General features: G+C 40.9%; 2 protein-coding genes and 3 non-coding genes across 7 annotated transcripts; 4 read left to right on the forward strand and 1 right to left on the reverse strand.

The window, feature by feature from the left end:
* Nucleotides 1–54,556: 54,556 nt before the first annotated feature.
* ACP3 (acid phosphatase 3) lies at nucleotides 54,557–103,771 on the reverse strand. 2 transcript variants are annotated; one of them, XM_046003558.1, is made up of 11 exons: nucleotides 103,573–103,770; nucleotides 96,445–96,540; nucleotides 92,705–92,791; nucleotides 91,900–92,052; nucleotides 86,535–86,633; nucleotides 82,317–82,409; nucleotides 80,219–80,351; nucleotides 75,440–75,522; nucleotides 73,166–73,269; nucleotides 69,397–69,566; nucleotides 54,557–59,351 (listed from the first exon to the last, which is right to left on the reverse strand). In XM_046003558.1, exons 1-11 carry the CDS (start codon nucleotides 103,687–103,689, stop codon nucleotides 59,233–59,235), a joined length of 1,254 nt encoding a protein of 417 aa, XP_045859514.1. In that variant the 5' UTR covers nucleotides 103,690–103,770; the 3' UTR covers nucleotides 54,557–59,232. The 2 variants fall into 2 exon arrangements, with proteins under 2 accessions (XP_045859514.1, XP_045859515.1); XM_046003559.1 differs by lacking the exon at nucleotides 86,535–86,633 and having other exon boundaries at nucleotides 103,573–103,771.
* A 63,343-nt stretch (nucleotides 103,772–167,114) lies between these two features.
* Nucleotides 167,115–167,186, forward strand: TRNAC-GCA. The gene has a single exon. It is a non-coding gene; the product is annotated as a tRNA-Cys (tRNA).
* A 2,548-nt stretch (nucleotides 167,187–169,734) lies between these two features.
* TRNAC-GCA lies at nucleotides 169,735–169,806 on the forward strand. The gene has a single exon. It is a non-coding gene; the product is annotated as a tRNA-Cys (tRNA).
* Nucleotides 169,807–343,230: 173,424 nt separating this feature from the next.
* CPNE4 (copine 4) lies at nucleotides 343,231–848,794 on the forward strand. Of its 2 annotated transcripts, none has more exons than XM_046001314.1 (16): nucleotides 343,231–343,410; nucleotides 481,168–481,348; nucleotides 668,014–668,193; nucleotides 705,116–705,187; nucleotides 711,895–711,969; nucleotides 721,183–721,266; nucleotides 724,323–724,412; nucleotides 803,751–803,849; nucleotides 809,774–809,860; nucleotides 813,597–813,656; nucleotides 823,714–823,847; nucleotides 832,125–832,179; nucleotides 835,565–835,616; nucleotides 836,669–836,802; nucleotides 841,929–842,165; nucleotides 848,564–848,794. In XM_046001314.1, exons 1-16 carry the CDS (start codon nucleotides 343,355–343,357, stop codon nucleotides 848,696–848,698), a joined length of 1,731 nt encoding a protein of 576 aa, XP_045857270.1. In that variant the 5' UTR covers nucleotides 343,231–343,354; the 3' UTR covers nucleotides 848,699–848,794. The 2 variants fall into 2 exon arrangements, with proteins under 2 accessions (XP_045857270.1, XP_045857271.1); XM_046001315.1 differs by lacking the exon at nucleotides 343,231–343,410 and adding an exon at nucleotides 346,207–346,642.
* LOC123941001 lies at nucleotides 644,456–644,595 on the forward strand. Its single transcript, XR_006818132.1, has one exon. It is a non-coding gene; the product is annotated as a U4 spliceosomal RNA (small nuclear RNA).
* Nucleotides 848,795–865,477: the final 16,683 nt, after the last annotated feature.

An 865,477-nucleotide genomic window follows, 5' to 3' on the forward strand; every position in this document is an offset into this window, starting at 1 on the left:
ATTGTGCAGAGCAATGCTGAAACTGATCTCTCAAGAGTCCCTTTCAGGGGTTGGCTTGTTTTTAAAGATGGTGGCTACAGGATGAAAAGTGTAGACCGTGGTTTTTACAGGCTTTGCTTCTTGACTCTGTTGACCCTTTGCCCTACCTTGGGGCAGAAAACAACTGCATTTAGCCTGATAGTAGTCTGTCCTGTACTGACTGCCCCAGTAAGATAAGGTGCATCTAAGGAGTGGTGCCAGGAATAGCTGGGTGTGGACAGCACCTTAAACGGAGTAGAAGTGGAGAGGAAGAAAAAAGAAACAGGAGGGCTGAGTTAAGAGGTCTACTTGTCTTATCCCGTGGAAAGAGAAACTTATGCGGCATTTTGTAGGTTCCAGAGCCTTCCGATAATTCCAGAAGTCTCTATGGAGTTTATTATTTTAATTTTATAGAGGAAGCAAACCCAGAGTGTCCAAGAGACTTGCCTAAGTTGACCTGACTCCTAAAGGTTAACAGAGATTTAGTCACAGGACTTGTAACATCAGGGTCAGTGAAGTAGTAAAACCTCCGCACTGCCTCTCTGTTCACTATCTGGGACAGATAAAATGGGTTCTCAGAGTTGGGAGGAGACTTAGGCATTATGAAATGCCCCCATCCTGGGTAGTGGAAAATTGCCTGCCTCCCAAAGTCATTTATCTTCATTTCTAGAAACTATGTTCTTTGGATTCAACCAGCTTGACCTCACTTTCATGAACATTTTGGTTGTTTTGTTTTTCCTCTGTGCGTGTGTCTCTCTCTCTTCTGCTTATCACTCTGACTACCCCAGCCACAGCTCCCTATCTTCCGAAGCCATATCCCTCATGCTTTCAGCTGTTGCTTACAGAATGTGGTTTCAAGTCTTTTTCACAATTGCCTTGGTTGATCTTAATTTGATTTGTACAAATTTGGCGGTGTCATTCTTAAGACACTAGAACTAAATGCAGGAGTCAGGAAGGGTAGGAGGACTTGTTCCTTCTTTGCTTATTCTTCCCCACCCCCAGCACACATACTCACTCTTTTTTAAAAAGAGTGGCAAATACTAGGCAGGGCCCTCAGACTTTTCTCTTTCTGGATTTGTCTTTTTACTCAAAATTTAAATTTGCATTAGCTTTCCTGACACTTTCATAGTGCACACAAATCAAATTTAGTTAGGAAAGGAGAACACAGAAGATGCCCTTCTAAATTGTGTGATGTGTACTGACAGTCTTTCACAGCGTTTTAGATATCAATAGCTTTCATCAGTGGTGTAAGTTAGTTTACAAGTCAGGAGAGGTTTCAGATTTTAGGGAACCCACAATATGGTCAACCACCTGTTTCTCAAACTCCCTATCACTGTTAAATTGCTCTTTCTAATTAAATCAATGTCCAGATCCAAAATAAATCCCTACGAACTCTATGTAATTCAGCAAGATTGGAACACTTTCCTGTGTGGTAGCCACTAACCCCATGTAGCACCTGAATACTTGAAATAAAGCTAAAATATGCACCAGATTTAATATGAAGAATTGTAAAATATTAAAATTAAAAATAGTAAAATATTGCATTAATAACTTATATATTGACATATATATATTGACATACTGAAATAATATTTTGGATATGTATTTGGTTAAATAAAATACAGTATAAAAGGGGCGCCTGTGTGGCACAGTTGGTTAAGCATCCCACTGTTGGGTTTGTCTCGGGTCATGATCTCAGTGTTGTGAGATGGAGTCTGGCATTGGGCTCTGAGTTCCGTGAGGAATCTGCTGGAGTTTCGCTTTTTCTCTCTCTTTCTGCCCCTCCTGCTCTTTCTATCTCCCACTCTCAAATAAGTAAATCTTAAAAAAAAAAAAATACATTATTAAATTTAACTTCACCTGTTTCTTTTTTTTAATGTAGCTACTAGAAAATGTAAGATGTTATAGGTGGCTCCTATTATATTGCTTTTGGACGGTGCTGGTTTAGACAGTCTTGTACAAACACAGAGTTAGAAAATACTTTTCAGTTGAGTTGGCAAGCTTAAGACTCCCAAAGAATCATCTCCTACTGGACTTAATTTTAATTTTTTTTTTAAAGATTTTATTTATTTATTTGACACAGAGAGAGATCACAAGTAGGCAGAGAGGCAGGCAGAGAGAGAGGAGGAAGCAGGCTCCCCGCGGAGCAGAGAGCCCGAGGCGGGGCTCGATCCCAGGACCCTGAGACCTCGACCCGAGTCAAAGGCAGCGGCTTAATCCACTGAGCCACCCAGGCGGCCCCCTTAATTTTAATTTTTTATGTGGTTGTTTTTTGTCAGTTTTTCTCAAGGTTTATCTCACCACATAGAGTTTTCTGTGTTCCTCTATACTATTCTAAGAATTATATAGAGTTGAAATCTTTGCCAACATGTGACGGATGATGATGACACAAGGATTCCTTGATGCATATACATATGTTTGTGCACATACATAGTTCCCACAACTGAAAAAAAAATGTTAGCCTGGTTTCCCCTACTCACTTAATCCTACCCCAAGATCTCTAATTTTATTATGAATGATGTGGGAAACAAAGCGGAAGGAAATGTAGATAAAATTAAATGTCCCTATAAATGTTCTTCCAGGAAGCTGTCAACCATCTTAATGTTAATGTTTTGCTAGTGGGAAAAACGACCTTGGTTTTGCAAGGCCTCTGGTATCCTGTGAGTCTTCTTTAGCACATAAAAAACCCTTTTGAAACATCTTTACTTCCCTGAGCCCCAAAGTATATAATCGGTTGCTCCTCCCAATCCCAGGGCAGTACCTCTTTCTGCCCATGGGTCCTGTCCCCTTGCTTTTATAAAACCACCTTTTCGCACCAAAGAAGTCTCAATTCTTTCTTGGCCATCAGCTCTGGACCTCACCAGCATCCCACTCTTGGCTTTGTCTCAGGTCATGATTTCAGTGCTGTGAGATGGAGCCTAAAACTACACTAATTAATATGAATGAAAATGTCTTTTTAAAAAGTGTAATTAAGTTATATAAAGGATTTTGCACTTATATTAACAAAAAGATGCTTTCATTTAATTACAGAAAATTGTCTAGTTCTGACCATATTTTCAAGGTTGGATCAAGAGGGAAAATGAAATACCTGGTTAGTCATTTTACACTTTGAAACCATTACTGAAATATTAATTGATTAAGGAAAAGGCCTTTCTGTGTTCTTTTGTTAAACTTAACCCCAGGGGCACCAGGGTGGCTCCGTTGTTAAGCATTTTGCCTTTGGCTCAGGTCATGATCCTGGGGTCCTGGAATCCAGCCAGCATTGGGCTCCCTACTCAGCAGGAAGCCTGCTTCTCCCTCTCCCACTCCCCCTCCTGTGTTCCCTCTCTCGCTGTGTCTCTCTCTGTCAAATAAATAAATAAAAATCTTAAAAATAAATAAATACATAAATAAACTTAATACAAAAGACTTTTTTCTCTTCTTCTTTTCAATACACACATTGCTGAAGATTTCCCAATTCAAATGTCCTCACTAGTTAATGCAAACACTTCCAGTATTACCAGAATTGAGAAAAATCTAGAGGCTTCTATATGTTTTTCCATAAATTTTGAAGTGAACAAGATTTTCAATCTGCTATGAAATTATTATAGTCAGACATTTTTAGTCATCAGCTCTTTAAGGAAATATAAGGTGGTAAAAGATCACGGTCAAGTCCCTGATACTCTTTGAGCCTCAGCTCCCTCATCTGCAAACTAGGGTTCTGATATCTTGAGAGATCGTTGTCAGAGTCAAAATTACTTATGTGGAGCACCTGCTTACTAATTGCTCGGTACCTGCTGATTTCCTCACTATAGTTAATCTCGGGGTCTCCAGCTGGTTTATATAATCCTTGTGTTTGACCAAGACAAGGTAAAAACACATTTAAACTGCCTATTATTCACAAAACAGAGGAAGTTCAAGTTCTGGACAATTGTGTCTGAATCTCTTATCATGAAAAATCATAAAATAGTTTATGCTAAAAAGGTGTCCTTATTTTTTTATTTCTTACAAGAGAACAGAGTCGCCAGGCTAAAGTCATACATGAATGTTAACGATATGAAAAGAGCTAGATGCATGCAGTGTTTGTGCAATAGAATATTTGAGTAATGAGCCAAATTTTGATCATGAAGTTTTTAGAATGCCAATGGCCCATTCGCACAGAAATCAAGGTGAGAAAACATCCTCTAAAGTTAATCAGGTGCAATAGAACCTTCTCCTTCCCATTGATTTCATCAAAATTCATCTCAACTACAAGGAAAAGACGTCTATCTGTTGATACTGGATAATGACTTGTTCATATTATGTTCATCTACGAACATAAAACTTAATTACACAATTAAATTCTTGCTGACTTTGTGCATATGAGGATGATATGACTGCCATTTCTGTGTGAAACCCAATTTTGCCAAGAAAAATATGACCTTTTTTTTCCTTCTGAGCAGCAGTAAATGAGGTGGCAGCCACTTACTTAGCATAAAGGAAAATAAAACTAATAAAGGAAGTAATATTTCAAGCTCAGCTACTGGTTCTCAAATCCGTACTGCAGATTTGGCAAAAAAAAAAAAAAAAGAAAGAAAAAAGAAAAATAGTAAATTGTAAAACAAAATAAAAGGTAATGTCTAATAAAAAAATTTTGAAAAATTTAATAATATAAAAGTAACTCACATATTCTAGTCATTGCAGCTACCCAGTTTCAAAAAATGTCACAGTTAAATTCAATCTATTACAGATCTGCCTGTCAGACAAAGCTTTGACAATAAAAAGCAGCGTACTGTACTAGAAAGGAACAATGCTTTAGTTACAAGTAAGGCCCCACTTTTCCCCCATTTATAATTATCTTTGGACACTGCATTTACTTACTTGGGAGATATATTTTTTCTCTTATCTTTTCTTCATTTTGGAAATGTTCAAATCCCAATTCTATCATCTATTATCTACTTAATTTAACCTCAATTTCCTTATCAATGAAAGGAAGGCAAAATATATTATCAACTCCAGTTGTTTTGAGGATTAAGAGTCAAGACACACTAATAATAATAGACCAATATTATTTAATATTATAAATGTACATAATAGAAGAATAAAAATCATAAACTTAAACATGGGATAAGGGAGGAGAGGGAGACAGTCTAAATGTGTCATGTCCTTATCTTTCATAATACGGACTAAGTTAATACTAAGTTTTAGTCTTAATTTTTTTTAAAGATTTTATTTATTTATTTGAGAGAGGGAGGGAGAGCGCATGCACAAGCAGGGGGAGGGGCAGAGGGAAAGGGAGAAGCAGGCTCTGTGGGGCTGGATCCCAGGACCCTGGGATCATGACCTGAGCCAAAGGCAGACCATCAACTGACTGAGCCACCCAGGCGCCCCAATACTGTCTGAATTTTAAAAACCAAGAAAGAAGTGTAGAAAAAAACTAACATTTATGGACCACTTAGCACCATTCATGCTCGGAAAGTGTTAACTTCCTCTCTTCCTTATATACCTTTTGTTCTCTTTCTCTGTAATTCTAGAAGCAAATAATACAACATTTGGGACAGTGCTGGATTACACAGTCAGCAGTTTAAGAAAGTGCTTAGGACACCAGCAAAGCAAGGACTTCCAAGATAAACTTAAAAAGGATTTGCTAGTTAATGTTTTATAAAAAGCACCAAAATAATAATCATGGGAAAAATCACAATTTTGTTGAATTCCCTTCACCTATTTCATGGGTATAGAATTGAGGACTTTTAATGATCTAAACCCAGCTCTGAGATGGAGAGGTATTTATTTATGTATTTATTTGCTTATTTATTTATTTATTTTAAAAATCTGTGAATACATATTCACAGAATAGGATGCTTTATATTACTATGTTGAGAATGGAAGTTGGAGACGGGCATGAGAGATCAAAGAAGAGTTTTTTTTTTAATATTTTATTTATTTATAGACAGAGATCACAAGTAGGCAGTGAGGCAGGCAGAGAGAGGGGGAAACGGGCTCCCTGCTGAGCAGAGAGCGCGATGTGGGACTCGATCCCAGGACCCTGAGATCATGACCTGAGCCGAAGGCAGCGGCTTAACCCACTGAGCCACCCAGGCGCCCCTCAAAGAAGAGTTTTAAGGGAGGAGCATTACTGTGCCCTGAGAGTTGACCCTGTGTCCTGATCTGTTATAAAATGTTGTTACCTGTTTTATATAGATGAGAAACTCACCAATGTTCAGGGGCTTATGGGACTAGCCCAAAGCTCCCCCTTAAGGAAGTGCCAGAGTTAGAATTTAAATCCACATCCACCTGGTGCCAAAGCCCAGGATTTTCCAGGAGTAATCTGATGACCGTTTTTTTTTTCTTTAAGATTTTATTTATTTATTTGACAGACAGAGATCACAAGTAGGCAGAGAGGCAGGCAGAGAGAGAGAGAGAGGGAAGCAGATTCCCCGCTGAACAGAGAGTCCCATGCGGGGCTCGATCCCAGGACCCTGAGATCATGGCCTGAGCCGAAGGCAGAGGCTTTAACCCACTGAGCCATCCAGGCGCCCCCTGTTTTTATTTATAGATGAAATGGCACACTTTGAGCAACAGACAGTTTAGATCATCCGGTCCCTCCTCAGTACTCTTTAGGAACTTGAAGATTTTCCGCCATGACAAGAACACAAACTGTGTTTTGATTATTAGTACCAACAGTAGGTGGAGAAAAAGATGCCTAACAGAGACACAGATGGTTTTTAGGAGAATGACCAAATGAGAATTTCCACCAGAGAGGAAAAATGTATATAGTAATAGCTAGTTAGAAGTTTAGGGGTTAAGTTTTTCACGAGGGTCATTAACATTTCTAAACCAAGGAATTTCCAACAGACAGTCTTATCTGTAGGCCCAGTTGTATCATTTATGGTCTGATAACAGAATCTTTCAAAAATCATATGAATAGCTTAGATTAAGGAACTCTTGAAAAGTTCACCAAATCATGGGACGCCTAGGTGGGTACTGATCTCAGGCTTCTGGGATGAGTTCTGTGTTGGGCTCCTTACATGGTGGGGAGCTTGCTTCCCTCTCTGCCTGCTGTTTACCCTGCTTGTGAGCTCTCTCTCTCTGACAAATAAATAAGTAAAATCTTTAAAAAATAATAATAAATAAAAGTTCACCATATCACTAAGCATAACGTCTTTCTTACTCTGTTTTTCTATATAGCCTTAGAAGACAGATTTTTCTCGAATGTGGATTTCTTTAACCTATGTGTCTGTCTGTATGTATTGATTACTTGAGAAGCTATGTAAGTATTAGAAAACTATGTTTGCCATAGATACCTCTACATTTACATATGTTAAAGAATTTAAGATTATTTACAAATATGAAGATAAAATTGTTTTATGTCTAAATTTAAATCTTTGTCAACAACTAAATTGGTTCCAAAACATGAATAAGACCAGGTTTTGCAAAACCATCCCCAATGAATAATACAGTGAGAAATTCAAGTAGATGGTGGCTCCACGGTGCCCCAAGTCTGAAACCAGCAAAATGTGCTAAATCATGATTTAGCACCTTCCTCTTCCAAAAGGTGCTTAATTTGTTATTAGGGATTTCTATACTATCTCAAAAGGCTAAGGAAAAGATACTCCAGGTAGCCCACAATTTTAGTTAAGTGTGGACCTGTTTTCTTTTTTTTTTTTTTTTTAAGATTTTATTTATTTATTTGACAGAGAGATCACAAGTAGGCAGAGAGGCAGGCAGAGAGAGTGAGAGGGAAGCAGGCTCCCTGCCGAGCAGAGAGCCCGATGCGGGACTCGATCCCAGGACCCTGAGATCATGACCTGAGCCGAAGGCAGCGGCTTAAACCACTGAGCCACCCAGGCGCCCCATGTGTGGACCTGTTTTCAAAGTGATGTCATATCATACGCCAACCTATCTCTTGTCTAGCATTGAATATCATTATTGAATAGTTACTCTGTGTGCTACAAGCTACAAGCATCAATGCATCATCTGATTTAATTTTTTTTTTAGATTTCATTTATTTATTTGACAGAGAGAGAGACACAATAAGAGAGGGAATACAAGCAGGGGGAGGTGGGAGAGGGAGAAGCAGCCTTCCCACAGAGCAGGGAGCCTGATGCGGGGCTCAATCCCAAGACTCTGCGATCAGGACCTGAGCCAAAGGCAGGCGCCCAGCGACTGAGCCACCCAGGCGTCCCTGATTTAATTTTCATTGCAGGGATGCCTGGGTGGTTCAGTCAGTTAAGCATCTGCCTTTGGCTCAGGTCATGATCCCAGGGTCCTTGGATTGAGTCCTGCATCATCGGGCTCCTTGCTCAGTGGGGAGTCTGCTTCTCCCTCTGCCAGCTGCTCCCCCTACTTGTGTGCACTCTCTTAAATAAATAAATAAATAAAATCTTAAAAAAAATAAAATAACTTTCATTGCAATCTTGTTAAGGAAGATGCTATTATTATCCCCATTTTATAGGAGGAACCCGAGACATTAGAGAATTAGTTAGCTTTCCCACCGTCTTATCACCAAAAGCTGAGAGAGCCTTTCCAGACAGGTTGCTGGGATTTCAAAATCCATGCTCTAAACTGATTAGCTTCATTTAACACATGAGTTCTACTAGCCATGATTCCCTCTTTCCTTGATCATCAAGGTGTCACTTCTGTTTATCATGCTACTAAAAATGTATGTTAGAGATTTCTAAACGAAGGAAAACTTTTCCACACTTTGTTTATGGTGTGTTTCCTCAAAATAACATGAAAGAACTACTTTCGTGTCTTGTTCTTTTCAACATCAATTTTATAATACTGTGTTATCTTTTTTTTTTTTTTTAGATTTTATTTATTTCTTTGACAGAGAGAGAGAGAGCATGAGCGGTGAGAAGGTCAGAGGGAGAAGCAGACTCCCCACGGAGCTGGAAGCCCAATGTGGGACTCGATCCTGGACTCCATGATCATGACCTGAGCCAAAGGCAGTAGCTTAAACAACTGAGCCACCCAGGCACCCCTTGCGTTATCTTTTTATTAAAATTTGACCTATAGGTAAATTAGCTCCTCAAAAAATATTGTGCCCATAATTTTAAATCACAGAAAATGGGGCACCTGGGTGGCTTAGTGGGTTAAAGCCTTTGCCTTCGGATCAGGTCATGATCCCAGAGTCCTGGGATCGAGCCCTGCATCGGGCTCTCTGCTGGGCAGGGAGCCTGCTTCTCCCTCTCTCTCTCTGCGTGCTGCTCTGCCTGCTTGTGATCTCTGTCTGTGAAATAAATAAATAAAATCTTTAAAAAAAATAGATAAATCACAGAAAATATAACTTACCCTCATCAGCAACTGATCCCTCAGTTCCAGCCCATTTAGGTTAAATTGGGAGTAACAGAAATGGGGCATTTGTTGAGCATTTGCCCTTGGCTCAAGGTCATAATCCCACATTTCTGGGATTGAGCCCAAAGGAGAGTTCTCTCCTCAGCAGAGAGCCTGCTTCTCCCTCTTCTCCCTCTGCAGCTCCCCCTGCTTGTGCTCTCTCTGTCAAATAAGTAAAATCTTTAAAAAAGAAAAAAAAAAAGGAGTAGCAGAGGTGGAAAGCAAATAGTCTCTTTCTAGTGACATCCAATAAATGGCAAGGGGGAAGCGAAACTGCAAAATAATCCAAAATCAACTGAAATTAAACTGCATAGGGTGAAAGCTGATGGATTAAGGAGGACATTTTCATGTTTTTCTTTAAAAAAAAAATAAATAAAATGGCTATATCTTAGGATTTGAGTTAATTTGTTACATTATCAGTTGACTTGCAGCCAGAGTCCACGTCTGTATAGTATCAGATATATTAAGAAATGAGGTCCCGGAGACTGTTGGTTCTTTACTTTGTTTCCCTTAGTTGTACTCCTTAACTCATTCACCTGTTCTTCCAGCAAAAGGTGTCTTGGGAAAAGGAGGAGGACTAGTTTAACACCGGGAACCATCTCCCAATATTTTAAGAAGTGAGACGAATTCAGAAATGAAGAGTACATTTTTACTCCTTGCATTTAAATCCCCGTTATGTTTATAAACAGCATAATTTGGTAACACTACTAACCATCTAATCATTGCCAAGTCGCTTTTGGTGTTTTGAAGCACCATGACATGGAAATCGATTTTTGGTTTCAAGAAACCAGTCTTAGAACTTTTTAGAGGGTGTTACTTTCAGAATAATTGTTAGAATCTTAGTTCATAGGACAAAAATCATAAAAGATTTCTTGCATTAACTTTACACTTTCTCAATAAATGTTGAATTTCTTGAAAAAAAGTGCAGAATTATTTAAAAAAAAAGAAAGAAAGAAAAAGAAGGAGGCAGATGAATGTATTATCACAGCCCTTAATGGTGGTGACAGCCCCACAAAGGATGAGCAAGAAAAGCTGGTTTTCTCTTCAAACATGTTTAACTGACCTCTCTTTTTTTCCTCTCTCTTTCTCTAGCTGTATTTCTTTTTTCCTTTTTACTTCACTTTTTAATCACTCCCTCAACTTCACTCAAGGGAACTTTAACATAAAAAATCACAGAAAAGCCTTTGGCCAATTAACCCATCAATGGAGCTGAAGAGGCCTCCTACATAGTCCATTACTCAGGCAACATTCACTATCAAATCACCCTGATTAACCTTGTTTGTAAGATGCTGCAGTGACTTAGGTGGTATTTGATTATACAATTTCAGATTATTAGAGTGTTTCTCGTTGAAAGAGGCGATGAATCAATCACTCCTTGCTGCTGTCCCTCCATGACTGTGGTCGTGAACATCTTTCCTGCAGCAGGGGTCCTGGATGATGGCAAATCCAGACGGGAGGGAGTGGCAGCTTGAGCATCCGAAAATTGAGCATCCGAAAAGAAGGCCCGACTTCCTCTGGCTCAGAACGCCAACACTGTTACTACAAATCATCTTCGTGAACACACAGCCCTGGGGGCTCACTCAACTCTCCGGCAATTTGGACTGCAAGAGCCGGATCTGGACTGGAGTTCTGACAGCGGAGGGACCAGAGTGAACCGCAGCCCTCCTAGACCCTCACAAGCCTCTGCATGGAGGCTGCTTATCTCATTTTATTTTTTATTTATTTTTAAAAAGATTGTGTTTATTTATTTGACAGAGAGAAATAAAAAGTAGGCAGAGAGGCAGGCAGAGAGAGAGGAGGAAGCAGGCTCCCTGCTTAGCAGAGAGCCCAATGCAGGGCTTGATCCCAGGACCATGAGATCATGTCCCAAGCCAAAGGCAGAGGCTTAACCCACTGAAGCACGCAGGCGCCCTTGCTTATCTCATTTTACCTAGAATCTTGATTCTGCTGGTCAAGATAGTGTCACCACAGTTTTAAGAACCCATAAAACAAAATTCCCAAAGAAGTTTTGTGTTTTTTTTTTTGTTTTTAAAGATTTTATTTATTTATTTGACAGAGAGAGAGATCACAAGTAGGCAGAGAGGCAGGCAGAGAGAGAGGAGGAAACAGGCTCCCTGCAGAGCAGAGAGCCCGATGCGATGCGGGGCTCGATCCCAGAACCCTGAGATCATGACCTGAGCCGAAGGCAGCGGCTTAATCCACTGAGCCACCCAGGCGCCCCCCCCCAAAGAAGTTTTGAAGGTCACAACGGGATTCGTCAAGAACAGTTCAGTGTACTCCGCTGAATGAGAAGGATGGAGATTTCACAAAACATTAATTTTTACCACGCTACATGAAATAACTGCAAAACATCTGTAGTAGGAAGCTAATAAATAATTCCGGTTACGCCTCTCTGAGGAACTGGTTTGATACCAGTCCAAAGAGCCTTCAAAGCACTAGTCTCTGTCCCACTCTGCTTTCTGTTTTCCCTCTTTCCTCTTTGTGACCCAGTGCATGACATGAACAGAAACTGTCTAGGATCATGAAAGCAAGCTGTTGCAGAAGCTGGGCTGTTGATTCAGCATTTGGCAGAAGAATAGAAGGCTGTTCGGTGAAAGCCTTGATTTCATTTTTGTTAGGCCAGCAAACAACAGCAGCACACTGGCTTTGCTGATAAAAAGAACAAAGAAAACAAACCAGTACCTTTTGCTGACACTTCTCTTTCTAAAGCAAAAAAGGGAGGTGTTTTCTCCCCTTTCCATCCTTTTCTGGCTTTGGGAAGTCCACGGCAGCCAGACCCAGACTCCGCTCCATTCTCTGATGTCAAAGACTTAAAAACGAAATCCATAAAAATAAATAAGTAAAATCAATGATTGTTTTTTCTCCCAGTTCTTCACTTCTGACCCTGTTCTGCTCCAGACTCTCTTCACTTCCCACTCTATTCCGTGTTTTCGGCTCAACACCATTATTCTCTTCATAAGCCAGACTCCTTAGAAAGGAAAGATGTTTACCGCTTTGTAAACTTCCTGCTGCCATGAGCAGTGTTTTGGCTTCTAGTTCAGAGCTGACGTCGCTGAGAAAAGGCTTTCCACCATCCAGGCACGACGCCCTCTCACTAGATGGCCAACCATTTTCTGGCTGCTGTTTGGCTGAAGTGTCAAAGCTGTGCATTCACGAGCCCAGTTTTCTAGAAGGGAGGGAATTTGAGCCCAGAAACAAAGGGCAGGAGTCTCCCTCTGCTTTTGTACCAGCTCTGGTTAAACCTCCAATATCCTGGGCAAAAGGTTTACTCTGGACAATAAAGAGGTCGTCAACTTGGTCTCTTTGGGGAAAATGTTTTGATAATCTCCCATAAAAGACACAGTACCAGCATTAATGTATTTCATAATTTTCAGAATTACGGCTGTTCTGAGCCAGCTCTGTCCTTACTAGAGGTGGAAGGCTAGGAAGCCGCTTGGCTCACTTAGATTGTTTTTTCTTACTGCTTGCCAATAGGAGCTGTCAGCAGTTTCCTTTGTCATCTCCTTCTCTTTCTTCAGTTGCTCCTTATTGTCTGTTGTCCCAGTGCACTCGCGTGGAGATTTCTGCCACAATTTTCTTCAGTTGGAGGTTTTTTTAGACTTATTTAAAAAGAGCAATAGCTTTCCTAAAATACATGAGATCCAGAGAACAAAGGGACTTTTCTTATAGAAATGACCAGCTAGGTAAATGGTAATGTCACCTGTACTGAGATTATAAAAACCTTGTTCTAGCTTAAGTGTTTGAGAATTAATAGAATATGTCATTCTTCTTAAAGATGTTAACCCATCTCACCCATGTTCACCTCTCGGTGCCCATTAAAGCTGTCTGGGGTGGGGTGAGGTAGGCATTTCGAGTGCTATGCTCAGAGCAACCCAGGAATTCATCTTGGCAGGGGTCGTGCTGAAATCAGACGAGAACTTTGATGATAAAAATGATCCTGGCTGTCCCTCCTTGATGAATGAAGACCACAGTCGTAGTTCCCACTTCACTTTAAGAGGGAGAGAGTTAGGCAAGTTACTCCAGTCTCTCTGCCTCCATTTCGTCACCTTAAAACGAGTAAAAAGAACACACACCTCATAGAGTTACAGTGAAGAATTCTATGCCCGTCTAAAGTGCATGGAAAAGTACCTGTAACATAGCAAGAGCACAGTCAATACTGCTGCCACTACTATTAGGACTACAGTTGCAGTGATGATTTGTTTCATCAGATTAAAAATCTGATAGCATTTTGGGGCACCTGGGTGGCTCAGTTGGTTAAACATCGGCCTTTACCTCGGGTCATGATCCAAGGGTCCTGGGATCGAGTCCCACGTCTGGGAGCCTGCTTCTCCCTCTGCCTGCTGCTCCCCCTGCTTGTTCTCTCTCTCTCTCTTTCTCTCTCTGTCAAATAAATGGGTAGAATATTAAAAAAACAAATTTGATAGCATTTCAATTTTTCTGTGTTTTTTTAATCCCAGTTATTCTAGGACATGACAAGTGTGAGTCATAGGGGGCACCTGGGTGGCTCAGTCAGTTAAGCAGCTGCCTTCAGCTCAGGTCATGATCCTAGGGCCCTGGGATGGAGTCCTACATCAGGCTCCCCACTCGGTGGGGAGTCTGTTTCTCCCTCTGCCCCTCCCTCCCTCCTACTCATGCTTGCTCGCTCTCTCACAAGAATGAATAGATAAAATCGTTAAAAAAAACCAAAAAACAAAGAATGAGAACTAGAGAGCATCAAGACCATTCCATGATCCTGAGTATCTTACACCCATAAATAAACAGATGTATACATGTATAATGGATAAACATGTGTATATACATATGTATACATGTGTGTATATACAGTTAATTTTGACACAATGGTAGCAAACCACACCCACAGTTCAATATCTTATATTTTTGATTAATGACATATCTTCAAAATTGGTTTCATTTCTCTCATTCTTTGTGAAGGTTGGAAATTATTCCATTGTACAAATGAACCATAATTCAACTTCTCCCTATTGATGAACCTTTCGGTTGTTTCTAATCTTTTGCTTTTACGAACAAGGATGGAATGAATATCACCGGACATAGGTCATTTCAAAAAAAGTGCAAGGAGGAGTGCCTGGGTGGCTCAGTCGTTAAGCATCTGCCTACAGCTCAGGTCATGATCCCAGGGTTCTGGAATCGAGCCCTGCATCAGGCTCCCTGCTCAGCAGGAAGCCTGTTTCTCCCTCTCCCACTCCCCTTGCTTGTGTTCCCTCTCTTGCTGTGTCTCTCTCTGTCAACTAAATAAATAAAATCTTTAAAAAAGTGTACAAGAAAAAAATGTGCAAGAATATCTTTTGACTTTTTTTATTATTCAGTTTGGTACAATTCTTTCTCATTCTGCAATAAATTGTAGCCTTCCTGTGGCTTAGAATACTTCTACAGTTATTTTATTTTTGTAATATGCATACCTAACATTTTAAAACATATAATATGTTATTATATATTACAAATGCCAAGCATGTTGCAAAAATAAAGTACATGAGCCAGGGGTAACGTCTGCAAAGATTTCCTGAAAACAACCACTCCCAATTCTGATATTGATTCTTTTATGTTTCAATCCTCTGATCTAAGTGTCCTATCCCTTTAATGACTACAGCCTCCAGTCATGTTTTATCCTAGATCTTCTTGGAGTTGGACTCATCTATCCCCTGATCATCTCTCATATTCTATATTTTATTGTTTTTATCTCCAGAAATGAAGATGGTGAGCTATTGTCTTTTTTCTTTTTTTTTTTTTAGCTATCTCCAAAAGCAAGGAAGTTCTTCTAAACATTTTCAAGACAAAGGAATTTCCAACAGCAGTAAAGCAATCTTGTGGAATTCAATATAAATAATCAATGTTGAAAATACAAATCTAAACTCCCGTAGGAAAAAAGATTATATTCAACTGCATTATAAAAGAGCATGATACAGGTTGAGAAGTATCAATAAGTTCAAGAACATTAAGTTCATGATGGGTATTGCTAAGACTCAGTTTTATACCTAACCATAGAACAGTCCCAAATAATAATAACAGCAGCTGATGTTTATTGAATACTTCCTCTTTTCAGACACTGTGCTAATGACACTATACATCCATTATCTTATTTAATCCTTCAAAACCTTATGAGAGAAATGGAATTATTAGTTCTTACTTTAGAGATAAGAAAAATTATCCTAAATCATATACAAACATAGAGCTAGTATTCAGTTCTTACACTTTTAACCATTTCACTTTATAAAGAAAATACTTAAAAAAAAGATTTTATTTATTTACTTTACAGGGAGACAGATCACAAATATGCAGAGAGGCAGGCAGAGAAAGAGAGAGGAGGAAGCAGTTTTCCCACTGAGCTGAGCCTGATGCTGCACTTGATCCCAGGACCCTGAGATCATCACCTGAGCCGAAGGCAGAGGCTTAACCCACTGAGCCACCCAGGCGCCCCAGAAAACACTTTTTTAAAAAAGTTTCATTTTCAACTCCAATTGACTACTTGATTTTTTTTTTTTACACTTCCTTATTTCTTTTATTTTGAATGCAGCTGTTTCTGAACTCAACAAACAGGGCTGGTAAAGAATAATAATAAGTTGAAACACACATTGTTTAAACCAATTTCTAATTACTGTGATTCTACTGAGATTGAGGAAACCCTATGTTACTGAATAAACTTACATTGCCATGCTTCCATTTTGCTTATTTTTGAAGTATCATCTATCAATTTCTTCCAAGATAGGCTTATATGCTTAATTGGTTTACCAAAAACAATTTATCTGAACAATATGGAATACAGTAACAGGAAAAATCAACAACTGACATTGAAATTCGGCAGTAAATCATCTGCAAAAGGCAGCTGATCCATACACAGCAGTAGCCAAGTTCATTGAGGAGATCAGGTGTGGCTATCCTTCGCTTCCCCATTTAGGAAAGAAATCAGCTCTGCCGTTTTATTTCATTCCAAGTCTATTATATCAACATGAAGAATTTGGCTGAGTGTGGGCAGAGGAAGGAGGAGGGACTAAAGTCAGTTGAGTCCTAGGAGCACAATTTTCCTCTGATATGGTCTTTTCAATTTTCTCAAACAGTGCAAACACCCCTCAGTTTCTCAGGCTTAACTCTGCTGTCTTGAGAATACAATGAGAAATGAGGAAATGAACACTCAAAAGCAACTCTTTTATTTGACTTTTGAAATTGCAAACTAATTTTTTGTTCATTGTAACCAGTCTAACAACAGAGAAAAGAGCAAAACAAAATCAATACAGAGATCTATCACCCGCCTCTCTCCAAATCCAGCTACTTGAGGTTATTTACGTTCTGCTGGAGTTTATCCTTTCAAGCCTTTCTCTGTACTTTTACCAACACCTACATACATCTGGGCCAATACAGTTTTATTTTTTACAAAAGTGGGATGATACTCTATACGTGCCCACAAATCTTGCTTTTTCTCCAGCATATCAGGGACATTCCTCCATCTCAATGCATGTAACTCTAACTCTGTAATTTTGAGAGTTCCACGTTATTCTAAATTTCCTTATTGATGGATATTTAGTTTTTTCCCAGGTTCTTGCCATTTCAGACAATGCTATCATATGCTTTCTTGTTTCTTATATTTGAAACAAAATTACACATATGAAATTTTAAAGAAATTGGTCTAAATCGCTTACTAAAAATTGGTCCTCCTGCAAGCATATAGGTCAGCAGCACAGTCAGGTGATGAACAAATGTAGTTCTGTTGTTTACAGCATTATACAAGGTATGTTTTTAGGAAGTTAACACTTTGCACTGCCCTATTTGATTGAATTTTTCCAATCCATTCAGATGCAGTGAGTGCTTCTACTTTGTTATACAAAAATTCATTTCCATTTAAGCATATTTGAATTATCTGCTGCTTTTCAGGATTCTTACCATTGTTTAAGGGTATAAGCTGAAACAAAGGTAAAAGGTAACATTCATTTGATATTATCACAAGTTCTTATATATGGGATTTGTTTTCTCCTGCATTTAAATTTGCCATTAGCGTCAACTGGGTACTTTATGCTTCGGGGACCAGTATTGGACAGTAATTACTTAGCTGAGTCTTAGCCTTGTCGGATCTAATCTTAACAATTCCAGTACTGTCAGTCTTCGTTAGTTTTTATTTTCCAACCCACAAAGTGTTTTTTCCCCTGCTAGCTTTTTAACAGCTTTATTAATGTACAATTTACATATAATAAAATTTACCCATTTTTAAGTGCACAGTTCAACGTATTTGAGTAAACTCTTATAGTTATGCAACCATCACCACAATCCAGTTTTGGAACATTTCAATCACTCCAGAAAGCTTTTTCATTTTCGTTTACAGTAATTCTCTGCTCCCACTTTTAGCCTCAAGCCAACTCTGATTTGCCTTCTGTCTCTGTGGACTTGCCTTTTCTAGAACATCATATAAAAAGAATCATACAATATACAGTCTTTTGTGTCTGGCTTTGTTAGCATGTCTACAAAGTTTATCCATGCTGTTGCATGTGTCAGCAATTAATTCCTTCTTATTTCCTGGAAGTGTTCCATCACAGGGATGTACCACAATGTGTTCTTTTACTAGCTGACGGACATTTGGATTGTTTCCAGTTTTTGGTGAATACAAATAATGCTGCTGTGAACATTCTTGTACAAATCTTTAGTTGGACATGTTCTCATTTTTCTTGGATAGATACCTCGGTGTGGAATTGCTCAGTTGTATGGCAAAGTGACAAAAATTATGTCTAAAGTCAATGCTATTGTTTGCGTATAATTTTTATGTATTATTCACATATAATAGATATGATTTATATGTATTAGCCACAAATTGTTATATGTTATCTCTGTCCCTTCTTTGTTATTCTGGGCTGTTTTAAGGTGTGGAACCCAGGCTTAGAGATAATACTCTAACAAGGGAAGTGATCTATGATTCTGCTTGCCTTCATGTCCTTAACAAAGCATATTTCTTCATGTACATTTAATTCACTTCTCACAATAGCACTTCCATTTAATATCCTATCACATTTCTCCACTAAAGTAGCCATTATATCCTGCTTTTACACATTACTGAACTCATCACAAGAGTATGAACTTTAACATTGCTTCTCCAAAATTGTCTGAAAACAAGTCAGGACTTCCATTATGCAATCCTTGTTAAGAATAGTAGGAGTTGTTACTTTCTTGTGTTCCCCCATGCATCACTGATAGGCGCTTTGCAGGCATCAACTCAGTAAATCTTCAAAAAATTCTATGAAATAGATGATGTTATCATTCACATTTTAAAGATAAAGAAACTGAGATTAGAGACTTTGACCAAGTCAAGACAGGTTGAAAGTAATTTTTGTAACTACTCCAAGAACAGTATAAAAGCTTTCAAGAACATGGTTCTGAGCTAGTGGGTCAGAAGAATTCTTGCTTTTTACTTGTTGCTATGAAATGAAATGGAAATTTGACCAAGAGTTTAATCACTATAGGTAGCTAAATTAGGTAATATAAGACTACATGCTCAAAGTAATAAAATAACCGAGGTATTAGACATGCCTTAATAAGAAACTGCATGTCTTGGTTAAATGTTCTTTCAGTTTTTGATCAGATTTTAATGGCTTATAATTTGAGCACTGAGAATAGGAGAAATTCTTTGTGGCTGAAAGCATAACTAGATAAAATCAGCATAATTCTTGCCCTCTTAACAAGGAGGACATTTATAAAGTCTTATTAAGGCAACTTGGGCTTTTGCTGATAGGAGTTAGATCAGTATATTCTAGGAACACGCCTCTTTGCTCAGATGTATCCTCAAGGATGAAATTTGTAAAGATCTGAGGCCAGCCTGGGGCAGCCTCCAGTCAGCTCAACCTGATTTCTAGTGTGTCTTTTTCAAGCACTGTTTGCTGAGATCCTCTAATAAGGGTATACCAATTTTTTATTTAAAAAAAAGATAGGAATGGAAAAGTGACTAGAAGCAAATACATTAAAATCAGTTAACATTTGGTAGTGGTACACAAGAAATGTTTTTTAACTTCTGTGCTTTTTCTACAGTTTCAAAATTTTCGATCTTGAGCAAAATAAAACTGTAAGAAATATTTTATCAAAATAGTATCCTTTCCTAGCAGCTGCATAGCTCAGGAAAAATTGAAGGGGACAGGTAATGAGGGAGAAAGCAACAGAAAGTTGCAATGGTGATCAACCAACAGCATCATTTCATTTGGGGCTAAGTGCTAGAATCTGGGATTGACTTTGTTATCACCACAAAGAAGACAATACTTCATAGGATCAGCTAGTAGGGAGCGGGAATGCTACATTATAGTTTAGTTTACTCAAATTCACTAGGCTTTCACAATTTGCATGAGAATTTGAAGCAGTGTCCCTCAAGGTCAGGGACCTCTTTAGCCAGAGTGGGAATGTCCACAGGTACAACTTGTCTCCCTCTTAAATGAACTGAGAACTTAACAAGAGGCAAATTCTAGGATCTTACCCTGGTTCTACAGAATTAGGGTCTCTGTGGATGGCGCCAGCAATCTGTTACAGCGAGCCTTCCTGGTGGTTCTGCTGGACACTCAACTTTTAGAATTCCTAGACTACAACCTGGTTGTAGCTTAGAGCTTGAAGTTTAGAGCCAGACCACATGGATGGGAATTCCATTTCTATCATTTACTACCTCTTTAAGAAAGGTAAATTTAGGCCAGATATTAAATCTCTCCATGTCTCAGTTTCCTCTTTTGAGAAATGGAGATGGTAAGAATATTTTTTCAAGTTTGTTGAGACTATAAACCAGTTAATATTTGTGAGGCACTTAGAACAGTGTATGGCACATGATAAGCAGTTGGAAAGTGTTGCCTGCTATTATTTTTCTAAAATTGTAGCAATATCCTACTTAATGTTGCTGGAATCTATAAATTCCAGTAAAGGAGCAAACAAATACCTCACATCAAACAAATACCATATTCATTTATGCATTGATTCATCAAATATTGACATTTACTAAGTTTAAGGCATGAATTTATGTTCTGCATATTTTTAGGCACTAATTCATAATCTTAAGAGACACGTTTAAGAGTGCATTATTCTCGGGGCGCCTGGGTGGCTCGGTGGGTTGGGGCCTCTGCCTTCAGCTCGGGTCATGGTCCCGGGGTCCTGGGATCGGGCCCCGCATCGGGCTCTCTGCTTGGCGGGAAGCCTGCTTCCTCCTCTCTCTCTGCCTGCCTCTCTGCCTAGTTGTGGTTTCTCTCTGTCAAAGAAATAAAAATTAAAAAAAAAAAAAAAAAAAAGAGTGCATTATTCTCCAGCAGACCACAAAGTGGTCCCTGGAAAATGATGGGATGGTAAAAATGATAAAACAGAGCAAAATGAAACCCCTACATTAAAGAAAAGAGTATCTGTTTAACAAAAAATAGAATGGAAAATCCATTAGTGAGGTTTCCTAACCTTGTCTCAACTTTCTTCCTAACTGTAAAACTATTATTTAGGTGACAAGGAGGACTGATTAGTGTATATTCTACTTTAGTTTTTAATTTTTTTTAAGATTTATTTATTTATTTATTTAAGAGATAGTGAGCACAAGTAGAGGGAAGAGGCAGAGGGAAAGGGAGAAGCAGGCTCCCCACTGAGCAGGGAGCCCGACATGGGGCTCAACATGGGGCTCGACATGGGGCCCGATCCCTTGACCCTGGGATCATGACCTAAGCTGAAGGCAGATGCCTAACAACTGAGCCACCCAGGTGCCCCTCTGCTTTAGTTTCAATAAACACACTTTGTTGTAAAAGAGGATGTATAACCCAATAAAAGATATAATTCCACCAGTTGATTTTGCTGTTTCTATTTTATTTCCACTTAACCACTTTGCCTGGAAATCTCCACGAACAGGTAGAAACCTCACCTTCATGGATCAAAAGCCATCTTAAGTATGGAGTTGCAGGTTTTTTGTTTGTTTGCCATTTTTACCTATCCCACATTGACCCAGTGGCCTAACTAATGAAATTCATCCCAACTGTGGCTCTTTTTTTTTTTTTTTTGAGATTTTATTTATTTATTGGAGAGAGAGAGAGAGAGACAGAGAGCGTGAGAGAGAGAACACAAGCCGGCATAGGAAGAAGGGGAAGCAGGCTCCCCACTGAGCAGGAAGCCAGACGTGAGACTCAATCCCAGAATTCCAGGATCATGACCTAAGCCGAAGGCAGATCCTTAATCAACTTGGCTGCTGGCTCTTTTTTTTTTTTTTTTTTTAAAGATTTATTTATCTGAGAGAGAGAGAGAGTGAGAGTGAGCCAGGGGGAAGGTCAGAGGTAGAGGAAGAGAGCACCCCAAGCAGACACCTCACTGAGTGTGGAGCCTGCTCTGGGGCTCGATTTCATGACCCTGAGATCATGACCTGAGCCAAAATCAAGATTTGGACACTTAACCAACTGAGCCATCCAGGTGTTCCTTAACTATGCCTCTTAAGATTACCTGGTAATACCTAAAATTGTGCTATGTAATGTCTAAAGCCCAGTATATTTTTGATAAATATTTGCTGACTGAATGCACAACTGAATGATGTGAAACTTGCTTGAAATGGGGTATTTGCTCCCCTATTGGGATTATGTATATCTTTTCCAACATTTTACTTTTGATCCATGTGTATCGGATTTGAACTGAGCTTCGTACAGATGGCATGGAGTTGGGTCATGTCATTTCATCTATCCTGACACTTCCTGTATTTAAATAAGTATCCTTAGATCATTTACACTTATGTCATTATTGATACTGTTAAAAGAGAAACTGAAACATATGAAAAATTTTAAGAGCTTATTTGAGCAAAAACTGATTTGAGTTAGGGGCAACATCCAATCTAGCAGATAGAAAGGAGCTCTAAAGAGCTGTATAAAATTGAAGACTACGATAGTTAGAAGAGAGTTGGAACGAGAAAATTACACTAGGTGAAAAAGTAAGTTGGTTATTGCAAGGCTACTTTTCCTTAGGGAACAGGTCTACCAGGAAGATTACCTAACTAGTAGTGATTGGCTGGTTTAAGATTTCATTTCTGGGAGAGCTGAAAGTGTAATTAAGTTAAGTCTAAGCTTGATGACATGGGACTTAGTATAAGGGATTTCATTTTGGGCTTGTTGTCTTGTTTTTGACAGGATTTTTGGATTTAGATTGATGGTACTCCAAATTCTGGTGTCCCGTCACCCCCCAACATGCCCATTGTTATTTCCTGTCCAGAGTCTTCCAACAGAGTTATTCCGTGCATTCTGTCCAGCTTCTGTGGCTATATTCAGTAGGAGACGATGTACAAAGCAGATGGCTGATATCACAAAATAATTGTATCTATTAGTTTTTTTCAACAAATACTGTGGGTCAGATCCTGTTCTGAGTGTTTGGGACGTAGCAGTCAACAGGAAAATGGCCCTTACCTCTAGTGGGTATGGGGGTAGGGAAGGAAGAAAGACATTAGACACATTGACAAATAAATGAATCAAATAGTTTCAGTTATTGCTAAGTGTTAGGAAGAAATGAAAATAGGGTAATGGGTAACAGAGTGACTGGGGTGGGGAGGGGTGGCAGAGTGGCTACTTTACCCAGGAGGTCTGGAAAGGCTCACTAGGAAGCATTTGAGTTGCTCTCTGACTGTTGACATGGAGGGAAACCTGGGAAGATGTAGGGGCAGAAGTTTCTAGAGGAAGAGAAATGAAATCGCCAAAGTCTGGTGGTCTACCCTTTTTCTACGTCGTCTTTATTTCTGACCACAGAACATAAATCTAGATGAAGAAAAGTTTTTTTTTCCCTCAAAGTAGCTGGAGACCTTAATCAAACCTCAAACTATGCATAGGCAATAAAACACCCCAGAATTTGATTGCTATAACCCACTCCCTTAATAATATATTTTTCTGCAGATTAATTAAAGCCCACGTTCTGGTCCAATATTAAGGGAATAGAGATACAGTGTTTAGAATGGAGGAGGCATGAGATTGTGGATTAAAAAAAATCCAGATTTGCTGTCTCACTCATTCATAAGAAACACTGAAACATAATTTCTATTTTCAATCATGTTTTTAAGCTATGAAAGCAAGCATGCAAATACCATTTTTGGACAGTAGGTGGCAGACTATGCCCACAAACTAGTGGTTGAGCCTTCTGCAACCTCAAATATTTGGGGAAAGAACCGGCCCCAGCTTCTTGAATCACAAAGATTAGACCATTCAAAAGGTATATATGAAGGATATCTACAAGTGCTGGAATAATAGGAACTTTCTGTGTGCTGGCACCACTGAAAGTACCTCCTCACAGTAAATAGACATCTCAGATGCTCTGGGCCCAGAGAAAGAATATTTTAGTGACAGAAACATCTCAGTCTCAGTCCTATAGGATCTAAGCTATCATGCATGGAGCTAACAGACACTGACACTTGTCTTAAATTAGGAATTTTGAAAGAAGGTGGGTGGAGTGGGGGTCGTTGAGGTCTTTAGCAATCTCTAGTTGAAAAATAATGTGTAGTGTACTTAAGCAATATGTGAGGGAAAAGGCAGTGAAACCTTCAAAAATGACCCTTCTCTCCATGGTATGATTTTGAGACATCAGCCATCTGCCAACCTAGAGATTCTGGTTGGTTTGACCTTAGAAAAGTCTACCACATTGTGGGTCCTCACCCCAAGCCTCTGTGTCCTAAGGGGAACTTCTGAGTCAGCTGGGTATATTTCTAGCAGCCCTCCCTAGGAATCCCGAGAATCTTGTTTTATTTTTTAACTGCTGAAGGAAAGTGTTTATGTAAGTATGTTGGATTCATGGCAAATTTGAGATCTTGGGATCAGATAGGAACTTGGACATGACAGTCAGAAACTTGGAATCTAATCCCTAGATTAAGGGAAGCTCCAAAAATAATTATTCCCAGAGTTCCAGTTATAAATAAGCTGGAGTAAGCACAGTTTATATCTTGTCTTTTACTGACTATAACTACAAAACCTGGACAGAATGCATGGAACAATACTTGAAGACTCTGGAAAGCAAATAGCAGATTAGGGGAGAACACCAGAATTTGGAGTACTATCAGTCAAAATCCAAACATATAAATAATAAGGTTAATGTAAATGATCTGAACATTCCAGTTTAGTAACAACAGTTCTTGGAATGGATTAAGAAACATGACCCAACTCAGTGCCATCTATAAGAAACTTAGTTTATTTTTAGTTTGTTTGTTTGTTTTGAGAGAGAGAGAGAATGAGAGCGAGCATGAGAGGGGAGAGGTCAGCGGGAGAAGCAGACTCCCTGCCCAGCAGGGAGCCGGATGCAGGACTTGATCCTGGGACTCCAAGATCACGACCTGAGCTGAAGGCAGTTGCTTAACCAACTGAGCTACCCAGGTGCCCCAAGAAACTTAGTTTAAATGTCATGATACACATAGATAAAAGTAAAAGGGTGGAAGAAAATTTTCCATGCAGACACTACTCAAGAGAGCTGAGGTGGCTGTATTGATGTCAGACCTGACTTCAGAGAAAAGAAAATTACTGGTGATAGAAAGGGTTAGCTAACTGAGAAACCATAACAATCCTAAATGTGTATTTAACAACAGAATTTCAAAATACATGAAGCAAAAACTAACAGAATTGGAAAGAGAGGGACAAATCCATAATCAGAGTTGGAGACATCAACACTCCTTTCTCAGTAATAGAGCTAATAGAATACCAAGGATATAGAGTTATTGAACAAAGCCAGCAACCAACAGATATTTGAAAAAATTCCACCTAACAACGGAAGAAAATATTTTCTCCAGTGTACATGGAACATTCACCAAGACAGACTGTATTCTAAATCTTTAAACAAACCTTAACAAATTTTTAAAAATTCAAAATATACAAAGTGTATCCTCAAGCCATAATGAAATCAAACTACAAATCAATAAGAGAAATATAACAGATAAATCCCTAAGCACTTGAAACTAATCAATACACTTCCAAATAATCCATGGCTGAAAAAGGAAGTTCTAGAGTAAATTATTAAATATTTTGAATGAAATGAAAATTAATGTAATATCAAAATTTGTGGGATGCAGCTAAGGGAGTGCTTAGAGGAAAATTTATAGCATTAAAATGCTTATATTAGAAAAGAAAAAAATAATCAAATCAATTACTTACATTTACCTTAAGAAACTAGAAAAAAGCAAAGCAAACTAAACCCAAATCAAGGATAACAAAGGAAAATGAGATGAGACTATAAATTAACAAAATTTAAGATAGAAAATAGAGAAAATCAGTTAAACTAAAGGCGGGTTTCTGAGTGCAATAAAACTGAACAACTTCAAACAAAACTGAAAAAGAAAAACAGAGAAGATGCAAGTTACCAATATCAGAATAAAAATGTAGAGATCAGTACAGACTCTGTAAACACTAAAATGTTAACAAGAGAATATTATGAATAACTCTGTGCACACAAATTCAATAACTTAGATGAAATGGACCATTTTCAGCTTAACCAAGAAAAATCTATAACATGAGTTGTCATATAACTATTAAAGAAATTAAATTTGTAGTTAAAAGCCTTCCAAAAAGAAATTGCCCAGCCCTGATGGTTCCAGAGATGAATTCTTGGAACATCTAAAGGAGAAATGCAACAATTCTACACAATAACCTCCATGAAATAGAAAAAGATGGAACATATCCCAGGTCATTTTATGAGGCTAGTATTACTCTGATACCAGAAGTAGAAAAAGAAAGATCCTCCTGAACAAAAACTTATAGCAAACTAGGATTAGAAAGGAATTTCTTCAACCTGCTAAAGAGCATCTACATATATATACATGAGATATATATATTATTTATATATATATAAATATAAAAAATATATTAAAATAATACATATTATATATAATATATATTATTATATAAAATATATAAATATATAAAAATATATATTTGAGATTATATATATCTCTTACATATATATTTGAGAGATATATATATCTTTACAGCTAATATCATACTTAATGGTTAAATGCTTTCTTCTAAAGTAGGGAATAAGTTAAGAATGTTCACTTTTACCATTCTTATTCAGCATTGTATTCAAAATTTTAACCCAGAGCAATGAGGCAAGAAAAACAAAAAACAAAAAAACCCTAACATACAAATTGAAAGAAAAAAACAAAAAGTTCCTATTCTCAGATAACATGATTCTATAAGTAGAAAATCTCAAGCTATCCCAGAAGAGCTCCCGGAACTAACAACTTTAGCAGGGTTGTAACACACAGTCAATGCTCAAAAATCAGTTATACATGAACAATGTAGAACTAGAAAGCAAATATTGAAAAATATAATTTACAATAGGTCAAAGAATTCACTACTTTGGTCTAGATCTAGTAAAATATGTACAGAATCTGTATGCTAAAAACTACAAAATGCTGATAAATCAAAGAAGACATGTTAATTAAAAAATGTACCAGGGCGCCTGGGTGGCTCAGTGGGTTAAGCTGCTGCCTTCGGCTCGGGTCGTGATCTCAGGGTCCTGGGACTGAGTCCCGCATCGGGCTCTCTGCTCAGCTGCGAGCCTGCTTCCCTCTCTCTCTCTGCCTGCCTCTCTGTCTACTTGTGATCTCTCTCTGTCAAATAAATAAATAAAATCTTAAAAAAAAAAAAAAAGTACCATATTCTTGAATTGGAAGACTCAGCAAAGCAAAGGTATCATTTTCTCCCCAAATTAACAATAGACTTAATACAATACCAATCCAAGACAAGCGGAGTTTTGGTAGATATAGACAAGCTGGTACTAACATTTATATGAAAAAACAAAGGAAGTAGAAGAGGTCGAACAAATTTTTTAAAGGAAGAATAAATTTGGAGCAATCTGTAGAAAGAACATTTTGTACTTCAGTAGAAAACTATGCATTGTCTATAAGTGTACTTTGCTACTCTATCAGATTCTGATTCTACAGGAGCTGTTTTGTAACTGTAAGACAGATAGACATTGTTTCATTTGGTAGAGATTCAAATGTACTCCCTCACACTCTGGAATAACCAGTTTCTTCTCCACGTGCAATTCATTTCAATATTCCTTTACTCCAAACAAATGTGTGTCTTTTGGCCTTTCCTTTGAATGATTTATAACATCGGCTCGGTTCCCTCAGCGGCAAGTAGAGTAAAATAGTTAACATGTGTTCATTTAATCTGTTTGAGTCATGCTTTTACCTTTTTCAGAAAATTGTTTTAACAAACCACACTATTTGATTTCCAAAATCACTAGGAAGCTACAGTTATCAAGACATTGTGGTGTTTTTGAAGGGATAGGCACAGAGATCAGTGGCACAGGATAGAGAGTCTAGAAATAGACACACAATATAATTTATAATTTTGACAAAGATGCAAAAGCCATTTAGAGTATTAAAAAAAAGTCTGGGAGTATCTGGCTGGCTCAGTGGGTAGAATACCCAACCCTTTTTTTTTTTTAAGATCTTATTTATTTATTTGACAAGTAGGCAGAGAGGCAGGCAGAGAGAGGGGGAAGCAGGCTCCGTGGTGAGCAGAGAGCCCAATGCGGGCCTCAATCCCAGGACCCTTAGATCATGACCTGAGCTGAAGGCAGAGGCTTAACCCACTGAATCACCCAGGCACACAAACACCCAGCTCTTGATCTTGGAGTCATGAGCTCAAGCCCCACATTGGGCAAAGATATTACTTAAAACAAACAAACAACCAAATAAATAAAAACAGTCTTTCAACAAATGGTGTTGGAACAATTGCACATCCATGGGTAAAAAAAAGAGAGAGAAGCACTTCAACCAGAACCTTATGCAATACACGAAAATCATTTCAAAATAGACCAGAGACCTAAATATAAAATAGAAACCTGTACAATTCTTAGAAAAAAGCATAGAAGACTTAAGATTTGGTGAAGAATTCTTACTCATGGCACCAAAAGTATTCTCCTTAAAGAAAATAATAAAATTGATAAAATTGAGCTTTGTCACAATAAAAAAAATTTTTTTGCTCTGCAGAAGACACTGTAAGGAGAATGAAAATATAAGCTGCAGACTGGGAGGGAAGGAAATATTTGCAAACCACATATTGATAAAGAACTTTAATCTAGATCAGATAAAGATGTCTCAAGAGTCAACAATGAGTAAAAAAACACTCAATTAAAAATCCAACAAACCAATGAGTGGATGTTCCACCATAGAGATCAAATGGATGACAAACAGGCACATGAAAAAAAATGTTCAATATCGTTAGCTATTGGGGCAACTCCAGTAATCAGTGAGATAGCATTACATTTCTGAGTGGCTGAAATAGGAATTACTAACACACCAGGTGCCACTGGTGAGAATGCAAAATGGTAGAGCCACTCTGGAAAACGGATAGTTTCTTAGAAACTTACTGTTGTGACCCCCAAATTCCACTCCTGGTAACTGCTTTCAGAAATGAAAACATAGCCACACAAAAATCTGACCACAGGGGCGCCTGGGTGGCTCAGTGGGTTAAGCCTCTGCCTTCAGTTCAGGTCATGATCTCAGGGTCCTGGGATCAAGTCCTGCATCGGGCTTTCTGCTCAGCGGGGAGCCTGCTTCCCTCTCTCTTTCTGCCTGCCTCTCTGCCTACTTGTGATCTCTCTCTGTCAAATAAATAAATTAAAAACAAAACAAAAAAAAAAACAAAATCTGACCACAAATGTTTTATTTTATTTATTTTTATTTTTTAGATTTTATTTATTTGACAGAGAGAGACACAGTGAGAGAGGGAACACAAGCAGGGGGAGCAGGGAGCCAGCCACAGGGCTCGATCCCAGGACCCCAGGATCATGACCCTAGTCGAAGGCAGACGCTTAACGACTAAGCCACCCAGGCACCCCAAAAGTGTTTATCATAGCTGTATTTGTAATTCCCTACATTTGGAAACAAGACAAATTTCCTTCAGTAGGTGAATAGATAAATTAAGTGTAGTAAATCCGTACTAAGGAGTACTATTCAGCAGTAAAAAGTAATGGACTCCCAATACATGAAACAACTTGGATGAATCTTAAAAGCATGCTGAGTGCAAGAGGTTACTCTCAAATGGTTACATGCTGGGTGAGCTCACTGATATGACTGTCTCCAAAAGGCTAAACTACAAAGAAGAAAACCAGATTAGAAAGCCACGGGGAATGGGGCATCTGGGTGGCTTAGTTGCTAAGCATTTGCTTTCAGCTTGGGTCATGACCCAGGGTTCTGGGATGGGTCAGGGCTCCCTGCTCTACAGAGAACCTGCTTCTCCCTCTCCAGCTCCCCCTGCTATGCTGCCTCTCTCACTCTGTCTCTCTCTGTCAAATAAATAAATAACATCTTTAAAAAGAAAAAAAAATTCACAGGGATTATGGGTAGGTGGAGTGACCATTAAGAGATCACTCAAGGAATATTTGGGAGTGAAGAAACTGTTTTGTACCCTGAATATGGAGGTGGATACACGGATCTATCTATACATGTATTAAAATACATACAACTGTACACCAAAAGAAAAATGACAATTTTACGGAAAATAAAATTTAAAAAGAAAAAATAACAAAATTTTCTTAATGTCCTTTTCTTTTAAAAAGTGCTTGAAGGGAGCGCCTGGGTGGCTAAGTCAGTTAAGCATTTGCCATTGGTTCAGGTCATGATCCTGGAGTCCTGGGATGTAGACCTGAGCCCTGGGTCAAGTTCCCTGCTCAGCAGGGAGTCTGCTTCCCCCTCTTCCTCTACCCAACCACCAGCTTTCGTCCCCTGCCCCCCCCCCCACCGCTTGTGCTCTCTCTCTCTCTCTATCTCGCTCAAATATATAAATAAGATCTTTAAAGAGCCCTTGAAGAAAAGAAGGAGGTTGGAGCCAAATTCTAACCCCTCAATCAGAATCATCAACTTTTGCTCCGTTCTTGATCTTGTTCCACCAAAAACACAGCTATTGAGTGAGCCTAAGAAAAAAGTCTTCTATGGATACATGGTTGAAAATAGATTTGTGCTTTAAAAAATAAATGATTGTTGCTGAACTATCAACTGCTATTTATCTGTATCATATACAACTAGGACCATGAACTAGTTCTATCACACAAAAATATAATTGCAATTTGTCAAAAATTTAACTAACAAATTAATAATAAACAGTTTCATTAATGGACATATATGAGTATATAGACCTTTATTCCACCAATCTGTTTATCTATGTAACTACAAATTGTAACTACATTTCACTGAAATTCATTAGAATTCAAAAGGCTTGCTCTTTTTAAGTTTCCATTAGTGCATTCTTTTTTAAAGATTTTATTTATGTATTTGACAGACAGAGATCACAAGCAGGCAGAGAGGCAGGCAGAGAGAGAGGAAGCAAGCTCCCAGCTGACCAGCGAGCCTGATGAGGGACTCGATCCCAGGACCCTGAGATCATGACCTGAGCTGAGCCTAAGGCAGAGGCTTAACCCACTGAGCCACCCAGGTACCCCTCCATTAGTGTATTTTATATCAAGATGATAAACTGGCCAAAAAAACAATTCTGAGCTCTATTTTCCTTTTTTATAGTAGTGTACTATATTTCCCTAAAATTATTCAAGGACTCATTTTACTTTACTCATTGGAGTTGTTACGGTATTTTCTGTTGCCCATGTGAAACTGAAAGAAGATTTCTGTCTGCCCACAGGCATTTAGAGAGTTTTTAAAGAACGCAGCTTCCCCCCGCCACCCCCCAACTCCTCGCCTCCCCTGCCCCCGCCCCCAAGAAAGAACTAATTCAGTGTTGGGAATAAGGAACCAGTTCCAGAATCGTGGCATGACGTAGAATGTCCCTTAGTCTGCTTTCTAGTATTCCATCTCCTAAATGAAAATGTGAAATGTGATTAATTACATGTATTTCCTCTTTGCTCCCAGGAATACATAATAAGGCTAATTATGCTGATTATAATGCTGGCTACCACTGCACCAGGTTATTTACATATGTTATGTCATTGGATTATCACAACAGCTTTATGAAATAGATATTATTATTATTATCATTATTTTAAGATTTTATTTATTTATTTGGCACAGAGAGAGCAGAAGCAGAGGGAGTGGCAGGCAGAGGGAGGGGGAGAAGCAGGCTCCCTGAAGAGCAGGGGAAGCCTAATGTGGGACTCCACCCCAGGATGCTGGGGCCATGACCCATGACCTAACCAATTGAGCCACCCAGGTACCCTGAAATAGATATTATAAGTAGATCTGTTAATTACTGGAAACTTGCAATTCTTCAGTTCATTTACAGCTCTGACATCATGACACCATGACCTTGCAGAGTCCAGGGTCCTCACTCCTGCTCTTCTCCCGCAAGTACTCCTTCAGGATGCCTGCTAACAGCTGCTCCCCTACGTCATCTGTTGGCCGTTCTGACGATGTCCAGTCTTGGGTCTCAGTAGTGTTACAGATGTTAGGAGTTATAGACGGTCCATCTAAAATATTAATCTTGAGCACCTGGGTGGCTCAGTGGGTTAAGCCTCTGCCTTGAGCTCAGGTCATGATCTCACGGTCCTGGGATCGAGTCCTGCATCAGGCTCTCTGCTCAGCAGGGAGCCTGCTTCCCCTCCCACCCCTGCTCTCTCTCTCTCTGCCTGCCTCTCTGCCTACTTGTGATCTGTCTGTCGAATAAATAAATAAAATCTTTAAAAAAAATAAAAATAAAAAAATAAAATACTAATCTTGCCCAAATTCAACTCCAATGACTACTTTCTCTCCAGTTCAGTTACCCACTAACTGGGTCACATTTTGCATGTGGAAGTTTGAGCCATCTCAGAAATGAGTCTAGAATCCCAGTTACTGACCAAAATTTCTATCCTTCTAGCTCTTTCATGTCTGCACTCCATTTAGCCTCATAAAAACCTCAGATCCCCTCGGTCTCTCCAACTTCCCTTTGGTGTTGGCTCCACCTTCTTCCCACTTCTCTTTCCTTGTCCAGCTTGAAATTCACAACTAACCCTGGACTTTCTTAATCCAGCCCCTCTTTTTTAAGGCTTGAAATGTTTTTTGGGCTGATTGTTTCTTCCCTTGACCTAGCAACCTCCAGTCTTGTCCAGTTCCCTCCCCTTTTCCTCTTTACATTTTTCACTTTTATTTCCTTATGCCCCATTAGTTCACCATCCCACTGATTTGTGGGATTTCCTGCTAAATCACCAGAAGTGCTCTCAGAAGGGTTGTTAACTGTGGAATCTAATGTAAACAAAATTTCATAAATCCCTGGATAGTTTGCTGCATTTCAAACTGCATATCATTCAGTAAGTTTTCCCTTTGAAAGTGATTTGCATTTTCTTTTTCATGTATTGTCGTTTGTCAGGTTTTTTTTTAATTGGATTGTTGGCCTTCCTCTTATTAATTTCTAAGAACTCCTTACCTGCACAGGAAAGAAAAAAGCCTGCTATCATTCATGTTGCCATTTTCTTCCCAGGTTTATTTGTTGTTTGTTAGCTTTGCTTATGCTATTTTGTTCCATGCTCTAATTTTTATTTTTATTATTTCTTTCTTTCTTTTTTTTTTTTAAAGATTTTATTTATTTATTTGACAGAGAGAGATCACAAGTAGACAGAGAGGCAGGCAGAGAGAGAGGGAAGCAAGCTCGCAGCTGAGCAGAGAGCCCGATGCGGGACTCGATCCCAGGACCCTGAGATCATGACCTGAGCCGAAGGCAGCGGCTTAACCCACTGAGCCACCCAGGCGCCCTATTTATTTATTTCTAAAGATTTTTATTTATTTATTTATTTTGAGAAAAAGAGAGAGAGAGAGATCGCATGAGGTGGGAAAGGGGCAGCGGGAGAAGCAATCTCCCTGCTGAGGAGAGATCCTGACATGGGGTTCCATCCCAGGACCCTGAGATCATGACCTGAGCCGAAGGCAGAGGCTTTAACCCACTGAGCCACCCAGGTGCCCCTGTAGTTTTATTTATTAATCTCATAGATTACCACCTCTATGTGAAAGCCTTTAAGAAAAACTTTTCCTATTCCCCAAATTATATGTATATATTGTATTTGTATAATCTTACATGTTCTCTTGGTACACTATATATGATTTCATTTAAAAATATAAATATGGGGGTGCCTGGGTGGCTCAGTCGGGTTAAGAATTTATATTCTTTTCCCTCTCTTTGGGCTGTCTATTCATGAACCTGTACAAAACTGATTCAATTCCTATGGAGTTAAAAAAAATCACATTGCCATCTACATACCTATTTTTGTGCCATTCTGCACTTGGTACATACACTATAGTTTTTAGAAATAATATACATAAATCTCCTATTTTCTTGATCTATCATAAAGTGTCTCTTGTACCTTTTAGACTTTTCATGGAGTAAGAAGCAACGGATGATAGAAAGTTAGGTACTTCCTTGTGCCTCAGTGCCCTCATCATGGAAATTGGATGAATTAATTCATATTATCTCCCAGGATGAGCATATGGTAACTACTCAGCATTAGCTATTATTAATAGCATGAGTAAGTTAGGACTCCTATTCCTCCCTCTGCCTCCTTTTCTACTTTTCTATCTGTCATCTCCTCCAAATTTGAGAACTTTCATCCTCTTTTCTGTAATCATAATTAATCCTTGCATGCTTTGTCTGTTGGTTGAATCTAAAATTGGTAATACCAACACACAGTATTTCCATTATTGTGATTGTGTTAATATTGTTCATTATTCTATGACTACAAATTGTCTCTATTTTATTTTACTTTTTTTGTCATATGTCTTTATCAAGTTACTAAGAGATCATCTATCTTCCTAAACATATTCCATCCATGGTAAGAGATGCAATATAATTATTGAAGATATATTTCCTAGAAACTTCTGCCTTCTTATTCCAATCTGGACCAGAGAGTGCTCTGGGCTGGATGCCAGCCTGTCACCCTGACTTCCTTTTTCCCTTGTCTTGGGTTGAAGTCAGTGTTCTTAGATCTCAAATTTTTACCTTTCTTGGATTTTATTCTTGTTATGGCTGAGAATATCTTCGGGTAATTTTCTTAGAAGGGTGCATAAGAAATAAAACTTCAGAATTTTTACATGTCTGAAAGTGACTTTATTTTTCCTTCTCGCTTGATTGACATGTATACTAGGTATAGAATCTTAAGTTCACAATTATTTCTCAGAGAGTCCCAAGGGATTCTAAGATGAAATCATATTCTTGTTCCCTTGTATGCCATGTTTTTCCCTCTCTGGAATCTTAGGATACTCTTTAGATACTAGGAGTTAAGAAAATTTTTTAAAGATATTATTTATTTATTTGAGAGAGAGAGAGCACAAGCAGAAAGAGGGGCAGAGGAAGAGGGAGAAGCAGACTCCCCGCTGAGCAGCAAGCCTGATGGGGAACTTGATCCCAGGACTCTGGAATTGCGACTTGAGCTGAAAGCTGACGCTTAGTCAACTGAACCACCCAGGCACCCCAGTTAAGAAGTTTCTTGAAGATCTGAACTGCTTAGGTTGATTTCATTTTGTTTTAATTCCTCCCGTGATCATGATTACGTGAGAATATACAACTGTCAAAAATCATTAAAAAAATGGTATCTCGAATAAAATTGTAGCACCAGGAGGAAGAATTCCTATACTTAAAGCCCGTGCTACAGCATTCACCATTAGATTTTATCATTATGTAGGGCTTCTCTAATTATTTTATATTTACATGTTTAATGCTTTGATCTTCCTCCAAGGTAGGAGTTCTTAAACTTTCTTTTGAGCCATGAGACCCTCTGGCTTTCTGGTGCAGTCTGTAGACCTCTTTCTAGAGTAATGCTTTTAAATGTTTAAAATAAAATATATAAGATTATAAGAGAGACCGTCTAAATTGAAATATAGCTATCAAAATGCTAAAAACCAAAATTGTAATAGAGTAATACATTGCTTTTTTTTTTTTTTTTTAGAGAGAGAGGAGGGGCAGAGGGAGAGGAAGAATATTAAGCAGGTTCCACACCCAGTGCTGAGCCCAACACAGGGCTTGATCTCACAACCTGTTATCATGACCTGAGGGGAAATCAGGAGTTGGACCCTTAACGGACTGAGTCACCCAGGTGGCCCTATATTGCTTCTTTATTAACACTTCACGTAAGATCTAGTGGAGGATTTTATTGCCATTATAATTTCAAAATAGTGATGAGTGTAAATGATATTTTGAGGCACTTATAACAACAAAATGTGCTGTAAAAATATATGCAATTTTTACTGGTAACAAAGTCACAGGTGTCTAAGTACTGTAATTTGTGCTTGTATTCAAAGTGGACCAAAAATGCTAAAGCGTTGAGACTAAGGAAACTAAAAGCAGAATTCTACCTTTCTAAGTTCAAAGACCTCCTGAATTTTATGCAGAGACTCTTGTTTATGAATCCCTGCCTTAGAGTAGAAGCTCTTTGAGGTGTGGCAGACGGCGTGTTCCTGAGAAGATGGCAACAGTGTTCTGCATCTGCTTGTTCTTCAGTATAGGAACTTGGCATTCCCCCAGCAAGAGGCAGACTCTTTCTCCACTGCCTCGAACCTGCCAGTGACAGCTTTGACCAACCGAATATGTTAGAAGGGGTGCTAGACCAGTCTGAGCATGGGCCTTAACTGACCTGTCAGCTTCTACTTTATTCCGCATAGAAGCAAGACACCATGTTAGAAGCCCAATGAACCTGGACCATCATACTGTTAAAAAACCGAACTAAGCCCTCTGAAGGAGACTTGGAGGATGAAATGCCATACGGAGAGAAAAGGCAACCAAGGAACACTGAAGTACTAGACATTTGGGTGAAGAGGGGGAGGAGTTAAGATGGCGGAGAAGTAGCAGCCTGAGACTACATCAGGTAGCAGGAGATCAGCTCGATAGCTTATCTAAACATTGCAAACACCTACAAATCCAACGGGAGAGCGAAGAGAAGAAGAACAGCAACTCTAGAAACAGAAAATCAACCACTTTCTGAAAGGTAGGACTGGCGGAGAAGTGAATCTAAAACGACGGGAAGATAGACCGCGGGGGGAGGGGCCGGCTCCCGGCAAGCGGCGGAGGAACGGAGCACAAAATCAGGACTTTTAAAAGTCTGTTCCACTGAGGGACATTGCTCCAGGGGCTAAACCGGGGTGAAGCCCACGCGGGGCCAACGTGGCCCCAGGCCCCGCAGGGTCACAGAAGGATCGGGGTGTCGGAGTGTCGCAGAGCTCGCAGGTATTAGAATGGAGAAGCCGGCTGCAGAGACAGAGCCGAGGACTGAACTCTCAGCTCGGGGTTACCTTGAACTGGTCGCGGGCTGGGTGAGCTCGGAGCGCGGCTAGAGGCTGGGGATACGGGAGTGATTGGGTGCTGTCCTCTGGGGGCGCACTGAGGAGTGGGGCCCCGGGCTCTCGGCTCCTCCGGGCCGGAGACTAGGAGGCCGCATTTTCATTCCCGTCCTCCGGAACTCTACGGAAAGCGTTCAGGGAACAGAAGCTCCCAAAAGCGAACCCGAGCCGATTACTTAGTCCGGCCGCCGGTAAGGGCGGTGCAATCCCGCCTCGGGCAAAGACACTTGAGAGTCACTACAACAGGCCCCTCCCCCAGAAGATCAACAAAATATCCAGCCAGGAGGAAGTTCATCTATCAAGGAAAGTAGGTTCAATTCCTAAGACAGCAGAGCAATTCCAGAGGAGGAGAAAGCAAAGCACGGAACTCATGGCTTTCTCCCCATGATTCTTTAGTCTTGCGGCTACTTCAATTTTTTTTTTTTCAAATTTTTTTTTCTTTTTTCAATTTTTTTTTCTTTTTTCTTTTTTCTTCTTCTGCTAAATTTTTTAAAACTTTTACCCTTTTCTTTTTTAACGTTTTTTGACTAGTTTATCTAAATATATATATTTTTTCTTTCTTTTTTATAATTTTTTCTTTATTTGTTTTATTTTTTAAATTTTTTTCTTTTTTTTTCTGAACCTCTTTTTATCCCCTTTCTCCCCCCCACAATTTGGGGTCTCTTCTCATTTGGTTACAGCACACTTTTCTGGGGTCTTTGCCACCCTTTTAGTATTTTATTTGCTCCTTCATATCCTCTTATCTGGACAAAATGACAAGGCGGAAAAAATCACCACAAACAAAAGAACAAGAGGCAGTACCGAAGGCTAGGGACCTAATCAACACAGACATTGGTAATATGTCAGATCAAGAGTTCAGAATGACGATTCTGAACATTCTAGCCGGGCTCGAAAAAGGCATGGAAGATATTAGAGAAACCCTCTCTGGAGATATTAAAGCCCTTTCTGGAGAAATTAAAGAACTAAAATCTAACCAAGTTGAAATCAAAAAAGCTATTAATGAGGTGCAATCAAAAATGGAGGCTCTCACTGCTAGGATAAATGAGGCAGAAGAAAGAATTAGTGATATCGAAGACCAAATGACAGAGAATAAAGAAGCCGAGCAAAAGAGGGACAAACAGCTACTGGACCATGAGGGGAGAATTCGAGAGATAAGTGACACCATAAGACGAAACAACATTAGAATAATTGGGATTCCAGAAGAAGAAGAAACAGAGAGGGGAGCAGAAGGTCTATTGGAGAGAATCATTGGAGAGAATTTCCCTAATATGGCAAAGGGAACAAGCATTAAAATCCAGGAGATGCAGAGAACCCCCCTCAAAGTCAACAAGAATAGGTCCACACCCCGTCACCTAATAGTAAAATTTACAAGTCTTAGTGACAAAGAGAAAATCCTGAAAGCAGCCCGAGAAAAGAAGTCTGTAACATACAATGGTAAAAATATTAGATTGGCGGCAGACTTATCCACAGAGACCTGGCAGGCCAGAAAGAGCTGGCATGATATATTCAGAGCACTAAACGAGAAAAACATGCAGCCAAGAATACTCTATCCAGCTAGGTTATCTTTGAAAATAGAAGGAGAGATCAAAAGCTTCCAGGACAAACAAAAACTGAAAGAATTTGCAAACACCAAACCAGCTCTACAGGAAATATTGAAAGGGGTCCTCTAAGCAAAGAGAGAGCCTAAAAGTAGTAGATCAGAAAGGTACAGAGACAATATACAGTAACAGTCACCTTACAGGCTAATAATGGCACTAAATTCATATCTCTCAATAGTTACCCTGAATGTTAATGGGCTAAATGCCCCAATCAAAAGACACAGGGTATCAGAATGGATAAAAAAACAAAACCCATCAGTATGTTGCCTACAAGAAACTCATTTTAGACGCGAAGACACCTCCAGATTTAAAGTGAGGGGGTGGAAAACAATTTACCATGCTAATGGGCATCAGAAGAAAGCTGGGGTGGCAATCTTTATATCAGATCAATTAGATTTTAAGCCAAAGACTATAATAAGAGATGAGGAAGGACACTATATCCTACTCAAAGGGTCTGTCCAACAAGAAGATCTAACAATTTTCAATATCTATGCCCCTAACGTGGGAGCAGCCAACTATATCAACCAATTAATAACAAAATCAAAGAAACACATCAATAATAATACAATAATAGTAGGGGACTTTAACACTCCCCTCACTGAAATGGACAGATCATCCAAGCAAAAGATCAACAAGGAAATAAAGGCCTTAAATGACACACTGGACCAGATGGACATCACAGATATATTCAGAACATTTCATCCCAAAGCAACAGAATACACATTCTTCTCTAGTGCACATGGAACCTTTTCCAGAATAGATCACATCCTGGGTCACAAATCAGGTCTCAACCGGTATCAAAAGATTAGGATTATTCCCTGCATATTTTCAGACCACAATGCTCTGAAGCTAGAACTCAATCACAAGAGGAAAGCTGGAAAGAACCCAAATACATGGAGACTAAACAGCATCCTTCTAAAGAATGAATGGGTTAACCAGGAAATTAAAGAAGAATTGAAAAAATTCATGGAAACAAATGATAATGAAAACACAACAGTTCAAAATCTGTGGGACACAGCAAAGGCAGTCCTGAGAGGAAAATATATAGCAGTAAAAGCCTTTCTCAAGAAACAAGAAAGGTCCCAAGTACACAACCTAACCCTACACGTAAAGGAGCTGGAGAAAGAACAAGAAAGAAACCCTAAACCCAGCAGGAGAAGAGAAATCATAAAGATCAGAGCAGAAATCAATGAAATAGAAACCAAAAAAACAATAGAAAAAATCAATGAAACTAGGAGCTGGTTCTTTGAAAGAATCAATAAGATTGATAAACCCCTGGCCAGACTCATCAAAAAGAAAAGAGAAAGGACCCAAATCAATAAAATCATGAATGAAAGAGGAGAGATCACAACTAACACCAAAGAAATACAGACAATTATAAGAACATACTATGAGCAACTCTACGCCAACAAATTGGACAATCTGGAAGAAATGGATGCATTCCTAGAGACATATAAACTTCCACAACTGAACCAGGAAGAAATAGAAAACCTGAACAGGCCCATAACCAGTAAGGAGATTGAAACTGTCATCAAAAATCTCCAAACAAACAAAAGCCCAGGGCCAGACGGCTTCCCAGGGGAATTCTACCAAACATTTAAAGAAGAACTCATTCCTATTCTCCTGAAACTGTTCCAAAAAATAGAAATGGAAGGAAAACTTCCAAACTCATTTTATGAGGCCAGCATCACCTTGATCCCCAAACCAGACAAGGATCCCACCAAAAAAGAGAACTACAGACCAATATCCTTGATGAACACAGACGCAAAAATTCTCGCCAAAATACTAGCCAATAGGATTCAACAGTACATTAAAAGGATTATTCACCACGATCAAGTGGGATTTATTCCAGGGCTGCAGGGTTGGTTCAACATCCGCAAATCAATCAATGTGATAGAACACATTAATAAAAGAAAGAACAAGAACCATATGATACTCTCAATAGATGCTGAAAAAGCATTTGACAAAGTACAGCATCCCTTCCTGATTAAAACTCTTCAAAGTGTGGGGATAGAGGGCACATACCTCAATATTATCAAAGCCATCTATGAAAAACCCACCGCAAATATCATTCTCAATGGAGAAAAACTGAAAGCTTTTCCGTTAAGGTCAGGAACACGGCAGGGATGTCCATTATCACCACTGCTATTCAACATAGTACTAGAAGTCCTAGCCTCAGCAATCAGACAACAAAAAGAAATTAAAGGCATCCAAATTGGTAAAGAAGAAGTCAAACTATCACTCTTCGCAGATGATATGATACTATATGTGGAAAACCCAAAAGACTCCACTCCAAAACTGCTACAGTTTTGGAATTCAGTAAAGTGTCAGGATATAAAATCAATGCACAGAAATCAGTTGCATTTCTGTACACCAACAACAAGACTGAAGAAAGAGAAATTAAGGAGTCAATCCCATTTACAATTGTACCTAAAACTATAAGATACCTAGGAATAAACCTAACCAAAGAGACTAAGAATCTATACACAGAAAATTATAAAGTACTCATGAAAGAAATTGAGGAAGACACAAAAAAATGGAAAAATGTTCCATGCTCCTGGATTGGAAGAATAAATATTGTGAAAATGTCTATGCTACCTAAAGCAATCTACACATTTAATGCAATCCCTATCAAAATACCATCCATTTTTTTCAAAGAAATGGAACAAATAATCCTAAAATTTATATGGAACCAGAAAAGACCTCGAATAGCCAAAGGAATATTGAAGAACAAAGCCAAAGTTGGTGGCATCACAATTCCGGACTTCAAGCTCTATTACAAAGCCGTCATCATCAAGACAGCATGGTACTGGCACAAAAACAGACACATAGATCAGTGGAACAGAATAGAGAGCCCAGAAATCGACCCTCAACTCTATGGTCAACTAATCTTCGACAAAGCAGGAAAGAATGTCCAATGGAAAAAAGACAGCCTCTTCAATAAATGGTGCTGGGAAAATTGGACAGCCACATGCAGAAAAATGAAATTGGACCACTTCCTTACACCACACACGAAAATAGACTCCAAATGGATGAAGGACCTCAATGTGAGAAAGGAATCCATCCAAATCCTTGAGGAGAATGCAGGCAGCAACCTCTTCGACCTCAGCCGTAGCAACATCTTCCTAGGAACAATGGCAAAGGCAAGGGAAGCAAGGGCAAAAATGAACTATCGGGATTTCATCAAGATCAAAAGCTTTTGCACAGCAAAGGAAACCGTTAACAAAACCAAAAGACAACTGACAGAATGGGAGAAGATATTTGCAAACGACATATCAGATAAAGGGCTAGTATCCAAAATCTCTAAGGAACTTAGCAAACTCAACACCCAAAGAACAAACAATCCAATCAAGAAATGGGCAGAGGACATGAACAGACATTTCTGCAAAGAAGACATCCAGATGGCCAACAGACACATGAAAAAGTGCTCCATGTCACTCGGCATCAGGGAAATACAAATCAAAACCACAATGAGATATCACCTCACACCAGTCAGAATGGCTAAAATTAACAAGTCAGGAAATGACAGATGCTGGAGAGGATGTGGAGAAAGGGGAACCCTCCTCCACTGTTGGTGGGAATGCAAGCTGGTGCAACCACTCTGGAAAACAGCATGGAGGTTCCTCAAAATGTTGAAAATAGAACTACCCTATGACCCAGCAATTGCACTACTGGGTATTTACCCTAAAGATACAAACATAGTGATCCGAAGGGGCACGTGTACCCGAATGTTTATAGCAGCAATGTCTACAATAGCCAGACTATGGAAAGAACCTAGATGTCCATCAACAGATGAATGGATCAAGAAGATGTGGTATATATACACAATGGAATACTATGCAGCCATCAAAAGAAATGAAATCTTGCCATTTGCGACGACGTGGATGGAACTAGAGCGTATCATGCTTAGTGAAATAAGTCAATCGGAGAAAGACAACTATCATATGATCTCCCTGATATGAGGACATGGAGAAGCAACATGGGGGGGTAGGGGGATAGGAGAAGAATAAATGAAACAAGATGGGATTGGGAGGGAGACAAACCATAAATGACTCTTAATCTCACAAAACAAACTGGGGGTTGCTGGGGGGAGGTGGGATTGGGAGAGGGGGAGCGGGCTATGGACATTGGGGAGGGGAGGCGAACCATAAGAGACTATGGACTCTGAAAAACAACCTGAGGGTTTTGAAGGGTCAGGGGTGGGAGGTTGGGGCAACCTGAGGGTTTTGAAGGGTCAAGGGTGGGAGGTTGGGGGAACAGGTGGTGGGTAATGGGGAGGGCACGTTTTGCATGGAGCACTGGGTGTTGTGCAAAAAGAATGAATACTGTTACGCTGAAAAAAATAAATAAAATGGACACTTGGGTGAAGAGGCCATATTGGAAGTGGATTCTTCAGTCTCAGCCATTCTATGTGATGCCATGTGGGTTAGAGGTGAGTTGCTCCCCTGAACTGTTCCAGAATCCCTGACCTATAAAATTGTGGGCAAAATAAAATGCCTGTTTCAAGCCACTGAAATTTGGGGCAGTTCATTAGAGAGTAACAGACAGAACAGAGGACCATGACCATGTTCCACATGTCTTTCGTATCCTTCACATTAATTAGCAAATTAACAGGCAGAAAAAGGGAACTCTGGAATTCTTTACATATTGAGGTTTGCATAGCATTTTGTTGACATTGAAGAACTACAGGGAGTAAGAGCATAGAATCAAAATATATTATCCAATAAATGCCCTATGGTTATTTTTTTACAAGATTGGGTGGTTCTTAGGTGGTTCAGTCAGTTGAACGTCTTCCTTTGGCTCAGGTCATGATCTTGGGTTCCTGGGATAGAGTCTCGTGTCAGGCTTGGTGCTCAGCTGGGGAGTCTATTTCTCCCTCTCCCTCTGTCCCTCGCCTCAGCTCATGCTCTCTCTTGCTGTGAATAAACAAATAAAATCTTTAAAAAATATATTTATTTATTTACTTTAGAAAGAGGGAGAGAGCATGTGAGCACATGAGTGGGGGGAGGTGCAGAGAGAATCTTCAAGCAGTCTCCTCTCAGAGAGGAGCCCACCACGGGGCTTGATCTCTGGACCCATGACATCATGACCTCCGTGGAAACCACGAGTAGGATGCTTAACCGACTGAGCCACCCAAGCACCCCTGGCCTATGATTCTTAAGGTACACAGCCTGGATTCTAAGATCTCAGCTTGGCTCTAGGATCCTTCCCAAATGCTGGCTCCTGGTTTGGCGCCCAAAGATTTTCAGAGGTTACACTCTCTCCAGGGCAGAGTATGAGAGGATTAGAGAGATGATAATGGAAATGCAAGTTAAAATGGTGTTGTTGCGCTGGAAGCAATCTCTGTACATAGGGACACTTGGAGTGGACGTGAACATAGGAACTCTCCAGACTCAGAGGAGCACTCACGTCATGGCTGTGAGTAGAGGCTCTGAGGTCAACCTGTTGTGACTGAAATCTGGCGTCACCATAGGGCCTGCTATGTGATTTGGGCATGTGACTTAATCTGTCTATGCCTCAATTTACACATCTGTAAACTAGGAATAAAATAGTATCCCCCATCCCCTCATAGAAGTATAATGAGATTTAGATGAGTTAATACATTTGAAACATTGTTTGGCACACATAGTCCCATTGAGGACCAGTTTTTTTTTTCCAGAACAGCTTTTTTTCCCCCTAAAGATTTATTTATTATTTGAGGAAGGGGAGGGGCAGAGAGAGAGAGACAGAGACAGAGAGAATGAATCTCAAGCAGACTCCATGCTGAGCACAGAGCCAGACAGGAGCTCAATCCCAGGACCCTTAGATCAGGCTCTGAGCCGAAATCAAGAGTTGTGGCTTGACCGACTGAGCCACCCAGGTGCCCCCAAATGGATTGCTCTTGAAATACTTTCAGTGACTCCTGAATTATTGAAGTGGTTCCTAAAATATATATGTGCCACATGTGATTTCAGATAGTGTACGTATCAACTTTTTATGATAGTAGTTGATATTTAACTTAACATATATTAGAATATGTATAACTAGCATTTCTGGGTTCACATGTGAGATAGTATATTTTAAAAGAGGTGAGTTATAAGATACATTAGGCCATAAATGCTATAGTTATGGCCCAAATGGTGAAGATGAAGCTAAAATGCTTGAAATTGGCATGTAGGGGTTGCAAATCCAGCAAAGGAGAGAGGAATACAAAACTGGAGTCATTTAGGGGCACCTGGATGGCTCACTGGGTTAGGCTTCTGACTCTTGATTTTGGCTCAGGTCATGATCTAAGGATCATGAGATCGAGCCCCGTGTCAGTCTCTGAGCTGGACATGTGGAGTATATCCTCAAGATCTTCCTCCTTCTCCCTCTGTCTCTTCCCACCCTCCCTTTCTAAAAAAAAAAAAAAAAAAAAAAGAAAGAAAAGAAAAAAAGAGGAAGAAAGAGTCACTTATTCATAGTCACTTGACCAGCATCCAATGCCAGCAATTCTTTGCGTTATTTTATTTTATGTTTGACTGACCTAAAATGGGCAACACTACTTAGAATCCACATGTCTTCCAACAGGACAATGTATCTTTCATAGGGCAAGCAGCAATATTTTCATTTCAGCATGTTTCCCTGAAAAGGATCATTAATTATGGTCTACAAAACACTGGTCTACAAAGTTATTGTGTTAATTTGGTAAAAGCAAATTCAGATTAGGTTGTGACTAACTTTATTGTTTTGTGCTCTGGTTCATGTGCTCTGGATTCTGGAAACTTGTCCTTACTGATTGATTAATTAATTAATAAGGAGTCAAGGTTTAGCCCTCTTTGAGGGACTCATAATGGACTTGCAATACTAATCAGCTGTTCAGATGTGATGATAATGGTTTGGCAGTGATCTTGCTGCACCAAAATGAGGGGATGATCTGACAACTCAGAGTTCTCAGCACTAATTTTTTGTTAAGTGGAGCTAAGGGAGAGCTGAATTATTAACTCATATCTGGTATTTCATCAACATATTAGATTGCTAACTTGAATATCTTAGCCCCAAAATGTCGTTCATGAAATGTGGGACTATCAGATCTTATCTTCATATCCTATTGCTTCTACATAAAAACCACTTTCAGGTCATGTCTATGTAATTGTGGCAGGTCAGAGTTAATCGGGAGAATAATATATTTTGTGAGTATAGAATAGCTTCCTAAATCTTTCAGGGATTTTGAAATGGCCAGATTAAGAATATTATTATCCTAAATAAAGTTAAAAAAATTAAAAAACAAAACTCAATTTCATTAAGAGACATCAAGCTTGAAATTACCAAAATAAAAGGACATTCTACTTGAATGGGACTCACATATCATTTTAGCAATCATTTTCTTAAGGCATTAACATCACACAAGTGAGACATTTTGGATAGAAAAAACACAACAAAATAAAATAAGAATGTGATGTGATTTTCTGAGAATCTTACCTGAGTACTTTTCCCCAAAGGAAGGTAGTATGGTTTTGCAGTTTAAAAGGATGCTGTCTAGGGCGCCTGGGTGGCTCAGGGGGTTAAAGCCTCTGCCTTCAGCTCAGGTCATGATCCCAGGGTCCTGGGATCGAGCCCCGCATCGGGCTCTCTGCTCGGCGGGGAGCCTGCTTCCTCCCTTCTCTCTCTCTGCCTGTCTCTCTGCCTACTTGTGATCTGTCAAATAAATGAAATCTTAAAAAAAAAAATAAAATAAAAGGATGCTGTCTAGAGGAGGACATCTTGGGCTCAGATCACATCTTTGTCACATTCCAGCTCTGAGACTGTAGGCAGATCACTTAGCCTCAGTCTCTCCATCTATAAAATGGACATGATATTACTATTTGTACCTACCTCACAGGACTAGCACATAGTAAGTGCCATATAAATGTTTGTTAAATGAAAGTACAAAATTTCTTTGTTGACCACAGGAAAGTTTCATCAATTGCTTTAGTGAAACTAGAGTGTTCCAGGTTCACACAATCCCATTCATACAGGTACTTTTCCACATTTTAACAAAGAGTAACTTCTTAGGAATTGCATATATATATATGTGTGTGTGTGTGTGTGTAAAATGTTTAAATTATGAAAATAACAGCTTCTTAATGTCTTATGTTTGGAAACGTCATTACATTAAAAGCATTGTAAATGCTTTTCTCATCTCCATTTGTCCCTGTCAGTCTTTCGGAAAACCAAGAGAAGTAATTTTGTACATGATGAATGATCTGAACTGAATGTCACCCTTAAGAAGCCAGGAAGGTGATCTATGTAGCAAGGAAAAAGAAGATGAACAAAGTGACTGTTTTAATAACTTGGTAGCCTACTCTATTCAGGATTTCCAAGCTGTGAGAAAGGACCATTCATGATTTTCTGCGGACTTATTAGAGAGAGAATGCAAACACCGCCTGGAAAAGCCGCTTCATTGTCTGACCATGGGGATCACTAGACCCTGCTTGGAATCACCTAATTACTGAAGGACTCCCATTCACCAGCAGTCTGTTCAATTTTGGAGACATTGTCATGTCTGCTTCATTGAAGTCATTGAAACCTGGGCACAGAGGAGGTAATTTACATCTATAATTATAAGAAGGAAGTTAACTTGTAGCAAGAGATCAAAGAAAGAGAGATATCTACCACCTATATTCAATATTAGTCTACTTGAAATTATTTTATCATTAACAAGATAACATCTTTAGAAACCACTCATTTGCTTGTTTTTGGTTCATTTGTTTGCAGTATCTACCTTTCCATCGAATTGGTAATAACTTAAGCTGGCCTCACTGTGGAATCTTTCTTCCTGTTTTAATGACTTTTATTTTCTAAGCATTCTATTACAGTTGACCTTGTACTAAAATCTAGTTGCTTTGATTTTTCTGGAGAACATTAAGAATACTCTCTCAGAAATAAATCCCCAGCCAAAGTAATTTTTTTTTAAAGATTTTTTAAAAAATTTATTTATTTGACAGAGAGAGATAACAAGTAGATAGAGAGGCAGGCAGAGAGAGAGAGAGAGAGGGAAGCAGGCTCCCTGCTGAGCAGAGAGCCCGATGCGGGACTTGATCCCAGGACCCCGAGATCATGACCTGAGCTGAAGGCAGTGGCTTAACCCACTGAGCCACCCAGGCGCCCCAAAATAATATTTTTAATAAGATCTCAAGTTTTCTTATTCTTCCACCAAATGAAACTTTTCATCATTTTAATAATAGTCATTTCAAGATGTGGTATAAGAAGATTGGGGGAAAAAACCCTTGCTTTCAAGATTATACAGAGAGCTAATGAAAAATGACATCTCATGGTTACTTCTTTTAACTTTATAAAACTCAAAATCAGAATGTTTTTATCTGGGAATGATAAAGTCTTATCTTTTCATTCAGTATTTTATTTAACAAACCTTTATATGGTGTTTACTATGTTCCAGGCACTCTTCCTGGCACTTTATAAATATTATCCTGTTTATTCCTATAACAATCCTCTGAGGTAGGTACTATAATTATTCCCATTTACAGATGAGGAAACTGAGGCATGGGAATGTTAAATAACTTTCCCAGGATGATATGGTTAGCAAGTGGCAGGCACAGATTTGGACCCACGAAATTTGGCTCCACTACCTTATTCTCTCTTGTTCCCCATGTTTGAAAATTGTGTTGAATAAAATTCTCCTTGAGTCACTTTACTGAAAATAGTAACTGTTTTCATTGTTAATTTTTTATTATTATTATTTTTAGATTTTATTTATTTATTTGACAGATAGAGATCACAAGTAGGCAGAGAGGCAGGCAGAGAGAGAGAGAGGAGGAAGCAGGCTCCCTGTGGAGCAGAGAGAGAGAATCTTAACCACACCCTGTGTGGAACCTGATGCCAGGCTCAATGTCAGAACCCGCCTGAGATCTGACCTCAGCCAAAATCAAGAGTTGGCTGCCCAACCAACTGAGCCACCAAGGGAGCCCCAAGAATAGTAACTTCTAACACATAAGCACTTGACAAAAATTTGGTTTAAGACTTAGCTCGTCTTGTATAAAATTTTAAAATATTTTCATTATAGGTAGATCAGACATCTATGTGAAAAGACACTGCCAAAAAAGGGGGGGAAAGGGGAAAAAATACACTTCTAAAGATTGAAAGAGAGACATACATGTTTTATTTCTCCCACCTATCTTACTCATTTCAAGTATGATTTACTTTGTACAACACATGTAAGGGGGATGGAAGGTAGACAGGAAAAGGTGGTACTAACATGTAGTTTTAGAAGATATAGCAACAAAGAGTTATGTATTAAAGTTTGGCTTTAGGGGCACCTGGCTAACTCAGGTAAGCATCTGCCTTTGACTCAGGTCAGGAGGTCAGGGTCCTGGAATCCAGCCTCCTGTCAGGCGCCCTACTTAGCAGGGAGTCTGCTTACTCCTCACCCCTCATCCCTCCCCTCCTCCTCCCTTCCGCCCTCCTGCTTGTGCTCTCTCTGAAATAAACAAATAAAATCTTTTAAAAAAATAAAAAATAAATAAATAAATTTTCTTTGGTATGTTACTTACTTATCTTCGGTAAGGTTACTACTATTTGTCCCAGGTTTTTTCAGAGAAATTATTGTTTCACACATTCTGTTGCATTGTAAGTTTATTTTTCCCTTGTTTGGGCCTGGAAAATATGATCACTGTAAGCATATTTCTATTCATTTGCTAACAAAATTTGTTATTTTGGGGACCACAAATTGTGAATGGCCGACCTTTTGAGGAGCCATCACTCTGTTCTCAAAAACCACAATTTTCATAGGCCTTACTTCTTTAATTTCCTCTTTTCTTCAGGTGAGACTTACTAAAACTACATTTCAAAATGTGTGCTTGTTTCCAACTTCTATGATTCTTTTTTTGAAAATACATTTTCAATGTCTACTTAATTAAGGCAGTTTGAGATCTCTGAATTCTTTACAGACTCTTGTCTAAGATGACAAACCTGAAGTAGCAGGTGAGTGTTGACTCAGCCTGATGGCTTCTGCCTAGTTTAGAGCAGGGTTTCCCGAAATAGGTCGGGAACTGCCTATGGCAGGATCAGGTGTGGTGCCTTCTAACAAGGCAGATTTCTAGGTTTACTAAATCGGAATTTGGGGGATTGAGGACTGGGAATCTGTATCTTTAACAAGCATCATTGCAGAATCTGTTTTTAAAAAAGATTTTTTATTTATTCATTTGAGAGAGAGAGAGAGCGCACGCCGGCTCGAGCATGAACAGGTAGGAGGCGCAGAAGGAGAAGGAGGAGCAGACTTCCTACTGAGCAGGGACGCCCAACGTGGGGCTCATTCTGGGACCCTGAGATCATGACCTTGAGAGGGAGAGGCGGGGCTAGGTAGGGAGAGATAGATAGGGGGCTTTGTGATCAGGCTTGCAGAAATCCCCAAAATGTGGAGGTGTGGGGAAACCAGAGATAAGGGCACAAATAGGACCACCCTGCGCTAAGTGTGTGGGGTGGGTGTCTTTATGATAATTACTTGTCACCAACAAAGAATAACCAATGCTAAAAAGGAAGTAAGCCATTGAAGGTTATCAATAGAGATGTTAAAAGGATTTAAGCTCCCTGGTTAGCTTTCTATAAAAGCCCAAGCCTAAAGGTTTTCATTGACAACCCTGTTAACAACCTTTCTCACTCTTGAGAGCTGTTTGTGTATCTTCACTTAAGAAAAAGAAGGGCCATCTGTACCGCCGTGTTCATAGCAGCAATGGCCACAGTCACCAAACTGTGGAAAGAACCAAGATGCCCTCAATGGATGAATGGATAAAGATATGGTCCATATATACAATGGAGTATTATGCCTCCATCAGAAAGGATGAATACCCAACTTTTGTATCAACATGGATGGGACTGGAAGAGATTATACTGAGTGAAATAAGTCAATCATATGGTTTCACTTACTTGTGGAGCATAAGGAATAACATGGAGGACACTGCGAGAAGGAAAGGAGAAGTGAGTTGGGGGAAATCGGAGGGGGAGATAAACCATGAGGGACTGTGGACTCTGAGAAACAAACTGAGGGTTTTGGAGGGGAGGGGGGCGGGGGGATGAGTGAGCCTGGTGGTGGGTATTAAGGAGGGGACGTATTGCATGGAGCACTGGGTGTGGTGCATAAACAATGAATTTTGGAACACTGAAAACAAAAATAAAATAAAGTTCGAAAGAAAGAAACTGCTATAGTTTACTCACTCTGTTGTCCACAGGGTTCATTCTTTGACTCCCTGAGACAAAAGCTTAGCTCTCCAGCTTCAGCCTAAGACAAAGGCAGCCATTTAATCACCTGAGCCACCCAGGTGCCTCACATCCTCGTGGATTCTTAGGCACAAACCACTGGTTTTGTTGTTTCAGCAATGTCTCTGTAATTAATTAATTTCAGGTGGGGCTTCATGAAACTCCTCCAGCTTGAAACTGATCCAAAGGTGAGGCGGCACTACTGGTTGGGTAAATCAACTATTTATAGAGAATGTAGTTTGCACAAACCAACGTATATTCTTGAACAAGGGGCCGAAAGGAATCTTAAGAATACAGGTGTATCTCACTTTTTTGTGCTTCGTAGGTACTATGTTTTTTAAAAATTGAAAGTCTGCGGCAACCCTGCATTAAACAAACCCACAGGCGCCATCTTTCTCACATCGTTTGCTTACTTCGTGTGTCTGCCACATTTTGGTAGTTCTCGCAGTATTTTGAACTTTATTATATTTGTTATGGTGATTCGAGATCGTGGTTATGACTTGCTGAAAGCTCAGATGATGGTTAGCATTTTCAGCAATCAAGCATTCTTTAAGGTATGTACTTTTTTTTTTTTTTCTAAACGACCTAATGCTGATGTGGTTTTGGAATATAGGTGAGGTTCGGTGGGGTGAGGTCCGGAGCTGACAACCAAGAAAGAATTCTTGAGACATCTTTGGTGCAAAAATGGTGGTTTATTAAAGCACAGGGACAGGGGCGCCTGGGTGGCTCAGCGGGTTAAGCGACTGCCTTCGGCTCAGGTCATGATCCCAGGATCCTGGAATCGAGTTCCACATCCTTGCCCAGTGGGGAGCCTGCTTCTCCCTCTCCCTCTACGTGCTCTCTCTCTGTCAAGATGCGCTCTCTTTCTGTCAAATAAATAAAAATTCTTAAAAAAAAATAAAGCACAGGGACAGGACTAGTGGGCAGAAAGAGCAGCTGCACAGGGGGTGGGGTGGATGGAGGGGGCTTCAGGAGCAGCGATTGTGTACTTGGGAATTGGAGAAGTAATGAAAAGAGAGGTTTCAAAAGAATTTTCATATCCTAAAGAGGACCTAAGAGATAATGGAGGCCTTTCCATTGTCAAGTTAAGATTATTTACCTCCCTAGCAAGGCGTTCACATTAAGATAGTTGGGAGATTCCTAGAAAAATGTCACATGTGTGCCAAGCAGGGGTGGGGTCTGGGGGGAGGTTGCAGGGCGTCAGTTTCTGCTTTGCCCTCAGCTAGCCTTCTGTTCCCTCATCAGTGCTATTGCACATTTAATAGGCTACAGTATAGTGTAAATATACCCCCTCCCTTTTTTTAGAGAGAGAGAGAGGGAGAGAGACAGAACGAGCGCGTGAGCAGGGAGGGGCAGAGGGAGAGAGAGTATTTTAAGTAGGCTCCATGCCCAGTGATCTCAGCCGCACAAGGGGCTCGATCTCACAACCCAGAGATCATGACCTAAGCTGAAATCAATAGTCAGATGCTCAACCAATCGAGCCACCCAGGGGGCCCGAATATCACTTTTATATACACTGGGAAACCAAAAATTTCAGTTGACTCATTTTAATGCAATATTTGCTTGATTATAGTAGCCGGGACTGAACCCCAGTATTTCTGAGGTATGCCTACATATGAGTATGTGCTGGTTAAGACTTGGAATCAGGCAGATGCCTTGGATCCCCAACAGCCCTCTCCCATGAGACTTGGCTTCTCCAGACACTTGCTCTCTTCCAGGTCTGGCCCTTGGTACTGCACACACGTCATCAGCCTGTCTTGGAAACCCTGAGCCCTCCGGGTCTGTGGACTCCAGCCAGTTCGGAATCGTCTGCATGGCCTCTAGGGTGGAGGGAGCACACCATCCAAAATTCTTTTCTGAGGAGGCAATTTAGATGGCCCTGTCCATCCCCGTCGGGACTGGCTGTCTGATGGGGTCTGTACCAATAACTGAGGCTCCTGGGTGTCTCTTAGTGAAGGAAACCCAGGCTGCCCTCCAGGCCCTATTCCGGCAAGGCTGGCCCGATTCCTCCAACTTTAACTTCAGGGAGAATCTGTGCACGTGTGTAGGTTGAGATTAGAATTAGGAAGATGCCAGATACCTGAAACAGCAGTCTCTTTGACCCAGCCTCCCCGTCCCTGCCCTGTTCCGGTTCCCCCGCCACCCTGAACTGCGTGATGTGTGCAGGAGCAAACCACACCTTGTGGGCCAGCCTCAGCCTGCGGGGGCACTCCAGGAGTGGGAGCTCCAGAATGAGCCTACAGGGAGGAGGGTGGGTCACTCCCCCAAAGCTTTCTGAGTCTGCAGCTTTCAGCAGGCAACAATCAGCCCCAGTTTGGACTAGCTGCTTGATGGGGTATTGGTTTCTCCAGCGAGCATCTCTTACACTGGAGAACATCCTGTGCGCCCCGACCCCAGGCAAGGCAGTCCGGATTCTACAGGGACAATAGACGCATTTGTTTCAGCTATGGCTTGGGTTAGGCAGATGCACGTACTCCCAAGAACCCCTTCCTGTGACCCTGCCTCTCCCTGTAGCTGCCCGGTGCTAAGTCCCTGGCTCCACGGGAACCTATCTGGTCAGCTGCCTCCAGGCCTGCAGAGTTTCAGTCTGTCCTGAACCACCTGTATTACCCGCTGTGGGTAGAGAGAACCCACCTCCCAAAACTCCTTTTGAGGCAGCAGCTTTAAGCTCGTGACATCAGTCCCCATTTGGAGTGGTTGCCTATGGAGCCCTGGGTTCACCAGTCATCAGGGCTCCCAGGTTTCTCATATTGGATAACACCCTGGCAGCCAAGCAGGCCCCTTCTTGCCAAGACAGTCCAGACGTCTATAGCTACCTTCGGGGAGAATATGTACGTGTTGTGCAAAATTAACTGGAAGGACAAGGAGGCCATGTGGTTTCAAACCAGACTCGGTACCGAAGGGCAAAATTTGGTGGTGGCACTACAAAGGAAGGGCCAAGTCCTTGAGGGACTATGAAGGAAAAATAGTATAAGCTAGTAAAAACAGAAAAACTCAGTTAAAGGAATTTATGTTATCTGTGAGCCTTATGAAGGCAAAGTCTATAAATAATTCAGTACAGTATTCCTTACATCAAATAATGGCACAATGGTATTTAACCTTTCCTTGAGCTAAGATTTTCTTTGGAAAGTATGAGAGAGGGATGCCTGGGTGGCCCAGTCAGTTAAGCATCTGCCTTTGGCTCAGATCATCCAGGATGGAGTCTGACCTCAGGCTTCTTGCTCAGCAGGGAGGGAGCTTGCTTCTCCCCCTGTCTGCTGGCCCCCCTGCTTGTGTTCTCTCTGACAAATAAATAAAATCTTAAAAAAAAAAAAAAGAAAAATATGAGAGAAACTATGGGCCCTACTTCATTCTAAGAGCAGGCACTTAGCAAATGTTGGTGAGATTAAATTAAATTGTGTACATAGTATTATATCTTTTTCCCTTTTCCTTCACTGAATAGCATAACTTTCTTAACTTTGATGGATGCAATTACAGACCCCTTTGCTAGAAAAACAAACTCAGGGTTTCCTGTTTAGGGAAAAAAAGACCCATTGCACTTAACTTCCCTTCCTCCCAATGTTTACCTGCAGTAATATAAAAGGTGTTAAAAATAAGAATGAAATCATAACAGTGCTACAGAGAGGAACAGTGGCAGAGCACATATTTGGAGAAATTCTTCCAAGATAAGCAGATAAGATTGAACTGATGAAGAAGTCAAAATGGGGAAATTGTAGTCAGACCCACAAGAGATGAACATGGTTCTTTCGGAAGGAGCCAAAGAGAAGGTTGGAGCTTCTCTTATCACATAGTAAGTAATATACCAAGCTAACAAGAATTTTAATGAAGTTATTCAAGAAGATATTGTTGGGAAAACAGATATACATGACTAAAAGGGAAATCAAGACCAGCTATCCCTACAAATCCACAGAATTCTTCATTTGTGGATTATGAATCATGAACATTTGAGAAAAATCCAGAGCATGAAAGAGAAAGATCAAGATTAATAAATTCAAACAACTGAGCCCAGAGAAACAGAAGTAATTTAGGGAGCAGAGGAGAACTTGAAAAAAAATTCCAAGTAGAATTCTTTTTTTTTTTTTAAGATTTTATTTATTTATTTGAAAGAGAGAGAGAACGTGTGCATGAGTGGGGGCGGGGTGCAGGGTGGACAGAGGGAGAGGGAGAAGCAGGCTTCCTGCTAAGCAGGGAACTGGACTTGGGGCTCAGTCTCTCAGGAGATCATGACCTGAGCCAAAGGCAGATGCCCAACCAACTAAACCCCCCAAGCACCCCTCAAGTAGAATTCTTACAGATTCAAGAACAGATTGCATTCATAAAATAAGAAGCGGCCATCATGAAAAAGGAACAATCAATGAATAGGAAAGTATTCTTAGAAATAAAAAAAGAAGAACGGATTTGCTGAAGACTAAATTAGTGTTCTGGAAAATAAAATCTCCTAGAATGTAGAGAAATAAAATAAAAGCCGGAAAATATGTGAGAAAAGTTGAAGCATGGAGGATAAATCCAGGAAATTCAAGTTTAAGGGTATAATTTTCTTGAGTCAAAGACAAGTGTAAGCCAGATATAATTAAACAGGAAACAGATACCCATGCCTACATACATTCCAGAGAAATTTCAGGACTCCATGGATAAAAAGAATATCTTAAAAATTTTTAGAAAAAGAAAAGAAAAGAAACAACACCAGATTACTTTCATTGGGTAAGAACGATATCAATCAGACTTCTCATCAGCAGTCCTGTATGTTAGAAGACAACAGAATACTGCATTCACATTCTGGGGCAAATGATTTTCAACTTGAAAATGTATACATTGCTGACTGATAGGTAAGTGGAAGGGCAAATACACACATATTTGGACATGTCAGAATCAGAAAGCTTAGTGCTCAAGTATCCTTTAAAAAATGACTTCAAGAAAATGAAAAAAATAGTATAAGAACGAGGACATCATGCATTATAAGAGCAATGAAAGATGTGAAATTTCAGAAAAATCTAAGTGTAAGTATAGCTCATAAAATTCATGCCAGTCACTAGAAGAACTAAAACCAAATATTGTTGACAAGTTTGCCTCTGATGAGTGGAAGTGCGTAGAAAGAACTTTTACCTTGTATTTTATACCCTTCTGTATTATCTGAGTTTATTTTTGTTTTAAACACAGTTACCTGTAACAAAAAAATTAATAAAAAATTTAAAAGGCACCCCTCCCCCAGTCTAGCAGTACTTACAGTCCAAGTATGTTGTCGGATTCCTTCTTTAGAAATTTTACAAGAAGAGGAACTAGTTCATTTAGCATAGGATGGTTTTGAAAAAAGTCTAAGGTACTGCTGTTAAGGCAGGTTTGCAAGTAAAACATTTCAGAAAAATCCTTGATCATTTCAGCACACATAAAAAACAGGAAGATGTAGACATATATGAAAGACAACTATCACTTCTTCACAATCACCTGAAAGTGAATCTTGCAAATTAAAACAAAACAGCCCAAAACATTCTTTCTCCTTCAAAAAGTTCATCATCTTGTCTAAAGTGTAATTATCCAATTACACCAGCCACATATGGCTGTTGAAACTTGACATGTACTTAGTTCAAATTGAGATATGCTTTAAGGGTAAAATACACATTAGACTTCAAATACTTATTCTAAAAAAAACCCCTGAAAAATATCTCATTAATAATTTTAAAAACATTAATGACATGTTGAAGTGATTTTTTATGGAGCACTGGGTTAAATAAATTTTATTAGAATAAACTTTATGTTGATTTTTACCCTTTTATAATGTAGCTATTAGAAAATTTTAAATCCCATATGGGGGTCCTTATTTGTGGCTTGTATTATGTTTCTATGAGACAGCCCTGGTCTAAAGCACCAAAATGTAGCACACGTTCATTACTACTCAATGGGGTTTGTATAAAGAGAGTTCTGAAGGAGAAAACTCATTTTGGCTCTCACTTGCCAAGAAACTCCCCTGGCAATGAATAAAGGATCAATGCTAGCAATATTAGAACAAGATGGCTCAAGAACAGGAAGCTGGGAGAATAGGGAACACGACTGAATTCAGGGAGAAATAATGTTAGTCCTGTTATAAAAAAGTCTGTTGGTTGAATGACTTCCAATAAAATGTCTGCCTCTAAGGGTTGTACTCTTCTAATATCATAAATTATTCTTTTTATATAATCATATTCTCTTAATACTTTCTTTACACAATGCCATTCTAGCTGGGAATTCTCTGTGTACACCTTACTTAGAATTATATATATATATATAAAATATACATAATATATGTATTGATATTTTCTAGGACATTTCCCTACAGCGATGTGGTAATGACTACATTATTCTAATCCTGTTCCAAGACCTCTATACCGATTCAAATTTCAAATTTCCCATTCAAAGTGGGCAACACATTTCAGAGCAGAAGTTATCTCAATCCTAGCAGTTATCTTTCGAACAGTATTTATCCTCATGTCAACTGAGCTTCTCTGACCCATCTGAAAACGTCACTTTTATCGATAGAGGGAATTTGAATATTTTTCTGTTGAAGACGGATGATTAGCTTATTTCCTGAGGAATGGCACAGTGGATTCATGTTGTCAGCTTTGTCGCTATAGATCATTTGTCATTTGTGATTTTTCACTCTGCCGTGAACTATGAAAAACAATGACAGTGTTTATCAACAGAGCAGCTCTGTGGAAGGTAAAAGAAATAACCAAGCCAGGCGTGAAAGCTTTCTTTACAATAATCAAGAGAAATGAGGGATATTAAAAAAAAAATCCAGAAACAATAGAAAGTAGGGGCCCTTTTAGCCATCGACAGTATTAAAAGATGATATTAGGGAAAGGTTGTAAAAACTTTTACTTTCAGATTTTATCAACCCTATATAAGGCTGTTGTTGCGGCCAAACACCTTGGCAGTCAGATTAGGGACGGACAATTTAGCATTCAAGCCAGCGATTAGCAAATATGTCCTCTATCAACGTTTGCTAAATAAGTGAGAAAATCCATGACTTACGGTTCTATTTTCTACTTCTATTTTCAAATCTCATTACGTATTAGCATAAGATGTTATGGTCTCATTACTAAATGGCTGGCTACTTTACAGAAATGGTAATTTGTCCTTTGTTCTTGCTGCTATAGATATTTTTTCCCTTCCCAGGTTGAGGATGAAGCCAGATCTTGCATTTCTTTGCCTACATGCCTTTTGTGTTGCAGGAGGAAGCAGCAGTTGCCAGGCAAGAGAACACAACTCCCTCCTTCTCAGGCTTTTTTTTTCCCCCAATAGTCTTGGCTCAGTAGGAATTACAGGAGTAATTACAGGAATTACAGGAGTTTACAGGAGAAAGCTGTGGAATCCAAGGGGAGAGGAAGATTCCTAAACTAAGAGATGGGTCAGGGTTCTAGAAGAGTTTCTGGTTTATAGGTATCACCCCAGGAAGGGGACTGGACAATGCCAGGATGGTGAAGTCCAAGTGTATGGCCTTGGAGGCCACGCACAGATGTCCTCCACCTACCTTCAGGAGACTATGTGGGAATGGACAGTGTGTTTACTGGAGACCAGTGTAGATAGCAGCCTAGAGGACTCTTATCCAACTCTTCCCACCAATTGCATTCTGGGACCTTTAGTAATACCTGGGAAGGTAAAGAATCCTACCAATGAATGAGACTGAATTTCCCACCAACTGGATGGTTAAAGTGTCGGCGCGGGCTAAGATTGTTTAGAATCCATTTCAGGCTAAATGCAATGGTATCAGTCATGAAAGTGCTTGCTTGGACAATGACGAGTCCCCAGTGTGGAATGAAAAACAAATTGTTCACAGAACATGAGAACCAGATGTTACTTCTATGTTCATTCATCTAGTCCGGACTCCTCATTTTTTAGATTATGAAACCAAGGTTTAAGACTTAGAAGAACTTGTTCCGAGTTGTTGGCCCAAAGCCAGTACGGAGATCAGCCAGGGTGTCATCAACCTTTAGCTCACTTTTCTTTCTACCATGCCACTTGAGAAATTCAGATCTATTTGTGATGATTAAATACATTAGTATTTCATCATGGCCATGAAGAGTTCTCATCAAAGTAAATCTCTTACTTTAAGATGAAACAAAGAAATTGGAACCATAAAAGTATTGAGGTCTGATGATGGTAGAGGTAAAAAAAAACAAAAACAAAAAACAAACCATGGCTGCCTGGATTTTCTAGCTTTTTTCACATTATAGAAGTTGTGGGGGAAATGACCTGAGCTACCATTACGGTAGTTGATATTGCAGGTTCTGAAAATGAAATACCTCTCCAGAAGGCAGTTTCAAGACAGCTACATGTAGGTGTGCGTGTTAGCACACACACACACACACACACACACAGAGAAATCTGTTAGCTACTAAACACTGGGCAGGAGTTTCTTTTCAGGGGTGTGTACATATTTGTATTAAATCTACTTCACAGCTAAAGAAATGATTCACTTATACCTTTGAATTGGGTCTTCCTTCTTAAGAATCATCCTACATGATACTACTTCTAGTTTAATTGTCCTCATTATCCAGTCTTCTTTAATATACGTCTTTGTCACACATGCAACCTTTCGCTCTTTGCAGGCAAAAGGCTGACTGGAGTTCGATTTTTTCTTTCTTTCTAGACGTCCATGCCAGAGAGGACTACCGTCCTTTGCAGAAGGACCTCCTAGCTGAATAAGAAGCCCATGCTGCTATGAGGAGGGCAACCATCAGGAGACCTAACCAAGTAACCTGCGGTTCATTCTCTAGTCCTTGGGTCTCTAGGAGTTTGGACCCTGGTGTAGACAGGCTCAAAGGGAAGGGTGTGGGCAGGGTGATGGCCACATGGTGAAAGCCTATCCTTCGAATGAGGCATCACTGAGAGATCATGCATCCCAGGAGATTGGTCTGGTGTGCCCGTCCTTATCCAGCCATCTGCTCAGATGTTCCGATAGGGGTCTCTGTGCCAGCAGGGCCCATGGCGGAGGAGGGTAAACAGCAGCACCACCAGGACACCAGACACCAGGCAAAAGGCAACAGCAAGGACGACCCTTAGAACTGTGGAAAAATTGGAAAAGCAATAATGTAAAATTAATGGACTGGGAAAAATATAAAGATTATAAAATTAATAGATGAGGAAAATAGGAAGATCATACATCAGTGCCTTAATGGTCAACCTCAGTGGCATTTCTGAGGCAACCTTGAAATCAGCATAGTGTGTTGATAAGAACACTAGACTAGAAGTCAGGAGATGATGTAGGGTCCGGTTCTGGTATGACCTTTGACCTCTGGGCCTAAGCTCCTCTATAAAGGGGGGGTAATTGAAGTATTTTGTTCTTTCTTTCTTTTTTGTTGTTGTTGTTGTTGTTGTTGTTGTTGTTTTTTTAAAGATTTATTTATATAGGGGTGCCTGGGTGGCTCAGTCAGTTAAGCGTCTACCTTTGGCTCAGGTCATGATCCCAGCGTCCCAGGATCGAGTCCTGCATCGGGCTCCCTGCTCACCAGGGAGTCCGCTTCTCCCTCTCCCTCTGCCCCTCCATTTATGCTCTCTCTTTCTCTCAGATAAATGAATGAAATCTTTAAAAACAATACATTAAGTCAATAAAAGATTTCTTTATTTATTTGATAGAGGGAGAAAGATAAAGAGACCACAAGAGGGGTAGGGTGGGATGGGGGATGGAGGGGCAAGCAGATTACCTGCTGAGCAGGGAGCCTGATGCGGGATGGGATCCTGGGACCCTGAGATCATGACCTGAGCAAAGTCAGACGCTTAACTGACTGACCCACCCAGCTGCCTTCCCTCTCCTTTTTTTTTTTTTTTTTTTCTGACTGAAGTATTTCTAAGGTCCTTTCCCAGCATTAACTTTACCCATTTTTATATAGTTAAAATGATCAATTGCTAATGGTTTCAGGGTCAAAGGAAATACTATCATTAATTGGGTCTAAAAGAAATGGATAACATTTTTTAGTTTCTGAATATGATTTTCAGTAAGTATCTTTCAGAGAGGAAACCTTGAGCACATGTTAACAATGACAAGCATTTTTAGGATAACTGTGTACTACTGCTAATCTGTACTTTTATTTATACATATCCCTCTGGTAGCTGACTAGTTGTGGGAAGATATATGGGGTCATTTTTTATGAGATGTTATTCATTATTTCATCTGGAAAGTTACCCTCTACACACACACACACACACACACACACACACACACACACACACTAGTTCATGATACTGTATAAGTCATAAATATCAATTTGTACCATCTCTAAAGGTATGTTGGATCCTCACTGTAAAAATAAAGGATTGCTTGTTGGCTTAGGCAGTGGGAGAGCAAACATCTTTCTGACTGTGGAAGCCCAAGTGCTCCATTGAACACAGCTGAAAATCACTTATTTAACCTAACCTTATCATTGCAGAGATGAAGGGAAAAAAAGGAGAGGGATTAGACAATTTGGCTAAGGATAGCAGATAACTGTATCTGGGTTGGAAATGTGGGCTTATCAATCTCATGGTTTTAAAAACTATTCACTAATGACTCCCGTATTTAAATCTGCCCCAAACTCCAGGCTCATACATTCAACTGTGTATTTGACATATTGCCTTGGACAGCTAATAGGCATTTCCATCTCAACAAGTCCAAAACTAAACTCTCAATTCGCTGTGCCCTCCCCTGCCTCAAACTCTGTTCTTCCTGTAACGTTTCCCATTTCAGTTGCTGGAAACTTCCTTCTAGTGCCCCAACCCCAAAGTCTTGAAAACTTCCTCACTTTCTCTCACATTTTGTAATCAATCTTTCAGGAAATCCTGTTGGTTCTACCAAAAACTATATCCAGAAACCAACGATTTCTCCTTTCTCGGCCACCACCCTGTTTTGAACCACAATCAACTTTTGCCAGAATCACTACAACATCCTCCTGACTTGTTCCCTATTTTCTATCCTTTCTCCCCTATAGTCTATTTCCAACACAACAGCTGAATGACTTCAAGTCAAATCATGACACTCTTCTGCTTAAAACAAAGTCTGCAATGAATGTTAATCTCACTCAGAATAAAAGCCAAAGTAATGACCACAGTTTATAAGGCTCTGTAACACTTGGCTTGATTAACCTCTTGGAGTTCCTCTCCTCCCACTCTCCTTTCACTTACTCTCTTTTGGCCACACAGGCCTTCCTGTTGTTCTTAGACATCCCAGAAACACCCTCATTTATTGCCTTTGCTACAGTTGCTACCCTCACCTAGATGCTCTTCTCACGAATCTCTGCATGAGCTGGCCTTTGAAGTAAATAAGACTTTGCCATGAGACAGAATGAGTTGCACACGAGTGTGTTTGGGAAATAATGAGCAGTAGCTGGAGTATAGCTTCTGGTGGAGTACAGGTTCAGAGAGGTAGGTTGGGGCCTAGGTCTTAGAAGGTCTGGTTTGTCTTGGGCACATGGAAATCATTAGCAAGTATGACACATGGAAGTGACAGGGCTCAATTTGTGCTTAAAACAAGAAAACCTCTGCAAAGAAAGATAGGATGGTGGAAACATTCTAGGCCTGATAACTGCAGAAATGCCTTTGACAAGATACTGAGGGCTCAGCACTGGAAGTGTGGTCCTGACAGTGAGGACGAGGGAATTCTAGCAGACCCGGAAGTGGCTCTGATGTGGACTAAATGTACTGGTAAAGGAGAAGTGGAATTCCGGCCACCCATGGGTTCTCGTTTGGGTAAAAGAGATGATCAGGCTATGAACTGAAACTGGAAGCACATTAAAAAGGATCAGTTTGGGGGCACCTGGGTGGCTCAGTGGGTTAAGGCCTCTGCCTTCGGCTCAGGTCATGATCTCAGGGTCCTGGGATCGAGCCCCACATCGGGCTCTCTGCTCAGTGAGGAGCCCGTTTCTCCCTCTCTCTCTGCCTGCCTCTCTGCCTACTTGTGACCTCTCTCTCTGTTAAATAAATAAATAAATAAAATATTTTTAAAAAAAGGATCAGTTTGGAGTGGAGAACTTAATAATTTTCATTTCAGATGTAGAATTGCGATGGCTTGTTATCCTTATAGAAACGATCCTTAGGCAGCTGGAGAAAACAGGTCTAGAATGCTACACGGAGACGTGGAAATCAGGATTGTAGGTGTAGAAGGGAGGCCTGGGTGATACGGGCTCATGGTGAGGGTAGAGTGAGGGCACCAAGAACAACACATAGGATGTGAACATGTAGGGGCTGGAAGAAAGGATGAGCCTGAGAACACAGAAAAGACTCAGGAGACAGTCTCTCTCTTTCTCGCCCTAATTTTTTAAATTATACACTCCCTCGTACTGTGAAGGATTTTGTGAGTTTGACAGAGTCATGTTCTAGAATCTGAGAAAAAGAGGGCATGATCAGTTGTATCTCATGCGAAGAGACAGTGCTGGAAATGACTGAAAGCCCTCTTACCGCACGGGGACACGTGAAACCTGAAAGCCGCTGAAGGCAGTGTGAATCAGCATTACTTTGCTGAAAACTGTTTTGGCAGTAAGTATTAAAAGCCCCTACCTCCAAGTCCCATCTGCTTGTCTTCTTTCCCCTTTGAGTAAGTGTGCCCTCATCCCCATCCTTGGATTACTGCAACAGCCTCCCAGCCCTGCTCCCTTCCTTCAGTCCCACTGGTCTCCAATCCGCTCTCCCCAAGAAGGGCAGAGGTCTTTCTAAAACAAGAAGCCAGTCCCATCATATGTCCTCTGCCTCACCTTTTTTTTTTTTTTTTTTTTTTAAGATTTTATTTACCTGAGAGAGAGTGAATGAGAGGGAGCGGGAGCAGGGGAAAGAGAAGAGGGAGGGGTTAGGAGAAGGAGAATCAGGCTCCCTGCTGAGCAGGGATTTCCCAGGACCTGACCTGAGCTGAAGGCAGACACTTAACCAGCTGACCCACCCAGGTGCCCCTATCTGCTTAAAACCTTTTCATGGCCAGAGCCACTCAGCTTGACCTGAGACACTTAATGCCCACCTCCTCAACATCTTTGTGATCTAACCAGACATAGTCCTTCTAATTCCTAAAATGCCGCATGCTGCGTTTAGCCTTTGGGCTTCTACACATTTTCTTTCTTTTTTTCTTTTTGTAACTTTTTCCTCTTTCCTCACCTCTATTCCCTCAGTTAATTATTTCTCTCCTTTAGGCTTTATTTAAACATCACCCCCTTTGAAAAGCCTTCTCTGACTGCTTAGACTTAAGCTAATTGCCTTTCCCATCTGTCCTTTATTATAGTGTTTACCATCCTTAACCATCAGGGCTTGTTTAATTCTTTATCTCCCTGTCCTCCTGGCCTGCCTCTCCAAGCCCCTACCAAGGGGTCTAGGTCACATGGGGGCAATTTTCTTATCTTGCTGCTATTTCCTCAGCAAAGTTAATGCTTCCTCCACAGGTACTGATTAGGTACATAATTCGTACTAAAAAAGCGCTACTGTTTATTGAATATTCACATACTTTGATCCACTAATTTAATTTTTGGGAATCTGTCAAGAAGAGTCAAGAAGCCAGTGCGGGATAGAAAGGGAAGATGATACAGTAGAAATATGGTGTTGGAGAGTGTGAGGCTTGAATCCTGACCCTACCACTTGAGGCATGTTATTTTCTGAGGCTCAGTTTTCTTCTCTGTAAGGTGGGGATGTGTGATATTGGCAGGAAAAGGAAGACAGGTTGCTGGATTAGGCACCAATGACTTTCAAAAGGGATGTTTCCAAAGAGAGATGGAAGGAAGAACATCATTTTTTTGAATAGTTCAGGAGTGAGAGAGATGAGGAAATAACAGAATGTAAATGATTAATTATTCAAGAAAATTGAGATTGAAGAGACTGAGAGCATGCGCTTGAAGCTACTCTTTGATGAGAGATTTGGGAATGTTCCTAGTACAAAGAAGCCAAAACAGAGGAAGAAATGAAGCTAGGTAAGACTCGTCAAGGTCCTAGGAGATGAGCGGTGGGATCCTACACATGAGAAAAGGAGTTGGGTTCTCAGGGAGGAACATGTTTTCCTGAGGGGCAGTAGTAAAGGCAGGTTAAGGCTACTAAGATATTTTGAGGTAGTGACAGGAGAACCTAAAAGACTTTTCAATGGACCATCTTGCTCTTCTTAGGACATCTCATAAGGATTAAAGAAGCCAAGATGGAATTCAAAGTTTGGGGAAAATAACAAGGCTTTCCTGTAGAATACAGGGGAAGAGTCCAGTAAGGGTGAATGTGTTTGTCAAGAAGTGTTGAAAGATCCAGCTGGGGTGGAATAGAAATTTCAACGTTCATAATTTGCAGTGGTAACAATAGGTTTCTGTTCCACTCAGCCGATCAGAATGTAGAAACTGTGGTTGGCTTAATCTAGGGTTGGATGTTGCTGTGGTGGGCAGCGTGTATGGGATGGGCCACTATAGTGATGTCAGACTTGCCTAGATGGAGGACAGGTGTGGGAGTGAGGAGTGAGTTGGTGTGTATACCAAAGCAACTTCCCAATGTCATTAATGAAGGATGACACATGTCCTGGGAAACTGATGATAGTGGCAACAAGAATAGGATATGGGTGCTGTCATTGGCCTTCTCTCTGAGGGAGGGGTGGTGCTGGAAGGGGTATCATTGAACAGGGGCTCTAAATAGCAATGGGGGAACAAGAGAATGCCAAGGTGACTGTGAGGAAAACAGACCAAATATCACAGACATATTGGCATATACATATGTATTTGTAGTTAGTGACTGGGCCTTTATAGTGTAGTCACATTTGAGGTTCATTCATAGCTTCTCTCCCCTATTTATTGAATGATTGGGTTCTAGGTTTCTGATATCTGGGCCCAGTCACGAAGAAGTCAGGCTAAGTATGAAGGGCTGAATATGTATTTATTTATATATTTAGATTTTATTTATTCATTTGACAGAGAGAGAGAGACAACGAGAGAGGGAACATAAGCAGGGGAAGTGGGAGAGGGAGAAGCAGGCTTCCCGCTGAGCAGGGAGCCCCATTCGGGGCTGGATTCCAGGACCCTGGGATCATGACCCCAGCTGAATTCAGGTAAACACTTAACAACTGAGCCACCCAGGTGCCCCTGTTGATTTATGTTTAAAGGTTTATTTATTTATTTTGAGAGAGAGAGAGAGGCGGGCAGAGGCAGAAGGAGAGAGAGAATCTTAAGCAGACACCCAGCTGAGTGGGGAGTGCAACTCAGGGTTCCATCTCACAATCCTGAGATCACGACCAGAGCCGAAATCAAGCATGGGATGCTTAACCGACTGAGCCACCCAGACACCCCAGGGCTGAACATTTATTCACTTAGTAAATTTTGACAGAAGGTACCAGGTTCTAGGCATTGTCTGAAGATTCAAGGAGTATAAAGGTCTGGTTCTTGCCTTGGATATTTACTGTGAAGTCTCAGGTTTATAAAGACTATAAGGGGGAAACTAGAACTTCCCATCACTAATTCTCCTTCCCATGAAATATGTGGTATTGGAGACTGAGAAAGGGTTTAGGAGATTGCTAGCAAAGAAAGTCTGACAGTGTCAGTAAAATTCTGCAATTAAGAAAGTATTTTCTAAAAAAGAATTTTATCATTTTCAAGTAACATAGTGTGGAACTTAGACTTATGAATTTCCCAGCAAAGACTCTGCTCAACTTAGTTGATATGAGAATGAAACTGATTGTTCATTCACAAGTAAATAACACTGCTTATAGGTATGGGAAGGATTTCATGGGTGGTGGGGTTGTCAGGCATTCTGCATGTACTTTATTTAATGGTTTGTCCTTCTCTCCTTTCTTTTTTTTAAAAGATTTATTTATTTGGCGACAGAGATCACAAGTAGGCAGAGAGGCAGGCAGAGAGAGAGGAGGAAGCAGGCTCCCCGCTGAGCAGAGGCTGGATCCCAGGACCCTGGGATCATGACCTGAGCCGAAGGCAGAGGCTTTAACACACGGAGCCACCCAGGCGCCCCTGTCCTGCTTTCTGTATTGGCTTTCTCAGGATACTCTAAATATTCTGTAGTCGTCTTTATTTCCCCTCCAATATATTATAAAAATCCAGTAGTTAAAACTATAATTCAAATGTATCTGGGCACCCTGTACTTTTATTTGCTAAATTTTGGGGCCCTACTAAGAAATCACTCAATACCTATAACCTCTTATACTTTGGCCTGCTTAATGGTGTCTCTGTCAAGGTAAATAGGACTTTCCATTCCAGGAATTTCCCCACGCTGATCACAGTCTGTCTTTCTGAAATTTTTACCTGCTGCCCCAAGCATCACTCTTTGAGACCACATGGAACAAATCTAAATGTTTTTCCTTAAAGGAGTTCAGATTTTGAATTCATCTTGTTGGAGACCACCTTATGTTAGAGACTCTTAACAAGCTCTCTCTGAGCTAAAGCCAGGGGCGTGCTAGTAAACTGCATCAAAACCACAAAAACAAAACTCTAATTTGTGGCATATGCCGATTTCTGTGGTGAAAATGCTCCTGCCAGGCCACCACGACCAATCTCACACCTGCCAAAGTCAAGTCTTTGAGTTCAGAGTCGGGAAGATGTGCGTGTGGTGCTCTTGAGGTTGGTAGGTATTGGCTCCAGCACAACAATCCCTACGTTTTCTCTTTATTAACATATTTTGTAATCAGTTTCACTGTATTTGAATATTACATTGTTGAGCCTGGTGTGCAAGAGAGAGCATGAGGGTGGAGGGGCAGAGGGAGAAGCAGACTCCATGCTGAGCAGGGAACCTGATGTGGGGCTCGATCCCAGGACCCTGGGATCATGACCCTTGAGGAAAAGAGTTTTACAAACACTCTACAGGTAGGTTTGGTAAGAAGAGGGGACAGATCAGCTATGGAGAATAAAGGAGAGGTTGGGATCAAAAGTTAACTCCCAGGTTACTGGGTATTGATGCAAATCAAGATAGAGACAGTAGCTTCAGGCAGGAAAGATAAGTAATTTATACATTCCTGGAGCAAATATTTATTGAGTGCTAATCCATGTGAGACACAGGTATTTCTGAGGACAGATATAAGAGAGAACACAACAGATAAAGATCCTTGCTCTTGTGGAGATGATATTTTATCTTATTAGAACTGGCCCCTTGATTACCTGTGGGATTACATGTGAGAATCTCCTTGGACCCAGAATCTTCTGCTGAATAACTCTCCTACCCTTTCCACGTTCGAGCCACTAAGACATTTGATAAATGGCTTTCTAGTACCTTGGATCGCACCATTCGAAATCTCCATCCAAACTGATTTCAGATGGTGCAGCTGTTACCTCCTACAGGTTGCCTTGGCTGCCATTCCTGGCTGCTTCCGTCCCTCTGAATCCAGTTAACTCCCGTCCCCTAGCAGCCCTTGTAGTCATAAGATACAACCATTGTGTAATATGTATCTTTTTGCTTCCCCGCTACATTATACATTTTCCCAGGGTGTTTTCTTGCAAGTTCCACCTTAACAGATGAAGCAGGGCCATCCATCAGCTTAGCCTTTTTCTGAAGCAGTAAAGTCCGAACTTAGTACATTTTCAATGTAAAATATTCATCCAAGTGAGTCAAAATCGTTTTTACTTTCCATTAATATTTTCCTTCCAGTTACATTAAGATAAAATCCCCAAACAAAAATAGAGCCCCTCAAATCAGTCCTTCTTGGATTTCATTCTAATTTAACACATACACGCTTTTCACAATTCATCATAACAGTAATGTTCTGAACTTCCTACTAGCGACTTTATTCACTATTTTACATTTGGCTTACTGCTGGAGGGAAGTTACACGCACGGGGAGGGAAGGGTAACCAGATGGTACTGCTGGGGACAAATATTTACTTGGGAAAAAATAATACAAATAAATATATGAACCAATGTCTCATGTCAGTCATCGCATAACCCACTAGGTGAGGGAATGGCTTCGCTCTGGACTCTGGCATCCAGCAGATACCATCTCTAGAAACTGTTTCATCTTTATCTGTCACGGTCACGTGCACGGTGTTCTCTAGATGTGTTGCATCTGCCACCCGGGAAATCTACACGAGTCTACAGAGTGTCACTGGCACAGGAGTTCTTCTTGTACAGTGAGTCATTTCCGCAGGACCTGTGAGCTTGCTTAGGTTTTCTGAAGATCCCGGGATCAAAGCCTTACACATCCCTCTTGTTCTCAGGACAGCTATCACCCAGCCATACTTTCAACATTCCGGTAAGTTTTGATCTTGGAGGCACTTAGAACATTCTTACATTTGTAATTTTATTCCAGTTTGATACGTGTTATTGTACGCTCTCTCTTAAATCAACTCCAGAGTCAGCATCTCTTACCATCTTCAAGGGAAACCACCCACGCAGGGCTCTCATCTCTGGTGTGTTGTGTGCCTAAATAATATTACTTATTTGCTAGGATGTCTGTGCTCCGAGAGCTGCCATATATATTATATACAACAAAGTTTTCTGGCAAGTTTGCTTTTGGTTTCTTCAAAAGTAACGTGGATTTTCCAGGGCTAAAGGATACAAAGAGGTATTTACTTTTCAGCTTTTCTACCCCATATGTTTTAACATAAATAGAAAAAGATAGGACCAGTTTCCCAGCGTAGATGATTTCTGTAGATGGCTCCACTGTATCCATTTCTCTGCCTTTCCTTGCGAGAAGGCCGGAACCAATAGGTAAGCTGGTCCTTTGCCCATCTGCCTAGGATCAACTTTTTCCTTTCCTTGCTCTCACTCTAGATTATGGATTTTGTTTGAAATCTGTTTCACCTCAGACACTTAAAGAACAACCTCATTTAATCCCACTCAAGTGATAGTTGGGAGTTCTTAAAAAAAGACCCCAAAACTGTGTGGCCAATCATATAGCTCATGGCTATATGAACTTTGATCTAAGTTTAATCTCTGATTCTATTTTGACATGATACCCTTTTCTATTAACACTGGAAAAACCAAGTCAAGGTTTAGGCAAGTGGGGGCAGGGAGAGAGGTAGGAGTTGACTGAAGTTGGGGGCCCCTGAAACAGATAATTATCACCCCAAACCCATTTCCCTCAAATCTGGGGGTGATGGCCGAGTCATATTCTCAAAGCCACGTCTGCCTGGAGAAAGGGTATTCTGCCTTTTCTGCAGAGCTCTGCAGACACACTAACTCATAACATCCCCAGTACCTTGGTCATTGCTTGTGGTCATACACTCCGTGGACCAGTCTTGGGGGATCACAGGAGCAACCAGCTTAGCAAACTCTGTCAGAGGACAGCTGGGAGTGCAGCCTGGCAGCGTGAGGGGATATGGCTCGTGCTGTGTCTCATTCCGGTAGTACATCTCTACAAAGTACCCCCTGGTGGAGGAAGGTAGAAGACAGAGCTGTTAGTTCTGTGTTGTTGAATTGCCACTGGATTATTTTCCACCTGGCCCATAATATGTCAGCTGTAGTTAAGAAGTTAAGAAGTAAAAAAAAAAAAAAAAAAAAAGTAAAAAAAAAAAAAAGGGGGCTTCTGGGTGGCTCAGTCGGTTAAACATCTGCCTTCGGCTTGGGTCATGATCCCAGGGTTCTGGGATCAAGTTCCGCATTGGGCTCCCCACTGGAGGAGTCTGCTTCTCCCTCTGCCCCTCCCCACCATGTGTTCTCTCTCTCAAATAAATAAGATCTAAAAAAAAAGAAAAAAAAAGTTAAGAAGACACAGGTTAAGAGGGAAAGAATTTACAGGAATGAGTGGGTATTAGCTAACTTAAGTGTGAGCATGGGTAGATTGGTGCAGGTGGGCCAGATCCAGAGGGTGGAAATCGGAGGGCTGGTTTGTTAGATAACCAGGGGCAAAAGAGCTGAGGACCAGGAGGCTTAATTGGAGAGGGAGCTGAGAGGAGATGGTTGGGGGAATTGGGGTGATCTGAAGAGACTTTGAGTAAGAAGTGGGGAGCAGGTGGGATATTGGGTTTTCTTTCTCTCCCCTTCATGATTCTCATTTACTTCATTTTTCTCTCTTCTTCTCTCAGGATTTCTTTTAGGTTTTCCTCTGAACAAAGGTATCTCTGCTCTCCTTATTCAGGCAATAAAAATGGAACTGAGCAATATTTAACATATGTGCTTAATTAAATATACATCCAGACTTTGTAAAAATCACACCTCAGAAAGAGGGTGTAGGTGTATACTCCCTCATATTCGATACTTTATTTGAAAAAACAAGGTGTATGCGAGCCTCATAAAACTAGTTTGAGAGCCTGTGGAGTCATTTGCCAAAGAGGCAGGAAAGAAGCTCAGGTAGGATTTAGTGATCATCCTTGGGGTAGTAACCTTACAACTGCAACTGTTGGGTGTTTTTATAAATAAGCCTTTTAAAATATCACTTTCAGGGGTGCCTGGGTGGTACAGTTGTTTTTAAGCACCTGACTCTTGGTTTCGGCTCAGGTCATGATCTCATGGTCAGGGGATTGAGGCCCGAGTTGGGCTCTTTGCTAGATGTGAAGTCTGCTTGAGATTCTCTCTCTCTCCCTCTGCCCTTCCTGCTTGTGCTCTGTCTCTAAAATGAATAAATAAATCATTTTTAAAATTTCACTTTTAAAAGCCCCATAACCAGTAGTAACCACAAATATATGTATATATATATGTGTGTGTGTGTGTGTGTGTATATATTAGGATTTATGATTTATCTACTTATTTGTCAGAGAGAGAGAGAGAGGGAGGGAGGGAGCATGAACAGGGGGAGCACAGGCAGAGGGAGAAGCAGGCTCCCCACTGCCAAGTAAGGAGCCTGATGTGGGACTCATTCCCAGGACCCTGGGATCATGACCCGAGCCAAAGGCAGCCGTTTAACAGACTGAGCCACCCAGGCATCCCTAGAGATATGTTTTTAAAAACTTCCCAATATTATGTGAATGACTACTTATACCCTGGAATGATTTTCCCAGTGACAGCATCTTTTATCTCAAGATGATATGGCAAAGATGACAAATAGTTGATCAAAATTCATGATTCTCTTTCCACATACTAGAGTTATGGCTGAAAAGGGACTACGTTTCCCAGACTCCCTTGCATGTAGGTGAAACCAAGCGACTAGACGCACTCCTTGGAGATATTGTGAATTTGGTTTCAGACCACCACAATAAAGCAAATATCATAATATAGTGAATCAAATCAATTATCTGGTTCCCAGTGCATACAAAAATTATGTTTATACTATACTGTAGTATATTAATTGTGCAATAGCATTACACCTAAAAAATGTGTACAAGTTAATTAAGAATACTTTATTGCTAAAAACAATGCCAACCATCATCTGAGCTTGCAGCAAGTTGTAATCTTTTTGCTGGTAGAGGGTCTTTCCTCAATGTTGATGGCCGCTGACTGTGGGGTGGTGCTTGCCGAAGGCTTGGGTGACTGTGGCAATTTCTTAAAACAGGCAACAGTGAAGTCTGCCACATTGACTGACCCTTCCTTTCACCAATCATCTCTCTGCAGCATGTGATGCTGTTTGTGAGCATTTTACCCACAGCAGAATTTCTTTCAAAATTACAGTCAGTGCCCTCAAACCCTGCTGCTGCTTCATCAACTGAGTTTATGTGATATTCTTAATCCTTTGCCATTTCAACAATGTTCCCAGCATCTTCACCAGGCGTAGTTTCCATCTCAAGAAACCACCTTCTTTGCTCATCTGTAAGAAGCACCTCCTCACCCGTTAGTTTGGTCGTGAGATTGCAGCAGTCCAGTCCTATCTTCAGGCTCTGCTCCTAATTCTAGTTCTCTCGCTCTTTCTACCACATCTGCACTGAAGTCTTAAATCCCTCTAAGTCATCCGTGAGGGCATTGGAATCAACTTCCTCCAAATTTCTGTTAATGGTGGTATTTTGACATCTTCTCCTGAATCACGAATGTTCTTAATGGCATTTAAAATGGTGAACCCTTTCAATTCACTTTGCCCAAATCCATCAAAGATCCGTAGCGCAATGGATAGCGCATTGGACTTCCAAATCCATCAAAGAGGAATCACTCGTGTACCTATGGGAGTTACAGCCTTACTATAGGTCCTAAAATGATAGAACCCTGGGTCCCCAAATCACAGTATGACTGAGTCACCTCCTAATGGACCAGGTCATCTCTCTCTCTCTCTCTTTCCTTTTTTAGGGGGAGAAGGGGAGGAGGAAGGGAAAAGAGAATCTTAAGCAGTCTCCGTGCCCAGTGCTGCGTTTGAGGTGTGGCTCGATCTCATGACTCTAACATCATGACCCTGAGATCACGACCTCAGCAAAATCAAGACCAAAATCAAGAGTTAACACTTAACCAACTGAGCCACCCAGGTGCTGCGACCAACTGCAGACATCACTGTTGGAGTATTAGAGGAATGGGAAAGAAATATCCATTGGGATAAGCCTCTGAGAATCTGAGGTTCATTTGTACAGCAGCCAAAATTACCCTTATTAGTTAATATATCTGTTTTTTAAAAAAGATTTTATTTATTTGAGAGAGAGAGAAAGACAGTGATAGAGAGAGTAAGAGAGCACAAGCGGGGAGGAGAGGGAGAAGCAGTTTCCTGCTGAGGAAGAGCCATTTGTGGGGTCAATTCCAGGACCCTGGGATCATGGCCTGAGCCTAAGACAGACGCTTGATGGACTGAACCACCAGGCGCTCCTGTTAATGCATCTGTAAAACAGTTTTAGGGACTCAAAATTAGCTCTCCTGATGAAGACACAAGTTAAGATGCATACAAAGAGTTTGGATAAAATTGTTTTCATGAAATTTGAAAGTGGAAAAACAGCAATATTTTTAACTTAGGGAATTATTTTGCATAGCATATTTTTTTTTAGGTACTTATATTTTTTATGTATTTAATTGAAAATTAAATATTTAAAAAATATTTAATACAATAATAATATATAATAATAATAACAAAAACCCTGGCGTCCAGTGGCATTAAGTGTGAAAAACACCTCTTAGATACTTACCCCTTCTCAAGATACAATTCCATTATGTGGCATGAAGCATAGGGAGGAAGGATTCCATTGTAAACCTCTAGTGCCATCTGTAGGCCACTCACGGTAGTGTCATGCTGTGGGGATTTGAAACAAATCATTTTTCCATCTTTACCTTTGGTTCAGATGTACATTCCGTCGGTGGTACTAAGCACTTGTAGAGAATCATGATGGTTTCTGAATCACTTAAATTTGCCATACCCGCATGGTAGAGAGGGGAAGGGCTGGTTTTGGTGGAGCATCTGTTGTGCCAGGCAGTACATTATTCCCATTAAAAAGATGAACAAACAGGGGGCACCTGGGTGGCTCAGTTGTTAAGCGTCTGCCTTTGGCTCAGGTCATGATCCCAGGGTCCTGGGATCAGAGCCCCACATCAGGCTCCCTGCTCAGCGGGGGGCCTGCTTCTCTCTCCACCACTCCCCCTGCTTGTGTTCCCTCTCTATCTCTTTCTCTGTAAAATAAATAAATGAAATCTTTAAAAAAAAAGAACAAACAGGCCCAGATAAATTAAGTAACTTGCTTAATGTCATATAACCCCAAAATGGAAGAAAGTAAATTTGAGTCTGGTGTTCAGGTTTTGTACCATGATTTCCCCCAGTGGAACATCTCTGTTCTGCCTTGTTTCATTAAATTTTAAAACATTTTGGAACATATTAATGCTAGATTATATTTCTTCTACAGATTAGAATAATCTGATCTTAAAGTTGGGGAAGAGGGACGCCTGGGTGGCTCAGTTGTTTAAGCGTCTGCCTTTGGCTCAGGTCATGATCCCAGGGTCCTGGGATTGGATCCCATGTCAGGCTCCCTGCTCAGTGGGGAGTCTGCTTCTCCCTTGGCCTCTCCCCCTGCTTGTGCTCTCTCTCTCCAATAAATGAATAAAAAAAGTCTTAAAAAAAGTAAAGCTGGGGAAGAATATATAAGGTTATAAATGTTAGAGAGGTCAAAATGTAAGGAAATAGAGAGCATAGCTCAAAAGTAATTGTTAATTGTTTATCCCAGAGTGGCTGGAGGGCACAGGGGGCTGGTTTTCAGTCTCAGTTTTGCCACTAATTAACTTGATAATCTTTGAAAGTCCTCAGGATCTGTATCTACAAAATGGACATAACATCTGGGTGCCTAAACCATATGGCAGTGTACACATAGTAAAGAGGGCTTAGAACTGATTTCCTGGACAAAGAACTAGTTATGGGATTATAACTTGCCAGAAGTCACACCAGTTAGAACAGGAAACCAGATGAGAAACTAAAGAAACTGGCAGAATGGACTGATTTCAGGAAGCCCCTCTCCAGGAAGGACTACATTCTGTTCCATCTATGAGCTTTTGTCTTACACCACTCAGAAACTTTCATGATAAACAGACTTCCCTGTATCTGGAATCACTTCTTCCATCTTCCTGCAGAATGAAAACGTGGCTTTCTCCAGCCAAATCACATCTGAGAAATCCTCTGTCATAAAGAAGTGGGTGGGAAGCCGAGCTCCCATACTGTGTGTCCTGATTCCCTGCTCATTGCAGACTCCACGGACAGCCATTCCAGTGCTCAATGCACCCCTTGAATCCCGCCCTCCCCCCAACTCCCTGAACAGTGCTTCTTTCCCTGGCTCCTGCTCCTAAGACTGAAGTCTTCTTTCTGCATCCAGTGTAGCTCTAACGTCAGGTTGCAGCTCTCTTCCCCCCCTTCTCTCTTCTAGTCCCTTTGCCTCTTGCAGTTTCTATTTGGACGCCCCTGTCTAAATTGCTACATCCCCCCAGCCCAAGAGCACCTCCATTAATGGCTCCACCCTCCTTCCAGTCCTGGAGGCTTGAAACATAGCCTCCACCTGTGGTTTTTCCCTCCACATCCTTACTCCCCACCCACATCGCATTCATCACCCCATCCCGTTCCTGCTCTGCTTTTAGTTTGGAACAGAAGTGATGCTTCCCTTCTCCATGCCACCAAAGCACTTGCTTGCACTGCATTTCTATACTGCTTTGTAGGGTGCTTATGCCTTCCTGTCAGTCCTAGATTGTAAACTCCTCAAGGGCCAGAATTATGTATCAAATTTTAAAATTAAAGTTAAAAAAATTTAAAAATGCACACTACGCAGGTGGTCATATAGACACATATTTAGGAGAGCTGAAGAATCGATATCTAAAATGTCTACCAGCTACTGGGCAAGAGGGAGGTGACGATGAAGAAAATGAGGCTCCCTCCTTAAAGAGATCACCGCCTGAACGGATGGCTGTTGAACGGAGGTGAAAACACTTACCGCGGAATACATGACAAGTTTTCTGTGGTTCGACGGCTGAGCTGCACTCTTCATGTGTTTGAGGATCTCACGGACCAGGACACCTTCAAAAAGACAGACCAACAAAGGGGCTGAACCAAACATGGGCATAAACATTTTGTTAATTCCTACTTCGCGATTCTCCCTGCCATGAGTCTCAGGACTTAAGAGAGGAAAAGAAAGAACTCTGGTTGAGCACCTACTGGGCGCTTTATGTTATTTTACTGAATTCTGACTTCTGTTCCCCATTTATAGTGAGAAAGCTGAAGCCCAGCCACATACAGTGACTCCTATACAGGCTGGGCAAGGAGAGTTGGATTGGCACATGAGGACCTTATTATCCCCAGATTTTGTCAAAACTTGAGAAAGGAAGTTGAGATACTCGGAAGGAATTGCAAAGGGCATTTTTCAGACAGTTGCTAGCTGGAGCTTTTCTCTAGGGCATCCCTGAAATGACAGCCGAGCATTTACTTTGTAGACAGTCTACTTTGTCTTCATCCCTCTTGCACAACTCTGTGCACCTGGCATCCCTCTTTGACTACTCTGAGGTAGTCAAACCTGTGGGAGGCCATGGGAGAAGCTCTCTGGGTGTCTGTACAGGTCATGGAATATTTTCTGTGGACCATTTCTCCAGGTGACTCCGGGGATCACTATTAGAGGGCAGCCAGCATCTTCCATCTGAGGGATCCCTAGAAGAGAGCTCTCGCCCTCATATTTGTTGTTCCTCACCAGGAACACCACTCTGAGTCTCCATCCTCTTGGCAGACACTGAAGGCTGAAGGGTATCTTGGGATGCTAGGTCCTGGCTTGAGGACATGGTGCCCCAGAGACTTCCACAACCGTCACCGGAAGACTCCTTATATCTCTGGTGTTTTTTAAAGATTTATTAATTTATTTGAGAGAGAGAGAGGGAGAGAAAGAGAGAGAGCACAGGAAGGAGGGGCAGAGGAAGAGAGAGAGATAGAGAGTCTGAAACAGACTCCCCCCTGAACGTGGAGCTGGATGTGGGGCTCAATCCCATGACCCGGAGGTCACGAGCCAAAACCAAGAGCTGTACTCAACCAACTGTGCCACCCCTCCCCCAGGGGTGAAACCTGGTGGGTGGTTTCTTTACTACATGTGTACTCTCCTGGCTCCGGAATGACGAGTTCGTTTCTGTAGAGATCAGGGCATTGATGTTAACAGACTGTCATTCCAGACTCTGTGGTCCACTCAGCCAATACACTGAGCAGCTACCACAGGTCAGATGCTATGCTAGGTGAACCAGACACCTGCCCTCAAATAGCTCATAAAATAGTACAAAGAAACTGTTTATTCACCTGTCTACCAAGAGGCACCATAAAGGGCTAATTAGGAAGGGAGGCAGTCTGCTCTCTTTGTAGCTTCTGGACACCCCCGACTGGGAATGGAAGAAGCTGGAAGCCACATCTCCAACAAGTCTATATCACTCTGCTTCAGAGAAGGTGGCTTTCTCAGCATCCTTTAGGGACAATACTGTCACCTATCAGCAACCTGACTTCAGCAGGTCCTCTGCAGCAGCCTTCGGTGTCAATGATGGGATATGATACCAGCTCTTGGTTCTGGGGTGATTGTCCATCTCGCCCCAGAAGAACCTAGGGGTAACCACCACAGTTTCCCCCCGGCTCTGGCATGTCAGTGATTGTGTTCATGGGAGGGGACACTGAGGTTCAGAGACATTCAGCAACTTGTTCAAGATTCCACACCATGGGGGCGCCTGGGTGGCTCAATGAGTTAATGCCTCTGCCTTCGGCTCAGGTCATGATCCCAGGGTCCTGGGTTCGAGCCCCGCATCAGGCTCTCTGCTCCGCAGGGAGCCTGCTTCCCTTCCTCTCTCTCTGTCTGCCTCTCTGCCTATCTGTGATCTCTGTCTGTCAAATAAATAAATAAAATCTTTAGAAAAAAAAAAAAACTCCACACCATGTGCACAGAAGGGCTGAACTTCTCTGAACCCGGCATCTCTTAATCCTTAGGCTACCCTGTAGCAACAGGCTAACTTCTGAGTTCCCTGTTGCCTCATCTGGTGACTGCTACACTCGACAAAGTATCACTGAATGGAAGACACAAACTTCCCTTCCCACACTCTTGAGCTACAGCAGGGGCTGGCACACTTTCTGTAAAGGACCACACAGTCAATGTTTTAGGTTCTGGGACCCTACGGTTGGCCATAACTGTTCCCTTTCGGGGGAAGTCCCAAAACAGCCATAGCACTGCCTAATGAGTATGGCTGAGTTTCAGTCACATTTTACTTATAAAAAATAGGCAGAGGCTGGATTTGGCTTGCAGGCTCTAGCTTACACCAACCTGCAGCATAGAGCGAGGAGATGTTTGTCTTAAGACAGATATGACCAGCCATATATCCAAAATTCCTAAACGAATCTTATGAATTTTTGTGGTGTGTGTGTGTGTGTGTGTGTGTGTGTGTGTGTGTGTGTGTGTAGAAGGAGGTGGGTGGAGGAGTACAGAGTACTAAATTGTGGCATCCCTAAAACCAACTGATGGGACAAAAGTTTCGGCAAAGACCGGAAGATGCCAGTCAAAGTCCTGATGTTCCTGTGTGACTCTGTGTCACCCAGACAATACATGTTTTCTCTGTAGGATTGTGTTTAGTCGCCTCATCATCCAACAAGCATGCAGCTGACAAATCTCCCTTGCCTAGCCAGATCCAAACAATAGGCTGACCTCGGGTTTTGGCAGGAATCACTCAGGAAACGATTTCCTGGCCAGTCAATAGCCTGGACTTCTCCAGAGAACAGGACAGGTGCATTCACACCAATTCCAGCCTTTGAAGTCCGAAACCAAAAGAAGACCTGAGGGAAGGACTCTTAACAGACAGGATCTAGTTTAATGCACTCATCAGAGGGGAAACCCGGATTGAGCCGGGAAGTGACCTCCCTGAAATGCCATGTCTAGTAGTCAAAGGAAAACAAGAAGAAACGTGAACACACTGTGAGGAAAACCCCCAGTTTTTCTCCCTATACAGATGCCTGCATCTATTATTTGACTATTCTCGGTTTCTGTCTGGCTTCCCCTGCCCATGTCTCCAGCATTTCTTGCATCAAGAGAAGTGCTTCTGAACTTTCATGTTTTGTGAGGTGATTAGGGATTTCAGGAGAAGGCAGATTCTGATCCAACCGGTCTGGGGTGGGGCCTGAGATTCTGCATTTCCAACCAGAGGCTTGCTGATGCTGTTGATGCTGCTGCTCCCTGGCCTGCATGTTGAGTAGTGAGGGGCTGAACACCTCAGCCCATTGTGACTAGTTGGGGGAACTCAATCAAGAGCCCTGTCTCCACCATTGATGTGACTTGGTATTGGGTCCCACCCCTGGTACTGGGGGTTCAGGGGTAAGACTCAGTGTATATGTAGCCAGTGGGGCCTAATGTCCACCCTTCGCCTCCTTCCTTGTTTGCACATCAGACGGGGCTGCTGCCTGGGCCAGGTCCCTACACACAGCCCTGACTGAACGTCTGCCCAGTCAGTCCAACAGCCAGGATGCCTTGACTCTAAGTCTTCTCCTGGGGCCCTGCTGAACTGGACGTGGTCCCACAGTGAATAGGGTCTGGTGATGGTTGGAGTCTTGATGGGATTGCTCTGTTTTTCCCAAACTGTCTAGAGTCTATGACTTGGAACACCTCCTGTGGCTTAGAATTTCTTCACTGTTAACCTGACATAATGGACCTCCTCTTGCTCTCCCTCCTCACTTTTAAAGATTTTATTTTTATTTATTTATTTGACAGAGAGAGATCATAAGTAGACAGAGATGCCAGGAAAGAGAGAGAGAGGAGGAAGCAGGCTCCCCGCTGAGCAGAGAGCCTGACACGGGGCTCGATCCCAGAACCCTGGGATCATGGGATCATGACCCAAGCCGAAGGCAGAGGCTTTAACCCACTGAGCCACCCAGGCACCCCTCCCTCCTCACTTTTAAAGTCTACATTAACACCTACGTCTGACGCCCCCTTTGGTATCTTGGCCTGCCGCCCAACTGACCTCAGAGGCATTAGCATCTCTTGCTGTCCTGGTTCTACCTTCTTTCTTCCACCCAGCTATCCTTATAAAGGCTTGGCAACCTTCTGCCTGGGTCTACTTTCATTCTGATAGGATGTCCTATGCTAGGAAAGGCCAAATACAGCTGAAAGGAGGGATCGCTGAGAAGTAAATGCCTTTCAACAGCAATGGAAAAATTTAAGCTGTGTCATTAATTTGTCAATTGCAATATTATGTATTAATCTACATAACATAATTAGTCTGGAAAATAGGTTTTATTAATTTTAGCAATGGCTACCACCAAGGACCTCAGGAAAACAGGCCCCTTTTTATCATACTTCCCACTTGAAAAATTCATCCTATGGGCCACCAGATGCAATTGCTTTTCATGGGCTTAGACACAAAATCCTTCATTGTTTGATTTGGAAAGCATGAAAGTATCATTTAGCTTGAGGGCAAAGCTTTCATTTCCGATGGGAAAACCAAGGCTCAGAGTGGGGAATATTAATGACTATAAAAACACATAGTGTTTATTGACGGAGTATTAAGTACCAGGTACTGTTTGTCCCAAACTTTTTGAATATACTACCTGTGAGGAGGTATCATTATTATCCCCATTTTGCAGAACAGAAACTGTTGCAGGAGTGATAACATGACTAGTCCAAGGTCACGTAGCGGATTACTGGTGGGACAGCACTCAGACCTCAATCACTCAACCACAAATCTAGTACAGTCCTTTCACTTTTTTGTACACTTACCCCCCTGCAGTCTAGATTTCTCTTTCTGCTTGTGAATTCCATAGATGGACAGGATAGATAATTCTGATAATTCTTTCAACTTAATCATGGTGTCCTCCGTGGCCCACGAGGGTAGGGTGAAATTGTGAATACTCTGTAGCAAAGAAAAAGGGAAGAAAATATGTATTTTTATTTGTTGACTCTTTTGTCCTCTTTGCCCCGTAAGAACTGCTGGGTCTAGCCTTTCTTATCCAGCCATTTCTCTCGAGGAAAACTTTACTTTGTCATAAGTGGTGGTATTGGTTTTCAGAAGGGAAATTCACAGAGACTGATTTGCTCCCTCCTATGAATTCCATAGCTTTTGGTTGAGCTCTGGGTCCAAAGGAGGATTCCTATTTTGCAGAGTAAGGGTAAGGTAGGGCAAGAATATACCTCATTCCTTTATGAAAGGTTTAGAAATCTATGAACCTGGGGCGCCTGGGTGGCTCAGTGGATTAAGCCGCTGCCTTCGGCTCAGGTCATGATCTCAGGGTCCTGGGATCGAGCCCCGCATCGGGCTCTCTGCTCTGCAGGGAGCCTGCTTCCTCCTCTCTCTCTGCCTGCCTCTCTGCCTACTTGTGATCTCTCTCTCTGTCAAATAAATAAATAAAATCTTAAAAAAAAAAAAGAAATCTATGAACCTCTGGGGCAGGTAACACAGACAGGGTTAGATGATATTTCTGTCAAACCTGAGAGGACAGCTGGGAGAGGCGATATATTTCTGGAGCCTTCAGTACCAGACACCCTACTCCCATCAGCTTTCAATTTACTGACTCCTGGAAACGTGAACCATACACACAGTAGGCTTTTGGTGAATATGTATTAAATGGATGAATAAGCTGGATAGCAGAGCTGGTGTAGACTTCCTGCCAATATTTATTACTTGCTATGAAAAGTTCATTAAGAATCCCCCAGATTCAAAGATAGGATTGAGAGAGAGTACTTGAAAGAGATCAAAGTGGAGTGTCTAGTGAGGAAAGTGGAAGAGAAGTGAAGAGGAAATCAAGCCCCATGGCCACAACCCATAGTAAGGAAGAAAAAAAAAATCAAGACTTAAGCCAAAATGTGGGCTCTTGTGTCCACTGAAGAGTCTCTCTCTCTCTCTCTCTCTCTCTTTTTTTTTTAAAGATTTGTTTATTTGGGGTGGGGAGGGAAAGAAGACGAGAGAGAATCCCAAGCAGGCTCTACACCCAGGATAGAGCAGGACATGGGGATCCGTCTCATGACCCTGAGATCATGACCTGAGGCTAAACCAAACATCAGATGCTTAACTGACTAGCCACCCAGGCACCCCTGAAGAGTCTTTTATAAGGCTAATAAACCTTCCTTGAAACAGATGCTAATGATATAGTGAATCTATCAGGAAGGTCAAGGGAAGTTCAATAAACTCTGTTATGGAGGGGGGAAACTGTGTCATTTGTTACTGACATGGAACCATGAATGTAGTTGCTGGTTCCCAGGCCCTCACAATGATCTCAAGATCACAGGGGGTTATCAGTCCTAGAGGTGGTCAGAATTTTGCCCCAAGATTCAGTAAACCCGGTGGGAAAAACAGGATTATGGAGTACTCCTTTTGGCCAGTAGATGGTGCATAGTGAGTGAAAAATACCAAGTAGCCTTGAAAACCCCAATGGTAATGGATGTAGTATTTCATATGCACGTACAGCAAGGAAGAGATTCCCAACAAACCAATTTCAATAGCCTGGCTTAAAGTTGTCTTGCTTATTTTTATATCCAGAAATCAGGTACTTTTTTTTTCTCTCTATATAATAATATGGCTTTTTTCATTAAAATCCGTGACAGGAGCTCAGCATTCCTGAGGGACTGAAAAATAAGTACACGGCAAGACAAAAGAAAAGCGATTTTGCCTGCAATTTTCTGAAGGGTGAAAACATAAATAATGGAGAGAAGAAGTTAGAGTTTTCAATTTAATATAAAGAAGTCTTGAATTATGTTTCAATGTCCAAGGAAGCATAAAATATCTGCCAAAGAGTGTAAGAAAGTGTATTTATCTGTTTCAAAATAGGCATAAGTAAAAAAATCAGACTGCAAGTTAATCTTTGATATTTTTTTCTTTTACCTCACAAAATAAAGGGTCGTAGACTTTAGTCCACATTCCAAAAAGGTCCTGGGTATGGCATCCTGTAAATGTTGGCAGGGTTTCTATAAAATCCTGAAACACACATGGACAGAGAAAACATTTCTGCATTAGAGTCAGTCAGTCTCAGCATTACTGCTATTTGGCTGGATAATTTTGTTGTGGAGGGTGCCCTGGCTTTGTAGGGTGTTTGGCTGTCTGCCTGGCCTCTCGCCAACCAGATGGTTACCATCATCCTAATCCCTCAGTTGGGACAACCGGAAGTGTCTCCAAACATTGCCAGGGTTCCCTGTGGGGCAAATCTGCCCCCACTGAAAACACTGTTCTTCACATAAACGTGCACCAGGAACATCGGCTGTGGTAATATGAACCCAAACAATTTCATGAACACTAATTGAGCATTTCATGATTACATTAAAAGTATGGGTGCTTGCTGGCTTACTGCCACGTGTTCCTGGGTTGTCCCGGAATCAGGCCAAGTGTACTACCTCAAAATTTTGGGAGAAGTAGGTGAAGTGGAACTCACATAAAAATGACAAGTCAAGGTGAGAAGGGAAAGCATTTCTTAGGCCAGAGCAACTCAGGAATATACCACAGAAACTGGACCTGCTATCTGGCTATAAATTTGAAATTTGGGTGGGATGTAAACATTTCTCTAGCTTCTGTATTATTCTTGGATTGTCACGGTCACAAGACCCACTACTCATCTATCTGCCTGATGAATTTGGCAGCAATTTCTGGGAATCCTTGTGGGAGGTATTATTTGATGGATAAATTTGCTAAGAAAATATAATTTGCCAATATTAACCCAAACAGATATCCATAATATAAATATATTAAAGATCTCCCCCACCCCATCCCCAAGCCAAGCCAAATGAAACAAAAACTCCAGGGCCAGATGACTTTATAAAGAAATTCTACCAAGACTTTCAAGAGCAAATTATTCTAGTGCTATTTTAACTGTTATAGAGTGTAGAGAAAGGAAAAAAAACTTCCAAAACATTTTTTTAAAAGATTTAATTTATTTATTTGACAGACAGAGATCACAAGTAGGCAGAGAGTCAGGCAGAGAGAGAGGGGGAAGCAGGCTCCCTGCTGAGCAGAGAGCCCGATGCGGGGCTCGATCCCAGGACCCTGAGATCATGACCTGAGCCGAAGGTAGTGGCTTAATCCACTGAGCCACCCAGGCACCCCCCAAAACATTTTTAAGAACAAAGTGCAGCATTGACACTGACAAAAAGACTGGCCAGGAAAGAAAACTGTAGTCCAATGGTACTTTGAATATGAATGCAAAAGCTCTGAGTAAAATATTAACAAATAATTCAATATCTGAAGAAAGGGGCTTGAGCCTAGACATATAAAGATGGCTCATTAGAGCAAATCTAAGAATATAATTCATCTTAGTAATTGAGCCAAGGAGAAAAATAACTTGATAACACACACACACATATGATTTATTTATTTGAGAGAGAGGGAAACTGTTCACGGGCATGGTGGGGGAGTGGCACGGAGGGGGCAGAGGGAGAGGGAGAGAGGAGGAGACTCCCTGCTGAGCATGGAGCCCTTTGTGGGGTTTGATCCCAGGACCTTAGATCATGACCTGAGCTGAAGTCAAGAGTCAGACACTTAACCAACTAAGCTGCCCAGGCACTCCTTGATTATATTTAAATAATGCTAAAAAGATTTTTCAAAAAATTAAATACAAGTATTGGTAAAAGCAATCAATAAAATAGGAAGGATGGTTAGTTCCTTAATTTGGTACAAACATCTCTATCTACTTGGTCCTAAAGCCAGAATGATTAATAGAAAAGCACTTCTAAAATACAAAATAAGATGAGAATGCCCACAGTCAACGCTCTTATGTCCTACTGTACTCTAAGTACTGGCCAGTGCAAAGACACAAAAGAAATCAGAGGTAGAGGGCACCTGGATGGCTCCATTGGTTAAGCATCTGCCTTCGGCTCAGGTCATGATCTCAGGGTCCTGGGATGGAGCCCCTCATCGGGCTCTCTGCTCAGTGGGGAGCCTGCTTCCCTTCCTCTCTCTTTGCCTGCCTCTCTGCCTACTTGTGATCTCTCTCTGTCAAATAAATAAATAAAATCTTTAAAAAAAAAAGAAGAAATCAGAGGTAAAAATATTTGAAAAGTAGAGGTAAGTCAAGGTTATTTGTAGATATTATAATCTTAGAACAAACTTAAAGATAAATGTAAAGACCTATGTGAAGAAAACCTTAAAAAATTCTTGAAGAACAAATAGGAAAATGTACCATGTTCTTAGAAAGGAACACTCAATGTTATAGAATTGCAAACTCTCCAAGTTAATTTATAAATTCAATATGATCCCAATAAAAACACCAGAAAGTAAAAAAAAAAAATGTTTTTGGAACTGAAACAAGCTGATTCTAAAATTCACAAAGAAAATAAAAACAGAGCCATGAAACTCATAAAAGTTGAGAATGAGGAGTATAAGTCTTTTAGATATTAAAGCAGATATAAAGTCTTACTAACTACATTGTAGTTTTGGCTAGTAAAATGAAAGAATAATTGAATAAAAATTCCAGCAACAGACCACATAAATGGGGGAATTTTAATATATTTAAAGGGAAGAGATGGACTATTCAGTAAATAGTGATAGGGCGATTAGTTAATATGGGTAGACTTAATCAGGATACAAATTTTGTACCTAACCCCAGTATAAATGGATCCATGCAAAAATGAAGATATAGTGGAATTAGAAGAAAACATTACAGACTTCCTTTGAAACCTGGGAATGGGGAAAGCTTCTCTAAATATGACTATAAATATACAAACCATATATCAATACATCAGCACACTTAAGACTACGACATGGCGAAAACACTATAACCAATATCAACAGGCAGACAATAGAAACCATGCCATTTATGTCACAGGAAAAAAAAATCAAAATACATGGAGAAAGCTCCTAAAATATATAGAAAACAGAAAATCAAGAATCCAGAAGCTAAATGGCCAAGGAATATGAAGACAACTGAAAATTCAAAAGGCATTTAACTAGATAAATATATCCTAAACTCACTCATCCTAAGAGAAAAAGACTACAGCACAATGCTTTATTAATGGTGATGGTACTGGGCTTCTTTGCCTTGTTGCCGATTTTAGAGGGGAGGCTTCTAGTGGTACCATTTTTTACCTACAGATTGGCAAATATCCCCGAAGTTGTCTATACACTGTTGGCAAGGCGATAGAGGAACAGGCAATCCTATGCTTTGTTGATTGGGGCAGATATTAGTATAACTTCTTTGGAGGGCAATTTGATAATATTTCAAATTTCCCCAGAATTTCTACTTCTGGGATATCATTCCATAGATACTCTTGTGGAATTATTTAGACGCACAAGATACTCATATAGACTGTAAACGATTAGAAACGATTCACTTGTCCATCAGTATCAACTGGTTAAAAAAATATGGTACATCCACAAATTCAACTGCAGTTATAAAAAATGAGGAAACTCTTTATGTACAGAGAGAGTAATATTTCTAAGGTATATTGTTAAATGAACATCTCTGTGTCCATCTCTGTGAATACAGTATACTCCTTTTGTGTAGCAAAGGGGAAACTGCCAGAATATATTCATATTTATTTGTATATGCATAAAGAGACTGCAAGACTATATAAGAAAATGGTGCCACCAGTTACCTGTGGGGTCATTAAGAGACTTTCCACTGTATTCCTTTTTATATTTTTAAAACTTGTGAACCATGTAAATGTATTAGAGATTTAAAATTTTATTTTTAAATACACAAAGCATTATATCTACCTTTTGCGTAGTCTTAAAAAGGGGTATTTTGCAAAGTAGAAACATAAAATAAAAAAGACTATCCTTTGTATGTGAAATCAATGTCCCAGCCCCTCAGCCTCATTAAGGCAGATCATTTTAGACTTGCGTTTATTCTGACCCAGCCATGTACTTTCATCTAGTTCCTTCTGGCATACGGGGATAGGATCAGAAAGGGACGGGCTTCTTTACTGGCTTGTGGCCCCACGCAGGGAAGGGAACCAGACAGTGATGACTGACACTCATTACATGTTTTAACCCACTGCTATAACTGGCCACTGGCAGACACATTCCTCCCACACTTGTTAGAACCTGGGGCTCCATCCTTTCTCTTGGCCCTCCTCACCTTCCTGTACCCCACCAAATGACACGTTTTCTAACCTTATAAGGATGCAACCTCTCCTGGAATTCTGTCGATTTGAGAGTCTCCTCCTTAAGTTCTTTAAAACGAGGGCAGTCCCGGAAAGGCAGGTATAGCAACTGAGGACAAAAGAAAGATCATGAATTCTTTATTAGTCAGAAGAACTTTGCTAAAGAAACTGCAGCCATATTTTAAGATTTAGGTACAAAGTGACCTGAATAAAAGATTCAAATGTGTTTTGAGCTGAATGGAAATTCTAAAATTGAGGAGAAAGAGATAAATGAACTGAGGTCTTAAATAGTAGGATATGCACCCAGAACCAAAAAGCTTTTTTTTTCTTTCTTTCATGAACTTGCCTAAATAGGACTGCATTGTTGGTAAATACTCACTTTCTGGTTTTCCATGTTGATGTAACTCTTATCTCACTTCCTGCTGGACCTAGCATTTCTAGCACAAGATACACACGTGTGTGCAAAGGCATCCTACAACATCTCCCCTTCCCCCCGCCCACAAGTACAAAGACATTATAAGAGGCTCTGGAAAGAATCTTAAGAGACTGATTAACCCTTCAATAACTTAAGTTCCGATCAAAATAAAGGCATATGATAAATATATAGAAAAATGTATTTTAAAACCCATTATGAGGACAAAGCGATGAGCTTAAGTTTGACAATCTTCTCTAGTCTTGACTATAATCTATAGGTTGGTGGCCCTCAGCTTATTTTGTTGCTCTGACTTTTCATTGGTGGCTGGCCCTGTATTTCCAGCCCTCAGTGGACACCACTACTCAGATGTTACTCTTTTTCCTCAAGTTTAACACGTACAAATCTAAAGTCAACTTCATTTTTAACCATTTCACGTTTGTAGTCTTCTTTGGCTGATGGTAAAATTTATCATCCTGATTCATAGACTAATCAGTTTTGCTTGTTTACTTTCAAAATACATCCAAAATAGACTCCACTTCATCAAATTCATTGCTCCCTCCCAGTCCAAACCACCATAACCTGTGTTTGACTGATGCCGGAGCCTTGAACTTGGTCAGTAGGCATCCATCCACTCTTTCCATTTTAACTGTAAAATTCTCCATACCCACAGCTACCCTAATCCTTTTCATTTTATTTTTATAAACACCAATCTTTCTAAAGCATTAATTAGATCTTGCCATTCTGTAGTTTATAACCTTCACTGGCTTTCATCTTACTTGGAATAAAATCCAAAGTAAGTTAACTCTAGAGATCACTGCGCTGCTTTCCTGCTACTGTCGTCTTATTTTTCTCCAGCAACACTTGGGCCTCGTTGCGGTCCCTGAACCCACAGGCTTAGGGGACTGTTCCCTGCCTGAGACCTTGCCCCCCAGACACTCCCACCAGGCTCTTCTAACTCAGCCCCAGCCATGATCACATTACCTTGCTTTACTTCCTTTGGGGAACTCATTGCCATTTCAGATTATTACTACTTTTTACTTTATCATCTATTTCTTATAAAATATCAACTCAAGGACAGCCAGGATCTTGTCTGTCCTGTCCATTGCTGTGTTGTCAATGCCTAAAACAGAGCCTGGCCTATTTGTAGCTGCTCAGAAAACTTTTTAAAAATAAGCTTCTTCCTGGGGCATGTGGGTGGATCAGTCAGCTAAGCATTTGACTTCAGCTCAGGTCGTGATCTTCGGGTCCTGGGATCTTGGAGTCCTGTATCTGACTCCCTGCTCAGCAGGGTGTCTGATTCTCCTCTCCCTCTGCCCCTCCCCCACGCTCCTGTGCTCACGCTCTCTCTCTTAAATAAATAAAACCTAAATAAATAAATAAAAATAAGTTGTTTCCTGATTCAGTGACATTTGCCTTACTTTGCTTTCCTTCCTCTCAGTATTTACCATCTAATTTCAGACCTTCATTTCCTCATTCCTCAATGGCTTCCATATTTATTCTGTGAGGCTCCAGTATCCTTTCCTTCCAAACTGTGGTCAGACAGATGCCTTGGAGCACCGCTCATCATGTGTACACAGTACTGAAGGATGAATGTGCATGGGTTCTTTTTATGCCCGCTGCTTTGCAACTCAATCTCCTTGCATGACCTTCCCATTTTCCCACAGAAGGAACGGTACTGTGGGGGAAAAGGCACAGGACTCTTCATTTAAAGGTCTAGGTTTTAGGGCGCCTGGGTGGCTCAGTGGGTTAAGCCGCTGCCTTCGGCCCAGGTCATGATCTCAGGGTCTTGGGATCGAGTCCCACATCGGGCTCTCTGCTCAGCAGGGAGCCTGCTTCCTCCTCTCTCTCTGCCTGCCTCTCTGTCTACTTGTGATCTCTGTCTGTCAAATAAATAAATAAAATCTTTAAAAAAAAAAAAGGTCTAGGTTTTAGTGAATTACTCAACCTTCCTAGACTTTCATTTTCTCATCCCGAATATTGAAAGAGGCTGAAAATAAGTGGGATTAAACACCTAACTATCTGACCAGCATTTTGCAATTCACAAAAGCTCTTCCATTTCTTAACTGGGTTTTCACAAATCGTCCTGAAGTATTCAGATTCTCCTGTCTGTGCCCAACAGAGTCAGACATTTTCATTCCTTCTAAATAAGAACTCTGGACACAGAAGGGCAAGCCCTCTGTATAGTCACCCACTGCCATGCTTTGGGGGTTTTCTTCTTCTCCTTTCCTTCCCCGCCGAGGTCTGGTTCAAGCTCTCACTCTCTCAGTGAAGACCCGAAGGGTTGTCCCGTGGAAGCGCCACGGGGGCATCGTTCTGTGAGTTCCTCTAGCAGGTGCCGCTGGTCCTTGCTTCATCGCCCACCACTTTGTACCGTGGTCTACGCGTGTCAACCATGCAAATCTGTTTTCATCGAACGGATGATAAATGAGGGGAGAAACCTGGCCTCATATTTCTCTACAGCACTTAGCACAGCTCTGGGAATAACTGTGTGTTGACTGATGGATGTTTGTCTGGTGTCTTGGTTGATGTCAGAACAGTGTTTATCTGAGTGAGGACGTAGCTGGAAGCCATGAGCGGATAATCTTGCTTCTCTCTTCCTCACTCTCCTTTTTCTCTTTTCCTTTTTTTTTTTTCAAGATTTTCTTTATTTATTTGACAGAGAGAGAGAAAAAAGCACACAAGCAGGACACGGAGAAGCAGCTCCCGCTGAGCAGGGAGCCCGACACAGGACGTGATCCCAGAACCCTGAGATCATGGCCTGACCCAAAAGCAGACACTTAACCGACTGAGCCACCCAGACACCCCTCTTTTTCCTCTTCTAATAGCTCCTATAATCTCTTTACTACAGAATTTAATTACTATCTTTCAGGATTAAGTGTTAAACATCTGCCTTGGTCTACGCTGGCTAAATTTGGTGCTGCTGTCCAGTGTCTATGTGGAAAAGGCAAAAGTGATTTTTCTTTTTCCTTTTGGAAGAAAATATTCACAAACTCCTAAAAATACAGATCCTCATAATACTTCTCTCTTGATTCGGTGAAGGAAAGAGGTACAAATGAATAATCCCGCTTTTCAGGAAACATCAGAAAAAGTGGTTGGAGCAGATTTACCCAGAGTGAGGTTGATGGGGTCAGGCTGTTTTCTACAAAGTATTTGGGAAAGATTCTTATGTCATCAGATACAACAGTCAAGTCAAATGTCTAGGAGTACTGGCAAGGCAAAGAGAAGGGAAGCCTACCCCGGGGGCTCCTGGGTAACAGTCCCAGTGCAGAAGTCATGCTAAGCCTCAGCTACCAAGAGAGGACACGGTCATGCTGACAGTGGCTGCAGGGGAATCAGGACAGATTCCTTGTCCCAAGCTATATCCTTCATATAGTCTTTTTTTTTTCTTCAATTTTTACTTTTGATTTTTTTAAAAGATTTTATTTATTTATTTGACAGAGAGAGAGAGAGAGAGAGAGAGAGAGAGAGATCACAAGTAGAGGCAGGCAGAGAGAGGGGGAAGCAGGCTCCCTGCTGAGCAGAGAGCCTGATGTGGGGTTCGATCCCAGGACCCTGAGATCATGACCTGAGCTGAAGGCAGAAGCTTAATCCACTGAGCTACCCAGGCGCCCCCAATTTTTACTTTTTAGAAGCGGGAGAGACAGAGGGAGAAGGAGAGAGAGAAACTAAAGCAGGCTCCATGCCCAGCACAGAGCCCAAAGCAGGACTCAATCTCACAACCCTGAGATCATGACCCAAGCCAAAAATCAAGTCAGACGTCCAACTGATGGAGCCACCCAGGTGCCCCTCCTACACATAGTCTTAAATTCCACACCTGGGAGATTAGAGTTATTTAATGCTATTTAAAACAAAAGCAATTCCTCTGAAAATGTTAATGCAAAAATGTTGGTGCATCCCACCCAGCGCAAATAAATTTGAGAGTTTCTCTCAGATAACCTCATTCAGGCAGCTTGGTTTATGGTACTGGTTCTCACACTTGGCTGTCCACTAGAATCATCTAGGGAGAATATTTTAAAAGTACTGATACCTGCGTCCTACCCTCAGGGATCCCGATTTGTTATAGAGAGTGCCCCAGGTGTCAGGATTTAAACACTTTTTTTCAGGTACTGGAATGAGATAAGCCTAGTTCTCATCCCAGTGGTGATGATTACCAAGCTTTGTGGCCCTGGGCCTATTTTGTTTTTCTCTCTGAGCACACATTTCCCTGGCTATAAAAGGAGAACAGTAATAGTGTCCATTCAAGGTCGTTATGAAAGGTAACTATGATGACATGTATCAAAGTGCTGGTCACTGACCATGCCCTCAAATTTTCTTTCCCCCTGCCTCAGAATGGGGGTTTTCATGTGGAGAGGAGTATTTTGTAGGTAGAGAGGTCTTAGAAGATTCTGGAGGCAAGAGAACCCTATGTGGCACACCAAAAACCTGGGAACTGAAGGTAGAACAAGGGGAACTATGTGTGTGTGTGTATGTGTGTGTACATGTGAAGAAGGAGAGGGGCAAACTGCCATTTAAAAAAAAAGGATTTATTTATTTTAGAGAGAGTGAGCACGTGGTGGGGAGGAGCAGAGGGACGGGGAGAGAGAAACTCAAGCACAATTGGCGCTGAGTGTGGAACACAGAGCCCAATGTGGGGCTTGATGGTACGACCGGGAGATCATGACCAGAGCTGAAACCAAGAGTCGGCCACTTAACTGACTGCACCACCCAGGCGCCCCCATATTGCCATTTGTTGAAGGGGTGGCAAAACAATGATGATAAAGGTCCAAACTGAAATTCTGTTGTTCTGTTCCTACTCGCTCTTGCCTGGGGCTTCCTATATCCTACTATGTCCTGTGCACCTTTACAGGAAAGGATTCAGATTGCACAGACTGAGCAGAGCCCAGACCTCCCAACCCACAAGCACGAGGCAACCTGCCTTCCTCCTCCTAGGCCAAACAGGTGGTTTTTCCAGAATACTCACTCGATCTTCAGAAAGAGAGAGTGTGTGCACCGGGATGGGCTGCCAGGGTAGGCTGGGGTTCCAGATGCTGACACCCTCTGGAGGAAACAGGCCTGCAAGTGTTGTCATAGCGCTCATCAAAGTCCGATCGATGTCCGTACTTTGAATATAAACCTAGGGTGGGAAAATCAAAGGACACTCCAACTGATCAGAACTGTGCGTTTTTCCCTGTGGAGCAAGGAGTACATTGAGAGAGGCCAGGACCCTCACACGAAAACATTAGCAAGCATTGTGGGAGCATCATGATCATAATGTCTACTATGAGAGAGACAGTTATTAGGAGAATACCGCGTGCTATGTCAATAGCTGAATTGACAAAGAGACTGATTAAGTGGTAGCTACCTGCCAAGCCAAAGTATTTGCCATAGGTGTCCATAAAATTTTGAACTTAAGTCATATTCATACATTTTTTTAGGAACAAAGTATTTGTATAAAAAGTAGTACATTTGGGGCACCCCGGTGGCTCAGTCAGTTAAATGACTGTCTTCAGCTCAGATCATGATCCTAGAGTCCTTGGATTGAGCCCTACATCAGGCTCCCTGCTTGGTGGGGCGTCTGCTTCTCCCTCTCCCTTGGCCCCTTCCCCCACTCATGCTCTCATTCTCTCATGAATAAACACAATCTTTAAAAAAAGAGGAGTGCATTTGTAAATAAGATCTCTGACTTGTGTAAGTTCTTCGGAAACAGGAAAAGCACTTTTGCGAATGCAACATTATGTTAAATTCTTTCATGGTAATAGGTTCTCACGCTTGGGTCCCCAACTTGCCTGTTCAGGTTTGTAGGACTCATTCAAAAATTTTCTATATCTTTTCCTTATGTACTGTCCAAGTTCATAATGCTGCTCCATGCCCAGCTATGGGAACAAATAAAAGCAAAAATCAGTAGAAGTAAATTCTGTGCATTTCATGTACGAGTCTCATCTTTCCTTATTCAATGTGTAGAGCAAACCATGGTGTAATTTAGTAATTCAATATATTTACATATTTTTAAATGAAATGAAATATAGACATATTTACATATTTTTATATAAGTGAAATATAAAATGAAATATAGACATATTTACATATTTTTAAATGAAAACAGGAAAAGAGAGTTGTGCTTTCAGCCATGATTCCTTGAGAAAACTCACGCACCTTCATTAGCACTACACATAGAGCCTTGCACAGTTAATAGCTGGTGACTGATCTAAGTAAATGGTTCATCTCTGGTGTGGTAGAACATCGCTGGCTCATCTTTGTTGATAGAACGTTCAAGAGAGCTGGTTAACCAGTTGGTTAACCAGTGGAGCTTTTGTGGAAGAAATTCAACCACCTGATAAGAAGCTGGACTTGATGAATTTGAAGATCACTTTCAACCTCTGGGTGTAATGATTTATTATCGCACAGTTCATGTATGCCTGGTTCATGAAAAACTAGAGTCTGTTACTCAAAGTGTGGTCTAGGGATCAGCAGGATTAGCATCACTTGGGAGTATGTGAGAAACCAGATTCCTAGGCCCCATCTTGATCTACTGAGGGGGTAGAGCTCAGGAACCCCTTTTTAACAAGCTTCCTAAGATTCTGATGGCCAGTAATCATTGAGAAATGCTGCTTTAGTTCAGTGATCGTCAAGCATTACTGCGCATCGGCAGCAAAATTATCTAGTGATGTTTGTTGAAATGCAGACGCCTGAGCATTGTCCTCAGAGATTTCCTGCTTATTAGATCCCGGGGTGGCCCTGGAATCTGCATTTTAACAAGCACCCCAAGTGATTCAGATCCATGCAGTAGAGTGCCATGCTTTGAGAAACACTGCCTTCAAGTCTGTCTTTAATTCCGAGTTTTATTAGAGCTTCAGGAGTTAGAAAGCCTGTGGTCCTTATAGCCTCTGCTTGGTCCCACTCGTGTCTTTGCTTGTGGTCCTGGCTGCCATGATCATCACCGACCCCTAGGATGGGGAAGGAGATGGGAAAAGAGTAATGCGTGCTTTGAGTTTTGCTAGTTTCCTGGATGACACGGGTAGGTAAAGAAGCAGGTACTTTGGGCCTAGTTTGTTGTACTAACTGAAAGCTGCATTTTGACCAGAGTCTTCTTCTATAGAGCAGTGGTTTTCAAATGTCAGTGTGCACAGATTCACCTGGAGGAGTCACTGAAACAAGGTTCCAAGAACTGACGCCCTGAGTTTCTGGTTCAGTGGGGAGGGCCAGACAATCTACATTTCTGACATGTTTCCAAGTAATGGTGATGTTGCTCGTCCAGGGACCACACTTTGAGAACCACTGACCTGGAAGGCCATCACCTTGTCATTATGTAGATTGCAAGTACCTGGCCAAGGGCAGGAATTTGGCTCTAGAACTTTGTGACTTCAAGAGTGGCCATGTACCAGCATCACTGGCTTCACCTTGGAGTATGTTAAGACTCTTAAGTCCATGTCAGACCTGCTGAATTAGAATCTGCATTTTCCTCCACGTTTTATTGAGATAGAATTGACATATATCACTGTATAAGTTTAAGAGATACAGCATACAGTTTGGTTTACATATATTGGGAAATGATCACTGTTATAAATTTAGTTAGCATCTGTCATTTCATAGAGATACAATAAAAAGAGAAAGCAAAAAAAAATTGTTTTTCCTTGTGATGAGAACTCTTGGGATTTACCCTCTTAACAACTTTCACATGTGTTAATAGAGCTGTTTTATCCATAGTTGTTACACTGTACATGAAATCCCTACTACTTATTTACCTTGTAACTGGAAGTTTGTACCTTTTGACCATCTTTTCCCCAGTTTTCTTCCCCCACAATCCCCTGCCTCTGGTAACCACAAATCTGATTCCTTTTTCAATGAGTTTGGTTCTTAAATTGTTTTTAGATTCCACATATAAATGAGATCATATGGTATTTGTCTTTGTCTGGCTTTTATTATCTAGCATAATGTCCTCAAGGTTTATCCATGTTGTCATAGACAGCAGGATTTTATCATTTTTATGGCTAAATAATGTTCCATTGTAATATCCATCTATCTATCTACACCACAACTTCTTTATTCATCCATTTGTTGATGGGCATTTAGGTTGTTTCTATATCCTGGCTATTGTAAATAATGATGCAATGAACATAGGGGTACAGATATCTTTTTGAATTTGTGTTTTCATTTCCTTTGACTATTAGAACCTGCATTTTAACGAGACCCCCAAATGATACATTCGTACTAGGAAGCTTGAGAAACACTGCTCTAGGAAATGTGATGGTTAGTCAAGAGACTCCCAGAAGGAGAATCCAGATCCCACAGTCTGAAAGAATCTTCTAGTCTTACTAGAAAAGCTGAACAAGGGAACAGGAATCTCCCCACAGCCACAGGTATTAAGAAGTAGCTTTGAATTTTTATTACTGTCCCCTCGTTTAAGGAGCTGAAAGCTGGGTAGGAGTGAGGTATGGTGGGAGGAGCTCTGACTGGGGTGCCCAAAGTTGCTGACCTTAAACAGCCTCTGTGGGATTTCTCCTCTGTGAAACATTGTGGTTGAATTAGGAAAGTGGTTCTCAGACTTGGCTGCAAATTAGAGCCAACTGATCAGCTGAGGGATTCTAAAAATCCCAATGTCCAGGCTATACCCTAGATGAATTAAATAAGAACCTCTGTCTGGGAAGCAGACAGACATCGGCATTTTTTAAAGCTCTCCAAATAATTTCAGTGTTTAGCCAAGACTGAGACCCATTGGTTTCAATGCTTAGTTAAATGTTTAGGGATATTCTACTCTAAACAGTCTATGACATTTTCTTAATGTATTTAGACAGTGCTTTGATCAGGGCAGAAGCAACACATGGGGCCTCCAGCTCCGAACAGAAGAACCACCCGCTGTTGCAAGAGAAGGGGGTGGTGCTCTGGAGCAGGGACTACAGTGCCTTTGTCCCCCACCCAACCCCCCTTCACCTTCTCCTTTAGTATTCTTTAGGAAGTAGAGCTCCCTGTGTTTAAGACCACGTATAAGAAGGCTCAATCCCAGTATATCCAGCTGATAAAAAAATCAAATTTGGCATCAGCACTTCCAAAGGAATCCTGTCTTCCCAAACCTGCTGATTCAGTTTATCAATTACAAGTTTATTTTTTGCTTCCTTGGAGGGAGGCTGAGCAACTCAGGGGCTGGCTTCCAAGGATCTCTTGGCTCTCCTCAGCATCTTTAAGCTCATGTGTTCATCTGTTGCCATGCACAGCTCTTACGCTTTAATAAAGCCAAACAGGGCAAAAAAAAAAAAAAAAAAATCAAAACGGGCAATTTTATACAATTTTCCTACAGTTCCTAGTCACTAGGGGTGACTTGGTCATGATCAGAAATTACCGAAGTTAACCATTACTGCCTTGCCTTTCATGATCAAAACACATTTTGGACTTTTTAGTTCCTAGGTCATTATGCAAAATATTCTCCCAGATCTGAGTAACCTAAGTGGTTATATGGTTTCAACGTATTACAAACTCTACACAGTTTCCCTTAAGACTCATCAGCAAACTTTTCGCTGAAAATCCAACCAACCTGAGTGAGTTGGCCAAATCCTTGGGGCCATGAGGATTCCTTAATGGGGTCATTAGGGAAGGTTTCAATGGGACTTCGGTCTCCATGCCTAAATACCTGAAAAGAGATCAAGACAGTAATGTTACAAATTTCACTTAGGTGTTTTAGCTCAGCTCATCCTCATAGATTTTCTTCTAAACCACTGGTTCTCAACATTGGAATGTGGCCAGGGCATCAGGATTTTGCACTTGATCTTAGTTAAAAGGCCGAGCAGTGATTCAGAGCATCAGGATTTTGAAGACCTCCTCATGTAAGGGGCGCCTGGATGGCTCCGTCGGTTAAGTGTCTGCCTTCAACTCAGGTCATGATCTCAGGGTTGTTGGATCAAGTCCTGCATCCAGTTCCCTGCTCAGTGGGGAGTCTGCTTCTCCCTGTCCTCCCTGCTTGTTCTCTCTCCCTCTCAAATAAAGAAGTAAATAAATCTTAAAAAAAAAAAAAAAGACCTCCCAGGTAAATCTCAGGTTAAGAACCACTGTTTGCATCTCACTAACACTTTCCTGTGTTTCAGGTAATGTAAGTCAGGAGACAGTCAGTCATTAGAAGGCAGACAAGCCATACACGGAGACTGGTTTGTATATTGGGGCAAGGAGGAACACAAAGTTTAGCAAGATCACTTTTTTAAAATTTATTTTTTAAAAGATTTTATTTATTTATTTGACAGAGAGAGAGATCACAAGTAGGCAGAGAGGCAGGCGGGGGGGCGGGGACCAGGCTCCCCGCTGAGCGGAGAGCCCGATGCGGGGCTCGATCCCAGGACCCTGAGACCATGACCTGAGCCCAAAGGCAGAGGCTTAACCCACTGAGACACCCAGGCGCTCTGCAAGATCACTTTATTGCAGACAGGCTCTGATGAGAAGTATTCTTCCTTAATTATGGTGTAAAAAATTTTACATATGATAAAAGCAGTCGCTTTTAAATGTCACATACAATTTGTGACCATCTTGAGCCAATGATTTATTAGTTTTTAGGAGATTAGAGATAAAGGACTTACGGAAAGGGAGATTAGAAAAGCTAATTCTTAATACTTTAGGATTTGTATGCATGTCATACTATTTTGATTGCATATTTTCCTCTTTGGAGCGAGTAGTCAGGACTTTCGAAATGTTGGTATTTTCTGACTCTAATATGCTTTCTGAATAAAATACCAAACTAAATACAAAGCTGTTTTATCAGCAAAAGATAAGACATGAAAAATATTCCAGAAGTCCAAGATGAAATCTATATGAAAAATACTCCAGAAGTCCAAGATGAAGTCTATACTGATGCCAGCAAACATTTTAATACAGAGGAAGGCCACAGAATACCTTTGCATTATCTGAGATTTCCTGCTTGTCATTTACACTACCTGGCTAAGATGCTCCAGGAGACACAGAGTGAGGAAGAGTTGTCAATTTTAGCCATCTTTCAGATAGGATTCCACGAAAGGGAGGGAGGCTTGTAGGACCTGGGTTGTGTCTCTGGTGTCTAAAGAAAACTTACCTTTTGGTCCCCTAAACTGGTGAGAAATAAAAATTGCAGTAGAACAGGCCATAGCAAACAGAGACCACGGTGTAGTGGATCGATCGATCGCTCTTTCTTTCTTTAATTTTTTAGAAAAGATTTTATAGAGAGAGATACAGTGATAGAGGGAGAGACAGTGAGAGACAGTGAGAGAAGGAACACAAGCAGGGGGAGCAGGAGAGGGAGAAGTAAGTTCCCCGCTGAGCAGGGAGCCCGATGCGGGGATTGATTCTAGGACCCTGGGATCATGACCTGAGTCGAAGGCAGATGCTTAATGACTGAGCCACCCAGGGGCCCCTCATTAGTTCTCTTTTCATAATCTAAACATATTTGGACTTTTTAGATCCCAGATAATTGTGCAAAATACTTTCTTAGATCTGAATAACTAAAATTGCTACATGGTTTCAGTTGATTATAAATCCTACAACGTTTAGTTTCCAGGGCATCTCAGCCTCAGCACTGTTGACATTTTGGGCTGGATAATTCCTTGTGAGGGGCTATCCTAGTCCCTGTAGGATGTTTAGTGGCGTGTCTGGCCTTTGCACAGTAGAGGGCAGTAGCAGTCCCTAACTGTGACAATCAAAAAGTTCTCCAGACATTGCCAAATGTGCTGTAGGGGGCAAAATCATCTCTGGTTGGGAATGCGTAAGTTGGCCAAAGGGAAGTCAGATGAGAGACACTGTAGTAAAATAATTTACAATGCTTCTTACCAGCCTTTAACCACAATAACTGAAGGTTTTTGTTTTGTTTTTTAAGATTTTATTTATTTGAGAGAGAGAGTGCAAGCACAAGCAGGGTGAAGGGCAGAGGGAGAAGGGGACTCGATTCCAGAACCCCAGGGTCATGAACTGAGCTGAAGGCAGACACTTAACCGACTGAGCCATCCGGGCGTCTCTCAAGGTTTTTTGAATGCTTGGTATGTCCTAGAAACTGTGCTAAGTGCTTCTCATAATTTAGTCCATTCATCAGTTCTACAAAGCATTTATGATTATTATCTTCACTTCACAAACGAGGAAATCAGTCCTAGTTAAGTGACCTCCCCAAGGTCACGCAGCATGTAAATGACACAGTAGAGATCCAAGCACAGACGGTGTGGCTCCAATGCCAGCACTCTTAACCCGTGTTAAGAGGCTCATTTCTCTGCTAAAACACACCTTCGGCATCCCTCCAGTGGGCTATCCGGGATCTGGGGCTTCTTTATGAACTTTTCCTCTAAGATCAGAAGCTCTCTGTGTTGCAGGGGAGGGGGCGGTGTTGCACTACAGGAAAACTCTGATGTAAGCAACAATCCCAAATACTACTTAAAAAACAGAACTGAGATTATGCATCTAAATGACAGTGTAGCCTGGGGAGAAAAATAAGCACGGTGCCCTTAGAGGAGGGGTATTTAAACAGCAGAGCCCTGGAACATAATCACAGGCTTGAACAGGCTTTCTTACTCTGTCCTTACAGGTCAGGAATAATTGTACTTCCCTCTACTGCAGTAAGTTTTAAGGGTTTTTGAGATAGTGGCTCAAACACGCTGTGAGCTCTTCAAAAGGGGTGTCCCCCAGAGACAATTAACAAACCATCCCGCTCCGCGCCCCCAGATGCTGGAAATCAGTATGTGTGCGTGTACCGGTGTGCATGTGTCGGTGTGCCTATCCGTGAGCGCCCTCAAGTGCACACAGGCCGTTCTTGAGCTCCTGGAGTTTCAGCTGGAGCCTTTAGACTGTGCCTCGGTGCTTTTAAGTCTGCAGTAAGGCAACTTCCTAACAGCTGCTCTGCCAAATTTGTAACTGCTGTTCTCAGTCCAGCAATCATACTGTATGAAAGCCTTCAGAAACCGAAACATACAAGTCGGCCCCAGGACTATTTCGCAGCCCCAGTGGTAACTGCAACAGGAAGACATCCAGGATAACTGTAACCCTCCAGGGTTTTGTACAGTCTTTCCCCTGCCCTCTCTTTCAACTCTCACAACTCCTGCGAGGCCAGGCTGGCCCTATAGCTGTCCTGACCCAAAAAGGAAACTGAGGTTCAAAGAGACGGAACGAGCCATCCAGATCTCTTGGTTTTCATGAATGCCACCCCCTGTTTTCTCCCCCACATCACGTTCACTTCATCCTTTTAGATCACAGGTGACTTTAAAAAAAAAAAACAGAACCATGGTCTGGTTCCCCCACAAACGATCCTTCTCTATCCAGTGTCCTGAGTGGGTTTGCCATATTACATCATCCTACCTGATCTGGCCCTGCCCACCTTGATGCTACTGTCTCACACTTTTGCTAAACATGGTTAGCCACAGAGCCCCTGCTGCATCAGGGTGGCGAAGTTCCACCGGCCCGGAATGTCCTCCTCCTACTTCTAATCCTGGCGGTCACCGAATCCAGGTTCCTTCTGAAAAAGGCAACCAAGAGAGGTCTCTCTTGACCTCCCATACTCACCACACGTATTACTCTTTCTGTAAAAAGTTAAAAATAATGATTCTCTAAGGGTTTTCTATGGTACACTCTGGGAAAAGAAGGAGGTGGATTCTGTGGTCAAATTTTAGGAAATATAGTTTCCTACTAGATCTTTTCCTTTAAAGCCACAGCACAATTAAAATATTATTATTATTATTATTTTTAAAGATTTTCTTTATTTATTTGAGAGAGAGCAAGAGAGGGAGAGAAAGAGCATGAGCAGAGGGACAGAGGGGGAGGAAGAAGCAGACTTCCCACTGAGCAGGAAGCCAGATACCAGGACCCTGGGATCATGACCTGAGCCAAAGGCAGATGCTTAACCGACTGAGCCACTCAGGTGCCCAGAGACGTTAGACTATTAAAGACTGAGGAGTCCTGCCCTTTAGAGACCTGAAATACAATGTAACCCTTGTTTTGTTCTGATTTGACTACTGAAACCCATTTTTTCTTCCAAGCAACTCCTGTTAACAACTCATCATACTAGCATTCCATGGGACACACGTTGATAAACCTGTTTTAAAAGATTGTATGATAACTGTTCATGAGACAGAACAAGAACCAAGGACAGTTTCCTGCTCTTTCTGCCAAGGACAGCTTCTCAGAAGTGGGAAAGATTTATTTTTCCTGGATGGAGGAGAAACAGCGAGGAAACTACCTACTGATTATGAGCTGTCTGTGTACCTAACCCTCACGGGGAGCTCTCAGTTCCATGTGCTGGCTCCATTCCAGCCCCAATGGGCTATGTGCAGGGATCAGGGGCAGCCGTCATACAGCCTGGATTCACATCCTAACCACGGCTACCACGTAACTATGGACAAGCTGCTTAGCCTCTTTGTGTCTCAATGTCTTTATCTATAAAATAGAGATAGTAAGGTTTTTGTAAAACTTTAAAGAACAGTTGCCAAATGGAGCAAACCAAACTGCAGAATGCCCAAATACTGCACGAAACATACTTTATGCTATAAAATTATTTGCTGTTTATCTGAAATTCAAATTTAACTGTGTATCGTGCTTTCCTAGGAACCCTACTTCATGGGGTTGTTGGAAGGATAATGGGACATTTTCCATATCGCACTCTCAGAACAGTGCCCAGCGTATAATAAACATCGAGTGATGGCTGGTTATTGTTACAAATGTTACCACTTTAATTAGAGGCACCTTTCTTTTATTCCGGCTCTAATAATTTTCTAAGGATTTGCCAGGGTATATAATTTATCCAAATATGGTCAAATATGCTCCATAATCAATAAAAAGAAAGTAGTATCTCATCGCTGAAGTCCTTAGATATTGTTTTGTAAGGACCAAGAAGTTGTATTAAGTTGTCTTCTTCTACCATTAATGGAAGAAAGCCCTGCTAGGAAAAATCATTAACATTAGCCTTGTGTGATAAATGTTAATCTTTATAGCTCCACGAGAGCTTTCTTTGTAAGGTTTTCTTGTCTTTTCCTTTTTTTTTTTTTTTAAGATTTTATTTATTCATTTGTCAGAGAGAGAGAGCACAAGCAAGGAAGCAGCAGGCAAAGGGAGAAACAGACTCCACATTGAGCAGGGGGTCTGGAGTGGGACTCCATCCCCAGGACCCTGAGATCATGACCCGAGGCGAAAGCAGTTGCTTAACTGAGCCACCCGGGTGTCCCTGCCAGGTTTTTTTTTAGGGTAGAATTAAGTTGTAGTCCCTGAACGCCTGTTAACTGAGAGTGAAGGGGGGAGAAAGGCAGTCCTCGACCTTTGGTAGTCAAGGGGAGTGAGCCTGTGTTGGAGGAAAACAGACACAGAATCGACCACATGCGGTTAACTCCAAGTTCACTATGATACCTCACAGACGATTACCTCTTAGCCAACTTGCCACAGGCCTAGTGTTGAGACTGCAATTTCTGCGGTGTCCCCCACACTTGCTTAATGCACGTGTTGGCAAGAAACCCATGAATATAAGTAAAAGTCCCAGTTGCGTGGATTTCTTTACAGATGGTACAGGATATGACACACGGTTCTTTTTTCAGTACAGAAGTCTGACAGCTGGTAAATCACTTGTAAACAAATTGATGGTATGTTTCTCTGATTCTCTCTCATTTGTTGACTCATGACCTAGTAAAGATTTATTGCACTAATAATCATAATTTGCATAATCATATGGTTATGAAATTTGTTCCCATAGAAGGGAAAGAAAGGAGATCTGAAAACACTCGGCTGAGAAAACAGGAATTTTGTGTTTGATTTTTTTTTAGGTAAAAGATGACCTCCCTGAAAATTAGAGAAATAAATTTTGAGTATTCTCACAGGAAGAAAATTTACTTATTTACCAGCGTATTTTCCGTCTATCAAATAAAAAAGGCGAGGAAGAGAAAGAGATTGAGAGAGCAGGTGTGAAAGACAAAGAGAGGGGCAGAGGCGGAGGGAGACAGTGAGTGCAACAGGTGAAGAAAGTAGAGATACAGAGAAAACCACAGAGGGGGAAACCCAGGGACACACAGGGATTAACCCCAGGACTCCCAAGAAAGTGATAAATCCCCTTCACTTCGCAACCCCCCTTCCTACCTACTTTTAAGAAAACGTCCACAGTATATTTTCTTTCCTTCACGTCACACATCAGCCACCCCTCTTGCCCCACAAGTTGTCACACATGGGGGGGGGGGAGAAAAACATTATTTTAATGATCAATCAAATCTACATATCAGGAAGTCCTCCTCGAAATTTCTCGAATTTAGTTTCACTTTTATGCTTCAAAGACGGTTGGCAAATAGAGTTTCCAGTTTCCTGATAGAGAAAAGGGGAAGGGGCTACTTCATGCAGAAGATGGCTGTTCTTTGGTTTGCAAACAAATAATCGGGTTAGCTCCTGGGGCTAACGTGGCCAGCTGGGGCTTCCCGCACAGCGTCTGTGGCTGTCAGGAGGAACCACGCACTCAGGGCAGCTGTGAAATACGTGAATAAATAAATAACAGCGGCAAAGGCACAAATAGCCCAAGCAAACACTTTTTGTCAGGACACGTTAAGAATTCGTTAGGCGGAGCTTGCGAAACTTGATGATGCACTTTCTGAGTTAGGAGCCCGGGAGACCACAGTAGGGGGTAAAGCGAAACCTGACACCTGGGTATCAGCCCCCGCTGGTAACAGTTTTAAGGGAAAAACAAGGAGAAAAGTCTACTCACCAAAGTCACAAACTTCAGCTCCTTGGCGACCGCACCTCGGTCTAGCCAGGAGAGCAGAAGCCAGAAGCTAAGGCCAAGGCTTGCTGCCCTGGCCACGGGGAGCAGGGCAGCCCTCATGCTGGGGAGTGCTTTCTCGGGCTGGAGTTTCGAGGTGCTGTTTCCAGAGCGAAAGCCATTAGAGGGCACGCTATTTAACAAAGAGATTGGAAGGGAAGGAGTCCCTGGGCGGAGCCAGACGCAGAAATAGTAAGATCGCCAGGTAGTTTGGTCGGGTAATTTGGGGGCTGGGTGTGAGAGATCCCAGTCTTCTGGATTTAAGGTAGAATGCTGAGACCCGGAGAGGGGAAAGCCGTTGCTCAAGGTCACGGAGCATGTTAGGACACTTCTTCCCCCTAAAGTTTACCATTCCCTTTTCTTTAGATTGGGTGTGATACAGTGTTTCCCTTAGGAAAGGGATCTGCCCCGGCTTTGGAAACCTGAGGCCCCTGATTCCTAACTGGGAATTTGGAAATTCAGAAATATAGGCACAGAAATATGGAAGGGACTGGGAGTACTGGCGTATTTTAGGTCTATTCCCCAGGCCGAACTTGGCTCCCTTTTGTAAAACTCTTATGTAGCCTAGAGAGGTGTTTTTATTATTTTATTATTTAAAAAAAAATTTTTTTTGAGAGGTGTTTTTGAATTGAAGAAAAGTAAGAGAAATTTTAGTTTGAAAACTTTTAGTGACACCTTCAGATACTTGGGGTTCATCTGTGGTGTCTCAAAATTAGGATTAAAAACCTGACACAATTGAAAAACGATGACAACAACAACAAACTGACCTATAACTCTATGTTGTCAGTCACCGTCTGACACCTGAGCCCTGCATTCTGCTTTCTGGGTGAGTCACAGCCTCGCCTCTCCAGCCCTGATCTCATCAGGGACGCCACAAAAGAGGATAATCCAGACTGAGGGAATTTAGCTTTCTATTCCCCCCCACCCCCAACACATCAGCCCCATTGTAGGCTGAACCTACCCCGTCAGCAGAGGGAGAACAATGGTGCATCTCACAAGCTGGTCTCTGGTACATTGTACCTGTGGAAAGAGGGTTCTGTGGTGAGGTGCCCTAGAGTGTGGTGTGTGGGGAAGTGGGTGTTCTTTTGGTATGGAAGAGAGTGTGTGAAGAATGAAGGAATGTGTGGTAGGGTTAGCCATTTCAGGGGACTTGGGACCCTGTGTTTGCTATCACATTCTTCACCTGCCAGTCCCCATTGTCCTTCAGTGGGTGACATTTTGAGGAGATGCCTTTAGGGATAAGGGGATGGAGGTTGAGATCTGGTCCAGGGCAGATTTGAAATTGCCACACTGATGGTCCCTGCTGCATGCACCAGGCAACCTGACCAAGGAAGCTCCAGCACCCGTTTACCTTTCACTTGGCTTTGACCCACATGCCTTAAATTGTACCAGATACCTCATTCTGTTCCATGTTTTTTCAAGGATCAGATTGGCTCCCTGTTGTCCTATCTTCTTCCTTATCTACCTCTGGCTTAATGCCTGGCTATAGGCTTAGTGCTTCCTGGTAATGTCTCTGGTTCTCTAACCCACCTATGCCGTGTTGTGTTGGGTTGGATAAAACCCTCTTCTGATCCAGATCCTACTTTCTCTGGATCACCTCCTCTGGGATCCTTGTAGCCCTCCAAGTAGCAACAATAGTAGCAGCAGCTGCGGCAAACAATTCTGATTACATTGAATACATCTCTACCTAAACTGGTTCAGGTTGGAATAAGTGGATAGTTTATATTTCTATTCTCTACCCTAGTCATCACCCTAAGTTCTACTTTGATTATTAAATTATAAGGGGAGGGGAAGATCATAGATACAGATCCGAATACCATGAATTTGAGTCTGAAAGAAACCCAACTCAGATTAAATTCACTTAAGAATCTTCTTTGGTCTCTTGAACCTTGAGTTCATAAGGCCTTTGTGAAGGCTTAAAGAGTCATCTGGAATAAATACGCAGATATGGTAGCTTTAAAGGTGAGACTTCAGGGTGCCTGGGTGGCTCAGTCAGTTAAGCGTCTGCCTTCAGCTCAGGTCATGATCCCAGGGTCCTGGGATCGAGTCCCCCTTGCTCAGTGGAGAGTCCCCTTCTCCCTCTTCTTCTCCCCCTGCTTGTGCTCTTTCTCAAAAATAAATAAATAAAATCTTTAAAAAGAAAAAAAGGTGAGACGTAAAAAAATATTGGGTGTCTTTATTGATATCCCAAGAAAGGGTGCCAGTAATTTTCATGTCAATGATTAGCAGAACTTACTGTCTGAATCACTTTTGTTTCTTCATATAGCTCTATGTAAATAACACAACACAATGTTAGGAAGTCCCGTAAGTGGAGCAGGTTGGGTTCATTGGAAAGCCAACTCCCAGATGGAGATTTGCATGCAGGAAATTTATTTACGAATGTTCTCAGGAGCAACAACAGAAGGGGTAAGAAAAATAAAGCAGGCTTGGGCAGAGGGAGAAGACCTCAGCTGACCCTGCTAGGAGTGCAGAAGCTGGGATAGCCTTTGAAGTTGTCCTGAACTGGGGAGAGGGAGCTGGGCATTTTTTTTTTTTTTTTTACTCCTGCCTCAGCCAGTCATTGGATGCAGGCTGCTCCCAGCAGGGAGTGTGGCCATGGGTAAGGTGGCTTTCTTCCGCCACAACAGTTCTGAAAGGAATTGACAGCTGAATAATGTCAAAGAATAAAATCCCAAGAGCTGGAGGGAATTAATCCTTCAGCTCACTAAGGGAGACTTGTGTGGTACAACACAGAATCCATGACCATGAACAATTATTCATAGGAAAAGAATTCATGATCCTGGGTAGATCAAACGCTGTGAAAGCACTAAGCGTGCCTCTGATAGCAAGAGTCTGGCTTGGAGTTAAGATCCATCAATAGATACATTGGTCGCTCACCAAGGAGGAAGGCTGTGTTTAAACTCCTGACTTGTTACACCTTCCCAATTGTATTATTTGACTCTCAGTGACTTGAAGACTAGGGGGCACTAAATAGTAACGATTAATCAACAGTCACTGTCAGGGAAACTGTTGCACCAGAACTTGGTTACAGTGTTCGCTGCTCTGAGACAAATGGAAGAGGGGCTTAGAATAAAAGTTGTTCTCTCCTTTACTGATCATTTTGGGTGTTTAGTGTCTGTAAGTCTGTTTGCCCTTGGTATGTCTATTTTATTTTGAATAGTTAGGTAAACATCCAATGTTAATGTGGTGTGGTGGTGGGGAGTGATGTAAGATCAGTGACTGTCCTGCCAAACTCGATGGGAGCCTGAGGCAAATGGAAAATCAATAGGGTTCCTGGGTGGCTCAGTTATTGCGCATCTGCCTTTTGCTAGAGTCATGATCCCAGGGTCCAGGGACCGAGCCCCATATCAGGTTCCCTGCTCAGGGGGGAGTGTGCTTCTCCTTCTCCCACTCCCCCTGCTTGTGTTCCCTCTCTTGCTGTATCTATGTCTGTCAGGTAAATATACAATATTTTTTAAAAAATCTATAATTCTGACCCTGTTTTTACTTTAAACTTTGACATCTTTTTTTATTTTTATTATTTTTTAAAGATTTTACTTATTTATTTGTCAGAGAGAAAGAGAGAATGAGCACATGCAGGGGGAGTGGCTGGCAGAGAGAGAAGCAGACTCCCCACTGAGCAAGGAGCCTGACGCAGGGCTTGATCCCAGGACCCTGAGATCATGACCTGAGCCAAAGGCAGACACTTAACCAACTGAGCCACCTGGGCATCCCTTGACATCTTTTTAGATGATAGATTGTTTTACATTAATTTTTTTTTTCAAAATACTGTGCTAAAATATATTGATCACAGCTTTGTAGTAAAGCTTGAAATCAGGGATTGTGATGCCCCCAGTTTTGTTTTTCTTTTTCAACATTTCCTTAGCAATTCAGGGTCTCCTTCTGGTTCCATACAAATTTTAAGATTGTTTGTTCCAGCACTTTGAAAAATGCCAGTGGAATTTTGATCAGGATGGCATTGAAAGTATAGATGGCTCTAGGCAGTATAGACATTTTAACAATGTTTATTCTTCTGATCCATGAGCATGGAACTCTCTTCCATCTTTTTGTGTCTTCTTCAGTTTCTTTCATGAGTGTTATGTAGTTCCCGGAGTACAGATCCTTTACCTCTTTGGTTAGGTTTATTCCCAGGTATCTTATGGTTCTTGGTGCTATAGTAAATGGAATTAATTCTCTAATTTCCCTTTCTATATTTTTATTGTTAGTGTAGAAGAAAGCAACAGATTTCTGTACATTGATTTTGTATCCTGCCATGTTACTGAATTGCTGTATGAGTTTTAGTAGTTTGGGGGTGGAGTCTTTTGGGTTTTCTGTATAAAGTATCATGTCATCTGTGAAGAGAGTGAATTTGATTTCTTCTTTGCCAATTTGAATACCTTTTATTTCTTTTTTGTTATCTGATTGCTGTTGCTCATTATTAGGAAGTTTCTGGCATCCCTGTATGTTACAAGCCCAAGGTTGATGCCTCGCTCTCCTCACCCTAGTTCCCAGACATGACTCTATGAATTGGAACATGGGAGCGAACAACTTCTTTTTTCTTTTGAGATGAAGTAATCCGACTTCCTCCTGTTCCATCTCCAAGGAATTGAAGTCTTGGTCAGGATAAGGACATCAGGAACAGAAGACTTTTATCTGTTAGACTGAACAAAGGTGACCTTCAGCTGCTCCTCAGACTGTATTTACTTCATAGGCCTGGCCTCTGTCCTCCTCCTTTGCCCCTGTGGTAACACTGCTTTCCTCACAGTCAAAACTAACTCACCTGAGAGACAGTGACTCGTAACTGAGAAGGAGCTGTGAAGAACAGGGATGGGGTCTGACATGGTCACCCTGGAAAGAGGCTCAGTCATTCAGGCGCTGACAGGAGAGACTGCTGTGTCTTCGCCCACCTTGTGAGTCATTCCAAGGCTCTGGTCACTGGGATAACAGTCCTACCACTGGTTCAACTCCCATACAGCCATCCAGACAGACCATTGTATTGGTTCTACTCTATTTAATATGGAAGGGAAAGAACTCACCACTTATAAAAATGTGATCCTGTCTCATTTTGTGTAACGTGTGTTGAAGAAACATGCACATTTTGATGGTGCTTTTGTTCAGGGTGACGTGATTGTGAGTGGTTTTACTTTCTTCCTTCTGCTCTTCTCTACTTTCCAAATTTCTCACAATGAACAGATATTTTTATTAAAGTCAGAATATGAATTTTAAGATGTCTAATATGAACTTGATGCTCTTTCTCACTTGATTACCAGGTACCTTCAGCATTATGGAAGGTGGGTCTGGAAGGTCACTGACTGTATGACATAGTTCATCCGACTATTCCTATTATAGGGCCAATTCCTAAGCTGGCAAAGAGAGAAAAACATCTTCCTCCTGTCCTAATTTCTCTTCTGTCCCCCTCCTTTATCTTTTGATGTATCTGTATTAAACAGATCTGACAATTTCCTGTAGCATCATGAAAATCCCAGGACAATGCAATACCTATTTAGAAAGTCCTCAGTTTGTCCTTAAGAAGTCCTTGAATCACATCATGTCAGTGACCCATTCAAAATCCTCCACTGGCTTCCCACCACACTTGGAATAAAATCCCAAATCCCTCCATGACATGCAAGAAGCCTGCTACCTCTTCAGCATACCTCTTCTCACTCTTCCCTTGCTCACGCCCATGAAAGTTTCCACTCCATACACCTTGCATTTTACAGTGCGCTCTCTCTGGGGCACTCTCCCCTCAGCTGAGCCGATGGTCTCACTTTGCCAGTTAATCAGCAGCTTCCTGGCAGCCTCTGTCACGCTACCCTGCTTTATTTCTGCTATGTCCCTGTTCATACCCGACACTATGCTACATATGTATTTATTTGTTCATTTATTGTCTGTCTCCTCCATTAGAATGTACTCCACGAGAGTAGAAGTGTTTACTGCTGGGTCCTCATTGGATAGAACAAGACCTGGAACATAGTAGAGGTTTATTTATATTTATTTATTTAAAGATTTTATTTCTTTACTTCTTTGACAAAGAGGGATGCAATGAGAGAGGGAACATAAGCAGGGGGAGCGGGAGAGGGAGAAACGGGCTTCCCGCCGAACAGGGAGCCTGATGCAGGGGTCAATCCCAGGACCCCGGAGTCATGACTTGAGCCGATGGCAGATGCTTAACGACTGAACCACCCAGGTGCCCCACATAGTAGGGGTTTAGTGAATATTTGTTGAATGAATGAATGAATCCTTACTATAGGATCAGTTCCGTTATCTAAAAACAAAAACAAAACAAAAAAACCCCTCCCAACATGTCTCAAAACTTTCTTATAATTTCTGTATACTGGTTTTCTGTTTATTCCATTATCAGAAGGATTTGTCTTTGGATAAATAAAGTCCTGTCAGTCAATCTTTATCTCTCGATACTGAGACTTTCAAAGCTTTGTGATTTTCTAAGTCCTCTTCTCTAGTATTTGATTGCTGACTTGAGGTTCTCTGCTAATTTCTGTCAAATGGGATGTATTTAGGGGAAAAAGTCAAATGAAGGAGACATATTTTTGAATTCCATATTTGATGTGAAAAATTAATATAACTTCTTGATTTTATGTGATAATGTTTGTGTTTTATTTTAATAAAAATAATATTTAAAATTATTTATCACATCAAAAAGTTAAAAATTGAACTAACCTATGATCCAGGATTGTGCTACTGGGTATTTATGCAGAAAATACAAACACACTAACTCAAAGGGATATAGGCACCCCTATGTCTACTACAGCATACTTACAATAGCCAAACTATGGAAGCAACCCAAGCGTCCATCAGTAGATGAATGGATAAAGGTGTGGTATACATACACAATGGAATATTATTCAGCCATAAAAAGAATGGAATCTTGCCATTTACAATGACATGGATGGAGCTAGAGAGTACAATGTTAAGTGACATAAATCAGTCAGAGAAGGACAAACACCATATGATCTCACTCATTTAAGAAACAAAACAAATGAGTAAGGGGGAAAGAGAGAGAGAGCGAGAGAGAGAGAGACAAATCAAGAAACAGACTCTTAACTATAGAGAACAAACTGATGGCTACCAGAGGGGAGGCAGGTAGGAGGATGGGTAACGAAAAGAAAAAAATAAATAAAATTATCACGGGGCACACACTCCATGATGATATTACCCCTCCAGTCCTATCATACACACACACATAGCCACACACACCCACACACATGAATCCATGTCCCAGGATAAATATACCTCCATCTGGAAGTATGGCATTAATAATCTTTAAAGGGGTATTAAAGCAAGAAAACGTGAGGACCCTTTGTAATGCTTGATGGGAAGCTTTGTGGCAGGCAGTAAAATGGCGCCTGTTATATCATAGTGAGGTTGAGAGTAGGCTTCTTAAAACATTCTAATATATCCACTTTACTCCATTTCATACTTCTTCACTTCTCAAAAATTTATTAGGCTACGTTGGTCCAAATAAAATTGAGTGCGCTAGAGTTCATACTCTTTACTTGACACTGGTCCTTGGAAATAATATTGAAGACAGAAATATTACTCATAACATGAGAAAAAGTCAATATAATTATAATATAACTTTGGATAGCATGTAGATATAGGAAACAAAAATATTTTCATAGTCCCAATTTTGGATGACAAGGTAAATTCTTAAAGGAAATTACTGCCATAATGTATAAACATTAGCAGATTGGACCAGATTATAAGGCTACATGGTTGTTTCAGGCAGAAGAGTCTTATAGTTCAAAGGAAAGCCACAAGAGTCTTCATTCATGCATCCCTTCTCTTTGTTGTCAAAAAGCCTAAGAGAAGAATAGAGTCCTTGTAGCTGAAGGATTTTAAAGTTAGTGCTGCTGCTAGCATTATGGAAAAGTAGTGTAGAGTCAAAAAGTACATCCTAACATATCAGTTGCTCAAAAATACAAATAGCCAGTATGAAAAAAGTACCTTAGCTTAGAGAAGTTCTATCAAAACATACATTTTACTGATGTGTTTAATACCATGTATGGCTTTACAAAATTCCATCTATTAATCCACAAAATAGTGATTCACATCAAATGGTTGCCAATTCCACATCTTCTCAAAGATGCCACTGGGACACAGTGCTATGCTCCATCCGAAATTATCATCCCTTCTGCCAAATCCACACTACTCAATCCAGGACAGAGTATTTTTTTTTCTGAATCGGTCTGTTCAGGTGAAGATGTACCATAAGGCAGTAGTCCTCAAAATATGGGCTGGGAACTCTGAGACGCTTAGGATGCCCCTGCGATGCTTCCAGAAGATTTTTGAGATCTATTCTGAGGATTCATGGCGTCAAAACTATTTTTATAACAACGCTAAAGTATTATTTTCTTTTTCATTGTCTGTCTCTCATGGGTACTCATTGGAATTTTCCAAAGTCTACGTGACATGTAATGACATCATTGTTCTGAAAGCAAGTTGAATGCATGCTTGTGTATTCTTGTGTTTTAAAATGTCCTCAGTTTTAATTTTGAATAGAGTTAATATTAATAGATACAAACACACAAACAAAAGCTCTTAAGCACCTTCAATTATTTTTAAGAGCATAAAGGGGTCCCGAGGCCAAATGTTTGAGAATTGTTGGTACTGGCAGGCTAATGATCAAAGAATCTGTTGAGTATCTGTCATGAGCAGATAAGGGAACACCAAGTTTGGGCAGACACAACCCAACCCTAAGAGAGCATACTATCTTGTGGAGGAGGACAAACAATTGTAATGTGATGAAGCCAGTGAAACATGCACAGAATGTCATGGTTGCTAAGAAGAGGAACATTGACTTAAGCAATTATTTACCTAGTATTTAGGTCAGTAGAAAAGGTATGAAGGAATCAGAGAACAGGATGCATTCTGGGGAACTGCAAGTAGTTGGACTGGGATATCTTGAGGGTATAAACATCTTTTTAAAACTTATCTTATGTAGAGGCGCCTGGGTAGCTCAGTGGGTTAAAGCCTCTGCCTTCAGCTTAGGTCATGATCCCAGGATCCTGGGATCGAGCCCCGCATCCCTGGGATCGAGCCCCCTATAGGACTCTCTGCTCAGCAGGGAGCCTGCTTCCCTTCCTCTCTCTCTGCCTGCCTCTCTGCCTACTTGTGATCTCTGTCTGTCAAATAAATTAATAAAATATTAAAGAAAAAACTTACCTTATGTCTTATTATCGTATGATCTCCCTGATATGAGGAATTTGAGAGGCAGGGTAGGAGGTCTGGGGGTAGGGAAGGAACAATGAAACAAGATGGGATCCAGAGGGAGACAAACAATAAGAGACTCTTAATCTCACACACAAAAAATGAGGGTTGCCGGGGGGAGGGGGGATATGGAGAGGATGGTGGGGTGATGGACACTGGGGAGGGTATGTACTATGGTGAGTGATGTGAAGTGTGTTAGCCTGACGATTCACAGACCTGTACCCCTGGGGCTAATAGTACATTAAATGTTAATAAAAATAATTAATTAAAAATTTAAAAAACTTACCTATGTCTTTAGTTACTTTAGTTTATTTGGTGATTATTGCTGGATTATATTTGAAGTGATCCATTGAATGGTATGTTGTAAATGTTTAACAACTGGATCTGGGAAAAAAAATCTTATTTGTAGCATTTGCCAATTTCCACGGCGTAAATATTCCCACCACAACCGATTTCAAGCTACCAACATGCTGCCATTGAATATGCAGCTGGAGAGAGCTAAGTACACCAGCGCAGAGTATTTCCATCATAGTACACTTACCATGAATATAAATAACTTCAAGAGAATGGATAATAATACAGCGTAGTAAAATAATTTGGAAGTGATGAATTTTGAATATTTATGAACTTTGTTTTTAATATAACCTACTTAATTTTAATTTTATGTAGCTTTAATTTTTACTTAAGGCTGGGCTTAGCAACCAGCTTACAAAATTCCTGGAAAGTCAACACTTGGCTCTCACCAGCCACTGGAGGGTGGTTCCAGCACACCCCAGGGTCCGCCATTGCATTAGTGTTATGTTGTTCAGTATATGGCGTCACCACGGTTTCCTCATTTTGGAGGGGGAGGAATATGGGACAGGCTGACTGAGAGACAGGTGGGAGACTATAAAACTGCAGTTATGGGTGTAGTTATGGGGAAGTGTGGGTGGGCCAGGAAAATTGTGCAAGAGCTCAAACAGAAGGGTAAAGAATGGTAATTATAAAGTCAAGGTCAGAGAGTGAACACTAGATGTTGGAAATAGAAGTGCCCCTTAGACAAGAAAGAGAGGAAGAGAGGGTATTAACATTTATGGAGTGCCTACTGTATGCTGTGAACTCTGCCAGTCACATCGCACCTCTTATCTCATCGAAACCCCCCAATATACTTGGAAGGCAGATGGCCAAAGACTACAGTGTAAGAATGTGGATGGAGGTCTAATTCAAAATCCCTACGCTTTTCATTTCATAAGGAAAGGACAGAAAATTTACAAGGTGGTGGAGTAGGGATGACTGGAAGCAGAAAGTAAGCAGACAGATCCTGAGGCCAGGGAGGCATCCGTGTGAAAGGAAGACCTCAAGGGGCTGGACCTGGAAAGGTTAGGGCCGCTGGACCAGGCAGCTTCCTAGGGGAATGTCTGTGGTCTCCAAAAGACAGAACAGTTTTGCGACAAAAGAAACTTCTCTTCTTTTGCAAGAAAAGCCAAGAGCTCTTTGCACGTAGCGCCAGCAGCACGAGAATCAGTGTAATAGTTAATGTGTTATGGGCAAAATGCGGAAACCCAGAGTTAAAAACATCTGAACCATGGCAATCCACACACAGCCCCAACAAGGGAGGAGGAGGGAAAGATCCCAAGGAGATGGTGCTGAGCTCTGCTTTATTTCCACCCTTGCTGCTGCTGTTGATGGCTTTCTACACCTCCTGTCTCTGTCCTTCCTTCAACAGAGGCTCTCAGCTGCCTGCCAAACGCAAGCAGCTTCTTGCCCTGCAACTGCTAAGGCATGGATCTGCCAGGAGTCTCCCCTCGGTCCATCCTGCCTGTGGCCCATGCTTTCTTCCATATATTGGCCCTCAGAGAGCATAAAGGGTGCTAGCCTTGCTTGCACTTGCTAATGTGTTGGTTAGGTCCTCCAGAAAGCAGAGGCCAAGACAGAGTTAGAAGCACAAGCTCTTTGTTAGGGATAATGCCTATTAGAGGGGAAAGGGAGAAGAGCAGGCAGGGAAGGACTTCAGACTGTGAGGCAGGTCCAGTACTTGGGACAAGGAGTGATGGATGGAAGGAGTAGGTAGAAAGAGCCTCAAACTGTGGCTCAGCCTGCAAACACTCAGACTGCAAAATGGGGACTCCGGTGCAATAGAGGAATCATGAACTGGGCCAAAATTCAGTACCCCACCACTCTCAGGCATTGTCTGGGAGTTGCCTGAGAAGGGTGTGGCTTCAGTTCAAAAGCTACAGTGGATCCCAAAAGTAGTGCAACTAGAGGCGCCTTGGAATTTCTGGTAAGTTTGTTCTTGAAAGCAGATCTGAGCATTGCACCATTATGTAAGCTCAGAAAATTTATTACTGCTACTTTTCCAGATAATGAAGGGCTGTTCTCATCGGCTTCATGCTGATGAGAGGGAGAGTGGGGCCTCAGTCAAGGTACCTGACTCCTAACTGTCCCCCCACCTTGAATGGTTGATGTTGGAACTTCCTTTGGGAGGGCGTTCAGAGCTCTCTCTGAAGCCTGCAACCCATCTTCATACTCAAAATTCGTTTGGTGGTTGGTGACAGATTTGTTCATCTCAGGCAAGGAAGAGAATTTTTGCTTCATGTAACTGAACAAAGGGAAGGGTAAAGATCAATGGGGACTTGGAACAAAAATGTCACTGAGGCGGGCGCCTGGGTGACTCAGTCGATTGTGCATCTGACTCTTGGTTTCGGCTCAGGTCATGATTTCAGGGTCGTGAGATCAAGTCCTGTGTTGGGTTTCATGCTCAGTACAGAGTCTGCTTGAGGTTCTCTCTCCCTCTGCCTCCACTCCCTCCCATGTTCTCTTGCTTTCTCTCAAATAAATAAATAAATATTTTTTAAAAAAATGTCACTAGGGTTTATCTAACTCATTCTTCTTTTCTCCTCTCTTCATGTGGCTTCAGTTTCTCAGACCATACATCCTCCCAACTGAAACTAGAACCAAGACTGCTCATTGCTTCATCCAAGAAGAAAGAACTCTTCTCCAACTCCAGTTCAAACCTCCTGGGGGAAACTCTGGCCGGCTTGGTTTTGGTTACATGCCCATCATTCCACATTCAATCAAACAAATATTTATTGAGTATCTACATGTGTCAGGCACTGTTCTAGGTCCTTGGAAAGCTGGAGTGAGCAAAAACAAAACAAAACAAAACAAAAACAGTGAACAGGTCAATTCCCGCTTCAATGAAACTTTTATTTTAGCAGGAGAGACAGATAAGCAAATAAAGGAAGGCATGGACAGGGTGATTTCAGATAGTAGTAATTACTGTAAGTACAATAAAATGAGGTGATATGACAGTGAGAAATCCTGTGGGTGCAGGAGGGGGTGACTTAAGATGGGTGGCCGGGGAGGGTTTCCCTGAGGTCACACCTGAGGTGAGGTGAATGAAGTGAGGCTGTGAGCTCCAGTTATCTCTGGAGCAGAGTGGATGGGGCAAAGCAAATGACAGGTGGAGACCCATGTGCCCTGAGACAGGAATGAGGTTGCTGTATCAGAGGGAAGAAAAGAAGGCCAGTGTGGCTGGAGATTAGTGAACATGGAGAAGAGCTGGAGGGGACTAGGTCAGAGAGGTGAGAGATTCCCAGTCACACAGGATCTTGTTTGCTGTGGTGAAGAGTTTGGAGTCATTCTGAATGCAATGACAAAGCAAATGAGGAATCTAATCAAGGGAGTGATATGTGTTACAAATCACCATGGCTGCTCGTCAAGAATGGATTATAGAGGAGCGAAAGGGGGGCAAAGAGAAGAGCCCAGAGGCTATGGCACTGGCCCAGGAGATAGATGGCTCAGATCGCTGTAGACATAAGGGAGGTGGAAAGAAGTGCATGGTTGGAAAAATACGTATCTGGAAGGAAGGGCTGACCAGTCTTGGATATGAGACGTGAGGTGTGGGGAATTCAAGGGGCACTCCTAGGCCTTGGGTTTGAGAGATTGGATGAATGGTTCTGTTGTTCCTGGGGTCACATATCAGGAAGCTTTGGGACATGAGTTGCTGAAGAGCCATCTCAATTTTCATATAACAAGTAATAGAGAGGTAGAATATGCCAGGGTTGGTTAATTTAGGGGCTCAAGGATATCTTCAAGAGCCCAGGTCTATTTCACCTTTTTTTTTTCTCTCTTTTAGATTAGCTCTATTCATGGTCTCAAGGTGGCTGCCACCATTGTAGGCATAGCAGCTATCCTATAATAGCTATGGTACTCTAGCGTGAAGGTGGAAACAGCCAGGTACAGAAAAAATATGGGTGGTTCATTCATTATGGTTCACTTAAGCAGTAAAGAAAACCTCATGTTTTATTGACGAAAATCACATCAACACCACCCCCCCCTAAAGCAATCACTGGTAGTGGGTAGGATCGCTGTGATTGACGTAGACCAACCATGAGTTATTCCATGGACCTGGGAAGGGGCCTTGTCCCATGAAGCACCTGGCTCTCTGGTACCTGAACAAGACCTGCATTCCTTTAGCAAGAAAAAATGTGGATGGATGCTGTGGGCAAGCAAGGAAAGTATCAGATCTGTTTCGTGGATGGAGGGAGAGCAGGAAGTCAAGCTTAGAGAATTTTTTTTTAAAATTTCTTATTTTATTTTATTGAGAGAGAGACAGGGAGGGAGAGAGCATGAGTGGAGTGGTGGTTGGGGGAGTGGTGGGGAGTGGCAGAGAGAGAGAATCCCAAGTGTGGAGCCTGACGTGACACTTGAACTCATAATCCTGAGATCATGACCTGAACTGAAATCAAGAGTTGGACACTTAACTGAGCCACCCAGGTGCCCCGAGAGAGAAGTAGTTTTATCTTACCTATTTAATACAAACTTAGTGAGCTCTTATGGCCCTGGTTCTCACATTGAACCTCACACTGAAATTGCTGGAGAATTAAAAAATACCTATGTCTGGGGTCACCTCCAGAAATTCTAATTTAATTGGTATGGGGTGTAGTAGTTTGGGCATTCGGAATTTTAAAAGTTACCCCAAGAGATTCTAATGTGCTAGAAAACTTGAGAACCACTGATTTACTATACTGAGGATTCCTCTTTTTAAAAAATTTTTTTTAAAGATTTCATTTATTTATTTGACAGACAGAGGTCACAAGTAGACAGAGAGGCAGGCGGAGAGAGAAGGGGGAAAGCAGGCTCCCTGCTGAGCAGAGAGCCCGATGCAAGGTTCGATCCCAGGACCCTGGGATCATGACCTGAGCCAAAGGCAGAGGCTTAACCCACTGAGCCACCCAAGCGCCCCCCTGAGGATTCTTCCTAAAAGGCTTTGTAGAAGATAATCTGTTTAATTCTCTTAACAGTCCAATGAGATAGGTGCTATTGTTAAACACCATTTTATAGATGAGGGAGTTAAGGCATAGAGAGATTAAGTTACTTGATTAATGCCCCACAACTAATAAGTGACAAGCCAAGATTCAAACCCTGGATGTCTGGCTGCAGACACACTCTTAGCCATGTGGAATAAATAAGCAACAATCCTACTTAGAAGTGCTTGAAATGTCTCTTAAAAATCCAAGTAGAGGGGCGCCTGGGTGGCTCAGTGGGTTAAGCCTCTGCTTTTGGCCCATCCCTGCATTGGGCTCTCTGCTGGGCAGGGAGCCTGCTTCCCCCACCCCCCGCCACCTACCTTTCTACCTACTTGTGATCTCTCTTTCTCTGTCAAATAAATAAAATCTTAAAAAAAAAAAATCCAAGTAGCGATGTTGAATTCTTGTTGAATATGTGATTCTGGAGTCTGGCAGAGAAACCGGGGTCTTGACATGAACCTGGTTATCCTGGACAAAAAGATGGGGTATAAAGCCACAGGTGTATATGAAATTACCTACAGAGAATGTGTCAAAAGAAAAAGGGAAAAGTGAATTATCTATAAAGCAAGTTGATTTGTAGCTGCTTAGGCTGGATGGGGGAACCAGAATTAGCCATAAATGAGCAAGAGAAATCTTATTGGGGGAATAAAAATGTTCTAAAACTGGATAGTGGTGATGGTTTCCCAAATCTCTAAATTTACTAGAAATCATTGACTGATACACTTAAAATGGATGAATTTTATGGTATCCAATTATACCTCACTGATGTTGCTAAGAAAAGAAGAACAGAGCCCTGCGGCACAGCAACACTTAGAATGCAAACAGAGGAGCAGCCTGGAAAGGTCTGAGGAGGACTTGGAAGGGAATAGAGAGGTGTAATGACAGACGCTGGGCAGAGAGAGAATTTCACAGAGGTAGTGTTTGAGTGTTTCGAAAGCACCAAGTGTTTGCAGAAGAAAGATGAGGACAGAAGCAGCGACCACTGGATTTGGCAAGATGTGGTCACGTTGACTTTGATGATGAAGAGTGTCCGTGGAGTGGGGGAGATGGAAGTACAGTCAGAGGCCTTAACCCACTGAGCCACCCAGGCTTTTTCTTTTTCTTCTTTTTTTTTTTTTAAAGATTTTATTTATTTATTTGACAGAGAGAAAGAGAGAGATCACAAGTAGGCAGAGAGGTAGGCAGAGAGAGGGGGAGAGACAGACTCCCTACCGAGCAGAGAGCCCGATGTGGGGCTCGATCCCAGGACCCTGGGATCATGACCTGAGCCAAAGGCAGAGGCTTTAACCCACTGAGCCACCCAGGCACCCCTACGTGCCCCGACTTTTTATTTAACACACACACATACAGAGATATGAACACACATTCCCCATCCCTACCTCAAATTTGTAGACTTAAAAATATTTTTCTATTCCTACTTTATAAAGAGTCTCCAAAAATTGAGAAGCATATTGAACAGGTAGTGGATACTTAACAAATTCCTCTTTATCAAATATGGAAAGAATTATCTATATTTGCTCCTTTGATCTCTTAATATGTTGAATTTTAATTTTAAATTCTTGCAGTCAATCCCTTTTGGTCATGGTGCACTTTTCTTTTAACACACAACAGCGTTCCATTTCTGTGATTTTATTTTGGATTTTTAAATAGTAGTCATAAAATATTGGTCTGCGGCTGTTTTCACTAGCTGTTTCACTAGTGTTTTCAGGTTTTGGTCTCAAAAAAAAAAATACTGGCTTTGTAAATACTGTTTGGATATCCCCCTTTTCTCTTATGCTTTGGAACTATTTTAATAGCATTGGAAATCTTTGCTCCTTTTAAGTTTGACAGAAGGTGATCGAAGTTCCCTGTGAAATTGTCTGGATTTAGTGGATTTTAAAGGGTGGTTATTTGTCAATCTTCTGTTGGTGGTATTTGGTTTCCTTTTTCCCCCATCTCTTTTGCTGTCTGTGTTATTTATATTAATACATTACTGGTATTTATATAAATTTGATAACATATTAAAATAATCTATTTCATCCAGTTTTCTTACCATATTTTAAAATCCCCCTTATATTTGCATCTATTTGTACACTTCCTGTTTAAAAATTGTATTGGCCAGTGAGGTATTTCACTGTTATTGTTTCAAGATTCAATTCTTGGGTTATTTATTAGCTCTGCCTCTCTTTTTTCTTTTCCTTTTAATTCATTGGTTTCTGCTTTTGTCTTTCTTTCATGTTGTTTCATTTGACCAAAGTGGGAGTTTCAAAATTTTTTTGATGACAGAGCACTTTGTTCATTTTTATTACTTTTTAGAAGTAAGCTAAAGTCTCCTACTGTAACTGTGTTTCTGCTCACTTCTCTGCATTTTTTCAAAGTGTTGCCTTATGGATTTATACGCTATGATATTTGCTGTATAACAATTTATGAAAATTAGATCTTTTTTGTGGACTGTACAATTATTTTGATATAAGGGCCAACTTTATGTATTTTTTTTCTCTAAAAGTGGCAAACTTCTCCCAATTATTACATGGCTGGGCCTTTCCTTCATATTACAATATATATTCTAAACTTCCTCCCATTTGGAGGCTATCAGCAAAACAACCTACATATCATAATAAATAGCCACATGAATTTGTAATTTTTATGTTTGGATCCATAGCTTCAATTATACTGTTAGGATGCCAGATATCTCTAGATCCTTTCTTTGCCTAAAGCAAAATGTAGAATGTGGGGAATATATTCCCTATAAAACTGAACAACCAATCAAACATACGGAACTTGTTATTTGGGCAACAGAAGGATCCAGGGACCTGAAGGCAGCTAGGCCCTAGAGTTATTCTGAAAGAATCCCCTGGGGATTCTTGGGGAAAAAATGCAGAATCCTGGATTCTGCTCCCGGAGGTCCTGAATCTCCAAATTTGGAAGGTGGGTGCGGGTAGAAATTGGAATTTCAAATAAGTTCTCCAAGGAATGTTGCTGAGTGTGGTATGTCAATCTCCCTTTAAAAAAACACTGGCTTAGGGGCGCCTGGGTGGCTCAACGGGTTAAGCCTCTGCCTTCAGCTCAGGTCATAATCTCAGGATCCTGGGATGGAGTCCTGCCTCAGGCTCTCTGCTCAGCAGGGGGCCTGCTCCCCGCCCCTCCCCCGCCTGCCTCTCTGTCTACTTGTGATCTCTGCAATTAAATAAATAAATAAAATCTTAAAAAAAAATTAAAAAAAACACTGGCTTAGGGAAGGACCCTGACCAAAAAATAAACACAGAAATCCTGAAGAAGCATGAAAATCCTTTGCTCTAAGCTGTGTGCCCACTTTGAAGAGCAGGGCTCCTGAGGGAGCGTGAGACAGAGATCACAAGTAGGCAGAGAGGCAGGCAGAGAGAGGAGGAAGCAGGTTCCCTGCTAAGCAGAGATCCCGATGTGGGGCTTGAGCCCAGGACCCTGAGATCATGACCTGAGCCAAAGGCAGAGGCTGAACCCACTGAGCCACCCAGGCGCTCCCCTAAATTTCTTTTTGATGAATTTTTTGTTAATATTGTTTACCTCTTTAAACAGTGTTCATTTTTGTCTTACTCTCTTTAAATATTAAATCTTTATTTTATTTATTCCAAATATTTTCCTAGTTTGCTATTTGGTTAAATTTTGTTGATTTTTTGACATGCTAAAGCATTAAATTCCTACATAATTTATTATATCTATTTTTTTCTTTCAGCTTTTTAAACCTTGGAAAATGATTAGCCAATTTTCTCCCAGAGCTCCAACAAAGCTCATTGGAAGGAGGCTAACCTCAGACAAGTAAATGAAAATACTTTTTAAAGGGCAATGCAAAGCATTTTCTGGAAGTTTTCTATTGTTAGACCCTGTGCCAAGGGCTTTCCACCATCCCCATGACACCCTTCAAAGTGTTGGTTTGCAATGTGGGGAATTTCCCTGGGGTGAAATCTGAAAGTGGTCCCCGCAGACAGAGGGCAGGGAGAGACTGAGGGGAGACAGGCGACTCCAGACAAAGTAGGTGGCAGGTTTAACAGGCGAGGAAACTTAACAGCGAGGTTTGCCTTGGGCACCACGAGATAAGTAGATTTCCTCACGGGACACCAGAATCTTCAAAGTTCATACAGAGGCCTTAACGGGTTCAGTCACGGTAAGTCCAGATGGTCACAACAACACCCTCTCTCAAGGCTTCATCCTTGGACATGGCCCCCACTGTGAGGATGGTGGGAAGAACTCTGCATGTTCCAAGGACAGAGGAGGGGGTAAGGAGCCTCTGCGGCTGGGGGCCAGCTCCCAGGTCATCCAGCGGTCACTCCCCTTCAGTGACATCAGACAGAAAGGTAGCTGTGATTGCCTATGCCCAGATGAAGAAAGAGTTTGGAGGTAAACAGATTTTCTCAGAATGCCGTCTATTAAGGTCCAGAGTGAAATCTAGGATTTCCTGAATACAAAACTAGTATTTTTAATCATTCTTTGTTTCTGCTAAAAGGTTATGTATGAGCCAGATGTTTAAAGTTTAAATGACACATTTTAGAAGTATTATCTAGATATTTAAATGAGCAAAAATCAATTTTGTTTTCTATTGTGCATTTATTTAACAAATATTTACTGGAATCTGAATATTGAGCCCCGTGGTTGGTAGATGCTGGTGTTGCTGAGATAAGTGTTCACTTTTAGGAAGTATTTAAGAGCAAGGCAAGTGAAATCAGGTAAACTAAAAATTACCTAACATCTCGCGGGCTCACTCAAAAAAGAGGAATTGGTTGTGTGTATGTGTGTGAGACATTCTCCCTTTATTCTCTGAAAACCCAGGTGACACTTGAGGAAACCTGCCCTAGAACTTGGAGTTGCCTTCTTTTAGGGTATGTGCCGCCAAAGTGAGCGCGGAGTTACATTCTTCTTTGCATGGTCCCAGCCACTTGCCTCTTATCTTCGTGTAACTGTTGTTTTCTCTTCATACCTTCTGCTCTCAATATGAACTCACCTTTCTGAGAAATAAATCTGCTGTGTGTCTTTGGACAGGAACAAAACACGTTTGGAGTAGAGGATGTTTTCCGTGTTCCCAGATGGATCTTTTTTTTTTTTTTTTTTTTAAGATTTTGTTTATTTATTTGGGAGAGAGGGAGAGAGAGCTCGGGCACATGAGCAAGGAGACGGGCAGAGAGAGAGGGACAAGCAAACTCCCCACTGAACAGGGGCCCGCGAACCAGGCGAGGGTGGGGTTTGGGGGATGGGGCAGAGCTCTATTCCAGGATGCCCGGATCATGATCTGAGCCAAATGCAGGTGCCCAACGAACCGAGCCACCCAGGGGCTCCCCCACAGATGGATCTTTATAAGGTCAATCTATGCAGGCTCCAATGGTCTAGTTGAAAGAGAATGCTGCCTCTTCTAGAACAACTTTGCTCCCTGTCCCTCTACTTGAGTTACATACTTCCTGCTGAGGCTCCTGGGAGAAACTGGCAACTTACTTCCTAACAGTTATAGTGTTTCACTTTTTTTTTTTTGCAACATTATACAGTCTTCTGAGTGTCTTCTAATCACCCCAGACTTAGAAGTGGCCTTAAAGGCCCATTAATCTAATTACTTATCTGCTCCAACTCTGCAGACAGGGATGTGGTATAGGGATTCAGGGCACAGGGGTAGGTTGACTGCTAATCCCACCACATGCAATCTGTGTGTCTCTGGGCAAGTTCCTTGAGCTCATGAAATCTCAGTTTCCTCACCTATAAAATGGGATGATAATAATAGTGCTTAACTCATAGAATTCCTGGGGGTCCGACTCAATAAATAATATAAACAACATGTATTATTATCCTAGACGTCTGATCTCTTGACAACTGGTCTCTTAACATTCAGTTAAAAATTTACTGAGCACTTGCTATGTGCCCAGGCCAGTATTAAGAGCTGGTAAAACAACAGTGAATAACAATATAACGCAACAGAGAAAGACCCTTTTCTCCCTAGAGCTTACATGAGAGTGGAAGAAACAGATCGTACTCAAATAAATAGAAATCTATGATATAATTTCAGATAGTAATAAGTTCTGTGAAAAAGAACTTGAGCAGGATAAAGGGAAAGAAACAGAGAATGCTATTAGGTAAAGACATTGGGGAGATACCTTTGAATAGGTGACCCTTGAGCAGAGACCTGAATAAAGTAGGAGAGTGAAACATGGTCTTCTGAGAAAGAGTGTAGCTCATAAGCCGTCATGGAAGGGAGACGATCCAGAGAAGAGAGGAAAGATTTGATTTTTTCCATTTTATGTTTCCTGTTGGACTTCATTTCCTTGAGTGCAACTATGGAATTAGACTTATGGACCCATGGGCCTCCTGGGAGCTTGTTTGGCACGGATTATGCTTGTGGATGAGCTGATTGGATCGAGTGACCCTAGAAGAAGAGCGGAAATTGGATCTCTGCTCGCCTGTGTTAAGAGTAGCTGTCATTCACTCCAGCAAGTTCAGAGCTTGGAGCCCAGAACTGGAATCTGTATAATAAACCAGCCGAGCTGTGTGGTAATGACAAAGATCTCCATTTTACTTGGCAGACTAGTTGCCAAAGCTGGGCCACATCTTAGAGGTGATAAAAATGTACCGTGTAGAAGAGACCCCCACAATAGGTAATGACATAGTTTAGGAAGAAATTTTTCCTTTTTTTTTTTTTTTAAACCATAAGTCTTTCTGATTTTAAAAGCTAAAGGAAATGTTAAGTGCCTTTCAAGGCGCTTTATATATGTGTCTCATTTAATCCTCCTAATAATCCTAATAGGTAGGATTTATATCCTCATTTTTCAAATGAGGAAAGAAGGCTCAGAGAGGTTAAGTAATTTGCTCAAGATCACACAGCTAGTAAGCGGTAGAACCAGCATTTAACCCAAGTCACTGTGATTTCAAAGCCTGTGGATTTCCACTTTCACAGTATTGCTTCCCTTAGGCAGGGACTTTCCCTCAGATTAACCAGTAGGACGTTTTCTTCTGAACATTAAATAACTTCTCCCAAAGGAGCTTCCTCAAATTTTCCTATTGAAAAATGGATTGTGAATTAGGAATGTTTGATAGGTAGCTGGTTTATGAATTGATTTTGAGGGAAATTCATGACACTGAAGAGAGGTGCCAATCCAGTAATAATTCTCACACAACAGAGAGGTCCTCTTTTGAAAGATAGAGACTTACCCTGTTCGGCAAATCTCTCTCATGCTGCTTTTCCATCTCTCCATCCCACTTGCAACCCCACATTTGAATGAGGAGCCACAGAGAAGATCCTATTATGATGTTATTCCTTAGGAGGAAATACCATAGTTTAGCTTCCAGGTTGGCAGAATCTGGATTTAAGTATGCAGATTAAATACAGATAGTTTTCAGTCCTCTCCCACGATTGCTCATTGAATTCTTAAAATCCCATCAATGAAAGAGGTCCCTTCCTTATAGTGGGTTAAACTGTTACCCTAGATTTCTTCACCTCCTAAATCCTTGCATATTAAATAGTTGACAAATCCTGTCATATATTATGTCTTAAATCTAGAGTCTCACTCTAATGTAGGTAATGTGATTCTAGGGTTTGGACTCCAGCTAGCCATTTATTAGCAGGTTAGTGAATTTCTCTGTGTTTCCATTTTATCTTTTTAAATGATACTGTATTTCCTATGTCTTTTTTTTAAAAAAAATATTTTATTTATTTATTTGACAGAGATAGAGAGAGAGTGTGTGTGAGCATGAGCCAGGGGAGTGGCAGAGGGAGAACCAGACTTCCTGCTGGGCAGGGATCCCGACTTGGGGATTCGATCCCAGGATACTTGGGATCACGACCTGAGCCAAAAACAGGTGCTCAACCGGCTGAGCCACCAGATGCCCCAGTTTCCTATGTCTTCTGTGACAAATTACAGAAGCTTTTCCTTTGATAACTTAAAATGACACAAATTGATTTACAGTTATCACAGTTATAGAGGTCAGAAGTCTGAAATAGGTCTCACCTACTGCTAAAACCCAAGTGCTGGTGGTGGTGTGCTCCTTCTGGAGGTTCCAAAGGCTGCATTTGTCTTGCTTTTCCATTCCTCGGGGCTGTCTGCATTTCTTGGTTCGTGGCCCTGTCGCCAAAGACAGAAGCCATTTATGGGCCAATAACTCACCCAGCAAGCAGGTGAATTCCCCAGACAGAGCTACCGTCAGATCTCTGTTATGACAACGCACCTTGACTCCGTGCCGAGGGAAACACTGAGAAGACAGCTTTGCATGTGAGAAAACAGTGTCGGTGCTGCTGGGAAGAAACCGCATGAGACGCCAAAAAAGTGGGTCAGCATCTCTCAAACAATGAGAGAAGAAAAGAAGTCTGGAGTAACAGAGCCCCAGTGGCTAAGGACATTTACCGTATTGGTTGTGATAAGAAATTGGAAGTCAACACCAGACCTTTCTCGCTCTTGCTACTGGAGCTCTGTAGTAAACTGTATGTGCTTCTCATTCCATAGTTGGGCTAAGTCATTCCTTTTTTTTTTTTTTTGTAAGATTTTATCTATTTGAGAGAGAAAGCACGCCCGTGCGTGAGAGAGAGCTCATGAGCTTGAGCGGGGGAGGAGGGGAGGAGCAGAGGGAGAGGGAGAAGAAGCCCAACCAGCAGAGCGGGCTCAGTCATTCTTTTTTTTTTTTAATTTTAAAAAAATTTTTTTAATTTATTTTTAAAAATTTTTAATAAACATATAATTTATTTTTATCCACAGGGGTACAGGTCTGTGAATCACCAGGTTTACACACTTCACAGCACTCACCATAGCACATACCCTCCCCAATGTCCATAACCCCACCCCCCCCCCGACCCCCCCTCCCCCCAGCAACCCTCAGTTTGTTTTGTGAGATTAAGGTCACTTATGGTTTGTCTCCCTCCCAATCCCATCTTGTTTCATTTATTCTTCTCCTATCCCCCTAACCCCCCATGTTGCTTCTCCATGTCCTCATATCAGGGAGATCATATGATAGTTGTCTTTCTCCGATTGACTTATTTCACTAAGCATGATACGCTCTAGTTCCATCCACGTCGTCGCAAATGGCAAGATTTCATTTCTTTTGATGGCTGCATGTATTCCATTGTGTATATATACCACATCTTCTTTATCCATTCATCTGTTGATGGACATCTAGGTTCTTTCCATAGTCTGGCTATTGTAGACATTGCTGCTATAAACATTCGGGTGCACGTGCCCCTTTGGATCACTACGTTTGTATCTTTAGGGTAAATACCCAGTAGTACAATTGCTGGGTCGTAGGGCAGTTCTATTTTCAACTTTTTGAGGAACCTCCATGCTGTTTTCCAGAATGGTTGCACCAGCTTGCATTCCCACCAACAGTGTAGGAGGGTTCCCCTTTCTCTGCATCCTCGCCAGCATCTGTCATTTCCTGACCTGTTGATTTTAGCCATTCTGACTGGTGTGAGATGATATCTCATTGTGGTTTTGATTTGTATTTCCCTGATGCCGAGTGATGTGGAGCACTTTTTCATGTGCCTGTTGGCCATCTGGATGTCTCCTTTGCAGAAATGTCTGTTCATGTCCTCTGCCCATTTCTTGATTGGATTGTTTGTTCTTTGGGTGTTGAGTTTGCTAAGTTCTTTATAGATTTTGGATACTTGGCTCAGTCATTCTTAACAAATTGTTTGCTGTTGTCTTCAAGTCCTGAATTGAACAGTACCCACAGGTGTTATAAGTAGCTATTTAGTTGACTTGGGTGGACCCAGGTGCAGGTGCTCGAAGCTGGAAGACCAGAAAAACACTCCCTCACCCCCCACTGGTTTAATAATGCCCCTTCCTCTCCAAGGGTATACTTCAGCGACATCCGCACATGCTGTTCTTCACTGAGAAGCAGTGTCCTGCCTTCAGCTCTTGTCCACGTTTTCACCTCCTTTAAGAGCTGTGCCACTGCTACTTTCTCAAAGTCTCTTCTGATTCCCCCAAAGAGTTGGATTGCCACTCCCTGCTCTGTCCCACAGCCTTTGCTATGACAACACAGTCACTTATTTACCTGCTCTTCCCTCCAGATCAACGGGGGGACCTACTCTAGGTACAGATGGCTCCTGATTCTCCTTTCATCTCCTCTAGACACTCGGGAGTCATCTCCATGTGATAGGCACCTGGCAAATGTCTGCAAACATGAGTCTCATCTCTAGGGAGGCTGACAGGCTTCATCAGCTCTTGGAACACATCAGCTCTTGGAACACCTGATTTGCTGTGGACAAACACCTGGCCTTAGCTGTTTAGCTGTATGAACAGACTGTGATTTTCTCTGGCCAGTGGCTGCTGTCTTTGTGTAGGACAGAATACTCTGCTGAGCAGTCAGCTTGATTAGAGGGAAGAAAACATTTTTATTTGGTGAATAGGTCATAGTTATGCCTTCCCAGTGACCTGGCTGCCAATTGCTTTGTATTAACGAATGGTATTTTTTTTTTAAAGATTTTATTTATTTGACAGATAGAGATCACAAGTAGGGAGCGAGGCAGGCAGAGAGAGAGAGAGAGGAGGAAGCAGGCTCCCTGCCAAGCAGAGAGCCAGATGCGGGGTTCGATCCCAGGACCCTGGGATCATGACCTGAGCGAAAGGCAGAGGCTTTAACCCACTGAGCCACCCAGGCGCCCCTAACGAATGGTATTTTAACACAGTGGTTCTTAATACTTATTACCATTATTATGAATAAGAAATATTTGAATTTTCGATAGCACATAAAGACGCAACTAAAAGTAAACATAAAACTCTGCTGTTAGAAAGGGTTTCAGTGGGGCGCCTGGGTGGCTCAGTGGGTTAAAGCCGCTGCCTTCGGCTCAGGTCATGATCCCAGGGTCCTGGGATCAAGCCCCGCATCGGGCTCTCTGCTCCGCAGGGAGCCTGCTTCCTCCTCTCTCTCTGCCTGCCTCTCTGCCTAGTTGTGATTTCTCTCTGTCAAATAAATAAAATATTAAAAAAAAAAGAAAGGGTTTCAGTTTAGTCATTTGGAAGACCTGCTAATTGCCAACTGTACATTAAACTGAGGATTGAACTAAGGGTATGCATTTCCTCCCTCCCTCCCTTCCTTCCTCTTCCTCAAATATTTATTGAGCTCTTATATTTGGACAGGCCTTGTTTTAGGCATAGGAGATACCCAGTGAAGGAGCCATAGCCCCTATTCTCTAGCTGCTTTCATTCTAGGGCTTTTCATTTGCAAAAAGAGAAAGAAGATATTTGTAAAACTTGGAACTTGTAATTAATAATAGTGAATTGAGAGTAAGAGTTGGTAGCTGGTGATTAGTTTCTTGCCAGTTGAAATAGAAAGCACTTAGAAGGGTAAAAGTTCCCATCAGATAGTAAAATTCATTAATTGTCACAAATCCAGATTGTATTAATTTGAACTTAGTACACTGATTTCGCATGAAATGAATATAAGATGTGGCCCCCGACCTCGGGCACTTCATCACTAGAGTGATACCTTTTACAGGAACCTTAAGTTCTTGCCACCATGATGAAAAACTAGCATTATTATATGTATAAGTAAGCCAGAGGAAACAATGTTCTAAGAGTTTGACTCGCTTAGATTAGACCGTTACTTCCCAAAGAGTGATCCCCAGACCAGCTGCATTATTGTCACTTGGGAACTTTCTAAAAAGGCAAATTCATAGGGGCCACTGAGTGGGGCAGCTCTCTGTGCGTTAGCAGACTCTGTGTGATTTCGATGCGTGCTCGGGTGTGACTGAGAACCACCGCTCCAGTCCAGATCCTTAAGCTTCCCAGTGTGTGGACCATGGACCCGTAGCATCAACATCCCTCAGGAGCTTGTTAGAAACGTACAGTGTTGGGTCCCACTTCAGACGTCACTATGTGCACTTTCACAGGACTCTCAGTGATTTGTACGCACCTCACATCTGGGAAGCGTTGCTCAAGACCAGGTTGGACACTGAAGGGCGTTGAGCCAGGGCCAGGCTAGGTCTCCTCCCATGTCAGTCATCTTTTCCCTGAAACACACCCATAGGCTGCTCCACTCCACTTCCCTCCGCACTGGTGTGAGGCTATTACGAACTGGCGTTTTGCAAGCTTGGATGGCCCCAAGGTTTCTTGCAGAGAAAACAAAGATGGAGGGTGGTGCTCTTGAAAGATCATGGGTTTGCCAGTAACCAATAGATTGCTATTAAAATTATTTGTCAGGGGATTTCCTCTTTCTTGAGATACAATTACATTTTTTTTTTGGTCTGAGGCAAGGGTGATACAATATCCAACATAAGTGAGTGAAACTGACTAACAAAATAATGAGTAATGGGAAAAACTGGGTGTTTCTTAGCCTGTCATTACGTTGACATTGGGAAGGGCCAATAGAGCCATTCTGATTAATAATTTCATGTAATTCTATAATAGATCCGTAATTAGCTCCTGTTTCCATACCACCCCTGGCTACCCAGCTCTTTCTGTGGAATCTCCCTAGAGTTCCCCATGACCCAGCGCCCAACAACACTCAGAGTATCCTTTCCTGCCATATCAGGAGCCTCCAGGGCCTTAAATAATGTGGTTTGCATCTTTTCTGCTTTGTTGGTGCTCCTGCCCTACCACCTGTTAGATAGAGCTGGTCCTTGCTAAGTGTCGAGTCCACATTTGGGAATGCGCTGTCTCGCTAAAATCCATTTGTAAACCCAAGCTGATACAGTGCTTTTGTGGTCATTAGTGGACATGCGCCGAGTAGTGAAATAGGAGACTTGCTCTTCAGCTACGTTCCCAGCTGATGTGGAACAAAATGGTGTTCCAAAATGATGTTCCTGTTACAACTGTCCTTTTCAAGGTTTCATCAGTGGCACATTTTTTTCCGCATTTCTGTGCTTTTTGGTGGTGACTCCGCTGTTTAAAATGGCTCCCCCAGCGTCGTGTGGAAGTAGCTGCTTGGTGTCTGTGAGCACAGAAGACTGTGAGGGGCTTCCAGAGAAAGCATGTGTTAGATGCGCTTCGTTCAGGCGTGAGTTCTAGTGCTGTTGGCCGTTGCGTTTAATGTTAGTGAATCAACAGTATCTATTAGGTACGGTGTCTTTAAACAGAAACACACATAATACAAGGTTACATATTCACCACGTCATGAAGATCTTGCAATCAAAGTCTTTTGGGAACCTGCCCTTGTATTTTCCCCAGAAGCCGTGGTTAGGTATATTCACTGACCCAGCGTGTGTGGTGAATGTATACAAGACGAGCGCTATGAATAATAATCGACCATATGTGAAACATCACTCCAGGGGTATGGTTTATGAATGTTTTAATCTAATTCTTTACTCTTCATAGCTTTGCTGAAAATGTAAATTGTGCCATCACCCCCCCTTCCCGTTGGGCTGCCGATTTCAAAGTACTCGCTGGGTGGGAACGGGGGATGGAATAGTTACCTGTTGCAAAGATATTTTCTGAAAAGACAGCGTGTGAGGAGTTCAGAACAAGTCTCCTCAAAATGTGCCACCTTGGCGCGTAGACAATTTTGAGCTGAAGGCAATGGAAACCCTTTCCGTTCAGGAGAGTTTTGCTCCTCCTCTAACTACCTAGAAGAATCTAAATTGGTTAGCTTCCCAGAATAAGAGTGAATATCAGAGATACATTTTATCTGAGTGACCCATCTGCATGGCAGCGCAAACATCTAATTACCAGCTCTTTTTTATTGCCCAGTGAATCGGCGTCCTCCCCTTTGAAGCCCGGGCCCCTATGCCATTCCTCGGCTCAGGATGGCATATAAGCCTTAGTTTACCTTTCTGCCTTTGAACTGCTCACGCATGTGCAGTTCTCAAATGTACAAAATTAAATTTAATGCTCTCCTGTGAATCTGTCTCATGTCAGTTTAATTCTTCCACCAGCCAGAAGAACCTTTGAAAGGTAGAGGAGCATTTATCCCCAACCCCCAAAATGTGCCTGTCTTCATCTTTGTATTCCCAAGGCAGCATTTAGTCAATGTTTCCTGTATATGGTTAACTGAATGTGAGTCTTAAAGGGCAAACGCCATGAGCTGTTGAAGGAAGTATGAGGAGGAATAGGGGGTCTAGTTAGACTTTTGACTAATGGTCCTTGCAAAATTCACGATGCCTTTAGCTACAGAGTGTATGTGAGAGGTCAGAGGCAAATAGTAGACAAGAGAACACCGTTCTTGCTCATAAGAGCACAAAGCCATAAGCAAGACAGACTTGAAAAACAAATAATTCCCATTCAGCAATCACAGCTATGTTCTAGCTATTGTAGGAGCCACTGTGGAAAATTGGAGGAGGAAATGCCTGATTTTTCCAGGTTTCTGAGAGGAGAGACATTTGAGCCGAAGCAGGGAGAGGAGTTCTTTAGGGGAACAAGAGGGGGAGACTAACTGGGCTGGGACTGGGGAGAATTCTATGCAAAAGGAGTAGAATTAACAGAGGCATGAGTGTGTCAGGAGTGTGTGTGTGTGGATGGGGTGTGTGTGTGGAGGGGTTGACAGATGGGGAAGAGACCAAATGTTGGGGATGAGTGAGAGGAGTGGTGAGTAAGCCCCATGATTAGGGAGTTGGACTTTAACAGTGCAGGCCATAGGAGAGCGGTACAGGATTTGAGTTTAGGAAAGATTGCTTTGGCAGCAGTGGGCAAGATGGATGGGAACAGGGTGATTAATACCCAGCTCAAACTGCTTCTCCAGAGAAATTGCTGCTCCTCCCGCCCCCCAGCCCTGCGGCCTCCACAGGGATCCCTACCCTTGGTTTATTTCCCTAAATTTAACCTTTTCAGATGTGAATAGGCACACAAGTCAGTATATCTGAGTGTGGTCCAAGTTTCTGCCATTCTAAAGAGCTCCCCAGTAGTGCTGGCCACCTTAAAAACAGCTAGTTATTTTACTCAGCAAAAGGAGTTTATTCAGGAATAACAGAGCAACTACAATTTGTGACAGGCAAACTATGGCGAACCATAGGCAAGTCCAAAGACACAAAGGGAAGGTCAGCTTTCATTTTATTTTTTAAGGATCTTATTTATTTATTTTTTGTGAGAGAGCGCGCCCGCGAGAGCATAGGTAGGAAGGAGGGGCAGAGTGAGAAGCAAACTTCCCATTGAGCAGGGAACCCAATGTGGGACTCCATCCCCCCAGGACCCTGGGGTCATGACCTGAGCTGAAGGCAGATGCTTAACCCTCTGAGCCACCCGGGAACCCAGGAAGGTCTGCTTTTAGTAGATAATAGGAGGAAATTGGGGAGTGTGGTTTTGAGCAAAATTTCATCGAAGAACAAGAGTTTGAGGTTGCGGAAGGTGGGGGCAATCAGTGGTTAGTGCGTTGTCTCCAGGCAGGAAGAGATTTTCTTCACCCCCCTTCCTGGCCCTACCCCCTCCTCCCTCCCTCCCTCCCTTCTTTCCTTCCTTCCTCCCTTCCCTCCTTCCTTCCTTCCAGAATGATCTTCCTTCTTCATGCTGCTTATGTAGGCTGCAGTGAGTGGTACCTGCACGGCTCCCTCTTCAGGGCTTCCTGACTCCATTAAATTTTTTTTTTTTTTAAATTTGAGTATAGTTGACACACAATGTTACATTAGTTTCAGGTGTACAGCATAGCGATTCAACTGTATACTTTATGCTGTGCTCACCACAGGTCTCGCTGCCACCTGTTACAATATTACACAACGCTGTTACAATATTATTGACTACATTCCCTGTGCTGTGCCTTTATTCCTGTGACTTGTTCATTCCATAACTGGAACCTTGGATCCCCGTCTCCCCTTCACCCATTTTGCCCATTCCTCGACTCCTCTGGCAACCATCTATTTGTTCTGTTTTGATAACTAACTCCATTTTAAAGGAGATTTCCTTACTCATGTCACAATGTCAAAGCTATTGGTTCATAGACACACTTTGAGGAGAAAGGCTTCAACTAGCATACACACCGGAATAACTTGGGTGTTTTTTGTTTTTTTGTTTTTTTTAACTGGTGTCTAGTGCCACTCATAAAACTCATTTAATAATTCCAGGTTGTGGTCTGGACAGTGAGAATTTAAAAAGTGTTCCAGGTGAAAGATCAGGTTTTTCTGTTTGTTTTGTTTAAAAATTTTCACTGGAAGATTCTGGGATCTGGAAGCCCACACAGCCATACAGGGTGGGAAGTGAGTGGGAATTCAGTATCCTGGGAGGGAAGGAGTCATTGCTTCATCCTGGATTTGTGTTGGCCGGAGGCAGGAGTGGGCTGATGTGGAGTGGGGGCTTCCCTGCTCATTGTGCTTCAGAGCGTGTGGTCCCTGGGAGTCGGAGGATATCCTAGGGAATCTCTAATAATTGCCGATAGTGGGGGTTTATCAGTCAGCTGAGTCATTATGGAAGAACAAGGAGGGTTTAAAAAAAAAAAAAAAGAACAAGGAAGGAATTGTTCTCCTAGCTTCTTGGGTCTTCCCCTTAACTCTTCTTTCCTTGACTTTGTGGGGAAGGAAAAATTCTTCCTCTACCCTTCAAGCTCTTCCAGCTGGACTAAGAATTAAATTCTTGAGATGGATTAACAGGAGAAAAAAACCCCAAAGCTTTATTATGTGCGCGTGGAGGCCTAAACATGAAATTGAGACCTAAAGAAATGACCAAGGCAGGCAGATTTTATACTTTTTAGACATAGAGACAGTATATTTGTGAGGAATTGACAGGTTAAAGAAAACAGATGTTTGGAAACTTTAATTAGTTAAGAAGTCTAAATGGACTTTGGGCTGAGGCATAGTAGATTAGGAAAAAAAATAACAAGATTTGTTTCTATACATTTCTTGGCTTCAAATTTCCTCTCTGCTAGTGAGGATGTCTTCTTACTTAGTGCCAGGAGAGTACTTTCATATGAGAGATTTATTTCCTGCTTTCAGGGGGACAGAGGAGGGTCTGAGCATTCTCACACCAGCTGTTTCTTATGTAACATATTTAAAATATTCAATATGCAAAAGTGGTACATTTTGGGGTGGCCTGCCATTGGCTCCTACACCTTCAAGACTTGTCGTGATATGATATTGGCTTCAAATTTCCTCCATGAGAGTGGTGCCAGCTACCTTCTCCCACGCTCTATTTATACTGCAACAAGCCTGGTTATTTCATACACACTATTTCTTTCCCATGCCTTAAGATGCTAGCTAGAACCACCAGTACACTGTTGCATAGAAGTGGTAAAGAGTCTGATTGTCTTTGAGTTGTTTTCATTTTATAAAAAATGATTTTATGTATATTTTTATTTTTTTAATTTTTAAAAAGGATTTTATTTATTTATTTATTTATTTATTTATTTATCAGAAAGAGAGAGAAAGAGCACACAAGTAGGGGGAGCAGCAGGCAGAGGGAGAAGCAGGCTCCCTGCTGAACGAGGAGCCCAATGCAGGACTTGATCCCAGGACCCTGGGGTCATGACCTGAGCCAAAGGCAGTGGCTTAACTGACTGAGCCACCCAGGTGTCCTTCTAAAAAATGATTTTAATGTGTTAGTATGTTTGCTTTTATTTCTAGAGGGGAGGGGGCTGGTCTTTATTAAGCTAAAGAAATTTCCTCTGTTCTTGATGTTAGGAAAGAATTTTTTTAAATTATGAATATTATTGATGTTCACCAAGGTTCTTTTTTACCTGTTGAGATGATGATGTATTTTCTCATTAAATTTCTGAAGATGGAGAATCACCTTAAATTTAAAGGGTTTTCTAATCCTTGCATTTCCGGGTAAAATAAATTTTCTTTACACTATCTTTTTTTTTTTTTTTAACATTATCTTTTTTAAGTTGAAGTAGAGTTGACATACAATGTTGGTGTTAGTTTCAGATCTACAACATAGCGGTTCAACAGATCTATGTGTTACTCAGTGCTCACCAGGACAAGTGTAGTCATTTTTCTTTTATACATTATTGGATTTGCTTTGCAAGTAGTCGCTTACTGTTTTTGGTTATTTGTATTAATGAATGAGATTGTCCTGCTATGTTTCTTATTCACACTTTATCAGTCTGAACATCAAGGTTATGCTAAATTAATGAAATGATTCTCTATTTACCTTTTCCCTAAAAGAGTTTGTATAAGACTGGAATTATTCATTTCATAAATAGTTGACAGAGCTTGAAGGTTAAATTATTGGAGATTGAGGTTTTCATTTTTGATAGAATTTTAATTAATAACTTGATTCTATACTGGTTATAGTGTTCACTGGTTTCTATAGTGTATCTACTCTTAATGTGGCTAACAACAAGGTATCAACAGTTAACAACTGGCTCACAAAATTCCTTAACAATTGGTCCTGGATTCCAATGTGAGATGGCTCTAGGACACATTTTTGAGAGGGAAAGAGAGAGCGCACACGTGCAAGTGTGCATGCACGAGCTGAGGGCCGAGGGGCCGAGGAAGCGGGGGAGGATCTTAAGCAGGCTCCATACTATGACTTTTCATTCTTAGTATTATCTTGGGGGCCTTTTTTACCTTGACCAATCATGCTCATGTTTTATTTTTGTTTTTGTTCTTCCTCTCTACTGTATGTTTTATACTGTATTAATTTCTATTTACTGTATTTTTTCTTCCATTTACTTTCTTTGGCTTTAGTCTATTAGTTTGTTGTTGCTGTTGTTGTTTAACTTCTTAAGTTAGATGCTCTGTCAGTCAGGGTCCCGACAGATCCACGAAATAGATGCAGACTCAAGAAAGGATGAACTGAAGGTAGTTTAATGAGGAGAGTGTTTATACGGATGTGAACGGATTAAAGAAAGCAACAAGAAGTAAAGCACCCGGACTTCACAACAACAGGAAGCCATTATTACGCCTTAGTCTGAGGCTGTGAGGGAAGGTGCAGTGGTTTCAGAAGCACCCACATCACACACACACTCCATGAGACAAGTGGCTTTGGCAGAGGAACTGCCCCCAAAGAGCTATGACCTTCGACAGAACAATGTTGCCTCTGCCAACTCCATGGATCGATGAGGAGGGAGTAGGGAATAAAACCCTGTTTCTCTTCCTACCCGCTGATGTCTGCCACTGTCACCCATTAGGTAAACCCAATTAGACGCCAGCTGGAAGGTACCAAGGATAATAAGGCCCTTGGAAGTGAGACTCTTGGGGGTGTAGAATAAAAGAAGGACAACTGATAGGCGTCAGAAAGTAATTAGCAGAGAGACTTATTTGTTTAGTCCCTCCCTGCCCTGGCTAATCTGTGTATTTAAGGCTATGTATTTCCCTCTAAGTACTATTTTAGCTGCATCTCATAAATTGTAAAGTGAGGTATATTCATTATTGCTCATTTCTAAGTATTTTATAGATTCTGGCAAGATTCTTCTTTAATTTGTGAATGATTTGGGTGTATATATTTATTTCCAAACAGATGGGTTTTTGTGGTTTTTGTTTTGGTATTAAGTTGCAATGTAATTGCATTGATCTGAGACTAGGATGTTTGACACTAATTCTTTTTTTTTTTTATACTTTATTTATTTACTTATTTGACAGAGAGAGATCACAAGTAGGCAGAGAGGCAGGCAGAGAGAGAGAGAGGAGGAAGCAGGCTCCCCGCTGAACAGAGAGCCTGATGTGGGGCTCGATCCCAGGACCCTGGGATCATGACCTGAGCTGAAGGCAGAGGCTTAACCCACTGAGCCACCCAGGTGCCCCGACACTAATTCTTGGAAGTGTTTTGGTGCTTGTTTTCTGGCCTAGTGCATATTGTTCTCTGTGTGCTTGGAAAGCTTGTGTATTTCGAGCGTCTGTTAGTAGTAGTCTATATCTGTCTATTTGTCCCTATTAAAGCAAGTGTCTTTATTGTTTATTCAGATCTTTTAGGTCCTTGGTGTTGTTTGTCTTCTTAATTTATCAATGACTGAGAGCAGTGTATTAAAATCTGTCATTTTGATGGGGGATTCTTTCCATTTCTCTTTTACTTTCAATTTTTGTTAATATAATTGAAAAACATTTTATTAGAAAGACAGACTTTGGAGTCATTTCTTCCTGGAGAATTCAACTCTTTACAAAATGTGCTTTTTTCATATGCTATCATTATTATTTTTGTGTGTAAAAAGTGATTTGCACATGTTTCCCCCTCCAGTGGGCACATTCTTCTCACATCCTTCTTGTCCTTATGGTTTCTCGCTAATCCTTTAAGTCACAGCTCGTCTCAGGGAAGCTTTCTTGACACCTCAGAATAAGTCAGGCTCCTGTCTATGTGGATGATTTAGCATCTTTGTTGTCTCTTTTTGGTGATTTTCATAGTTTGTAATTTTTCATTTCAAAGTAATTATTTGATTTCATATCTGAGTCCCTCCAGAGGCTGTAAGATCTATAATGGCAGGGAAAAGGTTTGCAGTTGTTCACCATTGTGTCTCCGGAACCTAAAACAGTCTTGGAAATTAATAAGTTCTCAGTAAGTATTTGATGAATAAATAAATAAATGACAAGAAAACTGCTCATAAAGGCAGTGTATTAGTTTATTAGATCTGCTCTAAGAAAGTACCACAAATGGGGTGGCTAAACAACAGAAACTTACTGTCTCACTGTTCTGGAGGTTAGAAGTCCAAAATCAAGGTATGGGCTGTGAGGGAGGGATCTGTTTCAGGCCTCTTTTCTTGGCTTATGGATGGCCCTTTCCTCCTTTTGTCTCTTCCCATTATCTTTCCTATGCCGATATCTATGTCCCAATTTCCTTTTGTTATAGGGACCTCAGTCATATTGGATTAGGTCCTGTCCTAACAATCTCATTTTAACTTGATTTCCTCTGTAAAGACCCGATTTCCAAATAAGGTCACATTCTGAGGGACTGGATATTAAGATTCAGCATGTGAATTTTGGAGGGACTCAATTCAACCCATAATTAACACATGCTTATAAATTACTTCCTTTCCTGGCCACTGGAGGTTGAAGCTGAGAGGGAGGGCAAATTCCTGATGTGTGTGCAAATGTGGGGGGGGGGGGTATGTTTTCAAGGAACAGAAGCAGGGAAGTTACCCAACCAGCCAGTGGTAGATCCAGAACATAAACATTTTAACTTATAAGAGGTTTGCATTTTTCTATACTTGGATGTTTACTTTTGCTCTTGTGGGATTATGTAACACTTTGAACACACATGATTTAAAAAAATGATATATTAGTCTAGGGAGTTTCTCTCAATTTCTTAATCAGTGGATTAAAGATTTTTAGGGCAGAACATGTTTAGGAAATACTTCAGACCCCCATCACCTTCTTGGAGTGTTATAAAGGCACAGTGACATAGTAAAGTTTCTGAGAAATCTAGCAGTAATATGACGTGATTAATTTTATTGAATTCAGTATTTCTTGAACTTATTTTTACCAAGGAACACTCTCATTTTTATATAATAATTTACCAGTATACTGTGTCATTTGATCAGATGGGTTTGGGAAATGCTAGTCTGGGGTTGCCTCTGTGGGTGGGAGAGAGCTGCCACCGAGGTGTCTTCCTTTTTGTCTTTTTTCTCCTTTTAATGGAGCAATTACCTCTGTCTCTCTTCCTGTTTCTGCTTCATCAGTGCTTAGGTCTGTCCCATCTAGGTTTTCTATAAATGGCAAAGGCTCTGGCCGAGCTTAATAGTTTTGGTTGCTGTTAAAAAAGGGAGTAGACAGTTGTATTTCTTGGTGACATTTTGTTTACAAAGAGCTTTATAGGAGATTTGTAAAGAAAACTTCCTTCATTCCATTGCTCTTAGAAGCCCTACAAGCCAAACATAAGCTCTTTTCTGGGTCTCTAAGTGCCCCAGCGATGATGTGAGCAGTAGTCATGCATCTGTGACAAGCTTTTCTTGGTGAAGATCCCAGTTTTAAGAGCATCTACAGTGTAAAGTATCATCCTGTGGTGGGAGGTTGAATTTAAACAACCGATGAGAGAATGAGATCAGGTCTGTGTTAATTCCCTCACAGCTAACTGCACAGGTTTTGTGTGAGAACCAAGAGCAGGCTTTTTCTAAAGCATCTGCTCTTTCCCACGTCCTCCCACTTAAGAGTGAAGAGGAAATTTGCTTGGGAAAACCCCCAGTCCTGCAGCTCCAGCCTCTCTGGAAATGGATCGGTTAACATTTAGGTGAGTGAGATTAGGCAGCAAGTGAATCACTGCATTTTTCACGTCCTTATTCATCACCGTCTGTGACAGACCAGCAACCCCTGGACAGGACTGCCCAAGATCATGTATGGGATAATAAGAAGGCTGTGGGAGGACCGTGAGTTCCCCGACCTTCAGCCTTGGGTGTTCAGGGGAAGGATGCTGGCAGGGCCAGGATCCAAGGAGCCAGCTGAGATTTAGGGAGGCTCTGGGATGAATTTGATCCAGGAACCAGAGCTGTGAACAACTTGAATGAGCAGTCCTGAAGGGTTCTCTTGGGAAGCATTCGCTACAGTCCTTTTGGCCTTTATGTAATTCTAGGGCCCTTCAGCTTAGAAATGAAGTAGTAAGAGTAGTAACAATGGCTCTAGATTGCTTGCTTACGGGTGTCAAGCACTCTTGTTCAGTGCTTTCTACACTCAGTCCTTTGATCTGTAGAATCACCCTATGATGGGGGTTCTTTTTTTTTTTTAAGATTTTATTTATTTGACAGAGAGAGATCACAAGTAGGCAGAGAGGCAGGCAGAGAGAGAGGAGGAAGCAGGCTCCCCGCGGAGCAGAGAGCCCGATGCGGGGCTTGATCCCAGGACCCTGAGATCATGACCTGAGCCGAAGGCAGCGGCTTAATCCACTGAGCCGCCCAGGCGCCCCTATGATGGGGGTTCTATAACTGCCTTGATTTCGTAGATGTTGAAGCAGAGGACCAGGAAGGCAAAGCCACCTGCCCAAGGTCAAACACAGCTGAATCTCAGACCCAGATCTGACACCTGAGCTCCTGCTCTCAACAGCTAACTTCACACCGTGTAGGTGACACTTTGTGAATGGAAATGCAGGTTCCTATGGATCTCCCTCCATCTCTGCTACGATTGTGTGAGGGGGGTGAGGAGGTACAAGTACTCCCCTGTTGCAGAAGAGGAAACTGAGGCACAGAGAGGTTGCGTGACAAGTTCCATAGTGATGAGGTTGGGATCCACATAGTCTCCAAGTCTGGTTTCTTCCTGCTGCCATGCTGTTTTCCGGTTCTGCTTCTTCCTTAAGCCTGAAGCTATATGGTCAGGGCTTGAGTTGGAACCCAAGTAATTACAGAGAGTACACCATAAAACTCTTAGGAAGGAAAGGTATTGCTATTTTTTAAATTACATGTAATATTTTTTTTTTTTTTAGATTTTATTTATTTGTCAGAGAGAGGAGCAAGAGTGAGCACAAGCAGACAGAGTGGCAGGCAGAGGCAGAGGGAGAAGCAGGCTCCCTGCCGAGCAAGGAGCCCGATGTGGGACTCGATCCCAGGACGCTGGGATCATGACCTGAGCCGAAGGCAGCTGCTTAACCAACTGAGCCACCCAGGCATCCCTGTAATATTTTTTTTTTGAGAGAGAGAGAGAGAGAGAGATGGCTTGAACAAACGGGGTGGGCAGGAGCAGAAGGAGAGGGAGAGAGAATCTTCCACAGGCTTCATACCCAGTGCGGTGCCTGAGACAGGGGTTGATTCCGTGACCCTGAAGTCATGACCTGAGCTGAAATCAGGAGGTGGCTGCTTCACACACTGAGCTACTCAGGCTCCCCTATTATTTGTTGTTTTTAAACAACAAATAAAATTTATAGATTTTTTGGGAAAGATTTCATTTATTTATTTGAGCAAGAGCGAGAGTGAGGGAGAGCACAGAGGGAGAGGGAGAAGCAGCCTCCCTGCTGAGCAGACAGCCTGACACGGGGCTCAATCCCAGGGCCCTGAGATCTTGAGCTGAGCTGAAGGCAGCAGTTTAACAGAGTAAGCCACCCAGGCGCCCCTAAAATTTATAGTTTTCGTTTGAAATACAACTGTTTCACTGACCTTCTTAATGCTTCTCTTTAAATAACAAACAAACTTGATGTAATAAAACTGGAACAAAAGTCTATGCAAAATCCATCCTTTTTAACTTTATGGTCACTTGAGGGGCCAGAGAGTGAATATAAGTGTAGAGGTGAGAGGAACAAGCAGGGAGGGCGCATGCAGGGAGGAAGAGAAAGCAAAGAGCCTTAGTTGTGAAATGGAGCAGTAGTCAGAACGGCCTCATTTGAGAAATTTCTTTGTGGATTAAACTTTAGCGGCTTAAAAAAAAAGAGAAACAAAAATAAAATCCCAGACAGATTACAAACTGGTAAAACTGCTCATCATACCTTTACCTCTTATTGATACATAGGAAAATACAGGTGAAATGATATGATGTCTGAGATTTCAAAATGGTCTAGTAGGTAGGGAAGTGGATGGAGTAGGTCATCAAGGTTGTCCACTCGATAATTGTTGACATTGGGTGACAGGACATGGCGGTTTATTCCAATATCGTCTCTATATATGTTTGAAAATGTTCATAGTAAAAAGTTTATTTTTTTAAAGAAACTATTTCATTATAGCCAACTGGTGCCATCTATGGGTCATTCATGGAAACTGTCCTTAAAGGGAGGAAAACCTGAAGGCCAAGGGCATGTTGCAGAATAGCCAGGAAGTCGAACACCTGGCTATTCAGTTACTGGGAGGGACTAAACAGTGGACAGCTGCTGGGCCCCCTACTGCTTTAGGAGTCAAAGACTTGGGAATAATATGAATACTGACTTCCTATGTCTTTGCTTGTCGAATTCATAGGCCCAGAGGTTAGCATGAGACTGGATCAGTTGCTAGAAGTCACTGAATGCTAATTAATATAGGTGTGATTCCCTGGACGACAAAACAATGTTTGCAGAAGTGGAATGGGTCATGTTGCAAAATTCGTGGGGTCTGGGTCCCAAGGTGTGGATGATTCAGCCATACCAGCTAGAATCGTTCAAATGTTATGATTTCTTCATCTGTAGAAACAAATGGACTACATGCACTTTTTCTTTTCTTTTCCTCTTTTTCTGGAGAGATCTTAGCAAATCAACAAATAGTTTGGAGGGTCAAGTATATTCTATTATAAATAACTTTTTAAAAAATATTTTATTTATTTATTTGAAAGAGATCACAAGTAGCGGTGGGGGGGGGGGTGGGAAGCAGGCTCCCTGCTGAGCAGAGAGCCCGATTCGGGGCTCCATCCCAGGACTCTGGGATCATGACCTGAGCTGAAGGCAGAGGCTTAACCCACTGAGCCACCCAGGTGCCCCTATTATAAATAACTTTTGACACTGGAAAATAATTTTTCTGAAATGGTCTCTGCACTAATGTTTCTTTTTTTCTTTTCTTTCTTTCTTTTTTTACATTTTAAAAATTTATTTAATTTTTAATTTTTTAAAAATTTCTTTTCAGTGTGCCAGAATTCATTGTTTATGCACCACACCCAGTGCACAAACTTTTCTTAATCTTTCCTGGGTTATTTGGAATCTGTAACAGTAGCTGAGTGGCTCAGGGGTTGCACTTTCATCGTATCCTGCCCTCCTATTGAGTTGACACTTTTCTACCCAAATATAGCCAATTCTAGGTGAAGCACCATTTTCAGGAAGAAAGGGATGGGGAGACATGCATTTCGGTGTCTATGTCCCTCTGTCTCTCTTCCTTTTCTAGTTTAATTTTCACAAACACTGTCTCACGTATTTATTGTATTTATCTTAGTTTGCTAGGACTGCCAGAATAAATACTTGGCTTAAACAACAGACATTTATTTCCTTAGAGTTCTGGAGGCTCGAAGCCCAAGGTCAAGGTGTCTGTGGGGTTCATTTCTTCAGAGGCCTCTCTCCTTGGCTTGCATACGGCCGCCCCTTGCCGTGTCCTCACAGCTATTTCTCCATGCGTGCGTATCTTCCTCTTAATAGGGACAACAGTTTTATTGGATTAGGGCCCATTCCAGTGACCTCATTTGACCCTAATTATCTCTTTAAAGACTGTATCTCCGTGTACCCAAAACTAATATAACACTGTCTATTAATTATACTTCAATTAAAAAAAAAGGGAAAAGAATCTATCTTCAAACACAATCACAGAGTTAGGATTTCAGCACATGAATGGTGTGTGTGAGGGAGGGGACACAATAAGCCCCTACTAGTGTTATTAATATTCCTTTTTTTTTGCTAGTGATGAAGCCAAGACTTGGAGAATCTCCAATGCCCCCAAGAGCTCATAACTCAGAAGCAGCACAGTCTGTATCTGAAACTCGATTATTTGCACACTCCTCTTTGTCCCACACTGCATGCTGGTTTCTCTTCATGCTCGCAAACACTTCTCCCACCTCTGACCTCCTTGGTAAGCTGGATATCTTTCTCTCAGCTTACCTGATCTTGTTGTCTCTGAGAATGAAGACTGTCGTTGTTTGTTGTTCTATTTGGGTATTTAATGAAGATTTTTTTATGTATAATTTTTAAGTTCAGTTGCATTTATTTCAGTAATAAAAGGTTTTCAGGTTTCTAACCGCTCATCTCCCCAGGTAGTTCGACATGGGATCACACAAATAGTAAAAGTGGGGAATAGTGAGTTCTTGTCCTGATTTCCCTAGTCTGTGGTCCCATGGCCTTTTCTCAACTGGCTCCTGAGGAGCCCTGAGCCTTCTTGTTTTCTCCTGCACATTAGTTGTTAAACAATCTTCATCTCCCTTCATCTGCTCCTCTTATCACTCCATCTTCCTCTGACCTGTTTCTCCAGAAAGATATCTGGAGTCAGTCCCTTAATAAAGTTTGAAGGCCCGCTTTGAGCGACCAGCAGTGGTGAATCAGCTGGTGATTCAAAAGTCTGCTAACTTCCAAGTGGTAATTTACTTCTTAGGGGATTCCCAAATGGGTAGTTTTTATCCCTTGGCTATCTTCTTGGTATAGGAATTTTTTTCAGACCTCTCAATATTAATATTGAAACTTTCTGTTCAAGATGGCTGACCAAGAATGCCTCTTTCCCTGTCCTCCATTTCCAGACCCCAGTAGAATGAATGGAGAAATTTAAAAAATGGAGCATAAAAATACCTTATATTTCTACTTTCACACATACTTGTTTCATTTTTACAACAAATCTGGCAGGTAGGTAGTAAGACCAGCATTTTTCATACGGCAGCTAAGTCACAGGGACGTCTGGGTGGCTCAGTCAGTTAAGCCTCTGCCTTTAGCTCAGGATGTGATCCCAGGTCCTGGGATTGAGCTCCGCATCGGGCGCTCTGCTCAGCGGGGAACCTGCTTCTCTCTCTGCCTGTTTCTCTCCCTGCTTGTGTGTGTATCTCTCTCTCTCACATAAATAAATAAAATGTTAAGAAAAAAAAAAAAAAAGGAAGGTAAGTGACAGAGAATTCAACTAGCTTGCCCGAGGCAAAGCAACATATCAGCTGGGGACCTGGCACCTCAAGGGGAGTCCAGAATTGCCTCATTCAGAGCTCTGCTCTGTCTAGGTTATTTGGTTTAGCAAGTCTAACCATCTGATCAGGCAGCATTGACTTCTCATTACTTAAGAATTGCTTATATGGAGAAAGGACTTGACATCTAATTTAAACTCCAAAGGTCTGTTTTTATTTGCATTAGGTCTCAATTTACAACGTAGGATGCATCTGGCTTCACCATCCATCCCTCCGGAGGATCAGCATTTTCTCTAGCGCTTCAGTGAAGCTGAGGCTCACGAAGCCACCTATTTTAGGCAGCTCTGTATTCCATTTAGTTTTATAATAGTATCTATGTTTTCACTTGGGGCCTGAAACAATAATCCAATTTGATATATAATTAAAAAAAAAAACCCTTTCCTCATATTGGTGTTTAGTTGAAAGAAATGCCAAACGTCCAGTTTCTAATAGATAAGCAAAAACAGGTGAAGCAGGTGTCCATGGAGACTTTGCCTTTGTATGAGAACCATGGTTTCAGATCATTCTAAATAAAAAGGAAAGATTCAAGAGCAGTTATGTAAAGAAGAAATGCACCCAACCCATGCATTACTGATGTCATTAAACCAGTGTTTAATGACCAAAAGCTGTTCAGGAGAAAAATGAGCACGAATCCCCATACTGGCCTCGGAAAACCACTTAGAACTCAACATAGCAGATAAAAGAGTGAATTTTACAAATCAAACTAAACCAAGCCAAACAAACAAAGAACCAGTACCTAACTCTAAGAATTTAAGAGCTGCAAGATGTACTCAGTAACTGAAGGCTTTGAATATATGCTAACATTTAAAAATAAAGATTTTTTCTTCTTTGCTGTATACTTTTTGTGGAAATCTTATTTGCTTAAATTCTTTATATATCTGGAGAAATAAAACTGTAATTTTACTATATGAACATAATCACTGCTATTTTTTTTTAAAAGACCATATTCATTTATTTGAGACAGAGTGTGGATAGGGAGAGAGAGAATCTCAAGCAGACTTTGCGCTGAGCACAGAGCCCAGTAGGGCTGGATCTCACGACCCTGAGATTATGACACAAGCCTAAACCAAGGGTCCACGCTCAACTGACCGATCCACCCATGCACCCCTAATTACTGCTACATTTTAATTGCATCCTCTACCATTCTCTTTATTTCTTCATCTCTGAATGTGTATAGGCATACACATACTTACACACAGGTACTGTGTGTACACGCACACACACTCACCACTATACCACTACGTAGCTAGTGGCAATCATACAACTATATACACATACAACCAGTGAATAATCTGGATTATATTACTTATGGTGTTTTATAAATTTTTTTTTCCTTTAACATCTAATGAGCTTATTTCCATGGCAACAAATGGATGTATACATTAAAAAATGTTTTATTCCCAAGGCCAGTTCACAAGTAGCCTGGCCATTACCTCAAGGTTCACTCATGTTGGCAGGAGCTCTTTCTTTCTCATGGGTGAATAATATTCTGTTGCGTATGTATACCACATCTTCATCCACTCTTCTGGCTATTGTGAATAATGCTACAATGAACACAAGAATGCAGATATCTCTGTAAGACAGCGATTCTGTTGCCTTAGGATTATCTAAAAGTGGGATCCTATGATAATTCTATTTTTCATTTTTTGAGGAATCTCAAATTTGGTTTGAGAAAAACTCAAATTTGTTTTCCATAGTGGCTGCACCAATGTACGCCCACAGTGTATAGTGGTTTTGTTTTCTCCACATTGTCACAGACACTTGTTCTCTCTTGTCTTTTTGATTGTTGCTCTTCGAACAGGTGTGAGGAGATACTGCATAGTGGTCTCCATTTGCATTTCCATGATGACGAATGATGCTGAACATCTTTTCAGGTACTATTGCTCATCTGTATGTTTTCTTTCAGAAATTGTTTATTCATTTCCTCTGTTCATTTAAAAATCAGACTACATATGTTTTATTATTGAGTTGCATGAGTTTTAAAAATATATCTTGGATATTAACCCCTTATATGATATAGAGTTTGCAAATATTTTCTTTCATTGCACAGGTTGTCTTTTCATTTTGTTGATCGTTTCTTCTGCTGTGCAGAAGATTTTTAGCTTGTTGTACTCCTGCTTGTTGATTTTTGCTTTGTTGCTTGTTCTTTCCATGTCTTACCCCAAAAATCATTGCCACGACCAGTGTCAAGGAACTTCTCCCCTGTACAACTTGTATTTTATATTAATTAATTAGTTCATTAATATATTTATTTTACAACTTGTATTTTAAACTTAATGTGATACCTTGCTTGCCACTGTTTTTTAAAGATTTTATTTATTTGAGAGAGGGGGAGAGAGAGAGAGCACAAGCAGGGGAGGGGCAGGCAGAAAGAGAAGCAGACTCCCCGCTGAGCAGGGGGCCTGGTGTGGGGCTGCCTCCCAGGACCCTGGGATCGTGACCAGCGCCGAAGGCAGGCGCTTAACCGACTGAGCCACCCAGGCACCCCCTTCCTTGCCAATTTTGACTCATTTTCAGCACAATCACTTGCAAAACTTTTGTTATCTATCATGTGTCAAAAATATTCACTGGAATGTGATGTGAGGACAAGAAGAAACGTGACAACAGAAGATAATACTGTAACGGGGACAGGGGTGGGGACAGTTCCCTCTGGGTGCTGGCCATGAGTGGAGGCATTGTCTGTAAATCATTTAAAAATAGTAATAAAACTAAAAGTTGGCCCGACTTTTATTCTCGCCATGCCCCAGCAACTCTAAACAATGTCAGTGATAAAATACTTCTCTGTGCTTCAGCTGACCACTCTCACCCACTCCCTACTTGGAACACCACTGCTCAGCAAACACCAGATTGCCAGGCCTTTTCCATAGCGAAGGAAGCAGTTAGCAGCATTTGTGCCTTCTGGATGACAGATTAAAATAGCAGATAGCAGACCTGCGCTGTCCATTAAGGTAGCCATAGCCACATGTGACTATTTACATTTAAATCAATGAAAAATAATATTAAGTATTAATTTCCTCAGTCTGACTCACCAGCCACATTTCAAGAGTTCATCAGCAGCTCCACGTAGCTGGCGGCTAATTTTTGAACAGCATAGACCTAAAGTATTTACATCATTAGAAGAAGTTCTGTTAGGCGTGCCTGGGTGGCTCAGTTGGTTAAGCATGTGCCTTTGGTTCAGGTCATGATCCCAGGGTCCTGGGATCTAGCCCTGCATTGGGCTCCCTGCTCAACGGGGAGCCTGTTTCTCCCTCTTCCACTCCCCCTGCTTGTGCTGTCCCTCTCTGTCAAATAAACAAATAAAGTCTTAAAAAAAAAAAAACGAAAAAGTTCTGTTAGACAGTGTTGCTCTAGACTCTACTAACTCTAACCTTATGAAAATATCTATTAATTGCACACTATTTCTATATAACATTATTATATATAATGCTCTTTATTATATTTAGTACTGCTTATTATACATATTATTTTTATGCTATTATTAAATTATTAATAAACAGTATTACATGTATTATATGTATTAGTATCTCTGAAATAAACAGTGGCATAGCAAATCACCATTTTACAGAACAGCATTAAATGAGATACGGCTCTACCCATAAAAGTTTAAGAAAAGCTCTGTTCCATATAGATATTACTAAATGCCAACTGTGTGCCGGAACTCTATTAAGTACTGTAGATAGCAAAGTAATTAATGAGATTCCTGCCTAGGAGATCATTGTCTAGTACAGGAAACATGTGGACAAACAAATATGATATTGCCGCATGATATGTGTAATAACTGAATTGTGCTTCAAGTCTGGAGTCAGTGCAAAGGAAGGTTTAATCAACTATCTCTACCTTGAAGGTGGGAGGAAGTTGCTATTTGAAGTAAGTGAGGGAAAGGGCAATATGTTAATTTAATTGGAGAAATGAAGATCTAAGATGATTTATTCACAAGGATCAATTCAGCCCATGCTGTTGTAAAAAGGGATAAACAAAATGGTTACTGGTCTTCAGGAAAGATGGTGAGCTGTGTCCCTAAGTACTTCAGATACTACTGTTGCTAAATTGGAAGATGAGTTTGGTTGGTGGGATTAGGGATGGGAATGGAGTTAATGTCACAGAATCTGTGTATTTTGGGGAAAACCAATGTTTAGAAAAGATGTAAGTTTGATAAGAAGAGCATGGTAACATGATTATTGATTCAAGGCATGAAAGAGTGAAGTGATGCTGAATGAATTGGGGATAATGGCATGCTAATGTAGGAAAGTGGGGAAGGAGCATATTATAAAGGGCAAAGCGTCTTAGGAAAAAGCAAAGCGGCCATCTTTGATCCAGTGTTGAATTCTATCTAGAATAAAGCTAGAGCTTTTTGCCATAATTATGGCAGCCTAATTACACAGCAGAGGAACCTGCATCCCAGAAGGGGTGTAGTTTTGTCAAACTCCTAACTGCTTTCTAAGTACATTGGTGCTTATGAAACACTTGGGGGATAAATATAAACTCTTCTTTGGTGGATCTCAAAATGTAGTGAGCATGAGAGTCTCCCAAGGAGATCGTTAGGAATAAAGATCCCCTCCCCACCTTGCCCCAGTGGGTTTGCAAGGAGGCCAAGAATTTTTATTTTCTTATCCTATTTTTTAAAAAAGATTTTATTTATTTATTTGACAGAGAGCAAGCAAGCACAAGCAGGGGCCAGGGGCAGAAGGAGAGTGAGAAGCAGGCTCCTCGCTGAGGAGTGAGCCCGACATGGGGCTCGATCCCAGGACCCTGGGATCATGACCTGAGCCAAAGGCAGATGCTTAATCGACTGAGCCATCCATGGGACCTCAAGAATTTTTATTTTTAATAAATATCCCACTTATTTCTGATGAAGATGGTCCTACTGACTGCAGTTTAAGAAATATTAGTTTATCAGACCAATCAAATGTTCAGGCTACTGGAAGATTTCCTGATTATATCCCTTTCAAAAGGGGAAAGAGAATATGCAAAGTGATTATTAGTTTTGATTTCCAACATCCCAGAAATTAGTTATTACATGTGGAAATGGGCTGACCTCACTAAGAAAACTAAGAGGGAAATAATCGGTTGCACTCTAAGATTTATTTAATTTACAGCATACATTTATTAGCAATAATGTGTTTAGTTCTATAATTGGGCTCATCTAGCCAACAGTTCTAGGCAAAATGCTAAACAGAGACTGAGTGGAAATCAAAGTCTTTGTTGAAGCCAGTACTGCCTCTCCATCAGTTCTCAAAGACGCTTTCAAAGTTCTTTCCAAGTTCCCCTGAGGAGTGTTTCCTACTTGAGGTAAGGAGGCAGCTCAATGTCCTGCTAGTTCACCATTATTGATTTTCCCTAAACTTCCTTTCTGGCCAAAATGAAGGACTCTGCATCAGGGGATCTTCACAGCAGAGCAGCTCCTCTAGATGAGAGAAGGGTACAGGTGACTAGTGTGGTTTAATGTTCTGTATCCCTGGGGATGAAAGAAAGCCGAGAGGGTACCTGGGCTCTTGGAATGGAACAGGGACAAAGGTGAGGAGAATGTGATGAGGTGTTCTGAACCTCTGTGGCTTCTTTATGTTTGACCTTGTACATCCCTTATAACTCTATTTACTTTGGTTATTAAGTCCTTAAATGAATAGCGTTTATTCCTTATTGAGTGGATGACAAGTTCAAGTAGAACCTGAGTAGACAGGAAGTCTTGGAGAGGGTTCTAAAGGGATAACATTCCAGAAGAGGAATCGAGAACAGGTTGGCTTCCCAGCAGCCGGCTGGAAGAAGGTGGATGGGCTGTTGGAGATAAAGGTATAACCTCAGGAGAGATTAGGAAATGGAAGTGCCTTCTGTAAGTGCTAAAAATCTCATTAAGTCCCATCCTATTTGCCTGGGACTGATGTGTGTGAGGCTCTTTTCTCCGGACAGGAAGTTAACTACATAGTCAGCCCAGGAAACTACACTCATGCTGCTAAGTGGGTCTCCTTACCGCCATGCTCAAGAAAAGAGTATGGAAGGTTTCCTGTATCCAGAGTGATCTTTGTAGGTGATGATAGACTTGAGGATTTGGGTGACGATAGATTAGGGAAGGTAACCCTCCTGTGACCCAGGCTAGAGCTGACTGGAGGCTAAGGACAGACTAGGACAGCCTGGCACCACAGTGCTGATTGAAAGGGAGTACAGTGGAGAATGAAAGGGGGAAGGGCAGAAACGACCAGGCAGTGGGAAGACTCTGGCTTGGGATATCTCTTCTCAAAAGATCACCTTTGAGACACTTTCTTCTCCCAATTCCAGAGCTCCAAATAAACCATCTGACTTGTGATATGAAAGGCCACGTCACACAACTCATGACCCATAGCAACAGCTGAGACCACCAGCCCTGTAGGACCACCCCATTCTAGGGGTTTCCTGTTTGAGGAGACTGTAACTGTAGAACAGAACAAAAAGTCTCAAATGTTGCTATTTATACCCCCACAGAAACTCTCTCATAATCTAAGGCATTGGTTCTCAAAGTGGGGGCCATGGACCAGCAGTATTAGCAACATCTGGGAAATGGTTAGAAATGTAAATTCTCAAGCCATCACCTCTGATCTTTGACTCAGACACTCAGGATCTCATCTCTGTGCCTTAAAGTCCTCAACATTTAGCCAGTCTGAAAAACCCATCTCCCCCCCACCCCACTCCTTTGATTTAATTGGGTTACCGTTTTAGAATTTGGGGGGGAATTTTAAGAATTTGGGGGGGCATGCTTCACTCCTCTCCCTTGGAGCACACAAAGGAATAACCAATGAATGGAAAAAACTCAATGCTTTTCTTTCTTAACCAAGTGCCAGAGCTCTTAATATGTGAAATAAATATAGAAGACAATTTTATTAGCAAAGAAAGTCCATAGCAAATTGGAAAGCTGTGGATATGACATTAAGATCAAGGTCTTGCAAGATGTATATTCTTATGAGATGTACAGATATCTTTATAAAATTCATGGAAAGGGAAGAAGAAAACAGGGTGGAGAGGTGTAGGCTCTGGAGAGTCCACACCATCTGCTGCTCAGCCTGTGTACATTTTGGCAGGTGCCTTCATTTCTCACCCTTAATGATGGTGGTTTTCACCCTGAACACAGTGGTTCTTCCTCCGGCAGCTCTGTCTCTGACTTCCTGGTGCACCAGCATCTTCTGCTTTGGCCCACTCACGTGCCCTACTTTCTCCCTCTCCCTCCATTTCCACTTCTTTCTTTTGGTAGGATTGCCAGTATGCTCCTGTCTATTTCTAGACCAAGGTAGAATACCCCTTGGCCCTTCCTGCCCCTGCTGGCTATCTGAGGACATATGTCCCCTTCATTACCTTCATAGTGGTCCTCATGGGACAAAGCCGTGTTCACGTACCACCTAGGTACTTTTCTGGAGCTGAAGACTCAATTCTACGAATGCCTTTCAGGTAGGGTTGCTAGATGACAAACAAAACAAAACAAAGCACCCAGGAAGTCCAGTTAAATTTGAATTTCAGATAAACAATGAATAGTTATTTTAGTATAGTATTCCCATGCAATACTTGCCAAATATGTATACTAAAATATTTATTTGTTGTTATCTGAAATTCAAAGGTATCTTGAGTTTTATCTTGTAAGCTTACTTGCAGGGAATAGGGATTCCCACTTCAGTTGCCTAATCCAGGAGAGTTACGTTCTTTAAGAAAAGAATATATTTAGTTGTAAAAATAAGGAAGCTACTTGTACACAGCTGTGCAGGCTAATAAAATAGCCACTGCTACATATTGCCATTGAGGACCTGAAATGGGGATAGTTTGAACGGTGTATACCCAATTTTGAAGGCTAAGTATGAAAAAGGAATATAACATTTTTGTATTTTATATTCTCAACAATTTTTTACATTTTGATTACTTTTAAAATGATAATAATTCAACATATGAGTTTAAAATATATTTTGAAAGTTAATTTCCCCTGTGTATTTTTACTTTTAAATGTGACTACTAAAAAATTAAAAAATTATATATGTACCAATTTTTACATTTCCAGCAATGGTGCACGAGGGTCTGCTTTTCCCCATTTCCTCACTGACACTTGGAGGGAATGTAAAATGGTATACCACTGTAGAAAGTGGTATGGATTTTCCTCAAAAAATTAAAGATGGAAATACCATATGATCCAGCATTTTCACTACGGGGTATTTACCCAAGGGAAATGGAAACTCTAAATTAAAAAGATATGTGCACATCTATGTTTATTAAAGCATTGTTTACAATAGCCAAGACATGGAAGCAACACATGTGTCCATCCATAAATGAATGGATAGAGAAGATGTGGAATATATAGACAGTGGAATATTACTCAGCCATAAAAAGAATAAAATCTTGTCATTTACAACAACATGGATGCAGCTAGAGGGTATTATCCTAGGTGAAATAAGTCAGAGAAAGACAAATATGATTTCATTATATGTGAAATCTAAAAAATAAAATATATGAGCAAACAAGAAAAGCAGAAACAGACTAATAAATATAAAGAACAGAATGGTTGCCAGAGAGGAAGGGGTTGGGGAGATGGACGAAATGGGTGAAGGGGATTAAGAGGTACAAACTTTCAGTTCCCAAACAAGTAAGTACAATATAGAATGGAGTCAATAACATTGTAACAATGTTGTATGGTGATAGATGGTAACTGCTTCCACTGTGGCCAGAACTAAGTAAACTATGGAATTGTTGAGTCACTGTGTTGTGCGCCTGAAGCTAACAAAACATTATGTGTCAACTATACTTCAATAATAACAAATTATATATGTAGCTCCCACTTGAGGTCTCCATTCCATGTCCAGTGGACTTTGCTGGCTTGGAGCGGAAGCCAAGTCAGGGAGACCTAATGGCCATGAGGCCGTGAGGCAGATGCCAGCTTGCCAGGGAATTAGCGTCTCCTCATTACAAGCATATGGTGGCTGAGTTGGTTGGGGTGTTCCCAGTCCTTGAATGTAGTATGTCTTCACGAAGTTTTCATTGTTTTTATTTTCCAGTCTGATGACAGCTTGGTGATTTTTGAATGATTGCAGAAAAATAGAGTCAGGGCTGATGTTTGCTATTCTGTGCATTTGGCAGTTGAGTTATGACATTGAAATGTGACGGGAGACAGGAGGGGGTACGGAAGGAGGGGGCGAGCTGGGAAAGATCCCCGCTTCTGGAAGCTGCGCCAAGTTGTTCTTTTTCACTTCTTTTTCTTTCTTTGGTTTTGTGATTGCAAACTGGTGGCGGCAGGACAGCTCTGACTATATTTGTTCGAAGCAGATGTCCGTGTTAATTTGGGAGTTTAGAGACCGAAAACCAGAGAGAGTGGCACTATGAAATATGAAAGAGGCAAATGAAAATTTTGTCAGCCAGATCTCTACGAGTCTCCTGACTTCTGAAAACTGTTTACAGAACTGGTTTCTGAAACTGGGACGTCTTTTTATAACTGAAACATTTTAGGATTTCAAAGTTTACATCTAGGACTTCAGTTCTCCTTGATCGGCCACTCCCTTTCCCCTAGCATACATAACCCCTCCCCCCACCCCCCACCCCCCCACCCCCATTTACGAACCTTCTTCTGAAGTTCCTGGAAAGTAGAGAAACATTAGTGAAAGCAAAGCAAACTTGAGACCTTATGGGAGCCAGGGGCTGCTTCTATGGCAAAAAGCCCTGATCTCTACCCAGTTCGATTCACAATCTGTATGCCAACCATGTCGAACTGAAGAATCCGTTCTTGGCTGCAGCATCTGCCATCTGTCAATTTCCATTTTTGGTTCCTCATCTTCACCACCCACCGCCGGGTTGCTGCATTGCCCTCCACAGATGCCTTGTCACCCGGTTTTAGGCTATGACATCCAAGATCTCAGGCCAGTGGGGAGGAGTTGCTGCCACATCCCTTAACAGTGGGTAGGCTAGTGAATCTGGTGGCTCGTTCACTGAATCCCGCGGCCCCTTCGCCTGAGGCAGGCCTTCCTGTTGGCATTACTGTCATTATTTGGGGGACTACTGCAGTCCATATGTAACCCATGGCTTTTCAGTAAGAGGAAAGCGGATGACATTGGCTGGCGGAATGAGGCAGGGAACAGAGACACTGGGGCTGTGTGCCAGATGCCATTTTGGGAGAAGGAGAACGTCTCACTTCCTTGAAGCCTCCAGATCTCAGACCCAGAGGAAACTGGAACGGGGTGTGTAGGAGGATGGGTAGGTGCTGAGCAGGAGAGCTGCCTGTGTGGGAAAGTAATGTGGGCTGCACACTCTCCCTCACTGGGCGTCTGGACTTGCCTAGACAGGGGTCTGAGGGTTGGTACCTAGTCTGGAGCTCTGCCAAGCGAAGCTGGAGCTTTGCCAGAAACTTATCAATCACTGGTCATTGGTCCTCATCCTAGATCAATGGGAAACTGGAGATATAAGGCAACGTTCTAGATGGATGTGCCAGGACAGATAAGAACAAACAGAACATTCAGGCATGTTGGGCTTTGCTCGCCAGGCCAAAATTCGACTATTAGACTTTGATTTCATTTTCCTTATATATTGCCTAGTCATAATCATGTTACTCACCATTATGTCTGTACTGTCTTGGGTTTCATCCATAAGGCAGTGACCCCGCAAATCAGAGTAGGGGAGGGAAGGACGGGGTCTGGATCTGGGCCTCACAGATGGTGACATTGGCCGGGGAAAGTCAGTGGGGTAGATAAGAAACAGGACCTAAGGGCTTTGCAGTCTCTGATCCTGATTGAGGCATAGAGTAGTAGAATGCCCCATCAGCCATAGCAAGAACAGGGAATACAGGCAGGTAGCTCCACACATGTACTGGTACGTGATAAACCATTCTGAAGTTAATGTGCAAAACAACAGCTATTTGTTTATTTATTTAAAGATTTTATTTATTTATTTGACAGAGAGAGATCACAAGTAGGCAGAGAGGCAGGCAGAGAGAGAGAGAGAGAGGGAAGCAGGCTCCCTGCTGAGCAGAGAGCCCGACTTGGGACTCGATCCCAGGACCCTGAGATCATGACCTGAGCCAAAGGCAGCAGCTTAAACCACCGAGCCACCCAGGTGCCCAGAAACAGCTATTTATTACACTTATGAGTCGGGAATTGAGAAGGGGCACGATGAAGATGGTTTGTCTCTGCTTTGCATCATCTGGGGCCTCAGTTGGGAAGACTTGACGTCTCGGGATGTCTTGCCAGCTAGGACTGGAGTTATCTAAAGAATCTGTTCACTCACATGTCTTGTTGCTGGACTGAAGCTGGGGCTGTTGGGCTGAACACCTGCACGTGATCTTTCCAGGTGGCAGCTTGTGCTTCCTTCCAGCATGGTAGCTGGGATCCAAGAGCTAGAATCCCAAGAAAAATAGGTGGAAACTGCATTTCTCTTTCTGACCTAGTCTCAGAAGTCCTACAACATTGCTTCTGCCATCCTTTGTGGGTTGTGGAAGTCCGAGTGCCTGGCCAGAATCAAGTGGAGGGGACTGCTTTTCAAGGGGAGAAGTGATGAAGAATTTTAGGGTCATGTTTTAAAATATGTTTTAAAACACAAAAAATCTACGGAGCACAACTGTTTACATCCTTCCCACGTGCAAAATATATTCACTTCTCCCAAGGCCCTACAAAGTCTCATCCCTTTATGAAATCAAGCTCAGACTCAAGGTACAGGTGCAAATGAGAACCCTTAGGTGTGACCCCTCAAATCCTCCTTCTTGGGAACCATCTTTTTTCACTCTGAAAACCTGAAGAGATTGATCATGCATCCCACTATGATGGGACAGGCACAGGATAACCACAATAGACAGTCCCATTCAAAAAAGAGGGGAAACAGGAGGCACACAACAGCCCCTGGTCCACAGCAATTCTAGAATCTAGCAAGGCACATGTGACTAATTCTCTGTTAGGGGCTCAGGGCTACTGTCATGGTTTTCTATCTATCTTGACTCTGCCTTCTGGGCTCTTAGTTTTGCCTTCTGGGTTACCTTTGCTTGGCGACAAGAAATGGACTCATAGGTAAGGCCAGGAGAGAAGGGAAGGGAGACAGCCACGTACCTGGGCCACCCATCCATAGTGGGCAGAGCTCTGGCCGCTGGGTTTGGTTCTGAGGCAGGCACCTGACCATCAGTGGGCAGAGACTGGTGATAAAGTGAGATATATACCTCTCTATCCTTGGGGTGGGAAGGACTAGAAATTCTGTTAGTGTCTGATGTCCCTCACACAAAGTGGGGTCCTGGGTATAGGTACGCATTAGCTCAGGAAGCTTGGAGGACCCAGGTAGAGGAGGCAGTTTTCCTGAAAAACAAAGACTAAAGCTCTTTCAGTCCATGTGAAGTTGGTCAAGTCAGAAAAAAACTTTAGGCGTGTTTTTTTTCCCAGGCTGAATTCACTTCCCAGAAGTTAATCAAGGCCCTTTGAGAACTGTATTCTTCCCAGCAATCTTAAATAATGCATTAACTTGCTGTTCCCTGGGGACATAATAAAGGAGTTTTAACCTATAGTAGTTTTCCTTCAGAGCTACTGGAATATTTTAATTATTTCCTTACAGTTTATATTTCACACACTTCCAAATAGGACTGAGGCAGTATACATTTGAAAAACAAAACTATCAAAAGAAAATTAAAAACCATGTGAATAAATATGCTAAAAACCATGTGAATAAATATGCTGAAAACTAGAATTAATTTAATTACAGTGACTGAATATTAAATTAACTCTGAATTTCATTCTGAAATATGCTTTTATATAGCTGTGTCTATGGCTTGACATATCTTTGAAAATGTACAAAAGTCTAAATATTTGCTTCTAGGAATATTTACTTCTAGCTCCTTTAAAGTTGACACTTCCCTTAGTGTATACGGAGTGTTATTTAAAAGATATATTTTGAATGGAATGTTTGAAGTTGGAGGGGTCTTGAGAGATCAATTCTAGCTCTTTCTCTCTGCAGATAAAGGTTGGAGGATCCAAAGAGATTCAGAGGCTTGCCCAAAGGTCTGATTGAACGGAGCTGGAGTTGACAGCTAGCCAGTGTTCTTCTCCATAACATAAAGGGGAGATTCTTAGATTGAAGTTTTTAGTTACTGCTAGATAAAGCTTAATGAGAAAGGAAAAAATAAACCCTATATATTCGGAGCAGGAAATTATGATTTGATATATACACAGGGCTGATTTCAGATAGAAAGTGACCCCAAACAGGCATGAACAGATAACGGTAAGGGAGAATGCCATTATAAAGAACGATTTGGTCAGACCAAAGAATTTCAGCTTCCATGTGGCGTTTGCTGAGCTATTTTCTCCAGTAATTAGGATTGACTCAGAACCATATATGTGATATAAAGGATTTATCATAGAGGTGAGACCTTACGCAGTTGTGGGAGCTAACTAACCAACACATAAGTCTGGTATCCTGGGTCTGGTGCTGGGCCTGAGGCCAGCAGTCTGAGAGTGAAGACAGACATGAAGTGGGAAAGAGAAAGGACAAACTGGAACCCCTATCAGTCTCTCCATGTCTCCAAACTTCCATCTTCAGTGATGTGGGTGAGCTGCTGGCACGTTTCACCCCAAAGCTGTGCCTAAATGTGGCCCAGGATTCAGAGAAGCTGAGGAGGAGGTCCAGCAGGAAGTGGACAGAACCGTGGGCCTGGACTGCCCAAAACCAATAAAGTGGACCCAGAAACCAGTGCGTACGAGTGAACCACAACAGCACCTGTCCTAGCTCCCTCTATCTCAATGTGAACACTTCCCTCCACCTTTGTATCTCCTGCACACTCTCTTGTGGGGGCAACCCTAGCCCAGAACCATGAAGAGAAAGGAATTCTGGGAGTTGTAGTTGCCGCTTAGCTCAGTTGATTTCATTCAAGCCACCACATGTATGAATTAAATTATTCTCTTTACCCTCCCAATAACCATATATTCAGTGTGCCATCCCAATAATTGGCAGCTTGGCCATTTTTATTTTATTTAATTAAATTTTTTTATTGAGACACCGTTGACACACAATGTTACATTAGTTTTAGGTGTATAACACAGTGACTCTACAACTCGCTATGTTATGCTGTACTCACCACAAGTGGGGCTGCCATGTGTCCCCATGCGATGCTATTACGCTATCACTGACTGTATTCCCTATGCAGTGGCTTTCATCCCCATGACTTCTTCATTCCGGTAACTGGAAGCCTGTGTCTCCTTTCCCCTTCACCCATCTGTCCATTCTCTTACCCTGTTCTCTTCGGCAACTGATAGTTTGGTTTTTTCTTTTATTAATGAGTCCGTTCCTGCTTTTTTTGTTAGTTTTTTTTTTGTTGTTGTTGTTTTTAGATGCCATATAAAAGTGAATCATATAATATTTATCTTTTTCTGACTTATTTCACTTAACATAATACTCTCTAGGTTCACCCATGTTGTCACAAATGGCAAGATCTAATTCTTTTTATGGCTAAGTACTATTTCATTACATATATATAGAGATATAGATATCCATCTCTATATCTATCTATTTCTGCATCTATATCTATCTATATCTGTATATATATCTCACATCTTCTTTATCCATTCATCTGTCGGTGGTCACTTAGGTTGCTTCCATACCTTGGCTATTATAAATAATGCTGCAATAAACATAGGGATGCATCTATCTTTTCGCATTAGTGTTTTTGTTTTCTTTGTGTGAATACCCAGTAGTGGAATTATTATTATTATTATTATTATTTAAGGATTTATTTATTTATTTGACAGAGAGAGGGAGAGAACATGGGAGAGGGGGTGGAATGGCAGAGGCAACAAATCTTCAAGCCGGCTCCCTGTTGAGCATAGAGCCTGATGTGGGGCTGGATCCCACCACCCATGAGATCATGACCTGAGCCAAAACGAAGAGTTGAATACTTAACTGGCTGAGCCACCCAGGCACCCCCATTAGTGGAGTTATTGATAGTATGGCATGTCTATTTTTAATTTTTTGAGTAACTTCCATATTGTTTTTCATAGTGGCTGTACCAGATTGCATTCCCACCAACTGTTCACGAGGGTTCCTTTTTCTCCACATTCTCAGTAAGACTTGTTATTTCTTGTCTTTTTGATTCTAGCCAGTCTGACAGGTGTGAGGTGATATATCATTGTAATTTTGATTTGCATTTCCCTGATGATGAGTGATCTTCAGCATCTTTTTGTGTGTCTGTTGGCCATCTGGATGTCTTCTTTGGAGAAATGTCTATTCAGGTTCTCCACCCGTTTTTAAATCAGAGTATTTCTTTGTTTGTTTTTTGGTGTTGACGTGCAGAAGTTCTTTATATATTTGAGATATTAACCACTTATTGGATGTATCATTTACAAATATCTTCTCTCAGTCAGTAGATTGTCTTTTTTTTTTATGTTTTCCTTCACTGTCCAAAAACTATTTTGGTGTAGTCCCAATAGTTTACTTTCACTTGCCTGTGGAGAAATATGTAGAAAAATATTGCAAAGCCTGATGTCAAAAGATTACTGTCAGGCTAGCTATTTTTGGATGACTTTTAAGAAAACGTAGAGAGGGCAATATATGTCAGCAAGACAATATTTCATGAAGCAAATTAGCAAAGGCATTCATAGAAGGACACAGGACTATGGTTGTCATACAGTAACTTGTAGAGAACAAACTTTCAAATAAATAAGGCATATTTGTATGTGAAATTTTAACTTCTGCACTGAAACACTAGTCTGAGTAGCTTGAATGGACCTCGTAAAAGGGCCATTGTTTCATTTAGAAAATAAATTGAACCCTGGGAGTTTGAATCCAGATTGCTTTGAGAGGGAGAAAGAAAGAAGGGAAGAGAGAAGGGGAGAAGGAGACAGTGATTTTGAGAGTGAGTTTTAAAGTAAAAAAGAGCCTTTGCTGTGACCTCAGGCCTATAGCAGAACAGGTGGTTTTTCCTTGAAAGCTCCGGAGATGTCAACTGCAAAGCAGTTACTAAAAATATCATTTGGCCGATTCTCCCCATGACAATCCATGTGGGTGTCCTTTGACTGGGACATCCCCCCACCCCACAATTTTAGTGAAACTAACACGCACCAGCCCCCAACTTTCTTTCACGTGGCTGAAGGCTCAACACAAACTTGAATGACTTCCCTACATGGGGTATGGACAGAGTAGAAAACCTGAGCACAGGTCAGATTTGCAGGTTTGACTGTGGGGCTAAATCCCGAGGCTGCTTTTCCAAGAACAGAAAAATAGGCTGTAATATTAGCTTCATTTTGGTTTTTTGTTAATTGAATAATGAAAAGGGGCTAAAATAAATAATGCAGTGACCATCTGGGGAATGAAGAATGCAGGTGGTGGCAGGCTCGGCTGGGAGCAGACAGAGGCACTGGTTTGCTGTTGAGTTAGAGGAAGAATTTGTCTTGGTCCGTGAATCAGGCAAAATCTATTGACTAAGCTGGAGGTTGTGGAGTAGCTTCCCATCAAGAGATATAAGTGCTTACGTTGCCTGCCATTTCTGTAATAGGCGTGTGTTGGTTTTTTTTTGTTTTTTGTTTTTTTTTGATGTGGCTTGTTTCATTACTCAAGTTCTTTGTAATATTGGGGCATAGTTTTTTTTTTTTTAACACATAACATTAAATTTACCATTCTAATCATTCTTAAGGGTATAGTTCATTAGTGCTAAGTATGGGCAATAGATCTCTAAAACTTCCTTATGTTGCAAAACTGAAATTCTATACCCAGTAAGCATTAATTCCTTTCTTTCCTCAGCCATTGACAACATTTTTTCCCTTTCTTTTCCTAAACCACTATATTGGAGGTACGACTGACATGAAAAAAGGTATCATGTACAATGTATACAACTTGATGAGTTTGGAAATAAGTACAACCTCATGAAACTATCGCCACATTCAGGGCTATACACATTCCTCACCTTACCTCCAAGTTTCCTCTTACCCCCTTTATTTCTAAATTTCTATCTGTCTGTCTATCTATCTTAATAGATTTTTTTTCTTCTGTGGTAAGGGCACTTATTATAAGACCTACTGTCTTAGCAAATTTTTAAGTATACAATGCAATATTGTCAACTCTTGGCCCTATGTTGTACTGTAGAGCTCCAGAACTTACTCATATGGGTTAACTGAAACTCACTGGTATTTCCCTATTTCCACCTCCACTCAGATCCTGGTAACCACTATTCTATGTACTCTCTAGTTCTATGAGTTTGGCTGTTGTACATTCCTTGTAAAAGTAGGATCATTCATTGTTTGTCATCTGTGTCTGCCTTATCTCACTTAGCATAAACTCCTCCAGGCCGATCCATCTTGTCACAAATGGTAGGATTTCCTTCTTTTTCAAGGCTGAATAACATTCCACTGTATATTTATACCACATTTTCTTTATCCATTCAACTGTTGATGAACAGTTGGGTTGCTTACACCTCTTGGCTACTGTGAATAATGCAGCAGGGACCATGGGTGTGCAAATATCTCTTTGATATTCTTGTTTGAATCCTTTTGGAATATGTATGAACAGGAGTATTGCTGGATCATATAGTAGTTCTATTTTTAAATTTTTTGAGGAACCACCATACTGCTTTCCATAGAGGCTGCACCATTTTACATTCCCACCAACACTGCATGAGAGTTCCATTTCTCTTCAACCTCATTAAACTTGTTATTCTCTGTTCTTTTCATAGTGGCCATCCTAAGGGGTAGAAAGTGATAGCTCACTGTGGTTTTGGTTTGCATTTCTCTTATGATTAGTGACGTTGAGCATCTTTTGCTAGAACATGGGTATTTATAAGAAAAAAAAAATCTTTTGTGGAATGAAATGAGGAAAATTAGGATAGTAAGGCTGATGGTAAATCTTGTGCCCGCAGTAACATATTCCCTTTCTTTTTAATCACTTTTTTCCTGCCATTTTTGGACCATCCTCATACTTTTGACTAGAAGCTAAATTTTGAATTTGTGAGTCATACATTGTTGGGATTGGAAAAAATTAAAGAGATCTTCTAATGTGACATCCCCATTTTTGAGTCAAGAAACCTGAGGATGAAAAAGTGAAAAAGAATTCAACTAAGAAGGAACATAAGGAGGGAAATCCTTAATATAAGGGGAAAGAGCCCTCTGATTACTGAAACTTAAATTCTAATTCTTTCCTGTTATGAAATAATCCTATGGGATCTGGAAATATCAGGAAGGCTCAGTTTCTCAAACTCTGTGGTTGAGCATATTTTGAATAATTGCCACAGTTTTCCCGGGGTTTCTGCCAGACGTCTTGTGCTATCATCTCCTCCTCTCCCGGAGCTTTCATGTAAATCTTTGAGTGATGGGCTTTGGAGCTCAAGTTAGATTGTTTGGCTTGTATACCTTTTAATTAAAACACATATTAACTTTTAGTATGTTTTGACAATGAGAACCAGTTCACATGTTTGACATGAGGATAAAGGGAAGAAAAGTTAGGACTATAACAGTAGGTTGGTTCAATCATCTTTCCTGATCCCCTAGCTTGTAGGTAGGGCAGGTGGTGGTGGTCTGTGCCTCTTGAGGTATATGAAAGCTCAACAAATATGGCCAGTATCCTCAAGGCCAGTGCAGGCCCAACTATTCTTCCCAGAGTCTGCTGTGTATATTAGGGTTCTCCTGAGAAACAGAACCAACAGCTATATAAATAGATTTATTACAGAGGCTGAGAAGTCCCAAGATCCTTGGTCACCAAGCAGAAGACCCGGAAGAGCTGATGAGTAGTTCCAGTCTGTGTCCAACGACCTGAGACAAAATGGTGTGAGTACCAGGTGGAAAGACAGCAGGCTCAAGACCCAGGAGCTGATATTTCTATTTGATTCTGAAGGCAGGACTAGACTAATGTCCTAGCTCAAGGAAGTCAGGCAGAAGGAGGTCCCTATTACCTTTTCTTCTATTCAGCCCTTCAGTGGATTGGATGAGGCCAATCCAAAAAGGGAGAATCCATCTGCTTTATTCAATCTCCGATTCAAAATGTTAATCTTGTACAGACACACCAAGAACAATGTTTGGCCAAATGTCTAGGCACTCTAAACCCATCACACTGTGGCTACCTCTGAGGGCTTCCAAGATGACTTTGGGGACACATGGATATATTTACCAGCCATGCAACTTTGGGTAAGGTATTTAACTTCACTGTGCCTCAATTTCCTCATTGTAAAGGTGGTACCAGTTCTCCTCTCACTGGGTTGTTTTGAGGATTAAGTGAATTAATATTTGTAAGGTGCTTAGAACCATGCATGGCAAATTATAAGTGCAATATGTGTTTAATACAATTTTAACACATTTCAATAGCTTTGTATTTATTTTGATGTGTAGTAGAAGGAAGTACAATTGGCACGGTTTCAAGGATATTTTTGCATAGGATGAGGTGAAATTAAAAAAAATGGTAGGTTGATTTCAAGATAAATAGTAGGTAAATACTGGTATGGTAGACCTTGTGATAGGGGAAAGTGAACGATTCAGTTTGGGAAATACTGTAGATGAGAAAAAAATAAGATAATATGTAGGGTAACCAATGAAAGCCGTTTTCCTGGGGGAGTTCATGAAATGAGACCCTCAGTGCTGAAACCAGGATAATCCACAGGAAAACAGGATGTTTAGTCTGCTTACATGTAATGTGGAATTGGATAACATTCTGGACATGAGAGACCATTTGAAGCCCCATTTTCCTTTCCAACTAATGAACTCTTTTTTTTTAAGAATTTATTTATTTATTTGATAGAGAAAAATCACAAGTAGGTCAAGAGGCAGGCAGAGAGAGGGGAAGCAGACTCCCCATTGAGCAGAGAGCCCGATGCGGGGCTCGATCCCAGGACCCTGGGACCATGACCCGAGCCGAAGGTGGAGACCCTAACCCACTGAGCCACCCAGGCACCCCTCAACTATTATCTCTTGAGCTGGGCTAGAAGCGGCAATTGGCTTACAAGTAGATGCTCATAAAATTTCGACAGAGCCACTGGCATTTGGATCATAGGAAGACAGTGAAGTTGGTTGGTACATATGAGAGACAGTTTTGTTTGACAGCTTCAATAAAGGAATCAATAAGACAGAAGCAGCTCAACCGGTAGCACAAGTGAGCAGTTTTTTTCTTCTCTTCTTTATCTAAATCATGTGATTACCCCTAGCTGCTTTCTCACAGAATCCTGTGCTTTCCTCACAGGAGCAGGACCCTTTCCTGACGACTCGATCTGGAATCTGTGAGCCCCTACTTGCAATTCTGATACTCTAAATAAAGGCCTTTGTTCTTTTTCAGTTTCCGCTCTTTTTTTCAGTTGATAGTAAATTTGATAATTATCTAACAAGCAGTCACACATTATATCTGGCTTGGGGTTCTCCAAGGAGCTGGTAGTAGGTGGAACCTTGGTTCTGATCTTGCTTTGGTGTGTCTGTGACTTTGTTTATTTATTTGAAGATTCATCCAATTATTTAAGAAAGAGAGAGAGAGAGCCAGGGTAGGACAGAGGGGAAGAGAGAGAGTATCTCCAGCAGACTCCTTGCTGAGCTCAGAGGCCAATGCAGGGCTTGATTCTAGGACTCTAAGATCATCATGACCTGAGCTGAAATCAAGAGTCGGACACTTAACCAAATGAACCACTCAGATATGTCTGTGACTTTAAACAAACAAGGGTCTTTAGTTTTCCTCCGTCTGTGTCTTGATCTGCAAAAGAAGTGGTTGGGATACATGATCTCCAAACCCTTTTCAGTGCTGGTTCTTAGATATGAAGCACACATCACATCCACTGCTGCTAAAATCTCAACGCCACTGATGTCCTAGGTGAGAAAAGAACAATGAGCAAACCGTGCATTGTGATTCTTTTCTGGGCTCTCAAATCCAACCTGGGGCAGAGGAGAAAAACAACAGAATGGAGTTTCTCCCCTTTCCTGAACTCCCAACCAACCACAACCCTTACACAAAATAGTCAGCCCAAACTTAAGATCCTTTGAAAAGACCTGAAAAAAGTATGTGGTCTGAGAAATCAGCAGAGGAGAGACTTCTCAGTAGGTTTAAACACGCAAGACTTCCATAAGATGACTTGAACAGTTTATTAGGATGAGAGATGTCTTCATATAAAGCCACAAAATATACGTGACTTTAATTGAGGTTATGTTTGGAAGTCGAAAAGGAAACTTTGGTTGTAGGTAGGACCAGGATAAATAATTTACTTAGTTGATTAAAGGCTCTTGTTTGGAGCCGTTTTTTCTCTTCATCAAATGACCTTTGGAGTTGACAATATTCCAAGTTCCAGGCAAGTTATGTTGCATAAAAATGTAACTCACTGACCATCTGTTTTTGTAAGATTAAGATCATCTTACAGTCATGGCTTGGAAAAGCTAAATCACACCCATTATATTATTTATGCATATTTTTTTCCAGAATCAATTTAATGTAACAAACATCTATTGAGAGCCCGTTATGAGCTTAGTTCTGTGAAATCATGAAGAGGAATGAGAATCTCAGTTGCTAGGAGCCCCGGCTCTAAAGGAAGTATGACAAGAATCCAGTCATCGGCATTATATTGATGTTGCCATTTGTGGAAACCCTGATGATTTTTACCTGGCACTGAGATTTGCTTTATGTGAGATAGGGTGGGCAGACAGCCTCTGGGTATTGGGAAGTCTAAGATGAGTTTCTGGGCTCTAAGAGCTTCATTCTCGGGACTCCTGTCTTTTTTCATAATAAACTTCTTCTAACGCTTGTAATGCCCAGACGCCTCCCAGACAGCATTCTCTCTAATTATAGCTCCCCTGAGTCATTCATTGGAGGTTTCAGAACCAGCGAGTTGAGAGAGAGATAGACTATAAAAACAAGCTTATATCACTGGGGGTATAGCTCAGGGGTAGAGCATTTGACTGCAGATCAAGAGGTCCCTGGTTCAAATCCAGGTGCCCCCTGTACACTTAAGTTTTTGCTTTAGGAGAATATGAATTGACTTTGGCTCTATTATTTTCTGTAACTCATGGCAGAATGATAACTAATGTCCTTTGTGTATATGCCAGGCACCAGTCTGAATTCTTTACATCAGTTCTGTCCTCCATTTCTCTCCAAAATTTTACAAGATACATACCATACCATCAGTATCTTCATTTTACATGAGGAGACAGAGGGACTTGGAGACTCTTGGTAATTGGCTAATGGTCGAAAATATACAAAGAGAAGATCTAGGATTTGGACTCAGAACACACATTCTTAGTGACTTCATGATGTTACTCGCACCATTCCAGTGTTAAAAGTTTTGTGACAAAATTCCACTTGGCAATTCTCCCAAGGCACCAGGACTGTCCATCCAGTTTTAGAAACTTCGGGCTGCAGGGTCAACCCAGCGATTTAGCGACTGTGCCCACACTGTGGCAGCGCCCTAGGAAAGGAAGTCTTCATTCACAAAACACTGCTGGGGTGAGTGTGAATGGACCCGAAGTTTAGGGAGCTTCACTCTTTCCCTGCTCTAAAGCTCCGGGAACCTCTATTACCTTTCTACCCCCCAATGTTTCCTTCAGCCCCGCACTCCCGCTGCGGGTGCCTTTACTCAGAACCCAGGTGCGGGCCAGAGGTCAGACCATTGTCTGAGTCCAACCCCCGCCGGCAGCCCAAGCCATGCTGCATCTCTAGAAGAGCCTGAATGGCACAGAGCACCGACTGTGAGCCAGGACTGTGCAAAGTCGCAACCCAAAGGTGACTAAGGCACAGCCCCTGGCCTCAGTGCACTCTCCACCAGGAAGGAGGCCCACAAATACACAATCAGAGGGACAGGACGCGCAGGGAGCTGTGCCAACGTGGGGCACGCAGACGAGGCAGCCATGCCTTCCATCCAGAGGAGGGGAGGTTAAGGGAGGCTTCCTAGAGTTGCTAATGGCAAATCCCAGTTTCAGAGCTGAATGATATTTCACAGGACGGAAAGGGAGCAGAGGAAGGGCCGTGTGGAGGGGCGGCTGAGTTGCAGGCAGACTAGGCTGCCGGGCCAAGGCAGGTGGAGGCAGCTGGAGCTCACAGCAAGATACGGGAGCGTCAGCAGATGAAGCTGAAGAGGCAGATAGGGTCCACGTGCCAAGTGACTCGGAGTTTCTAGGGATGGCATTTAAAGGGCCGTGACCTAGATAGACTCCATTTTAAACAGGCTGCTGTGGGAGTCGCAGGGGGGCGGCTGTGAACTGCGGAGGCTGGAGGGCCATTTAGGGGGTGATGGTATTGCCAGTGTAGGGGTGGGGATGGACCTAAGTGACGTCAGCGCTAAAATCAGCAATACCCAGAGATTAGCTGGAGTTGGAGAAGAGAAGGTGAGAGAAGCCCCCGGCTGTCAGTGTTTTGACCAAATGACTGAGTACACGGCGGTGTCAGTAACCGAGATGGGGAGGAGGTTGATGGTATGGTTAGGGAGGCAGGCCTGGCGCTGAGCCCCGCGCCTGCACCAGAATCCCGGGCTCGGTACCTCCTGTTGCGTGGCGGCTCTGTGCTTCAGTTTCCCTACCTGCAAAATCCATATGTGCATATTAATACCTGTTGTATGGCATTTCTGTAACGATCCCCTGGGAAGTTATGGGTAGAACCTTTAGTACTGTGTCTGGCAGGTGTCGGGTAAATTTGAGCTGTTATTATGACAACAAAGCAAAATTAGGAAGAGGTGCAGGTTTGGGCTGGAAGGTGGCACGTTTGTTTTGGGGCACACCGGATATGAAATCTGAGGTTCTTGTAGGGCCTCAGAGGGGAGTAGCTGGGAAGGGGTATCTGGGTTCTCTGGGGACTGGTGAGCTGAGGCTCCGGCTCTGTTCCCTCCCTGCCTTCATGGAGGCGACAGGCCTCGTCTGGGAGGATTTGTTGCGATGGCAGAGATTCCCTTGACCTTTCGTCTCAGTCTCAAAGATACACAAGTTTAAAAATCCTCAGACTGGAATTGAAGGGAATGGGCATTAGAGGTATTAAAGATGGATTTTGGACTTGGGAATACCTCGTTGTTGTTGTTGTTTGACTGTAAACTGTGACAGATCACCCTGAGTTGCCCGTTGAAAATGTGATAAAAACATACACAATATCCAATACGGGCACATACACACATCTGCCTACAATTTCAGAGTTATACGGGAACCTCTGAAGTTTCTGGACACCCAGTTAATGTTCCCTCCCTGTCCAATACTCGTTAGTGACTCACGATATTTAAAACGTTCATTGATGTGGGGGTGGGGGAAAAACACTAATTAATAGATGCCCAGAGATTTCTGGGAAGTTGGTTGTGTATTTTAAAACCCAGAAAATTATACTGAGAATTACACTGAGCTTTAGGTGCTGGGAAGAGAACGAGCATACATGTTCTGGGAGCTGGTGTGTGGCTGGAAGGGAATTGAGGAAGAATTTAAACCCAAGAAGAATCTCAGCTGTAAAAGGTATTTATGAAGTATGATGTAACTCATAAAAGGGAAATAAGTGTTTATGTGAAGCTCATTGCCATCAGGGGGTATAGCTCAGTGGTAGAGCATTTGACTGCAGATCAAGAGGTCCCTGGTTCAAATCCAGGTGCCCCCTCTGTGACCTTTTGCTCTTCTTGGCAGCCTCTTTAAACTAGGTCTAGGGTGAGGCAAGCACACACACATCCAGACCCACGCAACATCACACAGACTCACCAACACACACACACACACACACACACACATGGACTTTCTCACGGATACCTTGGTTTTTCCTTTCTGTATATTCAGTCTTATTAACCAGACCCTTTCTATCTTCCTTTCTCCAAACTTTTAACCATTTAATAGTTTGGATTTACAGAAGAGCAGTAAAGCTAGTATACAGAGGTCCCGTATACCCTTCTCTCAGCTTCTCCTAATGTTATCACCTTGCATAACCACAGCACATTCATCAAAACTATGAAATAAACATTGGTGCCACACTATTTTTTTTTAAAGATTTTATTTATTTATTTGACAGCGAGAGATCACAAGTAGACAGAGAGGCAGGCAGAGAGAGAGAGAGAGGGAAGCAGGCTCGCTGCGGAGCAGAGGGCCCGATGCGGGACTCGATCCCAGGACCCTGAGATCATGACCTGAGCCGAAGGCAGCAGTTTAACCCACTGAGCCACCCAGGCACCCTGGTGCAACACTATTAACCAAACATTAGATGACATTCAGATGTCACCAATTCTTCCACTAATACCTTTTTAGATATTAGTTTAGATACTGCATTTAGATATCCAATATCTACATTTAGATTCAATTTAGATATTGAATCCTATTCCAGGATTCAATCCAAGATACCATATTACCTTGAGTTATAATGGCTCCTTAGTTTCCTTCAATCTCTGACACAATACTCAGTCTTTTCTTACGTTGTTTTTTGTTTGTTGTTCATTTGTTTTTAAAATCTTAACATTTTTGAAAAATCCTGGCCGGATATTTTGCAGAATGGCCCTCGCTTCGGCTTTGTCTGGTGTTTTCTCATGATTAGACCGAGGTGATAGATTATGGGGAAAAATATCAAAAAGTCATGTGCCCTTGTTGTCCTGTCTTATCAGGGGTAGAAGTAAAGCACTGCAAAAATTTAGGAGTCTGCTACATTGTAAAATTTTAAAAGTACAATGTCGGAGGTTTGTCAGGTACGCGTTCTAAAGTGAGGTGCCCCACGGAATGACGCACGTCACTTGGTGGGTGTCTCCGTACTTTGGCGTCAGTGTATTTGGATGTGCTTCTCTGGTAGGTCCACTGGATAACAACGACCCATACGACTGTCAGGTTTTCTTTGTGGATCCTGGAACAAGAAAAGGTCTGCACTCAGTCCGGGCCGTGGGGAAAGCGTCTCCTCCACGTGGCTGTTAGGACTTAGTATCCCGAGCGTAAGTGGTAGCGTCAGCTTGGTTAGTTCTCCTCTCCTTTGTTTCAATAGCGCGATGAATTCACCTGCACGCTGTAATCGCTCACACGGCTACGTATTAGTCAGGCGGACCTTGGCAACACTGTGGCGATAACCCTGAAACCTCAAGAGCCTAACACAGCCGAGATGTATAGCTTATCCCTGCAAGACCTGAAGCGGGTCCGGTGGTCCTTCACCCTCTTGTAGCTAGGTCATCGAGCGAAACGTGGCCTCCGTGGTCATCGCTCCAGGGGTAGCGAGAGTCGGAGCCACGTCTCAGCTCTCAGCTCATTGGACAGAACTAGTCACACGGCCCCCACTTCCTTGCCAGGGAGGCTGGAAATGGTCAGAAAGTGTTGGATACTTACTGAGCACTGATTTTTCACTGCCATAACGGATCCTGCCTACTCCGGTGGGCGCGCCTAGCTGGTAACAATTCTTTTTGATTTGTCTTGTTATCACCAGTGACTGGTGGGTACCTTGCCCATTGTCAGGGCTCAGAAAGTATTTGGTCAATAATACCTATTGGCTAATGAAGCAAGATATATAAACAAGGTATATTCTTAAATTATTTGAAAACTGATTTTTATCATAAAGCAAGAATTATAACTCTCACACTGAAAAAAAAAAACAAAAAACCACGACTTATAGCTGCTTCCTAAACAGTCTCTTAAAAGATTCAAACTTTTGTTGAAGAAGACAACTTGGGCTGTGCCTATCAAGTAAAACATAGAATACTGATTTTTTTTTTTTTTTGCTGCTTTGTTTTTCTTTAAAAAAATAAAGTTACTACTCTGTCTCCCTTTCTAAAATTATCCACATGACCCTTACCCATTATAAAGTCAAAATACCTTTCTTATACAAAACTTGCAGCATATATTAAAGAATGTAGGATGGAATAAAATTTGGTTGGATCTTTACCACCATCTTTTGGTAACTATTGTCTGTTAATGTGATGGTGTTTGTACACATGAATGCATGTTTTATGCACATACACATAAACATAACAAAAATGTATCAGGCATATTTCGGGCAACATCTCAGATCCTTTTGTCCTTCCCTGTTTCTGAGGTCCTTGGCCAGCTTTTCTTCCCTGACTGCCACCGCATTAGCTGAAGATGTATGGACTCTACCCACATCCCTCAGGTCCACTCTGCAGTCCCTCTCCTGCCTCTGCTGGGTGCCTCTCACCTCCTACCTCTTGCTTTTGAGTTATGAAGGGTAAAGAGACCCACTTGATGTCCCCACATGCAGAATCTGGGGGTGTTCAGGAGTTAATGCGTCATGGGGAAAACCTATTACCAACAAGATACAGAAGCTAAGGGCTAAGTCTCCTCCTCCCTTCCTCGGGACAGACTGTCCTACAAGGCAGTAGTTCGTACACCCTCTGAAGAGATAGCTTTACGAGATGGAGCAATCACGTGCACTTGTTAATGAGTGACAGCGAGCTTGGAAATGTCTCCTTGCACTGACTTAGCCTTTCTCTGCCTCACTCCCCTTTACCTCACTCTTCCCTGGGGTCACACTTGGTGAAAATCTAGTAACACTTATGCTTTTGCCTTGAGCTGTAGGCTCTGGGGTACCTAGGAGCTGCAGACAGTCAGGATACTCTGGCCAATTCTCCCTCGGACTTTACCACCATGCAATAGAAATGAATTGCATCCAAACACTCATTAAACAAGGTATCATCCCTGCCTGGTTCCAATTGCCAGGATCTGCATCTCTTCCCTCAACTTTTTTTCATTTTCGTTTTTTTCCCTCCTGTTTTGGCAGCCAGAACCTCTTCTACAACTATCTGTGGAAAGCTGGATGTGCAAGAGAATTCATGGCCCCTGGGAGCAGCCTTCAAATAACAACTGACAGAGGTTGCTGTTTAAATAACTCCGATTCCTTACCCCCAGTCCCATGGACTAACTGAGCCAAGATGCCATCCAACTTGGCTCCAGAGTTCCCAATGGCATTGCGGGGGGGGGGGGGGGCTGCCCATGGTGTTAACTTGCATGACAGAGTGTCCTTTGTTGGCTGCTTCCCTTTTCCTGTCTCACTTCCCCTCTCCTCCTTCAGTGTATCCTGTGGTCACCTCCAGAAGACGCTCCTTGAATTTGGGTTCTGGACTCAGAGTCTGCTGCTGTGGGAACCCAAGCCAAGACATCAGCCTAAGACACAATTTAAAAGATTGTTGTAAACTGATCTTTTTCATTTAATAATATATCCCATACCTGATGTTCAATATTCTAAAATTTATCTAAAATAGAAGGGTTTAAATGCTGCCTGATATTTATCATATGGGTTGTAGAAAGAATGTGTTGGACATTTCAGTTTCCAACTTTCCTATCCAGTTATAAGGAACCCAGCACCAAACAGAGCTGAATAGGCTTTGTCTCTGGGGGTCAGAATTGCAAATAAATAAGCTACAGATCAGTCATTTGTGCACATGATGGGAAAGAAATAGCCAACACAGAGATTTCCCCTGACTTCTATTTGATGTTTTTTGAAGGTTACCCTATAGCAGGGGTTCTTAGAGAAATATCAAAAGCATCTCGATTATGTTCTGCTTTAAAAGGAAATGAATTGCATCCAAGATTTCATTAAATAAGGTATTATGTCATCTCATTTCTCTTTGAAAAATAATGACTGTGAAAAGCTCATTATGTGGTACTTTGCTGCCTGATGGATTTTGTTTTACTGTGGGGGCAAAATGAGCCTCCTGCTTCCTAAGGGACAGACCCCTCTCACTGTTAGACAGTTAGGATGATGGCTAGAGTTTTATTCCAACCTCCTGAATGATTCGGGGCCAGTTAACCGAACTCTGTCAGTTCTGGGTTCTCATTTGTACATTGGAGGTAATAAGAGTGCTCCCCTTACTGAGTTTGATGTCAGAATTGTATGCTGTCAATGGATCTGTAGTGGCTGTGAGCAAATGATAGCAGTTACTTCACAGTCATTGCATTTTATTTTATTTTATTTTTTTATTTTTTTTTGCGGTGAAAGGAGTGGCATAGAACAGAGGGTGGGGCTTAAGAAATTATCCAGGGGACATAGCGGTGGGACAGGCAGATACCTAGGTTCAGGGAACATGAACGCCTGACTGCTCAAAGGCCTCTCCTCTACATGTTCTTCCTGCTGTGCCAGAGTTGGACTCAAAGCCCTTCTGCCTGGCACGGCCCTTTTCAAAGGACACCAGGAGTGTCTGGAATGCCTAAGGAGCTAGGTAGAAATGCAGATTGTCAGGTTCCTCTTTGGACATTAGAATCAGGATCTCTGGAGGTGGGGCCCGGTAATTTACATTTTAAAAAATTTTTTATTTTTTAAAAAATACTTTCTTTGTCAGAGAGAGCACAAGCTGGGGGAGCAGCAGGCAGAGGGAGAAGCAGGCTCCCCACTGAGCAAGGAGACCGATGTGGGCTCGAACCCGGGACCCCCTGGGATCATGACCTGACCATGACCAAAGGCAGACACCTAGCCAACTGAGCTACCCAGGCACCCTGGTAAATTTATGTTTTAGAAAGCTTCTCTTGCACGTCCAGGTTTGAAAATCCCCAGTGTACTTTGAGCCTCTAACCTGTCTTGTCCAGGTTAGACCTGGCCATGGTCTCCTCCTCTCATGGCCAGCTGAGGGGGTGCTGCCTGATTCAGCTTCCTCCTCTTCAAGCCTTCACCCTGAAATGTTACTGCTTGCTCTGTGTCAATTATACACGCCTTTCCAGCTCTGATTTTCATCTCTCATCTTTTGGATTATACTAAGACCTTAGCTCTGCTATCGGGTATGATTTCCACCCCTCCCTTTGTCCCTGTGTCACGCAGCTCCAGACCACTTACCCTGGTGCAGTTTAGCCCCTGGACCTCAGTCTCCCTGGGGTGTGATGAGGGAGCTGATATTTCTACCACGTTTTGGTCCCTATAGGAGAACTGACCCTTTACTAGTCCAACTTTCAGGCTCAGTGCTGCCCCAGGCTCCAAGAGACAGTCAGGCATGCTTTTTAAGATCGAGTCCCTGAAGTCATAAACCATCATTTGTCACATTTTGTTAGAAACAAATCACTAAGAGTAGTTCATATTCAAGGGGAGGGGAATTAGGCTTTACTTTCTGAAGGGAGTTGAAGCATGTTTTATAACCACAGAGTCAGTCTTCGGGGAAAGCTTCTTTCCATATACCTCCCAATTCTTTTTTTCTTCTTCTTCCTCCCCTCCTCCTCCTTCTCCTCCTCCTTCTTCTTCTTTTTCTTTTTTTTTTTTTAGAGAGAAAGCATGCAAACACAGGGGAGGGAGAAAGAAGAGCAGAGAAAGAGAAAAATGGAAAGAGAGAGAGAATCTTAAGCAGACTCCATGCCCAGCCTGGATCCCAACTCAGGCGTCAGTCTCACAACCCTGAAATCACGACCTGAGCCAAAATCAAGAGAAGGATGCTGAACCAACTGAATTACCCAGGTGCCCCCATACCAACTAGTTCTTAAGATGAGCTGCTCTGCTGGCTTATTCTGGCAGATTCTAGATGCTCACCTTTATCTTTGGCCAGGGGTCCTAAACCAGCCACTGGACAGAGAACCCTTTCTATTTCCAGTACTCAATCCAGGTTGATATCGATGTCCAAGGGATCTAATCTCTTTATAATGATGAGGTTCAGTTGTTTATTGAGCACTTACTCTGTGAGTTGGTAACTGGTACATTGGTTATGCCCTAATTGCCTGTGTCTTACTTGGTAAGTCACATGTCCTAACACAACCAACCAAAGCCTTTGTCATTAAGAGATTAAGCTGAGTCCGTAAGTTCCAACTTTGTGTGTGTTAACCAGAACTGCCATATGAATATATACAGTTAGAACAGAATGTGAAGCTATTCAGCTGAGTGGGTGAGAAGTGGCTGAAATCTGGCCCACACTCCACTAGCTGAGTTAATTTGGATTCTATGTGCCTAGAGGAAAGGGAGACATTTCCCAGGGTGCACAGGTGTGCCATTCGTTGGCTCAGCATGAAGCCCTCAGGGCTAACTTTCACATCCATGTTGTGAGCTGGCAGTGGCCCTGGTTGGATGTCTTCTTGTTGAGCACAACAGAAACCAACTCAAACTGGTTTTAGCAAAGCAGGAATTTAAATGAAAAAAAAAAAAAAATCTAGCTTTCATAGTTGGCTTCAAACATGGCTGGATCCAAGTACCCAAGACATGTAACCAGGAATCTGTTTCTCTCCTTTTCTTGGATCTGCCTTTCTTCATGTTAACGTTATTCTCAGAAAGATTCTCTAAGTGGTGGCAAGTTGACCTGATTTACTTCCTCTCTTAGGCACCCCAGGACAAGAGGAAGTTTTCTAGTGTTTCCAGTCCTGTGGTTAAGTCTCATGGGCCCCTTTGGAACCATCCATGTGGCAATGGCATGAAATTCTCTGATTTGACTGTCTCTAGGGGAGTTGGATCTACTCCCATTCAAACCACACTAAGGTTGAGAGTGGATGGTTGTCTATTTTTTTTTAAATGATGATTTTTCCAGAAAGAAAAAGTAGAACTAGATCTCAGATGGATTAAAAACAATACACAGCTACTACATCTATTCACTGGGTTCATAGTTGCCTGTGGGTTTTCTCTCATTCCATTCTGTTTTCCATCTAGCTCTTGCTCAGGGCTCCCTGTGGGATATACTGCAGCCTAGGTTTGAAGAATACTCATGGTCTGTTTTGGATGTGTCAGTCCTCGAGGTCACTGACTTTTCCTTTCTGTTCTCATGCTCTCTCACTTCCGAGTCTTTTTCTGAGGAGCAGGAGGTGATATCCATAAGCACAGACTTCTGAAGGGATCCCAAAGAGCCTTCTTCTCCTTCATAGGAGGCAGGTGGACCCACCTAAGAAAGGTCTAGGAGAGGATGGTCTAAGAAATGCTAGTTGGGGGGCACCTGGGTGGCTCAGTGGGTTAAAGCCTCTGCCATGATCTCAGGGTCCTGGGATCGAGTCCCACATCCCACTGGGCTCTCTGCTCAACAGGGAACCTGCTTCCTCCCCTCTCTCTCTGCCTGCCTCTCTGCCTACTTGTGATCTCTCTCTCTGTCAAATAAATAAATAAAAAAATCTTAAAAAAAAATGCTAGTTGGTTGTGCTACCTGTCAGAATCCAGAGATTTGATCACAAGGCAGGAAACAGTCACTTGAGGAAGTTATCCTGTTGGGTCCATGGTCAAAGGAGCGAGACTGACACAAAGTGAAGGTCAAGCAAAACTTTATTTTGCGCCAAGCATGGAGAATCAAACTGACCGGCCAGGGCCGTCTCTTGCAAAGAGGCGACCTCTCTCTTCTTTACAGACTAGCTTTTAAGGGCAAAGGCCATGTGGTTGGGCCTGGCCACGCACAGGTGACCAATGAGATTGTAACACAGAGAAGGCTGCACAGTCCTGCTAGGTCACACACAGGTGGCCAGTTGAAATACAATCTACCCTAGTAGATATTTGAACTAGCCTATCACCTTGGTGACCCACCCTGCATTTGGCCATTATCTCCACCTGACCTGACCCACCCTTGTATTTGGGTTTTGTTACCTGGGACTGGTTTCCCCCCAACTTGCTTTTAAGAAAGTCTGGGGGGCGAGGGGGGAGCAGGGTCAGTTTAAGTTTTACTGCATAAACAACAAAATGGCTGTTCAACCCGCGGTGGAGCCGCTCTGGCTAAATAGGCCCTTACAATCCTATTTGGGGCCATGTGCTTCGGGGTGGCCCATTCTTGGCTGGGGTTTTAGGCCGGTCTGTCAGTTGCATTTCTTGGTCTATAGAAATTGGTTAGGAAATGGAGTCACAACCCAAGGACAGCCAATGCTTCTCAAAGGGAACGTTTCTGGTTCTTTTAGGAAAGGGCTCCTTTTTGGTTTGTTTACTTCTTGCAGGCCTTGAATGTGGAAGTATGCAAAAGCTTGAGATTTTTTGCCTGCTAGAAACCTTAAGGAATTATCAGCTCTGAAGAGCTGCTAGTATAGACAAAATGAAAGCTAAGAAATGGAGAGAAAAAGGCCAAGACCTGATAAGGTAGTTTTAGACCCTGGAGAAGTCATGCCTGACTTGCTAGACCACTCCTAGGCATTTTGGGCTTGAGATCCAGAAAATTCACTATCTGTCTTGTTTTCTATGACCTACAAACAGAAGATTCCTCAGGAATGCCTCCTGACACCATCCTGCTCCAGTGATTACAGAGGTCCACTAGGGCCTGCATGTTCCTCTTCAGACCCAAAGCCTGGCTTCTCACATCCCCAAGCTTATCTCCAGAATCCCAGTTAGCTTCTCCTCACCCTTCTGAGCCTGTTTCTCTCTTTGTAAATGTAATGCCACCCACCACCTATAGAGGTTGAGGATTAATTAGAACACTTGTGAAATTGTTTGTTTTTACAAAATGTCAGCAAAAGAGATCTATGTATTATCTCTTACTCTTGATTTTCCTGTCCTTAAAAAAAAAAACAAAACTTCTGCAAAATAAAATTTGTCTTTTCTTTTAAAATATGACCAATTATCTAGATTCATTTCTTCTTTCTTTTGTTTATTTATTTGACAGAGCATGAGACAGCTAGAGAGGGAACACAAGGAGGAGGAGGTGAGGGAGAAACAGACTCCCCAACGAGCAGGGAGCCTGATGTAGGGCTCGATCCCAGTACCGTGGGGTGATGACCTGAGCCAAAGGCAGACACTTAATGACTGAGCCACCCCGATGCTCCCTTGATTCTCTTCTTAAAGTGTAAACAGCTCGAGGAAAAATATTCCTCTCTGTGGTAGGGGCTGGGGTTAGGGGCCAAACTGGCTCTCTCTTTTCTGTTCTCTCACTTTTCTCCCTGGATTTTCCTAAATTCTTGACTTCGGAGTTTCCAGTCCTGGAAAGGAATGCAATTATTCAGACAATGCCAACACCATTGAGATGTTGACTTCGTTTTGAATCTGGATTTATCCGCAATTGGTATCATTTGGAGAAAATGTTCCCTTGATTTGTGGGAGTAAAGCAGCTTTACTATGGAGGAAATTAACCATCGGATAAGAACACCAGGAAAGAAAAGAATGCATGAAAGTGTATTGGAAAGGAAGGGAGAATAGAGAGAAGAAGAGCAATAAAGAGAGGAAGGCGATGTGAATTGAGATAGAAAACGTACTTGAATCAAACTTAGATGATAGTGTCAAATTTGGTTAGATAATAGAATACTGGTAGGGTTGTCAGAGGTAACAAATAGAAATACGAGACACCAAGTTGGATTTTACATAAATAATAATTTTTTAGTATAAATATGTCCCATTTAAAGACAGTCAGGCCATCTTTAAATGTAAGAATATGGGGATTTTTCTTTTCTAAGGTCAATGGGTTTCCTTGCTAACGTTCCAGAACCTATGCGTGAGACTGACTTCAGCTCCTGTCTTGAGCTCAAAACCATGGAGCAGTTATCCTGTAAGTTCCTGAAACTTCTAGCCTCTTCCCTGTTTCAGCAGATGCCTTTAGCGGGCTGAAGTGTTCCCATACTCTTTCTATCTGAGCACTGTGAATGTATTCTCTCTCTCTCTCTCTTTTTTTTTAAAGAATTTATTCATTTATTTGACAGAGAGAGATCACAAGTAGGCAGAGAGAGAGAGAGGAAGGGAAGCAGGCTCCCTGCTGAGCAGAGAGCCCGACGTGGGACTCTATCCCAGGACCCTGGGATCTTGACCTGAGCTGAAGGCAGAGACTTAACCCACTGAGCCACCCAGGCGCCCCTGTATTCTCTTTGTTAAAAAATATTTTTTATTGTGGGAAATTTTTAAATACACACAAAAGAGCAGAGAATTTCAGTGAACTTCCATTATTCTATTTGAAGAGCTGTCAGCATTTTGCTGACCTTGACCTGCCTCCCACCATCCCCTTTTCTTTTGTAGTAGTATTTTAAAGAAATTCCTAAACTTCATATCACCCTCTGATACAATATTTCTTTTTAAATTTTATGTTCCCTCTCCTGTCCTCAAGTATATATCTGATCTGTTTAATATTGCCAAGATTCCACTTTTCAGCTACGTTTCCTTTCATATAAAATAGTTGATATAAAATAACGTCTCTCTTCCTTCATGAGATGATCTTGCTTCGCTTTCCTCCTCAGAGTATCACTATAGTTCAAGACTTTGCCTCATGCTTGTGGCCTGTTCAGGCCTCAGGGACATGGTCTCCATTGTGCTGAGGGCTCATGGACCACGGTGGGTGGGAGAAGGGGTGGGAATTATCATTTTTTTACTTCCTCTCAAACTTCCTTCCTGTGACAAGTACTCATCTTTTCTCTCTTTATTCCTAGCTTTATGCATCATGCAAGTCTATACTTTTTAGAGTAACTGTGGGATCCTCTGATTAAACCTTTAAATATTCCCAGGAGTAGGTTTGAAAACACTGCGAGCAGCATGACGGACAGAGGACTGGGGCTCTCACACTTTGGGGCACCCAGGACCCCCTGAGTGCTTGTTAAAACACAGACCCGGAGCCCAGCCCGAGAGGTTCTGTTCCCATAGGACTGGAGTGGGGTCTGGTGGTCTGGGGAGCAAAACCTGAACAATTTTCTGCTTATGCAACCCCAAGAAGAAACCTTGTTCTGGGACTGTGGGCAGGTTACTTAACCTCTCAGATTTAGTCTCCTCATCTGTGATCAACAGATGGTCATTCCTTCTCCCTTTCCAGTGATGACATGCTGCTTTTAAGAGTGTCAATGGAGAAGAAGAGGCAAAACTGAAAAGGAACAAAGACTTTTATTTGGGGCCTCAGAACTGTAATTTGGGGCAGGCAGATTCCAGAGTAACCAGAAATGTGTCCTGCTCATGTGAGGAAATCAAGGGGTTTCTATGAAAAGAGGGAAGGGGTAATTCCACAATTTAGATAAAGAGGAGAAGAGGAAAAACAAAACCAAAAACAACCCCTGCTAATCTGGTGCTGACCGGTTGAGAAGCTTCTGATTACTATCCTATTGATTATTTTATTGGTGCTATCAAACAAAACTGTCCCTGTTATGCACTAGTTACATTTCCTGCCCACGTATGATCCAAATGAGCCAGTCACTCTGTGACTTGTGTTTACAAGCAACTGCTTGTAAACCACTTGCCACTTTTGGCCCAGTTCAAGAGTTTTGGTTAGAAAGGAGAACAGAGCTTCCAGTGGAGGCTCTCATGTCCAGAAATGTTAGCCATTTCCACAAAAGCAGCAGCTCACCCTTCCTGGGTAATGTTTTGTCAATGACGAATATAGTGTGGAATTTTGGGTCAACAAAAGTGCTGTTGAACTCAGGGGCTTGTACTCTGGCTCTGGAAGAGAGGGAAGGATGAGGATAGAGCTAGAGGTCATTCATTCACTCAGTGTGTATTGAGCACCTACTATGTGCCAGGCACTGTTCCAGCTGCTGGAGGTACAGTTAGACGGGATCGTCATCTTTAGGGAGTTTGCATTCTAGTAGGATAAGAAAGAAGGGAACATTCCTGGTGGGGCCCTGAGGAACTAGGAAAAACACAGTGAGGAGCCGGCTAAATAATAACTTGTGTTATCCCCTCACAGTTCTGGAGGCTGGAAGTCCAAAGTCAGCTTCGCTGGGCTAAGGGCATGGCGCTGGCGGGACTGCGCTCTCTCTGGAGGCTTTTGGGGAGAATCTGTCTCTTACCTATTTTGGCTTCTAGAGCTGCATTCCTGGGTTCATGCTGTCTTCCCCCATCTTCAAATCTCTCTTCCATCCTCTCACCTCACTTTCGATTGCCCCAGCAGTGCAAGACAGTATGGGGCAGTGAAGAATGTAGAGGCAGGGTGGAAGGTGACCCAGAAAGGATGGGAACAATGTCTGGGAACTGTGCTGACAGTGGCCGCCTGGGCTCCACAAAGCCATGTGGTCACGCAGCAGTGATAAGCAATGTGGACTGGAAGGTCTCCACCGACCAGTGCTTTACCGTTCTTACCCTTTCAAGGAGGTGCTGTTACACGTGACAAAACTAAGACTCATCAGCTTGCCAGGTTCACTTGGTGAAGTGGTAACTCCAGGAGGCCACGGAAGGCAACCTGTCCCCAGAGCAGAGCCCCACAGAAAGCCTTCCTACTCAGTCTGTAGACTAGCGCACTGGAATCCCTCACGAACTCAATCTCTCAATCTGGGCAAAAATGCAGACTCTCAGGCTTTGCCCTCAACTTGCTGAGTCAGATTCTGCATTTTCGCAGGAGCCCCCGTGATTCTAATGCAGGAATCTCTTAGAGAATTCCTGCCCCCAATCCTTCCATGGGAAATGCCCTGAAAGGATTTTTCCAGCAGCCGAGGAAGCTACCTTGCTCTTTGGTGTTTGCTTTAATAATATTAGGAAGCCCAGTTATCCTAGGATGTCTTCATCTGAGTAAGTAAATAACAACAATTAAAACAACAACAACAACCCTCTTGAGTTCATGTCTCCAGGCCTAAGGAAGTACATCACAATGCCCTCTAAATAGCACTTGCTTGTCTCCTGGGCGAGAAATGTTTGCTGACTCGGTTATTCATCATCTCTGTGTGCTGCAGGGTCCAGGGTGATAAATTATGGAAGAGAGTTATTAAATTACAACAGTCTCTCTTACATCAGATGCTGGTGTTAGGCATATTTTGGGCACTGCAATCATCACACAGCAAGTAGAGAATCGTGATTATTGTGCTTATAAAAGATGCCTATTCACAGAAGTTTGCTTGTACCCTAGGTCCTTGTTAGGCTGGTATTCTATTTCTAAGCCTTAGAGTGCGTGGTTTTGGCTGAATCAAGTAATAGAATAAATAGAAATAGAATGGGGCTAGTAGACCAATGCTTCTCATGGGTCATTTGCATTAGAATTGCTTGGTGCTGGTTAGATGTATAGATCTCTGGGCCCCACCTGGAAAATGAAGAGTGAAGGGCAAGGTCCAGAAATTTTAATTTTTAACTGGGTTACCTGCAGATTCTTACACCAATGAATCTTTGAGAATTACCGTTGTATACATCAGATTTAACTCTGTTATCAGAGTGGATGATGGAACGGAAAAAGAGAGCAGTTATAATGACTTGCCTAAAATTTCAGTGCCCCACACAGAGTAACATTTCCAACTTTCTTTGACATTACATATATAAAGAAAAGTCTCATATAGATCGTTGGCTTTTTCGGAGAGCCTTTTGGATCTATCAGCATCTAATAAAGGCAGTGCTAGCTGATTGTGTGGCTACGTGTGAGATAGGCAAGTAAATGCAAAAGAAACAGTAGTGCAATGCAAAAATTCTCTCATGTGATAGATACTAAGTGACCATTTGTCGTCAGGCACGCCAAATCCAGAAGATTTTACTGGAATTTAAAGAGTGAAGGCAACCGGCGGTGTTCCCGGAAGGAGCTGACATAATGCCACAAATTGCCAGGAGGGGGCAGCAGAGAGCTGCCGAATGGCCCATAGCCGCTCGCTGAACCAAGGTTATCAATTAGGAGGATGTTAGAACAGCGGCCAAAAGCTGGCTATCCCAGGAGTGTCTGCTCCAGACACGTCTAACCTGGACGGTCTGAAGCTTAGCCCTAAAAGAAGAGATCTGGGTTTAAAGCAGAGGCTTTTCTTAGTGAAAAAAGGCAATGCCCAGACTAGTGAGTGGAAGAGAAGAGCCCGAGTCAGAAAGGCAAACTGAGTCAGGAGCAAGGGTAGGTGGTGGGTGTACCACAGTGGGGTGGTGGACGCGTCAGGAAGCTACGGGGCTGTCAGGGAGCTCCAGCTTCTTCTGAGGCACTTACCCCGATTTATAGCCTTTTAGGGGCACTTTCCTGATGAGATCAGGTGACAGTGGGGTTCCTGATGGAGGACATTTCATAACTAGATTTTAAGAAACCTGGAACTTGGGGCACCTGGGTGGCTCAGTGGGTTAAGCCTCTGCCTTCCGCTCAGGTCATGATCCCAGGGTCCTGGGATCGAACCCCACATCAGGTTCTCTGCTCAGCAGGGAGCCTGCTTCCTCCTCTCTCCCTGCCTGCTGCTCTGCCTACTTGTGATCTCTGTCTGTCAAATAAATAAATAAAATCTTAAAAAAAAAAAAAAAAAGAAACCTGGAACTTAATCCTTTGTTTGACAAGCACTTTCATAGTGCCATCTTCAAATTCTTTTTTGGCAAATTCCCTAGTATTAAAAAACAAAAACAAAAACAAAAAAACAAAAAACCTTGAGGAAAACAAGGCAGTGCATGATTAAATACTGCAATTAAGGTACAATCAATACTTGCTCAAGAAGCTTCAGCGAAGGGGGAGATCAATGAAGGTTTGAGTGGCCAAGGAAGGTTTTTTTTAAGGAAGTGAAATATGATCTAGCCTTAGCCAGTGAGTATGATTTAGAAAGGCAAAGGAGGACACTCAATGAGTCAAGGAAGGAAGATTTCCATCTGTTTGCAGGCCTGTGAGGAGACCGTCTGCATGTATCAAGGGGGCTCAGAGTGTTTGTGGGCTGGGGCATAAAGACACTTGCTCGACCTTTGTTTGATGGTCTCTGACCCATTTTGAAGGAAGAGGGCCCAGCTTCTTACGCGATAGGAGTGCATCATTCACTCAGAGGAAATACACATCGATGCCAAGTGCCCCTGATGTAGAGAGCTCGCAGCGAGCGAATCTGCGAGCGGGGAGAGGCTGTCTGATTCCTTCCACTTAGGGCACCATAATCTTGACTCTTGCCAGTAGGCAGCATCTGCTCAGTGTATGTCTGGATCTATAAAAGATGATACCCGAATATTATGAAGACAATAAAAAGTTTTATTGAAATTCCTGAAATCAGGTTAACCAGGTTAACTATGCACTTATACAGAGATCCATCTCACGAGACACCCGTCTTCACCCACGAATGGGCTGGGGATCGGTCCTTGCCCAGAGAGTAATTACGATGTATCTGGGCAGACTTTGTATATGCCATCTCTCCTGGGCTGTTAGCTTCGTGCTTTTTTATTACTCATTACTCATAGGTCTTTTTGTCTTTGCGTATACACTAGTTAAAAACACTATCTCCTCTTTAAGGAGGAGATTTAGGGAGAAGATAACACTATCTTCTGTTTAATCTTTATAGACTGTCTCATGTTCCCCCATACATTCTGGATAGTGTTAGCCTGTATTTGGTTCTTGACACAGCAGCTCTTGTTTCTCTGATGTAGTGTCTCTGAATGTTCTTTATTTGCGTATTTATTTATTCATGTATTCATTCATTAATTTGTGCATTTATTTTTGAGTCTGAGTAACTTGAAAGAAAAAACACTTCCCATCAGTAACAGTGGCTCCTGGTGGCAGTGATTCTCATGGGAACAGAAAAGGGGCTGAGGGTGAAGTAGGACATATCCCCCATCGCCAGGGGAAACATCACAGAGATCCCAAGAAATCCCCCTAAGCCCTGCAGTGCTTTTAGCTAAGAGGCATTGCTCTCTCTTCAGGATCCAGGGCTCTGTGTGTGTGTGCATGCGCACGCAGGAATCAGTGTTCTCTGTCTGCTGTTGGTTTGCAAAGGTGTTCCTTTTGGTGAATCCCTTTAGTAGGGATTCACCAAAAGTGAATTCACAATTACTTCCAGTTTGGGATCCAAGAGAGGGCATGTTCCTCATGGGAAGTAGCAAAAGCCCTTCTTGGAGAACACTTCTGCGTTTCTTCCTGGCGGGTCAGTTGGGAGGGAGCTCCTGGATAGTGCTATTCAATCATTTAATGCCCACTATTGGGATATGCATTTTTTCAAGAAAGCATTTCCCTTGAGGACATTCCTCAGGGTATCAGGGCACCCACGAACAATTATTTGAGGAAGAGAAAAGAGCTAAGGTTAGGGTCAGTGGTTCGAGGCTCCATGTAGGAAGGATAAGGTAGATGAGAGGAAATTAATCATTGGAGGTATTTCCTATGTCTAAATGGCTGAGAGTTGTAGGAAGTAATTGACAAAGCTGAAATCACAGTTGTGTGCTGCGTTAGTCAGTCCAGGCCATATTCCACTAGACGAGGGCTGCTTATGTCTGCAGACGAGACTATGTTTTACATCAGAGAACGGGTAGTTTATTTCCTCATTAACTATCTGATCCACACTGCTGGATCCCAATATTTAGTCCAATGGAATAATCTTAGTCCAACTCAGGAATTTAAATGATCTAAGTTTATGCTTATTTTCTTGCATAAACACTCTCTTCGTGTCCACACCCATTGTGCCTCTTTAAAGTGATGGAGGGTCCATTAGGTATTGGGGTGTATATGACCTTGGCTGGTGGGGGTGGGTGGGGATGGAATTCTTGGACTGCACCGTTTTCTGGAACTGCTTCCATCTCTGTGGCAGAGGCGCTGAGCTGGGCTGCTCCCCGGCTTGGAGAACTCCAAGGTCAGCTAGCTCCTCCAGAGGGGTGTGCAGCTGATATCCCCTGCTGAACCCCAGTGATTTGGCCTCTCTCATCAAGCTGGGTTTCCCGGTTACCTTAGCCCTGCCCTGGTTCTTACTGTGCTGTGGGTACTCCTGAAGCTTGGCGGGGACTCCCTGTTGTGATTGCTTTGTGAAACTCCCCAGGATGACTTTCAGGGGTTTTGGGGCTTTGGGTACCAACTACGGGACCAGAAGGCAGCTTTGGGGAGTTAACCGAGACCTTTCCTCAGGGATGCTCACACCAGTGTATTTTCATTCCAGTGTCGGAAACCACGAGCCGGACAGAAGTTTCTTTTCCTTTTTGTAAATTCCCTCAACCCCTTCCTAATGTGTCTCTGTTCTCTCCAGACTCAAGTCCAAATAAGGGCGATTGAGGCACATCGTACCTTCCTCTGCTTCCTTCCTTCCTCCCGCCGTCCCTCAGGTTGGAAAGGGAAAACTTTGGGCTTCCCACTTGCTCTCCATCTTATCTTCTTTCTACCCTAGGGCAGCAGGCGTCCTCGTGAGTCATCACATGTCCTTGGAGTGACCTTCCTCCAGTGCAGCCCCACCCTACATGTGGCCCATGGACCGGTAGCATCAGCATCGTCTGGGAGCTTATTAAAAATGCAGAATCTCAGGTCCTGTGTGGACCCCGTGGACCAGAAACTGTATTTTTAACCGATCCCTTGGTGACTTATGTGCACATTCAGGTTCGAGAAGCACAGTTGTAGAAGAAACTGTATGATTTGCTCACTTAGGCTTAGCCCTGAGCAAGTTAATGGGAATTAAATAGGCTTAGGAAATTCTTTTTCTCTTGAAAAACCTTACTCTTATAAACCATTAAGTTGCAGAATATCAACGGTTTTTCTTTTTGCACTCTTGCTTTAATAAATCATTAACCTTCTAAGGGGAAATAGATGTTTCTGAGAAACTGTGGGATGTTCCGTATGAGAAAATACAGGAAAAAAAGCTCCCTTTCCCCCTTAGGCCCTAATGCAACTCACACACACAGAGAAGTTCACCCCAATAAGAAAGACAGCTGATATGATGGGCTACAACTCCATGGTTAAGGGGTCATTGCATTAGGAGGAATAGTTTTGGATATGAAGAGGGGAAAGGCAACATTTTTGAGACTGCTCTGTTTATTATCTTTACGCACATAGCTGTTAGTCTATCTATAGTAAATACTCATTCTCTGGGAAATGGCTACAAAAGACAGCATGAAATGAAGAAAATGCATACTGTCTGAGGTAAGGGAGCTACCCACCTGTGAGGAATTAAGAACGGAACTAGGAAGGGTGGCAGTAAGGTAATCCAGCTAATTACCACAGCTGCTGGTTCACTGGGCGTATGTTTCCTTCCTAAGTTTTCCTTGTGCATCCTTTTCTCCTATGAGGGCTGACTGGAGCTGCACCCTCATGGCAGGAGCCTCCTACATTGAGCAAGCCTTGGGTGGGGGTGCGGGAGCTCTGAACCACTCTGCTAGAGGTCAGTCTTCAGGAGAAACGTGCTGTGCTCCTCCTGGATAGGCATGTACTTCCTTGCCTGCTCTTGCCACTGGAGTGATAAAACCCAAAGCTAAGGCAAGGACACCAAAGAGGCTGTTTACTTCTACCCTTTGGGACAAGGGTTGGAAAAAAACTCTGTTTGTCAAGAGCCACACAGTAAATATTTTAGACTTTGTAGACCACGCAATCTCTATCGCAACCACTCATCTCTGTGGTTGTAGTCTGAAGGCAGCCACAGAGAGTCTATCAATGAAGGAGCGTGGTTACTTACAAAGCTAGCTTGCTTACGAAGATAGGTGGCAGGATGAATTTGGCCTGTGGCCATGGTCTGCTGATCTCTGCTTTGAGAAATGATTTCTTATTTATTTATTTATTTTAAAAATTAACCTATAATGTATTATTTGTTTCAGGGGTGCAGGTCTGTGATTCATCAGTCTTACACAATTCACAGCACTCACCGTAGCACAGACCCTCTGCAACGTCCATCCTCCAGCCACCCCATCCCTTCCACCCCCCCCCCTCCAGCAACCCTCAGTTTGTTTCCCGAGATTAAAGAGTTTCTTATGGTTTGTCTCCTTCTCTGGTTTCATCTTGTTTCATTTTCCCCTCCCTTCCTCTATGATCCTCTTTTTTGTTTCTCAAATTCCTCATATCAGTGAGATCATATGATACTTGTTTTTCTCTGATTGACTTATTTTGCTTAGCATAATCCCCTCTAGTTCCATCCACGTCATTGCAAATGGCAAGATTTTGGGTTTTTTTGATGGCTGCATAATTTTCCTGTGTGTGTGTGTGTGTGTGTGTGTGTGTGTGTGTGTGTGTACACCACATCTTCTTTATCCATTCATCTGTCCATGGACATCTAGGCTCTTTCCATAGTTTGGCTATTGTGGACATTGCTGCTATAGACATTGGGGTCTACATGCCCCTTCGGATCACTACATTTGTATCTTTGGGGTAAATGCCCAGTAGTGCAATTGCAGGGTCTCAGGGTAGCTCTATTTTCAACTTTCTAAGGAATCTCCATACTTTTTTCAAGAGTGGCTGCACCAGTGTGCATTCCCACCAACAGTGTAGGAGCATTCCCCTACGAGAAATGATTTCTTTTCTTCTTATTTTTTTTTAAAGATTTTATTTATTTGTTTGACAGAGAGAGAGAGAGAGATCATAAGTAGTCAGAGCAGCAGACAGAGAGAGGGGGAAACAGGCTCCCTGCTGAGCAGAGAGCCTGATGCGGGGCTCGATCCCAGGACCCTGAGATCATGACCCGAGCTGTAGGCAGAGGCTTAATCCACTGAGCCACCCTGACGCCCCAAGAAGTGATTTCTTAACAGTGAACGCATCACTGTGCTTTAAGTCAACCAAAGCGCGTTGTCCAGAAAACACATTTTCCTGAGGTTTCTCCCTGCACATCTTGCTCATGAACCTGTGGCATGAAGTGTTAGGTTGGAGAGTCCTGGGTCTATGTTATCTTTCCTCTTTCTTTTTCCACAGACAGGACGATCACATAATTTATAATGTTCTTGTGAGGTGAGCTGTATCCATTATCATTTTGCCTCTCTTTCGCAGGTGCTTGACATTTACTTTTGAATCTTCCATAAAAGACATATGGGGGGAAAATCTAATAGCAAAATAAATTGCAGGAAATGAAACACTACAGTTTGGTTAATTGTAAAAAGGTAGGTTAACTTTGCAATTACCATCATGAGACATGAGACCCTGGTGTATCGCTTGGGCAGTAGACGGGCAGGCAGCCTATTTAGTGTAGGTGAGGAGGCATAACTCTGAATTCAATTTCGCAGTAATGAGACCCATACCATCTGCACAATAGCCTTCCTGCCTTTCTGCACATTTGAGACTTTAATGACATTACCTCAAAACATGGCCCAGATTTCTTCCCTTTTATGAATCTCCTAAGTTTCATGCCACCTCTATTTCTCATAGGATAACGGCAGGTCGTGCATTTAAGCAAGCTGAAGTGAGTGATACAAGAAGTCATTCCCGCTGTTCGTGATCCACTTAATTATCAGCTTTGCTAGATCACCCGTCAGTAACCCCAAAACTTTTCTAAAGAGACACAGTCACAATCAAGGGGACAGATTTGATGGTGCCAGCATGTGGCTGCATTTTTCTGCCTTTGGATACCAGTGGATTCATTTTCTGGCTTGCCAAGGTCTTAGGCACCTCTGTGCCTTCATTACCCAGTGAGCAGTTTCTCTAGACATGGTGGGAGTACAAAGAAGGCAAGCAGAGAATTCCGTCAGCTAATTTATAAATCTCTATCTTAAATTCTATCCTATTGGTTCTCCTGAACTCTGTGAAATCTAATTAGACAATTCTGTCTGATTTTCTCCCCAAACCTTGTGTGTGTTTTGTATCTTCTCATTTGATGCCTAATGAGGGGGACTGAGTTCATGCTTATTGGATGGTCTTCCTGAGATCTGTGGAACTGTTTCCAGAGTGAAAAAAAAAAAAAAAATCACAGGCAATAGTTCCAATGAGCACAATGTGTGTAACTTCCTTCTAATAGAACCCAAAGAAGTAGCCTGGGTGACATTTGCTTTGGATTTGTTCTTGCTTTCAGTACCTAGGCAGGGAGGCTTTCTGATACAACAAAACAACCCTCCCCACCCCTGCCCTGAAAAATCAAGGTGTAGTTTGTCCAGTGTGTTTGAGGCTTTGGAAGGAACCCAAACACCAACACAAAGTCGACTGTATAATTGCTTTTTCTACCGCATTTATTTGATTGCATTTATTTTATTGTATATTTACTACCTTGTGTGACCTAATGGGCCTATTAGAACGGATATGTTTTAAAACGAACTACGTGAATATCACATATCGTGTCTGATGAAGGTCAGATTTTGTTTGCCTTTGTTTTGGCAACCAGTGTCTGTCCCTCTCACTTTTCCGACCAACAATTTGCAGGACCCACTTTCCCCCTTTTGTTGTTTAAAATTCTACTTTCCAATACCAGACTCACCAAACTCCATGTCACCTAAGCCGGTCAAATCATCGCCTATCTTCTGGCCACCACCATGAGTGTTAATTGGGTCATAGGTTCATTGTTAAGCCAGTAAAATATCTTCAGACGATCCCTGAGACATACAGGATGGAAACAAGTGCTCTTCCTGCTGGATTTGAATAAAACACACTGTAGCTCTTTGGGTAGCTTTAACCGTGTTGCTGTCATGTGAGTGCAAGGCATGGGTTCAACCTCTACAGGGCAGAACCAAGAAATAAAGAGGAAGTAAGTCTTTGGGTCTCTAATCAGTTCACATCTGATTTCCCCATGGATTTTCCAGTGAGACAAGTTAATACAGTCTTTTCTTGCTTCAGCTCCTTTGGGTTGTATTTTGTTATTTATAAGCAAATGAGGGGTAAATATTCAGATCCAGATGACCACTGCTCATGCTGGACAGAACCTGAGGGATGATCCTCTCCAGCAGCTTTAGAGTGAAAAAATCAGGGAGGTGGACGCTTGGTGCCGGTTACATCGCCTGCTAGTGGCGGAAGTATGTGTAGCATCTGGGTCTCTTTCCTGCCATTAGATTAAGAACTCTATCTACCCTTTGGAGATGGGACGCACTCCAGAAAGTTGCTTAATCTTTTCTATTTATTCTCATTCAAATATGCCAGCTCTGATGTCCATTCTTATTTCTGTCTTCTAAAATAAAATCACAACTGGCTTGCCAACTAAAAAAAAAAACCAAACAAACCAAAAAACAAAAATAAGAGTTCCTGTAACAGGCCTTTGACGTGTCAGTCTGAGTTGAAACGGTGACATCCCCTTTGGCTATGTGATGGGCCTGCTCTGGCCTTTGTCACCTCAAAAGTGGGTGTCGCCTACCCTCTGGCATCAGGTAACTTGACTTCGCGCCCACTCACGAGACCAAGTTCCTAGACTTGGGAACTGAACCCCCATCTTATCTTTTCTCTCCTGGCGTCAGTCTCTGCTCAGGTGCCTGCTCTACTTCGGCTAGTGTCTCTGACCCTCCCCAGAGCGGCTGCTGTAATCTTACCTCCACTCACACTGCCCTGCCCCACCTCAGTGAACCCTCTCGCTAGGATTCTACATACGGTTTGATCTCTGGTTCTCCTTATAAACCTGTATTGCCAGTCCTTTCTGCCTCCTCAAAGGATATGTGTGGTGTTTTCTTGCTCAGATGGCCCTTGGGACTCCACCAACTACGCTCCTCGGAAACCTGGAATGTTTCTTTGTCTTTTTCACAAATAGAGCAATTACCCTCTTTGCTACTCCCAGAAGACTTTAGCTAATACTGAGGGTCTAATTGAATTTACAGACTTAAGAAAAAGTAAATATGAGCCAATATTTAAAAAACCCGTGGATATTATGTCACAAGTATCTAGTTTTGGACTACTATTTAAAAAAATGAGATGATCTGGGGTGCCTGGGTGGCTCAGTGGGTTAAGCCTCTGCCTTCGGCTCAGGTCATGATCTCAGGGTCCTGGGATGGAGCCCCGCATCGGGCTCTCTGCTCAGCTGGGAGCCTGCTTCCCCCCTCTCTCTGCCTGCCTCTCTGCCTACTTGTGACTTCTGTCTGTCAAATAAATAAATAAAATCTTAAAAAAAAATAAAAAATGAGATGATCTGGCAACAGTGGTTCCCTATTTTCACATTTTACAACTGTTGGATGTGAGTTTCATGTCTTCTTGGAGAGAATGTGCCACAGTCCCCAGCATTCCCTATTGACTGCCGTGTGTGAAATAGCCCCCACAGCATCATGGGGCCGGCCAGCCAGGAGTGAGGTAGGCCCATGAGTGTGGGCCAGGGTTAAAGGAGAGTAGGATGGAGGGAGAGGGACAGTGCTTGTTTCCGGCTGGGTTCTCTCTGCATTGGAAATTGGGATGCGGGAAGTTTGCTGGGCTTTGCTCTCAGGATCAGGCCCTGGGGTGAGAGGGAGTGAAGGAAACAAGACTGGGAAGAGAGTGAAGTTGAACAACAAAAGGCCTCTGTCAGTCAGTCCTACAGGGTGTTTTGCAGCTGGGATGGCCTTTCAGAGTTGCCCTGGGTTGGGCCAAGTAGAGTGGGCCTATATATTTTCCACCCCAATCTCTCGATGTGGACTGCTCCCGAGAAGACAGTGCACCCTAGGTTGGGAGGAGGTTCTCTTTGACTGAGAGCAGAGGGTCTCAGCTTAGAGCTTTCAGCTTCCACAGCCCCCAGCACCCAGAAGTGTGAGTACTTTAGTCCTAGAGAGGCAATGCAGGGGCTCTCAACAGGAGCTACTACAGTGAGGTTTGGTAAACTGGGGCCCAAGACCCCAATGCAGCCTGCCACATGTTTGAATAAATAAGATTCATTGGAACATGGTCATGGTCATTCACTTCTACCCCGTCTGTGGCTGCTTTCCTTCCACAATGGTGGAGCTGACTGCTTGTGTCTAGAGTATTTGCTATCTGGCCCTCAAAGAAAAAGTTTGCTGTAGACACCTGAGGAAGGGGTAGAGCAATCCAAAGTGTCCGCTCCAAGTGTCTTGTGACCCTTTCCAAATACTTGGGTAGCAGGAAGCAGGTAGAAGGAAGAGGGGAAGGTGAGCGTAAGGAGGCACATTCTGGCTCAGGCAGGAGGCCTCATTAAAGAATTTGCCTCGAACCATTTAGGTACAAGAAAGTAACTTCTGCAGGTCTCAACAAGCTGCTCTGTAGCCTGACTCAGTGTTTTCTCCTTCTTTTATAGGATTGGGTCAAAGAAGGAGGTCCATGATTGTTTTTACAAAGGTGATGTATTCATGAGAGGCTCGTGTTTTTAAATTCGTTTGCTATAGCAAGAGAGGGTGGCCAACTCCGTCTTGTGTTTCAACAGGGTCTGGGATTTAAAAGGGTCTGGCATCTTCAGGAGCTCTTAGGCCCACGTAGAGGGAAAGGGAGCGCTCCAAAAGAGCCATTGCTCAAAGTCTGCATGGTTGGAGACAAACACATTGGAATGTCCGTTGGCCAAGATGTACGTTTAGAACAAATGAGACTGCCCAAGCTTTAAGAAGAGCTTGTTCATTTCCATGTTCAGTGTTCAGTGTGGTGCTTCTCTATCATTCACTTAAAATAGGTAGTTTCTATAACAACGGTCCTAACTTAAATAGATGCATGCTCATCTCTTTGTTATGGAGGAAAACAATGTTTCAAAGACTCTGTTCTGCTTTGCTAATCACTTTCAAGGCTGAAAAAGACGTTCTGACTCATAACTTCATAGGGGACTGAGCCTGTCTCACTACATTGTCTCTGTGAGCGCTGTATTACTATTTTGGGGGCAGAACCCAGGTGCCTGTGGAGGCCAGAAACCTATTTGTCTCTGTGCAGTGAGGTGAGATGCATTTGAAGTCTTGAGTCTGGGCTGAGACAGTTAAAAATGCGAGACACTCAGAGTGTGGATGACACCCACGAGCCCTTCAGCTGGACAGGTGGGAGGCTCCCTGGGATGAAAGGACGCTTTTGAAGGGTGAAGACAGGGTTTCATAAGTCGTGACAAAAGACCATTTATGGCAGGATCACTTGGAGAGCTTGATCTTAAAAAAAGACTCCTGAACCCTAACTTGATCTTTCCAAATCAGATTCTATGAGCATGGAACCCCAGAATCTGGACTTTCTAAAAACAAGTTCTTCAGGTGATTCTGATGCACACGAGTTCGAGGAACATCTTGGCTCACCTTTTCCTCCCTTGCTGTCTGTCTACCACAGCCAGGGGAAATGTATTTATATGATTAGCAAGAACACATTTGTTGGGGGGATAAAATTCCAGTGAGGGACTTGGGTTTGGCATTTAGGGGTGTGGTGGTGATGCCATTAGGGTTTATGATTTTATGTGTACAAACTGCAGATTCGTCATTCATTCTTGCTAAATTCAGTCAACAAACATTTAAATATTGATTGACCACCTGCTATGTTGCAGGCATTGTGCTAGGCTTGGTGAGTACCAGGAAGTATAAAAAGGATGCCTACCCTCAAGGAATGCACAGCCTGGCAATTGCGGCCATTTCGCAGATGACAGACCATGGTTCAGATGTCAGGCAGCTTGCAGGGGTGGGCTGCCACCAAGTGGCAGAACCGGGACTCCATTTTGAACTCCTGAATCTCCTAGTCCAGGGATCTTTTGAGCCCACCTTCTATCTTTTTAAATGGAATGATGCCCTTTCTTTAAGAAAGCAGACTTGGCTCGGGACATGAAGAATGACACTCAGCATATTTTTACCATCTTTATTCTAATGCCCCAGCCGTCTCTTTGGAGTCAGAAATCCTGCTATCATTTGGAAATGATTCTGACTATGCAAGTCTCTCACTGTAATCATATTCAAGCCGCGAGATTTTCTGGAGTGAAAGGATTCTTTAAGAGTTTTTTTGAAACTCTTCTAAGGAAGCTTCCCTATAAGGAGGTCGTGGAGAACAAGATTAAGTACCACAGAGATACTGAATAAAAGGAAAATGGAGACACAGTCATTGACCGTGGGACCTCGGAGGCCATTTGTGACCCCCAGGGTGAGCAGTCCTGTCCGGTGGTCTGGACAGAAGCCAGAAGGCAGGAGAGTGAAGAGGAGTTGAGGGAGGAGCTGAAGTCAATTAGATGATCAAGATAAATGGCATCAGATAAATAGTGGCAACTGAGGCAGGGGGCAAAACAGGGAAGAAACAGGGAAATTGAGCATAGGGAGCAGTGGATTAGAATGGAGTTGGGGCTCTTTCCAGAGGTGCAGACCAACACCAGAGGCCAGTGTTTAAACTCACTCAGGTGGGCAGGCCACATCTTGTTACAGCGGCTGGGACTACAGAGCCGGCTCTGATGTGTGTTTGGCCAAAACAAGTGATGAGGTCAGCTGAGACTCAGAGGATTAGGAAATGGATGTTTGATGGGAAAACTGAAGAATCACACTGCAAACGGGAATAATTGGGGCCACTTTTGCAAATAGTCTACCCAATCTTCCTTCTGCTTCCATGAGCAGGTGAGGCCCACTATATTGGCATGTAAGTCATACTTGATTGTCTGCACAGAAAATCAACTCCTGTTTACCAGGGGTGAGGTCTGCCCAGGTACCCCCTGAATGAATCGATGGCACCATAGTTATTACATCTCCACTGCCTTGTCTTAGACCCAGAGAACAGGCTTCTTGGTCCTGATTACCTCCAACATGCTCCGTAGTCCTTTGACCTTGAAATGCTTTTAGTAATGGCTTGCCACCCAAGGGACCCAGTTCTGGGAGGAATGTATAATGGTAGCAGAAATGAACAATACAAAGAGGCAGTTGAGTCACGTGACTTCCGGGAACATCCAACACAAAAATGTCATTTCGACACCCTCCCTGGTCTTCTCAGGGATAACCAATAGCACCATGAACTTGATGTCATTAAGTAGTAAACTCCCTAGGTGATTATGTTGGCTAACCTAAGTGTGTAAAGACTGTTGCCTTCCTCCTTCACCATCACTGTGCTACAAGGAGCTGCCTTTCCGACTGCTTTGTAGCTGAACAAAGCTGGTGCTGGTCCCAAAGCACTCAGTGAACCCCTTCCCAGGGATGGCCCTTGAATATCAAATATGCTGCTCCCTCTCCACAGGGCATGCAACCACCATTAACATTCCTCTCATGCCTTTTGTGAGAATTACAAACTAATTACAGAATGCATAATTAAGTGCTTCATCTTTGAAATGTGGAAAAAAAACCCCCACAACAACCAAGCATTCCTCCCTTTGAGCTTGATTTTACTATTGGTGATTAGCAACATGATTCGCTCTGAAATGGGAAGGGTGTGCTTTGAAGCATACGTCTCATTTTCTAGGCCTAATAAAAGGTTGGAAGCTCAGGACAGGTTTGATGTATCTTCCCCCACCCCCCAACCACTGTAGAAGTAGAGTTCATTGGAAACTTCTTGCATCTCACCTTTTGTGAATTATTGTTTAGTTCTCATGGGGCTCATGGAGTGCATCCTCTCCTCGTTGGCTCAGGTCAAGGTAGTGGCTCTCTGAGGCCTAAGACAGCAGCTACTGACGTGCACTTAGCACACTACAGTCAGCTTCTTGATACCCATATCTCATTTAGTGCTTACAATAAGCCTGTCAGGAAGCCATTTGTATCTCAGTTTCACAGATGAGGGTCATGAAAGCCAAGGAGTTGATGGGATTCAGGGTCGTATGACTGCGGAAAAGATGACTGGGGTCTGTGGCCAGGCTCGGTATGATTCTAAAATTCCATGTGCTTCCTCCTACAGCATTATGGAAAGGATGGGGTTCAGCGGGATAAGTTGTTTGGGCAATATTTTGAGGTTCCCAACTTAATCTTTCTCTTGTGTTTGATACAACCCAGCGTTGCTCTTTGTGAAGTTTGGTAGGAGTTGAGTTATGATAGCACAAAGTAAACAGGCAAACACATCCATTCAAGGAAGCAGATGTAATTCTGTCTGTATGTTGAGATTTGATTACGGGGTCAGACCTTGCTGTAAGATAATTTCCCCTATCTTAGAGATGGCTTAGAGAGTATGGAGGAAGCCTCCATAGATAGGAACATGCTTCAAAGTACTTAGACACATGTATCACATAAAATTCTTATGCTATTTCTCTCACCACACTTTTTTTTTTTTTTTAAGATTTTATTTATTTATTTGACAGACAGAGATCACAAGTAGGCAGAGAGGCAGGCAGAGAGAGAGGAAGAAGCAGGCTCCCTGCTGAGCAGGCTCTATCCCAGGACCCTGGGATCATGACCTGAGCCGAAGTCAGAGGCTTTAACCCACTGAGCCACCCAGGCACCCCTCACCACACTTTAAAAAAAGAAAGATTTCATTTTTAAGTAATCTTTATCCTCAACATGGATCTCAAATATACAACCCCGAGATCAAGAGTTGCATGCTCTACTGACTGAGCCAGCCAGCACCCCCACACTCACAACACTTCTGACACAAGAAGTGTGGCTTCTTTCCACACCCACCAACTCCTGGACACCAGCTGGGTGTCCAGGAATTCAGTTCAATTCTGATGCTGACTACCTGGACTTAGTGTCAGATCCCACAAGTTAGTATCTAATATCAGATCCTCTCACCAGTTCAGAAGCTAATCACAAGTCCAGGTTATTCCCTGTAGCACAACTCAGGGAAACACTTACGGAAATGGTCCAGTTTCAATTAAAAAAAAAAAAAATTCCACCTTTCCAAAGTACAGAGCCATTTTGATACATTTTGGGTTTTATTTTAAAACTAAAAATCTAGGGGCACCTGGGTGGTTCCATCCTTAAGCATCTGCCTTCAGCTCAGGTCGTGTTCTCAGTGTCCTGGGATGGAGTCCCATGTCAGACTCCCTGCTCAGCGGGGAGCCTGCTTCCCTCTCTCCAGCTCCCATGTGTTTGTGCTCCCTCTCTCGCTATCTCTTTCTTCATAAATAAATAAAATCTTTTTAAAAAACCCTAAAAATCTATTTTATGTTCTTCTAATTTCAGTGAAGATATTAATTTTAATACTTTGTTTAGTGAAGTTTAAGATTTGCAACAAAATTGAGAGGGAGGTACAGAGATTTCTTAAATACCCCCACCCCCACACATGTCTAGCCTCCCCCATTATCAACATCCCTCACCAGAGTGGTATATTTTATACCAAGGATGAACCTACATTGACACATCATAATCACTCAGAGTCTGTAGGTTACCTTAGAGGTACTCTTGGTGTTGTATATTGTATGGGTTTGGATGATAATGATATACATCTATCATTATAATATCATATAGAGTATTTTCACTGCCCTAAAAGTCCTCTGAGCTCCAGCTGTTCATCTGGATTTTGGCCATTCTAATAGTATAGAGGTATTTAGTTGTTCCTTGAATTTGCATTTCCCTAGATGACATTTGAAAGGGAGCATCTTGGGCGCCTGGGTGGCTCAGTGGGTTAAGCCGCTGCCTTTGGCTCAGGTCATGATCTCAGGGTCCTGGGATTGAGTCCCACATCAGGCTCTCTGCTTGGCGGGGAGCCTGCTTCCCTCTCTCTCTCAATCTGCCTGCCTCTCTGCCTACTTGTGATCTCTCTCTCTCGCTGTCAAATAAATAAATAAAATCTTTAAAAAAAAAAAAAAAAGAAAGGGAGCATCTTTCATATGATTATTTTCCATCTGTATATCTTCTTTGGTGAGGTGTCAACATCTTTGGTCCATTTTTAAGTCAGGTTGTTTGTTTTCTTATTGCTGATTTTTAAGAATTCTTTGTATATTTTAGATCAGTCCCCTAGCAGATGTGTTCTTTGCAGATATTTTCTCTCAATCTGTGGTTTATCTTCCAATTCTATTGATATTGTCTTTCACAGGGCAGAAGTTTTTTATTTTAATGAAGTCCAGCTTATCAATTATTTCTTTCATGGACTGTGTCTTTGGTGTGATATCTAAAAGGATATCACCATGCCCAAGGTCATCTAAGTTTTGCCTATGTTATCTTCTGGAAGTTTTATAGTTTTGCATTTTACATTTAGGTATAAGATCCAGTTTGAGTTAATTTTTATGGAGGGTATAAGATTTGGGTCTAAATTCATTTTTCTTAAAAAAAGAATTTATTTATTTATTTGATAGAGAGAGATCACAAGTTAGGCAGAGAGGCAGGCAGAGAGAGAGAGGAGGAAGCAGGCTCCCTGATGGGCAGAGAGCCTGATGCAGGACTCGATTCCAGGACCCTGAGATCATGACCTGAACCAAAGGCAGAGGCTCACTGAGCCACTCTGGTGCCCTCTAGATTCGTTTTTTGTATGTGGATGTCCAGTTGTTTCAGCACCATTTGTTAAAGGGACTGTCTTTGCTCTATTGTATTCTTTTTGCTCCTTTGTGAAAGATCAGTTGACTATACTTATGGGAGTCTATTTCTGGGCTCTCTCTTTTGTTCCATTGATCTATTTGTGTGTTCTTTTGCCAGTACTGCCCTCTCTTAATTACTACAGACTTACAGTAAGTTTGGAAGTTGGGTAGTGTCAGTTCTCCAATTCTGTTCTTTAATATTGTTTTTCTATTTGAGGTCTTTTGTCTCCTTATAGACTTTAGAATCATTTTGTCTGTGTCCATAAAATCACTTGCTGGGATTTTGATCAGAACTGCATTGAATCTATAGATCAAGGTGGGAAGAATTGACGTCTTGACCATATTGAGTCTTTCTGTCCATGAACGTAAAGTGTCTTCATTTATTTAGTTTTTCTTTAATTTTGTTTATCCATTTTGTAGTTTTTCTCAAATAGAGCTTGCACATGTCTTGTTAGATTTATGTCTAATTTTTGAGATGCCGATGTAAATAATTTTTTTTTAATTTCAAATTCCAATTGTTCATTGTTGACTTTTGCAAAGTATTTTTTAAATTAATTTTGTGTAAAGTATGTTTTTGATTGCAATAGAATTGTTAGAAATTAATAGAAAGAAAGCAGTTTGGGAAACTCACCAACATGTGGAAATTGAACAATGTTCCTAAGTAATCAATGGGTCAAAGAGGAAATCATAGGGGACACTAAAAAGTACTTTGAGGTGAATGAAAATGAAGACATACCAAAATTATGGGATGCAGCTAAAGTAGTGCTTGGAGGTAAATTTATAGCTATAAAATGCCCACTAGAAAAGAATAAAGACCTAAAATCAATAACTTAATCTTTTGCTTTAAGGCACTAGAAAAGAAAAAGAACAAACTAAACTTAAGCAGAAGAAAGGGAATAATAAGGATGAGGATCGAAATTAAAGAAGTGGGGAAATGAGAAACAATAAAGAAAATCAACAAAACTTAAAGTTTTGTTTTTTTTTTAAAGATCAACAAAATTGACAACCTTTTCACTAGATTGACCAAGAACAAAAAGGGAAGAGTCAAATTATTAGTCTCAGCAATGAAGAAGGGACAATATTATTGTCTTAGTCAGCTGGGGCTGCTCTAACAAAATACCATACACTGGGGAACTTATCAAAAAACAAAGCTTAGAGGCTGGGAAGTCTGATCTCAGAGTGCTAGCATGGTTGGGTTCCAGTGAGCTCTTTCTTCCAACTGGTGGATGGCTGACTTATTGCAGTCTCACATGGCAGAAAGAGTGGGTTCTAGCTAGCTCTCTGGCCTCTTCTTCTAAGTGCACCAATCCATTCATGAGGGCTTTATCCCCAACATCTAATTACCAAAGCTCCTACCTCCAAATAGTATAACCTTGGGGATTAGATTTCAACATATGAATTTGGTGGGGACTCAAACATTCAGTCTTTAACAGTAACCTTACAGAAATTTTAAACAATGTCAAAGGAATATTATGAACAGCTATATGCCAATAAATTAGATAGCTTAGATAAAATGACCAAATTTCTAGAAAGACTCAAACTACCAAAACGAAATTGAGAAGTAGAATGTCTGAATAGGCCTATAATAAGTAAAGAGATTGAATTAATAGTTTAAAAAAAACACAAAGAAAATGTCAGGTCCACATGGCTTTATTGGTGAATTCTACAAAATATTTACATAAGAATTAATACCAGTTTTTCACAAACTCTTCCAAAAAATAGAAGAGGAGGGAACATGATTAATATAACTTACTTCTTTGGATCCCAACGCTACAATTTCAGTCCATGGTTTATAACTCATCCCTTGCATGAGTTGAGCTTACTGCTTACCTCTTCAGTTTGGCCTTGGAATCCCTATGTGTGATCCTTAAGTGTGAACTGGCCCTTTGGAAAATCTTGATAACATGAAGCCCAAGATCCTGGGTCTATTCCTGTCTCTTGGCTTGGGCCTCAGAGGACCAGACCCTGTACAGCTGAGATGTTGTCTCTGTTACTTCCCTTGGCTAAGAAGTGGTTTAGCCACCGATGAGACATGGAGGCTAGACACTCCTCATCATGCATCTGGCTGTATTCAAGCCAACCAACAGACATATAGACTCCCTCAGAGCACATGCCAACTGATTCTGGATCAGCTTCCAGCCAGGATCTCTCTGGTAGCACCAGTTCAAGAGAGGGTGTGTGCAAGCACCCGGCTAGTTCAGTTTTTTTCCAGGAAAATGAACCATCTTTAAGAGGCTTTTGACTGCAATAAGCAGGACAACTCGATGGCTATGTTCTGGCTTTATGGTCTATATCAGAAGCTTCTTCAAATAAATTGATTCATAGGAAGGGCTTATACCAGTGTCTGGGATATAAAAAACCCTCAGCAAATGTTAACCATTTACTGTTCACCACTTTCATGGTGTCTGACTCTTAATGGAGTCTCAATAGATGATAATTTATCACTCCTGCCAATTCATGCTATCCTGTGTATCCCACAGAGTTTATATGAAATCAAGAGAGAAATAATCCTGCGGGCTCTGGGTAATCTGCAAGGCACAAAACAAAGGCAGTAGAAGAATTTCCTGGTAATAGCAGCATCCATGATTTTCAAAGAAGCATGAGAAAAAAAATAGTAGACATGTATAAAAGTTTTTTTTTTTTTAAAGATTGTATTTATTTAGTTGACAGAGCACAGTAGGCAGAGAGATAGAGGGGGAAGCAGTCTCCCCGCCTAGCAGAGAGCCTGATGCGGGGCCCGATCCCAGGACCCTGGGATCATGACCTGAGCCAAAGGCAGAGGCTTTACCCACTGAGCCACCTAGGTGCCCCTAAAATTTTTGACTAATTGATCCCTACAGAAGGTTATGACATGCTTAGCAGGGTTAAACAATAAAATTCCTTTAGCAAACCTATCATTAGATCTGCTATAGAATTACTAATTTTTAAAGACATAAGAAAAACTTAACATGTTTTCCTTTATGCCTAAATCTAATCTTTTGACTTAAAACTAAACATAGATTTATTATATTTGATAGAATTCTAGGATGTACATTTTGAGACAACTCACACTAATTATTCCTTACATTTTCTTTCTCATTATCTTGTTAGAATTGAAGGAGAAGACTATTTTTGAACTTGAAAGCTTCTATGTAAAAAGAGTGAGGTTCCCATTGTTTCTAATGTACCCTAATTACTCCAGAAAGAGTCAGCCAGGGGCTAAGAATATTTTATAAAAATAACCCCAAATCAGTTTGTTCTCTCTTATCTCTGCCCCCTCCTGACTGGTGGGTCCTTGGTTTCCTCTTCAGGGTTCTGGAAGTTCCTGGAGCAGGTCTCACATGAGCTGTTCCCCAGTCTGCTTTTCATCCTTTTCTCTCATGCACTGATCTGCTCTGGTGACTTCCTCCTAGACCTGCCCTGCCTTTCCCGATGGCGCTGTTGCTGCCTCAGTAGTGTCAGTCCTTGTCCGAAAGTCACTGACACTAACCCAGTGTGTACCATCACCACAGAACCTGCTGCTACTAATGCCCCCTTAATGGTCCAAGGAGATCATATCAAACCACCTATAATTACCCACTTGCTTATTGCAGCCCTATTTCCCCATGATTCCGACTTGAGTCTACAGAGGTTAGGGAACACTCTGAGGGGAAATGACATGTCCTTCTCCCAGATATCTCCACCCCTCAGAGCCTGGGTCCCTGCCCTTGATCCTGATGCCTCCTCATCCTGGCCTCCCTTTCCTGGGACCTAGAAGCCTTAGACTTGACCCAGCAGCCCACAGCCCCAGGCCAGTGCAACTGGGGACCATTCCCAGACTCCTGTTATTATTAATGAAGTCCAATTGGCAATTATTTTTTAAAATCAAGCAGATCTATTCTTTTTGAAAAAGGAAGTACCTTACAAAGGAGGTGATGTAATTCCTATTTCCAGAAGATCCTTACGACTCCCTCATAGAAAGCCTCTCAAAGTGTCCCCCTGGGTTGATTTTATACCAGATGTATCCCAGCATGGGTTCTGGAGTCACACCTGGGTTTGAATCCTATCTCTGCCATTTAATTAGCTGTGTGACCTGGGCAAGGTGCTTGAGTTCTGTGAAATTTGATTTGTTCTTCTGTGTAATGGAGATAAAAGATAACTTTTTTATGAGCTGGTAGTGAGCACTGGTATATGTAAAGTGTTTAAGAGAGAATATGACCCATATTGGACATTATAGTGTCAATACCAAGCTTCAGTGATAATGGCCCTTGGGGTCTTCAAATAACTTTGAAAGAAGACAAAGACCCTTCTGGCCTACAGTAACAAGGGAGAGTTTTTATTATTTTTGTGAGGTCAAAGGAAAGACAGAAATTGACATATCTCAGGCCTGCCTCAAAGTGTAAAATTTTGCCTTGAAATGAATATTGATTACAAGGCATCTCTTTTCCTAGTGCAAAGGATGGGAGGGGGGTATCACTAGTTGAGGTGGGTCACATTACTAACTCTTGCACCTTCTCTCTTGGAGGCACTCTTAGGGTGGCCAGATGAAGCAAAGAAAAATACAGGACACCGAGTTAAATTTACATTTCCGAGAAACAACCAATACTTTGTTAATGTAAGTATTCCCGCATGTTGCGTGGGCATCTTACATTTTGTCAGGCCATCCTAACCCTTCTGCCTCTCCTTTGGAGATCCTGGCACCATGTGGCTTTCTGCGTTGGATATTTTACCAAACATCTTGGTGGTTGTCTGTCCACGTTGGTTGGTGGTTGACACATCCATGTCAGAAAATCAACAATAATCCTGTATTACAGAGTTCTAACATCATGACAAGGAAAAGCAAAATCTCCTAGAACTCAACTCTGGGGTATGGGTTCCCATGAGGCTGCTCCATTTGGCTCGTGAGGAGATGCTGGCTGGAGGACTTCTGCCTGGCTCAGGTCTTGAGCATCACCATCGTCCTTAGTGCTGAAAGGCACTACGAAAGGCAGCTCAGAATAGACCAGGCTTTGTGGCTGAAGGCAGCCCAAGGAAACACTTGATAAATAGTGGTACTTATTAATATTTGTCCCCATTTCACCTGGATCTGCCGATCACTTGGAACCATCTGTTCCAGGTCCACTGGGTGAGAAGACTTGATGGAAATGCCCATTAATCACAGCTGGGGCTTCTGGGAAGTAGGACTGATGGCAATTAGTGGATGATATTTATTTGGGAAGCTGCATTACTTTGTGATAATTATAGAACAGTGAGTAAACCATCCCCTCCCCCCTCTTCATTAATAATCAGAGCTGTAGAGACATGTAGAATTTGATGTAGATACCAAATCTCACTAATCTCTCCAGGAGGTGATTTTTCCTGGGCAGCTGGAGCCTGTTTTGGAGACTGGGCCACCTCAGAGGTGACTGTCAATCCTCATCTTTCCAGTAGGAACATGACAGTCTGGATCTTCCTTAGAGCCCTTAAGTGGCCATCTGCCTTCTTTTCCTTAGTAAGAGTCTCTCCTGACTTAGTAGGGAAGCTAGAATTAGAAATAAAAACTCATTGACTGAAGCTTGCAAAAATCAATAATAAAACTTTAAATTTGTAGGGGTCCTTGAAAGACTTCTTTGCACATTTTATCCTTTTGTGGATTCACAGTGATCACTGAAACCTCCATTTCACAGAAGAACAAAAGTGTTGGGACTTTCTTGAGGTAGTTAAACTTCTAGGATTAGAATTCCGGTCCTGACCATTAGGCCACATTCTGTTTGATGGCTCTGATCTTTTGTGGTCACCTTCCTAGGAGAGGGAAGTTCATTTCACTAGCACTTGCAGAACAATTTCATGGTACCAGAAGAAGATGTCATTCCTATTTGGCCCAAAATTTCAATGAACTCATCATGGAAATTATCAAATATTATCTACCCCTCTTCAATCAGTCATTGAATAACCAGTATACCCTTCAAGGCAGGACTGCTTTCTTCTGTCAGTCTATATAGTTATTTCTAAACATTTTGCTTTCTCTGCCATGTACTTCAGTAAACATGTGTAGACTGAATGTATAGGGAATAATTACATGGGGCCTTGTAATCGACGGAGGTGTATAACCATTAGAGGGTTGGAAGGGACTGTAGAAGTCCTGTGTGTAGACCAAGTAGTCTGCCAGTGATGGAATGCCATCTTTATTTGTCCCGACCTGTGGCATCCTGCCTCTGGAGGAAAGTGTTTAGTGATTGGAAACACGTGCCTCAGAAGGGCATCTGCCCCTGGCTGGGCCGTCCTCTGCTCCACCAATCCTCACTGCATACTTGGGCACCTGTGCACATGTGTGCCCACATGCCCACACATGTGTGCACGTGTGCATACACATATCCCAGAGCTGTCTCCTTGAGGTGAGGAATAACCCCAGGTTCTACGTCTCTCCCTCTTCCCTCTTGGCTCTGCTCTTGGCCTCCTTCTGGGATCTTCCTCTTTGTCTAGCTTCCATTGGTTTGGTGATGTAGTTGCATGGTCTCTTGGGATTTTGTATTCGTTCTCTCCCAAAGCACTACTGCCCACTTAGTGGCTCCCTCGGTTTCACATATCCCAACTCCCAGATAAGAGAAGGGCATAGCCTTTTTTTTTTTTTTTAAAGATTTTATTTATTTATTTGACAGACAGAGATCACAAGTAGGCAGAGAAGCTGGCAGAGATAGAGAGCAGAGGAAGCAGGCTCCCTGCTGAGCAGAGAGCTTGGGATCCCAGGACTCTGGGATCATGACCTGAGCTGAAGGCAGAGGTTTTAACCCACTGAGCCCCCCAGGAGCCCCTGAAAAGGGCATAGCCTTACCCTCAGACCAGGCCTTGTAGGTAAAGACCATCGGTTTGAGGTGTTACTCAGAGCTCATCCTTCCCTGACAGGGGACCTGGGTTGAGAGTAGTGCACCCTCATTGTCAGATGGCATCCATCTGTGGGAAAGCTTCCCTCTTGTGCAACTGAATCTGTCTCCTGGAAACTTTCACCATTTAGTCCATCTTCCTTTACCTCCTCCTCCTTCTCTTTATCATTTAATAGAAATAGCTAAGATTTATAGAAAAATTCCAGGAGCCATTGGCTCTGTTAAGCCTTTCACACCGCTTATCTTATCTATCTATCTATTAAAGAAATTTTATTTATTTATTTGACAGAGAAAGAAACAGCAAGAGAGGGAACACAAGCAGGGAAGTGGGAGAGGGAAAAGCAGGCTTCCCGCCAAGCAGGGAGCTTGATGTGGGGCTCAATCCCAGGACCCTGGAATCATGACCTGAACCGAAGGCAGATGCTTAACAACTGAGCCTCCAAGATGCCCTACCGCTCATCTTATTTAACTCTCACAACTACCCTGTGAGGCAGGTAGTACTAACTCCATTGTAAGATGAAACAGCTAAGGCTTAGAGAAGTTATCTGCCAAAGGTCATCCAGAAAGAATGGCAGAGCTGGGCTCAGACTCAAATTCAATCTGATTCCAAAGCCTAAGCTACTGGCCATGTTGCTATACTGTTTTGCAATCAGTTAATTGTATATTCTACAGTCTGTTCCTGCTTTCAGGAGTTTGAAGACAGCATGCCCCTCTTCCCTGGCCCAAATACCAATCGTAATTCTTTTTTTCTTTTTTCCAGATGGTCACTTTTATTTCCTTCCACTTCTTCTCTGGTTCTGGCTATTGATCAGTCCTGTTCCTCCCCTGTCAGCTTGGTATTGGTTGTGCTACCGTTACAGAATTGGAGGAAGTGTTGATAAATGAGAAAATAACACCATACAGCTCTTTAAAAAAAAAAAAAAAAGAATTTTTACATATATTGTATCTTATTTGAGTTTCACAACAGGCTTGAGAGATAGTCTTTATATTTTCATGTATTGTGATAATAGATAAGAAATTAAGTGATTTATCCAAGGTTATACATGTGATAAATGAAAGAATTGGAACTTTAAAACTAGACCTTCCTATGCAGACTTCATCTTTTCCCCACTTAGGTGCACCCATACATGATGTTGTAGTCTTCATGGATATTGACGTATTAGCCCCCTGGGGCCTTGGTTGCATGAGTTCCTGCACCAGAGCTCCCTGGAAGGTCTATGAGACAACTTTGAAAGCCAGGTTCCTTCTTTCAGAAATGTTACAAAGGTATTGCCATCTCTTCATAGAGATACAAGGTTTTTTTTAAATTGAACTAAAATTAACATATAATATGAGTTTCAGGTACAACATATTGATTTGACAATTCTATACTTTACTCAATTCTCACCACAATGAATATCATTACCATTTGTTCTATACAATGTTATTATAATATTATTGACTATATTCCCTATGTTGTACTTTTCATCTCTGTGATAAAAATGCTTTTATAACTGGCTGTCTGTACCTCTTAATCTCCTTTATCTATTTTTCTTATACCCGTCTCACCTCCCTCTAGAAACCACCAGTTTGTTCTCTGTGTTTAAGAGTCATTATTCACTATAGCCAAGATGTGGAATCAACCCAAGTGTCCATCAATTGATGAGTGGATAAAGAAGATGTGTATAAATACAGTGGAATATTACTCAGCCATAAAAAATGAGATCTTGCCATTTGAAACAACATGGGTGGACCTAGAGCGTATTATGCTAAGTGAAATAAGTCAGAGAAAGACAAATACCACATGATTTTGTTTACATGTGACATCTCAGAAACAAAACAAATTAACAAATAAGACAAAAAAGACTCTTAAAAAAAAAGATTCATTGAGACAGAGAAAGAGAGAGAGTGGGCATGAGCCGGGGAAGGAGGAGAGGGAGAGGGACAAGCCGACTCCACAATGCAGAGCTCAATTTCATGGCCCTGAGATCATGACCAGAGCTGAAATCAAGAGTCAGATGCCTGATAAACTGAGCCACTTACGCACCCCAAGACAAAACAGACTCTTACATAAAGATGTAAGTTTTTGAAAGAATGTTTGCGTCTTTTCAGAAAGGCTTAATTTTGGTGGAAAAAAAAAAGACAAGAGACCAAAAGAAACCATCACTAACATCTTGGTGGACCAAAACTCGCAGCATGTGGGCTCCTGGTCAAGCACTTTCTTAAGTACCCGGTGTGCAGCAAGCCTTCAGTAACTAGTCATGGGAACAACTGAGCTTCCACAGCTTTACAAGGATGAGAGAGAGCAGACTAACCTACTTTCCCCATGTAAGGAGCAATCAGAGCCCCCTAAGCCGAGGTCACTTTTCAATATTTAGGAATATTGAGTGTTTGGTGATATCACTGAGGCTAGAGCTCAAATGTAGTTATCTGAGCCGGCCCTGGCTTTGGTCACCACCTTATATCCCCGGGGAGAATGCCTTAGAAAGGTCCTTTCGGGGGGGCTGGTAAACAGGTGCCATGGTGACCAGGTTCCAAGGTAACTCGACACAACCAGGCTGGTGGCAGTGTGGGCGGCTGTAGTCAGCGAGCTTCACCACTGCTTCCAGGAACACGGCTGCCTTACTGTTCCCTGGGGAAAGGAGCTGACGGGTTTCCGATGGAAATGAAGCAGTTCCAGTAAAGGTTCCTATAAACTCACCACTGAATGACTTTGTAGGCCTATCTTCTAAGCACTGGGAGCACTGTTTGGTTAAGTCTGTCTTTTTTTTTTTTCTTTCTTTTCAGCGTAACAGTAGTCATTGTTTTTGCACCACATCCAGTGCTCCGAGGTGGGGGGAACCAGGTGGTGGGTAATAGGGAGGGCACGTATTGCATGAAGTCCTCTGTCTTTAACATCTCTCTGCCGCTGTAGTCACAGTGCAGTTAAACTAAGGAGCCTTGCTTTGGCTATCAGGTGAGTTTTCACACCTCGGCCTCCACCACGTTGCTGGGAAACAGTAGCACCATCCCCCTGCCTCCCCCAATGTCAACGTAAATGCAGATTGTCCTATTCCAACTGCTTAACGATAATATGTATATGATGACAAGAATAATAATGCTTTGCAGCCTTAATAATTACCATGTTGCATCCACACACCAAGCCTGGGAAATACTTAAACTTCCCATTTTCCAGATGAAGACGAGCATGGAGTCTCAGAAAATGTAAATGTCTTCTTTATTTTATTTTATTTTATTTTTTTGAAAATGTAAATGTCTTCTTTAAAATCACGTAGCTGGTAGTGAAGAGGCTGGGACTCCAAACTGGGTGTCTTTAACCTCCAAGCTCTTTGTGCTTTTGCTGCCCCGCGATATCTCAACACAAGCCCCTGCGCGTTTTTCCAGCCTTTTCTCCTGCTAGTCTCCCCGAGCCATCCCCATCTGCCCCATGACATTCCTGTTGAACCGTCTGCTGTTCTCCAAACACCATTCTGCTTCTCAGTTTGCTACTTTTTGTTTCATTCAGGAATCTCCTTTAGTTCTTTGCCTCCCTGGACCCAGGTGGAGCATTACCTCCTCTGTGAGATTTTCTTAGAGCCTCTCTTCTTTATTAGAAAAGACCTTCCGGTCTTGTGAAAAGTAGTTATCTATTTTCCTGTCTGACACTCTCTACTATGGTGTGAACAGATTAAAGGCAGGGCCTGGTGCTCTTTGCTTCCGTTTTTCCAGGATCTACGTCAATGTCCAGAAGTAGGCAGAAACCTAATAAATGCCTTTTGAAGTGAAAGGCCCACATATACTTCTAATGGTTAAACATAATTCAATTTCATTTGATTTATGAATGTGTCATTCCTTTCTGAGGACTGACACATCCTTGCAGAGAATGAGCTGTCTGGCCTCTCCATGTGGTGAGGCATTCCGTGTGAGGGATCGAACAGCATTCCAATAGATCACGAAGTCACATTTTAATTGTCAGAATGAGAGTCTTCCTCTTCCATGGCCAAGATTCTTGGTATTTATTATTACTTCCCACTCTTTAGTCTTTGCTTGATAGCTCCTATTAGCATGTTTTTCTGTAAAATTTGTCTTAACAATTACTGTGTACAGGGTCCCATTTACAGCCCTTATTACTTGGAGAAATTTGAAAAATGACTTGTTTTTGGCTCAAGAATGCTGGACACAGTGCAGTTTTCTCATCTCTTTATAACAACGCTAAAGACAATTTATTTTCTCAGGAAAAACAATTTCTCTGTCATTGTGAATCCCACACTTTGTCCTTCTCATTGGAGATAATTGTCGGAGACAACACTACTTTTCCTAAATAACAATAGGAGAATTACGGGCAAGTTGCCACTGGGTTACTGCGCTTTGTTTTGGCTGGAGTTTTCTGATTTCTCTTCCTTCATCTATAGTTAGAAACTTTTCCTTTGTTTTCAGTGAAGGGAGTATCTTTTAGACAACGACTGCTAAGAATTAGACTTAAATCATGAAGCGAGCATCAGCGTCGGTATTTGTGGTAGACAGCACGAGGTCTTCCTCTTCGTCCTTGCCAAGAGAACCCCAAATGAATTCCCAGCAATCATATATCCAGCCTCAACAGAACACTTAACGATGAGTTTAACTGTATCATGGCTTTCTGGCTCTCCTTTTCTGGCTAATTCCTTTCTCTGCCTCTCTGGAAGCTAAGGGTAGAATTTTGAGCGTCAGTGAGCCCAAGGGTAGGTTCTCTAACTTGGCTACTCCTATTCCCTTTGCTTCTTGCGTTAGAGCATTGAGATGACAAGGCTAAGGTAAAAGGAAAGACAGCAATTGCTAGATACTTGAGGACATATTTGAGCTGATAAACCAGCTATAGACTCTTGGCTTGTTAAATAAACCAGAATGTCCTTAAAGTTTGAGCCGCTGTCCGTTAGATTTGTTATCACTGTAGTCCTTTGTTGACAGGGATGGATCTAGTACAGGGAGGTCCGTCTACCACTCTAGCAGTCAGGACTCTACCCAGTGCCCAGACCCGTGTATGCCCAGATTATGAGCTACCCCTCAGAAATAATATTGGTTTTTTTCCTCTGGTAATGCATGAGCTACCCATTTCTTCATAAGTTCAGCTTGCATTAATTTGCATTTAATCTGTGTTCTTTTCTCTGCCGTCTAAGTTCTTCTCAGCATTTGTCTTAATATTTCCAGGCAACAGCAGGTAGTAGGTGAACCAACTCCTATCGTGGCAATTATAATGAATACTTTGCTTTACTGTTTTGATTGTATGACTGTCTCTTCGGTCTAGACCAGAGCTATCCAGCAGAAATATAATGAGAGCTTCAGACATAATTTCAAATCTTCTAAAAGGAAAAAGTACATGCCTATTATAACATTAACAATAATATCTTATGCCATGCAGTGGTTAGAGTGAAATGTTATTCTCCCAAAACAATAAAGTGTGTTTAATGGAAAAAAAAATTTTGGCATTGCTTTAGTTGGAAAATTTAAATGAATTAAAATTAATTTATCGAACTGGCCACATTTCAAGTGCTCAGTTGCCTTATGGGACTATTCTCTTGGATAGCTCAGGCCAATGTTCTAAAGCCCTTGCGGGAAGGAACTGTGTTCTCTGCAGGTCTCCCCTTGGTTATTGCTTCTTCCTGGAACCCTTCCCACGTCCCCCAGTCCTGGCTTAAAGACCCTTTTATGGGCACCTATAGTCCGCTGGGCTGACTCGTCCAGTGGTACGTGAACACCCCATATTGCAGTTACTTGTTTACTTGTCCATAGGCTCCTTGCAGGTGAGGACTGCTTCTAGTTCACTGTCATATGTCCTGTGCTTAGTAAAGGGCCAGGCGTATTGTAGCATTTGTTAAATCGGTACTGCTTTCTTTCATGAATTGTAAGACTTACCAAAACTGTTGTTTTGGGAGCGTTTATCGGAACAAGAGTTCCTTGAGGGTAGGAATCATGACTCATCCGTCTCTGTACCCTCTTCACTTAACATAATGTTCAGGCACTTCATAAAGGTTTGTTGAATGACTATGGACCCCCACCACAACCCCAGGCTTTGCAGCCATTATGCCCTTAGAGCTGAGGATGGCTGGTGTTATAGGCAGCCTCAGCTTGTCTCTCATTCTTTGAAACTTAGTGTCACCTTCTGAAGGCTTTTGTTGGATTCTCTGAGCTGGAGCCTGCCCTCATCCCTCAGTCTGGCTGGTGCTGGGCCTGTCTTGGGCTTCTCAGGCTCCCTCTGCCTTTCTCAATAACTGGCTGGATGACTATAGGCAATGGCCCCACTGGCTTTCTGAGCCCTGCCTCCCTCTGGAATGCTTCATCTTGGATAATGCTTTACTTTGATTTTTACATGGTTGTGGTCTCCTGGTGTAGACTGTTTCCAATCTACGACCGTGCTTGCATAGTCTTAGGATTTCCTCTTCTGCCTACCAGACTAGATTTCCTCTTGAGTCGACCTCAGTTTAGTTGTTTGGGTTGTACAATGACAGGGAACACCTTTAGGGGGCAGCATCCACTTGCAATCACCCTAGATATGAAGAGTTATTTTGACAACATTCCAACAGATGGCAATTAATTGTTTTGAGCAAGGGGTGCCTTTTCCTGTTTTGTACAAGCCCCCCAAATCCACTAGTATCTGAGCTGCCAGCGGTGTGGGCCTGCAAATCTAGCAGGAGAGTCTAGTTGTAGTTTCTTGCTCCTCTCCTCTTACCCTTAACCTTCTGGTTAGTCTTACTGGGCCAGGTATAGAGAAGCCATGCTAAATAAGAAAACCTCATGCTTAGGGGGATGAGACACATTTCCCTATAACTATGTCCTGTTGCCAGCATCAGGGGGTACAGTCACATGGATGACTGCTAAGCCTTGCCTCATTCCTTGATCTCTGCTCTCATTCCCTTGTTTTCTGTAATTGGTCTGTAGATAACACCCATACTATATCAGGAGTCTGCTTAAGGTTCTTGGATGGGACTCCAGTTTCTTTATGGGCACCAATGGAACGAGGCCCTGGAGATTGGAGCCACGGTCTTGGAGCCTTGGAGGAATATTCTATGCAGGATTTTTTTTTTTTTTAATTTAAAGAGAAAGCCATTTCAGACCATTGAGATGAAAGGACAAAGAAACAAAAAGGAACTATTTAGTGGTTCCAAGAGAAGGAAAGTGCTAAAATGCTTGTGATACTAATTTTCCTTTTAGTCCCAATTGTCTGGACTGGTGGAATCATATTTAACTGTGAGTGATTTATACAGCTGTGAGCATCTCCATGTGTGAAGTCAATCGGGAGGAAGGCAACCTTCTGATTATGGACTTTATCATGCCACATTTCGGAGCCACATGTGGGAAGGAGAATCTTTAACCATAGCCCTACAGGGCTAAACTCCATCACCTCAGGCCAGTAGGTCCTGAGAAAGAGCATGCAACAACAAGCAATATTCCCTCCGTTCTGTCTTGTTTCAGAGCCGACCCCCCCAGAGTCTCCTTGTCCTCAATTTTCCTGAAAATATATTCCTGCTTAGGACAGCAGAACCAGTCATTCTCTTGTTTGGTTCTTCTAAGGTTGGACTATGCCTTGGAATATTCCAGATTATTTCTTGGTGGTCTGTAAGCCAACTTGATAGCGAGGGTAAGAGGTCCCCACCCACCACCTACCGAAGTGCTCACTGACCTGGCACAGTGAAGATTTGCTCCACTTTCTTTCCAGAAACAGTGTAACAGATATGCCTGAAATTAAGAGGAAAATTTTTCATTCTGAGACATCACTGGGGATACCTAATGGAACTGGATTGGGAGAAAACGGAGTTGTAGCTTTGATCCTGCATTTTCAAGTAATTATGTAGCTTTGGGAAACATCCTTTTTGGATACTGCTCTTCTTACATTAAAAATGCAAGATTTGAAAGAAGGGAACTTTCTAGAACTCTCTGATCTTGGGTGCCATATAACTTGGCAGGCGTTTGCAATGCAAACACTGAAACCCCAAAGCAAGAATACCAAATGTCTGGCACTTTGCTGCCACACTGCCCATAAGCAATTCCACTAGTCTTTCTTATTGAGCCCGAGTGTGGTTTCAGAGTCCTTCTCAACACAATGTCCCAGGGGGCCCTTACCAATTATGAAGCTGGGAGGTTCAAGATGGAATCATCTTGCTGTCCCAATCCGAGAGTTCAAGGTTCTACATCTCTCATGGCACTGAGTTTCCATTTTCCTAGCAGCTCCTAAAGCTAGTTAGTTGTTCATCATGACAGGCATCTTAACAGACTCACTAGGATAAACTCCCATTCCCAACCTGTGGCCTACATGGAAGAAAGTGTGTCTAAACGTGAAAACAAATGAAATGAAATAAGCAGCAGCAGTAAAGACAGAGGCTGTATCAATATTAAGGAATGACATTTGATTTATGCTATCTTAAGTAGGAGAGATAGAGAATTAAAAAAAAAGATTCCAAATCTAGTTTGGCAAAGCATCCTCACATGTCAGAATAGGGGGAAAAGTCCCTTTGGCTAATCCCTTTCGTTAATACTGTGTTAGCAATTCTGTGTTACTGATTTGAAAACTGAAGGCTTTTTCTTTCCTTGGTGTAAACTCATGGACAGTATAGCCCATAGTCTATGTTCCCCAGAGACGAGAACCATGTGTTCAAGCTTTTACATTCTATAGACTCTTATGTTAATCCCTTGAGTCTTATTTAGATCCAGTATTATATAGTTGCACCAGAATTTACTTTATGCTATTAGTTTCCACTAGTGGTTCTCAGACTTTATGGGTAATAGGACATCCTAGGGAGCCTACCAAAAAAATGCAATTTCTTAGGCTCTGTCTCCAGAGAGTCTGACTTAATATATGTGAGGTAGTACTCAGAAATATGATTTGTTATCAAGTCCCGGAGAGTCCTTAGATCACAATCTGTAAAATAGTTATCAATGTATAGGGAAGTAGTTCTTTCCTGAGCTTAAAACTGGACATCGATGGCTTCCATTTTTCCCATAAGTGAACCTCATGGTGCCATAATTTAATTCTGTGGTGTTCAGTTTTTATCATATCTTAAAGAATAAATTGAAGAAGCTACATAGAGAATAGCAGTGATTTTTGAGTCTGAAAATCCCCTAATGACAAAATAGTCATATATCCATGTGATAATACTGGACTTCTGGCATCTACTGCTGGGAAACATACACAATCATGAGAAAATACTATTTGTTAATTAACACCTTAAAGACATTTATAGTTCATCAATAGCATCTATGCAAAATTGAAAGTATTGGTGTACACATGTGTGAAAATACTGTTTATTTAATCTATGCACAGTGGACTGGGAAACCCTGGGAAGGAATTCCATCAGCCCAGCCATGTAGTTCCCATCCTGCCCTAAGGGTAGAAATTGGAATCACTGGGAATAGGGAAGGGTTTGGGAGGACTTGAGTTTGAATTCCACAAAAGACACATAGCTGAGTTAAGACAAGGCACGGAATGAGAGTGGGCTCCTGCAAAGTTACCAGCGTCTGACATTATTTGTCCTCAATAAAAAGATTCTCGGCACTCAAGGAATCGTACAGAACAAACAACAGCCCCATCCCCTTCCATTTGGAGAGGAACACAAGGAGCATCACCCATAATTAGTATGTTTTTGTTCTTAATGTTCCCAAGTCAAGTCTACAGATGGAGCCAAGGTTATTACATCCACTTGGAACATTCTTTTTTGCCCCTCGTCAGGAGCTGGCAGGAGGTTGTGTTTCTCTCTTCTTTGGCAACTATTCTAAAATTTGACACTGCAAACCCTCAGGCTCGAGCTTTAATTTGAATATCTATGGTATAAAATTACCAGTGTTCACATCCCCTAGCATTTTCCTGACAAATTAATTGCCAATACAATTTTCAGCAGCGGGTGCGTGTGCAGGGTGGTGGGCTTGTGCGTTCAGCTTACGGGAGGTAATTACGGGTGCCCTTGGCCAGGAAAGAGCAGAGATGATATTAAGGGAGCCAATGTTTTGGGTAAGCAACACCTGCTCCCTTGCCTGCTTCACAGGCCCATGGATCTGGGAAACACATGTAATTCGGAGGATTTAGGGTGTCACACCTTTAATACACGGAATTGAATCTCTAAAACACGGTGTGAGGGGCGCCTGGGTGGTTCAGCGGGTTAAAGCCTCTGCCTTCAGCTCAGGTCATGATCCCAGGGTCTCGGGATTGAGCCCCACATCAGTCTCTCTGCTTGGCTGGGAGCCTGCTTCCTCCTCTCTCTCTCTCTCTCTGCCTGCCTCTCTGCCTACTTGTGATCTCTCTCTGTCGAATAAATAAATCTTTAAAAAATAATAATAAAAAATAAAACACGGTGTGAGTGTGACTGCCACAGGGCCTCTCTGAGGTCACACCAGGTATCACCATTACCTGGATCTTGGGTCTTTGTTCCATTTTTTTTTTCAACATTTCCGGCCTTCAGAACAGCAGGATCAAGAAGACAAACAGCAAAAGGCCTAAAGCAGAGGGCAAAGAGGTTACAAAGAGGGTCTTTGTTTCGGCTGGGGCTTGAATTTTCTTACATATCTGGAAGTCCCTGGTCTCCTCTGCAGGAAGTGGGAAAACATTGTGCTGGGTTGAAGCAACTGACCTTTTCAGAAATAGCCTCTGCTCCTTCAAAGTCTTCAAAGTCTGAAAAACCATTTCCCTGAAATATACATCTTCAGACAAGAAGACTAAGTCCAGGTTTCCGCCTGTCTCTCTCCACCCTTATAATTCTTTAGTGTCAGGGGTGTAAAGTTTTGCAGGCCAGGGAAACACAACACCAGGCGAGGTAGGTGCAAGACAAGATTTATTACAGGCATCTCGGGGGAAATTTCAGGGCTCAGGAGAAGAGGAGCCAGGAAAGTCACACCGGGAGGAGGTCAGCACTCTCTGGCGAGGTTCAGCGACTTGGGTAGGGGAAGTTGAAGTCAGGCTGGGAGGGAGTTAGGGTTAGGGCGAGGGTGGGGTGTCTTTTATCGGGCCAAGGCAGGGCATGGGTTCACATCCATACATGGTAAGGTTATTTGGTGATGGGAGGGTATGGGGGGGTTCCTGATACTCCTGTTTCCTGCATAGGTATCGGGTTACCTATGGAGACATGACCTGGGCTTACATCCTTTTCGCTGGAGAGTCAAGGGTTAAGGAAAGGCTGGGGCTGGAAGATGGCGGGCCCCTGGGGGGGTCATTTCTATTGTTCCGCCTGCATTCCCAGAGCGCAGACCCAACTAGAGGCATTTGCTACTGGCCTTGTTTTCATTTTTATTATGTTTCACTGTCACAGCAACAATGACAAAAACAAGCAAACAAATAAAATCCAGCAAACATCCCAAGCTGGGGTGAGGAAGGGGCAGAGGTGGTCAAGACCAAAAGAGATAGCAACCCTTAAACATCCTCCTGAAATATGTTCAAGTGTTTGAAACATTAGCGCTTTATAGATTTCTTTGCATCTCCAAGATAGTTTTGGAAATAAAAGGTTATAACCTTGTGTGACAACAAATAGACAACAACAACAACCAAGTGACAAAAAAACCCCAGAGAAGTGGGTACATTGATTCCATTACGCCTTGTTCTCCGTTTTTCTCTCTGATGCCAGTTGCTTTTAAAAATATTGAAGATCCAAGGAGGATGAGATAATATTTCTGGCATTCTAGTTCCTAGAATAATGGAATCAGAGTGGAAAGAGTGAGGCTGCTTGTCGGCCAAGGTTAGTGGACAAGGGTTTCCCCTATGTTCTTGATGAATTTGGATCTCATCACCCAACCAACGTGACTACTGGACTTCTGCCATGTTTGCTGGGAGACCAGTCCACTCTCTCAGAACTTTTTTTTTTTTAAGATTTTATTTATTTATTTGACAGAGAGAGATCACAAGTAGATAGGCAGGCAGAGAGAGAGAGAGAGAGAGGGAAGCAGACTCCCTGCTGAGCAGAGAGCCCGATGCAGGACTTGATCCCGGACCCCAAGATCATGACCTGAGCCGAAGGCAGCAGCTTAACCCACTGAGCCACCCAGGCACCCCTCTCTCAGAACTCTTAACCAGGATAATCGTAGTTTGGTAATCCCAGAGTTGGGCAGGACCATCTATTCTAATCTTGCATTTTCAGTTTCAAGGCCCACAGATGGTCTGGGGACTTATCAAAGATGGTCAGGCAAGTTAGCCATTGAGCTAGGGCTGGAACTTCACGGGATTGTCTTTAAAGCAGCAATAAACAAACGTTAAGGGGCCATAACCAGTTACTTTACATGAAAATGGCCTTGAATTCTTGATTTGAAAATTAGCTTCACTCTAAAAGATTTATAGATGATGATGCTTTTGATACAAATACCATGAGGCTGACAGTGAGGCGGAGCTGGGGAAGGAGGAGAGAGAGAATGGATGTTTATTGAGCACCTTCTATGCAAGGCACTTACAATTCACAATTGCATGTAATTTTCATGTGTCTCTAATGAAGGCGATATTATTTCTATTTTGTAAGTGAGAAGAGCAAGGCTCTAGAGGTAGAGCATTTTGCCCAAGATCTTTCAGCTGTCCCTATAAGATCTGAACCCACTAATACATGCTCCAAAGTCTGTCTATAATCTAACTTTGTGTCAGCCTATTTTTGTTACTCTTTCCTAGCACCAGGCAAATCACAAAGAAGGGTCAAGATAATCAGCCTTATCATTTAACACAAACATTTACAGTGCATCTGCTGAGTACTGGGCTTTGTGCTGGGGAGGGGGGAAATAACAAAGAGGTATGAAATCTTTGTGTAACTGAGAAAGGCTCTAGAGATATGTGGTTTCCACTGGAATTGCAGGAAATCCAAACATTGTCCCATGGCTTACAAGGTCCTGTATTCTCGCTAGTCACAGTTGGCTTCAAGGAACCGTAGTTATCAGCCTCATCTGGTAGTTTATGAGAAACAGGACCCAGCCTAGACCATTGAATCAGACTCTGCATTTTAAGAACATCCCCAGGCAATTTGTATTCACATTCCAGTTTGAGAAGCTAGCCTACAACCTCTTTGTTATTGCCGAGCCACAGTAGAATTCCTTTTGCCTATAAACACGATTACCTGGCTCCTACCTCAGGACCTTTGCACTTGATGTTACCTTCCTCTGACTGCTCTGTCCCCCAATTTCTTTCATGGCTCTGTTGTGTCATTCAGATTTTGGCTGAAGCAATATTCCCTCAGAGAGTCCAAGAGTGATGACTCCTAGAGTACTGCATTATATTTTCTCATAGTATTTATTATTCTCTGAAATTAAATATTACTTGTTTCCATGGTTGTTATCTGTTTCCTCTCACTAGAATGTTAAACTCCATGGATGCAGGAATGCTTTGCCTGTCGGGTTCACTGTTTTATTTCCAGCACCTGGAACACTGCCTGGGTCCAGCTTGATGTTTAATAAGTGTTTTATGAATTAATAAATGAATGAACCACAGAAAGTATTTCATGGCTTTTGCAATTTCAACATGTTGATATTAAAAGCTAAGGTTATTTGCAAACATTTATCTAACCAAACTACCAATCTATATGACCACAACATTTTTTGTGTTTGCTATTTTGAGATGAAGTTCTTTGGAGCTTCAGTTCATGGATCAAGGAGAGGAAAGCTGTGTAGGGGGAAAAAAAAAGAGTTCTTCTTAAACTTTTGTCAATTTATTATAAATCGATTTCAGTAAGGTGGCATTTGGGGAATTTTGACTTATCTGCATAGGTGAGTTTTCCTCTTAATACTCTTTCAGCAATTCCCTTGAGAAATTCAGATGTTTACTCTTGGCACATACAAAAATGTGATTGGAAATCTCTTTCTATTTATAGGCACCTACAAGGAAGTGGTTTATTTCTTGGTTAAGAACACCACCTTAGAGAGACTCTGTGCATGCTTTACGAGCTGACTCTGCAAAAATACACTGCAGATATTCCTGGAATGAACAGAAAGGCAACTGCTCTGAATTCTGATGAGACAGCCTGGGAAGAGCTTGCTCATCTATGATCTATCAGAGCCCCATAAAAAACACAATGAGAAAGAAAAATTGTTTGATACTTAATATATGCCAGGTGACTTAGAAAACAAGATCCCATTTTAATTCTTGTAATAGCCCTATGAGGCAATAATATCCATTTTACAGAGTGAGACATGATGATGAAGACATTAAGATTTAATATCATCCTGGGGCGCCTGGGTGGCTCAGCGGGTTAAAGCCTCTGCCTTCAGCTCAGGTCATGATCCCAGGGTCCTGGAATCGAGCCCCGCATCAGGCTCTCTGCTTAGCGCAGAACCTGCTTCCTCCTCTCTCTCTCTCTGCCTGCCTCTCTGCCTACTTGTGATCTCTATCTGTCAAATAAATAAATCTTTAAAAAAAAAAAAAAAAGATTTAATATCATCCTGCTGGTAAGTGGCAGGGCTGGAATTCAAATCCATGTTCTTGCCTCCATAGTATTGTCTGTTCTTAGTGAAACTTCATTCTCTATCTGTTCATGGTAGGATGAGTCTACTTCTGCAGGGACCAATGACATTATAAAGGAGTTATGAGGAAAACAGTGTCCCACAGGGACAGAGGATGTAGTAGCTCTGAGGCGGGGAAATCCAAAGATGAAGATTTTGTGTACCTCACAGAGCTGTTTGGCATTTTTAGTTAGTGGATCCAACCAGAATATAATTTGTTAAGAATTCGAGAGCTCAGTCCTTGTAATTTCACATACACGTGTGTATTTATTTTATTAACCAGACTGTGACCATCATTGTCAAGTGGAGGATCTAATTCAGACTAAATATTCATGACTTGTTTTGTCCACAGAGGAGAAAAGAATTTCGAAGACAATCTGATATTCAGATGACTGAATCTTTCTTTCTAGTTACCTGAAGGCACGGCGAGGAGAGGTTGCTTGGACAGTACCCCTTCCCCATTAGATTCGACTCCTAAACCCTAGACCTCTTAAAGAGATGTTCTGGAAACTTGATTTCCCAAGGGCTCATTTTAAATCTTTTCCCCTGGAAATGAAATACCCTGATTCTATCCCTGTACTTATGCAAAGGACCAAGGCAAGATTTTTCAGGTGAACCCAACAGATTTTGCCTGGGTTCCCAGGAGTTTCCTTTTCTGTGCCAAGAGGCCATTGTGCGAAATGAGTCCTGAATTTCATTGCTAAGTGCTTTGAAATTTCCTGACAGAGTTTGGGTAATTCCCAGTAGATGGCGCTCATCAGCAACTTTCTGAAAAAGCCATGCCTTGAGCTGACTACAAAAGTACTGCAAAAAGATTTTGAGATTATAGCCTTTTGGAAGACGGGAGTTTTGTAAAAGATACATTTTTCTCATTTCCTGATTCACTGTCCATTCTTTCAGAAATAAGAATTTGAAGGAAGGAAGGTTGCTTTCCCTTAGTTTATAAAGTTACTTTCTTTAGTTTTTGGAAGTTTGGTAACTTTAGTACCCAGCTCGGAGGGAAAAAAAAGAACTGGCAGAGAATGATTCTTCTCCATCTAGCCCCCATTTTGTTTTTTTTCCTCACTTAGAAGATCCGAATATATCCCTCCCCCCTCTCTGAACACATTATCCCCCAGAGGTTTTTATTTGGATGTCAGTTGCTTGGAACTCAAACTTACCTTCTTCTTGAAACAGGTGTTTTTAGAAATGGTGGTAAGGCCCCCATTGATGCCTTCTCGGCTCCTGCTGTGCTTGAAGTTCAGAGTCTCCACACTATTTCAATAAAGTGTAGGCATTGCGTACACCATTGTTTCTATGGAAAATGAATTCTGAACTCTTCTTCTCTCCGTGGAGCTGCAGGGGCTGACACAGTTTTCCTGGCACCTGGAACTTGCCAATTTATTATCCTGTGTAATAGATGGAGAGCTCATGAGCCTTTATGCTCTGTTATCCTTAAGTGGGCAGTTACAGTCGGGGCACAGACCTGAGCTTCCTCCCTGTGCAGGGCTTTGGGAGTCCACTGTTCTCAAAGCAGAAAATGCTTTCCCTCAAAATCACGTCTCCAATTGTGTTTATACCTTCTTTCAATAGTTGAGTAATCCCATCTTTGGCAGAGGGAGCCCCACAATAAATTACAGAATTTTAATCACAATGTTTACACATTATAAAGGATAACTGGGAAAAATTGAAGTACAAAAGGACTGAAAACGCAATTCAGGGGATAGCAGAATTAGAGGAAAACTTTGATGGTAGGTAATTCACCAAATCTTCTTTTAGAACCTGTGGGTCATTTTATCACCAGCTGATGAGACACACCATTCATTCTCTATTCAGGCCCTGTTTAGTCTAAGCAGTGACGAGGTCCTTAGGTTGGGTCTCGGGTGTCTCCTAAGACCTTAGGGTACAGCTGATAAGTCTGATCTTAGTACAAAGTATAGTCTTAGCTCTTTGCTAAGTCTCAACAGGGTAGAAATATTAAATTTAAGTGTTATGCACATAAGAGACAATAAGGCTTTTTAAATAATAAGCTATTGCCAGATATGTACAAGAGTCATTTTGCTGAGTATTTATTTTCCCCTTTCCCTTCTCTTATTTTCAGCGTTTCCTCCCAGAGAGTGCTCTGTTTAGATCTCTCATTTATTTATACATTTGATAAATATTTACCAGGCTTCTCCTACATGCCAAGTCCTCATCTAGATAACAGGTCAACAAACTATTGTTCATGGGTGGAATCCAGCCCACCACTTTTTAAAAATTAATTAAAAAAATTTTTTATAATCATATAATGTATTTTTATCCCCAGGGGTACAGGTCTGTACCTGGAATTAGGTTGGCAGGGCAAAGTTTCAGAGAAAGGTTGGTTATTTTGGGGTGGACACAGCAAGAGGAAGAATGACAGAGATGAAGTCAAACAGGTGGTCAGGGGCTGGGTCAATGGGGCTTTACACTGTTTCCTCCCAACACTGGGAAGCCTTTGGATGGTTTGCAACAAGGTAGTGACATGAACTGATACATACTTTGAAAGATCATTCTGGGTGTCAGTAAATGGACTGGAGTGGGGCAAGGGTGAAAGAAGGAGACTGATCAGAAGTCTAAGTGACAGAGGATGGAACCAGTTGTGGTGATGAGGAGTGGACAGATCCAGGACACCTTCTGGAGTTGTGGCCGATGGAAGAGGCTGATGGACTGAATGTGGGATGTGAGGGGAAAAGATTATTGAGGGTGAGTTTAGGTTTTGGATGTAGTAACCACGTGATGTATTTATCTATGTGGATTGGACTGAGGGTGGAACAGATTTGGGTAAAGATGTGGATAAAGAATTTTGTTTGGGGAAAATTAAGTTTGAGTTGCCTGTTGGATATCCAAATAGAGATGCCAGAAAAGCTTTTAGACATGTAATTTTTTTTTTAAGATTTTATTTATTTATTTGACAGAGATCACAAGTAGGCAGAGAGGCAGGCAGAGAGAGACAAGAGGAAGCAGGCTCCCTGCCAAGTAGAGAGCCCAATGCAGGACTCGATCCCAGGACCCTGAGAGCACGACCTGAGCCGAAGGCAGAGGCCCAACCCACTGAGCCATCCGGGTGCCCCTAGACATGTACTTTTGATGTGAATCAAAATTGGAGTAATAGCAGAATTGGAAATATGAACTTTAGTGTCCATGGCATGTAGGCGGTTTTCATAGCCATGGGGGTGGAAGAGATCACCTATTGATAGAAAAAAAGAGAGTGTACTGAATAGGGAGATATATATATATATATAAAATCTATAGAATCTATAGATCTTTTATAAGATCTTCTCACATAATGGGAGAAGTATGAATTAGATCCAGATTCTAGCCATGCAACGTTGGTCCGTTTACATCTTTGGTCTTCTGTTTCCTGATGTTGGAAATCTTAAAAATCTATGATTTTTTAGCCTCTGATTTAACCAGGGATTGGTTACTAAGTCGTATTTCTTATCTAATCATGAGTCACTTCTACATGGATGAACAAAGCTCCTTAATCTTTATGTGTTCTCACTTGAAATCATTTCCCAGATTTGTGGATAAAGGAGCAGAAGTGTTGGAAATCCAGTGTTTGGAAACTCTCATTTGATCTGCATGCAGCTAGCATCATGGAACATATGTAGAGGTTCCTAGCTTCCTAGCGACCTTCCCACCTTGTGTTGATAATGTTGAACCAGTGGTGATGCTTTGGATAGTCATCTGAGCTGACGTTGTGGAGAGCAGCCACATCTCCATGCAGGAAAAGGGCTATCTGTAGCCTTGAGTTCAGAGCAGACTTTGGGGCTCCAGGGCTCTGATCTTGGTTGGAATATGGCTAGGAGTCTCAGAATTCAGAAGTTCGCCAGTCATTCCTTTCAGTATTTTCAAAGAAGCACAGACACTGTCATCCTAAAGCCAGTGTACCTTTGCCCCCACCTGAATCATCCCAGACTGGAGAATTGGAGATCGCTGGCCTCACTTACTATCCCCAACCCAAGACAGCCTAGAGGGTTGATCTCAGGCCATCTGAGACTTTGTGGCCAAAGACTCTGCATTTATACAGTGATTTAAGCAAGCTACGTATTTTCTTTGAGCTTAATTTTTCCCTATTTGTGAAATGCATGTAGTATCAGTTTTATTGGGTAGTATACAGATTCATGGAGATCGTTTTTTGTGAGAATGTCTAGCAGAGTCTGTATCACTGTCTTCTCCTGTGCGTTACACTCCTGGGCTGTCCTAGTATGTATACTCTGCCCCAGGACTGCATGCAATGATGGTAAGGCAGGAGAACTATGGCCAGCCTTAGGAAGGAGGACTGGAGAATGAACGGGGATGTTAGAGCCAGTGAGAAAAACAATATCACCCATCATGCTGGGGTGCTGCTTCCTGCATTCCCCTCAATCTCCTCTGTTTTATAAATTTTCTCCAGGTATAGTGTACTAGTTCGGGAGCCAATTGTATGATCAGAGGGTTTAAACTTTTAGTCCTGTCTTCCTCCTTCAATCCTGACCTCCAGAAAGAGAGAGGAGCTATAGGTGGAGTTCAGTCATCAATAGCCAGTGATTTAATCAATTACAACTATGTAATGAAGCCTCCCCAGAAATCCCAAAGAATGAGATTCAGAGAACTTCCAAGTCATGGAATCCAACACCCACCCACGTGTTGCTATACCAGGTCCCAAACTCCGTGGGGAGAGCAGCTCCTTTATTTGGGACCTCGTGTGCGCTGTATCTCTTCATCTGGTTATTGATTCATACCCTTTAATATCTTCTGTCATAAACTGGTAATCTAATGAGTAAACTAATTTCTGAGTTCTGTGGGCCACTCCAGCAAGTTAATTGAACCCAAGCAGGGGGTCGTGGGAATCTCACTTGGTCAGAACCACAGGGCAGTCTGGACTTGGGATTGGCATTGGAAGTGGGGGCAGTCTTGTGGGACTGAGTCCCTAGCCTATAGTGTCTGATGCTATCTCTGGGTAGATAGTGTCAAAATGGACTTGAATTTTAAGACAGCCAGCTGGTGTCGGAGAATTGCGTGGTGTGATATAAAAAACCCCCACCTATCAGAAATGGTGTCAATATCACATCATTAAAACCCACCTTACCTCTTCCAACCCGGCACAGACACTAAATGTATTGAATTTAAACAAATGCCACTTATTGTGCATTTCTTTTATATTAAGAAGGAGGTATAGTGTGAAGAAATACCTGATCAGGGCAGCTTGGTGGCTCAGTCAGTTAAGTATCTGCCTTTGACTCAGGGCATGATCCCAGGGTCTTGGGATCCAGCCCCATGTTGGGCTCCCTGCTTAGTGGCAAGTTGGCTTCTCCCTCTCCGTCTGTGATCTTTCTCACTGTCACTCTCTCTCAAATAAATACATAAAATATGGGGAAAAAAAAAGAAGTATTGGATCAGTAAATTCCGAGGGGAGAGACCATGCTTCCAGCTTGGCATATATCCGAGGTTGGGGTATCTGTAGAACTTCTCTATCTACACAACAGAACAGTTTACTCAAGGCCAGCGCATTGGAGTTACTCAAACTTCTATTTATTTTTCGAATTTACCAGACTATAAAGTGCTTATGATTCATCTTGAAATCTTGTTAAAATGAAGGTTCTGATTCAGTTATGGATGGTGTGAGGTCTGAGAGTCTTCATTTCTAACAACTTCCCAGTGATCTCGATGTTGCCGCATGAGGGACTCTATTTGAGTAGCAAGGTTCTAGATTTCTCCAAGGTTGAAAATGCTATGATGTTATGGCAGGGGACATAGAAGGCATATCTCTGTCACCACCCGTTTATTTATTCATTCAATAAATACTGAGGGCTCAGCATGGATCGAGACCTGGGATTGTAGAGGTGAATGTGGCCGAATCCCCCTTAGACAGACATGGAAGCAAACATTTTTCAAAACCACTCTGGCCCAGATTCCTAAAACAGTGATTTCTTTCATTTCCTTAAAATCCTTATCTATTCTCTGCCTCAGTTCCTTTTATTCTCACATACTGAGGCCCTATTAGAAGATAGGATGGAGGGCAGGAAGCTGATCGGCACATGTCTAATGAAGAGAACTCGGTTCAGAACAAGGCAGAGTTCATTTTGAGACCCAGCCCGTTTGTAGCTGTTAGGGCCAATTTAATGTCAAAGCCTGTTTAACTACTAGGGCCTGCTTAGCCAGAGCGACTCCATGTTGCCTGGGTAGCCATATTGTCGTTTACATCCATGGACTTCATTCCGGGACTAAACGCCCCAGTAGTTCCTGGTATGGTTCCAAGTATCGATTCCGGGAGTAAATGCCTTAACAATAGAAGTCATAGTACCTTGGGTCTGCGGTTATGCCCTATAAAACCAGCCTGTGAGATCGGGAGGGGGTTGCTCTCTTCGGAGGTGGCCCTGGCTGGTCAGTCTGACTTCTAATGCTTGGCATAGAATAAAGCTTCACATAACTTTCACTTTGTCTCAGTCTCGTTCCCCTGGCCGATCAGTCTGACTTCTAATGCTTGGCATAGAATAAGACTTTGCATAACTTTCACTTTGTCTCAGTCTCGTTCCTTTGATAACGGACCCCAACAGTAGCCACACCTTGGTGGAGATTTTTGAGGCCTCAATTTTCCTATTGTAAAAAAGAAGAGAATTAGAAATAGGTTGCTTACCACATGAGATTTTTATATGAGATAATGGATATAAAATGTGTTTGAAACTAAAGGGATGTATTAATGCAAAGAGATGGCCAGATGATCACGTGTACATGCAATAGAGTGTTATCTATAATGGTGAAAAATACTTGAAATAAATCTAAGTGTCTCAAAGATGCGACTGCCATAATGTTGGGACCATATGACTAGTTCCAGCAAATGACCTGGTAGCTGCAATGACAGGCTGTCAGTTCTAGGCTGTGACAACTTAAAGCCAATAAGCACCTTCCCACCCTTCCCCTCCCCTGATGCAGAGACCCCAAAGGCCACACACACCAGCTTGTCTGACTACATGGTGGAAGAACCCAGATCTCTAAGTCGCCATTTGCTCCATAGAGGAGGGCCACCTGTCCCACATCACACTTTTTGTGAGGATAGAATGAATTTTTATTGTGTTAAGCTGTTGCAGGCTTGGAGTTATTACCAAGGAATAGTCTTTCCAATTCTAAGAATACAGTTAACTCCTTCAGACTTTCTGTGCATTTAGATACATAGACAATTATAAATATATATATAAATATATAGTCTTGTGTAGTCTTCCATAAATGACCTGCTACTGTATATATTGTACTGTAGTTTATTATTTTCACTCAATATATCAGAGACATGTTTTATGTTGGTTCATGGAAATCTATCTTATTCTTTCTGCAGATGTAAAGGATTCATGTTAGGCATGCAGCCATTCTTTACTGCTCGATATTCCATTTCGTACTCTTTCATTTTCTCTTTCAAACAATATTAAAGTAAACATATTTATACATGCTCCTTGCTATACAGGTGGGTGATTTTTTTAGAAGAGATACTGAACAATGGAATTGCTAAGTTATAGGGCATATGAATATCAATGTTAATAGACACTGCCAAATTGCCATCCAAATTAATGTTTTATATATATTATATATATATATATACACACATATGTTTTGCATTCAGTATACATTGAATTTATACTCCAACCAGCAGTATATGAGACTGCCCCCTTTTTATTACCTTCATTACCTTCATATTACTTAAAGAGACTATTACTATTACATATTACTTTTAGAGACTATTTATTATTATCAGAACAACATTTGTGTCTTTGGGTTTAAACAAAGTTGAAGAAATATTTGCATAACTTCCAATAAGCAAGTGTTGCTAAGAGTGTTTGATTCTTGATTATGAAGTGGAATGTGCTCTGTGCTCATCAAGTTGGAGAAACATGAAGTTCTGCTAGGAATTCTCTGAGCTTGAAGGTCAGTCATCCTACCAGTGACTATATAAGTCAAGGTGTGAACAAGCTGTAATTTCTTCCCATTCTAACACTTCCTAAATATACCAGTAGAAAATCAGATGAAGAATCAAGTTCAGGCTCATTTCTAGCTATCCATCATGTATGTGGGAGCTTCAAGGGTAGATATCTTGGGAAATATTAAAAATAAATGTCTTAGACGTGTACAAGGTCTGCATCATTCAAAGTGATAGTTCATCAATTAATCTCCTGCTCTGGAGATGGGTAGGAGGTGAGGCAGGTGAAGGAATTGTGGTGGAAGGGGAGGGCAGGAGCTTGGAGGCAAGTTCATTGATACCACAAGTATAACAGATGGATCAGGACAGTTTTTCTCGTATGTGGCCTTGATTTCATTACACATCGCAGTGTGGCCCCTGGAATGGTAGGAAGAGATAAGAACCAAAGCCAGGGAAACCAGAGTTTGGGATAAAGGGGGCAGAAGAAGATATTGGTCATTTCTACCTACTCACGGCTCTGAGAAAGGACTTTTTTTTTCCTTCTACCTATCCTAGATAAGAGGTCTATGGAAAATATTCATGACCTTGTATGATCATAAATTTGTTGGAAGAAGGCCATTAAGCATTAAATTTAGGCCTTCCTAAAATGTTGAATGTGAAGTTAGAAATTCAAAAGCTTATGGGGGAGTAACACCTTTGAAAGGAAAAAGAAAGGAGCAGAATTGGGCAGGGAGTCTGGACTGTGATGCTGAACCAGCAAAGCCTCTGCTAGTCCAGTGGGGGATTTGGAGGTGGGAGGCTGATGGTCCACTAGAGGAGTCCTGCATTGGGTGGAAATGGGTAATTCCTGGACCACATGTTTTGCTTAATTATTAGCTGGAGGCTGCCACCAGGATAGCATATAGGCTTGCTCCCCAGTCTCTGGGGGTGTCTTCCGGTCTCAGCTGTGGGCTGGGTGATGGCAGCTGGGTTTGCTCAGATATTTGAGTGTCACCTGTTGTAGGCTGGTCTAGGCTGACCTCATCTGAGACAGTTGAGCTCTGCTCTGTGTGGACCCCTATGCTCCAGCAGGCTGGCCCAGGCTTGTTCATGTGGTGGTGACAGGGTTCTAAGAGAATGAGCAGACCGGTGCAAGCCTTTTGAGATCTAGGCTTGGGTCTGGAGAACCATGCAAACAAGTCAGATCCAGCGTGTGAGAAAATAAAACCCACCCCTTGATGGAAGGCCCTGCAAAGTCACATTGTAATAGATGCAGATATAGGGAAACAAGAAGAACTGTGGCTATTTTTGCAAAAAACCTCACCACAGGTTTAAAACAAATAGAAATACCTCAAAATTTTTTTTCAAAATATGGTCTTTTATTATAAAATTTGAAATTTTCTATACTATATCTGCTTCCTCCCTATATTTATAACTGCTCTGTCTCCTGTCCCCTCCCTCCCTTCACATGCCGTGCACCTCTACCAGTTGGTAACAGGTAAGTAGTCAGAAACAGATAAGTAACGCAAAATAACCATCCACCGGCCGAAGAAGGCTTTGAATGTGGAGAGGATTCGGAGAAGACAGATTCTCTGACTTGACAAAAAAAAAGAGACATAGGGGCTAAATTTACTGTGTGTCTAAGGAGGACCATCGGACAAATAAATAAAAGGAAGGAAGGAGATCTCTAAGGGGGTGGGACTGGATGGCCCTCAAGATACAATCAGGATGGTGAATGTTGAACTTCGAATTTATAGTCTTTTTGATTCACTCTGCCATTTCCCCTTTCCACAGAAATTCCCCTCCCATCCGAGAAGGGGGCAGCCAGAGGCATAGGGTCGAAAAGGCACTCTAATGATAAAACAGAGTAGGTTGGGGACAGCAGCATGGAGTTAGGGAGAGCAGGGCAGACGGGTTGTATTTATCGAGTTTCCCCGAGACACTAAGCTTTGCGGCTCCATCTTTTGCCGTGTCTCACGTCTCCCCCAACCTGTGCGCCAGGCAGTACCAGCCCCACTGTGCGGCTGGAGAAATGGAGGCTCAGCAATATTAAGAAATGTGCCCAAGTCTCACAGTTAGCCGCAGCTTTGCTGTTGTGTGTTTATCCTTGAGGGTCAGCAACTGGCAGGTGAGGAACAGAGTGGGATCAGCAGCGGTCTTGAGGGCAGCCGATGGAGCAGGTGCTCCAAGATCTTTGATGATGGTTGTGAGCTTCTTGAAGACCCGCTGTGCGTGTTTCACATTTGTATCCCCCTGCTTAGCACAGTGTCTGACACACGGCGAACATTCACATGTTATAGTCATGTATTTTTCCCATAAGTAATGACTTGAGGGCTCTGTTAACATGTAATTAGCATGTAATCAATGACTGAAGTGATGCGGAGTGAGGTATGGCAGGGGCCATGGGAAAATACAAATGGTGGCCAAAGCCAGAAGTTCCATGGCTACTAGCATGGGGGGAAGGCATGGGGTGAGGAGGAAAGCTAATGGAGACCAGGTTTCCTCATTTAGTGACATTGGATACTGATGTTCTCTGAGTTGCTAGAAGCAAATACCGAAGCTTTTCTCATGGACTGAGAGAGGGGAAACACCTGGTGTCTTCTAGCTTTGGCATGACTTGAGGGAGTAGTCAGTAATAATGAAATAGAATGGAATGAAGTGCAGGGAATTGAGACAATCTTCAGGCAGCTTCTGTGGGTCACAAAGGCATCCTGCCTTATCACAAAATGACAGACACTGGGCACTAAGCAGTTACTGTAACAGGTGATGAAACAAGCCCACAGTGACAGGTGTTTGGGTTTAATGCAAAAGTCTTTTTTTTTTTTTTAAACTAAGCACCTAGTAGTAGTGCAATTGAAGGCTGTCTTAAAATGACGGTTAGTATAAAAATATGGTTAGGATAAAAATTTATCTCTAAGATCCCAAAGTTTTGCAAGTGGTTGATTTACCAGTGCAGGTCCATTTATTGTTTGTAACAAACCAGCCCCAAACTCAGTGACATAAAGTGACTATCTTATTGTACTCACAGATTCTTATCATACTCACAGATACCGTACTCATAGTGGCATAATATACCTTATCATACGCACAGGATTCCAGGCAGGGTCCAGCAAGATGGCTTCTTGGTATCTGGGGCCTCACATTCAAACTCAGGGAGTTTCTCCATAGCTTGGGGGACTGGAATCATCTGGAGGCTTCTTTACTCACACATCGGTTGATTTGGCTGTTGGCTGGGACCTCAGCTGGGCTCTCAGCTTGAACACCTGCATATGGCCTCTCCGTGTGGTCTAGTTTGGGTTTCCTCCCGCTATGGTGGCTGGATTCCAAGAGCAAATATCCCAGGAGAACATGGCATTTTAATGTTTTAGCCTCAGAAACTGTGTAGCATCATTCCTATCCTTTTGGTTGAGGAACCCACAAAGATCTGTCGGGTTTCAAGTGGAGGGGACATAGAGCTCCCCAATCACTGGAGGAACAGGCAAAGTACAGTGTAAGAAGAATACGTGGGATAGGGATGATGTTGCTGCCATCTTAAAAATGCAATCTGTGGGGGCACCTGGGTGGCTCAGTGGGTTAAAGCCTCTGCCTTCAGCTTGGGTCATGATCCCAGGGTCCTGGGATCGAGCCCCGCATCGGGCTTTCTGCTCAGCAGGGAGCCTGCTTCCTCCTTTCTCTCTGCCTGCCTCTCTGCCTACTTGTGATCTCTTTCTCTCTGTCAAATAAATGAATAAAATATTTTGAAAAAAAATGCAATCTGTCACAAATGCTGCTGCCTGTTTATGATTTAATGGTGGAGTCATTGTAACTGACATCCTTCCTGGCACAAGACTTTCTGCACTCCCATCCTGGACATAAGGAGAGTCTCTGGCAGAGCTCATCCAAAGAGCACCCTGGGCTAGAAATCAAGTGGCTAGAACTCCAGATCCAGCTCTGGAACAACTAGCTTGTCCTCAGACCCTCATCTATAAAGTCTGAGAGGTCTAAGAAGCTAAGAACTTAGTTCTTAAGTTATTAGGGAAAGAGATTTTCTTTGTGGGCATTAAGTTCTATTTCCAAACATCCTCAGAGGTGGCCTCTATACCAATCACTTCATGCCTCCTTCTTTTTTTTAAATTTTGTTTTTAAATTTTTATTTATATCTTATTTTTTTATAGACATATAATGTATTTTTATACCCAGGGGTACAGGTCTGTGAATCACCAGGTTTACACACTTCACAGAACTCACCATAGCAATACCCTCCCCAATGTCCATAACCCCCTCCCCCTCTCCCAACCCCCCCTCCCCCTAGCAACCCCCCGTTTGTTTTGTGAGATTAAGAGTCACTTATGGTTTGTCTCCCTCATAATCCCATCTTGTTTCATTTATTCTTCTCCTATCCCCCTGACCACCCATGTTGCATCTCCACGTCCTCATATCAGGGAGATCATATGATAGTTGTCTTTCTCTGATTGACTTATTTCACTAAGCATGATACCCTCTAGTTCCATCCACGTTGTCGCAAATGGCAAGATTTCATTCCTTTTGATGGCTGCATAGTATTCCATTGTGTATATATACCACATCTTCTTTATCCATTCATCTGTTGATGGACATCTAAGTTCTTTCCATAGTTTGGCTATCGTAGACATTGCTGCTATAAACATTCAGGTGCACGTGCCCCTTCGGATCACTACGTTTGTATCTTTAGGGTAAATACCCAGTAGTGCAATTGCTGGGTCATAGGGTAGTTCTATTTTCAACATTTTGAGGAACCTCCATGCTGTTTTCCAGAATGGTTGCACCAGCTTGCATTCCCACCAACAGTGTAGGAGGGTTCCCCTTTCTCTGCATCCTCTCCAGCATCTGTCATTTCCTGACTTGTTAATTTTAGCCATACTGACTGGTGTGAGATGATATCTCATTGTGGTTTTGATTTGTATTTCCCTGATGCTGAGTGATGTGGAGCACTTTTTCATGTGCCTGTTGGCCATCTGGATGTCTTCTTTGCAGAAATGTCTGTTCATGTCCTCTGCCCGTTTCTTGATTGGATTGTTTGTTCTTCAGGTGTTGAGTTTGCTAAGTTCCTTATAGATTTTGGACACTAGCCCTTTATCTGATATGTCATTTGCAAATATCTTCTCCCATTCTGTCAGTTGTCTTTTGGCTTTGTTAACTGTTTCCTTTGCTGTGCAAAAGCTTTTGATCTTGATGAAATCCCAATAGTTCATTTTTGCCCTTGCTTCCCTTGCCTTTGGCGATGTTCCTAGGAAGATGTTGCTGCAGCTAAGGTCGAAGAAGTTGCTGCCTGTGTTCTTCTCAAGGATTTTGATGGATTCCTTTCTCACATTGAGGTCCTTCATCCATTTTGAGTCTATTCTCGTGTGTGGTGTAAGGAAGTGGTCCAATTTCATTTTTCTGCATGTGGCTGTCCAATTTTCCCAGCACCATTTATTGAAGAGGTTGTCTTTTTTCCATTGGACATTCTTTCCTGCTTTGTTGAAGATTAGTTGACCATAGAGTTGTGGGGCTATTTCTGGGCTCTCTATTCTGTTCCATTGATCTATGTGTCTGTTTTTGTTTCAGTACCATGCTGTCTTGGTGATGACAACTTTGTAATAGAGCTCGAAGTCCGGAATTGTGATGCCACCCACTTTGGCTTTCTTTTTCAATGTTCCTTTGGCTATTCGAGGTCTTTTCTGGTTCCATATAAATTTGAGGATTATTTGTTCCATTTCTTTGAAATAAATGGATGGGATTTTGATAGGGATTGCATTAAATGTGTAGATTGCTTTAGGTAGCATGGACATTTTCACAATATTTATTCTTCCAATCCAGGAGCATGGAACATTTTTCCATTTCTTTGTGTCTTCCTCAATTTCTTTCATGAGTACTTTATAGTTTTCTGCATATAGATTCTTAGCCTCTTTGGTTAGGTTTATTCCTAGGTATCTTATAGTTTTGGGTACAATTGTAAATGGGATTGACTCCTTAATTTCTCTTTCTTCTGTCTTGTTGTTGGTGTACAGAAATGCAACTGATTTCTGTGCATTGATTTTATATCCTGGCACTTTACTGAATTCCTGTACAAGTTCTAGCAGTTTTGGAGTGGAGTCTTTTGGGTTTTCCACATATAGTATCATATCATCTGCGAAGAGTGATAGTTTGACTTCTTCTTTACCAATTTGGATGCCTTTAATTTCTTCTTGTTGTCTGCTTGCTGAGGCTAGGACTTCTAGTACTATGTTGAATAGCAGTGGTGATAATGGACATCCCTGCCGTGTTCCTGACCTTAACAGAAAAGATTTCAGTTTTTCTCCATTGAGAATGATATTTGCGGTGGGTTTTTCATAGATGGCTTTGATAATATTGAGGAATGTGTCCTCTATCCCTACACTTTGAAGAGTTTTGATCAGGAAGGGATGCTGTACTTTGTCAAATGCTTTTTCAGCATCTATTGAGAGTATCAAATGGTTCTTGTTCTTTCTTTTATTAATGTGTTCTATCACATTGATTGATTTGTGGATGTTGAACCAACCTTGCAGCCCTGGAATGAATCCCACTTGGTCGTGGTGAATAATCCTTTTAATGTACTGTTGAATCCTATTAGCTAGTATTTTGGTGAGAATTTTTGCATCTGTGTTCATCAAGGATATTGGTCTGTAGTTCTCTTTTGTGGTGGGATCCTTGTCTGGTTTTGGGATCAAGGTGATGCTGGCCTCATAAAATGAGTTTGGAAGTTTTCCTTCCGTTTCTATTTTTTGGAACAGTTTCAGGAGAATAGGAATTAGTTCTTCTTTAAATGTTTGGTAGAATTCCCCTGGGAAGCCATCTGGCCCTGGGCTTTTGTTTGTTTGGAGATTTTTGATGACTGTTTCAATCTCCTTGCTGGTTATGGGCCTCTTCAGGTTTTTGATTTCTTCCTGGTTCAGTTGTGGTAGTTTATATGTCTCTAGGAATGCATCCATTTCTTCCAGATTGTCAAACTTGTTGGCGTAGAGTTGCTCATAGTATGTTCTTATAATTGTCTGTATTTCTTTGGTGTTAGTTGTGATCTCTCCTCTTTCATTCATGATTTTATTTATTTGGGTCCTTTCTCTTTTCTTTTTGATAAGTCTGGCCAGGGGTTTATCAATCTTATTGATTCTTTCAAAGAACCAGCTCCTAGTTTCGTTGATTTGTTCTATTGTTTTTTTGGTTTCTATTTCATTGATTTCTGCTCTGATCTTTATGATTTCTCTTCTTCTGCTGGGCTTAGGGTTTCTTTCTTGTTCTTTCTCCAGCTCCTTTACGTGTAGGGTTAGGTTGTGTACTTGAGACCTTTCTTGTTTCTTGAGAAAGGCTTGTACCGCTATATATTTTCCTCTCAGGACTGCCTTTGCTGCGTCCCACAGAGTTTGAACCATTGTGTTTTCATTATCATTTGTTTCTATGAGTTTTTTCAATTCTTCTTCAATTTCCTGGTTTACCCATTCATTCTTTAGAAGGATGCTGTTTAGTCTCCATGTATTTGGGTTCTTTCCAAATTTCCTCTTGTGATTGAGTTCTAACTTCAGAGCATTGTGGTCTGAAAATATGCAGGGAATGATCCTAATCTTTTGATACCAGTTGAGACCTGATTTATGACCCAGGATGTGATCTATTCTGGAGAATGTTCCATGTGCACTAGAAGAAGAAGAATGTGTATTCTGTTGCTTTGGGATGAAATGTTCTGAATATATCTGTGATGTCCATTTGTTCCAGTGTGTCATTTAAGGCCTTTATTTCCTTGTTGATCTTTTGTTTGGATAATCTGTCCATTTCAGTGAGGGGAGTGTTAAAGTCCCCTACTATTATTGTATTATTATTGATGTGTTTCTTTGATTTTGTTATTAATTGGTTTATATAGTTGGCTGCTCCCATGTTAGGGGCATAGATATTTAAAATTGTTAGATCTTCTTGTTGGACAGACCCGTTGAGTAGGATACAGTGTCCTTCCTCATCTCTTATTATAGTCTTTGGCTTAAAATCTAATTGATCTGATATAAGGATTGCCACCCCAGCTTTCTTCTGATGTCCATTAGCATGGTAAATTGTTTTCCACCCCCTCACTTTAAATCTGGAGGTGTCTTCATGTCTAAAATGAGCTTCTTGTAGGCAACATATAGATGGGTTTTGTTTTTTTATCCATTCTGATACCCTGTGTTTTTTGATTGGGGCATTTAGCCCATTAACATTCAGGGTAACTTTTGAGAGATATGAATTTAGTGCCATTGTATTGCCTGTAAGGTGACTGTTACTGTATATTGTCTCTGTACCTTTCTGATCTACTACTTTTAGGCTCTCTCTTTGCTTAGAGGACCCCTTTCAATATTTCTTGTAGAGCTGGTTTGGTGTTTGCAATTTTTTTCAGTTTTTGTTTGTCCTGGAAGCTTTTTATCTCTCCTTCTATTTTCAATGATAGCCTAGCTGGATATAGTATTCTTGGCTGTATGTTTTTCTCATTTAGTTCTCTGAATATATCATGCCAGCTCTTTCTGGCCTGCCAGGTCTCTGTGGATAAGTCTGCTGCCAATCTAATATTTTTACCATTGTATGTTATAGACTTCTTTTCCTGGGCTGCTTTCAAGATTTTCTCTTTGTCACTAAGACTTGTAAATTTTACTATTAGGTGACGGGGTGTGGACCTATTCTTGTTGACTTTGAGGGGGGTTCTCTGCACCTCCTGGATTTTGATGCTTGTTCCCTTTGCCATATTAGGGAAATTCTCTCCAATAATTCTCTCCAATAGACCTTCTGCTCCCCTCTCTCTTTCTTCTTCTTCTGGAATCCCAATTATTCTAATGTTGTTTCATCTTATGGTGTCACTTATCTCTCGAATTCTCCCCTCGTGGTCCAGTAGCTGTTTGTCCCTCTTTTGCTCAGCCTCTTTATTCTCTGTCATTTGGTCTTCTATATCACTAATTCTTTCTTCTGCCTCATTTATCCTAACAGTGAGAGCCTCCATTTTTGATTACACCTCATTAATAGCTTTTTTGATTTCAACTTGGTTAGATTTTAGTTCTTTATTTTCTCCAGAAAGGGCTTTTATATCTCCAGAGAGGGTTTCTCTAATATCTTCCATGCCTTTTTCGAGCCAGGCTAGAACCTTCAAAATCGTCATTCTGAACTCTAGATCTGACATATTAGCAATGTGTGTATTGATTAGGTCCCTAGCCTTCGGTACTGCCTCTTGTTCTTTTTTTTTTTGGTGGTGAATTTTTCTGCCTTGTCATTTTGTCCAGAGAAGAGTATATGAAGGAGCAAGTAAAATACTAAAAGGGTGGCAAAGACCCCAGAAAAATGTGCTTTAACCAAATCAGAAGAAACCCCTAATCGTGGTGGGGAGAAAGAGGATAAAAAGAGGTTCAGAAAAAAAAAAAGAAAAAAATTTAAAAAAGAAAAGAAATAATGAAAAAATATAAAAAAGAAAGAAAAAATATATATTAGATGAACTAGTTAAAAAACGTTAAAAAAGAAAAGGGTAAAAGTTTAAAAAAATTTAGCATTAGAAGAAAAAAGAAAAAAAGACAAAAATTAAAAAAAATTAAATTAACCGCAAGAGTAAAGAATCATGGGGAGAAAGCCATGAGTTCCGTGCTTTGCTTTCTCCTCCTCTGGAATTCCGCTGCTGTCCTAGGTATTGAACCTCCTTTACTTGGTAGATGAAGTTCATCCTGGCTGGATTTTTTGTTGATCTTCTGGGGGAGGGGCCTATTGTAGTGATTCTCAAGTGTCTTTTCCCGAGGCGGAATTGCACCGCCCTTACGGGGGGCCGGACTAAGTAATCCGCTCGGGTTCGCTTTCAGGAGCTTTTGTTTCCTGAACGCTTTCCGTAAACTTCCGGAGGACGGGAATGAAAATGGCGGCCTCCCAGTCTCCGGCCCGGAGGAGCCGAGAGCCCGGGGCCCCACTCCTCAGTGCGCCCCCAGAGAACAGTGCCCAATCACTCCCGTATCCCCAGCCTCTAGCCGCGCTCCGAGCTCACCCAGCCCGCGACCGGTTCAAGGTAACCCCGAGCTGAGAGTTCAGTCCTCGGCTCTGTCTCTGTAGCCGGCTTCCCTGTTCTAATACCTGCGAGCTCTGCGACACTCCGACACCCCCGATCCTTCTGTGACCCTGCAGGACCTGGGGCCACGCTGACCCTGCGTGGGCTTCAACCCAGTTTAGCCTCTGGAGCGATGTCCCTCAGTGGAACAGACTTTTAAAAGTCCTGATTTTGTGCTCCGTTCCTCCGCCGCTTGCCGGGAGCCGGCCCCTCCCCCCGCGGTCTATCTTCCCGTCGTTTTAGATTCACGTCTCCGCCAGTCCTACCTTTCAGAAAGTGGTTGATTTTCTGTTTCTAGAGTTGCTGTTCTTCTTCTCTTCGCTCTCCCGTTGGATTTGTAGGTGTTTGCAATGTTTAGATAAGCTATCGAGCTGATCTCCTGCTACCTGATGTCGTCTCAGCTGCTACTTCTCCGCCATCTTGACTCCTCCCCTCATGCCTCCTTCTAAAAGAACCTCCTTTGTGCTGGCCCCAGAGAGAGCAGTTCCATGAATTAGATGACCCACAACCCCACTTGGTCCCAGGACGGCTATTCATACTAGGGAAACACCTGACCTAAGCTGCTAATACTAGAGTTCCTCTCTTTGGACTCTGGAATGCCAAATGGGAGACTAACTAGGTGTGCCGGGTGTTGGAGTAGGAGGCCATGTTGAGCATTTGAGCTCTTTCCCACCATGTGCCACTGAAGCACAGAGTAAGGCTTTTGAGGAGACAGAGCCAGAGGTGGGGGGAGGAGGGACATTGATGAGTGAGAGCACAAGAATGAGGGAATGGGGGTGAGTAACAACTGTTCATGATTTATGGTACCTGATTTCAGCCTCTTTCAGCCTCTTGCTAGCTGTGCTTCATCCATTTCTGTTCTAAGAAAGCCCTACCGTTTCTAGAAAATTTCCCATTTGCTTGAGAAGTACAAACAGTATTCTTTCTTCTCAATAAACCACGCCTGACCGAGATGCATATTCCAACTTCAGAGTAATGAACTTGACATGATAGCTACCGCGCCTGACCAAGATGCATATTCCAGCTTCAGAGTAATGAACTTGACATGATAGCTCAGATGATACACATCCATCTCAGAATACTCCTCCTCCTGGCTCTCAGCAGTCACAGACTAGTACTCATACTGTAACATCCTGATGCATCTCACCCTGCAGTGTTTTTCTTTTGTTTTGTTTTTATTCTGCAAGGACATAGAAATGTGGTGAATATTAGTCCTTGAGGAGACCTTGGAGGCAGTCTAGACAGCAGCCCCTCTTATTACAGAGAAGGGAACTGAGAGCAGAGAGGGGAAATGACTTGCCCAAGATTGTTGATTAGTTAACAGTGGAGGTGGGATGAAGAATCAGGTCTGATTGTCATTTCAGCCCTGCTTGACTTTAAATCAGCTGGAGCCATCTGGGAGAAAGACAGCAGCTGATTGAGCAATCACATATATATTCTGTCTTGCTTTTCTCTCCCCCTCTGTTTGCTCTCATGGGCATCAGATGCTATAGGGAAATCTTTAGTGCTGTCAGTGACAGACATTTGGTTATTGTCCCAATCTGGGGGGCAGTAGGTGTAGAGGAAAATAAATGAGGGTCACTTTGGGGGTCAAATTAAATTTGTGTAAGCCCAGCATGCTCCTGCAAACTCTAGCAACAACACTTAGGTTATAACGTGCATAAGCATGGGGAGCATGCTTGTTGACCTTCTCAGGGGAGGACGGGAATTGATATGATGTCACCTCAAGGCCACCTCTAGTTCCATGACTCTAATTATGTTGTACCAGAAAGACAGAGGTATTTCAACTTTTTATTCTGGACTATTTTAAACACATACAAAAGGGGACAGAAGAGAGAAAGGGATCCCAAGACAACATATATATTTTTAAAGCTTTATTGAGATATAATTAATGTACAATAACTTGCATATAGTTAGAGGATACAATTTGCAAAGTTTTCACATGCACGTACACAACATCAATTGTGAATCTATCAACATAAGCACGATAATGAATATATTTTTTACACCTTCCCAGGTTCCTCCTGCTTCTTTGTAATCTCTGCCTGTGGCAACTCTCCATGATCTCCCCTCCACCTCTCTGGCCCCTGTCTGCAGGCAACTACCATCTGCACTCTGTCACTATCAATTAGCTTGCATTTTCCAGAGGTTTATATAAATGGAGTCATTATGTACTCCTTTTAATGTCTGATTTCTTCCACTCAGCTTCATTATTTTGAGAGTCATCTGTGTAGTTGTATGTATCAATGATTCATCCCTCTTTTTATTGATGAGTAGTATCCCATTGTATAAATATAACAAAATTTGTTTATCGAGTCGCCTGCTGGCAAATACTAGCCTTGGTTCCGCTTTGGGCTATTACAAATAAAGCTGTTATGAACAGTTATGTACATGCCTTTGTAGGGATTTATACTTTTCTTCTTCTTGGATAAGTCTGGAGTGGAATGACTGGATCATATGTTAGTTGTATGTTTAGCTTGTTAAGAAACTGCCCAAGTCTCCCAAGGTAGCTGTATCATTTGACATTCCCACCGGTAGGTTATGAGTGTTCTGTTTCCTCCATATCCTTGCCAGCATTTGATATGTTCAGTTTTTAAAGTTTTAGCCATTCTACTAGAGGAGTAGTGATATCTAGTTGAGGTTTTATTTTCAAAGTATAATTACATTGAGCATCTTTGCGTGTACTTGACAACCCTACGTCTTCCTTGATGAATTGTATATTCAGATCTTGTCACTTTTTAAAAGTTGGGTTTTTTCCCCCTTGCTCTTTGTTTTTTATAGTTTAAAAAAATATATTTGAATTCAAGTTCTTTATCAGATATGTACTTTGAAAATATTTCTCCCAGTCTGTGGCTTATCTTTTCATTCTTTTAACAGTGGCTTTTGAAGAGTGAACATTTTGAATTTTAGTAAAATCTAATTTATCCAGTATTTCTTTCATGGATCATTCTTCAGTGAGTTGCCTTTAGGTTTTTTGAAATGATTCTGGGAGAGTCAAGGAGGTGATGGCCTCTGACCTGGACTGTGAAGGATAAGTGGTTTTGGAAAAGGCAGCCTCGTGCTAGCAGTCTTCTAGCTCCCACCCACCTGCAGAAGAAAGAGCTCACATATCTGTGCTGGGCTTATCACCCTGGTGGGAAGATTTGTCCTGTTTCAAGCACAATGAGTATTCTTCTCTCTGCTCGAAGTGTGTGCTTCCCATGGCACTTGGCCAACCCGTTGGTTATGTCTATCCTCTGAAAAGAGAGGTAGGTGTCCTTCCCCTGGAGCACAGGAGGGGTACACATAGGCAAATTGCCCTGCATGGGCTGCTGGGAGAAACCCACTGGCCGTGGGGACCGATGCCCGCTATTGAGTCTGATCTTGTTCCATCTCTTCTTTATGTATGTACAGCACTGTTCTGTCCAGGGCTTGACTGTGTTGTATTTTCTTTGACAATCTGGATATCAATGGAGTCCTCCCCGGAGACTGGTCACCGGTGCCCGGCCATTCTGCTCCCTTGGGGCTGACAACTGGCACAGCATCCTCTGCTTGGCATCTAGGACTATGACATCTGGGTGAAAGGAAAGTCAATGGTCAGGAGGTTAGACCATGTAGGGCTCCCAGGGCCCTAGAGCAGCACAGAGGTCTGTATGTGAGACCCTTAAAATCAAATCTGGTACTGAAGATCTTTCTACAGCGCATCTTTTCTTAATCACACTCTGTCTAAAACCTTCCACTGTCTTCCCATTTCCTGCAGAGTGCCTACCAGCACCTTCGTGATCTGACCTGTCTTGTATTGTTCAGAATCCTCTTTTGCCAAATCCCCCAGTCCTACTGTTCCAACTCAAGATCCAGCTAAACCAAATGCTTTCTAATTTTCTGTGGGAGGCACGTTCTCTCTGGACTGTAAGACTTAGTACATCCTGTTTCCTCTGCCTGGAACCCCCTCCTCCATTTCCCCTCAATTCCCCTTTCCCAACTATTTCTGATAGCCTCTTAGGACTCAGCTTTTGAGCTTTCCTCAAACCCAACTCTATGTGTCTGCAAAACAAGTTGCTAATTGGTGGGGGGGGGTGCGGTGAGAAGATGGAGGGATATGGGAGGTGGAGGGGGAGGGTTTACAGAATTTTCAGAGCCTTGTGGAAAATAAAAACGTGGGCCTTTTGTTCAAAAAGTAGGAGAAAAACTGCCATTAAAGGTACTATAATATAAAGGTTTTTCTTTTCTTCCATAGTCTCTCTCTTGTCTATTTGTTTGCTATTTGTTATTTATGTGCTATTTAATGTCATTCTAAGTAAAGAAAATTCAAATTTTAAATTATTAATTGTCACGAATTTTGTCATTCGGTTCTGTATTGTGTAAGGCCAGTTTTATATAAGAACATCTACTTCATATATAGTGTCACCAAAATCACAGAATTCACAATTCAGAGATTGTACATGCCAGACGTAGTTTGTTCTTACCAGACAGGAGAAATATGCACAAAACTCAACACTTTGAGCTTTACTTCCTGATAAGCATACATTCTAGCAACACTCCTACCTTCAGCTTAGTGGTGAATAAGGAAGGACTGAAAGCCAAAAGATCTGCAGGTTGCTGGATATTTTCCTTCCTTCTCTATCATCATTTTTAGCACAAGTGGTTGGCTAATACAGGGAGGAAACATGAACCAAAAAAATACGTAACTGTTTCATGGCCATACATGTTTGTTAGAACGCCATTGTCTTCTTTCTGTGTTTGATGCAAATTTTGTTTAGAATGTACATAAGTGTGGACTTATGTACATTCATACATGTGACATACATGTACATTCATACAGCTGACAACTCCAGCTGGCCCCCTTCCTCTACTCACTCAGTTGTACCACTAACCATCTTGTCTCACTTTGTACTCCAAGTCTCGCTGAACTCCCATGCACTGTCAGTCTGCTGGAATTTGTATGTCACAGAGCATCACAAATACTGTCCAGGAGTGGGGTGGCAAGAAACAGCGAACATGCATATTACATGGAGCTTCTTCCATCCACAAGTGCTCCATTGTTCCCTAGGACTTCACTTACAAAATACAAGGTTGAAGCAAAATTACCAAGACTTTAAGATGGTGACAGTAGAGCGTCCAACCTAGTCCTACTGAGTTTGGGGCCCTATGTGACTGCAGGGTTGCATGCCCAGGAAGCCAGCCCTCGTGCTAACATTAGGTTATTAGTCACTATATCATGAATGTCTGAGATTGTAGTTGAGTTCTGGGAAGTTGTATTAAGGTTCTCCAGAGAAACAGAACCAGTGTCTGTCTGTCTGTCTGTCTATCTATGTATCTATCTATCATCTGCTGGGGACCCAAGGAAAAGTTGGTGTTGTAATGTGAGTTGAAAGGCAGTCTGGAGGCAGAATTCCTTCCTTTGTCTTAAAGCCTTCAACTGATTGGATGAGGCCCTCCTGCATTATGGAGATAATCTGCTTACTCAAAGGGTACTGATTTAAATGGCAAAGACATCCAAAAAATACCTTGATGGCAACATCTAGGCTGGTGTTTGACCAAACACTGGGTACCGTAGCCTAGCCAAATTGATACATACAATTAATCACCACAGAAGTAGACTCTGAGAAGGAATCAGTGTGCAGGAGTTTTATTAAGGAGCTCTCTGGGATCAATACTTGTGGAAAGGAAGGGAAGGAAGCAAGACCTGTCAGAGGAAGAAGGTAAGCAGCAATGCAGTGTCAATGTCAGCCAGCCCTGTGGAGTGTTCCCAAGAGGAACGACCCTTCACAAGTGCCCTGGTTTGGAGTCTGCCTTTGTATACTAAGTTTATTGGTTATTGGATATGACTTTCTCAGGAAATGAGCATGACCTTGGGCAAGGTGATTCTCCTCATTCAGGCATTCCTTCTAAGGGACTAAGGCTATTTCCTGCAGTAAGGGGAATAAGCCTTTTGACACGAAAGGGGGATCGCAGTGCCACATCATAGCATATACTACTCTCTTTTTTTTTAAAGATTTTATTTGACAGACAAAGATCACAAGTAGGCAGAGAGGCAGGCAGAGAGAGAGAGAGAGAGAGAGAGAGAGGAGGAAGCAGGCTCCCCGCTGAGCAGAGAGCCCGACGTGGGGCTCGATCCCAGGACTCTGGGATCGTGACCTGAGCCGAAGGCAGAGGCTTTTAACCCACTGAGCCACCCAGGCGCCCCGACATTCTTTTTTTTGGGGGGGGTGGGAGGTGGGGGAACAGGTGGTGGGTAATAGGGAGTGCACGTTTTGCTTGGAGCACTGGATGTTGTGCAAAAACAATGAATACTGTTACGCTGAAAAAATAAAAGGCATATACTACTCTTAACTTCCCTTTCTTATCACCCTTCCCAACCCCATACTTCATACCTCATCCCACAGACTAGATAGTGTTTGAGGATCAGGATTTCATTATATTTCTTTTGTGTTTCCAACACGCAGTTCATTGTCTGACACGTAACAGGCACTCAACAAACCTTTATTAAATGAGTCAACAAAGACCTTGAGCAAAAATTAATATCCTCTAAGTAGAAGTAGATTCTGATAAAGAATAGTGTGACTGTGAATGCTTATACTGGTTTTCACAGTTCCCTCAGCTTTTCCACATTTGCCTCATTTAAACTTCACAACAACTTGGTGAGGTAGGAAATGACTGTTCTCATTTGTGGAAGAAGAAGCCAAGGCTCAGGGAAACAAAATAGTGTGCCTAGAATCACAGAGTTAATGAGTGACTTTTGCAAGATTTCCTTTGCTGCAACTTCGAACAATTGTATCATGCAGACTAGATGTGTCCCATCCTTCTTATCTCCAGGGACTGGGTCCTCATAGTCATGCTCTAAGGATAAGAGAGTAACCAAATACCCTACCTCCCATTAGATGCCCAAAGGATGCTTCTGACCAGTGTTTCTAGTAGCAGCATGAGTTAAGGAAGACCCACTCACACTTTCTGAACTCCATTGTAACTGCCAGATTCAGTGGTGGTTTAGGTGGTTCCAGAGTACATCAAAGCTACTTCAGTGACCTCCCCAGGGATAGGACTAGTCCTTTGTCCCCATTATGTAATCGTGCTCTAACTACCCCAGGGAACAGATAACACATGGTCGGGCTTGAGGCTATTAAGAGGAGAGGGATTTGTGGAAGCACTTCTTAAACAGTTTCTCCTTTCCCTTCCATGGGGGTTGACCTTTAAAAATTCCTGCAGATCATCAGATGAAAGTAAAAATAGACCTTCTTGGCATTGAATTATTTTACTTCCCTTGGCAAAGAGGTCATAGATGCCCCTTTTTGGATGGGTTCTTCTTTTTGGTTAACTAGCCAAATCTGTCGAGGAAAGAACATTCTACTCTTTGGAAGAGGAAAAATGCAAATGTTTAGGTAAAGGACATCTTTTTTTTAAAGCTGCATTTTTAGGTGACTTCCATTTGATCTTCTAGAACCCGTGAAGTATAGATCTGTGGGTTGGAATGATAGCAATAGAACTAAACTCTATTTTTTGAAAGCAAATAAGAGGTACCAAATATGTCTTCTGGTGCTTGGGTGTCCTAATAACAAGGAAATTAAAAACAAAAGTCAAGAGCCCATGACTCAGTGCTCTTCAAGCTATCTGTGATGTAATGGGAAAACGGTAGACTCTGATGCAAGTGGACTTCAGTCCCTCTTGTGTTTACCAGCTCTGTGACTCTAAACCTCAGCTCCTCAGCTGTAAAAGAAAAATAAAAATATGTGCCTTACTGGACTGTTGCTCAGGGCAGATAAAATGCAACTGGCAGTTCTCTGCAAACAGTAAAGTGATTTTTACTAAAGCACTTTACTAGTCCTAGTCTAAATAAGGGTGAAAACAGACTTGCAGAGGCCTATGCTGATTGGAGTTATTGGCTATCAGGTTTAATAGTCCCAGCATGTTTAATCTCATCACGAGCAACATGACAGACTACTAGATTCTTATACTAATCGTTTTGATTCCAGGAAGCCTTTTGATATTATTTGAGTCTAAATAATTTGAGTGATAAAGTTGTGTTTTTCAAATGGTAAGTCATTACCTGTTAGTAGAGCCAAAATTAATTTACTCATTTTAAATTTACAGTTTCATGAATTTTGACAAATGTAGACACCCATGTAACCACTGTTGTAATCATAATATAGAATATTTCCATTACCCCCCCAAATTCCCTTGCACCTATTTTTAGTAAGTGCTCCCCTCTGTTTTATATATATATGTCATCTGTCATTTTTATATATATTTGTCATTATATTTTGTTATTATATTTATTTGTCCCCTCCATATATGTGGATATATGTATGTCATTAAGTGTGTGTATATATATGGATATATATGCACACACATACATATATATACACACACTAGTATGTATATATATATGTGTCATTGTATATAATCGTCCCCTTCATATATATATATATATATAAATATACAAGTATACATATACATGTATATTAAGAACAAATTTCTCTTATACAGGATTTTATACAAGTGGAACTATACAAAAAGCACTCTTTGCATCTAGCTTCTTTTGCTCAGTGTAATCTGTGAGATTCATTGATACTATGTGTCTCAGCTGTTCCTTTTTGTTGGAGTGGTATTCCTTTGTTGGGATACATCACAATTTGTTTATCCATTCATTTGTTGGGGACTGGCGATGGTTGTTTCCGTTTTGGGGGAATAATGACTAGAGTTGCTATGAATATTCATGTGCAAGGCTTTGAGAAAATGTGTTTTTATTTCTCCTGAGTGTATGCTATGAATTGCCTGATCTTATGGTAAGTGTATATTTAACTTAATAAAAACAAGCAAAACTGTTTTCCAAAGTATCTATACCGCCTTACATCTTCATTAGCAACATGATGATGAGTCCCAATTTTTCCACCTTCTATGCAACATTTAGCACTCTCAGTCTTAAATTTTAACCATGTTAGTGTGTGGTAGCAGTATCTTGTCGTGGATTTTTTTTGCATCTCACTGATAAGTATCTTTATTTATTCTGATGAGAATCTTTTTATGAGTCTCTTTTCAGGTGTTTATCGGCCATTTGTATGTCTTCTGTTGGGAAATGTCTATTCAAAATTTTGCCCATTTTTCGAATTAGGTTATTTGTATAGATAGTTTTTAAAAATGAAACAAAATAAAACAGAATAGGAAATATCAAAGTACATTATGTGTAGTCTGTTTTGTTCCATTAAACTTTTAATTCCGTATTAATACACATAACCACATTTGTGTGCGTATACACAGATATACACACATTATCCATATATACTGTGTTGCAATGTTAAGTACGTCTCTGATCCCTTAATACCAGATTCCTTATTAAATGATAAAAATATCCTCTTCTATATCTTTGACTCATTGAAAGCTGATTTTTCTGTTACTTGTAGTTGAAAGCATGTCTGTTCTGACCTAGGATTTTATAGTTCTTCCCTGGAAAAACCTCTCTATGTTTCATTTCTCATATTATGCACAGATTTGGAGTTGCGTATCTGAAAAACATACAGTAGCTTGTTCATTTTGCTTGCTTGATTGCTAAGTGCATGATTGCTGAAAAGTGGAAGTCATCTCTAGTTATTGACATTTGGTTTTGTAACCTGAGATGGAAAGGTATGGTAAGAAAAGAGTGGATGTGCATGACATGAAAGATCTTTTGGGTAGAAATACAGGCAGTTTTATGTGCTTTTTCAAATTATATTTTATACTCTTTAATTGATTTGTAATTAATTGATTTTCACTTTAGCAGTAGTGGCAGTAGTTTTCCAGAAGATTTTGGAGTTTATTAGCTATATCATTTTGGGTTTCAGAACTTTTTATTGTTCAGGGACTTTGTCCTTTGATGGTTACAGGGTTAAAGTATTTGCAAAAGAAATTCTCCACATGCTATTTGGAAAAGGAGTGAGGACTTTCCTGCTCATTTTCAGTATATTCTTCATATGCGAAGTTTAAGGCTAAAACTATCCTTTTCATGGTTCTGAGTTGTCTGTGAGTTTGCTGTTCCCTAGATGTTCCACCAGCTGCTTAATAAGGCTGGAGATGTTTTACTTTTCTACACTAAGTGGTCAAGAGATTGTGTACCTTCCATCCAGAGAGGCTATTTCCTCACATGTTGCTTGTATTTGTCAGGATAGTGTAAATTTCAGCAACAAACTTCCAGCTTTCAGGGCTTTACTCAATAGAAGTTTACTTTTGTCGTAGATAACAATCCAGTGGGCTACTCCTGATCAGGAGGTGGATGAATGGAAGTTGGCTCTGGGAGTCAGTCTATGCAGTCAGTGAAGGACCCAGACTAATAGAAGAGCTGCCATCTTCCATACGTTCTGTTCATAGTTACCTTTGACACTAACATGTAGCCAGAGGAGAGTCAAGAACAAGGAAGATCATGCCTGGTACTATCTCATAAGTTGGGCTTGGAAGCTGTACACAGCACTTCTGCTCACCTTCCATTGGCCAGAACTCAGTTGTATGGGCTTACCTAATATAGGTGAGGCTGGTGGCTAACGTCTGAATGTTTGCTCTGTTGAAATATCCTAATCCCCAAAGTAATATATTAGGAGGTAGAGCCTTTTGGAGGTGATCAGTTAGGGTCCTCATGAATGGAATTAGCACCCTTATGAAAGAGTCCCCAGGGAGCTACCTTGTCCCTTACACCATGTGAGGAAACAGCAACAAAGCACAGATTTTGAACCAGATGCAGGGCTCTCACCAGACACCAAATCCCCTGGCACCTTGACCTTGGACTTTCCAGTTTTTAGAACTGTAAGAAATAAATTTCTAAGGTTTATAAGTCATCTAGTTTACGGTATTTTTTTTATTTTGTTATGGTGGCCTGAATGGACCCTGGAACACTTAGTTTGGCTGTGTGCTCAGGGAAAAGAGGATAATTTATTTATTTATTTATTTATTTATTTATTTATTTAATATTTTATTTTATTTTCCCAGTGTTCCAAGATTCATTGTTTATGCACCACAACCAGTGCTCCATGCAATATATACCCACCTTAATACCCACCACCAGGCTCACCAAACCCCCTCCACCTTTCCCCCCCAAACCCTCGGTTTGTTTCTCAGAGTCCATAGTCTCTCATGCTTCATCTCCCCTGCCAATTTCCCCCAATTCACTTTTCCTCTCCTTCTCCCAATGTCCTCCATGTTATTCCTTATGCTCCACAAGTAAGTGAAACCGTATGATAATTGACTCTCTCTGCTTGACTTATTTCACTCAGCGTAATCTCCTCCAGTCCCATCCATGTTGATGCAAAAGTTGGGTACTAAAAAAGGAGAATTTAGATTTGGATGCATAACTTGCAGCCTTGGTCCCACTTCCCCTTTAGTTTCACCTTCCATGACTCCTCACTGTAGAGATGGTGAAACAGACGCCAAGTGAAGATGAGAAAGGCTATTTTCCCATGGGGACTGGGTAGAGACACAGCAAGGTATCCTAATGGTCCTATTTTACAGACCTTTTACTGGCCTTTCTTCTTCCATCTCACCTCCCACTGAAGCCCAGCCACACTGGACTTCTGACTCCTCCGGAGCTACAAGCGCAGGCCTTCACATCAACACACAGAACCCCATCTGAATACCTGTCCTCCTCTATCACTAAGTTAGATCCTGCTCACCTGTCAGTTTCAGGGTTCTCTCCTCACACAAACTCTCTTCACTCATAACCTGAATGTGGTCCCATTTTTCAGCTGTCTCAGGGAATCCTCTTCTTTTTTCCCTTTACAACAGTGGTTTTGAATGTAGAGTGGGGAGGGGGGAGTTTCCACCTTCCCCCTAGAGCACATTTGGCAACAGGTAGTGACATTTTTGGTTGTCACAACTTGCAGAGAGGGTTTGCTACTGGCATGTAGTGGGCAGAGGCCAGGGCTGCTACCAGACATCCTACAGTACACAGGAGGGCTCCCCAGACAAAGAATGCTACTTTTCTAAGTGTCGGTTTTGCCAAGGTTGGGAAACTGCTCTACCATCTATTACAATGTGGAAATATAATTCATTTTATGTGTTTGTTTCATGTCTATCTCCCTTACTAGATTGAAAGAGATGGTAACTGGTTTATCACTGCACCCACAGATTATAACACATAGCATGTCATGTAGAATGTACTCATCATTTTCTGTTCAGTGAATAAAATAATTCCAAATGTAATCCACTCACACATACCAATTTAGAAATATTTTTTATGTCTACTAAGTGTCAGGCATTGGAAAACCAAGATGAATAAATTTAAGACCCATACTCTCTCTCTATAGCCATATTTATTGTGTCTACTATGGCTCAGGTATTGAACTATATTTCTTGTGCAATTCTCTCATTTAGGCTTCACAAAAACCCCATGAGGTGAGTGGAATATTATTATTATCATTTTCCTACAAATAACATTCAGAGAGGTTAATTGATTAGCCCATCATCACACAGCAAGGAAGTGGAGGAGCCAGGATGTTTAGGTCTTTCCAAACTACATCACAGTGTTCATTGCTTTTGAATTTGCTTGCAGCCAAGACTTGGCATTTTTGCTTTATTGGTAGCTGTTATTGGGAATAAAATGCAAAAATCTCTGACAGGTAAGAGGGATAGAATTTATTGGAACCATTTTAAGAATAAGGAAAAAGAATCTTGGTAAAGACAATTGACTTGCCTAAGAACACATCCAGTAAGTGGCAGCATAAAGAGAGGAAATAAGATGTTTGCATTTGCTGGCCAAGGATCACTAGCAGCATACCTGTAGTTGAACAAGTTGGGCTCATTGGTATTTGTTTTTGACAAGGGAGGACAAATACCATGGGGAACCATGGGGCATTTCTGTAGGAGAAGCTTGTTATAGGATTGAGCTTGGAGATTTGGGTGCAGGACTTTATTCTGGATTGAGCACTATAAGGAAATAGGACAATTCTACAGTTGGGTATCTTAGTAACTTTTACTTGGGAGGTCTGAGAAATGGAGCTGAGATAAAGCTGTAATTGATTAAAAAAAAAAGCAGCAGCAGCTACCCATTTTAGCCACTAAGGAAGATATTGTTGTGGTTTGCACACTATTCTTCAGAGATCTTCTTGTCTTTGACAAGAGAGATTTTTTTTTTTTTTTAAGTAGGCTCCATGTGCAGTGTGGAGCCCAGCATGGGGCTTGAACTCACAACCCTGAGATCAAGACCTGAGCTGAGATCAAGAGTTGGATGCCTAACCAACTGAGCCCTCCAGGCTCTCCAAGAGTGATCTTATCTGATGTTAATGTTCTGTGAAATTGTTAGCTAGAGAATACTAAGGTCTACCTGAGTGCCAGTCAGCTAACATGTGAAACTGTCGGGGGCTGCTTTTTTCTTTTTGAAGGATCCTGGCACGACTAATCCAGTGTTCTTCTCACTCCACTCCACCACGCACCTATATGCATGCAGTTTTCTCAGTACTCTGTCAAGTTTTACAGGTTTCAGAGAAGGGGCTGTATGAATCAGGGTGGTGATGGTATGTTATGAGCCTGCCTCCGGTCTCACTCTCGGGCCACCAACACCACATGTCCCCTATTTGCTCTCAATACTCAGTACTCAGGCTGAGTCTACCCTATCAGAGCCTACTCCCCTAGAAGATTGGGAACTGACATGCCTTGGGTATAAATGATGGGTGGCTCTCCCAGAGACCCTTTGCAAGAACAAGATAACAAATCTCATCTTTCCTAGAGGACTGTGGAATTTTTATCAGTTTATTTTTTGAAGTCTTTTTTAAAGAAAGATTTTATTTATGTATTTGAGAGAGAGAGAGCGTGTGTGTGTGAGAGAGAGAGCACAAGCAGGGGGACGTGCAGAGGGAGAGGGAGAAGCCAGCTGTCCACTGAGCAGGGAGCCTGTTGCATGCGGGGGGCTCGATCCCAGGACCCTGGGACCGTGACCTGAGCTGAAGGCAGACACTTAACCAAAGGAGCCATCCAGGTGTTCCTATTTTTTGAAGTATTTTATTTTCATTAGAAAAGTTACATATGTTCACTAAATGACAAACAGCGTGGCAGAATTTTTTTTTTTTTTTAGAAAAGTCACCCATAGGGATGGCTGGGTGGCTCAGTTGGTTAAGTATCAGGTCATGATCACAGGGTTCTGGGATTGAGTCCCCCATGTCGGCCTCCCTGCCTAGCAGGGAGCCCTTTTCCCTCTCCCTCTGCAGCTCTCCCTGCTTGTGCTCTCTCTCTCTGTCCAATAAATAAATAAAATCTTAAAAAAAAAGTTGCTGATACTCACTCCATCTGAAGAAAAACACTATCAATATTTTGAACATCTCTACTGGAATTTTCTCCATGTGTAATCTTGTGTGGGGTGTGTGTGTACGTGCACGTGTGTGCATTGTTTTGATCAGACCCGTTATATAATTTTTGTCCTGTTCTTTTTATTAACATATGAGTATTAGCATATGAGTTGCAAACATCAGTTTTAATATTTAAAATGCCATGCTAAATTTATTGCATACTTTTATTTTGGGGCATTTATGTCCATTCTACTTTTTTAATCTATTAAGTAACCCTGTGATAAACATCCTGGTGCAGAAGCCTTGTTGCATATCTGTTTTTTCCAGACTAAATTCCTCTACCAGTGTTGATCAATTGAAGGATGTAAACATTTTGAAAGTCTATTAACATGTATTATTAAGTTTGGATAGTTATATTTTGAGAATAAAAGCGTCGGGCTAAAGAAATGAAAATCTTCTAGTGGAATTCCAGATATTGGCCAGCTGGTTGGTGAAAGGGAAGAAATGATATGAAACATCTCTTCTTCTGAAAGTTCTGCTTTCCCTTCCACGTCCCAGGTTTTTCCAAAGTCTCTGGAAGGAACTTAGCGGACCCAGAGGGCAAGGGTGGGTGGGTGGACCTAGAAGTTAAGAGAGGGAAAAACCAAAGATTCATCTTTCATGCAGCGACCTTGCCTTAATTTAATCCCCTCAAAAAGATTGCTTTGAGCCACTTGCATGGCTGAAAGCTGCGGTCTTGCCCCGGAGGCTGTTGAGAGAGTGGCTGGTCCCTGTTAGCATTTGCCCAAGATGAGTCATGGGAGAAGAGAAGCACTTATTGGCATGGCAGGTTTAAGCCACAGTTGGCTTCAGGATCAAGGCTCCCCCTTCTCAGCTGCTTCTCATTCAAGACATCTTAATTCCTCCTTGTTCTCTGGGTGAGGCATTAACTACACAGCCCTATGGAGCTGGTGAACTCTGGTTGCCACCAAGGGGAGAAGCACGCTAGCTGCTTCTTTCTTTTCTGGGTGGCAATTCTCTCTCTTTCCTGACCTCTGCTATTAATAAATGACTCTTAATCTCACAAAACAAACTGGGGGTTGCGGGGGGGAGGTGGGGTTGGGAGAGGGGGAGGGGCTTATGGACATTGGGGAGGGTATGTGCTATCGTGAGTGCTGTGAAGTGTGTAAACCTGGCGATTCACAGACCTGTACCCCTGGGGATAAAAATACATTATATGTTTATAAAAAAAAAAATTGGAAGGGGAGGTGAACCATAAGAGACTATGGAATCTGAAAAACAACCTGAGGGTTTTGAAGGGTCAGGGGTGGGAGGTTGGGGGAACAGGTGGTGGGTAATAGGGAGGGCACGTTTAGCATGGAGCACTGGGTGTTGTGCAAAAACAATGAATACTGTTATGCTGAAAAAATAAAAAAAAATTTAAAAAAAGTGAAAAAAAAACCAAAAAAAACAAAAAAAAAACACTCCTAAAAAAAAATCCTGAAGCACTTTTTTTGTTTTTGTTTTTTTATTTTTATTTTTTTAATATTTTTTTTAAATTTCTTTATTTTCAGCGTAACAGTGTTCATTGTTTTTGCACTACACCCAATGCTCCATGCAGTACGTGCCCTCCCTATTACCCACCACCTGGTTCCTCAACCTCCCACCCCCCCCCCCGCCCCTTCAAAACCCTCTGGTTGTTTTTCAGAGTCTATAGTCTCTCATGGTTCATCTCCCCTTCCAGTTTCCCTCAACTCCCTCTCCTTTCTATCTCCCCATTTCCACCGTGTTCTTTGTTATGCTCCACAAATAAGTGAGACCATATGATACTTGACTCTCTCTGCCTGACTTATTTTGCTCAGCATAATCTCTTCCAGTCCATCCATGTTGCTACAAAAGTTGGGTATTCGTCCTTTCTGATGGAGGCATAATATTCCATTCTGTATATGGACCACATCTTCCTTATCCATTCATCCATTGAAGGGCATCTTGGTTCTTTCCACAGTTTGGCGACCGTGGCCATTGCTGCAATAAACATTGGGGTACAGACGGCTCTTCTTTTCACTACATCTGTATCTTTGGGGTAAATACCCAACAGTGCAATTGCAGGGTCATAGGGAAGCTCTATTTTTAATTTCTTGAGGAATCTCCACACTGTTCTCCAAAGTGGCTGCACCAACTTGCATTCCCACCAACAGTGTAAGAGGGTTCCCCTTTCTCCACATCCTCTCCAACACATGTTGTTTCCTGTCTTGCTAATTTTGGCCATTCTAACTGGTGTCAGGTGGTATCTCAATGTAGTTTTAATTTGAATCTCCCTGATGGCTAGTGATGATGAACATTCTTTCATGTGTCTGATAGCCATTTGTATGTCTTCATTGGAGAAGTGTCTGTTCATATCTTCTGCCCATTTTTTGATATGATTATCTGTTTTGTGTGTGTTGAGTTTGAGGAGTTCTTTATAGATACTGGATATCAACCTTTTGTCTGTACTGTCATTTGCAAATATCTTCTCCCATTCCGTGGGTTGCCTCTTTGTTTTGTTGACTGTTTCCTTTGCTGTGCAGAAGCTTTTGATCTTGATGAAGTCCCAAAAGTTCATTTTCGCTTTTGTTTCTTGGCCTTTGGAGACATATCTTGAAAGAAGTTGCTGTGGCTGATATTGAAGAGGTTACTGCCTATGTTCTCCTCTAGGATTCTGATGGATTCCTGTCTCACGTTGAGGTCTTTTATCCATTTCGAGTTTATCTTTGTGTACGGTGTAAGAGAATGGTCGAGTTTCATTCTTCTACATATCGCTGTCCAGTTTTCCTAGCACCATTTATTGAAGAGACTGTCTTTTTTCCACTGTATATTTTTTCTTGTTTTGTTGAAGATTATTTGACCATAGAGTTGAGGGTCCATATCTGGGCTCTCCACTCTGTTCCACTGGTCAATGTGTCTGTTTTTATGCCAGTACCACGCTGTCTTGGTGATCACAGCTTTGTAGTAAAGCTTGAAATGGGGTAACGTGATGCCGCCAGTTTTGTTTTTGTTTTTCAACATTTCCTCAGCAATTCGGGGTCTCTTCTGATTCCATACAAATTTTAGGATTATTTGCTCCAGCTCTTTGAGAAATACCGGTGGAATTTTGATCGGAATGGCGTTAAAAGTATAGATTGCTCTAGGCAGTATAAACATTTTAACAATGTTTATTCTTCCAATCCAAGAGCATGGAACGGTCTTCCATCTTTTTGTGTCTTCTTCAATTTCTTTCATGAGTGTTCTGTAGTTCCTCGAGTACAGATCCTTTACCTCTTTGGTTAGGTTTATTCCCAGGTATCTTATGGTTCTTGGTGCTATAGTAAATGGAATCGATTCTCTAATTTGCCTTTCTGTATTTTCATTGTTAGTATATAAGAAAGCCACTGATTTCTGTACATTGACTTTGTATCCTGCCACGTTACTGAATTGCTGTATGAGTTCTAGTAGTTTGGGGGTAGAGTCTTTGGGGTTTTCCATATAAAGAATCATGTCATCTGCGAAGAGAGAGAGTTTGACTTCTTCCTTGCCAATTTGGATACCTTTTATTTCTCTTTGTTGTCTGATTGTCATTGCTAGGACTTCTAATACTATGTTGAACAAGAGTGGTGAGAGTGGGCATCCTTGTCGTGTTCCTGATCTCAATGGGAAGGCTGCAAGCTTTTCCCCATTGAGGATGATATTTGCTGTGGGTCTTTCATAGATAGATTTTATGAAGTTCGGGAATGTTCCCTCTATCCCTATACTTTGAAGCATTTTAATCAGGAACGGATGCTGGATTTTGTCAAATGCTTTTTCTGCATCAATTGAGATGACCATGTGTTTCTTCTCTCTTCTCTTATTGATTTGTTCTATCACATTGATTGATTTGCGAATGTTGAACCAACCTTGTAACCCAGGGATGAATCCCACCTGGTCATGATGGATCATCTTTTTAATGTGCTGCTGGATCCTGTTTGCTAGGATCTTGTTGAGAATCTTTGCATCCATATTCATCAGTGATATTGGTCTGAAATTCTCCTTTTTGGTAGGGTCTTTGCCTGGTTTGGGGATCAGGGTAATGCTGGCTTCATAAAAAGAGTCTGGAAGTTTTCCTTCTGCTTCAATTTTTCGGAACAGCTTCAGGATAATTGGTGTTATTTCTTCTTTGAAAGTTTCGTAGAATTCCCCAGGGACTATCCACTAAGATGATCTAACAATTATAAATATCTACGCCCCCAATATGGGAGCACCCAATTACATAAGAAAACTATTAATCAAGATAAAGAGTCATATTGATATGAATGCATGGATAGTAGGAGATCTTAATACGCCTCTCTCAGAAATAGACAGATCATCGAAGCAGAAAATTAATAAAGAAATAAGAGCATTGAATGAAACATTGGACCAAATGGACCTCATAGACATATACAGAACATTCACCCTAAAACAACAGAATACTCATTCTTCTCAAGTGCACATGGAACCTTCTCCAGAATAGACCACATACTGGGTCACAAAGCAGGACTCAACCGATACCAAAAGACTGACATTATTCCCTACATATTCTCAGATCACAATGCTTTGAAACTGGAACTCAATCACAAGGAAAAGTTCAGAAGGAACTCAAACACCTGGAAGCTAAAGACCACCTTGCTTAAGAATACTTGGATCAACCAGGAGATCAAAGATGAACTTAAAAAAAAAAAAAAAAGATGAACTTAAACAATTCATGGAAACCAATGAGAATGAAGACACTTCGGCCCAAAACCTATGGGATACAGCAAAGGTGGTTCTAAGGGGGAAATACATAGCCATCCAAGCCTCCCTCGAAAAAATTGAAAAATCCAGAATACACCAGCTGTCTCTACACTTTAAAGAACTGGAGAATCAACAACAAATCAAACCAACTCCACACGCAAGAAGGGAAATAATCAAGATTAGAGCAGAGATCAATGAGGTAGAAACCAGAGATACAGTAGAACGTATCAGTGAAACTAGAAGCTGTTTTTTTGAAAAAAATCAATAAGATCGATAAACCATTGGCCACACTAATCCAAAAAAAAAAAAGAGAGAAAGCCCAAATTAATAAAATTATGAATGAAAAGGGAGAGATCACAACTAACACTAAGGAAATAGAAACAATCATCGGAAATTATTACCAACAGTTACATGCCAATAAGCTAAGCAACCTAGATGAAATGGATACATTCCTGGAAAACTATAAACTCCCAAAATTGAACCAGGAAGAAATTGACAACCTGAATAGACCGATATCTAGTAATGAGATTGAAGCAGTGATTAAAAACCTCCCAAAAAACAAGAGCCCAGGTCCTGAAGCACTTTTGAAAGCCTGCTGTTGCTCGGAACAAGCTTTTGAACCTTAAATGAGAGGTGCAAAGCAACGTGGTATCCGTTTCAGAAGGCCACAGGCAGGGAGGGAAGCAGGGAGGACCTGGCACTTCTTGGGGAGCCAGGAGCCACCGGGAGCCACAGGGTAGGCAGGTTATCAAGCAGAGAGCTGGAGGGATGCATTCTGCCAAGACAGTTGGGAGCTAAGAATACTAATAGCTGCTTAAACAGCATACAGATCCCTTGGTACAAGGGGCGCTATTGTTGTGATGTGCAAATTGTTTATCATGTGTTATGCTTCAAGAAAGAGAAGGAAGGAAGAAAACTAACTTTTGTCAAGCTTCTATTAATTATTGGGACCCCACTTGACACTGATCTTACACTTTCTCATTTATCCCCCAACATGCCCTTTGAGTTAGATGTATAAATAATATTAAAGCCCATTTTATTGGGGCACCTGGGTGGCTCGGTTAAGTGTCCAACACTTGATTTCGGCTCAGGTCATGATCTCAGATTTGTGAGATAGAGTCCTCTGTCAGGGTCTGTGCTGAGCATGGAGCCTGCTTGGGATTCTCTCCTTCTACCTCTGCACGTCTACCCTACGAGTGCGCGTGCTCTCTCTCTTTATCTCTCTCTCTTGCTCTCTCAAAAAACAAAAACCAAAAAAACACCAATGCCCATCAACTGAGAGGTGGCTGCTTGCTGAGGTCATAGAGCTGGATGGGGTGGGAACCAGGATGCGGAGGGAAGGCTGATGCCCTGTAAAAGAAATAATTTACAGAGAAATGCGTGAAAAATGCATTCAGAGAAACATTTAAAAAGTTCAATATTTAAGTGTGTTTTATTGAGTTATACTTTACATACCTTAAAAACCCACCCACTGTAATGGTAAATGCAATGGTTTTACTAAATTTATAGAATGGTGCAATTAGCACCACAGTCCAGTTGTTAAGTATTTCTATCCAATTTTACTTCTTCCCATGCAATAAAGTTCTGTCTGAAAATATGGGTAAAGAAAATACTGTAGTATCCATTGGTTACCCAGTCTATCTCTTTTAGATTCTAGAGGAGGGACGAGGATGTTGATTCAGGGTACAGGGATCCATTACGGCTTCTTAGAGCAAACCATAGAGGGTGAGATTTCCAGAAATGTGATCCTAAAAATCAGTAATGGCCCATATGACATTCCTTTATGGGCTATGAAATGAACTACATCGAGTCCTCCTGGTATTAGTCAGTATACATAAAACATTAGCACATTCAAGTTCTTGGTCCATTGTTATAATGTTTCACTTCTATTCCATGTTGATCTTAAACTCATAGGTTGTTGAAATATTTGGCTACAGAAAATTGAGATGATGGCTCAGTGTATATTGTTCTTTCTTTGCCTATATCTGGTTTCGGTTCTGCCAGCACGTCCTTCAGGCAGCTGTCTCTGACCTTCTTTCTACCCTTCCCAAGTGTGGCTTATATTCCCTCATAAAATCCTATAATTACTGCTACCATATTTTTTCTCTCTCTCTGTGGTACTGTTCTTCCAGCTCAATATTTTCCCCACTAGGTTCTAAGCTACCGAAGGTACAGGAATTTTTTCCCTCCTTTTCAGTACTAAAGAATTCATGCGGATTCCATTTCTACTCCAGTTCACTTAGAGGATAAATATGACAAGAGATAAAATGCTATATCTTATTTAAAATTTTTAAATAGGGAGCTAGAGAAGATTGATTATAGAGTGTTAGCAATCATTATAGTCTAATGGATAAAAATCTGTCAGAAAAGAATATAAAATATCTGTTTTTTTTCTTTTTAAAGATTTCATTTATTCATGACAGACTGAGAGAGAGAGGCAGAGGCAAAGGGAGAAGCAGGCTCCCCAAGGAGCAGGGAGCCCGATGCAGGTCTTGATATCAGGACCCCGGGATCATGACTTGAGCTGAAGGCAGGCTTAACCATCTGAGCCACCCAGGTGCCCATTATCTGAGTTTTTGATATAGTTAAATGGGACAAAGATGAGGTGGTGTGTTGCTGGGGTTTGGGGATAATTGTTCAGAAAAAAGTTTTCCAGTTATAAAAATGTACTTTTAAACCTCACATATATAGTATAGGATTTCCCAGACTTCTATATCAATTAGTTATTTATCTTCCCCAGTTTTGAAATTTTGAAATTTTCCTAGAAATGTTTAAAATGTGTTAATAACTTTAGGCATTGGCCCCAAACTTTCCTTTGATCCAATTTTGTGTAATTCCAGTTCTCACTTTAAGAAAATATTTAAAAATATATAATATTTTGTCTGAAGAATAACTTTAAGTGATATTTGTTCTATTCATAGCAATTTGATTTTCTTTTGGCTGCCCTAGGACTGTATGTATTAACTAAGTGAATGTCTGGAGCTTTATTTTAAATATGAACTTGGATGCTGGTAATTATTTAACTTTGATGTTCTTGTTATAGTATACTTCTTAATCCCCTTATACCTTTTATATTTTATTTGATGTGCTCTTCAGCTGATTGGTATTTAAACAGCTATTTGCACACCCCCACAAAGTTCCTTGCATTGTTGTTTTGTCTTATGCTCTAGAAAATATAGGTCACTTTTTGCTCCCTAGAAGCAATGTAACTGCTTCTGATTTCTTTATTTGTTTGCTTATTTTCTTGTTTATTGGAGCAAGGGAGAGCCTGCAGTCTGGATCGTAATTACGTTAATTAGCCCCAATTATCTTTCCAAGGAACTGTGTCTCTTCTTGACTTGGTATTTCCTGGAATTCCTTAACCTGTTCTGGGGATAACTGGGAGGCCACAACAGAGCCATTGCTAACCAGATTTCAACTCTGATGGCAAAGACAGAACACTGGCCAGTGAGAAATGCTGTGTTTTCCTCCACAGGACGTGCCACTGTTTCCGTTTTTCCTGTCTATGACAAAGCAATTTATGTTATACTGAATTGGGGTGCAAGTTCAGATGTAACTGTAATAATTATTTGTATTAGTGATCTTTTCTCTTGGAAGCTGGGGAGGGGAGCATTTTCTCCCTGGATACCTTGTGGATCTTGGAGCTCTTCCTCACAGTCACAGAGGAGAAATTGGGACTGAATGACACAACTCTCAGTGCTTCCCGCCATCCTCGGGGTTTCATCCATTGATAATGATGAAATCCTGACTCAGAGAGACTGACCATCACTACTAATCTCAGTGGCTTTCTATCACCCCTTTCGTCATGCCTTTTCTCCTCACTTCATGCAATTCATTCTTTATTTATTTGGACCTCAGGTGTATAGAGTTAATATTGGCATTCTCAGTCCATGGCACACTATTGACACAGTTCCCTCTCGTTTTATTTTCATTTTCTCTTTTATGCCTTAGCCCCACTCCCACTCTTTATCCATGACTAGATATCTCCCTAGGTACCCTCTGTACCACATCCTTGGCTATGTGTGGATTTTAGAAAATATAGTGTGTGTGTATATTTTTTAAGTTGGCATACAGGGTTTTGTGCTATAGCTTTTATTCTGATTTTTTTTTTCATTCAGCACTTTTTGGGATTCAGTCATGTTTTGTCATGTTGAACATGTAGGTCATTCCTTCTAATCCAGCAGAGTATTCCACACTCTGGGTCTACATTTTAGGTCTCTGTATTTCTAATCTCAGAGTTCCTCCCAATTCCTGTTTCCATGGTCAGAATTCTGATGAACATCTTTGATTATTTTTGAACATCTTTAGGGAATCACGTCTCCTAAAGGAGGGGGGTGTTGGGATTTCAAGAACTCACACATTTATCTTCATTATCTACAACTAGATTTATTTCCAAAATGGCCGAATAGGCTCAGAATTCCAGTAGCACCACATGAAGCTTCACTTTTCTGTAGGTTCTTGCCAATACTTGGTATCATCCGATTTTCTTACTGATATGATGAGCAAAAAGTGGCATTTTCTTTTTACTTGCATTAAATCCCTAATTATTAGTAATGGTAGCTTTTTGGGTGTTTCCTTTTGTGATTTATCTATTCATATATATATATTATGCTTAGCATTTGTTTTTATTGGTGTTTTTATCTTCTCTATCAAACTTTTGTATTTTGTGGGGGAAAATGTATAATTGATAAGTAATGATGAATCTATTTTAAATTTATTATATTTAAATATAATTTAATATAATGTAAATAAATATATTTATATATATTAATAAAATAAAATAAATAAAATAAAAATATATATTTACATACATAAATATATATTAAATATAATTTAATATAATTTAAATAAATACATTTTAAATTTATTATGTTTAAATGTATAATTGGTAAGTAATGATGAATCTATTTTAGTGTGCCTGTATCTCTTTCATCTGTCTTTCTCTTTCATCTATCTCTTTTCACCTATCTTTTCATCTGCTGACCATGACTTCCCATCAGCCCTTCTTTTTTTTTTTTTTAAAGATTTCATTTATTTATTTGACAGACAGAGATTACAAGTAGGCAGAGAGGCAGTCAGAGAGAGAGGAAGGGAAGCAGACTCCTTGCTGAGTGAAGAGCCTGATGTGGGGCTCGATCCCAGAACCCTGACATCATGACCTGAGCCGAAGGCAGAGGCTTTAACCCACTGAGCGACCCAGGCATCGCTCCCATCAGCCTTTCTAATCATTGAGTTGATATAATGCCAGCTAAAATGGTCTGGCATGTCTGTTGGTTTATATGGCCAGATCCTAGTAAGCATAGTGTTCCCATTAGTCTTCTTAAATGTCTGAGGATAGAACAACATTGATGACACACCTCAGAACTCCTAGGAATCTACCTCATAGGAATCCATCTGGTTGAACAAAATCTTCCTAAAACCTACAGTATTTTTTTCCTGGTCATGGGGATCTTTAGGGCTGACCATCTGGCCAATCAATGAAGTGGTACTACTATATAAGGGAAGGGCCTTATAAATAGCTATATAAGTAAGTGACCCCATCAGAATTAGATGTATGTACCCTTCTTTGTTTTTCTTTTTACAAGCATTTATTTAAAAATATTTATTAAGAAGAATCAGTTGTGAATTCTCATGTAAATTCCAAGTATCATCCCAATTCCCACCTTTGGAAGTAGCATTTCTTCCAATGATGCCACACTTGCTCAAAGTACTTCATATTTTGTAGTTACAAAAAATACGAGTGATTCTCACCTAGGCCACCACAGTTTGGAGCTAGGAATTCTGAATGATGTTTCAAGGGAGCCGAGTTAAGGTGCAGCTTTACCATGTGGGGGTGCCATTGTGAAGATCATTAATCTCTGAATCTCAGTTCTCTCAGGTAATAATGATTCTTCACTCACAGAATTGTCAAGGAAGGTAAACAAGACAACGTAAGACAAAGTCATAGCCCAGGGACAGACACATAATTAATTCTTTCAAATATTACTTTCGTTGGAATCTAAATTTGTTTAAAAATCATAATGAGCTCCATAGAGAGGCCCTTGTCTAGGCTCTAGAATGTAGAGAGGCAGAACGCACTTGAGTATCACGAAGGTTTGTTCTTAATGTTTACCTGTGTCTTAGTGAGACTCCGCAGTTGCCTCCTTCTTCTGTGACGGAGGCAAGTTTATCCTGTTTCCACCCTAAGTAACCTGGCAGTGCCATCTCTCTGTGGGGCTAACAACAGTACTAACTTAGGGTGATTATAGAGTGACCTGAGAGTTTCCAGAAAGCTCTCTGTTTCCGCCTGAAGTTAAGTCCACCCGGTATAACATTCCCTGATGGTGGCACCTATGGCTAATGGAAAATGAAGGAGCCAGCAAGGATTCTAGGGACAGATTTGGACCCTGCCTTTACCATCCTGATAAAGCAGTCATTTTTGAAAACTACCTGTCATTGATAGTTCTCTTATATCTAAGTGCTTCTGTGGTCACATTCATCTTTTGGGTTCCAAGAACCCAATGGAATAGATCCAGTTTCAAATTTGCCTTCTCATTTTTGTAGCCACATGACCTTGAGCAAGTCATTTCATCCCTTAGAGCCTACAAAGATACCTTTGCTGGGCTGTTATAAGGATTAAATGAGATGACACATGAAAATCTTGAGCCCTTTGCCAGGCATATTGTAGGTTTTTAGGAAATTTTATTTCCTTTCTGATTCACTCATCCATAAGAAAAATTAGATCGCTCTACGTGTGCTGGTGTCTGATTCCAAATTGGGAATCTTCTCAGATTCCTATCAGGTACTCTAAAGTGCATTCTTATTGTGACAGATGCTAGACTCTGGATTTACGAAGCTCACTCTGTGACAGGGTTGTGTATGCAAATGAAGCCTTCCCACGAGAGCTGCTGAATATCAGGAAGACAGCATTTCTCCTAGAGACTACTGATGCATTCTCTTTTGCCACCGTTGCTCAAGCTTTCAGGAGCACCTTTGAAAATTTTTAAATGAAAATTCTTCAAGGGCATGCCATGGCAGGACTCCCTCTTTCTCACTGCTGCTTGAGAGAAATGACTGGAGGAACGGACCAGTGAGAGGTCAAGGGACTCATTCACAGCCTCTAAGATGTTGACCTAAGCTAGGGTTCTAAGGCTGTGGGATCAGAGCACACAGTTTTGGGGGGAGGAGAATAAATCAGCAATCGGGGGAGAGGACAGGGTTAACCCTCTCATTAGGGATGGTGTCGGTACTCTGTCGGTGGTGAGGTGTTATTACTCTGTGGGTAGTGAGGGGCCTCTTCTGCTCAATTTGCCTGCAGTCCATTTGCCAGGCCAGACATCCAGAGCAAGAGCACAGCTCAGCAGTGAAGAAGAGGAAGACAGGGCCTGTTTCAGGGAATATGGTACATAAGATGTTGCTGCACAGCAGAAGTCTTTACTCACTCAGGACTGCAGAAGGGAGACATTTGTACAGAGACTGCAAAACCAGAGACTAGGACACTCAGGGACTCTGTAGTCTACTTACAAATTTCCTTTGCATCTCTTACCGGACATCTAGCCTCTCGTTTCTAGCTTTGACCTAGGCATTGCCCTTGGCTACTCTTAAACTATGAATGAGGTATGAATATCAGAAGCTTAAAATAATAATATTATTATTACTATTAATAAAAAAATCTAATACGGGCTATATTGTGTATGAGTAGGTCTTAATGGTTTAAAGGAATCAGGCAGAACTGTACAACTTGCTTAAATCATGTATTCGCTAGTGTGGTGGTTAGCTATTGCCATGTAACAACTACAACATCTCAGTTATTTACAATAAGCATTTACTTAGCGCATATGTCTGCTGGTTCATTGGGAGTCTCTGCTTCAAGCTGAGGGTCTGGATGGCTCAGATATGCTCCATGAGTTTCACTCTGAGGTTCAGGATAATGGGACAGAAATTGCCTGGAGAAAATTCTTCTGAAGGCAATGGCAGAGGCACAAAAGAGTAAATAGAAATACATGAGGCCATTAAAGGCCTAGGTTTGGAACTGGCACTCCTGCCCACTTATAATTGGCTAAAGAAAGTCACATGATTAAGCCCAAAGGCAAGGGTTAGGGAACTGCACCCCATCAGTAGAGGCAGGAAGAAATTTCTTTTTCCAAGGGCTCCCGTGTGGTTCTTAGATACAGGGAAGGGTGAAGGACTAGAGCCAGTAATCCCAGACAGGAATTAATAGGGAGACCTGAACTTAGGAAAATTCTATTTTATTAAGTATAACTCCTACTTATTTACTTTTCAAGTCACTTTGTGGTTTGTGATACTGGATTAATGGCTAATGTGGTTCCCTCAAATGTACACATGCCAAGCACGGGGGGATATGAAATATCTTTACATGTGTTTGCATCTGTTCCAGTTAACATTAGTGAAGGTAAGCCAAGAACTGAAACTAAGGTGTGAAGTTCACAGAGTTTGTCTTAAAATGTTTTGCTGAAGAGTAACATATATTCCAAGAAGTGCACAGATCGTGAGGATATAGCTTAAGGAGCTTTTACAAATGGAACCCAACGGTGTAATCAGTACGTAGATCAACTGACAAATATAACCAGTGACCTTGGAGTCCACTTTATGCCCTCTTTCAGTCATTATCCCTCAAGAGTAGCCACTGTCTCGGTTTGTAATGCTATTGATGAAACTTAGAACTTTATATAAATGGATTGAATTATAGACCAGATTCTGTCTTTTGAGTCTCCAGCCTCTCTTGATATGTCTCTTCACATGGCTTTCCAAGTTTGTTTTTGTTTGTTTATAAAAATACTGAATTATAATTGACATACGATATTATGTTAGTTTCAGGTATACACGGCGATTCAAAGTTTTTAATATATCATGAAATGATTGCCTTGTTAGGTCTAGTTACCCTCTGTCACAAGAGCCTCTACTTTCACCTCTTCCTGGTTAAGGGAATTTATAGTTCACTGGCATTTTGATTGATAGTAACACCGGTGTGTTGGCATTTAAAATTATTTTGTCTCTGAACACCAGTGGGAGATATGTCCCCTGGTATAGATTTTGTGGGCAGGTGGGTGCCATTGTTCAGATTTTCTACATTTTGACTGATTTTCCTACCTAGTTATTCTATTGTTTCTGAGAGAGATATCTTAAAATCTCCAAGTAGAATGGTGGATTTCTCTCTTTCTCTTTAGTTCTGTCAATTTTTGTCTCATATACTTTGAATTTTTATTATTAGGTGTATATACACTTACAATTGTTTTATCTTCCTGACGTACTGATCCCCTTATTACTTGTATTAAAGAGTCTCTCTTTGTCTCTAACCCATTAGAACCGAGCTTATCATCCGCAGACCTCAAAGAGAGCAGAGTAGGGGGAGAAGTGGGGCTGGGGCTTGAGGAGGAGACAGAGAATGAACAGCAGGTCCCTAGAATGCTCCAGGATGGAGAGCATAGATATTACCACTTAGGAGCCCAGCTTCTGGAGCCAAAGTGTCCAGGTTCAGACCGTGCCTCTGCTGCTTGGCATCTGTGTTACCAGTTACTGACCAGTGCCTCCATGCCTCTTCTACAAAATGAACTTGGAAATAGTATCTGTCTCGTGTGGCTGTTTTGGGAGGATTAAATGACTACATGTAAGTCACTCAGAAGGTGCTGGGCACATCAGAACATGGAGGAGATGCTCTTATTTCTATAGTCCAGTGGTCTGGAAATCTTACCTTTTTAAGCTCTGTAGTGTTTGGGACATGTTACTTTGGTGTTTCAGTAACTTTGAAGCAAATATACAGGATAGGACTTGCCAGGATGCTGGTGTGTGAGTGGAGGAGAGACAACATCAGCCCACAGGTCAGCGACTGGCAGGGCCATGGGGGTCCAGCCAGAAGCCAGAGGCACTCTTCTTTGCTGGGAGAGGGTTCAGGGATGCAGATCGTACTTTTCTGAGAGCACATGTCGGGGGCACAAATCATGACACTACCCTAACAATTCTACAGGCTGCTAAGTCTGGATGTTAGAAAACCAACAAATTGAGGAGAAAGACAGAAAAAGTGGCTTATTTGTTCACAAATATTTACCATCATTCATATGTACTAGTTATCATTTAAGTATAATTATCAAGAAGCATAACATGAACATGATTAGCATTCCATGGGATATTTTATGAGGACTAGAAACCCAGATCGTTTTTTGCATGATTTTCAAAATTTGTTGTCCACATAGGATGACAATCAGTAGAAACTTCAGTAAAAAGTAAAACAGATGTGGGGCGCCTGGGTGGCTCAGTGGGTTAAAGCCTCTGCCTTTGGCTCAGGTCATGATCTCAGGGTCCTGGGATTGAGCCCCGCATCGGGCTCTCTGCTCAGCGGAGAGCTGCTTCCTCCTCTCTCTCTGCCTGCCTCTCTGCCTACTTGTGATCTCTGTCAAATAAATAAAATCTTAAAAAACAAAAGTAAAACAGATGTGGGTACCGATTTCTACCTCCATTGCTAAGTGAGTGGGTAACTTAGGGTTCTCAGTAAATAAGTGTGACATTTCTCTCTACACGTATTGCGGAAGCACTTTAAGATCCTTGGAGGTGAACTCCTTCTTCTTTTTACCAATGAATAAGCTTGGAGTTCCAAAGAATGATTATTGACAGAAGGAGGAGGGAGAGGACACTGGGTGCAGCACAGAGCTCAGTAAATATTCATAGGGTAATAGATTGAGCAGCCCGGCAAGAGTCATGTTCACGATTTGCTGCCTTTAAAATGCCATTAGCCTCTTCTACTTATGTCAGAATGATGATGCATCGGTAAACATCAGTCCCTCTGTGTCATCTCTCCGGAATCTCCTTATCATTTTTACTTGTCTTCACTGTCTTCCCAGTAAAGGGCTCCCATGAACTGATATGGCTCGTATGTCCCAATATCCCTTAGATAGCTTCTTTTGTCAATTAGGAATATGTTGAGTTGAAAATAAAAGAAAGGCCAACTGAGAGAAGTTTCAACAAGGGGTTTACTTTTCTCACTCAGTGAAAAGCAGAGAGGCAGGCTGTTGCTGCTGCCCAGAGATGTCCCTGGGCACTCAAGCTGTTTTCCTATTCTCCATCCTTACTGGGTCAGGCTGTAGCTTCATATTTGTCAACTCATGGTCAGAGGTGGTTCAGCAGCTAGATTTCTAGACCTCATGATGGCAAGAAGAAAGGTAAATGGGGGAGGAAGTTCTTTTTAGCCAGGCTTAACTCTTATCCAGGGACTTTTCAAATTGCCTTAGGGTCTTTCGGCCATATTTCATTGGTCAGACATATGCTACCAGACCACCGTGGTGTATATAGGAGGTTGAGAAGTCCCATATTTTTAAATGACTATACTGCTACCCTGAACAAATCTGGTTAGTAAGGAAGAAGTATGTGTGTGAGTGGGGTGCAAGGGGGAGGGGTGCGGGTTTGGGAGGGGGAGGAATGGCCCTGGGGTAGACAGTTAACAGGGTCCATGACAGGAATTCATTTGTCGTGTAGTTTCAGTAACAGGTGCTCCATTCTCGCCCTTGACATATCTGGGAGACTGCCTTGCTTTATGCTCAAACAGACATGACGAAGGCAGAGTTTATAAGCCAGTGAGGAGTTTTACCAAAGAGTCCTGGAGGTAAGCTCGACTCTCTGCTTCTCTTTCATCTGTCTTGAAGAGTAAGAGACTCCCTAAGAACAAGATGTTCGTCTCTTTTGCAGGAAGGTTCTGAGGCAGTAATTGGAGTACATGTTGCACCTTGCAGGTGAAAATCACCCCTCCTGCTGTTGCTGTGGGAAACAATACAGAGGATTAGCGGACTGTTTGCTGGGACTCCCTCTCTGCCCTAAGAATATCATTCCTGAGTCCTTTCCCGTTATGTCCTAAGAGCATACCACGCCTCTTGCTGATCTGGTATACCAGAGTAGAGCCACTGAAATGGTGACATCATAATATCATCCCCTTGCATTTGAAGAGCCTCTGCATTCTATAGCCTTTTCTGCGTACATCACTTTAGTTGGAGTTTCACAATTACTCGGTCTGGGGCAGCAGTAGGACAGATTTCATTATTTTCTTTGTAGATAAGCAAGCTTAATGAAAGGCAAAGACTTGGATGAAGCCATCTAACCAATATTTGCCCAACTTCTGACCCTAATCCATTTCATGAAGAAACCCACTTAAAACACCAGCTCCTGCTTCATTTAAAAAGCCACAAATGCTGGCTGGCATTTTTGGTGATTAGATGCCCACTTCCTGCTTTATTGTCTTTTATCCCTGGATCCTGATTTTTGGCTTTGCATATATTCTTAATTTGACCATATTTGGGATCGTTTTCATCTCTCTCTCTTGTACCTAGGTTCCAACATAGTTGTCAGTTTGATGTGCCTGGTTGGACTTCTTGCTCTAAGCGAGCCCTGCCCACCCATGGCACCTCACCCCAGGGCACTCTGGGCCACTTATCATGGGGAACAAGTCATTCTGTCTCCTTTGTGCCACCTCGCCTCTTCATCCTTGTGCCATCTTACAAACCACAATGCAATCCTGTTTGGAATGAACCATAACCAGAATGCTACATCCCTCCGAACTTTTAATTATCTGGAACAAAGACAAACTTACCAGGCTGGCATCACCTCTTACATTCAGCTCATTACTGGTCCCCTACAGCATTTCTCCCAGTCCCATGCCAGGAAGTCAGATTTGTGATCTTGCTTTTTCTCTGCAGTCCCACCAATAGCTTTCTCCCGGTTAAGATCCACCTAGAGGTTCCTAAGGTTTACATGCTTTGTGTTCCCTGTTCTCCATCCCTTCTCCGTCCCATCTGGAACACTTGTATAGCCACTTGAGTTCTCTTCTCCCACCTTGCACTGCCAGGGCCCTGACTGATGAATGTTTTAGTTAATATTTTCAGGCTACCTATTTTCTATCCCTGTCCTCTGTGCTCTTGTCACTGGCAACAACGTTCCCAGTCCCTTGTCTCTAATTGTTAGTATCTCTATTTTGCCTCTTCCAAAAAAACTGTATTGTGATGAGGTAGGAAACCTTGGAAGGGAACAATTCCGGATGACAGCAGGCCCTCATTGTATCTGCATTCTTGATTCCGTCTCTGCCTGCCAGCTGTCGCCAGGATTTCCCTGTGGACCGCAGCTTCCTTAACAGGGGCCCCTATGCCCTATTTCTGGAAGCGGTTACTACTGGCATCTCTAAGTTATTCTCTGACTGATAACAATGAATTAAGAACAGGTGGCCAGCTTCCTTGGCCCAGAGCCAGGAAGAGGAAGGTTAAATGAAAAATTGGGATCCTTTTTCTGAATTTCAAAGTAAAAACCATCTCAGGTGGCACGTTGTGCCTTGGAAGAGAAAAATGCTGTATCTAATGGTTAATGTGAAGTAGGGCAAAAGAATTGGAGGCCCGCAATAGAAGATGCACAAACTAGATTTGGGTAGCCTCTGTGTGATTGGGAACCAATTAGTGTACCTTTCTGAGTCTTGCAATTGGGCTAGTTCTCAGTCTCTCTCCAGCTTTAAAATCCGACAAAGGGAGCAATGAAAGGTTTCCGTCTTTCTTTAGGGCATCAGCTGTGCCTGAGTATTATTCTTTAAGTCTTATTCTCAAAATGTATTTGTAAGTAAGGATCATTTTCCCAGGCTGATCCCGGGTTCTAAGCTACAGGCTATCCAGTGTGTGCACTCTTTTTATGAAGAGTCTGCCTGTTTAACCCCTTTCTTTTTTAAGCACTAGGCCCTTGTTCTCCCTTTTTTGTGAATTGGTCTGGTTCTCGAATTTGACTGTGCAATAGAATCACCTGGGAGCCTATTAAAACAATAGATTCCTGGGCTCTACCCCCGACGTTTTGTTTGTTTCTTTGCTTTTCTTTTTTTAAGATTTTATCTATTTGACGGAGATCACAAGTAGGCAGAGAGGTGATTGGGGGGGCGATGGCAGGGCAGGTGGGAAGCAGGCTCCCACCTGAGCAGAGACCCCAATGCGGCTCGATCCCTGGGATCATCCCTGGGATCACGACCTGAGCCGAAGGCAGAGGCTTTAACCCACTGAGCCACCCAGGTGCCCCTGTTTCTTTTGTTTTTTTCAGATCTGGAGTGAGGCCTGAGAATTTGCATTTGTAATGAACTGGTCATGCTGACGCTGAAAGTGCAGGGCGCGCACTTCCAGAATTTGGAAGTGAAATGAGCAGACGTTTGACACACAGGCATGAGCTCAAATTCTAACTCTTGTCCTTTACTGTTTATGTGACTTTGGGCAAGATATTTCCTCAGTATAAAGCTTTGGTTTCCTCACCCACAGCCAGGACAAAAATACTGTGTGTTCTGTGGTTGCTGTGAGATTTAACTTTTGCTGTCTACTAGTTTCTGGTATGTTGTCAAAATTCATTTCCTCTTCCTTGTTCTTTTCCACCTCCATTTGAAATCTTTCGGGAAAATAATCAAATCATGGATTATCTTATAGAAAGTGACCATAATCTCACAAGCAGAATTGAGGGAAAGTGACTCCTGTTCTAAGAGCCTCCTGGAAGGACATAATTTTAGTGAGTTTAATAAAAACTTTTTGGAACACTCAAGGAAGTATTTCGTAGGAATCTTCCCATTGAAAACTCTCAAATATTTTTCGGTGAAACTGCATTTGGCTGATACAACCAGAATCCCAAGACAATCAGACCAGGACTAAAATAAAGCATAAAATCTTGAGAAAATTGGTAATTGTCATTCTTTTCCATTTCTTCTTAACTTAAACATGTAGGGATTATGTGTCTGAGTGGGTGACTGAGAATATTTGGTTCCTATTATTGGAAAAATGACCTGTTCTCCCGGCCCGGTCATGTAACAAGTCATGGGGATGAGACAGCAAGGACTTCTGGATTAGACAAATACAGAAATCACTAGGAAAGTTGGGAACTATTACAGATATTATTATTAAGGGGAAGTGTTCAAAGATTCCTGCAATTCAGAGTCACAAACTCAAATATCTGAAGTTGTTCAGATATGTTGTGATTTATTTCATTGGACTTTAAATTACATTTAAATTAATTTCACTTTAAATTACTTTAAATTACATTTCACTCAGATTCACTTTTATTTACCTTTTTATATTGAACCCATATGGAAAGAAACCAGTCTATGGGAGTTGTGACAACAGCGACTCCATCTTTGGGACACTATCTTGTTTATGCCCATGCAGTAGCCTCCCTTGGGGTGACGTGTTCCAGACCTCACGGAGGTTAGTGTATGCCCTGACCAGAACGTGGGAAGGCTTGTTCTGACACACAGAAGGCTCCTCTTCAGCTAACTGGTAGAGCTGACTGGTGCACAAATGGCACCACTTTAGACAACTGCCCTTTGACCTCACCACAATGCCCCTCACTGTATGAAAGCTGTGGGTTAAGACCGGACTTTGAAGAGAATAAGGATATTAGTGGCCAATAGTTGTGTACCGCCTGGATCATTGTCTCCCTGATTTTCCCTTGTCAGTAAGTTACCCTGAAAAAGACTGTAAGTGGGGCCTGGGGTGGCTTGGGTTGTTTTTCGGTCTCAAGGTGCCTTCTGAGTGTGGAGGATACCTTACTGTCTTCCACCTTCTAACACATTCCAACAAGGAAATAAGCTCCCTCTTATTGTTTTCAAACATATGCCGCCCCCTTTTTTAATCTTTCAACTTACTTTAGAGATGTGGAGAAAAAGCCATCTCACTTTTAACTCTTTAATAAAAATGGCGGCACAAGTGTGGCGATGAAAGGAAATAGTTGCTCAGTCTCAGGATAAAGGGGATAGAAAGAAGGATAAGGACTGTGAACAAATAAAAACTCATGTCCTGTTTGCAAGGGCAGCGGCTACATGCCCAGAGCAGATTTCCATCATGGGAGAATGTAGCTCTTTGTGGCTGTATTTTAATGTTTTTGAAGAGAAGTGGGAAATGAAGGTTTTTTAATGTGAAAATAATTTTTCATGTTAAATTAATTAAATACCATGCAAGGTATCACTACGTATGTGAGACAGAATGTGCTGGCTGGTTCTGCCACAGGCTGCTATGTTTCTCCCTCAGCTTCAATGCTTCCTGAAAGTTCTCTGAAAAGGCAAGCTGGTTAAAATCACTGTGGTTCAGAAGGTTGAGAAGCAAGGCTAGACTCTGATGATGAGGATTTCAGATTTGGCTTTAATGATTAGATCGCCTACAGTTACTCCTCAGGCTGGGAGGTGATATTAAAAAGTCTCCAGGGGCGCCTGGGTGGCTCAGTGGGTTAAGCCGCTGCCTTCGGCTCAGGTCATGATCTCAGGGTCCTGGGATCGAGTCCCGCATCGGGCTCTCTGCTCAGCAGGGAGCCTGCTTCCCTCTCTCTCTCTCTCTCTGCCTGCCTCTCTGCCTTGTTGTGATTTCTCTCTGTCAAATAAATAAATAAAATCTTTAAAAAAAAAAAAAAAGTCTCCAATAAAAGGAAAACTATCTGGTTGAATAAATTGATGTTACCTTTTCATATTTTGAACTTGTGTCACTTTGCAATCTTTTGTGACAGGTGTTGACATGGCATTCCTTTCCTTTTAAAAATATTTTAAATAAAAATATTGACATATTACACAGAATATCTTTCCCTTGATTGGTGTCGTCTTCAGTTTCTAACATTGATGTGTTATAATTTTCAGTGTGCAGACTTTTCACTTCTTTGGTTAAATTTATTCCTTGGTATTTAATTCTTTTAGATGCAATTGTAAATGGAATTATATTCTCAATTTGTTTTTCTGATAGTTCATGTTTAGTGTATAAAAACACAACTGACTTTGTATATTGATTTCTGAAGCCTGCAACTTTACTGTATTTGTTTATTCTAACATTTTTTTTGGTTCTGTATTTTCTACATATAAATTCTGTATATTTTCTATATCATGTTATGTCATCTGCAAATAGAGACAGTATTACTTCCTTTTTGATTCGGAAGATTGTGTGTTTTTCTTGTCTAATTGCTGTGGCTAGGAATTCCAGTACTGTGTTGAATCATTGTGGTGAGAGTAGGCATCTTTCATTCCTGATCTTGGAGGGAAAGTTTCAGGTTTTCACCACTGAATATGATGTTAGCTGTGGGCTTGTCATGCATAGCCTCTATTATGCTGCTGTACGTTCCCTGTATTCCCAGTTTGTTGAGAGTTTTTATCATGAAAGAACATCAAATTTTATCAAGGACTTTTTGTCATTTATTGAGATAAATGTATGATTTTTATCCTTCGTTTTGTTGATGTTGTGTATCACATTGATTTACAGTTGTTGAACCATCCTTACATCACTGGATGTGATCCCACTTGATCATAAAGTATGATCTATTTAACGTACTATTGAATTTGGTTTGCTAACATTTTGCTAAGGATTTTTACATCTATGTTCACGAAGAATATTGGCCTGTAATTTTCTTTTCCTGTAGTGTCCTCGTCTGGTTTTGATATTGAGGTAATCTGGTATTAAGGTTTTCCTCCTCTTCTATTTTTGGAAGAGTTTGTGAAGGATTGGTATTAATTCTTTAAATGTTTGGTAGAATTCGCCAATAAAGCCGTTGAGTCCTGAACTTTTCTTTGTTGGGAGGTTTTTGGTTACTGATTCAATCTACTTACTACTCATTGGTTTGCTCAGTTTTTCTATTTTTTTTTTTTTTCATGATTCAGTCTTGGTAGGTAATATGTTTCCAGGAATTTATCCATTTCTTCTAGTTTTCTGAATTGTTGGTATTAGAGATCTCTCTCTTATGATCCTTTGCATTTTTATCAGTTGTGATGTCTTTTATTTCTAATTTTATTGGCGTCTTTTCTCTTTCGTCTTGGTTAATCTAGCTAAATGTCTATTTTATCATTTTAAAAAGCTCTAATTTTGGGAACGCTTGGGTGGCACAGTCAGTCAAGCATCTGACCCTTGGTTTCGGATTAGGTCATGATCTCACGGGTGGTGGGATGGAGCCCCTAGTGGAGCTTTGCACTTCACAGGAAGTCTGCTTGAAGATCCTCTCCCTCTCTCCCTTCCCACACTGGTGCACTTCCTATTGTCTTTTTAGTCTCTTTCATTTGTTTCACTCGATCTTTGTTATTTCCTTCCTTCTGCTACCTCTGAGTTTGATTCTTTCTTGTTTTTCTACTTCCTTGAGGTATAAAGTTAGGTTGTTTGTGATCTTTCTTTTTTTCTTAATGTAGGTGTTTATTGCTATTAACTTGTCTCTTAGAACTGTTTTTATTGTATCTCATAAGTTTTGGTATGTTGGGTTTCCATTTAATTTTGTCTCAAGATAATTTTTCATTTCTCTTCTGATTTCTTCTCTGACCCATTAGTTGTTCAGCAGAATGTTGTTTAGTCATCACTTATTTGTGAATTTTTCCAGTTTTCTTCTTGTAATTTGTTTCTAGTTTCATACCACTGTGGTCACAAAAGATGCTTGATATGATTTTAATCTTCTGAAATTTATTAAAGCTTACTTTTCAGCCTATTGTATGATCCATCCTGGAGAATGTTGTGTGTGTGCTTGAGAAGAATGTGTATTCTGCTGTTGTTGGATGGAATATTCTGTAAGTGTCTGTTAGGTTCATTTGGTATAAAGTGTAGTTTAAGTCTGGTGTTTCTTTATGGCTTTTCTCTCTGGATGGTTGGCCAACTTATCTTTGACAAAGGTGCAATATAAATTCAGTGGAGAAAGGATAGTTGCTTGAACAAATGGTGCTGAATGCATTTGGAATTCATCCATGTTGTTGTGTATTTCAACAGTTATTCTTTTTTATTACTGACAATTATTTCCTTGAGTGGATATGTCACATTTTATTTATCCATTTATCAGTTGAAGCAGATTTGGATTATTTTGGTGATTATAAATGTTGTATAAATAATCATGTGTAGGTTTTTATGTGAACATAAAATTTCATTTCCCTTAGGTTAATACCTAGGAGTGGGATTGTTGGGTCATATGTTAAGTGTATGCTTAACTTTGTAAGACATTGATAAATAGTTTTCTTTTTTTTTTTAAAAGATTTTATTTATTTATTTGACAGACAGAGATCCCAAATAGGCAGAGAGAGAGGCAGAGAGAGAGGAAGGGAAGCAGGCTCTCTGCCGAGCAGAGAGCCCAATGTGGGGCTCGATTCCAGGACCCTGGGATCATGACCCGAGCCGAAGTCAGAGGCTTTAACCCACTGAGCCACCCAGGCGCCCCGATAAATAGTTTTCTAAAATAGTTGTAACCTACTGAGCTTCCATAAGCAATGTATGTGTCTTCCCATTGCTCTGTATTGTCATTTGCAGTTGATATTGTCATTATTTTTCATTTGTCCATTTTATGGTGTGTGAAGCAGTATGTCATTGTAGTTTTAATTTTCTACTTTCTAAAGGTCAATAATTTTGAATACTGATGTATATGTCTTATTTATATATGTATTTTTTGGCAAAGTATGTCATTTTGGGGGGGTGGTTTGTTTTCTTTTTGAATTTTGAGGGTAGTTTTTATATGTTTGGAATACAAGTCCTATATCAGAGACATGTAAGTTGCAAATATTTTTTTGCAACTTGTGGCTTATCTTTTCATCCTTTAATGGTGTCTTTCAAAAAGTTGAATAGCATTATCTACACAAGCTGAATTATGGGAACAGCCCAAATGCCCATGGACTGTCAAATGGATAAAGATGTGTTATATATAATGGAATATGACTCAGTCATAAAAAGAATGAAATCTTACCATTTGCAACAACATGGATAGAGCTAGAGAATATTAAGCTAAATGAAGTAAGTCAGTCAGAGAAGACAAATACCATATGATTTCATTCATATGTGGAATTTAAGAAATAAAACCATTGAACAAAGGGGAAAAAAAAGAGAGAAGAAGAGGCAAGCCAAGAAACAGACTCTTGACTATAGAGAACAAACTGATGGTTACCAGAGGGCAGGGGGTGGAGGGAAAGGTGAAAAACGTGATGGGTCTTAAGGAGTACACTTGTCATGATGATCACCATGTACTGTATGTAAGTATTGAATCACTTAATTGTACACCTGAAACTAATATTACACTGTTAACTAACTGGAATTTAAATAAAACTTTAAAAAAAGGTAGAGCAGAAGTTATAAATTTTGATGAAAAGCAATTTATCATTTTTTGTTCTTAGCAACTCTGCCTTTGGTATTGTATTTAAGACACCTTTGTCTAACTTGATGTCACAAAAACTTTTCTTTTAAAATTTTCTTCTTGAAGTTTTAAGGTTAAGTTTTACCTTTAGGTGTATTATCCATTTTTAAAAAGATTTTATTTATTTATTTGACACACAGAGAGAGACCACAAGTAGGCAGAGAGGCAGGCAGAAAGAGAGAGAGAGAAGCAGGACCCCACCGAGCAGAGAGCCTGATTTGGGGCTCGATCCCAGGACCCTGAGATCACAACCTGAGCTGAAGCCAGAGGCTTAACCCACTGAGCCACCCAGGTGCCCCGTGTTTTATCCATTTTTATTTATATTTGTATTTTGTGTAAGCTATGGGTCAATATTTTTTTAGATGAATGTCCAGTTGTTCTAACATCATTTATTGTTCATTTCACTGATCTCTTCAGATTTGTGTGTGTATACACACACACACACACACACACACACACACACACACACACACACACACATTCTAAACCTCTTTACATCACGACCTGAGCCAAAGGCAAGAGTCAGATATTTAACTGACTGAGCCACCCAGGCACCCCTCTCTTCAGCTATATTAAACCAGTTTATCTTTAACACCTCAGCTGGGGTTTTATTTTGTTATATTTTTTATTTCCAAAACCTTAATTTGTTGATTTTTTAAAATTCCAGCAGTTCTGCTTGATGTAAAGGTCTTTTTTGGTTTATCTTTATTTCTTCAAACATTTCATTTATGTTTTTATATTTTGTATCTGACGGTATCGTATTTTGCTATGGTGATTTGTTTCCCTGTGTATTGGTAGTTTTGGGCTGTGAGATCATATCTAATTGACCACCTTCTGCGAGATTGTTGACAGCCTCAATTGGAGTTGCTGTCACCAGATAGGACTTGTGTATGTGTTTCTACTGAGAGTGAGTGGGGGTACTGATCTGGAGCGCTTTTATTTCTTTTGAGAATATAAGCCTAATACAGAGGACTTAACGTAGGTTCCCACCTTGCCCTAAGTTTAGTCCTCCTTTTCTAATGCTGGTTTTGACATTTTCCCTCAAGGAAATATGGGTTTTTGATCTTCCTCATTGCTCTTCTTTCTGGTTATATCTTACTCACTCTTCCTCCCCCTCTTTCCACCTAACATGACGTATTTGGTGCTATGCCTTACTTTCTTGTGAGCTCAGCAATACTTTGTAAAGACTGATTTTTGTTATTTATTCAGGATCTACTTATATTTTAATGAATGTGCTTTTCAGAATATGTCTTAGCCATACTATGGATTCTTTTTTCTTTTCTTCTTAAATCTTTCTTCCAGTGCCTGGAAATGTTCTTGTAAGTCTTCACCTGAATATTTTTGGTATAGTTAAGACAAATAATTCACTATTTCAGGCTCATAATCAAATTAGGTTCGAGAGCAGTCTTTCTTCCTGTTTTTCATAGCCATCTTGTATTGACAGAGTGGGTGTAGACACACCATCAGCCATTCATCTTCAGAGAGTCTGTGAGAGGAAACATCCAGAAAACAAGCCAATTGCAGAATATCATTTGTTCTCTATGCACCCTTGGGGTAGAGAACATTAACTTCTTTTTACTCAGTCATCTTAGGAAAAAAGAAGACATACTATTAAGCAACCAACTTCATCAGCACATGCTGTCCCCTAGCTAGAAACAATAATGGCTTCTATGGTCATAGCTTCTATGAGAGGTGAATGTGGGTATTGGCTGGAAAGCCTGGGTTCTTCCTTTACTCTGGGAAAAATGGGTGGAGTGTTTCATATGTCTCCTGAACTTTAATCTCCTCCCTCTTTAACTATAATAGGTCTGCCTCATCTTTAATAAGCCACTGAGGGCCATCAAGAACTGGATTTAGATGTGGATTCAGTGCAAAATTGTGAGGAAGTTGCAGTCAGGGGATGTAGCTATATTACCTTTGCAGAGATCACTTTTCTAAGTAAGCATGACTTTTCCCCTAATTTGTGTGCTCTTTTCCAAATCTGTTTTGTTTAACACAAAGTTGGTCTTTCCCTCCCTTTTCGTTATAAGTCTATAACCAAGTTTTTATTCATGAGAAAAGAAATAAGGTGACTGATTACATGCTCATTACAAGTCATATTCTTATTTTTCCTGAAACTAACAGTGTAAACAGACAGAAAGGTCCTCTGTGTGTGTGCGTGTGTGTGTGTGTGTGTGTGTGTGTGTATGTGTTTTAAAGATTTTATTTATTTATTTGTCAGAGGGAGAGAGAAAGAGAGAGTATACAAGCAGGGGGAGTGGCAGGCAGAGGGAAAGCAGGCTCCTTGATGAGCAAGGAGCCCAACTTAGGACTTGCTCCTAGGACTTTGGGATCATGACCTGAGGCAAAGGCAGGTGCTTAGCTGACTGAGTCACCCAGGTGTCCCAGGTCCTGTGTTTTTAACAAACACAATAATTTTAAAAATTTATCCCAAGGGTACACTGTGCCAGATTAAAATTTTCAGATAAATGCAGATTGCCTTTATTTGCTAAATGTAGCAGCCCTAGTCAGAAACCATGTTAGGGACTTTACAAAGTTTTCCTTGACTAGTTATCACAGTTTTATGAAGTAGGACCAACAATGGCCAGACCAGAGTTTAAATCCAGCTGTGTCTTGGTCCTGAGTCTAAACCTCTGCCCTGTTTACTCAAACCACTGACTCTAGAAGTCCAAATAATAAAGGCCAATGAGAATACACAGTGAGATTGATACACACTTGTGATGAACTGATCTTTTCTTTTAAGAAAAAGGCAACTTGTCTTATCTAGGAATTGAGCCTCTCTCAGAAGTCAGAGGGGACCTTGAGGGTAAAATTGTCAAAAGGCTCAAATATCCAGAATAAGAGGTAAGAGTGAGAAAAATCTTATTTTCCTGAACTTTTTTTGTTGTTGTTCTCTGTGGTTTGAGATGTAGTATGTCCTAAAACATGATTTTCATTAGTGTCATAGTGTGAGCTAAAAATCTAAACAAAAAGCTATTATCCTCCACTCCCACTGCAAGCAAACCCTTCACTACCTCTTTATGTAATGATCTTTGATTTCCCTTTCAACAAACATTCTCTGACTTAATAAAGTGAATGACTTTATCCTTTTTAAGTTACACTAAAAAAGAAATGTCTCACGTTGAGGTCTTTTATCCATTTCGACTTTATCTTTGTGTACGGTGTAAGATAATGGTCGAGTTTCATTCTTCCACATATCGCTGTCCAGTTTTCCCAGCACCATTTATTGAAGAGACTGTCTTTTTTCCACTGTATATTTTTTCTTGTTTTGTCGAAGATTATTTGACCATAGAGTTGAGGGTCCCTATCTGGGCTCTCCACTCTGTTCCACTGGTCTATGTGTCTGTTTTTATGCCAGTACCACGCTGTCTTGGTGATCACAGCTTTGTAGTAAATCTTGAAATGGGGGTAACGTGATGCTGCCAGTTTTGTTTTTGTTTTTCAACATTTCCTCAGCAATTCGGGGTCTCTTCTGATTCCATACAAATTTTAGGATTATTTGCCCCAGCTCTTTGAAAAATACTGGTGGAATTTTGATCAGAATGGCATTAAAAGTATAGATTGCTCTAGGCAGTATAGACATTTTAACAATGTTTATTCTTCCAATCCAAGAGCATGGAATGGTCTTCCATCTTTTTGTGTCTTCTTCAATTTCTTTCATGAGTGTTCTGTAGTTCCTCGAGTACAGATCCTTTACCTCTTTGGTTAGGTTTATTCCCAGGTATCTTATGGTTCTTGGTGCTATAGTAAATGGAATCGATTCTCTAATTTGCCTTTCTGTATTTTCATTGTTAGTATATAAGAAAGCCACTGATTTCTGTACATTGACTTTGTATCCTGCAACGTTACTGAATTGCTGTATGAGTTCTAGTAGTTTGGGGGTGGAGTCTTTGGGGTTTTCCATATAAAGAATCATGTCATCTGCGAAGAGAGAGAGTTTGATTTCTTCCTTGCCAATTTGGATACATTTTATTTCTCTTTGTTGTCTGATTGCCGTTGCTAGGACTTCTAATACTATGTTGAACAAGAGTGGTGAGAGTGGGCATCCTTGTCGTGTTCCTGATCTCAATGGGAAGGCTGCAAGCCTTTTCCCATTGAGGATGATATTTGCTGTGGGTCTTTCATAGATAGATTTTATGAAGTTCAGGAATGTTTCCTCTATCCCGATACTTTGAAGCGATTTAATCAGGAATGGATGCTGGATTTTGTCAAATGCTTTTTCTGCATCAATTGAGAGGACCATGTGGTTCTTCTCTCTTCTCTTATTGATTTGTTCTATCACATTGATTGATTTGCGACCTCAACGTGAGACAGGAATCCATCAGAATCCTAGAGGAGAACATAGGCAGTAACCTCTTCGATATCAGCCACAGCAACTTCTTTCAAGATATGTCTCCAAAGGCCAAGGAAACAAAAGCGAAAATGAACTTTTGGGACTTCATCAAGATCAAAAGCTTCTGCACAGCAAAGGAAACAGTCAACAAAACAAAAAGGCAACCCACGGAATGGGAGAAGATATTTGCAAATGACAGTACAGACAAAAGGCTGATATCCAGGATCTATAAAGAACTCCTCAAACTCATCACACGCAAAACAGACAATCATATCAAAAAATGGGCAGAAGATATGAACAGACACTTCTCCAATGAGGACATACAAATGGCTATCAGACCCATGAAAAAATGCTCATCATCACTAGCCATCAGGGAGATTCAAATTAAAACCTCATTGAGATATCACCTTACACCAGTTAGAATGGCCAAAATTAGCAAGACAGGAAACAACGTGTGTTGGAGAGGTTGTGGAGAAAGGGGAACCCTCTTACACTGTTGGTGGGAATGCAAGTTGGTGCAGTCACTTTGGAGCACAGTGTGGAGATGCCTCAAGAAATTAAAAATAGAGCTTTCCTATGACCCTGCAATTGCACTGCTGGGTATTTACCCCAAAGATACAGATGTAGTGAAAAGAAGAGCCATCTGTACCCCAATGTTTATTGCAGCAATGGCCACGGTCGCCAAACTATGGAAAGAACCAAGATGCCCTTCAGTGGATGAATGGATAAGGAAGATGTGATCCATATACACGATGGAGTATTATGCCTCCATCAGAAAGGATGAATACCCAACTTTTGTAGCAACATGGACGGGACTGGAAGAGATTATGCTGAGCGAAATAAGTCAAGCAGAGAGAGTCAAGTATTATATGGCTTCACTTATTTGTGGAGCATAACAAAGAACATGGAGGACATGGGGAGATGGAGAGGAGAAGGGAGTTGTGGGAAATTGGAAGGGGAGATGAACCATGAAAGACTATGGACTCTGAAAAACAACCTGAGGGTTTTGAAGGGGTGGGGGGTGGGAGGTTGGGGAACCAGGTTGTGAGTAATAGAGAGGGCACGTATTGCATGGAGCACTGGGTATTGTGCAAAAACAATGAGTACTGTTACGCTGAAAATAAATAAAGAAAGAAAAGAAAAGAAAACATGGGCATAAAAATGGAATATTTCATATGCATGGCAAAGCTTTGAAAATATCTCCATGCAAAGTTTCTAATAAATACCAATTTTCATTTAAAAAAAAAGAAATGTCTATTTTTCTTTAACTTTAAAAAACATAAAATATTTATTCAAAATGAAATTATGGATACAGTCATATGATCATTGAAAGACTTCAAAACAAGCCATAGTTCATGCTTGTGAACCAATCTGTGAGCACTAGACATTTCCCAGTGGGAAAATCCAGCCCTTAGGTCTGAAGTGGCCTCAGTGGCCTTTCTCTTGGCCCAGTATAGTGATAACAGTGGCCATAAAGATGAAGTGAGGTCATATCATTGTGCTAGTGAGGAAGAAATAAATATAGCTTAGAGCAGTGTTTCCAGGTTTTGGCTACTCATACATCACGTACAAGATTTTTGCAATATCAATTTTTCTCTGTTATTTACTTACCATCTTTTTTTAAAGTCAACTTGTTTTTTTTATTTAAAAAATAAATTTAGTCTTATCCTAAGCAATAACATCCATGAAATTGAGTTTGCTAAATGATCATATATTTGTATCTAATAAATATTAAATCACAAATATAACTTAAAATTTGAAATATTTCTTTGTGAGCTACTCAAAGTCACCCAATATACCCATTTGCCTGTGCTCATATGTTTACAATGCTTTGGAAAATAGTGAGCAAAGATCAGTAAACTTCGGCTGGTTACCTTTTGGTGAAAATGAAGGTTTTCTTTCTTTTTTTTTAAAAAAAGATTTTATTTATTTATTTGACAGACAGAGATTACAAGTAGACAGAGAGGCAGGCAGCAAGAGGAAGGGAAGCAGGCTTCCTGTTGAGCAGAGAGCCCGATGCAGGGCTCAATCCCAGGACCCTGAGATCATGACCCGAGCCGAAGGCAGAGGCTTTAACCCACTGAGCCACCCAGGTGCCCCCCAAATGAAGTTTTATTAGAACACAGGTCCATTCGGTTTTGTACTGTCTGTGGCTGCTCTCATGCTACAATGGCAGAGTTGAGTAGTTGCTACAGAGACCTTATGTGTTGCAAAACTGAAAATATTTATTATAGCCCTTTGTAGAAAAGTTTGCCAACCCCTAGCTTGGAGGAACACTTCCTAACTGGATTTTGTATATTTCTACGGATTGCCCTCTGGTTTCCATTCATGATCTAACTCCTCTTCTCCTTAGAAGTATCTTTCATGAGAAGAGACTGATCCACCTTCTGTGAAGACCAGACTAGAGAAAATTCACTTCTGCGTAGGCTGAACCCAGTGTCTAATGAAGGTCTATTGATAGATCTCCACCAAATGTCAATTTACTGCAGGAACTAGCTGTCTCATTATCCCCCAGCCAGCTGGACTGAACATTCCTGCACTTTTCTTCTCTCCAGTCTTCAAAATGGCAGTGACATAAGATGAGATTTAAAGCTTGAAAACTGACTTTGAATAAAAATTCAACATTGATGTGGTTGTTACCTTTAGCTCTGGTATCTATATTCCTGGCAAGTGTGGACAGCTTCTGTTTGAAGTAAAGTCGAAAATTGTTAAACAGGAAAGTAATTTTCATCAGGTAAAGTAGGGAGAACAACTGTGAAGTTGTGTCTCCTTATATTATACTGTTTGCCATTTTTTAAAAAAAGAATTTGTGTATCTATTTGAGAGCAAGAGCACGAGTGGGGTTGGGGAGGTTGGGGCAGAGGGAGAAGCAGACTCTCCACTGAGCAGGGAGTGCAACAACACAGGGCTCAATCCAAGGACCCCACGATCATGACCTGAGCTAAAGAGAGACGCTCAACTGACAGCCACCCAGGTGCCCCTACACTGCTTGGCATTTTTTTTTCTTTAGTTGTTTCTTGTGGAAGGGACTGAAAATCCTTATAGAAAAGCAAATGAGAATTGCTAATTTTGAAAAGCAAAGAGAAATGGTCATGTGTATATGTATTAACTATTGTTTGTTCTGAAAGTGTTTTTTATTGTTCTTATAGTTCACTGGATAATAGCATTAAAGTATATAATATGAATCCAATTAATGAGATAAGAAGTCACCATTAACTGTTTTTGGTATAGGCCTATTTTTTCAAGGGGTTTGTGGACTAACCAAATTATGAACAAAGGAGATATTATAGAGAAGACATGGTTTATTTTATTTTTATTCAAGTATAATTAACACACAGTGTTATGTTAGTTTCAGGTGTATAATATAATGATTCAGCAATTCTATACATTTCTCAGTGCTTGTCAAGATAAGTATATTCTTAAGAGAAGACAGTGATTTATTTGGGTCAGAGTGTGTGGGTATTTGGGTATATTTAGGCTGAGGAAGGATTGGATAAGTTTCCATAGAGGACATTTTATTTGGGTCTGGAAGGATGAGTAGGAGTTTTCTAGGTGGAGAAGTAGGTGGAAGATATTTCAGGCAGAAGGACCAGTTTACCTCTTAGAGGAGTCAGTGGTCAGATGTTTTAAGAAGATGCATTAACTGTATCTTGGTTGTCCATGGGAAGTTTGACCCTTGACAAGCTTTTAGGAACTTGGTCTTTTCTGGGTGTGCTTAGTGGTTCTTTTGTGGATGAGCTACTTGGTCTTGGGAAAAATATATATTTCCTTGTCTTTGGGTGAAAAATATACATTCCCTAGTTCTTGATGCTTTGGCCTGGTTCACCAAACCACATGATTTCTGTGATGTGGTTCATGTTGAAGCAGTGATGGTTCAGGTTTGAGAAGGGAGGTGAGACCCAAGCCACAGCCTAACCCTTCCTGAAAGATTTCCTTTCCTGGGTGAATGTGTGTGATTCTAAGAAGCCTCCCTGTTGCAGCTGTAGCTCACACCATGATACAGTATCTTGCTGAGTTTGCCGTGGTCTGGATCCTGATGCTAGTTCTTGATTGTAGTGGGGATGGAATCAGCCAACAGATGTTGATCTTGTCCTTCTGCATCTCTGAGTGTCTCACAGGGCCGGGACCCCATGTTTTCTGTAGCTCAGCCTTTACCCTTCTCTTGGGAATTAGCATTTGTCCTGTGGGGGAAAAGCAGGTGTGGCAGCTTCTATTCCAGGAATTCCTTGCCCAAGAGCAGAGAGATACACAGGGCCATTTGCTGCTATAGGCATGGAGCAGTTTGTGAGCACCCTACTGAGAGCAGGGGCTTTATTCACAGTGGTTCTGACAGGATGCTTCAAATGGGTGGGTAAAATGGAATACGGTCAAAGGCAGAACTATAGCTTTCACAATCTAACTAGGGCACATCAAGTAATAATTGCTAGTGATATAAATCTGGCAGGGACATGTGTTAGGATCTCATGAGAAATGTGGTAGTGTAGCCTGTATATCAGGGGGTGATGTGGAATAGACACTCCAGCTTCTCTGAGATCAGTATTATCTGGAGGATGGCTGAAGTGACTCAGTCAGGAAAGCCTCATGGCAGGCAGGGAATAAGAAGGAAGGAGGCTCCACCATAGTCTACCAGCCCTCCCACTTGTTCTGAGATTCTGCATCACAATAAGGTCCAATGTGCCTTACCTCTTTTGTGAATCCCCTTAGGCTCACATAATTCACAGGATCATTGCATGTAGAAGTGAAATTTATCTTAGAGCACACCTGCTTCAACTCTTATTTTAAGATGGAAACTGATACCCAGAGAGGGCAATGAAATATAGTTGTCCAAGAATGGATAAAATGTTATGCCCTCTCCTTCCTTTCCTCCTCCCTTCCCTTCCCCTGCTTCCCTCCTTTCCTTTCGTCCCTCCCTCCTTTCCTTCTGCAAATATTTATTAAGAACCTATCATGTGGGGCGCCTGGGTGGCTCAGTGGGTTAAAGCCTCTGCTTTCGGCTTAGGTCATGATCTCAGGGTCCTGGGATCGAGCCCCGCGTAGGGTTCTCTGCTCAGCAGGGAGCCTGCTTTCCCCCCTCTCGCTCTGCCTGCCTCTCTGCCTACTTGTGATCTCTGTCTGTCAAATAAATAAATAAAATTAAAAAAAAAAAAAAAGAACCTACCATGTTCCAGGTAGTCTTCTAAGGGTCTAGAATTGGGACATATCAATGGACCAAACAGTGAAAGATCCCTGTCTTCATGGATCCTACATACAATTGAAGAGATAAACATTAAACAGCATGCATCATAAATAAGTCATATAATTTGATAAGTACTATGGAAATCCAAGGTAGGATTCCTGGCAGTGGGAGAAGGGAATGCAATTGTAAACAGTGGTCAGGGCAGAATTTGTTGAGAAGGTAACTTGTGAGCAAAGGTTGAAGGCAGTGAGAATCTGCTATGTGGATCTCTGGGGGGATATTCTCAAGTATTCTTTAGAATATTCTCTACCTAGAATATTCCAGGTGGAGAAAACAGCCAGTGCAAGGGCCCTGAAATTAGGAGTGTCTCTGGTGTGCTTAAGGAATAGCAGAGTCCAGAGAGTGGAATAAATGAAGAGTATAAAGTAGATGAGATCAGAAAAGTGGCAGGTATATAATTATCTGTAAATGATTGTGATGGACATTGGTTTTTATTCTGAATAGGATGTAAAATCACTGGAGATTTTTTAAGTAGAGAGATAATAGGATTTGATTTATATTTACAAAGGATGGTTTGTTTGCTGTTTTGAGTATGGGCTATAAGAAGGCAAGGGGAGAAGAAGGGAACACAGTCAGGGCTTTTTTGCTCAGACAGAGAAGTGAAGAGATATTCTGGGTATATTTTTCAGGGAGAACCAGCAGCAATTGTGTTGGATTGAATTGTGGTGTGAGAGAAAGAAAAGTTATGGATGACTCCAGAGCTTTTGATTTAAATGATGGGAAAGATAGACATGCCATTAATTGAGATGATTAAGTCTTGGAGTAGGTTTTGAGAGAGGGAGTCAGGAGTTTAGTTTTGGATATGTTGAATTTGATATGCCTAGTACATTTCCAAGTGAAGGTGTTAGATGGGTCGCTAGATGTTGAAGTCTGTGATTTTGGAGAAAGCTCTGGACTGAAGATGTAAACTTGGAAGTATCCATTGCATAAATGGTATTAAATCTATGAAACTAGATGGATTTGTCAGGGTAGTGTATATAAATAGAGAAGAGATAATCTTGGGGCATCTCAACATCAAGAGAATTGTAGACTGTGTGAAGAACACTTTCAAAGGGTTTTGCTACACGGAAAGAATTGAGGTGTAGCTAAAGGAAAAATGGGAACTTCTAGAGAGGGTCTTTCTAAGATGGGAGAAATAAGATATTTGTAAATTGATGGAGACATTTTGATAAAGAGTGACAATTTGATGATGTAGGAGAAAGAAGGGATAATTACTGGAACAATATCCTATAGTTGTCTGGAGGGGATTGGTGCCAATATACAAGTGTGAAGAGCAGGGATTTTTTTTTTTTTTTTTTTTTTTTTTTTTTTTTTTAGATAGGCATGTGGTTAATTGATGCATTAGCATGTGAAAAGATGGAAATGAGGCTTTGGAGACAGTAGATAGGAAGGGTGGCAGAGGGTACCCCTTTCTCCACATCTTCTCCAACACATATTGTTTCCTGTCTTGCTAATTTTGGCCATTCTAACTGGTGTAAGGTGGTATTTCAATGTGGTTTTAATTTGAATCTCCCTGATGGCTAGTGATGATGAACATTTTTTCATGTGTCTGATAGCTATTTGTATGTCTTCACTGGAGAAGTGTCTGTTCATATCTTCTGCCCATTTTTTGATATGATTACACTGTTGGTGGGAATGCAAGTTGGTGCAGCCACTTTGGAAAACAGTGTGGAAATTCCTTAAGAAATTAAAAATAGAGCTTTCCTGACTCTGCAATTGCACTACTGGTTATTTACCCCAAAGATATAGATGTAGTGAAAAGAAGAGCCATCTGTACCCCAATGTTTATTGCAGCAATGGCCACGGTCGCCAGACTGTGGAAAGAACCAAGATGCCCTTCAGTGGATGAATGGATAAGGAAGATGTGGTCCATATACATTAAGGAGTATTATGCCTCCATCAGAAAGGATGAATACCCAACTTTTGTAGCAACATGGATGGGACTGGAAGAGATTATGCTGAGTGAAATAAGTCAAGCAGAGAGAGTCAATTATCATATGGTTTCACTTATTTGTGGAGCATAACAAATAACATGGAGGACATGGGAAATGGAGAGGAGAAGGGAGTTCAGGGAAATTGGAAGGGGAGATGAACCATGAGAGACTATGGACTCTGAAAAACAACCTCAGCTGTGCTCGCTTCGGCAGCACATATACTAAAATTGAAAAACAACCTCAGGGTTTTGAAGGGGCGGGGGGTGGGTGGGTGGGAGGTTGGGGGAGCCAGGTGGTGGGTATTAAGGAGGGCACGTATTGCATGGAGCTCTGGGTGTGGTGCAAAAACAATGAATTCTGTTACGCTGAAAAGAAATTAAAAAAAAGAAAGAAAAAAAAAAGGAAGGGTGGCAGAGTTTGCCAAATTTCTACTCTATTGTTTCAAATTACTCAATTAAGAAGAAATAATTGGCTGGAGTAAAAATGCGGGAGGAGCCTTGGAGTTTGAGGAGAGAAAGTGTGAGAAAGCTCTTTCAGTAAGAAAATTTTTTAATTTTTAATTTTAAGTTTTTAAAAAATTTATTATTTTTTTTTAGTGTTCCAAGATTCATTATTAATACACCACACCCAGTGCTCCATGCAATATGTGCCTTCCTTAATACCCATCACCAGGCTCACCCAACCACCTCCCCTCCTCCCCTCCAAAACCCTCAGTTTGTTTCTCAGAGTACACAGTCTCTCATGGTTTGTCTCCCCCTCCAATTTCCCCAACTCACTTCTCCTCTCCATCTCCCCATGTCTTCGTGTTATTCCTTATGCTCCACAAGAAAGGGAAACCATGTGATAATTCTCTCTCTCTGCTTGATTTATTTCACTCAGCATAGTCTCCTCCAGTCCTGCCCATGTTGATACAATAGTTGGGTATTCATCCTTTCTGATGGAGGCATAATACTCCATTGTATATATGGACCAGAACTTCTTCATCCATTTGTCCATTGAAGGGCATCTTGGCTCTTTCCACAGTTTGGCGACCATAGCCATTGCTGCTATGAACACTGGGGTACAGATGGCCCTTCTTTTCACTACATCTGTATCTTTGGGATAAATACCCAGTAGTGCAATTGCAGGGTCATAGGGAAGCTCTATTTTTAATTTCTTAAGGAATTTCCACACTGTTTTCCAAAGTGGCTGCACCAACTTGCCTTCCTACCAACAGTGTAACAGGGTTCCCTTTCTCCACATCCTCTCCAACACACGTTGTTTCCTGTCTTGCTAATTTTGGTCATTATAACTGGTGTAAGGTGGTATCTCAATGTGGTTTTGATTTGAATCTCCCTGATAGCTAGTGATGATGAACATTTTTAAAAATATTTTATTTATTTGTTTGACAGACAGAGATCACAAGTAGGCAGAGAAGCAGGCAGAGAGAGAGGAGGAAGCAGGCTCCCCGCTGAGCAGATAGCCTGATGTGGAGCTCGATCCCAGGACCCTGGGATCATGACCTGAGGTGAAGGCAGAGGCTTTAACCCACTGAGCCACCCAGGTGCGCCGATGAACATTTTTTTATGTGTCTATTCGCCATTTATATGTCTTCTTTGGAGAAGTGTCTGTTCATATCTTCTGCCCATTTTTTGATGTGATTATCTGTTTTGTGTGTGTTGAGTTTGAGGAGGAGTTCTTTTTAGATCTTAGATATCAGCCCTTTGTCTACAGAGTCATTTGTGAATATCCTCTCCCATTCCGTGGGTTGCCTCTTTGTTTTGTTGACTGTTTCCTTTGCTGTGCAGAAGCTTTTGATCTTGATCAAGTCCCCAGAGTTCATTTTCACTTTTGTTTCCTTTGCCTTTAGAGGCATGTCTTGAAAGAAGTTGCTGTGGCTGATGTCAAAGAGCTTACTGCCTATGTTCTCCTCTAGGATTTTGATAGATTTCTCCCTCATGCTGAGGTCTTTTATCCGTTTTGAGTTTATCTTTGTATGGTATAGAAGAATGTTTGAGTTTCATTTTCTATACATAGCTGTACAATTTTCCCAGCACCATTTATTGAAGAGACTGTCTTTTTTCCACTGTGTATTTTTTCCTGCTTGTCGAAGATTAGCTGACCATAGAGTTGCAGGTCTATATCTGGGCTCTCTACTCTGTTTCTCCTGGTCTATGTGTCTGTTTTTGTGCCAGTACTATGCTGTCTTGATGATCAGAGCTTTGTAGTAAAGCTTGAAATCAGGCAACGTGATGCCTCCAGTTTTGTTTTTCTTTTCCAACATTTCCTTAGCAATTTGGGGTCTTTTCTGGTTCCATACAAATTTTAGGATTGTTTGTTCCAGCTCTTTGAAAAATGCCAGTGGAATTTTGATCGGGATGTCATTGAAAGTATAGATTGCTCTAGGCAGTATGGATATTTTAACAATGTTTATTCTTCCAATCCATGAGCATGGAATGCTTTTCCATCCTTTTGTGTCTTCTTCAATTTCTTTCATGAGTGTTCTGTAGTGACAGAATAAATGTATTCCTGGAAACCTATAAACTTCCAAAACTGAATCAGAAAGAAACTGACAACCTGAATAGACCAATATCTAGTAACAAGATTGAAGCAGTGATCAAAAACCTCCAAAAAAAACCAAGAACCCAGGACCTGATGAATTCCCTGGAGAATTCTACCAAACATTCAAAGAAGAAATAATATGTATTCTGAAGCTGTTCCAAAAAATAGAAACAGAAGGAAAACTTCCAGACTCTTTCTATGAAGCCAGCATTATCTTGATCCCCAAACCAGTCAAAGACCCCACCAAAAAGGAGAATTTCAGACCAATATCCTTGATGAATATGGATGCCAAGATTCTCAACAAGATCCTAGCTAATAGGATCCAACAGTATATTTAAAAGATTATCCACCATGACCAGGTGGGATTTATCCATGGGATGCAAGGTGGTTCAACATTCATGAATCAATCAATGTGATAGAACAAATCAATAAGAGAAAACATAAGAACCACATGGTCCTCTCAACTGATGCAGAAAAAGCATTTGACAAGATACAGCATCTGTTCCTGATTAAAACACTTCAAAGTATAGGGAAAGAGGGAACATTCCTCAACTTCATATAATCTACCTATGAAAAACCCACAGTGGGTATCATTCTCAATGGGGAAAAGCTGACAGCCTTTCCTCTGCGATCAGGAACATGACAAGGATGTCCACTCTTGCCACTGTTGTTCAACATAGTACTAGAAGTCCTAGCAACAGCAATCAGACAACAAAAAGAAATAAAAGGTATTCAAATTGGCCATGAAGAAATCAAACTCTCTTCACAGATGACATGATACTTTATATGGAAAACCCAGAAGGCTCCACTCCCAAACAACTAGAACTCAGATAGCAATTCATTAATATGGCAGGATACAAAATCAATGTACAGAAATCAGTTGCTTTTTTATACACTAATAATGAAAATATAGAAAGAGAAATTAGAGAATCAATTCCATTTACTATAGCACCAAGAACCATAAGATACCTGGGAATAAACCTAACCAAAGAGGTAAAGGATCTGTACTTGAGGAACTTCAGTAAGGAAATTTAACAGACTAGCAAAGTTCTCTGTTCTGTCCTTCTTTCCTTTCTATCTTACATGAGTCCAACTTTATCTTACATTATCCACAACACACCAAGCACTGGGTATCTGCAAGTGGAGAGACAAACATTTTTCTTTGGGGAGTCATCCTTGTTCCATATTGGTATCATGAGTTAATTAGCCAGGCATCAAGCCCATCCCACAGTCTTCAGAGCTGTTCCTGACAGGCAATTATGGATGGCTAGAAGCAGAAATTTAGAATGCTGGCTGAGAGCTTCTGTAGGAGAGGACAAGTCCAAAATCCAGCAGTGAAACTGACTTTGCCTCACTCCCACACTTAGGCTCTCAAATTTCATTATTTCAGGAGGCTGCTCTCATAAGTCAGTTGACCAGAAATTGGATTGGGTTGTTTCTTAGAACTAGATTAAAAACATTTTTATTTTAAATAATGTAGTGTTTTCAGAATATATCCAAGCTAAGGCAGTTAATCATTTGAATCAGCTAAAAAATATTGGTCAACATTTCTTTTTTAAGGACCAACAGGACTCAATATCTGATAGAAGTTTGGAGCATTCAATATGGATTAGACTTTTTCTTTATTCATAGGGACCTAAGACAGAGCACTATAGAATTTACAGATTGGTTTAATTACAAGTGGGAAACCCCCATAGGAAATGTAATGGTAGGTATTCCGTTCTAATTAGCTTTTCTCATTTCTCAAAATTCTGAGGGTTATTTAAAAAGAAATATGAGCTTTGGTGGGTTTTAGTCTCCCAGTACATCACTTTGACTCTTGTTTTTATTATTTTGGCCTCTCCCTTGTCTCTTCCCTTAGTATGTAAACTTATTTCCAGTGATTGAGGGACCTAAGCTTGATCAAGATACTTAAGGCAGACTGAAGCTAGATACTTAGTTCTAATTAGAAATACATTTTAGAGGTTCTACTAGAAAGTGGTTATATTTCTAGGGAGAATCATTTTTTAATGAGTTATGGTCATATCTGTAATAGAGATGATGCCATAGTATCATCATTCCATTTGCCAGCAAATCATGAAATGCTTTATAGTTGTATTTACTGTTCAGTCTGTACTGTGTTTAAGTATGGATTCCTCCACATGAATAACAGCTCTTCCAACTCTATTTGATGTGAGTCCTCTCTTGCTTTGAAGATGGTTCCTTGTGGAACCCCTGGGACAGTCCCCTTGAAGGGGGAAGTACTATGGGTGTATCAGAAGGGTGGATGTGGAATAAATAACATATCCCCTATTCCCCCTTCCCCTTGCTGATGACACTATACTCAACCTACACCACTCAAGATTGTGTGGATGCCATACTTTACTGAAGAGCTAAGAGAAAATATGTTAAATTATAGGTTAAATTTGACTTTTTGCAATTCTCAGTTCCCCACAACCCAGATGATTTTTCCTAAAAATACTTCATTATAAATCCTCATCTCAGAATCTTCTTGTTGGAAGACCTTAGGAAAAGCCTACCTAAGACACACACCATCTCATCTTAAGATAGATTTGCAGTTTGTCAAAAGAAGCCTTTAAGGGAATTTCACACCGCATCCTAGAAATAGTGGTCATATTTTCTTCAAATGCCAAGAGAACTTATACATATAGATGTTAACAAAAATACACTCGGCAAAATGATTGAGATATTAGTTTTATTTTGGTCTTTCCCATTTCCACTTCAAGAAAGTAACCAGGATCTTTGTAATTCCTTGTAAGGTGGGGTTCTATAGAGCACTGAAGTTTTTGGAGACCTATATGATGACCCATATTCCTATCTCTGTGAAAGCCCAAACTTCTTTAAGTTATAATGTTCAATGTCTCAGGAGAAAGGAGAAAGAAGAGAGAGAATTTCCTTGAGGGCCCTGAAGAAAGAGATTGTCTCAACTGGGAAAGGGAACAGGACCACAAAATGTAGGACCCAAGGAGTATTCTTGGGGAAGAACTTGAAGGGAGATTATTTCATGGTGGGCATAGGGGCTGGCTTCCTGACAAGCCAGGTCCTACCATATGGAGAGTGGGGTTTTCCACTAGTTGGATGGAAAGTCACAAACCTGAAGTTAAAAAGTAGGCAAAAAAGGATCGGCTGTAACAGGGAGAGGCAAGCACCTGAAAGCAGACAAGAAGGATTAGAAATAAGAGGGTGCTGTGACAAAGAACCTCTTTGTTGTTGTTGTTGTTGTTGTTTTAAGATTTTATTTATTTATTTGAGAGAGAATGAGAGAGCGAGAACATGAAAGAGGGGAGGGTCAGAGGGAGAAGCAAACTCCCTGATGAGCAGGAAGCCCAGTGTAGGCTTTATCCCAGTACTCCAGGATCATGACCTGAGCTGAAGGCAGATGTTTAATTGAGCCACCCACGCTCCCCCAGAGAACCTCTTGGAATGGTCTAATTCTCCTATGTTGGATTCATAGTAGTTCAGTGAATGTTCAGTATATAAATGACTGGTGTCACCCAACCCTCAGGAATGGTTGTTTCAGGTTCATTAAGATGGGGGACTAGGAAAACTAAAAAACACATGACCTTATAGGAAGCCTTATAAAGCTGCTGGTGACAGGGCACCTGGGTGGCTCAGTGGGTTAAGCCGCTGCCTTCGGCTCAGGTCATGATCTCAGGGTCCTGGGATCGAGTCCCGCATCGGGCTCTCTGCTCGGCAGAGAGAGGCCTGCTTCCCTCTCTCTCTCTCTCTCTCTGCCTGCCTCTCTATCTACTTGTGATCTCTCTCTATCAAATAAATAAATAAAATCTTAAAAAAAAAAAAGCTGCTGGTGACAGTGGTGAAACTGACCCTAACTCCAATTAGCAGAAATGGCATAGATAACAACAGTGTCCTCAACAAGGTCAGAGTCCGTGGAGAAGGAGACAAAAGCAGCAGCTGCTGCTATGTAAAGTCACGGTGCAGGGGGTTGGAGATGATACTGTTGGCAGCAGTAGTAATAATAATGATGGTTATTATTATCATTATTTTTTAAAAGATTTTATTTATTTACCTGACAGAGATTGCAAGAAGGCAGAGAGGCAGGCAGAGAGAGAGAGGAGGAAGCAGGCTCCCTGCAGAGCAGAGAGCCTGATGTGGGGCTCAATCCCAGGACCCTGGGACCATGACCAGAGCTGAAGTCAGAGACTTTAACCCACTGAGCCACCCAGGCGCCCCAATTATGGTCACTATTATTACAACAGTAATAATTTTAGCATTAGCCAAAGTTACTAAAAAATAAGCTATGAGCCACAGGCTTTAGAAAAATGAGCTCTGTGATCTTGAGAATCATTGAGCAAGGTAGGAATTATTATCCTTAGTTTTTTAGACACTGAAACTGTGATTAAGAAAGATTAAGTAATTTTACCAAGATCATGCATCTATTAAGAGCAGAACTGGGATTCTGACTAAAATAGGTCTGACCTAAAAGCCCGTGCTCCTTCTGTTGCATCCTGTGTCCTCTGTACGAAACTTTTAGTGTTCACTGAAGCATCTCAGATCCCACTTTGGGAAAATAAAGAATTTGGAGGTTTGGGGTGCCAGGGATTCTCAGGATTGAGGTAATTGAAATTGTTACCAAGTTCTTCTGATTGATGTGACCTAGAAGGCAAGAGTTATATTAAAATATAGAAAGTGAGTGAAGATTTCACTGGAAAGAAGACTTTTCTTCCTGAGCATTTTAATTTCCTTACACTTTGGTTTTCTAGATCTTTTAAGACACTCCTCTTAACGTCTTTTTCGATTGGAACAAGATGAGTTGTCTGCCATTTCATTGCAGGCATATCTTTTTTTTTTTTCCATTTTATTTATTTTTTCAGCGTAACAGTATTCATTCTTTTTGCACAACACCCAGTGCTCCATGCAAAACGTGCCCTCCCCATTACCCACCACCTGTTCCCCCAACCTCCCACCCAGGACCCTTCAAAACCCTCAGGTTGCCCCAACCTCCCACCCCTGACCCTTCAAAACCCTCAGGTTGTTTTTCAGAGTCCATAGTCTCTTATGGTTCGCCTCCCCTCCCCAATGTCCATAGCCCGCTCCCCCTCTCCCAATCCCACCTCCCCCCAGCAACCCCCAGTTTGTTTTGTGAGATTAAGAGTCATTTATGGTTTATCTCCCTCCCAATCCCATCTTGTTTCATTTATTCTTCTCCTATCCCCCTACCCCCCCCATGTTGCTTCTCCATGTCCTCCTATCAGGGAGATCATATGATAGTTGTCTTTCTCCGATTGACTTATTTCACTAAGCATGATACGCTCTAGTTCCATCCACGTCGTCGCAAATGGCAAGATTTCATTTCTTTTGATGGCTGCATAGTATTCCATTGTGTATATATACCACATCTTCTTTATCCATTCATCTGTTGATGGACATCTAGGTTCTTTCCATAGTCTGGCTATTGTAGACATTGCTGCTATAAACATTCGGGTACACGTGCCCCTTCGGATCACTATGTTTGTATCTTTAGGGTAAATACCCAGTAGTGCAATTGCTGGGTCATAGGGTAGTTCTATTTTCAACATTTTGAGGAACCTCCATGCTGTTTTCCAGAGTGGTTGCACCAGCTTGCATTCCCACCAACAGTGGAGGAGGGTTCCCCTTTCTCCACATCCTCTCCAGCATCTGTCATTTCCTGACTTGTTAATTTTAGCCATCCTGACTGGTGTGAGGTGATATCTCATTGTGGTTTTGATTTGTATTTCCCTGATGCCGAGTGACGTGGAGCACTTTTTCATGTGTCTGTTGGCCATCTGGATGTCTTCTTTGCAGAAATGTCTGTTCATGTCCTCTGCCCATTTCTTGATTGGATTGTTTGTTCTTTGGGTGTTGAGTTTGCTAAGTTCCTTATAGATTTTGGATACTAGCCCTTTACCTGATATGTCGTTTGCAAATATCTTCTCCCATTCTGTCAGTTGTCTTTTGGTTTTGTTAACTGTTTCCTTTGCTGTGCAAAAGCTTTTGATCTTGATGAAATCCCAATAGTTCATTTTTGCCCTTGCTTCCCTTGCCTTTGCCGTTGTTCCTAGGAAGATGTTGCTACGGCTGAGGTCGAAGAGGTTGCTGCCTGCATTCTCCTCAAGGATTTGGATGGATTCCTTTCTCACATTGAGGTCCTTCATCCATTTGGAGTCTATTTTCGTGTGTGGTGTAAGGAAGTGGTCCAATTTCATTTTTCTGCATGTGGCTGTCCAATTTTCCCAGCACCATTTATTGAAGAGGCTGTCTTTTTTCCATTGGACATTCTTTCCTGCTTTGTCGAAGATTAGTTGACCATAGAGTTGAGGGTTGATTTCTGGGCTCTCTATTCTGTTCCACTGATCTATGTGTCTGTTTTTGTGCCAGTACCATGCTGTCTTGATGATGACAGCTTTGTAATAGAGCTTGAAGTCCGGAATTGTGATGCCACCAACTTTGGCTTTGTTCTTCAATATTCCTTTGGCTATTCGAGGTCTTTTCTGGTTCCATATAAATTTGAGGATTATTTGTTCCATTTCTTTGAAAAAAATGGATGGTATTTTGATAGGGATTGCATTAAATGTGTAGATTGCTTTAGGTAGCATAGACATTTTCACAATATTTATTCTTCCAATCCAGGAGCATGGAACATTTTTCCATTTTTTTGTGTCTTCCTCAATTTCTTTCATGAGTACTTTATAATTTTCTGTGTATAGATTCTTAGTCTCTCTGGTTAGGTTTATTCCTAGGTATCTTAGAGTTTTGGGTACAATTGTAAATGGGATTGACTCCTTAATTTCTCTTTCTTCAGTCTTGTTGTTGGTGTACAGAAATGCAACTGATTTCTGTGCATTGATTTTATATCCTGACACTTTACTGAATTCCTGGACAAGTTCTAGCAGTTTTGGAGTGGAGTCTTTTGGGTTTTCCACATATAGTATCATATCATCTGCGAAGAGTGATAGTTTGACTTCTTCTTTACCAATTTGGATGCCTTTAATTTCTTTTTGTTGTCTGATTGCTGAGGCTAGGACTTCTAATACTATGTTGAATAGCAGTGGTGATAATGGACATCCCTGCCGTGTTCCTGACCTTAACGGAAAAGCTTTCAGTTTTTCTCCATTGAGAATGATATTTGCGGTGGGTTTTTCATAGATGGCTTTGATAATATTGAGGTATGTGCCCTCTATCCCTACACTTTGAAGAGTTTTGATCAGGAAGGGATGCTGTACTTTGTCAAATGCTTTTTCAGCATCTATTGAGAGTATCATATGGTTCTTGTTCTTTCTTTTATTAATGTGTTCTATCACATTGATTGATTTGCGGATGTTGAACCAACCCTGCAGCCCTGGAATAAATCCCACTTGATCGTGGTGAATAATCCTTTTAATGTACTGTTGAATCCTATTGGCTAGTATTTTGGTGAGAATTTTTGCGTCTGTGTTCATCAAGGATATTGGTCTGTAGTTCTCTTTTTTGGTGGGATCCTTGTCTGGTTTCGGGATCAAGGTGATGCTGGCCTCATAAAATGAGTTTGGAAGTTTTCCTTCCATTTCTATTTTTTGGAACAGTTTCAGGAGAATAGGAATTAGTTCTTCTTTAAATGTTTGGTAGAATTCCCCTGGGAAGCCGTCTGGCCCTGGGCTTTTGTTTGTTTGGAGATTTTTGATGACTGTTTCAATCTCCTTACTGGTTATGGGCCTGTTCAGGTTTTCTATTTCTTCCTGGTTCAGTTGTGGTAGTTTATATGTCTCTAGGAATGCATTCATTTCTTCCAGATTGTCAAATTTGTTGGCGTAGAGTTGCTTATAGTATGTTGTTATAATTGTCTGTATTTCTTTGGTGTTAGTTGTGATCTCTCCTCTTTCATTCATGATTTTATTGATTTGGGTCCTTTCTCTTTTCTTTTTGATGAGTCTGGCCAGGGGTTTATCAATCTTATTGATTCTTTCAAAGAACCAGCTCTGAGTTTCATTGATTTTTTCTATTGTTTTTTTTGGTTTCTATTTCATTGATTTCTGCTCTGATCTTTATGATTTCCCTTCTCCTGCTGGGTTTAGGGTTTCTTTCTTGTTCTTTCTCCAGCTCCTTTACGCGTAGTGTTAGGTTGTGTACTTGAGACCTTTCTTGTTTCTTGAGAAAGGCTTGTACCGCTATATATTTTCCTCTCAGGACTGCCTTTGCTGTGTCCCACAGATTTTGAACTGTTGTGTTTTCATTATCATTTGTTTCCATGAATTTTTTCAATTCTTCTTTAATTTCCTGGTTAACCCATTCATTCTTTAGAAGGATGCTGTTTAGTCTCCATGTATTTGGGTTCTTTCCAGCTTTCCTCTTGTGATTGAGTTCTAGCTTCAGAGAATTGTGGTCTGAAAATATGCAGGGAATGATCCTAATCTTTTGATACCGGTTGAGACCTGATTTGTGACCCAGGATGTGATCTATTCTGGAGAAGGTTCCATGTGCACTAGAGAAGAATGTGTATTCTGTTGCTTTGGGATGAAATGTTCTGAATATATCTGTGATGTCCATCTGGTCCAGTGTGTCATTTAAGGCCTTTATTTCCTTGTTGATCTTTTGTTTGGATGATCTGTCCATTTCAGTGAGGGGAGTGTTAAAGTCCCCTACTATTATTGTATTATTATTGATGTGTTTCTTTGATTTTGTTATTAATTGGTTGATATAGTTGGCTGCTCCCACATTAGGGGCATAGATATTTAAAATTGTTAGATCTTCTTGTTGGACAGACCCTTTGAGTAGGATATAGTGTCCTTCCTCATCTCTTATTATAGTCTTTGGCTTAAAATCTAATTGATCTGATATAAGGATTGCCACCCCAGCTTTCTTCTGATGCCCATTAGCATGGTAAATTGTTTTCCACCCCCTCACTTTAAATCTGGAGGTGTCTTCACGTCTAAAATGAGTTTCTTGTAGGCAACATACTGATGGGTTTTGTTTTTTTATCCATTCTGATACCCTGTGTCTTTTGATTGGGGCATTTAGCCCATTAACATTCAGGGTAACTTTTGAGAGATATGAATTTAGTGCCATTGTATTGCCTGTAAGGTGACTGTTACTGTATATTGTCTCTGTACCTTTCTGATCTACTACTTTTAGGCTCTCTCTTTGCTTAGAGGACCCCTTTCAATATTTCCTGTAGAGCTGGTTTGGTATTTGCAAATTCTTTCAGTTTTTGTTTGTCCTGGAAGCTTTTGATCTCTCCTTCTATTTTCAATGATAGCCTAGCTGGATAGAGTATTCTTGGCTGCATGTTTTTCTCGTTTAGTGCTCTGAATATATCATGCCAGCTCTTTCTGGCCCATTGCAGGCATATCTTAAACCACCTTGTTAATTATTTGTAAATGGTTATTCAGGAACACTATGCTAAATCTGGGTTTACGGACATACCAACCTATTTCCTGGACATTTTGCTTCAAGCACTGCTTATGGAATCAACCCCATCAAAAGTAACTCTTTTTTTTAAAACTTTTTAAAAAAGATTTTATTCATTTATTTGAGAGAGAGAGAGTGAGTGAGAGTGAGCATGACAGGGGAGGAGGTCAGAGGGAGAAGAAGAATTTCCGTGGAGCTAGGAGCCTGATATAGGACTTGATCCCAGGACTCCGGGATCATGACCTGAGCCAAAGGCAGTCACTTAAATGATTGAGCCACCAGGTGGCTTTAAGTAACTCTTTTTAAATAGTTTTTTTTTTTTTTAAGATTTATTTATTTGACAGAGGAAGAGACAACTAGAGATAGAACAGGGGGAGAAGGAGAGGGAGAAGCAGGCTTCCTGCTGAGGAGGGAGCCCCATGCGGGGCTCAATCCCAGGACCCTGGGATCATGACCTGAGCTGAAGGCAGACACTTAATAACTGAGCCACCCAGGTGCCCTTTAAATCCGTTTTTAAAGCATTCATTCTCATTGAATGTTTGCATGAAAGGAGTTAAAGAGTCAAACTGTGGTAGAAGATTTGATAGGAAAGACAGTAGCCCTTGCTGCAGTATTTTTTTCTTCCCTCCTAATGGACTACCATTTTCTTCTCTTTTAGTGGATTTTTAAAAAAGATTTATTTATTTGAGACAGTGCATATGCATGGGGGGAGGGGCAGAGGGAGAGAATCTTCAAGCAGACTCCTCACTGAGCAAGGAGCCCGACATGGAGTTCGATTTCACAACCCATGAGATCATGACCTGGGCTAAAACCAAGAGTCAGGTGCTTAACTGACTGAGCCACCAGGCACCCTGGTCTTTTAGTGGATTCTTTCGGTATTTAGCACCATATTTTTTTTTTTAAAGATTTATTTATTTGACAGAGAGAAATCACAAGAGAGGCAGGCAGAGAGAGAGGAAGGGAAGCAGGCTCTCCACTGAGCAGAGAGCCCGATGTGGGACTTGATCCCAGAATCCTGAGATCATGACCTGAGCTGAAGGCAGCAGCTTAACCCACTGAGCCACCCAGGCGCCCTAGCACCATATTTTTAAGTAAGCTTCTTCTGTTAGGCATTATCTATTGACTTCCTAACTTAAGAGGATGTAATTCCCTTTCAAACCCCATTCTCCTACCACCATACTTCCCACTCTCCTATCCTACTATAGTTAAACCATAATCTGCTAGATTAATACTCAGGGTTTACACTGACAATGCACAGAATTTACAGCAGAGTCATGTACAATACAGGAATAACTATTTTGCACTGCTTTTTATTTTTCACAGTGAAATTGTCCTTTGTTTGCTTATGTAGTTTTCCACATTCCTTTCCCTAAAGTAAGCCCCAAATCTTTACCAGCTGTCCAGTTCACCGCTCCATATATTCAGATACATCTGGCATTATATTGATTTCAACTTCTTGACAAATCCGTCCTGAACCTGCCTTACTTGCTCCAATGTGGACTGATTATTTTTCTCTCCTGAATGCCAGCTGCTATTCTGGGATTACCCTTCCCAGATTGGGGATTCTGGTGTTACTTCCCCTGTTTCCTGAACCCAAATCTTTTCCATCTTGATTTACACTTCTTTTTTTTTTTTTTTTGAAGATGGTTTTTTCTTTATTCTGTTATAATGTACAAAGTTGCATTACTGGATTTTTTTCTAATTGACAGATAACATCATATAAGTTTAATATTTGATACATGGCCCTACTAAAAAATGATACACCAGAACGGAATAGGTCTTTACTAGGTTCATTAGTAAGAGGACAAATGCACTTGTAAAAATATTATTAGGAGGGCCAGGGTGGCTCAGTGGATTAAGCAGCTGACTCTTGATTTTGGCTCAGGTCATGATCTCAGGGTGGTGAGATTGAGACCCACGTCATCAGGTTCTGTACTCAGTCTGTTTTGGGATTCTTTCCCTCTCCTTCTGCCCCTCCCCCCACTCCCATAAGTGCCCTCTCTCTCTCTCTCTCTCCAAAATAAATAAATAAATCTTTTTAAAACGTATTTTTATATTACCCGTAGGAATGGTGGAAACATCATCATAATACACTTCTCTTTTTGATGGCATTCACATTCACCAATAAATGCCTGAGAAAGGCAGACTACTTAGCTTTAGAGGTACATGTTTAGTTAGTGCAGCTATACAGTAAAACAAGGAAGTTTAGATAATGGTTACCTTGGCGGGCAAGGAGTGGGTAGAGATTAAGAGGGGGTCCAAAAATGACAATGTTCTTTTTTGTTTTTTTGATATTCCCTATTTTGTAAGTTATTGAGTTACACATTTTTGTGTACTGGGTATGGATAATTATTTGACTCTAAAAGTTATAAAAATAAAAGGGCTTAAGCCACTGCTAGATATGTAGTACACCCTCAGTAAATATTAGTTATTATTGTTAAAATAGTGACTATCAACCAGTGGCAATTTGGCAATGTCTAGAGACATTTTGGCTGTTTCAGTTGGGAAAAGGGAGCAGTGCTACTGGCATCCATTGGTTTGGGGCGAGGAATCCTGCTTAAAAACATGGTACAGTGTATGGGATCATTCCCTACAACAAAGAATCATCCAGACCCAAATATCAATAAATAGTTCTGAGGTTAAGAAACTCTGTTGTAAATCCTCTCATATGGTATGTAATACCCAGAAGGCTTCAATGAGTGATCATCCCCACCCCCCACCACAAACTATATTCTTTATTTAGGTCTGTTATGGCTTTCTTAATCATTGCTTCAATATGATAAAAATGCATGGGTTTCTGATTCCTTCAAGATCAAATATTAAACTATGAATAGATAAAAATAATAAGGGCCAGGATTTTCTCTTGAGTCACTTGGCTAGGGTATTGTTCTGTTTGCTAGCAATGAACTCTATTCTCTAGAGCATCAGCAGTTATAGTAGGCACTTGCTATATCTGTCTCTTCTGATTGACAGGGGTCCTTTCTTGTCTTCTTGAATTTCCCATAAATTCAATCTGTGTCACAGCAGGTCTGGGCCCACAGCAGTGGCTGTGTCCCATCAGCTGTCATTTGCATCATCTTTGCTGAAGCTCTGAAGACTTGGCCAATGGATACGACTCAAAGGCCATTGGCACACTGAGCATCTCTTCCTCTGGACCTATCTAAATGTCTACTGGAACACAGGGGCTGTTTTTTTTTTTTTTTCTCCCCCAGCCACAGCGATTAGCTTACTTCTCACTTAGAGAAGATTACAGATAGTCCAAAATTAGTGTGTCAGTTTTCCCTGATTGAGGAAACAACCTCAAAAAGAAAGAAATTAAATTGATACTTATCTGTGGTATATCGATTTGATGGAACAAGTGGGAGGCAACGACTGAAAAGGCATTGTTTATAAAGCTTTGTGTGAATTCATAATATAATAGGTAGAATAGTACATTTGAACCCTGATAAATTGAATAATATTCTTTTATTTCATCCTTTCTCTAAACTACTTTGCCTTGGGGGGAAAAAAACTTTGGAATTCCAGAAGCTGTTGTAGGTGTAATTTAACAACTTGCCATGGATTTGGGACTCAGATATCACACTTTGTGATTATATTTTTTCTTCGTCTGCTTCAGGCAAAAACTTTCTCCTGGAGACTCTCCATTAATCAGCAGTCATCCTGTCAGAAGCTATCCCTGGATACAAGTTTTAATATCCATTAACTAGGGGTTCTGGTTATTTTGGTTTGGCTCTGTTGTGCCAGGGTAGATGACGTTTTTCTCTCTGTAGTATTACCACCACTCAAGACATTCTTTTCCCATGATGCAATTAAAATAGAATAGGTTTTGTCCTAATTGGATCCCAGCTCTACCACTTTTTGACTGTGTGGTAAACTTAACCTCTCTGTGCCTACATTTCCTTACCCATAAAAGGAACTGGTACCTATCATGATCTGAACACCTATGAAAATGGGGAGTGAGGCATCATGGGGTTTTGGAAGAGCAGTTTCACCCAGAGAGTGGTATGGGAGACATAGGAAATTACTAACATCACTAAATATCTGGGAACTAGGAAAATCCAAAGACTTAAAATTAAATAGTCTGACTCTAGAAGGAAGAAAAGGGAAATCAAAACAACATTTTGAGTTTCTGTATGCCCAACATATGCTAGATATGTTTACACATTTCACCTTGTTTATGTTCTTTAAACGGTTCTACAAGGTAAGTATTAGTTGCTACTAAGTATTAGTAGATCCATAGGCTTGCCACATGGCCTTGGCTCCAAAGATGAGCTGGACACAACCAATCCTTGCTCTTGGGAATCAGGAAATAGAGGGTTTTTGGTGGAGGGGGAGCTAGAAGGAATACAGTTCATAAGAGAATTGGGGAGAGTGTATCTCATCTCCACAGTTGCCTGAAGTGTTAATAAGTCTGTAGCTCCAAGTCAAGTGTATCCCACCCAAACTCCATCCCTGTGTACACTTGTTCAAAGATGAAATCATGTGGGCGGTTCTTCTGAGGTCCCAGTTAGCATCATAATTTTACACACACACACACACACACAACACACACACACACACCAGCACACCTCTCCTGAGTGCTGACTGAGAATCAGACACTGCATATAGATAAGGGGTCATGGGCCTCATGGCTGTAAGGGAAATTGAGCTTTCCCTTAGGCTTTTCATCTGCATATTTGCTCACTTCTCCATAGCTGATTCCTAATGTCAGGGCTTTGCCTGGCCAGTGAGAATAATTGATGGTGAGCTTCATAATACCGTGGAGTATATAAAGAAGAGAGTTATTACTATCTGATCAGCTCTTCCTCCCCTATTGTTTATTGTCTACTTTGTTTTTGCCCTTTATACCAGGGATTTGGCTAAATATTTAAGCAAAATAAACCAATTGTGTGTGTGGCTGTGGAGTTTCTCCCCACTTCTGTCCTTAACTATCTGCCTTTTCCTGATTTTCTTTAATTTCTGACCTTCATCCTCTGATCACTTGTTTCCATAATCATGAACTTGACCTCGCCTTTGATCAATGTAAACCTTGCTTTTCACCTTCCAAATTTTCTGTAATACCCCCTGCTGTTTATCGTGATGCCTGAAGGCCCCTTGGCAATAGCTGGGCCATTTGTAATCCCTTGCAAGAACAAGGAGGGCATTTAGGTGTCCTCCCAAAGTACATTTTTCAACACCTGCCCTAGTGGAATTTAGCCGCTAAATAGAATAGTCAGTATGTGAGTCCATGTCTGAAAAGGACTGGTATAGAAGGCAGAGGACAGACTTGAAATAAGTCAGGATCCTGAGGTTCTTGATGGCTAGTGAATTCCTACCTGTCGCTGGAGACCTCAGTGGGATACAGGAGAGAAATCTGGCAGATGAGAGGTTTATCCTGGTGCCCTAAATAATTTAGTGTATGGTAAGAATCCAGTATCACTGATAAATTGACTGATTGCTTGGTTTAGTCATTCAGTCTCTTGTTTATCAAACATTACATACCTGCCTGAACGGGGTCTACCAACAAGTCTTTTCTGCTTCCATGAACTTCTTCAGCCATTGTATTTCTAAAAATAAGCATTGTAAACTGACCAGATGTGAGGCCAAAGCTATGAACAGGAAGGCCCCATTTTTCAAACTGTGCTGGTGACTGAGAAATTACCAGAACAATTAGATTTGCCCTTTTTACTCCAACAGCCAGCTGCATGGTGGAATGTGAAATCTTGTGAAAGAAGTCAGACTCCTTTAGAGTCCACATGGAAGGATGTCCCTGCCGAAAACACAAAGTCACAGGGCAGGTCTTGCTCCTTGCTCCTTGGCTTTGCCAGTACCTGAGACATTCTCTGTATTCAGAACATACAGAAAAGTGTAACAAAGAGTTTTAAATTATCTGTGATCTAAACTTCCAGACACAATCTTGTGTACAAAGAAGATTATAGTATTTTAACTATTTGTATTTGGCTTTTCCCACATCATTAAATATTTTTAGAATAGAATTTTAATGGCTACATACATTTCATTACTTGGGTGTGTCTTTATTTAGCCATTTTTATTTTTCTTCATTATAAATAGTGCTTTTATGAACATCCTTTGTCTACATCTCTGATTATTCTTTTAGATGGATTCTTAGAAGTACCGATTTAGGGATTTTTAACTTATAAAGGCTCTTGATCCATACTACTAAGAGTATTTTTATTCCCAAGACTAAAAGTTCCAAAATGCACCCAATCAGCAATGTATGCAAGTGATGGAAAAAGTACCCTCTCTCCAATATTGTGTGTTACTTTAAAATTCTTCTACTATTGAATTAGCTGTTGAGTTATCTCTTGAAGTCTAAAAAATAATCCATTGTTGTATCTGAATGTTTACTCCTCTTCTCTGACTCTTTCCCTGAGGAGGATGAAGAGAGCGAATCAGTGTCCAGAAAGCCTTCGTTACTTCTGCCTCCTCCGATGTGCCTTCGTCTTGCTGCCAAGACACATTACAAATGATTCATCTTCTTTTTCACCCTCACACCCTCAGAACACTTGTCTTGGTGATATGATGATTTCTCTCTTCTCCTTCTGACTGATAAAGAAGTCAGAGTGTACTTGGGGTATGATATTTTGACCCTGACTTAAAAGTAACTTCAAGGACAGAGTCCTACTCTCTCCTACTTTGTCATACCCCCAGATATCTTCATTTTTTTTCACCCCGAGTTGCCACAGAATTATTGTCAAATTGTAACTAAATATAATTTAAAAATATAAATATTTTGATATAAATATAAATACATAAAATATATGAAATTATATTATATATCTAAATAGATATAAAAATTGTAGATCAGTATAAATATAAAATTAGTTTGAAAAACCTTTTTAGGAGAAGGGAGTACCATAAAATCAAACCAATAAAATAGAGTTTCTCAGCTTCCTGAGGATTGACAAATATTACCTTAATGGCAAAGGACCTTCTTCTATGCTAGGTGTCTTTATACAGTTGAGAACAGTGCGGTAATGTTGACTGGGATGACACCAGTGCTAGGATTACCTGCTTACTGGGATGAACTCACAGTGAGGGAACAGAACTAACTGTGAGAGCTGGAAATAAAGTGCAGCCTAAGTGTGTAACATAGTATCTAGATAATATGGTAACAAACACGAATAGAAGAAGTGGGTGATAAAGAAGTGGGTTTCATTCCAAAGTTCATTCTAATATTGGAATTCCATTCCAATATCCATCCCAATATTATGTCTCATAATAATGGGTGATATAAGAAGTGGGTTTCAACAAGAAATAATGGAGATGCCTCAATAGGTCGGTGCAACATGATGTAAGAATAAATGGCTGCATGATCCTGCCAAAGTGGTCAGCACTTCAGTGAATGCTTTCATAAGATTGTATGTGTCCAGACGGTATGAATATAAGACCTGGGCTCTAGTTCCTGCCCATCTGGAAAGGGTAAGATGGTTGAGGCCCCTTCAGAGCCTGGGATCTAGACAGGCAAGAGGGCAGAAAAACAATTAACCAGATTAGGGCATGAGGTTGTCACTTGATTTAAAAAAGAGAAGTTCTATAACCTAAACAGAGTTTAAGGCCAGAGCTACCTTACAATCTAGGGTGACAAAACTGGGTCAAAGAATGTTAAGCAAGAGCTTTAAATACCCTCCTGGTTCAGACCTGGCTTGGTCCTAGCACAGGTTGGCAACTGAAGGGTCAGAAAGATGTTGAGGTAGAGTGAAGCAGCTGTGTTTGTTGGGAGCCAGGTGGGCCTGACACTAGATCAGGAGCATGGCATGGCTAATGTACTTCATGCTTTTGTTTCTGTTTGGTATCAGCATGGTATCCTGTCTTTTGAATGCAGAGATTGATTATGAAGACAATTTTTCATCCATCCCTCTTATTTTTCCTTTGCTCATTTATCTGCCAGAAGCTAATCATCAATGTCCTGTTGAAGAGGATGGAGAGAGAGACCTGAGAAGGAAGTGCATCCAACTCCCTTTCCAATGTGCTATCAGGAGGTAGAGAAGGACTGCAGGGAGAGCCCATCCATCTGTCTCCATGAGTGTATTCCTTGAAAGCGATTCATGGTGCCGGTGCTATCCTCCGTCACAGCACTCTTAGCCCTTACCAAAAACATGGCAGAGTTAGGAAAGTTTTGTGCAAGTTTGGGGGGGGGGGAAATTGCTCTGAAGTTAAGAGGTGGAGAGGAAAATAACAGTCTCTATGCTCTGAGGTTAAGAGTATGGAGCATGGAGACTGTTAATTTTCTCTGCATCTTGGTCAAACCATCGTCTGCCCTTCAAAGCACCTGTCATGTTGTGCAATGGGCAGATCAGGGACTTGGAGGCTAAACACACCTAGAATTGAGTCCCAGTCCCACTTATTAATTGAACCCAAATCCTTGGGTTCCTTATTTCTAAACCAATATCTTTATTGCCCGACTTCTAGGATTGTGTAGCGTATCAGCTGGAATAATGCAAGTGGACATGCTCAGTATAGTGAAAAGTACATAAAAGCAAATAAAAAGTATGGCTACTGACTAAAAATAACGATTAAAATAATGAATCATCTGTCCTCTAGCTGATTATCTACTTCCAATTCTAACAGTGGCTAGAATCTGGAGACAAACAGAGCAATGTTTTAAACATACCAAATCATTGGAACTAAGTCAGGACCAACATGCAACATCATTCACACTATCTCATGTGTAGTCATATGCTAGGAAGGGAAGGGTTAGTAGGAAAGGCCCACAATTCAATCTCTCTCTCTTTTTTAAATGAATATTTAAAGTTTTATTTTGTTCCTTTATTTGAGATACTTTGTTGTTCTTGTATCTTTCTTTTTTTTTAATTTAATTTCATTTTTTCAGTGTTCCAAAATTCATTGTTTATGCACCACACCCAGTGCTCCATGCAATACGTGCCCTCCATAATACCCACCACCAGGCTCACCCAACCCCCCACCCCACCCCTCCAAAACCCTCAGTTTCTTTCTCAGAGTCCACAGTCTCTCATGGTTTGTCTCCCTCTCCGATTTCCCAACTCATTTCTCCTCTCCTTCTCCCAAAGTCTTCATGTTATTCCTTATGCTCCACAAGCAAGTGAAACCATATGATAATTGACTCTCTCTGCTTGAGTGAAATAAGCCAATCTCTCTCTTTATTGGAGCTCTACTCCTGGAAAAGAAAGAAGGCAAGAGACTTGGTCAGATCTCCTAGTAAACAAGCTAACGGCAGACTCCTTGAAAAATAAGCTTAGTCTTGGTCTATAGAATGTTGTTAGGATTCTAGAAGTCTTATCCTAAACAAACCCAAATCTATGGATTTTTAGGTCATGGCCCCTTGGAAAATGGCAGGTAAGGTAGGTTACTAACTGAACACAGGATGACCTATCGTGTAAGTGATATCAATTGCACACATTGCTTAGAGAGTTTTAGGTTAATGTGAGCCTGGAGTGTGACCTCGTGTGGTAAGAAGGGACTTGGGGATTCAGTGTCAGAAGTCTCTAAGCCTCTCCTTGCTTTGTCTGTGCCTTGTGATTATCTGTACTTTGAAATTATTAGAAAATCTTGATAACTGTGTAATACCTCTGATTTCATGTTAGTCTGATTTGACAATCTGACCTTTTGTGTTATCACCTATACCTTTAAAAAAATTTTCTTTTAAAGAGGAATTACTGGCTCATTATTCTCTCCAGAGAGTGTAGTATATGTTCTCCTGGGTACTAATATAACTGTAGCCTGTTCATGACTCAACAACACAGCAGGAACTCTTGTGTCTTTATCATCCAATCATAGTGATTCCTTCTTTCCTCAGCCCTTTCTCCACATATGACTTCTCCTCAATGTCTTTCCCTGCCCAGTACCATTATCTACGAAGTCCTGATAACTGGATGTTCAGTTTACTATTATCTCATTAGGTCTCATTAGCATTGGGATTTGTAGGGTCTCCCAGAGTCTTTGAAGCAGCCCTTCTCTTGAGACTGCTACCTAATCTGCCATCTTATAGGATCCTGGCAGACCTGGTTCCTATTTGGGTCTACTGAGCGTATGACCCTTTTACAGATTCTCCTTCCTCATAATGGTTACCACATTTCCTGGGCCCTCTGGTTGATTACATGGATTGAGAAGAATTATACAACTATAGTTCACAGATAGCTATAAACCTAAAACATAGTACACATCCACAATCTGTCTCCTTATCATCACTAATCATATGCAAATGTCAGAGTCAAGTTTAATGCATTGGCCGAAGAGTTGTCTTGGAGCTTCTCATCCACAAATAGTTAACTTCCTCCTGTACTCTGGTTGAGGAGAGATGGCCTTCCCAAAATCTTTGACAAATGAGCCTGTTCTCATGTACTGTTCTGCCTCTATGGATTTGTTCTATTATAGGTGTCCTTGGTATTTAAGAATCATTTTAAGAGGGTAAAAAATGTTACATAGGAAGAACATCATCTGATTCTAATTTTTTAAGTGGGTATTGAAAGCTTTGGAGGATGAGGAATCCTATCTAGAATGACCGTGTGCCATTTCGTTATTCACGTTGTGCCTCTTGGGAGGATAGGAATAGGCAGTGTGGTTCGATGGAAAAGGACATGAAACTTAAGTTGAACATCATGACATGGAGAGACCCTCTCTTTCCCACTTAGTAACCGTGGCCTTGGACCCAGCCTTTCTCCTGAGCTTCATTTGCCTTATGTATAAAATTGAAATAAATGTATACACTGAAGGGCGGTCGAGAAGGTCAAATGCAATGGTGGGTGTGAAGGCATTTCGTAAGCTATAAAATACTACAAATATATGTTCTGATTGATATTTTAAATAAAAAGGGCTTGATTGTTTCCTGGGATATTCTGAGTTTTCCTCATTACCCCGCTCCCACCTCTGATCAACAGTTCCATAAACATTTAACGTGGGAGGTTAGACTCTATCAGGCTCTTGGCAGACCATCTGCTAAATGAATCCTGAGATCTGTTAGAACAGAAATTTAAGGGACCAGAGCACACATACACACGCATGCATGCAAATAGATACACACAAGCACACATATAGATATCCCTTCCCCCCAAATCTCAGAGCTATGATTTTTTAAAATCCTGTGTTGAACAAATTATGATGTTTTTTTCCCCCACAGCTTTTTATAATGCCACCTGGGAAGGCAGCATTGGTACCTTATGTGCTGGTGCCCACATACTGATTTGGGAGTTCATAGTGATTGTGAAGTCAGAAGGGGGGAGGGGAGGAGAAACAGGACAGCTCCATGGAAAGCATCATCTTGGGACCAGAAATCAAGGTTAGGAGTCAAAATGTAAAGGTTGTGTTGTCATTTGGCTGGGGGACTGGTCCCTTAGCTTTGTTCTCACCTCTGTGACTTTATGCTGTTATCATGCGGATGATTGAGAAGAGAGTGAGGTCCCACCCACTGAGCCCTTGGAATGTTCCATTTAGTTCAATAGAGGCAGGAGCCAGAGCAGCAGAATAGACTCAGCATGCCCTCTGGTGATTGAGGAAATTGGAATCCGGTTACTCTGAGCTGCAAGGTCATTACTGGGATATACAATGGTTATGCTGAACCCATGTGTTTTAAACCTGGTGTCTGCATCTAAGAATAGCTGCACAATTCTCTGACTTTTCATCAGGCAAATCTTGGGTCTTTGTCCACAATAAGACTTAGAAAAACTAGCTGTTGAATCACGGCTGTTTTACAATGGAATTAGACAGATGTTGGTTTCAAATCCTACCAACTAGTTCTGAGGTCATGGATAAGATGGTTGATCTCTGAAGTCAGTTTATTTATAAAATGTGGATAATAATAGCCCTTTGTGCTCTTGAAGAGCAAATAGAGAAAACATGTCCTAGGGCCCAGCGAGGGGTAGGTACTCACAAATGGTCATTCTTCTTGCATCCCCTTTCCCACTTCAGCCTCCCTCTGCTGGTTTTCCTTGGACGACTCACTCCATCTACAATCGTTGTTTAGATTTAGATTGTTTTAAAACTCACTGGGTTATTTGTCCAATTGTTTTCAATTTAATGGAGATAATAATAAGACCTAATAGTACTTACCTCACGGGTTCATTGTAGAGGATATGTTACAAATAGACAGCACAGAGCTTGACAAATAGTAGGCAGATATAGGTTAGCTAAATTTATTATCCCTCTATTGAGTGAGGAAGAAAGGAAAAGAGTCCTTAAGCTCTAAATCTGCCCCATCCTTGGTGTCATCTCCACAATTTAGTAATCCTGAGTTTGAATCAAGAGGTCCTCAAAATATACAAGAGGCCAAAAAATACACACACCTCAAAATGTTGTCCTTGTTCTGGGTGACCTGACACTACAGAAACATTTCAAGTCAACTAGAATCTTGTCTTTGTTCTATTTTTCCTACATACTTTCATTGTTTGGCTCGTTGCAGTGGCATTCATTGAGACCATTCCCAAAGGACAGACTGTGAAATGTTCCTGAAAGTTCTGTGTAAGGGTTTCTCTGTTTTCTGGGCTTGGGCCGTGGGGGTGGGGTGGCAGGATCTGAAAATCCTCCATTTTACAAAGAGGGAAACACTTCCTAATTTTATCCTTTTCTGGTTCTAGCTTCAGATCACAGTGCAAAGGCAAATATACCTCCCCCAGCACACCTACGGCAATCTAAGGACAGCACCCAGTTGCAAATTACAGCTTCTTGGTGCCAATTCCTCCTACTCTGCTGTCTTTAGTTACTAATATTATTGGGACTCAGTTATTTTTTTTTGTAATTTTAAGAAAATAATATGTAACAGCACTGATAAAGGTGAAAAAAAGTCCCTACCCAGAAATGCATATTTGTATCATCAGAAACATGTAACTACGCTCAGGCTTATCTAGAACTGGTTCATTGGACTACAGAAATTTTTCAATGCTTCTCTTTCTGGGCACTCCCTAAATATTAAACTTAATGTGCAGAGAGTGGAAGGATGCTGTATTACCTGTGGAACAAATTCCTCTACCCTTCCTTCCTCCCTTTCTGTTTTCCTCCCTCCCTCCCTCCCTTCTTTCCTTCCTTCCTTTCTCTCATGGTCAGAAGAAAAATTATCATTTTAAACAGCAGAAAATTGAATGTAGCCACTTTTTCAGGCTGGGAAGTGTTTTATTTTACATCAAAGGAGGTGAGGCATTAGTGATCTACTGTAGACTCCTTTGTCTTTGCAGGGCTGCTGTGGTGACTTGGGTTTTATGTGCTATAAAAAGGCACCTGGTTAGGGTAGGGAGTTGTGCATCATGCTTTTTATTTTACTTCTTTTGTGTCTTTTACAGCTCCTACTTCAGTGTTCTTTGTGTGATGTGCCTTCAGAATATTCTTACTGACTGACCAAACCTTTAAACTCAGGTATATCTGGAACCGGTCCATTGGACTATAGAATTTTTTCAGTGCTTCTCTTTCTGGACAGTCCCTAGATCTTAATGTGTAGAGAATGGAAGAATACCATATTAATCATGAAGCGAATTCCTGTATTTCTATTTTTTTGCATGGCAGGAAGAAAAATTACCATTTTAAATTGCAGAAAAATTAGATGTAGCCACTTTCGTCCTCTTTGAGGTAACATTTTTCAATCTCTTCAACTTCTAAAAAAAGAGACCATGAAATATTATACAACATTGGCAAGTTCCTGTGCTTCTCTTAAAGGAAATAAAACCATTATTTCATGGGAGGCTCAGAAAATGAAAGTTTTCACTAAGAACGCTTATCATATCTACTGTTTACACGACTTATCATAGACTTACTTTACAGTGACATATATTGCTACTTGATCTTACCAGCTGGAGTGTGAGGATTGGTGAACAGGAGCGGTGCTTTGTATTCTAAGGCCGGGATGACAGGGATTTCATCTTGGTACTGTTGGTCATGGTTGCCAGGAGTAATGTGTCTAAAATAAGTGGTGGGGCTGTATTTGAGTTGGCTCAGGAATGGACTGTCACAATCTACTAGTGAAGCCTGCTATGGGTATGGAAGAGAGGGTAGGCCGTGTATCATTTGGTCCTGCTTTACGTCCTTTTTAGAGCAGTGAAAAGAATAGGCACTCAATAAAACTTGGTTTTATTTCATAAATTAAAATGCAATGCATAACTGCCATCAGAGCTCTGGAATTACCAGACTACCCATTTTCTCTCCGTGGAGGACAAGGAGATCCACACCCACGACCACATAGCTTATTGTTCAAACTGGGACACTCTTGCTATTGATGGGAGGTGTATTGATAATTATGCTGGAGCTGTGGATATATACTAGAACTGTCATGGTTAAGTGGGTCACCCTCTATGCCTCTCTAAAGTGGCCCTTTGGGTAAATGAATATTTCCTCCAAATCAAGGGTTAGCAAACTGTGGCTCACAGACCAAGTATAGCCAGCTATCTGTTCTTATAAAGTTTTGTTATAACATAGCCATGCCTATTTATTTATGTTTTGTGTCTCTGGCTGCCTTTGTCACAATAGACTCGAACAGTTGTGACCTAGACTGTGAGGCATGCAAAGCCGAAATATTTGCTCTCCGGTTCTTTACAGAAGCGCTGACCCTGCTAGTTAATAGAATTCTTGTTGAAATAGTCTCTGGCCTCCTGGGGAATAAAACTAGCATGTTTGGACCTACTATGTGCTGAACTTCATGCTAGACACCTTGCATATATGACCTCACTTAATCTCAAATGACCTTGCAACATAAGCATAATCTCCAGTTTATCTAAAATTTTCTAGGCTACCAATGACAGAAGAAATGATGCTTCCAGACTTGCGGTTCTCAGAGTCTTTTCCTCTCAGTGCTCTGTGGAATGCTCTGACAACAACCTATGAGAATTCATAACTTTTCTCTGTCTCTCACATCCCACATCCAATCTGGCAGCAAGTCCTATGGGCTTTATCTTCAAACTATTTCCAGAATTTGACCACTTCTTACCGTCACCACCACTGTCCTGCACCCCGTCCCATCTGAGTTATCATCCAGCACGTTGTATCATCATATCCCACCTGGATTAAGTCAGGCTTCCCTGAGTCTACTCTTGACACTATAGCCTGTTTTCATTGGAGTGTAGTGATCCTTTTAAAAGCCAAGTCAGATCATGTTACTCCTGTGTTCTCCTGCAGTTTCTTCCCATCTGAAAGCCAAAATCTTGACAATGGCCTGCAAGGCTCTTCACTATCCACTATGGTAGCTGTATGTGTCTATTTAAATTTAAGTGTTTTAAGTTAAACACAAAGAAGAATTCATACTAGTCCCATTAAAGTGCTCAGTAGCCCCAATGTGGCTAGTGCCTACCGTACTGGACAGCATAGATATAGAACATTTTTATCATCATGGAAATTTTTATTGAAGGCGCCGGTATCTGCTCTCTCCTTATCTCTCCCACCTTGTTTCTTACTACTTTCTCCCTTGCTTACTCCATTTCAGCCACATCAGTCTCCTAATTGTTCTTAAACCTCTGTGCCTCAGGACTTTCGAACATGTTTTATCCTCTGCCTGGAACATTCTATCCCTAGATAACGACATGGCTTCATTTTTTAGAAACCTTAGGCCTTGCTCAAATGACACCATCTCTGATAACCTGTTTAATCTGGGGCCCCCTGATATTTTCCCCGTGCATCCCCCCTGCTTTGTTTCCCTCTATCATTCACTGTCACCGGACAGTGCATACACAATGTGTATATACACTTCCTCATTTCTAATCACAAGACCTCCATGAGTCTAGTTTTAGTTTTTGCTTCTGTTTTTTCTACTACATGATTTTTCCCAGCACCACAGTAATAACTGACCTAGGCATCACCCCATTTGAGGAATGAATGAGTGAATGAATGAATAGGAAGATCGACATGCATTTGTTTGATCCCTTAGAAGCCTACCTAATTTCATCTGAACTGTGCCACATTATGTATATATTTTTTAACCCACTGATCAATTGCTTTGTTTTGTAATTGGCAGTGGTTTTATCTCTGAGTTCTGTCTCCCCTCCCAGGGGCTAACTCTCCAGGAGTCTAGAGACTGTCTAATTCTTCTGCCTCCTCTGCCAATGCAGAGTGACCTCAGTTCAATACATATTGACTCACTACGTCCACTAAACCAAGAACCCTATTTCTCTTCTAATACAAAGTAGTAAAAGGATATTAAAGAATTGCCAATATTCCTTCCTCATTGGTACTTCTTTTTTTTTTTTAAGATTTTATTTATTCATCTGAGAGAGAATGAGAGAGAGCACGAGAGGGGGGAGGGTCAGAAAGAGAAGCAGACTCCCTACTGAGCAGGAGCCCAACGAGGGACTTGATCCCCAGACTCCAGGATCATGACCTGAGCCGAAGGTAGTCACTTAAGCAACTGAGCCACCCAGGCACCCTCTCATTGGTACTTATAAAAGTTGTTTTCGCTATTGTCTTGAGAAAGTGATATGAACTAGTGAGATTATGCAAATGATGGAGTGTTTTTATTATTTTAATTAATCTAATTTCTATATGGACAGAAAAGAAAAAATCCAATGAAAGACAATTTACATGACAACATGTAATCGCAACATGCTGGTAAAAGAACATTTGTCCAAAGCTTTGTCTTCATGTCCTTATGACTGAAAAAGCTTGAAATTGCGTCAAACAGCACCATATCTCAGCTATTGGAACAGTGTAATGTGGTGAGGAGCTTTTAATGCTGGTGTCATGGCACACATGTTCTACAGAATGAAGTCTGTCCAAGGTTACAGTAGCTCAGAAGGGCTAAAAAAGAAGTCCGTGTAAGTAAATTCAGAGTACTGAAAAGGCATTGGCCTTGATTCAAATCCTGAGTTGGACATTTTGGGGCTGTGTGAATCTCTGCATTTCTCTAGCCCTTGGGAGAGACCCAGAATAGCACAGTGTGGCAAAATGAATTCAGATTTTCTTAGGAGGCAGACCAGTATTGAAATCTCTGACCCATGATTAACTGGTTCTGTGGCCAAGGTAAGTTGTCTGATTCCTCTGACCTGTGGAGATCAGAGATGAAGTATCCAACACAGAGTGGACGCTCAATCAAAATGGTGGCTTTATTTGTGAGTTGTCCCAATTCTGCTACTCACCAAATGGAAACTTTAGGCAGGTCACTTCAAGTATGGATTTTGTTTTCTCATCTATTAAATAAAGGATTGGACTACATTAATGCATCTTTTAGGTCCCTCTTAGGTCTAACATTTGATGATTCAGCTGTATTGATACTCTGTAAAGCTGTGTCTTCCACTTAACTCACATGAATTTTATTCATCTTCCTCTGAGTGTTAATGTTGTTATCCATGAAAATAAGACTCTGTAAAGGAACTCTCTCCCTTTGTCCCTCCACCCCAATCTGTTTCTCCATTGAGCTCCATTGAGCTCATTTCCAGCCTGACAGTGAATGCCTCATTCTTGCTTCTCACTCCCCATGTCGTAATATCCTTCAGGTAAGCTCACATCCTTCAGGACCTACAACAGCCTGTCATGCTTGGCAACTTTCTACTCTACCGGAGCTGGGAGATCAAACAGAAATATGGACTTTAACATTCAAATTTGGGTTCTTCAAGGCTTGCCTCAGGATTAACACCTCTGAGAAGTCTTCTTTAGCTCATCTCTTAGGTCAGGTTCAATGGCATATCTCTGTGCTTTCAATAGTGACACATACATGTTTTGATCATGGTACTTATCACACTATATTGAAATTATCCATTTCCCCATCTGTGCCCCTTAAATTTTCAGCTTTTTGAGTGAGGATCAAAATCTTAATCAAATATGAATCTACTGTACTTAGCAATACATATGATAGAGATATCATAAGCATAAATACAAGAGATGCTTAATTAATGTTGAATCAATAAATTCCTATTACCCGAGATCAAGTTGCAAAACCTTTCACCTCACTTCTTTCTCCCCCAAAGTCCTTCCTTTAACGTAAAAGAGACTAAAGACACAGAGGGATAATAGCGTTATTCTCAAAAACTGTTCTTCATTCTGCTACTATATTATAATCTTTCATTTCCAGAGGAATTTTCAATACTGCAGTACCTCTTCATACATGGTCATGCTTCAACTTCCCCACTGTCCTGTGAGAGCACAGCTTGAGTGTTCTTGTTTGCTTTTAACAGATATGGAAGATGAAGCCCAAAGAGTTTTGGTTATACTCAGCTGTACCTGGATATCTAAGGTTATAGAACTAGTTACTGATGGAAATCAGTATCAGCATCCAGGTCTTTCAATTCCAAACCAAGTGTGTATCTTGCTGCTGTGACTTAAAACACTTTGGTAGCATATGAAAACATTCTTTATACTTCCTTTGGTTCAGCAAGTTTGGCAGACTTGGTAGAAAATGAACTGGGAGGAAAAAAGGCTAGGGAAATGGTAACATTCTCAAGATGTCAAAGAAGAGAGTTGGTGTTGGGGTGGGGGGGGAGCTATAACATACATTTATGCAGGCCTCCATCTGTAGTCTGTCTGGGGATAGCAGACCAGACTTGACCAGAGTACTGATAAACAGATCAGTTAGGAAAAGGCATAGTGAAACTTCTAGAATCAAACCAAAATAGGGTGAGTGAGGCTGAGATGTTAGAGATATGTGAAGAACAAAGTCAACTCTTCATTCGCAGAGTAGAATGGGGAACAGATCGAGATAAGTTCAGAGGATTGGCTGCCTTATAAAGTTCAGAAAGTCTAATGCCAGGAGAAAAGTGGATATCAGAAACACTGTGTCAGCCTTCAGCAAAATGTCCTACAGAAACTGCCTGCTCCCTCGGAGATCACTGTCTGGTCCTCCTCCTTGCTGGGAGCCAATACCAGGTGAGAGAAGTTTGAGATCTTTCAGGTGAGGATTGCTAGCAGTTGGCTGGATGATGAATGCAGCGAAGGAGAAGAGCTGCAGCTCCTGGTGGAGAATGGCCTCCAATACCCTGGTTTTCAAGGATAAAGAGACACATAGAATCAAAGACTCAAAAATCATATTTGTAATGATCCACAAAAAATAAGAGTTAAAGAGTAATGGATATTGATGATAGGGTCACACTCAACCCCCATTCACACATCAGGGGTCAAAATGGAAACCAAGATCATATCATAGTCATAGTGATTTGATACTTTTACACATTATGAAATGATCCCCATGATAAATCTAGTTGCCATGTGTCACTGTACAAAGTTATTACAATATCAATTATATTCCCTGTGTCATATACGGGAAAATCTTAATATGAACTTATGTACCAAACCCCCAAGAAACTGGAAGAGGCAATTCTAGGATCACTAAAGAAAGGCATGGTTTCATGCAGTGGACAGGAAGAGTGAGATTTGTAACAAAAGGTAGTAGAGCTAAAGTGAGCGATTTGAATTGCTGACCTCATTGGAGACTACCATGATCTTCAGAACAAATGTGTTGCAGTCACTCTGAGAAACTGAAATCTAGATTGAAAAAGTTATATTTCTGATCTTGTAGTTTATTGGTATTAATGATTTTGCTGTTTTGTAAAAATGTCTCAGGAGCTCATTCTAAGAGATTTAAAGGATCTAAAAAAGTACCAAAAAGGTCTCCAAATCTCACCATCTGGGAATAAACTATCATTAAGTGAATATTATTCTAAACATTTCTCTCCCTTCCCTTTACCATACACAATAGAAAACTAGGAGGAAATGATGGAAATGATTAAATTAAGAGATCATACTATATATGTCATTTTAAATAAAAATCATTAAATGATCTTAAATTTTAACCAAAACAATGATTTTCCAAGAGAATATATTTCCTAAAAGCTCCTTGTCCTTGGACCAGCAGTATCAACAATCACCTGAGAACTTGTTAGAAATGCAAGCTCGGGGCACCTGGGTGGCTCAGTGGGTTAAACCTCTGCCTTCCGCTCAGGTCATGGTCTCAGTGTCCTGGGATCGAGCCCCACACTGGGCTCTCTGCTCAGCAGGGAGCCTGTTTCCCCCCTCTCTTTCTGCCTGCCACTCTGCCTACTTATGATCTCTCTGTGTCAAATAAATAAATAAAATCTTAAAAAAAAAAAAGAAAAGAAATGCAAGTTCACCAGGCATCTGGGTGGCTCAGTCAGTTAAGTGTCCAACTCTTGTTTCAGTTGGGGTCGTGGTCTCAGAGTCCTGGGATTGAGCCCCATGATGGGCTGACTCTATGTTCAGCACAGAGCCTGCTTGTCCCTTTCTGTCTTTCCTTCCTGAGCTCGCTCTCTTTCTCTCTCTCTCTTTCAAATATATAAATTTTAAAATCTTAAAAAAAAAAAAAAGAAATGCAAGTTCTCAGGCATCAGCCCACACCTACTGAACCAGAAATTCTGCACCGGGGCCCAGCAATCTATGTTGCTAACAAGTCCTCCAGGATATTGTGTGCACACTAAAATTTGAGACCTGTTTTCTCTCTATAAGAAAATACGTGGTAGAAACATTGACAGGTAGGAGTCAATCTGGTTTTTAACTGCGTTCCATATTTATACGATATCGATTCTTTTTCTACTATGAGAAAGGAAAAAGCACATTTACATTTTTTTGCTATTTTTCTTTCCCTCACTTTCTGATTTCCTTTAGCTGTATTTTATTTTTAGGGCATCCAGATTTAAAACATTTACTTCTATTTTGTATCATAATTCCCATTAACCCTGATTTTATTTAAAAAGGAATTAGTCCTTTTAACTACAGCTCTTTTATTCTTGAATTCTGTATTTTGATTTAATGGTTTATTGGCTTGATTTAATCACTGGGGAGATATGTGTGTGTGTGTGTGTGTGTGTGTGTGTGTGTGTGTTTGTGTGTGTGTGTGAAGGCATTTCAAGTATTATTCCTTACCTCTTTCATGGTGAAAGCAGTGTTTTTTGTTCCTCTGTACTTGAAAGACATCTTAATTTTGTAAGATAGTCTAGGGTCAGAGTTTCTTGAACTCACAACTTTGTAGGTATTTGTCACTAACTCAGTCATTAAACTCTGCTGAGGACATTCTGAAGCCAGACTATTTTTTGTCCTTATGACTTACATTTTTTGTCTACTAAATACCTGAAGAATTTTCTATCAGCCTCAGAGTCCAGTAACTTTATTATGATTTCAATAATTTTTTTAGAATTTTTAACTTTTACTGGAACCTTCTGTATCCTTTCAGTTTGTAGTTTTTCTTTACTTCAAGGAACAGCTCTTGCATAACTTTTATTTTTTTATTGAACTATACATAAAGTTTTTGTTGAAGTATACAGTGTTATATTAGTTTTAGGGGTACAATACAGTGATTCAACAATTCTATACCTTACTCAGCAGTCATCATGATAAGTGTACTCTTAATCTCTTTCACTTATTTTACCCATCCCCCCACTTTCCTCCCCTCTGGTAATCGTCAGTTTGTTCTCTATTTAAAGGTCTGTTTTTTTTTTTTTTAATCTCTCTTATTCCTTTGTTTTATTTCTTAAATTCCACATCATACAGTATTTATCTTTCTCTGATTGACTTATTTCACTTAGCATTATACCCTTTAGGTCCCTGTTGTTGCAAGTGGCAAGATTTTACTCTTTTTTATGGCTGAGTAATATACCATTGTGTATACATACTACATCTTTATCCATTCATCATTGGACATCTGGGTTTGCTTCTATATCTCGGTTATAGATGTAATAATGCTGTAATAAGCATAGGGGTACATATATTTTTTCGAATTACTGTTTTTGTGTTCTTTGGGTAAATATCCAGTAGTAGAATTACTGGATCATATGGTATTTCTATTTTTCTGTTTTGAGGAAAGTTCATACTGTTTTCCACTGTGGTTGCAACAGTTGTATTCCCACCAACAGCCCATGAAGGTCCCCTTTTTCCCCACATCCTTGCCTACACCTTATTTCTTGTCTTTTTAATTTTAGCCATTTGACAGGTGTGAGGTGATATCTCACTGTGGTTTTATTTGCATTCTCCTGATGATGAGTGATGTTGAGCATTCTGTTGGAAATCTGTAGGTCTTTGGAGAAATGTCTGTTCATGTCCTCTGCCCATTTTTTTAATCAGATTGCTCATTTCCAAAGCTCATGCTTTGGGTGTTGAGTTATGTAAGTTCTTGATATATTTTGGATATTAACCCTTTATTGGACATATCCTTTGCAAATCTCTTCTCCCATTCAGTAAGTTGCCTTTTTGTTTTGTCGATGGCTTCCTTTGCTGTGCAAAAAGCTCTTTATTTGGTGTAGTCCCAATAGTTTAATTCTGCTTTTGTTTCCCTTGCCCAAGAAACATTTAGAAAAGATATTTCTACCGCTGATATCAAATGACTGCCTATGTTTTCTTCTGGGAGTTTTATGGTTTACAGGTCTAACATTTAGGTCCTTTTTTTTTCTTTTTAAAGATTTATTTACTTATTTAGAGAGAGAGCACACGAGTGGGGGGAGGGGCAGATGAAGAGGGAGATAGAGAATCCAGAAGCAGACTCTCCACTGAGCGTGAAGCCTGACAAGGGACTGGATCCTAGGACCCCAAGGTTAATCTGAGCTGAAACCAAGAGTCAGACTCTCAACTGCCTGAGCCACCCAGGTGTCCCATTAGGGCTCACATTTAGGTCCTTAATCCACGTTGAGTTGATTTTTGTGCAGGTACAAATAAGTGGTCCAGTTTCACCTGCATGTGGCTGCCCAGCAGTTTTTCTTTAACTCTTAATACACTTTCTGTTTCATTTATTGGATTTTTGATTTCTGGAACAGTAATATGTCTTATGTTGGGCCATTTTTTTTTCTTTCTACTTTCTGCATTTATTATATTTTCTCTTACTGTTTTAGGCTCTTTGTTTTTTCCCTTCTACCTGTACTGTAAGTCTTCCTTATCTATTGCTAATTGTTTTCAGCTATGTCTGTTATATTCCTTGTTCCATGATAGGTCTGTCTTGGTCTTTGGCATGTTTCCTTATCCTTGGAATCTCAGTTTTTCATGTCATTCTGTTGTTTTATTGTCTTTGGTTTGTGGTCTTATTTGCTACAAAATCTCATAGAAAGATTATAGTATGAAATGCTGTCAGAGAATTTTCTTCCATGTTAGGTTTTCAAACAGGTTTTGTCATATTCTATCTGCCCTCCTCCCTCATTTAACTGTGATATGTTCTCTTGATGCCACACCATTTCTTTTCATCTTATCATTACTTGATATGGACAACTCTACCCAGAGTTGTTTTTTTTTATTTAAGATTTTATTTATGTATTTGACAGAGAGAGAGATCACAAGTAGGCAGAGAGACAGACTGGGGGTGGGGTGGGGGCAGAAGCAGGCTCCCTGCTGAGCAGAGAGCCCGATGGGGACTCGATCCTAGGACGCTGGGAGCATGACCTGAGCTGAAGGCAGAGGGTTAACCCACTGAGCCACCCAGGCGCCTTCTACCCTGAGTTTTATTTGTTCTAATAATATGGACAGATTCCTCCATTCCTATGAGTAACTTCTTTGTCCCCCTTCGATCTACTTTGTCATGTGAATATTTTGAGTTGTTTTTAAAAATTTTTAATTTCAGTTAATTAACATATAACATTATATTAGTTTCAGGTGTATGATATAGTGATTCAACCATTCCATCCCTCACCTGATGTTCATCACATAAATTCTCCTTTTAATTCCTGTCACTTTTTTAATCCAAACACTGAACCCGTTTCCCTCTGGAAACCATCATTTCTCCATAATTAAGAGTTTGTTTCTTGGTTTATCTTTTTCCCTTTGTTCCTTTTTTTGTTTGTTTCTTAAATGCCACATGTGAGTGAAGTCATATGGTATTTGTCTTCTCTGACAGACTTATTTCATTAAGCATGATACTCTCTAGCTTCATATCCACGTCATTGCAAATGGCAAGAGTTCACTCTGTTTCATGGTTGAGTAATATTAACATATATATATATATATGTGATAAAATGGATTAAAAAGATATGAGAGATATATATATGTATATATATCGCACACCTTTTTTAATCCATTCATCTCTTGATGGACATTTGGGCTCCTTCCCTATCTGGCTGTTGTAAATAAAGCCGCTATAAACATAGGTGCATGTATCCCTTTGAGTTAGTGTTTTTGTGTTGTTTGGGTAAGTACCAATAGTACCATTGCTGAATCATAGCGTTGATCTATTTTTAACTTTTGGAGTAAGCTCCATACTCATTTCCACAGTGGCTGCACCAGTTTGAATTCCCGCCAACAGTACATGAGTGTTCTTTTTTCTCCACATCTTCATCAACACTTGTTTCTTCTGTTCTTCAATTTCTTCCATCAATGTTTTATAGCTGTCAGAATACAGGTCTTTTATCTCTTTGGTTAGCTTTATTCCTAGGTATCTTATTATTTTTGGTATAATTGTAAATAGGATTGTTATCTTAATTTCTTTTGTTGGTTCATTATTGGTGTATAGAAATGCAACAGATTTTTGTACATTGATTTTTTTTATCCTACAAATTCATTTATCAATTTAGCAGTTTTTTGGTGGAGGCTTTAGGGTTTGCTATATATAATATTCATGTCATCTGCAAATAACGGAAGTTTTATTTCTTCCTTACCATTTGGATGTCTTTTATTTCTTTTCATTGTGTAATGATTGTGGCTAGGACTTCCAGTACTATGTTAATAAAAGTGGTGAGAGTGGTCATCCTTGTCTTGTTCTTTTCCTTAAGGGAAAAACGTTCAGTTTTTTCTCATTGAGGATGAGTTCAGTTGTGGGTCTTTCATATTTGGCCTTTATTATGTTGAGATATATTCCCTCTAAACCTACTTTTTTTTTCTCTTTTCTTATACTTTTAATATATCTATTTTTTTAATTAATTTATTTTTTCAGCATAACAGTATTCATTGTTTTTGCACAACACCCAGTGCTCCATGCAAAACGTGCCCTCCCTATTACCCACCACCTGTTCCCCCAAACCTACTTTTTTGAAGGTTTTTATTATGAATGGATGTTGTACTTTGTCAAATGCTTTTTCTACATCTATTGAAATGATCATATATTTCCTAACTTTCCTCTTATTGAGGTGATGAATCCTATTGACTGATATGCAAATATTGAACCACTCTTGCAGCCCAATCAAGCCTACTTGATTGTGGGGAATGATTTTTTTTTTGAATATTTTATTTATTTATTTGACAGACAGAGAGAGAGCGAGAGAGAGAGAAATCACAGGTAGGCAGAGAAGCCGGCAGAGAGAGGGGGAAAGAAGGCTCCCTGCTGAGCAGAGACCCTGATGTGGAGCTCCATCCTAGGACCCTGATCATGACCTGAGCTGAAGGCAGAGCCACCCAGGCACCCCAGTGAGTGATTTTTTAAATGTGTTATTGAATTCAGTTTGCTAGGATTTTGTTGAGGATATTTGCATCTATGTTCATCAGAGATATGGGCCTATCGTTTTTCTTTTTTTTTTTTTTTTGTGGTATTTTCATCTGATTTTGGTATCAGGGTAATGCTGGCCTCATTGGATGCATTTGGAAGTTTTCTTTCCTTTTCTATTTCTTTGGAATAGTTTGAGAAGAGTAGGTATTAACTCTTCTTTAAATGTTTGATAGAATTTTCCAGTGAAGCTGTCTGGTCCTGGACATCTGTCTGCTGGAAATTTTTTGATTATGGATTCAATTTCTTTGCCAGAAATTGGTCTGTTCATATTTTCTCTTTCTTCCTCCTTTAGTTTTGGTAGTTAATATGTATCTAGGTATTTATCCATTTCTTCTAGGTTGGCATATGGTTTTTCATAATATTCTTATAATTGTATTTCAATGGTGTCAGTTATTATTTCTCCTCTCTCATTTGTAATTTTATTTATTTTATTTACTTGGGTCCTTTCTCTCTCTCTCTCTCTCTCTTTTTTTTTCTTGACAAGTCTGGCTAGAGGTTTATCAATTTTACTGATTTATTTATTTATTTATTTTAGAGAGCCAGCTCCTGGTTCCATTGATCTGTTCTATTGTTTTCTTCAGTTTCCATTTATTTCTGCTCTAATCTTTATTATTTCTTTCCTTCTGCTGGTTTTAGGTTTGTTCTTTTTAGGTGTAATGTTAGGTGTTTATTTGAGATCTTTTTTATTTCTCAAGTATTCCTATCAATTTCCCTCTTAGAACTGCTTTTGCTTCATCCTGAAGGTCTTGGACTATTGTGGTTTTCATTTTCATTTGTTTCCATGTATTTTAACTTTATTCTTTTATTTCCTGGTTGATCTAGTCATCGTTTAATAGCATTCTATTTAACCTCCATGTATTTGTGGTCTTTCCAGTTTTTTTTTTTTGTTTTTCTTGTGGTTGACTTCTAGTTTCATAGAATTATGGTCAGAGAAGATGCATGATATGACTGATCTTCTTCAATTTGTTGAGGCTTGTTTGGTGCACTAATATGTGATCTATTCTAGAAAATGTTCTGTGGACACTTTTCTGTAAAGAGCATGTATTTTGTGTTTTAGAATGAAATGTTCTGAATATATCTGTTAAAACCAACTGTTCCAGTGTGTCATATAAAGCCACTGTTTCCTTGTTTATTTTCTGTTTAGATAGTCTGTACATTGAAGGTGTTAAAGCCCCTACTATTACTGTGTTTCTATTGGTTAGTTCCTTTATGTTTATTATTAACTATTTTATGTATTTGTGTGCTCTTGTATTGGATGTATCAGTATTTACAATTGTTTTACCTTCTTGTTGGATTGTCCCCTTTATTATTATAAAGTATCCTTAAGCTCATGTTACAGTATTTGCTTTGAAGTCTATTTTGTCTGATATAAGTATTGCTATTCCAGCTTCTTTTGACATCTATTTGCATGATAGATGTTTCTCCATCTCCTCACTTTCAATCTGCAAGTGTCATTAGGTCTAAAATGAGTCTCTTATAGGCAGCATGTAGCTGGGTCTTTTTTTTTTTTAATCCATCTGTCACCCTATGTATTTTGATTGGTATTTTGAGTTCTACTTATTTAACAAAATAGCTTGGACCACTGGGAGAAATTTTCGCTTGGATTATGTGTGATCTTTGAAGAACCTGGGACTTTTTCTTCTGAAACTTTGTCAAATGTCCCCTATCAGGACTCATTGCACCTGGTTAGGACTATTTTCTATTCTTGTGGAAGGGAGAGAGGATGAGGATAGCATCTTTCTTTGGATCTCTCTTCTAAGTCATTGTGGACTGTACTTATATCAGAGAGGTCGTCCTGGTTATTTTTTATTCTGTTCCCATTCACCTGTCATTTCCCAAGATCTGTTTCTATTCCTGCCAATAGAAAACAAAAACAAAAATGAAAACCAGCACCTAGAGATTTGACTCCTTATTCAAAGCTCCAAGTGGAGACCAGAGTCTTCATCTGGTCTTCATACACCCCACCCCGATATGCACACCCTAAAAGCATAGTTTTTTGTCTTATTCTTCTAAGTCCCTATTGTTGGAGACAAATCTAGGTAGTCCTAACATTTTGCCTTCCTTCTTTCTCTCAGCAGAACAATGCTCAGATGGAGTGCTAGGAATTACTTTTATCACTTGGAGTTCCTGTAGTGATAGGCACAGGGGTTGGAAGAGTTTTTATTACCTTTCCCAAACTCCTCACTGTTTGTGGGCCGTTTGTGATTATTCTCAAGTTTGTTGATTAGTTTTCTTTGCCCAGCACTGATCCTGCTAAATAAGCTGCCCCAGAATCTTTTTTTACTTCCCTGACTCGGCTGCCATTTTTATAGTTCATATCTTCATGTTGGTTGTGGTAGTTCTTTTCACTTTTCTTGTTATTGTTCTGTATTTCAGGGGAAGGAGAGTCTATGACCTGTTGTCTTTACCTGCCAGAGCATTTATCTTCTCATGAGTTACTAAGTGGTTGTTGTTGTTTTTACTAAATGTAGAGAATTTAGAGGTGTGCCTGGCTGGGTATTTGCAGCACTGGTGATAGTTTACTGATACGTTGATAAATTTGAGTTTGGAAAAAGTAAGGGGAGTTAACACTAGTGTTCTTGATGCAGGCCTCTGTGGGGTTGCCCAGAGACTTAGAAATGCTCTTCCTGAAAGTTCCACCAGGAAAAGCTTTCTCTGCTTTTGGAAAATATCCACGTGAAAATAGACATGGTTTGAAATCAAATGATGAAGTGGACAATGAATGAGTTTTGGGTCAAAGAGGCCTCAGTTAAATTCAGTGTCTACCACCCACACATGTGTGATGTCGGTCACATTCTTTAACCACCTAAAGTTTTAGATTACTCACCTTAAATGGGAACAATATCCCTTGTTGTGTAGCTTTATGGGGAGAAGTCAATGACAGGGCATATTCAGAGGATTGGGTCTATCACCTGACACTATTTAGGTGTTGGGAAGTGGTACTTCCTGCCTCTCCTCATTTCTCTCTTCCCTTCTCCTATGCTCCTTTCTGATCTGTAGACATGGCCATCTGATCTAAGCTAGCTGGGTACAGACCTTTTTGCTTAGTGAGGAAATGAGTGTAGGAAACTGGCATACGCTTACTTTTCTCACCTTATATCATCTTCTCCTGTGAGGTGAGATCAGGTGGTAGGGATGGTAAAGAATTTGCTTTCTGATCTATCCCTAGAAAACGGGTTATGCTTTCCTTTAAAATTCCTTTAAAATTTAAATTTCCTTTAAAATTTGTGTAAAACCCAGGTAGTCTTTAAAAATGATTTATATACTGAACTAATTTTTCCCCAAGGAGGGCTCTTGACAAGGCCCCAGCAAGAATTAATGCATATTGATAAAATATAGGTACAAAAGACTGAGGTATTTGATTTTTAGATGATTTACGGTAGGCATAACCTCCTCTGCTTGCCCCCAGTTGTCAGTGAGGAAAGGGAATCTCAGCAGAGAACTGAACAGATATAGGCCGTGGCAAGGAAAGCGAGGGTATGACTTGATTAGAACATAACACTTGTCTGCCCTGTGGAGAAGTGGAGCTGGTGGGATCTGGCCCTGATTGCCTCTACTTAGTGAGAGTGATAGACGGAAAGGTTCAAAAAGGGAGATGGAGAGGAGAAGGGAGTTGAGGGAAATTGGAGGGGGAGTTGAACTATGAGAAACTATGGACTCTGAAAAACAAGCTGAGGGTTTTGAAGGGGCGGGGGATGGGAAGTTGGGCCAGCCTGGTGGTGGGTATTGTGGAGGGCACGTATTGCATGGAGCACTGGGTGTGGTGCATAAAAAATGAATTCTAGTACATGGAAAAGTAATTAAAAAAATAAAAAATTTAAATTTAAAAAAAGGGAATGATGAACTTAAAAAAATTCTCTTTGAGTTATATAATGCATAATTTGAATTTCCTCCAAAGTTAACCCTGAGACAAGAATTTTGGTGCAAGAAGGTTTATTTGGGAAGCTAAGCCAGGAAGCGGAATTGAGTGGACAGGGTACTGGGCATGGAAGGTCGGAAAGCCAATAAAGATCATTCATGACTGGTTACCACTGCAGGCAAGTAGGGCTCTGTTTCAATGAAGCCTTCCTGAGAGACTTTACAGAATAAGCCTTAGAGTCATCCCATGAAAGGATGAGAAAGTTAGGATGTTTGTCTACCAGTTTCCTTCCCTCTTTGACTGAAGGTCACTGTTGGGGGCATTGACTTGCTTGTTTTCTGGCCTTTACCTTGCCAGTGCCCAAAGAATACCCCCGGACTCAAATGCTGGCAGCCCTCCGTTTTGTATGACAGTTGTCTGCAGGTGACCTCAGATTTGGGTGGAGGAGGCTTGGCAAGGGATGGGGAAGCAGAATACCAAGAACATCTGCTACATGAAGTAAAACCCATGGTATATTGATGCCACACATTTGAACTATTCAGGTATGTTGGATCCATGCTAAATGAACCCAGGTCACATGAGTTTTTATCTTATCTCTGGAATTATCTAGTTCTTCCATCCGCACTGTCACCATCTGGGTTTAGAGCACCATCATCTTTCCACCAATCAATGCTACCATCTTAAATGGTCTCTCTGCTTCCTGTCTTGCCCACCTTCAATCAATGCTCCATCCAGCTGCTAGAAGGAGCTTTCTAGATGGAAATAAAATCATGCCAGTCCCCTTTTAAAAATTTTTCAACTACTCCTTAAATTCTACTGTTTTAATGGTATTGTAATACGATCCATGATCTGCCTCCTTTCAGGCCCTTGCCCCCTCATAATTCTTGGGGAACTGTATGTCACAGAATCAGCCAGTCTTGTTTTCCCATCTCTAACCCCATCTCCACCCTCCCCCTGCCTTTCTCTTCTACCTCTCTCCTAACTTTTGCTTCTGGACTTCTAGGCACACAATCCTTTCTCTGCCTTTTCCCCTTCCCGCACCCTCATCTTCTTGGACAACTAACTCATACAGACTCTTTATTCTGAGCCTAAGAAGCCTTTCCATTCCCTGGAGCTGGTTAACTCTCCCACTTTTGTGTTGCCACACCACCTGCACATTTTCTGTCAAACCTCACCATGCTTTATTAGGCTTCTCTGTTGCATGACAATTAAGCCATGGAAATATCAATCTAGTTTTTCCTTGTATCTCCAGTGACTAGCAGAATACCTGGCACATAGCAGGCACTCAGTAAATACATTTGAATGAATGAATAAATAATTGGTCAACACTTGCTTTATATTCCCTGAAGGAAGTGTTCAGGAAGAAGAAATGAATTACAAATAAATTGACTTGCTACTTGGGTCAACTCTAATAAGAAGCTGTGGAATATAGTATCTGTGTCATTCTGGTCCTTGCTTTGCTATGGATGGGAAAATATCAAATAAAGAGGGCTCTTGAAGTCCAATTGATTTGCTATCTTAAAAAAAAAGATATTATGATGTATAGAATTATTTTCTATAAACTTGATGGCCCGAACCACCCCCTTAAATGACCTGACATCATTCTTTATCCTATTTGTACTGCTTTTACTTGTAAACCTGGTTAATATTGGTAGACAGGGGCTAAATAGTAAAATCTCTGACATGCTAGAATCAGAAAGAATGTGTTGTGGTTCATAAAGAAAGAATCCTCTTTCTGCTCAAGGCAGAGATGTATTTTTAGTTTGGGCTTAATCTGAAAGCTACTCTTTCTGTCCGCAAAGAGGAGAATGTCAGATGCTTTTCCACCGAAGCAGAGGAGGTGAAATACAGAAGCTTTCAATGAGAGAAATACAGAGATGGAAAATAAGGCCAAAGAAGGGGAAGCCATGCCTGAGACAAGGAGCAACCAGCAGTGAGAGTTGAAACTACTCTTAGAAATAGTTGATGAAGGCTCTGCATTTAAAATCGTAACTTTGATTATTCATCAAGAGGCTGGAAAGTTTCTACCAGTTGTGTTAAGGCAGCCCTGCTAGGAAGACTGTTTCACCACAGAATGATATTGAGAAGAGGCTCACCAGAGCCTGTATAGTCTGTGAAGGTTGCATATCCAAAGCAGACCTCATACAGAGCCTAGAGCCTATAAATTATTATGAATTCCTCCATGGAAAATTGTGTGGTGACAAATGCAAGGTCATTATTACCTACAGCCAGCACCCGTGACTCTTTTCTTAATGGTACCCCAATTTTCATTTAATTGACCACTATTTCCCCAAACAAACCACTTATTTGGAGAATGGGAAGCTTAAGTCATCAGTATGTTACATTCTCCTGGCCCCAGCATTGGCTCTTGGCTGGTCATATGGTCTAAGTGATCAAAAGAGAGCAAACCTTCTAATATTTGCATGGGATTTCTGGACAAAAGCATTTTCTCTCATCCTCTGTAACTGTGAATGTGTGATCTGAGAAGTTAAAACTATCTCGTGATTTGAGATCAAGAGGAATAAGACAGAGCCAGAGTCAGGGATAAAACCACCTGATTATTATATTGCCTCTCAAGTCTTCCAAATACACAAGCCCATCAATTTCTGATCGTTTAAGCTAGTTCATGCTCATTTTTCATTTACTTACCACCAAAAATATTCCAACATGGCTGTCTTATATATTGGGTAGTAAAAATTGTGAAAATTCTTTTGAGAGTAAAGCATATGTAAGGAAGAAAACCAACATATGATTCATTCATTCAATAAATATTTATTGAGAGTCTATTATGTACCAAGCTCCGTTCTAGCCTCTGGTATACAATGGCCAATGAGATAGATGGGAATACAGATAATTAAACTAGCAAATACAACGTGGAGTGCTAACAGTAAGTACGGGCTACTTGTGGGCACATAATGAGACTATGTTATCTTGTTTAGGAGATGCAGGGCAGGCTTCTCAGCAAGAGGGAAATTTCTTGTAAGAATATAAAAATTAGCATGTGTATGTGTGCATGCATACACATGCTCCTTGAGGGAATTCCCAGCACAGGAAACAAATAGCATGTAGAAAAACTCAGAAATAGGAGTCGAAGGACCTGAACAAAATTCAGTCTTGTTAAAGCACAGATAGGGAGAGCTGGAGAGGGTTGTAGTGTGAGACCAAGCAAGAAAGGTAGAAAGGAGTGGATAAAGAAATGCCCATGTTAAAGAGATGAGACAATCCTGGGAGCCATAAGAAGGTATCGAAGAGTATCAAGCAGAGGAACGACATGGTCTAATTCCGCATCTTGTTGACCCAAGAAAGACAACATGGAAGTAATAAACTACTGGGGTGACAAATTCAAGACCAGTGGAGGGAATTATAGAAAATGCAGCAGTTAGGGAAATGGGGCTATTAGGGGTAAAATAGTATTGTACAGATTTGACAGAGGAAGTTGGAGAGTGAGCCCAGGAGTGAAAGGGAACAGGTTTGGATAGAGACACACAAAGCAGGGATGGAAGTGCCGGGAAGAGCCACACAGGGTGGGAGAAACAGAGTGCTGAGGGGTTATCCCTGGAGTCACCTTGCTTTTGGAGAGAAACGGGTCAGTTTGTCAAATGCAAGCCAGTTGTCACTGTGATGCAATTACAGATTCACACCATGATGAATGCGTTTGATTTAGACTGTTGCTCAAGTTAAAAAATAGTTTTCTTCACCTAGGTCATTCTCTCCATTGAATAGATAATTCTTTGCAAATGTCTATCTATCTACACGCATTGCACATGTTCTAGAACACAGCTGAGAAAGCCAGTTTAGTTTTATCACATTTAAATAGTATGACATTGGCTTGTGTCGGTTTTTCTTCTTGTTTCCATTCTCTGGGAAGGGGATGTAGTAGAAAGAGTGGAGACCTTAGATTTATTCAGTCCTTGGACTGAATTTTGACTATCCTCACTTACTGACTGTGCAGCATTGGGAAAATTACTTAATCTCTTCGTGTCTCTATTTTCTTATATCTTAAACGACTATTCTTGTATCAATGCTATTGATACATCACAAACCACCTCCAAAACTCAGTGGCTTAAAATAACAAGCATTTATGAGCTCACCATTGTCCCCTGGGGTCAGCAGTTTTGCATGTCGCTCATTTATGTGTTTATGCCAATTGAGGGTTGGGCGGGAGCTGCTCTGCTGATCTTGCCTGGGCTGTCCCACATGCCTGGGCTTCAGCTGTAATGGCTCAACACTGACCCATCTCTCACTCGTCCTCCAACAAGACAGCCTGTGCTTGTTCTCATGGAGGCTGGGTGGAATGTGCCATACCTCTTAACATTCTAGGCTCAGATCTGGCTCCACGTCCCTTCTGCTGCTTTCTCTGGGCCTAAGCAAGTTATAAGGCTAGCCTTGTGATTCAAGAGGGTGGAGAAACAGACTCCCTTGCTTGATGGGAAAAGCTGCAGAGGCACGTCGCAAGGGGTGGGGATCGAGGGAGGGAATGAACAGTGATCGTTTTTGGACTCTGCCACATGGTTACTCTGCACAGGTGGGAGAAATCGAGGAGAACATACTGTAAGGGCTAGTATGTTGTCTGGTGTCCATATGCTCAGCACCTGGTAATGTCTCCCTTCCTACAAAGACAGCAGCAAGATTGGACACGAAGCAGATCCCCCACAGCATGCTGCTACAGGGGGAGGTGGTAGAAACAGAGCAGATAAACTTTTTAATCTAAGCCTCAGCATTATCTGCGCCTTTCCCAACCGGCAAGTGTTTTTAAAAAAGATTTTCAAAAGAGCAAAATTATAGGCCTTGCTTTTAGAAAAAGTAGGCAGTGTGGTCTCTCTCTTGCTCTTCTTTCTTTTTTCCCCAAGAATACCCTCAGAATGATAGGACTTCACCTTCTCTTCTCTAGAGGAACAATGCGTTATTTTGGTTTGCCTTTGATCACCGGTGATGCACTTTAAAGGCAGCGCTACTGGAAAAACGCAGAGAGTGGAGTTGCAATCAGAAAAATGACTATGTAAAAAATGGCATGTTCTGACTTTCTGTCTTTGTTTCCCAGAAGGTTTTTGGAGTTTTGTGTCTGTTTTTTTTTTTTTTTTTTGGTCACTTCTTCATTGCTTTACCAGTTGAGAACCAGCAGCCAGGCTAGGGAAAGGTGGGCTGGGTCGTAGGCTGTTTCTCATCAGGCGTTAACTGGGGAGCACCTTCCTGTGGAATTTGTGGAGAAGACATTTGACCTAAAGATGACAAGCAGATAAAGTAAGGTTTTTACTTACAAAATAGGCCAGAATGATGGATTAAGTTAAATTATCATTCTGGTAACATCACAAAATGTATCAAAACCCTGAAAATTATAGAGAGTTTTCACCTCAACTAGTCTAACTTTATCCTAAGAAAACAAGTGAGAAAGTTTCGTGTGGTGTGTGTGTTTAAAATAAGTCTTTAATTTGGGATAATTTTAGATTTACAGAAAAGTTGTGAAGATAGTACAGAGAATTTCCATATCTTCTCACCCATTTTCTCCTAGTGTTAACATATTATATTACCATGGAACATTTGTCACAAGCCAGCACTGGTATATTACTATTAAGTCAACTCTAGACTTCATTTAGATTTCACCAGTTTTCCCATTAATACTCTCTCTGTGCTAGGATCCTATCTAGGGTACCATATTCCATTTATTATCATGTTTAATATCCTCTGGCCTATGATAGTTTCTCGGTCTTTCTTTCTTTTTTTTTTTTTTAAGATGTTGACAGTTTTGAGGAAGACTGGTGGAGTATTTTATAGAATGTCCCTCAATTTGGAGCACCTGGCTGGTTAAGTCACTTAAGTGTCTGACTCTTGATTTATCCTTAGGTCATGATCTCGGGGTCCTGAGATCAAGCCCTGTATCGGGCCCCAAGCTCACCAGGGGGTCTGCTTGAGATTCTCTCTCTCCCTCTGCCCCTCCCCACAACTCATTTTCTCGCTCTCTTTCTCTCAAAAAATTTTTTAAAAAGTCCCTCAATTTGTATTTGATACTTTTCTTATGATTAGACTGAGATTACGGATTTCGGGGAAGAATACCACAGAGGTGCACTTCTTGGTATTCTTGCCATATTACATCAGGGTACATGATATAAATACTCATTGAAGCATTATATACAATAGTGGGAAATTGGAAATAAATGCCCCAAGAGGATTAGTTTAGCATATTTTGTTACACCCATGTATGGGGATCACTCATAGCCATTATAAATCATGATGTATGTTAATATTTTAATTTTTTAATTTTATGATTTTATTTATTTATTTGATAGGGAGAGTGCACAAGCAGGAGGAGCTGCAGAGGAAGAGGGAGAAGTGGACTCCCTGCTGAGCAGGGAGCCTGATGCGGGGCTGGATCCCAGGACCCTGGGATCACGACCTGAGCCAAAGGCAGACATTTAACCAGCTGAACCACCAGGCACTCCATTATTTTTAGATACTACCTACATGAAAAGCAAAGCAGGATATATAGTAAGATTGAATTTCATAATTAAAAATATCTTTATGTATACATGGTTTGGAAACTCTGCACATGGCCCCACAAGAGGCCTATAAGGAAGACACTTCCATTGTAGAATCTGGCCCTGAGGGCCTTACGGATGGGCCCACTCCTGTTATAGCAGTGTACCTTCCTCCCATAGGAGCCGGTGTACACTGCCATACAGGGTCCACACTGTGACTCCAGAAGCAGGTGGCCTTTCTGAGGCAACTGTGCACATCGGAAAGTTACATCCCAGGAGAAGGAGTACATGTTTTTCAAAGGTATGATATACACAATGGCATTAGTGATGTCTCCTAGAATTATTGGAAGGAATAAACAAGGTAACACAGAGAGACAACATGTTTGAAAATATTTGACCCATGCTGGCCAACCCTGAAGAATTATAGAGAAAACAGAGGCAACAGGAGGAGTATGTCTTAAGAGGAATCGGATTCTGCTGAGGCTAATCCCCTTCTTCCTTTAAATCTGCTTTGTGGACATTTGGATTCATTCTTCCAGAGATAACCCTCTGGTGATTGCCTGAGTTTACTGCCCAGAGGTCCTTTTTAATCATTGACGTTAATGGGAGCAGATCTTGTCTTTAGTCTATGGGATGGAAGTAAACTCCCATTCAGGGGGTTTCTGTGGATTATCTCTGTGGTGTTCATTTTCTGTTCTGTGCTTTGCCCTGGATTATATGATCCTAAAGAATGAGGGTAGTCAATGTGTTTGTCAACTCCAGGACCTAGGATGGTGTTTGGTACAAACTAGATGCTCAAAATGTGTTAAGTTAATAAAAATAACAAGATAAGTCCTCTGTCCTGTTGAAGCCTCCTCACATCCCTTTCATCCTTCCTTTCTCTTTCTCCTTTTAAGGATTTTGGTGTGGTGTAACTGCCTCTCTTGACCAAACTCTTAAAACTGACCATTAAGAATATAAATAATTTTCCATCTCCCGGCCTTTGCACTTGCTTTACCCCCCTTCCTCCTGGTCTACATGCTGCTCATGTCTTACTTTTTAGTGTTCAGATCAAATGTTCTCTCTGTAGGGGGTCCTTTTTTGGCAACACTATTTAATATTTTCCAGTTACTCCTGTCTCATCACTCTTTCTATCTTTCACAAGGCTTATTATAATCTATAGTTGTTCTTCCTTTTCTACTTTTCTCTCTCACTCTCCTCTCTCCCTGACTCTCAATCTCATTTTCTCTTTTTCATTTCCTGTCTTCCCAACTTGATTGACAACTCCGTGAGGGCAGAGACCTTTCCAGTCCAGTCCATCATTGTATCCCTAACTCTACAATAGTGCTCAATAAATATCCAATGAATGAATTCAATGAAAAGACACCTTGCTCTAGGATGTCCCCAGCTCTAGTATTTTCCCTCTCTAATCTGCCTCAATTTAACACTAATATCTGGTCACCACTTCCTGTTTAACATTCTTCAGTGTCTTCTGGCTGATTTCTAAATTTATTGATTTCATAGAACATACCCTAAAACACATTTCTTGGTTTGTCCTTGGCTCATAAATACTTATATTTTACCAGGTAAAGACATTTAAAAAAATGACAAGCCAGGGCACCGGGGTGGCTCAGTGTCTGACCCTTGATCTCAGCTCAGGCCTTGATCTCAGGCTTGGGAGTTCAGGCCCTGTGTTGAGCTCCATGCTGGTTGTGGACCCTACTTGAGGAAAAAAAATGGTTAAGACCTCACAAACAATTGATGATAAAACTATAGTGACTGAGATTTAAATGAAAAAAGAAATGAAGAGACCATCTCAAAAATTTAGCTGTTCAAAAACCTTATTTTTCTCATTCCACTGTGGATTAAGAAAAATGTTGGAAACTCAAGATTCGGGAATAAATGACTCATGGAATAAAATCAAATCTCTGTAAGTAAGTCTTACACGGCCCTTTGTATAGGCCCAGCTTGCTTATTTGCTTCAGTCCTTGCTCCTTTGTCCCTATTTTTGCCCCAGATGTAGCAGATTACTCAGTTATCTCAGGTTCCTTGACCAGGCCATGCCCGCTCTTGACTTGGAACATTTGTGTTGTTTCCTTAGCTTTTTGCTCTATACCTGCCTAGTCAATTTCTATAGCTTATGAACATAAATACTATTAGTCTTGTCTGTGGTGGAAAAAGATGAAAACCATGAGAAAAGTGATACAGAGAATGGAATGAGAGCCTTGACATAAGCATGTATGGACCAGAATCTGATGACAATCACCAGGAGAATTTCATTACACAGTTGTGGCCAGAGTCAAGTAGCCTGGATTTGAAACTCCTCTCTCTAACTAACTAGCTATGCAGATTTTGACAAGGGACTCAGTCTCAGCATTAACAAACAAGACAAAACAAAAAAGATGTGATATTCACCTTGTTAGATTGCCATGAGACTTAAATGTGATAGTGTTAAATCATTAAGCCAAGTTGCTGACACATAGAACAGGTTCACATATTATTTTCTTTTTCTCTAATCACTTATCAACCTCTTCTTCAGGAAAATGAAGAGCAATGGCTGTTCTTCAGCCAAACTATAAAATATGGGATAATTATTTTGGGTACCATTAATGTCCCATTTTCTCCCTTTTGGCTCATTTGGCATATTGAAATGAATGATTAATAATTATCTCATTGTGGGTACATACATTTTTTTTGTTTCTTTCAGCCAAGATCTTGTCCTGTACTCTGTCCAAAGTAAAGGAAACTGGAAAGAAAATTGTTTATCCAGTCACTAATAGAAAATTGTTCAGGTGAGTTTCTGAGGGCATATCAGTTATAAATAATACTTGGCTGTTACAAAAAGCTGAAAACAGTGGCTCATACCAATTGGCAGTTTTATTTTTCTCCTAAGAAAATTGGTGATAATGTGGTTGACTTCATGTCCCCAAAGACCCAGGGTCCTTTTATCTTTCTGCTTAGGCTGCCTTGGCCAGTATTGCTGCTTCATAGTCACATGATGGCTGACCTACTGTCACCTTCAGGCAGAAAGAAGGGTGGGATAAGCAGGTAAGAAAATAAAGGTACATGTCGACTGAGTCAGTATGTTCTTCCCTTTTAAGACTGTCATAGAAACTGTCCTATAACTTCCACTGCCATCTCCATAGCTAGACTGGTGTTGCTTAGCAAAAATTTCCGTGATGATGGAAATGTTCTGTATCTGATCTGAGATGGTTAGCCATTTGTGACTATTAACATTTAAAATGTGGCTGGTATGATAGTAAAGAGAGCCATCAACAAACCAAAAAGGGAACCTACAAAGGGTGCCTCAGTGGCTCAATTGGTTAAGCATCTGACTCTTGATTTCCACTCAGTTCTGATCTCAGAGTTGTGAGATCCAGCCCTACACTGGGCTCTGTGCTGGGCATGGTGCCTGCTTAAGCTTCTCTCTCTACCTCTCGTTTGCACACACTCTTTCTCTGGGGAAAAAAAAAATTTTTTTTAAATATTTTATTTATTTATTTGACAAAGAGATCACAAGTAGACAGAGAGGCAGGCAGAGAGAGAGGGGGAAGCAGGCTTCCTGCTGAGCAGAGAGCCCGATGCGGGACTCGATCCCAGGACTCTGAGGTCATGACCTGAGCCGAAGGCAGCAGCCTAACCCACTGAGCCACCCAGGCGCCCGGGAAAATGTTTTTTGAAAAAGAAAAAAGGCAACGTACCGAATGGGAGAAGATATTTGCAAATGAGATATCCAAAATATGTAAGTAACTTATATAACTCAATACAAAAAAAAAAAAAAAAAAAAACCTACAAAAAACCAATCTGATTAAAAAGTGGGGAAAGGACACAAAGAGACATTTTTCCGAAGACATACAGATGGCCAATAGACACATGAAAAGATGCTCAACATAACTAATCATCAGGGAAATGTAAATCAAAACCACGGTAAGGTTTTACCTTACACATGCCAGAATGGCTAAAATGAAAAAGACAAGAAATAATGAGTGTTGGCAAGAATGTGGAGAAAAAGAGACCCTCATGCACTAGTGGGAGGAATGTAAATTGGGGCAGCTACTGTGGAAAACAGTATGAAGTATCTTTGAAAGATAAAAAATAGAAATATCATATGGTCCAATGATTCTACTACTGGGTATTTACCTAAACAAAACAAAAGCATTAATTTGAAAAGATATATGTACCCCTATGTTCACTACAGCATTGTTTATAATAGCCAAGATATGGAAGCAGCGTACATGTCCATCAATAAAGGACGGATAAGGAGGATGTCACACACAGAGAGATATTACACAGCCATAAAAAAGGATGAGATCTGGTGACGGATGGACCTAGAGGGTATTATGCTAAATGAAAGAAGTGAAACAGAAAAGTATCATAGGATTTCACTCATATGAATCTAAAAAACAAAACAAGTAAACAATAAAGCAGAATCAGATGTATAAATACACAGAAGAAATTGATGGTTGTCAGAGGAAAGGGGGGGATAAGGGGTGAAGAGGAGATGGAGATACAGGTTTCTAATTATTCAGTGAATACATCATGGCAATAAAAGGCACAGCATAGGGAATATAATCAGTGATATTATGTTAACATATAGCGACAGGTGGTCGGTACACTTGTGATGGGCATAGCATAATGTGTAGAGATGTTGAATCGCTATGCTGTACACCTGAAACTAATGTAACATTGTGTGTCAACTCGACTTAAATGAAAAAAAAAAAAAAAAAAAAAAGACAAAGAAAGAAATTGACCCTGCTGGACCTTAGTTGGAGACAGCCATCCTACAAAACTGAGAAAATAAATTTGTTTTTCAAGCCAAAAGTAAAAAATTTTAAACATGTGACTAGGATGACTGAGGAAATGAATTTTTAGTTTTATTTAAGTGAATTTTAATAAATTTAAGTTAGTTACATGTGTCTGGTGGCTACCATATTAGTGCAGGGCTGGACCTTTGTCACATGGCGATCTTATCTGCAAGAAAGGCTGAGTAATGACGGTTTGGGGATGAGCACATTTCCCCCTGCCTGTGACATTGTGCTTTTCTTCATAGGGAAAAACAAACAAACAAAAATGATTACAGTCTAGGCAGATAGCAGTCTCTGCAACAGAGTGATAGATACATACTAACACTCATTAAACCAGAAGAATGGAGTCTTTTTTTCTTTTTAATATTTTATTTATTTGACAGAGAGAAATCACAACTAGGCAGAGAGGCAGGCAGAGAGAGAGGAGGAAGCAGGCTCCCCGTGGAGCAGAGAGCCCTATGCAGGGCTCGATCCCAGGACCCTGGGATCATGACCTGAGCTGAAGGCAGAGGCTTTAACCCACTGAGCCACCCAGGCACCCCAGAAGAATGGAGTCTTAATGGGTTTATCACAAATACGAGGAGTGCTGTGGCTAGGCAGACATTATGTAACTAAAAAGCAGAATCCCAGAGCTAGAGTTTGGACAAATGCCTTCTTTTCATCATGAGGAGACTAAGGCTTAGAGGGGTGACTGAGAGTCTTAATTAAGAGACAAATGGGATAACCTTCTCTGAAATAAGAGCTGATTTAGCATCCTTTCAAACATCACCCGTGGTATCATGCAAACTCTCAGAAAATGCTCTCTGCCTCTTTTATTTTTTTTAATGTACTGAAGAAAAGCTAGAGGGATTTTGATGCCATCTATTGGTAGACAAAAGTATAAGGCACCCCTTCATAGCATAGCTTGTTACTGATGGGTGAGACCCCAGAGGTCAAACAGGGTGCCGTCTAGAAGCAGCACAGGGGAAGGTCTGATCCCTGTGTCAGCTTGGAACCAGTGCATCACTTCTCTTCTGACTCTTAGCATCCCGGAAGGGCTTTCTTAGAGCTTTCCCTTCTGCTTTCCAGTAATACAACCTTTCTCAGGCATTTACAGAAACACAGAGGAAGACCTATCAGTCAGTTCTCAAAATCACATGAAAAAGAAAAAAGAACACATTTTTTTTGAGCTATAAATAACCCTGGGGGGAAATGCAAGGTTTTTATTTGAATCAAAGCCTCAAAAATAAATCCTGTTATTTACAGCCATCCCTTTGACTCGTTGAGTATGTAACCATCCTACAGCTTGAAAGGAAAAAAGAAAACAGAAATTCAGTTTCAAAACAAAATGCTCACCCTGACTCACTCAAGGAAGGATCCAGGGTTTTTAATGCAGGGCATTGACTCTGCCTGTTTTTCCCCTTCATCATCTGCTTCCCTTAAAAAATGGTATCAACTGCATTGGTAAGAATTCACATTTCTTCCCTTTTGTTCCCTGGCTCCATTCCAGCATTTCCCTTGTCACACTGATGGGTGGGGTGTATTTCATATTGGCATAGGACAGTGAGCGGATGTCTCCCCTTATGTTAACCAACAAAGACCCGGCGAGGGGGATCTACTCAGAACTGGAGCCTCCTTCGCAGCTTGGGAACACCAGTGGCACCGTGACTCTGTGGCTTGGATTTAGACAATTTTGATGATGGCTGTAGAACCCAGCAGCTCAGAATCCACGAAAAGGAGAATTGGAAGGAGGTGAGTGATACAGATAACGGGATGTCGATGTCACGATGTTGAAGGGACTCTGGCTGGTGAGCAACTTGCTGTGGGGGCAGTAACTGCAACCATAGTTCATTAGCAGGTTATAGATCTTCTTTTACAGAGATAAGCTATTGATTTCATATGAGAGGTGGGGGTAAATTCTCCTTTATGTGCCCTGAGAAGAGCCTCTTTGAATTTACCTTCAGTGTCATGCCTTGAAAAAAAAAAAAAAAAATCAAGTTTCTGGAAAAAAAGCTGCATGTGTGTTCTGCACACTGACTTGCAGGCAACTGTTTCTAATTAGGGAGCTGAAGCCGGCTGGCAGGGGAAACCATATTTGTCATAAGTTGTGGCATTGCATTTAGTTTGTGTGTCTGTGCTTTTAACATGGGGGCCAGAGATGATTGTACTGGATTCTTCCCTATGGGTTCTGACTGTATTCTTCGTTCTTTTCCATGGTTCATGTGTTCAGTCAATCTGCCTTGTTCCTTCAGAGCCTGCTTCCATTAATACTTCCACTAATAATTATATTAATTGTATTAAGCATTAATTGTAATACTTCCATTGATTACTTCCATTAATACTCCATTAATACTTCCTTCCATTAAAACTTCCATTAATACTCTCCTTAACTAGTTATTAACTAGTTGTGTTCCCCAGTCTGGACTTTCTGACCACCCAAACCCCAGGTTTGTAGAAATCATGAAACCTACCTGGGCAGATTATTGAGAAAATTAGATGGGATGGTCAAAAGAGTGCCTAACAGATTGCCTGGAAATAGTACATGCTCAGCATGCCTCGAAAATAAGGGGTTTGTGTTAAATGATCTCTAAGGTAGTTTTAAAAATCTAATTTAACTAACGTTTATTGACTGCTAAGGACAGATGTTGAACTCGGCATTGGGGTCACAATCACAAACAAGACAACAAAACAGACCTTTGCTTCACAAGACTTAAATTTAAGGGAACAAAATCAACAGGCAAATCACTTTCTTTTATTCCCCTTCATCTTTGCAAATTCAATCCAGCTCAAACTTCAAGTTCATTACCGAGGCTGCTACTTTTTTTTTTTTTTAAGATTTTATTTATTTACTTGACGGAGAGAGATCACAAGTAGGCAGAGAGAAAGGCAGAGAGAGGGGGGGAGCAGGCTCCCTGCTGAGCAGAGAGCCTGATGTCGGGGCTGGATCCCAGGACCCTGAGATCATGAACTGAGCGAAGGCAGAGGCCTAATCCACGGAGCCACCCAGGTGCCCCACCAAGCCTACTTCTTAATTAAACCTGCAATACTTTCTGACTTAATATTTTCATATTTAGTAAACATAGGCTGATTTTATGTGCTCAGCATCAATCCCCCTATTCCCCATAGGAAGATCTTGAAACTATATTGGAGAGCTATCCCTATGTTTCACTCTGAGTTAATGTGGATCAGGTGGTGGTCCACTCTGGCTCCAGGAGCGGGACAGAGCACACGGAATGCTCCCAGACACAGGAGAAGGCCTGGTGCTTCAGGGCGATCCCATATCCTGGGGTGCATTGATTGGCTTATGTTTAGCCACATGATCCAAGCTTTTTAAATGAAAGTGAATCAAAGGAGCTTCGGTGTATAGGCAAGCTCCCTAAGATCCTAGGGTCAATGTTTAGTGTTATCTACTTCAGAAGGTCTTGAGCGCTGAGCTGAGGGAAGAAATATAGTATTGGTTTTTTCATTCTGAAGACTCTTCTCTCACATCTCAAACATCTTCCTAATTGCCTTGATAGAACCATTAGTGGGGCACCTGCTCCTTATTGCATTATTTCTCCATCTCTGCCCTTTGAAATTGAGAATTCTGGTTGGTGAAAAATTCTTGGCTAATAACCTCTTCACATGAAGAGCAGCCTTGTTAAGAGGATGGGGAGGAAGAGCCGCCTCTCTCCCTGCATTCCTGTCCATATTATATGGTATCATCCTCCATGTCAACCCGATGTCGAGACAGCCTTTTTTCTAACCCTTAAGGATTTTGAAGCCCAATATGTGATTCTGACGATACCTGAGAGGTATGGTGTGGCGATATGCTGACAGGTAGTTGTCTAGTTTATCTGCTGTTGCAGAAACAACAAGACACAATGCGCAGGAAGTCTTTCTACTGCTCCTTTATCTGAATTTGACTTTGAATAAGTTTTGGAACAGGAAAGCCATACTTTCTTCCTAAAGTGCTTCATGGCATGTGGCAGTGCTTACCCCTGACATAAGACAGCATGCTTCTGTATATTTTAAAAACATAGTACTCTAAGTTAATTTCTTTATCTTATACTGATTTGTGAGATGGATGTATTCAGGAACACGTGTGATGAAGAAAAGCCCCCTCCGTTCAATTATTTATGCATTTATGTACTAAAAAAATAAATATTCGGCTCCTACCATATGCCAGGCACTTTTGTGCGACCCCGAAGATACGGAAGTGGGCAATATCATATCTGCATGTTTGGTGGCAGTTGAACATCCATTCAAGAAGTTTCCTTGCATGTGTGCAAGAAGACGCACGGCTCCCACGCCCACCCAGATATGACCGCGTTATTCTGAAGCGGAGATGAGGTCTAAGCATTTGGAGAACTCAGTTACGGTCCCCAGGAGCCCGGCGCTCGCGACGGAGCCCGGCGGGCAGCACGCCCCCGCATCCAGTGCCCGCGCTGGGCGGGGCCGCGGGCTCGCGTTCCCGGGGCAGGGCTCGCCTCCGCCGGAACCCCCCAGGGGGCGCTCGCGCCGAGGTTTCCCAACTAGTATCTCGCCGGTTGCCGGGCGCATGGGTTTCGTCAGAAGGTGGAAACCTCTCTGCGAAGCTGCCATCTCCCCACCACCCTCGCGTCCCCGTCTCTTCCTCCCTTCCTTCCTCCCGTCTCCTCTCCCTTCCCTCCGGCTTCCTCCCCGTACCTTCCACTTACTCTCTGAGTTTACTGAGAGCTCAGCCTCCACCTCCAACATTTTCACCCTTTCCCCAGCCCCCACCTCCAAGGATGGAGTCCGGGTTTCCGGAGAGACCAAACTCCCCTCTCTGCATCTTTCCCGTCCGCTGTTGCTAAAGTGGCCTGAGAGGACGAGGGGGAAGGGCGTCCGACCCCCCCTCACACCACCACCAACTACACCACCAACCACCTCCACTCCAGAGCCGGATTCTGCATCCTAGGGGTAGGACAGACCTCGTCCCAGGCTCGATTCTCTTGCTACTCTTCGAGGTTGGTACCTCCAGGTAAGTAGATGCCAACTCTGCATTCCCGTGTTCTTGGGGCGTTGCGATGGCAAAGTCCTTCGGGGCTGCTGCGTAGCAAGACCAACTTTTGAGGTGCGCTGGGTTTCGCTCGGATTTGCTTGTTTATCATTGCTGCTGCTGTTTTAAGAAGCAGCTGCGAGCCCCGTCTTTAATCCGAGGGAACTTTGATCCCATGCATCTCGTCTTCTGCTGTCCGCTCAACTCGCCCCGGTGGGGTGGGGCGCGCAAGGTGGGGAGCGAGCCCGCGGAGGGGACAGCAGCACACCTGCCGGGAATCCGGTCCCGCAAGCGGTGGCGGGGGGAGCGGGCATTGCTGTTTCAGAAATCGGGGAGGGGGAGGGGAGGAGAGTCCTGGCTGAAGTTGCAGCCTCCCCCTCTGACAGTGAGAACGCTTTGGGAAATTGTAGCGGTGGTCAGTCCTTGATCTAGCTGCTGTTGGATTTAGCCTCTCAGCTTCCTTCCTCCACCCGCCTTACAATAGGTCCCAATAGTATGTAATTGTGGCCGGGCCTCTCGGGCTTAAAACTAATCAGTAGGCTTGCAAGTCCTTTGATTCAACCAAGTCCCTCAGCGCTCCTTCTTCTGTTAAAGTAGCCATGAGGGAAAGGGGGCCAGGGGTCGGACTGGAGGGATTACCAAACAGCTAGCCATGTCCAACTAAAGAGATCAGAACCCCTTGTGGGATAAGAGAAGCCGGTGGATTGTTAGGGCAGAATCCAGGGAGACAATTTGGAGGTGATCCATGCCAAGTCTCAGTGTTGATGACTATCCAGTGGGGAGCGGGATGAAATACTCTTAGGAAGATGCACTCTTTTCCCTTGAAAGAAGTGGGTGGGCTTTAAGGCTCCAGTTCCCATCCTGCCCTCCAGATCCCACTGCACCCCCCAGGTGTCCTTGCAAGACTGGCTTCCAGTCCCAGAACTTGGGAGTCTCCAAGAAGTATCACAGACTGCAGCGGTGATCCCAGGGGCTCAAGCTTAGGAAATGCGGGCTGTGGGGGTTCCCGAGGTGGAGGGAAGAAAGATGGCCAGAGAAGTGGTGGTGGATGAGTTAGGGAGGGGTGAGTGTCCTGGGAAACTTTGTAAGAGAAATACCGGGAAAGAACAACCCTTCCCCGCCCCTCTCCCCCATCATACATATTGACCCACTGATGCTATAGGATTTCAGTGTCTTTTGGGAGGAGATGCCTCATTCCTCTGCACCTGTGTTCAAAACTATGCAAAACCAACCCTCATTCCCTTGTTTCCTCTTGTTGCTTTGCCAGGGATTTTTAAAGCACTGCTCTGATTGTTCTTGGCTCACGTGGTTTTCATTTTCCTAAACAGCATTTTTGAGCTGTCCAAGGTATTTAAAGTGTCCTTAAACAGACTAAAGCCTAGTAGTCTTAGTGAAAAATCATCTTAACTTCAAATGAAATAGTTTTCTCCTTGTTCCTTCCTTCGATTGCCCTCCTAACAACCCCTATTCTCAAAGATGCTTGTGGGGTGGGGTTTTTTGTTTTGTTTTGTTTTTTTTTTTTTTTTTTTGGCTGTACATCAAAAAAACCTCTCTCCCCAGGAAACCCGACTTTCCTAGAGCATAGATGTTTTGAATCCATGACAATGTATTGTAGTTAGTATACACTGGTTAACCTGCATTAGCACACCCCCCCCCCACACACCCCCCCAGCAAGAGCCAGAGACAAACAAGTATTTTACTTATTTGATGCCCTTCAAGTTTAGGAAGGTCCCACTTCTTTTTATTACTCAGCAGATAAGACAGAGCTCAGGATGGCTATTGCTGTGATTAAATAACTTCTGATGTTTTCATTTCCCTTACTAAGCTGCCATTTCTAGGTTAAATTCATTTTATTGGCTTGTCTATTTTTAAAGAGAGACTGACAGAGTTGCTCTTGCAGATCAGGGGTCTGAGCTCAGAGTAGGTCAAAGGTATTCACATGCAGGGAAGTGGATCAAAACAGAAGGGCTGGCAAATGCAGGTAGGACGCCTGTGTTAAGTGCCTACTAATGAAGACCAGAATCCCTCATTTATCTCTGATGGGAAGATTCTGACAGATTTACAAGATCAAACTCAAATCACATCAAAACTAGGTGATGTTCCCTGGGCATTACATAAAAGGAAGTCCATAGCAGGAGTGGATGTTGAATCCTGGGCAGTTTTGAATGGTTAGGTGAGGAGAGCTTGCCTATAATGGAACCCAAGGTCTACTCATGTGTTACCATGTGAAAACTCTCTTGGCCGTCAAACTTTACCTTTCCTGTGAGTGGTCAGCCTCATTATTATCCTTCCAGACACTCTTCTAGTATAATTTATTGGAAGCGGGCACAGATGGGGTCCATCGAGTTTCCCAGCATGAGACAACCACTTCACTAGAGTTTCTAAGTATTTCTTTCAAAACAATAGCTCTGAGGTTTGTGCATTGTTTTTAAATTGTACTTAAAAGACTTCCTGTTTATCTCTAGGTCTCTGGTAGCAACATGGCATTTGGCTTGAATCATTGTTTTTTTTTTTTTTTTAGGGTAATCCTGCTTTTAGAGGTTTTAATTAAAAAGTCTCTTGTATTAAAGTGTTTCTTGATCTGAATGTGGATTTCTGATTAAAACATACCTCATTCCAGTTAGTAGGGAAAAGGTGTTAACCTGTTTCCAAAGAAGTTTTATGTAGTATTCCAAAAAAAAAAAAAAAAGGAAGATTTGATTCTTCCTATCACCAGATGATTTGAGTCCACCATGACTAAAAACCTTAAGATTTTAGTGTCTATAAAAAATAACCACAGAGAAAAAAGTGGGTCAGTAGTGGAATCTTTGTTCTAATCTGTGTTTGAATCTTTTGGAACCCAACTGAATGTTTTCCCATGGTTTGCAGCAAGCCTTTTTATGTACCTTGAAACATAATACTCTGGATCATTATGACCACCTTAATCCATATAAAGGATTTTTCCATTTGGAGGCAAATGTGTTGGAGGTGAACAGTTGATGTTATGTGTCATTAATGCTCACACTTTCAGGGGGATTTGAATCCAGAACAAAGAGTAAGAAGGGCACTTTGATGGCATCAGCCTGACAGACTGGGAAAAAGGCTCTACACTAGGAAAGTCACTTCATGAATCTTTTATTTTTTAGCCAGAGATATGGCCAGAAGATCTGTATTTCATTCATTTTGAAGAAGAAAAAGGCTAAATTTGTTCTCTATGTTTGATCTTTCCATTTTCGTTTTGTTAATATTTTAAAACAAAACAAAAACCCCTTTGGATCCATATGGTCACTCAAAGTCATATTGCCTTGGCAACAGTAGCCAGTAGCCCAGAATCACAAAATACCCAAACAGGACATTTAAAATGCATTTAAAATAAAAAATGTCACATGGTTCAAGACCATTCTATGGTCTTGAATCAGAACCGACCTTCCAGCCTACAATAATAGAATTCCATTTCACTCTCCCTTTCTCCGGATTGAATGTAGGTGATAAAGAACAGTTTATAGGACTTTAATTTCTTTTTTAGGATGTCCTAAAAGTTCTATAATGGTTTTTCTTTTGAGGGAAGCATGTTATGTAAATGAGTGGTGGTGTTACAAATCCATTCTTTGAATAAAGGTGTTTATGTGGAAGTTGGTGAAAGTCCAAAATCAAGCTCAATAATTGGATCAGGCATGATGTGCTGTCTTTCGTGTGATATTGGAAGTAGATGATAGATAGTAAGGCCTTGATTAGCACTAACTTCACTGAGTGGATGCCTGCTAACACGTGTGACCGCATAATAAAGTCATCGTAGTGCCTGCATATACTTCTCATCTTTTCTGCACAAGGAATCTCATTTATGTGGGAGCTTTCTGTTTCATCTATGAATTACTAAATATATATGATACAGTATATGTTTTCCCTAAGTTGGCAAAGCCCGGAAAGTCCTTTCTTGGGCTCTTGTATTCTTTGGAAAGCCTCTTGACAACCACTAGCTTTTAGGTCAGTAAATATTGGAAGCTTGAAAGGCAGTTTTGAAAAGTGGAAGAGAGTGGTAAGGATGCCTTGTTTGGAAAGGTTTATTCCAGTTCTCTGGTTTTAGTACACTCCTGGGTCGCGGGGAGCCAACTTAGAGTTGGCCTGTGGTGGGCTCATTTCTAAACTGTGAGCAACAACTTTATCGCTTTGTATCTGTGACTCTCCAAACTGGAAGAGAGCTTGGGGATCATCTCTTGACTCTAGCTATTTAATTTGACAGATGTGGAAGCTAAACTTCAGAGAGGTGACTTGGTCAAGATCAGGGGACTCACTCCACAACCCCCCGATGACTCCTTTCTCTGTATAGAGACTCAGGTTCCCTGGAGATAATTACTGTGGTGGTGCCAGTCTCTAGTGCCACGGACACTGATAATTTTTACTGAGTTGAGAATAGTGGGTTGAGTGGCTCCTGCCTCTAATGGAGTATTTTGTCGAGCAGGCTTGGGACTTACAACTTTGTTCTCTCTTGGAGCCAATGCAATATTTACCCAGTAGATGTGATTAAATTTGTAGAAAATCATTGTCTGCAGCCATCTCAGTTAATGTGCATATTTTGTGAAGAATTGTTCATGCACAGTCTTAGTTTTCTATTTTAAATGTCATAATTGAATCAATAAAATAAACAAAGAGAGTTTATGAGTGGGTACACTTCCAGGAACTCACAGGGGAATCTTTTATTCTGTTTTCAATTAAAGGTCCATTCAAAAAGAACAAACTCTAAAACGTTGTTTTTCCATCTTTGGCTCAAAATGTAATATTTCTTTTTTTTTTTTTTTTTTTTTTTTTTTTTTAAAGATTTTTTATTTATTTACTTGACAGAGAGAAATCACAAGAGAGGCAGGCAGAGAGAGAGGAAGGGAAGCAGGCCCTCCGCTGAGCAGGGAGCCCGATGTGGGACTCGATCCCAGGACCCTGAGATCATGACCTGAGCCGAAGGCAGCGGCCTAATCCACTGAGCCACCCAGGCGCCCCAAAATGTAATATTTCTAACTTTGTATTTCTTATTACTTAAAAAACGAGAAACATTTCTCCTTGGAAACATCAGGGGAAAAATACAGTATTTCAGGTTAAGCCTAGAAACCGTCTCAGGTTTAAGGTGTCTTGACTAAAAGACCTTTCTTATCGAAGAGATTTCAAACCTCTGCAGGACAATTCTTCGCGCTTTGAGGGAGAGGAGGAACAAAAATAAGTGAGCAGGGGCCCAAGGGGAAGGACCCGCCCCTGGTAGCTGTTGAGGCAAGGGGGAAGGGCTGGAGCAAGTTGGTTTTAGAGTAGACGGTCGCTAGAGGGCGCGCGAGCACCGGCAGAGCCCACCTCCTGGGACCATGAACCCGACTTCTAGGCTCAGCGATGGGGTTTAACTGAACCCCAAAGCTGTGCTCAGGTATGAAGTATTGGTTTTACCAGCGCCTCTTACTCTCCAGTCCAAATTGCCTCAGAGAGAAGACAAAAGATGTTGCCTTCGGAATCCGGTGGGGCGCTTGGGTTGCCCAGGAACTGGACAGCCTGCCTGCTCTTAGGGTTCAGCCTGATGCGCTGTCCTGAGTTTGGCCACCCTCTGTTTCCTCACACTGGGGCCTCTTACCAGTGGAAGAAGTCTGGATTCAGAAATACCTGGTTTGAATTTGGGGCTTACAGTTTTCATGCTGCAGACAGAATAAATTCCTTCACCGGCATGGGTGTTAGCATCCGGAAAATGGGGCGGGTAGTAGTTGTGAATGTGGAATGTTTAACAGGGTCCAGTAGCTTAGTGGGCAGGCAAAGGTTAGCTGCCGTGTCCCTTCTCTTAACAGTTCCCTCAAAACTTCATCCTTTTCTTTTCTTTTTTTTTTTTTTTTAAAGATTTTATTTATTTATTTGACAGAGAGAGAGACCACAAGTAGGCAGAGAGGCAGGCAGAGAGAGAGGAGGAAGCAGGCTCCCTACGGAGCAGAGAGCCCCAGGATGCGGGGCTCGATCTGAGATCATGACCTGAGCCTCAGGCAGCGGCTTAATCCACTGAGCCACCCAGGCGCCCCAAAACTTCATCCTTTTCTTAACACATGAGCTTCTTTCTCTCTTATCCATGCCCCCACTCCCTCAGCAGAAGGATCTCATTTATCCATCTGTTGAATAATAATTGATCACAAAAGCATAACAAAGAACACGGTGGACATTGGGAGATGGAGAGGAGAGGGAGTTGAGGGAAACTGGAAGGGGAGATGAACCATGAGAGACTATGGACTCTGAAAAACAACCAGAGGGTTTTGAAGGGGCGGGGGTGGGGGGGAGGTTGAGGAACCAGGTGGTGGGTAATAGGGAGGGCACGTACTGCATGGAGCACTGGGTGTGATGCCAAAACAATGAACACTGTTATGCTGTAAATAAATAAACAAATAAAAAAATAATTGATCACAAAACCTGTACTAGGCACTGGGGATAAACATGACGTTCGTATCGTTGGAAGCGGCAGGCTTGCGGGGAGACAGGTGCATGAGAACAGATACTGAAACTCATGGAGGTTAAGTGCGAGGAGCGAGATGAGCAAGTTTTGTAGGTTGAGAGATCTGGGAATCCTTTGCTTTGTCTCAGAGAACCTGGGAAATGGTCCCTCAAGCCCATTATACTCAGGTGTTTTTGCTTCTCCCTGGATTATCAAGGAACCTGGTCTGGGGAGGGTGATTCTGAGGGAGAGGAAGGAGGAGGGGAGGTGCGGGGTGGGTGGGCGGGGGGAAATCTCACTCAGTGTGCACTTAGGTTTGCGTGTCTGTTTGGCTGTGCTGATGGAGGCCCTTAAATCCAGTCAGCTCCTACCACCACCCTGTGGATTTTAGCTTCATCTCTATCATAAGATAAGTGCCCATATAACTGACTTAATAATCCATTTAAACAGGAAAGTGATTTTTAGAGGAAACATGAAAGAAGTATAACAACACAACAAGGAACGCATCACTGAGGGGTGGGTCTGGAATAATCTAAATAAGGATTCTGTTTTTTAAAATACTGAAAGGTGTATTCAATAGAAATATCAATAAAAATGAAAAATAATAAGGGTCGTAGTAGAATGGTTAAATGAAATGTTTTATCATCATCTTTCAAGTGACAGAAAAGCTTTTAACTTACTTGGAGACCCTGGGGGCATAGGGGGCCTGCTCTGATGTCTTTGTTACGTTTTGTACTGTTGTTTCAACAAGTCAATTAGAGGCAGAAATTCCAGTGACCAAATGGAGAAGTCAAGGAGTTTTGTCTGTGAGAACTTGTGGTTGTGACACCACAGCCAAGGGGCTGGGCACGTTGGGGGAAAGTCCTGATAAGAGGAAAAGGGTAGAAATAGTTGGTTTGGTCTGGGAGGGGCCAGTGAGTAACATTCATCACAGCTCATGGCCCGACTGAATTTTATAGAGACAGGAAAGTAAAAACCTCTTATGAAATCAGAGAATGTGAGAGCTGGACAATCCTATCAAATTAGGTACACCTCTTTCCCATTTTTCAGATAAGAAAACTGAGTCTCAGCAGGGTGAACTCATTCACGCAAGCTGTTTGGTGGTTGAGTTAGGGCAAGACAGAGGATTCTGTACCCTTTGTCTGGGCCCCGCGTGCTGCATGAATCTTTCCTCCCCATTTCACGGGAGCACGATTGTCCCTGCCTCATTCACTGCTGGACCCCAAATATCCAGGCATCCAGCCGTTGCTCAGAAAGCTTTGGTTGACTGCGTGGCAATGTGGCTTCCTTCCTCACTCTTATTTAGGAGTGTGCCAGGAAATCACTAGGTTGCAATGCAATTTGGTAATTTGCATTTAAATTTGCAGACAAACATTTGCATTTAAATTTGCAGACAAACATTTGCTGAGCTTTGTTAGGAAGTGGCTTCAGCTTTGAAGGTAGACAGAACTTGTTCGAATGCTGGCTTTGCCATTCAATAGCTGTTTGGCTTTGGGAAAATTACCAAGTCTCTCTGAGCCTTATTACTTTGTTTGTAAAAACGGGGATAAAGCAGAGGACCTGCGTCATAGGTGTGCACTAAGTGTTACTTATGTCTTAGCCTCCCACTCCTCCTCTCCATTCTTCCCAGAAAAGATGTAAAGGAGGATACAGTACCTTTTCAAGAGTGAGTTTAATTTATTTGAGATAATGCACATTTATCTCGCATAAAAAAATAAATTATTCCGCTGTATAAACATAAACACGCACATAATCACTACAAATACATATTCTGTGGGTTAGATATCATTAGTCCTACATTATAAATAATTGGGTCAATGCCAAAGCACTAGCAACAGGGGAGGACTCAAATCTAGGGTGCCCCCACCCCTCCAGAGCTGGGGTGTTTTGTTCAAATCCCTGTTCCGTATCTTTGTTTCTTCTCCATCCTTCTACAGCTGCTTCTCTCATGAAGGCTCAGATCCCCTTTTCCAAGTTATCTCATGGCCTGGCTAGGCCCTAGCTCCTGCCCTGTAATGTCACCATGCATGGCTGTGCCCACTCCCCTGGCTTTGCACAAGCTTTTCTGGAAAACAGCCGTATAGTGCACTTCTTGTGATAACTCCAGAGTGCCTAGAATCTTCTGGAACGTACGTAACTCTCTGTCACCCTGGGTGCGTGTCCACTCCCTTAGCATGTATCCCGCGTGAAGCCAGATTTGTGAGTGGCCACAGTGGACATTGAACTGGCTCAAAATCAACTCTACACCCTCTCTCATTTATTAAAAATACTCTCACTGTATTTTGATTATTCTACATTGTATAATCTAAATTAATGTTTGAAGTGATACAGATCTCTTACTGTAGACATTGTGTATGTAATACAGTATATGTTGTACTTGATGAACAATTTATGGGATTTTTGGGGGGGATTATTTTGAGTCTGTGTGAATTTTACTTCATTCCTTGAATCATAGCCTCTACCCAAAATGTGCTCCATTATATTCACAAGGCTGTACTCTGTGCTATATATAGGTACGTAGAACTTTTAGTGAAAAGCATAAATTTTTAGTCAGGCATTTGTGGGTTTGAATCCCAGCTCTGCTACATCTCTCAAAGTCCAATTTCCACACATGTAAAATGAGTAATGGTAGTGCCTGTACCCTAGGTTAGCGGGGAGCCTCGAAGGATACGGTGTATATCCGTAGTGCCCCAAGTGCCCATCGGATTGCAGGCACATGGAAATTATTCAAATTGTCACTGGTACTGGCTGGTGACGCCCCTCAAAATTTAGAGCTTACGAGTGATTACCCAAATGGTAGTGGCTTGCTCTACTGTAAGGGAGTTGTGAAGACTAGGAGTGTGTTTCCAAAGGTCTGATAGAAATCAGCAATAATGGGGCGCTTGGGTGGCTCAGTCATTAAGCATCTGCCTTCTGCTCAGGTCATGTTCCCTGGGTCCTGGGATCAAGCCCCACATCAGGCTCCCTGCTTGGCCAGAAGCCTGCTTCTCCCTCTCCCACTCTGTCTGCTTGTGTTCCCTCTCTCACTGTCTCTCTCTCTCTCTGTCAAATAAATAAATAAAATCTTAAAAAAAAAAAAAAAGAAATCAGCAATAAAGTGTGTGCCTCCCACAACCACCGACAACCATTTACCTTTCTCCCCTCCCCCGTCTCTGTTCCTACCCACAGATTTTTGTGCCTAGCCACAAAGATGACTCAAGGGTTATGCTGGGGTTTCGCTAAGATAAAACTTCCTCTGTCCCTGCTGGTTCCAGCTTTATTTCAGATGCAACGTACGGTTAGCGCTGGCCCCCAGATACTCAGCCAGAATGCAAAATCAATCACACTGCCCTGCAAGGCCTAGCAACAGACATTTATTACAGTTGACTCTATGTATCTTCTACCTTTGCTCAAGGAAAGATTCCAGGCAGCCAACAGCAGACATAGTAGGTACTCTCTGCTATCAAAGTCTAAAATGCTACTCGCATAAAATACTCTTTTCAGAGAGACCCAATGCATGTCTCAAAGCTGTGGTTCTCATACTTCAGGACAGAGTCAGACTCTACTGGAAAACTTGTCACAACACAAATGGACATCTTCTAGCCCTTTGCCAGGTTCGGATTCGGTCGGTCAGGCGCTGGAGCCAAGTCATGTGCTGACAGTTTCCCCGGTGAGGCTGATGCTGCTGGTTTGGGGACCACCCTTTGAGAACCAAGTCTTCAATATTCACTTCCTGCAGACAAGCTGTGCATTTGCTCTCCTGTGTGATGCAACTGAGAACAGCATTAGTGGTAAAGAAAGGGCTCTGATATTTACTGAGCCACTGTGACATTGGCTAGATGCCAGGCACCTCACCGGTCACCTTGTGCATATATCTTATTTAATCCTCAGAACTATCCAGTCTATCAGTTCATAATTATTTGTTGAGACCCTATCATGTATCATACCATGTGCTGTGCTAGGCTCAGGGGATCTGGCATGAACAACACAGACATAGTCCTGACCTTCTGGATATCATCTTTCAGCAAGGAAACCTGCTGGAGCAGAAAATTATAAGGGTAATTAGTCTGATCCATAGAAAATGGAAGCCCAGAGAAGCTGAGTAACTCGGCTGAGGTTACACAGCTAGCGGGAGACAGAGGAGACAAAACAAATCTGAAAACCATCTTACTCCAAAATGCGTACTCCTTCCACTAAATCAGGAATTCTTAGACTTTTTGGTCTTAAGGCCCCTTTCCACTCTCAAAAATTATTAAAGACCCCCAAAGAGCTTTTGTTTGTTTAGGTTAAATCTGTCCACATTTACAGTATTAGAAGTTAAAATGGGTCACCTTTTGGGAATTGTACTAACCCACGATGCAAATAGTACCATTTTTCTTAGATTCTCAACCCTAATTTGTTTCGATGACCTTTGTAGCCAGCAAAGATGAGACATGTCTCATTTCCTCCTAAATGTTTTATGTGTGTGCGCATGTACGTGTGTGCATGTGTGTTTTAGCCTTAGACTATATTTCTAGTGATAGCAGCTTCCTAAAGAAAAGGCTGACCTGCTTTGGAATTGCTTTCTTACATTTTTACGTGTGTAAGTATGTATGTGTATGCACATTTACGATAAAGAAAACTGTCTCTCCCAGACCAAACTGAGATGTGGCGACTTTATTATTCATCGGAGGATCTCTATCCCAGCTGAGGGCATTTATGAAGACACAGTTCATGCATGTTTATGACGTGTGTTGCCTTCAGGGTTCCCCAGGGCACGTGCCTGCAAAAGGGAAGCCCAGGGAAGCAGCTGGGGGCTCAATCCTGCTGCCTCGTTACGGTGGGAGGAAGAGATGAACGATCAGACTCCAGAGCTGTGGCTTTGTGTCCTGTTGGCAGCCGAGTTGTGTTTAATTGTGGACTAATGACCGAAATACTGCCCTTTTCCATCATTTTTATTCATTATCTAACGGGAATGAGAAGTCCTAGTAGATACTTTCCTTTGGTGTGTAATGGTCCGTGGTTGTTCAGACTCTGATGCTCTGGCTGGCTCTTAATGCTTTATGGCATCGTTAAATTTTACTGAGTAAAATCAACCAAATCAGGGCTGACATAACTCAATGTAGTTCTCAACCGATGATCAATGAATGAGTTCAAATCTCTTTTTATTTTTGTAGAAACCAATGAACCAAGGGAGATGCGGCAACAGGGTTAGGACGGTGACTGGGTTGTAGAAGAGGCTTGGATGAGAAGCTGGAAAGAGGGTAAATCTTCCAGCCCTTTGATTCTTTGGTCTTTTTGACAATAAACACCTGGATCACTGGTTCAGACACACTTTAAAAATGTTTACCCAGATGTTTGGTGTCACGGAGGCCCATCCCGCATCCAAAACAAATAGAGAAATATGATGCAAGGAGCTCACTTGTCATTTCGTTCAGAGCTGAAATTTGACACGAAGCACTTCTGTGAGTTGACCAGAGGTGGCGTGGATTCCTTGATGGGCCTACATTCTGCTAGGCGGTTATAACTTTGTAAAGGAGTTCCCTTTCTGTAAAGCGGCAGGCAGTTGGAGGAGAGCCTGGGGCATAATTGGGCGTACCTGCCAGTCCCATCTTCTTTTGACTCACGTCAAACAGGAGTCTGTGTGATATGATCCGGGAGGGTCATCTGGGAACCCTTTCAGCCAAGTTTTTGATGCTATTTTTAAGTTGTGAGCTTTTTGCCCCAAATTCTCAAATTCAGACTCAATGGCTCAGGTGAGCAACACTCTCTCAAGTGATGAACCCTGTTGGTTTTGCAGCTGGCTGGGGCCACTTTTGAGATCCGCTTTCTCTAAAGCAGACACAAACAGGGAAGGATGCTGACCCCCCTGCTCCTCAACCCACCCCCACCCCATGCCCAGGGAATGGGCTCAGGGAAGATCAGACCTTATTGACCCTTCGAGTGCCCCAAGTCTGTCCCGTCAACCAAGCTAAGCAGCCCAGCTTAGACTTGCCTCCAGCAAGAATGGATGGGAGTTATTGCCTATAGGGACAGGATGATGGGAATCTGCCTAATATCCTAGGAACATCATCTTTCCTGAACTGGGGAGAAGAGATGATACCCAATTAGGGAGGCTCAGCGTTTGGTTATGTAGATGAAAACTTCCATCCCTCTTTGGTTGGATGGGCAGGAGCAGTTCCATTTATCACTCCTATTCCTTCCCTGTGCTTTATGGGTAGTTGTAATAGCTGGCTACAGGTTCATTCTCTAAACTCCTGTCCTGTGATTTTTCCTTTATATATACTTCTTCGCTTCTATGAATCTAAGAGAGGTTTGCGATTAAATATGATCTGATTAGGGCAAACTTAAGATCTGCAGCCCCAAAAGGTCATTGTCAAATGAGATTCACTGAAGGCAGGTGTCAGCAAAGTATAGCCTGTGGGCCAAATCTAGAAGGCAGACTTTTTTTTTTTTTTTTGTAAATAAAGTTTTATTGGAACACAGTCACGCCTGTTATTGCTGATAGTTACTTGCATACTGCAGTGTCAGCACTGGGTAGTTGTGATACACCCTGTGGCCCACACAGTCTGCTGTCTTGCCCTTTGTAGAAAAGTTCGCCAGTTCCTGTGCTTGGGATATATTTCTATTTGACCGTCTCTAGATGGGAAACTTGCATAAACTTAAAAACATCCAAGGGAGGAGTATTCTGAAATTTGGGCCATAGGCCAAATATCTAAATGATAGAATTTTATTGCTGTGCATTGCAAAGATCTTGTACACGGTAGGTGTTTGCTGGATGAATGATTGTGAGTTGCTAGATGAATGGTTTATGGTCTGGATTCCATTTCCCCATTTATAAAACCAAAGTATCTGATTTGATCTCTAGAGGTCCTTCTTGCAGGAGTATTTTACGTATGAGAGAGAGAGGAGGCAAGAAACCCTCGGCGCCTTGCACCCCAGTCTGCCAAAGTGACGGCCACAGCCTCTTGAATCACCATCGGTCATACTCACTTAGCATCAGCTGGAATTATTACGCAGGGTCAAAAGGCATGACGGTCCCCTGTCACAGTGTTATTGGGTGTCCTATGTGGAGAGAGACATGGGGATTTAACAGTTGAGAGCATCAAAATCATGCCAAATGCTTTTTCTGAGTTGGATTATGGAGATGGGTTTAAAGAACACGTTTCTTGTTCACGCTCAGCAGCTCTTGGTATAATCTTGGGCACATACCAGATATGCCTGATGTTCCTCTGCTCAGGCACCAAACTCAAGGGGAAATCTCATACAGGTGGTTGGAAAGCTATTGATTGCCTACTTGGTTGGGGGGGCTGGAGGAGGGACGGGTGATGGTAATCTCCTGGCTCTTACCGGTCCTCCGCCCCTTGGGGGAGGGGAATAAGAGTTGCATCACCTGGGAGAAAGGGGTCATGCTCTGTGGTGTGATCTGGGTAGCCAACTCCGGCTTCAAAGTGTAATTGTGTCCCTCTCAGGCACCAGAGTTCCCACTGTCCCCTTTCCTGAGGAAATAGCCAGGGTTTCCATGTGCTATGGAAAATCCACAGATCTGGCCGAGGAGTTATTTATTAATTCATTCATTTGGAAGGGTGACATGCTGCCTTTGCTGAGAGGCAGGCAGAGCCTCAGCCTCCGTATCCACATCCCAGGCTGCACCCGAGTTTCCTTTCAGGCACCCCAGCATCCAGAGCCCTGGGCGCAGACGGAGCAGCCCTGCCTGCCTTCCCTCATGGTAGTAAGTGCCTTACTCACCGGCAGGTCGGACAGCTGAGAGCAAGCAGCATCCTGAGCAGCCCTTGAGGAGGGGAAAGCCGGCTCCCAAGCTCTTGGCTTTGACCTGCAGGACCCAGACCGCTGCCTGTTCAGAAAGAGGAGGGAAGGGCCGGAAAGGGCTGGCACCCCGCTTCTGACTCTGGTATGCCGAAGCTCCGTGGGTGAGGGTGTGTTGCATGGAAAGACTGCCCGGGCCTTCTGGCTGAGGAACGGAATTTGTTCCTTCTTAGGATGTTAGTTTCCGAGAGCTCCTAATTCTTAGAACTTCTGAGAGCCACGAGTCTCAGGACTGGATGCAGAGTGACTGTTTTTTGGTCTGCTGAAGTATGGCTAATGTCGCAGTTCAGGAATGGCAAGGTTGGGTCAGGCGAGAGCATTGAGGCACATTTTCCTGAGCCCCGAATTTCATACTGGTTGACTCATTCTGTTTTTAAAGTAAGGACACGGGAGCGCCTGGGTGTCTCAGTTGGTTAAGCGTCTGCCTTCATGTCCTGGAGTCCTGGGATGGAGCCCAGAATCGGGCTCCCTGCTCTGTGGGGAGCCTGCTTCTCCATCTGACCCTCCCCCGTCTCATGCTCTCTCTCTCTCTCAAAAATATAAATACCATCTTTAAAAAAATTAAGTGGGCAGTCATATGCATATGATTGTAAACATTCCTTATTCCTTTATATGTGTGTGTGTCTTCATAGGTCCCAGTTACTGTATATTTGCCTTCATTCATCAGATTTATTTTTCAGATGTATGGTTACAGACTGATGCAATGCTGTCTTTTACTTTGAAACAAATTCACTTAAATCTTTCGTCTAAAACAAGAGCTATCTGAGTATTTCTGCTATCCCTACCTAGGACTTCGATTTCATGCGCTATCAAGGCAAAGTCTTAGAGTTCAAAGTTCCTTTGGGTTAGAGATGGCACTGTTCCAGCAGCTTGGAAACGAAGATGCTAATATTCAGCTTCACAAAATTGGACATAATTTAAAACTTGAACATACTTTCCCGCTTGCCTTATTTGTAAATGTTGATCCTGGCACAGAGAACCTCAGAGCTTTTCCTATTTTCTTGTTCCACATCTCCTTAGGAACGTGCAAAAGGAAAGGTAATAAAGGACAATCTTTTCAAGATGAAACATGATTCATAAAGGTGACAGCCGTGCCATATGTGAGCAGTGATTAACAGCTGCAGAGTCTGCTCACGGCTTTTTAAAAATAAAGCGATAAAGCAGATTTTCCCATTATTTCGTGCTTCGGTGCTTGCTCAAGTGCGTCGCCCTGGTTTTTCTCGGCTTCGTTTTATTGTGTAGCAATCGAATCACCCTTCACGTCCCTGCAGTGCTGTGTTATTTCACATACATCCCTGGTTATTCTTCCAGTGATATTTTAAGTTTCAAGATGATGCGGTATATTACAACTGTAACCTCTTTTAAAACCACTTGTTTTATTTCTGTAGAATGCGTTTGGGTGGACAGAAGGGAAAGCGTTTCAAGGCTTGCTCATTTGGAATTGGTTTACTTTAATTTGGAGTTGTGATGGCAGTGGGCATGGGCGTAATGAAGAGTCATGAGTTTAAATGGCCTTCCCCTGCCATTGCCGGCAGATGCGGGCTGCAGGGCTGGTGCGTACGGACAGGCACAGAGGACTGTTCACTTCTGAGATGTGGGGTAGAAGGGGAAGAAGGCTTTTATGTTAAAGTTCACTTGTCATTTTAGTGAAATAAGTTAATTTTAGGAAATGCATTTTCATGAAATTCAGTTGTTTTGGGAACACTAACAGGGCATGCTTTTCCTGATTGATGAGCCCCCAGCAACTTGCCTTACATAGGGTGGTAGTTTTAATCTTTGTGGGTCACTGTTCCCTTGGAGAACCTACTGAAAGCCATGGACATTCTCACCTGAAGAGCAAACACATCTTTTTGTACCAAGTCTGCTTCTAATTTCAGGGGTTTATGGAGGTAGACCACCTTCTTTTCCCATCAAGCACCCCTTCATTGTCTCCTCAGTGGATGTGTTTCCGATGGCAAATTTCTTTTTAAAAAAGTATGTATATGAACACTTATGACGATGTGGCATTTCTGTTAGAGGGAAAGGGGAACAGTAGAGCTGGAGACTTCTTGGGAAGCCCGGAGCTGCCTGGGATCTTTTTTGGGGGTTACCACAAAGAGCTGTGCCTTTGTCAAGAGTGAGACTCCAGCCTTCCTGTGTTGTCCAGGGCACAGTCCAGACTGAGTGTCTGGGTCTTCAGGGGTGGATGGAGGAGGCGCAAAGGCAGCGCCTCGGGGGGTTGGCAGTGAGGGAGGCATGGCTGGATGCCAATGAGAGGCATTCCCCTGCCTCTACCCCGTGGAGCCTCCGAGCTCTGATTCCCTGATGGGCTGCCCAGGGAGCCAGTGGACTGAGTGAATCATGTGACACCTTGGCACAGATAAGAGGAGAAGACCTCCTCCTGCAACTCCTGGTGGTGCCTCAGCCTTCTGCCCGGACGTCCTCCGGAGCTCTAAGTCCTGGGTCATGAAATGCAGCCTTCCTGGGGCTGACTTCCCCAGATCAATGGCACTGTACCTGTAGGAGATGGCGGGTGCTGGCCAGTGAAGCAACTCGGTGTTGGAGGCCAGTGAAGCAAATCAGAGGTTGGAGTTTTATGCAGGAGCACCGGCAAGCCTGGGACTAGGTGCTGGGTGCCCTGTAAGGCACTAAGAGATATTTTGGAACAAGAAAGAGAATAGTATAAAAATGGAAGATCCAGAAGTAAAAGGGTAAGACTTGGCCTCTGCCCCTTCCTTTTGTTTTATTCTACCTTCCTTCCTCCCACCCTTTCTTCTGTTTTTCCATTTTTCTTTCCATTGTTCCTTTCTTCCGTTCTGCTCTTTTCCATTTTTCCCTCTCTCTTTCCCCTCTTTCTTCCCATTTTTCATCCTTTTCTTCCATCCATCTTCCTTTCCGTACATCCTTCCTTTAAATCAATACATGTATCCAGGTGTCTCTCGGGTGCTCTTGGTTCTTAGCTTGCATGGAATTCTGATTCTCTCCCTAGTACAACAGGTCCACCGTCATGCTACTGTGGGGCATTTTTGGTCCATGTTACCTTTCCCCTACTCTTTCCTTCCTTTTTCGTCTTCCTTAATCACCAGCATATATTGAACACCTACCATGTGCAGTTTACTGCCTTAGAGAAGAAAGCTAAAATAATTATGGACTTCCCTTTCAAAAGAGTTAAGATCAAACTTAGGAATCAAGGCTTGTATGTGAGAAGCCAGATTGTAGTGTAACAGTTATACGATGTCACAAAACGAGAATGTGAGATGATGCAAGACAGCGTGAGCATCGTTGCTAGATGGATAGAATGAGAGACATTTTGAGTTCAGGGAATGGAACAGTTTTTGGGGGGAAGCTGGGTTTGGGAAAGTCTTACAGAGAAGTAATGTAAACTGGGATTCCATATAGGATTTTAATATTTGGAGACGAGAAAATTTCAGTTCAGGAAGGGGAATTGATGTGAGTAAAGCCCAGCAGCACCCCCAAACCCCACTACACTTGCCTTCATTTTCCAAAGAAAAGTTCCAGGGGAATCTGTTTTCCTCTCTTACGACTCCTTTAGCTTCTCCTCTACAGTTTCCTTTTTCTTTTTCTTCGTCCCAGGTGCCACTTCTCTTCAGCTGGCAGTGGGCTCATGGGAGTCATTCAGTTTATCTCAGACCCAACCTTGATTAGTAGCTTGGTCAGTTTTTGTTGCATGTGAAGAGCCACTTGGAATGCAAGTCGGAATTGAGGAGAGGGCATTTGAAACGTATTTCCCAGTCATGGTTGAAATTCCAGCCTTCAGTTTTTGGCAGCTGTTGGGTGAGCCAAAATGCCAATCTTAGGGAGAATGTCTGATGTGTTGGGAATCTCAGAGAGCCAGGAAGTCAAAGATCTCATGGAATTCCTGGTGTGGCTGATCCAATATGGTAGAATCCAACCCAGGATTCAGTGCTTGGCGTGTTGTTAGATTTTTGTTTGCTTTTTATTACAGCAGCTCAGGGTCGAAAGGAGCTTAGAGATCATCTTGACTTTTACACAGTTCAATCTTTTAAGTCTGGAAACTCTCCTGTTTTTCTTGCTCCTTGATATGTACATTTAACCTGTTTTTGGGTGTTTCCATAGTAAATGTATGTCTTAGGAGTTGAAACCAATTCATACTACTTATTTCCTATATCTGCAATCCATGAAGGAGTATTTTATTTTCGGGTGCTTGATGAGCCCTGATCCTAGCCTGATGTCTGGGTCTTTCCTGGCAGTGACTTGAATGAAATCTGACTGATACACTATGATGACAGTCTAGCCGTGGAAGTTCAAGATTCTGAATTTGTTCATGCTGAGGCTGGCATTTCTCTGTGATTGTTCCACGCGATGCATTTAACAGCTAACCCTCAGCAGCAGCATTCCTTAGGAGATACAGTGTGGTTCGAATCCCCTCACCTTGTGGCCTTTTGATTTTTGCCCTTGAGTAAAGGAAATAATCCCCTTGTCAAATATTTTCTGGCTGCTCAAAAAAGATATTTTCTCATTGGCACATTACAACTGATTATTAAAAATTTCACATTCAAGTGTCGTGTGTGTGTGTGTGTGTGTGTGTGTGTGTGTGTGTGTGTCTGGGAGTTAGAACAAAGAATTCCTTTTCCTTCCAAGGACTGTGTGGTAATGCTTAGGGTCTATTTGATTTTTTTTCCTCCTTCCTTCATCAGATGAAATCTGGTTAGAAGGGTTATCTTGTAGCAGAAAGAAAGAGGCAAGATGGTCCTGGTGGTAAATGGAAGCCTTACCTAAGCTATCCTAGACTGGTATTGTCAAAAAGCAATTTTTATATTTTTTCAAAAAGATTTTATTTATTTACTTGAGAGAGAGGGACAGAGAGAGAGAACCAGCAGGAGGAGAGGACGAAGCAGACTCCCACTGAGCAGGGGGCCCACTGGCTCCATCCCAGGACTCCAGGACCATGACCTGAGTCAAAGGCAGACACTTAACCAACTGAGCTACCCCAGTGCCCAATTTTAAAGTGTCTTACTCAATTCCATGTTATATGTGGGGGGAAATGTATGTATAGAGGAATGTAGTGATTTGGGCCAAAGTGATTTGAACAAGATCTTTAGCAGATTAAAGAAAAATCAGGATCTGAATAAAGATTCTCTGACCTAGGAAATTATTTGATACACAGAATTTTTGTACCCTATTACCAAAATATGTTAGATAAAGAAAGCAATGATAAAGAAATTAAATATTTGCTCAGCAGAACAAATAGTTTTATTTCACATTTCATTAGGAGTGATTAACAGAATTTTGAAGAAAGAGTTTGAAAATGGAGGATGAACTGTTTTTCAAGAATATAGAGGTTTTTCACAAAAATAGATAAGGTCTGTTTGAAAAATATTCTCAGTTAAAAAAGCAATCATTATTGCACACTGTCTCATAACATGATATAATGACTTTGGAGGTATAGAATACTGAGCTAATTAAAAGCTATTCAATTGCTCAAAACTATTAAATAACTGTTTTGTGAAAGACAGAAGCCAAGAACACATTAAAAACCAGCAGAAGTGTGACCCTCCCTATAAACCGTGGGGTGTAATCAAAACTGTAATCAGACTACATTTCCTACTCCCAAATGCCAATGTTAGACAAGAAAAACGGATTAAAATAGCTTCTGAATCAAAAACATTTTAAGGAAAGAAAAGAAAAGCCAAAATAATCTGGGTATCGAGGAAGGAGAACCCAAATGGTCTAATGAACAAGACCTTCCTTTCTGGCCCCTGCTAGTTAGTGCCTCTGCCTCCTCTTTCTCCTCAGTTGACCCTAGTCTTCACCCCAGTTACTGGGAAATTCAGAGGGCTTGACCCCTGTATTCCCCAGAAGCAGGATCTTGGAGAGATGGGGAAATGGCAGTGGGAGTTTGCCCAGGGGCCACTTTCTCTACCCTGTCCCCTTAGAGAAGGTTCTGAGAGTGCCTAGAGAGAGCATCATTTCCAGCTGTTGGCTTATTTCCACGGCATTCCAGTCTGATGCTATTGAAAAAAGGGCTTTCTTTACAGAGCTGCAGACCTGTCTCCTTATAGCTCTTTCAATGTCATCCACCACTCTTAGGATACGACTTCCCTTTGGGAGGGGACAAGACAGTGCCGTATTGCCCACCTCAGGAGAGAGTGGCTTGGAATGAGTCTACTGGCAATTGTGCACAGTTTGGCTTAGCTTCAATTTGGACCTTGTTTTTTGTTTCTCATCTCGAGTCACTGTCATTGGCCCCGAACATTTATCGATCACCTATATCGGTTGCATTATTAGAAGCAGTATTACATAGAAGTTAAGAGCACTGGCTGTGGAGCTGGGAGAGCAGGGTTCAAATCTGAGCTCCCTCACTTGCAGCTGCACGATCTCGGGCAAATTACTCAATCTCTTTGTGTCCTGGTTCCGTTATTTGTCAGTTTGGAATAATAAAAAAAGTGGGCCCTGAGTCATAGGTTGTTGCGAGGTTATTAAAAGAGAAGGGCCTTAAAGCACTCTAAATAAGGCCTGACATTGTATAATTGTTCCTCAGATGTTAACAACTACTATTTTAACCTGTGGGGACACTGGGCAAGGGTGTAAGAATACAGAGAAGTGCAAAACACAGTACCTGTCCTGGAGGGATTGTGGTATAATCTGGAAAACAATATTTTTTACTCATGAAGAAGGAACTGGGGTTGTGTTCTGCTCTCTAGTAAAGGATGAGTTGTTATGCCTGGGGATGTACACTACACTTCCCCCTCCCGGTCTGGCAAGCATGGAGCAGAGGCTCCCTGTTTCCTAAGAAGAGGTAAAGCCTCTAGTCATGTTAACGGCTTCCAGATCTTAGGCCTCTAAGAAATCCTGTTTAGGTTGTTGATACAGCCATATAATGGGCTAAAGAAATACAATATACATGGATTCTTAAATATGCTCCTGTTATCGAGGCCTTCTTTTTGGTATCTTGGGAAAATGCAGTGGAGAGACCAGTATGGTTTTCAGAGTCTTATACTGATTTGTTAACCTCATGATGCCCAGACAGATGCCATGGGAACTAGCATTTGGGGCCTATCTTAGATCGAAACATCCGTGCTGCATATAAGTTCCTTCTCTTACTGCATGATACCAGCCTTCTCTTTTTAATCTTCTTCCCAACTCTTTAATAATCAAGGGTAGAATCAGAAAAAGGATTTCCCACCCTTGCCATGTTGAGTTCTCATTTCTGTTTGTCCAGGAGCATCCCATCTTGGTGGCTTTCCAAACTTGTCAATGAGCAGGGACTAAGGTTCTGCCCATGTCATGCTCAGTAGGGGACAGCAGACAGTGACCAGTGGTCCAATCTAGCTAACCTCCAATTTTTAGAAATAAAGCTTTATTGGAACACAGCCACAATCATGAATTTGCATATTGTCTATGGCTGCCTTTGTGCTACAATGGCAGAGTTGAGTAGTTGTGACAGAGACCATATGGCCTACAGAACCTAAGAAATGTGCTATCTGGCCCTTTCTACCAAAAGTCTGCTGACCCTTGACCTATAGATTAGATAGAGGAAGAGGGGGATGTTTTTGTCCCAAGGCAATAGAAGGGGGTTGACATCATCAACTGGTTCCCATTCAGGAAAACTGATGTTGTTTAAGTTGTAGTATATAATAACCCATCTAACTCCAATTGAAGGTGCCCCTAATAATATGCCATGTTTTTCTCATCACAAAAATAACATGAAATACTCAGATGGTGGGAAAGTTAATGGGCTTCTCTGAAGTGATTTCCCGTTTTCATAGCTATGCTATGCTGGTCGTTACAATTTCAAAACAAAACCATCTTTTGAGAATTGACCTTGCATATTTAAGTCTTGACTCTGAACTGGGTAGTTGAGTTCCCCTTCCCCAGCTACTGAGCCCCTTTACTCCTTTAGAATGTGTTGAGTTTCTCTGGGCCACCAGCTATGTATAAAGTATCCTCAAGGAGCCCACATCATGGCTAGTTGTCAGCCTTTCCCCCTTTCTGTCATTAAAGGGGCCACAAGGTAGCTGGGTTGTGAAATCCACTTTCTGACCAATAAATCTTGTTTTGCAAGGACAGCAGAGAGTTCAGGAGCCACTCATTTTCCATATATAACTGACTCTACTAAGAAGTTGTTCATCTGATCTCAGCTCTGTGACAATTCATTTTTGTGATTTTGGGCAAACTCCTTCCCAGAGCTTTTGCAGAGGATTGTTCAGTGCACAGTGAGACCTGTCTTGACCTAAGATCTGGGCCACTTGAACTTGTCAGGCTGTGTATTCACCTTGGCTCAGGACTGCCCTCATCCAGATGGGTGCCATTTCTAATTTGCACAAAGGGACCTGATGGGCTATTGGCAGTTCTGGTCCCTTCTTTCTGAGCTTCGGTTTTTTTTGTTTTTGTTTTTGTTTTTTTTTTTAGGTTTTATTTATTTATTTGACAGAGAGATCACAAGTAGGCACAGAGGCAGGCAGAGAGAGAGGGGGAAGCAGGCTCCCTCCTGAGCAGAGATCCCAATGCGGGGCGCGATCCCAGGACCCTGAGACCATGACCTGGGCTGAAGGCAGAGGCTTAACCCACTGAGCCACCCAGGTACCCTCTGAGCTTCAGTTTTAACAGCAAGGGGAAACTCTGCTAGATGGTTTCTAAGGTATCTCTGATCTCTTTGATTTGAAGCCTTTGGAGGCAGCCTGTGTGGCTGGCTAAGCACTTCTCTTCATGCTCTGTGGTGCTCCCCTGCCTGGGGTGCCTTTGAAGCCAGCAGGGAAAACCACGCGCCAGGAAATGGGGCTTGAAGAGAGGAAAGCTCCAGGGTTGCTCTGAGGACAGGGCTCTGAAGACTGGAAGTCACAGCATTGAGACAAATGTTGGCTATGAGAGGTCATAGGGGTGTCGGACCAAAGGCAGGTGTGGCTAAGTCTGGCCTGATTCTGCTCAGTACTGGAACACCACAGAAAGACCAGAGTTCCTCTGGCTCCATGAAGAAGGAAAATTCGTGCCTGAGTATCAGGTACTGATAGTCTTCACTTTGTGACCAGATCATCACTGTGGTTAGGCTTGGCCTGTGGCAAAAGAGATCTGGACATAAGAACAACCTGGGCTGAGCAGTGGGACAGTAATAGTCCAGGATGGCCAACAAGGTGGCCTGTGGGGGGTTAGTACACAGTGGTGGGACTCACTGGAGCCAAAGAACCCTCTAAGGAAAGAGGCAGCAGGTCTGAGCATCCTTGAGATCTTTCTAACTCAAATCCCAATTTTCTCAAATTACCAAGATGCCTGGTAAATTTCTCTTCAAACCCCATTTTGTTCTATTTTGCCTTCACTTTGTTGAGCCTTAATAATGATCACTCAGGAATTTGTAGCTGGGTGTTGACGTGGCGCTAAATACAGTCTTATCATCATCTCATGTAATTTAAACTTTGTCCAGTTAGGGGTAGCCAGTTCTGCCTGTGTTGGCAGAAGAGGAAACTGAAGCTCACCGAAGTTAGATATCCTGTCCAAGCTTGTAGAGCTAGAAAGTTCTGCGCCTAAAATTTAAGTCTAGATCTTACGCTCAGATGATATTGCTTTTAAATACTATGCCCTGATGCTTCCCTACACGACCCTGGATGCAACTAATTTAAGTATTAGTGCAGTGAGGTTGCAGGGGACAAGGGAGCTTTCTTACCTGTTAGTGTTAATTACCCCAGTGTTTCTCAACCTCAGCGCTATTGACATTTGTGGCCAGAGAATCCTGTTGTTGGGGACTGTCCTGTGCACTGTGGGATGTTGAGCCTTATCCCAGGTCCCTACCCACTAGGTGCCAGTAGCACTCTCATTTCTGCCCAACTGTGACAACCCAAAAAATCTCCACACTTTGCTCAGTATCCCTGGGGAGAGAAAATTGACCCTGGTCAAGTGAGAATCACTGACATAAAGTAATGTTAATTTGTCATTTAAAAAAAAAAAACAAAAACCCTACATATATAATTTCTTTATTGTCTTCCTTAATTTTTTTTTCTTTTGCTCCAAAATTCTGCCCTTCTCTCTGCCTGATGGACATTCTGAACTGTGTCCCTACTAACCTTTACCTTGTTGGCATCTTCCCAAACTCCCTAGACATCCTCTCTTTGAGCCCAGATTCTCCTGGGGAAGTATTAAGAGCCAACCAGCTATGAAAACAATGTGCTCCTCCTTGTGCTAAGTGCCTCTGCTCAGGCAGTAAAATGCTTCAGTGCCATGAACATATGGCATCAACATGGCCTCTGAAAACCACGCTGGGTGTCTAACAAGCATGGAGGGAAGGGGACAGGCTGTGTTGAGCTCTGGAAGCTTATAGAACAGACTCCTCCCCTACAGCCAGGAGCAGCTGAGCGGGGGTTCCTTGGGGATCTTGACTCCACACAGGCCAAGGCTTTATGGAGAAGAGGGTTGGTGTCTTGAAGGCATTGCATTTTGTTCCTTTAATAAAACACCCTGCAGACCTTGACATCTGCCACAGAGAAAGACCTAGAGCAGCCGTGTGGCCCAGTGCCAGCCCTTACATTTGGCTCCAAGCAGGCATTCTGTTGAGCTCTGCCTTCTTTTAGGTAAGAGGACATGGGCAGCTCAGCAGTGACCCACTGTTTTCTGAGTGCAGAGCCTCCAGAGAGTTTCAGGTCAATAATCATCCTAGGGTATTGCTCACAGAGTAGGCATCTGAATGTTCAGCCTCCCAGTTTAATAATCCCAGGATGCAGAAGGTTAGGGAGGTCAATGACATAGTTCGCCAGAAAAGTGGACTGCTTGTGAATTTTCATAGTCATGTGTAGAGTGAGATGTCTCTCTCCTCGGTCATGTCATCATGGGGATTGATAATAGGCTTCTTAAATGGGCGATATTTTTTTTTTTTAAAGATTTTATGTATCTATTTGACAGATAGAGATCACAAGTAGCAGAGAGGCAGGCAGAGAGAGTGAGAGGGAAGCAGGCTCCCCGCGGAGCAGAGAGCCCGATGCGGGACTCGATCCCAGGACCCCGAGATCATGACCTGAGCCAAAGGCAGCAGCTTAAACCACTGAGCCACCCAGGCACCCCATTAAATGGGCAATATTTTAAGAACCTATATGTTTTGGAGCTAAATAAAGTTACTACAAAAATCTCTAGAAATTCACTTCAGTGAACTTTTCCTCATGAAAGGGTTTACGGGCGTATCCTGAACTGTAGCCACAGCGTGAGATGTACACATGCTTGGACCTTCATGTCCCTGTGCACACTTGTGCTGATTTCTCCATACGGAGAGATCAGATGAGCCTGTTTTAAATTCCAGTTCCATCATTTCCTGCACATAAGGCATGGATGAGTTACTTAACATCTCTGAGCCTGTTTCCTTGCCCTTAAAAAAGGAATGTGTGTATATTATTGGTAAATTTCTCTTAAAACCTCATTTTATTCTGTTTTGCCCTCATTTTTTTGAGCTTTAATAATCATCACTTATTAATCATCACTCAGGAATTTGTAGCTGTGTGTTGACATGGCGCTAAATACATTCTTATCATCATCTCATGTAATTTAAACTTTGTTCAGTTAGGGGTAGCCAGTATGTATGTCTATATATACAGAAATATGTATGTATGTATGTACGTAAGTATGTACGTATGTATATTATGGCATGGTTGTGAAGGTTGGTTATAATGTATTTGAAGTTGCAAAGCATAGAAGGCACTTGAAAAATAGTGTTAGTATTATTATCACAATATCAATTTATGAACCATTAAGAAGAACAGATACCAAGTCTGGGACAGAGCTGATTTTCTTGGACTACTCTTCAATTATTAGGCTGTTATACCTGATACTCCATGTGACACTTGGAACTCAATGTAGGTGGTTTCTATTCCAAAATAAATTTCTTGTAATCCTTATTTGATAAGTCATCTTTCAGGGCTCCTATTTCTACTTAACATTTCCAAGGTCTCAAGCTTTTCATTAATTCCATAAATATTTATTAAATACTTATTATGTATCAGAGAGTGATCTAGAGGTTAGGGGTTCATAATGAAAGCAGAGACAATGACCCTTTTTTGCTGGTAGTTTTCAAGCCAAGTCGGCTTCAGCCATGCTATTAGGAAAGACATATGTCATTCATAATCAGAAGTATCCATTGTGAACAGACTTTGTGCCATGCTCTGTGCTGGGTCTTGGGAAAGCAGGATGTAGCGATGAACAGAAATACTAGGATATGGCAATATGGTGGGTATGTTGAGTGATTGACAATTACTCGGTTGATTGTGAGACAGAAAATATAAAATCATGACAAGTGTCATGGCAATCCAAGAATTTATTTAGAATAAATTTATTGGAGAATAATTCATTAAGGCTTATTAAGGGAGGTTGAGAGAATAAATAGTGCCTAGAGCATAGTTTGTGAATGTTTGAATGAATGGGACTGTTGAATGAAGGAAAAGGGCTGCCATATGTGGTTGTATAGGTTTTACACTGCACAACTTTAAGACATGCCATTCAAAATGTGGAGATAGTGTTCAACTTGCCTGGTCATGTACAGTGGTTCTGCCAAGGACTTCACATATACATTCTCTTTTAATCTTACTGACACTCCATTCTATAAGTTGTGTTTCCCCATTTTGCAGGCATAGCATTTGGGACTCAGGGAGATTGTTACTTGCTCAGGTTCACAAATTGAGTCAGTGGCATGGTAGGGTGGAGGGAGGGATTCACAGCTGGAATTCAGACTCCTCTGACTCTAGAGTTCCTGCTTGGGAAATAGGAGAAAATACTTTCTTGAAATTAAACTTGATGGCTTGGGTCTGATCTTGTCTTTGAACCGAATATTTAGGTCTTTAGGGTCAAAATGGAGAAGTGAAGATACTGAAATTATTACTTTTCCAGGTCCTGGGCTTCAAATTGCAAACTCTGTAAGACCCTCACTGTTTTCTTCTACCTGATCACATCATGCTCTTGGCACTTTTTCCTCCTCTTTGTGAGAGAAGCTTGGATCAGACATCTGAGAAAAACCCACCTGGTAGAGATGGTGGACATACCATTTGTATTATTGACAAAAAGTTAAAAAGAACAGATCTAGATCAGCTGATGTGAGAAGCTGTTGAAGTAGGAGCTGTTGAAGCATAGGTTCAGCTTCTCTGGCAGGAAGATTTACCCAGTTCTTACGTCCTGTTTCTTCTATAACTCACTTTTAATATCTCCATCCCTGAGTTAGCAGTAAACCGGTCACGTTGGTGTCTTCTCAAGACTTGCTGATTATGATATAACAAGTCCTTCCCCGTGCTGTCCCCCTGAAGTCCTAGCACTCCATGCCTCTCTGTGATAACAGAAATCCGTAGGAGGTGGGGTTGACTGCTCCTGATTGCTTGTTGCTGGTAAAGACAGTTTATTTCTCAATCAACTTTTTAATACAATAGCTCAACTCATAGAACTACAAAGGTAAGAAAAATTTGTATTTGGTTAAAGAAATGTGGGTAACAATGAATACAATTTTAAAGTTTCAGGAAATGGAAGGTTGTGATTTATAGGAATTTGGAAAGGGAATTGTAGTATATACAGCTTTGCAGTAGGATACTTAGGGACAATCTCCTTACTGTTGTAAAGAGACTTTACATCTTTTGTTCTGGTTATCTTTCTTGAAGAAGGCAAGGAGTGAGGAAGAAATTTGTATTTCTGACTTATGCACTTGATTTCCATAATACCTTTCAAGAGTCCTGAAATGATGATATTATTATCTCAGTTTTATTGATGATAGAACTGAAGTCTTCAAAAGTCACATGACCCAGGATATGGGTTCTAGTTTTTCATATCTGGACTGTCTGCTGCATATTCCATGCTTTTTCTGTAGTATTGTATGTATTGTATATTTTAACACTCAGGAGGGAGGAAGGGACTACTTTCCTTGAATAGAAGGAGAAACAATTCTATGTTAATAATAATATTCCAGATAACTAAAAAGTGAATAAAAAACAACAGTAGTAGGTATTTACTGAGTTACTACTCTGTGCTAGGCATTGTGCTAGATGTTTTATTCTCATAGCACTTCAGTGAGGAAGGTACTGTTTTTAATCTCTGTTTGACAGTTGGTGAACCTGAGGCTCAGCAAGGTAAGTGACCTCCCCAAAGTCACACAGCTGTTAGAAGCACCCTATCTTTGTACTCTTATGGTTTTCTTCTCTGTTAGAATTTACATTTATAGAAGGCAGGGACTATCCCTGATTAACTTCTTTATTCCTAGAAGCCCCTGCTAAGCAGTTTTTCTCATAGTAGGTCCCCACTAGACTAGACTAGACTAGACTAGACATAGTAGATGCCTACTAGACATAGGAGGTCAATGTCAACTGACCCTGAGATCTGCTCTCCCAGATCCATGCTTTTGGTCCCTTCACACACTCTGACCAACCTTGTTTTATCAGGTGGACAGATGGGGAAGAAGAGTGCCTTAACAGATTGTTGCCTGCCGTATCTTCTGTAAAGCCTATAGCTATCATGCGTATGTGATAGGACATATGATCAGAATAGAACATTCTTTTTTTTTTTTTCCTTTCTTTTGGTGACTATATTAGTATAAGATAGATTAAACTAACTTAACAAATAACCCCGATGGCTTAGTACTACTGAGAAGCTCTCTAGAGCAGTTGTTCCCCATTAGCAGTGATCCAAGGCATTGCCCTTAATCTCTGGCTCTGCCATTTCAATACAAGGCCTCCTTTATAGTCACCACAGCAGGGCAGCTGGTGTTGGCACTGTCTTGCAGTGGTCACTGAAGAAATACACATTGCTTCTGGTCACATTCTGTTTGCTGAAATTGGTCATATGCTCTCAATTTGCTAAGAAGGTAGAGCAGAGGAATTCTCTCTTGAGCTCAGAAGGAGAGGAAACGTAGATATGTGAGCCCCAGAAGACTCTACCTTAGTGGTATTGGTTCTTTATTTTTTTTCTACTACTGACTCATGGAAACGATTAAAGGTAACAGCTATAATACCAAGATATTTCTTCAGAGTAGTTTCATGGACTTGCACTTCCATCAAGCATGTGATGTTAATTTTAACTCCATTTGCTTAACCACAATGACTCAAGTCCTGATTCGGCTATTTGAAGTTTCTATATGTTGGCTATACCAGTAGGTGCAATTTTTAAAAAAGGATATTTCTTCTAAACCATCAAGAATATGCTGTTTTGAGAAATTGTTTTATTTTCTTGATTGCAACTCAAGGGAGATTTTTTTCTTTGTCAGTGTAAAAATATTTTCTGTCAGATTGTTAAATCCTTCATAAAATGTCACTAAGGGAACTTAATAGAATATAATATGTATGCATTAATAGAAACTATTAAACTATGTGCATTATGATCCCAAATTTCTCTGTTTTTGTCTCTCTGACAATTGCTGTTTCTGTCTCTCTCTGCACACACACCTCCCCTCATACTGAAAATCAATACATCAAAATAGTAACAGCTATAATCTCTGAATTAATGGTTATTTTGTTTCCTATACTTTTCTGAATTTTACCAAAAGTTTTATACTGAAATTCAATTTCTAACAATTAACATTAGTTGTTTTGTTTAGATACGTAATATGCAAAAAACATACATTTTAGATACAGATATAGAATGATTATTTAAAAGTATGTATGTATTTTTGCAATCCTGTCTCACAGAATGGAATTAAAATGTGCTCATTATAGATCATTTCCTTGCTCTGTTTCGTTTCTGAAGGCATTTAGAACTTATAGATGGTGTTGAGAGAAGTGCACAGAGAGCAGGAAGGAAGAGAGATGCCATTCAGAGATGATGGGACCATCCTTCCCATCACAAAATCCAATTTAATTAGGGTCAGCCTGTCCCCACATCACTGTCCCCTTTTGCTCTTCCAGGTTAGTTAATTTGGTATCTTCTGATGAATGTCATCTTGCAATGAAAATGCTGGGCTGGCAGGTTTCAGCAGCTCAGTTTCTGTGGCCCTTCACTGTCAGCAGCCTTGCCTTTTAAATCAGGACCTGTATGACTCTCTTCCATCAAGTAACTTCTTATTTTCCTAGATCCCAATAAACTTGGATGGAGAAGAGAGATATTAGTTGAATTTTGATTTAATCACTTGCCTCTCAGGCTATGTGCTAAAAAGATACCATTAGGATGCTTCGAACAATGCCAGGATACCATCCCCACTGACACATCACCCCATATAGAACCCTCAAGGTGACCCTAAGGACGGTCACCCAGAAGCAGGATGTGAGGATGGCTTCCTTTGGAAGTGGGAGAGAGATGGCCTGCAGCTTTTGAGGTCATTGTATGCCTGTTGTCCTAGTCAAGAGAGGAGGAGAATCTGAGCTCCACTTGCCTATTCCCCAGGAACAAATTAGGAGGGCAAGGTGTCAGGGTCTGCAAAGTGGGAGCTGACAGGCAGGTGTTTGTGAAGAAGCTCATCAGACTATAGCTCAAAACCTCCTGACTAGAGAGAATTACCCAAAATAGATGGAGAAGTTGCCATCTTGATAGATGGCCCCACTGTTCCCTGACATACCTCTGCAGAGTCCCTCATGAGCAGCCATGATGTCATCCGTGTGGCCCACAGCCCTTCAGTGTAGCATGTACATTCATGGTATGCAGCTGCCAGTGATGAGTAAATGAGCAGAGTGTGTCTGTGACCATGAGTTCCATTCAGGACCCACAGCTTAGTCATTGAACTCAGTGCGTCCTGAGTCCCAGCAACTAATGCACGTTCTGCATCAGTAGATCTGGAGTGGGCCTGAGCATCTGCATTCTAACTAGTTTCTAGGAGGTGCTGAGACTGCTGATTGCAGAACCAGACTGAGTAATGAGGGTTTAATGAGTGGACCACTTTTGTCTTCATGGGGATCATTAGCCTATCAGATGGACATTGCTTGGTGCATTCCTCTAATTAAATTTTCGTTTATTATAAACAGTGATTTAAAAAAAATATTTATTTGAAACAGAGAGCATGAGTGGGGGGGCAGAGGGAGAGGGAGAGAGAATTTCCACCAGACTCATGCTGAGTGCAGAGGCTGCTGTGGGCTCCATCTCAGGAGCCTGAGATCATGACCAGAGCTGAGAGCAAGAGTCACTTAAGGGACTGAGGCATGAAGGTACCCCCAAGATAATTGTTTTAATGTGGCCTCTGAGATACGAATGACTCTTAAAGGGATTGATTCATGGTTGGATTTTTTTCTTTTTTTAAGTTGCTAAATGGGCATCATTGGCTAATTTTGTCTTTGCAGGCCTGACAGAGGCACGCTTCCTCACCTCAAATCTGCATCCCTCCTTTCCTAAACTGTAAGCTTCTGGAAAACAAGGGCCAGTGCCTCATGCAGACAGATGCTTCATAAAGACTTTCTTGTCATATTTCACATTTTTCGAATGTAATCTAACTTGGCCAAAAATAAAAATAATTTTAAAGGCTTAGGTATTTGGGTTAACAGTGGCAAGAAAAATTAGATTTCTCTGGAACGCCATTGCCTTGTATTCCTGTTTAAATCAATTCCTGTTCAACTCCTTACACAGACTCCCATAAAAGTGACAAGTCAGCTACACGTTAATGAGAACTTTGATCTGTGTCACTCGCCTTTTCTTCCTGGTCCCTCTGAGGCTTTCTGCCAAGGCATGGGTTTAATTTAATATCCATCTCTGCAGCAGTTGGTCTTGGGCCTTCTGAGATTCTGTTCTGAATGCCATGGTGTGCTATTGAGATGACTGATGGGGCAAATAAGAGAAGTCAACAAAGCGGCCATGGGAAGATGTTGCCACAGTGGATGTGGGTGTCAGAGGTGATGACAAGATGGGCAGCCTAACAGATTTTTATTAGCTGGTGCTGCTGTGACTGCAGTGATACCATCTCTCAGAAAGGAGCCCAGGACTCCCTGGGAACAGCATAACCTGGTTAAGGAAAATAGAAGTGTTTGGAAAGGATCACAAATGGGAAAAAAATCTTATTCAGCAGCTGCTGATCTAGGGAAGTTAGAAAAATGAGCTTAGTTGCATATGGGTTACCAGAATTAACATCCAGTGATTTCTTGCCCTGGGCAAGCCATAAATAACCTTCTATAATTTGGAGAGACTCAGCGGTGTGGCCTATAGGTGTGGGTTTTAGCCTGGATTCATCTCTTGAGTCTCTGGATATTCCTTTCATTTGTGGAATGCGTGGAAGGAGAAAGGCTTAAGGCCCGTGTTCCATCTCTTCATACAGCCATGGAGCTGTTTTTAAGAACTGTTGCTTGGAGTCGCATACTCAGTATGCACGGATTTTTTTTTTCTTCTTTCTTTTTAAATGCTGAGAACTGCAGGACTCCAGCCATTTCCTCTGGACCAGGTCAGGAGGCTTTGAGTTTCGGTTTGTAACAGTTGCTGCATCATGTTTGTGATGTACTTACAGTTTTCATTTGCAGACAGATTGCCTTTATCGCTTCATCTGTGGTGTATTGATTAAAGCAACCACATTCCTGACATTATCTACTCATCACACTTGGATAAGATTTTCCCTCTGTCACTTTAGGAAAGCATTTTATTTTGGTTCTTGGACAGTAAGATTAATCATAAACCTCATCTATTCAAATCAAGTCATCTTTTGGTCAACCTAGTTGACCTTCTTGTTCTCTAGCCAGCCGAGTAAATCACTTAGTAATCAGGGTTTAGTTGAATTTGCTTTGCTTTCTTGCTCAGGTTTTAATAGGCACTTAGACTTTTCTCTCTTGGTAACGCTTATGGTGCAAAGTGAAGATTAGAGAGACTATACTTGTACGTTAAAGCAACTTTGTTCTGACATGGTCATGACTAATGTCACTGAGGTTTTGTTTTGAGTTTTGAGCTATGTTAACATTTCCATGCCTTAGTTTTCTCATCTGTAAAATGTGAATGATAATAGGACACAGCTCACAGGACTGACAGCTGTGGGATTACATGAGATAATGTCTTCTCCATTTTTTAAAAGAAGATTTTATTTATTTTTGGGGGCACCTGGCTGGCATAGTTGGTTAAGTGTCTGTCTTCTGCTCAGGTCATGATCCCAGGGTCCTGGGATCGAGCCACATGTCGGGCTCTCTGCTCATTGTGGAGCCTGCTTCTCCCTCTCCCCGCCCCTCTCGTGTTCTCTCTTGCTTATTCTCTCTCTCTCAAATACACAAATACAATCTTAAAAAAAGAAAAAAAGTTTTTTGTTTTGTTTTTGTTTGTTTTTTGTTTTTTGTTTTTGTTTTTGTTTTTTTTTTTTTAGAGAGACAGATAATGGGAAGAAGGGGAGGGAGAGGAAAAAGCAGGTTCCATGCTGAGTGCAGACCCCCACATGGGGCTGGATTTCATGACCCTGAGATCATGACCCGAGCCAAGCCAAGAGTGGTACCTTAATCAACTGAGCCACAGAGGCACCCTTCCATTTTTTTGATGTTTAACATATTTGTAATGCTCCTGCCTGGACATTGGCACTTCTGATTTGTTCTGGCTGCCTGAAATGTCTTCCTCTGAAACCCTTATCATTGGCTCTCTATTCCTTTATGTTTTTACTCAAGAATTCTCTTCTTAATGAGATTTCCCTTATCTAAAATGTTTACCTTCACCTTAACATTTTTTTTTTTTAGTTTCAGCTGTAGAATTTAGTGATTCATCAGTTGCATGTAACACCCAGTGCTCATTACATCACGTGCCCTCCTAATGTCTATCACCCAGTTACCCTATCCCCCTTCTCACCTCCCCTCCAAAAACCCTCAGTTTGTTTCATATGGTTAAGAGTCTCTTATGATTTGCCTCCTTCTCTGTTTTCATCTTATTTGATTTTTCCTTCCTTTCCCCTATGTTTATCTGTTTTGTTTCTTAAATTCCACATATGAGTGAAATCATATGGTATTTGTCTTTGTCTAACTGACTTATTTTGCTCAGCATAATATGCTCTAGTTCTATCCAGATTGTTGCAAATGGTAAGATTCCATTTTCCATTCTTTTTGACAGCTGAGTAATATTCCATTATATATTCCATCATACATATATGTTCCATCATGTATATATATATTTCATAATATATACCATATGTATACACACACACATATATATGTTCCATCATGTATATATATATTTCATAATATATACCATATGTATACACACACACATATATGTACACTTATATATGTATGTATATATACCACATCCTCTTTATCCAGTCATCTGTCCAAGAACATCTGGGCTCTTTCCACAATTTGGCTCTTGTGGACATTGCTGTTCTAAATGTTGGGGGACGTGTACCCCTTTGGATCACTATGTTTGTATCCTTTGGATAAATACCTAGCAGTGCAATTGCAGGGTCGTATCACCTTAACATTTTATATCGTCCTTCCCTGTTCCATTCCTTGTCTTGGCTCTTATCACTGTCTACTAATGTGGATATTTTATTTATCTTGTTTATTGACTGCCACTCTGCCCCTAGACCAATTAGAGTGTAAGGTCCACTAAGTAAAACAACAACCACAACAAAACAAAAATGGTGCCCTGTTTTTCCCCTAGCACTTGGGGATAAGATAAGTATTAAATTAATATAATGTTCTTAGCATAGGTCAACACATAAAGTTGTTAAAAACATCACATTGTGACTGGAAGACTTCACACTGCCTTTTATCCACTTATTATTTAAATTCTGCAGATGAATCCAGGTTATCTGTCTTTGTGGGCCCACTCCAGTTTCCTCTTTGCCAATTGCTTTTTTCTTTAAATCCCGTTTTCATGGTAGCATTATTGCTTTATCTCTCCCAGATTGTTCTCTGAAGATTTCATACAAGTTGGCCCAATCTTCCCAATACTTTTGCAAGCTTCTTGCTAGCAGAAGTAAATACCACCTATTTCTTCCCTAGTTCTTTCAGCACAGTGCCAGGGCATAGGGTTCAGTATTCACTGAACATTGTTGCTCTATCAGTCTGCATTGAGGAAATGCTCTATGACTACAGGATTTATCATTTATGAACTAGAAACCATGAAACCCATTGAATGGAAGAAAAGAAGTATTATTTTTGACCAAAAACATAATAGTGAAATACTTTTCCTTGTGCGGATGAGTCAGTTAATACTTGTTGCCATCACATTAGGGTGCTCTGGTTGTACTGACCTTCTTTTCTTTCCCCAACTTTTATTATGGAAAAAATGGAAATATCAGAAAATTTGAAAGTATTTTACAGTAAACACCCATGTACCTATGAGTTCGGTTCTACTGTTAACAATTTTAGTTGAATAGATAACATATCTATCCCTTTGTTTACTCTTCTATTAATCCATCTTATATTTTGGTGCATTTCAGAGAAAATTGCAGACATCAGTACATTTTCTTCCTATTTTATCAACTAGAATCCAATGTTGCAACCACCATTCTCAGATTTTCTATCATAGATTTCCTTTTCCTCTCTGGAGCTTCATATAAATAGAGATATGCCATATGTACTGTCTTTTACATGAGACTCATTCACTAAACACAATGTTCCTGAGATTTATCCATGTCCTTACAAGCTCATTCTTTTTAGTTGCTGAGTAATATTCTTCTTCATGGCTATACACATTTTGTCCTTGTACCAGTTGCTGCATGTTAACAATAAGGCTGCTGTTCATGTACATTTGTGTACAAAGCTATTTTTTTTCACCCTAGATGAGTATCTAGAATTGAGATTTCTGGATTACAGAGTACATTGTTTTTCTTATTTGTCCTCAAATACACTGAGGTTTTTCCTGCTGTAAAGCCTCTACACTAGTTCTTTCCTTTGTCTGGAATGCTCTTCTCTGTGTATAAAATGCCTTTGTCCCTTATCATCATGTAACTGCCTCTTTGGTATCACTCAGATCATAGCCTTCCCTGACCACCCCTCCTATATAACCATAGTCTATCTTTAGAGCATCACGCTATTTTAATAATCTGCATAGCATTTCTTATAATCTGGTAAATTTCTTTTCATCCATTATAACATAAACTAGGGATAGGGCCTATCTGTTCTACTATTCTTATTCCGTAATCTAAATTAGTTGACAATTGTGGTCAACATTGGTATGATATATCATAGGCACTCAGTAAACATTTGATGAAGAAATGAATACAGGAAAGAATAATTAAATTTCTAATGGCTACAACTCCATCCATCTTACTCACTGTGTTATCCTCAGTACCCAACACATAGCAAGTGCACACTGTGTATATGATGAATGAATAGATGGGAACCATTTCTTAGTGGATCAGAAACTCTTAAGAAAATGCCACTCCAGAAGATTTCTTCTTTCCTGCCATTGTCAAATGAAGGCAGTTAATTCAATTTCTTAACATATTCAAAACCTGAATAAAAATGGGTCACAGCTAGAGATATGAGGCATCTGCCCTATGTGCCTTGATATGTAGGGAGAAATTGTTGGTAATTGTTGGGAAAACACACTGGTAAGCTGTCATATGACCACATTGGGTCTTTAATCTAATGTTTAGTAGTGCTAAAATATATTTCTCCCAATATAGTTCTTGGTAGTCATCCTAATTAAGGGGGTAAGGGTGAAGAAAGGAGCACTTACCTTACAGGGTAATTACTGCACACAGTGGGGTTAGCAATTGGACATGGTTTTCTTGTCTTGCTCATGGATTATTATCTAGGACGCCTGTAGCCACAGCAACAGGGGATCTTTGAAGTTCAAAGACAGGAAAAATCAGCAGTTTTATGCTCTTGGAGTTCCTGGAGTGGCAGAGAAGGACAAGAGAGAAAGAATGCCTGATGATATCTACCTTCAAGTCTTCCCTTTCTCAATCTAGCTGACCTTGTACTATGTAGGAGCAGAGAACTGAACTGGATCTCCTCATCATATTAATTGAGAAGAGAATCCCTGAATTGTATACTCCATGGAAGAAATGGACAACCAATGAGGACATTGGAATAGAACCTTCCAATAGAATAGAAAAGAATAGAATAGAAGCTAGAAAGCTTCTCTTTGCATTGGCCCCGGGTATGTAAGTGTCCTGGACATTATAAACAGAGATATGAAAAGAAGCAAGTTATAACTGAATTCGTACATATCCTCCAAACCATTGCTACCCCCATCAGTCCTAGTCTGATGCTACAGTGCCCAGTGGAGAATCCACTTATTTGGAGACCTAATTCAAGCAGCCATCTTCCATTGTGCCTTTCACTATTAAATAACTCAACACTTGGTGCTCCTCTCTCATTAGGAACTGCTTAGTGCATAATTTGAATCCAACCATGTCTGGTAAATTCCTTGGTTTGAGGAAAAGATAAATTGATAGTATTAAGACAATCTAGAGTAGCTTGATGAGGGATGAAGGGAAACTTATCTGGATTTCTCTTTCTGCAATAGACATACCACGGAAAAACCAGGCACCTGTGGAGGATTTTTGTGTGTTTGTTTGCTCGCTTTTAATCAGGCTATTGCAATTCAAATGAGGTGCCCGCTAATTTGTACCGTCATACTTTGTGAAGCAGAGTTTATCCTGTAATGTGAATAATCACCCCACTTTGTCTTTTAGAAACTTAGACTTTTATCTGTTCAATTGTATTTTATTTTATTTTTTAAGATTTATTTATTTGAGAGAGAGAGAGTGTGTGTGTGCGCGCACACACAAGCAGGAGAGGTAGGGAAAGAGGGAGAGAGAATTTCAAGCAGACTCCACGCTTAGCACGGAGCCCAAGGGGGGCCTTGCTCTCATGATCTGATCCTAAACCAAGAGTTGGATGCTTAACTGACTATGCCACTCAGGTGCTCCTATTTGAGTGTATTTTAAAGATTTTTGAGTTTAAGGGCCATGTTAAGATAGGGGATTATGGAAGATGGCAGCCTGAATGTGTATCCTTCATATCATTTCCTCTCAACTCCCATTTACTTCTACTGAGCCAAGTGGCATTTGGGATCAGCAAGCTGGCAGACATTAGAGGTATAATTGAGGCTACTTTCCGTGGAACTTCTGGATAAGAGAGTAAAGTCAGGACATTAGTGCCCTTTCAGCCACATAAGGTGTAGGAAATCTGAATGCAGAGAGGCCAAGGGCAAAAAACACACACACAAAAAAAACAACCAAAAAAAAAAACCCAGCCAAAATAGGCAAAAAATGTCTATGTTGATGTAAGAGAGATGAAAGTACCTTCTTAAACAAGGAGTTCAAGTGTGGTTTTTGATTAGCCTAATGGATCTTCCCGGACCCCGAGTGACTTCCAGGAAGTTAAGGGGACATGATGAAATCCTTCAAATTCTTGACTCCAGGAAACCACTAACTCTTATGATTCAGAAGGTCTGGGTGTAGAGAAGTTTCCCCTAGGAGAATGAATAAAAGATGAGCAGTTACTGACCAGTGCTTCACTGGCCCACAGTGACTGCCACTTATTCCACTGTTTGCTGGAGGGTAGGAGGAATAGGGAAGATTATCAGTTGTAACTGATCAAAAGAAATTATTGTGTAGCCCTAGGGAAGAGGGCCCAGTGGAGTATCTAGACTGATATTGCCTAGGGAAATTGAGCTATTAGGGATGCAAGATGACCAGTGATAAAGAGTATTTAGGAAGATTTGTTTATAGCATAAAAAAGAGTTATTGGAATTTTAAAGTTATTTTTTATGTTGATAATGTGATAGTTCAACCGTAAGAGAAAATAATTGCTATTAAGAGCTAAAGAGTGGCTTCGAAGTTGAATGGGAAGAAATATTTCAAAGCACAAAGCAAGGGTACAAAAATATTAAAATAATGAGGAATACTAAAAGACCCAGAGGATGGTCTGAGGACTTTAACATAGGCATTCCAGGAGGTCTACAAAAGAGCAGATGGAAGAAAGGCAGTTATCTAAAAAAATAATAAAGGAAAATTTCCTTAGTTTGAAGAAAAACTTGAGTCTATAAATTGAAGGTCCTTAACTGAGTTCTGAGCAGTCTTAATTAAAAAAATAAATAAAAAGGACATTCATTTAGCTTATGCTTTTAGAGCTCCTGGCTTTTCCCCAAATACAGATGAAACTATCTAAAGCTTCCAATTATGCAGAAGTTAATGGCGAGAGAAAAAGGGAATCGGATTGGCATCAGACTTCTCATTTACAACTCTAGAAGCAAGGGCATGGTAGAAATTACATCTGTGGAGAGTTTGGATTTTTATGTCTAATGTTGAACTTTCTGAAAAGAGATTATTTTTAGTTTGACTCTGTGACTTAGAAATGCTAATTGCTGTAGCAAGACAGAACTCAGAAGACTAGTAGGCACTACCACTGATAATCCCCTGCATTACAGGAAAAGTCCTTTAATTCCATTTTTTCCCAAATCTCACTCTTTCTTCTTAGGAAAACCCTTTTCTAGTATCTCAGAAAATAGTTCTTGAAAACAGAAATATTCGAGAGCACAAGACTTAAGATGAATCTTCTGTATTACCCGATTCTACCTCTTTCTTGGTAAAGACCAGGAAACTAAGGAATATTAAGTAAGTCAATCAAAATTTCACAGGTAATGAGTGGAAAAACCAAGATAAGAATCTAGATCTTATTTCCAGTCTAACAATTACTTCAGTCATGTTGAAGGGAGGAAATCCTTTATTTTTGTGACTTTCTTCATAAACTTCCAATAGTTGTCTTTGTTAAGTGGTCTTGAGTGGGTTTCTATTGCTTATAACTGAAGGATCCTGGATAATTAAAAGACTAACCAGTCTCTTAGTTTCAAGAATGGTATATTCTCGTGTAATTACTAAATTGATATTTGTAGGCGTGATCTTTTCCTCTGCTTCAATATCTCAAGTTTCCTAAGAAATATTTCTCTTTGTATGTGTACTCACTTTTCAAACTCGACAGGCAGCAAATCAAATTCACTTTATTATTTCCACACTGGCTATTTTCCTGATGTCCCTATTTCTGCTACTGATGTCACCATTGCTCCGGAAACGCAAATTGCTTTTCATGAAACAGCACTCTCATTATGCCACTTTCCTCCTCAAAAACCTTCTTTTCCTGCTGCTTGCAAGATCTTGTTTGCTAACACTGTGACCTCACATTTGGGTGCCTGTCAAATCTAACCACTTTATTGTCATTAACCTAATTTTTAAAATATTAATACCTGTCAGTGTACTGGACATTCCATCTAAAATGGCTTCCCTCTACCTATAAAAATGTTCTCCATATTGTATATAATAAAAGAAGCTCCAGCTCTGTGCTTGAAATCAAAGACATTGGGCTGTGTGTTGGTTCCACTAACATTAGCTATGGGTCCTTGAAGTGCTGGTCTTCTCATCTATAAAATATGTATCTTTTCTCTCTTCTAGGTAAGCCCTTTCATTATATTCATAAAAATAAAGAAAAATAAGACAGAGAATTTTAGAGACTTTATCGAGGTCATGTTGCTTCCAGACTAAGGAAAATTAAATGGATTTTAGATGCTGCATCTTCAAGTAGACCATTTCTCAGGAGCCCCTTTGCCTGTTGCTGCTTGTAGTATATTCAGCTCTGAGGACCCGTCTGTGCAGCAGGAAGGAGGAGGACTGTTTGGGCAGAATCTGATCTGTCAAATTTGTTTCCATGTTTAGGATAACAGTAGCTGTTGCAATGTCTGAAAATTTCATTCCCGAGTGGTTTGCCCTTTCCACTGTTGGTTAAAAACAGGCTTTTCATATCCTGGGAAAAATTTTTTCAGGCAAGTGAATCAGACAGTTGAGGGGATGTTAGAAATCCAAAGACCTTATATGAAAATAGGTTACTTACATCCAACCACGGTGGAGGGAGGGAATCTTCAGGCATTTGCAGTTATAATATTAATGTCAGCACTTATGACAACCCCTTCACCCTAGACCTATCCCTGTGTTATTATTTCCGTGTAAGAGTATTTGTTGTGACCTAGCCATTCTCATCATCAGCAGGTCGGGTCCTGTAATTTTTTGAGCAGATGCTTTGGACATTTTGGAATGTTTCAAAAATGCTGGTACAAACTTTCCAGACCTCCTGAAATTTGGGTTGCTTTATTTCTGGACAAGAAGATACTTTCCAAAGTGATGCAGCCATGCCTTAATTATCCTCTCCTAACTTAAAAAAACAACAAAAAAAAACCAAAAAAAAAAAAAAAAAAAAAAAACCCCCAACAGATCATGACTTGTAGAGCTATGACAGTGAATTCTCAGGAAGCTTGGGATTCCACGGTAACTCCAAACCATGGAGTTCTGCTGTCATACAGAACCATCAGTCCAATCTGATCAGATCACATCTGGTCACTGCAGGTTGACAATAGCAGAGTTGAGAGGCAATGACAAAGTACCAGACTGTAGTAAAAACCCTCACTGCTGGTGTGAGAATTTTCTTATGTGCCCATCTCTGGGCTCTCTCTCCTTCCTTCCTGTATGATTTTTTCCATTTCACTCTGACATTATTGAGTTTCTCCTTCTAGGGCTCAACTTTCTCTGTCTTCACCATGTGCACGGATTCCTTCCCCTCCTACTTGTTGACTTTTTCATCTCCAGCCTTTCTGCCTTCCTGCCTGAGTTCACTTTATTTTTAATGGAATTTCTCCTTTGGTTCTCTTCTCTCTCCTCCTACTCTCTGTGTCCTTCCACAATCGCCCAGCTATAAATAACCCAAAGCATCCAACCTTTTGCTCTCATGGAGAAATGAATAATTAAAACTCCAAAGGAAGACACGTGGATTAAGTCAGGCACTTAATTTCTTCCAAACACAGAGAGCATTTCATGGTATCCTCTGCAAATGGATGAGTCACAGCCAATTACTTCAAGAAGGGAAAAAGCTGAGGTTTAGCTTGATCAACAGCATATTACAAAAAATGGAGCATGCTGATACACATCAGGTATTGGACAGGAACGCCACTTCTCCCAAATTCAGCAGCAGATTACAGAGTCCTTGCTGTAACACATATGTTGCTGACAGTTTACTGACCAGTGGTTTCTACATAATGTTTCGCTATAATGTTTCTTTTACATCATCAAATACCACGAATTCTGAGTTGCTACTTGCTGAATGTGCCACAATAGCAATTCACTGGTTAGAAATAGTATTTTTTTCTTTTTTAAGATTTTATTTCTTTATTTGACAGAGTGAGAGAGACAGGGAAAGAGGGAACACAAGCAGGGGGAGTGGGAGAGGGAGAAGCGGGCTTTCCACTGAGCAGGGAGCCCAACGCGGGGCTCAATCTGAGGACCCCAGGATCATGACCTGGGCCGAAGGCAGACGCTTAACTGACTGAGCCACCCAGGTGCCCCTAGAAATAATCTGTTTGGTGAGGCAAAATTGGGCTTCTCTTAGGGACCATGTTGAGGTGATGGGTATATGGAACTATTTAATAATAAGGCATCAGAAAGCAGTCATCATGCGTTGTGTAGATAATGTTTCAGGAATGGTTAGGCCATGAGGGAGGTTGGGAAGATTCCCATGACACAGGGCTCTTGGGCCATTTCTGAGTTCTTCTCAGGCTCTCCAAAGACTGGCCAGTTTCATTCCAGAGCAGTCCTGTTTTTATGATATCTTCTCTCACCGTGAGACATCCTGCATATGTCAAGGACAGGAAAGTGTAGGTATCAAGATCCAAGAGGCCAGAACCTGTTCTGCTCTGTGAAAGTCCATTCTGAAGGAAAGCAAAGAAGCGTATTCAACTCCAGGACCTTTATATGGGAGGCAAAAGTCCTCTACAGAATCCTGAGGAGAATGTAGCACTCAGAGACCCATGAGAAAAGGTCTGGACCTGAAATAGCCAAGTGTTGCAGCTCCCTTAAAAGAGTGTGCATGTGTGAATTCTGCTTTGAGAACAGATAAAATAAAAGCCACATCAGAATAAATTATTCTGTGAGGTAGGAATGAAGAATGGCATCTTAAAAGTTGAACAGTAAGGAGGGCAGTGCCCCTATGTTTTTATTTAAAACTTATTTGGCATCATGCTTTTGGTTAAAATCCTTCTTCTCTTTTAACATTGATTAACTGCTTTTCTCTACAAATATCAGTTTTGTTATAGAAAAAAAACATTTTTTTTTTCCCCAATGGAGTGTCTGCCCTGAAGTATATATGCTACTCCTCTAGAAGTTTAGGTCCTTAGAGAGCAGTAGGTGTTAAAAAGCTAACTAGCGGGGCGCCTGGGTGGCTCAGTGGATTAAGCCGCTGCCTTCGGCTCAGGTCATGATCTCGGGGTCCTGGGATCGAGCCCCGCGTCGGGCTCTCTGCTCCGCAGGGAGCCTGCTTCCTCCTCTCTCTCTGTCTGCCTCTCTGCCTACTTGTAATCTCTCTCTCTGTCAAATAAATAAATAAAATCTTAAAAAAAAAAATAAATAAAAAGCTAACTAGCTGCTTTAACTCCTTCAGGCCTCAGAGATAGTTTTAGGGGCCCAGCATAGAAGGCTCTCCCAAAGATTCAAATTAAAACCATATTGAGATATCACCTTACACCAGTTAGAATGGCCAAAGTTAGCAAGACAGGAAACGTGTGTTGGAGAGTATGTGGAGAAAGGGGAACCCTCTTACTCTGTTGGTGGGAATGCAAGTTGGTGCAGCCACTTTGGAGAACAGTGTGGAGATTCCTCAAGAAATTAAAAATAGAGCTTCCCTATGACCCTGCAATTGCACTACTGGGTATTTACCCCAAAGATACAGATGTAGTGAAAAGAAGGGCCATCTGTATCCCAATGTTTATTGCAGCAATGGCCACGGTTGCCAGACTGTGGAAAGAACCAAGATGCCCTTCAGTGGATGAATGGATAAGGAAGATGTGGTCCATATACACAATGGAATATTATGCCTCCATCAGAAAGGATGAATATCCAACTTTTGTATCAACATGGACGGGACTGGAAGAGATTATGCTGAGTGAAATAAGTCAAGCCGAGAGAGACAAGTATCATATGGTCTCACTTATTTGTGGAGCATAACAAAGAACATGGAGGACATGGGGAGATGGAGAGGAGAGGGAGTTGAGGGAAACTGGAAGGGGCGATGAACCATGAGAGACTATGGACTCTGAAAAACAACCTGAGGGTTTTGAAGGGGCGGGGGTGGGAGGTTGAGGAACCAGGTGGTGGGTAATAGGGAGGTCACATATTGCATGGAGCACTGAGTGTGGTGCAAAAACAATGAGTACTGTTACGCTGAAAAGAAACAAAACAAAACAAAACAAAACAAACAAACAAAAAAAACCCCCAACAACAACAAAAAGAAGGCTCTCCCAAAGAAACAAACCTTCGAAAGAATTTAATTAATTTCCTTTACCGGAACTTTGCTGCCTAAATAAGGGAAGAGTCTCTGGAGAAGAGTGATTTGTTTGGGGGAAGGGCTGGAGGTGAAAATCACACCAACTCCTCAGACTGGAACGTGCATACAAACGGAGTTGCCTGGAAATCTTGTTCAAAATGCAGATTCTGGTTCAGCAGTTCTGGAGTGGCTGCCAGATGGTGCAGCTGCTCCTGCTGGGGCAGGAGCCACACTTTTGAGACGCAACAAGCTGGCATTTCAAACTGTAATTCCATCACACTTGAAGCTTGGAGTTCTCGTCAACTTTTTCTTATATAAGATAATATATTTTACGAAATGTAACCACAAAACTCACCTTACTGGTATTTTGATTGGTACCCAGTTGAATCTACACAATGATATACGATCTTCCAATCCACCAAAGGGACATAAACATTGCCATTTATTTATGTCTTGGAGTTTGCTCTTTAATATTTGATAATTTTCAGCATATAGGTCTCAGTCCTATCTTGCTAGATTTAGACCTTCATCTAAATTTAGATCTCATCTAGATTTAGATTTCATGTTTTTGGTGCCACTGTGAAGAGTACTTTTAAAAATGTTAATTTTCCTTTCTATGGCCAGTATATTGGTATGCTGTTGATTTTTGAATATTGTCTTTGTATCCTGCAACTTTGCTAAACCTGTTTTAGTTCTAATAGCTTTTTTGTAGACTCCTGGAATTTTCTAGGTACATAATCGTGTCTGAGGATAGAGATAGTATGATTTTTCTTTTCTAACGTGCACGCTCCTTTTTTTTCTTATATTTTTGCACTAACGAGGGTCTTTAGGGTGATTTTGAATAGGAGTGTTTTAGTGGTTCTTTCAAAGCTAGGAATATTATTTCAAGTAACAAGTGTGGTGTCTTAAGCTGAGAACACATTGCCTATTAACATACTTTCAGGCATTTTTGTCATAGTTACTTTGCTGCAAAGAGAAAATCTCTGTGGGTTAGAAACCTCTCTTGAGCTCATCCTCTACCCAAGGGTTTTGTTTCTACTTCTGCTTCACTCTAGGATGTTGGAGTTGACCTAGACAGTCCCACTTTGCATAGACATGACTAGTGACTCCCTGAACTTGAACTTACCACTCAAGTCAATCCCAGAATGCTTGTGATTTCCAGAACTTGAGTTTACTACTGTCTAAGTTATGCTATCTCTTGCCATTCCTATGTACAAAGCAGGAGTGTTTTCTGCTCAGGCAGCCCACACGTGAATAGCCATCACTAACAGTATTTCTTCATGACCATGTTTGCTTTTTCAAAAGGATACTGAGCATGACATAAAAATCCTAAGTTATTTGTGCCCTTCAAGACAGGTCCCAGACCTGGATAGCAGTTACCAGTAAAGGAAGGCTTCACACAGCAAAGGAAACAGCAGAAGTGTTCTTCCTTTTGTATGTTAGCACCATCCATGATTCTTTCATGTCAGTGTGGTGGAAGAGAACAGAACATCTTTGTCTGGGTCTGCCTCCTTATTACAGATCCTTAAACCTCGCTAGGTCCTTTGTCAAGGGACCTCTCCCAGCTCTGCCATGTGAAGAACTTTTCCTCCATAACCTTTTCAATTTCCATTATCCTCCTTTTCTGTCATTTTCTGTGGAGATCCTGGACAAATAAACCACACTGGAACAGAAAGAGAAAAGGATACCTATGAGTATTTTAATTCATTTTGAAGTATACATTTACAAATCAGGTATCTATTTTACTGTAAAACATCAAATAAATTAAGGAAGCCCACATCTTCCCATATTTCATTCTGTATTTGTATCATGCTATTCTAGAGTCAAGTAACATTTCTGTTATATTTTATTGACTATGTCCTTGGAAAGCTTTGTACATTTGCTTTGTGTTTGCTGGGGAATGTTGAAGAGATAAAGAACTTAAAACAACATTTACTCCACATGCAAGACACTCATTCCACCGTTGTTCGACAATGGCCATTTGGATTTAGTCACTAAAAAATTAGTTAAAACTCAAAGCTCAGCTCAGTCTTCAAATTAAGACATTTTCAGGGGGAAAAAAACTACTATATACACAATCAGAATTTAGATAGTGAAATTATGCTTTCACAAACCATACCCTCCCCTTACTGGCTATGGCTTTTTTTTGTTTTTTTTTTTAAGAAATTTGAATATAGATAAATTTTTCTCCCTTGGAGGTGTGATCATATAGGTCTACAGAGACTTAAATGATAAACAGAAAATGTCTCTTTGATGTATGAAGTTGTCAGTGAGACCTTGAGCATCACAATTCAACAGGAGAAAATATGACCTTCGACTAAAAGTTAATAATACTTTGATATTTGCTTGTTTTCATCATCCCACAACCCTTCTACTCCATAACCTTCGATGGCTTCCCATTTCAGCCTCTTTAGCACTGGATTCTGTGCCCCCCGTGCTCATTTCCAATCTCACCTACTCCAAAGCCTGAACTTCACACCAGACTGCTGTTTTCTAAAATCCAAATGCAATTTTTCTTCTTGATGTTTTGGACACAATATAGGGCTTTTTTCCTCCCCCCAAAATATCTTGGTTCGAAAGCTGAGTTGTCTTGGGCTGGGCAGGCTTTTTCGGTCTATTGAAATTTTATTTATTTCCCAGGCAGCACCACCTTAAATTTCATTGTCTTTATAATGCCTTTCCTGTCTTCCCAGTAAGAGAAAATATATTGTTCCTTTATCTTTCACAAAAATTGCATCTCTCTCTTCTTGGCACAATTTCATTCTATTTGGATTTTCTTTTGCTCTGTTTCCCTGGTAGATTACAGTTCCAGGAGGGTAGAACTCTTGGTTTATGGATCCCTAAACTCGTGTTCTTTTTTGACCATTGTTAGTGCTCAAGATGTATTTTTTTTCAAAGATTTTATTTTTTCATTTATTTGAGAGAGAGGAAGGGAGAGAGAGAATCGGAAGTAGACTCTGTGCTGAGCATGGAGCCTGACACAGGCTTAATCCCATGACTGCAAGATCATAACCTGAGCTGAAACCAAGAATTGGACACTTAAGGGACTGAGTCATGTGGGATCCCCTCAAGATGTATTTTTTAAAAATAAGTGCATTTGTAGCAAAAGCCTCTGGTGACCCACCCACAGTGATGGTCAAAAACTTAATATTTTTATGTTCCAGAGCAGCATTTTATGCCTGAAACAAGCCTGAGTGCTTTTTGGGGCATTTAGTTAACCTACAGAAACCACAGTCAACTCCAAACCCCCATGTGTTGGTGTTGAATCGGATCTCGATAGCCACCAAAAGGTTTCATTTCCTCTAGATGTACAGTAATGCAACCAAGTGTGCAGCTTGTCTCCTCGAAGTCGTGTTTATCATCTACCACCCTTGGGGAGACATCTGCAGTCATTCAGGCAGGCAGGCTCTGCATGTACTTTTAGACTGTGGACTCTGAGAAACAAACTGAGGGCTTTGGAGGGGAAGGGCATTGGGGGATGGGTAAGCCTGGTGGTGGGTATTATGGAGGGCACGGAGTGCATGGAACACTGAGTGTGGTACTTAAATGATGAATTCTAGAACACTGAAAAGAAATAAAATAAATAAAATGTATGTCATATGCTTAAATAAATATAATTTGTATTTGTCAAGTACACCTCAGTGAGGCTGGAGAAAAGCCCCACTGTTTCACATGCCAAAAATACATTACCCTGGGAGTAAATTCAGCACACTGCAAGTCAGCAGAACACACAATTATAAGCAATTTCCTAAGTGTGTGTCTCGATATGCAGTAGTCTTTGAGCAGTAACGGGGAGAAGGAAGGGAAGCCTGAAGAGAAAGATGATTTGAATGCAATTTTTGAGTTTTGGGACTTTATATTCACAATGAAACCTGAGTGGTCCTGGCATTAGAATGATGCATGGCTGCGTGATTCTACTGCACCTAGGAAAAGGGCTCTGCTGACCTATTTTGGAAAGGAGATCGCGTTCTTGGCAAACTTTTTTTAATTTGTGAATTTATTTCTAGGAAAAATTTATATTTGGTAAATTATGTTAACTGGGAAATAATAAACTTGCATGAAACTGGAATATTTTTGGTAAGCCTGGAAAAGATGGAAACAATAAGGATGGTGTTTCCCAATTTTGTGAATGACACCCCCCATTTTTATAGTTGTGTGAATGAGAAGACTCAGAGTATATCTTTGATACCCCCCCCCATAGTCAAGTTATCATCAAGACCTGTCCATGTTCCCCCAAAAGTCTCTGGAAATCATGTCCTACTCTGTGTAGCTATCACCCTTGTCCAAGCTAATAGCATCTCTCCTTCTGTCTGCTGGACTAGATTTCTTTCTGGCCCCCCTCTCATTGGTCCTACACACTGCAGTTAGAGTGATTGTTTTAAAAATGCAAATCTGATTATGCCACCCGACCCCTGCTTAAAACCCTTCAAAGGCTTCCCACTGCTCTTAAATAAAGACCAGAATCCTTAACGAGACCCTCATACCCCATTTTCTCTGGCCTCTGCCTGGATCAGCAAACCCTGCTTACCACTTGCCATATCTTCTCACCTTTCAGCACACTGGCCTCCTTTCAGCAACCCAATTTCACCCAGCTTTTATAGCACTTTTCTCAATTGGGGTGAGTAAATATTTGTGTACTTTCTGATCTGTCATCTATAAACTCTGGAGGATGGGATACAGGCACCTTGCTTGATGGGTTCACATCTATGTCACTTGCTTCTGGCACACAGCAGAGATTCACTGAGATACTTTGAATCAGTGAATGAATTTGTTACACTAATTGTTTGACCTCAGCAGATGGACTTCCTCAGGGTACGCGCCTGAGGCTTGTTCATGGGCTTCATGTTCTGCACCAACTGGGCCTAGCCCTGTGCCTGGCACATTGTAGCACCAGGAAACATTTATAGCAAGTTGACTTCTAAGTAACCCCTGACTCTAGTCTAGAGCCTTGAGACTCAAAGTGTGGTCAGACCAATGGCATCAGCATTGCTTGGGAACTTGTTAGAAATCTAGAATCTCAGGACCCACCCAGACCTGCTAAATCAGATTCTGCGTTCCTCCCCTCCCCTTAGTACCACTATTTTATTGTTGACATATACCATATATACAATAAAATGTATAAAATGTAGTCAACTTAAGGCTACAGTTTAATGCATTACCCGAGTTCCACTTTTCAGACCAAATGTAAAACATTTCCAGCACCCAAAATGTTTCCTTCTTTCTCTTTCCAGTTAATACTTTCTCAGAGTCTTACTTCTGTCACTATTAATTAGCTTGTTGGCTTTTCCTGCTCCTGAACTTATAAAGCGCAACGATTTTTTATTTACTGTTTTCAGAACTTGCATTTTCACAAGATACCCAGGTGAGTGTTATGCACATTCAAGTTTGAGGAGTGTTGTCCTGGAGCAGTCATGCTCACCCCTGCCTGTCATTCATAACTGCTGATGGCTGGTGCTGCTCCCAGGGGGTCTAGCATAATTGGCCTTGGGGGAGGCCTATGCAGTAGGATTTTTACACAGACCTCAGGGAATTCTGATAGGCAGTCACTGTTGAACACCACTATTCTGTATCTTCTAAGTCCTATATTACACATCTCCTCCTGTCTCTCTGATCTATGCTGGGAAAGAGCAGTGTCTACCTCTCAGAATGAGGCAGAGCTTGCCTGCTTGCCTAGAGCAGATTTTTTCTGCTTTCTCAGTTTACTGCTTTTCTCTTCTCCCAGCTTCCCTAGAACTTAAAGAAGACATATTTAAGCCTTTGGTTTCTGTTATCATCATCCCACGGGAGCAGTGGGTATGCTGGAGCTGGCTCACACTGCTTGTGAAGGCAGATTTTGTGCTTCTCTTTCCAATTATGCTTTCAACGACAACACATTGGTAGCTTGAAATTGGCCATGGTGGGAGTATTTACACCACAGAAATCAGTAAACACTACCAATCGGGCTCTGTTTCTTCGCCCATCTCCTGGAGACCTGGTTTGCTACCACACACTTCCCTATTGCTAAATACTACTAAGGAGGTGGGCTTAATCTAGCCAAAGTAGTTGTAAAGGGATTGTTCCAGTTGTCTGCTCATGCTTTCACTTTTGGCCAAACTTGACTTATCATTTGGCAATTAATATGTTTATGTTAAGTAATGTTGGCAATGTGTCCACATCTTTGAACGTATAAAAAGATGGGCATGAGTATTATGTTTTTGCCATCCAGCTTAGTTGTAAGTCCTTGGAATCATGCTTCTAGGAGTCACTATGGTCTGGTCTTACTTAGGTTATTATACACATTGTTCTGTTCAGTATATGGACAACATATCAGAAATCATTGATAGCACTCATGACTGCATCTCCCCTTAAGATTTGTTCTATTGAATCTGTTGTTCTCTTGGAATTAATGGCTGTATGACTTATTTGATCTCTATTGATCATCGAGTGCCACTGATTATAAAGTGATTCAAGGTATTTTGCAGACTCCTGGCATGTCAACCTGTGGGGCTACAATGACAAAGGACTATTGATTCTTGGTTAAGAACAAAACTTTGGAATCAGATAGATCTGTATTTGAATCATGGCTCTTCTCCTAGCTGGCTGACCCTAGGCAATTGGTATAAGTTTCATGTTTCTCATCTATAAGAAGAACATAAAATAATACTCTGTTGGGTTGTTGTGAGGATTGATTAAGATAAAGGAGACAGTGCACTAAGCTTCAAACCCAATACAGTGAAACTCATTCTTCCTTGTTCTCAAATCCAAGGAATGATCATGACAGATCATGACAGATTTGGAAGATGATCTCAGGAAATACTGGTGAGGCTTGGGGAAGTGAAGCAGGAGGAGATGAAAGAGAATAAAGGGTACATTATTGAGCACGGTGAGCAATTGGAATTTAATCCTACTGGGGAACTCTGATGATAGAGGAAGTTGATGCATGACTCCATTAACTCCCCATCAGTCATTGATTCTGAATTCCTGCCATGTGTATGAGCAGAGCAGGATCCAGGGACCAGAGAAAGCCCTTAAAGCAGAGAGATGTAGATAGTGGCAGTTGGAAGTTGGACTGACATACAGAGAAATAGTTCAGGGTCAAAAGGGCGGGACTCACATGTGCTGACTTCTATGGTAGCTCCATAAACACTCATTAGTAGTTGCTATATATGCGAGATTTTCTCATACCAGAAATTTGCTTACTGATCAGTTACTGTGAGAGAGGCAGGATGGTATGGTCAAAGGAGCATTAGTTCATCCCTTAAGGCTTGTTGCATCTCCAATTTTCACAAATATCTCATGGCATATTTCTTTGTGTTTACACAAACGTTACTGCTGTTGGATTAAAATCACACACACACACATGCACACACACCCTTATGCAGTTTTACTTTTCATCCTATGGTGATGAGGAATGGTACAGTTGCAGCCTTATATGCTACTATGATAAAACATACATTTGCCTAGAGACAATGTGGCTCAGTGGAAGGACCACAGAATGAGGAGTTAGGAGAACTTTCTGGAAGCATGGCTCAGTCACTTACCATCTGAGTGGGCTTCGAAAGGAGCAAAATCTCCCCAAGTCTCCATGAAAGGGAAAAAATTACCTGTCTTCTCAATTTGTTTTGGTGAGGAGCCCATGGAATAGTTCTTTAAAAAGGGGTTGTCTCAGATGCAAAGGTCTATGTAGAAGTAGCCAAGTTTTTCAGCAGCCACCTTCTTAAAGGAGAAAATGATGAGACAGTTACTTCCTAGTATCTTTAACTGCCTCATCATTTTTGTTTTGCAAATCAGTAATTTTCCAAATTCAGTATTTTCTAAATAAGATAATTTTTGGCCGAAGGCACAGTGATTCTCACAAGGCACATGAGACACATGGGTGTATATCAGCTGTGGCTCTAAGGATTCCGAGCAGCTCTTGTCTTCAGTAGACTGTGTGGCTACACCTGCCTTGCTGAGTGTCTCCTGGAAGACAGTGTTGATGTTAGTGTCTCTGAGATTCTGGAACTTTTCCTGGTCTCCTCAGACATGAAAGGAAAAGAATCCATGCCAAGTGCCTGAATAACTTCATTCCTCCTGTTTTTATATCCAGGGAATGACCATGTCAGATGTGGTGGTTGAGAAGGTGTCTCTGCCCTCGCCAATGCCTCCCACTTTCTAAATCCAGTTCCACTTGGATATATGGTATTGGTTTTGAATTACTGAACAAGTTATAACTAGGTAAATATTTAGGTTAAAGACTTTGGAAGTCTAAGAATTTACTGCATTATTTTAATTTTAAAGAGCTCTTTTTCTATAAATTAGGTTATCCAATATAAGTCTTTTCTTGCTGCTCCACACAGAAGCAGGAATTTATAATATGTACATATTTTAAAGATGCAATGTGGCATTCTAGCAATTAAACAATCTCAGTATGATGTAAATGTAAATTAGTCCTGTCAGCTTCTGTGTTTTAAATTGCAGTGCAAAATTATATACATTTTGAAGATGAACCTAGTGTTAGAGAAAAATAACTCTAGATATTTTTTTTCTTTAAAAAAAGAAATTTAGCCAAATATGGAATTAACAAGAGTTGACTAGGGTTAATTCCTAAGACCCTGATCTCAAGTATCTGAAAATTTAGGTATTTATAGATTAGTGTTTTTAAATCAGAAAATCTAAAACTGACCAAAAGTATTATTCAATATTAGTGTGGTTAGTATTTTCTAATTTCAAGTTTTGGAAAAAAATTTTGGTGAAGTGATTTGGAAAATAAAAATGATGAGACAAAGTTACTAGCAAATAATTATCTCATCTTTTTCTCCTTTAAGAAGCTTTTTTTTTTTTAAAAGATTTTTATTTATTTATTTGACAGACAGAGATCACAAGTAGGCAGAGAGGCAGGCAGAGAGAGAGAGAAGGAAGCAGGCTCCCCGCTTGAGCAGAGAGCCCGAAGCGGGGCTCGATCCCAGGACCCTGAGACCATGACCTGAGCCGAAGGCAGAGGCTTTAACCCACTGAGCCACCCAGGCGCCCCTCCTTTAAGAAGCTTTTGTTTGCTCAAATCAGTACTATCTATCATTTCAACATAAGTATAAATTTCAGGGCATCCATGAAGATAATGTGCATAAAATATTTTTAGATAGTTTCATTATAAGCCAAATCAAGGTTTACTGAATATTACATATATATGCATACATATATATGAAAATAAATCTTGGTCTCCTTTTTCTACCAGTGTGAATTTTTTAGTATGTAAACAAACAGAAATCTCTTACAAGCATGTACCAATAATATACTATCAGCGATCCTGGCAGTAGAACACACAAATAAACTGGAAGTTACGATCTTCCTTGAACCATAAACTCTAATCATGGTAAAAAGGTTGTTTACAATAAATCAACATATAATAATTATATCTGAAAAATCAGTTACTCCTTTTATATGACTTCAGTTTCTCAATCTAGCACTTCATTTTTGCAAGTTGAAGGACCTGCATATGTTTGCGTCGCGTGCATATGTGTGCCATAAATAACAGCAGATTGATTGGACTCTTAGGAATTTTGGTATTTTCTTTAACTTACCTCCATGAAAATTTACTGATGTTTTTGCAGCTGTTTTTGCTAAATTACATTATATACTTAAGACTTTTCACTCATGGGACGCCTGAGTGGCTCAGTTGGTTAAGCGGCTGCCTTCGGCTCAGGTCATGATCCCAGCGTCCTGGGATCGAGTCCCACATCCGGCTCCTTGATTGGCGGGGAGCCTGTTTTGCCCTCTGACTCTGCCTGCTACTCTGTCTGCCTGTGCTCACTCTCTCTCTCTCTCTGACTAATAAAGAAATAAAATCTTAAAAAAAAAAAAAATAGAGCTTCCCTATGACCCTGCAATTGCACTGCTGGGTATTTACCCTAAAGATACAGATGTAGTGAAAAGAAGAGCCATCTGTACCCCAATGTTTATAGCAGCAATGGCCACGGTTGCCAAACTGTGGAAAGAACCAAGATGCCCTTCAACGGACGAATGGATAAGGAAGATGTGGTCCACATATACGATGGAGTATTATGCCTCCATCAGAAAGGATGAATACCCAACTTTTGTAGCAACATGGACAGGACTGGAAGAGATTATGCTGAGTGAAATAAGTCAAGCAGAGAGAGTCAAGTATCATATGGTTTCACTTATTTGTGGAGCATAACAAAGAACATGGAGGACATGGGGAGATGGAAAGGAGAAGGGAGTTGAGGGAAATTGTAAGGGGGAGATGAACCATGAGAGACTATGGACTCTGAAAAACCACCTGAGGGTTTTGAAGGGGCAGGGGGTGGGAAGTTGGGGAACCAGATGCAGGGTAATAGAGAGGGCACGTATTGCATGGAGCACTGGGTGTGGTGCAAAAACAATGAGTACTGTTACGCTGAAAATAAATAAATAAATTTAATTTAAAAATTTTAAAAAAAGACTTTTCACTCATTTCAAATGGTTCATCTGTTAAGAGATCTGAATGGATAAAATCTTAGTGGCAAGGGAATTTATCTCATAAATTACATTGGTAAGTGAAGCTAAGGATTATAGATGTAACAAGTTTCTAGAGGTTTCAGTGATCATACAATGGACATTTTAAAGAACCGTTTTGGAGGAGATGCCTAAAACTAATAGCATAGCAGTAGTGTGTGTGTATGTGAGAGAGAGAGAGAGAGAGGGAGGGAGAGAGAGAGAGATTGGGGGAGGCAGTTTCTTCCTCAGGTGATTTATTGCCCAATATGACTTGATTGGATTTCTTCCATAGGATGCCACTGCAGTTGCAGGTCCTGGTTGAAGTGTGAGTTTTTCTTATCCTCTGCTACTTTTCACAGCCATGAAAGAAGGTGTTGTGATGGCTAATTATTACTGTATCTTGTTTATTACTGTAACAACAAAATGCTGTGTTGCTTGAACTGATCATCGCCCATGTAGTAAAAATTTTTTTCTCAGTGATTTGGTTTACATATTAAACAACTGAAATGCAACTTGGGGGGAAGCTCACACGTTTTACCTGTCTCTGCTGCTGTCAGTTTCTTGTGTGTGACAGGAGACTGGTCTTTGTCCCCCTCTTGCTGTGTCTCCTTCACTTTACCGCTTTAACTCCAGGATACCTGAACGTTGATGCTGCACAGAATTAGTTATACTTCATTTGCACCTTTACGAAGTTTGTTGGGGAAAAGAGTAAAGTAGGTTCAGTTAAAGTGAGTTTATCAAGAATGGTACTGTTTTTCCTTTATCACTTGCTCATTTTTTAGTGTTGGATGTTTATTCCTTTCGGACATTCAGCATCTAGTTGCCAAATCCTTCACCAGCCATTACACAACCAGATCATTTGCTTTAGCTCTAACTCAGAAGTAATTTCCTGGATCATTTGTCTGATTCCTATCCCCCACCCCCACCACCCTCCAGCTTCCTTCAATTATTTTTCCTCTTGGGTATTGTGCAGCTTGATGATAGAGGTAATTTTATTACCCTTCCTCTCCTTCCTTTTTCTTTCTTTCTTTCTCTTCCAAGATTTTATTTATTTATTTGAGAGAGGGAGAGTGCACACATGAGCAGGGGGAGGAATAGGAGGAGAGGGAGAAGCAGATTCTCCACTGAGTGGAGAGCCTGACATGGGGCTCCCTCCCAGGACCTTGAGATCATGACTTGAGCCTATGGCAGAAGCTTAACCAAGGGAGCCAGCCAGGTGCCCCTAGATATAATTTTCTGACATTCATTTTAAGAGACTACTTCAGGGGAAGACTTTTTTCTCTTTCCTCCTTCTCTTCTTCTCCTACCCTACTTTTCCTCTGGCCCTTTCTTTAGAAAACAAAAAAGAAAAACAAAATTTAAAAAACCCAACCAATAAACTTCTTTCTCTTACAGCATCTCAGACCCAGATTGCCACACACTGGCTGATCTTGTAAAGGAAAAATAGCTTAGGCAAACTTTATTAAAGTTTTCTGTTCTCATTATTGAGTTTTCACTTATTTGCTTTTTTTTTTTTTAATGAGCCAAACTTTTTTGATTAAGAGTGTAAACAATGGTCATAGTATAAAAAGATTTTAAACCTTATAAAAGATAATCTCCCTTCCATCCCAGGCTTCTGACCCAGTCGTCTTCCCCAGATGCTCTTGCTGAAATGATAGATAATGCTGATTTGAACAAACAAAACCTTCTTAAAGGAGAAAATGATGAGACAGTTACTTCCTAGTATCTTTAACTGCCTCATCATTTTTGTTTTGCAAATCAGTAATTTTCCAAATTCAGTAATTTTCTAAATAAGATAATTTTTGGCCGAAGGCACAGTGATTCTCACAAGGCACATGAGACACATGGGTGTATATCAGCTGTGGCTCTAAGGATTCCGAGCAGCTCTTGTCTTCAGTAGACTGTGTGGCTACACCTGCCTTGCTGAGTGTCTCCTGGAAGACAGTGTTGATATCAGCGTCTCTGAGATTCTGGAACTTTTCCTGGTCTCCTCAGACGTGAAAGGAAAAGAATCCATGCCAAGTGCCTGAATAACTTCATTCCTCCTGTTTCTTACATCCAGGCAATAACTGTGTGGTCCAGAAGGTGTCTCTGCCCTCACCAATGCCTCCCACTTTCTAAATCCAGTTCCACTTGGATATATGGTATTGGCTTTGAATTACTGAACAAATTATAACTGGGTAAATGTCTGGTGGAAGACTTTGGAATTCCAAGAATTTACCACATATTTTGAATTTTAAGGAGCTTTTCCATTATAAATTAGAGTATTTCTATATTCCAAGGATTTAATGTTATCTAGGAGAGAAGACAGGGGAGAGAGAAAGGATTGAGAGAGCATTCTCACCAGTGACAGCTTATTAGGGTTTCTTTCTACAAAGAGTATATCTTTAGAAGTCTTTATATTAATATTCTCAAATCTATTTCATTCTTTGTCATAGCTGCATAGTGCGGAAAAGTTATAATCTGTTTTACCTGCGTTTTTTCAGTGGCCATTTCCATTATCCCATTCATTCATTCATTCACTCACTCACTCATTCATTTATTCATTCATTTTAGCTGTTACAAGCTATGCTGTAATAATTATATTTATTTGTACATCATTTCTTCATAACTTGATGTATGTATTTGTTGAGTAAATTCCATGCATACTAGACAAAAATGCCTATGCATTCAAGTATATGTTTATAGCTACTTTATACACAAACAGAAACACTTAGAACCTGGAGTTTGCATCCTGATTTCCTCACTTTATGCAGTACCGTGGCATGTCAGCAGGTACAGAGGCACCTCATTCTTTTCAGGCTCACCCTGCATTCCCCCTCCATAGATGTAGATGTCAGGGTGTTTATTTCTGCAGTGTAGGCAATCAGACCATGCAGAAGAAGCATGAGCAGATTTCCCTGGACAGGAGATGAACAAGGCTGAAGAGGCTGGAGCCAGCGGTACCCAGGCTTGTCATAACGCAGAAGCCTAGGCTGAGAGCGATGGGAGAGATGACAAGGAAATCGAATCCAGCCCCTCATTCTCAAAGTGAAGGGACTGGGCATCTAGGGAAAGTCAGTGTCGTGCCTGAGTCACCTACTCTGGTGAGGAGCAGAGCCTCCTATCTTGTCACTCAGGGCTTTCTAGTATAAGGAAACCTGGACTTTTGTCCCTGTACTTCCTGCAGGCCGAGTCTTCTGCTGTTCCTTATTTCTCCTCATGACCTTGACTGGGATCTCTTGACTTAATTTAGAGTTGAAAGGGGCATTTAGACGCCATATCATTCCACCTCCAGGACCTAGTTAAAATTTGACATTTGCCAACTTCTCTGAGCCCCAATCTCAAGTTGACGGTGATTCCAAAACTACTGCTAGAAATTAATGATATAACTTGGGAAAAAAATGGATGGTTTTCTTCACTTTTGAACAGGCTGAGGTGACAGGGGAAACCATGGCCGGAAAGGCCCAGTGCTGTTCATACGGCATGGAGGAGGGGAAGAGCAAGCAAACGAGACTCTTCCTGCCAGCAGCAACCTTACTGAGTCAGATGACATGTACCTTGGCCCTTTTCTCATTAGACGCAGGGGAGAGAAGATGCTGCTTGGTGTTCCTTCTCGGCTGAGTCTGCTTCCAGGTGAACAGGTCATCTGTCAGAATCATGAGCTGAGAGTGCTATGGTGAGGATAAGTTGGGAAGTCAGTATATGTGTGTATGTAGGTGTTAGATACGTATGAGTGTGCATATTATGTGTGTATATAATGCACACTTACTGTATGTGTATATACACACATACATGGACATATATATTTATAAGTGTGGGCAAAGGCACATATATATACACACACAATAGATTTTACAATGTATAGCTGCAAAGGGAAGTGGAAGGGAAGTCTCTCTTAAACCTCTTCCAGGGAGAAAAAGAATAAACAACTATATTAAGAAAATCTGAGAACAGGAAGTTCTGACAAAAGCAAGGGTGTTTTTCTTCCTAAAGTGAAAGATCGCCTGCAGGACAGATTCTTTCCAAATACCCGCTTTCTACCACAAACAGGATTTTAATGACAGCCCGTCTCCTATCTGTTTACATGAGGTCATCTCCACTGACTCTTGTTGCTATGGTGATTTAAAGCAACTGGTTTGGCCGTGTAGTTTGGGATAACATATTTCGAATCGTTGGATAAAGAACGCAGAGAATGCACATTTTGTGGGCTGGTACCTTGCTAATCTGTGCTGAATTTTTAGGGTAAAAAAATCAATGCTATGCTTGGTAAACTAATTTTTTTTGACAAGATAAGTGCTTTGACACCTCTACTCTTCCCAAGTAATTGTTAAATAAATATACAGATTAAACTGACTTAGAGGTAAATATTCACACTCATTTCTCCACCATTGTAACTATTCAAAACATTCTTTCCAGATTTCTTTGGAATAGATTCCCACGTGGGGAGAAGTTGTTCAATATAGTGGGTTGAAAGCATTGACTCTGGAATCAAATCGCCTGGGTTTGAGCCCCAGGTCTGCTGCTTACTAGGTGGGAGACCTTGAGAAAATTACTTAAATTTTCTGAACTTCAGTTTTCTTGTCTGCCAGTGGGATGATATATTCTTTATCATTCAGGCTTGTACTCAAGAATAAATTAGTATATATGAAGCCCTGAGAATGCATGCCTGTTCCATACTAGGGGCTACATGAATGTGAACTCTCTTCCTCCTCCACCCCTTCTTCCTCACTACTTTTATCTGTTATTATTTCACTGAATTCTTGGTAGGGAAAACTGACATATTTTTTCCCCCATTCTACACTATGCTCTAGGGAGATGAACACAATAAAGTCCATAGAACAGAGGCTGGGTAGAACTTAAAATTACAGAAATTTTTCAAGATCACCTGAAAATCTCTTTGAGCACATTTGAAAATTTCCAACCTCTCTCATAAACTCAGGTTTTGGCAGCTCTTAAGGTAGCTCTGATACCACTAATGAGTTGTATCAAATGACTTTTCCCCAAGTAACCAGATGCACTTGGAGTTTGTGCTAAACCACACTCTGCTATTACAGCCAGCTGGAGTTTTGGAGCCAGGAGATGAGTTAGGGAGTGTCCATACATGATAGGGAAAAAGTTGGGACATGACCTAGATTGCAGACTTTGTTATACTTTAATTCTCTTCTTATATGTTAGACCTTTGTTTCTAGGCTTTCCTTGAAACCTGCAATCTTAGAATGGTAGATCTGGGGTAAGTCCATTAGGAACATCCAGTCCAACCCTGCCATTTATGGGAGAAAGAAGCAGAAGACTAGAAACGTGAGTGGCTTGTCCACGGTAACCTGGATGGTGGGAGGACAGGAATAGGATGAAAACCAAGGTTCAGTCAGAGCTAACTTTCAGAAGTAAAGACACTCACAGTTTGAGTTCTCTGGAGCATTTGACCTCCTCCCCATTGTCATATTCTTCCAGGTCCTAGTCTGGGATATAGGAGTGATATTTTGACACTAGAGGATTCTTTGCAGGGGTGAGGGACAGCGTTTGTCCCATGAGAGCAGCAGCTGCCTGTAGGATATAGTGTTCCTCCTGTGGTGTTCCAACAGGAAAGACCAGCACTTTGTATCCCCAGTAATGTCATCTATATATTTAAAAAGGAACCAGAAGTCACTGGGGATTGGCCTTTGTTCTGGTTCTGTGTACTTACTTTACCTTAGACAAGGAAACTCTGATTTTAAATCCTATGATATGGTTTGGAGTTGGCCAACTTAACTTGGGGAATTCACCCATCAGAGAGTCAGAGAGCTATAAACTTTTTTTTGGGGGGGGGAATCATACTGGAATATGTACGTAATGGTGGCAGTGAGACCTTTGTGTGTCAAGGGAGTACTGACATGTAACCCTCAGTCTTTTCATTGACTTCAAAGACGCTGAGAGAATAGTGTTTGTTTTCTTCTGAGGTGATAGGCATTTCTTTTTGGTTTGTGTTTTCCTTTTATTCTTTCTAGGATAGGATGATAGAAAGCCTCATTAATCCCAATTCTGACTTTTGGTTGTCCTGTGCATTTTCTTCTCTTAAGTATATGTGCTTTGGCAGTCTCTCATTCATTCCTTCATCTATCCATTCATTCTACAAACATTCATTAAACATCTACCAAGTGCCATGCACAGAGCTAAATGAATGGGCACTAAGGCAACCGAGAACCCACCCTGGACCATGAAAAGTCAACAGGTTAGTGGGAGAGAGGTAAGTAAATGGTTCCATTGTGTGCTCAGTAGCAGATAATGCTTCACAAATGTTTGGAAAATTCAAGTGAATCAAGTAGTCAAATTGAAATTTGGAGATTATTTGGTAAGGTATTTCAGGTCTGTAGTCTGAAAGACTATTTTATGTCTTCTAGTCCAAGTGAGGAAATATTTCAAATTTTCTGGCCTGTTGATGATCAACTTTTTGTAGATATTTTTGTTGTTGTTGCTTTTTGACATCAGGTCAGCTTATGAAATGAATTCAATAGTAATATCCTCATTGGTTTCAGATTAAGCAATATTTTGATATGAACACACACAAAATTCTAAGAATATACTTTTTACTCAACACTGCTCTCAGAGGTGCCTCAAATAGATTTAATTTTTAAATGTTTTAATGAAACCTGAATGCATTTTATTTTTTTTTCTCCTAAAGCTGCTATCCTAGACCTAAAGGGAGAGGAGTGGGAAGCGTTATTGAGAATAGAGAAAAGAATTATCTCTAGCAGGCAGTGCCTGATAGGAACTATGACCTCAGCCAAGCTAGAGGAACATGATCAACCAAAATATTCCAGAAGGGAGGAAGCTGGGTAATAATGCCTTTGCTCACTCTCCTTTTGCCCTACACTCTCCTGCCAGCACCTCCCATTAACTGCATCCAATGAGAAAGTAGAGGGTTAGGGAGTCACTGATTTGGCCAATGCAGGTCACACTTCTAGGGAATATAGCAAGGGAATAATGGTGGAGAGTGCATCTGGTGGAGGGGCAAGAAAATATCCAGAAGAGTAGAGTTTTTGCAAATGAATCCAAGTAAACCTTCTAGGGCCAAAAGGAAGACATTTAAATTTGAAAGGGAATTACTTTTTGCTCATTAAAGTTTATTATAGTCACTGGGGTTTTGGGATCCAGAGATTTCTTAGGGAATCAGAGAAGCAGTTAAGAGGTTCTTTTTCGCGGTATAAGAAAGATGTTTACAGATGTTTTGTTAGCCATCCCACTGAGATGGAATCTAGTCCTTCCCTATGAGCTGCATATAGACTAATTGGTCTTTTTTGGCCAATATATTTCAGCAGAAGTTTTTTCTGGGATTTCAGTGGCTAGATACTAAGAAGCCTTGCAGATTCTGCCTTGAAACACTTTCTGTACACCCTAATTTGCCATTTAAGAAATCCATTTAACTCGAGTCTACCATCTTGGAGCAGGCACCCCTTTTAACCTACCCAGATGAGCCCCTACCTTGTAGTTATCCCACCAAGGTTCCAGGTATTCAAGCAAAGCCATCTTGGACTCTGTAGACCCACTTCATCACCAGATAAATAAACACCACAGAGTGGCCTCATCTGTACCACATGGAACAGAAGAATCACCCAGCAGAACCCTTCCCAAATTCCTGACCTACAAAATCTGTGAGATACAATAAAATAGTTGTTGTTCTAACCCCCTAAGTTTTGGGGCAAAGATAATCAGGAAACCTCTCAAATTGATGATTTTAATTAATTCTATTTCACATTAGTATTGAGAGATAACAGTCATCCTCTATTAACTCCTATACACACATATGCTAGCTCATACAGCTTTATAGTTCTGTGATAAGAGATCTAGCAAGGTCATTGATTCTAATGTGAAGTTGTTGAATTCTGGATAGATTTTCGTTTCTGAAATGGAGAAAGCAGTAAAGAGTAGCACCACTAGATATCCTAGAAAGTGCAGTATGGGAAAGGTGATCACTCTTAACACCTTGAGTTGTCTTTAAATAAAAGTTTAATTTTAAGAAACCATAGTAAATTATAAGGTTCTTGCCCATAGGCCCCATCGAGGAAACAAACTTACACATTTTATTTATGTCCGAGAGAACTTTTTCATTAGACTGATTAAAAAAAATTCTTTATTTATTTGAAAGAGAGAGAATGTGCATGAGTGGTGGGGAGGGGCAGAAGACAATGGAGAGAATCTCAAGCAGATTTGGTGCTGAGTCCAGAGCCTGACAAAGGGCCTGATTTCACAACCCTGAGATCATTACCCACAATCTTTTTAAAAAAATTAATTAATTTTTTTGTGTAAATTCAAGTGATTAACATATAATGTATTATTTGTTTCAGATGTAGTGTTCAGTGATTCCTCAGTCTTATATAATACCAGAGCTCATTACATCACATGCCTTCCTTAATACCTATCACCCAGTTATCCCATCTCCCCAATTCACACTTCCCTTCAGCAACCCTCAGTTTGTTTCCTATGATTAAGAGTCTCTTATGGTTTGTCTCCCTCTCTGATTTCATCTTGTTTTATTTTTCCCTCTCTTCCCCTATGATCCTCTCTTTTGTTTCTTAGATTCCACATATGAGTAAAACCATATGATAATTGCCTTTCTCTGATTGACTTATTTCGGTTAGCGTAATATCTTCTAGTTCCATCCATGTCAATGCAAATGGCAAGATTTCGTTTTGTTGTTGTTGACTTAGTCCATTGTATATATATACACCATATCTTCTTTATCCATTCATCTGTTGATGGACATCTAGACTCTTTCCATACTTTGGCTATTGTGGACATTGCTGCTATAAACATTGCAGTGCAGGTGCCTTTTCAGATCACTACATTTGTATCTTTGGGGGTAGATATCCAATAGTGCAATTGCTGGGTTGTAGGGTTGCTCTGTTTTCAACTTTATGAGGAAACTTCATACTGTTTTTTTCACAGTGGCTGGGCCAGCTTGCATTCCCACCAACAGTGTAAGAGGTTTCCCCTTTCTCACCAACATCTCTTGTTTCCTGGCATGTTAATTTTAGCCATTCTGACCAGTGTGAGGTGGTATCTCATTATAGTTTTGATTTGTATTTCCATGATGCTGAGTGATGTTGAGGATATTTTCATGTGTCTGTTGGCCATTTATATGTGTTCTTTGGAGAAATGTCTGTTCATGTTTCTGCCCATTTCTTGATTGGATTATTTGTTCTTTGGGTATTGAGTTTGATAAGTTCTTTATAGATTTTGGATGCTAGCTCTTTATCTGACATGACATTTGCAAATATCTTCTCCCATTCTGTCAGTTGCCTTTTCGTTTTGTTAACTGTTTCCTTTGCTGTGCAAAATCTTTTGATCTTGATGAAGTCCCAATAGTTCTTTTTTGTCTTTGTTTACCTTGCCTTTGGCGATGTATTTAGCAAGAAGCTGCGGATGCTGAGTTGGAAGAGATTGCTGCCTGTGTTCTCACTGGGGATTTTGATGGATTCCTGTCTCACTTTCTTGTCTCCCATGTGGCATCTATTTTTGTGTATGGTGTAAGAATATGGTCCAGTTTCATCCTTCTGCATGTGGATGTCCAATTTTCCCAAAACCATCTGTTGAAGAGACTGTATTTTTTTTCTGTTGGATATTCTTTCCTGCTTTGTTGAAGATTATTTGATCATGGGGTTGAGGGTCCATTTCTGGATTCTCTATTCTGTTCCATTGATTTATGTGTCTGTTTTTGTGCCACACTGTCTTGATGATTACAGCTTTGTAATGAGCCTGAAGTCTAGAATTGTGGTGCCACCAGCTTTGGTTTTCTGTTTTAACATTCCTCTGGCTATTCAGGGTCTTTTCTGGTTCCATACAAATTTTAGGATTATCCCAGTTCTGTGAAAAAAGTTGATGGTGTTTTGATAGGGAATGCATTGAATGTATAGATTGCTCTGGGTAGCATAGACATTTTAACAATATTTGTTCTTTCAGTCTATGAGCATGGAATGTTTTTTAATTTCTTTGTGTCTTCCTCAATTTCTCTCATGAGTGTTCTATAGTTTTCTGAGTACAGATCGTTTGCCTTTGATTAGGTTTATTCCTAGGTATCTTATGGTTTTTAGTGTAGATGGGATTGGTTCCTTAATTTCTCTTTCTTCTGTCTCATTGTTGGTGTATGGATATGAAACTGATTTCTGTGTGTTGATTTTATTTTTTAAAAGATTTTATTGATTTATTTATTTTTGAGAGAGAGAGAAAGAGAGACAGAGGGAGAGGGAGCACACCCATGAGTGGGAGGTAGAAGCAGAGAGAGAAGCCAACTTGTCACTGAGCAGGGAGCCAGATGTGGGACTCAATCCCAGGACCCTGGGATCATGACCTGAGCTGAAGGCAGACCCTTAACCAGCTGAGCTACCCAGGTGCCCCATGCATTGATTTTATAACCTGCCACTTTGCTAAATTCCTGTATGAGTTCTAGAAATTTGGGGATGGAATCCTTTGGGTTTTCCACATAGAGTATCATGTCATCTGTGAAGAGTGAGAGTTTGACTTCTTCTTTGCTGATTAGGATGCCTTTTATTTCTTTTTGTTGTCTGATTGCTGAGGCTAGGACTTCTAGTACTATGTTGAATAATAGTGGTGATAGTGGACATCCATGCCATGTTCCTGACCTAAGGGAAAAAGCTCTTATTTTTACCCCACTGGGAATGATATTCACTGTGGGCTTTTTATATATGGCTTTTATGATACTGAGGTATGTTCCCTCTATCCCTACACTGTGAAGAGTTTTAAACAAGAAAGAATGCTATACATTGTCAAATGCTTTTTTTGCATCTGTTGAGAGGATTATGTGGTTCTTGTCCTTTGTTTTATTTATGTAGTGTATAACATTGATTGATTTGTGATGTTGAACCACCCTGGCAGCCCAGGAATCAATTCCACTTGGTCATGGTGAATAATCCTTTTAATATATTGTTGGCTCCTATTGGTGAGAATTTTTGCATCCATGTTCATCAGGGATATTGGTCTGTAATTCTCCTTTTTGATAGGATCTTTTTCTGGTTTTGGGATCAAGGTAATGCTGACCTCATAAAAAGAATTTGGAAGTTTTCTTTCCATTTCTATTTTTTGAAATGGCTTCAGAAGAACAGGTATTGGTTCTTCTTTAACTGATTGGTAGAATTCCCTGGGAAGTCATCCATCACTGGACTCTTGCTTGTTGGGAGATTTTTGATTATTGCTTCAATTTCCTTGCTGATTATGGGTTCAGGTTTTCTATTTTTTCCTGTTTTAGTTTTGGTTTTTGGTATTTGGTATTTTGGTATTTTTAGTATTTTAAACATTTCTAAGAATGCATCCATTTCCTTCAGATTGCATAATTTGTTGGCATATAGTTACTCATAATATGTTCTTATAACTTTTTGTGTTTCTTCAGTGTTGGTTGTGATCTCTCCTCTTTCACTTATGATTTTATTTCTTTGGGTCCTTTCTCTTTTCTTTTTGATATGTCTGGCCAGGGGTTATCAATTTTATTAATTCTTTCAAAGAACCAGCTCCTAGTTTTGTTGATCCGTGTTACTGTTCTTTCGGTTTCTATTTCATTGATTTCTGCTCTAATATTTATTATTTCCTTCCTGCTGGGTTTAGGTTTCTTTTCCTGTTCTTCAGCTCCTTTAGGTGTAAGTTTAGGTTGTATATTTGAGACCTTTCTTATTTCTTGGGAAAGGCTTGTATTACTATATACTTCTCTTTTTTAAGACCACCTTTGCTACATCCCAAAGGTTTTGGACAATTGTGTTTTCATTTTCATTTGTTTCCATGAATTTTTTCAATTCTTCATTAATTTCCAGGTTGACCCGTTCACTGTGTAGTAGGATGCTCTTTAGCCTCCATATATTTGACTTCTTTCCAAATTTCATCTTGTGTTTGAATTCAAGTTTCAAAGCATTGTTGTCTGAAACTATGCAGGGAATGATCCCAATCTGCTGGTACTGGTTGAGACCTGATTTGTGACCCCGTACATGATCTATTCTGAAGAATGTTCCATGTGCACTCAAGAAGAATGTGTATTCTGTTGCTTTAGGATGGAATGCTCTGAATATATCTGCGACATCCTATCTAGTCCAGTGTGTCATTCAAAGCCCTTGTTTCCTTGTTGATCTTCTGCTTAGATGATCTGTCCATTACAATGTGTGGGATTTTAAAATCTTCTACCATTATTGTATTATTATGAGTTTTTCTTTAATTTGGTTATTAATTGGTTTATATAATTGGCTGCTCCCATGTTATTAGATCTTCTTGTTGGATAGACCCTTTAATTATGCTAGAGTGTCCTTTCTTATCTTTTATTGCAGTCTTTTGCTTAAAATATAATTTGTCTGATATAAGACTTAACACCCCAGCTTTCTTTTGATGTCTGTTAGCATGATAAGTGGTTTTCCACCCCCTCACTTTCAATCCAAATGTGTCTTCCGGTATAAAATGAGTCTCTCACAGCCAGTATATCAATGGGTCTTGCTTTTTTATCCAATCTGATACCGTGTATCTTTTGTTGGGGCATTTAGCCCATTTACATTCAGAGTAACTATTGAAAGATATGTATTTAATGCCATTGTATTACTTGTAAAGTGACTGTTACTGTATATTGTCTCTTTTTTCTGGTCTATGTTACTTTTGGGCTCTCTCTTCACTTAAAGGATCCCCTTTAATATTTTTTGTAAGGCTGGTCCAAATTCTTTTAGTTTCTGTTTGTCCTGGAAGCTTTTTATCTCTCCTTCTATTTTGAATGACATCCTTGCTGGCTAAAGTATTCTTGACTGCTTATTTTTCTCACTTAGCATTCTGAATATATCATACCAGTCTTTCTGGCCTGCCAGGTCTCTGTGGATAGATCTGCTGGCAATCTTATGCTTCCACCCTTGTAGGATATGGACCTCTGTCCCAAGCTGTTTTCAGGATTTTCTCTTTGTCTCTGAGATTTGCAACTTTCACTATTGTATGTTGAGGTGTTGACCTATTTTTATTAATTTTGAGGGGGTAGTTTCTGCCTCCTGAATTTTAATGTTTGTTTCCTTCCCCAGATTAGGGATGTTCACCACAGTTTCCTCCAATATACCTTTTGCCCCCCCCCCCTTTTCTTCTTATGGGATTCCAATTATTCTAATATTGTTTTGCTTTTTGATACCGTTTATCTCTTGAATTCTCCCTTCATGATCCAGTAGTTGCTCATCTCTTTCTCGGAATTAATTTTTCCTCAAAATTGCACATTTTGTCTTCTGTATCACTACTTCTCTCTTCTGTCTCATTTATCCTAAAGTTAGAGCCTCCATTTTTTACTGAATCTTATTAATAGCTTTTTTGATTTCTACTTGATTAGATTTTAGTTCATTTATTTCTCCAGAAAGGGATTCTTTAGTGTCTTCTGTGCTTTTTTCAAGCCCAACTACTATCTTTGTAATTGTTATTCCTAACTCTGGTTCTGACGTCTTACTTATATCCATACTGATTAGGTCCCTGGCAGTCAGTACTGCCTCTTCTTCTCTTTTTTAAGGTGAGTTTTTCTGTCCTGTTTTTCTTGCAGAAAGTGGTCGCTTTTCTATTTATAGAGTGGTAGCTACTCTTTTCTTACAACTCCGGTTGAGTTCACAGGTGTTCAGATTAATTTAATAGCTATCTAGCTGAATTCCTGGGGTCAGACAAAACTAATGGTCTCCTACTCCTCTGCCATTTTGGACTCCTTCTAGACTAGTTTCTAAGAACAAAATGCAAAGGGAAATGTGCAGCTAATGAAAATCAGGAAAAAGAACTAGTATTTATGAAGCACAATATTGGTCAGAATATACTGGATCATGCCACTGTAACATGGCCCAACTCTCAGTGACTTTATACAAGAGAATTTTATTTCTTGCTCATATTATAGGTCCAAGTGAGGTTGGTGTGTGCTTGTATTCATGCTATGAACAACAACAAAAAAATGTGCTCAGATGCCCCAGAGCAAAATATAGACCATCCTTCTGAATGATAGCCACAGAAAAAAAGACTATGTTTTAGAGCTATATGTCAAATATTCTTTCCTTCTCTCTATTCACTTACTCAGCAGCATTTAATGATCACTTAATATTGGAAAGTGCTACCTAGGAACTTAAACATTTATAACTGAATATTTTATCTAAGCCGTGGAGTCTTAGAAAAAGAGATATCCTTGAAAAAAATTGTTTATGGACACTTAAAGGGCCCACTCATAAATGAATGCTTGCTGCATGTCTTGAAGCTTGAACAATGTATTTTATAAAAGAATAAGGATTCCTTTTATATACAAATAAAGTCTTAGAACTTGTTCCGGTATAAAGGTATGTTGTTACTCAGGGACACACGATAATTAAGGTACCATCTCAACTTGGGCTTTTACCATCTTCAGAGCATTGGAAAGGGAACTGGCAGCTCACACAGTGATCTTTTTTTTTTTTTTTTTTAAGATTTTATTTATTTATTTGACAGAGAGAGATCACAAGTAGGCAGAGAGGTGGGCAGGGGAGGGGGGAAAGCAGGCTCCTCACTGAGCAGAGACCCCGATGTAGGGTTCGATCCCAGGACTCTGAGATCATGACCTGAGCCGAAGGCAGAGGCTTAACCCACTGGGCCCCTCACACACTGATTCTTAAAACTTTGTTCAGAGTGCAACAGGTAACTTCCATTCCCATTTCACTGGCCAAAGGAAGCCTTGTGACTCCACTCTACTTGAAGGGAGCAGGGAGGTGTGCCTGGAAAAAAAGGAAGAATCAGAAACTCTTAGTGATCAGCAACATTTATGTCCATCAGTATCTGTTATGAAGCAGATACTTTACTAGGCATGTCTCACTGAATTCTAACAAAATTTTATTTTATAAGTAGAAAACAGACCTGTGGAAGTCAAACAACTTGCCCATGATTCTGGGAGAGAAGAGCCTGGAACCCAGGTCCTTAGATTTGTTTCCAAAGGTCATGTTTTGTTTTTGTTGTTGTTTTTTTGACACGATGCTTTTCATGCATATTCATATTATTTAAGAACTAGAAAGGACAAAGGGAAGTGGGGAAAATTTAATAGTTGTATTTGTATTTTGGAGCCACTTTCATCATAATGAGGCACTGTGCTCCCTTTTAGAGTTATGTTTTCAAGTCACAGAGTCCTGTGTTCAGAGCACAGTTCTTGGTCTGCAAGGAAAAAGACAAAAATCAGGGCAGAACCTCCAGTATCCTTGCAGAGTTCGTTATACTACAGGAAAAAGAGACATCCTTTAAAAAAAGGCTGTGGACACTTAAAAAGGGCCCAGTTATAAATTAATACATGCTGCATGTCTTGAAGCTTGAACAGGACATTTTATAAGAGAATAAGTGTTCCTTTTACATACAAATAGCAAAGTCTTAGAACTTGTTCAGGTATGAATGTATGTTGTTCTAAGCAGAGTTTAGAAAATGGTTCTTAAATTTTTTGAATCAGGGACTTTTTTGAGTATCTGCTGAAAGCTATTCTCTCTCCTAGGAAAATATATTTACACATTTGCAAATTCTTTTAGTTTTAGGGGCTCCCCAGATGCGTTCCTCACCAGAAACTCATCCATTTGCTTAAGACTCCCGTCCATTTGCTTTGACATATGACTATAATACGTAGTCTTTCTTTTTGTGGCTATCACTCAAAAGGATGGTCTGTATTTTGCTTTGGGGCATCTGAGCACATTTTTTTGTTGTTGTTCATAGCACGAGAATTGGGGCCAGAGGAACTAGGAGAAGATCAAACACTGAATGAAAATAAAGCAGTGCACTGATTATAACTGTCAGAGTTGGCCCTCAGAGTGGTTGCTGAAACATGTAACAAATTCAAAGGGAAAGAGAACGATGTCTCATCATTCACCCTTGACTGAGCACCTGTTAAGCACCAAGCCCTTATTGGGTGGATACTAGGGAAAAAGAAATTGAAGGGAAAATTCTGATCTTGGGAAGACCTTCGTCTAATGGATCGAACAGAAGGAAACAACCACCCATAATGCACTTTGAGAATAGTCATTATGGAAGCATGAGCAACTTGCTGTGGGAGCTAAGAAAAAAGGCAGGGCCTTGAACACTGACCAGAAGTAAAGGGTGTTTCTGGATTCAATTCTAACATGTGTTTGTGTGGGGTTGGGGGAAAGGACAGGCTTCTTCTCCACAGCAATGAGTCATTCTCAGGGAGGATGTCTGAGAATTCAACTCAACTCTGACACTACCTACCAGGAGACAGCATCAGATTGCACAGGTTGGGGCTCAGTCCCAGAAGACTGCCTCCTCTCCCACCTCAGACACCAGTGGAAAGTCCGGGTTATTATCTGTATTTCTGATGAAATAAATCATGGGTCCTCTGTGACCTTCTCCTTCCTTGAGTTTGATTAATTTGCTAAAGTGGCTCACAGAACTCAAAGAAACATTTTACTTAAGAGATCACCAGTTTATTATAAAATGATATAACTCAGGAACAGCTAAATGAAGGAGATGTATAAGGCAAGGTATGGTGAATGGGACAGAAATTACATGCCCTACCCAGGCATGTCACTCTTCCCCTGATCTCTGTGTTCACCAGCTTGGAAGCTCTCCTAACCCTGTCCCTTTGGACTTTATGGAGGCTTCATTACATAGGCATAATCAATTAAATTGCTGACTGTTGGTGATCAACTCCATCTCCAGCCCCTGTCCCCTCCCCCAGGTCAGGGGGTAGGAATGAAAGTTTCAACCCTCTAATCACATGGTTGTCTCCACTGGCAACCAGTCCCCATCCTCAGGTGGTTTCAGAAAGTCACTTCATTAGCATAAAAAAAGATACACTTATCACTCTCAAGGCTAGGAAAATTCCAAATGTTTTGAGAAGTGTGAGCCAGGAAGTGGAGGAATATATATGAATATGTGTATATTCATATTCATAAGTCACAAGGAATTTGCCACATCAGAAGGGGAGTCTGATCAAAGGAGACAGCAAAGGCATGGACACTTGTATATGCATGGAATTCTGAGATGTTCAAGAAATCCAGTGCTTTTGGGGGGGTGGTTAGGAAGATGATAATGACCTTTCATACAGAATGGATTATAGTGATAAGAAATGAGGTGCCTGGCTGGCATCTGACTGTTGATCTTGGGGTTGTGAGTTCAAGCCTCATTGGGTGTAGAGATTAAATTAACAAACTTAAAAAAAAAAAAAAAGACAGGAAGCCAGGAGACCTGTTGGGTGGTAATCAAAGTGAGGATATCCCCAGGGGCCAAGGATATTTTTCAATGAATACTCCTTACAAAGTCTAGAATGTAGGAGGTGAATTTGCTGGGTGAATGAATGAATGATGAATGAATGACACAATCTAGATTTGGCCAGTTGGAATGGAGATAAGTTAATGAATGAGAAACATTTTGGAAGTGGAATGGGCAGGACTTGGTGAAGTATATACAGTGGCAGATCTGGGTCTCCACAGGCAAAAGGGAGAGAGCGAGAGTGAAATGGAAGTTGCTTTGTGATATCTAGTTTGTATGATTCTTGGTGGTGTTGTTCCCATGGCCTCTACTCTTTGACCTCATGGTTTTTCTTTAAGGACATAGTTTAAGGACTGTAATAAGGGACCATAAGCCCCCTTTGATTCACATATTCTGCCTTCAGTCTTCTAGGTCTCAGTCTTGAGATCAGAAATAGGCAACAAATAGGAAAGAGGAGACTACTTTCAGAGAAACATGGTCTGTTTGCTTTTAATGGGTTAGTATACCAAATGCATATTTTAATGGCTGTTTTCTTTCTGCTGTGTCTTTGAAAAGGCTATACTTTAGCATACTCACTGTGTAAGTAGCCTGATTCCATTTCCTTTGGCCTTGGGATATGCATATTTGCTGAGCACTGCTTTGGGTGGGTTCTTGTGTCAGGCTGTACCACACAGGTTTGTTCCTCAGAGCAATGCTGAGAGTTAACTAGAATTCCCATTGTTTAACCAGTGATAAAGCTGAGGCTCATAGTGATTAAGTTACTGGCCTTGGGTCACAGAACAGTACACTGAAACTCAATCTTTTAGAATGCAAGGAAGTTTAAATTCTAACACAACACTCTGACATGATTGCTTAAGAAAAAAAAGAAATCAGTCTATGAGGCATAGTTATTTTTTTCTTTTCTTTTTTTTTTTTAAGATTTTATTTATTTATTTGACGGAAAGAGGCACAGCAAGAGAGGGAACATAAGCACGGAGAGTGGGAGAGGGAGAAGCAGGCTTTCTGCTGAGCAGGGAGCTCCATGTGGGGCTCGATCCCAGAACCCTGGGATCATGACCTGAGCCGAAGACAGAGTTTAACAACTGAGCCACCCAGGCACCCTGAGTCATAGTTATTCCTAAAAGGTTTTTGTGTTGTTATTCTCTCTCTACAAAAGCGTGGAAGAAAGTAACTTGGACAAAGATTTAGGTGATCAAGATTTTAGTCCTAGTTCTGCTGTTAACTAGCTACCTCTGTGGCCTTAGAGCAGTACCTTGAACAGTTCTGAACCCATTTCCCGTGGCATCTTCCTGAGGCTGTCTTATCCATCCCTAAAGTTTTGACTAAATATAAGCTATGTTGCTTGTTCTGATATACATTATGGTAATGAGACTAAACAGTTTGAAATCACCTCTAGGTTGGAAGGCAAATCAAATATCACATGAAAATAAACACTGTCAGAAGATATTATCAGCATTTTCAAAGCCATAAGGGTTTCTCAAGAAATATGATTATATCTTAGGCTATTCAGCATGAACGGCTCTCTCTCTCTTTGTGTCTCTCTCATATGCCTCACACAGTGAATCGTCAGGCTCACAGTTGTTTTCTTTTCAAGGCTGTTTTTGAGTCATCTAAATGACCCGAATCTTTAGAAGACATACTATGACATATTGCTTGAATTTGGTATTGGACTTTAGTATTCAGAAGATATGTTTCTTAAAATAATGGGGTTAGTCATTCAAAAGAAAGAAGGTTCTGTTAGGCATTCAAATTCATAGGTCACTGTCATTGTAATTCAGGACACTATGTGAGGGTGTAATTTAGGTGGCTGTGCAGGTGAGTGGGTGGAAGTGTGTGGTAAAGGGGAGCAAATGAGATCACCTTAAGTTGCACCTGGGAATAGAAAACATTCTTCACGAGCTTCCATTATTTTTCAGAGGGACACCATCATGCCTCAGTGTTAAAGGCAGTTACAAAAGTAAGCTAGACTGAGTGGGGAGATTTTTTTTTTTTTTTTTTTTACTTGCGTGTTTCAATTTCACCTTTCTATAGTCTGATGGTGTGTTCCTCAGTTATGCAGTGGTCTTGGGATGAGTGTCCAGGAGGCTAGTATCTCTGCCTTGGTGCCATCTCTGAGTATGCTTGGCTTAGGCGTATCAGTCTCAGAGATTGATAATTTGTTCTGAAAGAACAGTGTTTGAGTTTGTGATTTTTGTCTCATGGGTTTTGATTAGAAACAGCCTGTCTTTTCTCTCCTGCCCTTTCAGTCCCCAGGCTGCTTAGATCTTGCAATATTTCGTTGGTTTTTTCCCCTATTATTCAATGTTTTTCTGTGTCTTCACTGCCCAGTAATGGCCAGTTCCTCTGTACCTCTGTGCTCATTACTCCCAGTCTCTCCAATCTTCTTTTCTATTTTATTGGTCTTTTGGTTTTGGTTAGAGGACTCTTGCCTGATTCACAGCCTGTGGCTAGTTTGCAGCCAGGAAACTGGCCTGCAGGTGTCGTTTATGGAGACTTTGCTGCTCTAAGCACTTTGCTTGCGTTTATCTCATTTGATTCATTGTAAAACTCTCCAGGATTGGAGAATGCGGAAGTACTTACTACTAATACCAATTTAAAGATGGGAGAACTGAAGCTTAGAAAAGTACATAGATTGTGGAAAATCACACAGCTAGTTGTAGGAGAATGGGAATTTCACTCCAAATCTCATATTGCAAAGAGTCTGGGACAGATGAGGATTAGAGGATTAGAGAAGGGGACCTAGAAATTTGCATTTCTGGCGAGTTCCCATGTGATGCTGCTGCTGTTGGTCCAAGGACTGTGCTGAGAACCACTGGTGTAGTGGTTGGAAATGGCTTTCTAGAGTCAGTCAGCCAGTATTCAAATACTGGCCCCATTACTAAGGGCAAGAATTGGGGAAAATCACTTGGTCTCAGTTACTTATTGTTCATCTCTACCTGCCTCATAGACTTGCAGTGAGGATTACCTGAAGTAAAGCATTTCAAAATCTTCGTAGATTATCTGGAATCCAGAAGTCATTCTATAAGGTTACCTGTTGTTCTCATTCTTACTAAATCATACTGCCAGGACTCTGCTAGTGAGTCTCGTGCTCTGAGACATCATATGTTTTGTCTTTGAATCCCATTATTTGTTTATCACATCCGTGTTGTTTTCTATCAAATTCCAAAGCATTCTTTGTCTCCATCTCCAACAAGTATTGCCTTTAGCTCACATATTTCCCCCTCCAACCAAAACTGTGGTATTTAAAAGCTTCCACATCCCCGTGGATAGGATGAAGTTTGCAGCCGCTCTGGCTTTGCGGTTTCTCCAGCTAACTTCATTTCCGGCTCTTCTCCGCTTCCTCTATCTCCTGGCACCAAGACGCACTAGAATTACTTAATTTTGGATCTCTCCTTCTAGAACAATCTCCTTGAAGACAGGGACTGTGCGCAGCAAATCTTTGCACAAATATCTCGTGAGTGAGTAAGTGAGGGAGCTGGGAGGCCTGAGATTGGAAAGAATTTTGTCACCTGGGGCAGATTCCTTCCCTGATACAGGTTTTGTTTCCTCAATGAAAGCCTTGAATTTGAATTAAAAGTTTTTTGGAATACACATCTTTTCTGCTACGTGGCAGACCCTTCAGGTCAGCTGATTTCTTTTTCAGCCTTTTGATAACAATGCTGATAACCAAAAGCTCTGTGGGTGTCATTCTTCAGCTTGTTTGAGAATAAGGGTCTCCTTCAATGTTTCTAGGTGCTGAATGGAACACGGGGCGGGGGGGGGGGGGGGGGGGGGGGGTAGTGTACTCTATGGAAACTTGTCTTTTTCAGAATCTCCATGACTCACTTCAAGAAGCTGTTATATTTGTGCAGGATCATGCTGACAGGCATGGAGACATTATTTTTCCTTGGTACGGATTGCATTTTTTTTTAGTTTTGAGGATGCCCTAGATGTACTCTGACAAGGGTAAGGCTCTAGTGGGTACGTGCTCTGATAGCTGTTATAAATGTCAGCAATTTCTCACTGAGTTCCATTGTGGGGTGATGTTGCATCCCAACTCAGTCTAAGTAGGACATGGCATGGAGCTAGGAAGAGAATGCCTCACATGCAGGATGATCGAGCACCCCATCCTGCGTCAGTGTGACTAGGAAGCAAGAGTGACTTTTAAAAATATTTTATAACATGTTTTCTTCCTGATGACAAAAGTGTAACCATGGTCATGATAAAATATATAAAATTTTATGAAAATATATAAATATACATAATATATAAAATATAATAAAATAAAATAATAAAATATTTTAATGAAGACTATACACAACAAGGTTAAACTTTGGGATATAGCCTACTAATCTTTTATTCTCTTTCTCTCTCTCTCTCCCTTTCTCTCTCACAGTTTGCAAACAAAATTAAATGATAAAACATACAGCTTTTTCCTCACTTGCCTGTTCAAAGTGTTTTTTCATAATCTCTAACTGCTCTTCAAGAATCTAACTTAATAGCTATATGGTATTCAGTTGGGTGGATTTAAAGCATTCTAGATTTTTTTGACATTTGTATTGTTTCCAAAATTATTGGTAATAATAAATGCTATATTGAACTCCCACCCCTAATTTTTATGTACGTTTTTGATAATTTCAGCAAAAGAACTACATAAAAGTGGAATTTTACTGGATCATAGGGCATAAGCGTGCTTTGCTGTTCCAGAAATTTCAAATTACATTTTTTATGCAAACCATTTTAATACTTAAGATTCTATTGACTGATAGAGACATAGAAATCCTCAGTGAGCCAATATCCACTAAAAAAGTAGTCTTGGTGATGAAAAATATGCCCCATCAATCCTATATCTCTCAACTCTAAGAACTACATCAAGCCAGTAAAAATTGAACACAGGTTTCATGAAGCCTCTACAAACTGGTAATCTCCACTTTATGCATAATTCAGAGAATACAAAAAGAAAAAAAAAAGAGTACCAAACCTGTTTTATAGGTAAATATTACTTTGAGACTAAAATTAGATACAGACAGTAAAAGAATAGACTAATCTCAATTAGGATCATAAATGAGTAATTCCTAATAAAATACTAACATATAAAATCCAGTATTTTTAAAGTACATCATAACCAAGAATAATTTATTTTGGGAGTAAAGGATGGATCTGTATCAATTTTTATATCAATATTTCACTATATTCATATCTGAAGGAAATTAAGAGAAAGAAATGTTAACATTGCTCAATATATGCAGTACGTTTTTGTCTGAGTACCCTAGGCTAGATCTGCTGGAAAGCAGAGCCTAGTGTACAGATTACAAGGTTGACACTTTAGGAGGTACAAGTTTCACCAGCGACAGTGAGGAAGGTAGGTAATGTTAGGCAAGGAAAGAGGTGAAGCCATCGTTTTTCTATACTGGCCACAGTTTCCAAACACCTAGCAAAGACATCAAGGCATATTTCCTAAGCTCATGGGAGCTTTTCCAACAGGTTTGCAAGAGGGAAGTGCACCATGGAGCAGTCAGAGAGGAGCAAAAGGAGGGGACATTTATCAGTCTGGTTTCCCCCTGACTATTGTTTCCCGTTGGTCAAGTTTCTTCCTACAGAGACCTAACACTCCCATATACTGGGCAACAGAGCAGCTGCTAAAGAAGCCAGATCCTAAACCCCGTTTTGTGGCATTTCATCCAAATCCCGAGGCAGAAAGGAGAGTCAACAGGTTGGAGTGCCAGCCAAGAGAGAAAAGAAGGAGGCAGCTGAGGAAAACATAAAAGGCATATAAAAGAACTTATGTCCAATACAATTAAGGAAAAGCATTGGATGTGATGTAACATTTATGATTAAAAAAATACAACAAAAAAGCCCTTTACCTATAAAGTAAAAGGAAATTATGTAACATAGTCTAGTGTAACATAGTCAACTATTCTATCTAAAAGCTATGGCAATTTTCATATTGATAAAAGTTTAGGATAATTCCATTAAATCATACGAGACAGGATGCCCACTTTCACTCTTAACTATTTCACCTTGTACTGGAAGTCCTAGCCCTTACCCCTTGAAAAAAAATAATCCTCTGCCCCCCCCAAAATCCTCCACAAAACCCCAGAAATTAACCACATGATTACAAGGGAGAGTAGGATACACAATTTCTAGTGGGTGGCCATGTGCTCTTCTAAAACTTGTATGTGTGTTGGGAAGTAGGTTCTTTACCAAAATGAAAATATGGTGGTGAATGGATGCTGGGCTATAGTTAGTAATTTCTGCCATACATGTATGCAAAAACCTCAATGAAATCTATAGAAAATAATTAAAGCCAATGGGAGGTAGTGTTTCCAGAGAAAACAGCACTAAAAATTTCAGTAGGGTGGTAATGTAAATTGGTGCAGCCACTATGGAAAACAGCATGAGGGTTCCTCAAAAAATGAAATAATAGAACTACCATATGACTCAGCAATTTCACTACTGGGTATATATCCAAAGAAAATGAAATCACTATGTTGAAGAGGTATCTGGTTCCCTATGTTCATTGCAGCATTATTTATAATAGCCAAGATATTTGGAGACAACCAAAGTGTCTATCAACAAATGAAAGGATGAAGAAAATGATATATATGTGTGTGTGTATATATATATATATATATATTACTATATATTTATATTTTAATTAGGTATAATGTCCTCAAGGTCCATCCATTCTGTCACAAATACAGATTTCCTTCTTTTTTTATTATGGCTGAATCATATTCTATTATTACATGTATATTGAATCTTAACAAACCAAACTCCTAGAAACAGAAAACAGATTAGTGGTTGCCAGAGGCAGGATGTGGGGGTGGGGAAAATGAGTGAAGGTGGTCAAAAGGTACAGACTTCCAGTTGTAAGATAAGTAAGTTCTGGGCATATAACATAGCATGATGACTCTAGTTAACAATATTGCATGGTATATTTGGACGGTGCTAAGAGAATGGATCTTAAAAGTTCTCATCACAAGAAAAAGAATTTGTAACTGTGTGTAGTAATTTTAACTAAACTTATTGTGGTTATCATTTTACAATATTTATATCTATGTATCAAAGTATTATGTTGCACACCTTAAATTAAAACAATGTTTATGTCAATTATATCTCAATAGCACTGGGGATAAATTTCCATAGTAAGCCCTATACCTACAGTAATCAATTAGAAAATGTTATGGGTAAAGATATAAATTATAATAACATAAAAACTTCATAATGCCTAAAAATAAATAAAATCTCCAAAGGTTCAATGTTCATATAGAGAAAATCACAAACCATCTCTGAAATACATAAAAGATGATAGAATTGATCTTTTAATAATGTTAATTTTCTTCAAATTAACCTATAAAGTTGATACAGTTCTAGTTTCTCAACATATATTCCATAAAAGTGGGGAAATTTATCATAAAACTTATAGTTGAGATAGATGTCTAAGGATAGCCAAGACAAACCAGTCAACAGATAGAAAGTGGGCAAAGAGCGGGGCGCCTGGGTGGCTCAGTGGGTTACGCCTCTGTCTTCGGCTCAGGTAATGATCCCAGGCTCCTGGGATCGAGCCCCTCATTGGGCTCTCTGCTGAGCAGGAAGCCTGCTTCCTTTCCTCTCTCTCTGCCTACTTGTGATCTCTGTCAAATAAATAAATAAAATCTTAAAAAAAAAAAAATTGGGCAAAGAGCATTAACAGGAAATTCATAAAGGACCAAACATATAAAAGATATTCTCAATCTTACTAATAATCTGATAAATCCAAATTATTTTTTATTGTTTTATTTTAATTTTGGTATAATTAACATATAGTGTTATATTAGTTTCAGGTGTACAATATAGAGATCAATAATTCTATACATTATTCAGTTTTCATCAAAATAAGTGTACTCTTAATCCCCATCACCTATTTAACCCATCTCCCCACCCTCCGTCCCCTCTGGTAACCATCTGTTTGTTCTCTATAGTTGAGAGTCTATTTTTTTGATTTGTCTATTTTTTCCTTTGTTTTTGTTTATTTGTTTGTTTCTTAAAATCCACATATGGGTGAAATCATCTGGTATTTATCTTTTTCTGACTGACTTATTTCACTTAGTGTTATACTCTTTAGGTCCATCCATGTTGTTGCAAATGGCAAGACTTCATTCTTTTTATGGCCGAGGAATATTCCATTGCATATATATGCCTCTTCTTCATCCGTTCATCTATCCCTGGACACTTGGGCTGCTTCCATAATGTGGCTATTTGAATTAATGATGCAATAAACATAGGGGTACATACATCTTTTTGAATTAGTGTTTTTCTATTTTTTGGGTAAATACCCAGTAGTACAATTACTAGATCATATGGTAATTCTATTTTTAATATTCTGAGGAACCTCCATACTGTTTTCCATAGTAACTGCACTAGTTCGCATTCCTACCAACAGTGCCTGAGGGTTCTTTCTTTGCCACGTCCTCTCCAGTTCTGGTTGTTGCTTATGATTTTTATTTTAGCCATTCTGACAGGTGTGAAGTGATATCTCATTGTAGTTTTGTGATCAATCCAAATTAAAAAAATTAAAACACAAGATGTCATTTTATGTGCCTTGCATTGACAGAAGTTAAAAATAGTAAAAATGTCAAGGATTAAAAACGATGTGGGGACGCTTGGATGGAATTAAATACGATAAAAATGAAATAAGTAGACATGTTTTGTGCAACAATGTGCCAACACCTAATAAATGTAAAGATGGCTGTGCTTTAATATCTAGGAATACTACTTCTAGCCAGTCCTCATTACTCATAGATTCCATATTTGCAAATTTGTCTATTTGCTAAAATTTATTTGTAACCCTCAAATCAGTATTCATGTGTTTTCATAGTCATTTTCAAACCTATTTTTTGCAAAGAGCAAAAAAATCAGTATTCATGTGTTTTCATAGTCATTTTCAAACCTATTTTTTGCAAAGAGCAAAAAAATTTGAGTCACAATGGGCACAGACTCAGCAAAGGTTGAACAAGCTGATGCCTTCTTGTTTTAGTTCTCGTACTGCAAACAGGTGTCCATTTCTTGGTCTATTTAGTGCCATGTCTTGTGCATTTTTGTGCTTTTCGTTGGTGATTTCACTGCTTAAAATGTCCCCCAAGTATAGTGCTGAAGTGCTGTCTGGTGTTCCTAAATTCAAGAAAGATGTGATGTGCTTTACAAAGAAAAGCATGCATTAGATAAACTTCATTCAGGTATGAGTTATAATAAGCGCTACTGGCTGTGAGTTAATGGTTAATTAATCAGCAATGTATATTAAATAGGGTGTTTTAAAACTGAACCTAACATTAAACAAGGTTATTTATTGATAAGTTAACAAAAATGTTGTGACCAGAGGCTTCCACGGACCTAACTCTGTATTTTCTCTAGGAGTAATTGTTCATTATCTGCTAATTCAGTGTTTGCAATGACTTTATAGAACACAGCTACTGTAAGTTATAAGAATCAACTGTGTGTATCATAGAGAAACTCTCACACATGCACAAGAAGACATATATGAATATTATTTGCTTATGATGGTGAAAATGGAGATACAATCCTAATGTTTCATGAGAGGAATGGATGAATATATTTTATTCATACAATGTAATACTCATGGTACTAGCATTTAATGGAAAGACATGGAATAAAAAAAACTATGTAAAGTATATAATTTGTTAAAAGGTAGCAAATACTGTGGAGGAAAATTAGGAAGAAACGGGAGATAGTAAGTCTTGGTGTGTGGAGGGTGTGAAATTTTAAATAGGGTGGCTAGGGAATGCCTTTCTGCAAATGTGCAAATAATAATAATTTGATCTTCTCTTTCTACTCATAAGGTAGAACTTCTAGTATGTATTAAATAGTAACCATAATAGCAGATGTTCTTATTTTATTCAAATAGTAGATGATGAATAAAGGTTTACAAAATGAATTCCTCCGATGTTTCATCTTTAAAGATGATTTTGGCTATTGTCTAGTAATTCTACATTTTGTGTATGTCTTATTGAGTCTTTTTATTGGAAGATTAGAAGGAATATTTTAGATATCCTGGCTTTCCTTTATTCTTATACAGAATTTTAACATTTTAATTTAAAGCATTGTACCTGGCATGAATTAATGCTCAATAATTTTTTAATTTGAGAAGTTGAAGGGAATACTATTTTTACTTTGATTTGTAATTTTCAAATAAGCAGATATTTGGCAACTAGGGATTTTTTTGTTGTTGTTCTGTTGCCCTAGGCTCTGCATATGGTAGGAATGGGCTTAGCTAGTGTTTGTTCAGCAACTGTTATGTTCTAGGGACAGAATGTAGTCATTTACATGAAATCATAATAGAACCCTGCAAGGTTGTTATCATCTTTACTTTACAGAAAAGAAAACCATTTCAAAGAGGTTATTCAAATCTCTCAATGTCACACAACCTGAATCAGAGCAGAGCTGGCATTCCAACCCAGTTGGCCTGACACCAAAACCTATGTTCTTTTCTTCACATAATGATATTGGTTCCCATAGTCACAATCAGTGTGTTGGGAACCACCTATTTATTTTTGTTTACTTTTGTTTATGTTGTATTTTATAATCAGCATCTATATGCCAAACATATCAGCAGATAGGGGAAACCACTTACTGTTTCCAATTTAATAAAAATAGTTAGTGAGCTCCTACATCAGTTTTGTTCTTTTTTCTTTTTTTAATGACCCAACATTTATAGAGTTTGTTTCTTATTCTTATAAATTGCAAAATGGATGATCCTGATTGTAAGATGTTTTTTCTCCAAGCACTGATTCAAAGATTCAGTCCCCTTCCATCTTGTTGTTCTGCTATCTGCAATATGTGTTGTCCAAGGTTCCTAGGATCTATTTCCATTCCAGTTATCCAGAAGGACAAAGGAACATGTTGGATCTCAAGAGGGAGGTTTTCATGAGCTAGGTATGAAAATAGTACACATTCCTCTCATATTCCAATGATTAGAATCCAGTTGCATGGTCTCAACCAAGTACAAGCATTGTAGGCTGGAAATGCAGTCAACTCTGATTTCAAAGAAACTAGTGAAAAAAGATCATCCTTGCCAATTTCTGATTCTGATCAGCTTCACAGAGATTTCATGATGGCTAGAGAGGATAAGTTTCCTTCAGAAGTTGCAACCTGGATTATTTCTAATAGAATAGGTGTAGTTCATTTACAGTTTCAGAAACTGCATTAATTCATTGCCAAGTTTCTGATGTACCATGTTTCCAGCATTTGCCTTTAAAGGTTTGGCCTTTTTCTAGCACGCTTGGGGCATAGCTTGTCTCCAACCCTTGTGATAATATATAGTCCCTCTTCTGTATGGTCTCTTCTCTGCCTTTAGTTGTGGAGTTTGTTCTGCCAGACTTCAGTTCAATTTCTGGGGTATTTAGGATGATTTGATAGTTACCTGGTATTCATGGGATGAGGAAAGCCTAGGGTTCTCCTACTCCATCACCATCTTACCCACCTACATCAGTTGTTTTCAGTGCTTTACCGAAGATGTGAGATACTCAGTATGATAAAAGACATCTATGAAAAACACACAAATAACATTACATTCATTGATGAAAGATCAAAAAGTTTTCCTCTTACAATCAAAAACAAGGCAAGCATGCTTACTTTTATCACTGATATTCAACCTACTTTTGCCAGTGATATTCAACATTGTACTAGAAGTTCTAGCTAGAGCAATTAAATGAGAAAAAGAAAAGTAAAAGGCATTGAAGTTGTAAAGGAAGAAATAAAATTATTTCTATTCACAGATGACATGATCTATGTATAGACAATACCAAGGAACCCACACACACAAAAAAATAGGGCTAATAGAAAAACTCAGCAATGTTGTAGCATACAAGATCAACACATGAAAATTTGTTGTGTTTTTTTATGCTAATAAGCAATCTGAGAAGGAAATTAAGAAAACAATTCCATTTACAGTAGCACCCCAAAAAGTAAAATGCCTAGGAATAAATTTAACCAAAAGCATGAGACTTTTCATGAAAAACTATTAAAATTGCTGAAAGAAATTAAAGGAATGGAAATAAATGGAAAAGCATCCTGTGTTTATGGACTGGGAGACTTAATATTGTTAAGATGTTAGTCCTGTCTGCAGTAACCTACATATTCAACTGCAACTGTATCATTGGTCATTTTTCTTTTTTTGGAAAGAAACAGAAAAGCTGATTCTCAAATTCACATGGAACTGCAAAGTCCTCTGAATAGTCAAAACGATCTTTAAAAAGATAAACAACTTCTTGATCTCAAAATTTACTATAAAGCTGCAGTAATCAAAACAGTGTGGTACTGGCACAAGGATGAATATAGATCAGTGGAACAGAACTGAGAGTCCAGATATAAACCCATATATTTATGGACAATTGATTTTTGACAAAGGTGCCAAGATTTTTCAAAGGGGAAACAAATGGTACTAAGACAAGTGGGTATTTATATGCAAAAGAATGAAGTTGGACCGTTACCTCATACCATACACAAAAATTTACTCAAAATGGATCAAAGACCTAATTATAAGAGCTAAAACCATAAAACTCTTACGAGAAAATGTAAAGATAAGTCTTCATGACTTTGGCAATGAATTTGTAGATATGACACCAAAAATCTGATCAACTTAAAAAATTAGACTTTATCAAAATTAAAAACTTTTGTTTATCGTAGGACATTAACAAAATAGTGGAAAAAACCTGCAGAATAGGAGAAAATATTTGCCAAATATATTTCTGATAAAGGTAAGAAATATATAAAGAACTCTTACAACTCAACGACAAAGATAAACCACCAAATTTTAACATTTACAATGGACTTGAATAGACATTTCTCCAAAGATTAACTATTGGAACATTAGTTCTTTTTTTTTTTTTTTAAAGATTTTATTTATTTATTTGACAGAGAGAGATCACAAGTAGGCAGAGAGGCAGGCAGAGAGAGAGGAGGAAGCAGGCTCCCTGTGGAGCAGAGAGCCCGATGCGGGGCTCGATCCCAGGACCCTGAGATCATGACCTGAGCCGAAGGCAGCGGCTTAATCCACTGAGCCACCCAGGCGCCCCCATTTCTCCAAAGATTATATGCAAATGGCCAAGAAGTGCATGTAAGTATGCTCAACCTTATTAGTCATTAAGGAAATGTAAATCAAAGCTACAATGAAGTACCACTTCATACCTACTAAGATGGCTACAATTTTTAAAAAATGAATAATAACAAATTTCAGTGAGGATATAGAAAAATTACTTTTTTTGTTGTTTCAAGTATTTATTTAAATTTTAGTTAGTTAACACACATTGTGCTATTGGTTTCGGGAGTAGAATTTAGTGATCTATCACTTCCATACAACACCCAGTGCTCATCACAACAAATGCCCTCCTTAATACCCATCACTTGTTTAACCCATTGCCTTGCCCACCTCCCCTCCAGCAGCCGTCAGTTTGTTCTTTATATGTAAGAGTCTGTTGATGGTTGCCTTTCTCTCCCCCACCCCATGTTCATCTGTTTTGTTTCTTAAATTCCACACGTGAATGAAATCAAATGGTATTTCTCTGACTGACTTATTTTTCTTAGCAAAATATATTCTAGCTCCATCCACATCATTGCATCCACATTGTTTGCATCATTGCAAATGCAAAAAGATTTAATTTTTTGTGGCTGAGTAATATTCCTGTGTGTGTGTGTGTGTGTGTGTGTGTGTATTACATCTTCTTTATGCATTCATCAGTCAGTGGACATCTGGGCTCTTTCTATAATTTGGCTGTTGTTAATACTGCTCTAAACATCGGGGTGCATGTATCTCTTTGAATCAGTGTTTTTGTATCCTTTGGGTAAATACCTGGTAGTACAATTGCTGGATTATAGGTAGTTCTATTTTTAACTTTTTAGGAACCTCCATACTGTTTTCCAAAGTGGCTACACTGAAGATATGGAGAAATTGGAGACCTTATGCATTGTTGGTAGGAATGTAAAATGGTTCATCCAGTATAGGAAAACAATTTGGCAATTCCTAAAAAAGTCAAACATTGTATTACTGTAAAGATCATGCATTTCTGTTCTTAAGTAATACCCCCCAAATTGAAATAGTCACTCAAAGAAGTACATGTACACACTTGTTCACAACTGTACTATTTACAGTAGTCATATGGCAGAAACAGCCCTAATGTCTCTCGACAGATGAATGGATAACCAGTTTTGGAATGGAATATCATTCAGTCATAAGAAGGAATGAAATCTTGATACATGCTACAATATAGATAAATCTCCAAGACATGATGCTAAGTGCAAGAAGCCAGACAGAAAATGACAAATATTGTATGATTCCATTAATATGAAATATTTAGAATTTAGAAGTCCATAGAGGTAAAGTTCAGGTTAGTGATTGTCGGGGACAGGAGGAGTGAGGAAAAGGTTAAATGTTTCATGGATAATGGATTTTACTTATAAGGGATAGAAATGTTTGGAAACTAGATAGAGGTGAATAGTGTGAAGATACTAAATGATACTGACTTATTTTCTTTAGAATGGTTAATTTTATGTAATGGGAATTTCACTCCCAATAAATTACTTAAAATTTTATGACCAACCACCAGAATTTCTAGCAGTTCTGAGATGGGTACTGACTATGTCCATTTTGAAAAGATAGCCCAAGAGGTTCAGATCTGTACCAAGGGCTGTGAACTGTTGGCCTCCATGCCAGCAGTGTCCTGGGAACTCTCACAACCATTATTTCAGTATCCCATTCCTGTCCTTGTTTAACCTTCTCAGGACCTGACTCAGTGGGCCATATTCACTATGTGTATGTCAGTTTTCGTCCTTCAAAAAGCAAATGTCCAAATGGAATTAGACATGCAAAAGCTTCATTTTAGGTAACTAACTGAAAAGAATAAAGGAAGAAGAGAACAGAGTAAGTGGGAGGAGCTTCCAGGTTACCATGTAAGTCTGATACCTGCAAAAGGAGAGCAAGAAGGCAGTAGGATTGGGTAGGAAGAACTTCAGACTACACTGTAGTCTCCACCAGGTAGTGAAGGTCCCAGAACAAAGATTACCCATCAGAGGGATCTGCTTTGGGCTTTAATGACTCAACTTTTATACCTGAATCATCCTCTGTCATGGGCTGGGGAGAGCCCTGGGTTCGGTGCCCGGGCCAGTGTAGCCTCCAGGATAGATGCTGCTGTGGATTCAAAGGTATGGCAGCTGGAAGATATTCAGCAACCCCCCTTTTGCAGCAGGTTCTCCTGAAGGATGAGCTGAGTAGTACACCTCTTTGGTCATCACTGTGATACTGGACACGTCCCTTACTCTCTCTCAACCTCATTTGCAAAATAGCATTAATGTCATCTTCATCACCAGGTTTTAGGAGAACTCCATAAGTAGTATAAGTACCTAGAATCATAGCTGGAATGAATATATAAGTGGTTAACCATTATGCATAGGAGCAAACTTGGCTCAGAGAGAGAAAACTACCTGCCTGAGGGCCACATAGCTAGTAAGTAACAGATGTAAGATTAAAACCCAGCCCGACCTCACATCCTATATACATTCCATTCAAGCACATATTTATCTAAGATTTTATTCCTTATATCTGGAACTGGGTACTCTCTGTATTCTATAAAGCTGTCTGTGGAGAAATAACTGCCAGGCCTGGCATTGCACATATGTAGGTTTGACTTCACTTCCTCGTGTCTTACTGTCCATTGGAACATCACAGAGCAGTGCCAAGCATCTTCTCTTGTCATTAGATGCACGTTGGCATTTGGAGCTTTTGGAAGGCTAACAGTTCCAGCCCTTAAATAGTCATCACTGATACACACTATCTTAGGAGGAAAGAACATAAGATGTAAATTGGTTTCTTTTAAATCTTACCACGCCCATCACACAGCCCTACCATGTTGACCCTGCCACACTGGAACTGGCTCCCTTTCTCCATGTCATCCTCAGAGAGGCAGAGGGATCACAGCTGCTCCTCCTCTGAGGAGTCATGGAGGTAGCCAGCTGAGGGTGAGTCGAGCTCTGCTCATTTCCCCTGCAGCTATTACGTTGTTCAAAGTAAGTATTGGCGGGGCACCTGGGTGGCTCAGTCAGTTAAGCCTCTGCCTTCAGCTTGGGTCATGATTCCAGCATCCTGGGAGCAAGCCCGGCATCCAGCTCTCTGCTCAGCAGGGAGCCTCTTTCTCCCGCTCCCTCTGCCTGCTGCTCTGCCTGCTTGTGCTCTCTCTCTCTCTGCCAAATAAATAAATAAAATGCTAAAAAAGATAAGTATTGACAATCCTGATAGCCAGGAACAACCTGTGGTTTCTCTGCCCTTTGTCTTTACTTCGTGTGCTCTTCTGGGTGTTACTCAAGAACACATGGCAGCCCATCTGTCCCTCCCTGGAACTGACTATATCATGAAGTCATTTGTCAGATTCCACTGCTGAAGAGATGGCGCCAAACGGACTCCATTGGGCTTTCCCTGCACAGATTATTCCCTGACCATGAGAGAGAAATAGTTTTGGCTTCGTTATGCTCAGGAGATAAACACCGGGTGCCTGGTTAACCTTGTAACATAGTGCTAGTCCGGGGATTCAGTTTTGTAAACATTTTTTAAATTTTTATTTATTTATTTGAGAGAGAGAGAGTGGGGGTGTGGGGGTCAGAGGGATTGAGAGAGAGAGAGAGAGAGTGAGCCTTAAGCAGACGTGATGTTGAATGTGGAACCCTTCGTGGGGCTTGATTTCACGATCCTGAGATGAGCCAAAACCAAGTCAGAGGCTTAACTGATTGTGCCACCCAGGAAACCCAGTTTTGAAACATTTCTGATGCTGACCATGTCTAAGTGCTAGAAAGTTTGAGTTGAAAAAGATAGCCCCTGTCTTCAAAGAGGGAGGCATAGGAGCAGACAAATTCCAATCCCCTGTAATAAATGTGGTGGTAGAATGAAGTTAGAAACGTGGCAGAGCAACAGTGCGGCAGAGGGAGAATAATGATTTGTTGGGGGAGGCTTGTGATGGGGGTGCCTGAGTGGGTCAGAAAAGGCTGCCGGGAGGAGCTGCTGCCCAAAACGGACCTCAGGTGGCTGACCGAGGTGACATCACAGGCAAAAGGAAAGGCTTGTGCAAGAGTATGGTGTGTTTGAGGGGATTCAAAGTGGTATTGCTAGAGTGCTAAGCACAAGGCGGGGTGTAGTAAAAGAAGCAGCAGGAACCAGAGCAAGAACTGATGTGGTAGTTTACACTAACTGACTTAGACTTATTGGAGTCAGTGACAGGACACCAGTGAGTCTAGTATGTCGGGGAGATGTGTGGTCACATTAGAAAGAGCCTGTGCTTAGAGGGGAGGATGGGTGTGTGGGCAGAGACTGGAGGGTGGGAGACAGAATCGGTAGCTGGTACAGGAGTCCATGTGAGAAAAGATGAAGATCAGAATTAATGCCAGTGAGAGTGGCAGTGGGGAGAAGGGGCAAACATGAGTGAGTTTTTGAGTAAGAAATAATAACAGTAATGGCGATAGTAAGTTGTTGCTGTAGTAACATTTTTTGAGTCCTTGTATCTCCACTGGGCCCCATGACAGGTAAGGTCTCTTTATATATATATTTTTTAATATTTTATTTATTTGACAGAGAGAAATCACAACTAGGCAGAGAGGCAGGCAGAGAGAGAGGAGGAAGCAGGCTCCCCGCGGAGCAGAGAGCCCAATGTGGGGCTCGATCCCAGGACCCTGGATCATGAGCTGAGCCGAATGCAGAGGCTTTAACCCATTGAGCCACCCAGGCACCCCAAGGTCTCTTTATATTTACACTAATGCTATGAGCTATTCAAGGGCTACAAATTCTTACCCTGATTCTAAAATTTCTAAAGTGTCCCAAACAAAAATTTTTTCCAAACTCATTGGCAGTAAAACTTGGCTAGACTTTTGAACTCACTTGGAAAAGTCTGACATGAAATAGTAAGTGGTGACATATAGGTTTTACTTGTTATCTAGTATAGATGGCCTCATGTTCTGCCACAGGAATATAAATGTGTTTGATTACAGAGTGCTGCCCCAGACCCTTTTGGGGATGTTACCAAATATAGAGTTGATGATGTAATGCCCTCTGTGGGTGCTGCAAATTACACTTGATACCCACTTTATTACCTTTGTAAATTCCAAAGATTCCTGATTTCCATAACACATCTGACTCCAAGGATTTCAGATAAGGGATTGTGGACCAATAGTCACCACTTACAGTGTGGACATGGAGGCACAGAGAGGTGAAGTAACTTCAAAAGTACACAACTAGGTAATGACAGAGTTGGGATGGAGACCCAGCCTTTTTGGACTCCAGAGTCTGCACTCTGAACTCTGTTTCTATCTTCTTAGGTGGGCAGAAAGAAATCTTTTTTTTTTTTAATTTTTTATTTTTTTAAATTACTTTTCAGTGTACTAGAATTCATTGTTTATGCACCACACCCAGTGCTCCATGCAATACGTGCCCTCCACAATACCCACCACCAGGCTGGCCCAACTTCCCACCCCCCGCCCCTTCAAAACCCTCGGATTATTTTTCAGAGTCCACAGTCTCTCATGGTTCATCTTCCCCTCCAATTTCCCTCAACTCCCTTCTCCTCTCCATCTCCCCATGTCCTCTGTGATTTTTCTTATGCTCCACAAATAAGTGAAACCATATGATAATTGACTCTCTCTGCTTGACTTATTTCACTCAGCATAATCTCTTCCAGTCCCGTCCATGTTGCTACAAAAGTTGGGTATTCATCCTTTCTGATGGAGGCATAATACTCCATAGTGTATATGGACCTTCTTGGTTCCATTCGTCCGTGTGAAGGGCATCTTGGTTCTTTCCACGGTTTGGTGACCATGGCCATTGATGCTATGAACATTGGGGTACAGATGGCCCTTCTTTTCACTGCATCTGTATCTTTGGGGTAAATACCCAGCAGTGCAATTGCAGGGTCATAGGGAAGCTCTATTTTTAATTTCCTAAGGAATCTCCACACTGTTTTTCAAAGTGGCTGCACCAACTTGCATTCCCACCAACGGTGTAAGAGGGTTCCCCTTTCTCTACATCCTCTCCAACACACGTTGTTTCCTGTCTTGTTAATTTTGGCCATTCTAACTGGTGCAAGGTGGTATTTCAATGTGGTTTTGATTTGAATCTTCCTGATGGCTAGTGATGATGAACATTTTTTCATGTGTCTGATAGCCATTTGTATGTCTTCATTGGAGAAGTGTCTGTTTATGTCTTCTGCCCATTTTTTGACATGATTATCTGTTTTGTGTGTGTTGAGTTTGAGAAGTTCTTTAGAGATCCTGGATACCAGCCTTTTGTCTGTACTATCATTTGCAAATATCTTCTCCCATTCCGTGGGTTGCCTTTTTGTTTTGTTGACTGTTTCCTTTGCTGTGCAGAAGCTTTTGATCTTGATGAAGTCCCAAAAGTTCATTTTCGCTTTTGATCTTATAGAACATTTTATGGATGAGGCAACTGATGTGTTTCTTTTAAACTACCTTCTGTGAAGGGGGCCTGAGTGGTCCAGTCAGTTACCAGAAACGACTCTTGGTTTCAGCTCAGGTCATGATCTCAGGGTCCTGAGATCGAGCCCTTTGTTGGGCTCCCCACTCAGTGGGGAGTCTGCTTTGTCTCCCTGTCTCTGCCCTTCCCCCTGCTAGTACTTTCTCTTCCTCTAAAATGAATGGATAAATCTTTAAAAAAATGAAAAATAAGCTAGCTTCTGTGCATGATAATACCTTGCTTTCCAGGCATGGGAAGAGTGGAAGTGTTTCTTTACCAAAGCTACTCAAATTAAATCCTTTGGCCAGGGGAAAAAAAAAACAAAAAACCCTTAGGATGATGGAGGAAGTTTCTAGGGATAAAGGTTAGTTGTTAGTTTGGGAAGATTTCTCAGGTAAAGATAAAAGGTGCCTAAGGTTGTGGAGCTCCAGATGAAAGGTCTTGGGATAAGAGTCTGATCCTCACTTTTTAATGCACCAAATAAAATGATAGTACGCACATGTACACATGCATATACGTGCACACACTCACAGGATAAACACACCCAAATTGGAAGAACCCTGCCAAAATGTTAACAGTGGTAAACTTTGGGTGGCAAGATTATATTTGAGTTTGGTTTTGATTATTAAAGCTCTCCAGATTTTTCACAATTGTCACATTTTAGTTATATAATTAGAAAATATGCTTTTAATGTATTTTTGTTACAAATGATGTATATTGGGAGCAAGAAAGCAGGAAGTGCTTTGTAAATAAGTACTACTTTCAGTAACTACTTCATGTGTTCAATTGACAGATTACTTTCTTATCCCACTTGCTAATGGCCCATGAATATTGGAAAACTTAAAAGTAGAATTTTTATTAGCTACTTGTAATTATTTCATGTTTTCTAAGTGTTTTTCAATGTTTTAAAGCTATACTGGTCCATTTTATTGCAATAACAAATTTAAAAGGAATCAAAAGATTTCTAGGTTATAATGAATTGTTTGGTAAAAATAAAGCAATACTTGGAGTGCCTGGATGGCTCAGCTGGTTAAGCAGCTGACTCTTGGTTTCCACTCAGGTCATGATCTCAGGGGTCTTGAGATCTAGCCACAAGTCAGGCTCCGAGCTCAGCGGGGAGCTTAAAGTGCCTTTTCCTCTGTCTCTCTCCATTACCTGTGTATGTATGTGCACGTGCTCTCTCTCTCAAATAAATAAATCTTAAAAAACAATACTTAATGTAATGAACTTCTAATAACATTCAAGAACTTAGGCAGTGTTTTAAAGCTTACTAAAACCTAAATATTTATATTAGGTTATAATATAAATATTTAGGTTTTAGTAAGAGAGCAAAAGATTTCTTGTGTCAAATAAGATATTATTATGACACTTATACATGTTAAGAGTAAACAGTAATACACCTGTAAACCACAGGAGGCAATTTTTTTATTGAGCACCTGATTTGTGCCAAGATTATCAGGGAACTCTAATGAAGTGGCAGGCCTAATCTTGGATTTTAAAGTATGTATCTTCTAACCAGAAGTTTTAACCTTATTTAACCTTTCATCAAATCATCTTTATTGTATTTTCCATTAAGGGAACAGTAAATAGCATCAGATATACTGTATGATTTTTCCAAATATACCCCCTCTTTGGTTTTCTCATATGTAATTATAGCTATTTTATAGAGATATGACTAGTGGCATGCTGGTAAATATTTAACAAACAGTCTTCAAAAAAGGAGGAAGAAAAGGGGAAGAAGAGATCTGATTTGTGGTGTTTCCTAATTTCTGTGTTGTGAATATTCCCACTGTTGCTGATTTCAAGCTACTGTGGTATCATCAAAGTATCATTATACAGTATTTCCTCCCTTACTACATATGTAGTAGATGTAAATAACCTTAAGAGTATACATAATAATAAAATATAGAAATATATAAAAAATTGGGAAGGAATGAGTTTTGACTATTACCTTTGTTGTAAATATAATTTAAAGTTGATACAATTTAATTTTTAATGATGGCTGTGTTTAACAACCAGCTTGCAAAACTCCTGAAAATTTAACAGTTGGCTCTTGGAGCCAGTGCAAGCCAGCTCGAGCATATCACTCACTCACTAGGTGTTAGGAAGCTTAAAAGGAAATCATTAATTTTAAAACTGCCTAATTGTGCCATGAAACATCTTAGGTCCTCCATAAATCTTAATTTTCCCCTCTTACTTTATGTTTTATTAAGCCCCATCCTCCTCTTTGGAGACTCTGACAACATCTCTAGTTTTAATACCATTTTTAAAGACAAATTAGATTGATGCATTATTCAGAATATTTAGGAAAATTTAGCACAATTCACTTTCAGTCCTCTGAGAGGTTAGATAGGAGGGAGAAAGGCATTGACGTCCTTACATCTCCCTGTAAACGTTTGTTCCTATTCACAAAACCTGCGTGTCTGGAATTCGCTGCCCCCTGTTCCCTGGATCAATAGTTACTCGTTTTCCTTTATCCCAGAACCAATCAAAAAGAGTGATCTTATTGAGAATTAAACCTGTGGCTTTATTCAGCTTTGAATGAGAGTTCTGGGAGATGTTTCCCTCCATATGTTGGAAAAATATGCTCTTCATTAATTTTAATGTCATTTTTTATTTTATTTATCTTTAACCATAAACCACATGATTAGAAGTCTGTGTGTATTAGAGCCTATATATTTTTCTTTATATATAGGTTATGCTTTTCAAAATATAATAGATAAAACATGCTCAATATAAGAAAACATGAATACTGAAAATATAAAGATGAAAAAATTACTCACAATTCTGCAACTCAGAGCCATTGTTATTTCTTAGTGAATTTCTTATTTTTTCCTGTTTGTGTGAATTATCTAATTGGGATCATACTACATATGAAACTTAGTATTCAGCATGGATCCTAAGCGCCATGATGAATCTAGAATATTCACACATTATGGATGAGCATTGTTGGAAACAAAGTTTCATCAAGAGCATAAACTTACCTGTTTTCCTTTCCTCTGCAAACTATCATAATGCCTTAATTTCATGATTGAGTTATAAGGAATTAAACTTTCTATTTCCAAACAATGTTATTACTTATATAAAGCTTCAGGGATGAGGTTTGAACATATACATACAAGTGTACACACACACACACACACACACAAGTTTTGCACACAGGCAAATATGGGTACAAACTCCACCTATATTATTGCCTGGCTGTGTAACTTTGGGCAAGTTACTTCGACTCTTTGTGGCCTCAAGTTTCATCACATGTATAATGAGAATGGTGTTAATACCTGCCTGGAAGGGCTGTTAACCAGATTAGATGATGATAGAATGCATGTAAATTCACCCTTACAAATATATATATTATAAATTTATATGGATAGTATGTATATATAAATAAATACATATAAGCTCATCCTTTATTGGGTGAATATTATATATTATTATGTATTGGATATAAAGTATTTAGGGTATGATTAAGTGCTCTATGAAAGATTGCTACTGGAAGAGATTATGCTGAGTGAAATAAGTCAAGCAGAGAGAGTCAAGTATCATATGGTTTCACTTATTTGTGGAGCATAACAAAGAACATGGAGGACATGGGGAGATGGAGAGGAGAAGGGAGTTGTGGGAAATTGGAAGGGGAGATGAACCATGAGAGACTATGGACTCTGAAAAACAACCTGAGGGTTTTGAAGGGGCAGGGGCGGGGGTGGGAGGTTGGGGAACCAGGTGGAGGGTAATAGAGAGGGCATGTATTGCATGGAGCACTGGGTGTGGTGCAAAAACAATGAATACTGTTACGCTGAAAATAAATAAATTTTAAAAAAAATTGCTGCTGTTACTTTCATTACTGACTGGCCCAGTCCTGCCAGCATGAAACCAGGATAAGAATGAGACACTTTATTGGATATGTGGTTTGCAAATATTTTCTCCCATTCCATATGTTGCTTTTTCACTTTGTTGATGTTTTCCTTACTTTGATGTAGTCCCACTTTTTAATTTTTTTTTCATTTTTTGCCTCTGCTATTAATGTCATTTCCAAAAGAATCATTGCTAAGACCAGTATTAAGGAGCTTACCCTACATGTTTTCTAGAAGTGTATGGTTTTAGGTCTTAGGTTCAAGTGTTTAATCCATATTGAGTTGACTTTTGTGTATGGTATAAGGTAATCATCCAATTTTACTCTTTTACATGTGAATGTCCAGTTCTCTTCATTTATTGAAGAGACTATCCTTTCCTAATTGTGTATTCTTGGCACCTTAGTTGAAAATTAATCAACCCTTTATTCATGGGTTTATATATGGCCTCTTTATTCCATTCCATTGGTTTGTGTGTCTATCTTTAGGCCAATACCATACTTTTTGATTACAGTAGTTTTGTTATATCATTTGAAAGCAGGAAGGATGATGCTTCTAGTTTTGCTCTTCTTTCTCAAGATTGATTTGGTTATTTGCAGTCTTTTCTGGTACCACACTAATTTTAGTAATTTTTTTTCCCATTTTTGTGAAAAATGTCATTAGAATTTTTATATGGCTCTCATTGGATCTGTTGAGTACATTGAGTAGTATGAGCATTTTCACAAAATTATTTTTTCCATCCCATGAACACTGAATACTTTTCCTTTTATTTGTGTCTTCAGTTTCTTTCATCAGTGTCTTACAGTTTTCAGTATACAGGATTTTCACTTTCTTGGTTAAATTTTTTCCCAGGTATTTTCTTTTTTGATGCTATTGTAGATGGTTTTCTTAATTTCTTTTTTGACAGCTCATTCTTAGTATATAGAAACAACTGATTTTGTGTATTGATTTTATATCATGCAACTTTACTGAATTTATTAGTTCTAAAATTTTTTTGCTAGAGTCTTTAGGATTTTCTGTATATAAGAGTATGTCACCTGCAAACAAAAATAATTTTACATGTTCCTGTCTGATTTTTTAATTTTTATTTTTCCTTTTTGACTAATTGCTCTGGCTAGGCATTCCAGTACTATCTGGAAGAGAGGTGGTGAGAGTGGGCATCCCTGTCTTGTTTCTCTGATCTTAGAGGAAAAGCTTTCAGCTTTTAATTGTTTATAATGCTAACTGTGGGTTTCTCATACACAGCCTATATTATGTTGAAGTTCATCCCTTCTACATCAAAGGTGTTGAGAATTTTTATCATGAAGGGATGTTTACTTTTGTCAAGTGCTCTTTCTGCATCTATTGACATGATCATTTGATTTCTGTCCTTAATTTTGTTAATGTAGTATGTCACATTTTTTGATTTGTAGATGCCAAACCATCCTTGCATCCCAGGAATAAATCTTACTTGATCATGGTGTATGACCCTTTTAATGCATTGTTTATCACAGTTTGTGGATATTTTGTTGAGGATTTTTACATCAATATTTATCAGGGATATTAGCCTGTGATTTTTTTTTTTCTTGTAGTGTTCTTGTCTGATTTTGGTGTTAGTGTAATGCTGTCCTTATAAAATGAATTTGGAAGTGCTTCCTCTTTAGTTTTTTGGGAGAGTTGGGGAAGAGTTTGTTTTTAAGTCTTCCTTAAATGTTTGGTAAAATTTAACAGTGAAGATTTTCTATTTTCTATTTTTCTATTTTCTTTTTTTCCAGGATTCAGTCTTGATAAGTTATAGGTTTCCAGGAATTTACGCATTTCTTCTAGGTTATCTAATTTGTTGGCTTATAATTGTAATAGTTTCTTATGATCCTTTGTATGTCTGTGTTATCAGTTATAATGTCTTCTCTTTCATTTCTGGAGTCTTCTCTCACTTGATTCATTTTCACTGTGTTCTTTACTTCCTTCTTCTTAGTAACTTTAGGCTTGTTTAGTTTTCCCCTCCTCAGTGTAGGCATTCATCACTGTAAACTTCTGTCTTAGAACTGCTTTTGTTGCATCCCATAAGTTTTGGTATATTTTGTTTCCATTTTCATTGTCTGAAGATTTTATTTGATTTCCCTTTTGGTTTCTCTTTTTGATCCATTACTTGTTCAGGATCATGTTGCTTAATTTCCACATGTTTGTGAATTTTCAAGTTTTCCTCTTGTAGTTGATTTCTAGTTTCATACCGCTGTGATAAAAAAAAAAATGCTTAATATTATTTCAATCTTCTTACTTTTGTTAAAGCTTGCCTTGTGACCTAACATATGATCTATCCTTGAGACTGTTTCAATGCATAAGAATATATTTTTCTGCTGATGGATGGAATGTTCTATAAATGTCTGTTAAATCCATCTGGTCTAGCATGTAGTTTTAAGTCCATTTTTTAAATCAGTTTTCTGTCTGGATGATTTATCCATTGTGAAAGTAGGATATTGAAGTCCACCACTATTATAGTGTTGCTATCTTTCTGTCTTCAGATCTGCTAATATTAGCTTTATATATTTAATTGCTCTGGTATTGGATGTGTACATATGTAGAATTATTAAATCCTCTTAGTGAATTGACCCCTTTGTCATATACTGACCTTCTTTGTCTCTTATTACAGTTTTTGGCTTAAAATCTACTTTGTCTAATAGAAGTATAGCTGCCCCAACTTTCTCTTGGTTTCTACTCATATTGGAATATGTTTTTCCATCCCTTTACTTATAGACTACATGTGTTGTTAAAGCTGAAGCAAGTCACTTGTAGGCAGCATATGGGGTTTGTTTTTTGTTTTGTTTTTTGTTTGTTTGCTTGTTTTTTAATCCATTCAACCATTCTGTGTCTTTTGATTGGGCAATTTAGTCCACTTACATTTTAAGTAAGTAATTATTGATAGGTATGGATCTACTCTTGCCATTTTGTTGATTGTTTTCTGTTTTGTAGTTCCTTTTTTTTTCTCCCTTTGATGATTGATGATTTTCTATGTTGGTATGATTTGATTTCTTTCTTTTTTATATTTTATCTACTATAGGTTTCTGTTTTTAGTCACCTTGAAGCTTACAGAAGCTTACAGTCTATTATAAGCTGATGACAACTTAACTTCAAATACATACAAGAGCTCTACATTTTTACAATCCCTCCCTTTTATGTTTTTGATATTGGAGTTTATATCTTTTTCTATTCTGTAGCCACTGACAAATTATTATAGTTGTAATTATTTTTTAATACTTTTGTCTTTTAACCTTAATACTAGTTATAAGTGATTTACCCACCACCGTTGCCATATTAGAGTATTATGAAATAAACTATACATTTACCTTTACTAGTGAGTTTTATACTTTCATGTATTTTCCTGTTACTAGTTAGTGTCCTTTCATTTCAGCTTTAAGAACTCCCTTCAGGTTTCTTCTAAGGCTGGTGAACTACTGGTGAACTTCCTCAGCTTTTGTCTTGGAAACTTTTTAACTCTCTTTCAATTCTGAAAGAAAGTTTTTCTGAGTAGTGTATTCTAGGTTGATAGTTTTGTTGTGTTTTTTTCCTTCCAGCACTTTGACCATATCATCCCACTCCTTTTTGTCTTGTAAGATTTCTGCTGAAAAATCTCCCAGTTGTATTATAAGGGCTCCCTTATACATAACAAGTTGTTTTTCTCTTACTGCTTTTAAGACTCTTTGTCTTTAACTTTTGATAACCTGATTATGATACGTCTCGGTGTAGTCTTTTTGGATTCCATTTTATTTGGTATTATTTTCTTTACACTTTTTGGATATATATGTCTTTCTAGGTTAAGGAAGTTTTCAGCCATTATTTATTTGAATAAACCTTCTGCCCCTTTCTGTCTCTCATCTCCTTCTGGGAAAAGAATATAATGCATATATTTATATACTCTTCCCTTTGATGATGTCCCATAAGTCCATAAAGTATCTTCATTATTTTTCTTTCCCTTTCTGCCCCTCTGATTGGATGATTTCTACTGCTCTGTCTTTGAGTTCACTGATTCTTTCTTCTCCTGGATCATGTCTGATGTTGAATCCTCCTGTATTGAATTTTCAGTTCAGTTATTGTACTCTTCAGCATTATGATTTCTGTTTGATACTTTTAAATATTTTTTCTCCGTTTGCTGAAATTTTCACCTTTGTTCGTCTGCTGCTCTCCTGAACTTGGTGAGACTCTTTGTGACTTTATTTTGAACTTTTTATTGAATAAATCCCTTACCTCCATTTCATTAATGTTGATTTTTGGATATTTATCTTCTTTTATTTGGAACTTATTCCCTTGTTTCTTCATTTTCTTTGACTCTCTGAGTTGGTTTCTATTCATTAGATAAAACAGCCATCTCTCACAATCTTGACAAAGTGGCCTCTATAGGACATGAACCAAATCAATCAGCCCAGCCTGAGCTCCTGGCTGCCTTACAAACCTTTATAATGGTCTAAGTTGCTGTGTTTGTCTTAGTGGTTCCCAGTAGATGATGGTGTGCCAAGACGATCAGTGTCACAGAGGTATGGGGAATGATCATATGCCTGTTCAGGTTCTGAGAAGACTGCTACTTGCCTGACCCTTCAGCTTTGTGGTACACACTAATTGGAAGCCTGACCTTAAGATGGCAGCTGGGGAAGCCAAGATCTTAGATATGCTTGTTAGAATGGCCATTATCAAAAAACAAGAAATAACAAGTGTTGGTAGGGGTGTGAAAAGGGGAACCTTCGTGTACTGTTGGTGGGAATGTAAATTGGTACAGCCACTATGGAAACAGCATGGATGTTCCTCAAAAAATTAAAAATAAAACTGCCATATCATCCAGCAATTATACTTCTGGGTATTTATCCAAAGAAAATAAAAACACTAACTTGAAAAGATATATGCAACCCTTGTTCGTTGAAACATTATGTATAATAGCTGAGATATGGAAATAATATTGTGTCCATTGATAAATAAAGAAATTGCAATATATACATGCAATAGAATTTTATTGAGCCATACAAAAAAATGAAGTCTTATTGTTTGCAACAAAATGGGTGGACCTCAAGGGCATTATGCTAAGGGAGATAAGTCAGAGAAAATTGAACAGTGTGTGATATCTCTTATATATGTAATCTAAAAATAAATAAAAATCAAGCTCATAGTATACAGTTTGGTGGTTGCTAGAGGCAGGGGAGTGGGGGATGGGAGAAATGGATGAACTATTTTTTTTTTTTTAGTTTAAATAAATTGAATTTTAAAAAACAAAAATAAAATGTGATAATTTGGAATCTATCTCTATATTGACTATTTTTATATAAATTTCCTGGTGCATATAGTATCCATTCAATAAATATATTCAAAGCTTTTATTACAGGTAAATTTTCTTGATTATAATTTAATTAGTTGTTCCAACCTGTTTTGTTGTATAGTTTTTGTTTAGTTTTTGTTTTGGGGAACTCTGATAATTCATAGGTTGGACCTTTGCTTTTCTCATATTTTTCTTTTTGTTTTTTAAGAGAGAGTATGCAAGTGAGTGGGGGTAGAGGGAGAGGCAGAAGGAGAGGGAGAAAGAGAATCCCCAGTGGGCTCCAGGTCCAGTATGGAGTCTGATGATACAGGGCTTAATCTCAGGACTCTGAGATCATGACCTGAGCCAAAATAAAGGGTCGTATGCTTAAGTGACTGAGGCACCCAGGTCCCTGCTTTTCTCATATGTTTCATTATCTAATCCCTAATCATTTATGTGCCTGTTTTTGGTTTATTGTTTTCTTACTCCTAGTCTACATGTCCCTTATTGTACTATCTTTGATGTTTACTCTTCTAATATTATTTGAAGTTTCATGTTTTTATCTGATTTTTTTTCTTTTCATTTGTTTCCTAGGTTCTGCTAATTCATTTCTTCTTCTGTTATTTTTCTCTTTTCTGAGTTCTTATATTACTGTTCTATTGTGTTCCTTAATAGATGGAATTGTTTCATTAAATTTTAAAAATTTGTGGTAAAATTTTTTTATCACAGTTTTCATGTGTGCATGAAATTTTCTAATATCTGGTTTTTGTCTACATGTAAGTTTTTTCCTCCTCTTTTGCACATTTTTCTTATATTTTCTTTGTATCATGTCTTTGCCAATTTACTTTTTATTGCTCTTGAGTGAGCAAGTTGAATTTCCCTCAAATAGAGACTAGGGTCTAATAGTAGTAGTAAGTTTCTCTCTGAGTTGGTAAGGGTCTAGGATAAACTTAAAAGCATCTTAGCCCAAAGAGTCTCTTCTTGTTTTGCTGCTACACAGATGAGATTCACCCTACTGTTTCTTGTGTAATCCGCTCTCATCTTCTCTGCACCAGACTTAGTATAGCAGGGCTTCTGCTACCAGTCATGCTTACCCAACCCATGCCTATCATGGCAAAACAGAGATACACTTTTTGGACTGCAGGTAAAACCCTTACCTTTAAATGAGTGTTATTGATCCTTTCTGGAATCTGTCAGTGTTGAGTTCTCTTATCTGTTTATTCATATATTCCCCTCCAAGGCAGCTTCTGCTTATGCTCAGATGCTTTTGGCAGCCCTTTTATGTGTTTTGAGGCTCTGTGGATTAAATCTGTTTCTTGTTCTCACTAAAAATGGCATTTGAAAGTTTTCTTTATATTCTCTTTATTACTTGTATATGATTTTTACTTGGAAAAGAGTAAAAGTTCTGACTTATGCAGCCCTTATCATATCAGAAGTTCTGAATGCAATTTGTGCAAAAACAAAAGAACTGCACACACATAGAAAACAAAAACAAAATAAAACAAATCAAAACAAAATAGGAGGCTCACATTCATGGACTGATCACTCACTGTCCCAGCCTTAAAATTACTCCTGAGTTTTCTTAATGCATAAAGGGAAATTCATAGTCCTCCATTGATCCATGCATATTCCTCACAAACCTCAAAAACTGTTTCCTCCCTCCAAAAACTCATTCCAGTTGGTGTTTCCGGGAATTCTCCAAACGATGCACTTCTCTAAATCTTTTTACTTCCATTGAAACATTTCATCCTTCATTTTACCTAAGTTGATATTTGGTTGAACCCCTAAGCTGCCACTTTCCCTGTAGCCTTCTCAAGCAGAGTATATTTTTCAAAGCCACACTATCAAGCCATGCTGTCTTCTTTCCTTAATCCTGGTCATACTTTTCAACCATTGGAGACCTGGCTCAGTCTTCTTCAGCTCCATAACTTCTGCTATTGTCCAAGAAAACTTGACATCCTTCAACTTCCTTGCACTACTCTCCATCATTGCAACTGAACTCAGCCCAACTGCACCAACCATATGCTCACATCCAAAGAGCTATCTGGTGGCCTCTGGGAAAAATTGTACATTGAGGAGGGATGGTATTAATGTCAGTTCATGAGAATCCACCCTGATCTGGGTCCTTAACATTGCCAAAATATCTTACTTATATTAACTTACTGACCTTTTTCTTCATCACTAAACTTATTTCATATCTCCTTCATTCTCCTAAAATCTCTAAATTTCTTCCTCCCCAGACATTGTTAAATGATGTTCTTTCTATTCACAGAGGACATAGAAGCCATCAAGCGAGAACTTTCCTTCTTCCTACCATCAGGTCCACAGACTACCTGCATTTCCTTCCTTTCTGCTCAAGGGAAAAAGCATCCCTCTTCTAATCAGCAGCCAGTGCTTCTGCAGATTCTCCAGGCATCAACCCTTCTTTAACCTTTGTTCCCTAACTGGGTTTTCCTTAGCAGCCTGCATCCATGACATTGGTGTACTTTATCTTTAAAATACTTTCCCTTGGGCGCCTGGGTGGCTCAGTGGTTTGGGCCTCTGCCTTCAGCTCAGGTCATGATCTCAGGGTCCTCGGGCTCTCTGCTTGGTGGGGAGCCTGCTTCCCACTCTCCCCCTGCCCCCCCACCTGCTTCTCTGCCTACTTGTGATCTTTGTCTGTCAAGTAAATAAATAAAACCTTTAAAAAAAATACTTTCCCTTAATATTATATCTCTCCATGACGTTTTACAACAGACTTCCCAAAATACCTTGGTATACATCCTGCTTCTTCCTTTTCCTTACTTCCCATCCACTTTTTGATTTATCCCAATCTAGATTTGCAGCTGTTACTCTGCCTAAATGGATCTTGTTAAAGTCAACAATGGTTTTCCTAAATCTAAATGGCCACTTTTAGTCCTTATCTTCAGTGGCTTCACAGAAGCATTTAACCTAATTTATCACTGGGTATTAAGGAGTGTACTTCTTGTGATGAGCACTAGGTGATGTATGGAATTATTGAATCACCATATTGTACACCTGAAACTAATGTAATACTGTATGTTAACTAACTGGAATTAAAATAAAAGCTTAAAAAACCAAAAAAATTTATAAATAAATAAAGATGTTGCCTCAATAAGAAAAAAACAACATAGTTCTATCAAAACATAACTCTTGATTTCCATCTCTGGTTTCCATATTTCTTCCTTTCCCAGTGTCTCCCTTTTCAGAAAATAATGTGTACCTCCAAATATGTTGTTGGTCATACCATGAATATAGGCAGGTGTCTTTTCATCGTCTTCTTAATCTTCTATTCATATATTCCAGTTTGCCTAGGACATGTCAGTTTTTCTCCCAAGATAATTCTAAAACCTGCCCATCCTCCCCTCCTCTGCCACTGCTTCAGGTCAAGCTTCTGGCATTTTCTGACTTCACAGCTGTAATGATCATCTAGCTGTTCCCCTTACTTCCACTTTTGCTCTTCCCCAATCCATTCTTCACACTGCTTCAGAGTGATCCTTTATGAAATTACATAGGTCATGTCACTTATGACTACATTTCAAATTCCAAATCTTCACTGTGGTCTATAAGGTGTATTCTGACCCTTGATTGCCTCTCAGTGTCATTTTCCTCCTGTTTTCAGTGCCTCAGTCACATTGAATAACTTCAGATACAAAGCTTGGAGGTTTTGAATATACTGGACTGTTCCATTATCAACTCTTTCCTTAGCTGATTCTTACTCATCCATACCACTTTTGCAAAGGAACTATCACACCCATGGGTATGATATGCAACTTTGAGGTAATTAGGGACAGAGTTTACTCTCTGACCCTGCAACTCTGACTCCCTGACTCTTTTTCCTTTGCAAAAAAGTGCTGTTGGTCAAGATAAGTTGACTCTTCTACAGGAGGCAACTTCAGTTCCTCCCTGATGTTTAAATTTCTCCTTTACTGAAATGATTTTCATTTCCTTTCCTGAGACAGTTTTCCACTACTCATATGCTGAGGATTTTGTTCAGTGATGTGTGGGTTTCAGGAGCATATCGCAAAAGATCCTATCAGTCTGTTTGGTAGAGCAAGTTTCATTGGCTGTACTTTCTGCCATAACTGAAACTGCTGTGAAATTTATGAGGAATGAGTAAGTGTAAGTTGCCTTTACGAAAATATCAGGTAGTGATATTTCCTGTATGAAGTATTGGCTTATGCGTTGATTGGAAATATTTCTAATCAACACCCTTAGTTTCCTGTGTGTGAGCTCATTCTTTCTCACCTCGCATCTGTTCATCTGCCTTACCTCACCTCGTGAGAAAGGCAGAGGCACAAGAGAGGAAGCAGGAAGTTTGAAAACCTGTTTCTGAAAATTTTATGATTATAGGAGACAGGTTTGAAACTAAGTTCTTTGATAACTAAAGGAAAGAGGTGAACTGAAGGGTGGCAGCTCTGTTCCTTAAGTTCTGATAAGTCAGGACCAAAAGAGATCTACATATAATGGGTAACTTTTAATTTAGTCTGTCTCAATGGAAAGCAATAAAGGAGTTAATATTCGTTGAGTACTTATTACCTGCCAGGCATTGAACTGTGTTCAATAGGGCTGCAATATTACTTGATACTAGGGGCCCCATTCACATTGCACTCTGAAAGTTGTGTGATGAGATATCCTCAGGTCTATTATCACAATTACTACAGCTGCCTGGTAAGTAATCACATCAATAAATAAATCCTTTGGCTTCTATTTTTTTTTTTTTAAAGGGATTCCCAGCAGGAGATCAGAAGAAAGAATGAGACCAGGGTATGCGTACCTTGGTTCCTTCCCACAAGGTCTCTCTGGACTGGCTGTGTCCCATATTTGAGTGTGCATTTGTTTCCTGTAGAGATCCTGGCTAATACAGGCTAGATTTCAAGATAAGTCTAACTAGAAAGTTAAGGTCCTTTCCAATGACTCTTGTTAACACCCATTGAAAAGTACCAATACTTTGACATGACTATCTATTAAGAGTCACTTGCAAGAACATCCAAGGTGGTACAAAATCTCCATAGCATGTTTACAATAGCACTTATAGCCAAAAGAACCTGCCCTGCACGAACATCTTATTGCTGGTACTCAAGTGATTGTTGATTAAGAGACAATAGAATAGTACTTCCTATGAAAAAAGTCTTTTTGTTCCCAGGAGCTTGTCAGGCAGCCAATGCCATTAATACAGATTCATTCAGTAGCACTAAGGTTTAATATCTCTAGAAGTTCAGTTTAAGATTAAAACAAACAAAAAAAAATCCTATCAGTAGTACACATTTTTGACAGGCTGGCTAATTATTTTAAGAACTTTCCAACAGGATACCTAGGCAGAAGAGAATGGGACACAAAAAGGGTCAGTTTTGATAAAGGGGGGAGAATGGGTAGAACAGCATTTGGAGCTTTGCCAAGTTGGCAGGTGTGTATGGGTGGTTTTTTACTGTGAGGAAATTCTGGGAGGCTAAGGCACTACATAACAGGAGATGTGAGGACACCAAGAAGCGATAGAAATGAGACATGGGACGAGGCTAAAATACCTACCTACCTTACAGGTTTTTCTCTTGCAGGTCTTGGATGATGTCATTGTAGATCTCTGGCAAAGCATCTTTCTGACTTAGAGTTTAGTCCTTCCACCTCATCATAAAGAGTCACTCTGATTTCCTATTTATTTTCCGCCTGAAGAGAAATTCAAAACAGATTATCATGAGTCCACAAACCGGAGGGGATTTCCAGAAAGAGATCATAGGAACGGGAGATTGGCAAGCTTTTGGAGGAGGCACACCCATTCTTTAGTTGTTTACCCCTAAATTCGGCCCAGGGTTGTGGTAGGAGCTACCAAGAAACTACTCGAGGTTTTGTAAGACCCTATCTTCCACAGCCTTGGTTTCAATAGGAATGCCTTAGATGGAATAGAAGGAGAGAGGTGTTGTGCAGTGGAGTGGAAAGGGCCATGAAAGGAAGGCCAATGGTTAGGAACGAGCTCTGATATCAGACTCTGATACTTAGTAATCAAGTGACTTTGGCTAAATTGCATTACCTGATTGAGCTTCATTTGCTTCATCTATAATTAAAATGATGATGATGGCGGTGATGACACGTTCCTCAAGGGGTGCTGCGCGAGTTAAATTAATTCACGTCAAGTCCGGCCACACACTAAGGACTCACTCTTTGTTAGTCTTCATGGTCATTGTTGCTGGTATGCAGAAAGAGAAAGGAGCATTGTTTTTTTCTCTATTCATTTATGTATTCTTTTTTTTTTTTCAGCGTAATAGTGTTCATTGTTTTTGCACCACACCCAGTGCTCCATGCAGTACGTGCCCTCCCTATTGCCCACCACCTGTTCCCCAACCTCCCCCCCACCCCCGCCCCTTCAAAACCCTCTGGTTGTTTTTCAGAGTCCATAGTCTCTCATGGTTCATCTCCCCTTCCAGTTTCCCTCAACTCCCTTCTCCTCTCCATCTCCCCATGTCCTCCGTGTTCTTTGTTATGCTCCACAAATAAGTGAAACCCTATGATACTTGACTCTCTCTGCTTGACTTATTTCACTCAGTATAATCTCTTCCAGTCCCGTCCATGTTGCTACAAAAGTTGGGTATTCGTCCTTTCTGATGGAGGCATAATACTCCATTGTGTATATGGACCACATCTTCCTTATCCATTCGTCCGTTGAAGGGCATCTTGGTTCTTTCCACAGTTTGGCGACCGTAGCCATTGCTGCAATAAACATTGGGGTACAGATGGCCCTTCTTTTCACTACATCTGTATCTTTAGGGTAAATACCCAGCAGTGCAATTGCAGGGTCATAGGGAAGCTCTATTCTTAATTTCTTGAGGAATCTCCACACTGTTCTCCAAAGTGGCTGCACCAACTTGTGTTCCCACCAACAGTGTAAGAGGGTTCCCCTTTTGCCACATCCTCTCCAACACACGTTGTTTCCTGTCTTGTTAATTTTGGCCATTCTAACTGGTGTCAGGTGGTATCTCAATGTGGTTTTAATTTGAATCTCCCTGATGGCTAGTGATAATGAACATTTTCTCATGTGTCTGATAGCCATTTGTATGTAAGAAGGAGCATTATTAACAGTTGGTGAGAGGTTACCAGAAAAACCTTACCCACTCAAATTTCGCTGGAACTGATCCAGATTGTGTAACTCAGAAGCGTATTTTTGGGTCCCCTTTGTCATTCATTCACCCATGCAACAAGTGTGTATATATATATATATATATATATATATTAAAGATTTTATTTATTTATTTGACAGAGATCACAAGTAGGCAGAGAGGTAGGCAAAGAGAGAGAGAGAGAGAGAGGAGGAAGCAGGTTCCCCGCTGAGCAGGGAGTCTGTTGTGAGGCTCGATCAGGACCCTGAGATCATGACCTGAGCCGAAGGTTGAGGCTTTAACCCACTGAGCCACCCAGGTGCCCTGCAACAAGTATATTTTGAGTATCTACAACATGCAAACTGCTGAAAGAGGTGTTGGATCTTTGATAGAGCACAGTCATAGTCTCTGGCTGAGTTTACCTGAGAGTGGAGGAGACAGGTTGGCGAACAAATAGTTACAGTACAAGAGGGCATGTGCTATATCAAGGACAGAGACAACATGTTCATTGTCTATGGAGAAGGAAGAGAGGAGAGGGGAGATGGGAAATTTAAGTTGGTTTGGAATTCTATCAGTGTTGGCTTCCTGCGGGTGATGACCAATGATCAGGCATTGAACAACAGACTCAAGATCAGTTACGTTACCGATGGAGGTCGGTGCTCTAAGACCTCATGAGGTCAGAGACTTTCTCTCTTTTACTTAATTCTCAGTCAACACCTGTGGACTGACCCAACGATGATGTAAAGGAACACAGAGATCTAGATGGTATGAAAAGTCCTTCAGATCTTAGTCTGTACTAGGATTGCTGTCCCTGGTGTTTGTACTAAGGGGATATCTATGTTTCTTATCAGGCACAAATGAATGAAGAGTGAGTAAATGCAACCATCAACTCATTGGTATCTTCCAGAACACAGAAAATCTTTTTATAGTGTGTGAGGACACGTTGGGTTTTGGTGATTGGTAAAGAAATGAGAGGGTGGTAAGATGTATGACATATAAGTCTGGCTGAACTTAAAAATCTTAACCATCCCGGAGGCAAGGGGAGTCTTCTCTCTCCTCAAGGCTTGTTTAATGGACACTAGAAATCAGAATGACTTTCTTTGCAGCCATCACTTGGAAGGCTCTCTAGCTCTGCTTTCCCTCAGCTAATGTTAGGATTGGCTTTCTCCACTGGACTGCAGCCAGAGCCTCATTACTCACTGTCCATACCCGAAGCCAGGCTTCGATGCTGGAGCAGCCAGCTGCTGCTCATTCTCTTCATTTTCCACATCCTGACATGGATGTCAGGGAAACAAAAGCTTCTCAAATGACAGCTTCCTCTGGCTCTTCCATCTGTTTCAGTCTGGCCTGGAGTGAGTGTGGACAGCCAAGTAATCACTCCAGGATGTTTGCCTTAACAAGCATGGCCAAATGCAGGCACGGACAGGACACAGCTTTTGGGTCCTCATGGTGATCACGCCTCAGGCACACCTGCTCCGACACAGCTTCAGGTCTTGAGGTGGGCTTTGGAATGCTTGCTGTGGATAATCACAGCTAAGATGCCGTTGCCCTTTAAGACCCTGTCTGTAACAGATGGGCAACTCGGATTGTTGAATGGCAAAGGAAACAGGGCTGTGGAGGTCACTGGCTTGAAAGGCTTGTTCCTTTGAATAGGTTTGGACTGCTTTCATGATGAAATGCCCTTAGGTTTCATATTTAAAGCATGAATCACTGAACTTTTGTGTTAAGTACAATCCATATTTTATCTGCAAGCAATTTTTTTTTTACAAAAACAGACTAGGTTTTAAATTATCTATATTTTAATTCATTCATATGGTATGTATAATTAATACATGCTTATTGTAGACTTTTGAACATCAGTATTATACTATGGGAACTCATGTCTACAGAGTTTGCTTAATGCTTTGAAACATAAACCTTATTGTGCTTTTGTTACAAAAGTAATATGTGCATATGTTATTATATACAATTTAGAAAATTCCAAAATGCACAACACCGAAGATTAAAATTACCTGTAATTCCATGACTCTGAAAGAAATTAATATTAACATAGTGGCGTATTTTCTTCCAGGCTTTTATCCTATGCATATGTCTAATACGTGTTTGAGTGGTTGTTACATATTTTTACATAAAGCTAAATGGTGTCAAGAATGCAAATAGAAAAGAAAAGGAAATTACTTTTCCTGCCTGTTTGCAAGGTTGTTCTTGAATGAGGGCTCTCTCAAATATAACCTACATACCTCCCTCTACCTCCTGCTACAAAGACAAAGTCAGGAAAACATGTTGGGGGGTAGGGAGTGAGTGCAGGTGGAAAAAAATGAAACTCTGGTTAATGTCCAGATCAGAGGGTCTGTCCTGCTGAATGTTTTTGGAGGATTGCTTTGCATAGAGGAACACAAAGATGATTTGATTGATTGATTCATTCATTCATTCATCCATTCAACAAACATTGATTGAGCCCTCATTTTGAATTAGGCATTATACTTGACAATGGGATAAAAATACAAATACGACACACCCCTGACCTCAGAGTGCACCCAGTCTGGGGTGGGAATGAGATGAATAATTCACAATGACAATGAGCTGTCTTGAGTTCTGATTGAGCCCCATGAATGCATGGTAAATAACAAGTCATTTGCTGTGGTTGGAGAGAAAGGCATTTGTGGTGATATGGTGTGGAGCTTACTCTTAATCCTGAAAGTGATGGAGTCCACTGAAGGATTATAGAAAGGGAAGTTAAATGATCACTTTTGTATTTTGTATTCCAACACAATTGGAAGCAAAACAAATAAAACAACTAAAAACAAACAAGCAAATAAGCAAGATGCTCTGAGCTTTGGTTTCCCCATCTCTAAAATAATAATAATAACTGCCTGTAAAGTTGTTGGGAGGTTTAAATGAGAAAAAAAAAAAGATTTAAATGAGGCAGAAAGTAAATTGCAAGGCAAAAATCGCTGAAACCTAGTAAAAGTTCAGAAATAACCCTATCTCTTGTTAGTTGCAAGGCTCGCCCTGTCCTACAGTTCAGCCTCCTCTCGATGCTGTGCTCTCCTTTCCGCCACATCTAATCACATGGATCACTCAGTGCTGTACCCTTGCTCCCCACCACCTCAACCTCAGACCTCCCCTCCTTTGCCCAACCTGCTCCGTTTTCCTGGTGTGCTTTTCCTCTTTCTCATGTGATTTCAGACTCAGCCTTCAAGTCCTGACTTAAGTAATGATCCTTCTCTAGAGTAGTAAAGGAATTTTAGACAACAGGAAAGAAATGGACAATTTCTCATTCAAAATCGGGAGGCTGAGTTTAAAGTAATGGGATTAACAGTCTCTGGTATTTTGTCTAGTGATATGTATAGATACAAACTTTAAAATAGGTTATTCTTGCTTAAAATAGCTACACCTACAGTCAGAGTGTGCTTCTCCAAGGGAAGGTCCCTGGGACAGGTTCCTTCTCTGGTTTCTCCTCTTCAGACCCTTCCTCAAAAACCCTCTCCTGTTTTACTCATGGTTTTGTTTTCTATTATCTTCCAACAAACCACACTTGTTTCTTCTCATTATAATTCTTTTTTTAAATGATTTTTCATATCTTTTAAAATATGTTTGTTATAAGTATCATTATTACTCATTTAAAATCTTGGTACACCTATTCTAGTAGTTCTGCTTCAAATCAACAAATGTTTATTAGCCAATTTTCTTTGCAGTGCTTGTCACATGCTAACTTGTGGGAGAGGCAGACAAAACACAGTAGTTTTTCTCCATCCTGCCCTTTCTCTTGGACTTTCTCGCAATTTTTAAAATTAATGGCTCTAATCCATACCTGCCTCTTATTTCTATAGATTCTCCATGGCTGATTCTAGATTCTAGTGGAGACAACCTACAGTTCAGGCTAGTTAACCATCTTCTTATCTACCTTTTAAAAAATTGCATGTAAAAAAAATGAATTTAAATACAGTAAGTTATAAATGTGTGTGTGTGTGTGTATTTTTAAAAATCCAATTAGATAGATCATAGAATTTTTTCTACTAATCATTAACTGCTATGATATCTAATTATTTTCTCTCTTTCATTAAGTAGCTTACTTGCTGTTGAAACTCATCAGAACTGAGCAAATCTCCTTAGCACTGGGATGCCACTTAGAGATAAAATTTCCCACAATCTGAAGACTATTACTTCTACTAGTCCCGTCTTTATTCCATCTGCAGATATAAAAGGATCAATCCTATTTCTGACTTCCTTACTTTCCTGAGCAGGCAGATAGAAAACATGTCAAAAGTCCCTAGATTCCCTGAAATTATGAATAAAATGCAGGATAACATGGTGATTAATCACCCAAAGTCAGATTGCCTAAGCTTGTCTTTTCGCTCAAGTGCTCATTAGTTGTATGACCCTGGGGAAATTGCCCAACTAGTTCAACACTTTACATTCTGTACATTAAGAATGTCTTGGTACATCTTTCGGATGATTGATATAAAAGCCCCACTTACATATATATGTACTTTAGAATAGCATTGGGCACATTACAAGAATTTCTTTTCTTTCTCTTCCCATTTTTTTTCTCCCCCATCTTCAATTCCTAAAGATGTATTTTCCCATTCAAGTAGAAGGGTAAAGAAATCTTTTTTTTTTTTTAATTATTCTCAGGCAGAACCTTCTTTGTGTACAATGGTAAATTATTTTTTATGTCATGTGCCAATTGATGGGGATTTACAGATGGAAAGATGGGAGGTCTGTGTCCTCATGGAGTTTATAGTTTTGTGCAGAAAGCAGGCAAATTAATCACTGACTTTGATCAAATGAGCTAATTGCTGGTGCAGTGATGAACCCAAGGTATTATGGGAGTGGTGAGGAGGGACAACCAACTTAGCCTAGTGCTCTCTCTGGTTGATTTCCTGGAGTTGGTGATTTTTCAGCTGAAATTGTGATGTGTGTGTTGGGAGAGTGGGGGGACATTCCAAGTAAAAGGAATTTGCCAAGTTACGAGGGGGAGGATTAGAAGTTGGGGTGGAGGGTGGAGATGAGTCGCTATTCAAGAGGGAGTACAAATGAGGATTTAACAGATGAAAGGGAAATAGGACATGTCATGTGGCTATTTTTATTAATTGTGCTCTGATGAAATGGGTTCAGGACCTTTGTTTTTTCAGTGTCCTTGGCCAGTCCCCAGGGAACATGTAATATGTGGAGGACATTGCAAATCAATCCTATTACCAGGTGGACCATTGACCCAAATCCCTGTCTAGTCTCCTACTCTGTTGAATTGAGCTGGATCATGTGAGAGTCAGAGGGTCCCTTTGGTTATTATTTAGCTTGAGAGAAGAATAGAAGCAGCTATCTGGCCCCTTGGTGCTTTTGTCTTCTGCCTCTGGGTCTTACTCTTGGTGTACAGAATCAGAAAGAAAATCTTGGAGAAAAATGAGAGTCATTTTCCTTAGCGCCTGAGGCTTAGCTGGCACAAGCCACTTATCTACTTAAGACATCTTTTTAGTAGACCCCTCTCTGGTCTTATTGGGCTATCCGCATTTCCCTCAGTTTCTCACAAGCCAGATGACCCCGATTTCACTTTGGTGATCAAAAGACAAAAGTATCAGATTGCTTTAAGGAATGGTACTGTATAATTTTATGAAGCTAATGTCTGGAGTACACCTGGGCTTTTGGGACACACACACACACACACACACACACACACATATATATATATATATATATATGTCTATTAGAGTATCTTTAAAGAATGACACTTTGGGAGCAAAATCCCACATGTCCAATGAATCAGTCTAAATTATAATTGAACCTATTTGTTCTGAAGTTTTTAAATAAATTTAAGATGTCAATATAATGGAATATTAGTTATTAAAACTGAAGTTTATAAAAACTTATGACAGTGGGATATACTCTTTAATATATCTTTAGGTTAAAAATCAGTATAAAAAATTACCAGAGGGAAGGGCATGGCGGGGATAGGCTAATAGTTGATGGGGATTAAGGAGGACACTTCTTGTGATGAGCACAGGGTGGTATATGGAATTACTGAATCACTATATTTAAAAAAAAGCAGTACAAAAAACTAGTACAGATTCTAATTCTGTTTAAAATTTATAAACATAGGGGCACCTGGGTGGCTCCGTGGGTTAAAGCCTCTGCCTTCGGCTCAGGTCATGATCTCAGGGTCCTGGGATTGAGCCCCGCATCAGGCTCTCTGCTCAGTGGGGAGCCTCCTTCCTCCTCCCTCTTTCTCTGCCTACTTGTGATCTCTGTCTGTCAAATAAATAAATAAAATCTTTAAAAAAAATTTTATAAACATAAAAAGGTGGTAGTAAAATATGCCAAAATAATAGTAGTTTTTAAAGTCTGGGTGGTGAAATTATAAATGTTTTTTGTTTCCTTAATAATTCCCATTTGTAAACCATGAAAATGCATTTCGTTAATTTCTGAAAAATGTTTTATAAAAGAAAACTGTAAATTGTATTTTAAGAAATGTTTGACAATTTATGTAAGGCACACGAGATAAAACCCATGGACAAAAAATTAATTCTTCCTGGAGAAGTCATAAATAAGGGACAGTGTCCCTGAAATGCTAGAATGGCAGGTACTTAGTGGCTAGTTATAAAGAAAACCATGAGTGATCAAAGAGGAATTTGAGGGATGGATTAATGAAAAGTAAAAATTGAATTTCAAGAGACTCTTCTACCTCAAAGTCGTTCTAGGAATAGCCACTGGTAGAATGTTCAGTTGTCAATATAGATTGTCATTATAGATGACTTACTCCAGAAGACCCTTAACTGAATTTAGGAGATGGGTTTGGCAATCAGAGTCAGTAAATCATGTCTGCATTCTTAACAGAGTGATGCTTTTCTCTGATAGTGCACACATTCTCATATACTTTTTCCTTCAGTCTCTTTTATTTCTACCCCACTCTACACGTACATTTTGTTTGAGTCAAGAAAAGAAATCGATATGGATATTTCATTGATCAGAATAGATTAGGTTTATGTTACAGTAAGAAGCCCAAATTTCAATGCCTAACACACCAAAGGTTTATTTTTCACTTATATAAAGTCCTTTTTAGGTCCAGGTATTTCTCTATGGCTACGGTCTTACAGTGTTGACTCAGTAACTCCAGATGTTTTGATATTGTCATACTAGTATCTCACTAAAAGGCTTTGTGATCAATATGGCAGGGAGAAGGACAGCTAAAGGACATGGACTGACTCTTGTATACTTCTTCCTAAAGCACAGTACTACTCAAAACTAGTCACGTGGCTCTGCCTAATGGCCAGAGTTCTAAAGGAACACATGGAATGTTGGATGAGAAGATTTTTATACCACCCCCCCAACACACACACACACACACACACACACACACACACACCCTTTTTACCTTTGTTTTTTTTTTTTAGTCCTACTCTTAGCATGAAAGAGGGCTATGAAATAGCAAATAGCAAGGTTACTTCTGCAAGCTTTTAATTAAACTAAACTTAGACTTTCAAATAAGAATGAAGTTAGCTAATTTTAACCCTCCCCCAAAGCTAATTATTTTACAGAACATGCCAAGAAATTTCACATGTCTGATGAACAGTGTAAATTACAATTGAACTGGTTTGTTCCAAGTTTTTGACCCACACTAAAATGTATGAATGACTTAACATGAAGCTTTTAGTTTAGAGTCTTGATTTATAATAATGATTGGTTTTCAAATCATTGCTCTCTCCAAAGATCTGACGCTGAGTATGGAGAGCATTTGGGTATTTGCTATATTCTGAACCATAGGACAAGAGAAATGGAACTGGAAACAACACTTTTTGGAGTTTACTGTGTTGGCTATTATGTTTAGTTCTTTTATGTCTATGATCTGCTCTAATCTTCGTGATAGCCCTGGGAGGTAGCTATATTTATCTCCTTTCTTAGAACAAGAATGCTAGGGTCAGAAAAGTTTTGTCACAACTAGGAAATATCAGAGCCAAGACACAGATTCAAGTCCTTGGGTTCCTAACACTCCCCCTTCTGTCATGCACCACACAGGTGATATTCTGATCCATCTGAGCACCTCGTGACCTCCAGACACAGCATGCTACTTTTGTGTTTTTGCCATTTTTTGATGACTGGACTTATAAATTGGCATTTCCCTTCTTCTTTTCTAAGCCTCTCTGAATTCAGACCAGGCTTTAGGTTTAGCTTTAGACTTGTCTCTTCCATTTTATAGGTGAGGTATTGATGGTTCAGTGCCCCTTGGCATAAAGAAAGCTATTTGATAAATAGTGCTTTTCATCTTTCTTTGGTGCACTTTGGGGAAAAAAGTCTCTATCTTTTCTGGGTTTTATCATCACTCCTCTTTGTCCTTGCTAATTACTTTAGCAATTCATCATATGGTACTTGCAGAAATATTTTTCACATTAACATTTGTACCATAACAATCATTAAGCACTAATCAATGCTCTATATCTACATTGTTACTCCCTGAATCCTCATGACAATGCTAAGGTAGATTCTCCTATTAATTCCATTTTGCAGATGAGGAAACCAAAATACATCTTGTCTACAGTTACAGAGTTAGTAAATTATAGATCCAGGATTCAAGCCAGGCTGTCTGACTAAAAAGTGTACATATTTAAATATGCTGTAGTGCCTTCCATGAAAAAATATTTCATCTAATTAGTCACACTGACAGTTCTTCAAAGGCAGTGACCACATCTTAGGAATTCAGCGCCCCTCATAGAATGTAATAGAGTCTTAAACACAGTAATTATTTGTCAGATTGAATTTTAGGGATCTTAGGGGTGAGAGGAGAGTATCTCTGATTATGAGCATCTCTTCCCAGTGGTCTAAGATCAGAAGAATTTGCCTTGCATGCTTCCTAGGCTTTTTGCCGCAGTGAAATAGACAGACACAAAGACTAGAGCCTGAGGGATCGGGAGGTTAAGGAATGTGTTCAATTGTTCTAGTCCAGTTGGTGGTGGAAGTAGAAATGAATTGGGTAGGAATAAATTGAATTCTACCCAGAAGTAACATAATTTCTTCTTAGAGAATTGGATTTCTGAGACGCAGAGCAAAAGTGCCAGTATTGAAATTATTGCCCTTTGGGGCTGCCCCATGAGTGTCAGCTGGGTGGGCACAGTGATGTCACTACCCCAGGCATGAGCAAGAAACCTTTGCTGTGACTGTTGGGTTACTCACAGCTATCCAATCTGACTGAACTTAAGCATTTCAGACCCTCCATGCTCTTCTTTTGTTTTAGTCCTGTACTGTGTAAATTTGTGTTTCAGGCAGTGTTAGTGGGAAGCTTAATGCAGGGAGAAAGAGAGAAGGAGAATGGAAGTGAAAGGATGCTTTGGAGTCTCACATTGATGTAATATTTGGTTCTAAGCTGACAGAGTAGATCATACTTGTTACACTTCTAAGACACCTGGCGTTTTAGGGTCTAACTGGCTACCGCAATCTCTATTTCTGATTCTAGTGATCTCTTTATCAGCTGGTAGAGCCACACATTTTAAGTACCCAGGAGCATCAGCCTGTCTTCATCCAGGGTCGGAGGCTTCACTCCCAGTTGATTCTGCTTTCAACTTTTGTTGGACAGTCCTTGGTCCCTACCCACCACAACCACAACAGCTTAGAGTTGTAAGGTGTGTGTGATAATTGATGTGAGGGGACCATGGGAACACAAATTAAGGAGTGACTAATGGGTGTGGTGGTAGTCATGAAAACTTTATCAGGGGATTAAAATGGGGCCAAGAAGGAGGCCTAAGTGAGGGGGACTTTTTGGTGTGATAAAAATGATATAATTCCATGGGCATTTCAGTAGGGTGACAAAAAGACTTGAATGAGTGATAAAGAATAGTGAGACTAGAGTAGTTTAAAGTGACTGTAGAAACCTCCGTACTGTTTCCCACAGTGGCTGTACTAGCGTGCATTCCCATCAACAGTGTAAGATGGTTCCTCTTTCTCCACATCCTTGCCAACATTTATTGTTCCCTGTCTTGTTAATTTTAGCCTTACTAACTGGTGTGACGTGATATCTCATTGTGGTTTTGATTTGTATTTCCCCGATGCCAAGTGACATGGAACATTTTTTCATGTGTCTGTTAGCCATTTGTATGTCTTCTTTGGAGAAGTGTCTGGAATATAAGGAATACTGCAAGGACAATAGGGGAAGGGAGGGAAAACTGAATGGGAAGAAATCAGAGAGGGAAATAAACCATGACAGATTCTTGATTCCTGGAAACAAACTGAGGGTTGTGGAAAGGGAGGTGGGTGGGGGAATGGGGGTAACTGGGTGATGGGCATTAAGGAGGGCATGTGATGTGATGAACAGTGGGTGTTATATGCAATTAATGAATCACTGAACATTACATCGAAAACTAATGATGCATTATATATTGTCTAATTGAATTTAAATTTAAAAAAAAATAAAGTGCCTGGAGAGTAAATAATATGCCTGATTGGCAAAGGTAGGAAAAGTCAGTTAGTTATTCTAAGATGAGAAATGTGGACTTTGGCCTGCAGAATTTATGTACCACAGAAGGATGTTGGGGGCGCCTGGGTGGCTCAGTGGGTTAAAGTCTCTGCCTTCGGCTCAGGTCATGATCCCAGGGTCCTGGGATCGAGCCCCGCATCGGGTCTCTGATCAGCAGGGAGCCTGCTTCCTCCTCTCTCTCTCTCTCTCTGCCTGCCTCTCTGCCTACTTGAAATCTCTGTCTGTCAAATAAATAAATAAAATCTTTAAAAACAAAAAAAAAAAAAAAAAGAAGAAGGATGTTGGGCAGGGGAGTGACCAAATTTGGGCTGAACAATTTGGCAAACAGCCCTGAAAACCTAGTAGTTGCTGATTGCAATGAGGAATAAATTATAATGAATCTAGATTAGGGGAGAGGAGAGAAATGATTCTTTTTGTCTCACTTAAGGTTTGTTTCCTTAGATTCTATTTTATTTCATAATACTCATGAGATTCTATTTTGTTTCATGTTATATCCCCACTTTTTAAAAATTGGAGTTTATCTATTTTTCTTTATTATCTATACATTCACTCATTCCCTTATTTATCTATACATTTACTTGGTATAGTTTGCTTTATAAGTACCACCTAGTTAGATTTTAGAGATAATCTAAGACTCTCAGTCCTTTAGTAAGGGACATTTAACTTCTTTATGACTACTAATATATTAAATATGTTAATCTTATGTATACCATCTATTATCTTTTAAGTAAAATTTTATCCAAGTGCAATAAGCATAAAGAGAGTTCACATCATCAATATACAGCTCCATGAATTTCTACAAAGCATACTCCCAAATCAAGATATAGAATATTTCTGCACCCTAGAAGCTTCTTTTGTATCCCTCTCATCATTGACTCCCACAAAAGGTAACCATTGTTCTGATTTCAATCATTACAATGAATTTGGGCCTGTTTTTGAACTTGATATAATTGGGACCAGACAGCATGTACTCTTTTGTATCTGGCACATTTTTTTTTCAACATTGTTTCTAGGAGATTCATCCATGCTGGTATGTATCAAAAGAGGTCCTTTATTTTTGTTACTATGTGGTGTTGGGGAGCAAGAATTTCCTGTCCCCTTCAAGGGTCCTTCTGGCTGGATTGAGAATCAAATTGACATGAGACAGATTAACAGGAGAAAGTCCAGTTTAACTTTGTACATAGAGGGAATCCGTACAGACAGGGAAATTCCAAAGACAGGCAAATGAGGTATATATATGTCATCCTGAACTAAGGAGGGAAGGGTTAGGGGTGTGGGACTTCAGAGGGATAGACAGCAATTCTCAGGGTACTAAGAGGAGCACATGTTTGCCTTGCCATACAGATGGGTCATTCAGATTAAAGTTGTCTCTGCGAACAAACTTTGTTCTGGAAGAGACCCCTAATTTAGATTCTTCCATATGGTTAAGGAGCAAAAGTTTCTCTTGCATCTGCAGAGTGTCAGTTGCCTTCAACTCAGAACAGGACAGCCTCTTTTGCCCTTTTGGGGCATTCTGCCCTTGGCCTCTACAGTGACATTCTGTCATGTGTTTGGTTAGTTATTCCCACCCTTTTCTTAGGTTACATTTTATTTGCTATTTACTTATTCAGGGTTGGTTGGGGAAAAAAAAATCTTCCCATCCTGGCATTTACTAGTAGGCAGGCTAAGTGGAGTGTTGTTAGTCCTCCTTACTATCCACTCAGTGCCAACTTCTACCTGTCATTTGAAGGTCACCTGGATATCTAGTACTGGCCTAAGTCGGTGAACTCAGTTGGTATTTATCTGGAATAGCTTGACCAGACTGTGGCCATTCTCCTGCGTAGTGTGGTACATGAAAGACAGTGCCTCCCACACTGCACTGATTCCTTTCTTTTCTCAGCCCCCAATTATAGTACTTTCTATAGGAAACAAAATATCACTAAATGCAATATGCCTCTATTTATTGCCCTTTAACCTCATTTTTCCAAAGTTTGTTTTTGTTTTTCTTTTTTGCTAATCATTTATCTTTGAATGTATTTCGTGAAAAATTTTCTGTGACTAAATAAGTTTAGAATATTATACACCATACCTATATCCCTTTTGGAGATTCACAGGGCACATTCACATACTAATGACTGAAACTTCCTGCTGTAATGAAACTTGCTTTATGTTATAAAATCTTCCATTTGCTTCTTTTGTGAATATTTTTTTTCTTTTTACTACCTCATAAAGTTAGAACAATAGTTCCATAACATAGTGCTCTGTAGAAAAGAGCCAGAGGAAATTTCACCTGGATGTTTTTTCCTTTCTAGTACTATTGTGTTCTTCTGAGTTTCCCCATGGCTATTTTAATGGAAATGTGGCAGGAGGCATAACAGGCAAAATAATCCATTATAAATCTCTGCTTATCTATTTCCCCATTTACCTGTGAGATTCTTGAATGTAGTGAGCCCGTCTTTTCATCTTTGTATCTCCCAGTACCCAGCACAGTTTCTAGCACATACTTGAAGTGTTCAATAAATATTTTATGAATGAATGAATGAGATATAACACTCTGGGATTGCCAGCATTGAGGGACAGAAATAGAACTAGAATCTAAACCAAGATCTTAAGGTGTACAGGGGGCAGAACAACAATTACAGAAGAAAAATGCTGAACTTTGGAGCTGGGATTTGAAAAACCTGATTGAATCCTCCTTCCATTTTTTGGTAATGTGATCTAGCAATTTACTTAGATTTTCTGAATCTCAGTTTTTTCAACTGTAAAAATAATATCAAGTTCCCTTTTATAACCATTGAAACCATAATTGAATACCCTGAAATGTGATAGTGTAACTAGAAGCATTGAGCACAGTGCTGGACACATAAGTATTCAAGAGCAATTGCTATAACTGGTATCACTGTGGCTGTTATTATTTTATGTGTGGCACTTGTTTCTCTGCTCTGTCTCTGCCCACACTGGAGCCTGCAGATTTTCCTGTGCTAAATTCTTCTCACATTTGGTGAGAATTGGAAATCCACAGAACTCTCAGCTGCCACACACATGGCATCTGTCAAGTTTCTTCCTCATCTAATAATGTCTCCCCAAAAGCCTTGCCCAGGTACATAGACTTGATCAATTTGACTGTCCCCTCCTGCTGCCAGAGGTCCCCTAAAATTTCTCTGCTTGCAGGGAGATTTTTCTCCTTCTCAAATAATTCCAATGAATATACATTTTTCACATTGTTATACAAAAGCTATCCCACCTTGACATCTGGTCCTCTGGAAGTTTGAGAAATAGAGAGAAAGAGAGAATATGTGCGTGTGTTTCCATGTGTGAATGTTGACATGCAGATACCACTCCTTCCATATTTCTGTGGTTTTCCTCTTCCCCTAGGTAACACCCATGTGTCCTTGAGGGCTGGTCATATGACCTATCTCTGAGACAGATATGATACTATTTTTCAAAATGTCCTCCCTTTCAAGCAGTTCTTCTCCACTCCCAAAAGACATAACCAGTTCACATGCTACTTCTATCTGAATTCTAGTCTCTCCTTTTTTATCCATAGCTACTCTAGCAAGGTCATTTGCCACAAAGCTTATGTTCTGCCATTTTGAAATGTTTACTAGAAACATTATTACACATCAGACTTAAAGGTAATGCCACATTAGAAAGAATTTCTTTTTTATTATTATTATTATGCTCAGTTAACACGATTAATGATGGTTAGCCATCATTGGTTTCTGATATAGTGTTCAGTGATTCATTAGTTGCATATAACACTCATTAGTGCTCATCACAACATGTGCCCTCCTTAGTACCTATCACCCAGCTACCCTATCCCCCCCCCCCCCCCCCGCTCCCCTTTGAAACCCTCAGTTTGTTTCTTGGAGTCCATAGTCTCTTGTGGTTCATCTCCCTCTCTGATTTCTCCCCCTTCAGTTTTCCCTCCCTTCCCATATGGTTCTCTGTGCTATTCCCTATGTTCCACCTATGAATGAAACCATATGATAATTATTTTTCTCTACTTGACTTATTTCACTTAGCATAATCCCCTCCAGTTCTATCCATGTCATTGCAAATGGTAGGTATTCATCCTTTCTGATGGCTGAGTAATATTCCATTTCATATATGTACTACATCTTCTTTATCCGTTTGTCTGTTAAAGAGCATCTCAGCTCCTTCCACAGCTTGGCTATTATGGACATTGCTGCTATGAACCTTGGGGTGTATGTTCCCCTTCTTTTCATTACATCTGTATCATGGGGGAAATACTTAGTAGGGCAGTTGCTGGGTTGTCAGGTAGCCCTATTTTTAACATCTTGAGGAAACTCCATGCTGTATTCCAGAGTGGCTGTACTAGCTTGCATTCCCACCAACAGTGTAAGAGGGTTCCCCTTTTTCCACATCCTAGCCAACATTTGTTGTTTCCTGTTCTGTTAATTTTTGCCATTTTCAGTGGTATAAGTTGGTATCTCATTATGGTTTTTATTTATATTCCCCTGATGGCTAGTGATGTTGAGCATTTTTTCATGTGTCTGTTAGACATTTGTATTTCTTTTTTGGAGAAGTGTCTGTTCATGCCTTCTGCCCACTTTTTGACTGGATTATTTGTTTTTTTGAGTGTTGAGTTTGATAAGTTCTTCATAGATCTTGGGTACCAGCCCTTTATCTGTAATGTTATTTGCAAATATCTTCTCCCATTCTGTGGGTTATCTCTTAGTTTTGTTGACTATTTCCTTTGCTGTGCAGAAGCTTTTTATCTTGATGATGTCCCAAAAGTTCCTTTTTGCTTTTGTTTCCTTGCCTTTGGAGATATATCTTGAAAGAAGTTGTTGTGGCTGATATCGAACAGGTTACTGCCTATGTTCTTCTCAAGGATTTTGATGGATTCCTGTCTCACATTGAGGTCTGTCATCCATTTTGAGTTTATCTTTGTGTATGGTATAAGAAAATGGTCCAGTTTTATTCTTCTGTATGTAGCTGTCTAGTTTTCCCAGCACCACTTATTGAAAAGACTTTTTTTTCCATTGGATATTTTTTACCGATTTGTCAAAGAGTAGTTGGCCATAAAATTGAGAGTCCATTTCTGGAGTCTCTATTCTGTTTCATTGATCTATGTGTCTCTTTTTGTGCCAGTACCATGCTGTCCTGGTAATCACAGCTTTGTAGTATAGCTTGAAGTCAGACAACATGATGCCCCCAGCTTTGTTTTTCTTTTTCAACATTCCCTTGGTGATTCGGGGTCTTTACTGGTTCCATACAAATTTTAGGATTGTTTCTTCCAACTCCTTAAAAAATGCCAATGGTATTTTAATAAGGATGGCATGGAAAATGTAGATTGCTCTGAGCAGTGTAGACATTTTAACAATGTTTATTCTTCTAATTTATGAGCATGAGATGTTTTTCCGTCTTTTTGTGTCTTCCTCAATTTCTTTCATAAGTGACCATCTGTGAAAAGCCCACAGTGAATATCATTATCAATGGGGAAAAGCTGAGAGCTTTTCTATTAAAGTGAGAAACACGACAGGGATGCCCACTCTCACCACTATTGTTCAAAATAGGACTAGAAGTCCTACCATCAGCAGTCAGACGACAAAAAGAAATAAAATGCATTCAAATCGGCAAAGAAGTCAAACTCTCCCTCTTTGCAGATGACATGATACTTTATGTGGAAAAGCCGAAAGACTCTACTCCAAATTACCAGAACTCATACAGCAATTCAGCAATGTGGCAGGATACAAAAGCAATGCACAGGAATCAGTTGCTTTTCTATACACTAACAATGTAACTGTGGAAAGAGAAATTAAGGAATTGATTCCATTTACAATAGTAGCAAAAACCCTAAGATACCTAGGGATAAATTTAACCAAAGAGGTAAAGGATCTATACTCTAGAAACTACAGAACTCTCATGAAAGAAATTGACGAAGACACAAAAAGATAGGAAAAAGTTCTAAAGAGATTCTCACCCCCAGTATTTTCCTTAAGGTCTGTCCTAGTACCAGCAGAAGAGCCACCAGGCTGCCACTTTCCCCTGCCATGCATGTGGGCAGCAGCCATCGTTAATCGTGCACTCTTTCCATGCAGTACCACAGGCAGTCCCTGCCAGTCAGCTGGGCTGGCACAGTGGAGAAAGCCTCTGAGCTAAGCTGGACCTGTTAAGTCCTCTCAACACTTCTGCATCCAGTCTCCACCAAATAGTGGGCAGCTAGATTGCTCTTGTAAGAGTCCTGATTTAATGAATCACTTTGAGGTGAGGTCCCAGACACTGCATTTATACTGGGAAGTGTTTTTGAGTAGCCCCATTTAGTTTTAGTCTTTAGGAGAAACAAACAAAAAGAAAAGAAAGGAAAGCTACTAACCGTAATCTAATATCATGTGTCTAGTTCATGTCAGTTATGACAACCACTAGCCACAGGAGGCTTTTAAAATTTAAATTAAGATGAAATAAAATTAAAAACTCACTTCCTGAGTTGCACTAACCACAGTTGAAGTACTCAGTAGTTATGTCATAATGGACAGCATAGATATACAACATTTCTATAATCACATATATTTCTGCTGAGCAGGGCTGAACTACAGGTTGTATTCTGTATCCTAACAGGTATTTCTTATTACACTTGGTCATCTACTCAACCCCTTCTTCTTTCCCAAAACACATCATGCCGTCCTTTACCAATGAAGCAAAAACAGGTAAATGCTAGGATATCATTGAAAGCAGAAGCAGGTCTTAAATGAGAAGGTGTAGGAGCAGATAAGGGATCATAAGTGACCAGTTATCATGCTTTCTCTAGGAAAATTGGCTTCTGGCTTCATACGCTGTCTTAGTTTTTCCTGTTGAATATAAAAATGATCTTGCCTCTTCTTCCTTTTAAATTTAGCTCCGTGTATGAAACCAGAAGCCCAAAATCCATTTTGTGAGTCCCCAACTTCCTGTTAACATAACATTAATGGAAGACTCCAACCTATGATTATATTAAAAAATGAAAATAACCAAACAAAATAAGACTGGGATTTGATGTTTCTACTGGGTAAATTTAGTTGCCTGAGAAGCAGGAGGAAATTATTTCAGTGCCAAAATATAAAGAACATCACTGAATTTGTTCTTTCTCCTTTAGGGGCTAGAGTTGGTACGATAGGAAAAGGAGGACTGTAACATGGAAGAGAGATAGTCATTCATACGATTTCTTGTGATATTTTGTTCAAGTTTTATGTTTAAAAATTTCTATCAGCCTTTATAATTATACAGGTAAATTTTATACATCCAGTTCTTCTCCTAAAAGTGGGTGACATTTGAGTGCTATAAAATTAATATGAATGTGATGCAATGGACATAATTGCTTTCTAGAAAAATCTCATCTTTATGACTCACTGTTAGAGACAAAAATGTGAGCCTGTAAGTTCCTAGAGCATCAATATATCTGATTCCTTATGCACATTTTCCCAGGAAAGCTGTTTTTCAGGAAATAGCATCTCTGCTGATTTTTTCTTTTAGTCCCTCTGTTATCTCAAATTAGAAAGCTCAGGAAATGACTGAAGTAATAATTTACTGCACTTTAGTGATTTGGCATAGTATATTCTAGAAAAACATTTATGTGTACATACTATCAATTTTGAATCTTATTCATTAGAACCATGTCCCTTTGTGGTTCTCATGATTTTAGTTCTGGGTTTGCTGGGTACATCTGTAACCCAGCAAATGCTCCGTGTTTGAAAACGTCAGAGAACAGACACTGGGTTCCCAGACACAGTTCCTCAGCTTGTAGGATTAGGCTACTGTCACAGAATTGCAAAAATGACTTGGACCTTCTGAGAGTAAGGGAAAGAGGAAAAGTGATTTTCTTTAAAGACTGCTAAAGTGCCAGCTCATTAATGCACGGGCTGCACCTTAGAGATTTGTTAAGATTGGAACAGGGTTGAAGTTTGCCTTTGCATCATCTAGAAGAAAGTAATTGTTAAACAAATTAAGAATGTAAATCATTTTATAAGAAATGTTCAAATAGGGGCGCCTGGGTGGCTCAGTGGGTTAAAGCTTCTGCCTCGGCTCAGGTCATGATCTCAGGGTTCTGGGATCGAGCCCCGCACCGGGCTCTCTGCTCTGCGGACAGCCTGCTTCCCCCCCTCTCTCTGTGCCTGCCTCTCTGCCTACTTGTGATCTCTGTCTGTCAAATAAGTAAATAAAATCTTTAAAAAAAAAAAAGAAATGTTCAAATATGCAGGTTTGGGAATCCATTAGACTCAGGCTTAATCCCTGGCTCTGTCACTTACCAGCTATGACTTTGGGGCAGGTTGCTTAACCACCATAAACCTCATTTTTATGTCCATGGCATGGGGCTGATAATTCCTATCTCAAGAGATTGTCTCAAGGATGAAATGAAATATTGTATGTGTAGTTGGTTATTAGTGTAGTTAGCATTAGTGGCTAGGAAAGCAAGTTACTTTTAAAAGAGATTTATAAAGAACGGTATGCTTGATGAGGGTACAAAGTATAAATATCTACAACTTTTCTCCCTTTCCCGCCCTCTGGGGAAGATTCAGTGTGTGTACTGCCAAAGGAGGAGCTGACACGGTAAGTAATGATTAAAGTTGTGAGAGGAGAGAAACCTAGAGGGCAGATTAATTTACAAAATAAAAGACTAGCTGTGAAAGAAGAAAATAATAAAGGATCTAAAAGCCTTGGAGACAGAGAGAAGGGTGCTGTGGGCTTTGTGGGATAGACAAAAAGGAGAGAGGGGCAGCTGCAGTCTGATATTCAGGGGAACCAGGGCTCAATAGATTTGGGGAAGTGTCCTATGCTTTCTTGAGAGTCTTAAGTAGCTGTCCCACAGGGAGGGAAGTGTAGCAGAGTGGGTAAGGGTCCAAATTCTGGAGCTGGGGCTCTGGCTTCAAATCCTTGTCCTCCCCACTCCGTGTCTGGATAGCCATGTGCAACTGTTTCACGTCTCAAGGCTGTGGTCCCTCTCCCGGGAATGGGGCATCCTGACAGCACCTACCATGGGATTCTCCTGGGGGATCAGGTGAAGGATTCTTCTAAAGGTTGGATGACAAGGGGCGCCTGGGTGGCTCAGTGGGTTAAAGCCTCTGCCTTCAGCTCAGGTCATGATTCCAGGGTCCTGGGATCGAGCCCCACATAGGGCTCTCTGCTCAGTGGGGAGCCTGCTTCCTCCTCTCTCTCCCTCTCTCTGTCTGCCTCTCTGCCTACTTGTGATCTCTGTCTGTCAAATAAATAAAATCTTTAAAAAAAAAAAAAAAGATTGGATGACAAACTGTTGAGTGCTTGGCAGAGATAGAAGAGCTGGATAAATGTTACCTGAGCTTACTGGTATGATTTCTAAAAAGGACAATAACATTTTGCATTTGTTGAATGCTCACTATAGATCAGGATTCTTCTGAGGAGTTTATGTAGATTAGTTCACTTAATTCTGAAGGCAACTCTACAAGATAGGGACTTTAATTATCCCATTTTAGACATGAGGACACTGAGGCATAGAGGATTCAAGTAACTTGCCCATAGTCCCACAAGTGGGTAGTACTTGGGTTAGTCTCAAATACTCTAATGCTTCATCCATGCTCTTGCCCTCTATGCCTTTCTGCATCTCTTACATGACTACCTGATCTTAAGTTAACCTGTGGAACAGTTTTTCTTCTTTTATAAATGCTTAGTTTATATGCAACAACCTACCCACCCAAAGTGTGTTCAAAGTCCAGTACATCAGGGACACCCAAGGAACAGCATCTGAGGCCCCACCCCAGACCCTTGAAACAGGAGCTACGGTGAAAAGCACTGCTCTAGAATATGAACCTTTTGGAAGATGGACTGTCTTTTTTATGTCTCCATCCTTTACAGCATTCAGCACAATGCTTGCCACTCAAGAGTAGACTTACTCTTTTTTTTTTTTTTAAGATTTTATTTTTAAGTAACCTCTACACCCAAAGTGGACCTTGAACTTAAAACCCCGAGATCAAGAGTCGCACATTCTACAGGCTGAGCCAGCCAAGCTCCCTGAGTATTATTCTCCACTCAAAGTAAATCAGAATGTTGAATAGGAAATAAATTGATGAGTCCTCATGGAATAACAGCTGGTTTATCTTCAGCGGAGTGAATGAATGCTTGGTACCTCCAGCTTCCAGAACAGTGCAAGGCACATGGCAGATACTCCATACATAGTTCTAGAATTGAGATGGAAATGTTGTGTGCAGTGTGATAGAGACCTCCAGCACACCAGCTTTCCCTGGATGTGCTGTGACATTTAAAAAGGCCAAATAATGCCAAAGCAAGCAGAACAGTGATTATGCACTTATTCTTAACACAGTTTTAAGACAAGCTCCGCTCAATTGGTTCCCCTGTGAACTCACGCTGATTCTCTTCTCTCTTGAGCTCTCTATTGTCTTGGCATTGTTTGCAGCTCATTCAGAACCTAATTAAGTTTCAGGATCAGTTTGTCCTGTTAGAGAGTGTGGATATGTTAAGTGGTGTTTTTTTGTTTTTTTTTTTTTTAATATGTGACTTAAATTACCTGAGTGAAAGGACAATTATAATTTGCTTCTAAAATTGGCCAAAAGTCAGCTTTCATCAAAATAATTCTCAGCAGACATTAGTCTCTGTAAAAACAGGTATTGTATGAAAGGCAACAAAGAGGATTTAAATAGGCCTCGGAAAATGTATTGATAATCTGGTCATATTAATCCTGTTCTCTAACAGAGTGTGAAATTAGTTGTTTACTTCACTTATCTGTGGCTAGAGGTAGGTGATCATCACTCACTGACAGAGCCATGTTTTGTGATCACCTTTCAGTGGTGAGCTTCAGCTGGGCCAAAGCCAAACAGTTTGACTTCACTGGCCTATGTACTACCTCCAAAGTCAAGGTCAGGACTGCTGTTCTTTGTGGGCAGCCAGAAGAACTCATGAACTCCAGTATATCTGGTCAGGGCTTTCATTTGTGCATGCACATGAAGGTAAGCCAGGACCTAGGAACAATTGTGAAAAATTAGGAGATTTATCTTCACTATTTCCACATTTCTTTCCTATACTCTATCCCCCACCCCCATCCAAACTGAAGGTTTATGTTGGTTTCATCACCAGTTTACAAATACTATCAAGATGAACACTATTGTGGATGCAACGAAATATATGGGTAGGGTCTGACCTAGAGGAAGGAGTTCATATATATATAACCAGAGATTAACTACTGCAGTGAAATAGACCCTGTTGACACCCTGACCTAGATCCCTCTATCAACTTAGTGGATCCATCCCCCACTGGTGTTGAGTGTTGATTTTTAATGGCTCGTAGCTATCCCTTTTCTGGATAATGACTGCCCTCAGCCAGTGGGGGAAGGGAACAAAACTAAGACCTTATGCTTTCTCTACCCTAGCATGACTGACATGGGTTTGTAAGAGCCCCGAACTCATTCCTTAAGGTGGACAAACCCATGGTAAAATCCATGCTGGAGAGCCCCCACATGGAACCAGGCATAAACTGGACCTCTGTTGAGACTACCTTCTTATTTCCTTCACTTTCTTTCTATCCTCTGCTCAGTTAATCAAATGCAACTGAATCCCTGCTTCAGGCTCTGCCTCTATAATGCCCAACTTAAGACAGCTAGGAAACTAATACAATCTATAAACATTATGGAGCCAAAGGAGGAAACAGTATCACCAAAGCACAGTGATAGTTAGAACCTTGGAGACAGAGTTGCCTAACAGGACCAGGGGCAGGTAGGCACTTGCCACTGCTAAGGAGCAGGGTAGGAGTTAGGAAGAAATATACTCTTTTCTCTCTACTCCCTTCCCTGGGTCAGCATCACTTCAACACAACAGGTATCTTAGTCTGTCTGAGCTGCTATAACAAAGCACCATAGACTTAGTGGCTGAAAAACAACAGAACTTTATTTCTCACAGTTCTGGAATCTGGAAGTTCAATATCAGGATGGCCTTCAAGATCAGCATGGTCAGATGAGGGCCCGCATCTGGGTCGCAGACTTCTCATTGTATCCTCACATGATGGAAATGCCTAGGGAGCTCTATGGAATCTTTTTTATAAGAGAACGAATCTCATTCCTAAGGGTTCCACCCTCAGGACTAACACTGTCAACTTTGGGGGTTAGGATTTCAATGTATGAATTTGGGGTGGGACACAAATGTTCAGACCATAACAACAGGAAAGTAGCCAACAATGAGCTGGCAGTCAGTAGAGGTCAGCCCCTTAGCTCCCTAAACAGGAGAAGAATAGAGAAGAATCAATGGGGAAGGGATAATGACCAGCATAGCAGCATTTACACAATCACAGACTTTTTTCTCTCCTTCAGTCCAACCATCATATTGTTACCAGATTGATCTTTATCAAGTGCTTATTTCACCAAATCCATTTTCCCAGTTTTAAATCCTCCAAGGGTTTTCCATTGCCTAAAGGAATAATCCATACAATTCCTGGCCATCTGTCCCATTGGTTAAAAAAAAAAAATCTCTGGGGGCACCTGGGTGGCTCAGTGGTTTAAGCTGCTGCCTTCGGCTCAGGTCATGATCTCAGGGTCCTGGGATCAAGTCCCACATCGGGCTCTCTGCTCAGCAGGGAGCCTGCTTCACTCTCACTCTCTCTGCCTGCCTCTCTGCCTACTTATGATCTGTCTCTGTCAAAAAAAAAAAAAAAAAACACCTCTGAACATGTGTCCCAGTTCATTTGTTTATTGCAGGTATGGGCTACAAAGACGGAATGCATTTAAGGGGTCTAGTAGAACTTTGATCTTAAAGTAATAGTGGGAATTTTAACATAGTTCTAGTAGGCAGTGGGAAAAATGAATTTTTTAATATTGAGAGCCATCAGATTACAATCATAATAACTCCACTTTGGGAACTCCTGCCATATACCTGGCATTATGCTAATCACTTTACATATATTATTTCATCTACTTTTCATAGCAACTCTTCGGAATAGGTATAACTATGAGAGAAGTGAAGTACCCTGCTCATGATCACATGCTTAGTGAATGGAGAAGCCAGAATTTGAACTGGGAGCTTCTCCTTAATGAAATCTTTCTTCCATTATGCCTCATAATTAAGACTAGACATTAGAGAAATATATCATTCTGTAGAAAACCTTGTGTTCTATAGAAAGAGTCAGTGGGTCAAGAAAGTGGATAGGTGAAAGGAGCCAATCTGAAAAGACTATATACTGCATGATTCCTATATGACATTCTGGGAAAAGCCAAAACTATGGAGACAGCAAAAAGATCACTGGTTGCCAGGGGGTATAGGGAAGGAGGGATGAATAGGCAGAGCAAAGAGGATTTTTAGGGCAATGAAACTACTCTGTATGATACTGTAATGGTAGATACATCCCATTATATATTTGTCTAAACCCATAGAATATATACCAAGAGTGAAATCTAATGTAAACTCTGGAATTTGGATGAACAGTGTAGGTTCATCAGTTATAACAGATACACTCTGGTGGGGTACTTTGATGATGGGGAGGATATGCAGGTGTGGGGAAAGGGGTATGGGAAATCTCTGTATCTTCCTCTCAATTTTCTGTGAATACAAAATTGTTCTAAAAATAGATTCTTTAAGAAAAAAAGGAAAAAGAAAGGAGATGGGTTCAGGCATGAGTCTATAAGGATGGGGCAGTTAGAAAAAATAATGCCTCTAGAGATAGGAGAGACCACTCAGAACTGCACAAGAGAAATGTGGATTCCAACGAGCCAGTTAATGTGTTGGGAAAAGCAGAATTCAGGAAGGCATTGATTGAAGAATAAGCTATCTTTATCAAAAAGTTGACGAAGTGCTCACATTTCCAACACTGCCTGAACACAGAGCTTTGTTCCACTAGTCTATTTCTTCTTTCTGTTCACTGTTCTTATAAATTGCATTTCATACATACTCTGCCTTCTATGTTGCTCTAATAATTGGTCTGCTCACAACCTGTAAAAATAGAGGGACGGTCATTTGTTAAGCTGTGCATTTATAATTTGCATATTTTCTATATGTGAATAAAATTTACTCTAAAATATAAGGAAATATGATTCTGTATGGAAGTTGAAATAAATCAGGGATATTGTATCTCTTGTTCCTTGGTAGGGTCAAACACTTCTCTGGCTAAAGGTATTACATATGATGAAAATAGCTTTGGGCTAGGGGCTTGAAAACTGGCATTCTGGCCCCAGCTCTGCAATGAGAATAATTATGTAGTATGGGTAAGTTATCTGTTCTTTCTGAGCTTGAATTTTCTCATATGTTGAAAAGAATGTCCTCGAATCCCTGTTAATGTTCTGTGTGGTTGAACATAGAACAAGTCTCATCCTCAAACTGACTCCATAACAGATACTAAAATAGAACCGCAACTCTACCCTGACTGCAAATCCCTGTTACCTGATATTTAAGAGAAGAGCTTGGATAACATTTTCTAAAGAGGGACAGATGGTAAATATTTTAGAACTTTATAGGCCATGCAGTCTCTGTTGCAACTATTCAATTCTACAGTTGCAGTGAGAGCAACCATACACAATACATAAATGAATGAATTTGCCTGTGTTCCAATAAAACTTTATTTACCCAAATAGGTGGTGAACCAGATATGGCACAGAGGACATAGCTTATCCGTTGTCTTCAAGGACATAACTTTGTGGCAGTCAGTGCAATTTCCCTTCAGTATATATAGGGAAAAACTTGTGTTCACAATAATTAAATAGGATGTTGGAGAGTTGGAATGGGAAAGAAAGAGAGAGGGAGGAAGGAAAGAAAGTAGTGGGAGGAAGAGAGGAGAAGAGAGAGAAAATAAGAGAAGGAAGGAAGGAAGGAAAGTGGAAGAAAAATGCAGAGCAAGAGTGGAGAGCTTTGTGAAAGACCATTGGGAGAGAAGGTTGGGTGCCATCTGCCATGAGTGAGGGGCATTGTCAGATTTGAAAAGGCTTGGCTTTGGCATGGAGCTAGCAGCTAAGTTTGGAGACACCAGTTGGGGAGTGGGTGTGTAATGCTGAGGAACAGCTGTCACCTTGTGAAAGAAGTGTACTTGAACCTAGTATGGTGCTGAGTACCAAGGGGAAACCTACTGAATGTGGAGAAGGGAAGGAAGAGAGGGATTACCCCCACTTTATAGATGAAGAAATTCCACTCTAGGGCCCTGATGCTGTGTGAGGTTGAGGAAGCCATTGCCATTTTTCTTTTTTTTTTTTTTTTAAAGATTTTATTCATTTATTTGACAGACAGAGATCACAAGTAGGCAGAGACGCAGGCAGAGAGAGAGAGACGGGGAGTCAGGCTCCCTGCTGAGCAGAGAGCCCGATGCGGGACTCGATCCCAGAACCCTGGGATCATGACCTGAGCCGAAGGCAGAGGCTTTAACCAACTGAGCCACCCAGGCGCCCGCCATTGCCATTTTTCTAAGAAATCTACAGGGAAACAGAATTCCATGAGGAGGATATTGAATTTCACGCCTGAGAGAATCTTCCAGTGTCCTCACAGGTCCAGTCCTCCTAAAAGAGTGTTGGTGGCCTTGCGGGGGACGCCCATAACCCAGGCCTGCATGATTCAAAGTGTTATCACGTGGAGATGGGAAGGGGGCCTGCAATGCTTATTTTGACTGCTGTTTCCGTGAGTTCAGAATCAGAAGCTGTGTCTTTTCTCTCACAGAGTCTCCCCCATTCTTTCCCCCTTTTGATTCTGAATTCTGATGTGGCAGGTAAGAGGGAGGAAAGCTGAGGATGGACTTCCACATTTGGGGCAGAAAATCTGATTCTGGCGGCTTTCCTGGAGCTCGCTGGCTGTTGGCATCTTGAGATGGTGGGCCAGGGATAAGAAAGGGAAGCTGGGAGGCACCTGGTGGCTCAGTGGGTTAAAGCCTCTGCCTTCGGATCAGGTCATGATCCCAGGGTCCTGGGATCGAGCCCTGCATGGGGCTCTCTGCTCAGCAGGGAGCCTGCTTTCTCCTCTCTCTCTGCCTGCCTCTCGGCCTACTTGTGATTGCTGTCTGTCAAATAAATAAATAAAATCTTTAAAAAAAAAAAAAAGAAAGGGAAGCTGGGATGATGTCTTCAGGTAGGACTACATTCTTCTCTCTGCCATAGCATAAAAGGAAGAGGAGAACTGGATTTTTAGGGAGTCTTAGAAACTTGGAATGTGATTATATTGACTAGCCAACAAATCTGTAAGATTTCACACAAGTCATGCACTTAATATAGAGCTGGATTACAGTTTGCACTAATTGATTAATTTTATTTCACAAACTAAAAATTTTACTATGCAAATATATGCAAATTATATAGAAAAATTGCCTTCTTAGCCAAGCACACCAGCACCTGTTGGGGTTTCTCGTTGTTTTTATTTGTTTGTGTGTTTCACTGGAACTGTGCCACTGGGGTAGAAAGTGAAATAATAAGTAATTCAGGATTTGAAATTGTTTTTTGAACAATATCCTGAAAGGTGATCAGAAGGCTTTTTCCTTTGACAAATACCATGGTGATTGGTGTGCCTTTTTTCCTCTTTCTTGCCTGAAACAGAATGAAGAAGATGAGCAACATTTACGAGTCTGCTGCCAATACGCTGGGAATCTTTAACAGCCCCTGCCTGACCAAAGTTGAGCTGCGTGTGGCGTGCAAAGGCATTTCTGACAGAGATGCTCTTTCCAAACCAGACCCCTGTGTCATCCTCAAGATGCAGTCCCACGGGCAGTGGTTTGAGGTAGGCTTGTCCAAGGAAATGGACAGAAGCATGGCTGGGGGGATCGATTCAGAAATATTTTTGTATTTCCTGTCTTCAGATGGTTTGTTTTGATGAGACGGAAAATTCTTGAAATGAATACGATCACATTTCTGCTTCTATCATGATGTTTGGATGCGGTGGTTTTAATGCCCTGGGTATTTTGACATTTACGCTTACTCGGTGTGCTCACTGTGGACATAGTAAGCCTGGGAAGGGCAGAGAGGATTGCCTTGTAGAGGCCACATCGTACAACATCTGTCTTTGGGAATGAAAACTTAATATTGACCACATTCTCCTGGGGGCTCACCAAGGGTCTGGCACCGTTTTAAGTACTGTATGTAAAATAACTAAGTTGGTCCTCACGACAATTCTCTGAGGAACAGAGACAGATGAGGAAACACTGAAAGGTGAAGGATTTGCCCAAGATCATTCAGCTTGTGAATGGAAAACCTAACATTTACACACAGGCTGTTGGGTTCCAGAGCTTGAGCTCTGAATTGCTATTTTATCCTTATTGTGAGTGCCCGTGTGTGTGCTCTTGGTGGTTTGTGTGGAGATATTGCAGGTTGAATTCTGCTTGGCTTTTGCACATGGATTTAAAAGTCAAAACGGATCAGATGAGGACTAGGTTTTTTATGTTTTGTTTTTGTCTTTATTTTCGGTTTTTGTTTGCTTTTGGGTATCTCATCTGAGTAAGCAAAGCTCTGTTCTCAGGTGAGTGGGATTGGGAGGACCAGGGGGCGCAGCAGATGGAGAAGTATTATCACCTCAAAGGGCATGAGGTACTGGAATTTGGAGAAGGAATTTGAAGCCATGCTGAGCAGAGCAGTAGTAGAAAGCCACCTGCTCTGTGTCCCTTACAGCAAACTCCTCAAGTCTTCAATACTTCGCCCACCTGTTTGCAAATGGAAGATGCTGTTCTAGGGGGTCAACTCTTCCATAGCATAGAAGAAAGGAGGCTCCAGAGGCCCGAGAGGCAGTGTGTTTGGTGGGTGAGCAGATGAAATTCAGGTCAAGGCAACTTGCGTCATCATAAGTCTTTAACTTCAGACTTTTTAGGGCTTATATTATAAACATTAAACAGCATTCACAGGTATCTTAATGTGTAATATATTTTTTTCCTTCCAGATAGTCTCACTGACTTTGTTGGTGTGTTTTATTGTTTTTTATTTTTTATTTATCAGAGTGAAATGGCAGCTTGCATTAGAAGAAAATCACTCCTTGAAAATAAGAGGAAAGAAATTAGAAAGAATTCATCTCCTAATGCCCCCTTTACTTAAGTCAACTATTATTTGTATATAGGTCTTTTCCTTCTGGTGTTCATATTCTTACCTGATTCTTCTCATGCATATAAAATTTTATTCCCTCATTTTATGACCTAGTAGTATATTTTTGTATATTGCTATGCTATTCATAATTATAATTTTTAAAGTTGCATAGTATCCCACCGTATGAATTTATTTATAATTTTCCTGCTTTTTCACTTTGAAGTTGCTTCCAAAAATACCCTATTTTAAACTGCAGTGGACATCTTTGTGCATAAGACTTTTCCCTACTATTTGAATGAGTTCCCAGGAGACTTTGTCGAAGTAGAGGAACAGGTACAAAGGATAGGAAACTTTGGAGGCTTTTGGTACATATTGTCATGTTGTTTTTCTAGAGTGCTCTATTAAGTGTTACTTAAAGTATGGTTTGCGTATAACTACCAGCTCATAAACTCTTTGTTACCGGTGCACAGATAAGAAACTGGTGCCCCGATGTAAACTGATTCACTGCTTCCTTCATTTAAAAAGTCTTACTCTTTAAAAAAGTTAAACTTCCAACATATGAAGTGATAGGCTGATTTATAATCTGGCACTTTGAGAAACACTTCTGTAATATACTTTATACTCTTTTAACAATATATATTCAGGATACAGTTAGAAAAACACAGCCCATGCCAGGTAGCTAATGAAGGATTTAGTTCAGGGAATTAGTAATGAAGGAGTTGGAAATGCTGAGAGACTAAATAGTGACAGTGTGGGAACCCAGGCATCCATGACAGGAGTCTGTAACTTTGCTTAGGGTGTGGTAGTAGAGAGCTGAGGCGAGCTTGTATAGGCTTGTGAAAGCTGACTCTTTTAAGTATTCGGGAACTTTGCAGCAGGGCTCACCTCCCACCCAAAGCCAACTGTTACATATGTATCAACAGACCACTGGGTGAGAGGGGCCAAAGAGGGAGATGGTAGTACCAGAACCAAACAGCCATCTAGCATAAACTGGATCCATGGAAGGGGACGCCTATCTGGTAGGAGTGAAAGATGGAGGAGATGTAGATGGTGCTGGAAATGCTGCCTGAAAGGGAGATGAGGATACCCCAGCATCTGCCTACCTCTTGCTCTCGTGTATCCCATTTGTGTCTTCCACTGATCGAACCGTGATGGAAGTCCATTGACAAGCTTTGCAAGGAAAGGGTATAAAATGCTCTTGAGAACAAAGAAGTAAATGACCAGCGCAGAAACTTTTGACAACTCACAGTAGCTTGAATAATCATTCTCCCTCTCAGCAAGTGAAGCACATTTATTTACTGTTAACACCTTCTTTTCAATACAAATTCATCAAGTGGTCTTATGCTAGGAGTTAGAAACACACCCGTGTCACAAGTTAAAAACGTCCGACAGTCTATTTAAAGCATGTGGCTACTACTACGTATGTTCAGTGAAGGCTGGCAAACATGGACAGTGCCCTGGTATGACATTTATTGATGCGTGCATTTTCCTGTGTCTACCCCTTACAATATGTCTGGATTTACAGAGAGATTTCTATCTACACTGTTACAGAATTGAGAGAAAGCCTTGCAGAAGAAAATTCATGTTGGCTCTGCCCATGTCTTCTTGATGGGGAAATCTGATAATTGCCTAAGTGAAGAAAAAAGAGAGAGCAAGACTAAACTATTTGGATAATGAAGAGATTGTTGGGGGGGTGGGTGCTGTGTTGAGGTGAGAGGGAAAAGCAGGGTGAGCTTATCTTTCAGAGGGAGTTTTAAAAGTTTGGCAAAGAGACTCTAGATCAGCACTGTCCGATAGAACTCCCTGGAATAATGGAAATGTTCTTCATCTGTGCTGTCCAGGGAGCTAGTCACTAGCCCCTGAAAGGTAGCTAGTGTAACTGAGGAACAAAAATTTTTAAAATATTTAATTTCGGTTAATTGAAATGTAAATAGCCAGCCGGGTTCCAGAGTCTCTGGTGTGCTAGAGAATTTGGCTGGGTTGGAGAGAAGAAGAAAGGTAATCTGTAAGAATGTTACAGTAGGCTCTTAATTTTACAACTTAAATGGTTTTGGGGGAGATGTAACTACAGATTGACATTTCCTTTTTATTACTTGTGATTGCTGGCCTGTGCTTTTGTAACGGACTTGCAGCGAGGAAAGGGTCCTATTTTGCTCTGGTTTACAGCTCAGGTTATTACTGGTTTGTTAGAACTGCCTTTAAATGGCCTTCTCATATGGAGGGGAACTGTTGGCTTTTTAATTGACTGTAGCCTGTTAGCCCTGGAAGAGAACACTGGCCTCTAAAGTGAGCATGAAACTGTAAACCTGATTTTTAGACTCAAAAAGACCTATAAGTCTAACCTTCTGTGTTCCTAATAGTATTAAGCCCCAGTGAGGATAAATCTGTTTTCGACATATTGGAAATCAATTGGTCAGTAATGCATAAGAGACTGTTGCTCTTCTCGGACCAGCAGAGTTTGAGATGAGTATCTGATGAGTGAGAAGACGGAGAGGATCCTTTTGTCTCCTCCCAAAATATGGAGATGGGATGGTGTTCTTGTTGGGTGAAACTTTCAGTATTTCTTTAGTGGTCATGATGTTCACTGTCAGAAAGGAAGGAGAAGGATACTTGTAGGTTGGAAATGCTTTCGAAACTGAGAGTTTCAGACTTACCATTTAATTCCCCTAATTTGGAATCATACCCCTTTAAAAAAATCCTCCCCGCACCATCTCCTGACCACATGATGGCAATAGTATGTGGTACAGCATAGTGTAATGACATATAGACCACATTTCCTTTTCCGATGAAGAGTGGAAATAATCTCCTCCTACCTTCTGGTGAATACTGATGTGTTCATGAACTTTTGGACCTAAACATCATAGCCAAGTGGGAAAAATGAACACTTCTCAGGAATTCAAAAGACAAGGTCCCTTGTGAACTAAAGACTTTTATTCAGTTTCCTGGAGCATATGCTGTATCCCCTGGGCGAATTGGGTGTCCTCCATGAGGCAGAGCTAAGCCCACAATGCCATGGCCCTTGGCAGAAATCCTATAAGTGGCATGTACTTGTCTTCATTGGAAAAAGCTGACTTATTCCCACGCTGTTAAGACGTTGCTCCAATCACCTTTAATTCCATTTTTACATTTAGGGGGTTTTTTGGTTTGTTTGTTTCAATTCTCCATAATGGAAATCTTATTATCTTAAAAGCCTTGTTAAGGAAACTCACTACATTTAATTGTAATACACAGTTCTTGAGTTCCTCCATAGGAAGCTCCAAATAATTCTGAGAGCTAATTACTATTGGATCAATTCCATATGAAAACATGTTATATGAATCATGTGCTTTGGTAGAGTGTTGGTAATAATAGCAATTGGTAGTAGTAATTAGTGTGGTTATTTCTGAGAGTTATCAGTGGACTCTGATGCAGTGTTATTATTACTTATATATAATAAGTATATAATATATTATATTATATATATGTAAATAATATAATATATAATATATATAATTATATATAATATAGTATAAGTATATAATATATATTATACTTATTATATATAATAAGTATTATATATTATACTTATATATAATAATATATCCATATGTTTGTATTCACAAAGGCCATCTACCTATATTATTTCATTTGCTTCTTATAATAGTTTCATGAAAAGGTGTTACAGACATTGAAATTAATTCCAACACGTACTGGTGTCATGAAAGAACATGGTTTGTACCCTCAAAGACCTCAGAGTCTTGTGGAAGAACTCAGTCTGTCTTACAGGTTCAGATGGTCATATGACCTTGAGAAAGAGGGCTCAAAACAAATGAACTCTTTCTTTCCCTGGACGTGTGGTGGGTAGATGGTTTATGGCATCTCAGCCTATCTATAACCAATCTTGTGGGTGGACCCACACTTGTGGTTCTTCTGTTGACTGTAAGATGTCTTTCAGCAATAACCATCAGGGAACTTTGAAAAAATAAAGGTTTATTATTTACAGGACCCGGAAATTAGCTAGCACACCTGGGGCTACACAGTGAGGTCTTGGGTAGAATGAAAGAGAGGGAGTGTGCACACAGGCCTGGGGTTCTATTTTTATTGGGGTGGAGAGTAGGGACCTAGAGTTTGGCAGGCTCACTCTTTACTGATGAATTTAAAATGTAAGAATGGGAATTTAAAGTGCAGGAAGGATAAAACAAGGGGACCAAATGGTCAGTTTTCAAAATCAATCCAGATTTCTGAAACAGAAGAACATCAGTATAGGAAGGTAGCCTGGCTCTTTATGAAATCCTGTGGTTGGCTATGTGTTTATTTGGGATAGTCCTCTTTGAAGTGGATGCCTCTTTGAAAGCCTCATCAAGGGGCACCTGAGTGGCTCAGCTGGTTAAGTATCTGCCTTCCACTCAGGTCACGATTCCAGGGTCCCTGGATGAAGCCCATGTCTGGCTCCCTGCTCAGTGGGAAGCCTGCTTCTCTCTCTCCCTCTGCCTGCAGCTCCCCTGCTTTTGCTTTCTCTCCCTCTCTCTCTGTGTGTCAAATAAATAAAATCTTAAAAAACAAAGTTTTTTGGAAGCCCCGACAACGGAAGCTTAAATCGGGCACCTGTTTTACCAAAAAACAAAAACAAAGCAAAGCAAACCAACCATCGGAATTTATTTTACAGCAGATCATCTCAAGGGTGCATAGGCTACCTTTACGTGGAGTGGGGATAAAAATAAATTGCTCTTTCATCTCTCCTTATTTTCTGTCCTTTCTCCCCACTCCCAGCCCACCCAGATGTCAGGTATGGTTGTCATATGAGTTGAGGTCCCTGCTAACAACATACAAGGGGGAACTATGAGTCCGTGGTGATGAGCTTGCCCACTCCCAGATGAATGGGATGTGAACTTTTTCAGAAGTTCACTTTTGGCTGGGGGGCTCACAGAAGAGTTCTGTGGAGTAAGTCTCTTTCATGCTTGGGACAGTAGTGAGGCATCACTCTTTTGTGTAGGAACCAAGAAAGTGAAGCCCAAAATGGTAGTTTTACCTGTAACCTGTAACAGAGATAATCAGTTTTCCATTGCTCCAGAATGCTAGAATTTTATGAAAATGGGTCAAATACGAACATTTGGGTGATGACAAAATAAAGTAGCCATCTATATATGTTGATACCAGCTAGGAAATCTGCCATTTGACATATATTCTTTCTAATCCTCACAATCACCCTGGAAGGGAGACTTTAATAACCAGGTAAGGAAACTGAGGCTGAGCAGAATTAATGAATCACCCCAGGTCATACAGCTAGTAAATTGTAAAGCTGGAATCTGGTTGAATCAATCTATATTTTCTTCATCTTACCAGAGGTTACAAACTTGAACCTGAAGTCCTCTGTCTAGTCCCATACATATTTTGTTTGTCCTTTATGGTGTTCAAGCAATTTGGTACCATTTGACAAAACCTAAAGCTCAGGATATTTTTTCATAAAACTCCAGATTTCTGGTTTCTGTGAGTAATCAGAAAACCTGGCAACATGGAATCTTTACACTTTGTATAGCCACGAGCTGGACGTGGGTAGTCCCTACCCCTATCCAGACTAAGAGTTTGTCCTCGTGCTTCTTGCTGGCTGGCCTGACCCACTCACTTGCCCTACTAGCGTGGCCCGTGGGGGTATTTGAGTTTAGGCTACACTCCTGTCCTTCCCTGGGCTTGTCTCTGAAACATAGTTAATTAACCTCTCAACTATGGACACAGACAAGAGCTGAGAAATGAAAAATTAAGTCAATTAAAGCATTCCTTCTGGATATTACAAACAACCTCCTTTCTCGAAAGATTTTCTGTTCACACTTTGCTGACTTGCAGCGTTTCAGTGGCTAACACCTAGCTTGACAGATGATAAAAAACAACAGTTTTCTTCAGTTGTTCACAACGTTTTCCCTGTGGTTTCGCATCAAACTCCCATTTGGGAAAACTTTGATGCTGCTTTCTACCTCCCCCTTAACACGTCCTTAATAAGAATAATTTCTTTCCTTTAAAAAGGTGATATTAGGAACCTTACTTGAAGCACTGTATAGAAAACAAAATGAAACAGTAGAATCAAAAATTATTTCCCCCCTGCTGCCCGAGGTCCCATCCCTTTGACCAGAGACTGCTGTTGCCTGATGTGTGCTCTGTAAGTGATGCCCTTGAGTAAAGCCAAAGAAGGAAACTGCATTTCATAAGATGCTAAGTGGCTTTCTTATCAGTGACATCTCAAAATTGTCAATGTCGTGATGTCTGAGAGTGGAATCGCATAAGATGGGAAATTGGGGCTGCCAATGAGGAAAGAACAATTTGAACTGAAATCTTATGTTGACTATTCATTCCTTTAAGTGCTTGGAGATGATTTGTCAGCTGGAAGGATAATGACTGGCCTCCCTCCCGAAGAGAGGAAATTGCCATGACATGGGCTTCATTGCCTCCTTAGTTTGAGGAACTGTCACCTGAATGGTGACATTCAGATGGAGCATTGGTCACTGTGGTTTTTATAAGGTATCTTGAGCGTCATGATGAGTATTTGGAAGATGAAATTGCAGTTCAAGGAAAGAGCTTCAGGAGGCATTTCTGATTTAGAGCCCTCTGCCTCTAGCTTAAACCACCTTCAGCATCTCCAAGGAGATGTTTTCAACGTGGTGTCTGGGTTCCTATTTTAATGATTAACTAGACTCACTTGCTGATAATCATCTCCTTAAGAAAATCATATTTCCTTTGTAATTTCAATCCATTTACTCTTTTTTCTTAATTGTAATGGTGGTTTATTAATGATGATACCTTAAAATATGTTGAGAGTATTTATATGCTGTATCAGGTAATCTCCTAAGTACTTTATGTGTGTCATGGTATATAATTACCAAAACAACCTTACAGTTTGGGCTCCATGTATAGTTTATAGAGAGGCACAGAAGAATTAAGTAATTTGCTCACAGGTCACCCAAGTGGTAAGTGGAAGAGTCATAGCAAATCGAACCCGGACTGTCTGACTCCAGTAATTATGCCACCACTGTCCTTCACTGCCCTTCTCCGAGAATGAGTACCATTCTCCAAGTGTCTACCATGTGCCCTGTCTTTACATGCATATTCATATAATCCTCATGACAGTGTTAGAAGATGGAGGCTGTGCTTACCCATTTTACAGGTAAGGAAACTGACATGTAGGAAAGTACATGTCCAAGTTCACAAGAAGAGGATGAAGTGGTGATAGGATTTGAACCCAGGTCTTTGTGTCTCCAGTTGCCCATGCCATGACTCTGTGCCTCTCTTATCCTGGCCTCTGCGGCGGTGGAGTAACCCCATATAATGTGACTGATCACTTAAAATGAACATGTTTGGGGCACCTTGTGGCTTAGTCGGTTGAGTGGCTCTTGATTTCAGCTCTGGTCATGGTCTCAGGGTCCAGAAATTGAACCCTGCCTCAGGCTCCTTGCTCAGTGTGGAGTCTGCTTGAGATTCTTCCTCTCCTTCTTCCTAGGCCCCTCCCCCCACTCATGTGCACTCTAAATGAATGAATGAATGAATAAATAAAATCTTTTAAAAATAAGATGAACATGTTTTCCTCTTCTCAAAGAATCCAATAATTCATTTAAAACCGTTTGCTTTTTTTTTTTTAATAAATTAAGTTTGTTTTGGTAAATACTTGAAACATCCTCCTCATCCCCCAAGTTATATGGTTTTAGCCTGACTTCCTAAAGGTTCCCAGTGGTGCATGGCATAGGGGTCCTGAGCTCAGGCTCTTGAGCCAGACTATCTGGATTGAAGTCCTAACCCAGCCATCGTTAGCTATGCCAAGGGCAAATACTCAAACCTTTTTGTGCCTCAGTTTCCTCACCTATAAAATGGGTATCCTAATGGTACCTACCTACCATTATAGGGATTACATGATTCGGTGCTTATAGAATGCTTATAGTAGCACCTGATGCAATAGAGTTAGTGCTCAATAAGTGCAATGATTATGGACCATTAGTCATTTTTCAAGAATTAGTTTCTAAATAAAGATGTGCTATTTGGTCCTCAAGTTTTCTGAGGACTGATGCAATTAAAAACATGGGACTAGAGGCAGAGCAGTAGAGACATATCTGGAGGTCACTGGAGAAGTAAATTCTGGGACACAAAAGCTGTGACCATTTTCTTGATTGTTTTTAATCCCTAGTATCTACCACAATTCCTGACACAATAGACGCTTGTCATTCAGTAAATAGAGGGATTTCATTTCCATGCTCCTTTTCCCCATGTTCACCTCCAAAGACCCTTGGATTTTTGAGGAGCATCGAGTTCTTATTCAGGAGAATAAGAACTCAGCTTGTTAGAACTCACCTATGCTATTAGGCTTATTCTTTTTACATGGACGAGGGATTATTGGTGCCTGAGGAAAGAAGTTTGATTTAAAAGGATTTTCTTTATGTGTTTGTATGTCCACTGTACAGGCAGCGTTGTGACAGTGTTGAATGGAGTCTTGATGATGCCTAAAGGATATTTCCTGCCACTCAGGGATGAGGACAATGGAGTAGTTTGTTTCCAGGTTCTGCTAATCTGTTTCCTTCCTCACATCTTTTTGGTTGTGACCTCCTTTCTGTTCCTCTTCTTTTCTCCTCTCCCCTTTTCTTCCTCAGAGGGGAGTGAAGTGGAGAGGGCCAAGGAGAACTGTATTTGTGATTAGTGCTGGAGAAGGGGGTCTCCCTTTGTCTTCTCTCCTCCACTCCAGGCTCCATCTGGATTTATCCTCCTCCTGAACAATATGGGAAACAGTAAATTATGTGAAAACACAGCTTCCTTCCACCTAGTTTTCTCCTCTGTGTGCTTCAAAAAACTACCTGAGTATAGATGAGGTAGCAAGTTTTTCTTGTTGGCTTCCAGGGATTAATTTTTTTTTAAGGTTTTTATTTATGTATCTGACAGAGAGAGTGAGAGACAGTGAGAGAGGGAACACAAGCAGGGGAAGCCAGAGAGGGAGAAGCAGGCTTCCTACTGAGCAGAGAGTCCAATGTGGGTCTCAATCTCAGGACACTGGGATCATGACCTGAGCCGAAGGCAGATGCTTCACGACTGAACTATCCAGGCATCCTAATTTTTTTTTTTTTTTTTTAAGCCATAGAAATTCCTGGAAGGAGATTGAAGTTCTTCAGTGCCTTTATTTGAGCCTTAGGACACAAATAATTCTGAACTTCCCCCTTCTGAGTCACTGCACCATTTGCTTTGAAGACTTATAAGTAATGTTCAGGAGGGTTGGGGCTCACTATTTTGGAGGTACTGCAAACATTTGTTTGAAATATAAATATAAATATAACTTTTTGCTTCTCAACTCTGATGAGGCAACTTGCATATAAAATGCAACCAGAGGCATCCATTTTGGATGTGTAGTTGGATGAGTTTTGACAAATATATACACCCTTGGGAAACCACCATCCCAATCAAGATGTAGAACATTTCCTAGAATATGTGTTAATATTTAAAATATATAACAGGGGGCACCTGGGTGGCTCAGTCAGTTAAGCCTCTGCCTTTGGCTCAGGTCATGATTCCAGGGTCCTGAAACTGAGCCCCACTTCAGGCTCCCCGCTCAGCGGGAAGTCTGCTTCTCCCTCTGACCCTCCTCCCTCTCATGTTCTCTCTCACTCACTCTCTCTCTCAAATAAATAAATAAAATCTTAAAATAAAACAAAATCTATGCGGGAAACCACATAGTTAAATTTCAACACATCAGCAACCACTAACTCTCAGATTGTGTTCCAACTGACTGACACGATAGTAAGTGACAGAGATTTCCACTTAGAAAATATATTTATATAAATAAAAATATCACTTTCAACTTTTAAGTATATTGGGGTTCTGTGTAAGATTTTTGAAAGAGGAAAATATGGTTCTATAACTAAAAAGCATTTAAAAAGTCAGAGAAAGAGTACTATAAGAAGAAAAACAGTCCCGGAGCTGGTTTAGCTCAGAATCAAACTAAATTATTAATGCTGTGACTCACCAGGCTTCCCATCAACCTGAAATTCCTGTGGTTGACAACTTAGGGAGCTGCCATAGCAGCCAGGCTTGATCCAAAGTCAGTTTGGAAACAGGATTGTGAGGTCCCGCACAGGTTAACTGTGTGACCTTAGAAAGTCACCTAACATCTCCGAGCCTCTCCTACTGCCCTGTGTCTGTCTAAATGGCTGTTGTCGGGATTACACAATTGGCTGCCAGGACAGTGAAGTGGCTGACTCTATCCACTCTGAAATCAGACCACTTGGGTTATCCACGTAACCTTATGCAAATGCCTCTGTTCCCCTGGGCTGTGTTTTCGACATCTGTGACACAGAGACAGCAACAACAAAACCCCGTTCTGTGGGTTTATTATAAGGAGGAAATGAGATGATGCATAAGAATTGCTTAACATAGTACCTGGGTCATAGTGAATGCTTAATAAATATTAAATGCCGTAATGTTTAAAGGAGATAATGTATGCAAAACTAATGTGGTTAGCACATCACTCAGTGCTCAGTCTATGGAAGATATTATCAGGTAATGCCTCCTTCAAGGTGTGTTTAATGCCAGGGGTAAGGTTTTCGCCGGCCCTCCAGCCCAACAAGAATTCTTGGTCCCCTGTGTCTGTATTAAATAAGAGAACTTTCTGTGAAAAAGTTGAGGAGGTCTTTAAGTTTCTGCCAAATCTCTGGCTAGCCACTTTGATCGATTGGTTTTCGCTCCCCTGGTCAGGAATTATCTGAGCCTCCTTATCCCCTGCATTCCCTGCATTTCGAAGAAGATGGATAGACTCATTCCACTTGTCCACGCTCTCTAATCTCTGGACAGGAATCAGAGAGGCCATGCTGATAACCTTACCTTTCCATCTTTACTTCTGTGCCAACACTAGTCCCCGCTTTTTAGCTGTCTCAGGGAAGAAGTGACAAGAAAAATGTTCCCTTCTGGAAACTCCAGATGTTCTCAGGGTCAGTTTATAGGCTAATTAAATATTTTATCTTGATTCAAGCTCTGAAATGTTCAACTCTCTATCTTGGCTAGTCTGTTTTCAAACACTTTATATTTCAAGAGCTTCCTCTCATCTGAGAATTTAGTCTTAGATATTTTCTTCTTGGATGTGAAGACTAGTTCTTCTTGTTGAAAGATTACAGTTTTGGAACTGTGTGTTGAAGCAAGAAATTCTGATGGCTTTTTAACCTTCCTTTGGTCAATTCTACCATTTTCAAAACAGCTTCTGAGAAATGGATTTATGGCAGAGGAACCTATTTTAAGCCTGTCCCTATTGGAGATTTACTTCAGCCATTTTGTTCCAATGACTATTCTTGCATAACAATTAGCCCCAAATTTAATATCTTAAAACAACGATTTCCTTAGATCTTGTATGCTGTGCGTTGAAACCCCAGACCGGGCACAGTGAGGATGGCTTATCCCTGTTCCACAAAGTTCAGGATCTCAGCAGGGAAGCCCGGAAGACTGGCAGTGATTTAAGTCTGGGGTTTCAGATCATCTGAAGGCAACTTCACTATCATGAAAGGCTAGAACTTCTGATTAGAGCATCTACATGTGGCCTTCCATGAATAGGCAGTCTCAGGCCAAGGACAGAAACCCATCCTTTTCATAGGAAGTATGTAGAATGTGTGCCACACAGTTAAAAAAAAAAATCTATATCTGGATATGTTGATTAACTAAGAAGCCCCATCTCATTATTACATGGTCCTATGATTAACCTAATTGGTGTAGATAGGAGGAATATAGGCATATTTATAATCTTAATTCCCGTTTAGGGTACTGTCTTAGAAGTTTGAAAGATGCAAATACAGAACTCGTAAAAGGAAGAACTTTTTACTCTGAGTGTTAAACTTAGGAAATGCATGACCTCAACAAGTACAACAGAGAGAACGTATAAGTTGAAATCTCTCTCTTGATTTTGAACACCAATTTAAAGAAGAATGTATATATGCTATCACCACTAGACATAATAGAAGAAGAACGCACAAATAAGAGTCACTGATATCTACACAGTCCTTCCACGTTTTCTTTCACTGATTCCTCACAATAGTCTATTAAATTCAGGGCTAGTATTTTTATTGCCAATTTCAGATGAGTGAACTGGAAGTCAGGGATGTTGTATCAATGTTTCCAAGATTATATGGTCAGTACGTGTGGAAACTGCCCTTTAAAATCCTCTGACTTCAAATTTCAAATCCTTTGGTTGTACCATGAGCCTTCTCCCGCTGGTGCCCATTATTCCAAGTCCTGCCCCCTTAGAAGCCAGGGCACCCACCCATGGCTGCGGGAGCCACCAAAGCCCAAACACAATCACCTTCATCTTCTTACTACCCCATCCCTCTCTTGCCTACTCACTACCTACTACCTTGACATTTGCCCAACCACATTTTCCAAATACGGATACATATTTCCACAATAATTTTTTAAAGATTTCATTCATTTATTTGAGAGAGAGAGAAAGCACAAGCAGAGGGAGAGGGAGAATCAGGCTCCCTGCCGAGTAAAGAGCTCGACAAAGGGCTTGATCCCAGGACCCCGAGATCACTACCTGAGCTGAAGGCAGACACCCAACTGACCGAGCCACCCAGGTGCCCCACATTTCCACAATAATTTACTGGCAAGAAAGAAGCTCATCCTATGGGCGTATAATCTATGATGGGTAGTAGAAATTACTGGGGAGAAAAATGAAGTAGGGATGAGAGTAGGGAATGATGGGGGCACTAGTTTAAAAATCATGGTTAGAGAGGGCTTACTTGAGGAAGCAGTACTGCACAGAAGCTTGAACAGGGAAGGGAGTGAGCCGTCTGGATATAGGGAAAGATTGTTCTAACAGAAACATGAGCAGAGGCCATGAACACAGACATTTCTTGGCCTATTTAAGGAATGCCAGGGAGGCAAGAAGGAGAGAGCAGAGGGATTATGAAGATAGGAGAGAAGAAATGATGTGGGAGAGGCAGCCAGGGACCAGAATATGTAGGGCCTGATAAGCCATGGTAGGGATTCTGGATTTTTATTCCAAATGTGGTGAAGGGGGGAGAATTGGAAGGCTTGGAGTGGGGAAATGATTTGCATTTTAAGAGATAACATGGTTTGCTGTGCCAGACAGTGTACAGAGACGAGAACAGATGCTGGAGACGACTCAGGAGCTACTGTGTTTGTCCAAGTGAGAGAGATAATAATTTGGATCAGGTGGTAACCATGGAGAAGATGAGAAGTCATTGGAAATGAGATGTGTTTAAAAAGTAGACTCTCTAAATTTGCTGATGGATTGGATATAGGGTATGAGAAAAAGAGAAATCAAGAATTACTCAAAAGGTCTGAGCAACTGGGTCAGTTATGATGGACAACATTGGGGGATGAGCAGATCGTGTCAATAACTCTGCAATGAACATGTTTCTAACGGTGAGAGACAGTGTAGTATACTGGTACTGGTACATTGTGACCCTGGTTACAGACTGCCTGGATTTTAATCCCAGCTCCATTTACCAGTTATAACATCTTCTACAAATCAGTTTCCTCCATTTTCCCATCTGTATAATGGGAACAGTAAAAAGACCCACTTTGTGAGGTTGTTTGGAGATTTAACACGCAGTAGTGCCTAGCACTTAGAATTACCTGTCAGCCTTCAGTGTTATTATTAATTTAATTCCATGAACACTGATGATTGTTTTCTTAGGGGAAGTGACGGGTCAAAGAATATACACGTATTTGAAGCTTGCCCGACTGCTTATCTGGAATAATCATACCAGTGTGTCCCCACCAGCAAACTGAGAGAGGCAAAGGAGACAATTCTTTAAAAAAAATTTTTTTTAAATATTTAAAATTTAATATAAAGACTCCCCAGACCTTTGTCATCCTCTCTTGCCCCAGTCACAGAATGAGTATTCCTTTGGTTTGGCATCATTTGAGCTCACTTAAGTGATTCTAATCACATTTCTGTCCTCCTTCCAAAATTATCTTTATATTAATATGCATTACAGTTATTACTATAATATAACATGACTGATATGACAATAAAACACTAATATAATTAAAACAACTAATTACTAACCTGCTTTTATTACTGTACAGTGTGTATGTGTGGGTTTGCAAGAGAGTGAGAAAGTGCATGAGAGAGATGTGGATTGCATATGCGTGTGTATTGGAACTGCAGAATGAATCCAAACATCTCCAGGTTGTCACCTTTAATTCTGAATGAGCACCACATTTGATTCTGTGCTTTATTTAAAGAGAGGAAGAGAAATTGATTTAATAGCCTGTCACATTATACAACACAAGAACTTGGGAAGAGAAAATGCTCTGGTATTCTAAGTGGGAAGAAAAATATTGTGACAGTTCCGTGGAGAAATCTCTGTGCAGAGAGAACTAGTAGGAATTATGGTGATAAGCTGAGGATCTTAGGAAAAATGCATGGCTTCCATGGAATAAATTTGACCACTGTATCACAGAGCTCTGTGTTCTAGAAGACCGTTTCTCTTTCTTATACAAGGAGAGCAAGAAAAGAGAAACTCCAGTTGTTCATTCTCTGTGGAATAAAATAATTTATTCCATCATAGTTTCTTCTGGCAATTTCTAAAATAATCTATTTAACTGAGGTGGGATTAATAACAACAATTATGATAATAATATGATAGAATTGTAAAATTTAATCATGAGTGTTAAACATCTTAGTGTTAAACTCAGGCATCCTGGAGAAGTCGGTTTGTACTTTAGTGAACAAATACTGTTAGGGAAAAATAACCTCCAGCCCCTAGTAAGACATCTGTAACTGAACGAGTTGGTTTGTTATTGCTTATTGCCACAAGGGAGAACATTCTCCTTGGGGAGCTGTGAGGCATCTTAGTAAGACAGTTTAAGAAAGGACTTCTAGAATTCGGGTTACTGCTAGGTGTTTTCAAGAGAATTTAAGGAAGGACAGCTTCCTGGTTTGGGTGGTTTCTGGGAGCCAGAGCACTCTTATAACCGAGTACATGAACAGATCTTCTCTGGAAGGAAGTATAGACCAAAGCTAAAGCTATAATCGGTAAAGACGCAGCAGCCAGTCATTTTAACTGGGATGGGGGATGTTGGCTCATTTTTGTGGCTTGGACAATCTTTACATTTTTGTCTGGTTCAAGTATGACTATGAAGCCGTTTAGTTGTTGTCTTGCTCCGTTATGGGTACGTAGTGGCCATGTGTTATAATGGTGTTCTGTGAGATATCTTTTTATCAACGGAACACTAAAACCTAGCTATGCGTGCCAGGCCAGCTCCTGGTGACACAGAGCCTAGCTGATGGCAGTTAAGTCAGCCCAGCAAGCCAGTTCCCAGATGTCAGGGGCTGCTTTCCTCTTCCTCAGAGCAAAACCTCAAAGTTAGGCTATTCTATTTCAGAAACATCTTAACAAGGGACCGACTTGTTCACTAAGCAAAATATCAATCATAACAAATCTTGAATCCAAACAAATCACCTTTTTATTTCTCAACTCTCCTTATTATCCAAAGGATGGTAATTATATTTAGTGCACCTGGATTCTTGAAGTTATTTTTTTCTTCTTCAATTTAACCCTGAGTCTCCCTTCTACTCTTTCTCTATCTCCCTGATCTGTTGGAGGGAAGAGTACCAAGAATGTGTAAAGAAATTCAAGATTCTGTTCATCTCTCCTATTGCAAGCTCTTTAAGAAATACTCTCAGTCTAGGGGCGCCTGGGTGGCTCAGTGGATTAAGCCTCTGCCTTTGGCTCAGGTCATGATCCCGGGGTCCTGGGATGGAGCCCTGCATCGGGTTTTCTGCTCGGCAGGGAGCCTGTCCTCCCCCACCCCCCCAATGCCCCTGACTGCCTCTCTGCTTACGTGTGATCTCTGTCTGTCAAAAAAGAAAAAGAACGAAAGAAATACTCTCAGTCTATCACATAGGGTATGAGTTTTCACAAGAGAGCTGGACGGGCGAGGTTTTTTTGGGGGGTTGGTTGTTGTTTTTTTTTTTAAGATGAGGTAGATGGCTTAATTTCGGTCCCATTTATTAAGGCAGCTCCTCAGTTGTGTTTGGGGGGAATTATTTCCCAAAATTTCCATTTTGTAAGTACTGCCTGGTCCTGGAATTTATTCAATAAATGGTTATTGAATCCCTACTGCATACCGTGCACCCTCCTTGCCACTGAACAAGAGAATGGGCGGTTATGGTCTCTGTCTTCAAAACCTCATATTCCTTAAGGGAAAGAAAAATGTGTGAGCCAAAATATTCTTTATAAGCTTGGAGGGGTTGGAGGAAAGTATATCCAACTCTAGACTGGGAAGATGCTACTTAAGCTAGCTCTCAGAGGCTGGTTCTGCCAGGTAGACAAGATAGGGAATAACATCGTTCAAAAGGGAAAATTATGCTATATGCAAAGGATGGACTTTAACAGGAGGCAAGAACCCCTCCTAATCTCCAAACTCAGTAATTTTGATGATAAATAGCTCTTGGTAGGACTTCATAAAAGGACCATCATCTTTTTGACTAGAGTTCTGCCTAAGCCATACCCCCAGAAGAGAATAGTATCTCTTGTATTTTTAAAGACCCTTTGAGAACAGGAGTCCACAGTCGTCCTAGGAGGTAGATGGGTTTTGAGTCACAGAGCCTATCAGCACAGATGGTGTTCAGTGGTTCTCAGTGGGGAGAGGAAGGGATGCTCCAGGAAGGATCAGGAGCAAGTTTTGAGGGTTTAATCCTTTGAACAGAGAGTAATTCTGATGCAGCCTCGAGCTTGAATTAGATTGCTTCTGTGCCAACCTTTTCCTGAGAACATACCACAGGAGACTAGATATGGTAATGTCACATGAAACAACAGACTTCTTTCATATCACAGGATCTTGGGGAGCGGTGAGGAAGTTTAAGAAAAATTCATTAATGGGAAAAGGTCTATGTTAGTCATAAGGTGTCTGCCTTAGTTGCACACACCCTTACTCATACACAACTCCTAGAGTGTTCCACACTCACTTCATTCACTTCGTGTAATCATATTTTTGTCTCTTGGATCATCTCACACACTGTGGTCTGCCCTCACTGACAAACTCTAGGCTGTCTGTTTTTATAAACAACACACACCTTTATACACTTTTAGATTCACTTCATAGTTAATTCTGCTTAGTGGACTTACCAAATGATACTGATTACAGGAATTAGTTAAATAGTAGGAGATAGTCTCAATCATACTTTTGATATAATCTTCCAGAATAAACAAATGAATTTCCTAGGTATTCTTTATTCAGGAACTTAAAGTGGGGCAAGATGAGATCTATAAGGGCAAGACTTTTAAAAAAATTATTATTTAAGTATGGCTGATACACAATGTTTTATTGGTTTCAGGTGAACAACATAGTGATTTGACAATTCTATATAGTACTTGGTGCTCACCACCCAAAGTGTAGTTACCATCTGTTACCATACAAGGTCATCGCCATGTTATTGACTATATTCCCTAGACTGTACTTTTCATCCCTGTGACCTATTTGTTTTATAACTGAAATTTTGTAGCTCTTAATCCCCTTTATCTATTTCATTTATCTTCCCAACCCCTTCCTCTTTGGTAACCATGAGTTTGTTCTCTGTATTTGTGAGTCAGTTTCTGTTTTGTTTGTTTTGTGTTTTCGATTCCACATGTAACTAAAATTATATGATATTTGTCTTTTTCTGTTTGAGCTGTTTCACTTAGCCGAATACCTTGTAGGTCCATCCATGTTGCTGTAAATGGTATGAGCTCATTCTTTTTTATGGCTGTACAGTATACATGTGGATCTCTGTATCATTGGACACTCTATCATTGAACACTTAAGTTGCTTCTGTATTTTGGCTATTACAAATAATGTTGCATTAAACATAGTAGTGCATATATCTTTTTGAATTACTGTTTTTTGTTTTCTTTGGGCAAATACTCAGTACTGGAATTATTAGATTATATGGTATTTCTAATTCTTTTGAGGAATCTCGACACTGTTTTTCACAGTGGTTGCACCAATTTACATTCCCGCCAATGGTGCATGAAGCCTCCCTTTTCTTCACTTCCTCACCAACACTTGCTATTACTTGTCTTTTTGATCCAGCTGTTTTGACAGGTATAAAGTGATATATCACTGTGGTTCTGATTTGTATTTCCCTGATGATTAGTGATGTTAAACATCTTTTCATGTATCTGTTGGAAATCAATGTCTATTTTTGAAAATGTCTATTCAGGTCCTCTACTCATTTTTAATCAGATACTTATTTTTTTGGTGTTGAGTTGTTTAAGTTCTTTATGTATTTTGGATATATATATTGGAAAAAAATATATGATACTTGGATATTAAACCTTTATTAGATGAAAATCATTAAAAAATGATTTATTAGGGGCACCTGGGTGGCTCAGTGGGCTAAAGCCTCTACCTTCGGCTCAGGTCATGATCCTGGAGTCCTGGGATTGAGTCCTACATCGGGCTCTCTGCTTGGTAGGGAGCCTGCTTCCTTCTCTCTCTCTCTCTCTCCCCCTGCCTCTCTGCCTACTTGTGATCACTGTCTGTCAAGTAAATAAATAAAGTCTAAATAAAAAAAAAAAGATTTATTAGATAAATCATTTCAAATATCTTCTCCCATTCAGTGAGTTGCCTTTTTGCTTTGTTGATAATTTCCATTGTTGTGAAAAAATTTTTTATTTTTGTATAGTCCCAATAGTTTAGTTTTGCTTTAGTTTTCCTTGCCTGAGGAGACATATCTATAAATATGTTGCTAAGGCATAGGGGCAATACTTTTATCTATCTTACTCATCATTGAGTCTCTAGTACCCAGGACAGTATCTGGTACTTGGTAGGTGCTAAACAAATACTTGAAGGTTTAGATGAATGAGGTTTTCTCCTGCTTATAGAGATTGTTGGTGTTTTATCAGTGCTGAATTTGATGATTTGGAAGTTCTTCTGTAGAGATGAGCGCATGCTATTTCATTGTAGCACACTTGCTCTTAATGGAATATCTTATTTCTTGATGGCAAATGGGGGTCAAGGATATGTCTTCTTGTTATCTGAAAAATCTAATTGGAGTGAAATTCTGTTCAAATCTGTCTTTGGAAGAATGTCCTCTGATAATCATTTTAGGTAAACTTTTTACTTTTTAAATCATAAGGTTACAGCCCAAGAAATTTTCAGAAAATGAGCCTATCTATAACCCCAGCACGCAGACTGAGAAACAGAACATCAGTTTTACCTTGGTGCACATTTTGTGCCTCCTTCTGTTCACTACTTCTTAACATGTGCCAAAAGTAACCACCATACTGACTTCTAACAGCATAGGTTGGTTTTGCCTTTTTAACTTTCATAGAAATAAAATATGCATTATATATTCTTTAGAGGTAGGCTTCTTTCACTGACCATTGTATTTGTGAGATTCCTGGGATCGCACAGGGTCTAGTTCATTCATTTTCATTGCTGTATACTATTCCATTGTACGGATATACCACCATTGATTTATCTTCTCACCTGCTGAAAAACATTCGTGTTATTTCCAGTTTAGGCCCACAATGAATAATGTTGCCAAGAACATTCTTATACATTATTTTTGGTACGCATATGTTTATGTTGCTTTCTATAAATACCTGAGAGTACAATTGCTGGATCATAGGGTGAGCATATATTTAGCTTTAGTAGGTGCTTCCAAAAGCTTTCCAAAATGGTTGTACTAAAGTACACTCCCATCAGTAGAGTATGAGAGTTCTGATTATGCCACATCTTCTTCAATATTTGATATTGTCTATATTTTTCACCTTAGCCATGTGGTAGATATATAGTGGTATCCCCACTGGCATTTTAATCTGCATATCCCTGATGAATAAAAATAGGAACACTTGCATATATTTGTTGGGCATTTGGATATCCTATTTTGTGAAATACCTCTGCTGATAAACATTTTAATTAGTTATCTCTATTCTGCATATATGTTCCCAAACCCAACAGTTGCTTTCTTTTCAGCCTTTTCCTAATTCACTCCTGCTATAGTTATTACAGTAATCACCAGGGTAATTCTTAGCTATTACAGTCATTTTTGCCATTACTCTTTTTGTTATTGTTGAAGTTTACACTCTTAATTACCTTTATTACTGATTGATATTTATATCATTAATCTTTCAATTCAAAATGTTATTTTTTAAAATTTAATTTAATTTTATTATTTTAAATTTATTTATTTGACAGGCAGAGATCACAAGTAGGCAGAGAGGCAGGCAGAGAGAGAGGAGGAAGCTCTCTCAGCAGAGAGCCAGACATGGGGCTTGATATCAGGACCCTGAGATCATAATCTGAGCCAAAGGCAGCGCTTTAACCCACTGAGTCACCCAGGCACCCCTCAAAATGTTATTCTTGACTCACAAGTGTTATAATCATTATCCATATTATATCAGAGGCTTTATATATAAACCATAGTAAATCTCTGTACCAGCTAAGAATGCTTTCACTTGTGACAGAATGAGACTAGAGAGTCTTAAACAAATAGGGGTTAATATCCTCATATAATAAGAAGTTACTGGTGTGGGGTCATCTGCTGACCATGTGGAGCTCAGATTCTTTTTGCATTTTCTTTGTGCCATTCTTAGCAAGTTTATTGGCTTCCCCCCCTGTAGTTGTTGCCTCCTGGACACAAGATGGTTGTTGAATTGCTAAATATAATATATATGTTCTAGACAGAAAAAAATGAGGTTGAGCAGGAAGCTTGTGCTATCCATGCCTGAAACCCTTCTTTAATGGACAATTTTTGTTCCCAGAATTTTTTTTTAAGATTTTATTTATTTATTTGACAAACAGATCACAAGTAGACAGAGAGTCAGACAGAGAGAGGGGGAAGCAGGCTCCCCACTGAGCAGAGAGCCCGATGCAATACTTGATCCCAGGACCCTGAGATCAGGACCTGAGCCGAAGGCAGAGGCTTTAACGCCACCCAGGCGCCCCCCTAGAATCTTTTTTTTTTTTTTTAAGATTTTACTTATTTATTTGAGAGAGAGAGAGAGCACAAGAGCATGAGCAGGGGGAAGGGCAGAGGGAGAAGCAGGCTCCCCACTAAGCAGGGAGTTCTGTGTGGCTCAGTCCCTGGACCCTGGGATCATGACCTGAGCCCAAGGTAGCTGCTTAACTGACTGAGCCATCCATGTGCCCTGTGTCCCTAGAACCGTGGTGTGCTTCATTTCAATGGTTATTTAATGATGATTGTGTCAGTGGTTACTACTAGCGGTAAGGGACCCTAGGAAATAAGTGGTTGGTTTTGTAGTTCTTAAAGCAGAAGAAGGCAAGGAAGGAGAGTGTTGTATCAGTTCTAGGTAGTTTCACAGTAAGCATCTTTGTTGCAAGCAATTTTGTGGCAAGCATTTCAGCCACATAACTAATTGGCTATAAGGCAATTTTGCCATAAAAGTTAAAAAAATGGTAGGTTGACAATTTGATTTGACAGCTTGTTGGGTTTACCAGCTGGTTGAGAATTTGGTTTCATTTCTCCATTGAGACAGTACTCCCATTTTTAAAAAGATATTGATTTTATTGGTTGGTTGATTGAAAATAAGCAGAGGGAAGGGGCAGAGGGAGAGGAAGAAGCAGACTCCCTGCTGAGCAGGGAGCCCAGTTGCAGGGCTCAATTCTAGGATCCTGGGATCATGATTTGAGCTGACAACAGACGCTTAACCAACCACCCAGGCATCTCAGTACTCCAGTCTTTATGTTAAATAAATCTTAGCCCTCATAATGGTCTAGAGAGTGGTACAGAGTTTTGAACCCACATTTGAACCCACATTTCCCATAGATCTTTGGATGACGATATGCCAAAAACAAGCAATGGTATAGAAGGCTTTCACAATGCAATACAAAGCTCAGTTACAAATATGAATTCTGGTATTTGAAAACTGACACTTTTTTTAATGGAGAAAAATATTTTAGCAAAAAAGAAGTGTAATGCCAAATGAGGAGATGAGTCAACAGCAAAAAAAAGAAAGAAAGAGAAAGAAAGTATAATTCTCTGACCAACAGACTTTGAAGACAAGTGCTTAGGTATAACCCACAAAATAGAATCATTTATTTGTGCAGTATTTCTATGAATCTATACACATTTTAAATCTATTCAAATATTTTGTATTTTGCAATAAAGTCTAACTTTGTTACTCATTTTTCTTTTTTTATTATCTTTTTAAATAAATATCTCTTATTTTTGTGTGTTTTTATCTTATGGCAAAATTGACTTATGGCCAATTAGTTATGCAACAAAAGTACTTGCAGCGAAGATGCTTATGGCAAAGCATAAATACCATGAACTACCAGACATGAAAGGTCTGGTGTTAAGGAAACAAACATACAAGGTCCGCTGTAGACTGTAAAGAAAAGAAGCCATAGGTAGCACAATACCATCTCCTCTTTAGCATTGAAGAAAGTAGCACTGGGATGGCTTTTTGAAATAGAGAAAATGTCCTTTGTTGATGCTAGTGCACCTTAAACCCGGTGCTTGGAGTATGATTTAGGGAGCACTGGCCATCTTGTCCCTAGCTGTTGCTTCTGATTAGTGATACTGCAAACATGCTTCATTAGGCTCGGCCACCTTTTGTCAGTTGCCACACAGATTAACCTTTACTGAAATTGATGATCACACACACACTCAATGAGAAGGGGGGAAAGAATGTCTCATAGCAGTAAACAGCTCTCAGAATCAATGAAGGGCAGGATTTCTGTTTGGTTATGGTTGGAGTTATGTATAAATAGATAAATACTATTTGCTTTTGCTTTTTTTGATAAATATGGGACCTTGTTTGCCTCCGGTAAAGTAGCTCATTTCTTTTTTTAACTGCACTAGTTAGAGTGCAATAGAGTGACAATACCAACTAACAAGAAACCCAAACAACCTGTTTAAGTTTTCCAAAATTCCAGGAAAACTTAATGGCAAAAGGCAAAATGGTTTCTTTTTAAACATTTTATCCAGGGCTCTTGGGTGGCTCAGTCCATTAAGCATCTGCCTTGGGCTCAGGTCATGATCCCAGGGTCCTGGGATTGAGCCCCACGGCAGGCTCCCTGCTCAGTGGGGAGCCTGCTTCCCCCCTCATCCCCCCCAGACTCTCTCTCTCTCTCATGCTGTCTCAAATAAATAAATAAATAAAACGTTAAAAAAACACATTTTTTCCAGATTTACCGAAGAATGATTATCAACTTACAAATTGTATACATTTATAATGTTCAGCATGTTGTTGTTGTTGTTTTAAGATTTTATTTATTTATTTGACAGAGATCACAAGTAGGCAGAGAGGCAGGCAGAGAGAGAGGAGGAAGCAGGCTCCCCGCTGAGCAGAGAGCCCGATGCGGGTCTCGATCTCAGGACCCCTGGATCACTACCCAAGCCGAAGGCAGAGGCTTTAACCCACCGAGCAACCCAGGCCCCCCAGCATGGTTTTTTAAGATATACAGTGTTGGGGGCACCTGGGTGGCTTGGTGGGTTGAAGCCTCTGCCTTCGACTCTGGTTATGGTCCCGGAATCCTGGGATCGAGCCCCGCATCGGGGTCTCTGCTGGTGGGGAGCCTGCTTCTCCCTCTCTCTCTCTGCCTGCCTCTCTGTCTACTTGTGATCTCTGTCTGTCAAATAAATAAAATCTTAAAAATAAAAAGGATATACAGTGTGATGATTTAATACATACACACATTGTGATGCACTGTCACCTCACATAGTTACCTTTTTTTCCTGGTAAGAGCACCTAAGATCTATTCTCATTGGAAGTTTCAACTGTACAATACAGTATTATTAAGTATAGTCACTATGTTATGCATCAGATTCCCAGAAACTACACATCTTATTACTGAAATTGTCTACCCTTTGACCAACATCTCTGCATTCCCCCCACTCTCCACTGTTCTACTCTCCAGTTTATGATTTCAACTCTTTCAGTTTCCATACATAAGTGAGGTCATACAGTATTTTTGTGTGTCTGGCTTATTTCATTTAGCTAGTGTCCTCTGGGTTCATACATGTTGTCACAGATGGCATGATTTCCTCCTCTTCTTATGACTGGTATTCTTTCTTTCTTCCTTCCTTCCTTAGATTTTATTTATTTATTTGAGAGAGAGAGAGCAAGAGACAGTACTAGCAGGGCGAGGGGCTGAGGGAGAAGCAGACTTCCCACTGAGCAGGGAGCCTGATGTGGGGCTCAATCCTGGGACTCCAGGACTAGGACCTGGGCCGAAGGCAGATGTTTAACCACCCAGGTGCCCCTCTTGTGGATGTTTGGTGTGCCAGTCTCAGCCTATTGATAACCAGTGTTGTGGCTGGGTCAGCGCTTACAGATCTTACTGTGACTGCAAGGTGTCCTTTAGCAGTAACCATCAGGAAAATCTGAAGGAAAAAAAAAAGTTTATTACTCACAGATTCTGAGAAGCAAATGACATACCTGGGGCCACACAGGGAGGTCATGGGGAGAGGGAGAGGAGGCACAAGGGCCTAGGTTCTGCTTTTATTGGAGGTCAAGGGTAGGATCCAAGGGCTTCATGGGCTCACTCTATATTGGTGAATTTAAAACATAAGAGTTGGAACTTAAAGTGCAAGAAGAGAAAGAAAACAAGTAGCCCAAACAGTTACTGAAATCAACCGAGTTCTCTAAAAGCAAGGCTCCTCAATGTTAGGAGGGTGGCCTGATTCTTTCACTAGTCACATGGCTGGCAATATATTTGTTCAAGATAGCCATCCTTAAGTGGGTGTCTCTTCAAGCACACCTGAAGTCAGGCATTTGCATAACAAATTATGTATGTATGTATGTGTGTATTTGTGTATTCTTATATATATTTATATGAATATACATATGATCACATTTTATGTATCCATTCATCCTCTGACATACAGTTGGGTTGTTTTCATATCTTGGTTGTTGTGAATAACGCTGCAGTGAACACAGGAATACAGAAATTTCTTCAAGATAATGATTTCATTTCCTTTGGATGTATACCTAAATGTGGGACTGCTGGATTATGTCAGTAGCTTTATTTTTAATATTTTGAGGAACCTCCGTACTGTTTTCTGTAGTGGTTGTGCTTACACTCCCACCAATAGTGTAGGTAGGATTCCCTTTTCCCTACACTTTGCCAATGCTCATTATCTTGTCTTTTTGATGATAACCATCCTAACAGGTGTGAAGTGATATCTCACTGTAGTTTTGATTTGCATTACCCTGATGATTAGTGACATTGAACATTTTTTCATGTACTTGTTGGCCAGTTGCATGTTTTCTTTGGAAAAATGTCTATTCAGATTCTTTACTCATTTTTAAATTGGATTATTTGTTTTTTTTACTATTTAGTTGTATTAATTTTTTTCTATTTTTTAGATATTAATCTATTGTCTGATAAATGGTTTGCAAGTATTTTCCCTCATTCCGTAGGTTGTCTTTTCCTGTCATTGATTGTTTCCTTTGCTGTGCAGAAGTTTTTAGTTTAATGTAGTCCCACTTATTCATTTTTGCTTTTATTGCTTATGTTTTTGGTGTCATATCCAAAAAATGATTGCCAAGACCAATGTCAAGGAAATTTTCCCTTATGTTTTCTTTAGGAGTTTTATGGTTTCAGGTCTTATATTTAAGTCTTGAATCCATTTCAGATTAATTTTTGTGTATGGCATAAGATTAGGGTCTAGTTTCCTCCTCTTTTCTTTTCTTTTCTTTTCATCTCTCTCTCACTCTTTTAGCTTATGAATATGTAGTTTTCCCAACATCATTCATTGAGAAGACTATCCTTTCCCTTTGTATATTCTTGGAACACATCGAAGATTAGTACTGCTTGTGGTTGTGTCTATTTCTAGGTTCTCTATTCTATTTCATTTATCTATGTGTCTGTTTTTAATGCCAGTACCATACCATTTTGATTATAACAGGTTTGTGATATAATTTGGTATCGGAAAATGTAATGCCTCCACCTTTGTTCTTCTTTCTCACAATATAGCTTTCTCACAATAGCTTTGGTTATTCAGGGACTTTTGTGATTCCACACAAATTTTAGGATTATCTTTTCTGTTTTTGTGAAAAATGTCATTTGAGTTTTGATAGGGATTACATTGCATCTATAGATTGCTTTGGGTAGTATTTAAACAACATTAATTCCTCCAATCCATGAACACAGAATATTTTCCCATTTATTTGTGTCTTCTTCAGTGTTTTTCATGAATGTCTTATAGTCTTCATTGTATAGATCTCTTAAGTCCTTGGTTAAATTTATTCCCAAGTTGTTGTTGTTGTGTTGATGTTATTTTAAATGGGATTTTTTTTCTTAATTTCCTTCTTGGGCAGTCTGTTGTTAGTTATAGAAGCACAAAATTGAAGTCATATCAAGTGTATTTTCCAATCACAGTGGTATGAAACTAGAAATCAGGAGCAGAGGAAAACTGGAAAATTCACTAATACGTGAGAAGTGAACAGCGTGCTCTGAACAACCAGTGGGTCAAAGAAGAAACTTAAAAAAAGGGATCAGTGAGGTGTCTTGGTGGCTCAGTTGGTTGAGTGTCTGTCCTCAGTGCAGGTCCTAGGATAGATAGAGCCCTGCATCAGGCTCCCTGCTCACTGGAAAGTCTGATTGTCCCTCCCTCTGCCATTTCCCCAACTCATGCTCTCTCTCTCCCTCTCTCTAATTAATTAATTAATTAATTGATTAATTAATTAATTAATCTTTTTAAAAAGGAGGTCAAAAAGTATCCTGAGACAAATGAAAAAGGAAACGCATACCAAAACTTTTAATGCTTGCATTTTATTTTAATTTTTTTTTAATTTTATTAATTTATTTGACAGACAGAGATCACCCAAGGACCCTGGGATCATGACCTGAGCCAAAGGCAGAGGCTTAAACCACTGAGCCACCCAGGTGCCCCAATGCTTGCATTTTAAAAGAAGGAAAAATCTTAGATAAACAACCTAACCTTAATGCTCAAGAAACTATAAAAAGAACAAACCAAGCCCAAAGTTATCAGAGAGGAGGAAATAAAGAACAGAGCAGAAGTAAGTGAAATAGAGACTAGAATGACAATAGAAAAGATCAACAAAACTAAGGATTGGTTTTTTGAAAAAATAATAAAATTTACAAACTTTTAGGTAGACTACCCAAGGGGAAAAAAGAGAGAGAACTCAAACAAAATGGTTTCTTAAATAGCTTATATTTTTCGGGACCCATGGAGACACTTTGTTGTATTTAGCCTGTGTGTGTGTGTGTGTGTGTGTGTGTGTGTGTGTGTGTGTGAGAGAGAGAGAGAGAGAGAGAGAAAGAGATATCCAGGATTTATTTAGTGCCTTCCATAAAGCCATGTGTTACGAAGTCAATCAATGACTTTCAGAGGTTAACAGTGTAAAGATGGAATCCGAAATCATCTTCATACTTGTTGAATAAGCCTGAACAAGTTACCCAGCATCTTAGCCTTTATTTAGTTCCCTTGTTTGTATGATAGGAATAATGCCCATCTCATAGGTTTGCTATGACAATCAAATAATATGATGTTAGCACATCTCCTTAGTCAAGGTCAGCAAAGGCCTTAAATCTCAGTCTAAAGATCTTATATCCTGTAGAAAGTCTGGGTCTGGGACACTGGATGGCTCAATGGGTTGAGCATCTGCTTTCGGCTCTGGTCATGGTCCCATGGTCCTGGGCTCAAGTCTTGCATTAGGCTCTTTGCTCATCAGGGAGCATGTTTCTCCCTCTGGCTGCTGCTCCCCCTGCTTGTGTGCTTGCTCTCTCTCTGACGAATAAGTAAATAAAACCTAAAAAAAAAAAAAAGAGAGAACATTTGAGTCTGACAATGGAGGTAAGAAATACCCATCAATATTGATGTCTGAGAAATATCCATCAATAACTCACATGTAATTTTCTTTTGCCTTGTTTAGCTTTAAGCCAAAATCTTTCCAACCTCTCTCATTGTTTTTTTTTTTTTAAAGATTTTATTTATTTATTTGACAGAGAGAGAGATCACAACTAGGCAGAGAGGCAGGCAGAGAGAGAGAGAGAGGGAAGCAGGCTCCCTGCTGAGCAGAGAGCCCGATGCGGGACTCGATCCCAGGACCCTGAGATCATGACCTGAGCCGAAGGCAGCGGCTTAACCCACTGAGCCACCCAGGCGCCCCACCAACCTCTCCCATTGTTACAAGGAACTCCAGATGTTAAATTTTAAATTCATTTCTTTACTATATAGTTGAAATTGATAGTTTTCAATAAAACAACTTTATAAATGAAATGAGCATATTAAATATAACAAGAAAAATGAAGTAGCATCATTTTGTTTTAGATTGAATGTATGTAATGCCTTCATATACATAAATTCACTTCATATTTACAATGACTTAGCCAAATCAATGGTGTTACCTTTATTTGTAACTGAGGAAAGCAAGGTCAGAAAGCCAACAAAAGGGGTCTTCTTACCTTCAACTCTGCAGCAACCTGCGAGCACTTCAGGAGTTTAAGAAAGTAAAAAACAGCGGTAATTTCTCAAGATAATCCATTATAATGCACCATAGCATCTTAAGGGCTGGGCCTGTTTTATCCTCAGTGTTTGGCGCAGTGCCTAGAGTGCTGTAGGTACTCAACGAACATTTAACAAATGAGCAACCGGATGAATAAACAGCTTTAAAACTAAAGTAGTTTTATACTGAGATTAAGTGGTCAGATGGTTCCTTCTATACTGGGCAGTCACTTTACTATGGATGTCAAAGCCTAGGTAGACAGAAGTGATTGGGGGAAACATCTAGTAATCTCTCACTCTTCCCAAGCCTATGGGCCAGCTGTGTCCTCAGGAGTGGCCTGTGACTGGGAAAAAGGGGCAGGTAGTACAGAAGGAAGCCAATGAGTCAGAGAAAATACAGAGGTCACTTCTGCTTTTCAGCTCTCTCCAGGGTGCAGTGTACACCTTGCCCATAGCTCTCATTGGACTGAACTGACATGATTCATTTCTGGTTAGCCACACTTTTAGAGTATGGGCTTCTCAGGGATAGAGACTGGGCATTTGCCATTGCTGAATTCTTAGCGTTTAGCATGGCAGTGGGTGTTTCGTAGCCCACCCTTCCCCAAGTTTAACTAAGGTATGATTAACAAATTGAAGTTGATATACTTTTTATACATAGGTTTTACAACATGATGTGTTGAAATTCAGTGTTAAGTAGATATTTGTGAACATGAATGGGGCACACTGATGTACTAAACAATGTTTCCCATGCAAAAGAATTGTATCTTCTGTAAGTGAAGTTCCATGCATACCAGATGCCTCAGAGTGGTCTCGGGGTCGACTCACAGAGCCAGGGAGGTAGAGCTTGATCTAAAAGATCAGGCTATTACAAAGGGAGGAGGAAGCATTAACAGGAGTCCTAAAGGCAGGTTTCTCTGCCTGAATCTCAGAAGCTGGCTTTGCCAGAGTAATAATTTTCATCCCCCACTGTGTCAGTCGGGGTCTAGTCAAAAGAAGGAAACTACAAGTTATTTTAAGAGATATAATTTAATATAAGGAATTGTTTACTAGGAATTAAAGCTGTGGAAAGGCAAGTAGGAGACATGAAACTGTCAAAATGACAGCAACTGCAGAAAGTAAGTTTTGCCCTTGGAGCTGGAAGAACAAGGGCAAAAAGTTGACTAAAGTTCAGACCTTGGAGGAGGAGTCTGTGCCATGTGTCTGAATGGGACAACAAGGCTGGTTCTTTGAGTGTTGGAAAAACTGCAAAGTGGATTCAGCAGCTTCCAAGAGAATGGAGTGACATTGCCAGGCTGAGAAGAACCTTGCTTGGGAAAGTTTGCTGATGCTCATGGAGACAAGAAGCAAAACTGGAACACGGAGGGGCAGGTCTTTTCTTTCTTCTCCAGGCTTGTAGTTAGCTCTGCGGACCCCTCTTGGTACAGCCTAGCAGGGATCCAGCTGCCAAAGCAGAAAGCAGTTTTCAGAGTTCCCAGCCCTAGCTTCACAAAGTCACATAGAAATATAGGTTGGAAACTGAGAAACAAGAATTTAAAATAATTGGTATACCCACCTACCTTCCCAAAGCTGTCATTCACAGAGCATGAGCTGTCTTCAGTTATTCCACAAGACACCCAAGCTCCTACATTTACTATTGCTCATACTTAAATAGTTAGATTTCATCCTCGGTACCAGCCGACCTGGGAAGGTGAGAGTAGATTTTCCATTCTTGTCTGAGTTCTCACCCTGTGATCTTTAATATTGAGAAGTGGTTAAGCTCCAAGCTGTTTCAGGCTGTGGAAGTTTGAATTTTGCCTAAAGTTTGAATCTTACCTCTTCTAGTACTGTTTGGGCAAGAGTCATTGCCTCTTTATGCCTCAGTTCTTTCCGTTTCTTCAGTAAGAGAACCCCCTTCATTGGGCTAGGGCTGGTGTGTATATTAAATAAATTTATACCCATAAAACCCTTAGAGCAGCTGCTTGTATTCGTAGGGGCTCGATGAATATCACTTCTTATTACTTATGTTGACCTTGGGTCATACGGGGCAGAAGTGTCAGAGATGGATAGAGCAAAATGAGATGGGTCCTCTGAAAATTCATCTGGCCAACAAATATTTATTTATTGCCCTGTGCTAGGTCTTGGAGACATACAAGTGAAAAGATGTGGTTTCAGCCATCTGAGAGTTCCTGATCTTGTGTTAGATAAAGTAAATGAATTACACTATGAATTACTTTGTGTGATAAAAGCTATGATTTCATTAAAATGGGTACTGTAGGGCCATGTAAGATGGTATCTCTATTAATTTCCTACTGCTGTGCAAAACTTTACCTTAAACCTTAAAGCAACAAAAATCATCATGTCTCACATTTTCTGTGAGTCGATGATTAAGACAGGGCGCATCTGGGTTAGTTTGTCTCTGCACAATGTCTGCAGTCTTTGCTGGAAAATTTGAAGGCTAAGGGCTAAAATCATCCACGGACTCATTCACTCACATGTATGATGTTCTGGCTGGAGGTCAGAACATCTGCCTATGGCCTCTTCATATGGTCTGAGCTTCCTCACAACATAGTGGCTGGCTTCTCAAGGCAGTTATCTCAAGAAAGAGCCAGACAGAAGCCATAACACCTTTCACGACCTAGTGTCAGAAATCATGCACTTCTATCACAATGTATCGTTTGAGCCAGTTAAAAGATCTACCCAGGTCAAGGTATGGGAACAAAGATCTCACCTCTTGATGGACAAATGTCAATGGCATGATACAAAAAGAGGATGTGGTATAGGATATATGTTGGTGCAGCCGTCTTTGGAAAATGTAATCTGCCACAGGATCTAACTCAGCCTGAAGTTAGGGTAGGAGGTGATACAAAAAAAATAAAATAAAATTTATAAAGGTGATGGTGTTCCTGCTGAATTCTGAAGAAACTTCTTCAGGCTGACACCAACGAATACAATCCTATTTTTAAGATCTCTAGGAAGACTCTTCAACCTTCATTGGTATGTATTATTTCAATCCCCTTAACTCTTATCAGGAAAAATCCCAACTGTTTCTTATTTTCTAACTATGATTACTTCCTGGAGCAAAGGGAACACGTCCTCGTGTTCTCTTCTTACTCCTTGAAGTTGTGCAGATGTTGACCTCTGTCACCTGAGAAACATACTTAATGTCGCTGATTCTTTCACCTACACCCTCTACTTTATCCAGGGAACGGTTTCTATCTTTGCAATTCTTTCATTCCTTTATGTTTCCCTTGCCTCCTCTCTAGACCCTTAGAACATTCTTCCTGAGGTCGCTTAATGATTGATCTCCTAAACTACTATCTTTTCCCATCCCCACTTTACCTAAGATATCACTAGGCCCTCTTCACCGAGGATGTTCAACAAATGCCTGGATTTTCCTAGAAGGAGGTTACAGAATTACCTTTCCACCTTCTCTTCTTCAGGCTGAATGATCTCACTTCCCTGGAGGGTGGCTCCCTGTGCTTCCTCCAACGCGGTTGCGTGTGATGTCCTGAGTCAAATGATTTCTAAATAGAAAACTTCTGCTAGCACCATCGTTAATTAGCATCCTTTCTCAGAACATCTAAAAGAAGCTAGTTGGGAGAACAATGTGCTCCCAACAAAGCTAATGAAGTTTGGAAGTTGGTTTCTTCAACAATAATAAGTAAATGCAGGCCTGGCTGAGTAACTGTTCAGGCAGTTTACTGAACTTCTCTCTCTTCCTTTTGCCTTTCCATTGCTGTCCCTTGATCTCTCAGCCACTGCCTCCTAATCCTCTCCCCTCAGAATGATAACTGTCTTTTAATGACCGCACTGTGTCCTGTTCATGCCTGACTATTAGCTGCTGAAGCGCTCACGTCACCAGTTTATTCGAGGACTGCCTCTGTTGGCAAATCTGGCTGCTCCTTGAGGGTAAGGACTGTGTCTTATTTTCTCTCTTTAAGCTCCATATTATAATGTGAAAGAATAATTCAACCTAGTAAATTTGAAGATGTAATCAGCTTTATTAAACAATTCATGAATTGGTCAGCATCCCATCTAGCAAGTAGAGGGGAGCTCCAAGGAGTCCTGTAAAATGGAAGATTTTTGTGGGAAGGATGGTTGGACAAGAAGTTATTAGCAAAAGAAAAAGAATTGTTTCAGGCAAGGTCACTCTCCCTTAGGGGAAGGGTCAGGCATGGTATCAGTCAGATTATTTGGTATCACTCAGAAAATTCCAGATTGCTCGTCTTAAGATTTCATTTCTGGAGAGGCTGAAACTACAATTAAGTCACGTTTTGCTGCAAGTGACTCTACCTTGGGCCTGTGGTTTTCTTTTTAACAATAGCAAAGTATGTAGCGCCTAGTTGGTGCTCAGTGAATATTTGATAACTGACTGAGTGAACAAATTATTAATAAGTAGTGTTATTTTGACTATTTTGGCTAAGGTAGTCAAGTGGGACCCAGGATGTATCCTGTCATGATCCCACTGAGATGTTCCTGGGCAATTGCCCATGCTGTTCATTCTGCGATAGACATTCTTCCAGGACATCTTCTACTCGTCATAGAGAAGTCCTGGCTTAGCTGTCATTTCCTTGAGAAACCTTCCCTAACTCCCACCAAACTTTGCTCTCCCTTCTTTACCAAATTAAGGACTCCTATATATGCTTCTTTATACTTCTCACGTCACAGGAATACCATATTTTACTGTTTGCTTCCTCTCTATATTCACCTTTGAATTGTACGCCTCACAAGAGAGAAAGGTCCATGTATATCTTCCTTTCATTATATTCCCAAATGCCAAACAGAATGCCTGGTATACTGTAGATTCCCAATAAATATGAATACAAGTATGTAAGAAGGATTAATAAAAACAGAATTTTTCCTATGGGTCTTAGAATAGTTTTCTCTTTCCCTGTCTTCCCCCAAGGTAGAACTATAACCATCTATATAGTGATGATTGTGCTGTGAAAAAATAAAATATAACAGATACCATGCATTGTGTAAAAATCCGGCAACACCTTTTATTGATGCTTTTGACCAAAAATATTCTGTTACTATAAAATATGCAGAAGTGAAAGATACATGGCCCACAGATTTTCCTTTTGTTGAAAAACTGGGCTGACTAATGGGCTTTGGCTGCCTCTGCTGTACTCTGGGAAGGGGCTGTCCCAGCTGTTTGGAGCATCATACGTGCCATCCATCTACTTCTTAGAGGAGTACGCGTTTACTGTGAGAAATGCTGAGCAGTTCTACATAAAAACAACAAAAGAAATTAATAGTTCTAATATAATCTGTTCCGGAATAATATATCCTAATTCTTTATACTTTAGCAGCTCTGGGCAGTGAGAACAGAACAGTCCTGTGAGGGAGACAATGTGGAATTTGGATCTCACTGAGCCCAGGGAGAAGCAAGAAGGACCTTCCCACCTCTTGGCTTTCTGGAATTGATAAGACTAATCCCAGTGATTTAGGATTGGGCGTAGGGTGTAGAGAGGCTAGGTGGGGAGGAAAGGTAAGGACCTCTTTGTGTCTTTCCTGAAAAATTCCGTTTGAAGCCTTGGCTTAGTTCTCCAAAGCTTTTGAAATGCACCTCACAGCAACTTAGCAAGTTTTGGGTTTTTGTTTTTGTTTTTATTTTTAATTTACCTGATATTTCTGATACCCTGTTTTCATTTTCTCCTAGTCTTTGCTCAGGTCCTTTGAGAAGAGTAAGAGTCCTTTGTAAAGGTGGTGTCTAACATCCCTGCTTGATTTTACAGAGGTGCTTGTCACCTTTAGCTTGTCACAGGGATGTTTTTCCATGTGGAGGGCAACATGAACTGCCTCAGAGATGTTCTGGACTCCAGTGAAGTCTCTTAGGGGGTTTGTCTTACACCAGCTATGGGTTGCTTTTGTCTCTTTAGAGAGTAGCAAGGAGTGCATTGGACTCTGTGTCAGAATTGTCCTGTATCCAAATGTTAGCCCTATGAAAGTCTTCAGCAAGTTGTTAAATCTGTAAAATAAAGCTAATAACTCCTATATGTGTAATAGCCAGGACTTATGTGGGCAGCAAGTGAGGCAAATAAAAATATTAGTTATTTAAACGAAACAGAAGCTTATTTTTCTCATACATTAAAGATGTCCAGAGCCTGCTAAGGCAGAAATTTATGGTTTCATTAGGAATCAAGGCGCTCTTTCCTGTTGTGTTGCCATCCTCCGTATGGAGTTGCTACCCCATGGTCCAAGATGTTGCTTGAGCTCTGCCTGTCAGTTTGCACTTGAGCCCACAGGAAGGCGGATGGTTGAAAGACGTGCATAGCCACCTTTTTGTTCAGGACACATGGTGGAAATGTCAGTAGTTTTGGTCAGAACTTAAGAGAGGTGTTATGTCTTTCTATAGGGCAGGAGGCGTGGGGGGCATGGGTGGAGGCTGGAAAGGCAGCCTTTATTTTAGATAGTCATGGACCACAATAAAAATTAGGGGCCTATTCCTCTGCAGACAAGAAGAATGGTATTGTGGAACCATTTTAAGTCTTTGCTGCCACCTTCCCTCCCCTGGAACGATACAAAGGTGTTTCAAAAACTCTTCAATCTATATCCTTGACAGATTTTATTTTTAAAATAATGGTAGTACTATTCTTATGAGTGGGAATTCAGAAGATAAAGACAAAGGAATTAGAGTTGTCCTTTTCTGAAAGGGCAATTGTTAGGTCATTTGGGGGAGACTTACCATTGAGCTCTGTTTTATGAAGGATTATTATAAGGAAAACATTTATCATTCATTATTCATCTACACAGAGGATGAAGGAAACTGAAAGATGATCCATCCCCTTCATTTTGCAGATGAAGGGTATTTTTCCAAGGTCCTAAAGCTAGTCAGCAGCGGAGCCAGAATTAAAACCCAAGGTCCCTGGTAGAATATTCAGTATCTTGTCCTTTGCACAACCTTACCTCTGCAAAATGAAAATCAGCTGTAAAATGAAGGGTGATGGGGCGCCTGGGTAGCTCAGTGGGTTAAATGTCCGCCTTTGGCTCAAGGTCATGATCTCAGGGTCCTGGGACTGAGTCCTGTGTTGGGCTTCCCACTCAGCAAGGACTCTGCTTGTCCTTCTGCCCCTACATACTCCCCGCTTGTGTTCTTTCTCCAATAAATAAATAAAATCTTTTTAAAAATGAAATAAAAAAACAAAAAAGAGGGGTGATTAAACTGTGAAAGGAAGTTGTACAGAAGTTGCTGGAATTTTCTGAAAATGGAAGAAAGCGGGTATTAACACAGAGGGCTGGGATGAGTAGACCTTTTATGGTGACCTTAGCCCCAGGCTTTCCCTAAGACTAGAGTTAGAATTCCCAGTGGTTCATTCAAGTTGTTTGTGTCCTTTTGTTTCTCGTCAGGAGTTGATATTGGCTGCCCCGTGGCTATACTGTGGTTCCATTCTTATCTTATTCTTGAAATCTGGTTAGCATTTTGTTTGTTCTCCCAGCTCTGCGTACTGAATTCAAGGATTCTTAGTTTATCAGCTCCTGGTGCTTTTTGCCCTGGGAGCTTTTCTTACCCACTCCTGTAACTCCTACTAACAGCTGTGCCCCCCGGGAGGTGGGGAGTCTGTTCCTACTGAGTGTCACAACCCCCTTTCCATCTCTTCCCTCGCCTCAGAGAAACCTATTTCTGTCTTCAAAATGTGACCTTTAGCTTCTTGTATGAACATTGGCAACAAGCTCTTAACACAGTCCCAGCAGCACCAGCTGCCTTTCTGACTTCTCACTTGAATTGCTAAGGAGGATTGCTGACTAGCTGCTGAGATCCTTGTGCTCTGTGTCCTCTGCTTGCAGTTTTGTTGTAAAGCTCGGTGGTGTCTTATTCCTGTTTTGCCCATTTCTTTGTTACTCTCCTTTTCACCCTCTTTAATTTCAGGAGACTTCGATTCTCTGTCCCAGCAATCTGTTTTTGCCATGTCAGGCACTATATGCCTCCCTCTCTCTCCTTAATCTCCTCTGGCAAGCTTAATTAATTCATATATTTTGCTCTGCTAAGTGGGAAACCGTCACTTTACAAAAACAGCAGTTACCTTATGAATCTACCATGTCTCTATGCTATCCGGTCTTTACAACATGTCACTTGTTTCTCCTCTTTTTTTTTTTTTTTAAGATTTTATTTATTTGACAGACAGAAATCACAAGTAGGCGGGGGGGGGGGGGGGGGGGGGGGGGGGGATGGAGAGCAGGCTCCCCGCTGAGCAGAGAGCCCAGGACCCTGGGATCACGACCTGAGCTGAAGGCGAAGGCTTTAACCCACTGAGCCACCCAGGCACCCCATTGTTTCTCCTTTGAACATAGGTTTTGTTTGTTTGTTTTTTTAAAGATTTTATTTATTTATTTGACAGAGATCTCAAGTAGGCAGAGAGGCAGGCAGAGAGAGAGTGAGAGGAAGGGAAGCAGGCTCCCTACTGAGCAGAGAGCCCGATGTGGGGCTCGATCCCAGCACCCTGGGATCATGACCTGAGCCGAAGGCAGAGGCTTTAACCCACTGCGCCACCCAGGCGCCCCTGAACATAGGTTTTTAAACCTGGATTCATATGGCAGAAATCCCTACTCACCTAATATCCATTCTTCCCTTTCACCAACAGAACACTGCTTTGGGGGTAGTGAGAGGGACAGTTGCTCCCATCTGTCAAAATTACAATTTCCATGTTACACATTTTTTACCACAATAAGAGATGAATCTTAGATTAGTTCATACTTCTGTTGCTCTGAAATTGTCATTTTTATGTGTCTGTGTTTTGTTTCCTTACCAAGACTCTAAACTCCGGATGGAAGTATGCATAAATTTCTAATAGCAGTATAAATTAGTAGTATAGATTTCTAATCTTAGTATAATGTCTTATACATAATGACCACTGTGCTATAACCCATATAGTATTAAAAACTCCTGAAGATTAGTAAATGTAACTATGATGAAAAATTATGATTTCTAGTCTCCCTTTTATCCAGGGTTGGCTATGTGATAGTGCTCCCACCATTGAGATATAAGATAGAAGTCTGAGCTGAGGATTTTTGGAAACGTTTCTTTCCTCATACATACCAGCTCTTTCTTCTTTGTTCGTTCTCATTTCTGCTCCCTGGAAAGTGGACCCAATACATAAAGCTGCCACAGCCGTGCCCTTGACCATGAGATCAAGGACCAGAGGAATGAGGAAACCTCAGTCCTAGAACTCTGAGCCCCTGAACTAACATTGGTAATCTTCAACCTGCAGAATTCTTGTATGGAGAAAAGTAAAGCCTCTAGTGGGTGTGTATAACCGCTCTGAGCAACTCTGCTACTTTTAGCTAAATGGAGTTCCTAAGTGATTCATTTGTAACTAAATGGGTTGAGTCTGTCTGATGCACACTGCAAAGTGCCACTAGGTCCAGACAGGGAAGAACTCGTTGCCTTGGTCATTGACCATGCTGTCAGCAGGTGATCCTCAGCAGCTGGCCCCTTTGGGATTTATCTTAGTCTCAAAGAACCTCTTCCCTCAAGGTTATTCCCCTTTCTGGAGTAGCCCGCATTCAATAAATCATCAGTTGGATGTATAAAGACCTGGCCATGTTGATCCAACTTGGGACAATTGCGGAGGGCCATTTAGAGCTGCTGTGGGAGTGGCTGTGGGGGTCATTGAACTACATAGCAGCTTGACCTGTCCCTCTGTCCACCCCTGATTTCCTCCCATCCCTCCCACAGGTACTAGTCCCAAGAGCACTCTCTAAATGCATACCTCTGCACTAGACTCTGTCTATTGCTCAGAGAACCCAACCCGTGATACCTGCTATGTTGTTTTCCAATCCACAGATGTGTATTGATATGCTAGCCAGTACCAGGCTCTATGCCATGCCTTGATTGGTGGTTGGTGTGTGTGTGTGTGGGGGGAGGTGAGAGCACAAAGGTTGAATAGCACAAAGATGAATAAAACACAGTCCTTATTCAGAAGTAGCCTTAGTCTTAAGAGAGGTTAAACTAATACTTTTCATTGATGTGGTGAGTCTCTAATTTTAGTGGTGATTATGTGGGAATATATGGGACAGATTGAAAAATTGCCTGAGAGAGCCAGAGAAGGTCTCACAGAGAATGTAAGCTTTTAGAGGAGTCTCGAATGTGGAGGTGTTTACCATATAGAGTAGGAAGTGAAGGGCATTAAAAGAAGGAAGAGTTTTTGTTGAAAAATGTAAGAGCTTGAAAGGGCAGGGCTTGTTGGAAAAAGACAAATGATTTTCTGGAAGGAAGGGAGATAGGTGAATTGAAACCACGTTGTGGAAAACATATAAACCTTTGGGAAACCACTGGTATTTTTTTTTTTTTTTTAATCAGAGTGAAGGTTATACGAAAATTTGAGAGTTGATGAAACACTGATTAGTGGCCATGTAACAGGAGGTTAAGTAGGGAGAAATCAGAGAGAAGCAAACCAGGAAGGGGCCTGGTCAGGTATGTAGACAACCTATGATGTCAGACTGAACTAGAGCAGGCATTGTGGGTATGAGAGGGTGGAATGGATGTAGGAAATTTTGGCGGGAAAGCTAACAGGGCTCAGAGTCTAGATGGATGGGAGTGGTAAGGAAGAGGAAGGAATCAAAGACGACTGAGAATTTTGGCTAATGAGATATGGTCATGGTGCTCTCAAGAGCCAGAATAAGAATGATGAGAGATTTGGGGCATCAGAGACATTTAGAGCAGAACTTGAAATAAATTTCTAACACACAGAACTGCCTCTGGGCTGCAGATGTAGGTTTCTAATACACTGAGGTGTTTGTGTTCCTTGAAACTATCCATTTGAGGGATATTGTTCAAAGAGAGGATGTAGAATGTAAGAAAAAAGTGGCAAAGGACTGGCCCCCAGGGAAACAGCTGTCATGTCTTGTGGGACTTAAATAAATACTGTTGAATCCTGAGCAGAGTGACAATGACGAAATATTTGTGTCCCTACTCCCTTCATTAACATGCATTGTAACTCTCCCTTTGGGGATTCTAGAAAACTCCAGGCTAGTGTTTAGGCTTTACCCCTTTGTGTATTCACTGGCCAAAGCTTGCCGATCTTCTGTGCCCTTGAACTCTATCTTACTAAAAAGGAAAGTTAGGTTCTTCTCAGTTCTAACATTTGACTCCCTTTTAACAAGGTAAGGTGGCCCAAACTCAGAGACATAAGAAGGTGACTGGCTTTCACAGAAAGCCACCATAAATCCTGAACCCTTGAATCAGGAGAGTTTTCTGCAATAGAAGCACTTATTCTATAAATTATTTGAAAGCAAGAGCTCTTTTATTTGTCTTTGAGAGATTTGGTGAGGAGTAAACACTTAATAACTTTGTGTTAGGGGCGCCTGGGTGGCTCAGTGGATTAAGCCGCTGCCTTCGGCTCAGGTCATGATCTCAGGGTCCTGGGATCGAGCCCCACGTCGGGCTCTCTGCTCTGCAGGGATCCTGCTTCCCCCCCTCTCTCTCTCTCTGCCTGCCTCTCTGCCTACTTGTGATCTCTCTCTCTGTCAAATAAATAAATAAAATCTTTAAAAAAAAAATAACTTTGTGTTAAACTGAATCAAATGGCTCTGAACCAGGCCTATAAGAATCTCTTTAATAAGCGGTGCTTTACAATCATTACTTGACTCCAAATGTGGGGTCTTCTGTGAAGATGGGCAAAAATATCTTGATTCAGAAACACTAAATTGAGGTAAATATCTGTATAGTTCTGATTGTAGTCAAGAGTGAAACCCAAACTCACTTTTATATGAGATGGTATAATCTAGTGCATTCAGACTGCTTTTACAGAACACTGTAGGCTAGGTGGCTTGTAAATAACAGAAACCTCCTTCTCACAGTCATGAGGCTGGGAAGTCTAAGATTAAGGTACCAGTGGATTTGGTGTCTGGTGAAGACCTGCTTTGTGGTGCATAGACAGCTGTCTTATTGCTATGTTCTCAAATGACAGAAGGGGCAAGGGGTTTTTAATGTCTCCTTTATAGAGGCACTAATCCCATTCACAAGGCCTCCACGCTCATGACCTAAAAACCTCCAAAAGGCCACATCTCCTAGCACCGTCACACTGGGGATTATATTTCAGCATAAGAATTTGAGGGGGACACAAATATTCATTCCAGGTGAATAGAAATGCTTCAAGTCACTGGTGACAGAGGCAGCAAAACATACCAAATATGGGATTTGTATATTGAAACTAACAGCTTAATAGAGTTTCATGCACTGATGTCCAGAAATTCTACAGGGTTTTATCCCCTTAGGTATTAAGGCAAACTCACAAAACAGGTGTTATTCATTCAAAAACACTCAACCATCATTTGTGAGCCTCTTGGGTGGGCTAATCACTGTCATTTATTTGTTATTGTTACTGCTTTGCATTGTTCGGCACACAGAAGATATGAGTTATCTTTCCAGCATCTTCTGTGTCATAAGCAATATAACTCCTATTTACAAATGAAGAAATCAAGACTCTGAGTTTGATTACTTAGTTGCATAACCTAGATCTCAGATTCAAACTTAGGTCAAAAGTTCTTTACTCTTTAAAACATGTCCACACTGTTTCCATTAAACCCTTCATTAAAAATATGTGCAGGCCCTCAAACTTCAATAAAGGGAAGTAAACACAATTTTCAGCAGCCTTAATTCTCTTAATGTATCATCCATCCCTAGGACAGGAAATGCTGGGGAATATGCTGACTTCGTTTCAACTGTTTCCCTTTTCAGATTCTGCCATTTCTTTGTTTTATAGCTGTAATTAAAGTGAGCTAATTAGTTTTTGACTCTTCATATCTTGGTCCTTTTCTTGTTGGGTTCTGGAATCCTCAGTTAATATCTAAACTGTTTCTAAAAAATTATCACTGTTACTTAGTAACCCTTTTACTTTTGTAAGTCTGTAGCCTTAGAAACTACGAAGTCTGGGGGATTGGTTCTTTATTGTGACCCTCTTTATTTCCCAAACATAACTTCTGAGGCATTTGATATCATGCTTTGTTACGTGATATGTAAACATAGCTGTATAGATACAGAAGGGCTGACTTTAAAGACCCAAGTGCCTTCACTTGTCTAAATGATGACTTTGTGTATGTCATAATTCTGTGTACATGAATGATGGAATCCGGGAGAAGGTAATCTGCTTGAGGCAAAGGGAAGGAACAAGGAAATAAGGGCTGAGTGAGGAAGGGTAGACTAGGGGATAATGGGTCATTCTGTGGGTGGATTCACATTGATGTTTTCTGTTTTAATTAGTTTCTGGACTAAGTTTTACTGGATTGAAGTCATTACAGTTCTTTAGGCAGTGTTAGTGCTTCTCTGTGCATCTTTCCCCATCAGCATCTCACACACATTTTGCTTTTTTTTTTTTTTTAAAGATTTTATTTATTTGATAGATAGAGATCACAAGTAGGCAGAGAGGCAGGCAGAGAGGAGGAGGAAGCAGGCTCCCTGCTGAGCAGAGAGCCTGATGCGGGGCTCGATCCCAGGACCCTGGGACCATGACCTGAGCCGAAAGCAGAGGCTTTAACCCACTGAGCCACCCAGGCGCCCCACACATTTTGCTTTTTGATGTAAGGTTCTTGAGAACATAAGAGGTTTGGACATCAGCAGATCCATAGACTACAGTCTAAACTGTATAGGGTTCAGTGGTTGGCAACACTAGCTGCTTTTTGGAATCACATGAACAGTATTGGTTCTCAAATTTGACTATACACTCAAATCACCTTTAAAAAGTACTGATGCCTGACTTTTACCCCAGAGATTCCACTATTATTGGCCTGGATGTTTGAATATTTAACCCCTCCCCCAGGAGTTTCTAATGTGTAGCTTAAGAACCACTCTGATAAAGGTTGAAAATCACTGAGATAGATGCTAAATTTGGGGGAAGATAGTATAGAAGAAGTTCAAAATCAAAGACTGGCTTGAGTTACAAAAGTAGCCAAAAGGAGGTCAACTGCCAGTGGTTTCCAATTTGGGGTATTAGGTAGAGAAGAACATCTTGAGGACCAGTGAGATGCCAGCAGGTGAGGGGGAACCGAAATCAGGAGCCACACTCGGGTTTGTGACCAGTTTTCTTGGAGTATTTCATGGATAGCTTGATATATAAATTATCGTCTAAATCACACATTTTTGAAAATGAAAAGGAGTGCTGTTAATAATTACACTGAAACAATAGGCATTAACCAAGATTATCTTGGACAGGCTGGGATGTATGGTTACATTAGTATGAGTCTCATTCATCATTTCTGATGCTAGGATCATTTGGCTAGTATAAACATATCCTTTATAAGTAGAAAGTGGTTAATGTTTTTGATCTCTGGTAGTATCACAGCCACAGCTTTACCAGCCCCTTTAAACAGTGGTTCTCAACCTTCGCTGCACATTAGCGTCACCTAGAATAATACCTGATCCCCACCCTCAAAAAATTCTTTTATTAGAGTTTTCTAAGTGATTCTAACTTGCTGCCGCAGTTGCCACTGGGTTTGCTCAAGCTCAAGATGTTTGCATCCCCTTTGGAGGGCTGACTGATGACAAGCAGCAGTATTATAAAGGTGGGTTGTAGTGGTTTGTGTAATTGATCTTGTTGTTTTATGGCCACAATTCCTAGATGTGCTTTGTTCATTTGCTGTTAGAATTATGTAAACATTATGTGATGGTTGGGGACTTACTGTCTTTAAGTTGCTATAGGTTTGTGAACACTTTGGCAGTATTATTTTCAAATGCTTCACTGATATGATGGTATGCAAAGGAGAAAATGTCTAAAACCCCTTTCATAAAACTTAGAAGTCCCTAATACTACCGTAAGATGCCCAGGTGTGAAAGGTTCTCCACCCAGCACAAGAAAAGTATCTCCCTTTGTGTTTTCAGTAAATATTAACCACCGCCTTTTTGTCAAATAGCCAAACTTAAAAGTCCAAGGCTCAGTGTGGATAATCAGGGCGGATAATCAGTGCTTCTCTGTTCTCTTATCTCTTACCCTGGGGCTGTTTGTTTTTTGGGACTAAGCTCATTAGAGTCCAACAAAGAAGGGAACCTCATAAAGGAGGAGAAATAGACTCAAATGCTATTTTCATTAATGGGTGTGATGATAGGATTGAATGGGAGGAGAATATGAAGCGGGGGTTGAAGTGGTGGTTTTACGTGTCTGTGTGATACAGACATCTTTTTCACTCTTTATGTTTTGAGAGAACAAATCATGATCAAATCGTTAATTCTCTTGGCTTTCAGAATTTAAGAAAAGTTTGACCATATAATTGCATTAATTAATTCACACACATGACAAATTGATATTTTAAAATTAATAAAAATCCCTGAAGAAATGTGTATAGCTGTTCTAAAAAGTTGAGTTGTCAAGAAAAGAGACTTATTTGCATAATTTGGAGAACTTACTCCCCTCCCAACACCTGTGTGGTAGTATTTATATGGGCTACATCTGGTGTGAGTTTCTGTGCTCTTTCTTTTTTTTAACCACCCTGCACCTGCTTGAAATTGCTGTGTTGTTAGGAGAAATTAGGGTTGCATTGGATTCCTCAGTGGATTCTACAACATAATTAGTCCAGGAGTGTAACTGAGAAGCAGAGAGGTTGAGAGAAGGAAAGGCAGTGAGCAAGGGCTATAACAGGGTTTCCCTTTGCCATGCCACACAAGATTTCTTGCATTGACTCTTCCCCAGGAAGTAGGGACCCAAAAGAACATACCACGCTGAAAGCAACCAGCACTGATTCCGTACTATTGAGGGATGTCCTATCTAAGGCATTAGAGAATTTCTAGTCACCCACATCTCTTTTCTGTAAGATGAAGAAAGTAAGGCCCAGGGTGCCAGAAATGTTCCCACAGCAAGCTAATTCAATTTTTTAAAGTTGCTCCTTCATTGTTCTTTTCACTGTATCCCACTGTCCAGCTGGATATTTACCAACTTCAGGGCTCCACCGAACAAGGAACAAGGAAGTGTTCTTGTCAGTGAGTGAGTGAGCTGCTATTAGAAGACCACTCTTGTGGCACCTGGGTGGCACAGTGTGTTAAAGCCTCTGCCTTCAGCTGGGGTCATGATCCCAGGGTCCTGGTATGGAGCCCCACATCAGGCTCTCTGCTCAGCGGAGAGCCTGCTTCCTCCTCTCTCTCTGCCTGCCTCTCTGCCTACTTGTGATCTCTGTCAAATAAATAAATAAAACCTTTAAAAAGAAAAAAAAGAGGACCCCTCTTCACTTTTAACTAATTTGTGTTTCAGAGTTCTACGTAAGATTTTCAGAGTAGAGAAAGAAATCGCAATCAGTTTTGCTACCAAAAATATAAAGTACCCATTGGCCCAAAGGGTAAGTTGCTGAACACAGCTTTGAAACCCTAGATTCTGGCCTTCCACTAGAACAAAGTATCTCTCAGATCTTGTTTAAAGAGTAGGCAAAAGAATACATGAATGAAATTAGGATCTTTGTTTCTCTCCTTGTGTAATCCTTTCAGGCATAGATTTGACAATAGACTTCCAGATAGAATATCCACCTGATCTAAATCAGGGGAAGCTACCATGTCTTGTAAACAGAAATATGGACAAAACCCCTTCCCTCTTATTCCTCTGAGTGAAGAAATCATGTACCATCATGCGGAAGAGCATGGGCTCTGGAAACTGAGTTCAGACCCAAACTTTGCTGTATATTTACTGAGTGAAATTAAGTTTTCTGTGCTTTGTTCTGCTCATCCTTAAAATGAGCACAATAACAACCAACTTATGGGAAGATGAAATGTTTTAAGATATACGAAACTTTAGAACAGCACCTGGCAGATACAAGCATTCGATAAATATTAACAGTTGTTATCCGCCACAAAAGATAATGCCTAGAAAGTCCTTTTATGGTCATCTTCTCCAGAGTTCCATCATTTCTCAGTAGATTTTTCTTTCCACCTCCTATGTTTCTCATTCACGTGTGTGGGTTCCCCCACTCCTTCCAATATCTTAGTGTAGAAACTGCATGTGAAGTTCCCTTGTTGCTGTTGCCTGGAGTCATCATATGCTGTTCCACCACAGAACGTTTGAGCTAGAAGAATTCTAGAGAATATTTAGAATCTATAATGTCTGTGACTTCCTGGCTCATTCATACTGGTATTTTGGAATACTTTGTCTTTTTTTTTTTTTTTTAAGATTTTATTTATTTACTTGACAGACAGAGATCACAAGTAGGCAGAGAGGCAGGCAGAGAGAGAGAGGGAAGCAGGCCCCTGCTGAGCAGAGAGCCCGATGCGGGACTCGATCCCAGGACCCTGAGATCATGACCTGAGCCGAAGGCAGCGGCTTAACCCACTGAGCCACCCAGGCGCCCCGGAATACTTTGTCTTTTAAAAACATCTTAACCTGGATGGAATGAGCACATGATCATTATGAAAAAGAATTATATAGAGATGATGTAAATGTTTCTGTCTTTCTGAAATGCTGCATGTACTGGGTGCCCCCAGAGATGTTTGCTGAATTGAGTAGACTTTATAAGATTTTTTTTTTTTAATTTACTTATTTATTTATTTATTTGACAGAGAGAGATCACAAGTAGGCAGAGAGGCAGGCAGAGAGAGAGGAGGAAGCAGGCTCCCTGCAGAGCAGAGAGCCCGATGCGGGGCTCGATCCCAGGACCCTGAGATCATGACCTGAGCCAAAGGCAGCGGCTTAATCCACTGAGCCACCCAGGCGCCCCTTGAGTAGACTTTATAGATAGAACCACATGGTTGGTCGTTTTCCTTTTATCTGCACCAGATTATGTTATCAAAAGTTCCTGGCCTGTGTTGGAGGAAAGCATAATATCTTGGCAAATTGGGACTAGTCTAAACAAATCTCCTGTTGGCTTGAATCTCAAATATATTTCTAGTTTCAGTCAGAGGAGGACTCAGAGAAAAGCAGATCTATGAGACCAAGTGCAGGAAGAAACTTTTAACAAATTTCATTTTATATGAACTCAATATCTGTTTATTAGAAAAGATCAGGCTTGACTGTAAGGATAATGATGACAAATATTGCTAAATATATGATGATAGATCTAACTAAGTGGAGTTTGGAAGTGGAGGCCTTATCAAAAGAGGCCCAAACACATTCTTCAAGATTAAGTGGTTGCAATATTCTCCCTCCCTCCCTCCTTCTCTCTCTCTCTCACACACACACCCTCACAAGGCACAACTGGGAAAATAAATGCCTATTCAAAACAGAAATTCAGGAACTCATGCTTTACCTAATTGTGCAACTAACCGGTATTAGCTGGACAATGAAAACGACGATTTCGAAAGCAACTCAAGTCTTGAAAAAGAAAGAAGAGCTGCAGAAGGGAACTCATCCTTTTCAAACACCTCTAGCACCTTCTTGAAACAAAGGCAGAGTCAACTTTACAATCAGAGTGCTGTGAAAGATGGTGCAGTTACTGGCAAGTCAAGGGCCAAAAATATATGCTGGTGCCTGGATAGGCAGTCTTAGGTATTTGTCCTTTCTATATCACCTCATGGGATCCAACCTCAGTGGGCACAAGCCTAGTACTGCTGTGGTGATAAAGAACTAGTTCCAGGACCAAGCGTCCTAGCTGTCCCATAAGCCAATCTTTGTCCAACCAGGAAATGGTGAGACCTTGTTAATTGATAGAGCAGTGTGTATCTTGGGGACCAGAGAAGAAAAATCCAACAACTGTGAAGTGGATCAATTGAGATCAGGACTACTGAGACCCTCTTAAATATTGGAAACTAAAACCCAGAAAGAGGCTAGTGAGACACGCACTGACATGAAACCAAAGCTAGCTAGTTTCTCCTAATCCTACCTTTTCATTGGATTGCTTTTCAAAACGAGCTATAGGAATGCCTGTGGGATAGGCTCGGCCCAAGGAGAAAAATTTGATAGACAAGCATTTGGATGTGTTTGTTACACTTTGGTCATACAGAATTTAAATTTTTGCTTTGAGTGGGATTGCATTCTTCAAATAAAGCTCTTCCAGCTTTCTAGGGTCTTCCAAAGAAGCAGAAAAAGAAAGAGGTAGAGCAAGATAGGGAGGAGCGGAAAGACAGTGAGAGAAAAGAAAAATAGTCTCTGCTTAATAATGTTGAATACTTCTTATTTGGTATTGGAATGGAAAATGTTTATGTTTTACTGTGGATGGGAATGCAAAGATTAATTCTTCACTTGAAATGGAATGTAAAAATCTTCACTGGGACTTTGGGAGCTATTTTTTACCCCTTTTAAAAAAATTGAAGTAAATTTGCATATTAAGCACACAGATCTATTCAGTTTGATATCAATGCATATTATTTTGATAATCAAATTCACTTATTTAACAACTCCCCAAGACAGTATGTAGCAGTTTCATGACCCCAGAAAAATCCTCTCATATTCTTCTCCTTCCAATCTCTGGCCTTGCAAGAAGAAAACCACCGTTCAGCTATGTTTTTCCATACGTTCATCTTAAACATTCTTGAACTTCATATAAATGTGTTCTTTGTGTCTGGCTTCTCCCTTTCAACATCATGTTTTGGAGATTCCCCTCTATTGTTTATGTATCAGTAGTTTATCCCTTATTTGGATAGGCCAAAATATTTTTATTCATTCCCCTCTTTGTGGACATTAGGACTATTTTCATTTTTCAGTGATTATGAATAAAGCTGCTGTGAAGGGCCTTACATGATGCTATAGTGGACTGATGGATCAGTCCATTTAGTGGACTATGATTCTTTTCATAGGCATATTGGCCACCATTATCTTCCTTGTGAAGTGTCTTTAACATCTTTGCTCATATCTTTTTAAGTTGGATTGTTTCTATTCTTATAATTGATTTGTACAAGCTTTTTGTGTACTCTGAATGTTCATATTACAAATATTATCCTCTAATGGCCTGAATTTTTATTTCCTAGTAATATATTTATTTAGAAGAAAAAAAAGTTTAAAAAAATTTTTTTAAAGATTTTATTTATTTATTTGACAGACAGAGATCACAAGTAGGCAGAGAAGCAGGCAGAGAGAGAGAGAGGAGGAAGCAGGCTCCTTGCTTAAAAAAAAAGTTGCTTTAAACTTTGATTAAATTCAATATATATGTATTTTTCTTTTATGTCTATTGCATTTTGTGTCTTTTCTAAGAAATACTTTTTCCAAAGTCACAGAAATACTTCCCTGTTTTCTTCTAGAAGCTTTATAAAGGTCACATCTTATATTTCAGCCTATGATTGATGTCAAATGAATTTTTGTTAATACAGTGAGGTAGGATCTGAAAGTATTTTTTTACACAGATACCTGTTTTTTCAGTGCCACTTGTTAAAAATTTTGTTTTAACTTTCTTTCATTCTATATTAGATTGCTTTGGTGCCTTTGTTGAAACAAGCAATTAAAAATGTTTGTATAGGTCTATTTGTAGACTGTATTCTCTTCCATTTATCTACTAGTTTATCCTTACAGCAGTATCATATTTGCTTGTGTCTGTACTTTCACAGTATATCTTGAATTCAGACGTGATTCCTCAAACATTCTTATTTTTCAAGATCATTTTGGTTATTCCAGTTCACGTGCATCTGACAAAAGTTCATGATCAATTTGGCAATTTTAAAAAATTCTGCTAGTACTTTGGGATTGTTTTGAATCTATCGATTTGGGGAAAATTAACAAGTTACAATGTTTCTTAAATTTTTTTAAAAATTTCAATGATTTTGTATGGTTTTTGCTGTTTATACATGTTTTGCTACATTTATTTCTAAGTATTTTATTTTTATGTTGTTTTTAATATATCTTACCTTCTAATTTATTATTAGTATATGGAAATATAATTGATTTTTATATATTGAAATTGTATCCTATGACTTTGCAATTCATTTATTAATTTTATCAATTTTTTATATTCCACAGGACTGTCTCACCTTATACAATAACGTTGTCCATGAGTAATGATAATTCTCCTTTCCACTCTTTTTCCTCCCTCTTGCACTGTCTAGGACTTCTAGTACACTATTAAATAGAGGTAGTAAGAATGGAAATCTTTGCGTCATTCCTGATACTGGGTAAAAGTGTTCAGTGCTTCACCATCAAATATGTTAGCTCTGGGCCTGTCATAGATGTCCTTTATCATACTCAGGAAGCTCCCTTCTGTTTCCAGTATCCTGAGAGGTTTTAACATGAATAGGTTTTTTAATTTTGTCAAACACTTTTTCTGCACCTCACGCAATGATGATCTGTTCTTCTTCCTTTATTATGTTAAATTATGTTATAAATTATATTGATTCACTTTCAAATGTTAAACCAACCTTGTATTATTTCTGAGATGAACACCATTTGGTCATGACATATTATCCTTCTTACATATTGTTGCTATTTATGCATGGCTTATATATAGCTAATGTTTCAGGGGTCACGCAGTCACATACTCTCTCACTGGATTTAATTCTTGAGAAGGAAATTTATTTCTAATCTCTGAAAATACCCAACACTGTATTATACTCATGGTGTCCAATAAATACATAGAAAGTATTTTATTTTAAGAACAGAAGAATTCATGAATAAACAAACATATGTGCTTTGGTTCTCCTGTGTCTCTTTCAAGAGTAGGCTTTGCTTGATAAGAAGCTTGGGCTTAAGATCTTCTCTGCATTGGTTAGAGTGTTTTATATAGCTGTTGGCCATTACAGCTGTCCATGGTGTGGATAGGTATCCCGATGGCTCCATTCTCTCTCAGGAATGGAGGCTCCTCCATGAGACTCTAGTTATCAGGAAAATGTTCTGGATGGGAAGCTAGTCTGGGCTCTGCTGCTACCAGAAGATCTTGAGCAACCCACTTTTGCCTGTGTCTCCATTTCCTCATCTATAAAGTAAGAAGGGTCTGTGGTCTTTAAGAACTCTTCTAGGTTTAAAATTCTGTGTGTCTAGGGTGCAGCCCAGTGAGGGGAGGCCAGGAATAGAAACCAGGTCTTCTGAGGCCAAGCAGGCCAAAAAATTTAAAAGTACCTTAAAATTCAAGAAAAAAAACAAAAAAACAAAAACGGAAGTGATGAATTGTGCAGAGTATATTAATCAACCAAATTGATACTCCAAATATTAAGGAGATACCAATCCAAACACTCCAAATTTTATACACAATGGAATATAGCATTTGTACCCTGAAAGAGATGTTTATAGCAACAGACCAAGGACAGAGTACTTACTCTTGGCTCTCAATGCCTGGGTTAGTACTATATCAGTTTGCTATTGCTGCAATGATGGTGTGGAACAAATAACCATAAGAACTCAGTGGCACCAGAAATACGACTTTATCTGGTTCAGGTGTCTGTGCGTTGGCTGAGGTCCACATGGTTTAGGCTGGGCTCCTTCATGTGCTTTTTGGTTGGGACAGTTCTTTTCCTTGAATTTCTAAGCCTCTTCCTCCGACCAGAGGGCTATCCAGGACACATTCTATCATGGTAATGGTGAAAGGCCCAAAAAGCATGAAGCATCACACAAGGCATCTTAAGACCTGAGCTCAGAGCTAACACATTGTCCCTTCTGCTTCATTCTATTGTTAAAGAAAGTGACATGGACAAACCCAGAGTCAAAGTGTGAAAAAATATACTCTGAAACTTAGGGTGAAGAAAAACTACTGGCAAAGGGCATGGAATCAGGTAGGGTAAAAAAACTGGGACCAATGATGCAATCTACCATTAGGATTTTAGTGAGAATTCCTCTGAGGATGTATGTCTGTCTGCTCCTCCAACCTCAACTGGGTGGCTAAAACAGAAAGAGGAGATGGATGGTGTCTCTGTTTTTGTTTTTTTGGGTTTTGGTTTTTGGTTTTTCTCTTTTTTGGAATTACCGCTGTCATTTCACTAGTGAGGCTGTGGTGGAAAATGCCTTCTTCAATCCTCCCTCCCCTGTGGGCACATGGAGTGAAGAGTATTTAAAATGAGCAGGCTGCTTTAGAATTTTCAGAACACCTGTGTCTTATTTTAGAAGCAATTGACGCTCTTGGCCTGGTTTGGGCTCGGGCAATTTGGAGTGATTAAAGAATTCTACATCTCTCAAGTGCTTCTGTGTTCAGATGAGCCAAAATAGGGGTTGGGTGCAAATCTTCGTCAGTACTTTTTTTTTTCTTTGAGACATTTTCAATTACTAATCACCCAATAAAATAGTTAAGATATGAAGTTCCCAGTGTCCCAGTTTGAATTCACAACAGAACAAATTTAGAAGCCTCCCTGGCAATCCAGCTCATTGGGTGGGTATTTTTTCCCCTTTCCTTTCTTATTTTTAACAACAAGAAGTCTTTGCCTCTGTATTTGTCGTTTTTGCTTATACGGTGCAGGTTTGAAGAAAGTCCGGAAGTCAGCTTAAAACAGCTGTCTTAAATGAGCCATATCGTGAGATGAGGATGAGATGAAGTAGGGAGAAAAGAAGAGTAGGGAATGGATGTCAGAAAACAAGACCGGCCACTGGTAATACCTGCCTTCGGGTAGGGATACACAGGTAACTGAGAGCTGCTGATCTTGAGGCAAAGAAAACAAAGACACTTGACTTTTTAAGTGAAGCTGCCTTCCAAGGAGGTAGATCATCTGAAATACACGTTCCATTTTTTTTTTAAGATTTTATTTATTCATTTGACAGACAGAAATCACAAGTAGGCAGAGAGGCAGGCAGAGAGAAAGGAGGAAGCAGGCTCCCCGCAGGGCAGAGAGCCCGATGCGGGGCTCGATCCCAGAACCCTGGGATCATGACCTGAGCCGAAGGCAGAGGCTTTAACCCATTGAGCCACCCAGGTGCCCCTACACGTTCCATTTATTAAGCAGAACAATGGGTTTGGAAAAGACAGAAGGTGAGTTTGGAAATGTAGCTTGGCCTGGAAGAGCAGAAATGATCTGCATAAAGGAAAAAGATGGAATTCCCAAGAGCCCTCTCAAAGTATTGTCCTTGGACCAGTAGCATGTGCAACACCTGAGAGCTTGGGCCCAACCTACACCTGTTAGATTAGAATCCACATTGTAGCAAGATCCCCAGATGATTCACACGTACACTGGAACTGGAGAAGAACTTCCTCAGAATAGTCAGGATGGAAAAGAGGAGTAAAGATGGGGAGAAAGGGAGATTAGGAAGGAGATGGTTTGGGCTAAGGAGTGGGAAGCTGCCTGTGAAAAATCACCAGTAGTGGGCAGGTCAGTGGACTTTTAAGAACAAAATTGCCTAACGCTCCACTTTGGAAGTTTGCTTTCCGGAAGTATAAACCCTCATCTGTATCCCCCCTACCCTTTAATAAATTTGTTCTGTATATCACAAAGGCTTCTGGTGGTGTCTGCTTTCTCCTTCTGCATGTGTGTGTAAATCCCAGGACTATCTGAGTTTCACATCTGAGTCTAGGAGGGAAATAATGGAGATAGCAGGTACAGTAAGGCAACATGATTTAGGACCTGAACTGACTTGTTGGAACTGGAAATTGGGATAAGAGACAACCAAAGAGATGCTGTTAATGATGAGTATGTTTTAGAATATGTTAATATATTTTCCCTGTTAGCATTTGCTTGTGACCCCCGTGTTCAACTAGAGGAAACCTTTGCCTCAAGGAGTGCTGGGATTATTAAAACAAACCGAGAGGGTTCGTGTGCAACTACTTATTGTCTTGAAGATTAAAAGGACTTCTTTAAATTCCATAAGTTCCCCTTTATATATCAGGACTCAAGCATATTTGGCTCCAATCATAGAATGTTATTCTAAATTCTGGTATAGAGAAAATTCGGGCTATGAATATAGGGAAGGAACACTCTGGCAAGAAGTGGACATGGAAGACTTCAGCAGAGTGAGGAAAGAGATAGTTGAGGTGGTGGGTCTGAGGTGAGGACTCTGCCCCATTCAGAAATCAGCTTCTCTGTTCCATGGGCTTTAGCTTGAAGGAACTGAGAAGAAACCCTAGATAGGTTGAGGAAGAAGCCAAAAGCAGAGAGGACTTCCTGTTTGAAACTCTGGGGAGGGACATGGCAGAGCTGCCTCATGGCAACATGTGGTGACCACAGTAGGATTGAATGGCATTGTAGACTGTGGAATGAAGAACTTGATATTATTTTCCCACCAACACCCACCCACTGTTCCCACAGTCTGTGGATAACACATTTTACCTCAGTGTTCAGTGAAAATATGTAGATATCTGAAAGCGCATTCTTTGGCAATCTGGCCAAAATGACCCTGTGACCACGGGCTTCAAGGAGGACTGGCCAATCCGCTTTTCAGTTGGAGTCAGAGTCAGAGCTCAGAAGATCAACTGAGCCTGCAAAAGCTGATGGCAGAGCCAGCAAGGAGAATCCAGGCCTCAACCACAGGTGACTCCAGCTGTGGGGCAGTGTTGCACTGAGAACAGAGGCCCACTGCATAAGTCCTGGGTGAGGTGAGCTTAGCCTTGAGTTCATCAGGGTCCACAAGGAAGGATGAGAGAGGACCAGACAGACATCTCTTCTCCCTGCTCGCAGACTTCCTTTAGAAAGATGGAGAGGTGGAGAGATGTCGCACAGAAGAATGAGGCACAAACAAGTCAGCTGTTAAGAGAGAAGGAGCAAGGGATGACAGGTGGAAGGACTGTCACCCTGAAAAACAACTCAGGCCCGTATTTATTAGATACAAGATAGCAACAGAGAAGAAAGGGTTATACAATAGCCATAGGTCTAGTAGGTAAACAAGAAGGAATATGAGTCATATGTTGGTCACAAGTCTTGGAGTAAGGGGTGTCTGGTCCTGTAGCCGGGACTTGTAGTTGAGCAAGTGCACTTAAAGGGATTACCTTAACAGGAGGCTTTCTCTGAGGTAGGGGAGACAAGGAAAAAAGGGAAGCAGGCAGTGTCCTGCCCTGAGCGAGCCCGGCATCCCCAGCTGCTCGGCTTTAAGGACGTGCATCCTCTCCGCCAGAGCCCTGCTTCTAGTACATGTTTTTTTCAAGGTCAGCTTTTACCAGTACAACTCCTCATTACTTAAAGTTATATTTTGAGCAGTATATTATTCTGAGGGACAGTTACAGAGAGATCTTTTAAGAAAAGAGAAAAATACTCTTGATGGGGGGAATTTGACAAATTGACAGAGTATTTACCCAAAGGGGTGGAAATTACTGGAAAGAATATTTTAATGTGAGGAATGTCACTTTTAATTGGCACATGCATGTTTTCTTCAAAAATTGAGAAAAAGATAAGATGATTTAATAGGAAATAAAAGAAACTACATTTTTGTAATTTGATTTATGGAGTTTAATCTCCTTGGCCATTCACCCCAACACACATGCACATACATATTCCTGAGAATTTAAAAAATATAGAGGAGTCTTTAGAGTTCCATAGTGTATGAAGTTGGCGCCCTTAAACTCGATGGGCATGGAGACCCCAGCTGATATCTGGGTGACAGCAAGTTTCAAGAACTTGACCATCCTTAATGTGCATTACATTGATATTTAATATATATTCAAAATAACTTTTACAGAAAAGCCTGTGATTTTGGTGGTGGATTTCAGGGCTTACTCGCAAGTAACTTAACCAGTGACATGGCTAGTAAGCAGTAGCACTGGGATTCTAATATAGACTTAACTCCAAAGTTGATCTGCTTTCACTTTCTTTTTTGATAGTGTCCGCAAAATTTATATTTTCGTTTTAAGAGTCTGTGTAATGGCATGCATTTCCCTTCTCCATTCCTCCTCCTTGCAGACCCTCCATTTCTATTTGCTTTGCTTTGCTTGCTCCTCTAATAATGGCTTAGTGACTACTTCTCTCCGGGCTGATGGAGAAATCAGCATGTCTGTTCTTTGTGGCCATCTGTGCTCTGTAGGTTGACTCCTATGGGATCACTGGGCTTTCTTGCTGGTCCTCAGCCATTGCAGGGGAGCAGCACAGGGGTTCCAGTGTTCATGTACAGCATCCCCAGAGACCCAAAATGTGACCTAGCTCCTTTGATTATTACAGGAACTTTGGCCTCCTGTTTACATTCCTGGGAAATGACAGTGGGGACAGTGCCCCTTCCTGTTAGCAGATACCAACTTTGAAAACATGTGACATTTAGTACAGGTGTGTTCTCTCTAACTGCTGAAAGTTCCCAGTCCCCTCTGGACTGTTGCTGCTCTTTATTATGGCATGGCCTGATGGTCCTGCTATTACATGAAAGCTGTAGAACATTCCCTCTTACTGTGTTGCTTATTCCCAGAACATACTTTTCCTGGTCCCACTTCTATTGTGGGAAACTCTCACGGGATTAAAATCTGAGAAGTCAATGACTGAGTAAAATATTATGTACAGTTATTAGGAAACCTCCTAGAGGGAGGAGACCTGGAAGAACTGGAGAATGCTGCTTACTCAGTCTATAAAATCAAAAATGTTAAAGAGGAATCAAAAAATCTAGAGACTGTGTGTGTGTGTGTGCGTCTGTCTCTCATAACCTGTTTATTTCAGGAAGCAGGTCTTCAAAGCAGTTCTGTACTACTGCTTTGCAGGGTCATACTGCTATCTGCACTCTAATTCTTCATGAGTTACCCTCATTTACTGTTTACTTTACTCTCAAATTAGCAATGGATATCACAACTAATGCCAAACGTATGGGTGATTTGCTTTGCAAGAGCACATTGAGAAGAGATGTCACTGGCGCTGCCTATAAATCCAGAGGGTTCATAAGATATAAATAAGATATAATAAGATTGTCCACAGTACAATGGTAAGATGTACAGGGGATAAGAATTGCTACTTATTCTACTCTAAGTCAGCCATAGACCCAAGATGCACAATCATTTTTCTATTCTTTGAACCTGTCATTTCACTTTGGGGGATACTTCCTAAAGAAATACTGAAAAATGCAGACAGAAATTGTACCCATTATATAGTATGAAGTTTATTAATTCCTTTAATTCTTTAAATAACTTACCTGTAAGACTGTAACAATTTAACATGCTTTAGGGGGCAATAACTTTGAGAACTTTTCCAGTTTCTTTAATGGTTATTAGACAATTCCAATTGTCTGCTTTTTCTTGTGTCACTTTCGTTACTTCCTGTGTTTTCACCCATAGTCCATTTCATCAGACTTCATATTGCTTTGTGGTTTCTTAAATCTCCTCCACATTTGTGTTGATAGATTTTCCCCAGCATTTTATCATGAAATTTTTCAAACATACAGAAATGTTGAAAGGTTTTATATACTCACCACCAAAATGCTACCATTAACATTTTACTATATTTGCTTCATCACATTTCTATCCATCAATTCATCTTAAAAAAAAATGGACTCCAAAGTAGATTGCAGACATAATAAGATTTTTTTTCATTTTATTTCTTTTCAGTGTTCCAAAATTCATTGTTTATATACCACACCCAGTGCTCCATGCAATAATGATAAGATTTTTTAATGATCAAAATTATTATTTCTTTAGCAGCGTAATTCTCTTGTATTATCAGTTGATGCGTCTGAGGGTCATGTCAGGAAAGGGACATATCAAGTTGGGCAACTTGAGGACCCTTCACAAAGATGGAAATGGTCCTGTGCCCAGGGACAGTGAGGCACCAACATCACTTGGGCAAATGTGGGGCAAGGAAAGAGAGTACTCACTAGCACCAGAGGCAGAGATGCGTGGAGAGGGCTGTTTGACAGGAGAAACGCAGGAGGGAGCTGAGGGAATAAACACCAGCCTTCTTCCATCCCTCTCCTTCCACTCTCCTGCTCTACTCCACTCAGCCAAGCCCAGCCAGAAGCCATGGGGCAAGGTCAGCCTTTGGAGCAGAGGGCAGGATGGTTAAAAAGTAGAGTGGACCAGCGGAGGAGAATGGAAGCACTCGATTTCGAGTTTTCTAGTTGGAAGCATTTGGACTACCTATGTAGCATAAAGTTTAGGTAGAATGCAACATGTTCAGCAATAACCTAGATTTTGAAACCCTTAGAGTAGCTTGAGTGGACATATGCATGGTAGTGCCCAGGAAATGTCAATGAAATTAATATCAGAGTTGTGAAAAGTTTAATTTAAGGTGATAGAAACCTGAATTGGCACAATGGCAGAGAGGCTTCTACATGCTAGAGGTAACTGAAGGAAGAGGGAGCAAGAAAACTGTATGGTGGATTGACTATGCAGTAGGTTTTTATTTCCAGTGGCTCTCCTCCCCATTAGGTAAAATAAATGGCAAGAACAAATGGCTGTGTCAAGTACACAAAAGTATGCTCCCAGCTGTGCAAATCTGGGTTATTGCTGACTCGCCTGGGCTGCAGGGCGGTGGGTCAGGCCAAGGGCAAAGAGATAAAAAAGAGGTCTAAGTTAAAAAAAGAGGTCTACACTACAAAGCAGAGTAGGTGCTTCCCAGTGGGTTCAGCCACCACACCTATTTCTACCTTTGGGAAATCTCCATCTTATGAGTTTGGATACAGAAACCTCCTCTGCCCATAAAGTCTCAGGCTCTGTAACTTGGCAACGCTGTTGCTGGCTCTTGACTCCAAAGCTAGTGAAACGAGACACAATGGACAGGAGTTCTTTCTTTTTGGTGGCTGTTGCCATAGGGGCAGTAGTTTCTTCACCAGAAACAATGGAAAAGGGAGGCATTAGTCTTGTTTCCTGCTGCGTAGCCTCAAGGCTGGTTTTCAAGCCTTCCTACAGACTCCTATGAAGGACCTCAAATCCTAAAAATGTAGTTCTCTCTCTCTCTCTCACTCTCTTTCTCTTTCTTTTCCTCCTTCTCCCTCCTCCCTCTTTCTTCTCTCCTCCCTCCCTCCTCCTTCATTCTCTTTCGTCCCTTGCAATTAAGAACTCTGACAAATACTATCATACCCCAGTGGATTCATGGGCACAGACTATGGACAGATAGTTCCTAAAACAGACTCTTAAATGGCTAACAATCACATTAAAATATTCTATTAATAATCAAATAAGTGTGGGGACGCCTGGGTGGCTCAGTTGGTTAAGCGGCTGCCTTCGGCTCAGGTCATGATCCCAGCGTCCTGGGATGGAGTCCCACATTGGGCTCTGTGCTCCGCAGGGAGCCTGCTTCTCTCTCTGTCTCTGCCTGCCACTCTGTCTGCCTGTGCTCGCTCTTGCTCTCTCTCTCTCTCTGACAAATTAAAAAAAAAAAAATCTTAAAAAAAAATAATCAAATAAGTGTGGATTAAAATAAGGTACAATTTTTCAATCATCATAATTACTTAGCTTTTTAAAAATGATAATATCCAGGATTATTGAAGGTGTGGGGGAGGGATGCTCTAAACCATTATGATTGCTGGGTAGAAATAGAGTCTAATGAATATGTAAACTTCATGTACAAAGAAAGGTACTCCTCACAATGTTGTTATAATAGTGAAAATATGAAAACAGCCTACATGTACAACAATAGGAAAATGATTACATAAATTGTGTTCTTACAATTCACTAGTGTTCAGCCATTAAAAATGAGATTTTCAAACAATATTTAATGATACAGGTCATGAAAGCTATATAAAAAGGATATTTAAATGGAGGGGTAACTTTCCATTCTATTAGAATTATGAAAAATATGGTGTCATATACACAAAATTCTCAGAAAAAAACGCGTCACTAAAATGTATATACTGGGGCGCCTGGGTGGCTCAGTGGGTTAGGCCGCTGCCTTCAGCTCGGGTCATGATCTTGGGGTCCTGGGATCGAGTCCCGCGTCGGGCTCTCTGCTCAGCGGGGAGCCTGCTTCCCTCTCTCTCTCTCTCTGGCTGCCTCTCTATCTACTTGTGGATCTCTCTCTGTCAAATAAATAAATAAAAAAAAATCTTTAAAAAAAATAAAAAAAAATAAAATGTATATACTGTTTATCAGTGTGTAATGAGCCAATGGGATACTTTAATTTTCTCCTTTGTTGTGGTTGTTACCAAGTAGTCTTTAATAATCAAATCATTTTTTTAAATCCATGTCATCATTTTCTCTCCTTTATCTGACAGTAGTCTATCTGCTGCAGTTAATATCTGTTTTCTTTCTTCATGTGAATTTTTTAGCACTGTATTGAAACAGTGGGATTTTTTAAACAATTGGGTTTCTAAAGTAGATGGTAATCTCCATGTTCCTGAGTTCTTAATGTTCATTGTGCCCATCTGGACAAACCCCAGTGTGTGGGATTTGAGGGAAACCCTATTATTTTGACATTTTAACACCTGATTAGCAGTGGCCTTGAATTCAACCTCTACTGATTCATGATTTTCCTTCCAGTTTTGCCTCAAGTCAGAAAAGAACCAGATGTATTCTCTGAATAGAGAGGATCAGCAATGCATTCAATTATACTTAATCATATATGCCCAGGAGTGCAGGGAAATAAATCATTAAGAACATTAGTTTCTGGGAATAGGAATACTAGTTATGACTAGTATTACTATTATTATTACTGGCAAAGAGGCAGAGAGGTGAAGGGCATGTATAAAAAACTTTTATCAGAAAAAACTGACAGTGAGGAAAAACAGTGGTGATGAGCAAAAGGAGGCACAGGTGGCGGGCTGGATCCAGGACATAGGCATGGGGGAAAATGAGAGGAAAGCTGTAAGATACCAGCATCTGGAAGAGGAATGGCGGGAACACAGCCTGTGAGAGCCAGTGATGAGATATTATGCCTGAGAGAGACCATGAGACCCAGTTAGTTAGAGTCTGAGTGGGAGTGTAGCAGACCCTATGTTCCAAAGATGGCCCCGGTAACTGACCATCCCTCATGCCCTTTCTATAATAGGACTTTGACCGTAGGACTTTGATCCCTCCTTCCCATGCTGTGACTTGTGACCATAGTGAATGTGATGTTCTATGACTTCTGAGGCTAGATCATAGACGGAAATAGAGCTTCTGCCTGGTTTGGGCTGGAGGGAACATTTGCTTTTGAAACTCAGCTATCATGCTGTGAGGAACTCATGGAATCCATAGAGCAGGTTACACCACTAAGTTTGGGATGTTTGGTACACAGCATGGAAATTGGAGTAGAGAAGTTGTGGACATAAATCATCAAAATCTGGGAATTTGGTGCAGAGACAGGTGGATCCCAAAGGCTAGAATCAAGTTGTTTGCACAAGAAGGGTAAAAACAAAGCAAATCAACTGATGTAAAAGTGGCATTTAGCTAGTAGTCATTTCATGCTGCAGTGTCACCAAAAGCACAGGAGAAGAAAATCAACAACTCCTCCAAACATTGAGAAAGACTCCATCTAGAAGGGTTTTCACACACTTTAAATCTCATGAAGCTGAATTGAGAATCTCAGAAGGCAGCCTGCCATCTGAAGCCATTCATCCGTGTGAAAGAAGTAAGGAAATACTTTCTCACTTCCCTACTGGGGTCTGAACCAGGCAGAAAACTGAAGATGTTTTTACTGTGTGGATATGAGTTCATGAAGCAGTCCGCTTATTCCATCTTTGCCACGCCTTCTATAAATGTTCCTAGTAAATTCTCAGCTGATTCACTACTTTTATCTACCTCCTGCCTAAGGCCAAGCCCTTAGTACCTCTCTTACTACCTCTATCCTGACACAGTTTTTCCCTGTCAACAATGAGAGTAAGAGGAAGCAGGCTGTGTGCAGGTACCTGGGGTAATGCAGAGGAGTTTTAAAGAAAGAGTTCTGACAATAAATACAGTAAGTGAAGGGTAAAAGAAGGATGCATGTAGCAGGACGTGATGGGGAGATAGTGATTTCTGCAATTTATTCCGTCAAGAAGACATCATTGGCTCATTCCAGAGCATCCGTACTAAACTAATGTCTCTTAGATCCTGAAAATTGTACTAGATATTCTAGGGGCTTCTCCCTCTCTCTCTTCTGCTCCCCCAGCTTGTACTTTCTCTCTCTCTCTTTCTCTGTCAAATAAATAAATAAACAAACAAATAAATAAATAAAGTCTTTTTAAAAAATCATTGAGAAAGACTCAGTCCTCAATTAGGTGCAGCTAAAGTTTTGATGCAAAGCAAAAATACAAAGCCTGTAAACATCCAGGTGTTTTTAAAATACCCTAGAGGAAACCAAAACCAAACTCATGTCCAATTTCTGCCATATTAAATGCCAGAGGAAACTGAATTATATACATAGTCTTTGAGTAAGAAGGGTATGGACCGATAGATAGTTTCATGCCTAGTCAAGTTGCAGTTTCATCAACTGTTTGTTCATTCATTCAATCTATATGCTTATTAAGTGCCTATTATGTTAAAGGAAGTACATGAAAGTAGAAGAAAAATATCCTCAGATATATTTTAAGTGCCTTGGAGCCATGTTCCATCTCTGTATTTCTTGACATTGTAATGGGTTCTTAAAAGTATGGCATTTTTCTCCTGATGAAGTTAGGTAGACTAATAGAATTATGTTACAGTTAACTTTAGTCTTCAGATTTGACTACAATTAAATGGGTGGGCAGTGTAAACTTTAGAAAGCAGAACTACGTGGTAAAGAGCAAAAGACGTTGATGTCAGAGAACTGGGTTTAAGTCCTGGATCAGCTACTTGGATGTGACTTCGGTAAGATAATTTTTCCCTTTTAAGGTTCAGTTTCCTCATTGTGAAATGGAGTTAACCCTATGTCATAGGGTTGCGGTGAAGATTAAATGGGGCAATATGTTTAAATGGTTTAGCATGGTACCAGGCATAGAATAAATATTCAGTGTCAGGTAATGGTGATGGTAGTGGTTGTGATGATGCTATAGTCGTATATAGCAGGTGTCATATTTTAAATCGATTTGCTAAAACTTCTCAGCAAGTCTTAAATCCAGTGAAAATACACAAGGGAAATCAAGATATTGAGTCTATTTTTCTTTTTTTCTGTTAGACATTTCCCCAGATCATCTTTTCATCTCACCTGAAGTTGAAATATCTTAAAGAACTAGTAAGAAATGTGATTATTACTAAATAGTGAAAGTATAAACTAGAAGTAGCAGATGGGATAGAACTCATAGGTCATAGTAATTGCACTTTTCTAAGTATTGACTTGTATAGTGTACAGAATGTACTTCAGTGTCATGTGGGAGCCATTCTGAAGCACTTTGAAAAAGAGGAAAGTTGAGGCTGGGAAAGATGTAACATACATAATGTTACATTGTATATGTAATATACAATAAATATGTAATATTTATATGTGTTTTATAGGATAAATAAAAATTATATATAGGTTATTATATATGTATATATACATACACATATTGGGACTGCACTTGAAAAATAAAAAATGAGAAAGTGATTATATTTTCCTTGATTTATACTCTCCATACTCCCAAGGTTGAAATCAGACAATGGGCATGAATTGGGTATCTCCACTATCCCAGCCTCATGAGGGACTCTTGTATGGAAAGAGCCATGAGGTATGGACACCACAGCCTAGTTCCCTAATGCTTAGGCTACTGAGCTAACAACCTGGACCCAAATACCTATTCTTTTCTTTCATGGATCTCTGGCCTTTTGTCCATTATCCTCTCTGAACAACCATCCACTTATCTGTGGAAAGGGGATGATAATAGTATCTAAAACAATGACTTGTGAATATTTTATAAGATATCTATTAAAAGCCTTTGCTTGGCATATAGTTAACAGTAATAGTAATAACATGTTAACAGTTTTTTATTTTGTTTTGTTTTGTTTTTTTGCTACAATATCAATTTCAAGGAGCCACAGTTTGGTAGATAGAATGGGTTTGAAATAAGTTAGGAGAACATGGCATATATATGGAACATACAGAGATCCTTAGGATCATTTATAGGAAAAAGTTGCTTTTGTCTTTCTGGAGGACTTAAAGAAAATGTCACAGAGACCTTGGAGAATGAGCAGACATTTGTATATGCTGTAATTAGAACACAGACTGGGGCCGTCACAGGGGATAGGGTTGGGGGTGTGCGTGCAGAGGTGGTAACCAAAGATAAGAAAAAGGAGGGAAAAATGTTCTGTTAATTTTTCCCCTTCATCTTTGTGTTGCTTCCATACTGCTGTCATTTTCCATGTCTTAATACTGCTGTGTTTAAGAAATATTCATTGGGGAGCGCCTGCGTGGCTCAGAGGGTTAAGCCTCTGCCTTCTGCTCAGGTCATGATCGCAGGATCCTGGGATCGAGCCCCGCATCGGGCTCTCTGCTCAGGGGGGAGCCTGCTTCCTCCTCTCTCTCTGCCTGCCTCTCTGCCTACTTGTGATCTCTGTCAAATAAATAACTAAAATCTTTAAAAAAAAAAATTCATTGGTGTGGTTTGGGGGCCATACTCAGAACAAGTCAGGGAAAAAGAATCCATGCTATTTAAATGGCATTATGGCAATAAGTCCCCCTTGTCTCCTTTAACAATACAAGGTTAGGGCAGTCAGGGGAGGGGATCACTTTGGTGACTCAGGGATAAAGGGACGAAGTTCCTTACCACGTTAGACTCACCCTATTTGCTGTATGTACAGCCTATCATTTCATCTTCACAGGGATCTTCGAGGAAGGTCTTGTTATCCCCATTTTGCACAGGAGAAAAACGAGGCTCAGAATGATCAAAAACTGAAAGTAGTGTAAAACTTGAAACTACGGTTCAGAAATAATGTGCTGTTTGTCTAAGTAGCCTACTGAATAGCGGGGGAGGAAATGACTTTTTTTTTTTTTTTTTTAAACGTGGACATTGTCAACACACATTACATCATCTTTAAAAAATTTTATTTAAAATGTGTAGAATTGATTAATAAATACTTATATTTTCAATGTAAATACTCTTTTCTGTGTACTATATCGCTTTGCCCTCTCTATCTGAGCAATGTAGCCTGTGCTGTGTAAATAAGAGACGGCAACTCCTATAATATGTGTGGGGAGAAATAGATGTGATAAAACAGAAGCATGCATAATTCAAAAAGCAAGCCCTGTCCCACTCAGTCTCTGCATAAATAATTTGCAGATTTTCTGGATTTCTGTCAGCAACTGCCAACCCCCCTAATCTCAGAATCATATTGGGCGTCATATATGGAGATGGGGGTGGTAGAGATAAGATTTGTTCTTCTCTGAATCTAATTATTGTCATTTCAGTTTTTAAAATGTTTTATGATTAATATTATTGGGTTTTACTTATTTTTACTGGCTGGCAAATTGAGATGCAGCGACGGTTAAAGGCAGACCAAGGTAGTGTTGCATATTGGAAGAAGAGGTGAGATTGGGACTACAAGCAACCATGTGTGAGGGGGGCACCTCGGTGTTTCAGTTCGGTAAGTGTCTGACTCTTTAAAAAAAAAAAAGTGTCTGACTTGGTTCAGCTTAGGTCTTGATTACAGGGTTGTGAGTCCAAGCCCTGCATTTAAAATAAATAATAAAGAAAAGCAACCATATGGGACTCAGCTCACGGGGGTGTGCTTTTCTCGTACATGCCTTATTTCCCCAATGCGGAATATTGTGCACCATCTCTTGTTCTTCCCATCATGAAGCATTTTTCTGATGTGTGTCTAGTGGAATCATGTGTTTCATGTCACTTTTAAAGATATGTAGATGGCTTAAATTTCTCAATGACAACTCAAATGTGAAAAGATAAGGCTGGTTTTCTACGCAGAATAGGTTAACACAATCATTTTGTAGTAAATAGTCAATTGAAGGTTAAAACTGAGTCAATTCAAAATTCATACTTCCTATCCAGGGAATTGTTTTCTCTCAAGGAGCCCTCTCTTTCCAATATGGTGCCTGAGTTCAGATGGACACTGCATAGATAGCTACCTAGCATGAGAGGAAAGGTGTCTGGCTTTTGTGCAGTCATCTGGATCCTTCCTGGCCACCTCTGAAGTAAATGTCTATATCCATTTTAATCCATGGTACTGAGTGCCCTGGGAAATGGATCCGTTTTGGCATTAGTGGAGCTCCAGCACTTGATGTTCATGGTCCCTGTTGACTTTCTGTCTATGTCCTCATCACCTGAATTGCAGGGTTTTTTGTGTTTTGTGTTGTTGTTGTTGTTTCCAGGTGATTGGCCCCTTTGAGCTATTTCTATTCCCTGCAGAAAGTTCTGCAAACCATATATAGGTACTGGGAAACTGAAACATATTTTTACACCCCCCCCACCTCATTCAAAATGCTAGTCTATTTTTATTCTATTGTGGTAGCTTAAGCTGGTCAGGGACACACTAAGAAGACCCCAAGCCCATCTAGGTTTTCATTCTACTTACGCTTAAAGAAAAATGGCATGAAGCAGACTTCACATTGTGTTTCAGCATGCTTCTCTCCCTCTTTCTCAGTATCTCTCTCTCTCTCGCTCTCTCTCTATATATAGATAGATAGATATAGATATATAGATATAAATTCTGCTATGTAGAGAATATATATATTCTAAATTCTATATAGAATTCTAATCAAAGGACCTTCAAAGCAGCAAGACAAATATTTGTGTTAGTATTTCAGTTGCCAACCTTAGATGGTATGGCTCGGCTCTTGAACACCTTCAGACACCACCCTGAGTCCTTTGCAGCCCTTTAAGAAGGGGTAATAAATTCTAATATATATTTTAGGTATATATAGATCTACATGTAGATAGGTGTAGATCTATATATAGATCTCTATAGTTCTTTCTATATATATCTCCAGGCTTCTTTAACCCAGGCAGAATATTTGTTTCCTCCCAGCATGGCAGGAAACCACCTTCACTTTTATGTCATAATGTCTCTTACTCCATGGTGTATAGCTGGCTCTGGGGCTGAGGTGCCTTTCAAAGAAGCTGCTACTGAAGACTGTCTGTTGCTGGGACTCCCAACTGCTAGGGTAACAACTTCCTTAAAGGAACATCTGGGTGGTGCATCTCCATGTCTGTTACAATGATGCATGACTTCTAAACTTTCTTAGTGATAGACTGTTGCCTTTCTTCCTATACATATCTAAATATCCTATGTTCCTTTCCTATGTAGTAATTTCTTTGCCTGGTGGTAATGAAAGCAGGGACAGTTTATACTTCTTTGGCAAGGTGCAGCCACCTCCTCATGGGAATCTGAACCAAAAATTGATTTCCTATACTCTTGTCAGCTCTGCTATTTCCCTGTGAGCCCACTGAACTCCCCTTCTCATTGTGGTAGTTTGTTGGATACTTTCTTGCCGTTCCAAGCTCAGTGTGCTACAGGTGCTACACTTTTCTCGGGAACTAGAAGGACAACATTTCCCCTCCTTACCAGGTAGTGATGGGTTGGGGAGGAACTATGTTCGGAAGCATGATGCAGGTGCAGGAAGGAGGGAAACAGCAGAAAAGGTCGAAAGGAAGCTACCTTATATCTTGAGAGGTAGAAGTTTCCCCCAAGGGAATGACACAATCAGCGGCCCCATATCCAGATAAATGGTCACACCAGAGGCCCTCCTGAGAGAGAATGAATGCCCATTTGTATCATTACTACTAGAAAAACAGCTCCAAGTGCATTTCCTACCAAGCCCAGGTCATTAACCAGCCAGAATTTGTGTTCTAGAAGCCCACTTGAAGGATGTGAGGGCATGGAAATAGCATAATGCAAAAAGTTAGATAATAAACACATGTGGGACTTCTTAAAGGGCTGTGGAGGACTCAGGGTGGTGTCTGAAGCTGTTCAAGGGCCGAGCCACACCATCTAAGGTTGGCAATTGAAATACTAACACAAATATTTGTCTTGCTGCTTTGAAGGTCCTTTGATTAGAATTTTGGAGTTAACCGGCTAGATATACCCCACACTCAGCTGAGCAGAAATTTAAATCAAACTGTAGAATTAAAATCCTGTTGATAAATATTTTGGCTGACTGTTTCCTACTGAGGCCGGCATTTAGCCAACATATTTGTTAACTGAGCCGCGATTTGTTCTTTTGGATTCCAGTTCAGTGGTTTTATGTCACTCTTTGGCTGCTGACAGGGCTCACTGCAGAGGAAATTGAAATAAAAACTAATAATGATCCAAACGACTAATGGAATAAAATTGGAAGCCAATTGAGAAAATTATAGAGGAGAAAATCAGCTGAACTGGGAGTGGAAGAGATAAGGCTGATTATGCTAACTCCTTCATGAAAATGTTTCTGCTCACCCTGGCAGATGTGGCTTCTCCTCCACTAACCCTTCATGGCACTAACCAGATTCTCCCTCATGCTAGACGTATTAATACGTGTAGACCGTTGTTTCCTTCTGACTAGACATGCAGGTCTTGTAGATTAGGGTCCATCTTTTCTATCTTATATTGCCTTGCATAGCGCTTCATTCATGCTTGCTAATTGAACTGTAAAATAACAGAGCTGGGAATCCTGAAGCGATGTTATGTAACTCCTCTTTTAACAGGTAAGGGAACTGAGAAGGAGGTTTTGACAGTTTGCCTAGAATTACCTGGTTAGTGGCAGTACAGTGACTAGCCACCAGGTCCTTTTAGTTTCAAGGCATAGCATTTTTCTGATTATGATATTATTACATGTTTACATATGTTACACATGAAGATGCTCCCAAATATGACAACAATATAAAGCATAAAATAAAAGCAACCTATAAACCAACTACTCAGAATAATCACTATCAACATTATACTAATGTAGGTATGTTTAAATATATAAATGTCTAAAAGAGACATTTAATATATTGACATATAAGTTAAAATATGTAGGAGAATATATAACTTATATGTAAATGTAAATAAATATGTTTGTCAAATTTTAGTAATGAAATATATATTAAAGTGGATAAACTAAATAAAATATGAATATACTCATATACATGTATGTGTATAATTTTGTGCACTGATTTTTAAAAAATTTTTATTTATTTTTTATTTTTTATAAACATATAATGTATTTTTATTCCCAGGGGTACAGGTCGGTGAATCGCCAGGTTTACACATTTCACAGCACTCACCATAGCACATACCCTCCCCAATGTCCATAACCCTCTCCCCCTCTCCCAACCCCCCCTCCCCCCAGCAACCTTCAGTTTGTTTTGTGAGATTAAGAGTCACTTATGCTTTGTCTCCCTCCCAATCCCATCTTGTTTCATTTATTCTTCTCCTATCCCCCTAACCCCCCATGTTGCATCTCCCCATCCTCATATCAGGGAGATCATATGATAGCTGTCTTTCTCCGATTGACTTATTTCACTAAGGATGATACTCTCTAGTTCCATCCACGTCGTCGCAAACAGCAAGATTTCATTTCTTTTGATGGCTGCATAGTATTCCATTGTATATATATACCACACCTTATTTATCCATTAATCTGTTGATGAACATCTAGGTTCTTTCCATAGTTTGGTGATTGTAGACACTGCTGCTATAAACATTCGGGTGCACATGCCCCTTCGGATCACTATGTTTGTATCTTTAGGGTAAATACCCAGTAGTGCAATTGCTGGGTCATAGGATAATTCTATTTTCAATATTTTGAGGAACCTCCATGCTGTTTTCCAGAGTGATTGCATCAGCTTGCAGTCCCACCAACAGTGTAGGAGGGTTCCCTTTCTCCGCATCCTTGCCAGCCTCTGTCATTTCCCGACTTGTTAATTTTAGCCATTCTGACTGGTGTGAGGTGGTATCTCATTGTGGTTTGGATTTGTATTTCCCTGATGCTGAGTGATGTGGAGCACTTTTTCATGTGTCTGTTGGTCATCTGGATGTCTTCTTTGCAGAAATGTCTGTTCATGTCCTCTGCCCGTTTCTTGATTGGATTATTTGTTCTTCAGATGTTGAGTTTGCTAAGTTCCTTATAGATTTTGGACACTAGCCCTTTATCTGATATGTCGTTTGCAAATATCTTCTCACATTCTGTCAGTTGTCTTTTGGTTTAGTTAACTGTTTCCTTTGCTGTGTAAAAGCTTTTGATCTTGATGAAATCCCAATAGTTCACTTTTCCCCTTGCCTCCCTGGCCTTTGGCGATGTTCCTAGGAAGATGTTGCTGTGGCTGAGGTCGAAGAGGTTGCTGCCTATGTTCTCCTCAAGGATTTTGATGGATTCCTTTCTCACATTGAGGTCCTTCATCCATTTTGAGTCTATTTTCATGTGTGGTGAAAGGAAGTGGTCCAATTTCATTTTTCTACATGTGGCTGTCCAATTTTCCCAGCACCATTTATTGAAGAGGCTGTCTTTTTTCCATTGGACATTCTTTCCTGCTTTGTTGAAGATTAGTTGACCATAGAGTTATGGGGCTATTTCTGGGCTCTTTATTCTGTTCCACTGATCTATGTGTCTGTTTTTGTGCCAGTACCATGCTGTCTTGATGATGACAGCTTTGTAATAGAGCTTGAAGTCTGGAATTGTGATGCCACCAACTTTGGCTTTCTTTTTCAATATTCCTTTGGCTATTCGAGGTCTTTTCTGGTTCCATATAAATTTGAGGATTATTTGTTCCATTTCTTTGAAAAAAATGGATGGGATTTTGATAGGGATTGCATTAAATGTGTAGATTGCTTTAGGTAGCATAGACATTTTCACAATATTTATTCTTCCAATCCAGGAGCATGGAACATTTTTCCATTTCTTTGTGTCTTCCTCAATTTCTTTCATGAGTACTTTATAGTTTTCTGCATATAGATTCTTAGCCTCTTTGGTTAGGTTTATTCCTAGGTATCTTATAATTTTAGGTGTAATTGTAAATGGGATTGACTCCTTAATTTCTCTTTCTAATGTCTTGTTGTGGTGTAGAGAAATGCAACTGATTTCTGTGCATTGATTTTATATCCTGACACTTTACTGAATTCCTGTACAAGTTCTAGCAGTTTTGGAGTGGAGTCTTTTGGGTTTTCCACATATAGTATCATATCATCTGCAAAGAGTGATGGTTTGACTTCTTCTTTGCCGATTTGGATGCTTTTAATTTCCTTTTGTTGTCTGATTGCTGAGGCTAGGACTTCTAGTACTATGTTGAATAGCAGTGGTGATAATGGACATCCCTGCCCTGTTCCTAACCTTAAGGGAAAAGCTTTCAGTTTTTCTCCATTGAGAATGATATTTGCGGTGGGTTTTTCATAGATGGCTTTGATAATATTGAGGTATGTGCCCTCTATCCATACACTTTGAAGAGTTTTGATCAGGAAGGGATGCTCTACTTTGTCAAATGCGTTTTCAGCATCTATTGATATTATCATAGGGTTCTTGTTCTTCCTTTTATTAATGTGTTCTATCACATTGATTGATTTGCAGATGTTGAACCAACCTTGCAGCCCTGGAATAAATCCCACTTGGTCGTGGTGAATAATCCTTTTAATGTACTGTTGAATCCTATTGGCTAGTATTTTGGTGAGAATTTTTGCATCTGTGTTCATCAAGGATATTGGTCTGTAGTTCTCTTTTTTGGTGGGATCCTTGTCTGGTTTTGGGATCAAGGTGATGCTGGCCTCATAAAATGAGTTTGGAAGTTTTCCTTCTCTTTTTATTTTTTGGAACAGTTTCCGGAGAATAGGAATTAGTTCCTCTTACATGTTTGGTGGAATTCCCCTGGGAAGCTGTCTGGGCCTGGGCTTTTGTTTCTTTGGAGATTTTTGATGACTGTTTCAATCTCCTTACTGATTATGTACCTGTTCAGGTTTTCGATTTCTTGGTTCAGTTGTGGTAGTTTATATGTCTCTAGGAATGCATCCATTTCTTCCAGATTGTCAAATTTGTTGGCGCAGCATTGCTCATATTATGTTCTTATAATTGTCTGTATTTCTTTGGTGTTAGTTGTGATCTCTCCTCCTTCATTCATGATTTTATTTATTTGGGTCCTTTCTCTTTTCTTTTTGATAAGTCTGGCCAGGGGTTTATTAATCTTATTAATTCTTTCAAAGAAACAGCTCCTAGTTTCATTGATTTGTTCTATTGTTTTTTTGGTTTCTATTTCATTGATTTCTGCTCTGATCTTTATGATTTCTCTTCTCCTGCTGGGTTTAGGGTTTCTTTCTTGTTCTTTCTCCAGCTCCTTTAGGTGTAGGGTTAGGTTGTGTACTTGAGACCTTTCTTGTTTCTTGAGAAAGGCTTGTACCACTATATATTTTCCTCTCAGGACTGCCTTTGCTGTGTCCCACAGATTTTGAACTGTTGTGTTTTTATTATCATTTGTTTCTATGAATTTTTTCAATTCTTCTTCAATTTCTTGGTTGACCCATTCATTCTTTAAAGGATGCTGTTTAGTCTCCATGTATTTGGGTTCTTTCCAAATTTCCTCTTGTGATTGAGTTCTAGCTTCAGAGCATTGTGGTCTTAAAATATGCAGGGAAAGATCCCAATCTTTTGATACGGGTTGAGACCTGATTTATGACCCAGGATGTGATCTATTCTGGAGAAGGTTCCATGTGCACTAGAGAAGAATGTGTATTCTGTTGCTTTGGGATGAAATGTTTTGACTATATCTGTGATGTCCATCTGGTTCAGTGTGTCATTTAAGGCCTTTATTTCCTTGTTGATATGTTGCTTGGATGATCAGTCCATTTCAGTGAGGGGAGTGTTAAAGTTCCCTACTATTATTGTATTATTATTGATGTGTTTCTTTGATTTTGTTATTAATTGGTTTATATAGTTGGCTGCTCCCACGTTAGGGGCATAGATATTTAAAATTGTTAGATCTTCTTGTTGGACAGACCCTTTGAGTAGGATATAGTGTCCTTCCTCATCTCTTATTACAGTCTTTGGCTTAAAATCTAATTGATCTGATATAAGGATTGCCACCCCAGCTTTCTTCTGATGTCCATTAGCATGGTAAATTGTTTTCCACCCCCTCACTTTAAATCTGGAGGTGCCTTCGCATCCAAAATGAGTTTCTTGTAGGCAACATATAGATGGGTTTTGTTTTTTTTATCCATTCTGATACCCTGTGTCTTTTGATTGGGACATTTAGCCCATTAACATTCAGGGTAACTATTGAGAAATATGAATTTAGTGCCATTGTATTGCCTGTAAGGTAACTGTTACTGTATATTGTCTCTGATCCTTCCGATCTACTACGTTTAGGCTCTCTCTTTGCTTAGAGGACCCCTTTCAATATTTCCTGTAGAGCTGGTTTGGTATTTGCAAATTCTTTCAGTTTTCGTTTGTCCTGGAAGATTTTTATCTCTCCTTCTATTTTCAGTGATAGCCTAGCTGGATAGAGTATTCTTGGCTGCATGTTTTTCTCGTTTAGTGCTCTGTATATATCATGGAGCTCTTTCTGGCCTGCTAGGTCTCTGTAGATAAGTCTTCTGCCAGTCTAATATTTTTACCATTGTGTGTTACAGATTTCTTTTCTCGGGCTGCTTTCAGGATTTTCTCTTTGTCACTAAGACTTGTAAATTTTGCCATTAGGTGACAAGGTGTGGACCTATTCTTGTTGATTTTGAGGGGGGTTCTCTGCACCTCCTGGATTTTGATGCTTGTTCCCTTTGCCATATTAGGGAAATTCTCTCCAATAATTCTCTCCAATAGATCTTCTGCTCCCCTCTCTTTCTTCTTCTTCTGGAATCCCAATTATTCTAATGTTGTTTCATCTTATGGTGTCACTTATCTCTCGAATTCTACCCTCATGGTCCAGTAGCTGTTTGTCCGTCTTTTGCTCAGCTTCTCTGATCTCTGTCATTTGGTCTTCTATATCACTAATTCTTTCTTCTGCCTCATTTATCCTAGCAGTGAGAGCCTCCATTTTTGATTGCACCTCATTAATAGCTTTTTTGATTTCAACTTGGTTAGATTTTAGTTCTTTTATTTCTCCTGAAAGGGCTTTTATATCTCCAGAGAGGGTTTCTCTAATATCTTCCATGCCTTTTTTGAGCCCAGCTAGAACCTTCAGAATCATCATTCTGAAATCTAGATCTGACATATTACCAATGTCTGCATTGATTAGGTCCCTAGCCTTTGGTACTGCCTCTTGTTCTTTTTTCTGTGGTGAATTTTTCTGCCTTATCATTTTGTCCAGATAAGAATATATGAAGGAGCAAGTAAAATACTAAAAGGGTGGCAAAGTCCCCAGAAAAATGCACTTTCAGAAAATGGTTGATTTTCTGTTTCTAGAATTGCTGTTCTTCTTCTCTTCGATCTCCTATTGGATTTGTAGGTGTTTGCAATGTTTAGATAAGCTCTCTAGCTGATCTACTGCTGCCTGGTGTAGTCTCAGCTTGCTACTTCTCCACCATCTTCTCTTCTCCCCTTGTGCACTGATTTTTATTTTTATTTTTTAAGATTTTATTTATTTATTTGACAGAGAGAGATCGTAAGTAAGCAGAGAGGCAGGCAGAGAGAGTGAGAGGGAAGCAGGCTCCCTGCCAAGCAGAGAGCCCGATGTGGGACTCAATCCCAGGACCCTGAGATCATGACCCGAGCCGAAGGCAGCAGCTTAAACCACTGAGCCACCCAGGCACCCCTTGTGCACTGATTTTTAAACTCATATTATATTATAAGCATCTTCCTGTGGTATTATATTATCTTTATATATATGATCTTTAATGACTTCCTTAGAAATTCCATTGTGGAAAAAAAAAATTTTGATTTACAGATATTTTCTCCCAATTTGTAACTTGTCTCTTCTTTTAACAGTGCCTTCAGCAGTACAAAAGTGTTTCATCTGATAAAGTCTAATTTATCAATTCTATTATAGATCACCCTTTTGATCTTATATTTAAGAACTCTTTGCTTAGCCACCAGTCATTAAGGGAAAATTTTTATTTCCTTTTTTCCGAAGTGTATTTATTTTGTTTTCCCTATCACACAAACTAGAATATCCTTATGTTGAAAAGGATGACAAAAGTACACGTACTTGCCTTATTCTTGATCTAAGGGGGCAAGCAGTCTGTCACATTGCAATGATATGAGCTATACATCATTCTGTAGATGGTTTTTATCTTGTTGAGGGAGTTTCTTTCCATTTTTATTAGGCTAAATGTTTTAAGTAGGAATGGGAGTTAAATTTTATAAGATTTTTTTTCTGCCTTACTCAATATGACCATATAGATTTTCTCTTTTAGACTATAAATATGGCAGATTGCATTAATTCATTTTTGAGCATTGAACCAACATAGTATCCTGGAATAAACCCCCCTTGGTCATGGTGCATTATTCTTTTATGTATTTACTATGTTTTTGTTAAGATTTTGCATCTGTGATCCTGAATGCTATGGTTCAAATGCCAATTTCATTTTAAAGCCTTTATTTTTTTTTTAAGTGTTTAAATTCCAGTTGGTTAACATACAGTGTAATATTGGTTTCAGGTGTATAATATAGTGATTTGACTCTGCAACACCCTGAGCTCAACAAAGGAGCACTCCTTAATCCCCTTCACCTATTTCTCCCATGCCCCACCCACCTCCATTCTGGAAGTGCGATTCTGGTCCGCCCCAATTGGGTGCACCACCTGGAGGACAACCTGAAACCTGGGTGATGTTTGATACCGTAATTCAGTTCTCAGAGCACTTTCCATGTTCATTCTGGTTGGTTTCATGCGTGGGCCACTTCAGAATAACCTGGGAGTTGAAACACAGAGATAAATGATTCCTTTCTAGCTTCCTGTTCTCAGCATCCTCTCCCCAGTCTCAGATTGGAGTGAGGAAGGAAGAAGAGAGACATTGCCTCTGCTTACATTTGCTTAGTGAAGGCTGTGGATAGCCCTGTAGAGCTCCACTCTGCTGTAGCTGCAGCTGTCACACCAGGGGGTGCGGTGAGTCATCACCTCTCACTGGTGTTTGCTCAGTGTAAGGAGTGAGTTGATTGGGCTGACTCCATACCAAGACTCCAGTGGATGAACTCACCGGGCTGAGGCAAAGAAAGGGACACTCTCCGTATGTTACAGCTATGCATCTGAGAAGGCAACTGCTTCTTTTGTTTGGTTAGTAGGGCTGGTAGGGTAACAGGGATCCACCCCATAGGGCTTCTCTCGTTTCCGTCCTCCTAACAAAGGAAGTGGACTTTTCTTGGGACATTATTTTTTTACTATACCCTTTGGTATTCTGTGTTGCAGGCAGCTCAGCACCTGGACCAGACATATATGAGAAAAAAATAAACTCCAAAGAACTCACGGTGAAGTCTTCCTTTAGTAGCCCAACCATCTTCCTGTTGCCACCTTTCAGCATCTTCTGGTAGTTGCTCTGTGTGGGTCCAGGGTTTATTTGTAATTAGTCCCAGCAGAAGGGTAGGCCCTGCTTATCCCACCTTCACCAGAACCATAGCCAGCATTTTGTTTTCATTACTAGTGAGATATAATTTATTTTCTATATTCATTATTCTCATTTCCTCATTGAATTTACTTGTTTATGTTCTCTGGCTAATTTCAAAGGAGATTTAAATATTTCTCTTATTATTTAATAGGAACACTTTATATGTATTACATGTTTATAATACTTTTATTTGCTATCACATAATTTCTCCTTTTGTTTTTTATCATTATTTTTACAAATCTATAATTATATTTTTTTCTATTGAGATTTCTTCTTTTTATAACCTATGGTCAGGTAAACAATCAGTTATATTTTCTAGGGTTTCATTTATTTGTTTTTCACATTTAAATCATAGTCCATCTTGAATTTATTTTTATTCTGTGGTAAGAAGAGATTTGACTTGTTTTTTTTTTCTTCCAAGTAGTTAATTGTCTCAGCATTTTTATTTAGTGATCCTTTCCTCTTCTACTCACAGATATAATTATTGAATTAATAAATCCCTTTCCCTTCAAAGAAAATTTTCTTTGCTACCCACACCTTCAATCCTAATGAATCCTCTTTTGGAATCTAAATAAGAAAATAAAATCTAACTTCTCTTATAAAAGCTGACACAGAAAGACTCTCTTTGTCTTCGTTTTCTACCCCTCCCTCATCAATCCACATCTAAAGGAATAAATAAGTAAATGAGCCCAACAAAGAAATAAGAAACATAATTTAAAGGAGATAATGAAATCTAGCTGTCCCATGATACCAATAAATGGAGAAAATGCAAGAAGATAAAGGTTATTATAAAATCTAAAGAGGGAATTTAAACCACAAGCTTTCACTGTAGTTTACATTTTTCTCACTAGCTTTTGTCTTTCAAAAAATACAAAACAGGGATGCCTGGATGGCTCAGTTTGTTAAGTGGCTCCCTTCGGCTCAGGTCATGATCCCAGCGTCCTGGAATCAAGTCCCACATCCGGCTCCTTGCTGAGCAGGGAGCCTGCTTCTCCCTCTGCCTCTGCCTCTGCCTGCCACTCTGTCTGCCTGTGCTCACTCTCTCTGACAAATAAATAAATAAAATCTTAAAAAATACAAAACATAGGATAATTTATTATCATCTTATGTCTCCAAAATGTTGAATTAAAGTTAGTGTTTCATGGAGAAATAAAATAATCTTATCTTTCTTCATTTGCAGATATTTCTTGTTTTCCTGCTTAAATCCTTTGAATTTTTCAAATAATTCTAATTCGCTATTTTAATAGCTATATAAATTTAAAGGTATACATCAGCCCCCAATTACCCCTACTTTTGGAAAGATGGGGCAAATATACACCAAATGCTAATTTTCTCTTGCTGGAATGTATGGGACATTCACCATGGAAAAAGGAATCTGGGTGAAATGTGGGGTAAAAGAGAGAATTGGAAATGTTGGATGTTCTTGATGAGTCAGTGGTGACCTTTGCAAATTTCCCCAATTTTGATGAATTATTCTTTAGCTAGTCAGCCCAACTGAATTTCTTATCTTGATACACTGGGTCAGCCCTCCTTTGGTACAGATGGCATTTTTAGCTGAAAGATCATCCTTGTTCCCAATGTGACCTCAATTGACCTATCATTTACTGCCAGTCTCCATTCAAAACTGGCTGGGCTTGCTGTATAAGAATATCTGTAACATGTGCTCCCTCCCCCAAACTTTAATGACAAATTGGTATAAATGTCAACTATAGAATATAAGCCATAAATCCATTAAAGAGAACTTTGAACCCTTGGCCATGTGGACTCATGGGTGCCCTGAACAGGGAGGATTTGAAATTAAAGGCCAGGAATCTTGTTTGACCCAGAAGGGAACTAATGTTTTAAAGCATCTGGTTGGAGGTTTCACATATTCTATCATGTAACTGTCACATCAGTCGCATGCAAAACAGGCACTAGATGTCCCATTTCACAGATGAGGGAAAATGAAATTTAGAGAGTTTATGTGTCTAGCTCAAAGGCTGTGGAGTTAGTAGACGATGGGGCCAGCATTTGAATCTGAAAGTTTCACTCCAGAGTCCATGCTAACCACCATACGGCACAAGGGACACATGAATATTATAGGGGAATCTGGGCACTTTCTTGAGTAATACTGAATCACACATTGAAATGCATCTTAAAATTCTCTTTCTACTGATAATGTCAAAAAGAAACTTGTTTTGGTATTATATATTTTCATATCTTTTTTAACATTCTATATTCTCCATTTTCAAGAAAGATTTAAAAAAAAAACAAAAACAGCAACAACAAACTCAAAGCATTGGCCCAGCAATAGCATCTAACTGAAATTTAACAACTTTTAAATTTTCATTATATGTATGTTTGTCTCTTCTGTTTATGGCAAGTGGTTCTAATCTCCCATTTGTGATAGTGATAATAAAGCTTCAGGTTTTTAGATATACTAAATTTTATAATATGTCTATTTAAAGAAAGAATAATATTCTAGACACAAGTAATAGTAATATATAAAAGATGAATATGTGGGAAGTACTCATTTTGTTTTAAATATGATGGTATAAATTCTTAGAACGTTGTCAATGCTTGAAAAACATGATGTATAATCCCTTCCTCTAGGGCTCACAACATTAAGCCCATGGGGCATGGACCACTGAATTTGAGAAATATCAGTGCCAGAACATGGTAACATTTTTCTTGCACGGTAAAAAAAAAAAAATATTGTTCTCACTTTTGAGGGATTTCTAACAATGTTATATACTAGAGGAACTGCTAGAAAAACTCGATTTTTCTTCCTTTAAAAGCCGCCCTAGAAGGCTCCATAGCTCAGGGGTTAGAGCCCTGGTCTTGTAAAAGCCGCCCTCTACTTCCAGGTAAGATAACTTTTACCTAGAGTTCTATATACGATTTAAAATTTGACATGCAACAGTGCTTCTAACAGTATCTTTCAATATATTTTCTAAATTTTCCATGCCGAAGTTAACCTCAAGGGAGACCTTCATTTTCAGAAGCATCTAATGCAAGGTTATTCATTTGTTCCTCAAATGTTTATTGAGTACCTCATACATGCTAAGCATTGCACGCTTGGGGTATCATCTTTGGATAAAATAGATGAGAATTTGTGGAGCTGGCCTTTGGGAAGAGGCAAGGGAGCTGGCTAGGGAAGAGAGACAACCGATAACATCTATAACAAGTACAGAGAGAATGTGATACGCTCTGTGATGGAAGGAGGACTGGGAGGGCAGGCTGGTGCTAGGATTTGATGAAGGTGGTCTGAGCAGACTTTATCGGAAAGATGACATTTGAGGAAAGACTTGAAAGTGGTATACAGGAGTATCGCCGGGATGTTCAAGGACTATCAGGGAGTCCTGAGTTGTAAGAGGTAAGTAAAAGAAGAAGGAAATTCCATCACGCTTTCACGGTACAGGAGTGTCCCTGGGATGTTCACGGAATATCAGGGAGTCCTGAGTTGTAAGTGCTAAGTAAAAGAAGAGGGAAATTCCATCACGTTTTCATGGTACAGGAGTATCCCTGGGATGTTCACGGAATATCAGGGAGTCCTGAGTTGCCGGAGTAGGGGGTGTAAAGAAGTGACATGGTAGGAGGCAAAGTGTTTGGTGAGAAATAGAGTACCAGTGATCTCTCTTATCTTTCAGAAGAATCATGCTGTCAGCTAGGTTGAGAACAAGCTGTAAAGGAACAAGGATGAAAGCAGGGACACCCGAAGGAAGGGTGTTGGGGTAATACAGGTGAAAGATGATGGTAACTTGCACTAGTGCAGAGGTGGAGAAAATTCACAATATTCTGGATATATTTTGAAGGTAGATGGATTTCTTAATGAATTGGATGTAGAGTGTAAAAGAACTTGTCAACAAGAGGGCTGCATAGAATGAAATACCTGGAAAGAAATCACTGTAGCAAAGATGTAAATCCAGAGGATATGGTCCTTAGGTAGTCATATTTAAATGGAATACTTTGAGCTCTAAACACATACTTGATCCAAGAGAAAAGACCTAAAAGATACTTGGTTTTTTTTGCCTGTATAGTGAAGTAAATCTAAATGACGACCAATACTTCTTGTGAGAATCTTCTATAGTGTTGAATTTTGGAGTATGTGTGTTTGCATGTACGTAGGATCTGCTAATTTCAACCTCTAAAAGCAATCTGGGGCTTCATTGAAATGCATCATCACATTCTGCTGCTTAACAGTCCCAATGGCAGTGATGTGTATGAAGTTATTTCAACAACAGATGACAGAGAAATCCAACCAATTTCTCCCCATCCTCTCGTGAAGAGGTATAACTTATGATTTATTCTAGCTTAGTATCTTCAACATTTGTCAAACAGTGCCCTATTGGGCTCTTTACTCCTTAATTTGTTGTTTTCATAGTATAGTTACAGTATCATTTTATAGGATTGTGTAGTTAATGTTCTGGGCATCCTTTTTCTTTTCTTTCTTTTTTTTTTTTTTTTTTTAAAGTTGTTGCCATATCAACTCCATGTGGGATTTGAATGTTAATTCCTGGTTCATAACTTTTTACCTTATATTGATGAGGTTGGGTTGTGGATAAGAGGGAGTAACTAAACTGTACCAATGAAATGTAAGTTTGGGTGACTCAGCAGAAGCACACATTTCACTTCCCCCCAAAATAGCTAACCTCTGGCCAGGTGCCAGGCAGTGAGGTCATAATGAAGAGATACTGACAAGATACTTCAAGGTACAGTATTCCAAGTGAATGGTGATAAGGCCTGGTCTAGAGCAATGACATTATAGTAGATAAGAGAGGAGATGGAATTCAAAAGTGTATTATACATGTGCATAAAAACAAAGCATATTTGTTTAAGTCCTCAAGAAATAAACCATTTCTGAGAAACATATCACCTATCAAACTTTTCAGCAAAAAAGCATTCAAATATGATCCAGATGACCAAGAGGTTAATCAGAACAAAAGTTCAAGAAAAAAAATGTGTGAACTCAACAGTTTTTCTCCTTTATATTCATCCATGAAAAAAATATATATCCATACTAGGACTTACACAAGAATGTTCCTATCAGATTTATAACAGCCCAAACTGCAAACAATCTAAATATCCTTCAATGTAAGAATAAATAAGCAAATTTTGGTATATTCCTACAGTGGAACACCACTTAGCAATAAGAACAAACTATGAATGTATACAATAATCATAATCTTCATTTTACTGAAGGAAGCCAAATATAAAAAAGCACATACTGTATGATTCTATTTGTATAAACTAAAAATAAGCAAATCTAAGTTGGGGCAATAGAAATCAGTACAGGGAGACGCTTGCTTGGATTATGGAAATGTTCTGTATCTTGCTTATGGTATTGGTTATATTAGTATATACATTTGCCAAAACTCAGTGAACTGTACTCTTAAAATCTGTGCATTTTATACCTCAATAAAATTATACCTCAATAAAAAAATCATACCTCAATAATAAAAAAGGGTTGGAGGGGATAATATTTGAGGATCAAAGCAATCAGAAAATTACTGCAAGCAGATTTAGAATCTGAGCAATACAGATTGCCCTAGCCTTATCAAGATGCTATCCCCATATAGATGATTTACTATATTGGGCCATTTTTAATCATTGCTTCTACTTCGTTCTACTTCATTCTCCCTCATTGATCGAGCTCATTAGTTTCTAATTCATCTTGGCTGAAAGCATAGTGCACATCAAGAAATATTTTCTTGCAATCTACTGTGTCCCTGGTCTCAGAAAACCATCAAAGCTACCATCCGGCTCCTGGGAGATTTGTTGTAGGATGGCTGTATGCTAAGCCATGCTCCAGCAGGGTCAGCATCATGTTTAATCAGCTTCCCAGTTGCTTCTATTATAAATCCAACTTGAAGAACCACCTCTTTTCAACATTTCAGTTCCAACTCAACGTTCTTCCTTATGAGATCATGAAATAAGTCTAAAGACTAAAATTAAATACCCTAAAACATAATAGTCACTGCGGCAAAAATATGGGAATTCACTAGATTTGATTCACTCCTCTATTTTGCCTTTTTTGGTGGGGGGGATTATGGCTACTGTGTTTAAATCATAAAATGTTTTATGTCTTGCTTTGCTACTGGCTATATCCTATTTGTCCATTGCTGCTATTTTCCAAAAATACAAATGAAATAAGGCTAGAATCTGCTATTGTAGATGAGCCCATGAGGCTGTCATAACAGCCACTGAGTGTTTTTCCCACTTGGTTTAATGTCTCTTGTTTTATATATATAAAGCACATTAATCCACACATATAATATACACATTAAAGTCATACGTGTAGTAAAGCAGGTTTCCACTTCTGACAAAACCAGAAAGCTTTGGAATAAATAGATCATTTTTACAATGCAAAGTCTGGTTTCTTCTTAGAATACATTTTAGGTAATTCGATGTCTGTGGTTGGGCACAGAAGGTGTTAGGAACTGGGCTGATCTGGCTTGATGGTGTTTTTCTAAAGTGGTCATCACGAGACATGTTCTTCTTCTCTCAAATATGCGTCTCTGACACTAAAGTTTTAGCTGTATCTTTTTCGAATCCCATAGGAGAATCCTCAACATAACTCAAATTCTTTATTTTCTTTAAAAAAATGAAGTATAGGGGCGCCTGGGTGGCTCAGTGCGTTAAAGCCTCTGCCTTGGGGCGCCTGGGTGGCTCAGTGGGTTAAGCCGCTGCCTTCGGCTCGGATCATGATCTCGGGGTCCTGGGATGGAGTCCCACGTCGGGCTCTCTGCTCAGCGGGGAGCCTGCTTCCCTCTCTCTCTCTCTGCCTGCCTCTCTATCTGCTTGTGGTCTCTGTCAAGTAAATAAATAAAATCTTTAAAAAACAAAACAACAACAACAAAAAAAAAACCCTCTGCCTTCAGCTCAGCTCATGATCCCAGCATCCTGGGATCGAGCCCCTCATCGGGCTCTCTGCTTAGCAGCGAGCCTGCTTCCTCCTCTCTCTCTGCCTGCCTCTCTGCCTTCTTGTGATCTCTATATGTCAAATAAATAAAAAAAAAACAAAGTCTTTAAAAAAAATGAAGTATAGTTAGCACACCATGTTAAATTAGATTTAGGTGTACAACCGAGGGATTGAACAAGTCTATACATTGTGCTATGCTTACCGCAAGTGTAGTCACCATCTGTCACCACACATCGCCATGACAGTATCACTGACTATATTCCCTGTGCTGTGCCTTTCCCCCCGTGACTTATTCATTCCATGACTTGAGATACCTCCCACTGCCCTTCACTCATTTTTCCTAGCCTGCCACTACCTCCCCTCTGACAATCTTCGGTTTGTTCTCTGTATTTATGGGTCTGTTTATGCTTCTTGTTTGTTTGTTTTGTTTTTTATATTCCACATATAAGTGAAATCTTATGGTATTTGTCTTTTTCTGACCTATTTCACTTAGCATATACCCTCTAGGTCCATCCACCTGTCACAAATGATAAGTCCTCCTCCTCTTATATGGCTGAGTGATAGGCCACGATGTATGGCTATACCCCATCTTCTTTATCCATTCGTGTATCAATGAATACTTAGGCTGCTTCCATATTCTATATCTTGGCAATTATGAATAATCAAATTCTTTCCTTTCAAAGTGAAATATAGCAAATATTATAGCTTCAAATTGCATGGAACAATCTTTAAAGAATAGCAAAACCCAAGAACAGTAAGAAAGAAAAAAAACTTGGGCTGTTTGTGGAGACATAGAGCTTATCAGATTTTGGCGTCTAAGAAAGAGACCCCCAGAAGTCCTAATGTGATGGAATACACAGTACCTCTGTGTGTGTTTACATTTACAGGGTGGGGTTGGATGTGAAGATCTCAACGGATAGCTCTGTTCAAAAAAAACAATGTTTAGGATAAGGTTTAGGGAAGGGTGTTAGCTTAAAGAACAGGTGATATGAATTTCTTCCATTTGCTTCATCTTTCTCAATTCTGAGTGAGTTAGTGGTACAAGGGACTCATTCCACAGGGCAGCAAGGGAGACCAAAGAACACACTGAACCTAAAAGCTACTTGCAAATTTTTCCTAAGAAAGTATTGTGTTCTCCCAGATTCATCTTGTAGTTTTCCCTTGATTCTGAACTTAATGATGTAAGAGACTAGATGAAAGGTAGCCTACTTGAAGTTCTAAAATGGGGATGCAACTTGGTACAAGAAGTAACTGAATGCAGAAGAACTGGGGTTAGTCCTGCCTCATCTGGCAAATACATCTTTGTCCCGTGAGCCCTAGTGTATAAAAGCACAAGTGAGGCTTCCCCAAATTTCCTTTCAACCCTCTCTGACTTTCTGCGACTCTGGCTTGAACCTTTCTCAGTTTTGAAATGATCCATAAACGTTTTTTGCTAATCTACCCACCTGTGCTCATCTTTGTATCCTTTATTTTATTTTTATTTATTTATGTATTTTAATTATTTTTTACTATGTTCAGTTAGTCAGTATATAGTACATCATTAGTTTTTGAGGTAGTAGTCTATGATTCATTAGTTGTATATAACACCCACAGTGCTCATTACCACACGTGCCCTCCTTAATATCCATCACCTGTTTGTATCCTTTAATCATTTGTATTACTCTTAACTGAAAGATCCCAGATTCTCTAGAGCTCCCTTAGGCCCTGAAGAACCAAACAAACACACTTTTTGACTATCTGCTGTAAGGTAAACATTCTGTTAGACACATATGTGTGCACATACATACACACACATGCACACAGTTTTATTTCATCATAATCTACAACCCCGTGAAATAGGTATTATTTCCCTAGTTTTCAGGCGGAGGAAATGGAGCAACTTAACCCAGGATATGGCTTGTATGAATCAGAATTAGACCCCAGGGCCCATGTTCACCTCTCTATCTTACGTCAACTCTCCAAAATATTCATTTCACTTATTTATTCATGCAAATCCAGAACTTGTACTAAGAACCTATTATGTGCTTGTCTCTATCCTGGGGATTTGGGTTGTTCTTAGTGTCTACAGGAATATTAGCTCAGGCATTTTATTTTCTTCAGCAGTGGAAATACTTAAACATAGATTCCACTAGAGCTTTTGAGGCATTCTCTGCTCTTATAAACTTCTCTGGGCCCTTTGCATTTTTTTAAAATTATTTTTAGTGTCACACAATGCCCATCAAAGACCCAGGGCAGAAGGACTGGGCTCTAGGTCACGCTTTGGTTATCAACTGCCATGCTAAGGACAGATGGCCTGTGCCTTTGGGTCTACTATTGTAGACTGGGAAATATCTATTGAAGTGACTGAGCGTTCGTTGTGTTTTATAGCTTTTATGAAGCCCAAGGACCTTGGCTGAGCCTATCTCTGATGACCTGAATCACAGTCATGAGCCTGGGAAAGAATTTTTTTTTTTTTTTTAAGATTTTATTTATTTATTTGACAGACAGAAATCACAAGTAGGCAGAGAGGCAGGCAGAGAGAGAGGAAGGGAGGCAGGTTCCCTGCAGAGCAGAGAGCCCGATGCGGGGCTCGATCCCAGGACCCTGAGATCATGACCTGAGCCGAAGGCAGCGGCTCAATCCACTGAGCCACCCAGGCGCCCCCTGGGAAAGAATTTCATGTCCACTTTCAACATAAGCCTTCACAGAACAGATGCATCCTAACCTGCCTTGAACTTTGCGCTGCTACTCAAATTACTGTATTCAAGGCAAATCAGGACATGGCCAAGAAACGGCTGACACTGGTAGGAAAAGAACGAAATCATTACATATTTGTTTGTTCTCACATTCTTCTTGCAACTAAGCTCTACCTTAGAAATTACTACTCACAGAAATTACCACTTTATTTGTTGATCAGACTTCAAAACAGTGAAAATGGTTTTGCCAAATTTTAGCTGCCATTTCTGAGGATCATTTTTAAGAATAAGCTGTAAGGGGGCCTCTGGGTGGCTCAGTGGGTTAAAGCCTCTGCCTTCGGCTCCGGTCATGATCACAGAGTCCTAGGATCGAGCCCCGAGTTAGGCTCTCTGCTCAGCAGGAAGCCTGCTTCCTCCCCTCTCTCTCTGCCTATCTCTCTGCCTGCTTGTGTTCTCTGTCAAATAAATAAATAAAACCTTAAAAAAAAAAAAAAGAACATGCTTCACTCACATAGTCCCTATTTCTCATTCTGCATAACATTTAGAATAATTTGTTACCAAGACACCAAAATCTACGAAGGAGTTTCAGCATAGCTCACTCACAGTTCCTGGAAGCTCCTGGGTCCCTCACCAGGTCCTGCTTCAGCGAAGCCAGTTGAGTTGGTTCATTTATACTCCATTGACTGTAGGAGTTCAACTGTCACATTCCATGAGAATAGGACTAGAGGCTCCACTTGAGTGGTCCCACCAAGATTTTGAAATTCTGTGCTGGTATGAAAAATTTGCAGGAATATCAGACCTCTCTTACTGCCTGTTCCCTAATTTGCTCTCTACTCCAGAACCTTAACCAAAGATGCTCTTCAAATCCAAGGTACCCTAGAAAAAAGAGGAAGGATACTCTGTCCTTCTCTAGTTTCTCTCTCTTCTCTAATCCCCCATACAAGAAGGAAGTGGACACACCAAATAACTGGGAAAAGTTTTTCTTCTGAAGATGTTCCTATGCTTAATCTGCTTCCACTTGTACAACATAGTTTTCTTTCCTGTAAGAGAAAATTACATGGGCTTACCTACTTAAATATGGATAAAACTGAGGCCCAGACACATTAAAAGACCTGATTAGACCCCTGACTGGAATTAACCTCAGCAATTTTACCCTCCTTCCCACCATACCCAACTAAAGGATAAAACTAGGCCCCACGTCACATCACATGTGCAAAGGTTACTGGCAGCCACTAAAGATTCGGCTTCCATCCCTTGTCCACTTACTCAAGAGTCCTCATGCTGCCTTTTGAGCTAGGTAGGTCCCCCCCCTACTTTTTTTTTAAGAGAGTAGGGGGAGTGCATGTGTGAGTAGGGGGAGGGGCAGAGGGAGGCAAAGAATCTTAAGCAGACTCCACACTGAGGGTGGAGCCCCACATGGGGCTCCATCTCAAGACCCTGAGATCACCTGAGCAAAAATCAAGAGTCGGACGCTTAACTGACTGAGGCACTGAGGTGCCCCGATTCTTTTTTTTTTTTTTTTAAACTTTGAGTTCTGCATTTCTTTCTAAACCATATTTTGTCAAACTCCTATGTTTGACAAAATAAAGAAAGATGTCAGAGATATCAGATATCAAGGAGTAAGATAACAGAGAGTAAGTATGGTCTGAATAACTGATTCTATTCCATAGAACCACAGAGTCATGGTGTTAAATGGGACCTTTCAAATCTCTCATATGATAAAGTAGAAAAGACCAGAGAATTTAAATTATTTACCCAGTTAGTTAGCTGTAGAAGTCAGGTTTTCTGTCTTCTAGACTCATGTTTAGTCTGAGAGCTTAGCAAATTAAAGATTCTTAGTCACTGTTGGATTCTGTCCTCTGGCCTCTGAATAAGGAAACAGGATCTTATCCATTCATTCGTTCAGTAAGAATTGGTTGTATATCTTTTCTGTGCTAATAAAAGAGCTCCAAAGAATCATGAAGTAACTCCTGTATCCAGACCTTACAATCTAGTTACAAGTTCCAACATGCACTTCAATGCCTCTATTTCTTTTTTTTTTTTTTTTCATTTAAATAAATAAAGAAAAGAAATATCTGGCTTGCTACATGTGATACCAGACTGGAAACAGAATATAGTTTTGATGTTGGTCTTATTGAAACCCCGCAACATGTGCTTATCCTTAAATATTTTGCAATGTGGCTGATGAAAGCATCTTGGCCTTCCTGCCTAACTTTTAGAGAGGGTGTGATTGCAACACGATTTTACAACTCCAGTCATTTTTGCATTCATTAGAAAGTGCCTCAATGATGCGCCAAAGCTCATTCTCCATCATGTGCTTTCAGGAAGGTATTTAATTGCCATGTGCTCAGTGAAAATGAAAGTCTTGACCCTGTCTGTATTCAGAACATATGTCCCATTTTAATCGCAGGAACTCACAGTGTATTGATGTGACAGTCTCCAAGAGGCTGATTTCTGAATTGTGGTGCTGTCAAACTTGTCGTTTGTTTGCTATGCTATAGTGGAAGGCTCAAGAGTGACGGAGTTCGGGTCAAATACAACTCTGCCAATTATAGGCTGTGGGATCTGGGATGAAATGCTAACATCTCAAAATACCCATTCAGTGAAAATAACACAGCATCCTGCAGGTTTGCAATGGGGATGGAATGATATGCGGAGTATCCAGCATGATGTTTGGCACATAGTAGGTTTTTATTTTATTTTTTTTTAAGATTTTATTTATTTATTTGACAGAGATCACAAGTAGGCAGAGAGGCAGGCAGAGAGAAAGAGGGGGAAACAGGCTCCCTGCTGAGCAGAGAACCCAATGTGGGGCTCAATCCCAGGACCCTGGGATCATGACCTGAGCCGAAGGCAGAGGCTTAACCCACTGAGCCACCCAGGCGCCCCAGTAGGTTTTTAATAAATGTTAGTTTCCTTCTATTTTCCTGCATAAAGAAACTTGTGATGTGTAAGTAGCCATGTATTACTGCCTCCTTGCTGAGATATGGGGAAATTATGTTGGAGATCCAATACTGGATGAAAATAACAAGTTGAAGCATATGAAACAGCAGTACTTCCCAAATGATCTTTTAGGTAGCTGGATTTTTCTGGAACTGCAGAAGTGCAGCAGTGACCTTGACGTGTGTTACATCTATGTGAACAAGGTACCTGCTGATTCTAAAATTGTGTCTAGGCATGTAGTTGGTTCTCTGTGCAGTGAGAAGAGCCAGTCAACTCCCCAAGGCAGACAAAGACATTGTCCTTGATGGCTGAACAGCAAACTCAAGGTCAGATTCTCTCCACCCTGTTAAATTAGTGAATTCTGAATTATGTAGGAAATTGGGAATAGGATAGATATTTAAGGAGAAGAAGAATAAATTGATTATTTTCTAACCGTTGTTAATTTATCACTTTGGAAAATAATCCATTTGAGCTATGGGTAGACTTAGTCATTGGTCTGTGCTGATCTAAATAAAGATCAGGGCAACCAGCATAAGGAACACATAAAAATCCCACTTTGGGGGATGCCTGGGTGGCTCGATTGGTTAATCATCTGCCTTTGGCTCAGGTCATGATCCCAGGATCCCAAGATGGAGCCAGCATTTGGCTCTTTGCTCAACAGGGAGCCTACTTCTCCCTCTGCCACTTCCCCTGCATGTGCTCTCTCTCTCTCTATGTCAAATAAATAAATAAAAACTTTTTAAAAAATCCATTTTTGGGGTTTCTTGACACATAACCCGAAATTCCAAATCCTATAAAAGAACTCTGATAGGATTCCTATAGAGATATGAGAAAATACTTGTGTTTTAACCTGATTGGGGGTTAAAAATCTAAGTAGTTTACTTTAGAACCTGAAAAAAAAAAAAGACTATTTTGCATAACTGACTGATGTATCAGCTCTATTAACTTCTACTTTGTTTTGTAAATCTAGTTTCTCTGAATTTTTAGGGTTTGAAAATTAATCGGCTTTTCGTGCCCTGGTTATTAGGAGTATATGTAAAATAGCAATTTCCCCAGATTATGGGACTATTTACCAATTCCTTCTTACTTTCTGAAAATGTAATTTAACATTACATTTCTTTTAGTAATGAGGGAATAGCTAGTCCCTTGAAGAAATACTCAGGGTTGATTATCAAGTTTTGCTATTTTCCAAAGGAATCTATCAGCCATAAATGGGAGGTATAAGAACCCCTGGAGCAACCTAGGGATCTGAGAAGCAGGATCCTGAAAGGAATTGAACAGCATAAGAATACCAAGAAAAAGTTGATTTAGTTCGTGGACGTAAGACTGAGTGAGCAAGCTGCAGTGGTGAGGGGGAATTTGCACTGTAGCGCACAGCCACATCCCCCCTTCCAAATACACCTGTTTTCTCTTGTGAAGTGCAATCTCCCCCAGTCTGTGTAGCCTTGGTGGGAGAAATATTCCATGTGCCTTCATTGATAGTGGAAGCCGAAGTGATCATGCCCTCTCTGTCCTCTACCCGGTATAGCCCTGGGGCATCCAACAAATGATTTCTCTCCAGACTTCCATCTTGAGTAAGTGACAAAGGGTGAAAGGAGTATTTGAGAGTCATTCATCACATGGTTACCCTAGCAGAATGGACAGCATCTATCCAGTCTTCTTACAATGAGACAGCTTGCTTCTGGGTTGCTAGCCCCAGAAAGCTGACAGTTTCCAAGCTTGGTCCTCCAGCCTTCCAATGATTCCCTAAAATCCTAGTATTCTCCAACAAATGTTCTTTTTTTATGCATTGGCCAAAGCTAGCTTCTATTGCTTGTACCCTAGAAGCCGTAACTGATCTAGTCCTTTATCCTAAGCTCATCTCAAAGTGCATTATAAACCCTCAACTAATAGGTGGGATTATGCGTGGAGAGCTCTCAAACTGAAAGGGGCTTTAGAGGTCCTCAAATCTAACCACCTCTTCTTTTGCAGTTCTTAGGGGGAATGTGGGGTGAGACATAGGTTGATTATGCTTGAAATGTGGGAACATTGTAGCATAAAGGTTAAGTGAGTTGGCAAGATACATGAGTCACCTATCTCAGCAAATGGGAAGAAAGGGAGCATAGCTCCCTTGACACTTTGTTCAATCGCTGACGAACTGAGTTAACACTGAGCAGGCACAGCAATGGTGTGGCAAGGAGCACCTTTACAGACCCGTTCAATATAGTGTCCTTTCATTCCCAACTGCCTGTTGGAGCTGTTTCTTCTCAACTCTCTTCGCTTGTTTCTTCAGCTGTAAAATGGAGATGAACATTACCTCACAGAATTATTGTGAGGTGTAAATGAGTACGGGTTTCAGAGCCCCAGAGCTCAGGATATAAGAAAGTACTAAAAAGTTCTTTTTAAGAATGAAATTTTTAGAATGTTAATCAGAGCGGGGTTCTTCTGGACACCAGCATCTCTATCAGTAAGAGGTGTTTGTGAGGATTACACCTGCAAAGGAAATCACACCTACATTAGTTGTGTAATGTGTATTCGGATATAGAGATGTGACACCCAGATCCCACTTGGTAGGATTTGTTGCCTAGCTGCTGTTAATGCTGGCAGACCTTTCAGGGACTGACTTAGCTGCAGAGAAACCACCTTACCCAGGGTCACAGCCTTCCCTGCACAGCCTGTCAGTTGACTGACTGATGGAGGTAAGATGAATGTCCTGGCCATATCAGCCCACGTCAGTCAACTCTGTAAGGTCATGTTAGCTCCAGAGCTTCCTGTAGAGGTCAGCGGAGTCTGTTATTGGGCCGTCATCTGTCCTTCTCTTGCTTTCTTCCCTTCCCTTCCACAGATGTTGATGCCAGGGACATTTTCCAATAAAATATGCTGAGCACTAAATTCAGAATCTGCTTCCAGGGAAACCCAATCGACAACACCCTGTGTTGGGCATTTTACACTGAATTCTTTGAGGGACCTTATGAAATACCTATTATTTTTCCCATCGTAACAGTTGAAGGAATTAAAGCTCAGCGAAGTAAGCAGCTTGTCTAAGGAAACACATTGCATAACGAGCTAAGATTCAAATCTAGCTCAGTTTGATTACAAAGACTGTGTTTCAAGAAATTATTAATGTATCTCTTCTTGGCCTGAAAGAACGATTTTCTCTCCCAGAGTGAGCAGCTGGGCTCACGCTTTGGACAGGGTCAGAATCATTCTGTCCACATAACGGTTTTGGTTGGTTGGGAAGAGATTCCCTTCCTTTTGCCTTTATTCATTAGCATCCTACTTTACTCCCTGAGTTCATGGCCATTGTTTTCGCCTAAAAATAGCAAGTGTCAGCTTTTACACATTTTCAAAAATTTCAATGTAATCCTTTAAAAATAGGCTCCAAAATTTTGTTTTCCCTCTATCGGCAACCACGGTTGCTATGGAGTTCAAGTAATAGATTGTGATGTTTAACACTGAATTAATTACTACTTCTCACTCCCAGGGAACATCTAATTATACATATTCATGCTGAGAAGGATTTGGTTTTCTTAAGGAAAGTGTGTGTGCTTGTGTGTGTGTGTGTGTGTGTGTGTGTCCTTTTACTCTACAAGATACATGGGATGGAGGAAGAGTCTTGGTTTGTGATCTTCTGCAAGACTTCTCTTTCTTCCTTAATTACAGTTTCTCCTCCTAGGTCTGGCCCATATTAATAATCATGTTTTTCTCTTACACACCCAAATGGCTTTTTCTACGTGGTCATGGTGGCCTTTTCCTTTTATTTTAAACATAGTGATGAGGAAAACACGATTTCCCCTTATTTCCGCTCTCAGTCTTGTTCTCATGGCCACTTGTATCATAAGGCAGTGAAATATTATTTGAAATAGGATGTGTCTTTTGGAACCAAATACATACCTGAGTCTGAATCCTTTTAATTGACTTAGAGCAAGTCACCTGAGGAATGAACCTCAACTCCTTCAGCAAGAAAATGGGGATGTACCACCTGGATTCAATTAGATTTAAAACAAACTTGGCACTGTGCTTCTCAAACTTTCATGTGCACGATGGAGATCTTGTTAAAATGCAGATTAGGTATTTGGCCCAAGGTTCAGCATATCTAATAGGCTCCAAATTGATGAAGCCACATTTTGAGCAGTACGAACTTAGATAAGGCCATATTCATAGTGTGAGGTCTGAACCCTTCATTCGTTATCCCATCCTTCGTGGACGAAAGAGCACACAATTCCTACCCATTAGCCAGATGGGTAAGCAGATCATTCAGAGTCAACAAGATGACCACTAGCAATCTGTGCTGCTTGTTGTTGCTTTACCCCTGAGAAGCATCTATTTTTCTCTGATGGAATCTATTGCAAGTCTTGCCATTAATGGGAGTTACCCAGGCATGTGCTGAAGAAAGAACATAAATGTTGTGGCATTTTTATGTATTCAACTAATAAAACAGTTCTGTATTTTACTGACAAGAAACCAATATATTTTTTACACTGGCAGTAAGACATTGAGGAATTTACTCTTTTTGATGGACTTATTAGATGACTTTTTTTTTTTAATTGAATTTGAGGTGTTCATTTGAAAATGGAATTGTGGCTCAAAAGCTTAGGGGACCCAAATGGTTGAAATTGTGCAAAACAACACGGTGCCTTTTGAGATTAGAATGCAGCCCCTTGCTGAAAAGATCCTGGGATTCTTACAAAACAGTATTTGGCAACCTTTCAGATGTGGGTAGGCGGTGTTTCTTTTATTTATACTCTTCATTTAGGGGAGGTGGTAAAATGCTGCTTCTCTAAGAAGGTTGGGAAAGGACTTTTCTGCATTCCTTTATCAGTGGCTCAAGAGAGTACTTATTTCTTTAACTTCCGCGGCGAGCATCAGCAACACAATTTCATGTCTCCTGGGCCTCCTGGCTTCTTTCCTGGAACTTCTGTGTTCTTCTGGCTTGCTTTCTTCTCTCTCTTTTTTTAAAAGAAAGATTTTATTTATTTATTTGAGAGAGAGAGAGAAAGCACACATTCACAATTGGGGGGAGGGGCAGAAGGAGAGGGAGAAACAGACTCTTCTCTGAGCAAGGAGCCCAGATGAACACAGAGTTCCATCCCAGGACCTTGGGATCATGTCCTGAGCTGAAGGCAAACTCTTAACCCACTGAACCACCCAGGCACCCTGGCCTGCCTTCTTTAATCATTCATCCCTTCAGCAAGCCTTTGCTGTTCCATCCTTTTAGATCTTGGACCACAGCTAATACATACCTGCCACTTTTTCCTGGCTAATGACCTTGCTGGCCCCAGGCTCTCCTTCCATGCTCCCTTATGAATGGTTAAATAATAATAGTCAAAGCTCTCCTTCCATGCTCCCTTATGAATGGTTAAATAATAATAGTCAAAGTCCAGTGGCTATATAGGTTGGTTCCTCCAGAAGCTCTTTGACCTTCTGTCCTACTATTTGCTTCTCAATTACCACATTCCAACCACATTGGTCTCTTGGTGCTTCTTGAATATATCAGATACTTCCTTACATTAGGACTTAACATCCATTCCCTTTGTCTGGAACTCTTTGCCCTCTGTGAGCAGCTTGGCTAACTCCCTTCCCTCCAAGTCTTACCCTCTCAAGGGAGGCTTGCCAGACTACTTCTTTAATATTGCAAATTGTGAATCAAGGCCACTCCCACTCCCACATCCGGACCCCTCCCCCAACTTCCCCTTTTCTTGTTTCCATGGGGCTAATAACCTTCTCTTCCTATGCAGTGAACACAGTTGCAATAAGAATCACTCCTTACCTCCTCACTCCCTCTCAACATTACCATTTGGACTGAAAATTCCCTTTCCCCACATTAGGCAAAACGAAGTCTTCAGAAACAGCAAAAATAGTTTGTTTCCTGAAGGAAAGTCAAGACTGTTATTTATCTTGATTTTGCTGGTGGCTACACAGATATACACATTTGTCAAATTCATCAAAATATACACTTTAAATGGGTACAGTTTACTAAATACGGATTATACCTCAGTAAAGTTGACTTTATTTTATTTATTTATTTATTTATTTATTTTGAAGATTTTTTTTTTATTTATTTTGAGAGAGAGAAAGAGACAGAGTGAGAGAGAGCATGAGAGGGGAGGTCAGAGGGAGAAGCAGACTCCTCATAGAGCTGGGAGCCCGATGTGGGACTTGATCCCAGGACTCTGAGACCATGACCTGAGCCGAAGGCAGTTGCTTAACCAACTGAGCCACCCAGGCACCCAATAAAGTTGATTTTAGAAAAGAGGATATAATTGCCCATCTCGGGACATGGATTAGGTATGAGGTGGGCTGTATTATAGGGTAGAAGTAGAAGTTGACATTTAGGAGGGTAAATTTCTTCTTCCTAAGTAGTATGGATGAAGAAATCATTACAAATTGATATTGTGCAAATCACTGCAGCTTTGAATGATTAGAGGAAATTCCTTAGTGTTAACACATCTGCATTGTCCTTGCTGGTTCTTTTCTTATTTGCAGAGTTACTCTTAAAAAACCAAAGATTAGAGGTGCCTGGGTGTCTCAGTGGGTTAAGTGTCTGCCTTAGGCTCAGGTCACCATCCCAGGATCCCAGGATCTAGCCCTGCATTGGGCTCCCTGCTCCGCAGGGGTCTGCGTCTCCCTCTCCCTCTGCCAGCTGCTCCCCTGCTTGTGATCTCTCTCTGTCCTAAAGAAATAAAGATAAAGAAATAAAAATCCTTAAAAAAAAAAAGAAATAAAATAAAGAAATAAAAATCCTAAAAAAAAAAAAAGGAAAGAAACCCAAAGATTAGAAATTTTCAGGTCAGTTGAGTTTTGTGTTGTTCTGAAGTGAGTTGATCCCTGTTTCACTCCTTTGAGGAGGTATGGATTAGAATCTCTTAACTCTGAAGACATGCAGTTTTCATCTAGAAAACAAAAATAGAAACAAACAAATAACCCTCCCCATCCTTTCTGTTTGAAAACAAGCTAGAAAAAAGTAAATAATTGCTCTCTTCTCATACGAATACCAGACATGACCGGTAAGAGAAACCAGTTAAGCTCCTCCATGTGCATACCCAGGCACCTAAAGGTGTCCACTCCCACACTCCCCAATTCCATTTTTAAATTTTTTGAAATAAAAGAGGCAAACGTCTGATGTGAGGATGCAAAGGAGTGAAGGGAAGACATAAATCTAAATTTCACTACCACCACCTCTGAACCGTGACAGCGTGGAAAGTTTGAGGAGACCTATTAGTACCTCAGTATCAGTGTTAGTCCTGGACATATTAAAACCTACGGTTCCAGACTTGGAAAAAATATTAAAATCTTTGTAGATATACCTTAAATAGCTATATTATAGCGGATGTTAGGAATTTTTCCCAAATGTAATCCATGTATTATTTATAGCTAGGTTCTGGAATGTTCCTATGCTGGAATAGAGGGAGGGCTCGTTGTGAAGTGTTCCATGGTTTAGTTAAACTTCCGTTCTCACTGCATCAAAAACTAAGATGTACTGCATGGTGACTAACATGACACAATAATAATAAAAAAATGACAGAAAAAAAAAGAAAAATAAATAAACTTCAATTCTCAGAAGTGTTATCAGGAAGATGTATCTGCTTCTACCCTGTTCCCTGAGTCTGGAATCTGTCTAGCAATCAGAAATCTCTAGCATGAATATAGGAGGTCAGGTTTGCCCCATATGCTCTTCATTTCTATCCCTGGACATCTGCATTTCTTATCCGTTGACTTTTCTTTTTCCTATCTTCTCAAATAAAAAATATGCCATAATGCTTCTCTTTCACTTTATACTGTCAGCAGTTTGTCTAATTTTGTGATATCAGAGCCTATTTCCTCCGATCTATCTCTACAATATCTAGTGCTACTTTTCTGTTTTTCATGCTAAATAATTCTCCCTTCTGATCCTCTACATCTTATGAATATTTTTAGATTGCTACTGTGTCCACCTCTACCACCCACTGTTGCTCCCTACTGGGTTGGCTCAGCCAAACTATACATATTTAATTCTTCTAATCTTCCTTATCCACCAGACTCACCAGTCTCTTAAAATTGTGTTGCTCTTCTTTAGACCTTCTCCTGATTGTTGGTGCCCTGTATCCCTGCAGACTGTCACTTTGAGATGGTATTTGAAGGCTGCTAGCATCACATCTCAGTGCCTCGTGCCTGTGTTAAAAATAATGCAGATAGAAGGATTCTTGTGGTTGTCATTGGCAATGTTTGTCAAGCATTTCCAGTCCTCTGCCATCTGAACACACAGTGGGCTTGCACTTCCTGAGCTCTTATCGTTGGTAGAGGCTTGTGACTAATTCTGGCAAGTGAAATAGGAGGAATGAGTCACTTCCAGACCAGTGAAAGACCTTCCAGAGTGTTGTTTTCTGTCTAGAACAGTGACTGCTAGTGTTCAAGATACTGGCTGCTCTGTTAGCCTTATTTCTTGAGTTACTACAATGAGCTGAAACCCTTCTGCCAAGCTATGATGTCTACATAAAAAGAACAAAAAAATATAGTTTTGTTGCTTTAAGCCTCTGAGATTGGAGAGCTTTTTGTTACTGTGGAATAATCCAGCTTATCCTGACCAATACAACTCTAACAGAAACCATTCAAGGCTCCCATGTCTAAGGTGTCTATGTTATACCCAGCAGCCTGTTTTAGTTGTTGAGTATGTGAACACAGCAAACCTCTCTTGGATACATTACCATATCAATGATGCCTACATCCAGACTTTTGTCATTTATCAGCTGTACAGAAATCAGGTCCAGAGAGATGACACATTTGGAACCTTTTGCCAAAGACCCAAGATACAGAAAAATTAAGTATCCTCCACATCTCTGGCAGAAAAATTTCAAAGTTGTGTCAGGTGTAATTAAGCATATCATGTTTTGGATTCAGATACTGTGACAGTGACAGGAATAAATATGTGTTCTGGGACTTTCCCTCCTAGAACCCACTGTTTCATAGCATGCAAATCACTCCCTCTTCAGTTGGTTGCTGTTTGGTATTTCTATTTAAGAATGAAAATCAGTGAACCCCCCCCCCCGCCCCACCCCGAAATAGGCTAACTTGTTTCTTTCATAGGTAAATAAAATGGATATTTAGGTAATCTACTAATCTGCTTTTTTTTTTTAAAGATTTTATTTATTTGATATATAGAGATAGATCACAAGTAGATAGAGAGGCAGGCAGAGAGAGAGGGGGAAGCAGGCTCCCCGCCAAGCAGAGAGCCCGATGCGGGGCTCGATCCCAAGACCCTGAGATCATGACCTGAGCTGAAGGCAGAGGCTTAACCCACTGAGCCACCCAGGCGCCCCCCTACTAATCTGCTTTTATAAGATTCTGATGAGTTTGATATCACTTTGGTTCACCACACTTTTTTTTTTTTTAAGATTTTATTTATTTGACAGACAGAAATCACAACTAGGCAGAGAGGCAGGCACAGAGAGAGGGGGAGGCAGGCTCCCTGCCAAGTAGAGAGCCCGATGTGGAGCTCGATCCCAGGACCCTGGGATCATGACCTGAGCCGAAGGCAGAGGCTTTAACCCACTGAGCCACCCAGGCGCCCCACCACACTTTTAATTTATATATATGTGTGTGTGTTTACCGACATTCGTTATACACACTCTTACTACAACAGCATGAATGGATTTCCAATATTCCCATGCTTCTGCTATTCTGTTAAAACAACTCTCATTTCTATCTTATTTTTAATGTTCATCAGTATTTTGCAGACTGGAACTTAAAATACACGTGGAATTTTTGTTCTTTGTATTTTACCTGCCATTATTTCATGAATTCCTTTCTCTATTTCTACATAGTCTTCACAGATTTTCTCTCATTTTCATCTGAGTAACTTTCATTAGATTGAAATTCCACTGGGTTAAAAGATGGGAAACTGCCATTTATAGGTCAAAAATAGCCAAATAGACTATGAATCAATATAGCAATTTTTTTTAAGCTATTCTTCAGTAGTTCAATATGCTGATTGTTTCCAGGTTTGAACCTCAAAATAAACCTTCTTTATGTATCTTTATGCGTTTATTTAGAAATCTGTTTTCTTAGCATATATTCCCAGCTGTGGGATAACTGCCTAAAATGTTTATTCTTCCCTTTATTCCTCTCTGGTGAACTCCTGTGTATACTTTAAGATCCAGCTGAGACGGTCCCCTCTTTGGGAAGACATCCAGTATACTCCTAGGGTCCCCCTGCAACACTGTTCATATTTTGAAGCACTAACTATTCCATACATCTTGAAATTTTTGGTCTACCATTCTGTTTTCACTGGCCTCTGAGCTGCTGTAGGGTAGAGGCTGTATTTTATTTTCCTCTACATCACCAGTATTGTCAACAGTGCTTGGGACCCAGTAAGTGCTCAACATGTTTGTGGAATGGAATAAGTAAAACGTTGAGCACACTCTCAGGAACATAACATTCCTATGTGTTTGGTATTTATTGCCAGGGCTGTTGGTCACAAGACAAGGTTCAGAGAAGCTCAGATTCTTTTGTTTTTGTTTAAATGAATGGGAATTGTGTTTGGACTAATTGACAGAACAGCAGGCTCCTATATCTTTGTTTTTATCCCTGAGCCTAGTTGCTACCTTGACTGGACCTTCACCTTGCTTTGCCTCATACTCTCCTAAATATTTGTCTTTGCTTTTTTCCCTTTCCTGAGCATTCTTTTTGCACCTTTCCTCCCTTTACCAAGCTAAATCTCTTTGTTTCATTCTCCTTTTAATGTCTCCAGCTTTATTGATTCTTTGAATAAAATTGTGCTTTCCAGACTTTGAGGGTTGTTTTTCTTTTTCCCAATTTGGCCAGTGTAATTTCCATCTTCTTTTTTTCCTCTTGGGTAACCACAAACACTGGAACCAAATTATGGTTCTGTGTGATTTAGACCATCAGGACCTAGGAACAAAATTGTCTAATTTGTTAACCTAACCTTGTTAGGTCTTCATAGACCTAAAGACACAGACAGGGAGCACACTGGAATTCCTAGCAAGGACTGCTGACTTCTGAGCACCCCCTTATGGACAGCTGGCTTTCCTATACTTGAATCCCAAGCAATACCCTTCAACACTGCCTTTCTGAAAAGCCACGTTCCTAATTTTGCTGATTGTTAGCTGTGTGACCTTGGGAAGCATGCTTTATTTACCCCTGTCAGACTCCGTTTCCTGATCAAGATAATTATAGCTACCAAATAAAGAAGAGGGAGTTAAATGAGATGATGCATTTAATATTTAAACCCCTTAACATGGTGCCTGGCATGACATGCGCTATTTATAAGTATTGACATCCTCTTTATTTTGGAGTGAGCTCATCTTGGTTCACTATACTGATTGTTAACTTGAGAAGATCTATGGAACACCCTCTGAGCCACTCAGCAGAATGAGAACTTTTATGTAAGGGCTAACTGAATAACATTCTCAGAGAAAGAATTACAGGCAAGGTCGGAACAGAAGGAGAACATGGAAGGCTTTGAAAGATAAGCTTTAAAATACATAGTAGAAACCAGTTTGTACCAGATGACTGTGTCACTTGGCTGTGAAGCCATTCACTGAACTGTCTTTCTGTCATTTCTCTATCCATGTCCTAGTGTTCCAAACCAACATATTTAGGTTATTTCTAGGTATTAACCTCTTTATACATTGATGTGTCTTACATCCCTATCTTCTTTTCTTCATCCTCCTCTTCTTCCTCTTCTATTTCTTCTCCTGTTCTTTTCTTCTCCTCTTCCTCCTGCTTCCTCTCCCACTCTTCCTCCTCCTCATTTGATTTAAAAAAATTTGTGTATGTGTGTGTGTCTCACAAGATTTTTGGCCAATGCAGGAATGTAACCTATTAGACTAACCTAAGATAATAATTTTTGACCCTTAAGAAACACTGTCTGCCTTTTAATAGTCTACTTGCAATTATTTATTTCCTTTTGTGCTATATTTGCAAAGTTCTACAATAATCTATCAGACAATCATGACCTGCTTACACTCTTACAAGTGAATATGATAGCTTGTGATCTGTTTGTCCACATTATATTTCCTTTTAGCACATGTTCTATTGCTTTCTCATTAGCCCTGATATATTTTTTTGCCAATCTTATCTGATTTTTATTCCAGTTGGGTTTGACCCCTCATATTCTGCTCTTTCACTATGTCGTAAGTATCCACTGAAGCTTTGTGGATGAGGGGAGAGTGTATATTCATTTTCTATTGCTGTTGTAACAAATTACCACAAATATAATAGCTTGAAACAACACATTTATTATCTTATATTATGTATAAGTACAACATGAATCTCAATAACTAAAATCAAGGTTTTAACAAAGCTGTAATATCTAAGAGAGAATCCATTTCTTTTCTTTTTTTAGGTTCTAGAGGCCACTTACATTCCTTGGCTTGGGGCCCCCTTCCTCCATCTTCAAACCATAATGATAAGTTGAGTCCTTTTCATATCAAATTATTCTGATCTACTCTTTGGCCTCCCACTTCTACTTTTAAGGACCCTCGTGATTACATTGGGCCCTCCAGAAAAATGTAGAATAATCTGCCTTTTTAAGGTCAGCAGGTTAGCAACCCAAATTCCATCTGCAACCTTAGTTCCCTTTTATGATATTTGTAGGTTCACACATTCACAAACACACATATAGACAGAATTCATACACACATACACACACACACACACAAACACATGCATGTATGCACCCTGTATTATTGGGAAAAGCACAGGCTACTATTACCAAAGATGTAAGTTCTGTTCATTTAGTAGCTATAGAAATCTATACTTTTGGGAGAATTGCCTTCATTCTGGAAAAAATTACTTTTATTACAGTGCCTAGTTCCCCTTTTACAAAATCCCTTACAACATATTCTTCTGAAAACACTGGACAAAGAAGTTTATTCTCTTCAATATCAGACTAGAAACTGGAAAACTGTCATGTTTCCTTTTTGTTCTGGATGTTAGGAATCTCAAAACTAAATTTATTAAATAGATTTTCTCACAGAAGTTATCTTTATTACTATATGGAATAATTCTATTTAAAATATTTTAAAGATTATACAAATGGGCTCATTTTTTTAAAAAAAGTTCAAATTAAGCTTATTACCACATTTTAGTGACCATTCTTCAATTAAGATTTTTTTCTCTCTTTGTGTTTCAGTTTTAGTAGTTTGTGTTGACCTGTCTGTATTCATGTTCACTGTGTCAAGTCTACTAATGGCCTTATCAAAGTCATTCCTCATCTCTGTGACTAGTTTTTATTTATAACATTTCTGCTTGACTCCTTTTTATAGTTTCCTTCTCTCTACTGAAATTCCCTACTTTATCATGCATATTGTCCATCTTTTCCACTTTAGTTTTTATATATCAGTTAATCATTGTTATCTTAGGTTTTCTGTTCTGATAGCTCTAACATTGGATCATCTCTCAGTCTAGTTATGTTGATTAGTTTTTCTCTTGATAGTAGATTAGTCTCTTTTTCTCTTTTTTCTTTCTTTTTTTGTTTTTACTTTTTTTGTGGTTTCATGATTTCTGATTGAATGGTGGATATCATGTATGGAACAATAAACTCTGAGGTAAGGAGTATTTATGCCAGAGAATGAACACTCCTCATATATTGCTATGCTGTTAGTCTGGAAAGTTGAATCAAACTAGCCAGGAGTTGAACTCATTTTCAGTGTTGTTATTGCTATGGTTACTTTTAGTTCACCACTGGCTTAAAATTCCTGTAGCATTACCTCATGCTTAGTTTGGGGGTTGGTTTGCCAGAGGGTTTTTCTCAATGTCTGTTCTACTCCCACCTTTAGGCTTTTGCTTTCTGTCTATAATTTATAGAAGGTCTCTTCATGCTCTTGCCTCTCCCAGTAGAAGATTGCTTTTTGTATATGACTCAGTGTTTGCTAGTCTCTTTGTGGGAGAGGGTGTTCTCATTGTCCTGCTCCAATCTCAGTCTTAGGGAGACCCTAGATTCCTGATTCTTAGGTTTGAGATTTTCTCAGTAATCATACCTCTTCCTCAGTGGTAAGAAACTGCTAATGGTCCTGTCTCAGGATACTTTCCAGTTGCTTTTCCAAAGATAGAGGATTTTTTTTTTTTCCTTCTTCTAAAGGTTTTTACCTGTGCCCTGGAGAAGACAGGGTTTGCTACCCTTCCCCAAACATTTAACTCTTTTATTCCTTAAAGTGAGAAGTGTCTGTTGGGGACCCTTGCTTTTCTCACAGTGGTGAGTCTTTCCCTCCAGACTTGCACCACTGAAGGAAGCTTCCTCCAGTATCCTGCCCGCCTCTAGTTGTTCTCATGGGCAATCAGTGAGGTCATGGAGAAAAAGCTGTAAAAGGATATGAACTCTCCCTGTGTCTGTGGCTTGTGGAGTTCTATATACTCACTTTAGACCAAGTCTCCACTTAGCTTTGACAATTCATTAAAAATTTTAGCTAAATTTACTTTATTGGAGTATATATGACATATAATGTTATATTAAGCAGGTTTCATGCCCAGCACAGAGCCTGACGTGGGGCTCGATCTCATAACCTTGAGATCATGAACTGAACCAAAATTAAGAGTCAGGGGCTTAACTGACTGTGATACCCAGGCACCCCACAATATAGTCACCATGTTATTAATTATAGTCACCATGCTGTACATTACATGATTTATTTTATAACTGGAATTTTCCACCTTTTGACCCTTTTCACCCATTTTGCCCGTCACCTACCCCCATCTCTGGAAACCACCTGTTTTCTCTATTTTAAAGCTTATTGTTTTTTTTTTTATTTGATTTTTTCTGTTTTGTTTCTAGATTTCACACGTAAGTGAGATCATACAGTATTTGTCTCTCTGTGTGACTTACATCACATAATGTAATGCCCTCAAGGTCTATTCATGGTGTGACAAATGGCAAGATTTCACTCTTTTTTACAGCTGAAGAGCATTCCATCACACACACACACACACACACACACATGCCCCATCTTCTTTGTTCATTCATCCATTGATGGACTCAGATTATTTCCATATCTTGACTATTACAAATAATGCCACATTGAACATGGGGGTGCATATATATATTTGAATTGATGCTTTTATTTTCTTTGGAAAAATATCCAGAAGTTGAATTGCTAGATCATATTTTAGTTCTATTATCTAATTTTTTGAGGAAACTTCATACTGTTTTCCATAGTGATTGTACCAATTTACATTCCCACCAGCAGTGCACAAGGGTTCCCTTTTATCCACATACTTATCAATACTTGTTATTTTTTGGTTTTTGCTAATAGCCATTCTAAGAGGTGTGAAGTGAAATCTCATTGTGGTTTTGATTTGAATTTTCCTGATGATTAGTAATGTTGAACACCTTTTCATGTACCTGTTAGCCATCTGTATGTCTTCTTTGGAAAAAATGTCTATTCAGATCCTCTGAGCATTTTTTAAAATCAGATTGATTTATTTATTTACTTTTTTGCTACAGAGTTTTATGAGTTCTTTATATATTTTGGATATAAACCTCTTATCAGATATATGATTTGCAGATATCTTCTGCCATTTAGTTGGTTACTTTTTCATTTTCTTGATGATTCCCTTTGCTGTTCAGAAGCTTTTTAGTTTGATGGAGTCTCACTTGTTTATTCTTGCTTTTGTTGCCTTTAGTTTTGGAATCAGATCCCAAAAATTACTGTTAAGACCAGTGTCAGGCAGCTTACTGCCTATGTTTTCTCCAGGAATTTTATGGTTTCAGGTCTTACATTTAAGTCTTTATTTAATGTTGAGTTAATTTTTATGTATAGTGTAAGATAATAGTCTAATTTTCGCCTTTTGCCTGTGGCTGCCCAGTTTTCCCAGCACCATTTATCGAAGAGACTATCCTTTCTGCATTGTATATTCTTGGCTCCTTTATTGTAAATTAATTGGTTACATATGTGCGGGCTTATTTCTGGACTCCCAGTTCTGTTCCATTGCTCCATGTGTGTTCTTCTGCCAATACCTTGCTAGCTGAATCTCCTTATGCACTTTTATGGTAGACGCTCATACTCCGTCACAGGCATGCTAGTGGCCAGCGCCCATTTCACTTCACGGGCACTCATCTTTCCTTAGATTTGGGGCTGATTTGTTACCTCATGACCTCAGTTCTCTGCTAGGTTTAAGAAAAGTTATGAACGTTTAGATTATCTGGTTTTTTCTGACTGTTATAATGGAAGTAATGTTCTTTTCAGTTTTCATCATCCTAGGCAGAAATCTTTATTTCAAGTAGATTTAAGGAAGGCACATTTCTCCTTCCATCCTCCTCTATGTTTTATTCACTCGTTCATTCTTTCATTCATTCGTTCAATTAATACTGATTACATGTCTTCTACCAGGTACCAGGGACTGTTTTGATTTTTACATATGTAAAAATAAACAGGACAGGCAGGGTTTTCTACTCATTCTTTTGCTGCTAAAATGCATCATAAATTTTAAGACATATTTGTAAAACAATATATGTATAAATGGGAATGTATAGAAACAAATTATTTCATATTTTGCAGATTAAGATATTAATTGCCATACCCACTTCAGAGGAAATAAGGCAAGACTGAAAATGTATGTTTTAAAAATTGCATCTTCTATGACCCAGAGATTTCTCTTTTTTTCATCCCAAAATGATACATGAAAATGTTCACAAGGAGACTGTTACAAGGACATTCATTGTCACATTGTTTCAGAAGAAAATTAGGGAAGAAAATAAATATCTATAAATGGGAAAATATATTCTACTTTGTCCATACTATGAAATGATATGCAACGGATACAGCAGGGTAGATCTAAATGCAGTGACCTAAGTATTCTAAGACAAAAATTTTTTTTTAAGGTGTGAAATGGTATATGTAACCTGATGTCTTTTAAGAAATAACTTGTAGGGCGCCTGGGTGGCTCAGTGGTTAAGCTGGTACCTTCAGCTCAGGTCATGATCTCAGGGTCCTGGAATCGAGTCCCGCATGGGGCTCTCTGCTCAGCAGGGAGCCTGCTTCCTCCTCTCTCTCTGCCTGCCTCCCTTCCTCTCTCTCTGCCTGCCTCCCTTCCTCTCTCTCTGCCTGCCTCCCTTCCTCTCTCTCTGCCTGCCTCTCTGCCTACTTGTGATCTCTCTCTGTCAAATAAAAAATCTTAAAAAAAAAAAAAGAAAAGAAATAACTTGTAAAAACACCAAACTGTAATTTTTATTTCTATAGGTACATATGTGTACATGTCTCTTCATTAGAAAAGATTTGGAAAAAATACAAAGCTGAGAAATATGATTTGATTGTAATTGTAAAGATAGTTTCATTGGAATTTCAAAAGATCCAAGGCTCTGAAGAATGGTAGGGATTACTAATATAATCCAAAATCAGAACAGGTCACTTCAGAACACAACAGTGAGATGGAATCAATAAGATGAAATTGATTAGCAATGAAGATGAAGGCTCACCCTTATGTTCCAAGAGTCAAATATACAAGGATATAGGAATTAGGAGACCTGACTCAATTGAAATTTAACCTAGGGGTTTGTCAGCTGTGAGATCAGTAAAAATCAAGAACATGATATGAATGGAAAAGAAATTACGCACAAATATATGTGTACAGGGAGAGAGAGAGAGAAAGTGTTCTCTCTTAATCACTCAATGTCAAATGTCTACAAAATTTTGTTAGTAAGATAGATATCAAGAAATAAGTGATAAATAGAAGAACATACTAAACAGAGAAATTTAGGTAGTTTGTGATCTGAAAACAATGTTAAATGATGAATAGTTGAAATAACTACTTAGAGACATAACAGACAGATTTGAATAATGCTGGGGGAGGAGAAATATTTCCTCATAAACCCATTATTCAGATATTCACTAAGAAACTGTATAACCATGCATGTTCTTGAGTTGAGCAAGTAGATAATTACACGAGCTAACTTGGAGGTCTCTTGCAGCTCTGACATTATATGAGACTATTAAAAGTCAAAAGCAGGGGCGCCTGGGTGGCTCAATGGGTTAAGCCTCACCTTCCGCTCAGGTCATGATCCCAGGGTCCTGGGATTGAGCTCCGCATCAGGCTCTCTGCTCAGCAGGAGCCTGCTTCCCTCTCTCTCTGCCTGCCTCTCTGCCTACTTGTGATCTCTCTCTGTCAAATAAATAAATAAAATCTTAAAAAAAAAAAAAAGCCAAAAGCAAAAGTAAGCTTGAGCTTGTATTTCTAACCTTTTTAATATTCAAGTGAGCAAAGGTGCCACTTAGCCCTAATACATGAGGACAACTTAAGTTCTAGCAGGGAATGTTATAGCTAAAGAGAACTGACTGACTGAGAAAAATGTAAAATGGGCTCTGAGGTCTTTTTTTTAAAGATTTTATTTATTATCTGAGAGACAGAGATCACAAGTAGGCAGAGAGGCAGGCAGAGAGAGGGGGGGAGGCGAGGCTTGACCCAAGGACCCTGGGATCATGACCTGAGCCAAAGGCAGGGGCTTTAACCCACTGAGCTACTCAGGCGCCCTGGCTCTGAGGTCTTCGAATGGTTTCATGGAGCCTTATATCTTCTAGTACCATGTAACAACTTACCCTGAAACTTAGTGGCTTAAAACAATAAAATGGTTTTTTGTTTCATGCTATTTCTCTGGGTCAGGAATTTGAGAGGTGATGCTGGGTGGTTCTGGCTCAAGGTCTCTCATGAGATTATAGTCATATTGGCCAGGGTTGCAGTCATCTGAAAGCTTGACTGAAGTCGGAGGGTTTGCTTCTTAGATGGCCCACTTATGTGGATAGGGAGTTGCTGTTGGCTGTTGATGGGAGTCCTCAGTTCCTCATCCTGTGGCCCTTCCTGTAGGAATATGTGAGTGCCGTCAGCACATGACATCTGGTTTCCTCTAGAGTAAGTGGTCTGAGAGAGCAAGGCACAATCTGCACCATCTTTTATGACCTAGGCTCTGAAGGCACAACTCATCATTTCCACAACACCTTGTCCATTGAACAGGCTGACTATTCAGTGTGTGAGGGAACTACACAGGAAAGAGGTTACCAGAAACTGTTTGGAAATTATTTTGGAGACTGACCATCACAGGGTTATTTTCCAACCCATCGTAGTTTAGTCCCATTACTAAATAAAGCAATGGACAGACTACATTAGATGATGAGAATGACTTCTATAGCTTTTTATGATATGTTCGGTAAATAAAAATTGGCTTTTTCCATTATTTTCCTTTCAAATTAAGTATATTTAAATTGACTAGCCACAATTGCCTACAATATACAGCAGATAAGAGAGGAAGAGTAACGCATCTGGAGTTATAAGGCTGCTGCTTTACAGCAGGTTTTGCTTATGTTGTCCTATTTTGGCTATTCAAGAATCCTGTACATAAGTATAATTTGTTCCATATTGAGAACAAATGAAAACCTTATAATTTCACACCCAATCCATGGTGTTCTCAAGATTTGAATCCCAGACAATCTGTCTCAGTACGTTCTTTCCACAAAGCTATGATGAAAGGTATTTTCTCCTTGTTTCCTTAATTTTCTATCCACTGATGTGGAATTGATTTTATTGAACTTAAGAAAATAAAGACTGCCAAAATATCCTTTCTCTGAAAACAATGCACTGGTGATGAATTTCATGAATAAGAAATACAACTTGCTCTGTTTTCTATAATACAATTTAAAATTAACAACTCTGTTCCCACAAAAAAAAAAAAAAAAAAAGGAAACTTTAACAGCTGTCTTTTTTGTGGCTCTCCAGACCCTCCTCATTCCCTGTCTAGACGGTATCAGAGTTAGGCAAGGACCACAAAGATGATCCCTGACATACCTTTGATCCCAAAGGGTCAAAGATGATCCTTTGCCTTATGGCTTTGAAGGCTTCTGACTTCATGAGGCTTCAGTGTCTGGTTTGAAAATTTTTGTTCAAGGTGTCATCTGCCCCCTGCCTATGCCCGCCATGTCTATTTCTCCCTACAGATTTGCTGTGACCCCTTTTCTCCAGGGCTTCAACACACTGGCCACTCAGAACATTGGTTCTAGGTCTCTAAATTTCCCCACACCTCTGTGAATTTGTTGGCAATGCATGGAATGGCAGGAATGCATCCTCTTTCTCTAGAGTTATGCATATTTCTTCCTACACATATTTCTTTCTTCTTCCTAACTTGGGAAAACTCTATAGTTGTGAATAAGAAGAGCCTCTTAACCTCCTGGTTCAATTTAAGAATTTTTGTGAAAACTTCAAACTTTCTCCTTCCTTCTCCATCTTCCTGAATGGATGTTAGGTTTTTGGAAGCATGTCTTGTTTCTTTTTTTTTAATTTATTTATTTGACAGAGAGAGAGGTCACAAGTAGGCAGAGAGGCAGGCAGAGAGGCAGGCAGAGAGAGAGGGGGAAGCAGGCTCCCCGCCAAGCAGAGAGCCCAATGCGGGGCTTGATCCCAGGACCCTGAGATCATGACCTGAGCTGAAGGCAGAGGCTTACCCCACTGAGCCACCCAGGCGCCCCGCATGTCTTGTTTCTTGCAAGCCATCCACTGTACTACACCCTCCTTCAGAGGCAAGGGACATGGAGTTGACCACCTATAGGAAACGAGAGCAAGAAAATAAGGGAATGGGTTTGTTGTAGCTTATGGCTTCTAAAAGTTTCTCAGAGATTTTTGTGAATTTTCACCTTTTCCCTGCACCTAGGACTTAACATCAGCTGACGATCAGCTTGGCTGTGGGTTTTTGCTCCTGGCAGAGGCTGAAAACTGCAGAATTACTATGTTCTGATTAATATCTTAAGGTGAAGTGTATATTTTAAATTAAATAGCATTTAGCTGAATATGGAAAGATGGCATCCAGCCAACAGTAACATTCTCATTAACATCAAAGATGTTTTTTAGGAAGACTCAGGGAAAATTTCAAGTTCTGATTATATCCAAGACCTGGCTGAATATGGCCATAGAGTATTTAATGTCTCAGTCATTAGCTAATGTGATTCTAGCTGTATGTTACTAAAAGTAAAGCGACCCTGGAATTCCTCATTTCTCACTCGTTATACACCCATTTGGAGAGTTTTATTTTCCAGTGGAGACTCTGCTAGTATCTTCCACCCCACAGGTTCTTCTTTCAATGGGACCTTTCTATACCCACGAGTATGAGAGCGAGTTTCCCCTTTTCTTGTGCTTAGGCATTCCTTTTGACTGAACAGAGTAGAATAGACAGATAGACAGTGCAGTCTATTTTACAATGTAAGTGACACTGTGTGACTTTGGAGACACTGAAAGAGGTACAACCTCTGCCTAGCTTTCTCTTGGAATGCTTTTTTTTTTTTTTTTTTTTTCTGGTACACAGTCATCATGCTTTGAAGAATTCCAGGCCATGTGAAGAGAACAGTTGTAGGTGTTTGAGCTGACAGGCAGCATTCATCTCAGAGAAGTGGGTAAGGAAGTCTTCAAGATAACTTGAACTCCACTAACTGTCTGGCTGCAACTTCATGAGAGACCTGGAATGAGAATCATGTAGTTGAGCCTACTCCATGCCCACAACTGTGGGAGATAATAAGTGGTGGTTGGGCTGTTTTTTTTATATGTTTAAATTTAGGGTGGTTTTTAAAGACAGACAGAAAACTGGAACGGAACAGGGACGAAAACAGCCCGGAACTGGAGGTGTCAAAGTTGTTGGAATCACCTGCTTGTGGTTTCACTGTAGCTCCAGATGCTAATTTTTTTTCATCCACCTCTTTATCTTGCCATAAATACTTGGAAAGCATGAGAACTTCCTGTCACATACAGCTCTGCAAAATTATTCTTCAGACTAGCTATCCAGAATAATGTATCTCCTCAGGACACCGAGTAAAGTAAGAAATGGCCTTCCCAGGAGAACGCACCTCTCTCAGTTTTACAGGTACGGTGTGATTGAGTCATGGGCTGACTAGATGGGAATGAGGATAGAAAACTCACAGGATGAGCAACTAGAATTTTCCTGGCCAGACTCCAGGCAGATGAATCCAGGCAGTGGTCAGATTTAGATTTAGATTAGCGTTCATTTTAGAATCTAGTCAGTTCCTGACTATTTCCCTTTAATAACAAAGCCGCCGATCTGTAGTGGCTTAAAAAACGACCATGGGGGCGCCTGGGTGGCTCAGTGGGTTAAAGCCTCTGCCTTTGGCTCAGGTCATGATCCCAGGGTCCTGGGATCGAGCCCCACATTGGGCGCTCTGCTTGGCGGGGAGCCTGCTTCCTCCTCTCTCTCTCTCTCTGCCTGCCTCTCTGCCTACTTGTGATCTCTGTCAAATAAATAAAATCTTTAAAAAAATAAAATAAGAAAAATTAAAAACGACCATGTATTTAATTCACTGTTATGTAGGCAGCGATTTATGCTGTGCTTAGTTGAGCAGCTCCTCTGGTCTCAGGTGAACTTCTCAGGTGTCTGTGCTCCACTTCAGTGAGGCCTGGGTAATGACAGCGGCAATGGGGATGACTGGGGATGACTCCGCAGGTTAGCCTGGGATTAGTCACATGGCGGTGGCACCCTTCCAAGAGAAAGGACAAGCATATGAGCATCTGATAACCTTGGCTTAGACCTGGCACACCTGCCGCTTCTACCACATTCCATTAGCTAAAGCAGGGCGAGCCCGAATGTAAGGAACTGGGAAATACACCATACCTTTCCATGTGGTGAGTTGAAAAGTCACATTATAAAGGATGCTGGCACAGGGAAGATTTAAAAAAAAAATCCAGTCTAGCAATAACGTGTCTTGGTTGACCAGTAGTACAAACCTTTCTGCTAATTCTGTGCATCTGGATCTGGAGGGTAATCTAGCTGGATGTAGGCATTTATTCACAAGGCAGAAGTGATATTTGGAAGACATGCCTCCATTTAAGCATATATTCTGTAGATATTTACAGTTTGTATTTTTGTAATACTTGCCCACTCCCTGATACTAGCATTTCCTCTCCAGTACCCTAATTTGCTTTGCTTAAATCATGTGGATTCTTTTTGGGGCTGACAACCGAGTTCCACAGAGATATAAATGCTGCTACTGATAAAACCCAATGTGAATGGACTGGAGAGGCAAAAGGGATATCAACTCTTACAATTTCTACCTGGTAGTAGAATCACAGAATCTCAGACTTCCAGTGCTAGCAGGGAATTTCAGCCAACCACATCAGCTCTGATGGGATAGATTAATTCACAGTGGTGTGTGTGTGTGAGAGAGAGACAGAGACAGATTTATTTCTAGGTACCGTGAGGCGTATGAAATAAAACAAGGTGAGAAAACAGAATATTCGTTGTGCCAGGAACCATATCTAACAAACTAGATATTCAGAAATGCAGTCGACCTTAATAAGAACCGTAATTTCTTACTTGGTAAGAGGCTAGTTCTTATTTATGGTTGTCCATTCTTTTTAGAGCTATCATTTTTACTACTGCATGATGTTCCAGCAATTAGAAGCACATAATTTATTTAACTGTTTCCCCATTGTTAAATATTTATATTGTGTCTTGTTTCTCATCATTACAAACAGTGCTGCAGTAAACATTTCTGAGCAGAATATGTTCTCCCCAACTTGTCAATAAGCTTCAGGAGGCAGACAGCTGTCCATCTTATATGTCTCTGGTGCTAAGAACAGTGCCTAGCACAGAGCAGGTGACTAACATTGTTTTTCGGTATCTCTTCCCACGTTTTAAATTCTTTGCTAGGAAGATTCCCAGATGCCTATGCCTTTGAAAGTGTTCTTACCCAAATAGTTCCTTTAAGGCAAAAAACTAGTCACTTAACACAGTTTTCTTCCCTGTGAAAAACTTGACAGAGGCAATTATCAGCTAGACTCTTTACCTTTGTTCTCTGGCAAGATATAAGGAACTGAACTGTAATGGGACTGACTGCACAGAGAAGGGGGAGAGAATGGGCTCATCTCATCACCTGCTATGTGCCAGGAACTGTGCTAGGCATGATGCTTGCATGATCTCATGTCACCTTTACAACACCCAAGATGTGGCAGAAATCATGCCCATAGCCAAGTGCTGGGAGATATACCAGATCCCAAGGGTACCGGCTGGCTAATGGTAGAGCCAGGATTTGAATTCAGGCTTGTCTAATTTCAAAACACTTCTGGTTTTTTAGGGGAGTTTGTTTTGCTTTTGTTTTGTTTTGTTTTGTTTTGTTACCTCTCACTGCCTGCTTGGAAACCAAATTGGATATAACACTTAGAAAATACTCTGATACGCCAACCCCCAAACTTTAATTCCAGTCTTTTGTTCATCAAAGTTTTCAACCTGAGACCAAGATGTTAAAATCCCAGGCTCCAAGTACCCATTTAGAGACAATTATCCTTGTGGGTTGCTGACTTCTTCTATGATGATTTTTGCTTTGTGTTATCATAACCTGGTCTCTCTTTGCAGAGAAGGAAAAGCAGCATCTTCTTCTATATCTACAAAGCTGAGTATTCTGTTTTCACTGTTTGATTCAGTTCTGAGTTTCCAAATATATTAACAGGTTTGGGGGGATTCCAGGGTTTCCCTCTATGAATCCTTTGTGGTTGGGGATGCTGCTAAGGGGATTTGACATCACTGACATCATTTACAGCCACAGACTTGCTGTGAGATCAGTGCAGGGTGACTTAGGTCTTTCCATTTAATAGTGCCTGTCTGTACTGTCCTGGCCCCATCCCAGCTATATTCAAGACAAAGCCCCCATCTGCTGACTACCTCACTCCTCCTCAGTTTTGGAACCCAGAGGGAGCAGCTGGGTAATTTGTCAGTATTTTTTGCTGTGCAAACGGGAAGAGTTTGTAATAGTCTACTGTTCCACACACACCTGAGACCAGAGGTCTGAGGCATTTGAATGATATTCCTTAATATTCTTGGTGTTTTCTGCTTTGGGGACCTGATGTCTGTGTTACCGATTGAAAGGGAAGCCTTGTGCTCTGCTTTGGCCAGGTGGCTCAGTCCTGATTCTTCCCAAAGTCCTTCTGGGACATTTTCTAGGTTATTCTTTTCCTCTCTCACCCTGGACGCATAGCTTGATTTGGTATGGAAATGACCCTCCTTTTATCTTTTTTCCTTGAACTTCCCCCACCCTGTTTCCTCAGCGTGGAAGATAGGCTCATGAGTTTATTGCCATCTCATCTAGGGATCCTAGCAATGCTATGCTCTCTCTCTCTACGTTTCTTTTGGCTTCTGGCTTAGTTTCCTTTGAATCCTAGCATGGCTTAGACTTAAGGCACTAGTCAATTTACCCAGACTAAATTCTGACACAGAGCATTTACTAAATGCCTATCAACACTCACAAGTCTGAGAAAAAGCGGTAAACCATACTACATTTTATATTCCAGAATTTTTTACACTGTGATACCATTTTGGAAAGAGTTTACCCAGGGTTGAATCTTGTCTTTGGTAAGAAGTAATGGCCCATAGCTTTCAAGACTCCCCAGTTTCTCTTTTGCTGACATGTAACTTTGGCAGAGACCTGAGCAGAGGGAACACCTGGGTTTAATTCTACTTCTGTTTAGGGTCACAAGGCAACTTTGTGCCTTCATCTCATAGATTCAACTCTTCTGCATTGGTATACGTGGTGTGGAGTGATTAGACAGGAAGCTCTTGTGAAATGCAGTCAAGTGCAAAAATAAACCTGACCCCATTTCATTCATGAAAGCAGCATGAGATTTTTAGAAAATTTCAGGCACTGCCTGAATAGTGACTGATTGGCCTGCTGTAGGCATTGCTAACAGAAGCAGGTCATTTCTCCCAGGCCCCTTGAATCAATGATGGAGGCTGCCTGCAAATGCCATTCGAAGAAATGTATGTTCATGACCCCATTACAGGGCTCTGGATACTTACTCTAGTTGGGGTAAGCCCCTGCTGGTATTTTGAACTCTGTCCTTTTTCTTATCTCTATTTTCTTCTTTACAACCAACACAGAATCTCTTGGAAATCTTTCTAGATAATGCCTTTCTGTGACGATATGATGCGTTCACTCTAAATGGTCCTGAATCCCAAGTTCTTTTTTCTTCTCACCCTTTTTGAGATCTTCGTTTCTCACGGTGCATCTGCCTTTGTCCTTGGCCTTCTCCCATTGTTACCAGTGTGGTTTCCCCAAAATAGATCAAACTGTGTTGCTTATCCCAAGCATAGATCCAATCATCTCTGCCATGTGTTTGAAAACTTTCATCATGAAGTTAAGGCCACAGCCTTAGGCTGACATTCAGAGCCTCCCCAGTTGTGACCCAGTGCTTCTTTCTCAGATTATCTTCAGCCAGGCCTCCCCAGCCTGCACATGGGCAGCATTAGTGGGCTGGACACAGCAGGAGGGCCTCACACAGTGTTAATAGCCCCACAAAACTCACTGCATTAAACAGAATTGGAAGAGGCCCTACTCTTCTCACCCATCAACTATTTTGGCAAGTAATGTCTCAGATCTGCTCTCTCTCTGACATTTTAAGTGTCTATAAAATTGAAATATTAGTACATTTAGGGGCAAAATCCTGAATATTATTTCCTTTTTTTGCCAACAGCAGATTGATAAAATGTGACCAAATGAGCAAGGTCGTCAGATTTGTGCAAAACCATTTTTTCTGCCATCTTTCCCAAGGCTACAACCCCAATGCAACACCCGTTCTACCATTTATCCACCCTTCCAGTCATCAGTAAGTATGTTTTGAGCAACCACTATATGCTAGGCACTATCAGGAAGCTGAGAATATATAGGTTCTTAAGATAAATGGGCCCTATCTTCAAGCAGCTTGCCACGTGTTGGTGGTGGAGACCTGCACCCAGAGCTGTGTCATTTTGTGTTAGGAGAGCTGCAGTGTATCAACCATAATGGTTACGTGGGGAGTACAGACTTTCCTGGGGTGGTCAGGAAAGGTTCCAGGGAGGAAACATGAAATTCTCACACACCAGCAATAAACGGTCCTCGTGAAGACTGAGATCTGATGGTTAGGGCTCTCAGAGAATAAAGCCTGCTCCATTCCCAGACCTTGCTTTTGTTCTTCTTCAGTAGGAAGGAGGCAATAACTCTGGATGCTCGTGCCAACCACTTCTTTACTAACCCTGAGATAACCTGCAGGCCACTGAGTTATCCTTCCAGGTATGTTTGACCAGTGATTGATTGCACTAGGTAAAGGGAGTCCAGGGTGCCGTTGAAAACCAAGATTGCAGGTAGCCCTAATGGTAGTGATGGAGGGGATAGTGATAGATTGTGATTCATGGGGGCTGAGGGAAGGGAGAAAGGGAGACGATTATGGAAGAATAATCTTCCACAATTCAATTTATTTCATAACTGAATTTGGAGACTGGGGTAACAGCAAAATATTAGAAAACAAAAAAAAAAAAAACAAACAAAATAAGCAGGTAAAAAATAATGATCTCTTTTCAGCATATATAATAATTCTATGAATCCCTCTTTTCTATAGGGTAGATTCAGTGAGTTGGGACTAAATAAACCCTCACAGGCTCACATGGGAGAATTCTGAGCTTAACCCGACTCCTTGGGTCCTGTCTCTTGGATGACATTATTATGATGGTTCCATTTAGTATTGCAGCTCTGCTCCTTACCTTGGTCTTAAAGACACTGCACAGAGTTTAACCTTTAATGAGTTTATTTTTATCTCAGGAGCAAGTCCTGGCCCAGCTGCCTGTGTCCTTTCTAACTCAATTATATCTAGTCTCTCATGGGATAACTTACACAGTTAAAAACATATCCACAGCAGTATTCATGACATTGTTTTTCTTTCTGAGCCAGTTTTCAAAATTCCACAAAGTGAATGAATACATCTTAAGCTCTTTGGAAATGTCTTGTCAGTAGAGTTTGGAGAAAAGTGTTTTTCTTTTTTCTTTTTTTTTTTTAAGATTTTATTTATTTATTTGACAGAGAGAGAGATCACAAGTAGGCAGAGAGGCAGGCGGAGAGAGAGGCAGAGAGAGAGGAGGAAGCAGGCCCTCTGCGGAGCAGAGAGCCCGATGCGGGGCTCGATCCCAGGACCCTGAGATCATGACCCAAGCCGAAGGCAGCAGCTTAATCCACTGAGCCACCCAGGTGCCCCCGATAAAAGTGTTTTTAACTGACTACGGGGAACACAAGTTCAATTTAAATTCCAAAGTGTAATGGAGTCAAACCTTCCACAATTTTATTTAATTGATTTTCTTCTTGGGTTTGAGTTAAAAGAATGAAGAAGGAATAAGAAAAACTTCCAAGCAATCAGTTTTCTTTGTGCAATTCAAGCTATGATGCCAGTAACATTCATGCCATATTAACACCACCTAATTAATGCCATGTAAACATCACCTAATGCCCATTTAAATGTCCCGATTTGGCTAATTATGTCATCAGGCTGAAAAGAGAGTAAGAGATAACTACTTTCTTTCTTACAAACTCTTGCTTAGTTGAAAGAAACGTGGAAGGTTGCAAAACTGTTTCCTTGAACTCCCAACTACTCCTAAAACTGTCACATCACACACAATTTAAGAGTCACCTGGTCTAGGGGGACCTGGGTGGCATAGTTGGTTAAGTGTCCACCTCTTGGTTTCAGCTTAGATCGTGATCTTACAGTTTTAGGATTGAGCTCTGCTCACAGCTTGGAGTCTGCTTGAGATTCTTTCTCTCTCTCTTTCTGCCCCTCCCCCTTGTGGGCTCACTTGCTGTCTCTCTCTCTAAAATAAATAAATAAATCTAAAAAAAAAAAAAAAAGAAGAAGAATCACCTGTTCCAGGAAGTATCTTTTTTTTTTTTTAAGATTTTATTTATTCACTTGAAAGAGAGAGGGATCACAAGCAGAAGGAGAGGCAGAGGCAGAGGGAGAAGCAGACTCCCTGCCCAGCAGGAAGCCCTCATGTAGCGCTCCATCTCAGGACCCTGAGATCATGACCAGAGCCAAAGACCGAACCCAACTAAGCCACCCAGGTGCCCCAGAAAGTGTTTTTTTATTACCCCTTACTAGGCCAGGTTAGATGATGTTCCTAGGTGCCAGTTTTCATATCACTCTATGCATGGCTTCAACATCAGACTACATTTTTTGTGTGTTTCTAAGTATCTGTTTATGGGTCTCTTTTATACAGTAGTTCCCTCCCCCCAACCCCATCCCACCCACAGTTTCACATCTTGTGGTTTTAGTTACCTGCAGTCCATAGCAGTCTGGAATCAGAGTTCCTCCTTCTGACGCGGTTGGAGGGTCAGTAGTAGCCTCCCCTCCATCCCAGGGCCCACCTCATTCACCTCATGTCATCTCACCATGTGGCCATTTTATCACGTCACATCAACAAAAGAAGAAGGGTGAATACTGTACAAGAAGATATTTTGAGAGAGAGAGAGTGAGACTATATTCACATAACTTTTATTATAGTACATTATTATAATTGTTCTCTTTTGTTATTAGTTGTTGTTAATCTCTTGCCGTGCCTCGCATATGAGTTGAGATTTATCTTAGGTACATATGCAAAGGAAAAAACATAGTACATATAGGGTTCAGTACTATCTGCGGTTTCAGACATCCACTGGAGTTCTTGGAACACATTCCCCCATGGATAAGGGGGGCTGCTGTATTATAATATCCCTGAGGGTGGAAACCATGCCCTATTTATCTTCCCATTGTCTTGCATGGGTTATGGAACAGAATAGGTCAATGGTGGTCATTGAATGAATTATTGTCTGTATTTCCACAGATCATCTTGGTTGGACAAAGTGTATGACTGAGGCCTTTTGAGGAATGCTCTTCTGATTATGGCAGAATTTCAGTGGTAGAGCATCTAAGGCCACATGTTCATTTACTGGGCAATTTCATTCACCCGGTGCATTTAGTAGGCCTTAACACAGCTCCTTTGGTGAATTTTGATGTAAAAGACATTAATGTGTTATGTCTGAGCAGGACTATCTTAAAACATCTACTTCAGTTTTAGTGAATAGTGACCAATCACCTTGCCATTCCTAAATGGAGTATAATGCTTAACGCATTTTCTATAGCCATTGACTCTAAAGTATTAGCAAGGTTTATAACTAGAGCTCCCTCATTTCTATGTCCCTAGTTCAGGCAGAATAGGACAAAACATATAATAGGTATCCTGAGTGTTGAAACATGCTAGAAAGTTCATTTCATAAGCTTGTAACACAGTCCAGTTTAAAGTTTCTAATGGAATATCTTGTCACCTTTGTCTGCATTCTGGTAGGGGTCTCTGTGGAAGGATAAACCAGTCGTCTTGATTAGTCAGTGGCTTGAAGCCAGTCGCCGTCATGGTTTATTCATACAGAGCTGCCTAGTAAATTGGATATATTCTGTACTGTCTTATCCAGAACCAGCCCCCTTGCCAGTTTGGGGATCCTGGCTCAGGAAATGTTAAATCCAAGAAAACAGACAGAAGCCCAAGATCATTACAGATTATGAGGGTATGGTGTGTCCTGCTTTCAGCTCATCTCTCTTTTACAAATTGAGAATGTCAAGAAAGATGGTCCTGATGTGGTCAGCATTTCAATCCAGAGTTCCGACTTCCTTAGCTTAAGAATACCAAAGCCACTGTGACCTACAGTATGGAGGAAAGCTTAAGTAAATACATGTCTAGAGGCTGGAGGTGGCTAATACCATCTGGAGTGAATTGGAGCAGTTCCGCCCTTTTCCAAAGAAGGACTTTAGTCTTCTGTTTGGAGGCAGAGTTGTTACCTTTACAAAGAAAGTTAGACTTGCCCAACATCATTAGATGAAAAGAATATACATATATTATTCTAACAACAAAGCAATGGCAGTGAGAGGAAGGCTCCTGCAGTTTGCTTCTGTGAGCTACAGTGGCATTGATGCTCTTTGAGTGGGAGGTTTCTGTTCATTTGCAAATGCGATGACATTTTCAGCTTTTTGTACCAGGAAGGGAATCGCCTTGGGAAGCTTGTGGTTGAATGCATTCTCCCTTGAGAGCAGCAAATGAGGTTAAATCCATTTACTGATGGAGAGTCTAGGGGGAAGCAGGAGCCAGGGAGAGGAAGGGGCACATGGGTGCGTCGAAATGAACTGACTTAGAGAAAATGTATTTGTTTGCATCCTTCCTCCAACCTTCACCGTTTCCTCCAAAGACTGCAGTATAAGTCTTGGAAAACCTTAGCAGAAAGCTATGGGGTGGTTGTGTGCTCTTGACCTGAGGAGGCAGGTCCAGAATAAATGAACATGCCTGTAATTAAGCTCCTGGAGACAGGACATCTGACTCATCCAAGGTAAGGATTCAATTCAACATCAAGTTTGATAAAAAGGAAGGATGGTAGTGACCAAACTAACCCCCTGAAGTAGCTAATGAGGCTGAAGATAATTCCAAAATGGCTTAATGTGCCAGAAGTTGTCTCAAAGGATGGTTTTGATTCAAGTAACCTGGGGCCAGCTGTGATGAAAAAGTGAAGAAAGTTCTCTGTTTATGAAAAGCTCTGCTGCTATCTTGAGCCAAAGATATTAGATCCCTCTATCGAAGTTGCTGGATTGGTGCTGAGTCCACCCTGTCAATTTCCAAGGAAGGAAAAATGAACCCTGAGAAATTAAATGATTCCCATGGAATTGGAGGCTATCATTAATGTAGTTCTCTGTGCTGTAATGATTATGCCTCTTGCTCTGGAATCTTGCAGCCAACTGTTGCTCTGTAAGCCTTGGTTACAAACCAGGAACCACCCAAAGTAACAGTGAGAATACTGATCATGACAAAGGTAGTGATCCGAAGGGGCACGTGCACCCGAATGTTTATAGCAGCAATGTCTGCAATAGCCAAACTATGGAAAGAACCTAGATGTCCATCAACAGATGAATGGATAAAGAAGATGTGGTATATATACACAATGGAATACTATGCAGCCATCAAAAGAAATGAAATCTTGCCATTTGCGACGATGTGGATGGAACTAGAGGGTATCATGCTTAGTGAAATAAGTCAATTAGAGAAAGACAACTATTAAATGATCTCCCTGATATGAGGAAGGGAAGATGCAACATGGGGGATTTGGGGGGTAGGAGAAGAATAAATGAAACAAGATGGGATTGGGAGGGAGACAAACCATAAATGACTCTTAATCTCACAAAACAAACTGGGGGTTGCTGGGGGGAGGGGGGATTGGGAGAGGGGGAGTGGGGTTATGGACATTGGGGAGGGTATGTGCTATGGTGAGTGCTGTGAAGTGTGTAAACCTGGCGATTCACGGACCTGTACCCCTGGGGCTAATAATACATTATATGTTAATTAAAAAAATACCGATCATGGAAAGAGCTCCAGTTATTTTGTTAATTCGCTAGAAGCTTTTTGACTCATGGAAATAGCTTCTACTCGGATAGGGTGCTTAACCTCTGAATAATGGAGCTGTCATCTGCAAAATAAGACAATAAGTATACAACAAACAAAAATAATAGCGTTGCCGGGGCTATGGTCCACCATATGTGGCACCTCTGCAGAAAAGAGGAAAAATGCCCCCTCTGGTGGTTGAATTTGAGAAATACACCCTTTCCTCTGGACTGGCTGGCCCTTGCCAGGGACCCACTGGGTGAGGGGCTGGGTTTTGTCCCTCACACACCCCCTTAGCCAAGCACGCTTCTTAGGATGGCTGCACACTGCAGGCAGAGTAACAGAAGGGCAGCCACTGACCAAAATCTCATAGAAAGAGGACACATTATCTGTGAGTAACTGGAGAAATCATGGTGGGAACTTCTAATGGGAGGCATCTGATCTCAAGCACACAGACAAGGTTTGCAAGTCTGCTGCCCAACTCTATGAGACTCTCTCCTCATTGAAGAAGTGATATTTGCACAGGGAAGTGAATGACGAAGGGAGCCAGCCACTTTGACCATTTGGGTGTAAAGCATTCCAGAAAGAGGAAATGGTTAGTGCAAATGCCCTGGGGGCAGGCACAAATTTGGTGTGTTCAAAAGAAGAAATGGATTGATGTGTTTGGGATTTTGGTGAGTGAGAGCAGTAGTGATTTGAGAAATGGACGTAACAGTGGAGAGAAGTCATATCATGTTGGGCAGCGGTGGTCAACTCTTACCATGTATCAAAAATGCAGGTGCCCTAGATTCAGGTAATCTGGGACGGTGTGCTCGTATTTGATTTTTGTTGTAGCTGTTGCCTCTCTTGTTGTTATTTTAGGTTTTCCAGGGAGTTTTAATCGCAGGTGAAAATGTACTGATATAAAGCCTTATAGACTCTCAAAGAAGTTTGGATTTTATTTTAAGAATAATAGAAAACCAGGGATACCTCGGTGGCTTGGTCAGTTAAGTGGCCAGCTTTGGCTCAGGTCATGATCCCAGGGTCTTGGGATCGAGCCCTGCATTGTGCTCTTTGCTCAGTAAGGAGTCTGCTTCTCCCTCTGCCTGCTGCTTCCCCTGCTTGTGTTCTCTCTCACTCTGATAATAAATTAAATAAAAAAATAAATAAATAAATAACCTCTTAAAAAAAAAAAAAAAGGAAGAAGAAGAATAGAAAACCATAAAGGGCTTTAAGAAGCAAAGTGCATGAAATGATTTCTGTGCTTAAAATGTCATTCTTATTCCTGTGTAGAGAATTGATTGAAAGGGCAAAAAAGGGCAAGGATAAGGGAAACTATCAGGAGAACTTGACAAATCTTCATGGAAGCTTACTGTAGTGGAGAGAGAGAGAAGTGGAGAGATAAGGGAAACGTGAAGGTGGAGTCCGTCACATTTTCTAAAATGTTTATTTGCTGATGGATTAGGATTTGGGGGAATGGGAAATGATGAATGACCAATGGATTTTTCTCTAGAACAACCTGGTGTATTGTGGTGCTACTTATAGAAGCAGAGGGCCCTGAGGAAAAGCAAGTTTTTTGGAGGGTAATGGAGTAGAATTAAAAAAAAAAATGGCATGTTATCTTGGGGCTACATATTGGATTTCCAAGTTTAGATGTCTAGTTGGTAGTTGGATATATACAATAGGAATTTAGAAGAGAGATAAAGGCTTTGCACAGAAAATTGTCAGTTTATATAGTGTATTGATGGTATTTCAAGCCATATATTGAGATTTTCTTGAGACTGAATGTGGACAAATTATTGGGATATCTAAGGTATATGGGAGTTTTTTGGGTGAATTAAAGGAAATAATGTCTCTATGCAAACACCTTCACACTGGAATCAAAATACCTTTTCCCTGAAGAAGAAAAAGTATTGGAAGTGGAAGAAAAGGGAAGTAAAGAGTTTGTTATATATACAACAAGGTATATTATGTAAATTTATGTATATGTTATATACATTTCTATACAATTAATATATAACAAATGGTTGATTGATTTTTCTCTTGAGAAAGAAATTCGATAGAAACAGGTGTGAGATGGTATGAGGGTGGGGGCAAGAATAAATTTTTCAGTGGTAGTAATGTAGATTCTTTCATACTATGGTAGCCAAAGGCAAATCTATTCTGATCCTGCTCCTCACCCCAGGTTGGTTCTCTCTGCCAGGAAAGAAGTAGATATTTTTAGATTCTGGTTTCCTTTAATTCTGTTACAACAGAAAACTGCCAGCTTTGTGACTGAATAATTACAATCCAATTGGTAAATAACTTTATGATGTCTTTTTTTTTTAAGATTTTTTTTTTATTTTTTATTTTTTATTTTTTTAATTTTTTTTATTTATGACAGAGAGAGATCACAAGTAGGCAGAGAGGCAGGCAGAGAGAGTGAGAGGGAAGCAGGCTCCCTGCCAAGCAGAGAGCCCGATGCGGGACTCGATCCCAGGACCCTGAGATTATGACCCGAGCCGAAGGCAACAGCTTAAACCACTGAGCCACCCAGGCGCCCAACTTTATGATGTCTTAATACCAGACTTAATGGTGAAAATGTCGTGTTGATAGAGAATGGCTGAAGTCATAGCGGACACAGCCATGGCTGCAGATGGCTGAGGAGAGATGAAGTCAGCCACCAAGATGGCCCTAGGGCACCAAATTGGTACTTTCCCAGCGAAGTTGGATGGATTTCTCCATCCCAGAAACATACCAGTCATTTGCTTCTTTCCCTGATTTTATATGGTCAGTTGATTCATTGACTTCGGGCAGCACTCTTCAAACCTGGAAAGACACAGCCCTAGGAAGGCAGGAAGGTTTTCTGAAGAGTACACAGGGCTTAATTTACAGTTCAATTATCACCTGCACTATTTCCTAAAATTGAGCTGCATAGGAACTCCCTCTTCTCCTATTTTATCTAAGGAAAGAAACTTGGTGCCACTGTGATGTTTATGACACATTGCTCTGTGTTTTGCAAAACCTTCTAAGTGCTAGACAAAAGGCCATTTGAAATACTAATGTAGGTGTTGAGAGAATGGATGACAGCCCTGGGGCACCTGGGTGGCTCCATCAGTTAAGCATCTGAGTTCTGCTCAGACCCTAAGCATCTTAGGGTCCTAGGATCGAGCCCTGAGTCCTGCCAGGGTACAGCCCTGCACTTGATGGGGAGTCTGCTGGTCCCTCTGCCCCTCTCTCCACTTGTGCTCTCTCTGTCTCTCTTTTAAGTAAATACAATCTTTAAAAAAAAGAAGAAGAAAAAGAAGAAAAAAGTGGGTGGCCATCCTGACTCAGCCATCAAGAAATCTTTCTGTAAGTCAAGTCTTCCAGCTCTTTGCTTTCTACATAGCTGAAGGCAGACCCAATTGGCTTGTCAGTGCTGGATCATTAACAATAATTTTTGATGATAAATGACCATGTGATATTGTCATAAAACTTGGAAGAGGTACCAAAAAGTGAGTGGCACTACTATTAGAAAACTTCCATTCATGTCTATTTATTTATGAGTAGAAGTTTCTCAGTTCTAAGCATTTATAAAAATGAAAAATAGGAAAGCAGTTGAGGCTGAATCCCATTTATTCTAGTGATTGCTTATATTCATCCCTGAATACATGAAGTAATTATAGGAGGAGTGGCCATTCATCTCATTAAGAGAGCTATTTTGAATTATAATTTTAACTTTAGTCATTTTTTTATCAGAATTAGACAACATCTTATTACTTTGATCAATTTTTTACTCATAATTATAATGATAACTCAATCCAGATTGAGTCCTTTACACGTAGGGTTACAGAAAACTTTTGGTCAAGATTTACACTTCCGGACTTACTTTTGTCCCAAAGAGGTAGGAGAGACTGATTAATAAAGTATTTTAAAGCATAAAATTCTATTTCATTAGGGTAAGATTTTATGAGGAAAATACAATGGAAATACAATTTGAAGGGAGAAAGAAAGTTTGAAAAACTCTCTTGGACCACTGAGCATTGCAATTGCTGTTGCAATGCTCAGTGGTCCAAGTCAGGATCATTTCAAAAGTGACCACTGGGGGGATTATATATGTAAAATATACATAACCTGAAATTTATCATTTTAACCGCTTTCAAGTATGCCGTTCTTTGGCACTAAGTACATTTAAGTTGTGCACATCATTACCATGGCAATATCTATTAAAAAAAAAACTACTTAGTTCCTAAAATATTTATCATTAGTGAGTTGCAACTGGTGGATCTTTGCCAAAAGAAAACCAGATACATGGAAATTGTACCTTATTTTCTGCATAACTTTGATGGAGAATTTTGTTTACTCTATGCTGCCATTTTAAGTCCCATGTGAGAAATACCTCCTAGCATCCAGGCATTGGCAAGAATTTGATTTAGAAAATGTTAGCAGTGGTTGGGCTCTTTGTTTTATGTATCTGCATTAAAAAACCCGTGACAATCCTGTATTCCTTATGTAGCAAAATATTAAACAACAGAAGTTTGGATGCCTTTTACTAAGGGAGGTGTTTAGCTCTAAATGATTAAGGGTGGCCCTCTTTGAAGCCCGGGAAGACACAGCCTAGAAGGAGGTCTATGAGGACATTTTTCTATCTAGAATTTCCACTGTTATGTTTACATGAAGGTATATAACTAACCTGTCTGAGAAGTTCATTTGCTCGTTTACGCATCCATCATTCATTCATCAAACATTGAGGACACCTACTGCATCATGCTAGCACTAGGTTACAAGTAAAAGGTAAATAACCACTTTTTTAAAGATGTCTGTTCATTTGAGAGAGAGACAGAGAGAGCACAAGTGGGGGGAGAGGGTGAGGGAGAAGGAGAAGCAGACTCCCCACTGAGCTTGGGGCCCACCATGCGGCTCGATCCCAGAACCCTGGGATCATGACCTGAGCTGAAGGCAGATGCTTAACCGACTGAGCCATCCAGGCGCCCTAAATAACCACTTTCAGGGAAAAAGAAAACCTCAGGGTTGAGTGTGGGAAAGAGAATTACTCTAAGTGTTACCAGTGGGATAAGTGCTGGTGCTAAGTACTTAACTGAGCCAAGAGGCAGAGTCACAGAAAGACTTTCTGTCGTGGCCGGCACGACAACACGACCAGGAACGTGAGGGTAAAAGGATGGTGAAAAGAAGTTAGAGACAAAGAGATGGGGGCAGTAGGAGCACTGAGGAGGATGTCCAACAGTGCCGAATTTATTCAGGGCAGCGAGGCATTATATAGCTAACAGAAATAATTACAAAGAAGAATCCATCATTAGCTAATTAGGAAAGAATTTGTTACATATGCATAAAACCCTCCAGGCTTCCCCATTAACTACTTCTCAAGGTCTAAATGCAGATCTTCCAAGGCCAGTGGTCTTTGTCCTCAGAAAATAATTACAAAGAAGTAACAACAAACCTGAGAGTGTTTTTTGAGCTGTGCTGGAACAGCAAGGACCAGTTAAGACTTTATGACCCCACCCAAATTGCCCTCATCTAACTAGTAAAGGTGTGGGAAGTCACGTAGGCGAGCGCACAAGGCATAGCACAGACCCTTTCTCAGTGCAACTCAAATTTTCTGTCCTAAGCCTTTTGTTAGGCCATTTGGACTTTAAAGGAGACACAAGTCAGGGCCTGGTTTGGTCCTCGTCTCAAGCCTTATCGTGGCCTCCACAACTTTCAGATGGAGTGATGCCCCAGCTGAGTCTCAGAAGACAAGCAGGAGTCAGCCAGGTGAAGAAAAGAAGGGCAGGATTTCTAGCCAGAGGGCATGACTGGCCTTCCCAAATAGCCCTCAGTAGGCTTGGCCCATTCTTGATCTGTACTGGAGAGATTTGAACTTCTAAATTAGACTCCTAAGAAGGGTGCCAATTAGAGCCAGGCACGGAGTGACCGGCAAACCCAATCAGCTCTGTTGGGGTGGGGGGTATCCAGATAGGCCCCATTTAGCCTGCAGAACAAAGAAGCGCCCCTGGGGAGGGTGGGTTTTGGCTAAGCAGCTTAGTTAGTTTTCCAATGTCCCTGTGGTCTTAAAACTCTGTGACAGCAAGACTGGCTATTTTACTCCTTTGTGAGGCAGGAGTTAGCATGGCCTTTCATGAAAGGTCAAACCAACCCATGGAGGAGAAGTATATAACTCCCATATCTGGCTGGCAGGAACAGAAGAAAGGACCTTGAAATGTCAAAAGTATGTCATATATGGAGTGCGAGTTGGTATTTCCCTGCCAGCCGGCCAGAAATGGGAGTGGGTACGTGAAACTGGGAGAATGAGCATGATTCTCCCTTATTCCCTCTCCTATTTCTTGTCACCCAGTCTCCCCTTAAGGACTTGACGAAGGGAGGTTGGTAGAGGGATCATGGAATAGAGGAGGGAAACGTCCATGGACTGAGTGTGGACTGTGTGCTTTAAGCTTCAGCTCAGCGCCCTCTCCTCCGTTGAGCTCATGGACTCCATCATGAGGGGCCCCTTCTCTGTGCACCTCCAGGACCCTGTACAGAACTCCAAGTTGGTTTATTCTATTCTGTTAGGGTTTTGTTTTTTTTCCTTCCAGCGCATACCTCTTTCTCAAAGTCATGACTCTCTCAAAATCAGAGGAATTGTATTTTAATATTCTAGATCCCTAACAAGGACTTGGTACACAGTAGGCCCTAAATTCTTCATTAACTGAATTGCATATCTGCAGTGGTGTTTTATGTTAGGTACCCCCTTGCATAATCGTAACAAACACTGGCATAGTGTCTACTCAGGACTGTCCTAAGTGCTCATGAACCCTATGCTTCCCCTAGAACTCTGCAGCATGGGTACTGTCATTATCTCCCATTACATAGGGTGCCGCCGCATCCCATCGGAGTTAAAGAACTTGGCCTTGGTCTCACAGCCAGTTGATAGTGGGGCTGGGATCTTAACTGGGGCAGCAGGACCCTGGAGTCTGCTTTGAACTGTTGTACCATACTGTTCTCGCCACAACACCATTAACCTTATAACCTTGTTTTGCAAAGAAGTAAAGAAAGGCGGAAGTAAGTCTCCAAGCATACAAGGGGACTGCCCAAGACACACAGTGAGTCACTGGCTGGCCTAGGATTCAGACTCAGAAATGTGCAACTCAAAATTCACACTTCACAGCAATTTGCACACTCTCAGAACTGCAGCAATCATCTCAAGTATTTGACTGAGGAAGCTGAAAAGATTAAAGTATCCTTCGTGAATGCAGGGAGAGTAGCAGAAGGTGGGTGGCTGGTAGAAGGGCAGGAGCAGATGGCCTTTCTCTGTTATTTGCCCCTTATTTAAAATTCTGTCAGAGGATCCAGCTGGCTCCGTCCATAGAGCATACGACTCTTGATCTCGGGGTCCTGATTCCAGTCCCACATTAGGTGTAGAGGTTATTTAAGGAAATAATCAGTGAGTAAGTAAGTAAGAAATAAATAAATAAATAAGTGTGTGTGTGTGTGTGTGTGTGTGTGTGTGTGTGTGTTTGGTTGATTCTCTGAATATAAAATTCATATGTGCACAGTGTAAAAAGGTTAAAAACCAAAAAAGAATAAATAAGGAAATGCCATAATTATCATTATTATACCCTTCTGGCATCATCATTACAAATTTCTATTCATCTAGTGTGTGTGTGTGTGTGTATGTATGTATGTATAAATATATTTATAAGTGAATTGAGACTCAACATTGCCGTGTGTGACTTTTTTCAACTTAGCATTATAACCTAAGCATTTCCCAGGTTCATTAAATATTCTTCCATGATGTGATTTTTTAATAGCTTCACAGTAAGTGGATAAACTATAATTTATTTAATCCTAACTTTTCTGTTGTTGAGTCTTTATCAGTATTTATTATCTCAGATAATTTCTTTGCAGAAAACTCTTTAAAGTAGAATAGTTGGATCATAGACATTTTATGCAAATGGTGAAAATGTCCTCAAGAAAAATGATATAGATTTATTCTGCCACCAAATCTATAGGTAAATCTCATCTTCCCAATCTTTGTTTATGGTATTATCTTTTCCAAAGTTGTCAGGTAGGTAGACAAAAAAACAGTCTTATCTGTTTTAAAAGTGTAGTCTTCTGGTACTTAAAGTGGCAAGACCTTTTCAATATATTTCTTGGTCATTTGGATTTCTTCTTTTTTGGAGCTGTAGTTTCATATCATTTGTTCTTTTCCCATTGGGGTATTTTTTATTACCTTAGTCAACATCTCTGATCTCTTTATTTATGAAAAAGATGACTTAATAACTTACAAATATTTTCCAGATTGTTCATTTATCTTTAAATGTTTTTCTTTTTTTTCCTACATAAGGAAGTTTAAAAATTATATAAGTAAACTATGAATTTATTTTGTGGTTTCCTTCCTTGCTTCCAAGGTTCAAATATCTAAAATCAGAGTCATATTAATCTATGTTTTCTTAGACTTATGATTTCAATTTTTTATTGACATATACTGTATTATTTGCCTCAGGGGTACAGGTCTGTGAATCATCAGTCTTACACACTTCACAGCACTCACCGTAGCACATACCCTCCCCGATGTCCATCACCCAGCCACACTATCCCTCTCATCTCACTGCCTAGCCACCCTCAGTTTGTTTCCTGAGATGAAGAGTCTCTTATGGTTTGTCTCCCTCCCTGGTCCCAACTTGTTTCATTTTTTCCCTTTCTTCCCCCCATGACCCCCTGTCCTGCCTCTCAAATTCCTCATGTTAGGGACATGTGCACCTGCATGGATGATTTCAATTTTTATGGTAGAGACTTTAAGGGAGGTGTGGGTGGCTCAGCCGGTTAAGTGTCTGCCTTTGGCTCAGGTCATGATGCCAGGATCCTGGGATCAAGCCCCACATGGGGCTCCCTGCTCAGTGGGGAGTCTACTTCTCCCTCTGCCTCTCCCCGCATCTTGTGCTCTCTGGCTTTCTCTCTCTTTCATGCTCACTCTGTCTCAAATAAATAAATATATTTTTAAAAAGATTTAATACACTTGCCATTCATTTAGGTCCATGAGAAGATGTAGGTGCTAATTAGTCTATTTTTCACAAACAATTGTTCAAGAGTGATATATTGAACAATCCTTTCCCCTGTGGTTCTTGGTATAATTTTCTTCTAGTTTTTTTTTTTTAATAAACACCTGCTCTACCTTCTATAAAGGGTATGTGGTAAGGACTGTGATATGTCTTCAGATACATAATTCCCAGCTTCTGTCTTTCAGGAACTTTTTTTTTCCCTCTTAGTTTTTATTTAAATTCCAGTTAGTTAGCATACAGTGTAATATGATTTTCAGGTGTACGATACAGTGATTTAACACTTCCATACAACACCTGGCACTCATCACATCAAATGTGCTTCTTAATCCCCATCATCTATTTCACCCATCCATCCCTCCCATCTGTCCCCTGGTAACCATCAGTTTGTTCTCTATAGTTAAGAGTGTTTCTTGGTTTGCCTCTCTCTCCCTCTTCTCTCTCTTTTTTCCTTCTGTTTGTTTGTTTTATTTCTTAAATTCTTCATAGAAGTGAAATCATATGGTATTTTTCTCTGACTGACTTGTTTTACTTAGCATTATACTCTCTAGTTCTATCCATGTTGTTACAAATGGCAAGATTTCATCCTTTTTGTGGCCGAGTAATATTCCATTGTATTATGTACCACATCTTCTTTATCCATTCATCAGTGGATGGACAGTTGGGCTGTTTCCATAATTTGACTATTGGAGATAATGCTGCTATGAACATTTCCCTCCAGGCACTTATAACCAAGTATAAGAAAGTCAACGTACTCAAAGAACTCTCACACAAGGTGGAAGGAAGAAAGAAGAAGTCATTTTGGTGACCGCCTCAAGGTCCATTAGAATGTTAATGAAATCTCATGTCTAGTTTTAATCTCCCCTGTGGAATATGCAGAGATCCCACTTCAAGGAAGGCTGATGCCTAGCCGTGGAGAGGACTGTTGACAGAGAACCCCCAGCGAGTAGACCCTTTGAGGTCTTGCTGGGTTGCAGAAGAACACTTCATCCAAGGACATACCCTTTCAGGGGCATCTGGTAACTAAGCAAGGCCAGGGCTTAAAAACCTAGTTATTTGGGCCAAATGCAGTGTAATTCTTTGTTTTTTGTTATGTTTTGTTTTGTTTTGATTTTTAAATCTTTTTAATTTTTATTTTTTTATTAACATATAAAGTACTATTTGTTTCAAGTGTACAGGTCTGTGATTCATCAGTCTTACACAATTCACAGCACTCCCCATAGCACATACCCTCCCCAATGTCCATCACCCAGCCACCCCATTCTTCCCACCCCTCTCCTTTCCAGCAACCCTCAGTTTGTTTCCTGAGATTAAGAATCTCTTATGGTTTGTCTCCCTCCCCAGTCCCATCTTTTTTCATTTTACCCTCCCTTCCCCCCACGAAGCCCCACCCTGCCTCTCAAATTCCTCATATCAGAGAGATCACATAATTGTCTTTCTCTGATTAACTTATTTCACTTAGCATAATACCCTCTAGTTCCATCTACATGCTTGCAGATGGCAAGATTTGGGGGGTTTTTGATGGCTGCATAGTATTCCATTGTGCATATATACCACATCTTCTTTATCCATTCATCTGTCCATGGACATCTGGGCTCTTTCCATAGTTTGGCTATTGTGGACACTGCTGCCTATGAACATTGGGGTACAGGTGCATCTTCAGATCACTACATTTGTATCTTTGGGGTAAATACCCAGTAGTGCAATTGCTGGGTCATAGGGTAGCGCTATTTTTAACTTTTGAGGAACCTCCATACTGTTTTCCAGAGTGGCTGCACCAGCTTGCATTCCCATCAACAGTGTAGGAGGACTCCCCTCTCTCCACATCCTCACCAACACCTGTCGTTTCCTGGCTTGTTAATTTTAGCCATTCTGACTGGTGTGAGGTGGTATCTCACTGTGGTTTTGACTTGTTTCCCTGATGCCAAGTGATGTTGAGCCCCTTTTCACATGTCTGTTAGCCATTTGGATGTCTTCTTTGCAGAAATATCTGTTCATGTCTTAGCTCTTGATTAGATTATTTGTCCTTTGGGTGTTGAGATTGATAAGTTCTTTATAGATTTCGGATAGGAGCTCTTTATCTGATATGTCATTGACAAATATCTTCTCCCATTCTGTCAGTTGTCTTTTGGTTTTGTTGACTGTTTCCTTTGCTGTGCAAAAGCTTTTGATCTTGATGAAATCCCAGTAGCTCATTTTTGCTCTTGCTTCCCTTGCCTCTGGCGATGTTTCTAGGAAGAAGTTGCTGCCTGTGTTCTCTTCAAGGATGTTGATAGGTTCCTATCTCATATTGAGGTCTTTCATCCATTTTGAGTCTATTTGTGTGTGTGGTGTAAGGAAATGGTCCGGTTTCATTTTTCTGCATGTGGTTGTCCAATTTTTAATGCAGGGTAATTCTGATAGCAGTATGTACCCATGAGTTTGCCAAGACTTTATCAGGCCTGCTTTGCAGTTTATCATTTCCCTCTGCTTCTTCCCCTTACAGGTGCTAATCCCCATAAACAGCTTGTCCCTGCAAAACCACTTCAACATCTGCCTCTGGAGAAGCTAACACGAGACACCCTCCTTCTCTTTCTCCCATGTATTAGACTAAACTGAGGGGTCAAATCCCATCCTTTGACGGTGTCTACAGAAACTTAATTCTGGTGACTTAGGAGAAATCATACAAATGACTTCGGCACAGTAGGAAGTGAGTCTGAACATGATGAGTGTATCAGTTAGCAAGTAATATGAATTTTTAAATGTGTGAAGATACAAAGAGAGAGACAGAAGTTCAAGTTGGTAATAACTGATGTGTTCACAGAAGGTGTACAGGGAACCGCCTGGCAGTCAGAGTATGTGCTGGTGTTAACTTCTTAGGATAAGAAGAAAGAAGCATAGCATCATCCCTTCTTGTCCAGAGAGGGATTTCCTTTTCCCTGCACAGTACAAAAATGATTTCTAAATGGGTGCTGTATAATAACATTTGCAGGGTATACTATGTGCTAGGCACCGTGTTAAGCACTTTCTAAGGATATTCCTACTTAATCTGTACTATGAATTCCATCCCTGTTTTCCTCAGAAAGTTTAGGTAACTTGCCCAAAATTGTACATATGGTAAGTGGTAAACTCAGGATATGTGCCTCAGCAGGGTAAACACTGCTTCATTCTGGGTGTGTCGGCAAGTAACCAACGGCGTGACCTTGGAAATTTCCTTTAACCTCAGCTACTTCTCTAAAACTGGCACACTGGTTTGGTGCCCACCTCATAGAGTTGTTTGGAAGACTAAATTGGACAGTGCAGTATAAAGCCTCCACATTTCACCTGCCACAGAGGAAGCGGTTCACGTGTCAGTTGTTATTATCCGTGTTGTCATTTTCTAGGTTTCTAACATGAATTTCCACAGTGTCTGAAGTATGCTGCATTATGTATGAGAATCCTCTAGTCACCCTGGCCAACGAATCTGACATAAAAAGAACTTGGTGCTTCCCCAGACACAAAGAAAGGCTAGGTGAAACCTACAATAGTGTTCAATAAATACAGAGCTGGACTTGAAAGTAAGACAAGGCAATCGCAGCTGCCAGAAATGGAGAAGGGGGACAAAGCTGGAGTATTTGGCAGAAGCTGTTGGGCCGTTCATAAGGCTGCAGGGTCTGACTGTCAGACCCAAATCGTAGAGAGCTGGTGTTAAACTCCCATACAGGACAAGAGAAGAGGCCTTCGGGCCTCACAGCTAGGCTCCCACATAGCCATGGAAGTTACTCCAATTAGAGAATTAAAAAAGACACATGAAGAAGCATCAAGGGACCTGGTCATTTACCTAAAGGCACAAACAGAAATGGTCACCTGGAAGTAGTTAACATAATCCTGATTTATACTATCTGAATATATAAAAACCCAAGTTGAGAAATGAATGCACAGACCGGGTAGTCTAGAACTTGTGGTTCTTTTAGGGTCTTGGCAGAGTCAAACATAAAACCTATCCCTTAGGGATGACTAAACCTAGAGCGCCCAGAGTCTCAAGGAACGTGACTGCTGCTGAAAGTTAGTTCACAATAAAAATTACATAATGCATAGAGAAGTAAGCCCTCATGGGAGAGAGTTTGCAGATATAACAAACTGCTATTTTTTTAATCTAAAGGATCAGAGATCATAGCACAGTCTGAAAGAAACTTTAAAAGAAGCATTTTAAAAATATGCAGGGAGCTAAAAGGAGGAAAGTAATAAAGTAAACATAAGAATATAAACAAAAGCTTTGGAGATTGGCGGAAGTCAAGGGAAGAAGAACTGTAATGAATAAGGTGATCAGGGAGGCCTCCTGGGGAAGGTGAAAACAAGCTTAGAAAAAAAGGAAGTGAGGGAGTTAGTCAAGCAGGTATCAGAGAGAAGAGAGTTCTGGGTGTTGAGAACAGAGAAAGTCCTTTGAGACAGGACTGTGGCTGGCATGTTTGAGGACAGTAAAAAGGCCAGTTTAGTTGGAAGGAAATAAGGGGAGGATTAAGTTATCTAATCTCCCCGAGCCTCTGTTTACTTAGCTGTAAAATGGGGAATACCTACTTCGCAGAGCTGGGAAGATTAAATAATTCATCAAAAAGACATATTTATGGGATTATCCATTATGTTTGCTGTGGAGTCCTCACAGGAAGCTTCTGAGGTAGGCCTTGTTATGTCCATTTTACACAGGAGAACACTGAAGCCTCAAGAAGTCAAATACCTTGACCACAAAGACAGTGAGAGGTACCGCTGGGGTTTAAACATAGGCCCTTTTGTCTCTGAAGCCCAAGCTCTTTCCATCGTCTTCGTGTGGAATGGCCAAGGACAGTGATGGGCGTACAGTAGGTGATTAGCAGCAATAGTTTCATTTTTTTTCCTACCCTGAACCACGTACATCAGCAGTTGATTCTTAGTTTGAGATCCCCCCCAAACCAGAGCCTCAGACAAAGATTTGAATGTAGGTATTTTATTCGGGAGGTAATGCCAGAAAGCAGAAAAGCAGGAATGGGAGAGTGAGACTCCTTAGGGAGGAAGAGGAGGACAGCAGAGACTCTCCGTACTGTCGGCTCGGCAACCGGGGCCCAGACCACCTGCAGATGTCTGGGGAATTGTGTGCAGATCACCTCAGCATGGGCCCTACACAGACGGGGTTGGTAGGACATTCACCCATCACTTCCTGACTCTCATTGGTAGGGGTTTCCTCTGGGGCGGTAACTCACCATACCTCCAGGCTGCCTTCCCCAAGGGCTGCCAAGGCTCCAGAAAAATCCAGAGCCATTACCTTTTCATTCTAGAGGAAACTTCAGCAGTGCACGAAGTACTGAGAGATCTATATTTCCATTTATCACTCCCGAGCAAGGGGGCTTAGAGTATCTGGCTCTCCAGCTGCCACCCCTTTCATAGTATATTACATAGTGTATTATATTCTCTTTTGGAACTGTTTGCATCCAGTTGCTTTATTCTCAAAACCATGAATATCCTTTTTGGAATAAAATTAATCCTTCAAAATAACTAGGAACAGGGGCACCTTGTGGCTCAATGAGTTAAGCGTCCAACTTAGGTCATGGTCTTGGGATTGTGAGCTGGAGCCCTCCTTTGGGCTCCACACTAAGCAGAGAATCTGCTTGGGATTCTCTCTCTCCCTCTCTCTCTGCCCCTCCCCTCCCCTCTGAAAAGAAAAAAAAAAAAATAGGAACAATGAAATTGTGTGTGTGTGTGTCATTTTAACTAAATGAGGTAAACCAGATTGAATTTATTCAAATGTGTTCCAAGTGCACCGAATATTGGGAAGGTATAGACTAACATTAAATGTTTCTATGTAATTAGAAAGTATTTGGAAGATAGGATGTGTCAGTGTACACTGAATCTGTTTGAATAAAGAGGAGATGGTCATAGTGTATTATAATCTTTTCATTAAGATATGATGTAATTTTATTATGAACTTTAGAAACTGTCATCTTCAGAATTGATCAAATCGAGAGCCCCCCCATACACACTACAAAGTATGACTTCCTTTGTTTGAAGTACGCATCTCCTTCAGATTCTGAAGATGCTTAAGAGCATACTGAAAGGAAGAAATGAAGTGGCAGAAAGAGTGGTGCTTTAAAGTCATTTAACCATTTCAAAGTATTTCCATGTCAGTTATCTCATATCCTCCCTCACTCATTTACCAGACAACTACTGGCATCGTCTCTGTGCCAGGATCCCTGGCAGGCTCTCGGAGGTGGAGGTTTCAAACACTTGTCTCTGCCTCGAGAAACTCTGGCAACAGGGTTATGACATTGGTGGTAAGGCCCTTCCGTGTGCTCTGAACAAAGAAAAGCGAGACTTAAAATTAAGTCATTTCTATAAGGGAACGAGTCCTCAGTGTTTGAAAGAGCTAAAATTTTGACCATGTCTTCTGGCTTGTTTTAAAAATAGCGCTTTTAATGAGGGTTTCACTGGGCGTGTGGACCTAGAATGTTTTTGAACCAGACATGACCCCGACGAGAAATTTTAGAAGGAACATGCAAGAATTTTCACTTACGTGTTCTCATCTCTGTGAGTGATTTTCTTTTACTTCGACCTGAGTTCAGACTCTTCTGCATATCTTACTGAGTTGCAAACACTTAAAATTTAATTTTTTGGCCTTTTATTTAGAACACTGTGTACTTTGCTCTGCCATGAAGATTCTGAATGGCCTTTGCATGTCTATGATTCATTGGTTTCATCATTCTAGATATTCAAATGACTGGGGTAAATTTTGAAACTTTAACTCTGCTAAACCCAAGATGGTATTCAGATTTATGACATCGTCTTCCTTATGGAAGGCAGGACAGAAATGTCTCTTCCAAAAGGTTTTATGCTCTTTTAGCATATTTGTTCCTGAAAGTTATCCTTTTCTAGCCATTTCCAGGCAATTTATGTAAAAACTGGGGAAAATGTTCTTTTCATTTCATTTTATCCATACCTGGGTTTACCAGGACGCAGGGATAAACTGACTCAGAAGGAATTCTGTTCCTTCTTTCTCTTTAACTTAGACAAACGTCCCGCCAGGCTCACTCATACAGCTTTCCGAGGACCCCGAGAAAACTGGTTTTCACCATGGCCAAGGTTCATGTCCTTTTTTCCCTTTCCAACCCTCCTCTGGCCTCTCATCAAGCCACTTGACCTCAGACTGTGCCTTGGAGCCCTGGTTCCACACTTCTCCCCTGGGACCTTAAAACAGGTTTAGCTCCTTTCATTTGCCCATCAGTGTTCCTCCCTGGGCACCTGTTTTATATGACCTTCAACTTAATAGGCTGCTGTCCCATTCCACCCATAAAACCCATATAAAATCCAGGTTTTATATGACCTTCAACTAAATAGGCTGCTGTCCCATTCCACCCAGTTCTGAGTGGAAAGTTAAGACAAGTAGGGGAAAACGTAGCTTGCTATCCATAGTGTCTACATATCCTAGGAATTTCCCCAGCTTCCTGTGGTACAGTGCTCTGCAAAAGAAACAGATTCTCTGATCTATCATGCATTAGAATTGGAACAAGAAGGTTGTCTATAGAGGGAGCAGATTACATCTACCATTTTTATGTATTCTACACTATGTCAGGAACTGTACTTTACATGTACTTCCTGTCTAATAGGTATTATAGTCTCCATTTTCTGAATGGGGAAACTTAGGTTTAAGGAAGTTATAGGACTTGCCCAATGCCACGTCATTTTAAGTGCCAGGATTTGAACCTTCCTCCAAATTCATGCTCTGCCTAGAATAGGCTGTGTGTCACAAAACCTGAACTCGAAATGCACTTCTCTGAGGGTCCCACCCTGGGGAGTGGGGCGGTGGTTATGCCTGAAGTACATCATGCAAGAGGCTGGCCTTAAGGAGGGCTGGCGGAAGCAGCGCGACAAGCCTAAAGGCAGAAGGTAGGAGTGGGTGGTATGAGGAGCTCTGGTGGATAAGCGTGCCTCGTCAGAGACCTATCATCGGTTTGCAGGGAAGAGTCCTGATGTTGGAGGTCAGCCAGATTCTAATCCAGGGGACAGGGCAAGATGAAGGCAGGCTCCTTATGCAAGGTGGAGAAAGTCACTGGAGAGCAACACTCGGTTCTGTTGTGGGACTCCGTTTGGACAACTGCATCAGAATCATACAGAATCGGTGTGAATCCCCTTTCTGAAGACAAACCTATGAAATTCCCTAAACACACCATTGTTAAATAACAGCTTCAGTAAAGGGGTGTATTTCACATCCAGGCCTGCTTAGGAATTCCCCACATAGTTTCTTGCCCAAAGACTCATGCCAGGTGCTTTTCATTCCACATCCTCATCATCCGTCTATGTGCCTAGGGACCAGTCTTGGTCTTGGGGGGTTCAGGATTCTCCTGGAAATGTGGAAAGGATGTTGCCTGTAAAGAGTGAGACCAATGGAATTCCACAAAATCCTGGGGTCCATATTGAGTCTCAGTAGCTGCTATTGAGATAAGACATCATTCTCGGGGAGGGTAGCCTCCGTAGCTCTTGAGGAACAGTGATCCCTAGAATGGCATTGAGTCTGCTCCTAGGTCCCTCTCAACCTATATCTCTAATGTGATCTATCGCCCAGTGGGACAACCCTTATCTGCCCTCTGGGAGGTCTTCTTGCTCTTTAGCTCATTCTCCCCAATTCTACTATTTATATTAAGGTTTGTTTTGTTATTTGAACTTGCTAGGCTCTTGAAATTGAAAAAAATTTCCCCCACATGCTATTGTTGCTGGTCCAGAGTTTACTTAAAAACTTAAAGCTGAAGACATTTCATATTTCTCCTTTGTTTCTATAGCTATAGATCTACCTGAGGGCAGGGTATGTTGAAAGCTCTTCCTGCTTTGTGATTCCTGGAAGAAGTCTGGAAGTCCTTGTAGGGTAGTGACACATACATTATTCTAGTATCACCTCCCCACACAGCCTTGCAAGAGAAAAAAGGACTTCCACGTTAAAGATGCATCTTTACTATAAAATGAACCCCTGCTTCGAGAAGATTGATGTGTGTGTTTTAGAATATATGTTGGATGAGACAGAGCCTATAGGTAGGGTATAGTGCAATGGTTGTGCTCTGAGGATGGGAGGAACATGGCACGTCCAGTTAGAAAATATCAAGGTACAGCTGCCTCTAGTACCTCCCTGCCCCACTAGGGGACAGGAGTAGCAGTAAACAATATAAAACTCAATGAAGTACGCTGTCACTCTTTAATTCGATCTATACGCTTGCTTCATTGTACTTCTTACTGTTTGACAGGTCTCCCTAAATATGTGTGTGGCAGGTGGAGGATGAGGACGGGAGTTGCTTTTTCCCTGAAGAAAGGTCTTTAATCTGTTGTCAGCTCCTGATGCGCAATAGGCCATTGTCCAACAAGGTGTGATAGAGATAGTGTATTAGGTGAAGTGGCCCCATTTTCAGTGGTTTGTGTAAAATACGTTGGCTTTCAGAGATGCTGATTGCTTCCAGACTAAGTGCTTTTGTGCAGCGCTTTTCCAAAATTGACATCTGCTTTATCTCCAGGGGTATCTCTCTCACTTGGCTTCAGTGCATCAATTTGAAGCTCACTGGAATGGTTTTGTCTGAAAGAAAGTTCTCATCATCACATTCTCTCCTTATCCCTTGTGGGTGGCAATAAGATGCCAAGGTGACAAAGGTTCAGCCAAGAAGCCCTCAGCCTCCTTCCTCTCTGGTTGCAGTCTCTGGCTTCTTGAAGCCTCCAGTCAGGGCTCTGGAAAGTCCTGAGGCAGTAGAAAGAACACAGACTCCTGCAGTTGGAAACCTGGTCTGCCACGTGCCAACAGTGAAACTCAGAAATGCTCCTTCAAATGTTTGGGTCTTGGCTTCCTGACCTCCGAGAAGGGAGACGATTTTATTGAAGCTGAGGTAGGATCACCTCCACTGACACCAGGTCCATGACAAATACATGAAGAGGCTGATGTGTGATCACCCAACTAAGATGCGTGGTTGTTTGGGGGAAGTCTGTTGGAAAGCTAGTGAGAAGTTGTGATGCAGTGAGGCAGTGACAGGTCAAAAAGATACCCCAGATTAAGAGAGAGGGGACAGAAGAGGCAAGCATCAAAAAAGGATGCCCTACTGTGGAGGAAAAAATCAGGGCCTGAGCCTGCACGTGTGGGTAACCATTTGTCTGCCCCCTCCCAGTTACCTGCCTCTGGATCACATTTGTGCACGAAAGCCTAGGGAGCACTGCAGCCTCGTTAGGCTGGTGCGTGTACTGGGTATTTGTTTCCATGATGTGCTTTGCTCATAAAGGGCTCTCCTGTCACCCTATTCGGATCTTCTCCCAGACACAGAGAAGCCATGACATTTGCACTGTTTCCTTGACCTTTTTGTTCTGAAACCCAAGACTGGGGATTGAGACAAATAAAGAAGAAAAGGGAAATAAGGAACCCTGAAATCTCTTTCTTATCCAGCTGGAAAATTTCCAGATTTTTCTCCTTAACTCACTCTCTGGCTCTGTGCAAGTTCCCAGAAGGAACTCTGATCCACAGAAAATAGAACCCAAAGATTCAGAGCTCTCAGGCTGTTCCCCTTTCTCATTTTTTACTTGTATCCTGTACCACAAACCTAGAGAACTCAGGTTAGATCTTCCCAAAGAGGTGTGCATTCAGTGGCATGTAAACTTGCCGAAGAAGTAGTTAGAACACTTCCTCTCTGATCCCCACTTCCTCCTCTCCATTCTTTTTCTCTAGCATCTTTTAGACACTATGATATGTGAACTAAAATTCTACCCCACCAAAGATGGTTAACTTTTCTGCAGTAAAAGAAAATGATCACAGAAATCTCTCTTGAGAAGAATCAAAGGTTTTTGTTTTTTTTAAAGATTTTATTTATTTATTTAAGAGAGAGAGATATCACAAGTAGGCAGAGAGGTAGGCAGAGAGAGAGGAGGAGGCAGGCTCCCTGCTGAGCAGAGAGCCCAATGCGAGGCTCCATCCCAGGATCCTGGGATCATGACCTGAGCCGAAGGCAGAGGCTTTAACCCACTGAGCCACTCAGGTGCCCCAGAATCAAAGGTTCTGAAGAACTTCTGCTCTGAACTGTACAAATTTTACTGCCCCCACCCCCCAGTGTCTCCCCCGCCCTTTTCTCCTCAGTAGGGCACATGGCCACTCCTCATCAGAATCTTCTCTAGAAGTGAAAAATGAAAAAGACAAAAGACAAAAGAAAAAAGAAAAAAAGAAGAAAAAAAAAGCTAAGTAGAAAACAAATTGACTTAGCTTTTTAATCGCCCAAGGGAAAAGAGATCTAGATAAGAAAGAAGAAATTAGACCAGTTCAGTTAAAGGATGGTTTCTGAATTGCCTTTGGATTTCATCTTTCCTTCCTTTCTGCTTCATCCCTTATCAGCCAAAATAACTGAAGCAAGCTTTAGGCCAACATTTTAAGAAAGCAAGCCTCTTAAGAAGCAAGAGACAACTGCTAGTTTAAGTGTTGGCTTGAAGGAAAAAACCCGTCTTCAAAGAGGCTGTATAGTGTGGTGCTATGGTTTTTTATTATAATCAGGAGAAACTTTTTAAGACCAATATCTACCTCTGAGCCTCTGTGTGTTAGAAAGTGAGGTAGGGTGTGTGGGGTATGTGGTGGGGGGCACCATGGGGTCTCTCTAGCTTAGCTTCCCCTCATTAGTGGTAGCAGCCAAAGAGGAGGATTCCCAGAGGCTGCCAGATCACATCACCTTGGTAATATTGTGGGCTTTGTGGTCAGTCAGGCCTGGGATTAAATCTCATTTCAATCATCCTACCAACTAGAACATTTTGACCAAAAGTAATAGAACACTCAACTATTTATTAATTATTATTATTAATGCTCCTCCAAAGCCAGGCTCTTTTATCCCTCTGCGCCTCCATCCAAAGTATGTTGGCTTTCACATTCAGGCTGGTTCTGCATTCTGGTAACATGGGGGCCGCAACTCAGGGCAGATCCCCCCCATTTCTGTGTCCATAGAAAGAAAAGGAGCTCTTTCTCTTCCCATGAGGACTCTGACTACTGGGTGAAACTGGAGTTCTATTAGCCAGCATGAAAGGATGAGTGATTACTGGGCAGGCAGTTGAGTGTCTGATGATCCTGAACCTGTTCCCTTAACTGACAAATAGGGAAAACAAAACATATTTGACAAGATCGTTGTGAAGATCAACAAAAGGTGAAATCAGCACGAAGCTCAGAAAAGATATTTAGGTGTTAATCTTGCTTGTAAAGTTCTGAATTGGCTGGAAGATTAAAGACTTGTGTCTTCGTAACATGAAATTTGGTTGTCTCCTTCTGGTAACATACAGGATATGCCGCCATCCAAACGCTAATGAAGCCACTCACCCATCTCTTCAAAGTAACAGATTCAAGTATGACTTCCCAAGAAACCAATGTATTAAGTCCAGTTCAGTTATAACCGTAGTGAATTGCTTGTTCAACAAAAAACCTGAAAGTTGGCCCACTTATTCTGAGGGACACAATTCACCCTGTGAAGAAGTAATTTTCATCTGACATGTGCATAATGCTGCTAACAAACCACATATTCTGATTTTAAGTGAACACGGTCTGTTCATCTTCCCGATGTTACGCATTAAGAGACTTATCTTGAGAGGCATTGTGTTTTTCAGTTTCCTAAATTTATAGGACCACTATAAAAAGCAATAGAATTGCTTTTTAGTCCTCTTTAGTTAAAAATTTGATAAATTTCATTGAAAGAACTAAAAGTCCCATTCAATAAGGATTGTCCTTAAAAAGGCCACTTGGGTGGTTCAGTCAGTTAAGCATCTGACTCTTGATTTTGGTTCAGGTTATGATCTCAGGGTTGTGAGATCGAGCCCTGTGTCAGCCTCCATGCATGGAGCCTGTTTAAGATTCTCTCTCTCTGCCTCTCCCCGTGCCCCTCCCCCTGCAAAAAAAGACCCAGAATTTTCCTGAAAAATTAAAAATGCAAAACCACACTAACATTGTGTTACATATTCTACCAATATTTCTCATGTCACTGAAAAAAAAGTTCAAGAAATATTCAGGATAAACTATTATGTGTAGGGTACTTGCCCTACTGGATGCCATCTTTTTTAAAGCAAGGATTTTATTACCTTCTCCATTCCACACCCTCCCCCATGATATCTCAGTGAAAGCATTTAGAAGTATTGAAATTTCTGAAGACATATTTGGGTGTAAAATATCCACAGTAGCTTAACTAGTTAATACTTAGAGAAAGCTTTCACCTTCTCTGCAACTATAGAAAGCTGAAACACTTGACACAGATTTTGCACATTGAGATCTAGAAGTGTTCACCCATACAACTCTTTGGGAAGTAGTTTGGCCATATGTTTATAAGCCTGTAATTATGTTTCAGGACATCATTTTCGATGAAATAACCCCCAAATATGAGAAATTTTGGGCACATATCTATTCATTGCCCTGCAATTTTAAAGGCAGACATTTGGAGGACCTTGAAATGTCTAACAATAGAAAATGGTTAGGTACATTTTGATTTAGCCACTTAATAGAATATTATATAGCTATTTAAAATATGTGTCAGGAGTTCTCATAACAAGTAGAAATGTTAACACTAGAACATGAATTAGAAAAACAGGATGCCAGATTTTATAATTATTAAAAGTCAAGGACCAAACATGATTCTTTGGTAGGGAATTTTACAAGATAGATGACATGAAATATGTCAAAATGCTACAGGGACTGTGTGTGCAGGATTGGATTGTTTTTTCCTTTACCTTTCAGTCTTTTCCCAACCTTCATCAATCATCATGTATTATTTTATAATTTTAAGAACATTAATTTATATACTTATTAAAAGAACAAGTGTGTCCTTGCTGAAGCTTGCTGGAGACTCCTCCCTAGGATTCTATACATTTCTCTCTACAGATTAAAATCCTGGGGCACCTGGGTGGCTCAGTGGGTTAAAGCCTCTGCCTTCAGCTCAGGTCATGATCCCAGCGTCCTGGGATCGAGTCCCACATCGGGCTCTCTGTTCAGCGGGGAGCCTGCTTCCTCCTCTCTCTCTCTATCTCTCTCTCTGCCTGCCTCTCTGCCTACTTGTGATGTCTCTCTCTGCCAAATAAGTAAATAAAAAAAAAAAAAATCCTGGCTTAACAAACCATACAGCCAGTCATCCTCCATCATACTGCCTCATTTAGCAGACTGTGAGGTACCAAATTGAGGGGCAAGTGATTTTGCCTACACTGGATTTTATGACATTCTGCAGTGCCTAATAAGTACTAGATTACCCAATAAGTACTAGATACCTAATAAGTACTAGATACTGGATACTAAATACCCAATAAGGTGTTTAACTAATTTTATCCTTTTGTAATTTACCCATAAGTTAGTTCAGTCCAAAAAATTCAGTATATTCTAAAAAGGTTTCAACAAATATTTCCATAATTGATCATTTTTTAGTTCTTAAGGAATCCTATGATAGGGGACATATCCTAAAGCTGTTGAAATGTATTTCTCAGAGATCAACCCATGCACCTCATTGCCAGACACACCACTAACTTTTATTAATGGTGTTTATAGGCAGCACATCAGGCCACGGGCAGCTCAGCCTTCAGTAGGCAATGCTCATCGGGCAGCTCAAAGTTCAGGCTTTCCCCGTGCACATCTATGATATAGGCCTACAGATCATTAGTTCTCAAAAGGACAAAATGGAAGGAATGTGCTAATATTAAATCATACTAGTAAGATCTGGGGTAGAGAAACATCCCTTCCCACTGCACTCATTCCTTTTAATTGACAGGGTCTTACCAAGCCATCTGTGTTTCACGAATCCATGTGAAAGGACCAGGTAACTGTACATCGATAATGTCAATTTCAGGGAAAAATTATGGCTTCTTACGTTTATGACTCTCTGATGAGTCTACAAGGGAAGGAGATACATCCAGTGATTCTGATGCAGTTGAGAAACTCTAAGTGGAATTTCTGTGTCCACAAGTACCACGGCGATGCTACCTCTTAGCTCACATACTCTGCAGACGCTGCCCAGTGGCGCGGCTACAACCACATTTACTCTGGCAAAACTCTTGAGATCTCACTCTGGTTAGTACTAGTTAAAATTTATAAAATTTATCCCATCCATTTATCCACATATGTGGAATGAATTCACATAAGTTTATATGCGGCGTTTTAAAGATTTGTTGTTTCCTAAATACTTACTGAGCATCTCTTATGTGGTGCACTCTGGGCTCGACCACGAGGATGTGGCATTGAAGAAGTTGCATATGCTTCTGATTTTCAAGGATCTCAAAACTTGGTGGAGGCAAAACCTTAACAAATCAGCATATAGAAATAAGGAATTATAATTGAGATAAAGACTATGATGGTTCCAGCCATTGCTTTCAGCCATTACTTTCATAAATAAATTTTTGGGGTGCCTGGATGGCTTCAGTTGGTTAAGTGTCTGCCTTCAGCTCAGGTCATGATCCCTGGGTCCTGGGTTTGAGCCTCACATCGGGCTCCTTGCTCCACAGAGAGCCTGTCTCTCCCATTTCCACTTCCCCTGCCTGTGTTCCCTCTCTCACTGTGACTCTCTCTGTCAAATAAATAAATAAATATTTAAAAATTAGAAAGCAAATAAAAAAAATAAATTTTCATGTGTTCTGGTTAGGTCAATAAAATGGAACATCTAACTTCTGAAAAGATACATGATCTCCCAGGCAGACAACTGAAGTAATTGCCTTGTGAATGGTGTGAAGTCTTCAGCAGTTCAGAAGTTCAGACTCAGGGTTCCAGCTCATAATATTTAACTTAGATAGCTAGGTCAGGAAGGTTTTCCAAGATGGGAACTGTTGATGGCAAAGACACAACTTGTGCTGGTCCTAAGGTGGCAGAAATCTCAGGAATCAGCTTTAGAAATTACTCTTCTTGGCTTATATACCAGCAGGTGGTCAAAAGCACTGGGCAGAGGACCCCCACCCTCTTTAAGCTATACCTTCATTCCTGTCACTAGATAACTACTCCATACTTTTCCTGGGACTCCTCCAGGTGTCACCTCTCAAGAATGGCATACATGCAAGATAGCTCAATGCTGTCTGCCTTCCGGGATAGCCATTTGACCAACAGCAAAGTCCCCCCTCTTGGCCACACCAAATAGTGAGCATCCGTAATGCTCCCGTTCTCCCCTTCAACTCTCTTCTTTTACTGTGCAAGTAGGCACCAAGGAAATATTAGTAAGCCCACTGCAGAAGCAAGTGTGCCTAACTAGCAATCATATCTGTCTCTCCTTGCCAGCCCCACCAGTCTCAAGGAGAGCTCTCCTGCAGTGACTCTGCTCCACTGAATTTACAGAATGAAGCTTTATCCATTTCAGAGGGGAGAGGAAAGTCACAACCTTCCCTATCAGCCAGTCAGAGCAACTCCAGAGCTTTGCAAAATTCCCCTCCTTCTTTGCCTATTCTAAGTTTCTGTCAGAGGCAGTGATGGTTAGGGATTTGGGTATCTGGCCGCAGTTTACTCTTCTCTTTAAAATATGGGGTACTTAGTATATGTATTCTCAGCTCGAGGTAATTCCAAGGCAACAGGAAAGGCCCCTTTCACATTTGTAATACACTAACACAATCATAGAACACAAAAATTACTTGTAAATCTACATGGTGGCTGGTCAGTACACAAAACATTTTATACTGTGAAAATAAACAAAACATTATATACATATAGAAACTGAGTAAGTCAAAGTCGGTCAAAGCTTAAGGTTCCTGCTTTGTTGTTGGAGTGAATGCATCCCGAACTATGCAAATTCATCTTAAGTGTTTTGTGGCTCTGACCAGGAGTAGTTTAGCTCTGAGAATAAATTGAAGGTTTATCTCTGGCCCTATTTGGAAAAAAAAAAAAAAGTAGCTAAGAGGAAATATGCAAAGCTCAAAGCTCATCTCATAATGTAATTCTAATTATTTGACTTCTACAGAGTGCTGTTTAAAAGATAAGACACACAAATAATTATTCACAGTCCAACTCAAAAGAGAGGATGGAAAGAATCTGCTCCCCTCACCACCCATTAGAAGTAGCCAAATGGATTGCCCCTGCTGCCAGGTAAATTCTCAGATCAGCAAGACAGGTCATCCAGGAAGGTGGGACGGGAGGAACTGAACAGGTAAGAATATGGAAAGAGCCTTCTTGGACAGTCTTGTGTCCCCTGTGTTTCTTTCCCACTATCACGTGACCACTTGCCGACAGCAGGGTTTTATCCTCTGCTCCCTGACAAGACAGGTTATCATGACGGTGGTTTGATAACCATTCCTTTCTGAGCATAAGTCACATCAGGGCTCCTCAAAAACTCATCATAAGAAAAAGCTTGACTTTTTCCTTTTCAGTGCAGACCAATCAGCTATCTTGTCTACGAAAGTTTAACTATTAGATTGAATGCACATATGTTCATCACAAGCATATACCCTCATTTAGAGATGGCCGTGTCTCATGGTTTGTCAGATGAAGGGAAACTGGCAGTTGAGTTTTCTTCGTATCTTTCCATAACTCTGAGAGAGAGACCCACAAATGGTGTTTCTCTGTTTTCACTTCTGTAGCAAATTGATTTTAGAAGTCCCCAAACCCAATACCTGAGCTTGCCTTCTGATGATAAATATTCAAGAAGGGACTCACTAGGGAATCCATAAGCACTGGAAAATTCCATGGGCAACAGGATGTGGGTATTTCTCACAGCACTAATGGATGAACTCAAGCCTGGACAAGCTCAAGGTTTATAGATAACTTGATCAAAAGCAACACCCACATTGCTAATGTATACCTTAAAAATATAACTTATCATAACAATTTACTCTGCCCAGTCATTAGGGCTATGCAATATTCAGGATGTCTTTTTCTTGCCTATGTAAGATACAAAGAACTTAGAATTTCCCTTGGGTAAGCAAATTGCCTTGAAAAGGATGGAGGTAGCCTTTCTTTCTAACCAGACTAGTTTGGGGCTTGCGTTTCTTTCCAGAGGACTCATTCAGTATTCATGCACAATCTGGTTGCACGGTGGGAAAGTATGGCATTAATTCATGGTGCAGCAGATAAAAAACAAGGCAAAATCATCCTCGACAGCCAAAGGAAATCAATTCTGTTTTTCCCAGGACTTTCTTCAGCTGATCAGAGGGAGCCATTCCCCATCCTGCTTATGATGAAGCTGTTCGGCAAACATCCCTCTGGACCATTCTGATTAAAGCCGTTTTTGCCGACAGTGTTGGCCGGGTCTCAGCCAGTTCAAGGTCTTTTAAGTGCTACAATTTCTTAAAATTGAGAGATTCTATTTGATACCAAAACAGCACTGGCTGGAAAGAAAAGATCATCATGAAGGGCATTTACACAAAGGAGGATTTCTGATTCAATTTCTGTCCCCATGGATGGACTCATTCTGGGCTCAGGATATTACATTTATGATAGGATTTTTTTTCAAGTCTCTCCCGTATCCAGTCTAGCCTGTCTAGTGGTCCATTTTTATTTCCACCTCTCCTTGTAAACTGAGAAATTGGAATTCCTGGACTCTGACAGAATCCCTCTTTTCTGGCATCCTTAGTGACCTGGACAAGCCAGCAGAAATCAGAATTAGGTCCTAGAATAACTGGGTACAAATGGTCCTCAAAACCAGCTCCTGTTTTTCTGCAGAATTGATGGGAGCAAGAAAGCAGGAAACTTCCAGTACTTGCAAAATGCCCTCAGCCTGATTACAACCATAAGCCTTAGCCTCCTTTTCTACCATGCTTATAGATTCCAGATATGCTGGGCATACCTACAGTAAGTTACTTTTCTTCCCCTATTTTCCCCTTCACAGACCTGAGAGAAGAAACAAAACAAGGGAGCAGAAAAATCCTAAAACCCAAACAACTCACAAACTGGAGACTTGGATTTCCAAATAAAATAAGGTGTAAGCTCTATTTGAAAACGGTACTTGACTTTCTGGAAACAGACGCTCAAAATGTGTTTCTCCTAAAAAAAACTTATGAAATCTGAGTGTGGGTGTTGGGGGAGAGGGGATTTGGTGAATTGAAAAGAAATTCTTCTAGCTTACAGTTATTCACTCGGGAAGCAAGGAAAAATTGTGACTGATTTTTTCCCTTTCAATTCTGACACATTATGAACAATGTTCTTCTCTCCTTGTCTAAAGGTGAAAGGGCTCATGGGTGTCACCCCAAAACCCCTTTCAGTGCCACCGCCATGCTGAAAGGAGCCAACTGAGCTGTTAGTATGAAAAAAAAAAAAAATCACTCACTGCATTCAGACAGGTGTAGCCCTTCATTATAGAGTCCTGCTTATTTTATAACCAGTCTGAACTGGTTTTCTCCAGCTTTCCTTAAAGGGCCAGCTCTAAATATATGTCTCAGTATGGTTTATCATTGCTGGATAGAGAGTAAACCAAGCTGAGAACTGATGGAGGTCTTTTATTAAATATCTAAATATATGTGAACACCATACACACACACACACACACACACACTAAGCACTTTCCACAAAGTGCTTTTACTACCACGTAATCAGTTATTATACATAAGCTACTTTTGTTGAAGACAAAGCAGAGAAGGAAGAAAGGAAGGAGGAGAGAGAGACAGGAAGAAAGAGGAAGGAAGGAAGGGAGAGGGAGGAAAGAAGGAAGGAAGGAAAGAAAGAAAGAAGAGAAGAGAAGAAAAAAAGAAAAAAGAGAAAGGAAACAAAATGAGGAAGATAGGGAGAGAGGAAGGAAGTCAGGCAGACAGGCAGGAGGGAGGAGGAGGGAAAGAAAACCTTTTTCTCTTCCTTGCACACATACATAGACTCTAAAGTTTTGTTATGATGTATTGTGTGTATAACATTAAAAGATATCCAAATGAAAGGAAAGATCACTTACAGCATTGCTTCAACAACAGATCAAACTGTTCTCACTTTGCTGTATTCTCTTCCTGTCCCCATCCTGATTTTGTCATCAATTTATTTGCATTTAGTATTGATTCTAGAGTAGTATTGCTTATGAGGAGCGTCATTATTTATTAACCACTTTTCAGAACAAAAAAGTTAAAGAACATTAAATGCATCCTGAGCACAAAAAATCAGCAAAACTGAAAACTGCATCTTAGAATCAAGGAAACCCTTGAGTTACCATCTCATTATAGATATGATTTTGAATATTGGCTTTTTGTATTATCATAAGCATTTTTTAGGGCATATCTCGTCTTCAGAATTCTAATTTTTATAGCATCCTATTAGATTATCAAGGGACATTCTGCTGACCATTGTGCTTTGGCACACATATAATCCTCTTCCCAGGGGTGTGCTTGAGCTGACTGGTACCAGTTTGTGTGAGTCCTTTGTGCACATCTCCTCCGTACTCTGGGTGCAAATTTGTAGCTTAAAATTGTCCCCGGGGGAGTCTTTACTCCCATGGAAATTGGCAAACCTCACAAATTTACCAATACCCTATTACTTATTTCTACCATTTTCATCAGTCTACCTATTACCCTAACGAGTCTCTTTGACCCAGCACCCCTCCCCCAATTTTTCCCCTTCTGGTAGGCGGAAGAATCCCACGAATGGAACAACAATGATGAACTGATAATAAGTGAAGGCTAACACTTCTTGAGGGGCTTCCCCGAAGTCACATAGCTAGTGAGTAGCAGGGCCAGGCTCTGAATAGAGACTGTCTGGTGCCAGAGGTCATCCCCTGAACCTCCGTACAGTCAGCAGCATCCCCGAGCTCCAGCGTGGAGCCCCGACACGTGGAGTCTCTGAAACTCTAGCCTACCAAGCCCCTCCCTTCCCTGTCACAAGCCCAGGAGGAGTCACATATCCTCCCTGGCCACCTAAAGCCGGGCCGCCCCAAAGCTGCTGGTGCCAGGTGGGCTGAGGGCGCCTCTTCCCCTCCCGGCACCATTCGGTTCCAACCGTCAGTGAGTTGCTGCAGCTTCAGTACTCCTTCCTCACAGTTCACCTTGTCTTCCGGCCTTCCTAGGGATGGGGCTAGCCTTCACAGGGTCTCAGCAATGTCACTTCCGTCACCTCCTCGGTCCCTCTCTCTTTCAATGTCTTCTCTTCCTGAGCCTGAGAACAGTCAGTCACCTGTGGCCTCTGCAAAAGACCTCCAGAAAGCCTCTTGGTCAAGAAAGCAAATTGTATTTGCCTTACTGCAGTCAGACAGAATGGCACCCAGAGTCTTCTTGGTGGTGTCTCCGAGGATATTTAAAAGACTTTAGGGTCCGGACTGGATAAGTTAAGGCAGGTCTTTCAAGGCAGGAAAGTGGTTAGGGTTGGGCCAACTGGGTGAGCTTATGATTGGTGGACACAGTCAGCTGAGGCACCTCAAGCAACTCTTAATAAGCAAGACATTAGTCTTCATAAATAAGCGATTATGTTGGGTCATGGTCTCATCTTCCCGGTGTCAGTATTCTCTAAAGTGATTAACGAAATCACTTTTGTTTCTTCCCAGTAATGTGTAGCACAGAGAGGGGAAAAGGGCTTGCTCCCAGTATTGTTTATACAGGAGAGAAAAAGTGGGATATTTTCAGTTCTCAGAGGGAAGAGGCCCTTTCTGCAGGAATGCTTATGAGTTGCCAACGACGAGGCCTGGGGCCATTTCTCACAGGGCCTGGGGCGGAAGCCAGAAACCAGTCCTTGAAGACCATACTGATGCCTGCACAGAGCCCTGTGCACAGGCCTGCCCTCCCATAGCCACTGGTGTTTCTGGATTTAGGTCTCTTTTATACTTTTTCTTCATGCGCGTCCTGGCTTCTGTGACACCCAGGATGCTGACAGGAGGCCTTTGCTAAACACCCTCAGAGTTCTTCAGTGTTTCTGGTCATCGTCTTCCCTTACCAGCCTGAGAAGAAGCTGTACAAATAGGAATGCTGGTAGCTGGCCCAGCTTCTCAGGGTTCTACCCGTGGATGCCCAAATTAAGGATTTCACTTACATGTTTCCTCCTAAACGCAGGAGGCAGTTTTCTTCTTTTGAGTCATGAGCAGAGGATGATTTCTAAAAGTAGAAACACAGAGTAACAGAAAATGAATGCTTTCATGGCTCTTGACCTGATTTGTAGTGCCGGCTCCCTTCTGTAGAGGGTCGTAACCATTTTCACTGCCTGCGGCAATGCACGAGTGTGCCGTGTCACAGAGAGGCTAACATTAGGTTTTATGATTCAAAACCTATACACCCTAATTATAATGTTATCTCTCATACTTACACTTACATTTCTGTGATTTCGGAGGAGGCTTAACATTGCAACATTCATCGCATCTTTGTAATAATGATCGGAATGGACAAATAAACCAAAACAAAATTTTGGAAGCACTAGAGATGCCCCCCACCCCCAGATAACCATTGTTCGTATCGTTGGCTCTATCTTGAAAGATCTTTAGATTTCTTTCTGCCTATGAATACATTCTTCCCTTTTTTCTCTAAAAATGGGGTCACATTGTTTGACCTAGTTTTTAACCTGCTTTTTGTCACACACCCGCATATTTTGAAAAATTTTCCCCTGAAATAGTATCTATCTCTAATACCGTTGTGCTGACAGAACATCAGTCCATTGTTCTAAGGCAGCATAAATAGTGTAAGTCATGGGGATGAAAGGGGCAGCACAGAGGTTATAGTGGATGATACTGTAATAAAGTTTCATGGCGACAGATAGTAGCGACACCTGTGGTGAGTCCAGCATGACGGAGAGAGATGTTGAATCACTGTATTATACACCAAAAACTAAGGCAGCATTGTGTGTCAACTGTACTATAATCAGAACAAAACAAAAAATGTGGACTATAGTGCCCAACGACTTGGTGCAAATGCCAGGTAAGCCAGTTAGTAGCCATGTGACTTGGGGCACGTTATTTATCCCTACGATTTAGTTTACTGACTTGTAAAATAGTGATCATAATACCACTGCCTCCTAGGGTGGTTTTGGAGACAAAATAAATTAAAACTTGTAATACCATGTGAAGTATTTGCTGGAAATAATACTAGGTGTGCCATAATTACTTAAACCCATATTATTAGGCATGTCAGTTACTTCGTTTTTACTTCTGTTACAAAAGCTGTTGTGATGAACATTTCTTGAGATACATTCCTAAGTATTAAATTGTTTGGTTGAAGAACACATACATATTTAAGGCTTTTGGTGCATGCTGCTAAATTTTCCTATAAGCATTATAGGAGGCATCTTCCTTGATGTTAGCAACCGATTTCCTATAGATTCTTTGCCTTCCTGAGACAGGTGAAGCCTGGGAAGTAGACATGATCTGACTGGAGAGCCAGAGGCACAATTTCCTGTGGCCTCTTTGTTCTGCCCATCATAATCTCCTCATTAGTGGGCTCAGGACTTTGTCTACTCCAGAGAACATTAGCCACTTAGGCACTATTTTAAAGTGAAAAATAATAACTGGTAATATTGCATTTTGGGTTATCATTAACTTGAGCTAAATTACAATGAGACATCACCAGAAATAAATGGAAGGTTTGGAGGAATAACAACCTAATTTATTATAACTCCACATGAATGCAATGAGCATTGGACAGGCTTATCATGACTGGTACTTCAAAAGACTATGCTTGAGATCAGCGGCATCCAAGGAAGGCCGTGTGAACGTGGCAGCTGTGGGCCATGTTATCTCAGTTATTAAGTCAGTTGCTAAACCACATTTATCATGATACTTTATTATGTGTCCAATTTAAAGAGGAAAATTTCATTGTGCAAGAGAGTCCAATACTGGCTGCTTTATCATAATTAAGGACACATGCAACAACATGGATTTCTTGGAGAAACATACATTACTGTATCTGGAGGAGATGCTATGGTCATGTCCTGGCTAGAAAAAAGTTTTATTTCCTAAAAGAAACCATTTTGTGGTATATATTCTTTCCTGCCTTACCTCCCTTCCCCACAGGAGTCTCAGTGGGGTTGATCTAGTCACTTCTGTGTGTGTATGTGTATGTGCCTTTTTCCCTGCCTTGGCAGGTTACAAGTTTAATTGTAATATCGAAAAGACTTGTCACTTGGTCAAGGAAAAAAATAAGGCATATCTAAAGTAAAGGTGGGGGGCGTCTGGGTGGCTCAGTGGGTTAAAGCCTCTGCCTTTGGCTCAGGTCATGATCTCAGGGTCCTGGGATCGAGCCCCGCATCAGGCTCTCTGCTCAACAAGGAGCCTGCTTCCCCCTCTCTCTCTGCCTGCCTCTCTGCCTACTTGTGACCTCTCTCTCTGTCAAATAAATAAATAAAATCTTAAAATAAATAAAGTAAAGGGGGAGAAGTTGATATTTTTGTTATTACCTGAGCTTTCCCGCTGAAAGGAATGAAATCATACCTATCAAAGCTTTCATTTTAAGGAATGGTTATCTACTTCTTTTTTTTTTTTTTTTAAAGATTTTATTTATTTATTTGACAGGCAGAGATCACAAGTAAGCAGAGAAGCAGACAGAGAGAGAGGAGGAAGCAGGCTCCCTGCCGAGCAGAAAGCCTGATGCAGGGCTCGATCCCAGGACCCTGGGATCATGACCTGAGCCGAAGGCAGAGGCTTAACCCACTGAGCCACCCAGGCGCCCCTGGTTATCTACTTCTTGTTTAATATTGTTCAGATGTCAGCTTCCAGCCTTTCCGTTCCCTGCTTCAGGTCATGTGCCCAACTACTAATGTGCTAATTCCTGAGAAAGAAAGAGTTAGAATATGCATGTCGTCATACTAACTCTCTTAAGTTGCTCTGGAAAGAAAGTTTGAGGACAGAGGTTGAATCTCTTGGCCCAAATGAGGTGATGGGCTAACCTCTCTCCCTGATACTCTTCCTCCCCGAAACCACACAGATGGGAAGGTGAGTGTTTATAATGTGGCAGCGCAACAATAAATTCATCTGTCATTTACAGTTTATTATTCACTCTAATGTATTATTCAAGAAACAAAGACCTAGATAAAGAGAAGGGAAGACAAGGCACTGAAACTGACCATACATTAAGCATCAATTATAGACTAGATATGCTAATATATGATAAATGACTTAACCTCACATCACAACCGGGAGATAATGTATATCCTGGCTTGGCAGACAGAAATTGCATCATTGAGGTCAACAAAGACCATTGGTATTTAAGTCTTCAGCAGTCACCAAGTGCATTACAGAACTTATCAGGGTCTTTAATTTGTTAATTAGCATTGTGGTTCTTCAAGAAGAGGACATCATATACAGAATTGCCCAGCTTATTTGGCACAAGTCCCCACTCCCTCTTCCACATACAAACAACCACACTTTTTTTTTTTTAACAGAGTATCTTATCAATTAATGTTTCATAAAATACATTTAGAAAATACCCTTCATTGTACTGGTAAGATATTGGAGACACGGAGAGGCTAATGACTTTTTCAAGCTCATACAGAGAATTGGTGTTCAGCGCTAGGCCATCTTTTTTCAGTTCATCCCACTCAGAACAGATCTTCACCTTCAGCAGTCATAACATTTGTTTAACATGAAGCCTCCTAGGCGGTTAACAAAAAAAGAGAGAAAGAAAGAAAAAGTTGAACTCTAGCTGATAAATATTTTCTCCTCTAGTTTTTTTCTTTTTTCCTATATATTATTCAATATTAATTCTCAACTAGAAGTAATAAAAGCAAGTAGTTCCTTATTTGTCCTAAACAAGCAAACGAACAAACAAAAACCCCCAAAAATCAAAACACAAGATACTGAACCTTTGTTGAGAAATGAGATTTCCTGGAGAGGTTTATCAATCTGTGGTTTCAGCAGGCATGGTGCAGTGATTAAAAGCATCACCTTTGGTTGGGACAGGCAGCCCTAACACATATCTGGCTATGTCCCTTAACTGCTGGGTTCTTTAAATTTAATGAGGGCAGTGTCTAATTGGTTTTGTTCAACAGTATATAGGCACTGTTGGCTTACAGATCCTTAAAGAATAATAGTTAAGCATTATCATTCCAGTGACCCACAAAGTCGCTCATGATCTGCTTCCCCCTTTACCTCTCCAGCCTCCTCTAAATTCTACTCTCCCCTCACTCAACCTGCTCCATCTACACTGACTTCCTACCCATTTGTTGAGGCTTCCAGGCCCATTTAGGGCCTTTGAAAGTGGCATTCTCTCTGCCTAGAATCCTCTTCCTTAAAACAGCTCACTCCCTAACACTCTTTGTATCTTTACTCAAAAGTCGCCATCTTTTTGCTCTCTATTCGTATGTAATAACCTGTTTCCAAAATTCATAGCTTAAATAACAACAGTTGGTTATTGCCGTATCTTATGATTCTGTGGGTCAGGACATCAGCCGTGGTACAGAGAGGAGAGCTTGTTTCCGCACCCCAGTGTCTGGGGCTTCCGCTGGATGACTTGAGTAGATGGAGATGGAAACAGGCAGGGGAGTTTTTCCCCTCCCTTCACATGCTTCTCCCAGTACATGGCTCTGGCTCCCTCTCAGCACGGCACCCTCAAAGTAGTAAAAATCCTTTCATGACATTTCTCAGCTCCAGGAGGCTGAAGTGAAAGCTGACAGCCCTTTTGAAGCTAGGCCAGCAACTAGGCGTAGCACAGCCTCAGCCAAACACTGTGGGTTGGGGTTAGGGTTAGAGGACACCAAATAGCCCAGTTCTAGGGGAAAGGTATAAAAATTGACCCCCCTTTTTAATAGGAAAAGTGGCAAAGAACTTGAGCCCTCATTAACCTGTTGCATGATTCAATAAGGTCTTCCCAATCAATCCTATTTAAAATTCCAACCCCCCCCCCCCCAGTTTCTATCCTTAATCTTGCCTTATTTTTCTGCTTTGTTCACTGCTGTATCTTCAGCAACTAGAATAGTGGGTGACAGATTGTAGGCGCTCAATAGATAGTTACTGAAAGGAAGGACAGAGGGAAGGAAGAAAGGAAGAACTGGGTTAAGTGAGGGTAAGTGAAACCCTCAGTTTTCTCATCTGCAAAATGAGAATAATACTACATTCATTCTAAGCTTCTTGTGGGAATTGAATGAGATCAGTTATATAAAATATTTAATAGAGAATCTGGCAAATACTTAGTAACTATTAATTTGAGTGACCACTAGGTTCACTCAAATGGGTTTCAGAAAGATCATAAAATAGATTCAGACACTGTCCTCCTGGGTACCCTGTAACATTCTGGCATATGGATGAGCTGGACAACTTCAAACAAACGAAGGCTTCACTCTCCAGGATAATTGAGTTGAACCACAAAGGGAGAGTGAAGATTTGATGCAAGGGGCAGGAGTCATTTATTTTAAAAATGAGTTTCCTTTTGAAGTGAACATCAAAGTTGCTAGAAAGATCCTTAATAAAAATGAGCATCATGAGGGGTCACTATTTATATTTCACCAAGCAGGGAAACCTCATTTGAGTGCTATCATTTGCTCCTTAATTGATTGACTATAAATAGTAATCCAGTCATTTATTTCCTCTCAAAAGGCCTCCTAATTTGTTCATTTGAGCATTAAAGCAATGCTAATGCAGATTTTCATCTCCTCTCAGCTGGAGAATCGTGGATTTTTTTTTTTTTTTTTTTTGGTAAGAAACATCCAGATATCCTACCTACTTCCATTTCTATATCTCTCTTTGTTTCTTCCTCTTTACAGAGCTGTCGAGAGTTAACCCAAGACATCATTGTGGGTAGTAAAAGTCCTGGGGTCCTAAAAGGGGCAAATGGAAGGAGAAACAGCAAGAGCACAGAACTGCAAAGTTCCCAAGCGCAGGTGTCCGCTGCCTCAGGTATCTGGTTGAGCTTGACCCAAACCATTCCATGGCCTGTGGTTCTAGGGCAACCCCCTGCCCACTGCCAATTGAGAAAAGTGCTCAGAAGCTTCCTTTCTTGTGGAGTGCTACCTCTGGGACCCCCAGTCTTTTTCCTATACCATTCCGTTATTCCAGACAATATGCCCAGGCTGTTCATGAACTTTTACTTAGAAATTCCATTTTTCTCAAGTGTTTTATGACTTAGGTAACCTGATTAGAAATGAGGGTGGTCTTGAAGTGGAATCACTCCATATGTCAAGAGACCTTTGCTCATTTCCTCTGCCAGACACTCTTTTCCCTGTCTTCCTCTCCCTGCTTCCTCCCTCTTTGGAGAAAAAAAGCAAGTCTCAGGCTTGAGAGTTCTGTCCTCATTCAGGCCCTGAAAGCTCAGATTCTACCCCCAAATGGACTTACCTAGGCATTTTCTCATTGAGGAAGATGTGTCTCTTCCTTTAGGGAGTTCTTGAGCAGGAAGAAAAGTAAGTCATCTCCCTGAATCTCCTTCTCTTGCTTTGAACAAGCTCATACCCCCCATCTGATTTACCAGCCCTTCGGGCCAATCATCACCTGAAATCACCATCTCATGAGAACGGACAGAACTGTAATCTCATTATAGGAAAAAAGGCTATTATCCTCAACTTCCAAACTGCCCTTTTGAAAATAAAAATTGTCATATATTTAAACTTTCCTCGGAATAAAATGTCTGGTTGTTCATGGAGTATAAATGAGAATTTCCAAATCTTGGCTGGCAAATCATCCTCAAGAGCAAAATTATTTATCCCGGGGCGCCTGGGTGGCTCAGTGGGTTAAGCCGCTGCCTTCGGCTCAGGTCATGATCTCAGGGTCCTGGGATCAAGTCCCACATCGGGCTCTCTGCTCAGCGGAGAGCCTGCTTCCCTTCCTCTCTCTCTGCCTGCCTCTTTTGTGATTTCTCTCTGTCAAATAAATAAATAAAATCTTTAAAAAAAAATTATTTATCCCATCCCATGAAATGTACACGTGGGCGTGCACCCTTCACCTTGAAGGAGACTGAGGTGATCTGGAGGGCAAAAGTGGGGAATGGTCCAGGCTTTCTGCTACATGTGGGGCTAAGATTTAGATCACCCAAACTGAAGCTTTAGACACATGCCATGGGAACCTGGGTTTCATTAGTGAATGGGGAACTGTCAAAAGTTTTGTTTTTACAAACAGTTTAAGAAAAGCATCAGATTCAGATAGCAAATCTGCAACTTAATAGCTAAGCATCCTTAGGCCAATTATAAATCTTCCCTGAACTTCTTTTCCCTCATCAGCCAAATAGGAAGAAGGATGCCCACTTCGCAGGGATGTTGTGAGAATTAAGTTATATATAAACGTATAAGAAGGTCTCAAAAAATGTCAGTCTCATAATTTCCTCCTAAAATCAGGTAAAATACTAGAGTCATAACTTAGACAGCCTTCACTGTCATGCATTTCATTTCTGTAAGATTGTTCTGGAATTAATAGCTGTGGTGGCAGTTCCAGTATTGATGGAATTACTTCAAGCCACACTGCTTTCACTCTGACCAAGATGACTCAGCATTGCTGTAAGATGCTTGTTTGTGCTTCATAGCAGGTCGCAAGGACCAGGCCATTCTCTTTGTAACAGAGGAAGTACTATTTCAGAAGTGGCAAAACTTTCTAAGGTTGATTCTGTAAAATGGACACCCAATAAAGCCATAATATTGACAGCCTTCTGCCCTGCACAGCACTTAAGGTACATTAGAGTACCGTCTTTGGAATTGCTAGTGAGGTGCCTTTTAGATTGATTTACATCTGTAGGAGGAGTGGTGCCGAAGTTTCCTCATTTCTCATGAATGTTAATCTCTTCCTTAGATACTGTCCCTGCAGATATGCTTTAAAGAATCTATAAATTTTCCTTAAGCCCTTATGCAATTTTCTATTTATATCCTAGCAACGATGAAGCAGTTGACCTAGCGTGATAAATAAAACAGTATTGGTACTTGATTGTAGTTCCATATTTTTCATTGTAGTTCCATTCCTCACTTTTATTTGTAATCTGACCCAACATCTTTTTTGCTTGGTCCAATAGTTCCATGTCCATTTGCTCATTTAAATGGCAGGGAGAAGGCCATTTGGTACTACCATTAAGTATTAGGACCCCCATTTTATAAACTCAAAGTTGAGCTTCAGGGAAAAAGAAATCAGTAACTATTGCTTGGCCATAATAAATAAGAGAATGGAAGAAGGTTTCAAGGACTCAAATTTCTTGACTTTTAGTGATAACTCTTTTAAGTCAGCTAGGCTGTTGGTGAAGATTCTGATGAGAACCTACCTTGGCAGAGGAACATGAGATCTTAACCTACCCTATCTATAAATGGAAGCTTTAACCTGGCTCCAAAACCAATTTGTTGCCTGCCAAGCTCAGTGGCTTTTTAGCATCCATCTGACTTGTTCCTTGCTGCCCAGTGGCCTGTGCTGACTATGACTCCTGACTTGTTCCTTCCTTCCTGCTTGGCTCCTTCCATTTTCTGCCATTCCCATTGTCTAAGTAGGACTGGCTGGCCTCCACTGATATCCCAATCTGCTTCATTCCTTCTTTGAGTTAGGCTTCAGCTCCCAGTCTGGGCCTCCAATTTAGCCTCTCACTATTGAATCGCTAAATCCCCAAGAATTGTCACTGATGGTCTTGTCCCAAATGGGACTTCTTAAGGGTCTGCTAGCTCTACTACAGTGACCCTCTTCTGCCATCCTCTGGGCTAAACTGAAGCTGACCAGCCACCTTCCTCCATTTATCCTTCCCATTCCAACTGAGAGCATGGATGGATAGTAATGGTATTTACCTTTCTAGGTGAAGGCACTTTGGAACAACAGTGGTAGCAACAAAGTAGGTGAAACTCTGCCCTATAGTGGTATGCCTAGATCCTGGCTGTGAATAGTGAGAACTACATCCAGGTAGGCTCCTGTGTAAGTATGGTGGACGTTGAAGCTTAGGAATTATTGAGGTGAAAATGGAAGCCTGAGCTAAGAACAAACATTAAGAAAAACGTACCCTTTTCTCAGAATGTGATAAGGGAGGACTAAGCAAGTGAAATATGTAACTGTTGGTTTTATGAGGTCATTTTTGCTTTAGTGCTAATGAATACTTGGAGGCCTAATTACCAAGACAATATTAACACCTCTTGTGTTTGACAAAAGAGATGCCAAAGTGTTTTAAAAAAAACAAAGGTTTTTGGCATTTTTAAAAAATCCACTGTCTGTAATAGGCACCCGTAAAATCCCTGTGTAACACTCACGTTGCTCTTGGTGGTACGATAATTATTGCATCAAGCAGACTTAGATGAGTTTATTGGCATTTTCTTGAGAGGGAATGGAAATTTTATGCAAGCACACCATCAGGAATTTTTCTTGGACATGCCAGGGAAGTTTTGAATTTTGAAATTCAGCTGGAGAGTCTCTCTGGAAAATATTTTACTATGCTAGCAATCCTGACAGTCTCCAGAATAAGAATGCCTAATGTGGGGGCGCCTGGGTGGCTCAGTGGGTTAAGCCGCTGCCTTCGGCTCGGGTCATGATCTCGGGGTCCTGGGATCGAGTCCCACGTCGGGCTCTCTGCTCGGCAGGGAGCCTGCTTCCCTTCCTCTCTCTCTGCCTGCCTCTCTATCTACTTGTGATCTCTCTCTGTCAAATAAATAAATAAAATCTTTAAAAAAAAAAAAAAGAATGCCTAATGGGATGGGACAAATGATCCCAATATGATTTATTTAATAATGATATAATAAAGTAGACATGTGGCCTTTGTGCTTAACAAATCTCATTATAAAACACACAAAGGAAGTAATCAACACTAAAAACTTGCAAATTCTGAATAGATCTGATGCCCAGCTTCTGAATATTAAGAAACTTGTCAAACTTACTGTGTCTCCTAGCAAGGCAGCTCTCAGATTTATGGCTCCTGAAAACCCAGTATAACAGTAATCGATTTGTAATTGCTTTGTATTCTTTCATCCCTGCGGGTTGTAGTGGAGGCAGTGGGTGGAGTATTGGTTAACTCCTTGGGGCAAATAGGAATAAAGTCAGTGGTAGCACTTTGGGGATTATTATAATTATTATCATTATTATTAATTATTTTACAAATTTACAAAAGGAGGAAAGAGCTTATTGCGATGGTCATCTGTCTCAGGTCCATGTAGCTATTTTCATAGTCGTTGCAACCATTGCCTCCTGCCTCAGCAGTTTGACCTTAGTGTGTGTTGTCCTGTAGCAAATGATGCACTCACAGCAACTTTAGTTGCTCAGTAATTTACAGTGGAGCTAGGCTAAAAGAAATAACTTTCTATTCGTTTATTAAGTGGTTAGGTCTAAACAACTGAATGAGTCCTTTGAAAAACAAATAAAACAAATTAAAAAAAAAAAAACGAATCTTGGAGGCGCCTGGGTGGCTCAGTGGGTTAAGCCTCTGCCTTGGGCTCGGGTCATGATCCCAGGGTCCTGGGATTGAGTCCCGCATGGGGCTCTCTGCTCAGCGGGGAGCCTGCTTCCTCCTCTCTCTCTGCCTGCCTCTCTGCCTACTTGTGATCTCTGTCTGTCAAATTAAAAGAAAAAAAAGAGAATCTTTTAATTTTTACTCTTTAATCATTATGTTCCAATATAATCATATATTCCATTGATGATGGAATGTGTATGCCTGTTGGGCACTGCATAACTTCTCAAACCTCGAAATCATATGTGGATCTCACCACTCTCATTTCCTATTCCACATTTGAGCAACTGCCAAAAATCTAGTTTCATAAGGATATCATGACATTGAAAGAAATGTAGTAGTGTGATCTAACGTTGAAATGCAAACTACTTCGAGTTAATAGGTTGCAGGATAGGCAATAGAGATCAAATATCCCTGTATTTCTCTTGAACATATCCATGTCACCTATGAATTCACTGTGCTGACCCGGAGTCCCTTGGTGTTCAGTTTAGAGCAAGGATCTGTAGTTTCAGGTCACAGAGGCACCAAACTATTCTTGCATTCAAAGTTACATATTTTTCATCAACATGGTCCTTACATGTAAATCAACTAATTCAACTCACTCTCATACAAAGAATCAGAATCTTTTCCAACATAGGAAGAAAAATTAGTTGTTTTAGACTTACTGAAAGATATTATATCTATATTTTGCAGGTGATATTCTCAAGTAGAATAGGTATTATCACTCCTGAATTTTAGCCAGCTAATGAGAATTCAATGATATCTTATTGTTATTCCAATTTACATCTTCTTGAATGGTACTGAATTTGGACATTCTAAAATATGTTGGCCATTTAGATTATCATTCTCAGCTTTGCGCAGTGGCAGTATCGTAGCCAATGAGGTTTATCCGAGGCGCGATTATTGCTAATAGATTATCATTCTGTAAATTGTCTGTTACAATTTTGGTGGGAAACTAAAATTTAAAATACAATACCACTTACAATTGTTCAGGAGAAAAAAAAAAAAGACCCTGAAATACTTAGGTGTAAATCTAGCAAAATGCTATAGGACTTGAATGCTAAAAACTATACAATGTAAATAAAAGAAATCAAAGATCTAAATAAATGAAGGTACATGCCATGTTCATGGATTAGAAGATTCAACATAATAAAGGTATTAATTCCCCCAAAACTAATAAATAACCTTAACGCAATTTCTGTCAAAACACCAGCAAGATTTTTTTGTAGATATAAAACAAGATTATTCTAATGGCAAAAGAACTAGAATAAAAAAAATTTTCTTTTGGAAAAAAAAAAAAGAGAGAGAGAGAGAAGACCAAAATGGGAGGAATAAATCTACTCAATTTCAAAATTATTCTATAGCTACAGAAATTAAGACTGCATGGCATTGACAGTAGGTAGACTGTCCCATGGAACAGAACAGAGAACCTAGAAATGTATTTATAGAAATATGCCCACTTGACTATCAAAGTTAAAAACTTTGATGTACAAAAGACTATTTTAAGAGAATGAGAGGACAAGTTGCAGACTGTCAGAAAATATTTGCAAACCACATATCTAACAAAGCACTAATTCTTGAATATATTTAAAAATCTCAAAATCCTACAGTAAAAAACACAAAATCCAATTAGAAAATAATTAAAAGACTTAAAGAGACATTTCACTGAAGATGATATATAGATGGCAAATAAGCCTATGAAAAAAATGTTCGGCATCGTTGGCTATTAGGAAATTGCAAATTAAGACCACAGTGAGATATCACTACATACCTATCGTAATGGTTAAGATAAAAAATAAAGACAGCAAATGCTGTGGGGGTTTGGAAAAGCTGGATCACTCATACACTGCTAAGGGGAATGTGAGATGCCCCATTCTGGAAAACAATTTCTAATTTCTTTAGAAATCAACATGCAACTAGCAACCCAACCCAGCAATCACCCTCCTGGGCATTTGCTCAGAGAAATTAAGATTTACGTTCACAAAAATGTCTGTTCACAGATGCTTATAGCAGCTTTATCTGTAATTGCTGAAAACAAGAAACAACCTAGGTGTTCCTGCATGAGTGGAATAGTTGAACTGTGTGCATCCCTACCATGGAATTCTACTTAACCAGAGGGAGCAAACTGCTGATACACACAACAACTTGGATGGATCTCCTCCAGAGGATTGCACTGAGGGAAAGAAGTCAATCCCCAAAGTTTACATACCATTTGAGTTCATTTAAATAACATTCCTGAATTGATGCAGTATTGGAAATGGAAAACAGATTAGGTGGGGGGAGCAGTGAGGGAAGCAGATGTGGCTTTAAAAGGGCAATGTGAGGGATCCCTGTGGTGATAGAAAATGTTCTGTCAGGGCACTTGGTGGCTCAGTCAGTTAAGTGTCCAACTCTTGATCTCAGCTCAGATCATGAGTTCAAGCCCTGCATTGGGCTCCATCCTGGGCATAGAACCTACTTAATTTTTTTTTTTTAGGGGTGCCTGGGTGGCTCAGTCAGTTAAGTATCTGCCTTCAGCTCAGGTTGTGATCCCAGGGATCCCGGGCTACCTGCTCAGCAGAGAGTCTTCTGCATCTCTCCCTCCCTCTGCCCCTCTACCTCCCCGCTACATGTGTCCTCTCTCTCTCTCTCTCTCTCTCAAATAAGTAAATAAAATCTCTAAAAAAGGTTTTTTGTTTTTTTTTTTTAATGTCTTAGGACTCCTGAGTGGCTCAGTCAATTAAGCATCTGACTCTTGGTAATGCCTCAGGTCATGATCTCAGGGTTGTGAGACTGAGCCCCACTTGGTGATCCATGCTCATTGTGGAGTTTGATAATCTCTCTCTCTCTCCCTCTTCCCTTCCTCTCTCTCTCTCTCAAATAAATAAATCTTTAAAAAATGTTCTGTATATTGACTGTATCAATGTCAATATCCTGGTTATATTGTACTAGAGTTTTGTAAGATGTTACCATTGGGTGGGACTGAGTAAAGGGTACAGAGGAACTCTTTGTGTTATATCTTACAATTTCATGTGAAACTACAGTTAGTTCCAAATTTAGAAAAAAGTTTAATTTAAAAATAAATTTAGTTCCAGGGCACCTGGGTAGCTAAGTCAATGAGCATCTAACTCTTGATTTCAGCACAGGTTATGATCTCAGAGTCATGGGCTCCACGATCATTGAGGAATCTGCTTCTCTCTCTCTCTCTCTCTCTCTCCCCCTCTGCCCCTACCCCCACACTTTATCTCTCTCTTTTTCTAAAATAAATAGGTCTTTTAAAAAATAAAATAAATAAAAATAAATTTAGTTGCGAGATTTAAAAACAAAAAATCTTTTCTCTCTGTTGGGGCACCTGGTGGCTTTGTCAGTTGGGCATCAGACTCTTGATTTCGGCTCAGGTCATGATCTCAGGTTTGTGGATCGAGCTCTGGGTTGGGCTTTACACCCAGCTAGGAGTCTACTTGAGATTCTCTTTTTCCCTCTCCCTCTATACTTACCCCACCTTTCTTTTTAAAAAAATCTTTTATCACTGTTGTAAGTGGACTATTTCCTCTAGTTCATTTCTGCATACTACTGTTAAGTAGAGAGAAGTCAATAGCTTTTCAAATTTCTATATTCTTATATTTTATCTTTAGGCACATTACCAAATTCTCATATTAATACTGGTAGATTTTATTAGTGTGTCTTGATTCTTTGTAGATATACAATAATGGAATTAGCAAAAAAGAGGTCATTTCAACTATAATTTTCAATGTATCTACCAGTTAATTTTCTTTTTTTTCTAAACAATTTCAAACAATATTAAATAATAGCAATAATAATAATGAGAATTCTGATCTAATTACTGATTTTAATTGAAGTGATTATTTTATTATTTTATTTATTCTATTTAGATTTGGTTTGCTTCTATTTTTTTAAGCAGTTTCCAGCCATTTCTATTTTACTTAGTATTGTTTTTCTGTATCTATAGATATGATCATGTGGTTTCTTTCCTTTAATGTATTGATCTAATTAATTATTTTGGTAAGTGTCCTGATAATTCCATTTGTATCACTGGAGTAAACTCTATTTGGTCTTACTGTATTTTTGTATACACTGCTGAATTCTTTTGCCAATTTTATTTAGAATTTTCATATCTATATTCCTAAATGAGGTTGGGTATGCTTCTCTATTTTTCTACTACTCTTTATGAGATTTTGGTATGAATTTATGCTTGTTCCATAAAATTATTTAGGGAGCTGTCTAGCTTTTTCTATGGCCTGTAATAGTTGAAGGAACATGATAATTATCTATTCTATAAAGGTTAGATAAATCTCAGCTGTGAACCCTATGGTCCTAGTGCCCTTTTCATTGATGGTTCTAGAATCACCTTCACCAGCTTCCAGCTTGTCTACAGTTGTTGGTCTGTTCAATTTCTCCACTTCTTAAAGAGGTTTGAGTAATTTATATTTTGCCAAAGCAATCATTTCCCTTTGGGAAATAATTTGCATGTAATATTCTTTTAATCTTTTCTACATCTGTGATTGTTCTTTTTCTTTTATCTATAGTCCGACTGCTAGGTGTTAGTCTATTTTATTTTACACTGTTTTTCAAAGAACTACCTCTCAAATTTACTTATCCTTTCTAACATTTGTATTCCTTGTCTTCTGTTTTGTTGAAATAAGATTTTTTTAAAAGATTTTTTATCTACTTATTTTAAAGAGAAAGAGCAGGCACACAAGTGGTTGAGTGGGGGGAGGGGCAGAGGGAGAGGGAAAGACTCTCAAGCCGACTCCATACTGAGAGTGGAGTCTGTTGCAGGGCTCGATCTCACAACCCTGAGATCATGACCTGAGCCAAAACCAAGGAAGAGCCCCACGTGCTTAACCAACAAAGCCATCCAGGCACCCCAAGATAAGCTTTTATCTGCATTTGTTCCTCCTCCTAATTTCCTATGATTTATTATATTGCTCTTCTAGTTTCTTAAGATCAATACCAAGTTTCTATATTTTTACTTTTATTCTTTACTAATAAAAAACATTTAAGGCTATACTTTTTCCAAAGAGTCCCATAGGTTTTGATAAGCATTTGGTTAGTTGCTTTCTAGGTTGTTTGAAATTTCTTTTTACTCCCCCTTCAACACAAAGATTATCGATGAATTTTGTTTTTAAATTTCAAAGCAAATAAGTAAAGAAGAGTTTTGGCACTTTTTAATTCTTATTTCTATAAAGCCAATTTACATAATTGTTCCATAGACATAAAGAAAAAGTCTCCTATTTCATGAGGATAAGATAGGTATGTATGTGTACATGTGTGAACATACGTGTGTGTACATACATGTGTACGTGTGTGTAATTCACGTATGTGTCATATACATGTGTGCCGTGTGTCTGTGTATTCACTTATTTTTTTGTACAAGCCAATTCCTCTGGAATTTTTATTTGTTTATTTGTTTATTGTTTTATTTATTTATTGTTTATTATTTATTGCTTATTGTTTATTTATATATTGTATTGTTTATTTATTAAATCCGTCCATTTCGAGACAGGGGTATTGAAATCTCCTATAGTAATTGTATTTTTATAACATTCTCTTGCCTAAGTTTTGTTCCACATATGTACAGATGATCTTTATGTATGCATGAATTCAGGTTTACATACCCTTTTCAAAAACTGTGCAACTTATAAATTCATGGCACCTTTATTTACTCTGGTAAGTACTTTAACCTTAAATTCCATCTTGTTTATTAGAACTATCACCAATCCTGCCTTTGTTAAATTTGTATTTTACTGAATTCATCCCCTTATGTTTAATCTTTATTATTTTCTCTAACTATGCTTCTTATAAACTGCATTAAGCAGTTTTTTAAGCCAATAAAGACAGTCTTTGTATTTTAATGGGAGAATTCAGTCCTTCTACATTTATGCACTGCCTGTTCTATTCATTTTGTTTCTTCCATCATATTTTATGTTTATTATTTATTTTACATTGTTATTTTCTTTTGTTCATTTTCCTTACTTTTGCTCAAATGATAAAATTGCTATTCCTGTCTCCTCATTAGTTTGGAATTTTTTCCTGTTAATTTTCCTTGGAAAAATCAGGGCTGGTTATCAGGAGCTCTGTACTGGCATGTCAAATTTGAGATACCTGTGGAATGTTAACTGGAGGGACAGAGCGGGCAGCTCTGCTTATACCCCCTTGTCCAGTTATATTTTCACGCTTGACTATTGCATGTGGGGCATTGGAACAGGGGGAATGGGTGGGGAGTTTGGAGACTGTTTTTAGAGTTCAAGGAGTTTCAATTTTGCCTCCTATTTGACTGTAGTTCTGAGACTCTTTCTCCAGTCTGGCCTGAAAGGGTGAACCTTGAATATGTGCGCCATCTCCCAGACCATCAAGGATGAGTATGATTTTGCTTTTAAAACCTGGCTTCCTAGGAGTCATCTCCGAGTAGAGTAGCTTACTCATCTGCTGTTGGTCTGAATCTCTACTTAATCCCCTTGAGCTTATAAGGCCTCCTTCTTTGGCTGATGGATCTCTGGGTGGTTTAGGAGATGTTTTGGTGTCTGCCCCATGTTCTGCTCTGATTGTTCCTGAATGGGGGCAACTTAGAACACACCTCAGCCTTCCTAACCCACACCCCCCCTCCCCACCAAGGACTCTTCTTGGCTTTCCCTTTCCCTAGTTCTCTCTGTTAAGTTTCTGGCTGGTCTGCCAGGTAGCTTTTTGCTACTAGGATCATGGGCCTTCTAGCCCTCTCTTCATTGCTCATCACCAAAATCTCTGTGATTTTCAACATCAAGGTGTTTAGGAGAACTTCTCCAGGCTTTGTTCAAAGTAAAACCAGCCCTCTTTGACAGAGCACTCCTCTTGAAGGTTTTCTTCTCTCCCTGGCCAGAAGCTCTGTGTCACTGCACCAAGGGTGGGGTGGGGACAGTGCAGATTAATTTGTGTGTCCGATGTTCAGGGTGAACATCTGGACTTGGGGTGTTACTTCCAAAGTAAACCTCTACTTTGGTCTACTCAAAGTAAACCAACCATAAGATTGGAGCCAGTGTAGAGATAAAATAAAAGCAGTCCAAGAATTAAGCCTTGGATCATCCCAACCTGGAGAGCTGAGCTAAGGCATTTCGCTGTGAGTAGAAGAGCTCTGCCTGAGGCTAGGGCCAGGAAACACTTGGCTCCATCAGCCACAGGCCAGTCCCATCAGAAGCCAGACGAGACAGATTGAGTTTCAGTACCTCATATGCCTCATCCCGTACCCATATTACTTGCTTATAAACATGCTTTTTTCATCCATCAAGTTTAGCATATGCTGTTGTTTCAAGGATCCAACTGACTCTATGCATAGGAAATGAACAGAATCCATCCCCTTCTGTTTGCCACCTTGAAGCTGAATCAAAACAGGCTGCTCTGACATTCATATTTGGTGTAGGAAGTGGAAACTGGGGTGTGGGGTAAAAAACAAACCAATATGGACGTTGGGGAGGGGATGTGCTATGGTGAGTGCTGTGAAGTGTGTAAACCTGGCGATTCACAGACCTGTACCCCTGGGGCTAATGATACATTATATGTTTATTTAAAAAATTAAAAAATTATTGAAAAAATCAATAAAACCTGGAACAGCTTCAGCACTGCCAGGAACTGAACGTGTGAACTTGGACGTTATTTAACTTCCTCAGGCTTAGTGTCCTGGCCTCTAAGGCATTTAATTATATCTACCTTGCAATGCTAGTGTGTTCTGAAACTTAAGAAATATAATGTGATTACAGTTGTATGAAGTAGATGCTCAAAAAATGTCAGCTTCTTTCCTCTGCTAATCATAGAGTCCAGGGAAAAGCTATTAAATCCACAGAGGCCCATGGGTGGCTCAGTCAGTTAAGCATTCGGTCTTCCGCCCAGGTCATGATCCCAGAGTCCTGGGATGGACCCCCACCCACATCAGGCTCCCTGCTCAGTGGGGAATCTGCTTCTTCCTCTCCCTCTGCCCCTCCCCCTGCTCGTGCTCTCTTGCTTGCTCTCTCTCTCAAATAAATAAATAAAATCTTTTTAAATAAGTAATTAAGTCCAGAGAATAATCCCTAAATTTCCATTTTAGTTCTTTCTTTTCTATCAAATAAGGCCACTGGGGTCAGTCAGGAGGCAGAGGGGATGAGGGGAAGCATGGGCTAGAGGCTTTACTGTGCTTTTCATGGAGAAGAATGGGCAAGGCAGGGTAATGAGGGTTAGGATTCTCTAGTTTGAATAATTTCAGTGAGCTCCAGAGAATAGGGGCTAATCCTAATTGTCTGAGACCTGTCCCTGGGCTGATCAGGATAGGGGAATCATGGCTCAGAGCGTAAGAGCTGGACAAAAGAGGTTGCTGGGGGTATGAGCATTGGATTGGCTCATCCAGGTTTCTTTACTATCTCTAAGAATTAGCCAGCCCTGACAGGGACAGTCCCTCCACAGTCAACAAGGCCCCAAGATGTCAAAGCATAAAAAATATAGAAAATAAAAAGTCACGATTAATACATTCATTCTGTTTTGTTTATGTTTGTATACATATACTAGACCAAGAAAATAGACCTCACATTGGGTCAAGTAAAACCAGGGAACTGGAAATGAACCATGGACAATCCATAATGACTAAACTTATTCTCTAGGTAATTAAAAACCATCCATTCTCTGGTTATCAAAGTCAGTTTTTGTTTTTGTTTTTTTAAGATTTTATTTATTTATTTGACAGAGAGAGAGATCACAATTAGGAGGAGAGGCAGGTAGGGGGGAGCAGGCTCCCTGCTGAGCAGAGATCCCAGAACCCTGAGATCATGACCTGAGCCAAAGGCAGAGGCTTAACCCACTGAGCCACCCAGGCGCCCCCGTCAAAGCCAGTTTTTAAAAAATCCGTATTTGGATTCAGGCACAGAATTGGAAACCCAGAGTTAGAAGAAACCTTAAGAATTAGTCCATTCCTCACCCCTCCCTGCATCTCTTATTTAAATCTCTTCTTCTTCATTCCTGCTAAACTGTACCTTATTCCTTCTTCAGGTTTTTCTGATTGTAAGAAGGTCTTCTCTGTATGGACCAAAGCTGCTTCATTTAGTCCTCAGCCTATTAATTCCTGAAAGTCTGATGTCTTGCTGTACAAATACAAAAAACATTTAGCCCAGCTCCCGAAACAGCTGCCAGATCAGATAAAATGTGCATAATGGGCTTTCGGAACTGATGAGAGCCACTCGTATTTGCCACACGTATTGTACATCTAAAGATGTTGCTTAGGAGAATTTGTTTTCCGTCTTGCTTTCTCTGAGCAGGAATGGCTCCATTGCAGGGCACTACAGCGTTGCCGATAGCCCCCTCTATGCAGAATATCCTTCCTGTGCACTCAAGTCTTCCCACAGGATAAATGGAACCTTGAGTAGGACATTATATTATAAATTCGACTCCATGCTTTGGGCTGAATGGAAATGTATCTAGTTTAAGGCTGAATCCCTAGGACCTAGCTTAGTGCTGGAAAAAATGACATGCACTCATTAAATCTTCACTGGGTGAATAAAAGAATGCATGGAAATGAGTACAAATTGCTAATCAAAAGCATTTGTGCAGAATTCGCTTTAGTTGAATAAATAAGACATAAGAAATGTTTGAAGTGAAAATACAGTCCTCCAGGGGGCGAAGGTTAGGCACTGAAATCAGTGATGTTGCTACAAGAAAGCAATATTTTGGATTTCATTTCCTGAGCCCTCTCACCTGTTGAGCAGGAAGCTAACAGAGGGCTTCTGTGTAGCTTCAAGGAGAGACTGAGCATCAGGAACTTAGCACAGAGCCCATGGTAAGCTGTCAGCACACTCCCGATATTATTGATTTGCTCCTTCTTTATGATCATGAGAGTACCCATCCCGTGCTTGTAAAATGTAGGCCTGCAATAAATATTGATTGTTGGTGATCATTTTAACGATGCCGATGGTGATGATAGTGTGATGGGAAAGTTCATCACTTACAGACTTGGCTCCATTCACTGATAGCGCTTGTACCTAGTGAAACACCCCAAAATGTAAGCTCTTCCGTATGACAGAATTACTGACAAATGTGTGAGTGATGTTGTAGCACCGGGGAAGATGCCTCTAAAAGAGACACACGATCTGAAAAAGAAGTATTGTGTGCTGTATGTACATGTGTGTGTAAAGACAGGGGAAGTGGAAGTTAAGGAATGGAAGGAGAAAAAAGAAAGAGAAGGATTTTTACCTCTTCTAATAGACATTATCTTGTGACAGCCTTAGAATACTTGTCATCAAGAATCAGTCTATCTGAGTGGTTGGCAGTGAATTGAAAATCCGTTAAGATTAATTTTCTGATTACCCATCCATTTCATTTATCAAAACCTCTCTCTGATGTTTGCAAGGAAAGAAACAGGAATACGAAGGGGGGAATATACATTTGGAGAGCTTTGTGGAATGTGATGTAGCTTGAATCTTCTGGGATGAGGGGGAAGCCGTCATTGTCTATAATTGTCTAGAACACTCTAGTATTCAGCCTACCAAAGGGTAGACTCAGGGTCCAGATGATCAGGATTAAACAAAGAGAATGTTCTTCCAAAATTTGGGCTGTCCATCCTACTATGCTTTCTCTCAACCCTGTGTGAGCAGCTTCAACTTTTAGATAACAAATATAGTAAAATGTTGGAAATTCCTTGGCTTTAAGAAGAAATCTTTTAGAAAGTAGTAAAGCAAAACATGATATATAGAGATAGCTAAAAATAGATATATGGGTAGAGATATCTGTAGACTGATCTATATCTATCTATCAGAGAGAGAGAGAGACAGAGAGAGAAATGGGGCGAACGGAGTGGGTACTGACTGTTGGGTTGCAGTGAAAGAGGGTCCAGGTATGTAACTACTGACCTTCAGCTGGGCAACACCCCAAATTTGTCACCCAGCAGGGCCCATGACATAGGGCTAAAGAAAGCTGTTTGGTCTAAATTGATGGTGGAAAGAGGGTCAGGGGCCTATGGCACATATTGGAATCTATCCCAGGTTGACAAGAAACTCATCTCTCTCTACTACTGTAAACTTTAATGCAAATTTTTCATAAAACTTTAATGCAAATTCCTTAAAAATGTTTTGTTGGATACTAATGTATGTATTTCTGACAAGAAAAGGAGGGTTTTAAAAGTTTGGAAAAGACTAGAAAAGTTAGCACATTTCTTTGCTGCAGAACTCAAGAGCCTGTAATATAATTCTGCATGATGACTTTCTAAGAAAAGGGTATAGCAGACAGGGCTTTCAAAACTCACTTGATTTCAGGATGCTTTATTTCCAGGAACTGCTTCTGACGTATTATAGCACATGCTTCAGGAAAGCCGCTTGAAGTATTTCCATTCAAGAGACATTCAGTGATATCTGATCATGTGCCATTCTCTTAGCTGACCACTCATGTCTGGCTTGTTTCAAGGACCTCTTTGATGCTGGTGTAGGGAGGGACTAGCCCATTTTTTGGTGTGGCCTAGTTCGATAGGGTTGCCCCCCGCTCAGAGGATTTGTTTTTTTTAGAATTTTGTCTTAGATGCTGTGGGAGATTAGTTCTTATTGATAAAACCACCCCCCCAAAAAAGGCTGGGAGCGCCTGGGGGGCTCAGTCGTTTAAGCGTATGACTTGTGATCTTGGCTCATGTCATGATCTCAGGGTTGTGAGATGGAGCCCCATGCTGGGCTCTCCCTGAGCATGGAACCTGCTTTAGATTTTCTCTCTCCCTCTGCCTCTGCCCCTCCCCTACCCCACCCACATCCCTGTACGTGCACACGCTCTCTCTCTCTCTTTGACCAAAAAACACAACCTCCCCCACCCAAACACACAAAAATGCCTCCAAAAACAAACAAATAAACAAAGACTGAATGTATATGAGTTCTTTTTGTGTGTGTTAAACTTTGTTGCTAAAACCCTGGATCCTAGAAGTTGTATGGCTGCGTAGGAAGTCGTGGAATAAGTTTGATGTGCGAGATGGAGCACTGCACTAGGAGTCAGAGACTCTAGCTAGATCTACATCTCATTTGCTGGTTTGTAGCTTCATGAATTTAAGAACGTCATTTTAACATCTATGTGCCTCCGCTTCCTCTGCTAAATGTGGTATCCCTGGAGTGGAGGAGGAATGACGTGCATGTGACACGTTAGCCACCCCTACCTCCTCCTGCACCCAGGGCAGATACTGCTAAGTGATCAATCTTCTCACTAAATACAGAGGTAGCCTCGGGTACCTTTGCAATACCACATTCCCACCAATCACTCTGACCTGAGAGCAAGATGAAAGCAGCTGCCGTTTTCGTACTTGATTAACTAAGGATCAGGGATCTGAGATTTTTGCTATCAGCGACATATCCTTCATGAGAAAAGCAAAGTGTCAAGGAGAGGCAAGCACCCCTGGATTAATGAGGGAGTGCTGGGCGCGGAAGGCTGAAGTGCTCTTCCCAACCCAGTGGCAACTGGAGAAGAGTCACTGGGATCATTTGACTGATTCACAACCTGGACGTTTGGGAATTGACTTACGAGCAGAATGGATCTTGGTAATTCTAAAGGAGTTGGGCAGGGGAGGAAATTGGAACCCACGGGGCTGGTCCCAAGCTAGGGATCATCTCCTCTTCTTCACTGCACGTGGACACCTATTATGGGGAGGGTAGAGGCAGGCCTCGGTCTGTCCACCTGCACAGAGTGTGGGCTGGTGAGCATGTTGGACTTGGGATATGTGAGCAGCACCCTGCAGATGCGTTTCAGTTCCCTATTTCAAACATCAATTAATAAGAAAACTAAGGCTCTCCAGTCTTGGACAACCTTTCCAGAGGACTCCACAGCTGAGACAGAGAGATGAGATGGTGGGAACATCCTGTGAATAACCAACATCTGAGTGAAGTGCAAATTGCTTTACACTTGTGTGGGATTAGCCTCCAAGCTCCTGTATGAGGAGGATCTGACAGTAGCTGCAACTCGGGGTGACCTGCAATCCAACACCTTCCCACTCCCGATCCTGGCAGCCTCTGCCTGCTTTTAGCAGGCCGGCGTGAATTTTGTGAGACAGTTTCTGATTGCTTGATATTTACGTGCCAGCTTACAGCTGGAGTGGGAGGTAGAAGGCAATTGATTTAGGACTGAAAAACACCATTTATGTTATAGAATCTTCTTATGTCCTCGTGGCTTAGAGCATCCAAATGTCTTCTGAGCCATTCTAAAGGGGTTCTGGCTACGTGGAGGAAATTTGAAGAGCAAGATACAAAAGGGGAGAGAGAGAGAAAGTTGGAAGACTGGGAGAGGTGCCCTGGACACTCAACAGTCACACTGAAAAGACTTTACGGTCTGTCACCTGGCTGAGGGTGTTAAAGCTTGTTTTCCTCTCAAAGAGCTTTTGGAGTATTGAGTTTGGGAAGGGCACTTCTTTATTTGACAGACAGAGATCACAAGTAGGCAGAGAGGCAGGCGCAGAGAGAGAGGAGGAAGCAGGATCCCCGCTGAGCAGAGAGCAGATGCGGGGCTCGATCCCAGGACCCTGGGAACATGACCTGAGCTGAAGGCAGAGGCTTTAACCCACCAAGCCACCCAGGCACCGGGAAGGGCACTTCTTAAAACCACTGTGGTCAGGGACGCCTGGGTGGCTCGGTTGGTTAAGCGGCTGCCTTTGGCTCAGGTCATAATCCCAGCATCCTGGGATAGAGTCCCACATCAGGCTCCTTTCTTGGCAGGGAGCCTGCTTTGCCCTCCGCCTCTGCCTGTAACTATGTCTGCCTGTGCTCGCTCGCTCTCTCTCTCATAAATAAATTTTTAAAAAATCTAAAAGGAAAACAAAAAACACTGTGGTCAGAAGGTACCTAAGTAGGGAACTCTTGTTCCCTTCAAGAGGGATCCCAAGAAAGAAGGTTTGGGGAAATCCCAAGTGGCTCCATAACTTAATCGCTGGTGACTTTGGACAAGTTAACCTCTTTGACCCTAAGTTTCTTCATATGTAAAATAGTGGTGGTGGTAATCTGTGACTGTTGGGGTGACTGAGTGGAATAGTATATGTGAAGTGGTTAGGACAATGCCTGGTACATACTAAGTACTCAGTAAATATTTCTTATGACCAATTATTTGAACACTGTTGGGGAATAGGATATTGTGGCTAAGAGGAAGTGACCGCATGAATCCTATATGGATTACCACTTTTCAAAGTCCTAAAATATCATAGAATTCACTCATCATGAACCACCAGCCTGGACATTGTTTCATCTCCCCTTAGGATACAGAAGGCTCTTCCATGTTTTTGCAGTATCTTGGCCCATTTTTAGGAGCATATCTGAATCAGAGTTGCAGACAAAAAAAGAGATGTTAATAAAGGGACCAACTTATAGTTGCATGGACAAAGTTGGAGGGATTAGCAAGGGATGATGAGATACTCTGGGACTTGCAGTAGTAAAAATTACCTGAGTTACTGGGCAAGCAGAGGTAACAGTATTATCAGAATCCAGGGAGAGCTAGAGCCGTGCAGGGAGGGATTCTAGGAGATCTGTAGGGGGAGCGACATAGTCACTGCCAAAATTGCAACATGGAGTAAGAAAAATACACCAACCTCTCATTCCTCCCACCTTATGATCTCCTACTGGTGCCTCCCATTGGCTAAAGGAGGCAAGCCAGAAGAAAAACCCAAACGAAGCAATGCAGCCAGGCCAGTTTCTTGGGACACAGAGCAGAGCAGAAAGATCTGGAGTTGCAAAAGGAGAATAAGCACCACATTCACCAACTCTTGTTTCACTAATTGGGGAGCACACCATTAATGGAGTGCTCATTTGGATAAGACATCCAAATAAACCAACCCATAATGTGGTTAATTCACCAAGTCTTTTTTTTTTTTTTTAATGATTTTATTTATTTATTTGACAGAGAGAGATCACAAGCAGGCAGAGAGGCAGGCAGAGAGAGGAGGAAGCAGGCTCCCTGCTGAGCAGAGAGCCCGACTAGGGGCTCCATCCCAGGACCCTGAGATCATGACCTGAGCCGAAGGCAGAGGCTTAACCCACTGAGCCCCCCAGGCGCCCCGGTTATTTCACTAAGTCTTGATGTCCTATAGAAAAATGAGAAAGAGTCAAAATGGCAATTTCCAAAAAAGTGGACATGGACCAGTACACAAAGTCTGATCCAGGGACTGGGGTGTGACATACAGAGTAAATCCCACAATGTTTTTTTTTTCGTGTCTCTGTGTACCTTGGAGCTGAGCCATAACAGTTGGTAATATAATATTACTAGTTTTCAAACTTTACTGTGTACATTGGTTAAGATTTTTCAACTACTGGGTAGTACCATGGAATGGGTAGCTTGTGAACAATATAAATTTATTCTCATAGTTCTGGAGGCTAGGAAGTCTAAGATCAAGGCGCTGGCAAATTTGCTGCTTGTTGAGATCCCTCTTTCTGATTCATAGACTGCCAGCTTCTCACTGTGTCCTCACATGGGGGAAGGGGCAAGGGAGCTTTCCAGGACCTCTTTCATAAGGGCATTAATCCTCTTCATGAGGGCTTCATTCTCATTGAATTAAAAATTCACTTCCTTGGGTCCACTATATATTTCAAGTGCCCAATAGCAACATCTGGCTAGTAGCTACCAGACTGGGCAGTGCAGATATAAACCACTCCCATCACAAGGGAAAGTTCTGTTACAGAGCACTACAGTGACAAAACCCCCAAGCTAAGTGGCTGGGGCTCAAGGCAATGAGATGTGGAATAGAAATCAGAAAACTAAGTCACACAAACTGGGTCCTCGCATTGGGGAAAAGGAACAGGTGTGGAGGACAAAGAAGTGTTCAGCACAGGGAAACATATTCGAGACCCCTGCCAGTGTGCTCATTGAGTCACAATTGGCTCAGGCTCCGTCTGGATGGAGCCGGCAGCCCAGAGGGACCAGGGAGGGCAACACGGGAAGAGGAAGACCCAGAACGCATCACTGTGACACTTGAGACCTCTCCGAAGGTGCTTATAAGGTCATGCTCCTCTTATTTATTTCTGAGCCATACTCCTGGGCAGTCCACTCTGAATGACACAAGCCTGGAGCCATGTCACATGGTATAAGGAGGTAGTTTCATCTCCAGGGCACCATAAATAGAACCTAGCTGACACAAGAGCTCGTTACTTGAGAGCCAGGTTAAGTGTATAGCAGGAAGATGGAGGAGGCTTCAATCAGTAGTGAGAGAGACATTTGTAATCTTGAACTACTTACTTGGTTTCATCTAGAGCATTTGGAGGTTTTACTGTGGTGGATAAAGAGTGCCTTTTTGGAGACTAATCTGTGAGAGAAGCTAGACTGGATGTTTCTTGAGAGAAGTAGAATGGTGTCTTAGTTTATAAGAAGTGGTGTAGCAAAGTCCCACAAACGGGATTAAACCACAGAAATTTATTCTCTAACACTCTGGGAGGCTAGAAGTCCAAGATCAAAGTGTTGCCATAGTTAGTTCCCCTGAAGGCACTAGGGAGACATGTCTGTCTCCTGGCTACTGGTAATTTGCTGGTAACTGTTGGTGTTCCACAGATTGTAAGCACATCACTCTCATCTCTTTCTTCATATTCAAATGGCATCTCCATGCATGTGTACCTGTGTCCAGATTTCTTCTTTTATTAACAACCAGTCATATCAGATCAGGGTTGACCCTACTCTAGTATGACCTCGTCCTTACTTAACAAATTACTTCTGTAACGACTCTATTCCAAATCAAGTTACATCCTGAGATACTGGGGATTAGGACTTCAACATATGAATTTTGAGGGGTATTATCCAATCAATAACAAATTAGGTGGTAGAAAGAACATATATTTTGGAGTCAGACAGGCTGGGTTTGAGCCTTGCTTCTGCCACTGCTTTTCTGATGTAGTTTGATTTTATTATCTGCAAAATGAGGATGATATATTTAATAGAATCATTTGTAAAGTGATAAATCACTGGCAAAATGAAGCACTTTCATGTATCATCCGTTGAGAAAAAGCACTTCCAATTAAATAATGCCATATCATCAATTATAACATGCATTCCAAGTTTAAATACATTACATTGTGAAATCAAAGTACATTTTATAACAAGTCAGGAAATGACAGGTGTAGGCGAGGATGCGGAGAAAGGGGAACCCTCCTACATTGTTGACGGGAACGCAAGCTGGTGCGGCCATTCTGCAAAACAGTATGGAGGTTCCTCAAAAAGTTGAAAATAGAGCTACCCTATGATCCAGCGACTGCACTACTGGTATTTACTCCAAAGATACAGATGTAGTGATCTGAAGGGGCACATGCACCCCAATGTTTATAGCAGCAATGCCCACAAAAGCCAAACTACTATGGAATGAGCCTAGATGTCCATCAACAGATGAATGGATAAAGAAGATGTGATATATATATACACACACATATATATGTGTTTGTGTGTATATATACACACACACACACACATACATGAATATTATGCAGCCATCAAAAACACAAAAATCTTGCCATTTGCAACAATGTGAATAGAACTAGAAGGTATTATGCTAAGTGAAATACGTCAATCAGAGAAAAAGTTATCATATGATCTCACTGATATGAGGGGTTTGAGAAACAAGACAGAGGATCATAGGTCAAGGGAGGGAAGAATGAAACAAGGTGAAACCAGAGAGATAGACAAACCTTAAGAAGCTCTTAATCTCAGGAAACAAACTGAGGGTTGCTGGAAGGGATGGGGTGACTGAGTGATGGGCATGGGGGAGGGTATAGGCTAGGGTGAGCACTGTGAATTGTGTAAGACTGATGATTCACAGACCTGTACCCCGAAACAAATAATACATTATATGTTAATTAAAAAAATCAGTCAAGGTAGGGTCTCCTGAGTGGCTCAGTCAGCTAAACATCTGACTTGTGATGTCGGCTGAGGTCATGATCTTAGGGTCATGAGGTAGAGCCCTGCATCAGACTCAGTGCTGGGTAGAACTGGGTGTGGCGCCTCCTTCAGATTCTCTCTCTCCCTCTGCCCCTCTCCATCCCCTTTCTTTCTCTTTCAGTAAAATAAAATAAAATAAAATAAATCAATGGAGGTAAAGACTGAAGATGATATACAAAGTGCCTCCTATGGAAAGGTAAGAAGGTGTACAATTAGGTGCATCATCTCTTATTCGCACCCCTCCCTTTGCCTGAGCTGAAAAGTTGTCATTACCATTGGTCACCACCCAACTTGCCATCCCTTTCAAGAAGGAATGAGATAATTTACTGGGCAGGGTCAAAAGAATTCCCTAAGGCGATGGCTTTTATGAAGTGTGCTACTTCCACAAAATTTTTATGATTGCTTCAAATAGGAGGTATCTTCCATAGTTTCTCTGTAGGACCCCACTCTGTATCCCTATTTTGGCTAATAAGTACATTCATGTGGATGGTTCTGAGAACCAGATAGAAAAGTTTCTCTATTTGTTTAGTTAGGGTGGGGGGAATCCTTGCACCTCTCTTGGACCCGTGATGTCTTTCTTCTCCAGTAGCTATTATCTTTGGGATAAGGACCTGTACTTCTCCAGCAACTGTAGACCCCTCAGTGACTGGCATCTGTTTGGCCTCCTGCCTTGACCTTTCCCCATTAATAACATCACATTGTTTAACCTTCACATCCCTCACCTCTTTTCCAGCCCTAGGCAGCCCAAGGGGGCAGACAGACATTCTGTGCATAGTCTTGAACTTTTTTTTTTTTAAGATTTATTTATTTATTTGAGAGAGAGAGAGAGAGAGTGGGAGGAGGGGCAACGGGAGAGAGAGAATCTTAAGCAGGCTCCATGCCCAGGACCCCTTGAACTGTTTCTTGATGACATACTGACTTTGTTCTCTGCACAATCCAGTCTCTGTGGTCGTTGTTCAGGGCCCTTTCCTATCTCTAATATGCCCAGTGGACAAACCAGATCTGCAAAGGCACAACCACAACATCACGCACTGACTCCCCCCACTTCTACAATTTACATTTGTCATCTGGCTTATGCATTACTCTGAGCAACAGAGTTTAGGTAGAAAATCTTCAAATTTGCATGAATATATAGCATAAATATAGCTATTCATATAGCCATATGAATATATAGCATAAACATAGCATATAAATGAATATATATAGTTTGATACACAAACGTAGGTGCTTGACTACCTAGGTTCAAATCCTACCTCTTTCTTGCAAGCTGTGTGAAATTAGGAAAGTTATAGGGTCTTTCTACCTCCTGGTAAGAGGAGCTAATAATAGTACTCACTTTGTAATGTTGTCAAAAAGATGAAAAGAGAATGCCTGTCAAATTATTTGAATGAATGCATCATCAAAGGAGATATACAGATGGCAAATAAGTATATAAAAAGATGTTTGATATCATTAGTTATTAAGAAAATGCAAATTAACATCACAATGAGATACCACTACCCACCTATTTGAATATTGAAAGTTAAACATAACACGTATTTCAATCCTAAGTATTTACCCAAAAGAAGAAATATGTGTCCGTTCAAATGCTTGTACATGAATAGTTATGGCTGTTTTGTATATAATAGCCAAACTGGAAACAATGCAGTGGAAGCCATCCATGGAATATTACTGAGCAATGAAAAAGATGAACCACTGATGCACATAACAATGAATAAATATCAGAATAATTCTACTGAATGAAAGAATAAAGACAAAAAGACTATATACTGTATACTATAAGCCCATAGAGAATACAAACTGATCTATTATGACAGAAAGTGGATCAGTGGTTTCTTGGAAATGGGGTGGGGAGGGAGGGGTGAGAGGAAGGAGTTACAGAGGGGCATGAAGAAATTTGGAGGGGCAATGGCTATGTTCACTATCTTGATTGTGTTTGTGGTTTCACACGTATGTACATATGTCAACTTATTGAATTGCATAATTTAAATAGATGTGATATATTATATGTCGATTATGCCTGGATAATGCATTTTTAAGTAAGTGCCTAAGACAGAGTAGGCTTTTTATATGTACTGACTATTATACTATACTATAATACTTTAGTATTATACTCAAAAATGTTTTAGATGAAATTTTTAAAGGGGCATCTCATCAAAAGTAGTACTCGGTAATGGATTATATCACTATCATACTATGCCTAGCTGCATTTTCCATTTCTTTCAAGGAATTCTTACGAATAAACTTGAATTAAAGAAAATAGTCCAGGCTGTGAGGTCACAAGGCGTTGAGTTCAAGTGCTTGTTCTATCATCCTGGGCCTTGTGCTGATATTTGTCCTTGATTTCTCTCATATGCAGAATACTACAAAGTCACATCACATAATTGCTATAAGAATCAAATAAAAAACTGGACCTAAGCATGTTCTGCAAATTATAAAGCAACATGAATATGTCAGCTGTTACAACTAGGGAGGAAAGGAGATAACGGACTTTTTGAAGACCGAGTAACAGAAGACCACCAAGGTTAAAATAAACTTTGACCAACACACCTCACAGAAGTCAAGAGATAGACCCTCCATCTCCAAAATTCCCTTATGCTGATATTCCCACATCAGAATTGACTGGGACACTCTTAAAAAAGCAGGCTTCTGAGTCCTACCTTATACTTGCTTAGTCAGAATCACTGGTGATAAAAAAGAGGAATGACTTCTTGTTGTTGTTGTTGTTGTTTTAAAAAAAAAAAAAAAAAAGCTCCCTGATGAATTCTGATGTAGCTGGGAGCACTGTCAGTGGATGGTCTTTCAGAAACAATCACCTTGATTTTTCACGCCTCTCAGTGAGAAACATGAGCTATCCTAGGCTCTATTGCTCCGATTAAACCTGGCTTCAGTCTCCAGAAGAGATAATGCATCTCCTGTAATGGCTAGGAATGCAGAAAGTTTTGAAACATTTTCTAAATAGGCATTTAGTATTGCAAGCACTTCCTCTATGAACATTCTTCTTTTTCTGAGCTCCTTTATGCTCTTAGGATTCTTACTGACTCTGAGATTATTTTTGGAAATTATCTATCTTGGTAATGCAGATGTGTATTTCTTAATTTCTTTCCAACCAGTCTTTTCCCTCAAAAACCAAGTCATTTCATGTTGCATGTTGGCAGCTTGCCTTGGATAGACTGTCTAGGGTGTGTGTCTTGATGCCAGCATGAACTTCTATCTATGTGGGATTGTCATCAGAAAATCAAGAAGTGAGAAGAAAAGCAGCAGAATCAATGCACATAAGCCCCTTGTGCCATCTGGGGTAGTTAAAGCAGAGGAAAAAAGACTGGGATTGGATGGAATTTCCACCTCCTATCTCTTATCTCAACCTGCCTAGGACTCTATTGTTCCACCCATAAGGAGAGAAGATTGCTTTTCTGTGTCTTGAGGATGTCAAATTCACCTATAAGTTCTTGGGACTTATTTCAAAATCCTCTATCAAAAGGATATTCATGTGAATGTAATTTTCTTATATGGCTCATTAGTCTGTGAATTTGGACCAGATGTTGCAAAAATGCTTCTAGGGGTCAGACAGGGAAATTCCAACCTTGGAATTCCAAGAAAAGCTTGAAGAGTGAATGCCCCATCTGAATGGGGCAGTCCCCAGTTGTTGTCATTTTTTAGTGTGGCTCCACATTGCCAGATATTCTGATTTTTTTCCAAAGGTGGGAGAGACAATAGAAATAGTCCCTTTTGGGGCACCTGGGTGGCTCAGTGGGTTAAAGCCTCTGCCTTCAGCTCAGGTCATAATCCATGGTCCTGGGATGGAGCCCCATGGCAGGCTCTCTGCTCAGCCGGGAGCCTGCTTCCCCTCCCCTCTCTCTCTGCCTGCCTCTCTGCCTACTTGTGATCTCTGTCAAATAAATAAATAAAATCTTTAAAAAAAAAAAAGAGAGAAATAGTCCCTTTTAAAATTTTTTAAAATATTTTTAAATATTTAAAATATTTTTTAAATAGTCCTATAAAAGGGGCTTTTTTTTTTTAATTGTTGCCTTTTATGTTGGGAAATTAAGGGGGAAAGTATTTTCAATTGGGGCCAATAAAACATCTCCAGGTGAGCTTGAACTTGCAGACTGCCGGTTTGTGATTTCTGACTTATGCTATTATTCAAAACCGTGATCTTTTAACGACTGAAACAAAATTATGTCAATATAGTAAATCCTTACACCTATACAATCAGCCAATGACACATTCAGTCCTATCCCACTGAATGAATATTATATAAAAATGTAAATTTAGGCAAACCATAAAAGACTTTAGAAAAAAAAAGATTTATTTATTTATTTTGAGAGAGAGTGAGAGAGTGAGCATGGGGAAGGCGGGGAAGAGGGAGAGGGAGAGAGGGAGAGACTCTCAAGCAGACTCCCTGCTGAACACAGAACCTTTTGTGGGGTTCGATCTCATGACCCTGAGATCATGCCCTGAGCTAGAACTAAGAGTCAGACACTTAGCTGACTGAACCCCAGACCATAAGAGGCTCTTAACTACAGAGAACAAACTGAGGGTTGCTGGAGGGGAGCCAGGTGGAGGGCATGAATGATTCTAAATGAATGAATGTCTTTGGTAAATGGTAAATGAATGATGGTCATTAAGGAGAGCATATATTGGGATGAGGGCTGGGTGTTTTATGTAAGTAATAAATCATTAAATTCTACTCCTGAAACAAATACTACACTATATGTTAACTAACTTGAATTTCAATTTACAAAATGGAAAACTCAGTTCAAATAGAATCTAATCCTTCAGAAGCCAGCAGAGTCAAATAACCATTGGTCTGAACAATAGCTTATTGTAAAATGCTGGTCAATAGTAGTTTGGGACTTGGTTTTCTGTCTGTTGTACAGGGACATGAACAGAATCATATTCTCCTTCTCCTCACAACCTGTATTGGCCTTCCCCTCGGGAATAGCAGGTGATGTTCCCTAACAGGACAACTCACTCTCACACAGGGCCCAGAGGGATGGGCCCAGGGACAAAACACTGAGTGCAAGAATGTAGGGGATACTGCAGCAAGAATTCTTTCTTTGCTGAATAACCTGTACGCACATGACATGGTTGAAGACAGTCTTCCCTTCAGTTTTTCAAGAGCTGTTTCTCTCTACTCTAATGAAAATACAGGAAATGGTTTTCCCAGTTTGTGCTAATGAACAACACTCAGGAAGTATCCAAGAGACCATGTTTCTATCTGAAAGCCAAAAGTACATGTAGGCTCCAGTTGATTCATTAAACACGAGTAATGGATATCTCCAGTTCAGAGATACCATAAGATCATGGTTTAGCTGTAATTTGGAATAGCTGTCACTAAGATCTTGGGTTAGTTTCCCAGGGTATCAGTGGTGTTGTAAATGGTGTTTTGACATGTGAAAGACAAAGAAGAAAAGAACTTTAGTGGTAAGGGTACCAGCAAAAATCGATGGCATACCCAAAGAGTTTCATCTAAAGGTTCAAACTCTTTACAGAGGGACACTTTCTGGGGGCAGGGCAGGGAGAAGGAAGCCAACAAAGGATGGTGAGGCTCATTAGGGATAGGAACAGCAGTGCTCTGAAGAATCAAGAGAGGGAGGGGGCATTGTGTTAGGAGAACCCACGAAGGCTCCCTCTGTGGAATGGAGTGTACTAGCAGACTCGATGTGTGCAGAGGCATGGCGCAGCTGCCATCAGCTCTCTGCCCTCCCACTGTCTGATCTCCTCCGAAGTCCTCCCTTTGGCTGAGTCAAACCAGAACCTAGAGGCGAGGACATCCAGGAAATTCCATCCATAGAAGTCAGCCTCCAAAGGCAAGAGTAGGGTGGAGAGTGGCAGATACGGATCTGAGAGAGAGGGGCTAATGGAGAGTTACTATCAGAGAAAGCAAAGGGAGTCATAACTCATGGACTATTAGAGCAGGAAAGGGCTTTTCATCTTCGAGTCCTCGAATCCTCATTTTGTTGATGAGGAAACGGGGGTTCAGGGAATTGAAATGACTGAGCAATCATTATAAACTCAATAAAAGGCATAGTTGAGACCAAAGGCAGTCATCTTCATTCCTACTCTCTTGGCATTTCCACTTCATTATGCTAGGAATTAGGAGTTACAAAACTCATGTTAGAGTAGGATTGGCTAAAATGGGGTGCCTATGTGGTCTTTTGCCATTCCTGTGCCCATCAGACATCACTAGTCTATTGCAGACTTTTTCTCTCCTGAGCCCAGATGTGCTGTCAGACTCTTTTTCATGCTAGGGCTCCAGGCAGTCACTAATCATTAATCCACCTTGTTGCCCTGTTCCCTAACAATCCAACATGCTCTAAGTCTTTAAATACAAAGCTTCAGATTATTCTGTCTAATAAGATTTCCTTCCTTGAAATATGGCTCATTCTCTGAGGGTGTTTCCTTGTGGATTTTCAAACTGCTTACTCTGGTGGCTCAATGGAGGGCATTTATGGTTTGGAAGAAGGGGAAGCACCGTAACATTATTTCACCTAAAGGGTAGTAATAAAAAGCCCTAATCCATGGTGGTGTTTTCTCTTCTTCTCTCCTTGCAGGTTGACAGAACAGAGGTGATTCGCACCTGCATAAACCCGGTGTATTCAAAACTGTTCACTGTGGACTTTTACTTTGAAGAGGTGCAGCGTCTGCGCTTTGAAGTGCATGACATCAGCAGCAACCACAATGGGCTGAAGGAGGCCGACTTCCTGGGAGGCATGGAGTGCACACTCGGCCAGGTGGGTCCACAGAGGTCCCTCCCCACCCCTTGCCTCCTGGAGGCCTCTCTTCCCTTTTTCCTCTCTCCTCACATTCTTTGTCCTCTGGTTTTATTTTTCCTTTACATGTAGCATTTTATGAGTTCCCATACACTGTCCTATCATTATAATTTACAGTGTGTTTCGATAGGGATGATGTGGCAAATATGGGAAGACCTACTTACTTTGCAAAATTAACCATTTTCTCTCCTGAAATCCTTCATTCTGTCAGTTACTGCACAATTATTTATTAAGCACTTACTCTGCTCTGATTGTGTGTGCTGTAGTCTTATTCTGTTACATTATAAACTTCCATCTCCCAGCTCGACTATGAGAAACCCCATACAGAGACTGTTGCTCAGTCACATGTGTCCCAAGTTTCTGGTACCAGAAATAGCCCAAGAGAGGAGCTAAACAGATATTTGGTGAATGAATAAATGCTTTTATTTAATCCTCACAATGATGTGAAATAAACATCATGATTATATTGATTTATCAGTGAGAAAACTGAATTCAGGGTGGTTAAGCCTCAAGCCCCACAACAATAAGAGGCAGAACTAGAACTCAAACTAATTTGGCTTCATTCCACACCCCGTAATTCTGCTTCATGACACCTTTTTCTTTCTTTCTTTTTTTTTAAATTTATTTATTTATTTACAGCATAACAGTGTTCATTGTTTTTGCACCACACCCAGTGCTCCATGAAGTACGTGCCCTCCCTATTACCCACCACCTGGTTCCTCAACCTCCCACCCCCGCCCCTTCAAAACCCTCTGGTTGTTTTTCAGAGTCCGTAGTCTCTCATGGTTCATCTCCCCTTCCAATTTCCCACAACTCCCTCTCCTCTCCATCTCCCCATGTCCTCCATGTTCTTTGTTATGCCCCACAAATAAGTGAGACCATATGATACTTGACTCTCTCTGCTTGACTTATTTCACTCAGCATAATCTCTTCCAGTCCTGTCCATGTTGCTACAAAAGTTGGGTATTCATCCTTTCTGATGGAGGCATAATACTCCATCGTGTATATGGACCACATCTTCCTTACCATTTGTCCGCTGAAGGGCATCTTGGTTCTTTCCACAGTTTGGCGACCGTGGCCATTGCTGCTATAAACTTTGGGGTACAGATGACACCTTTCCTTTTTCTTTTCCTTACTGCTATATCCAGAACTTTAGTAGGTACTGGGGAGAGATCTAAGTGAAGAAATAGTCCCTATACCCCAAAAAGTGGACGCTAATTGGAGAAGGCACACTATATGTACTTAAATAGAGCAATTTATGATGCAATTTAAGCCATAATGAGACAAAATATCCTGGACTATATTCACGGGTGTGGGCCTTTGGGAAGGGAGAGCTTTCTGCTAAGTAGAATCAAAGAAGGCATTGTGGATTTCAACTATGGAAAAAAACAATATATGGCCCACAGATTTAAGAAGGAGGAGGAAGAACTTTTAAGTAAGAAATCAATATAAACAAGGCATAGAGGTCAGCATAACCATGTCAGGGGTAAGGGGCAGAGGAGAGCAGGTTCATTGAATCAAGGTCAGATGCTGATTTGCTGCAAAACCAGTGAAGCTTGAACTTCAGAACCCCTCACTTGAGTATACTATTTCCAAGGCTCTGTGTGACATTTTTATTTGTAGTCTTGCACTTTTTCTCAGAGGATTCCAAATTATATAAACCTCAAGCCCCATAAAACCTGCATCAGTCACATGCGGAGGCAACAATCTGGTTTAGGGATTAGTTAAGAAAGAGGCTGCCTGGCAAAGAGATGACAAGCATGCATGTCTGTTTTTACTGTGCCTCATGCCACTTAGCACTGACTTATCCCATGTGAGCACTGAGTGACAAAACAGACAATGCCCTCAGATACTTTTTGTTTTTAGCAGATATAGTGATTACTTTCATTAGGTTGTTCTTTGTTCTTTTAATGAAAGCCAAAAGCTCAATGTAGAAGGACTGTGAGGAGAGGCAAAGAAGGAATCTCCATCAATATCATCTCTCTCGTGACTGTTGAAAATAGTTGAAGGCAGATAGTGCCAGGGTCTTGCCAAGCACAATGCCTAATAAGTAGTAGGCATTCAACAAATGAATGAATGAATGGTGGATTTGGGGTAGAAATCTGTAATATATAAATAAAACAAGGTGATTAGAGTGTCATCTCTTATAAATGAGCCACTCCAAGATTCTCTTTGAGATTGTGGATATCCCCTCATATATAAAAGTTATATTCTGCCCTAAGAAACAAATGTAGATTCAGGTAGAAGTCATGTGAATCAAAGATCTTTTTCATGGAAAAGATTTGATGGAAAGATTTGATCATTTTGTCCATGGGAATGACTCTCAAATTTGCATCTTTAATCTCTCACAACCCTCATCTTTCCAGCAGCCAGTAAGTCCTTGACCCTCTACTTTGTGCCAGACATTGTGTTGGAGGCTAGCGGTGCAGTGTTGAGCCAAAAACATCATCCCTACCCTCAAGCTGTGCACAGTCTAGTTGTGGATAAAGATGGGAAGTAAATTATTAAATCACACAAAAAGCTAATGATAACCATTGTAATTATTGTTAAGGAATAGGAGAGCAAAGATTGAGGGAATAGTGTCAGGAGGAGAGGCGAACAAAGAAGAATTCTGAAGAGAAGTGACATTAACACCAAGACTGGAAGGCAGAATGAGTGCATCAGGTGAGAAGAAAGAGGAAACATTTTCCACGCTGATGAGAAAATTAGATACAAAGACTCTGAATTCAGGAAGAAGTTTGGCATATGGTACAAAGTACCTTCATTTGGGTTTCCCAAGAAACTGACTCTGAGACAGGAAGTCAAAGGAGGTGAAGGAGAAGCCATAGCAGAATGAGAAGGTAAGACAGGAAAAGGAAGGCAGCCTGTAAGAATGTTGTCAAGCCAGCAACCACTGTGGCCAACTGGAGTTTAATTCTGCTGGGGAAATTCTGGAAGCCAGCACAGAGCAAAGAGCACAGTTATCTTACCCCAGAGATGAGGGAACTTGGGTATTTATGTACTTAGGGAATATAGTTCATCAGTCATTGAGGGCTGTTCCCAGGGTGGGAATATCAGAACCCCAGTATTTCTGACTTATTGCATGGGCAGCAGTGCAGGCGCCCAGGAGACCAAATTGCTTACAAGCAAAGGAATACAGGTGCTAATGGTCAGAAGTCAGTGGTTTGCAATAAAGTCAGAGGCCCCTGGAAATGAGCAGGGCATTTACGGCATGTGGGACACAGATGCAATCAGCTGCCTACCTGATAGCCAATCACTCCACTTTTTCAGCCATTAGGCCCTGATCATTTTCAGATCGTTTTCCATCATCTGGCTGTGTAGAAAATAGCCCTGTCTCCAGCTCAAGGGTGAATCCTGAGTAATCTCAGCCAGTCATATGGATCCTGTTCCCTTTTGCCAGAGATTGGTTTTGGAGTGGGCTTTGGCCAGTTCTAATCAATAAGTCATGAAGATTTTTCTCAGAAAGCTGTTCTAGCTTAAAAGACAGACAGACAGACAGACAGACAGAGAGAGAGAGAGAGAGAGAGGCATACAAAGGAAAAGTTGTCTGGTTGTGATTTCTGGAACCACACTTTATAGCAAGGGTGAGGATGAGAGCAAGCCTAAGGTGAAGTCGGAGCCCGAAGATTTGCAGGAGGTGGAGACGCTGGCTGACACACTGTCCCTGGGTCCCTCCCTATCTGTGGACTCCTTATCGTGAGAAAATAAAGTGTCCTATTGTTAAAGTTGATTGGGTTCCAGTTTTCCGTTCCTTGAGCTAAAAGCACCATGATTTTTTTTTTTTTTTTGAAGATTTTATTTATCAGAGAAAGAGAGAGCATGAGCAGGGGGGAAAGGCAGATGGAGAGGGAGAAGCAGACTTCCCACTGAGCAGGCCAATGTGGGGCTCCATCCCAGGACCCTGGGATCATGACCTGAACCAAAGGCAGACGCTTAATCGACTGAGCCACCCAGGTGCCCAAAAGTACCCTGACTGATACAGAGTATACCAATAAAAGCATATCGATGAAAAATTGACAGACTGTCTGGAGGGGGGTAAACAAAGGGAAGCTGGGGGAGTGCATTGGCTTGATTTTTTTTAAGTCCTCAAGAGGAGGAATATGTGGAAGTGAGCACTGAGGTAAGATTACAAATTGTACTTTCTAAATATATCTTGATACCTTTTTTTTTTTAATATTTTATTTATTTGACAGAGAGAGAGGTCACAAGTAGGCAGAGAGGCAGGCAGAGAGAGAGGGAGAAACAGGCTCCCCACTGAGCAGAGAGCCCGATGCGGGGCTCGATCCCAGGACCCTGAGATCATGACCTGAGCCAAAGGCAGAGGCTTAAACCACTGAGCCACCCAGGCGCCCCTATCTTGATACTTTTGAAGGAACTTCCAAACTGAGCATTTCATTTGATTCGCTTGACAATGCAGAGAAGACCGGGGTCATCATCTGCATTTTATAGCTGAGAGAACTGAGGGTTGGAAAGATTTAGTGTCCTGACAGAGCCAAGACCAGAAGGCAAGAGCTTTTGGTCCCTAATCCAAAGTTCTTTCTTCTGCCATGATTTAAAGGATTATGGGGAGAGGCCACATGTTCTGAGATCTCTTTTAACACCTGGCTTAGATGAAGCAAGTGAGCAGCAATTCAGAATTGTGGAGTGTAGTCCTAAGCCAAGTTTCCAAAGCCACACTGCTTTCTCTCCCACTCCAGGTGACACACTGGCCTGTCTGGGTATCTTGTATATTCATGAGCAACCACCCTTTTATATTATCAGCCATGTGATGGGTATGAGTGGCCTTTCCATACTTTTGGGGTGGGCACTAATTGGCTGAAATCCATCAGCCGGTTTTTGTAGCCATAGTGATTAGTTTAGTGATGGCATATAACAATCAGAGATAGTGAAATGTAAACACATATTTGCTAGAACCTTTTGAGAAAGATAGGTGAGGCTGTGAGGTCTGGAAATGATACCCTTCAAGGGGAGAACATGGTACTGCTGGGAGAGGAAAAGGAAGGGTGATAATATCACAAAATGTGGGTGAAAACAAAAGAGGCCGGCACCTCAAAGGGAAGAACAGGGAACTAGAGAGAAATCAGGTCGTATTACTTGCACGCTAGATGCCCGTAATATGAAGCCATTCATTCCTAGGAATTTTGGCCAATAGCTTCCCTTTATTATTTAAATCATTATGGGCGAATTCTTTTTGCCACTTGCAACATGCAGTTCCAACTAATCAAGTCATATTCCATAGAACCCCTTCTCTAGGCCTAGTGACCTCCCCAGACTCCAAGATCCTATAACTCATCTCTACTTCACTCATTTAGTAACTGCCTTGAGAAGTTCCTTTTTCACAGTTCATTAAAATAATTTCTCTCTTAATTAAGATTTACTTTTATATATATCATCTGACCCTGGCTAGATTACAAGTTTCTTTTTTTTTTTTTTAAGACTTTATTTATTTATTTGACAGAGAGAGATCACAAGTAGACAGAGAGGCAGGCAGAGAGAGAGAGAGAGGGAAGCAGGCTCTCTGCCGAGCAGAGAGCCCGATGCGGGACTTGATCCCAGGACCCCGAGATCATGACCTGAGCCGAAGGCAGCGGCTTAACCCACTGAGCCACCCAGGCGCCCCTAGATTACAAGTTTCTTAAGGCAGAGGCCATAATCGGTACTTTTTCATGTCTAATGCAACACCATGCTTTTATATCACACGTGCTCAAGCCACATTTATTGATGAGTTCATTTTGCAAATTTTAGATCAATAAAAATTTAGATCAGTATTTTAGATCATTTTAACATGGTAAGTTCTATTCAATCACATATTTGTGTTTCAACAAGCATTCAGAAAGTACCCCAGTTATACCAAATAACCTGGTAGGTGCTAGAGACACACAAATGAAAAAGATATTTTGGCCCCAGAAGAGCTTATCATTCTGGCCCCAGAAGAGCTTATCATTAGCTGGGAGACAGACTGGTAAATAAATAATTAAAATGCTTGTTAACTTTCCGCTATAACAGAGATGTGTTCCAGGGGCTACAGAGGAAAGGCTTACCTCCACCTAGAGGGAATCAGGGAAGTCTCATAAGAAAGATGACTCTGGGGGCACCTGGGTGGCTCAGTCAGTTAAGTATCTGCCTTCAGCTCAGGTTATGATCCCAGGGTCCTGGGATCGAGCTCCACATTGGCCTGCTCAGTGGGCAGTCTGCTTCTCTGTCTCCCTCTCCCTCTGTGTCCCCCCCCCTCTCTCTAGCTCTCAATCTCTCTCAAATAAATACATAGGAAGGAAGAAAAATGAAGGAAGGAAGGAAAAAAAAGAAGGAAGGAAGGGGAGTAAAGGAAAGGAAAGGAAGGAGGGAGAGAGGGAAGGAGAAAAGGAAGGAAGGCAGGCAAGAAGGAGGGAGAGAAAGAAGACGACTCTGGACCTGAGTCTCAAAGGATGAGGAGGAATTCACCAACAGAGGAACAAAATAAGAACTCTCTGGGCAAAATGACCAGGACACCCAAAGGCATGGCAGCCTAAAAATAACAAAGAACTCTAAGTGACTCAACATGGCTAGATGGTCAAGTAGGGGTAGAAAATGTATAGGGGAGGCTGGACAGGAGAAGAGAAGCCTAACTAGGAAGATTTAAGTGCTTTCTCTAAAGTTGGAAGAGCTTGGATCCCTGGAGATCCTGAAGGGTTTTGACTAGGGAGAGAACAAGATTGGGTGTGTATATTAGAAACACCACTTTAGTGTTCCTGTGAAGTCTGGGTGGGAGAGAGTGGATATGGAGACAGGGAAGCCAATTAGGAAGCTCATGCCGTAACAGGAAAGAGATGAGAAGGCAATGGTGGTGGAAGTTGAGGAGGCCAGGGGAAGAGTTTGGCCAAGAGCAGCATCAACAAGCCTTGGAGAATGGGTAAAGGGAGGAGGAGCTTGCAGATAGCTGGCTGCGGTCCCTGGAGGAGTGATTTGCCTATCTTTCAGGAGAATCAGATTGAGGAGTGGAGTGGGGAATAGAATGTGCTGGCATGTTTAGCCCATGATGTTTATGGAGAATCCAGAGGAGGTTGCCATTTGGCACCTGACCACATGGATCTGGAACAGGTACAGATTTGAGAGCGGACTCCTTATAGGACCCATAGCCTAAAAGTGGGTGAAATTCCCTCAAAGAAACTCTTTTGTTTTTATTTCTAGAAGGAAATCCATTAAACATTCCATATATGAACAAATCATGAAGGATTTTTTTTATTATTGTGTTTTGTTAGCCAACATACAGTACATCATTAGTGCAGACGACCATAGGGGAAGGAAGGAAAACTGAATGGGAAGAAATCAGAGAGGGAGACAAACCATTAGACACTCTGGACTCCGGGAACCAAACTGAAGGTTCCAGAAGGGAGGGGGGTGGGGGGACGGGGTAAACAGGTGATGGGTATTAAGGAGGGGATGTGTTGTGATGAGCCCTAGGTGTTATATGCAACTAATGAATCATAAAGGATTTTTTAAAAAACTGTTGAGTATGCTATGATATCTCTCCACATTCTTTCCGATAAAAGTGTGAACTCGACATTACATTTTGGTGTGAATGGGAGCTTTCCCTTTTTTCTAAATTGTTCTCTCTAGTATGATCCAGCAAAAAACAAAAAAACCTACCACAAAACGACCAAAAAAAAAAAAAAAAAATCAGTGCTTTCCTTCTTCATCCCTTCAGTGGTTCAAGATTTCTTTTCCCTTGTCCTGCTTGGCTTGGCAGGGCATGGCTGGCTCCAGGAGCTGTTGAGCAGCTGGAGGAATGGCACATTCAGGGTCTGAAGCACTGTTTGATAATGCTTAAGTGCACCTGCTGTGGGGCCTCCTGGTCTACTGTTAAATCCCAGCTCAGCTGCTCTCAAGTTGTATGTCTGAAGGCAAATTCTTTTTTTTTTTTTTTCTTGCAGCCACTTAAGCCTCAGCCTCTTCATATGCAAAGTAGAGATAATAATAGAGCTGGCCTCAAGAAATATTGCGAGGATCAAGTGAGAAAACACATATAATGTGCTTACCAGTGTCCCCAGTGCGGAAAAAACATTCAGGATATGGAAGCTGTGATTCAGGATGTGAGAATCTAGGAAATGGTGGGGAAGAATCAACATCTCTAGGGGCCAGCTTTGTTTCAGGAGTGAAGGTAGAAGCAAAAAGGGTGAAAACATTGAAACAGAACACCCATGTTCTGGGCAATTAGTAAAACTGAACTTAGGACTTTGCCTCAAGTTCATTGAAAAATTTAGTCAAAGGGGTCAGTGCATGTATGTGTGTTTGTGTATAATATTTAGTTTATTCAGACTCTCCTTAAACTCAGATGTCTGAAATAATAGGGAGTAGGTGTTCCACTTCCTGTCTTAGCACAACTAAGGCCCAAAAGAAGAGATAGTGACATCCCAAAACCCATGCTGGAAGTCACACATTCAGAGCTCAAGGTCTCCTCAAGGTCGTCTGCAGGTATTTGCCCTGTCCATGTGAGTTGGCCATGTTTTCACTCTGTTTCAGTCCCATGAAACAGCAGGACGCGTGGCTTTTAGGTTAGGGAACTAGCAGCCCTCAGCATGCTAGAAACTGGCATTGGCCATGACGTTGAGGATAAGCACAGCCAGTGACTTAGCACTGAGCAATAATGCCAAATGAAGGATGATGTCCTCCAAGAGCACTCCAGGCAGAACTGTGTGTTCTCAGCAGATGGATGAGGGGGGCGAATCACGGAGATGCAGGGTGTCCAGAAGGCTGTGTACTCCTTCTGGGTGAGCCTGGAGACCGTCCTTGGATTTCTGTTGGCAGAGAGGAGACCAGGAGCTAAGCCCCTTTCCTGCTGCACCCAACCGAGGGCATGCCAAGGAGAGCTGTGAGGATCCTTCACTATCTAGAATAGCAAGCAGACCTTCTTTAATGTGGTGGCTTTGCTTTCTTTCACTGCTTACTAACTAGTCAAGTCATCCTTGAAGCCTTCCACTTCTTTGTGCACCAAATGCAGTGGGGACACTGCGTCAGAAATAATGATAACAGTAAATGTAACCAAAACCAGTTAACTTTCTCTAGGTACTTGTATTTACCAGTCCCTGGGCTAGGCATTTGCTATATTGCACTTAATTTAATCAGCTGGACATCCCTGGGAAGTAAGCACTACCATTATCCTCCTTCACATTTGAGGAAACGTGCTGTAAAAAGCTGGGAAACTTATTTAAGACCACACAGCTAGTAAATGGTGGAATTGGACCTCAAATGCAGATCTGTTTGGCTCCAAAGCCCCTTAGCTTGTCACTAACTGGTATAAATTGGAATGTAGTATCTATTAGTGCAAAGCCAAGTCAGAGTTGACACTGCTAAGATTTTGTTTTATTTGGGTTATTTTTGTTTGTCTTATATGAAATTGATTAAGAATCCTCTTGCAAAAAAGAAAAACCACCTTGGTCATTTTTCCTCTAGGTTTGTGTACTGAATTTACCTAAATACAGCATGGTTTCTTAAATAGTATCACTGTCTCAACCTCCCAAAACCAGAACCTTATAAAGTCAGCACCCAGAGGGTGCCTCCTGCTGGTCTTTTCACCCTCAACTGTGTTGAGCACTCCATTAACCAAATTCAGCTGTTGCCCCTAGGTCTCATCACTGCTTTCCTTGTGGGCATTTCCTCTTCTCCAGGGCTCATAATACAGTTATAACTGTCCTCCTCTCTTCATTGCCACGTGGCTGTTCTTCATTGTAGTTCTTTCCCCAAAGTTCGGAGGTCATCTGTTAAAACCAAGAACATCCTGCTTTCTGTCATCAAGAGAGGGGCAGGGAAATCTGAGGTCCCTTCAAGGAGTCCTAGGCTATCTGGGGGGCTCTCAACCTGTTTCATGAGAGAGGAACCATGCACTGCCTTCCCACAGAGCAACAATTCTCAAACGTGAACTGTAATCAGAATCTCTGGAGGCTTATTAAAACTCAGTATGCTGGACCCTGCAGAGTTTCTGATTTAGTGGAGTTAGCAAAAGACCTAATCATTTGCATTTCTAAGGTCCCAGGTGAGGAGGATCCTGCTGGTCAGGGGCCACAGTTTGAGAACCACTTCCCCAGAATCTCAGGGGAGGAATGCTATTAAGTCTTGGGCACTGAATCACTAATATTAATTATGAAAGAACTAACATTCGGGGCAGTTGTCTGGAGAAATTAAAGACAAAGAAAACAACTAAAGAACAGGAAAAAAAAAGTTGCTTCATAAAATTTACAATCCCACAAAGGACCATGTATAGGAATTGGAATTTACATTCTTTTTTGTTTGTTTGTTTGTTTTGTTTTGTTTTCCATTTTATTTATTTTTTCAGCGTAACAGTATTCATTGTTTTTGCACAACACCCAGTGCTCCATGCAAAACGTGCCCTTCCCATTACCCACCACCTGTTCCCCCAACCTCCCACCCCTGACCCTTCAAAACCCTCAGGTTGTTTTTCAGAGTCCATAGTCTCTTATGGTTCGCCTCCCCTTCCAAATTTTTTTTTTTTTAATAAACATATAATGTATTTTTATCCCCAGGGGTACAGGTCTGTGAATCGCCAGGTTTACACACTTCACAGCACTCACCATAGCACATACCCTCCCCAATGTCCATAGCCCCCTCCCCCTCTCCCAATCCCACCTCCCCCCAGCAACCCCCGGTTTGTTTTGTGAGATTAAGAGTCATTTATGGTTTGTCTCCCTCCCAATCCCATCTTGTTTCATTTATTCTTCTCCTATCCCCCTAACCCCCCATGTTGCTTCTCCATGTCCTCATATCAGGGAGATCATATGATAGTTGTCTTTCTCCGATTGACTTATTTCACTAAGCATGATACCCTCTAGTTCCATCCACGTCGTCGCAAATGGCAAGATTTCATTTCTTTTGATGGCTGCATAGTATTCCATTGTGTATATATACCACCTCTTCTTTATCCATTCATCCATTCATCTGTTGATGGACATCTAGGTTCTTTCCATAGTTTGGCTATTGTAGACATTGCTGCTATAAACATTCGGGTACACGTGCCCCTTCGGATCACTATGTTTGTATCTTTAGGGTAAATACCCAGTAGTGCAATTCCTGGGTCATAGGGTAGTTCTATTTTCAACATTTTGAGGAACCTCCATACTGTTTTCCAGAGTGGTTGCACCAGCTTGCATTCCCACCAACAGTGGAGGAGGGTTCCCCTTTCTCCACATCCTCGCCAGCATCTGTCATTTCCTGACTTGTTAATTTTAGCCATTCTGACTGGTGTGAGGTGATATCTCATTGTGGTTTTGATTTGTATTTCCCTGATGCCGAGTGACGTGGAGCACTTTTTCATGTGTCTGTTGGCCATCTGGATGTCTTCTTTGCAGAAATGTCTGTTCATGTCCTCTGCCCATTTCTTGATTGGATTGTTTGTTCTTTGGGTGTTGAGTTTGCTAAGTTCCTTATAGATTTTGGATACTAGCCCTTTACCTGATATGTCATTTGCAAATATCTTCTCCCATTCTGTCAGTTGTCTTTTGGTTTTGTTAACTGTTTCCTTTGCTGTGCAAAAGCTTTTGATCTTGATGAAATCCCAATAGTTCATTTTTGCCCTTGCTTCCCTTGCCTTTGCCATTGTTCCTAGGAAGATGTTGCTACAGCTGAGGTCGAAGAGGTTGCTGCCTGCATTCTCCTCAAGGATTTTGATGGATTCCTTTCTCACATTGAGGTCCTTCATCCATTTTGAGTCTATTTTCATGTGTGGTGTAAGGAAGTGGTCCAATTTCATTTTTCTGCATGTGGCTGTCCAATTTTCCCAGCACCATTTATTGAAGAGGCTGTCTTTTTTCCATTGGACATTCTTTCCTGCTTTGTCGAAGATTAGTTGACCATAGAGTTGAGGGTCGATTTCTGGGCTCTCTATTCTGTTCCACTGATCTATGTGTCTGTTTTTGTGCCAGTACCATGCTGTCTTGATGATGACAGCTTTGTAATAGAGCTTGAAGTCCGGAATTGTGATGCCACCCACTTTGGCTTTCTTTTTCAATATTCCTTTGGCTATTCGAGGTCTTTTCTGGTTCCATATAAATTTTAGGATTATTTGTTCCATTTCTTTGAAAAAAATGGATGGGATTTTGATAGGGATTGCATTAAATGTGTAGATTGCTTTAGGTAGCATAGACATTTTCACAATATTTATTCTTCCAATCCAGGAGCATGGAACATTTTTCCATTTCTTTGTGTCTTCCTCAATTTCTTTCATGAGTACTTTATAATTTTCTGTGTATAGATTCTTAGCCTCTTTGGTTAGGTTTATTCCTAGGTATCTTATAGTTTTGGGTACAATTGTAAATGGGATTGACTCCTTAATTTCTCTTTCTTCTTTCTTGTTGTTGGTGTACAGAAATGCAACTGATTTCTGTGCATTGATTTTATATCCTGACATTTTACTGAATTCCTGTACAAGTTCTAGCAGTTTTGGAGTGGAGTCTTTTGGGTTTTCCACATATAGTATCATATCATCTGCGAAGAGTGATAGTTTGACTTCTTCTTTGCCAATTTGGATGCCTTTAATTTCTTCTTGTTGTCTGCTTGCTGAGGCTAGGACTTCTAGTACTATGTTGAATAGCAGTGGTGATAATGGACATCTCTGCCGTGTTCCTGACCTTAGCGGAAAAGCTTTCAGTTTTTCTCCATTGAGAATGATATTTGCGGTGGGTTTTTCATAGATGGCTTTGATAATATTGAGGTATGTGCCCTCTATCCCTACACTTTGAAGAGTTTTGATCAGGAAGGGATGCTGTACTTTGTCAAATGCGTTTTCAGCATCTATTGAGAGTATCATATGGTTCTTGTTCTTTCTTTTATTAATGTGTTCTATCACATTGATTGATTTGTATGTTGAACCAACCCTGCAGCCCTGGAATAAATCCCACTTGGTCGTGGTGAATAATCCTTTTAATGTACTGCTGAATCCTATTGGCTAGTATTTTGGCGAGAATTTTTGCGTCTGTGTTCATCAAGGATATTGGTCGGTAGTTCTCTTTTTTGGTGGGATCCTTGTCTGGTTTGGGGATCAAGGTGATGCTGGCCTCATAAAATGAGTTTGGAAGTTTTCCTTCCATTTCTATTTTCTGGAACAGTTTCAGGAGAATAGGAATTAGTTCTTCTTTAAATGTTTGGTAGAATTCCCCTGGGAAGCCGTCTGGCCCTGGGCTTTTGTTTCTTTGGAGATTTTTGATGACTGTTTCAATCTCCTTACTGGTTTTGGGCCTCTTCAGGTTTTCTATTTCTTCCTGGTTCAGTTGTGGTAGTTTATATGTCTCTAGGAATGCATCCATTTCTTCCAGATTGTCCAATTTGTTGGCGTAGAGTTGCTCATAGTATGTTCTTATAATTGTCTGTATTTCTTTGGTGTTAGTTGTGATCTCTCCTCTTTCATTCATGATTTTATTGATTTGGGTCCTTTCTCTTTTCTTTTTGATGAGTCTGGCCAGGGGTTTATCAATCTTATTGATTCTTTCAAAGAACCAGCTCCTAGTTTCATTGATTTGTTCTATTGTTTTTTTGGTTTCTATTTCATTGATTTCTGCTCTGATCTTTATGATTTCTCTTCTCCTGCTGGGTTTAGGGTTTCTTTCTTGTTCTTTCTCCAGCTCCTTTAGGTGTAGGGTTAGGTTGTGTACTTGAGACCTTTCTTGTTTCTTGAGAAAGGCTTGTACCGCTATATATTTTCCTCTCAGGACTGCCTTTGCTGTGTCCCACAAATTTTGAACTGTTGTGTTTTCATTATCGTTTGTTTCCATGAATTTTTTCAATTCTTCTTTAATTTCCTGGTTGACCCATTCATTCTTTAGAAGGATGCTGTTTAGTCTCCATGTATTTGGTTTCTTTCCAGCTTTCCTCTTGTGATTGAGTTCTAGCTTCAGAGCATTGTGGTCTGAAAATATGCAGGGAATGATCCTAATCTTTTGATACCGGTTGAGACCTGATTTGTGACCCAGGATGTGATCTATTCTGGAAAAGGTTCCATGTGCACTAGAGAAGAATGTGTATTCTGTTGCTTTGGGATGAAATGTTCTGAATATATCTGTGATGTCCATCTGGTCCAGTGTGTCATTTAAGGCCTTTATTTCCTTGTTGATCTTTGGCTTGGATGATCTGTCCATTTCAGTGAGGGGAGTGTTCAAGTCCCCTACTATTATTGTATTATTATTGATGTGTTTCTTTGATTTTGTTATTAATTGGTTGATATAGTTGGCTGCTCCCGCGTTAGGGGCATAGATATTTAAAATTGTTAGATCTTCTTGTTGGACAGACCCTTTGAGTAGGATATAGTGTCCTTCCTCATCTCTTATTATAGTCTTTGGCTTAAAATCTAATTGATCTGATATAAGGATTGCCACCCCAGCTTTCTTCTGATGCCCATTAGCATGGTAAATTGTTTTCCACCCCCTCACTTTAAATCTGGAGGTGTCTTCGCGTCTAAAATGAGTTTCTTGTAGGCAACATACTGATGGGTTTTGTTTTTTTATCCATTCTGATACCCTGTGTCTTTTGATTGGAGCATTTAGCCCATTAACATTCAGGGTAACTATTGAGAGATATGAATTTAGTGCCATTATTAGTCTGTAAGGTGACTGTTACTGTATATTGTCTCTGTACCTTTCTGATCTACTACTTTTAGGCTCTCTCTTTGCTTAGAGGACCCCTTTCAATATTTCCTGTAGAGCTGGTTTGGTGTTTGCAAATTCTTTCAATTTTTGTTTGTCCTGGAAGATTTTTATCTCTCCTTCTATTTTCAATGATAGCCTAGCTGGATAGAGTATTCTTGGCTGCATGTTTTTCTCGTTGAGTGCTCTGAATATATCATGCCAGCTCTTCCTGGCCTGCCAGGTCTCTGTGGATAAGTCTGCTGCCAATCTAATATTTTTACCATTGTATGTTACAGACTTCTTTTCTCGGGCTGCTTTCAGGATTTTCTCTTTGTCACTAAGACTTGTAAATTTTACTATTAGGTGACGGGGTGTGGACTTATTCTTGTTGACTTTGAGGGGGGTACTCTGCATCTCCTGGATTTTGATGCTTGTTCCCTTTGTCATATTAGGGAAATTCTCTCCAATGATTCTCTCCAATAGACCTTCTGCTCCCTTCTCTGTTTCTTCTTCTTCTGGAATCCCAATTATTCTAATGTTGTTTCGTCTTATGGTGTCACTTATCTCTCGAATTCTCCCCTCATGGTCCAGTAGCTCTTTGTCCCTCTTTTGTTCGGCTTCTTTATTCTCTGTCATTTGGTCTTCTATATCACTAATTCTTTCTTCTGCCTCATTGATCCTAGCAGTGAGAGCCTCCATTTTTGATTGCACCTCATTAATAGCTTTTTTGATTTCAACTTGGTTAGATTTTAGTTCTTTAATTTCTCCAGAAAGGGCTTTAATATCTCCAGAGAGGGTTTCTCTAATATCTTCCATGCCTTTTTCGAGCCTGGCTAGAATGTTCAGAATCATCATTCTGAACTCTTGATCTGACATATTACCAATGTCTGTGTTGATTAGGTCCCTAGCCTTCAGTACTGTCTCTTGTTCTTTTGTTTGTGGTGATTTTTTCCGCCTTGTCATTTTGTCCAGATAAGAGGATATGAAGGAGCAAATAAACTACTAAAATGGTGGCAAAGACCCCAGAAAAATGCGCTGTAACCAAATCAGAAGAGACCCCTAATTGTGGGGGGGAGAAAGGGGATAAAAACAGGTTCTGGAAAAAAAAAAGAAAAAAATTTAAAAAATAAAACAAATAAAGAAAAAATATAAAAAAGAAAGAAAAAATATATATATTTAGATAAACTAGTCAAAAAAACGTTAAAAAAGAAAAGGGTAAAAGTTTTAAAAAATTTCGCAGAAGAAGAAAAAAGAAAAAAGAAAAAAAATTGAAAAAAGAAAAAAAAAATTGAAGTAGCCGCAAGACTAAAGAATCATGGGGAGAAAGCCATGAGTTCCGTGCTTTGCTTTCTCCTCCTCTGGAATTGCTCTGCTGTCTTAGGAATTGAACCTACTTTCCTCGATAGATGAACTTCGTCCTGGCTGGATATTTTGTTGATCTTCTGGGTGAGGGGCCTGTTGTAGTGACTCTCAAGTGTCTTTGCCCGAGGCGGGATTGCACCGCCCTTACCGGCGGCCGGACTAAGTAATCGGCTCGGGTTCGCTTTTGGGAGCTTCTGTTCCCTGAACGCTTTCCGTAGAGTTCCGGAGGACGGGAATGAAAATGGCGGCCTCCCAGTCCCTGGCCCGGAGGAGCCGAGAGCCCGGGGCCCCACTCCTCAGTGCGCCCCTAGAGGACAGCACCCAATCACTCCCGTATCCCCGGCCTCTAGCCACGCTCCGAGCTCACCCAGCCCGCGACCAGTTCAAGGTAACCCCGAGCTGAGAGTTCAGTCCTCGGCTCTGTCTCTGCAGCCGGCTTCTCCGTTCTAACACCTGCAAGCTCTGACACCCCTGATCCTTCTGTGACCCTGCGGGGCCTGGGGCCACGCTGGCCCCGTGTGGGCTTCACCCCGGTTTAGCCCCTGGAGCAATGTCCCTCAGTGGAACAGACTTTTAAAAGTCCTGATTTTGTGCTCCGTTGCTCCGCCGCTTGCCGGGAGCCGGCCCCTCCCCCCGTGGTCTATCTTCCCGTCGTTTTAGATTCACTTCTCCGCCAGTCCTACCTTTCAGAAAGTGGTTGATTTTCTGTTTCTAGAGTTGCTGTTCTTCTTCTCTTCGCTCTCCCGTTGGATTTGTAGGTGTTTGCAATGTTTAGATAAGCTATCGAGCTGATCTCCTGCTACCTGATGTAGTCTCAGCCTGCTACTTCTCCGCCATCTTGACTCCTCCCTGGAATTTACATTCTTGATGAAGAAAATCTTTACTCCCCTCCACTGAGTATAATTTAATGGACGTATTAACCAGGTTGTTGGGTCCATTCCTGACACAGGTGAATGTTAGGATTACATCAACCACAGTGGCCCCTGAGAGGATTGGCAGACCACAAGCTGCAGTGGTCAATGGGAATTTGGTCTCAGGTGGGTTGAACCCAATTAGTTGACACTAGGGGTATGACAATGCCCAGGGCGCGATCCAAACTCAATTTAATGCTCACATTGAGATTCCACAGTTTGGTATTTTGTTGCATAACATCTAATATCCTCATGGCATAAAATTGATGGCCCAGGGAAGTCAAATTTACACATTACAGCAGGCAACTCATTTCCCTTCTTCTTCTCACATGAAAAGCTTTCCCTAACTTTGGAGAATTACTGCAAGCAGAAGCCACATGAGTGATAAATGAGGTCATAAATACCATCACTTCAGCTACTATGGACTGACTGAGAAGTCCCTGAAAGTGGTCTCTCCATGCTGGTGGTCTGTTCTGTGTAGGCAGATGGGATTCATATAGGGTGATCGTGGGTGAGCAAGCCCTCAGTTCTCCAAGGAAAATAAAATTAATTATTGTGTTTTTTATTGCTGTCTTTGTCAGGCAAGTCATCTCCTTAAATTCAGATCCTAGGAAAATCCCTCTGGTTTCTCTGGAGTCTTCCTTTTGTACCTTTAATTCTCCATCCCGGATCTGCCACCAACTTTTTGTGTCATATTGGGCAGTTTGCTTAGCCTCTCGGTGATACGGTGACCTCATCTATAAAAGGAAGGTTTTGTATTATTGATTGATCTCTAAATTCCTTCCAGTTCTAACAGTCAGTGATTCTTATCCATCTCTTTCCTCCCCTTGTCTCTGAAAGTAAGCATTCCTTCCTGCATTCTCCTCTCTCTTCAGGAGTCTCTGTCCCCTTCCCCTGCCTCCCTTCTCACATCATCTGTTAGCATGAAGTGTTCCCCTCATGCTAAAATCAAAGATGTCATTCAGCCGCAGATTGTGTTCCTACCCAGGTGCCCTGCAGGAAACCACCTCCTCCTGTCTACTTAATTTCAGAGATACTTTTTAAAAGATACAGCTAGTGGTAATTAAAGTTGTCCTGTGTTTATGAATCCTTTTCCACATATCGACAGTAATCTCATACCTCTACTGGCTCCAAATGAGTAAGGGGAGAAGAACAAGAGATCTGGAACCGACTAAGAATTTTTAAGAACTGGTGTGTCACTGCTGGAAGCAACTCTAGGTGCTTGTCCTGGTCTCAACTCTTTAAGCCAGGTCGGTGTGAGGTGCTCAGCCCCCAGCCCACCCCACCAGTTTCCCCTGGGCCTGTTTCCCCATACAGGGAGCCACATAAGCCAAGCAAGTTGAAGACAGCCCCCTGGGACCTCTACCACAGCACCCTCTCTCGCTTGTTTCCAGCCAACTTTCTTTCCAGTCCTTTTTGCTTCCAGCTCAGAACCATTGACCTACAAAAATCCAAGCTGAACTCTGCCTCCATGGTGTTTACAGTGCTCTTCCCTACCACCGGCCCCGCCTTTCTCCTGTAAAATCCATCTTGCTGTACTGTCTTCCTTACCAGCACCTTAAGTGCCTTAAATAAAAATGTCCTGTACTTGTCTCTGTTAAGCCCGAGTTTTTGCGTCTCAGAGACCACCAAGGAGCCAAGCACCGATGCAATCACACCAGGGTTTATTTGACACGCTTAAGCTTGGGCCCAAGTATACCCTACACAGAGGAGTAGGGACTTGGACCCCGAGGTGACATGCTTAAGCTTGGGCCCAAGTATACCTGACACAGCGGAGTAGGGACTTGGACCCCGAACCAGATTACAGTTAGAGTTTTTAAAGGCAGAGTAGGGGTGGACTCGGCAGTGGGTGAGGACAAAGGGGGTTATGGATGATGTAAGTCTCTAAGGAATTTGGAAGCAGGTCTCTAGGACCTTGAGGGGCTAGCTGTTGTCTGGGGAAAAGGTTATTCATTACCAATAATAAAAATCTTCTCCTGAGACCCTTTGGATGTGTATCAGTGGGTCATATGCTTGGGAATGATCGCTGACACTATCTTGGAGGTTTAGGATAAAGTTTCACATTTCTCCTATCAAGTGTCCTTGTTAGTGAGATTTAGGTTAGGAGAAATTTAGCTTTATTTAGGGCTTGAGGAACTGTTATTTGCCTCTGGAAATTGTGCTATTGTTAAGATAGCTTCTTTGTTGTAAATCTCTGGGACATTTGTAAACCGAGGGAGACTCCTGCCTTACAGGATTGTGATCTTTGCAAGTTAACTATTTGCTTTTCCCCCAGGACAGCCAGGGGTGGCCGAGGAATGTCACACAGACTACTGAGGGGAGGGGAGCGGGTGGAGAGAGGGTGCAAGGTGCCAGCCTTTGCTTTGCCAAGATGGCTGTACTTATGCTAAAGCTAAACCTGAGGTGGGATGGCCTTAATTTTCTCCGCCTCCACAGTCTCAGCCCTGAAGCATGAGACACTGTAGCACATGAACTGCATTATCAATATGCCAAACAGCCAATTTGCTGAAGTCAACTTACCAAAAATCTGATTCACCAAACAATACACAGCCCCCAAATTTTTCAGTAAATATTTTTATTTACTGAAACTGCGGTCTTCAAAGTAGTTATATTTTTTAAAGATTTTATTTATTTATTTGACAGAGAGAGATCACAAGTAGGCAGAGAGGCAGGCAGAGAGAGAGGGGGAAGCAGGCTCCCCGCCAAGCAGAAAGCCCGATGCGGACTCGATCCCAGGACCCTGAGATCATGTCCTGAGCTGAAGGCAGAGTCCCAACCCACTGAGCCACCCAGGTGCCCTAAAATAGTTATAAAGTGTGCTACAATTATTTTAAAACTTGTGAGGATTTCTGCCTTTTTTATTTTCCATTTAGGCTGCTTATGAAATTTAGTTACTGATTATCACAAACTTTTCTGAATATCAAATGTGACCATAAGAAGATCAAATTCTCTCTTGTCTTCTCTGCCGAAGGTGAGAAAAAAATATGGTACTAGCTCTTAAAGTACCCATTTCTTCCCAGGCCAAACCACTAGGAAAATATATTTTTAAATGACAGTGATGATGACAGGGAGATGGGATTATGAGTGATTTTTAGTGTCACCTTCACATTTTTTCTATATTTTCTAAAAGGAATATATATCACCTCTATAATCAGAAAAAAATTGCAATAAATATTAGTAAAAACATCAGAATAAGGCCTGTTTACTGACTCCAGAGGACTCACATTCATGAGGGGAATATGACCCATAAGTAAAATATAGATCAGCTGCTGAAGAACTTTAGGATGTATAAGGAATTCTACTTCGGGAAGTATGAGGGCAAGGTTTGGGGGCAAGGAATTTGCTAGGGCTGTGTTCTCTGTCAGGTTTTTGAGAGAGCATCCTGTAGGTGTTGTGGGTAAAACCTTCGCACCCCCACTCCTTTGCCCAGGGAGGAAGATTGGCTTAGGTAATCTGCTTCTGATGTTTTGTAATACCATTTCTGATTGTAGAAGAGACCGTGGAGGGCTTGGAGCACTAATAAGGAATAAGCTAAGGATGCATCTTTGGAACTACCAAGAGGTTCTGAGACTCTGCCAAAGCCTAGAATCTCCAGTTCAAGTCTAATTTGGGAAAGAGAATATTTTTATTTTGAATTAACCTGATAAAATTTAGCGGGAGAAGAAACAGTAACTGCTTGGCTTACAGAATCATTCCCAGGAGTCTTGGTTTCAGATTCAAGGACAAAATGAGACTGGTAGGAATTCATTAACTTTGTTTTGGACGGAATGTGAGCCTTTGGGTTTCTCCATACACAAGGACAGGGCAGGTGAGGCCCTGAGTGTGCATTCCTGTGCTTCACCCACCCTTCCTTAGCATCTGCCCATAGGAGGCTGAGGTCAGCACATATTTCCAAACCAGTTATTAGAAACAAGGGAGTAGAATTCCTCCAAACCTCTCTCTCCCCAGTGAGAATCAAACCAAAAAAAAAAAAAAAAAAAAAAAACCCAAAAAACAAAAAACTAGTATTACAATAAATTGCAGTTGGAACTCTGGTAGAATCAGAGAAGCTTGAAATGGGGAGGAAAACAAACCTAGTGTTGAGTCTCCCCCCATCAGAGGGGACACAGCCCTCCGGTGCTCCTAGCCTCTGCCTAACTACTTCTGAGGAGGGGGAGAGCCTCCTTCTGTCTCAGGTATCCTGATAACCTTAGGGTAACCTATGACTGCATTGCCCCAGGCCATTCCAGTTTTTATCTAGTGTCATGATTTAAATATTAACACTGTCCCCTTTCATTTTCAGAAGTGTGCCTGTTTAGGCAATCGAGTTTATCATCCCTTTGTGATAGTAAATCACTTTGCAACTGCTGAGCAGCTGTGTGCCTTGGCCAGCCTTCAATACTTGCCTGGTTTTTTGTTTTTGTTTTTTTTTAAGTAGGCGCCATGCCCAGTGAGGATCCCAGCACAGGGCTCGAACTCATGATCCTGAGATTGAAACCTAAGCTGACATTTACTAAGTGCCAGTCACGTGGCAGGCATTTCCGAGCTGGGTGCTGTTGACATTAGTGCCTTCGTCAGTACTGCTATCATCACGTGGCCAAGATTACCTGCACATCCTGAGGGGCAAAGTCAAAATGCAAACAACAGGCATTTGGATTCACATTCAGACTGCTCTGCAGTTGCTCCCAGACCCCTAAGCTACACTCCCTCTGGGCTTCCATTTGGCAAACTCAGGAAGAAGATCCATATCCCTTTACAGATCTCGGGTATCTTTTTGCTGGCTTTCTCATAAGTGGTCAGTTGCAAGGAGGAGACTGATATTCTGGGGGCCTTGTTATATCCCAGCTATCGTGTTATGTGAGGCCAGGATCTTCCCCACTTAATAGATCAAGAACAAGGCTAGAAGAGCTCAACTAATTCATCCAAAATCATGCTGACAGAAAGTTGTAAAGCTAAGATTCACACCTGAGTTGATCTGATTTAGTACTTGCTTTCCCATTATACTACATTGCCTATCACACTGCATTCAATTTCTACAACCCTTTGCAGATTGGAAAATGTGGAGTAGCAATTCTCCCTAAATGCTATCACCATAAGACAGCTAACCAAGTTCAGGAAGGAAGAAGCCTTCTTCACAAGGTGAAGAATTGACTCCTGTGTCCAACCGGTCTTTTTCTCCCAGCTCAGGAAGACCTGTGACATCCATTTGCAAATAGATACTCCACTCATGAGTATTTATCTGAAATACTCCTGGACCAAAGGGTCTGAGCAACTTGTAGTGTTTAGGCCTCATTGTTCCCTTGGCATGGACCTATTGTTCATACACCAGATTTAAATATCTGGTATGTATTCATTCATGTGTTCGTTCATTCATTCATTCATTTATTCATTTATTCATTCAATGAATAATGCACTTAATACTAGCAGTGATCATTTAAAAGCTTATATACACTTATTCCCTCATCCAGATAATTGTGTATGAATTTATTCTTTCATTTACTGGGCACTCACGGCATGCCAGATACTCTTCTAGACTCTAGGGCATCACTTGTGAATAAAGGGGACAAAGCCTGATTCTCATGGAGCTTATCTATTCCTTCATAATATAATAACAGACAATGATAATGCTATGAAGGAAAACCCAATAGGATAAGGAATAGAGAGTGGTAGCAAGGGGATGAGTGCTAATTCAGATAGGAGAGTCAGAGAGGGCGCTTTCTGAGCAGAGACCAGAATGATGGATGGGTACACACCATGTCAAGAAATCCAGCCAGTGTTTCAGGCTGAGAGCAGACCAACTGTTCTTACATAGTACTCCCAGACCTTATGCTGACAACTTTGCACGCATTATCTCATTTAATCCTCAAAAAGCCCTGAGAGGAAAGTGTCATTATTTCCTCATTTTCTGTGAATGTCCTGAAGCTTGAAATAACTTGCTCAAGTGTACAGCGTCTTTAACCCAGGCTTCCTGACTCCTAGACAACATCCCCACTGCAACTGCTGAGCAGCTGTGTGCCTTAGCCAGCCTTCAATACTTGCCTGCCTTTTTTTTTTTTTTCTTTTAAGTAGGCGCCATGCCCAGTGAGGATCCCAGCACAGGGCTTGAACTCATGATCCTGAGATTGAAACCTAAGCTGAGACCAAGAGTTGAACTCAACCGACTGAGCCACCCGGGTGCCCTTGCCTGCACTTTTAATGCAAGATTGAGAGAATAACAAATCCAAAAGAAACACCTGCAAAGCCTGCGGCATCCCTCTGATTTTTTTAAAGACTTTATTTATTTATTTATTTGACACAGAGAGACACAGTGAGAGAGGGAACACAAGCAGGGGGAGTGAGAGAGGGAGAAGCAGGCTGGTTCTGGTCCTTTGTAATGGTTTTGATTACAGAGGAGACCTAAGAGCATTTGGCGCACTACTAACCAGCAAGTTAAGGATACCCGTGGGTCCACACGAGTTTAAATATTTATGGCCCCAGGTGCACCAGATATTGAACTATGACAACTTCTAGAGGCTTTTGCTTCTAAGACCCTCCCTCAGCTCTGTTGCAGCGTCCACATCTCTGGCTCCTCCTCCAGACATGCAACAACTTTTTCCATGCCATATCCTTGTAAACCAAGCAAGAGGGTGCCTGAGTGGTTCAGTCAGTTAAGTGTCTGCCTTTGGCTCAAGTCATGATCCCAGGGTTCTGGGTTCAAGTTCTGCATCAGGCTCCCCGCTCAACAGGGAGTTGGCTTCTCCCTCTCTATCCTTTCATCTTGCTCATGATCTCTCTCTCTCCCAAATAAATAATTTTTTTTAAAAAGCAAGATTTTTCATCCCTCCACCCCATTATTTGTAGGGAATGGCTTCATTGTACAAGCCATTTTTGAAACTATTCAGAAATACACAAAAATAATAAAATCATCCTTCATTGCAACATTCAGAGATAACTAGTAAACATTCTGGTGCATATTCTTCCAGATTTTTTTTTTCTATGTATGCACAAACATACAGTTCTTTTTTTTAAAATAATCATTTGGTCATTTATACATGCTTTTGTTGCTTGTTTTTTCCTCATAAAAATATACCATGGACATCTTTCCATGTTAATGTATGTACTTCTTCATTATCTATTTTAAGGGCTGCACAGTGTTCCATGATAGCAAAAATCATGTAAGGTGTCCCATATGGTGAGCATTAAGACTGTTTCTGGTTTTCCACAATTAAAAACAACACCTGAGTGAGCATTGTATTATATATATCTTCATGCCCTCTGATACTGATTTTTTTAGAATAAATTAACAGTGAAATATTCAGGCACACATTTTAAGGTCCTTAATACAAACCACCACATACGTGTGTAGAAACATGATAGCAACTGCCACTGTCCCATATAGCCCACAAAGGTATTCTTTTTCCTTGCACCCTCTGTAGCACTTCCCACTTTTAATCTTGTTCCTTTTGAAGCTTCTAACAGCGCAGGGAAAAGAAGACCACTGCCCTAAACTGGATGTCACCCTCTATAGAGGCTCCCTAGCCCTATCCCGTGCAGGGAGGCCACAGAGGAGTGTGACCCCTCAGCTCCCTCATGCTCCTGGAGGTGGGGCCCCTGCAGGGTTTGTCCACAGGCTACAGGTAGAATGAGGAAAGGAGACATTGCCCTGAGTCTCAGCCTGGGAAGGTTGCCTCACTCTCAGACTACATCCTTTCTCTCCTTCATAGATCCCCCAGCAGCTCCTGCCCTCCCATTCCTCATCCACACATAGAAGACTCCCAGTTCAGGCCTCTCCTCTGAGCCTCAGACTCACGTACTCAACCATATCTAGATAATAATTCCACTCAGATGACTCACAAATGTCTCAGACTGCACAGCTTCAACCAAGCTCACCATCTCCTCTTGCTCTCCCTGCCTATCCCCTCTACTTGCCCCTCCACTGTGCTCCACTCAGGGAATGGCTGCTCCAATCTCCCAGATGGGGAGGCCCCAAACCTGGGAGCCTTCCCTTGTGCCGCTCACGCTCTGTGCCCCACAGCCTTCCCATCAGTCAATCACAAAGCCCCATCAATTCAATGTGTTAAATATCTTTATTATCCACACCCTTCTCTACTGCCAGGACCCCTCTCTAAGCCAATCAATGGCAGTAATTATCTCAATGTGAGGACTGATAGGGTAGGAGAGAAAAGAGGAGGAAGAAACATTTCCTAAGCATCAGTACTAGCCTGATGCTGACAGGTTGTTAAGACTCGTGATGTACATGGTAAACCAGTGGAGTAGACAATATCACCATTTTACACAAAGGAAAACTGAGGCTCAGAGAGGTTAACATATCTGGTCCCACACCAGACTCAGCATTCAGAGACTCATGTGTGATTATATGGCAAAAACGAAGCTAGGGGACAGTTGAGTGGCTCCCGCAGTGGTTAAAAGGAAATTCCCTCCATGGTAAGCTCTTTGAGGGCAAGAAGTGAGTATGAATCACTTTGCATATCTGGTGAGGTTGAGCACAGGGCCTACTTCTGTCATTTATGCGAGGCAGAAAATTGTAGCAGTTAAGGTAATGGAACTGGACTGACTAGATTCAAATCCCAGCTCTGCAGCTTCCTGGCTCTGGGACCTTGAGCAAGTTACCTAGCCTCTCTGTACTGGGCTAAATGGACCCCCCAAAAGATATGTCTACATCCTAATATATATAATATATATATTAATAATCCATAACCTGTGAATGTGAACTTGTTTAGACAAAGAGTCTTTGCAGATCTAATTAAGTGAAGGATCTCAAGGTGAAGAGATCATCGTGGATTATCCAGGTGGGCCCTAAATCCAATAACAAGTGTCCTTATAAAAGACCTCCAGAGGAGAGACATAGATGGCGAAGGAGAGCGCCACATGAAGGAATGGAGTCAAATAGCCACAGGTTAAGGAACAATGGCAGGTACCAGAAGCTGAAGGAGACAACTTTGGAAATCTCCCTTAGAGCCTTCAGAGGGAGTAGGGCCCTGTAGACAGCTTGATTTCAAACTTCTGCCCTCCAGAATCAGGAGATAATACATTTCTGTTGTTTTTCACCACCAAGGTTGTGATAATTTGTTATAGCCGCACTAGCAAATGAATACTCTCTATACTCAGTGTTCTCATCCACAAATAGGCATATGATAATACTTCATAAGGCTGTCATGAGAATTAAGTCAATACACATAAGGCAATTTAGAGCAGTAGCTGACACATCCTAAGTACTCTTGGAGTAGTATTCATTGTGACTCTTTATGGTGGTGTGACCTTAGCTATCTTTGATCCTCTGGTTCCTTCACCTGTTGAATGGTAATAAACATACTCTATCAGCCTCAAAGTTGGAATTTGCTTCTTTATCTTAAAATGGTCAAAGATTTCTCTGACCCTCTTCTGTCCTTTGAATTACCAATTTGATTATGAGCCTCACTGAAGAGAAGTCACAGACCACCAAAAGGTGGTGGTTGAAAAGGTGCCTTGTACCCTTGGCCTGACGAAATGCTCTACCCGGGGCACTGGGCTGCTTGGAGAAGGCAGTTCTTCCTCTTTCTCCTGATTGCCATGTTATAGGGTTGGGAGCTGGGGAGGGTGGCCTCTGAGTCAGGTCATTTGGGATGAGGGGGAGGCCTAACGACTGTCATCAGAGGCAAAGGTGGATAATTAATACTCAAGCAGTTGTCAAATCCCTCTCTGAAACACTCTCCAATCCATCCTTTGCTAATGAAGTCAGAGAAAGGATAAAGCCTGTAATTACACTTGAAGTAATTAGAACCCTGCTTAATAGAAAGCTTAAAGACAGGAAGCCCAAACCAGTAGATCGCCCATTGCTCCTGTCACTCTGAATCATTCTCCCCAGAGGGTTCATTTTGTAGATCTCCACCGGGGAAGCAAGGATTGTACTGAATTTACATAAAATGTGTGCACACACACATGTCCCATGTCCTCTCCCCTGAATGGCTGAGAAAGCTTCAGCATATACTTTTCTTAGTTCCTACAGCTTTACCTGTTAATGAGAGTCTAATCAGCAGGATAGATTAATTTAAAAGCCCTTTTCCATAAATCGTTAAAATCTGATCATATTGTACTAAAATTGCCCACATTCAATTCTCACTTTCTAGCTCAGTGCTTCTCAACTTTAATGTGCATGCAAATCACATGACGATCTTATTGAAATTCTGATTCTGATTCAGTAGGCCTGGGGTGGGCCCTGAGATTCTGCATTTCTGACAGATTCTCAGGCCATGCTGCTGTTGGTGCTGCTGGAGGGAGCCAGAGAGGATAAGTTAGGGAGGACACCCATGAGGAGCAAAGAAAAGTTCTTCTATGTCCCACAGGTGACCAATTTCCTCCTACAGACAACTACTGAAAACTTCTAATGTGGATCTTGAAAAAATGAATAAAATTTGCCAACTGAAGAGAGAAGGTGTGAGTCATCCTGGGCAAAGGGAATAGTGTAAGGAAAAGTGTACTTCTTAAAGTATGCTTTTAAAAATACTCTTTAAAATCTTTTTAAAGCTCCCCTCTATTATTCAGTGCACAGGAGAAGCCAAAGATCTCAGGAGTTACGCTGTGTTCGGACAAGATTGTGGGTCCTTTAGGTCAGCAGTGGGAGCAAGGCAACAAGGAAATGGAGGGAAAGCGACAAGAGAATGCTCTTCTAGCATAATCTATATCTCGAGCAGGTCTGATTTCTACCGGGGATAGCAGTATTGCCTAGAAGTCCTGGGAGGGAAGCGGAAAGGTAAGAATTTCCCTAAAATCAGTCATCACTGAGGCATCATTGTGTCCTTTCCTGGACTTTGAACCTGATCATGGTCTAATTCAGTCTATTAGTTCCCTGTGTTTACAGTTACAAATTATCGCAACATTGTGGCTTAAAATAACACATTTATTCTCTCACAGTTTTAGGGGGCAAAAGTCTGAAATCAAGGTGTCAGCAGGGCCATGCTCTTTCTGAAGGGAGGGGAAAATTCATCCCTTGCCTCTCTTAACCTCTGGGGGCTGCCAGCATCTCTTAGCTGTGGCCACATCACTCCAAACGTCCAGTGCCTTCATATTGCTCTGCTCCATCTTCACACTTTCTTCTCTTCTGAGTGTGTGTTATCCTATTCCCTAACCCCTGGATTCTCTCTTATAAGGACACGGGGATTGCATTTAGGGTTCATCCAAATAATCCAGGATAATCTCCTCATTTTAAGATCTTTAACTTAGTTACAACTGCAAAGACTTTTTTTCCATATAAGGTAATATACAGAGGTTTTAGGCATTAAGATATGAATATCTTGGGGGGGGGGGGTCATTTTTTAGCCTACCGTAAACCAACATTTCCAAAGCACCTAGTGTCAGTGCAAAGCCCCCAAGGGCCTAGTCTCTCTAAATTAAAGGTCTTCTTTCTGTCTTCATACTCACCCTGCTCCTCATACTCATTTATGCCCATCTGACCTATAGTGCTCTCCCCTTCGAGGATAATCCCTCCCACTTTGTCTATTCAGTTCTCTTCCCAAAGCTTTCAGATTGGAAGCAGTTTCTTCAGAAATGCCTTCCCTGACCTCCTGGCCCAGGCCCGTCTTCCTTCATGGATTGATTTTGCTTCTCCTGTTGGAGAAGTTGGAATTTGACATGTGTATTTTGTGGCAATTTCTGGGAGGGCAGTGCCCCTGCCTGCCTTGTGTCTTCACTATATTTTCAATGCCCAGCACATAATATTCAATACATATGTATTCAATGAAGTAATGAATCCCGGCTTCAATTCTTATAAGGTATGTGTATTAGCTTGTTAAGGCTGCCATAAAAGAATACCACAGACTGGTGGCTTAAACAACAGATATTTATTTTATCATAATTCTGGTGACTAGAATTCCAATATCAAGGTGACAGCAGGGTTGGTGTGTGGTGAAGCCTCTTCTGCTGACTTGCAGACAGCTGTGCTCACTATGTCCTCACATAGCCTTTCTTCTGAGTACATATGCAGAGAGAGAAAACTCTCTGATTTTTCCTCCTCTTCTTATAAGGACACTAGTGATATAGGATTGGGGCACACCCCCTAAATGAGGGGGGCCTCCACCCTCATTTAACCTTAATAACCTCCACCCTCTTTTAACCTTAAGTCCCTACCTCCATGTACAAGTACTTTGTGGTTTAGGGCTTGAACATATGAATTTGGGGAGGACAGAGTTTAGTCCATAATGTTATGTGACCTTAAATAAACTCTGTATTTTCTCCAAGCCTTGCCTCTCTCATTCCAGTTGCTTGCGGGGAAGAAAGAGTGTTGATCATTAAATGACAGCAAAGAAATGAGCTATGTGAATCACTCAGCACATTATCTGGCACAGAGAAAAAGGTTTAGGTGTTTTTCCCAGAAGCAAAACCTGGAGAGCAAGTGAATTTGAGAGGTGAAGGAAAAACCGAAAAGGGAGTGGAGAAGTAAGATGGGAAAGGCAAAGTAGCCAATAAAATAAAGGGTGCATTGTCTAATAAATCAACACTTGAACAACTAGAGCTTCATCCCACAGAGGAAACTTGGGTGCCTATGTAGACCAAATACCACAGAGTCACCCCCATCCCTGGGGCAAAAAAGTGGGGGATTTCTGTACCAAAGTCCATCAGTCATTGGTTGATGTTCACTGCCAAGGGTATTAATCCTCACTTTCAGCCCACTGCACCTTATACAATAGGCAGGCATACCAGAAAAAAATCTTTAGGTAATGAGATGCCAAGGCCAGTGGTTGGAAGCCCTGCCAGCTCTGCGGTGGTAAAGCCTGAGGAGATCTGGGCATGTGTTCCTCTCTCTGCTACAGTGAGCCATCAGGAAATCTTGTTTGTTCTCTGTAGTGGTGGTCATAGTAATTGCTAGTTTGCAAAACTGGAGATGCTCCTTGACAAAAGGTTCTGGGGCCAAACAAGTGTAAGGAATGCTTCTAACATGATTGTACTCAGGGAGACTCACAAATAAAGCTCTGTTGATGTCCTGCAGTTGAGCTATGAGACTTTTTCTGATCCTTTGATTTCCAGACTTATTTCCACAGTTTTTTTCATACACTATGGACTTACCTTTTAAGAAATAAAAATTCTCTGATACATGCTTTGGGGGTAATCAATTCTGATTCAGACCAGAGATGTGACTGTCAAATATTGTAAAGAAGTTTCTCGTCTGCTTACTACGATAGCCTCAGAACAGTGCCTGGCACAGAGAAGTTGCTCGATCAATGATTTCTGTTACAACAAAGTCTTACAAAATTTCAAAAAAATAATCTGAAGACATTTTCTGTAAAGCAGTCTCACGAAAAATGATTGTCTGGTCTCCAGAAGAATTGTTTTGAAAGACTTTGAAAGAAAGTTTAGCTAAATGTATACTTGTTGAAATATTTGCCAAAGCATTTTTTTTATTCTCCTGACTTCTTTGCCTTCATCCAAATGAAACAGTGGACTTTCCTGAAAGATGAGGACCCATACTGTTAGAATATCCACTTCAAAGGAAAGAAGTGCTTCTTCCCCTGATCCATCTGTAAATACAGATCATGCATGGCATTGATTTCCTTATGGTCCAACTTTGCTAAAAAAGAGTGGTTCAACTTCTATTTTCCTCCCCCTATACTTCATCATTTTTTGAATGGTAAGGATTGCAGTTATGGACCCCACTATGGGATAGAAAAGAATCAAATTAGAGGACTTCTATCTTATGGTCTAAAATGAGTCTTTGGTAGGCGACATATAGATGGGTCTTGTTTTTTATCCATTCTGTCACCATATGTCTTTTGACTGGTGTGTTTAGTCCATTTACATTCAAAGTAATTATTGATATATATGAACTTATTGCCTTTTTATTACTTGTTTTATGGTTGTTTCTGAAGATTTACTCTGATCCTTTTTCGTCTTTCTCTCTTTCATGTTTTGCTGATTTTCTTTAGTGAAATACTTGAATTTCTTTCTTTGTTCTTTGAATATTTATTAGTGGTTTTTGATATATGGCTACCATTATGTTTGTGTATAATCTCTTCCGCAAATAGCAGTCTATATTAGGTTGATGGTTATTTAAGTTTGAACCCATTCTTTCTCCTATCCTCCCACATTTTATGTTATGTTTATTTATACATGTTACTATGTTTTTTGTCCTTTTTTGTGAGTTCCTTGACTGATTTGTTTTACAGAAATATTCATTTTACTGCTTTTGTGTTTCCTACCTTCATACTGACACTTTTTTTTTTCTCCTTTCCACTCAAAGTGTCCCCTTCAATGTTTATTACAGGGCTAATTTAATGTTCATGAATTCTTTAGTTTTTGTTTTTCTGGGAAACTATCTCTCTTTCTATTCTGAATGACAGTCTTTAATGGATAGAGTATTCTTGGCTGCAGATTTTCCCATTCAGCACTTTGAATATGCCACTCTCTTCTGGCTTGCAAAGTTTCTGTTGAAAAATATCCCACTAACCCTATAGGTTTCCCTTGTAAGTTATGGATTTCTTTGGTGTTGCTGCTTTTAAATTTTTTTCTTTATCACTACATGTTGTAAATTTAATTACAATATGTCTTGGTGGGGTTCTGCTTTTGTTTTTTTGTTTTTGTTTTTGTTGTTGTTTTGTTTTTGTTTTTGTTTTTGTATTTCTTGGTAGGAGTTCTCTGTGCTTCTTGAATCTGGATATCTGTTTTCTTCCCCAGATTAGGGACGTTTTCAACTATTGTTTCTCCAAATAAATTTTCTGGCCCCTTTTCTCTATCTTCCTCTTCTGGGACTCCTAGAATACGAATGTGATTACATTTGATGGAATCACTGAGTTCTCTAAATCTGTTCTCATTTTGTATAATTCTTTTATCTCTCTTTTCTTTAGTTTGATTACTTTCCATTACTCTGTCTTCTAGGTCACTAATTCATTCTTCTAATTCTTCCATCCTGCTCTTCATTCCATCAAGCATGTTTCTCATTTCGTTCATTGAGCCTTTATCTCTGCTATGTTATTCCTCACCTCTGTGTTAAGCATCTCACTCATGTCTTCCACTCTTTTATTAAGTCCAGCAAGTAATCCTTATGATCATTGCTTTAAATTCTCTAGCGGGCATATTACTTAAGTTAGAGGACTTCTAACAAGTGTATCCACTTGCGAGACAGAGCTGACTGAGTTTTTGCTGTTGTTGTTGTTGCTGCTGCTGGTGGTGGTTTTGTTTTGTTTTGTTTTGTTTTTGCCTCAAATGTCCTCTGACAAGACATAAGTCCTTCCTGAGCCTGATGCAGTTGCTTCAGCTCCAAAAAAGCCTACATGAGAAGTGAGATTTGCAACAAATAGCCTTTTCTCTATGGATCGCTGACCCCGCTGGCCATCCCCACCACTTTTGCCCAACAGTCCTAAGAATGGAAACATCATTGTTTATTGATCTTTATTACAATGAAACTCTAATTATTACTTGAAACTCTAATTATTACTCATTTTTTGGGAGCTGAGATGGAGGTCTGCAGGGCTGTAAAATAAGTTTGTTTGATTGCCTGCTTGATTAGCCATTTGTATACCCAAATGCCCACTTGTTAAGCAGGACTGTTTCTGGGGAGATTGCTTATCTTCCTAGCATTAGTAAAAGGCAGGAGCATGGAACATAATAGCATTCTTTTCACACCCCACAAATGTGAATGTTAGCATTTCTATATAAAAGTGAGGAAAGAGAATATGATCATCCAACATCTTGTAAGTTAAGTCTCCCTTGGTCTTGCTTGAAGAATGAATATGTGGATCTTGGAAGACACAGTCTGTAAAGACATTGTACCCATACCCACACCAGTAATCCAGTGAGTGGCTTTTTACAACACTGAGAGGATGGTTGGGGTCATTTGGAGCCATAGAGTTAGGACACCAATGTGGATGAAACAATGACAATGGAAAATAGTATCTCTGAGGCCAAATTTACTTGGGAAACAAGATATGTTGCCTTTCTTTAGTTAGATTTTGGCCTGGATGCTGCTTACCAGTGACCCTTGTTTTGACTTTGATTCATGTGTTTTCCCTATTCCTCCTTGCTGAAAATGCCCTGGAGAGAAACTATAAAATCTTCCTTTTGTCTTTGCTGTCTGTTTCTTGTGTTTCCTCTATGTTTTGGTTCATCTCAAGTTCAAGAATGATGTCTATATTTTTCTAGGAAACGGTAGCTTTTCTAAAACCTTTTATAATCTGTGAATGCGGAGGGAGAGGGGATAATGATTCTGACTACAGGAGAAGAACCACTTGAACCTTCTTAATGAACAGGGTGGGAAACATAAGCAACTTATTTATTTATTTATTTGGAAAAATTTTTTTATTAACATATAATGTATTATTTGTTTCAGGGGTATAGTTCTGTAATTCATCATTTTTATACAATTCACAGTGCTCACCATAGCACATACCCTCCCTAATGTCCATCACCCAGGCACCCCATCCGTCCCACCCCCCTTCACTCCAGCAACCCTGTTTGTTCCCTGAGTTTAAGAGTCTCTTATGGTTTGTCTCCCTCTCTGGTTTCATCTTGTTTCATTTTTCCCTCCCTTCCTCTATGATCCTCATCTCAAATTCCTCATATCAGTGAGATCATACGATAATTGTCTTTCTCTGATTGACTTCTTTCACTTAGCATAATACCCTCTATTTCCATCTATGTCATTGCAAGTGGCAAGATTTTGGGGGGGGAGGGGGTTGATGGCTACATAGTATTACATTGTGTGTGTGTGTGTGTGTGTACACACACACACACACACACACACACACACATCACATCTTCTTTATCCATTCATCTGTTGATAGACATCTAGGCTCTTTCCATAGTTAGGCTATTGTGGACATTGCTGCTATAAACATTGGGGTGTACATGCCCCTTTAAATCACTACATTTATATCTTTGGGGTAAATACCCAGTATTGCAATTCCTGGGTCATAGGGTAGCTCTATTTTTAACTTTTTGAGGAACCTCCATACTGTTTTCTGGAGTGGCTGCACCAGCTTGCATCCCATCAACAGTGTAGGAGGGTCCCCCTTTCTCCACATCCTCGCCAACTTCTGTCATTTCCTGACTTGTTAATTTTAGCCGTTTTGACTGGTGTGAGGTGGTATCTCACTGCAGTTTTGATTTGTAGGAAATACGAGTAATTTAGATTTAGACATAACTATAGGAAAGAATGCCAATTCCTTTACCATCTGAAATTTTTTTCATATCATTTTATTGATAACCAGCTGTGAATAAAACAAAAACAAAAACAACCATGCTCTTAATCATTATGCTACAGTGCCCTTAACCAAAGCCAGTGTCTTTGGATTACTCCATTCTTGAGGTTTAACATGATCGTTTCTTTTCAGTCTTCTTCATGTTTACATATTGAGGGTTAAACACAAAAACATAAGATCCAGGATTTAAAAGCAAGCACATAGAGTGAAAATCCAGCAGTGAAAATTTTCTGAATCTGTTTTTTGAGTTCACATACCAGTCAAATGTACCTAGAGATCAGTTTCTGGAGTCAGACCCATGTTCAAATTTATGCCACTTCCTCTTAGCCTTGTGGCTTTGGAAGGGTTGCTTAAACTCTGTATCCTATTTTTATCATCTGTAAAAGGAAATTCACAATACCAAATTTATGGGGAAATAAAATTAGAAATAAAGGGACCACTAAAATAACAACTTTACTTCATTTCTCATTTCCTTCAGATTCTATTCTCTCTACCTCATTTTATAGCCAAACTTATTGAAATAATTGTCTTCATGTATTTGCTCAGTTTCCTTCCCTCTTTCTCTCTTCTTCAATCTGCTCCAATCTGCTTTCTGCCCCAAATCTAAATACATGTTCTTTGCTCTCCCAAATTCATGTCCTCTTCCAGTGTCCCTTATCTCAATGAATCGCACAACCATCTAATCCAATAATGCATTTATCATTTATCATACCACCCTCTTTCTTCATTTTTAATCCATTTCCAAATTCCTCCTCTTCTCTCCATTTCCAGCACCACCACCATCTCTTGCCGAGACTATTGCAGAAGATTCTGAAGTGGTCTTCTCTCATCCACCCCACCACCTATCCATTTATTGTTCTCACCACAGCCAATGTATCTCTTTTGTGAGGCGTTATTTTGATTTATTTGACCATTTGGTTAATGCCTATCTCTGCTGCAGAATGTAAGTTCCATGAGGTCATATATTGTAACTGACTTTGCTTACCATTCTATTCTTAGTGGCTAATACTGAGGCTGGAACAATGAAGGCTAAGTAAATATTTGGGGAATGTGTACTCCTAACTGGGAGTTCCCATTGCTGTCATTATCATCATCATTTTCGTTGTCATTTTCATCATCCATCACCAGATGATTTCTTACAAAAATACTCTTCTCTTCAGATCATAGCCAGTTGAGCATCAAGTTCTTTAAAACTGCTTGGCCTAGGAAGGTTCTATGAACTTTTTGTATTTGACACAGCATAGTCATAGTATTTTCATTGCTCTAACACAGAGACAAACAGATATAAGGATGTCACAGAAAGGGTTTATCTCCCTGCTTTTAACAGTAATGTCCTTTCCTGTTCTGTAAATCAAATGTATATTGTTACCTATTGCTACATAAAAAATTACTCTAAAACTTGACAGCTTAAAAAAAAAAAAAGCATTTATGGAGTGCCTGGGTGGCTCAGTCATTAAGCATCTGCCTTCAGCTCAGGTTGGATCCCAGGGTACTGCGATCAAGCCATGCATCTGACTCCCTGCTCAGCAGGGAGTCTGCTTTTCTCTCTCCAACTCCTCCTGCTTCTGTGTCTGCTGTCACTGTCCCTCTGTCAAATAAATAAATAAAATCTTAAAAAAAAAACAAAAAAAACAAGAAACAGCATTTATGATCTCACCAAATTGGGGGAGAGTGTGGCTGTGTCCTCTGGATCAGGGTCTCTCACAAGGCTGCTCTGAAGGTACAGTTATTTCAAGACTTAGCTTGGAGGAGGACCTGATTCCAAGCTCATCCTGGGTCTGTTGACAGTCTTCTGGTTCTCACTGCCTGATGGCTGGAGACATCCATTCCTTGCCACCTGAGCTGTTCTATAGGGCTACTCACAGCATTGCAACTTGATTCCTTCAGCACAAAGGCTCTGAGGGAGAAGAATAAGATGATGATCATGAAGGAAGTCACATTCATTTTGTGACCTAATCTCAGAAGGGATACTCCACCACTTTTGTAGTATTCTGTTCATTAGAAGCCAGTTATTAGATCCATCCCACACTCAAGGAGAGAGAACAGCACAATGGCATGAATAGAACCATTGGGAACCATCTTAGATAGAAGCTGTCTACTGCAAGGTATGACTTTGTTCTCTCTCAGCAAGAGCACAGCTGTCATTGATTGTTTTAAGTCTTTTCTCCTTTGAGAATCATGAATTGCACATCCTTCAGGGCCCCTATGCCTTGCCATACGTTTCTTTCAAAAATGGGAAGGCAAAGGCAGGTGGGGCAAGTTCTGCTAAGAATAGCTCCCAATATAATAGTAACTTTAGTTGTCATTGCACGTTGTGCATTGACACTGAATCATGAAGAGGACCCCAATTACTCCTTTTCACTTGTCTGGGCATCAGTTTCCTAATGACTGACTTTATAGCTTCCTAATGAATATATTAAAAACAGAACTCTAGAGATTATAGATACAGAAGGTGTATACTTAGACCTTGGGTTTCCTTTCCTCCCTGTAGCCCACCCCTACTTTGCACAGAGGTTTTAGTGCTAATTTGAGATCATTCTGAAACTTTCTGTTTTATCATAATATACATATCCAACATTTTCCATCTAATTTTGTTGTAAATGCTTCAGATTAAGTTACCTCCTAATTGACTGACTTGTCTATAATTTCTCATGCCCTTACTCTCTTACATAATATGCTATAAGAAGAAAGAAGGAAATAACCTGTATTTAGGAGTTTCGTGGAAAAAAGCCTAGAAATAAACAGACATAGTTTATAATTTCAAGTAGAATTCTAAATACAGAATTTTGTAAAGAAAAAAATTAAAAAGTAGACCTACAATCATAACTAGTATCTCTACCTTTTATTTCCTTCTGTGCAGATTGTTTCCCAGAGAAAACTGTCTAAATCCTTGTTGAAGCATGGGAACACAGCAGGGAAATCCTCCATCACGGTAAGCCCTTCCTTAGCAGCCCTCTGTTCAGGTGCCCAGATGGAACAGCTGGTACAAACCTGGCAGTAGGAAGCAGGAGTTGGGAGTTGATGCCACAACTGCTTAGCTATCCAGATTACTCCTTTCCTCCTTGTTCCTTTTTTCTTCTTTTTCCGTTTTGCCAATATAATTTTGACCCTTCTACCCCTAGGAGAAAGAGATAGACAAAGTATTTGAAAGTGAGGCCATTCATTTCTACTAAGCACTAAGTTTTACTAAGTTTCAGTGGAGGGCAAAGATGGAGTTGTCAAGAACATTAAGAATATGGAATTGTTGGGGCGCCTGGATGGCTCAATGGGTTAAAGCCTCTGCCTTTGGCCCAGGTCATGATCTCAGGGTCCTGGGATCAAGTCCCGCGTCAGGCTCTCTGCTTGGCAGGGAGCCTGCTTCCTCCTCTCTCTCTGCCTGCCTCTCTGCCTACTTGTAATTTCTCTCTGTCAAATGAAAAAAATAAAAAAAAAGAATATGGAATTGTCTTGGGTTTTCAAATCATCAAACTACCCATTCCTGCCTCTCATTTTTTCGAGAATTAAAAATCTGCTCTAAGAGCAATTAGTCCAAGGTTAGGTTTGTTTCCTAAGGACCAGAGAACTCAGCATTTTAAGTCTCCTCTTTAATATATTAGTTTGGAGTTATGTCATTGTATTTAGTAGCCACTACCCACATGTGATTATTTAAACTTAAATAAAATTATTCAAAATTAAATAAAAGAAAATACCCACACCTTACACTAGCCATATATCAAGTGTTCAGGAGTTATATGTGGCTATGAATGTGGGGAGGGAAACAGAGAATCAGATTCAGGAGGCACAGAAATCCCCCAACAACAAAACCCACTGAGGTCCACACCAAGACACCCAGTGATTAAGATAGCAAACACAGTGATAAAGAATTTTAAAGTTTGCAAGAGAAAACTAGGCAGTTACCTATAAAGGAAACTCCAGGAGGCTCTCAGCTGATTTTCCAGCAGAAACTTTGCAGGCCAGTAGAGAGTGGCACAAAACATTCAAAGTGCTAAAAGTGAAAAATTTACAGCCAAGAATACTCTATTCCAGTAAGGCTCTCTTTCAGAATAGGAAAACAAAGAGTTTCCCAGACAAACAAAAATTAAAAGAATTCATGACCACTAAACCAGCCTTACAAGGAATCTTAAGGGGGACCTTGTGAATAGAAAACAAATACCACAAGTAAGAGTAAGAAAAATAGGAAGCACAAAAACAAACAAACAAACAAAATTAAGCTTATCTATAAAAATTGTTCAAGAGAAGCACAAAATAAAAGGCTGTAAGATATGATACCAAGTATCTGAAACATAAAGGGGAGAAAAGTAAAGAATGAGTTCAGAATTAAGTAACCATCAACTTAACATAGACTGCTATAAGCAGAAGACATTATATATAAACTGAATGGTAACCACAAATCAAAAAACAGTAATAGATGTGCATAAAATGAAGAATAAAGAATCTAAATAGTTTACTAAAGAAAGTTAACTAATTATGAGAGAAAACAACAAGGGAAGAAAGGAACAGAGAAGAACTACAAAAGCAACCATAAAATAAGTAACAAAATGGTAATAAATACACACATATCAGTACTTACTTTGAATGTAAATGAACTAAATGCTCCAGTCAAAACACATAAGATGATGGAGGAGATGTAAAAAAATAAAAGACCCATAATAGGCTGACTGTAAGAAATTTATTTCAGATCTAAGGACACATACACACTGAAAGTGAAGGGATAGAGAAACTATCATTCAAATGGAAATAAAATGAAAGCCAAAGTTACAGTACTTATATTGGACAAAACAGACATTAAAACAAAGGCTGTAACAAATAAGGGTACTATATAATCATAAACAGTACAATCCAACAGGAAGATATAAAAATTGTAAATATGTATGCACCTAAATACATAAAGCAGTTAATAACAGACATAAAGGAACTAATCAATAGTAATACAATAATAGTAGGGGATTTTAACACCCTACGTACTTCAATGGATAGATCATCTAAACAGAAAATTAAAGAAACAGTGGCTTGAATGACACACTGGACAAAATGGATTTAACAGACATATTCAGAACGTTCCATCCTAAAATAGCAGAATATGCATTCTTTTCAGGTACATACGGACCATACTTCAGAACAGATAGCATATTAGGCCACAAAACAAGTCTCAACATGTTCAAAAAGATGGGCATCATACCATCTTTTCTGAAACTAGAAATCAACCACAAGAAAAAACATGAAAAGCACACAAATACACAGAGGTTAAATAATATGCTAGTAAACAATGAATGGGCCAACCAAGAAATCAAAGACAAAGTAAAAAAATACATGGAGATAAATGAAGTTGAAAATAAAGTGGTCTAACATCTGTGGGATACAGTAAAGGCTGTTCTAAGAGGGACGTTTATAGCAATATAGGCCCACCTTAAGAAATAAGAAAAGTCCCAAATAAACAACCTACCTTATAGGTAAAGGAACTAGAAAAACGATAACAAACAAAACCCAAAACCAGTAAAAGGAAGGAAATCATAAAGATTAGAGCAGAAACAAACAAGATAGGAACTAAAAGAAAAAAAAAATAGAACAGAGCAATGAAACCAGAAGCTGGTTCTTTATAAAATCAGTAAAATTGATAATATTTTAGCCAGACTTTAGACTTATAAATAAAACAAGAAAGGGGAGAAATAATAACTGAGATTACAGAAATACACAATTGTAACAGGATATTATGAAAAATTCTATCCAGCAAATAGGACAACCTAGTAGAAATGGATAAATTCCTAGAAACATATAACCTCCCAAAATTGAATCAGGAAGAAAGAGAAAATTTGAACAGAGCAATTACCAGCAATGAAATTGAATCAGCAATGAAAGAACTCCCAGCAAACAGAAGTCCAGGGCCAGACGACTTCACAGGTGAATTCTACCAAACATTTAAAGAAGAGTTAATACCTATTCTTCTCAAACTATTCCAAAAAATAGAAGAAGGGAAACTTCCTAATTCATTCTATAAAGCCATTATTACACTGATACCAAAACCAGATAACAGAGGACTACAAGGCCAGTTTCTCTGATGAATGTAGTGCCAAAAATCCTCAACAAAATACTAGCAAACAGAATCTAACAATACATTTAAAGAATCATTCACCATGATCAGGCGGGATTTATTCCTGAGATGCAAGCGTGACTCAGTATTTGCAAATCAATATGATACATTACATAAATAAAAGAAGGGATAAAAATCATATGATCATATTAATAGATGCCAAAAATACACTTGACAAATTATAACATCCATTCATGATTAAATCCCTCAAAAAATAGTATCAGAGGAAACATACTTCACATAATATATGAAAAACCCACAGCTAACATTATACTCAATGGTGAAAAATTGAGAGCATTTTCTCTAAGATCAGGAACAAGATGGAGACATCCATTCTCACCACTATTATTTGACATAGTGCTTGACTTCCTAGCCATATCATCAAACAAGAGGAATGAAAGAAAGTCATCCAAATTGGTAGGGAAGAAGTAACTTTCCCTATTTGCAGATGACATGATACTACATAAAGAAAACTCTAAACACTCCACCAAAAAAACTACTAGAACTGGGGCTCCTGGATGGCTCAGTCAATTAAGAATCTATGTTTGGCTCAGGTCATGATCCCAGGGTGCTGGAATCGAGCCCCATCATACTCTCTGCTCATTGGAGAGCCTGCTTCTCCCTCTGCCTCTACCTGCCATTTCCCCTGCTTGTGCATGTGTGCTCTTTCTCTGTCGAATACATAAATAAAAATCTTAAAAAAAAAACCTTACTAGAACTGATAAATGAATTTAGTAAGGTTGCGGGATACAAAATCAACATACAAAAATCCATGGCATTTTTATATACTAATAATGAAACGACAGAAAGAGAAATTAATAAAGCAATCTCATTTACTATTGCACCAAAGAAAATTAAATACCTAGGAAAAATTTAACCAAGGAAGTGAAAGACCTCCCCTCTGAAAATCATGAAAGATGTTAAAGATGACACAAACAAGTGGAAAGACACTCCATGCTCATGGTTTGGAAAAACAAATACTGTTAAAGTGTCCATACTACTTAAAGTAATCTGCACATTCAACACACTTCTTATCAAAATACCAATAACATTTTTCACAGAACTAGAATAGACAATCTTAAAATTTGTATGGAACTACAGAGGACTCCAAATAGCCAAAACAGTCTTGAAAAAGAAAAACAAAGCTGGAGGTATCACAATTCCAGATTTCAATTTGTACAGTGAAGTTGTAATAATCAAAACAGTATGGGACTGGCACAAAAATAGGCATATAGTTCAGCGGAATAGAATAGAAAGACCAGAAGTAAATCCACGTCTGTATATATGGTCAACTCATCTTTGACAAAGGAGGAAAGAATATGCAGTGGGGAAAAAGACAGCTTCTCCAACAACTGGTGTTGGGAAACTGGATGGCTAAATGTAAAAGAATGAAACTGGACCACTGGTTACACTATGCACAAAGATAAACTCAAAATGGATTAAGAACCTAAATGTGAGACCTAAACCTATAAAAATCCTAGAAGAGAGCATAGGAAGTATGCTCTGGCATTGGAACATAGCAATTCTCTGGCACTGGACTATAGCAACTTTTTTCTAGATATGTCTCCTGAGGCAAGGGGAACAAAAGCAAAAATAAACTGGGGGCTTCATCAAAATTAAAAGTTTCTGCACAGCAAAGTAAGTGATCAACAAAACTTAAAGACACCTACTGAATGGGGAAAGATATTTGCAAATGACATTTCTGATGAAGCCTTGGTGTCCAAAATATATAAAGAACTTACACAACTCCACATCCCAATAATAAATAATCCAATTAAAAATGGGCAGAAAACACTTCTCTGAAGAAGACATCCAGATGGCCAACAGACATATGAAAAGATGCTCAGTGTCACTCATCAGGGAGATACAAATCAAAGCTACAATGAGACATCACCTCACCTGTCAGAATGGCTAACCCCCAAAACATATGAAACAATAAGTGTTGGTGAGGATGTGGCGAAAAAGGAACCCTGTTACACTGTTGGTATAAATGCAAACTAGTGCAACCACTGTGCAAAACAGTGTGCAGTTTCCTCAAAAAGTTAACGTTAGAACTGCTCTATGATCTAGTAATTGCACTATCAGGTATTTACCCAAAGAATACAAAAACACTAATTTGAAGGGATACATGAACCCCCATGTTATTGCAGCATTATATACAATAGCAAAATTATGGAAGCAGCCCAAGGGTCCATGGATAAATGAATGGATAAAGAAGAGGTGATTGTGTGTGTGTGTGTGTGTGTGTGCCTGGAATATTATTCAGCCATAAAGAACACTGAAATCTTGCCATTGGCAACGACATGGATGGAGCTACAGAGTATTATGCTAAGTGAAATTAGCCAGTCAGAGAAAGACAAATACCATATGATCTCACTCATATGTGGAATTTAAGAAACAAAACAAAGGAAAAGATTTTTTAAAAGTAGAGTGAGAGACAAACCAAGCATAGACTTTTTACTATAGGGAACAAACTGATGATTAGTGGGGCGGGGGGGGGGGGGGTTGAAATGGCACATGGAGATTAAGGAGTACAGTTAAACCATGATGAGCACTGAGTAATGTATAGAATTGTATTGCTATATTGTACTCCTGAAACAGATACAATACTGTATACAATACAGATACAAAACAGATACAATACTGTATTTCCACTAACTGGAATTTTTTTAAAAATTAATGAAAAAGTAATTACATGTAGCTAGCAGCCACTATTGGACAGTGCAGATTACAGAACATTTCTGTCATCACATAATGTTCAGTTGGGCAATACTGCAAGTATTTCTAAATAAAACCTTAAAATTTCGAATAAAACTCCAGTATTTAAAACTTTGGCATCTCATTTTAGAGCCCTTGAGAAGGTTAGAGAAAGTGGTCTGAGCATTGCCTAGACAAAATTTTTTAAAAAGTAGAAAAATGTACCAGGAAAATCTGAATTGCTTGGTGATGTGGGGGGGTAAGTTGCCAGGCATCAAACCTCCTGAAGTCCTTTGAACATTCCTTTTTAACTTGAAAGTGACTGATTCTTTCTTTTTTTTTTTTTTTAAGTTAAGGTCATTTTTAAGGGAAAAATTCAAAAAGATTCCCTGTGGTGTAAGATATGACCACTCTCACAAGCACTTACCTGAGTTTATTGCTTGGGTATTTTAAATGATGCATTCCTATCAAGCTTTTTCTTTTTTTACTTCCATGTTCAATCCATACAAATGGTTCAAAGAGTCTATGAAGACTCCATTGGTACTCTAAAAAGCCATGGATCCAAAGGCTTACTCCCAAAGCACACAAACCCAGAGAAGCTTTGGGATGGTGAACCCCAGTTTGAGATTTGCCTTTGGCCTTTGTTCTTTCCCAGAAGAACAACACCTCATCTTGCCACCTTTCCTCTAAGACATCTTGGAGATTTTGCTCCTCTACATATCCCAGAAAAATTTAATCTCCTTCTTCATTTTAAATATTTAAATGCTTCTCTTAATCTTGGGTCCTTGGATCAGAAAATGACTTCAAAATCTTCTGGAAAACACTTCAAAATGTGTGCAAATCTTTTCCTTTAGGTGATTGCGGAAGAATTATCTGGCAATGATGACTACGTTGAACTTGCATTCAATGCGCGGAAATTGGATGACAAGGTAAAGTGTTTGGCATTAACCTTACTGAAGGAAGTAATAAAGCTAGCACACAAAGTTTAATCAGATTTCACCCTGCAGCTGTTTTTTCCCTTTCAATCCACATTATTAAACAGATCAAAGATTTCAGAGAGGTCTCCAAACTAAGACTTTCCCCAAGTTAAGAACCAGTTGATGAGAAGGGGGAGGGACTATAATTAAAAGAAGCCAATTTTGTTACACCAAGGCTTCATTTGTTCCCAGATGCCCAGGTCAATGTGCACAGGTAAATATGGTTGAACCCTATTGCTAGGGACATTTCATAAGAAAACAGAGGACATGAAAGAGAGAAGTGACGTTTATGAAGCACCTATATTTTCCAAGCACAAGGTTAAGAGCTTTTCATGCATTATCACATTTAATCATTCTTATAACTCCCACGTAGCAGGCATTACTCACTTTGTTTTGCAGATGAGGAAACAAATTCAAAGATGAAGTAACTTGTGTAAAGTCGCTCCATGTAGTAGTCCGGATAATCCCAGAAACAGGATTAAATATGCAAGGATTTTATTAGAAACATAGGGAGGAAATCTGCAGATTGCAATGCAGGTCTGACCGTGAGTAAAGGAGAGAGGAAGAAAAGGGTGGGCGGCAGTGTCCTGGAATGCCATCCAGTCTAAGGAAGCTTAAACAAGGCCATCAGGGAGTCCTAGGGTCAATATTGGCCAGCAGGGAAGTCTTGTTTCCCCCGTGCCTGCCTTAACGTCCCCTACACATGCAGGTACTAGCTGGGAGAGGCCCACCAGAAGCCTGGCCTCAGTGCAAGTATGGAAAATAAGGGATGTATTTCAGGGCACAGCAGCTAGGGCCCTTGGTCAGTTACACTCCCTGTAATGGGAGGTTTCTAAGGCAGTTTTCTTGGCTACCATATCCTGCTAATAAGTGGTTAAAACCAAGGATTCATTTCCATGTCCATTCCAGGGGACTCGGATTCCCATCTGTATTCTCTCTCTTATATCTGACAACTTCCACCCACCACAGGCCATGTCAGTCTTACCTATACAGAAGTTCCTCAGTTTCCACCCATTAAAAAAGGGGAGGTGTGTCCTTTCCAACCTCACCATATATTTATGATTTCCCTCCAACCGTATCCTTAAGTCAAAAACACATCACATTAATAAATGTATTTACAAAGGATTCTATTTTCCTAGAACACAACTAGAGAACCTGGGATTTGGGGAGGTGGTACCACTTTTTAAATTGCGGACAGGCATTAGGCTGAAAAAGGTAAAGCGATGCATCAGGCAGGTCCCTAAAGTTTTAGGCGGCTGTTTATAGCCTGGAGTATCACCTTCATTTTCACCTATGAACAGTACTCAGACCATTTCTATGTTCATTAATTCATTCTTTTATTTGTTCATTCATTCTTTATTCATCGTTCATTTACCAAACCTTTGTTGCATGCTTGTTATGCATCAGGTGGTGGGGTAAAGACATGCTTTAAACCATTCTCACAGCTACAACCTATAATTCATTGCCTAACTAAATGAAATACAAAATTAAACTACAAAATATATAATGTTATTATAGCCATGATGGGAGTGATAATTGATGTATAACTGCTGTCTGGAGAAGGTTAATTCATCCTGCCTGGGGACATCAGGAAAGACTTTATCCTTATGAATGAATGTGGATTTTTTGGTGTCCTGAGTAGATTATGTGAAACTTTCATGAACTGTTACCTTTTGCCATTAGTGTGAGCTAGGTGCTGGGAACGGTGGTGTGCACCGATGTCAGTCGGATGTTAGCTTTTACTCCTCACTTCCTGATGGCTGTTATGTTTTTTGCTCCCCCATCATCTCTCCAAGTTTTAGAATAACTCACCAAACTCCTTTATAGTATCTTTCCTGGTGCCATTATAAGCCATTGGGTCAGTGTGTGGCAGTTTTAAGCTGCTCAGCTAATGGCTTATAATGGCTTCTTTCTACTTAACAGTCTCTTAAGCACTTCTAATCTGCCCTCTAACTGACTTCTGTTATAGTGCAAGAGGACTATAGGTGTTTGTTAGAGGGCCCATTAGCTCTGATGTGTTTGAACAATTTCCCTTCATTCCAATGAGTACTTGCTCAAAAAGCTGAAAAAGCCTCACGCAGCACTTAATATGGTTCTAGTTGGCCATTCCCACCTTTGTCTGGGATGATTATCCAAGGACCTTGTCAGTGCTAAGCATCACCACCCCAAAGCTGTAGACTCCAGGTCATTCATAATGTGGGTATCTTGCCCAGTCTCCTTGGTAATCCAGAGAAGAGCAGGTCCTGTTCAGCACAAAGCAGAGGCCATTGTTCCTTTTTGGACCGAAAGGTGAATGGTCTCAGGTGGAAAAAGGGAAGAGTAGCATTAAGGAGCAAGATGATACCATGGAGATCACCTCAAACAACCTCTTGAGGAAACCAAGGCTCAGCAAGGTCTGATGATTTACTCAGATACTACTACTGCTGATAATACTGGTTAATAGATAGTACTGGTTATCCATTGCTGCATAGGAAACCATCTCAACACCTAGTGACTTAAGAAATGGAAGCAAGTTTCCATGAGGCAAATTTTTCTGCTTCTTATGATGTTGACAGAAGTCACTCAGTGATACCCAGCTGGGGAGGACCTTGTCTGGAGAGTTCAGTCTAGCTTTGTTCACATTCCTGGCACATGGGATGGCTGAAAGGCTGGGGTCAGCTGAGGTGGTCATACATAGTGGTCTTGGGTTAGTCCCATTTCCCACACAGTGGCTGGCTTTTCCCAGAGAAAGCAACCTGAAAGAAAAGAGAAACTGTGTGGCCGGTTCTTACCTAGCCTTGGAAGTTATGGAGCATCAATTCTGCTGCATTGTGTTAGTTACATGTTAAGTCATAGGGCCAGCCCAGAGTCAAGGAGAGAGGAGTTAGATTCTACACCTTGATGGGGGAGTGGCAAATTCATATTCCAGAAAAGCATGTGGACAGTGGACGTGGTGGTGGCCATCTTTGGAAAATGCAATTTGCCAGATTTTTTTGTGATAGGTTCAGAATCAGAATAAGATAGTACAATTATTTCATGTCACAGCTGGAAAAATAGTCCCGAGTTTATTAAGGAGGACCCTTTTTAGCTTTGAGCATTCAATGGTATTGTAGCTACCTACATGTTAGCAGTTGAACTTGTATCTATTAATTGAGAAAATATATCATGACTAAAAGTGACTGAGACAAAGGTCTTAATTTAATTTTTTTTTCATTAGTGTCATGAGATTAATTTCTGTATACATTGGAAAACTTTCAGTGTAAATATGTGGGGAAAATACATCATATCCAATTCAGACAATGGTTATAGGACATCAGGATCCCCAGTTGCCTTGTTATCATTCTGGTAATCTTTAGATATCCAAATATGTCAGGTAGAAAGCCTCTGGTCTAATGCAACTGCCTTCTTTAACAGATGAGAACACTGAGTTTCAGAAATGTGAAATGACTTACCCAAGGATACACACACACACACCATCAGTGAGAGAAGGGGACTTAACCAGGTTGCCTAACCAAAATCTAAATTTTTCTTCAGGGCAAGGGGTTAATGAATACATGTTGAATTGGTCTCTAGATATTGAGGCCTTGGTAATGTTCCCATGGATCTCAGGAAAATAGGAAGCCAGGGAGGAAGGAGGTGAAGGTTTGCCCTAGGTAGCAGTCCTCCAAGTGTTGCCCAAGGTCCCAAGACCCTTTCAGGGGACTACATGAGGTCAAAAGTTTTTTCATAATAACACCAAGATATTATTTTCTTTTTTCACTCTCATTTTCTTAGTGTAAAATGGTTTTCTGAAACTGGCATGATGCCTAATATCACAGCAGATTAAATGCAGAAACAGATATGAGAATCCTGCTGCCTTCTATTAAGTCATTAAGTTATTAAACTGATTTGCAAAAATGTAAAGGAACGTCATTTTTCTGGATACTTTTTTAAATTTGGAAAAGGCAGTTGTCTTCCATTAAAATGCTATTTTTATTATGACGTGTAGTGGGTTTGTTTTTATATTTTTAAAATGATATAACAAGTGTTTTTTAAATTTCATTTTTAGTTTATAATAGAGTAAATACTGATAGATAAAATCTATATAAACAAAAAATCCCTGGGCTCCTCAATAATGTTTAAGAGCATAAAGGAGTTTTAAGACCAGAGTTTGAGAACTACTGTGGTAGGCTATACCAGGGGAGCACTTAGTACCTTGAAAACCATAGTGAGAGAGAAATACCCACTTTCTCTTGATAGGAATAGTCATTTTTAAAGTTAAAAATGTTGTCAGCAGACCAACAGCCTTCTACCTAAGATGGAAATCCAGAGTCCTTGAAATCTTCAAGGACTTCAGTGGCAGGCACAAATAAAATAGATTAGTTTTGCAAGAAATAACTTATTTATCTAATGTTAATGCAATTCCCTTAATGGAGAGGTGGACTTTCTAATTTCTAAAAGCACATTTGTTACATTAGCAGCTAGTTGGCAATTAATCTAAGAAGTAAGTAGAGATATGACTGTAATCACTTTAGAACATTCAAGCTAACAGAGTATTCTTTGTCCTCTCTTTCCTGAAAAAGTATTCATGTTGGTATGCTGGAAGGGATTCTCACACTGGTGGTCACCACATCTGTAGTAGTATCATTATAAAGTACATTCTTAGTGTTCCCACAATGCTAGATTGATGGGGTACTGTATAAACAAACAAATAAGACTCCAAAGCCGAGGTCAGCAAACTTTTTCTATAAATGGCCAGATGGTAAATATTTTAGACTTAGCAGGCCATATAGTCTCTGTCCCAGCTACTCAGCTCTGTCTTTGGAGCATGAAAACAACCATAGGCAATACATAAATGAATGAGTGTGGCAGTGTTCCAATAAAACTTTATTCGTAAAAACAAGCAGTGAGCAGGATTTAGGCCGCATACCATAGTTTCCAACCCCTGTTCCAAAGCAATGTTAAATCCCTACCAGCTAGGCTATGATTTTACTATGTTCAAGTATGCTTGCCTAAAAACTAATCTAACCTGAGTTGATGATAGCAAGTTACAATTAATGAGCATCTGCAGTGTACGAGGTGGCAGGCATCTAACTTGCATGATCCCCAAAATTCAAAACCATATTCCCAAAGGTGGAAATTATTATTTGCATTTTACAGATGAAGCATAGTAAGTTTAAATAAACAGTTTGCCCAAAGTCACAAGAGTCGGAAGCTACAGGGTTTGGTTTGGATCCCAAATCTTTCAGATAATCTTTTCTTATTCCAGTGTTTCGTTTTTAAGATCACTGCCATAGAAATGCACTGCTTCCCTTTCTATTCCAAACCTCAGCTGATTGCTTATTGTCCTCTTGCATGACTAAATTTCTTTCATATCGTGATATGGCCTCCAATTTATTAAAAATTTCACCATAGCAAAACTTCAGTAAAATGCCTGTGTCATTAATGTTGCTTGTACTGAGCTGTCCCAAGGGCCATCTTAATGCTGAGAGTCAACCAAAAACAACCAAAAATTCCATACATATATGTACATATACACATACATACATATATGTGTCCCATAGCCATACAATCAGACCAGAGTTGTGTTTTTAAACTACAAATTTCTGAGTGTACATGTAAGATTTTTGAGCTGCTTATGAATTGTTTTATTCCCAACAATCAGATGCCTTCTTAGTCGTAATTATCCCTGATAGCTTTACAAAGCGTCCTCATACATTGTCTCTTTTTTGATAATAATCAAGGCAGCAACACTTTTTGAGTGCTTATCATTGCCGGGTACTAGACTCCACACACGGCACAGATCACCTCCTTTAATTCTTCCACAATGTCAGGAGGCAAAAGGTGACATTCTCTCCAAACACCAGCCAGGAAACGGAGGCTTGAGGAGATTAAATATCTTGCCCCAAATCATGCAGATTGCATACAGTGGAGTCAGGTTTGAAAGCCGTTCTAAAGGCAGTGCGCCCATATTAGATTTTCAGTTCCTTCAGGGCAGAGCTCATATCTGATCTTTCCTTCTTATGTCCTCCTGACAACATCTCTGTGCTAAGCCTAAATAGTATTTAAAATGAATATAAAATAAAATAGAAGAAGCCCTGAAATATATTACCAGGAGGAAAAAAAAGTATTAAAATGTATGTAAAGTATGATTACAAATATATTTTTAAAAGAAAGAAAAGAAAATTATGTCTCGATTCCAGAAAAGTATCTACCAGAATGATATTGATAGTTGTGGAATTATGGGTACGAGTATGGGCTGTTTTTTTCCTTCTCTTTTTCTATATATTCTATTTTTATATAAAAATAATAACAAAAGTTCAAAATTATCAATGAAAGGAAAAAGAAAAATAATGATAGAGTCTTCCAGTGTGGTCAGCAATTTTAAGTGCAATTCACCAACGTGTTCCCTGAGGGAGCAATCATTTATTTAAGGAGACAAAGCCTGAAGCTCCTGGGGAGGAGTCCAAGGGCATCTAGGAGCAAGCTAATGTGGTTCACATCTTTTAACAAAGGGAGTTAAGAGGGAGGTTCCAATTTTTTTTTCACTTTTTTTTTAAATTTCTTTTCAGCGTAACAGTATTCATTGTTTTTGCACCACACCCAATGCTCCATGCAATACGTGCCCTCCCTATTACCCACCACCTGGTTCCCCAACCTCCCATCCCCCGCCCCTTCAAAACCCAATTTTTTTTTATTTCTTTATTTTCAGCGTAACAGTGTTCATTGCTTTTGCACTACACCCAGTGCTCCATGCAATACGTGCCCTCCCCATTACCCACCACCTGGTTCCTCAACCTCCCACCCCCCTCACCCCTTCAAAGCCCAATTTTTTAAGACGAGTGTTGAAGCAGAGATAAGGGGGGTAGGGCGTGTATGTCTTGAGTAAATGTGTAAGAGGTAGGAATCTGCTAGCAGTATGTCTGCTAGAAAAGGGCCTTTTTGGTGGATGGACAAGTTTTGCAGGACAGACTTACTGATAAAAACACTCACTGTGGGTTTTTGACAAGATGAAGGCTGTGGTAATTTGGTACCTTCAAAAATAAGAGTGGAAAGATATATTCCAGACTCTGGGTATTGTGGCTCGTGGTGTTTAGCTCTAGGTAGGGTGGGAGAAACACAGAGGGGGATAGATAGATCTACCTCCCATCTTTTTTCTTTCTAAGGTGCCCTACGAAGTTTCTACGCTGATATTCTTTTTACATATATATAATATATTATTTTTAAGTAATCTTTACACCCAAGTCACATGCTCTGCTGACTAAGCCAGTCAGGCACCCCTGACTGATATTCTTTACCCTATATAGAGAGCCAGTTATATTTTTTCTGCTCAAAATCCATCGTTGGTTGCCAGCTCCCAAGGCATGTGCAAAGCCTTTAGTTAAGCATATAAGGGCCTTCATATCATGGAGCTGACTTTGCCGGAACTGTCTCAAACCCTTCCCCTACACATCCTTAGGTTGCAGTGGAATTAACCTGCCTCAGGTGCCCCTCTGTTTACTCTTTCACACCTTCACGCAGTCTGTTTCCTGCCTAGAAATACCCTCCTCACAACCATATTTTCCAGCACAAATCCCTCAACTCTCTCTCTCTTGTCTATTGTTCATTCATTCATTCATTCTTAGCCTTGGGTTATATTTATTTGTGTACTTGTCTTACCACCACACCAGATGGTACCTTTGGAGGATTGAGACCAAATTTTATCCTTCTTTATATAGTAACATCGAGCACAAGACTCTATTATGATCAGCATATTTCCTAAGAATATTTTGTTGAGCTGAAGATTGGGATGACTATGGGCTTCATTTTGCTTAGCTGCAGGCTAGAATTCTGGGGCGGGGGGGAATCACCTGATAAAATACATAATAAGAGTGTCGTAACTAAGGCTGCCGCTCAGATAGCCTCCTATTCTATACCAGGTCTTCGTGTCATTCATTCATTTAGAAATGTATCCCTTCATACACTCAGTAAACACTATGTACCACTAAAGCCTAGACCTTATGGAAGATGAGGAAATGGTAGAGATACAAAAGAAAATCAGACATAATTCCTCCTTTCTGAAATTTTATAATCCATTGGAATAAAAAATAAGTTTAAAGAAAGATATGGTTATGATTATTTCCAGTCATGAAGTACCCGCTTGTTTTACACTATTCTTCCACTTAAAGTGGCTAGAAACACTGGGTAAGGTACAAGAGATATCTGTTTAGGGGTCCTAAAGCAGTCAGATTTTGAGGGGCCAAAATAGGAGAGAAATCCACTGAAGTGATTCAGACATTCTATCCAGATTCAGACATTCTATCCAGATTTTCAGGGCAATTCCTCAAGCCTGATTCATAGAACACCATGGGTAGAGAGGCTAAGAAGCCTAAGAGAAAATAGTGACTGAGAAATAAACTGAGAAGAGGCCTTTGTCATCTCATGGGCCTAGAGAAACAAAACTGAATTTCGGGGATACTGAGAGCGCTATGGTTCAAGATTCATGAACCAGAAAAACAGTCTCAGTGTCTTTTCCTCCTGAGGCAATCACTAATTAGCAAATAGCAGCACAAAGAGGAGAAAAAAAAACCTGAGCCAAGAGATTACGGAGATAAACAAAGCCTTTGAGAGTCTCACAAAAATTAGCATTGAGAGCATGTCAAGGAAAAACAGCCCTTAGGAACACAAGGCCTTTCAGTTAGAGCCGTGTAAAGACAATATTGAAAGAATAGATGAATCAAAAACATATCGTGACTTTAAAGATTTTTGGAGAAACCAATCTTGAAATAGCTCAGTCCTAATCGGATTTAGGTAACTGCCCCCATTCTAATGCTTGTCAGAAGCTAAAGACTCACCTGAAGCGTTTATAATCTTTCTTACACAGTGTCTGGTATACCAAGGGGCAGAATCAAGAAACAGAAAATAAAAACAGATCCACAGGTGACCCAGATATTGTCATCATCAGACAGAGCCTTTAACAATAACTATAATTAATATTTTAAGACAACAGATATGTTGCTTTTCAAACAAGATCATTGGAATTGATCTTTGAAGAATTCTTTAGATTTTACTCAACCAAGAATATACTTCTCAAAGAACTTGAATTTCAGATGCAGCTCATTCTAGCCAAGAACAAAGAAGGGAAGGTCAAATCCAGTGGCATTTGCTTCAAGGCAAGATCAAATATGTGTAGGTGGGGAATAACTGATTTTTGTTTATCTATTTTAGGATTTCTTCAGTAAATCTGACCCATTTCTGGAAATTTTTCGTATGAATGATGATGCAACCCAGCAGCTTGTACATCGAACTGAGGTGAGAAGAGTCATCTTCAGCTATGCCATCTCATCTCCTAAAATAATAAACTGACCTGTTTCTAGAAACCCCTTGCATTTCTTGATGTCCGTAGCTATGCACTCAGACTTGAATTCTTCATTGTCTTTAAAAGGACTCTCTGCCTCATGTAGCTTTTTAAATTCTCAATTTAGATATTAGAAGACCCTCTCTCACCCCAATTTTCCATTGTTGACCTTCAATACAGACAGCAATTTATTAATAGTAAGAATATGAATGTTAGCTAAGATTTAATGAGTGATTAGGCGCCAAGCATTGTGCTAAGTGATTTATATGCATTATTTTATTTACTTCTCACAACAATTCCTTGACATGTTTATTATTACCCCCATTTTATAGTTGATTAACTGAACCTTTGGGAAATCAAATGACTTTCCAAGTTCTCATAGTTAGCAGGGGGTAGAGCAGAGGTTTGAACCGAGTTTGTTTGTCCTGAGCTTCACTATAATTTGGGAAGCCGATCTGCCTCCCCAGTAAAAAGTTTGTACACTAGGCTGATGTGAAGCCTATCAAATGAACAGCTGAACCTGTCTCAGCTGCCACTTGATCTAGCTGCATCTCTTTCTCGAGCCCCCTCTTCCTTCTCCCTGGTGCTCTGAACCTTATCCCTTATTACCCCCACCCACCACCCAGTACCACACACCCATTCAACAAACAACTCCAATCTCCACTTTTTATTTTATTGACAAGTTAGTCAAAGAGAGTCTGTGGGGTTGAGAAGTACGTTGGTAAGGAGATGTGGGGTGATTGTGATGAATGACAGAGCTGAGAGAAGACTGTTGCACACACACACACACACACACACAATGGTGGAGTAAAGGAAGAAGAAACCGTCATGATTTTCATAGGGTGATAGTGGGGTACCATGTTCCCACTACCTCACATTAGAAATCCATTTCCATTTTCCTGAAGTAATAGAGTTGCAAGTAGCATTAGGGGAACTTTTTGTGTCATATTTAAGGTAAACAAGAATTAAATAGTCTTGAATAGGCAACATCTGTGGCTATCATCTGGTAGGTAGTTGGCATTTAATCAAATGTATTAACAAAAGAATGGATAATGGAAGGAGTTGAGTATAGGTGGTAGGTCTACTGTATGTTATAGTACAATGTGGTTATCTGGAATTCAATCCCTGGGGAGTAGATTGAGGTGCAGTAGTTTCCCTGAGTGGCACCTAATTGCTACCACGAAACAGAGTCTTTTTCACACATACAGATTCCGTTGGTGACAGACTTCTTCCAGGAAAAGTAAATAAACTTTGGTGAGAATTAGAAGTGGTGTGTCCATTCGTGCTTTTGCTCCAGTCAGTGAGTGAGGACTTTAATGTGCAGACAGAAGGGAGATGGGGATTGTATTATTAGATTTCTCTCACAAGATCCCTCTCTCCTCTTCCTGACAGCAGTCCTTTTCTCATTATTGGTATTGGTAAATTCTCCTGTTCTCAAGAATCTCTAGAACTCCTCCCATACCTCATTGCTGAGGGGCTTCTGAAGTCTCACAAGAAATGTGATTGTAAGGTTTACCAATGAGTCAGCAACATGGCATCGATTTTTTTCCTCTTTCTTATTTAACAGATATGAAATAAATACTAGACACTACCGTTCTCTTGGGGGAAGTACACACACACACACACACACACACACACACACACACACACACTCGGATTCTAATTTCATAGGAAATTTCTAGTTGAAACTTTGATCTGCTATTGAGTTTTTCAAAACTGTTGCAATGAAATATCATCACTTCTTAGTGTTTTTATATAAAGGAGAGAACTTTAAATTAACCCAAACACTTTTACCTAACTTTTCTTCTCACTATCACTTTGATCATCCCCAGGGTATCGGAGCACAAGACAAAGCCCCACAGGAACATTATTTTTGTACTTTAATGCGTTAAAAGAAATTTAATAATGAGTCCATGATATAATCAATAATTCATAGTTATATTAAGGAATCCAGTAGAAGAGAAAATCACTTATAAAATAATTATGTTATTTGGATAGAGAATTAATTTTTTTATAATGCTAAGACTTCTGCTAACTAAAAATTTCATAGGAAGAAAAATCGATATGACAGAATTCTATTTGACTTCATTTGTATGTACCCTAGAGCAGCAGTTCTTGAATTTCATGCCTCAGAATCATATAGGGGGCCCGCCTCCAAACTTTGTGTTGTTAGGTCTGGGTGCAATCTAAAAATCGGCACTTTTGACAGGTTCCTAGGTGATGCTGATTTTCCTGCTGTTCTAAGGATCACACTTTGGAACCCCTTTCCTGAAGTACAAAGTACAATCCTAGGCACAGAGCAAGTACTAATACATTCTAAGCCCAGCTGACTTATTTGAATCATACTCATGACAGACTAAGATGACTTGTTTGGATTCTTGGGAAGGATTAATTAGTAAGCTGCTTCCAAAAGGATTCCACTCTTACAGACTTAGTTTGTGACACTGAAGATCTGAAGATCTATACTATTATACCTTCCTAGGATAGCTGGTATAAGTATGCTCCTGGGATTTTTCTTTTAGAAACTTCTCCTCTGACTTGCAGTCTGCTCTGACTCAAGGTCACAAGTTACCCAAATCACTCAATTTTTTAACAGTAGAAATGATCTGCTAACACTCTCTACACCAACCAATAGTCTTTACTTACACTGTCATAGGAATGACAGTCCTATAGAACTGGAGATCCAGAGGCAAGCCTGCCTCCTCAATCCTAGCTCCAGTTGATGTAGAAGGGGTCATCCCCAGCATCCACATGCTGGACTGTATTACTGTCATTATTTATGACACAAGGTCCAGGCCAGTGACTACAGGAGTTCTGCCCATAATGACCCACTTAATGGGAACCCTTGAAAGGTTTTCTACTCCCAGTTTTCATTAAGACATCTATTCCAGGCAATTGTCCTTTTCATAAGCACCACAATGTTTCTCAAGCAGTTTTTATGTTGAAATGTGAAAATGTCAAGCATTTCCTCCCCAACTCATCCCTCCACTCCCTCTCTTTCTTTCCTCAGGTTGTTATGAATAACTTAAGCCCAGCCTGGAAATCATTCAAAGTATCAGTCAATTCTCTATGCAGTGGAGATCCAGACCGCCGGCTGAAGGTCAGAAATCTATGTCTGAGAAATGCAATTGTTTATGTATTTAACTGTCCTCTTTCTCTTCATGTGAATGTCGACAAACCCAACATTTTCTGTACCACTTACCCAAATCTCTTAGTACCTTGATGAAAGATGCAGGGGCTATTTCTTCTGCAGGAGACACTGAAGCTCAGGAGACAGTCCAAGATAAATCCTGATTGTGTTCTGTAAAGAGGCAAATTCCATGGCTTTCCAGAGACAAACTGTGGCAATAAGTTCATGGTGCAGTTGGGAAGTATTAAAAATACAAACACTGCTGTATCAATTATCCGCTGTTCCATAACAGACAATCCAAAATTTAGTAGCTTAAAACAATAACGATGTATTTGGCCTACGAGCCTATGCAAGAGCAAGTTGAGTTAATCTAGGAGGTTCTTCTCTTGGTCTTGCTTGAACTCCTGTGTACTTACAATGTGACTTTGCTTCTGGGGTTGACTGGCTATCATCTAGAAGGACTGGGTATTTGAGCCATGTATCTTTCCTCATCCAGAAGGCTAGCTTGAAGACTTATACACAGTGAACTTAGAGTTATGAAAAGCAAGAACAGAAGCTGCAAACAAAGTCTCTTAAGGTCTAGTCACGGAACTCCTATGAGGTCATTTCCTCCATATTCTATCAGCCAGAGCGTGTCATATGTCTATCCCAGATTCAAGGAGTGAGGAAATAGACTGCCTCTTGGTGAGAAGAGCTGCCAAGTATGATGGCCAATTTTTTCAATCGACCACAAGTGCTTTTTGGGTATCATGGGAATATATACGTTGAAAGAAAAGACACATTGCGAGGGTGGCCAAAGGAAAACAAGAGGTAGAATGCCAGGAGCAGACTCCAAGAAGCATTTTTTACGGTTCGAGTTCTGACCCTCCTTCTGCTTTGGGAGTCTGGAAGCTCCATGTTATCCATGCCCCAGAGTTGATTCTACCAATTCAGGATGACTAAGTAAATTCAGTAGAGACCTAGAGACCAGTGCCTATAAACTGAAAGGCCAGTCGGTTCACGCTCAGTGAGAAACATGCCCATTGGGCAACCTCAGCATTCACATCAGCTTAATCAGGGCACTTTCTCTATGTGGGCCAGCCATCGGAAAGACAGCTCTCAGAAGGCAACTGTAATAGTTCAAGAGCAGAGCCACCCTTGCTGGATAACAGGGATGGTGAATGGCTTCAGACTTCAAAACCTGCAGCCTCTACCTCCACTATGGGAAGATAGGTCCATGAGGCAGACTAACCATTCACGTTGCTCTTTTAGGGCACCCAATCCCCTGGAAACTGTTAGATGGGCATTGCCAATGTTCGTCTTTGTAACTTTACATTGCTTTCACCCTTTTGGTCCCACAAACCTTCTTCGGATAGAATTCTTTTGATTTGACAGTGTTATCGAATTAGAATACTGTCCAGTCAGTTAGTCCCAGCTTCTTTAATGTAACCTTGTATATTTTTGCTTCATACTGTTCTGTGTAGACTCTGTACTTGAACTCTCAACAGACACACTTGCCTCCATGCTCTCAAGGAATAGCTGAGTTGTCCCAAATACCTTGTCTCTTATAAGAGCTAAGATATTTCAAGCCTCACTTGCTGTTGGGACTGTCTTTCACATCAAAGTCAGGGCTCCTGGCTGCTTGGGACTCCATGTGTCTGCTCATATGCAGAATGCCAAGAGCTTCAGCTTCGGGCCTAGGGTGGTGATTGTCGCCTGTATTCTGAGCAGCCCCCATTCCATTCCCAGCAAGATAACTGGCCCTATGTGGGACAGAAATCAAATAATATGTCCATTAGCCATAGATCAACTTTGTCATAGGGAATTATTAATCGAATAAAAGGAGAGGGTTATCTGCAATGGTGTAAATTAAAATGCAGAAAAGGAGCCCTTTATGGCCTCGTGAGTGTTCTGTATTCTGGGGTCTGTAGAAGAACAAATGGAAATAAAGGAGATAGATGATGGGTGATAGATGAGAAGGAAAGATGTAGGGGGTTGGAGAGGGAGAGGGAGTACGGGAAGAGGGAAGGATCAGGGCTTCTCAACAGCTGCACTGTTGACATTTGGATTTTGTTGTGGGGCTTGTCCTATGCATTCTATGATGTTTAGCAGCATCCCTGGCTACTAGACGCCAGCAAGACTCCACCCCCATCAGTCTTACAGCCAAAAGTCTATTCAGACATTGCTAAGTGTTTCCTAGAGGACAAAATTACTCCCGATTGAGAACCAGTGGCTTCAAACTTAGCATGCATCAGAATCACGTAGAAAACATGCTGAAATGCAGACTGCTGAACCCCGTCCTCAGAATTTCTGATACAGGAGGTCCACGGTAGGCCTGAGACTTTTACATCCTAAAAAGTTCCTGTGTGATGCTGCTGCTGGTTTCAGCCCATACTTTAAGTAAGGACCCTGATGTAGACATTTGCTTCTCTCTTTCTTTCTTTTTTTTATTTAAAGTCTTTGAGACTTTACTATTTTTGAGAGAGAGAAAGAGGGAGAGCATGAATGAGAGGGGCAGAGGGAAGGGGAGAGAAAATTCCAGCAGACTCTGTACTGAGCATGGAGCCTGACATAGGGCTTGATCTCCTGACCCTGAGATCATGACCTGAGCTGAAACCAAGAGTTGGACACTCAACCAACTGTGCCACCCAGGTGCCCTGACATTTGCTTCTTCATGACCACTTTCCCATAGCATTTTCCAGCACCCAGTCTCCCCTTTACCACCACTTTTCTGCCCAGCATTCATACCTATCTGCACTGTCCCAGGCTTCTTGGCTTTGCTACACCTTTCTGCCCAGAATGCCTTCTTCAGTCTGCTTTTCTTGAAACATGCTGCTTCCCTTTGGGTCTCTTAAATATCCCTCCATGTTCAGAAATCATTCCTCTTTCACTTCTATGAGATGCCTTCCAGTCCTCTCCACCTACCCCATTAAAATACCTCTCAAGCTGTGGGATGCCTGGGTGGTTCAGTTGGTTAAGCGTCTGCCTTCAGCTCAGGTCATGATCCCAGGGTCCTGGGATTAAACCCTGAATCAGGCTCCCTGCAGAGCCTGCTTCTCCCTGTCCCCTCCCTGTACACCCCCCCAACTTATCCTCATGTACTCTCTCTCTCTCTGACAAATAAAAAAAAAAAAATCTTAAAATAAAATACCTCTCAACTAGCTTTGAAATTTTCTGTTTACATCTCTGTCTCCTCAGTGGCTGACTTGTTCTTTCCAGTTTGCTCCTTTAGGATGAGAACCATATTTTGTTCACTGTGTGTACAGGTGTCGAGCACAGTGCTTGGCACAGAGGAGATACTGCCTTTTTGCAGAGTGAAGGGATAGAGGAGAGAGGGATGTACTGAGAGGTCAGCAGGGGTGTCTGACCTTACTGGGTAGGGGTTGGGGTGAGGTGGAGAATTGCCCACACCAGTATTTGATATACTGGAGTTTACTCGGTCACAAAACCTATATTGCACTCACTTGCTCACAGTATCCAAATGCAGCTTTTCTGAAAGGCTGGATAGACTTCCTGTATTGCCCTTTATTTGTATTCATTATTTTGTCACAAAGACCATTGTGAAATTCTCATGATGTTGTCCCTAGCCAGCTTGCCCCAAAATAAAACGGTACCATATTGGCAGGCAGCATTTCCGTCCATATGTGTGTCATTTTTCTTACCACCAAAAAAATTAGAAAGTGAATTAAAATTTGTTTAATTTTTAAAGCACTCTGTTGGGTTAGATTTTAAATCTCAGCAAAATTTTAACAATTAGGTCTTTGTCTCAAATGAGGCTTGATATCTTTGATTCTCATTTTTTCAGGACCCACATGAACACCAGGTTCAAATAACCAGCTTTTTATTTTGCTTTTTATTTATTCTGTACTGCTCCTTTGTGTAAATAATAAAAGCATTCAAAGAAGCCTTTTCAGAAACTGATGCTTTAACTTATTATGGAAATGTTCAAACATACCTAAAAGTGGAAAGATGATATGGTAACTCCCCATGCCCAGCACACAACTTCGACAATTACTGTCTCGTGGCCAATTTTCCTTCACACACACCCCTAATACCGATTTTCCCCTTCCTCTCCCCACTGGATTGCTTTGACGCAAATCCCAGACTAGGGCAAAACACATCCTTTAAGAACAGTGGCAAGGCCCAGCAGACTTTCAGGAGTCCATGAAGTTGTTTTCATTTCTTTTAAGATTAGAAAGGAAAAAATGAACTTGTAAGATTGAGTAAAATGTTTTAATTTTTTCTCACCTCAGAAAGCACTGACATTTTTAGGATTCTGAAAATTTACTATGGTGGGAGGGGGCCCATGAAGGCAAAAATGCTGCGGGCCAATGAAGGTCATGGTGTGACCCTGTCCCAGATATCATTTCACCCCAAATGCCTCAGTATGTATCTCTAAAGAGTAAGGAATCATTCTATAAGTATAACCATAAAACCATTATATAATATCTAATTATGCTATGTCTTAAGAATATTAACTAGCCTCCTTAATATCATCAAATATTCTGCCACTGTTCATGTTTGACTGATAGCCTGCCTCATTTATTAAAAAAAAAAAAATTGCCTTTTTTTTTTTCCGAATTGGGGTCTAAATAAGGTCCAAGCGTTGCATAGACCAAAATAACTCTGAAGTCTCCTTTAACCTGTTAGTTCCTTCTTTTTTTTTTTTTCCTTGTAATTTACTTATTGAAGAAACCATACTGGTTTATCCTGTGGCATGTCTCATATTCTGTGTTCCCTATAACTGAGTAGTTGGGCTTAATCAGATTTGGGATCTGTTTTCTAGCAAGAATGCTTTATAAGTGATGCATCTTTCTCAGGGTGTGAACAGTCATTGAGGAACATTGCCTACATTCTTTAGTTTGTTAAGGTTTCTAAAATGGTAACTTTCCAATTCTAACATTACTTCTTTAACTATTGTTTAATGTCTTCTTTAAAGAAAAACTTTTCCTTTAATAACTATTTCATTTCCTGAGGAATGATTCATGTGGGAAAGACAGGAAAAATGCTTTATCTTTCCTTCTTTTCAAACCAATTTTCAGAATAACAAATTATTTTTCTTGTATCCTCCATAGGTGACTAGTGAAGTCCCCAGTATTATTGTGAATTTGGGGGCACCTGGGTGGCTCAGTGGGTTAAGTGCCTGTTTTCAGCTCAGGTCATGGTCCCAGAGTCGTGGGATCAAGCCCCACCAGGGGCTCCGTGCTCCAGCAGGGAGTATGCTTCTCCCTCTCCACCACTGCTCATGCTCTCTCTCTTTCTCACACACTCTCTCTCTCAAATAAATAAAACCTTTTTTAAAAAAGAATTTATAGATTTTTTAATATATCTGAGAGTTTCTATTTCAGTTATTAGTATTCCTTTGAAATCTTGGATTGCTGCACGTTTAACCAATGAAAACTGCTTTAAGTTAACTCGAGTTCTTTTGACATGAACTTAACAGTATGTAATAGTTTCCTTGCTTCCTGGTACACATTTTAAAATTCATAAATTTTGAACTTTTAAAAACTCTTTTTCTCCATTGGATCTTAATTTCTGTGGACACTGAGTTGTATATTAAAGTCTCTTGAAATAGTTCTTCTCCATAGCCAAACCTCTACCCCATAGAACTCTCATTTTGTTTGTTCAGTTTCTCTTTCGGTTTCTACGATTTTTTTTTTTACAAACTTAATTTTGTTCTGGAACTCTGTAAAATGTTTACATGATCCTAAAGTTAAAACTACAGAATAAGTATATTCAGAAAAATGTAACTTCCTTTCCTGTCTCTATACCACTTTTTACCGACTTCTCTTACTGATAATCATTTTGTAGTGCACTTTACTACTTGGCTGAGCTAGCCGGCTCTTCCCACTTCTGTATTCCTTGTCTTTTTAAAGGTTTTCCTGGACATTTTGCTTGTTTTTTTGTTTTTTGTTTTTTCTGTCCATTTATCTTTACAAAGAACTAGTACCAAATGTGATGGTATTTTTATTTATATTGTAAAGAAAACCTCTTCAATATTGAATCTTCTATCCTAGAATATGGCATGTCTTCCCATTTGTTCAAGTCTCCTTTTATGTCTGTAGGGGTGATCAATGTTTTTCTCTTACAGGTTTCTAACATTTTTATTTCAATTTATGCCTAGTTTTTGTTTCTTTAACTCTTATAAATGGAATCTTCCATTATGCCTTCTAACCGTCATTTGTCAATATAAAGTTTATTGAATTTTGTTTGTTTTCTTTTTTTGAAAAGATTTTATTTATTTATTTGAGAGAGAGTAAGTAAATAAGAGAGAGAGAGCATAAGCAAGGGGAGGGGCAGAGGGAGAGGAAGAAGCAGGCTCCCCGCTGAGCAGGGAGCCCAATGCAAGGCTCCAATCCAGGACCCTAGGATCAAAACCTGAGCCGAAGGTAGATGCTTAACCGACTGAGCCACCCAGGTCCTCTGAATTTTGTTTCTTCTTTTAAACTGTGCTTTTATTAAGTTCTATTCCATGAAATGTGATACTAATCAATTCTTTTGATTTCATAAATACATTATTAATATCCACTATATTCTTTAGAAGGCAATGCCAGTATTCAGAAGAGATTCTACCAAACAGGGCTCTTAGAGAAGGGGTAAGAAAGCACTATCAGCAGGTATTCTTAACACATTCTTAATACCCTAACTGTACTTCAAACTATAGGAAGATATCATGACATAAAAGTCTGGAAAACCACCATATAGAGGCACCTGAATGGCTGAGTAGGTTAACTGCCTGCCTTCAGCTCAGGTCATGATCCCAGGGTCCTGGGATCCTGAGCCCTGCCTCAGGCTCCCTGCAGCAGGGAGTCTGCAGTTTCCCTCTCTCTCTCTCTGCACCCCCATCATGCTCTTTCTCTGTCTGTCTCTCTCTCAAATAAACAAATAAAATCTTTAAAAAGAAAGAAAGAATGAGGGAAAGAAAGAAACAAAGAATGAGAGAGAGAGAGAGAGACAGAGAGAGAGAGAAAGAGAAAGGAAAGAAAAGAAAGGAAAGAAAAAGAAAGAAAGACACCATATAAGCACCTCAAGACCATTTCCTATCTCCTTCTCTAATGCTTTTTTAAATTTTATTTTATTTTATTTCATTTTTTCAGTGTTCCAAGATTCATTGTTTATGCACCACACCCGGTGTCCTTCTCTAATTCTCAAACCACACGGGTGACTTGGACACTTTCTCCATGCACAGTTCACCAGGTATTTTCTGAGTATGGTTGCCTTGGAGAGGTATCTAGGGTGATCTCTGTATCAACCTGTCCCCGTGCCTATGCAGAGAGAGGCCCAGTTTTTCACTGAAGTCATGGTGCAATGGGCACAAGCAAGAGTACCAGGCAGAAGGAAGTCACAGAAAAAAAGGAGAAAAAGGTCCCTAAAATCAAAGCAGAGGTTATAGGACTCAAGGCCCTATGACAGCATGAGAGAAGGGCCAAAGTCCAAAGCAACCAACAAATGACATTTTCACCCATGGGTCATCTTACTCACCCTTTATGCCCTCTCTTTTCTGTAGCCATGCATGACTGATTTAGAATAGCCATGTCCATGAGCCCCCATGTGACACCCCCAAAGTTGGATTTCTGGCCAATCAGAAAGGTACTCTACTGAACCAGGATCCTAGACCCCAGTGGTCCTGGAATCTTCATTTTAGCAACTTTCCTAAACGATGTTGGTGCAAGCCATTTGCCAAGCACACATTGAGAAATACTGTCTTCCTACTGATTCTCCAAACCTAGGTGACTTGCTGGTACTTCTCTTAGGTCGGTCAGTATTCCTCTCACAAAGCTAAGTGTATATGTATGTATACGTTCTGCTCATCTTTCTAAATGAAATCCTTACCACTTGTCTTTTGGTTACAGAGAACTAATGGTATCCCTTCCTTTCTCAAGTATGACCAGGCCAGCTTGAATTGAAATTGTATTTTCACCACAAATTCATTGTCTTTGCTTTGGACTCTCTGAGCCAGACTGACTGAAGTGCCAAATGGACTTGACTGAGTCCAGGAGTCTGTTTTTGGAGTTTGCCTTGGACCTTCCCCCTTTATTTCCAATACCATGTGATTCCTAACTCCTGGATTCTTAAGTGCCTGTTATTTTTCTTCTGATACTTTGGGCTTAGTTGCCCAACTTGTCTTTCTGCTTCATCCTGTTTTTCTCTAACAAACCTTCTGACTCTTGCTGCTTGAAAAGAAGATAACAAAACAAAACAAAAATCTGAGTTCTAACCCCTAGATCTCAGTCCTTGACAGTGACCCCAATTCAGCCCCATAATTCCCCGAAACCCATAGATTTGATTATAAGGTACCCCATAGATTACACCAACATTTTCTGATTCTTGGTATAAAACATGAGAAGGTGGATTTAAGGGGTCCGTCAGTAACTCTATTTGGCATTGTTGGAAACCCCTGTAATAAAGACAGTTTCAGGCAGTTGAGAGCAAGTTCACTTCCCTCTCTATCTACATTACAACTAAAAGGGGGGGAAAGAGCTTGAATGATCCATGGACCTGTTATGTTCTCTTGAGATCTGTTAAAATTTTAAGTGCTTTTTTTATGGCCTTCAGGGCTCAAGGGCTTTTTCTGGGCTCAAGGGCTTCTGGGTGCCTGTGGATGGTTCACTCAACCTAAATGTCCCACAATTACCAGAGGATTGCAGACTCATCTAGGTGTCTCTATATTGGATCAGCCATGGCACAGGAATTCTTAACTCCACTTAAGTAAATGGCATCTCAGACCCAGCAGGCTGCTTTTACTGAGATCTGTAATCAATACTGCAGCATGGGAAAGCAATAACCAGCTTAAATAGTGTGAAATCATGCAGGAATAAAGGGGGCTTCTAAACGAGAGAAAAGCTACATACTCTCTCAACTTTAATAACTCTTTCATTTTTCATTAATATTCCCTCTTTTTTACAGACTGGGAATTCAAGACTATGTTTGAGCAAATTGCTTACGTAGCGCAGCCTCATTTAAACCCAGGCCTCTCTTGCTCTGTGGTCCTTGCTGTTTGCTACAGAAAGAGAGCTAACATTTACTGAGCATTCACCAGCCACCTGGTAGTACACTGGACACTTTGCTGAGATTATCTTATTCAACCCTATACTTACCCTAGGTGGAATGACACTGCATGAACCAAGAATGCCCATGCAGTAGAAGTTTATTTCTAGCTCTCATAGCAGTCAAAGAGAAATCTTCCTAATCGGTGTTGTCTCTACTTCATACAGGGATTTGAAAACCCAGTTGCTTCTTTCTTGTAGTTCATCCATACCTTAGGGCCTCATTGCTATTTGAGTTTAGCCCACAGAATAGAAAAGAGGTGGAGAGGGCTATCTCCAGAAGTTTTAGCTGAAAACAGCACTTGGCATTGCTTGCCTCTATTCCAATGACAAGAACTTAGTCATATGACCCCACTGAATTGCAAGGGAGGCTATGAAATGTGATCTCGTTGGGGCATAGAAAAGGAAACAGTTATTTGGTGCCCAACTAGCTGGCTCTTCCACTGGAAGATATTGTTACTGTCCCCATTTTGCAGATGAGAAAACTGAGGCTTGGAGAGATGAAATGACTTGCTTAAATTCACAGAACTTACATGCAACATAGGCAGGATCAGATCCATCTAACTCTAGAAACTATACTCTGTAGCAGCACTGCCCAATAAAACTTCCTGATAATAGAAATATTCCTTATCTGTGCTGTCTAAAAAGGTCGTCACTACCCACATACAGCCAGAGCAATTCTCTCCAACCTCTCTTCTCTCTTTTCCTTTAGGCCTTCTTTCTATTTGGTCCCCTCATGTTAGGATCCCATTCTACCCCCCGCCCCCTTTTTTTTCCCAGTGAATACCATCCATGGAGAAGATTCTACCTCTTCAGGTGTCAGGCTTCTGCTGTGAATGGGAGCCCTCCTCTGCCCAGGCTTTAATGATCCCAAAGCAGAAGGGATGGGTCTCCTACAAATGGGGTCAACAGTAGGTTCTTCCATGCTGATATAATTTTTCATCAGTGAGAATCAGGTCTGATTTCCTTAATATCTGGGAAGAGAGCACACCTTACTAAAAACAAGTATTATGGGTTTTGGGTTTGTTTGTTTGTTTTAAGCCAGGAAACCACACAATCTGGTCTTAAATTTTTTTTTTTTAAAGAATCTTGGGAGTTAGTGTTTAATGGATATAGAGTTTCCGTGAGAAGATGGAAAAGTGCTGGAGACAGACAGTGGTGATGGTTTCACAACAGTCTGAATGCACTTAGTGCCACAGAGCTCTATACTTAAAATGATTAACATGGTAGATTTTATGTTACATATCTTTTATTACAATAAAAACAATTTATTACCAAAAGAACTTTCTTCCTCTTACCATTACTTCGAACTTCCACTTTTGAAACAACTACCAGATATTCTTGCACTAAGAGTGCTTGACATCTGCCTATACTGGGCATACTTAACCTGATGGTGGCTCTTGTCTCAGCAATCTGGGATGAGGGTATGACAGCTTCTAAGAGCTCTCTCACCCCCAGATCCCTCCGTCTCAGAAACCCTTCCAAGGCAGGAGGGATGGTCCTTCCTTTCACCACCGTTATGAACAAAGAACATAAAAGAGGTGATGTAACCTGGTCAGACTATTTTGTTGGGACATTTGTCCCAACAATTGCTCTGTCATTGACTAACTCCAAATATGCTTTTGAAGAAATCACCTTTGGAAGACACTTTGACATTCTGAACTAAGAGCACCAAATAAATCAGTGCCCTGGTGAGATTGTTTAAAGTGAAAGGGAGCCTTGTTGTCATCCAAAGTGGACATTTCTCCGCTCTTCCGCTACAGAGAACTTCCATCTCAATAAATCACAATTGCTGTGATGGGAAGAGGTTTCTCCACATTATTTAACTCATCTCTGTCCACTTCTGTACTAAAACTTAAGATAGCTAACCAGCTACTGGAAGGATGCTTGAGTAAAACTAGGAAGCTAGACAAAGTTCCTGAATGATGAAGCAGAAGGAATATTCTAAGCAGAAAATTTGAGAATCCCTTGATGCAACTTTGTGGCATAATTCAAACTGGTGGGGTCCCTGTTCTGTCCAAATGATGCTCTGTGCTAGCGACCCAGTGTTCATTTCTGCTTATTCCTGGTTGCTGCATGTATTTACTTGTTTACTTATTTGTTTATTAACGTGAACCACGTCATCATTCATTGCACCACTTGGTTAATATTGAAGCTGAAAAACTTGCCTTAAGAGCTCAATTTTTATTTTTGCACTTTTGGAAATGTTGTTTTTTAAAACTACCCTTGTCGATAGGAAGGCTTCCACAAACTGAGTTGACATCCCAAGAGGCCATTGCATTGAGTCAGTTTCTGTGGGACATTCAGCTACTCTGCCACATTTTAAACATTAAACAAGAAATTTTTTAAAGTATTGCAATCTGCAGCCATCCTGGGAATTTCTCTCCGGTAAGTCTTTTCAATAGAATTACCAAACAAAACAGTAAGAGAGCTCGCTCTTAGGAAGGGTAGCTTTTATAAAGAGAGAGCCCTTGAGGCCAAGAGAAATGACCCATTTTTAGGTACTTGGCAGGATGCCACAGTCCCTCTTTCTCAGGATCTGGAGGAGGTATCATGTCTTTATGGAGATGTTGCCTGTGAGATCCCAGCTGTCTGCAAAATGCTTGGATTTCCAGAAAAATCATGGGGAAAACCAGGGTTTTTTCTGTGGGGAGTACAAAAAATTAACATCAGGGGACAACAGGTTGACTGTCTTCATAAAAAATGAATTATTTATTCACTGAGAGCATATAAATCACCTTTCTTCTTGTGTCCTTTGACCCATTGCAGAAAGGACGGAAATGCTTTTGTGCCACACAAGAGGAAAAGCTAGAATGATCATCTCATTCTTCCTCTATCCTATAGACTTAGAAAGAAACATGCTGGAGACACCTCTTCTTGATGCCTACAGAGGCTGCCCAGGCTGGCCTGCTCCAGTCAGAGTTCCATTTCACCTATTGTTGTCTGTAGCTTCTTTGCTTGTATAGGAACTCAGCTTTGTCCAATCACTCTGACTTGATGAGACCTGGAAAAATTGACTCATAATAGAGGTAGCTGCATAAGTCAAGAAGCCAATATATTAAATTACAAAACTTTCAATACAATTTTATTTTTTTAAAGATTTTATTTATTTATTTGAGAGAGAGAGTGCGCTAGTGAATGAGAATGAGCAGGGGGAGCTGGAAAGGGAGAGGGAAAAGCAGACTCCCCACTGAGCAGGGAGACCTGTGTGGGGTTCTATCCCAAGACCCTGGGATCATGACCCTAGCCAAAGGCACACGCCTAACTGACTGAGCCATCCAGGCACCCTTCAATACAATTTAAAAAAATTAATTTAACAAGAAGTCTAATCCTTGTGCCCCACACAAGTTTCTCCTTCCCTGATATCTGAACACTTATGAGGCAAAATTATCAATCAGGAAGTTGCTTGGTGAAAAGATGGAAAAAATCAAGGCAAGGGTATGTAAGGAGTCTTGAGAGATTCTACTTTGGTTAGCTGTTTGACACAAAGACCCTCTGGAGAGTCTGATTAAGTTAATAGGATACTTGCTTTTAAAATGCATACAATTCTAGGGCTTTGTGAATTCATTAAAGCTGATCTCTGGACTCCAGACCTCTGAGCTGAGCCATGGTGAGTCTTGTCAAAGTATAATTTTCAAAAACTGAAAAGCATGACTCTTATCCAATGATCAAATGAACATATGCCAAAAATTTTATTCACCTCATTCATTAATGAGGAAACCAATAAGAAGATCAAACTGTTCTCCATGAGCATTCTGAACAATTGGGTTTACACAGTCTTTTTCTTTAAGCAAGACTAAGAATTTTAGGGATAAAATTGGTTAATGCCCTTCACAGCAATAAATCATAAACTTCAGGGTCATCTTTGCTACCAGACAGAAATCACTGTATCATATATAAGTTTACCATATATAAGAGTCTGAGCTCTTAGTTCATAGGTAATAAGTAGAAAAATCAAGCAATGGTATATTCATGTAGGAAAATAAATCATCCTTGGGCACGCCTGTTAAACCCTCAGCATGCCACTGAAAGGACTCAGTCACACTTTTGGATAGGTTTTGGATAGGTTATGGCTATTTTTTCTTAGGCTCAGATAGCCCCTGAGTTCACATTTCTAGAGCCGATATATGCATGAAATCCCTAAGTGTTCCCCTTTGCCCCCTCTCCACCTCTGAATGGCCGGTGCATTCCTAACCTTCAGGTATTGGCTCCAAACTCAACCATTCAGAGAAGCCTTCCAGGCTCCATTTTCATACATGCATTCCTCCACTTCAAATCCACCTTATCAGTCTTCCTAGTGGCACCTACCTTCATCCTAATCCTGTTTCTTTGTTTATGTGGTTACTGTTGTGCAAATACCAAGATCTAAAGGAAAGGAAGTGGCCTATCTAATTCACCTCTATCTCCTCAGCCCCTAAAAGAGGGCTTGCATACAGTTGGTGCTTAATCTGCTTAATGGATGGATGGATGGATGGATGGATATGTATATATACATGCCCATATATACATTAACTAGATACTACGGAAGACATTCTGCCAAGTGTGTGCTATTTGGTCTGCCCTTTTAAAGGCTCTAAGAAAGGCAGTCCTCTCATCTACTTATTCTTACGCTCACGTACAGTGCCACTATTGATTAATTTATTAGTGTCATTACATCACTTTTGACCTGTACACTTCCTTTCAAGGGAAGTCTAAAGTCATTGTGGAAGCTTTCTTTCCTTATTGTCAGTGTCTTAGAAAATCCCCAAATGCAATCCATTTATCATTATATCCCCCCCTGTAGTTTTTCTATCATATTAAACACATTTTTCCCTCTACCAGTCTCAGAGTTGCAAGGGGAAAAAAAAAAAAGGAAAGGAAGAGTCTGGATGGGGAGGAAACCAATAGGGAAAGACTCGAGGGAGGGGCTGGAATGAAAGTCACAGAAAGAAGAAACAGTGTCTTGGTCTCACCTGGCTCTCACAGCAGAGCTCTTGGAGGATAAGGGAGCCTAAATTCTTAGAAAAGGAATGGGAAGGAAGGCAGCCTGGTAGAATTTCCAAAAACCGGGTCTTTTTCATTTCACTGGCATAGTTCATGGCCAGGTACATTACTTCAAACAATCTCTGAAATAGCAGGGACTGAGTCTCGTATTAGGAATGATGAATGTTGGCTTACCTTTAAGCCATGAGATTTGGAGGGGAGGTGGGAGAATGGTGGGGTGGGTGAGACAAGCAGGATTCAATTAAGTGCTGGAGTGGCTGAGAAAAGAAAGGGCCATTCTCTGTTCTAATTCTCAGAACCTTTTCTTTAATTTATTTATCTTTTTTTCTTCTCCTTTCCTCTTTCCTGGCAATTAAACATCTATCCAAATATTATTGTTGTTGACCACCTGCATGCCTGGTTGCACTGTCATTAAAACATTTTATGACAGCTATCCCATCAAAGAGTAAAATCACTAAATGGACTTGTCAGGAAGCATTACCTCCAGCTCATCTCCCCTGCAGACTAACCTGGCCCTCTTCATAAGCACTCTTGCAAATCACTCATCCCTGACACTCCCAGTAATGAGACCTACTCTTGAAAGCATACAATGTATCAAACTGCAGCAGACATTATGACAGGACGACCTATGATATAGAACAATGTTGTCAAACTTAAGCATGCATCAGAATCTCACAGAGGGCTTGTTTAAACAGAATTCTGGGCGGCAACCCCAGAGTTTTTGATTCAGTAGGTCTGGGGTGAGGCCTGAGAATTTGCATTTCTCACAACTTCCTAGGGAATGCTGATGCTGCTGGTCCAGAGTTCACATGTGGAGGATCACTGATATTGAAGAAGTAGTCAAGAGACAAACTCACCATCCTCAAGTCACCCATCTCCACCTTAAAAACTGCTCTATATCTGCACTCATTGTTTCCTTCTTTCCGAAACTAGCTTATTGCTCTGCACACTTCACTCTAATTCCTTGCAATACTCAAAGGCTCTTCTGCAGGTGGTCGTTGATACAAAGCCAGGAGGAAGCATTGAGATCCTGTAGTCTCTCAGTCAGGATTCCTCAGCTTCAACGCTACTGACATTTGAGCCAGATCATTCTTTGCCTCAGGGGGCTGTCCCATGCTTTGGAGAACATTTAGCAGTATCCCTAGCCTTCACTAACTAGATAGCAGTAACACACACCCATACCCCAAGTCGTGACAACCAGGGTGCCTGGGTGGCTCAGTGGGTTAAAGCCTCTGGCCTTCGGCTCAGGTCATGATCTCAGGGTCCTGGGATTGAGCCCTGCATTGGGCTCTCTGCTCGGCAGGGAGCCTGCTTCCCCCTCTTGCTCTGCCTACTAGTGATCTCTCTTTCTGTCAAATAAATAAATAAAGTCTTCAAAAACAAAATCCAAGTTGTGACAACCAAAACTATCTCGATATTGCCAAATTTCGCCCTGGGGGCAAAAATGTATTTCTAATCACTCCCTCTCTGTTGGGGTTTAAGAATGAAAATTCATGACATCCCTTCCTGAGTTTGGTCCAGTGGAGAAATAAAGATGGATTTCAACAACCTGGGGATTAAACTGTCATTTCATTGCCACGAAAGCAAGGAATGCTTCCTCCGGGTGAGGTTTGGGTTGTGACTAACAATAGCTGAGGAAGCCCACAGTTAATCCTAGGATGGGCAGCAAACAACTGTGTCTGTGCCAGGTGCAGTAGCATAGCTCTGGCAGGGGTTCTCAACCCTGGACGCATGCGGGAATCACCTGGGGAGCTTTAAAAATGATTGATTCCTAGACCTAGCTCAGATCAATTAAATAATTTCTAGGCATGAGGCCAAGTCATCAGCAATTTTGATAGGCAGCCAGAATGATTCTAATGTGCACACGCAGCGGAGAGCCACTGGTCAACTCGATAGACTGTGAAGATGGAGCCCCTCGTTGGATTTCTCTGCTGCGTACTAAGGAGACAGCAGTCTGATGCAAGAACTCCCAGCAAATTTCTTAAGACCCAATTAGTCTTCAAAATTCTGCTGACATGTACATTATACAAACTTGCTAGAAAGAATACAAAATATTTACAGGCTTCAGAGTAGGCTTCCTGGGAGAACATAGCATCTAATCCCAGTCCTTGAAATTATGTAAGAAGGCCCAGAAGCGTGTGATTAATAGACTCAGTGCTGCCACATTTTAACTTGTTGGGACAGAGGCCCCAGGGGAGGAGAAGAGATGGCAAAGCTATGTCCACAATAGTCAAACTGTGGAAGGAGCCAAGATTCCCTTCAACAGAAGAATGGATAAAGAAGATGTGGTTCATATATACATTGGAACACTAATCAGCCATCAGAAAGGATGAATAGCCACCATTTGCATCAACATGCATGGAACTGGAGGGGATGCTGCTAAATGAAATAAGTCAGGCAGAGAAAGACAATTATCATATGGTTTCACTTATTTGTAGAAAAAGGAATAGCATGGAGGACATTGGAAGAAGGAAGGGGAAAGTGAAGGGTGGGGAAATCAGAGGGGAAGATGAACCATGAAAGACTATGGGAAACAAACTGAGGGTTTCGGAGGGGAGAGGATGGGGAGATGGGGTAACCGAGGGATGGATGTTAAGGAGGCACATACTGCATGAGCACTGGGTATTATACGCAAACAACGAACATGACACCAAACATGACATGGAACATGGGACATGACACCAAAAACTAATGAAGTACTGTAAGGTGACGAACATAACATAGTAAAATTTTAAAAAGAGAAAGGCAAGGCTACTGAAGTAAACAGCACCTTGTGGGTCATGCTAAAGAGTTTAGATTTTTATCCTGAGAGAAATAGGAGGTATTGAGGGTTCTATGCAGTAGGGTGATTTGGTCACATTTGAATTCTTCGGATTAGTATTCTGCTTTTTTTGTGGAATTTGGATTGAATGAGGGTGTGGCTAGAAGCAGATCTGGTGAGAAGTCATAGGAGTACTCCAAGTAAGATGACCAGACTTGGTACCAGAGTGGCTATTGGATAGAAAGAGAAGAGGAATACCTCAGGAATTCATCCCTAATTGCTCTCTTGGCCACATGGATAGAAAATGTCACCATTCCTTAAGATCAGACCATTGAAGGAGCAGGAGTGGATGCGAATGAGGAGTTCAGTTTTGTACTTACTAAGTTTAAGGTGTATATAGGCCATCAAGTGGACTATTGGCCCAGAATTGTCTCAATTTTAGCACTGAAAGTTCTGCATCCTAGGAAACCATCAGTCTTGAGCAGACCAGGACAGTTGAACAATATGTCAATTGTCTCTTCAAGTCTGATTCTCAAAGAGAGAGCTGGGCTGGGCATAAATGTAAGAATTATCAATAAATGGATGGTGTGCGTGTGTGTGTGTGTGTGTGTGTGTGTATGCATGCACATGTGTGTGTTTGAACATGCAAGTGCACATGTATATGTGATTAGAAGGAAACACCAAAATGATAACTATTAACAGTGTATATTTCTTAGTGGCTAAATAAGGAAGCTGTTTTTTGTTTTTTGTTTTTTGTTTTTAATTTTAATTCTGATTTTGAAATTTTTCCACCTCGAGCCATGTGTTACTTTTGCCACAAGGAAAAAGAAAACACTAGTTTAAAATACACAATTAAAAAATAAATAAATGAATAAATAAATAAATATACACAATTTCTAACATCAACACCAATTTTCTGTATTTACTTAGGCCTTTATAGTTTCCATTTTAAAAGTCAGAATTAAAATTATTTTTCAAAGTCCCAGAGGGTTTTCCTGATGATGGGCAAGCACATCTTAATTTTGTATAGTAACATGATATGAAATTAGGAAATAGACTATGGATCAATTTGGCTTATCTCCCCTTAAAGTCCAGTGTCTTCCTAAGGGTAAAATAACCTGTCGATAAAGCAATAGCTTTGTGAGACAAAGTCAAACAATCAGAGAAGGCTGCTGTCCTTCGGTATACTTTTATTGGCTTTCTAAAATGAGTATCATGTATCACTTTTCTGTATTGTTCATTCTTCAGTTACAACATTTATTACACATTAAGTGTGTAAGACAGTAAGCCAATATTGGGTACCTACTGTGTGCTGAAAACTATGCTGGGTACTTTCCCCACATTCCATCTACTGTAATCCACACAACAAAATTGTAAGATTAACAAAGAAGGAAACTGAAGCTCAATGAGTTGAATAAGCTTCTAAAAATTCACAGATTTTCTAAGGACAGAAGCTGAAACCCAGGTTTGAGGGTTTCCTAAAGCCCTGTGGTCCTTCTATCAGGTCACACTATTTTCTGGAGATTCACTATCATGATGTTTGGGCAAAGTGATGATGATCCCCTGGGGGGATCAGGTTCCATCCTTATTCTCAAGGTAGAAGAAAAACAAAATGGAAGATTTATTTATCCGTCATTCCCCATGACTGAAAGATGAGGGAAGAGGAAGAATGCCGAGGACATTCCTACAACTTAATATCACCCATCGGCCAGGAAACAAGAACATCAGGGGTTTTTGTAAGCTTGTTATAAAATCCAGAGAGTTCCATAATACTTTAAATCTCTTGGGAGGACCCATGGCAGCAGAAAGGAGATGGTAGCGTGAATAGTTGTTTTTGTTCAAAATCGGAGATGATAAAAACTCTCTATTGCTTTTCTGTCTCCTTTGTATGTACTTCATCTATTTCCAAATGCTTTCCAACATTTTCTCTTCAGAACTTTGTCTAGAAGGTCAACAGGGCAGGAATTATTATTTCCATTTTGCAGATGAAAAAACTAAGACATAGATTAAGTCATTTGCACAGGATGTTACAGAAGAAAAGCTGAGAAATCATTTTCTCCTTTGTATCAATCAGGATTCTGGCAGGGCATTTAGTAAAGGACTATCACAGATGTCAAACAAGAGATGGTAAAGTGCCCAACAACTCACAATAGCAGGAAGCTTTTATCGTTCCAGGTCTAAAAGAAAAGGAGAGGGAATTAGGTTACCAGAGAACTCACCTCCCTTCCCTCCCCCACCCCCTCCCAAAAGGAGCTGTAACTGTGGAAGGAACACAAGTAACTGCCAAAGCCTGAGTGTGGCAGGGAAACAGCAGATGTAAATACCCCGAGGTATTTGCCCTCCTGCTGGTGCCTCTCCTAGCAGGAAGTCAGCTCTTCACTAGTCCCTCTGCTAGATTTCTATTCGGGCCATTCACAGTCTTGAATGTTCTTACTTCAGCACTGACACTTCATATGGCCTGTGTGTCTCTTGTGACAACAGTGGGTTCTGGGTGTGCTTGTTTCTTAATCATGAGAAAGAGTCTCTATGAAAACGATCTACCAGGACCATAAGGATACTGGACGGGAGAGTTCAAATCATTGAGTGATTCAGTATTGGTGGAGCTTGAAATTCCAGAAGGCGTCTGATAGGACCTCCCTTTTCATTCTACTGTGATGTGCTAAACTGCAACAGCATGCCGAAAACTGCTGCTTTTTACAAATCAACTTTTCACCTGGGCACAGCCATCCTATCAACTGTTGTCCCTTGTTTCCAAGTTACAGGCCCTGCAAATCCATCACCAATCAAACCCAGGAGCATAGAGTAAGTACAACAGATTTTGGTTTCCATGCTTGCCTGGGTAGTTGTCATTTCGTTCTAGTGAGAAAGGACTTCTGCAAACTGGAAAGGCAGGTAGACCACAGCACTTGCTTCTGGCTCTTCCACCTACTTACAGGTGATTGGACCTCATTGGATATGTCCCAGAGCTTAGTTCCAACCTCTCTGAGCTTCACTTTTTTCAGTAGTCAAGGGAAGGGAGTAGTACCTGCCCTGATTCCATAGAATTGATTCATTTATTTGTTCATTCACTCCTTTGTTCAACAAATCTTAAATTGCCTACTATGTGCCAAAACCACCTTAAGAATCCACATTGAAAATGTCATCAAGGAGAAAAACCAGAACCTTCAGAACCATCTCAATTTCAATTGTTTAAACCACTTATCCCTTAAAAGTGATAACTACTTGCTGAATATCTTTTAAGAAGCAGCTCCCTTGACTACATTAAATGTGTAATCATTCATTCAGTTATATAGAAATGTCTATTTAAGATCTGTTCTCTATGAAGCATCATGCTAGGTTCTGGAGGCACAAAAATGAACATCTTCCACCATCAGGATTTTCAGAATATAAGAGGGGAGCCTGATGTCAATGCATAAGCAGAGAGATGTTTTTTCAAGTGTAGAAACACCAAGGAAAGAAAAATTCATAGGGCACCCATTCTGGGGTATGAAAGAAGAAAGATATGATCAGACTTGTGTCTTTAATAGTTAATCTGGCTCCCTGGTCTTGAATGAAGTAGAGAAACCATTAGGGTGCTACTGTTGTGTCCAGACAAGAGATGATAAGGCCTTGAAGAGCAGTGATATTGAGGGTAAGATAGCAAAGGAGTCATCTGGAGACCCATTTAGGCAACAAATTGGGCAGGAAATGCTGGCTGCCTAGATACTTGTTGGGGAAGGGGAGAAGGGAAATGGAGGAATTAAGAGTCTTCTCCAATGTCTAGCTTGAGTTATCTTGTTAATTCCTCTCATCAGCCTTGCAGGGTATGTATTGTTACTGCCATTTCACTCGGAGAGCCTCAAGGTCAAGTATCTAGTGAGGTCTGAACCAAGATTCAAAACCAGGCCAGCCTGACTAAAAGCCCATGATTTTCTACTATAAACCAAGCCTCCTCCAGGATCTTCTATGAGTTCTGACCACAGGCCCCTTATCTTAGATCCAAAAACCCACTCTCTGAACCACTAGATGGGAGAAGGGAATAGAAGGGACATGGCAGGACTGGAGATGGTGGAGGGCAGGTAAAGGGATGACCAGACCTCCCTTCCTTCTGGCATCAGCTTCCCTTTCCTATGGCTCTTCTCCACCAGCAGGTGCATGGGTCTGAGGTTTCACCAGGTAACGTGGTCCTGTCTGTAGGAATCAGCACAGGCAGTATCTGCAGAGATTGCTGGCAGGCCGATTTGCTGGGATTGCTCATGGCATTTCCAGGTTTGGGGAGGTATCAGATGTGCTCCAAAGGGAATCGCCTAAAAGATGAGAGTCTCGGAACTCCAGTTTGCTGTTTGCTTGCCAGTGTTCTCAGGCTCGTTCACTCCACCGTCATTGGCAGGCGAGAACTTCTCTATCTGGCCAAGACAGTATCTAGACAGTGGGAGGGAGCTATTTTACCCCCTCAGAGTTTCCTCTGGATTTGCACAACAGTTACAAGGCAGCTGGGGGTAAAGTAGAAAACCCTTCTTCCCCCATCTTTTCTGAGACTCTGCTCCAACTTCAGCTGGTGGTTCAGATGACAGAATGATGCCACCTATGGATGAAAGCTCTGCATCATCAGTGATTTCGAGGTATGTTCTCCAGCAGCCGCAGAGCCCAGAGATGCTACCCACCTGCCCTCGCTGGCTTCCCAGGCCTTTCCTCATCCTGACATGCTTGCGTATCTCTTTTTCTTCAACTTCCCCATTTACTGCTGCTCCAAATTCCCAAAGAAAAATTTTCAAGAATCTAATGGCCCAGAGTTGAGATGGTTTCCTAGCCCGGGATACACTGTGACTGTCCTCAACAGGACTCACTCTGTGAATTTAGCCCTGTGACATCTGTTGAACCCTGCAGACGTTAAGAGAGGTTTTATGAGGAAGTTTCCCGAGGATATTCATTTAACTTCATGAGTTTTGCTGCTGTCATAAGATGTAGGGGAAAGAATTTTCATAGAATAGGTGGTTTCTAGTTAAGCCAATAAAATTACCTAAAGCAAATTTTATTTTCCTCTTAATTACATTTTGTAATAACAAACATATGGGGCAGGGAGCCCTTTGTTCTGACTCTTAATTCTTGAGGCATTGTATGTTTTGAGAGAAATGTAACCGGGACCCTTCAGTATCCTGCCTGATTGGGCAATGAAAAGTTTTCTATTATTTTCCTTCTATTTGTGTATAGTTTATTACCTTTTTCCAGCAAAGTCTGTGTCCTTAGTGACACTCGGAGACTGAGATTTCAGAGGTGTACAAAGTAACCCCTGCATTCGAAATTGGATACTCTGCAGCTGTTATAAAGAAAGACTTTCAATGGGCAGGTTCTTTGGCTTCCTGAGTCTTTCTTCAAGGTCAAGGTCTGAGTTCTACTCACAATTCTGAAATTCTTCTTTGTGACTTTGGATAAATAACCTTCCTGTACTTAAACTGCATTATCTACAAAATAAAGATGGTAATGCCTGCCCCCACTCACTTCTCAGTGACATTTTGCGTCAGTAAGGAAGTCGGAAAGGCACTTTGGGTTGCTCTCAGGGACCTTCTCCTTTAGAGATGCCTTCCTAGCTGTCCGGGCCACACAGGGCCGCCGGAATTATGCCTCAAAGTCTCTGAAGGTTGAGAATTCAAAGTAGGAAAAATCCACTTATTGCTTACTTGATAAAGACTCTATATTTGAAAGTTTGGGTCACGTTTAACTTATATGACTGGGTAAGATACTTCTCTGGACCTCTGGCACAAAATAGTACCTGCCTCATGGCTCTGCGGTAAGAATTAAAGAAGGGAATGCATGGAATAAGCGGTCAAGAAGCATGTGCGAAGTTACCTGTATTAGATGTTATGATAGATCTTTCATTCAGATGTTTTACTGGCCGGGAACCCGGTGAAATTAAATGTACACAAGGTACCCGCTACCTTCTATAAAAAGTGTCAGGGTTTCCAAGAAAAAATGGCTAAAGCTGACAGATGTGGTAATACTAACTTTAATTAGTAACCAAGAGGCCTTTAGCATACGTAATAAGTCTGGCTCTTTGTGCTCAAGGCCTGGTCTCATTTCAGGGGAGGCACAAAGTCAGTTTGGACATTGCAGATAGGCAGTGGATGGATGGCCATTACAGTAATGTAATTTAAGCTATCCCGTGTCCATTAAGTTTGGAGAACTTCTCCCCAGCACGTTTTCAGTCTTCTGGCTTTTTCCTGTTTCCTCCTCTAGGCGGTGATGGTTTGGTACTCCCAGGATCTCTCTTGACAGTTGATTCCCAGTCCATCAGAGGCTTCTTCTTAGGACAACATCACTCTCGGTCTCTGCCTCCTTATCTGAAAACTGTTTGTTATTGAGCTGCCGCTGAATTACCTAAAGCTAAAGTGATTGCTTGGTATTTCTCTGCTTTTGTCCATTACTGGAAAACAACTGAAACTTTAAATTGTGCCCAGTTTTTCTTCACTTTCCTTGATTATGCCCCTCCTATATTCCTGCTAATTTTATCTGGAGTTCTTAGCAACCTTGGAACTTTCTCATTTTCCTAAGGCCCAGAGGGAGATATCACTTGCTCGAGGCCACAGATATTCAAGTGATGAGCTAAGACAAGAAACTAGGTCTCCTGACTCTTTATTTTGGGATATTTTCACTTCCTCTACAGATGGCCTCTTCCCCCGTAAACAGAAATGGGATTCACATTTCCATGTGTACATGAAAAATGACCCAAATTGCAAAGAACTATTAGCAAGTACTTCAGATTTTATTTTTATTTATTTATTTGACAGCGCGCACGCGAGAGAGAGAGGTCACAAGTAGGCAGAGAGGCAGGCAGAGAGAGAGAGAGAGAGGGAAGCAGGCTCCCTGCCAAGCAGAGAGCCCAATGCGGGACTCAATCCCAGGACCCTGAGATCATGACCTGAGCCGAAGGCAGCGGCTTAACCCACTGAGCCACCCAGGCGCCCTATTAGCAAGTACTTCAACTAGTGTCTCTCAAACTGTGGTCCTCTAACCAATAGCACCAACATCACCAAGGAACTTGTTAGAAAGACAATATCTCAGACTCTACCCAAGACCTTCTGAAGCAGAAATTCAAGCCCCACAGGTGATTCTAATGTGTGCTCAAGTTTGAGAACCTATGGTATAGTCTATACCAAAATCATATACCTTGATCACATATGGCCATGAACTAGCCACTGATGCATGAAATCGTGTTTGGATTTCACAAGTAGGTTTGAATGTTAAGTCTGTTATTTTACCTGGAAGACAAGGTAAACTAATACGTTTAATACATTCTGTTGAAACTAGCAGAAGTGTTCTCAGAGCCCTATGGAATCACAAACCTACCTGAAAAAAAAGCAGGATTCAGGGTGGCAGAGAGATGCTCAGGACGGAACATATGCACTGTACTGTTGAATTCAACAGAGATATTAAATCTCTCTCTAGTCTTACATTATGTTACTTTAATGATCTATGTTACCTTCCTAGTCTCTGACAATCTTTATAGGAGGGGCTGGTACCTCATGTATGTTTGAATTTGCCACCAACCCTTATTTACTTTGTATGCAAGATATTAGACAAATGTGTCAGCTAGCACTGATAAAGCATCACTTTCTGTGATGTTCTATTCTGAGTTCAATAGAATGTTCATTATCACTGCTGTCCAATAGAGTACCCACTAGCAATGTATAGCTATTAAGCACTTAAAATGTGATTTGGGGCAATAGAGGAACTGAATTTTTTAATTTTATTGAATTGCAATGAACTTATACTTAAGAGCGCCTGAGTGGAGAGTCAGTTAAGCCTCCAGCTACTGGTTTGGGCTCAGGTTATTGATGTCAGGGTCCTGGGATCAAGCCCTGTGTTGGGCTCCAGGCTCAGTACAGAGTCTGCTTGAGATTCTCTCTTCCTCTCCCTCTGCCCCTCCCACTCATGCTCTCTCTCTCTCTCTCAAATAAATAAATAAATCTTTTTTAAAATTTACACTTAAATCATATAACTAGTAGTTACCCTATTAGACAGTCTAAGTCTATATATGTCAATCTAACATCACACAAAATAATTGATTAAATAGAAAAGCGATTATATACTTTTCAAGACTATTTAGAAAGCTTCACTAGGCTTTCTAAACAATGAATTCTGGAACACTGAAAAGGAATTTAAGAAATTTAAAAATAAATTTAAATAAATAAATAAATTTAAACATGGAAAGGAAAAAAACAACAAAAAAAGAAAGCTTACAAATTGATCATCTACAATACCCTTTTTAAAAATTGGTGCAAAGGAAACAGTCAACAAAACAAAGAGGCAACCCATGGAATGGGAGAATATATTTCCAAATGACAGTACAGACAAAGGGCTATATCCAAGATCTATAAAGAACTCCTCAAACTCAAAACACACAAAGCAGATAATCACGTTAAAAAGTGGGCAGAAGACATGAACAGACACTTCTCCAAAAAAGACATATAAATGGCCAACAGACACATGAAAAAATGTTCATCAGCACTAGCCATCAGGGAGATTCAAGTCAAAACCACATTGAGATACCATCTTACACCAGTTAGAATGGCCAAAACCAACAAGACAGTAAACAACGTGTGTTGGAGAGGATGTGGAGTAAGGGGAACCCTCTTACACTGGTGGTGGGAATGCAAGTTGGTGCAGCCACTTTGGAAAACAATGTGGAGATTAAGAAATTAAAAATGGAGCTACCCTAGGACCCTGCAATTGCACTACTGGGTATTTACCCCAAAGATACAGATGTAGTGAAAAGAAGGGCCATATGCACCCCAATGTTCATAGCATCAATAGTCACAGTCACCAAACTGTGGAAAGAATCAAGATGCCCTTCAACAGACAAATGGATACAGATATGTGGAGTATTATGCCTCCATCAGAAAGGATGAATACCCAACTTTTGTATCAATATGGGCAGGACTGGAGGAGACTATGCTGAGTAAAATAAGTCAAGCAGAGAGAGTCAGTCATCACATGGTTTCACTTACTTGTGGAGCATAAGGAATAACACGAAGGACATTGGGAGATGGAGAGGAGATGTGAGTTGGAGGAAATCAGAGGGGGAGACAAACCATGAGAGACTGTGGACTCTGAGAAACAAACTGAGGGTTTTGGAAGGGAAAGCGGGGTGAGGGGTTGGGTTAGCCTAGTCGTGGGTATTAAGGACGGCACATATTGCATGGAGCACGGGGTGTGGTGCATAAACAATGAATTTTGGAACACACACAAAAATTTTAAATTAAATTTAATTTAAAAAATAAAAATAAAAATTGGTGGACTACTATAGGGTCAGTTCAAAAGTGATTATGTCTAAATCATTTGCTAAGACAGTTTGATAAAGTTAGGAGCCTTTCATTCATGATAGGGACTAAATTATTTTAGGACCACCAAGTTTTCTGAGAATTTTTATAACTTCAGTTCTTTGATAATCTATTTTAAATGGGAAAATGTTGCCAGATTCAAGTTTGAAAGAAATCATAGAATGTGCAAATGACATTTCTTCAATAGAAATCATACAAAAGTGTTTTAAAAATCTAAATTCATTTTTGATCCTGAGTAATGTCACCTATTAAAAAGCTATCATTATCATGTTTTACAAAAGTTATATATCAATTTAAAATTTTGAAGTTTAAAAGTTCATATGTGACTGTGTTTGAGTACTATTTGATGTATTGTCAAGTTCATGTTTCCAGATAAAGTGTTTGGTAATTCCTCTCCCAAGAGAAACAACACCCACTCCCTTGGTTTCCTGCTTAGGATGATTTCAATTTATGAAGTAATGATACAAAACCAAGGAATAGTCTTGTTAGAAATTTTTTTAGAATAGTTAGAAATTTTTTAAACCTTAGTCTCACTTGAATTCAGAAAGAACATTGATTCAGTGTTACCTTCTTTTTTTAACTTTATAATTTTTTATTATGTTATGTTAGTCACCATACAGTACATCATTTGATTTTGATATAGGTTCCATGACTCATTGTTTGCATATAACACCCAGAGCTTAATGCAATCCATGACCTCAATACCCATTTCCGGGCTCACCCATCCTCCCCTACCCCTCCCCTTTAAAACCCTCAGTTTGATTCCTAGAGTCCATAGTCTTTCATGGTTCCTCTCCCCCTCTGATTCTGCCCCCCTTCATTTTTCCCTTCCTTACACCAATTAGAATGGCAAAAAATAACAAGATAAGAAACAACATATGTTTGGAGGTTTGGAGAAAGGGGAACCCTCTTACACTGTTGGTGAGAATGCAAGTTTGTACAGCCACTTTGGGAAACAGTGTGGAGGTTCCTCAAAAAGTTAAAAACAGAACTTCCTATGATCCAGCAATTGCATTACTGGGTATTTACCCCAAAAATACAGATGTAGTGAAAAGAAGGGCCACATGCACCCCAATGTTCATAGCAGCAATGTCCACAATAGCCAAATGGTGGAATGAGCTAAGATGCCCTTCAACAGATGAATGGAGAAGATGTGGTCCAGGGGAATATTACTCAGCCATCAGAAAGGCTGAATTCCCAACATTTGCATCAACATCGATGGAATTGGAGGAGATTATGCTAAGTGAAATAAATCAAGCTGAGAAAGAAAATTATCATGTGGTTTCACTTATTTGTGGAACATGAGGAATAGCATGATTCAGCATTACCTTCCTATTCTCTAGTCTCTCTTCCAGTTACAAAGCACTGTCAGGCTTAGGAGTAATACTGAAGGTCAGAGTAGGTTTAAGGTAGAAGTAATCATATTTACCCAATCTAAAACATTCACCTCAAGAATGGAGATGAGCAAATAAGGACTATGAAATTATTGAATATTATTAGCCCCTTAACTAGAGACCCAGGTTTAACATCCCTAGAATTGCTTTACTAGCTAAAATTCAGACAAATTGATTTGGGATAATACATGAGCTTGATTACTTCCTTCCTCCATTGATTCTGACAGCTCTACCAAGGGAAATGATACAAAATGAGTTTGGATTTTCTATGGATAAAGTCTTGGCAAAATGTTTGCCAATCACAACATTCATATCTTCTACACTTGTTAAGTCAGTTAATGAATGCTCAGTGTATGCAAAGTCAGGAGCTTATTAAATGTGTTCCCAATATCCGAGGGATAAATATGCCTGTTGATAGGGAGGATACACTGTGATACCTCAAAAAGAGCAACATCAAGAATAGGAGGAGTAGGGTCGCATGGGTGGCTCAGTGGGTTAAAGCTTCTGGCTCAGGTCATGATCCCAGGGTCCTGCGATTTAGCCATCTCTGCTCAGCAGGAAGCTCACTTCCCTTCCTCTCTCTCTGCCTGCCTCTCTACCTACTTGTGATGTCTGTCTGTCAAATACATAAATAAAATCTTTAAAAAAAAATAGGAGGATTATATCATTATTAAATTTATCAAGAGTTGTGGTATAGCCTGCAACATTAATTGAGGTCAGTGTGGCTGACCATAAAAATCCCCAAGTATATCTGAGACCTTAAACATGTGTACATTTTTTTAGCCTTACAGTTCTATTTTTTTAAAAAGCTATCTATATAAATCATCGTGGATTTTATAAGTGAAATGTTTAACATAGATGAATGGCAATATGAACAATATAACAATATATGCAATGGAATCCTCTTTACCCTTTAAAAATAATGTTGCAAAATAGAGTTTCTAGAAAGGGTATGCAGGGTGCAGGCATGGAAAGGGAAGGGTAAAGGCTGAACCAAAATCATCTACAAATTTTTTCCCTTCCTTCTACTTTCTCTTGGTTTATTCTATCTTTTATTATTATTATTATTAAATTTGAACATTAGGCTTGTCAGATTTTAAATTTTTTATTTTTTTGAATTCAAGTATAATGAACATCCAATGTTATATTAGTTTCAGGTATACAATATAATGATACAATAAGTCCATAGACTTTTTATCATTTCTTCATTACTAATATAAACATTTAAGCCTTTAGCTCTTTTTTTTTATTTTTATTTTTTTTTAGATTTTATTTATTTATTTGACAGACAGAGATCACACGCAGGCAGAGAGGCAGGCAGAGAGAGAGGAGGAAGCAGGGTCCCTGCAGTGCAAAGAGCCCGATGTGGGGCTCGATCCCAGGACCCTGGGATCACGACCTGAGCCGAAGGCAGAGGCTTTAACCCACTGAGCCACCCAGGTGCCCTAAGCCTTTAGCTCTTAATTGAAGGACCATTTTAACTACATCATACAAATTCTGTTATTTAGTATATTCATTGTTATCTAGTTCCAACTTATGTTCAATTCCTATTGTTATCTCTTTTTATGAGTGATTTAGAGTAGTGAAATTTTTTATTTTTTTAATATTTTTTATTTATTTATTTGACAGAGTGAGAGACAGTGAGAGAGGGAACACAAGCAGGGGCAGTGGAAGAGGGAGAATCCACCTTCCCACTGAGCAGGGAGCCCAATGTGGAGCTCAATCCCAGGACCCTGGGATCACAACCTGAGCCAAAAGAAGATGATTGATGATTGAGCCACCCAGGTGCCCCTAGTGAAATTTTTAAAATTAGATATATGGAGATGTAGGGTTTTGTTTTTTTTTTAAGACTTATTTCTTTGAGAGAAAGAAAGCATGAGTGAGAGTGGCAGCAGGAGAGGGAGAGAGAATCTCAAGCAGACTCCCTGCTGAGTGTGGAGCCTGATGCGGGGCTCAATCTCAGGCCCATCAGATCACAAGCTGAGCTGAAACCAAGAGTCAGACACTTAACAAGCTGCACCACCAAAGTGCTCCTGTAGTTGTTTTTTAAAAATCAATTTTTAACTTAGGAGTAGTCATAGAACATGATCTCTCTTATACTGATTCTTTGACTTTTCTGAGGCTCAGTTTAGGACCTAGTCTTAGCTAGAGGTCAGTTTTCACTAAGATTTCATATGCACTAAGAAAAATATGTTTCGTTAGTGGGTTGGCAGTGGGGAGGTGAATGCAATTACTATAGAGGAGCAAGGGTGGAAACAAAGACACCATTTAGGAGGCTATTAGTTTAGGCAAGAGATGGTGGCATGGGCCAGGGAGATAGTAGTGAAAGCAATGAGATCGAATTCGATTATGGATATATTTTTAAAGTAAAATCACATGATTTCCTAAAGGATTGAATGTGGAGTGTGAGAAAAGAATTGCCTGAGTAATTGGAAGAGAGGGGTGTCACTAAATAAGTGGGGGAGGACCACAGATGGAGCAAATTTGGGACAGGAGACTGGAATGGAGATTAGACACCCAATTGTAGAGTTAGAGTAAATAGGGGAAAGGTCTGAACTGAAGACATAAGCTTGGGATTAAAGTTGGGAATTGAGGGCTTATTTGTGGTTTTTAAAGCCATAAAAAATTGATGAGCTCACTAAAACAATAGTTCTTAACTCAGGCTGACTGGAGTAGATGCTTCTGGCACCTAATAGGTAGAGACCAGAGATGCTGCTAAACATCCTCTAATGCGCAAGCTTGGCCCATCACAACAAAGAATTACCTGGTTTAAAATGTCAGTACTGTTAAGATTGATAAAACTTGACCTAGGACACCAGGATAGCTAGAGAAGAGAATGTGCTCAAGGACTTAGCCTTGGGGCACTCTTTACTAGGTGTTCCAGGAGATGAGGAGAAATAATCAAATGAATCTGAGGGTGTATGTCTAGTGATACTGAAGGAAACCAAGAGATATCATATACTAAGAAGCCAAGCATGGAAAATCTGTGGAGGAGGAGAAAGTTAATGCCAAATGCTGCTGATAGATCAAGAAAGATAGGACTGAAAACTGATCATTGGAATTTGCCTTGTGGGGTCATTGTCAAGACCCTCACACTGACAAGAGCAGTTTTAGCAGAGTGGTGTTGACAAAAGGTCACTGAGTGGTCTTGGGCAAGGCACTCGGTGTCTCTGAGTTTAGTTTTTCACTAATAAGATGAAGATAATAATCTACTTGATGGAGTTGAATGAGATAATGTAAATAATGTGTGTAAAACACCTAGCAGAGAACTGATACATAGTAGGCACTCATATAATGTAAGGTCTCCTTCCACAACTGTTCCATTCATTTCCAACTTCTCTTCGCCTATACCCCTCCCCCCAAACACAAAACTACTACTTCAATGCTTTATCACACTCTAGGTACTATTTAGTAGTATATGAGGCAACTCTCTCCTTAAAACACACTTCATGTTGGGTACCATATCTCAGTTATCCCTTATTATGAACTGAAAAAAAAGAAATGTGTTAATAATTTGAGTTTTTCTGATTAGGTGATAGACTGGACTGGGAGAGAAATAGTAACAATTTGAAAATATACAGAATCATAAAGTAATTTCTCATGAAGTTAAATATTATATTAGGTTGCATTATGTATTAAGTCTTTCTATAGTTTTAGAATGGTACAAATCTAAAACAGTAGCTCCATTTGTTAGGTTTATTATTGTTCTGAATATTTTCCCCATATTAAATTGTTATATTCCAAACTCTCAGTTAAAGCTAAAGTCCTTAGAGAGACATGTCAAAGGATGGAGATGGTTGGAAATCTAGACAGGTGGAAATTCATTCTTTAAAACCTTTTATTCTAGAATCTCCCACTCATACTATATTCTTTGGGGACGTAGGAAAATGATTATATATTACTCTAATGATTGCATAGTAACTTTATAAAAACGAATTTAATTTCAAAAGATCAAAGGTAACCAAATTGTGGGAAAAAAGCTATCTGAAAACATGTCATTCTGCATTCAATTCTAATTTCCGTAGAACTAGGGGTCATAGAAGTTCATCCAAGTAATGAGATTTTGTGCTAATTGCTCAGTTAGTCACACACAGTAAGCTCTTGGTCCAAGTGCCTCCTGATTGCTCTGAATGCTCAGCAAAGAGGAATTCTCCATGATAAAGAACTTCTAGATGTCCTGACTCAGTCCCAAGTGATTCTCAGGCAACCTGATTCTCACATCTGCCAAGTCCTCAAAGAGGGGTTTAATTTGTTACCCTACCTCTGCAGCTCCTGTATTTCAGTGAGTCTAAGAAATGCATTTTGCTTAAATTCTAATGTCTCAGAGATCAGGTCACATATCATATAGTCAATGGCATGTTACTATAGCTGTTGGTCAGCACTACCTAAAAAAATACTTTGTTTCATCTTTCCCTGATGCCGACTGATGTTGAGCATTTTTTTGTGTGTCTCTTGGCCATTGGATGTCTTCTTTGGAGAAATGTCTGCTCATGTCTTCTGCCCATTTCTTGATTGGGTTATTTGTTCTGTGGGCATTGAGTTTGGTAAGTTCTTATAGATTTTTGGATACTAGCCCTTTATCTAATAAGACATTTGCAAATATCTCCTCCCATTCGGGAGGTTGCCTTTTAGTTTTGTTGACTGTTTCTTTTGCTGTGCAAAAGCTTTTTATCTTGATGAAGTCCCAATAGTTCATTTTTACTTTTGTTGCCCTTCCCTTTGGAGACATGTCTAGTAAGAAGTTGCTGTGGCCAAGGTCACAGAGGTTGATTCCTGTGTTCTCCTCTAGGATTTTGATGAATTCCTGTATCACATTTAAGTCTTTCATTCATTTTGAGTTTATTTTTTGTATGATATAAGACAGTGGTCCAGTTTGGAACAGCTAAAATTAACAACTCAGGAAACAACAGATGTTGGTAAGGATGCAGAGAAAGGGGAACCCTCTTATACTGTTGGTGGAAATGCAAACTGGTGCAGCCACTCTGGAAAACACTTCGGAGGTTCCTCAAAAAGTTAAAATTGGGATGCCTGGGTGGCTCAGTCAGTTAAGCGTCTGCCTTTGGCTCAGGATCCGGGACTCAAGCCTCACATTGGGCTCCCTGCTCAGCAGGAAGCCCGATTCTCCCTCCATCCCTCCCCCAGCTCATGCTTTCTCTCTCTCTCAAATAAATAAATTAAATATTTTTTTAAAAGTTAAAAATAAAGCTACCCTATGACCCAGCGATTGCATTACTAGGTATTTATCCTAATGATACAAAATAGTGATTCAAAGGGGCACATGCACCCCAATGTTTATAGCAGCAATGTCCACAATAATAAAAATATAAGAGCCCAGATGTCTATCAACAGATGAATGGATAAAGATGTGTTATGTATATACAACAGAATATGACACAGCCATCAAAAAATGAAATCTTGCCATTTGCAACAATGTGGATGGAACTAGAGAGTATTTGTTAAGTGAAATAAGTTAGAGAAAGATAAATACCCTATGGTTTCACTCATATGTAGAATTTAAGAAACAAAATAGATGAACATAGGAGAAAGGAAGGAAAAATAAAATAAGAGGAAAACAGAGAGGGAGACAAACCATAAAAGACTCAACTATAGAAAACAAACTGAAGGTTGCTGGAGGGGAAGTGGGTAGGGAGAAGGGATAACTGGGTGATGGGCATTAAGGAGAGCACTTGTAATGTGCACTGGGTGTTGTATGCAACTGATGAATCACTAAGTTCTACTTCCGAAACTAATAATAGAGTATATGTTAATTAAATGGAATTAAAGTTTAAAAAAATTTTTAGAAGAATACTTTATGATGATGGAAATGTTCTGTATCTGTTCTGCCCAATACAGGCACCATCCAGCCACATGGCTCTCGTGCACTTGAAATGGGGCTGGTACAACCAAATAAGTGAACTTCTTTTTATTTAATTTTCACTGTTCTAAATTTAAATAGCCATATATGACTAGTGCTACCACATTGGACAACATAAGCACAAGTTGAATTCTTCCAGAAAGGACTTATGTTTGTTTCTTCCACTCACCTGAAGAATGACCAACTTGAGTCTCCCTTAAATTGAATTATTTGCTTAAGGCTTCTTTGGATGCTCTGGTAGTATGATTTCAGACTATAGACCACAGTGAATACCAACTTTGGCTCAGATTCTCAGAAGAGATTTTCCTCTCAACCAGTGGCAAGACAGATATGTGAATGTTCCTCCTGTCCATTTCTGCATGATGGTTTTTTTTCCCCCCTCATTTGCTCTTACCCTCAAGGGTAACCCTAGAGAGTCCCAGCATTATGCAGAGGTCTCCTATTAAACTCTTCATCTTGAATTTTTTTATTTTCATATAAAAACCTAAAATAATTATGCTTCCTTCAATCAGTAATAAATTAGAGCCAATGAAATATGGTGATGTAATTTCTGATGGATAGTAGAAGTTTAATAAATGTTGAAAGAGAGAGAAGGGAGGGAAAGCCAAATACAGTTTGAGTGTTTTTTAAAATAATGGTCCTATTATCCCTTAGATGTTTCACAGAGGTGGTGTTAAATACATGCAACCTTTGTTTGAATGGAAGAAGAAAGGAATTGGAGAGGAAATATCCATATGAGACCCTGGTAGGGTACAGGGAGAAAGAAATGCCTAATAATTAGTGTATTGGTCAGAGTCCTGGCAGAAAAGAGATGGCAAGCCATAGAGGGATGGAATGGCATCTCCTTTGGTCTGGCTTTTTAAACTGGGCTAGAGCCTTTTTGCATAGGTGAGATGAGAAGCTAAAGACACTGTTTCATGAACATCTTTATGAGTTTCTATGTGCAAGTGCAGCTTTGAGGTTCAGGTAACAATGCAGGACATGAGCAGAAAGTCCTTCTCTTTACTTCTTCAAAACTCATTCCTGGTGCTCGCTTCGGCAGCACATATACAAAACTCATTCCTGCTCTGGACCCTACATCTTGTGGCTTTGAGAACTTTGAAGGCCACTTTCGTCAGTGCAGCTGTCATTCTGGACAACAATGACAGCTCTGGTCATGAGCATCTTTAAGTGACTAAGGAGGGGCTAAGAAGAGTGACTGTGTGAAGGGGCTAAGAAGAGTGCCCCATGGTGATGAAACTGGAAAGGTTGGTTTCTGAGTACAATCAGAGACTCTCTAAGATACTTGGGTTATAATGGTGACTCTGGAAATCTGCAAACAACCACTCATTTCTGTTTAAATACATGGAGTTCAGCTCTAGCAACATTTTAGTAATAGTATTTGTGGGACATCACTTCAGTTGAAGAGTAAGAACTGTAAGAACTGGGATATTCAGATCATCGTGGGGCGGGGGAACAGAAATGAAGAAATTGAGTTAGGTCTCCCCAAAACTGAAACTTAAATTACAGAGGAAAATAACTATAAATATCCCTTTTCATCTTCAGCTTTGGGTGAGAAACCTTGGGTTTCAGTCAGTTCTGGCAAGGGTTCACCGCCTTGGTGAATTCACTTCACCTGCCAAGCAAAGTGTCCTTGCCTGAAAATAGGATATGATACACTCTCTGACCTCAAAGAGTTTTTGTGTTATCAAGTGGGAGAATAGGAACCTAGGAAAGGGTTATAGGACTGTAGGGGGATGAACATTCTTTAAATAGGGCCAATCTAAGGCAAGACATTATCCCATTGAAGAAGGAAGAAAGCACAAACGATGTTCAGCTTCTAAAAATTACCCCCAAATTAAGAGCTCTACATTCCAGTCTATATCTTTCAACTTAATTGGATCTACTTGGACTTGGTGTTGAACTGAGCATAGAGTAAGCTCTGTCGGTGATAAAAGAGGATGGAAAGAATATGTAAAGCTAGTAGGCTTTCTAAAAAATATACCCATTTGTTATTCCAGTTTTGTCTCCTTACTCTACTATTACACTTAAACTGAGGAAGAGACAAGAAGAAGTTCTAGAGGAAGGGATCTCCTGTGTATGGTGAGAAAATACAACCTTTTATTTTCCTATACAAGAGCAAATTACTTCTCTCCAAGGTACAACCTTGGAAACGTCTAGGCACAGCCACAATTCCTAGAAATTTGGGCCCAGGTCTCAGCAGCTGCTAGGATTGTACCCCATGGTCAAAATGAGAAAGCTATCTTCCAAGGTCAGATGTAACAATGGGACAGAGAGTCTCTGAAAATTTGATAAACAAGATGGAAAGTAGTAGCCAGAAAGATGTCTCAAGAAAAAATGAGAAATTCCAGATGGATTCATGATGACACAAAAGACAACAAACTGACATGAAAAATTCAGAAAGATGCAGAATAGAGCAAAGACAGATACCCCAAATTAGGGAGGATGGTGAGAAAGGGGCAGGCCTGCCAGAAGTAAAGGGCAAGACAAAGTGGTGAACAAGTGTTATGACAAATAGAAAGAAAAGGAGTTATACCCTCTTTGTCTTTTATCCACAGAACCTAGGGCAGTGTCTAGTACCTAGTAGATGTCCATTAACTGTTGATTAAATGCAAAAGCCCATTAGACAGATTTGGGATACTGGAAACTGGCCTTTCTAATTCAACCAACTGATAGCCTAAAATAGCACTTCTCAAGCTTTAATATGCACATAAATCACTAGAGGATCTTTCTTAAACATAGGTTTTCGTTGGGGCGCCTGGGTGGCTCAGTGGATTAAGCCGCTGCCTTCGGCTCAGGTCATGATCTCAGGGTCCTGGGATCGAGCCCCACATCAGGCTCTCTGCTCCGCAGGGAGCCTGCTTCCTCCTCTCTCTCTGCCTGCCTCTCTGCCTACTTATGATCTCTCTCTCTCACTGTCAAATAAATAAAATAAAATCTTTAAAAAAAAAAAAAACATAGGTTTTCGTTCAGTAGGTGTCAGGTGGGGGCTGAGGGTTTGCATTTCTAACACACTAGTGATCACAGTGCTGTTGATCCATAGGTACACTGATCCACACCACAATTTGAGTAAAAAGGGCCCAGACTCAGCAGCTTGTAACAGCTTTTGGTTAAGGCAGAAATCCATTCCAAGAGGGAGGACTGCAAGCAGAAATAAGGAACGTATCTTTCAGGAGGAAGGAGGTGAAGTTTGGGCAAGAATGCCCATTCTTGAGAGGAGTGATTTAGGCAACTTTCCTAGGACAGAAGCTGCTGACAGTCCCATGGCCAGCAGGAGGAAACTGTGGTGGCCTAGAATTGTACATGCAGATTGGGGGATGATAGCAGTTTGGCAGTTTGTAAAATGGTTTTCCATAAGAGCCGTCATAACTTATAATAACCTGAATAAAAATCATTACCCAATAATGGACTTTATTTCAGCACACTCCATCTGTCTTGATGCATAAAAATAAAAGTTCAAGTTTATTTTTTTTTTTAGTTTGACTATATTACTACAGTAGAGTTTAGTGATACAGAAAGCTGAATAAAAATAGAGTTGATGGTGTGGCAAAAATATAGAAATGGGAACTCCGTAGACAGAATTATCGTATTAACTCCATAGTCTCCATTAACTACTCAGCCTTTCCTCTATCCTTGTACCTATTATCTTCTGTGAACTGTAACATGTGGTCTGGACTTAAAGCATACTTATGGATTTGAGCATACTTTCATCTCCTCTAGGTGCCCCTAGGTGTAGCTACCAAGTAACAGGCCAAGATAGTGATGCAGAATCAACCCCAACTTGAGTGTGAGGAGATTGTGTTCTAGGACCATCACCACCACCGTCAGTACCACGGACAGTGGCAAACCCCTGTGGAGGCGTATCTCTGACTTCATTGAAGTCTTTGCAGATAATCTCCCCCTCACCACTGTGCACAAGACAGTCATTTCTCACCTGCCCTATCAAGTGCCCACTTTTCCTGCAAATTATGCCCCCTTTCCTTATGTTATAGAACTGTTTCCTAATGTGTGTGTACAGGACACCACATTCCTTTTCCCATAAGCAGGTGCTGCCATATATATTGCTGGAATTTGGCACCTGTATATCAAACAAGTTATTGAAGATGCATCAAGATGCATATTCAAGAATCATCTCTCACATCATGTCTGAAGGAGTAGGAGGTGGCCTTCAAGTCTTTTAAATGAGTCATACTTTAGGACAAGAATTGATGTAAACTTACGGCCATGGGTGGTGATCAGCTACTCTAATTTATTGACAAGCTGAGCAAAATCAAGCTGCCACTCTTCCTTATTATAGTATAGCAAGTCAAACTCCTTTCATAGGAGCAGATCAATTGCAATCCCTGAGACCAAACTTGGGAGTAAGAAAGTGAAATTACAAGAGGTTCCGGACAGGGGTGAAACCAGATAGTAGAGAGCAACCAGACCTAGGGCTGATGCCTACAAATAAGAAACTTTCTCTGAGGTACAAAGAGTCATAACACATGGGGCTTGGCTTAGGAAGCCAGTTGATTATCTTCTGGGGAAAGAACACATTGAAATGTGACACCCAGACACATGCCACTTCATGGCCAAATTTCTAGCAAACATTATCCTAGTTTCCTCAGAATGAGATTTATAGACTATAAGGGTCAATGGGGAAGATTCTCTGAAGCTGGCCATGAGAGCTGCAGTTTCTATGGGATAATGGCCTACAGGACACCTGAGGTGATAACACCAGAGGTGAGAGCAGATGCCCCTAGCAAAGGCATTGCTATGGAGCACTGTCACTGGCAATTACAAGGAATAGAAACTCCATGGATCTCATAGTCATGGGAGGGAATTAAGGCTTATTCTGTCACCTGACAGTTCTAAGCCAGGGTCAATACCATAGACTTTGAACTTGGGTCTTAACTTGACCCCTATGCTGGCTTTTCCTAAGGATCCCATTTGGTCACAAGAGCCTTTCTATTCAACATGGAAATAATACAAACTTGATGGCTTAACATGTCACAATTTATTATCTTAGAGTTCTGGAGGTCAGAAATCCAAAATAAATCTCTTTAGTCTAAAATAAAATATAAGCAGAGCTGTATTCCTTCTGGAGATTCGAGGGGGAGAATCAATTTCCTTGCCTTTTCCAACTTCTAGAGGCTGCCTGCATTTCTTAGCTTATGACCCCTTTCTATCACTCTGACCTCTGCCTTTCTCATCATATTCCTTCTTTGACATCTGTCTCCCTCTTATAAAGACCTTTGTGATTACATCAGCCCCACCTGACAACCCAGGTTAATCTCCCTATCTCAAGATCTAATCATATCTGCAAAGTCCCTATTGCCATGTAAAGTAACATACTCACATTATAGGAATTAGGATGTGGACATCTTTGAAGAAGATTGTTCTGCCTACCACAGGTGGTATCTTCAGTGAAGGCCAAAAAAAAAAAAAAAAAAATAGCATTTATGTGGCCTAGAAGTGGCAGGCAACTCTGGACACAAGGGGCTCAGGATAAAAATGGCCCACTGTGCTTTAAAAAAAAAAAAAGAAGAAAAAAAAATTTACAGTAGCACAATGTTGTCAACTTAAAACCTTTACAAACTTCCTTACAAACATAATTTCTTGCTCCAAGAAACTCTTTAGTTCATTTCATTGCAATATAGCATCATCATTATTTTTTAAATCAACCAATTACTGTAATTTTTGTATTCTGAAAACAGGGACACGATAGTTGGCTGCTCTCCCAGAAAGCCTTTTATATTTCTTTTCACCTATGACTATTATGAAATCATCTCCAACACATTATGCAGCCAGAGCAGTGCACCTGCACGCTGCTGTGCCCTGGCTGGAGCTCACACTGGATGCTCACACCCAAGGGAACATGGTAGAATGGCCATTTGCTGCTTTTGCCCTACTTGGAGGAGGATTTCACTGTGAGGCTGAAGTTTACAACCCACAGAACTTTGGACAGTCTTCTGGGATTGAAGAATTTGCTTTCCTGTAATCAGTCAAGTCCTGTAAATTCTACCTCCTTAATCTTTCTCCACTTCCCCCTTCCTCTTCAACCTCATGCCACTTGTCAAGGCAACACAGTACACTGCCGAGATTCCCCTGAAATGATCTGATCCTAACAACCACCTAAGATGTATATTAAACATGCAGATTCCCTGGCACCTCACTTGGAAATTCTAATTTTAAGCCTTGGCAAAGGCCTTGGAATCTACATGTATAACAAACACCTCCTCCATTCCCCCTGCCACGATGTGATTTTTATTCTCAGGCAAGGATGGGCAAGACTGACATGATGAAATGATGAAACAAGCTGGACTTGAAAGTCAAGCACACCTTTGTTTGAATATTTTTCAAGCTGGTGAACTTGTGCAAGTTACTTAGCCTCTCTGAACCTGTGCAATGATGCGCATTGCACCTGTGCAAATGCACCAGGGCAAACCTTACAGAGATGTGCAATGAAGAGTGCATAGGTGGTTTGGAGAATTGAATAGGATTTTGTGTGCATTTCCCTGTAAACAGAGCCCCAGGGTTCAATAATTGTGAATTATACTATCTCCTTGAGTTTCATGCCTCTCCCTTCAGTACCTGCTGTGTTTTGGTTTTCACAGCTGGGGGATGTTGACTAACTCTGCAAATGTCATAGAATGACAACCAACAACACTTGGTTAATCTCTCTACCACGACCTCCCCTCCCCTGCCCACCCAGTCATTAACTTCATCATGTAATTAAATGGGATTTCAGAGCTCTCCCTGCCATAGGGCTTCCTCTCATTTATGAGAAAATGTCCACAAAAGTTCCCCTTTCTTTACCCAGCTGCACAAAGATTGTTAATCTTTCTCACGGCTGTGTCAACCATAGTCGTAGGAAGTGCCTCCAGGAAAAGCTTGACTTTTATTCTACAAGAAAAAGAAGCGTGACAAATTTACTTCTCAGCAGGCTGAGGTTATAAGTGGACCCTAGTCAATGGTCCCTGCTGGCCAGAGTTTTGTCACCACTTACAAGGAAAGACTAGTCTTATAGATGTGGTAGGCAGAAATCAATGGCTCCATAAAATGTTCAGTGGATTTCCCTTGTCAATCTTTCTTACTTTATAAAAATGAATATGCCTTTCTTACCTTTTCTTTCCTTCTTCCTCTCCTCTTCCCTCTCTTTCTTTCTTCCTCCCATCCTTCCTTCCTTCCAAAATGCCTTCTCTAACTCCTCATTCTGACTTAGAACCTTCTCTGTTCCCACAGCATTCTGTCCTTATCTTTATCATAGCAAGTGCTCAATTCTATCATAACTGTTGGTACGTTTGCCTGTCTTTCCTCTTTACCACTCCTCTGCCCAACATCTCAACTCCCTACACACACTAAATTATAAGCTTCTGGGAAAACAGGTACCATGCCTTTTTATCTTTGTATCTTTAATCTTTAACAGAGTGTCTGATACATAGTAGTTGCCCAGGAAATTGTGAATGAATGAATGAATGAATGAATGAATGGCTTCAGTGGTAGTAGGTTAATGGTGGTGTCTCACAGAAGCCTTTGAAGAAGATGGTCACAGTGATTAAACAAAGGCTCAGAATGATTTGTTGGGAATCAAATAAATTTACCACCATTCAAAAGGATCCTGTTTATAATCCAGTGGAGATTCTGACTTAATTTATGGAGAATTCCTGTAATTGCAAAGTGTTGCACAAAGAACCAAAGATACAAAGAAGACACTGTCCAGGGAATGTGGCGTTGGGATGAAGGTGAGGATTATGATAAATACCAGCATTTCTATTTCAAATTTTAGTTTACAAGTTGTGTTATTCAGTATATTATCTATGAAGAAGGCATAGGTATTAGAAGTCAGAGGATCTGGGTTTCCAAAAAGTGGCCTAGGTCACTGACTTTTAGCTTCTTCACCTCCATTTCAGAGGGTTGTTGAGAGGCTCAAATGAGACTCTGTATGTGATAACAGGGAGGCTATTATAAATAGTCCCACAAAATAAGTGATTCAATAGGTTGGTAAGATAAAGTTTTACTGCCTCTGAGCTAAGAGAAAGTAGGACAAGGCTCTAAAAGCAACACTATCGTGAGTAAATTTTGTGCCATTCATCCTCCTACAACCTGTTTTCTTATCCTTAAAATTAGAGAGTCAGAGTGAAGTGATCCCCAAATTGCCAATGAATCTAAGATACTAAGATTTCTATGACCAACTTGAGGCAAGGCATAGTGAGTAAGTTCCCATTTAATGATACCAGCACTCATCAAAACAGTGCTCTGACCCTATAAATCTACATCACAGAAGTGCAAGGTGAGTATCTGAAGCACACTGTCCTCTTACAGCTGAGCTTGTTGGCAACATGTCCTAGTCCTTATTATCTCAAAGGGACCTGGACCAATTGGCCGAAACCTTACAGAGTTGGCAGAGCTAATTATTTATAGATGTAGTTCATCAAAGGCTGTGCACCTTCCTTTGTGCTAAAGGCTGATTTCCCTGACTCTCACTCTTCCTTTCTCTTTTAAGTATTGTCCGTTCCTTAATTCCTTGCATTTTTATGTGCCTTCAGTTCTGATTAATTCAAAGCTGTGAAGATTTTAAATTACTAATCCATCAATTGGGAGCGATCAGGAGGGAGAGGAGAGAAAGACTATCCCAATTGTGCAAATAGGATTCCTGAGCCCAGAGATCAAAAATCAAGATTGGAGAGTAAGCATCAGCTCTGTGCCAAATCCGTCACTAGAGGATTTCCATAGGAGGTTATGTGGGTTAGGCTATTTTTATTAAAAGAAATTTTGTTGACCTTTAGCTTCGGTGAGTTGTGTAAGAATTCACCTTAAAAAAGAAAGATGATGATGATGATGATGATGATGATGATGATGATGATTTTGCTACAGACCCAGGATTCCAGGAATAGCTGAACTGACAGTTCTCACAGAGCTTATTAGGTAGTTCAATACTCAATAAATCATTCAGAATTGAGAGCAGTACTAGTGACTGGGTCATCTGGTCCATCTCCAAAGCAGCAAGGATTCACAAATGTTGATTCTTATGCACTACAATTATGGTGACTCAGCTATTCTTCCTGTGTCCATCAGCTACTATTCTCAAAACCAACTCCTTCTTTCCTCTGTCTCAAGTTCTGGTTGGTCCAGTTTGTCCCTTTGTCCATGATAAGCAAAATTCCAAACCAGATCACCCATAGAATCCTAACCAACCTACAGACTGGCCATCTTTTTTTTTTTTTCTTATTTTTTATAAACATATAATGTATTTTTATCCCCAGGGGTACAGGTCTGTGAATCACCAGGTTTACACACTTCACAGCACTCACCATAGCACATACCCTCCCCAATGTCCATAACCCCACTCCCCCTCTCCCAAGCCCCCTCCCCCCAGCAACCCTCAGTTCGTTTTGTGAGATTAAGAGTCACTTATGGTTTGTCTCCCTCCCAATCCCATCTTGTTTCATTTATTCTTCTCCTATCCCCCTAACCCCCCATGTTGCTTCTCCATGTCCTCATATCAAGGAGATCATATGATAGTTGTCTTTCTCCGATTGACTTATTTCACTAAGCATGATACCCTCTAGTTCCATCCATGTCATCGCAAATGGCAAGATTTCATTTCTTTTGATGGCTGTATAGTATTCCATTGTGTATATAGACCACATCTTCTTTATCCATTCATCTGTTGATGGACATCTAGGTTCTTTCCATAGTTTGGCTATTGTAGACATTGCTGCTATAAACATTCGGGTGCACATGCCCCTTCGGATCACTATGTTTGTATCTTTAGGGTAAATACCCAGTAGTGCAATTCCTGGGTCATAGGGTAGTTCTATTTTCAACCTTTTGAGGAACCTCCATGCTGTTTTCCAGAGTGGTTGCACCAGCTTGCATTCCCACCAACAGTGTAGGAGGGTTCCCCTTTCTCCGCATCCTTGCCAGCATCTGTCATTTCCTGACTTGTTAATTTTAGCCATTCTGACTGGTGTGAGGTGATATCTCATTGTGGTTTTGATTTGTATTTCCCTGATGCCGAGTGATGTGGAGCACTTTTTCATGTGTCTGTTGGCCATCTGGATGTCTTCTTTGCAGAAATGTCTGTTCATGTCCTCTGCCCATTTCTTGATTGGATTGTTTGTTCTTTGGGTGTTGAGTTTGCTAAGTTCCTTATAGATTTTGGACACTAGCCCTTTATCAGAAATGTCGTTTGCAAATATCTTCTCGCATTCTGTCAGTTGTCTTTTGGTTTTGTTAACTGTTTCCTTTGCTGTGCAAAAGCTTTTGATCTTGATGAAATCCCAATAGTTCATTTTTGCCCTTGCTTCCCTTGCCTTTGGCGATGTTCCTAGGAAGATGTTGCTGCGGCTGAGGTTGAAGAGGTTGCTGCCTGTGCTCTCCTCAAGGATTTTGATGGATTGCTTTCTCACATTGAGATTCTTCATCCATTTTGAGTCTATTTTCATGTGTGGTGTAAGGAAGTGGTCCAATTTCATTTTTCTGCATGTGGCTGTCCAATTTTCCCAGCACCATTTATTGAAGAGGCTGTCTTTTTTCCATTGTGCATTCTTTCCTGCTTTGTTGAAGATTAGTTGACCATAGAGTTGAGGGTCGATTTCTGGGCTCTCTATTCTGTTCCATTGATCTATGTGTCTGTTTTTGTGCCAGTACCATGCTGTTTTGGTGATGACAGCTTTGTAATAGAGCTTGAAGTCCGGAATTGTGATGCCACCCACTTTGGCTTTCTTTTTCAATATTCCTTTGGCTATTCGAGGTCTTTTCTGGTTCCATATAAATTTTAGGATTATTTGTTCCATTTCTTTGAAAAAATGGATGGGATTTTGATAGGGATTGCATTAAATGTGTAGATTGCTTTAGGTAGCATAGACATTTTCACAATATTTATTCTTCCAATCCAGGAGCTTGGAACATTTTTCCATTTCTTTGTGTCTTCCTCAATTTCTTTCATGAGTACTTTATAGTTTCCTGCATATAGGTTCTTAGCCTCTTTGGTTAGGTTTATTCCTAGGTATCTTATAGTTTTGGGTGCAATTGTAAATGGGATTGACTCCTTAATTTCTCTTTCTTCTGTCTTGTTGTTGGTGTAGAGAAATGCAACTGATTTCTGTGCATTGATTTTATATCCTGCCACTTTACTGAATTCCTGTACAAGTTCTAGCAGTTTTGGAGTGGAGTCTTTTGGGTTTTCCACATATAGTATCATATCATCCGCAAAGAGTGATGGTTTGACTTCTTCTTTGCCGATTTGGATGCCTTTAATTTCCTTTTGTTGTCTGATTGCTGAGGCTAGGACTTCTAGTACTATGTTGAATAGCAGTGGTGATAATGGACATCCCTGCTGTGTTCCTAACCTTAGCGGAAAAGCTTTCAGTTTTTCTCCATTGAGAATGATATTTGCGGTGGGTTTTTCATAGATGGCTTTGATAATATTGAGGTATGTGCCCTCTATCCCTACACTTTGAAGAGTTTTGATCAGGAAAGGATGCTGTACTTTGTCAAATGCTTTTTCAGCGTCTATTGATATTATCATATGGTTCTTGTTCTTCCTTTTATTAATGTGTTGTATCACATTGATTGATTTGCGGATGTTGAACCAACCTTGCAGCCCTGGAATAAATCCCACTTGGTCGTGGTGAATAATCCTTTTAATGTGCCAGTGGTGAATAATCCTTTTAATGTACTGTTGAATCCTATTGGCTAGTATTTTGGTGAGAATTTTTGCATCTGTGTTCATCAAGGATATTGGTCGGTAGTTCTCTTTTTTTGGTGGGATCCTTGTCTGGTTTTGGGATCAAGGTGATGCTGGCCTCATAAAATGAGTTTGGAAGTTTTCCTTCTCTTTTTATTTTTTGGAACAGTTTCCGGAGAATAGGAATTAGTTCCTCTTACATGTTTGGTGGAATTCCCCTGGGAAGCCGTCTGGCCCTGGGCTTTTGTTTCTTTGGAGATTTTTGATGACTGTTTCAATCTCCTTACTGATTATGGACCTGTTCAGGTTTTCGATTTCTTGGTTCAGTTGTGATAGTTTATATGTCTCTAGGAATGCATCCATTTCTTCCAGATTGTCAAATTTGTTGGCGCAGCATTGCTCATAGTATGTTCTTATAATTGTCTGTATTTCTTTGGTGTTAGCTGTGATCTCTCCTCTTTCATTCATGATTTTATTTACTTGGGTTCTTTCTCTTTTCTTTTTGATAAGTCTGGCCAGGGGTTTATCAATCTTATTAATTCTTTCAAAGAACCAGCTCCTAGTTTCGTTGATTTGTTCTATTGTTTTTTTGGTTTCTATTTCATTGATTTCTGCTCTGATCTTTATGATTTCTCTTCTCCTGCTGGGTTTAGGGTTTCTTTCTTGTTCTTTCTCCAGCTCCTTTAGGTGTAGGGTTAGGTTGTGTACTTGAGACCTTTCTTGTTTCTTGAGAAAGGCTTGTACCGCTATATATTTTCCTCTCAGGACTGCCTTTGCTGTGTCCCACAGATTTTGAACTGTTGTGTTTTCATTATCATTTGTTTCCATGATTTTTTTCAATTCTTCTTCAATTTCCTGGTTGACCCATTCATTCTTTAGAAGGATGCTGTTTAGTCTCCAGGTATTTGGGTTCTTTCCAAATTTCCTCTTGTGATTGAGTTCTAGCTTCAGAGCATTGTGGTCTGAAAATATGCAGGGAATAATCCTAATCTTTTGATACCGGTTGAGACCTGATTTATGACCCAGGGTGTGATCTATTCTGGAGAATGTTCCATGTGCACTAGAAGAAGAAGAATGTGTGTTCTGTTGCTTTGGGATGAAATGTTCTGATTATATCTGTGATGTCCATCTGGTCCAGTGTGTCATTTAAGGCCTTTATTTCCTTGTTGATCTTTTACTTGGTTGATCTGTCCATTTCAGTGAGGGGAGTGTTCAAGTCCCCTACTATTATTGTATTATTATTGATGTGTTTCTTTGATTTTGTTATTAATTGGTTGATATAGTTGGCTGCTTCCATGTTAGGGGCATAGATATTTAAAATTGTTAGACCTTCTTGTTGGACAGACCCTTTGAGTATGATATAGTGTCCTTCCTCATCTCTTATTACAGTCTTTGGCTTAAAATCTAATTGATCTGATATAAGGATTGCCACCCCAGCTTTATTCTGATGTCCATTAGCATGGTAAATTGTTTTCCACCCCCTCACTTTAAATCTGGAGGTGCCTTCGCATATAAAATGAGTTTCTTTTAGGCAACATATAGAAGGGTTTTGTTTTTTTATCCATTCTGATACCCTGTGTCTTTTGATTGGGACATTTAGCCCATTAACATTCAGGGTAACTATTGAGAGATATGAATTTAGTGCCATTGTATTGCCTGTAAGGTGACTGTTACTGTATATTGTCTCTGTTCCTTTCTGATCTACTACTTTTAGGCTCTCTCTTTGCTTAGAGGACCCCTTTCAATATTTCCTGTAGAGCTGGTTTGGTGTTTGCAAATTCTTTCAGTTTTTGTTTGTCCTGGAAGCTTTTTATCTCTCCTTCTATTTTCAGTGATAGCCTAGCTGGATAGAGTATTCTTGGCTGCATGTTTTTCTCGTTTAATGCTCTGAATATATCATGCCAGCTCTTTCTGGCCTGCGAGGTCTCTGTGGATAAGTCTGCCGCCAATCTAATATTTTTACCATTGTATGTTACAGACTTCTTTTCCCGGGCTGCTTTCAGGATTTTCTCTTTGTCACTAAGACTTGTAAATTTTACTATTAGGTGACGGGGTGTGGACCTATTCTTGTTGACTTTGAGGGGGGTTCTCTGCACCTCCTGGATTTTGATGCTTGTTCCCTTTGCCATATTAGGGAAATTCTCTCCAATAATTCTCTCCAATAGACCTTCTGCTCCCCTCTCTCTTTCTTCTTCTTCTGGAATCCCAATTATTCTAATGTTGTTTCGTCTTGTGGTGTCACTTATCTCTCGAATTCTCCCCTTGTGGTCCAGTAGCTGTTTGTCCCTCTTTTGCTTGGCTTCTTTGTTCTTTGTCATTTGATCTTCTATATCACTAATACTTTCTTCTGCCTCATTTATCCTAGCAGTGAGAGCCTCCATTTTTGATTGCACCTCATTAATAGCTTTTTTGATTTCAACTTGGTTAGATTTTAGTTCTTTTATTTCTCCAGAAAGGGCTTTTATATCTCCAGAGAGGGTTTCTCTAATATCTTCCATGCCTTTTTCGAGCCCAGCTAAAACCTTCAGAATCATCATTCTGAACTCTAGATCTGACATATTACTAATGTCTATATTGAGTAGGTCCCTAGCCTTCGGTACTGCCTCTTGTTCTTTTTTTTTGTGGTGAATTTTTCCGCCTTATCATTTTGTCCAGATAAGAGTATATGAAGGAGGAAGTAAAATACTAAAAGGGTGGCAAAGATCCCAGAAAAATGCGCTTTAACCAAATCAGAAGAGACCCCAAATCATGGGGGGGGAGAAAGGGGATAAAAAGAGGTTCAGAAAAAAAAAGAAAAAATTTAAAAAAGAAAACAAATAAAGAAAAAATATAAAAAAGAAAGAAAAAATATATATATATTGGATAAACTAGTTAAGAAACGTTAGAAAGGGGGGCGCCTGGGTGGATCAGTGGTTTAAGCCGCTGCCTTCGGCTCAGGTCATGTTCTCAGGGTCCTGGGATCGAGTCCCACATCGGGCTCTCTGCTCGGCGGGGAGCCTGCTTCCCTCTCACTCTCTCTGCCTGCCTCTCTGCCTATTTATGATCTCTCTCTGTCAAATAAATAAATAAAAATCTTTAAAAAACAAAAACAAAAAAAAACGTTAAAAAAGAAAAGGGTAAAAGTTTAAAAAAATTTCGCAGAAGAAGAAAAAAGATTGAAAAAAAATTAAATTAACCACAAGACTAAAGAATCATGGGGAGGAAGCCATGAGTTCCGTGCTTTGCTTTCTCCTCCTCTGGAATTCCGCTGCTGTCCTTGGTATTGAACCTGCTTTCCTTGGTAGAAGAACTTTGTCCTGGCTGGATATTTTGTTGATCTTCTGGGGGAGGGGCCTGTTGTAGTGACTCTCAAGTGTCTTTGCCTCAGGCGGAATTGTGCCGCCCTTACCGGGGTCGGACTAAGTAATCCGCTTCGGTTCGCTTTTGGGAGCTTCTGTTCCCTGAACGCTTTCCGTAGAGTTCCGGAGGACGGGAATGAAAATGGCGGCCTCCTAGTCTCTGGCCCGGAGGAGCCGAGAGCCCGGGGACCCACTCCTCAGTGCGCCCCCAGAGGACAGCACCCAATCACTCCCGTATCCCTGGCCTCGGGCCGCGCTCTGAGCTCACCCAGCCCGCGACCAGTTCAAGGTAACCCCGAGCTGAGAGTTCAGTCTTGGCTCTGTCTCTGCAGCCGGCTTCTCCGTTCTAATACCTGTGAGCTCTCCGACACTCCGACACCCCCGATCCTTCTGTGACCCTGCGGGACCTGGGGCCACACTGACCCCACGTGGGCTTCACCCCAGTTTAGCCTCTGGAGCAATGTCCCTCAGTGGAACAGACTTTTAAAAGTCCTGATTTTGTGCTCCATTCCTCCGCCGCTTGCCGGGAGCCGGCCCCTCCCCCCCGCAGTCTATCTTCCCGTCGTTTTGGATTCACTTCTCCACCAGTCCTACCTTTCAGAAAGTGGTTGATTTTCTGTTTCTAGAGTTGCTGTTCTTCTTCTCTTCGATCTCCCGTTGGATTTGTAGGTGTTTGCAAAGTTTAGATAAGCTATCGAGCTGATCTCCTGCTACCTGATGCAGTCTCAGCCTGCTACTTCACCATCTTGACCCAGTCTGGCCATCTTTAGACAAGGTGCCCACTTCAGGGGAGGATGGGCATGAGGCAGCATTGTGGCAAGTTATATGAAGATAAAACCTCAGACGAGGAACGTGAGAATAGATGTTCTGAAGCTAGCCAGTGTCGTAACAGAGGCTGAGATGCCTATATAAACCAGATTTTCTTTCCTATAAGTAACTATGATTTATATAGTTAAAAAAAAAACCTGCAACTTAAAAAGCAAAGATTTTGAGAATTCCTTTATGTACCATTTCATTATTTTAAAATTCATTCTGTACCACTCTCTTCTTTGATTAAAGATCATTCAATTAGCAAGGTTCTTAATGTGCTAAAATACAACTTTAATTTATCAAAATTTAGTGGTCATGTAAATTCTAAGGATCATTAATTGAACAAAGTGAAGCACACATGTTCAAGATAATGTTATGTTTAACTAGAAGTATTGCCATGGTGTTATTTTCTATGATTAACTGTTGCAGAGCTGAGTGCAATAGATTTATTCCAGGTGATGTGGGCTTTTGTGATGAGCTGGAGATCTCAACTATTTACATCTTTGTTGCAAGAAAATAATGTTCTGAGTTCTAAACATTCAACTGACGGTAGGAACTCCCAGAGTATAATCATTTCTAAATTGGAAATTAATGCAGTTTTATTCCAGAAATCTTATATCAAGCATTGTAGAAGCAGCCACTTGCAGCAAATATCTTTTTCTAAAGATTTTATTTATTTATTTGACAGAGAGAGACACAGTGAGAGAGGAAACACGATCAGAGGCAGTGGGAGAAGGAGATGCAGGCTTCCTGCAGAGCAGGGAGTCTGATGCAGGGCTCAATCCCAGGACCCTGGGATCATGACCCGAGTTGAAGGCAGATGCTTAACAACTGAGCCACCCAGGCACCCCAGCAAATATTTTTAAAAGGGCTCTGTTTATCACAACCATCTTATGACAGTTTTATTCTTTCCACATCTTGGGAAATAGTGTAAATATGAGGGAAAAGGAATTGTGTATTTATCTAAGACAGTGGTTTTCAAACTATGGTCACAGAACTAGCATACTGCCATGGCCAGAGAATCTGTTACAAGTACAAACCCTGAAGCCTTACCCCAAATCCACTGAATCAGAAACTTTGCAGATGATGCCCAGAAATCTGTGTTTTAACAGGACTTCTGGGAGCTTTTTGTGCTGACTAAAGTACTTCTTTGAGCTTCAGAAACCCCAGGAACTCCATTTCCCATGAGAATAATGCTGTATCCCCATGACTTGGTTAGGAACAAGAGGCTATATTATATTCCTAGTTACTTCTAAGTGGGGGCTGAATCTGAGAGGAAGCCCAAAGTAAGGATGAATGCTGTCAATGTACACTGGACCTGTTTAAATATTCTCTGTTCCCTTCTGTTTCAGCAGGCTGCTGCTGCCTGCTGTTTCTAAGCTCCTTCAATTTCCTGCATGGAATTTCCTCCTACTTACTGTCAACCCAAACTCCATTATTTCCTTCCAAATTTCGTATTCCCTCTTAGTTTCATTCATCAGGTATTTATCTAGCACTTACTTTTTTCCTGGAACAAGTTACAAAGACAAATAAGACCCCATCCTTGTTCCCATGTGCCAGGAGAGAACAAAACAGATCACTCTTCTCCTTTACTTTTACTCAGACCTTTCTTATAGTTACTAATAAATCATCACCCAACTTCACTTTGGTTTTAGGTTACTTTCAGTGTATGTTTATCTTCCCTACTAGATGGCAAGCTCCTGGAGGGCAGTGACCCATGTTTTAAACTCACATTGTATATGGCATGTGGCCTGGAAGCCTACTGAGCACATGTTGGAGGCATGCTATTAGGTTGAATGAATAAGATTATGACTGAAACAATAGATATGTACAGAATGGCATCTATAATTTCATAGCAAGTTTCTATCTGTATTTTCTTACTCTCCCCTTTGATCCATCCTTACTCATGAACCTAGAGTATAAAACCAATAAAATCCTAATGGCAACTCATTTGAAAAAAAGTATGTTCATGTTTCTCTATACTGGGCTGGAAAGAGATCTAAACAAGTGTTAGACCAACTACCAGGTCAAATGCCAATCCACAGAACTCTTCATTAAGTTTAAAAGTAAATCTTAAATATTTATTGTGCTTATTTTCCCCTTACTTTCAAATGGGCTTTGAAAAAAAAAAATTGTAGAATTCTGACTCAGGGCCAGGAGGACCAATTGGATGCCATTAGTTAGTAAAATCGCAAAATAACTTGCCAAATGATTTGTACATGACCAGAGAGACACAGAGGAGAGCAGCGGTCTGTTTAGCAGTGATTATGTATCCAAATCTTTCAACTGAACTAGATTACATGCCAAGCTGAGTTCTCTAAGAGCAGCTGTCTATTGCTTTCAAATCCTCTTTGACTCACATGTCAAAGCAATATTTAGGTCTATAAAGCACATACCTGCTTGCCAAGGTGATTGTTTGCAAATTTGAATAATAATAGAAGGTCCTTCTTTGCTAATTTGTTCACCTTTTCATAGATCAAAGCTCCAGAGAGTCTCTTAAAAGCTAAGCTTCTAAGTAAGGACAGAATGAGAAGGCAAGGTTCCCATAGCTCTCTTAGAAACTCATGCTGGGGAAATAATCATCAACATCATCATTTTAACCATGGGGTATTGGGCTCTTCAGTCATCAGGAGACTTTGATATTTGCTACCTGATCATGTGGCTTTAGAGACATACAAAACTAGAAAGACTTACCATGGGAAATACATGGCTTTCTAAAAAGGATAGGTGGGAGGAAGAGAAAGAGAATGATAATTTCTGTGAATGAAGTAATTTCTTGTGACCTCATTGTGAGATCTTGATAGTCTTTTCAAGGTGGCAAAAAAAAATGAAAGATACCTTTTTTTAATAAAATAACACTCAAGATCACTAAGGCTGTCAGTAGGAGGAAAAATCTCAGGGTAAGGAAAAGCAGCTGAATTAAAAACCTACGCTTCATACGAGCATTCACTGATTAGTAGTCTCAGATGTACTCTGGCCTCCAGATAACCCAGCTTATGATTTAACTCTGACCCTATCATGGACACATGGTTCTCTTTTGGCGAGGTGGTGGCCCAGCTATGACAAGGCCACACCATTCAAATCAACTGTCACTGAAATAAAGTTGAAAACAAAGAAAATAAACCCGAGACGTCGTATTACATGAAAATTATCTGGTTTACAAGATATGACTCATTCTCCAGGGCTCAGAGTCCTACTCCAATGGATAAGGTGATGATCTGCAGGTCGTTGTTTCCCCCTAGCACCCACCCATCAGTATGTACTAGATATACGTGCATTCTGCACATCAGACGTGAAAACAGTAGGAAATAGGTTTGAATCTTGAATATATTGCGATCCTGCTCTATGGACAGTGACCATCTAGGATGCCGGATTGAGATTTTTTTTTTTTTAAGATTTTTTATTTATTTATTTGACAGACAGAGATCACAGGTAGGCAGAGAGAGAGGAGGAAGCAGGCTCCCTGCTGAGCAGAGAGCCCGATGCGGGGCTCGATCCCAGGACCCTGAGATCATGACCTGAGCCGAAGGCAGCGGCTTAATCCACTGAGCCACCTGGCGCCCCGGGTTCCAAGATTTTATCCCAATTTAATGAGGAAAGTATAATGACTGGTGATATCTGCAATGGATGGAGATAAGAGGGTGGGCAGGGACTATGGGAGGGATGGATGATGATGCCTATGCTGGCAGGTATTTGCCACCCTGGTGCAGACCTAAGAGGGTGATTCCAAGAGACAGGTACAGAATTTTCTCTTTGACTGCTCTAAGGACCTGACTCTTCTTCCATGGGTGATACTTGAAATAATGCCTTCCCATTTCAGGGAAGACCCCCTAACCACAAGGTTTTTTTTTGTTTGTTTGTTTTTTGTTTTTTTGAGACAGAGACAGAGATAGCAAGAGAAAGCACGAGTGGGGAGGAGAGGGAGAAGCAGGCCCCCTGCTGAGCAGGGAGTCCAATATAGGACTCCATCTAGGACCCCAGGATCATGAACTGAGCAGAAGGCATGCCCAACCCACCTAGCCACCCGGACGTCCCTAACCACAAGGTCTAATTATCCTCAATATTCACATAGAAGAAACTCACACTAACGCAGGAGATATTTTTCCATTAACCATTTTTCTTTCTGGAAAGAATCTCAACAGTTGTCTCAAGCTTCCTTTTGGCCACACAGAACCTGGAGTTTCTGAAGTTACAAGTAGCCATCACAGGCAGAGAGTCTGACCCTTCTGGATGACTAAAATTTACAAAATGGTCCATAAGTGAGAGGAAAACTCTGACTTGGTCCCATCTACCCATGCTCATGGTGAATTTAATAGACATTTTTCATTCTTTGTCAGCTCAAAAAGGAGAACCAGTTATTAAATGGCCTTATAAGGGGAGGCTACTTTCAGAAGATTGTAAATTGCTTCTTTTAAAGGCAAATGGCAGAAGGATAGCTAAGGGAAAGGAATAACTCATGAGTAGGAGAGACCTAAAAAGAGAAAGCCACTCCGGATAAAGAAGAACTGAAGGATTCTCAATACTGTTTACCCTTCCAGAGGGCAGCCGTTAAAATCAAGCCAAGCAGCAGGATTGGACTGAATATGAAGGTGCAGCAACAAGCTTTAAATCTGGATCTTAAAAAAAAAAAAAAAAAAAAAGTCCCTATCAGCATTAAGCCTCACAGTAGCCCAGAACAACAATTTAGACAGGGAAGCACCAAAACATCACAAGTCAACCTTCACATCCCATATGTGGCCCAGTGACAAGTGTTTATGCAATATGATTGATTATCCTGCAATTTACTTTGTCAATCAGTCACGGAGTTAATTACATGTTACTCTTGGGCACTATTATAAATAACGGTATGGCAAACTGTGCTAGATTTAATGGTCCTTAGCGTTCAGCTATTAAATTGATGACACAGCCACATCAGTATTGATGAACAAGGACCTTCTCCATCAAGGATAATTTATATCACTGAACATAATGAGCTATCCTGCTCCCAGTTTTGCGGAGACATTATTCACGCTGATACAAGCAATGAATCCATCAATAAAGGAGGAACAAATATTATTTTGTTTTGTGGGGTTTTAAAAAAAAAATTCCCTGATAAATACTGATCGTGAGGAAACTGGGACTTAGTATCACTGACATAGAGCTTAGGGAAATGTGAGGTCACCATAAAACTTGCCAAAATGGGAAAGTCAGATGGATTCAGGAGGAACCATTTGCATACAAACACAGCCTCTCCACGCGGAGTCTTTGAATGTGCTGTCCACCCTGACTAGAACATCCTTCTTTTCCACCCACTCCCCGTATACCTGGTTGACTCTAGGCATCCATCAGAGAGCATCTTAAGAGGCTCATTATCCAAGAAGTCTTCTCTGACTTTCTGAACTGGATTAGATGCCCATCATAGTTTGGGTCACCCAGAAGTTGACTCTGAGACAAGGATTCATGTAAATGTGTTCCCAGGATTAGCTGATAGGTGAGTGGGCAAATGGACCAGAGAAGGAAAGGAGGCAAAGTAAAGATAGAATATCAAGCAAAGTCTCAGAGAGGAGGGTTTTGGCTCAATCCTGCCAGGAATGAATGAATGAATGAATGAATGAATGAATGAAATGTAGAGTTGTCTCAATCATGAATAGCACTTAAATCTCTGCATGTGTCAGTCATTGGTTAAGGGCTACCCTGAGAACTTTGAGTACCACACAAATAGGAAAACCAGTCTGGCAGCTTGAGGACAATCTTCTAACAAAGACGGAAGTGCTGGTGTTAGGAGAGAAAGGATCTCAGGAGTTGGTGTGCCTCCAAATGGTAAAGGGATCCAATGTGACATGGGTGGAACACACTGATAGTGTCTGCTATAGTGGCCTTGAGCAGTGTTTCCACAGCCCACTGTGCATTCTGTAAGATAGCATGTATCATGCTGCATTGTAACTTCAGTTAATAATCTGTCTGACCTGCTAGCTTGTAAGCTCTGTGATGGCAGAAGCCATGACTGTCTTGTTCCTCATTTTATCCCCAGTGGCTAGCACAGCAGCTGGGCCACAGTTAGTCCACAAATGATATTTGTGAAAAGAGAGAAGAAAGGGAAGGCAGGAGCAAAGTTGGTTCAATGGAAGGATTACGCTAGGATAAGGTATCACACAGTCAAGCAAAGACAAATCTTGTAAAACAGCATTCTTACAGGGGTTTGTGCTGATGCGGTTTCACGCATTCTGAGCATGAGAATCTTGGTTCTAAAAGTCCGGTATTGTCCATCCAGTCAGGAGTTCATTTGTAATAGTCCTGGGGGGGCTCTTCAGTGGATGAGGGGGAAATAATCAGATCAGTGCTCTGAAATGCAGGCTGTGATCATTTTACCACACGGTCAATCTGAACAAACATAAATATGACAACAGTAGGGTTTCTATTAATTCCTAGCTCCCTTTCATTAAATGTTGGAAATCCTTAGGTAATATGGGCCAGGGATCCAGCTTCTTTCTGATCAAATCTGGATTGCTTTTTAAGCTTTCATTCGTTCTTTTCCATGTATTATTTACATGTATTCTTTAAAACCTGACTTCTAAAGTTTACTGACTTAGTAAGACAGAAGTTTATTTCTCAGTCAAGGAAAATCAATCGGTGTTCCAAGGGCAGCTTCATACAGTGATTCGGAGATCCATGTTCCATCCACCTTGTGGCTTCACCATCCTCTGAAACCTTAAAGTCCTTCTCTATCAGCCAGTGGAAAAGAATAGAGAGTGAGAAAGCACACCCCTACTTTACCTTCAGCCCAGAGGTGAAACACGTCACATCTCCTTGCTGGTGACCAGTCACTGGCTGGGAAATGTAACCCACCCAGCAACAGCTCTACACTGGGCTGGGTAGCTAACCTGCTCTGCCACACAGTCATTCAACAAATAGTTAGTAAGCACCTAAAGTATGCAGAGTTCTGTGTTCACTGTTGGGAATAAAATTGTAAAAAAAAAAAAACAAAAAACCAGGAATGGTTGCCGCCCCTTGAGCTAATTTACAGTTCATTGGAAAGATAGAAATTAATCAGGTAATCATAAAAACACATACTCCCAAATGTGCAGTGAAGAAAAAGTACAGGGACAGAAGAAAGTTTAAAACAAGCTAGGTCTAGTTTGAATGCCTGAGAAAGCAAATATTTAAGCTGACACCTGAATTTTCAACAGATTTGTCTAGAAGAAGTTGGAGAGAAAAACATATGGGTTAGAGGGAACAGCATGTGCCAATGGCCTGATAGAAGAAGGATGTTTAACTTCTGTTACCCCAGGGTAACCCAAACTTATTTGAGGATCAGCCCTTTTTTATTTTTCACTATACCTATTAACCTCCCATGCAACTGGCTCTCTGTAAAAACAAACTTTTAAAACACTTTGCTACCATATAGATTAATAAATTCATAAATTTTTATTTCTGCTCTTTCAAATGATATCTTTCATGTGGAATTTAGTTGAAAACTTGGGTCTGTTTATCAGAAACTATCTTTGAAAATATAATGAATGCTAGATTAGCCAGAAGAATTTCTAATTAGTTCCCACTACTTTTTCTGGTCTCCCAAAGTAGTTATTGATGAAGCTGTTACTGGAAGGGCCATTCCCATCAGTGAATGGATGGGTTTATACCTCCAGGTAAAGAAGTTCTGTTTCATCTTCCCAGAGACAAATATAGCTATTGCTCTGTCCAGTGATAGAAATGAAATGAGAAGAAAGGTTCAATTACTTGGGTAATAAGGCTGATGAGACAGGTCAGTGGCCCCGCTTACCACTGTCAAAATCTCAGTTCTCTGCTTGTCCATCTTGCAAATATGTGCCTGGCTCCATCCAGATGAAAAGAATAGGGTGTCTTCCTGGCAAACTCATACAACCAAGTTCTATCTCTCAGGAAAATGTTATATTCAAAAGTCTCACAAAACAAACTGGGGGTTGCTGGGGGGAGGTGGGATTGGGAGAGGGGGAGCGGGCTATGGACATTGGGGAGGGGAGGCGAACCATAAGAGACTATGGACTCTGAAAAACAACCTGAGGGTTTTGAAGGGTCAGGGGTGGGAGGTTGGGGGAACAGGTGGTGGGTGATGGGGAGGGCACGTTTTGCATGGAGCACTGGGTGTTGTGCAAAAAGAATGAATACTGTTACGCTGAAAAAATTAATAAAAAGGGAAAAAAAATAAAATAAAATATTCAACAAAAGAAAAAAAAAAAGTCTCTCTCTAATAATTATTGTTTAGAAGAGTAGGAATGAGTCTCTTTGACAAATAGAATTTCACCAGCAGCAATTTTAGGCAAACAACATAGTCCAAACTCTTGGTTTTCTCATTTATCTAGGAAATTCCAAGCTCTTTTTTTCACACTATGTAAGTAAGCATCATAACTCAATGAGGCACAGATTGACCATGAAAGGCCAAGTCTATGTAGGAAGGCTAAGTGATGTAGAGACCTTTTCACACATACATACACAAAAGATGAGATTTCAAAAAATAAGTATTGAATTAACCTAAACTTGGCTGGTGTATGTCCACACAAGGCTCCAATCAGAAGCTAATTCCTAGGTGAAGACCCAAGATCCAGACCTGGGTCAGATGTGATGGTTGCCCAACAGAGTCAATAGTCCTGAACATCAAAGGTTGTATTCAAAGGATAAGCTAGACAGCCAATCAAGTCAAAGAAACATTATAAACAATAGAACAGAGCAAGGACAAAATCGATGGTAATGTTGAGGCAAGAGAATCCAGAACAATTTTTGTGAATCTGACTGGAATGCCTGCATTTGTTTTATATTGTCTAATGGGAGATGGTAAATCCAATCTAAATACCCAGAATTGGTTTGGACATGTCAGCAGCAAAACTGTTTTCAGATGGTCATTTCATGAGATTGATGAGGAGTGGCTCATATCTGCATGATTTTAGGAACTGTTTTGTTCCCTTGTTTTAAAACTTCCAAGTCTTGAACACCTATGATGGTTGCATTGGCAGTAATTAAATAAGAGTAGCAAGTAAATGAACTTATGTTGGGAATACACAGTAATCAGGTATGCCAAGACTTCCTCCTGACTGTCAGTCAGTCCTCCGTTGCCAGCTTGTGGTTTCCAGACCCACTAAGCCACACAAATGGAGTCATCTGTTCTTTTCTGGTCTTCAAGCAACTTTTCCTTCTCAGGGACCCAGCAGGAGGTTGTCTGTAGGCATCAAATTACAGCAATCAAAAAACCACAAGCAGCATGACTCATTTAGAAACAGACACAGGCATTTTGCTGGGAGAAGCGGTGATTACTTACCACAGGTCCAGAGAACCATGGTGTTTATTAGAAGTCAAACATATGGGATTCAACATGGCCAAATACTAAACGGTTCCTTGGCCCTCAAACTTGTTCTTTCTATGATTCTCGCCTGGTAAATTGTACACCAAAATACCCAAGCCAAAAGCTTGGGAACCGTTCTAATTTTTTCTTTCCCCCTTTTTCTTCTCCCTCAACCCCAACATCTACTTAAAGATTTAGATCCCTAGTTGCCATTTCCTTACTATCTTCATAATCTTCCCAATTTCACACTAAACACATTGGACTTCTGTTTCTCCCTTTTGTTCATTCTCCCCTTGGCAGCCAGAGTGATCTCTCTACATTGCCTGCAGAGGACTAATCCAACCAAGGAATTCTATAGAATGTTCTGCCACTTGATAAATGCTGGGATAGAATGACTTCATAAAAACCGTGAAATAACATCCTGTTCAAACTGTCATGTCATCAGTGCCCAGAGTATCTGCACATGAAATGTAGTAGATACTCAGTAATTACTCATTCAGTGATGAGTAAATAAGCATTATGGTATACAGGAAAGCACAGACTCCCCCAAGAGACCAAGGTTCAAATCCCAACTTTACCACTTTCTAACTGAGTTACCTCAGGAAATTCACCTAACATCCCTGGGCTTCAATTTCTTTCAGAATGTTGTTATCAGTACCTACCTAGCAAGTTTGTTGTGAGGATTAAGTGAGATGTGCTTAGAGAACTTGGTCAATGAGTACTTGGCAAACAAAAATAACTCAAATGCTAATTGTATTAAAAACAAATAAATTGGCAGAACAAAAAACATATAACTGTTAGGCACCACCTATACAGAGTACTTTATAAGGAAAATTGAGGATTTGTGACCTCTGACCTCCAGAACTTAAAGCCTACATTGCATATCTCACCCCAGTTCAGTCAGTCAAAGAACATTTACCCCGGGCTCATCACTCAACTAGAATTTTAAAACTTTCCAAAAATCTAACATGGGAATCTAACAGGGAATTGAACAGGGGGATACCCCAATGTCAAATAAGGATTCTGTAGTGTTTTTTTTTTTGTTTTGTTTTTAATTTATTTATTTATTTTTATTTGCTTATTTACAGCATAACAGTGTTCATTGTTCTGGCATCACACCCAGTGCTCCATGCAGTACGTGCCCTCCCTATTACCCACCACCTGGTTCCTCAACCTCCCACCACACCCCACCCCCTCCCGCCGCCCCTTCATAACCCTCTGGTTGTTTTTCAGAGTCCACAGTCTCTCATGGTTCATCTCCCCTTCCAGTTTCCCTCAACTCCCTCTCCTCTCCATCTCCCCATGTCCTCCATGTTCTTTGTTATGCTCCACAAATAAGTGAGACCATATGATACTTGACTCTCTCTGCTTGACTTATTTCGCTCAGCATAATTTCTTCCAGTCCCGTCCATGTTGCTACAAAAGTTGGGTATTCGTCCTTTCTGATGGAGGCATAATACTCCATTGTGTATATGGACCACATCTTCCTTATCCATTCATCCGTTGAAGGGCATCTTGGTTCTTTCCACAGTTTGGCGACCATAGCCATTGCTGCAATAAACATTGGGGTACAAATGGCCCTTCTTTTCACTACATCTGTATCTTTGGGGTAAATACCCAGCAGTGCAATTGCAGGGTCATAGGGAAGCTCTATTTTTAATTTCTTCAGGAATCTCCACACTGTTCTCCAAAGTGGCTGCACTAACTTGCATTCCCACCAACAGTGTAAGAGGGTTCCCCTTTCTCCACATCCTCTCCAGCACACGTTGTTTCCTGTCTTGCTAATTTTGGCCATTCTAACTGGTGTTAGGTGGTATCTCAATGTTGTTTTAATTTGAATCTCCCTGATGGCTAGTGATGATGAACATTTTTTCATGTGTCTGATAGCCATTTGTATGTCTTCGTTGGAGAAGTGTCTATTCATATCTTCTGCCCATTTTTTGATATGATTATCTGTTTTGTGTGTGTTGAGTTTGAGAAGTTCTTTGTAGATCCTGGATATCAACCTTTTGTCTGTACTGTCATTTGCAAATATCTTCTCCCATTCCGTGGGTTGCCTCTTTGTTTTGTTGACTGTTTCCTTTGCTGTGCAGAAGCTTTTGATCTTGATGAAGTCCCAAAAGTTCATTTTTGCTTTTGTTTCCTTGGCCTTTGGAGACTTATCTTGAAAGAAGTTGCTGTGGTTGATATCGAAGAGGTTACTGCCTATGTTCTCCTCTAGGATTCTGATGGATTCCTGTCTCACGTTGAGGTCTTTTATCCATTTCGAGTTTATCTTTGTGAACGGTGTAAGAGAATGGTCAAGTTTCATTCTTCTACATATCGCTGTCCAGTTTTCCCAGCACCATTTATTGAAGAGACTGTCTTTTTTCCACTGCATATTTTTTCCCGTTTTGTCGAAGATTATTTGACCATAGAGTTGAGGGTCCATATCTGGGCTCTCCACTCTGTTCCACTGGTCTATGTGTCTGTTTTTATGCCAGTACCACGCTGTCTTGGTGATCACAGCTTTGTAGTAAAGCTTGAAATCGGGTAACGTGATGCCGCCAGTTTTGTTTTTGTTTTTCAACATTTCCTTAGCAATTCGGGGTCTCTTCTGACTCCATACAAATTTTAGGATTATTTGCTCCAGCTCTTTGAAAAATATCCGTGGAATTTTGATCGGAATGGCATTAAAAGTATAGATTGCTCTAGGCAGTATAGACATTTTAACAATGTTTATTCTTCCAATCCAAGAGCATGGAACAGTCTTCCATCTTTTTGTGTCTTCTTCAATTTCTTTCATGAGTGTTCTGTAGTTCCTCGAGTACAGGTCCTTTACTTCTTTGGTTAGGTTTATGCCCAGGTATCTTATGGTTCTTGGTGCTATAGTAAATGGAATCGATTCTCTAATTTCCCTTTCTGTATTTTCATTGTTAGTGTATAAGAAAGCCACTGATTTCTGTACATTGACTTTGTATCCTGCCACGTTACTGAATTGCTGTATGAGTTCTAGTAGTTTGGGGGTGGAGTCTTTGGGGTTTTCCATATAAAGAATCATGTCATCTGCGAAGAGAGAGAGTTTGACTTCTTCCTTGCCAATTTGGATACCTTTTATTTCTCTTTGTTGTCTGATTGCCGTTGCTAGAACTTCTAATACTATGTTGAACAAGAGTGGTGAGAGTGGGCATCCTTGTCGTGTTCCTGATCTCAACGGGAAGGCTGCAAGCTTTTTCCCATTGAGGATGATATTTGCTGTGGGTCTTTCATAGATAGATTTTATGAAGTTCAGGAATGTTCCCTCTATCCCTATACTTTGAAGCGTTTTCATCAGGAACGGATGCTGGATTTTGTCAAATGCTTTTTCTGCATCAATTGAGAGGACCATGTGGTTCTTCTCTCTTCTCTTATTGATGTGTTCTATCACACTGATTGATTTGCGAATGTTGAACCAACCTTGCAACCCAGGGATGAATCCCACCTGGTCATGGTGGATAATCTTTTTAATGTGCTGCTGGATCCTGTTTGCTAGGATCTTGTTGAGAATCTTTGCATCCATATTCATCAGTGATATTGGTCTGAAATTCTCCTTTTTGGTAGGGTCTTTGCCTGGTTTGGGGATCAGGGTAATGCTGGCTTCATAAAAAGAGTCTGGAAGTTTTCCTTCTGCTTCAATTTTTTGGAACAGCTTCAGGAGAATTGGTGTTATTTCTTCTTTGAAAGTTTGGTAGAATTCCCCAGGGAATCCGTCAGGTCCTGGGCTCTTGTTTTTTGGGAGGTTTTTGATCACTGCTTCAATCTCATTACTAGATATCGGTCTATTCAGGTTGTCAATTTCTTCCTGGTTCAATTTTGGGAGTTTGTAGCTTTCCAGGAATGCATCCATTTCATCTAGGTTGCTTAGCTTATTGGCATATAACTGTTGGTAATAATTTCTGATGATTGTTTCTATTTCCTTGGTGTTAGTTGTGATCTCTCCCTTTTCATTCATAATTTTATTAATTTGGGCTTTCTCTCTTTTCTTTTGGATTAGTGTGGCCAATGGTTTATCGATCTTATTGATTCTTTCAAAAAACCAGCTTCTAGTTTCGTTGATACGTTCTACTGTATCTCTCGTTTCTACCTCATTGATCTCTGCTCTAATCTTGATTATTTCCCTTCTTGCATGTGGAGTTGGTTTGATTTGTTGTTGATTCTCCAGTTCTTTAAGGTGTAGAGACAGCTGGTGTATTCTGGATTTTTCAATGTTTTTGAGGGAGGCTTGGATGGCTATGTATTTCCCCCTTAGAACCGCCTTTGCTGTATCCCATAGGTTTTGGACCGAGGTGTCTTCATTCTCATTGGTTTCCATGAATTGTTTAAGTTCGTCTTTGATCTCCTGGTTGATCCAAGCATTCTTAAGCAAGGTGGTCTTTAGCTTCCAGGTGTTTGAGTTCCTTCTGAACTTTTCCTTGTGATTGAGCTCCAGTTTCAAAGCATTGTGATCAGAGAATATGCAGGGAATAATGTCAGTCTTTTGGTATCGGTTGAGTCCTGCTTTGTGACCCAGTATGTGGTCTATTCTGGAGAAGGTTCCATGTGCACTTGAGAAGAATGAGTATTCTGTTGTTTTAGGGTGGAATGTTCTGTATATGTCTATGAGGTCCATCTGGTCCAATGTTTCATTCAATGCTCTTATTTCTTTATTAATTTTCTGCTTCGATGATCTGTCTATTTCTGAGAGAGGCGTATTAAGATCTCCTACTATTATTGTATTCATATCAATATGGCTCTTTATCTTGATTAATAGTTTTCTTATGTAATTGGGTGCTCCCATATTGGGGGCATAGATATTCACAATTGTTAGATCGTCTTGGCGGATAGTACCTTTAAGAATTATGTAGTGTCCTTCTGTATCTCTGACTACAGTCCTTAGTTTAAAATCTAATTTATCTGATATGAGAATTGCTACTCCGGCCTTCTTTTGAGGCCCATTGGCATGAAAGATGCTTCTCCATCCCTTCACTTTCAGTCTGGGTGTATCCTTAGGTTCAAAATGGGTCTCTTGTAGACAACATATGGATGGGTCCTGTCGTTTTATCCAATCTGCAACCCTGTGTCGTTTTATGGGCGCATTTAGGCCATTCACATTGAGAGTGATTATTGAGAGATAGGTTTTTATTGACATCGTGTTGCCTTTGAAGTCTTTCTGTCTATAGATTGTTTCTATATTTCTGTTCAATGATATTCTTAGGATTTTTTCTCTTTTATAGGACCCCCCTTAATATTTCCTGCAGTGTCGGCTTGGTGGTTGCATAGTCTTTTAAGCCTTGCCGGTCTTGGAAACTCTTTATCTCTCCATCCATTTTAAATGTCAGTCTTGCTGGATAGAGTATTCTTGGTTGCATGTTCTTCTCATTTAGTACTCTGAATATATTTTGCCAGCCCTTCCTGGCTTTCCAGGTCTCTGTGGAAAGGTCTGACGTTATTCTAATGGGCTTTCCTCTGTATGTAAGAAGCTTCTTTGTCCTAGCTGCTTTTAAGAGGGTCTCTCTTGAAACATAATTCCCCATTTTAACTATAAGGTGCCGTGAGGACTTTCGAGAATCTAAAATCTTGGGAGGAGATCTTTCTGCCTCTAGTACATGAACATTGTTTCCATTCGTGAGATTGGGAAAATTTTCATAGACAACTTCTTCCACTATATCTTCTAGACTTCTTTCTTTTTCTTCCCCTTCAGGGATTCCAATAATTCTGACGTTGGAACGTTTCATGGCATCGTTTATTTCCCTGATTCTGTTTTCGTGGCTTCTGAGCTGTTTGTTCCAGGCTTCCTCCTGATCCTTTCTCTCTATCTGTTTGTCCTCCAGATCACTAATTCTATCTTCTGTCTCAGTTACCCTAGCTTTTAGAGAATTTAGATTGGACTGGAACTCATTGAGAGCATTTTGAACATCATCCCTGGTGGCTTTCAGTTCTGCCCTAACATTGTGAACATCATCCCTGGTGGCTTTCAGTTCTGCCCTAATCAATTCTGTTTGGTCATCCATGGCTTTCTCCAACCTAGCTATTGCCTGGATAATTGTTAGTCTGAATTCCTTTTCTGACATATTGTCTATGTCGATAGCCATTAGTTCTGTTGCAGAAGGCCCATCCTCTGTATTTTTCTTCTGTTGGGTATTCCTCCTCCTAGTCATTTTGGTAAGAGATGACTAAACAGATGCAGCTGGACTTATCGATTGTGGTGCAGTCAATGTGCACCCTGGAACGCTTCTGTGCAATCAGGATTCCCCACCCAAATGAGAGAAAAAAGAAAAGAAAAAGAAATAGAGAAGAAGAAAGAAAAAAAAAGGGGAAAGAAAAAAGGAAGAAAAAAAAAAGAGAGAGAGAGAGATAGGAAAAAAAGGGAAGATACAAGAGAAGGCTCAGCCCAAATGGGCCACAAGGTAAGATTTGTGGAGTATACAAACAAAAACAGACAGACAAAAAGAGTGATAAAAGTATATGACAAGAGAAAAAAATATGTATATATAAGCAAAAAAAAGGGAAAAACCTCCTCAGAAAGAACCCCAAGTATAAGATTTATATATTGTCAGGACAGACACAAATTCACAGAAACACTGACAGAAGGAAAAATTGGGAGAATGGTTATAGATTCTCAGTGTGGGTGAGGAAGGTTATTTTGATTCTTCCTGAAGGTATCTTGATGTTTTTGTTAAGGGACTCAACTTTCCTAAGTTACAGGGGGATTAGAAACTGGTTTGCCTATAGGGGTAGCATTGATTGGGGAAAGGGGGTTACCTTGAAGTTTAGCTCTATATGTATAGTAGAAAATAAAAATTAAAAAAAGAATAAACTAGACTAAACTAAGTTAAAATTAAAAAAAATAGAAAAACAAAAGAAAAACACGGGTGTATGTATCAAAAAGTTCAGGTTAGAAGGTTATTAAAGACTTTGATGTACTGGACATCTCAGTGTGATGGTAAATAGGTTAAAAAATTATCTGTATGTATAAAAAAAAAGAACCAGAATATTGGTAAAGAGTTAAAAATAAAAGTTGTATTTATGAAGTAGTGGTGGTTGTTCTCTTGTAGTCTTTTTTTTTTTTTTTTTTTCCTTCCTTCCTGGTTGGTTTTCTGGGGGAGGGGCCTGCCACGTGGGTTTTCAGACAATGATGTTCCCTGAGTTAGGTCCTCCCACTCCCCTCAAGGGGGTGAGCTCTTTTTTTTTCAGGAAACTGTTTTTTTTTTTTTTTTTTCCAGTCTTTTGTTCTCTGGGGGTTTTTATGTTCTTTCATCTGCTTTCTCTCGCCTTGACAGCTTTTGATGGTTTTTGGAGGTTTAGAGGAGAGCAAACAGCACCCCAACCTCCCTCTCAGAGAGAAGCCTCAGACTGTTTTTGCAAAAGCTGCTGGCAGAGTTGGTTCTGGGTCACTGTCCCTGGGGATGCAGGAGCTCCTCGTTGTGCCCAAAACCAGGGCAGCTGTGGCTGTCTAGGCAGCTCCAGACCGCCAGAGAGGTTCCGAGCAGAGATCACGCGCTGAGATTTTCCCGCTGTCCCGGGCTGGGAATATCTGGTTTTTCCTGCTGCCAGAGCTCCAGGCTAGCGCCTATGAGCACCTATCCCAAGGGAGGGTGTGGGACGCGCGCGGTTCAGGATTGCCGTCAGGCCAGGCTCCCAGCCCCTCACGGGAGCCAGACCCCACTCGTTCTCAGGTGCGCTGGCGTTCAGGTGCACTCTCTCCGTCGCACTCTCTCTGGCTCCGCGCCAGGGGAGGCTGTCCTGGGTCCGGGGACTTAGGTCCCTGACCCTAACCGCTCAGGTTCCCACTATTACCCCCCCCACCGCGATCCTTTGCTGTTTGTTTTTTGAGTGCTTTCAACCAGACTCCAAGTTAATGCTGGTCCCCAGACGCAGGGCACTCTCGTGTTGGGGTGTTACTTTCCAATCGGTCACCTCTGGTGGCTCCCTCCCCCTTTTGTTTATCTTCCGATATCAGTCCGACGCTCCCAGTCTGCTTTACCTGCCACTGGCGTCTTCTGCTCCAGTAGAGATCCAGACGTGTATAATTCTGATCTCAGGCTGATTTCATGGGTGGTCGGAGTTCTTTGGTAGGTAATCAGCTCACTTTAGGGTACAGGTTGAAATGGTGCCTCCTCCTACTTCCCCGCCATCTTGCTCCCCCCAGGATTCTGTAGTTTTAAAAAATTTTAGTTCGATAATATCAATACCTGCTGGAGTTAGATCTGTATTAGGTAAAAATCAAATGGAAGATTTTTAGAATTTGCCTTCCGACTTCGGGGGGTCATTACTATCTAGAATGGATGCAATGACACAGGAAGTGTGATACTAATCCTTCTTCCCAGAGCGGATCGAGTATGATCCCGCTGATGTGTGGGAATGACACTAATGAAGGAGAAAGAAATCACTTAATTTTTCAATCATTGTAAGAGAAGGATAGGAACTTAAGGACCATCGAGTCTAATCCTTTCTTTCTCCAGGTGATAGCCTTGAGCCCCTGAGAGATAAAGTATCCTGCCTAAAAAGGGAACGGCTATTCTGAGACCAAGAGCCCAAAGCTCCTGACTCTGTCCAGTACTCCTCCCACTGAGCGCTGTGCAGAGCATTTGTTTTTGTGACTCGGTGAAAGACAAATCTTTATTCAAAATGTTGAGATCTCCCCCCTCCTCCAGAGTGCCTCTCTCCTTAGTTTCTCTGCCACATGAGATGTAGGTAGACTTCTATTTCTTTTCATGGCACCTATTGTGGATACACACGCTCAGACTCGTGAACCCTGGAATGGCCTTTCTGTCTTACAACTCTGAGGTTATAAAGTTATGAAGTTATAGGTTATATAACTAATACAAATTCTAAATGAAATAGATTATATTCCTAATCTAGAATCTAAATTCTGTATCAGTTCCTACAGATCCTCCAAAACATTAAGAGGGAATTGTCACTTACCATTTGTGAAAAGTGCTCCAAGATTCTTGTATGAAAGATGCCATTCACATGTTTGTTTCATTCACTCATTCAGTTACTCAACTAACTAAGTCCTTAGTTTTACACTTTTTTCCACATGGGGTTAATGTCTGTTTTAGACTATAAACTTTACGTGTGTAAAAATTAATTCATCTATCTTTACCACTAAAGATATAATGTGTATTACTGTGTATTGCACCTAGTTCATTTCCTGACAGCGTAGATACTCAATAAAGGTGAGATAATGAATCAAAAAATAAAATAAAATAGGAAAAGCAAAATCTGTAGTCACTTTTTCAATCTCCTATTATCGAATGTATCAGGTTCATCTGCAATATGTTACATTCAGGAAATATAGAGGAGAGAGACCGGGAGCCGGGAGGGTGTGGAATAGGTCCTTTTAATTTCAGAACTTATCAAGGGGAATCATACTTTATTATATGTTAGAGATAGTATGCATCATACCCCAACAGCCTGCTAGACTGACTTAAGTTATTGAACCTGTGCATTGGGTGGAGAGTGTGTTCATATTTGCAATTCACATAAGGAAGTTTCCTGAGTCCAACACCCATCAGCCCCTGATTGAATATCAGCTTCTCAGATAGATCTTATACCTGTGAATTTGGTAGAAAAGAGTGGTATAGGTTGAAACAATTCAGACTGACTTTGATCATGAAGATAGAGAGCTCTTGTTGAAAGCTTGAGGCAAAAGTCACTGTCAAAGCCTGCCTCTTCACTCTGCCCACACAACCACAGGAGCTTCAATCTTCCTAGAGAGTAGTGAGGTGTGAAGTTAAAGAGGTTTGGACAAGCATTTGGGAGCCTCTGAAGCTTATCTGAACTAACCAAGCCTCCCAAAGCCATAAATCTCCAATGAAAGCTTCAAAGAGTGATATACTTCGTTGTGGAATGTCTCAGGGATTGGCTGCAGTCCAGGAAGAAGAGATGTGTGAATTGCAAGATAAAACCAACATCGCATCACCCTTCCCTTCCGGGAATCTCTTAGTCCAACTCTCCTGTGTGTAACCTTTGAGAATGTTGCTTGCCTGCTTAGAGTGGTGCTGCATTGCATGATCACTAAGGAGTCAGGATGGCCCTTGAATGTTGTTTTCTGTTTGTGGTCAGGTTTCTTACTGGATTGAAGAAGACAGTGTAAGCCAGGCTGTAAATACAAATTACTGCCGCTGTTGTCAGGATGCCTAGATTTTCTGTCTATTGCTTCTCAAAGTGTCCAGAGGCCACATGCATGCAAACTGGCAAGACTCTTGTTTTGAAGGCAGATTCTTGGTACCCTCCCCAGACAACTGAATCAGAATCTCTGGTAGGGCCTAGGAATCTGAAATTTAACAAGCTCTCTTAGGCATACTAAATCCCTAGGCATAACATTTTCTGATCACTGTTCCTTTAATGCAAGCCAGTCATTTTGCAGAAGAGGACTGAGTCCCAGAGAGGTAGAATGACCTGTTTAAGGTCTCATTGCTGGTAAACATCAGAGGCCAGGTGAGGACCCACACCAGTGCCTTCCCAGATCTGTCCTTTTTCAGCACCACACCTCCATCATCATATCCTGGGGCATTCTTCATTGCATAGCACAAGTTCCTACAGGGAAGTGCTCTGAGATGCTTTCAGTGTCTCTGGAGCATGTAACACAGGAGACAAGAGACTTAACTGGGCAGATTACATTCCAGTCCCATGCAGGCTCCAGGATAAGCAAGAGGAAGGAGAAAGTAGCTCTGTGTCCTCCAGTTGTCCCTGCAGGCACCCAGAGTGCTCATCTGCTCTATCTCTCCTTACTATATGCTCAGAAAAGGATCCAGTTTTAACCATTTATCCTTCTTTACAAATAAACTGAAGAGCTCTTATATTTGCACATGCCACTTAGGAGGTGCTCTTTTCTTTATTTGCTCTTGCAAGCCTTCCTGACTGTCCATGGTGACTACCTTTGGCACAACCCTCCAGTTTTGCCATGTCCATTCTATTTATTTGCAACTGCATCTCCTGCACTAAACTGTCAGCATCTTGAGGGCAGGAGATACATCTTTCATCTCTTTATACCCATTGCCATCACGATCTCTAGCCCATGGTAAATGAGAAATAAATAATGTATACGTGTCAAATAAATTCTTGCAACAACCTAGTGAATAGAGAAGACTTACCATCCCTTCCTTACAGATTAATAAACCGGGTAGAAAAAGGCAAAGTGATTTGGGGATGATTACACAGTTGACCAGTGAAAGGGAAGAGATTTAATTCAAATTATAAATGACTCCAAAAGTGCTGCCAGTTCTCCCCCCTTGTCAAACCACTAACATGTTACCCCCAAGGTCAAGATAATCCCTCTCCTGGAGGTAACTACATCTTCTACCAACTCTCTAGTTGTGGAAAAGGCAGTTTGGCCTGATTACTAGAAATGTGGTAAGACAAATGCAAAGTGTAAATTGAGAGCAGATTTGGAAGAAAAAACAGCAGTTGACGGCAAGAGAGCCCAGGACCAAAAAAGCAGATTGAGTTAAATGGCACTGACCCGAGTCTACAAGGGGAACTCATGCTTTGGGATCTTCCTCCCACGAAGCACCTGATATGAGTTTCAGGATTAGAGGAAGCCGCATCATTCTGGACGTACAGTACTGAAAAGGAACACAGAGCACTCCTCCACTCATCTAGACTTCTTGTCCCAGATGCTCTGTGTTTCCTCTTGAGGCGGGGATCAGTGAGTGAGGGCAGGCCAGACAGGGAAAACAGATGGTGGATGACTATGCACAGCCTCATTTACAGGGTCCACACTGGAATTAAAACATGCTGGCATTCCCAATATTTCATATAGTTTTTTTTCTTTTTAAAGACTGGTGATAGAACCTACATTTCATAAGATCTTGCTTCAGCAACTAAGGCAAGACCTCTGGCCTCTCTCTGCTCCTTTAAAGTTCACCCTTCAATTATTTCTTTGAAAATCGCAAGCGAGTTCTTGCACACTCACCCGCAAGTCATTTCAGCTACCTCCTGGCATGGGCCACACCCCCCACCCTCAAATTGTGCATTGTCTCCCACTTCTGCACCCCCTGAGGCCAGCTAAGGGCCCTTCTCCACTTCCGTTGTATCAGAAGGACTAACCCGAAGCCAAGAGAGCTCATATTCCATGGATCCCAAAGACTCCTACACTGTCTTCTCCCTGCTGCTGCCGCTGCAGCTTGGTGCGTGGATGCCTTAGCATGTGAATGCCAAAGCTGTGCCCTCTAAGGCGTCCAGACATTTCTGCTGCTGCTGCTGCTGCTGCTGCTGCTGTCCCCATCCTCCCTCCTCCCCCAGCTCCCAAGCAATACCTCCACTGCATGCTCCATGCACCTGAGTCCCTGGGACTACATTCTGGTGCTCTCAGTGCATCAAAGCTACTCTCTCTGTTCTCTTGGTGTACACAAGACCCTGGTATTTTATGCTCTTTTAGGCTGCCTTTTTGCTGAAAGCCTCCTCCCTAGAACTCAAACGTGAATCCACAGGGGCAAAGCCCATGGAAAAACCTGGGTGATTGTTACCAGACTCTGCTTAGCCTTGCCCCACTCCTGTAAAGTCCAATTCTCTGCTGCTGGACCCATCTTGTGAACCTACTCTCTCCTCACCTCCGAATGAGTCCCTCAGAAGATACTTGGGCTGTCATACAGACAAGTTTCCACTAGTCCTGCTCACCATTCCGGCAAAGGTGGCTCCTGGAGATGGACATAGTTGAAGCCTCTGCCCTGCCTTCCACTTCTGGAGCTGCACCTACATAATGTTTATTTGAGAAACTTTCCCCTCCATCTATCCTACCCATCCTACCTGTAACCATCTAACTGGATCCAGCTTCAGTCTCTGCTCTACTATGAAGCCCTCTGTTTTACTCCACGTAGCCCTCTGCCCTGCCAGACTCAGAAGCCTAATCAGAGTATTCATGTCACAATGGAGGAACTGCTTTTAACTCTTACCCTAACAGCTGGGTCAATGTCAAATAGTCATTGCCAGCTCTGCAGTGAGCAATCACAATAAAGTGATTAGAAGATAATCAAGGGAACTTGGATCGTCTCCCCATGGACATACCCAGCCAAGGTCTGCCAGGGCCCAAGTCACAACCATCAAATAAACAAATATATATATATTTGATATTCTTTTTGTAGATATTTAGAGTGCTATATAAGCCACTAAGCCAATTTTGTGTTAAGGGTTCTCATTGCATTTTTACAAAAAAGAAGTCATCCCAAATACTAAGTTATGGGTAAAATTCTCACAAATCCCTAATCTTGGCTGCTCTGAAATATGACTATACATTTGCCTAAAACCTCCCTAAAATGATAGAATATTGCCTGATTTTCTAAAAGCTGAAGTTAGAAAACTGGTCTAGACTGAGTGATATGAAACACAGTTTGGTCCCTACATTGTTAGCATTTAATTTTGATGGTCTCAATTTAAAATTCCACCTTTAAATGAACTCAGTAAGACCCCCTCCTGGGTTAATCATTCTGGGCAATTTTGAAAAGTTCTTATTATCAAAGAGAACATTAAAATTGTATATAAATGTATTCTTCCCAAGAGAGGTCAGATATTGTGAATTAGTTGATTATTTAAAAGAAGAAAGAAAGAAAGAAAGAAAGAAAGAAAGAAAGAAAGAAAGAAAGAAAGAAAAAAGAAAAGAAGGGGAAAAGCTTTCCAGTGGAAAGGCACCTGGCAGAAGTTTATTGCGAAGCTATGTGGTATAATGACAAGGGCCCTGGATGTAGAGCAATGAAGCCAGGTTCAGGTCCTCATTCAGCTCTTGTTAGATCTGCACTTGGGAATAAGTCACCTTCACTGACTTTATTATATTTTAGGATCATCATCTGTAAAAATGGACCCATTTTCTCCCAGGAGTGGAGTGGCATTTGGGAGGATCGCCATGAGACAATGAACAATACGCTTTAAGCTCTCCAAGGTGTATAGATACATACCTAACAAAAGCGAACAAGGAGAGTATTGTTACATTACCAGGTATTAATAGTTAATTAAGAATTGTATTACTTTAATATGAAAGTCTCAGACTTTGGAACAGAAGGTTGAAAAAGGAATAAATATATAGTGTCATGTAACTAGGGAATTCTGGATTGGAAAGGGACCTCACAGAACATTCCTTCTAATTCTCCTTCCCCAGACACACATTTATACAGAAGGAAACCAAGGCACAGAGTTTGAGAAGCCTTCCCGAGGTCTCATGGCTCTACCTGCAGAGCTCAGATTAGAATTTAGCTCTCCTGCTTCCCAGCCCCTAGCACCTGTGACTACAATCGTTAAATTATGTCCATAATCCCATTTCTGCCTTCCTACACCCATGTCTACAACCACCAAAGCTTATTATCTGGTTCAACTGTCTCTTTTAATAAAAATCAACAAGATGATTGCAATATCTTCCTTTCCCTTTGCAGTGTCGATAGGCCCACTCAGAGAACTGTCATCAACTTGACTCAGGAAGAGAGACCCTTTTCATTCGCTTATCAGATATTTATCTGAGTTCGTACTTGTGCCCAAGAATTGTGCTAAACCCTGATAAAAATCTGAGTGCTCGGAGGTTTCCTTCAAGTCGTGGATACGGGCCAGTGATGACCACGCAGGCGGAGATGTTAGAGCGAATATAAACAGATTGCAGTGGAAGCTTAAGGTGACGATGTGACTAAGAAGTAACAGAAACTTGACAGCAAACTCTGCTTCACCTGAGCAAATGACAAGTATGCAGTGATTAAAAATAAATAAATGAAAATTTGAGAAGTCAGGAGAAGAAGACCTTCCCTTTATCTATGAGAATTCTTCAGTGATTTGTGGCAGTTATATAGTTCCTGATCACAGTTTAGAGAGTTCATTACTCCCCACCCGGAACTGCATCAGATTCTGACCCTGAGAACTCTGATGTCAAAGGCAGCCATACTTTAAACACTGAACACTAGGTCACTAAGCTCTCTAGTTCTCAGTTTCTTCATCTATAAAATGGAGACAATTGCAAACGCTCTCACTAGCAGGGTTGCTGTAAAGGTTAAACAAGTAACATGGGAAACAGTATACGCAACAGAGAGAACCTGTTCACTGTTCCCAAGCAAGAGGCTGCATAGACAACAGTGTGTGCATGATCTCTGGGGTCTTTAGCTCTGTCTGTGAAATGCATAGATAGCTGTGTCTTGAGAGTTTGCCCTACTCCATCCTGTTCTTACTTTACATTTGCATGGAACCCATTATAAGAAAGGTATGCCCGCCAACAGTATACAAAGCTACCAGTTATCCACATCCTTGGCAACAACTGTTATTGTTTTCTCATTTTTTCTAACAATAGCCATCCTAACAGATGTGAGGTGCTATCTTGTTATAGTTCTGATTTGCATTTCCCTAATAATTAATGATGTGGAACATGATTTCATATACCTGTTGACCATTTTTATATCTTCTTTGGAGGAAGGTCTATTCAAGACTTTTGCCCATTTTTTAAAAATTGGGCTATTGGGGGTTTTGCTGTTGAGTTGTGGGAGTTCCTTCTATATTTTGGGAATTAACCCCTTATCAGATAAACAGCTTGCAAATATTTTCTCCCATTTCATAAGATACCTTTCATTTTGTTGATTCCTTTTCTGGATAGGAGCTTTTTAGTTTGACATAATCCCACTTGTCTACTTTGGGTTTCATTGCCTATGCTTTTGGTGTCATATCCAAGAAATCATTACCAAGACCAATGTCAAGTAGCTTTCTCCCATGTTTTCTTACAATAGTTTTAACAGTTTCAGGTCTTATGTCGAAATCTTTAATCCATTTTGAGTTGATTTTTGCGTATGGAAAAGGTGGAGACTGAATTCCTTTCTCTTTCTCTCTTCCTTCCTTCCTTCCTTTCTTTGTATTTGGATATCCAGTTTTCCCAACATCACTTGTCAACAAGACTCTTCTTCATTTTGCATTCTTGACACTTTGTCAAAAATCGGTTGACCATATATATGTGAGTTTATTTCTGGTCTTTCTGTTCTGTCCCATTGGCCTATAGGTTTGTCTTTATACCAGTGCCATGCTACTTGAATCACTGTAGCTTTGTGATATATTTTGGAATTAGAAGTGATGTGTGGCCCACTTTGTTCTTTTTTCTTAAGATTGCTTTGGCTATTCTGGGTTGACAGAATTCAACACTGTTTCATGACAACATTGATGAAATTAAAGGAGACACAAGTAAATGGAAAGATGTTCCGTGTTCATATACTGGAAGACTTAACATCATTCCAAATATCCATACTCCTCCAAGTGGTCTACAGATTCAATGTTATCTCCATCAAAATCCCAACGGTATTTTTTTTTTTACAGAAATAGAAATACAATCCTAAAATTCATATGGAACCACAAAATCTTCTTTATTTTAATGTCAACTGATTATGAACTCATCAACTGTGTCTATAAAATAATTTCACTGCAATACCTAAATTACTAAATTTACTAATGGGACTGTAATCTAGCCAAGTTGACACATAAAACTAATCATCACAAAAGACTAATGAACAATAAGTTGGCATATCTTTCTTATAATGGGTTCCACGCAAATATAAAATAACAGCAGGATGGTGTAGTGTACTCTCAAGACACTCCTATCCACACATTTCATAGATAATGCGTAAGACCCCAAAGGCCATGCACATACTGTCTATGCAGCCTACTGCTTGGGAACAGTGAACAAGTCCTCTCTGTTGCTTGGTGTGTTCAGTGAGCTTCGGGGAATCCTAATACTTTATAGTTTCAATCACAGAATGGGATTTTTTACACAGAGCAAATTTAGAAGACCCTAATTCTGAATTTCTGCTTCCATTAAGAGACAGTGTGGTATATTAGAAAATATTTCAGCTATGGCAACAAACACCTGCATTCAAATCCATCTTTGTCACTTTCTAGGTGTCCAGTCAAGTTACTTAGTCACTTAATCTCTCTAAGCCTGTGAATGGCAATTACCTATGAATGGTGATAATAGTATTATCATTTCAAGGTTCCCATAAAGGATTAAAGGCCATAAACCAAGTGGCATGAGTTCACAAAAGATGATCAGTTAAGACAAACTATGAACTACTTTTAGTTCAAAGATTATCTAGTGTTAGCTGAGTGGTCTTGGGAAACTTGCTTTACTTCTCTGTGCTTCCATTTCCTCATCCATAAAATAAGTGTAACAATAAATTGTTCTGGGGATTAAATGAGTCTATATATATGTATGTATATATATATGTATTTCATATATAAACTAAATATATATAAAATATTTATATATATAAATATATATATAAAATAAGTTCTCAGAAAAAGTCTGGTACATAGTAAGCAATATATATATATATATAGTTTAATTATGATAATTTGCTATCTGTGTGGGAGCTATGAAATCAGGGAGGTGGGAAACCTGGATTTTAGTTCCAGCCCTGCGCTGGGTGAAATCACAGAAGCCATTTCACTTCTCTGCCATCACGTCTGTCTCTGTAAAATGAGGGAGTTGATCGGATCCTCTATGGAGCTCAGACACGGTAAGAATGCATACTAAACTCCACTGTGAAATGCAGGGACTTGAGAAGACTTCTGGCTCATAGAGGGTTCCAGCTGCTAATCTCTCACAGATCTGTCAAGGCTTCCTTATTGATTCACACCAGGAACCCTGCCTCAGTCTCAGTTTTTCTACAGGGCAGCTGATCTGTTTACTTTTCACCAAGATGTGTTCCTCTCTCAACCGCATCAGAGCTGTCAGAAGCCAGCTTCGTGGCAGGGAGAGACAGAAAGAATGTTTTTGTTTTTCTGCTTCACTGTATCTTCCATCCTTTAGGGTCCCTTCTGAGAAAGGTCAAAACAGAATTCTGCATCTGCCGCAGTGGGAAATGCTAGCCAGTCAAAGAGGCAGAGCCCATGTAAGCGTCAGGGCCTGCCCCCAGGAGGCCAGGACTAGAGTCCCATCAAGTCTGACTCCTCCTCCAGCCCATGGAGGGTCAGTGGTCGCTCCTTCTCTGTCCCTGAGAAATAGTGCATTACAAACATCCTGAATGTTGTGCATGCCAGGTGGAAGGGGGGAAAGTAACTAAAGCATGACGGGACATCTAACAGAGGGCAAAAAAGGAGTGACAGGTGGTTTTTGCCTAAGATTCTGTGACAAGCTGAAGTATTCTGTACATCCCTTCTTGCTCTTTCTATATTCAGCTATGATCAGGGAGGCAGGAGGAAGGAGATTCAACCTCTTCCTCAATGCAGAAGAGTGTTTAAAAGGCTGCTACCACTTCTTTTCTCTCCTGTGCTTCTGCTCCCTTTGTCTCTTTAATCTGCTCCTCAAGGTAGAAGAGACCTGAGCATCAGTCTCAGGTGTGCCGTGGCTGTATTTATTACCAGGCAAAATTAGGATCCTTAAAAACAGGGTCCCAAGAACCAGCCTTCTTTCTTTCTGTGTCCAGGCCCAGGTCATACATGGGCAAGGAGGGAGAGGCAGCAAGGAGGGATTGGCAAACAAAGAGAAAAGCCCCTGGTTGTAAGTGACTGCAGATCAATGGACAGGGTTCAACAACATGATATTTACAATGCACATTCTAAAACATTTTTCCAAATGGCTGAATCATTGATTGGTTCCACCATCCAATGGAATAAATGAGGAAGAACTTCTTCCGGCTTCGAATTAAGAAGGGGGTTCTCAACCCTCCTACCAAACATTGGTATGCTTAGCATTTCAACCAGAAAGAGCTTTGCCTTTCATTGATGTTATTTTGCAACCTGTACAACCCCAACTAATCTTAGCATCTCTGAGTTAGAGAAAACCCAAAGAACATCCGACTAAATCCTCCATAACATTCTCTACTTGACTTTCTCTACCACATTTTTGGAGCATAGTTGTGCCCTTTCTTCTTAAACATTTCTAGCAATAAAACACTCACTCTTACACAAACAGATGACTTTGTGTCCAGACAGGTGTAATTCCTGAGAAATACTTTTTTTGTTGTTGCTATTTCTTTGTAACTTCCTCACAAAATTTGTTTTCTCCCTTTTGGAATCAGACAAGGTAAATTGAAATACCTTTTCCTAAGACATGTAAATAGTTTAAGTACTTAAGTAGTTCTTTCAAAAATTTTTTTTAAAGATTTTATTTATTTACTTGAGAGACAGAGATCACAAGTAGGCAGAGAGGCAGGCAGAGAGAGAGGGTAGCAGACCCCCACTGAGCAGAGAGCCTGATGCAGGGCTCCATCCCAGAGCCCTGAGATTACAACCTGAGCCGAAGGCAGAGGCTTAACCCACTGAGCCACCCAGGCGCCCCACTTAAGTAGTTCTCAGACTGGGTTATGTGGTAGCAATCTCAGTGGTTGAGAACAGCAGTGATTTATTTCTTGTAGATACAAATGTCCATCCCGGGTCACCTGGAGACTCTGCTGTGCATTTCACTCACTTAGAGACTCAGACTGATGTAACAGATCCTATTAGAAGTTTACTTGTAGCATCTACCAATTGAGTCAATATGTAGTGACCAAAAAGTTAGTGTACATTGAATGGTATCAACTGAATGTTAGTTGTAATTCTCCAACTCCCTAGGGTCAAAGATTCATTTCACAAAATCTGGATAAGATATCTTGAGTTCTACTTCCATGTGCTGCAGAAGTTGACACCCTCCCCAGTGTTTCTGTGGGGTTCCCCACTCCTAGGAGTCATCTGTCTAGCTCTCCCTCCACAACCCTGCTCCCTCAGTTTTCAGTCCCTGTGGGCCGTATCACACTGCTCTCTGGTCTGCTTGTCCCACAACATGGACATAGCCCCTCACCTTTACTCTCCAAGTCACCACTAGCATAATGTTGTTATGGGTGGCAGATTTACCAGCGTGACAGGGCTAACAGGAAAAGAGGAAGTAGAGAGAGCGTCTGAGAGGAGAGCTATCTAAATGACTTGACCTGGAAATTTAGATCTTACAGTTTCTGAAGTTCCCTACCTGTCTATTACCTCCTCCTACTCCAATGTCAGGCCCATCTTCAGCCCTCTGATGAATCCTTGCCAAACTTCTCAACTCACACTCCTGGGTCCTATGTTCATGTCTGCAGTTGTAAAGGGAAAACTCAACTTGATATTATTTTATTCAGCAGAGCAGTTGAGCTCCATTTGTCTTAACCTCTTCCATTTTGATTTATTTTAATACAATCTCCTTCATAACCAAAGGACTTATTAATATGTTTTCCAAGAAGAAGAATTATCTACCATAGCCTTCACACTGAAAGAGAAAGCAAAAGTTGATAAATTTGTTTTTCTTCAAGTGAATTGGGGTAAATCCAAGGGGGAGACGAATCTTGAGAGACTATAGACTCTGAGAAACAAACTAAGGGTTTTGGAAGGGAGGGGGTGTGGGGAGATGGGTGAGCTTGGTGGTGGGTAATGAGGAGAGCACGTATTGCATGGAGCACTGGGTGTGGTGCATAGACAATAAATCTTGGAACACTGAAAAAATAAAAAATTTTTTTTTAAAAAGATGCCGTCAAAATGAGGCACCTGGGTGACTCAGTTCGTTAAGTGTCTGTCTTAGGCTCAGGTCATAATCTCAGGGTCCTGGGATCGAGCCCCACCCCTGTTGGGCTCCCTCCTTAATGGTGAGTCTGCTTCTCCCTTTCCCTCTGCCCCTCCCCACTGCTCATGCTTATGCTCTCTCTCTCTCAAATAAAGAAAGAAATTTTTTAAAAAATTAAATTATATTAAAAACTTAATTAAAAAAAAAAAACAACTATAGAAACCAAAGGCATAATATATCCCACATGCCACAATTGTGGAGTGTTCGGTTTTTGTTCCAGATCAGGCATCTCTCATCTGGTCTTCCGTACACTGCCTTCAGCTACTGTGGATTCATTCTTGATTTTTTTTTTTTTTTAAGAGATACTTTCTCTCCTCTTGCAGTGCATAGTATGGGACTGGGACTCCAATGGCAAACATGACTTCATTGGAGAATTCACGTCCACATTCAAGGAGATGAGAGGAGCAATGGAAGGGAAACAGGTAGGTGGTAAATCACACATGGTATTTCCCCCAGACACTTCTTTCTTGATGTATCCTTAGTACCCACTACACATGGAATACCTAGAGAAGAGGTATCAATATTTGATTAAATGTGACAAGTTGGAAGCATGATGGGATTTGAGTACCTAGATTCTACTACTAACCCAACCAAAGCAACTAGTGTGGGCTTGGAGATGACATTGCCCCAGTGTGGTACTATTTCTCCGTCAGTAAAACAGAGAGGTCAGATGAGAATATCTCTGATTTCCTTTAGCTGTGTAGCCTTGGACAAGTGACTTAACCTCTCTGTGCCTCAGTTTTCTCACTTAAAAATGAAGGTGATCAGTGTACCTACCTAATAGAATTTTGTGAAGATTAAATGAGATAATTCATGGTATGCACTGAGAGGAGTACCTAGCATGTAGTTAGTGCTTCCCAAATATCTGTTTATGATAATATTATTCTTTCTATGACTTGGTGACATTAATTACATATTTACTGCTTTGGAAAAATTATCGGATTCCTCCACATATTCATTACAGCCACGGGATTTTCTTTCGGCTCCACCATTTCACGCACACACTGGATACTGAGACATGGACCCAAACCCCAGCACATAACAGAGGCATATAGGGACTTCATCATGCCATACAGCAACCTAAATGTCTTCTTCATTTCTCTCAGGCACACATACATTCATGTATCTGTAAACTGATCAGTCATTTGTTGTCCTCTGGACCCTAACCAGGTAACTGCTGTTCTTACCTGTTCATTGTTCATCTACCCAATTTCTAGCCATGAAACCTGTTTCTCTTTGCCTGTGGGATTTCTCTGGTAACTGAAGCCCCTATTCTGCCTCTGCCCACAGCCAGGTGAAGTATGAGGGAAGGTGTAGCTCCTTTCAGGGAGCAGCCCTAAACACATAACTAATGGGGGGCGGGGGGTGGAGTGTAAATACCCCAGGTGTCTTGTCCCACAGGGCACAGAACTCTGAGTGTGTGTTCTATGCAGTTCCTAGAGTTCCCCAGCAGGAATCGGCCCTGGTTGCCCACAGTGGCAACTGACTGCAGACTTCTTTGGCAGTCTCTGATTCTCAATTCCCCACTCCTCAGTTGGTGCTTCCTGATATTACTTCCCAAATGAACTACTTAAGCTTAACTCCTTGCCTCAGGGGATCTCAAAACCAAAATACCTAACCTTCTTACTCTGGGGCCCACTGTCCCCATGGAACAGAAAAGTGTGACAGCTGAGTGTTCAATGGCTTTGGAAAGGTCTTTCCCTTAGAGATAAGGTCCTATACCTGGCCTGGTCAGAAGTGCTGATTACAGAGGATGTCACAACTCATTTTCCATGTCTCTTCTTTCAGATATAAATAAGGTCAAGATATACCTAGACGGGATGGGAATAAATTAACATTCTTTAGAACTGGAAGCTTAATCTGAACCAGACCATTTGTCAAGTACTTATATTTGGTCTAGAAAATCAAGGGCAACTTGCCACATAGTTCCCACAAAACCTGTTGTATATGCTCTGTTTAATATCCAGGATTCCAAGCAACTTGTGAAACATGCGAACCTTTGCATACCAGCAGGCATGCAAAGGTTCAGGGCCACAGTAAAAACAAGAACTAAATTGAGGGGCTGGGTATCTCTGTCAGTTAAGTGTCTGCCTTCCATTCAGGTCATGATCCCAGGAATTTGACCACATCTCCTGTGGTCCTAGGATTGAGCCCTGAGTCAGACTCCCTGCCACTCTCTTCTGCTCTCGCTCTCTCAAATAAATAAATAAAATCTTTAAAAAAACAAAACAAAACAAAAAACCAACACTAAATTATAAATGAAGTCACACCCAGTATAACAAGATAGTCAGAGAAGTTGTTGCTCTGTTGAGCCAGGCCTAACTGAACTAATAAATCAATGAATTATCAATACCATGGATTAGAGTTCTAAAAAGTTTCACGAAGTTGTGTCTGTTCTCTTCTACAAGTAAAAATAGCCACATCAATAAATGTAGGAAACATTTCCTCTTTAGGTTCCTAAGAGGGTAGAATAAGTAAAATTATAGCATATATAATAGTTGAAGAAACCGAAGTCTAATGCTTCCAAACAAGCAAGAATGAATCTTCAAGTCCCACTGAGGAAATTAATCATATGCTATATACTCTTCTGTATCATCGAGATACCAGAAAGATTTTATTTCGTTCAGTCACTCAGCCCCACTGGGGCGCATTTGCACTGTAGGAGATATTCTCTTGTGTATCGATTCTACTGGTACTTATTACAGGACACCTACTAAGAGCCAAGCTCTACTTGTGTCATGACTGCACATCAGAGTAAAATACAAACATGAATCAAATAAACAAAAAACAAAAATGTCATTGTTTGTGACACTGAAAAGGGTATGTAGTATAAAGGTGTGGTACTGGAAGGATAATCTGAAAAGGCAGCATTTAAGTTGAAGTCCCTTAAAGACGAAAAGAAGCCAGCCGTGTAACAAGCAAGGGAAAAGCATGCAGGCTGAGGGAATAGCATTACCAAGTCCTGAGTGAAGAAAGAACTCAGTGTGATTAAGGATGTGGAAGAGACTAGTCAATCTGGAGCAGAGAGGGTGGATGAGAAGTGGTCAAAGACAGAAGCAGGGACCAGGAAAAGCACATTCTAATAGCTTGGAGAAAGGAGTTTGGATTTTCTTCTAAATGTGGTAAGAACTATACAGCTTTGTGCTCACCAGGACAGGAACCACTAGCTACGTGTGAGTGTTTTAGTCTTACTTTTAATTAATGAAAATTAAGTTTCAATTTCGATTTCTCAACCACACTAGCCACACTCTAAGTACTCCATAACCGCATGTGGCTTGTGGCTTCAATTTGGTTGGTACAGATGTAGAATATTTCTATCATTGCAGAAAGTTCTACCGGACAGTGGTGCAGAGAGGTCCAAGCTAGAGAATGGCATGACTGGTTTTAACTTTTAAAAATGACTCTGACCACTGTGTAGATAATTCATTATAGAGAGAGAAGATGGTGAAAGCAGATCTGTCAGGAGGCTACTATTGAAGGCAAGAGAAGAGGTGATAATGATTTAGGCTCAAAAAGTGATGTTGGAGGTGGAGATGGGTTTTAAGATGAGTTTTAGAGACAGGAGCTATAAGATGTGTTGAGGGTTTGTATATGAGGGGGATAGATGAGTAAACATTGGTGCCATTTCTGAGTAAGGAAGTCTTATTTCAGGGAGGTCCAGTTTGTGAGGAAAGTTCAAGAATGGGGTTTGGAAAACTGGAGGGGAGGTCTACCTGTAGATGTATTTTGGAGCCATCAACAAACAGGTAGTTAATGTCAAGAGAATGGAGAATAGAGAGAGAAGATAGAGGCTGGAACCTTAGTCCTTACTAAGGAAACTTAGTAAGAAGAAACAGAGATGAAAAGAGGAGCCGTCCTCTTTTAAGCCCCTTCCTGTGAGAGTCATAGTTCTGTAGGATAAATTCTTGATTAACTTGGGTTAATTCTCAGAAGGCCTTCATGAATAGCCTTACTCTGAGGTGACCAAAAAGGAAATTTGCAAGAACAAAAAGGAGAGCCCCTCCAAGACCTTTCTAGAGGAAGCACTATGTTAATAGGCCAGGCTTTGGCGTGAGACTGATGTGGTGAATCCCAGCTCCACCAGTTACCACCATAAGACCTGAGCCTCATCTTTCATCTCTAAGAGGGAGTTGTGGGAGAGTTCAGGGGGATTGTAGATGTAAAGCAAATAACCTATAATAACATGAAAACTTTATTCCAAGACAGATACAAAATACTCAGACCTGGTTCATCAGTACCCCCTTCCTGCCCAACAGCCGTAAAAGCCCCCAAGTACCTGCAGGTTCTGATTCAGCTTCCTTGGAGCCCTTGTCTGGCTGCACCAACCCATCCTCCACTACAGGTCTGCCTTAGCCTAAGATGGAAATAAGGAGACTTTCCATGAATTATCATTATAATTCTTAAGATAACTTGAAATCTAACTCATTCAAATTTTCATCAGTTATGTCCTTCTTGACTGAAGAAATTGATGTTAATAGAAATTATTGAAAATGACAAAGGAATCATCACAGCTAATTTTGGATCTTTTCTTTCCAATTGTAAGGGAAATCCCTACACTACTTGTTCATACTGTGACATTAGAGGAAGTTTTGGGGAAAAGGCAATTTCAGTTTTGATGGATTTGAGAGGAACTTGGAGTGCTTTGTCTGAAAATACTAGATCTACTTTGAGACAAGCTGTAACTCTTGTATCAAGCACTATGAGAGCTTGGAGAGCAAATGAGAAGAGAACCTAAGAGAGGGAAGAAAGACAACCATGATCATGATGGAAAGATGAGACCTTAAAAAAACAAACAAATAAACAAATAAGGTTTGAGATGTCTTGATTTCAGATTCAATTTGACTCTCTTTCTTCCTGTCCTCTCCTCCCACACTCCTTCCCTCCTTCCTTTCCTCCCTCTCTCCCTTCCTAACTTCCTTCCTTCCTCTTTTTCATTCCTTCCTCTTATAGAAAGAGTTTTAGAGGACCTTTGGCCAGTACAGGATTCCTTTCTTCCCAAACCTTATGTGGTTGCCCAGCCCCTACTGGAACTTCCCCAGTATTGAGAAACTACTGTTCTCAGTTATCTGTTGCTGAGGAACAAATTACCCCAAAATTTCCTGGCCAAAAACAACAATCGTTATTCACTCACAGTTCCCTGTGTTGGCAGTTTAATCTGAGTTCACCTGGGGCAGCTCCTCTCTGTTCTCTATGTGATGCCAACTGAACTCACTCATGCATTTGTGCCTTGGCAACTCGGGCAGCTGGGACATTTCTCCGTGTACACTTTTGTTTTCCAGGAGATCAGCCTAAGCTTTTCTGCATGGTGGTAATAACACACCAGCAGCAGGAAGAAGGCATTTTTAGTCCTGTGCGCACTTCACTTTTGCTAATGTCCCATTGGCCAAAAGAAATCACAGGACTAAGCTCACTGTCATTGTGGGAGAGAGCTACAAAAATGCATGAACACTGAGAGAAATGGATCAGTGAAGGTCAAAGCTGTATCAGTCTACACCACTCACATCTGCCTCAGAAATTGCTTTATTTTGAGATATTCCTAATTGTCAGAGAGAATGGAAATTTGTCTCCTGAGTGGAAATCCAGGGATCTGGCTCCCATAGAATGGTGGGCAGGAGCATTCAGTGACTCTTGAATGTTTCACTTGTAGTTGATTTTGTCGCATGAAGTCTTGTAGGACGGAAAGATTAATATCTCTTCCCCTAGACATTCCCTTATTTCCCAGCTACCTCCTCAGTTCCAGCCACTCCCACAGCTCTGATACTATCCCCTTTGGAGATCTATTGTGTCACCATTGTGTTATGTATCACTCCATTATTTTAGTTCTCAGTGAGGTTCTATGCAAACTCATCATTATTCCCACTGACTTCCTGTAGCCAACATTCAATGTCTCTCAGTGTTTTGACATTAAAAGCCAATTCCTAGACACTAAGGCTCAACACTCATGTTAGGAATGTGTCTACATATGTCTCCTTCCCTCTGTTGCAATTTAACCCTATTAGTAGAAAGCATTCACAAGTGCCAGGCACCATTTTAAATGTATGACATGGATTATTTATTAAGGCTTCACAATAATCCTGAGAGATACAATTATCAGCTCTATTTTACAGAGGAGATATCCAAGGCATAGAGGAATCAAATAATTTGCTAAGGGTTGCCTGGCTGGAAATTGTTGGGACCAGGATTCAAACCAGGCCATCCAATATCAGTCTCACTCATCCATGCCTCTGAACCATCCCCCATGATGCAAACGTTATCACACAGAGACCACTTGGTAGCCTTCAGACGCATCTGCTGCAGCATCTGGGGGCTTGGCCTCATCAAATGACTCCCCTTCTTCCTGTTGCAGGTGCAGTGGGAGTGCATCAACCCCAAGTACAAAGCCAAGAAGAAGAATTATAAGAACTCAGGCATTGTGATTTTGAATCAGTGCAAGGTATGTATGTAGTTCCTCTCAAGAAGTGCGAAGCTAGGGCTGTCTGGGAGGAAGAGCTTAGGTTGTATGGTCAGTGGGAGAGAATGTCAAGGAGGTGTGTTTTTTAAAATAGAAATCAGAAAGTCAATGTATTAATGGATGTGCAATGAGAAATGTAGGCATAGGTGGTCTTGGAGAAGTGGTGGCCTGATACCACCATCCCTTCCACAAAGACAGTCATACCCCCAAAGATGGGGAGTCCTGGTCACATGCCAGGCTCTTCTCTGTCCAGAAGAACATCAGAGAGAGATCCCCCAGAAGGGTAAGCCAGCATTTCCAGAGCCCCTACCTTATGCTCGTCACAGTGTTCAGTGTTTTCTAAGTGACATTTCACCCGTGGTGCAAAGGTCCATGAACACAAAGCTGTGGTGAAGATCACAGGGGTCTGGCCACTCCTCCCAGAAGGGCTCTGGATTCACAGAAAATCCTACATGCTAATAATCAAACCTCTGAAATCACATTTGAGAATAACCCTGGCCCCGGCTGAGTATTTACTATGTGAGAGTAACGATGATGAGTTCTGTCTAACTTGTATCCAAACCCTGAGATTTCCGCTGTCAACTGAGACCACGTAACTAGTCACACACATGGTAAGTTTAAGAGCTGAGATTTTAACCTATGCCTGTCTGACTCCACCATACAAGACTTAAATGCCAGCTAGCTTCTCTCTGTGTATATCAGGTTCCTTCTCTCCTGCCAGGCACTGCACATCCTCTCATAGCAAGAGCGAGAGGAAAGGAAAGACAGATGTGACCACCTCTTGAATCAGTCAGTGGGACTAGGGAACAGTGTATTGGAATTAGCCATCGGGATCATTGTATTAATTGTGACTTTTATTTTCTACAGTTTTTGATGCTTTAACATCTTGGAGCCTTGTGGACAGGTGTAGGGTCTGCGCCTCCAGGGTTAGCTAATTCCTGGAGAGAGCAAACAAGTTGTGAGCTTGGTTGTGAGCCTACCTTTGATATGCAGACCAAACAATCCAGAGCCTGTACCCCCAACCACCTCCTTTATGGAGCTCTCACATACGGAGCCACTATTCCTATGGCCCTGTAGCACCGTGGGTCCACACTTCAGATAATTAGAGACCGCCTCTATAGCCCAGAGCCACCAAAATTATTCAGACTCTCCAATCCTAAACCAGTTTAACTGCTTTCCCTGCCCCACTCATTCCTTACCCCGCCCCCACACAAAAACACAATAAAGACTTCAGCCAACACTTGCCCTTCGGTCTTTCTGCCTTCTGACGGACACTGGTGCTTCCCCGCGTGACCCTTGGGTGGCGTGACATACCTCCTATCCTCCGGGCGCTGTGAGTAATAAACTCTTCTTCCAGGGACACCTGGGTGGCTCAGTCAGTTAAGCATCTGCCTTAGGCTCAACCTGGGATGGAGCCCTGGCATCAGACTTCTCGCTCTGCGGGGAGCCTGCTTCTCCCTCTGCCTGCTGCTCTCCCTGCTTGTGCTCATTCTCTCTCTGACAAATAGATAAAATCTTAAAGGGAAAAAAAAATCCATATTAAAAAATAAACAAAGAAACTCTTCTCCCAAAGCCAGTTGTCTCTGATCATCTTACCTTACAGATCAAATCCCAGGTACATTCAAAACATCCTTGTGCCCAGGGAAGCAGGAAAAAAGATCTAGATGAACCACTTCAGTGGTTGTCTATCTCCTTTAGGTGGCTGTGTGCAAGTCTGTTTTGATCCTCCATGGATTCATCTTACAGTTTAGTGCTCAGGGGCTATGGTATTTCAGCTCATTCCCAAGTTCTTATTTCCTTGATGTACAGACAATAGTAGGGTATCCCAATCATCAAGCAAAGCATTACCGTAAGGAAGCCAGGAGCATGTGGTGTCTGGGTGGCTCAGTCAGTTAAGCATCTGCCTTCATCTCAGGTCATGATTGAGACCCACATTGGGGTGCCTGATCAGTGGGAAGCCTGCTTCTCCATCTCCCTCTGATCCTCCCCACCTGTTCGTGCTCTCACCCTTACTTGCATACTCTCTCTCCCTTAAAAAAGGGGGGGGGGGGGCGCAGGAACAGGCACTTTTCCAGGGGCCAAGTAAACATCAAGCCTGAGAAAAGTCTGCCAAGAGATGTGTCCTACCTGGAGGTGGTACCTAGAGACACACCAACATGGGATTTCATGGGTCAGTCTCAGAAGCTGCCCAGAACATCAGATAGAATCCGAGGATTGAGGGTCAAAAATCACAGGTACTGCCTGCCCAGGTACAAGGGGCCAGTCTGCCAGCTCCAGGACTACAGGGACCGTGTCTGGTTTTCTCATCACCATATTCCTAGCATCTAGTGCGTGATGGGGGCTCAGTAAATCCTTGTGTTAGATCCTCCAATAATGGGTCTGTGATCAAAGGAGCGAGACTGATACAAAGTGAAGGTCAAGCAAAGCTTTATTTCGCGCCAAGCATCGAAAATCAAACCGACTGGCCAGGACCATCTCTTACAAAAAGGCGACCCCTCTCTGCCTTACAGACTAACTTTTATAGAACAAAGGCCATGTGGTTGGGCCTGGCCACACACAGGTGGCCAATGAGATTGTAACACACAGAGAAAGCTGCACAGTCATGCTAGGTCACACACGGGTGGCCAATTGAATTACAATTTACCCTAGTAGATATTTGAACTAGCCTATCACCTTGGTCAGAATGGGCGCCCAAAAGGTGGGACCCACACTCCTTGGTAGCTAGGGAGACAGTATGCGTGCCCCACTGATTGGATGTCTCCACCTGGCCTGACCCGCCCTTGTATTCGAGCTTTGTTACCTGGGACTGGTTTCCCGGACTTGCTTTTAAGTAAGTTCCCTGAGAGGGGGGCAGGGTCCGTGTAAGTTTTACAGCATAAACAACAAAATCACTGCTTAACCAGATGGAATTGCTCTGGCTAAATAGACCCTTATACTTGTTCAATAAATAAGTGGATGAACATCCCCCAGAGTCAAGCAGCAGAATCATAAGGAAGCAGAAATGAAGCCCAGAAATCGGTAAGGCACACGAGAACACAGATGACTGTGGCTGGGCAGAAAGCAGGGACCATACTGACTTCCAGCACAGAGGTCCAAAAGATGGACTACGCAGTCCAGACAGCCATCATTGGAGTCCCACCTCCACCATCGACTGGGTAGGTGATCTCAGCCTCAGCACCCTCCTCCACAAAGTGGCACAGTCATAATGATAATACCATTTTCATAGGGTGATTCTAAGAATTAAATGAAATTATGGATGTGACGTCCCTGGCTTAGAGTTAGTGCTCATAAGTTCATTGTTCATGGCATGGCAGGAGTCTCACGAGTGGGAAACGGTCAGTAAAGGCCTTCTCAGATCATTGCCAAACCTGCAGCCACCAATCTAGATTACTTTTGGTATTAAGAATGTTACCCAGACTGGGACTTAGACATGGGGACCAAAATTGAAGCCAAGTGTAGTATCTCCCTGGAGGCTCCCGGAAGCAAGAGAAGGGAGCAGGAGGCATAGGTAGCTGCAGCCCTCACAGGGTCATCTGAATTAACCATTGCTTTTTCTCTCCTTTAAGATGCCAAAATCAATTGACCCCTCTTTTCCTTGCAGATCCCTGTCTGCTCTTTCTTCTAGGTTAGTAGCCTAACTCCAAAGATTACGCTTCCGCTCCATAAGGAAATAGATTGTGCTGTTACTAAAACAGTTTCCTTTCATCCTCCCATGCAGATCCACAAGATGCATTCTTTCTTGGACTACATCATGGGTGGCTGTCAAATCCAGTTTACAGTAAGTTGTTTCCATATTTGTTCATATTCAGGGACCAAGGTGTGGGGAATGGCACTGGGATGGGGGTGTGAGGAGACAAAAGTTTATTAAACCCTGGGTCAGCTTTGTTCAGATCTCATTGCTGGAATACTGTATGGTATCATGTTCTTGTTGTTGCTGTTGTTGTTGCTGTTGTTGTTTTTAAAGATTTTTTTATTTATTTACTTGAGAGAGAGAGAGAGACAGAGATAGCAACAGAGGTCAAGAGCAAGTGGGGAGGAGAGGGAGAAGTAGGCTCCCCACTGAGCAGGGAGCCCCACACCGGGCTCCATCACAGGACCCTGGGATCATGACCTGAGCCAAAAGCAGACGCTTAACTGACTGAGCCACCCAGGCACCCCGGTATCGTGTTTTTAAAGTGATATCATACTTCTGTTTTCTCCAGTGAGTATGGTTGTAAGGAAGTCATATCAGGAAATTCATGCCACTTATCCTCAAGTGGTTTGGGAACTCCTTGTGCTTCCCATTCTTCCAGTAACTACTTGAGGCATGGGACAGTGAGCATATTGCCAGATCCCATCATCTGATGAGCTGGATGACAAGGAGTAAACCATGCTGGTAAGTCCCACTGAGCCAAGGCAGATGCAGCCCAAACACAAGCACCAACACTAGATGGCCAGTGCCCAGAGGAAGCCATCCAAGTGGTTTGTCAGACAAGAAAGAGGTGCATTCCAAAATATTGGAGAACTAGTCTTTCAGAGTTGAGAGATGGAGTATCTAGACTCACTGGGTGGATGGGGGATCATTTCCTACATATACCTTATGAGCACCTGGGATTATACACTCCAAGTGTGTATTTGGGTGTGTAGGCTGGGTTTTTTTAAGATGCCTGGTAGACCAAGCTTATGAGTACATCTGCCCTAGAACAACTTACTTAATATTTGAAACCCTCCTAGTTTTGGGCTGATGTGACCTCCAGAAAGAACATCCCCAAATGGCCAGAGATAGAGCTGCTAAAACCTATGGGAAAGCCACATGGCAAACAAGAGAAACACAATCTGAAAAGCTTTTGTTCCTCATCTTATAGACATATAATCATGAATTTCAGCCCTGTTTAGCTCCTTCAAGTGGCTCAGTCATAGGAAGAAAGCAAGGCAGATGGTTTAATTTCTTTTGTCCAGGTTTAAGCCCAAGAGGGTAGACAGGACCACTGTATTTCTGGGAATTGGATGGTGGTACTCAAAGGACCAAAAGGGGGAGTTCCAAGAGGATGAGTTAAGGGGTTGTTTGATAGGCTAACCTCTCCTTAACTAGAAGCGTGTCCTCTACTCTAATCTCAGATGGGTCTGCATTTGTCCCCCCTAGACTTTGAGCATTGTTCATCTACTGCTCAATGGTTATGAGTTAGTTATAGAATTTGGTCATTTCTTTGAAGTCTAAGGCTCTCTGAAGATGCCCCTACCCAGCCCTCCCATGTGCACTGCATGTGGGTGCACACAGAGAGTAGCAGACATGTTCGTCGTGAGCACCACACCTAACACCAGCTGTCCTATGGGCTCCCTGTCATGTTGGATGTACACAAATGGGAATAGAGAAGCCAGCAATGTCATATAGGAGAGCTACCGGAAATAGTGTCTCACAATCTTAGGCAAAGGAGCCATTCAGGAAACTATTTATAGGTTTTCAAGGGAAAGCTCTATTGATTTGGATCTGTTTTAGAGTTTATAGATTCCATGCTGTTAAACAATGCCTTATTCAACCTCAGGGACTTACTCTGCCATTGGAGTTATGCGACAAGGAACCAGCCCCCATGCACACCAGAAATTTCACCCCACAGCATCCCCAGCTCCACGTCCATGGGCCTGCCTGACAGAGAAGGATGGCCCTTCCCTCCTTCGTCACTCCTGCTGATCCTCCCCAGCCGGAGGCACCACCTTAATGGTTTTCGCCAGCACCTCCCCAGTACCCGCTCCTCCTCCCTACCTTATTGACTTAGTCCCCCTCAGACTTTTTTTTTTTTTTTAAATATTTTATTTATTTGACAGAGAGAAATCACAACTAGGCAGAGAAGCAGGCAGAGAGAGAGGGGGAAGCAGGCTCCCTGCGGAGCAGAGAGCCCCATGTGGGGCTCGATCCCAGGACCCCGGGATCATGACCTGAGCCGAAGGCAGAGGCTTTAACCCACTGAGCCACCCAGGCGCCCCCCCCCTCAGACTTTTTGAACAGTCTTTTTATTAAGCTCTCCTGGATCATCCCCTGTGAGGGGACCATTTGTTTCCTGACAACACTCTCACCAGTACACTTTACAAGCAGGAGCTCAGAGAAAGCTTTTACAGTTTTCACAGATACCTGGTGCTTCTGATTCAGCCTTAAGAATGTCAGAAATGGGGACGCCTGGGTGGCTCAGTTGGTTGGACGACAGCCTTCGGCTCAGGTCATGATCCCGAAGTCCCGGGATCGAGATCCGCATCAGGCTCCCGGCTCCACGGGGAGTCTGCTTCTCTCTCTGACCTTCTCCTCGCTCATGCTCTCTCTCACTGTCTCTCAAATAAATAAATAAAATCTTAAAAAAAAAAAAAAAAGAATGTCAGAAGTGGAGCATCTTTCCCTTCAGGTGCCAGGCTGAGGTATATTAGGGACCTTTATTGAATTGTAATGGATTGAACCCTCAACCTTAAAGGAGAGGTAAGGTTTAGGAAAAAACAAGAAATTAGATGAATAACTAGGATACTAGGTTTTTCCTTTAAAAGCATTCCTACAGGAGCGCCTGAGTAGCTCAGTCAGTTAAGTGTCCAACATCTGATTCTGACTCAGGTCATGATCTCAGGGTTGTAAGATTGAGCCCCACATCAGGCTCTGTGCTAGGCATGGAGCCTGCTTAAAATTCTCTCTCTCCCTCTCACTCTGACCCTCCCACCTCCACCTCTCTAAAGAAAAAAAAAAAAAAAAGCATCCCTATGAACTTAAATGTTTACACATTCATATATTCTAATGATAAATATTGAAGCCATATTTGGGTCAGTATGCATACATTGGGTATATTCAGAGGAGGGTTGGAGAAGTGGTTTGGATTAAGAATTTGAAGGGCTTTTAATTTTGAAGTAATGAGGTGGATAAGGGAATGGTCAGAAGAATCTTGAGCAGGACATTAAAACAATTGGGCACATGCTTTAGAGAACTAAACTGGGAGTGTTTGGTGGAAGGCATTGAAGGTGATGAGGGGAGTCCAGAAGGGGAAGCCAGAAGAAATTAACAGTCCTGGTGACAAGTAAGAAGAGGCTAAGCTATCAGGGCAGCAGTAGGAAGGAACACTGTGGCAAGAGAGTCCAATAAGCCTTGGCCCATGATCCAGTGAGGAGATGGAAGGTCAGGGAGAAAGAGGAATCCAGAGGACTCAGATCTTTTGTGCCTGATTGACAAAGCATGGCGATCCTATTCATGGCAACACAGAAATCCAAAGGAGCTGCCAATGAGATGATGATTTGCTTTTGGACCTGATTGATGTTTTTCCAGGCCTCCCAGTAGAAACGGCACTCATAAATACGGTCCTAGGTTTCAGGAGAAGAGGTAGAAGCTGCAAGCAAATGGGTCTGGGTGGGATGCCCAGAGAGAAGAATACAGAGAGAAAAGGTCTCAGGATATTGTAGAAGATCTGCATTGGGCAGCAGGAGAAAGAGGGGCAACCAGTAGGAGAAGAAATGCCAAGGAAAGGTCTGGGACAAGGCAGCACTTCAAATGACTAGGAAGAAAATTTTATGAGATCAAGGGCAATAATCTCATATGGGAGAAAGAAGTCAGAACATGAAGAATTAAACACTGGGTCATGTGATAAAGAGGCACATATCATCTTATGTAAGAGCAATTTCAGCAACGTGAGACAGGGAGAGCCAGGAGTTAGGGTGTCGACAGAAGTAAGGAAGTGAACATAGCAGGTGTAACTGTTCATTCAAGAAGGCTGGCAGGGAAGAGGAGGCAAGAGAGGGAAAGGAGGAGAGCAAGTTGAAGATTAAAAGAGGGGAGGTTTCAGGCTAGAATCTGACCATAAATGGAGGAGAAGCCCCAGGGGAGGGAAAGAGACTAAGATGCTAAAAAGAGCCCTAGTCAATGATTCTTTTTCGGTCCATGGCCCCACTTGAGAACCTGATACACAATCTATATCCTCTCACTGGAAAATGCACACACCTGATTCTGCATGCAATTTCGGGAGGTCAAGGGCACCCCTGAGGACATTCCATCTCCTCCTTCGAATCCTCAAATCATAAGAACTGGAGGGCAATTGTCATGTGGCAGTCTAGGGAGAGGTGGGAGGAGGTGGGCAGATGAGAAACAGACTAGAGAGGGGGAGATGGAGTTCACTGTGTTTGGCACATGGCACAGCAGCCAAAAATAAAATAGATACTAGAATTTCACACACAAAACACAAAATCATAGACAGCATAGAAGAGACAGACACCATAAGGTATTTGGAAAGAAAACGGTAGAAGAGTTCACTGTTTCCTTTGAAAGTTACTGCTTTTCCAGATATTTAAAAATGTACTTTGTAAAGCAGATTTTCAGAGACAAGCTGTAAGCAACCTAAATGTCCAACAATAAGATAATGGCTATGTAAATTACAGTACCTCATTTAGGTGGATTATGGTAAAGTCATTTTAAATGATAATTACAATGATTGATGGTACCGGGACACCTTTATGACGTAATGTTAAGTGAAATAAAAAAGAATGTAAAGCAGAGCTACCCTATGGTTACAACCAGGTAAAACGTTTATGTCTTAAGACATGAGGAAGAGGAGGAGAGAGAGGAGAGAGAAAATCTAGAAAGGAAGAAGAAAACATGACCTGTTAGGCTAGTGAAATCCTTAAGGAATGACAACTGACCTCAGGGGCAGTCTTGAACTCCCAAAATTGTGTGCAGAATTAAGTGTGTGCATTTCCTGGTAAGAGGATATAAATCTTGTGTCAGATTTTCAAGTGGTCCCAGTGACCCCCAACAAGTGGTTTTTTTTTGTTGTTGTTGTTGTTTTTTCATATTTTCAGATGGCCATTTTTAGTATTGGCAATTTTCTACCATTAAGGATGGTACTTCCTTTATTTCTGATTTTACAGTCTACATTTTGGTACTCTAATATGAATGTGGCTCCTCCCAGATTAATCTTCCAGCCTAAAGAAAAGGATCACCTAAGACAAATTCTCTCAGGAAATCTTCCCGAACCTAACACGTTCTGGGCATCCTTTATCTACACTGTGTCTCAGTTCAAGTTTTAAATCTTTACAGTATATCCCAGACTAAACACTGGTGGACTGTGGGGAGGTGTAGACCTCCAAGAAATGAGAAGGAGCCCGGGGTTGAAGAGGGGAATGCTTTGCAGTTTGTGGGAAATTAACCAGGCAATCTTGGGGGTGTCTCCCATCCAGTCTAATTCCTATTTCTTTGCCCCCAGTGGAGTTTTGAGGAAATAGAAAAGCACAAGAGTTTAACCTGTCCTTTAAGAAATGGTCCAGACTGAACTGTATCTTCACCTACCAGGCTTATTGTATGAGTCCAGGCTGAATATAAATATATACAAACAAACAAACAAAGAAAACAGCTGCCCCAGCAGATGATATGAGAAAGGTTGACTACAGAGAGATTAGGCCACTAACCAGAGGTTGGTGGCCAGCAGCTTGCCTTAGAAAATACGGGGGAGGTTTCAAAGGACTTGTGTGTGGCAGACAGACAAGGGGATCTGAGGAGCGGTCTCCTTTCACAGAAGAAGCTTAACATATCCAAAGACAGATGCTTATCCTTGGCTTCCAGCTTCTTTCCGGAAGCGGCTCTGCACCCAGGGCTTGGTGGCAGTGGAGGGAGCATTTCCCATTCTGACTCTATAAGGTTTTGCAAAGCTGTTCCACTGGCTCTGCTTAATGATGAGCGAGGCCTCCTGGGCAGAAGGGGAGAGCCACGGGCCGGCGCCTGTTCCCGGGCCGCCCGCTGAGAAGATTGGAGCACACCCCAGAACCACAGGCTTTCGTAAATGCTTCCTACCCGACAATGAAAACGTGGCCGCCCCGGGAGCCCACCAGCCTTCAGGAAGCCAGGCGTCGGTGGCCACCTCCACAAACTGGTACTTTTCAGTCATTTTCTTGCTTTTATTTCTCAACTTAATCCCGTCTTTCACTGCCTCCCTGTTGCTTTTTAAAATAAACCTAACCTTTCGCTCTGTTCTCTTTCCACTAATGCTAACTTAAAGAGCACAGAGAATTCTTGGTAGAAGGCCACCTCCTGAAGATAGATTCTTTATCTCCAGCTTCATCAGGGAGATTTAAGAATCTATCACTTGCCAGGAAAAAGCTCTCTCAGCTGCCATACCCTTAAGACTGTCCATGGTTGTCTAGTCAATGATAAAACGGAGTGGAAACCTCCCCCACTTAGTCCCCGGAGGCCTGCCTGCAGAAAGAAAATAAAATTTCCCTCAGGCCTTTCGTATGTATACACAACACTGCCAAGAGCAGGTGACCCAACAACAACCCTCTAACGGGGAGATTCAGATGCTGCTACTATCTTCAAGATGCCGTCTCTTCCATTTCCAAAGAAATGTGGCCACTCCTTTTCCCTAACTGCCATCCATCAGTCACCAAATCCTCTTCATTTTCTATCCTAAACCTCTCTGGTCACAATCCCCTTCTCACGGTCACCTCCGCCACAAGCTAATTTGTTAAGCATAAGGAAATTATTCCAAGCCTGAGGATGAAGAGTTGTTAGAAAATGAAATGACCAACAAGGCCAGAATGAGGAGGAAGCAAGAGAGGCACCTGGGGTCCAAGATTTAAAAGGAGGCCTTCACTCTCAAGATCATGCAAGTGTAGGGTCAGCTGGGAACGAAAGCCTTGGATGTATGCCCTCGTCACCCCTCTTGCCTTCCCCTAGTCCCAACCCTGAGATATGTGCTCTACTTTAATATCTACTGTTGCCAAAATCTGCGTGTGTTCATCCAGACGTTAAATTATCTTCTCCCCGTAACACAACATATCCATTCAGGTGAGACACCTGGGCTTGGATGCTGCCACTTGGTGCCTGCGTACTTGGAGGCTCTTGCCCATGACTAGGGAGGAGAAGAGGAACATTTAGGTCTCTTGAGTTGTTGTTTTTCTTTATGGAGGTTTTTCCCTTCTGGGCTTTCTCCTACCTGGTTTCATTCTCCGGTTTTACATCAAGACACCAGCAAGCTTTTGTTACCATGGAATACCCTTGATACTCAGGTAATCAGCACATGGGACAATTTTAAACTGCACAGGCAGAAGCACAGGCAGAGGGTTGTGACGATCCGTGATGAAGAGCGCCTAAACAGAGCGGTTGTGAGCCATAGGTGCTGAGTATTAATAACAACATCTCGACACCTGCCAGTGATTTGCATTTTAGATAAATTGGAACAGAATCAAGGTTATCTCCATAACAACTTTCTCACATTCTCCAGAATTCTCTAGAGTCCTAAAATGTTTTCTTCAGTAGGAAAGAGGTGGCTTTCCACCTAGCCTTCCCGGCACAGTTTTTACCTTCTAAAGGCCATGTACTTGTGTGGGAGGCACTGATACCCCTTAAGTGTGTCTCATCAGAACCCAAAGGCTCAGCACGGTGGCTCTGCATGCTTGAGATCCATAAACCAGGAGGACTCTAGGTGTATGGTTTCTTCAGACACCGTCTCTCAAGCACCTCCCAAGTTTTCCTCTTAGAGAAGTTTTCCAGAAATAATCTGCATATATTTGGACCTCTGTGTGCTTGAGGCCCCATGGGTGGGTCCTGGAGTGCTTTACATCTCATTCTTATTCACAAAATACACGGAGGCCCCCAACACATGAACTTTTCATCACAGTCCTTGATTCAAAGGACCTTCACCTATTGTCTTCCTCTTTTTTTCCAGTGGGTTGACTTTTTTTTTTTTTTTTTCAGTGGGTTGACTTTTACCTTCTGGCTGGAATCTATCTCAGAAGATGCTGGATTTTGCTGGTCCTCTTAAATCACCCCCAGCCATTCTCAATAACACATTCTCCTTATTGCACAGACAGACAGACACACACACACTTTACTGGCTCTTTTCCTACCTTTTCAACTGGTCTGATTACAAACAGCTGTTCATTCAAGGCCATTCAATTCATCTCTCCTAAATTAATCTAGTTGCTTCTAAGCCTGTCTCCTTACTTCCAGGCTAAATCCCCTCCATTCTTTAGAGGAATAAACATAGCCAAGTACCATCTTGGCATGCTAGCCACAGCCATATATGTTCCCTTGGGTGTATAATGGCATAATAGAGAAACAGTCTTCCAAGCCATAGAGACTTGGGTTTTAACCCAGCTCTACGCTCAGAAAACTTTATCACCTTTGGGCTGGGAATCAGGAAGATCTTCATCGAGAAAAAGGAATAGCAATCTCTGCTTCCCAGAGTGTTTTCATGAAAACGAAGTAACACAAAACCTGGAAAGCAGATAGTACTGTGTCTGACACAGAGTAGGGTTTTAACAAAGGTTGCTCCTCTCTCCGTCCCTTTGTTATCTGAGCAAGGGCATCTCAGGGTTGGGGAAGTACTGTGTGATTTTTCTCCACCCGACCTTTCCTTTTGAAACACTGTTAGTACTAGCATTTTTATCAGCTGGTACTCCCTTTGTTGAGAACATCAGGGTGTTCTGAAAATAGATTTTGAATCCTGCTTAAATTTCTTTTCAACACAGTCCCGGGGAGGGGTGAGGAAGAAAAGGGACGCAAAACCAGTAATGGAGAAATAATCTCACACGAAAGAAAAAAGAAAGGTTGTAAGTGAATTGTTAGACTATCGCTTTTTCTCTTCTAATCACTTGGATTCTGTTGTAGCATTACAATATAAGGCATGGGGGCTATTTTCACCTATCATCCTTGCTCTTACAGGGTCATCTTTCAGGAGCAGAAATGAAACACATAGCACCTTTTCTCTGTCCTTCCAGAAGTGACAGTCCCCCCTAAAGAAATCCAATGGGACATTCCAATTATGTGTCATAATGGAATTTTGTCAAATAATATACAAGTAACATTTCCCACTCACAGGATCATAAGAGAACATAAAGCCTTTCTGTCAGTAGTCAGCTTGTGAGTGGATCCTGACAGGCCCTGAAGAAAAAGAGATGTAACACAAACATTTCTTGCTTTTTCCTTTTGTTTTAATTGTTTTAATCATCCCCATCTTTTCCCTACCACTCCCCACACTCCCCACTCCCAAGCTGAAGCTTTTTTTTTTTTTTTTTTTTTTGAGAGGGGTTGGCTGGGTTAACTTTTATTTAATTGGTAATGATGTTGGAAATCAGAAGAAATGATCCTTCCCATTTTCGCACTCTCCAGGCTTGAGCCTGTAGTGGTTGTTTGCTGTTGTTAAGAGTATTAAGTGAGTCAGCTCTTACTTAGATAATGATGGCAGGGGTCAGAAGAAATTTAAGAAATTCAAGGATAGTATCTACTTGGTGCCAAGACAGAGGTTTTTCTTCTTTACGTCCCAGTCACGGTGCCAGAGCATCCAGGCTTCTTCTCTGTTACAGGCAGGACTTCTCTCACATGAGGGAAAACCAAAAGCTAATGCCTCACTCGAAGCTGCTTCTTGCAGAAAACTTATTATAACCATGTCAACACGTCTCTGCAGCTCGCCACTCACAAAAATATGAGTATGGCTTTTGAGACAGACCACACCGGTAACACAGAATTTAGTTTTAAGGTAATTTACCTCTGCCTCTGAGATGGAATTGTCCTGCCTGGACAGCAGAGAAGTCTTTTCTTAGTGAATCGGGAACTGGGGACCAGATATTCTATCCGTACTCAGGCTGCCTGGTAATGGGGATCGGCAGTGGCTGGGCTTTCTGACCGACAGGTCCATCTCAAGTTCTGTTTTGGCACTGGGGGAGGGGACAATTGAAGACTACAGACATGGTCTCCACCAAATTAATAACTCCTCTCCCTCTCCTTCTTGGCAGCATACGTGATGTGCTGCTTTTTCCGTCTTGAGCCGTGTCCTTAGTGTGGCTGATCACAATGCCTGTGAGACGCGTTCACTTCAATCCACCCATTCTCCTCTTTTCTCTTCCAGGTAGCTATCGATTTCACAGCCTCAAATGGGGACCCCAGGAACAGCTGCTCCCTGCACTACATCCACCCTTACCAACCCAACGAGTACCTGAAGGCCTTGGTGGCCGTGGGGGAGATCTGCCAAGACTATGACAGGTATAAGACGCCCAGTTGGCTCACGCCTTATCTTTCTGTGGGTTCTGATGGTCCCTCGCTGATCCCGGGCAGAAAAGTGGAAATCAGGTCCAACGGCTACCCACACTGAGGCTCACAAAGAAACAGGATAAAGGCTTGCCCAAACCTTTTATCCTCTCCACACCTAGAGAAACTGAGCTTATGCCACACTCAACTTGGTCACACACACACACACACACACACACCACAATCCTTTCTCAGCTTTCTTATTTGGCTTGCAAAACCACCTTCGTTTTTGTGAAGTTTCAGAAGGTGTCTTGCTACTCAAAGCTTGGTCTGCGGACTACCAGCATAGCACCACCCAGAAACTTAGAATATTCTCTCAAGCCCCACTCCAGACCTATTGAATTAGAATCGGCATGTTAACAAGATTCACAGATGATATGTGTGCACTGTGGACTTTGAGAAGCACCAGTTTATTGGACCTTATTGCGTCTAACCCTCACATTCTGCCTTGTGTAGTAGGCACTACTTAGCAGGAGAGAACGGTGCGGGGAGGTTAAGCAATCTGTGCACTCACTCAGCCCGAGGCAGGATTTGAACACAGATATAATTCATTCTACCACTAAAGCTCATAACCACGGTGTTTCACTGACTTCAGAGCTACTGGTAACATTAGCAGAGGGTGTGCATCACCCATGTGCCTTTGTGTGTGCCCATGGGAGTGTTTGTATGTGTTGGTATGTGTGTATCTAGAAAACTTGATTTTGGGGATCAGATTGGTATTATGTTAATTTTTCCTCGCTGGTAAATATTGACCTTTCCCACCAAAAGAATTGAGATTCACATAAATTACATTAAACTGAATGCGTTTTGCCTTTTCAGTATTTCCAGGTTGAGGGAAAATTGTTGACATGTTCAAAAGGTTCTTTGAGGTAGAACCAATGAAAATATAAATACAGGTAAATCTCACTTGCATCCTTAGTATGATTATAAAACAAGGCCAGTGAGCAATAAGAAGCAACAAACTAACTAACCCTTTAAATCAGGAGAATAAGTGACTCTGTCCTCCAGTTTCAGATAGCATGACTTCTGTTCTTTCTAGTCTCATAATTAGTGGTAGTAAGATTACAAGCCTGTTGCCTCAGGCCTACAAGGAATGAAACAATCTAGTGACCACAACGTGCAGAGAAACAAACACGACAGGGGAGGAGGAGGGTCTCGTCATTCTTCTTCCTGCTGGTGATTGTCTGGATTTGGCTTGGTCACTGCCAGTAACTCAACTGGGTTTGAGGGCAGCTGGGGACTGAACGAACAGGTCCGGTAAAAGCAAACAGTTTGAAACACTCAAGCCCTTGCTGACACTTGCCCTCTTGTGCATTTAGAACAGAAGGCAATAGCATTTTAAATTACCTTGTTGAAGTGATACTTCTCATACTTAACCTTGAGATATTAACTATGAAGACAACTTGAATTTCAGCTTTGATTTGTTTTGGCCCAAATACAGGGAGTATTCCTAGAGAGGATATATATCATACGGAGAGTTCCACCAAGGAAAGAAAAAACTGACAAACTACATCTCCATTGCCAGAAACTTCTCCATCCATCCCCAAGACACCAAAGCAGTCATCTCTTGCACAGAAATGATTGAGTGTACTGGTGTATACATAAGAGGCCAGAAAGAAGGAGGGGGTGGATAGCTACAGGATTCTTAATAACTTTTAAATCTCGAAATGCTCATAAAAGAAATGGAGTAGGTAAAGTGCTCCATACAAGACAATAAATAGATGCTTAACAATAATGTTGACTCTCTTCGGGAAAGAAGGCAGTGCACTCATGCATTCCAAAGGGAAGTTTGGTGGGTTGACCAGGAACTAAGCTGCCAGTGCCCAGAGCCTTGGCTGTGGTTCTGCAGCAGATTTATGGAATGATCTGGAACACGGTGCTGAACTTCCTGTTTCCTGGTCACCTCACATGCAAGATGCAGATACTATGATCCCAGGGACCCGTATATCTTTTAGAGCTATTATCCCCTTAAAATATAGAAGCCAGGCAAAGGCAAAGCCCAGAGAGCATTTTGTATTCATGTGAAAATACAGATTGAGTGTAAAACTAAGATGGGACACCTTAGGGGTTACATGAAGAGTTATTGTAAATTATTCTTTTTAACATTTTAATAGGATAATATGGAAATTACTGGCCCAACTGTCCAGGAAGATCAGGCTTCTGCAGCTCAGTGGAGCTTGATGTATACGTATATGTATATGTATAAAGAAGGCAGCTCAGCCTTAAAAAGGGCAAATACCAAAGGAGGAAAAACACTGAAAAGCCCAGGCGCTCTTTTGAAAGACTCCCTGGAAAAATGTGTAATGCAAGCTGCTGCCTTGAGAACTGACAAGGTTCCACAGTTTCTCCTTTGCGTGGGTGGGTAGACAATAGACAGGCAGAGTCAGGAAATTTCAAGTTGGGGCTTTGGAATTAATTTATTCTCACATCAAAGTCACTGAGGTTGATGTTCAAAAGAAACACTTGAATAAAAACTGACAGAAGGCGTCGTTCCCCCTCCTGCAGCAACAGAGAGGTTTTTAATCCCCATGAGCCTTAGAAATTGCTCCCAGCCTCTGACAACCAGGGGTTTTTCTTCCTGCCTTGTACAGTCATTGCTGAGGGGTCAGTACGAGGTGATCCATGAAGTAGAACAGCTTGCGAGATGCATAAAGCCCTTCTCAGGGTGGCCTGGAAGGGGAAGCTTTTCCACAAATATCTGGTCCTAAGCCCAGAAGACAGTCCTGCCCGCCTGCTCTGTCTCTCTGTGTCTGTGCCTGTTAAAGAGAGAACACTGCCCGTAATTTCCCCTTGGACTCCCCAAGCATGCACACATACCTGCTCACACACATACACACACACACACACACACTCACACACACAAGCTCATATATTCCATTTGCGTTGTAGCATTTGCCCAGCTCCTTTAAACATCCCGGTCAGGTTGCTCAAGATCAAGGTGACATCCATGCTTTGGGCCCTGCAGAGATATAGGCCTCTGACCCCCTGCCGTGTCCTCCAAAAAAAGGCTGGTCTATCTGCTATCAAGAGAGTACAGATACTGAATACATTGCTTGCAATCATAGACTGCCATGTCATGGATGTGGCCACCCCAGAAGGAGACAGAGGTTTCAGCAGCTGAGGCAGGAGTCTTCCTGCATGGTGTGTTAGGAGGCGAAGTTAGGGCCCCATCTGACGGGTATTGGGTTTAGAATCAGAAGATAGGTTTGTAACACAGTGCCCCCACTTCCACTCCACCAACACCAGTCAGGGGTTCTCAGCCTTGGCTGCACACTGGAATCATTCGGCTTGTCTTAAAATATAGCGATGCCTGGGCCCCACCCCAGAGCCTGCTTTAATTAGTCCGGTGTACATCCTGAGGAGTCAGGATTTTTCATGGGCATTTTTCTAATGGGCATCCCAAGTTGAGCTCCAGAGTTAAATTGGTTGGATGGGTCAGATGCGATGGCTAAGAAGCTATGCAGCACCTGTTGGCCACCGGGCACCTCACGTGGTACCATAAAGACAGAGATAAATTAATAGAGCATGATTTCCCCCAGCTGCTTCACAGTTTCAGAGAGAAAAAGGCATGTAAATAAATCACGGCCCGGCACAGTCAGGGTGGCTTTGCCCTGTGTAAGGATGGGGACTGCATCAAGAGAGAGGGAGTCAGTTTCCCAGGTTAGTTTCCAAGGCAGTCAAGGAGGGCCTTCTGTGAATGGCAAATTCTGGGATGTTCAGAATGGTAATTCTGATCCTTTGGAATGCTGATTCCATTCTTTGTTGTTATTAGAACATGGATGGACTTTTCTTTATTATTCTGAATCTTTAGACCAGTCCAGCCTCCTCCAAAGGGCAGAGTCAACAGGGGTGATGGAAAGAGCAGGGGGTCCTACGGACAGGTAGACCTGGGGTCAGACCCCGGCTCTGCTGCCTCTGTTCTGAGGTTTCCTTCCATTCCATGAGCCTTGGCATCCTTGATTTCAAATGGAAGATTTATCAAACTTTCCTTGCAGAGCAGTTGTAAGGATTAGCTAGAAAGTGGCTAGCTAGCACGTGTTCTGCCTGTGAAACTCAGTAAATGATAGAGGCTATTATCTTCAATACTCTTAATTAGTCTTAAAAATAAACTGAACACAATAGGAAAAAGGGATTACAGTGTCAGATCTAAAGGACATTTTGGACCAATGACCTTTAATTTTTGATTTTGAGCATATACCCTTAAAAAGGATTTTATAAAAATGTGTAATCTCACACATTTTTACATTGAAATCTAATGTTTTCCATCATGAGTTTAAACAATGACAAAGACCGAAAATCCTGGTGTATTGTAAATAGGAACATTTAAAAATAAAACTCTTACATAACTCTTGTGAATGCATTTAGTAGGATCTAAATAGCATAGCTCTGTGATACCATCATCCATTTTAAAAATGTATGAACAAGCTCTTTAACTGGAGTTGAGAATTTTAATTATTTCTTTTTTTCATGAAACTATATTTCCAGTCCCCTCCCCCAAGGAACTTCATCCTAATGTATCTTTAAGATTTGGGTTCAAAATCCTTTTATTGAATTTCTACAATAAAAATATGAATATAAATTTTAAAATTTCTAATGCCTAAAACTTTCTCTGTTGTAAAGATTCAAAATCTTTTTTTTAAATCTTCTGTTGGAGCCTTTATTACAATTATTATTAGTGCATAATTGATCAAAAGAACATAAATATATTGGAAATGTCAATGTCTAATTATTGCCTATAAAAAAATAAAAACTTTTAATGAAACAAATAGTGGGGTCTTTTCCCAAGTAGTTTACCTATCTATAGGTGAATGCTACCTAGTACTAGAATAGAACAGTCTAAGATCAATTCTAATCCAATTTTTTTATCAATATAAATACTAAGAAAACTTGTTCTTATCAATAAGCACATGGTAATGAAAAGAGTCTGATGAGCAGTATTACTCATTTATTTCTGTTCGAAGTTATATATCAAAAAAAATCACATAATCGTTTATCACCAAAATGTATTTTTAATGATCTACCAGCTGATATCAGCACTTCCCACAATTTTTTAAAGCAAAAATTGGCAACTACCTGACTGGCAAAGGGATTTGATTCCTGGTTCCCTTATTTTCTACTGCAGAGTTTCTACACTCTGGAACAATGCACCATTGTGGTTAAGATTCAGAATGGGTAAGGAGAAGGGTAATTGTGAAAGGGAAGGTGTGAATGGAGAGCTGGTCTTCCCATTATAGGTGTTCCCAGAAGATCAATTTCAACAGAGAATAGCTATGAAAGTAGAGAAACTGAATACTGATTTCCTTTAAAAAAAAAAAAAAAAAAAAAAAAAAGCCATGCTCTCCTTTCCCCAGAAGGGCTTTGCATTTATTTCCATGTACCTCAGTGCTAAAACCATTGTCTTAAAGAACAGTCTTAATTAAATGTCTAGGTGTTCTGAAATGCCATTTTACTCTGAGTCACCTCTGTTTCCTTATGGATGAAGTAAGTTGTCTTTATTTTTATTGCCCTCTTTCTTCATCTCAAAGTCTTCCTGAACAGGAGGATAAAAATGGTGTTTGAAAATGAATCTTCCATCTGGAGATCATTGGAACAAGGTCACTCCCTAACAAGTTCAGAACGGCATGTTCATTTACCGTTGAAGACAATGGGCTCTTTTCTTGTATTTTTTACTATGTTATTCCAATAGTGAGAATAAAAGATTGCCTTTAAGCAGTGTGGTAACATTGAATTTTCCAAGTGAGCAAGTTCCACCCATCTTTTCCCAGTAGTTGCTGAGTGGCCCCTTTCTCGGGGCTGAGTGGATTCAATCTCAAGTTCTTTGATGTGCTGGTGTACCCGATGCTCCCTTGTGTGCTCAACCTGCCTTCTCTTGCCTCTTGCGTAAGACTTCTCTCTGCCCAGTTTTATTTTTAATCAGGAAGCGTGGATGTTTAAATCTATTGTGCTTAGGCTCGAAACTTTTTCTTCAGTATGTCTGTTAGTTAGAGACCTTGTGGTGGCTAACTTCAGAGAATTGATGCCCTCCTGGGTCATTAATTATTCCTCTTCTAGGGTGAGGCATTTTCCCTACCTCCCTGCTCTTGAAATTCAATTACATAACAGTGCATCATGCTCGGCAAACTTCAAATCCCCAAGGGTGGCTTAGAAGGTATAAAAAGAATGTCATTAAGGCTGGAACATTGGTTTAGTGATTAGTAATGGATGGAATATTAGATCTCACCCTTCCTAGACTCATCAAAGAAAAAAAATAAAAGGTATGGAGCCCCCTAAGTTCCTGTTTGGACTTAGCCATCTCCAGGTTGGAAGAACCAGGACCCATTCTCCACCCTGGAAAATGTTTTTCCAGACTTGCCCCAAAAGTACCTCTGAACTCTCCCTCACAGATTCCTCTTCATAGCTGCTCGCCCTTGTTTTGGTTAAAGAGGAATTACTGAGGTGATATATTTCAGTATTTCCAAGGACCTGAAGTATCTTTTTTTCTCAGAGCTGTGACTAATCCTTTATAAGATGTTGTGTTTTTCTATTTACCACTATTAATACCTTTTCTACTAAATGCCAGACGCAATGCAGCACAAAGCCTGTTCCTTCACAATAGTCAGGAAAATGGAGAGCTGGTGGCTTTCTGGAGAATTTGACTAATTCCAAAGAATTCTGGCTTCCTTGTATCTCCCAACCCCTACTCCAAATTTGCTTGACTTTACCGTATTTTAGTGACGTGTTATCAAAGTCATCATTGGCTACTAATGACCTCTCCATCTGTCAGATGGTGATGGGTAAAAATCTGGCTTGGGTACTTTGACTACTCTGTCAGCCGTGGGGGGGTGGGGTCCCCTTTGGTTGACAGAGCCATTCAGAGACAGCGAGCCCTAATCTGAATTTCCTTTCCTCCTTTACTAACTCTGCAAAGAGCTGAGAAATGTAGGAATTGTTCCAAGAACAAGTCTCAGTTGTATTTTTAATGGGAGAGAATGTAAAAAGTAGATGGCATGAAAAGGATATGCCCCTGCCAAGAGCAATATTCCAGAGCCCCACCCAAAGGTTTGCCTAAAGAGAGTCTTACTTGTCTGGTCAGGGGGCCCCATTACTGGACATTCCAGAAGGAAATCACATGTAATGCTATATACAATCATTAAATTATAATGGGACAACAGGAAAGGCATGGGCTTTAGAATCACACGGTCCTCCCGGGTAAACACCTTTGGCCATCTTCTTAGCCTTTCTGAGACTCAGTTTATCTATAAGCAGGACTAGTAAAGAGGTGGAACTTCAAGGGTTGCATGAGAATTAAGTAAAAATGTACATTGCTTAGCATCACGCCTGGCACATTGTATGTGCCAATTAATTTTAATTCTTTGCCCCATCATCTCACCTATAGTACAATAAAGTTGGAGTTGATATAACATATGTGAGTGAATAAATTAAGAGAGAAATTTCAGTATGCATAAGAGAAACCAAGCCATGATTCAGTTCATGGGTTATCTAGTCATTAAATATTTATTGTGCACATACTCTATGGCAAGTATGCTGAAGAGAGGGGCAAGGGGCAGTTTGGGACAGAGAGGCAAGAGACGTAAAGTTATTAATGCAAAAAAAAAATCCCTTTGCATTCAGGAGATAAGAAAAGATATGTAAACAGTTTATATTGTTTGTATGAGTTAAAGTAATGGACACAATGAGTCCTGTAGATGGTACCAAGCTCTGACAGCCAGCCTTCCAAGCTTTCCATTGATTTTTCATATATCTTTGGATTTAGATTTGTCTGGATTTGAACCCTGGCTCTAACTAGCAGCCTGATCTTGGATAAGTCACTTTACCTCCCAAGGCATTTTGCCACCTGGGAAATGGGAATAATGGTCTCTCTCTACAAAGATTTTAAAAGATAACATATATGAGAAACCCTAATAATCAACCACTGAAGTTACCTAATTCATGATCCCTTTTCAAAGACAGAAAACAGGTAGGGGAGGTGAGGCAATCCTGGGCCATTTTATTCCTTAGTATCAAATCTAGCAAAAAGTTATGGGAAGAAATTGCAGGCTAATGACTATAAAGAACTTTGGGGTTTCCTTCTTGATTTTAATTACCCATGCTACTGCTATCCCATTACCACAGATAATCAAGAAGCATGAGTCAGCATTTGGCATAGTAACATGTCCTTGTGAGGTACTGCAGGTTCATGTTTTTCTTCCTGATTAGATGAACAAATGAAGCAACTTCTTCTTTTTTTTCCAGTGACAAAATGTTCCCAGCCTTTGGGTTTGGTGCCAGGATACCCCCAGAGTACACGGTGAGTGAGTGAGATCCTTTGCTGTAGCCAAAGGATGACTTGGGTTTCCTTCATAGGAGTTCACTCTTTTGGCCCTTGATAAAATTGTGTAAGTGGAGCCCAAAAACTCAGAAATGGTCTTCAGAACCAGTGGGACTAACTCACTAGTACCTGTCTTTCTTTCTTTTTTTTTTTTTTTAAAGATTTTATTTATTTATTTGACAGACAGAGATCACAAGTACATAGAGAGGCAGGCAGAGAGAGAGAGAGAGGGAAGCAGGCTCCCTGCTGAGAAGAGAGCCCGATGCGGGACTCAATCCCAGGACCCTGAGATCATGACCTGAGCCGAAGGCAGCGGCTTAACCCACTGAGCCACCCAGGCGCCCCAGTACCTGTCTTTCGATGAAACTCAATCTCCTGTATTCCAGATGAGTCTTCTCAGAGGTCCGAATGAAGGTCCCATTGTTGAGCTTCATAATAGATATGATCAGAGACTGATAAAATACTCAATAAGTTGATCTCCACCGGCTCAGAACCTATTTATTCAGGTGTCCCCCAGAGAAAGGTCCTACTGACAATGCCAACAGTGAAAGTTCATGACAAGGATGTCTACAGACTCCCTCACTCCAAGTCCCTGAGCAGGCCTATGTGGGGGAAAGAAAGAGTGAAGTCCTGAAGGGGAACCACTTTGGCTTTGAGTATTGGGAAGCTGGAAGCTTCTGTGAAAACAGTGGCATCCTAGTTGGTATTGATTTCTCATGAACAAGGAGGGCAAAGATTGTGAAGAGAGACTTGCATTGCAGGGGAGCCGAAACATTGTGCTGTGGTATACCAGATGCTCCTGTGGGACACTCTCCACAGAGAATTCTGCTCCCACAGGTAGCATGCTAAGTGCAAGCAATAGTGCTTAGTCATCAGTTTCTCTTTTACTGATTGAATTGCCATGCAGGAGAAAAATGCTGACGTTTGCTCCCACACCAGAGCTCTCAGACCAAGGGCCTTCCCCTCCTGTGTCCTTTTCGAAAAAAGGGAATCCAAAGCCCTATTACTGCTGGGGTGAACAGTGGATGGACTGGCGAGTCTCTGACCTGTCCTCTTTCTTGTTGGCCTCAAAACCCACACTGTCTTCCCTCCCAGACATGGCTACAGAATTCTAGAAGCATTTGTTGGAAATTGAGCGCATGAGAAGGAAGAACATAGAACAGGAGCTGCTGACTGGTGACCTGTAGACATGATTCAGGCCACAAATGTATTATATCTGACACAACTTTTTTCAAAGAATTATGCAATTTTTTTACAATGTTAGATTTCTTGCTTCTCCAGAAAAACTGGAAGACCTGGCAACACTAAGATTCAAAGATTATACATATAAGAATTAGCCAGAACCTGAGGAGATGCAGTCACCTTTAGATGGAGTATCAAATCCAGAATCTGGACAGATGGGTGCCAGCCTTCTTCCCAGAGCTGCTGAGCTTTGAGAACAATCAGTCAAAACCACCAGTCCATGGGGAACCTGGGTGTTTCAGTTGGTTAAGCTTCTACCTCTTGATTTCAGCTCAGGTCATGATCTCAGGGTCATGAGATCAAGCCCTGTATTGGGCTCTGCACTCAGCAGGGAGGCTACTTGAGAATCTCTTCCTCTCCCTCTGCCCACCCCTCCCCTGCCTCTCTCTCTCTCTCTAATAAATAAATAAATCATAGAAAAAAAAAAAAGCATAAAAGCAACCACCAGTCCAACTATCCAGAGATGCTAGAACATTCTCCACCACATTCCCACCAGGTGGTTTTCTGGTCTCAGCCTGGCCCAGCAGGGCTAACTAAGGTCAGAGGTGTACAGTTCACTTGTTTCAGCCTCTCCTTTTCTCATCTATGACGTCTACCTGACCCCCGTCCTGGTGTAACTCATCCTTCTTGATGCTTTCTGAAATCCTCATGCTCACCTGATCCCTTGACTCCATGCTACCTGCCAGCTAACTTATTCTTCCTTCTGTCTTAACAGACATCCCTCCCATATCCTCATTGCTGTTCTCAAAAAGTCATGCAAATGCCCCTTCTCCCATGCCTAATTTCCCCTCCGCCATGACAGGCACTGATGGTCTCATCCTGTCAGGTGCCCCCAGAGAGTTTGTCACAATTGCCTTCTGTAGGATGAAATCTCAGAGTTTGCCTTGAAACTGAGCCACAAGCACCTCTGTCTTAGTTTGTACACTCTTGGGAACAGACCTTGAGACAAGGATTTGGAGGCAAGTTGTTTATTTGAGAGGTGGAGGAAACCTCAATAGAGAGTGGGGAAATGGCGGCAAGTCAACACAGGGCATGCTAACAAGTCAGTTACCTCTGTGGGCAGTTGGAACTTAATTCTGCTAGGGGCCCCAGGGAGATAATGCAGAGCATGCATAGACCCCAAGAGATAAGACAGCTGGGGTACTGATACACCATTTCCTGTCATCCAGTGAGTGATTAAGGACAGCTCCCCGGGGATGTTGGTTTCCCAATACTTTCAGCTAGGCAGGCCAGAGAAAAACTTAAGGTAAATAAAGCAGGTAAGATGGTTGGAAGTCAGCTGACTTGCCTGGAAGTGCTCAGGGCAAGGAAATGTGGGATAGGGCACCAACACTAAGAAAAGAGAGATCTTGTAACGCAATGACCTATCTTCTAGCCCCCAAAAGAGTTAGTGCTTGGAAACAGCACTTGAAATGGAAGAAGTCTCTGTATAATTCCAAATGATCCAATAAACATGTCCAGATGCCAAAAACATCCCTCTTATTTTATCAGGTTTTAGAAACCAAAAAGTAAACAATATCTTTTTTGACCTTATGCATAGCTCCTGCCAGATAGAGGAAATTGTGTTGGAAGAGGAAAAGCTGTATTTATTACTTTTCCAAGAGTAGAGTCTATTTTAACCTGTGTATATGTGAAAATCCTTCTGCCCTATATTTCTGCATATCATGTTAGAATGATTCTTAAATGTCAACGGCTTAGCTGGCACCTTCATAACCATCATCATGTTGGGCAGGCAGCTTGCATTATTGAGCTATCATTGTTTTTATCACTGGGCCCAAATAGAGCTCGACCAGATCTAAGCCTCCAGGCTGTGGCTGGTTCTATCTGGAAGCTATTTGGAGTTACATTTTTCTTCGATTTCTTTTTTAGTTGCCTTATTCTTCTCTCCTGCCAGCATTTATCTGATTCTAGAAAGTCTTCCTGTCACCTCAACTCCACAGGGAGCTTAGAATTCACCCTCCGTCTCAGATTGATTGTGTAAAGGCTTAAAATGGTTCCTGCTGCTTAACACATAATGAATGTAATGGGCATTTGTTTGCAAACTCTAAACCCCAGTGCCTCCTTACTGGATTAAAGTTATAATTCTCTTTTCTTCCTTCTTAAAATTTTAATTGGTGTCTAGGTCTCTCACGACTTCGCAATCAACTTTAATGAAGACAACCCAGAATGTGCAGGTAAATCACATATGAAAGCAAGCTGAGGTCTCACAGCCCTTCTGTGGGTACCTTTCCCATTTTAATCTCTCTGCTCTGATGCAGACCTTCTGGATCCAGAAAAACCATGCTACTCCAAAGGCAATGGAGAGCCATAATAACAGAGCAGAAAAATCGCTATAAAAGGCAGAATGCAGAAGAGGGCTTGCGCTTACAGCAAGAATATTGATACCGATTCTGGGTTTCTCTGACCAGAAAAACTTGGGGGAGAAAAAGTGCCCAATGGGCAGTGATAAGCTATGCCTCTTTCTGCTTTCTAAGTTTTCATTAGGTATTCATTTATCACAACGTCCTCTCTGTGAAGGAATAAGGAGGGGGGAAACATGGAAAGCATTTGACACTTTCAGTGTGCTGGCAACTGATCAGACGTCAAACAAGTAGCTTCATGGTTTTGTGCCAGAAAGAGCCTTCTCAAAGGCTTTGGTCGATACTGCATTCTTTCCAGGTAGAAATTCCTCAACACTGTTTCCATTAAATAATGATGGTGAAGCCATGTACACGTGACTTCTATGGGCGACTCGGGGTGGTACCTACTAGAGAAGGCTCAGGAGATGGTGTGAAAATGAGAGACACATTACTGACTTGCTTGATGGCTGAGGACACAGCCTTTAGATAGAGCCAGACAAGACCTGGGCTTGAATCTTGAGATTTCAACTCCCTGGCTGTGTGACCTGAGGCAGACCATTTAACCTCTCTGAGCCTCAGCTTCTTTATCTATAAAAGGGGTATAACATCTATTTCTTTGGGCTGTGAGGATCTAAAAAAAAAATCATGTGTGTAAAGTGGGACATTAGGGAAAAATGTGTGGAAATGGTTGCTTTTGACTTGCGCTTTTAAAGAGAATATCAGCGGGAGTGTAGGCAACACCAGGGATGTGGTATTTTCTTTTTTGCCTTAAGGATATAAGTGTGATGTTGAGAAGGACTGTTGGGGGGCAACTGAATGCTTTATTTCTGTGTGTGTTTGATTATACTTATATTTATATATACTTATATTTATATATGTCACCTTAGGAATTCAAGGAGTTGTGGAGGCCTATCAGAGCTGCCTTCCTAAGCTCCAGCTTTACGGTCCTACCAACATCGCCCCCATCATTCAGAAGGTCGCCAAGTCAGCATCAGAGGAGACTAACACCAAGGAGGCATCGGTAAGGAGAGGGCTGGTCCTCCTGCTGACAGGCATTTACCTGGATTTTGGCCATAGCACCCACCCCACTCTGACAATAAATCCAAACATTCCTACCTGTGTGAGTTTGGATAAATGCCTTACCCTTTCCCTATCCTCAGTCTCCTCATCTGAAAAATGGAGATAATCCTACCCAAGTCTGCTGGGTTATTGTGAGGCTTAGAGATGACGCATCTCAAATGTATGCAACATTACGGTGGTGAGGGGTGGTGGGAACTGTCCAAAATTAGCTTCCTTTCCAACGTATCCATACTACTGATGAAAGCAAAGCAAACCTGAAGTAAAAGAATGGGTGCATCTGTCCCCTTGTGGTCAAATGCAACAACACAATCCATCATGGCAAAGACTTGTTTCATATTCTGTTCATGGTTTTCTTAAGAAAAATTCAAACCAAGGCAACAAGGCCAAACAGAGTTTGGGTTTTTTTTAACCTTAAAATTTTAGAATGAAATATTACCATAATAACTTTTCTACATATCATCTTTAATGATACCAATATGTTTCTTTCCTAGCTTTCTTAATTTTTTTTTCAGATTTAGTAGAATATTAGCGATGTCTGGAACTTTCTTTAATTTTTATCCTGGGTTCCAAGAGACTGCATTTGCATGAAGAAGATTATATATTTCTCCCCTATCTGCTGACATGAACTCATCCAAGCTATTTGCCCTGTAGCCAGGTTCTCAGCCATCCTCATATTAGAACAGATGGAGGACCATGCTCACATCCAATGTCAATCTCTTATGTACTGGGGCACATCCCCTCTCAATTATCCAAGGACGCTGACCTGGCAGTTATGTTCCCCTTCTCTCCTCATCATCTGTTTCACCTTTCTACTGAAGACTCATTCCCACTAGCAAATGGAACGGGCTATAATATCTATTTGAATTAAACTCTCTCCCTTGATACTACTTAACCCTTTAGCTACTGTCCCTTGCTTTACTCTCCTTCAAAACACAAGGAAAGTCTTCCTCACTGTCTCCACCCTTCCATACCAGTCAAAGTTTCCTCCCCAACATTTGTCTGAAGGTTGTCCTTCTCAGAGTCAGCGGCACCTCCGTCTTGCCAAACACACAGAGGCCATGGAGCAAATTTGAATCCTCACAGATGCATGATTTAGAAATAAGGGTTGGACAGGATCAGTATTTCAGTTTATTTTATTTTACTTTTTTTCATCACCAGAACTTCAAATTCAAACTTTTCAAATGATAACTTGGCTCAGAAACCCAACATATAAAGTAGATTTTAAGAAAATAGACTCTTTTTGCTAAATCGGGACGGGGGCTAGGGCTCCAACTTGGCTGTTCTCCTTTACCTCCTTTATCCCCAAGAGCATCCAATGTATCCCCAGGGCTCCCCAGAGCCCAGTTTGAAAACTGATTGATCCCAGCCCTTCTGGAGTACTGGCACCCACAAGAATAAAAAAGCGAACATGGCTGACATGGGTCTGGATCCTAGCCTGATATAAGCCAGCTTGAATTTTTGATCATGACTCCCTCCGCCAAGGTCAGGTGGGTCTGCTCTGAAAGGCCAGGTCAGGAATCGGTGGAGGAAGCATCTAATCCACACAGCCCCAGATAATTTACCCTAGAGGCCAGAAACACTGATGTTTTTCCCCAACGATATTCCCTGTTCTTTGAGCAGGGTGTGGTCCAGGGACCCTTGTTATTACTGATTGCTAAGGGTCCTAACGTTGAGCCTCCTTGGTAGGTTGTGCAAGGAGTCTATGGCTGTCAGATTTTCTTCGCAATTTTTGTGGAACTTGTGTACAAATTAAAAACAAAACAAAAATCCCCTCCTTCTCTAAACGGGACCTCAAGTTCATTCAAAGACTGTAGTATCTCATCTGTGAGCATTTTCTAGCCTGACTTTAGAAGCAACGACGGTTGTTGACTTTATTGGAAATTTCCATCAAGATGTCAGTCCAGCAGTCTGCAGCATATTACCTTTAGCTAGATTGAACCTTGAAAAATCAGATTCTAGAATCCTCACAGTCTCTTCAGATCAGAGGTTTTGGACACTTTTTGTTCCATGAACACCATTAATAACTGGTGAAGCCCATGGACCCCTTCCCAGAAATGCTTTTAAATGCACAAAATAAAATATATGTTATAAATAAACCATATATGTTGAAGTGCATTCAGCAAAATATTTTTAAACATGGCTAAGAAGCATGATACATATAGCAATAAAATGTTTCTTTTGTTAACATTGAATTATGAGAACCAATAACTAGTCTAACAATTCTGTAATTTCTAAGTAGTGTTGATATAAATGATATAGAAAGATATTTGTAGTCACTATAACAGGAAAATATCCTGTGATTTCTATCGGAGACTAAGTCACAAGCGCAGTTAAAACCAATTTTATTTATTATTATAGTTGGAAAAAAATATAAATTTTAGTTAGAGGTTAGCGAAACTAAAATGTAATTTACCCCAAGTTCACATACTGTCTGAAATCTTTCAGCAGTCCACCAGCCCAGGTCAAGAATCCCTGCTCTAGGGGCTCCTGGCTGGCTCAGTTGGTAGAGCAAGCACCTTTTGATCTAAGAGTTGTAAGTTCGAGCCCCATGTTGGGTGTAGAGATTATTTAAAAATAAAATCTTTAAAAAATAAAATGAAATCTCTGCTCTAGATGAAAAACCAACAAACTGCATTCTGTAGTATGTTTTCCAATGGCTTGTAGGCTGAGAACAGCTTTTACATTTTTAAATGTAAAAAATCCAAAGAAGAGTAATAGTTTCATGCCATGTGGAAATCACATGATATTCAAACTCCAGTGTCCATCAATAAAGTTTCATCAGAACACAGCCATACTATTCATATTAAGTGATAAATATGGCTATTCTCACACTACATTAGCAAGATTAGGTTGTTGGACAGAGATCACTATGGCCTGCAAAGCCAAAAATATTGATGATTGTCCCTTTACAGAAAATATTTCCCCAACCCTGTCTCTAGGCCATTTCAACTCTAAAGTTTCTTGATGTGGTAGTGTGGCTATCAGGTGTTTTAATCCTGGAGGCATTGAGCAGGTAGGGGTGGTCCATCCCCTTAGGCCACAAAGATCATATCAAATGGGAGTTGGAAGATGTGGAAAAAGGAGGGAGAGGACATAGAAGTGTGACTCACTGCAAGGACTCCATCTTCTCAGGGGTCAGAAGTGGTCTCCCTCCAGGTGAGGCATCCAAGGTATACCCTGGAAAAGTCATTTATGATTCTGGTGTATTCTACACTCCTTCCCTCTAACCCCAGCCACCAAGTTGCCTCCTTCTGCCCCTTCTCTTCCCCTTCCTAGCTGTACAATCCGGTCATGCTATTGAAACCCACCTCCAAACTCCCAAGCCACCTTTTTTGTGACTCTATATGACTCAAAGCATGGATATGGATGAATATGTACAACTCAGATGAATATGAAAATTGGTTGGTTTGCTAGAAGTAGGGTTGGGCAGCTAGTGGACATGGAACAAAATTAGTCTTTACATTAAACTATGTGAAAGTATTTAGAACATATGGCTGTCTCATTATAGTGTGAATTTCTATTCCCTCCAGGTGTACTTTTGACATGTTATTTTGTTTCAAATATCTTTCCAACTTACAGAGAGAAGCGGGAGCCTTTAATACTAACAGCCTGTGTGTAACCTTTTAAAGTATGATTCTCAAAACCAGGTGTTTTCAGAGTGTAGCTCTTCTGTCCAGCCTTTCCTCTTTGAAATATAGCAACTTGAAATGCCTTAAAAATCCCACATGTACTACAGATGTTGGGCATGTTGCAAAAATTACATTAGATTGGCATGAACTGGCATCCCAGGGCTCTGCTTCCCTCCGATCTCTCAGTAGATGCCATCACGATGTCACTTAAATTGACAACAGTGATGATCTTTGATGCCTCCCTTCTCTAGACCCCAGAGCAAGTCCTGAGCCCTCCCTGTGCTGATGGATAGAGAATGTCTTCTCCAGTCTCACTCTCAGATGAGCCACCTGAGAGCCTGTCCAAGTGGAAAGAGCCCAGGCAGGCTGCAGGCAGAGAGTTGGGATTTGGAGCAAGAAGCCACAGGATCTCAGCACCCATAAGCACACTCAAACTAGACCAGACCCTGGTGTGTGTCCCTCAGGGGAAGAGGCAACAGACCATGCCCCCTGCTAGCAACGTTTTAGGCTAGTGCTGTCCGCTAGAAATACAATGGAGTTGTATGTGCAATTGTAAATTGTCTAGTAGCCACATGTTTAAAAGTTAAAAGAACTGAGGGAATTAATTTTAATCATATATTTTATCTAACCCAATATAACGAAAGTTATATCTTAATTTATCTTCCATCTAAAAAAAATTATTAAGAAAATATTGCATTCTTTCTTTTGTACTCAGTCTTCAAAGCCCATGTGTATTTTGAACTTAAGTCACCTTAGTATGGATACTAAATTATCACCGCAAATACTTGATCTTTATTTAGGTTTTATGTATTAATAGTTGAGAAACTAGTTCACATGCCTGAGTTGTTCCGAATGTATTTGAAAGGTTTCCAATAAATGAATCAAGTCTCTGTTTTGAAGGTTAAATTTAAACTCATTAAAATGAAATAAAATTCGAATTTCAGTGCCTCTGTTACTCTAGCCACATCTCAAGGGCTCAGTAGGCACAAGGAGCTAGAGTCTATCGTATTGGGCAGTACAGCTGTGGACTCTGAAAATTCCCCCAGCTGAAGAAAGTGGGGTAAATGGTCTAGTCCCACTCCTCCGGAGATGAAGAGGCGTAGGCCCAGGGGAGGTAAGTTTTCCCAGGAGCTCAGAGAGTAGAGGCTTTGAGGCCAGCCCGTTCTGACTCCCCTCTGCTGTTCTGTCCACCACACTGTGCCGTGTAACTGTCACTAAAGTGATTCTTAGAATTACCCCATGATTACTCTGCCTGCGTTGAAGCTCCATTCATCATAGCCTTAAGTCTTTAGGGCTGCCAGCACAGGACTCATTAAAGACTATCAGCACTGTCACTGTGGTCAGTATGCATGGAAGCCACCCGGGTGCATAACTGGTGTTGTCCTTGTCTCCCCCACCTCCCTGTCCCCATGCTCGCCTGGCCACCGGTCAATCCCAGCAATACTTCATCCTGCTGATCCTCACCGACGGTGTCATCACGGACATGGCTGACACCCGGGAGGCCATTGTCCATGCCTCCCACCTTCCCATGTCGGTCATCATCGTCGGTGTAGGCAACGCGGACTTCAGTGACATGCAGATGCTGGATGGGGACGACGGCATTCTGAGGTCACCCAAGGGAGAGCCTGTCCTTCGAGACATCGTCCAGTTCGTGCCCTTCAGGAACTTCAAACACGTATGCATATGTCTGGGGCTTCCCATGGGAGAGGAGAACCAAAGCAAGCTTGCTCCCACAGTTTCCTGCCAGTGTTTGGGGTGAAGCAATATCAGTTCTCCCTGCCCAGGCCACACTGTCTCACACCCGGGATATGTAGAGCTTCGCTATTTGGAGAAAGGCGTGTAACTCAAGTAATAGCTGAGGAGTCACGCTAAATGTGGCAGCCAGCATTTCACTGGTGCTTCCCCTCCTCCATGTCATTTAGGCTCTCTAGATGCAGGGCTGCCATGTACTGTTGGCCAGGTTGCTTGCTGCCCAAGGGTGCCTGGCTGAAGTAGCAAAGAGAAGCTGAATTTCAGCATGGCTTCTTTTTGTCAAGCCATGTACCTGAGAGAAGCCTGTGTTTGCCTTGGAAAAGTATATTCTTGATATGATAGTAACCTAAATCCTCTGCAAATAAAGCATAGGCAGCATCAAAGATTTATTTTACTCATTAATGAGGGAACCAGAAAGATGGCAAAGCTAGTTCAAGGGCGGGTATAAAGTAGCAGATTATGGTCAGTCGGGGGGGGGGGTGTTACTGGAACAAGTTTCTTAAGGCAGCTTCAAAACTGGTTAATGACCAAAAGGGTTATAAAATCATCCTTGTCATCTTTAATTACCTTCTCTACTGGGCAGAAATCTTACAGTTTTCTGCAAGGTAACACTAGAGCTTTACAGTCTTGGGTTCCCATCAGTAACAAAGAGTAACTCAAGCAGTGTTGCAGTCCCCAGATGACCCTGAAGCAAGCCCATGAGGCAATATACTAGCGTGACACAATTTTTCAGCATTTCCGAATCTGGGATAATTGTCAACTCCGGAGAAGAAGGGGTACCTATAAAATTTACACAGAAGCCTGCACCTGTAGGGCTACAACAGCCCAGGGTAACCCCTTCTCTGGTTCTCACAAGGGATCTCTCGGTGCTGGTAGAGGCCCTGAGGAACCTTCAGGTGGCCTCCGCCAGCTGTGTCTGGGAGTCACGTAGGTCCTCACGGCAGTCCTCTGTGTTCTTCTGTCCTGTGCCCCTCGTGGAAACCACTCTGTCCACCGAGGCCTGGACCTCTGCTCTGTGTGGGGTGCCAGGGAGGATCCCAGGGCTGGTAACTGAACTGGGGCTGCCCCAGCGGGAGGGAATCTCCAGAACTCTCGGTGCCCTGAGAGACCCTGCTGTCCCCTGGGAAGGCACAATCATCCCCACCTGTGGAGACCCCTCTTTTATCTGGACCCTTAATGCAGTGAAGTCTACGTCCCTATGCCTCCAGGACCCCTGCCGCAAATGTCCTTCGCTTCCTATCCAGCCCCTGCGAGCTCAGGCCTGGAGTCACTTAGAGTCAGGGTGAGGAAGGGACAGGCGCTGTGACGTTCACTCTGAGCTTCCCCTCCTGATATTTTCTGGAAAAGCCTTTCTCCTCAAGCCAAGAGCCCTCATTCAAAGGAATCCTTTTTGTTCTCCTAGCCATTTTATCAGATATGTCCAGAAATATCTGAATCCCAGTCTGGGCTCCCACCGGCACACCCGCCACGCTGGGTAAGGCTAGTGGAAAGATGGCTGGATCCTTGTTGCTTATCGACAAGTCCCAGTGCTGGCGTCAGAGCATCTGGCATGTGCTTTTCATAAACTGTTGTTTGCCACCTTCTTGGGACATGCTTTAAAGCAACTTTCAGATAAATAATGAACCCAGCAGCTTCCAGTGAACCCTACACCTGTTGGCCTGCCAGGACCGCTTAGCGAGATCCCTGGACATGCCAGGGCTCCCGGAACAATAAGGCATTGCTCCTAACGGTACTGCCGCGCAATTGCGATTCTCCCTCTAAGGAGGACTATGTGTCATGAGCATCGTTAGAGGAGCCTGAAATCAATCCCTGGCTACAGTGTTGAATGCAAAGGGAGTTCAAGAACACCCAAGCCCCCAGCAAGCACAGGGGCAATGGTGTGGGTGATGGGCTTAGCCGTGCTACCATGGCCCCCCTTCAATTTGCACAACGGGGCTGTTTCCAAATGAAACCACTTGCTAAATAAAAGAGGCTCACCAAGCCCTTGGGTTGTTTGCGGGTAGACAGCAAGGAAGGGTATCCGCTACAGCGAGGGATGGGCTAGAATGGGTGAAATTTGCCACAGTTTGTGCTCGTCAGTGAAGTGATTTACTTGCATAATGCCCAAGGTGGGGAGAGGGTGTGGTTCTTCCAGACGTTCATGTCCTGCCCCATTTCCTCCCAGCCAGGCAGGAGTAGCCACATCACCGACCACCACCCATAACTCCACATGAGTGCAGAGGGTCAAAGAGCTCCCTCCCTAGGGGATTCGTGCATTTCCCCAAACCACTGTCTTTCTGTTCCTGCATGCGCGCGCGCGCACACACACACACACACACACACACACACACAAGTGTGTGCTACAGCAATGCCACAGACCCATGCATGTTCCTGCCTCTTCCCCCCACCGCCCCAGCCTCCTCCTATTCCTCAAACACTCCTGGAGCGCCTGCTGTGGGTGCGGTACGTGCTAGCCTGGGACCCAGCGAGATTATAAAGCCATGGGTCCGGGCCTCAAGGAACGCACCGGAGAATGACATGGTTGGGACGTAGATGTCCCCAGAAAACTCCCATGCTAAGCAACCTGTCGGGGGTTGAAAGGGGTCCTAGTGTTGCCACAGGACTTGAGAGCAGAGAGGAGCAGCAGTGAGGAAAGCCTCGAGGCTTGCATGGCCAGAGGAAGGACAGACCGTTGGTGGGCAGGGAGTTGGGGTGGGCACTCAGCGACAAGGGAAGCACCTTGACCAGGCCAAGGGAATGGGGTCTTGCTCTCCTGTGTCTGCCACACAGTCTCCAGCTGCTCTGTGGGTGACAAAAGCAACATCAGGAGCATGTCACACCCCTTACCTGCATGGACTTCAGCTTAGGGTTTGAAAACCGTATTATCTGAACTTACCCACTCTGAATTCAGTACACAGTAAACAAAATGGAAGGTGAGCTAACATCCTTTCCATTAAGCCAGTAACGCATGAATTGCCTCCCTTTGCATGATAACTCAGCTTTGAAGTGGACAGGGCACAGACTCTGAGCTGTGTGTTCCGGGCAGGTGATTTAAGCTTTCTGTGCCACAGACTTTCATCTGTAAAATGAGGCAAACGACACACAGATTAGAAGAGTAAAAGTAGGGGCACCTGAGTGGCTCAGTGGGTTAAGCCACTGCCTTCAGCTTAGGTCATGATCTCAGGGTCCTGGGATCGAGTCCCGCATCGGGCTCTCTGCTCGGTGGGGAGCCTGCTTCCCTCTCACTCTCTCTGCCTGCCTCTCTGCCTACTTGTGGTCTCTCGCTGTCAAATGAATAAATAAAATCTTTAAAAAAAAAAAAAAAAGAAGAGTAAAAGTAGTGCCTATGAAAGCTTAGCACAGCACCTGGTGCTTGCAGGTGGCTAATAAATAAGCTGCTAATACCAGCTGCTTTCCTGTTTTGGGCCTTTTCCCAGCCAGGTAATGCCCCCAAGCCCTCATTGCTCACCAGACCCACCAGCCCAGATATGCAAAGGAGCGGGAGAGTCCTTTGGAAACTGTGCTGTCTAAATACAGTGACAGATAGCTATATAGGGCTATTTAAATTTAAATTCACTAAAATGAAATAAAATTTAAAATTCAGTTTTTCAGGGCCACCTGGGTGGCTCAGTTGGTTAAGCGTCTGCCTTTGGCTCAGGTCATGACCCCAGGGTCCTGGAATCGAGTCCCACATCGGGCTCCCTGCTAAGCAGGGAGCCTGCTTCTCCCTCTGCCTGCTTCTTCCCCTGCTTGTGCTTTCTCTCTCTCTCTCTCTCTCTCTCTCTCTGTCAAATAAATAAATAATAATAAAAATAAATCTTAAAAAAAATAAAATTCAGTTTTTCAGGGCTCAATAATCTAGTGTCTAGTGACTACCACATTGGACAGGGCAGATATAAAATATTTCCATCACTGGACCAAGTTTTGTTTGACAGCACCGTTTAGGGATATCACTGGCTTCATATAACAGTAAATCCTTCTTACAGTGGATTCCACAAGTTGTTCTCTTTTTTTAAGATTTTATTTATTTTTTTGAGGGAGAGGGAGAGAGGGAGAACACAAGCCAGGGGAACAGCAGGCAGAGGGAGAAGCAGGCTCCCCGCTTAGCAGGGAGCCCGATGCGGGACTCGATCCCAGGACCCAACGGTCATGACCTGAGCCAAAGGCAGACGCTTAACCCACTGAGCCACCCAGTGGCCCCTGCACAGGTGGTTCTTAACCAGCGACAACTTTGGCGACATCTGGAGACATATATGATGGTGACAGCTTTGGGGTGCTGTTCGCATGTAGTGGGTAGAGGCCAGGAGTGCTGGTAAACATCCTATGATGTTCAGGACAGTTCCCCACCCAAAGAATTATCTGGCCCCAAATGGCAATAATGCCAAAATTGAGAAACCCTAGATTGTATAAAGACAAATATGTTGTTCTTATGTAACTAGAAGCTAGGGACTGGTAGCTGCCCACATCTTTTTTTCAGTGATTTGATAGTATCAGGGCGAATGCTTGGTGATTCCCTTTGCTGTTTGCCCCTGATGATAAAACAGTTGCCATAGCTCCAGGAATTACATTCTAGTTCAAAGTAAAAAAGGAAGAGGAAAGGCAAACAGAACCAACCATGTCTGTCCCCTCTAACCAAGAAAGAAAAGCTTTCCAAGAAGCATCCTTATGTCTCAAAGGATGAAATTGGGTCCTATTGGGGTGCCTGGCTGGCTCTGTCAGTAGAGCAAGTGACTGTTGGTCTCAGAGTCCTGAGTTCAAGCCCCATGTTGAGCATGGGGCCTTCTTAAAATAAAAATTAAAAAAAGAAAGAAAGGAAATGAGTCATGTGGCCATCCCTAGGTGCAAGGAAGGCTGGGAAATTAAGTATTTGGCTTTCTAGCCTTTATATGAGATGTGGTCAGAGAGAAGGTGGTACTTTCATAGCTACGCCAGTGTACGTGTGGACCATTCTCTAACCCAAACTCTGAGCAGACATTTATAAACTAAAAGAGCATTCATGAATGCCGAGTGCCCAACATGCTAGGACATCTTCAAAATGTGAGGGGTCACTTTAGAAAAACTACTCACCACGTTTTCAGATTGTTTTTAAGGTAAGTGTCTCTTTTGAGACTCCTAAAACCTGGGCAGGATAGAACCAATCCCTATTCCTTGCTGTTGTGTCTTTAAGAACACTCGGGCTTAGCCAAGTTGAGTGGCTGAGTGGCAAGCCACATAAGGAAGGAAAGATCAAGAAACCAGGTCATTGGGCATTTTGTCTAGCCCTTTCTTTCCCTTGCTGAGGAATCTCCAACACTCATTAACTGGTGCTTCTGCTTCAAGTTTTCAACTTCAATAATAGCTAATAATGAGGCCAGAGCCAGAAGTCAGATCCAGCTCTGCCTGACTCCAGAGTCCATGCAGAATACCAGCCTCCACCTTCCTCTGCCCCAAATATGCAGTGGGATCATAATGCTAATGGAATAAAGACCATATTAATTAGTGGTATTCAAGACACTCTGTCATCTGGGCTCAAGCTTATTGTCCAACTGAATACCCCCAAAATCCTGCATCCCCAGCACACACACACACACACTTTCTTTAGCCCATCAGATGACTCACTGTACCTAGAATGATCAAATGTCATTCCCCTTCTCTACATTTTAAAACATGCCCAGCTGAAACACCACCACCCCTTGGAAGCCTGGTGTGATTTCCTCTAAGATGACTTAATCTTCATTGTCTGTGCTCTGGTCCCAGGGTGTTTGTAACTCTACAGCAGGGCTTCTCAAATTTCAGTATGCATAGGCATCACCCTAGGGCATCAAGTTAAAATGCAGATTATGATTCAATAACTCTGGGATGGGTCTAGAGTTGTATATTTCTGTTGAGCTCCCGTGTGATGTGATGCTGCTGGTCTGTAGCATGTATTGTGTTCGGTCTCACGGCGGTGTTCATTTTGACCACACCAGGCTCCCCTCTCGTGTTTAATAACTCGGTTAATGGCAAGAACCACAGACCCATAAACTCTAGCACAGTGCCTGGAATTGAATGCTGCTTGGAAACAAAACTCAAAGAGAATTCATTCCACCGTCCAACTTTCACCCATCTTCAGATGTGAATAGTTTTGTATTTTGAGACAAGCATGGGGAAATATAACTAGGAAATAAAAGGTTCATTTTCCAACAAGCTAACAACTCTTGCTTGGAGTAGACGCTCAACAAATACCAACTGAATGAATGAATGAATGAATGAGGGAGAGAGAGAGAGACTAGCTGCTCAGAGTAAGACTGCAGCCTTTAAGCTGATTCTGGATCAGATTCCTTGCCAGGTGCCAAAGTCACGGTGCTTTCTTCTTCCTTCCAGGCATCTCCAGCTGCCCTGGCAAAGAGCGTGTTGGCTGAAGTCCCAAATCAAGTTGTGGACTATTACAATGGCAAAGGGATTAAGCCAAAATGTTCATCGGAAATGTATGAGTCTTCCAGGACGCTAGCGCCGTGAACTACACATACTTTTACAGAGTTCTGAAATACTATTCCTGCTAATATTTAATACTTCTACTACTCCTGTATGTAAACACACACACACACACACACACACACACACACACACACACGTACACAATTAAAAAATAGCACGTTTCGGTGATTTTTAACTGACAATTTTTTTTGCATGTGTAGCCCTGAGGCCTGGATCTGTTAAGCTCCTGTATTGTTAAAGACTTTTTACAAAGAAACACGAATAATTACAACTTACTCTTTACATTACAGCATGTCGCCTTGAAATAAAATGTTATCTGTATCCGTTTTTTATACAGGTTTGTTGAAATTTTGCTAAATTTCTTATTATCTTTACACTGTAAAGCATTTTGACACATTTATGGAAAGTCGATAGCCAAAACATAATTTGGTTTTATCTGCTATAGGATGAGAGACTTTTCAAAACGGCAGATGCATGGACTGTATTTTGCATGTTTAAAATAAACAACACACACACACACACACACTGTTTTCAATTGGTATCTATAATCCCTCCCTGCTATGAATGGTCTCTTTATTGAAGAAGAGGTTTACTCACCTAAACAGAGTCTTCTAGAAGTGGGTCTGGGGCACCGAGCCCAGCACCTCTCAGACTTTACCGTGCACCCAGATTACCTGAGGATCTTGTTACAAATCAGATTGTGTTGCAACAACAGGTGTGCGTGGGCCCGAGATTCTGCATCTCTAACAAGGTCCCAGGTGATAACCATTGCAGTCCGCACTTCAGAGTTCTGAGGTTCTAGACTCTACGGTGTTGTCCCAGAGACCATCTGACACAGGGAAACACCTAGTCTGCTTGAGAAGTGCACTTCTCCCCTGCCCGTAGCACAAAGTCCCGCCTGTCTCTGAGGTGGGACTAGAAAGTAGTGAGACTGACTCCAGAAGCTGCATACCCCACATCAGTCTCACTGCTTTCTAGTCACAACTCTTCCTTAAACAGACTAGGGAGTGTTCCTTCTCGCCAGCCTCTCCCCTCTCAAAGGGGACCTCACACAATCCCAAAGGGAATGGTTCTGTTTTTATGTCAATCCCGAGGAATGACCTCAAAGAGTCTTTGGTGGGACCACAACCATGGAAACTTGTCCATGGCAAATGGCCGTGCGGTAGGGCTCCCCAGAAACCCGGCCACCAAGTTGACCTTTAAGCTTAGCGTGGGGCATCTTGTTGCCTCTTTTTATCACTCCCGAGAGCAAATTCTGTCAGCAGAAATGCCTAGGATCATTGTTTTGCATGGATATGAACTGGCCAGTCTTGAATCAGAAGAATGTTTCACTTGTGTATTGTTCTTGTGAAGAAATGGACAAGTGTTTTGCAGGTATGAAAGGCACAAGAAGGAACTTACTTTTGGTCAGAGAGATAGGGAAATAAATCACAAGGCAAAATAGATCTGTTTGTTGTTTGTCGCGGGAGGAAATATTAATAAGCAAATCAAACGCCTTGTATGATTTCCAGTGTTATAATTATAGATCTTAACTTTGCAAATACATGTCAGTCAAATGCACAACATTTTGGGAATGATGGTAAAAAAAAATGTACGACTGAAAAAAATATAAATATTTAAACTGTATTGTTTTATGAATAAATTGGGTACTTACAGAATTTTTTTCTGAGAGTTATAGTCTTGTTTCTCTTTTCAAAACAATTCGCTAACAGTGGATTATTTCATGCCCTCAGATTAGGACTGGTTCTTTCATAGTCCCATAGAAACAAAAGGATATTGTGGGGTTTTTTTTTTTTAAGATTTTATTTATTTATTTGACAGACAGAGACCACAAGTAGGCAGAGAAGCAGGCAGAGAGAGAGGAAGGGAAACAGGCTCCCTGCTGAGTGAAGAGCCCGATGCGGGGCTTGATCCCAGGACCCTGGGATCATAACCTGAGCCAAAGGCAGAGGCTTAACCCACTGAGCCACCCAGGCGCCCCCAAAAGGATATTGTTTTTAACAAACAAGGGATTAAAATACGTGACCCGATTGTACAGAATTATGTGATGGTGGTTTCCAACCCCAAACCAGGACATGAGCTTCCATGTTGATGGGCCTAGAACATAGTAAGCACTCAGTAGATATTTAGTGAATAAAGAGATGACTAATCGAGTGAATGAATGAACTTGTTAATGTGCCTCATGATTGATCTCAAATCTATTGTCGATTTAACAGGTGAATTAAGTGGCTATGGCTGTCAATCGAAATGACGCACTGTGTCATTCTCGGTTATCTGTTGGGATCTATTACATTCATGTCAGGATTCCTGGGACCTGTGAGATGGGGTGACAAGGACAGAGTACAGTTTGCTTGGCCAGAACGTCTGGCAGCTTCCTTCCCTTTTCATAGCCAGACTGAAACCCTTCTCAGAAGAATAATAGGAACAGCCACTAACAATTATTGAAGGCTTACTGGTGCTAGGTAATGTTCTAAGTGCTTCCTGTATAACATCTCATTTAATTCTTCCACCAGCCCTATGAGGTAGATGGTGTTACCAGTCTCATTTTGCTGCTGAGAAAACAGACCTACAGAGGTTAGGTAACTAACCCAAGGTCACACAGCTATCAAAAGACAGAGCCAGAATTTGAACACAGACACCCTGGCTCCTGAGCCCATTTCCTGATCCCAATTTCAGCTGCCCTCCAGGCACTATACCTATCTACTTGCCCTATTAAGCAGTACATAATTGGGACATTCACGAGAATGAGGCTTAAAACATGACTTTTGCCTCCATTTCAAAAATTTCTGTCTCATCTGGTGATCTCAGCTTCTTGATGTGGGCTCTTGGCCTGTTGTGATGTAACTAACATCCCCCCTGGGATCAGTGGTGGATACCTGGGATTCAACCACAACTTCCCAACTTCCGGCCACTAAGGAGACCATGTGGATCTGATGTTACAAACACAAATGTTCCCAGGAGCTGAGCGGCCCATGTCAGCAACTGAGGAGGAACACGTTTAAACAAAGGGCATCGAGAGTAGGGTATGGTGAGGATGGAGAGAAACTGGAAAACATGTGTCCCAAAGAGCGTCCGGCTCGGGGTGGGGCGTTCCTGCGCAAGCATGGACCCAATGCAACCAACCCATCAGTTTCCCAAGAGAATTGGAAAATGTGGTTTTTCACATAAAACCTCACAATTTGTAAGTATGGTAACTTCATTCAGGATTCAACAATTGCTTTAAATATTACAAGGGCCAAACTGTAGGAGTCAAAGGAAAACTACCTCTGGGCTTAAATTGGATTGGAGGGCAAATATGGAATCACTGAGTTATGCCCATGTGTGGTCTGCCCTCCACAGGGCCTCAGTAGATAACATACACTCCAAAATTCTTGGGGACCCCAAAGAGATTTTATTTCTGTGGTTTATATCTATCGATATTTGCTATGTTCAAAATATTTATTAATTCATTTCCATAACAATAACAAACCCATTATACCCTAACATAAACACAAAATTTTTATTTAAAAAGCTATATTTCAAAATAAAATAAAGTAAAAAAAAAAAAATCAACTATATTTCCAGGGCACCCAGCCGGCTAAGTCAGAAGAGCATGCAACTCTTGATCTCAAGGTTGTGAGTTCGACGTCACATTGGGTGTAGAGATAACAAAAAAAATGAATGAATGAATAAATGAATAAGCAAATTTTAACAACCAAAAATAGTGAGGCAAGCAGCATTGTACATCTTGCTTAATAAAAGCCAGTTCCCCTTCTGCATTCACCCTGTTGTGAAATGTTTTGGTTGAGTCACAACAAAGAAAATTTAGTCTTGCATGGCTATGTAGTTGGTAAGGGGAAGAGTATTTTCAGGCTTCTCAGATAACCGTGCTAATTCTTTTCACTGCACCAAATCTCAACACGTTTCTTAAAGGTTAGTTGCAATGTGGAGTACGAAATCATATCAATAAACCCTTCCTGGCATTTTTAATGTTTTTACCCATGCATGACTTCCTAACATTGTGCATTAGTCACTTGGGAAATATTGATCCACTCGCTTATTTAGATGTTCTCAATGCTTACATAGTTTACAATACCCAAAAACTCACATGGTTTTGCTGTATTATATCTCTGCCTGTCTCATCAGACAGACTAAGTATTGAGAATCTGTCAAATTATAGTGGCAGATTCGGGTTTTCCAGAATCCTAATCTTTTGCTGGAAAGCTTAAATGTTTTCACTGGCAACAAATACTGTCAGTTGTTTTTGTTGAAGTGACAGATGCATTTCATTCATTTTCAAGAAAGGATCTCCCAAATGCCCACCTCTGAGTAACTCTAGTTTATATCAGTCTTTTCTTTCCCCCCAAGGAAAAAATGGCGTTCCATGGGAAAAAAAAAAAAAAAAAAAAGAGGAAGCAGGTTCAGGTCACAGCAGGAAGGCACACGTGCCTTTGTTTGAGGCAACCATCTTGGCTGGACCGCCCAGCTCTTCCGTATGCACGCTTTGCCTTTTGTCATCCCACATATGAAGAAGACATGGACTCAAGGGTCAAGACGTAATAAAACTACTAATTTTTCTGCTCCCTCAAGAACATCCTTACGTGGAACCATGCATTCTTTTCTGCAAGGGTGTGACAAGGACAAATAAAATGGCCGCTGGTCAACTGTAGTACCATCTTCTTGATGGGAGCTAAGATTCCAACAATTTGCCTGCCAATGGTTTTGCCCCATTGGTGCAAATGTCAGCCCAGTGAAAAAGACGTATTACATATTAGCATTATTATGAAAATCGTTTTGACCTTACAGACTCCCGGGAAGGGTCTCCGGGAAACACCTCCGGGAAACACACTTTGAGAACTGCTTGCTCTAGACCACTTGACAAAGTGTCTGTTTGTTTGTTATCCCTGCATTACAGATCACCATGAGTTTAGTGACTTAAAACAACATATATAACATATATTACTCACAGTTCCTGTAGGTCACAAGTCCAGGAAGATAGCTAGGTCCTTTGCTAAGGCCTCATAAAGCTGAAATCAAGATGTCCACAGAGTTGTGTTCCTCACTGGATGCTCTGGGAGAGAATCCGTCTCCAGGTGTATTCAGGAGGTTGGGTGCCATTGTAGAACTGAGATCCCATTTCCTTACTGGCCGTCAGTTGGGGGAGGGGGAGTGCTTTTGACCCCTAGAGGCTTTCCACCTCCCTCCCATGCTTTCCATATGGCCCCTCCAGCACCAGTGGGCCAAGCACCTTTCAAACATTGAATCTGTCTGACTTCTATGGCATCCCTCTGACTCTAGTCAGAGAAAGTTCTCCGCTTTTAAGGGTTCATGCGACTAGACAGGACACCCAGGTAACCCAGGATTCACTATCCTGAGACCTGTACCTTTAGTTACATCTGCTAAGCCCCTGGTGTCATGAAATAGAAAATGTTTACAGGTTCCAGGGATTAGGAGTTTGAGAGGCCATTGTGCCTGCCACAGAGAGAAAGCAGGATATTGCCAGATGATTCTAAAAGGAAATGGGGTGTGTTTAAGAACTGTAAATGAGACCTGGCCACGGGGACAGAAGGAGAATATAGACGAGGTCAAGGAATGGTGGTAAAAATACTAGCTGATTCCAAATCTTTGCCCGAGAGAGCTCATTCTAAATCTGTTTGAATACCTCCTTTTTTCGGTCTTTCCAGCTTTGGTAAATACCAGCCCTGCCCTGGGCTTGAGGATGAGGATGAGGAGTGGGTAGGGTCAGACTTGAAAGAAGCAGGAGGGAAAACAGATGGTGTCCGTCCACTCTGCTCACAACCTAGAGCTGCCCTCTGATTCTAGGACTTTGGAATCTCCTTGCACATATTCTACGTGCCTTAGCATTTAAGACCTATAATATCTAAAGACTTCCTCATGAAGATATTCTTCGACACTAGAAGTAGAAGAATAGAGGGGAGAGGTAGGGACGCATGTGAAAAGAAACAGCAAACCTGCCAGCCGTTTGCAGCGCTATCCTCCGCTCTACCCCACACGTGAACGAGACCTTCAAATTCGTCCGAAACAATTCCACTTTCTAAGTATCTCTACACTCTGCGCCCTCCTCTGGAGTGTGGTTCAGTGGAAATACCCAGTGTTTTCAAGCCATGGTAAGTGGAGCCAAGTCCAGCCTTTGCTACGAAAGAGTTGGATAATCTCTCGGGTCTCAGTTTTGCCATCTGTGAACACAGCAGGCATCTGCCTTCCGCTGTCTGATCCTTGTCCTCTTCGGCCACCCCACCTCACACTGTGATCTGGCGAACTCTTCCCATTGCACTTGGTGAAGCGTCCCCCGCCGTCCTTCACTCAGTTGATTTCTACTCATCTTTGAAGTCTCAGCTCGGGCACCAGCTCCCCTCAGAAGCCCTGCGATTTGGCCAAGTATTCCTCCTGCCCCTTCCCTCCTTTCGCCCGTACATGCCACCTTCAGAAACTCTCTCCTACTAGAACTTAAGTCTCTCCCATAGAGCACAGCTTTGTCTCACCCACCTTTGCACTCCTACGTCCTGTTATGGATGCTCAATTCGCGACGAGAGCGTGCAGGGATAAACCAGGAAAGGGGGTACATTCTGATGGGAGGCAATGAGGTGTACGGTGGAACCTCACTGCGGTTCTCTGCGAGGTGCAGCTGCTGAGCACAAATCCAATTCCACTGAGTCAACTTGCATTACACCGAAATCCTCAGTTTAACACAGATTTTCAGGCAAACACCATTAAGGACAACACACTTAACACACGAGAGAATGTAGCCAGTGCCTTAAGGTTTACATAATGCAGTTACATAATCCAGATGTCTTCCAGACCTCTCCAGCCTTTCATTAAAACCCCCAATAGAACAGGGTGATGGAAATGTCTTAGAGACGGTGGTGCCCCACAGAGTAAATGCATGAGGGTCCCTCAGTTTTCTAGTCTAGAATGGATGATTTTCTGTTGTACGTGTTACGTTATGTGCATTTCACCTCAATTTAAAGCAAAGCAAAACAAAACAAAACAAAACAAACGTTCTAATACCCCAGCTGATTAGATGAGCAGCCAGTCCAGCCACTCACCAGGCTGCCCTCCGAAACGTTGCCTCACGTGTCTCCTTGGACCCGGCTCCAGTTTCTTCTGCTAATCACCTCCTGCAACTTGAATCTCATTAACACATTTCTGGGCTGCTGAATTTTTCTTTAAATCATACTGCACCCCCCCACTCTCCACCCTCCCACCACAGACACAGTTCCCGCACTGAGCCCCCTGAAGTCAGGCCAAGAACACACTCCAGTTACTTCAGGGAAGCGTTCCTGAACACTTGAACGGAACAAAGGAAATTTTAATGCGAAGAAGATACACTTAAAACTGGATACCTTATCTTACTGAACTGGGGAAAATAAAAGAGTGAAATTTCCAAAAAAAAGAAAAAAACAACCCAAAACCAGATAACTTGTTTGTGCTGAGAACTCATGGATTATAAAATGCATCATTAATTTAACAAGTCATTGGAGGACAAGAACTACTTCATTAAATATTTACAGAAATTTCATATTCACCAACAATACCACGCATTTATCCCCACAATCCTATTCTCCTTTCTTCTTCGGTGTCAGAATACATCTAAACCTTCTTCATATTGTGGCTTTAAAGGTTCTCCTGCCATTTGCAGTTACTCAGAGCCCCACAAAGAAATGTTGGGATTTGTAACTCTTCTTGGGACCCTGACCTTTTTGGGTCTTCAGGTTGAGTAATCTAACTCTGAAGTTTACCCAAGAACGCTGAGGTTTTGTGTGCCTTTCCTATTTGATTAAACTTACAGCGGTTTCTATTTTAAAAGCCCAGTGTGGATTCACAAAGGAGCACCAGGCTGCCATTCTACTCCTGTCTGTGTTTCTGATTCCTGGGAGCATAAGAAGATCCAAAAACTGCAGCCTTGTTGACAGAACACAAAAATACTTTTCCCCAGAAAGTAAATACATCTTCAAGTTCTGGCATGATGAATAATATCTCTAGTCTTACCCAAGAATTTTGGAAAGAAAAAAAATAGCTTTAGCCATATACTGATTTCTCATCTCTATGGAGTGCCCTTTCCCTTTATGCATAAATGTACATGTATTCATTAATTTTCACTTTTGTAAAATTCAAAGCAGAACCCAAGGTTGGCAGGCTCACTCTAAAATGCACAGACAGAATTTCCCCTGCGTTGCTCCCATCCTGAAGGCCAGGTGAGATTTCTAAGAAAGGAAGTTCTTTCGTAGATGATTAACAGGTATGGGGTTTTTCAAAAGGAAGATCTTTTCTTCTCTCTCACGTACCGAATGATTTTTCCACGTAACCTAAAAAACGCTAGGAAGGACCTCCTCATTCATTAACAATCCAAAGGTAAATCCTTGGCAACAAGCCGGAGTCCACTGGGATTGAAATCCTTGCATCAAGGAAAGCAATCAGCACCAAATGTCAAACCCAGGTGGACCGGAGTGTGGGATATTAAAAATACGTACACCCAGAGAGACTGGATTAGGTTGAGAAAATAATTTCATAATTGAAACTAATTCATTTAGAGTTTAATAGGAATCAAATGGATTGAAAGTGGCTAAAAATATCATTAAATATAGCCACGGCCCCGAAATTACCACCACATTCTATGTCTCCTTATTTAATATCCACAGGATCAGAACATGCTTAGCTGAGCTGCCATTCTGCTGATCTCAGTTCATCCTAGGATGCACGTTGATCCATTCTAGCAAGGGTAATTAACAAGCCGGTCCGACCCTTCTAAAGAAGGCAGAATCATGATGGCTCTAAGCAGGAGCTTTGGTGTCAGGCAGAAATAGGTTTCCCAGAGAATATTAAATTGAGTTACCTTCTCTGAGGCTCAGATTCCTCTGTTGTAAATGGAAGCAATACCTCTACCTTTTAGAGTTCTTGTGAGGACTTAAGGAGATAATATCTCTACAATGTTGGGTTCAATGGTGCAAGAAAGTGGTCTCCAAGTCATTATTTATAGCATACCAGGAAAGCTGGGTAGTCTAGAAGACAGAGGCATAATAATACTAATAATCATGATAATAATAAAAGTAGGTTAAAAAAATGGAAAACCTTGCAGCATTGAATAGTCCTCATTACAGTGACCGGCTGAGGGATAAACATGAGACCCAAGCCCAGCGAAAAAATCCAAACCCAGGACTTGCTGGAGTTCTCAGCATAGGGTAACTTTCCTTTGATGTGGCTGCACTTCGAAGATAGGAAGCTTCATGGGCAGGAAGGCATCCTCCCACTGAGTGGGAATGAGGCCAAGACAGAGGAAATTTTTAAGAGGTAAAATAACAAAAAGTATGATACCCACTTGATGACGTCTGTCAGCCCCTGAATCTCGCCTTGTCGCTGGAATTTTCAGCCACCAAAGCCCATAAATTTCCTTTTCATTTAATCCATTTGAGGTGGGATTTCTGTTGCTTGCAACCAAAGATTTCTAATGTCGCTTGACCTTGGGCAGACAGGGAAGATGGCAGGGCAGCAGACAGGGGAGGCAGTGCTGCCCAGGTGTTGTTTTCTATTCCTACCAGCCACAAAGACAGCTCAGTCCTTTGATGCCTTTCTAGTCGCTGAACTGTTGTAGGGATGAGAGATATCTAGATTAATATGATATTACTTATCAATTAATATTTTATTGTAAGTATTCTGACTTAAGGCCTGTAGGCCTGATTTCCCTGTAGGATTTAGCATACAAAGAGCAGACGGAATATAGGATTTGGAACAAGGAAAGTCCTTGGATATTTGTTGAATGAAACGAACATTCAACCAGACTCTACTTCTCTTCTTACATGAGATGGAGAAGAAACAGGAGATTCAGATCATTGGTTCCTAGACTGGATAAAATCATTTGAGTTGCCACTGCAGGGAAAGGACAAAAGAATAGGCAATTTTAGTGTCCACCTCTCCTCCACCTCTGGGAGGCCCACTGTGTCCCTTCCTGCTATTCTATATCTAACCACTTCTTATGATTGCCCTTTGACACTCATTAGGTGATGAGCCACTGCATTTCCATTTCAGGACGAGGAATAAGAGTCCTCAGATTTATACACATGGAACAATGGAGAGATTAAGATCAAATCTCTCTCACATTCCTAGAAGTGGGAGGGAAATGGTGAAGAAGGTGTTCTCTAAATTTGCTGGAAGTTTGAGGCGGGGGAAACTGAGGGAACATTGAGGGAGAATGGCTCCTTGTCATATAGGCTGACTTTTTTCTCCTTGGGAAAAGCCACTCCTCTTTTGATTCCAAGAGAGCATCTGTCATGACCAGAAACTATTCTGCTTGAAGCCTCCCCACTGCCCAGGAGTGTCCCTTTTACACCAACTTTAGGTGACAAAATCAACTCCTCCAGGAATCCATTTCTAATATATTCTATTTGGTTGCCTGACCAAGTCCCAAACTCCCTTTTGCAGAAGGACTTGCACACTCAAAATGACATTTTGCATTAAACACTTCCAATCTGTTGATATTTTGCTTTAAAGATCATTTTTCCCCTCTCCTGCTGGCCACAACTTAAGCAAGGAGATATTTGACAAAAATCTTCTCCTTTCACTCATCCAAAACATCAAACCAAAGGCCTGGCATCATGTAGACTGGAAAAATAGAATGGAAATTGGGAGACCTGGATTCTAAACCAGACTGAAACAGGTCCGTGGCTTTATTAGGGATGTTTACTAGATATGTGGTCTTGGACAATTTACCTAACCTCTCTGGCCACAGTGCTTTCCTCATAGAGTACTCTGGGAATTAAATGAAATAATATTTGCAAAACACTTAGCGTCACACCAGACACTAATAAACGGCCTTACAGTTAAGTTTGTCATGAGCATTTTCATTTCTAGTATTACTACTATTATGGTACAACAGTAATTTCATTTCTGGAGAACACGTATTCTCTCAAACAAATGACTATTCCCATCATGATCAACTCCCTTCAAGAAGCGTGTTTTCCAATATACAATGGAAAAAAGAGAGTCTCTTCAATAAATGGTGCTGGGAACATTGGACAGCTATATGTAGAAGAATGAAACTCGACCATTCTCTTATATCATACACAAAGATAAACTCAAAATGGATAAAAGATCTCAATGTGAGACAGGAATCCATCAAAATTCTAGAGGAGAACATAGGCAGTAACCTCTTCGATATCAGCCACAGCAACTTCTTTCAACTTCTTTGGATGTCTCCAAAGGCAAAGGAAACAAAAGCGAAAATGAACTTTTGGGACTTCATCAAGATCAAAAGCTTCTGCACAGCAAAGGAAATAGTCAACAAAACAAAGAGGCAACCCACGGAATGGGAGAAGATATTTGCAAATGACAGTATAGACAAAAGGTTGATATCCAGGATCTATAAAGAACTCCTCAAACTCAACACACACAAAACAGATAATCATATCAAAAAATGGGCAGAAGATATGAACAGATACTTCTCCAATGAAGACATACAAATGGCTATCAGACACATGAAAATATGTTCATCATCACTAGCCATCAGGGAGATTCAAATTAAAACCACATTGAGATACCACCTTACACCAGTTAGATTGGCCAAAATTAGCAAGGCAGGAAACAACGTGTGTTGGAGACGATGTGGAGAAAGGGGAGCTCTCTTACACTGTTGGTGGGAATGCAAGTTGGTGCAGCCACTTTGGAGAACAGTGTGGAGATTCCTTAAGAAATTAAAAATAGAGCTTCCCTATGACCCTGTAATTGCACTGCTGGGTATTTACCCCAAAGATACAGATGTAGTGAAAAGAAGGGCCATCTGTACCCCAATATTTATAGCAGCAATGGCCATGGTCGCCAAACTGTGGAAAGAACCAAGATGCCCTTCAACGGACGAATGGATAAGGAAGATGTGGTCCATATACACGATGGAGTATTATGCCTCCATCAGAAAGGATGAATACCCAACTTTTGTAGCAACATGGACGGGACTGGAAGAGATTATGCTGAGCGAAATAAGTCAAGCAGAGAGAGTCAAGTGTCATATGGTTTCACTTGTTTGTGGAGCATAACAAAGAACATGGAGGTGGGAGATGGAGAGGAGAGGGAGTTGAGGGAAATTGGAAGGGGAGATGAACCATGAGAGACTATTGACTCTGAAAAACAACGTGAGGGTTTTGAAGGGGCAGGGGGTGGGAGGTTGGGGGAGCCAGGTGGTGGGTATTAGGGAGGGCACGTATTGCATGGAGCACTGGGTGTGGTGGAAAAACAATGAATTCTGTTACACTGAAATTTAAAAAAAAAAAAGAAGCATGTTTTCCTTTAAGGCAAAGTTTGCAAACCCACATCTGGCATTCTCTGTAGTGCTCCTGGACTGGGGATTGTGAATTCCAAGGAGAAAGAAAAGGATGGAAGGAGATGGAAGGAAGAGAGAGGAGTGGGCTTAGCATGAACACCTTGTCCAGAAAGGAGCCCTGGTTCCCAATGACAATGGTGTCTTTACATAATGTATCAATATTCTTGTACATGTTACATCTCCATAGTCTTAAGAGGCAATCAGCAGACATGGAGATAAAGGAAACTGAGGCTAAAGAATGATGTAGAGATCCCCTAACGTCTTCTTAGGAATCTGGCATAATTGTGTCAAGATGAAATGGTTCATGGAGAAAATACTAATAGGAAAGTCAAAAAAAGATGAGTTAAGATTTTTTGTGATCATTGTAATATCTAACAGAAAGTGAATATAAATATTTTTAACAATAAAAGTAGTCAGCACTTGTTTTCTTGGTATTATGTGCCAAGTACTGTGTTAAGTACATTGCGTGCATCATTTCGTTTAATCTGCACTGTTAGCTGGGGAAAGGGCATTTTTTTTTAAGTTGTATTTAACCGATGAGGAACCTCAGAGAAACTAAGTGATTCATGTGGGTGCATGGAAATAACAGCAGTGACCAGATCTGAACCCGGACCTTCACACTTCTAAAAAAAAGACTGCTTCCTGCTAGCCATTACGTGGATGTGTCAGTCCTCTCTTTCTCCTCTTGCCGATAGAGAAGGAGAAGGAAGGAACATGTCCGTAGGCAGGACAGGGCCTTTTTCTTCTATTAGACATTTGGTGACTCAAGTTCAAGCCCTTTCACCCCAGCTGTACACCCTACGATGTACAAACTAATGGCTCTGGTGTTGCCTGTACCCTGGCTGGTGTGGGAATTCTAGCCACTTCAAGGATTTCACATCAGATTTCCAGCATTTCAGTTTTCTGGTTAATGAGGTATAATGCATATCCCAGAGAATTCTCCCTTTCAAAGTGTACACTTCAGTGGCCTTCGGCATAGTCACATAGTTTTGCAACGCTCACCACTAAAATTTCCAACTGTTTCTGCAGCTCTTATTATAAATGCAGGGTTTCTGGGGGAGCTGAAGAACTAGGTACTACCCTGCCTTTAAAAAGTTTGCAGTCTTGGGGCGCCTGGGTGGCTCAGTGGGTTAAAGCCTCTGCCTTTCGCTCAGGTCATGATCCCAGGGTCCTGGGATCGAGCCCCGCATCAGGCTCTCTGCTTGGCAGGGAGCCTGCTTCCTCCTTTCTCTCTCTCTGCCTGCCTCGCTCCCTACTTGTGATCTCTATCTGTCAAATAAATAAATAAAATCTAAAAAAAATAAAAATAAATAAAAATAAAAAGTTTGCAGTCTTGTCACAAAGACTCCGGTTCTAAACTTGAGGCTTCTCACTGCTTATAATAAGGAGAATGGTACCCTGTAAGAACATGTGTGCCTAGGGTCAGTGCTAAGAGAGGAGAGGAGTTCACAGCCAGGGCTGCCATTACAAGGGGATTGTCATGGAGGAGGCAGGCGGAAAGCAGACATTGCAGATGAGGGAAAATCCAAGAGGTGATATGAGCTGGGAGGGTGTCGGAGGTAAGGGCTGTCGGGCTAAACGGCCCCCGCGTTCAAGTCTCGCCAAGCGTAACTATTTGCCCTCCTGAGAAACTGGGTGAGACTTCAATAGGAAATAGAAAAGAGATTAGATGGAGCCCGGTGATTTCAGCCAGAGATCGCCTGGTCTATTGAAGGTAATTTATATAATAGTGACCAGCAGCTCCTCTCAGAAACTCAGCGGAGAGGCTCATTGCTTGCAGCGGGATGTGTGCTCCCTGGAGTGAAGACAGCATTTGGCCCTGGGTTGGAAATTCCTGCTTTAAAAAGCCATTTTGTTCCATTTTGAAATAAAGTGGGAGTGAAAGCCATGCCCCGTGACGCTTCGTGGCTAATAAAACTGCAAAGGCATTTCTGCCTGGGCATAAAAGATTATTTTAAGCATCATCTCCCGGGCTCCTCGGTTACTAAGGGAATCCTGTCTCAGCTCAGCCGCGCAGACAGCCGAGTTGCCATGACGACCCTGCCAGGCCTGGTTGGAGCCTAAATACCATGGATAGAGGAACCACTGTCCCTTCCTGACTCCGGAGCAAGTCTGGCCTTGCCCTCCCTACCCCTCGCAGTTTGCCGCTCCTCCTCTTGGACGCACCGCGATGCCCAATCCTTGCCACCAGGGGGCACAGGCACAGCTACAAGGGCCCTCAGGGTCCGTGGCCCACCCTGTTCCATGGTCAGTCTCTCCTCCTGCTCCAAAGTGTGTTCTTCACATGCGTAGTACTCAAGTCCTCTTGGGCACACACAGTTCTACAAGCCTGGCCTTTGTCTCTCAGAGGATATACTAGGCACTTACCTGGAAGCCGTACTAGGGAGCAGAGGAAAATCTGGAATAAATCTTATTTTCTCTCCTGTACACGAGCCAGATATACTATGGAACTTTTTTACAGGGTAAATCTATCATAGTAAATACGTCAGCCATGGTCAATTCCTGCAAATAACCTAGATCCTTTCTTTTATGTGGAAATACACAGTGTTTGTGGCAGATTATATTGTCTAAAGGCTGTCACAATGTCTCCCATCCCACCTGCTCTTCTTACAAGACGATTGTACCGTGTTCACACTGAGGGATGGGTGTATGTACTTTCCCCCTGAGTCTGAGCCAACTTGTATCTGAAGTGAAGTCATACCACATCCTTTACGAAGATAGGTCATAAAAGGTGGTACAACTTACATCTGCCTCTCCCGAGATGCTTGCTCTTGGAACCCAGCCACCATGCTGTGAGGAAGCCCAAGCAGCCCTATGGAAAGACCGTAGAGAGATGTTCTGGAGAACAGTCTAGTTGAGGTCCTGACTGATGGCAGCATCAAGCACCAGACGTGGAATGAATGAGCCTTCAAACAATTTCAGTCCCTCAACTGACATCACCTCCAGTCTTTGAGTCATCCCAGCTGAGCTCCCAAACACCGAGAAGCAGAAACAAGCCATTCCCTCTGTGTCCTTTCTGAATTCCTAACCAATGGAAGCCCCACTAATAATAAAATGGTGGTTGTTCTATGCCAAAAACTTTGAGCTGGTCTTTTACCCAGCCATAGTAGCTGGAACCATGTCCCTTTTTCTCGAGTTCCTTTCCCTACTCTGTCCCTGAGCACTCCTATTCTCCCCTGGAGGAGTAATCAGACATTAGCTCCCTTATGAGTATCCCACCTAGGGAACTTTGTCCACATCCTTTACTTGGGCACTTCCCATTTTGGCTCCTGCCCTCCTCTGCCTTGTCTGCTGTACTGTCATCTCCTCAAGGACTGAGCTAATTCTGCCTTGCTTGTTTGAATTAGAAGCTAAAGAGTAGAGTGACCAGAGATTTTGGAGTCAAAAAGTACTAAGCTTTGAATTCCAGCTGGACTATATACTAACTAATTGGGCACGTTACCTACTCTCGGAGTAGTCTCAGATGCAATCACCTGTGTAAAATGGTGACCACATCTATCATTACTGTCAGGAGCAATCCTGATGGGTATCTGTTCTGAGCCCAGTGTTTGGCATGTAAAATGCTCCCTAAACAGCAGGTATGATCATTATTATTTTATTACCCCCTGCATTTAGTGCAGTGTGATTCAGATTGAATTTGACCATTCAACCAATATTTGCTGAGCACCTACTATGTGCCAAGCACTATACGTTTCATAGTTGAGATTCAATAAATATTTTTATTTATTTTTTTTATGTTCTTTTTTTTTTTCAATAAATATTTTTAACATATGTACGTACAAAATAATGTAATTGGCAATGGATACAGGGCTTCTTACCAAGAATTCTCTTTCTCAGACTCAAAAGTAAGCTTGAAAATACAAGAGGGATTTTTATCTTTTTGTCACATCTCAAAGTGGTCCAAAATCAAGGTCTGTTTATTCCACGAATTACCAGCATTTAGGACTTTGGGCTTAAAACCTTATATTTGTTTTCTATTGCTGCCATAAAAAATTACCTCAAACATAGTGGCATAAAATAACACAAATTTATCATCTTATGGTTTTAGAAGTCAGAAGTCCAACACAAGTGTTACTGAGCTAACTTGAAGGTGTTGGCAAGACTGCATTCATTTGTGGATGGGCACACCCACTCCTTGCCTTTTCTATCTTTAGAGGCCACTCAGATTCCTTGCCTTGTGGACTCCTTTCTCCACCTTCCAAACCAGCAGAAGCAGGCTGTAGCCTTTCCAAATTACATCTGTCTTACATTATTTTATTCTCACAGCCAGGAAGGCTCCCAAAATTGAAATTGAGAGACTCATGTGATTCAATTTAGGACCCACCTAGATAACCCAGGATTATTTCTACATCTCGAGGCCCTTAACCCTAACCACATCTACAACGTATCTATTTGCCATTTAACGGAACACATTCGCAGGTCCAGGGATTCAGATGTGGATAACTTTGGGGAACATCATTCTGTCTCCTACAAAGAATTTCGCTTACAGAGCC

Source organism: Meles meles, chromosome 4 (assembly GCF_922984935.1).
Source record: "Meles meles chromosome 4, mMelMel3.1 paternal haplotype, whole genome shotgun sequence".
Taxonomy (NCBI): domain Eukaryota; kingdom Metazoa; phylum Chordata; class Mammalia; order Carnivora; family Mustelidae; genus Meles; species Meles meles.

Excerpts from the sequence above, each read along its gene's own strand:
- ACP3 (XM_046003558.1), bottom strand. The coding sequence starts at position 103,689 with ATGAGGGCTGCCCTGCTCCCCGTGGCCAGGGCAGCAAGCCTTGGCCTT. Across the intron at positions 82,410-86,534 it reads AGAGGTTGCATCCTTATAAG|GATTTTATAGAAACCCTGCC; the intron begins GTTAGAAAACGT and ends TGTGTGTTTCAG. Across the intron at positions 59,352-69,396 it reads GACCACAAGCAATGACCAAG|TTCTAAGGGTCGTCCTTGCT; the intron begins GTACTGGGGATG and ends ATTTTTCCACAG.
- CPNE4 (XM_046001314.1), top strand. The coding sequence starts at position 343,355 with ATGATGGCTGTAGAACCCAGCAGCTCAGAATCCACGAAAAGGAGAATT. Across the intron at positions 343,411-481,167 it reads AAAAGGAGAATTGGAAGGAG|AATGAAGAAGATGAGCAACA; the intron begins GTGAGTGATACA and ends TGCCTGAAACAG. Across the intron at positions 721,267-724,322 it reads AGCTTGTACATCGAACTGAG|GTTGTTATGAATAACTTAAG; the intron begins GTGAGAAGAGTC and ends TTCTTTCCTCAG.